The sequence below is a fragment of the Girardinichthys multiradiatus genome, chromosome 24, assembly GCF_021462225.1.
Source record: "Girardinichthys multiradiatus isolate DD_20200921_A chromosome 24, DD_fGirMul_XY1, whole genome shotgun sequence".
Classification (NCBI taxonomy): Eukaryota; Metazoa; Chordata; class Actinopteri; order Cyprinodontiformes; family Goodeidae; genus Girardinichthys; species Girardinichthys multiradiatus.
The window spans coordinates 18,907,071-19,970,534 of record NC_061816.1 but is presented as its reverse complement, the minus strand read 5'-3'; the positions used below and the strand labels follow the sequence as shown (position 1 = coordinate 19,970,534).

At 39.9% G+C, this 1,063,464-nt stretch overlaps 24 protein-coding genes, 4 long non-coding RNA genes, 4 other non-coding genes and 1 pseudogene across 112 annotated transcripts; 20 read left to right on the top strand and 13 right to left on the bottom strand.

The window, feature by feature from the left end:
- Positions 1-13,840: 13,840 nt before the first annotated feature.
- On the bottom strand, positions 13,841-17,352 carry LOC124861876 (leucine-rich repeat-containing protein 3-like). Its single transcript, XM_047355832.1, has 2 exons — positions 17,230-17,352; positions 13,841-15,642 (listed from the first exon to the last, which is right to left on the bottom strand). The coding sequence occupies exon 2, from the start codon at positions 15,426-15,428 to the stop codon at positions 14,601-14,603; it is 828 nt and encodes a 275-aa protein (XP_047211788.1). The 5' UTR covers positions 15,429-15,642; positions 17,230-17,352; the 3' UTR covers positions 13,841-14,600.
- An 8,638-nt stretch (positions 17,353-25,990) lies between these two features.
- LOC124861348 (poly(rC)-binding protein 3-like) lies at positions 25,991-92,470 on the bottom strand. 9 transcript variants are annotated; one of them, XM_047354987.1, is made up of 14 exons: positions 92,107-92,470; positions 91,848-91,989; positions 47,595-47,745; positions 47,475-47,498; positions 47,353-47,385; positions 47,149-47,265; positions 43,063-43,194; positions 41,095-41,223; positions 37,584-37,727; positions 35,316-35,357; positions 32,447-32,525; positions 31,900-31,958; positions 29,725-29,894; positions 25,991-29,610 (listed from the first exon to the last, which is right to left on the bottom strand). In XM_047354987.1, exons 3-14 carry the CDS (start codon positions 47,667-47,669, stop codon positions 29,556-29,558), a joined length of 1,059 nt encoding a protein of 352 aa, XP_047210943.1. In that variant the 5' UTR covers positions 47,670-47,745; positions 91,848-91,989; positions 92,107-92,470; the 3' UTR covers positions 25,991-29,555. The 9 variants fall into 9 exon arrangements, with proteins under 9 accessions (XP_047210943.1, XP_047210942.1, XP_047210945.1 ...); XM_047354986.1 differs by having other exon boundaries at positions 92,251-92,470; XM_047354989.1 differs by lacking the exons at positions 91,848-91,989; positions 92,107-92,470 and adding an exon at positions 57,862-58,018 and having other exon boundaries at positions 25,991-29,623.
- Positions 85,096-108,477, top strand: LOC124861350 (fibronectin type III domain-containing protein 4-like). 2 transcript variants are annotated; one of them, XM_047354993.1, is made up of 7 exons: positions 85,096-85,745; positions 95,417-95,532; positions 101,870-101,971; positions 104,656-104,758; positions 105,116-105,205; positions 105,293-105,459; positions 108,012-108,477. In XM_047354993.1, the coding sequence occupies exons 1-7, from the start codon at positions 85,664-85,666 to the stop codon at positions 108,090-108,092; spliced, it is 741 nt and encodes a 246-aa protein (XP_047210949.1). In that variant the 5' UTR covers positions 85,096-85,663; the 3' UTR covers positions 108,093-108,477. The 2 variants fall into 2 exon arrangements, with proteins under 2 accessions (XP_047210949.1, XP_047210950.1); XM_047354994.1 differs by having other exon boundaries at positions 85,098-85,745; positions 107,947-108,477.
- Positions 108,478-112,691: 4,214 nt separating this feature from the next.
- LOC124861317 lies at positions 112,692-116,144 on the top strand. The gene is made up of 3 exons (XR_007036595.1): positions 112,692-112,914; positions 114,960-115,227; positions 115,970-116,144. It is a non-coding gene; the product is annotated as an uncharacterized LOC124861317 (long non-coding RNA).
- Positions 116,145-118,742: 2,598 nt separating this feature from the next.
- On the bottom strand, positions 118,743-139,971 carry gpd2 (glycerol-3-phosphate dehydrogenase 2 (mitochondrial)). Of its 2 annotated transcripts, XM_047355709.1 has the most exons (18): positions 139,859-139,971; positions 136,640-136,746; positions 135,118-135,126; positions 132,557-132,728; positions 132,313-132,437; positions 132,129-132,226; positions 131,889-132,052; positions 128,678-128,842; positions 128,432-128,576; positions 127,814-128,007; positions 127,596-127,730; positions 127,342-127,517; positions 123,648-123,779; positions 123,412-123,570; positions 123,185-123,297; positions 123,025-123,103; positions 122,851-122,949; positions 118,743-121,954 (listed from the first exon to the last, which is right to left on the bottom strand). In XM_047355709.1, exons 2-18 carry the CDS (start codon positions 136,739-136,741, stop codon positions 121,829-121,831), a joined length of 2,193 nt encoding a protein of 730 aa, XP_047211665.1. In that variant the 5' UTR covers positions 136,742-136,746; positions 139,859-139,971; the 3' UTR covers positions 118,743-121,828. The 2 variants fall into 2 exon arrangements, with proteins under 2 accessions (XP_047211665.1, XP_047211666.1); XM_047355710.1 differs by lacking the exon at positions 135,118-135,126.
- Positions 139,972-141,489: 1,518 nt separating this feature from the next.
- On the bottom strand, positions 141,490-144,094 carry LOC124861779. The gene is made up of 2 exons (XR_007036748.1): positions 143,541-144,094; positions 141,490-142,752 (listed from the first exon to the last, which is right to left on the bottom strand). It is a non-coding gene; the product is annotated as an uncharacterized LOC124861779 (long non-coding RNA).
- Positions 144,095-144,262: 168 nt separating this feature from the next.
- LOC124861316 (nuclear receptor subfamily 4 group A member 2-like) lies at positions 144,263-151,392 on the top strand. 3 transcript variants are annotated; one of them, XM_047354913.1, is made up of 8 exons: positions 144,263-144,722; positions 144,820-144,860; positions 145,014-145,747; positions 146,427-146,556; positions 146,799-146,956; positions 147,078-147,277; positions 147,499-147,677; positions 149,376-151,385. In XM_047354913.1, exons 3-8 carry the CDS (start codon positions 145,019-145,021, stop codon positions 149,639-149,641), a joined length of 1,662 nt encoding a protein of 553 aa, XP_047210869.1. In that variant the 5' UTR covers positions 144,263-144,722; positions 144,820-144,860; positions 145,014-145,018; the 3' UTR covers positions 149,642-151,385. The 3 variants fall into 3 exon arrangements, with proteins under 3 accessions (XP_047210869.1, XP_047210868.1, XP_047210870.1); XM_047354912.1 differs by having other exon boundaries at positions 144,264-144,860; XM_047354914.1 differs by lacking the exons at positions 144,263-144,722; positions 144,820-144,860 and having other exon boundaries at positions 145,016-145,747; positions 149,376-151,392.
- A 5,491-nt stretch (positions 151,393-156,883) lies between these two features.
- On the top strand, positions 156,884-164,878 carry LOC124861751 (tubulin alpha chain-like). Of its 2 annotated transcripts, none has more exons than XM_047355688.1 (5): positions 156,884-157,090; positions 158,103-158,225; positions 160,772-160,994; positions 163,176-163,324; positions 163,722-164,878. In XM_047355688.1, exons 2-5 carry the CDS (start codon positions 158,223-158,225, stop codon positions 164,694-164,696), a joined length of 1,350 nt encoding a protein of 449 aa, XP_047211644.1. In that variant the 5' UTR covers positions 156,884-157,090; positions 158,103-158,222; the 3' UTR covers positions 164,697-164,878. The 2 variants fall into 2 exon arrangements, with proteins under 2 accessions (XP_047211644.1, XP_047211643.1); XM_047355687.1 differs by having other exon boundaries at positions 158,010-158,225.
- Positions 164,879-169,226: 4,348 nt separating this feature from the next.
- On the bottom strand, positions 169,227-267,649 carry LOC124861702 (inactive dipeptidyl peptidase 10-like). Of its 3 annotated transcripts, XM_047355622.1 has the most exons (28): positions 267,531-267,546; positions 267,257-267,354; positions 226,300-226,414; positions 226,056-226,151; positions 210,410-210,504; positions 208,552-208,626; positions 202,930-202,982; positions 202,757-202,838; positions 201,184-201,304; positions 200,531-200,685; positions 197,529-197,626; positions 197,323-197,446; positions 196,413-196,451; positions 195,880-195,987; positions 193,725-193,816; positions 193,491-193,538; positions 193,277-193,395; positions 191,590-191,637; positions 187,944-188,042; positions 187,651-187,720; positions 183,512-183,640; positions 183,368-183,433; positions 181,081-181,135; positions 177,907-178,003; positions 177,608-177,666; positions 172,390-172,462; positions 172,142-172,215; positions 169,227-171,633 (listed from the first exon to the last, which is right to left on the bottom strand). In XM_047355622.1, the coding sequence occupies exons 2-28, from the start codon at positions 267,314-267,316 to the stop codon at positions 171,505-171,507; spliced, it is 2,379 nt and encodes a 792-aa protein (XP_047211578.1). In that variant the 5' UTR covers positions 267,317-267,354; positions 267,531-267,546; the 3' UTR covers positions 169,227-171,504. The 3 variants fall into 3 exon arrangements, with proteins under 3 accessions (XP_047211578.1, XP_047211577.1, XP_047211579.1); XM_047355621.1 differs by having other exon boundaries at positions 267,257-267,649; XM_047355623.1 differs by lacking the exons at positions 267,257-267,354; positions 267,531-267,546 and adding an exon at positions 242,038-242,192.
- Positions 267,650-277,909: 10,260 nt separating this feature from the next.
- LOC124861201 (extensin-like) lies at positions 277,910-279,785 on the top strand. Its single transcript, XM_047354733.1, has 3 exons — positions 277,910-278,250; positions 279,169-279,317; positions 279,436-279,785. Exons 1-3 carry the CDS (start codon positions 277,910-277,912, stop codon positions 279,783-279,785), a joined length of 840 nt encoding a protein of 279 aa, XP_047210689.1.
- Positions 279,786-281,879: 2,094 nt separating this feature from the next.
- Positions 281,880-294,069, bottom strand: LOC124861255 (annotated as a pseudogene).
- Positions 294,070-299,068: 4,999 nt separating this feature from the next.
- LOC124861363 (inositol polyphosphate-4-phosphatase type I A-like) lies at positions 299,069-352,119 on the top strand. 15 transcript variants are annotated; one of them, XM_047355035.1, is made up of 27 exons: positions 299,069-299,210; positions 313,382-313,474; positions 321,598-321,826; positions 322,050-322,094; positions 322,186-322,304; positions 326,555-326,671; positions 326,754-326,833; positions 327,006-327,117; positions 327,954-328,044; positions 328,310-328,457; positions 329,097-329,227; positions 329,320-329,424; positions 329,493-329,601; positions 329,835-329,852; positions 331,755-331,941; positions 332,025-332,240; positions 332,375-332,516; positions 332,679-332,849; positions 334,079-334,111; positions 335,539-335,711; positions 336,553-336,676; positions 336,765-336,832; positions 336,916-337,115; positions 337,197-337,294; positions 337,422-337,534; positions 337,635-337,789; positions 351,116-352,119. In XM_047355035.1, exons 3-27 carry the CDS (start codon positions 321,721-321,723, stop codon positions 351,246-351,248), a joined length of 2,994 nt encoding a protein of 997 aa, XP_047210991.1. In that variant the 5' UTR covers positions 299,069-299,210; positions 313,382-313,474; positions 321,598-321,720; the 3' UTR covers positions 351,249-352,119. The 15 variants fall into 15 exon arrangements, with proteins under 15 accessions (XP_047210991.1, XP_047210986.1, XP_047210984.1 ...); XM_047355030.1 differs by having other exon boundaries at positions 332,679-332,840; positions 344,952-351,131; XM_047355028.1 differs by having other exon boundaries at positions 344,952-351,131.
- Positions 352,120-354,277: 2,158 nt separating this feature from the next.
- als2b (alsin Rho guanine nucleotide exchange factor ALS2 b) lies at positions 354,278-375,900 on the top strand. 8 transcript variants are annotated; one of them, XM_047355577.1, is made up of 35 exons: positions 354,278-354,414; positions 354,758-354,825; positions 355,157-355,302; positions 355,771-356,717; positions 358,465-358,759; positions 359,734-359,908; positions 360,194-360,290; positions 360,502-360,579; positions 360,673-360,894; positions 362,996-363,167; positions 363,251-363,440; positions 363,523-363,588; positions 363,678-363,840; positions 364,372-364,503; positions 364,581-364,709; positions 364,817-364,840; positions 368,348-368,418; positions 368,874-368,940; positions 369,020-369,210; positions 369,285-369,350; positions 369,454-369,552; positions 371,381-371,545; positions 371,623-371,734; positions 371,818-371,895; positions 371,986-372,119; positions 372,197-372,361; positions 372,445-372,562; positions 372,913-373,070; positions 373,157-373,273; positions 373,357-373,533; positions 373,625-373,682; positions 373,759-373,820; positions 373,903-374,052; positions 374,354-374,450; positions 374,535-375,900. In XM_047355577.1, the coding sequence occupies exons 2-35, from the start codon at positions 354,803-354,805 to the stop codon at positions 374,571-374,573; spliced, it is 4,983 nt and encodes a 1,660-aa protein (XP_047211533.1). In that variant the 5' UTR covers positions 354,278-354,414; positions 354,758-354,802; the 3' UTR covers positions 374,574-375,900. The 8 variants fall into 8 exon arrangements, 7 of the variants coding, with proteins under 7 accessions (XP_047211533.1, XP_047211530.1, XP_047211529.1 ...); XM_047355574.1 differs by having other exon boundaries at positions 358,465-358,804; positions 371,986-372,113; XM_047355573.1 differs by having other exon boundaries at positions 358,465-358,804.
- A 3,656-nt stretch (positions 375,901-379,556) lies between these two features.
- mpp4b (MAGUK p55 scaffold protein 4b) lies at positions 379,557-397,045 on the top strand. 4 transcript variants are annotated; one of them, XM_047354855.1, is made up of 22 exons: positions 379,557-379,700; positions 381,342-381,459; positions 381,536-381,657; positions 381,809-381,886; positions 381,962-382,045; positions 385,314-385,445; positions 388,235-388,316; positions 389,491-389,576; positions 389,752-389,793; positions 389,873-390,069; positions 391,146-391,204; positions 391,303-391,320; positions 391,401-391,442; positions 391,519-391,542; positions 391,677-391,691; positions 391,899-391,940; positions 394,361-394,534; positions 394,816-394,896; positions 395,003-395,096; positions 395,184-395,292; positions 395,382-395,516; positions 396,347-397,045. In XM_047354855.1, the coding sequence occupies exons 2-22, from the start codon at positions 381,402-381,404 to the stop codon at positions 396,536-396,538; spliced, it is 1,866 nt and encodes a 621-aa protein (XP_047210811.1). In that variant the 5' UTR covers positions 379,557-379,700; positions 381,342-381,401; the 3' UTR covers positions 396,539-397,045. The 4 variants fall into 4 exon arrangements, 3 of the variants coding, with proteins under 3 accessions (XP_047210811.1, XP_047210810.1, XP_047210809.1); XM_047354854.1 differs by having other exon boundaries at positions 389,719-389,793; positions 391,522-391,542; XM_047354853.1 differs by having other exon boundaries at positions 389,719-389,793.
- A 172-nt stretch (positions 397,046-397,217) lies between these two features.
- On the top strand, positions 397,218-407,862 carry LOC124861657 (transmembrane protein 237B-like). 2 transcript variants are annotated; one of them, XM_047355543.1, is made up of 14 exons: positions 397,218-397,388; positions 397,707-397,742; positions 402,279-402,310; positions 402,400-402,413; positions 402,500-402,568; positions 402,640-402,768; positions 402,848-402,941; positions 403,020-403,177; positions 405,080-405,212; positions 405,294-405,485; positions 407,133-407,206; positions 407,290-407,377; positions 407,463-407,584; positions 407,673-407,862. In XM_047355543.1, exons 1-14 carry the CDS (start codon positions 397,368-397,370, stop codon positions 407,735-407,737), a joined length of 1,227 nt encoding a protein of 408 aa, XP_047211499.1. In that variant the 5' UTR covers positions 397,218-397,367; the 3' UTR covers positions 407,738-407,862. The 2 variants fall into 2 exon arrangements, with proteins under 2 accessions (XP_047211499.1, XP_047211500.1); XM_047355544.1 differs by lacking the exons at positions 397,218-397,388; positions 397,707-397,742 and adding an exon at positions 400,702-400,734.
- Positions 407,863-410,023: 2,161 nt separating this feature from the next.
- On the top strand, positions 410,024-417,870 carry LOC124861656 (cytochrome P450 20A1). The gene is made up of 13 exons (XM_047355542.1): positions 410,024-410,206; positions 410,658-410,707; positions 412,023-412,189; positions 412,270-412,415; positions 412,493-412,660; positions 412,746-412,824; positions 415,151-415,263; positions 415,334-415,388; positions 415,499-415,619; positions 415,735-415,846; positions 415,932-415,996; positions 416,704-416,793; positions 416,873-417,870. Exons 1-13 carry the CDS (start codon positions 410,135-410,137, stop codon positions 417,024-417,026), a joined length of 1,392 nt encoding a protein of 463 aa, XP_047211498.1. The 5' UTR covers positions 410,024-410,134; the 3' UTR covers positions 417,027-417,870.
- A 150-nt stretch (positions 417,871-418,020) lies between these two features.
- LOC124861542 (abl interactor 2-like) lies at positions 418,021-438,947 on the top strand. 25 transcript variants are annotated; one of them, XM_047355326.1, is made up of 12 exons: positions 418,021-418,228; positions 424,145-424,312; positions 424,450-424,626; positions 426,585-426,602; positions 428,118-428,221; positions 431,506-431,652; positions 432,527-432,648; positions 432,826-433,032; positions 434,629-434,796; positions 435,766-435,852; positions 436,426-436,629; positions 437,115-438,947. In XM_047355326.1, exons 1-12 carry the CDS (start codon positions 418,112-418,114, stop codon positions 437,288-437,290), a joined length of 1,695 nt encoding a protein of 564 aa, XP_047211282.1. In that variant the 5' UTR covers positions 418,021-418,111; the 3' UTR covers positions 437,291-438,947. The 25 variants fall into 25 exon arrangements, with proteins under 25 accessions (XP_047211282.1, XP_047211281.1, XP_047211284.1 ...); XM_047355325.1 differs by having other exon boundaries at positions 432,524-432,648; positions 435,769-435,852; XM_047355324.1 differs by having other exon boundaries at positions 418,022-418,228; positions 432,524-432,648.
- A 7,806-nt stretch (positions 438,948-446,753) lies between these two features.
- LOC124861200 (E3 SUMO-protein ligase ZBED1-like) lies at positions 446,754-448,255 on the bottom strand. Its single transcript, XM_047354731.1, has 3 exons — positions 448,177-448,255; positions 447,025-447,899; positions 446,754-446,770 (listed from the first exon to the last, which is right to left on the bottom strand). The coding sequence occupies exons 2-3, from the start codon at positions 447,812-447,814 to the stop codon at positions 446,754-446,756; spliced, it is 807 nt and encodes a 268-aa protein (XP_047210687.1). The 5' UTR covers positions 447,815-447,899; positions 448,177-448,255.
- A 4,657-nt stretch (positions 448,256-452,912) lies between these two features.
- On the bottom strand, positions 452,913-814,751 carry dmd (dystrophin). Of its 7 annotated transcripts, XM_047355828.1 has the most exons (82): positions 814,572-814,751; positions 705,893-705,954; positions 669,264-669,356; positions 667,528-667,608; positions 666,338-666,430; positions 657,322-657,423; positions 655,435-655,505; positions 653,496-653,614; positions 648,959-649,155; positions 634,033-634,161; positions 628,385-628,480; positions 627,244-627,342; positions 622,565-622,746; positions 618,354-618,504; positions 615,514-615,633; positions 607,645-607,746; positions 603,290-603,397; positions 603,003-603,182; positions 601,499-601,674; positions 600,174-600,297; positions 597,689-597,767; positions 594,449-594,561; positions 590,999-591,127; positions 588,017-588,209; positions 587,000-587,145; positions 581,286-581,386; positions 580,382-580,493; positions 580,183-580,296; positions 579,871-580,026; positions 579,621-579,791; positions 576,990-577,172; positions 566,243-566,377; positions 554,301-554,450; positions 549,854-550,015; positions 546,610-546,720; positions 544,777-544,950; positions 544,540-544,695; positions 544,271-544,441; positions 544,005-544,184; positions 543,759-543,881; positions 542,241-542,411; positions 542,022-542,144; positions 541,801-541,935; positions 540,063-540,215; positions 538,539-538,709; positions 531,356-531,478; positions 525,078-525,250; positions 523,856-523,991; positions 523,084-523,259; positions 522,798-522,945; positions 522,390-522,515; positions 521,310-521,459; positions 521,100-521,198; positions 520,693-520,792; positions 519,241-519,410; positions 518,958-519,075; positions 518,657-518,868; positions 518,403-518,557; positions 517,211-517,400; positions 505,637-505,809; positions 505,377-505,533; positions 503,989-504,100; positions 500,791-501,059; positions 500,516-500,662; positions 487,006-487,069; positions 485,672-485,732; positions 476,483-476,544; positions 476,285-476,359; positions 472,175-472,376; positions 471,997-472,082; positions 471,407-471,564; positions 470,872-471,038; positions 469,082-469,193; positions 467,684-467,820; positions 465,170-465,208; positions 463,619-463,684; positions 462,395-462,460; positions 460,423-460,581; positions 459,238-459,481; positions 456,847-456,961; positions 456,624-456,710; positions 452,913-455,168 (listed from the first exon to the last, which is right to left on the bottom strand). In XM_047355828.1, the coding sequence occupies exons 1-82, from the start codon at positions 814,651-814,653 to the stop codon at positions 455,050-455,052; spliced, it is 10,932 nt and encodes a 3,643-aa protein (XP_047211784.1). In that variant the 5' UTR covers positions 814,654-814,751; the 3' UTR covers positions 452,913-455,049. The 7 variants fall into 7 exon arrangements, with proteins under 7 accessions (XP_047211784.1, XP_047211782.1, XP_047211779.1 ...); XM_047355826.1 differs by lacking the exons at positions 462,395-462,460; positions 615,514-615,633; positions 618,354-618,504; ... (11 more) ...; positions 705,893-705,954; positions 814,572-814,751 and adding exons at positions 456,049-456,074; positions 490,440-490,502 and having other exon boundaries at positions 471,389-471,564; positions 607,645-607,743; XM_047355823.1 differs by lacking the exons at positions 462,395-462,460; positions 615,514-615,633; positions 618,354-618,504; ... (11 more) ...; positions 705,893-705,954; positions 814,572-814,751 and adding an exon at positions 490,440-490,502 and having other exon boundaries at positions 607,645-607,743.
- A 19,542-nt stretch (positions 814,752-834,293) lies between these two features.
- On the bottom strand, positions 834,294-883,680 carry LOC124861709 (transmembrane protein 47-like). 2 transcript variants are annotated; one of them, XM_047355632.1, is made up of 7 exons: positions 883,505-883,680; positions 863,707-863,769; positions 862,397-862,489; positions 861,278-861,748; positions 843,821-843,961; positions 840,774-840,873; positions 834,294-836,946 (listed from the first exon to the last, which is right to left on the bottom strand). In XM_047355632.1, the coding sequence occupies exons 3-7, from the start codon at positions 862,440-862,442 to the stop codon at positions 836,685-836,687; spliced, it is 1,020 nt and encodes a 339-aa protein (XP_047211588.1). In that variant the 5' UTR covers positions 862,443-862,489; positions 863,707-863,769; positions 883,505-883,680; the 3' UTR covers positions 834,294-836,684. The 2 variants fall into 2 exon arrangements, with proteins under 2 accessions (XP_047211588.1, XP_047211589.1); XM_047355633.1 differs by lacking the exon at positions 840,774-840,873 and having other exon boundaries at positions 883,505-883,677.
- On the top strand, positions 861,600-871,619 carry LOC124861710. Its single transcript, XR_007036723.1, has 4 exons — positions 861,600-861,735; positions 867,177-867,847; positions 868,459-868,480; positions 870,983-871,619. It is a non-coding gene; the product is annotated as an uncharacterized LOC124861710 (long non-coding RNA).
- A 3,728-nt stretch (positions 883,681-887,408) lies between the features above and the next one.
- Positions 887,409-948,322, bottom strand: LOC124861780 (cilia and flagella-associated protein 47-like). 4 transcript variants are annotated; one of them, XM_047355712.1, is made up of 67 exons: positions 948,031-948,322; positions 945,249-945,406; positions 945,035-945,150; positions 944,803-944,944; positions 944,492-944,576; positions 944,009-944,149; positions 943,732-943,898; positions 943,269-943,363; positions 941,923-942,152; positions 941,661-941,853; positions 940,746-940,947; positions 940,521-940,673; positions 940,200-940,368; positions 940,021-940,117; positions 939,700-939,916; positions 939,047-939,294; positions 938,789-938,919; positions 936,155-936,277; positions 935,845-935,976; positions 935,686-935,763; positions 933,863-934,010; positions 932,618-932,697; positions 932,038-932,230; positions 931,603-931,679; positions 931,201-931,402; positions 929,269-929,506; positions 927,793-927,910; positions 927,327-927,430; positions 927,109-927,209; positions 926,831-926,953; positions 925,373-925,586; positions 925,219-925,290; positions 924,973-925,110; positions 924,244-924,325; positions 924,035-924,130; positions 923,766-923,952; positions 923,411-923,508; positions 922,864-922,980; positions 921,621-921,755; positions 921,135-921,247; positions 917,071-917,221; positions 916,894-916,982; positions 916,221-916,307; positions 915,766-915,812; positions 913,978-914,114; positions 913,699-913,804; positions 913,365-913,585; positions 913,124-913,259; positions 908,812-908,939; positions 908,653-908,718; positions 907,549-907,692; positions 906,755-906,928; positions 906,481-906,592; positions 902,762-902,815; positions 902,532-902,629; positions 899,188-899,363; positions 898,737-898,844; positions 895,408-895,519; positions 895,059-895,163; positions 894,634-894,790; positions 894,440-894,520; positions 894,108-894,255; positions 893,805-893,989; positions 892,816-892,981; positions 890,224-890,385; positions 889,324-889,492; positions 887,409-887,618 (listed from the first exon to the last, which is right to left on the bottom strand). In XM_047355712.1, exons 1-67 carry the CDS (start codon positions 948,172-948,174, stop codon positions 887,499-887,501), a joined length of 9,096 nt encoding a protein of 3,031 aa, XP_047211668.1. In that variant the 5' UTR covers positions 948,175-948,322; the 3' UTR covers positions 887,409-887,498. The 4 variants fall into 4 exon arrangements, with proteins under 4 accessions (XP_047211668.1, XP_047211669.1, XP_047211670.1 ...); XM_047355713.1 differs by having other exon boundaries at positions 927,327-927,427; XM_047355714.1 differs by having other exon boundaries at positions 929,269-929,491; positions 948,031-948,321.
- trnag-gcc lies at positions 907,163-907,233 on the top strand. The gene has a single exon. It is a non-coding gene; the product is annotated as a tRNA-Gly (tRNA).
- Positions 943,425-943,496, top strand: trnad-guc. The gene has a single exon. It is a non-coding gene; the product is annotated as a tRNA-Asp (tRNA).
- A 352-nt stretch (positions 948,323-948,674) lies between the features above and the next one.
- nufip1 (nuclear FMR1 interacting protein 1) lies at positions 948,675-954,103 on the bottom strand. The gene is made up of 10 exons (XM_047355596.1): positions 953,746-954,103; positions 953,462-953,547; positions 952,790-952,894; positions 952,644-952,706; positions 952,491-952,567; positions 952,311-952,403; positions 950,844-951,025; positions 950,600-950,734; positions 950,268-950,515; positions 948,675-949,413 (listed from the first exon to the last, which is right to left on the bottom strand). Exons 1-10 carry the CDS (start codon positions 953,957-953,959, stop codon positions 948,979-948,981), a joined length of 1,638 nt encoding a protein of 545 aa, XP_047211552.1. The 5' UTR covers positions 953,960-954,103; the 3' UTR covers positions 948,675-948,978.
- Positions 954,104-956,947: 2,844 nt separating this feature from the next.
- On the top strand, positions 956,948-963,001 carry nop58 (NOP58 ribonucleoprotein homolog (yeast)). Of its 2 annotated transcripts, none has more exons than XM_047354831.1 (15): positions 956,948-957,109; positions 957,884-957,960; positions 958,085-958,137; positions 958,688-958,812; positions 958,887-959,023; positions 959,218-959,282; positions 959,472-959,606; positions 959,706-959,851; positions 960,049-960,175; positions 960,815-960,978; positions 961,067-961,201; positions 961,813-961,874; positions 961,970-962,124; positions 962,208-962,320; positions 962,415-963,001. In XM_047354831.1, the coding sequence occupies exons 1-15, from the start codon at positions 957,065-957,067 to the stop codon at positions 962,469-962,471; spliced, it is 1,596 nt and encodes a 531-aa protein (XP_047210787.1). In that variant the 5' UTR covers positions 956,948-957,064; the 3' UTR covers positions 962,472-963,001. The 2 variants fall into 2 exon arrangements, with proteins under 2 accessions (XP_047210787.1, XP_047210786.1); XM_047354830.1 differs by having other exon boundaries at positions 956,949-957,109; positions 962,208-962,329.
- LOC124861989 lies at positions 959,892-959,972 on the top strand. Its single transcript, XR_007036820.1, has one exon. It is a non-coding gene; the product is annotated as a small nucleolar RNA SNORD11B (small nucleolar RNA).
- LOC124861988 lies at positions 960,660-960,742 on the top strand. Its single transcript, XR_007036819.1, has one exon. It is a non-coding gene; the product is annotated as a small nucleolar RNA SNORD11B (small nucleolar RNA).
- A 6,962-nt stretch (positions 963,002-969,963) lies between the features above and the next one.
- wdr12 (WD repeat domain 12) lies at positions 969,964-977,507 on the top strand. Its single transcript, XM_047355600.1, has 13 exons — positions 969,964-970,156; positions 970,475-970,569; positions 971,849-971,943; positions 972,049-972,155; positions 972,267-972,382; positions 972,459-972,613; positions 972,696-972,741; positions 972,961-973,046; positions 973,137-973,277; positions 973,689-973,794; positions 973,903-974,035; positions 976,920-976,992; positions 977,076-977,507. The coding sequence occupies exons 1-13, from the start codon at positions 970,116-970,118 to the stop codon at positions 977,151-977,153; spliced, it is 1,272 nt and encodes a 423-aa protein (XP_047211556.1). The 5' UTR covers positions 969,964-970,115; the 3' UTR covers positions 977,154-977,507.
- A 10,396-nt stretch (positions 977,508-987,903) lies between these two features.
- Positions 987,904-1,000,751, top strand: ical1 (islet cell autoantigen 1-like). 6 transcript variants are annotated; one of them, XM_047355012.1, is made up of 15 exons: positions 987,904-988,022; positions 989,450-989,482; positions 989,565-989,739; positions 992,742-992,814; positions 992,901-993,024; positions 993,115-993,313; positions 993,394-993,519; positions 993,604-993,702; positions 993,799-993,881; positions 995,132-995,181; positions 995,353-995,397; positions 995,547-995,735; positions 996,085-996,369; positions 997,615-997,710; positions 997,794-1,000,751. In XM_047355012.1, the coding sequence occupies exons 2-15, from the start codon at positions 989,472-989,474 to the stop codon at positions 997,907-997,909; spliced, it is 1,671 nt and encodes a 556-aa protein (XP_047210968.1). In that variant the 5' UTR covers positions 987,904-988,022; positions 989,450-989,471; the 3' UTR covers positions 997,910-1,000,751. The 6 variants fall into 6 exon arrangements, with proteins under 6 accessions (XP_047210968.1, XP_047210967.1, XP_047210965.1 ...); XM_047355011.1 differs by having other exon boundaries at positions 995,353-995,403; positions 997,797-1,000,751; XM_047355009.1 differs by having other exon boundaries at positions 995,353-995,403.
- A 19-nt stretch (positions 1,000,752-1,000,770) lies between these two features.
- Positions 1,000,771-1,009,250, bottom strand: fam117ba (family with sequence similarity 117 member Ba). Its single transcript, XM_047354730.1, has 8 exons — positions 1,009,187-1,009,250; positions 1,007,678-1,007,832; positions 1,006,822-1,006,905; positions 1,006,590-1,006,700; positions 1,005,067-1,005,210; positions 1,004,747-1,004,954; positions 1,004,141-1,004,261; positions 1,000,771-1,004,052 (listed from the first exon to the last, which is right to left on the bottom strand). Exons 1-8 carry the CDS (start codon positions 1,009,248-1,009,250, stop codon positions 1,003,827-1,003,829), a joined length of 1,113 nt encoding a protein of 370 aa, XP_047210686.1. The 3' UTR covers positions 1,000,771-1,003,826.
- A 5,596-nt stretch (positions 1,009,251-1,014,846) lies between these two features.
- On the bottom strand, positions 1,014,847-1,058,876 carry LOC124861560 (bone morphogenetic protein receptor type-2-like). Its single transcript, XM_047355371.1, has 13 exons — positions 1,057,927-1,058,876; positions 1,039,733-1,039,918; positions 1,038,838-1,039,017; positions 1,035,470-1,035,577; positions 1,034,857-1,034,948; positions 1,031,755-1,031,985; positions 1,030,078-1,030,192; positions 1,026,575-1,026,735; positions 1,024,489-1,024,636; positions 1,024,122-1,024,258; positions 1,023,475-1,023,647; positions 1,022,091-1,023,388; positions 1,014,847-1,018,242 (listed from the first exon to the last, which is right to left on the bottom strand). Exons 1-13 carry the CDS (start codon positions 1,057,982-1,057,984, stop codon positions 1,017,989-1,017,991), a joined length of 3,141 nt encoding a protein of 1,046 aa, XP_047211327.1. The 5' UTR covers positions 1,057,985-1,058,876; the 3' UTR covers positions 1,014,847-1,017,988.
- On the top strand, positions 1,024,648-1,026,562 carry LOC124861561. The gene is made up of 3 exons (XR_007036667.1): positions 1,024,648-1,024,820; positions 1,025,219-1,025,325; positions 1,026,334-1,026,562. It is a non-coding gene; the product is annotated as an uncharacterized LOC124861561 (long non-coding RNA).
- Positions 1,058,877-1,063,464: the final 4,588 nt, after the last annotated feature.

The following is a 1,063,464-nucleotide window of genomic DNA, read 5'->3' as shown; positions in this document are numbered from 1 at the left end:
TAATTTATTCACAGAGGAGTATGGAACGCCAAAGTGTTGAAAATTAAATAAATAAATGAAACATGAAATAAATATCTACATCAATATATAATAAATAATGATTGGATGTGATAATGAAATTGTGAAATAATTGAATGCATATTAAATTCTCAGCTCATTATTATGAAATATATTTCATTTTCCATTAAAAATCAGCTTTATGATACAGAAGAATTTTCATATAACATTTTTACATAATAATTGAAATTATTGTTATATAGGCTATTTTTATGTAATTCCAGCATTTTTGTTTTTTATTTCAAAATGTCATTTTTTAAAAGTCAGCTTTTATTTAAAAAAGTCAGCTTTTATTTCATAAGCGGGATTTTTCCTTATGGCCATTTATTTCATAATGCCACTTTACAGCTGAATGACTGTGGGCCAATCAGCTCCCTGAGCAGCTACTGCACCAGCTCAAGGTTTAGGAAGGATGGTGGAGTTTCTTTGACTTCATTCAGCTCTGGTTACCTTAGCAGATCAAATTGAGGGGAATAATTTATCATATGATGCCATTTTGAGTTGTTTGGATGACATCTTTCAAATGATTGGAATGATAATTGCTCTCCAGAATGTTAGCATCGACGACGTCATTGTGGATACCCTAAGAGGTATTGAGCACCGTGTCACCGTGACTCAAGACTTTAGCACTGTCTGGCATAACCATCGGGGTTATTGCTGTTATGTTTTCTGTGTCACCCAGCACCGTTCACTGCGGTCAAGTGAGCTGACAGTCACGCCAGCCGACGTTATCTCTCTGTTAAAGATTAGCTTCATTCATACAAGGTGCATCACGGTTATAGAGCACACCAGACACCAATCCAGGCAACGGTTGAGAAACTAAGAGGAAAACAGAAAAGGAACCTTAAGAATATTTATATTAATGACATATTTACAACTTTCACATACATGTTTATGTAAAAAATAAATATTTAATAATTTTACTGTAGATTTTTGGAGAAATAACACTATACCAGTGTTTACCAACCCTGCTCCTCAAGTACCCCTGCCCTACATGTTTTAGATGTGGCTCTGTTCCAGTACCCCAGATTGGAATGATTGCATCACCTCCTCAGCAGTGCAGAGTTGCTAAAAATTGCAAACACAATTTATTTGAGGTTTGTCTGCGCAGAAGAAAGAAGAAGGGGTATGGAGAGCCAAAAGAGTTGTGCTTAATAATTGAGTTAACACATTAATTTGACGTGTTTTGATTTTTTAGATTGTGCCAAATCACCAAAATAAACCTCATCCCTACAAACTCTTTCAATTCGATCCAATTATTTTAAAAGAAATAAGAATTTAGTGTGTGTCATTTTTCTCAATAGGCTAATTCATAAATATATAAGCAAATAAATTATTCTGAGCATCTGCACACACTTTCAACTAGAATTTATTATGTTCAGTCTATTTATGCCAAGTGCAAGGGTACCAAACTCTGGGTTACAGCTGAGAATGCCCTCTAATTGAAAAACGAGAAAGAGTAATTTTAATTCTAAAGGATTAAAATTGACCCTGGTAAAGGTTGGTAACATATTTACAGTCAGGGTTTCAATTTGAAGTCTTTTTTTCTGCAATAACCTAACCACATATATTTTTATGGATATTTCAAATTTTAAGATATACACTCAAAGAGGAACAGTCCATCTGATTTAATCATTATAATAAATGCATTATATAAAAAAATAAAAATGACTGATAAAAGCTTAAAACCCCCCAAAGTAACACTTTTCCCTGAAGGACAATCGTGTAATTCAGGACCAGCAGGAGATTAAGAGCAGACAGCAGCCCCGCGGTGGACAAAACTTTTCATTCTGTAAAGATAAGCTTCACATGACATGCTGGCTTTTAAGGTTTCTGTCAGAAGAAGAATAAGGTCTTTGCTGTACCTTCTTAAGGATTCCAGATCAGGTTTGTTGTAGTGGGCTGCTGAAAACGCATACTTATCCAGGTCACTCTTTGCATCTGTATTTGTTTGAGCAAACCCCGAACAATGTTTTAACTATAAAATCTATGGAAAAAACATGTTTTACCTGGGAACGATTTATGTTGTTGCTTTCTGAAAACTTTATTACTCCACAGATATCAACAAACACAATAAGGAAAGTTCCATCACTACACTAAAAAGCAGTGTCACCTTAAATGAGTAAATCTTGATATAAATCTTAATTCACCAGACAATGTCACATGCTATAGTAACCGAATGGGGCTGTTTTGACGCACACTTCACCATAGCCGGAAATATTGTCTCTTTTTAATATTGTGAGAAACTAGAGGGATAATTGTCTGGGTTGACATTTGGTTAAAAAAAATAAATGTACTTGGGTGCGGTGATGAGGCATGGGTAAAGCACACGACCCATATGCAGAGGCCACAGTCCTCTACCCAGCCAGTTGACCCTTTGCTGCATGACTTCCCATCTCTCTCCACCCGATTTCTTGTCATTTAACTTACAAAATAAAAGACACTAGTGCCACAAAATTAAAAAGAATAAATAAATACATGTACAGATGTATAAAAATGTAGAGTATGTCAAGAACAGGTGGAAATTGTATCACTGGGGTCACTTTATAGTTTTATTGATGTTGGTAAATTTAAGGCAGCCCTCAGGAACTCAAAATGAACTCAGTTTTGCCAGACATCTGTGTTCCACTTACTTTACTGATATGCTTTCACAGATTTAAAAACTAAAAGTATAAAAAGTTTAAGTCCTTTTGTTTAACTGACTCTGCTTCAATCTTTCTTCTCACCCACATACATTTTAAATGCTTTAGATCTCTGAATTTTCTGAATATGAATTAGCATATTAGGCAATGGAAAAGTAGGTGCCTTCCTCATATTTATGAATATCACAAACTAATAGACAAAAATAATGCCTGATATCTTATGGAATATAAAGACTTTCCATAAGTGTGCTATTATTATTATATAAGTTTTTTTTTTTTTTTACATACTTACTAACTAACTTACATACAATATGACCATGGCTTGCTGTTTCACTTCTCCAACTCTATTGCTCCCATTTCACTGGGCAGCCAAGGCCACTCTGCACCATGTTGAATAAAAGTATGCTGTTTTTAAGTCTTACGCCTGTCATTATCAACCATTCTTGTATGTTTTTGGTGTGGAGTGCTTTCATTCAGATAAATCATTTGTTCAATTATTTAGATAGCTTAGAAGTAAACTTCATCATCAGACTCCGAAGAGAAATAAATACATTGAACCATAGTGTTAAATGTTACACATTCTCACATAGCAAAATAGAGGCTGGAGTTGAAGGAGATTTCCATATAAACAGATATCTGCAGATGTCTGAACCCAGTGATCCATTGAAAGGTAACATCGTGCCCCAGATGACCAATAAATATGAAAACTGAATATCGGTATATGTGTAAAAACGAAAGAAAGATTATTTAAATACATTAACGGGTTTCATCTCAAGTAACCCTTATATTTATGTTGTAGTCATGTTAGTGTTGAAAGCAGCATTTAAAATATGACACTGTATGCTGCAAAATAAATTTAATGAGATGTAACAGATTCTTTTAATCCACCACTTTAATGTACTCATTAAGACGAAATTTTAGTCATATTTCAGTTGTATTAAAATAGAGTTCCCTCTCTACCTTCACTAGATAACCCTCAATTTTATTATGAATGTTGACTGAAATGTATTGTCATTCCAAGCAATAAGTACTTTCGTTGTTTTTCTTAAAACAATGAGAAAAATACTTTATTATCTTGTTAATTATTCACAAACGGTACTTAAATGCGCTATTGTACCCTGGGATAAACTAGTCTACTTCATCTCTTCTTACTTTCATTTTATTTTCATGTACATACATCGTGGAAAATTGGTTTATTTTTCCCCGTAGTTAACTGAAAATTGTTTCATGTGAATTTTTTCGCAGGTGTATTTTTGTGACATTTTTGGACATATGGATATTTAATATAAATAATATAATTAATCTAAATGAATGAAAACTAAAGAAATTGACAATTTTTTGTTAGACGAAATAAAGAATGCTAATTCTGCTCAGGAATATGTTAGGACACACCCAGATTTATTTTCACTTAAAAAGGCTAATGATCCCATACGGACACAGTGAACACCATGGTAAGATCTAATAAGCACATACTGGTGTTAGGATGGATAAAGCTGGCCAACATTAATATTTTGATCCTTGTTGATGAAAAAGGTGTTGTCAAGGTGCAGCTCGCTTAGAGATTATTTAATTAAATATAAAGTGTGGTATATGTAAGAATGCATTGGGGACTGCATGCATAATTTTGACCCTGTTTGAATAAGAGAAAATCCACTACAGATCCACACTGGCTCTGTTTATTCTAGCTTTTGTGGTATAATCATTCTGTTATGAAAAACAAATTGCTTTATAAAAAGAAAAAAACAGTAATGACATAAATGTTGATGAATGTCAACTTCTGAGTCCAATTCAATCCAAGTTATAATAAACTATAGTCACATTTAGTTGACCACATGATGCTATTTGGTAAAACATTTAGTCCTTATAGCATCATTCATACACAACGTAATTGAAGTTCATTGTTCACTCACTAGATTTCTGTAAAACACTGTTAAAAGCATGTGCAAACAATCAAGCATAGTAAATTTGAAATAGATGTTAACTTGAAACAGGGCCCAAAATCAAATTCTGCTCAGGGCCCCATACATTGTTGGACTGACTCTGCTGAGGCTGAGTTTAAGCATGTTGATGTCTGAATAAATTACTCCAGGTGACTGATTGTGTCTGTGGTTTTACCGCATTATCAGTAGACCATGGAAGGGTGTTTTAAAGATCCCTTATTTGGGCGTAAACTGGGTGGCTGAGATTATTCTGATAACTCAGGTTGGAATTTCTTTTAAGCGTCAAAAATCACACTTAAAACAGGCATCTGAATCAACCAGGACTCATGTTTATATCAGAATTGAACTGCAACTGTGATCTGCTATCTGACAACACAGAGGAAGAACTCGTGGTAATTGGTGAACATTCCCCTCCAACCGAAACCACCATCCCCATCACCAGCGCCTCCCAACAGCAACCAGCCAGGGACCCCCCTGAGCATGCTACAATCCAACTCCCAGATATCATATCCGGGATATGGGACGTTACTAATAGAATCTACACACCACCCAGGAATGTCCAGTTTTAGCCAGAGTACAAGAGCCAGATGCAGTGTGATCACATCCCGCAAAGCTGCCACAGACCGTGCACTGGCTGCTTCCGGCAGTGTCACCTTAGGAAACCACCTGTCTCCACCCAATGACACCGCTGCCCCCTCTACAACCCCAGTCAAAAACAGCACAAGTTAGAGACAGAGATGGGCCACCAGGTACTATGCTAGTTTATGCTGGTTTCACTGTAATGTGAAGAATCAGAACGTCGACCTAATGTCCAGAAATGTTTAATGCCATAAGTGTTTGATACCTCAGCAAAACATGACTCAGAATTTGGTTTCAAATCTTTTTTTGCCAACACATTTATGATACTTTTTCTGTGGTTCGTCAACAGCTTTCCACAAGTTTCAGAAGAAGGTTTTGGCCCCATCAATATATGTTACTGGACTGGACGTCCCCTATCAGCTGCTATAGATAGTGACCTGCACACGCAGGCACCATTATTATGCATTGAGTCATGTCAACAAAACCATGCTGTTCTGGTGTGGGATGAGCTTCTGTCACAAAAACAGTCGCAGCGTCCTTATTTCTTATCCGATTTTTAGAAAATAGGACTCACATTAAAGTTGAGAAAATTGCGGATGTTATGATACATAGACATATGTACTCTCCCTAAGCATTAATATATAAGCAGTGTGGGAACTCTGGATTACAGTGTTAGGATTATGAATCTGTAAATATTATTTAATATTAATATTTTATCAAATAATATGTTGGTCTGTTAAGGGTTGTCCTGTGAATACCAGCCCAGTAAGGTGATGGTATTAGGACAAAATAGAAAGGAGTGAGCCAAGCTCTGACATTATTGAACAGCAAAACTCTGCACACACATGGAATGAATTCACACAATTTCTTCAAGATGGTTGAAACCATGACCAAAAGAGTGATGCAACATTACCATGCAATGTTTATGTTTGAGAACCAAGGATTATCTTGAAGAATCTGGAAATGAAGTTAAGTTAGTCTTGGAACCAACTTAAGCAATAATCAGCAAACGTTTAGACAACCATTCACAATGCAAGATCAGATAAAATATTATTTTAATAAAATCATGTTTTAAAGAATGATCTGCTGAATAAAACCAACCTTCTGGATGAATAATTCTCAACGGTGTCTCATTAGCTGCCTTTATTTTTTTACATAATATTTGAAGAAATATTATTAAAGAAGACGGTAAAAATTTAAGGAGGTATTTTGGAAAAGAGCCAAATCAGAAATGGGGCTTAATGGTGTTTACTTAGTTATCGAGTTTAGTAAAATAATGTTGAGAGAGGGAAAGGATGAAAAAAATGCACTGGCTGCCAATGCAGCAAAGTGCTGTTAATTAATGTTTTTTCTTAAGGGAGCGACTACTGTAAGACATAAACACTAGTGGCGAAGAGTGAAAGCGCTAGCATAGCCTATTTTAACCTTCTGCTAAAATAAACTCGACTAATAAACTATTGCATATGTTTATTGAAATCCATATATTATATTATTGTATTTAATCTTTATTTAACCAGGTAAAATGTTTTGTTTAAGTATTTTAAACACTGTACTACTTTTCATGGCATAACTGTGCACATTGCTAATTTTTTCTAGGATATTTTGTAAATTACATCTCATGTCAATTATGTGTAATTTTTCCTTTGGTAAAGAGAACAATAATTATCATCCATTCTGGATGATATTTAGATTGGATGATAATTGAAATCAAACTTTCAAATGAAACTCCACCATTTAGTTTCATTTGAAAGTTGACTATTTTAAAATTACAAAATACTTTATCTTATTTTCAGTAAAGATTAATGATCTGTAACCCAATTCTCTTATCTTAGACATGTGCAGTGAGCTCAGCTCTCTTTGGCCAATTAATAACATTCACTTGATTGTGATATTTACTGGTTTTTTTAAGTAATCTGGACTTTAATTATTAGTGTGGGACAGTTCAAGGTTTACTGTAGGAACCACAAGGTCAGAACTGTATTGATATTAATATTATGCAACATATGAGCCTCTGGCCAGAATAAATTACATTCAGGATACCAGTAAGATGGCATAAATGGATGACTCATGTAATTAAAGGATTGTATAAATGGATACTGTCATGAGATACTAAGTCTACCACCCCTGTAATGCCCCTCTCAATGGCTCATTAGATTTATGGACTTACACTGTTAGTGGAATTGAGCTATTTTAAGATGGCAGGACACATACTAATATTCTCCCTCATCCACATCTGTACAGCTAAAGATATATAGCTTCCATATTTGGCCCAGTGAAATCTGGAGCAATATCTGTATGCTCAAGCAGTTACTTAGTACTTCAGTAGGCTTTTTACTGCATACCTTTTTACTTTTACTTGGGTGATTTCTTAGATGACTGTCATGCCTAGCCTGTGTCTGTGTTGTGTTTTTGTTTATTTCTCCTGGTCTGGTCCTTAGATTACCCTCTGTTCTGTGTTTTTGACTTGTGAATTGTTTTCACTCCCTCAGTCTCCCAGCAGTCTGGCTCACACCTGTTCCTAGTTTCCCTTAATTAATCAGTCTGTCTTTTCATTGGTTCTCCCTGTACCCTCCTTTGTATTTAAGCTCTTTAGTTTTCATTGTTCCCCGCTGGTTCCTTGTCATGAAATGTCCTCAGTCATGTCTAGTTTTGTATCCTGGTCATGTTTCCTGTGTTCTGTTCTGGTTCGGGTTCAGCATACACCTGGTCTTGTCTGAGATCCGTGGGTGCGAACAATTAAATTTCAACCTACCTTATTCGCCTGCATGCATGTTGGTCCTACCGCAAAACCCACATCCTGACAGATGACTACTGTTTACTTCTGCTCAAGTAAAAATATATATAAAAGTAGTGCAATTTTACTTGAGTAAAACTTTGGGCTACTCAACCCACCTCTGGCCACAGCCATATATCAATATGCACATGTTGTATTTTCTAACATCATTTTCTGAGTTCTCGATCACGTCATCCTGAGACAAAAAGTTTTGAGCTTGATATGTTTTCATCAACTCATTTACTCAAGATAACAAGAGCTCAACATGAATCTGTTCTTGTAACAACTTCCTTATTTCATTTTCTGGAAATGAAAAGCTTTTTGTTGGAAATATAGTTTAAGTTTTTTCCATAAGAAGCTTGTTTTATTCTGAAAACATGATTTCAACCTCATTTTGTCTTGGTAACATTGTTATTATATTGTCTAGTATGATTTTGAGCTTCCTGTAAAATTGTCTGATTGTCTGGAGATAACAAAACCTTGATTTTGGTTGTGCTAACCGTTTAACTCTCTCATTATCTTCATATAACACAATCTCAAGCTCATTTTGTCATGGTACCTGTGTCAATATTTCAGTATCACAGAATGTTATTTGAAGTTTTGTTGCAAATACGGTTTAATTACCTCATTATCTTGATAAGACTTGAAGCCGGTTTTTATCTGATAGTTTTCATCTCATTATTTTAAGATAGCACAATCTCAAATGCAGTTTCTCTGCTTTATCTTGAAGTAAGACCTTAAGCTTGTTTGGTTATGACAAGAGTTTTATATTATTATCTCAAGATCGCAAACTATTTTTTTGTCATATGTCATTATCATATCAGGTAGTTATCATGTTGAGCTCTGCATTGTCTCATTTTGAGATAAGATGTTATAAATTATGTCATTATCTCAAGATCAAGTTCATTTAGTTAATGTAACATTTTTTATTATTTTTAATCCCATAAGATAAGATTAAAAATAATATGATAACATTTTTGCAGCAAATACAGCTCTATTGTTTCGTTATCTTGTGACATTGAGTCATTGAGCTCCTTTCTTCGTGCTAACATTTTAATAATCTCAGTAACCTCTCCAGCTCATTTTGCCATGGTAATATTTTCATTATGCCACCATTTGATAAAATCTAATACGACCCTGAGCTATGCTGTTGCAATACAATTGTATTCTCATTACCCTGGGATAATATAACCTTAAATTCTTTTTGTTGTGGTAACAATTGTATTGTAATATTATCTTGAATCTTTAGCTCTTTGTTACAACTACAGCTGAATTGTATTATCTTAAGATGACCAGAACATGAGCTTGTTTTGTTGTGATAAGTTATTCATTATCTCGGGATAATAATATTTAAAAGTCATTTTGTCTTTGAATTGATTTCATTATATTCTCTTCTTCAATAATGGGATCTTGTAGGATGTTTTACGAGCACAGTTTCACTGTCTCATTATCTTGAGATACTGAGATAGAAATGCTCGGATGATGCTTTTCCAGGCCAATACCGGTTTCCGGTTCTCTGACCTGCTAAATCCTATTTTGACCAATACAGAATTTGTTTTTTTGGGGTTTTTTTTTTCTGAGGTCTAAAACGGATACAGAAAGAAAGAAATGGCTGCAGGATCCTTGATGGAGGTAGATGTTTCAAACCCTAAAGAAAAATAAAAAATGCATCAAAGCATTCAAAAATACTTTACTCATCCCAGAGGGAAACTAATTGTTTCGAGGCATTTATTAAGTAGGAAAAAACAATCAGATTATTTAGTATTTGACCTGCTGTTTACTGATCAGAGCTGAAGGTAAACATGACAGATGACAGTCTGGCAGATGATTAGTGAATCTCTATAATTAGCTCATTTTGTTGCAACTGTTTTATGATCTCATATTGAAAAACAAAAGCAGTTTATTGAGATAATGGATTAATATAATTCTTTCAACCCACTAAATGGTTCCAGATGAAAACAGCTATTACATACCAATCCACCGCGGTTATAAATTTATTCCCGAATCTCAGGACAGCAATTCTGTAATAAAATCTGGTGTAATACAAGAACGGTTCAATTTTGCACCTTAATCTCTTTGTTGCCCTAGAATTATGAAGTTGTAGGCTCATAATCTCAAGAAACATCAGGTCAAGGTTCAGTGTATGAGAGTCTTGATTTGAAGACTCTGTGGGAACCCTGTGCAAGGCAAATACCAAGTAATGATAAAGTAAATTCAGCAGCAGGATTTAAATAATAAAATGCAGCTGATGGAACCAGACCAACTGACAGATGTCTTAAATATTATCTCTTGGCTATTTACGTTTTTCCTCTTCCAAGTTGTTCTTGGTTATGGACAGAAGAACCACAATTTCCAGCCAATGAGAGAGAATTGGAACAGAACCAGTTTATATGATGTATTTTCCCATAGGAGGCATGGATTTATTTAAGAAATAGAGTACCAGCACCATTAGCATATTTAATCTTGACAACCAGAATTTTAAACATGTATTGTTTCATCTACGATTATATAACCATGCAATTACCTGTGCTAAACTCACTCATCTACAGAAACCATTAAACACTCAAAAAGAATGGTTCTGTTTGGATTTAATTTGGTCCAGAAAGAGTTATGTAGGATTTAATTTACAAGGAGCTGGTTGGTCCAGGTGCAAAAATTTGGTGAATAAAGCTGATTCTGATTCTGCTGACAACTATCAGGTAACGTGGTACCAATCTATTTGTGGTGCAACCGCCTATGCCCTTGCTGGCCTGTTTCTTTGTGCATACTCCTTGCTAATTGGGGTATATATATGCCCACAGCTGGTCTGCCACATCAGAGCGTTCCTTCTACTCCCTGATGTTTTTATCAATGAGGAAAAGATGTGCATTTTTTTTATTTTAAGTAGGGAATTAAAATCTGTTATTAACATAATGACATTTCAAAACACCTGGAGAAATGTATTCCTTGACAAATGCAATACACACATTGCAGTACACATATTTGTTGTCCCAGGGCCCTCACTAACTACACTGTAACACACGCACTCCTATTCTAACCCTGCCAGGGTTAATGTGGCTGCTGCAAAATCACCCTGTTCCTAAAACAGATAAGCCTTCACCCTTCTGTATTTCACCTGACAAATCCAACCCCAGGATTTGGGATTTTCAGGATCGACTAGGATCTATGTTGGCTTTGTAATAAAAAAGGTCTTGTCCTACATTCTTTAACAAATGCAGCTGAATATATTACAGTGGTGGCCTTGACATTCTTCTGACCTTTTCTTCACTTCACTAATTACAAAAGAACTCATGAAAATGCTGTTGTAGATAATCCCGGGAGACCCTTATTTTATACAAATATCTGATAACGGAGGGTACAGGTCTGACAAAATGATGCCGTACCGTAGGAGGAGTCACAGGAGATGTTTTCTTAATTACTCACATTTTTAATTCCTCACAAATTATGTGAATCTTTGCGTAATATAATCCAGGAATGTGCCTAACTTTGTATTTGCCATCTCCAGTATCTAAAGACCACCAAAAAGAGTAATTCTTTAAAGGGACTACATCCGTGTTATTTCTTTTTAATTTTTACTTTCACTAAACAAAATTTGTTCAAAGTCTGACATCAGAGTATTGCATCAATTCTCCAAATACTGAACATCCATGGACATAGTTTTGATGGCTATTTCAGATTGGCCTGTTTTGTCTTTGTTTAACCAGACCCCAAATATGTTAGAAATTGGACTTTTTGAGCCTGCGGGCCCCTTTCCAAATTTAGCCTAAACAAAGATTAAAAGTCACTTTGTTTAGCCCACTTGATCAACCCTGACAGTTTTTAAACCACATTTAGACATCTAGAGAACTCTTTATGTGTTTTTTCACCTTACATTTTGCATTTTGGAACCACATGTACTTGTTTAGATGGGATGCAAAGTCTTCTCTTCTGTGTGTGAAGAATTAGAAGAAAATTGTGCTATGAAAAATCCATTGATAAGACCAAACAGATGACTGTGATGATGAAGACATCAATGGATATCTAAATGTAGTGGAAAAGTGGTGTTGATCAATCAAAGCCTGGCTTTCAACCTCTTTGCTTTGGCAAAATTTGGACAGGACTTATGGGCAGAAAAAAGACCAAATATAATTTTCTGGGCTAAATAAAAAAAGGACTGACCTAAAACAGGTTTTCATTGACATCCATTGTATTTTAAGGTTGTTCTTCTTTTTTTTCAGGTAGTCCCTTTCAGGGGTCGCCACAATGAGTCAGCTGTCCCCATCTAATCCTATCTTCTGCCTCTTCTTCTCTTATACCCACTATCTTCATTTCTTCTATCACTCCATCCATAAATCTATTTGGTCTTCCTCTAGGCCTCCTGCCTGGCAGTTCCAGCCTCAGCATCCTTCCATCATCCTCCTCTTTACACACCTTAAACCACCTCAGTCTGGCCTCTCTGACTTTATGTCCAAAACATATAACATGAGCTGTCCCTCTGATGTACTCTTTCATGATCCTATCCATCCTCATCACTCCCAAAGAGAGCCTCAACATCTTCATCTCTGCCACCTCCAGTTCTGTTTCCTGTCTCTTCCTCTGTGCCACTGTCTCTAAACTATACAACATCGCTTGTCTCACCACCGTCTTTTGCACCTTTCATTCTCACTGATGCTCTTTTATCACACAACCCCACTGACAGTTTTCTCCACCAGTTCCAGCCTGCTTGACACATTTCTTCACCTCTTTTTCACACTCACTGTTGCTCTGGACTATTGACCTTGATGCAGTTTCACCTCCACCTTGAACTCCTCTGTCACACCTACACCTTACCTCACCACTGTCATACAGCTCTCATATGTGTCCATTCAAACATACTTCTCTGTTACTCCAGGCTTACTTATACCATACCACAGCTCCTCTCTTGGTACCTGTCATATGCATTCTTCAGATCTACAAAAACACAATGTAGCTCCCTCTGACCTTCTCTGTACTACTGTATCAGCATCATCAACGCAAATATTGCATCTGTAGTACTTTTTCACGAAAAAAAGAAGTCACTCTATGCCCTTTGTTTGGCCTTAGCTACCTCCATCTTCACTTTACGTTGTACCCCTGGTGACTCTCGTAAGTTCTCACCTTGTTCCATTCCTTCTTAGCTTTTCTCTAGCCTTTCCTTCCAGACAACATAACAAGTACTCTCCTGTCTGTCTAAATAAATCATAACATGCCCAAAATAATATATGGCAATAATACCCATGATGGAACTATAGGTGAAGGATAGGAACCAGAGATACGTAGAAGTAGCTCCAGTATTTGTATTTTCTGCCTTTATGTCCTGTTTGACTACCGGAAATATAAATCCGGATTAAAAAAATACAGAATTAGCTATTTGTCAAACTGGGAATAAGGTTTAAATGTATTCTTCTGTTAATCCGTGCATAGATATTGTAAAGAGTTTGCAAACTGAATGAACTGAAGGAGATATGTTGGTAGAGGTGATCAAAGAGCAGCAAAACCCCATGACACCTTCCTTTTAAGGTGGAACTGCTACATTGAAATTGCATTTTACACTTAAATACCTAATGTTTTGCTTTAGAAGGGAGACACTTTAGTCAATTTTGGGAACAAAAAACATCAAGTACTATAACCAAGAAGCTTGGTTTGATTACTTTTTGCTCGAACAGTTCTTCAGTGAGTTTTAAACATGGGTGATAACTGCACTCGTCTTTTTTCCTCATGCAGCATTCACACATTTCTTTTACAGGACATTTTAGTATCAATGATACCTGAGCAAATACAAAAAATGATTTTTTAAATCATTATTTCATTTATTAAAGGAAAATTGTTATACAAACCAACATGGCCCTCTGTTAAAAAACAACTGCTACCCTGATGGAATATCCAGTTCTGCTACCTTTGGTGGCAACAATGTTGACCCACTCTTCTTTGCAGACTTGTTTTAATTCAGCCACATAGGAGAGTAGGAGTTTCTGCTGGAGAGCAGAATCCCCGGTTCCATCAATTAAAGCAAGCCATCCTGAAGCAGCATAGCAGTTCCAGACCATCACGCTACCACCGCCATGTATGATGTTCTTTTTCTGAAACGCTGAATGTTTAATGCCAGATGTAACAGGACCCACCTTCCAAAAAGTTCCACTTTTGTTTCGTCAGTCAACAGAACATTTTTCCAAATGTTTTGAAAAACCTGAAGAAAGTAAGATCTGCATTGCTTTAAACGTTGCTCTGGGATTTTTTGTAACCTCCTGGATGAGTTGTAGATGCACTCTTGCAGTAATTTGGTAGGCCAGTCTTTCCTGTACCATATTTCTCTATTTGTGGAGAATGACTCACCGTGGTTCACTGGAGACTCAGAAATGACTTACTAACCCTTTCCAGGCTGATAGATGTGAATTACATTGTTTTTCATTTGTTCCTTAATTTCTTTAGCTACTTTTTTGTTTTTACTCACATCATCTCTTTTTAATGCTAAAATTTGTTTTATCTGAAAACTGTGGGACAAATAAGCAATAAAAGTAAAAATATGTGATGGAGGAAATGCTTTTTCACAGCATTGCACATAACTCTCGGCAGAAATACGCTTTTATGTGTGTATACTCCTTGTCTCTGAGACTAAAACACACTGCTGGCTGTGTCGTAGTCCTTGCTGATATGGGATGTACTGGGCAAGGACTTTAGGTACTCCATGTGCCTCCTGGTGTCCTCCTGGTTGTGTTTGATATAATAAACAATGTAAGCTGTTACCATGAAGAACCAGCAGAACATTGCCACGAACATGGCCACGTCTGTCGTTTTGTGGTGGAAATTGCAAAAGTTGATCCCCGAGTCCAAGACTTGGATCACCGGCTGTCCCACGTACTCCTCCTGCACGGAAGTGTGGCAGCTGACCTCATTGACCGTCTCTGGATCCAGCCTCAGCTCCCTTAAAACCTCCTGGAGGGAGCACTCACAATGCCAGGGGTTGTTAGAGAGGCGGATTCGGGCATGCAGCTTGGCAAAGGTCTCCCTTGGGAGACTGCTGAGTTGGTTGTTTGAAAGATCCAAGGTCCGCAGGCTGTCCACAACTCCTTGGAAGGAGCCGACTTCCACGCTCTCGAGCATGTTGTGGGATAAATCCAGCTCCCTGAGACGCTTAAGGTCTGTGAAGGATTCCTTTGGGATGTGCCTGATTCGGTTTGACGACAACAAGAGAACAATGGTGTCCTTCGGTAAGTTAGCTGGGATGTTCTCCAGATTGCGCGAGGTGCACTGCACAACAATGCCATTCCTGTCCGAGCAGTGGCAGATCTTCGGACAAGCCTTTACTGTGACATAGGAAAGTAGCAGCAAAGTTCCAGCAAAGAAATAAGAACCATGGAAAGGATGCTTTATGCCGGCTCTGCACCTTTGAGAAGCCCCCATTAGCTGTTGAGTTAAAGGTCCAAAGAGTCCTTTTGACATTTACCCAGACATTCTTTCTCATCATTTACCAAACCCAGATCCAGCTTATAAGAGGGCACAAGCCCGAATGTTTGCATACTCTCTAAATGAGAAGTCAAAGAGCAACTTGGCCATGGATTGTCCCTGAGAAGAGAGTGGAAAATATTTTGACAGGGTGAGCCATTGTTGTAAGCGCAGGTTGGAGGGCGTATCTTCTCCACTGAATGGAAGAACCCTGAAAATTAGAGAGACGCAAAGAGTGATGTTAAGTTTGTCATTTTTTTTTTTTATCAAGCTAAATTTCCACCATATTGTCTCTCTCCAGAGGAGGGGGGGTTAGTAAATTTCGGCATTATCATAACACCATGTTACAGTGGGATGTCTCCTTTCGTCAGGAGAAAATGGCATATCCATTAAATAAGGTGTGGGCTCATCAATATGCAGCTGATGAACTTTGAAAACAGTAATTTGTGTTAAAATAAATGGCCGTGAGTAATCTCTGAGATTAACAGGGACGTTTGTGACCAGTGAAGGTCAGGGAGCGACTGAAATCACTGCTGACGCTCACTTCATTTGTGAGCATGGAGAGCGGGTTTGATGGAGATGATCGATGTCATGGCAAGAATGAGATGAATATAGATGAGGAAAATGATTGAAAATGAGCTGTACCAGGCAAAACATACTCACAAAAGCCTTACAAAAGTATTCGCATCCCATCAGTCAGTGGCTGTGTTTGATATGGGCCAATTGGGCAGTTGCCCAGGGCAGCAATAGAAAGGGGGAAGGACAAGCACTAGATGTGAAAAATATAACTATAACAGTTAGTTGCGCCTTGAACAACTTTTACAAAGCTTTTATGCATGTACAGAGAAAGTGGAGTTGGTGCCCTCTGCTTGCTGATGAGAATTAGGGAGACCATTTCAATGCTTTTTAAGGGACTGCATTGTAAGTTATCCTGCCCCGTGATTTAGAAGATTTCCTGCATTTCATTGGTTGGGGAGTGTCAGAAATTTAACAATTTGTCGCAATAAATTCAATTGTTTAATGGAAAGAACCTATGCATATTTTAACTTTTTGTTTTTACAAACAGATCTGAAGTGTGGCCTGCTTTTTAATACACCCCCTTTGCTCTGATCGCCCTAAATGAAATCCAGGCCACTAACTGCTTTCAAAAGTAATCTAATTAGTAAACAGATTTATGAGTTAATGTGGAAGAATGCGCTCTCGTCACTGTGGACACACCCTTGCCAGAGTGAAACATGGACGTGGTAACATCATAAGGTGGACGTCCTTTTCTTCAGCAGGGACAAGGAAGCTGATAAGATGGAAAGGTGGAAGGAGCTAAAAACAGCACAATACTGTCAAAAAGCTGGCAAGGCTACAAAAGACTTGAGAGTCACATGCAGGATAACAACCCTAAACATACAGGCATAAATCTCAATAAAACAACAAAATACTTAAAGGGATGTGAGGACTTTTGCAAGCCACTGTAAATATGCCGAAATACTATAGAGATAGTTAAGTATAATGTGCTTTATAGATAAAGGTGTAAATTAAAGCCACTTGAGCTCAAAGCATAAAGCAATTTATTACATTTTAGCTTTTCAGAATAAAAAAGCTCAGCCTTTAAATACTTTATGTAAATATTTAAGTATTTGTTTCAAAGTAAAATTTGTTTTTTTCACAGGACTCAACAGCAAAAATGTTTTAAAAGGCTGTTAAAATGCAACACACAAACTGATATAAATAAGGCTGATTGGGTAAATACAGAATATAAATGTGTCTAAAATTCATGAGCTCTCTAAAGTGATTGGGAACCTACCTGACAGCTCTGGATCACTGTGCATTCCCCGAGGTAAGTCCGGTCTGTGTTACCGGACCGGCAGCCTCCTATCTGAGCTTTCCGCCGGACACCGTCCTCCGCAGGAATTGCAGCCTTTCCGGGAGGCGGCATCCAGCTGTTTGACCTCCTGTCGGGGCGGCAGCTTTGCAGCAGCGGTGCGTCTCTGGGGGGGTTCATAACAGGAGCGCATGTGTGTGTGTGCACACAGATGGGTCTCAACTCTGCCTTTCAGCAGGTTAAAACACTGCATCCGTGTGTGTTTGACTTTGACAGGGGAACAGAGGGACAACAGAGGCAAACATTTCTTGCAACATATTTATCCACATCGTTTAATGTTCATGCTTTATCTCCAAGACCAAAATTCAAACAGGTGAGGTAAATGTTCTTATTTTAAGTTTATTATTTGTTCCATTTATTTCTCGGGGATAAAATCTTTGAAGAGCTGAAACACTGATCTCTTATTGCTGTAAAAGGACTTAATGACTTAACATTTAAAGATAGTGTAAAATCCTCAGCAACAATTAATTGGGAGTTGATTTTACTTATTAACTAATCATGCACATTTAACAACAGGTCCAGGAAGAAACTGCATTAAATTTTAATGTTGTGGTGCTGTAGAGTTCTGTGAATTCCGCTCCAAATACAGTAGTGTGTTTTTTTATTTTATTTTTTATTTTTATGAGCCATATGGGCAGTTGCCCAGGGCAGCATTTGAAAGGTGACGCATGAGCACCATGTGAAAAAAAAAAAGAACTAATTATTTATCAAAATCGATTTCCATACACATTCATTTATATTGTTATATGGACTTCATGATGAAGTTATACTTTTTTTGTTGTTGCTGTTGACATGCCCCTCCTCCAAACGAACAATAAAACTAAATACAAAAAAACAAAAAACAAATACCATATCAGGTTTGTTTACAACCAAACGTGTTTTACCATATCTGTTTGACAAGATGCATTGGATGGTATTTTGATCTGGTTATAAGTTAACTGGATTTATAGGATGATATTTAAAGTTAATTATTATCGTTTCTGTTTCACCAGATTCACCAGATTATATTGTGAACTGGTTTTTACAGTATCTGTTTCACCGGATGATAGGTTGAAACCAGGGAACCTCCAGGGAGAGAACATTGACATAGTGGACTTCTGTAAGTACCTGGGTATTCACCTCAGCAACAACATTCACTGTCCAGTTAAAAAAATAAATACAATTTTAAAATGTTTATGCATTTATTTTTGTCATTATCCTGGTAATGGGTTTTTTCTTTGTTTTATCAAAGAACAGTCACTCAGCAGTCAGTATTTAAGGAAATGGATATTTTGAGCTGGGTAAAACCGAACAACAATGAACTGCTTTGTGTAGAATTTTTGCTGAGTCAGGATTTAATATTCAGTATTTAGGAGTGAACATTTTCAGTTTAAATGCAGGATTTATTATTTACCCTCTTGATTAATTTACTTGTCCCTTTATGTTTGAAGAAATCCTGACTGTTGTTTATGTGCCTCGTGTAAAAATGTTCTCTCCCTTTTCGAGGTGATAACTTAGGCTTATTTTAGAGATCTGGGTTAATCTGATTCACTCACCAAAGTAATCCGGTTCACTTAAATTATTTGAATCAGTGTTGTTGCGCCAACGCCCCTAAAACAGCTGCATTGTTATTTTTACTCTTTTTCTCTTGTTAAGCTCTGAAACTAGAACCAGTATTAACTCCAAGGAAGTTAATGATTTAATCTGTACCTCAGAACATTAACCCTACAGTAAATTAGTTTAACAGGGTCTATCCAAAAGGATAGACTCTGTTCTTTCCATGTCCCGTTTTCAGGGTAGACTTCTACCTGCTTTTGTTTGATTTCTGGTTCCAGCAGCAGAAACACGGGGAAAAACCTACTCTTGAAAATTAACCTGGTTCCTGAAAAGGCATTGAAAATGCAATTTATGTGTGAGTCAAGTAAGTGATCTCAACTATCTTTGTCAGTGGCGTTTCCAGTGATACTGTAAACCTTGGTCATTGCACCAATTCAACCAGCAGTGCTGAGTTGGGTGTGCGCCTAACTCAAGAGTGTAACGGAATCAGGCGAATCAACTGAGTCCATCAGGTTTAATGTGAGTCTGCTATCTTAATTTAATTGTGCACTAGGCAGCCGCCAGCATTTGCACTCATGGAGACATCTGACTCATGATTCCTGTTTCAGTTCAACCAACCAGCTTTACTCCTTCTGCTTGCACTCAAACTCCCTCCCTGGGCAGTTCAAACCTGTTCTTTTAGATCTGCCCTCTCTTCTAAAGATTCGATTTGCACCCTTGTGGGACTGTGACATCACTGCCTTTGGAAAGAAAGTTTATGTCATTAAGCCACATTAATTAATTATCTGTGGCCAGCTGTTTACAGCTGTGGCCAGCTGTAGACAGACCTTTAGACTCAGGAGCGAGTAGTTTGCAGTGTTCTCAGAAGGATGCTTTGGAGTTTAATTAAAACTAAACAAGTGAAACATGGAAAGTAAGACCTTCAGGTGCTTCTGTTCACTGCCGCTACGTTTCACACAACCACTGCACACCTGAGTACACAGCGACTCTCATGCTCATCAGAGTAAATATGCTGGTCAGAACTAGAGCAGAAATAAAATCTTCATAACTGCTAGCAGAATTTAAAGTCTGTGAGCGCTTCTCTGACAACAGTTTTCTAGATCCTCCTCATTAAACAAGTCGACCTGAAGATCGACATAAAGAGCTGGACACTGTACTTTCATTGCTTTCTTCTTTTGTGGAAATTGTGGCATGCATATGCCTTAGTTCAGCGTTTTAGACATAACATAATCGCTCTTCTGCAGCTTTTGGCAGTTTCAGTTTCTTTTCTTTTCAATGTTTTTTGTTTCAAATTGAAAATGAAATGTCAGTTTACTCTGGCCTTCTTGTTAATTTTCTAAAATTCCAACTTAAGAAATTATTAAGAAAAAAGTGATTGACGGACTTCTTTTCACCTAAGCTATCGGCTTTATCCGCTGCACATTCTAATTTCTAAGACTTAAATTCAAAGCTTGCTTTTTCTGCCAAAAAAACACCTGAACCTTTATTCTTCCTTATATTGTGTGGCTTCTCTGCCATGTTGCTGCATTTGCACATTTGATTTAATGTAAACTTTTCCCTTTCTGTGTGTAGGTTTATGCTGACTGATATGTAAAGTTCAGAAATGACAGAACAATGAGCACTTTGTGAGATTGGAAGATAGAATGCATATGTGTGCGGCTGTTAGAATAAATCTATAGCTGTCCTGTTCTCCTCATGCTTCTGTCCATGACTGATTATTCTCCCTGCCTGACACCCTCTGTCAGTCTTCATAAATGTTTATTACTCCTGTCCTCCCTAGATGGAGAGGCTTCAATACCGAGTTACAAAAGACCTTTGAGGTATACCTGATCATGTTGTGGTGACCACCTAAAAGCAACCAGCACTTTGCAAAGCATCTGTATGATTAAATGTCCACCAACTTCAGCCCCTATCCATTTTTCTGAAAGCCAGAGTCATTGATCGTATTGACCAGTGAGGTGTGTTACCCTGGTTGTGTCCAAAATGGAGCTCAGAGGCATGGTGACTCGACACCAGCAGTTTCTTCTTGCCACTGCTCGGTTTGGTTTGAGCTTCCGTAATCTTCCAAAAGATTAGTTTAACTCATCTTGTCAGAGTCCTGGCTAAGTTCCAGCATCATATCCCATCCGAAATAAATTTATACACCACCTCCCAGATCGCAAGGATATGGAGCTGAGCCAATCCAGTCCAGTCTTTGTCAGCAGAGTAATCTCCGTAATACTTGGTAATTCATGAGATGCGCTCACTATAAGAGCAACGACTCCCGGGCAGATCACGTTTTTTTTCTATTCTCATTTTATCCTCTGTGTTGACTTTCTGCAGTCACATTGTGATAGCAACTCCCCTACAGTGAATATTGACCTCTTTAGGAGTCTCTTATAGCGTGGCTGCTGCAGAGCTTAACTGACATTGGGTTTTGCTCTGCTTTGGCCTGAGAGGGAGGACACCAACATTTCATCACTGTGACCCTCTCTTTTCAAAGTCCGGGTGAACATAATGACCGAAGAAGCCACCAGATATGCAGCACCTTACAACAGTATTCACACTTCAATATGTTTTATTGTTATTTTATGTGATAGATCAATTATGATACCTCATTATTTAATAAATACAAGTCTGAAAGTGTAGTGTGCTTTTGTTTTTACTCCCCATACTCTAATACCTCTTAATAAAAGCTTGTGCAACCAAGGAAATCATCCAATTGTCAGTCCACTTGTGTGTGATTTATTTCTGGTATGAGCACAAGTGTTCTGTGAAAGAAAGGCATGAGAAAACCCATTTGCCAGTCGCAACAAGCAATGAAGAGGACACAGTAGGCACTTAAAAGGTGCTCTGGTTTAATGAGACCAAAACTCAACTCTTTGTCCTATGTGCAAAACTTTATGTGTCATGGAAATCATCTGAAAACATCAACCCATTGGTGAAAAAAGGTGGTGGCAGATTTATGCTGAGGGGATGCTAGGGGGCAATGAAAACGTGGTGGATCATGTTCTGTTCAGATGGGTCTGAAATGTATCTTTTTGTCCTGTGGGACAAATAAGCAATAAAAGTAATAAAAAGCACCTGAACATACCAGTCATGTGGTTTAAAACAGCAGAGGTATAATCATGCTGTGGGGATGCTTAGAGGCAAAGCAAACATGGAGGAAGGTGCTCTGGTCAGAGGTAGACACTACAGTTCGAATAGGAGTCAGTGTAACTTATGGGCAGTTCAGTGCAAGTTTTAGGTGTGTGAATATCATGCCAGACAAGTATGCAATGTTGCTATAAGTCGAGGATTTGCACTGAAGTTGCATAGACACTCATTTAAACCGTAGGTTCTACTTCCCCCTTTGGAGAGTTGGGCCGTTGTGCAATCCATCTATGTGTGTACTGCATATCCTCCTGAACAGAAGTGGCAGCATCATAATGTGGGGTTGCTTTTCTTCAGCAGGGAGGGGGAAGCTGGTCAGAGTTTATTTAAAAATACTTTTCCTTCCACTCCAGAATTATGGACAACTCTGTTTAGATCTGTCACATAAAACCCAAATATAATAGATTGACGTTAGTGGCTGTAACAACACAAAATGTGCAAAAATTCAAGTAGTGCAAATACTTTTACAAGGTACCGTAAAGTTCCCTCTCCATAATATGGAGCATATCATGCTTCAAAACCTTCACAACAACTTTTAGATCCTTGTTCTCTTCATTGCTTTGACATCAATCTTTTGCCTGAGAAAGAAGGTTGTCAGTAAGTAGCTTCTGGCACTGATGAGGGAAAACATGGAGCTGCTCCAAATCCTGCTCAGAGCCAACACAAGGCCAACCTTCAAGGTAAATTTAACAAAGTGTTGCCTTTGGATGATTTAAAGAAACTCAGGGGTTTCATGCAAGTGGATACATGGCTGCAATGATGATGCTGTAAGAGTTGTTGTTGAGAATCAGTTAATAAGGGGTGTATGGTAGCATCTGCGATGCTGCCAAAGCCTTAATGGACTTTCCACAAAGATGATGAATGGCTCCTTCAAAAATTTTGATTCTTACAGTTTTCAAAAAGGAGAGAAAACAACTGTTCTCCAACATGAACCATTATATCCTGGAATTACCAAATAACATACTATGATATACACCAAAATGGTTTTTATTTTTGTAGTTGTATGTTTGTGTAAAAATATTTTATGGTGTAAGATTAAAAATATATAGAGTAAAAGGTGACGTATATAAGTACGATCAGATTTGCATCATCATATACAGCGTTGGAGGCATGGTGTCCTGTGATTCTTTCTTTCGTTGACACTTCCATTTTATTTCTGTCTTGAGCTTTTTTCAAAAACACTTTCTGAGAGTCTACAGGTAACCTTTATTAATATTACTCATAGCTGTTTTTCCCACTTATACCATAACGATATAAAGCATAAGTTCTAATGTTTCCCTTTTGTTAGAATAGAATAAGAATACTCATCGACACACATTACAGGAATAAATGGCTCAAGGTTTGTCATGAATGACCTGTGGCTTAGTGTACTGGGTTTGACATGGGACGGACGGTAACTGGTTTGATTAGAAGGCTGCAGCAACACTTAGATTAAGGATGGACACCAACTACTACACAACCTACCAGATAGACACCACAATGGTGACACATAGTTAACTGATAAACACTGAGGGAGTGCACATCCATTGCATCGGAGTGCCAGATATAAAACTACATGTGACCTTCTATCGAGGCTCTTCATCATCCCTCTACAGACGGCGAAGGTCCGAGACAGGAGCCTCAGTGCTGATATCTGTAATCATTCCTGTGCCTACTTTAGATTAAATGTGCTAAAAGTTAGAAACTGTTTGAGAGTCGTTCCTTTAAGAGTCAGGGCTATATAGAGTGTGATCGCTTCTGGGGACCAAGGACTGGAGAGACTCCGAGGCGTCTGACTGCCAGCAGGGTGCGGTAGCTCGGACAACATTTATAATGAAAGGTTTTATTTACCTATCTCTTTTTAAATTGTACGTTTTTTCTAAAATGTTTGATTTGTTTGTGCTTGTTTATAAAATGGTTGGAGTATTTTTGTGTTTTTTTACGTAATTTTATGTATTCTGTTTTTTCGACTACTGAAAATCATAGCAGTCTAAAACCAAACTTTTCCTTAAATGTTGCACATGTGTTCATGATTAGCAAAATACATGTATTTGTCAAACATTTAAGACTTCCACAGGCTCAACCTAATGAATCTCAATTCAGATTTGTAAAACTATTGAGGAAACACATCCAAAGTAGAAGACAGTGAACCCTCTTTTATGTGTGTGAGATCAATGTAATTTCTACGTAGTTAGGTACATATGCCAGTAGGCCTGTTTGTCATTGATTGCTTTTGCTTTCAATCCTTCTTGAAGAACATTTTCTTCTCTTGAGAAACTTTTCTAGAGTGCATCAGATTTTTTCCCTCTCCTTAGAGCAGCTGCTGCAGCATTGTCGTTCTTCTTCACACCATTAGCTCCTCTCTTGACATCAGTTTGAAGGAAAAATTAGAAACACTGGCCTCAATTTGTGACACTGTGCACCAACAGGTTATATTACTGAACCTCTAACCTGAATATTTAACAAAGAATATGTTGGTTTTGTCCTGTCTCAGAGGGAAATGTGTGGGCAAAATCCGTAGAGAACCAAACTGCAGAAAGGGCGTTTCTCAACTCATTTAAATAAAATGAAAAAAGGTTATTATTCCTTGTATTATAAGGTCATCATTGTTTCCATATTATTACCCTTTTTTAATGTAAAGACCTAAAGAGAACAAAACTGGACAGTGGATATTCAAACAAGTGTAATTGTTCTGTCTTCACATTATTATTTTTTTACTGTACAACATGACTGTTGACAGGCAGGGTTAACCTTCAGTCAGTTTTAATATGTGATATCAGAACTTTTAAAGCTAAAGTTATTTGGTCCGGAAAAAAACACATTTCTATCCATCCTTGAACGCAAACGTAAATTCCAAAAACGTTTGGCCTTGCCAGCAGCATTTTCAGGAAACATACATTTCCTGGGATCATCTTGTTTCAAAGCTTCATTTAAAGGAGTTTGTCTGATACCCCCATTACTATGTTGTGCTTTTTATTTTAGTGGCATATGAAGTAGAGATATACAAATCCCGATTTTCTGGCTGATTTCCAATGTCTATTTTTGTAAAGCTTTGACCTGCCAATACTGATTTAGCTGATTCGTATCATTTCAAGTATTTAGTTCTAGCTTCTAGCATAAAAACATTATGTAGTAGTAGCGAAGGAAAATGTGTGAAAAGGTGTGTTACTAATGTAAAGTACAAGGTAACGTGATTCCAAAGCTGACATTTTAGATATTCGTCTTAGCCATTTTTATTTTGTTGCAATTATTCCAATTAGCAAAGTTAGCGCTGCTTAGGGCAAGCATCAGTCTCCATATGTATTCCCAAAGATCTGCAATTTCGCAGAAGTCAAATCAAAAATTAAAAAATCATATTATTTTCAAAGTCCCTTAAATTCCTCTTCCTCCCCATTTTGATGCTGATTTAGAACTCAAAATTCTAGGCCGTAAAGCGTCTTTACTTAGGCTCCTGACTAATAAGTAAACTCTTGATAAATGTTAGACTTTAAGTAGCTTAATTAGTATTTTAAAACTTGAATTTCCTAGCCACACAACTACCCATCAATTTGTTGTACTAATGTGTTTCTGTATCTTTAAATAAATCCATACTAATAATCAAAACTTTATTATTAATTATTGACCCCTAGCGGTTTTTGCAATCCCTGATTAAAGTGCAATCATTTTAGTGTCAATTTTAATCCAAAGAAATGTATGAAAATTCCCTTTCCTCATTCCTGATTGATTTTGATAGATTGTGCAACATTTCATATAGCTTAATATAGCTAACTGATGGCTACAGTGTACCAACATAACTCAAATAATGGTAAATAACATATAGTCTTTGTAACATTAACTTCTAATTTATGATAATAACCTAACTACATCAGGGGAGATTTTTGTTTCCACAAGTTCAAATGATGTTTTGAATTATTTTTACCTAGCTGATTCAAATGAATAAATACCCCATTAGTAATAGTTAACATTTTATCTTATCAATAGCTTCCGATTAGATTTATTAGCATTTTTAATAAAAAAAAAAACATAGCAAATGCAGTCACAGAAGGAAAAAAAATGAAACTTTATTTGATTTTTATAGTTACCAACACTTTTAAATTAAAACCTATGTAATTACTCACAACTAATATAGATCTGCACATAGCAAATAAATCAATTGAAAATAGTTACAAAGTCCCATCACCCCCCTAAAACTGCAATACACATGAACAAAACTAACAAAGAAATCGGATCATTCTTTTTTTTCCAGCTGTTGCGGCCATTCTGAACGTTGATAAAATAAAAGCCATTTCAACAAGCTACACAGCTCTTCTGTATCTACCAAGCTAATAAGGAAATAACTGTCTAAATAATTGCACATTGTACCCTATTATTGCATTAGTTGCAGTTTGTTTCAAAGTTGTCGCATACTCAGGCATATACACAAATGTAAATATAGTTTTCAAACACTGTGTAACACATGAATATTGATGTTGTTGAACTCACACTTTCATTACTTACAACTTAATCAGTTTCAAACGATACAACAAAACCAATTTTTTAATGCACACTCAACTGTGCTAGAAACAGCTGGTCAATACTGATTATTAAAGCAAGTATTTCGATCATACACATGCACTGAAAATTGTTGTAAAAAAGCCACATTAGCTGCTAGGGTATTCTCTGTCGGTACAGTTTACGGGTAATGCAGAAAGAATTCCCTGTCTGGTATTAGCATACTGTCCAAAAAACATCATTTCTTTTTCTTTTTAGATTTGACAAACATTCCCACTTAATACAAGCAATTACAACAAAAAATAAAAAGAAACACAAACCCATTCAAAGCTACCACAACTACTTCATTATACATCAAAAAATAAGAGTTATTGCAGAATAATCATTGACTTCAGTATATTGAAACAGCATTTGGTCCATTTACATAATTACATTTCAGTTATCAAAGCGCCAAAGATTTAAAGGAAAAGACAGTTTGAAAAATGATCTTGTTTAGAACTGGACATTACTATTAGCTGTCTGCTAACTTAGCTTAGCTCAGCCAATGCCAGCTAGTATGCCATATTATATTTATTAATAGTTATCTGATAGTTAATTAAACATATTCAGTAAAATACAAAACTTGTAAAACATAAAGACTAACATTCTGTATTTGAATTTAGACTTTTCTGGGTTTTAATCAAGATAGCTAAGCTTAGCCAAGCCAACAGCAGCATATTTTTCCGAAGCATTTATATTACTTTAGAAACATTATTATTTAATGTGATTCAAATAGAAAAGAAGACTGACTTTCAGCGTTAAAATGTAGACTTTTCTAGCTTTAGCTTAATTTTGTAGCGTAATTAGTTTAGCAAATTCACAAAATGTGTCAACTTGTAAACTATCAGGAGTGACTTGGATTTAATTTTAGAATTTTTCTAAATATAAGTGCAGCAAACTTGAAGCTAACCACTAATGCTAACTGTTATGGTCATCCATTAAGCACAAATGTTAATTAAGAAAGCTAGTGATATTCAATGTGCTGTTAATTTATTTAAAGATATTCACCAAACAACTTGTAGAAAATCAAAAACGACCTTTTTCTGGATTTAAATCTAGATTCTTAACAAACATTCACATTACTTTAGACAGTTTTCTATTTTTAGTTTGGTGCTTGATTAGTTAAAAAACTTTTTACAAAGAGTTAAAACCAATCTAAAAAATTTGCATACAGAAGAAATTAGATATAAATTAATATATTTTAGGTGCTTGTGAGTGTAACAGAATCTTTTGTTATTTCCAGCATTTTTCTAATTTAGCTGAAAGCTAGCAGTAATTTATGTGTCCAAAAATATTTAAGAACATTGTTCCCAAAATGTCAAATGGTTTTTGAATAAATTACTATTAGACATAAAACAAAAGTTTGGTGTATGTAGGAGTAAATTTATGCAAAACAAGGGTGTTGGATTATACTTAATGTGATTCAACAACAACATTCAAGAATTGTTCAAAACTGAACTGAGCTTAGCTGACGCTCATAAAGGAGATGACCAAGCTGTTCAATATCTGTAGAGGATCCTAAACCAGTAGCATTTTCAGTGGATAGTTGAATTACTTTACCAAATATCACCCACACCTCCTTCTCATATTAAGTACAATACAGCAAAACCAACTTAGCTTAAGCATCATGATTAGCAAACAAAAAATATGTGCATCACAAAACCATAGATAAATAAATAAAATCCTGGCTTTACGAAAAACAAGCAAAGCAGGAATTGTCATCCAACTTGTCCTTTACAAAAAACAATTAAGTTGCTGACATGGTTATGACAATGAAAAGACATTCAAAACTAAAGCGTCAAATCAACTGCGTGATGATGACAAAACATGACGAGATGAACAATCGTGAAAAAGAGACTGAGTGGTCACGTCCGCCCAGGCCCTGTGGGTTCCCCCCAATGAACCCCTGAACATTCCTTGGCCCCAAAAGTACCATTAGGCTTTGTCCAAACGCTTAGGCGTCTTTGGACTTGACCGAAAAAGCCAAAACATTTGGACGAACACCTGGATTTGAAGTCCAACTAATCCTCCCACATTAGAGGCAGTCCAGAGTAAAGTGTTGAATAGTCTATTGCATGAGCGCGCGTAGTCGACTAATGTGTTAAGTCACAATAGTTCTTGTACAAAACAAATACATAATAATAAGTTAGTAAACAATCATTTAAAATTTCCGTCAGTGTTCAAGTCACTGATTTTTACTAATTTCCATCCATGCATCTACAATATATACTATTAATCGGTTTTGAAAGGAGGCTATGTTGGAAAGTCTTTCTGTCTGGGCAGGGAGTAGGACTGGACGTGAACGGCCAAAAATGCTGAAAAAGTTTGCGGAAAAGAAACAGGGGCACAAAGATATATTAGTAACATCTGAAGAAGCGCAAACACAGAGCAGGTTTTTTACTCAATACCCAACAACACAACACTGAACACATGCAATATAAGCAATTTTGTAAATAGAGGAAATTAACATGAGAAGGGAGGCTGGAGGAGTGATACCATTGGCTTCAAAGGGTCATGTGATGCAGCAAAGAGTCTTGGGCAGAGATTAGACAAGGAACAGTCCAAATGTTTTTTTTTACATGAGAAATTATTTCATCAAAATTTAACCATTTGGCTACATCCCACCACACACTCTGCCGATAGCATCACTGAGCAGCTGTTTTGTAATATACAAATACCTACGTTCTACAAAAATCTCCAGTCTTTTGCTAGTACTTTTAAATGTTGTTCTATGACGCAGCACTGACAGATAGTATTTAGAAAAAGCAATAGACGAAGAAAAAAAAAGGAACATAAGTGTTTTCCTAATAAACATTCAACATGCTTTAACAGTTCTCTAAAAAAAACTAATCAACAGAGAGTTTTTCGTATGATTTTTTAAAATCTTTGATTAAATTTGGCTCTCTGAAATAAAAGCGAGCACCAAACCCTCCCTGTTGTAGAGTCATCCAGGTTGGTGAGGTGGTCAAGGTTTTTCGGAGAGCCAGAGCCAGAGTCCGAGGGGCTTCATTAGGGTTGTCTGCGGTAGTCGGTCATTGGAAAGGGCCAAACGGAGGAGCCAGTCAGGGATCTCAGGATGTGGTCATGGATGATGGGTCATTCCACATGGCAGCCACATCTCTGAACCTAAAGGGCGATGCTAGTTAGATCCGTTGTTTGATCAAAAATGAAAAACAAAGTAGAAACTTTTAACATTCAGTTGTTTCACTTGAACATGCAACGGCTTCTGAACTCCCCAACCTTGCATTAATGAGGTACTGAGCCAGGCTGATGTTGGCGGGGGTCCCTGTGATGGTGATCTGGCGCTCCGATGACCCTTCCATGGCGTTAGCAATTTTGATCTGCGCCCCAGACATCTGACGGATCTCGTTGATTTTGGTTCCCTGGCGTCCGATTATGCAGCCTATTAGCTGGGAAGAAAATGGGGCAGGAATTAGGATGGCTAGAGCACAGAAACATATTTTGATGGAGAAGAGCTTCAGAGTCTTTGAAAGCCTTCCTTCTTGAACTTTTACATTTCCTACAGGAGGTCCAATAAGTCTTTCACATAAGGTCATACACTTAGTTCAGGTGGCCTGCACTTTGCTTCTGAAGTGAAGTGAATTTTCATAGTGCCTTGCAAAACATGGTTTTTCACCTGTTGTAACATTCATTGTCTTTCATTGGGATTTTATGAGGATTTTTTTTAGCCAACACAAGGTTGTGCATACGTGTAAGGTGAAATCAGACATGGTTTTCAAAACTGTTTGCAAATTAAACACCTTGAAATTGTGCACTTGTTCCCCTTTACTTTGATATCTCTAAAAAATCCAGGACCATTAGTTGCCTGAGTTAAACTTTGTGTAATCTAATGCCCTTTTTCCATAGTGCTCTACTTTTACCACCTTCGCTCCACTCAGCCCATTTTTCAACAATTTCCATTATTAGCTTTTCCGGCCCGGTACTGGCTTTCTTGGTACCTCCCCATCAGCAGGTCCCATTAGGGCTGAGCAGGACGGAAATAAGACGTGAACAGACCGCTGTTCACTAATTGGCCATGAGTGTGGTCAGCCGTATATCAGCAGCAGGAGAAAATGTTCTCCGAGGTAGCGGAGAGAATGACAAGCCATGGATTTTACTGCACATCGCAGTGCCAGGAAAAGCTCCCCCCAAAAAAGCGGCCTTAAAAATGTTAAGGACCACAATAGCCGGAGCAAGTCAAACCAAAAACTGTGGTGGTGCTGGAAAAGTGATTGGAAAAGAGACCTTATTTCGGCATAAAAAATCTGTTCTGTGAAATGCTATACCATCCCAACAGTGAAATGTTTGGTGGCTGCATCATGTCATGGAGATGACTGTCGTTTGCAAGGACAGGGAAACTGGTCAGGGTTGACCAGCTCTAGCACAGAAAACCTGTTAGAGGCAGCAAAACACTTGAGACTTGGGTGGAGGTTCACCTTCCAGCAGGATATCAACATATACAGTCATAGTCAATAAATTAGAATATGCATTCTGATGTGGCTCGTTTGTCAAAGTAAAAGTACCTTTTGAAAATAACAACCTTTAAGCAGGTATTAAACATACTTTTCATTAAGTCCACATTTCTTTATACAAAATTTTTTTTATTGGTCTGATGTAATATTCTAATCTTTAATATCATATTTTCTTGACTTGAAAACATCAGTCTGTGTGGAATTCATCTACAAAATGTGTTTGACTTAGTGATGGTGTTACTGAAATAAATAAACTTTTCAATAATATTCTAATTTATTTAATGGGTCTGTAGACAGACCTACAATGGAATGGTTTACATTAAAGCATAATCATGTTTCAGAATAGCCCAGTTAATGTACAGACCTAAATCCAATAGGAAATTGGATGCAAGACACTCTTCATCCAATCTGACTGAGCTTGATCTATTTTGCATTAAAGAATGGGCAGAAATTTCAGTGTCTAAATGTGCAAAGCTGGTGCAGACCTAAACCAAATGGCTAGCAGCCTTAATTCCAGCTAAACACAGTTCTACGAAGTGGGTTTGGATATGAATGCAACACTTGAAAACAATGTTTTTCATTTTCCTTCACATTCACAATGATGCACAACTTTGTGTTGGTCTATCACAAAATATCCTGTTGAAATATACTGACGTTTGTGTTTGTAATGTGACAAAATGTGAAAAAGTAAGAAGAGTTAGTTTTAGAGTATTGTAAGCAAAACTGTGACTGATCAATGAAATTGTTGATTAAGTATGACCATTAATAACAAAAAACTTCTTTAATAATGTTATCTTTAAACACCTCTGCTGCCCAAAAGAAACAGAGGCTATTGCTAAATTGTCAAATGTAAAATAAAACCCTATTTTTAAATCAGTGTCTGGATGGAAATTACACTAAAATAGACTGATGGGTTTTTGCACTCTAAGAGGAATGTACTCACATCATTGGGAATGGTGAGTTCATGAGTACTGGCCTGGTTACTGGCATCCAGACCTGCTGCTGAACACAGGAAGTAGACAAAGAGAAGGGGGAAGCAAAAGGACAGAAAATAGTTTGGCATGTTGAGGGAACAAGTCATGAACTCTATTTACAGGTTATTCGCAGTTATTGCATCACATAAGCGTGGCTTAGTCTTATGAAAAGCCTGCATACATACATTGCCTGAGGACTTGAGTACAAATAGGTCACAAAAACTATCTATATTAGTTTGTATTATTTCAAAAGAGATACTAAGGGAGAACCAGACCATTGAAAGAAACCTCAACATCAACAAGAGCAGACCACCAGCAGGCCATGTCATTTGCAGTGCACCACAAAGACCATTAGGAAAAGAACAACAAGAAGAACAAGAATAAAGAGATAGGACAGATACAGCCAAAGAAGAAAGAGAGAGAGAGAAAAGGAGGAAGATAAAGTGTTTTTCTCTACAGGTAAAAATGAGAGAAGGATCTTCGGTAAAGAGGGTCATTGTGTAGGTGGGTACGTACCGGGGAAGGCAGGGGTGGTCTGTCCGAGGGGGGTAAAGGGGGTTTGCTGCATAGCCAACTGGTGGAGCTTGCTCAACTGCTGAGGGGGGGAGGAGGAGGACAGCAGAGCTATGAGGTCATCATTAAAAACCCACTCCGGCTCGCACACAGACAGACACATACATACAGAAAAATATATAGAGGTCTGCTGGAAGTGCTACAAGAGTAAAGAAAGGATCTGAGGAGAAGTAAAAACACAGAAAGGTGAAGGACAAAAATCAAGAGAGACAGAGAGCAAAAAAAGTTGGATAGAAGGAGCATTGGACTTGGCCTGATTTGGGTATTCTCTACAAAAAGTATGAATATTATCAATTAATATTAATTAAGTTCCACCCTTATCAGTTAATAATGCACCGTTGACTGCATGGTAGCAGATTTTGTTCTATTCTATTCTTTAGAAGTACCTCACAAGCTGGCAACTTGTTGCAGTAGCTTTGTTATAATCTGAGTGATGTATATATTTTTTACCTTTTCAGGTTAGAAACATTACTTTTTTGAAAGATTTCTCTTGTTGTTGATGCTGTGTAGCTTGAAGGACCTTTAATGTTACATTTTAATGTTAGATTTTTTTACTTTTGGCCACTGGTAAGATGTGTAACCTTCTCAACGAGGCGGTTGTTTACAAGAGTGAGCAGCTGATCAAGATCTCAGAAGCTCAAATAATACCCATATTGCAATCCTAAATCCCCGATAAGCTGAAGAGGGAACATCTTGGATGTAAAACAGGTGAAAAAGAGAAGGGGAAGGAGAAAGTTCAAACTATATCTTCCATTGATCATAATAAGGAGCTTGCGATCTCCCCAAAAACATTTATGAACTTGAAGCACTAGAACCCACCCAGATTATGTTGCATTATATGTTTCAATGAGATTTGGCTGTAGGACCATATCTCCAACTTTCCAACTCTCTCTGTTTGGCTCTCAGACCATACAAACAGACTGAGATTTCAAGAGGAGCAGGAAAATAGATACAAGTTCAGACCATTTACTAAACCACAACAAATATTCAGGGAGGAACACTGAGAGTGTTGAAGACAATAAGGAGGTAGACAGGAAAAAGCAGCAGAGCCAGCTACAGCAGAATACTGCTATAGATGTATGGTTAGGGATGAAGAAAATGGAGGAGGATGAGATTAATGCAAGTTTGGATGAAGCCAATGAACTGAACACATAATTTTATATCTTTAGTTCAGCACCATCTTCTCCTCCCCTTGCCAGACAGACCTCCAATTCTCCATTGACCCACAGCTTTTCTGTCAAGAAACTTTCAAACAAGCACTCCAGAGTGGAAGACTGAAGTGTTTTGTGCCTGATCAGGTGGTCAGCAGCATAGGGGACTGTACTCACACACTTTCTTTTCATCCTGTACACTTCACACTTCCAGTACATGTCAGAGTTCTGTCATCTGCAGAAATATTCAGATGACTCTGCAACTGGTGGATCATTTTGTGTTGAATACCTCCATGTTCACCTGGACAAGTTACTGGAAGCACAACAGTGAAGCATACTGTACATCTAGAGAAAGCTTGATTGTTTCATTGTTGCACACAGATGTTGCATATTTTCTGTCATCATTTGTTGGAGTATAAGTATCAAAACCAATGACTTAAAAAGCTGAACAACCTGATAAAAAAGGCTGGTGCTATTCTGTGGACTGCTCTTGAGCCTCTGGCGATGATTGCACATAGAAGGATGCTTCAGAAAATAAAGAATATAATGGACAACCCTTATCATCCTCTTCAAAAGACTTTAATACAACAACAGAATGCCTGTAGTCAGAGGGTTCTTCAGGTTCACTGTAATACAGACCACTATACTAGATCCTTCCTGGCCACAGCAGTCGCCATATATAATGGCTCTTTGAATGAATTTATATAGTGAGAATTATGACAATATTTTATTTCATTTTGGAATGTTTAAAGTATTGTTGAATTCGACTTTAAACCTTCCCACCCCAACCACAGTAGAATATTAGCACATTTAGGTGTCGAACTTGGCCCCATCAGTTAATGTAGCCAAGTTGATGCCCTGGGAAGAAATGATGGAATGGTGGTGTGGGATTAGTTTTGCTCCTAAATGGAGAGCTAAGCGTTTGCTGTTGGACCATGATCAAATGGCAATAAATGGTGTGCAGGTTCTATTAGCCCCGACCTTTTCAATAAATGATGCTCTGATGGGATATTGTGGCAGATTTTCCAATATAAGCCCCACCCCTCTCTGTAAACCTTATCAGCATAGATATTTTTAACATCCATTTCTTATTGATCACACTGCTGCTCACAGTTGAACTATCTGGATGTAAGGTAAAATACCTTTTTTGAGTGTGTGTTTCTTTTATGTACTTAAACCATTAGAAAATAGACTTTAGGGTTGCTAATAATAAAGTTAATTATTGATTATCTTGACTACCAGTCCTGGGTTAGATTTTCTTATAACCGTTGATAGACGTGTAATAATTCTAGTGGTAAATAAAGATAAATATACGTATATATATAATAAGGATTGCTCAATTGGGAGAACATAAATCATCCTTTAGACAGAATTTTGATTAAAAGACTGATTATGACACATTTTTCTTGTGTTACTATAGTTTAATAAAGCTTATCAAATACCACATCCTTATTAGCACTGGTAAATCAGGCCAAGCCCCATGCGCTTTAAAGTAAAAAAGAAGGCAGGTAGCCAAGAAGCTATAAAGATAGAAGACAGGAAATGTACATCCATACAAAAAGTATTAATATTATCAACTAATATTAATAAGGGTGGATAGAAAGCATGAGAAAGATTGATGGAGAGTGCAGTGTTGGCTGCCTCTTGGGCTTAGCACTCACATCTGGATGAGGGATGGCGTACTGTCCTTGAATGGTGTAAGCCTGCAAACACGAAGAAAAGAGCTGGTTATTATCATGTTTTTTTAACTGACCAAACACAAAAATTGCAAAGAATATGAACAAAATAAAAGCTTAATTTAATTATTTTTGTAGCCATATGACATAAAAGTCATGCGCTCTAGACTCATATTAGTTCTGCTTCTATTCATCAGTCAGATCCAGTTGAACTAAATCAAAAAGGAATAACTCAGACAGCAGGGCGGTGACTGGGAGAGTGTGGAGAAAACCAGAGGAGAAACCCTGACAGGAATAATGCGACTGGTCCTACTCAATGTGTTGCGCTTTTAGGGCCACAGAGGCCAGAACTGAGCTAATTTTGATTTATTTTTAAAGCGAGGACTACAGGGGTTGGACAATGAAACTGAAACAGCTGTAATTTTAGTGTGGGAGGTTTCATGGCTAAATTGGACCAGCCTGGTAGCCAGTCTTCATTGATTGCACATTGCACCAGTAAGAGCAGAGTGTGAAGGTTCAATTAGCAGGGTAAGAGCACAGTTTTGCTCAAAATATTGAAATGCACACAACATTATGGGTGACATACCAGAGTTCAAAAGAGGACAAATTGTTGGTGCACGTCTTGCTGGCGCATCTGTGACCAAGACAGCAAGTCTTTGTGATGTATCAAGAGTCACGGTATCCAGGGTAATGTCAGCATACCACCAAGAAGGACGAACCACATCCAACAGGATTAACTGTGGACGCAAGAGGAAGCTGTCTGAAAGGGATGTTCGGGTGCTAACCCGGATTGTATCCAAAAAACATAAAACCACGGCTGCCCAAATCACGGCAGAATTAAATGTGCACCTCAAATCTCGTGTTTCCACCAGAACTGTCCGATCGTGAGCTCCACAGGGTCAATATACACGGCCGGGCTGCTATGGCCAAACCTTTGGTCACTCATGCCAATGCCAAACGTCACTTTCAATTGTGCCAGGAGCGCAAATCTTGGGCTGTGGACAATGTGAAACATGTATTGTTCTCTGATGAGTCCACCTTTACTGTTTTCCCCACATCCGGGAGAGTTACGGTGTGGAGAAGCCCCAAAGAAGCGTACCACCCAGACTGTTGCATGCCCAGAGTGAAGCATGGGGGTGGATCAGTGATGGTATGGTTTGCCATATCATGGCATTCCCTTGGCCCAATACTTGTGCTAGATGGGCGCGTCACTGCCAAGGACTACCGAATCATTCTTGAGGACCATGTGCATCCAATGGTTCAAACATTGTATCCTGAAGGCGGTGCCGTGTATCAGGATGACAATGCACCAATACACACAGCAAGACTGGTGAAAAATTGGTTTGATGAACAGGAAAGTGAAGTTGAACATCTCCCATGGCCTGCACAGTCACCAGATCTAAATATTATTGAGCCACTTTGGGATGTTTTGGAGGAGTGAGTCAGGAAATGTTTTCCTCCACCAGTATCACGTAGTGACCTGGCCTCTATCCTGCAAGAAGAATGGCTTAAAATCCCTCTGACCACTGTGCAGGACTTGTATATGTCATTCCCAAGACGAATTGACGCTGTATTGGTCGCAAAAGGAGTTCCCTGCACCATACTAATAAATTATTGTGGTCTAAAACCAGGTGTTTCAGTTTCATTGTCCAACCCCTGTAAGTCCACATATGCTGACGCCAAAGGAAAAACAGATTTTAGAAAAGAAAGGGTTATATCTTGACCTAAATATATACATGATTTTTCTCACCTTATGTTGACAGACAGGGCTTATTTAAGTAATTTCCTGATTAAGGTTTGGCAGTAACCGGGCTGGAGTGTGGCAAATGAAAATGAATGCAACTTTACATGAATTGTTTTTATTTCAGGAAAGATCAGAATCATCAAATCAGAGTTTAAAAAACTTAAGTTATACACAATGCAATTGTAACAGTCACTTATTTTTCTTTGAATTTTATTATTTTGTTTTACATAAGGAACATTGAGTCCAAGAATCATCCCTACCAAGTTAATCCAATCCGAACCCAACCCCCTCACCCCCGCCCCCAAATTATATGTTTTTATCTGTGGGAAAAGTGTTGTCGTTTGACTTCTTTGGCATCGCATTGGTGATATTTATCTCAGTTCTGGTTCGAGTGGCTCAGGCTGGTGGGTGACAGTAAACAGCGGTGATGGTTTCATGCTAGTTGGGGGCAGGGAAAGGGGGAGTGAGGGTTGGGAGGAAGAGTGAGTAAAACCTGGTGCGACACTAACAGGCAGTGGCTGGTGCTGCAGTAAGAGGCTGAGGTTGGCTGTGGACGCCCCCAGTGGATCTGCTCTTACCTGGCCACCTGAAAAAATGACAGGGGTGGAGGCAGGCTTTGGGCGGTAGGGGATGGTGGCACCTTTCGGTGGGGACTGAGGAGAGCAAAGGAGGAGAGAGTGGGGGTGGGAGGCAGGGGGGTAGATGTGGAGAGAGTGTTAGAGCAGAAGAGAAGAGAGACAGAAGTTGCATAAAGTAAGACCAGAAGGGACGGTGCCTTGGGGAAGACAACCTGTGACACACAGAAGTGCTCTTCACTGTGCGTTCATGCTGACATAAAATGTCCAAACTGTGGTTTAGTGCACAACTAGACCTGGATTTACCTGGAAAACACTTTCAACTGGATAATGATGACTCAATATACTGCACTTTAAATGTATTTCTCAGTCCATATTCTGGAGACTTACAGTCATGTCACAAAAGTCCTAGCATCCATGGCTGGTGCCATCATGAAGGCCCAATGGAGAACTGGCTGTGCAGATAGTTAAAATTAATGGTACAAGAAGGTCCAACATAGAACTCTGACATGTGAGAACAATAATCAAGAGAAATCCGGAATGGGTAAAATATTCTATTTTGGAGATACTTCAGAGTGCTTAAATGCATACTGAGGATGACAAAAACAAAGCTGTTCTCATAAGGAAGTTTTTTTCATTTGACTCCCTTCAAATATACGATGTGCACTGCTCAAAAAAATAAAGCGAACACTCAAATAACACATCCTAGACCTGAATAACTGAAATATTCTCATTGAATACTTTGTTCTGTACAAAGTTGAAAATGCTGACAACAAAATCACACAAAAATCATCAATGGAAATCAAATTTATTAACCAATGGAGGCCTGGATTTGGAGTCACACACCAAATTAAAGTGGAAAAACACACTACAGGCTGATCCAACTTTGATGTAATGTCCTTAAAACAAGTCAAAATGAGGGTCAGTATTGTGTGTGACCTCCATGTGCCTGTATGACCTCCTTACAATACCTGGGCATGTTCCTGATGAGACGGCCGATGGTCTCCTGAAGGATCTCCTCCCAGACCTGGACTAAAGCATCCACCAACTCCTGGACAGTCTGTGGTGCAACGTGACGTTGGTGGATGGAGCGAGACATGATGTCCCAGATGTGCTCAATCGGATTCAGATCTGGGGAACGGGCGGGCCAGTCCATAGCTTCAATGTCTTCATCTTGCAGGAACTGCTGACACACTCCAGCCACATGAGGTCTAGCATTGTCCTGCATTAGGAGGAACCCAGGGCCAACCGCACCAGCATATGGTCTCACAAGGGGTCTGAGGATCTCATCTCGGTACCTAATGGCAGTCAGGCTACCTCTGGCGAGCACATGGAGGGCCATGCGGCCCTCCAAAGAAATGCCACCTCACACCATTACTGACCCACTGCCAAACTGGTCATGCTGAAGGATGTTGCAGGCAGCACATCGCTCTCCATGGTGTCTCCAGACTCTGTCACGTCTGTCACATGTGCTCAGTGTGAACCTGCTTTCATCTGTGAAGAGCACAGGGCACCAGTGGCGAATTTACCAATCCTGGTGTTCTCTGGCAAATGCCAAGCGTCCTGTACGGTGTTGGGCTGTGAGCACAACCCCCATTTGTGGACGTCGGGCCCTCATACCATCCTCATGGAGTCAGTTTCTAACCGTTTGTGCAGACACATGCACATTTGTGGCCTGCTGGAGGTCATTGTGCAGGGCTCTGGCAGTGCTCTTCCTGGTCCTCCTTGCACAAAGACGGAGGTAGCGGTCCTGCTGCTGGGTTGTTGCCCTCCTACGGCCTCCTCCACGTCTCCTGGTGTACTGGCCTGTCTCCTGGTAGCGCCTCCAGGCTCTGGACACTACGCTGACAGACACAGCAAACCTTCTTGCCACAGCTCGCATTGATGTGCCACCCTGGATGAGCTGCACTACCTGAGCCACTTGTGTGGGTTGTAGAGTCCGTCTCATGCTACCACGAGTGTTAAAGCACCACCAACATTCAAAAGTGACCAAAACATCAGCCAGAAAGCATCGGTACTGAGAAGTGGTCTGTGGTCCCCACTTGCAGAACCACTCCTTTATTGAGTGTGTCTTGCTAATCGCCAAAGATTTCCCCCTGTTGTCTATTCCATTTGAACAACAACATGTGAAATTGATTGTCAATCAGTGTTGCTTCCTAAGTGGACAGTTTGATTTGACAGAAGTTTTATTTATTTGGTGTTATATTGTGTTGTTTAAGTGTTCCCTTTATTTTTTTGAGCAGTGTAGTTTAACTGTTACCAAGTCCCCAGTAAGGAAAGTTGCTAATGGCTGCCCTAAACATTGCTAAATGACATCATCAAATATATTCAATAATTTGACTTTTTTGAATGCAATCAGCAATCGAACTTGAACACTCCAACTGCAAAAATGTCAGCCAGCAGTAGCTTAACTTATGCACAGTTCATTAGCAGTCTGGAGGAAAAGGAAGCTTCTGTAACTTTTGCTGGGAAGGACTGCAGCTGGGAGGACTAGGCCATCTGTGAGTGCTTTGGAACTCTATCTATCTATCTATCTATCTATCTATCTATCTATCTATCTATCTATCTATCTATCTATCTATCTATCTATCTATCTATCTATCTATCTATCTATCTATCTATCTATCTATCTATCTATCTATCTATCTATCTATCTATCTATCTATCTATCTATCTATCTATCTATCTATCTATCTATCTATCTATCTATCTATCTATCTATCTATCTATCTATCTATCTATCTATCTATCTATCTATCTATCTATCTATCTATCTATCTATCTATCTATCTATCTATCTATCTATCTATCTATCTATCTATCTATCTATCTATCTATCTATCTATCTATCTATCTATCTATCTATCTATCTATCTATCTATCTATCTATCTATCTATCCATCCATCCATCCATCCATCCATCCATCCATCCATCCATCCATCCATCCATCCATCCATCCATCCATCCATCCATCCATCCATTCATCCATCCATACATACATACCCAAGTTTTAAAACCCACTTTTAGCTATTGTCCGTTTAAGACTCTCTGTCCCTATTTGCTCTGTTCTCTCTGATTGGTCAGTTAAACATTTGGTGGAAGGTCTACAGATGTTGAACTTTTTGATGCCACTACCATCTTAGTAAGAAAGAAAAACAAATCCTAAATTTACTTACAAATCACTGTTGTGTCACTTACATCATTGATAATATTTACTAAACACAAGTCTGGACTCATTCTAAAGAAACTAGTAGGTTCTGTGTTAAATCCATGTAAACCATCCATGTACTGTAAACCATCACTGGTTTTTCTTAGAATTGGTAAGCAGGACTTCAAATTCAAGACTTCTTACCAAAGATAATGTTGAGTTTTCTTCCATATTGGGACCTCTGAGTAAATACTGTAAGTGTGTGTCCCCCCCTCCCTTTCCCTTCCCCACTGTACCTCCAGCATCACCACACATATCTGTTTGACACACTGGATAATGGCTTCAGGCGCCCCAGAAATGGTCACTGCTCTCTCAGTGGAGTTGGGCAGCATGTCGCCTGCCACCTGGACCTGAGCACCTGTGGACTGGTGCAAACAGAAAACCAGAAGATGACCTTGATTCATCTTTAAATATATTCACAGTGAGTGAAGTATACAGGTCCTTCTCAAAATATTAGCATATTGTGATAAAGTTCATTATTTTCCATAATGTCATGATGAAAATTTAACATTCATATATTTTAGATTCATTGCACACTAACTGAAATATTTCAGGTCTTTTATTGTCTTAATACGGATGATTTTGGCATACAGCTCATGAAAACCCAAAATTCCTATCTCACAAAATTAGCATATTTCATCCGACCAATAAAAGAAAAGTGTTTTTAATACAAAAAACGTCGACCTTCAAATAATCATGTACAGTTATGCACTCAATACTTGGTCGGGAATCCTTTGACAGAAATGACTGCTTCAATGCGGCGTGGCATGGAGGCAATCATGCTGTGGCACTGCTGAGGTCTTATGGAGGCCCAGGATGCTTCGATAGCGGCCTTTAGCTCATCCAGAGTGTTGGGTCTTGAGTCTCTCAACGTTCTCTTCACAATATCCCACAGATTCTCTATGGGATTCAGGTCAGGAGAGTTGGCAGGCCAATTGAGCACAGTGATACCATGGTCAGTAAACCATTTACCAGTGGTTTTGGCACTGTGAGCAGGTGCCAGGTCGTGCTGAAAAATTAAATCTTCATCTCCATAAAGCTTTTCAGCAGATGGAAGCATGAAGTGCTCCAAAATCTCCTGATAGCTAGTTGCATTGACCCTGCCCTTGATAAAACACAGTGGACCAACACCAGCAGCTGACACAGCACCCCAGACCATCACTGACTGTGGGTACTTGACACTGGACTTCTGGCATTTTGGCATTTCCTTCTCCCCAGTCTTCCTCCAGACTCTGGCACCTTGATTTCCGAATGACATGCAGAATTTGCTTTCATCCGAAAAAAGTACTTTGGACCACTGAGCAACAGTCCAGTGCTGCTTCTCTGTAGCCCAGGTCAGGCGCTTCTGTTGCTGTTTCTGGTTCAAAAGTGGCTTGACCTGGGGAATGTTGCACCTGTAGCCCATTTCCTGCACACACCTGTGCACGGTGGCTCTGGATGTTTCTACTCCAGACTCAGTCCATTGCTTCCGCAGGTCCCCCAAGGTCTGGAATCGGCCCTTCTCCACAATCTTCCTCAGGGTCCGGTCACTTCTTCTTGTTGTGCAGCGTTTTCTGCCACACTTTTTCCTTCCCACAAACTTCCCACTGAGGTGCCTTGATACAGCACTCTGGGAACAGCCTATTCGTTCAGAAATGTCTTTCTGTGTCTTACCCTCTTGCTTGAGGGTGTCAATAGTGGCCTTCTGGACAGCAGTCAGGTCGGCAGTCTTACCCATGATTGGGGTTTTGAGTGATGAACCAGGCTGGGAGTTTTAAAGACCTCAGGAATCTTTTGCAGGTGTTTAGAGTTAACTCGTAGATTCAGATGATTAGGTTCATAGCTTGTTTAGAGACCCTTTTAATGATATGCTAATTTTGTGAGATAGGAATTTTGGGTTTTCATGAGCTGTATGCCAAAATCATCCGTATTAAGACAATAAAAGACCTGAAATATTTCAGTTAGTGTGCAATGAATCTAAAATATATGAATGTTAAATTTTCATCATGACATTATGGAAAATAATGAACTTTATCACAATATGCTAATATTTTGAGAAGGACCTGTACAAGGTTTCCCCATTGTGACTTTGGGATTATGCAGGAAAAGGAGGTTAAAAGGGAATTGTATTATCCGTTAATCTGGTATTTAGAAAACATACATGGAAATCTTATGATCAGTGTATATACTGTAGATACTATATAGAAAGCAAACGTTCTGCTTACCTCTCTCATTTCTTTGATTTTGGAACCGCCTTTGCCGATGAGGGAGCCACACTGGCTGGCAGGAACGACGAGCCTCAGGGTTACTGGTGGCTTACTGGTGGCTGGGCTGTTGCTCATGGAGTTGATTATATCCTGAAGAGGAGGAGAGGTGATGCCATGTTTTACTGAATAGTTTTTTTTTCAATGCATCCACACTCAAACCCACTTTCAAAAAAGTCCAAAATGCTGTGTTTGGTCAGCTGAGAAATATATTAAAAGGCTGCCTCAAAGTGGAAGGAGTGCTGAACTAGACTCTGCTAAATTGTTTCACAAATTAAGCCCAAATTAATGTCATTAGAAACAGTAAGTCAAGTATGCTTGGAATACATCTAGAACATTCTCAGTCACATGAAAATAATTAATGTTCAAAGCTGTGGAAATGAACTTTGTAACTTTGAACAATTTGGTTCAAGGTGTATGAATCTAGACTGTAGGGAACTAAGGTTCCATGTAGATTTTTTGCAAATTCAGCCTGTAGTGATGTCATCACAGACAGGAAGAGAGCTTGTACTACAATTTTTGGTCATTTGTTTTGTTGAAGGAATTATTGTTCCCAGTTTTGGACTTTCAACTTTGTCATCCTGAAGAGTTTACCTAAAATAAATATTTGGTTCTAGGTATGCCAAAGTACGGTAGGTGCTGCATACATTTTATGCAAATTAAGCCCCTAGTGATGTCATTAGGGACAGGAAGTAAGGTTGGCAGCAAACAAGGCATATTTGAGAGTAAAAGGTAATTAGAACCACTAGTCATATTCTTAAAAATTTATTCTGTATTTTAATATTTTGTTAATGTCAACATTCACGCCCCCAATGCATGGGTGGTGCAGCTTTTCTATTGTTTTTGTCCAAATGAGGATATCTTTTATGAGCAGAGAAAAAATATATACATTCATGAATATTATTGCTTCTACTATATATTATGCTTGGCATCTTTCGATGTTGAAGAATATGATTCATTCTGGAAAAAAATAGTAAATTTTCGATTCGTTTTTGAACTATGAACATCTGTTAGAAATGAAGCTGTGGGAAAAGTTTAGATATAGAAATAAACCCCTGGTGGAGCTTTTAACTACGTAAACTATCCCTCTGTAGGCATCAGAAGCCAAAGTAACTAAAATCATTTAAGTTTCACTGTAAAACCTTAATATTTGTTGCCCCCAATAAAATTCTTTAAAGGGATAATCATTTGTTGTCAAATTATTTTCTGTTTGACCTATAATAATATTCTAATATTTTGATGTATTAAATAAAAGGCAAACTTATTATTGAATATTAGAAGTAAGCCTTGTACTATCGTTTACTACTGTATACATTTACTTTGTACACTGTATAACAAGCATGCAGTCTTTATTTCTCTTTTTCCAAAATTAGATCAGACTCAATAGGATTTCTATTTCCTGAATGCTAGAATTTTGAAATATTTGGGTCTAATTCAGAAGTTTGCATACATTTCTTTAGTATTTGGAAGAGTTGTTTTTCAAATTGTATGACTTTGGTGAAATGTTTTAGGTTTCCTTCCACAATTTTCTTACAATGGTTTGCTGAAATGTTGGTCCATTCCTCCTGACAGAACTGGTGTCACTTCACAGCTGGGATGCTGTTGCTAGTCTTGTACGCTTCCCACTTTTCCCTCAAATGTACCAATCGTCATTATAGTCAAACCCATCAGTGTTGTTTTCATCAGACCACGGGACATGTCTCACAGGACACGTTACATTATATGTGAACTCTTTCATATATTCTTTCATTATTCTGGCATTTGTGAAATCAGTAATTTTGGTAAACCTAAGTGACCTAAAACAAGAAAAATGTAGTCTCCTTTAATGTCAGACAGTGAGGGAAAAAATGGTTATGTGTCTTTTTATGCAGTGTTTTGGAATTATCCTTTAACAATGTATAAAAGGTAGTTAATGACTATAATTTATCATAATAATCCAAATCTAACTAATTTACTGGTTCAGAACAACAGTGGCAGATCAGAAATATACTCCTCCTATTTGTCTTCGTCATCAGAAACTATTTCCTGCAGAGACTAAGTGATCTGTTGGCAGGTTGGCTCATCTGCGGCGCTGTGGACAATCTCAGACACCGGTCCAATGGCCAAACGAAAGCAGAGTACTGGCCCACTTTCAGAGGGTGCTAGAAGGTGAGATCAGCACATTTCTGTCCTACATAACACAACTGAGCCTGTTTTGTATTCTGTCTGGAAATGAGCCAGTAGGAGAAAAGTATCGTCCTTTTTTTTTGATCCACAACATTTAGCTATGGGACAGCAGGAACTTTACAGGTTTGGATTTTTTGAGTGCTGATGGCTGAATTCTGTACAGATTCTGAAATTTTCCATTTAGAGGCACTAACAGATGCCTGTTTCTACTGTTTTTAGCATCTGGCTTGTCTTGCACATTCAATGAAGACAGAAATAAATTAATTTCATAATTATGAAATAAAATAAAGCTGTGAATTAACAAACATGGTCATAATGTGATGTAAAAAGAAAAGTAAAGGCCGCAACAAAAAGCCATACAAATATAGGAATCCACAAAACATGATGCAGTACAAGAAGTGGATCAATCCAAAAAACAAGAAAGATGTAGAAGATCTGGAATGACCAACAAAAAAAGCCAAAACTAAAACTTTTATTACATTATTTGGTTTATTACATTTGAAAAAGCCAAAAATGATGACGTTGTTGGTAGTTATTATGTTTATAGGTGGATGTCTTTCAAAGTTTCTAGAGTAAAAACCCGTATCACTTTAAAGTGTCTTATGTTATTCAGTTTTTGTACATTTACTCAATGTGCATCTATTTGAAAACAACAATTTTATAGCCCTATCTCCAAAGCCATCCCCTTGACCCTGAGAACATTAGTGTCGTGGTGCGACTTTTTGGACTTTGTTGTGGTTTGTGTTTTGACTTTAGTTCGGTTTTGTAGTCATGGTTGTTTGCTTGTTTCCTTCTATGCCTCCTAGTATTTGTAGTTTTCTCTCCCCTCGCTTCTAGTTCCTTTTGTGGTTGCTTTTATATTTCTTGTTATGGTATTATTATTATTATTATTGTTATTATTATTATTGTAATTATAGTTCTTTGTCTTCCTTAGATTCTTTAGTTTAATTTCTCTTTTAGTATCCTTGTGTTTATTTATGTTTTAGTATTTGTTCCTTTGCATTCTTGTTAGTTTATTTTCTGTTTCCTTTCCAGTCAGTATTGTTTTGTTTACTTTTGTATACACTTTTGGTTTCTTTAGTCAGATCTCTGTTTATAGTGTTCTTTTGTTCCCTCTAGTTTCTCTGTTTACTTTAGTTAATCGTCTTTCTAGGTTCTTATGTTTCCTTGGTTATTTATCTTTGTCCTTAGCTTCCTTTAGTTCTGGTTTCAGGCCTGGCATAGTTGCTACGTTTTGGGTCATCTTTTTGAATGAATAAAGACATCTCTAGAATGGACGCCATGTTTATGAGAACCTATAGTGGAGGTGTGTGCCTAGCTATCAACCTCTGTAAACTTGAGCGCCAGATTTATCCTTTTAAATCCGGCCCTCGTTAGTTGTTTTGTCAAACCGCCAACATATGGAGATTTTGCCGATGCAATCTCAAGAAAAGCAAAAAATTAACCTGTAAACTGAAAAAATTAAGAATAATATACTCTATTTCAGAAATGGTCAAGTGCCCAGAAAAAAGGATCTTATTTGGATTTAATGTGGTACACCAGCAATGGGCTGCTATACCTGAAATGTGACATCAAGCAGTCTGACATTGGTGGTGGTACGGTTGATTCACCCGGCCTCATGCAAAACCACAACGTGACTTCTATTATACTGTTATATATTATATTATGCTGTTTTAATTAACTGTCGGATACATTATTAACTTCCTCTAACAATATAGCTTGAGTGGTCATGACACCAATTATGCCCTCTGTTAGATGCAGCATCCTATGGAAATCAGATTGCATACATACCGATTGCTGGTCAATATGGAGACCAAACTACACCCACATGGGACCATTTCCTCCTTTGTCCCTAATTAGGAAGCCCAGCTAAAGCTTTACCTCCTCAAACTTGTAGGCGATCATGGCGAAGGCCTTGAAAATGGCGTCTGTCGGCCCGGTGATGGTCACTATCCGCTCGGGACAGTTCCCCTCCGAGATGTTGATGCGGGCGCCACTCTGAATGAAGAAAAAAAGCTGAAAATGTGCAGCGTTGTTTTAAAAATATAACAAAAGGCTGATGAATATAATAGGAAAAGGTCTTACATCTTCACGCATTTTCTTCACGGTCTCCCCTTTCTGAAAAGCAGATTGAACAACAGTTAAATGTTTGCCTGCACCTAACATCCCACTTGAACAGCTCTAATTGTTGTACTTGTGATAAATACCTTTCCTATGATGCTTCCCACCTCCTGCAGGAGAACAAGAACAAACAGGTTTAATCTTGATCTATGCTGCTAAAAGATCAACCTTGAAGCCTGAGGATTAACTAGAATGGCCGTCCGTACCTTTCCGTGCATCAGCAGCCTGATGGTGAGGGTCACGTTCAGGCCACCTTCTGATTGGACCTTGATGGGTTCCATGTTGGGGTTGGAAGTGAAAGGAAGGGGCGTGGTCACGTGAGAGAGGAGGTGGTGGTGGAGTCTGCCAACCGGTCAGCTGCTGGGCAAAAAAAGGAAGAAGAGATTTAAGATGGTTGAAGTGTGTTTCGATTCGCCAAACAGCCAGGTTGGACCATATTTGTACCAACTAGGGACCTTTCTTTGGACTCCCTGGAGCACTATTAACAAAAAATTACCATTTGAGATCATCAAACAAATCATAATATCCAACAAAAACAACCTATGTCAATACAGAAGCAGCTTTTAGTGATGATTTCCTTTATTAATAGAATAAAGCTATTCAAACCAACTCTATGTGTATCATCCCCCAAACTTAATAACTGGTTGTGCCAGCCTTAGTACTTAAAACTGCAACCACGCGCAAATGTTTGCACAATCTGCCAATGAGTCTTTTACATCACCGTGGAGGGATGTAAACCCACTTTTCTTTGGAGAATTGTTTAAATCAGCCACATTGGAGGGTTTTGAAGCATGAAAACTCTGTTAATGTCATCCCATAGCCTCTCAATTAGATCTAAATCCAGACTTTGACCAGGCCGCTTTAAATCTTTTGCTTAGTTTTTTTGAGCCATTCAGAGGTGGAACTTCTGGTGTGCATTGGATCACAGCATAACTCAAGTGTGCTTGAGCTTAAGGTCATGAACTGACAGCCGGACATTCTGCTTCAGGATTTTCATCTTGAGCGCAGAAGTCGTGGTTTTATCAATTTGGGGAAGTGGTCCACGCCCTGAAGCAGCATGTGTGACTGCCAGTATGATGGTCTGTTTCTGAAATGCTGTGTTAGTTTTATGCCTGATGTAAGGGGACGCGCACTTTGCAAAAAGTTCCACTTTTGGCTCGCCTCGATGGGGATAATCAAGATGTTTTGGGAAATATTAGATGGGCCTTTATATTCTTTTTGGGCAGCTGTGGTTTTCGCCTTGAACCTCTCCCACGGAGGCCATCAAAGATATCTCTTCTTATGAATCATCAACACTGTCCCAAGGTGGATAACGGCTCTCATTGGTGTTAACTGGATTGCTATAACCTAAGGAATGGATTTGTAACCCTTTCTTGATGTAAATGACTTTGTTTTCTTATTTGTTCTTGATTTTGAAAAATCCTGATTGAAAAAGGCAGAGTCTGATCTAAGAGCATGGTGTGTTGCTTTCCGAGATCTTTCAGCCTACTTCATATTGTCAGACAGGTTCTGTTTAGGTGATTTCTTGATTCTACAGGTCAGGGCAATATTTTTTTACATAGGGCCAGCTAGGTTTGGATATCTTCATTTTCTTTGTACTCAAATAATCCCTGTCTGATATGAACATTTAATTGACGGTCTGAAACATTTAAGTGACAACAAAGCTAATCATTTCTCACTGCACTGTACCTTGATTTAATTTGGTGTTTTAGCACATTATCATCAACCTAAATCTTAAAGATAAAACTGGTTGGATGCTTGAATTTTCCACTTGTTTTATTTATTTTTTCTTGCCTAGCAATGTGCAGCTACTTGCTTTAAGAGTCTGACCTAATAGAGATGCGGAAATTGATTTAAAGGGTTATTTTTGGAAACCTTTGGAAGTTTCTGTTCCAAATAATGCAATACTATTCAAGAAAGGTGTTTGCTGCAACAATTGTAACCCTTTTTTTCTTTCAGAAGAAAATCCTTGATTAAAATGTAAAGTTTGTGCCAGTTTCTGTTGCTGATGTTCTTTCCTGTTAAAATTAAGGAGTAAAAAGAGTCGGATTTACAACTCTAAGAGGACGCAAACCAGCTTTTATTATCGGCAGACACAAATAGTATCAATAAAGCACTTAAGGATGGCACAATGAGTCACAAGAAAACTAGTCTTACAATAAAAAGCGTATGTATTTGTATCGAACCTGGATTCACTCTTTCAATTCAATTCAATTCAGTTTTATTTATATAGCGGCTATTCACAACACATGTCGTCTCAAGGCACTTCACAAAGGGTTTGGAATGGTCCAGGGTTGTTGGGGAGGTTAGATTAAACTACTGAGTGTTAGAGTTTGGCCATTTTAGAATGGGCTATGTGTAGGGGTACTAAGCAAAATAATAAACCTATAAAATGTGTCCATCTAGAGCCCACTGGTGGCCAGTGTTATACTAAAAACCACAAGGATTGGGGGAACCTCTCTCTGTCACACTGATTATAACTATTGGAAAAGATAAGGGGTCGCACACGTAGCAGAAATGGAGGGTGTGTTTGCACCTCAACCATAACTGAGCCAGTTTAGGCTAAACCTGACTCCCCCATACTCCATCCAACAGGGAGGGAAGAAGGCAGAGGTAAGAATAATTGGAGAGTGTTGTTTTCCTGTTGCATTGTGTGAAAGGTGGGTAACTTTAAAATGGGCTTAGTCAATTCAATCGAATCATATACAGGGGTTGGACAATGAAACTGAAACACCTGTCATTTTAGTGTCGGAGGTTTCATGGCTAAATTGGACCAGCCTGGTAGCCAGTCTTCATTGATTGCACATTGCACCAGTAAGAGCAGAGTGTGAAGGTTCAATTAGCAGGGTAAGAGCACAGTTTTGCTCAAAATATTGAAATGCACACAACATTATGGGTGACATACCAGAGTTCAAAAGAGGACAAATAGTTGGTGGACGTCTTGCTGGTGCATCTGTGACCAAGACAGCAAGTCTTTGTGATGTATCAAGAACCACGGTATCCAGGGTAATGTCAGCATACCACCAAGAAGGACGAACCACATCCAACAGGATTAACTGTGGACGCAAGAGGAAGCTGTCTGAAAGGGATGTTCTGGTGCTAACCCGGATTGTATCCAAAAAACATAAAACCACGGCTGCCCAAATCACGGCAGAATTAAATGGACACCTCAACTCTCCTGTTTCCACCAGAACTGTCCGTCAGGAGCTCCACAGGGTCAATATAAACGGCCGGGCTGCTATAGCCAAACCTTTGGTCACTCATGCCAATGCCAAACGTCGGTTTCAATGGTGCAAGGAGCGCATATCTTGGGCTGTGGACAATGTGAAACATGTATTGTTCTCTGATGAGTCCACCTTTACTGTTTTCCCCACATCCAGGAGAGGTACGGTGTGGAGAAGCCCCAAAGAAGCGTACCACCCAGACTGTTGCATGCCCAGAGTGAAGCATGGGGGTGGATCAGTGATGGTTTGGGCTGCCATATCATGGCATTCCCTTGGCCCAATATTTGTGCTAGATGGGCGCGTCACTGCCAAGGATTACCGAACCATTCTTGAGGACCATGTGCATCCAATGGTTCAAACATTGTATCCTGAAGGCGATGCCGTGTATCAGGATGACAATGCACCAATACACACAGCAAGACTGGTGAAAGATTGGTTTGATGAACATGAAAGTGAAGTTGAACATCTCCCATGGCCTGCACAGTCACCAGATCTAAATATTATTGAGCCACTTTGGGGTGTTTTGGAGGAGCGAGTCAGGAAACGTTTTTCTCCACCAGTATCACGTAGTGACCTGGCCACTATCCTGCAAGAAGAATGGCTTAAAATCCCTCTGACCACTGTGCAGGACTTGTATATGTCATTCCCAAGACGAATTGACGCTGTATTGTCCGCAAAAGGAGGCCCTACACCATACTAATAAATTATTGTGGTCTAAAACCAGGTGTTTCAGTTTCATTGTCCAACCCCTGTAGCTCTGTTAGTCAGGTTCATACATTCCAATTAATAACTAACCAGTGAACAGTGCAGTCAGATTCAGTTATTTATTCAAATTGGATAAAACGTTTTTCTATCTAAGGAAACCCAGCAGATTGCATCCAGTCGGTGACTTGTAGCATTCACTCATCCTGGATGTGCATGTAGAGACAGTGGACAGTCACTGGCGTTGACTTTGCATCATTTCTTTCTGCCTGAATCAGGACTCACAGTTAACAGAGCCAACACAAGAGGGCGCCTCAGCCCGCCCTCAAAAAGAATGGATCTGAATGATCACATGAAGTCTGCTGCAGGGGTTTTAATCTGCAGCTGGATTACCGGACGCAGAAATCTGAAAGGCTGCAGCACGCATTGAAAGCACAGCTCTGCTTTTGTTTTATCATGATGACTTTCCTCCAAAAGCCAGGAGAGATGTGTAATGGGTAGCTGAAAGCTTCGAATCGAGAAAGATCAAACTTTTTTTTAGTAAAGAAACCAAATGCAAACAGGAAACAGTGATCCATGGATGATTCCTGTTTGCCTTCGGTCATCTGCTTTATTAGATCCTTTATTTCAGAGTGAGCAGAAAAGCTCCTGCAGCGACTGACCTTGACTGAACAGACAAAGTCGCTGTCCGTCTATCACAGGCTCTGTTGCCATGTGGAAACTGAAATAAATCTCTATTTCTCTCTCATGTGTTAACAACTTGTACCTGACAACATGTGAAGTTCGGAGTTGATCAAAACACGCTCACGTCACAGAAATTTGACAGTTTAGATTATGCAAACAGCAGGATTAGCAGATCTCCCTAATTTGATCTTTAATGGTCAGGTCTTCTCACTCTAATGAGTCATTGGGTCTGCAGATGGATTCAGACAGCTGGTGTTGCTTTACAGACAACCGATTAGCTTAGAAAATCAACTATTTTATTTCAGTTTTACATTTTTACATTCCACATGAACAGGTTTTCAGAGTTCTTAAGGCAACATGTTATGAAAATGTAATATTTATAACTTGAAATAAAAAAAAGACATAAACTGACACCCAATAGAGGAAAAATAGATTTTCTAAGTTGTTAGAGTTGACGTGAACCCTCACAATTTCTGCTGTTTTACGTAGACGTCTTTATGTGGAGTAAATGTCTTTTCTACATTAGACATTTAATATTGATGTTATAGATGTCTTGTCTGTGTTGAAAGAAATTGTTTTACCCATTTCCAGCCACATGAACACATTTTTAGATATCTTTTTGTAAACATGTTTTCTACGTTGTAAATCTACGTCGTAAATCTACGTTTTTCTACGTTTTAGGACTCTTTATATTCCAACTCCATTTTGATATCTTAGACAACTTGAAGTGCATGCTTTTTCTAGGCTGGAGACATCATAGACATTTTCATTTACTTGTTTTTTATTGATTGTGAATAAAATACATTTTTTTACCTTTCACTCTTTAACTACATTTACATATGATTGACATTTCTCAGTGTAGCAAAACAAAACATGTTTTGGTGTTTTAACTCCATTTTACCACGTTAAGACCTCATTAGACGTCTACATCGCCTCATCTGTTCTAATAAAAGACATCTTTACACCAAGTTTTCTGCATGGTAAATATAATTATTTTACCTTTTACTTTATAAGCACATCATGACATCATTTGTAGATTTTGTTTTTACCAGTTACTTTTCAAGTATGTTTAGATGTCGTTGACGTTTCATGTACACGTTTTTTCTACGTTGTGAAAAATGTCTTTTCCTCTTTGAACCACTTGTAGATGCCACTTTAGACGTACAAGTGGATGTCTTTACTATGTTGTAGCTAAAACGCCTTTTCCCTTTTTACGTTTCAGCTAAATTAAAACTTAATTTGTTTACATTTTATTACTATTCAGTAGTATAAAAATATTGTTTTACGTTGTACTTTTTAACTACTTTTAGACATCACAGATGTCTTGATATAGACTTATTTTCTTCCTTACCCTGTATTTTTCAACCATTTACACACATTGAACATCTTTGTGACGATTTATTTTTCGATTGTTTTTTGAGGTCCTCATGTAGACTTTTTCTATTGTGCAGAAAATTGCCTTCACTTTTTTTGTTTTTTGACCACTTTTCGATATCATCCCAGCTACAGGTAGACATATTGTCCACGTTTTAAATAAAACTACATTTTTATTTTTATTTTCCAGTCAGATGAAGTCTTTGTTGACATTTTCTTGTGGATGTCTTTTCTTCATTGTAAACATATTGCTTTACCTTTTACTTTTTTGACACTATCATAGATATCTTCATCCATCTTTTCAACCACATTTAGACATGAATGAAGTTTTCACACAGAATTGTGTTTGTAAGAAAGAAAACATTTATTTTTTAACCTTCATGTCAGTTTATTTTTTTTACAATTTAAATAAAACAACTATTTCTAGATGTCCCTAGATGTCTTTGTGTAGATGTCTTTTCTACATGTTTATATAAAATGTCTTCATGTTTTACTTTTCAACCACTTTATTTTTAGATTTTTTCCAGTCATGTTTTAAAGTTAATAAATAGACATATAAAACAAAACTGAAAACAAGTTAAATAAAAGATAGAAAGGTTACTACAAAAGTAAAAAAATGAACAGATAGTCATCACATTAACATGTTCTAGGATTCTTCCATGTTTTAAAGTGCATATTCAAACATATTTAGCAAAAAAGGGAAGCTTTCTCTATTCTGATAAATATTCTGGTCATCTTTATATCTTTTACTGTCGGTGAATACATATATATATATATATATATATATGTTAATTGTCATTTCTGACAATTATTTGCTTTTCATACATGCTCATAGCTTCTTAGAGCAGCTTCTTGGATTCTTGTAAAAGTGAGAAAATATTTAAAATGTTAAATAATGACGGATCCAGACAAGCTTCTCGAATAAGTTTTTATATTAGCCTATGATCTCACCAGCGCCTGTTTAGATTCTTTCATAACATGTAGTGTTTATAGATTCTCTGTAATCCCTGACATGTATTGAAATGAAAATATTTTAGCAAAGTTCTGGGAGTAAATTCGTTCCAATCTGCGCTGGATGCTGGTTTTATGAGGCCAGTGGAGGTTCGAGAGATGAGTGGCAGGGATTCTGCCGCCAGCTGTCCCTCCAATCTCCCAGAAGAGACCAGATTACGTAAAAAGCCCTAATCCGGGTTTAAGACCCAAGCCAGCGGTGCAGGTTCTCTCCAGGGGCAGGCAGAAGGGTGGGTGGGAGGGAGAAGTAAAAAAAAAACCTAAAAAAAACACAGATTGATCCTGGGATTAAATCAATGGTTTCATCTTGGAGGCAAGAAGGTGCTTAAAATGTGCAGGTTTATTTCTAAAAACCAATGAGCATCTCCCTGGTAGAGAAAAAACCTTCAAAGAGTCTCCTTCCCTCCAATTATGCCTCAAACTCACTTCACGATGTAGGTCATCAAAAATGAGTCTGCTGGACCTCAAAGATGGCATGAGCTGCATTTCAATGGTTTCATTCTGCTTGTGCATTCTAAAAGAATGAGGTCAAGGGCCTGTGAATCACTGGCACCAAAAACCTTCCAGCATATTACCTATTTTTGTCTGAATCTAAAAGACATTGAAACTGGATTTGACTGGGGTTTGCTGGGATTTTTGCAGCGTTCCTCTAGCAGGAAGTCAATAAAAGTGAGAGGGATATGGCAGGGAATTTTTCCTGACATCTGACAGGGAAAGTGGGTCATGCTCTGTGCTGCAGTGCTGCTAGCCTCCTCCTCCTCTTCTATGGCGGCTATTGAATTAATCACGCTTTACGCTCGGGTGGGCAACGCAGTGCACAAAATGGCTCCCTCCTCTTCCTCCTCCTCTTCTGTCCTCCTTAGCCTGCCCTCGCCTTCGCCACAGAAAAGACTTGAGCGTCGCTCTTGAAGAAGCTGAATCTATGATCTCTGCCATCCCTTGACCTCCTTCCTCCTTAGTTGCTGCCAACAATGAAGAGATGCTCACACTGTATGCAGAACCGTCAGTGTGTGAATGATGGAAAATTGCTGCAAATGTTTGAGAGAACAAGGAAAGTGGTTGTTTGGGGATCTTAAATGGACAAGGGACTTTTAAGGGAGAGTGTGGGTTCTTAAAAGTGAAGAAATAGAGAAAGTGGTTTGTGTTTTTTAAGCGTTTTCTTCTTTCAGACAAAGCCTATCACTGTTTTCAATGTTTGAAACTGTTTAAAATAAATGAGGAACTTCCTTATTTCTGGTTTTTTTTTCATATTAGATTAAGCTTTCAGGTTGTTTTATTTTTACTTCTGCATGCAAGTCATATATTTGATCACCAGAGGAATACCCATTACCTTTTAAAATGTAGATGAATGCATTCAGGAGCTGCTGCTCTTCCACATAAAGTCAGTCTTGACATGTTCTTTCTACATACACCATCAAACCAAAGCAAACGCCAAATGTTTTTTATTTTACTGCACATGTTTATGTTATGCCCTCGATTTGGGGAAGTGAAGGATCATTCAGTCAATGGAGATACTGAGGTGTCAGTTAATAAGGATGCATGCTGGGAAGGAAACAGATGTAAAATATTTTAAGGAAAATCAATAAAGTGGTCTAATCTAGGCCAAAGCATCTATCATCTGCTCAGTCCTGATCCACACATTTACAGATATGTCAATTTGAAACAACAGCCCTCAACTTTTTTATTTATTGAAGCATTGAAGCCCAAAATCTTTAGTTTAGTACTTTTATAATGTGATTTTGGATATGCTGACTTTTGGGGGGGGTTTGCTTGCCAATCAAATGTGAGCCCTCTGAATTCTACCCTACATGCAGAAATGCATGTTTGGAGACGGAGAATCAGTTTTCGTAACCTTAAAATCAAAAAGTGCAGAAAACGCTCAAATCGAATGCAATAGAGTATAGCACCACTTTGCATCTTTCTTGCAGCGTCTTTGTATCTTTTTTCTCCGTCATAAACGCTTGAAATGTTTGCAGCTTGCAGTAACATCCACCCAATAAATGCAGTGGTAAATGTTTGCGACTGTACATCCATCATCATTTAACCAATTCTTGGATGTGTCTGTGCTCCAATTAGCGGTGAACAAAAGGAGAATTAGCAAGCATGTAGGGCACCAGAGGGGGACCGCAGAGGGTGACCTCTTTGAGCCATATGTTCTGTATTAAAGGAGTGTCTCACTTTGGAGAAAATGTGAGAAAGACCTCTTAGAGTTGAAAGTTTGGAGGAGGAAGGGGGTGAATAATTGCTCTCTGCTGTCAGAGAAGGGAACTGATCAAGTAGAAGTGAGGAGTTGAGGTTTTCGCCCACAGTTTCCTGGTATATGAGCAGCTCTCGTCTCGTCTGGCTTTTGTTTCATGCGGCCAAGTCGGGGGGGTTGGAGGCGCGAGGCGTCCGCCCAGTCGGCCTTCCTATGCACTACTATGACAGTCCTCTCAAGAGCTGTCAGTCCACATCAGGAGCCCAGCATCCTGACATCTCAACCTAAATCACAATCAAAGCTGCAGCTACCTCAAGTAGTCAAACTGGAGGAGGCATCCAGCAACGAAGACAACTAACAATCACCGAGATGCTTCAAAGTTACCTCACAGACTCCTAGCATGTAAAGTAAAAGCCGTCAGAAAGGAGGCACACCATGTTGTTCGCCGAAAAGCAGTGCTATGTCGGCCATTTTAGATTTGCCACAGTTTGTAATGTGAGATCACTGGTTGTCACAAAGTCATGGCTTCCATACGCCAAGCTTCCCCCGAGCGTTGAAGCGGAACGAATGAGAATATCCTCATTTCCTTTGCTTTTACCCATTTTTTCACATTTCAGCTTCATCACTGTGCAGAGATTATATATGAGCTTTTTATTTGAACAAAGCAGTAATTCAGGTTAGATTCCAACAAAATGACGGATGACGGTTTTTTTTTTGTGTATGACTTCCCGACAATAAGATGAGCTGCAGTGCTAATATTCACAGAAAGATAATCGGAATAACGACCTCATCTATTGCCTATTATCAAATCCTTTCTACAGTTAATGCGGCTAATTCCCAAACAATAAAATCACTCAAGCTTAAAGCAAAGACAATCAGTTAAACAAAAACAGTCACAGGATGTCTAAAAGCAAAATCGACTGACTGGAAAACTGAGCGTTCTTTAGGGTAAAACTAAAAGATTTCCACCCAGGAGGAATTTTGGATGTTGGTGTTTGGCAAAGAGCGTATTTAAAACGATTCAATAAAAAAAAAAAGTCAGTGGCGTTGGGTAAGTTACCAAGTTAATTAATTATTGATGGCTTTCCCCACCTAGAAATTTAAGTTTTCCAGAGTTTGAAGCGTTTGCGATTCCAACAACCAACCGAGGACTTAAATGATTTCTCTCTAAAAACTTTAAATAAATATTCCATTTAAATGTTGGTATTTCCAAACAAAGTCTTGCTTACAAAACAAAAAAACCCTGAAGGCCGTCATTAGAACTACAAAAGGAGAGTTTACCTTTTCGCAGTGCAGGATACAGTAGCTGACGACCACTTTCGGCGTTGAAGGATTAAAAATCGCAAAGGGAAAATAATTTCTCCCCCCCACCTCTCTTCCTTTCGCTCTGATCAGAATAAACTCTGCCACTCTATTGGCTCATTCAGCGGGGGTCACGTGAGCGACCCAATCAACACGTGATGCTTCTCGAATTTATATGACGAAACCGACTCGCATTCTCATCGAGCAAGGTTTGTGACGCGACTGTTTGCAGTGGTGTTTTGTAAATAGGCTGTGTGATGAGAGAGGGGTAGTTTGGGTGACCATCACCCACCGCCCTCTATGCCCACCCCCCTCTTTATTTCCCTCAGATGCAACAAAAAAAGGGGGACATGCCCAGTGAGGCACACGGGCATTGCAGGGGCATGTCTGGGAATGATGGGGCAGTCTGAATCAGAACTTTAGCCTCGGGGGGCATTTGGGATCCACAAAGCCATCGTCCTTGTTATTGGTAATGACAAGTGACACAGAAAAAGCAAAGAGAAATCGGACCAGAACTTCCTGGCGCAACCAAACGCCTCAAAACCTGCGCACTCACTCACTGCTCCTGCTTTTTAATCTGCTTTCTTTTGAGTGCGTGTTTGTCCAAAATTACAGAGCTTTGGAGGCCAGCCGTCCAGATTTTTTTCCATTCCAGCACAAATCCAGCCCTCATGTCAGATGGACAGTTCTGCAGAGTTTAATCTGTCATCATTAGGGTTGGACGGTAGTAGCAGAAGCACCAGAAAAAAGCAGGAGGGTTAGGATTTCTGGATTAGGGGCAATGCAGACAATAGAGGACAAATTTCACCTCATTGTCGATTGTTTGCATTTAGCGCAGATGCTCTGCATACAGAATTGCATCTGCTTTTAATTTGTGCAACTATATATCACTGAATGGTAATCATGCCTTTACCTATCCACCCGACTGTAAAATGGCCCATGGGAGAAACTACAAACAGAGCATTAAATGTGTTCCACATTGACTGCTTCTAATCTTTCATTAAGCTAAATGCGCTCTCTCCACAGTTCTTTGATTCATGACATATAATCTGCTGAAAGTTAAAGTTTTAGAGGACATGTCCTGGTCAATGAATCATACATGGGTCAGAAGCAACCCCTGGAACACCACAATGTAGGTTCTGAAATCCACCAATGTAATCAAAGCATAAAATAAGTCAATAACAATCAATAAATTGTTTGAAGAGATATTTTTGCTTTCAGAATCTAAAAAGATCATCAAGTTTTATTTTCCAAGTTTCTAATGCCAGAAGGTTGACCTCTCATCCAGCTAGCTAAACTAAAACTAGATAATTAAGCTGTCTAAAGTTTCTAGATTTAAATTGGTCTCACATTTTGTTTATAAAACCAGTAGTTTGGGAAGCACTTGGGCCAGTAGCTGGGCCTCACAAACAGCCAATAATAGCCAGGTAAACTACAACTAGATATTTGATGTCTACATTGAAATATTTAGACTCACCCTCTACCGATGATCCACATAGCCCTGTCTTTTAGTGTTTAACCCTTTCTCTCTCCTAGACATGGCGATTGACTGAGCTTAAATGTAACAAACTCTATGTGCTCTCTTTCAGACTCTTGAAAACTGGCTCAGAGTTTATCTGTTCTTTCTTTCTAGGTGAAACGACTAAAGGAGCTACATCCATTAACATTTACTTTTCCTTCCCATAGAAAGTACTTCTGGATCAGTGCTTCTTTGTTCTCTTTTTCTGTCTTCTCTGTTCTCTCAAACCCCCAGTCGGTCGTGGCAGATGGCCGCTCACACTGAGCCTGGTTCTGCTGGAGGTTTCTTCCTGTAAAAAGGGAGTTTTTCCTCTCTGCTGTCGCTACATGCATGCTCAGTATGAGGGATTGCTGCACAGTCAACGCCAGTGACTGTCCACTGTCTCTACATGCTCATCCGGGAGGAGGGAATGCTGCAAGTCACTGACTGGATGCAATCTGCTGGGTTTCCTTAAATAGAAAAACTTTTTATCCAATTTGAATAAAAAGCTAACTCCGACTGCACTGTTCAATGGTTAGGATTAATTGGAATGTATGTACCTGACTGTTGTGAAGTGCCTTGAGACAACATGTGTTGTGAATTGGCGCTATATAAATAAAACAAAATTGAATTGAATTGAATTAAAGATTTAAAACAAGCCCTAGGTTTTGTGTTTCAGACCTGGGTCGGTAGCTGGCCAGTAATATTGACAGTAGGCCTTCCAACTAATAAAAACCAGTCAACTAAACATAAATAGTTCTCTGAACTGGAGTAAAATATGATTTGTGTTCTGTTTTTCTAGTTTTCTAATGCTAGTAGCTGGCCAGTTGTTGGACCAGTAGTTGGGCTCAAAACCAACCAAGGTCAATGAACTAGATATTGTATGTGTCTAAATCTAAAGTTGTGGGACTACAACTGTTTTGTTTGACCAGATTTGTAAGGCCAGTAGTTGCCCAGGTGTTGGATCTGTAGTTGGACCTCAGAATCAACCAGGCACAACCATTTGAGCTAAATTTACATACCATAGCTGAGTAAATTTATATTGTCTAGACTAAAATTAATCTAAAAGTTTTTCTAGATCTGTAAATCTAGTAGTTTGGCCATACAGTCTGGAGGAAGAGGCACAGAACCCAGGGTGCCTGAAGTCTAGTGGTAAGTTTCCACAGTCAGTGATGGTTTGGGGTAGCATGTCATCTGCTGCTGTTGACCCACTGTGTTTTCTGAATTTCACAATCTACGCACTTCATGCTTCCTTCTGCTGAAAAGTTATATGGAGATGCTGTTTTCCTTTTGCAGTTCAGAGTCCAAACTGCTTACTGGTTAATATGAAGGTGAGATCCTGGTCAGGGTTGATGAGGTGCACTCAGGAACTCTAGGACAAAGATGTCAGATAATGGGTACACCGAGAGTCTGTCTAGTTTCTGTCACTCTATGAGTTAACTAAGTTCCTCTGCCCAGATCCATGTGTGGCCTCCAGCAAGGTGATAAATCCAGCCTGGTCCAGCATAACCCTCCACCCCTTCTGTGTCACTACCTCGCAACATTTTACACACAATTCCTTTCAGGATACCACACTCCTAATGAAATCAGAAGGGCATGAAGGAGAGATGGTCAATTCCTGATTGTTTAAGTTATCTTAAATAAGTGGTGGCAAAGAAGGAAAAGAGTTTTATTAAAGTAACCCTGAGAAGGTGACTCTGGTAGGGCAGAAACACAGTGATATCCTTGCTTTCACCCAGAATTTGCACTCATTTGAGTATAACAGGGTTCAAAATATGTACAACTCTCCTGACTGACAGAAAGTGCAATATAAAGAATACAAAACTGAAATTTAACTCCTTTTTTCAGTTTATTTCAGGTATCTGTCTTCAACCATACGTTTAAAAAAAGCAGGAAAATAAATGAGACAAATTCCTGGAATGGAAACTAAATCAAATGTGCCCACCGCCTGTAATCAATGTTCGATTTCCATCAGTCAACAACCACATGCAATCATTGACTGTGAGAGGGCTGTAAAAACAGTGCCTCAAAAACAAATGTAGCTTCCTTTAAATACGTTGTTCTTCTGTGTTTTTTCTGTATATTTTACAAAAAATTGTGGCATTTTAATTTTACTAATAACAAACTCGAACATTTAGCCAGAAATTTTGAAAGGTAAACATACATTGCCACCCTTCTGCCCGGTCTATTAAGAATTTGGACCCTACTGGGTATAGATTAAAATAAGTGAGAAGACGTTGCGGCCGATCAGTGGTTTCTATGGTGATTCTCATCGTTACCAGTAATGTTAGGCCCTGAGCATGACTATTTTTGTCAGAAAGCTCTTGACCCCAACACTGTCGGAATGTCAGACCAGGAAGGTGGTCCAATCTGAAAAGGGGGAACAGGTAATGTGCTCTAATTGTCAAGGGATCACACTTCTCAGCCTCCCACAAATTCAGAAAAAGCAGTGAGTCTTTTTTTTTGGCAATGGAACAGTGGATCAGATCCTTAAAAAATCCCTAAAATCAAATTACTGTCTATTTGGATTTTTGGCTCTTTGTTTTTTTCTGGAAATTCCATAAACACTGTAGGATGTAACCTTACCGAATGTCATAGAATACTTTCATGAATTGAGACACATCTCTTGAGTAGCCCAGGGATATCCCAGATCTCACAGTTGTGATATTGTCTCATCTAAAAGAGTCTGCTCAGTCCAATCCCGACTATCCAATATTGGTCTAGAAACAAGCCAAAAGTCCTAGAATCAATAGTGTTCAATTATTTTATTTGGGTAAATTGCTGTAAACCTCGAAATGATGATTATATAAAGAGATCAGTCTTACAGTTTTTATTGATGGCACGTTTGTTTTTGTTTTTTTGCCTCACTGAACTTCATAGCACATTAACATTCTCCTTGCAGTTGTGATGCTGCCGCTCATCACATTGAACAGATAGACTGATTTTAAGACTCAGGCAGGCACAAGCCATCACATGAAATAAGACTTGGAAGAATTTACTCTTCTTGTTAAAAATGTCAGAAAGATTAAAAGCCTATCTTCAGCATACTTTTTTCAATCAGCTTTGCAGCTAAAATTGCGAAATGATTGTGCTCATTCTATATGAGGTCTATCTGTTAAATGTAACTTTTTCCCAGCAACAACACTAGATAGATCAAAAAAATTAAAGAGGATAAAAGAAATGGTGTTTAATTCTTTTTAATATACTGATATAACTGTTAATCAATTCAGAACAATAAATGACAGGAGGAGAGACTTGAAGGCAAAGTGAGCTTATTAAGATGCTTTTATTATAAAACCTTATTTTTATTTAAGAAGAAAAAATATAAAACTGACTGTTTATATTTCAGTTTACAGCTAATATAGAAAAGATTATGTAAATATTTCCTGATGAAAGATACCATGTTTAAAGACTGTAACAATTTCTATGTTATTAGAGATCAATGACCCTGTATATTTAATGATTAACTGTGAAGTCTCATTGTAAAACATTGAACCAGAATGAAAACTAAAAAGGCTCCAACAATAGCTCCCTGAGGAGCACCACAAGTTAGTTTTATTCATTTTTATTGTACCTATATGGATACAAGCACCGTCCAAGTTCACCCTTTAAAAGAGGTAGTTCTAAGCTCACATTGATTAAAACAGGCCAAATATATCATTGTAGCTCACTATTCTAAAAGCTAATAGGGCTTTCAAACCTTGTACTCGTACTCGTCGTCTTCCGCTTATCCGGGACCGGGTGGCGGGGGCAGCAGACTAAGCAGAGACGCCCAGACGTCCCTCTCCCCAGACACCTCCTCCAGCTCCTCTGGGTGGAGCCCAAGGCGTTCCCAGGCCAGCCGAGAGACATAGTCCCTCCAGCGTGTCCTGGGCCGTCCCCTGGGCCTCCTCCCGGTGGGACGTGCCTGGAACACCTCCCGAGGAAGGCGACCAGGTGGCATCCGGTATAGATGCCCGAGCCACCTCAACTGTCCTCTCGATGTGGAGGAGCAGCGGCTCTACTCCGAGACCCTCCCGGATGGCCGAGCTCCTCACCCTATCTCTAAGGGAGTGCCCGGCCACCCTACGGAGGAAGCTCATTTCAGCCGCTTGTATCCGGGATCTCGTTCTTTCGGTCATGACCCAAAGTTCATGGCCATAGGTGGGGGTAGGAACGTAGACCGACCGGTAAATTGAGAGCTTTGCTTTTCGGCTCAGCTCTCTCTTCATCACAACGGACCGGCACAGTGCCCACATTACTGCGGCAGCCGCACCGATCCGTCTGTCGATCTCCCGCTCCATTTTTCCCCCACTCGTGAACAAGACCCAGAGATACTTAAACTCCTCCACTTGAGGCAGGAACTCCCCTCCAACCTGAAGAGGACAGGCCACCCTTTTCCGGTCGAGTACCATGGCCTCGGACTTGGAGGAGCTGATCTTCATCCCAGCTGCTTCACACTCGGCTGCGAATCACCACAGCGCATGCTGTAGGTCTTGGCTAGAGGGGACCAGCAGGACCACGTCATCTGCAAAAAGAAGAGACGAAATCCACTGGTCCCCAAACCAGACCCCCTCCGGCCCTTGGCTGCGTCTAGAAATCCTGTCCATAAAAGTTATGAACAGGATCGGTGACAAAGGGCAGCCCTGCCGGAGTCCAACATGCATCGGGAACAAGTCCGACTTAGTGCCGGCAATGCAGACCAAACTCCTGCTCAGCTTGTACAGAGACCGGATGGCCCCTAATAAAGGGCCCCCGATTCCATACTCCTGGAGCACCCCCCACAGGGCATCATGAGGGATGCCGTCGAATGCTTCCTCCAGGTCCACAAAACACATGTGAACCGGTTGGGCAAACTCCCATGAACCCTCTAGCACCCTGTAGAGGGTATAGAGCTGGTCCAGTGTTCCACGGCCGGGACGAAAACCACACTGCTCCTCCTGAAGCCGAGGTTCGACTATCGGCCGGACTCTCCTCTCCAATACCCTGGCGTAGGCCTTACCAGGGAGGCTGAGGAGTGTGATCCCCCTGTCATTGGAACACACCCTCCGGTCACCCTTCTTATGAAGGGGGACCACCACACCAGTCTGCCAGTCCAGAGGCACTGTCCCCGACCATCATGCAATGTTGAAGAGGCGTGTCAACCATGACAGCCCCAGAACATCCAGAGACTTGAAGTACTCAGGGCGGATCTCATCCACACCCGAAGCCATGCCACCGCGGAGCTTTTTAAACACCTCGGTGACTCCAGCCTGGGTGATGAAAGAGTCCAACCCCGAGTTCCCAGCCTCTGTTTCCACCACGGAATGATGGCAGGATTGAGGAGATCCTCGAAGTACTCCTTCCACCGCCCGATAATGTCCTCAGTCAAGGTCAGCAGCCTCCCACCCCCACAATAAACAGTGTTGGCAAAGCACTGCTTCCCCCTGCTGAGGCGCCGAACGGTTTGCCAGAATCGCTTCGAGGCCAACCGATAGTCCTTCACCATGGCCTCACCAAACTCCTCCCAGGCCCGAGTTTTTGCCTCTGCCACAGCCCGGGCCACAGCATGCTTGGCCTCACGGTACCCCTCAGGAGTCCCACAAGCCCACCACAGCCGATAGGACTCCTTCTTCAGCTTGACAGCATCCCTTACTGCCGGTGTCCACCACCGGGTTCTGGGATTGCCGCCATGACAGGCACCGCAGACCTTACGGCCGCAGCTACGGGCAGCAACATCAACAATAGATGCGGAGGACATGGTCCACTCGGACTCTATGTCTCCAACATCCCCCGGGATCTGGTCAAAGCTCTCCCGGAGGTGGGAGTTGAATACATCCGTGGCCGAAGGCTCCGCCAGGCGTTCCCAGCAGACCCTCACTATGCGCTTGGGCCTGCCACGTCTGTCCGGCTTTCTCCTCCTCCAGCGGATCCAATTCACCACCAGGTGGTGATCAGTGGACAGCTCAGCCCCTCTCTTCACCCGAGTGTCCATAACATGTGGCCGAAGGTCTGATGATACGACAACAAAGTCGATCATCGACCTCCTGCCTAGGGTGTCCTGGTGCCAAGTGCACTGATGGACACCCTTATGTTTGAACATGGTGTTCATTATGGACAATCCGTGACTAGCACAGAAGTCCAATAACAAAACACCGCTCGGATTCAGATCAGGGAGGCCATTCCTCCCGATCACGCCTCACCAGGTGTCACTGTCATTTCCCACGTGGGTCTCTCGTTCGGGCTTGGCTCGGCCGGGTCCCACGAGGAGCAACCCGGCCACCAGGCGCTCTCCGGCGAGTCTCGACCCCAGGCCTGGCTCCACGGTGGGACCCTGGCTCCACCGTACCGGGCGACGTCACGTGCCTCGATATTTTTGTCCTCATGAGAGATTCTTAGGGCTTTCAAACCATTACAAAATTTATTTTTTACAAGAACAAAATTACACAAATCCACCACTGGTCATTTAAACACAAATCTCTTATTTTGACTATACATTGGGGATATAAAAGTGCTACAAATAGTAAAATGAAGAAGGGACTACACAGATGCATAGATAATAACATGGCTGTGTTGTGCATATACACCAAAAATCCAGATTCTTGATTAATATCTCTGTTACAGCAGCCATCCATTCCAGAATAGAGCATAAGTTAATATTGTTGCTTAGTTCAACTTAGTTCAAGTTCAGCAAGTAAAAAATGGCCACATTAAACTCAAAGTTCTAAAATACTAACAGCTGGCCTCAATAATGATTAAGTATTTGTAGTTTGGAAGAAAGTGGTGAACCCTCTTAATGAAAGTTACGTTCCTTTTATTAGAACAAATGTTCTATACAATTTTAACATGTCAATTTTTTTCCACTATGCTTTAGATCGGATTAAAATAGGAAACAATGGGTTGGTGAGATATAATTACTTGGTGAAAATGGAGGAAAATAAGATATAATTTATAATAAACACATAGAGTTATATATTTCAAACCACATTAAAGCTTGAGTTTCCACAATGAACCCTTTTCCTTTCTCCAATATCAAACCAGCTGCACTTATGTTGAGAGTTTATTGCTTAAAGCTCTAACCAGGGCACTCTTGTGTTTTGGGAACAATAAAACCTCTGATAAGTGTGCTTGTTGCATGCACTAAAAGCCTTTGCCCATAACTCTAAAAACTGCTCTATACAAAGCAACCCCATATCCCTAATGGAAAATATCGCCTGACTCGCTTTGCTCATGTAATCAATGTAGCCAGTAATGGGACATTGCTGCCTCCTGGCAAAAACCAATGATGAATAGACTTTTGGACTCCAACTCTGTGCTTTGTTTGGGTACAAAAACATGAGATGTAATAAAGAACTAGGTTTATCTATTGAAAAGTTTGGCTAGTTTTACTTCAAAGACAACATATGTACACTAAATTGCCAAACGTATTGGGTCACACCACCAAATCAATGAATTCTGGTGTTACAATCACTTGACTGGCTTGACCTCAACCTTGTTGAACATCTTTGGGATGATTTAGAGCAGAAGCTGTAATTGTGGTTTTCACATCTAACTATGAACACATTCCTAAACTGTATGGAAGATGTTCACCAGATAGTTAAAGTTGCCATTCCTGGCAATAGTGGATCCATCAACAAATTGGACCTTAAAGACTAAGAATAGAATGTCATCAAAGTTCATGCACATGTACAAGTAGACAGACAAATGCCTTTGGTAGTATAGTATATCATTCAAAGAAAATCTTCTAGAATGGGTAGCCATTTTACCAAATTGCTTGTTAAGATTTCCAACAGAAACACGTGAATTCAACTAGCTTGAAAAGGTAATAGACGTTGCAGTCAACAAGCACAGGGGTTTCATACACCCCAGCCACAACACCAATTTTAATGCACTTAAGACATACACACAGGCATTCATCATAACACCACAGACACACACACAAACACCACAGAGGGGGGGTTGTGCTCGGCGTGGTCGCCTGGATCCTGCCATGGGGCCTGTGCGAGCTTGACATGGACTGGGGGTGTGGGAATGGCCTGGGGGATCTCTGATAGCGCCGGTGATCTTAGGTGCTGTGGATTGCAGGCCTTCTACCGTTCTCGCCATACTTACAAATGTATACCTCCAGGTGACAAACTCATGCTCACACGGAGGAACTCAACACAAACACACCTGTTTCTACACATATGCGCCCTCCCCCCCAAACAACCGGCACACACATACTCAAATGGTTGAAGGTCATACAAACAGAGGTTACTATACCGTGAATGTGGCCAGCCTACTCTGATGCTAGTTTCAAGATTTGCAGATGTTTGAGTTTTGTTTTGGGCTTTTCCTCCCCCAACAATTATGATTGTTTAAATAGTAAATGGACTGAACTTATATAGTGCTTTTCCATACATACCTACCACTCAAAGCTTTGAGCTTTACACTCACCCAATCGCTCACACATTCATACACCAATACGCTCATAGGATGGAAGGTGGACTCAAACCCAAAACCTTCGGATTGTAAGACAACTACTGTTGTCAAAATACTGTTTTGAGATATTCTTTTTGTAGAGCAAAACTGCCCTGGCACATGTAGGCACCTATCTGCTCCATATGGTATGCCTGAAATGCCATGAGAGGATACATTATAAAGAAAATGCAGTACAGCTAGCTGCTATGGGAGGTCAGAAGAAAAAAAACTAAACTTCCAATCATTGTTTCAAAAGTTGTTAAGATACTAGCAAAAATGGCCTTTGCTGTTTTATAGAAATAAAATTGAACAAAAAAAAAAAAAAAAGTACCCTTCATATTCTTGCACTGCAGCACAGTAAGCTGCAACAGTAAGCAGGAAAATTAGCTGTTAAAAACTCCAGTGAATAATGGTATTGAAATAAAGTGGCAAATCTCTACTAGTTTTAGACCTGTGGTAACTGTTTAGGTAAGATTATTTGTGTTGTGCATTCAGTAGTTTTTAATATATTATTGGTTATTAATTTTCAATATAATAAAATATTCTCCAGCAATGAGCCATGTGGTGCCAGTGTGAACACAGTTGGGTTTAAAAAAATATGGTGAAACAATCATATTATTTCAATTTAGTTCAGTTTAAAAAATCAAAAGCATATTGTAGAAATGTTCAAGTTTCTTCAAAAATCATAGTTAAAGTTTGTGGCAGAAGGATCTCATGAAGCGGCCTGGGGATTAACTCCTGGTAATGCAGGACAGAACATTGATGTTGAGTCCCAACAAATATTGTATGATGGGAATCTATTTTAATCAACGCATCTCATCGACACTAAAACAATCGCAAAAGCATTTAGGGCCGAGACAGTCCAATGAGACCTGACAAGTTAAGATGTGGGGCACAAACAGCTGTGAAATCAGATAGAGATGATGAGGAGGCACACGTCTGCTGAACAACAACAGTGGGTAGGGTAACTGCAGGGCAGCCGGTCCTAGAATATACATCTTTATGAATCAATTAATGGATAGATGGATTTATGATAGAAAAGAAGGGGAGAAACATGAACTCATTAATGAATAGATGAGTGGATTGCTGAGGGAGACTGGTGGATTACAGATCAGGAGCTAACCATTTTCTGAGCCCGTTCAACGACAGCAGTGATAAGAATTGGACCTGACCATCCCAGAGGCTCTGGGATGAGACGCAAACACACATTTGGAGGAACATCGCTGATCCTCAGGACAATTTTTGATGCCAGCAAAGTTAGAGGGCCCCAAACACACAAACACTCAAGACGAAGCTCGAGGGCTTTGAGTAGAGTCCACCGAGACAGTCAAGCTGAATTTATGAAACATCAAAAGGATGTAATTTCATCTTGTAGACATTAAATCCATATATCGTTAATAAATAAATCCACAAAGGAATTCAGGATACTTGAATATTAATTGAATATTTTATGTACCATCTTGAGTGACCATTTAATATAACAATTGCCTTCAAAAGACTCGTCTACTCCTCATAGATAGACACCTTACAACAAAAAATAACCGGGTTCACAAGTTAGAATTTATTATGGGTTTTCTCTTATCCACACAAGATTAGAACTATACAAAAAGAGTCAAATGTATACATACACCCCTCCTTTTACTGTAGATGTTACCTAGCTAGTTTCACCTCATTCGCATGCTTTTAGTAGCCATCAACAAGCCTCTGGGATATTTCTGGCTGCATGTTTGACCCCTTATATTTTGCATATTTTAACCCCTTTTCTTGCAAGAATTAGTAGAATTTAAATTGGTTAGTTTCTGGCATGGACCGAGCTTTTCAGTGTAGCCCACAAACATTTAAACTGGGCTGAGATTGCTTAATTTGACATCAGCCAACTTTATCCATTCCAAAATCTATTTTGTTGTGTGTTTGTGATCATTGTCTGGCAGTGAAACAGCCTCTCAGCATGATGCTGCCACCACCATGCTTGCTTGACAATGAAGTTGGGGCTTTTGGAAGACACTTGTTAATGTTAGCCCTCTTTAATCATTTCTAAAAGCAGTTTGGGTGTGGAACACTGTTCTTTTAGAAGATCCAGTTGTGTCCAATACATACCTTGACAGATTGGTGACACATCTCAATGACTTGTACATAGGTACAATTGTACTTAGGTACTAATTGTACAAACATATCAATTGTACAAATCTACCAGCAATAGTTGATTATGATCACCAACGAAAATGTAACAATGTCGGCCTTTCACTATGTGAATCTTGTTTCCAAGAACCAGGGTAGTTTTCTGGGGCCTATTATGAATTACTGTTATGAAAGTTGTGGGAAGATAAGTTCTTAGAAGAAACATTTCAGGTCTTACATTCTCAAAATCTCATTTTCTAAAGAGGCTGGCTGTTCACAGAGTCCTGTGTTCATGCATATTTATAGAACGTTTAATGGAAGGTAAAACTGTGGTAGTAAAAGGTAAACGAACAACAGGCATTGCCTTGAGAGGATTGCGAAGCAAAGCCCATTAAATCCCACACAACCAAAACTACCAGCACACATTTTAATGTCATTGGCATTACTGTCCTGGATTAGCCAGGAAAATGGTCTGACCTACACTTCATTGAAAATCTAAAAGAAACCTGAACTAACAACTAACACCTCAGCAGAACCCCAAGCTGATTGTCTCCATGCTATGCTGCTATGATGCAGTAATTAATGCAAAAGGACCCCCTCTGCAGAATATCAACAGGTCAACATTTCTGTGGAAAATCTTTTTTTGTGGTTTAAGGCAATATCCTAATTTTCAGAGATTTGTTTTTTGAAGATTTTCCGGATTTTCAGTAGCTATAAGCCATATTCATTAAAATAAACACAAAACATATCTCTGTATAAAGGATCTGTGTAATTTGAGTTTCAGTTGTTTATTGGAATGACTGAAATAAACCAACATTCTGATTATATTATAATTTATTAAGATGTATCTCGTAAAGCTCCTAATAGATCAGTCATTGAAGCCAATTTGGTTTCCATCCATCCATCCTTCCATCGTACTCGTACTCGTACTCGTACTCGTACTTGTACTCGTCGTCTTCCGCTTTATCTGGAGCCGGGTCGCAGGGGACAGCAGACTCAGCAGAGACACCCAGACGTCCCTCTCCCTAGACACCTCCTCCACCTCCTCCAAGGCGTTCCCAGGCCAGCCGAGAGACAGGAGCCATCCAATACAGATGCCCGAGCCACCTCAACTGTCCTCTCGATGTGGAGGAGCAGCGGCTCTACTCCGAGCCCCTCCCGGATGGCCGAGCTCCTCACCCTATCTCTAAGGGAGTGCCCGGCCACCCTACGGAGGAAGCTCATTTCAGCCGCTTGTATCCGGGATCTCGTTCTTTCGGTCATGACCCAAAGTTCATGGCCATAGGTGGGGGTAGGAACGTAGACCGACCGGTAAATTGAGAGCTTTGCTTTTCGGCTCAGCTCTCTCTTCATCACAACGGACCGGCACAGTGCCCACATTACTGCGGCAGCCGCACCGATCCGTCTGTCGATCTCCCGCTCCATTTTTCCCCCACTCGTGAACAAGACCCAGAGATACTTAAACTCCTCCACTTGAGGCAGGAACTCCCCTCCAACCTGAAGAGGACAGGCCACCCTTTTCCGGTCGAGTACCATGGCCTCGGACTTGGAGGAGCTGATCTTCATCCCAGCTGCTTCACACTCGGCTGCGAATCACCACAGCGCATGCTGTAGGTCTTGGCTAGAGGGGACCAGCAGGACCACGTCATCTGCAAAAAGAAGAGACGAAATCCACTGGTCCCCAAACCAGACCCCCTCCGGCCCTTGGCTGCGTCTAGAAATCCTGTCCATAAAAGTTATGAACAGGATCGGTGACAAAGGGCAGCCCTGCCGGAGTCCAACATGCATCGGGAACAAGTCCGACTTAGTGCCGGCAATGCAGACCAAACTCCTGCTCAGCTTGTACAGAGACCGGATGGCCCCTAATAAAGGGCCCCCGATTCCATACTCCTGGAGCACCCCCCACAGGGCATCATGAGGGATGCCGTCGAATGCTTCCTCCAGGTCCACAAAACACATGTGTACCCTATAGAGGGTATAGAGCTGGTCCAGTGTTCCACGGCCAGGACGAAAACCACACTGCTCCTCCTGAAGCCGAGGTTTTACTATCGGCCGGACTCTCCTCTCCAATACCCTGGCGTAGGCCTTACCAGGGAGGCTGAGGAGTGTGATCCCCCTGTCATTGGAACACACCCTCCGGTCACCCTTCTTATGAAGGGGGACCACCACCCCAGTCTGCCAGTCCAGAGGCACTGTCCCCGACCATCATGCAATGTTGACATCCAGAGACTTGAAGTACTCAGGGCGGATCTCATCCACCCCCGAAGCCTTGCCACCATGGAGCTTTTTAACCACCTCTGTGACCTCTGAGATCCACATTTTATATTCAATGCCAAGAAGAAATATAGGAGAAATGTTGAAATCAGAGTCTGGAAAAATGTATTTTGAAGTTGAAGAATTGTTGAAATTTTGACTGTAAAGGAGAATCAAACCAGGAAGTGACCTGAAAACCGCAACAAAACTCTGGAGGTTGCATGAGGTAGGTGCTCTGTGTTGGTCTATTACATAAAATCCTCATAAAATACATTAAAGTTTGGGGTTGTTATGCAAATAAAATTTTAACCACCTCTGTGACTTCAGCCTGGGTGATGAAAGAGTCTAACCCCGAGTCCCCAGCCTCTGTTTCCACCAGGGAATGCGTGATGGCAGGATTGAGGAGATCCTCGAAGTACTCCTTCCACCGCCCGATAATATCCCCAGTCGAGGTCATCCAGTCGAGGTCAGCAGCCTCCAATCCCCCACTGTAAACAGTGTTGGCGAAGCACTGCTTCCCCCTGCTGAGGCGCCGGACAGTTTGCCAGAACCGTTTCGAGTTTCCATGGCCTCCTGGTGTCACTGTCGTTTCCCACGTGGGCGTTGAAATCCCCCAGCAGAAGAATGGAGTCCCCGGGAGGGGCACTATCCAGCCATCCGGACAGAGACACCAAGAAGGCCGGGTACCCTGCACTACCGCTTGGCCCGTAGGCCGAAACGACAGTCAGAGACCTGTTCCCAACCCGAAGGTGCAGGGATGCGACCCTCTCATCCACTGGGGTAAACCCAAACACAAGACAGCTGAGCTGGGGGGCAACAAGCAAACCAACCCCAGCCCGCCGCCTCTCCCCGTGGGCCTCTCAAGAGTAGAAGATAGTCCGTCCCTTCTCGAGGAGATGGGTTCCAGACCCAACGCTAAGCTCGGGCTCCTTCCCCCCCAGCGAGGTGACAATCCACGTTCCTAGAGCCAGCCTAAGCATCCAGGGATCGGGCCGCCAAGGTGTCCACCTTCATCCGCCACCCAATCCTCTTTGTAATGGTCCCTCACGGTTCCCCCTACAGGTGGTGGGCCCACTGGGGGATAGCCTTGCGTCTCTCGTTCGGGTTTGGCCCGGCCAGGTCCCGCGAGGAGCAACCCGGCCTCCAGGCGTTCTCCGACGAGTCCCGACCCCAGGCCTGGCTACAGGGTGGGACCCCGGCTCCGCCATACCGGGCGACATCACATGCCTCGATTTAGTAGTCCTCATGAAGGTGTCTTGAATCGCTCTTTATCCATCCACCCATCCATCCTTTTAATTAGCAATACTTTTCAGCTGCAAACCCTGCAGAAAAAACATTCCTGTCAAGTTGACAGATGCTGATCCATCTCGTCTCTGGACTTATTTGGTGCCACCAAAACTGAAGGTGATGTATCAATGAATCTCTACTGATAAATTTTTTAGGGACAAAACATGGGTATAAATTCACCAGCACATGCATGTGGAGTTATTTTTAGTTTCTTTCATCCAAATGCAACCATTGATGCACTGGGACTGCTCTGGCTGCCTCCTAGCTGAAGCTGAAGTATGACAGAACCAGTTGCTTTGACAAAGGACACAAGTTCCCCTAGGTGTCAGTGAGAGTGAAGCCTCCAAGTGTACTCCAAGCGTCACTGTTAATGTGTGTGAGTGTTTACATGCTTGTTATTTTATATTTACACATACCAAAGGAAGGTGAAGGGGAAGGGGAATACCTCCAATATAGGCACATAAATATGGCATCACAAATGCCTGCTAATGCTCACATGGGAGGGCAAAGCATGTTGAAGCAGATTTAAGGATTTCCATCAAATTGGTTACAACCTAGCAGCGAAGGAAAATCCAGGATTTAGCTGTTAAACAGATTAAAACTGCCTTTTTCTGATTTTACTGTATAGTGTAGTGTAGGTTTTTCCAAATTTTGTTCTATGAGTCAAAAATATAAAAACTTTCCAAGAAACTTGATTCTTTGGAATCAGAGAGATGCTAATTGCTATTGTTTATTAGCTACTGCACCAAATAAGCAAAGTTACCTGAAGTTTAGTTCTGTTTCTCTAGTATGTCAATGATTCTGCTGTGATTTTTTGCATTGGTTGTTTTTTCTATCACCTGGTTTGGAGTAAATATGATGAATATGTTAGAGAACCGCACCAAAGAATGCAATCTTGGGACCACCAATTCTACTTATAAAAACAATTACCGTATTTTCCGCACTATAAGGCGCACTTAAAAACCATTAATTTTCTCAAAAAATGACAGTGCGCCTTGTAATCCGGAGCGCCTTATATATGGATCAATTGGTTAATTGGTTGATCCATACTGGTTGTACACGGCGCTCTGTCAAAATGTTTCAGTACGACTGGTAAACTACAAAGCCGCACCGCTTGCAGCATTACGGCTACCGTAGTCAGGGGCGTCGCCGAAGTAATAGCGGTAAACACCTGTACTGTGCTTACTCCTAGTCCAACACCACTTGTGTGTGTATAACGACCCCAAAATTGCACCTTTCAAGAGACACGCTTACATTGCTGAGTTCAAACTCAAGGCTGTCAGCTACGCAGTCGAACATGGGAATAGAGCAGCAGCGAGAGAATTCAACAGTTAACGCTACTATATTGTGAACGTACTAACGTTTGATTTAGTGCATCAAACGGTTTCTTTTACGTGTTTACTGAATCAGGGAAAAGTTCCCTTTCACGTTTTAACTAACGTTTGATTTCAACTTCAACTTCATAGACTCCAATGCATTCCTAACGTGCGGTTGGCTCTATTCAACAGAATTCTATGTAGAGGAGACCTTACCATGAGAGTGAATGGAGTTATCAGAACGCTGGTTTGTAGTGTATTAATAAAGTTTGACTGACTGACTTATTTGACTGTTTTGTTGACATTCTCTTGAGCACAGCTCCATCTAGTGGATGCATAACGCAACCCCAGTCAAACGTTTGACTGCAGTAGCTTCTATTCTATGCGCCTTATAATCCGGTGCGCCCTATATATGAAAAAAGTTCTAAAATAGGCCATTCATTGAAGGTGCGCCTTATAATCCGGTGCGCCTTATAGTGCGGAAAATATGGTAGATGTTATCTACATCTAGTTGTTTGGGGAAACAAGGAAATGAGCATTTTCTCTTTCACCACCACAAAGTCAACTGGAACTTGACCTGGAACCGTGTGCTTTGTTCATATGAGAACATTGGTCCACCTTTCGACAACAAACACTTCAGAAGGGTTTGAAGTGTACATTTCATGAACATGTGGAAAAGAACCTCATGCCCACTGTTAAGCACAGTGGAGGATTTGTGCTAATGTAGACCTGTGTCTCTTACCTAAAAGGATAAAACAATCAATTTTTTTTAAAACAAAGGGCTTTTTTTTTAGTCGTGTTTGATTCATGTTTAAAGATGCTCTTAATGTTTGATTTGCCACACCAGAACCTGGGTATTTATATCGTTTTTTTAATTATTATTTTGGTTCTTAAGGTACTGAAACAGGTAATGCACTAATCATTATTTTACTTTTGTTGTTTCATATATTAGGCTTTAAATAATCTGTTTTTATTGTAGAATAATTCAGTCTAGATTGAATAATTGAAGATTTTGAAATGGATCACATAGAAATTATTTAAAAGTTTTTTTCCACATTGATGAGTCAGAACCATACTCATGATTTGTGGAATATGAGATCCACATTTTATATTCAATGCCAAGAAGAAATATAGGAGAAATGTTGAAATCAGAGTCTGGAAAAATGTATTTTGAAGTTGAAGAATTGTTGAAATTTTGACTGTAAAGGAGAATCAAACCAGGAAGTGACCTGAAAACCGCAACAAAACTCTGGAGGTTGCATGAGGTAGGTGCTTTGTGTTGGTCTATTACATAAAATCCTCATAAAATACATTAAAGTTTGGGGTTGTTATGCAAATAAAATTGTTTAACTTTAAACTGTACAAAAATATTTACTGCAACTGCTGCTGGACAATCGGGCATAGAGTGAAACAACCGCTTGCCCTCTTATACTCGGATCACTGATTTCCAGATAAGAACTATCTGAGAAGACTGGATTGACACACAAGATCAGCAGCACAAAGGAAAATAGGTACGGGGAACTGAAGACAAGGATGATAACAACACAATGACTTAATATAATCAAAACCAGCTAAAATAAAATTATTTAGAAGCATGGCACAAATCTACAATTATAAGTAATAAAAAATAAGACAGCAGCATCTGTTGTTTTTCCATCTTCTAACATAAAGTCTGACTCAGGTTGTATTTTTAGAGACTTTACATCTGCTGTTGTTTTCTCTGACGGGTGAGTCCTGCAGGATGGATGTGGGCACGGAGAGCATTGCTGCTCACCGAGACTGACATTCCTCGTGGCTGCAGCGCCATATGTGGAGCTGCCCATTTTACTCCACGCATGGTTGGCTTCCATCATTAGCAGAGAGTTAGAAAAAGCAAATTAGGACTGAAACATCTTCATTCGCCCTTAAGTAAAGATCCAGAGGTTTGCATGTGGTCCTTTTGAATTTGCAAGTGACCTGATTCGGATAAATATGCTGGCGTTGGGTTGATTTTGTATTAAAACATGTAAATTACGTTGTCAAGCCTCAGCAGGGGAGTGTTTTATCTTGTATTTTTGAGCTTTTATGTGCAATAATTTGCATATACATCTTGGAGAAGTTGTTTAAGGACTTTGTGAAGAGTTAGGACCCTGAAGCTTCATATTTGTGCTTAATTTCCATCAGTCACTCTATAGTGAAATGAATGACTATGTTTGTTGAATAATCAGTTTTGAGGCGCATTTCTAAACAAATGCAAACACTCAAATGATAATAGCATGCTGTTTGCATCTGACAGCTTTGAGTTAAATGCACTACCATGAAATATTTCATATAGAGAGATTTACCAGTGAAAGGAAAATAATACTAGTTTCTTAAAAATTTGAACAAAAGCTGTTTTTACATCAGTGACTCAGCTTCCTTAGTTAGAACTTAGTGATTGCTTAGTTAAATTTCAGTGGATGCAAATGACTGTTATTATTGGACTACAACTGCATTATACCAGCGAACCCAAGGATCATTCTCTCTTAGCACAAGATGCTTTCCCCTACATAGAGGACTTAATTACTTCTTTAGAAAGATTGGTTTGGAACTAGCTCTTACCAGTAAAACCCAAAGGATTATTAATGTTATCTGTATCATTGTAATATTGACCAGAGAGTTTTAGATTTCTCAGAAGGATTCATTGATTTTTAGATTTCTTAGAAGGATTGTAGTATCATTTGATTTGTTTTTCTGTCTGTATCTGTGTTTATTTTCTTTGTGATTGTATTGTAATTGTATGTACAGTGCTTTGAGTGTTTCGTTACTGAAAAGGGCTATATAAATAAACTTACCATACCATAAAATTATTTATGCTACTTAGAGGGTACTTTATTCTTTCAAGTGACATTTCTCTGCGTATATTAGATGGGTTTCAATTGCATTTAGTGAAAAACTAAACAGTGTCACATTCTGTTTAGTTTTTAATGCTGCAGGAGCATCTAACTAGGATTTCAGCCTGTTTTTGCAGGGCCTTCTCTGCTAGAAGATGACATTTGACGTTGTTTGACTGACCTTATTGTCTAGTCTGCAGGCTGGTGGCTCCCCCTGCTGGACAGAGCACACCCAGAGAAATTCAAGTGAATCAACCAGGAAATATGCTGGTTATTGGATTATTTGAATATACCAACCAATTATTATGTAAAGCCACATAATATATATAATCACTTTATAATCTTAGGGTTTATTTAGGGGCTTTGGCAAGAAACAGTCTGAAACTCTAAGGGCAAAAATCAGCTTTAAATAAATGCAATGTATGGAGCTGAAAGCAAAGGCGTATTTAATCCTTTTATTCAGCATTTGAGCCTGAGGGCTTCTTTGTTCTCCTACTTTCACAGCGTCATTCGGCATGAACACATCTGCATATTGAAACAAATAAGGAGGTAAAAGTTATTATTTGCCAGAATATCTTCAGAGGTGGAGAACAGCTCGACGAGGCAAAATTGTGTGGGAACAACATGATGCTTGCGTGCTGTTTCACTTTAAAGGAACTTTTGTAGAAAAGAGATGTTGCATGAATAGATAATCAGAACTTCCAGGCTAGAAATTTGACAGGTTTGTAGGTCAATTTTGGAAATGATGACTGTCATTATTAGATACTTTTGTAATAATTATTTTAACTAGTAAGCTAATAACCATTAGTCAAACTGTTTGTCTGTCCATCCATCCATCCATCCATCCATCTCAACTTTATAGGTACAACTAGAGCATCTTAGCTTTCAGTCTCTTACATCCATGATGTCGTCTTTTTGATCATTATCCATATCTCATGACTATAGCTGAGGGTTGCAACACAGATGGACAACTAAAGACAGAGCATTCACAGTCAACTCCTTCTTCACCACAACAGATAGGAGCAGCGGGTTTGTTACTATTTACAAAGCTCTTATCTGTGTTTCCGAGAGACAGCAGGAAAATCTAACCTCCCACTGAGAGGGGACTGTAATATGAATAATATTAATAAATAGGTTTAAATATGACACACCAAAATTGGACATTCCTTTCAGGTTTGGGTTATAAGCTGTCGAAATTAATATCAGAAAAAGACTAGTTAAGTGGGGTCTCTTTATCTTTATGTAGACTAAAACATTTCACATTAAGATAAAATGAAGACCTAATTATTTAACCCTAACTTTAAAAGACTGATGAAGGTTTTTATAACTTTCTGTAGATCAGAAAGATCCTGATCTCCAGCTTTTGCAGGAGTTAAAGGAGGATGACAGGTGGGGTAGCATCTCAAGGCATACTCAAGCAGATGGGTAATTTAAACCCTCCAGCATGATGTTCTTCACTGTCTCTGCATTTATCTTCTTAGAGAGGAGCTCAGAGCAGCCGCCACAGGGAGGCGTCCTGGAAGCGCAGTGTGCAGATGTCTAAGCCATCCCAACTGGCTTCTGTTAAAATAAAACATGACCTCTGTGATATCTGGGACTCAACAGATTTTTACTCATAGAAAAACATTCTCAAATGAAAATGCTTGGAAATACATTTTTTGTTCAAGAACTACCCCCTTCCCCAAGCTGATTCTCTGCAGAGTTGATAAAAAAGAGAGTTGGTAACATTTTAATGCACTGATTAAGTTTTATTTTCAAATATTTTAAATTACCAAATTTCCTTAAAGTTAAACAGACATTGGTTGCAACTGCAGTCTACATTTTAGGAGCCCTTGTTGGAATTTGATGACAAAATCTCTTATTTATATATGTATATATATATATATATATATATATAGAACAACAGACTGGAAAAGACTTTGAATCCCAGAATGCACATTGTTAACCCATTTTCAAGAAAAGCTCCAAAGAAGGAGGAGTCACAGCTGAAATCCCAGTGACATCATTGGTCTACAAAATCCTGCCACGCAGTCCTGTTCGCTCTCTTACCCGCAGCTCTTCCAGAGCGCCACAATGGGGAGACCACCTGCACGAGCATCTGATCGTTTTTAATATCCTTGGCCAAGTAAAGACAGCATTCTGTCAGTAACCTGCCAAAATATGCCCTCATAATACTTTATTGGTTATTCTTTTGTTCCCCCTTTTGAAAATGGGTGGAGAGAGAGAGTGGGGAAGACATGTAGCAAATGTCAACGAGCTGAGTGCACGCTTTACCCCCACACCACCACCACCGCCCCACCTTTTTTGTGGTTTATTAGTTTTTCTTATTCTTTCATTTTACTGAGGGGTTTAGTTTAAGGTTAGTAGCTTAGTTAAAGTGTTTGTAAATTAAAATATGTTAACCTAAAATTCAATTATTTTGTTAATAAATTCTTATAATTTCGGAAGTCATTTGTGTTTATTCTATATATTTGTATTTACTCTATGTCATTATCTGAAAACAACAAGGCTTGTTGTTTTTTACTGATCATGATAATTTCATATTACATTACCATAATTGAAGGAAAGGCGTTTTGTTGATAATCGTTTAGTTATTGACTTGTGATGACAGAGCCATTTGTGGTAATAATAGTTTGATTATCTCATTGAATTAAGATAATAAAAAAGTGAAAAAAGTTTGTTTTAGCTGATATTTTGTTGACTCTCTTAACTAAGTTCAGTTTGACTTGATGCTTGTTTCTTTATCTCAGCATAAAGCTTGATAATTGTTCCCTGATCAAGAATATTTTATATTTTATAATATGAAGATAATGAAGGGTGTTTTGTTGATAATGGTGTAATTATCTCATTATCCTAAAATAATAGCTTGCTTTATATTGATGGAAGCTTATATTAAAGAAACTGAAATAATGTTTTTTTGTGGGAACAAAACGATTATTTAAATCATTATCTTGACAATCTTAATCTTTTCCCTTATTGTAATGATCTCATCTTTATATTATCTTAATATATTCAAGGTTGTTTTCTTTATAACAGTTGAATCATTTTGAATTTTTTTTGTTGTAATAATAGTTGACTGTTTCATTATCTTGGGATAAGAACAATATTTTTTAGTCAAGATGGTGATTCAGTTATTTCTTAATTTTGAGAAAAACATCCCATTTTTTCTCACAATTGTTCTAGGTATCTCATTATAGCCAGTTAACAATGCTTAATCTTTTCCTTTGATGATTCTTTCAAAATTATTTAGCTGAAGATAATAAAGGTGTCATATAGTGTGAGGTTTTTACAGGACCAGTGTGCAGACAAGAGTGTTGAACAAACACAGTGAGTAGAATCTTCCTTTTAATTAAATTAGGGCAAATTTACAGCAAGCAGGTGTAGAAACAAAGGCACAGAGCAGGTAACCATCAGGGAAGTAACAGTAGGAACCGGTGGAGAACAATGACAGTCCGAGAGTATAAGGAGAATAAATCGATGAACCAAGGGAGGTAATCGGAAGGGAATGAGAAGCAGCTGGTGGAAGAGGGACTGAAAGCAACTCAGAGAGAGTGACTAATAACAAGAATGAGCAGGGAGTGCAGGAAGGTAACCGAAAAACATCTAAATGAACGATGAGACTACCAAAATAACATAAACAGAGGGAATAATAGATCTATACCAACTAAAACATCAAACATAGTAATCCAGGAACAAACAAAACAACTAAACACCAGAATAAATCTAATAACATGAATGAACTGAAATAAAGCAAATAAAGAACATAGTAGTGCAGAGAAGGTGAACAATACTCAAACTCAAACCCCAAACACAGGCAGAGTATGACAAAGGGTCAAGCTCTGTGGTGTAATACCAGTTTTTATACCACTTTTATCTTGAAATGATGGAGCCTTTTCTGTTGTGATAATGGTTAAAGGCTTATTTATGATTTTAAGATGCTAAAACATGTTTTGTCCTCTGAAAAGCTTATTTATCTCAAGATAATACAGGTTGTTTTGTGGTGATAACAGCTTATTTATCTTATTATCCCAAGATAAAAACATGTTTGCAGTTATGATGACGGTCTAGTTATCTTTCTATCTTGAGATAATGAAGCTCATTTTGTCTTGATGATTAATTATCTCCTTCCTCAACATAAAATATTGTTTCATATCTAAAGATAATGAAGGGTGTTTTGTTAACTGTTTATCATCTTGAGATGATGTTTTGTTATTATCTTAGGATAATAAATTTTGTCCTGGTAGCAGTTTATTTATCTCAAAATCTGAAATACTTTTTGATTTGATAACAGCTTATTTATTTATGCAGTTCAAATTCCTCTTTTTAGACAAAAGTTAATTTTGCGTTTCTACAGAAATCAAGGTCCCAGGAGTCTAGGGGAAGAATGGAGATTCCAGGATCCAAACTTCTTGAGGTACAGTGTGAAGTTCCCCAATCTGTGATGATTTAGGGAGGCATGTCATCTGCTTGGGCAATGGTGTCATGATGGTTGGAAAGGACACATGTGCAGAGCATGGTCATGGCAAAAACAGTTTTTATAATGGAAAAATAAGGACATTTACAAATGTAATCATGGGAAGAACAGGTCATGGATATATTGTTGAAAAATGTATATCTTAGTATTATTCAGAAAGTATCATTGTAAATGTTTACAGATGCTAATTTAACGTTGAAGTTCTTGTAGTATGTTTCCCTTAGTTTGTGAAAAGTCCGTCATTGAGTGATGCTTTTACTTTGAAAGCGCGTCCGAAATTGTGACTTCCTCCTACTACTTCGGCAAACTGAAGTATTCTCTCAGTTACAGTCAACAGGATACAGTAAACTGTCCCAACTAACATCGCTATCACTTCTTTAGCAACATGACAGAAGTTAAGTTAGCTGTTTCTGCTAGCTCCTTTTCAGAACCAGGAAGCCATAATGTATGGAAGCAAATCGTTACCATATTTCAATTGAAAAAGCATTTTCAGAAATGCTTTTTCATTTTAAGAATGCGGCTGCATTATTTGACCCATGAATAAAATTAGTAATCAATAATCCTATTTGCATTTACATTTTCTTCTTCACGACTGCACATTTTATGCCATAATCAAAATAAAAACAAAGCAGACATTGCTTTTTCGTTTTTGTGGTCTGCCCGCAAAGTACTGCCCAGAACTCGAAAACAAAAAAGCATTCCGAGCGGCAGGCGCAGCAGAGTTCCTCAGCTCCCTGCTGACCGAGCTACCCATCTTGTTCGGTAGGGGGCGCTGTGAACGTCTGCATTGCATTACATTGCAAACGTGCTGAGAAATTGATTGAATTGCAGCAGGACCGAGCTCAATTTGTGGCAGTGGCAGGCAGAACTGGTAGTTCCGGTGGCAGGCAGTGGCAGTTCCGCCACAGCCTGCCACCGAAGCTTCCACCGGAACTGCCACATCCTGCCGCAGGGTGGCAGGGGATTCCGCGAGGATGCCAGAAGGTGCCAGGCCGGCCGCTGTTTTTGTGGAAGCTAATGCTGATTATCGGCAAATGGGTTGACGTTGTTATAGCCTGTTACCTTTACACAATGATTTCATCATTGATTATTATTTAATAAACAGCTTTAGACCCATAACATAAGGTGATTGTATTTACTTGACATGGAAAATAAATAGCACTATGTGTATGTGTGACGTGTTGAAAGGATGACGAAGAGTTATTGCACAAACAGCCGGTTTATTATAGAGCACGAGCGGCTATTCTGAATTCTCACTCACAGAAAATTATAAATAAATGCTTAAAAATACGCTGGATGTCCCAGGCCATAAGGGTGCCACAGCCTGCCACCGGAACTACCAGTTCTGCCTGCCACTGCCACAAATTGAGCTCGGCCCTGCTGCAATTCAATCAATTTCTCGGCACGTTTGCAATGTAATGCAATGCAGACGTGCACAGTGCCCCCTACCGAACAAGATGGGTAGCTCGGTCAGCAGAGAGCTGAGGAACTCTGCTGCACCCGCCGCTCGGAATGCTTTTTCGTTTTCGAGTTCTGGGCAGTACTTTGCGGGCAGACCACGAAAATGAAAAAGCAATGTCTGCTTTGTTTTTATTTTGATTATGGCATAAAATGTGCAGTTGTGAAGAAGAAAATGTAAATGCAAATAGGATTATTGATTACTAATTTCATTTATGAGTCAAACAATGCAGTCACATTCTTAAAATGAAAAAGCATTTCTGAAAAGGCTTTTTCATTTGAAATATGGTAACGATTTGCTTCCATAATAAGGAGGCTCTGCAGCTAGTTTCTAGAAGCTTGACCTCAGCCAATAGGAGAGAAGCTGAGGCGGTGACGCTGGTCCGAAGACCGCCTCCTCTGTCTCAGTCCCGCCCCGTTCATATTTACATTTCTTCCTTATGTTGAGGAGGAAAAGACAATACAGCGACCAAGTAATGTAAAAAAGAAAGATGGAAATAAATGGGCTCAGGGAAATAATACAACCGGGGTGTACTAGAGGGGAAAATATATCAGTCCTTAAGAAATAAAACGATAGTAAAATAATTTGAAAAATTATATATTTTTGAGGAAAAAAAATCATGTCTTAAATATATTTGAGAGGTAAAATAAAACAGCATGAAATCTACTTGTATTAAATAAACAAAGGACAAATATAGAGCTCAAGAAAAAACATATGATTTGAAAATTTGTGGTTTAAATAAAAATAGATTAAAATAGAAATATACATATTTATATCTGATTAATCAATCAATAATTTAATAAATCTCTTCTTTTTCTTATTTTGTTGCATGTAATGGCGCACTAATTTATATTTCTATCTACTTTTTGGCCCAGTAATTATTTTATTGATTCATTTATTTATGTATGTATTTATTCTTAATTATGGCAGAATTGGTCCTCCATAACCATGTGTATAAAGGAGACAGTCTTGACTATCACCTATCAAACTTTTTCTACCAGTTTTTCCTTCCACTCAACCTTCGGTTAAAATGCTTTGATACAGCAGTATTAGAAAATACCTTCTTGGCTTACACCCCTCGCCAATGACTGGTGGACAGTTGTCAAGTTAGGAGTCTTGGCCATGATTGTGGCAGTAAAATAGTATTGTGTTTTCATTCCCTGTAAGTCATAGTTATTGTAATCAGCAGAAATAAACACTGAAATACATGCATGTCTGTCTGTAATGCATATGGATAATATGAGTTTCACTTGTTGAACTGGATTACTGAAATATTACTATAGATATCCAAATTTATTGAAATACATCCCACATTCTAAAGGATACCATGATGATGATGATGATGAAGAGAACATACGTTGAATCCAAAATTATGGGGTTAGGGTTCTTACCCATATTCTTACCCCATACAAAATCACTGATCCACGCTGTTTTTGGCTCAAAAATAATATTGAACTAACCAACCTGTTAAAGGTTTCTTTGAAGCCATTTTCATATTCACCTGATTATATAATCAACAGTTGGCTGCTGGAGGGGTTGGAGGGGGGTTACCGACTGGTCCATCCTCTTTCTCGCTCTCCCTCCTCCTCATCCTCTTCATCCTCCATGCTGTTTGGTGACAGGATTTCAGCGCAGACCATTCCAGTGTGTCTTTCAGGCTAAATGGAGGAGTTAATAGAGCTCCTGCAGACATTTTCTCCTCCTCACTGATCCCCACTGTGCATACAGAAAGGCCAGCCTTAATTGGCTGTAATTTCGTCCAGCGAAAGCTAACGTTTGTTCGTACCTGGGTGGCGCTCTGACCTACAGCGGAGAAAAGGCGCATTTTTACCCCCGGTGGGCACACGGTCAGAGCGGAGTTGGCCGGGACTACCTGTTTGCTTCCCCCGGGTGGAGCGAGCGTATTGCCCGACTAATATTCACTGAACGCCGTCGCTGGTGCTACATACCTACTGACCTACTTTGTGTTAGTTGGAAGTAAAAGAGTTGGGGCGGCTACGGTTTCAAAGAGATGAAAGGTGTTGTGGACACAGCGAAGACCCCGCGGGGAGAGCTCCAGTAAAACAGAGGCAGGAGTCAAAGGGAGGCGGCATAGCAGAGGCAGGGATGACCGCGTCTCATCACCTGGAACCCGGGCTGCTGGTGCTGCTGCTGGCCTGGTGGCAAACACCGGGGATGGTCGGTGGAAGTAAGTCAAATCGACTCTCTGAAAAACAGATTGTGTCAAATAAAGTGGTACTAACAACTGGTTATAATTCTTAATTCTGTTAAATGTCTTTATATATTTAATTTTATACGACATAAATGTGTAATTTACAAGTACAAGAGGTGCATCTCAATCAGAGTATCATCAAGAAGTTAATTCGTTTCAGTTATTTACAGGTATTAGAACCTGAAACAGTTTGAGACATTTTAAGATAATTGCAAATAAAGGAGACTCTTCACGGAATCAAGTATCCAAGTATATTAATGGAAAGTTAAGTGGAAGGAAACATTGTAATTGAGAAAGTAACATTTTGCTGCCACGGCGGTTTCATAAAATGTGGGAAAACATGACATGGTGAAAATATTATTAAATATTGCAGTGTTGATGTTGGTTACTATTAATGGAAAACTAAGTGGAGGGAAAAAGTGTGGTAGAAAAAGGTTATTTTGGCAAACAGGAGGGTTTCACAATATTAGGAAAACATGACATCGGGATATTATTAACTATTGCAGTGATTATATTTATTATTAATAACCCACATTTTCCTCTTTCTAGACTTTCTTTTCCATCATCACACTGAACCCACTGCCATCCTTGATCTTCTAATCCTAGTTGCTAAAATCTATATTAGCTGTATGCTAAAAAGACAGTAAAAGCCCATCCAAGTAAACAAATATTTCACAAAAAAGCTGAACTTTAATATAAGGTACCTACAAAATACTTAATCTAAGTAATCCTATGCAATTGTGATGTTGCATACATTTTTATTGACATATGAGATATATATATATATATATATATATATGACAGCTAATGAAAATCCAAAATTTAAGTTAATTTGAAAAATGTAATATTACATAAGACCAAAAAAGGTGATTTCTTTGTATAGAAATGTTATGTGCATGTTGTGCTCTACACAGTCATTGTGAAGACTGTTGATAGTAAGTGACTTCAAATAGTAACTGACTTCGAATTTCAAAGAACTGTTGCTAAGAGTGCTGTATCTAAGCATAGATTGAAAGTTTGCTGAGAGGAAAAAATGTGGTAAGAAAACGAAGCACAAAAACCCCAAATTCAGCTTCTTGGAAGAACTTAAAATACACAAGACCAATAAAATTGGCCAGAAAATATTCTATTTATCTGAGAAACAGAATTTTGGATTTTCATTTGCTCTTAGCTACGATATTGATATTATCCAAATTTTCAGAAATAAAAGCTTGACATATGTCACTATGTGTAATCAATGTATGTGTTTCACTTTTTGGATTGAAATGGCAAAATAAATTCACTTTCTGATATTCTAATTAATTCAGATGCACCTGTTTATGCAATCCAGTTTGGTCCACATTTAACTTAATGCAGTTTATTGCAATTCATTCCTGTACAATACAATTATACATATCCAAATTATATAATTTAAATTCACTTCTAAATACAATACACTCAGATTCAGAACACGATTCAATGCTAAAACGCTAAAAAGCTATCCATGTATGGACTTACAGGATATTGCATTGAGTCTCTTACTCTGCAGCAATCCCTTACCCGGAGTAAGCATGTGTCCCTGGTCTGAAGTAAATTTCATAGGAAAGAAAAACAAACAGGTAATGGCAGCAACAGTTCCTTCAATGGCTTCGTATGGGAAAGACACGCTCCTATTCACAGAATCCCTGGAACTTTTATAGAAAGAAAAACAAGGGGAGTACCCCAAGCTAATGGCAGCAATAGTTTTGTCAGTGGCTGTCCAGGAAAGACACTTAGCTTAAGACAAAAGCTGTGAGCCAGTGGAAAGAAAAAACAGCCAATTTAAAGATAATGGCAGCCCTTCCAGGAAAAAGAATAGCAAACGCAGAAACACTGGGCCAGGTGTACTTTCTTTACTTTCAGCAATCCAATGGTACTGTTAGTAAGGCTGCTCGTTTTGATTCAGCCCATTGCTCTATGAGGTAACCTGGATCCTCCTGGCATTCACATGCATTTTATTCTGACACTTGCCACCTACATGCACATTTTTAAAGACCAACCCAACCCCCACATGGCAACTGCTCTCCCCTACTGTAGCAACCCACCCTCAGCAAACACAAAACACAAACCATAAAGCTATACAGATGAATGGTTTCTCTTTAGCACTGGCTGCACCTAATAGTGTTGTTATGAGCCAGTCTTTGACCAGATTTGAAGTTTTTTATTTTTTATTTGTACTATCACATTGATCAAATCACTCAAATTGCTGACAAACAGATTACTGCTTGTTGGATGTTCACATTTGCCTCTGTGAACACAGAATGACCACCAAGAGCCAAATGTGAAAGCAATATGACCACCAGGAGGAAAATGTGAATTAAAAATCACCATTTTCACCCAGTAAAAAGACCTAATATTCTAGTTGTGTAATCTTTTCAAGTTGTTCACGTCCCAACTTGTAATGGTGACATTTTGAGAATTAAATATTTCTTGATACAATTCATTGATTAAAAAAAAAAAAACAAAGTTTTTTTCAATTTCCTTTTTTCTGGAGGTTTTGAAATTAAGAAAAAAACATGTAAAAAAGGAGAAAAAAGGAAGTCAAAATATAAAATTTGAGTATTAAGGAGCAGAATTCAACTAAAATATTCACATTCATTCTTTTTTTTTGATCGAGATGTCTTCCTTACAGAATGATAGTCTATTTTTGTATCTTCTTTTATCATCTGTGCATGACACAAGCATGGTTTTATATTATAATGCTTGATTTAAGGCAAGTGGAGCCTCTGTTTACGCCTTATATTTCAACCAGACAAAGCACTCACGTAAAAGTGTCAAAGCCATAACAAACGGCCCATCAGGTGGTCCAGAGCAGTCTCTGCCACGCTCTCTGCTTAATTAGCTGTAGCAGGAATTCGCTTAAATCACCGATGGGCAGATTCCTGCTTGTTGGACGTTCTCATCGGGTTCAATGTTAATCAGACTCCAGGAAAACGGTGACAGATAGGCGTTCTTTTTGGCTGAATAACAAGAGGCGGCTAATCAGCGCTCACGAGGCTCTGCCTGGATTTATACAATGAAGTGGGCTTTTTATTTTCCACACGTGGCCTAAACCTCCTCTGGCTTGTGTCATAAACATCTCGTCCTCACTGTAGCTTATCGCCCTGCCACCATTTGGGTTTAAGGGGCTTCCCAACAGAGAAAAAAAACGAGCGTTCTCCCGCCGGTGTTATTTCCTGTTAGATAAATCCCAAAACTCTGCTGGCACACAGCAGTTCAGTGCTGATCTGAGTTTTTTAGGGTTATTAAAACTTGATTTAAAAGCTGTGATAGGCTGGGAGCATCCCGACCGGCTGTGGTCGGAGGAAAAATAAAAGATTTGTTTCTCAAGCCAGAGCTCCAAAAACTCAACTTCTTCATGAAGCATTACCTGCAACCAACAAGCTGTTATCAGTAAATTGAATTGCCAGTATTTATGTAAACTCCAAGTGTTACATTATAATTGTGGTTTCATTATGGTGATTTATAAATCTGGAAGATGAAGATGCGAGTCTCTATGAGGCGACTGGACTCCACAGGAATCTTTAAAATGAGGTGAAAGCTGTTGTACAGATGTCATTAGAAAGGAAAAGGTTCAGCATGTAAGATATTATAAATTCGCACCAGCTGTGGAAACAGGAAGTTTGTATTTGTGTGCAAAGAGGGTTTTCCATTCTGCAGGAAGGCCTGGCGTTATCTCCCTGTGCAGCTCTACATCACTCCTCTGCACACTGTTCTTGTCGCCATCCTTTTTTTTGCGACATCCTAAACCTTGTGGATCCTCCTTTCTTCTTGTCTCCAATGTGTTTTGTTAATTTTCAGCATCACTACTTTACTTCTTGTAGGACATGTACCTGACTGCACAAGGTCAGGCTGATTTCACAGCTCATTGACATTTTTTTTAAGTAATGCATTTCAAAACTGATGTTGCATGCTGAACAAGGCCATTAAGCATGAAATGAGCACACATTTACGTTGGGTTGCATGCCAAATAAATAATTTTGTGTCTTAAAAATTATTTGAAAGCCAGACGACCACAAAAAGCAAATGTGAACACAAAATGACCATCAGGAGACAAATGTGCAGCAAAATGACCACATCAACGCAAATACGAATGCAAAAAAACTACCCTGAGACAACACCACACATCATTAGGGGCCAAATGTTGGTGCAGGTTCACTACATTGAGTTAAATGATGACACAAAATTACTATTAAAAGGCAAATGTGGAAAACAAATTTCAAAAAAAGATGCAAGTGCTGACACATACGAATAAAATGCAAATATAAAGAAATTAGAGACAAGTAACTGATCAGAGACAAAGTCACCAGAAGAGATGTGAAACAATCGAGGAGGCGGACACCTGGCACGGATGATGGAATTTGTATCTTGCTCTTACGTAAGCAAGGGCTGAGATGTTTGTATTCCAAGGGCTCCCTGTTTCATAATCCACTCAATACCAGACTGTGTTTAATCAGTATTCATAGTTTGTCAGTGTATTATAGAGCATGCACACACTCAGACTCGAACATGTGCACAGGCATGCATCCATCTTTAGAAAGTGGTGGGAGGCCATTAGCCAGATTAGGCTGTCTAACTCTATTAACTAACAGTTACATCACTGTAAGTTACAGTCGACTGTCCGGCTCCACTTGTACGTCGCAGAATACTCTACTCTGGGAGGGAGGTAAACATCAAAAGGCCTGTTTTGGTTTTTCTCTGCTGTGTTGTCTGGGGCTGCAGATAATCTAGTAGTTAGGTTTGTCTGAAAACACAGATGCAACACATGGCATGTGAGTGAAATATAAAGCTGATCTGTGTGCAGTTTTATGTGTACTATTCTAGTTTGTCACAAGGTTTTCTGGTAACCCTAAACCCTTTAGAAAGAAGCTCCTACTCCAAATTCCACACGGTGTACAAACACGGACAAGCCAAACTTCTTCTGGGGAAATGTTTTATGTTCAGGAAGGTCAGACAACACAAAGATTAAGCCAGGGGTGTCCAAAGTGGGGACTCGGGGGACATTTATGGCCTTGCAATGACTTTTTTTAGTTCAAGGATGGTACCAATTTGATCCAGCGGCACAGGCGGTTCATGCTGATGGACACTTTTTCAGAGTTAGATTTTAATTAGCGAGGATTTCAATGTCATCATAAGAAGGACATAAGTGCATACATTCTTTCTATATGATCCGCTGGGTAAATCCAACATGCTGACCTTGGCTCAACTGGCAAAACGTTTGGACATCACTGGATTAGGATGGAGTCTTTTAAATCATTGTGCAATAGGGTTGTTGTACTTGAAACTTTAACATAGGTGGAATGATTCCAAACTACCGCTGTCATCACAATATCAATGCATGTGATATACTACATAATTCCATGTGTGCTCATTCATGGTTTTGTTGCCTTTGGTGAGAATCTACAATGTAAATAGTCATGAAAATAAACAGACTCATTAAATGAGAAAGTATACCTAAAACGTTTGACCAGTAGTGTACTGTATTTCCTAATAACATGCAGCCGTATTCCAAACACACATCCTGTCTGGGTTCGGAATGAATAAGGCAGGCTAAAATTAAAGGTCTCCGTCTCAAAGCTCCAACCTGGACTCAGTTCTCAAACATGGTGGTGGCAGCATCATACTGTGGGGCTGTTTTGCTTTCTGTAGAACTGATACATACTGTATATGGAATGAAATAATAAAGAACTGACTCTACAACTAGATTCATCAACTTCGTGTCAAATTAACAGCTGGATGACAAAACCGCAGACACATTTAATTATTCCAACAGAACCATGACGCCAAACTCAAATCAAAAGTGGATAAAGAGGGCTTCTGGATCGGCCTTCAGAAGGGTCCAATATCGACCTTGTTGAATATTTGTGGAGCATGCCTTAAAGCCAAGTTAGTGTCAGGAAACCAACCCAAAACCAAGAAGCATACAGCCCAATTTATACAGTAATCCTATGGATGGCCACAGAAAGCTTGTGGTCTAAGCGTACCTTCTGAGACCTTTCTGTATGAATTTAAGCCTCTTGATGGAAAGAACTGTAGAGGAACTACCAAATAATTCCAAACCTTTGCATCCAAATCTTGTCTGTAGAAACGATTGTTGTTGTGTGTTGCATAATCACTCCGCCCACCACACATCAGAGATAGCCATCCCTAGTTTCTACACCTCAGGAGAAGTCTCCATCGTCATGTCATCACCTCCGTTAGACTGCCGTGGAGACATGAAAGCGTGATTTAGTGTGAAGCACTTAAAAGCAGAAAATGACTAAATGTATTCTTTAAAAAATTAAAGATGAATGCTTATAAATGTGTAATTCAGACTAACAGAGATAGAAGGACATGCAGGAACAGAACGTGAGCTGTTAGATTCCATCCCTCACATTCTTCTCTCCCCATTTTTTTCCCTGCTAGGTCCATTCATCTGTCGTTGTAATTTGTTCATCAAAACCGAAAGATAAAAAATTGCCACCTCTCGATATCTGCCGTGGATAGTAGCTTTTTCCTTTTCTGCTCCAGTCATCTGTTTCCCCCCTTCGTCCTGTCATCTTCCTATCATCTTCCATCCACTTCTCTTTGTTCTCCATCTGTTTTTCTGTCTTCCTGACTCGATCTCAGTATCCCCCTCTCATCTCCTCTCCTCATGTGTGTAATATAATTGCAGAGGTCTATTCAGCGCTGCCAGATGAAAGACTGTGGGATGTAGCAGCCGTATCACGACGGGACTTCTTGCCTGTCGTTGGCAGGGAGCATAAGACAAGGCTCTGAGTGTATCGGAGTGTGTGTAGGAGGAAAATGTTCTCATCATGCTTCTTTGCATTATGGGTACACATGTTTGCTTTGTGAATGTCTGCATGTCCTCCATTCTCTAAAGAAATCCCCCCTGGAGCAGCAGATTTAGAAATGTTAATCAAGCAAAGCCTCCTGAAAGAGAGTGGTTCTCCTCTTTTGATGCTGGTTTGTTTTAAACTGATACCAGTTTGGAGAATCGGGGGAAAATTCTCATGCAGGAGTTCGTCGTACTGTTTCTCAGGTCAGGATGAATTCAAAAGTGGCTTTTTACCAGCTGAAACTCCACTGATTCAACTCTGATGCAGACGACATGCTTGGAGGCTCTAATTGGAAGGTGTTGTGGAAAGGCTTGATGTGAAATTCACAGCCTCCATCTCAAAGATCACAACACAGCAATGATGCTGGATATACACGATGCGCATGTTAGCAGCCCATTCAGAATGTCTTGAGTTACATGGTAACAGTGGATCAGGAATTTTGATGACCTATAATGAGCTAAAATGAGAGCTCCAACTCAGGCTGCAAAGTCGGGAATTTGATTTAAGGGTTTTCCAGGTCTGAAGAAGTGTGGAAAAGTTAAGATTATGGAAAATACTTGTGTTTTCCAGACTTTATATCCTGTTGTGCTTCATTCTTCCATCTGTCTCTCTTTCTGTCAATCCATCCATCCATCCATCCATCCTGCAAGGCATACCCAAAAGTCCTGAGATTCAGGTTCTTTTGATCCAGAACTGCTTCCAGGTATGGACTTTTAAGGAACTGATAAATTTGAATTCAACCAAACAAACCCACTTATTTACTTTATGTTTAGAATCCAGACATAAGTGATTTGCGGTGGTGCTCATATTATGTTTTGTATGAGCAGATCAGTGAAGTTTGATCAAAAGATGGGAAAGGAACAACCTTCCGGTTAATCCCACCATATTTTTCTTATTAAATATATTTTTCATCATAAATCAGCTTTGAAGTTCAAACCATTAATATTTAAGCAGACATTGCTTTTTTGTGAGTATAATTAAAAGAATCTTTAGTAGATGCAACCATGTGTTTGCATCCTTTTGCATCACCACTTGATCCCCTCTGACGTCTTTGCATTGATGTTTCATGTATTCACTTCCAACTCCAAACTATTGGCTCAGTGCAATTCCTGCTGCTTTGTTCCATAAAGCCTTTCAGAAACGCTGTTATAATCACGGCCACTGAATGAAATGAGGGAAAATGATTAAGAAGTGACATAAAATCAGGCACAAACATCCAATTTTGTGTTCTGGAGACCTGGGAGATGTGAAGCTTCAGCCTCCAGCTGATAATACACAGAGGCATTGTCTTACAGTGAGGAATGTGTCAGAAAATGGATAATTTCTACCCCCACAGTATCAGAAAATAGACCCGCAGACACGATGGCCTTGAAATTACTCGATTTTTTTTTCTCCCACCTTCTTGGCCTGAATTCATTCAGTCCACCTACGCATCCAGGAAGCAACAGCTTTTTAATCCCTCCTGTCAGCCATCAGCCGGCACTCTGGTAATCTCTGAAGGAACTAGACGCACTGGAGGTTAGTGCTACTTCTGCAAAAGCTTGTGCCTTTTATTTAATGAGTCTAAAGCAGATTTTGCAGGCAAGTCTGGCACGTCCTGCAGAGAGCAGAGGATGGCAGAGTTCTTAGCCTGAGATTTTAGTCTTGGAGCTTTGGAATTAGGTTGAACTGATCTGTGTGAATATTTGGTGAGTCTAAGTAGGTGGTAGAACTTATGTCTTAGGTGATGGATGGATGGATGGATGGATGGATGGATGATGGATGGGTGGATGATGGGTGCGTGGGTGGGTGGGTGGATGGATGGATGGATGGATGGGTGTGTGCGTGGATGGATGGATGGATGGATGAGTGCGTGGGTGGTGCATCTCTAATCAATTAACCAGTTAAGGGTTTTCAGAAAAGTTATTAGGAATCCATTAAGCAAAAGTGGGATCAGGGCATCTCTAGTTACTTTGCAAATGCGGAATTGAGCCTGAAGGATTTTTAGAAGTAGTTGCTTTTAGAGGGTGTCATGGAAGTTGTTTTGGGAAGAAAAGGGGAGAGCTAGCCCCTGCCCTAGCTCTCCCCTTTTCTTCTCCGGACAGATGATTTTTCAAAAGGTCCAAAACAATCAGAAGGAGGACTGATCAGAGCACAAGTCTTTTACTGTCCATCCCTGTACTTCCTGCAGAATTTCAGTCTGGCCATAATGTCCACTGGCTGCCAAGGCTGAGCAAGCTCTGCACTGGTGTTATCACAATTTTTGACACAGTACCATCAATTGCTGAAATAGTGTGATATCAGGCCATTTGGATTTCCTTTTTGCAAATTATGTTCCCATCAGTGCAGAACCTTGGCAGCAGGTGGACATAAACTGATCTTGAAGCCTTCTTTATTGCAGCTGAACTTCTCATCTTTGAAGGTCAATGATGATCCCAAAAAACATTTTCAGCAGAGGTTTTCTGCTTAAGGTCATTTTGCTGCAAACTGCTCATGGCTGCACACATTTTTGGAGGTAATCATTGCCAACAAAAGAAGACAATGCATAAATCAATTTGGAAATTAAGTCTAGATCTCTTTTATCACTAATATATTTATTAACAGTAACTTTCCTGCTTTTGTCTTTTCCAGTTCTTTTTTATTTTGCTTGCTTTCGACAGCCAGTTTTTGCCCCATCCATCTTCTTTGGGACCTTTTAACATGAGTGTTGTTCCATCACTCCTAATGAATCCCTGCAGAGAGGTTCATCAATAAAAAGTAGACTCAGCCCAACTGTGTCCCTGTCTCTGACCGTCCTGGCAGCTCATGTGTGTGTGTTTGTGTTCACAGCTGTGCCAGTGGCGCCCGTGAACGTCTCGGTGACCCAGCTGAGGGCGCACTCAGCCATGGTGACCTGGAACGTCCCTCAGGGCGACACCGTCATTGGTTACGCCATCTCTCAGCAGGTACAATGGCTTTCTGTCTCCTCTGTGTTGCAGAAGGGCCTCATCCAACCCATCTCCTCTCAGATCAATTAATTTTTCAAGGGTCCAAACTGTGACTCTGAAGAAAAACCTGGAGCGCTGCCAAGCTATAGGCTAAAGTAGCCCTCCAATAATGAATTATAGATTTCTTTGTGATCGTCTCTGTCCCACGAGGGGTGGATTATTGTCTCCAGGACCTTTAAAATGCTGCGTCATTTATTAGCCCTGCGGGCATCCAGCAGTCTGCTCAGAAACACTTTCTCAGGGGAGTTTGCTCATAAACATTTCAATTGTTAAAAGGCTTGTTGAAGTCAGGGCTGGCTGTGGGTCCACGTTGGTTACTGGAAGAAATAATAAAAAACAAATCTCTTGATTAAAACTCGCACAGCCAAAAGCAGAACTCTCCAAGCATCCAGTTATGAAGTAAAAACTGAAATGTAATTTTTAGGAAGCGGGTTTGAATGCAGAAGATATACTCAGGAGCTTCTTAAATGCTTCATGAAATGAGTTTGAATTGTTAAAACATGGAACGGCCTTTTGGTTCTCTACAGGTTCCGCTCATGATAGAAAGTAATAAAATCTCCATTGAGGTGTAAAGCATGCTCCTGCAGAGGGCATGCGGAACCTGGCGTGTTGGCACAGCTCGCTATAAGGCTCTAGTTTTGATGGTGGCAGATGTTCACTCTTTAAAGAATGCTGTTAAATGTCTCAAGAATAAGCTGATCTTACTTTAAGTGGGTCAATTAAAAGCAGATCAGATTTTGTTAAAATCAGATTTTGCGGTACAAAAGAAAACCATTCACTAACTTGATACACAATTAAACTGCCAATATTTCACTTTAAAAGATTTATCACTTCATACTGATACATAATAAGAATACTGCATTTTTCCAATGAAGATAAAGTCTCCAGTACCAGCAGTAGCACAACAAGCCCGCATCATAATAGAACCTCTTCTGTGCTTTAATATCGGGTGGCTTTTCCTGGTCCTACAGTCTAGATCTAAACGCCATTCATGAATGTACCAGAAAAGACGGCCTTACATCATGAATAAATCTCTACTTTGCTTTAATGTATCTTTACCTATTGCCTTCAGTTTGTTCTCTGTAAACAAACTCACATTTTAAAACCGATCTGCTTTAGTGTCTTGTTTCGATGGGTTCCAGAAAGTCATCCTAAAGTAATCTTATTTTTGATGTCAGGTTTGGAGCTTACCACTGAAGTTCAACTCTGTAACAAGTTGGGATGATCCTTTTCCAATTGTAATCCTGTTAGTATTTCATTTTAAACCATTTATCAACTCATAAAGATACTGTGCTAATATCGGATTTTCTAGTACCAGATCTATCCCCACATCATGATAGGACCTCTACTGTGCTTTGCTTGAATGTGGCTGTTCTTACTTTCATAGCCTGAAACAGATCATGTGCCGATGATATTGAGGTTTTCTAATCAACGTAATGTTTCAAGTTCCAGATGCAGTAAAGCAACCCACATCATAATAGGAACTATACCGTGCTTTACTATATGTTGGCTGATAATCTTTGCTTTGCCAGGCTGTTTAATGTCTCCTGAATAAAATAGGACCAATTCAGATGTTAACCTAAACTACTGACCATCATGTTATGTTCAAATTAAACAGAGGATCTGAATGCCATTTCTAAATGTTGCAGGAAAGCAGCCCCACCTCATTCTAAAAACTCTGTTGTGGCTTTTAGGTATTTTCCTTCAGCTATAAGGTAGATCCTGTCTGTAAACAAAGTTGCTTTTTGAAACTGGTCGACTTCACTTTCTTCTTTTTAGAGAATCCCAAAAGACTGTAGCTCAAGTCCCCAGAGATTTAATTTGGATTTTACCCCTGATGGTTCTTTAACAAGCTAACAACGCAGATCCTCTCCCTAACATTTTTCAGCTGATCCTGATGAAGTGCTGCTAAAACTGTGGTTTTCTAATAACCCTACCTCATGATGGGACCTCTGCCATGCCACACTATAGGTTGGCTGTTTGATTTTGTATTTTAGCTTTTATAAGTCATCTGTCACTGTAGTTCTGCTTTAGTTTCTTCTCTCTGTTGAAGATTAGGCCAGAAAGAATTTTGCAAATACTCTCTGGTTTGGTTTTTAACTGTGAACTTTGACTTGATTCATCATTCCAGGTTCATTTCAACCTAAATATGTTGATTATGTTTTATCCAACATGAAAAAAGACAAAAATGTGTTCAAATGTGTTAAAATGTGGTCATTTTTATCTTTAAAAAACATTTTTAAAACAGAACTCTAGACGTTCTCCAACTTTAATAACTTTGGATGAGCCACAATCCTGCATATATTTCATTTCAAAAGATATCTCCTGGAAACAATGATGATGTCATTGAGCTCATTGAACACCAGAGATAGCATTTACTATAAGTTGGCTGTTCTGGTGCTTTAGTATCCTACCATTTGAACCATGAACTTCATCCTGGCTCAGTGTGCAGTGGTCTCTAACCCTCAGAGCTATAATTTCTCTAAATAAATTGAGCTGCAGTGCAGTTTTCCGTTCGCCACTTCTCAAACGCAGATCTAAATGGATTCTCACATTGATTCTTCTGTTATATCACCCCATTTTCTTGGTCTCGCCTCTCCCGCTAACTCAGCTCGGCTCATTTCCATCCGTTTTTACCACCTACGGTTTTTGGCAGAGAGGGAATCAAACATTAGCTGATTTCTGAGTTCGAGCTGTCTCCATTAGTGGTAATGATTTGGCTCTGACTCGTCCTTACTGGAAGAACATCTACGGTGGCTGTGATGCCAAACATTGTTTTTTGGGATTTTTTCAAAGCGTCCAGGTGGTAGTTTGAAGAAAACACTGAAAGGGGATGTATAACATCTCCTGCCATAACCTCAGAAGGCTCTTATGTAAAAGCCTTACTCAAATATTAATGGAGGAGGGATGATGGCAGCAGGTAGATGCAGCAGGTTTTTATATTCCTAGCTCTTTTCTTATATTAGTCATCAGGATTGGGGGGGGGGTCTCTACAAAGGAGCAAAGCTGGAGTTATATAAAATGCTGTTCTGTCAATCATCCACCCTTTTATTCTGTGAAAACAACAAACTGTGCCTTTAAAACGAAGCAATGTGGCGGTCCTGTTTGTTTCCCGGTTTAATTAGGACCCACATAGTGGCGGCTTAATGAGATTACTTCCCTCTCAGAGTCAGTAACGAGCTGAGCCTCCTGTTTGTGAAGGAGAAGCAGGACGAGGGAACAATCTCTGATGAACAGTTGCTTTGCTTGTCTGAAGCAGCTCTAAATCCCACAGCGCCGGCTGCTGAGATTCACACAAACGCGCTCCAACAGGAAGTAACCCAGTTTCAAACTGAGTTCCTCAGACTCCCACTGAATCTCATTTTTACATCCCGAACTATCAGAAGGTCGGTAATAAACCAGTGCTGTAGGCTTGTAAAACGGAGAGAGACTTGTTCATCTTGCTGTTGTCTAACCAAACTTTGTTTACCTGCAGACTTACTGAAGATCCAACTTCTTCTCTACCATCTGAACTATAAATAAGAATACTTTAGGTTTATTTTTACCACTGTGGCTCCAGTAGAGGGGTTGTTAGCAGCCACAGGTGGGAGGTTGTCTTATTCAGACTTAAAAAACAGCTGTAAGGTCTTGTTAAAGCATTTCCTGAAAGCTTCAAGTCTTTAAAGCTAAAAACTCCCAGCATTACTTGGGGCATCAAGCATCTGATGATACATATCATGGTCTTTGTTGACCTTATTTTGAAGGAATTACATTGGACTTTATATTTTGGTGTTTTTTAAAACAGATTTGTCTAAATAAATGTAAATATCATGTAAAAGATCTTTTCAGAAATTCTATTTGAAACTCGTTTGATTACACAAGGTGATATAGTTCAGGTGTTTATTTTCTGCATATTACAAGAAAGGCTGGTGGAAGGAAAAGTTATTGAAATCCCAAATTTGAGTCTTTTGGAAAATTAGAACATATTATGAGAATGACTGCTGACTTCTGTCTAATGAATCTAAACAGGAATTTAACTTTTTGAACCTAATGAACTTGATGATAATTTATTAAGATGCATCTTTATATACTATTCCTTCCTATTTATTTATCTTTCTGACAGAAAGAGAGAAACCTCTGTTATCTGCACTTTGTAGATTAAATTTGCTGTAGCTTTTTTCAAAGTCGTTCAGAATCACTGATTAACAAACCTTTTTAAGTCCTCATAATATACGTATTATAGTCTCTGAGCTCCGAGATAATAAAACCTCCTTCGCTGATGTGTCGCCTGCAACGCTGCCAGAGGAGCAGGGGACGGTCTGATTCAGACATCTGGAAAGCCTCGAGCTTCCTGTCAGCCTTTTTATTTATTGACTTTTCCTCCGCTTTTAGTTCTCTGCAGGCATATTTATTAGATGGGAAACTGAACTTTCTGCTGGCCTGATATTAACAAACCTTCAATCCAGAGGAACAGAAAGAGTTTATAATGAACAACTGTCTGCTTACCTGGCAGTCGGGTTAAATGTCTTATAAACAAATATTATTATTCGGTTTCAGTGCCTAGTACGCTGGAAATAGTTCTTTTATTTGTTTTGGCCTCTGGAGTGTTGATCAAGTTCTTTCATGCTTTGTTTCTTTATGCTTTCCTTGTTTTCTACTCCAACCACTTTGTACTATGATCAGTACCATAGAAACAAAAGAGCCTGTCAAACAAAATGGCGCCATGTATGACAATAGAGTCCAGGGAGGGGCTTCGTGAAGACCACTCCAGAAGCTAACTGTTAGCTTGTTTTAACCATTTCAACACCAGTTTGGATGTATGGTTGGGATCATCGTCCTGTTGGAACATCCAGTTGTGTCCAGGTTCAAGCAATTCAACAGTTAAAGATGACAAATTTGGAGGCAACCTTCCCTCTTTATAATTCCACTTAATACGATCCACCTGTACCACTTGCAGCAAAACAGCCCCACAGAGTGATACTGCCACCCCCATGCTTGACAATTGGTGCATGTTGTGTCCCAGTCTCAACTATCTAGATTTGCGTATAAAGTCAAGTTGAAAAATTTTAAGATAGTCCTACTTCTTCATTATTCCTCCTACAGTCCCGCTGCATGACACAGCCACTGCCATGCTTTGCATTTTGAACATTGTTCTTAGGTTTGAAATCCTCGCCCTGACTTTCCCATGCTTCTTGTTACTGTAGCCAAGCAGCTTAGTCTTGTCTGACCATAAAAACATTGATAAAACCCTTCTAGTAGCCTCATGTTGGGTTATTCTATCATTTCCTAATCTAGTTTTGATGTACTTGGCTCCCCTTATCCTGCTGAATCATCTAGGTGCTTTGAGCCAAATCTGGAGAATAGGGAGGTAGTCTTTCTACTTTCTTCCTTATGTTCCCACCTACTCTGTGGAATGTATCTGTACCACTGGCTGCAAAACATTCCCACAGCATGATGTTGCCACCACCATGCTTGACAGTGTTCTTCAGTTTGAAAGTCTTACCTTGACTCCTTACAAACACATTTCTTGTCAGTGCGACCAGAGGACTCAACCTTTTTCTCGTCTGACTAAATTTTTTTCCCGAGGGCATTTTGGTCTGTCCATGTAGGGAGCTGGTAATTTCAGTCAATGATGGTGTCGATTTTGGAGCAAAAGCTTCATTTTTGTGAATAAAACTGGCTTTTCTGTGGAAGGTCACACTGGTGGCCCAGCAGTTTCCAGTTGATGGCAGGCCTGAGAAGGAAAACTGGGAGCATCTTTATTTTACAACTACCCATGTTATAGTATGTTAGCATAGAAAACAGGAGCAAGTGAAACAGCTGAGGTCAAACACTACATGAATAGAAAATGCAAATGTATGACTTCATTAATCAACATCTAGACTTTATCTAATGAATTATTGATGGCTGCCTGTGAACTAGTTCATGTCAGGATCCTGATCTTCTGGCTGCCTTATTCTTCTTCTGAATCCTCACTAGTTTCATGCATGGCTAGATCCGAGTCTTCCTCACTCAGGAAAATCTTCCTCATCACAAGTGTGCTTAAGCATGATGTGTTCAATCAACCAGAAAAATAAGGAAATTGGATTCCTGAGAGCCTGATGTAATGTTTGCTAGTGGAGCTGAAAATTGTCCTTTCCATGCCTTATTAGAGACCCTGGACATCATGTATGATGGAATTGTTGAAATGTTGGAAGGTGAAAGTAGATCATTTCTCAATTTCCTTTCACTGCGAAATTTAAAAAACGAGAATTGGGTAAATAAAAGAAGATTTTGCTGCACATTTATGTTCTTTATTTTTTTTCTTTATCTTCAGAGGCAGGATGGCCTAATGCAGCGCTCCATCCGGGAGGTGAACACATCCAGTCGCTGGTGTGTCCTGTGGGATCTGGACGAGGATACACACTACAGCGTCCAGGTGAAGCAAACTCTTCCTCCCAACACCTAATTTCATATTAAGAGTGGGATTTATTGTCAGTTCATCAGCTCAAATTTTTATATCTGTGTTAAAATTTAGGATATAGATGTTTTTGAAGGGATGTCAGTAGAAAAATAGTTTTAAGCCATGAAAGAAAAACTTAAATGTAAGACCTCTTACTCTTCTTGATCTATATGACCCATAGAAACATTACAGGATCAGTGCAACGTCACATCATGACGATGCAATCCCCTTAGTAACCCACGTTCTGTCTTCTGTGCCCTTTCGACACCGATAATCCTTCTGCATATGTCAGTGCTGGCACTGAATCCTGGCCTGGGCAGGATTTTCTCTTCACTTCTACACTATAAAGGTTCCTTCAGCTTGTTAACATCTGTGGAAAGGTTTTCTGTTATGAGCAGTGTTGATACAAGTTAAAAATTATATCAGAACCCTTATGAGCCACTGCTCACACTCCTCCTCTTCGTCCTCTATCCTGATCAGTAAATAAGATGACAGGGATGACAGCCAGACAGGTTTGTTTTCCATTTAAGCTGCAGCCTGAATAAGGATAAAAGAGTCGGCACTTCTTTCGGCCTCTCAGCAACCAGCACAGCCAAGCCTGGGTGTGATTTGGAGATGTTTGCGTCTCTCCGCTGCTGGAAGCTTTATTACAGGGGGAAACAAAGTACATACAGGTTTCCATGTGCATGATATTATCTGGCATGGAGGTTGTAGATTGTGTGGTTTGGATCTTGGCTGAAATTGTCAGCAATTCTTTCAGTGTCTCAGCAACCAGTTTAGAGATGTGTGCACTTCTCTCAACCTGGGAACCCTACTTCAGTGGCCCCGGAGTCCAGCGGATACCAGGGGCATCTTATGGGGAATATCTTTGTACAATAATGCTGTGGCACTTTTAGTAACATTTTATATGCAGAAAGAAGCAGATGTCTAATTACAGAAATGTTCCTATTTACAAGCCAGGTGACAGTGACTGGATATATCAAGATTTAGTACGGGATGCCAGTGGTGCCAAAATGTCATAATAGAGGTATTTCCCCTTTAAAAAGAAATAAAGTAAATAAAATAGATAGAAATAAAAATAGATAAGCGGTACAAATGATTTGAATTTCCACTTGCATCCTGATTTTCAAGATCCAAACTGCAGACAAGTATTTATTTTGTTCGCTTGCAAATTAAATCCTGGAGGTGAGAAAGTTATTGAAGAGACTACCAGTATCTCCTCTGATTATCATGTGTGGGCGTCCAGTTTCTGTGCTGTGAGGCTGCTCCAAGGCTCAGTCAGTCTATCCCAGCTGGCACCATAATCATGTCCTCTAAAGTCAGCTTGCTCATAAAGTACATTAATATACAAAATATTACTCGCTTTGTTAGTTTAATGATCTGGTTTGTACAGTTGTAGCTGGTTGCCATGGAGATATTTTTTATTTTGTATTGAAATCTAGTTAATTTTTGTATCTGTAGTTACAGGTCAGTCTGCTCGTTGTTTTTTTACATTTCCAGGCTGTTTCATTTGTTTTGGTTTTTGCAACATCAGAACTGATTTTCAGAAGTTTAGTTCTTCTCGAAATTTAAAGTTTAGGACTTGGACCCAGCTTGAGACTTACATCTTTTTACTTCAATCAAGACTTGGGTGGAAGACTCAAAACTTACTTGTGACTTCCTAAAATTTGACTGGAGTCAATGAAGCTTGATTATTTGTTTAAAAAAAAACATTTTTGTCATAAAAGCAGAATAAACTGAACTATACATGTGAAAATTTGCCAAAAATCTGTAAAACAAGAATATTGTTGGATCAACATTTTTCTACCCTTAATTAAAAGCCACTTTATTCCACCATGCATCATTTGTTTTAGAATAAGCAGGTTCATTTTTTATGTTTTCACTGTACATCACTAACATCTTAAGAGGAGAACGACATCCTAAAAACAACAAATATAAAATTTTATTTGCTGATGAATTGGTTTTCATTTTCCTAACTGACTCTACTTAACCGAGAGTGTCAAATTAATTGTTTTTGTGGCACTTCTTCATTAGTTTTTATGACTGAAAGTTTAAATCAAGCCGCAGCTGGGAGCTCTGGGCGCTCCATCACGGCTCCATTATCGTTAAGGTTTTTAGGGATCCATTACAGCACAGCCGAGCGACTCAGACTGTCCATCAGCCGCAGGTTGAATGTTCTCGTCAGCAGGTAAAGAGCTGATGCCTCGCCAGGTCCGGTGGGGTTAAATTCCTAGCGGAGTTTGGAGTCATTATCCAGAATGAATGAGCAGTATCTTTTGGGTTCAATCCAAGGACTCCTTTTCTAAAATCACTCCATGGAAACACGTAGGAGTACTCTAAGTGTGAAGTTTTGTGCCTGAGTAAATATTTTCTGCCATAAAATTCCTCTGACAGTTTTTGGAAATGATGAAAACATCCCCAAACCTCTTCATTACTCCTGTCTTTGTCCTTCTTAATGGATTTTTTGGCCCAAAAGAAGTCTTTAAGTCTAAAATGTACTCTTCCTACTACCCCGACTTCATGTCTCCTTCCTTCAGCAGTTGTTTACGATGCTGGATTAAAACCACTGCCCCTGAGCCAGCTTCTTACATAATACCATCCTCTCCTCGACTCCTGTTTGGCATTTTCCCTAAGGATATCTCTTCTCCAACCCTGTGTAGGTCCAGTCCGTCGGGCTGCACGGGGACAGCCAACCCAGCCGTCCCGTCCACTTCAGGACATTGGAGAGAACCGACCATTATCCAGCCGGAGTCCTGGACCACCGTAAGTGAGAAACAATGAAAAATGGAGATTTAGAGCTTTGAACGACATTTCTTATTGAACTCCACAACTACAGAGACATTAGAACAGATTTATAGTAGAATGAGTTAAAAATAAAAACCTTCAGAAACCCAGAAGAACCACTGACCGAGTCTGGCTGCTTGGAGAAAAAATAATGACTATTTCCAGACCTTTCCACAGCATGATGCTGCCACTACCATGTTCCATTGTGGAAATGATTTTCTTTAAGTGAAGCTCAGTGTTTTTAGGATTTGGCCCAAATGTTCAAGCTTGGTTCTTAGTCTTGATGCTACCCGTAGAGACTGGCAACATGTAAAGTGTGACTGTCCTTGTCCACAGATGAACCAGCGATGGAAGGTCTGGGGATGACTCCTCACCTGCAGACCGGAGAGCTGCTCATTATCACCACCGTGCTGCTGTTGTGGGCCGGTCAGTCTACATGGCTTCTCTTTAAACATGAACATCTGGGTGAGAGCTTCCTTCACTCGTTCTAACCTCTGCTCTCTACGCCGTCAGCCGTCATCGCCCTCTTCTGCCGGCAGTACGACATCATCAAGGACAACGACTCCAACGGTACCAAGGAGAAGGCCAAGAGGCCGCTGGTCCAGGCCAGCACCTCCTACTACAACGCCTCAGCAGGCAGCTCACCAATCTACCACAATGGAGACGTCCACAGCAGCAGGGTGAGGCGTTTTCTAAAAATCCTCTTCTTCTGGGTTTTTTATATAATACATGACCAGGATTCTGTATCTGCAGCAGAGGTCCCTGAGTAACCCCCAATTCACATCTCAACACTTAGCTAGACTGCAGCTCCCCCTACTGGGCACATATCATCTCGTTCTAAAATCAGACCCCAGTAAATGCAAAGAAAAAAGTTTTTATTTATGATAAAGATGGCATCCAATTCTTATTTTTGATCAGCAGTGGCGTTTTTACTACTTTTAGTGGCACCAGGCTCACTGTCTCTCTGTAACCTTAGATTTAGCAAGTCTAGACTAGATTCTCTGACAGGAAATGCAGTGTGTGATATGTGTGTCAGTATTGTGGGTTTTGAGACAGGACCGGGATGCAGAACGTGACGAGGAGGCCACATGGTGAGTAGATGAAGTTTAATAATGAAACTGAAGGTGGACTTACGGAAGGCAGGCAGAGTACAGGCAGGTTATCCAAAAGCACAAGTTCAGGAGGCAAAACAGAAAACAAACCACAAGGAGAAACTCAGGAAGATAGCAAGGGTTGATAACGTAAGGAACCAGCGAGGAACAATGAAAACTAGAGAGCTTATAAGCTGAGGGAAGTGGAGTATGGACCAATGAAACAGGGAGGCAGGTAATTAGAGGAAACATGAAACAGGTGTGGACCAGGCTGCAGGGAACTGAGGGAATGTGTTACTATGGAAACGGGAGCTAGAGAATGCAGAGACTGGAAAGGAGAACTAAACTAAACTAGAGACAACTCTAGGAAAAGGAAACATAAACATAAATAGTAAATCTAGGAAGAACTATACAGGGGCAGAGGGAAAAGCTAAACTAATGGAAAACAAACCTAAGGAAACCTATATAAATAAAACCCCTAACATAAAACACAAAACTATATCCAGAAGAAACACTAACTAGACAAAGCAGGGACATGAAGAACTAAACTAAAGAGCTAACTAGGCTGGGAAAGAACAACTAATCTTAAGCAACTGGGTAAATAATAACAAAAAAAAGAGTCTTAGGCCAAAGGGAGACTAATAAACTAGAATAATGCAGCAAGAACAATTAACAGTAAACAAGCACAGAAACACTAACCGAGAACTAGAACTAGAAAAGCCAAAGAAGCAAAGAGAACTGTTCTAATAGAAAACCATTCTAAGTAATAAATAAATGAGAAAGCAACCACCAAGGGAACTATAGGCAAGGAGAGAAAGAACTACTAAATTAAGGAGCTGGAGAGAGAACAAAACTATCAGGATGACAGAAGGAATAAACAAACATAACTACTAAACCCAAAGGAATAAAATCACCTTACTGAGAAAATAAACAAACACAAAACCCAAAATGGCAGACAATGTGGATCTATTTACCTTTCTGTAAAATCTAAACTGGGAGCTGATATAACAGTTCAGAACAGTGTTTCCTAAAACCAGTCCTTATTTCTGAAACCTGCTCCCAGCATCTGCATTTACTGGCATCTGCACCTTTATTCAAGGTTCTTACCCAGTTTGGAGAAGTATGAAAGTTATCCCCTATTATATAGTCTAAATGTGTTTTCTTTCTTTCTTTCTTTCGCCCTTGTCACCATTCTTCATTCATTGTGTCCTTTCCTTGTTTTCTCCTACCTTTCCTTCTTCTGTCCTTTGTATCCTTCTGTGCTTCCATCCTTCCTTTCTACCTTTCTCTTCATTCCTTGTGCCCTACCCCCTCCCTCTATCCTTCCTACTTCCATTCCATACATCCTTGTATCCTTGTGTCCTTCCTCCCTTTCTTAATTTTTTTCCACCTTCCCTCCTTCCTTGTGCCTTTCCTTTCTTTGTTTCCTTGGGCATTCCTTCTTTCCAGTCACTTGTTTAGCAGATTATATGTTTAAGGTCCAGCTGCTGTAGAAATATTTGCCAAACATTTATAGTAAACTTTAGTATTTTATATTTGAAGGTTGTACTGTCAGATGCTTAGTGGAACCGGGGCTACTTAAACAGATATGCAGCTCTTTGGCTTAAAGATTCGGGTTAGCGCTTTTTAGTCGACCCACGGTGGTCTCGTTTGTCCCAGGGTTAGGATGTTTAGATGTCTCAGAATTTAGATTTGGTCATTTATTCAGAGTCTGTTCTCTGGAAAAGTTTCAGTCTAAGATGAGTGAAAGGATGAAGCTGCATCATATCACCATTAATAATGAATATGACCGTTTGCATCTTTTGGGTCTCTACACCAACATTTGGACCTCATCACAGTTGGCTTTGAGTAAAAGAATAAAGGATGAACACAGTACAAACTGCATTATAAAAACTCTGTATTCACTCCCCAGATGTTTCAGATTTTGATTTAGCCTTGATTTAAGGTGCAAATGTCCAGAAAAGTGAAAAAGTCCTTTAAATATGTAGAGTTGTGTGTTCTTTGTCTAGTATTTGTTGTTTGGCAGAACATTTACATGTCATATTCGTCACTTTACTCCACCTTGTTGTTTTGCAGCTGCATCGAGCCTCGTCTTCCATCAGCATCATCAGAGTCTGATGTTCTGAGACTTTTCTTCTCAGGAGGAGTTTCAGCCAGATTATCCCGATCCGTGTGGGGATTTACGGACCTGCTGCTGCAGCTGGGACTCCAAACTGTTGTAAAATATGAGCAGACGTCGGAGTGATTCAATGCTGCCCTCTAATGGCGGAAGACGACTGAACCTGATGCTTTCCTCCTTGTGATGTCAAAGAACAATGTGAATATTTTCCAGCCCGTTTGCCTCAAATTCCTCCAGTTCACTAGGACCGATGCTGCTGTTGCTCCATCACAGTCCCAATAATTCTTAAGGACAATGTTAATGGATTATTTGACCTCTTGTTTTCATCATCAGTGATTAAACGTTCAGCTTTCATCATGGTTTAAATATGTAGATACATCAAAGGTGTTAGAGATTAACTTTAAGTGTAATCTTTGCAGTGATGGTGGTGAAATTACGCTGTAAATATTTCATAAATGAATTCATTAAATCAAGTTCAGATTTTTGAATTAGGTAACCTTTTTGGATTCATTTGACTAAAAATGTCGAATTTCACTGTATAACGTCTTAATACGAGAAGAAAAATGATAAATATGTAATATTGCACAGGGTAAAATTTGAAATTATTTTTAGAGTGCATACTTGATTTCTTTTTTTTGGCAACTAAACTATCACAACATCTATTCTGTCATATAATAAGCTGCAGAAACTGCAAAAACAAAACCTTGAGCTAAGCAGAACTGAACATCTGAAAAATATTTCATTACCCCTTTTTTGGACATTGAAACAGACAGAAATCCGTTGACAAAACCCATGAAGTGCACATCCAGTGATAGGTATGGAAATGAAATGATTTACGAGAAATGTGCATATCTAGAACAGCCATAAGGGGGTGTAAGTGGTCACTTTAGAAGTGAAGCTTCAGTGTTATCAGGCAGTAGCCAAAGCACCTGACAGCGAGTCAAAACGGTGAGTCAGCAGATAGAAAAGATGCTTCATAGATGCATCAGACACAGCTTGAAGGAGCTTGATCAAATTTTGGGTTCGGATGAGGCCGGATGGTCGCGTGGGAAGATTCTCCTTACTTCGTACAAAACGGTTTGGAATGATGCGACATTTTCAGCCGGGACAAAAATGGACCGACAGTCTTTCAAAAAGTAAAACTCATATTTTACATAGATCTCACACAGAGTCGTTTATTTTAGCCGTTTATTTCAGTTCATTTTTTCGGGGAAGACTGCTGACGTGACAGTTCTTCAGCAGACAGTCAGTGATACCTTCCACAAGGAGGGTAAGTCACAGAAGGTCATGACTAGGTGCTGCTGTGTCCAAGCTCAAAAACGGAAAGTTGTGACGAAGGTAAAAATGTGATAGAGAAAGGTGCACACGTTGCAGGGATAACTGCAAGCAGAGCTCATTCAAGAGTTCGGACTGCGGCTGGAGTCTCTGCTTCAAGAGCCAACACACACAGACGGGATTTGGACTGCAAACATCTCATTCCTTGAGTCAAGCCACTCCTGAACTAGAGATAATGTCAGAAGTGTCTTACCTTGGCTATGATAAAAAAGGCTGGCCAGTTCTCTTTTCAGATAAAAGTAAAGTTTGACCTTGATGTACAAATTAAATGGAATTTTGCAGCTTTTTTCAAGCACACTTTTTACATCCACTAAACTTACCACTATTGGTAACAGCACTCTGTGACCAGCCACCATTTAGCAATGACCTTGTGTTTTTATGCCTTCTTGGTGGAGGGTGTCTGATTTTCTGCTGGACAGCTGGCAAATCAGCATGAACATTTCCATATCAATTCAGCTTTTTTATTCATCATAAGTAATATTAAAACTTTCTGTGTAACTAAATTGTGTTTTCATTGGCCTGTAAACAGGTAAAAAGGTTTTTTTCCAGCAAACCTTTTCCTTCCACTTAACTTTCCATAAGTGCATCTTGGCTTTTCACTTCCTGTAAGCCGCAATCATCAAAATGCCAAAAATAAACACTTGAAATATATCACTCTGGGTATAATTAATCTACACAATATATGGGTTCCAGTTTTTTAGCTGAATTAGATAAAACTTCTAGAAATAGGCTTGTATATGGATCACATTTCTTTAAATTTAGAGAGTTGCAATTTTTTTTATTTATGCTTCTCTAACTCTGTTTTTTGTACCTCATGATAGCTCCTTATATATAAATTTCTGTCGCTCAGTCTACTCAGCTTCTGAAATCTAGGACATCCCCCTCCCAATCTGGACATTCTTGAACCTTGAGCCCTTTATAAAAAATAAATCATAATCAAATGTAATACACAATCCACAAATAAAATAAGATAAGATAAATCAGTGAAAAATAGAACATATGCTTATCATAAAGGAAGTATTTTATTTTAAAAGCTTGTTTACTCTATAAGGAGCCGTCTGAAATGCAACCAGACTTTAAAACTTTACAATGGCGAAACATCTGTTCCCAAATGATCTAAACTCATTTATATAGTAAAAATATATATTCATTAAAATCTTGATTAAAATCTGTTCTCTACATATTCCTTTAAATCCAAAATCTTTAAAAATAGCTAAGTATTGCATTCTAAAATTCAAACTGAAAGGTATATAGAAACACCTGAAACATCAGAAAAAAAAATTGTCAAATTAGGTTAAATGTATTCAGAATAACTACAATAAAACATTTCTTGACAAAAGCACCAATTCTTTGTTGCATAGTCGCTGAAAAGACTAATAAAAAGTAAACAGCTCAAATACATATTCTGACATTTGCATTGCAGATGTTGCATTTAGCCAGCAGAGGGCGCCTAAGCTCCAACTACTGGGTTTGTTCTGGACTGAACACCAGCAGAGAGCTTTGAAACATGATGATTATTTGTCTAATTCTGGATGACTGTGATTTCTTCATCATTGTAAGTTACAAATATGAGGTATTTACATGTTTTAGAGTTAAAGCCCTGCAGCTCTGTCCCTTAAAACAAAGCAACCGAAGCAAGTGAAGTCAGATGAATTGTGGAAATATTTGTGGTTCATTGAAATGCAGGAAAATGTCACCGCTCACCCTGTTTGCATCTTGGAGGTCAGAGTTCACAGGAAGAAGCTTCACCTCAAGCATTTCCTGACCTTCTGAGGGAAAGTTTCTGCTGCCAAACAAAAGGTGGAGGAGTGGAGGAATCCTCTGCGAGGTGTGAGGTAAAGATCAGAGGAAAATATCACGGCCTGCTCCGGGCTCAGAGGGAGTTTTAGGACAAGTTCTGGCTAAAAATACAGAGAGAAGAAGAAGGAAGTGACATCGGTAGAGTGCTTTTGGCTGAGAATAAATCCTCTTCTTTCATGTTGGGAAGCCTCTCGTGTCCTCTGATTGCTTCTTCTTGCAGGTACTGAGGACCGGCTGTGATTTAATGAGGTTTCAATCTGCTGTGTGTTGCAGCACCCTTACACGCTGACATTTAAAAAAGACATTAAGCTCAGATTTTACTGGTTCTGAGTTCCAGGCAACATATTTTACACCGTTCTGGTTCCTACAAAATCTTAACGTTTAGAATTTGATTTATAGTTGTGAAACAATTAGGACATGTCATTAAATATTCAAGTAGTAAGGACACCCTACCCCCCAATAGGTAGTTTTGCCCCCTTTAGTCACACCACAGCATCTCAATGAAATACAGATCTGGGCTATGACTCAGCCAAGGACTTTCTGTTTCTTAATTCTCAGGCAGACCTTGGTCGATTTACTGGTATGTTTTGGGTTAGTGTAATGTTGCAGAGTCCAATTCTTAAGATTTAAGTTTTTTTTTTTAAGATGGTCCCATATTTTCCTCCAACACTCTGATACAGGGTAACATTTATGGTAGATTCTGTCCAAAGAACATTATTTCATTAAGTCCTGGTCTTTGTCTGCATTCTCTCTGACAAACCTCAGTTTGGCCTTTGTGGTTTTATATTTTTAGAAAGAAAGGGACCTGCATCAGCACCAAGCCTGGGAGTCGCACCACCACCTAATCCGGGAGCCCTCGCCAAACCCAGAAGGCGCACCAGCACCAGGTGTGGTATCTGACCAAGTACCAAGTCCAGGATCTGCACCACCACCAAGTCAGTGAACCCTTGACATGTCCGGGAGCCCTCACCAAAACAAGCCTGGAAGCCTTACTGCTACCAAGTCCGGTTGTTCCCACCAAATCCTGGACCTGCACCAGCACTTGTAAAATTTTAGATATTCCTTCCTAAACCTGCAATAGACCTTCACAAGCTCTTAACCCCGTATTCATGAAAAACCTTGAATTATTGATCCACCAGCATCTTTTATTTTGATCAGTCCTCACAATTTTAAAACATCGTTTAAACACCTTCGCTCCAACTAGAGGAAATGGACCATACGGTGCTTTGAAAAAGAATTTATTCGACGTTCTGGATGAGCAACGTAATTTTAATACAACACATGTGATATGTTGACCCAGCACTGGACTTGCCTTATGTTGGTTATAATGCTGAAATGTTCTGACATAGATATTAAAAATCCAGCTTTTTTCTGCCTAAATCTGCTGAAACTGAGAGTGAACTGTCCTTTCCAGAGACACAGAGTTGTTTTTGCTGCGTATTCTGTATAACACCCTGCTGCCAAACCAGCGACATTTTGCTGAATGACTCACTGAACCGACTTCTTTGTGAAAAGAAAGCATTGTTGCCAGGCAGCAGGACTATGATGAACCCAGGAAAGATATTAGTGGAGTCTCCATAAAGACTTCTTGATTTCCACCACTGTGCTTCTCAGATCAGCTAACATTTAAAATAATCTGGCAGCTTTTTTGGGATAAGTAGTCCTTTTTCTCCTGTTTTTTTTGAGAATGAGTGTTGAGCTGTGGCTTGATTGACAGGTGTCCGCAGAACTGCGACTGAAAGAGCTTCCTGTGTGCAGGCCGATGGGAACAAAGACCGTGAATGACCCAGGTAAATGTCAGGACACCTCGCAGAATGCCGTTTTGTTCCACCAGAGGAGGGTCCAGAGTGGCCCAGAAAGGTCTGAACCATTATTCCCACCCAGAAACCTGAAATTTCTTTTCATTTTTAGTCCAAGACAGTACCTTTGAGAATAAATATCTACAATATCTAGATTATCTACAACGGCTCTTTGAGGAAACCTTCATAATATGAGCTATAACAACATTTAATTTCCCTTTGGGATTAATAAAGTATTTTTGAATTGAAATCTGAGGCTGCCAGTGAAAATTATATTTCTCCTATGCTTCAAATACAATCCGATTTAGTAACTTTTAATCAGTCGAACAACAAACTAACACCAAACACTGATAAATCCTGTGAGACCGGTCCACTCTCATATCAATATTTGAACATTTCTTCCTTGGTAACAGATCAATGAGAGCCGCCAGTTAATTATCATCTTATTTACCATAATTATTGGCTAAAGTAACGAGAGCTGTCTGTCTGGTCCCAGCGCTCTTACTCACACTTCTAATTAAAACTTGTCATTATTTAGCGACAACTTGTTTGTGAAAACCATCAGAATGGTTATTAACTCCCACTTCTGCTTTTCTAATTACTGATACACGCTCTCGAGCTTGTTGTCCTTGACGGAAACTGGTTGGAAAGACTCAAGAGGTTAAACTGAACCCTGAAAAAAGCCTGCATGTAGAAAAATAGATCTCAAATAAAGCTTCAAGCATGAAAATGTGCCACGCATTTAAATTTAGCCGGTCATACTCCGATGTCCCTAAATAAAATCCAGTGCAACCAGCCGGCTTTAGAAATGACCTAATTAGTAGAGTCCCCTTGTGGGTAATTTAGTCTCAGTGTAAACACAGCTGTTATTTGAAACATGGTGGTGGCAGCATCATGGTGTGGGTAGGCTTTTCTTTATGGGAAGATGGGTGGAGCTAAAAACAGGGCAACACTGAAAGAAAACCTTTTAGATGCTCAATGCTTGAGATTGTGTTGGAGGTTCACCTTCCAGCAAGAAAACAACCCTAAAAATACAGCTAGAATGTCAATAGACTGGTTTGGATCAAAGCATATTCATGTGCTAGATTGGCCCTGTAGCTACAGTGATGCGGTCCCATTGTCCTTCCTTTAGACCGGGAAAAACTGCTCCACTCGGCGTTATAGAGACAGGGTCTCTGCTGGGAACTCTCTATAACAGTTTAATTCTGTAGACCTCAGAGAGAAAGGTCAAGCCACGCTTGTACCTTAATTACCCCGTTCATGAATGAAAACCGGATACACAAACAGGAATTCATTCCTACTTAACTTAGTGCCTCTGATCGCGTGATTGGATGACACTCTTGGATCCAGTTTGAAGAGTTATGTCTGTTTGCCAGCAAAGAGATAGTAGCGTGCTGTGTCCCTCTGTCCAGTTCCGCTGGGGACCAGCGTGGAAGAGGTCTGTTTGTTCCAAAAGCGGTGATTTTATTTGGACAGTGACGTCACTGGAAGTCCGCCGTTACCCCTTTTCCTGGCTGTGCTGGAAGTAGGTCAATGCGATTTATTTTGAAAGTTCCAGAAACGTTCGTACTGGACTTTCATGTTGTAACCATGGCTGTGGTCTCAACAGCCCGTCAAAGTACAGGCCTAATTTCAATTGAGAATCTGTAGCAAGACCTTAAAACTCTGCGTCCAGTCTTACTGTGCTTGAGCTCCACTCTCTACATGAGTAAGAGACTTAATGCCAGAGACTTGAAGCTGTAAGCTAATCCTACCAGGTAATGTCTCAAACAGGATAAATACAAATGCATGTCACACGTTTCTACGCATTCTGATAAAATACTTCATAGTTTGTGGTTGTAATATGACAAAATGGGAAAATACTCAAGGGCCACTGTACTTCTGTTATTTACACAGCAAAAATAAGCCATTAATTTTGGTGAATGATGACAGTTTTTTATATTTGTATCTGGAATTTCTTCCGGAACAAAGAAGAAATGAGGGAATAATCATTCAGTCCTCTACGGACGTCCCCTCGTTGTTGTATTTGTGTGCAGGCAGAAGCCCCGCTGCGGTGGCCATGGGGAATCCTCTGGAAAGAAGCGAGGCACATTAGTGGTCGTATGCCAGCCAGATTTGCCTTGTTATTCATGATAACTAATTGCTTCCCGGCGCACCCGGCCTTTTCCCAGGAAGACGCCTTCGCCACAGATTGTAACACGAGCCTAGGACTTAAAGCTGTCACTCAAATCTCAGTGTGACCTTTTCAGGAGAAAAGGATGTTTTCAGCCACTTTCTACCAACAGACAAAGTGAAGGTTAATGTGTAAGTGTGCTTCTATCCTGTGAGAACCGATTTTAGAAGAGGATGTTTTGGCTTGGTGCAACTTGACCACAAATTACCATTAAGGCTAAAAGGTTTAGTAAAAAAGAATCAGATTGGGATTCTAAGCAAGTTTTTTGACAAAGTTCCTCCTTATGGCAAAGCTAACAGCTCCATAGATAACACCAAAAACAATGGTTTGGAGGTGAACTGTTTAATGACTGCAAGTCAGAAAAAATAAGTAATAAACAAAGAAGAAAATTACTGACTATTCATGAAATACCATCCAAATACAAATTTATTGAAAGAAAAAAAAAACATTGTGTAAAATATGTCAAAGGCAATATGGAGGAGAGAAACCTGGAAGTTTGTATTTTTTGGCGGGAAAGTTGATTCAGCTTAAAAAAAGACAAAATTAGGTTGACCAATCAGAAAATATAAGATTTGGGTAAAAGTCCTACTGAGGTAAATGCTTTTTGACAGTGTAAAAAGCCAACAAAGATAAGAAAAACTCGTTTTTTAAAACAAGTGATTGACCCTTATGTCGAATAAACACTGCTATGTTCCAATTTGAAATCATTTAAAACATAAGAAACTTTTTATCCGGTATTTATGTTTTCTTGTTCCGTCTGATCACTCCTCACTGATGTCATGAAGCCAGCCTTCACTGATGTTCACTAAAAACACAAAAACATCACAAAGCACCACAAGCAACCAGATACTGTTACTTTTGTTTCCCCTATAGACTGACTCACAGTGCTGTTGGACAGAAATGGATTGAGCCTGGATAAAGCTGGAATTTCATCCAAGGAAGAAACTGGAACAGTATTATAAAGTCGTGCTGCCCACGAGCTTTTCCGGACGGGCATCACTGGAAACTTGTGTCTTCTGTGAGCACATGTTATTGTCAAACTCTCATGTAGCCACAAAGCAATAAAGACTAAAATAACTGCTACATACAGTGAAAACTAACACTGTACATCAACCTGAATCCACCATCACCACAGTGAAACCGGCAGTGGCGGTATCATGGTATGGGAAAGGTTTTTTTGTCAACAGACAGGGAAGCAGGTCAGAATTGATGATTTAGAGACATACTGTTAATCTCAATACAAAGGAATAACATAGATAAGGGTTTGTGTGTAGCTTTTTCAACGTTTACACCACAAAGAAGTGCCTTCAGAGCATTTTAACATTTTTTATGTCAAATGTTTAAACGGACACAAATTAGTTACTATTAAGTTCTGTATTACAGGTCCTTCTCAAAATATTAGCATATTGTGATAAAGTTCATTATTTTCCATAATGTCATGATGAAAATTTAACATTCATATATTTTAGATTCATTGCACACTAACTGAAATATTTCAGGTCTTTTATTGTCTTAATATGGATGATTTTGGCATACAGCTCATGAAAACCCAAAATTCCTATCTCACAAAATTAGCATATTTCATCCGACCAATAAAAGAAAAGTGCTTTTAATACAAAAAACGTCAACCTTCAAATAATCATGTACAGTTATGCACTCAATACTTGGTCGGGAATCCTTTTGCAGAAATGACTGCTTCAATGCGGCGTGGCATGGAGGCAATCATGCTGTGGCACTGCTGAGGTCTTATGGAGGCCCAGGATGCTTCGATAGCGGCCTTTAGCTCATCCAGAGTGTTGGGTCTTGAGTCTCTCAACGTTCTCTTCACAATATCCCACAGATTCTCTATGGGGTTCAGGTCAGGAGAGTTGGCAGGCCAATTGAGCACAGTGATACCATGGTCAATAAACCATTTACCAGTGGTTTTGGCACTGTGAGCAGGTGCCAGGTCGTGCTGAAAAATGAAATCTTCATCTCCATAAAGCTTTTCAGCAGATGGAAGCATGAAGTGCTCCAAAATCTCCTGATAGCTAGCTGCATTGACCCTGCCCTTGATAAAACATAGTGGACCAACACCAGCAGCTGACACGGCACCCCAGACCATCACTGACTGTGGGTACTTGACACTGGACTTCTGGCATTTTGGCATTTCCTTCTCCCCAGTCTTCCTCCAGACTCTGGCACCTTGATTTCCGAATGACATGCAGAATTTGCTTTCATCCGAAAAAAGTACTTTGGACCACTGAGCAACAGTCCAGTGCTGCTTCTCTGTAGCCCAGGTCAGGCGCTTCTGCCGCTGTTTCTGGTTCAAAAGTGGCTTGACCTGGGGAATGCAGCACCTGTAGCCCATTTCCTGCACACGCCTGTGCACGGTGGCTCTGGATGTTTCTACTCCAGACTCAGTCCACTGCTTCCGCAGGTCCCCCAAGGTCTGGAATCGGCCCTTCTCCACAATCTTCCTCAGGGTCCGGTCTTCTCTTCTCGTTGTGCAGCGTTTTCTGCCACACTTTTTCCTTCCCACAGACTTCCCACTGAGGTGCCTTGATACAGCACTCTGGGAACAGCCTATTCGTTCATACATTTCTTTCTGTGTCTTACCCTCTTGCTTGAGGGTGTCAATAGTGGCCTTCTGGACAGCAGTCAGGTCGGCAGTCTTACCCATGATTGGGGTTTTGAGTGATGAACCAGGCTGGGAGTTTTAAAGGCCTCAGGAATCTTTTGCAGGTGTTTAGAGTTAACTCGTTGATTCAGATGATTAGGTTCATAGCTCATTTAGAGACCCTTTTAATGATATGCTAATTTTGTGAGATAGGAATTTTGGGTTTTCATGAGCTGTATGCCAAAATCATCCGTATTAAGACAATAAAAGACCTGAAATATTTCAGTTAGTGTGCAATGAATCTAAAATATAGGAATGTTACATTTTCATCATGACATTATGGAAAATAATGAAATTTATCACAATATGCTAATATTTTGAGAAGGACCTGTATGTCTACAATTATCACTCAGGATGAGGTTTAATCATAGCATTTCTGTCTATTTGTATTAAATAAATGGTAGGACAAACCTAAAAATGTGTAAAAAGTCAAAAGATTTCTGGTCTGAGATGGAAAATGTACGTGTTATTATAACCAAAATGTTCCACAAAATTGTTCTAAAAATGTCTCATGATAACATAAATACATCTACATGCTGGTATTTAAAGACTGATGTGCAAATTTAAAGCAAAATAACATTTTTAATTAACCTTATCAGTCTTTTTATTGCCCACTTTAATGAAAAGTCATGTTTAAATGTTTTTATTCATTGTTTGCCAATTTTATTGATTAGATATTTTTGGATCATAGTTTTCAAAGATGCTGATGGCTCATCCTGCGATGGAAAATATAGAATAATCTTATTATTTTCATCTGGCACTGTAATCATGGTGATATAATCAAATGACCCTATGTTTAAATTGATAAATGTAAAGAACTTTTTTTCTGCTCAAAATCAGACATTAGAGTATCTGGACAAAACCATACAAACTTCTATTCAAACTAAAATAACTGAATATAACCACAAATAGTATTTTAGAAAGAGTTAAAGTGAAATTAGTAGGTAAAATATCCATTTGAAAGAAAAAAAAAAGAGTACAATCAGGTTTATAAATGGTTATTTATGTAACAAATGTTCATATACAAACATTTTGTAGATTTTGTGCGCTCTGTGAGACAATAAAATCATAGTGAAGGCACATGGCATACATTCATCACTGCATAAAACATTGTTACACCTGAAAAAAGCTGCACATTCAATAAAACATCAGCCAACATGCAGAATCATCGTTATGGACCAGAAGCATGGAAATGAAAGAGAAAAACTCCACATATTTTCATTCAATTTGAAGCATTTAGTAGGGAGGTCCAAACGTGCCACAAATCACAAATATGCAAATCGCTAAACAACATTACTTAATAAATGTGTAATTAAACAAAGGTCTTATAAATAATATGTTTAATTGGTTAACAAGAAAGTATATTTTACTAAATTTGTACTGTAAATAATTCATTATTAAATTATAATAATTTGAAAATGAGGTGGTGCAACATATTTGAATTTATATTGTGGGCGGGACTAATACAGCTCTAAAAAAATGCAGTTGGTTTGATATTAAAATTTAATAGTTGAACCTATTTGAAATATTTCACTGTGCACTGCATCAAATTAACCTTGAAACTAATTAAATAATTATACAGGACTTCAAATAATATTTTAAGGTATTCCACATTTAATTATTTCTTTATTTATATATTTTTTTAATCATTTAAAATACATTTGTTATTTTTAATTATGAAATATAAATACTGAGTTCATGTTTTTTAAATCACATTTTGACACTTTTGGCATCCCACAGTGGTAGCGAATAATTTGGACCATTGCTTCAACAAAGAAGCTTCACCTATGATCCCTCTTTTATTTAAATAAAACCCTTTGTAAGTGAACTGCTGTGAACAGCTGTAGTGAAGAGAAGAATAAATAACTAGTAAAAAAATATTAAAATCAAAAGCTGAAAGCCTGTAAACATCAGTAGGCAATGTAATAGACTAAAAGCAAAATAGGGCAACAGGAGTGCTTGATAAACGTTTGAAGTTAAATTGTGCTTCTAGGTATATCATTCAGCCACATCACTTCTGAAAAATATGTTTGTGTGAAGAGACTTGCGATAATTTTTTCCATAAAACGTCACTCCTGTTGACTTGCCGGCAGAGATGTATTAGGTAAGGTTGAGATAAAAACAAAGCTATAACACTGCCTGAATCTGGAACACTAATGAGTTAAAGCCGAACAGTTCTGCTAATGTAAATATTTTATGTTTGTATAAAACACGTTTAAAGTTTAAAATAATTAAAGAGGTTTAAGTAAGAATAACGATTGTGAGGCAAAAGTTGAGATCTCCGACTCTTTCCTGTTAGTTGATTCAACTCATAAACCTTCTGGAGGGTTCAGGGAACCAACCAATCAGAGAGCAGGAGGCTTGGCCTTAAAGAAACAGGGACTGAAAGTGCTTACATAGTGGTAATAAATGTGTCCATGCTTTATCAGCCTGAAGGCCTTGTTAGTTTTGGGCTGTGATGATGCAGCTAATCAGCTGTGGTACAGTTATACAGCATACAACCCCAATGATTTTTAAAAACAAGAACTGGGTGCACAAGTTAGAATTTACTCCCAATTTCCACCTTTTGTAGCCATCAACAAGCTTCGGGCACAATTCTAGCTGAATATTTGACCACTCTGCTTTCCATAATTGGTGGATTTAAATAGTTTGTTTTCCTGGCATTGTATACACAGAGTTGGTAATTTTAGTATTAGCATTACAGCAATCAGCCCCTTCTTATAACTGCTGAGCTGCTGGTTGCATGTTTCCACTGGTATTTAGATGATTTTTCTTTGGTGATGACATTAAATTTACTTCCAGTCAAAAGAGACATGTTGGTAAAATTACTTTAAACCTAAATCTCCCAGGGGTATGAATAACATCGGGACTAATTGTAAATGGTTGAAACTAGGAGATTTTAACCAAATAGTTGTGTGTGTGTGTGTGGGTGTAGTATCGCTGAGCGTCCTGTAAAATACGGAATCGTGCCGTTTTACGTTAAAAGCTCGGTTTGGTGCCAAAATCAATACGGGGCACATTTTGTTCCTTATTTTTAAAAAAGACAGTGCACGTTTTTTTTTTTTAGATGAAGATGACAGGCCTCAAAAGACTCTATTGTTACATTTCTCATCAATCCAAACAGCGAATTGATCACCTTGGTGATGAGTCACAGCGTGAATCTCATTTGGCCAATCAGAGGTAATCTCTTGTACCGTTGCAAGGCTGCGGCCTTCAGCAGCGTGACATGCTGAGAAAAGTATAATACATATGGAAAACAAACACTTTGAGTCATCTGAATGATGTCAAAGGCGATGAAGGAAATGTCTTTTTTTCCGTTAAAACATGTTTTTATTGCTATACGTTAAATTACCATGCACTGTAAAAACAACTACTTAGAGCTGTTTTTGCCTCAGGAAACAATAAAACGAGGTTGTTCTGATACATTTAAAGAAGATGTAAAATACTGTATAGTATCTTTAGGGTCAAGCCTTATATTCACAGAATGTACATGGGCAAATTAAATTTACATTGACTAGAATTGAGGCAAATATAAAAATCGTAATTCCTCTCAGCCTAGAACACAAATCTGACTGAATTTATGCCTCTGCATTTTCTTCATTTCCATCAAGTCCCCTAACGTTGGCCGTGTATTCTCTTTGAAATTATACCTTATGATCCAATAAGATTATTGTCAAATGCATCAATAAAAGCCAAAAATAAATGATATATATTTACATGCATGTTAACTTTAACTTGTGAAAATCTTACTTCCCTCAGTAGAAACATTTGGGTTGTAAGAAATTAGTTGCTTCATAAAATAAAGCTGATCTGAAACCGTTTTAATCTACAATCAGTGTTGATCCTGTAAAATATGGAGTGATTCTGGAAACAACAAATACAAAAAGGTTTTGTTTTAGATATGCTAAGAAACACTTTGTGCTATCACCGGCCCAAGAATTATCCCCCTGACTTTAATCATTAGATCCGATTTCCCCCAAAATACGTTGTCTGATTTGGTCAAACTCATCCCACTGCGAGCCTGATTGCATTATTGTGATTCAAATGGCCCATTTGCATATACACTCTGAGGCTCAGACTCCTCCGCCGCTGCGGTCCACCGTCACCGGCCCTCTTATGTCCAGTGTCTCCTCGGCCGTCTTCATGAGGATGGCCAGGCGGCTGTCGGACACCTGTCCCTTCTTCACGGCGCTCATCAGCTGCAGAGGGAAGAGCAGAAACACGGTTGGAACCACGACAGCGGCATGGAAAAGGTTAGCCTGTCAACCTGAGGCCAGAGGGTCCTCTGGTAGAAATAATTACTGTAGCCTCAGGATGACAGTGAAATTACAGCTTCTCTGATCATTGTTATATTGCCACGATTAACGATCAGAAATTAAAATTGTAATTTCCTTTTGTTTACGAAATCACCTCTGGTGCAATTATTGTTACCCCTAACAAGTGGATTGAGTGTATAGAAGCTTAAAATTAGTAATATATAACTTCCTGGGGTCCATTTCACTTAGCCACTCTTCAAAATAAGAAAGACGTGAGAACCTGCTATTGAACTAAAGCAGATGTGTGCTGCCTCTTTTTGAATAGAAGAAAAGGAAACAGCTGTTTGTTTAGAACTGCATGGTCTCATGAACTCTGTAAAAAACCAGAACATTTAATATAAAAGCTGTGTGAACATCATAATGAAAATTGGTCATCACTGGGTTTTACAGCTGGATACTGATCCAAAACATACGGCAAAATCAGAACAGAAATGGTTATCCAACCACAAGATCAGCCTTCTTCAATAGCGGCCTCAGTCCCCAGGCAACGTTTACCCATTTAATAAATGTAATTAAAGGTTGGATTATTCAAAATTTTTTCAGTGTGAGATTATGTTGCTGTTTTAAAAGATCCTTTTACTTCAAAGCTTTGTACATATTTTTAATCACGAGAGCTACTAATTAAAACCAGGATAACAGCCTAGTTAAAGCGAATTCAAATCTATTCATTATTCTTGTAATTTCCCTGTTCCACCTTCAGGCATCTGAGCCACAAACCAGTTTAACTGTTTGGATCTTGTTGCTAAAGGTCGACTCACGGAATCTGAATGTTACGCTACCTGCAGGAACTCGTCGATTTCAACCTGTCCGTTCTTATTGAGGTCCACCTCGTTAAGGATCTCATGGAGCGCGTTCTCGTCGATTTGGACATTGATGCTCTGCAAGACGAGAGGAAAACGAGGGATCAATGGTGTGTAATGAGGAAGAGAGGAAAAAGACAGAGAGAAACTCACCTCTAAAACCCGCTGGACATCAACAGTGGTGATGAAGCCTTTGGACTCTTTGTCAAACTTATGGAAACGGTTCTTGTACCTGTAGAACAACCCGAGATTTATAAAAGCACATATAAAAAGCAGGCCCTAGAAAATCAGGGAAAGAAACCAAATCAAATACCTGACTACTTCCTGGTAGTCCAGGTTGATCTCTGATGTCTTTGTGAGCTGCTCCGACCGGGACCTGTAGCCCATCTCGTGGTATAGAAACGTCTTTGCTGCTTCAAGTTCCTCCTGAATTTCACATCAGAGAAAGCACCAGATGGATAAAGACAATCACTTCCTTTAAATTAAATGAGATAATTCTTCAAATAGAATAGGGTGGCAAAATCTTTTTATGTCACATACCGTCCTCTTCTCTTGAGTCCAGTTCAGCTCTTTGCCCATGATGTGGACAATCCGCGGGAGCGCTTCGTCTGCCGCCTGCACGTTCAGGAAGCCTAACCGCGTCCGCCGAGCTATGACGTCGATGGCGGTGCAGGCGTACTCCTTGATTGCGTAAAGGACCTGGAAAGGGACGACATGGTTTCAGAGACTCTCAGGATGCCGAACCAGAAGGTTCCCTGTCTGAGCAACAGTTTTACCTCAGCTTCGATGTAGGGGAATTCAGACACTAGACGTTTCCCAACAATCGGCCACCTTTGGCCTGTAACCTTCGCCATTTTGGCAACATCAAACGCTTTTGCACCATATGTTGAGGCCAGATGCTGAGCGACCTGCATTAAAGAATTAGAATTACAAATAGAGATTTGTATTTGCAGATAACCTCGATACGCATGTCATCACCTTAGGGTAAGAATTTATTGTAGAACCCATACCACATGTTTTTAATCATACTCTTGAATCTTGAGGTCTTCTTTAGGTGATCCCTTAGATGTTATTAACTACAGGTGTCTCTAAATTGTGTGTTTCTGTAAAGTTCTTTAAAGGTCCAACTAGACAAAAAGTCTATAAGTGAACAACTAAAGGAATCTACAAGTGCTGTAAGTTGGTTTTCAAATTACTTCAAATTAATAAGCTTGAACATAACGTGTCTACTATACTGGTTTCTTTTGCTCTTTCTCCCATAATCCAAAGGAGTTCCTCTGGGCTCCTTATTAGTAGCTATGCTCTTCATTTTCTACATAAATATTCTTTGGGGTAATTGATCAAGTAGTAACTTCAATTGTCCTGTAGATTTTTATGTTTATGCTGAAAATGTTTATCTAAATCTCCTAAACTCAGGACTGTTGAAGAGGTTGAAGTTACAGAAGACCATAACCACACCAAAGAGTGATGCTGCCACCACCATGCAAACTAATTACTCCGTTCAATAGCCAGTTCTAGAGAGGATCATTTGGGTTCCAAGCTTTTTTCCATTTCTAAATAAGGGACATCATAATGTTTTTCAGAATATTTAATTTTAATATCCTTCCCCAGACCTCCTATGAGATCTAACTGGACAACCAATCAAGTTGCAGAAGCATCTCAAGGATGATCAGTGGAAATCTGAGCTACATGAGCTTAAATTTGAGTGTCATAATAAGGAGTTTAAATGTTTCTGTTATGTTTTATTTACAGAAATTCCTGAAAACAAATTTTTATTTCATCCTTATGGACTACACTCAAATTTTTTTTTTAATAAACCAGTGACTTAAAATTAAAGCGTTGGAAAAAACAATAAGTGTGTATGTTTTCTTTTGGTGCTGTAAATCACTAAAAGTGCATTATTTTAAATTCACCAAAGACATTACCCTTCCTCTAAAACTAATAAGCTGTGCTTTCAGTTGTGGTATTCAGCTGATCAATTTTCACATCTTTGTAGATGAACAATAAACTAAGGCACCGCTTTGTCAATGAGGTGTCATATGTTTACAGAACACTGGGGCCTATTTGCTATTCAGATGGCTGACTGGCCGATCATGTGAAAGGGCAAACCCTGTCTAAATATCAACAGTGACCTTTTTGGAATATTCCTGAGAATACAGCAGCTGCTCCTGCAGGAGCTTCTAATGAGTAGGAAGCTCAATCTAGGCGATTTTTCTTTAAGGAACTATGGTCTGCCGCTTTTAATCAAAACTAACTGCTAATTATTGCAGAGTTGACTCCAGCCAATGTATCCTTATAAGACGGTATTGATGAATTGGACATCCTCCATAGCATTTCTACATGACTCCAATTTTTCATGTAGAACAAATGCCAGAAAAAGCTTTAATGTCAACTCCAAGACTGCTGCTGGAGAAATATCTTTAGTCTTACTGAAACAGCTTTGTTTGTAGGTAGGCATGCTTTGTAAGCAGTCACTTTATGACCGGTCAGTATCTTACCTCTGGAAGAGCAATCTCATGGAGGAGTCAAGCTAACAGCTATTCCAAAGCATCATACAAAACATAATAATTTACAATTATTTTTGTTGGCACATTAATTCACATCCCCCTCATCTAAATAATGAGGGTTTCCAACATGGAGTGTTGATGTCTAAATGTTTTGAAATAAAACCCAATCCTAACAGGTCTATAAACAAAACATGACAAAGTATACATGAAGGTTGGTCATTTTATTGAAGTGGTCTCATAACAGTTCAGATGTTTCATCTTGTAAACCTCTGAAAAAAGAAATGCCCCGCAGTAAGCTATCAAAAACATTTAACATGATTTCTTTATCGACTCAGTGTCATCAGTTTGAGGATGCACAGCACTTCACCGCCAGTAATTAACATTCAACTGAAAAACAGACATGTGGTAAATGTGAAATGATGCAAGTTGTAAATTATGTAATACACAATGTGCTTAGAGTTGCTATAAATCTTAATTTATATGATGAAAATTCACCCTGAAATGGACCCTGCTGTTAGCTGAAAAAGTGTTAGCTTTAGCTGCCATTAGCTTGAGCAGCTGCTATTTTGTGTTGCTATTAGACTGGCTGGCAGATGGATGAGAAACTACAGGCTGCAGAAGTTTTATCTCGAGTATCTTTACTTGTGTTGTGTTTAGTTTGACTGGTTGAGCATTTGTTACTTTAAGTAGCTTTTAGCATTTAGCTTGTGTGACTGCTAGATTGACTACCAATACCATGTGCAGCTTGTTCTTATCCTAACTAATGTTCAGCTTGAGCAGCTGCTAGCTTGAGTTGATTTTACCCTGACTAGTGATTAGCTAAAGCAACTACTAGCTTCCTGAGCTCACGTTAGCTTTTTCAGCCTACACTGCCGTTAGCTTGGTTTATGGGTTTTTGGGCTTAACCAAACTGTGCTTTGGGTAGATCTAGGTCTAAGCTTCTTGATAATATTTTTATAGAGGTGAGCTTGATTTTCGGACCTTACTGAAAAATATTCTTAGGCCATGCCCATAAATAAATAAAAATAAGCCAGTAACTGTCAATTATATAATTTCTGGCAGCCTGGGTACATAATGAATTTGGGTTACAGACAAGTTTTCGGTTTCCAAATTAAAAGCTTGTTGCCAAGTGTTAGATAAAACAAAAGAAAAATTCTTACTGTGCCACTCATAACAGATGTGCTTTCCTTTGTGAAGGCCACTGACACAGTTTTTATTCAACTAGACGTAAACTGGTTTTGTGCTTCACCTACAACACCAAATAGTTCCACATTTCGATGCATTAAATGATCAGTAGCCCAAACCCTCATAATTTAGCACTTGTCATTGGCATCTGGTAGGGCTTTAGTCCATAGATTAGATTTAAAATTGTACTTTAAAAATCACCCCATCTTCCTTTAAAACTATTTTTGGAATCCTAATTTTCTCTGATAATCCTGCATTGCTGTTATGGTTACACTTGTTGTTCTTGAAACACTATTAGCTTGAGTAGCTAGAAGCTGAAGATGAATCAGAGCACTTGTTAGCTTTAAACAACATTATTTTGCGTGAAAGAATCATCAAAAATCAATGGGAAGGCCTTCTGAAGTCAGAATTTGAACATGGAAAGTTGGAGTTTAAAGAAAAACGTCAAGCCTAAAATTCAAAGCTAATGTTGGACACGTAAAACATAACATGTCCTGCAAACAAATGGCTAGAAACAATTTGATTTGCATTGCTAATAGTGTCACACTAGTCACTACGTCACTTAGCGTGGCAATTATTAAATCCCACAGTTCTTCCAACTTGCACCTGGAATACATTTAATTCCAGGGGCAAGATGTGACGTCATTTCCAGATCAAACCTTTCAATTTAAAGGTTAATGTACTCCACAGAACAGCACTTCAAAGCTCTAATGTGATGTTCTGAAACCTGTATTAAAAGGTTTACCTACTCATTAACTGAATAACATCAATGATGTACCTCCTTCTCCAAGCCGTAGTCCTGCACCAGACGGATGTAGAGGGTTGGGGTCCAGCCCTTGGCCCCCTCCAGCATCAGACCCACCGTCCTGCAGGGTTCAGCTGAGAGGCTATGGGATTTTATTGCTGCGTCTAGCGTCTCCTCGGCCATGGACCGGTAGGTCGTCCACTTCCCACCTGAAAGCACAGAATGGTGCATTAGAGCAACAGATTAGCTTTTGATGAGTTTTGAAACTGTGTGGCGGCCAAGCTGACCTGCTATAGTGACCAGCCCGCTGTCACTGATGCTGACAATGTGGTTCCTGCAGATGGACTGGGTGTCTTTGGAGTTGGGATCGGTCACCAAGGGCCGGATGCCGCTCCAAGCTGCCAACACGTCTCCTCTCCGCACTGAAGACAAAGAGTTGTATTTTATTCAGAGACAACCAAAGAAGCATCAGTGTTTCAGAAACAGCGTGAGCAAAGTCCAGTACCTTCCACATCTGGGCTGAGATAGTTGCGAACCTCCCTCAGGATGAAGTTGATGTCATCCTCCCCAGGTATAGGGTGGGCTGTCACATTTGTGGGGGTATCAGTGGTCCCGGCGATGGTCATGTTCTCCCAGGGCAGGAAGAAGATGACTCGACCATCGCTCGTGGCTGGATCCAAGAGGCCCATGTTGTCGGGGCTGAGTGGACGAAGGTTTGATTGTTTTTAATGGAAGAGTTAAAGAAAGAAAGGACAATGTGGCATAGAGGATGAGGAAAGGAAGGAAGGAGGAACATATGTGAAGGGGCAGAGTGAGGTGAGCGCAAAAGATGAAGAAGAAAATTAGGTGGTTGGCATTTGTGTTCAAAGGCCTCGTGCTCCCTCGGGTTTCGCTCAATAAGCTTAGCTGAACTTTAAAGCCTCCCACTTCAACAAAACCACTCTATTGCTGAGCGTTTTCTCAATCTGAGAAAATTGTCCTACACCCATAAGTGAAGGTCAGATGATAGTTTGGCTACCTCACTATTTGCAGAAAGGAATGAGAAAACAAGAGTGACAAACATGGACAGGCTAATGCATATGAAACAGCAGGCAGCAGGTGTTCAGTTGGGTTTCAGTCGCACCTGTAGTATCCCGGAATGACGATGTGGACCCCTGCACTCGGCTGGCAGATGTTAGAGATCTCCTGCTTGTCCATCTGCCTTAGGGAGTCGGTGAAGGGTCCAGTGGCATTGATCACACATTTGGCCCTCACATCGAACTCCTGCCCTGAAAAACAATGTGATTGTCTCCAAACACATCTCAATGAAGGCCTTGCGCCTAAACAGAACTCAAATCAGGTATTCTGGGGCAGGCTTTAGAGCCCTCACGTGTGATGATGTCTCTGCAGCGGGCGCCACACACCCTCTCCTTGCCAGTCTGCTGGTCTTTGGACTTCAGAAGGGAAACCACCTCGGTGTAGTTGGCAACGGCCGCGCCGTGGCGAGCAGCAGACAGCGCAATAGCCAGGTTCATTCGGGCATCATTGTGCTGTCCTGATGATGACAGAGAGCAAGACGTTTAGGTTCACTAACAAATACAGGAGGAGCAAAACTTTTTTCTATTAATCAGTAACACTTATAGAACAAGTCAATGTTTAACAAATTTCATAAAATTAGATAATTTTTAATTAAAAAAACATTTCTGTCAGTCTGTCCGTCTACCCATCTGTTCTACTTTCCATTGGTCAGTTTGTTCATCCATCCATCTCTTTATCCGTGTATCCATCAGTCAATATATCCGCCCATCCATGTATCGGTCTACTGGTTATGCACCTGGCTGATAATAATGTCCTCTAGCTGCAGAGCAGTACTCTTACCAAACAACGAATGATGTTTGAGTGTACCAAGGCAGAAAAGGATTAGAAATGACCTTAAAAAGGCAACTGTTGCTGCCTGTCAATTTGGGAAGTGTTTTAGGGCCATGAAGTCCATCACATTAACTGTCAAACACAGTGGTGGTGGTTTAATGGTTTAGGGTTATTTTGCAGCCACAGGACCTGGACTCCTACCAGTTACTGAATCGACCATGAACTCCTCTGAATATCAAAGTGTCCAAATATGATGCCTTCTGACAGTTAATGGTTTCTGGGTTCTGTTTTTCTTTGGTTTGGGACTGTTTATTTGTTTTTTCCCTGGTTTTGGATTTGTTTTGTTAAACTTTCCAGTTATATTTTACAGGTTTCCAGCTTGTTTTTGACTAGTAATTCACTTAGTTTCACTCTGACTTCACTTTGGACTGCTCTCAGATTGGTAATGGACTAGGTTCTACCCACGTTTCCAGCTTGGTTTTATTATCATGGTATTCTAGAGCTGACAGCTGGGTCATTAACAGAACAATATTCCCAAACACAGCAGCACGTTTTCAACAGAATCAAGGTGTTGCACTGGCCCAATCAAGGTTCAGACGCTGTGTAGAAAATGATCTCTCACTGTAATTGTAAAGAAGAGTGGGAGAAAATTCCTCCACTGATAAAAGTCTTGTGAGATGATGGTGGACAATGAAATGATGTGGTTCTAAGAGAATGTGGCTGGTTTGTTCTTCCAGGACCTAATGGAGGACAGATGCTTTTATTCCCAATAGCAGCAGTTTATTGAGAAGTGTCTCATTGCATGGAGCAGCAGAACCCTAAGGTCCAGTAAGAGACGACCCCTGGTTCTCCAGAGTAGACTGGTTCTGTTATTCAATTCAATTCAATTCAATTCAATTCAATTCAATTCAATTCAAAAATACTTTATTAATCCCAAAGGGAAATTAAATGTTGTTGTAGCTCATATTATGAAGGTTTATAGGGTTATATAGGCCTTGTGATCACACTGTGACAACAGGGTGGCTTTTTTATCCAAAACTAAATCAAAGAATTGCACGAAGGTCTGGGTGAACACCTCTGGCAGTCTTTGATGATAAAGTCTTTTTTTTTGTTAGAGAACAAGACATTACAGATGTCTCCTGAATGTGTTTTACTTTGGAAACACATTCATGAGCAGAAAAACCGAAGCTCTAAAAGAAACAAAAGAAACTGTTTGCGTTGGATATCAGATCAGGTGTACCTTCACCAGATTAACATGCTACATTGGCATTTTAAAAGCAAATGTAGACACACATCAAAGCTGACTTAGTGTGAGAAGATAACATGTTTGCTGTCCAGTTTCTGTGAGAGCAAAATGATGCTCAGTTGTCGTCAGCAGCGGAAGGAGAGAGAGCCGCTGTTGCCGTCGTTCCAGCAGGCCACCACAACGCTTCTCCGCAGCGCCGGAAGAGAAGGTCAGGTTTCTAAATGTCACGGGCGTGATTGTTCCAGACGGAATAATTGGAGAAAAGACGCTCCAATCCCCCACCCCCCCAATCTCCTCAGAGCAACTGATGGAGGAGGGGAAGGAAATGGAAATCAAACATAACCTCAACGAGGAATCAGTGCTTCTGTTTAGATTATCTTCTAAAAGCTGACAATAAAGTAAAATTAAAGGTATCAAAAAAAGGAGGAAAAAGCCCAGCCGTTCTCACAGAACGCAATGATCTGCAGATCCAGCGCCATTGTTTTCAGCAGCAGAGGGAAAAGGACACTTGGAGCAGGAGTCTTCTCCCACTGAGCTGGACACCGAACAAAATTTTGGTCCTCTTTGTCTCAATGAAAGGAACATGGAACCTTTACTGCAACCCACCAACCTGTCAACGCTCTGTTTGGCACCAGAAAAGCCTTGGGCCTGACTGGATGTCAGACACCATTGTCTTTAGCCTCCTTTATGTCTATAATCAGAAAATCTATCCTCAGTTTTTCTCATTTTAATATATCTTTACAAAAGGAATGAAGTGTTCTTTCAGCCATTATTTTCCCCCAAGATTTATGTTAAAATCATGAAGAATAACCACAGTTTTCTTTCGACAATGGCTTTTTTCTTCCCACTTTCCATAAAGGCTAAATTTGTGGAGTGCATGGCTAATAGCTGTCCTGTTAACTAATTCCTCCCACCTGAGCTGTGGTTTTCTGCAGCTCCTTCAGAGTGGGCGTCTTGGCTGCTTGTATAATTAATGCTGTTAAAAGCACAATTCACAGTTTTTCCTTCTGTACGTGTTAAACAGAGCAGAAGAATAAACATATAAACAGCTTCAGTTTTCATATCACTATATATCTGGAACAATAGCCAGGAGGAGATTGCAGGCTGCTTGGTGCAGGCTAGTCATGCTGCAGGGGATTAGTGTGGACCATGCCCATAGTGAAACACGGTGGTGGCAGCATTATGCCGTGGAGTGATTTTTCTTCAAACGAAACTGAGGTATTGGTGAAGGTGAATTAAATGAACGGCTCTAAATACAAGACAATTCTGACCCAGAACCTTCAGGTGTCTGCTAGAAACTCCAAAATCAAATCAACAAAGAATCACTTCAACAGAACAGAATCAAAGTTTTAGCCTGGGAAGACTCCAGAGCTAAATCTGACAGAAAACTTGTTGAATCATCTTGAAAGGGCAAATCTGACTCAGCTGCCTTTTAAATTGACATAATACTGAGAAATATGATGTCAGAAACAGAGCCTTTACTCACCATCATAGTATACGATGGCTCCCACCAGCTTGTCCTTCTTCAGCATGGGGAAAAGCTCCAAGGCTTTGGACTTACTCAGAACGTAGCTGCTCTTCAGGCAGTGGATCCCAGCCACCAAGTCGTACATCTTTATCCCTGCCCAGTAATAAGGCAACTGCCACCATCTGTAAATAAAACCACATTGGAATAAAGACCGTGGACATAAATAAGCAGTTCATTATTTTGGATTCGGATTCTTACTTGTAAACAGGAAGCATGATGGGTAACGGAGCTGACAGGTGAGGGGCAATCTCTAGCAGGTTGGCTCGCTCATGCAGAGCCTCTTTCACCATCATGTACTGAGATGTCCATGAATAACAGGCAAAGTGAGATGATGCATGAAAAAGGAGCCATAAAACCAGAATCGAGCAAAGCACGAGCAGACCTGTTCATAGTCCAGCTTCATGATAGCCTTCTGGAGGTAACGCACTCCACCGTGGATGAGCTTCGTACTCCGGCTGCTCGTCCCTGAAGAGAAGTCACTTCTTTCGACAAGGGCAGTTTTGAGGTCTGTGGAAACAGTGACACCGGGTTGTAAGAAAAGACTTCGTTAAAGCTGTATTTGATACCTCCAGGCCAACTAGGAGAGCTTTGAAAAGAAAGTGCAAGCTGTCAGCTGCAGAACTTACTGCGGGTGACAGCGTCTAAGGCACATCCAGCTCCCGTGGCCCCCCCTCCGACAACCAGAACGTCAAACTCCGGAGTGTCTCGCAGAGCTTCGAGCTGGGTCTGCCTGGAGGGCAGCTCGTCCGCATAGGGGACCTTCACCTCTGCCTCGGCTGCAACGTGAGCCAGTCGAGCCTAGATGGGACACATAGGGAAGTGCACGAATACAACCTTGGTGATGCCTTGTAACTCTTAAACAGTGCCCTGTATTCTATAGATAAAGGTACAGAGGAAAGATAAAGGTAAGATAAAGATAAAGGTAAGAAGAAACAGCAACACTTTGCTTCAGAAGCTCTGAAACATCATAAGCACACTGCAGGTACATTGTTCTGCATATGATGTAATGCATAATGACTTGCAATCATTGTCATACCTTATGAATTTCTTTTGGTTGTGTAATGAGGTTACTTTAGTCACTGAGATTTTGAACTTCACAAATTTTACTCATCAGTGAGTCCTTTTTACTCTTTTTTTCAGGATGATGACTTCCAAAACATAAAGCAAGATTGTTGTCAGGATTTGCTGAAACTATTTCAATGTTCCAAGTAAAACAAAAAGCTACAAAAAGACCATACCATACCAGACTCTTTTGCCAGACTCTTTTGCTCAAAAACAAAACCAATAATGCAGAATACATTCAGTCATAAAGAATTTGGTGTCCCAACTGAGAGAAAAAGCAGCAAATACAGCCGTGTCCCCTGAAGAATTTTGTGGGATATGTTTAGGGAAGATTTGGGGCCAGGGTCGGTACCTATCAACATTACCAGAGCTGACTTGGTATAATCAGCACACTTCTCCCAGGGTACCCCTGGTTTGGTTGTGGACAAGATCTCTAACTATAACTGTAAAGTAACCATACCTGTCTAATTTGGGTGCCTCAGAGCCTCATATATATTTATGCAAAGTTTGTGGTTCTGGTGGTGTCATGACTGGATGAGAGTGAATTCCTCTAAGTCTGAGGCTGTGGATCTCAACGGGAAAAGAGGTTTACTCCCTCAAAGTCAAGAGTCAGTCTCTGCCTCGAGCCAAGCAGTTTCAGTATCACTGTGTATTGTTCATGAGTGATGGTTGTATGGAGTGGGGGGTGGATCGCCTCATCTGCAGTAATGACACCATTACTCTGCTCCGTTGTGGGGAAGAAGGAGCCACAAAAACAAATATCTCCATTATTTGGCCCAGTCACTGACATGAGTTCATAGTGGAACAAAATAAATCCAAAAACAAAGCTCTGTTGTCCAGGAGAAGTTAAGAGTAGCATCACTACTCCTTCATCAAGAAAGGAGTCAGTTGAGGTGGATGTTGGCATTTAATCAGGATGTCTCCTGAGCGCCTCCTTTGAGGCTTATTGAGAATTTCCTGCAGGTGAACACCCAGGGTTCATCGAAAACCAGCTGGGTGGACTCTATTTACTGGGTGGATGGATGAATGAATGAATGAATGAATGGATGGATGGATGAATGAATGAATGAATGGATGGATGAATGGATGGATGGATGGATGGATGGATGGATGGATGAATGAATGGATGAATGAATGGATGGAATGGATGGATGGATGGATGGATGGATGGATGGATTTCCAGTCTTTTATTCAAGATTCTGGAGGTTCCCATATTTTTATCAGTCAGATTTTTATTCTTTTGTAAAATAAACATATTACACTGTATCTACAGGTTATTTTGATTTCTGAATAGATTATAGCTGACTGAACATAATTTCTACTATTCTTTGTCATTGTCAATTCATATTGGAAATAAAAAAATAAAGGAGTCAATTTTAATGAATTTCTAGATGGAATGTGCAGAAAACTAAAACTGAGTGAAAATGCTTAGGTAGATCTGGTGAATATGTGTTTCTAAGAAGCTATATTTGGTTAAAAGAACCGCATCTGTGCTTATAATGTCTTCCCTGAGATTTAGTGCGCAAGTGAAGTGTTGCTGAAGAAAAGCCCGACACATTCAGGATTAGATTAGTGGGAAAGAAAAGTTAGAAAAGTGCGGAGGAGTTACTTTGTGGCTGCTTCACCATGCTGCTCGCTTTCACACATTCCAGGCCTTAAACACCAATGTTTGATTAGCAAGCTAATTAATTTAAAGAAATAATCACAGCTACAGTAAAAGAATTTCACCACTAATGAAATATTTATTCAGCTTTCTGTTTAGCGGCCCAGGCTAAATGATTTCATCAAGCTGCTTTGAAGCCAAGGCGCCATTTGACTTGCAAATAGTGGCGGGCGTTTGTAATTTAGGTCTCGCCTATGATATAATCATTGTCTCTGTTCGCTGATGCTCGGTCACAGAATGATGCGCCGGCACCGGTAATCAGGTTAAGTTGGAGGACGGCGCTGCGAAGCTAATAGCCAATCGGACCGCTTTGAAAACTTCCCTGAGCCACATGCCCTGACTGAAGGAGACAAGACGGACATTCAGCTCATCAGCAGTGCAATTGCAGGGATTAGAAGGCATGCATGATTACAAAGTATTTATTAAATCATCTGATTTCATCAGGGTGGACTTCTTGCTTACCAATCCAGGCTTGGTGGAGAGGACCACGATGACCGAGAGAGGACATTATCCCACCGGGACACAAAACAAAAGTTCAGGTTAGGTTTGAGGAGACCAATAAAGTCTGGCATCTGAAGCTATGCCTCACATCTAAAATAAGATCAGCAAACAGCTGCGTGAAGTCTTGCAGTGTGGTTATTTGTGTCCCCTTGAAGATGTTCTCTTCAAGGATGACCAGTCCTTCTAAACCTAAACAGTGTCTTGCAAAAGTACTCATACAACTTTTACTTTTTTCACATTTTGTCACATTACAACCATAAACCTTGCATGTATTGTCAGTGGAGATTTTGTCTGACAGAGCAACATAAGATCTGCGGCAGAAAACTGACACTGTGCACGATCCTGAACACACCATCTCTAATGCAAAACCTGGTGGTGGCAGCATCATGCTGTGGAGACTGATACATCTTATGATGCGTTTTTTTTTTTTTTTTTCAAATAAAAATCTATAAACTGTGCTCTGCATTTGCATTCAGCCGCCTGAGTCAACCACTTTTTTCTGCCAAATCGCTTCAAGTCAATCGTCTAAACCAGCTTTGCACATCTAACAAAAAATCCTGCCCTATTCTTTCAAGCACAGTCAGATTTAATGTCAGTGGACATCTATTTTCATATATTGCTACAGTTTGTCATTTTGATGTAGGTCTAGACTTTGACTGGGCCATTCTATGAATATGAGTTGTTCTAAACCGTTCCATAGCTCTGGCTCTATATTAAGGTCACTCTCCCGCTGGAAGGTGGACATCCGCCCCAATCTCAAATCTTTTGCAACCCGCTTCCCTGTTTTAATTTAATTTATTGTCAGACACTTAGAAAAAAAAAATTTTTAATTCAGAGTATGTACATGACTGGTTTACACATTTAAGTCCCATTAAAATATAGTTTGTGGTTGTAATGTGACAAAATGTGGAAAAGGTCAGTGGATAGAAATACTAAGGCAGGTTAAGCTTATTGCTACCAAAACACCTGGAGTATGATAAGCATGCGCTCCTCTGTCGGCAGTTATTTACTCCGATTTTCACCAGCCAATCAAAAACAAGAAAGTATGTAGAGTTTGGGAATCGTTTCCACTTTGAAGTTTAAATCGGGTGGAGAAATATAAGAACAGACTATTTGTTTTCTATAACTAGGTCTATAAAGTTTGCCTATGATTCAACGAACAGGAAGCTCCATATTTGGGGTAAAAGCTTAAGATGACATACATCTACTAGTCTAACTCCAAAAAAGAAGGTAAATGGAACAGCAAGAGGGTTAAGACTCCCATGGCTGTCTCCTTTTCTCCCAATGCGCTGGTGACAAATTCTTGACCTTTACTTTGAAAGGCTCAAAAGTGCACAGCACATATGCAAAAGAACTTCCCAAATCAAGACAACACACCTAGGATCAGGTGAACACATTCCATTATCCAGACTGGACTTGCCCTCCGAGCAGAAGGCAGAACAGTCCTCTCCAAAGTGAACAGCCAAAAAGAAGGGAGGCTCACCTGCGTCTTCCTGTACTCCATCAGCTGCGACAGGCCGAAGGCCGCCGCGACCGCCCCGCCTCCCACCACCGCTGTCCGTCTCAGGGCCTTTCTGAACGCCATGAGCCCTGTGGTGGAAGCAAAGACAGTGGGGTTAGAAGAAGAGGGGGAGTCAGACAAACATGAGGACAAACCTCTTACTCTGACATTTAAAACAGAAACTAAATCAGATTGATCAGCTTTGTTTCTCCTCAGCTGTGCAGGACTTGCACATGATCATACCTATAACATGTTATACTTCATTCATGAAGTAAAAGCGAGACAAAACAGTCCATGAAACTTTCATCATTTAATAGTCCACTAATGTTCTCCTGGTGTTTAACTGCTGGTTGGACATCAGTCTTTCCATCCATCCGTCTGTCATTCATTCATCCATCCTTCCATTTATTTGTCCATCGATCGGTCTATCCATCAGTCATTCCATCCATCCACCTTTATGCTCCAGTTTCCATATTTATAGTCTGACCAATATACAGATATCTGACATAATTCCATAGTCAGTTCTCATATTTCTAGAGGCTAAGTCTCAAAAAGTATGGAATTTTAATATGAGAACCGTGTTGGCTCAGGATAAGCGGTTTGGAGACGACATGAGTGACCTAGGTAAGATCCAGGCAGAAGGTTTACTGTGAAAACCAGGAAATATGGAAGTTGAATAATGAAGACGACTGAGGAAGCTTCTAAAACCTCTAGATGAAAACTGTGCTTCAACTTGCCTGAAAAAAAAAAAAAAAAACTAACAAAAAGTAAAACATTCTTCCCTGTAACTGGACACTGAAACTAATCCGTCACTTTCCATGTTTTCATAAGGATCCATTGAACCTTAATAAGCAGAGGAAGACGACCGAGCTGCTGGGCACGACGTGGACCTCAACTCCCAGCGAGGAGAGGCCTGAAATGATTTGCATACCTGCTGTAATGCAGTTAGGATGCAGGTTTCCAGGGAACGCCGCACACCGAGGCAGATTCTGATGCATTTTAATAAACACAGCCACAGATGGCTCAAAATGTCAGGGAGCAGTTTGGTGAAACTTATGACTTAGTACAAGCCAGCTGAATCAGACTGGACCACTTATCAAAAAATAATGAGGAACTTTTATGCCTTTCTGCATCTAACTTTTAAAAAAGTTACATTTTTATATTTTGTTTCTATAGAATATATTTAAAGCATAAAGAGTGTTTTCATGCACCTTCGTTTAAACTGTTTAGTTTCATGAACCTGTTATAAGGATCAGTTTATAGCTTTGTACTGATGGCGACTGTAACCTAAGAAAACAACCTTTTTACAGCCCACACAGTCATGTGAAAGTCTGAAAATGAACTTATCTCCAGAGAAAAGAAGGATTCAAGGTGATGTCTAGGCCTGACTGACTCCAGGTTAAGCTTAATTCCATACCTTTCCCCACAGTTCTCAGGCCTTCCTGTTTCTAAAGCTTAAACACGAAAGTTCACCTTGGCATATATTTCTACAGCTGTTGAGCTTTAAATATGGAACCTGCAAAAACAAGAGACAGAGCAGAGGATGGAACGAAAACACCCATCTCTCTTCATTTAAGGGTCAAATGTAACTGTTAACACCAACAGTCACAACCTGGATCCAAATATCTAAACAGATAAGTGGCTTCCAATGGAAAAGTACAGCAGACATCAATATATTCCTGCTGATAACGAGTTATTAACAAAATGATGCAGGGAGAAGCGTCTTGTTCCTGAAACGACTATGTATGCAGCTCCATCCTCCGGGTCACATATGAAAGGATTGTTGAACTTACCACTGCTTATAAAACTCAGAAGGAACATGTTAAGACATAATGTAGCAGGGAACGTTTTCACAAAGAATCCAGGAATCTACACGCACACAACAAATGGAACTAAAGATTTTCAGACTAAACAGAGAGCTGGAGCCTTCAGAAAATCTACTTTTACAAAATCTAACTGCAATACAAAAGTTTTTATTACATTTTGCAGTTTGATAAAATCTCAAATGACTATTTTCAAGTTTGTAACCAGCAGAGTAAACATAGCTGAAGATAAGTGCAAAGTTCTGGTGGAAATATTATGGTCTGGGCTTTGCTTCTGTCACATTCCGGTCAATGGGAGGAATGACACATCACATTTCAACACAATCTGACCACTAAAATATACTTTTTGATCTTTTTTAAAACCTTATTTGGCAACCTAATCCTAAATACATGATAAATGCAACTATGCACTAAAATACGTGTAGCACAAACTGGAAGGAAGCAGAATTAAAACTGAAGGCTGCCAAGCAAAACAGTAAATATTGTTCTACTATATATCGCGTGATACGTTTTCAGTGTCACTATCTTAATTTCCCATATTTTTAAAAAATATGAAACAAAGGTAAAGGTATAAAATAAGAGCAATAAATACTAAAATGAAGCAATAGTTGCTAATAGCTATAATGAAGATATAAAAAGTCAGGATGGTGGAACACGTGGAAGAAGCTCAAATAAGTGTATGTGGTGAAAAACTAAAACTGCACATCACCCTAAACACACCGTTTCCATGGTGACACGTGGTGGTGGCATCATCATGCTGTGGGGATCCCTTTTTTCATCAGAGACAGGTCCTTGACATTTGTAGTTGTGATGACAAAATGTGGGTATGGATAGTTTTGCAAGGCGCTTCACTGTTTGAACTACTTGTTAGTCAGCAGAGGACGGGGATTCCTGGCTTTAACGATCAGTGAACACATGGCGAACACCATTTCATTTTCACCAAATTTAGAGAGAAACTCGTGTTTTAAAAAACTGTTTAGGAGCTTTGTGTGTTTTAATGACTTTAACTGGTTCATACCAGCTGCTGGTAACAATCGGCGTCGTACTACACTATTATATCTGTGCAATATGGCCACACATGAGGAAGTTGTAAAATTATAACCTGCAGCTCTGGATTACACCATCAACCCTGCGTGGTTTTATTTGAAGGAGAAACAGCAATAACTTAATAGGCGTGAGATGCATGGTGTCGACAGAAAAAAACAAAAACTATATATTAGGTAATAAACGTTAAAGTCATATAGATCAATAGCTCCAAAACCAGGAAAAAAAGAGGTGTTGCCTCCATTTTTGGCTCCAATCCAAACAAGACGGGTTAAACGGATATTCAGTCCGACTATAAAACGCCGGGAATAACCAACAGACAGGTCACACTTACAGGATTCCTTGTGTTCTGGCTGAAAATGACCCTCGTTGTAATGCGGGACGGCTGGTAACCAAACTGTCGCCTGGAGTGTCAGACAGCTACAACCCAGGAAGCTCTCTGCGCTGAGTGCAGCGGCGTTCTTCGCAGCCAATCGGAGCGCAGCGCTTCAATGATCTCCTCCAATGAGACATGGGGGAAGGCGGAGCCACGTTGGTGACGTAAAGAGTGGGAAAAAATGCGCAGCTCTGATCTTCCTCTTGGATAATGAGGAAGAGATGAGAGGAGGCTCCAGCTGTCGCTTTCTCTGTTTCACGACAGGAGGCACGCAGGGGAAAAGGAAAAGCCCTCAGGGTTACCCGCTAGGATTGTTTTAGACTGTTTGGGAACTTCAACACATAAACAAATCTCTAATCTGTGGTAACCTCATGCCTGTTACTCTATAACTGCAGATTAAGGGACCAAACTAAAGCCAAAGTTCAAGAGATGGAACAATTCACTAAACATTTTAAATCAACAGCTAAGCAACAAAAAAGTTGCCAGGATGTCATAAGCATAATAAGCATTATCTAATTTAACCAGTGTACTACTAATATTAACCTGTTATTTATAATTTAATGTCCAATGTCTTTAGTTTCTGTGTTTGCTGATGTAGCAAGCAGATTTTTCAGGCTGGGATTAAAGTCCATCCATCCATGTTTCAGTCATGCATCTGTTATTTTGCCCTTCCTATCCAGCCCTCATTCATTCAGTGTGAAGCTGGTTACACTTGACAAGAAGATGCATGTAGCTGCATATAGGCCAATCCTAGAAACTCTGTTAGATGCTGTATAAAAAACTTCAGACCAGGGCAGAGGTTCAACGTCTAGCAGGGTAAAGACCTGAATCACGCAGCCAAAGCTACAGTAAAATGATTCGGATCATTCATCTGTTAGAATGGCCCAGTCAAAGTACAGACAGACTAAATCTAAGAATCTGTGGGTTAGATTTGAAAATTATTCACAGATACTCTCCATCCAATCTAGCTGATCTTGAGCTAGATGTGAAACACCACCGTCCAAAAAGTAATAAATCAGGGGATTATTGATAAAGCTCAAAATGAAGATAATTTTCAACCTAAAAATTTATGATTTATTAAGCAAGTCTACATAAAAATCAAGTCATGCCACTTCAGCTTAAAACAGATTTTAAACTAACAAAAGGAAAGTATTGAGTTGGTTGAAGTTATTGTTCCAGTGTGCATAACTTTGAAAAAAAGTAAGGTGTGGACTTTCTTTTGCCTTCAGACCACACCTAACAAGAGGGAATAAGACATGACAATTTCTTAGTTTTATTTCAGGCTTCAGCAACTGGTGAGTGCCCTTCTTCATAGCTTTGTCCAGGGAGTGTTTAATACATACGAATAAAACACCAGAAAATTGTGTGATATAGTGCTTTTTAAATGATCATGTCATCATGCAAGCTTTTCTATTTTAGATTAAGCAAATGTAACCAGAAAAGTGAAGATTTTCACCTACAGTGAGAACAAAAATCCTTTAAGACTGCAAAGGACTGGACTTTCAAAATATTGAAAACAAGATTACTAAATTTGTCCAAAAGGCATCAGAAAACCTAAGACAACATATTTGTTTTACTGACACATTGTATAAGAGTGTAAGCCACAAACTAGTTGTATTTATTTTAGTTCAGTTGTTCACAGCACTTTTACAGAAAACGTCATTTCAATCCATCCAATCATACAAGTCAAGTACATATATTCCAACTGATCCTAGTTAACAATGCAGTCAACTTTAGATATTATTCAAATTGGTTAAAAAGTTTTCCCATCTAAAGAAACCCAGCAGATTGCATCGAGTCAGTGACTTCCAACATTTACTCCTCCTGGACGAACCTGTATGGACAGTGGACTACTAGGATGCTCATACTGAACATGCACATGTAGACAACGGAATAAAAACTCTAACCTCTTAAGCCAGAGGGTCCCCTTACAAAGGGGACTTGACCTCTTTAGAAACAACACACTCATAGCTGATTAACTGTAAGACTGACACACACTTGCCATATGTCCAGATCTTCATCTGAGACTCCTCTACAAAAGTATCTACTTCATTCTTATGTCCACTGACCACAGCTCAAACACCATGCAAAAATGTCTAAACATGTATAACATTTCAATTCCTTGTCATGTTGAGACCAGACTGGCTACAGATGTCACTCAGATGTTGCAGTTACAATTTATTGTGTTTATTTCCTTCTTTACAGCAAGAGTAAGAGGTTTTGTATGGAAACATCTGTGTTTTGTTAGGCAGAATTTATTTTTGCATTTTTACATTTAAACCTCATTTACTCAGGCCCAGAATAATGTACTCAAATTTACACATCATCCTCCAGGACCTGTTAGTTGATACCAAGAATAGCAGTGTAGGCTTTGGACAAGTTGAGAAATGCCATACACATTTTTTGGAAAATATACCCTCGGGCTTAAGAGGTTAAAAGGAAAAATCCTGCAGCAGAACTAGGTTCAGTGTGAGCTGCCATCTGCTATGACCGACTGGGAGTTTGACAAGACAGAGCATGCACCAAAAACAACACATATACACTGATCCATGAGTGCTTTTTATACTTTCTATAAGTGAAAAGTTAATGGCAGTAGTTCGTTTAGTGGTTTCATCTAGGAAAGAAACACACCTGAGCCGGTTTTGAAATATACAGGATCAAAGAGAGCACATGCAGTTAGACACAGTAAAAGCTCAGCCAATAGCTACATCTATGAGAGAGACAGGGTTAAACACTGAAAGACAGGGCCAACTGTATCATCCATTGAAGGAGAACATGAAGTTGTTGGCAGCAGTAGCTCAACTGATGCACCCCTCCAGGAAGTTGTCACAGCACCAGACCAGATGTAGAGTCTATGAAGAGAAAAAAACAAAAAAAGAACATTTGCTGTTTTAGCTTTTAACTATCAAAAAGTAGAGAGTAGTATGAGAAAGTAGCAGAGTTAGAAAAAGTGGTCCTCCAGCTGCCTAAGTCTATAGCAGCATAACAGAGATACACTATAATGCTAACATTTTGTCTACTTTTACATAAACTTTGATTGCATCCTATTCTTAATCTTTAAGCTCCAATTTATTGATGTCCCCACTGCTGTCAGCCAGGGCAATTTTACCAACTCTGTAAACATCTTCCACAAGGTTTAAGAGTGTGTTCATAGTTAGATGGGAAACCGAGAAATGCAGCCTCTGCCCTCATTCATCCTAAAGGTGTTTAAGAAGGTTGGGGTTAGGACTCTGTGCACACCAGTCAAGTTTCTCAACACCAAATGTTATACAACTGCAGCCACAGAAGTGATTGCAGCTGGAACTCATTGCTCCAGTGGTGTGACCCAACACTTTTGACAATATGGTGTAGCTCAGGATGGCAAAATTCTCTGTTAGGAACATTTATCATTTAGAACAATCAGATCTGTGATTTATGATGGAGCTAGATCATTAAGGAATTTATGTGAGGAGAATTTTAAAAATTCTATTCTGGACTTAACAGGGAGCCACTGTGTCATTTTCAGTATAGATCTGACCCACATACAGAGAACACTCAGAAGTTTTCACGAATTTTATTGTCAGCAAAGTAATCTGGGGAGGACTGGAAACACCAACTGTATGGGAAGGAAACGATTGATATGAAGTAACTGATTACTTACATCTGAGAAATGGCTTACTAAATTGTTGTAGCTTGAACCACCAGGGAGAGAGATAGAGATTCAGAGTCTTAACTTGCGAGGGAAGATCGTTCAGTTGTCTTCTTCGTTGTGATCTTGATGTCAGCCAAAGGGTGCTCAGGTGCCGATGTTTGAGATGGAGGAAGGAACAGGGTATGCTGATGCCTGGGTCCAGGAGTTGGAGAAAACGGGAAGCCGCCAGCTTGGTCCGTGTCCGAGCGGTACAGACGGTAGAGAGGAAAAAATCCACAATAAGATAGATCCTTAATTCAGTAGTTGAGAATCCAGATGCTCAGAGAAACTCTGGAACGAAGTCGGAACTCTTCAAGGTAAAGAAAGCCTCAGGTAAAAGCCACTAAAGCAAACACTCTGGCATCGAAGTGCTGGCAGCCTCCCGCTAAAGTACTCCTCCAAGCAATCAGCAGATAGGAGACACCTGTCATCCAGCGCACCTGAGAACTCCAGCACCAACTGGAAAACTGAATGGTTATGAAGACAAGAGCACCAAACACACACACACACACACACACACACACACACACAGACTCAGACTCTGACACATCGAAGGGAAGCTAAAACAGGAGAATACGATCTCTCTTTTTAATTCCCATCTTTTTTTTAAACTAAAGTAATAAAGGTTTATAGCTTAAAAAAATGAGGTAACGATTTGCGTCGAGTTTTTTGAGTAGCACTTAATAATGATTGACAGTAAGATGAATACAGTCAGTTATCAACTTTAGTTATAAAATTAAGTTGATTCAGTGTTTTATAGAAAATCCTAATAAATAACATAGGAGTTTGTAATTGTAACGTATTAAAATGTAAAAAAAATGTTCAAGAGGTTTAAATTTTCTGAGAAGGCACTTTGAATACAATTATATGGATGCATTTAATACACACACACACACACACACACACACACAAAATGAAGCGCGTAGACTGTGTGCGCACCACCTACCCACTCAGCAACCCTCTAGGACTTGTGCGTCAAGAGGTTTGGCACAAGACTCCAGAGCGCGTAAACAGAAGCACATTGTCTGTGCCGCCGCTGTCCAGTCTGCACGCTGAGAGCCGCTGTGAGCAGTCATTCCCCCTGATCTGGACAGAGAGCGGATTTACTTAAACCGGATTCTTTTTTCGAATCTCTCGCTCCGCACGTCTAAGGTAGAGCAAATCCTATCTTTTAATTGCGAAATTAGTGGATACGTCTTCATTTAAAGGTTGCAAACTGACTATTGTTATTCCTCCGCGGCGGGGAAAGCCTAGAGGAGAATTCCATCTTCTGCAAAACAGGACTTGAAGGTAAACTCTGGTCTTTCTTTTTATGTTGTTTTGTCGTTTAAAGCATTTTCCAACCAACCAGAAAAGTCTAAAATTTGCAGAAAATCTCATACGTTTATTAATCTTGTCAGATTTACGCACATGTCTGGTACAGCTAAATTTATGTCTTTTCAGAGGTCATGCCGTGCCTCCAGAACCAGTGCGGCTCCTCTCCACAAGGCGCCAGCCCTGCGTCTCAGAGCGCCGGCGCAGAGCGCACCTGTGACTTCCTCACGCCGGAGTTTGTCAAGTTCAGCATGGACCTGACGAACAGTGAACTCTCGGCTGCCTCATCCGGAGCCGGTTTCGGCCCTCTGGCGGACAGCTACCCCGCCAGCTACGACGCGAAGCCGCCATGCGTCTTCCAGATGCCGGCGGTGCAGGCGGAGCTGCCGTGCGTCAAAGTGGAGGATGCTCAAGGATGTCCGCGCTATCAGAATCCCCTGCACTCTTCGGATGAGCTGCTCTCCTCCCAGAGCTCCATGTATTATTACCGAAACCCTTCACCGCGCAGCTTCCATTCTCCACATGGACACATCTGGGAGGATTCCGGCTCACTGTACAAAAACGCCCTCTCCAGGTTTTCCCTGTTTTCTCTAAAACACACACCGCACGGTGCCCAGAGCTTCCCCACTTGCCAGATGAAATTTGACGTTTCTGAGGTCCAGCAGCAAGGGAAACAGCTCGGGATAGGCTTCCCTCGGCCTCTCCAGTTCTCCCACAGCCACCACTATATGGAATACCAGACCTCTTCGGGAGCCGGGCGAGGACTGATGAACTCGGACGGGTTGTGCGCGGTGTGCGGGGACAACGCAGCCTGTCAGCATTATGGAGTGCGCACTTGCGAAGGCTGCAAGGGCTTCTTCAAGGTCTGTGGGCTGCCAATGTCGAATTATTTTTCATTAAAATAAGCTTTTGAACAATTATATAAAATTCCCATAAATGATCTTGGATCTGGTCATGCTATTCCAAAATAATTCTCAACAATGAAAAAATTCCCAGTGGACCTCTTGACTGCCCTTTGAAATTGGATATTATATTCCAGAAGCATGTTTTGCTCTGTTGATCTCCTTACAGATGATATATTCCGTATGAAAGTGGCTGCCAACGTGCCATGAATTGCAAAGTCTCTCCCCTTCATCTGCTACAAAGATAATCCCAGGGTGATTCTGAAAATTATGAATGACCACGACCTGGTGTTTACCCAGACTGCCCCTGTCTGCCTGTTGAATCTATTTTCACCGCCTCAGGTGGCCCATAGGAGTAAAAGGTGCTGCTGATTAGTTTCAAAGGGCAATTTAGACCATTTGTATGTTCATGTTCATGCAACTGGGTTCAAAATTTAAAATTTCTGTCTCTGAAAATGTGTGATATCCAGCCGGCAAAGGTGTTCGCAGCACTACAATAGCATTTACAAGACTAGGGTAAGGATAAGGGTACGGGTTCAGTAAACGTGTGCCTGTTGTATATAAAACAACAGTCAGTGTCTTAAATTGTTTGTTTAACTGTCCGCTGAAGCATATCTGCTTCCCTCTTCCATCCGTGCAGAGAACGGTGCAAAAAAATGCCAAGTATGTGTGTTTGGCTGCAAAAAGCTGCCCTGTAGACAAGCGACGGAGGAACCGATGCCAGTACTGTCGCTTCCAGAAGTGCCTGGCAGTGGGAATGGTCAAAGAAGGTATGCCCACCGCAACAGAATTCCTAAAGCAGGGTTGTCCACCTCCTGTCCTCGAATGACACCATCCTTCAAATTGTAGGGGCATCCCTGGTCCAGCACACCTGAATGACCTCTTTTGCTTATTAGTCATTCATTGATTCTGCTGTGTTGGAACGGGGATGCATCTAAAAGGGGCAGGACAGAGTTTGAGACCAATGTCAGAATCTACAACATAAACATTTTACAGAGTATTTTTCTTGCAGTGGTGAGGACGGACGGTCTTAAAGGCAGAAGAGGTCGTCTGCCGTCCAAACCTAGAGCTCTGCCTGACTCACTTTTGCATGGCAGCACCCTTCTGAGTGCACTCATTAGGGCACATATAGAGTCAAACCCTCCAACGTCTCGCCTCGACTATTCCAAAGTAAGTCATCCCATACCGATGAGCCTTAATGTGGCACATAGTAAATTAAACCCATAATAAAGGTGTAGTTGTTGGTATTCCTTCTCATTCACAACCCTAATATCTTACTGCATCATTGCAGTTCAAGGAAAGTCCAGGAAAAATGCTGGGTGACGATGCGCAGCACGTCCGTCAGTTCTATGACCTTTTGACAAGATCGATGGAGGTCATACGGAGTTGGGCGCATAGAATCCCAGGTTTTGCCACCCTACCTAAGCATGACCAAGACCTCCTCTTTTATTCAGCTTTCCTGGAGCTATTTGTCTTACGACTGTCATACAGGTAACAAGTTCACCTTTTACAAGATTAACCCGCTGGTCGGTCTATATGATGTAGAAGCTGAAACTGATTTTCATGTTGCCTTCAATTTTAAACATGTCCCTGATCTGAAGTATATGTCCAATAGCTGATAGGACAGGCCTCATTGTGCAACAGCCTGGTATAATTTGCAGTTATCCTAACCTTTTCAGCTAGTTCTCCCACAAGATTTTGTGTCATTTCAGATCCAATCCAGAAGAGGGAAAATTGGTCTTCTGCGACGGGTCCGTGTGGCATCGACTACAGTGCCTGCGAGGCTTTGGGGAGTGGATCGACAGCATTGTTGAATTCTCCGCCAACCTGCAGAGGATGAACTTGGATGTTTCCACCTTCTCCTGCATCTGCACCCTGGCTTTACTCACTGGTGAGCAAGAACTTTGTGCAGATTCAACTGCTTGAATCTAAGGCTCTTTATTAGAGATATGATCTTTTTTAAGTATGCTTGGCTTAAAATATTCAGTTATATTTCAAATGTGGCAGCCGTGTGCGTGAGTCAGTTTTACCCCAGGTATAAAGATGAGCCAAAGACAAGATTTGCAGGAGAATAAATAACTGACTAGTGTGAAAAGGTTAGGCAGCAAGTTGTGTCTTCTATAGTTGTCCCATAGATGAATGGGTGGATCATGTAATATCAAGCTACAAACAGTTATGAATTTCCAATAAAATATTTATGGCATAAAGAGGGTCTCCAAACAATTAGAAAAAATGGTTGGTACATTTATTAAATTGTTAAAAGGTTGTTAAAGTGGGCTAGAAATGCTGTAAGGGGTTCATAATGATGGTCTGATTATTTATGGGGTAAATTGGTTAATTAAATAGCTACAAGTAAAGCTGAAAATTGGAAAAATGCTTTAATAAAACCTCGCTATGGTTAGCTAAAAGGAAAAGCTGATCTTTAAAAAAAGGTTTAAACAAATTATTTAAACAATCTGCGAAAGAAAGCTAATATTTATGAAAATCTCCAATAAAAGAGCTACAAGGAAAAATATAAGAGATTGATTAAAAGGTGAAATTTGATAGTGTTTTCAGTATTCAATATTGTTATTTCGTATTTCCGGAATAAATCTATAAATAGACAAAAAATGCAAAGTGGTAAAAAGTTTACAAAGTAGTTGACAATTTATGATCTTCATTGTGATCTTCACTGGAAATCGTATGGGGTAAATAATCAATTCTGAACTAATAGTATGGATGGCTAAATGGTTTTGTAAATGGCTAATGAGTAATAAAAGGGTGAGAAATCCTAACCTACTTGGCATAAAAAAGCTTTTGCAGGCACAAATTACCATAACATCTATGAATAGTCACTACATTTCTCACTGAAAAATCCTATCAAAAACAATTGTCAACGACCAAAAACAGAAATTAACTGAATGTGAACAATATTTAACATTAATGTTTTCATTACTTTTGATAAATGAGATAAAGATCAAAATACTTAATGTGGGATGATATTAACAATGAATAGATTTTAGTTTTGATTTCTCACATTGTAACCGAGTGTAAGCTAATATTTATTGTTTAAAATGGCCAAAAGATGGCTAATTACGAAACATGCATACTTGGATCTCATAAAAATAACTCCAAGTATAGAGGTCACATTTTTGATAAGAAGCAAAAATGTGAAATTGAAGGTTTTCTTAATAATATCAGCCAGTTAGCCTGGTAAATGTATGGTTAGTTAAAACAGGATTTGGCTAACAACAGTTAGCTAAAGGATAATGGTGCAATAATAAACTAATCTTTTTACATAATTGTTTATAACTGGTTTATAGTTGGTTGGGGAAGTTGGCTAAAAGGATGAAGGGTTTTCCGGGTCTTTAAAACAGTTTATTTGATAAGTCATTACAATTATTAGCTAAACTGAAAACACTGATGTAGTTTCCTTGTTTTTTGAATGTCTTGAACAGCTGAAAGTTAGGTTTACAGGGTAGAATCATATTCTTGTAACATAATAGTTATAATACAATGCAACCATTTACTCAATATTTTCTCAACAGTCTGAAAAAGCTTAAAGTCTTCCAGTGCTGTTTGATGCTAATTCTAATTTTGAAACATTCAGAGCGCCACGGGCTGAAGGAACCAAAGAGGGTTGAGGATTTGCAGAACAATGTGGTCAGGTGTTTAAAAGACAACGGAACTGCAGGTCCGGATGGTGGAGGCCCAAACCACTGGTCCAACCACCTGTCCAAACTTCTGGAGAAACTGCCTGAACTTCGCACTCTGTGCATCCAAGGCCTGCAGAGGATTTTCTACCTGAAGCTGGAGGACCTTGTTCCACCGCCTGCTGTGATAGATAAGTTATTCCTGGACACGCTGCCATTTTAGAGACTTTTTTTTTTTTTACCCAGATGGAGATGTTTAACTTCTTCTGTCCATATTCATCAGTGATTCCTGGCAATCTGAGATCTGTGCTCTGCAAAAAAACGGTAAAAAAATCGAAATTTAAGTTGCTGTGTGAGTCTCTTTGGGCCAAACACAGCATATAAAACTTAAAGCTGATGAGGTTTTGCCCTCTACAAACTGCAATTCTTTATAGATTAACTGTAAATTGAGTAAAACTACATGTTTAAACACATTTTGCTGCCTGTTCAGCTTGTATAAAAGTGTTTTGATACAGCACAAGTGCTTGTTTTTTCATGCTTATATTTATTTGTGAAATATTGTTTAGTAATATTAGCTACAAATGGTCAGCTGTGTTTAGCCTGTCAGTCATTTCCATGATTTAATAAAAGACAAAGTTGAATTTAAAGTATTTTTGATTGACCTTTATATTTTTATGTTATGTATTTTCATTTAATGAATTTTCCTATTCTACATTAGGGAACAAAATATTTTAATGTGATATTTCACTATGATGAATAGTTACAGTATCCTGACGTTTTGTAACATAACGACATGCATCAGTGTATTTTATTTAGATTTTATATATTAGATCTACACAAATTAGTGCATAAATGTAAAGTAGGAGAAAAATGACACATGGATTTTAAAGGATCTGCGTCAGAAAACCAACACTGCACATCACCCTGAACACATCATTCTCACAATGAAACATGGTGGTAGATGCATCAGGCTGTGGAGAAACATTTGCTGATTTTTTTCCCCATTATCTTTTGCAAAACAGCTCAAGGTCAGTCATATTGGCTAGAGTTTTGAGGGCTTGATATCTCAATTGGATTAACGCCTGGACTTTGACTAGGTCATTCTAACACTTGAACATGCTTTGATCTAAACGATTCAATTGTAGATCTGGCTGTATATTTAGGGTTCCGAAAACTTAAAGCCTCTAACAGGTTTTTCTAAAAGCATCACCCTTGATTTAGTCACGTTATATCCATCTTCTCCACTACATGATGCTGCCACCACATTGATTTACAGTGTGGATGGTGTATATAGGGTAATGCATGGTGTCATGTCTTCTGTCGTATTTCACTTCTCAGACATTTAATTGGAAAAACAAAAAAAAACAAAAAATGAAAACCATGTATCTGTTTTCTTTCAACTCACAAATATGCACTGTTAGAAAATCCAAATGAGTTTAATGGTTGTAGCATTACAAAATGTGTAAATGTTGAAAGGGGTTTTATACTTTCATACACTCCTAAACTTTGTAGAAGATGTTTGTGGAAGTTGTTTTTAAGTAAATATTTTATGTGGTAATTTTGTGATACGGACCTAATGGGCAGTTGCCCAGGGCAGTATTAGAGGGATGCAAAAAACCAAACTCCAGATAAAAAATATCACTTACATGTCAATTGTGCTCTGAACAAGTTTTCTATTGCTTTAATACTTATTTTGGGTAGGCGCCTCCTACTTGCTTCAAATCTCCTGTGTTTTAATTGGTTGGGAGGAGGCAGGCCGAGGATCTTGCCCAGATTGCTGTGCCACTTAAAGTTAGCACAAAAAGGTAAATTTCTTTGTGAAAATCAATCTATTTACCATAAAACATGTTTTTGCAAATACATTTTTTTGTTTCTATAAAAAAAATAAAAGCCAAAGAGAATAATTATTATGTACATCCTAAGGGATTGATTTTTATGACTCCAGAATGTGCTTTTAAAGCTGTTGGCTGAGTGACCAGTGGTCAGATTTGACATTAAAGAACATCGGTTTCTGCTGCTGTTCTCAGAGATAAAGTCCTGGATTTAGCAAGACGAACCAACACAGGTGAAATAAATTGTTTCATCTGTTGTGATCCGTCTCTTTAAAGTCTGAAAACACAAACTTTAAAACTGTCCTCGGCGAACAGTAGAATTCACAAACATTAACCTAAACCAGTGTTGCGTAGCAGATTTACAGATTATCCCAGTCAATTTATCACTGTTTTATCCTCTGCCTGGAAAAAAAATAGGCTGATTTTCCTATGGAGGTTTTAACAGAGTTCCAAATCAATATTCCATTCAGTGCTATAGTTTGGTGTGCAGAGATAGAAACGAATCAATAACATTACTTGGGATATGTCCAATTTATTCTGATGATGATGGGTATTGATGGGGGTGGATCGTCCTCAGCAAAACTTTGGTGGTTCTTTAGTGATTTTAGAAACATGGATGTGGATGGTGTTGAAACTGCAAAGATACAGCAGCACAAATACACCAATATCCAGTTCTTATAGGAATGTGAGACACTATGGTGGAGCTCCAGATTAGGCAACTTTGACTTTTAGAGCGCTGCTCAAGTTTCTGAATGAAAGCGCTCTTGAATTTCAAGAACTAAAAGATGTTTTTGTCTCATCCGCCAAGTGTTTAAATGGACTGTTTATAACAAAGTGAATGTTGCCGCCAGCAGTTTATTTCGGTCAGGTATCACTTACAAGCTTTTGCTCCGAAGACCAAAAAGGGGAACATCTAAGTGCAGTACACATACACAAGGCAGATCCTCCAAAGTATGATTGAACATTTGTCCATACTAATTTAGAGTGTTTATAACACTGCGGAAAAATGTCGGAAAATGGTGTTCCTGCACAGCAAACAAAGCCACTTCTTAAATGTTCAAGCCTACCTAAAAAGTTTAACATAACACAGGAGGGTCCAAACGTTTTGCCACATGGGCCACTGGAAGTGGTCAATAAACTATGAATACTTTGGTTTGTAACTTACATTTTCCATTTTAAGATTATATTAATTTCTCTGCAACTTTTTTGAAGTGAAAATTTTACCTTTGTTTTCAGCATTTCACCATCAACACCCCTGGACTGGTGATCTACCGTTGTGCCATCTTCCCAAGGGCCGCAAATGGCCCCATGCCAGGCTTCATTTCTAATCCACGTTTCATCACCACCTTTGTTTCGAAAAACTACTCTGGAGTTCATTTGTTTTAAAGAAATACCTAACATCTTCTATGGAGGTCTGAAACTGACAAAAAACTATTTAATATCAAATCTTCATAAAAATTCCAAAAGGGTATTATGGTTTTCTTTTCAAGCATTAATTTACCTTGTATTTAAAAATAATTTAGAATTCGTGTATCTTTTACTGTTGAATTAGTCTGACTTTTTACTTTGATGCCCTCCTTTAGTGTTTCTTTATAAATGTTTGCGTTATTATACAAATAAAGGAGGCTGCCTTTCTGAGTTTTGCAGTTTTGCAGACCATTTACCAAATTCAGCTGGTTCGTTTGCAACATATACAATCATTTGTGTATATTTTAGTACCAGAGACATAACAAACAATACCTGTGAAACCAAACTGCAATAATAGACCAAAATATGTGAAACACTATGTTTTTAAAATGACACCAATGGCTTTCTTCCAGTTTCATTGCATTATATGTGAAAGTTACTTTTCCAGTTCCACACTTTTTTATAAATACACATTTAGGTATTTTAGGATTTTAGGATTATTTACAGCCCTAAGGGACGCAGTTTAGTATCTTTACCCCATTACAAGACACAGTGGATGCCAAGTCCTGTTTGAGATCCTTAAATGGAGATGACTGAGAGTGGACACCAGAAACAGGTTTGTTCTGGGGGATCTTGAAGGCCTCAGGCTGGGTGTGACCACACAGCAGCATCTTGTATTTGATCTCAAGTGGCCTGCCGTTTGGGTTTTCCTGCAAACTTTGATCTCTGCAGCCGTCCATCTTCAAGACAGCTTAACTCTTATCGCTTTCAGGCCAGAGCCCACGAGCATCGAGGCCAACCGCTGTGGGATTTATAGGCAGGCTCCATTCCCCCCGGATATTTTCATCATGTAATCCATTGTAGACTACTACAGATTAACTCATCGTATATTTCAATTGTTATTATTATGAAGGAAAACTCCCCTTTAATAATGAAGCCACAGGTAGACACAGAAAGAGGGAAGAGTTGTTGGTTACTAACGGGTGGTTATGTCTTCAGTTTATTAGACTATTTTAAATGTAATACCAGTGTCTGTTTTGATCAAAATCACTCAGTAAGGCAGATAAATCCACTGTCTCACTGGGAAACGGAATAACCCCAGGTCCTTGGCTATACGGCTTGAAAAAAAGAAGCTTTACAAAATCCAGAGAATGTTAGGATCCCAACCCTGAACCTTTTGTCCTTTGTTCCTATTTGACAGAAATCGCACTTGATTTCACTTGTTGCGTGTTGAATTGCATACCTCTTTTTGAATTGGGTCGTGCTCACATTTGGAGAGTAGATTGATGCTACTCAGATAAGCACTCTGTGAATTGGTGCCCAGAGACCTTTTTAACAGATAAACCCTCAGAAGATGTGCTTGACATTTACCACTTCAGCACCTGAATATCCATGTTTCTTAGAGATTAAAATTGTTTCAAAGATGGTTTCATTTCCCAAATGAGCCTCTTCCATGTTTTATCCGAAATGCTGATGTCTTAGCATTGTAAAAATAAAATAAAATAAAATAAAAGTCTGTGCCCTTCACAGATTTCTTGTCTTTTTGATTTTATGCCACACATAAATGTTTCAGATCATCAAACTAATTTTAATAACAGGCAAAAATATTTTCAAATGATGATGTCATTAATTAATGAAAAAAAAAACATTTATATGACTGTGGAGGAATTCTGGCCCACTCTTCTTTGCAGGATTGTTTTCATTCTACCACATGGGAGGTTTTTTTTTAAGCTCATCCCACAGCATCTCACTCTGATTTAAGTCTCAACTTTGACTAGGCCACTCCAAAACCTTGATTTTGTCTTTTGAGCTATTCAGAATGAAACCTCCTAATATGCTTTAGATTATCCAGCTGCATAACCCACGTTAGAGCTCAGGGTCGCAAACTGATGGTTGGACATCTTCAATGAGGATTTTCTGCACAAAAGCAAAAGTCAAGCAACATAAAACCATCATAGTATAACCACCCTGTTTAAATCTTTGTGTGATGTTGTTATTCCGAAATTCTTTAACAGTAAAATCAAGTCAGTCCTTTTCACCCCACATAATATTTTTGATAAATTAGACTCACTTTTGTGTTCTCTTAGTCAGAAATGGTTTGGGATTGGGACATGAAGGCCATTTTTACCCAGTCTCTTTCTTATTTTTGAATCATAAACTCTGACCTTAACTGAGGAAAGTAAGCCCTGCAGTGCTTTAGATGTTGTTCTGGGCCTTTCAGACAGGATGTGGCACAGGCCCTGAATCCCATTATTTTCAATGGCTTACGCCGTGCAAGGACGGTTTCTCGCAAAGGGCAAGCAGAGCGCGCTGCTTTGCGAGTTCCCGCTCGTGCCGTGGTCAAGGTTTAAGATAGTTGAACTGACCGTGGCGTGCAATGACAAATAAACGCGCAGCCAATTGAAACAGGGTCATCAGCGGTTGAGCAGAAATCAATGCTCTGCACTGAGCAGCAAGCACAGCAAAATCGCATCCATGCTTCCTTAAGTTCCCTATACAATTTCTATTCAAAGGACACCTGTGTATAATTTTCCAAAGCCTCATAAAACATAAGCAAGAGCAGAAATACCTTAAACAGTTTCTGAGTTCAGAAAAAGCAATCAGTGGATTCCTCTTAAGGTCCACTTAGCAACTCTTTAAACCGACAGTAAATGAAACAGATTAAAGTGTGTTATTGTTTCTGCAGAGGAATCTACAGGGAGTGCTTCATCTGAAATTAACATTCTGGTTTTAATAGGACAAACAGACAAAATAACAGAAATCCTGAGCAAAGCATCAACTCTTGACTAGTCCCTCTCAAGATGTTTAATGACCTAATATATACTAATAGGAAGGGATTTGCTTTGTTTGAGATTTCACCTCGAACTTAAATGCAGTTTACGAGAGTGTTTTGGCAACCAGAACTTAAAGGTTGTTGAAAAAAATCAACTGGTGTGACCTGTCCCACATGTGTGTGTCAATGCAATGCCAGAGCAGAGAGATTTCGGTATTATAGTGTTTGGTTTTTAGAGAAAGCCAAACACTATATCTGCACAAAACCTACTATCTGGTGAGACATGCGTCATGCGTCTAACTGCTGAAGCTTGGTCCAAACTGGGTCATGAACAGGTCAATCAGCAGCAAATCTACAGCACCTTGGGTGAGAGACAAAGAAATATTTGGGAATGGCCTAGTCAAAGTCCAGACCTGAAATCCTTTGGTGGGACCGTCAGAGAGCTATGTAGAAACATAAATGAATTGAAACAAGATTTGGGGGCTAAAGTTCCTCCACAATGATATAACAGGGTGATAAAGTGGAACAGAGCAAGAGTTATTAGTGCAATCAAACATCTCATCTGGAATTTTAGCTTTCCTTTCAAGTGTGTTTGTTTATTAAAAATAGACTGAACCTACATAATTCCCTGGAAATTTAGACTTCTTTAGACTCAGAAAAACCTACAGAAAGAAAGATAGTTCACAGCAGGCAGCAACGAGAGAGATGTAGGTGAAAAACAATTCGTGAACCCCCAACATCCCATAAAAAGAGCTCTGCTATCGGTTGATCACAATCCATCTCTTCTTTTTTCTGTAAAAAGATGATTGGTGGTATTTGAAGAGGAGTTAAAGGCTCAGGAGGACTCTGGAGGTTGGTTTGAGGATTATGAGGACGTTAACCATCAGAGATGATGGCCTGGTGAGAGGTCTTGTGTGAATTTCAGTCAATCGTGATGGACAGGAAAAGTTCACAAAGACTTTATTTTGCTGTATAAATGCCAGCACAAAACTGAGCACTGCAGCCATTTTAAATGTAAAGAAATCCAAATATATCTCTTCTGTGTTGGGTGCTTTTTAACAATCACCAGGAGAACTGAACTGAAAATCAATGATAAATCAGCAAAGGCAAAAACTAATGGAAAAACTTGTAGATCAGGACCCCCTTTAAAGATTACAGGATTATCCATCCATCCTTGGCCATTCTAGAAATATGTCATGACGGGAGCTACATAGTGAGTCGACAAGACTTAATGATAAATAATAAAATCTTACATATGCTGGCAGACAATAATACTGAGACGTGGAACTAGGGAGGTTTGCAGCAGCAAATGCAGAGAATCCGGTCCAGAACAATGAAAACCAGAGAATTTCAATAATATGGGAGTAGTGGAGTGTGAACCAATGAACTGGGAGAGGAGCTAATTAGGAGAATGTGAGACAGCTGAGGACAAGAGAACCTAAACAATACAGAGGGAGAATGACTAATTAACCTGATGCATGGAGATGACCAGAACACAAGAAAACAATGACTAGACTTAAGAACATAAACAAGAGGAAACCAGATCTATCAGAATATAACTAAACACATCTAACACCGGAACAAAGAAAGCAACAAAACTAACCAGAAGGAATCTAAATAACCAGAAAGGAAAAGAAAAGCGCCTGGCAGAGCCGAGAAGGTAGACAAACACAAACCTAACAGACAGATCCTGACAAAATATCTTCCATAAATTCATGTTGAACTTTTCTATTTTAATTTCGAAAATTGGCTAAAATGAAATGTGATTCTGAAAAGAAATGTAGCTTGACATGAAATCTGTTTAGGAACCCGGATTATTATTTATGGACCCTAATTAATATGTGCATGAGATCTTAAAACAGTAAGGAGGCAGCCACATGAAGGAAACGAGACACAATCGTAAACGATGAGCACTCCATCTAGTGGTTATAAAGTTATTTACAGGACTAAAAACTGAATTTTTACATTTTAAAAGATCTTTCTAAGGCACATAATAAGTTATAAAGATTTATCGTTTATTTTGCTCTGAATTTATTATGAAAAGATGCACAAATAATTTTTTTTTCAGGGAAAGAATAGATTTATCCTCTCGTTATTTGACTAAAAAGGTTTGACATGTTTAAGGTAATTCTTGTAGCGGTTTTTGTCACAAGCGTAAATTTTGTAACCTCAATGAAGCTCCAAATGTACGTGGAGGCTGTTTCAACAGGATTCTGTGTGGATGTAATGGTCTAACAGCAGAAAGCAAAAAGGATTTTAGGCTTTAGTTTTAATGTAGACAGTTCCTCAAGTTTCAGAATGTAAAAAAATTAAAAGTTATTTTTAACTTGTAGAAATTTACAACATAAATTTACAACATACAAAACATGTTTTCTGATCTCGTGGAAGCAAAAACAATTTTACTGTTTAGTAGATTATTTTATTATCTTTTTGTGTCCTATAAAAAAAAAGGCATGCTAATATATGTTTGGTCTGCTGCTGAAACCTAAGAAAACTCTAAGTTTGACCTCAACTCTGCTCCTGTACCTAGTTTTACTTTGAAATTTGAACATTTTTACTGCACTTTTTATTATGAAAAGAAACCAGGAAGCTTTCTGTCACTGCTGCAAGAAGATAAAGAGTTGAGGAAAGTTACAGCTTGTTGGCTCCACCTCCTCCGCCCTCCTCTGCAGCTACATAAAGGTTTCACCATCCCACTCTGACAGGACTTCACTCACAGAGATCTCATTAAGGTTGCACTGTGAGAACCAGTACGTCTGAACTTCTTCTTATCCCCCCAAAAGAACAAGAAAATGGTGAGTATTTGCTCATCACTGATAAAGAATATATTTTCTTTCCGTCAAATTAACAGAAGGGTTCCGTTTTCAGTATTCTTGTTAAACCGAAAGTTTGAAATATGACTCTCTGTTTCCTGTTTTCACACTTCCTTCCCAAATTTGGCCTCAAGTCTGAGCTCCTCTGTTGCTTGAGGCTGCTTGTGGGCTGCATATAAGCAGTTCAACAGACTGCCAGCCTGCAAAGGTTAACTGCTTCCATATGTGGACTGCTTGTCTGCTGGGGAATGCCGATGTGGCTTTGTGTTGTTTACAGAACAGTCCCGAACAGAAGCTCCGTACACAACTTTACTACTGAAGAAATCTAGAAAGCTGGACTTTGACTCTGCAGCATGAGTGCAAACAGTATGGATGTTGTAATATTTGCAGTTGGCAGGAGGAAGAAGGAGCTCAGGCGGTTCTTACCACATGATAATGAAGTTTAAACAACCGCCTCACTGATAAATGAGGCCCATACTTACACTTAATCTTGTTTTTAAGGCTAAGTTCTGTGGAAAACGAATCAATAAACCCCTCCAGTGCTTTCTCTTTCCTGTGTAGCACAATTCTCTACTGTGTTTGACCTCCATGCGTGACCTAGATTCAGGCGGGACAAGATAGACGAAAACAGATGATCCCCCACCCCCTTTCACCAATTCTTTTTGCCCATGAGGCTGAATCAGAGCAGCGTGTCACAACTGGCCGCCACTTCCTCGTTCCCTTCAATCTATTCACAATCGCCTCGTAATGATTTTTGAACATAACCTGCAAAGAAACTTCTCTGACTTTCTGAGCATGTGATTAGGTGATGGGGTTAGTGGGTTAAAGTAAAGCTCTGTGGAGTGAGCGACACCAGACTCAAAATAGTTTACTGCTATTGCCAAACTTAGCAGCTGACAACCCCTCCCCTGTCCGCTAATTGAGCTTTTTAAAGGGGATCAACACTCAAAGCAACTGTTTATGCCGGTTTTCTCTTCTTTATGTCGCTAAAACATGATCCAAGAGGGATTTTTACTGTTCCTCTGACTGCAACAAGGACAATATGTAAAGATTCTTAGCAGCAAAGAGACATCCAAAGAATTTCCCATCATAGTTTCGCTGTTTAGAACACTGGCTAAAGATAGATGCCTCCAAGTAAACCCAGAGTTATCGATTATAAACCTTTAAAACCAAGTTTTCGCTTGCCTGTACTGGAGGATATGACTGCTATTTTGATTGCCTCTCCACTAAAACTTGGATTATCTAGAAAGGATAGTTGCTCAAACAGAACTGGGGGCGTTGCTGCCTCAGGACAAACTTTCCTTCCAAACCTGCTTCAGTGCTCTGCATGCACACACCCAGCACTACCCCTACCATCACCCAAACCTTTACAACCAGCTAGAAAAATACTTTGGCAGGGAGTGGAGGCACTTTGGTCCCTGCACGCATGCTGATGATTTCTTGATTATCAACAATTCCACCTTATTTAGAAGTGTTAGTGGCACTTGGTTTGACAGTTGCATCATATTTGTCCAGGTATGGATGACATGCCTGATTGCAGATACTTGAGATAGTGCCTTGCTAATGCATTCATATTACACTCACGTTACAACCACAAACTTCAATGCATTTTATTGGGATACAAAATATGTGGCAGAAAATTCTGTATATTCCCCTGAACACAAAATCCCAACAGTGAAACATGGTGGTGGCGGTATAATGCTGTGGAATGCTAATTATACTTTAGATCGTTTTTATTTTGGCGTTTTTTTTATATGTGACAGACAATTAACACAGTGCATTGTCCTGGAAACACCCTTCCCACAATGAAACATGGTGGTGGCAGTATTATCCTGTGTAGCACTTAAGTATCATATGTAGCAGTTGTTTTTATTAGCTCAAACACAGTCAAAATAAAATGACAGCAACAATTTTCAAGACATCCAACAAATCTTTTATTGTTTTAGGTTTGGACTTTGACTGTACCGTTCTAACACATAATTATGCTTGGTCCTAAACCATTCCATTGTAGCTCTGGCTGTATATTTAGGGCCCCTGCTCTGGTGGAAGGTGAGCCTTGAGCCCAGACTCAGGTCTTATGGTGGCTAACAGGGTTTCTTCTGCATCATAAGCATCCACACAGCATGGTACTGCCACCACCGTATTTCACACTAGGGATGGTATGTTTAGGGTGAGCAGTGTTAGTTTTCTGCTACACAATTTGATTTCCATGCAGGCTGAACAGTTCCATGTTGGTCTCATCTGACCAGACCATGTTCTTGCACATATTTGCAAACTTTAAAAAGAGCTTCTTATAGCTTTCACAAAGTGTTAAAAGGTTCAATGGGTATAAATACTTTGGCAAAACATTGTTTTGGTTGCAGTGCGAACTCCACCCTTTTTTGTTAAGCACTCAACTGACATTTTCAGCAGGTTGAGACAAGTTTGGCCTAAATCTGATTAAATATTCTGTTTTTACTTTTGGTTTACACAAGAACCTAAAGCGCCTATCTGTCTATACTGTATTTTTTTTCCCTTGTCCTCCTCAGAGAGAGTGTATTTCCATTCACGTTGGCCAGGCCGGTGTCCAGATGGGCAACACCTGCTGGGAGCTGTACTGTCTGGAGCATGGCATCCAGCCTGACGGCCGGATGCCCAGCGATAAGCCCACCCGTGGCTATGATGACTCATTTACCACCTTTTTCAGTGAGACCGGCAACGGGAAGTACGTTCCCAGAGCCATCTTTGTGGACTTGGAGCCTACTGTCATTGGTGAGGACTTTCACAGCCCTGAGGCCTGTTTGGCTGCAAAATGTTCCCTGTCAGCAGCAATATTGCGACTGAAACCAGCTTTTCTGGTAAAGTACCCTGAGGTTTAAAGCAACAAAAGCTTGTTCTTAAATAAAACAAAAAGTACATTTCCACCTAAGAAGGTGAAACTCTTCAGGAGGCAGTTTTTTTCTTTGTTTTCTTTGACTTGTTTTCCCTTCATAAGTTGGCTTATGAGTAAAATAAATAACTATCCTAGTTTTTTTTTTTATTATTGTGCAATTTGGTCATCAATAACTAGTAGAATATCTGGCTTGCCTCTTATTATTGTCATTTTCTGGCTATATTTACATCAGCAGTTGGCTATAGAAAACAACATTAACCTAAATATCTGACAGGAACACAAATATTGCTGTACAATCGACAAAGATAAATTCACAAAGATTTTTCTAGATCATTCAAAACTGAAGAAAATACATGCAAAATGAACACTAACATAAATATAAACTGATCTTAAATCATAACCTTGATAATCAGCACTTCCCACTTCTGTATAAATTGGGTCTACCCACCTTACTTATAAGAGCTGCACCCAGTTTTTCTTGAGAAAAGTTTTTTCCATTACATCCTAAAAGCATTAATTCAATTTAATTTAAAAATACTTTATTAATCCCAAAAGGAAATTAAATGTTGTAACTCATTATGAAGGTTTCTTCAAAGAGCTGTTGTAGATGCTGATGGCTGTGGGCAGGAAGGATCTCCTGTAGCGCTCCGTCTTACAGCAGATCAGAAGAAGCCTCTGACTGAAGACACTCTGTTGTTGTAGGATAGTCTCATGAAGAGGATGTTCAGGGTTCTCCATAATGTTCTTCATTTTATGAAGAATCCGTCTTTCCACAATAATCTCCAGAGGTTCCAGAGGAGTCCCCAGAACAGAGCCAGCATTTTTTATCAGCTTGTTGAGCTTTTTTAAGTCCCTGGCTCTGATGCTGCTTCCCCAGCAGATGATGGAGAAGAGATCACACTCTCCACAACAGAGTTATAGAAGATATGCAGCATCTTGCTGCAAACACCAAATGACCTAAGCTTCCTCAAGAAGTACAGTCTGCTCTGTCCCTTCTTGTAGATGGCTTCACAGTTGCATCTCCACTCTAGTCTGTTGTCCAGGTGAACACCGAGGTATTTATACTCCTCCACCACCTCCACTTCTTCTCCCATGATGGAAATAGTTTTTGACTTATTCCTGTTTCTCTTAAAATCTACAATCATCTCCTTTGTTTTAGTCACGTTCAAAAAGAGATGATTGTTTCCACACCATGCCACAAAGCGGTCCACCACCTTCCTGTACTCAGCTTCTTGTCCATCTCTGATCCACCCCACGACTGCAGAATCATCCGAGTATTTCTGCAGATGACAGGAGTCTGTCTTGTACTGGAAGTCTGAGGTGTACAGAGTGAAAAGGAATGGTGAGAGTACCGTCCCCTGTGGTGCTCCTGTGCTGCTGACTACCTGGTTAGACTCACAACCCTTCAGTCTCACAAACTGTGGTCTGTTTGTCAGGTAGTCTTTGATCCAGGAGATTGTTGAGGCCTCCACCTGAGTCTTCTGGAGTTTCTGACAAAGCAAATCAGGTTGGATTGTATTAAATGCACTGGAGAAATCAAAGAACATGATCCTCACAGTGCTACTGGCTTTGTCCTGTAGCATTAGCTCCTCCCTACTTCCATTTAAATGAGCCCTACTCCAGATGGATCATTTTTATCTTTTTTATTTTAAATTTAACTATTTTATTCTTTACCTTACTTATACTTGACTGGACCAGACTACATTTTATTGTTGATATTCCATATTAGTGATTATGACAGTTATTTTTTACCACTATAGAAACTCATTTTGTGTTATCTCCAAAACACTTCATTTTATATTAAACCAATCGAATCTACTTTGTTTGCCCCACCCATGCCACCTCATTATAGCTCCACCAACTTAACTTTATTTAGCTCAACGACTACAATTTGTTAGCCACATCTTCACTTAATATCAGACCCTACTCCTTTACTTCCAATTAGCTCCACCCACTTTCACTCCCTCTGCCTTACAATTTGTTATTTATGTATCAGTCACTTGGTTAAAGAACCATTTGACATAGTATTGACCCTCTTCCAAACTATGATGATGTTTCAGACGAGGTGCGAACCGGAACCTACCGTCAGCTGTTCCATCCTGAGCAGCTGATCTCAGGAAAGGAGGACGCTGCCAATAACTATGCCCGAGGCCACTACACCGTCGGAAAGGAGCACATAGATTCTGTCCTTGACAGGATCCGCAAACTGGTAAGAAGAATAAAACTAACACAACTTACCAAGGGTGAAAAGTAGGAGATGTCATCGTCCATGCAGGTGGTTTAATGGGAATCCTATTTGCAGTCTCCTACTATCCCTCAATGTTTTATTTTTTATTTCTTTTGAGGACCATAATCTAAAGCACACTTGCAAGTCTACCTTTTTGGATTTTGGAGTGGTCTACTCAAAGTCCAGACTTAAGTATAATTTAAATACTGTACCATGTGCAATAGGAAGTGTGCCTAAAGTCTTTCAGGGTAAATGTGTAATGTGAAGAGTACAAGTCTTATTTTATTTTTTAAAATAAATCCAGATTTTATAATGAATAAAATAATATTTTAGGTTCTTTTCCCAATTTTGTTTTTTAACTTGTACCTTTCTATTTCAGTCTGACCAGTGCACTGGACTCCAAGGGTTCCTGGTCTTCCACTCCTTCGGAGGAGGAACCGGTTCTGGCTTCACCTCTCTGCTCATGGAGCGGCTATCAGTAGACTTTGGCAAGAAATCCAAGCTAGAGTTTGCCATCTACCCAGCTCCTCAAGTGTCCACAGCTGTGGTTGAGCCCTACAACTCAATCCTGACTACCCATACCACCCTGGAGCACTCCGACTGCGCCTTCATGGTGGACAACGAGGCCATCTACGACATCTGCCGTAGGAACCTTGACATTGAGCGGCCATCTTACACCAACCTGAATCGCCTCATCAGCCAGATTGTCTCCTCCATCACCGCCTCCCTACGTTTTGATGGAGCGTTGAACGTAGATCTGACGGAGTTCCAGACCAACCTGGTGCCTTACCCTCGGATCCATTTCCCTTTGGCCACCTATGCTCCAGTTATCTCTGCAGAGAAGGCTTATCACGAGCAGCTCACTGTTGCGGAAATAACCAACTCCTGCTTTGAACCAGCCAATCAGATGGTGAAATGTGATCCCCGTCATGGAAAGTACATGGCCTGCTGTCTCCTGTATCGTGGCGACGTGATGCCCAAAGATGTTAACGTGGCCATTGGCAACATCAAAACCAAGCGCAGCATCCAGTTCGTGGACTGGTGCCCCACTGGCTTCAAAGTGGGCATTAATTACCAGCCTCCAACTGTGGTTCCGGGTGGCGACCTGGCCAAGGTGCAGAGAGCCGTGTGCATGCTCAGCAACACCACAGCCATCGCCGAGGCATGGGCCCGACTCGACCACAAGTTTGACCTGATGTATGCCAAGAGGGCCTTTGTCCACTGGTACGTTGGAGAGGGAATGGAGGAGGGGGAGTTCTCAGAGGCCAGAGAGGACATGGCCGCCCTGGAGAAGGATTATGAAGAGGTCGGCATTGACTCCTACGAAGAAGATGAAGAGGGGGAGGAGTATTAAAATCAGATCTTTAGGAGGAACCTCATCCAGAAGCTAAATGAGTGCTGATCTGCCATTTAATGGTGGTTATTAAACACTCTAGAATGGTTATTTTAACAAGCTAAATCCTATTGTGTTTGGTTGTATTAAAAACTAACTCCTAAACAACAAAGTGTTTTTTCTAATAAAGCTGTTTACACCAACTTGAGTTGTTTGTATGTTTTCTTAAGCTTAAAACTGAAACAGCTTATTCTACTTTTTTACATTCCTTGTAATATTTTGACAGATTTTTCTCCAGTGAATATAACAGCCAAGTTTAAAAATAATTTTAATCAATTAGAGCCAATTTATGGTCAAGAAGACAATGTTGATTAAGCAAAACTATTAAGCAATAATAAACACATCGTGATTTTATTCACTTAGTATATGGAAGAAAATAAACATGTAATGGATGAGATGTGGGTATTTGGCCACAAGATGGCAGTGTGCTATTACAATATGAAGACTTGAATTTTTACCATGTAGTGTGATAAAGAGGTATGAAATCCATACAATTCCTGACTAACCATAGGACTAATATATGCAAGACATTGCTGATGCCATCCACATTCAATGCACTATATATTTATAAATATGCAAAAACAAGTTTTGTGGGAATTGTGAGAACTTTTTCTCTAATTTTAATAGTATGTCATGAGCAAGAGCTAAGAGTGTTTTTACAATAAGTATTAACATATTTCACATTACCATAGAGCTACATAAAAGTATAGCTCAGTATAACAGCCTGCAGAATAAATGGCAGATAACCTTTTATTGTGAAATAAGTTCAGGGTATATTATAAGTTTTGCTTCATATTTTTATGCATTTCTTTCTAATCCTACAAAGTAAAATGTTAGAGTAGATTTTCTTTATAGATTTTCTGCAGACAAATTTATTTCCTGGTCCAGGTTTTAATTTCTGAAACTTTCTGCTGCTGCTTTTTCTCACCCTCCTCTGTGGACGAGGCCTTCATCTTGGCTCTGTAATTGCTTTGATGTAATTATGGCTCAGAGTCTCGCCAGTGTTGGACAGGGGATTTAGGGAAGGTTGCGAAGGACAGAGGGAAAGATAAATGCAGCTACAGTCCAGCAAGTTTTCTTCTACTTTCTTTTAAGCCAACAATGTGGCTCAACTTAAGGTTGCCACACAAACACACACAGTCAGTCTAGAAAAACGTAAATTAAACAAACTGGTACAAAGCAAAAGAAAAATGCAACAGGTTCTACAGGTCCTTCTCAAAATATTAGCATATTGTGATAAAGTTCATTATTTTCCATAATGTCATGATGAAAATTTAACATTCATATATTTTAGATTCATTGCACACTAACTGAAATATTTCAGGTCTTTTATTGTCTTAATACGGATGATTTTGGCATACAGCTCATGAAAACCCAAAATTCCTATCTCACAAAATTAGCATATTATTAAAACGGTCTCTAAACGAGCTATGAACCTAATCATCTGAATCAACGAGTTAACTCTAAACACCTGCAAAAGATTCCTGAGGCCTTTAAAACTCCCAGCCTGGTTCATCACTCAAAACCCCAATCATGGGTAAGACTGCCGACCTGACTGCTGTCCAGAAGGCCACTATTGACACCCTCAAGCAAGAGGGTAAGACACAGAAAGAAATTTCTGAACGAATAGGCTGTTCCCAGAGTGCTGTATCAAGGCACCTCAGTGGGAAGTCTGTGGGAAGGAAAAAGTGTGGCAGAAAACGCTGCACAACGAGAAGAGGTGACCGGACCCTGAGGAAGATTGTGGAGAAGGGCCGATTCCAGACCTTGGGGGACCTGCGGAAGCAGTGGACTGAGTCTGGAGTAGAAACATCCAGAGCCACCGTGCACAGGCGTGTGCAGGAAATGGGCTACAGGTGCCGCATTCCCCAGGTCAAGCCACTTTTGAACCAGAAACAGCGGCAGAAGCGCCTGACCTGGGCTACAGAGAAGCAGCACTGGACTGTTGCTCAGTGGTCCAAAGTACTTTTTTCGGATGAAAGCAAATTCTGCATGTCATTCGGAAATCAAGGTGCCAGAGTCTGGAGGAAGACTGGGGAGAAGGAAATGCCAAAATGCCAGAAGTCCAGTGTCAAGTACCCACAGTCAGTGATGGTCTGGGGTGCCGTGTCAGCTGCTGGTGTTGGTCCACTGTGTTTTATCAAGGGCAGGGTCAATGCAGCTAGCTATCAGGAGATTTTGGAGCACTTCATGCTTCCATCTGCTGAAAAGCTTTATGGAGATGAAGATTTCATTTTTCAGCACGACCTGGCACCTGCTCACAGTGCCAAAACCACTGGTAAATGGTTTACTGACCATGGTATCACTGTGCTCAATTGGCCTGCCAACTCTCCTGACCTGAACCCCATAGAGAATCTGTGGGATATTGTGAAGAGAACGTTGAGAGACTCAAGACCCAACACTCTGGATGAGCTAAAGGCCGCTATCGAAGCATCCTGGGCCTCCATAAGACCTCAGCAGTGCCACAGGCTGATTGCCTCCATGCCACGCCGCATTGAAGCAGTCATTTCTGCCAAAGGATTCCCGACCAAGTATTGAGTGCATAACTGTACATGATTATTTGAAGGTTGATGTTTTTTGTATTAAAAACACTTTTCTTTTATTGGTCGGATGAAATATGCTAATTTTGTGAGATAGGAATTTTGGGTTTTCATGAGCTGTATGCCAAAATCATCCGTATTAAGACAATAAAAGACCTGAAATATTTCAGTTAGTGTGCAATGAATTTAAAATATATGAATATTAAATTTTCATCATTACATTATGGAAAATAATGAACTTTATCACAATATGCTAATATTTTGAGAAGGACCTGTAGTTTTCACTGCCAACTAGCATACAATTCCTCTTTTTGACAAACTTTAGAAGCAGAAAATAATATAAGGAATTCTAAAAATAACAGGATATAATCGCTCTGATTGTAGCTTTGATGCTTAACAGATTTTGAAACTGTAAATATTAGCTCCTGGTACAATCAGCTAACATGAAGAATTAGGCAAATGTGGTGCATTTGAACATCTCAGTTCCGACCTTTTATACTGATTGAATTATTCCACCCCGGTTTCTCCAAATACCTTCACCATGCCAGAGATGGGGTCAAAGGAACTTCTCATTCCACAGATGTCATCTAACCTTCAAGATATGAGATCTTGCCTTAAAAGCTGTTTCTTGAGATGTATGTAGTTTTTATCAAAAAAAGTCCTCTTAAGGCTATGTTTATTCCTGTTGCATGTAAATTAATATGCTTGGATGAACAGCCAGCTTCTTTAGCGATTACCTTTTTTGGCTTATTCTTCTTGTGGAGGGAGTCAGTGACTATCAAGTCAGCATTCTTCCCCATAATTGTGTAGACTATAGCAAAACATTTCCTTTACTTTTTATTGGAAGTAATGTTGTGATTTTCTCATAAATTTAGCTTTTAATAAGCTATAAGCCAAAAAGCGCAGTTTTGAACCACAGTTTTTCCTTCCACCTAACTTTCTATAAAGAATTCCTGGATACACTTTTTGTAGCTTACCCTTCTTAAGGAGGGTGTCGATACCGGTTTTATCTGGAACAACTGTCAAGTCAGTATTACTTGTCCATGATGTCATAAGCTTTAAACATGGCCAAGACAACATTTCTGTATTAAAAATCCTTTACTTATATGTCTGGTCTTCAGATCAACCTGTTTTTGGGTTTTTATTTGAGGTGGGCCATAACCATTACTTTCTGATTTGAATTTCTTAAATAAATTTGCTTTTAAATTATAATAAAATTTGCTGGAAAGCCCCTGTAGGTTATGAAAAGGGTAGCACTGTCTTCATTGAGCATGAGGAGGGGCTGTAACTCGGGAACATTGTGGTTTTTCTGTTAGTTTTTTTGCTTTGATTCAAGTAAAAACCAAAATGAGAATCTTTCATTAAACTTTAATAATAAAACAGCAAAAAATGACAACAATCATCTCATCATTCATCCAAAACCTATTGCAGTTTCCAGAAACGTAGTAGAAAAACTCTAAACCAGATCTAATCTTCTAAAGATGGGTGCATTTTATCATTGCAAGCAGGTACAGATCTGGCTTTATGTGTGTTGCATCAGCCATTTCATGTTGGAAAGAATTTTTCGGGTTGTCCACATTTGACTGCTCAGGATGCTTTCCACCATGCATGGCTGTAACTGCAGCATGGTTGTTTATTTTCCTGGTGTTTTTCATATGGAAAAGAAACTCCAAACACTGAGCGCATGTCGTCGAGGACACTCATCCTGTGATTAATGGCCCTCGTGTGAGGCGACCGGCAATTGTGTGACTCACTCTCTTAACCACAATCACACAGAGGAGTTCACTCTGCTGCTGTGGACTCTCACAGCTCTTTTTATTGCAGAGCTTTATGGGCCCACACTTTAACTAGGACATATTTCTGAGAAGAACATACACTCAAGCGGCTGGAAGTGCACTAAATCTACTGGAAATTTGCACCACACGAACAGGAAATGAGTTAAAAACCAAAACATTGTTTGAGTTTTGACTTTTAATAAATTATAGAAACATTAAAGGACTCAAAAATAACAAAATAGCTTGCACGTAATATAAAAAAACATGAGTTTTACATGGCAGAAAATATGGAAGATTGTCACCTGGACACAAACAAAAACACCACAAAACTGGTGTGACATATTAATAAATACCTACTCTTCTTATAAGTAATAAATAAATATGTACAAACACCCAGAAGACTGTTAAGAAAACACACTTTAACCTCAATGATTGCACATTTAGTTAGAGCTACTGCTGCGTCCAACAAGCCGGCTGAGTTGCCCTCTAATAACGTAAAAATTATAATGTTACAAAATAAGCACGAAATTTTCCGCTCATGAGCCAGGTTTTTGCACTTTGCTTTGCATTTCGCAATTTTACATTTTAAATGTTTTTTTTCTATGAAATTTTGCACATTTCTGCAAAACATTTGTAAGATTTAAATTCTAAAGGACCAAAGACTATTTTATTATGGTTAAAGCTTTCAGTTTTTCAGTTTTTTGATGAAGAGTTAACGTACATGAAGTGTTTGTGAATGTGTGTGTGTGTTATTCATTTTTTGTATTCTTCAATTTTGCCCCCATACATAGGAATAAAACAAATTCAAATATGAATCAACCTGTTCTCAAACATTTCTGCATTTCTGGACCTGACTATAAATTGGAATGTAATTAGATTGAAATGACAGGAAGTAAAAGTAAAAGGGCAGGATTCAAACAGGACTCGAACATATTTGTGCAAGAGGCACTAAAACTGATCAGAGGAACACACTAACAAGGAAAAGCCAGGCATCAAGAAACATTTTTGGGGGTAGTGTGAGAGCAGAGGTTTGAGCGAGAATAGAAATATCCAAGAGCAAAATGAAGCAATTCTGGTCTTTGGTTAAAAATCTGTTCCTAAATTTTTGATGGAGTATTCCACCGTTCAGTGTACTCTATGTAGTTGGATTCTGACTTTAAAAATGAATTGAGTTTGCAATTAATTGGAAAGCATTTATTTGGAATAAACTGAACTGTTTGTAATATTTAAACTTACAAACCGTGTTTTATAATTACATCACTATAAATTGTAAACAAGTAAATATTTGCAATTGAATCATAAAAGTATGTAATTGGATTTAAATCTCAATACTAAACGGAACTTCAGCTCAATTAAATAGGAAAATACTGATTTATTATAACCTAAATTGTGAAACGGAACTTAAATATGCCTGAATTGCATGTAATTTGATCATTTGACTGTGGCAGTAGGGGACTGAATCATAATTAGAATAAAATAAATTGAATTTTCCTATTTTAACTGAAAAGGGGTAAAAATACATCTCTTTAGAATATGTTATATACTTCAGATTTTAATTCCATCCTAATATTTGCATTTTTCTTCTCATCAAATCACAGTAACCACTTTTTTTTATCACATAATACATCCAGTTTTACATAAAAATGTAGGAAATTCTGACTAAGTCCTACAACTATATAACACTGGACATACTCAGTAAAAATTAAACATGACGATAAAATACTATACCCAATAATGGCCCAAAAATACAAATATTATCTCAGCATTGCTATTTTGTCGTAATAAACATTGCCAAACTTATGCATCCCATTTGTTTAACTAAACATCCAAAATGCTAACGAAAAGTTCTGGGGAATTTAAAAAGTTTTCCTTCGGTCTTTTTATTCTTCTTCTGCTTCTGAAGATTTCTTTATTAGTGTGTGCAGCGCCCCCGCAGGAAGCCATGTGGAAGTGACATCAAGCCAAAACAAAACTCAGAAAAGAGTATTTTATTAGGTAAAATATCAATATTTGGCACCAAGGCTTTGATTATTGTACTAAATATGGAATATTTTAGTCTATTAACATCTTATTCCAATTTTAGTATTTAGGTTCATCTTCAAAGATGGGCAAAGGTATCATGAAACCAAACTTTTATTTATTTTATTGTAAAAATACTGGCATTGGTTCTTTAAAATAATCAAATCAGGAAAATCTTATTAAATTGAAAGATTAGTCAAAAGGGGACAATATCTGTGTTTTGTTGGGGCTAAATAGGCCTTAAAATTCTAAGTCTGAGGCTGAAAACAACAGTTTGGCTAACAACACTGAATATACAGCTGCTGAACTGTGAGAGCATATTTTACAAGTCTGATATGTCACAAAGAAGCTTTTTTTTCTCCATCAAACATGGTGCTATTGGTATAAAACAGACACATTTGGTTTACTGCACACATTAATAAACCCCTCTTCCTTTCACTCGTCGTCCCGCTGTTCGAGTAACAATGACGTGTCAAACAAGCATCCTCTGAAATATCCAATTAGAGAGTGAGTCAGCTGAATCTGGCTGCGTGTCGACAGAAAGTGGCCTTCATCCGGATAAATCTGGGTTAGGCAAAAGACGAAAAAAAGAAACCAGGGTCAACCGCCACTTTTTTTCACCCAGACCAGTTCAAGAAACGTATAAATACAAAAACATTGTTTGTACTGAGCCTGGGTTTTTTCTATTTCAATTATTCTGTTCAAGGTTTATTTTATCAGCAGGGTTTTACAAAATGTCCCTCATTTTCCAAGAAAACCCACTTTTCTAAACAGAAAAAAACTCACCTGGAACAAATTTGCTCACTTTTTTATAATATTTGCCTAGAAATGCATAGATGTTAATGAGTGACAAAATATAATAATAATAAAATAATTTATTAACCAGACATTATCAAGCTGATATCAATTAGATTGATTTGAGTCCGATTCTCTATTTTTTCACACTTTTGCTATGTGTCTCATATCGCAAACACAGCATTGTTTACTACAGGGCACGTAACTATGCCTTTGTAAAGTCTGTTCATCCCATTATGTAAGTTTTATTGTACAGACTGAGAGGTGCGATATTTACCTGCATTGTGTAGTTGGCTCCGATCTTTATTAAGTGTTTGATGAGCTCGGCTGAGTGTTGGAAGTGAACATTTGCTGTATTCAAAAACACAAGAAATTCTCACGTCAAATTTTAAAGATTTAGGACAAGAAAAAAGGCAAACAACAGCCTTTTACCATGTGTTACAAATGTATTTTATAATTCACATCACAGCAATAAAAAGGCTGTAAAATCTCTTTTCTGTTTGAAGAGAATAGAGATGTTTGTACCGTCAGCTGTCCCGTGGGCCAGGAACAGAGTTCCTCCCTCAAGGCCTTCCATACCAGGCAGCACTTTGGATGCCTGGAACAGAAATGTAAGTAAAATGGTTGAAACTATGTATTATTAATATCACTAATATCACTTCAGGACATACTGGAAAAAAGTGTGACATTTTACAACAGAGGGGCAGCAATATCAATTTTTGAACAAGTCGATGTCAGTGTAGAGAGACCCATTAAGAATTTTATTGATTGAAAGTAAGTACAAGTCCTTCTAAGTTAAAACAATGTAAAAAAAATAAATCTGCTTAATCAACCAATATCTGGCGTGGAGGTCAACCACATTTTTGCATCAAGACTGTAGTAGGAATATGGTGAGAAATAAATGATTATCGATCTTAATCCGTGAGGGACCGGTGCAAAGAAGATTGAGCGGCGGACGAAAGGGGAGACCTCGGCGGCCCGATCCCCGGATGATTAGGCTCGCTCTAGGGACGTGGAATGTCACCCCACTGAGGGGGAAGGAGCCTGAGCTTGTGCAGGAGGTCGAGAGATATCGACTAGAAATAGTCGGGCTCGCCTCCACGCACAGCGTGGGTTCTGGAACCCATCTCCTCGAGAGGGGCTGGACTCTCTTCTACTCTGGAGTGGCCCATGGGGAGAGGTGGCGGGCTGGGGTGGGTTTGCTCGTTGCCCCCCAGCTCAGCCGTCTCGTGTTGGGATTTACCCTAGTGGATGAGAGGGTTGCATCCCTGCGCCTTCGGGTTGGGGACAGGTCTCTGACTGTCATTTTGGCCTACGGGCAGAGTGGTAGTGCGGAGTGGTGTTTTGTTATTGGACTTCTGTGCTAGTCACGGATTGTCCATAATGAACACCATGTTCAAACATAAGGGTGTCCATCAGTGCACTTGGCACCAGGACACCCTAGGCAGGAGGTCAATGATCGACTTTGTTGTCGTATCATCAGACCTTCGGCCGCATGTTTTGGACTCTCGGGTGAAGAGAGGGGCTGAGCTGTCCACTGATCACCACCTGGTGGTGAGTTGGATCCGCTGGGGGAGGAGAAAGCCGGACAGATTTGGCAGGCCCAAGCGCATAGTGAGGGTCTGCTGGGAACGTCTGGCGGTACCCCTTGGCCAGGGATGTATTCAACTCTCACCTCCGGGAGAGCTTCGACCAGATTCCGAGGGATGTTGGAGACATAGAGTCCGAGTGGACCATGTTCTCCGCATCTATTGTCGATGCTGCTGCCCGTAGCTGCGGCCGCAAGGTCTGCGGTGCCTGTCGCGGCGGCAATCCCCAAACCCGGTGGTGGACACCTGCAGTAAGAGACGCTGTCAAGCTGAAGAAGGAGTCCTATCGGCTGTGGTTGGCTTGTGGGACTCCTGAGGTGGCTGACGGGTACCGTGAGGCCAAGCGTGCCGTGGCCCGGGCAGGGGCAAAAACTCGGAGGGACTATGTCTCTCAGCTGGTCTGGGAACGCCTTGGGCTCCCCCCAGAGGAGCTGGAGGAGGTCTCTGGGGAGAGGGACGTCTGGGCATCTCTGCTGAGTCTGCTGCCCCCGCGACCCGGTCCCGGATAAGCGGAAGACGACAAGTACGAGTACGAGTATTGGCCGATCCGAAGACCTGGCCTCAACCCAGTTGTGCATCGTCTCAGACATTCAGTTAACCTCTGAATAATGAGGGGGTGTGGTCAAACTTCAGTTGAATAATTTCAACTTTGAAAGTGCATAAAAGGGAGGCTTTGTTTTCACATGAAGAAGGAAAGAACACAAGTAAGCCTCTGCCCCTAGCTGCCTATTGGCTAATGTTATGTAAGGTAGCTATTGCGAGCTTCAGACTCGTCTTTTTTTCTGTTTAACTTGGACCCAAGCGATGGACCCAAGTGTCTGCTTATAATCAACAGGACTGCCGAAATAATACCAGGCATTTGGTTTCTACTTTGTTAAAAACAACGGATGAACTGAGACAGAAATTCCTGCAAACCTTTAGAATAAGAGTTTTAAGTATAAACATTATGCACCCTGAACTTTGATATACACCATCAATGGGTCTCTTTATTTTCATGACTATTAACAATGTAGATTCCCACTAAAGGCAACAAAACTGTGAATGAACACACATGGAATTATATAGTAAACAAAAAGTGTGAAATAACATTTTCATATTTTAGATTCTTCATAGTAGCCACCCTTTGCTTTGATTACTGCTTTGCACCCTTGGCATTCTGTCCATGAGCTTCATGAGGAGGTCACCTGAAAGTCTTGAAAGAACTTCCCAGTGGTTCATTGAGAGGTGGTCAAAGGTTAATATTTCTGTCATCATAGCAAAGGGTGGCTACCTTAAAGAATCTAAAATATAAAACATATTAAAGTTCTTTTGCTATTGTTTTTTGTTTGCTACGTAATATGTGCTCGTTCATTGTTTTGATGCCTTCAATGAGAATCTACATACAATGTAAATAGTCATAAACATAAAGAAGACCGTTAAATGAGAATGCGTTTCCAAAAATCTTTGACCAGTAGTTTATATATTATATTATCAGTACTATTCCTGAAATGACCTGCAATTGTAAAAAAAAAAAAGTCATATTTTTTACATGACAAAACCATGATTATATTAATACCTCAAAATAATCATGTTATTAGATTTTCCTACCTAGTCACAAATGTTGTAAGCTGTCACTTTGAATGTAAAAATGAATTTAAAAACAGGGCAATTGTATTGTATGTTTTTTTTTTGCTATCCAGAATCGTTGCACCACTTAGTGGTTAATATTTGATAGCTGTGTTAGTAAACACAGATATAGATTCATTTCCAGCCAGAAAACGTAGGATCAATAAGGTATAAATAATATTTCCTCTTGAGATCATCAGTACAGATTGCATCAAGTAATAGAAAGTGGGTTCCTTGTGTGGCTGAAACTGAAAAGGTGTGTAGGTATAGTTTTATCTGAATAGAGATACCAACACTAGATCACACCATTGAGGTACCATGTCTACTCTGTGAAACAAGAAAACATACGGCATTTAGATTCATAACTCATGGGGAATGTGTACAATTAACTGTAGCATTAAAGGAATTCCCAACCTCTTGCTCCTGTCATTCACTTATTCCCAGCTGGGATTTGGACCTGAAGATGTCTTCCATAAGTCATCAACAACCAGACTTTTTATATTCTGTTTCTTTCTCTGCAGCCGTCTCTTAGGGAGTAGGAAGAGGGATGACATCTTGCTGAATTCCATCTGATCAGATCGTGTTACATTTCCCTTTTTTTCTGGATTTAATTTAAAGCAGATCTCTCACCTCCTGCTGAGAGAGGCCCCAAAATAGAGCAGTCTGGCCCAGTTATAAGCAACCCAACCCACTTAGGAGGAAAAATACACGCAACCTTCACATGGAGGACATCTGTGTTAAATGTTTTTAGGTTTTAAGCCCTTGTCATTGCAATGCCTATTGTCTTTTGTAGGTTAAAATATGCCTAAAATGCAAATTATTACTGTTTTTAGACTAAAGGTGGCACCAAAGATTTAATAGACAATGAAGACCGGATCCATGAATAAATATACTGAATGGAAAACACTTGTGTTAAATATACATAAAGGATGCTCCATTCTCAATGTTTGAAAATCTGGAAAATATTATTTTCGCCACCTGCTGGACACAAGTTTAACATTCTAGACCAAATCAAATGCTAGGGCAAAAGCTTCAGAGCAGCAGACCCAGATCATTGCCCTCCACACTTACTGGCACTTTGGTAAAGGCGGGTAAAAAGCCTTAAAAAGAAATAAATTTTGCAGCAGCATGATCTGACCTTTAATTTGACCATATTAATTCTGTGGAAAAATATTTTTATTTCTTTGCATTTTTGCTATTTACTATGGTACACTTAGTATTTTTTTCACGAATTTAAATCTGTAGCAAATCTTGTGGAAATAACATTTCAGGGTGTGCTTTGCAACTTTTGCCAGCATATGGCGCAACTTAAAATGAGATATGGGTGTGGCCAAAAGTTGAGTCAGAGGTGTTTATGGTGGACACGCCCACATTTGATTGTGCCCAAACCTGAGTATTGGGTGTGCAGGTGGGCGACATGCTGAAATAAGTCACGGTTGAGCTCAAAATCAGTGCCAGGGGGTGTGGCCAAACTTTGGACTCTGCCCGGATATGTGTCCTGCAATCAGAAGATGCCCTTGGCTAGACAGCCGGTTAGTCTTTGGGTGTTCCAGCCAGCAAAAAGTTTAAATATGATTCTTGAGCATGATCTAACCTTGTGGAAGGGCTGTGGTCAAACTTCAGAATCCGCCACTGTGTACTGGAGTCAGGAAGAAGCCTTGGCTCTGCAGCAATGTAATTTTTGGCTGTATGAGCAGGGACCATGTAAAATCTGAATCTTGGGTTGGGTTAAAAGTTGAGTCAGGGTGCAAAAAAATGCTTGAATCAGCCCCTGCTTGACTCCGCCCATGGCGGACCTGCCCACATTTAACTCCCCAACTGTACTGTGGTCAGAAAGAACAAAGCACCAGTGACATATAAAGAATGAAGAATTTCAGTCAGGGGTGTGGCCAGATTTCTGGACTACACCCCACTGAGGTCAGGGAGAAGTCCTACCTATACAGCAATGACGTTTTTAAATGTGCTACCTATTTTTTATCAGCAGCTGCATTTTGAAATATGACTCTAGGGTGGAGTCAAACATTGAGTTGGGTGCGCTCAAACTTTAGACCAGTCCCTAAATTGAACTCTGCAGTCAAGTAAAAGCACCTGGTTATGCAGTAAAGATGTTTTTACATGTGCTAGACAATGCAGGACACAGAAATATGACTTATTGGCGGGGTCAAATATTGAGTCTGGGGTGCAGTTAAACATTAGACCCCACCGCAAAATGCATCCAGCCATCAAGGTCTGGTTTTCCCAGGCACCCTGCTGGCTGCTACAATGTATGAATCAGCCACCACAAGGAAAGTTGCTGTCCTGGAGATGGCATTTCCCTTTTGGCATCAAAACCAAAGCTCCTATAGCAACTCTCTTTTTAGTATGCATCATTCATAAAAAAAGAAAGGTGCATTTATCACGGTGATTAATTTAGTTTTCCAGTTTGTTTGTTTTTTTAAACCTGCAGGGAGACAAAGTAGGCATTTGTAGTTCAAACTCTAGATTTAATGAATCTCTACTGGGAAATACAGTAATAAGCACCAGGATTATGATTAACACAAACAGCTTACATGGTATCTGCTCTCATCGGTTGAAGGCCAGCCAAAGTATCTCTCTGAGAAGGCTGAGGCTGAAATTGAAGTAGGAAGAGGTTGATGAAAGACGACTCAGCGACACACTTTTAATAAATGTAGAAGCTTTTCATCTTAAAATTTCTCTAAGCCTAAATCCCTAAACACAGAGCCAAAGTATAATTAAAGTCCCCCTGCCCTGAAGAGACAAATGAGAACGATCATAGAGTTGGTGTTTCAGTAGCAGAAGTAATAAATATATACTGTATTTTTCTCCAAGCTTGCAGTATTTTACCTACCGTACATTGTCCAGTCAATGATGGGAGCCTGAGCTGCTGCACATCTTATAAGCCTTCCTGAATTCAGCATCATCAGAGTGATGTAACCACCATAACCCTGCAGAGGAGTGCAGGCAGTTTCAGAAAAATCAGAATGGCCGTAGTCTTGGTTAGCAGAAATTATGTTCTGTGTTGCACTGATAACAGAAATTTTTATCTTGAATAATTAAATTAAAATCAGCATGTGTAAAGTGATTATTTATATAGTTTAAAGGATTTACTAACTGAGTTGCTTCAATTACAACATTCAGTTCTTTGTGAGTCACATTTAGAAGCTGCAAAAAGCTATTCAAATGGAGCGTAAGAAACACAAAGATAAAGTCATATACAGGTCCTTCTCAAAAAATTAGCATATTGTGATAAAGTTAATTATTTTCCATAATGTCATGATGAAAATTTAACATTCATATATTTTAGATTCATTGCACACTAACTGAAATATTTCAGGTCTTTTATTGTCTTAATACGGATGATTTTGGCATACAGCTCATGAAAACCCAAAATTCCTATCTCACAAAATTAGCATATTATTAAAAGGGTCTCTAAACGAGCTATGAACCTAATCATCTGAATCAACGAGTTAACTCTAAACACCTGCAAAAGATTCCTGAGGCCTTTAAAACTCCCAGCCTGGTTCATCACTCAAAACCCCAATCATGGGTAAGACTGCCAACCTGACTGCTGTCCAGAAGGCCACTATTGACACCCTCAAGCAAGAGGGTAAGACACAGAAAGAAATTTCTGAACGAATAGGCTGTTCCCAGAGTGCTGTATCAAGGCACCTCAGTGGGAAGTCTGTGGGAAGGAAAAAGTGTGGCAGAAAACGCTGCACAACGAGAAGAGGTGACCGGACCCTGAGGAAGATTGTGGAGAAGGGCCGATTCCAGACCTTGGGGGACCTGCGGAAGCAGTGGACTGAGTCTGGAGTAGAAACATCCAGAGCCACCGTGCACAGGCGTGTGCAGGAAATGGGCTACAGGTGCCGCATTCCCCAGGTCAAGCCACTTTTGAACCAGAAACAGCGGCAGAAGCGCCTGACCTGGGCTACAGAGAAGCAGCACTGGACTGTTGCTCAGTGGTCCAAAGTACTTTTTTCGGATGAAAGCAAATTCTGCATGTCATTCGGAAATCAAGGTGCCAGAGTCTGGAGGAAGACTGGGGAGAAGGAAATGCCAAAATGCCAGAAGTCCAGTGTCAAGTACCCACAGTCAGTGATGGTCTGGGGTGCCGTGTCAGCTGCTGGTGTTGGTCCACTGTGTTTTATCAAGGGCAGGGTCAATGCAGCTAGCTATCAGGAGATTTTGGAGCACTTCATGCTTCCATCTGCTGAAAAGCTTTATGGAGATGAAGATTTCATTTTTCAGCACGACCTGGCACCTGCTCACAGTGCCAAAACCACTGGTAAATGGTTTACTGACCATGGTATCACTGTGCTCAATTGGCCTGCCAACTCTCCTGACCTGAACCCCATAGAGAATCTGTGGGATATTGTGAAGAGAACGTTGAGAGACTCAAGACCCAACACTCTGGATGAGCTAAAGGCCGCTATCGAAGCATCCTGGGCCTCCATAAGACCTCAGCAGTGCCACAGGCTGATTGCCTCCATGCCACGCCGCATTGAAGCAGTCATTTATGCAAAAGGATTCCCGACCAAGTATTGAGTGCATAACTGTACATGATTATTTGAAGGTTGACGTTTTTTGTATTAAAAACACTTTTCTTTTATTGGTCGGAAGAAATATGCTAATTTTGTGAGATAGGAATTTTGGGTTTTCATGAGCTGTATGCCACAATCATCCGTATTAAGACAATAAAAGACCTGAAATATTTCAGTTAGTGTGCAATGAATCTAAAATATATGAATGTTAAATTTTCATCATTACATTATAGAAAATAATGAACTTTATCACAATATGCTAATTTTTTGAGAAGGACCTGTACTAGTGGTGGTCAATCTGACAGAGAGAGGTATCCCAATCGTTGTGGTTTTTAGTATAACAATGACCATCAGTGGGCTCTAGATGGACAAACTGTCTACTTTAAAGGCTAGGCTTAAAACTTTCCTTTTTGATAAAGCTTATATTTAGAGTGGCTTATGTTATCCTGAGCTATCTCTGTAGTTATGCTGCTATAGGCTTAGGCTGCTGGAGGACATAATGACCACTTTCACCCTCTCTGCTACATTCTCACACTACTTTCTAATTCTGCATTATTTGCTGTTATTTCAGCTTTTAACTTTGTTCTCTCTATTCTCTTCTTAGAAGCTACACCTGGCCTGACTCTGTGTCTACCTGCGACACCTTTCTGGAGAGGGGAATCGTCCAAGCTTCTGCTGGCAACAACTTAATGCTCACCTTCTACAGATGACCCACATAGCCCTGTCTTTCAGTGTTTAACCCTTTCTCTCTCCTAGACATGGCAATTGACTGAGTTTTTACTGTGACTAACTCTATGTGCTCTCTTTCAGACTCTAACCTTGAAAACTGGCTCAGAGTTTATCTGTTCTTTCTTTCTAGGTGAAACGACTAAAGGAGCTACATCCATTAACATTTACTTTTCCTTCCCATAGAAAGGACTCCTGGATCAGTGCTTCTTTGTTCTCTTTGTGTCTCTGTTGTGTTCTCTCAAACCCCCAGTCGGTCATGGCAGTTGGCCGCTCACACTGAGCCTGGTTCTGCTGGAGGTTTCTTCCTGTTAAAAGGGAGTTTTTCCTCTCCACTGTCTCTACATGCATGCTCAGTATGAGGGATTGCTGCAAAGTCAACGCCAGTGACTGTCCACTGTCTCTACATGCTCATCCGGGAGGAGTGAATGCTGCAAGTCACTGACTGGATGCAATCTGCTGGGTTTCCTTAGACAGAAAAACCTTTTATCCAATGTGAATAAATAACTGAATCTGACTGCATTGTTCAATGGTTAGGATTAATTGGAATGTATGTACCTGACTGTTGTGAGGTGCCTTGAGACGACGTGTGTTGTGAATTGGCGCTATATAAATAAACTGAATTGAATTGAATAGCCTGTCAGAGTCGAATCAAAATCTCAACAGACTCTTCTCTGTTACAGAAATGATCCTGCTCACATTACCAGGCTGACTACAGACTGATTTATCCAGCTCTAGTCTGACAGACGAACCTGTCCATAAACTCCGACACGAGTCCGATCAACATATGGCTGTCTCACCAGGAATCTGGAAAAAACACAGAGAAATCTAATTACAATTTCAGTCACAATATTTAACTGTTGGTGTGACAGCTTGTGGAGAGAACAAAAAACATTTGAGTTAGATGGCGTCATACATTAATATATGTTACTGGATTGGACGTCCCCTATCAGCTGCTATAGATAGTGACCTGCACACGCCGGCACCATTGTTATGCATTGAGTCATGTCAACAAAACCATGCTGTTCTGGTGTGGGATGAGCCTCTGTCACGGAACGGTTGCAGTGTCCTTATTTCTTATCCTATGTTTATAAAATATTACTCACATTAAAGCTGATTAAATTGCTGCCCTTATGATACATAGAAATATGTACATTCCCTAAGCATTAATATTTAAGCAGTGTGGGAACTGCGCATTACAGTGTTGACAGGTATACTTACTTTAAGATCTTCGTGCTGTTAATAGATGTTTAACAGTTCAGGCTGCATAGCTGTGATTATTGTAACACAGTTTGTTGGTTTCTGGCTTTAATGCTGAAATTTCTAAACTGATATATTAAAAGAAGGTTAAGGTGACCAGGGGTGGACTGGCCATCGGGAGCACTGGGACATTGTCCTGTGGCCTGGACGTTGGCCCACTAAACTATCACTGAGGGGCAGGACCAGGAAGGCTTGCTTCGGGTCGTGCTTGATTTATTTAATTAAACAATCCATGCTGTTCATGCGGCTCATTCGGGTATCTGACTCGCTGAAGCTTCCAGACTGAAGACAGACCTCCCCTTTCTTTTTCTGAGCCTGTTTGTCAGCAGTACAGAGACAACTAAAGAGGAAAGGAGGAGCAGAGAGGGAGAGGATAAAAAAGAAAACACACTACCTGCGGATGCACCAAAGTGCTGTTAATTAATATTTATTCATAAGAGAGCAGGTAAGACATAATCACTAGTGGCGAATGAAAACGCTGACATAGCTTATCCAGCAGAACTAGCTTAATGAGAAGGTTAGTTCTGCTTTGAGGATCCTAAGGGGCCAAAACAAACTTAATATAACATATGTTAAGTTTTTACAAAGAATATGGCAAATTTCATAATATGGTTATTGAACAGAATCTGCTAAAATGTCCATTAATTCACACTCTGTGTACCCTTCATAAACTCCACAATAAATTATTGCATATGTTTATTGAAAATCATATATTATTTTATTTAAACTTTATTTAACCAGGTAAAATGTTTTTCTTTAGTATTTTAAACACTGTACTACTTTTCATAGCATGCCTGTGTACATCGCTTATTTTTCTAGAATATTTTGCCAAATACCTTTTATGTCAATTGTATCTCAATTAAATTGAAGCCAAACTGTCAAAGCAACACGTTATTCTACTCATAGGACTTTATTGGCCTTTAAGAAATCCCTTTTGTGTATTTCTGATGCTGCTTGTGCAGGAGTTCTGACACAATGAATAGCAATGGTGCATGTGTGTCATGCGGTAGTCATGTGATGTCCTATCCAGTTAAAATACATATATGAATGGCGTCATATTTGACTCAAAATAACTTTAGTGTAAATAGGAAATTATGGTCAAAACAAATCCACACAGTCACACCACCACCACCTTGCTTGACAGTTGATATGCGATCTCTACTTTAGTCTGTTGTTTCAGGAGTCTTGAGGTTTATTCAGATTCAACTTTACAAACCTACATTGTGCTGTCATTTTTCTTTTAGAGAGAACGGGCTTTCTCCTTTAACCCTTCCAAACAAGCCACACTTGTTCAGGCTTTTTTTAATTGATCTGTCATGCAATTAACATTTAACAGGCTGAGGCATGTAGAGTCTAAGATTGAGCTCGCAGTTTTTTTGAGTGAATTTCCTAGAATGTCAACTCCTGGGAAGATCGGCAGAATGATACAAACCCAGATTAATTGACAGCAACAATTGCTTCTTTAAGATCATTGCAGAGATCCTTCCACTTTGGCATTGTGTTAGCACACACCTATATGCTCCAGAGCATGGTAAAACTGGTCTTTTACAAACTATGTCTTTAACAGATATTTTAGAAATACTAATTTAAGTCTATTTAAGTTGACTATTTTATCACACATAGTTTGCTTGTTTCACTTAATTATGATTACAGGTTAACCTTGTAAATCACACCAAACTAATTAGAAAATGCTACAAAACTTCAATTTAAATCTGCAAGATTTAGGAGTAAGGCTGGCTTTTTATATTAATTTTAACGATGCAGACATTTGCTACATACTCCAGAGCTGCTATATGGTCCTCGACATCCACTGTCCTAAGTCTGTGATAAACTTGCTCCAGCAATCTGAAAATAAGAGGAAAAATGTCAGGAAGCAACATCTGGAGTAGGTTTACTATAAAACTCATGAAAAATATTTTGCACCTTTGACCTCTGAACCCAGGTCCTCTGCCATCGAGTCGCGCCACTATGATCTGCTCCGACATGGCCAGCACTGAATCCCAACCTAGCTCAAATTTCTCCGTCACAGTCGGTTCGCCTGGGACGCTCTCTCTGTCAGGAAACATTTCTGATTTATTCACTTTTAAAAAAAGGTTACTATGATGATTTCCTGTTTTTTGCTGCTTAAACTACAGTTTCAGAGCATTCCACCAAACCACTGAATACATCTTTGTTCATAGTAGGTGTGTAAGTACATGCAGGGTCAAAGTTTTAAACTCTGTCTTTCCATGGCACACTTCTGGATTCATTCACAATAATAATGTGTATGATATTATCGCTTGAGAGTCTGATTTTGGACATGAAATATAAACACTTCTAACTCATTTAGGAGCATCTCCAGCTATCTGCAGGGTCAATTTATATCTATTTGCATTTTTCAATGAAAGCGCGTCAATATGCTGTGGTATTCCCACATGTGCAATCGGATTGTTCAAGGAATTGTGCTTATATACAGGTCCTTCTCAAAATATTAGCATATTGTGATGAAGTTAATTATTTTCCATAATGTAATGATGAAAATGTAACATTCATATATTTTAGATTCATTGCACACTAACTGAAATATTTCAGGTATTTTATTGTCTTAATACGGATGATTTTGGCATACAGCTCATGAAAACCCAAAATTCCTATCTCACAAAATTAGCATATCATTAAAAGGGTCTCTAAACGAGCTATGAACCTAATCATCTGAATCAACGAGTTAACTCTAAACACCTGCAAAAGATTCCCGAGGCCTTTAAAACTCCCAGCCTGGTTCATCACTCAAAACCCCAATCATGGGTAAGACTGCCGACCTGACTGCTGTCCAGAAGGCCACTATTGACACCCTCATGCAAGAGGGTAAGACACAGAAAGAAATTTCTGAACAAATAGGCTGTTCCCAGAGTGCTGTATCAAGGCACCTCAGTGGGAAGTCTGTGGGAAGGAAAAAGTGTGGCAGAAAACGCTGCACAACGAGAAGAGGTGACCGGACCCTGAGGAAGATTGTGGAGAAGGGCCGATTCCAGACCTTGGGGGACCTGCGGAAGCAGTGGACTGAGTCTGGAGTAGAAACATCCAGAGCCACCGTGCACAGGCGTGTGCAGGAAATGGGCTACAGGTGCCGCATTCCCCAGGTCAAGCCACTTTTGAACCAGAAACAGCGGCAGAAGCACCTGACCTGGGCTACAGAGAAGCAGCACTGGACTGTTGCTCAGTGGTCCAAAGTACTTTTTTCGGATGAAAGCAAATTCTGCATGTCATTCGGAAATCAAGGTGCCAGAGTCTGGAGGAAGACTGGGGAGAAGGAAATGCCAAAATGCCAGAAATCCAGTGTCAAGTACCCACAGTCAGTGATGGTCTGGGGTGCCGTGTCAGCTGCTGGTGTTGGTCCACTGTGTTTTATCAAGGGCAGGGTCAATGCAGCTAGCTATCAGGAGATTTTGGAGCACTTCATGCTTCCATCTGCTGAAAAGCTTTATGGAGATGAAGATTTCATTTTTCAGCACGACGTGGCACCTGCTCACAGTGCCAAAACCACTGGTAAATGGTTTACTGACCATGGTATCACTGTGCTCAATTGGCCTGCCAACTCTCCTGACCTGAACCCCATAGAGAATCTGTGGGATATTGTGAAGAGAACGTTGAGAGACTCAAGACCCAACACTCTGGATGAGCTAAAGGCCACTATCGAAGCATCCTGGGCCTCCATAAGACCTCAGCAGTGCCACAGGCTGATTGCCTCCATGCCACGCCGCATTGAAGCCGTCATTTCTGCAAAAGGATTCCCGACCAAGTATTGAGTGCATAACTGTACATGATTATTTGAAGGTTGACGTTTTTTTGTATTAAAAACACTTTTCTTTTATTAGTCGGATGAAATATGCTAATTTTGTGAGATAGGAATTTTGGGTTTTCATGAGCTGTATGCCAAAATCATCCGTATTAAGACAATAAAAGACTTGAAATATTTCAGTTAGTGTGCAATGAATCTAAAATATATGAATGTTAAATTTTCATTATGACATTATGGAAAATAATGAACTTTATCACAATATGCTAATATTTTGAGAAGGACCTGTACAGGGGTTGGACATTGAAACTGAAACACCTGTCATTTTAGTGTGGGAGGTTTCATGGCTAAATTGGACCAGCCTGGTAGCCAGTCTTCATTGATTGCACATTGCACCAGTAAGAGCAGAGTGTGAAGGTTCAATTAGCAGGGTAACAGCACAGTTTTGCTCAAAATATTGAAATGCACACAACATTATGGGTGACATACCAGAGTTCAAAAGAGGACAAATTGTTGGTGCAAGTGGAAGCTGTCTGAAAGGGATGTTCGGGTGCTAACCCGGATTGTATGCAAAAAACATAAAACCACGGCTGCCTAAATCACGACAGAATTAAATGTGCACCTCAACTCTCCTGTTTCCACCAGAACTGTCCGTCGGGAGCTCCACAGGGTCAATATACACAGCCGGGCTGCTTTAGCCAAACCTTTGCTCACTCATGCCAATGCCAAACGTCGGTTTCAATGGTGCAAGGAGCGCAAATCTTGGGCTGTGGACAATGTGAAACATGTATTGTTCTCTGATGAGTCCACCTTTACTGTTTTCCCCACATCCGGGAGAGTTACGGTGTGGAGAAGCCCCAAAGAAGCGTACCACCCAGACTGTTGCATGCCCAGAGTGAAGCATGGGGGTGGATCAGTGATGGTTTGGGCTGCCATATCATGGCATTCACTTGGCCCAATATTTGTGCTAGCTGGGCGCGTCTCTGCCAAGGACTACCAAACCATTCTTGAGGACCATGTGCATCCAATGGTTCAAACATTGTATCCTGAAGGCGGTGCCGTGTATCAGGATGACAATGCACCAATACACACAGCAAGACTGGTGAAAGATTGGTTTGATGAACATGAAAGTGAAGTTGAACATCTCCCATGGCCTGCACAGTCACCAGATCTAAATATTATTGAGCCACTTTGGGGTGTTTTGGAGGAGTGAGTCAGGAAACGTTTTCCTCCACCAGTATCACATAGTGACCTGGCCACTATCCTGCAAGAAGAATGGCTTAAAATCCCTCTGACCACTGTGCAGGACTTGTATATGTCATTCTCAAGACAAACTGACGCTGTATTGGCCACAAAAGGAGGCCCTACACCATACTAATAAATTATTGTGGTCTAAAACCAGGTGTTTCAGTTTCATTGTCCAACTCCTGTACATGCATATGCACAGTTTCATGAATCTGGATTTAGATTCAAAAACTCTGGTTATGCAGTTTTCTTGATTTGAGCGCACACCATGTTTCAGTACGTTCATGTACGTGAGGCCCTTGGAGTGTTGCTGAAAAGCTCGGTCTTCGTCTCTTCTGATCAAGGCAGTTGGCTCCATTTAAAGCCCTAGTAGAGTTTAGCAAACTCAACACATTTATGTCTGCGACAGTAGGACAAGAACGTTTTGTCAATGGTAGTTTGAACTTTTCTTTGTTGTTTAATCTATTTGTAGTTATTAACGTGTTTAGGCCAGTAGCCACCTCCTGTTTCAGACTTAAGAAAGTAATCAACACATATCCGCCTTGTTACATGACATGTTCTCTTGTCTTTCCCATTTTGAAGAATATATAAGAGAAGTTTCCTCTGTGTCACGTCATATTTATACCCCAGGGAAACAGTGAGTTATGGATTACTAATTATGAGCATAAATGTGAATATATGTTTACTTTCATTGAAAAGGCTTTGTCATGGGTGCAAAAATGATGGTACCGGTTAAAAACAATAATTGAACTTTTTTTCCTTTGGATAAATGTACTTAAATTAGGCTGGATTTTCCTAACATCTTTAGTTTCAAATTGAACTACTGCAATAAAAGATTAATTCACTAATGTTTTTTACAGATCTTCACCAAGGGCATAAATCTGTGTGGAGGTGGTGTAAATTGCCTTTCATCTTTGATTTGTTTCTGTAAGGGCGGTATCAAACAAACTGGGAGAGAAGGGGTCTGTTGTCCTTGTCGAACTGAGTCCAGGATCAATGTAAAATTGCAAAAATGCAAATCCAATAAAGTGAGGAAGCTCACACGATGAGGAGAAGGCCGTAGAGATAGGCGTCTGAGAAGTCAGGAGGATAAATGAGCTTCAGAGGCAGCTCTGCGGGAAGAGACAGAAACATTAGTTGGTGGAGAGGTGACCCACAGAAGGTTAAAATAATGAAAGGAGGTCGGGACAGCAGCCAGACACACTAATACAGAAAGTCAGGTGCACACACACACCCACACACACTAAAACACACATAATCCACCCTCATGTCATGTGTGGCTAAACTATCTTGTGGAGATCAAATACAGAGGAATTCAGAGGAGATCATTTGCACCAAAGTTGTCATCAGAGATATTCTGGATTTTGATCTCAGTCATCTTTCTGGTGTCCAGAGCAGATTGCAGGAGGAGGTTGCTCTCCAGGATGAAATACGCTGTTAATGAGAATGAATATGTTTCAGAACAGCTGTCATTCATATGTTCAAGGAACACACCAGGTGTTTTTATTTTTAGTGAAAGGTTGTTCCATTGCTAATTTATTGACATGGAAAAACAGCTCAAACAAATGATTGCATAATGAAGATAGTGATTTGCTAACACAAGCATTATATCGTCATTAGTACAATGATAATGTTAACATTGTATTGAATACATGCTAATGATGGCATTCAGAGGTGGGAAGTAACACAGTACAAATAGTTTCTTACTCTATTTAAGTAGTTATTTCAGGTGTCTGTACTTTTTACTTGTACTCTCTACACATGGACACATATCTCTACTTTCTCCTTACATCCTCAAAAGTGGCTTATTACTTCAACACAAATCAACAATGTGGTATAATATTCGTAACAAAACAAGAAAATCAGCTGCATGGACAAAAGGTGTCCAGTGGGAGCACGGCTTGTGACACAGAAAAACATTAACAGTGACATGAATGAAGACAGTGAACTGGGTAAGACTGCAGCCGACGAAGGAACAAATTTGAAGAATCAAGACATTTCCCATCTATAGGCTTTTTTAAGAGAACTCTTTGATGTTGTCGGTTCTAAGAATGATTCATAGCGAATACGCTACAAGCTTCTTGCATTCAAGAATTATCCATCAAATCTGAAAAAACACATTCAGGTAAATGTGCATTTTCTGGCAAGAGCAAAATAGGAAAACAACCCTTTTTTCCTAACTTCTTTGTTTTTTAAAGTTATCAAAAGAGTTGTTTGGTATCATTGAAGGTGAAAATTATTTTTTACTTTCAATGTTTTACTTTACTTCAAGTACATTTGAGAACTGTAGTAAGTAAAGGAGATCAATCAGTAGCATAATGTTAGTGTTGGCATAATGTTAATGTTAGCATTGTACTCACATTATAAATGTTAGTATAAAAATAGCAGCATTACACTAACAATACAACAACGTTATCTAACGTTTTCTTTTTCTTACTACCATAAAATTAGCATTATGCTAGAATTAGCATTATATTCTCACAGTATGATAATGCTACTAAGCTAGTGATAACAAGCTAATTTTAGCATTAACGAGTATGTTTTAGTATGCTACAATTAACATTATAATAACATGTTCTTAGCATTATAGCCACATTATAAATGTTAAATAATAAAATAAATAATAATAAATAATAAAACAGGATTATACTAACATTAACACAATATTAATATAACATTTTCTCACTACCATAACATCAGCATTATGCTAAAATTAGGATTATAGTATCTACTACTAGTAGATAATGTTAGCAATATATTATATTTACTATTTTAATGATAATGTAAGCTTGTTTTTACCACCATGCTAGCACTAGTTCTATAAAAGTAGCATTATGTCAAATCAAGAAAGTCAGCACTATAGATAACTATTAAACTCATTACAATGATAATGAAAGCATGCTACCGCTAACATGTTGATACATGCTTGTCTAATTCTGTTAGAGTGTTGTCGCTTATATGTGGAAGTTGTTATATGAAATTTTTCCTTGTCAGAGAATAGATTTAGAACATGGTGGCAGGGGATTCAAGATACTGGTCCGCTGTTAGACCAAGATGGCTTGGTCGGCAAAAATTTCAACCATGTCTGATCATGCTAGTCTCATGCTAAGAATAAGACTTAATCGTGTAGGGTGCTAGTGCAAGATTTTTGTGTGTTGCATGCTGAAACGGCAACATTTGTATCCTGTTATTCTGGGATTGTATGTCAATAGAAATCATTTGTCTTTTACTGCGCATGCCAGCAATGTGCAAATAACTGCAGTATCTCTAATAGACACTACAAGTACAGGGCATAAAATTAGAATATCGTGAAAACGTTCAATGTTTTTTGCCACTCATTTCAGAAAGTGAAACTATATTTTATATTTATTACACAGAGTAAGATATTTCAAACATTTATTTCTTGTAAATTTAAGAATTACGGCTTACAAATAATAAAAGTCCAGAATTCAGTGTCTCTGAAAATTTAAATTTTGTGAAAAAGTTAAATACATAGAAAGTTGAGTGGTAGGAAGTATTGTAGGAAAAAGTGCACCAGCAATAGGGAGAACTGCATCCTTGAGAGGATTGTTAAGCAACATCCATTCAAGAATTTGGAAGAGCTTCACAAGGAGTGTACTGAGGCTGGAGTCAATGCATCAAGTGTCACTACACAGACAAATCCTACTCATGGACTACAAATGTTGCATTTCTCATGTCAAGCCACTCCTGAACCAGAGACAGCGTCAGAAGCGTCTTACCTGGGCTGAGGAGAAAAAGAACTGGACTGTTGCTCAGTGGTCAGTGGAGAGGCACAGAATCCACATTGCTTGAAGTCCAGTGTGTAATTTCCACAGTCAGTGATGGTTTGGGGTGTCATGTTATCTGCTGGTGTTGGTCCACTGGGTTTTCTGAAGTCCACAGTCAACGCACCCATCTACCAGAATATTTTAGAGCAGTTCATGCTTCTACTGCTGGCAAGTCTGTGGAGATGCTAATTTCATTTTCCAGCAGGACTTGGTACCTGCCCACACTGCCAACGGTATCAAAACCTGGTCCAATGATTGTGGTGTTATTGGCCAGCAAACTGATTTGACCTGAACCCCATAGAGAATCTATTGAGTATTTTCAAGAGGAAGATGAGAGACCAGAGACCCAACGATGAAGATGACCTGAAGACTGCTATCAAAGCAACCCGGGTTTCCATTACACCTCAGCAGAAGCACAGGCTGATCGCCTCCATGCCATCCCTCACTGATGCAGTAATTCATGCAAAAGGAGCCTCAACCAAGTTCTGAGGGCATAGAAATTAACATACAATTCAGTAGCCTGACATTTCTGTATAAAATCTCCTTTTTATTGCTCTTATGTAATATTCAAATTTTCTGAGACACTGAATTTTGGGCTTTTAGGATCTGTAAGCCACAATATTTAAAATGTCAAGAAATAAAGGCTTGAAATTTTCACCCTATGTGTGATGGATCTATTCAATATACCTGTCATGTTCAGGTGTTTGTGTTACGAATTTCTGTAGACGTCTGTTTCTTCCCTTTTTGTTTATGTTCTTTTAGTGTTACTGTCTTAGTGCATTCACCGTTAACATATTTCTTAGTTTAGAGATGTTCTGTAACGTTTCTTCTCTGTCTTCTTCTGTTTATTCTTTCTTGCCTCCCTCAGCTTTCTCCTCCTTTATTGCTCTCAGCTCCTACTCATTCCCACCTGATCACTTTCATCTGCTCTTCATGCCTTTATGCCTTTTTTCAGTCATCAAACTACACAGAAATCACCATACTGTTAAATTAGTTTGAACTTGCCCTTGATACCTGTCAATTATACAAGCTGAATTTTAAAGTGATTAAAAAACACGGTGCTGCATCAGATTCAGCTGATGTTTAAAAAATACGATGAAGCCTTTTGATTGCTGCAAGCTGTTTCCTGTTCCAGAACAGCTGTGAGGGGAAAACAACATAGGTTCTCACTCAGACAAGCAAAAAATACTTACAGTCCAAGTCGCTGAAACTGAGAAGCAGAACAGCTGGAACACCAGGACCTGCAATGTCCACAGAAGTGATTAGGCGACTTCCGAAAATGAAAAATAACTTCTGCTGATCACTTATTTAGAAAACAATTTGGAGCAGTCTATGCAATATCTAAAACTTTCAGCAGTATTTAACAGAAAAGAGGGCTTTGAATCATTACAATCTACCCACCTCTTGTGTATTTGTCCCTTCAGGCTTTCATAACTACTTACATGTAATTACAATTATTTACCATAGAGTGGTTGCACTTTAAACTGCCTTCACTGAACAAGTGCAAGCTTAAATGTGTGTATTCTGGTTAAAATCAACTGTTAAAATTATATTCTGTTTTGCTCAGCCAGACATTAAAGGTTTAAAAAGGTGTTGAAGAAATAATTTCAATATTGTATTCTTCAGATTTGTATTTATCGCATCCTAATTTATGTTAAGATCTTAAATCCAACATAATCATAAAACAACAGAGTGCATTATATTGGATTGAACAGCAGAGTTCAGTGTCCGACATCAAAAACATATGTAGTTTCATCTGTGTTTATTAAAGCACTGGTATTGGGTCTCCATGGTAAAATATGGGGGGACGTGGCAGCAGTTTATCGATGGTTTGTAGGCCCAGGCTACCTGGCAGGGCTTGGCAATTCTGGCCTCAGGTCCAGGCTAGTGTCTTCAAGCCATGACCTTGAACATTTGCTAAGGCGGTTTGCAGTTGCCTGTCAAGCAACCTTAATGAGAGTCAGCTCCTTGTAGTCTGAAGTCTTGGTTCTCAACCAGACAATGGCGGACTGCTCTTTCCAGGTCATGGGCTAGTCTCTTCAAGAGACGTTCTGCAGGAATAAGGGTTTTGCAAAACTCTAAACTTATTGGTCCATCCATGTTCCGACCCTTGCCCTATGGTCATAAGATGTGGATCAAGAAGAAAAGCACAACATCTTGTGTACAAGCAGCTGAAATGGGCATGCTCTGTAGGGTAGCTGGGTTCAGCCCTAGAGTCAAGGTTCTCCATTATCTGGGGCCAGATTAGAGCAGAGCCACTGCTCAGGGAGTCAGCTGAGGGGGTTCAGGCATTGCATCGGGATCTCTCCCAGACGCCTCCTTTTGGAAAGCCCGGTGGATACGTACCATTTGGAAGAGAATCCAGGGCAAACCTAGCACCTACTGGAAAACACCTGGAGAATAATCAGAATAATCTCAACCGAAGGATGGCCAGCTTTCCTACCTGGACCTGGTATCTCTGCATTTCGACTTTGAATATGAGAAACAGAGGGCATGAATCTTTTTTTTTTTTTTAAGAGAAGGAAGTTCAGAATTAACCTGAAACAGGTGATAAATGAAAGTAAGAGTCATTGACTGAGTTACAGCTGTCAGAACTTTATGTACTTTCCATCTAGAAGAAAGTACTCCTGGTTCAGTGCTTGTGTGTTTTTCTGTCTGCTTCCAAATCCTAGTCAGGTGTAGCAGAATTTAAGCTATAAAACAAAAGGTGATTTTAACAGTGCTGTTGTCCTAATTTGAGCTTATTGAAGATCTTTGTTTAAAACCTTCACTTTGTCTAATTTTACAATTGCTCTTTTTACATAAACTGTCTTTAAATGGAACAGAGACTTTATTTCATTCTGTGTTCATTATTTATAGGGAGAGGTGAATATCTAAGACCTTGACAGTGTAGGATGGCATTCTGAGCATTTGGACTGATGTCGACGTCGAAGAACGTGCACCCTTTCTTGAGTCCACAGGTGAGGCATTGCCTTTGAAAAGAGCCATTGATCAACAAACTGTGAAAAAAAAAGGGGGCCAAAAGGAAAAAAGTCCATGTAATCATTTCTGAAAATGGGGAAAAAAAACTTACAGGAGAATGAATGGTTTTCACCTGTATAAATGCCTCTGTTGGGCAGCCTCCTCAGAGCTCAGAAAGTATCTGTAAGAAGGAAAACAGAGCTACTAAAGTGAAACAAGGTCACAAATCCACTGGATTTTCCTGGCTGCTAACCTTAGAAACATTTGTGCATCAGTTTGAATAGAAAGTATGCAAACAGGTGCTGGGATTGAGAGAATTATAACAGTTGTCCAATATTTTGCAAAGAAAAATTAAACGGTCACTTACATGATGTTTTTGATTTCATCATAAGATACAATTCTGGTCACCTCCCAGTTTCCATATGTTAAACGATGAACTTCAACTGGGTCACTTCTTGACTGAAATAGATAAAAAGTTGCCCTGTTTGCACATCAGAATTTAGAATATAGAAAGGGCTAAGGAACAAGAATTAAATTTTACTAAAATGAAATATGTCATCTCAAATATACACGCACCCCTCCACTAATATTTGGTTGAATGTTCCGTCGGAAGTTGCACCTTGATCACGGGTTTTTTGTTGCCCTCAACAACCTTCTGGTATAATTCTTTGACCACTTTCCTAATCAGAATTGGTAGAGTTAGTTTAGATTGGTTGGTTTTCCAGGAATAAACCTAGGTTTTAGGCAAACCTGACAAATTTCACAACTGGGTTGAGGCCAGGTCTTCGGATCGGCCAATACTCGTACTCGTACTTGTCGTCTTCCGCTTATCCAGGACCGGGTCGCGGGGGCAGCAGACTTAGCAGAGATGCCCAGACATCCCTCTCCCCACACACCTCCTCCAGCTCCTCCGGGTGTAGCCCAAGGTGTTCCCAGGCCAGCCGAGAAACATAGTCCCTCCAGCGTGTCCTGGGTCTGTCCATGGGCCTCCTCCTGGTGGGACGTGCCTGGAACACCTCCCGAGGAAGGCCTCCAGGAGGCATCCGGTATAGATGCCCGAGCCACCTCAACTGGCTCCTCTCGATGTGGAGGAGCAGCAGCTCTACTCCGAGCCCCTCCCGGATGGCCGAGCTCCTCACCCTATCTCTAAGGGCGTACCCGGCCACCCTACGGAGGAAGCTCATTTCAGCCGCTTGTATCCGGGATCTCGTTCTTTCGGTCATGACCCAAAGTTCATGGCCATAGGTGAGGGTAGGAACGTAGACCGACCGGTAAATTGAGAGCTTTGCTTTTCAGCTCAGCTCTCTCTTCACCACAATGGACCGGCACAGTGCCCCCATTACTGCGGCAGCCGCACCAATCCGTCTGTCGATCTCCCGCTCCATTTTTCCCCTACTCGTGAACAAGACCCCGAGATAGACTTTCTTATGACTAAGTTCCTAATGACTGCCTATAACACTGCATTGCTTCATGTTAGAAAAGCAAAACATTTACTTTTCTGTACTTGTGTTATTATAATTATTATAATACATATAATTATTAACACTTTTAACCATTTTTAACATTAAGTTTTAACATTAATAAGTATTATTCAGTATTTTCCTTATTAGAAATATATTTTTGGAAGAACTGTAAGTTCCTTCTTTATGAAGCTGGTGCAACAGGAACAACATTAAATGTTAGAGGCAGGTTAGGTTTATTCTGTTCTGAAATGACCCACAATCACTAAATACAGAGTTCAGTTAGACGACATCTGCATGGTTAAGATGACGGAGCTTCAGCTAACATAATGATTTACAGTAGAAAAAGCAGCTCCTTGTCAGAGCTGGAGTCTGGGGCTTCCTTTCACAACTGATCATGTGATGGAGAGGCTCGAGTCTCAGATCTTGAATTCTGCTTAAATCTCAAGTCTTCTGAGGGTAAGTTTCAGTCCCACCCCCCACGCACCCCAGCCCTTAAGGTTAAGAAAATAGAATGATCCCACAGCATGATCCTACCACCACCATGCTTGACAGTTGGTGTGTAGTTCATAGGTTTGAGAGCCTTACATTGATTTGTCTAAGCAAGCTTATTTGTATTGTGGTCCAATAGCTCAGTATTTGTCCCATTTGACCAGAACATCTTGTTTCTATAAGGTACTTGGTCTGTTCATGTGGGTAGCTGCCAACGTCATTGGAACTTGTCTCGTGTTTTTCGTTCAGGTCTACTGTATGTGAATAAACTGTTAAAATTAGAGATGACAAGGTCAAATTAGACCTGCAGCAGAAAATGGGGTCAAAACATGAACATGTACCCTAGAAGGGATTTGATTTAAATTACAGTAGATGCAGTGTATTCTTTGAAAAAGCAGCAGCAACGATCCAACTGGGATTAAAATCAAAGCTCACCATGATAAGATCTCTCTGAAAATAAATCCTTTCTTTGCTGTGAGACTTACTGCATGGATATTTTTTTGCTGCTGGAGAACAGAAATGGAACAGAAAGACGTGAGGAGAACAAGGAAAAAGTCTGTTTTCAGTCACCTTTTTTGAAAGCATTGTGATGTGGTGGAAGTCTCTGTGACCTCCATGTTTGACGGGCAGAGTGAGGAAAATCCTGCTCAGGTCCTCTGAGAACAGCGGGTCCTGACTCTATGGGGAGAAATGGGGAGGCGACACACTTTTGGCATACATGCTTCCTGGTTTGAGTGCTGGCTGTAAATATGTGTACACCATGGATGCTGCCCAATCTTAGCTTTCATTTTTGAGATGTTCTTTAGGATATTTTTAACACAATTTGCAAAAATATTTCATTTTATTATTCTTGCAGACTTGGTTTGACAAAAACATCTTCAGTTTTTGGTTCATGCAGGTTCTCTTTCTGCAATGTTTTGCTAATTTCTTAGATAAAAAAGCCTTTTTTGGATATTTTCTTGTACTGAAAGGTAAATACAGATAGGTTTCTTTGTATTTGCATATCAAATTGTTTCGAATATTTTAATAAAAACTATGATTTTTCTTCTTGAGATTGCATGATTTAAATTAAACCATTTCTGAAAATTAATTCCAATATTTACCTGCCTGGTGAGCCATGTCTGTGAGAACTCCTCGCGTCTCTGAAAGAGAGAAAGCAACTTATCAACTTTACATAAGTACAAAGTTTAAATAAAGAAAGAGTCAAACAAAATCTTTCACATTAAAGCCACGTGAAAAAAAAACAATAAACAAAACAAATGTATGTTCAATATAATGCAAAATTAAATTATGTTCGGATGTACTGAAATTGACACGATTTATTAAATATTTATTTCATAAAGGGCATTAATAGGAATAAGGGAATAATTAATAGGGGAATAAGTTGATTATTATCTTAAGAAAATACATTAAAAAAACTAATCTAATTTTAATACTATTTAATCAAAACTTTCAAAAATATATTATATATAATAAGAAATTACAACAAAAATGAACATTATGAAGGAAAATTCAAATAACATATTACAGCTTTCATTTCAGCTTGTCCCAATTAGTCAACACTGTATTTTTTCATTTTGTCTTTTATTCACATTAAATGGATGTTAAAACTAGCAAATAAAATGCTCAGTTTTGACCTTGAAATTAAATAAAGATCTTTGCAACGCACCATATTTAAAAAACTAGAAGGACATTGGTTTACCAACGCCACTAATTGATAAATAAACTTTAAACATCATTAAAATGGGATGTGTCCATTTTTCCACCAGTTGATACATTTCCATCATATTCAGCATTATATTTAGAAAAAAAATGAATTCTCCAAGGCTAAACAACTGCTGGAGAGGTTTTTGTTCAGATGTTCATCTTTTACTCTATTGTACCCGAAACTTTGTGCATAAAGGAAAAATATGTCATGTTCTCTTTCAGTAGATGTAAGAACATACCACCTACAATTGGTTTAGTTCAAAGAAATGTTCACAATTTTAAATGCATGAAAAAAAATGGACAGACCTGGTGACAGATTCCAGTCGAGGCCTCACACACCGTCAGAATCGAGGCATTCTGAGGACGGTTGACCCATCGCACGGCAAGCCGTGTGTTATTGATCCACTTTACCATGGTGATGTAGAAATCTCTGCAGATGGAACAAGAGGATAGGAGGATTGGAAGGTTTTGCGCTCCCACGCTGTTTTGGATGTTTTGGTACGTGTCGTCACCTGAGTCTGAGCTGATCTGGAGGATGTAGCTCCTGAGTGTTTGTAATGCCAAACAGATTGACCACAAACAGCTTGACAGTTGGGTTCCTCTGACCAGCCTTAAGTAACAGGCATAAAAACAGATGTCAGCCATATAAGGAAAAGAGAGAGTCCATGGAAGTGTGTACTCAAATGTGGTTATTGTGCAAAAGTCTTGAGTTGTTCCTCATATTCTCTATTTACCCTTTCGAGCAGTGTGACTTTCTTGTTTTCATCAAAGATGCAGAACACCTTCATCTTTCAACATTTTGACCGGCTTTTTGTCAGTTCTTGTACTTCGATGACCACTGTCGTTAAAGTACCTTAATTTGTATCCTGGTTGTATCATGTATGTTGTAGTTATTTTTGGATTTCCGTTAATTGTACCTGTTCTTTTCTTTGCATTTGTTTATTGCAAGATGCAAAACAAATTTCCCCTTGGAGATAGTAAAGTTTATCTTAACTATTTCAGATTTTTGTCTTTCATATCAAAAGACTAAAGATGCATCTCAAAAAACAACAGAGATTACATTGGGTAATGGGCAGAAAATAGTATTTAGAATGTGACGTCCATGTTTTATTTTAACAGAGTAAGATAGATGTTTACAAAACCTGGTATTTTAGATTTAAATTTAGCTTAGTGCAGCTAACCTCATGTTAGCCAAACTAAGCTAACATGAGATTAGCTTGGTTAGCTTGTAAATGAGGCTAGCTTAGCTTCGTTTACAATATATATAATATAATGCATGCTTCTGGCTTTTGTTCTGTTTTATTTTCCTCACTTTTTTAAAATTCTTGTGTTGTTCAAGTGGTAAATTCTCCTTTTTTCTGCCTCCGCGCATTATATATAGATGTATATCTATATATATCTGTATATATATATATATACAGATATATATATACAGTACAGACCAAAGGTTTGGACACACCTTCTCATTCAAAGAGTTTCTTTATTTTCATGACTATCAATATTGTAGCTTCACACTGAAGGCATCAAAACTATGAATTAACACATGTGGAATTATATACTGAACAAAAAAGTGTGAAACATCTGAAAATATGTCTTATATTCTAGGTTCTTCAAAGTAGTCACCTTTTGCTTTGATTACTGCTCCGTACACTCTTGGCATTCTGTTGATGAGCTTCAAGAGGTAGTCACCTGAAATGGTTTTCACTTCACAGGTGTGCCTTGTCAGGTTTAATAAGTGGGATTTCAAGCCTTATAAATGGGATTGGGACCATCAGTTGTGTTGTGCAGGAGGTGGATACAGTACAGAGCTGATAGTCCTACTGAATAGACTGTTAGAATTTGTATTATGGCAAGAAAAAAGCAGCTAAGTAAAGAAAAACGAGTGGCCATCATTACTTTAAGAAATGAAGGTCAGTCAATCGAACAATTGGGAAAACTTTGAAAGTGTCCCCAAGTGCAGTCGCAAAAACCATCAAGCGCTACAAAGAAACTGGCTCACATGAGGACTGCCCCAGGAAAGGAAGACCAGGAGTCACCTCTGCTGTGGACGATAAGTTCATCCGAGTCACCAGCCTCAGAAATCGCAGGTTAACAGCAGCTCAGATTAGAGAACAGGTCAATGCCACACAGAGTTCTAGCAGCAGACACATCTCTAGAACAACTGTTAAGAGGAGACTGTGTGAATCAGACCTTCATGGTAAAATAGCTGCTAGGAAACCACTGCTGAGGACAGGCAACAAGCAGAAGAGACTTGTTTGGGCTAAAGAACACAAGGAATGGACATTAGACCAGTGGAAATCTGTGCTTTGGTCTGATGAGTCCAAGTTTGAGATCTTTGGTTCCAACCACCGTGTCTTTGTGCGGCGCAGAAGAGGTGAACGGATGGACTCTACATGCCTGGTTCCCACTGTGAAGCTTGGAGGAGGAGGTGTGATGGTGTGGGGGTGCTTTGCTGGTGACACTGTCGGGGATTTATTCAAAATAGAAGGCATACTGAACCAGCATGGCTACCACAGCATCTTGTAGCAGCATGCTATTCCATCCGGTTTGCGTTTAGTTGGACCATCATTTATTTTTCAACAGGACAATGACCCCAAACACACCTCCAGGCTCTGTAAGGGCTATTTGACCAAGAAGGAGAGTGATGGGGTGGTGCGCCAGATGACCTGGCCTCCACAGTCACCGGACCTGAACCCAATCGAAATGGTTTGGGGTGAGCTGGACCGCAGAGTGAAGGTAAAAGGGCCAACAAGTGCTAAGCATCTCTGGGAACTCCTTCAAGACTGTTGGAAAACCATTTCAGGTGACTACCTCTTGAAGCTCATCAACAGAATGCCAAGAGTGCGGAGCAGTAATCAAAGCAAAAGGTGGCTACTTTGAAGAACCTAGAATATAAGACATATTTTCAGTTGTTTCACACTTTTTTGTTCAGTATATAATTCCACATGTGTTAATCCATAGTTTTGATGCCTTCAGTGTGAAGCTACAATATTCATAGTCATGAAAATAAAGAAAACTCTTTGAATGAGAAGGTGTGTCCAAACCTTTGGTCTGTACTGTATATCTATATATATATCTATATATATATCTATATATGTATATATATAGATATATATATATGTATATAATCCTGCAATCCTTAATTCTTCTCAGTCTCTTTGGCCTAGACACTACTTTTTCATGGGTGGATGGAAATCAATAATTTATTCTACATTCACCATTTTTTTGTGTAGGTGCACCTCTTAAAATATGTTTTTTATCTAAAACAAGAAAAAGAAAATCTACATTTTTCTTCTCCAAACCACAATAATAACCCATTCCATTTTTAAAGTTTACAAACAAATCTGAATATTTAGGATGTTTTCAAGGCAGCATTCAAATTCCGAAGTCTGTTCTAAGTAAATGACAATTGTTACTGTATTATTTAAGAAAAGAAGAACACCAATTATTTTCAACTGCATTATTTCTACAGTTTGGGTACTTATCAATTGCCTCAGATTTTATGAAGCCTTACCGTTGGATAGGGATACTGTATTCCTCGGGGGTAAGTGCTGCCAGTGAACTGTGGCAGAGCCATGTTGGGCACAGCAGTGTCGTCGATTCTTAGGAAGGCCAGTCGCTCTCCATCAGGTGACCACCAGTGAGCCAGGTGTGAGTGCAGTATCTCCTCTGATGAGATACAACTCATTTGAAATCTCCTTTTTCTGTAATTGTCAGGTTAATTATGAAAGCTATCCCAGTTGGAGTCCTAAGATTAGTCAAGAATATAAACCAAGTGATTATGCTTCAAGGTAAAAACAAACATAAAAGCTGAATCTCCAAATGTCCTTCATCTGCCAGGATTTTTTGTGCTACTGCCTGTGCGAAGCCTTCCCAGGCACTTCAAGGATTGCCAAGGCTTGTTGTTGATTTTTCACCGCTAATCTGTTTAGTTTGTCTCATCTGCTCTCCTGCATTCTGAACGCCAAAAACAAAGCTTTGGAAAACCTGAGATTACACAGTATACTGTATCCACCAAAGACAGAGTCACTTTCAACTGTCAAATATCTAATGGAAGGGAAAATATGAAGATTTCTCCCAGAAAATAATTCACATCACTCAGCAATCAAAGCCACAGTTTACGTATTTACACCCAAACATCCAGAGAAATTACTTGAATAAACCCACCTTCATATAACCAGTCAGCTATCCCGTTGAAGATGACTCCTTCCATCCCAGAGGAGGTGATTCTCAGAGAGCTGCTCTTCATGTCTGGTTGATAGTAGATGTTGTTTTCAAAGATGTATATCTGAGGAGGAAAGATGAACATTCAAGTTTATCTCTACCATTGTTATTTTAACCAGGTGTTTTCCCACTTTTTTTATTATTTTATTCTGGACCACAGCCCCGGGGCTTGTTGCCTTAGAACATACCTTTTTTCCACATTCATTTTATCAACAGTTCTTTAGACTATCAACTACTAAAAATGTAATTCCTTTTATATAACACACATATCATAAACACATTAGCTATGCTACCCCCCTAAGCCTTCTCCTTCAAAGTGAAAGCTAAAGAATGGGACTGGACAATAAGATTGGGCCAATAAAATATAAATCTCAGGTTGTTTCATAGAGATTATACTCTAAAATGTAAGTAAAATAACTCCAGTTGGATATGTATTGTACCAACTAGAAGTTTTATTCTTTTATGTTTAATTTGTTATTTTTTTTATTTTGGTGCTATTCCTGTAAAGCATTTTAGTCAAAGTGGTTTTTTTTGGAACGTGCATAATAAATACATTTGAGTTGAATTTTTTAATGAGAGGAAAAACAAGCTCCAGTTGGGAGCACAGTTATTTGCAGCCAGTTCTGATTCTTTGACAGCTGTTATAGCCTAAATCATAGGTAAAATCCCTCAAAACATCATGGAAATCTGTAATTTCAATAGATCACGAAAGAATACAAAAGAAAAGGAAGTTCAGATGAGAATACAGAGCAGTCATTAACAGCAATAGAACATGGATATCAAAATTTTTGACATCAGTTACTCTCTAAAACAGAAGTAAATACTTTTTACTTCAAAGATGGATGGTTGCACAGTTCCACTGAGTTTGCAGTGATTTCAGTGATATTTTACCACAACAATTCAATGTTCTGAATGAGAATGTAATGATTTAAAAAAAAAAATGCTGTTCATTTCTATTGTTCAGAGATGGGCAATGTTGGGAAATAATAATTTGTTTACCATGAAAAAATATACAGTATGTGATAATACTAGTTATCCTGTGATGGCAATGCACTCTGAGTGATATTTGCATAGCCTAAAACAGATTGTATGACTGAGATTGTTAGTTTTACTGTAGAAAATATCATTTTAGTTTAGACTATAAATAAATGCTGTTAATATTATTGCTCAGAATCATTCTTGTGTACCAATTAGGAAATCAGTTATAATATCAAATGTAGTTAGTGTGTTGAAATAGTGATAAGTTTAGTGGTAAGTTTCCTGATGCAGCACAAAAAATACATTCAGCCCATTAAAGGCAAGCCTAAACTTTCTTGCCTCAACTAATTCATCTCAATAAGCAGCCTAAGTTTTATATAATATAGACATAAACACGAAACCTCCCAGACACAGGATGTAAATAGACAATATATTGTTCAGACAGAGCCACATCACTGGAGCAGATCCCTCTGGGGAGACAAAGGATTTATAACAATAACTGAAGTGAGGAAAGAAGAAAATAAGGGAAATGTCTCACCAGCTGCCGTCCTTGTCTTCCCCAGGCTGCATGTTGGAGCACAGAGTTTTGAACCTCTGGTGGGTTCAGCTCCCATACCTCCCTGATAAAACACAACATCAACAACCACCATCTGTTATTTCCCCGAACGCTACCACATGCAAGCAGTGACAGAGGAGCTAAAGCTGTCTCACCTTGTGTCGATGTTGTACACAATATAAGACGCTGTGTATGAGTATCTGTATACCTGCAGTGAGAGCAGAGACAATCAGAAAATGCAAACACTGATAAAGGTTTTGACGCTTTGTGATATCGGCCTCTCCAAGTGAACAAAACAGCAATATCTAATAACCCTGAGATGTCCAGAAAAGTAATAAAGTATATGACATCAAGTGAAAACACAGCATTCAAACCTTATACTTTCAACTTCCACACAGTGAGATAAGTAATCCACTGAAAGCAGAAGCTTCAAATTCTACCTATATTATCCAAAAACTAATTATAGTTTGTTTTTCGTTGAATATCATATTGATCAAATCTTCTTTATACAAGTAGATATAAAAAAATATGTTCAGCAAGTGACTATGCAGTTTGTCTTATCCTTCCTTTGCAGACATGACCAAAGAAAAAAAACGTACAGATCTATATTGAACTACTGTTCTTTTCCATGAAAACGTATAAATTTAAAGTAAAGTCCACTATATAAAACCTAATGGACAGTGGCTAAAAGAAATGTGCCTGCATGTCAGGTTATAGTTATGCCTCGGGGATGAAGGAGGTCATTGGTAACTTATTAGACATCTTTAGAAACTCTAGTTTAATTAAAAAAGGTAAAACATACATTTTTTAAAAGTGCTAAAGTTCCATTTATTTTAAAATAGGACTGTTTGCACCAATTTTCCCTCTGGTGATTTAGTCAAAAGCAATAATTTCTTAACATATTTGTTTCACAACGCAATAAATTGATGTAGTTAAATTAAAGATTGAGTAATCTAAGGTGGAGAATCTGTCATGCTGTGGGCCCTGGGAATCTTGTTGAAGTTCATGGCGTCATGATGTTTTTCAATACAAAAAATTGCTGTCTCACAGAAGCAGGGTTGCTAATAATTGTGGCACAAGTGATTTATTTAACTATTTATGGGATTTTTCCAATTTAAAAGTTGTATACTTCAAAAATGTTGTTGTTTATGCTTCTTGAAAGTACTTATTTGGTTTTTTTTTTGACTCAAAGATTTATATTTTGTTTTGTCAACGAAACGCATTTCTGCATCAGTGTTTTTTCTTTTTTTCCAATAGGCAGTGTCACCAGAAAAGTAATAAAACTATAAACAAAATATGAGAAAAAAATAAAAATCAGAGCAGACAGACAGAATATAAAATTCAAAAAACTAAAATAAATACTGACATATGTTACAAAAAGATTTTAATGACAAATCTTTGCCAAAAATAAATTTAACCAGAGCTCTGAGCTTAAAACATGTCGCAAAATATTTTTTAAAATCTAATATTTCATTTAGTTGTGGTTTTTCAGCACAGGTGATTTTTCTTCATACGTGATCATGCAGAAGTTAAAGGAAGTTAAACTGAGAGAGACTAGAAGCCCAAGGAAAGTTTGATTAACCTGATTGTCTAAATATTCAGACGATTTAGGAGCATTCTGTTTTATACACATGATGCCATGAAAAAGTACACGCCACATTACTGATTTCTTCCATTTTTTGCGTTTTTGACACATTGAAATATTTCAGAACATATAACTAATTTCAATTTCATACTCCAGTTGAAAATGAAAATTAGTTATCTAAAAAATGTAGTTTTTAGATAGTTTTATTTAGTAAAGGGCATAAACTATGCAAGTCAATCTGCCCTCCGTTACATGTCATTGGCATATACTGGTCCTTCTCAAAATATTAGCATATTGTGATAAAGTTCATTATTTTCCATAATGTCATGATGAAAATTTAACATTCATATATTTTAGATTCATTGCACACTAACTGAAATATTTCAGGTCTTTTATTGTCTTAATACGAATGATTTTGGCATACAGCTCATGAAAACCCAAAATTCCTATCTCACAAAATTAGCATATCTTTAAAAGGGTCTCTAAATGAGCTATGAACCTAATCATCTGAATCAACAAGTTAACTCTAAACACCTGTAAAAGATTCCTGAGGCCTTTAAAACTCCCAGCCTGGTTCATCACTCAAAACCCCAATCATGGGTAAGACTGCCGCTGGGCAGGGTCAATGCAGCTAGCTAACAGGAGATTTTGGAGCACTTCATGCTTCCATCTGCTGAAAAGATTTATGGAGATGAAGGTTTCATTTTTCAGCACGACCTGGTACCTGCTCACAGTGCCAAAACCACTGGTAAATGGTTTACTGACCATGGTATCACTGTGTTCAATTGGCCTGCCAACTCTCCTGACCTGAACCCCATAGAGAATCTGTGGGATATTGTGAAGAGAACGTTGAGAGACACAAGACCCAACACTATGGATGAGCTAAAGGCCGCTATCGAAGCATCCTGGGCCTCCATAAGACCTCAGCAGTGCCACAGGCTGATTGCCTCCATGCCACGCCGCATTGAAGCAGTCATTTCTGCCAAAGGATTCCCGACCAAGTATTGAGTGCATAACTGTACATGATTATTTGAAGGTTGATGTTTTTTGTATTAAAAACACTTTTCTTTTATTGGTCGGATGAAATATGCTAATTTTGTAAGATAGGAATTTTGGGTTTTCATGAGCTGTATGCCAAAATCATCCGTATTAAGACAATAAAAGACCTGAAATATTTCAGTTAGTGTGCAATGAATCTAAAATATATGAATGTTAAATTTTCATCATTACATTATGGAAAATAATGAACTTTATCACAATATGCTAATATTTTGAGAAGGACCTGTACAGGGGTTGGACAATGAAACTGAAACACCTGTCATTTTAGTGTGGGAGGTTTCATGGCTAAATTGGACCAGCCTGGTAGCCAGTCTTCATTGATTGCACATTGCACCAGTAAGAGCAGAGTGTGAAGGTTCAATTAGCAGGGTAAGAGCACAGTTATGCTCAAAATATTGAAATGCACACAACATTATGGGTGACATACCAGAGTTCAAAAGAGGACAAATTGTTGGTGCACGTCTTGCTGGTGCATCTGTGACCAAGACAGCAAGTCTTTGTGATGTATCAAGAGCCACGGTATCCAGGGTAATGTCAGCATACCACCAAGAAGTACGAACCACATCCAACAGGATTATCTGTGGACGCAAGAGGAAGCTGTCTGAAAGGGATGTTCGGGTGCTAACCCGGATTGTATCCAAAAAACATAAAACCACGGCTGCCCAAATCACGGCAGAATTAAATGTGCACCTCAACTGTCCTGTTTCCACCAGAACTGTCCGTCGTGAGCTCCACAGGGTCAATATAAACGGCCGGGCTGCTATAGCCAAACCTTTGGTCACTCATGCCAATGCCAAACGTCGGTTTCAATGGTGCAAGGAGTGCAAATCTTGGGCTGTGGACAATGTGAAACATGTATTGTTCTCTGATGAGTCCACCTTTACTGTTTTCCCCACATCCGGGAGAGTTACGGTGTGGAGAAGCCCCAAAGAAGCGTACCACCCAGACTGTTGCATGCCCAGAGTGAAGCATGGGGGTGGATCAGTGATGGTTTGGGCTGCCATATCATGGCATTCCCTTGGCCCAATACTTGTGCTAGATGGACGCGTCACTGCCAAGGACTACCGAACCATTCTTGAGGACCATGTGCATCCAATGGTTCAAACATTGTATCCTGAAGGTGGTGCCATGTATCAGGATGACAATGCACCAATACACACAGCAAGACTGGTGAAAGATTGGTTTGATGAACATGAAAGTGAAGTTGAACATCTCCCATGGCCTGCACAGTCACCAGATCTAAATATTATTGAGCCAATTTGGGGTGTTTTGGAGGAGCGAGTCAGGAAACGTTTTCCTCCACCAGTATCACGTAGTGACCTGGCCACTATCCTGCAAGAAGAATGGCTTAAAATCCCTCTGACCACTGTGCAGGACTTGTATATGTTATTCCCAAGACGAACTGACGCTGTATTGGCCGCAAAAGGAGGCCCTACACCATACTAATAAATTATTGTGGTCTAAAACCAGGTGTTTCAGTTTCATTGTCCAACCCCTGTATGAAGACTTACAAAGCAATTTCTAAGGCCATGGGTTTCCAGATAACCACAGTGAGAACCCTTATCTACAAATAGAGAAAACATAGAGGTGGTGAACCTTTCATGGAGTGGACAGCCCACTAAAGTCACTCCAAGAGCTCATGAACGACTCATCCAGGAGGTCACAAAAGAACCCATAACAGCATCTAAAGCACTGCAGGCCTCACTTAAGATCAGTATTCAAGATTCAACAATAAGAAAGAGACTGGGAGAGCATCCATGGGAGAGCTCCAAGGGCAAAACCACCACTGACCAAAAAGCATCCTAATTATCTCCTTGGGGTATATATAGCTAATCTCATTAACTGTGAATTCATAGGACTGCTTGGATGCAGCATTTGGTAGGATTCTTTTTTTCATATCATATCAATAATATATTTGACAAGTTGTATGGACAACCTGCTATTAATGCCCACGGTGGTGGGAATATTCTGTAATCATTAAACAGAAAACTGAAAAAAAAAGAAAAAATTTTAATTGTAATCTATATAGTCAATCGCATTTTTACAGCAGCAGTATCGAAAGGGCATATTTTCCTGGGGTGGCAAAGTCCAATTTAGATTCTGTTGCATGACCTGAAACAGGCAATTCAACCCTGAAAACCCTCTAATGTGACTGCATAAAAACAATTCTGCAAAGAAAAGTGGGTTAAAATTCCTCCATAGCGATGTAAAGGAGGCATAGGTGGTTATTGCTGCTAAATGTTGCACAAGCAGTAATAAGGTCTAGGGACTGCCGATTACTTTTACACATATAAGGCACAGTTGGTTTGTATAGTTTGAAATCATTCTTTAGAAAAGAGTGTTTTTTATTTGAAACAAACTAAACCGAGGGCAACTAAAAGCTTCAGTAAGAGGTGATTCTGTTACCAAAGCAACACATGAAACTGGAATTTAATTAATTAAAGCTAGATTTAAGGTGCACTCTTCCTTTCAAATGAGAGGCTGACAGTCCGAGAAATTATATTGACAAGGCGATCATTAGAGAACTTAATGTAAAACACACACACACACACACACACACACACACACATCTCTCACTTTATCAGCTGCAGCAACATTTCTAGATCATTGCTTGCAGTTTAAAAATCGATGGAAAGCCTTCACTGGGGAGAAAGGAAAGCCTCCTGCAGGTCGACTTATGGCACAAATAATATAGAAAAACCGGTGTTTAGAAAACAAAATTATACAAAACAAATCTACACCTGTTCAGTGCAGGTGGTACAATTTGTTCTCACAGAGAAATGTGTTCATGAGCGGTGCAACGAATTCTTTCATCCCTCAAAAATCCAAACTATCAGAGCAACCCTTCGCCAAAGCAGAAAATCACTTGTCAGAAAAAAGAACCCTGTGAATATGAATAGAGGCATCACAAACGGGTGATGTGTGTGTGTGTGCATATGAGTGATGGCACCACTGGGTATTTCACAGGAGCACAATAGAAACGCCGAACCGCCAGGATATAAAACAAAAGGTGAAAAGAATGGCTGATAACACTCAGGATGAACTGCAATCAAAGCTAGTGTGATTATAATGATGAAAAAACCTAAACACCAACTGTTATTCACGGGAACTTTATTTATAGTAATCAGCTCACCTGTTTGACATCGTATGCAAAGAGTGCGTACTTCAGATCTGGAGAGAGTGAATATTTTGCCACCTTAAAGGAGACCTAAAGGAAACAGACAAGCTTTAAATATTGTTTTATATGTTATAAATTATGTCAGAAGCAAAAACCTTTCTGAAAAGATGTCACCACAGTTGCTGTTAGAGTTAAGCCCAAAATTATTCATGCCCCTGACACAGTTATGGTTACAATAACCTAGTAAATGTCTTATTTTATGAGTAATACTTTTCTCAATTCCTAACAAAGAAAACGCTCGGCTTTCCACAAATATGGAAAGAAGAAGACACAAGAATTGAAGATGTAGGTAGGACATAAGGATGGAAGGAAAGTAAGAAAGAAATAGGGGCACCAAGAACAAGTATTTAAATACAAATATTTAATGTTTTCCTCATTTTTCTCTAGAGCTGGAAAATACAAACAAAATTCCAAATTTTTTTCAAGAATTTAGTTCTTATATTTTATTCTCAATATTTTAATAATGTAAGAAAAATTAAATCGCAAATAAAAAGTTAGAACTATATGTCTAGTATAAAAATATGTAACAGTGGTAAAAAAAAAAAACTGTACATCTTCTCCTGTACAAGAACCATCAGCACCCGCACCCCCCAGAGGTGGGTTCTCTCCCCACTCCTTTTCTCTCTTTAAACAAATGACTGCACCTCCGCAGACCCGTCTGTGAAACTCCTGAAGTTCGCAGATGAGACCAATGTCATGGATCTAATCCTGGACAATGTGAAGTCTGCATACAGACAGAAGGTGGATCAGCTCCCTACCGGGACCCAGTGGGAACAACCACCACCCTTCCGCCCATTACTATCCTTAACAAAACGTTGTCTACAGTGGATCACATTCTATCTTCGGGAATGAGATGGTCCTTACACATAGACACTGTTCAGAAGAAGGCCTAGTAGAGATTGTAGTTCTTGCAACAACTTAAGAAGTACAACCCTCCACAGGAGCTGCTGGTCCCCTTTTACACGCCCATTAATTAGTATATCCTGTGCACATCCATCTCTGTGAGGTTTGGCTCATCCACAAAACATGACAGGGCCAAACAATTAGGTCTGCAGAGTGGATCATCATGGCTGACCTTCCTTCCATTCAGGACTGGTGCAGGTCCAGCGTCAGGAAAAGGGCAGCTAACATCTCTGCAGACCCCACACACCCTGGACACAAACTGTTTAGACTTTTACCCTCAGGCCAGGGCTACAGACTGCTATTTTCAAAATCCAGCCGCCACAGTTTCAAATATTGGGTGTACATGCAAAAATATTTCAAGCTGCCTCACAAGTGGTTGTTTTTAAATCGACAACCCTACTTCCAATCCTCATCAAAGTCGGCTTTAAAGCCTTTCTGTAATTCTGAGTGAAAAGTGGTGTGGGTGAGATGATGATAAAATGGGACTGATTTGTTTCAGTACACAAACGTTATGGAACAGCAACAGGATTAACACGATGCCAGCAGGAAACTGCTAAATTTAACCTTGATTTTACAGAAAACATCAATCATTCACTGAGCTGCAGTTTAGGATGTGAATGTATATTCCTGAAGGTAATGCAGCTGCATTTACTGTTGATGAATAGCTGGCGAACAAATAGTGAGATTCCAACATTTCTTATAAAATAGCTTCAAGCAGCAGCTTTATGTGTCATTGCTGTATTTATTTTTTACAAAACTCCATATTCCTGCATGAAATAAAATGTTCAATAGTTAAAAGAAAACGTAACTTTATTGATCCTTGTTGATGTTTATGTGTGACAGAAGCCAAAGAGCTGGTCTAGATTACGGATATGCATAAAAGATAATGAAAGTGGCAGCAATAACTTACAAATGTGGTGTTCTTCAAAATAACCTCCGTCTCATTCAGGACAAAGTTGAACGTGACAACGTGACCATCTCTGTTTCTGTAAACCACCTCTAAATCTGAGAGGAAAAGCAAAAAGATTACAAAATGAATACCAAATAAGGACGAGTTTAAGTCAAGTTGAAGTCAAATGATACAGACTAACTTTGTGCATTGAAAGGTAACCTAGATTTAAATAGTCAATACCAACACTTAATAGGTTTTGACAAGCTCAGATATAGTTATAATGTCTTTCAGTTCTATGGTTATCAGGAAATAATACCAAAATGGACTTCAAATTGTTGTAGCTAATAACCCTTCCTAGATTGATGGACAGCAACAGTTGCCTCTGTGATTTAATTGCTATGGTCCTTTAACTTTGGCATTGTGTTAACGCACACCTGTTACTTTTGCTCTTAAATTGAGTAATTACAGGTCCTTCTCAAAATATTAGCATATTGTGATAAAGTTCATTATTTTCCATAATGTCATGATGAAAATTTAACATTCATATATTTTAGATTCATTGCACACTAACTGAAATATTTCAGGTCTTTTATTGTCTTAATACGAATGATTTTGGCATACAGCTTATGAAAACCCAAAATTCCTATCTCACAAAATTAGCATATAATTAAAAGGGTCTCTAAACGAGCTATGAACCTAATCATCTGAATCAACGAGTTAACTCTAAACACCTGTAAAAGATTCCTGAGGCCTTTAAAACTCCCAGCCTGGTTCATCACTCAAAACCCCAATCATGGGTAAGACTGCCGACCTGACTGCTGTCCAGAAGGCCACTATTGACACCCTCAAGCAAGAAATTTCTGAACGAATAGGCTGTTCCCAGAGTGCTGTATCAAGGCACCTCAGTGGGAAGTCTGTGGGAAGGAAAAAGTGTGGCAGAAAACGCTGCACAACGAGAAGAGGTGACCGGACCCTGAGGAAGATTGTGGAGAAGGGCCGATTCCAGACCTTGGGGGACCTGCAGAAGAAGTGGACTGAGTCTGGAGTAGAAACATCCAGAGCCACCGTGCACAGGCGTGTGCAGGAAATGGGCTACAGGTGCCGCATTCCCCAGGTCAAGCCACTTTTGAACCAGAAACAGCGGCAGAAGCGCCTGACCTGGGCTACAGAGAAGCAGCACTGGACTGTTGCTCAGTGGTCCAAAGTACTTTTTTCAGATGAAAGCAAATTCTGCATGTCATTCGGAAATCAAGGTGCCAGAGTCTGGAGGAAGACTGGGGAAAAGGAAATGCCAAAATGCCAGAAGTCCAGTGTCAAGTACCCACAGTCAGTGATGGTCTGGGGTGCCGTGTCAGCTGCTGGTGTTGGTCCACTGTGTTTTATCAAGGGCAGGGTCAATGCAGCTAGCTATCAGGAGATTTTGGAGCACTTCATGCTTCCATCTGCTGAAAAGCTTTATGGAGATGAAGATTTCATTTTTCAGCACGACCTGGCACCTGCTCACAGTGCCAAAACCACTGGTAAATGGTTTACTGACCATGGTATCACCGTGCTCAATTGGCCTGCCAACTCTCCTGACCTGAACCCCATAGAGAATCTGTGGGATATTGTGAAGAGAATGTTGAGAGACTCAAGACCCAACACTCTGGATGAGCTAAAGGCCGCTATCGAAGCATCCTGGGCCTCCATAAGACCTCAGCAGTGCCACAGGCTGATTGCCTCCATGCCACGCCGCATTAAAGCAGTCATTTCTGCAAAAGGATTCCCAACCAAGTATTGAGTGCATAACTGTACATGATTATTTGAAGGTTGATGTTTTTTGTATTAAAAACACTTTTCTTTTATTGGTTGGATTAAATATGCTAATTTTGTGAGATAGGAATTTTGGGTTTTCATGAGCTGTATGCCAAAATCATTCGTATTAAGACAATAAAAGACCTGAAATATTTCAGTTAGTGTGCAATGAATCTAAAATATATGAAAGTAAAATTTTCATCATGACTTTATGGAAAATAATGAACTTTATCACAATATGCTAATATTTTGAGAAGGACCTGTACTTTCCTAATTCATAACACAACAAGGAGTTCATAAAGTGCCATTGCTGTTGCCTTTTCATCCTGGCATAGTGTTTGCTCACACCAGCTGCTTTCTTTACTAAATGGGGTAATGATGCATTGTTGCAACTCTCTGATGTTGCTCACCATTTCGTAAAATATTAAGGTGCCCCTGGCAGTCATTGCTGTTGTTTTTCAGTCTTGCCTTGCGTTAATATACATCTGTTGATTTTCATTTTAATTAGTAGTTATGTATCAATGTATCTTTTTGACTTTGCTTCCCTTTTTCATAACATTCTCAGGGGCCCATAAAGGTTATTGATGATGTCTTTCCAACTAGACATTGAGCTTTGAAAAAATTATTTGTCCCCCTACAGTTTTTTTGTTTTTTCCTTTGCCCATATTTAAATGTTTCAGATCATGAAACTTTTTTATTATCTGACATAACCAAGTAAAAACAAAAAGCAGATTTTAAAAACGGATTTAGGTTTTTAAGGGCATGAATTAACTGTGATTAACCATATTTTTGGAAAGCTGAGATCAATTACACTATCCAAACCCAGGCTAAATTTCTGACAGAGCTGTAGAATGAAACTGTATGACAACATGAAGTAGGCAAAACTATTTTTAATATGTGAAGGTTTGCAGCAATTACATCAGAATTGGAAAATACTGATCTTAATTTCAGACACAATTTCCAACAGTAATGTATAAATAAGATGTTAAAAAGTCTGTGAGAATCATTTAAAAAGAGCAAAATAAAAATAGCTTTTCTTAGCTACTGCTTGCACTGGCCTCTCTGTTCAATAGAAGTTCATACTGCAACACACACACACAATGTGCTGGATCTGTTTTATCACTCTGTCAAATCATTTAAACTGTATTTATATAGCCCCTTCCAACAATGCCTTGCAATTACCAACGTGCTTTACAAACACTGCCTGCTCTTGCTCCATGAAGCTGCAAGAGGCAAATGATTTGCAGCCAGTAAGGAACTGATGCATCATATAACTGCAGTGGTCAGTACATGTCTTGTTGAGGGAAAAAAACAGGAGATGTGGTTTTCAAAGCAGCAGACCCAGAGCAGTCTGTTTTATTCACAAAGCACAAGAGCAGCAGGATGGGTCATCAAAATATTCTCCTCAACTATCTCAACTAACGTGCTGATTAACCTAGATCTGACGTCAGTAAAGAGAAGTGTCTGTGCCTCAATGAATGAAACTGATATTTCTCTGATTTGCTGCTCGATTCTGAAAGAGTGTTTTTGTCAGAATAAAATCTATCATATGTCTTTGTGGTCGCTTACATTGAATCTTAGGTCAGCAAAAATAATTTTTTACTTTTTAATAGTTTTCGATATACAGGTCCTTCTCAAAAAATTAACATATTGTGATAAAGTTCATTATTTTCTATAATGTAATGATGAAAATTTAACATTCATATATTTTAGATTCATTGCACACTAACTGAAATATTTCAGGTCTTTTATTGTCTTAATACGGATGATTTTGGCATACAGCTCATGAAAACCCAAAATTCCTATCTCACAAAATTAGCATATTTCATCCAACGAAAAAAAGAAAAGTGTTTTTAATACAAAAAACATCAACCTTCAAATAATCATGTACAGTTATGCACTCAATACTTGGTCGGGAATCCTTTTGCAGAAATGACTGCTTCAATGCGGCGTGGCATGGAGGCAATCAGCCTGTGGCACTGCTGAGGTCTTATGGAGGCCCAGAATGCTTCGATAGCGGCCTTTAGCTCATCCAGAGTGTTGGGTCTTGAGTCTCTCAACGTTCTCTTCACAATATCCCACAGATTCTCTATGGGGTTCAGGTCAGGAGAGTTGCCAGGCCAATTGAGCACAGTGATACCAAGGTCAGTAAACCATTTACCAGTGGTTTTGGCACTGTGAGCAGGTGCCAGGTCATGCTGAAAAATGAAATCTTCATCTCCATAAAGCTTTTCAGCAGATGGAAGCATGAAGTGCTCCAAAATCTCCTGATAGCTAGCTGCATTGACCCTGCCCTTGATAAAACACAGTGGACCAACAACAGCAGCTGACACGGCACCCCAGACCATCACTGACTGTGGGTACTTGACACTGGACTTCTGGCATTTTGGCATTTCCTTCTCCCCAGTCTTCCTCCAGACTCTGGCACCTTGATTTCCGAATGACATGCAGAATTTGCTTTCATCCGAAAAAAGTACTTTGGACCACTGAGCAACAGTCCAGTGCTGCTTCTCTGTAGCCCAGGTCTGGGGAATGCGGCACCTGTAGCCCATTTCCTGCACACGCCTGTGCACGGTGGCTCTGGATGTTTCTACTCCAGACTCAGTCCACTTCTTCTGCAGGTCCCCCAAGGTCTGGAATCGGCCCTTCTCCACAATCTTCCTCAAGGTCCGGTCACCTCTTATTGTTGTGCAGCGTTTTCTGCCACACTTTTTCCTTCCCACAGACTTCCTACTGAGGTGCCTTGATACAGCACTCTGGGAACAGCCTATTCGTTCAGAAATGTCTTTCTGTGTCTTACCCTCTTGCTTGAGGGTGTCAATAGTGGCCTTCTGGACAGCAGTCAGGTCGGCAGTCTTACCCATGATTGGGGTTTTGAGTGATGAACCAGGCTGGGAGTTTTAAAGGCCTCAGGAATCTTTTGCAGGTGTTTAGAGTTAACTCGTTGATTCAGATGATTAGGTTCATAGCTCGTTTAGAGACCCTTTTAATGATATGCTAATTTTGTGAGATAGGAATTTTGGGTTTTCATGAGCTGTATGCCAAAATCATCCGTATTAAGACAATAAAAGACCTGAAATATTTCAGTTATTGTGCAATGAATCTAAAATATATGAATGTTAAATTTTCATCATGACATTATGGAAAATAATGAACTTTATCACAATATGCTAATTTTTTGAGAAGGACCTGTACACATCAATTCAAATCAAAGCACCCACCTAATGTCACAGGTTTTACTTGTATTCATACCCTTATATATCATGCAGAAACATTTAATAGATAGCAAAACAGGGATTAGTTTTACATTCCGAGTCTTTTTTGTCAATTTAATCCAGAGGCAGCCGCTTCGTCTTTCCCCATCCCTACTTTTGGAATCTCATATCTCATTTCAGAGTGAATTTGTGGCTGATTGCAGCTGCGAAAATCACTGTCCTGGCGCGTTATAGGTTCAGGCTGGGTATGTGCACTAATGCAGTTGGAAAGAAATCCAAACGTGGATCTACATTGTTCAGTAAGCTGCAGAGCCAGATGGTGAGGGTTATGTGAAGGACACCTCAAATATAAATGCATAAGGAAATTGGAAAATGTGTTTTTGCTCTTTAGGTTGGCTGGGCCTCATTTTTATAAATGTCTTTTATGCTAGAAATCCTAAGCGATGTATTTTCTCCAGTCTACAAGAGACAAAACATGTGAATTAGATATCAAATAACCTTTGTGTCTGCATTTAGGTATGTGGATCAACTTTTCTGCCCTGTTGATAAGCGACAAGTGTTGATATATCCTTAGCAACATGTTAAAATTTAGAACCTTCATTTTGTTTAATTGTGGTGCAGTTCAGAAGTAGAGCTGCTTGTGTGCTTTGGCTTGTTGTCCTGCTACATGATTGTTGCTTCAGCTTAAGGTTACAAACTGATGGTCTGACATTCTCCTTCAAGATTGTCTGATAAAGAGCGGAACTCATGGTTCCATCAGTATAAACAGGTCGTTTATGTCTTAAAGCTGCCCCAGACCAGCACACTCACACCAGCAGGTTTGACTGTCAGCATGATGTTCCTGTTCTGAAATGCTTTGTTAGTTTTACAGCAGATGTAACAGGACACAAACCTTCCAAAAAGTACCACTTCTGTCTCCTCAGTCCACAGACATTTTTTTTCCAAAACTCCTAAAGATTATCAAGATGTTTTTCAGACAAACGTTGCTCTGTGCTTTTTTTGGCCTTGGAACCCTTTGCCCAGCCTCTTTATAGTTTAGTCACAAACGCTGACCTTACTGAATGGCAGTGAGTGCTTAACATGCTGTTCTGGGTTCTTTTGTGACCTCCTGGATGATTTGTTGATGTGCTCTTGGAGTAATTTTGGTAGGACAACCATTCCTGGGTCATACCTCTTATAATTATTAGATTTTTATGCAGTAATCATGCTCATCATTGCATTGCAAGAAGCTTTATTAGCTGGAAAAGGATTATAAAGAATAACCTATTTTCACTGTATGTTTTGTTAGAAAGATTAGCTTTAATCATATCAGGCACTGTTCTAAAAATCTAACAGCAGACTGTTTGCCATAAAAGGGAGGCAGGTCAGCTTGAAATCACCAATATGAAAATGTGGGCCAATATCCGACATTAATATTGTTATTATGTGTGATAACCGACATTTAGCGCTATTATATAATTTCCTACCCTTTCAACACTGTGAAAAAATGTTTGACATTTCTTCTCTGCTTCAATTAAACACCCCACAATGATTCGCTGAATCTCAGTCACAAACCCACACAAATACCACATGGCTAACCCCCTCCGCTCCCCAAACACATACAGCAATAAGTTGGAAATAAACATCAGTTGTTAGTATAAACCCAGTTTTACTTATAAGACCGAGACTGATATGTTAAAAAAAACAAATATGACCAACATCAGCTGATTCTGATGTTTATAACAATATTCTCACGTTGGTTTTACAGACTGAGTATGGGCAATAATTAAGGAGGCAGAACAGCAGTTTAAATAGTTTATTTGAAACACATCAAGAGTGAGACTGAACACGGACTGGATCTGCTGGAGGGATCAGGGTAACTGAGGAGGAGAGGAGAGGGGCTATGGTTTTGTTCCAGACGAGATATTGGAAGACAAGCAGGACAGGAGTGAGGTTTGCTCACAGTTGGTGGTGGATGATGGCTTGTAGGAAGAGGTTAGTTTTGCCACACAGGCTGTGTAAGACAGGAGGAGAGGCACGGAGGTTCACAGTACCGATTGTCTCAATTTGTGATCTTCTGAGCGGCAGCGCCTTAGCTGGGCGAGCAATGTTGGAGGGTGGACAGGTAGGTGAGCAAAGGTTGGATGTTTCCAAAAGGTGATCTCTGAGTTGCAGGGCTGGTGACAGGAGAGGAAGGGAGACTCACAGCTGGAGCAGCAAGGAGTAGTTCCAAGAATCTCGCCACAGAGAACAGGAGCATGGAATCCAGGACATGGTTATCAGAAGGATCCAACTCTGCAAAGGCAGGTTACCACGCTGGCAGAGATAACAAGCTGATACCTCCCTACAGGTTCCTGCTCCTTAAGAAGCCCTCTTGATTGGGCTCAACGAGAAACACCTGGGTAGCTGCACCTGCCATTCAAACCCTGTAGGAGGAGAGAAAAACAGCACAAACACAAACACCTACACACAACCCCTGTGGGTGTGACAGATATATCGTGCATGTTTACTTGAAATCAATGGCTTTTTATCTTGGTGAGGGTTACCTTGTAAGAGGTGTTCATCAAAATACCTGCACATTATAATAAAACAACTGCGTAGAGTACTGCAGCTGAAAGGTTTCTGGATCATTAAGAATATCAAGGTGAGAGCTAGAGTGGTGAAGGCTTCAGGATAAACAGGAACCCGTATTCACATGCTCCCAAGGCTAAGTAAGCTCTACTCAGGTGGCTTCATAATTTGCAATTAGAAAATCCGTACGTTCTGCTGTAAACCCATCATAGTTATTCTCTCCTACTGAGGAATGTGAAGCCAAATTGTTAGTCCATCAGTGCAGAGCTTGCTCAGCTTTGGCAAAGGGGGATGTGAGTACATCTGCATGCACAGTAAGGTAAATACCATTATCCAGTGGATTTACAAAGCATATGTGGTGGATTTACAGTTTCCTGATGCTGTTTAATTTTACAGACCTCATACATATTACATCAACTGTGGGTCTTTGCCCTGTGCCCTGTTGTTTGTCTAAACCTTATTAACATCCAACAAGCAAGTGTAAATCCTCATCTGGACGTTTTCTTCTTCTCAGCTAAAAAAGAGCAAGCACTGTAAACTTTATAAATAGATAACCCATACACATTTTAGGGGTTAGTCTGCAAATACACATCACGCAGGATGCTGATCATGGATTGTACAGTTCCCGTAGAAACATCAGATCACATTAGCATCCATAATGCTGATGATAATAGAGAAATAAAGCTCATAGCAAGCAGCACAGACTAACAGCACAAAATAAAAACTTACCAGCTTCTAAAATTACCGCAATGCCAAGGTAGAATCACATTGACCTTGGAAAAGCAACTGCAAGGTGCCTAGGTCTTGTGGCTTGAGAAGAAGCCTAAATAATCATCCCTGGACCAACATACCTAAAAGTTGGTAAATTGGTTTTCTCCAAACCAGGTACTGTCTATTATGGTTGAGCATCTCTACTTTGGTCTTCTTCTTCGTCCAAAAGGTGTTGGTCTATAAGTCTTGTTTCACTTCTATGCAACTTTGCAAACCAAAGTCATGTTACTTTTAAGAGATTAGAGGCCTTCCCTTTCAAACATTTACAACAAGCCATATTTGTTCAGTCTTTTCCTAATTGTTCTGTTTTGAACTTTAAATCAAATGGCCAGTAGAGTCTGAGATAAAGCTCCTGGGTGTTTTTTTCTGACACTGGGTTACATTTACCGCAAAATGCACTCCTGTGAAGATTGGCGGATCTTAAATGTTTCCCACCAGTGAATAATCTTTCTCTCTGTAGGATGCTGAATCTTGTATTGTTTGGAAGAGCCTTTAAATGTTTTGCCAGTGAATTGATGCTCATGAAAACCTTTTTCCTCATTAGAATAATATGAAGAATATAAACTGTAATTAACCTTGACCTTAGTCAACAGAGTAGACATACACTGACTACCAGTCTGAAGGTATACAACAGTTTTAAGAAGCCACGGTTGAAAATGTCCGCCATACCACTACTACGAGTCTGGAGCCCAATTGCCCCTCCCTTCCTTATTTCGGCACCCTGCACACCGGTCACTCATTTCTCTTTTATATAAGAAAGATGTTTGGCTCCTTAAAAAGCTATAAACAGAAAGCTAAAGGACTTCACCCATTACTGCTATTCAGGTAATGCTCATTTGAAAGTTAAGTTTAATGCTAAAACTCTGTAGCAGTATGTCTGTTAAGAGGTGGTGCAGGCTAGCTAAATGAGTTCAGCTAATTAGCTTTTTTGAGTATTTCCAGATAAATGAACTGAATTCATAAAGCGCTTTGCTATTTATAACAACCACACAAAGCATTTTACACTATAGCCACATTCACCCATTTGTACTCAAAAATGTTCACAGTAATACACCTATTTGCACATCGGTAGACAATTTGGGATTAAGTGCCTTGTACAGGGGCACATCTACATGTGGCATGGGAGAAAAATTGAATCGAAGCCAGAACTTTTCGAATGCAGTATGACTATACTTCCCATTGAGTATTTAAGAAGTATTTTCAATAAGAAAGAAATGTGAGACAACATTTTTTAGGTTTAATAATCGACACTATTTTAAATAATGTAATTGTGAAATTGTAATTGTACTTTTAAGTAATGTAATGTAATTGTTGCTTTCTTGTTTTATATATTTGTTACTACCATGATAAAGTGAAGCTAGGCTATTTTTATTCAAGGTTATCATATGGTAAAAACCTCATACCGACCAGAGTATGCATATGATAGCGTTAGCATGCTAATGTTAGAGTTATGTCAGCATTAGGATGTCAGCTGATGTGATTATGGTAATGCTAATATTAGCATCAGCATAATTATTTATTATAAATATTGCTAACTTCAGCATGCTAATGCTATCTTTAGAATTAGTATCCTTACATGTGCTAACCTCAGCATCCTAGTGCTAACATCCACTGCTATTTATTGTGATTTAGTGAAAATGCAAGTCATTTCTCTGATGTTCCAACTGTTGATAGGAATAAAAGATAGAGATCCAATTTCAACAGTTCTGTTTTTATTTCTGTTCTCCTCTATAAAAGTGTCCCTGTAAGTGGTAATACTTAGCCTAGTCTAGTCAAAGTCTGGGCTTATGTATTTAATAATAATGTAGTGATGAGCTAATTTATATTGCAGGAAAAGAATCTTTAAGTCATTTCATTTTATTTTTTAAAATATTACACAAAATATAGTGTTAACTTTTTATGTCTTTCTGTCTGCATAGACCATTATTAAATCTGTGTATTTGTCACAAAGTTGAAAGACCTTGTGATCTGGTTACGATCACAGTTTTATTAGCTACCTTTCTTAAAACTTCAAACAGTTTAGCTGACAATTTTAAATTGACATTTCAAACTAAAACCGCAATTCAACAAAATTCCAGGTTTTATCATTGTTCTTGGTGTCTCATCACTGTTTCAACCACCAGAGGGCCTCAAGTGTCAAATGTAGCTATTGTATGTCTACGCAGGAAGGTTTTCGAAATATTTTTTTGTCCTCACCAGATGCACAAGTAAACAAGATGAGACCTCCGCCCTGAGCTTCAGCTAGCTGTCTGGTGCACATTGTAAAGTCAGTGATTTTTAAATACAATTTTTGGGATACTCAGAATGGTCTCATAATGTATTAATCCTGAAATTTCTTGGACAACAAGCGTTCCAAACAAGACTCTGCTTATAGTTGGCACCAAAGTCAAAATAATATGAGCCTTTTTTTGCCTTAAGCACGACCAGCTATTTTGTTAAAAGTTTTAACCGGACTGAACTCCACAAGCTTCAATCTCACAGATTGATTCTTTTTCTATGATTAACTTTGCTGGCCTGAATGGTTTCCTATTGAATGTGTATTATGCTTGGTTTCCTGCAATTTATAAGCAGCTATTTGAAGAAATATAAGAAATCATTTATACCTGTCCCATATTCTGTTAAATGTTGGTGCGGTCACCACTGAGGCCGAACTTTGATGTTAAAATAAGTCTAAGGTTGTCAAGAAACGCAATTTCCATCAGGGACCAGTTCTGAATTAGATGTGCAGTAAATTCAGAGCCAGACCGCTCTCGTCTGCACAGCCTCTCAGCTTTCATCACACCTGATGGAAACCACTTTTACACCACAGGCTGCAATTTCCCCCATTTCATCATCAATCTCAATAAAACAGCTAATGGGACAGCTGACCCTGTAGGGCTGAAAACAAATCATCACAGCTGCGTTACAACTCGAGTCCTGCAGGTTTAAACAAGTTAGACTGAAGATGAGATTAAAAAAGGTCATTTAAGTTAATGTTTCTTGTGATAAAATAAGAATGCATGTCTAAAACCTGGTGGTATAATATAAATTAATGATAGACATACATTTCTTACTTAAGCAGTAAATTGGTCCACATGCAAACCAGTAAATGTTTTGCTTTGCAAGAGGCTAGCATGTCTACGCCAAGGCAATGAGAATATAAAATTGTGGATTCTGCATAGAAGTATTAGACAGCATTACCTGTTCTATCAGCAATTAGCAAAGATTTATAGATTTTGGGTCTTCATGTAGCCAGGTGATGACTTTGTTTATTATTTATATTTTCAGAAAATGCAATAAGTCTGGATTCTTGTTGGAAAAGTTGCCCAATAAGACTACATTTGTAATTGTGGAACATTTTAAAGAAATGCTTGTACAGATTTTTCTACCACACATTTTCCTTCCACTTAACTTTCCATCAAGACGTTTGGATACAGACTGTCTGCTTGACAACAAAAGTCTTCCCTATGGTTGTGCAGATGCTAACACAACAGTTCTTTATTGAAAACAGTTTTGGCACTGGTTTTCTGTAACATTCAAATGTTTTAGAGAAATTAAATTTTAGGTTTTCTTTAGCTGCAAGAAAAAAGCACCTTTTTTACCACAGATTTCACTTCCACTTAATTTTCCATCAATATCCTTGGCTACAGCACACTATAAACAGCCAACTTTTTTATCAGTGACATATTGTGGCTTAATCTGCGTGTAGAGGGTGTCAGTGACCGTCTGCTAGACAGCTGTGAAGTTAGCAGTCTTCCTCATGATTCTGTAGACCATAACATCCCCATACAGTAACATGTCTGGACTAAACATGCTCTTTTTATTAGCCTGATGCAATATTTATATTTAAGGAAATGGTTTTAGGGTTTTCGTAAGCTGTAAGCCATAATCACTCAGTCTGTGTAATGAATCTATATCATGTATGTTTCTCTTTACAGAAACAGATTCACTTTCAATGTTTAATTTGCACTTGTAACTAGACTCAACTGGACTGTGTGTAGTTGAATTAATATGAATTTATTTGGACTGAATTGGATTCTATATATGTAGATTTGTCCAGCTTGTTGTGTAAAGTGCCTTTAGATGAGTTTTTTGGAAACTGGTGTTGTATTAATATAGATTAAACTGAATAAAACCAATACCTAACAAAGGAAGGATTGAAGGCAGTAAAGTCTAATTTAAACCCACAACAGAGTTGGCAACAGAGAACACATTCCAAGAGAGCAGTGAGAGCTTCAGGAACCCTACAATGAGCTGAGAGATGAAAATGAAAGTAAAAGATGAAAATCCGACAATCCAGCCTGCAACTGGTTGAGTTGGATCAGTAGTGACATTAAAATGTATATCTGGGTGAAATTAGTCCTCATAAATATATTTACCAGCACACCAGAGTGTGTCAGAGGCTTAACCATCAAATAATAAGACACCACAGGCTACAGAACTAGTCATTAGTATTATCTCCCTGTGAAAGAGAAGAACTTGGCAGGCGCTGGATCTTTGATTTATCTTTCAGAACAAGGCCATCTTTTTACCACTGTCCTGTGTTTTCAACCTTCCTCTTCCCTTCTGTCACCCCAGCCAGTCTCAACAGAGGTGTTATGGATATATTTAGTCATCAACATGTCTGAATTCACCACAAAGGCAATAATTTAGCTGTCATGCTGTCAAAACCTCCTGCTGCCATTCTTTAAATTGTTCTCTTTCATCAATAACCGCTGTTTATTGTCTGTTTTCCTTCTATTCAAAAAAAATCCCAGACATTAATACAATCTGTCGAGGAGTCAGACAGCAACACATTTGAAATTCTTCACCAACATGAGCAGAGATGAGGACTGATATTGATCAAGGTCATAAAATATGATTCAAGAGGTGCTGGCAATGTGGCCTCCAGACAAACTAAGGCAAGGAAGGTTAGTAAACTCAGTGGTGACAACGCCTATTGTTATGGAAAACAAAAACCTCCACCTGGATCCCTTGGACACACAAAAATACTCTTTTGAAGATTGACATATAAATAATATGTATCAACATATTTTTTATGAATGCCAGTACTAACTTCGGTCTTCCCCATACATGATGTACATTTTAACCTCTTAAATGCCAGTTTTAGCAATTACAGTGGTCTTTTTTCACATTTAACATATCCACATTTTATTCAAGTGTCTTGAATTGCCAACAACATTAATTCTGATCAGTGTAATTGATTGTGACAATGACCAATGATTGTTACTTTAACAATTTTTTCGGTGTTGATTCCAGCACAGCACTGATAAAAATCCAAATATTTGATTAAATGCAGTTATTGTGTACTGTTTAAAGCTGCAGTAGAGAGTTCAGAGAGAACCATTGACTTAAAATTTGAACAAGTAAACCTTACAAGTCCCTGTCCCTTGCTTTCTGCTGTGCTACAGCCCTCCCTCCACAGCTTCTCCCCCACAGCGGAGCCTGCTATGAGCATGCAGGCTAGTAAGCAAGGCCACCGATGACGGCGGATAAACAGCTATGACACATTCACTGGTAGGGACAAAACATCAACGATATGCTTTACATGGACTATGGCCTGCCCATGCCTTGACTACAAACTTAGTCCTCAAATCATTAGCACAGCACCATTAGCACAGCTGCAGCACATTGGCAATCTTTAGCTTGAAGACGGTAAGCAATGTGTTGGGAGGGGTGTGAGCGCCGCTTGGACAACCATGATTAACACTGCAGCGTGTATATAAGTGTGATCGATACTGCTAAGACATTCCTCCTGGCTCTGATTGGTTGTTTCTGACCAGGAGCGGTGTATTCCTGCTAATGGCAGTAGGACCACTGGGAGAAGCCAGAGGAGCTTGATTTTTTTCACAGATAATATGTCTCATGTTATATTGTCAGGCTATGGTGACACTTTTAAGAAATATGTACAAAATACATTTTTTGCAAAAGTTACCTACTGCAGCTTTAACAATAAAATTACACTACTTAATTTAAACTTGTGTCCTAAAGCAGCTTATTTGACCATGGCACTATTTGTGCCTGTGGGGCTTTGAGTGCAGTGACATGAGGTCATATATTTCAATGTCAAAAAATGTCAAAAAAGACTTGAATTTTTGAATACTTTGTAGTTTCACTTTTGTCATTATCTTAATAGCTAACACAAAATACCATGATAACATATTTAGTCCATAACGCCATTATTAATTATTAATACATTTAATAAAGGGTAAAGTGGCAGATGCAACCCTAGTTGTTTGTGAGCATAAAGTTTGTCACATGATAAAAAATCTTGTGACTGTTTCCTCTGTTGGATCAAAACCCTAATCATGGCATATTCTATTATGTCAGTAACCGCTCCCAAGAAGATATTCCTGCATGTTTAGGCTCTATAATTAGTCTTCAGTTGCAACTTATTTTTCTATGTGTCTGAGCCAGATGAAGTAGGGTAGTGACTGTACCTGCAGTCTGATTGTAAATTATTACTTTAACTTCCCTTCCACCCACCGTCAATACGTGTAGCATTAGCTTGAAGTGACTCTTTAGAGCTAAGCGTGTGGTTGTGGGAAAACTAATTGCGAAGGCACTTGTAAGTTTGAGAGAGAAAGACAGTGTCCTCAGAATAACATATTGACAGCTACATTACTATTAGTTAAATTAGTTAAAACAGTTGTTAAATCTTCTTGAGTAAAACACAAACTGATTATGTGGAGAAAAGTGAGACTTGTACAGCCCCTGCGTGGCAAGCTAATATAAAGTAGGCTATTCTGGTGACAGTTATTGGGAGCTGGCCAGTACAGCAGTTGGTTTCCATGGAGATGTATTGCAAGGCTTGTGGACAGACATTGATGACCGAGGGGTCATAATGATCGGGAATATTGAACCTTAGGAGGATATAACAATCTTGAAAAAAGCTATAATTTCAGCACAGCATACACAGACCAACATAACTTCACATAAGCTATTAAGTTACTCATGCATATTTTAAATAATATGATACATTTGTGAAAATGTAATTGTGACATAATTTAATCAGCAAAATTTATTCCTTAAGTTATTTTTTTTATTATTAATTTTAACAAAATAAATGGCTACATTTTAAAATATATGTGGAGATTTCAGAACATTTTAAAAGTATTTTAAAGTTAATTTTCTCAGACAGAAAGTTTGAATGACTTTTTTTTACGATTAAAAAGAAAAGAAGATAGAGAAAAGACTAAATAAAATATTTTAGCATACAAAGACAAATTCTCCATCGGAAAAGACTAGAACAATTTAAAGAAAAGTCCATCAGAAGTCCATTTGGGGGTAAAAATTTAAATTCTATATTTCAGAGGTTGCTTAAAACCTAAAAATTAAACTAACACTGGACTCACCGTTTATCCACCTGGCTTCTGGGTCGTGAATTTGGAACTCTGGTTTGAACAGGTCCGCCACAGTCAGCTTGGACTTGCTGGTATCGGGAGGGTCAGCTGTGAAGCAACAACACATTTAAAACCTGCTTGTCATCACAGAGTTAACACTGAAGAGCAAAACATAGCAAAGGGTTTTAGTTTTAAATAAAAAAAAACTAATTGGTAAATATGCACTGTAAAAAAAATAAGATGATTTTTAGCATACTGGGCGTGAGGACGACTACCGACAAGGTGATGAGCGAGCAGACCACCATTATAACCAGAAGAGAGATGGCAATTCCCTTCCAGTTCCTCTGCGGGGGGCTGACATCCACAAACTCCTGCAAACGCAGGTAAAAAATGGCATCAGATCAGCAGAAAACAAATCTGCATGTATGAACAGGATCAATAACATGACAGCAGAAACATCCCTGTTCCAATACAACTTTTCTTCGTGCTCAGTTTATTAAACTTAGAAACTTCAAATTTACAGAGCTGGTGCTTAATATCACTTGGTGAATAACTACGTTATTTTTTACCATTTAGGAAATGACATCGAGATGGAAGAGCGGATATTAAACTGTTTTTGTTTTGTAGCCATTTAACCGCACAATAAAAGCAAATGCAGAGCAATCATTGTGTCTAGACAAAAGATTATCCAGAGAAAACACCGCTTTTGATTACGGTCTTCCTTTTCTGCTTTAAATAATATAATCTAACATTTTATATGAATTTATATGAGTTCTTTCAGCTTCAAAAATGAAGGTTTAACCTTCAGCCACAAGTCTGAAAATAGACAAAAGGATGCAGGCTTTCAGTTTAACTTCACATTCTGAACCGGAAACCAACCGAAGACGTGAGGTCAGACGCTTTCACCAGGGACGCTGCATGGGGCTGCATGTGGCTGTTTCTTAGAAACAGAGAAATGTCGAGGAAGGCGGTGAAGCCTCGTTCATACAAAAAGCATCTTAGTGGAATTTTCTTATGTAAAAAAATAGAAAGACAAGAGAAAAACTTGCTTCAACAGCAGCTGAAATCCAAAGTATTCTGAACCATTAAATTATTTGGTATATAAATATGAAAAGTAAGCTCACAGCACCCCACTCCGCAGTTATTACAACTCTGATTAACTTATCTTTTCCTGCTGAAGAGCATCAATCCCCACAGCGTGATGCTGCCACCACCAAGTTTCATCATGGGAAAGATGTGCACAGGGTGATGTGTTAGTTATTTTCTCCACGTACTGTGCTTTGCATGGTGGCCAAAATTAAAAATGTTGGTTTTATATGAGCACAGCACTTCTTCCTCCCACAAGGCTTGTGGTATACTGCAAATAAATAGTTTTCTTTCAGCAATGGCTTTCTTATTGCCACTCTTTCACAGTTTACCTGTCAATATATTGTCCCACCTGAGTCATGAATCTCTGCTGCTCCTCCAGAATTACCTTTGGCCTCTTTGCTGGTTCTTTGATTATTGCTCTCCTTGTCAAGTAGGTCAGTTTAGGTGGATTGAGATTTAAATCTGAAGGTAGTTGGTCACACTGGATATTATTTAGAGGTATGGATGAAATGGGATTAAATACAAATGCAGGCACACTTAAAGCTGCAGTAGGGAGTTCTGAGAACCCATGGACTTAGCCTGAAAGTTTGAACAAGCACACCTTACAGGTCCCTCCCCCTTGCTCTCTACTGTCCTACAGCCCTCCCTCCACAGCGGAGCCTGCAGGGAACGCCTAGTAACCAGGGCCACCAATGACGGTGGATAAACAGCAATGGCACATTCACAGGTAGGGACGAAACATCAATGATATGCTTTACATTGAATATGGCCTGCCTATACTCTGGCTACAAACTTGGTCCTCAAATCAATAGCACAGCGCCATTAGCACAGCTGCAGTACATCAATCTTGAACGACGGTACACGCTGCTCGGCCATCGTCCATTACGACCGGAAACTAATTGCTACTACACCTCCCAGCATGCATCACAGCTCAACAGGCGTCACAGCTCTGACGTCACTGGAGGTGAGCTTTACAAGGGCTCGCAAAATGCTCTGCCCTTGCCATTTCCAGCTGTAGTGTGCCAGTACTACACTCGGAGGCAATTTCTGGAGTAATAGAAGCTCCCAGGCAGGTTTACTTTAGCTCCACACTGGATATTCCCAGAGGAGCTTGACAAAGCTGGAAATCTGTCTGATATAAGAAGATCAGAAGAGTCATATCCCGATCAAAGTCACTACCCATGTGAAGGTAAAAACCCAGAGGTTTCCCAAGGAGACAAGTTTCCTCCTTGTTGTTTAAGTTGACTGCAACGGCTCATCATATTTTCCCCATTTTGGACGAAACAGGAGAAGGTGACTGTTTTGAGTGTTTGCGGACGTGTGACACTTGCCCCCCATAACTTCATCCCTTCCTTGAAGGAGGGACACTTGCCTGCACCCCTTTTCCCACAGGATTCGCGACCAAGTAAACTTGTTTTGTTTTCAGTTTTTGGTCTCTCGTCTGGGCAGGGTGAGGCATAGTTAAGGTGATCTGGGGAGGGGAGGATGCTGGAGCAGCTCTTTTTCAGCTGTCAACAGGTAAAGAGCTAAGCGCCTATGTGGAAAACTCCTCGTTATTCATTGATTTTGTTTCCATATTCCCAGTCAATTCGAAGTTTTCATCCATTCCCACTCAGTTCATGAACTGCTGGTTCGATCTCCATCAACACTCGGTACACAATTATTTTGGTAGATGCTTATTTAGGTGAAAGGTTGTTCACCAGAATAGTTCATTGGAAGAGGAACTATTGGTTTAATAAATTTTCACATAGATTAAAAAAAACCTTGTTCATTTTGTGTAAGAGTGATTATCTGGTGATTATCTAGTGATTATCTAGTGTCCCACAGTTTTCAGTAAAACGGTTGATAACACAGTTACATTTACAATGGTTTTGGTTAATAATGATCAATTAGTAAAGATAATCACACCACCAGTGTTATCTCTGAAGAAATTATTTTTGTTTAGATTTTTTATTACAATTTTGATAAATATTTATAATAAGCTGTGCGGGGTAGAGGGGTGTGAGCAGTGCGTACAATAGTGTGATTGATACTGCCAAGACATTACTCCTTGCTCTGATTGGTTGTTTCTGACCTGGAGCACTGTATTTCTGCAAATCGCAGTAGGACCACTAAAAGGAGCCAGAGGAGCTTAATTTTTCACAGATAATCTGTCTCATATTCTACTGTCAGGATGTAGTGACACATAACAAATATGTAAATAAGATATTCTTTTTAAAAAGTGACCTGCTGTAGCTTTAAAATTTCTATTTAAAAGATTTTAGAAACCACAAATCCTTTATCTCAACTCTATGTTGGCCTATCAATAAAATCCAAAACATAATCCATGAAAGTGTGTAGTTGTTACCTGACAAAATGTAAAAAAAGTGTAAATTACTAGTAGACTCTTAACCTTGGGTGGTAGGGTGACGTTTGTTTCAGGAACGTCAAAGAACCTGCAGCACATAATTTTATTTAGACCTCAAAGAAAAAAAAAAGATCTCTTCCAATAAAAGCAACTTAAATTTTCAAAAAATGTAAACTGGTTAAACAACACAAGCAAGACTGTCAAGGTTGGTGTAGCGAAGGACCCCGGAATGCAGACTAGCAGGCAGCATGATGGTAAGTGGAAAAAATATAGTGTATATATGGAGAGTGAACCAGGTGAAGCAGGACAGATTAACTAGGTGCAGGTGAACCGAATAAAGATAATTGACAGGACAAAACATGGCTTGAGCAGAACGAAAATCCAAAGAAACAAACTAATAGAAACATAACTAGAAAAACATGAAACTAAAGCATAACCAGATCCAAAAACCAAACTTGACAAAACATGAACAAGACGACAAAACTAAAGCATGACCAGAAGCATGATTCAAAATATAATAATAATAATAATAATCAGAAGAACGATTCAAAACCTTCACTGTGAAAAACATATTAAGAAAGAACCCGAAACCAAAAACCAAACACCCCAAATCATAACAAAGACAAACAGTTGCAAGACTTCCATGTGACCATTAGTAATTGGACAATAACCTAATAACCCTTGCTCTTGGGTAAAATGAAATCTTAAACTGTAAAATGCAAAAATCTTGAAAAATTATCACGATCAGTGATGAAAAAGGTTATATGGCAGACAGAATTAAAAACATAATACCAATAACAATAATCTTGGAAAACATTAGACTATTTTTGCTCTAAATTACCCTCAAAATGGCACCTAAATGGTAAACGACACAAAATTGTCAAAATAGTTCAGAAGAGACATAATGGTGGTAAAATGAAAGAAATAAACATGTTTTAAGTAATCTCTAGTAAAAAGTGACCCAACCGAATCCTGGCCTCGACTGGGTCATCAACAGGACAGTCATCCTAAACACTGCAAAAACTCCACACCATGTATTGCAATGGTCCAGTCAAAGTCCTGACCACAACCTGAATGCAATGCTGCAGTGCAGAAACACATTTCTGCAAACCTCAATAAGCTGAGGCAGCTTTATAGAAGTGAGTGATAAAAAATTCCTCCTGAACAAATAAATACATACCCCCCCATTATGTAAAATCATAGTGATAAAGATGACGTGGAGATGTTTTACCACTGCTAAAGGTGTCCTTCTTCATACAATAAACAGATACCATCCAGTCATGCTGTGGACTTAATAAACATGCCAAGCACACTCATTTAATTGTGCATCAAAATGAAAAGAGGAAAGGATGTGAGTGACTTTAAAGGAGGGTTCATTGCTGGGCCACAGATGGCTGCAGCTCCAGCTGCAGACCGCTCCAGGCTACCATTTCAGTATGAACAGTGGCTAAAGTGACATCGGCACTTTTATGTAAGGGGAAGACTTGAGTAAAAGGATGGAAATTGAGGTCTGAAGTGGTTATTCGATGACAGAGATGCTCATGCATAAGTGATTACGAAGTTGAGAGCCTCATGCTGAGTCTAGTTGAAGCTCTTCTAATAGCACTTGGTGCTGCAACAATATGACATCCAAGTAATTGCTGTTGCCTTTATTTCCATCTGTAAGAGCCCAGAGTCACAGCTGTAACCTGAGCAGTGGATATTTTTTTTGACATGTCAAAAAATATGGGCTTTATGAAACACTCAATTCATTAAAGCTTATGACCTAAAATAAAAATCAGGGCGGTGTTACGGGTGTTTTATTCTTACTCTTGCAATTGGAGGGAAAGGCACTAGTTCAATGAATTAAAATATTTTCCAATGGTTCTCATTCAGAGAGAAACACATACTACATTTAGTTATTTTAAATGTAAAAAACATCACTATGGCAAATCTCTTGTTCAGCAGCTAAAAACTGCTCTTATAAACATAAACACTGGGAAAAAGAAAAGTAATGTTTCAACTGGTTGTAATTGGACAAAGTATAAACGTAAAGGGAAAACAGTAAGAAGAAAATTTCAAGATAACATAAGGTGTGACAACTTCACAAAGGAAAAATAAAGCAAAATGCTTTGACAAGAGGAAATGCAAAACCAAAGAAAGTAGCAGCTAGGTGCTACAAATCAGATGCACCTGAATAACTTTTCATCTGTGTGCTCACCTCTATAAAAGCAGGAGTGTTAGCTGCTCTATAGAATAGCTGTGTGTGTTCACACAATGCCAAGACAGAAAGAAATCAGCAATGACTTTCACATTAACCTTATTGTTCTTCTTCTTCTGTGTTGTTTTTTGGCAGTTGGCAAATAACTTGAAGATGTGCATTACCGCCACCAACTGGTATGGAGTGTGGTTCTTCATGGTTTTAAATCTTATTTACTATTACAACAATCAAATTTTATTTATTAATTTAGTGCTTTTGAAAAATCTAATTATAATTTGAATATGTTTGCTACCTAAACTTCTTTGCAAAGTATCTCTCAATATAAAATTTTCTTTAATACCTACAAATTCTCTCCTTAAAATTGTTCTTTCTTGTTCATATTTCTGACACTTCAATATTACATGTTCTATTGTTTCCTCCTCTCCACAATGATCACATTTTCCTGTATTATGTTTCTTTATCTTGAACAATGTAGAATTAAGTCCTGTATGTCCTAGTCTTAATCTTGTAATTAATCTTTCCTCTTTTCTACTCCTTCTTCCTGTTCTTACTTCTCCTACTATCTTGTTGATTCTGTAAAACCATCTTCCTTTCTTTTCTTCATCCCACCTTTTTTGCCACTCTTTCCTGATTCTCTGTTTAATTATATTTCTTGCCTCTGACCTACTAATATTTATTATAAAGCTAATGTTGTTTTGTGTTGCCTTCTTTGCTATCCTGTCCGCCTTCTCATTCCCTCCAACTCCTACATGTGCTGGTACCCATAAAAACACTAATATTAATCCCATTCTTTGTATTCTAAATAAAGTAAGTTTTATTTCCAACAAAATGTCTGGTCTACCCTCTGAATGATTATGTTTTAAACTTAATAATGCTGAACTTGAGTCTGAACAAATGATTGTTTTTAATGGTTTTATATCCTCCACCCACTGCACTGCTAACAATATTGCTAATAATTCTCCTGAATATACTGATAATCCATCTGTAATTCTTTTTCCTACTTTTATTTTAAATTCTGGTATTACAAATGCTACTCCTATTTTTTCATCTGTTTTTGATGCGTCTGTGTAAATCTGGACATAATGATAGTAATTGTTTATATATTCTTGTATTATACTTGAATCTAATCTACATTTTGGATCCTTTTTCTTTTCCATCAACGCCATATCCACCACTGCTTCTGGTAACAGCCACGGTGGTACTACTGGCAAAGGCAACATTAAACTTATTTCTTTTTCATATATTTGAAATTTTTCTGCTATATTATTGATAATCCAACCAAAACTCTTAACTTGTTTTTTTTCTTTTTCCCAGCATGGTTTTAAAATATCACGTGTGGGATGATCCGGATTATTGCTTTGTAAGTTTATCCAGTAATTTATTGCTAACTGTTTCCTTCTTAAATCTAATGGCATCTCTCCCATCTCTACCTGAAGTGCTGCTATTGGACTGGTTCTGATTGCTCCTGTACAAATTCTTAAAGCTTGATGTTGTATATTGTCTAATTTTATAAGATGAGTGTTTGCTGCTGATCCATAAATTATACTTCCATAATCAATATTTGATCTAATTAATCCTGTATAAATTCTTTTTAATGATGTTCGATCTGCTCCCCAATCAATACCAGCCATACATCTCATAATGTTTAATATTCTTTTGCATTTATCTATGATTTTTTCTATATGTACTTTCCATATAATTTTTTCATCAAACCATATACCTAAAAATTTTATATTTTTTACTTGTTCTAAAACTTGATTGTATAATTTTAGTTTTATATTTTCTCTTTTCCTTTTCTGTGTAAACACCATTAGTTTTGTTTTTTCCACTGAGAATTTAAATCCCCATTGATTTGCCCATTGTTCTATTCTAATAATCTCATCCTGTATTTTCTTTTCAATAAATTTGATATTACGACCCCTTTTCCATATAGCTCCATCATCTGCAAATAGTGAGCAACCGACGTCCTTACCAATATTTTTAAATACATCATTTATCATTATAGAAAACAATAACGGACTTATAATACTTCCTTGAGGAGTACCATTATCTATTATATATTTATCTGACAATTCTTGACCAATTCTTACTTGTATTGTTCTTTTTGTTAAAAAATCTTTAATCCAGTTAAACATTTTTCCAGTAATACCCATTTTATTTAATTTAATTAATAATCCTTCAACCCACATCATGTCATATGCTTTTTCTATATCAAAAAATACAGCTACTACATTTTCTTTGTTTATTTGTGCTCTCCTAATTTCATATTCTAAACATAATGCAGAGTCATTTGTGCTTCTCCCTTTTCTAAACCCATTTTGATTTCTAGATATATATCCATTAATATTTAAATAATATGTTAATCTATTATTAATCATTTTTTCCATTATTTTACAAATATTTGATGTTAATGCGATTGGTCTATAATTTTCTGGTTTTGTGTTATCTTTTCCTGGTTTAGCTATTGGAATAATTATTGCTTCCTTCCAGCTCTGTGGCAGCTCTCCCTCCTCCCAGACTTTATTGTATAATTCTAATATTTTGTCTTTTGCTTTGTCATTAAGATGTTCTATCATCGTATAGTAAATTTGATCTTTTCCAGGTGATGTATTTTTTGTTTTCCTGGTTACAAAGTTCAATTCTCCTTGTGTAAATGGTTCATTTATTAATTTATTTGTATCTACATTATTTTGCATTAATTCTTTATATTTCATCTTTGTGATTTCCCTACCTTTCTTTCCCTCTTCACTAATATTATTTGAACTATGAATTTTACTAAATGTTTTAGCTAATATTTCTGCTTTTTCTTTATCTTCCGTTATAGTTATATTATCTATTTTTAATATAGGATATCCATATTCTTTTCTAATACCCTTCATTCTTTTAATCGTTTTCCAAATTTGATCAATTTTTGTTTCTCTCCCTACGGTATTACAAAAGTTTCTCCAATATTCTCTTTTTGTATGTTTAATGATCTTTCTTACCTTTGCCTGCTTTCTTTTGTACTCAATTAAATTCTGATAAATTGGGTTACTTTTTAACATTTTAAATGCTTTATTTCTTAATTTTATTACTTCACTACATTCTTTTGTCCACCATGGCACAATTTTTTTATCGTTCTTTCTTCCTCCTTTTTTTATTGATTCTTCTGCAGCCTGTAATATTTTTTTACAGATATTTATATTTAAACTATTTATATCAATTGACTCATCTATTTCTTCCAATTTCTTTTGACTTAAATATTTAAATTTTTCCCAATCAGCCTTATTAAAGTTCCATCTTTTATATAATCCTGTATTCCTGTTATTTATTAATATTCCTGTTATGATTTTAATGGGGTAATGATCACTGCCTACTGTTGTATCTTTGTCAATGTCCCACTCACAGTTATTGGCTAAACAATTTGATACTATTGTTAAATCAATCACAGATTCTGTACCTGTTTTTACATTAATTCTTGTTCCTTTTCCATCATTTATACATACCAAATTTTTTATTTCCATTATTTCTTCAATAACTTGTCCATTTTTATTATTACATTTTCCCCATAATGTGCTGTTAGCATTAAAATCTCCACACCAGATTACTTTTCCTTCTAAGTATCCCATTAATTCATCCATCAACTCAAATGATAATATTTTACATGGATTATAAAAATTTATTATTTTACACTTTTCCTTTTTATTGTAAATTTCAACTACTATATATTCTAACTCTTTGCCTTTTCCTAATATCTGATATTGTATCCCTTCTTTTATAAATATTCCACATCCTCCTCCACTTCCTTCTATTCTATCCCTTCTGATACTATTATACCCTTTAAACACAAAATCTAGGTTTGGTTTTAACCACGTCTCCTGTATACATATAATTTCTGGTTTTTCTTCAATTCCATCTATATACCCTTTAAATTCCTGTCCATTAGCGATTAAACTTCTTGCATTCCACTGTAATATTATCATATATTTCTATCAGCTGGGGTTCCTCCTTGCCTTCCATCTGTTTCCAACTTTTTATTAATGTTTTCCCAAGATCCTTCTTTAAACCCTAAGAACTTTTCTGCTCCTCTGACTATTATTTTAATCTTTTCTGTTTTGTGTTTAGCCTGTTCAGTGCAGTTAATGACATAAGCTATGAATAATATCAGTTTTTCCACAGACATTGTAACATTTTCCTCTGATTCTACTTTTCTTTGTTGATAATCTTGAATCCTAATTTGACCTTCATCCCTTGATCTTTCTTTCTGTACATTTTTGACTGCTTCGGCATAGCTTATGTTTTTAGTCATTTTAATTTGTTGGATTTCTTTTGCTTTCTTCCTTACCTCACATCCCCCGAATGTAACTCTATGTTGCCCTCCACAATTGCAACATTTTTCCTGCACTTCTTCCCCACAATCTTCAATTCTGTGATCTTCTCCACACTTTGGACATCTTTGTTTTCCTTTACAGACAGCTGCTATGTGACCATATCTCTGACATTTAAAACATCTTAGTGGTGGAGGAATGAAAGGCCTCACAGAAAAACTCAGATATCCTATTTTAACATTTTGTGGCAACACCTTTTCTTCAAAATCTATTAAAATTGACAGGCTTCCTACTCTTTCACCATTTACATTTTTTGTCAGTCTTTTGAGATTTTTTACCTTTGCACCAACAATGCTTTTTTTTAACTTGTCTATATCTTCCTCCATAGGAATGCCATAAATTACCCCCCGAATGATTTTATCTTCTCCTATAATCTTCCTCTCTGTCACTGTTTTCTTGCAAATGTTTTCCACTTGTAAAGCCTTTCTTCTTTGTTCTTCAGTTTTACACACCACCAGTATATTTCCATCTCTCAAGACCTTCACCATTTCAACATCTCCTATCTTTTTTTTAATTTCTCTAGATAGTGAAATAGGACTCAGGTTCTCTTTTTCTTCTTCATTTTTTATCTTTAATATTATTTTACATTCTTCCCTTCCGATTTTCCTCCTAACTACTCTCTCTTCTTCAGAACTGTTTTCTTCCAACTCTCTTTTATTCCTTTGGCTGTCTAACATTTTTCCTTCTTCTGCTTTACCTCTTCCGCGTCCTCTCCCTCTACTTACTGGCGTCCATTCATCAAAGTCCATATTATCCTCCTGTGTATCCATTCTGAACCATTCACATACCAGTTTATGCCTTTTACTGCCACTTCCAAAAGTAAATATTTCTACCACTGTGGGGTTCTTAGTAGACCAACGTTTTATAACCTTATTGTTATAAAATAACGGAGCTAAGTCAGACAAGGACAATACATTATGCCACCCCCACCTTGCTACTTCTTTAGGATTTAGGAAGCTAGTAGCAGGTGTGTAACACAATGCCAAGTCAGAGAAACATCTGCAATGACCTTTATGGGTGCTTGTTAGATAGGAAAAATCCATATTTACCCTACCCTAACATTGCTATTTCTGTATATTTTAAGAAGGAAGTAGCAGGTGTGTAAGACAATGCCAGAAAGAGATCCACAATAATATTCATGGCCACCTGATTATGTAATAAAAGACAGCAAAGTCTGGACGATTGGGAAGGTATTTTACTGTTTGGCATTCAATCAGACTGGATATTTTTAGGTAAGATTAGTCATTTCTATTTGCTAAAAGCAAGAATAATGAGAGATATTTTTCTGTTATGTTATTTATATTCAGAGATTTACACACATTTCTTTAGTATGTGGTCAGCCCTGATTTGGCGGTGTGATTAGGATCATCGCTCATTAGGAGGCTCATTTCTACTAAAGCTTTAACTGACTTACTGCTGTTTTGAGATGTTGCTTCAATATTTCTACATAATGTCCTTTCTTCATACTGACATCTATTTTGTGAAGTACCCCACATCCACCTGCAGCAGAACACTCACAGAACATGATGCTGCCACCCCTGTACTTGACACTTGGGATGGTGTTCTCAAGCTCACAGATTTCGGCATTTGCTTTTTATGATGCTTTTGGAGAAATTGAGTCTTCGTTGCTGAGTGGCTGAGTTGCAACCTAAGTGGGAATAGCTTTAGTCAACCTCTTTACAAGATGTTTAGCTTTTGTTCTGGGGTTGATATGCATATTTTTACTAAAACACGTTCATCTCTGGGATGCAGAACCAATCTCCTTTGTGGACAATGTGATGTCTGTACATTCCCTTAGTGTTTTTACTTGCATATAACTTTTTGAACAGATGAACCCAAAGGCATACAAGGGTAACTGGAATCGTGGAGATCCAAATTTCCGTTCCCAATATCCCAATATCCAGGCCTGAATAATAAAATTGATTTAGCATTATTTTTGTTTTTACAAAATACACCAGCAGAATTCACATTCTGACCATGTGAAGATAAAGAGGTGCAGAAGAATCCGCATGTGCAGCTGGGGAGGTGGAAAGTGTTTAAATCAATGAAGCAGGAGGACGTGATTCCCACTGATGCACTCAGCAGTAGGTAGAGTTTTTCTGCACACACTCACTGAGCCACCATCGACTCCTCTGGAAGCAATACTTCAACATCTCGGAGCTAATTCCTGCCATGCTCCCTGTACACTTCATCAGACACAATTCGCTGCTAAAGCGCACTGGTCAAGCTCGCATCAGTGGAAAGCAACGCAGGCGAGAAAGTCAACTGTGCATGTCGATGTTTGGAGTTACTGCCGTATGTGCAGGAGGGAGAGTATAAGGACACAAAAACGTATCGAAGATCTAAATCTGGCTTCAAGATTGTATGGGGAAAACCGGAAATAGGCTGAGAGACGTCCCTAACTGGACATGGGCTGAGCCAGATTGCCACTTAAATCAGCTACGGATGCCCAGTGTGAACAATGCAGAGTGGCAGATTATTATAAGAGTAATTGGAGCAGCCAGAAAGCAAATAGAGTGTAGACAAATGTCACAAGCAGGGCCGATCTAATCATTAATGGGGCCCTAAGCAGAATTTGACTTCCATTTGAATCACCCAGCCCTTCACCCACCAACCACCAAAGCACTATTATTAGCCAGGAGTGGTGAAGGACGGGCTAGTTCAGCTGCTTCCCAATAAAAAACAATAACTGGTTTTGTTCAGAATCTCAAAATAAAAGCTACGGCTCGAAACCAACAACTGGATCTAGGGCTGAGACCATTCCTCGAATGATTCAAATATCTTGAAACAAATCATCAGCCTCAAGGCTTCTGTTTAGCTATTCAGTGCACTGTGTTGGTTATTTGTGATGCGCAGCGCCCTCATTTCTTCTAATAATAGCCTGATACGTGGATGCCAAGCTATTAGCTATGGAGAGAGATGGCAAGGAGCAAAAAGAAGTGCAGAGAGAACAACAGAAAATGTCAACAGTGTGAAATCTCTTCAAACTTAACCAAAAAGAAAGCACAGCACAGGTCATGTACTGCAAAACTAAATTAGCATTCTCATCAACGTATAAATTTACGAATAATGTACAAGATTATTATCAACTCGCGCTTCAAAAGCACACCAGAAAGACGTATTTTACTGACGGAACTACAAATGCAACCTACAGATGTCTGGAAAACGAGACCACTTACAAGTCCCCAAAATATTTTCAAAATACTGCAAGAAAAGAAAAGATGGCAGGAAGCTGAAAGTGAGGTTTGATTTGTAAAAGGCAGTATTTATTATGTCTTTTGCTGTTTACCTTTTTATAAGTAATGTTTAATTATTTTTTAGTTCTTGTCTGTTTTTGCACCACAGAAATATAAGAGTATAACTTGGCACTTCAGTACACTATAAGTTTTATATTTTATCTGGATAACATTCTGCTTTTTGATGTTAAAATTATTATTTTTTTATTCAGAAAGCAGTATGCAAGAGACACTTTATGCACTTTTTTGGTTGTGACCATTTTCACTACAGAGGCAGCTAACAGCACTGTATTAATGTTAAGTCAACCAGAAAGGGGGCGGAGCTTCTGGCATGTTGATATTAGAACTTTTTGTTTTAGCTGCAGATGCATCCTTTGCTACAAATGTTCACGTATACCCCAAGATATGGTGTGTTGCTGCATTTTAAGCAATAAAATCCAGATTAAAAATAAGGAACTGGATTATTTGTTTAATTGTTTACTATTACTTTCAAAAAAGCTTAAGTAGGAAAATAAAAAATCTGCAGATTGTGCCAATTTTTGTATTCCAATTACTCAATTAATTGTCAGAATAACGGACAGAATACTGAATTACTGAAATAATCATTTGCTGCGGCCCTATCTGGATCTGGTTATACTTTCAAAATAAAAGCTGATGCACAGAACTGTTAGTTTCCAAATAAAAGCTGCTGCTCTGTGTTTTTCCCAGGCTATTAGCTGCCTGAGGTTCAAATACCAACCTTAGAACATTTACTGCTCCCTCCCCTATCTACCCATTTCGTGTAAGAAGCAAGTTTTAAAGCTAAAGCTATCATTCAGAACTGACAACTGGATCTAGTTGGATGAAAATAAAAGCTGTTGCTCAGAACCAACAACTTCATCTGGTTAGAGTTTCAAAATAAACACTGGATAGATAACTGGATCCAGTTAGTTGGAAAATATAAGCTGCAACTGACAATGACAAGAGTTTCAAAATAAGGGCTGATGCTAGAAGCCAGCTGCTGGAGTTTCAGTTATTGAATATTACGAATAACTAAATGTTAGATAAATAATAAAATTGCTAAAAACATTCAAAGTAACAACTTTTTACAACTGTTAATGCGAGTAGCAGCAATCTTGAATGCTGAAGTCCGGTATGGTCGTGTTGCCCCAACTTTCTGACTCATAATTTCATGGACGTTAAAGTTGGAATTTGCTCCTCGGAGGTCGAAAATTCAGACTTCCGAGTACAAACAGAATGCACCATTAGTTTGAAAATAAACTCTGCTGCTCCTAACAGACCACAGGATTTGGTTAGAGTTTCAAAATAATAGGTATTGGAGGTCCTCTGCTGGTTTGGAACACCTAACGTTTGATGACAGTGTTCTACAATACCATGTCCCTGCATTATGGATGAGTAAACCATTTTAATGCAGGTAATTATTGACAAACTTTCATTTTTCCATCAAAAGAAACACTAATATGAAGAATTTGAAGACATTTGAAGAGTTTATGAGAAAAACAATAAGTGTGGAAACTTTGAATATTTTCAGAAATCTATATTAGGCAATGGCAAAAAGAATGCAAATTAAATTTGTATTAAATAAAAGTCAGCCTTTCCAAAAAAAAAAACACACACGGAGATCTCACTGAAATTGAGTAAATGTGGACTTTGAGAACAGAACTAAACTCAGTATTTGTGTTCAATGTAAAACGCAGGAAGCCGTTTGACAAAACAAGTGGGAAGAAGCACAAAAATAAGTTAAATTGAAAAATAAAAATAAAAACAGCTAAAAAGGTATACAAAAGTATTCATTTTAATGTATTATATTTAATAAGCATGTATAATTTTCCTTCCACTCATCAATTACGCAATATTTGTGTTGGTCCATCACGTATAACTTAATTTACGACACTGCAATTTGTTGCTGCAACAAAATGAGGAAATGTTCCAGAGGCAGATATACTTTTAAAAGACATAAGAAAAAAAAATAAAAGGGTGAAATTGCAACCAAATGAGCAGAAATATGCCAACAAGCCACATAAATGAGTTATACAGTAAACAGTAAAACTTCTAAACAGAACAAGAGAAACACAAAAAAGAGCAAACCTAGAGCAGTAAGCAACAATACAGAAAAATACCTAAATGATCAATTCTAGTAAATTGAATCAAAGTTACAAAATGTACAGTATGCCACAGTCAAAGTTAGACCAAAGCCAAAATTAGGGGGACATTTTCTAAAAAAATACCCAAAAAGTGACACCAAGAAGATACTTTCCTTATTTAGAACCTGTTGAAGATACTGTTGACAGTATATTACTAAATCTAATTTTGGTTCAGCTTGAAGGAGGCTGATAGGTGTGTACAGAGAGACTTTAAGGCTTTGCGGCTTGCAGACAGACGACAGATCTTCCTGTGAGATATGAAATGACTCTGGGTGTGATGCAGCAGCTGCAGCTCTCACCTGGGATCTAAAACTGTCAATATCAAATCCCAACTCCACTCTCAGAAGAAGTGGAAACCCCTCACTTTCCAAATAAAGGTTGTTTCACACTAAAACACATTTTTACATTCAGAACAATAATGTATTCTCGCATTTTTCATATACATATATGATTTAGAAACGTTTAGATTGCTCATAAATAATCGATTTGACCAGCTAGTGTTGCTGTAACCATGCTGGATGACTGCTGGAGCGCCTGTCTGAGCGTCTATCTCCAGACAGCTGAGATCCTAGCAATGATCATAAAAACAAATCAGGTATATTTTTGTCTACCTCATCCTGCTGAGAGTCCGTCGGCTTTTTCCTGACCGGATCTTTAGACGCCGTCATTTCTGCCGCTGCCTCAGTCTCGGTCTGCAGGTACAATGCAGCCGCTCTCCCGGTGATTATAGCATCCACAGACCCTGTCGGAGCGGCTAATAAGCGGCGGAGCGTCAGGCTGATGGTCCGCAACAACACCTACATCCGGGAGGAGCTTCACAATAAAGGTTGCTGGTCTACATAAGTGACAGCATCTTGTGAGCATAAAAACTCCTTGAAACCAACTGCTGGGTGTGGTAAGAGTTTCAAAATAAAAGCTTAGAATTGGCATCTGGTGGCCATTTTTTAAAATAAAGTTAAAATACAGTTACAAAATAAAAGTGGCTTTTCAAAATCAATAATGGTCTCTGGGTCGAATTTTAGTTTCAAAATTAAAGGTGATGCTTTTAAAAGAAAAAAAATGGATTTGGTTAGTTTTGAAATAAACCATGCTGCTCGAAATCAACAACTGGATTGGGTTAGAGTTTGAAAATTAAAGGTGTTGATTGAAACCAAAAACTGTTGGGAGTTTCAAAATAAAAGGTGTTACCCAAAATAAAGAATTCAGTCTGGTGATAATTTTTAACATAAATGCTGCTAACTGGAATCTGGTGGACATATTAAAATAAATTAGATCTGGTGGGGGTTTCAAATTTAAAGCTGCTGATTTGACCTTGGTGGGAATTCTCCATTAAAAGCTTCTGATTGGAATTTGGGAAGGGTTTCTAAACAAAGGGTACTGGTTAGCATCTGGTAGGCATTTCAAAATGAAAGTTGCTGCTCAACAATCAACTATAGGATCTGCTTAGAGTTTCAAAATATAAGGTGTTACCTGAGCTCAGCAACTCCATGTGGCTAGTTTCTTAATGAAAGGTACTCTCTGACCTTTGCTCTCTCAGAAACACATGAAGGCCACACTAAAGGAATATTGTTCCTTGGACCGATGAATTTAAAATGTAATTATTTGGACACCAGATGAGAGGACGTCTTTAGTCATACCAACTGTGAAGCATGATGTTGGAAGTGTCATGGTTTGGGAATGTTTGGCTGCATCAGGACCTGGGCAGCTTAACATCATATAAGTAAGGAGTGGGCAAAACTTTCCTCTGAACAATCTCAGCTAAATTGATGCAAGATGTGCTATTTTAGCAAAAGTGGGTAGCAAACACAGTTTGTAATCTTATGTTTGATTTGCAAAACAAGGTTTTTTTTTGTTGTTGTTTTAGTTGCAATAAATCAAGATTTTTATCCAAAGATAAAAAGGACTGGATATCAAAATATGAAACATTTTTCAACAGTGAACAAAATAATTCATGTGTTGTCCTTTTTTCACAAGACTTTACAGCCATACATTTGTTTGTATAAAATCAAAACATTAAATAAGATAATAAATAATTAGTTAATACAAGACCATAGACTGAAAGAAACCGGAATGGTTTTGCAGAAAATCCTTTCAAGTTTACCTTAATTGTTCTCACTCCACAGAGAACTGCAGTAAGTGTGTGGGACTCGTTGGTATTTTTACCTCTGATGTCACACCACTATTTCTATTGTATCACTTGAGGGACCAGGAGCCCTTCTGTGATATCTGCTGTTACAGCATCTCATCGTCTAAATTATGGGATTATGGCTCTATATGTCACCAGAGAAGGAACAGGTCCAAGACTCTGTCTAAAATCCCACTGGATGACAATAAGGCGAGGCTGTCGAGCAGATGAGTGACCAGCTGGTCTTTACAGCTGCCAAATGGCTGAATGCAAATAGATAGGTGTCACTGTGAAAGCCCTGAAGGAAGAACGCTATTCTCACAATCCTGTCTAAAAATAATGATGATAACAGGATTGAGAGGAATGGAAAACCATGCAAATGAAGATAGGGGAGTCAATGGAAACCAAAACCCATCCTGAGGGAGTTTGTTTCAGTTTCCAATGCCTACCATTTTAGGCTTCCTACACATTGCATTAATGTCAAAATTCCATACAGCTTACCACGAATTCATGGCAGAAAGTTGATGTGTGGAAGGATCTACCGAACACACCAGATCTGATATTCGCTTCACGTCCTTCTAGTCCCTTTGAAATTTCCTTCACAGCCATGTTAGATCAGTCAAAAGAATCTCTCATCCCAGGCAGAAGTTATGACTTTGAAACATTATGCTCAAAAGAAGTCTTTTCTAGTCTTTTCTGCCTGTGAAGATCTGTCACTTATATGAATTATCTAATTTTACTCATAAAGTGTTAAAAATGATTTAGGATTAATTCATTAGTACCTTCAAATAGCCAATAATGTATTAAAGGCTGAAATGTAAATCTGTGTTTTTATTCAGTCTAATGATTTGAAGTTTGACATCTTGAATTTGAAAACATCTTCAACCAGAAGATAGTTTTAGTTTATCTAAATTATTGGTCAAGAAAAAAAGTAGAATCCTAATTTCTTATTGGCCGTGTAGCTAATATGTCTCTGATTGGTTAATCAGGCCCTCATGGCGACTCTTTCTCCGAGACGCTGCAAAGCTGACAAACACTTAGTATTACTCAGTTTCGAAAGGGGCCTCCAGACATCCAAAAGACCTGTGCCATATACTCAGAACCTTACTGTCTGAGTGGCCTTTACAGCCACTTTGTGCTGAGATTTGGCCATCAGCCAAGCCAAGAAACAGGACTGTAGGACCATATAAACCCAAAACAAAGTCAGTTCTGTAAATGAGTCAACAGCCAGATCCAGAACCACAATACTGGTAGTCTCTGTTTCTGTTCTCTAGTTGTAATTCTAGCATGAGAAGCTTGCAGATGAAAAAGGGGATTCAGAGACTTTGAATTTCCATTCCCTCTTAAATTAATATTGGGTATTAAAATTCTGGGTTGTAAAACAGTCCTGAAAGACCAGTAATATTTTCATATTAGTTTAGCATTTAATAGGCTTAGATGACATTTATAATATATATTTCTTTATAAAATATATAATTTCTTAAATGATTCCTGTTTTTTCTTGTAGCAGTTAAGTAAAACTAGTGCTTCAAAGAATTATTTTCTAACCAGAGTAAATACAAAAAGCAGTTTTTAAATGATGACCCAACCTGACCCAATGTGAAGAAGTAAATGCCTCCTGAACTTAACAGTTTAAACTTAACAGTTGGCAGCAATTACAAGACTAATTACAATTCATCTTTTTCATCAATGTGAAATAATTTTGTCTCCCTCTTCTTTTAATTCAGCCATGTTGGAGGATTTTTGAGCATACATGGCCCATTAAGGGCATGTTGCAGGCTTTGAATCAGATTTAAGTCTGGACTTTAACTAGGCCACTCCAAAACAGCATTATAAAACAACCTTTCTTAGTCCACTTCTAGAGGTGGACATACTGGGGTGTTTTATAATCCTGGATAACCAGAATGTGCTTGAGCTTAAGGTTTAATGGTAAGACATTCTCCTTCAGGAGTTTCAGCAAGAGCACAGAATTCATGGATGGATCAACTACAAGTCTACCAGACTGCATAGGAACCACTATTTTGTTGCTTACAATGTCAATCCTAAAGTAAATTACACTCAACTTTAATAGACAATATTTTTCTGACTGTAAACTGGAAAATCCAAAGGATTTCCCATCAACTCTATTAAAACCAGCTCTTTCTGCCAAAATCCAGGCAGCAACGATATTCTACTCTTCTATTGTGCAGCCTGATGATGGATTAGCTTGCTCCAAGAAAATGTAGTTGAGCTTCTGCTCTCATTCACAGGCTTACTTGTCTCTATTAAATGTGTGTTGCCATATTGAATAAATTTTACACACAGCAGATATTCTGTCCTGCAAATTACATCAAGCAAATTCAGTTTTTCAGACATAATTGATAAAGAAGGAGGACACTTCATTGATCAGGTTTGGTTGTCAGATGAGGTATGGAAGAATGATAAAAGGATAAAGAGTCTTGGACACCAGGAGTAATGAATGCATCAAAGCAGAACTGATCTATCATGACAAAACATTGCTGTTGTTAACCTCAAAGAAAGAAAGACTTTTAAAACTCAAAGCTTGATTTATTAACCCGGAATTAGCAAAAAGCCTTAAAACCCAATAGATCTTGGCTTCTTCAACTAAAGTACTCCATAATATCTTTTTTAATTGCCTGCGAAAGCCAAAAAAAAACGTTGGGCACGCCAACACTACTATTTTTCATCAAGAATTTACAGAGAAAATAACAGGACACAATTTTATTATCCCCATCTCTTTTTTCAAGGTATTTCAAAAAAGTTTATTAAAAAAAGTTTGGGCAAATGATCAGGTCAATCTAGATCATCATTAAATGGGACCATCATCAGTACAAGTCATCTTGAACAGTTTTGCAAATAACTGATATATAACTGATATAAATAACTGATATAAATAAAAAAAAACAATTAAACAGCTTGCTGCTATACTGTTAGGACAGAATTTGTTGTTCAGATTTTTGTTGGAATCCTTCCCATTAGAAAAAGCTGTTATAAAAGTAGCTTTTAAAAGGTGGCGCAAAAGATACAACAGACAAATAGAGTGAGCAAGAGAAAAAGAAGGAAATCAAGGGGATCAAAAAGCTAGCTAGACGTTTCTCAAGCGTTATTTATTTATAAGTAGATGGTTGACCAACTACATTGTCACCACCTACTGGACTACGAGTGTATAAAATGAATCAAAATGTATGTGCACCAAAAACGTTCCATTGGCGGTGGCTTTTATGACATACAGCAACACAGATGTGTCTGGAGAGAGAATGAGCAGCATAGTCAGATGAAGAGAGAATGTGAGCAAGGTGGTAGAGTGTGAAAATCAAGGAGAAAGAATGCAAACAGAGACTGAGGGTAATAGAAGAAGAAAGAGAGAAAGAAGGATTGGAGGAAAAGATCCTCAAAGCTTGTCTTGGACTTTCTTCCCTTCTCCATTAAATATTTAACAGACAGAATAAGAAACCACCTAAAAATGATCTCTATCTCTCTTTCTCTGACCTTTCCTGGTGATTTGGAAGTTCACCATCGTCCCAAAGGCACAACATCTCTCAGCAAAGGTTTGCTTTTGCATCCTTCCTTAAGGAGTTATCATTTGTGCAGGTCCGTATTCATGTGGATGCATATTTCTGGAACAGTATTTATTTGTCTGCTTTACAGGGTGCAAGAGCTGAACATTTAAGTTTATCACGGTTAGGGATTGCTTTTTTATTAATTGTTAACAAGTTCAGAGCTTTATAGCCTCTTAATTTACAACCTTCAAAACTTCTGAGCCTGTTTTCCTTAGTGTGGGCTTTAAAGAAAGAGCCCTGGGATTAAAAGCAAAAATACATGAACTGCATACATCAGATTAAACCCAGAACTTCAGAGCTGCTGCCTAATCAAAGTTGATTTACACCTGGGCATGAGGTGAATGCAATTAACCTGCTGTCTGGGTGGAAACCCACAGGGCTCTGATCCTGGACCCACTGAGTAATGTTTGGTTGATAAGGAAGTGGGTTAATTGACTCAAAAGATGTTTGACCCTACAGTCTTTTTCTGAGGAAGTGAAGACACTGCTGGCCACCGAGGTGTTTTACTTTTTGATTTGAAAAAGAAAAAAAATGCAATTGTTTAAGCACCTAACCTTTTTAATCTGTTTCCTTAAGTCCAGGATTTAGTTATGAGAAGAAAAATAGAAAGTTTCCAAAAGTCTATCAAAATTTATCACATGTCACATTGGGCCAGGTTAATTTGGGTAGCTTTTATCCCTTAAAACTGCATTTTGTTTTTCCACAAATTTTCTCTTTGTGTTTTGTAAAAATTTGTTTGATCATTTTCCAAAATTCCGTTTTATTAATTGGCGCAGCTTTAGTATTTTCCTTATACAAAAAATGGATTAATAATTTGAATCTCCAAAACGATATGCTTCATAGTAGCGCCCTAGTACGGTAATCCTCATGTGTTTTGGACAAACCACAGATTTCTAAGACACTGATTGTGTAAACTTGTGAAAAAGGAACATTTTATGCCTCTTTTAAGACTATATTTCTCATAAATGAAGATACACCATGAGGGGTACTGTAGTGCAGCTACCCTTGCAAAACAGAAATAAGGCACATTCATATTTTAATTTTAATAAGAAATTACTTAATATTTACTTTTGAAATATGGTTAAAATATGGTTAAGAAAAGAATAAATAATCATGCATTTGTTTTTATAGTACATCATGAAAAGTTCACATAAGTTTCATTTTTCCATCTTTAGAGAATTTAGCCTTCAGTATATTTAGTTTATTTACCATGAAACCTGATAAAAAATAATTGTCATAGTTTCTTACATTGTTTAACCATAACACTATTTGTAATATTGCCAGTGACTTGAATAATAGTTATTGTTTGGGTGATGAAACAGAACCTTAGCCTAGAAAAAAATCGGTCAGTGTTGATTTAATGACACATTAACTGGCCTGAAGCACTGCAGAGCTTTAAACTGCGGATCACTGGGGGCAGACAATTAACTGAAGGAAAAACAAACTACAGTTTTCTAATTTAAGCAAAGATGGTATCCAACTGTGACTGAAGGTGTCTTTGTTATAGCTGAGACCCTTCTAACAGCCACAAGCATATATAAACACTGGCAGAACCTCAGTCTTTATTCCCATTCTCAACAAAGCAAATTGCCGATTCCACTTTTAGAGAAAGTGTTAAGAAAGACATCTGGAAATACATGATTGTTTTCCATACTAATCCAGACCTTGAGAAATACTTAAATTCCAAACCTTTCCTACATAGAGGAAGTCTGTATTATTGACATTTTTAGTGTTTTACAAAGTCTGCATTAAATGAAACACTTCATATCTCTTGCATCACAAATAATAGGCAACAAAATTCAGTCCCATCCAATGATTTTTTTACAGGACAATGACTTAAACTGCACCGTTGCTATGGCTACCTAATTCCTGGATTTCCAGCAACTGGGTTTCGCTGGTTTGGCAAAATGGACTGGCATAAAAAATAAAGCTCTGATGTTCCTTTTGTTGACAAACCATGAGTTTAAGTTTTATGAAATTATTTTTATTTTTTTTTATGTTCTACTGGTTAACATTATTGATCATCTGGTGTTTATTTGCTTGGCAAACCATTTTTTGATTTTTCTGACTAACATTTTCCTGGGGTATCAGATTAACGGATTTGTTCACCTGATGTTTAAACTTTAATTTCTCTATAATATCACATTTTACCATGATATCCAGGGTTCCTATGCAAGTATGTAAGAGTCGGCATTGGAGTTCTCCAGAACTGGGTAAGTATGGAAAAAGAAAATATGATCAGTAAACGAATAAATGTTTGTATTTGTAGACCTAAGTCTCTATCCCTTTGGCTAAATGTTTTGACCTTCGATCCTTCCTCATTTGTGTCCTCCCTTCTTTTTTTAGTTCCATTCTTTCTTCCTCTCATCTTTCCTTCCTTTCCTCCCTGTGCCCTTACTTATTTACCTCCTTGTATCTTCCTTTCCATCCTGCCTGACCTTGTGCCATTCTTTCTTTTGTTGTTTTTTCTTTCTTGCTTTCTTGTATCCTACCTTTAATCCTACCTTATGTCTTCATTCCCTTACTTCCTTGTGTCCTTCCTTCCTAATGTCCACCCTCCTTTCTTGTGTTCTACCACCCCTCCTTTCTTCCCTTTCCTTTAGTCTTTTTTTCCTTTATTTCCTTCCTTCCTTCATTGCCTCCCACCTCCCTACCTTTCTTCTATCCATTGGGTTTCTGTTTTTTGCAGCTTTCATATTTTAAGCCCTGCCACTGTAGAGATATTTTCCATAAATCTGTTGTGAGATTTCATCTTTTATATTTTAGAATGAATGTAAAAGAATGAGAGCTCTGGATAGTAAAAAATGAAAAAGGGCCAAATATTTTCATGAAAATGTGTAAGAACCCTGGATATCCAAATAAGAAGTTGTTATTTAGGTATCAGTTAAATTAAGTTGTTTTAAAAATTTTTAGACAATTTCCCATTTTGCAGTGTTAAGTGGTCACAAAGAATTGTTAACCTGGAGCTTAAAGGATAAACTGCCTGTCTTTGCCACCACATTCAAACATGTTCACCTGGTGTTTTGAAAGACATGCTGTTTGTTTTGTATTTAGATGAATAAACCATTTATGTCAAATACAAACTTTCCATTTTTTTATTTCACATTTATTGTTATATAATTGTTCTTTTAAATGCACAAATCATCTCTTTAAGAGGAATAAATCATCTTTTCATTCCATCCATCCATCCGTCCATTTGCCTACCAACTGTTAATCCATACATCTGCTTTTAAAACGCATGGAATTTTGACTTGGAAAGTGTCTAGTAACCCTGTTTTAACATGTTTACTTTATGATAGTCTTCAAAGCACATGGCTTTTAACATCAGCATTAAATACTGATTAGCCTTACTCATTGTGTTACGAGCTACATTGTATTTTTCCTGGAAACAAACATCTTTCAAATGCAAATAAATGCTCGCTGAGACAATACTTTATTATGTTCCATTAGCTCTGCTCGCATTTCAAACAAACACAATGTTAAACCCATTCATCACAGGGAACAAACGGCCTGACACACTTTAAATCCCAGAGGAAACTGTTATAGCTTTTTGGAGCTACACATCTCCCTGAACACGGCAGGTCCTGCTGGGAATTTCCAATCAAGAGAAGTCCATCTGGCAGAGGTTCCTCCCTGAACACGTTTATTGATTTCAAAACCAGCAATGCTTGACAGACTGAAATCAACACATACAGCATGAATGTATGCGCACATCATGCTTTAAATCACCTATAGAAATACAGTGAAAACATTTTAACACTCACCTCCAGAAACCTGAGCTCTTGGTCCATCATGTGTACAATATAGCAGCATGGAATCCAACCAGATCAAGTGCCTGTGCCACCTGAATCCACATACCTTTGTCCAAGGACTATATAAAAGTGCCTGTTATTCTTTCCATATGAGTCAAAGATGATGTCTGTCTTTTTGTCTTCAGAGTAAACAGAAGCGTTGCACACAAAAAAATGGTGTCATTCACACGTAAAATCAGTCAACCCAGTTTCACTTGACATCATCAGTCTAATAGTCTAATCTGTGTCAAGGGAATTTTGTCTGGCACTATTGTAAATTAACTGGCTTTTCTGTGCTAAAAGGTTAAATCAGTTAGAAGAGTTTAGTTAGTGCGGTTCAGTGCTTTCACTTTTCCATATTTAGTTTTTTAACAGCCCAACTACCTGTATAAATAGTTGGGCTGTTAGAAAACCTGGCAGGGTGTCCTGCAGGTGTGGTGACACTTTTTGAAGACAAGGTGGTGCTGGTAAAGAACTTTTTTTTTGTTATTAGTTGTATAAGGTTGGGTATTTAACTATCAGTCAAAATTGACACATTATATAAAATATTTAAAATAAATATAAACTACTTACCATAAGATTGCTATTATATAATCATATGGCTTACAAGTATCTCATCACTTGACTGCTCTACTGTCTCACCATAGGAATGTCAAAACCATTGTAAAAACAAAGCAGGTGGGTTTTTAACTTCCTGCATATCATTATTACCAGACATTTTTGCATTAATTTGGTGTGGAGTGCTTCCTTTGCTGATATTTGTTATTGTACTTAACACAAAAGCAACATTCATGCAATCACCTGTGACACCTGTGATGTGTCCTTCCGCAACATTCAACAGGAATACATTGTAGCAAGGCCTACCGGTCCCTTCAAAATGTCCTCATAAGGTCACAGATCTGGTCAAAATACCCTGTTATTCAATATTACTGATATGATCCCGAGTCCAACATTGTCCAGAGATCACAAAATATTAACATTATATGACCTCATAGGTCTTTTAATTGCCACTCATAGGCCACTTTGATGTTATAGTAACCTGTATTGTATGACCCTAAATCATTTGGGGTAATTGTCTGCGGATTCGTGTGTGTGTGTGTGTGTGTGTGTGTGTGTTTGTGTGTGTGTGTTTCTGTGCTGAGTGGGGGGTGTATCTGAGTGGGAATTCATCACCTGGAAGTGTACATTTGTGAGTGTGGCAAGAACAGTAGTAGACCTGCAATCCACAGCACCTAATAACGACGAAGGGCAGGTAGATCCGGCTCCGGAAGGCTGCAGCAGTCCCAGTTAGCCAAACTTAAAGCATCAACCCAGTGCAGCCATACACCCCTCACAGAAGTAGGTCACCAGCAAGGCACAGGAGGAGCAGCCCCGGGGCCAAAGAGGCACAGAGCATGACGCAGGGCATCGAGTCCCCCCGACCCAGCCACCCCCATGCACCAAGCAGGGGAGACCCCCAGAGCCGCCAACACGTCCTGCAGGCACCAGCTCACTGCAGCAGTCAGAACCACAAAGGACAAAGGTAGGAGGGTCACATTGTATTTTACCCTGGGAGGCCAGTCCCCGGGAAGAGGGAGAGATGCCCATCAGAGCCCAGTGCGACCCCAAAATTAATACTCAATTAATAATACCCAGTCTGTATTAGGAGGGATGAGTGAAAACAGTTTGAAAATGGCAAAATCTGTTAATAATGCGTTTTGTTATGGTAGGAAATAAAGGCATCTCAACAAGGGAAAAACTTAATATGATGGTCCATTAAAGTGTAAGTGATAGGAATTAGCTTTACAATTGCTTATTAAAACATAATATAAGGAACATTAAAAAGCACACCAATCAGTGTTGGGTGTTACGCATGAATCTGAATCCCCTGGACAACAAATTCTTAAATGTTGTGCTCCAAAATATGTGATTGTTAATTGAATAATATACATTTCAAGCATGACTGTAGTATAATTAGATTTTATTTAAAGTGGTTTTGCTTAATGCAGCCATAGAAAGGTCTTGTTTTTCTTTGTTCGGCCTTTGTGACAAATTACCCCATTTTCACAATCGAGGACAACTTTACTAGTTTCTAGAGCCAATCAGACGCTGGCTCAACGTTTTAACTTTCTAAGAACATAATTGTTAATCCAAGGCAAGAATCTCCATAGGTTTTTTTTTTTTGGCTGGCTGGCCGGATGGATGGATGGATGGATGGATGGATGGATGGACGGACAGATGGATGGTTAATGTTTATTTTGAGTGGATGTATAACAGTGGATGGATTTATAGACTGTTTTTCTCTGGGAAAATGCCCTACTAGCAACAGTTCCTAGAAGCAAGCCCAGGGCTAAATGGAGAGATTAAAGTGCACATCTGGCTGGGGAATTTCTTGAAGTTCTCTGCCAACAGCTAGATTAGGTAACTGGAGACAAGAAAGTCTGAGGACCACTAAAGCTCTTGGGCATAGATGGCTTAGTCTCAGAAGTGTCATTCAGCAAAACCAAGTGCTATTATTAAGTACATCTAGTGTTTTTGGATAGTCAACAATTACCTTTGTTCTACCTTTGTTCATTTATTCATTTACTAAGATGTCCATCAATTTTCTAGTGCAATTACTAAGACTTGCACTAAATTGCAGATACTATTATATCGTACCCATTTCCAAATCAGTGAATTCGGGTGTTTCAGTCACTTCCAAAATCCAGTATCTAGGTGTACAGACTGCTTTTACAGACATTTGTGAAAGAATGGGTCACTGTCAGGAGTTCAATTACTTCCAGTGTGGTGCCCTGATAGTATCCTAACTGTGCAATAAGCCAATTAAGGACATTTTCTTGCTGATAAATATCCCTGTTAGCTGTTACTCATATTATAATAAAGTGGAAACAATTGGCAATGACAGCAATTCAGCCAAAAAGTGGTAGACCAGGTAAAAACACAGAGCAGAGTCAGCAGATAGTAAGTCACATAGACTTCAAAGGTCACTAACTTTATTCAGAGTCAACAGCGATAAACCTTCAAACTTCATCTGGCCTTCAGATTAGCTCAAGAAAAGGGCATGGGTAGCTTTATGATGTGTGTTCCCATGACTTTTCAGCTGCACCCAAATCTTACATCAAATGTAACGCAAAGTGCCGAATGCAGTTGTGTAAAGCACGCCACCACTGGACTCTACTACAGTGGAGACGTGTTTTCTGGAGTGATGATTCGTGTCTGTTTTTCCAATGGACAAGTCTGGTTCTGGCTCTTACCAGAAACGTTTGTAATTTGGAGGAGGAAGGATTATCGTGTGGGCTGTGCTTCGGAAGTTGGGCTTACCCACTTAATTCCAGTGAAATGAACTCCTAAGTCTTCACTATACCAGACATGTTGGACAATTTTATGCTCGTGACTCTTTAGAAACTATTTAGAGATGGTCTCTTCAGTTCTAATATGGCTGAGTACCAGTGCACAAAGCAAGGTCTATTAAGACATGAATAAACGAGTTTGGTGTGGAAGAACTTCACTGACCTTTACAGATCCTGACGTTTAACCAAAAGAACACCTTTGGGATGAAAGCAAGCCAGACCATCTTGTCTAACATGGGTGTCTGACCTCACAAATGCACTTGTGGAAGAAGTTTTAAAAACTTTCCATAAACACACTATTAAACCTCGTGGAAAGCCTTACCAGAAAAGTTTCAACTGTTATAGCTGCAAATGTTGGGCCAGTTTCATATTAAGCCCTTCATATTAGGAATGTGATGTCACACAACTTCATATGTGTGCAAAGGCAGAGTAAATAGTTTCAGTAATAGACTGTAGTGTATATTTAATATATTTCAGCTCCAGTATGCAAACAAAGATGGATCTCTCCTTGAATTTTCCTTATCCTACATGTGGTGTTTAGTTGTGCTATCTCCTGTCACCATGCAGGGATGTCCAGGCACAGAGCAGCCTGGCCTGCAGCCTTTGTAGCAGTGACCTTCATTTGGGCAATTACGTTTCAGATATAACCTGAGATGATTCCTGAGGTGGTACTTGGCGCCAAGTGGGCCACGTTGTGACTCACTGAACCAAAAATAAAATGCATCTAAGTAAACAGGCAGCATGAGCAATGAGGACACAACCAATGTGGATGCATTCATTAGTGAACCGTGGGATGAAAAAAAGGGTGGATGGCATATAGGGGTGGAGATTCAAAGCCGTTAGTTTAAATGCTTCATATCTGAACAGGAGAAATCGGTTTTTGTTTTATTGCTATGTTTTAATTGTTGTATGTATTTCATATCCACATTAAGGCTGCAAGAACATTTGTATAATACTGCCCTCTACTGGCAAATCGTAAACTTAGAAATACATATTATAAAATAAGTTAGGACCTTTATTTTGTTATCTTAATTTACATAACCACAAGAGACTAAATAATTAGAAACACAACAAGATCTTATATAGTATGTGTACTATTATATGTGCATTTCTAACACTACTGTGAATGTATCAAGATGTGAATAAAAAAAAAAAAAACTTTTCTATGTTTTTATACAATTTTTTTTATCTGTCCCTCAATCTCCTCAGATGAAAAGACACAACCTTCAGGCCACTTAAGTGATTTTGTCAGCAAGTTACCATCAGCTCAAAACAATCATAATCCACAAAACACAACATGGGGAGGGTTAGGGTTAGGGTTTAAAAGTTTAAAATGATGCTTCACGTAAACCCAGGATTCCTTGGCAGTCTGGAAATTGATTTTCATGTTTTTCATACTTTGGATAAGTATGGAAAAAGAAAACAAGAGCATGGAAAATATTTGGATTTCCAAACTTTAATCCTTTTGTATAAATGATGTGTCCTTCCCTTCTTCCAGCCATCCTTTCTTTGCGTCCTTGTTTTCCCCTTCTTTCCATACTTGTTCTACCTCCTTTCTTTCATCTCTTGGCTTATGTCCTTCTTACCTACGTCCCTCCCATTCTCTATTTGCTTATGTCCTTTCCTCCTTGCATCCTACCTCCTTCCTCCCTTCTTCCTGTCTTTTTCTATCTCCTTCTTGTGTCCTAGCTACCTTCTTGCCTTACTTTTAGTCCTGCCTTGCGTGCTTCCTTTATTCCTTTTTTGTGTCCCTCTTTCCTTCCTTCCTCTCTCCCTCCCTCTTATCCTTACATATATCTGCCATACTTTCATTAAATATGGAATTAAAAAAATAATAATAATAACATACAGGAACCCTGTTTAAGCTTTAATTAAGGAGTTTTAATTTTCAACTTTAGTCAAAAATATAGGTTTCCAACACATTTTAACATAAAGACATTAAAAATATAGTTTATAATGTTTACAGAATGACAAAAGAAAGCTACAAATGTTAGTCAAAAATATGAATAACTATAGGTAAGTGCATTGTTGTAGCTGCTGAAATACACATAAATATACACAAATATTTTATGTACAGAAGTAGTAGAGAAGGAAACTGAAATTTAATGATTGGACTAACAACAAACTGCAATATCTTTTGAATACACACAGCTTACTTCCAGTAATATTGACATTATGGAACCAAATATTGCTAAGATATAGATGCTGATTTTGCTTTAGGATCCAGAATTTTCAGTAACTTACCTATTATGAATAAATATATTATATATTTAGACTTAAACGTAAGCTAAAAACTACATTTAAAATACTTGTAATATATGTAATACTTGTAATAATCGTGGTTTAGAACTAAACTAAAACTAAACTTGTAAATCTGCACAAATGTTGCAAGCATCAGCGAGCTGTTCACAGATTTCCATCCTGCCACATTTCTTTGGTTTCTGGTGTAAAAATCACACAGTGCATCACATTGTCAGGAACTTAGTCAGGAACTCGGTGTGACTCACCATCTCACACACTGCATAGTTACAAATGTGCAAAACACTCACGCACTTTTAAGACCTCTAAATAACAGCCTTATTGTCTTCATTCAGCATGATGTTGTTTAGGGTCGAAATAAAATATAAATTGAGTATGATAAGGAAAATGAAGATGGGTATGACTGCATTCGTTGTTTGCCGGCACCTCTCTAATGCTAATGTCTTTTTTACTACATGTCCGTCTCCACGGTAACAGATGGTGTTGACAACATGGGGTTAGTGTTAATATTCGGTGACTGTGACGGTTGTTCGGCACCGCAGAGGTGACTGAACCCCGACAGGACGCCAATCTGCTCGTTTTCACATGTCGTCAGGTTAGGAGGAATGAGCATACATTACTTTACCAGTAGTGGTTCTCTTAATCACTCTTAGACCTCACTAACTTCTTTAAAATGATCTGCCCAGGTCTGTTTTCTAGGCCTACATTTGACAAATCAGCAGATTTAAACAGGCCTGATTCTGATCAATGGGGCAACCTGCTGATACAGGATCTTTGTAACATCAGCAGGAAAATAACAGAAAAATGTTGGCATTATTATAATTTATTATTATTAAATAATTTATTTTGATGATTAAAGAAATCTAAAGGCTGCCACAAACTAAGAGACACGTGACTTCTGGTCTCAATAGGGAATTGGTCTTCATCCAACAAGAAGTCTTGTCTATTTGTAGGCTATTTTCACAGCTTTGATAAGTGTCTGTTAGGTGAATGTACTAATTTTCACCCTTTTCCCATGGCTACAAGGAAAGAACGAAGTTAATGTCACTATCTATAAATTCTGTGATTTAGCTCCAGTTCGCCTGCAAGGTTGCAAAGTTTGACATGAAACATAAGATATACAAACTGACCCCTGTCCTACCAAACATTTATTTGATAACTTTTAACCATAGGGTACTGGTCCCAAAGAAATGTAATTGTATTTCCGCACATGAACCGTTAATGAGAACCTAAGCAAGAGCACTCACCAACTGTGATAGTAATGATGAGAGACGGCTTTACCAAAAGTAAAACATTAGCACATGACATATGGCCTAACATGTTTAAAACTGTTGCCAGACAGGTTCTAACAAAACAGTCACCTTCATTTTAACAAGAGATTTTGGCTAATATTTGTCAATTTGTCTTTTTGACCAGTTTTGATCCATTTATTTACAAAGTAATAAAATCCTTGCCAAACTCAATCTTATTCATATCATTCGGGGCAAAACAATGAAGCAGCGGAGTAGAGTGTTGTTTAGAGGTAGAATGTGCGCACCATATACAGAGGCTATGTTTTATGGTTTGCAAGATATTGGATCCCAGAATGCAGACGAGCAGGCATCGTGATGGTAAGTGAAAAACTCACACTCAGCAGGAGGCAGGAACAAAACAAACGGGCAGGCAAGACAGGCATGGCATGATCAAAAAGACAAGACTTGGTTTGCGAACAAGACATGAGCATGAGAACAAGACATGAGCATGAGAAATGTTTCCGCGACGACTAACTGAACAGGTGTGTATAAATGGAGCATGGTACAGGTGGAAAACTGATTAACATGGTGCAGGTGAACCGAATAAACTTAATTGACAGACAGAACAAAACGCGGCTGCGGCAAAGACAGAGACTCTAATATGCAAACAAAACATGAACAAGACTAAAACATGACCAGAAAAATAATAAACAAAAACATGATTCAAAACTTGAGCAGTGAAAAACATATAAAGAAAAAACCTGAAACCAAAAATCCCCAAATCATAACAGCTATGTGTCTTTGTGTTCGATTCCTGACCTCGGGACCTTTGCTGCATGTCTTCCCCCCTCTCTCTCCGCCCACTTCCTGTCTGTATACAGTGAAATGAAAGGCACTAGTACAAAAACAGATGAAACCAAAAAACACAATGTTTCTAGCAATGGTAAAAAGTAGCTATTTTTTACCTTTAAATAAGCAATAAGAGTTTTTCCCAAAACATTTGACTAGTCTGCTAAAACAGAAAATACTAATAAACAACAGTCAGAACCTCTTACAGTGGAACCCAGAACTTAACAGGAAGCTAGCTGTATTAACAATCCATGAAGGTAACACATGCTTATCAAAACAAATAAATATATATTAGAATATTTCCCTAAATATAAGGGGTGTTCAAATAGAAGAGAAAACAATAAAAGCTTTAAAAACAAAATGTTTTTTCAAAATGTAACCTAGAGTTGGGCTATTAGCATGTAACTAACAGTATTAGCAACATTAGAGAAATGACGCGGTTTAATTAAGTAATTCAATTTTGTTAAAGATGGATAAAAAAGTGCTTTCTGTTTTCATACGGGCATAATTCCTTCCTCTGTAGGTATTCAATGTTCCTTTTCAAGCTTTGAGCTCAAGGCCAGTTTTTTCTATATTTTTTATATATAGAATTATTCTCAAGCAGAACAAAAAATATGTTGCAGATCATTGTAATGTGAACTCAAGTTCTCCAAATAAAATAAATCTTTCATTGTCTTTTCTTTCTTAAGGGATTCTTGTTTTTCCAGCTCAGTTACAGCAAATTCCATTGAACAAGCACTCCCACTCCTCTGACCCTGAGCAAGCAGGTTTTAACTGAGATATATATGATAAAAATGTCCCAGAATAACAAGTTACTTAGCAACAGCCAACATGATCATAGCAGTAGCAGAGAATGAGGAAGCAGGCGAGGAGAGATAATTGCACATAGAGTAAGATAAGCCATTCTTTACCTTTTCTTACACAAGCATTAATATAGACTGGATTTTTAAATGCAGATTTAAGGTTCTATTTGCACAAGCATGGAAAGAAAAGAAAAACAGAAGCATTGATTGTTCAGACATTTATAAGGTCAGCTTGATATTAAATGTAATCTGTATAGCCTTCATAGCAGGATTTCAATGCAATATTATTTTTTTATATAAAATAAATTCAAGTAAATTAGACCTTTTATATATCTTTAAAAGTTTATGTATTTCTTAAAACCAGATTCTTGAGGTGAAAATAGAATAAATAAGTAAAAACAGGTTCGTTCATCTTCTCAAACTGGAGCACTCATTGTTATCTGTAATAAACTTTATAACCTTAGAAATTAAAGTTTGTTTCAAAAAATGTATACATTTATTAATATAATACAATGGGTAAAAATTAATAAATGTGGGTGCAGCGCGTGGCAGAGTGGTAGAGCATACAACCCCTACAGGTGCATGTCTTCCCCCTTTCTCCACCCCACTTCCTGTCTGCCATCTTTGGAAAAATATAGGCCACTATTGCCTCAAATAAAAAATAGTAAATGTGTCCATGAATCTAGACTTTCATTTGACTGCATTTTCTGATTGTTATAATAACCTTAAATCAATATCAATGCTTGGGTTGTAAAAGTATGGGATGTGCATTTTTGAAAAATTAAAAAACTGACTGCAAATATTTTGATGTCCTCTATAAATCTTAATGGATTTCCTTAATTTTTCTCCTGAAAGTGCTGTTTTGAAACTCATGTGGATATTTGCTCACTGTTGCCAGATTAACCTTACCGATCAAATATGAATGCTTTTGTTATTTAAAAACGAATCTGTTCTCATAGAAATATTCACAATTTGAACAACAAGGCTTAAACCCACACTGAACATGAAAACAAGTGACAACCGGATCACCAACTTCTGACAGATTGTTCCCAGACATGGGAGATTATTATTGTATGAAATTGTGTGGAAATCCCCTTAAAGTGGATGCAATTGTTTAACTGAGGTTAATATTATGACTATTTGTTTATACTTACCACAAGTGCTCTGATATGGCGCTTCTCCGGTAAAACTGATCAAATATTTGTTTGGATTTTCACTTTAAATTTCATGGAAATACACGATATTGTCTGAAGTGCCTGCATACATAAAAGTATGAAATTGAGTGACATCTCATTGTTTATGCATCAGGCATGTTAATGTATATGATGGTTTTTGCAGCTGTAACGTCTTCAACTCCTCTTGGAAGGCTTTCCACCATGTTTAAGAGTGTGTTTATGGGACATTTTGACCATTCTTCCAGAAGAGAATTTATGAGGTCAGACACTGATGTTGGACAACAAGGCCTGGCTTGCAGTATGCACACTAATTTATCCATAAGGTGTTCTATCAGGTTGAGGTCAGGACTCTGTACAGGTCAGTCAAGTTCTTCCACACCAAACTTGATCATTTATGAAATTGTCCAAAATGTCTTGGTATGCTGAAGTATTAAGAGATCCTTTCACTGGAACTAAGGGGGTGAGCCCAGCTCGTTAAAAGCAGCCCATACCATAACTCCCCCTCCACCAAACTTTACACAATGCAGGCAGGCAGTGGCAGTTCTCTTGGCAACTGCCAAACCGAGACACATATACTGGAATGCCAGTCAGAGAGGCAGGATTGGTGACTCCAGAAAACACGTCTTCACTGCTCTATAGTCCAGTTGCAGCATCCTTTACACAACTGCATTTGACTTATTGCACTTGGCTATGGAAGGCTTGGATGCAGTTGTTCAACCATGGAAAGCCATATCATGAAGCTCTCTATGCACTCTGCTTCAGGTAATCTTGAGACCAGATGAAGTATGGAGGTCTGTAGTGATTGGCTCTGCACAAAGTTGCTGACCTCAGCATCCCACGATGGCATTTTGACTGAGTTGCTGCTGTTCCCACTTGCTTTCACTCCCCAATAATGTCTCCGTTACATGACTGTGGAATATTTAGTAACAAGGAAATGACACAACAGGGCTTATTGCCCAGTTGGTGTCCTATCTTGGTACCATACTGGAATTCACTGAGCTCCTGAAAGCGACCCATTCTTTTACAAATGGTTGGAGAAGCAGTCTACATGCCTAATTTATGGACTGTATACCACTGTGACCACAGTAGTGACTAAATAGCTTGAATTGAGTGATTTGAAGGGGTTAGTGAACACTTGCGACTATATAGTGGACATGTTTTTGTCAATATTTAAAGCTAGTATAAACTGAAGGAAATATGCACTCATACCGAACATATGTGGTTGTTAACTGGAACATCCAATGAATTTTTGCCACTGCTTCACTGTCACATAAACATTTGCTGTTTGATAAAGACATTGAAGTTAAAATATCAAAGTTCCTAACATTTTACAGCATGTAAGCCTTGGACACACTATCAGAACCCACTTGTATTTGAGAATATACTCAGTGAAGAGTGTTTGTTAGGTTTTTGTATACGTTCTCTCCCTTATCGAGGCTTCCTTCTGTCAGATTACTCTTGTCCGGATGAGGGACTGGAGCAGCACAGGATTCTGCAGGATTAGACTTTGCCTGACTGTCAGTCCCTACTTCCTCTACTAACACCTAAGAACTGCTTTGCATAAACTGCAAGCTATAATAAAGCCCTTTAATCTCAAGGACTTTCCTGTCAATGCTTCTCTGCCTCAGCAACAAAACACAAGGTCATGTTATACAGACATTTTTTATTTTATTTAAAAAGAGCTTGAATTACAATTTTGTTGCTATAATGTATTTGTTAGGATACATTTCACATCAGCATACATGTTAAACTGCTTTTCCTTGATATACCAATGTTTTAAACAAGCCTTACTGCTCTTTTTGCAAAGCTTTAATTTCCATATACCACCTTGGATTTAAAAGGGGAGCTTTATGTGCTGCTAATTTTTTCTTTCAAACCAAAGCTTTGAATAATTTGATATTCTGGGGTTCTAAAATGTATGCAGTTGACAAAGCTCTGTGTTATATAAATGTTGTAAGATCTTGTATGATTATAGCATGACATCAGATTCATTAAAACAAGAATGCAGGAAAAGATGTGAGATTTGATATGACGTAAATCTGTGAAATTAGCCTCAGCACCTACTATATTTCACTAAAAGACGTTCATCTTAACTTGAAGCTCTATTTTTATAAAATATTTTTTGTAAAGATGGATAAAACTCTTAAAACGCGGAAAGATGTCATGTGTACAAGAAAATAACGGTACTTCTCATCCCAATTTGAGAACATTCTGAGCTTGCAAAGTTAACCTTTAAAAAAAAAAAACATCCATCAGGCTTTTATTCATGCAGATTCTGTTTTTTGTAAAACATATTAACTAACTCGAACATGTAAACTTCTTTTTAAATCATCAATCAAATGTAACGAACGTTGACCAGGAAAGGAAACTTGCTGCAATTTTCTTGATTAGATTATAAGAGCGTTGCCATTTTTGCATCAGACCATATGTTCCTAAGTTTTATCTGATATTTTCCAAACTCAGAACAGTGATGCATTAATAAAAGTTTACTGATCACCAGTCAGAGCCAGTTAAGGGAAATCCGGCTGTTTTCAGTTGCTTACTAACTGATTAGTACACACTTTTCTTCATTAAAAACGTTAAAAAGAATGTAGGGTAGTTGTAGTTGATAATAAAACTGCAATCTATCTCTTGACCAGCAGGAGGCGACTCTTGTGGTTTATAACAGTCAGTCATTTTCTACCGCTTATTCAATAGTGGGTCACGGGGAAGCTGGTGCCTATCTCCAGCAGTCTACGGGCGAGAGGCGGAGTACACCCTGGACGGGTCGCCAGTCCATCGCAGGTTTATAACCTTAATCAGCAATTTTTTTGCCAATAAGATTGGAGTTTAAATCTAAGAGTTACATCACTCCAAACCTAACTGTAGCCATGTAGTTTATGATCAAACCAATGGGACTGGCTAACTGTTATGCATTGTAACCAGGCGAGCTAGTAGCAACACACAATAATAAGATATTTTTTAGCATTTTCTGCATTTAAACACTGCAGCCATCCTGCACACACACTGCTATTTAACTGTATTGCCCCAGTTCACTTTATTTTTGCCTCAGTTGAGAAACAGAGCACCACTCAGAGAAATGCAGTTTTCACAACAGCCTTTAAGGGGCGATGATGCCCTGTTTTAAACAACAGCTACTCAGAAAAGGGTAAAAGAAGAAGAAAAGCACTGAAAAGTTGCAATAATAACCTGACTCTTCAACAAAATAACAATACAGTTTTTGTATCCTTGTCCCAGATAAATTATCCATCCTGGGAAAACACCATATCTATCCTGACAATATTTATTTGCTTTGCCCTCTCCTCATGATCTGGACTGTGTATTCTTCATCTGCTGTTTGGCGCCATAAACGTTAATACGTCGATGCCTCTTTAACTGGGTTGGCCCGCTGCTGAGACGTAACCGTGTGTCCGCCATATTGCTGGAGGCAAGGCTGTGAACTAATACAAATAAAGGGACTTTATTTCTTAAAGCACATTTTAACAGGTGTCACTGTCGTTCCCCACGTGGGCGTTGAAGTCCCCCAGCAGAATAATGGAGTCCCCGGGAGGGGCACTATCCAGCACCCCCGACAGGGACGCCAAGAAGGCACGGTACTCTGCACTACCACTCGGCCCGTAGGCTGAAATGATAGTCAGAGACCTCTCCCCAACCCGAAGGCGCAGGGATACAACCCTCTCATCCACTGGGGTAAACCCCAACACGAGACGGCTGAGCTGGGGGGCAACAAGCAAACCCACACCAGCCCGCCGCCTCTCCCCGTGGGCCACTCCAGAGTAGAAGAGAGTCCAACCCCTCTCAAGGGGCCAGTTGAGGTGGCTCGGGCATCTATACCGGATGCCTCCTGGACGCCTTCCTCGGGAGGTGTTCCAGGCACGTCCCACCGGGAGGAGGCCCAGGGGACGGCCCAGGACACGCTGGAGGGACTATGTCTCTCGGCTGGCCTGGGAACGCCTTGGGCTCCCCCTGGAGGAGCTGGAGGAGGTGTCTGGAGAGAGGGACGTCTGGGCGTCTCTGCTGAGTCTGCTGCCCCCGCGACCCGGTCCTAGATAAGCGGAAGACGACGAACGAACGAACGAACATTTTAACAGAGATTTACGTTAATGCCTCACCTTATTTATTTACACAAACACTTATGTTCGTAGGTACGACGGACAATTAGAGCCAGGCTAAGAGATTTTTTTTTTTTTTTAAGTTACGAGAATAAAGTCAGAATTTTTATGCGAACTCTTACAAAAAACGCAGCTCTCCATGATTTGGTTTGGACACCTAAATGGTTCGACCAATTCCATGCTGCACATGTAAGAGGCATTTTGGCTCTCCGACTTGACTCCACAAAAATGGCGGCGACGCCGGAATATCGTTCAGCGTTCGATAGGGCGTCTACGTATTAATGTGTATGGTATTAATGTCCTTCCCCCTCATGGACCTGCAATGTGGTTACAAAAATCTGTCCACAAAGACTGCTAGCAGGCACCTAAGTGACTGGTTACAGATTAAGAAAAATTACACAGAGGCTTTGCAGTTGGAGGGAAAAGTAGAATGGACTTGGAGCCATAAATTAGGCTTAATAGCAAAGCAGCCATGTTCGATCGTGAGGCTGATACGAAACCAAACGTTGATCACGTTGTTAGCCAACAAAGCAGTGGTACTGGCTAACTTGTGCTCGACATGCCAACATTTATATGTGGGCCCCATGTGAGTTCGAAATAACCTGGAAAATGGGCCTTTGATGGGATTGTCTGTGGGTTATGCAGGGGTGAAAGTGAGTCGGTGCGGTCCGGTACTGGGTACCACTAAAAGATTTTGCGCTGGTACACAGTACCGGGAAGAGGAAAGAACGGCTGCCTGCTATGAAGCAGTCATCCAGAACCAGTTACGGCTGCAAAAACTCACGAGCACACAAAGAACAGATCCGCTACCAACAGGCAGTCTAAAACACGACTTAATCTGTTTATAAATATAGTTATTTTCTCCTCATTCCAAACTGTTTCTGAACTGTTCTGCTATGCTGGAGCCTCAATGCTCTTGCTTTGCTTCTCTCCCCTCGGAGTTCGAGGTTTTTGTGAAAGGCCAGCGTTTAAAACGAGCACCGCTACGTTTAATGTCTGTCTGCTCGCTGCTAAATACTCCAGTTAAAAGCAAAGGGAGAGTAACTAGTTGTGTTTCATGTTATTTTGCTGAATTACAACAACACAGTCCAGTTCAAAAACACCGCTTATGACCAGAGATTTCACATACACTAAGCGAGAGCGCATGGGCGCTTACCTCCAACACAGAACGGTTGCCAAGGAGATTGGTGCGTTCGATTTAGTGGAATGGGAGATTTTACACAGGTGGTGCACAGACATAAAAAAAACCGCCGCTTGCATTAGGACAGGACGAACAATAAATCACTTACCGTCTACAGACTGTTAAATAAAAACCGCATAAACAACCGAACTGTCAAATTTTTTATTTAAATAAAATCAAAACTTGACCACAATGCAGAGAACAATAACTTCTTTGTTCAAAAGAAAAGATGGAAAATGAAGATGAAAAGTTATACATCAGAAAATGGTTTATCATTGTTTCATACATGGCAGTTCTTTAACAATTGAAATATATATATATATATCCTACATTGTCAAATGATTCTAATTTCTGCCTTATACAGAAAGCCTACAGTAAAGTAAAATATTGATACGTTTTAATTAGTTTGAGTTTGGACTTTGCTGAGAGAGAGAGAGATATCTCGATTATGTAATAGCCCTATGTTAATAGCAAATACAGGTTTAATAAAGGTCAGCCTGGATAAAAAGCAGGACCCATATGGGTCCTAATTGGGTTGTACAAATTGAACTGATTTTCTTGATACCCTGTTGACACCTAGCTGAGACTCAGGATGCTTCGCTTCTTTTTTGGATAGAGGTTGTAGTTAGCGACCATAATAGTTCCCGTACAAGAAACACATTGTGAGCCCAGCCCAACTGGTGCACATCGAGCCTAAACATAGCCAATTTGGGGCCCATAAAGACAAGTTCTTTGAATCAGTGAACAGGCTACTTATAGCAATACAAGATGATAACAATGTATTTATTAGCATTTTTTTGAAACTCAAACAAATGGTTGGAATCATCTTTAACTTTACACGGTGTTATTATCAATCCACAATGAGGCAAATACATAACACTCGCTCCTAAATGCATAGCATTGGTGGTAAACATTATGCTAAATGAACAAATCTAGTACAATTATTGTTTTTAATATCACAAAATACTTTCTCCAGATCTTAATTTTGTTTGCTTTAAACTTGTGAAGAATTATTTTATAGTTTTTGATACCTTAATGTAGTAAAGGAACAGCAGACTTAATGGAAATGGATGACTTAAGGGCATAAAAAGTGTACATAAAAAAACAAAGAGGCATGATAGAAATATTTTATATGGACATAGTTAAAATTAGCAGTTAAGAAGGTAAAACAAGTCAAGGTGTAGGGCTTAGAGAATTGTTTTTATCCCTCAGTCATGACCTTTTTGAAACCCTTTAGTACTATAGTGTTAAATAGCTGGAGTGGAAATACCATTACACTTGGTTAAAATCCAAGGCAACGTGTAAAAAGTGAAAGAAAAGTAATGTCAGCTCAGCAGCTTGGAATGTGCTACACATGTGAAAACTTTGACATTTAATTCAAATTAAGCGGCGCAACATGAGCAGGTGCATCGTACCTTGGTGTCTCTGATGGGCTGACACTCTATCTGATGTGACACGGATGCAGTTTGGTTCATCTTGGCTCCTCAGTTCCACAAAACGCTTCTCAGTCTGACTGCGGGACCAGAAAACAATACAATTCTGAAGAGGCTAATCAGAACCAAAGTTTCCCCTGACTTCCTGTTGTTCCAGCTCCAGCAGATAATTCTTGGATCTTGGATGCTGCGGAGCTTATCCACTGGGGCAGCTCCTTCTTCCTCACTGAAGCTTCAACAGATGCAACACATTTACCTCAACAGTCTGTTTTTCCTCCTTTGTTTCTCTCTCCGGCTCTAAATGATATCAATGGATTTACATCCAGCTTCTCCCCTCCTTCTTTTTTTCCTCTCTGCTTGCCTACCCTTCTATAGCAACGATGTGCTGCTTCACATTCAGCTGACGGGCAGCTCATAAACCAGGATGTTTGCCAGTGCCTCCCACATATGAAGACATTTCTTGATCAGAATGCAAATTTGCTCCAGGCAAAGATTTTGCAGGCGTATGGTTTGAGCTCTTACATCCAAAGCTTGTTGCGTAGATATTTACTTTGAAAGACCGCCACTGAGAAATTCATGTTGAACTCAAACCTTTAGCCTTTCAAAGACCCAGTTCAATTGTGAGCTGAGTTGCATTTTTCATTGCTATATTTTACAAAAGAGCAGATATAGAAAATATTTCTGCTGTAATACCCTGAAATTCAGATTCATTGTTTTAATTTTTTTTATATGTTGGATTTTATGATACCAAGCACTCATAGCTCTTATACAATGTTGTCTCATTTTCCTAGCCACACTCACAATGCTCACACATTCATGTCCCACTACTCAGATCATCAAACAACTCATTGGGGTGGACTGGAATCGAACTTGCAACCGTTTAGATTGTCAGACCGCTCCTTTTTCCACTGAGCTCCAGTCGCCTCACTGATACCAAGACAGAGCTGCCATTGAGGACAAAACTACAAAGATACTTTAGTCCGTCAAGAAGATGGCCCACAATTATCCATCCATCCAGCCAGCATCCTCCTCCCTAGCTGGAAGGGGCTCTGCAAGTTCTGCATCTGCCCTGTTATCACCTCTCAGTGGGACCTGCCTGAAAAACTTTTATAAGGAGGAACCCCAATCAGAGTACAGCGCCCACATTACTATAGATAAAGCCTCAATCTACCACCTGCTTCATCCTACTATCACTTGTGAACAACACACCAAGATGTTATTTAATCAGGTGTAAAGAAGCCTATTGTTTGTTCTTGTATCCTGCTAGTAGTGGTGGCTTCTGGGTGAAGGCTGTCAGTCATTCCAATCCTGGCTAAAACATTGCCTGTGAGTATTATTCTTACAAAAAAGGTTTGCAGACTGTAAAATGCCAATTGCACAAGTTAAATGTTACATGCTAGTTTTTTTTTTGTTTTTTTTTGTCAAGGTCACCATTTGAATGTTAGCATAGTTGTGCTAAGCTACATAACAATGTGTTTGACCAAGTGCTTAGCTTTAATTGTAGTGACATGTCCATACTTTATGTTTGGAATTTATTGATATGCTTTATCTATTATTAGACAATTGAATTTGCTATATAACCCAAAATGTAATTTATTGTATTGTTTCCATTTTACAGATTTCTGAAGTAAATGCCATGGATATGATTCACACGTCTTGGAGTTCTCTTTGGAACTGTTTAACTGCTTGATAGCTGGCAGCTCATGCTAGTGAGGCAACACATTTATACATCCTCTTCTAAACGTTTTCTAAAAGTTTTTTTCTATGAATTCCACAAGCAGAATAGATACCAGCCGTAACCCGGGTAGAGTTCAAACCTCACTGAGAGCCGGCTCAACCTTGTGCCTAGAATGTGAACACATGGAGGACCAGGACGAACCATCATAAAATAAAATTTATCTGTATGACATGGACTAACAAGACTTAGAAGGTGGCTGACATTGAGAAGTCCTACCAATGGGTAGAATGGGCTAACCAACTGACTGGAAATGTGTATAGGAATATCTCTGCCAAGCAAGGGCTGGAGCCCCCACTGTCAAAATGGTAGACACCACCAGTGGTTGCTGAAAATGACAGGCCAAATATCCTATGGGATCTCCAGTTCTATATTAATAGACAGATGATAATCAATTGGATATTGTGGTTGTGGTAAAGTAAGTAAACAAGAAGGCTGTATTGATAGATATAAGCCAAGTGACACCAACATCAAGATCAACGAACATGAGAAGCTCAAGAAATATCAAGGGCTGAAAGAGAAAATAGAGAAATTGTGGAACGTCAAGGCCTAAATGGGGCCAGTGGTCATTGGGACACTCCGAACTGTGAACCCCAAAACCTCAAGAGTGAGTTTAATAGATTCCAGGAACAACCTCTGGGATCGCCATCTACAGAAACCAAGTCACATTTAACAGCTAAGATATTATGTAGAAGGCTTAGGCTCACAGGCCTTTGTTAGAAGACCCCAGTTTGTAGGTGGAACTGCCTGAGTGGATAGGGTGAGTAAATGTTATCCACTCAGGCAGTGACTGCCCCCCACTTGTTACTCCAAACTACCGGTCAGCTGCCTGAAAGGAAGCTCCCACACTTTAGCCTGGTACAGAAGAAATGCACATTCAGCTGATAAAGTCTTGGTTTGGAAACTAACAAAACAATTCATCCTCTTCTTCCACATTTGTCTTTACCTATTCCTATAATCTGTCGCTGAAATTTAAAATGTGTGGCCCTGATTTATAATTAATTAGCTGGCCATTTTCCATGTAGTAGCATATATTGCCCCCAATGACTGCTCTCATGCAGCATTTGTCATTTAAAATTTTCACATTCTTTTATTGGATTTTTGTTAAATTTTCCTTAAATGTCAAAGTTTTAAGATAAATTAATGCTTCATCTCAAAGGATTAGTTTCCAATTTGTGCTTGGACACCAAACGATATTAGTGATGTTTTTGAAAAAGGTTAATATTTTTATTTATTTCAAAACGTGCAAACTATAGGACACAGCCATTGAAATTTTATTTCGACCACATAATCTGCAAGGGTCTTTCCCTAACCATAACTTCTTTGAATTATTTTTTTGTAATATTTTGAAGTGGTCTTCAACAAAGGTTCTTCAGTACGGTTTTGAAGCTTTTAGAAAACATTTTTGTTCAGGAAACACTTCACACCATTTGGACACTTGTGAATATTGCTGTTGGTTCTAACATGTTGTTTTATTTCTGTTAAACTGTTATCTTGGGCATTTAAAAAAAAATGCAACCGCAAAATGAAAGGCTGCAGTTAGTTGTGACTATGTGTCAATTGGGGTTGATGAAGATTATAAAAGCCGATACAAAATTAATACAATTGCTGCTAAATCAATGGCTTTTCCTTTTATTCATGTTCTTAACTACTGAGTTATGTGATGTTTTTGATGCCTTGGCTGTTTAAGAGCATTTACCTTCCACATCATGTGAGCTAGTTATTATCAATCTCTGAAGCAACAGCATGGATCTTATTTAAAGGCTGCATACAGAAATCCCATAAAATGACAGCATGTGAGAGATCCAATTCTGCTGCAGTAATTGCTTGAATAATGTGCTTGATGTAATTAAAGGTTCACAACAAGTAGAAAGCATCATTAAATCTGCCGAAGTTCCCAGAAGATATTAGCTTTGAAACAAATCTTGACAGCACGGATCATTTGTAATTTGCAAGCTGGAGCAAAAAAAAATCTTCAGAGAGAAATTGATTTAAAAAGCTAATACATATAATTACTCCACATTTAAAATGTTCCTCAATTTAGCAATTTATTTGAAGTCCATCCTTTATTGTCTTAATGAAACAGTTAATTTCATACTGTGTTGGTTTTCATTAAATAATGAAATCCTATAATGGCAGTGCAACGTGTTTAATTAGAGCAGCCGTGCGGAAGCAAAAGTAATCAGGACAAACACGCAAACGCTGAGCAGTAGTCATCACATTTCGGAGCCTGCTGTGTGCATTTCAAACAGTGCTTCACAAAGTTTCTGAGTGTCTAAATAGTTCCAAACGTTGTGCATCTTTACTTTTGTTGTACCATGTATCTGTTTTCTTTCTCGTTTGTGGTTTATTGTAGCTGCATTAAGACTCTTGTTGTGTTTCTTTAAATTGTTGTTTGTTTAGATCATCTGTTTTCCATGCAGGCATGGAATCAACAATGAGGAATCACTAACTGAGGAACAGAACCAACAGAGCGGCTAGTAAGGCAGGGAAACAGAAAGATTTGACAATTAGTGGAGGAAACTAAACAGGTTCTAAATACTGGGGAGGTGGTCAGTGGCACTGGAACCAGGTGAATACATTCAATGCAGTGGAGTGGGTTGGGGACATGAACTGATTAGGTGAGAGAAAATGATTCACGAACACAGACGTTGATAAACAGCAATTTAGGAAAAATAAACAGAGAAAACCTAAGCAAATAACAAGGGACAAAACCGGAAAATAATAACAAAATAATAAAGCCAAACTTCCATCATAAAATTTAGTTCCTATGTATTTACCGTTTGATGTCCATTTACTTACTTTTTGGTGCCTACATGTTTGCTGTTCGGTGTTCTTGTCCTCACTGTTTGGAGCCCATGCACAGTCATGTTAAGAATGCAGTACATCCCATTAAATGTTCAGTTCTTTCCTAAGAAATGTTTATGTATCCATTTCTAAAGAAAGTGGTTTTATTGCACACACACATTTACCTTGTTTTACTCATTTAACAAAGAATATCAACAAAAATACACTTTCTAGGTGAGGAAAATGTTTGGAAACCCCACCCCCAACAGCAAGTCTTATAGCTTACATTTATAATTGCAATCCCACTTCAGCTGAAATGACTTTAGTTAGATGTTCCTGGTATCCATTTACCAGTCTATGACATCTTCACGTTTAGTTGTGCAATGTCAAAGGGATTTCTTGCTTGTTCAGCCAGTTGTAAGTCATTCAATCAGATCAAGATCTGGGCTTAGATTTGGCCCTGTTATGATTTGTGGATGTTTTTGGGTTTATTTCACAGTTGAGGTTTTGAATCATGTTTCTGTTTATTTTTCTGGTCGTGTTTTTTTGGATCTGGTTATGCTTTAGTTTCATGTTTTTCTAGTTATGTTTCTATTAGTTTGCATCCTTGGATTTTTGTTCTGCTCAAGCCATGTTTTGTCCTGTCAATTAACTATCCGGTTCACCTGCACCTACAGGTCCTTCTCAAAATATTAGCATATTGTGATAAAGTTCATTATTTTCCATAATGTCATGATGAAAATTTAACATTCATATATTTTAGATTCATTGCACACTAACTGAAATATTTCAGGTCTTTTATTGTCTTAATACGGATGATTTTGGCATACAGCTCATGAAAACCCAAAATTCCTATCTCACAAAATTAGCATATCATTAAAAGGGTCTCTAAACAAGCTATGAACCTAATCATCTGAATCAACGAGTTAACTCTAAACACCTGCAAAAGATTCCTGAGGCCTTTAAAACTCCCAGCCTGGTTCATCACTCAAAACCCCAATCATGGGTAAGACTGCCGACCTGACTGCTGTCCAGAAGGCCACTATTGACACCCTCAAGCAAGAGGGTAAGACACAGAAAGACATTTCTGAACGAAAAGGCTGTTCCCAGAGTGCTGTATCAAGGCACCTCAGTGGGAAGTCTGTGGGAAGGAAAAAGTGTGGCAGAAAACGCTGCACAACGAGAAGAGGTGACCGGACCCTGAGGAAGATTGTGGAGAAGGGCCGATTCCAGACCTTGGGGGACCTGCGGAAGCAGTGGACTGAGTCTGGAGTAGAAACATCCAGAGCCACCGTGCACAGGCGTGTGCAGGAAATGGGCTACAGGTGCCGCATTCCCCAGGTCAAGCCACTTTTGAACCAGAAACAGCGGCAGGAGCGCCTGACCTGGGCTACAGAGAAGCAGCACTGAACTGTTGCTCAGTGGTCCAAAGTACTTTTTTCGGATGAAAGCAAATTCCGCATGTCATTCGGAAATCAAGGTGCCAGAGTCTGGAGGAAGACTGGGGAGAAGGAAATGCCAAAATGCCAGAAGTCCAGTGTCAAGTACCCACAGTCAGTGATGGTCAGGGGTGCCGTGTCAGCTGCTGGTGTTGGTCCACTGTGTTTTATCAAGAGCAGGGTCAATGCAACTAGCTATCAGGAGATTTTGGAGCACTTCATGCTTCCATCTGCTGAAAAGCTTTATGGAGATGAAGATTTCATTTTTCAGCACGACCTGGCACCTGCTCACAGTGCCAAAACCACTGGTAAATGGTTTACTGACCATGGTATCACTGTGCTCAATTGGCCTGCCAACTCTCCTGACCTGAACCCCATAGAGAATCTGTGGGATATTGTGAAGAGAACGTTGAGAGACTCAAGACCCAAGACTCTGGATGTGCTAAAGGCCGCTATCGAAGCATCCTGGGCTTCCATAAGACCTCAACAGTGCCACAGGCTGATTGCCTCCATGCCACGCCGCATTGAAGCAGTCATTTCTGCAAAAGGATTCCCGACCAAGTATTGAGTGCATAACTGTACATGATTATTTGAAGGTTGACGTTTTTTGTATAAAAAACACTTTTGTTTTATTGGTCGGATGAAATATGCTAATTTTGTGAGATAGGAATTTTGGGTTTTCATGAGCTGTATGCCAAAATCATCCGTATTAAGACAATAAAAGACCTGAAATATTTCAGTTAGTGTGCAATGAATCTAAAATATATGAATGTTAAATTTTCATCATTACATTATGGAAAATAATTAACTTTATCACAATATGCTAATATTTTGAGAAGGACCTGTAGTTAATCTGTCTTCTTGTTTCACCTGGTCACACTCCATATATACACACCTGTTCAGTTATTCATTGCGGAAACATTTTCAGATCATGCTCATGTCTTGTTTTTTCAAATCATGATGTCTTGTTTTTCGGATCATGCCATGCTTGTCTCGCCTGCCTGTTTCTGTTTTGTTCCTGCCTCCTCTGTGAGTGAGTTTTTGTTTTTTATTCATTAAATCCTTTCTTCACTTACCGTCATCCTGCCTGCTAGTCTGCATTCTGGGGTCCAACGCTACACAAGTCATAACAGGCCCAGGACTTTCCATTTCCTAATTCTCTGCCAATCCTTTATTGATTTAGTTGCATGTTTTAGGTCATTCTTGTGTTGAGGGATCCAGTTCTGCTTCAATTAAAAAATAAAAATTCAGATGGTTTCACATTTTCCTCAGGCACCCTCGAGATACACAGTACAGTTTATGGTAAATCCTATGATGGTGAGCTGGCCAGATCCTGCTGTTGCAAAGCTTTCCCTAACCATGACACTTCTACCTCCATGCTTAAAAGTTGGTATGAAGTTCTTTCCCTGGAAGGCAGTATATGGTTCATGCCAAACATGCCCACTGTTCTGGTGTTAAAATAATTCAGATTTAGACCAATCCGTTTAAAGAACATTGTTTTAGAAGTTCTGCTCTTTGTCTACAGTCTCTCTGAAAAACTTTAAGTCTGGCCTACATGTTCTCCAATAAAAGTGAAATTTAATGCTTGTACTTATTGTACAGGCATACTGTACTCTCATATAGACAGAAAAAAAGCAATTGCCTGCCATAGGTCCCATAATGACATTTAGGGGTTTTTGGAGACTTCCTTTAGTATCTTGCAGTCTGCTTTAAAGGTGAAGTTGCTATTTTCCATACTGTGGAATGGCTGATTACACATTCTTCTGAGATCTCAAATCCCATACCAGACTACAGTATGCTTTCTAATTGTCCTGAGACAGCTCTTTAGATCTCTCAATGGAGTTTTCTCTCACTTCAACAGTCAGGAGCACCAAACTAACTGTCTGACGTTTTAAAGAGGAAACCTTCCTCCAAAATGCTGAGTAACAATGTTTTCATCATGTGCATCTGATGTAATCCGTCAGTGTTTAATTTGAGTCATTTTAAGGGGGAATAAATTGAATTTTCATTACATTATACAGAATATTTATAAATGGTCTGCACTTGTATAGCGCTTTATCAAGTCCCCAGAGACCCATTCATACACACATTCACACACTGACAGTGGTACACTACATTGTAGCCACAGCTGCCCTGGGGCAGACCAATGAAGGTGGGGATGCTAAACACAGGCGCCACTGAGCCCTCTGACCACCAGCAACAGGCAAGGTGGGTGAAATGTCTTGCCCATGGACATAACAACTGAGACAGAGGGGGTTCAAACCGACAATCCATCGGTTACGGGACACATACATTGGGTGCCAGATTTGTTCACATGACTGTATTTACCATTTGGTGTCTATGTCTCCAGTGTTTGTTACCTTTTCATTCCAACCTTGCATTTCAACCCACATCCCGCTCCTTTCGACCTACCTAACAATGCGTGCTTATGTATCAATCATTTTGTGTTCACCTACCTAATTGTTTTAATCATTTTTATGTAATTCCTCTTCTTCAGCTGTCATTGTGTGTCTTTATATCCACAGGAAACGAGGAGACGCCGTCTGGCTCCTGTTCACTGCTTCCTCCCACACAAAATCTATGGTGTTATTATACAAATCTACAAAATCATTGAGCACAGCTTTAGGTGGAGACACTCTTTGCTTTTTATGCAGAGCTTTAACGTTGAAAGACAGCTCAAAGGGACACTCTTTTTTGGCATTGTATTTTACAGTCAAATTATGTTTCTTTGATGCACCTAAAGGTAATAGTTATCTCTGCTAACTGTAAAGAAAATCCATCTTACACATTTAAAGCTTGCCTGGCAGACATACAGCTCTAACCTTTGGAGGTTTATGAGAACAGAAGGCCATAAAAGAGTTGAGTGGAATAATGAAAGGGAACATTAAAGCATTTAGTGATCTAATTCCTCTTTCCTGAGTTTAATAGTACCTGTGGGTCCTCTCCTTGGTTTCAGATGTACTGGTCAAATGGTGGAATACAGCAGTGTATTATAAAAACTGCCTCAGGTTAGGTAAATGAATCTGTGTCTTGACTCAAATGTACATTTGCTGTGTCACCAAATTTTCTTTTGAGAGCATAGCTCAGATAATAAATGTTCATTTTTTCTTTTTTTTAACCGTGTCCTGTCCGGCAGAGTAGCGCTCAGAATTGTTTTCTGAGTGCCAAGAAATTACCCAACAGATTTACTTTGACAAGTGGAGCATCACAGCTAATGCTTTAAAGCTCTGCTTGATATTTATAAAATAAACTTTATTATAAACTTCTTTGGGAATATTTCAATTGTTACGGACACGGAGACTGAAATGAAAAGGAAAAAAGAAGCTCAAAAAAGAGAGAGATGGGGCAAAAGGGAAAAAGGGGAGAAAGGGAGGAAAGAGTGGAGGAGAGAAAGAAGGATGAAGAGATTACACCCTGCTTGCTTATACACCTGCAACTGTTTTTTTTTTTTTTTTTAACAAAATAGTACATGGTACTTATGAATGTAAAATGTTCTACTGAGAGGTGCAGCCCAATATAGAACATCTGTGTATCTGTAAACACCTGAAGTTTAACACCTGTGAGTATGAGTGTGGACGCGCTTTTGTATACAAGGTTTCTCCACAAAAATATGCAATAGCAAGTGTGAGGACCCAAAGACCTGCCCCATGCTCCCCGGACGGACACTGAGGAGATCCGAGCCACAGACATCCAAAGGCCTCCCCAAAGCACAGGAACCCCAGGAGAACCCGGGACACACCACCCTCCAAGCAGAGGCCCGTCAGAGCCCAGGGGGCCAGGACCCGGCAAGCAGCCAGCGGGAGTGAGCCAGCATACACCAAAGCACCCAGCCCCGGACACCGAGAACCACAAGTACACCAGCGGGCAGAGACTCCAACCACCGGCAGGTAGTGTGGCGGGGAGGAAATAGGCCCCCCATAATATGGGGGGGCCTAAGTTGATCCAGGAGAGGGAGCAGTCCAAGACCCAACCTGTCACAAAAAAAAACAGGCACACACAGTCCCAATTACCCACTCCCACCCTCATGCATACACATAAAATCCCTCGCACCCATCGTAAAGACAAACAACAATGGACGTCATACGCTCACTCACACTCCCCATGCATACTCTATACTCCCAAGTCCAGGTGCCGGTACCCCCTAAGGGCAACCAGCCACCGGACCCAGGAGGTGGTCCCCTTCCCTCCTGGGGCACAGACAGGCAGACAGCGCCGGCACCACCCAGACGCGGGTGACACCGGCCCGGCCCCCGCCCGTCCACCCCGAACCCAGTCCTCAACAACCCCCATCCACCTCCGGAGAGGGGGCTTATACAAAAGAGGGGTCCACATGGCTCAAACCAGCCCACCAACCAGAACCCCCCCCCAGGACGGAGCAGTCACGACCCCCCAATGAGCTCAGATCCCAACCCCATAAGTCTCCCACCCCCAGTGAACCCCAACATGAACCTCCCCACAGGGCCACCCGCAACAAGGACACCGATATCGATCCCCCCCTGGACACGACAGCCAACAGAGAAGCACACCGCCAAGCCCGCCCAACCCCCCCAGACAGCACCAGCAGCCCACCAGTCCACGAGAGGGTTACATGCACCAGCCAGGTACCTGGGCCATGCAGGACAACTGCTCCAGGCCAAGCACAACCCGCCAGCCGCCCCGGTGCAGTCACAAGACATGCTCCGCCGCCCCATCCACCTGACCGCCAACCGCAGCCCGGCGCCCGACCATGGGCCAGAACCACATAAGGAAGCAGTGGAAGAAGGCCACGGCAGCACCAGTTACCGGGCACCTGCCAACTCCACCCCCAAACCCGGGGGGCACCCCAGCCCGCCGGCCACCCACACCCCCGCGTGGCGCACCACGGCCCACCAAGCAGTCCAGCCGGCCAGCCCCTCCACCACAGCGGGGCCACATCCCAATCAACGCTGGCTAAGACCCCCCTATTGGAGCCTGGAACCCCCCCAGCCAGCAGACCAGGGGCCGAGATCCAAGGGAACCCAAGCGATCCCGAGAGAGTAAAAACGCCAGCCCCAGCACCAGACATTCCCCAAGACCCGACCCCCAACCCCAGCCCAGACCTGACTAGAGGGCCCACTCCCTCTCCCGGCCTCCGACCACAGATGGGAAAACATCGAATGGGGGTGTGAAAAGACCCCAAGCCTGCCTCCACCAGCTCAAATGTGGTGTTGATGCGTGTTGTTGTAGTGAGCATTTAAAAAGAAAAAACAGTGGGGAAGAGGGTCTGCCACCCCCCCCTCCACTCCGAACCCTCAATGTCTAAATGTAATTAAACCCTTAGAGGTGAGCGCAAGCACCAGAGGTTAGGCTACTAGAATATCCTCCCTTTTGATGCCATTGAGTGCGCCCACCCCCAAGGCCCTACATGTGAATGTCATGAAAATGTTATAAGTGAGAGTATCCAAGTTGTACAATAAAATTGGGGCACAGGTTGCCATGGTACCGCAGAGATGGAAAACCCTTGCAGCACTCCAATGGCGCACCCGCACCCCAAGGCCCTACATGAGTGGTAATGCAATGGAGCCGGCGGAGGGAGGTTTCCGGGGATGGGGAGGGAAGGACTGGGGGGCAAACCACTCTCCCAGGGAGCCAGCTGGCCAGGCTGACCCCAATAGGCACCCCCGTTTGCCAAGTCCCAACAAAGGAGGGAGCCATAGGTACATCTGCCAGACAGGGAGACTACCAGGCCACCACCCCGCCCACTACCATGCCCAGGGAAAGACGCTGGTCCAGCAAGCCAAAGGGTGCCACAGAAAGGCCCCAGCACACGTAGCAAAGAGGCCACACCCCCGTTCAGAGACGCAGACCCACCTACATCCAGGTCAGCCAAGCAAAAACGATAGAGCCGAGCCAGACCGCAGATCCCCCCGAGCTAGCGCCACAGCAACACCACACATCCTTCTGTGCATTCGTAGGGGCACGGCGAAGACCACTAACCCCAATTACACACAACCCACCAGGAACCATCCAGCAAACGAGCAAACACCACCCCAGCACAAGGCCAAGAAGACAGACGCAAGCGCAGAGCTTAGCGACGCCCGCCCTGCCGCACCCAGGCCCGGAGGTCAGAGCCACTGCGCACAGGACCAACGCCCCAACACCACAGCATGCCATACAGCGGAGGACGGAATGCAGCAAAGAGCACCCAAAGCAAAAGCTGCATACACACTCGAACCATGCAGACCCCTCCGAACCCCCTCCCCCAGACACAAAAGGGACTGGCGTCAGTAACCGGAACCAAGACAAGGAACCAGAAACCGAGCCGGAACCACCCAAGACCAAACAACGCCCACACCCATCCAGGGCCAACCACCCATCCCCACCCCAGAAGGAAACCTACACCCACACCAACATTCGAACAACTCCCAGAGCACATAAGACATTGGACACTCAGGTTGACCCTGCCCCACCCCCTCCCGCAGACCCTCCACCCCGCCAGCAGAATTACCTAAAGGTGATAGTTAACTCTGCTAACTGTAAAGAAAATCCATCTTACACATTTAAAGCTTGCCTGGCAGACATACAGCTCTAACCTTTGGAAGTTTATGAGAACAGAAGGCCATAAAAGAGTTGAGTGGAATAATGAAAGGGAACATTAAGACATTTAGTGATCTAATTCCTCTTTCCTGAATTTAATAGTACCTGTGGGTCCTCTCCTTGGTTTCAGATGTACTGGTCAAATGGTGGAATACAGCAGTGTATTATAAAAACTGCATCAGGTTAGGTAACTGAATCTGTGTCTTGACTCAAATGTACATTTGCTGTGTCACCAAATTTCATTTTGAGAGCATAGCTCAGATAATAAATGATCATTTTAAATATTTCCCTCTTATGTGTAACATGAAATGTTATTTTCTGTTTTGGTTGATGCACATTTTAGGTATTAATTAGATTGGGCTGCGAGGTTAAAATCTAAAGTGCCTGAGGATTATGCAAGACGAGGTAGTGTATATATCATCCTCATTGTATATTATTGATGCAGACCTGACTCATAATGGGTTGCTGTTTAATGCAGTAAATAAATAAGTTAATAAAGCTGGTCCTTACCTGTGGTGAAATACAAGTTGAGCGTGTTGACTGGGAGTTTTGAGGGGCTTCACATAAATTGCATATTGTGACCGTCTCCTGTTAGTCGTTACCCCTTTAGCTGAACATGCTAACATTTTCATTTTTCTTTGGGTCCGTTTAATTTTTCTGCTGTTTTTGGTTTATTAAAAGGCAACAAATCTTAATGTAGTGCGTGAACCAACCCCTTGAACTTCAACTTTAAATTTTCAAAGACTCTTTGCTCTCTGGCTCACTTCACCTAACCAGCTGAATTATATAAATTAGATAATAACAAAGCATCATTCTCAAAACAGTAAGCTAGATCTTAATATAACTGATTCATTTTCTTTCTATTTAACATAATCAATAATTACCTGCCATGAAAGCTCTGAATGTAAAGCCTACTTCATCCTGTCAAAGGATTGCATTAGTAAATACTTTGAATGTGTGAATCAACACTTAGGAAGCTTTTTATTTTTAGTCAACAATATATTTTTATTGTAGTAGCATATTTTTGAAGCTGTACAACCTCCTAGAGAAATAATTCTTTTCATTGGCTAATTTCCGACTATATTTAACAAATTGCTAACTTTGCACAAAAGTCCAGTTGTGAACAGTTCACATTAATTATACCAAATCCAAACGGTCGAACCTCCAGCCATCCACCGTTGGAGTCCAACAGAAATGTTTAGGATTCCTATGTGAGAGTCGGCGGATTTGTCACACAGGAACATTTCCGGTTCCTGTGTGACAAATCCGACATTTTTCTCAAAAATGCGGTTAGGTAATGAAACTCCTAATTAGCCCTTCAAAATAACGTTCCTCTTGAGATTAGAGAATTAAACACAAGTGATAACATTAAGGTTAATTTTTAGCCTTATTTCATTGAAAAGGAGTTCCAGTTACTGTTTACATGTAGTTGTCTTGTTTATTGTTTGCTTTTTCTGTTACTTCTTCATAAGTAATAGTAGACATCTTTCATTTAGTCCATACTAGATGAGACTTTCCCTTTATAACTTTTAGCTTTCACTAAAAATGAACCATAATAATTTGTAGAAATCTTCTTTTCGTTCAGTGCAGTTGTGTCTCACTACAAATGTTAAGAATTCATCCTAATGAAATTAATTTTACTGACTGATCTGATTTTTGCTAACCATTGAGATTATTTGAGTTATTGACATAAAGTCATTTAGACCACCTGGTACTGGTTCTATCATTCTTAAATAAATTTTTTGATACCATTTTAGTATGTGCAGAGAGCTGAAGCTTGGCAGAAAATTGACAGATCTAGCAACTGGCATTCTTGTAATTTTGCCAAAGACTCTTACATTTTCAGCTTTTTTAAGAAATTTTGTGAAATAAATCCGACTTCAGCATCAACTTTCAGCTAATTTTAGCTAACACTCTCATCTTTAAACACACCATGTTGCCATCTGTTGAATTGGCTAGAAGTACACATTTGCTAAGATAAGGGTTTGCTGTGTGTGGGAGCTCAGTTAATCAACCTGTAATCCTTTGTGAAAGCAGAAAATAGCAGACATTTCTCTTTGCTTTAATAAACGATATCTGTGACACTACATAGAAAATTACTTTTATTTCACAAATCTACTTTCAGACATCATTGTTGACCTACTACAGTCAAATCAAAAAAAAAATACCTGGAATTTCTCGAATATAGCAGTGTTAAAAAATGACTGCTGTGTCCCAGTGAACACAATATATCGTCTATCAGCTGATAATTCTTGTCTTGACTAGGCATTGTGTTAATGGCCATTTGTGATGGCCGGCATGGGCAGTTACCCATTAGAAGGGGAGTACAAAAACAGCAACAAAAAAAAAAACCAAAGAAAATAACAAAGAGCATCTCGATTACTCGATTCCCACTGCATGTATTGCATTTTTTGAAATCCAGTCAGTAAAGGTGTTGCCGGAATATTTAAATAAATTAGATCTTTCTGTTTCTGTGGGTGTTTGTATCAGCTCAGCAATCATAGACAGGAGAAAGAGTAACTAACAGGAAATCACAGCATGACCTTGCTTGGTCCAGCTTTGACAACCAGAAAGAATGCAAAGCAAAAAGACAAAATATTTAATTAGTGGAGGGTGTAGTGGTTTGGCGAAGAAGGTGCTCGCCAATGGCATTCATGCTAAAACCGCCACTGCCTTGTGTTATGCATTAATGCCCAAGTTCAGCATTCTATAGAAAATGTCATCATTCTTCAGCAACTTTCAGCTGAACTCTTTGTGAATAAAATACAAGCTCAGTGTGTCAGTAAGTCATGTTCTCCATGAGTGCTGGGACCTCTGTGATGACTGTCTAAGGAATGGATTTTCAGCCTCATTTGCTCCAGGATCCCTGTTTTCAGGGACCCAGCCTCGAGGAGGTGGACGCTGTTTCTCACTTCCTGCTTGATTTTCAGAGACAACATCGTCTTCATCTTCAACAACTCGATTTGAGCTGCGTCTCGTCGGTGCAGCAACTGCTGTTTTACGTCCTCTGAGGCTCGAGCCTGAAAACCTCTCACCCAGGCGGTTTTCTCCAGAAGATGGTTCCAGAAGGTGTACAAAAGCAGCGGGTGGCTCACCAAGACTCCCCTGTTCTTCGATGGTGTTCAGCCTCCTCATCGGAACTAGGGAGCGGGGTGAGGAGCGTGGAGACATGACATGCCAGAGGACTGCAGGTGATCCTCCTCAGGAATTGCTAAGGGCAAACAAATAATTAACCATTAATGAATTTCATATATATGTGCCATAACCAATCAAGGGAATCAACATGAAGATCAAAAAAGCCTTTAATAGCTCACCGTGACTTCGTCTTCTGAGAGCAAAAGCAGAATCCACATTTCCACCATGTTGGAGGGAGTAGTACCTCAGAGACCTGGAGATGTTATTTACTGGCTAAAAGAGGTAAAAGAGAGAAGGAAAAAAAAAGTTGGGGAAAAAGTTATTTTAGAATTTTTTTTTTCTTTACATTTCTCTTTACAGAAACACAAAAAAGCCCAACATAAACCTGTTCCAAGAAGCTTTCCGCACGGAGGCCGCGCCGGATGCTTGAATGTCGGCGAATCAGAATCTCTCTGGCTCGGCTATCATCTGGTAGACTATATTTGCTGAAAGCCGTGGTCTGGAAAACAGAGTCAGTTACATTTGCAATGTGGGGACAGGGACCTAGATTTAGATATCACGATAAAGCAAATACATCAGTTTGTAAACTTTCATAGCTTTTGTGCAACTTACAAATCAACTCAAAGTATTTTTAATTATTAGTTTTATAAGTTTTAATTAGGTGTTTTCAATTATTGCTCTTCTAAACCACAATACCCTGAAATAAGATAATATCCGTTCTTAAAAATTCCCAATGAGACTGTTGGATACTCCACAAATTTAAGTGTGTTCCCTATTTTCACCAGATACTCCTGACTTTGTCCCTGTCTTTAACAGATACCCCATGGTTAGTCCTCATTTTCTGTGGATATCCCTGTCTTTGTTCCTGTCTAATACAGATACCAGAGTGCTTATCTCCACTTTCACAGAATACCCCGGTTTTCGTCCCCGTTTTTACCAGACACCCTAGTCCCTGTCCCTGTTTTCATAGGAAACCCCTGGTGCTTTTTCTTATTTTCACCAGACACCCCGGTAATCTTCTCCTTTACTCCAGTGTGTTTTCATCAGATGGATCTGAAGTCCCTGTTTTTTCACAGGATACCCTAGTGCTTTGTTTCTGTTTTCATCAGATACAATCCTGCTTTTTTCTCCCGTCTTTAGCAGATATACCAGAACTTTATTCCCTGTTGTAACACAATATCCCAGTGCATTCAGAAGATAACCTGGTGCATACAAATAAAGTTAGTTACATAAGATTTATTAAATATATATTATTCCAGAACCCAGAAGAGGCTTTTTTGTGAGGTTGTGCAAGGGCTTCAAAGATGTGGAAACAACATTTAAATATGAAATATGATTGTTACCCTTTGTCGAATTTTGTACATATTCTTGGACAGGATGTCATGCATTTTCTTAATGTCCCCAGACATGAACTTCTTTGGCCGAGATGCCTCCTTCTTCTCATCGCTACAATGAAGATGAAAGCAATAAACAAAGAAGAAAAGTCATTAATGTAATGATTTATCATTACTGTTATCATCAAGATGGACAAAGAAGATGGCAGCTTCCATCTTGATGGAAAAAAACTTCATCAGCTGCAGTGAAATTATATTTGGTATGAACATATGCATTCAGTTGATGCACTCCTTAGAATATTGATTATACAGTTTCAAAGTCTGGCTCGAAGGGTTTTTATCTACTGTTTTATTGAATTAGGCATTGCTATATGTAACATGGGTCCAGTTCTGAACTTGTTACTGGAAAACAGTTTTTACATTTGCATTTTTAAGACCTCAGAGATAACAGAAAATCTGTTTTAACTGCAATTATTGTTTTCCTTTATTGGCTATTTTGTTGACCTGTTGAACTTTCCATATTTCGTATTCACTAGGCACAAAGGTGCACTTCTAAAATTTACTTTATATATTTATAATGTCCCAGATCAACTAAACTCTGTTAAATAAGTTGAAAATTTTATGACGCACTGTAGGGAAACAATAGATGGGGCTGCGCTGATGTCTCCCATCGGTGTGTCCAGCAGCTCAATGACGTTGTGAAGCTCCAGCTTCTTGTACAGAGACACTATACTCGACTCAGCTCGGCTGTCTCGCAGTAGGATGCGTCTCAAAATGCGATCGTTGAACTTTTTAAACCTTCACACAGAAAATAGTACAATTTCAGACCTTCATCTGCATTATCAGGTATATTTTGGATGATTCAAACTTAAAAAGAATCTGAACTTGTCTTTCCAGTAGTAGTGACCCCACTGTCCACACAAGTCCTCAATTCCACAAATAAGGTGCTCCATCACCTGGAAAAACAGGGAAAATGAAATTATACACCTGGTGTCCCAGTTTATGAAAACAGACCAATAAGAGACAATGAAAGCTGCTACTTGCCCTGGTATGGATCTCCACATTGATAGTATTAAGATCTTTGTTGGTCCTTCTGATCTTTATGTACTCAACTATGGGACGGATGCTGATGCCCTGCAGATGAGAGACAGAACCAAAGCAACTCAAAGAAAGTGCAGAAACTTTAGTGGAACTGGAGAGCAACTGGCTGCCCTGGATTTGTCCTGGACAAATGCATTCCACAACTTTCAAACTTTCTTTGTCAGAAATGTAGCAGCTGCGTCTTATTTTCTTTCCACGTGTGTTTTTGTCTTTCCCATAAAATGCCAATAAAATATATTGATGTTTGTGGTTGTGATAAAACAGACAAAGTTTAAGAGTAGTGAAGACTTTTGCTAGGCACTGTAGAAGCTTGAGCCTTAGAAAACGCCCATAAGAGTCAATAAGTAGAGAAAATGACTAAGAAATAAAGCAAAAATGCATGAAAGACTCAGAAGAACTGTGAGGTTGAGTTTGCCAACCTGGATGAAAACTGTGAATATGATAATGGCGATTGAAGCAGTGACAAACAGGTTCCTTCTGTTGATGTTGTCCCCCAAAGTGAAGACCAGAGCGAAGCAGATTGCTCCTCGCAGGCCTCCGTATGCCAGGCCAAACTGGTCCTTTAAACTGAACTGGATTGTCCTGAACGGATTAATAATCTGGGTCAGCACCAGAATACCTTTAGAGAAGGAGGTAGCAAATGATTACCCTGATTGTTTTGAGTTGTCAAATTTCTGGACACAGTGAGAAACTAAGCTTCTCACCAAGTCCTCTCCACAGGAAGGCAAAGAGCAGCGTAAAGAGGATGAACGCCCAGTTCCACTCATGCTCAGATGTTATGGTAACCACACCCAAGAAGAAGAAGATGAGCGTCTCAGAGACGGTAGCCAGCATCTTGACCGTGTGGCGAATGGTGGTGCAAGATCTTTGGGAAACGTTTTCCTCCACGTAAAATTTCATGGTAATGGCACACATGATGTATGTAAAATAAAAGAAAAACATTAATTTCATATAACTATATAAGTTCTTTATTTCTCTAGAGGATGAAGCCCTCTGTAAACAGTCAGGTTCATTAGCTGTAAGCTATAATCATTGAAATTAAAATAAATAAATACCTGATCACTAAAATAGGTCACTTTGAGTATTTTAAAATCCATATAACATACGAGTTTCCTGTTTTAATTTAATTACTGCAATAAATTAAACTTCTGATGATGTTCTTATTTGCCTTGGTTCTTGTGTCGGCAATGAGTAACTCCAAAGAAAAGAGAGCGGTCAACATAAATCTTAATCAAAATTGCCTCAGAGGCAGGAGACTGCTGAGAAGAACATCACAGCATAGAGAGCAGTTTTCTGGATCAATGGGACCTTCAAGGTTCACCGACAGGGAAGTGATCAGCAACAACAGGGTTCTCCTGATGAGTGCACTGCACTCATTTTGTGCAGAGCTTGTTCAGCTGTGGCTGCAGACAGGTATAGTGTCTATAGACTGCAGGATGTTCTGTCTTAGGAAAAACGCCATTGAAAATGAATGACCCAAAGAACAGAACACTGATTTTTGGACCCGTTGCAAAGTAATTCCGAAGATCTCTTCCAAGAATCCTATTGAGAACCTGCAGTCAGTTCTTAAAAAGCAGGTGAAGAACAGAAACTAACAAACTGGGATGGAACATCTCTAAAAATACAAACTACAATAAATTTATGACCTATTATTTGATTTCAGTTCATATACATTCTTTTATAAGGTCCTCTGTAGAAAGATAGCTCCCGTTACTCCAATTTTTAAAGATCTCTGCCTGTTGATCTGATTTTAAGGACCTGCTAATGACCTTTAAAGCTATTTATGGTCCTATTCCCTTAAACTGCCTGTATCATATGAGCCATCCAAATCTGTAGTCTTCTAAAAAGGTGTTTTGATAAAACCCAAAGTAAGAATAAACATTCATGGTTAGGCATCATACTCGCCTCATCTGCACAGCTAAGGGCAGCAGAGATCTTTAATGTGTCAGGTTGTATGGATTTGAAGTGGGCCCAAAGTATAGACATGAGCATGGGATGAACGTAGATTATTAATAATAACATTGAAAACTTACAGGGGACCACAAGGGGAACAGGACAAGGAACGGGGCCGAGAAACAGGCAGGGTAATGGAGCGACAGAGGAATCCAGCAATGCACTATGAAATCTAGTAAGCTTAAGTACCAAGGGAGGTGTGGAGAATGACATTGAAAGCAAGTGAGATAATCAGGGGATTATGTGAAGTAGCCTTTGTTTTAAATCGCCTCCTGTTTGTATTTGTTCAAACCCAAACACTAAGAAAACAAGACTGGGTCATCATTAGGAAGGTTTTGGTCCTTTTTGTCTACATAGACCACATTTTCTAAAGGTTGGCAGCTCATGTATTAGCCCTCAGATTTGAACTTTGTCTAATTTTGAGCATATAATGACCAAAAGGTTTTTAGACTGTATGGAATAAGCTGTTTAATTTCAGCTTCTTTTTTTCTAATGTATTAAATTGTAGTATAATGTTTTTGAGTCTATGCTTATCTCCTACCACAGAAAACTGAATGATGAAAATGAGTTTTTCTTTTCACAGATTTGTTTGTTTTTCATTAAAACCTTTGAGAGCCACTGCAGTTCTTTTCTGCGCAGGGTGTTGTCATCTGACAACACACTTGTCAATTCTTAAACTTCCATCACACTCTGAGGCTGGAAAGTTATGTGGAAGAACAAGTTTGTGTTGTAATGTTTAAGGCATAAAGAGGGGAGCTGTTATCTCCATGAGATTGCTGCAAGTGGAAAAAAAACAAGCCCACATGCCTCAGGGTGCTGTCAGATTCAGGGATCAAGATCCATACTGGCCAAAAAATTTGCTATTTCCTCTGGTAATAATGCAACTTCAAGCCTAAAGGGGTGCAAAAACTGAAAATGAGACAGAGTGGTTGAAAAGCGCTTTTGCTTTGGAACTTAAATAAGGGTTTGAATCTGACTGGCATCAGGTTTGGCAGGTTTGCAGTGACAGCAGTTGTGTTTTCACTCAACTTACGCCATGACACTGGAGATGGCGAACAGCTCCGCCACCAGGTAGGCCAGGTAGCTGAACATGAAGACGAACAGGGGCTCGATCTCCCGCACCCTATTTGTGAAGCGGGAGGTGAACGCCGCCACGAAGCCAAACAGGAGGCCGAATAAGACGCCGCCGACGCCCACCACGAAGAACCGGGACACACCGAGGAACACATCTATGGAGTTGACTACTGGCATATTGGCCAGAAAGGCAAACATGCTGTAGAGGACCTGGAGGGGCGGAAAACGTGCATTTCAGGGCCTACCTCTTTTACAGGGTTTTACTGTCAGAAGATTATTGGTAGTCTAAATTGAAAAAATAAAAAGATATTACCCAAACAGAAACATGGTTCTCGTGACTTTTGGAGAGGAAACAGGCCCAAAGCATCATAGGATCTCCACTGTACCTAACAGTGGGCATGAGGTGTTTTTCTACATATACATTTTTTGTTTCAGGTCCAATAAGCAGAATGGCCACCTGACCATACAGGTCCTTCTCAAAATATTAGCATATTGTGATAAAGTTCATTATTTTCCATAATGTCATGATGAATATTTAACATTCATATATTTTAGATTCATTGCACACTAACTGAAATATTTCAGGTCTTTTATTGTCTTAATACGGATGATTTTGGCATACAGTTCATGAAAACCCAAAATTCCTATCTCACAAAATTAGCATATTTCATCCGACCAATAAAAGAAAAGTGTTTTTAATACAAAAAACATCAACCTTCATGGAGGCAATCAGCCTGTGGCACTGCTGAGGTCTTATGGAGGCCCAGGATGCTTCGATAGCGGCCTTTAGCTCATCCAGAGTGTTGGGTCTTGAGTCTCTCAACGTTCTCTTCACAATATCCCACAGATTCTCTATGGGGTTCAGGTCAGGAGAGTTGGCAGGCCAATTGAGCACAGTGATACCATGGTCAGTAAACCATTTACCAGTGGTTTTGGCACTGTGAGCAGGTGCCAGGTCGTGCTGAAAAATGAAATCTTCATCTCCATAAAGCTTTTCAGCAGATGGAAGCATGAAGTGCTCCAAAATCTCCTGATAGCTAGTTGCATTGACCCTGCCCTTGATAAAACACAGTGGACCAACACCAGCAGCTGACACGGCACCCCAGACCATCACTGACTGTGGGTACTTGACACTGGACTTCTGGCATTTTGGCATTTCCTTCTCCCCAGTCTTCCTCCAGACTCTGGCACCTTGATTTCCGAATGACATGCAGAATTTGCTTTCATCCGAAAAAAGTACTTTGGACCACTGAGCAACAGTCCAGTGCTGCTTCTCTGTAGCCCAGGTCTGGGGAATGCGGCACCTGTAGCCCATTTCCTGCACACACCTGTGCACGGTGGCTCTGGATGTTTCTACTCCAGACTCAGTCCACTGCTTCTGCAGGTCTCCCAAGGTCTGGAATCGGCCCTTCTCCACAATCTTCCTCAGGGTCCGGTCACCTCTTCTCGTTGTGCAGCGTTTTCTGCCACACTTTTTCCTTCCCACAGACTTCCCACTGAGGTGCCTTGATACAGCACTCTGGGAACAGCCTATTCATTCAGAAATGTCTTTCTGTGTCTTACCCTCTTGCTTGAGGGTGTCAATAGTGGCCTTCTGGACAGCAGTCAGGTTGGCAGTCCTACCCATGATTGGGGTTTTGAGTGATGAACCAGGCTGGGAGTTTTAAAGGCCTCAGGAATCTTTTGCAGGTGTTTAGAGTTAACTCGTTGATTCAGATGATTAGGTTCATAGCTCATTTAGAGACCCTTTTAATGATATGATCATTTTGTGAGATATGAATTTTGGGTTTTCATGAGCTGTATGCCAAAATCATCCGTATTAAGACAATAAAAGACCTGAAATATTTCAGTTAGTGTGCAATGAATCTAAAATATATGAATGTTAAATTTTCATCATTACATTATGGAAAATAATGAACTTTATCACAATATGCTAATATTTTGAGAAGGACCTGTAGTACACTGTTCCAGCTAGTCCCTTCAAAGTTAAGCAAGCTCCACCTATTTTCATTTGTGATAGCAGGAGAAAAGGGGTTTTTGTTAGCATCCCTCCAAAGGGTTGGAATGCAGCCTTGAAAAGTCTGGAAAATTTGCTTTAATCATTTTCCAGGTTTGGATAAGTAGGAAAATAAAACAGAAAAATGTAGGTTTGAGTTTTCAAGCAGTAAACCTATTCTATTATTTGAAATAATACTTTCTTGCTTTGATTAGTATTGAAAATTATGAAACTTGTTTAAGAAATAAATAAATAGTGAAAATTATGAAGTATGGTATAAAAAAACGGACTGAACAAGAATAAAATGGATTTACCCTAGATTTGCCATAGTTTTAGTGTTTTAGGAGCAGCAAGATGGCCCTTTAAAAAAACGTTTTACATGAAGATTTTTGGAGGGTTCTGTCACTCAAGGCCACTCCAAAACATTTTTTCAAAGGGCCATCTTGCTGCTCCTTTGCTCTCTAGACTTACTCTGATCAAACCTTTAGACGTGTTCAGACCTATGTGTGCTTTTAAAACTAATTTCTGAACCTTTATAAACAGATTTAGCAATACAAATATACACTGCTCAAAAAATAAAGGGAACACTTAAACAACACAATATAACTCCAAGTAAATCAAACTTCTGTGAAATCAAACTGTCCACTTAGGAAGCAACACTGATTGACAATCAATTTCACATGTTGTTGTTCAAATGGAATAGACAACAGGGGGAAATCTTTGGCGATTATCAAGACACACTCAATAAAGGAGTGGTTCTGTAGGTGGGGACCACAGACCACTTCTCAGTACCTATGCTTTCTGGCTGATGTTTTGGTCACTTTTGAATGTTGGTGGTGCTTTTCACACTCGTGGTAGCATGAGACGGACTCTACAACCCACACAAGTGGCTCAGGTAGTGCAGCTCATCCAGGATGGCACATCAATGGAGCTGTGGCAAGAAGGTTTGCTGTGTCTGTCAGCATAGTGTCCAGATCCTGGAGGCGCTACCAGGAGACAGGCCAGTACACCAGGAGACGTGGAGGAGGCCGTAGGAGGGCAACAACCCAGCAGCAGGACCGTTACCTCCACCTTTGTGCAAGGAGGACCAGGAGGAGCACTGCCAGAGTCCTGCAAAATGACCACCAGCAGGCCACAAATGTGCATGTGTCTGAACAAACGGTTAGAAACCGACTCCATGAGGATGGTATGAGGGCCCGACGTCCACAAATGGGGGTTGTGCTCACAGCCCAACACCGTGCAGGACGCTTGGCATTTGCCAGAGAACACCAGGATTGGCAAACTCGCCCCTGGCGCCCTGTGCTCTTCACAGATGAAGTTGGCGGATGCTTTAGTCCAGGTCTGGGAGGAGATCCCTCAGGAGACCATCCACCGTCTCATCAGGAGCATGTCCAGATATTGTAGGGAGGTCATACAGACACGTGGAGGTCACACACAATACTGAGCCTCATTTTGACTTGTTTTAAAGGACATTACATCAAAGTTGGATCAGCCTGTAGTGTGTTTTTCCACTTTAATTTTGTGTGTGACTCCAAATCCAGGCCTCCATTGGTTAATAAATTTGATTTCCATTGATGATTTTTGTGTGATTTTGTTGTCAGCACATTCAACTTTGTACAGAACAAAGTATTCAATGAGAATATTTCATTCATTCAGATCTAGGATGTGTTATTTGGGTGTTCCCTTTATTTTTTTGAGCAATGTATATTCTGTGCGTTAAATAACTTGTGTTTAGATAATTTAGGGTTTTAAAAAAGTGTTACAGACTCCAAAGTATTGTGAATATAAAAACAAATAGTGAAATAAAAGGCCGCTCTTTACCAAAAAGCTCAATGTGAAGCTAACCTCAGTATTTTGTTCTTTTTAAAATTTTTACAACAAACAGATTATAAAACCCAACTAATTATTTGTTTTTTTTATCAAAAATCAAGAAAGTCTTTGAAAGTAGAGTCTGAAATGGTAGAACAGAAAATGGTAGGAACCATTGATTTTTTTTAATTGCAGCTAACAGTGGTTAACTGTGTTGAAGCTAAGTAAAATTATCATGTTCTTGTAGAGCCTTGTGTCACCATTCCAGTTGTTTGAATATGGTATATCAGCCTTATTTGAGTGATATGTTGTCCTGTCCTTCCCATTTCGAGAAGTGGTCAAAAGTAATGGGCCTCTGTGTCACATCATATTTTTATCCGGGGGGAACAGAAAGCTATGGATTGATTACTCGTACTGAGACGCTCTGCAGGAAGAGTAGGAGTCAACTGTAAAATAAGCTCCTAGACATCGATATCCTGTGGTTTGCAAGTCTATTCTGGCACAAGTTGAACTCACAGGGCATCAGGGTTCACACAGAGTCATAGTCATAAGATAATCCAAACTATCTGGCCCAACGAGTTTGGATTCTGAAAACTAGCAACACAAACTGTCTCCCGCCATTATCACTCACCACGGTGACAGCATCACTGAAGAGACCCTCTCCAAAAATGACTATGTAGGTCTGCTCATTGACTCCAATGTCATTGAACACATTGAGAGCTGCCACGGGGTCCACCGTAGAGATAATGGAGGCAAAAAGCAAGTTCTCCTGCAGTAATATGAGTGGACAAAGAATCATTTGTATTCTTAGGTGCATCTAAAGCAGGTATTTTAAATACAATAGAAGCAGTTGATACTGTACTACATGATACTGTAAGGGTTTCATGACTGACCTGCAGATTAATGTCTTGAAGCTCAAACACTTTCAACTGGCAGATGGCGAATAGGGAGATGCCTATGGTGATGCTGTTCCACAACGTTCCCACCACGGCGTACCACAGCACCGTCCCAATGTTTTCAAAGAATGGCCTTGTGGGTATGAAGTAGCCACTGTCCAGGATGATGGGTGGCAGCATGTAGAGAAAGAAGACATTGGAGCTGAGAACGGTGGGAGGCTTCTCCTTCACCGAGTGGAGTGCATGATCGCCCCAACTATGAGGCCGATGTCGATGAGGAGGCATGATTCTGGGATCCAGATGGTGATTTTTTGGTAAATGTGGAATCCTGGATGGAAGAGACAAAGCAATTCAAGGTTAAACCTTGAGATTATCCACAGTCAGAAAAACCTGTCAGCTTTTCTACATACCAATTTTGGAAAAGGAAGCCAGCAGTACCCACAGGGTAAACTCAAACGGGACCTGGATCCAAGCGTAGTCCACTGTAAACACTGGAAGGTTGCTCTTATCCTCCTCTGGAAAGGCCCGAGGTTCCTCAATATCATTGTGCAAAGATTTGACAACCTTGAAGTTTACTGACTCTGTTGGTTTTGGTTCCTTGAGTTCAAATTTTCCAGAAGTACAGCAAAGAAAGAGCACAAAAATCATGCAAACAACCCCCCTCTTAGTCCTTGTAACTGGCAAAGCAAATCTCTCCATTTCTACAAGTCAGTGTGGATGAAAAGCTCTCAAAAATCGTTTAAATTTATCTTGGACTAGAAGCTCTCTTTTTGTCGTAAAACCTGTGCAGGTCTTGAATCACTCCCATGCATTCCTAGTTCCATCCAATGTTGGAGTTTCATTTAAAACTAAGAAAAGAAACAATCGCTCCTACCACAGTCTCACAAGGACCTGGACTAAAGTGTAAATCTGGTTTCAGCAATTGCTGAACCTGTTTCACCCACATGCCCTACCTACTGGGTGGAGCTGCATGTTAAAAATGACATAAAGAGGGAACAGCAGCACTGTCTGGCTGTCTCAGATAACAAACACTCCCATGAGTGAAGAGCTGGGACTCAGGATGAACTCGAATATAAAGCTTTAAGGCCCACCTGGAAAACTGGTATTGAGATCTGCAGTACCATATGAAATCCACATGATGGCAGCAGAGCATAGTTCTGTGATTTGCTAAAGGAAATGGGTTTCTAATTTTAATGTGACTGTTACCAGTTATTATGACTTACGGCAATATTTGCCTCACTGGAAACCTTTAAAAAGTTGAAATGAATAAAACGGTAAAGAGATAAGTAGCATGTTTGTTTCAGGGTTTTTTTAACAGGTTATGTTGGGGGAAAAAAAAGTTATACCACCATGATCAAAGAAATAAAGTAGATTTCTTGATTTAACTAACAGCTAGAACAAGTTAGCAAACTGATACAAGCTAGCTACAGTAATGTGAAAAAAATGTTTGGCTGTATGCAGATTTTTTCTCTTTATGCTTTTTTATCTTCTTAAATTTTCCAATTTATCAGATCAGAATCAGCTTTATTGCCAAGTTCGTACATACAAACAAGGAATTTGACTCCGATACACTTTGCTCTTTTGTTCTGTTTTTGCATTACAGAATATACAAATTTACAATTTACAATGTACAATATACACATATCTAACAAAAAAGGTGCATTTGCAACATCTGTATGCTGTTGTTCTGTACTCTATTAAATGTTCATCAGAGAAGCAGCCTGGGGGAAGAAACTGTCTCTGTGGCGGCTGGTTTTAGTAAACAGTGCTCTGTAGCGGCGGCCTGAAGGTAAAACTCTAAACAGTTTATGTGCAGGGTGTGTGGGGTCTGCAGAGATTTTAGCAGCTCTTTTCCTGACCCTAGACCTGTATAAGTCCTGGATGGAGGGAAGGTCAGCCCTGATTATTCTCTCTGCATTCCTGATTATTCGTTGCAGTCTGGACCTGTCCTGTTTTGTGGATGAGCCAAACCACACTGAGATGGATGAAGACAGGACAGACTGAATGATGGCAGTGTAGAAGATGACCAGCAGCTCCTGTGGAAGGTTGAACTTCTTGAGTTGCCTCAGGAAGTACAGTCTCTGCTGGGCCTTCTTTCGAACAGTGTCCATGTGTGAAGACCATCTCAGGTCCTCAGAGATGGTGGTTCCTAGGAACCTGAAGTGGTCCACGGCCGATACAGTGTTGTTGAGGATGGTGAGGGGGGTGTATGGGGGTGGTGTTCTCCAAAGGTCCACCACCATTTCCACAGTCTTGAGTGGGTTGAGTTCAAGGTAGTTCTGACCGCACCAGTGTACCAGCCGATCCACCTGCTGTCTGTATGCAGACTCATCACCGTCCTGGATCAGTCCAATGACAGTGGTGTCATCTGCAAACTTCAGGAGTTTCACGGACGAGTCCGATGAGGTGCAGTCATTTGTGTACAGAGAGAAGAGGAGTGGGGATAGAACACACCCCTGGGGGGCACCAGTACTTATTGATCTGGATCGGGAGAAGATGCTCCCCAGTCTCACCTGCTGCTGTCGGTCCGTCAAGAAGCTGTTGATCCACTGACAGGTGGAGGCTGGGACGTTGAGCTGGGTGAGCTTCTGGTGGAGGATGTCTGGTATGATGGTGTTGAAGGCCGAGCTGAAGTCTACAAACAGGATCCTGGCGTACGTCCCTGGATGGTCGAGGTGTTGCAGGATGAAGTGTAGACCTAAGTTAACAGCATCATCTGCTGACCTGTTTGCTCAGTAAGCAAATTGCAGGGGGTCCAGCAGGGGGCCTGTGATGTCTTTCAGGTGCTTCAACACCAGCCGCTCAAAGGACTTCATGATCACAGACGTCAGGGCTACAGGCCTGTAGTCATTTAATCCTAGGATGGTGGGTTTCTTGGGAACCAGGATGATGGTGGATCGTTTGAGGCAGGAGGGGACCTCACATTTCTCCAGTGACTTGTTGAAGATCCTTGTGAAGATCGGAGCGAGTTGATTTGCACAGGCTTTCAGACATGATGGGGAGACGTTATCAGGTCCTCCAGCTTTCTTTGTTTTCATGCGCTGAAAGAGCCTGTTTACATCTTCCTCTGAGATCTTTAGTGCAGGCAGAGGATCTGATGGTGGGGGGGTAGCTTTATGTGAGGAATTTGTTCCTGAATGGGATGTAGAGGGGATGATTTGAGGTGTGAATGGCTTCTTGTCATGTCTGCAGTAGAAGCCATTCAGATGGTTGGCCAGGAGACGACTCTGTTCAGGATAGGTGGAGGGGCTCTTGTAGGCAGGTTTCTCAGACCAGACCATACAGCTGAAGCATCACCAGTAGAAAGGCTGTTCTTAAGCTTCTCACAGTAGCTTCTCTTGGCTGCTTTGATCTCTTTTGTTAGTTTGTTCCTGGCCTGCCTGTACCGCGCCCAATCTCCATGCTGTGAGCTTCTTCCTTATCCCTGCGCAGATTCCTGAGGTGTGGAGTAAACCATGGCTTGTTGTTCCCAAAGGTGCAGAAAGTCTTGGTCTGCACACACATGTCCTCACAGAAACTGATGTATGATGTCACCACATCAGTTAGTTGGTTTAGGTCAGTGGCTGAAGTTTCAAAAACAGTCCAGTCTGTGCATTCAAAGCAGGCCTGTAGCATCTGCTTTGATTCCTCAGTCCACTTCTTAACAGTGTGAACCTTGGGTTTGGAAGCTCTTATTCTCTGTCTATAGGTTGGGATGAGGTGGATTAGATAATGATCTGAAAAACCCAGAGCAGCCCTGGTAACAGCATGATATGAGTCCTTTAAAGCTGTGTAACAATGGTCCAGTGTGTTTTTGTCTCTGGTGGGACACTTAATATGCTGTCTGTATTTGGGGAGTTCATTTGAGAGGTTTGCTCTGTTAAAATCTCCCAGTATTATGATGAAAGAGTCCGTGTATTTTTTCTCCAGGTCTGTAATCAGCTCGGCAAGATGTTTTTCAGCAGCAGAAGTGCAGCCATGCGGTGGAAAATATGAGCCGATTATTATAAACGAGGAAAACTATCTCGGTGAATAAAACGGTTTACAGATTATGGAAAATGACTCCAGATCAGGACTAAATGTTTTTCCCAGCACTTTTACGTCTCTGCACCAACCTTCGTTTATATAAAAGCAGATTCCGCCTCCTCGCTTCTTACCCGATAGCTCCGCGCTGTGATCCGCTCTGAGCAGCTGGAAGTCCGGCATCAGCAGTTCTCGGTCCGGGATGTTTTCACTCAGCCATGTCTCAGTGAAGCAGAGAACCGCTGATCCGCGGAGGTCCGTGTTTTTACTGGTGAGGAGAAGCAGCTCGTCCATCTTGTTGTTGAGAGAGCGGACATTTGCCAGGTGGATTGAAGGCAGTGGTGTACGAAGTCCTCTTTTGCGGAGCTTTACCAGCGCGCCAGCACGCTTTCCCCTCCGACGCTTCCGGCGCAGAATCCCGTATAGAGCCGCAGCTCCGCTGCCAGGAGCTCAGTGAACTTCGGATCAATGAAAGATGGTGAAAAAAACCCAAGAGAGGACTCTCTGATGTTGAGAAGTTCCCCTCTATTGAATGAGACCACAGGATTGTGGCTCGAAAAACATAAAAACACACAAAATACACAAACAAAGAGAGAGCGAAGCTCCGAGGCGGCCGTCGTCGGCGCCATCTTGTTGGGCTGTTTGATCATCAAAAGAATTAAGCTCAGAAGAATTAAGCTAAATAAAAAGTAGTTTTCCATTTCGATGCAGAAAAAAAGCTGTCGAAATGTTAAAAGAAAAACAGCAAGTCTACCTCTGAATGTCTCATGAGACAAAATAAAGGTTTTGATGGTGCCTAGTCAAAGTCTAGAGATGGATCTGATTTAGATACCATGGCATGATCTTAAACAGGCTACCCATCATTGGACATCCTCCACTGTGGCTGAATTAAAACAGTTCTTTGTAGAAGAATGGGACAAAATACCTGTAAAAAGACTTGCTGCTGGTATTGTGAACATTTAATAGCTGCTTGCTGCAGCTAGAGATGGATTATCTTGGGAGAAATTACTTTTTCTACATTTCAGTTTGGACACTTTTTCCCCTTAATATGTAAAATCATTTACTTTTTGAGTTTATTCAGGTTATCTTTGTCTAATATTATAATTTGACTGATGATCAAAAATATTCAAATGTGGAAAAAAAGCACAAACATAAGAAATCTGTAGGTGGTTGAATTCTGTTCCACTGCACTGTATTTGTGACTTCACAGTATACTGTTTGAATTCAGTTCCATATAAAATCTATTTAATACATTTATGACAGAGTGTGTGGACAGTTAGGTTTATTTGTACGGTTCTCCCTTGTTTTATAATCAAATTTTCATGCATTACCCAACAAACACGTTTCTGTTGTTGTTTTTGATACTAATCGTTTTACAGTACCAACTATCACTTTTGTTAGTGCTACTGTATATATCACAATAAAATAATCAATATTATTCTAAACAGTTATGTAGAAAAAGATTTCTAGAATAACTATTAAAGTTCCGATATGCTGAAATACTAAGGTAAATAAGTTATTACTGCAAAACTAGCCTTGCTGTCTCAAAATGAATAGTTAAATAACCTGTTATTCCAACATATTGACTTGCTCGTCTTCTATCCACTTCTTTTTAAATCATTTTAAAATTATTTCTAGCCAAAAAAGCAAACATTTCTAACTAATACAGTGTCCCATTATTTTGAGCGAAGTACATTATTTTATTTCTACATTTATTTTGAGGTAACATGCTTTGTCTCAAGAATGAAGTAATATGTTTACAGAAACAGATAAAAAAAATACTGATGATATAGATGATGAGTGTAAATGTGAGTGTAAATACAATCAATGAAAGTAAGGGATGCTCTTTTTGTTTGTTTTTTTTAAGCCTGAAAATTCTTTATTTTATTTTATCCAGAAAAAAAAAAAAAAAAAAACTAGCGTGCTGCGTAAGAGAATACGGGATGACGTCATAGGCACAGGGGGCGTGGCTAAACGCAGTTACTGCTGCTGCGGTTTGGGCGAAGTCCAGAAGGAGAGAAACAGTGCGGCAGACTACAGCCACTCACCTCCAGACAGTTGTCGTGTTTTGTTGGAATTAAACGGATATTATCCTCAGCGAACTGAACTGGACCAAACGGGTAAGTAGAGATTATTTACAGTGTATTTATAACCTGAATTTGTGGCATAGCGGTTGTTTTTTGTCGCCTAAGGAAGCTAACTGTGGCGGCTTTACTGTTTATAATGCTGAGGATAAGTTCTTAAACGGAAGGTGGAGTTAGTTTCTACATATATCCAGCTACTTAAAGCAATAAATACACTTGGTTAACAATGTACGCAGTATGGCTGTATAAAAAGCCGGAATTACGTTTATATGTAAGGCAAGGAATGACAAGACCTTTAACCTTCTTTAGGAGGTAGTCTTTGAATTTAAGTGCCTTATTTAGGGCCTTAGAAACATTCTGCTGACTCCATGTACCTGCAATCACGTATATGTAAATGAATAATCCCATGTCTTTGCAGGGCATGCTTTTTGTATTGCATCTGAGCTATAAAGTTGATAGAAGCAGTGTTAGGAGGTGTTTTATGTGTGTGTGGTACAGGGATGTGAACACATGTGGTCCTGACATCTCACTGCAGTCCTGCTGCTCTTAAGTTTCACTCTGAAGGAGTCAAGGTCAACGATGATCATGCTTCTCAGCTTTAAAATGAGGCCTTTAACTATGACCGGGAGGACTTTATGGGTGGCTCAGTAGTTGGAGCACGGCTTATTAAGGGTGGAAAAGTTTGGGATGTTCTTATTTTCCTTGCCTGGATACGGAAATACAAATCTGATTTTCTAAAAATGATTTGCTGGGAGCCAGGGGAACACAAACAGCAAAAACTGAATAATGCATTTTAAATGTAAAGTGATGGGAGCAAGGAAAGATTGTTTCTATATCTGGAAGTTGAATTTAAAAACGACAGTTTAGTTCTAGTCTTAAAAGTAGACGGGGTGCCTGCCTCCCTGATCTGAGGGCTCCTGTGTGGTCTTGAAAATGATGGAATTTGCTTTTCTCATTTTCCAGGTCTGGATAAGTCTGGACCAAAGAACATGTCGTATAAAATGTTTTGATTTTCAGACCTTAATCTGTTTTCTGTCTAAAAGATCAAACATAGAATTTCTAAGGGATAATGTGCTTCTTATATTTCTTTTTTTTTTCATTTCAAACATTTATTTAACATTACAGCAGATAATAACAGCAATATTTACCCACATACAATATTCACACACTCAACTGAGTGGACAAATGTAAAAGCTTATGTTAACACATGTAACGACAATCAAACCATATATATATATATATATATATATATATATATATATATATATATATATATATATATATATATATATATATATATATATATAATATACACATACATACAGGGGTTGGACATTGAAACTGAAACACCTGTCATTTTAGTGTGGGAGGTTTCATGGCTAAATTGGACCAGCCTGGTAGCTAGTCTTCATTGATTGCACATTGCACCAGTAAGAGCAGAGTGTGAAGGTTCAATTAGCAGGGTAAGAGCACAGTTTTGCTCAAAATATTGAAATGTACACAACATTATGGGTGACATACCAGAGTTCAGAGGACAAATTGTTGGTGCAAGAGGAAGCTGTCTGAAAGGGATGTACGGGTGCTAATCCAGATTGTATCCAAAAAACATAAAACCACGGCTGCCCAAATCACTGCAGAATTAAATGTGCACCTCAACTCTCCTGTTTCCACCAGAACTGTCCGTCGGGAGCTCCACAGGGTCAATATACACGGCCGGGCTGCTATAGCCAAACCTTTGGTCACTCATGCCAATGCCAAACGTCAGTTTCAATGGTGCAAGGAGCGCAGATCTTGGGGTGTGGACAATGTGAAACATGTATTGTTCTCTGATGAGTCCACCTTTACTGTTTTCCCCAAATCCGGGAGAGTTACGGTGTGGAGAAGCCCCAAAGAAGCGTACCACCCAGACTGTTGCATGCCCAGAGTGAAGCATGGGGGTGGATCAGTGATGGTTTGGGCTGCCATATCATGGCATTCCCTTGGCCCAATACTTGTGCTAGATGGGCGCGTCACTGCCAAGGACTACCGAACCATTCTTGAGGACCATGTGCATCCAATGGTTCAAACATTGTACCCTGAAGGCGGTGCTGTGTATCAGGATGACAATGCACCAATACACACAGCAAGACTGGTGAAAGATTGGTTTGATGAACATGAAAGTGAAGTTGAACATCTCCCATGGCCTGCACAGTCACCAGATCTAAATATTATTGAACCACTTTGGGGTGCTTTGGAGGAGCGAGTCAGGAAACGTTTTCCTCCACCAGTATCACGTAGTGACCTGGCCACTATCCTGCAAGAAGAATGGCTTAAAATCCCTCTGACCACTGTGCAGGACTTGTATATGTCATTCCCAAGACGAATTGATGCTGTATTGGCCGCAAAAGGAGGCCCTACACCATACTAATAAATTATTGTCGTCTAAAACAAGGTGTTTCATTTTCATTGTCCAACCCCTATATATATATATAAATATATTTAATTTTTAATTTTTATTTTCTTCTCATTTCTTCAATGACATCTTTTAACAACTACTCCAGAGTATCTCCCGCATGGAAAATGTTTGTCATCAGCAAATAATACCATGTTCATATCTTTAAACATTTCAGTCATTTACATAAATAATAAAGAATTTAGGACCCATAACTGACCCTTGCAGAATCCCACAAGCAATGAGAACTCACATCTCCCAGTTTCACATGCTTCTGTCTGTCACTTAACCTTTAACCTGCTGTAACACAAACCCTCTGATCCTGCAGCTATCCAGCTTTTTAACAGTAAATCAGGATTTATTGTGTTAAAATCTTTTGCAAATATCAACAAACACTCCGGCAGCAATTTTTTTTATTGTCAACAGTAGTTGTTCTGCCCATTGCTTCCAGTATGGCTGGTGTTGTTAATTGTTTTGAACTGAAACCATATTGATTTTCAGTGATGAATTTTAATTTTTCTGAGAATGTGTCCAGTCTATTATTAAACAGTTCTTCTAAAAATTTGGTAACAGAGATTCTGGTCTATAGTTGGAAAACAGATTTTTGTCTGCATTTTTGTGTAATGGGATCACTTTGGCTGTTTTCATTTTATCAGGAAATGAACTAGTTTAAAATGACAGATTACTGATAGATTGTAGCAGTTTTAAAGCCCCTTAATTACATGTTTTACCAAGGACATATCGATGTTGTATAAATCAGTGGATCATTTATTTGTTTTTCTCTTACCATGCTAAGGAACATTGAGTTTGGATTTCGTTCTACTAATTTATCAAACTCTTTTTAGACAAATCTGATCCAAGATTTACAAATAACTTCATTCATGCTGTGCAAAGCCTTCTCGAGCACGTCCCAAAGATTCTCTGTGGGGCTAATGTCTGGACTCTCAGGATGTCTCATGCTCCCTGAACCACTCTTTCACAATTCAAGCCCGATGAATCCTGGCACTGTCATCTTGGAATATGCCCGTGCCATCAGGGAAGAAAACATCCATTGATGGAAGCTGACCTAATTCTTTGGGCACATAATGTTGTTGATCCTAGACTCAACCTACTACAGCAACCCCAGATCATAGTACTGCCCCCACAGGTTTGTACAGTAGGCCCTAGGCATGATGGGTGCATCACTTCATCTGCCTCTCTTCTTACCCTGATGCGCCCATCACTCTAGAACAGGGTAAATCTGGACCCATCAGACCGTATGACCTTCTTCCAGTTCTCCATAATCCACTGTTTATGTTCCCCAGCAAACTGTAGCCTTTCTTTCTGGTTAGCCTCACTGATTAGTGTTTTTTTGCAGCTACACAGCTGTTCAGTTCCAGTCCCCTGAGGTTGCTTTGCATTGTGTGTTACTTTCACTATTAAACATACCCCTGAGTTCTACTGTTGTTTTTCTTCGACCGCATTTCTTCCTCAAAGACGATGGGTCCCCACTATCCTTCCAGTTTTTATTAATGTGCTGGACTGTTCTTAACCCAATTTTGGTAGTTTCTGCAATCTCCTTAGATGTTTTCTCTGCTTGATGCATGCCAATGATTTGACCCTTCTGAAACAGACCAAGGGATGTGTCTTTTAACATGGTTGTTAAAGAAATGAGAAGCAACTCATTGCACCAGTTGGGGTTAAATAACTTGTTGCCAGCTGAAACATAATCGCCCATGCAGTAATTATCCAATAGGAGGCTCGTACCTATTTGCTTAGTTAAATCCAGGAGGCAACTTTTTTTTTTTTTTGGCCAGGCAGTATATGCTTTATTTTAATCTGTGTAGAGTAGTGTACCGAGTAAATAAAAACGAAATTAGTCCGTTTTTACAGTGTAGGTGTTTGCAGCTGCATTTTTCCCATGTTTCCTTTAGCTGAAGACGTATCACTTGAGGTTACAGGCAGAATTTGTCACCGACTGCATCTGAGCATCCCTGGTGGACCGTGACGCGTTTTATTAGACGCCATGGTTGGCGTGACTCATCAGACTCTCCCACTCAGCTGTGAATGAACAGCCCAGGCGAGCAGACGCTTGTTGCTCCGTGCTCATCTGTTTTTGTGCATCTTCTTCTCCACGTGTGGGTAGTTACCAGTACATGCCTGCAGCCCGCTGCTTGTCTGGGTGCTTTCGAGCTGAGGGGACGCAGTTTATGTAATGAGGAGAAGGTTCCTATTCACCCAAAGGTAATCAAATATGTCATGTATCGACTATATAGGTAAGTTAACAAACAGAAAAATTGATGTAATTTTTCTTAACATTACCTAAAATTGATTTGATATTAGTTACCTTACATATTAGAAGCACTGAAATTTCAATGTCCTTGTTCTTTATCTAAGTAAAAGCAAAATGTAAAATGTAAAGCATGTATGGACTCAAAACTAAAAGAATCAGCAGCTTTATGTTTATTTAAAAAATATTTTCTAAGCTGCAGAACATCGTCTCTAAATTGCGAGCACCAATGCGGTCTGCTGCTGATGATGGCTGTTCTCACATAACAGCCTCTTTAATATTGATGAACTTTCGGGGGGCTGACGCATCAGGACGGCGCTGTGTGGTTCGCAGGTTGAGCCGTTTCGCTGTGCTTCCTCTTGTGCATGTCGAACAGCTGTCACAAAGTGACATGGAGCGTGACAACACGTGATGGGGTTTCCTCCTGGCGAGCGCTCATGAGTATCGTCTTGACACAATGAGGAAGAAAAAGGCTCAGATGTTCAGCTTTCAGCTGTTTATGTGCAGCTTGTGATTAGCCTGGGATTATTTAGTGCAAGATTTGGGTGCATGGGAAATGATGGTGGGTTTTCTTTTAAAAATTACACATACAGACTCAAATATATTATTCTGTCTGGATATGTGACTACTCTTCTTGGTAGAAATGGTAAACCTTATTTTAATCTGTTGGTTTCGTGGTACATACCCAGCTGAAATGCACAGTCCACAATTGTTCTATAGGGTTGGAAGTCTAGACCATGAGTCCGAACACATGGTTGTGTCCAAGTTTCAGTCGTCTGGCTGTTGATTTGAGGTGTGCTTAAAGAATTTGGCGTAGGTCCTCCTTATTCTACTGTATCTTCACCTTGGAATAGCCGCTTAAACTTTTATTTATAAGGTTTGTTTATGAGGTTTAGCGCCCGTATTTCTCCAACACATCTGACCATTATTGTACTTAGTGAAACCTTGTTAGAAATATGTAACCAATGCAACTGGGAAGCTGTCGCTCTGATATCTGACCCACCCAGTCATGGTGCCAAACGTGCGACAACTGCGGCCGCCCAGTAAGCCAAAGCGCTGGATCAAGCGTTTGAGAGGCGGCGAGCTGTTACAGTGGGCTTCGGGAGTGCAGGAGAGGAGGGGGTGAGGGCTCGTGCTCGCTGCCTCGTGACAGCATCTGCAGCGTGAGTTTGTTTACTCCCAGAAGCTGAAGACCGGCGTGCGCTGGAACGCTGAGGTCACGCTGACACATTTGGCTGCAGATTTGTGCTGCGATATTGTCTTCGGAGGATCTGGCAGGAAATACTACGTCATGCTGTTTGCCAATAAGTCACTGCAACCTCTTGAGGAATTGGGATATACCTGACTGGGCTCAAAGCTGAAGCACAGACGTGAAGATTTCAATGTGGATGGATGATGAAGCTTGCACACTTTCATCCTGCATGCTTTCTATATGCTGCAGGAAGCTCAGTGGTTTTCTTTTAAATAAACTAGGTTGACTCTTTAATTTCACTTCTGCTTGCAGGGTGCTGCTGTGTGGTATAGTTCTATCTGCACTGAAGTTCCACCATAAAAAGTTATCATTTTCATTTGTCTTGTTTTGTGTATTTTTTTTTGTAACCATTGGTTTTTTTAACATCTCAAAGCTAACTGCGGAGATAGGAATTAATACCTTTGAGGTTTAAATTAAACTGTAGAGAAGCATTTTGTTGCTGCCCATCAATCTAGGGAGGGTTACTATGTATTGAAAACTATTGTATAGAAATAGATTTTTCTTTCTTTGTAGGGAGACATTTAGCCTAACTGCCAATCTTACCAGGAGGAGATTTCTCTGAGAGTTGCACATCAGATCAACCGTGGGCCTTACAGTGATTGAGTTTACAATGATCTCCTCTGTATTTCAAAGTTTTTAAGAGTTGTATATGATCCCATATTCTTGTACGTTCTGCTGCATGAACTAAATGTTTGAACTATCAACAGTGACTGAAGTTTTTTCAGGTTAGGGATTGTGATGAGCACCCATTTAATATTGAGCCGAGTCTTGTGCTGGGGCTTATTTTCAGATTGGCCGGTCCAACTGGGTCCATCCTCGAGAATTGGAAATTGATAAGAACATAATGAAATCTGCATGCATTTTACCATAATGTCTGATAAAGTTATCTTTTCCTTTAGATCAGCAGTCTACTTGTGTCCCTCACAGTAGGGAAATGCACGTGCATTCAAATGCCTTCCTTTAAATGTAACGTTTATAGCTGCAGCCACAGAGTTCAGTGTCAGCAATCCCTCATCCTAAGCAAGCATGTGGCGACAGGAGAAAAGAATGACTCCCTTTCCCCTTCTACAGGAAGAAACACTAATCCTCCTTAACCAAAGCTCTTTAAAAATGCTTAATTTGCATTCAGCAAGCATTAACCACTGAGCTAGGAGTATTTTTTTTTTTTTTATGTGAATGAAAAACTGGGAGAGTATGAAAAGGTAACTGCAGCAATAGGTCTATTAACACGAACAATGGCACAAGACACAGCGATACATGACCGTTGTCCAGGGGGACTTTCTATGGGTTAGCAAAACATAGTTATGGCAAAAATAGGCAATTAATCTATCCAGGAAAGAGACAGATAAAGATTATAGCTCTGAGCCAGAAGAAATTTCCAATGGAAAGAAAAACATGGAGATTATGAAGGTATGACAGCATTATCTGTTAATGGAAAAAATACTCTTATATATTGAAGCACTGAGCCAGAAGCACTCTTTATGGAAAAGAAACAGGACAGTAGACAGAGGTAATAGCAGCAACAGCTCACTCAATGGTTCCACTAAGGAAAGAAACACGGCTCAGCACACAAAGACCGAAGTACCTTCTGACGAAGCTAAATTTTGGAATAGAATAAGAAAATGCTGTGCAAATATTCCAAATAGCATACTCAGGTTTAAAGAAATGTGCAACTGAGTAGGTTCATTTAAAAAATGTACATATGTGCATGTATATTTGTGTTTAACAAAACAACAGGCTATTTGTAAGAAGGCAAGGCAACTAGAGATGGGTACCTTTCACATTTGAACCCATACGGTACCGATGCCTGGTACCTGGGAATCGATACGGTACTCAACTGTACCAGTTTTCTGTAATTTTGTGTGTGTTTATGTGGTAATAAATGTTAATTCATTTAATAATAAAACCTCAAAATTTTTCAATTTAACATATTTATTTCTCAATATATAAACTTTAATGAATATGTCAAAAAAACATCCAGGTGTTTGTATTGTAACACCTCAGTTGTTTCAAACATTTCTTCTCCCATGTTTCTGGTTGCAGGCGACGAGTTGCTAACGGTTGCAGGCGAGCTAACGGATCTGGGGCTGATGAAAGTTGCTCTACAGCCTTAAGAAAAATTTTGTGCTTAACCAGGTGCTTCCTCAGATTAGAAGCATTCCTGCCGCTGGTCTTGCATTTCGTGTCACAAATAATGCAGCAAGCGTAATCTGCACTGCAGAAAGGGAATCGATACTCTGTAGTACCGATGGAATTCGGTCAGCACCTATAAAAGTACCGAATTCGTTACCCATCCCTAAAGGCAAGTTTATTTGTATTTCAGTAACAAGAGAATTCAAAGTGCTTTACATGATGAAAACATAAGAAAAGAAAACACAAAAAAAGTACATTGCGATGGTATAATAAATGAAAGAATGGAAGAAAAATTGGACTATGAGACTAGCAGTGGAAAAAGTGTGCATATAACAGCAGGAATGTAAGCACTTATTGAGTTTGTTGGGAGCATTGATGGTTTTAAAGTCCAACAGCAGCTGGGAGGAAGGACCTGTAATAACCTTCTTTGTGCACCTAAGATGCAGTGGTCTGTCACTGAAGGAGCTCTAGAGTTCTGCATTGGCTTCATGCATGGGGTGGGAGACATTGTCCAACCGTGATGCTATGTTTGCCAGAGTCCTTCTGTCTCCCACCACCTGCAGTGGGTTGAGGGGCCATTCTTAGACACCGCTGGCCTTCCTGATGAGTTTATCTAACGGCTTCCTCTTGGCTGTAGATCAGCTGCTGCTCCAACATACTACACCATAGAAGATGGCTGATGCCACCCCACTGTGTCAAAAAAGTGCTGAGCTAGGAGTTAATAGCTTTGGTTTGGCCACAGTTAAACACAGAGACACTAACTCAGCAGTACTTTCTATGGAAAAGAAACAAACAGGCAAAAAGTTATTTCTGACAGTTTCATATATTTTTATATATCCACATCAAAGTTGGTAGGGTTTAATTCCATTCAGAGATGTTCCAGAAGTGAAAACCTATCCTTAACAGCCAAGTAAGATGGCATTTTCAACTTGCTCTGTTAGAATTTTCAATCATTAGTCAGTTTTTACAGAAGCAATTGTTGTGTTTATGTTTATATATTTGCTCCATTTGTAAGTCAGATGACTTTCCAGGGTTGATAAAGATCTACTGTTAGTGTGCAGTTACATGTATTATGTTACATGTCCTGATAGGTTCCACTATAGTACTGAAACTACATCAATTTAATTTTAGCTCTAATTAGGTTAACCTTTTTGTAGCTATAAGCTACTCTGTGTTAAGATACTTCCTCAAATAACAGGAGGAACATAGTTTTTTTTTTTTTTTTTGAGTCCCTGACAGTTTTACAATCTCACTTTCAGAGGTTTATAGATGTTGCTTCAAGTTTCTACTCACCAGTGAAGTAAAAGAGGGCAGGAAGCTTAATGCACCATGTGTTCTGAGGTATGGGTTACGCTTAACAAAGAGGAAACAAACACTGAAATCAGCCCCAGAACCAAGTTTGCTTTATATAATGGTTTAATTAGAGATGCATCTGTTTGGCTTTTTTTCTCATTTTTTGCATTGATAGCAACTGTAATAAGCAGAGAAATGGATGATGGTGAGAGCTCATGGAGATGCTCAGTACGTCACTGTGTGTGTTTCTGTGTTTGAGGCTCACACCGATGCTCATTTTCATGTGAAAGGGCCACAGCTGCTCTGTCCCAATAAAGAAATTATTCATGCCTCATTCTGATGCCCATCCCCGAGGGTGGATGCGTTCTGACAGGGGAGCATCTCCCATTTTGGTCCAGTCCTGCAGCCTGATGACTAAACCGGGGCTTGTTTATGTTGTTGTTGTTATTCAGTTTCAGTGCTGGAAACTAGCTTCAAAACGATGAAACTGACTAATATAAAGCCCCTCTGGAATTAGTCAGTTTCAGAAAGCGGGTGTCTGGATAATTGCAGTAATGCAGCTGTAAAGGTTTTGATGAGTCACAGTGTGGCTCTAGAACAGCTGGTATTCTGTCCACCACCTTATGAAGCAACAGACAAAATAATGGATGTTGGCCTTTTTTCAGTGTGTACGAAATTCAGAGCAGAATAGCATTAATGAAAAACTGTTTTCAAACCAGTTTTGGGATATAAAGAGTCAATTGTTAATTTTTTAAACATTAACTGATGACATATTAGAAAGCTTAGATGTGTATATATATATATATATATATATATATATATATATATATATATATATATATATATATATATATATATATATATATATATATATATAATTTAAAAAAAGGAACTACAACTCGTACGTCAACCTAGGAACCAGTGTTGCTAGGGGGAAACAGCACTTCCTGAGAGCGCACCCAACAGTCTGGATTCACCCCAGTAAAATGTTGCAGTGAGTCACCCACTTGCCCCCCAAAACAAATTTCCAATGTTCCAATAAATATTTTTAACTACGAGCAGAATGTCCATTTTAAGACAGTCTGGGGGACGGCTAAACAATTGTTGTTTCCCGCTGGATGCCAGTAGCTTCATTGTGTCAGTTGGGTGGTGTAGTTTTATTATGACAACCCATGGGACTCCTGGTCTCGGGCGACCAAGGCCTCTGTGGCATCTGTCCAGCCGGATCCAACCCTTTGTAGTTTCGAGATTCAGGAGCTTTGGTAGCCATGTTTCAAAAAAGGCCAAATCCCCTCAATACTTTCCTTAACACTGAAGATCCGTATGTTGTCTCCGTGTGAGCGCGCCTCCTGGCCATCCACCAGTGATAGTGTAGCAGCTAACTTGTTCTCCATAGCAAGCATTCTGTTCTGCAACCCAGTTATATTGTCCTCAGCATCCAAGATACGACTCTCTGCTTCTTCCACTCTCTTTGCATCAGACTCTAATTTTGCCGCAATAGTGTCCAACTTAGCTGAGAACGCAGAAAATGTATTCTCCATGATGGCAGCAACCTTCGCAGTAATGTCTGTGGCCAGGGCGGTGACAACCACCGCTATGCTCGCATTAGCCTCCGCCATGTTTCCATCTTTGTTAGCTGCCTCGTTGTTTGCCTGGTGTCGGGTATTTTGGAACTCCGATCATTTACTTTTTATTACTTGGGAGACAATTGTTAATTTTGACATCAGATTTTCATTTAGTTGAAGTCTATAGTGTTTCAGCTAAAATGTAATTTAGTCTAGTTTTGGTTTAATCATCCACTAAAACTAGACATTTAAGCTGACTAAATTTAATACCTATTTAGTTGCCTAAAGTATGAAGTCAGAGATAAATGCTTTTTAGGGTTTCTTACTTCTTTAGGAAATATCATTTCTTTATAGTTACATGAAAATATGTGTTCAAGGATGGAATGGAGTACTGATGAACTTAAATCTGCATTTGCTTTTTTAATAAATTTCGGATAACCAAAAATCCTTAATAACAGCATACTGAAAATTGAAATGGTCTGATTTGGTTTTCTTAAATTTTACATATTGCCATCTGGCTTGTTGTACCTGAACGATATATTTATATATGCAATGTTCCAATTGTTTCTGCAAGTGCTGTGTTAATCTAAAATATTCCAGATGAAGGGGAGACCCTTTATGCCACCAAGGATTAAACTAAAACAAATTAGTGAAATATTGTCATTCCTCAAAGTCTGTCAGAAACAGGAAGGGTAAACTATCTAGTGCAAAGAGTTAGAAACTACAATAAAAGCCAAGAATGAAGCAGATCTTTGGTTTCATCCTGTTTATCTGTCAGAATAAACTCAGTTTATTGATTGTGTCCATCATCCATCCATCCATTGTCTTCCGCTTATCTGGGCTTGGGTCACGGGGGCAGCAGCCTAAGGAGAGAGACCCCAGACTTCCCTCTTCCCAGCCACGTGGGCCAGCACGTCTGGGGGAATTAACCGAGAAACATAGTCCCTCCAGCATGTCCTGGGTCTTCATCTGGGCCTCCTCTGGGTGGGACGTGCCCAGAACACCTCACCAGGGAGGCATCCAGGAGGCATCCTAACCAGATGCCCGAGCCACCTCAACTGGCTCCTCTCGACGTGGACAAGCAGCGGCTCTACTCTGACTCCCTCCCGGATGACTGAGCTTTTCACCTTATCTCTAAGGGAGAGCCCAGACACCATGCGGACGAAACTCATTTCAGCCGCTTGTATCTGTGATCTCGTTCTTTTGGTCATGACCCAAAGCTCATGACCATAGATGAGGGTAGGAACGTAGATCAACTGGTAAATCGAGAGCTTCGCTTTTTGACTCAGTTCTCTCTTCACCACGACAGACCGGTACAGCACCCGCATCACTGCTGACGCAGCACCAATCCATCTATCAATCTCCCGCTCCATTTTTCCCTCATTCGTGAACAAGACGCCAAGATGAACTCCTCCACTTGAGGCTGGACCTCCCCCTGACCCGGAGAAGGCACTCTAGCCTTTTCCGGCTCAAGAACATGGCCTCGGACTTGGAGGCACTGATTCTCATCCTGGCCGCTTCACACTCGGCTGCGAAATGCTCCAGTGAGAGCTGTAGATCACGAGCTGATGAAGGCAATAGGACCACATCATCCGCAAAAAGCAGAGACGCAATTCTACGGCCACCAGAACAGATCCCCTCAACACCTTGGCTGCCCTTAGAAATTCTGTCCATAAAAGTTGTAAACAGAATCTGTGACAAAGGACAACCTTGGCGGAGTCCAACCCTCACCGGAAACAAGTTCAACTTACTGCCGGCAATGCGAACCAAGCTCTGACACTTGTCATACAGGGACCTAACATCCTGTATCAAAGGGCCTGGTACCCCATACCCCCGGAGTACCCCCCACAGGATTCAACGAGGGACACGGTCGAACGCCTTCTCCAAGACCAAAAAGCACATGTAGACTGGTTGGGCAAACTCCCGTCCACCCTCCTGTGTTCATCATAAAAATAAAATCCTCATCTTCAGCTAGGTCATTTTGAGATGCTGTGACTTTCTTTGCTTTCTGCTGTTCAGGATTATCTGAAGTCTTGTTAGTCTGACTAACAAGACAGAGAAGGGGAAAATATTAACACCTACTACAATTATTAATTAGTTAAGATGGTACTGACAGTTTTAAATCAGATTATTGGGAAATAACCACCGTAATGTTTCACAACACTGAAGCTACTAAAACCCTACACCCTACACCCTGATAGCTAACAACAACTCTCCTCACTGCTTCATGCAGCATAACAAACAGAAGAAGAGGTGGTAGCTAACAGCTACTTCACTAGTAATATCATTAATACTCTTTCAATACCTAGCGTTGGAAAATCCTCTGGCAGTTCAGGATGCAAAACTAAAGTATGTATCCCTCAGAACCGTTAAGTTGATCCCAGGTCTAACTGATGTCTCTCCAAGTTTCTTGTGTTTCTGACGGTTATTGCTGTTTCGAATGTGGTGGGAAACCTTCCTATATGTCCTATATGTGAATTTCTTCACATCTCTCCAGTAGTGTCTCGCTGCAAACCGTGGGACAAATCTCCACTGTGGACATGTGACACCACCTTGTCCTGGATGCTCATTTCGTCCTGCTCAGGAGGACCGGCAGTGGTTTCACACCAAACCTTCGAAACGCTTTGTACAGTGCCAGAGTCTGGTTTCTGGAGCGGATTACGCCAGTGTGAACCCATCCCAAACCTTGAAATGGATCAGAGAACCATACACTGGCACGGTTTATCCGGACCCTCTAGCAGTTCAAATCTATTGTTTAAAAAATATACATAAGAAGTCCCTTTGGCAATCGATGGTGATTTCACCATCATGTTTTAGGGATGCTCTTTTTCCTTCCCTTAAACTTTTATTAATACATAGAAGCTTGTCTTGTGACGTGACAGAAAGAAAAGTTCAACATGAATGAATACTCTTGTAAGACACAGAGTTGAATCGATTTTCAGCAATAAGATGACAAACACTGGTCAAAATGTTTTTTTCATTCATCTGATAAAGAGCTTCATCAAAGAGATCCTCACTTCTTACAGAAACTTGTGCCTGTCTGTGTCAAGGGAAAAATGTTTATCCTCCCCCAACCTTTAGGAGGATTTATTATGATCTGGCCAAACCAGACCTGATTTTCTTTGACAATTAGTCAAATGAAACATGTGTCAACTTGCCCATTTCCTTTTTCTACAGAAAATAACTTAAACTGTCTGTTTCAGATTTGTTTCATCACTGAGCTCTACTTAACTGTCTTATTTTTCCCTCTGTTGTGTTTGACAGGCATCAAGAAAAGAACCAACTTTGGCCGTTTTAAGCCTTTCTTGGTTCCTTGAGTGAGAGAAAGGGCTGCTTGGCAAGAGGAAGCACTGAAACGTGAGTTTCACCATGTATGGTCAACTGCACTGTCTGTCCCTGAATCTGGCTTTTGTGCCTGAAGTTTAAACCACAGACAGAAGCTGTAAACACGCTCAGAGACTGTTGCTCTTCAGAGAAACTAATGCACGTACATGTCAGACGCTTCTTCCTGCTGCGAGTTTTAAACTAGATTCCCAGAATGCTGCAGAAATCATGAGCTCCCTTACAGATTTCTTCCATTTCTACCTTCTAGCTGTTTTACACTTAAGTGTTTCAGATCATCAACCTTATTTTTACATCAGACAAAGAACCTGAGTCAGTTTTCAAATGAATATTTTATTTATTAAGGGAGAGAAGCTATCCAAACCAACCTGGCCCTATGTGGACCACAGTGAGAGCCATCAAATGGAGAAAACATCTGCAAATAAAGTGGTCCCCTGAAGGCATGGATGGTCCAGATAGGCTCCGGCAAATTTTACCCCAGCCTGAATGCGACTGTTTTAAATCACTGGCTTCTCTGTCTGCATCTTTTGTCTTCAATGTGGACACACTGGTGTTTATGACAGGCTTGATGTTTGGTGTGTTGTTCCTTTGCATCCTAACTGACTTCCTTTTCTCTGAAGGTGGCAGATTGGGTCTTCTTCCAGATTCTTGCAAAGTAATGGCATACCTGAATAACCTGTACTTAGTTTCTAACAGAAAACAAAACTAAAGTAGTGTTTATTGTATATGACAAACATTCTGAGTGTATAGTTATAGTTGGCCTGAACCTGTGATACATCAGCCAGGCTCTAACAGACCAAAATCCACATTATATATATGCCAGATATGGGTTGTCAAGAGTTCTGGCAAGCTTTCACTGAGGTTTATACAAACAGTGTGTGCCCCAGTTTATGTGACTCACAGACCTACACACACTTGGATCCCATGCGGGCTAAATTTGGAGCTACCTTATATGGCTGCTTATCCTCATTCCCTGTAGCAACACTGAATATCTAGTTGGACTATGCTTCAAACTGGTAAATGACTGTCATCTTCAACTCTGAACGGTCAAAGTTTCTAGGCTTTATCTTTGCTTTGTAGCGTGTTATCCCTGGTCTAAATCATCTTAGAACGAGCCCTGTAGATATGTTTGACTGTCTGTACATACAGAAGAGAACAAGCAATAAACGTCTGTTGGAAGTTATGAAGAAACTTAGATTATGATGACGTGATGAATAAAATTGGAGGTGAGTAAGCCCTTCTGGACATTTCTGCCGTTGGAAATGGAAAAAGTGACTTCAGTTGGCCTGGAAAATTCCTGCTAGATTTGAAAATAAAGGAGCCGAATTGTATGTATTTTTCTTTCTTTTTCAAACACACCATGCTTAAAGGGATCACTTTTACTGGACTTCTTTTAGAAAACGAGTAAATTGAATCTCTAATAAATAGGAAGCATCAAATTATCACTGCAGTAGCACACAAGCATAATAAATATCCCGTATTCCCCCAGAATTACCTGTGTTATTCTCCTTATTGCCGTCCATATTAATACATGTAAACACATTTGATGGAGCACAGGAGCTCTGAAACCTTCCGGCTCCTCTCTGGATTTATTCCAAAGACTTTAGTGGTCCGTGATTACACTACAGTTCAATAAAAGTGACGGTGCTTGCTGAAACACACCACGTGCAGACCGTAAATCCCACTGACGAGGTCACCAGAGCTTCCTTTGCTCTTGGTTGTGCTTCAGCTGAAACCTGCTCTCGGCAAATCATTCAGCGCCCTATTCTATTCTATTATTAATGTTTGAATAGAAAATAATAATATTATTATAAATATTCTGCAACTAAACAATAAAAATGAGTTTAGTTATATTTTGATCAAAAAAGAAAATTATTTTATTTATTTGATTTATCAATATTTTTACCTTAACTTGTGTAACCTTCCCTCAATCTTTTTATGTAATATATAAATATAAAAATAAATCAATAGATCAATCAGCTCAATCATATTATTAATTGCTATTATTATGACTATTACGTGTGAATTATTTCCCCTCAACGTTTTTATTTAATAGAAAAAAAAAACTAAATTGATACAAAATAATAATAATCATCGTACCAATTAATATAAAATTAAATGACTTTAGATATATCTTAAGTATTATGAAATTTTATTTTAATCATTTTATTAAATCTTTAAATTATGTAATTTTTTATTAATTTATGTTTTTAACATCACTGCTTTCTTTTTCCCCAAGCTTGTTTCCATATTTTTGTTTTCCTACAATTATTTATTCATTGATTTATCTTTTTTTTTTTGAACTAATGTTTTAAAGAAAAGGGAAATTAACAAAATAGCCTGTTTCTGTAAAAGCTGCTAGGTTAGTCTCTTTAAATTACTCAACACTTCTCACTGGTAATTACAAATTTGATCAGCCTTAGCTTATTAAAGAGGAACTAAACCCCAAATCAACATTTTTTTTTTGCATCTTGATGTTACTGTGCATTTTTTAAAATTTCTTGTAAACCTGTTTAATTTTGCAATATTTGTCCTAAAACCGTCTTAGTTCTGTCATCTTTGGGTTGAACGGTGGCTACTGCAGTTGAACGAGTTGTTCTTTTACATTGAGTTTAGTTTGAAGGAAATATTTTTTGCGGGATGAATACTACTTTTTTTTTTTTTTTTATTAAGAGCAGTTTTTAAACAGCACTTAATACAAAATTTAAATAGGGAGACATTTATTTGTGGGGAAAAATACAACATAAAATAGTTTCCCTAGCAACAAGCAAGGGACTCCCTGTTGACAGTCAACAGGGAGTCCCTTTCTTGTTGCTAGGGAAACTATTTTATGTATTTTGTTTGGTACTGCATTGCATTCATCACACCCAGGAATACAGACAGTTTCCTGCATTTCGATTGGTTGGGAGGGGGCAGCAGAAGGAGGGTCTTCCCCAAGGTATTATTAACAGAAGCTGCCCAGAGGCCGATATTATCTCTGGAGGAGCTGCAAAGATCCACAACTCAGGTGGGAGAATGTTTTGACAGGACTTGTGGTAGTAGTGCACTTCACAAATATGACCTTTATGGAAGAGTCGTAAGAAGAAACCAAGTGTTGAAAAAAAAGCTATAAGAAGTCATGTTTGCAGTTTCACACGGCAGTGGCTGGATCATGCTGTGGGAATACTTTTCTTCTGGATAGCAATGCATACCACACCTTTCAGGTTTTTATTTGTAAAACATATTGAAAACAAAGTATCATTTCCTTCCACTTCAATTATACACCAATATTTGTGTGTTTCTCACATAACGACCCGATAAAATACATGAAGATTAATGTGGTTGTAACATGTCAAACGGTGAAAAAGTTGAATGTGGTATTGCTTTACAGAACACTTTAGTTTTATGTTGGGCAATGCTTCTTTTTGTAGATCTCTAAATCAAGTCTGCAAGATCTGGAAATTGTTTTTCATTTTTTAAACAATAACAATGGATTGTCAGGTCGTCACAGTCTATGTGCTGGAACATGTAAAGCAGCTCATACTCTCATGCAAACTCAATTCAAATTCAGATGTAAATTATTTTGACCCGCATTCGTCCATGAAGGGCCGCAGCTGCTTGCTCCAGATGTTTGACACATGTAGGATGTTCATAAAGTGGGACGCTGTCAGTGCTGGAGCCCATATGCCAGGAAGTAGGCCAGACCATCGATAAAACAAGACCCCTCTGTGTGTGTGTGTGTGTGTGTGTGTGTCTGTATGAAACATTACATGATATGGACGTCAGGTTTTAGCACTTAGTAATGGCGGAACATTTTCTGAAAGCTGATTTTAGGTTGAGGTTTAAGCTTTTCTAATCATTTCTTTGGATTACTTCCTCTCAGAACATTCTAGGAATGCTAATCTATTACATTTAATTTTTATTGTTAACTCAGACCGGAATAAATAATATTTCAACTGTAAATGGAGTTGAATTTGACTCCTAGTGCAGAGATCGTTTTCCAACTTGCACTAGATCTCTATGTTGGAACCACCTACCATCCCCTGTGTTCACAGCTTTCATCCAAATAGGTTAATTGCTCTGTATTAAACTGGGACAGAAGCAACAGAGACAGTGAGAGCAAGACGGCCACCCTCCCAAAAGGCAGTTCAGAATGTCCTAACTTTCCCTAAAAGTAAAGCCAGAGACAAGGATGTAAACATGAACGATGTAAAACAACTGGAATAGAATATATATTGCAGGATGGAGCCTCGTGAAATACAAATTTGTAGTTTTTATAGATTATAAACAACCTGAGAATCAGGATTCCTACTCACTGTGGAAAGTCTGGAATTTAACGTTTTGTCCAGGTCTGAGATGGTATCCATCCGTCCATCCATCCAATATGTTGAAGACCACTGATGTAGCGTTAGGCAGAGGTTTTGGACTCTAGTAATATTTTTACAGGAAGGAGCATAAAATAATTTTGAACTATTTACAGTTCTTGTTACTATATTGGAAGAAAGCACACACCCTTTAAATCCTAAAGTTGGTTGTATTTTGTACAGATCAGGGATGTTTGGGGTACATTTAATTTCTTTCCTCTTTGTTTAGTAATGACAGTGTGGATTCTGTTGTGTGCATTTCAGAACCCAGCAACGGCCAGATCGTTTAGAGTTTAAACCCTAGACTCTACAAAGGGTGTCCTTTCTTTTTTACTATGACTGTAGCTGTGTGACGTCCTGTGCGGCCTGCTCTCTTTTCAGTGTTGCTGTCTGCATCTTGTTCCCTGTTTCTGTTCTCCATAGACTTTCCCCTTCACTGCAGTCGCTGCACGACATCAGTGCCCCTAAAATCCTCTGATATTGTTACATCAGTGATGGCAGCAAATGTATTCATAAAGTCACACATTCTCTTCCTGCTCACCTTCAGTCTTGTTTTCTATCTCTTTATCTCCTTATTTGTCACCATCTTCCTTAATTTTTTGTTGTACTCTTCTGATTTTTAGACTTCTGACACTTTGAGACATTTAAGTATTTGGACACAGAAGTCCCAATCTCCTAGAAGCACATTAGTGCCATCTGAGAAAGCATCAAGCACTCATGAGTTAACTCCAGCACAAAAAGTAATAATTGGCTTATTATTAAATATTAATAAATCCCTTACATGTAGCTCGACTACAGACATTTGGTAGTGATCATTTGTTCAAACAGAATCTCTTAAATTAAACTGGATCTGCAAATCCTAAAGTAGTCTTCAGTTTATTCCTCAGTTTCTGGAGACAACGTTCCTTTCTCACGGTTCTGAATCTTTTCAAATGAGATTGATCTGGCTGTGGAAAGGCTGTTCCTTCTGCTTTTTTACTTTCACTGAAAAACAAAACAAAGGAAACCAGTTACAAGTGGGATTCTTAGTGCAGGAGACCAGGGCCCGTATTCACAAAGATCCTCATGGTCCTTTCAGAGAGCTCCTAACTTGGCCTAAAAGGTCAGAGTTCCCTGCCAAGAACTCCTAGCTTCAGAGTGATTCTGTTCACTGCTGAGAGCCACTCTGAGCGAGGAGACGACAGAACTTCCTATCTTAGTGAGGAGGTGTAGTTGACCCCGGTGCCAGGTGTGGCGCTGTGATTGGTGGTTGCAAAAAAACAAAAAAAACAAATGCGCTTCTAGTGATCAGTGGAGAGAAATTAACCGATGATAGAATTTAGACTGGATTCAGACATGTGTAAATCATGATGTTAAAATTTAGCAAGATTAAATTAATTGTCTCACAACATCAACATGTTTGAACGTAGCTTATTTACACGCTCGTCATTATTTTTGATTCGTTTATTATTATGTTACTCACCATGCTGGTTGTTTTCATACTGCATCTATTTTATATTAATTCAATAAATTAATTAATATTTAATTAATTAAATAGAGAAAAAAGGTGATGAAAACCGAACTGAACAGAGGAGCAGAGCCTGCTGGTGGAGGAGAAGAGAGGAATGTTGAAAGGTAGATTTGGTCCTGGGAGCACAGTGTGAACAGGCATTCCCAACAGATCAATGGTCATTCCCTCTGCTTCCAGAACCAGCCTGGAATGTGAGCAGCTTTGGTACCTGCTGCGATCAGAAGCTAGAGAGGAGATGGCAGCACACCAGAGAACTTCTCCACAGATGGGAGATTTTGAGATTTTCATTTTTTTCCAAATTTATTTTTCGGAGGCATTTTACAGTGTGTAAATATTTAATAATCCTGTAATATATTGTTTGTAATTTTGTTCACTCTTTATTCATGGGTATTTATTATTGTTTCCATTATTTATTTATCCTTCCTAATATTACCTTACTAGAGGTGGATCTTTAATCCAATTTTGTGTTATTTGCTGTTATTTTACCTTTTAACTTTACGTTCTCTCTCTGTTTTTTCTCTTTCTAGAAGCTACACCTGGCCTGGTTCTGAGTTTAGGTGTGGGACCTTCCTGGAAGGGGACATCATCCAAGCTTCTGTTGCTAACAACTTAATGCTCACCTTCTACCAAGGATTCACTTGGCCCTGTCTTTCAGTGTTTAACCCTGTCTCTCTCCTAGACATATCCACTGGCTGAGCTTCTACTGTAACTAACTCTATGTGCTCTCTTTCATCTTCTAGACTTGAAAACTGGCTCAGAGTTCATCAGCTTAGCTGTCTTTCTCTCATAGATGAAACCTCTAAAGCAGCTATAACCATTAATGTTTTAATTTTCTTTCCCATAGAAACTACTCCTGGATCAGTGCTTCTGTGTTCTTTTTTGTCTCTGCTCAGATGGCCGCTCACATTGGTTCTGGTTCGGGTTCTGCTGGAGATTTCTTCCTGTTAAAATAGAGTTTTCCTCTCCGCTGTCACTACATGCATGCTCAGTATGAAGGATTGCTGCAAAGTCAACACAAGTGACTGTCCTCTGTCACTACACGCTCATCCGGGGGGAGGGACTGACTGGATGCAATCTGCTGGGTTTCCTTAGATAGAAAAACTGAATCTGACTGCACTGTTTGATAGTAAGGATTAATTGAAATGTATGTACCTGACTTGAAATCTGTCTGGTTTGATTGAATTGACTTTTTAAAGTAACTTGAGACAATGTGATGTGAATTGGCGCTATATAAATAAAACTGAATTGAAACTGAATTGAATTAATTTTGCCCTAAGGGGATGATAAGGTTAACGCTGTCTCTATATTAATAACTAAATAATTATTATAGAAGTTTGTGTTCATTTACTCGACTGTTTAGGGGGTGGATCTCTGCACGATCGAGCCAGTAGCGTTTTATTAATTCACTGTTATTCATTGTTTGGAGAATATCTCTCCTTTCTCTGTGTCTTTCCACCATCTTCTCTGCTTAAGACACTCTTAGGCTCACTAAAAGGTCTTCTCAGCATTTCCTCACGTTAGGTGCTCTCTTTAAGTCCTAAGGTGCTTCGTGAATAACTGATCTTACCGAGGGAAAATTCTACGAAAAATCGTAGAATTCGAGAAATTCTACGATTTTTTTTTTATGTCAGTAGGAGCTACTTTTGTGCCTGGTTCACACGGCAGGATGTTTGCCCCAATCTTCCCCTGCCGACATGCCCCGATCATTGTGATGGATCTTAAGATAATCTCATGAGATATTCCCGCTGTGTGTGGTGTGTTAAGAGTGATCTAGTCTGCTTGGAAGGACGTCGGGACAATTCCGACCTCAAATCGGGGATATTCAACATGTTGCATTGTCTTGGCCCGATATCTTACCGTGTGGGATGATCCCTGAGGACAAAACGAGCCCACAGCCTGTTGAACGTGATATGTTGCCAATCAGAAAGCAGGTTGACAGAAACACAGAAGGGAATTACTCTGAACTCACGCTTGCTCTCGAGAGGGTTTGCGAGATTTCCCATCTGACATCTGAATGTTTGTGAGTGAAATCTGTTCATGTGTGGTGTGTTGTTCTGGACACCACAAATTGTAGGAGTAAACCCGTTATACGATGTATTAAGTTTTCCAACAGCTTCTATGCTAATGCTTAATCAATCATCAATATACAGAAAAGTCCCCAACTTAATGACAAATCTGCAGTAACATTGCTCTGAATAAGAATCATTTGGCTGTTGTGGAAATTTCTAACTTTTGGTCTATCATTTAACACTGAAAACACATTCTTCCTTTCTCTCTCCCCTTAGAGCTGGTGAAGCATTCGGCGGATCAACCGTGGATCTTTGCAGGACCTCGTCACATGGGAGTGCGCGTCCGCACGCGTGAGGGTGTCCTGTCGCCGTCCTGTCGCCCGCTGTTCCTGGACCGACATGGCGGGCGGCCGAGAACGCAGTTCACGAATACAGAGACCATGGTCGGTGTACCGGGCCAACACCTTTGAGCTTTCCAGCGAGATGATTGGCCTGGCACTCGCAGGTGAGGAGTCACAGGATTTAAATCTTCTGTGGCTCAGCGGGAAGAGTAGTCATTAAGTTGAGGTCTGTAAGTTGTGGGTTTGATTCCAGGTTGCTCTCCTGTCACATGTTACCGTGCAGTTAACTTTGTGTAAAAGCTCTTTGAGACATTCGCTTGACTAGAAAATTGCTATATAAGTTCAGTCTATTTTAAACCATGGCTTCATCAGATTTTGGCTTTTCAGGAAATAGTCAGGACCCAGATGAGCCTGTTTTGGAGTTCAGTATTGGTGAGTATTACCACAGTATCTTCAGGAAACTACCTGAGTACCTCTTGGTTTGTGCCTTAATGATTGTAGAAGTGTTGTTGGTTTATTCCAGCCTGCACAGAGCTGGCGACTCCTGCTGTAGAACGAAAACCCAACAGCTTTGTAGCAGTGAGCTGCACAACCCCGCCACAGGCCTTCTGGACCAAACATGCCCAGACTGAAATCATTGAGGTCGGTCTCTTCAGAGGAACTACATGCAATTACATGTCTCATTTATGTGTCAAAATAAACTGAAAACCAGTTTTGAAGGATGAGTTATTTTCTTATTCCAGGGAATGTTTCAGTTTAAGAAAGCAGTAAGGAAATCTGTTATATTCATCAGAATATTTGAATTATTGTTTAGAGCTGGTTTTTCATGCAAAAAAGAGATGGCGAGCTGTATAACCCCACATAATTGAAAATACTCGTACTCGTCGTCTTCCGCTTATTCGGGACCGGGTCGCGGGGGCAGCAGACTCAGCAGAGACGCCCAGACATCCACCTCCCCAGACAGCTCCTCCAGCTCCTCCGGGTGGAGCCCAAGGCGTTCCCAGGCCAGCCGAGAGACATAGTCCCTCCAACGTATCCTGGGCCGTCCCCTGGGCCTCCTCCCGGTGGGACGTGCCTGGAACACCTCCTGAGGGAGGCGTCCAGGAGGCATCCGGTATAGATGCCCAAGCCACCTCAACTGGCTCCTCTCGATGTGGAGGAGTAGCGGCTCTACTCCGAGCCCCTCCTGGGTGGCCGAGCTCCTCACCCTATCTCTAAGGGAGTGCCCAGCCACCCTACGGAGGAAGCTCATTTCAGCCGCTTGTATCCGGAATCTCGTTCTTTCGGTCATGACCCAACGGTCATGGCCATAGGTGAGGGTAGGAACGTAGACCGACCGGTAAATTGAGAGCTTTGCTTTTCGGCTCAGCTCTCTCTTCACCACAACGGACCAGCACAGTGCCCCCATTACCGATCTGTCTGTCAATCTCCCGCTCCATTTTTCCCTCACTCGTGAACAAGACCCTGAGATATTTAAACTCCTCCACTTGAGGCAGGAACTCCCCTCCAACCTGAAGAGGACAGGCCACCCTTTTCCGGTCGAGGACCATGGCCTCAGACTTGGAGGAGCTGATCTTCATCCCAGCCGCTTCACACTCAGCTGCGAACTGCCCCAATGCATGCTGTAGGTCTTGGCTATAGGGGGCCAGCAGGACCACGTCATCTGCAAAAAGAAGAGACAAAATCCACTGGTCCCCAAACCAGACCCCCTCCGGTCCTTGGCTGTGTCTAGAAATCCTGTCCATAAAAGTTATGAACAGGACCGGTGACAAAGGGCAGCCCTGCCGGAGTCCAACATGCACCGGGAACAGGACCAACTTAGTGCGGCAATGCGGACCAAACTCCTGCTCCGCTTGTACAGGGACCGGATGGCCCCTAATAAAGGGACCCGATTCCATACTCCTGGAGCACCCCCCACAGGGCATCACGAGGGACACAGTCGAATGCCTTCTCCAGGTCCACAAAACACATGTGAACCGGTTGAACCCTCGAGCACCCTGTAGAGGGTATAGAGCTGGTCCAGTGTTCCACGGCTGGGACGAAAACCACACTGCTCCTCCTGAAGCCGAGGTTCGACTATCGGCCGGACTCTCCTCTCCAATACCCTGGCGTAGGCCTTACCAGGGAGGCTGAGGAGTGTGATCCCCCTGTAGTTGGAACACACCCTCCGGTCCCCCTTCTTATGAAGAGGGGCCACCACTCCAGTCTGCCAGTCCAGAGGCAATGTCCCCGACCGCCACGCAATGTTGAAGAGGCATGTCAACCATGACAGCCCTACAACATCCAGAGACTTGAGGTACTCAGGGCGGATCTCATCCACCCCCGAAGCCTTGCCACCGCGGAGCTTTTTAACCACCTCGGTGACTTCAGCCTGGGTGATGAAAGAGTCCAACCCCGAGTCCCCAGCCTCTGTTTCCACCACGGAATGCGTGATGGCAGGATTGAGGAGATCCTCGAAGTACTCCTTCCACCGCCCGATAATGTCCTCAGTCGAGGTCAGCAGTCTCCCGCCCCCACTATAAACAGTGTTGGCGAAGCACTGCTTCCCCCTCCTGAGGCAACGGACGGTTTGCCAGAATCGCTTCGAGGCCAACCGGTAGTCCTTCTCCATGGCCTCACCGAACTCCTCCCAGGCCCGAGTTTTTGCCTCTGCCACAGCCCGGGCCGCAGCACGCTTGGCCTCACGGTACCAGAAGCCGCCTCAGGGGTCCCACAAGCCAAACAAAGCCGATAGGACTCCTTCTTCAGCTTGACAGCATCCCTTACTGCCGGTGTCCACCACCGGGTTCTGGGATTCCCGCCATGACAGGCACCGCAGACCTTACGGCTGCAGCTACGGGCAGCAGCATCGACAATAGATGCGGAGAACATGGTCCACTCGGACCCTATGTCTCCAACATCCCCCGGGATCTGGTCAAAGCTCTCCTGGAGGTGGGAGTTGAATACATCCCTGGCTGAGGGCTCTGCTAGGTGTTCCCAGCAGACCCTCACTATGCGCTTGGGCCTGCCAAGTCTGTCCGGCTTTCTCCTCCTCCAGCGGATCCAACTCACCACCAGGTGGCGATCAGTGGACAGCTCAGCCCCTCTCTTCACCCGAGTGTCCAAAACATGCGGCCGAAGGTCTGATGATACGACAACAATGTCGATCATCGACCTCCTGCCTAGGGTGTCCTGGTGCCAAGTGCACTGATGGACACCCATATGTTTGAACATGGTGTTCATTATGGACAATCCGTGAATAGCACAGAAGTCCAATAACAAAACACCACTCGGATTCAGATCGGGGAGGCCATTCCTCCCGATCACACCTCTCCAGGTGTCACTGTCGTTTCCCACGTGGGCGTTGAAGTCCCCCAGCAGAATAATGGAGTTCCGGGAGTGGCACTATCCAGCACCCCCGACAGGGACACCAAGAAGGCCGGGTACTCCGCAATACCGCTCGGCCCATAGGCCGAGACGACAGTCAGAGACCTATCCCCAACCCGAAGGAGCAGGAATACGACCCTCTCATCCACTGGTGTAAACCCCAACACGAGACGGCTGATATCTCTCGACCTCCCGCACAAGCTCAGGCTCCTTTCCCCCCAGCGAGGTGACATTCCACGTCTCTAGAGCCAGCCTAAGCATCCGGGGATCGGGCCGCTGAGGTCTCCACCTTCCTCCGCCACCCAATCCTCTTTGCACCGGTCCCTCACGGTTCCCCCTGCAGGTGGTGGGCCCATTCATTATTAATATTTATTAATAATCACTCCATAGTCTATTTTGTATTAATTTAATTATGTAATAAAAACAAAATTAAAACCTTTACATTGACATTCATTATTTTAGTTACTATTAATTCTTAGAGGGAAGAGTTGTCTAAAATAACAATGGAAATTCAAAGTATTATCTATTTGGATTAAAGGCTTAACTTGTAACAAAAGCTTTGCTTGATCTCTATTTAAATAAAGGACTTGTGGTGTGGTTATATGATGTCTAATGTTAACTTGCAGTTCAAAGTTTGGGAGAGGAGTAAAAGGTAGAAAGGATTGAAAATTTCCAAAACACCAGGGTCTGGATCTTGTGTCTCATTGAGCCCGACTGGAACTACACTTCTCCAAGTCCCGTTTCTCAACTCGGCTGATGATTTCCCCACAACAGCTGTTTTTTGTTTTTTTTTTGGCATGAAGGTTCGTCACGGCAGGTGGCGGACAGCTTGTCTGGCCCAGGTTGTTGGATTTTTAGATGGTTGTCTGTTTCGGATTAGGTGCCAACTCGTATCCCCAGTCAAATGCGAGGGAAACAGAAATCTGCACCATTTGTTTAGGCATTGCTTCTTGTAGTTCTGATTGGTTTTGCGTCTGATTCTCTGAGTGAGCATTCAGCTGTGGAAGCTGGTAGCCTCCAGGAAAGGACATGTTAGAGCCAATCAATAAAAACAGATTTCAGACCTGTGTGACCCTGTCGTGTTAGAAAGCCTTAAAAACATTTTTCTTCAACCTATGTTTATACTCGGAGAGGGAAAAATGTGTTAAGTCTTTTTTCATTCTATGATTCTATAAAATAATAGGATCAGTCATATTTGAACAACACTTGGACATTTATTCAGGCAAATATTTAATCATAACACTTATGTTACATAAAAACGCCATCAGCATTTGATAATGTAGCTAAGTTCAAGATTCCAATAAAGGTATTCTCATCAATCATCGTTATGTATATGGTTAAAACTTCAAATGCAGAAATATTTACAGTAATACTGAAATTTTAAGAGGTATACACAGAAATACTTGCACATTCTTAAGAATATCTAGCATTAATGATTAGTTTAGCACTGTTAACAAGCTAACTTTAAACAAAAGCTGCTTTATATAGACCATTGTGTAAACTGAGTCCTCTTCATCTCCCCTCAGGGAACCAGTAACCCCATGTTCCTCAGCAGCATGGCCTTCTTCCAGGACTGCAACATCAGCCCACAAACGCAGGTCAAGCTGGCCGTGTACGATGTAAAGGACCGCTCGCAGGGCACGGTACGAATCTACTGTCATGTGCCTGTAGCTCATTAGACAATCTAGTATGAGTCTGAGCTGTTATCTTTTTCTTTATGTTCAGATGTACATGTTGGGATCTGCGCTTTTTGCTGTGAAGGAACTTCTGCAGGAGAAAAGCCACAGATTAGAGCTCGAACTGCGGTAACACACCACACAATAAATTAAAATCTTGTAAAAGGCTGCTTTCCTCATAAATGAGCCTTTTATTTATTCGTTTTTTTTAAATTAAGGTTTATTTTCCTGTGAAATAAACTAAACCGTGCTCTACAAGTTATAGTTAACTTTAAGCTAGTCTTGTGTTTTGGATGGACAGATCGGCAGAGAACGAACGGGTTGGAAAGGTCACGGTCGCTGCGTGGCAGATGGAGGAGAGGACCGATCATAGGATGTCTGTTAGAAGTCTGCCAGAGAGCATCAATGGCCGAGTAAGGAACCAGAATTTTTTTTCACGCTAGATTAAGACCACTCTTCAGTTTCATAAGACTGATAGGCTCATAAGACACAGGATAGGATCGCAGGAAATTTGGAAAACCTCATTCAGTGGGAATACAGTCAGGACATGCCAGATAGGTTTATGAATGCTGTTTTCATGGCCATCATGCACAGGTGTCAGATCTGCAGTAGTATTTTAGTGACCTTATTTTAGTTTGGATCTTCTATATATACAAAAGTTTCTGTGCCTTCATGATCAGTTTCCTCATTGTATAAATTGTATTCCATTCTATATAAATTTTGCTTTTGTTTTTATTATTTTGCATTTAAACTGCAGAAAAACAGAGCTTCCCTTGGTCATAGGTGTTGATGTGCAGAGTGTGGATTGCTCATGAAAGGTGTATGGTGTGATCCTTTGGGTTGAAACCAGGGAGCAACCCGACACGATGCTCATAGCAGCCGCAGTTAAATGACTGTTATATTAACTTATTTGAAGCATTGGCAGCTGTGTGTGGCCTTGATGGGGTTATAGACATTGCATGAGGCCTTGCCAGTCCAGCTTCAAATCCTCTTATGACCAATCCCTACTGGTGCATGCTACCTCACTTGTAGCATACGACTGAAAGCTCCCTGTTTATGATAATGGCACCCTATAAAGACTTTCCACAGTCAGTTTTCATGTTGCTCTGGCGTGGTACTGGCCTTAATTATTAAATTTGCATTTACTGTAACTTCACTACACTACACTGAATATGCAATGCTGATGAGAGCATCAGAAAGGTCAGGATTTCCTTCTGTAAAGTCAGTGTTTGTTTGTTTTTTCCTGCAGACGGTGCTGCCCGTCGACGAGAGCCTGACTGAGTCGATGGGAGTCCGGATCAAGTACGCCTCGCTGTGCAAAGACAGCCTGCTGCGTTCAGGTGAGACGGCATTGACTTTACAACAGTTGTGAACACATCCAAACCAGACTGATTTAAACAAAAGAGGAAAAACTAGGTCAGGAGGACAGTTTACCTGCAGGGAACAAGGTAACTAAGTCACAGAGCTTCTAGGTGAGGGAATCAAAGCTCCTCTATGTTTTAATTGTATGCAGTGTTTGGAGATAAATTAGACTGTTTGATAAGAGAAGGTGCTGACATACTAACAAAATTTGCCAAACCGCACTATGTTTTGCATTTTAAACAGTGTTTGGAGGCACTATGTCCAGGATGTACCGTTTCCCAACCACTGACGGGAAGCACCTGCGGGTCCTGGAACAGATGGCCGAGAGCGTCCTGTCCCTCAACATTCCCCGACAGTTTGTTAAGCTGCTGCTGGAGGAGGACGCTGCCAGGTACAAAACATACATCTGTGAAGTCAGCAGTAACTAAAACCTTGGAGCGCTTCAAACTTCTCAAATTGTGTGATTGTTTTTTTCATGCAGCAACATGTTCTTGTTTTGGTAGTTCTGAGTTTTGTAGTTTCTTAATCTCTGTCGAGACGGTTTTAGGTCTTTGATTAAAAACACTGACAAGTGAAACATAGCTGGGCATTGGAGTGAGTTATGACATCATTCTTTACTGCAACAAATCACTCCCTGCAGTCTTTCTCCTTACCACCATATGGCGCTATACAGGAAATAATACTGCTAAACAAGGGGAATGGCAGCAGAAGAAAAGGCAACAGAACGTTCATTCGTAATAAACAAACACAAACGGAACGGATTGAAACTTTGCATAAATGACAGCCAATATGCAGCACCTTTAGTAATAATTTAGTAACCATTTGGCAATTTTAAATGCAATTTTTTACAATTTGGAGGAATTTAGTCCATTTTAGGATATTACTGGAACATTAAATGTAGCAAAAGTGAAGCGCTGTGAATACTTTACTGATGAACTGCAGGTTTTCTTGTTTCAAAATAAGAGGCAATATGCACTTTGTGGTGATACATATTGTCTCTGATTTTTTTCCCCCTTAAATATCTGTTCAGGGTGTGTGAGCTGGAGGAGCTGGGAGAGTTATCTCCCTGCTGGGAGAATCTACGGCAACAGATCGTGTCCCAGTACCAGTCCATAATACTTGCATACCAGGAAACGCTATCTGACCTCAACAACTACAGAGGTTGGTGTCTGGAAGGCTTCCCAAACGTTGGTAAATAAGTGAAATAATTGAGCTGTGAGTGAGCCTTCTCCTCCATATGATCACCATAACAGGTCCCTCGTTCAAAGCTAGTAACCTGAAAGCAGACAGGAAGCTGGAATTCATGTCAACCAACCTCCACGTGCAAAGGATGAGGGTGCAGGATGAGCTGGGCTTCGGTAAAACATCAGACAAAACATTCGTATGTTTGTTTGCTGTCCATCCAAACGGCTGTTTGTCTCCGCAGAGCACACCTATGATGTGATAACGATTGGAGCTCCTGCTGCTCATTGCCAGGGGTTTAAAAGTGGCGGCCTCAGGAAGCTCATCCAGAAGTTCGAGGAGGCGAAGAAACAGTAAGTTAACTTGAGTGTTCAGAGCTGGGCATCAAAGAGGCAAAATCCAGAAAAGTCATGTTTTTCTTCCATGTTTTTCCTTGAGTTAAATGTGGTGTTTTTTACTTTTTATTTCAGATAATTCAAACAAGCAAATCATTGACCTGTTTTGATTTTACATTAAAATAATGCATAATGTTTCTTTGTAATGTTATATGGCTTTCTTAATTTGTTTTTGTTGCTTTTTTGATCAGCGTTTATGAGGAGGGCTGGTGAGTTATATTAATTTTGCTTGTTTTCATTTCATAGTTTGTATCTTACTGCTATGATGGAAAATTCCAGGTTATAGCGTGATAAAACACAGGCAAGCAATAAACAGTCAGGACTATTTGTCTTAAAACACCTGGAGTTTCAACATATCAAACTGAATGGACTTCTTTCGCCCACCTTCGCAGTGTCTTTTAGATACTCCTATAATTTACGGTCCACTCTCCCACATCACCCCCATTTCTTTTTCTTTCATTTTTTGTGGTAGCAATAATAAGAATCATAAAATCTCATAAAAAATCTGTCTTTTAATTTATTAGAAATCCATCTAATCAGCCTCTTGCTGTTTCCTAATAAATAATCTCTATTACACATGTAATCAAACAAGGCGATTCTCTATATGACTTTGGCTATGATCAATCAGTGACGGCAACAGATCAAATAAAAAGATTATGAGAAAAAACTGAGGGAATGGAAGAATTCTATTTATTTCTAAGCTACCTAACATCCAGAGATTTATCTAGATAAAAGGCAACCCAAAAACAACTCTAAATAACAAAAATGCTTAGCTAATCCACACTCTACTAATGTTGGCTAAAAAAAGTTTATGGCTAGGTAATTGAAAGAAGCAGGCAATCAGTGAAGCACAGGGACAGCAGCCCCCATGAGGCAGTCAGAGACCCCAAGCCGGAGCTTCCAGGAGAGGAGTTGTCACACAGTGCTGATCACCCAATCAGAGGAGGACTTAGCATAACTGAAAAAATACGTAGCATAAGGCAGGCAACAATACAAATGTATTGTTTTTTTTTTTTTTACCATATTCTTTATGCACAGGGGGACCAAAATGTTAACAATCACTTAAATTAGACGTTGAATTGAAACCAGATGTTTTTACAGCATCCTAACTGTGAAGTATGGGGGTGGCAGCATGATGTTGCTTGGGTGTTTTGCTGCAGGAGGGACTTGCATACTTCACCAATTAGATGACATCATGAGAAAAGAACATTAAGGATAAATATTGAAGCCACCTCTTCAGGCATCAGCCAGGAAGTTAAAGCATAGGCATATATATAGTCCAATTTGTACTGTCTCAAAATTAGCAGACTGATCGGAGTGGTAGGGAAGGGACGGTGTACCATCATCTTATGCTCCATTCAAGTGCAGTCAGATATAAGAAGTTTATTCCCGCAAATGTGGTACAAGATATTTTTTGTTTTTACAAACTTCCAGCTGGGGTGGCAAGGGTTTTTTCTGTGAGTGGCAATTGTCAGCCCTGTAGATGTTCTTATGCATGATGTAGTGAATCAGATATCAGAAAGATGTTGACTGTCATTACAACAACTTGTATCTATTTGAAACTAAGGTGTTGAAACTGTTAAGACAAATTGTTTCTATGTCAGATGTAAGCACAGCTGGTCGTCAGGAGATCAGTGCTTACACTTAATTTATCAGGCTATAAACTACAATTTTCAATAACACTGCCTTGTAACATCACATAAACTGTACGTGCTTTATTGAGTTGTTCTGCAAACCCAGACCTCATGTAAAACAATTTTTTTTTAAATTAAATTTCATTGAAATGCCAGTTAAGAAAGTTAAAGGTCAGCTGTTTTTTGAAATTTCTAAAAAGTCCAGTTTACACTTGGAAAAGATAATTTTCTGAAAATGTCATTGTCAAGTTCAAAGGTTGAGGGTATTGCCCTCTGCTGAAATCATGTTTAATAAAAATCCATCTGCAGCAGGCATGTGCATGGAAAAGCTGTATCATGATTTAAATGTCTTTAACAAAGTAATATTTGACAAGCAAGTGACCTCTCTCCCTCCTGTTTTGGAAACAGATCGTCTCAAACTCAGCCGCTAATGTTTGTCATCGCATATGGTTTGATAATTATCTTCTCTCCCTGCAGCAGTGCTCTCTCCAGCTCGCAGTCCATCGTCTACATACCCCAGGATATTGTCCGAGCAAAAGAGACCATTGCTCACATCAACACTCTGAAGACTCAGGTCAACTACTACGCTGAAAGGCTTTCCCGAGCCGCCAAAGACCGATCGGCCAGTGGACTGGAGAGGACACTCACAATTCTGACTGATAAGGTACGACAGGCAATTTTATTTGGCAGTTGTTCTTTATTTATTTTCTAGTAAAACTCTGGTAGTTTCCCATCTGATGTGGTCAGACTCGTCAGTTGGTGACAGTGTGCGACTCCAAATTGCTGGCTTCGGCCATCCAGGCTCTAAACGCAGCTCGGCCCGAGTACATTGCCTCCAAAGCATCTCCTACCACTGAACCAGAACAAGTGGTCCTCCGCAATGACCAGGACACTCTGCTCGCCAAGTGGAGCGGTCGCAACAGTCAGTCTTTATTGCATGTGGACTGGCACGAAGAGGAGTGGGTAGGTTTTTACAACATCCTCAACTAAATCAGCCTTTTCTGATTATTGCAGTTATTTTGGTTTTCCCATATTCCTCTTCATCACTTTTACTATATCCAGCATAGCTGACTGAAAATATTTTGTCGTCTACCCAGGAGAAGGTTTGGGTAAATGTGGAGAAGTCTTTGGAGTGCATCATTCAGCGTGTGGATAAGCTGTTACAGAAAGAGAGGAGACCCAGTAGCGGTAGTCTGGACAGTATCCAGCATGACCAGCAGGGTGGCAGCAGTAAGAAAGGTGACACTTTTTGATCACATTCTGTACTTTTTCATTATTTCAGCTTAATTTGCTTAGCTGGAATCAGTTTTCAACATCATATTTAATTACAAAATACAGTAAACATGTTACATATTGCCCATTTGGTGGTGTAAATAAACTTGTGTGTGTGGCTGTGAAAAGGCGAGGATAAGAGACGAGCTTTCTGGATCAACCCAGGAAGTTTGTCACAGGACTCATTACCATCACAACCACGTCCACCATCCTCATCGCTGCCACCATACTCTTCCTCTTCGCCTGCCCTCTCCTCATCTGCACGACCCCTCAGCCCTGAAAAGGAAAAGTGTATGTTAGGTTTGTTTTTCTCACTGCTTTCTGTTTCTTTTTTCTGTGACTGCATAGAAGTTCCAGTCAGAAGCTTATCATGACCGTGAAGGTCATCCTGATCTTTTGTTTCGATTTTTGAACCTTTCTTTTCCAGGGTAGATATTTAAAATCAGGAGTTTGAACTTTATGTGGATTTTCTGTAATCCACACAGGTTTAAAATTGTACATACAGACTCAAATACATCCACACATTCCATTAATATTTGCTTAAATGTTTCTGGGCGAGGTAAACCTCAGGTAAACCTCAGCCACATACTTCATCTCGTATAGTTCTGAATTGGTGGGTTTTCTAACACAGACCCTGCTTTGAAGCAATGTCCTCACATTTTTAAGAGGGTTGAAGTTGGTGCTGTAGGAGGGCCGTTTCAGATGGTTACTGTCATGTTAGCCTGCTTTATCCTTTCCAAAACCAGTACGGCTGTGTTTTTGGCATCGTTGTACTGTTGGAACACCCACCTGTGTCCACGTTTCAATTGTCTTACTGTTGGTTAGAGTTAGTCCTCCTTTTTATTCTATCTGACTAGTAATGAAACAGGCCCACAGCATGATGCTTGTTCATGTGGGCAGCTTTAAATTTTAGTCAATCTTGAACATGTCAATTTTGAAGATTGTGTTTGTTTTGATTTTGAGCCACCATCTCAGTTCATGTTGATGGAAAACTTCAATGTTGACAGTGATTTTGGTGTCCAGGAGGAGCCTGAGAGAAAATGAAATGAAACCTGTTGGCCCAATTTCTGTTTGAAATATCTGGAAAAAGAACTGTTAAAAAAATGATTTAAAGACAAATAATATGACCTAAGTGTATGTAAACCTCATACTGAAACTGAACATCAATCTCCTCATCTGGGTGATGTTCTTTGGGTGAGGATCATTCCTACTGGAAGTCTGGAAGTCAGCCTCTTGTGTTTTAATCTTCGTCGTTGTCCACACAGTTTCAGTCAGTACTTTCAATGTTGTTCTAGATTATGGTCAAACATCTGTCCCAACTATCCCTTTAAACTAATGTGGGAATGAAGTACAGCAACGATCTCTGCTTTGGAGCCTTGCCTAAGAGATCTAATCCTCTTAAGGCAAATTTAAAAATCTGTATAGTAGTTCTTTGTTGTTAGATCTTTGACCCTGGTCTGCAGTGTTTTCTATGTGTGGCTTACAGCGTCTGCTAATCATGCATGTTGCACCTTCACCCCTTCTTCCAGATGGAAGCCCAAGTGCAGAGGAGGCATACCCAGGTAAGAGCTGCAGCCTCGTCCATGCTTCACTCAGAGATTAGTCCTGGTTTTTGTCATGATCTACAAGTGAATAGCAACTGTTGATTGACAGGGTTCAAGATCTTATAGTCTGCTGCGTTTGTGTTTGACAGGATTTAATTTTACAGGTGGTTTTGGTGCCTTTGGGCAGATGTATTATCCTGAGCTGTTTGGCAGACATGACTCCTCTCAGTGTTCAGCTCTGAAGACGAGAATGCAAACCCTCAAAAAGCTCAACCAGCTCATTTTAGCATTACAATATAGTTTCAATCAGACTTGCTGCAACTCAGGACCGTCTCTACTTTAAGGAAAAACTTGTTCTTTAAATCTCAGCAACATACTGGATTATCCAATGAGCCCCTATTGCAGTTTTCTTGCAAAAAACCACCACATTTTCATTTAAAATGTGATGATACCATACACTCTAGCAAGGTTCCCAAGCCCACACCATTACAGAGCCTCCACCGTACCTGGCAGTGGTATGAGGTGTTTATCTACATAATTCTCCTTTGTTTCACACCAAACCCTGTCTGGGGTGTATGTACATTTTTAAAAAACAACTTAATGAGAGTTGACTCAGATGCTAGGAATCGTGTCCTACCTTCGTCAGAAGCCTCTTGGCGAGTTATGTAGGAAAACGTTAGCCTAAGAAAAATGTCAGAAAGGTTAGCATTCACCTCCATATAATTTTAAGGTTGTCTGACCAGAAATGTGAAGTAATTTAAATATTTATATACCTACTGTGGATCAGCTGATTGTAGCGCATCAGCAGAGGTTCCTTTTAGGGCATATTTGATTGACAGCGGTGGGAGGTTACTGTAATAGCAGGTTCAGAAACGGTACGGTCCACTTTAGGGCAGCCTTAAATTTTAACACAACCTTTTTTTTCCCCACCTATTTTTAATACACCTAATGTAAATGTATAATTACAAGTAGCATGGTATGTAGAAAGGATTTTTACACCCAGTCAGTTATTTTTACCGCCAGCTTAGTGATTTATATTTCTAAACCAACTTATTGGTTCTGAAATAAAAACTGTTGAGGTTCACTTCTTCCAGGAGCAGGTTTGGTGCCTTGGCTGAATAATTAATCAATGTAGTGACAAAGTGGACGCATAAACTCTACCAGAATAAATGGAACAAATCCATTAAATAAACTCTGAATTCATTTATCTTTGTTTTTGTTTTTTTAAAGGAAGAGTCACTTTCTGTATCTTTTTCTATGATTTGAAAGACAAAAACAATAATATAACTCTGTCTCTGTTAGAACTTCTGCTTTTCTTGCTGTCTCTGTCCCATCTGCTGTCTGGTTTTCTCTCCAGCAGTCTAATTAAGCTTAATTTAAGTTGCAGTATTCCAGCTAAATGCCCCTTGGTTTTATTCTTATGTTTGCGCCATCTCTGTTTCCAGGTGAGTGGAGCGAGGCACTGTACCCGCTCCTCACCACGCTCACTGAGTGCGTCACCATGATGAGCGACAAGGCCAAGAAGTCCATGGTGTTCCTGCTCATGCAGGACAGCGCCCCCACCATAGCCATGGACGTGTCGCTACAGTACCGCCGGGACGTCGTTTTCTGCCAGACGGTCAGCACACAAAACCTAATCCGTGTGACTCAGAGATGCTCGCCCCCACACACACAAACACACACACATTCAAATAAATGTGCTACAGTGCTCTTCTACAGGTGACTCATAACCAGGCTTGTAAATATTCCATATATATTGCAGGTGCACAGGGTCCGTTCTCTGAAGCTTCTAGACATTATATGACTAATAAAAACACAGATCATACTCCATACTGCTACAGAGACAGTTTAGATGTTATTTTTCTCAGAGTTCAAGTTTTAAAGCCTCTTTTTGCTTTGGCAATGTATGACTGAAAGAAGTTTAGATGCCAAAGAAGGCATGGCTGAAGTTTCCCGGACCTATGAGGAATAATGTGTAATTGTCTTTTGAAACAAAGCTTGAACTTTTGGCACTTACCTCCAAAAGGTGTGTTTGGTTTTAAAACAACTCAGAATCAGCTAAAGAAAATCAAAGTGAAACATGGTGGTGGTGGCTGCATCATGCTTTGAGTTTATATTTCTCCAGGTGGAACTGGGGCTTTTATCAAGGTGCAACAATTGGCAGCATTTTGCTGTGGGGTTACTTTTATAAAGATGGTCATGAACAGTTCCAAACCTGTCAGTTTGAACCCGAAACCTTCAGCTCTCTGCTAGAAATCTCACCATGTGGAGGCTTTTCATTTTTCAGCATCACAGTGAGTTCAAGCAAACATCCAGATAAACAAAGGAACAGGTTTTACTGTAAAAGTTTCAGAAGGCCCAAGCCCTTGTCAAGAAGTAAATCTGAAACAAAAATGTTTCAGGCTTCATATTAAAGCACCATTCTTCCTGTTCTGATGTGTCTTTAACATTTGTTGCAGCTCACTGCACTGATCTGCGCCTTTGTCATTAAACTGAGGAACTGTCTTCGAGATAACGGTTTCCTACGGCAGCTCTACACTATCGGCCTGCTGGCTCAATTCGAGTCCCTGCTCAGCACCTATGGTCCAATACATATTCTGTCTGACCGTATTCTATTACTCCTTTTTTTTTTACTCGATTTAGTTCATTTACTGTCTTTTTGTGTGTTTAGGAGAGGAGCTCGCCATGTTGGAGGACATGAGCGTCGGCGTCATGGATCTGCGTAATGTCACCTTCAAGGTAAACATGTTTAGTTATTTAGTACAACTATTAAAATTCCAAAGAGAATACTGTACTACTATGTCATTTTTATTTTGACCCAGCTCACCCAGGCAACTGGTAGCTCTGCCCCCGACATGCTGCCAATCATCACAGGCAACAGGGACGGCTTCAATGTACGCATTCCGCTGCCGGGCAGCATGTTCGATGCGTTGCCGCGGGAGATCCAGAGTGGAATGCTGCTGAGGGTCCAGCCGGTGCACTTTAACGTCGGCATCAACGAGCAGCAAACGCTGGCCGAGAAGTGAGCCAGTCAGATACGGATATACAAGGCAAGGACATTCAAATGAGCTAAACGAAACCGGAGTGTGTGTTTGCCTTTCAGGTTTGGTGACACATCCCTCCAGGAAATCATCAACGTGGAGAGTCTCTCCAGGCTGAACTCATACTACGAACAGTTCAAAGAAGTTCTTCCTGAGGACTGTGAGTGTGGAAAAACTTTTTCTTTATTGCCTCAGAGTATGAAAAAGAGAAGGTTTTAGCTCCAGCAGAAGTTTCAAACTGCGTTTTGACTGTTCTGATTCCTGCAACCCTCCTTACCTTCATTCAGGCCTTCCAAGGTCTCGTTCCCAGACTTGTCTCCCTGAGCTGCTGAGGTTTTTGGGCCAGAACGTCAATGCCAGGAAGAACAAGAATGTGGACATTCTCTGGCAGGCTGCAGAGGTGACTAAAGAATATGCAGTCGCTGCATGAAGACTTTTCAAATTAGAAAAAAGGAGAACTATGCCTATTAAAACCAAATTGTTTCTCTTCTCTGTTTCAGATTTGCCGTCGGCTGAACGGCGTCCGTTTCACCAGCTGCAAGAGCGCCAAAGACCGCACAGCCATGTCAGTCACACTGGAGCAGTGCCTGATCCTGCAGCATGAGCACGGCATGGCGCCACAGGTCTTCACACAGGCACTAGACTGCATGCGCAGGTAGGAGGATCGAACTGTTTTAGAGCATCATAACATTACTGCTTAGGGCTATTAGGAGTTATAATATTAAGATGCATTGTAGTATCATTTAAACACTGAGCTGAAATCTGATTTGTTCATATTTCTTTAAAAAACTAAATCCGGTGATCTGCTTTAAAGAAAAAAAACCTGAGGTTCATCTCAGAGAAAATGTGTAAACATTTTGTTTTAATTGACAGATCTGTTGTTGTTGTTGTTGTTGTTGTTATCACTATCATTGTCATTTTTTCTTTGTCCTTCTTTCCTCTATTGGCTTCCAGTAATAACACAGAGAACCGTAATTTGCTTTCGGCTTATTTTGACTGCAGGAATCAGGGCCAAACTAAATTACACAGATTGAAATTAAAACATAAAAGAAGACTTTAAATTTCTAATCTTAACCTGATACTTCAGGGAGGAAGTTTTTAGTGCTACACATTCCTGGTTGGTCCAGTTTTCCCAGTGTTCTGTGTCCCTTATTCCTGTCTTTGACTAAAGCTCATGCTTTCTTGGAAATTTAAACAGAAAATTCTATATTGTTTGCAAATACATTAAAACCACTGACTCATCTCAGTTTGTTGAATGATGTTCGAGAGCATCAATACAATTTGTCCAAACTCCATAGAAATATGTCACAGTAACACAGTTTACAGACTGATGAATTGCAGGGCTTGCATCTTCAATCAATGGTAAAATGTCTCCAAACTCAGTAGAAATCTGCAAGTGGAACAAATTTTACAGGTGGTTCAATCACAGCAGTTACATTCTGAAACATCACTAAAATCTCTCTAAACTCATTAGAAACGTGTAACAGTAAATAATCTTAAATGTTGATGGCAAATTTTCATCCTAAAGCATCAGTGAAAAATCTCCAAACTGTAACCAAGGTCGCTTACGGGGGTGCTCAACCGGGTCAGTTGTCCCGGGTCCTTGGTGGAGAATTGTTTTGTTTTTGTTTTTTTATATTTAAGATACAAAAAAAATTTCCCATTTTTTTTTCTTGCTATTTGTCCTTGCAGTAGTAGGAAATAAACCCCTAATCCCAAACAGACAGATGGGCTGGCCGCTGATGCAACCTCTGACTATGAGTGTATTAATCTGCTTCAGTAAAGTATAAAGCGCTCAGTCTGCGACAGACAGAGACAGGAAAATATGCTGCTTCAATCAGCCAGTCTCCATCACTTTGATTTAAAGAAACGGTACCACGACTGTCATGAGGAACATGCCTCTAGTTATAGATACAGCCTAGCAGCTGGACCTCTCATCTCTGAGTCCTCTGATATAATGATGCTAACAAACTCGGCAGGTTCTGTCAGAGACCTGTGTTATAATTACAACAGGTCCGATAGGTAATGTTTAGAGGCTGGTAAACGTCGATGGCTGCACTGTTTACTAACTTGCTATAGCTTGAGGTGCCATCAGACATGTCCTCACCGCTGCACCTGCACATTGCATTTGTGGAGAAACTGTGAATGAGATGAAGATGCTGCTGTAGAACCTTTACTGCTAAAGGGAGGTTCGGCCCGGGGCCTTTGGACATGGGCCGAACATGTCAAACAAGCAGAACCCTAAAATACGAACAATTTGAACCACACAGCAAGTATGGAAAGCCAAAAGTGCCACAATTCAGTTAATTAAAAAGTCCCAAAATTGATATTTATACATGGGTAAATTAAAAAAAATAGTTAAACATTTTCATTGAGTTTGGAGTGATTTCTTACATGGACAAAGTGTTAACACCATCAAAGTTTTGTTGTAGAGAAACGCAGTGTTCCCTTTCAGTCAATTCACTCAGTACAACACATGAGTATGGGATATCACGGCCTGCGTGTCCTGGCTGAAGCCACCTCTAATCACGCCTCCTAGGCAAATGACGTGATGACGACAGGTGACAGGCCCCGCCTGCACTATATACCTGTCTGTCATCACCGTCATTACTCAGTTCTTACGCTCTTCACCTTGCTAAGAACACCTCTTTGAGTCAGGCCAGCTAGCTGCTGTTGGTTAGCTCTGTGTTTCTTTCGTGAGGCTACGTGGAGATAGTGTACCTGCTTTTGTTGCAGTTAGCCACTGCTGCCTGGTGGTAAGCGTGTCTGCCCATAAAGTGCTAATTTCAAGCAGTTTGGTCTGCCTCTCGTAGCTCGGAATGAGCAAAAACGTAACAGAAGCGAAACAGAAGTCATCAATTTGTCCCTGTTCTCAGGGGTGCAGCTTCTCCCTTCATGAGAAGAAACAAGCATGAGGCTTGTCCCATCTGTCTCGGAATTGTTCACTCTTGCAGAGCGTTGGTGGAACCCGAAGCATGTGCGTTCTGTTGCCAGCTTTGTAGCTCAACCCTGGAGAGAAGGATTAAATTCCTTGAAAAAGTGCTGGGAGAGGCTGCTGTCTCACGCCGAGACCCACTGCTTTTGGTCGGAGTCCCCTCTTCAAGCTGGGCAAACCTTATGGAATATGTCAATGGGTTAGCCGACAATGAAGATGCTCGGTATCGGCTTCGACTGGAACCCCTTCAGGGAGACGAGGACATGCTGAACATCGGCTTATACGTTCATGGTGTCTCGGATGATGAAGATGAGTCTCTGCCGGGTCAGGGTGCTGCTGCTGCGCCAGCAAACCCGGACGTCACGTCTTTTTTTCTCCCTTTACCATCGTGCAGCTGAAACTCTGGATGTGGAGTGGCTCTCACCACCTCCTGCGGAGAAACCATCACGATTGGCACTGTCTGCCCATGTTTCCCAGACTTTGTTTCTGAGCTGACGTCTTCATGGAACAAACCACTATCCACCCGCGTCACAGTGCCGGGACAGTATCTGGACTGGGAAGGTGCAAAAAAAGCCAGAATTGTGAATATTACGCCTATGTAACTATCTTTGGCAGCGTATCTGGCCCCGTCCAAAAATCATGGTGTAGGTGGTCCAACATCGCTTCTTTCCAAGCACAGTAAATTCTCCGCTGCTCCTTTGGAAAAAATCTAAAGAGCTCAGGTGACCACTGCTCGTGCCTTGAGCTCCATCACCATGCTCCAGACATACCAAGCAATGCGCTTGGAGTTTGGAGCCAAAACACCACTGGAGAGCCCTCTGATGCCACTTTTAAATGAGTTGAGGATCACCTCTGACTACTGTGTGTCCTGCTGTGCAGCACTCTCCCTGGGCAGAGGGATGGCATCAACGGTGCTCGCGCAAAGGCACCTGTGGCTGACGCTCTCTGACATAGGGACAGAGCCGTCTACCTGGATGGACCGGTGGTAAGCGACCTGCTGTTTGGGCAATCTCTCAACTCCATACAGGCAAAATTCAAGCTGAGGAAAAAGTAGAGCGAAAAGCTGCCCTGTATCATCCCCAGACGGGATGTAAAACCCAAACCCAGCTTGGGCACTCGTAAACCAGCCATACCATCACCACACCGAGAGGATGATGCGGCCTTTGGAGCTTGACCCACAGATGGCGCAGCCAGAGAACCACGGCCAAGCAGGGATCCTCCTCCGGGATTCCAGAGGGACTCGACGTCCCGGAAGAAGAAGACACAATCCTCCTGTCTGTGGGACTAAACATTCAGGGATCTCAGGGGCAGGGAGACATTTTTGTCAGTTTTTGTCGGCCGCCACCCAATAGATGTTTTGTTGGTGTTGTTTGGGATCCCGGTACCAAGGTGCACTGCATTTCCCCACACACAGTTTTCCAAGTACAATTTCCCCACAAACACAACATTTGCACTAAAAGCTCTCAGTTTGGGTGCGTTGAATGTTTTTCAGAGTACAACAGGTGTTCCAAATCTTTGTATGTATGCTCCAAACATTTCAACAAAGACAGCTTTTTCTTATGAAAAAAAGTCAAAATCAAAAGGCTGCAGGCGATAGCCAAATGAGGTTGCACCTCTCGCAAGTCCGGAGTGGCCAGTAGCATACCGCCAACAGTGCTGCAGGCTGGTCACCTCGCTGCACATCTCCACCTGTGGAGAGAACCGTTGCTGTAGGTGACCGCTTACTGTTTCGCCAGGGACCACCCCGTTTTATTGGTGTGGTTAACACGGCAGTCAAGGCCAAACCAGTAGAGGTACTAAATTGCATTGTTGGCAAAAGGAGCTTTACGTGCGTTTCCCGCGTCGGAGATGAACAGAGGTTGGTACAGCCGTTATTTTGTTGTTCCGAAGAAAAGGGGCGGGCTTCGTCCAATATTGACTTGAAAGTTCTGAACAAATACCTCCAAACATACAAGTTCAAATTGTTAACACTCAAGCAGCTTCTGAGTGCTATCAGCCCGGGTGATTAGTTTGCCACGATCGACCTGACAGATGCTTACTTTCATGTAGCGATACACCCGGACCACAGTTTCTGAGATTCGCCTTCGGGGGCAGGGCCTACAAGTACCTCGTACTGCCTCTTGGTCTGTCTCTAGTGACTCGCACCTGTACAAAATGTGCGGAAGCATTGCTAGCACCTCTCAGGGAAACAGGCGTCCGCAGTTTCACTTATCTGGATGGCTGGGCTTTAATAGCCATTTCCAGAGAGCAGGCGACAATGCAGTTGTCACACATTCAGGCTGTAGGATTGTTGGTAAACTCTCAGAAAAGCTTGGTGACCCCAAGTCAGCAGTTTTCATTTCTCGGACTGGACATATGCTCTCTGACGAGCAGGTCGCGTCTTTCCGACCACAGAGTGGCCACATTTCACAGCTTCCTTCCTCAGTTTCAGCTGGGACACAAACTGCATTTCCAGACTATCCATCCATCCATCCATCAATCCAAGTAGTACCACTCGGCCTACTGAAGATGCGCTTGTTCCAACGGAGGACCCGCTCCCGCCGGATGTGTGCATGCCGTCACCACGGCAGAATACGAGAGCATCCTCCACTAGAGACTTATTATACCCTTACATATGGGGAGCTTTTGAGCAGTGGTGTGAGGACGAGCACATTGTTCCATTTCAGTGCTCAATGGTAGAAGTTTTAACGTCTCTTTTCCACAATTAAGGTCTACTTGGCTGCCATTTCTGCCTGCCATGTTAGTTTTAATGGAGTCACTCCAGGCGCTCATCTTCTGGCTGTACGTTTTTTAAAGGGGGTTTTCAGACTCAGACCTGTGATTAAACCCGGTTTTCCTCCCTGGGATCTCACATTCTTACTAGAAGCTCTTTGTGACTCTCCATTTGAACCTTTGGAGTCAGTAAATATGAAGTTCCTTTCATATAAGGATGCTCTGCTTCTAAAAACTTCAAAGCAGGTTGGGGACCTCCATACCTTGTCTATAAATCTCACCTGCATACACTTTTTACCTGATGGTTCCAAGGTCACCTTGTGACCTAATGCAGCTTATCTTCCTAAGGTTATACCTTCGGACTACAGCTTCATGACAACAGAGCTTTCTAGTTTTTCCTCATCTCCTTTTGCATCTGAGGATCAAAGGAGGTTACACTTCCTGTGCCCTTTATGTGCACTTTACATTGACTGTGCAAACATTGTGAGGTTACGTGGTCAACTGTTTGTCTGTGTTGCTAACCCAGCAAGGGGGAAAGCTGTCCACACAGAGATTCTCCCAATGGAATGTGGAAGCCATTTCTCTTGCTTACAGCAGCAGGGGTCTCCCGATCCCCCATGGTGTGAGGGCTCACTCCACTAGGGGCTTAGCGCCCTCCTGGTCCCTATTTAGAGGGGTGCCCATGAGTGACATTTGTGCTGCAGCCAGCTGGTCTTCGCCATTTGTACAGTTTTATCGTTTGGATGTGGCAGCCCCTTCTGTGGCTCTCTCTGTTCTTTCTGCTGGGTCTGAAGTGATGCACTAGTGTGCTGTGCATGACCCAGGTTGGATGGCTGTTCTGCAGGGCGTTTATATATATCCTATACTCATGTGTTGTACTGAGTGAATTGACTGAAAGGGAACGTAATGTTATGCACATAACTACTGTTCCCTGAAGGAGAGTAACGAAGTACAACACATGGCTGCTCATTCCGAGCTACGAGAGCCAGACCAAACTGCTTGAAATTAACTCGTGATTAGGCGTGATTAAAGGTGGCGTCAGCCAGGACACGCAGGGCGTGGTATCCCATACTCATGTGTAGTACTTCATTCCTCTCCTTCAGGGAACAGTAGTTATATGCATAACATTACGTTATTTTCTTTTCTTCTATCTGACATACCCCAAGGCAGCTGAGTGCAAGTTTATATTTTCAAAACAAGTACGGTAATTTTACTTATATTTTAGAATGTTACCGCTATAAAACAAACTTGATTTCATATATTTACAAGTGATACAGTTATGTGATTTAAAACACATGGAAATTAAATTGGAGATGAGTTCAGTCATAAAATGCTAATAAATTAGACTAATGCCAAAGCTGCTATGTACTTCCACACAATGAAAAGGAAACAAGTTGAGCTTTTTTCCTGCTTGTAGAAATAAGATGCTGATTTCAGACAGGAGACTGTGTGACTGAGCTGCTGCTGGTCGTTATTAATATTTATCCACAGTAAATGTGATTCCCAGCTTCTCTGTTTGCTTTTGCTCCAAATATCTCTGTCTGTTTGGTACAAAAGATCCAAAGATACTTGCATGACTCTGTTTAAAGTCTCTCCATCTTTCTCCTTCTCCTCACATCTGCCTGTGGTCCTCTCCTCCTCTGCCTCTGTAGCCGACCAGCATGACCGCAGATTTGATTTGAGCCCAGATGCATGTTTGACATAATGAAATGGATAATTAAACTCCTTTAAAGATGCATGTATTAAGCTTAAAGCTTCTCCCTCCTCTTCCATCTTCATCCATGTCTAAGAGAATATAAACATGGTAAACCATTTGCTGTTTCTTCTTCCCTTTCTTTAAAGAACTTCTTTCCTAATTTCTCTTTTTTTCTCTCCTCTCTTTTCCTCCTCTGCTTCCCGTCACATGTTTCTTGTTGTGCAACTGCCTTTTTTGCTGGATTTTGTTTTATTTGTTTATTGATGTTATTGTTTTAATGTCACCTTGTGGGAGCTGCTTTCTGTCAACACCTTATTTTTCTCACATCCCTCTTATTAATTTGCCATTTCTCTGCTGGCATATCTGCGTGCCATCTGTTTATTCCTCTTCCTCCTCATCCGTCGCTCTTTTCCTCCTCTTTTGCCGCTCCACCTCCTTGCCGCTCTTCTCTCCCCTTGCTCCGCGACTGGGCAGCGTTGGGACAAGGGAAGGGGTGATCCAGAAGAACCTGAGCGGCTTGCTGCCGGTGCGCGACCTGCGTCTGGACCCCAGCCTCATGTACTCCCTGCCACTGTTGGCTCTCAGCCCCAACCTGCTGGTGGTGTGGATCTTCCTCAGCATGGCGTATTTCTTGGCCAAAGTCCGCTGCAGCTGAGCCCCATGATCAGGGCCTGCCCGTTTTCTGAAACTATGCCACCTTCCTGTGAGCGTGCAGTCCATGCACACGCTATTGAACCTTAACGAAGGGCTTTTCACAACCCCAGTCAAGCTTCTTCATTGAACAAAAAACAGAGTTTTCCTTCTTATCTTCCTGCTTTTGCTGAAAGTGAGGCATCAGGCGTGTGATTTACCATTTAAAGTCGGATTTTAGTTTCTTATTTTCATATTTTCTGTCCTAAATGTTGCCTTGTGAACAGTCATCCCTGTGCTTAGTCACTAAACTACAATGTTTTGTCATTAAAAATTTTTTTGGAGTGATTAGTCAAACAAGAAATGCTATAAAACAAAGCTGCTTAATGATGGATGATGTGTATTATGGGAACATGCAATAGAAAAAGGCATTTGTAAATCAGATGTAATGGATATTTTTAGCAAACGCCACCCTCTGGTGGCTTGATGTTACTCTGCCTTATTTCTCACAAATAACAAAACATGTACAGATGCATTCAGAGGTTTCACTCATCTTTGGCACGAATATCTTTCTATATATTTTTTGTTTTATCCCGTTTCAATCATCTCACTGTTGGTTTGAGGTCAGGTAGATGAATTTGAAAGCATACCTGCTTCGTTATTCCATCCAGTATGTGGGATTGTGCACTACCACTTCATCCTGATGCATGGTGATGGCTTCAAAAAGAGAGGTCAAAATGCAACCTGCTGTGGGACAAATATGAATGGGCGTATATTTGGGCCAGTATGTGTCATTTTGACTCTGCATAGATTAGAGACAATCTAAAGGAAATTCTCACTTGTGCACTCAGTGAAAGATCACGACTGTTTGTTGTCTAATCATTCCGCCCTGGAGAAAACAAAATCAACTAAATCATTCAAGAATGAATATGACATTCATGCCCACGGTGAGTGGATGTAAACTTCTGGCCAAAACTGTACAAAATTGCTGTACATTTGTGAGTTTTGTTAAAGTGTATAAATTAACCCTAAAATATAGAGATTGTGCTTCAGGAAGAACCGATAGTAGCTTCTAATATGAAAACAAATATATATAAAACAGCTTTATCCATTTGAGCATTCATAGTCTTCCATGTGCTTTGGCACTCAGCTTGTGAACTAATGTAGATGAACCTAAAGCTTTTATGCAACCATGCTTAAGCTCAAGTATATTTATATTCTTTCAGTCTGGATTTTATTTTTAATAAGTCTTTCTGGTTTTATAGAAAATTGGAGGCATTTTGCTTCCACCTCATATTGTGCACTTTACAGCAGATCTGGTTCACTTACTGAGTTTAACCACAACTATACCCATGTTGTGAGGCTGGATAAAGATGTAGGAGTGGAGGACAACAGCATTGTTTAAATCAAACATATAACAAGCATTTCATTTACTTTAAAAAACAATCTGGCTTGTTAAATTGGTATCATTTTGCCAAATGAGATAAGTGAACCACATCTGGTTATTAGCTTTCTTAGCAAAGCAGTCGTTGCAGATTGTAGGATATCCAGGTGAAATGTGTTTGATTATCCGAAGTAGTGCTGCAGGTTGTATACCCTCCAAAGCATTTATGTCTACAAGCTTTAGCTGCAGTTGTGAAAAGTAAAGGAACTTATATAGTTTTTTATGCAACACAATGTTTGAACTCTTGATAGATATATTCATGCTTGTACCAAATACTACAGTCAGGTTCTATTGCAGCATCTGTACGCAAACATTTGATAGATGCAGCATTTTTTGCATTAACCCAGTGAGCCTCCTCCTGACTATTTTGTTTTCTTCTTTTTTTTGTCCCAGAAACATTTTTTCTTTTGTTTTAGTAAACACTGCTGGTTCCTGAATGACAAAATGGCCTAAAAACAAAAACTGAAATAGACCGAAACAAATCCAGATAATCGTACAAATAAAGACTCAAATCTATTTAGTAGAAGTGTTTGGTATTTGCAAGACTGCAAATGTTGCAAAAATAATTTATTTAAATAGCTTATTACTGAATGAATTATTAAACAGTTTTATAAATATATTTATAGAAAAATTACAAAGAATAATGTTAATAAAATTTATATTTCTAATTAAAATATATTGCATATATCTGTTGTGAAAAAATTACAAAGTGTATAATATTATTTTAAGCTTGTATCTCAGCTCAATCCAATTTTCCAGATAATACAGAAGACAGAACTGTACCACAAATTATTCTATTTGCAAAAAAGAGGATGAATTGTGTGTTTGTTATATTTTAGGACACTAAAAGCTTTTAGCTTTACCTGGAAGGCTGCTATTTAAAAATCAATATCTTGGCCTGTGAAGCAGCACTTTGCCTCCCTTGAGTGTTAAGAATCCATATCATCAAGATCGACCCAGTAAGGAGATGGATCAGGCCAAATTAGCCTCCCTGGGAGTTTACTGGCTCTCATGACATGCTAGCATTCACATACACTGACCGGTAATCAATTATCTGGTTTCTGAAAGTATAAAATGCTTCTCTCTATTCTTATAGCTAACAGATAATGTTGACCCCATGCTGTGCTAGCGTGGTAAACTGTAAACCCTACTATAATTTCAGCATATAGTTTTCACTTCATTCAAATAGGTCATGTGTTCATTTATTTTTATTTTTTTTCACAAGAATTAAAATAATGCTGTGGAGTGTAATCCTGATAAACCTGACTATAAATTTACCATCAGCACCTAGTTAGCTGAATCATGCTAACTTTATGGACTGCAACTTATGTTTAGGAATTTTATTTTGTGTCATTTAAAATAAACGAATAAATTGTTTAGTAAGAGTTTATGTGCTTGTCAGTTGAGATTGTTTATGTCAGAAAAGTTGTTAGAAGGTTCCCTTCCTCATGCAGTTTCCTGCCTTTTGCGATATTTGTGTGCCGCTCTTAGCATATTAGCTTCACATTTTTTGGATGGAAAAACGGATGGAAGGGGGCACATCAGGATTAGCATAATCTATGTATAGTCAAATTACAATTATCAGGACATTTAAAACAAAGAAAAATCCACTATTTAAAACCAAATTTAAAACCTAGTATGTCTAAAAACAGCTAAATGGTTGCTGTTTTTTAAGTGTAGCTAGCTTATTGGCAAGTTAACCTGATATTTTTCTTAAGAACCAACAGAATAAATATTTGAACACTTAAAAGCAAAACAAAAAATTAAAAATTAATTACAATTAGAAAAAACAGAGGCAATGATAATTAACTACTCAGCTAATGGGTTAGGGAGTAGTTTTGTTTTAAATACTATTTTGAAAGTAGAAAATGAAAAATACACTTTTTAAAAAACTACTTAATCACCTCTTGTGTTTACAAGATTACTGGGTCGTTCTTGATCTGCAGACCTACCTCTGTAAGGTTTATTACCAGTTAGCATTTATTAAACTAACAGATACAAAAACATGTTTTAATATAATATATATAATATAATTAATAATGTAACAGCTGTTAAAAAGTGAGGTGGAAATGAGTGTTTAAGAAGAAATTTCAATTTCAGATATATTATTTATTAACTATCCATCTTTAAAGCTACATTACAGTAAAGTGCTTCCTAAAGGTTTCAGGTACATTGTTGTTTCATGGACCTGAAGGAGAATTGTCTTAAGGTTTTACACTCTTTCTTTTTGTTGTTGTTTTTGCAGATCTATAAGGTAATATATTTGTATTGTGTTTTAAGAATTGTTTTAAGTGCTTGTACTGCCTCAATACTTTGTTCATAATTTTGTCTGTAATATTTATTATAAATCTGTAAAGGAGTATATGCATATATCAGTATTTATATGTCGAATATTATGCTTGTGCCATATTTCTCCTGCTCTTGTCAATTTATTTCATAGCTATGTGTATCTGTTTTTACTATCTTGTTAATTTTAATAATTGTTTTTAATTTTGTGGTATTTTCTTGTGTGACTGAATTACTCCACAGATTGCAGGTATTTGTTTAACTCTAAGCCTTATTGTCAGATATCATACCTTTTATTTTGGGGATGTTTGACTTTAAATGTAACATTAATTATATAATTATTACAATCCTCATTTCTGACTATAAACAGTTAATATTCTGAAATTCACTAATTGTATTAACAGAAAAATATTCTGCAGAGCTATTTTTAATTAGATTTTTATAGCGATTTGTGCAGAATGTAATTTCAAGATAAACATTTTGTTATTTTGTTGCTTTTCAGGTTTCACTTTTGTTGATTTATTCCAGTGGTAACAGTCATATTCCAGCTGCACTCAGACATATTACTGTATAGAAAATTCCGTTTTTTTAGCTACGCCTCAAATTAGTGTCACTTTAATGTCTAAAGTCTTGCTTTGTCAAGCACCCACATTGCTTTAAATGTACCACAAATTCAAGATAACCCTCTGTCTATGTGCCCTTATAGTCATAACGCTGCTGAAATAAATGTATTGTGCCTCCACTAGCAAAATATAAACAAACTTCAGTAATATTGCTTGTTTTTTTTTTTTTTTTTTTTGTTGATTTATTTTTTTCAGTATTTAAGTGTCAAGTTTCATTTTCCTTGTTGCGATTACATACAGATGTATTTCTGTTCGAGGCTCTTGTTAATTGCACTTTTGACAGCATAATTATAGAATGTTTTTTTTTTCTATTCGTCTTGTTGTTTTTTACATTATGAGGCTAAATTGAAAAAGTTTCATCATGGCAATATTCATGGGGAAAAGAACTAGGTAACCTATCATCTAGCTGGCCAGCTATTTACTAGCTACATGACAAGTTATAAATAGATAATTTTACATTTTAATTTAAAAGCCCAGTTTTTCTAACTTTCTAGCTAACAAACTATCAAATATTGTTTGCTAACCAGTTATAGATGGGCATTTAGATGTCATATTTTCCAGCTAACTTAAAAAATATCATATATTTTGAAAATGTATTTTGCCTTGCCCACCTGTTCTAACTATCTAGCAAGTAATAAATAAGCATAGCATGCTAATTAAGTTAAAAAAAACACACATTTCAGCTCACTAAATCTTTCTCGCTGAATTGTTGTGCTATCTAGTAAATTTGTAACTAACTATATAAACAATTTGCTAAATAAATATTTTATAAAATAAATAATTAATAATAATAAAAGGTTAATAGAGATAACTTGTATAGCTTGTAACAGGGAGGCTAGCTATAAAATTGAAGGACATTTACCTCCATAAAATTGGGAAAAACTCACTAATGTCTTGTATAAGCCTGTAAAGAACTAAGAGATAAAAAAGAAGTTATGGATTAATTTTTATATGTTAATCCATATAAATATAGCTAGCTAGTAGCACACTAGCAAGCTTGGAACAAGGTAGCTATGTAGATACCTTATGGAATGACATTCAAAACCAGTATAGTTAAACATCCCAATTTAGCTAACTTGTTCCCCCTAGTAATGTAAATGCTGCATCTTGCTACCTTTGATCAAATTACATCACAATCTTTCACGCTAGAGAGATAGACATGAAGTTATAGATGGACATTTAAATGTTATCCGTCCGTCTGCATGCCTGTCGCTAAATTGTTTTCAGTTAAAAAGTTCTTCCATTAAGCACTTCATGTTGCCTGTGCTGTACATGAAAAGCTCTATATAAAAATACTGCCTGATAGATTGTAACAAGCTAGCTTGCTAAATAATAATATTACTTAACATTTTAGTGTTATATATATTAAAAAGGTAATCCCACGTAAATTTGCAAAAAGCTAGATTGTCATTTAGCAAGTTGGAGAGAAAAACGTTAATATCGTACATTGATGTCAGCCCAAATCTTCATATAGGTGCCTTTATATTTCCATGATTTAACTGTTTTTTAATATTCCTTATTTGTTGATTACAATAATGTTCATAAGATAGCTGAGAATGTTTGTGCATGTTGGACCAGTTGTAATACGTACCTACAGTATGTTTTGTTACAGCACCATAATCCTTTCTGTCTCCCCGTTTATTTTGTCTTCACAGCGAGGGCTGCAGACGGGAAAACACAGTAAAGAATGTTGGCTCCAGAAAATATGCCTTTAACTCGCTCCAACTCAGGGCCTTCCCCAAAAACTACCGGCCTCCCGATGGCACCTACGGGAAGGTGGAAACCTGATGGACTCACCCTGGAGGTGCCTATCAGGACAGCAACAGCCTCACCAGACTTCTTTGTTTGAGAAAGATTAGACTGAGTACAATCATGATACATTTTGGACATTATGACATCTTGTGAAGTGTCAGAGGTTTTAGAATAAATTTTTCTGAAGCTAGTTTCTGTGATTTATCACCGACAGTAGTACAGTACTGAAAATATAGAGGCAAATCCTATTACAAGGACTGTTTTCAGGTATGTTTACAGTATGTTGCTTATGTTATGTTATTCATAACATGCTGAACACTGTTTTACCTCACTGCCTCAACCATTTCAAGCACTGATAATTAATAAATACGTATCATGCCAAGCTTTTAGTTAAACAGAAAAAAAGAAAATACCTGTAGGTTAGAGGAATGAATTGTGTAAAATCAAGCTTCAGTACAAAATGTTTAGAAGCCTACGTAGTGCCCGTATCATGTAGCAAAAGAAGCAGTGCCTTCAAAATGTCTGAAGTGCTCATGAGCAAGATATGAATTCTGTCATACTTCTTGTTTTGTTGGGCCAGGAAAGGTCTGTTTTGCACTTCAGTTTAAAAGAAGGAATAAGCATATACTGAATTTGACCAATAAATTATTTAAAAAGACATAGTAAGGTAGTTTAAATCAGAACACAGAGCAGTTTAGAGCACTTCATCATCTGCCTAAAACACAAGGGGGCGTCCCTGCTTCACCCAATATGTGGCTCTACATCTGAATCTGCTGCCATGTGTGCAAAGCTGTGTACGTTTTAGTCACCACTGAAGGAGTTTTTTTTTTTTTTTACTCTGTTAACATATACTTATTTGAACGTCTTTATGTTGCAATTTTGTTAAAATAAACTACTTTTTTTGGTTCATTGTCTTGAAAGTGATTATTTGTTTTTCAGATTGACTACATTAACTAAAATTTAATCGATTTGTCATTCTGAACAAATAGTGTGATCAGCATGTATAATAGGCTACAGGTGCTTCATTCTCCAACGAAACTAAAATTTGAAGATAAAAAAATATATATAAAATGAAAGTAAACAAGTGTTATATTAAATAAATCAGATTAGAAACTCATTGGTTGCGGCATATAGAGTTGTTTTTCCCTGTAGATGTCAGTTTAGTGCCTTTCAAAGGTTCCTAGTTTGGCTTTAAATGCATCCTGCAGAGTCCCCGGTGCAGGAAGAACCAAACCATCTCCAGCATTTACTATAGTAAACATCCAGAGGCTGATCTTCATGTTCTACAGCCAAATGCTCTCATACATTCAGACTGGATTCGCTTTAAAAGAAAGAAACCAAAGAGGAGACTGAAAATGTGTTCACTGCAATCTGGTACCCAACAGATTAGATGGTATCAGGTACAGACTATCGCTGTTGAGAGATTAGCATCTTCTGCATCTTTTACACTGAACTGTGAAGCAGAGGCATGTAGAAATACAAATTAACCTAAGATGCCAAAATGAGACATCTTTTTGTTGAAGGTTCGTCTAATGTTCTTGTAATGTTTCCGGTTCCTGAACTGTCTACTGTAGACGAAACTGGACTGTTTCATCACTCAATTTGATTAAATCTCCATTCTTCAAATGTGGCGGAAGGATCACGGCTGGCTGGTAACAATGAGGAGATTAAAGGTTTGTGTCATTAAATGTATTAACATCAGACCTATTTGCACACATCCTCATGTAGAGAGAAACATTACGCCAGCATAGCACCAACATTTCCCCATGTGTTCGTCTTTAGATTTGCATCCCTAACCACCAGCTCTCATTCCATGTGAACTACAGTTGTACAGAGCAGGAAAAACAATGTTAAAAACGAGGTCTCACTCTGATGTGTTTAAAAAACATTACCTGTATTGATCAGCAAGACTGTAAACGTGACTGTATGACTTGGAGAGGTTTAGTCCACAGCAAATACCGCATCCATTTTCTTTAACAATTTGTTGTAAACTCTTGACTTCCATTTGCCATTTCCTTTGTAATTATGTAAGGAGACACTATTTTTCATGCTAAAACATGCCAAATTATCCACCATTACCTCTTTGGGCATAACATTGTTGGTGAAAAATGCAATAATAATAATGCTTTTATCTTCTTTGGACTTCTTTATAAATGCAGTTAGCAGAAAAACTTTAATTTCATGGACGAAAGACTCAGAAATAACATGTTTGTTCTACAAATATTAAACAGCAAAAACAAAAGAAGAAGCTTTTTAGGGGGCTAATGATGATTCCTGTATATTCTGGGGAGCCCAAAGCACCACTCTTTTTATCGTACAGGCTGACAGAAGCACAAGAATTAAACACTGGTTGAACGAGTGTCTCAATTAAACAACATGTTTTAATGTATAACGTCTACACAGAGCCTCATTGAAACTTAGATTGGTATGTCTACTGTAAAATATGGCTGAGGTGTGAAGCTCAAAAGAGAGCTGACACTCTCTTTATGCTAAAATATTGTTTTTTGTTTACTAGGAACATTTTTGCACTTTTTGCAAAAAATGTCAAAATGTGTGATTTGCAAAAGTCAAACCTATATTCTGAGCTTATTTTTCATATATCTCCAGATAGATAGATAGATAGATAGATAGATAGACAGATTATATGCAGTGTTTTTACAAAAGAGAAAGACGTGGTTGAATTTGTGCCAATATACATGATATTGATCTGGGAACTGACTGTTAAGTGTTCATCAGAAAGACAGCCTGGGGGAAGAAACTCTCCTGCTTTCCAGATGAGCCCAACCACACAGTGATGGAAGGAAAAAATTACTTAAAATGTAACTGTCTTTTTATTTTAATTTTCTTTTACAGGCCATTGTCAGTGGTAAGGTGATGCCACATTTTAATTTTAAAGAAAAGCTTATTTTACGGCACCGTGATTCATTAGATGGCAATTTTGAGAAGTTGGATACTTAATTTTCCCATATGTCCCAAATCCGAGCTCTGGAATAGACGTACTGTCACTTTAAGACAGGCTTTCTAATGTCTCCCATTTGATCGTCGAGCAGCTCATCTTGTTTATAGACCATCTCTGCAGCTAGCCGCTCTGTCAACAGGAGAACAACAAGCAGCGGCTTTTCTCTGCTAACAGCTGCACTAAAGGAAGAGTTACCTTCTGGGTTAAACTAACAGCTAGAGAAGCGGCCAGAACAACCAGCTGGTAAGAAAGAGCAGGCTTGTTTTAGCCTGGTTACGTTTAAGGTTTGGGTTAGTTTTTGTAGCTAGCTGCCAGATTAGCTGATGTCAGCCAGCAAAGATTAGCAAACACCTACCTGAGGCTTTATTCTGATTTCATTCATGATCACTCTGCTGCAGATAACGGATTAAACGTGTTTTATTGAAAAGGTAGATGATTTTATTTTCAGAGAAGAGATGAAATGACGTTCTTTCGTTTTCACATCTGAACCAGTTGGCTCAGTTGGATGGTTTCTGATTGGTTAAAATCATTATGAGGTTTCTTAGGAGTTATAAAGCTGACTGATCATGCTTGGCTTGTTATTCAGGGGTGAAACCTGAAGCCGTCCCGATGGAGAAATAAAGCCCACTCAATGATGGAACCCCAGAGGAAGAGGTAGGGTCCACTTAAAGCCCACCGCCTCCCCAGGATTGGGGCTGATATAATCCTGCAGGCAGCCTGGATGGATGTGATCACCATGTGACATCGCCTGCGGATGGAGCTCCCTTCTCACTTCTGCTTTGAGCCATAAAACAACTGTTGTTTGGGTGAAAGCTGTGGGATTGCTGAGAAGCTGCTGCCTCACCAGCCCTCCACATTCCCTGATTTTAAAATATTTCTCTTTTAACCACTTTACAGAAGCATTATTTACTTTTATTTTGATCTTTAAAAGTGGCCGTGATCATTAGGTTTCCTTTTTCACTGACATCGATGTGTTTTTCCCCAGCTCTGGCGATGACGACGGAGGGGAGCGGGGTCTCCTCCACTGCTGGAGGGGCTATTCCTACAGCATGGTCCCAGAGAGGCTGCTCCTCCCGCGCCCGGTGCTTCAGGTCGCCCTTGGAGCGCAGCATGGAGTTCTGCTGGTGGAAGGTGAGACTGTAGTCTTGAGTTTTTCTTGGCATTTCAAAGGCAGAGACACACTCGAAAGCTAACTTTAAACACAAATCAATCAGTAAGATAAAAATTCTATCCATCAATTGTGTGATGCAGTGGAACCAGGAAGCCACGTTGGAGTCCATGTGATCATGAACTCTTTCAAATATTAGGAGATATTAAATAAAAATCTAGTGGCTCTGCTGGAAAACAGATTATGGGTTGTTATTGGGTTGCTGAACAGGACAATGATCTATAATGTAATAGGAGCAGATCAACGTTGAGGAATCCTGTTTCTACTCTGTGCAAGAACCTTGTTTGAAGATTCTGGTTGACTGGGAGGAAAAGTTAGTGGCTCAAAATCTAGTTTTATTTTGACTATACCTATTTAATGGGAATGAAATGCTGGTCGACATTAATTTGTCTTCATATTAAATAAGTTTCTTCTGGTTTGTCTGTGTTCAGGAGGACAGGTGTATAGTTTTGGGGAGTTGCCCTGGAAACAGACTCAGGTGTTACAGACGACAAAGCCAACCCTGGAGAACGCACTCAGCGGGCAGCGGGTGGTCGCTGTTGCAGCCGGGAGCTTCCACAGTGGAGCGGTGACAGAGGATGGCAGTGTCCACATGTGGGGGGACAATGGAGCAGGCCAGTGTGGCCTGTCGGGCCTTAGCTGTGTGCCCAACCCGACACCGGTGGCCCTTCCGGACACTGGCGGCGCCCAGACGGTACCGGTCCTGGAGCTAGCCTGCGGGGAGAAGCACAGCTTGGCGCTGTCAGTGCAGAGGGAGGTGTGGGCGTGGGGCAGTGGGTGCCAGCTGGGCCTGAACGCAACCGTCTTCCCCGTGTGGAAACCTCAGAAGGTGGAGCAGCTGGCTGGCAGGTACGTGCTGCAGGTGGCCTGCGGGGCCTCACACAGCCTGGCTCTGGTGCGCTGCCTGGGTCCTGAGGGTGTCCAGCGGCCGCCTGTGGACAAATGTAACCAATGTAACCAGCTGCTTTACACCATGACAGACAAGGAGGACCACGTCATCATCTCCGACAGCCACTACTGCCCAATGGGAGTGGAGGCGAAAGAGGAAACCGCACCCACCCAAACCTTGAAAACATCCCCATCTGAACCCATCCTGCCCTCCCACAGCAGCTCCACTTCAACCCCAGCAGCTCCCACCTCTGATCCCACCCTAGATCCTGTCTCTGGCCCCCAGGACTCACAAAAAGCACGCCTTACTAACGGAGTGCAACCACCCCCTGACTCTGACAACCCAGTTCCTCCTAAAGCTGCTGCTTCCTCAGTTGTTAAAAGCTCCCCTTATCCTGACGAGCAGGAGGTGAAGGAGTACCTGAGGAAGCTGTCGGATACATCCCAGGCGGAAGCCAAGATGGCTGCAGGAGGTCTGCACGCCCTGCAGGTGAGCATCCAGATCTGTTATATAGAAGGAAATCTCTTCCCGCTTCATGCGGACTTGCTGATTTGTTTTAACTGGACTTTCACTTGAAATCCTCGGTTGATGCTGCTCACTAGTTTCCTTTACTTTAGCAGTATTATTATCTGTGAGTATTCACATTACAACCACAAACCTAAATGTATTTCATTGAGAGTGCGTTATTGTGAGGTCTCATGGTGTGCATTTATGTTTAGTTAGTATTTTGTAGAAGCACTGTTGAGTTTGTTGGGTATGTCTCTGCCAGGTTTGCACATGTGGAGACACATAGTTTTGCCCATTTTACTTTGCAAAGCAGCTCAAGATCAGACTGGATGGGCAGCATCTGTGACCAGCAATTTTCAAGTCTTGGCAAGGATTCTCAGTTGGTTTCAGCTCTGGACTTTGACTGGGCCTCTCTAAGAAACAAATATGTGTTGATCTAAATGCTTCCGTTTTATCTCTGGTTGTATGTTGAGGCCCCCTGTTTTGTCTCACATGTTTTACATATCCACAGGATTAGCTTGTATGTCTACCTTCCACCTTCAACTTTGAGCAGCGTCACTGTCACTGTTGAAGAAAAGCATCCCCACATCATGATGCTGCCACCACCAACCATGTTTTCTTGCAAACCTCTGAGGCCTTCAAAGAACAGCTGTGTTAATACTGACATTAAATTCCACATAGGTGGACTCTAATAACTGGGCGACTTCTAAAGGATGGATTTTATTTTGTTATATTAGAATAAAGGACCCTTGAATAGAAATCCATGCCACACTTTTCACATTTACATTTGTAAAAATTATAAAAGCCATTTTCGTTTTTCCTACCATTGAAATACATTAAAGTTGTTGGTGGAACAATTTCAAGGGGTGTGAATAGCTTTTGGTGAAGCAGTGAATGGATTGGTCAGTGTTTGTGTTTTCAGGTCAGGGTTTGGTTTAAAACCTCTGGCTTCCCACATCTACAGGGGAGGTTTCAGTGTTTTAATCCCCTGAAAACTCCAACCTCTGTTGGCTGTAGTCATACATGCTGTTAAAAGCTGAGTTTATAAACATCTGCTCATTTAGTACGACCAGCTGGTGTTTATAAATCCTGCTTGAGAGTGAGTAACAACCATGCTTAAAAAAGAAAACCCACGACAGATCCTAAAAACCAACTAGTTTAGTCAAGAACTAAATATTATTTAAATAATTGGGAGAAAAAAACCCAGCTTTTGGTCAAACGTTGATCTTCATGTTTCAGGTTAAACCACAGACTGAACCACTTTACACAGTCAGATGGGAGAACCATCTAATTCTGGGCTTTTATTTTTTTCTCTACGTTTTGCTGTTTTCAGCTAACGTCCAATGATGTTTGACCACTGTCAAAAATCTGTTTCAGCTTTAGAGAAAATGTTTATATTTTTTATGCTAAAAATGCATCGAAATCAAATTCTACAATGTGGAACATTTGAGTCTTGAAGTGGGAAAATTCAACCAGTAAGTTTTGATTTATTGCATCTTTTCATACACAACAAGGGCCACACAAATCACTTTCCTGGAGATAAAAACAGGAGGCAAAAGACCACAAATAAAACAAACAATTTAGTGAACAAGTAAAGAAATAAAAAAATATTAACGTGGGGTCCTCACTGTTCTGCATCTTTCTCACCTGCAAGCATCAAGCTTTTCTACAACATATCTTGATTCACATGTTTACTGAATTCTTCTCTTGCTCTATGTTTTCCCGCCAGCCGTCATCGTCAGGACGCGGCTCCTCTGCCCTCAACAGCCTGGTGTCCTCCTGCGCCTCAGCGGTGGGCGAGCGCGTCGCCTCCACCTACGAGGCCCTGTCCCTGAAAAGGATGATGAACTTCTACCTGCCGTCGCGGCTGGAGGTGCTCGGCGGGGCGGCCGACAACACGGCCGAGAGGGTCCGCAGGGAGGAGTCGGTCCAGGCTAAGAAGAGCTCCAGCACAGGGGACATCCATGAGGAGGAGGCGGAGGGTCTGCGGCGCCGCCTCTCGCTGCCGGGACTCCTCTCTCAGGGTAGATACGCTGTTCACCTCTTATCCTCCTCGTATGGCCTGCTGCGTAAGTACAACTTGCGCATGTACAGGGGATGCATTCTTTTCATCCATGCCTGTTTTTGGCTGAGAACAATCTTTATTTGCTTTTATTGACTTGTCAATTGTCCTGAAAGCTGCTGTTTGTCTTTAGAAATGTTTGTTTTCAACGGTTACCACAGAGAGGTTAAAGTTCAACCTCTGAACTGTTTACAGAAATGTCCCAGTCAACAGCTGACATGCCATATCTGCTGATCTGTAAACCCTCTACAGCACACATCCAAACAGTTCCTGGGTATGTAAAGAAGAAGTGAAAGAGTCTAAATGGTTAAAGAAAGCGTCCCAAACTGGTTTCTAAAGGGAACTGGAACTAAGAACATCTGTGGTTTCTGTCTCAACGAACATTCATTTAACTTAACAAAATTAAATAGATCTGTCCATCCATTCATGTTTTTAACCATCTGTCCAGCTCTACTCGCCTTCTCTTTAAGTCTGAGTCCAGCCAACGTACAAAGGAAGCTTAATTTTAGCAGCTTCTATACGAGATCTTGTTATGTCAGTCATGATTCCTATTTCATGACCATTATAACTGATTGTTGGAGTGACTCTCCTAATCCTTGCTCCAGGCTACCTACATGCAGTCCACTCACAAGAAAGTTAAAAATAATGTAATGCAAACAGTAAGTCTGTAAAAACATCAGGTAGAGCAGGACAAACACCACCATGCTTCTCTTTATTTATACCCAGCCTCTGAGTTGCATGTTTCCTTGAATTAACCCAGCTTATTAAATGCAACCATTTGTTTTTGTCTATGTGCAAACATGAGTTCATTTTCATTTAACTCCTCTCTTTGGATCAGCTTGTTCAAGGCTCGTCAGAATTCCCTGACATTTTCCAACCAAAACATCCTGGATTAGAAATTCAGGGGATTTCTCCTCTCCGTCTGTGTGCCTGCAGTGTCGCCGAGGCTGTTGAGGAAAATGGGACGCTCCAAAACGCGGGCCTTCGCCCTCACCCCGATGGGAGGGGTCGCCCCCGAGGACCAGGAAGTGTTCCCCACCTTGCAGACGGAAGTGTGGAGCTGGGGACACGGCGAGCACGGGGAGCTTGGACATGGAGACAACCTGGCAAGGTAGGACCGACCGATTGAAGGCTCATATAAAGTGGCAACGTGCCAACTAAATGTTGTGGCTACAAAACAAGCCCAAACTATCACCCCTTCACTACCTGCGTGAGAGTTAGGAGGTGTTTACTTTCCTTTAAACAGACTGGAATGATTTAATCAAATTTGAGCTGTTTAGCTATTTTAGCAGCTGGTTATTTTTATTTTTTTAAATGTAATTTTATAACTTCGACTTGCTGTGATTGTGTTGCATGTTGCTGAAGACTGCGGTGTTTGTGTGGTACATATTTGCAGACTGCAGCCGCTCTGCATCAAGAGCCTGAACAAGAAGAAGGTGATCCGTGTGGCAGCCGGCGCTCATCATTCAATCGCTGTGACGGCTCAGTCTCAGGTCCGCCTGTCTCATTTAACATTTACCTTTAGGGCTGTTTTTTATTTGTCTGGATTGAAGCTTTGCTATTTTAATTGGACTTTATGTGATAGGCTAACACAATAATTCATGATTGTTGAAGTTTTGTGTGTGCCATTTACATTCGAATTCAGCCGCTTTAAGTCCGGGACTTAAATACTTAAAATATTGTGTTTTTGTCTATCCTCTTTAGGTGTATTCATGGGGCAGTAACCTCTCCGGTCAACTCGGACACATGGAGACACCCAGCTCCGTTCCACGTCTCGCAAAGGTCTCCATACCAACCAGGGATCCATCCATTTAAAGTTTTCAAATTTATTCTTGATGTCATCTTAGGGTTTCTTTTATTTCATTCCGCTTCTAGCTGTCGGAGGGGATCCGGGTGTGGGATGCTAGCGCTGGAGAGAGACACACTCTCCTGCTGGCTGACGGAGACTGCATCCAGCCCATCATTTACTACAGCGGGCAGCAGGTGAAGGAAGGCGAGGAGGGAGGAGTAATGGAAGAGGAGAAGGAGGAGGAGGATGAAGAGGAGCGGGCAGGAGGCTACACCCAGCAGGCTGTCCTGCTTCCTTTCTGCATGAACGTAAGGAGTTTGTTTCGGTCTCATTTTCAGCTGCGCAGAAGCTGCTGTTTTTTCCTGACAATGGATCTAAGAATTGTTAAGACCCCTGTATAATTCCAGGTTTTTGTTATATGATAAAATAATAATTTCTAAACCTTTTCCCACTTTAATGACTCACAACCTGTACACTTCAGCTTAAAAACAAACGAATCTGTTAGGAGGGGACAGGTTTTCTGTCAAGATTTCAAGTTTTCCTTCAGACACCTAAGGTTTTAAGTGAAACTGAGTGGTATTGGCAACTGTTTCTTATTTTTATCCACTCCAACCAAAACCCCAGCTGGTTCTGAAGAAAAATACCCCCACAGCATGATGCCGCCGCCACCCTGTTTAACTGTGGTCGTGGTGTTCCCCTAGTGTTTGAAATTTGATTTTGTTTTCTGCTGGAATTAACCAGATAGAAAAAAGGTCAAATGTACCAATATTCCATCTTTTAGATTTGATCTAGTATTGTAAAGGCTATTGCATGGACCAAAATAAGGCTTGAAAGGGCGATTGTTAATTTAGCCTATACAAAGATGTTAAAGGTCGGACTTTGTTAGAGTTAGACACACTGATAAACTTAGAGAACGTATGAATGAAGACACAAGCGAGTCAAAGTTATCTTTGGCTGACCAGGGAGAGACAGTTCATTCTCTCAGAGGAGCTGCCCTGTGTCACAGCCTTTTATTAAAGAAAGGGGAAAAAAACCCACTCATGTTACAGCATCGTGGGTCTGGCTACACACAGTTTCACAAATAAAAGTCCTACTGAATAAAACTGGTTCTTGTCCAGATGCTGATACAGCACACACGTCCACATCTGGCATTCAAGGACATTAAGATCGGCTGGGGTGCGAACAGACTGCTTCCCAAACTCCTCCACACACAAGTTCCTGCTCAGCCTGCATAGCAACCACCCAAATGCAACTCTAAGACAAGATGGCAATTCTGTTAATAGTTCATAAAAGTACTTCAGAGATAAATGTAAAAAGTATTCGAACCACTTCTAACAAAGTTCACACAACTAAATAAATGAAAATGTCTTTTAATGGTAAATCATAAGGATAAAGAACCTTTTTAAACTAAGCAATGAAAATTCATGTATAAATCTCCCAACAGACTTTCTTAGTCTATTTATTCAATCTTAACAACTTTAACGACAACATTTAAGGATCAATAGAACAGACAGGCCTGTGCTGTTAACACTGAATGATAATTAAATTCCTATATAGCTGGGAAAGGAATTTAAAAAATGAGCTGTTAAAAATGTACTCAGGTTTAATTCACTAAGATTCACATGGTTTTAATGCAGGGCTAAAACTGAATTATTATTATTATTATTAATATATTACATCACTGAATTTGTCAATTTATCTATGAAAAGTGTCATATTAATAAAATTTGTAATGTGGGCCCCATCTGGAAAATCTACACAAAAGTCTTTTGGTTCTCATCCTTAACTCCTCTCTAGATGCTGTACAAGTACTACTGATCTTCTGAATAATATTATCTGAATAATAAGTGAGCTCACTCCAGGGGCCCCATCTTAATTGCTAACATTTTTCTCCTGAATAACACTGGACACTTGGTGAGGCCCAAGCAGGAAAACTCTTCATGGTTCCACCATCTATTGTGGTGAGTTCTAATGTGGACCCAACTTAAAAGGTTTTACTGGGTAAATTAATTGGTCCACCTTAGTTCGGTCATATGGTTTCTATTATTCCATGCGGGCTTTATATAAGAAGCCCAATTTAAGCTTATTTTCAATTAGCACCCATCCAAGCAGCTCAAACATAGCCCATATGGGGCCCACATAGAAATGTTGAATGAGGGATCTGGGTGGACAGGGTAAGCAGATGGCATCAGATTATTCAGTAAAATGAACTTTGTTTCATTAATTGTTTACCTTTTTATAGTCAGTGCAACTCTTTATAGTTTCTAGTCACAAACTGCAGGGTATTGTGATGTAAAAAGAATTTAGACTATAATTGTTTTTTTATCCTATTTTAGACATGGATCGTAGACATTTTTTATTTAGAATTTCATCATTTTACCTTTTGTTCGGTTGGTCTTCCATGTTTCAGTTCGGCTATGTGAGCAGTGTAGTCGCAGGCGGTCGCAGGTGTGTGGCGCTCTCCGACCGGAACATAATGGGCTTCATTGCCAGCCTCCACGAGTTGGCATCAGCGGAGAGGAAGTTCTACTGCAAGCTCTGCGAAGTTAAGTCACATGTTATACGCCCCCTGCTGGAGCTAGGTGAGAACAAACTGGTATTTACAGCTTTGTGCGTCTAAACTGAAAGTTCTTGGCTCAAACCCACTCTGTGACCCCTTTGTCAGAGTCCCTGACTTCAGTGCTTGGGCCGGTGGCCACCGATTTACTGCAGACGCTGGCAGGCAGATTCAGCCTGCTTGATCATCTGACAGGGCAGCACTCCGTCAGTCTCACCGGCAATGTGCGACGCGGCCGTGATGTGAAGAGCCTTCTCATCCTGGAGCACGCCGGCATCTTCCTAGACTTGTACAATGAGTACGCATCCAGAAATCGCTCGTTCCTTTGTTTTTTGCTCACACCAAACCTTCTGTTTAATAACTCTTCTGTTCTTTTAAAGTTACTGCTCAGCTGTGGGCAGCTTCTATGTGATGGGTGGTTTCCATGCTCTGACAAAACCGTCCTTGTGAGTACACAATTACAGATGAAAACATAACTGTTACTTTTAACCTGAAAACATTGATTTTTACAATACGACGTGCGGATTTTTCCAAGGGACATCTTTGGGAAAAGTCCCGAGCTACTGCAGAGGCTGTCGGAGTGCAGTGAGGAAAACCCCGCCACTGCTGACCTCCTGGTGGCGCTCTTCTACCTTCCAACCCAACACCTACATGAATATGGTCGGCTGCTGCTCAAACTTGCCACCTGCTTTGAAGTGGTACGCAGAGTAGCAAGCAATTCATTTTTTCAAATGCTGGAATCAACTTAATTTAGAAGTTGATGATCCCTACCTGCCAGAACAAAGCCGTGTGTGGTGAACTATGATGGAAACGATTTCACCTAGTCCACAAAGTTGACCGAAATGAGCGTAGATGTTGTTCTTCCACCTAGTGCAAGCGAAAACAATGTAGAGATACAGACATGAGGAAAGAGGTTGTAAAAATGTACAAACCCATTGCTAATGAGCCCACTGTCAGTCAGGAGTGTGTTTTCCTACTTGGTGCCGTAACAAACATCGTGGTAGACATCTAGAATGTCGAGTACATTTGCTCAGTTGCTTCGGAGCAGCTTTGAGCGTTTTCTGTAAAAAGAACGATGGGTGCAGTTTTTGTCAAGTAATGTTTTATGATCATGTCAAGCTGTTCAGAGGCAGCAGTGCTTCCTTTAGGTTCAGTGTAGAATGGTTGGATGATTTTATGTTAAACTGAAACAAATCCCCTTCATAGGTTTTTTTTTGGTGTTGTTTCAGAGCTCCAGCGACTACCAGAAGCTGCAGGACAGCTGTTCCAGGTTTGAAGCTTGGACCTTGCAGCTGAAGAGAAAAAGAAAAGAGGCTGAGTACACCTTCCACTTCTGGAAGAGCTTTCCAGGGAAAATGACGGTACGTCTGTTGTTTTCGTCTTCTTGGGTGTCTCATGGTGTCACAGGAGGCTGAATGTGAGCTTTGCCTGTGGTCAGGATTCCTTGAGGAAGCCTCACCGCCGACTGATCTACGAGAGCAGCAACAAATCCCTGACGGTGCAGAATGCCGGCAGGTTTTCCGTAAATTGGTTCATACTCTTCAACGACTCCCTGGTGCACGCACAGGTCAGCTCCACACACATATTCTTGCTGTGTCACATCTTTGGCTATTCTGCTTTTTTTCTCTCTGGTGTGTTTCAAGAGTTTGTGTGTGCTTGCCTCTGTGCTGTCAGGGTGTGGCGCCTTGTAAAAACCTTGTAAGTACGCAGCCAGCAGAAGATTTCAGCTCAGTTATTTCTAATCCGTCCCTAACCAATCCTCTTCATCCTGCTCTTCCTTTTTCTCCTTGTCTGTCTTTGTTTAAGGAGTTTAGGGCTTTGTCTCATCAGCTTTATTTAACAACAACTTTCCAAACTTCTCAAGTTATAACTCAGTCCAGTACAGTGGACTAAGTTATAAGTCCACCTCTAACATATTTCTTTTTTGGGTTTAACTAAATCCCACTATGTACCACCTGGAAATTTATACATCTATGTGTACTATACTATAGCTGGATGATCCCAGGCTTCAGGAACCTTATTCAGTCAGGTTAAATAAAAACAACTTCCTTAACATTGCATCCAACTTAAAGGTTAATTCTGTTGCCCACGATGACACGTCTTTTAGACAGACGTTCAATGGCAATCAAATGTCTACTCATAGGTCTCCTAATTACTTTCTAGCTTTCTCCAAATGAGACGGACTGTCTTGTAATCTTTCAAACTGATCCTGATCTGTAGCACTATCCTGTTTTCTATCAAATGAAAACCAGTCATCTAGGGCTTAGAAAAAATAAAAGGTATCCAAACATAATATCCCCTAAACAGGAATCAAATCCAGCAAAATTTTGCTAAGATACGGTAAATTAAACCACAGTCAGAGGAATGCTAAACTGAACAAACCTAAAGTAAGATACGCTAAAACAAACTAAGTTAAGGTAACAAAGAAATGTTAACTACATTTAGGCTAAGATAACCTAGAATAAATTAATGTAAGGTAAGATACAATAAATTAAACCAACTTCAAATAAGAAACGGGGTATGCTAACTTACGCTAAACTAACCTAAAGTTAGGTACAGTAAACCAAGATACCGTAATTTAATGTATGCCACACTAAAATAATATAAGATAACTAAGCTATACCTAAATGCACTAAACCTAAATAACTTAAGTTGTAAGATAAGGTATCTAAGTTCATCTAAAATACTCTACGCTTAAGATTAGGTAGGTTTAGCTAACTTCAGCTAAAATAAGTTAACTAAGGTAAGAAGATACAGTAAACTAAACTAACTTAAGGTAAGATGCAGAAAACTAAATTCTAAAGACATTTTACATTTTTTAGATGCACCAAACTAACTTAAGTTAGGCTAAACTAAACCAATGCAATGTAAAATAAGATTGCTAAAGTAACTTAAGAAATGCTTATCTAAACTAACTTGATAAAATACATTAATCTAAATTAACGAGATAGAATGCACTAAACTAACTTGTGACTTGGTACGCTAAAAGTAAACCAACTTTAAATGAGATGTGCTAATCTAAACTAACATTGGATAAAATATGCTTAACTAACTTAAAATACAATGATCAGAACTCATTTTAAATTAAGTTGAATTAAAATGCGATAAACTAACCAAGTATAAATTAAGATACGGTAGGTTAAGCTTAGAAATAATTAAGATATACTTTGATAAGCAAAGCTAAGCCAAGCTTTGCTAAACTAATGTTCATTTAGTTGAGATAAACGAAGGTATGTTAAACTAATCCATTCTAAGGCAGAATAAGCTACACTAAGAATACAATATGTTGTATATTAATATTCAGACTTGTAAGTTTGTCAAGCTGTTTATTTAACACCACATGTGGATGCAGTTTTACAAAATGATCATGTTGTAGTAATTCCTGCTACTAATTCTGAATTTTTCAGTTAAACATTAGTAGTAGTAGTAGTAGTAGTATGCTAACATGTTCAGCCAGGCCAATCTTCTAAATCTATTTATGGTTCCAAACACAACCAATAGGACAAAGATAATCTGAATGCAGGCACATCATTGCCTGAACATTTTGAGTGATACTCAGCCCTATCCTGACATCCACCCCTCTGCCTGCTCTCCACCTCCAGGATGCTGCATGGGAAGATAAAGTCTCCACAACCAAGGCTCAATTTAACAGTTCAATCTATTTTTTCCTTCATTAATTCAGCCACATTGCCATCAATGATAATCAACCTATATGCAAGAAAAGGTGGTAAAAGCTTTTATTTCCTGGCAAAGCCTTGGTTCAGACTGTTGGTTTCTAGTGATAAAAACACCAACAGGTTTTTGTCGCCTTCTCCAAAGCAGTTTCCTGTTTGTCATTCTTTTGTCTCAGTTCTGTCATGTCTGTATTTCCATCCTCGTTTCAGCTGTTTAGTTTGTCCTGTGGTTGTCCTGCACATATTATGTGAAACCTGCTTGGACATGCAGCAGTCATTGCCCTTTAAATGTAAACTGTGTTGTGTTGAGACATTGTTTTTAGAATCACCGATCCAAAAGTTTTTGTTTTATTTTATTCATGGGAAATCTTCAATATCTTTACATTTACAGTGAACAGCTCTTGGTTAGATTAAAATAGGATGAAAAATGTAAAACTATTCATCAACTTTCTTTTTTAAAGCCTTTAAGAGATGTATATGGTTGTAAAAAAAAAAAAGTTATATCTACATTATTCCTTTAAGATTATGTTTGCTATAAAGTCCTAGTTAAAACCAGTAGGCAGTGCTGGAGATGTTTCATTTAACTCTACTGGATTTCCAAATTTTAGTACAAATCCAAAGTGGCAAGTCAATGGTTGCTATGGAGATTCCCACTTTTTTTTTATGCCTCGTACAAAAAGGCCTTGCCCACAGTTATACAGCAGCCATACAGTTAATTTAGTTGGAAACGTTCTTGAACCATGAGTGGCACACACCTCTAAAGATCTCACATGAATCTTTTTTTACTTACATAGTTTTTTTTTTTTTTTTTGAGTTTTTAGAGTTGCATCGTCATGCTTTTAATTTGAAAATTCCACAGTGAAGTTCATCAGTATGCCGATTCAGTCCGATATAGTAAACATTTTTTTTTGACATGTTGTGCAATAACATCCCTGGATAGTAGCAGTGGTTGCTCCGGTGCTTGTTGTATTAGGAGCTTTAGTCAGACAAAAACATGAAACGAATTAGCCCAAAAAATGCAATTGAGAATTCTTAGTAGAAACGTGCCACTCTATTTTTGAATCTAAATGATAATGGTTTTTACAATTAGACATTTTAAATGGTTGGTTTTTAAATAGATTTTCAACAATCTTTAAACTTACAAACATTTGAATTTGAACACAAAAATAGAGCTGATTGTTGAAGCCCTCTAAAGTATGATTGGGACTAAAAACTAAAAGTTTGAAAACAGAAAATGTACATAATATTGCTCATACGGTACTTATAGTATAAAGGATGGATATGTTCCGCCTCTAAGGCATCTTAACATAAAGACATTTCTGGCTTGAAACCTTAATATGTTTCAAAGTGACTCAGAAAAGCTAAGATCGTAATGTAAAGAAATTTCAGCACGAAGAATTTTGTCTTTTTTCTTTAATTGTTAACTGTGGCAGAGCTTGAAGCTGTTTCACATTAGTCTCTGTGAGATTCGTTTATAGAAAACACTTTTTAGAAACTGAGACTTTTCTGCTCTATCTCCTCCTGCCTCCAGTTCTCCACCCATCACATCTTCGCGCTGGCCACGCTGTGGGTGGAGCCGTCACCAGAGGATGATTCTGGGCTGTAAGTTGTTAAAGAAAGAAACAGTAAAGTTGACACAATGTCCAAACTTATTAATTAAATATTTTTGACACCATTTCTTTCAAATACCCGTTTTCTCTTTTTGAGCCACATCTCTACAGTTTAGTTCTAAAGCAGTCAGCGTTTGCAAATGGTGCGAGATTGCAAATGTCAACACAAAGTTCACTCAGTGTGCCTAATAACAAAGTACCAGTTCAGAATCACAAAATGTTTCATCAGCTTTTTGGGGCCTTAACAGCGCCCACTGGGAGGAATGAAAAGGTAAAAATAATTGTACAGTAACAGTGGTTCGTCAAAGGTTAAGAAATGTGTAAATGTTATTGTCATGGGTTCAGTATTGTCAAATAAATGCTTTAAAATGAAATATGTGTCCACTGAGACATGCTGACTAGGTTAGGCCTGTTGTGGCTAATTCCAGAATCTGTTTCTGTGTGTAGACACGGTTTGAAGGTGGTCACGCCTGAGGAGACCTTAACCCTGCTGGCCTCGTCTTCTGCTGAGAAGGTGAGTCTACAAACAGATTCGACACTCTCCATAAACAATGCTTTTCCTTTTACGAGGTTTGTTTTCTTCTGATTGTCAGTCTAAGTGGCTCCGCGCCATCAACCAGGCCGTGGATCAAGCTCTGAGCGGGGTAAGGCAGGACACTGGCAGCTCAGGGTCAAAGTCCGAGCCTCCGATCTCCAGGACTGCTTCGTACACATTCTATAAAGACGTACGGCTGAAGGATGCGACGTATGAGGGCTATTGGCTGGCTGGCAAGCCTCACGGCAGGTTAGCCACTATTTTGATCTAAGGAAAGCATTTTAAACCATCGGATTTCTGTAATTTGTGGCTTTTAATTTCAGAGGTATTTTAAAATGGCCTGATGGCAGGATTTACACCGGATCATTCCAGAACGGGCTGGAGGATGGGTGAGCCACAAAAATCAGCTCTGAATGTATCTGAATAATAAGGTAGAAAGACTTCAGCTTGTTTTCCTTATTTTTTTTAACATGTTTGCATGTTTTTTTGTAGCTTTGGGGAGTTTGTTGCCCCCAATAAGACGCTGAACAAAGATGATTTCTATCAAGGTTATTGGAAAGAAGGGAAGATGCATGGCTTTGGGACGTACCGGTAAGTCGGACTAAAACTGTTATGATGATAAAAGTGTAAAACAGTTTTTTGTTTTTGTTTTACCTGAGCACTATAAATTCAGATTATTGTTCCAAAAATTAAAAAAAAATTTCTAGCACTTTTACCTCCTATGCACAATTTGTCTTGGCCTCATGGGGGCAGCAGAAAACATTCAAATCTGGTATACAGAAATTTGTAATTTTCAATCTACTCATCATATCTATGTCACCCTTTAATGAATTTTGTTTTCAATTGTTCTTTTTCCAATGTAGGAATGATTGTGCACCAAAAACCTGCAAATATTTTGAAGATGTTGAATGAAGACCTACTGAGAATTTTCTTGAATCCAAACAGGGTCAGAATTGTTCAAATAGGTTCAAATAGATGCATGGACCCTCCCTGATTTCTGATATTTAGTCAAGAAGTTATACCTTGACACGCGTTGCAGCCTTAAAAAAGCTCTGGGATAAGTCTGGCTAGATATATGATCACTTTTCTAAACAACATTTGTATGTTTTGTTTAAATTAGCTGGTTTCCTGGCACAGACTGGGCTTTTAATCAGAATTCACAAATTTTCAATAGGATTGTGGTAAGGGGTGGGAATTTTTAGTTACTTCCCACATCGATTCAATTATGATGCAGAAGACGTATACGATTGTAAGTCGATTATTGATTTAATAGACCTCCCCCCCCCCCATAAATAACGACCCATTCACACACAATCATATCACAAGCAAGAATAAAACAGAGAATAAATACCTCGGACAAGAAAAATTTTAACTACAAAATACATTTTTAAAAAATCAGTACCACCAGATTCCCAACAACTTGATGGTTCCAGATCCTTCAAGGAAACAGTTGGAATAACTTTTGTCTTTAGCTGTGACTTGGATTGCTCAGTTGTCTCCGGCGCAGCAGGTGAGATGAGATGTTTTACTTCACCCTCACGGTGGAACCATGTAATATGGTTCCTCGTGTCTTATGTTTTAAAATATTTTCTTTAATACGTTTTTAACACACAATAATACGGTTTGGCTCTTTTTGAAGGTCCTTATGCTTTGATGCACAGACTGCAGGATGCGACCTTATATGTTCATCAGAAACTGTCCTAGTGGAAGTTGTGTCCATTCTAAAAGCCTAATTTTGTATTTATTCATTCCTAAACCAGTGTGGATATGTTTAGCAATTTTGGAGCAGGGGCCTGTTTCTTGGTTGGTATCCTCCAAGTCCATGGCAATGTAATTTTGTGTCCTTTTCGAGACTTTTTTAAAAGTGGGGACACGTCTGAATATGTTTTTACCTCCATGCAGTTGTTAGACCTGAGGATCTTGAAATCTGCAGTTGTGTAGAAATGCCTCCGAAATATTTTACAAGCTTGTTAAAATGTACAATTCACCACGTTGGATCTCTACCAAATTCCTTGGGCTTTACCATGGTTCTGATTGTTGGTCAAGCCAACAACTACTGCTGCTGAACAAATCATTATATGGTAAATGGACTGAACTTATATAGCGCTTTTCCAGTCATACAGACCGCTCAAAGCTAGAGCCACATTCACCCAATCGCACTCACTAACGCTCACACATTCATACACCGATACGCAGATCGGTAGGCAACTTGAGGTTAAGTGCCTTGCCCAGGGGCACATCGACATATGGCAGGAGGAAGCTGGAATCGAACCCACAACCTTCTGATTGCGAGACGACTACTCTTCCTACTGAGCCACAGTCGCCTCTCTTTATGCTGGAAGAGAGAAACTACCAGTTACCAATTTCCTAGTGATCGCTAAGCTGTCTAAGAGCCTAAACCTCCTCTGTCTGGCTGTAGGTATGCAAGCGGCGAAGTTTACGACGGCTCCTTCCAGGATGGCATGCGACAAGGTCATGGGATGGTGCGCAGTGGAAAGCACAACACCTCCTCTCCCAGTGTCTTCATCGGACAGTGGCAACAAGACAAGAAAACAGGCTACGGAGTCTTTGATGATATCACAAAGTAACTTTTCTGACATTATTTCTGTAACGTATTTTGACAGAAGATGGTCTTACGAGATGTTCCTGTTTTCTGTGCAGAGGGGAGAAGTACATGGGAATGTGGCAAGACCACCAACGGCAGGGCATGGGTGTAGTTGTCACCCAGTTTGGTCTGTACTATGAAGGAGTCTTTAAAGACAACAAGATGATGGTAAGAATTTCTAACGAACTAGATTTAAAAACAAAAAAATGCGACAATGGAATTAAACCCGTGGGGGGGTTTCTATCTTTGAGGGTACGGGAATCCTTGTGTCTGAGGACGACACAACCTACGAGGGGGAGTTCTCCGATGAATGGACCCTCAGTGGAAAGGTGCTCTAAATATAAACTGACCTTAGTGAACCATTGGTGGTAAAATGAGCCCTCTTTGGAGATTAATAGCTTTATCTCTTTCTGACCAAGGGCATACTCACCATGCCAAATGGTGACTACCTAGAGGGCTCCTTTAGTGGTGAGTGGGGGGCTGGTCTCAAAGTGACAGGCTCCTACTTCAAGCCAAACCTGTTTGACGCTGAAAAGGACAAGAACCGGTCAGTGTAAGCTCATGTTTTTTGAAAACCCTTTTAGATTAATTGCCTTGCTGTGGTTTACATGTATTTTTGGGATGTTGCAGGAAGCTGGGCCGTCTGAGGGTGAGAGCGGAGGAAAAGTGGCAGGCAGTGTTCAAGGAGTGTTGGAGTCAGCTGGGCTGCGAGGCACCAGGTCAGGGGGAACACTGGAAGGCCTGGGAGAATATTGCTGTGGCCCTGACCTCCAACAGGCAGCAGATTCAAGACAGGTTCGCAAAACTGAAAATTTACCGTTTCACAATACTCAGAAGTTACTAAAAAGGATATTATATTCCTGATGTTTGTTTCTCAGTCCAGAAATATTGTCTCGGAGTCACAGTAAAGCTCTAGAGAGTCTGGAGGTCATCCCCCAGCATGAAGGGCCTATCACAATAGAGAGATATCACAGCATCCGACTATACCTAATTAATGTGAGTTCATCAGGCTTTTTTTAAATGACAAAATAAATTATTGCTGCATTTAGGTATAGATGTCTGAGTTAGTATTTATGAATTTATCAAGTCTTTTTTTAACTACAAAATTGCTTGACATAATCATAACCATTGAAAAGAGTGTAGAATAGCTCCTGTTCATCATGGTGTCCCTCAAGGATGTGTCCTTAGTCCCGTTTTATTCAGATTGGTATGGGTTTTATTTAGTTATATCAGTATATTTTGCAAACTCAACATTAAATGCTGTTTGATTTAATTTTTTCTTAATTGTAAATTTGTTTGACTTTAGCATAGGTTGTGCTAAACGAGTATCCTCTGCCCCGTTTAAGGCGTGTGACACCCCCCTCCATCCACTGGGCCGGCTGGTGGAGACCCTGGTGGCAGTATATAGGATGACCTATGTTGGTGTCGGAGCAAACCGTCGGCTGCTGCCTCAGGCAGTTGACGAGATAAAGTCTTACCTCGGCCGCATCTTCCAGATTGTGAGGTACAACCAGGAACATTTTCAACAAAAATGGTACTGCTGTTGAGTAAATGTAATCTTTTGGCCTATTTGTGTTAAATTCTCCGAAGGTTTCTCTTCCCTGACTTGCCAGAGGAGGGTGGTCTTATACCTGAGCCAACAGAAAGTCCTCCAGACAGTAAGCAGGAGGCCTCTACTGACACCCGTGCAGAGTCACCCAAACCAGGGTATGAACAAAGCTGCATCCTGCTGCTCTCACAGTTGGAACAGATCAGGATGAACTTTCTTTTGTTGTGTTTTTCTATTACAGCCGTGTGGTGAGCAGCTCGGCTCTGCTGCTGCCCGTCCTGCTGCCTCGCCTCTACCCACCTCTCTTCACCCTCTACGCTCTGGAGAAGGAGAAGGAGGATGACATGTACTGGGAGTGTGTCCTGCGCCTCAACAAGCAGCCTGACCTCGCCCTGCTTGCCTTCCTGGGTGTCCAGCAGTAAAGCCACGCTCTGTACCTAAACACAAATAACTTCATGGGAGTTAATTGGGCCTCCTAACTTTATTTGCTTTTTCTTGTCCTGTTGCAGAAAGTTTTGGCCTGTTTCTATCCCAACCCCACTGCCTGCTCCAGGGGAGAAGCAGCCGGTAATTTGTTAAACTTTTTACATTTAGCGATCTAGCTAATAAATGTAAAGCCTCCTTTAACAATGGTGCTCTGTAGGTCATCTCAAGCACTAAAGATGCCTGTTTTGCCTCTGCAGTGGAAACTCTGCAGCAGATCAGGTACAACTCAGCCCTACATTTCACATATAGGGTAAATATGAGTACAGATCAGTAAGTGTTCTTGTTTTTTGTGTATTCGCAGTACAACATTCACCCCTTCAGACAAGCTGCAGGTGATCCAGCTCACCTTTGAGGAAATCACACAGAAGGTGCAGTCGCTGCTGAAGCAGGACTTCCTGTGGTCCATGGATGAGCTCTTCCCCGTATTCCTCTATGTTGTGCTGCGTGCCCGGTGAGTGGTAGTCCGGACGAACCAGAAGAGTTGTTTAATAAAAGAGTGCACGCATCAGATGAAGGGACTGTTTATTGACACCAAATTGATATCATGAGAGATTAACCATCCATCCATCCATCCACCAACCTGGAAACAAAATGTAAACAAATGACTCAAAACTTGTGCACAGGACTGTAACCTAATAAAAACATAAGGCAGCTGATTTGATCCATTGAGAATTAATTTATGTTTTAGCAGTTTGTGATCCTTTCTCATTATTCTTAAAATAAAATAAAACTGTCTCATGTTTTCTCTTTAGAATCCGAAACCTGGGTTCAGAGGTCAGCCTCATTGAAGACTTGATGGATCCGTGTGTGCAGCACGGAGAGCACGGAATCATGTTCACTACCCTTAAGGTAACGCTCAATCATACACTCTCAGCTTTGCTGTGGTTTTACGCCCATATTCAGGCCATGCATTCATGTCCTTTAAACCTGCAGGCCTGCTACTACCAGATCCAGCACGAGAAGATCACATAAAGCAGAGTCTCCACCTGGATCTCCTCCTCCATCCCTGCAGCAGATGTTCACAGAGTCAGTATGACTGCTCAGGAAGCAGAGGATCCCAGCAGCTCCTTCAGCTGCTGGCATGTAGAAAAGGATCCCCTCATCGGTGTTGACCTTTCACCTCTGATCAAGAAGGGGCACATCTTAAACGATGAGCTACTCTTTCTATCCTGATCCAGGTGGAGTCAGGAAATATTAAGAAGTTTTATATCACCAACTGTGTTGGTTGTGTTGAAGGGAAAAAGACGTTGGAGTTGCAAGCAAGGAGATGGGATCTAAGCTTCTTTCCTGATGCCTACATAGAAGCTGCTATGGTTTACACTTAGTGTCATCAACTCTGTAATGCACCACACTGTAGCGCCCTCTGGTGCAATCACCAGGAGGTTAGTACAGAAACAGAACCGTCCGCATGCTGTAAGACATCTGTCCAGATCTCGCAGAAACTATTTCTAAGCATGATATCAATGATCTTGCAGCTTGCAGATGAACCATTTTAAGGGTAGAAGATTAATTTATGCAAAAACTGAATCTAATAAATGAGGATGTGGAAAAAATATAAATCTTAACTGCTTTGACAACCTAAAAAAATGTAGGGTTCTTTCGCTCATTGAAACCTGGACTGGTACCATATTGTGAACAGTTTTGGGGGTTTGTCTGTGTCTTTCTGTTTGTTTTTTCTTGACAATCTGAGCCTAAATATCATAGATGATTGAATATTACCGGAACAGATGCACAGGACTTTAAGCTCCTAACACTGTAAAAATCGAAACCGTTTTAATCTTAATAACCAGTGGGTATAAAATATGAATTTTGTTAGTTGGTAATTCCTGAAAGATGTATGAAGTAATGTGTCATTCAGACAGTGGGGTCAGTGCTGCAGATGTAGTTTGAATCTCTGCTTTGTCTGTTAATACTGACCTTTCTCATTGTTACTCATGATTTACGTCTATTAAGGACGGCACTTTGGACAAATAAAAATCCCCCACGAGGTGAAGCTGTAAAACCTTGCAGAAACCTTTTAGAAGATCATATTTTAATGTAATTTATTTAAGTCATTCCAACGGTTGTCTGTATCTACAACGATTATTTACTCAAATTGAAACTGCATATGACGACTGGCTGCCAAACTGACTGTACCTCATGCTTTTGTTTGTAAAAACAAGAAGATAACTGTAAAGTCAGCGTTTTTTGCTTTGAAAGAAAATCTGCCCCATTACAGATATATTCAGTGTATTTCTTTTTCGTCACTCTTAAATAAATTTGATCATTTCTGTAGATTCAATAAATCTCTTTATTAGAACTTGTCTGACAACTTCAAGTTTAATAAAAGATGTGAAAAAGCAACACATCATGCCTTGATCTAAAGAAATTGAAGAACAGATTGGAAACAAAGTCAGTGACATCTTTAGTCTGGAAACGGTTACGAAGCCTTTTCTAAGGTTGTGGGATTCCAGCAAACCACAGTCAGAGCCATTATCAGTAGACAGAAAAGACTGAACACTGATAACCCTCCCAGGAGTGGCCAAGTTACTTCAAGAGCACATAGTCGACTCATCCAAGAGGTCATGAAGGAATGCAGAACAGCATCTAAAGCACAAGCTTCACTTGACTCCGTTAAGGTATGTGTTTTTCATTCAGAAATAAAAAAGTGACTTGGCAAAAATGGCATCCATGGGAGGTTCTTGGGTAAATAGCACTGCTGACCCCAAAAAAACATGAATTCTGGTCTCTACCAGAAAATCCTGAAGGAGAATATCCAGTTATCAGTTCTTTACCTTGGGTTTAAGTGTACTTGGTTTATGCACCAGCACAATAATCCGAAATACTCTGGAGAGTCTTCTTCTGTATTACGCTGTAGTGAAAATCACAAAGACACATTCCCCATTACCGCTGCCAAAGGAGGGTCAACCACTTAGATTTAGAGGGCGATTACCTTTTCACATAGTCCCAGGTTGGTTTGGATATTTATCAAATTAAATCTTTATGTGAAAATGCATTTTGTCTTTTCTAAGGTTATCTTTGTCTAATATTGGAATTTGATGACCTGAAACACTTAAATGTTAAAATAAGGGGCAAATACTTTTTCACATCATCTGATAAAGCAATAATTACACAATCCTTGTATTTGCATATGATTCTTTCCAGTCATCAATCTATTTTGTTCCTGAAAAAACTCAGTTAGCTGCTTTCATTGTGGAGCAGCATTGACGGCATACTCTGGCTCTAGGTGGGAATTACAGCTAAATAGTCCAAGGAGGGAGCCCTGTAGCACTCCTTAAACTTTGGTCATGATCAGATGGGTGTAAACGGAGAAGAAATTAAAAAGAAGCTAAAATCCAAATAAAACAATTGCAGATTTCTATTGTTTAACTTCCAAAGGTCACAAGAAAGTATAAATATTTGAAAGCAAAATACAAAGAGATGACGAATAACTAAAGACATCTGCACAGTACTGAATCCTCATAAAATCTTCAAGCAGTTGATATTCTGTAAATTCATACTCTATCAAAAATTGTTACACTGCATGTAAGTTTTATTTATATATATCTATATATACTCACCGGTCAAGACGATCTGCTGCAGTTCAAACCAAGCATAGGAATGGGGAAGAAAGGTGATTTAAGTGACTTTGAACGTGGCATGGTTGTTGGTGCCAGACAGGCAGGTCTGAGTATTTCAGAAACTGCTGATCTACTGGGATTTTCACGCACTACCATCACTAGGGTTTACAGAGAATGGTCCAAAAAAGAGAAAATATCCAGTGAGCGGCAGTTCTGTGGACGCAAATGCCTTGTTGATGCCAGAGGTCAGAGGAGAATGGCCAGACTGGTTTGAGCTGATAGAAAGGCAACAGTAACTCAAAGAACCACTCGTTACAACCAAGGCATGCAGAAGAGCATCTCTGAACGCACAACACGTCGAACCTTGAGGCGGATGGGCTACAGCAGCAGAAGACCATACCGGGTGCCACTCCTGTCAGCTAAGAACAGGAAACTGAGGCAACAATTCGCACAGGCTCACCAAAACTGCACAATAGAAGATTGGAAAAACGTTGCCTGGTCTGATGAGTCTCGATTTCTGCTGCGACATTCGGATGGTAGGATCAGAATTTGGTGTCAACAACACGAAAGCATGGATCCATCCTGCCTTGTATCAACAGTTCAGGCTGGTGGTGGTGTTGTAATGGTGTGGGGGATATTTTCTTGGCACACTTTGGGCCCCTTAGTACCAATTGAGCATTGTGTCAACGCCACAGCCTACCTGAGTATTGTTGCTGACCATGTCCATCCCTTTATGACCACAGTGTACCCATCTTCTGATGGTTACTTCCAGCAGGATAACGTGCCATGTCATAAAGCACGAATCATCTCAGACTGGTTTCTTGAACATGACAATGAGTTCACTGAACTCAAATGGCCTCCACAGTCACCAGATCTCAATCCAATAGAGCACCTTTGGGATGTGGTGGAACGGGAGATTCGCATCATGGATGTTCAGCCGACAAATCTGCAGCATCTGTTTGATGTTTTATATATATCTCCTTCTCATAATCTACTTCACACCTTAGCAATATTTGACCACTTATACCAGAGCTGTATTTATACAAAGAGGTCATGGCTTATGGTTTAGTCATCCTAACTCAGATTAGTATTTTGGTTGCCCGTTATCTTTATTCACCTACATAGAAGCCAACAATAGCAAATATTTTAATAGTACTTGATAAGATTTAAATAAAAATGAATTTTATTATATCCTTGTGATAGGATTTTTAGATTGGTGGTCAACATAAACTATAGCGTGACTTGGTATGAATTTAGCTTTAGTATATTGTCACGTGGTGTAGCTGTGGATATGGAGCTGATTTAGCATAAATTTGACTTTATCATAATAACATGAGGCAGCAAAAATTGCCTTGAAGTTTCTAAAAAAAAAATTCAGATGGATTTAGCATAATTTAGCTTGAGCGGGATTTTTTTCATACATTTTACCATGATGTGACATAAATAAAGTTACATAATGATTTAGTATTAAGATTTATGATATTTTGGTGTAAATTTAATCTTTAATGTTCAGCTGAATGTTTACCTTGGGCATGTTTTTTTATATAGCTTGGCATATTTTAGCTGTAGTTGGAAATAATCTAGTTCTACTACAATTTAGTATTGTTCCCAGTTTAGTTTTTGTGTGATTTAGCACATTTAGTAGGGCAACTTAAACTTGACATATTTTACCGTATTTTAGCTATAGCTGAAAGTCTGTTTATCTTTGGCAACATTTCATGTACATTAAGCTTTAGTATATTAAAATTTTACCTTAAGTGTTGTTTAGTTATGTATGATAAATTAGCTTTAGCTTTTAGCAGTTTAGCTTTAGCATAATTTAGCTTTTGTATAAGTTGAGTATTGATTTAGCACAGTGTGACTTTAGCTTTGGCATTTTTTAGCATTAGCATGATTTAGCTGTTGCATCAAATTTGAACTACATTTTCTTAATTTTTATACATTATGTAGAGTGTTATTAATCTATTTTCACTGTTTTTACAGGTCAAGACATGATCTCGTGTAACAGTAACTCATGCAAGTGTTGGACTCAATGAGCACAAAAATAGTTATATTTTGGGTAAAATAAAATTTTAGGTGACTGAACAAGGATCAAATGAGCACTGGTCCTTTAACTCCAACTGTCAAGATGTAATAACAGATTTTTCTGTGATTATTCCTCTTACATTGTATCAAGTCGTGCTCTTATGTTTTAAGGGAACACCTTTGTTTCCTCCCTCCTTATCCCACAGTTTCTCCTGTATACTGCTAACAGCTGAAATGGTTAAGAAGATTTGGCAGCTCAGCGGCAACTAGCCAGCCGGTGAGGGAGGAACAGGCTTCCGGGGGCCAGAGGCAGGCAGTTCACTTGCCCGGGATTAAATGGGATCGAGAGAGATTACAGCCCTCTCTCTTGTTCCCCTGTTGCTCGATGAAAGCATAGGGCTCTGTCCAGTCTCAGGAGAGTATATTTTTACGAATTGATATTTTTTTTCTGCATCTGTATTGGAGGAGGAGGTGGAAAAGGACTTGAATACTCTCAAAGACCTCAGGTGTAAAGGTAAGACACATGATGTTGGTTAGTTGAAGAAGGAAAAGTTGGATGAAGGCCACAGGGATCATCCTAACAGTAGTTACCTTTTGGCTAACTCCACCTACTTTACAACACTTTTCCCACAGGTCTATTATCTTAAGCAAGCAACACTTTCCAGGACAGTGATCAGACCTACTGCATCAGTTCCTAAACTTTATTCTTGCTAAGAATTATTACCAACGAGATCATGAAGTTTGTCATGATTTCTGGTTGGCACTGGTGTTTTGTTCATCAGTCAGATATCATCTGTTTTCACATCACTATTCTCATAAAGCATGCCATTAACATTTGACCCCATTCATACTGGCAGAGCTGGGACTACATGTTCCTATACTTCATCCCACCACTTGCTGTCCTACGCTATAGGTTGTTCCCCTTTTCAAAGTAAAAATAACTGCAGGTTTGTAGATTTTGAAATCCACCAAATCCGCCTAGTGAGGTGAATTCTGTATTATAGTGTTATGCTTAAATTAATTTAAAATGGTAGTGGTGTTGCTATTAGGGCCACCAGCGGAGGGCGCTGTGTAGTACCCTATTAAGAAGACAATACAATGAACTACTATCAGTAGGAAAAATAAATACTGTTATAGGTGAGTCGTCCACATTCAAATATTTACCAAAGTGACAAAGGTTTTATGTTATAGTTTAGGCTTTTTTAAATAGATGCAAAGATTTTCTGGCTGATGACTGGAATTAAGTGATTTTTTTGACTAACTTTAATACAAATGCTGGAATACTATTTCCATAACACCTTGCTGGTCACTGCATGAAATGAGTTTAGCTTAGGGCTTGTTGAAATTATGTCAACAGAATGTGGCTGTCAACAAATGTCACATTTTTGTCCAAACAACAACAATGATGCTGCGTTTGAAAAATTCATAAATAACAAAGGCCTAATTGAAGGTTTGTTACAAACGTCTGTCTTATTTTTAAATTAATCTCAGAGCTGCAGTCATATGTGGTGTTCCTCAAGACTCCATTCTTGGCCCACTTTTTTTTCCAATGTCCTAAAGTTATGGATATTACAGCATCTCTTACCAGACACTGATGGCACATACCTTTATACTTCTGTCTTACCAGACAATCCCTTACAACCACCAAGTCATTGTGTCTGCAGTATCAATGAATGAATGTGTCAGAGTTTGTCCATCTTAATGTAGATAGAAAATAAGTCATTGTTTTTGGTCTCAGAAATGCAAGGTTGGAGATTAATACTCAATGTGGCTAAAAACTACAAGGAATGTTGGATACCAAAGTTGTTTTTTTATTGAAATTTTTAACTTTCTATGTCTGAAAAATGCATTGCTTGACCTATTTTTTATGCCTTTGAATCTTGTATTTTGCACCAGATTGTATGAGCACAATATGTTTCACATTGTCATGTCAGTTTGGGCATTTTTTAAGGTGCACAGTAGTGAAATGCTTCATCACATGACTAGTCCAAAATATTTAAAGAATAGCTTTACCTATATTATGTTAAATAAGCAAACATTTAATGAGGAAAAGAGACTACAAAGATTTCTGACCACATACGAAAGAATACAGTTAAATAACAAGGATCTAAGAAGCTTCCTTTCAGCTCTCGGATTTAAATCCATTAATCCTCAGGTTTACCGTCCATCCTGGGGAGCAGTGGTCGGGGGACAGGTGGCCGGGGGCCCAGGGATCATGAGGCAGGCAGTGGAAGCTCAGGTCATAAACCCACCCTTTGAGCTTGGAGAGCAAGGTGAGAAGAAGTTCTGTATTACAGGGTTGACATGTTGTGTAATTTATATTCTGATCTGAAGGTTTCTCCTCTGCAGGCCTGCGTCAGATCCTGTCAGATGTGATTGAGGAGGTGAGATGTTCTATTAGTCGGGAAATTGACGGAGCAGACATCCTACACAGTCTGCTGACTGCGCCCTGGCTCCAGTCGCTGCTTAAGGTCAGAATACACAACCTTTTACAAAACGGATGTAAACTTTTCAGTCAACCCTTACTGCTTTACATATTTACCTTTCAAGTAGCCAAACATTCTTATAATCTTTTAAAGTTGTCCTAATCAGGGTATTTTTTTAATTATTTGCTCTTCTCAGGTGTACGAATGTCTTCAAAGGTATCTGACAGAATCCCCGGCTCCAACTCTGGATTATGCTTCAGGACTCTCATTTCAGGTTTGTTATGCACTCATATCACCATAGTCTTGGTGTATTTTTCACAAGCTGAACATGGCATCTATTCATGTGTAGTTGCTGATAGACATCAGATCACTGCAATGCTGCTCTGAAGAGGCCAAGGAGCTGTACCGTCTCCTCCAGCAGCCGCACATGCAGGTGAGACACCAGCTGTTAGCTACTGCTAACCATACACATTCTGGTCCTGTAAAGATGGGTGGACACTGGCTCTATCCCTGTATAGTAAAACAAGGTTCAGGTAACACATTCTGTTAAGCTAACGGACTCACTGTGTGAAAGAAGAAACAAATACCAACATTTTTGAGCATTAATCGTATATGAAAAGAATAAACTTTTGTCAAGAAATTATTTTATTTCAAAGCATTTCTGAACATTTCCGAGGGTCAGAATATGGAGTGTTGGACAGCGTCACATTCTAAGATACTCGTACTCGTACTCGTCGTCTTCCGCTTATCCGAGACCGGGTCGCGGGGGCAGCAGACTCAGCAGAGACGCCCAGACGTCCCTCTCTCCAGACACCTCCTCCAGCTCCTCCGGGGGGAGCCCAAGTCCCTCCAGCGTGTCCTGGGCCGTCCCCTGGGCCTCCTCCCGGTGGGACGTGCCTGGAACTCCTCCCGAGGAAGGCCTCCAGGAGGCATCCGGTATAGATACCCGAGCCACCTCAACTGGCTCCTCTCGATGTGGAGGAGCAGCGGCTCTATTCCGAGCCCCTCCCGGATGACCGAGCTCCTCACCCTATCTCTAAGGGAGTGCCCGGCCACCCTACGGAGGAAGCTCATTTTAGCCGCTTGTATCCGGAATCTCGTTCTTTCGGTCATGACCCAAAGTTCATGGCCATAGGTGAGGGTAGGAAAGTAGACCATCCGGTCTACGTTGAAAGCTTTGCTTTTCGGCTCAGCTCTCTCTTCACCACAATGGACCAGCACAGTGCCCCCATTACTGTGGCAGCCGCACCGATCCATCTGTCAATCTCCCGCTCCATTCTTCCCTTACTCTTGAACAAGACCCCGAGATACTTAAACTCCTCCACTTGAGGCAGGAACTCCCCTCCAACCTGAAGAGGACAAGTCACCCTTTTCCGGTCGAGTACCATGGCCTCGGACTTGGAGGAGCTGATCCTCATCCCAGCCACTTCACACTCGGCTGCAAACCACCCCAGTGCAGGATGTAGGTCTTGGCTAGAGGGGGCCAGCAGGACCACGTCATCTGCAAAAAGAAGAGACGAAATCCTCTGGTCCCCAAACCAGACCCCCTCCGGCCCTTGGCTGCGTCTAGAAATCCTGTCCATAAAAGTTATGAACAGGACCGGTGACAAAGGGCAGCCCTGCCGGAGTCCAACACGCACCGGGAACAGGTTCGACTTAGTGCCGGCAATGCGGACCAAACTCCTGCTCCGCTCGTACAGGGACCGGATGGCCCCTAATAATGGGCCCCCAATTCCATACTCCTGGAGCACCCCCCACAGGGCATCACGAGGGACACAGTCGAATGCCTTCTCCAGGTCCACAAAACACATGTGAACCGGTTGGGCAAACTCCCATGAACCCTCGAGCACCCTGTGGAGGGTATAGAGCTGGTCCAGTGTTCCACGGCCGGGACGAAAACCACACTGCTCCTCCTGAAGCCGAGGTTCGACTATCGGCCGGACTCTCCTCTCCAATACCCTGGCGTAGGCCTTACCAGGGAGGCTAAGGAGTGTGATCCCCCTGTAGTTGGAACACACCCTCCAGTCCCCCTTCTTATGAAGAGGGGCCACCACTCCAGTCTGCCAGTCCAGAGGCAATGTCCCCGACCGCCACGCAATGTTGAAGAGGCATGTCAACCATGACAGCCCTACAACATCCAGAGACTTGAGGTACTCAGGGCGGATCTCATCCACCCCCGAAGCCTTGCCACCGCGGAGTTTTTTAACCACCTCGGTGACTTCAGCCTGGGTGATGAAAGAGTCCAACCCCGAGTCCCCAGCCTCTGTTTCCACCACGGAATGCGTGATTGCAGGATTGAGGAGTTCCTCGAAGTACTCCTTCCACCGCCCGATAATGTCCTCAGTCGAGGTCAGCAGTCCCCCACCCCCACTATAAACAGTGTTGGCGAAGCACTGCTTCCCCCTCCTGAGGCACCGGATGGTTTACCAGAATCGCCAGGGGTTCCCAGCAGACCCTCACTATGCGCTTGGGCCTGCCAAGTCTGTCCGGCTTTCTCGTCCTCCAGCGGATCCAACTCACCACCAGGTGGCGATCAGTGGACAGCTCAGCCCCTCTCTTCACCCGAGTGTCCAAAACATGCGGCCGAAGGTCTGATGATACGACAACAAAGTCGATCATCGACCTCCTGCCTAGGGTGTCCTGGTGCCAAGTGCACTGATGGACACCCTTATGTTTGAACATGGTGTTCGTTATGGACAATCCATGACTAGCACAGAAGTCCAATAACAAAACACCACTCGGATTCAGATCGGGGAGGCCATTCCTCCCGATCACGCCTCTCCAGGTGTCACTGTCGTTCCCCACGTGGACGTTGAAGTTCCCCAGCAGAATAATGGAGTCCCCGGGAGGGGCACTATCCAGCACCCCCGACATGGACACCAAGAAGGCCGGGTACTCTGCACTACCATTCGGCCCGTAGGCTGAAATGATAGTCAGAGACCTCTCCCCAACCCGAAGGCGCAGGGATACGACCCTCTCATCCACTGGGGTAAACCCCAACACGAGACGGCTGAGCTGGGGGGCAACAAGCAAACCCACACCAGCCCGCCGCCTCTCCCCGTGGGCCACTCCAGAGTAGAAGAGAGTCCAACCCCTCTCAAGGAGATGGGTTCCAGAGCCCACGCTGTGCGTGGAGGTGAGCCCGACTATTTCTAGTCGATATCTCTCGACCTCCCGCACAAGCTCAGGCTCCTTCCCCCCCAGCGAGGTGACATTCCACGTCCCTAGAACCAGCCTAAGCATCTGGGGATCGGGCCGCTGAGGTCTCCACCTTCGTCCGCCACCCAATCCTCTTTGCACCGGTCCCTCACGGTTCCCCCTGCAGGTGGTGGGCCCACTGGGGGATGGCCTCGCGTCTCTCGTTCGGGCTTGGCCCGGCCGGGTCCTGCGAGGAGCAACCCGGCCGCCAGGCGCTCTCTGACGAGTCCCGACCCCAGGCCTGGCTCCGCCGTACTGGGCGACGTCACATGCCTCGATATTTTGGTCCTCATGAGGGATTCTTGAACCACTCTTTGTCTGACCCATCACCTACAGTCTGTTTGCCATGTGAGACCCTACCAGGGGCATTTAGGCCCCAGACAACATAGCCTCTAGGATAATTTGAGCACTCAAACCCCTCCACCATGTTAAGGTGGCGGTTCAAGGAGGGGACATTCTAAGATAATATCTTCAAAATGTTTTTTGGATGTTTTTTTCTTCAGGCTCTACTTTCGGCACACGACACAGTGGCCCAGAAGGACTATGAGCCTGTACTGCCGCCGATGCCGGACGAGCTGCCGGACGAAGAGGAGGCCACTCGGATCGTCTGCCTCGTCAAGAACAAACAGCCTCTGGTGAGCTGCTCATTCAACTTAATGGAATTTCAGAATGTAGTCTTTGTTAAAGCATAAAACATGTAGGGAAGATTGACAGTTTTGGAACATTTTCTGTGTCAAGCTCATTTAAAATGCAATCAGTTGAATTTAGTCAGCTTTAACATGAATTTAAATTACTTGGACTATTCTTAAGTTTTTAAACGTACTCTATCACAATAAATAAATTAATAATAAGGCTTAGTAAACATGTTTAATTTTTTACATTTAAGTGAATTGACTCTTTAATCTGTCCATATTTTAATCTCTTTTAGAGCTTTAAATTGCATTTAGACCACAAACAGACATTGCTTTTTGCTGTAATTTGTTTTGATTTTTTTTTTTTTTAGGACAAATTGAATTCCGTCAGCTGATTGTGTCAAACAGAGATCAGATGTTAGACTTCCATGTTCTTTTTATTTGTGTAATTTATGGATGCATTTTCAGTGGCGCCGTCGGCTGGACAGGAACAACATTGGAACAGTTATTAATGCTAATATGTTGTCAGTCTGTAAACTGCTGCGTTTACACGCTTTCTGTTCCCCATTTTATGACTTAAAAATTTGATTGCTGGCATATTCAGTTAGCTTTTTTATTTTAATGTTCTGTTGAATTTAGCTTAATTTTCAAGTTAAATTGCATTGATTTCTTTAAACAATATTTTTTTGATTATTTTATTGATTGAAAATGTCCAGTAGATACTACAGGCGAAATGAAGCAAGCAACATAGATTAATAAACATTAGAATTTGATGAATGATAAAAGAGAAATTGATAAAACAATAAACAAAATACATAATGTTACACTAATAGCTTTATAATTAATAAATAAATTCTAATAACAGATGTTAAGAATCCAAGCAGCCCAAATGGTGTCCACTAGCTTAATTAAGAAGGCTGTAATAAAAAGTTACCACAATAAGAGAGATTGTTGACCTGAAATCCTGAGAAGATTGAATGAAATCCTTGAATTCTTGCTAAATAAATGTTACAGAATCTCAACATGAGAAAAAAAGTTGAGGTTCTTGGGGAAATACATAAGTTGTATATTATGGTATTTAAGATTGCCAAATAGAAACAACAGGGATCTGACTATAGCTCCTTGGGGAACAACACAATTCATTTGTCTCTCCTGATTAGATAAGTCATGTGCTTTGAATTTATAACCATTTAAATAGAGCACAGCAAAATCCATGATTTTGTAATTTTGAGATATTCCTAATTGTTTGTGGAAAGAAGACCTAATGGACACGTTTCACAAACCAATGTGATCAGCTGTGACTATGTTGTGTCACAGCTTTGCGGGCTGAGTGGTCGCTCCCATGCTTGTGCAAGAAGGTGTAGATCAGGGATGGGAAGTGCCTGGAGCATTCAGAGCGATGAGACATTTAGGGTGCAAAGCCCCGCTGCAGAGAACCTGAGACGTTTCTCATGTTGGGACGTCCGGAGGACCTGCCACCATGCGGCTGAGCCAGCAGGAGTCCAACCGTACCTACCACCTCGACATGAGGTGCGCTGTCGCAGGAAGATGATTCACCGTAGAGTGTGTTACACTGATCTGCTCTTGGAGCAAAGGTTGAACCAGTCAGCGCCATCCATCTACAACCCAGTTGGGTTGGGTAAGAAAAGACATTTGCATAAAACTTTTTTTTTTTTTTAAATGCCTTGAAAATTTATCATTGCTCCGCCTTCATCTATCATCCATCTATCTACTCATTATCATAAGGATTAATATTTTCTCTGTTTTCTCTGGAGACAACCCTGCTGAAGAACTGGGAGGTGCAAGTGAGACAGGACCATTCCCCAGTGCTCCATATCCTCCTAGTCTTGGCGTACCATGCTACCTTAACAAAAGCACCTACTTTCAGCCTGGCCTGCCTCAAAAGCTTCGAGCCCAAAGCCCTTGCATCCGCACAGCTCCTCCAAGCCCCATGCAACCTCGCCGGGTGCTGGAGGAGACCCCTGTTGAGCTGGCCAAGCAGGAGAGCCTGGATGAGTTGAGGACTACTGTGCAGCTGGCAGCCAGCTCAATGGAGAGCAGCAGTAAAGATATCAGAGTCCTGGGAGAGAGGATGGTAGCCGCCACGGAGCGCATGACGGAGACAGTGCAGTCTTTGGTCCTCCTCACTCAGGTGGTGGACCGGCTACAGACACTCCTAACCACCACCAGGACAGAGATCAACACCATAAAGATTTCAGACACCGACCAGTGTTCATCTCTGACACAGCAGTCCAGATGTTCCTCCTCATCTAGCACCAGCTCTCTGGATGCTCCCTCCACCTCAAAGGGCCCCACTCCTTTCTCTGCCTCTCATCATGGATCTCCACTTACCACCATGACAACAAAAAAACATAGCCCTGGTGATCTAGACATGTCCAAAGCTCCACTCACAAACGGAAAGCTGGAAGAGCTCACGAAGACGGCCAACAATATGAAGGGATGTCGCTCGAGCCACAGGAGGAAGAAAAAGAACAGGAAGAAACTGACCTAAGAGATGAGGAAGGGACTCCAAACAGTGAGCTTTTTTTGGATCGTTAATAGATTGCCATCCATCATTTTTGAATTCCTGTTTTTTTGACCTTCATTCAAGAATTTAAAGAATTTCCTCTTGTTTGTGCACTTGTTTGGTTCTTGTCTTTAGAAAATCTTCCTTTTCTTTCTGTCCTTTCATGGCCTGCAGCAGACATCATCAGTTCAAGAGCATTCCATGCAGTTTATTCAACACTCCAACCTCCATGCTTAACAATGTGTTGTCATTTGTTCTGTTTCAGGGAGCTACCATAAAGAGAAATGAGATCACAGGAGAGATTTTCGTGGCTCGTGTTATTCATGGAGGGCTGGCCGATCGAAGTGGTGAGGCATTCGTTGTGATCTGTCCATCTGCCTTAATAGCTCTTATCTGAAGTAGTCAGCACTCTATACTTTTGCCTGACTCTATAAAAAGGCACACATCCATTCATCCATCCATCCATCGACCCATGCATGTCCATCAATACTTCCATGCATTGTCTTCTGTTTTTCCAAGATTATGTTGTTGAGTTAATTGTTTTGTGAGAGGAAACTCAGATATCTCTATCCCCATCAACACTTTCCAGCCTGGAGAGAATTCTTGTAATTCTTTACTTACAACGGAAGATTCCTATCTCAGTGTACATCGTTTCTTTTATTTTACCAATTACGCTCTAATGGTTGTTCAGAGCTTATTACATTCTCTGAAACTTTGTGCAAAAGGTCTCCCACCTATTCAGATTTTATGTGGTCTGAAGGAAAAAATGGTTTTCAGTCAGTCTTCCACAACACCTGCTCTTATCGACATCACAGTCAGAGTCTGAAGGTAAACAAGATACAGAAACAAAGACGTTTCTCCTCTTGAATTTGCATAGAAGAAGTCTTCTGACTCGTTACAGGCACAAACGAACATTAAGTGTTGATGAATACAAAATGGTCATGGAGCTTAAGTGTCCAATGTAGCCTAATGTTGATGGAACTTTTATTTTGTTAGTAGTTTATTAGCTGAATAATAACATCAGCCAGGTGCAGCTAAGAGCACAGAACAACTACAGCACTACTACTTCCTGCTAATAAGGCTACAAGTCTGTTTGTCCTTTCCTTACTTCCTTCCTTTCTTAATATTTGTTCTGAGGATAACAACCACTAATTGCTGGTGCATCTCTGAGCTAAAATTGGAATTGGCATTGAATGTGGAGGGGATGTGACAAATACTGATTGGTTTGTGTATACTTACAACATCCTTTAGTGTGTTTCCAAAACACCTGGCAGCACAATGCTTTGACATACCCTCAACAGAGCAAACAATTAACACAGTTTTGAACTTCACTCCAGATGCTCTCTAACTCCTAAAATATTCCCAGATCAGAAAGAATATATAGTCCCTCCAATGAGTCTATCTGGAGGTCTCTAAAATCGTGTTTTTTGGTTATGTGTAATGAAAAGTAACCAAATGTCTTTAATCATGACTTTAAGCTTAAGTCTCAGCTTTAGTTTTAATTTGTTTCTCTGTATGCAGGTCTGCTTCATGCAGGGGACCGGATCATAGAAGTGAATGGGTTTCCTGTGGATGGAATGGAGCCTGAGCAAGTCATCCAAGTTGTGGTGGGTTAATTAATAGTATAAATCAAAATGAATTATTTTTATTATCATTTCTAATCCTTTAGATTTATTGGACGATATTCTAGTCTTAACAGTGTATAGAGACTATAATATAGCAATTTTTTGTTTAATTACATCCAATCAGCAAGCTCGGTCACACGGCACCATTATGTTTAAGGTCATTCCCATCACAGAGAGGCCGGTCCACAACCATACCATGGTAAGTCTTCCACCACACTTCGGTGTTATCTTTATTTAACGCACATAAAACAGCCTAAAAAACAAGTTCTGTTTGCCAGCTCTATGTCCGGGCTATGACTGACTACAGCCCTCAGCAGGACCCAACCATCCCCTGCGCCGATGCAGGGATGATCTTCAAGAAAGGTGACATCTTGGAGATCGTGGACCAGACTGACACCCTCTGGTGGCAAGCCAAGAAGCTGCCCAGCAGCTCGGCCTGTGCCGGACTCATCCCGTCCACTAGTTTGCTCAAACGGTTAGTCTGACCTAGCTCTCTGCATCTTCCTTACTAATGTGTTTTAGGCTATGGTTTAACCTAGATCATGTGCCTCTTGAGAAGGATCATGGGGGATTTTGAGGGCTGTTCAGAGCAGTTGTGGATAAGCCAGTTTTTCATCCTTAGCTCTTTTGCAGACCTTCTAATTCTCCTTTTGGCAATTTGTTGCTTATAAATGTTCTTGGAGTTTAAATCAAAAATAATTTAGCAGAATTTTCTTGATGTGCGCCTTGAGGATCAATACTGGGAACATTTCTTTACTCTAAATGGAGCCTCTTGGGTAGGTTTAATAATATGTTTCAATGTTATGCAGATTTTTACCTGATTTATTTACAGAAACTTAGATTTCATTTTAATTTGAACTTTATTTTAAATGTGTGTTTTATTATAGCCTCTTTGTTTCTGTCACTCACATTGTAGAGTTGCTTTTACCTTCTGCAGCAATAACCCAGTTTTTATTTTTTATATTTTCCACACAGTTTAGTTAAAAAATAAGTGGTCCTGGTGTTATTCCTTGGGATACTTAAACAACAAATATTTCAACTGAATAAGTACACCCCATGATCCAACAGCTTGTAGAACCACTTTTACCAGCCATTGTTCTTAGATGTTGATGTCTGTCCGGCTTTATTGGCTGTTCCCATCCCTGTGGTGGGATTTTGGCCAGCTCTTTCTTACAATGTAGCTTCAGTTCTTTGAGTTTTGCAGACATTTGTTTTTGCACAGCTCTCCTAAGGTTCTGTTTCTGGAGCTTCAGCAGTCTGACACATGGCCCACATCTGACTGTAGAATACTTTAGTATAGAAAGGAGTTCATGGTCACCTTAGTGACTGCTGTTAATGTGCTGCGTTGGGTTTTCACCAAACATAGAGCTGTGTACACATTGTTTTTATGGTATAAACAGCTTCAATGACAGTTTAGATAGTTTATTTTCCATTTTATTTGAACAGATAAGTTGCTCACTAGAAATGTCATGCTTTATATTTGTAAGAACAGATTATAATTAGATTTTGGAGATAAAAAAAACTTTAACCTAAGGTGTGTTTCCTTGGTAGGAAGCAGAGGGAGTTCTGGTGGTCCCAGCCTTACCATCCACATGTCTGCATGCAAACTTGTGAGTCTCTTGCACTTGATTTTGCTGATGACACCTATTTAATGTTCTATATAAACTCACAGATATGTTTGATCTGTTTTACTGTATGCTTGCTGCAGTGAGCACTGTAGATGAAGGTAAGTAGAACATCTGTTCAGGGTGCAGTTGAATTATTGTTACAGATTTCATTTTACATCCTGTTTTTTTTTCATCTCAGAGGAGGATATGATGGCCATTGATGAGAAATGTGTTGAAGCAGGTAAGGTTTAACTGAGATGTACCCTCACATACATTTTTCTTCTGTGTTTAATTCTCTGTGTGTTTTGGGTTTTAAGCAGATGAGGAGGCGTTTGAATCTGGTAGGTAAGTTTTTGATGAATTTGTTTGTTTCTGAACCTCAAATTGACTCTTCGCTCTGTTTTCTGCCCTTCATGCAAAACATTTGTTTGTCTTTTCTAAACTTTTCTGATTTCTAACGGGGGGAAAATGTCAGAGGAGCTCAGAGAAGGTGAGGAAAGATGTTTTCTGTCTTCCTGACTGCCTGCAGAGAATCAATGGATGAATTTTTCCACACATTTACTTAAAAGAAGGAAAGTTTAATAGATATCAGCCTCTATAGGTTTATCATATCTTCATGATTTCTTTATCTTCTATGTTTTCACTAACTGTTGGTTTGCTAAATGTTCCTTCTCTGTTACTTTCTTTTTCCAAACAGAGGAGGATGACTTCAGCAGCAACATTGAAGGAGTATACTTGGGTAAAAAGATGTTCATGTTTAATGTTTTATTTGTATTTTTTTACTTTTCCCGCTGAGCAGTGTTCATGCATTAGTTATATTAATTTCTCTGACAGAAATTAAGGAATACGTCACAAAAAAGTAAGCACAGTGCAGCTGAAAGTAGCTGATAATCGATGATTTCCTGTCAGACACCAACTTATTCATTGGCTGAAAATAATTTAAAATTTAAATCTGCCAGGTGTATGACTTATTTTGGTTTGTGCTGTATAAAGTTGTTTATCCAATGAGAAATATGAAGCTAGGAGAAATGTTGTCTGAAAGCAGTAGCTTGAAAATGTAACAAACCGGTACCCTACCCAGGTAATTAAAAATGCTATGCTGCGAGGGCATTTTGCCCGCTTGTGACAAAAACTGTTACACATCTGCACACTTTGGTTGCCTGACCAAATCTTATTCCACTTAAAACACTGGTAAAAATCACAAGGAACCTAATCAGTGAATTAAACATATCAATAAACCAATAATTGAAATGAACTCGCACTGATCCAGTTGAATATTGGAAAACAGGTAGGATGTATTAATTTTTCAGTGACCAGATTAATTATAAATAACAGAAGCTAGCAATACAAGAATTGTTGTATTTTTTTATGTGTAATGGATTAAATTAGATACAAACCATCAGAGGTAAATAAAGAGTTTATTAGTACAACTATTAGGAATATTTATACATGCAACAGCCATGTTGGAAGGTAAGGGTTGGTGAGATACCTCAGAATTTCCAAGACGCCAAAATTCCAATTTAAGGATTGGTTCCAGTTGATTTGCCTGTTTTGTAAATTTGGAAATATAGAAACTAAACACCCAGGTTTTCCTTCTTTGAATTATCATGAGCCGTTGATGTAGACCCTGGGGTGCAATATATTAGGAAAATGGGACAGCAATATTATCGCTTAGTTTTGTGAAGATTTTGTTTTTTTGCAAATGTGAATTCATATGATTGGAAATATACAGGGGTTGGACAATGACACTGAAACACCTGGTTTTAGACCACAATAATTTATTAGTATGGTGTAGGGCCTCCTTTTGCGGCCAATACAGCGTCAATTCGTCTTGGGAATGACATATACAAGTCCTGCACAGTGGTCAGAGGGATTTTAAGCCATTCTTCTTGCAGGATAGTGGCCAGGTCACTATGTGATACTGGTGGAGGAAAACGTTTCCTGACTCGCTCCTCCAAAACACCCCAAAGTGGCTCAATAATATTTAGATCTGGTGACTGTGCAGGCCATGGGAGATGTTCAACTTCACTTTTATGTTCATCAAACCAATCTTTCACCAGTCTTGCTGTGTGTATTGGTGCATTGTCATCCTGATACACGGCACCGCCTTCAGGATACAATGTTTGAACCATTGGATGCACATGGTTCTCAAGAATGGTTCGGTAGTCCTTGGCAGTGACGCGCCCATCTAGCACAAATATTGGGCCAAGGGAATGCCATGATATGGCAGCCCAAACCATCACTGATCCACCCCCATGCTTCACTCTGTGCATGCAACAGTCTGGGTGGTACGCTTCTTTGGGGCTTCTCCACACCGTAACTCTCCCGGATGTGGGGAAAACAGTAAAGGTGGACTCATCAGAGAACAATACATGTTTCACATTGTCCACACCCCAAGATTTGTGCTCCTTGCACCATTGAAACCGACGTTTGGCATTGGCATGAGTGACCAAAGGTTTGGCTATAGCAGCCCGGCCGTGTATATTGACCCTGTGGAGCACAGTTAGTCCTGTTGGATGTGGTTCATCCTTCTTGGTGGTATGCTGACATTACTCTGGATACTGTGGCTCTTGATACATCACAAAGACTTGCTGTCTTGGTCACAGATGCGCCAGCAAGACGTGCACCAACAATTTGTCCTCTTTTGAACTCTGGTATGTCACCCATAATGTTGTGTGCATTTCAATATTTTGAGCAAAACTGTGCTCTTACCCTGCTAATTGAACCTTCACACTCTGCTCTTACTGGTGCAATGTGCAATCAATGAAGACTGGCTACCAGGCTGGTCCAATTTAGCCATGAAACCTCCCACACTAAAATGACAGGTATTTCAGTTTCATTGTCCAACCCCTGTAATAGCCTAGCTAATATTGCATCCATGCAGTCCTTTATAACCATGTTGAACATGGTAATATTGAGATGACGATTGTAATTAGATATGTTTTTCAGGTCTAATGTAAGCATTATCCCCACCTACTGGTGATACGTGGGTATTCCATAATTTGTCTTCAAATTCCAGAAATTGTGTGTCCCCACAGTTTTTTGCAAACAAACGAACAAATAGTTTTAAAATATCTAGAGCAGTGTACCTGGGGCCTCAGTTTTATGCCTGGTCATTCTTTAAGGTTTAGCTTCTGACATCTTGTTTTTAACCTTCAGCGGGCTTTAGGCGCAGCATCCGTCTGTGTCGGCGGCGTTTTCACAGCACCACTCAGCCCTCCTGCCACATCCGCTGCCCCAGCAGCTGCAACAACGCCCTAAACAACCCTTATGAGGAGGTGGTCCGCTACCAGCGCCACCCAGAAGACACACATCGCCTCATCACGCTCCTAGGTACAGAAACAAATCTTAGGTTTTAATGTCTGCACAGTCTGGAGAGGTATGCAGTTTGATTTCAAAACAGCCAAATATTTGTATTTCCAGATATTTATATTTTCATAACATGGCAAAAAAGGACCGACAGTTGTAAAATTTTAACAGCATTTGTGAAGGATCCCCAAGGATTTTCTGATATCTAATCCGATTCTTAGTTTATTCTGACAAAGCTGTTCTTTTGCCCTCAGAGTTAGAAAAAAAATACAGGAAATTGTAAAATCAAATCTCTTGTTCATCAGGCCCGTCTGGTGTGGGTGTGAATGAACTCCGGAGACGATTGATTGAGATGAACCCAAACATCTTCCAGGGAGCTATACCTCGTATGTGTAAATTTACAGCCTCCTTAATCACTAAATGTATCATTATTATTATTGATCATTGACTAAACTAGAGAAAGTCACATATTTGCTTTCCTTCATTCACTAGACACCACAAGAAGTCCAAGAGGGTATGAGGAATCCGGGAGAGAATACTACTTCACCAGTCGAGAGATTTTTGATAACATGGTCTACAATAATCGGTAAAGTTGCTGTTTCTCACAGTTTTTTATATGTCTTTGAATAAATTATATTTTTGCAGTAATTATTTTATTTTTGTTATTTTACAGGTTTTTTGAGTTTGGCGAGTACAAAGGTAGTCTTTATGGAACTAGCATTGATGCTGTGAAAGAAGTTTTGAAGAGCGGAAAAATCTGCATCATAGACATAGAGCCAAACGTAAGTGCAGAAAGTTTCAGTATCCACCAGTTTTAGGAGCAGAACTAATGATGTAGAGTGAAACTACCGTGCTTTGCCTCACTTTTTAGGCTATTCAGGCAGTGAGGACCCACGAACTGAGGGCCTACATCATTTATGTGAAGCCACCACCTCTGGAGCGCCTCAGCGAGACAAGAGAGGACTCGTATATCACCACCAACTACTATGTCAACCGCCCCTTCAAAGTATGCTCTTCGAGGACCAGTTTTTAATATTCTCATCTTGTTTCTCTTAGTTGGAGATAGTAGTAGTGTTAGTAGCAGGTGTACATTAACCTAGAACACAAAAAATGTAAACAAGGTCTAACTGGGTCCTCTCTAAATACCAAAATGATAGGGCCGATAAATGCTGATCAGTTTTGATGTCTCCAAAAGCCAATTTTCTGTTGTTTGTGAAAGATATCCTGAATATGATTGCATCACACAGTCATGGGCAAAAGCTCAGTCCACCCTTTCTACTCCCATTGGATGTAAAAGGGACAGTAGCATCCAGGTGAACCTCATCAAATGGACTGAAATAACTGATCATCAAAAGTGTGATCACCTCTATGGGAGCAGATGTTTTGTGAGTTTGCTGCTCTGGAGTATACTGATGTGTGTTAACACAACTTCAAGCAGGAAAGACCACAGCATTGAGAGATGCTTAGGTGGAAAGTCTACAGCAATAACCTTAGAGAAGCATCTATTTCTGTCCATTAATCTGAGAGGGATTGTAAGAGAGTTTCCAAACTATCAGTCCATCATTCTAAACCTAGAAAAGATTATTTATTAGTGTAAAATATTTAAGTCCACTTCCATTCTTTCTAGTGAACATCCAAATAATAGGCTGATTGGACTTTTCTAATAGAAATTAATTAGATCAGACGATAAAAGGTTAAACTAATGGTGAATATCTTGAAAAGAAGGTTTAAGGATCAAAATATTTTATAAATATTGCTGGTCATCAACCCCTAAAAAACCCAAAAGACTTTAATGTAATTTAAGCTAAAATCCAATTAGACTTTGATTTTCAACAGGATGAAGACTTCCAGGAGATGGAGGAATCGGCCCGGAAGATCGAGGCCCAGTACTGGCAGTTCTTTGATCAGGTGATCGTCAACGATGAGCTTCAGGACTCCTGCGTCCAACTGCTGACAGCAGTCCGGAGGTCACAGGATGAACCACAGTGGGTCCCTGCTTGCTGGATCCGACCCACGGCCGGTTCGTGAGAGGGAGAGATTGGAATACTTTTCACTGGGAAGATAGAAATGTTGACATGTAAAATCCTTGCCTGGATGTTTGAGGGGAGGCACGCTAGGAAATATGTAAATCCTTTCATCTGTATGTGTTTGTGGAAAGCTTGCTCTGGTTTTTAAGTCTCTTTAAATCCCAGAAGATGACACAAAGCTGGACTGAAGCCCATAAACTGTGTCGCAGCTTCCTTTTTTTAACTCTGCAATTTATCCGTTTATTCAGATGTGCTTTTTGTGCTAGAGGTTGTTTAATTATTAAAATAACTGTTTTCTACTTTGTATGAAGCTCCATTTTGCGACAAACTGATTAAGTTTCAGATATGATTCGCCACCTACAAACTTGCAATAACGCTTTTTTCTAATTAAAGTGTGCAAAATAAAGTATTTTTTGTGTTTAATCTCGTTTTGTTGAATTTTGATGACAAAAAAATAATAAATCGACGCAAAAACATGTTTTTCAAAATAAAATGTTAAAGAAGCAAACCTGAGGAAATGCGTTGTAATGTGTGAACACTTGTGTGACTATGATTAAAAAAAAACAACATAGTTATAATAGGGCATATAATTATTAACTTATATATTTGGTCGTGTTATTTGAATTTTATTTTCATGGTCGGCTTTTATTCTGAAAGTATAAGTGCTAATTCGTACATCCGGCTGAGTAAGGTAGCTAGGCAGTGCGTAAACAGCACAGACTGCGTTTACTGAACTTTAAACCGTGTTATTTATAAATAATTCATGTTTGCTGTTGACTGTATGACTGAATATTCATTTCAGTAAAGAGTTTTAGGTGAAAAGCCAGAGAATGGAGGGGGGAGACGGTAAAGTAAGTACTTTATTAGACAACATTCATAACTGTTCATATCTCACAGTAATGCCTGTAATCAGTGCTTTATTACATTCCAAACATCATTTTGGAGCTCTATGCGTGCTTCTCACACATTCTAGAAAGATCTGGAGAAGTTTGATAGGACAAAAGTATTGTCCTGCTTTCCTTGAGGAAAAAGAATACGGGAATCCGTTTGTTTTTCTACACTTTATTCCTTATCCTACTGTCCAAAAGTTGTATCCCTCCATCCATCCACTTTGCTGTCTGTTGTGAATATTTATGCGGCCTAATAATGTTTTTTGTATTATTGTTCAGAATATAAGGTTCAGAGAGCTGCCGCCTCTTCCTCAGGTCAGTGAATTTACTTATAATCTGCTGGGGTTCCATTATTAGTACTGCTTTTTGAATATTAGAGCTGTAATAACTACAGAGTCCATGGCCCATATTTGTACCCATGTCTGAAGTCTGAGAGGTTCATGCAGGACAGGTAGAAGGATAATGAGTCCGTGGGAGTGGGATTACATGAAGGGTCAGCTCTGAGACCATGGTTTCCTCAGGGTCTACTTAAGTCATAAAAATTATTCAATTTTAATCGGCTTATATTTGGACAATTAAATACACATTCACTATATTAATGGTGAATACGTATTTACCCTAATTCCAATGAAGTTGGGACGTTTTGTAAAACCTAAATAAAAACAGAATACAATATTTTACAAATCCTGTTTAACCTATATGCAACTGAATACCCTACAAAGACAAGATATTTAATGTACAAACTGATAAACTTTGCTGTATTCTGCAAATATTAACTCGTTTTGAACTTGATGCTTGCAGCATGTCCCAAAAAAGCTGGGACAGGGTCAACAAAAGACAGGGAAAGTTGAGAAATGCTCAAAAAACACCTGTTTGGGAGATTCCACGGGTGAACAGGTTAATTGGAAACAGGTGAGAGTCATGATTGGGTATAAAAGGAGCTTTCCTAAAAGGCTCAGTCGTTTACAAGTAAGGATGGGGTGAGGTTCACTGCTTTGTGAACAACTACACAACGTTTTTCAACAAAGCAATGTAGGGATTTCATCATCTACAGTCCATACTATCATCAGAAGATTGAGAGAATCTGGAGAAATCAGCAAGGCCAAAAACAAACATTGAATGCCTGTGATCTTTGACCCCTCAGGAGACGCTGCATTAAAAACCGACATCATTCTGTAACAAATATTACCACGTGGGCTAAGAAACACTTCAGAAAACCATTGTCAGTTAACACAGTTCGTTGCTACATCTACAAGTACAAGTTAAAACTCTGCCATGCAGAGCAAAAGACACCAAGAACCACCGGCAGCTTTTCTGGACCCGAGTTCATCTAAGATGGACTCAGGAAAAAAAAAGCCATGCCAATGAAGGTCCCTCTAGAAAAAGAGATTTTACATCTCAATAAGGTTTTAGCTGGATAAACAAGGGTTTATTCAAGGGAAAAATGAGACACATGAATTGAAAGCGAAACTTGTAAATCAATAGGCCTGTAAGAAAGGTAAAAATGCAAAGATAAAATATAAGGCATTATTAGTCAGTTGTGTACCATATTTAAGAATGTAAAAGCATTAGTTACAAAAATCAGAAAAAACATTTACCTGGGATTTAAATATTAGGTATGAAAATACCTGGAAAATTAACAAAAATAATCTATAAATAAATTGAAAATGAAAATAATTGTACAATGAAAAAATGATACATGATAAAAACAATATTTAGGAAAATAAATAGGGAAGGGGTTAAGGGGAAATTATATAGAAATAAATACAAGGAAGAGATATGTATAAAAAGTTACATTAGGATACAGTTGAAAATTGAATACAAGGCTAAGGTGAATTTTTATTATTTAAAAAGATGCTATGTTAAATCATGCCACATTTAATTAAACAGAATTTGCCTCAACAATTAACTATCTTTGTTGTACTTGTTGCTATAATATTTATTTTATTTAGCTATGTATATATTTCTGTAATCATTCTGAAGGAACAGCTGAAGGAATTTATTGCTTGAAATCCAGTCTTGATGAGGAACAAGTGAACGGGTTCTGCTCTTAAAACCTTTTTGCTATATTATCCAGGGTTAGCTTAATGGGAAACAAGGTTTTCTTAAAAAACAGGGATTCCTGAGGTTCCTGTGCAGCCTTACAGTGTAATCTTAGTATGAAAGAAAGAAACTAATATTTCCGTTTCCAGATTATCTTTTTTTCTATTATCTAGCAAAAACGTTCAAATTTTAAAATTAAGTGGTTTTCTTTTTTACTTCATTCCATTTTTAAGTTACTTTTTGTATTGTTTTATTTGCCGATTGCCAAGGGTGTTACTATTCAGTAAATAAATATGTTGTTAAATCACTATTTCTGTATATGGTCATTTAGATGAACTTAGAAATTCACACATAAAAATTTTGTATATGTAAAGCATACAGAATTGTTACAGTATTTATTTAATTGAATTATTTAATAGACCTGTATCATGAATTTAGCCTTTTTCTATTAGCCTACCCGTTAAAATGGGAGGAGCTAAGACGGTGCAGCTTAACCAATCAGATGTTGGGGCCTATTAAGGAGCCCCACTGACAAATTACATTAATTTATGGCGGACTCTAGCGAAGAAAATCTGAAATGATTAAATATATAAATAATTATATAGAATTTTAACACGTAATGAATTCAAGTATTTATCGATCATTTTGACATTTATTGTTAAATTGTGTATTGTTAAATTTATTGAATTATTGACACATTTATGTAACTATTGATCTCTTTATTTTTTTAACAAAAAGTTTAATCTATTTAATTATATTTAAGTATGCTTTTTGTTAATATTACATATACAAAACGTTTACAAATAATTTTTTATTGGATAGTTTTGGCCCTTAATGTTTATTTACCACATCACAATTTGCATTTTTAAAACCAGAAAAGCACCAAAAGTTCCAAACTTTTAAAGAATCAGCATTTAATGAATGCATTTGCAGCATTTAATAATAAATGCTGCAAAATCCCAATTTTTTTTCCAATATTCAATTCAAATTGGAAAGGTCTCAAAGTTATTATCATCTGACCATACCTAAAATAAGAAAGCACTGCAACGGCATCAGTAAAATGAAAGCAAATCCCACCAAAATCACAAACAGTCACTCTTATGATGCTCCAAGTCTTTTATAAAAGGCTTGAGTCGTTTGACCTCTGCTCCGACTAATCCCCCGTCTTGGCAGATTTAGCTCAGGATTTATCCGTCAGGATGTCATGTGTTGCTTCGCTCCACTCTGAGTTGAATTCTTCACTGAAATGGCCAGAAAGACGACGGTAAGGATTTTATTGTCCAAGCGGTTTGTTCAGACGTCTGTTATACTGGAATAAAATCCAAACCTGTTCACATGTTATGTAAGGATTAAATTAGCCTCTGGTCATGTCTTTGCTCTGTTTTAAGATTAAATTCCTAATGAGTTTCTCATTTGCATCTAGGTTTGTTAAAATTAGAAGAATTACTGGGTAATGTGTTTTAAATAAACACTAAATTGGGGGAAAAAGACAAATCTTCAAGTTTAACAGACGTCTTAGGGGTTTAGTTTGTTGGTTCTAGCCTATTCTTGTTTTTTTCTTAAACTAATAAGTATAAAGTGCTGAATTATTTGTCATCAAAGATTCTGAGGTTTTGGAAAAACTGATTCATAATTGTTGTTTGAAACTTTTGGAACTTATCAATAACTTAATTTTTTATTGTGCTTGTCCTGTTTTATTCAAATCCAGTTTCATGTTGTTTGGCTTATATGTCAGCTCTACATAAAAAAAAAAAAAAAACTTTGAGATCTATATAAGTTTAAAAAGACTTCACACATCGTTTAGTTGTTTAGAGTCTAAAAGAAAACTATTGCTTTTAATTAATTACTAATAATACATCAACAACTCAGTTGTGTACTTCAGAGATCTGTCCTAGGCCCCTTTACATTTCTAGTCAGTGGCCTAGGCTTAAATGTCATTGATGTTTATTTTTTTGGGGGAGGGATTTGTTTCAAATTACATTTAACCAGGCTGAGGTGAACATATAACTTTAATGATTTTTTTAAATAAATATACATACACTCAAGAATTTTGTATTTTTATAGATTTTAGTTTCATTTGCAATAATCTGACAGTAAATGGTGGGAGGGCTTTTGCCATGGGTTAGCCATAGCAAAAGCAGAATCTTAGCCTGCATTATCCCCTCTAAGACCAGTTATGATGGTGTTTTGGACTGTTGTGCCCTTGGAATACCCAGCTGTATCCAAGTTTCAGCTAACTGTTAAGTTGAGGTAAAGTCAAAGAATTTGGAGGCTTTCCTCCTTAATTATTCATAACACTTTGTTGATGCTGCCACCACCATGCTTGACACTTGACACAGTGTTCTGAGCCTTATCTTGATTCCTCCAAACATATCTAATGTGGTAAGTCAGCTCGGTTTTCTTCCCCTTTGGCCATAAAACCTTTCTCCAAAAGGCATTTAGCCTGTCGTTGAGGCGAGCAACACTGATGTTCCAGCAGTTACTATTATAAGCAGAGTTAAGTCTTGCTCATTTCTAGATTGTTCCTTGTCAGTTTCCTTTAATCCAATGCAGACAGTTGGGATTTTTTCTTTCTTTCTCTTTTTTCTGCTTCTGTGCAGACACTTAGCTGTTAATGGCTAAATACCATAAAACCTAGTGAGCTGCAAAAGGTTTTCAGCAACCCGACGTGAAAAAATCTGAACTATCCCTGACATGGTCTTTTTTCGGCTGTCAGTAATGTTGCAATGGTAAAAATGACTATAAATGTGATAAATGAAGTTAAATTAGAGCAAAATGACTTTTATTCCTCCTTTTTTGTCTCCTCAGCAAGGACAGCGAGCACTTCCTACTATGTCCAGGTAGGGAAAGTGTTTTTCTTTAAACAGTTTCTCTGATTAAAAATGAGACTAACACTGAATCTCTCTTTTTGTTTGTTCTGTCATAAAAGCCAAGACACAGCAGGTGGGTCAGAGTCTTTCAGAAACTACATTCCTGACCATTCTTCTTGATTTATTCCTCTGTTTTTATCAAATTAAAAATGTTCACAGATTTTCCAGCCCCAAAACGTAAAAAGAAGAAGCCAAGAAAGGACACAAATGGAGCAGGGGATATGGATGGTAAGAAATTGAGAGTAAACTGGTAACTAATCTTTTTAACAGCAAAACAATAATATTTTTTCTTTACACAGATCAGGAAATGGAAATGGGAGGGCTCAGCAGCCGGAGGGAGTCTGATGTCGGAGATCACCTAACTCTTGAAGCTACAGCAGATGCTCCAATACAGAGGAGACGGAAGAAGAAGAAAGCCATGTCTACAAGTGAAAATCATTCTGCTTGTCTTCCATGGTTGATATAAAAGTATCTTAGCAGTTTTAAACTCATGCGTCTGGATTTCAGATCTGGAAGAAAACCAAGCAGACCTGGTCAATGGAGATATGGGAGATCAGACAACTGATGGGGAAGAAGTTGTTAAGAAAGCCAAAAAGAAAAAGTAAAAAAACAAGCACAGATAAACAAAGTTAGAGTTGAATACAAAACAAGGAAGTCATAAGACGTTTTTCATGTTCAGGAAGTCAAAGGTCGCAGAATCGCAGGTTCCGGATGAGTTTTGCCTTGAAGAAGACGACATCATAAACGACACCTCTTCACCGATCCCCCAGCAGTCCCTGTTCTCGGCCCCCCAGGGTCAGAGCCAGCCAGTCAGGAAGCTGTTCGTAGAGAGAAACAGTGAGTTGTGGCATGATTAAACCGTGTTAATTATACTAGAGTTTAGAAAGCAGTCGTTAGCCAAATCAGCCTGAAGGAGGAATTTCAGACTTTTCCACTGAAAGATCACCATGAGGAGATTTTAGTATTTTTAAGATTTATTTAGAATCAGCACTAAAGTCGATCAACTCTTGAATTGTAGATCAGAAGAAAAATCAAACAGAACTAGTAACCAATGACATAAAGATTTAGTTATTACAAAGACATATGAAAAACATATGAAAAAAATGCTACATTAAATCTATATTACTACTACAGATTAAATGGAAGTTAATGATGAGGGAATAAACCTGTCTCTCTGACACTGAAGAAATTTCTACATCTGCATTCCACCTGTTGCCTGAGTTTTTTACAAATATAAAAAAAACATAATTTTTTTTGTGTTTGCTATCAAGCTAATGCTTGATTGTAGAGATTGTTAACTGGAATATAACAAATGCAATCAGTGTAAATTTGGGGAATTTAGTGTGTCATTTAGCTAAATTAGGCACAATTGGTTATAATTTGACTGATTGATGGTGGCAGAATGCTTCCGATACAATTATTGGTATGTGTAAAATATGCATCAAAGTCCATCAAAGGATTCATTTAGATTTTTTTAAAGTGAAGTTCTGGCAAGTTACTCTTATTATTAGTTCCTTAACCTGTACTAGAAAAATGGCATATCATGGTGAGCTTGTTGAAAAAGTATGTACATCCTCTGAGAACAGGAAAGCTAAAAAGCTAAGAAGACGTATGCTCTGTTAATCCACTTTATAAGCTGAATCGAATTATCATCTTATTGTGAGTCTATCGGGATAAAACAACTACAACACCTGGAAGGCACAGACAGGATCGTTCCATCTTTGATGCTGCAAACTGGCAAATGGCCTGTACTTGTATAGCAATTTATCAAGTCCCCAGAGACCCCAAAGAGCTTTACACTACATTCAGTCATCCACCCATTCATATGCACATTCACACACTAACAGTGGTAGGCTATATTGTAGCCACAGCTTCCTGGGGCAGACTTACAGGGATGAAACTGCCAAACAATCGGCGCCACTGGGCCCTTTGACCACTATCAGCAACAAAATATAAAAATTTGCTGCTTTCTTGGTGATGCTAGAGCAAATTTACGACTATCAGCCTGCAGGTTCTTGAGAAATTGCGAACTCTTAATGTCCACTAACATAGCAATATAAACATTTTCATTTGTGTGAGTTGTTTCAATGGCTATGTCATCTAAAACACACAACATACATCTATAGTGGACGATGACAAAGAAACATTTAACGCATCTAATTCTTGAGAGGTTGGTTGTCCTCTGTGGCTTGGTCAGGCAACATCTTGATGGATTTTAAGATCTGATCAGAGTCTGAACTTGCCTCTTGGGATTTATAAAGTATTTTTAATTGAATTGAATTGAATTGAATTGAATTGAATTGAATTGAATTGGAAGCATGGACTCCTGGGGGAGGAGCCATCACGATGATCTGATAAACCAATCAGAGGCAGCTAATGTGAGAGATGCAGTGCTGTGAAAAAGAACATTTCTTCTATATTTAGTTGTGTTTGTCGCACTTAAATGGTATTAGGTTTAAGGGGCAGTTACTTCTCACATCACATAGGGCCAGGTTGGGCAGGATCTTTTTTTTTCGGCACTAGAGGCCTTTATTTTTGATAGTATGTAGACAGGAAAGAGGGGCAAAGAGAGAGGGAGACATTCGGCAAAGGTCGCCGGGTCCAGGACTCGAACCCTGGACGGCCTCTTCGAGGACTATAGCTTCTATATGTGGTTGCACGCTTAACCCCTACACCAGCGTCGCACTAGCAGGATCATTTTTTATCCTTTGTTACTAAATTATGCCTGTTGATGGGCAGAGCGATTCCAGGCTGCAGAGCGCTCAGACTGGAACACCACCAGTGACCAGATGGATAACATGACCGAGCTACATCACATGCAGGCGAATTGGACCACTAGAGATGTTTCTGTCCGAGTGCACGAAGGCTTCAGGTGAAAGAAAACCAGAAAATTGAATCTTTAACCATGTCTCTTGCACCTTCTCAATGTTTCTCCTCTGTTTTTGTGACTTAGGGTGTTTGGTCTGTACTGTCATGGTTTCCTGGCTGGCTGCGCCGTGTGGAACGTGGTGGTGGTGTACATGCTGGCTGGGCAGCACCTCACTGCTCTGCCCAACCTGCTGGAGCAGTACCACAGCCTGGCATACCCCTCCCAGTCTCTGCTCTACATGCTATTGGCCATCAGCACTGTAGCCTCCTTCGACAGGTGAAGCTGTGCTTCTGAACTGGAGGACATTCCTGTGTTCGATACCATAAACATACCAAAATAAGAATCCACACTCCTGTTTGGTTCACAAAGTGTCAGATCAGTCTTTAGAGGGAATAAGGAAATATTTGCATCAAAAAAGTGTGCGTTTTTGACTTAATTCTGAGGATATGAGGAGGCTTCTTACTGTGCCTACCACATTTATTGTAATACTGCATGTGAGATGAGACCAAAATAAAAATTTTTGGTCTGCATTCCAAGAACGTATGGCTGCACATCACCCAAAAACACCATTCAAACATGGTGCTGGCTGCATCATGGTGTGGGGAGGCTATTTATTCAGCAGGGACAAGGAAGCTGGTCAGAGCTGATTGAAAGATTGGACCTAAATAGAGGGTAATACTGGTTGAAATTGTATGTAGATGTAAAAAAAACTGTGCTGGTCTCACATAAAACACCAATAGTTGAGGTTTGTGTTGTTGTTGGGGAAGTTCAAGGGGAAGAAATGCTTCTGCAAGGTCCTGTAAACAGGCCCATTACACATAGTAACTCTTCAGAATAGGAATTTAGAGAAAACATGCCAAACAGGTATATTTCAAATATGGTCAGAGCAATAATTAAATACGTTTTAAAACAATTGGAACTGACAAGGCAGGACGAGGTGTCATGTTTACCTTGTCGCCACAAAGTGAAAACGATGGAAAGAGAGATTAAAGATTTGTTACTGTTACTGTATATTTTTCAGGAACAAACCCTCCAGGTAGGTCTAGGAATGAATATGTAGAAAGGTCATGCCTCTATTAAGCATGGTGGAGGATCTGTGATGCTGTGAGCCTGTTTTGCTTTCTCATCATGAACTATTGGAGATACCGGGACATTTTCAAAGGAAAATCTGGTGGCTTTCGCCTGAAAGAGAAGATGGGCAATCATTGTGTTTCAGTAGGATATTGATCCAATATGTATGACCAAATCAACACAGAAATGATTCACCAGACACAAAATCAACCTTCCTCCATGGTGAACTCAGTTCCCAGACCAAAATCCTATAGAAAGCCTGTGGGGTGAGGTCAAGAGAAAAGAGCAATGGACAGCCCCATAATAACCATTGTTACAAGCTGTTTTATTACGAGGTAAACCAAGATAAAAGTGTTTTTCAGTCCTACCATCACAAACATAAACACGTGGAGTTTGGAAAACTCTACTGGGAATTAAATTAGACCCACGTGCTTTGATCAGATCAGCAACAACCCATCCGGGTGGGTCTGATGTACATCAAAAGATGGACATGTAGAAAAGCTCCTAAACTGCAGTGTTAAGTACGGTGGAGGATCTGTGAGGCTGTGGGCCTGTTTCTTTTCCAAAGGCCTTGCGCACATTGACTAAATACGTTAAACAATACTTATTTCACCCCTTTTAAGTGTGTTTACTTGAAGATATTTTACCTTTACTATCATCTTTGCAAATTGGGGTTTCTGTTTGTTTCATCTACTCATATAAAGGTATGTAGCCCCACATGGTAGGAAGAGATGAAGGCATTAACCAAGTAAACTTAATAAAGTCAGTTAAATTGGTTTAGCTCTTTTTGAAGACAGGATAAATATGATAATTAATGATTTATTTCCACTGAACATGTTTTTGTATTTTCAGGGTGAATCTGGCCAAAGGTCATGTGGCTTTGAGGCAGTTCATCACTCTGGATCCAGTGGCTCTGGCTTCGTTCTGTGAGTCCACATCATCCATCAGTACGATCAGTCCCTGTTGTTTCTGCTTGCTTTATTCCAACGCTCCATCTTTTATTCAACAGTGTATTTCTCAGCGTTGGTCCTCTCTCTGAGCCAGCAGATGACCAGCGATCGGATCAACCTCTACGCATCCTTCAACACGACATTATGGTGAGTTGACAGCGATCATTATGATGTTCTGAGACGGGTGTAACAGCAGGTTTATATTTCTTGATTTCATCTGTTCCTGCGGTAGGCCTCCAGGGTCGGAGCACCAGATCCTCCACCCGTGGGTTACCATCAACTTGGTGGTGGCTCTGCTGGTGGGCTTGGCGTGGATCTTTATTGCCACCAGACCTGAGACAGACTACACTGAAGGTGAGAAAGACAACACTGACAAAACATTACAAATCCAGTAAAATCAACCTTAAAATGCAGATTATGTTATGTTTTCTGCCCTCTTTAGGTTACTTGAGGGCGATGGAGATTGAGCTTCCAAAGCCAGAGGACAAATCAGAAATTACTACCTGAAAAAAAAAAGAAGCTACTGTAAATCTCTTCTTACTGCAGCTTTGTTGACATTTGTGTTTATATTAGAGATTATTTTTTATATTTTTCAAATGTGCTTATCTCTTACAATAAAGAGTTTAAAGTAATCCAACAATGCCTCCTCTTTATATCTGCTAAAATTTTATTAATAAATTTAATAAGTAAAATCAACTCAAAGCAGAGTTTTAGATACATTTCTGGGCTAACCCAAATAAGAAAAACATTAGAAAATGTAATTTACTCACCATAAGCAGCAAAACTAAACTACAGTGAAAACACTAAAATAAATTAAAATGTAAGTTTTTTTTTCACTTAAAAATATAAAACTAAAGGTAAAAAACCAAAACTGGGCCATTAAGTACAGATTTCCATTGCAGGATTTTTTCCCAAAATGCAATGTTTTGAAAAGTATACTATAGAAAAAAAAAAAAGCAAAGCAACTAATACTGCTCTTCGTGACATCACAAGAGGCAGAAGAATTGAGCTGATCATCTGGCCTTGCCGAAGTGGTGCAGAATATTAGTAAACACCTTTGAAGGATGAATTTGATTAAAACATGTGAATAAAGAAGTAAAACAAGAGAAAGACTTTGATCAGTTGTCTTTTGCCTTCTGTGATGTGCATGAAAACGTTATGGGGAAAGTTTTATCTTGACAAAAAAATATTTAGAAGCAAATGGCAACTTAAATAACAAAGTTGACCCCAACATGTGGCTCTGTTGGTGACTACCTGTATCTAAGGTGGACGTAATTAAGTTTATAGAAAAGTCTGGCTAGTAACTTTAAGAATAGAATACAATACAATACAATAGATATAATCCTTATTAAGGTGTACCAGCAGCAAAATGACAGGTAGGTCAAAGCATGCAGAATCACACAAAGTTAAAAATTATTAAAAAGAGATTTTTCAGTAAGGGCAAATTTAAAGCATCAGTAAAAAAAAAACTGGTAGAGTTATTCAAAATAGCATACTCAGATACAAAGAAATGTGCAACTGAATAGAATTTTAAAAATGTACAAAATGTGCATATGTGTATATTTTTGCATAATAAAACAACAGACTATTTACAACAAATGAAAAAAATTTGCAAAAACAGCAGGGATGTCAACAGTGTGTTGGAAGCAGTGATGTCATAAAGTCTAACAATTGCTGAGAGGAAGGACCTGCAATAAGGATCTTTTGTGCACCTAGGATGCAGCCGTCTGTCACAGAAGGTGTTCTCTAGTTCCACAACAGCTTCATGCATGGGATGGGAAACATTGTCCAAGAGATAGTGGTCCACTCGTGACAGCTCCAGCTTGAAGACCTCACCAGGGGGCGAAGATGGTTGAGGACCAATCTCTCAAGGGTCTTCATTAGACACAAGGTCAGTGCTACCGCTCTTTAGCTGCGAAGGTCCTTCGAATGTGAGGTCTTTAGCACTGGTACCACACAGGAGGTCTTGAAAAGCTGTGGTATTTTCCCCAGCTTCAGTCCTTGGGTTGAACACATATTCCATGATGTCACACAGCTGATCTGCGCAGCACCTCAGGAGACTAGAGCTGATGCCGTCCGGACCTGCAGCCTTTCACACCATAATATTTTGCAGCTTGTTCCTCACCTGAAGTGTTGAAAGGGGCAGGGTGGTGATGGGGGAGAGTGGCTGTGGGATGGAGTCCTATGAAGCGGAGGGGGTGGGTGATGACTGACAACTGTGAAGGTTACCATATATTTTAGGTACTAGAGAAGGTGTAGTTTGTTCATTAAAAAGAAATTAGCTAATTTTGGGGTGACCAATATTAATTCGCACAACAAGAATTTGTTGGTTTGCTCACTTTTAAAGAAACAAACATCCTCTATTATCTAAACCAGAGAAAGGTGATACAGATGCAGATCCATAAATGTGTCATCCAGAGTGATGACAACCCAAGATGTGAAACCAAGGCACCAATGGAGCTGCTAAACAAGAAGCACATTAAGGTCATGGAATAATGTAGCAAGTCTCCAGACCTCAAACCTTGCAGAAAATCCATGTCACGTTCTGATGGGGGATCAAATTCTTATTTCACTCAAAGACATTAAAATTTGTAAGATTGAAGAGTTACTTTTTAGGTGAAAATGTTTTCATTTATTTAAAGAAAAAACATTTCTAATGGGTTTTCACTTATTTTATTATTAGTTATATGCTAAATGAAACTGAGGGGCTATGAGCAGTTTAAGTGTCACTGGGAAAAAAAGAAACCCGTAAAATTACACGACCTCACGCAGGGAATCGATTACTTTTGTCTGCTTGCTGTAGCTAGGCGGTGTAGTGGCACACAGAGAAGCTATGATGACGTGGTAACTGTCAACATCATACGCAAAAAAATCAATCAAACAAGAAAACTTAACAACGCAGTGATGTTGGACTTTGCAATCTTCGCTGTCACGTTTGTCATCATTTTGGTCGGGGCTGTTCTCTATTTGTACCCAGTAAGTCCCCGATAGCTCAAAGTCAGTTAGCTGTTAGCAGGGTGCTGCCGTCAGGTCAGATTTCAAACGCAAAACACTCGATTTTAAAACATCTACGCCTTTTTGCAAATCGCGACGGCTATTACGTAAACACTTTTACAAATACAGACATGTTGAGATGTTATCTAACAATCGGTATTCATTTTATGTAACTGTCAGAAGATGTTTAAAAAGCCAGTTTTTAGGAGTTCAAATCTGCTCCAACAAGGTAAAACACGGGTAGAAAGCAAAATATTAATGCTTGAAGGTGTATAATTTGTTCGCTGATTTTTAGCAAGCAGGAATATCTTTTTGCTCAGTCAATTTTCTTGTCCTAAAACGCTCCTAAAGGAGAGATTAGAAGCTAAAAATAGCGACACTTCCATGTGAATCACCATGCTAAATGCACTTAATGCTTCTAATGATTTTACAGTCTTCCAGAAGGGCCTCAGGTATCCCAGGTCTCTACCCCACAGATGAGAAGTAAGTTATCATATCTGCTTTTATACTTCCAGCTTGTGATAACTTTTATACCCTGGGGACAGAAAGCCATGTAACTTTCTGTGCATGCCATACTTTCACCAGAACCCTCCAGACATATTGGCACCCTTTGCTGTAAGCCTCAATGACATTTCAGTTTCAGTTTTCTGGCAGAGACCACAAACGTTTTATTCAATAAGTCCTTTTATTTAAAAAAACTCTGCAACGTGGACTGATTTAGTAGGGCTCACAGGGCATTTGGAAAAGAAACAGGCCCACTACATTGCAGATCCTCCATACTTAACAGTGGGCATCCTTTAGTTCATGCCAGAACCATCTGGAATAAGGTGTTCAAGAGCCCAATCTTAATCTAATCAGAGCACAGCACACAAATCTGTTATAGGTTCTAGTAGAGTTTAGCTAACTCCACAATGTTTACATTTGTGATGGTAGGACTCAAAGTCTTTTTAGCCTTGCAGCCATTTGGCATGCAGGAAGTCTGAATGGTTGTTATGTAGACTTGGTGACATCAAGATGCCAATCTCTTCTGCTGTCTTCTCTTCAGCTCACTGCACAGTTTTTCTACAGGACTTAGGATTGGGGACTGAGATAGTTCTGTGTTGATTTAGCCATATGTTTAAGATCATTATTCTGTTAGAAGACTCTGTAATTACATATTTTCAGTTGTCTGGAAATGGTTGCCAGATGTTTATTTAAAATGTCCTGGTATTTTAAACACTACTTGATGCTATGCTTGTTAGAGTAACAAGACTTCAAGGACCTTTTTTGAAGAGAAACAGGCCCACAGCATCACAGATCCACCATTGTACTTAACAATGGCAGCAAAGTGTTTTTCCACTATTATGTATAAAAAGAAAAATAAATAAATAAAAAAAATCACTGAGAGCAAAGTGTACCTGAGTCAAATTCCTTGTTTGTCTGTAAAAAATTGTCAATAAGCCTGATTCTGATTTTTCACAAATTGAACCTTTGTTTCATACCAAACTCACCTAGAGTGTTTGGTATAAAACAAAGGTTCAATTTCTGAAAAAAAAAAAAATATATATATATATATATATAATTTCCTGAATTGTATGTTTCTTGTCTTTCTGATTTTGATAAATAGCAATATAATCATATTTATACCCAAAATAAACAGCAAGTCATGGATAACTACTTAATTTTCTTTTTTAATATTTACAAAAATTGTTTATTTTAATTTGATTTATAGTAATTTTCAGAGTTGCTGATAATTCTGAAGGGAGTTGCATAAACAGAAAAGTGTGAATTTGTAGATGTTGTTTTGCTGCTTCTTCAGGGATGGAAACCTGCAGGACATCATCAACAAAGGCAGCCTGCATGAGTTCCTCGTTAACCTGCATCAGGAGTTTGGACCCGTGGCATCCTTCTGGTTTGGCAGGCGACCAGTGGTCAGTCTGGGCTCTGTGAACCAGCTCCAGCAGCATATCAACCCCAATCATACCAGTAAGGACATCAGTCTGTAACTGAAAGTCTATGTTCATATAAATACCTAAACTCTTCACATTTCTCTTTCTGTTTTCCAGCTGACTCCTTTGAGACCATGTTGAAGTCGCTACTCGGATACCCGCCTGGGATGGGAGGTGGGCCCAATGAGTCAGTGGTTAGAAAGAAATTATATGAGGGGGCCATCAACATCGGCCTTAAGAACAACTTCCCAGTCATGCTCAAGGTTTGTAAAGAGCACGTTAAATGAGGTCTGCCTAGTGTGCATTAAAGGTTACCCACTGGCCTGGAATTTTTGTCTAGGTGACAGAGGAGCTTGTGGGAAAGTGGAAGTCATTTCCAGAGGCTCAGCACATTCCCCTGTGTGCCCACCTACTAGGTCTGGCCCTAAAGACAGTCACTCAGCTGGGTCTGGGCGAGCGCTTCAAAGACGACGCTGAAATAATCTCCTTCCGCAAGAACCACGACGCGGTGAGAAGTTTTGGGATTTGACTGGGTTTTCTTTTGTTTGTTTAAGGCATCTGAATGAAATACGTTTTTGTTCTGATCCTACCAGATCTGGTCCGAAATTGGAAAGGGCTACATGGACGGTTCCCTGGAGAAGAGCTCCAGTAGAAAAACACATTATGAGAAGGGTAAGTCAGAGCACTACACTTACCTTGGTGTAAGTTCTCTGGATATACTTTCTGTCTTTGTGTAGACTCTGTTGCTGTGTTTTGACAAGCCTCTTGATAGACCCCCTTGTACAAAAATCAGGGAGGCATTTTGAAGTCTCAATATAAGGTCTGAGGCTCCATGATTGTCCCATTTCTTCCTTTTTTAATTTGCTACTTTTCCACAGCTTTGGAAAATTGAACAAAATGAAAAACAAATAAAACACACGGCTTGATGGTTCACAGAGAGTTGTTCTTTACCTAAGGATTTTAGCTATTTGAAACATTTTCCTCTTTTCACATGATCACAGTTTACATTTTTTGTTAGATTTTACCACTGAATGTTTAGCTTAACCTGTGATGATGTAACATACCCAAGATTTTGTGAAAAATTCTGAAAACTTTCAATTCAGATGGCTGTCATGCCTAAAATTTCACCTTCAGATGTGCAATTTACACATCAAAACATAGGCATTTCTGTCTCTTTTCGCCCAGTGTCTCCACCATTGCTATATGACTTACTGTCAGATCACCCAAACTCTAGTTTTCTCCCATTCTATATTAATGCCAAAGTTTTCTGTCAAAACTAGAGGTAGATTGGTCTCTTTAAACAGACAAAAACTGAATTTTTTGGGTACGAGAAGGTTCTATCAGTGATTCAATCATTTTCATGATTTGGCTTATAGTGTTTGTTCAGTGACTGGTGGTAAAATTCTTGCATGTGATTCTGTTTAACTGTTTGAAATGGGAGAAATTTCCAGAAAAGGTGGGAATCACCATGGCAGCCATGTTGCTGTGTATTTTCTTAAGCTTTGGTTTTACATTAGTCAAGAGATTCACTTTTTGTTGGTTAATCCATCATCAAAGTAAGTTCAAAATTCTTAATAGACTTAATGGACCAGGAATTTTCATACTACTTACAGTTTTTGTAGAGTTTCTGTTTTAGGCTTTGATTCTTGTTTGTTTGAATGACCAATTAAAAACTGTAATGTGGGCTCCGCCTCCAACCTGTTCCCTAGAAAAGGCGGGAATCACCATAGCAAACAGTGACTCTAAGTTTCTGATTCTTATGTTATATTCAGCTGGTTCCTTCTCTTACATTAATTTATCAAAGTAAATTCAAAGTATTTTAGAGCTAGCTGAAAGGGGTTAATGTATTTGAGATTTGTGTGTTGTAGCTCCAAAGTCCAAGATGTTATCTGTTTCACCCAGAAAAAATGTCATAACTGTTAGATAGCTGTATGTTTTATGGACAAAAGATGAAAACATAAGAGTTAAATGATCCACTGGAATTTTAGAATCTCATTCACATTAGTGTCAATCCAGATATGCATGTAGGGGTGCTTTGGGGACATCTAGTGACAGAGTTGTGAACTACAACCCTGTTCGTTCCCGCTATCTTCATCTTCAAAGCTTGAAGCAGAAGCTGTATTGTCCCTTTTAAAAATGCAAACTACAGAATTTAGAAGCAAGATTTGATCTGTTAGTTTCTTCTAGTTTTTGAAGACAATTTGCCCTTCAATAACTCTTTGCTGATTTAGTTCATTGGATTTTTTCCTTACACTTGGACTTATTAGAATTTGGGACTTTTCTTGGCTTTAACCTTAAAGGGGACATTTATTGCTTTTAAATCCTTCCCTTTCACCCTTGAATCATTCAGTTGTGGTGTGTATAAAGTGGAACTGCAATGTATTGGTCTAAATTCCCTATTGTAGCTCCACAGCTTTCCCTTTACCCCTGTTCTGAGGTGCATCTGACAGCAACTTCTTTTGGTGATGCTACTGAGGCACACCCGCCTCCCTTGAGGTCAAGGAGCGCTCCTCATTAACCCCTTCGGCCATTTTTGTAGTTTGATAATAATTATCTAGCAGTGCAGAAACGAGACAAAAACAGCAAAAACAATGCCAAACTTTTTATGTAATAATACTATTCAAAACACGCAGTACAGTTTTGTCCTCAAAGAGCTAATAGCAGCACACAGAAATTACCTAAGCAGAAGGGACGATGCTAGTGCTATCAAAACAATGACCAGGACGTCATATCAACACACAATAAATTCATGTCTAAAATAAAGTTTGTTACAATAACATAACAGTTCATAAACATGTCATGTGGATAGAGAAAACCGAAAGGACTCAAAAATATGACCCAAGAAGAATATAAAGATATCCCGCAACACCTGGAGAGACTAAATTCAACTTTTCTGCACTCCTACAGACTTCAAGAATACAACAAAATGTATTTAAAGGCTAAAAAAGTTGATTTTGCATGATATGTCTTCTTTAATTGGGTTTTTATCTTTGGTCAGCATTGTCAGAGATGGAATCCATGCTGCTGTCAGTGGTGAAGGAGAGGAGAGACCAGAGAAAGCAGACGGCGTTCGTGGACGCTCTTCTTCAGTCCAGTCTCACAGAGCGACAGGTGAAGTCTTGTTTAAATACCTCAGAACTACTGAAGGACTCTATGAAATAGATTTTCTTCTGTGTTTTAGGTCATGGAGGACTGCATGGTTTTCACTCTGGCTGGATGTGTCATCACTGCAAACTGTAAGTGACGAGTCTGAAAGTAAACCCGTAGCAGAAATAAATGATCTGCCTGGTAAATGTGAATCATTTTCTTCTCCCTGATTCTAAAATGAAAAATGCTGTTTTGGCAGTGTGCATCTGGGCCCTTCACTTTCTGTCCACATCCAAGGAAGTCCAGGAAAAGCTGCACCAGGAACTACAAGATGTTTTGGGTTCTGATCCAGTTTCCCTAGACAAGATTCCTCAGCTCAGGTGAGATCCACCCAGCCTGATCCGCATTTAATTTCAGGAAACATAATCATCCTTCATATTAGGCAGCTTAAAAGAAACGGCTGAGGAGTTGAAATGTATCTCTGTCTTTGGAAAGATACTGCCAGCAGGTTCTGAATGAGACAGTAAGGACGGCCAAGCTGACCCCCATAGCTGCTCGGCTTCAGGAAGTGGAGGGAAAAGTCGATCAACATGTGATCCCTAAAGAGGTATCAGCTTTCCTGAGGTGTCTAGCTTGTGGCTTCTATGGAATAGGAGGAAATAACACTAACTTTGCATGTATTTATGTTTCAGACTTTGGTAATCTATGCCCTGGGAGTGGTTCTTCAAGATGCTGACACATGGAGCGCCCCCTACAGGTTTACCTTCAGTTATTGAAGGAACTAAAATATCTATGATACTTAATATGGAAAAACTAAGTACACCTTTGCTGCTTCCATGTGATCACCTCTTTAATAGCAGGAGTTATTATTGTTGGGCTGGAGAATGTTAACACAATGTAACACAAAGCAGAAAGACATCAGCAATGACCTTAAAGAGGCAACTCTTGATCTTCGTCAATCTGATCAAGATTCAGGGACAATCTCCACATTAGTCAAAGTCCATGATTTTACAGATGAAAAGATTCACAAATGGAAAAGTTTTAGGAAACCTAAGAGAGCTGTGGAGAAATAAATGTGTTCAAACCCTAATGAACTGAAGCAACACTGTAAAAACGAGTAGGTCACAATTCCTTCACAGTGACGTGGGTGAAGGTCAGATTGAAAACCAACTACTGAGAGTTAATTCTTCTTCAGGTGGTTCTACACGCTGTTGGTTTATGGTGTGCACTTAGTTTTTTTCAGACTGTATTTAACAGGCAGATTTTCTGTGGGCATTATTGTTTACTCACTGCTCGAGGTGTGCCCCATGGGATCATAATGGGACAACTTCTTTTTCAAAGGTGTTTTTGTAAGCTTTTGAATCCTAAAGTGTACTTTGTTTTTTCTATTGACAGTATATAGAAATTAGCTTCACATAGGAGGTAAAATTATTCGAATTAAAAATGTTTCCTTATATTTATTAGGTTTGATCCAGATCGATTTGAGGAAGATTCGGCAAGGAAGAGCTTCTGCCTGCTTGGCTTCTCAGGGAATCAAACATGCCCAGAACTTAGGTAATGACGCATTTTTAATTTCTGCTTGGGCTTTTATTCGAAGGATGTAGTGTAAATAGCTAAACTGGTTTCTTGTTAGGTTCGCCTACACTGTAGCTACAGTCCTGCTCAGCACATTGGTTCGACAGCTGAAGCTTAACCAGCTGAAGAATCAAGTGGCAGAAGTCCGATCTGAGCTGGTGTCCACACCCAAGGATGAGACCTGGATCACTGTCAACCATAGAAAAAGCTGAACACAGTCTGCAGAGCCCAGCAACTGAAGCATCCTGTTTTAAGAAAGTAATCAATTTGATTGAGCATTTACCAGCAAAGTATTACAGTGGTGATTTAAAATGAAGCTCTTAATTGAACCAGTTTTAAGGCATGGAGTCTTTCAGCACATTTCTACCTTGCAGCCAAATACATTTCCACTTCGTTGTGAAGAAAAAGACGACAAGAGCTAGACAAAAGTTGATTTAAAGGAGTACACTGTAACAAACACTGCCATCTAGTGGTTATGTTCCAAATAACAAGAAGGTAATGATTAAAAGCTATTCAAATCTGTTCTTGACCAAGAAATTATATCTTTATTAATAATGACCTAAATCATCTATGAAGGAGAAAATTGGTAACGTTTTTCAGCTCTTCTTGTTTCTGCATCCACAGATTGATCCACTATATTTCTTCATTGCCTGTTGAACCGTACTCTCATTTTATGTGCCTTTTCTGTGGCAGAAAAATGACTTTCCGCTCTTGTCCTGTTTTAGAAATAGATATATTTAAACTTTCTGAAAAAATAGGAAATAAATACTTTTTTTTAAAACAACAGAAACTAGCTGAAATGTCTTTTTTAATGCAACTATTTTTTTTTTCAGATGTTTATTGTATTGGTAATCTTAATTTTCATTGCTGTTTCAAGCCAAATATTTGGGAGCCTTACAGCATTTGGACATTTCATTCCACTTTTTTAATGCCTCTTGTACAAGAAACTTGTACAGAAAATTGTGTTTTGTTTTTTTTAACTTTACAAAGTTTTTGTCGGTGAAGGGGTTTGCAAATCTTTTTGATGTACCCTCTAAATAAATGTACATGACTCCATCTACTTGCTGTTTTATTGTTATGACCTTAAAAAACATATTAGATCAACTGAATCATAAGTTCTTTATGATTCAACCTTATAAACTGGTATTTGGACGTCATGTGCATGTCAGTGGAAAGCATTTTTTAAAACATGAATCATCGTGGGAAGCCCTGCTCGTGGGACAGCCCCTGCCGTACCACAGGCGGCCGCTGGAGGCGCGGCGGAGACCTGCATCCCGCTCCGCTAAAAGATGTGAAAATGGCGGAGCTACAAATGCTTCTGGAAGAGGAGATTCCTGCAGGACGAAGCGCTCTTCTAGACAGTTTTACCAACTTGGAGAGAGTAGCGGAATACTGCGAAAGCAATTATGTCCAGGTAGGTTATTATCATGTCCAATTTGGTTCAAGTTTAAGACAGGCATCCCTGGCTGGGCGAGCTGATGCTAGGCTAGCTGTTGCTAACGCTGTATTATAGCTATCTGCTAAAACGAAAACACGCCACTGTCAGGGCGTCTGGTTTGGAATGAAATCAACCAGTGGAAGGTTTATTTCTGTGTTATTGACCTTATTTACTAGTATAGCTATTGTGTTTACATTTTCAACAACGTTATTGCGGACGTGTTTGTTGTAGCTCGTTAGCTAGCCACTTTCCCTCATCACCATCGGTTAGAATAACCCAAAAACAAAACAATAAGGGTAATAAAACAGGCCGTAAAGATCAATCGTTACGATCAGTGAGCGATCAGGCAGCTATCTATGAAGGATATCTAGTCTGACTAATCTCTGCTGAGCTCTGGTTGGCAGTAGATAAACCGCTGTGATCACACGATTACACCGCTGATTTAAGATGCGAGGCACAGTGTCTTTAAAAAGTAGTTGAATTGGGTTATAAAACGCCCTACTTAAATGTTGTTTTTGTCTGTGCCTCAGTGGGTAATTGGTTGTTTCTTTGTCGGCGTATTCAAATGTTGCAGCTGATTTGCATTGCAGTTGCTCGTGTTAGAGGAAAGTGAACGGATGGGGGGATCAGCAGGTGATTTAAAGACCAGTTTCTTTTCGTGATCTGGCCTGCCTGTTGTATCTTTCCGAGGACGTCAATACATCCAAACATATTAGTGTAACTTTTAATTGAAGATGCACCGATACATTGTCTGAGTGGAAACGGATGATGATTATTTAAAAACAGCTTCCAGCTGCCAATCAGCGTGGCTCAGGGTTCTCCAGCTGCACCTTTCAAGACCCTGTCCTGCATCTGGTTCAACACAATGAATTCAATACCAGACTTCTGCTGTGTAATAAAGGGGAATAATTCAGTTATTTGAATATGGTTCGTTGAATATTTGCATCTATGTGCAGTGGCTCTGGAGGAGCAAGGTCAGGGGTGTTGAAATCCCCTGGTCTATCTCTCTCTCCTCTTCTGGGTTTAAACCAAATGTTTCCAGCAGTTTCATCTGATGAGCCTCTTCATCCCAGTCGTGCTTGAGATGGACAGAACGATTTGACAAGGTCTGATGGTGAAATCCTGACCTGATCACGTCTGACAGGTTGTACTGGAGAGGTGTAGGATGGCATCCTGCTGGCTGGCAGGGTTTCCACCCCGCGCCGTTGCTGTCAGATAGCTGTCATCTCTCTCATGTCACTCGGACAGGTGTGTTAGTCAGGAGAATACTATTAGGATGTGTCACTTTTTACTCTGGGTGTGGGCTAGGTTTCTAATAACAGCGCCAACCTTGAAGGAATTTAGACTTGTTAACTTGTAAGTTTTACACAGGAATGCTGTCTTAAGTGTGCATGTGTGTAGAGAAGTCATTCGGTAGTAGTATTGACTTTTCTGTCAGCTTTGATGGGGGAGGAGATCTCTCTTATGACATGTTAATTTGAATAAGGTAACAACAAACAGGACCTGGATATTTCTATAGCCCACACTTGTTAAACCACCTCAGGTTTGCTGGGAACCTTTGCACTTTTCCTGCAGATGTTCACAAAACATGATGTTGGAAGTATGAAACCATATTGGCCCAGTTTTTATTTCATAGAAAAGCTTTCATTTGTAATTATATAGATATTGTGTGTAGTTATTTTTTAATTTGATTTATTATATTAAAAAAGAATTCTAAAAGACTTTTAATGGAAATGAGTAGCAGATTTAAATAAAGCACTCTCCATACTTGGAGGCAGCCCTCTGGGGGAGAGTCAGTCCCACAGCATGACAGATCCTCCACTTTATTTGTACAGGGGGCATAACTGGGCTTTTACACATCTTCATCCTTTGTTTCCTATGGGATTTAGGTCTGGGGAGATGGTCATGGAGGAAGGTTAATATTGTGTTTGGTGGACCATTTTTGTGTCAGTTTGGCTAATTTTATGATCATCGTCCTGTTAAAGAACCCAACGACGATCCTTTTTGTGTTTTCTGGCCAGAAAACCAGTTTAAAAAAATATCCTGGTATTTTTAAAGAGTTAACGATATCATGCAGTTATATATTGTACAGTGGGCATGAAGCATGTTTCATGCCACACATTTCCCAGAATGTTTGTTGCTGGAAGACAGACATTTTCTACCAGAAAAACACTTTTTTTTTTGCGATAAACCTCTGCATTTAATGCATATTGATGTGCACTTTAAAGTGTGAATTATAGGTAGGAAATTCCACCTCTAAAAAGCACTTATTTGTATTTACAGATAAGGCCTGAATATTTAGATCATTTAAATATGAGTTTGAACTGAATATAAACAAACAGATGCCTCAGTTTAGTCCTGATTCACCTCTAAGGGAACTAGATTGTTTCTATTTAACCCGTCAAATGTAGTAATGGAGGCTGTAACTTCCAAATGACTTTTTGTGCATAAACTTGATGCATTATTTCTGAGCTTGCGTGGTTTAAAACTAATTCATTTAGATGTTATCACGATTTACATAAATAAATGTGAATAAAACAGGATGAAGTAAGAATTGATTCGGTTGACTCTACAGGTTTTGGACGGTGTTCATCAATCTAACGTGGGAAAAAATTTGCAGAAACATTCATTGATGAGAAAACGTAGCAGAATGACGTGTTTACCTCATAGCGTGAACTCCACAGCTTTAAAAAAAAAAAAAAATAGCTTCAAGTGTCTTTGTCTTTACTGCTTCAGCTCTTCATCGCTGCTGCTGCTTGTTCTGGTGTCCGTCTCACATGTTCAGTGCGGTCATTTTGGCATGAGTGTCCGGCACTTCTGCGCCAAACTGAGGAACCTGCGGAGCGTCTCCAACACACGTTTAGTCGCCTAACGTAAAATATTTCTGTAATTTAGGCCTCTTCTGCTTTTGGACCCGGTTGGTTTCACAGTAAAAACAGAACAATTAGCAGGAAAACAGTTGTAGTTGTGGTCTAAAAAGTTGAAGAAAACATAAAAAGGTTCATTCATAAAAATCGTGATTGTTTTAGTTGATTAGTAGTGAAATCCTAATGTGATCAGTTACCTTTATGGGCTTAATTTGTAACATGTAACATCGTTTTATGACCCTTTAAGCTTTTAAACTTTAAAGAAAAATCGAGACCAATAACTTAAATATTTGCAAAGCTACAACAGCAACTGTAGTTTTCAATCACTGTAGTTTGAAGCATATTTCCACGCCTCGCTAACCTGTTGTCTTCATACTCTTACAGCGCTGCTTTATTAGGTGATTCCTTAAAAGTTTGTCTGTAGTTATAAGCATATTTCAGCAGGGAGCTTGTTTCAGCCCTACAGCGGTGTACGTCTTATGAGAACCTGCATCATTTGCAACAGATCTCTTGTGTTTAACAGAAAGGAACCAGATCAGAGGCTGCTGTGGCCTGCTGTGTGTGTGTGTGTGTGTGTTCACAGTTACTACTGTTGTAGTGATTGATCTGGTGGATGCAAACGGATGCAACAAACAGGTTTTTTGCTCCCAGTTAAGCAGCAGAATGTTCCTCAGTCATTGATTAAAACAGCACCATAGCTAAGATTAGATCCTGAGCTGGCCCATTTTTATTTGAAAAACTCCAGGACCGAGCACTGGAAAATCTTAGATAAATTAGTAGGTTATTTTTTAATTTGAATTAGAAGTAAGTTTTCTGGCCTTGATTGTGGCTGTGTGTTATGTCATTTTTATTGTTGTATTCTGCTCTGATAGGTGCAGGGTCATAGGATTTCCCTGCAGATGCTTTCACATCACTTCACCTCTGCTTCCATGTTCTCATCAGCATACCTCCAGCAGCTCCTTTCACACCAAATCCACCAGTATTATGCGCTCATACAGCTTGATTTGGGTTTATCTTTCCTTAAAGAAGGCTGCTGTCACAATTAGCTTCAACGCTACTGTTGTTTCTTCCATGTTTTCAGCTTGCTTCTGTCATATGGAGAACAAGGTGGCCTTATATTCACAATCTGACGTCTTGGCAACAATTTAACTGCTGCTTTGAAAAGAGCTCAGACACTGTTACTCAGGTACTTTGTGTTTATCCAAACAACATTATCACACATGTTAATGACTGAAGATGTTCAAAGTCAATAAAGCCAAGAACTTTACTACATAAATAATCATAATGTCACATGAAACTAGGCAGATTGTCATGGTATAATAAGCTCGAGTAAAAATCCCACACTTCAATAAATATAATAATATTACCAAGCTAGGTAATATTGCTTTTATTTGTAAAGCATTTTTTGCTTTACAAATAAAGCAAAAAAAAACATGGCTGGTGCGAGTTTAAAAATTCAAAGTTCCAGTATGAGGGTTAATTGCTGCAAGCAGAAATAAAGTAAAAAGGTTTGCTAGGTGCTGCTTAGTGCAGTGGAGTGGTGGTCAGCAGCCAGAAGCATCCAGTGTGGATTGGTACTGATTACTTGATATTTTTTATGTCATCGAAACAGTCTGAATTGATCCATTTTCATCTCCCCAAGTTGGTCCACAAGTTTCCACAGCATCGCTGCAGACACAGAAATCCCACCCCACCCCTTCCTGTAACAGTCCACTTCAACAATCCTGGCAACAGTTTAAAACCCCAACAGGTCATCCGGACATAAGCCTTTGCAACCTGCTTTAGTTGAACAGGTTAAAGGCGTGTTGAGAAAGATGAGCAGGAAAAGCTGAAGGAGGCTGATGGGCCCTGATGCTAGTTCTGATTCAGAGCAGGGTTTACAAAGCAAAGTAGACTTACACATCTTCTAAGAACCTACCCTGTTGACTCTAGTTGATCACCAAAGAAGATGTGATGTAAAATGACCAGAAAGGGAAGCTGGATAGGACTGCTGCTGAATACTTTAGCATGGTCCAGGTTCGTGTCTACACTGTACAAAATACATTCTGTAAGGGCATGGTTTATATTTACACTGTAACTAGCTGCACAACTGAATCCATGGTACACACCTCCATTCAAGATATTAACCATGGCTGCAACTGACGACTATTTTACTAATTGATTAATCAATTAATCTGTCCACTATATTTTTTCGACTAATAATCGGATAGCAAAAGGTGCTTAATTGGAGATTTTTTACAGAATTTAAACCAGGTTTACAGAAAGAACATTTTTCAACTTATATGCAAAATGTAGAAATGTTTTATACAGTTTTGACCCAATTACTGCTCTTGAGTGAGTTGTTCTTACAGTTAATGGCATGTGTTAGTCTGTATACTCCAGTTAACGATTATTCGATTACTAAATTAGTTGATTATTTCAATAATCGATGAATTACGATTAATCCGATTAATTGTTTCAGCCCTGATATTAACACTTCGAAATGTTATCTTGTCTATTGTTTTTCTAGACACAAAAGTAATCCACTTACTTATTTTTCTGAATGGGGGCTTAACTGCCTGCTGCTTAATTAAGACGATGAAAACGTTGTCATTTTTTTTCCTGATCTTTGTTGGAAAGAACGACTTCAACAAAGGTTTCTGCTGTATCATAAACGGTATCGAAATGCTTCTTAGTGTCCGCATCAGACGTTTTAGTATTGTGGCAATCCTAGTTGGTGGTCAGTTTAGTCACTTCTCATGTTTACTGCCATGGTTAATGCTTAAATAAAGGGCAATTTCACAACTTTAAAACATCTGCTCTCTGTAATCTCAACGTGAAAGAGATGAGTTGAAATAATTAAACTAATTGGAGAAATATTAACAGGTTAGACAGCTATTAAAATAACTGTTAGGTCCAGCAGTACATTTAGTCTGTAGCATTTGGCTTTGAGGCTTTGAAAGTAAGCTTTTGCTTTTTGCAGTCAAAGGTGAAATCAAATCTCATTGGCTACCTACAATGTATAAATATATGTTTGTTTGTTCAGTCTCCAGACAAGCAGAGGGCGCTGGAGGAGACCAAGAACTACACCACCCAGTCCCTGGCCAGTGTGGCCTACTTGATCAACACGCTGGCCAACAATGTTCTGCAGATGCTGGACATCCAGGTGTCGCAGCTGCGCCGCATGGAGTCCTCCATCAATCACATCTCACAGGTGGGGGGCGCCGGCGCACTCATCCAAACAGGCCTGCTTTTGTTCACAAATACGAATTGGATGCATCTTGCATTTTGAGCTTCAGTTTAAGTGAAAGCTGGTTTAGTTACGGACCATTACTGCTTCACATCCCTCAGACGGTGGACATCCACAAAGAGAAAGTAGCACGGCGAGAGATCGGCATCCTCACCACCAACAAGAACACCTCCCGCACACACAAGATCATAGCCCCGGCCAACCCCGAGAGGCCTGTCCGCTACATCCGCAAACCCATCGACTACAGCTTGCTGGACGACATGGGCCACGGAGTCAAGGTGCTCGTTCTTTCTTTTTAAATGTTTGGAATGTCCTAAAGACTAATGAAGGGTTACTACTAGGATGATTTAAGTAGAGTTCAGTTAATGTAGTCAGAATATGGATCTGCAAAATAAATTAGTTGTCCTTCCACACATTTCTACTGATTAATCATCCTTAGATATAAAAGTATGACTCAGTAAATAAGCAATGACTGGCTTTACCTGCTCTGGTATTTTTTCCAACCTTCCAACCTGGATCCAGCGCTTACCTCAACTAGCTTGCTTTTTTTCAAGAAACCAAATATGTTTTTGTCTGAGTTGTTCTTGTGTTGGGGCTCAGTTAAATGTTCCCATCATAACAGATGGAGCTAATTGATCAATATGAATGCTTTGGTTTGTGATTGACGCTTTCGCTTTGAAGCAGCATTTTGGGTCAATATAAATACATTAACCCAGCATTTTAACAATTTGAGCTAAATAAACATCCCAACTACTCAAAATGAGCTTTCATTGTCTCATAATTATGACGTTATGAAACCGTTCTCATGTAAAAGTGAGACGGAGATATTTTTTAACATAAAATGAAAATAAATTTGCATGGAAACATGTTTAAAATCTATAAAGGTAATAAAACCATTTTCACAATAGAAGCCTGACCTCAAGATATTGAGAAAAAACTTTATTTGCAGCAAACAACATGAACATGACATTATCATGCTATAATCTAACAAAAACACCCATCCAGTGTCTATAGCTGCTAATCCATGCAGGCTCACGGTGCCTATCTCCAGCAGTCATTGGGCGAGAGGGGGGGTACACCCTGAACGGATCGCCAGTCCATCACAGAGACACTCATATCGAAGGGCAAGAGACCAATTAACAGTTAGAAGGAAGCCAGAGTACCCTGAAGGAACCCACGCATGCACGTGGAGAACATGCAAACTCCCTGCAGAAAGAGCCCAGGCCAGGATTAGAACCCTGGACCTCCTTGCTGCCAGACAACAGCGCTACCAACTGGGCCACCATGCAGTCCTCCATCTAACAAAAATCTGACAAAATGAGCTTGAAAAAATTGAGTAAATGGACTTAGCATAGCGAGATAATGAAACACAAAAAAGTAACATTGAGATCTTGGTTTCCTGATCTAACAAGATAATGAAACTGTTCTCACAACAAATGCGGGCTCAAGGTCTCTTCTTATGGAGATGATGAGATAAACAACTCGTGTAAAGACAGTTTTGTCTGGTTAAATATCTTTGCGTGAGATTTGGCTTTTAGATTACTGACTGGAAACCCACTGACACAAACAGGTGGATGTGGTTCAGGTGATGCTGATACTAAACCCCAAACACTATCAGGAAATGTGTCAGTAACAGTAAAACTAGTACTTAACATGGTGAAAATGATCTGAAGGTGGGATCAGATATTTAAAAGTTAAAATGTGTAGGAAAACCTGTGAGTCCACATCACCCCTTTTGATTTTAACAATGTTTACCCCGATGAGTTATTGGGTGAAAATATGACTTTTATGAATAGAATTGTGGTTTTTTTTTTTTTTGTTTATGTAGAAAAAGAAATCTAATGTAGAGGACCTGAAGAGGTCAAACATTAGAGAGCTCTCATGTTTCAGTGCATTTGAGAGTGATGTAATGTAAGCAAAAAATCAATAAGTCTGTTTTTTTCACCAGGAAACGAAATCTAAAGTCTGTCACCTGCTGCTGGCAACAGATTCCTGTCTGGTTCTCCTCTCATATAATAGCATGTTTAAAAGTGGTTTATTCTGGAAAGCATGGCTCACACTGACTTTGTTTCCCAGAACTAGAAAACAAAGGCACACAGATCAAATTCCTCAGAGATGAACAATAAGCTATTGTTCAGAAAACCAGCTTTGCTGTTCTCTTTCACCAGCTAACCCCTTGGTTTCTTCTCTTTCTCTCTTAATGCTTGCCAAAATGGCTGTTTGTTGTCAACCACAGTGGTTGCAAAGGTTTAAGGTAAGAGTTTCAAAATAAAAGCCTGAAATGAGGTGGGGGTTGTTTTGCTTTCAGTTGGTGGGTTGGATTGAGCTACAATGGGAGTGGGTTTTGTTTCTGTTTCTCTTTATTAGACTTCTTTACTGTTTCTACAGTCCGCTTTTATTCTTATAGAGAATCAAATAAGATGACACTAGAAGGAGGAAAGGGCTAATTTGTTACACACAGTAAAATATACACAGGGTTTTTTGTCTTTGAATGATATAAAGATATTGTACTGTGCAAAAGTTTTCTCCATCTACCATTTAATATTTTAAACCCAATGAGCCAAATCTTAGAATTCGTTAAAAACCTGGGCTTGAGAGCCAATTAATGCCGGAATGAAAACGCTCCGTACTGGACTCCATCTACCTACTGACTCTGACTTATTCAAGATTGGGTCGCGGGGTTAATGGGTTCAGATGAGGAATTCTGGTCTTCCTCTGACGAGCAACTCTGCCTAGCTTATTCTGAGGGATCCCAAGGCCAGAGGAGATAAATATAGTCCTTCCGGCAAGTTCTGGGTCTGGCCCGGCTTACCTTCTCAACCTCCAATGAAGGCGGACAGGAGACATCCGGATCCTGTGACAGAACCACATGAAGTGATTCCTTTGAAAGAGTAGCAACCACAGCCTTGTCTCAGATGGAGTCCATCCACTCCTATGGAGAAAGCTTATTTTAGCTGCTTGTATCCAGGATCTCCATCGTTCGGTCATAACCAGTATCTTATATCTAAAAGTGACGGTCCGCATAGACTGTTAATCAAGAGCTTTGATTTTTGGGTCAGCTCTTTCTTCACTACAGCAGATTTGAGCAGCACCCACATTACTTCAGAAGAGAGCCACATCTGTCTGTCCATCTTCCACTTCAATCTACCATCACTCTTTAACTAGACACCAAGATACTTGAACTTCTCTACCTAAAGCAGAGACTGACCCTTCCCCCTGCAACCGTTTTCTGGTTGAGAACCATGGCCGACTCGGATTCCAGCAGCTTCAACCTTGGCCGCCAGTCCCTCCAGCGCACGCTAAGGGTCAAGGCTTGAAAACATCAACCGAACTTTTAAATCCGTTTAAAGCAAAAGATGAGACCTTTAGAATCCCTAACCAGACATCTTCCTCTCAATAACTACACCTTGAGAATCCTGTCCATGACGCCACAAGCAGGACCAGTGATAAGGGGGAGGCCCCGGCAGAGTACAACCTGCCCTGGGACAAGCCTGGGATGGTCCCTGTTTTCATGGCTTTAGGACGACTTACCACAACTTCCTTGAGGCCAAGTGAAAGTCTTTCATAGGCAAACCAGTTGTTTCCTTTGTTTCTGTCCCAAGCTATGTAGTTGCTGATATCACCACCTTTTTTCAGTAGAAGGAAATGAAGCATGCTTGTTGTGTTGTGAAATTCACTTTATGTTTCTTATAAATGACGTTATTGTTGCTTGTGTTTTTTGAAGTACTATATCTAACCAGCAGGTGTTCACACATCTGTCCCACCACAGGCCAGTGCTCAAAACATGAAAACCGGAGGAGGTGTTCTCCCTCGCACCAACCCCCCCACACAGAAGCCCCCCAGCCCGCCCTTGTCAGGGAAAGGGACCCTTGGGTATGTAAGCTGCTTGGATTTGTTTTGGGTTTTTTATCACTTTTTCAGATGGTGTGCATCTTTGAAGCTGGTGCAGATGTCCCAGCCTGTGAGCCGGCGTTAGCAACACGTAGGCTCTGCCGACATTATGAGCCTGTTTTAGGTCAGCATTAATTAAACATCAACATTACTTCATGCAGTATTAATACCTGCATTACCTAGTGGAGGCTGCTGAACTAAAACTTCAGTATTGACTTGAGGTTGGTTTTAAGCATCAGAATTCTTTTTGCAGTCATGATGAAAAGAAAATACACCCTCTTTTGAGGTTTTTATGAATCTTTACATATTATAGTCTGGTTGTTTCTAGGTTTGAAAATAATTTCAGTCTCAGAAGTACAAAAACTCACAACAGATTCCATGTTGTCTTTAGTGACTAAACAAAGATGAAGCCAAAATAGACCAATAGAAAATGATTTTAACACAGATATTATGGCCAGGTCAGGCCTACACAATCATGGAGAGGACTGCCAACTTCACAGTAATTGACACCTTCTATAAGGAGGGTAAGCCACACAACGTCATTGCTAAAGAAGCTGGCTGTTCAGAGGGTGCTGTATCCAAGCATGCTAATGGAAAATCGAGTGGAAGAAAAAAATTATAAAACAAAAAGTTCTCATCGCTAGGCCATAATTACCAAAATCTATAGAAATACTCAAGTTTTTCTTTTTGGAACAAATTACTCAAATAAACAGCGTCTGTATTATATGGAAATACATTTACATTTGCAGACTTTTTCCCTTTTTATTCATTCTGGATTTCTACAAAGTGATTCTAAGTGATTGCTAAGAGGTTATTTTAGCCTTTTTACAAATGTTCTGGTCATAAAGGTAAACTTTTAACATGCTAACTGTGGTCTGTAGAGTCTGAGATTGAGCTCTTGGTGTTTTTTGTTATTTCCTGAAACCATTAAAAGCTCTGACCTTGGGTAGAATTTACTGCAAATTCCACTTTCTGATGTTATTGCTACCTGTGTTGGGTAATTCACAAATGAAAAATATTTGTCCATTTCATTTGATGCACTTCAAATCAATTGGCCTTACAATTCAATATTATGGAAGGAGCAAGGGTGTACTTAGTTTTTTCATACAGAATATTTTTGCAGTTTGGCTTCATCTTAGCATATTAAATAATGACAGTGTGGAATGTGTTTTCTTTTCTACTATTGAACCTAATAAAAAAGAGGTCAGTTATATTACAATCCTGCACAAATATTTTTTCAGTACGGTAATATTTTTTGAAAACGTTTTGATATTTTTGAATGAGAATCCCTTCTTTTTTTTTTTTTATTATCATAAGTTGGACTTGTTTTGTTTTCTGTCAGTTTCTCACAGCGGCTGAAGTTTTCACATGTTGTGTGTCCTATCTCTTGGAAGGCGTGTTTATCCTGCAGGGTTTACTCGGGCAGCTTGTAAAATTGTCAAAGGAAGGCTGTGTGTGTCTCTGTCTCTGTGTGTGAAAAGATGATTGTTACCCCTGAGTTGTTTGTGGGTGAGAGGTCGAATGCGTCCACACCTTCATTTTGACCCACAGAGGTGTCTGACCCTTCAAGATGCATATTGATCATCCATGATGCATCCAAGCTTGGGAAAAATCTTCTTTCATTTATTTTCCACCTTTTGTTTCTGTGACCACCCCAGGCTGCTACATATTCCTCATAAAACTGTTTTGCCATCCAAAACGGTGCTGAGGCTGCTGTTCCAGCTGAGAAACAGCAGTGCATCTCTGCAGGCTCTGATCCCAGAATCTTTGTTTCCTCATGTTCAAAACTCATCAGAGCTGCTGTTGGGCTAAAAGCCACGTTCAGTGTTTCTAAGATTTATGTTTCTGCTCACAAGCAAAGACAGTTCAGTTAGCTGACAAGAAAATGTAGTTTTACCTGAGTTCACCATTTTTTATTTATTTATTGCCAGGATCAGATTTGGTCGTGTCCTTTTGAACACAAAAAGGTTTTTTTTTAAATAAACATTGTGGCGATAAAGTAACTCACTCTGTGCTCAGTTTCTAATAAGGATATCAAGGCTTTGGTTTTCCCAATGAATACATTTTGATTAAACGGTGCAGTAGTAGCTCATAAGGAAGTGTGCATTTAACAAGGATTGGCTTTAAAATGGGGATTTCAACAGTTGGTTAAAGCTCATTATATTCTATAAGTAAAAGTAATGGACTGTCATACCAAAGCCAAAAAATATCATCAGTTGAGGAAGTTCAGTTTTTGGTTTTAAATTTTAATGGTAATGATCGTAAAATTTACTTACTGAAATGTTCAGAAAATCATCACTTCTTTTGTGTTCAATAAATTAGTAGAAATAAACTACAACTACCACATATATTGTATAAAATCCTCAGTTTGACTTTAGATCTGACTAAAGTTTTTCTCTGGGTTAGGATTAACCTACTTGGGTCAAGTCCTTCCATAAACTTCTCATTGTAGTTTAGTGGAATTTTGGCCCATTCTCCTAGACAGAACCGGTGTAACTGGGTCGGGTTTGTAGGCTCGCAACTTTTCAGCTCTGCTCCTAACTATTCTGGGACTGAGATTAAAGCTTTTTGATGGACACTCAGAAACATTGGTCACGTAGTCAAATTAGGTAAAAGGTAATTTAATGAAAGTCAGTCATTGTCTGTTTGAAAGATGTGTAAAATAAATCCAACCTTTATTTTTTTTTAATCACCAAAAACAGTAATTGTCTCCCCTGATTTATGTACCTTAAAGAAATATTTAAATTTATTTTAACCTAAATCTATGACAACCAGCTTCAAAAAGGTGTGTTTCTCTTAGCACTCTCCAAAATGACAAAAAACATGAGATGTCAATTAGCGAAGGTTGAAAATGACTACAAGAAAATAAATACTGGCTCAAACTACATTAAATTAGCTAATTTCTAAAAAAAAAAAATATGTAACCCTTCCCGATGTTTCTGCTGAAGTTGGGCCATTGGATTTTTAACACTTAACATGGGATCTTTAGTTTATTCAAGCCACATTTATAGGGAGAATGTTATTTATTCCTCATAGTAAGGAGAAAATCAGTGTGTCATGGAGCTGTTCCTCCACCAGCAGCAGTGACCTCACCTGTTGTCCCTGTGTTTACCATCTGTCATTTGTCATTTTTTTTTTAAGTTTGCACTTTGTTTCTTACTCTCCTCCTCCTACCCCTCCTTTCCCCAACACTCACCCCTGAATGCACCTCCTTTCCCTCTCCACCCACCCCTGGACTCCTCCTAACCCCCACCCTCCCCTCACAGGCGCCACTCCCCCTTCCGGACGCTTGAGCCGGTGCGTCCACCCGTTGTCCCTAACGACTACGTCTCGAGCCCGACGCGCAACATGGCGCACCCCCAGCAGAGCCCTGCTCGCACTGCATCCGTTAATCAGAGGAACCGCACGTACAGGTACCCCCTTGCCCCTCCTCCTACGTCCCCGCATGCCTCTGTACACTTAAATTTTACGCAAGACCCTTTTTTTCCTGCAACTTTCTTCTATTCGAGTCAGCTTGTGAAAAGCTTTCCTCTTCTTTTCTAAACCGGCTCTCCGTAAAGAGTCGTGTCAGGTCATCTTTGATGAGCATTTATCATTCCAGACGGAGGCTGATGATCCGTTTAAGCCCTGGCCACTCAGAGAGGAGATAGACTTAAACACAACAAGGATAGTTTTGAATCTGCGCCCCATCTGTTGGACAGAAAAACTATTTCAGTCTGTTTAAAAGAGAAGAAAGTCTTCCCCCGACTTGCCTCTGAATTTATCTCCATCCACACCTCTTCATCTCTCAGTGATGCACTCTCTACCGTCTTCCTCACATGGCCTGACGCTTCCTTCTTTCACACCGTCTCATGTTTGTGTCTTTGTCTTCTGTTGCTACTGTGTCACGTGTTGTCTGTCCTTATTCAGGTTCTCAGCTGCTTTATTTAACTCATGTCATAATCATTTCAGAGGCTCACAATCGGTGCTTCTTGAGGGCACCAAGAGTTCATAAAAAGAAGACAATGTGAAAAAGTATTTACCTCTTATAGTTTTCTTCTTTTGCAGAGGTGCAATTGATTTCTCTCAGATGCTTTAGATTTTCTGAAACTAGACTTCAAATGAAATGTGCCCTAATTGTTACAACACTTCTGAGTTTAGTTTGTGTGGCTGCTCAGATCAAGTTTAAAAGTACTCCTTGTTACGGTTCTGTAAGGAAAGAAAACAGATGGTGCAGCTTTCAGCAGGAGTGTGCCATACGTTTGAGTGTTTGTGCTCTGACGTGTCTTGCCGCCCCTTCACCAGCAGTGGGAGCAGTGGGGGAAGCCACCCCAGCAGCAGTCGCAGCAGCAGCCGAGAGAACAGTGGCAGTGGCAGCGTGGGTGTGCCTATCGCTGTGCCAACACCAGCCCCGCCCACAGTATTCCCAGGTAATGCCTTTTTTTATTTACATTGTCATCATTGGCTTGAAACTAACTGAACTAATCTGAGCGTTGCATAGCTTCGGATCTGCTGTTCTTCCCTTTCTCACTCTGATGTTGTCTTGACCTCCCTCGCCTGTCTCTTTTTTCTTCCTGACCTTTTAATACCTTCAACTTATCCATCAGGTTCAGCCCCTCCCCCACCCAACACGGCCAAATCTCCCCCTAACACTGCCACCACCCCTGGGCCACCTCCTTCTGTCCTAGACGGCCCCCAACAAGCCCCTAATCCCACTGTAGAGATCCCGCCTGTACCCCCACCCCCTCCTCAGCTCCCTGCCTCCATGGCCCCCACAAGCACCGGCCCCGCTTCTTATGGCAACCCTGCACAAGGTGAGTGCAACCCTCTCCTGGTGGGAGAAGCTCACCCCTGCATGTCCCCCACTCTCCATCTCACCTCTGCTCACATCGCCCCTCAGCTTAGATTGTTATTTGCAGAAACTGCCAGGCCACTCTGGCCCGTTCCTGCTTTGAGCGTCCATATTGGGAGCAGAGACAGTGCCTCCATGTGTGTGGCTGTACAACATGGTTGACATTTAAACCATCTTTATCATCTTATTATAGCAATTAGCATGGACACCATTACAAAAAAAAATGTCGAACTTGACCTAAACAGAGATTTCCAAAAGGTTCTCAACATTATCGGATGTTCCATGACAGAACCAAGTGGACTCTACCGAAAGCATAAGAAAAGAACAACTTTGCTGTTATACATTCAGCCTTCCGGTTATCTACAGAAAGTCTCACGCTGTCTAGCAGGCTGAATAAACCATGGGTTGACACGTTGTAGACCAATGGGTCTACAACAGCTGCTAACACCTACTCTCTTCCTCTGACTCGGTTTTAAACACCTCTCTGAAGCTAAAAATGACTAGTATTAACCAGTCTTCACTCAGTAACAGCGTCCAGGCAGAAAAGAGTTGCCGATTGCTTAGGTATGGTGTCTTCATTGATTCAGCATATTTAAAGAGTCTGTAATAATGATCTTCACAGCTCCCCTCGATGTCTCCTATGCGATCCTCTTGTCTTCAATATTGAGACACAGGAGAATTTCCAGTTAGGTTTTTGTACCAAATGACTCAGAATCATTTCAACTTGTGACATTGCTACTTAAACATAAATTGTCGGCAAATTTCATTTCCTGACCCACACTCCTCTGCCAAGCTGCTGACTCAAATGCAGAGTAGAATCCACAACATAATTTGAATAGAAGATGAGAATGTCTGTAAGTCTCAGTCAAATTTTCCCCCATCACATCGCTTCATTTCTGAATGTTTGTCTAAATCATTCAGTCTGAGAGCCAAACGGTCTGATTCTCATGCAGCTCCTCAGACGTCCCATCATCCCTCTGCCGCTCGATTCTCCTCCCTTCATCCTACACAGCGTCTCTCCAGCCGCCAGCGACTACTGCGTTGTTCTGATGTATAATGCATGAACCGTCTGGTGGAACAGATTCTGCGTTTTCTGTTTGTCTCTTTTTTTAATTTGTTGTTTTCAGAAAAAAGTCATTTGGATTTCTGTCCTTATACCAGGCTTTTAAATCTATAACTGCCTAATAAATATGACATACTTACATAAATGGGAAATAGTTTGAGTGGAGTAGCTCAGTTTCAGACGTCATTATTCCAAGATTTAATTCAACTCAACAAAACAGATAAACGAACCCTTCTGAGCGCATTTAATTTTCACCTTCCTGAATCTTATTTGTAAGTTTTTTGTCTAATAAGCGAAATGTTGCAAAATTAAAAAACACATTTGTTAAAAAATGGATTTTAAATTTAAATAAAATTTAAAATCTTGATGATTTTGGGCTTAACCAAATAAGCCCAACATTATTTATACCAAACTCTCTATTGTTAAATCTATTCTTTGTCATTTCTTTAACCAAGTGAGGAGTCTCTGCTGCCCTCTGCTGTCATCTATTCATAGGTGCTCCTCAGTTCTACAGCATGAACCACCCAGCGCAGCAGCCCCAGAACCCCCAGGTCGGGGGCTCCCTGCCGTTCCGTCGGCCCTCGTCTGTCACGGGCCAGCCCAACACAGCCCACCACAACCAGAGCCAGCTGAACGGGGGTCCACATTTCGCCCAGAACCAAGGTGATATAGAACGTGTCCAGATTCATTGCAACCACAGATCTCAATGGATTTTATTGGGATTTCATTTGATAGACCAACACAATGTAATACATAAAAACCTGTTCATTCTGATAATCCTACATAAAATCCAGTGCATCTGTGTTCAGAAGTCACTTAGTAAATGAATAGGATCCATTTATTTAGAGGTAGTGGATTAAAAGGGGGCTGAAAACAAAAAAGCTTTCAGTTTTTTTAGTTCTAAAAAGTTTGGTTCCACTTACCAATTATGCACTATTTTGTTTGGTTAACCACATAAAATCCCATTGAAATGCATTCAGTCTAGACTTCATTTTCAGTCGGAACATTTCATCTGAACACTAAATGCAGCTTCTGCTTTAAAACTGGGGCACACCTTTAGGCATGAACCAAAATGATGCTTTTGTCTCCAGATTTTTTTCTTCTTTAGTTTCTGGCTGAGTTTAAGCTTTTAGTTTTCAGAGGAAGCTGATCCCTGAGCTGTTCATCTTTTAATAAATCCTCTCCTGTCCTCATCTCTGGCTCTGGGTCAACATCATGGCTGTCAAGAAGCTTCACCTTGTCACTATGTTTCTGTCTTTGCAGTATTTTGTCCTGTTTATCAGTTTCTCTGCCAGAAATCAGCTGCTCATATATTAGTGTTTACTTCTGTCTTAGAGCTGAAAGAAGACTTAAATACTGCAGTTTAGACCACACCTAAAACGTCATGAATAGCTTGTTATATTGTCCCACCAAATCTATTCACTTTACCAACATTGGATTTAGGATTAAAATCTAGAATGTGACATGCTTTTCCTTTTCTCTGGTTTCTTATTGAATCAGTTCAGGTTAAATACTGTAAAGTCTTTAATAATTAGATTTCCTGCTTCTCTTCTCTGTTCTTTAACTCTCTGTTGTGCTTCTCTTGTATTTTCTAACCTGATCCTGGTTTCTGATTCTCTGTACTGATGCTAGCAGGCCCACACGCGCCCCCTCCCCCATCCATGCAGATCACCCCCCAGCTGCCTCTCATGGGCTTTGTGGCCCGAGTTCAGGAGACTAGTAAGTAGCTTTTTAGCTCCTTCCTCCCTCTGCGTGAGCTTGGCTCATTTGTGCTCCGCTTTCCTCAGCAGCTGATGTCTGTGATTTATATTTGATTTGATTTTTTTGCTGTTTGCTTGATCTTGTCGTCCTGTGGTCCGTCCATTAACATGAGCTGGTTCTGGAAGCTGCTGTCTTACATTCAGCTCGTTCCAGACTAAATATGCAACTAATTTGTCTGAGATTACTCCTTAGAAAGGCTATCAGTAAACTGAATGTGGGATAATTGCAGGTTTCTGTGGCAGTGAATGTTGGTGGGTTATTCTAAAGAAGGCATGACTTTTGTTTACAAGCATGATGATGTTGCTTAGAGATTTTTTTGATATGTATCATGTATTTTTTTTTGTAATTAATTTATTTTGTCTTTCCTGAAACTGCATGGGAAACCCTAGTGTACACTTAGTTTACATCCCAATCCATCGAGTGTTTTCTTTTTCTGTTGAAATGCATGGAAGAGTCTGTCGCCTCTGTGCACATCCTTCCTTCCAAATGATTCATGTCGTATTTTCCTGGCTGCCTAAAATCTACCTCTAGTCTCAGACGTCCCACCACCGCCTCCACCAGCTGACGAATCGGTGTTTGAGGAGCCCACACCACCTCCTCCTCCACCTGAGGACTATGAGGAGGAGGAGGAGGAGGAGGAGGAGGAGGAGGAAGAGGGGTCAGCGGTGGTGGAGTACACCGACCCCTACGCTGAGGAAGACCCACCATGGGCCCCACGCAACTATTTGGAGAAAGGTTTGTGTTCAGATCTACCAGAAAGAACTTAAAACACTCCCTAGTTCCAGTTCTCTCTGGGTCATCCTCCTCTCTGTCCATGGCGATGTAAAACTAGCTTCCCGGTGGTCAGTGACAGCAGAAGTTAGGCTTGGTGGTTCTTATTATCCCTGATCACCTTAACCAATTTGTTTTGATCTGAGGGGGAGATTTTGGTCAGATGTTTTAAACATGGATACATTTAAGTGTTTGGAAATACACACCAAAGCAAGTTTCAAAAAGGAAACATTGATCTTCTGACATTGATCTTCTTAAAGCCTCAATACTGCTGAAATTTGTTGAATTTGTTTAAAAGTTACATAACCAGCCAATAGAAATGAACTCTAGTTTTGCCAAGTAGAGCAGTCAAATGTCAGAATTATTCCCAGAGGTTTCTTAAAGCCTTGGAAATAATACTGGAGGGTGTATGTATGTCTTTATTGCTATTTTTCTTTCCGTTCCTTCAGTGGTGGCCATTTACGACTACTCCCGCGACAAAGAAGATGAGCTATCGTTCCAGGAGGGTGCCATCATCTATGTGATCAAGAAGAACGATGACGGCTGGTTTGAGGGAGTGATGAACGGGACCACTGGCCTCTTCCCCGGCAACTACGTGGAGTCCATCATGCACTACGCCGACTGAGCAGCCCTTCTCTGATTCCGAGCGGGAGGAGAGTGTGGAGACTTGGATCAGGCGGAGCATGATCTCCATCCGAGCGAAGCAAATCTGAAGGACATGACAAACTGGGGGTCATTCTTTCGACATAGTTGTCGCCATTGTAAAACAGCCACCGCTCTAAATATTATCCTTCCTTGTAATGTTTCTTTCCTTATTTGACCAAACAGGAGTGTTGTTCTGTTATAAAGCCACTACGTATTTTTGTTGTTTACCAATTTGCCCTTATTTTAAACAATATTTATTTGTAGTCTGAGAAAGGGCTGGAGGAAAATGCCTTCGTGTGTAGATTTCTCCTCAACACTCCAGAGACAACAAAATCCTCAATAAGTGGGGGGGGGGGGTACCTCAGGGATGGTGCCAAAGCTGAGCAAACATGACAAGCACATGGCATGCCTTAGCGCGACATCCGCAGGCAAGCGAGTGCTTTAAAGTAGGAGTCCTGATTATTTTCTGCAAAGATTATTTGATGAAATGTAACGTTTCAGGCAGTCTGCTTGACTCATGCTTCACTTTGCAAGCCGGCGTGCAATTTTTCAAGTGAAGGAATCCTCATCCAGCCTTGGAATAACAAGAGTTTTGGAAGTGCAGCATTATTTTATTTTGTTTTTTTCCCCAGAGTTTCGAGGGTTTCTTTTATGGTTTTGCTTGCAGAGCATCAGACTGCATGTTTTCTTTCCTATTGATTACTGTCTTAACATTTTTCAGATATGGTGTGGTTTGGTTTTCTGTACTCGCCTTCTACGCAGACGACAACGTCAAATCTCGGTCATCTCTCAGATGCTTGTGCCATATTGAAGTGCGTGTTGCTGTGCAGAGGTTATATCACTTCATTTGCAATAAATTCGCTGGGGATTCGAGGGTTGGACTGGTACTGAAATGCAAAACTTTCTCAGCTTTTCCCAAGTTGTTTTAAATCAAAAGCACATAGGTTTATAATAAAAAGGTGTAGAAGAAGAAATAATATAACTGTGAGATGTATCATGTCCTCACAAAGGGACTTGTTCAATATGAAAAGAAGCCAGCTGTTGTGTTGAAATGGTTTTAGAGGCCATACAAAGAAAAAAAATCACTTGTCCTCCGTATACTTAAATACGCTTGGCCGTTGGGTGTTTCCACCATGTCGGAATCTTTATTTTTTATTTTAAAAAGGAAAAAAAAAAAGAAATAGGTGGGTCTGTATGTGAGTCTTGCATGCCATTGTTCTTATCTGTAAACCTACATGGCGAGATCACCCATTTCTAAGAAAAAGATGAGCAGCCCTGACTGGTAACAACCAGCCTCATCCAAAGAGACTATCCAAGTTCAAGCCCACGTCCGAGGAGTCGCTCTCTGACCTGAAAGTAGCCGTCATTGCGTCACCTGTGGACCATTATGTGTAAGCTGCTAGTAAATCCAGCAGGCGGGATATTACATAACACTACATGGATGACACTAAATGGTCAAAACTTACATGTAAGGCCTTTGGCCTGCAGGATTCACACCCTTCTGGAGTCACGGATGTCCCTTGGGATGTCAGGTTAACAGTCCATAATGCCATCGTGTTGCACAGTTAAAGTTGAATTGCAGAAGTATCATATTTGTAAAATCATGAGAACAAAGACAATAAAGTTATTAAGATTTACTGGTGCAGAAGTGTCTTTTTATGGATCAAATCACATTGACGGAACTGACTGCTTTTGGTTTGTAAGGTCTGATGTAGATTATTTCTGGCGATTTGTGGTAAAAACTATTGTCTGTAATAAATGCTGTTAGCTGGTTTTGGGGACACTTCTGGTGGATTTGTGGCCAATGAAGGCTCAGCAGATTTTGCTTTTTACACTTTAACGGATGATGCTGTGAAGAAAGTATGTGCCCCTTTACAGATTTCTTCTGTTTGTGCTTTCGTCACATACCCAGGTGTTTCAGATCAAACTAATTTTAATATTTGTTTGATAAGATAACTGGAGTAAATGTGAAAAACACAGCTTGACCATAAGGGCCCGTCTCCCATTTGCCAGAAGCCATCTTGATGATCCCCAGGACTATAGAGAATACCAAGTGAAAAGTGATATAAAAAGATATAAAAGTGGAATTCTTTGGACCTCTGCGGACTGGTATATCTGGCATAAAGCCAACACAACAACCAGCAGTCAAAGATTGTTGTGGTAGTGTGATGGTCTGGAGCTGCTTTTAATGTGTGCCTGTTTAATCTGACCACTTGGTTTTGTAGTTACTCAGATTATCTTTGATATATTACTACTGTTATACAGTTTATAATCTTACTGAATGTCAGTGATTGATGTCTGCATAACACAGTGATTTTCACATTGAATCTATTAAGGTAAATTAGCTTCTTAAAACGCCTTCTCAGTCGAGAAAGTGTTCAGTGTTGGGTTTGAAGGGCATTTTGTAACAAGGAAAAGCAATCTCCTCAGCACTTTGTTATTTTACATTGTCCCTCTACACACAGATTGGTAAGATTTAGGTTAATGCCATTCTTAGTAATACCGTTTTAAAATGGAATTAACATTAAAAACCTATGTGAAAACCGCATGATTAAAAATGCCAAGCTTTGTACACAGATGCTCGGTTAAACGGGGATATTTCACTAAAAACCAAGCGTTAACCAGACCCTAATAATTGTGATGTTAATAAATATATATTTTGTTGCCAGCTTCAGCCTTAGTTAATAACCTTCTATCTATGAGACCTTTAGCAGTCAGATAACAGTGATATTGTTTACCGTTCCGATAATGATGATACTAAACTTTCATGTTTACATGCGGACTGGTTATTCCGCGCTGCGCCTGTAGGGGGTGGTAAAGTGCAGGCCAGCATTGGTGTGCGTTGGAATTCTTTCCCCGCCATAGTTATTTAATACACCAACACTGACTTGGGTTACTTTTGTTAAGGTAAAAGTAAAAGCGAGCTTTCTAGCACCTATTTTTTTTTAGTACGCTACATTTTACGTTGACCCTACCTTACGTTGCCTACGTAATGTTAAAGTTCAGGTAAAAAGCGGGCTCGCTAGCACGAGGACGGATAGCTACAATACGGCTAATGTTTTGTCGAGTTTTATTTGAACGCGGGAGGACAGACGCTTACTTCATTTTAAAGGTAAGAAAAAACTTGTTATATAACGGTATCACTCACAAAAGGCCCAGCAAGGTTATTATTGAATTAGGCACAAGTGGCTTTGTATAGGGGTTTCATCTTCTTAGACATTCTATCGGCTATACACACACATCCCTTTCTGCTAGTATTTCTTAAGCAGTATTGAGATGTAACGGTGGCTGTTGGGGAACATTTACTTTATTGTCTAACTATTTTGACCATGTATTGAACAAAGTTGTATTAAACCGTCCCCTTAGCCCCGACCACCCGGAGCGATCAGAGAACGCGCATATTTCCAAGCCACGTGAGCTTCTTTGGACTTTTGTAAAATGTTCAAAATCACAAGGAGGGAGAAAATGTATCGAGAAGTGGAAAATACAACACAGATCTGTAAAGTAGGGTATAGCTATGATGAATTCTGAATCAAAAAGTATGAAGATGTATACATCTTCATACTTTTTGTATACAAGATAAAATACACTGCTCAAAAAAATAAAGGGAACACTTAAACAACACAATATAACTCCAAGTAAATGAAACATCTGTCAAATCAAACTGTCCACTTAGGAAGCAACACTGATTGACAATTAATTTCACATGTTGTTGTACAAATGGAATAGACAACAGGGGGAAATCTTTGGTGATTATCAAGACACTCTCAGTAAAGGAGTGGTTCTGCAGGTTGGACCACAGACCACTTCTCAGTACCGATGCTTTCTGGCTGATGTTTTGGTCACTTTTGAATGTTGGTGGTGCTTTTCACACTCGTGGTAGCATGAGACGGACTCTACAACCCACACAAGTGGCTCAGGTAGTGCAGCTCATCCAGGATGGCACATCAATGTGAGCTGTGGCAAGAAGGTTTGCTGTGTCTGTCAGCGTAGTATCCAGAGCCTGGAGGCGCTACCAGGAAGCAGGCTAGTACACCAGGAGACGTGGAGGAGGCCGTAGGAGGGCAACAACCCAGCAGCAGGACCACTACCTCTGCCTTTGTGCAAGGAGGAACAGGAGGAGCACTGCCAGAGCCCTGCAAAATGACCTCCAGCAGGCCACAAATGTGCATGTGTCTGCACAAACTGTTAGAAACCGACTCCATGAGGATGGTATGAGGGCCCAACGTCCACAAATGGGGGTTGTGCTCACAGCCCAACACCGTACAGGACGCTTGGCATTTGCCAGAGAACACCAGGATTGGCAAATTCGCCACTAGTGCCCTGTGCTCTTCACAGATGAAAGCAGGTTCACACTGAGCACATGTGACAGAGTCTGGAGACACCGTGGAGAGAGATCTGCTGCCTGCAACATCCTTCAGCATGACCAGTTTGGCAGTGGGTCAGTAAGGGTGTGGGGTGGCATTTCTTTGGAGGGGCACATGGCCCTCCATGTGCTCGCCAGAGATAGGCTGACTGCCATTAGGTACCGAGATGAGATCCTCAGACCCCTTGTGAGACCATATGCTGGTGCGGTTGGCCCTGGGTTCCTCCTAATGCAGGACAATGCTAGACCTCATGTGGCTGGAGTGTGTCAGCAGTTCCTGCAAGATGAAGACATTGAAGCTATGGACTGGCCGCCTGTTCCCCAGACCTGAATCCGATTGAGCACATCTGGGACATCATGTCTCGCTCCATCCACCAACGTCACGTTGCACCACAGACTGTCCAGGAGTTGGTGGATGCTTTAGTCCAGATCTGGGAGGAGATCCCTTAGGAGACCATCCACCGTCTCATCAGGAGCATGCCCAGGTGTTGTAGGGAGGTCATACAGACACATGGAGGCCACACACAATACTGAGCCTCATTTTGACTTGTTTTAAGGACATTACATCAAAGATGGATCAGCCTGTAGTGTGTTTTTCCACTTTAATTTAGTGTGTGACTCCAAATCCAGGCCTCCATTGGTAAATAAATTTGATTTCCATTGATGATTTTTTTGTCAGCACATTCAACTTTGTACAGAACAAAATATTCAATGAGAATATTTCATTCATTCAGATCTGGGATGTGTTATTTGAGTGTTCCCTTTATTTTTTTGATCAGTGTATTATGCGCCATTGGTGGCACATTTTACAGCCAGGATGGCTTTGGGTCGGCGTTTAATTTTTTCACGGAGTCGAACAACACGTAGAAGCTGCAGTGATTCTTATAGATTGTGTTGATGTGTGATTCACAGAGCTCAGGCAGTTGGATAGATGTTCGTGTTATTCCTGGCTGGTTTTTATTGCATCTACCTGTTTTGTTGGCTCATATTTGTTTGTACATATTTGCAGTAAATTCTGGTGGTTGAATATGGATTATTAAGTTAAAGACAAACAGTGAAGTCTGGTATGGTTTAGTAAACAGTAGAAAGTTTTATTATTCCTTTACATATTCATGGTTTTGCTGAATATCCTAAATTAGAGGGCATGAAAACCATTGTGTGGGATTCTTGAGGTTAACATGTCCTTGATATAAATATTTTGCTTTTCTCCTTTTTAATTATGGGCCTTCCTTTAAGCCGTAGTTTTAAAACCCGTTTCACAGTGATAGCTATTTGTTCTGTAGCATTTGACACCACAGGGTCTTAAAGTTGGGTTTAGGACCTCATTTGAACCCTTTGAATGCTAGTTTGACTCTTTGCTGTTATTTTATGAAACAAAATAGTTATTTTTTCCATATAAAAAATGTTTGTTGGCTGGGTTGTTGGATGCTTTTTAAAATCAGTCTTGAATTTCATAGATTGGTGAAAAGTGTTTGTGTAGCCTTCAATTTTAAATTTACTACCCTCTTGTGTCATTAAGGTTGTCCACAAAAATTTCCATCTCTAAAAACTACTGAAACAAATTAATATATTTTTTCACCTTTTTAGGGTTAAATGTTTTGATCAATTTCGGCCCTATTAAAATATTTGCATTTTAAATGTGGTTCACATTAGTGTATAAAATACATTTAACAATTAATTTGATGCTGTTAAAAGTTCAGCAACACAGTAACAGGCTGATGAAATCATTAGCATTTAATGCAGTGGCCTATAATAGGGGGAAAGGTTGATTTTTAGTGGTGAACAGTAAAAATGACATGTCTTGATTGCTTTTGTCAAAATTGAAACCTAGACATCTTATATTGCATGATTATATTTTATAATAGCTGTAGGAACAAAAATTGAACCTATGGGACATTTTTGTCCTTAAGTGGCCTAAGAGGGAAGTGATTTTTTTAAATGGGAAAGTTGCACAAAAAGTGAGAATGCATCAAAAAGTTAATATGGTGTTATGTAATCATGTCGCATATTTGTTATTTTTGATGAGGACTAAATTAACCTAAAATCAGTAAAAAGAATATTTGTATTTTTTTAGAGCAGTATTTTAAAATGGTCATTTTCATCATAAGTTGCTCATGAGGGTAGTACATTTTAAACTAAATGTTAAACAAACAATAACCAATGCAAAAACTACTTTGGCTAATCTTTTACTAAAGACTGGTTTAATAAGAACGAGGGAAGTGGTTAAAGGCTTAAAATGCTCGTAGTTGTTGGATACTTGATATGTTGAAGTTGGACGGAAGTTGTTTAAGAGACTTATGCAGAAAAACAATCAGTTTTTTTATAGCATTTCTTGGAAGTGGACATTTTTGTCAATAATGGCTTAAAAAGGTAGTAAATTAAACTGATACAAAGGGTTAAGTAATTAAAATTATCCTTGAAAAAACAAATTTATGCTATAATTCTTAAAAGTGATAAAAACGGGACTTTAAATTAGACAAAACCACATATGGGAAGTTAATGCTGTCTTTAATGTCATGACCATTGATATACAGGGGTTGGACAATGATGCTGAAACACCTGGTTTTAGACCACAATACAGGTCCTTCTCAAAAAATTAGCATATTGTGATAAACATCATTATTTTCCATAATGTCACGATGAAAATTTAACATTCATATATTTTAGATTCATTGCACACTAACTGAAATATTTCAAGTCTTTTATTGTCTTAATACGGATGATTTTGGCATACAGCTCATGAAAACCCAAAATTCCTATCTCACAAAATTAGCATATCATTAAAAGGGTCTCTAAACGAGCTATGAACCTAATCATCTGAATCAACGAGTTAACTCTAAACACCTGCAAAAGATTTCTGAGGCCTTTAAAACTCCCAGCCTGGTTCATCACTCAAAACCCCAATCATGGGTAAGACTGCCGACCTGACTGCTGTCCAGAAGGCCACTATTGACACCCTCAAGCAAGAGGGTAAGACACAGAAAGACATTTCTGAACGAATAGGCTGTTCCCAGAGTGTTGTATCAAGGCACCTCAGTGGGAAGTCTGTGGGAAGGAAAAAGTGTGGCAGAAAACGCTGCACAACGAGAAGAGGTGACCGAACCCTGAGGAAGATTGTGGAGAAGGGCCGATTCCAGACCTTGGAGGACCTGCGGAAGCAGTGGACTGAGTCTGGAGTAGAAACATCCAGAGCCACCGTGCACAGGCGTGTGCAGGAAATGGGCTACAGGTGCCACATTCCCCAGGTCAAGCCACTTTTGAACCAGAAACAGCGGCAGGAGCGCCTGACCTGGGCTACAGAGAAGCAGCACTGAACTGTTGCTCAGTGGTCCAAAGTACTTTTTTCGGATGAAAGCAAATTCCGCATGTCATTCGGAAATCAAGGTGCCAGAGTCTGGAGGAAGACTGGGGAGAAGGAAATGCCAAAATGCCAGAAGTCCAGTGTCAAGTACCCACAGTCAGTGATGGTCTGGTGTGCCGTGTCAGCTGCTGGTGTTGGTCCACTGTGTTTTATCAAGGGCAGGGTCAATGCAGCTAGCTATCAGGAGATTTTGGAGCACTTCATGCTTCCATCTGCTGAAAAGCTTTATGGAGATGAAGATTTCATTTTTCAGCACGACCTGGCACCTGCTCCCAGTGCCAAAACCACTGGTAAATGGTTTACTGACCATGGTATCACTGTGCTCAATTGGCCTGCCAACTCTCCTGACCTGAACCCCATAGAGAATCTGTGGGATATTGTGAAGAGAACGTTGAGAGACTCAAGACCCAACACTCTGGATGAGCTAAAGGCCGCTATCGAAGCATCCTGGGCCTCCATAAGACCTCAGCAGTGCCACAGGCTGATTGCCTCCATGCCACGCCGCATTGAAGCAGTCATTTCTGCAAAAGGATTCCCGACCAAGTATTGAGTGCATAACTGTACATGATTATTTGAAGGTTGACGTTTCTTGTATTAAAAACACTTTTTTTTTATTGGTCGGATGAAATATGCTAATTTTGTGAGATAGGAATTTTGGGTTTTCATGAGCTGTATGCCAAAATCATCCGTATTAAGACAATAAAAGACCTGAAATATTTCAGTTAGTGTGCAATGAATCTAAAATATATGAATGTTAAATTTTCATCATGACATTATGGAAAATAATGAACTTTATCACAATATGCTAATATTTTGAGATGGACCTGTAATTTATTAGTATGGTGTAGGGCCTCCTTTTGCGTCCAATACAGCGTCAATTCGTCTTGGGAATGACATATACAAGTCCTGCACAGTGGTCAGAGGGATTTTAAGCCATTCTTCTTGCAGGATAGTGGCCAGGTCCCTACGTGATACTGGTGGAGGAAAACGTTTCCTGACTCGCTCCTCCAAAACACCCCAAAGTGGCTCAATAATATTTAGATCTGGTGACTGTGCAGGCCATGGGAGATGTTCAACTTCACTTTCATGTTCATCAAACCAATCTTTCACCAGTCTTGCTGTGTGTATTGGTGCATTGTCATCCTGATACACGGCACCGCCTTCAGGATACAATGTTTGAACCATTGGATACACATGGTCCTCAAGAATGGTTTGGTAATCCTTGGCAGTGACGTGCCCATCTAGCACAAATATTGGGCCAAGGGAATGCCATGATATGGCAGCCCAAACCATCACTGATCCACCCCCATGCTTCACTCTGGGCATGCAACAGTCTGGGTGGTACGCTTCTTTGGGGCTTCTCCACACCGTAACTCTCCCGGATGTGGGGAAAACACTAAAGGTGGACTCATCAGAGAACAATATATGTTTCACATTGTCCACAGCCCAAGATTTGCATTCCTTGCACCATTGAAACCAACGTTTGGCATTGGCATGAGTGACCAAAGGTTTGGCTATAGCAGTCCGGCCGTGTATATTGACCCTGTGGAGCTCCTGATAGGGATGGCGTGATTATCGATTGGATCGTCTATCGGCGATTGAAGGGTTGGATCATGATTTATTTTTTCAAAGGGCGATCTTTATTAATTCATTAAATGCCGTGCTGGGGATGTAAAATCAATTTTATATGTGCACTTCTCTGTAATTTAAAATGTTTTAATCATCATCGTGATCTGTGCAATAGAGGGAATAAAATGCGCCTTTCACTTTTCTCGGAGTAAGCGCCAACACGGCTCCTCTTCACGTCTCTCCGCTCGTCATCTTCTTGCTCTATACTCTGTGCGCCACAAGTGGTGCCGATAGTGCTGTATTATCACGTCACAAAACGAATAAACCACGACAGGCATACATTTGAACAAGTAACTTTATTACAAATTGAGAGTTACAGTGTGAAATAAACAGGCTTTAATAAATAATGTGTGCAAACAAAAAAGCTTAGTTAAACGGTAGAATTTCTTAGAAAATGTGTTTAGCAGACTGCGGTACCGGGTTACAAAGTTCCCTGCTTTACTGAAAATGCGCTCCGATGGCGTGCTGGTCGCAGGAATGCACAAATATTTCTGTGCAATTTTTGCCATTAAGGGTAAGCGGCTTTCGTTCCTTTTCCACCATTCAAGAGCGTTGGTTTCTCCGTCAACTACCTCTTCTTGGAGGTAATTCGTCATTTCCGCCTGCGCTCGCTGCTCAGGAGTTGCAACAGCAGCAGGCTTTATTGTGCCAAGGAGACTGCCAAGTGTTTTCTTCTTTTTGCTTGGCTGGGACTGGGAGAAAGGAGGTGCATCCTCGTCATCCGTAGAGTCCCGCACAGTCACAGGTGGCCCGGAAGTAGTCTGCTTCCAAAACAGCACCATCTCATCCTCCAGCTGGGTTCTGATGTAGTCCAGGTCAGTACTGCCCACGTGAGGAGCTTTGTACCGCGGGTCAAGGAGGGCAGCTGTGCGCATTAACTGGATGATCTTGTCGTTGTCATATCTACTGTCAAGTTGCTCCAGGATCGTTTGTTTAATGGCTACAGTCAGTTTGGCATCGGTCTCTTTTTCCTTGAGAGTATCTTTAATCAAGTGAAGCAGAGGCAGCAGCGATGAGATGGTGACGTCACGCTCACTTGACAAGATGTCTGTAAATTCAGATACAGACTTTAGTCCTTCTGTGACAGCCTCCAGCACGCTTACATCTTGCCAGCTAATGGTTGGTAGTGTGACGCCGAGTCCTGTCATCAGCAAAAACCTTTCTGATGTGAGGCAGCAGGGTGAGGATCCTCTCTGTCATGGCATATTTGCTGCCCCAGCGCGTTGCACAATCCTGTGTTATAAGAGAAAATATAAAGGGCAAAGGGCAGTTATAGGCTGAGTAAAAGCAATATGCGTATTGTTACTTTCTAAATGTGCTGTCTTCTGTGTGTATGTTTGTATGCAGACACCGATAAAACTATCCTCCAATCTATGTTATGTTATTATTGGTAATAATACAGTGGCAACACTAAGCTAGTGATGAAATTGTACATTTTTAACAGAAAACATATGATTGAAACGGAGTTTGTTATCGCTTGGTGGGATAACGGCTATATGTTAAGACTTACAGTTATTAAAGAAAGCGCTTTCTTTATCCCCTGTTGCTCTTTCCTGAGTTGCTGTCGCCTTTGCCAACTGTGTGAAAAGGTTATGGACTTATGGCAGTTATGGACATATAAGGAGACATGTTAATGTTTGACCACATATCTGTAGTCAAAGCAATGAAGTTAGCCTCTTTTAATTCATTAACTATTTCCCCTCTCAGCTGTTCATACAATTTTGGCACAGGAGTCTCCGAGAAATATTTCCTCCCAGGCGGTTCATACTGCGCATCCAGTGTAGTCAACATTTTTTTGAAACTATCTCTTTCAACCGTCTGAAATGGGACGCACTCCTTCGCCAGAAATCTTGCAACAGCTGTTGTACACTTGGTCCATCTTTCGCTGCCTGGCCTGTATTTAGTTGATTTAGCAAAAGCTGCTGATATTGTGGGCTTCCCCGTGGCTGTCCCCCGGAAGCACCTGCAGCGCTGCTGGTTGGAGGCAGTTTTGCGGCCTCGGCGGGGGGATGGACTCGAATGTGCGCGAATAAATTTGTGGTTTGCCTATCCTTCACAGGCACACATCATTTGCATAATGTGCAAATAAGCTGTTAGGTCTTGAGGCTCACCGTCAGCATTTGGATAGAATCTAAAATATGCCCAAATAACCGACTTAGCATTCTTTTTGGGCATCAAATTGCTGTCTGACTCTGCCATGTTTTCGGCACCAAGATTTATTTTTTTTGATGACATAATTGCGCCCGCCCCATCAGCCGATTGGATCGTCTATCGACGATAGCCAGTGACCTTGATCTTATGATCAGAAAATAGGGCGATTTCCCATCCCTAGCTCCTGATGGACAGTTCTGGTGGAAACAGGACAGTTGAGGTGCACATTTAATTCTGCTGTGATTTGGGCAGCCGTGGTTTTATGTTTTTTGGATACAATCCGGGTTAGCACCCGAACATCCCTTTCAGACAGCTTCATCTTGCGTCCACAGTTAATCCAGTTGGATGTGGTTCATCCTTCTTGGTGGTATGCTGACATTACCATGGATACCGTGGCTCTTGATACATCACAAAAACTTGCTGTCTTGGTCACAGATGCGCCAGCAAGACGTGCACCAACAATTTGTCCTCTTTTGAACTCTGGTATGTCACCCATAATGTTGTGTGCATTTCAATATTTTGAGCAAAACTGTGCTCTTACCCTGCTAATTGAACCTTCACACTCTTACTGGTGCAATGTGCAATCAATGAAGACTGGCTACCAGGCTGGTCCAATTTAGCCATGAAACCTCCCACACTAAAATGACAGGTGTTTCAGTTTCATTGTCCAACCCCTGTACATTACTGGATTGGACGTCCCCTATCAGTTGCTATAGATACCATTGTTATGCATTGAGTCATGTCAACAAAACCATGCTGTTCTGGTGTGGGATGAGCCTCTGTCACGGAACGGTTGCAGTGTCCTTATTTCTTATCCTATGTTTATAAAATATTACTCACATTAAAGCTGATTAAATTGCTGCCCTTATGATACATAGAAATATGTACATTCCCTAAGCATTAATATTTAAGCAGTGTGGGAACTGCGCATTACAGTGTTGACAGGTATACTTACTTTAAGATCTTCGTGCTGTTAATAGATGTTTAACAGTTCAGGCTGCATAGCTGTGATTATTGTAACACAGTTTATTGGTTTCTGGCTTTAATGCTGGAATGTTTTAAACCGCCTAGAGGCGGACAGGCCACCGGGAGCAGGGAGGGAGAGGATAAAAAATTAAAACACACTAGCCGCCGATGCAGCAAATTGCTGTTAATCAATATTTATTCGTAACGGAGCAGGTAAGACCTAGACACTAGTGGCGAAGAGTTCCAGGATCTGAAAAAAATATTAGTTTAATTCTAAAATGTCCAGGAACTCAACTTCTGTGTACCCATCATAAACTCCACCAATACATTTCTGTATATAAATATTGAAATCCTTGCATTATTTTATTTAACCTTTATTTTAACCAGGTAAAATGCTTATTGGCTTTTAAAAGCAACCAGCAGGGGGCAGGAGCTTGACATCTAATGGTAATGATGTGCTGATGTAAGCACCCAGTTAATCATTCAGAGAAATATAAATCAGCATTTAAGTTGAGTTTGATAGAACTCCATCATAGTACTACTGCAGATTATGTGCTACTGATGATGGGTGACCTTTATGTTCATCAGCCTAGAATTTGTCTATTGCAAACATGATTGTTTCCTTAGTTTAAACATGTCCACTTTGGAGGACCAATCCAGCCATAATTAAGAATATAAAGAGAAATAAATGCTCAATAATCAAATAAGCATATGATTAATACACAAAAACTACAGTAAATAAAAAGTAGGCAGTAATTAAATTATTCAATGAGATATAAATGTTTATAATTAATTTAAATTAGCTTTAGTTTTTCACCGTTTGTAATTACCTTATTATAATTACTGCTGCACGGTGGCGCAGTTGGTAGCACTGTTGCCTTGCAGCAAGAAGGTCCTAGGTTCGATTCCTGGCCAGGGGTCTTTCTGCATGGAGTTTGCATGTTCTCCCTGTGCATGTGTGGGTTCTCACCAGGTACTCCGGCTTCCTCCCACAGTCCAAATACATGCCTGTTAGGTTAATTGGTAACTCTAAATTGCCCTTAGGTGTATGAATGAGTGTGTGCATGGTTGTTTGTGTGTTGCCCTGTGATGGACTGGGGACCTCTCCAGGGTGTACCCCGCCTCTCGCCCAATGACTGCTGGAGATAGGCACCAGCTCCCCCGTGACCCACTATGGAATAAGCGGTAGAAAATGACTGACTGATAACTTTATTAATGAATTATTTTTAAATGTATTTGAGTATGTTTTAATATTTTCTGACCTGTTTTTGTGTCCCATCCCTGACCAGGACCTGAGAACATCTGGGTGCTTTCCCTATAGTTTAACAAGGATCTGAACAATCTAGAGAGAATGAGTCCTTATCCTCAGAACTGTCAGGTGGTTGGGAGAAATAAGGTGCTGGAAGTACATTAAGCTAAAGGATTAGTTCAACCCTTCCAAGGGAGTTTGTGTGGAGTTGTTCTCAGTAGTCAGTATTTTTCCTGGTTTCACAGTGATTTCAGAATCAAAAGGTTTCTGTTGAATTTGGTACCATAACTGTTTGTTCTGAATGCATTAATTGATCTCCTAGAGATTCATTTGGCTGTCCACATTAATAATCACATTAAGGAAGGAAAATAGGAAAAATGTAAGAGTGGAACCTGGAATAACATGTGAAAAACCCATCTGTTAGGTCATCATAGGTTTACCTCTCTCTACTCCTTCCTGGACCAGCAACCCATCTGAGGAGCCAATGCTGTGAGGACCCAAAGAACGGCATGCCATTTTAAAGCCAAGGTTGACTCTGAATGGACGACTGCCAGTAGAAGCAGGAATACTGGTGAACCACCACAAATAAGGTATGATTTCCCTCCTATTCTTACCTGCCATCTTCCTCTTCAATTAGGATTCTTTCCAGGTCAATGGTCTCATCAACAGATGCTGCGAACAGAACTTAATGGACTTCCCTTTGTTTCAACCATGCGAGATAAACCCAAGCTTTTACCGTCAACCATTCACGTTTCCACTCTGGATGGGAAACCTCTGCTTCATGTGACCCACCGGACCGGACCAGACCAGAGCGCGTGGTTTCCAGCGGCCATGGTGACGACATTTGTTGATCTTTTTATTATCTCATCCTCCACTAGTTTTGGGCTATCCACCTCAAGTGTTCGGATTGTCGGTTTGAATCTTGGACTTCTCGTTGTCTTTCAACCTGCTAGCAGTGCACCGCGCCACTCCACCAACCCACTCGCCAGTGAAAGATTAAGCAGACCAGCCGGATCTTTTTACCGTCCCAGAAGAACATCATAATCTCCAACCAGGTATTCAGCAAACACTGCTCTTTCATTAGCACTAGAGGGAGATTACGGGTTAAACCAAATTCCTGTGAAAAAGTTAGCACTACTCAGTTCTACCCACCATTTTTCTCCAAACTCAACCTCTGCAATGTTTACCATTTGGTCCAGACCTGACATGAGGATGAAGGAAACACTGCAATTCAACAGCTCTTGAGTATGTGTTCTAACACCCTGGGCACATCCTTCACCATGATCTGAACATTTTTATCTTCTACCCTAAGTCACGGGTCTGCTACCTTTACAATCAAAAGGAGCCGTTTTTGCCCCGAGTCCAGCTAAATAAAACTTGCTTAGAGCCGCAAATGTTACACGACCTTTTGAAAAAAACATCTATAGAAAATTTTGTTGGCACAAAACTTTTGCCAAAAGAGGGTGGATACATTTTCTTCTATGGGATGTCGAGATTTGTGGAAAATTATGTACAAAAAAAAGTTTCCAAGCTAAAAGAAAAATAGACCATAAATAATATTACTGGTACTTTAGTCATTGTGTTGAGAAAATTCAATGCAGTTATATCAATTATATCTACAGTGGGGAAAATAAGTATTTGATACACTGGCGATTTTGAAGGTTTTCCCACTTACAATACAAAAACCTGCAACTATATTTAAAACATTAGCTAAAAAAGGACAGATCACAATTTGGAGAAAAAAAAACTGCATTTTGTATTTACTAAGATTATTTTGATCTGAAACCTAAATGTGACAAAAGCAAAGCAAAAAAACCATTTCCAGTTCTTGGATTTTTATCAGTTCTATCAATATATTCAGAAATAAACCAGAAAGTCAATTAACATAACGGCATGCTTTATTGATATTCAGTAAAGCATTTTATAGTACAGTAGTAAGGCATACATTTGATGGAATCTGACATGTTGTGAAGTACTGATTTATTAGAAAAATTAGGTGAAAATGACAAATTCTTCAAAATGTTTAATTCTGTTTGGGTCAAAAGTTTAAAGTCATTGGGTCATGCTGCAGAAAGCTGATGGTAAACTGATTCAAATGTGATTATTCATTACAAATTAAGATTTTCTTTTCCTTTAGTTAATATGAGGGCACCTCACACAGAACAGAACCAACCTGCTTTTAATCAAACACAAAACAAACTAGTTAAGGTTTAGTTAACGGATCAGAACCTTCCACGTGGAGCTTCCACCAGGGTAGTGAGCGTGTAGAGTTCAACTGGCAAATAATATCTACTCATGGATTAATAATGTTGGAGTGTGGAACAGATTACAGTATCAATTATTACTGCACTTCCAAAATTCACATGAGGTAGAACTCATGTTCCCCAGGGTTCTTGAAACAATGACCCAGTTGTATTCAAGTAGAGGAAATAGAACCAAGAAACCTTATAATGCGGCAGTTATACGCTACCATCTAAGCCCCAAAAGTTCAAATTTAACTCAGCATGGATCAGGGCATGAACTGTTTATGATGATGCTAAACAGTTTCTCTGAGGAAGACTCTTTCCACAAAACAGAGAAGCAGGTTTATTCTGCTGCTTTATCTAATAGAAAAACCCATCTGATCAAATCTTGCTTTGCACCTGAACACTTTGCCTCTGCAAAATACGTATGGAAGAGTAATGGAAACATCAGGTTGAAGAGAATCATCCTCTAGTTTTCAAAAGATTCTGCAGGATGATAGACCAACACAACATAGATCAGAAAATATCCTTGATTTTCAGTTTTACACATTTTATAAATCAAATTCCAGTAGTTCTGACAAGACCCAAAAGCTTCCCAAATGGCCTTTTTTATTTTAGAATGTGTGCATGTAATCAGTAAGTTGAAAACCAAAATGTTGCACTTAAGTTAAAGGTTCTTTCAACATACATTTCTGTGAAATCCATTGCAGTCCTTTAGCATTGTCAAACTTTAGAAAATGGAATAATTAAATATCAGGAAAACCATAAAAGCATTTTCTATTCTTTGTCAGACAGGAACCCTGATCTGCAAACCTACCAAGATGGGGCCAGAAAAGGTGAGCACTAATCAGAAGATGTGTGGCAACTCTGGAGGAGCTAGAGATATCCACACCTCAGGTAGGAGAACTATCAGAACTTTATATAACAGTGGGAAGAAATCCAGTTTGCCACAAGCCATGTAGGGGACAGAGCACAGATGTGGAAGAAGGTTGTCTGGTCAGATGGGACCAAAACTAACCTTTAGCAAACGCCATTAAGTGAGACGTTCTATAGCACCGACAGGGAAGCTGCTCAGAGTGGAGAGAAGTATAAACGTAATTAGAGGATTTGTGGCAAGGCAGAGGTATGTAACGAGACATATTTGACAAAGCCAGGTGTTCAGCTGCAAAGCACTGAAGAGTCAAATTTGGGTATTTTGTCCAGATGAGGGAAACAAACTTAGCAGGGCCCTCAAGTAATTTAGTCTAAAAATGGCCACCAGTGTGTGAGGCCTTTTTTACTTTGCTGTAGTGTCATTAGGATTGTGTTTCAGTCACTCAATAGAGCTTGTATTGAATATGGATGTACAACCTGTTTCTAAAAAGTAGTATCCCTCCACTGCAAAACCAAACTAATGGATATTAGGGACCGCACATACAGAGACTCATTCACACACAAAGGAAACAGCCCCAAGGTTACAATCGTTTGAAACTAGTGAGAAATGATTCAGCTTGTTTCCCCAGTTAGAAAGAGATAGCAAATATATGAGGACACTTGCCTTTATGACAACTTTGTTTCTCAACCTCACTCTTGTTTTATACAATTGCATAGAAGTTTAAAAATCAGCCTCTTAACAATAAAACAGGATGTTTTAAGAAACTACTCAAATCTCAGTATTTTTTGTACTTGTTGCTTTAACTGCAATCCTTCACAAAAATAGACATTATATTCTCTGTGTAAACAGTTTCCAATCCAGTTGTTTTGACTAGAAAAGCATGCGAGATGATGGAGGGGATCAGAAAGGTAGGGCCTGCTGCAGTTCCCCGCTCCGCTCGTCAGTCATCGCGCTGACCAGCGACTCCATGGCGCGGCCCAGGTCGTCCGCCATGTGGAACAAACTGCCGATGCTGGGACCTGCAGGGAGAAGGAAGTATGAGCACTGGAACAGGGAGAGAAGCAGCAGGCAGGACAGTAAAACGGTGTGTTTGATCAAGTTTAGCTGCATGTTGACCAGGGCTCAGCAACATTTACACTCCAATTAGCCAGTTTTGTCATCTCGTCATTTCTTGATATTCATACTTATGGAAAATTAATTTCTGTTGCAGACGGTCATTGCAGAAGAACAGCTAAAAATAGCTCTTTTTAATCATGCTATAAATTTAAAGCCAAACATAGGACTCTAAAGCTGCACTCCCCTGACCTAGACATGAAATGTAGAGGTGCAACCAAGCAGGCTACAACACTCACATCTGGTGCCTTGCCCCTTGAACATTTCATGACAACCTAAACATACAGATAGAGCTTCAGTGACATGGTTTAAGTCGAAGCATATTCATGTGCTAGAATGGCCCTGTCAAAGCACGGACCTAACTCACATTGAGAATCAGTTTCAAGACTTAAAAAAATTGCTGTTCAAAAATTTTAAAACCATATAGCATTTAGTTCTTTAACTTCACTTATATGCTAAACGTTTTGTTGGTTTACCACGCAGTTATGGTAAAGTTTAAGTGACAAATACTTCTGCAAGGCACTGGATGTGATAGAAGAACTGATTTCAACATGTCCTCTATGCTGAGGGACCTGCGGCTGAATCCCTGCCTCCTGCTGACAGAAAGCCTGCAGTGTATGTTCAGCTATCCTATTACATTCATGGTTACTTAGTAAAATAAATCTGTGTACTTTTAAGGGAATCTGACATTCCAATATCCTTCTTAAAACAGACCATAATTTGTGTGATGAGATAAGAGCTACATGCTACCAGTGAGGTGGGGAGGGGGAACACTGAGCGACTAACCTCTCATGGATGTCCCCTTCTCCCGCCTGGCGCACCGACAATAAGGAGAGAAGGAAGAAAAGACAGGAAGAAAGAGGGAAAAGTCAACCTTCTGTTTGCAATACAGAAGAAAGCAGCTGTCTAAACAGCAACACTATTTAGGGTAACTGTAGTGTTTCTGAACATTTCCTTACATTTCCAAACTAAACTTGGAAAAAGGGAAGACATGAGAAAAGAGAGGAAAACGTGGAAGGAAGGACACAAATAAGGACAGAAGAAACGTTGGAAGACAAAAGAAGGTAGGTAAGGTGACAGGACAAAACAGGACAAGGGATAGCACAACATTTAACAGGGTGAATCTAGAAAGTCTGATATTTTTCATAGTTTTTTTTTTTAGATCTAAACCTTACAACAGACATTAGGGAAAAAAGTCTTTAAGCTGCTGTTTGTCAGTTTTCTCCAACCTTTGTAAACTAAGGGCCACACTAAACTTATTTTAGACTTCCCAATGAAAAACAAAAGCATGGATGTTTCCATCTGGAACAAAATTCACCACTCAGGGCATTTCTGAAAGGAAAGTGAAGTCAGTTCTCTACCCTGGCTGTGAGGAAAAGTGTTGTTGAGCTGTTCCATTACTTCCTCCAGGCCAGATGCATCTTGTGAAGGGCTGGAAAACTCATCACCTAAAAGCAAAGAAAAAAAAAATGTCATTATTGCGACATGGGTAAAATAAACAAGAACACAAAGCTACTAAGGAAGCCTGTTGTATCATCCCTGCTGCCTTGGCTGCATGTTAAAGGATGGAAGGGGGGGTCTTACCCATTGTGTCAGTAGTCTGGCTGGCAGCCACGCGGAGCAGAGGCAGGGAGGAGTCAGAGCGCTGAGAGGAGGTGGAGGGAGAGGACAGAGCTGTGCCGTTCACCTTGGAATCCGTCTGGCACACAAAAACAAATCATAGGTGTGAAAACCGAGGTAAGGAGTCAGCTTGGAGTGTTGCAGGAGTCAGAGCCTCAACCGTCTCATTCCTGACCCAGACAACGTCTGAAGCAACCTACCTGGGCCGAGACTCTAATATCACAAGCCACATTTTTAAACAACATGCTAAGTTGGTGAACACTTCACAACCCTGACCTGGTGATCTGATCGCTGCCATCAGCACTGGAAAACAATTTAACCAGCATGTGAAGCAGGAAATACAGTCACGTATAATGATTTAAACTATCATGAAAAAGTTCAACTCATTCATTACATAAAGAACAATACATTTATTTAACTTTCTCAAGACATCAGATACAGGGCAATAAAACTGATTTTGTTCACACAATCATGGGAAAGACTGCCAACCTCACAGTTGTTGAGCAGACAGTCACTGACACCTTCAACATAAAGGGTCTGCCATTAAAGATCATTTTTAAGCTGGCTGTTGACAAAGGCATACACGTATATTTTTGGAACGCTGAGTGGAAGGTAAAACTGGTGGAAAAACATGCTTGACTGACTTTAACCCCATAGAGCCACAGACTGATCACATCCATGCAGTAAATTCATGCCAAAGGTCCCCTGAACAAGTACTGAGTCCCTCTCCTTTCTTGCCCTTATTTACCATTTTCTGATGAGGAGAATTGTGGTTTCTATTAATGAACAAAATGAAGAGAAATATACCATGTTGTGTTTAAAAAAAACCTAAATAAAACAAAAAATATATATATTTTTATTCATTAGTTCTACTTTAGTTTTTATACAGATGTTGGAATATTTAACATTCCAAGTCAGAGCACCATAGGTTCAACATTCAAATTGACTACCTTGCATACAAAATTAAAGGCTGTAGTAAAAACTGTCTTTTCGTACCTCATAAAGACAAACAGCACAATACATTCTCCTCTTTATACTTGTTGATGCTACATCAGTTTATCCTCAAGACTGCATGGCAAAAAAAAATTATTCTGCGTATCACCAGTGTAGTCTGAGATCCTTGCTTCTAATTTATCAAGATTTACTGGTATTAATGCTGCGTTCCAGTTCCTAGCCGTTCATTTAAACTGGGACATCCCACTCTGAAGGTGGGAGCAACTCTGACTTTATATGCACAAAGTACCGCATAGAACAGTGTTATTGTTGAAACAGTGTTTATAGTGACCATATACCAGAATACGTCTGACAGTGTTTTTCCCCCAACTTTCAGACAAGCAGGAAACTGGAACGCTATCACCTCAGAGATGACGTTACTCAGAGTTGTGGGGTAAATGGAACGCAGCATGATGCTCTCTGATGATACTGAAAGGCTGATAATGTTTTTAGAAAAAAGTAGGAGGTGGGGTTATTAGGCAAATCAAAATCGAAACCAACTCAAGAATTTTAAACATAGCACTCAGATCCATTGAATTTCTCTCTATGAGCTGGTTTTAGCTCATGACAAATCTGTTTGGCCCTGAGAGAGCACTAATTTATCTGCATCAGAGCATGTGGCAGTAAAAATACAAAAGCTAGCACTATCACCAGTTCAGCACTAGTGGAAAAAAACCCTGAGAGAATTCAAAAGGAAACCCATAAATCCATTTTCTCTACCTGCTGGAAACAAATCCATTTGGGCTTCAGACAGCTTGCCAGCCCATCACTGGGCTTAGAATGACAAACTATATAGCTTTTCTTTCTGAAAATCTGAGTAAAATGGGTCATTTTAAAAATGATAGACTGCTCAGCTTAAACCGGTTTAAAGGTCTTTAAAATGGAAACATAGGAATAGGACAATTACAATGGGTCAGAGCATATGCTGCCAGTTCTACTGATCGCACACCAGGGATCATTGATCAGTTTACTAAGAGTCCTCTACTGCAACACTATTGCTGCTTGGAAAGCGTTGTTACCAACTTACAACTCGGACACATTCCCATCTCCTGGTGAGAACGGCCTTCTACCCTCAGTACGGTTGTCCTAGGAACCCCTGCATCCATCTCGCACATCTGTTCCTGCTTCCATAGAGATCATTCAGTGATGCTAAGGAGGTACAGAGCAGGAGACCAGGGACTCGACTGAGTGACACTAGGTTTTTACCAGCTAACCCAGGGACGTTTACTGTTGTATCGTTGCCCCTCAATGTGGCTGAAGAGATAAAGGCTTTATAGATGGGGTCAAATGGAATTTTAAAGGCTGACCAACTATATGTGCAATGCACTGTCTGGTAATGAGCTTGTTGCTGTTGGTGGGTACCTGCTCCAGAAGCTGCCTCAACCTGTCCAGCTGGGACTCAAGCTGTTTATTGTGGTCCTCCAGTATCTGCATGCGGGCCTCCAGACGACCTTTGTGCTGCCGCAGCAGCTTGGCCTCTGCGATGAGCTCAGCGTCTCGTGCGCTCTGCGGTGACACCGGGAGCATCTCGGGCGGCGAAGGCAGTGGGGACAGACCTTTCCTGTCGTGGGCCTTTTTCAAACGGTCATACTCGGCTTGTAGCTTCCTGCAGGGAGGAGCAGGAAACGTTTTCACTAAGTGCTCCTGGAAACTGCAGGAATGTTTGTATTTTAATTGAGGGGAAAATCATCTTAAGTGACTGTTGGGTATAATTTTTCAACATGTGGTTTCAAGTTTTAGGCTTTATACAGTGAACTGGCAGTTTTCAGACACAAATGATAAGTCTCTGTTCATCAGCTATCAGTTGTCATTAGTTGAATTTGAAAACTGAAATAAAGAGCTTCCTCCAAGATATTTTGTAATGTATGGAATGCTTTCTGGGTGGCTTCCCTCTGGAGGTTTTCTGGGCCCATCCCCCTGGGAAGAAACCCCAGGACAGCTCTAGAGCTTGCTGAAGACTTTCTATTCCCTCTGAACGTCTTGAGATCAGCTAGAATGAGCTGGAATGATGCTTTTGATACATTTTCTGTCTTATATGTAGCTTAAAGCAAAACAAAGACCCAGTAGTGAGAGGGATCTACAATCTTTCTCAATCACAAATCGGCCTGAAAGTCATGTACGGGATTTTAGGAATTATTTTGCAACGAAAGTAATAAAATATAGAATTTATTTTGGGTTACATTGTGTCCCAGATTTATGACACTCTTTAGAACAACTTCAATATTGTTAACTTATAGAGTAAAGGGGGTCACACAAAAGTGTTGTTTTTTTTAAGTGTGCTTCCTTTTCTTTCCACTCCATTTTTATGCTACTTTCTGTTGGTCTATGAAGCCAAATCCAAAGAAAATACACTAAAGCTTGTAGTGTTGTACTATGATAACAAGTGAAAAGGTTCAGTAGTAAACTGAAAGGTTTGCAAGGCACAATAACACAGTGGGACGTTATATTTCACCGAAACTGAAACAGTGGAAAATAATTTGTCCTTTCTGAAAATGTAATACTGCTTTGATTAAAGATGTCTTTGGAACATTGGGTCCAGTCACTGACCTGTTCTCCTGCTCCAGGTCACCAAGGACCCTCTCAAGCTCTCCCTTCTCCTCTGTTTCCATGGAGATGAGGATCTGGGCGGGGCTGCGGGGCTGACTGAGAGGAGAGCCTTGGTTCAGAGACTGGCAGTAGTGCTGGATCAACATGTGCTCGTCATCACTGCAGATACACACACACACACACATCAAACATACCCACCAATGATCGATACGCACATTCATAAGGTCACAGAGACACCAGGGTATGGACATGCATGTATATACACACACACACACACACACAAGAAAAATGGAGAAAAAGAAAACCAGAAGGTGAATGAAGGAGCAGCAGAACAGGACTATAGCACAGATGGAGAATCTAAAACACAATAAGGAACAGAGCTGGTCTCATGTCATGAGCTGTGTGTATTAAAATGCTTTGTAGGGTGAAAGAGTTTGACCTTAAAATAGTCTCTAGATATTTTATGTACTTTTTGAAAACATCACGTTACCAGCTTATCTACCTTAGATTTGAATTGTATTTATTACTTCATCTTTGCAGATAAAACTGTTTTGATTTTATTACTCTTGCCCAATTTAGAATCTACCTATTTCTAAAAGGATATTTGATTTTTACACTGGGTCATTAAGATTTATTATGTCTAAATGGTGAAGAATCCATGTTCTGAATACTTGTTTTAAAAACGACTATAAAATAATAAGGACTGACAAGGAACAAAGCCTGTAGGTTTAAAAGGCTTTTGCCAACATCTGCATATCTGTCAGACTTTATAAAAGACAGTGATTCCTTCTTTAATATTCCCCATCGCCTGAATCTTCTGTACACACAACCAAATAAAACACAATGCATCATTTCTCACAACTCTTTTAAAAAAACCTTTGACAGTTTTCTTAAGTTTCTGTACAAGAAAGATTTGTTTTGTGTTAAAATCTTATTACATGGTTTAGGTATTTATATGTACTGCCTGTTTGTAATGATAATGATCCTAAATGAGGCCCACAACAGGGTTGCCTTCATAGTCTGCTGTTATTTGTGTTTGACCCATACTGACATTAAGGACTGGGAAAGTGAGTGGACTTGTCTGGTACCGTTTTAGAATGGTTCAGGACTACTGTTTCATTTGATATTATATACTTAGAAATCACATGTGGGGTTCCTCAAGGCACCATTCTCAGGGCACTTTCATTCAACAGCTATATGTTCCCCCTAGCTCAGGACTACATCTCTTAACCAAATACTGCTGAGGGCACAATATATTTTTGTGTCGTCATCATTTCAGTTCTTTAGAGTCACCAAATCAGTGTGTTCATCTTATCAATGAGTGGACAAGCCAGAATATATTGCAGAAAAGACAAATCATTGTTTTTGGTCCCAAAAATACAAGGTTTAGAGATCAGGACTTGGACACAATGAGACTAATGTGCACAGAGCTGCCAAGTAAACTATGTGGGCTCAAGTCAAAATTTTAACATCAGCAAAAGGTCTATTAGAAAGATCAGAAAACTAATATCCAAGAAATGTCGCCAGAATATGCTTGCCAATCAAAACAGGAAAAAAACTGGTTTATGTTTTATACCCAAACTGTTGAGTTTGTTAGTTCCTCTCTCTGCACCTCACAATAAATTCTTTTAAAACAAATTTAAGACTTTGTAGACAATACTGCAAGAACAATAGTTTTTTTTAGAAGGAAAAGTTTATGATGTTTTCAATGATGAGTTTAAATATGTATTCTTACATAAACTTTCTGGGGGTTTTGTCACTTTATCCAACAGGATATTGAGGAAGAACAATAAATCTGAACATAATCAGGAAAACTCAAAATTTTGACCTTAAATCCAGAATACACATTTACAGACAAATAACACAGACAGCCAGTGGAAACAAGGACGACAGAAGCAATTGACACGCAGAAAGCCAGTCAGTGAGTTAGGAGGAGGACAGGGCAGAACAAAAAACAAAAAGCTGTTCTCACATGCTCTCATTGGGTGAGATACTGTCATTCAGATAAGAGCCGTTACGGTTCTCCATTTCTGCTAGCCTGCGGAGGGGGGAGAAAAAAAGCAGTCAGTCTTTAAACCAAAAACCCCCACCTCCAAACCGGATACTGACACCTGGCTGCCAGGTCCAAGGGCTTAAATTAGATCCATAACATTTACAGTATTGGTCAGATTTTTGCTCACAGCTTCTCATCAAGTCTGATCAAACCACTGACTATTGTTTTTGTTATGCGGACGGTTTAGGTAAGCACTAATGGCATCTTAATATATCTGTAAAAATGACATTTTAGACAATATGCAATTACTGCTGTGTATCCTTATAGGTTTTTATATGATTCACTTTAAAAGAATTGGAGCTTATTGATTATTTAATGATAATTTAAATTAATAAATATAACTAATATACTGTACAATACTAGGTAAACGAAGCGAAATGTTTAGCTTTCAAGCTGCTAGCATATTTTGCAAAAACAGCTATACTGTTGTTAGGAGTTCTGAAGGTCAACCAGGCCACCCTTCAAAGCACAACTTCACTCAGGCAGGATCTCCTCTCTTCACAGAGCAACACTGGAGATGACCATCAGGTTTCCTGGTCATCTCCCTGACTAAGGTCCTAAATGAATTAGAATTAAGGAATGAAAGTGAAGGTTTTTGGCTAATGCATAGAGATGCTACCCCTTGTTGTGTTCCATCACATTCATTTCACGTCAGTATTCTCAGTGTTATGCAAACAACAAACCAACTGCTGAAGGACAGGAAGCTGACAAATCAGCCAATAAAACAGTGAGCCATGAAACCAAATCAGTTATTCAGTCATTCAGAAACTGGTGGCGTTAGTTAGCCGAGACATCTGCCAGAAACAACTCCCCCTGGCCTGCTCTTGCTGCCCCCTTTAATGCATGTTCTCAACCCCTCGTGTCTATATGGCAAATTCCAGATACAATGCAGCAGCATACTAAAAGCAGCTGCAGGTGAAACACTATAATCAATCTCTAATTCATAGATTAATGTAATTTTCTATCAAATTGTTGTCTGGTGTCCACTCTGTATGACAGCCATCAGCTGGGACACTTTCAGGGCTGAGGACAGCAGCAGAAAATATGTGTGGAATAAAAACATAAGGAAGCTGTGGGAAAGACTGCTTCACCACGACATGTTAGCAACACCTAATACGAGGAAACAGGATTACAGAGTGTTACCGGTTGGCGTAGTGCTCAATCCGAGAATGTGTGTCATCGTGGGAGAGCTGGGGGGACGAACCAGGCCTGAAAGAAAGAAAGACAAACAAGACAGAGCTCATGAGTCCAAATGAAAACGATAAAAAAATCAGTTTTATGTCCCTGAAATGCACAGAAAGACTAGGAAAGCAACAATAAAAAAAGAGATGTTGGATAACTGCTACAACTGCTTTCATCCATGTAAAAGTTAGAATAGTCTTGAAAGGCTACATTAATTCAATTCAAAAAGTGAAAGTGTGGAGATATATTATGTGTGTGCATTAATTATTATTATGTTCATAACCAGTGTGGGAAATGAAATGTATAACCCGTGTTAGTATAAGACATTGTGGCCTGCAGAATTGTTGTTGCACAAACTTGGCCTTGAATGTAATGAAGCAGAAAATACTGAAGAACTGCATGTGTGGGAAAATGAGTGATAATGCAACTACAGAGTTACTCCCTGCTTATATCAGTAGATACGAGATGCAGCTGTGAGACCGGAACATGTCCTAATATGGTAGGCAGGAAAATGTGTGTAACGTGACTACATGTGTGAAAAAACTGTGGACAGAGCGCTGCCTATTTTCATGTGTGTTTCAATAAAAGCAATGGCCCCAGGGAGAAGCTCCGAAGTCGTCTCGGTGTGTGTTGTGTTACCACATGTGAGAGCTTCCCTGGTCCAGGTATTTGAATAACATACAGCTGTCTCCGTGTGATTTATTATAATGTCTTGTGAATTCTTTCAGCTTACGGTGAATAAACGAACACGCAGAACACCCCTTGGGAGGGTGCTTCAGCAAAAGTCATACAGATTCATTACACAGAATGATATATTTCAGGTGTTTATTATGTTGATAATTAAGGTTTACAGTTATGAAAACTGGAATATTACATCAGACCAATCAAAAAGGGGTTCTTAATATAGAAATGTAGACCTACTGAAAAGTGTTTCCATGTACTGGTGTCAATGACTGTCTTCTGGACAATAGTAATGTCAGCAGTGACTGCATATGCAATAACATCACATTTTAAAGTCCAGTTTTTACTGGTCTTACGAAATATTACAATATTCTAAAATTTAAAAACGTATCACTGTGTTTAATGAATCTATTCATGAGTTTTTCTTTTTAAAATAAATTACTGCAATAAAGGAAATTTGGAGTGTCATTACATTTTTATTGATATGGAGCTGTAATTTGGATGTTTTCAAACTTGGGACTTATTTGGTGTCACATTTTAAACTGGTTCCTGTTGTAAAACATTGCTGTAACCACAAGGTGGTGGTAAAACACAGAGTTTATGGAGGCTGCATCTACAGCCAGACTTGTACTGCCTGTTGTGTGCTTTGATCCCAGATACCAGGTTTCATCAAAAAAGAGAAGAGCATGCAAAGCCTGAAGAAAATACATCAGAACGAAGTAACTGGTTGAAGATACAGCGAACGAGCCGCAGACTGAGACTAAACCTACAACTCTACGTGTTTGTAGGGGAATCTGAATATAAGCATGAGTGTGTCAGCCAGATACTCACGCATGATCTACAGGCCAGAAGTTGATCAGAGTGACAGGACTATAAGAGAAATAAAATACCATCATTAAAATTGGATATTTCTAATTATATTCTGAAAGTTTCAATGTATGCAGCTGCTCTTTGGTGGAATTCTATTCAATAAAAGGAAGTTAAACATCCCCACACAGGTTCAATGGAAAGAAGGTGTGATAGTATGTTTGTTTTACATTGTAGAAGTAGAAAGAGTTCAGTTACACATTAATCTGACACAAGAGTCCACTATACACATGTGTGTCCTGGCAGTGCAAAAGTTCAGTTTCAGAAGCTTTTAATCCATCATATCTTTGGAATCTGTCAAAAATAATTTGGCAACTTGTGGTTAAACAACGCTATTGTTTACAGTGGAGTTTCACAGGGTTTCCCTTTCGGACAACTTTTCATAAACATGCTTTAAATGGCCTAAATGCCTCTTTATGCTGATGATACCACCCTTTACACCTGTAAAATCGAATTAATTAAAACGTAAGATTTATTTGTTGTTTGCTTCTAAACTATTACATTTATTTACATTTACAAAGCATTTGCTAGCAAATCTGGAGCCTACATAAATTATTTATATTTTCTTTCTTCTTTAGTAAACAAATTATTCCTCAATGCAACATCCATAAATGATAATGGTGAATCACAGTAAGTTGATGATATAACAAGGAATCAATGACTTTTTCACAGAACTGCATTAAGTTTTGAAGACTTTGTGCTGCAGTTTATCTTGGCTGCTTCAATTGTCATCTGAAAGCCTAGATGTCCATGCAATCTGTCTACAGCTGAGCATCAAAGTTACGTTTGGAAATCTAAATACATATACACAGCCACAACAAAACTCAGACACTAATACAAAGTAATTCTCTATGTAATCAAAGTGTGTTCTGCTTGTGTACTTTTATTCTAAGTTTGATTTTCTCTATAGAGGAAACCTTGCAAATCTAAGTGTGGTCTTTAATTTATCGTGGATATAAAAGTCTATACAGCCCTGTTAAAATGACTTTTTATGTAAAAAATGAAACAAAGATGAATAATTTCAGAGCTTTTTTTCCACTCTTTGAATGTGACGTTGAAAGTGCCTTTGATTGACTCCAAATACAGTTCAGTCATATAATGCCATTTCTTATGAAGAACAACATGTAAGCCCGGATTAATTAGAGTCTCCCAAAAGCATTTGGCCCACTGTGTTGTGTTCTCTTAAAGCATGGCCATAATCTCAAAATGTGGTGCAAAAATGATGACACATAATCAAAAGAGCACAATGAAGCATGACGGTGGAAGCATGATTTGAAGCGGTTTTTCTTCAGCTGGATATGTGGCCTTAAGGTGGAGGGAATTATGAACTGCTCCAAATCATCATTAAAGTTGGCCATCTGGCTTCTGCTAGAAAGCTGAGATGAGGAGCTTCATCTTTCAGTGCAACAACAACCCAAAGCCCTCATCAGAATCAACAGAAGAATGAGTTTTGGACTGGCCCAGCCAGGGCCCAGAACAAGATCCAGTGGATAAAGGCTGTGCTGTTTTGTATCTTTATGGGCAAATGTTGCCAAATCAAGATGTTCCATGCTTATAGCCTCCTAACCAAAAAGACTGAGATCAAGAGGTGCCTAAACAAAGCATTAGTTTAGGGGTGTCCTCACTAATGCATTTTTTTCTTTGTGAACATTTACATTTGCCTTTAGGATTAATAAAAAATTTTTGAATTGAATATTTTATCGACAGACGGATCGGTGCGGCTGCCGCAGTAATGGGGGCGCTGTGCCGGTCCATTGTGGTGAAGAGAGAGCTGAGCCGAAAAGCAAAGCTCTCAATTTACCGGTCGGTCTACGTTCCTACCCTCACTTATGGCCATGAACTTTGGGTCATGACCGAAAGAACGAGATCCCGGATACAAGCGGCTGAAATGAGCTTCCTCCGTAGGGTGGCCGGGCACTCCCTTAGAGATAGGGTGAGGAGCTCGGCCATCCGGGAGGGGCTCGGAGTAGAGCCGCTGCTCCTTCACATCGAGAGAAGCCAGTTGAGGTGGCTCGGGCATCTATACCGGATGCCTCCTGGAGGCCTTCCTCGGGAGGTGTTCCAGGCACGTCCCACCGGGAGGAGGCCCAGGACACGCTGGAGGGACTATGTCTCTCGGCTGGCTTGGGAACGCCTTGGGCTCCCCCCGGAGGAGCTGGAGGTGGTGTCTGGGGAGAGGGACGTCTGGGCATCTCTGCTGAGTCTGCTGCCCCCGCGACCCGGTCCTGGATAAGCGGAAGGCGACGTATTTGGTCATAAAAAGGCCTGAAATCATTTATCTATGTCTTTGTTTAAATCCCAAAAACAGGAGGCATTTTAACATGGGGTGTGTAGACTTTTCATATCCTCTGTATATCAGATAAGTACATGTTTCATTTTGGGAATGTCTACTCTGTATTTTAACTGTTTGTTTGTGTGTGTGTGTGTGTGTGTGTGTGTGTGTGTGTGTGTGTGCATTCGCGCGAGAGTGAGCCCCACGTTTCCATGTTGTCCCCCTCTAGGATGGTCTGGACGGGCAGGTAGCCCATGCGTGGGTGTTTGGCGAAGTAACGCTTGGTCCTGAATTTGTTCTTCAGCACCTTGGCAAAATCCCGCACATCCTCCCCTGATGTGGTCTGCAGAGCCAGGCAAAAGAAGTGGGACATAACACCATAAGACACACTCTTTTAAGAAAAAAAACTTTTTGAAATATTCAACTATATTAGACTGTATTAAAACATCGAGTTAGTGATATGTGTGTGTTAGCTACTTTCCCTTTATACAGTGGAGCAAATAAGAAGTTGTGCATCATGTTTCCTTTAACCAGCCTAAACAAAGAGGAATCTAAAACAACATGTGACTTTGCAAAAAACGTTCCTTTGTTCCAAAATGTCCTCAGATAGGGGCATGATGTGCTGCTTTTTGAGACTCTTTAGCCTGCTTCATGTTGTCAGACTGGTTCTTTTAATAGATTTCTTCATTCTACAACTGTGGCACAAATTAGGTAAGTGTTGAAATTAAAATATAACCATAAAATGTAGTTTAATCATGTGACGTGACAAAAATAAGAAATCTGTAAGAAGGAAAATACTTTTTCATTTCCATGTGAATCCTATAATACTGGACAAATCTGGACTGGAATATATTAGAATAAATACAGATCCTTGGAATCTGGTTCTGATCATTGTACCTTCATTTTGCCTTATAAGCTGAACCCAGTTTACTCCTGGTCCAGTTTAATACCCAGAAGTAAAGATCTAGAGGCCTAAAAAATGTAACTCAAAAACCCAAATGATCAATGAGGTGGAGAAAACCCTGTTCTCCACCAATTCTGATTTGTAACATTTCATGTAACAGAAGAAGATACTAAGTCTTAGAACTCAAACATTTATCCTGACTTAAAAAAATACCTAATTAAATTCCACGTTTCCCACTTTGAACCCAGTTAGATTTGTTTTGTTTGACTGTTTGCAACCTAAACAAATGCAGCACAGAAGTGTGTTTGTTTTACAAGCAACAAATAGTGGCTTATAAAAATGTTCATTTCCACTCCTGGGCCAAAGCCATTAAAAGCAAAGACAGGAAGAATATGGTGTGGGGAGTAGTACAAAGTGGAAGCCTCTCTGTATTCCAGGAAACTGGTTGACTAAGCAATGACCGGTGGCTTTTTTCTGTGGAGGTAACCTTTGCTAAACCCAGGCAATGATTCCAAGCACATCTGCCCCTCTTACAGCAATCAGTCGACTTATTATCTTGATAGAGAGACTACAGCTGGACTCTTAAGTAGTAAAAGCTGCAGGATGCTTAATGCAAATTTGGCAACTTGAAAAAAGTCACATCTCCATTTTCCCTTGAAAAGAAACCCCAAACAGAGCAGTGATGGAAACTGGGTCGTACCGGAGTGCAGTATTCAACCATGGGGTATTGCATCTTGTGTCCCTTGGCGACACGGCCAGAGAAGAAGCAGCTTTGGCAAATGTCATAGTTGAAATGTTTCAGGCTCCGATATCTGTGGGGGAGAATAAAACATGAAGGAATAACGCCTTCAACACAGTGTAGAAAGACGGTAAAACAGGGGGCCTCCCTTATGTCATTTCTTCCTTTCCTTAGTTCCTTTGTTGTGCCGTTCCTTTCTCATCTTCCTACTGTCCCTCCTCCCTTTCCTACCCCATTACGTCCTTATATCCCATCTCCTTTCCTTTCTTTTCTACCTCTTTCCTTCCTTGGGCCCTCCCTCTGGCTCTATATTTAAAACCTGATCAGTACAGTTTGTGAACTTTTGTCTTGAATAGTTTAAATTAGTTGTAAAGGAAAAAACTAGAAATGTGTATCCAATACAGAACTTTGAAACCTTAACATGTTGTGTTTTATTGTTAATGATGCATGGGGCTGGGCTGGCTCTCTGCATCAGGCTATATTTGCTTTCAGTGCAACATTCTGACATGAACCTGACTGAGGCTTTACTCTGAAAAAGGCTCTTAACTGTTCTTAGAAATAACCCGAGTCATATTCAGGGTCAGTTAATAGAAGCATTATGATCTTAGTCCTATTATGAAGACATGTTTACATCTCAGTGAAGCTATTACATCATGATAAGGTTACCATGGCACCTGGCAACACACAAAGCAGCTGAAGTCAGCTGTGGGTAAAAAAAAAAAAAAAAAAAAAAGATAACATAAAAAGCTTTTTGGCCAAAGAGAAACCAAGAAACAAAGAAAGATATGGATGTAACAAAGCTTTAAAAGCAGTTTTTGCATTTTCTGTTTTAGGTCAACAGTTTTCCAATAGCAAAAGAAATCATAAATCATCACTGATAATAGAATGATTGTTGGAAAGTTATCAATTTGGATTCAAGGATTGAAGGAACTTTTATTGTCACACCAGCTAACATTTACATGCTAAGGTATGAAATCCAGCCTCAGGTCCTGGTTAATAAGCCTAATATCCTAGTAAAAAGTATAACATGCAAAGCTAAATATACCAATAAAAAGACAAAATACAGCAGAGGGTCATTTGGAGGACCCTCTCCAACCATTCTTCCCTTCAGACCTTCTCTAGTTAAATCAGGCTGGATCTGGGCCGCATTGGCTGAAATATTTAGGCCTCTTCATAGATGTTTAGTTGGATCTCAATCACAGTTCTGAGTCAGAATCCGCTTTATTTACCAAGTTGGTAACACAGACAAGGAATTTGAGTTTGGTTCCACTTCACTCTAAATGACGATATTTTACATATAATATGTATAAACGAAAAAAAAAATCAATTTTTTCCTGTAAATATGTATGTTTACAGCGTTTTTATAAAGGAGGACGACGAGGCTGAATTAGTGCAAACATGCATGATATCGATCTGGGAACTCTGACTGTCAAGTGTTCAACAGAGAGACAGCCTGGGGGAACAAACTGTGCCTGTGGAGCCAACATGAAGTTCAAGGTCACAACTGTTTGTCTCCAGGTTGTGTGGGGTCTGCAGAGATGTTCGCTGCCCTTTTCCTGACCCTAGACCTGTACAGGTCCTGGATGGAGGGAAGGTCAGCCCTGATGATCCTCTCTGCAGATCCTAATTGTTCCCTGCAGTCTGGGCTTGTCCTTTTTTGTGGAAATTGCACTTATATATGTGCACAGGATCGAGTGAATAAATATCTTCTGGAGGCACTGCATATCCATCACAGGTGCGACTTTCCTCACCTGAACCCAATGATGGGACACTCCTTGCAGATGTTGCACTTGGCTTGGTGCTTGGCGGTTTCGGCAGCTGCAACCCGATGCAGGACAGGGAGCCAAACCATAGACTGAGGCTCCAGGCGCATCCAGTCCAGGAACATGGAGGCCTCCAGCTCAGGTTTGTTGTTGGCCTGCAAAGAAAAACAAACAGGAAAGAACAAATTTGTTGACATTTTAGGTGTACCCAATCAGAAATCGTGACAAAAGCAGAAAAAAATAGGGATGTAATAAGGAAAAATAGAAACCGCTTCCTAATTTCTAGACCTCTGTGCAGGAAAATGTTCTCTGTCCATTCTGTTAAGAGTGGAGACTCAGGTTGACTCCAGATACTGATCTGGATAATGATAAGCTGCCATCACGCTGACAGGCACACAGTGGGAAATGAGGAGGCTGGTAATCACGAGTAACTCAAACAGAATTAGCCTCTGCTTGTGTTTGCAGCTCTGTCAACAACTCAGTCACAGAACGCCCCTGTCCAGACCTGTTCTGAGGCACGTACAAACTGGAAGCAGCTGCGAACGGAGGGCTCGATGTTGGAGCCGCCGAAGGATGCGACCTCGCCGAGCTGCCGAGGAATCTGGATGGAATCATGGAGGAGAAGGCCCAAACGGCGCTGGTCACAAAAACCCGTGGCGCTGGCGACCTGTCGGAACAAGACTGGACACAAACAAGAGGGAGTGGAGAAAATGATGACTTTTAGTTCATTATTGATATAAATTCAGAAAATAATCATTTATTAAATTAGGGTTTCTACAGTAGAATTTTGATTCAAAATCATTTTTTTAATAATTTCAGTATTTCTTTTATAAAATGTGTAAACAAACATTTAGAATTGATAAATTTTGACTTTTAGATCATATAACCTTAAAAACTATTTCATAAAATATTAATTGATGAAAATTCATTCAATAACAATTTACTAAATATAAATGTTGACTTTTAAAAATAGAATTTTGGTATTTTTTTCAACTTCTTTTTTCTTACAAAAATGAAGTCAATTTTGTTAAATAAAGATGTATAAAATACAGATTTACACTTCTAGCATTATTTACCCATAGTGAGCTTTTAATGGACACTGCGTGGACTTACATCTGTATTTATCCTCCAGATGAGCTTTGCAAAGTGAGATGATTCCAGTTTTAAATGACAGAGTCCGGATCTTTCCAGTGCGCCCGCTGTTAAAGGAACATTTTACCCCGTTAGAGTAACGCTGAGCTCCTCGGAATCATGAAACTCTAATGTGTTGTGTTTAGTGCGCTTTACATACGTGTCGTAGACGTTGAGCAGCCAGTTAAGGCACATGTCTACGCTCAGCTGGACGTTGACCAGGTGAGAGTGGCTCTGCTCAAGCCGCTGGTACAGGCTGGTCAGACAGGCCACCAGCTGGGAAATGTCCAGCAGCTGCTCGTTCTGCTTCAGGTTGTGCTGCTCGAACACCTCGCATGCTGTCTGCATGCTCAGTAGGTCCACTAAACCAGGAACGATCGTTATATTTGGTTAGCAGGTTCTCATTACACACATGCAGTTCTGTGCAGAAGCCCTCTTTTAGATGCCATTCTGTGTTCATTTTGCTTCCAAGCCACCAGACTCTTAAAATCGCTTGAAGCAGTTTTGATCAGTATTCAAATAGCAGACTTTCTAAAGGTGTTTCAGAGGTTTCCACCACACATTGCCTTGTTTGCCTTTATTTTCAGTCTAATGTATGATGATTTGTAGTTTATTTATACTAAATTTATTAGGAACAATGCAGTTAAATATAGTGGACAGGATGCAAATGAACTGGCTTCTTATTTATAATTTTAAAAGCTGGATTTTAAAATAACTGTTGTTATTGTCAAGTCAAGATCAAGGGTAGGAACCATTCTGTGATAATCTGTTGGCCTTGGGACTACAGTGGAAGGAGTCATGTGCCAACCAACATGTGAATCTGTGGAAAACTGTGTATGTATAGCATCATGAAATAATGGGAGTTTTTCTTCTCAGCTAATTTCACAGAGTTTCTGTGAAAAAAAAGACTCTTATTAAGTACTAGACAGATTTAAGATCATCATAATTTAATGCCTAATGTTGTTCAGGAAAATTGATTTATTTAAGTTTTTTAGACATTAACACATGAACTTATTTACCTAACAAAGTATTCCTTACTTTATTCCAGATCTGATTGTGTTTGTATTATTTAAGGTTTTTACTTGAAAAATTGACTGAAACAATTATTGGAAAAATGAACTGGAAAAACATCTATCAATTCCTGTCTGAAATTAAACAAAGAAACCTTTGCATTTTTGCATGTTCAGTCAATTAAAAAAACAGTGAATGACCTACCCTTGGATACTAACCATAGGTACAGCGTAGCTGCTCTGCTGTGTTAGCTGCAGTAAATATGACTGCATCATCTGCATTGATCTGACATGTTACAGATGAGAAGTTCAATATAAGACCATTCATTAAAAGGCTCAAGAGCAAAGAACCAAGAACAGACCCTTGTGGAACACCCAAATTCTTTTTTACTATGGATGGGATATGGCCTGGTAAATTCTAACACATTCTCTATTTTTGAGATAAGATGTAAACTATTTTATTGTTTCACTTAATAACTTACAGATGGCTATTTGGATGTAAGGAAACTTATTGACAGTGTCCAAAGTATTTTATAGGTCTATGAAAACCGCTTCTTCCACAGTCAAGAGACTGATTGATATTTTCCGAGACACAACAAATTGTTTTGTTGGGTGTGAGTTGGTCTCGTTTGCTTAGCTACAAAGTTTTCAAGAACCTTGGATGGAACAGGTAGAATAATTACACATGACATCAATTTATAAATTGTTTAAAGTTTAAAGCCTGGTGAGTCTCCTGACCCTCAGAGACCACCACTACTGAAAGTGGAGTCTTTCAACAATTCTTATCCGACTCAACGAGTGAAGGACAAAGGACCTGGCACTCGTCAATAATCAGCCACAGGCTTTCAGTCATTTGCAAAAAGCTTGAAGGGTTAGAGCAAACTTCTCAAGTTTAAGCGGGACTTTTTACCAACTCAAAAGGTACTGTGCCTCAGTGGGGCACACAAAGTTTAATTTGTTTAAACTGCTTGGACATTTTATATACTTGCATATATACTGACATTCAGGGTAACAACCATCTGAACATGCTGCATTTGTTTTTAGCCCCTTTGATCTGATACCCCTAAATAAAACCCATTGCAAGGAACTGCCTTCAGAAGTCACCTAACTTGTAAATAGAGTCCACCTGTATGTAATTTCATTTCATTTCACATTCAGGTGTTCTATGAAGGCCTCTAAGGTTTGTTAGAAAACATTAATGAACAAACAGCATCCAGAAGACCAAGGAACACAGCACAGGTCAGGGAGAAAGTGGTGGAGAAGATTAAAGCAAAGTTAGGATATGAAACTGTATCCCAAGATTTACAGGTCTCACATTGCTCTGTCCATCATCTGAAAATAGCACAACTACAATTCCACCATACCCCTAAACCAGGAGATCATTATTCAGAGAAACAGCCAATAGATCCATGGTAACTCTATAGAAGAGGTCGGCAATTACCAAACGAGCCATTTTGCTTCCGTCAAAGGAAAATAGTCTGGTGCCGCAAAAGATTACATAGCTAATAAACTTTTACATTTAGTTTTTATTATTTTACCTTTCACAATAGAGTTCAACAAACAGAACCGCAGTGTGTGTGTAGGCCTACTTTAAAACACATTACTCACTGAACTACCCAGGCCTTTTTAAGTCCTTCTCGTATTTAAAATTAAAATAAAATGAAGCCCACTTTAATATAAAAAACGAAGTACACGTAAACGTAAAATTGGAAATGTTTTTTGAGTCCATTTCAGTGTGCTCTCATCCTCTTCGTGTTTCTTTCTCGGCCAGCGCTCAAGTGAAGCACCTGAGCATAAAATAAAATTCTGCATCAACCCTGCGTCTAAACTATCTTTTTTTGAGTTATAGCCAATTACATGCCAGTGTTCATACTTGTTTAATGTGACTTCTTTGTCTGAAGCTCTGTGCTGATCTTCCCTAAGTCGGGACTAGAAGATGCGACTTTGATCTTCCTACAGGACTGCAGACCCTCATTTGTAAGGCGGACACAATTTTTGAACTTTATGAAGTTCATGCATCACGATTCCTTCCAGTATTCGCCGTCTATGAACGGCTTCCTCCTCCTTATGATCTCATGGGCTGCCACAAAACCAGCAGCTGTAGTTGAGTTTGGAGAGTTGATCCACTTCTTGAATGTGTGTTTGCTCTTCTGAACTTTCCATAGTAGTTTCAAAATAGTTCTTTCACTCATCTTCAGTTTGGTACTTTTCAGAAAATGCTGAGTGCTTGTTTTGAAAAACACAATTTAACGTTACATTTTTTATTGTTTGCTAATTTCTCGCCACATATCAAGCACACAAGGAAGCCCGCATCGCTGGCAGTAAAGGCAAAGGAATCTGTACATGCAGATTTTTCTCTTTTGGGATATATTCATGGTTGGCTTACTGCAGGGGCTGCAACCTCAAGAAGCCACCTTAGGGTAAAGCCGAGAGCTATAGATGTGGATGAGACGAATATTTTGACTGACAGTTTATAAAAACCTTATTAATGTATCACCTCAAACGTCGACATAACTATGCATCAAAAAAATAAAAATATATAAACAAAATGAAATATGCTTTTCTTCAGCAGAGACATACTGAACATAGCTGATAGGAAGTACAGGACACTCCTGCACCTGTTAGATGCTCCAACAAACTTGAGATTGGAGCAGAGGTTCACCTTCCAGCAGAACAACCATCGAAAACATGCAGCCAGATAATTCAATTCAATTCAATTCAAAGATACTTTATTGATCCCCGAGGGGAAATTAGAAAGGCTAGATCAAAGCATATCTATGTGTAAGAATGGCCCAGTCAAAGTCCAGCCCTAAATCCAACTGAGATTATTTGGCAAGACACATATTGACAAGCCATACTTGTGTATGCAAAGCAAACATTCAACTCCAGAATTACATTCCCTGGGATTTTGCTTTTATGTATAAAAAGCTTCACCGTCACAAAGAATTCCTCCGTGCTGTACTGCTGCAGCCAAGCTCTACACTAACACATAACAAGTAGGCGGCTCTCACTCTGCAGATCCACAGGCAAAAGATGAGAGGGATGAGTAAACACACATATGGACGCCGTGGTGCGTCAGAACAGAAACAGAAAGGGACAGATGGTTAATAGTACAGAGAAGACAGAACAGGCGGGACAAAGATGAAGGAAAGGAGAAGCAGCAAATGGGCTGGAGGATAAAAAGGAGAGGGGGTAGAAAGGAAACACGGGGCGAGGAGTACCATCATGACATGAGCTATTTATATAGTTAAAGTACTCACAGCAGAGAGCTTTCTGCAGGCGTCTGAGCTTCATGGCTGTGCGGTAGGCTGAGAACCGAACGTTGTTCAGGTCGGCTGAGGAACAAAACACATTCTACGTTTAAACCCTCCGTTGGACTCCGCCAAAACACCTTTTCCTCCAAACGCACCAAATGAACCCATGAAAGACTACTTTAAAGATGCTGAGGAGAAGCATACCCAGAGACTGGTAGAGCTCGCTCATCTTGGGATGGTCCCAGCATGTTGTCTGGGTCTGGTGGCTGGAAAGGGACAAAAATGGAGGAAGAACAAACATTTGGTAAGTTAACAATTCATACAGTATTTGGGCCTAATATATGGAGCCCAGCTAAAGTTTCAGGTTGGCGACTGCAATCAGATGATCCTCAGCTTGACCTCCTGGTTGGAAACAGAATGTTTTTTTATAACATTTTATGCCCGATTTTTACCAGTCCGAAAGTAAAAAAAAAAAAACTCGTTTGGACCAGAGCGCAACTAGATCACACCAACAGCACCTCTGCAGATCCTCCTTGGATCTCACCATGGTCTTCTGTCTCACTTCAACAGGAGCACCAAACTAAATGTCTGAAGTTAAACAGGGTAAACCTCATCCAGTGTCCAGCAGCAATGTTATAAGAGCGTGCAACTGATAAGATACACCAGTTTGTAATTCTAACTATTTTGTGTGAAAATAAATGTGGGGGTGTCTTAGTTTAGTCCTCACCAGTAATTGCATTTTTATTATATTTTACTGAAAATTGTAAAAAAAAAAAAAAAAAAAGCTGATTTGATTATTTATTACTTGAATTTCTCAGTATTGTTAAAAAGTACAAAAAACACACTTGTAGGGGGTTCTAAATTTTCACATGACTGCATATGAAAGGACAATACATTACTAGTTCAATTAAGAGTCCTTTGCATGTGAGTGAAAACAGCTCCAACCAACAACAAGTTGAGTATTTGAAGTAAATAAATCCAAGGATCAAAGTGAAAAATCATCTCAGCGTTCTGTGTGCAGGTGTGTGTTTGAGGTCAGGCTGTAATAGTAGGTGTGCAAAGTGGGTGACTGTTGAACACAGTGGGTGTTGTGGCTCAACCACTGCAAAGAACAAAACAAAGAACAGAAGAAGAACACAGTGCAGCTGAGAGTTTATCCGCAGACACTTTTCTGCTGTCCAACTTCTACCCGAGGCATGTTGGAGCACAAACACAATCCTATCCAGCTTGGAAGCAGTGCACATGGTCCAAGCTGGTTGTACTGGAGCACACCTGCACTTAACCTCAATCTCTGAAGCATGCACAAACAATAATCGGCCCGCAGGCTTGTTTTACCTCTCTCCCACACTCACACTCCCGATAATGATGAGAGGGGTCCCCTGGTGAAGAGGTACTCTAAAATCCTAAGCCTCAGAGTGTGGATAAACAGCAGCTCATCATGAGCGTGCTGCTCGGCACCACTTACACAAACGCCCCCGAATACACGTGCAGCAACAGCTTTTATCACGGCAGCGCGTTCGGACTGGAAACTGCTGCAGGTCCTCTTCTGCACACCAGCAAGGTGTTTGTCCACCTAGAGCGTTGACTAAATGTAATAGTGAATATCTGATAAGAGATTATTAGTTTGTTAGTTGCAAATAGCTGAAAATGACACTTTAACAACAAGGCTGTAAAGACACATAAAAAAAACAACAGGCACCGTAATTTAAGGTATGAGACTGGATCAGAACTAGGCCTGCAAGATATTAGAAAATTATATAATGGCATTATAAAGATAATAACAAGAAAATTAATTTTACATTTAAATATTACACCAATCAATACACATTTCTCTCCTCCCTCTCTCCTCTCCACCCTAGCCCTGGTACCACAGTAACAACAAACCAAGTTTCAGTCGTATCAAAACAAATCATTTTATAGAAGATTTAGAAATGCTTCACTTCATGGCATCTAACATTCTTTTCTTGTAAAAAATGAAATAAGCAAAGCAAAGCAAAAACAGAGGAAATCTTTAAGGTGGCAGATGCTTTTTTACAGAACTGTACACTGCGTACACTAAGACTGCGATGACAATGTATTTGCAATATATTGCGCAGCTCTAATAGGAACATTTCTACTTGCAGCAGATACCATCAAATACTATGAGGTCACTTTAATAGGTACACCTTGCTAGTCCCAGGTTGGAGCCCTTTACCTTTCAGGACTGTGTTAACTATATGTGGTTCAGCTTGTTGTTTAGCAGTTAACAGAGACACGAGTTTTTAAGGACATATTTTAGCAGGTTAGTTAGAGGAGATGAAGGAAAAGCACACAAACTGGGGGAAACTCCCATTATTAGACCATTAGTGTTTAAACCACTGATTGAAAACGTTTGTCTCAACTTTAAAAACACAACCCAAAACAAACAAACTAGCCTTAAGACTTAGAGGCCTGTTTGCACTCAGGTAGTTAAAATACCTCAAAGCAAACACAATGAAATAAACAACATTTAAATAGTTTTATCCTAAACTAATTTTCTCAGCCCAGACACAACCTCTTACGTGAACAGTTCGGGTTAGAAGCGGCACAGCGCATGATGATGGTGGCTGGAAGTGGGGCTTCAAGCCATAACTCTAGCCATCAGTAAGTCAATGAAAGCACAACAGGTTTCGTGCAGAGTTGAGCGTGATTGAGTGGAGTGGAACCGTGTGGTGCTGGAACAGTGAAAGGTAAAGAGGCAAAACTCAGACCAGTCCATCTGCCATCAACAATCATTAGGACAAATAGAGCAACATCTTAGTATATAAGGGGTATCTTTAAACCTTATAAATACAGTCATACGGTACAACATGTCTGCCTCAAGGGTCAACAAGTCCCACAAAAATTTGCACACATATTCACTGATTTCCTGTTCAGAGTGGATTTTCTGAACTTGGTTTCTGATAAAACCACATCTGCATTGACAAAGTGTTCCATGATACAAATCACGGCACCATGCAATCTTTATATAAATGCTGAAATGAAAAGAATGGAGGGCACTTTTTCCTTCATAAGCAGCAACTAACAAAAACAAATGAACAACTGCATAACCCCAATATGTGGGTTATGCACAATAGACAGTAGTCCGATGTCCCAACCAATAGGTCCACCAGGGCTGGGAAAGATGCTGTAAAGAGTAAAACCAATGTTCGGGTGCAGGTATAGATGGATCTGTGGCATGAGATCTCAGAATACTACAGCAACACAAAACTTCTCATCACACTAGGGTCTAAGGGGTATTTGTGTTGCTGTATCATTTAGAGATTAGTTCGGAGACCTGACGGCGAGTCCTGTACACTTGACACCCTGTATGCACGACTCTTATTTTGAAGTAAGAAGGTAAGTAGCCTGAGAGCAACTGATAAAGAGTGACAGGTTTGGAATAAACTTCCAACACATACAAGTTGCTTGACTAGCAGTGGTTTGTTTACTCCTATAAGGTTACAGAAGGTTTGTAAGCTCTGCGGGAATACCAGAACAATCTAAGCATTAACCGCTAACGACGCTAAGGTTATCTACCAGAAAACTTTAAAGAAGAATGTAGAAAGGGCAACTTTAAGTTCAAGGTTGTATTTAAAAAAAAAAAAGAAAATTCATGTGTCTGTCCTTTTCATTTCAGCAACTCAGCTATTTAATTCAGGCGTGTTGGACCAGGGGCACATCTAAAAGTTACAGGATGTTGATGTGTTAGAATGGCCATGCTCATTTTACTTCACACATCAGCAAGTCACTGTGCATACAGGGTCCTGCAATCAGGTGAAAACTCTTTTAATTCACTTTTAGGATAAATTGTTTTTACACAACTATTTCAAGATCTTGCTAACAGCTTTGCTTTAACACCTCAGCAAGGGGATTAGATCTGTGTGTGGCTAAGCATCCAACAGCTGTATTTAGTCCGAACACACACACCTGCAATCACATGGGTGCCAAAAATGGGAAGCAGCCATTCCCATAATAACCTCATCTTTATCCTGCCATACTGATCAGTAGGCAGTGGATCAGGGCAAAACAGCGCCAATGGGGGAAAAAAAGCGCTAGATTGAGCGCTGATTTGCACGGAAGGTGACCGTGTGTGGAGTGTGAAGGAATTCAAGCATTGCTGCACTGACGGCGGGGGTTCTGTGTTTTACACGCACATATTCCCAGTGGGCGCAATTCAGTCACATACTGCTGACATGTAGGCGCAGCTCTGGGCTGGATGTGAAAAATCTGGAGCCTTCAAATACAGTCATTTTATTCCAATATGGCAGCAGAGAAGCGGGGAGAACAGCGGCTGGAGGGGACGCGAGTGGCCGCACACCTCGCTTCGCTCCCCGGTAACAACCGCAGGAAGGGTTAATAGCTCCCAGAGAATCATTTACCTCCCACTTCATCGGTGGAGAAAAGGAAAGCGCTACTCGCTCAGGTCGCAGCAATGCGAACATTTCACCGCAATGTTTCCTCGTAATTGACTGACAGTAAAACCGCGCAGCCGATGTGTGTGCAGCGTGGAAAGCTTCACTGCATTACCACCATCCCCATTATTTATCAGCACCACAAACATTCTCCTGCCCCTAAGCAGATACTCACTTCCGAAACTGCTCCCGCATCGCCCGCAAATCAAAGTCCTGCGAGTCCGGAGGTGATGGCTAGACTCAGCGAGGAGAGAGGAGGAGAAGGCGGCAGAGCGTCTTCTGACACCGGCGAGAGGCGTCCGAGGTTACCGTGTAGGGCCTAATCGAGTCGGTGTGTGTTCCTCTCTGCAAGCAGCAGCGACGGGGCTGCGGAGGCAAACACATCCCGGGAATACAGCGGAGGACCACTTCCGCAGGGACATACAAAATAAAAGCTGGAACAGCTCGTTTCCAAAATATTTTTTCAGCCAGGTGTTTAACTCAGGAGGTCATCTATTCTTCCAGAAAAATTCCAGATATTCATGTAGGCGTCAGCAATTTAAAATAACACCAAAAACTTAATTTGAGTCATTCAACTAGTGAAATTCGTAGATGTATTACAGATGCTGGCTTATCATAGAGGGCTCCTACACAAGCATATTATTGGAAAGTTAAGTGAAAGGAAAAGCCACAGCAGTTATAACTGGCACATACAACAGGGTTTTATGTATATAAGATTATCAGAATTAATTTGAGACAATTTCAGATTGTAATGGGTTGTATATATAGAAATAAATGTGGTTATTTTTTAGGTAAACACTGGATATGACACTTTCATACAATTTAAAGTAGTCAGTATACAACTTGTGTAACTGTGTAAATTTGCTGTCCTCTCAAAACAACGACACACAGTCATTAATGTCCAAACTGATGGCAATAAAACTAAGTACACACCTACCAAAAATGTCCACATTGTGCCCAATTAGCCATTTTTCCCTCTCTGTGTCATGTGACTCGTTAGTGTTAGAAGATGTCAGGTGCGTCAGGGGGATCAGCCTATCAGGAATCAGACCATACGCAACACACTGCATCAAACTGCCTGGTTGTTATCCCAGAAGGAAGCCTCTTATAAGGATGATGCACAAGAAGTCCCACAAACAGTTTACTGAAGACAAGCAGGCTAAGGATATGGATTACTGGAACCATGTTGTGTGGTCTGATGAGACCAACATAAACCTATTTGGTCCATGTGGTATCCAGCATGTGTGTCAGCAACCAGGTGAGGAGTACAAAGACAAGTGAGTGCTGCCTACTGTCAAGCATGGTGGTGGGAGTGGCATGGTTTGGGCTGCATGTGTGCTGCCAGCTGTGGGTAGCTACATTTATTAAATACCAACATGTACTGTAATATACTGAAGCAGAGCATTATCCCCTCCCTTTGGAAACTGGGTAGCAGGCCGGTATTCAAACATAACGACCCCAAACACACCTCCAAAATAACCACTTCGTTGCTGAAGAAACTAAGGGTAAAGGTCCTGGACTGGCCAAGTATGTCTCTAGACCTAAACCCTATTGAGCATCTGTGGGGCATCCGCAAATGGAAGGTGAGGAGTGCAAGGTCTCTAAGGCCCTGTCCCAATACACCTGGCTTCCACCCTTGTGTTCCTCAATTGTACGTTCCCGTTTAAGGGCTGAAGTGTGTAGTGTGTCCCAATTCTCCAAAGTGGTCTTTCACCCCGCCGCCTTTGAGTCCTTGATCGACACTTCGGCTAAGCGCGAATCTAACCGGATTTCGCCGAAGTATATTACCCACAATTTATTGCTGCAAGTGACATTTGGAGCAAAAAACAAATACAACCATCATTGTAATCAACCATGAAATCAGAATAATAAGAACTGCCTAAACTTTAGACAGCAACAAGCTGACGATATAATTTTTTATGGTTTTCCAGACTCAACATTGTAAGAAGCCAACAGGATTTCAGTGGCTGGAAAATAATGGTGGCCAAACAAAACATTGACACTATGGCCACAATTCAGACATTTTCACTTAGGGTGTACTTACCTATGTTACTAGTGGTCCAAAAGTATTCATACTCTTTGCAAACTGTCACACTCTACGGGAAAATCCATACTTCTATATTATTCCAAATAGTCCAAGCTGTTCTAAAGCATCCTAATTACCCTGATCCATTGGGAACAGCTATTTAATCAACTCACCAGGTGAAAAACAACAGCTTGGGAGATAAAAAAAACAAGATTCAGCAACCAGCAGCTATCCCCCATCTTTACTCTTAGGGACCGAGGTCTATACTCCGAGACGTCAACGCTCACCTCCACAGAGCCGGGTTGATCAGAGACTACCTCCAGAATTTGGAAGTGGTGACAATGTGGAAACACTTGTGGGATCTGCTTGGATGTGACATTTATTTCATAGTGACCAGCACAACCACAGCAAATGCTCGTAAAGAATAGGATGCCATCCCACAGCAGTGTGTGACCAAATTGGTGACCAGCTAATAACACTATCATGGCCAAGAAATATTGTTACAACAAAAACACTGTATTTTTATACCAAATTAATTATAACCTTGTATTTGTATATATAATTCAGTCCTACCCAATTTCTACTAGGTATGAAGTTTTATTTTTTGTCTGGGCTTTATATTGATTTAAATAATGGTTTGTTTGAATTAAAGCTAGATTGTAGTTTCCTTTCATTTGTAGATTTCTTTTATTTGTCATCTAGTTTTTTTTATTTATTATTTGTGACCTTAGTGTTAAACCTTCAGGGTTTTAGAACCTAATTCTATTTGAATTTGTACTAGAATCTTCACATTTTCAAAATTGACATGAACACTATATTCACTCTCCCTGACAAAGTGTCCCGTTCAGTTGGTGTTTGACACAGGATGATAATTCATGGTGCCCCACCTCCAACCTCGATTTCCTACCTGAATCAGCAGCTTCTGTTTAAATATCTGTCCACTACGAACATGATGACTGTTTAAAGGTTCAAACATTAGTGATTGTATAAAATATTAGGATGTTTTGAGACTGGAGTTATTTTAACACAGTCGAGGATTGTTAAGATCTTAGCTTCAGTCTCCAGGAATGACTAATCTGGATTTAGTCTTAATGAAGACACCAAGAGATATTATATTAGGTATCCCTTTACACAGTTCCACAATTTGCCTTCAAATACGATAGAGATCTATGTTAGACAGCTTTATTTTGAAATTTAACCCTATTTACTTCCTGTGTAGTCTTGCCTGCAACTCAGTGTTGGCACAGCTCTGCTAGAAAAGGCAGAGATCAGGCTCTCTGCCTCTGAAACCCTTCCCCCCTTCCTGCTGTTTGAGGGAGCAAAAGAGCCTAGACATCTTCTGAGGGGGGTTTTCACCTCCCTGACAAGGACAGACAGCAAGAGCAAACTAGCGCTCCCATTCAGCATCATGAAACGGTAAAAGAACAATAAGGAATAGCTGGAAGAGAGCTCGAGGAGCAGAGGAGGGGAAGAGAGTAGAGTCCCTTTTGCTTGTGGAGAGAAGAGAGGGGAGCGATAAGCTGAGATGGAGGAGGAGAAAAGGGGGGTGGAGTATCTTTGCTTTGGGAGTTAGTGTTGCAGGATTGAGGAGAAAAGTGCAGACAAGTCTCAACTGTTCTACTTTAACCCTCTGTAACAGTGTGGAGGTGTGTGTGCATACACCAGTGAAACAACAGTCATTTGTACACATGCACTACAGCTGCAAAAGTCTCCAGGCACCAGCCCACATGTGAGAATGCAGATATCAGGAGGATCTACTCTGGATTTTATACCCGATTACTCCCTCAGCTGCTGAGTACGAACTCTAAAGGATGGTGGAGTGAAAAAGTGGATCCATCAGGAGATCTTTTCCTGTATTTAAACATGCACATGTGCTGGTAACAGCTGCTATTGAACAGCTTCCAGCTGATTTATAATGCTGAAGCATGTGTTCAGTTTTAGCTTCTCATCTTTTCCTTGCGTTACCATTCAGAACCAAATCTTAACCCCTACTGTATGTAAGCTGATAATTTGACCAAGACTTTACAGTCACTCATTATCCCAGTTGCCCTCTAACACCAAACTAACCAGTGGTTTGTAACCACCAGTGGTTTCTTTTTTCAGTTTATTCAACAAGTACCAGAACAGATTCTAGTTAGAGATAAATAAATAAACAGACAAACAGGTGACCAGAACTGGATAATATTCAGCTTGACCGGTCCTGACACAGGAATCTCAAAAATTCTTCCTTCAGTCCGTGAACACTGAAGGTGGAAGCATGTTCGCTTTTTATTCAGGCTGTTACAACAAAGAGCTCGACTTTGGCAGGGGCTACTCACCATTCTGTACCTTTCAAGTTATTTTCCATCAGCAGGGTACACTGAGGTTGGAGGAAATGTGAGAGTGCCCTAGATTATTCCTTTTTTCAGTTTGTATTGATTATGTGTTTTGTTGCATTGTGTAAAATAGAGTTTAAACACACACATATGTTAGGAAAACAAAGATTATTGTGAAGTGTCCTTTTTTCCATATGGCTGATTAATAAAGAATCTGATTAAAATCTGGAGTAGAACCACTCATCAATGTCTGCTTCTGTCACAACGTTCCGGTTCCAGAAACCTTCCATTACTATTGATGCACAGTGGTTTGTTCTTCATCATGCTCCAACATATATTCATAGGGTCAAAAAATGTGGCAATTAAACGAGACCAACATTTCCTGCTCTTTAATTAAGATTGATCAAAAAACGTACTATGACCCATGTTATATTTTACTAATATCTAAAAGAACCACATGCGCAAACACAAATTTTAAAAGATCATAGCATGAAGTTCAGCTCAAGTTCTCATGTTCAGCATGCGACCGCCAGTAAAATCTGTTAGCACAGTACAGCAGTAAGAGAATTGCTTTAGGGGGAATACAAAGGCAGGAGAAAGTGAGGATCAGCTGGTCCACCACCCAGAGATAAGTACTTACTTGATATAATAGGGCACATTGTTTGGAGAGATACCCTGCTCGAAGGGGCTTTCTACAGATCCTGAAAAAGACAAAGGGACAGACGAGGAGTGTCACAACAAAAGACCTGAACTTTCACACAGTTTATACATTTTTAGCAAAAACAAACAAGGTACAAAAAAATCTTTGAATGTTTAGTTTATAATTAATCTTGTTTTTGTTAACTGAACTTTCCACAGACAGGGTGTTTTAAAGCTTGCCTGTTTCCCCTGATGTGTAATCTATGCTGTAAGTGATGCCTCCCAGCTCCTTGTCCTAAAGGTTCACTTTCACATCTGTCAGGTCTGACCACCCTAATTCCAAAAACTAACAAGAACCAATTTCCAACTTGTAACCTCCACATGCAATGATGAATCCCATTTCTTACAGTTATTACAATCCACCCCTTGTGAATCTCAAGGTTTTACTTCATAATCCTCTCAAAGCTGCAGTTGTCCCTGTTTCTTGTGTACCTTTTGTCTAACACACCTTTTCCTTCCACTTAACTTTCCATTAATATGCTTGGATACAGCACTCTGAAAACCAGCTTCTTTAGCAATGACATTTTGTGGCTGGTGGTTTAACACACTACTGTATTAAAAATCTTTTTTTTTACTGGTCTACTACATCAACTAAAAATAAACCAATGCAAATTAGTGTGTTGAATGATCATATATTGGATTTTCTATAATTTCAGAAGCCAATTTGTCTCTATATAAATAAACTGAACTGAATTCAAACTGTTATCCAGCCATCTTGAAGTTGCATACCCCAGGCCTGGCATGAGGACAGAAGGGATTAGCGATCATATTCCCAAACATGGACACTTGGCTAATACCAACTCTTCAGCATGCTCATCTTTGTGTAACTGATTCTGCCTGCTCAGAATCAGCCTGAACTGATTTTTCCCAGCACAAAAACTACAAATCTGTCAGGTTTCAGGAGCTTAAAGAGCCCTAAACTCATTTAGTCTTTCTTTTTAACTTTTCAAAATCAATAAAATAATGAAGGCACAAAAACTGTTTTCCAATTTTAATAATCATGAATAGGAAGTACCACATAAATTCAATCACAACACATATCAGAACAAATGCAGCATGTCTTTGGAGCTCTTGGAGAGCACGAAGATCCTAAAAGCCAAGTTTAACGCCCAGAAAACCTTTAGAGTGAAATAGATCAGGCTGGGGATACAAATCTGCTTGGAAAATATTATTCATTCACTTTCTAATGTGTGACTGATTGTTCGGACTTGCTTCATATTTACATTTGGAACATTTTGCACTGTGGATGAATGAGTAGGAGTGGGTGCGCCTCACCTTGAGAAAGGCCAAAGTCTTTGTGAGCGTCTGTCAGCTGCTTCAGATGTTCTTTAACAGATATCTGAGAGAGAGAAAGCAAGAACCTTTCTAAGAACAATAAAATGCACATCTCTATTCTGTACCTGACCAACTGAAATTTTGTTTAATAATTTAATGGAAAAAAAATATTTGACCTAAAGACAAATTAATTTAATTAACCTCAAAGCTTAATAGGGTAGTTTGGAATTTTAGAAGAGGGGTTCTGTGAGGCATCTATAAGTAGTGAGTATCTTACTAACAGAAAGATATTTTATGAAATTTTTCATGCAAAGTCTATGGTGGACGTGCGTCTTGGAGCGTCAAGAGTTCCAGCGGCATGTCTGGCGCAATGCCAGTGACACGTGTCGCGCGTCGAGTGCTGTGCGTTTTGACATGTCAAGCATCTGATGCGCGTTTCGCGCGTCCAAAGTGTCAGACGCTTGAATTGGGAAATCTGAACTTTTGGAAGTTTGAGCATCAACCAATCAGAGAAGAATTTAAAAAACATAGTCAATGCATGAAGGCTGAAAGAAAAGAAAAAGGACCCATGCAAGCGGAGCGCTGTATTTAATAACATGCTAAACCAGCTGGTTACACATAAAATCAGCTGTTCAGACACACAAACATTTCCCCCAAAACAACACCACTATGAAACAGAGTGTTTGGTTTGGAAATTTATTGACGGTCCTAATGAACCAGCGGGATAGAGCAGCTGTGTGCCTTGAATTAAACAGGAGGAAATCCCGCTGCACTCTAAAATCCAACCTAAAACTAACTTTACTGCGGTCAAAAGTCCGCAGTTTTGCGCTGCCCTTGTCCTTATTATTGACAAAAACCTCCTCATAAAATTGGAACTTCTTCAGGCAAACTTTGGAGCTTCACCAGTCCAAACAGTAGCGTCTCTCAGAGTCTCTCCCTAAAAACCTGAATTGTGAATTTAATTATTGAAATAAATACCATTTTCAGTTATCTTCTAATTTATTGAGATGTACCCGTACTAAAGGTAAGGAACCCACTCTTGATGAGCCACTTCACAGAGCCCAACTTTAAAAAATAATCTGAACTATCCCTTTAAGCTGAGCCTGTTTCTCTGGTTGGAATGTTTATTAAAGGAATGGAACAGATTGTTTTTACCCTTTGCAGACGCAATTCGGTTTGTCCTTTGGCTACAATGTTATTTATTTTTTATCACCAGCTAACAAGATCCGCCCAGCAAAGCTTAAGCATGTTTCAGATGCATCATTTGCATATGTGAGACGTATGTCAGATTTTGCAATAAATTAATGCAATAAATGCACATAAAAATCTAAAAATGTACATTCAAACAGACACTGGCAACTACCTTAACTGTGGGACATTGATAAAGACAAGGTGGTATGAACAAGGACACAGTGAAAAGGTGAGCGTGGAGAGAAGAAAAGGAAGATGAGCAAGAAGGGGATAACTGAATTTAAAGTGGAGGAATCGGATGTGATGCAGTCTAAATAAGGTGGGTCTCTACAGTCAGATCATCACAGCTGTCTCTGTGCAGACAGAAAATGGTCCCACCGCATCTCCTGGCACTAAAAAAAATAATAAATACATTTAAACAATATTTGAAAGGAGAGGAGTTACGAAGGAACGAGAACCTGAAATCCATCTGGTTAGTTTAGCATTAATTTCTTCCAGCTCAGTCATATAAAAAAGATTTTCAACTAAGATCTTCGAGTCAGCCATGTGGCATGTTAAAAAAGAATTAAAACAGAGTCCCTGTGGTTAGTCTGGTGGCTGCCACAGGGACTCTAGCCCCATGGTAAAAAAGTTGGTGCTGGATCATAGTGTGTTGAGGTTGCAGACCTGTCAGAATGATCGGCTCTTCCACTGCCACAGAGATCTATAGTGGGCATGGATCATGGTAAGCTGCATAGGCAGATACATTTCAATAATTTTAACTTCATCATAAAGTTAATTTATTTTAGTAATTCAAAAGTGAAACTATAGATTCATTACACACAAAATGGATATATTGTCAATTTGGATTATTCTTGCTTTCAGCTGAACTCTGTTTCCCAGATAATTTGAATATAAAACCAGACCAATTACAAAAGGATTTTTTATACACCGAAACATTGATGTAGCTAAAAGTAAGTCAATGTGCTGCTCAGTATAAGCACCAAGTATATGATCTGGTATCCTTTGGCATGAATTCTTGCATTAATGCAGAATGGCATGGAGTTGATTAGCTTCTGGTTCTGCTGACGTGTTCAAGAAGCCCGGGTTGCTGTAGTGGCTTTCATCTCATCCTCAGTTTCTCATCTTTCCCTCAACAAAAACTCTATAGTAACGCTTAGGCCAGACCAGCACAACTATACCACAGTGTTTAACACAGGTACTGGTATCTTTAGCGGTGTGAGCAGGTACCAAGTCCTGCATGAAACTGAAACCATCATCTCCATAAAGCTCTTCAGCAGAAGGCACGAAGTGCTCTAAAATATTCTGCTATTGACAGTCAACGTCTTTACAAGTGGCTTACCTACCTTGTTGCATGTGGCAATGACTATTTGCTGGAGACCTGTAAGATCAACAGTCTTCCCCATTATTGTGTGGACCATAACATGGCCAGAACACTTGTTTATTACTCTAATCTTCTGAGAAACTCAATTTTGGCTTTGCATTAGCCACAATCACCAGAACTATATGATGAATAACATACGAGTTTCTGATTTACTGAGAAGCATCTGTATTGTATAAAACAGCAAAGACAACATGGAAACATTTAATCCTGTCAGTCATATTTTCCATGCTTATATATATATATATATATATATATATATATAACAGCTTTATGAATTGTTCCTGCCCAATACTGCTATTCATGATAACTGTTTCCACAGATGCTATTTTCAGTAAGAAAAAAGAGAGCAATGGCAAAAATTGTTCCAATTATCATGTTACACTGTTCATATTGCATTTATCTACCAGCAGAAGGTACGTATTTGTGGATGGGCGAAAGATCCTGTAGCCACTTAACGGACACTAGTTGTAGTCAGGTAGTGTCTGTGAAGACATGGTAAAATATAATTCCTTAATAGAAAATGTTGGAAATTGGAAATCTAGCTGATTCCTGCTTGTGTTATCAACGCCTGCTAGCAAGCTACATCTTGAATATCACAAGAGAATCACTATCATGTGTGTGAGCTTGGGCATTAAAGTCTTTCAAGCTGTTGGACTGAAATAAGTTACAGTCTCTTTGTGGACAGACTGGCTCATTAAACATCCAACCTTTCATCTGCTACCCAAATGACAAAGCAGCTGATGACACAGTATGCGGGAAAGAGGAAGTGAGAGGAAGAGACCCATGATATGAGATGAAGATACGACAGTGATGGCTAGTCCAGTTTTTCCGCTTCTATATAGCCAGAGTCTGAAATTACCTTCGAGTCCACCTCATCCAGTCCATTTCTGCCCGAGTTGCTTTTTCCCGTATCCACGGTAACCTGATTAGAATTGTACAAGAGATGTGTGGAGTTGTTGAAGCAGAATTTGCTGCGATTACTGAAACTGCTCTTTGTGCCTATATTGACCATCACCTGCGACCCTTTAGCCACAAAAGAACATGGTGAACTTACTTGGCAGAGCTGAATCTCTAGGTACTACCCTCCTTTCAACACAAAAACAAACACAGTATACAGGTCCTTCTCAAAATATTAGCATATTGTGATAAAGTTAATTATTTTCCATAATGTCATGATGAAAATTTAACATTCATATATTTTAGATTTATTGCACACTAACTGAAATATTTCAGGTCTTTTATTGTCTTAATACGGATGATTTTGGCATACAGCTCATGAAAACCCAAAATTCCTATCTCACAAAATTAGCATATTTCATCCGACCAATAAAATAAAAGTGTTTTTAATACAAAAAACGTCAACCTTCAAATAATCATGTACAGTTATGCACTCAATACTTGGTCGGGAATCCTTTGGCAGAAATGACTGCTTCAATGCGGCGTGGCATGGAGGCAATCAACCTGTGGCACTGCTGAGGTCTTATGGAGGCCCAGGATGCTTCGATAGCGGCCTTTAGCTCATCCAGAGTGTTGGGTCTTGAGTCTCTCAACGTTCTCTTCACAATATCCCACAGATTCTCTATGGGGTTCAGGTCAGGAGAGTTGACAGGCCAATTGAGCACAGTGATACCATGGTCAGTAAACCATTTACCAGTGGTTTTGTCCAGTGCTGCTTCTCTGTAGCCCAGGTCTGGGGAATGCGGCACCTGTAGCCCATTTCCTGCACACGCCTGTGCACGGTGGCTCTGGATGTTTCTACTCCAGACTCAGTCCACTGCTTCCGCAGGTCCTCCAAGGTCTGGAATCGGCCCTTCTCCACAATCTTCCTCAGGGTCCGGTCACCTCTTCTCGTTGTGCAGCGTTTTCTGCCACACTTTTTCCTTCCCACAGACTTCCCACTGAGGTGCCTTGATACAGCAATCTGGGAACAGCCTATTCGTTCATACATTTCTTTCTGTGTCTTACCCTCTTGCTTGAGGGTGTCAATAGTGGCCTTCTGGACAGCAGTCAGGTCGGCAGTCTTACCCATGATTGGGGTTTTGAGTGATGAACCAGGCTGGGAGTTTTAAAGACCTCAGGAATCTTTTGCAGGTGTTTAGAGTTAACTCGTTGATTCAGATGATTAGGTTCATAGCTCGTTTAGAGACCCTTTTAATGATATGCTAATTTTGTGAGATAGGAATTTTGGGTTTTCATGAGCTGTATGCCAAAATCATCCGTATTAAAACAATAAAAGACCTGAAATATTTCAGTTAGTGTGCAATGAATCTAAAATATATGAATGTTAAATTTTCATCTTGACATTATGGAAAATAATGAACTTTATCACAATATGCTAATATTTTGAGAAGGACCTGTATGTAAAACACAACGTTTAGCTCATAATGAACCAGTGCTTACACTGTAGGGATAAATTCAAATTGTTTCCACAAAATCATGAGCTATAAAAGTGTTATCTTTTACTACAACACAGCATTGTAGTACATAAGGTTTAGCAATGACGCTAATGTACTATTGTAAAATCTTAAAATATTTTTCCATGTAAACTCTCCACAGACTTGAGCTTGAAGTAGATGGCTGTGTTTTACAGATGTTGAGTTAGTCCTCCCTAGTTATTTTCATATTGGCTTCCTTCTCCCATCTTGTTTTAACAAAACAAACAGCTCCACACACACTAGAAATACTTGGTCAAAGGTGAAACGCTTTTATACAAGATTTAAAGCTGATTGAAGACATAAAAGTTATGAACAACCTGTTTTAAATCTATTGGTGGGCAGATTAAAATGGTAAAAACAAACAAAGGGAGCCCAAAGTTTCAAACCCACTAGGAGAAGCCTTCAGCGTTTGGTATCAGACCAGTTTAGAACAGTGAAAACGCTATTTGGTTCACCAGGTGCTGTTGTTCAGGTTAGTGAGAGGTGGTGAAGGAAAACATACATAAAAAGTTTTTAAAGGTTTAAACGTATGTTTGAGATGTGAAAAAACAAAGATCAAGTCTTCAGGAGCCTCACTTAAAGAAAGAAAAAACAATATGATATGGGGCTACCAAACATTTAATGCAATTGCAGGGATGAATCCTGATTCTAACTTGGTTGGGTCCAGCTTCTTTTGGTGATAAAATAGAGTTTGATTCTGTGTGTGTCCTTAATCACAGCATATCCTTTCAGCAATGGAAGCTTCCGGAAGAGGGACTGTCACTGATCCGAGCCAGAGTCTAAGCAAACCAAATCAACAAGTGTTATGTTATTTGTTAGACCCCATCAACACAGGATTAGGACCCTGCTATGCTGCCAGAAATTAGCCAGAATGAGGACAATCTTTGCAGGTTCTCCTGTAGCTCTTTTGGGGGCATACCAAGAACTGGTCTGAGTCACTTTACCCCTGAGCTTACACCATTTTATGCATGTTTTCCCTTCATCTTCTTTCACTAACCTGCATAGAACATATCCGTATAGTCCTTTAAAATGTGCAAAATGTTCTCCATTATCCGTAATGCTAAAGAGTTAAGTCAAGAGTTCTCTTTTAGCTGATGCACCTTAATAATGACCACTTCTATGTTTACTTGACTGTTTAGAGTACAACACTACAGCCTGAAAACTAACAAATTTCAGGATTCAGAGCCTTGGCATGATTGGCTTACAGTGATCAGTTCCCAAACACAGATATTATGGATTTTGTGTGAATGATTTCTTTCAGAGCTCTGCATCTGGGTAAACATTTTTAAAGTGCAGAGTGGTTATTTACTACGACAATGGTGGTAGCGTGGCATAATCTTCCAGCTCACAGCTGCTTTGTGATGTAACGTCCAGGAAGGCCATACGAGGCCAATGTCTAGGATGTGTTGTTATTAAAGGAGACCACATAGTATTGTGTGAAGGTGCTGTATGAAGGACAGGAGGAAATTAAGAGGAAAACCTATTGGAGAAGAATTTAAAGCACAGAAGCATCATGACTGCCATCCCGCTGATGTTTAACAACATTTTTCCGATCCAGCTGGGTGTTTTTATCTGAGAGCACAGTGGGGGTCTAAGTCATGTGGAAAGGGGTCTTTACTATCAGCCTGGCTAACTAGTTTGTCATAACAGCGAAGAATACATCCAGAATGGGTGGAAATAGGTGCTGGATAATAAGTATATAGCTTTTCTTTTCCCATTTGACAAAATAAAATGTGTTTTATTGAAATAAACTACAAAACCCACAAAAAACTTTTATTGAAGTGAATACAGTACATGTCAGAGCTACAAAATCTTTTATAGTTCGATGCTAATTATTGTATGATGATACGGCAACTGACTTTACACTGATGTGGGAAAAATGTGATTACACTGTTAAAGATCATTGTGACATTAGGTAAAAGCCAGATGCGCTGCCTCATTTATATTGATGTATTTATAATCACTTTCGTTCATTCTTTTATCTGAGGCTATTCTGGATATTTATTCTAATAAATATTTATTCTATCATTCTTACTTATTACACATAGTCAAGGATTAAAATGCTTATTAATCATGTTATGCCTTCGACTTTGATTTTGCACCTAATATACAGGTCCTTCTCAAAATATTAGCATATTGTGATAAAGTTCATTATTTTCCATAATGTCATGATGAAAATTTAACATTCATATATTTTAGATTCATTGCACACTAACTGAAATATTTCAGGTCTTTTATTGTCTTAATACGGATGATTTTGGCATACAGCTCATGAAAACCCAAAATTCCTATCTCACAAAATTAGCATATCATTAAAAGGGTCTCTAAACGAGCTATGAACCTAATCATCTGAATCAACGAGTTAACTCTAAACACCTGCAAAAGATTCCTGAGGCCTTTAAAACTCCCAGCCTGGTTCATCACTCAAAACCCCAATCATGGGTAAGACTGCCGACCTGACTGCTGTCCAGAAGGCCACTATTGACACCCTCAAGCAAGAGGGTAAGACACAGAAATAAATTTCTGAACGAATAGGCTGTTCCCAGAGTGCTGTATCAAGGCACCTCAGTGGGAAGTCTGTGGGAAGGAAACAGTGTGGCAGAAAACGCTGCACAACGAGAAGAGGTGACCGGACCCTGAGGAAGATTGTGGAGAAGGGCCGATTCCAGACCTTGGGGGACCTGCGGAAGCAGTGGACTGAGTCTGGAGTAGAAACATCCAGAGCCACCGTGCACAGGCGTGTGCAGGAAATGGGCTACAGGTGCCGCATTCCCCAGGTCAAGCCACTTTTGAACCAGAAACAGCGGCAGAAGCGCCTGACCTGGGCTACAGAGAAGCAGCACTGGACTGTTGCTCAGTGGTCCAAAGTACTTTTTTCGGATGAAAGCAAATTCTGCATGTCATTCGGAAATCAAGGTGCCAGAGTCTGGAGGAAGACTGGGGAGAAGGAAATGCCAAAATGCCAGAAGTCCAGTGTCAAGTACCCACAGTCAGTGATGGTCTGGGATGCCGTGTCAGCTGCTGGTGTTGGTCCACTGTGTTTTATCAAGGGCAGGGTCAATGCAGCTAGCTATCAGGAGATTTTGGAGCACTTCATGCTTCCATCTGCTGAAAAGCTTTATGGAGATGAAGATTTCATTTTTCAGCACGACCTGGCACCTGCTCACAGTGCCAAAACCACTGGTAAATGGTTTACTGACCATGGTATCACTGTGCTCAATTGGCCTGCCAACGCTCCTGACCTGAACCCCATAGAGAATCTGTGGGATATTGTGAAGAGAACGTTGAGAGACTCAAGACCCAACACTCTGGATGAGCTAAAGGCCGCTATCGAAGCATCCTGGGCCTCCATAAGACCTCAGCAGTGCCACAGGCTGATTGCCTCCATGCCACGCCGCATTGAAGCAGTCATTTCTGCAAAAGGATTCCCAACCAAGTATTGAGTGCATAACTGTACATGATTATTTGAAGGTTGACGTTTTTTGTATTAAAAACACTTTTCTTTTATTGGTCGGATGAAATATGCTAATTTTGTGAGATAGGAATTTTGGGTTTTCATGAGCTGTATGCCAAAATCATCCGTATTAAGACAATAAAAGACCTGAAATATTTCAGTTAGTGTGCAATGAATCTAAAATATATGAATGTTAAATTTTCATCATGACATTATGGAAAATACTGAACTTTATCACAATATGCTAATATTTTGAGAAGGACCTGTAAAAGATGTAGGGTTTAAGAAACTGGTCTCAAAGGGGTTGATCACTTATTCCACATTTATTCATAAAGGGACATTCCAGAGCTTCAAAGTTCTGAGAAAGAAATAGGATCTGAAAAAAGAAGACTTCTGTAGATATTTGCAAATCAGAAACTACTGTAATCAGAATTTAAAAGAGGCTTCCGACAACAGTGATTTTGGATTCTTGAAAGTATTTCAGTCAATGTTTGAGGGCAAACCATGCTCAAAAATAAAACAAGGCTTTATAATGGCATTCATCAAGCGAAACAAGAAAACACTGAATACATTAAGAAGAAGTGGGAAAAAGAGGTAAATGTAAAGATACCCCTGGAAAACTGGGAAAAAATATGCCAAATACAATGGATGTCGACTGGGTCAATTTGGCGAGAGAAAATATAGTAAGATTTTTTGTGTCACCAGTATAAACTCGATATCAAGATACTGGAGATACATGTTGGAGACGCTGTTGGATCCGCTAAAGCCAACCATTATCACATTTGTCGATTTATTCAACAATACTGGTCTGAGATCCATAAACATATTGATAATATATTTTGCTCAAATATTCCCTTCTTATAGAATTCTGTCTATTTGTTCTTGGAATGTTAAATGCTAGAAAATTGCTATTTATCCAGTTGGCCGCCAGTAAAAAAACAGTAACCAGAAAGTGGTTAAAGTCAGAACTGCCCACTATTGATGACTGGACTGACATAATTTATGACATATACATAATGGAAAAGCTTTCCTTTTCACTCAGGCTGCAAATGGGTACATGGGTACATTTGACCTGATCTGGTTTAAATGGACAGAATATGAAAAACTGTATAGATATGACTTTATATGATTTTGTCTTAGTAGATGATTGGGCTCTTGATTTGTTTGTTTGTGCTCTTTATGTCTGGGTTCCATCGGATTATACTTTTAATAAGGAATATTTAAAGCAGGTTCTATAAAATGCTTATTAATCAAACTTAAGTAAATTACCCAGTTATTTATTTTGGGAAAAAGTTGTTTTAACAAAAACTAACACTAATGAATAAAATGAACGTTTTCATTATAAGTTATTATAACTTCCTTGGTCTTTCTCTGGGGTTTAAAGGGTTCCACAGACTGATTCTGAATTATAATCTTTCTCAGTAATTTTGAGGTGAAAAACCTTTTGGGAATAAAAAGGAGAGATTCAAAGGAGGAACCACTATTGGGTCTGTCAGCTTCTCACACCAGAACATGCGTTTTTGCTCTGGGATTCCCTCACCTCCATCGCTATATTAGCTTAGGGAACAGTTAGCTTTGTCTGCCAAGCAGTTCTGTCTGCCTGGGAAGCCCACTTGAAGTTAAAGGCTATATCTTCTGCAAATCTTGCAGGTTAATAAGGGTTGGTTCTGATTTGTCTGGGCTTCTTCTATTTTTTCTGTTTTTTTTTTTTATCTGTTTGTGAGTTAACCCTCAGCTGCACAGGAGCCAGCACCACCCAGGGATAAAGGCATCAAAAAGCAGATCAGCCAATCACATGCTGCGTGTGGAAGGCGTGTTGCTTCATCGCTCTATCCAGCCAAAAAGAAATTGAAAACTACAATTTCTCCAACATATTGCTTGGATTAAAGTGAGGAAATAGAAATAAATAAATAAACTGTTCTTGTAGATAAAATACTCCTAGCTGAAGCGGTTTCTATACATGGAGTCATCTTATTGAATAAAAAAAGACTGGCTCCTATTTCAGTCTCCCACCCATTAAAAACGTTAATGCGTGGGTGCCATCACTTTGGGATAAGAGGTCTGTATGACTAAAATAATTTCATCAAGGACATTTCCAAGCTACTTGAAGAAAAGAATTAAGTATGAAAGTTCAAACCAAAGTGTTTGTGGTCATTACAATTATGTGTACAGAAATTAAATATAAGCAATCAAATCCACCTGTGCTATTTTTTGTTAGATGTATTATGGCTAAAACTAAGCAAAGAAACACCTTGGTTTACTGTTGGCAACAACTGCAGTATTGTTCAGCGGTTCATTGCAAAAGAAAGGCAGATGTTTGTGTGAAAGCCAAAGCATCTGCTCAGGTCCTAACTTCAGAAAGAATAGCCTTCTGGTCCTGTCACTGTTGTTGCATCCAGGCGTACATTTCACCCCGCCATGCGACAGCTGATTGGCTCTATCCGTCACACCCTGTTATGATCACTGTTTGACTTCCAGTACACCAAGGGTGGTGTTTATTGTCGCTGACAGAAGCACAAGCTGTGCTGCCTCTGATCACCAGCACCTCATCTTTGTGAAACTATTCTATTAAATAGTGATAGAAATAATGCCTCTTCTGTGATAATCCTGTTAAAAAATAGTTTATTCTTTCTTTTCAATGTAACAATAAAAATAAAAAGCAGCAGTCTCACAAGGCACCTATTTAACAAACAGAAATGTGTAAAGTCCAGTCTTTAGTTTTTCTTCATCCTCTTTGCCTATCCATATTTTACTGTAGAGCTGATCTTTCCCAGGGGTTTTGGGTTGCTCAACAAACAAGCACGAAAGTCTTTGCAAGAAATAGAATCCCCTTCAGTGACTCAACAGAAAGCTGGTTTCTTACCTTGGTCCATTGACTCTGCCTTAGTGAGAAAACCCTCTCAACATTTGCACAGTGTGAGGAAAGTGCTCAGACAAACTACAATCTCCAGTAATTCTGAGTAAAATGTCATGCTTTTAACTTTCTATCTAGTAAACCTCTGACACACCAGAAGTGATGTTGATACAAACTTTTGCTGTTATTTAATTATATTGCTACATTAAAGTAGCCTATATTGATCCACTGTACCTTAAGAACCATTTTACTGTAATTCCAGGATCACAACTGACATCTTATTTTATGTCTACTTTAAGTCATTGTCCATTTAGCCAAAAATATCACAAGAAAACTGACCATTGTTTAGCCCTCTGGTCTTTGGTGTTCAACAAAGCAAAGTCAGCCTTGGTTAGCCTGTCTAACGAAGTCCAAATATTGTTCTAATACCCTTAAAATCTTCATTTACATGTCTTACTATGTTGTGAAAGAGACAGATTATCAGCCTCCTTAACATTTTGATGGAAGGCACTCTGACTGTTGTCTAACGACAAATTAAACGTGTGGAACTCTCAGTCCAGGAACATTAGGCCTTAGCTAATAGACCTTTATGATGACAGGTTAAATGTTAATTTTAGTCAAGCAAATAAAAATAGGTTGTGTTTGTAGAATGAGAACAGATTCCTAAACATTTTACCAGGTAAAATAAAAATTAAATAAGAAAAGAATAGCCTAGGGAACAAGGAGCTAGCCATATTGGCGTGGTCAGTAGCCTGTTTTAATTGAAGCTAGCATACTTCGTGCCAGGGTCAAGGAGCTAGCAGGTCAGCTACTATCTTGCAGAAATTTCTGATTGCAAGTTCTTCATGGTAAATCCAAATCAATTCCTCTGATGTTCTTTGTAGAAGAAATGTCCTGTCTGACATCACCAGGTTCACAGTAGGAAGCCTCTGCCACATCATTAATGCTTGATTTGGTTACAAACATGTAATAGCTCTACAACAAACCTTAAAGTGGAACTAAACCCCATGTAAAAGAATAAGTCCACCCGAGACATATTTTTAAAAATGCCACCAAAGTGGGGAGCGCCAAGTGTGGGGATGAGTGGAGGGTGTTAAGCGGGGTTGTGGTCAGGAGGATGAGGGGATAGTGGCAGCTAGCTTAATTTCACATGTTGAAACATGGAGAGTGAGCAGAGCATTACTGGTAGTTTTGCCATGGATAGATATTTTAAGGTAGAGGATTTTTCACTTCCCTCGTTACCAGAGGTTAAGAGAGGCTTTACAGAGCCCCACAGGCCTGAGCTCGGATAGAAAGAGCCCCACATCATCATCAGCCCTGGTCACCACTGGATCCATGGCTCTGAGCTCTATTTTGAAACCCTGGGGAACACTGTAATCATTCCCTTTATCTGCCTAAACCAGAGGTTCTTTGATCTCTGGACAAATGATGCCCAGAACTGATTCACATCACTGTTAGCTAAGGTGCTGACTCAGCGATGCTCGAAGCCGATGTTGTCAAGGCAGCGCAGGAGCAAATTCAACTCCTGACTGAGACAATTTTATACCCGAACGTGAGGACTGTGACGTAGACATGTGCATAGCTGTACTGTTTCAACCAATAGGTTGAAAATTCAACTGCAGTAACCACCGTTCAACCCAAAGAGGGCAGCACTAAGACGGTTTTAGTGCTGCCCAATCATTGCAGAATTAAGTTTACATGAAATTAAAAAAAATAGCACAATAACAAATAGGCAGCACACTTAAGGCCCAGTTTATATGCGAAAAAAGTTAATTTGGGGTTTAGTTCCTCTTTAAGCTACAGTGGTTACCACATACAAAAACGTCTCATTTACATATGCAGCCCTATTAGAATAACTCATCCTATATAGATTCATTACACAGTGATATGTTTTAATTGTTTATTGCTGGTATAATAAACCATTTGATGTTTTCATTAACTGTAAGTCATAAACAAAAACTACATCACTAGGTGTAATTGATTTACATACTGATAAATACATTTATAATCTAAATTATTGAAGTCACCTGTATCTACAACATATTTTTTCCCAAAATCAAGTAAATGTTTAATAAAACGTGTCTGAATGCAAGTACAGGTACATGCAGTATATTTATAAGAATTAAATGTGATTTGTTTTTAATATTTTTTTGGTTTATTGTGTGCATGTCAGAATGTGTAAGAGTGCATACTTGGAGCAGTCTCCAGCGCGTGTTGAGGTCTTCGATGCGTTCCAGGTTGCTAGGTGACAGCTGGATGTCGGATGGATCGAATGTGGACGCCAAGTGGTTCATGTGTGTGACATCATCCTTAATCAGAGTGATTTCTTCCTGAAACTCCTGAACCACAAAAACACACACATATGCATTCAATTCAGATAATCTACTTTTATGGAGACAGTGTGACTTGTTTCTCCTTTTGTTTAGTCAGGTGAAACCAAGACTTAGCAATGAGGGCTACGATTTACCTTGACTCTGTCAATGTGCTCAGGTAAAGAGTCAATCAACAGTTCTCCTACAGGTTCCCAGGCCTCCTTCACCATCTCTGCCTGCCTCAGCTGTGTGTCCAGCAGATCTTCTGCTTCCTGGAGCTCCATCAGTCTGTTCAGGGCCAACTCCAACCTCCTCTGCCAGTCGGCCGAGTCGGAGTTAAGCTGGTCCCATTTGCTCATCACATCGTCTGCTTCTTTACGCAACACTCGCCCCACGTTCTGAGCACGCTCCTCCGGGCTGATATCTGATGTTTGAGAAAAACAAAGTCCTGCAAAATAAATAACTAATAGGAACCTTCTAATTTAATGTGATTTTATTAATCATGCTTCTTGCCTTACTCTAACCTGCTTTTCCTGTTCCTGCTGAAGAAAAGCACACCCACAACATGATGCTGCCACCACCATGTTTCACCCTTGATGTGTTTTTAGAGTGTGTAGTGTTAGTTTTTTCTAATTAAAGTGGTCTACAACTTTCTCTTCATGCCTTGTGGGAAAGTGCAAAGCAATTTCTCATGGCTTGCTTTCAACAGCAGTTGTCTTCTTGCCACTGGTTTATTGCATGAAGAACAGTTGTCCCGTTAACAGATTATCCAACCTGAGCTGTTGAATTCTGCAGCTCCTCCAATGATTAATGCTCTTTTTGTCCAGCCTGTCAGTTTTGGTGGATGGCTAGGTCTGGTAAGGTTTACAGTTATGATAAAGTCTCTGGATATTCAGGGGATGGATTGAACAGAGCTCTGTGAGATGTTTAAAGGTGAGATATGTCTCCACAGCTTTATTTCTGACCTTTCTGCTGTGTTCCTTGGTCTTTATGATGCTGTTGGTTCTTTAATGTTCTCTAACAAACCTCTGAGGCCAGAAACAGAACAGCAGGATTTCTACTGAATGCAAATGCATGCCACATTTCTGAGATTTTTATATGCAAAATATTTTTAGAACTATGTTTTGTTTTTTTCCTTTAACAGTTATGCACTAATTTGTGCTCTTCTCTCAAATAAAACCCCAATAAAATAGAATGAAGGCTATTGTAATGTGAGACGTGAAAAGGTTAGTGCATTGGAAAGGTATTTACACCCTTCTGTCTGTCACTCTTTGCGTTTCTTGTTGAATTTTAGCCCCATTAAACTTGCCTCACTCAGGAAACCACACGGGGGCGATAGAGCGACCTCCTGAAAGGGAAATGGTTTCCCTCAGCTCAGCACTGAGCAGATACTGGAATTCCCCCATTTCTCTCTGAACGTGCTTCAGTTGGCAGCCTAGATTTAATGGACCACACTTTAAGCTTGGCTTGTTTTGTGACCCAAGCTGCTGCCATGGTGCAAACAGTGCGACAAGTAAAGCATCCATGACTGCATGTCTGTGTCAACCTCCATAAGCAGTTGTTACTAGGCTGTTACTAGGATCTACGTTTTTTTATGTAGGACCAAAAAGAGACACAGAAATAGTCCTTGTTTCCTTCATGTCAACTTTGAGCACTGAATAAGCTTTGTGTTGGACAACTACAGTGATGAACTCCACAAACAATGCTGTGAAAAACTATTTGCCCTCTATAACTTTTCTTCTGTTTTGGCTTTTGTGTCACACATATATGTTTTAGATCATAAAGCAGATTTGAATGTTAGACAGACCAATCTGGCACTAAGGCAAAAGGTAATCATTCCATAAAACTGATAAATGGTTGTGCCACCCTTGGTGGCAACATCTTTGTGATAACGTACAATAATGTTTTTTTTACATTGCAGTCAAATTTTGGTCAACTGTACTGGAAGGCTTGTGAGCATGTACGGACATCCGAATGACATGCTGTGGCATGGCCTTAAACAGTTTAAGGCCATGCCACAGCATGTCATTCGGATTTACGTCCAGACTTTGACTAGGATGCTCTAAAACCTTCATTTGGCTTTTCTGAACCATTCAGAGGTGGACCTCCTACATGTGTTTGAAATTAAGGTCGCAAACTAATTTTCAGCTAAAGAATAGAATCTAAAAGTTATGCACCAGACCATCACACACCACCATTTTCCCAAAGGTCTTGGTGATTATCAAGATGCATTTGACGAATGTGACTTTTTAGTCAGCAGAGGGTTGGCATTGGAACTCCTATGGATACATTTTTGCCCAGTCTGTTTCTTACTGTTGAATCTGAACTTAACTGTGTCAAGAAAGGCCTGCAGAGCTTTAGATGTTGTTGCAAGGCCTTTTGTGACCGCTTGGGTAAGTCATTGATTCATTCATGGAGTGGTTCAGGTAGAAACCACTGACCCATGATTTCTAAATTTGTCACTGTGGCTCACAGAAGTCCCAAAAATGCATGGCGGAAAATTAACACTGCACTTTAATCTAAACACGCCACCCAAACATGTTATTGGGAGCATCATGCTTTTGTTCAGTAGGGACAGTGAAGCAGTTAATGCTGGTGAAGATGGATGGAGCTAACAATCCTGAAAGAAAATCTGTTAGTGGCTGCAAAAGATTTGATTCTGGGGTGGAGGTCCATCTTCCAACAGGACGACAACCTTAAACATACAGCAAGAAATACAGAGGAATGGCCTAAAGTATATTCATTTGTTTGAATGGCCCACTCAAAGTCCAGAATACAATCTAAACCCAGATAAAAATATGTGGTAACGCTTGAAAATGTATGTTCATAGATGCTCTCCATGCAGCCTGACTAAACCTGAGCTACTGTGCAATGACGAATGAGCAACATTTTCAGTCAATAAGCTGGTAGAGACACACTCGGAAAGATTTGGAGATGTAATTGCAGCAAAGCAACGAGTATACACAGAGTGCTGACTACAAACTTATACAAAAGTTAGAAACCATGAATTATTTTCCTTTACTTTCACAATTTGTGTTCATCTTACATTAAATCCCATTAAATAACATTCAAGTTATTCAAAAATAAAGAAAATCAAGGGGTACGGAAAGCTTTGTAAGGCGCTATAAACGACAAATAGTTCTGAGGTGCAGCAATCTTAAAACAAAACACTACAAAGGAGCTCTTGTAGCTTGCAGCGCCTGTACTGAGAACCTATTCTCTATAAAAAACATCAAAGCAACTCAGAAAAGCTGAAGAGGGACAATCTTAACCCCTGCGTACATTAACTGAGTTATTTGTGTCAGCCAATTTGTTTTACCCATAAATGAACTGTCTTTGTGTGTGTGCGGTACCTCTCTGTTCAGGTGATGGTGTCTCTCTAGGCAGCTCGGACAAAAAGAGCCCCACATCATCAACAGCCCTGGTCACCACTGGATCCTTGGCTCTGAGCTCCATTTTGAATGCCTGGGGGACACATGTATTCATTCCCCTTATCTGCTTAAACCAGAGGTTCTTTGATCTCTGAACAAATGATGCCCAGAATGGAGTCACATCAGTGTTAGCTAAACTACTGGGACATGCACAGGTGTTCATGTTACTGTTGGGTCAGTACAATGCTGTGGTCCATAGTGTTCTGAACAGAGTTATGACGTTCTCGCTACAGTTGAATAGGTGGCTTGATAGCTTGTTCAGCTGTCTGTCTAAACTAAAGGAGGAGAAGGAACTTCATGTAGTTTTTGTTTTCATCTTACTCTTGTGGGATAAATGATCCAACTGAATAAATTTGCCTGTTTGCCATTTTTGCACCCAACTGTTGCCATATTGTCCTGTTCAACCACAGCTTTATAATCTGCTGAGAAACCATTTCGTATCCATGCATTTACATGTTTCCTATCCTTTCTTTTTCATTGTAATGACAGTTTGATGGAAACAGATGATGGATTTGTTGGCACCCTCAGTAAATATGTATAAAGCCTTCAAACAAATTCATCTTTAATATAGAGAGAAGGTGGCATTAGATAATTGCATGCTTCTTCTTACACCTTTTGAGAATGTTAGCAAATTATATGTATAATTTCCTTTTTCAATGTTTTGTTTACTTTACTACTGTATTATACATCAAAGAAACCTTCATCCATCCATCCTGTCTTATTTTATTTCGGGTCTATAACCCCTGGAAAAACAAAAATAACTGATGGGCCCCCTGCAGGTGAATTTGTATTGGAAAATGGGAAACAACTTCTAATTGACAGTTGTCAAAGCAGGTATGAAACATCCTTAAGTAACATCTTCAACGACAGGCTGAGCCTATTGGGGTAAGCAAAGACCAAAACTACAAAGGCATGAAATGGGAAAAGGGCCAAAGGACCAGCACCTGTTTGAAACAAACATCCTTGCTAATCTTTCCCTGCTGCTGATCTGACTTTTGCCTTTTTATAACCCTCTGTATTTGGTGCCACCTTTTGAGTTTTATTGTGGAAAACCCAACAAGATTACAAATTGTGATGTTCTCAGACTCAGTGGGGGTTTTAGGGGGTCATGGAGATTTCCCTCAGTGTCACATTTCTTTCACCCAGTCTAATTCTTGCTCTGCTAGCTGGACTTCTGATTTTAGGCTTTTATTACTGTCCCTTTTTTAAATCCAATAATTCTAAATTAAAACCATTTCAGTGAGAGAAAATATAACACATATTTCTTTGTTAATCTTCTGGACATAAGCTTGTGTCATGTTTTCTCCTACTCTGTGGGTACCCAGCTGGGTCTGCACGGTAGGGACGTCGCCCCCTACAGGCTTCTCCTGCTCCAGTTGTTGACTTTTGAGCCTTAGCCAGTTCAGCAGCTCCTGCAGTGACATATGGAGCCTCTTCCAAGGAGCCATCTCGGAGTCCAGCTGTGACCTACCAGACAAGCACAAGCAGTTTTTCCCCACTTCTTGTCATCTGGAGCAAAACTCACAGATTTCCACAGCTTTAGACTTTCTGTACTCCAGGTGTCCCTCACCTCATGCTGAGAGTCGTGCTGCGCAGGTCGTTCCAACGCTGCCTCATGTTGTCCAGACGTCTCTGGAGCAGAACCCTGTCCTCAGAGTCCCTCAGAGAGGTCAGAATCCTCTGGCCGTTTTCATCCAGGGAGTAATACAGCTCTTCATGACTGTCAACCTCTGCCTGGAGGTCCTGTTTTAACAAAGAAGTTCTGTTAGGATGCTTCCAAATTTCTTTGCCATTTTTAAGGTCTTAATTCATTTTAATGCAATGTTAGCGTGCTTTGCAAACATTCTGTAATACTACTCTTTTGGTCTCCCAAAGTCCACATTTTTACCACATAATAAACTACTGCACCAATAAAAGAACCCTGCGGGTTTATTTTTTATGTCCAAGGAACCACTTTTGGCTTCACAAACATTACATGTATGATATTCTGATGTATCTGATTTAAAATTTGTAAACATAAAAAAATAAAAGTGTGCATACCCTTGGTAAAATGTCAGGTTTTTGTGATGTTAAAAAAAAACATGATAAATTACTTTGAAACCTTTTTTTGAAAACACTAAAACTGTCCTATTAGTTAGGTTATGGTTAAGATGACCAAGACTGCCAGAATAATGCTACTCAGGGACAAATATCTTTATTTCTAGAGACATGTCCGGTGTTCTGATGTAATTAAACTTGCAATGGTTGGATTTGGGGGGAAAAAAGGGGGGAGCTTGCAAGTTTTTCCTGCAGCAGGGCCTGGTGCACCTCACATATGGGTAGCATCATGAGGAAAGAATATTATGTTGAAATATTAAAGCAACGTCTCAAGACATCAATCAGAAAAGTAAAGCTTAGGCACAAATATGAATTCCAAATGGACAATGACCTGAAGCATAACGCCAAATTAGTTAAAAAGTGGGATTAAGAACAAAGTCAATGTTTTGGAGTGGCCAACACAAAACTCTGATCTCAGTTAGAGAGAGTTTGTGGGCAGAGCTGATAAGGTTTGTGCGAGAGGAAGGCTTCCTACAAACCTAACTCGGTTACACCAATTCTGTCAAGAGGAATGGGCCAAAATACCAGCAAACTGTTGAGAGCAGGCTATGGGGGGGAAACAAAAAATGTTTGACCCAATTCATACACTTTAAAAGGCAATTCTACCATGTACCAAGGAAATTTATGTAGACTTATAAATATGAGGAAATTAAAATTATTCTGTCTCTCATAATTCTGGTATTTAGCAAAAACAATTGTATGGATCCTAACTGACTGGAAAAGTTAAGTCTGTCTTAATGTCAGAAAGAAAAATAGATGTGTGTGTTTATATAGTATACATAAATATCTTTTTTCAACTGTAAACAGCTTATGAGGTAGAGTAACACTTTCTATAGCTGTAAACAGTTCAAGGACTGGGTTCTTGACAAAAGACCCTTTTATGAGGAACATGTCAACTGGATGTGTGGCTGTATATTAGCAACACAGACAGACAATATATTTTACTACAAAAACATGAGTGAGCTCTATGGATGTAAACACAGGTAAGCAGTCCAGATTTCTCCACATCCATTATAAACCATCTCTCTATTGGAAACACCCGGTATTATAAAACAAGGGAGTGCTGACGTAATCACAATCAGGGTAACAATGTTGGTCAGAACCAGGGCAGAAATTACAACTTAAATCTGAATACAGGCAGAAGTTTAGGATTTTTAGTTACAGTTTCTGACTCAAGTCATTCCCCACTATGGTAAGTTACAGGCATATTGGGCTCACCACAAAGCGCTTTCAAATCCCTCTTTAGAGTGCCAGTTGGTTAGGTCTCAAAGCAACTGAACTCAGACAATATTTCTCCTGACTTCCTCCTAGACACTGGATAAACATAAATATTAATCTCAACTTAATAAACTCAAATTTAAAGCTGGGAAATTTGCAGTCTCTACTTCTGTCTTGGGTTATCCAAACATAATGCCATCACTGGTATGTAACTTTCGACTAATAACTAGGCTGTATTGCGCTTGTATTCTTTCTGTTTAACATATTTACATGTTACTTGAATTTGGGTATGGAAATGTTTGTATCCTAAGTTAAACAATTGCTCCCCTTATGACCATATGTCCTTTAAGCAGATAACACCCCAGTATCATTTCTTACTAATGTAACAGCAGAATGCACAATTTCAACATATTCTCAGCCAGGTTGCGATAGATTGTCTGGAGATGCCGAACAACTCTGCAGCGTGAGTGTTGCAACATATGCGCCACTCCAGAGGCACCACAAGTGCTACGTAAAAGTTTGAGCAACAACCCGAATATAATCCCACTGTATTCCATGCAGACGCTCTGTTGGCAAGGATGAAGAATCTCAGCATGCTGAATGACTGGAGGAGCTCCAGCTGACACAGCCTAACCTACTTTCTGATTAATTCAGCTCATAATAGGTATCATAACCCATCATAACGCAGTAGAAAACACTCACCATCCCACTGAATATGTGGAACACAGGCGAATAAAAAGCAGAACACATACTTCAAAGAAGTGACAGGACTGTATGTTCCATGAAATGTGCTTCATTTCATTCTGTTTATAGACACACGTGTTTTTTTAATACACCATACATAAAGATAGGAAACAGAGGGACAGAAGCCTAAGTTCACCATTGAATGGCTCAAAAATAAAAACAAAATAAAAAAAGTGTGTGTTTGGGTAGTCTATCCAGCAGAGAAACTGTGATATGACCTCAAACAGGCCAGAAATTCCTCCAAAATGGCAGAAGTAGGACAATTCTGCAAAGAACAATGAGCCAACATTCCTCTACATTGATGTTAATGTTGTTGCCACCAATGGTACAAGTTATTGGGTTTTGATGGCCTTTTCCCCATAATAAATTAAATCATTTGAAAACTGCTTTTTGTATTTACAAATGTTCGATATTAAAATTTGTCAGCTTATCTGAAAAAGGTAATTGTGACAAAACAGCACAAACAGAAGAAATCTGTAAGGAGGAAAATACTTTAGAAGATAAAATATCCTTTAACCAAGGAATAAATCAGACATGAATATGACCAGAGAAGAGCTTCACATGAATCCAAGTGGCTCAACGACCTTCAGTGGGACACAGATGATAATTATCAAAATGAACTTTAACGCTAAAAATGACTGTTTAAAACATGCAATGTACATGACTGACAGTAAGTGTATTTTCAGACCTCTTAACTGTAATGTCCAGATTTACAAAAGAATGGAACTTGAATTTATGTTCCAACCTGAACTTGGTAGACCCTCCTACGGAGCATCCTGCAAACTTGCACCAAGAAGAAACTAGACGCTTAGACGCAGAGGGATTGCCATGTTTTCCTCTTTTCTTTTGTAACAAGCTCCCTGTGTGGCTGAATAAAAATGTCCTCTGTTTAAACGTGAGGGAGACTGTTAGAGATGCTGGAGACGAGGGGAAGGGAGGGTGAGCTGGCTGAACAGTAAGAAAAGAGACAAAGTTGGGCAGGGTAAGTTAGTGGAAACACAGAGGGGGTGAGGAAGAGATAGGAGGAGGAAAGAGGCAAAGAGGACATGAAAGCAAGAAGAAAACGATGAGTGAGCTCGTTTTCCAATTAAACCTTATCTGCGTGTGGCGTTGTAGCCCCGGAGAGAGTGTGCGCACTCTCTGGATGCTACAGCTGCCACAATAATTGGACACAGAAGACTATCTCAGTGCTGCACACAACACTGCCTGTTGGACTGACAGAACTCTTAATGTGTGTGTGTGTGTGAAGAAGAAATAAAAGCGGAAATTAGTGTTTCAAATTTCATTTCCAACATACTACATGCGAGTGTGTCTGAACTTTAACAATGCCAACAAAGAGAGTGTGTGAGAGCAGGATGAGGGTCAGAGTATGTCCGCTCCACAGACAGAGGCCACTATTCAACACCCACAATGCAGTGGGGGACATTTTTCCATATGTCTGCCAGGCTGTGAGCGACCAATGAAATCTCTTCATGCTGCCTTATCAGCATTGCTGTCATACCAAGCAGGGCAGAGAGTTTTGCAGCCGTTTTTATTTTTTCCTTTTGTTGCCTGACTTATTAATCAAACACTGGGCTGGGGTATGACGACATTATCTTCTGAGATGGTGTTTGATGTCAAATTATCAAATAAATTGTATGAACTCCATAAAAAAAAAAAAACAATTCATAAAAAGGCTTCAGTGAAACAGTAACAGTTTTCATGTGCCCACTGAAGAAAAACATCTCCACAACATGATGCTGCCACCGCCATGCTTTGCAGAGAGGATGTGTGAACAGGGCTATGTGCCATATTTTGTAAGTAGGGTAAAATAATTTTGAATTTTGGTCTTATCTGACCAGAACACCTTCTTTCAACAAGCACAACAAATAGTTCTCCAAGCAACAGATTTCTCACCTGAGCTTTGGATCCCTGCAGCACCTCTAAAGTAATTATAGGCCTCTTGGCTGCTTCTCTGATTAATGCTCTCATTGCCTGGCTTATCAGTTTAGATGGACAGCCATGTCTTTAACATGCTAAACTGGTATTTTCAGATGATGAACTGAACAGATATGTGTGAGATGTTCTAGTTGTGATATTATTTTATAACTCAACTCTGCTCCACAACTTTCACCTCAACATGTCTGCTGTCTTCCTTGGTCTTCATTAAACTATGTCTCTAATAATGTTCTCTAACAGACTTTTAAGGCCTTTAAAGAAGAGCTGGAGTTATACTGAGTTGATTCAATACTGAAATAAATTATATTTTAACGTCCGTTATTGTCCGTAGTAGTGGAGTTTATGAAGCAGATAAATATGCTGGCTGGTACATAAATGTTATTGTTGGGACCTACAGCCATGGATTTCCACATTAAAACTCCGGTACATCCCCTCCTTGAACCACCACCTTAACGTGGTGGAGGGGTTTGAGTGCTCAAATGATCCTAGAGGCTATGTTGTCTGGGGCCTAAATGCCCCTGGTAGGGTCTCCCATGGCAAACAGGCTCTAGGTGATGGGTCAGACAAAGAGTGGTTCAAGAATCCCTCATGAAGAACAAAATATTGAGGCACGTGACGTCGCCCGGTATGGCGGAGCCGGGGTCCCACCCTGGAGCCAGGCCTGGGGTCGGGACTCGTCGGAGAGCGCCTGGTGGCCGGGTTGCTCCTCGCGGGACCCGGCCGGGCCAAGCCCGAATGAGAGACGCGAGGCCATCCCCCAGTGGGCCCACCACCTGCAGGGGGAACCGTGAAGGACCGGTGCAAAGAGGATTGGGTGGCGGACAAAGGTGGAGACCTCAGCGGCCCGATCCCCGGATGCTTAGGCTGGCTCTAGGGACATGGAATGTCACCTCGCTGGGGGGGAAGGAGCCTGAGCTTGTGCGGGAGGTCGAGAGATATCGACTAGAAATAGCCGGGCTCGCCTCCACGCACAGCGTGGGCTCTGGAACCCATCTCCTTGAGAGGGGTTGGACTTTGTTCTACTCTGGAGTGGCCCACGGGGAGAAGCGGCAGTCTGGTGTGGGTTTGCTTGTTGCCCCCCAGCTCAGCCGTCTCGTGTTGGGGTTTACCCCAGTGGATGAGAGGGTCGTATCCCTGCGCCTTCGGGTTGGGGAGAGGTCTCTGACTATCATTTCAGCCTACGGGCCGAGTGGTAGTGCAGAGTACCCGGCCTTCTTGGCGTCCCTGTCGGGGGTGCCGGATAGTGCCCCTCCCGGGGACTCCATTATTCTGCTGGGGGACTTAAACGCCCACGTGGTGAACGACAGTGACACCTGGAGAGGCGTGATCGGGAGGAATGGCCTCCCCGATCTGAATCCGAGTGGTGTTTTGTTATTGGACTTCTGTGCTAGTCACGGTTTGTCCATAATGAACACCATCTTCAAACATAAGGGTGTCCATCAGTGCACTTGGCACCAGGACACCCTAGGCACGAGGTCGATGATCGACTTTGTTGTCGTATCATCAGACCTTCGGCCGCATGTTTTGGACACTCGGGTGAGGAGAGGGGCTGAGCTGTCCACTCATCATCACCTGGTGGTGAGTTGGATCCGCTGGAGGAGGAGAAAGCCGGACAGACTTGGCAGGCCCAAGCGCATAGTGAGGGTCTGCTGGGAACGCCTGGCAGAGCCCTCGGCCAGGGATGTATTCAACTCCCACCTCCGGAAGAGCTTCAACCAGATCCCGGGGGATGTTGGAGACATAGAGTCCTAGTGGACCATGTTCTCCGCATCTATTGTCGATGCGGCCGTAAGGTCTGCGGTGGCTGTCGCGGCGGCAATCCCAGAACCCGGTGGTGGACACCGGCAGTAAGGGATGCTGTTAAGCTAAAGAAGGAGTCCTATCGGCTGTGGTTGGCTTGTGGGACTCCTGAGGAGGCTGACGGGTACCGTGAGGCCAAGCGTGCTGCGGCCTGGGCTGTGGCAGAGGCAAAAACTCGGACCTGGGAGGAGTTCGGTGAGGCCATGGAGAAGGACTACCGGTTGGCCTCGAAGCGATTCTGGCAAACCGTCCATCGCCTCAGGAGGGGGAAGCAGTGCTTCGCCAACACTGTTTATAGTGGGGGCGGGAGACTGCTGACCTCGACTGAGGACATTATCGGGCGGTGGAAGGAGTACTTCGAGGATCTCCTCAATCCTGCCATCATGCATTCCGTGGTGGAAACAGAGGCTGGGGACTCGGGGTTGGACTCTTTCATCACCCAGGCTGAAGTCGCCGAGGTGGTTAAAAAGCTCAGCGGTGGCAAGGCTTCGGGGGTGGATGAGATCCGCCCTGACTACCTCAAGTCTCTGGATGTTGTAGGGCTGTCATGGTTGACACGTCTCTTCAACATTGCGTGGCGGTCGGGGACAGTGCCTCTGGACTGGCAGACTGGGGTGGTGGTCATAAGAAGGGGGACCGGAGGGTGTGTTCCAACTACAGGGGGATCACACTCCTCAGCCTCCCTGGTAAGGCCTACGCCAGGGTATTGGAGAGGAGAGTCCGACCGATAGTCGAACCTCGGCTTCAGGAGGAGCAGTGTGGTTTTCGTCCCCGCCGTGGAACACTGGACCAGCTCTATACCCTCTACAGGGTGCTCGAAGGTTCATGGGAGTTTGCCCAACCGGTTCACATGTGTTTTGTGGACCTGGAGAAGGCATTCGACTGTGTCCCTCGTGATGCCCTGTGGGGGGTGCTCCAGGAGTATGGAATCGGGGGCCCTTTACTAGGGGCCATCCGGTCCCTGTACGAGCGGAGCAGGAGTTTGGTCCGCATTGCTGGCACTAAGTCGGACCTGTTCCCAGTGCATGTTGGACTCCGGCAGGGCTGCCCTTTGTCACCGGTCCCGTTCATAACTTTTATGGACAGGATTTCTAGATGCAGCCAAGGGCCGGAGGGGGTCGGGTTTGGGGACCAGTGGATTTCGTCTCTTCTTTTTGCAGATGAGGATCAGCTCCTCCAAGTCCGAGGCCATGGTACTCGACCGGAAAAGGGTGGCTTGTCCTCTTCAGGTTGGAGGGGAGTTCCTGCCTCAAGTGGAGGAGTTTAAATATCGGGGTCTTGTTCACGAGTGAGGGAAGAATGGAGCGGGAGATCGACAGACGGATCGGTGCGGCTGCCACAGTAATGGGGGCGCTCTGCCGGTCCGTTGTGGTGAAGAGAGAGCTGAGCCGAAAAGCAAAGCTCTCAATTTACTGGTCGGTCTACGTTCCTATGGCCTCACCTATGGCCATGAACTTTGGGTCATGACGGAAAGAACGAGATCCCAGATACAAGCGGCTGAAATGAGCTTCCTCCGTAGGGTGGCCGGGCACTCCCTTAGAGATAGGGTGAGGAGCTCAGCCATCCGGGAGGGGCTCGGAGTAGAGCCGCTGCTCCTCCACGTCGAGAGGAGCCAGTTGAGGTGGCTCGGGCATCTATACCGGATGCCTCCTGGACGCCTTCCTCGAGAGGTGTTCCAGGCACGTCCCACCGGGAGGAGGCCCAGGGGACGGCCCAGGACACGCTGGAGGGACTATGTCTCTCGGCTGGCCTGGGAATGAACGCCTTGGGCTCCCCCTGGAGGAACTGGAGGAGATGTCTGGAGAGAGGGACGTCTGGGCGTCTTTGTTGAGTCTGCTGCCCCCGCGACCCGGTCCCGGATAAGCGGAAGACGACGAGTACGAGTACGAGAACTCCGGTACATACTTTTCTGGAACTTTTCAAAATAAAGTGCATTAACCTTCTTCCAGCACAGCCAGGGAAGGGGATAACTGCGGACTTCCTGTGGCGCCATTACCCAAAATAAAGCACAACTCCTGGAGGGGAAGGAGGGTAGCAGAGGACTTCCCAGTGATGCCACTGCCCGTTTAAGACCCCCACCCTTCCCACATATTGCTCTCTTCCACACCGATGACCATCGGAGGGAACAAAGCGCGCTGATCTCTTTTGCTGGCAAAAAGACATAAATTCAACTGGATCCAAAGCCATACGATCATCGATCATATGCAAAGTTATCAAGGTAACGAACAGCTGGTTGACGGACCGAACGAGTCGCCCAGCTCTCCGGAGCTAACCTATTGCTCACAGAGCGAACGCAGAGGTTAGCTGAAAGCTAACCGCTTGTTGACTGTGGACTTTTATCCGAACTTCATCGCCCTTGGACAACGTTTACTCACCATGGTCAGAGGTTAGGTTTGGGCAGATTAACAGATAGGTTTAGGATGAAATGATCTAAACGTTTTCATGTTATGAAGTTTTGTTTTGTGGAACCTGGCTATCTTTAGCGCTAGTAGGCTAGCTACGGCACGCGCCGGTTCTGTGTTCTTTGTATGTTTTAAAGTTAAGATAAACTTTATTTAAAGGGTGGTTTTAAACAGAACATTGATCATAACACGCCGTCCGCGCTTATGCATTTTAACCCTTTTATTAACCCTGGTATTTTAAAGGTATGTGTTGATTCTGGTGGTAAGCTCTCCGCTTCTTTGTTAGCTCAACAGCTAACCGGTAAGGACACATGGTAGCACTAAGACTATTAAACAGAAAGGTGGTTGGTTTTCAAGCTAGTGAATAATCGTCCCTGAACATCATTTACTAGATTTGATAACTAAGTAAACACCATTAAGCCCCATTTCTCCAGAAAGATTTGGCTCTTTTCCAAAATACCCCTTTTATAATCTTTCTTCGAATATTATTTCAATAACTAAAGGCAGCTAATGAGACACCGATGTGAAATGGTCATCCAGGAGGTTGGTTTTATTCAGCAGATCATTCTTTAAAACATTATTTTATTAAAATAATATTTTATCTGATCTTGCATTGTGAATGGTTGTCTAAACGTTTGCTGATTATTGCTTAAGTTAGTTCCAAGACTAACTTAACTTCATTTCCAGATTCTTCAAGATAATCCTTGGTTCTCAAACATAAACATTGCATGGTAATGTTGCATCACTCTTTTTGGTCATGATTTCCAATTATCTTTAATCAACTTGTTGATATTGTACATACCCCATTAGTCTTCATTATTCTTTCATTCTGCTTGGTAGTTTAGTTGGATTGTTTTAGCATGGTATAGAGTTTGTTAATTGAAATATGTTTAACTTTGAGTTGACTTATTTTTGTTAATAAATTCTTGTATTTTAAAAATTGTGTGAATTCATTCCATGTGTGTGCATAGTTTATGCTGTTCAGTAATGTCAGAGCTTGGCTCACACCTTTCTATCTTGTCCTAATACCATCGCCTTAATGGAGCTGGTATTCACAGGACAACCCTTAACAGACCGAAATATTATTTGATAAAATATTAAAATATTAATATTAAATATTACATAATATTCTCAGATCTATATTTACAACATTATTAAACATTTGTTTACATATAAAATTGCCAAATCAGTACTTGCCAGGATAATTCACACATTGTATCACATGATCTAGGAATAAAGCAGATAAATATAAAGTGAAACTCATATAGATTTATTATACACAGAGCAGACATTGGAAGTGTTTGTGTTCGTCTTGATGATTATGGTGAAGAACTAATAAAAAAGTCCCTCATTCAATTTCTAAGAAAATGTGAATGAAATTTTATGTTAGGGCCCACTGGATCATGGGAAAGATGAACGTAACCTAGACAAAGGGTCATTGCAAAAGAAGCTTGTTGTTTTAGATGCTGCATACAAGCATATAAATGGAAAATTGAGTGGAAGAAAAAGGTGCAAAAGCCACAGGATAGGTTGTGCCTTAAGAGGGTCCTAAAAAGTTTAGTTAGACTGTAACTAGTCAGTCTCTCCATGATATAGGTGTATCCAGGAAATGGACTACAACTGTCACTTTCCTTGTCAAGCCACTCCTGAACCAGATACAACATCTGAAGCACTAACAATGGACTGGACTGTTGCTCAGTGGTCCAAAGACCTCTTTTCAGATGAAAGTTTCCATTTCATTTGGAAATTAAGGTCCTAGAGTCTGGAGGAAGAGTGGAGAGCCACAGTATCCATGTTGCTTGAAGTTCAGTGTGGAGTTTCCACAGTCAATAATGATTTGAGGAGCCATGTCATCTGATGGTGTTGGTCCACTGGGTTTTATCAAGTCCACAGTCAGCGCAGCCAAAAGTACCACTACTTGGTTTAATGACCATGGTATCATTGTGTTTGATTGGCCAGGACAAAGGCCTGACCTAAATCCCAAAAAGAATCTATAAGCCGCAGTAAGGAGGAAGACAAGAGACACTAGAGACAACGATGCAGAGGGGCTGAATGCTGCTATAAAAGCAACCTGGCTTCTTTGATAGCTCAGCATAGCCACACCTCCATACCACATTGCATCCATGCATAAACTCATGCGAAAAGAACCCCGACCAAGTATTGTGTGCATATTCTGTACAGTACATGGACATAGCAAGGCCAACATTGCTATATTAAAATTGTTGGTCTAAATAAAATCTTTAATATTGAAATATTCCTAAGAAACATAATTTTTTTTTTTTTTATCAGGGATGAGACTAAATCAATTAAAATAAATATGAGTTCAATGTTACTCTGAATAGAGAAAAAAGAAAAGAGAAAAGACGCATTAGAAAGTCGCTTAGCTAAAGGCGTTCTGCGCCATGCTGTCCTCGTGAAAACAGCTTGCTCTCTGCCCACACAGCTTAAAAGCTGAGTGCTTCTACATTATTCATGCAGAGACCATTTTTATATATAAACACAGGAAATATGTTACATTAATATCCTGACTCAGCGATGGAGGAAACATAAGGGAATCAGTCATCACCTAATGACTGCTGACAGGTGTAGTGAAAAACACAGATAATCCTGTTACACTGGTACCTGGTGGAGGGACAAGGATATGAATCAGACAAGAACTAGACCATGCTGGCTGGAGAGCCAAAACTCAGTTTGGTTTTGGTTTGCAGTTATGTTACAAAAGAGGAGAAACATGTTAACTTCCTGTTAAGATCCTCCACTGGAAATGTTCTGATTAACATATCGAACTGCAGTGAAAATCATGCCTTTAATAAGACAGTAAACCACCAGGTCATTGAGTTACATCTTAAATGTATGTGACCTGAAATCCCCCAAATGGGATCAGCTGTCTGTGGAGCAGGATTATATGACTTAATGAAGAGGATGTGTGTGTTAAACTGTCCTACCTTCCACTGAGCCAGCAGCCTCTTGGCAGCCTCAGGCTGCTCCTGCAACCTCTCCTTGTTAGTGGCATCTATTAAAACATTGCAAGTGGTCTCCGCCTCCATCAGCCAGCTGAGGAACTTCTCCAGATCGAGGTAGAATTGCTGGAGCAGCTTCAGACCAGCTTCCACAGCTGCCTCTCTGTCCGAAACTCTAGATATGCAGACGGATGTTAAGGATTTAAGTGATAAGGGAGACCGATGATGAACTGAAGCATTATAATAAACTCTATGATCAGGTTTAACCCAAATGAACCGAATCCTGGTCCGTTTTCTTTTGCATGGCTTGCAAAATGCAGCAGGTCAATTTGCCCCTTTGTTGATTATTTTCATGGATTAATAGATAAACCCTCAAATTCCATGTGTCATTTAAAACAAATGGATATTATCTGAAAACTTGACATTACTCTCATTACTCCCAACTATTTTGGTTCTGATCTCAGATTGGGCCAGTTCTTATAAAAGATGACCAACAATAAAGTTTGGTTTTCTAAAAGTACACTAGAGTTGTTAGATAAGACCTATTTGTGAAGGGCTGTTTTATTAAGTTAATGAATTGGGTTTACTCTGATAGGAAGTATCATGTCTGCTTTCTGTCCTCCCGTCAAATTGTTTACCGTAAAATCCCTGAGTCAAACTGCACAATGGTAGAAGGGTGGACATTTTTTTCTCTCCATTTAAAAATAAATGAGACAATTAAAGTGGAAGTGTTTAAACCAAAAACAAGTAAAAAAAAAACAAAAAACAGGATTTTAATCAAAAGCTTTCAGTTTTGTCACACATCTGTGTAAGAGCTGTTACCTAATGGCAACATTTTGAACAACTATTTCTCTTCAGTGAGGCTGAATCTGTAGCCAAGGTCCATTCCTGCCTTCCAATAAGCCACCTTCAGGTCCCTAAAAAGCTCCCTATAACCAATGTTTGCCAACAGAAGTTACTATGGTTATTTTGTTTTAGTGGTAATAGCTTTGCTTAAAATGGGATCTTGCCTGCTAACCAACCTTTCTTTGTTTAAGCGTGCCAGCTTAATCAGTCACACAAATTAAAATTTGAGTGATTTTAATTTAGAGATTCAAATATCCTGCAACATGCGGTCTGCCAGATCTTCCAGTCTTCTCGTAACCAAACCCAGTATTAATGTGGGCTGTGCAGTTACCGTTTGTTGATGTGTGTCCACGTGGCCAGCATGTTGTCATTGACCTGGGTAACTTTGTGCGTGTCGTCGTTGGCGTACAGCGTCAGCAGTTTGTTAGCCAGGGCGTTAGTTTCAGCCACCTGTCCGTGCCACTGCTTCAGTTCCTTCATGAAGAGCTGCAGAAGAAAGGAAACCCAATAGATCATCCTATTTTTCATATGTGAGAGCTAATCGTCCAACATTCATGCAGACAGCAAATTAATTTACAGGCCCACCCTCAGATCTGTGTGTTGTCTCCTCAACGAGTCTGCAGTGTACGTGATCTCCTGCCACGATTCCAGCCTCCCACTGGCCTGTTTGAGAAGATAGTCCACTTCCCTCTTTGCATCCAGCCAGTTTGTGGAGTCCTGCAGCATGTTGAGGATTTGTTTAAGCCTGTCAGAGAGTTTGGTCTGGGAGTCTTCCCAGTGGGTCTGAAGCTTGTCAACTGAAAGTGGAAGAAAGAGGAAATACTAGAAGAACAAAGCATTTTGCACAAAAATCCTCTGTCGATTTGTGTGGGTGTGTGTTCCTTACTGCGTTCAGTAATAGCATTGCGCGTGTCCTGGTTGCTGGTCTTATTCTTCAGATTTTGTGCTGCTGTTACTTGTTTCTCCAGGAGGGGGCGACGCTTGTCGAGCTCCTGCAGAGATGCCTGAAAGCAAGCAATGCAGTTCATGCAGCTCAATTTCACATTTGAAAAAAACAAAACTAATCATGCAAAATTGTTCTTATTGAGCCATCTAAATTATGCACCTGTGTGGATGTTCGGTCACTTAGCTTGAGCACAGCTAACTTTGAACTGCTCTAAGACCCTCACCTTGAGCTGGCATATATTTTCGTTGATGTCATCCAGGTCAGCGACCACCACTTGCTTGTTTTGCACCATGTTATCCAGCATCTTGAGCCAATCGGTGAGCTCAGCCCAGGATTTGTTAAACTGCTGGAGTGCGGCAGACTCAGCCTGGGAACTTCCTATCGGGGCTTCATCTGGAAAGAACACATGATATTAGGGAAAGTTTGCTGAGTTAGGAAGTGCTACAAATATCCGTTAACTACCGACAACATGACTCAAGACATTTGATGTTTGATCTTATCTACTTCGTTTTGCTTGTTGATATAGCACCATCCCAGCATATCAGACCTGTAGTTCAGTATAATGGAAGGCATATTAAAGGCAACATTATTTTGTGTTAAAACTATTATAGCTGTTGAAAACCAAGTGACAAACAGACAGGTCAGGGAGAAAGTTGTGAAGAACTTTGAAACAGGATACGTTATAAAACAATATCCCAAGCTTTAAACATCTCGTTGAGCACTGTTCAATTGATCATGCAAACGAACATGTGTCAATGGCAAACCTACCAAGACACGGCCACCCACCTAAAATGACAGGTCAAACAAGGAGACCGTCAATGACAGAAGCAGCCAAGAGGCCCATGGTAACTTTGGAGGAGCCACAGAGATCCACAGCTCATGTGGGAGAATCTGTCGGCAGGACAACTATTGGTTGTGCAATTAACAAGTCTAGTGTTAATGGAAGAGTTGCGAGAAGAAAGTCATTGAGAATTCAGGATTTGCCACAGTATGGGGCACAGTAAACATGTGGGAAAAGATGCTCTGCCCAGATGAGACAGAAACTTAACATTTTGCTCTACGTTGCATTTTGCTCTCCATCAACTCAAAGTTGATGGGAAGAAGGACGGAGCTAAATGCAGAGCAATCCTGTAAGAATAACCTTTTAGAGGTGATGGCTCACCTTTCAGCAGGACGACCATAAACGTAGAACTAGAACTGCAATGGAGCAGGCCAAATCTAAGCAAGTTCATGAGTTAGAATGGCCTAGTCAAATCCCAGATCTTATACTTATCACAAATCTATGAGAAGTGGCGTTCACCAATCCTCTTTTTCTAATCCAGCTAAGCTTTTGAGCCATTTAACAAAGAATGGGGAAACAATTTGGTCTTTAGATGTCCAAAGCTGGTAGAGAAAATGTTTTTCTTTTTGTTGGTGTATTATTTAAAATCCTAATAAAATTCATTGAAGCTTGAAGTTGTAACGTGACAATCTAAGAAAAGCTCATGTTTAATTTTAAACGACAGTGTAGTAAATGAATGATTTAAAACCATTCACATTTGTTCCTTCATCTTTATTCATTTGCACCTTTTCTAGCTAAATAACTGCTTGCGGCAGAAGTTTTTTCTGGTGATGAAAATTGATTGTAAATGCACTACTACAAACTTACTCATCTGCAAAAGGAAAAACGACTTACGAGCTTTTTTGGAGACGTAAGCAGCAGCCATCCTTTCCTTATGCTGCTGCAGCAGCTCTAGAATAACCGTCCAGTCCTCCCTTAGCTTCGCATATTTCCCCTGCCACACATAGAGATGCACACACAAAGCAAGTCACTGCTAACAAATACAATCAAAGGGTTCGATTCTGAAACTGCGAGTTTTGTTGAGAAGTTCAGCAGAACGTTTTCAAGTTTGATAGGAGTGTTTGCCTTTGATCTTTTAAAGTAACAATATGAGACATATTAATGATGAAGGTAATCGAAATTTGCTGGAATCTTTAAAGAAAACCTGGTGGTGAGATGAAAGAGATGAATGTGATGTTTAATTCTTTGAAGGGTGGATCAGGTGAACTAAACTTCACATAATAAGTTCAGCTGTTACTCACCTTGTCCAGCCATCCTGGAGGAGTCTCCTTGTACAGCTGATTGGCTCGCTCCAAAGCAAACTCCACTTCTGGCTTCTTCAACTGAACGTCCTCGATGAGCTGTTGCAAGGGTACATCACCTGTTTCAGCTAAATTCAACACGCAAGCTTTTGCTGTTAAAATAATATGATTTATGGTAAATATTAGTAAGAAAAAAAGAAGTTGCTGCACATTAGGTGGTGGTTCCTCTGGACTCTGCTCCAGCTTGGTTCTGGTGCTTGATGCCCAGGCGGATAGGTCCTCTAGCTGACCCTGGAGCTTCAAAAGCTCCTTTAGTAGACCTTCAATCTCCAGCTGACGCTCAGGTAGAGCTTTGGACACCTAAATGAAAACTCCTTTATTGAAAAAGTGTTTCGACAAGACATGGTAAAAAAATAAAACAATAAAAACTACTCCTACTTTCAAAGTGAGTATTTTATTTTATCAGGACATGAGAAAAATGATCTGGTCTTTACCTCCTAGGATTTAAAATTAAAGTAGCAGCACAAGCATGGTGATGGAGGGGTAATGATCTGGGCTTGTTATGCAGCTGAGGACTGGGGCAGTCACTGATTCCACCATAACTCTTGTATGCCTCTTTGCCACTAGCTCCATTTAGCCCGGCTCAACTCCACTCAGCCTGCTTTGCGACTGTTCCCATTACTGTTTTTTCTGTATTGGTACGTACTGCTCAGCCCTGGTTGGACTGAGTAGGTTCGACCGGGGCTGAGGAACTACATGTAAAGTGAACAGACTGCTGTTCACTGATTGGCCATGGGACCAGGAGAAATGAGAAGGTTTTCACCAGGGTAGTGCAGGGAAAAAGAGGAGAGAGCAGGCAGAGAGCAGCTGCCTGTAATCAGACTGCCTGCATCGGGTCAAACAGAAGGAAGACCCGCTAAATCCACGGAGCAAGAATAATTTTCCCAATTTGAGTTTATTGAATGATGACGATATGAAATCCTCGCAATCACTAAACCAAAGAACAGAAAAAGGGTTTACTTTGTTCTTATCATGACCCCATAATTAAAAATGTCCTTTATTTCAGTAATTTTTCATTACACACAAGAAAATAAATGTTCCTCTTATGCACATAAATCTACATTTATCTAAAAAATGATCATTAGAATACTGGACCCGAATTTTATTTAATTACCATCAACTTTAAGTAACCTTTCTGCTTTTCCAGCTGATGGTAAAATCCACATTCGATGTAATAAATGATCTCCACAGTCCAGCAGGACTGCTGTAATACCAGCAGTAGTTGCTTACTTGAGCCCAGCGAGTGTTGATGCCCCTGATGTCTTTGTGCTTGCCAGCAGGAAGGGTTAGCATATTTTGCCTGGCATTCAGATTCTCCACTGCCAACTTCTTCCCGGGAAGCTCCTCCACACGTGTCTGAAACACGCAAAACATTCATTACAAGTGCATTTTGCAGCTCTTACAGACCAGAACCGTAGCCTCTGGAAGGCAATAAACATTTATAGACCTACAAACAAATGCATTATATGTTTTTTTAAATCTGGATGCCACCAGTGCTATGATACTACACAGATACAACTCCATATTCTACGTGAAGCAAGTATTTAAAGTATAAAGCTTCCTGGCCATAATAACTTGGAAACAAGAGAACATCATTCTTTACATGATCTACTTTTTTTTTTTTTTTTTAAATGGTACCTGGACTTTGCTCAAAGTGTCCCTGATGTGCTGTGGTTCTGGAGGCTGCAGAGGGATGGCCAGCACACCCTCTGCTTTATCCAGCCAGCCCAGCATGGAGCCCATGTCCTCCTCTAGCTCTGTGGCAACTGTTCGTGCCTCAGCAGACCTGCAGAAAAAACAATAAATACAAGGTTTCATCTGTGTAGTGAGATGTTATTGACTGGGTGATTCTAAAACTATAGTTGTGAGAATTTGGATGGATGGATGAATGGACGGATTACGTCTTGTTAGGAAGAGACCCCACCTCCTCTTACGCTCCCTGAGCTCCTGGCAGACGTTGGCCCAGCGAGTGTTGAGTAATTTAAGCTGCGATCTGAGGCGTAAGGCATCATCTGGTGTGCTCATCTGGCTGATGCCTTCTCCTGCAGAGTTCACTCTGCCCAACACCACCTCCTGGAGAGGTATATCCTCCACCAGGTCCTGTGGAGAGACAAACACACACATCAAGATGACCTGCTTCTCTATACAGATATAGGCACTTACATGTAACTTTAACTTCCCACTGTGTTTTATCATGTTCAAAACAAAGTGCAGCAATGTGTAATATGGACCATAACCTCTTGGGAATGTTTCTGACCACTTTGTTGAACGTTTGCAAAAGGGCATGTTGAGGCAATGTTGCCACCTAAGAGGTTGTGAAAAAGTTTTCAGGAGAGGAAGGGGAACTTCCCAGACTGCGTTGAGCAGGATTGCTTTCACAATTTAAGTTCTGAACTAAGGGAACCGGGAACATGTTTAGCAGATACCCAGTGATGCACATATAGTGATTTTACAAAGCTGTTACTTTATAGATGAATAGCTACACCTGAACTTGAAATGAAAATTTACCTGATTTGTGCTTTTAACAAAAACTACGTTTTCTTGCATTTATGTTTAGACATAATAGTCAAAAGAGTAAAAAAAGGTTTTATTTGCATATTTATGATTTTGCTCTATTCCATATTGACGTTTTAACCTTTAGGTTACTGCAGTCTGTGCACTGAGTTAAAATAGAGAAAAGGAGGATTCTGTGTTACCCTGAGTTTCTGTCTGTGGGCTGCTGGCTCAATCTCAGACAGTTTCAAAGTGCTCTCGGCATTGTTCAGCCACTCCTCCAATGCCTTATGATCCAAGTCAAACTTCTGCCACTTGGAGCTGCAGTCCTTCCAACGCCTTAAGGACACATGAAGAGACAGACCAGAGCAGATGGGTGATATTTCTATACATGGTAAATAACCATAGAAACAAGTGAGTACAAATTCAAGCAGTCATAAGGTTTTACACACCAGGACATAATAAAAAATCTCCTACAGCCAGGATATGATTTAGTAGCTCCTAGAACCACAACTAACACCAAAAACTTGAAGCAATCTTCTGAATAAACCTCTCACAATGTTTTTGGACAAGTTTTGATTCACTCTTTTGTTATAAGTTTTCAAGGTTTGCAGTAGTTGTCTACATACAGCTCTCCTACATCTCCACCACAACAATCAATCAATCTAAGATCTGGACTTTGACTGGGCCATTGCAACACCTTGGTAACTTGCTCATCCATTCTATTGTAGATTTGCTGCTGTTTGAGATCATTATCTAGTTAATTATCCAGTTTCACTGTCACACAGGTTGCTTCAGATTTGACTCTAGAATACTCTGGCATAAAGAGAAGTTCATGGGAAAATGAGTTACCATGAAGTACTTAGATCTTGTGGTGGCAAATAATCACCCTTTCCTTCTCCTAGTGTGTCTACAGACCACTGTTTATCTAGATAAACTAGCATGTTTTCATGCAAATCTAAATGTGCAGCTTTTATATTAAATACATTTTTTTATTTGGATGGCAACTCCTATTCTGAGTAGCTACATCAAAATTTCCACAAATCTGAATAGGCTGCTTTTATTTTGAAAATATGCTTTTACTGCTTTTAATCACTTCTGTCACTTCTCTGAGTAGCTACATCAACAGTTGCCTTCTGTTGTTATTGTTGATGTCTTCCCTATTTGGATTTTGTTCCAAATCTGTATGCTCCAGAGCATCAAACTGCCAAAATCTCTCGTTTAAAAGACCAATAATCAGTTCATCAATGCATCCCATAAGTTTATCTCTTGTTTTATATCAGAGCAGTAATGCTTAATTTATGCATTTAGTCTTTTACTTTTCCATACCAAGTTCTAACCTGGTATGACATGTTTTTCATCTTAATGCGAAACCTGTGAGCTGATCAAGGATACATTCCCTTTGTGTTTTATCTTTCCCCTTACTTCAGTCTGTCTTTGTAGAGCTTGTTCAGTTTTTCCCAGTTATTTTTGAGTAGGGAAACTGTCTCCTGAACCCTGTGGCCCTCCAAAGGTCGAGAGCCGGTCACCATGTCTTCTCTGTGGGCAAGTGCTCCTTCCACTTGGTCATGCAGTTTGTCAATGTTCTCCTTCACATCCTGTATATGAGGAGGCACAGATAACACTTATTTAACATTAGAAGGACTAAAGCGAATAGACTATTAAGTGTGTAAATATAAAAAAAAAAGACCATAAAGCTCCTCAAAGAACATCTGTTTATAGTCAAGATACTACAGTTGTGTTCAAAATCATAGCAGTCCAACTAGACTAACCACATCAATCATGGCAAATAATTCACTAGAGTCATAGAAAACCAACAGAACCAACATTCAGTGTATGCATGCTGCTGACTCTGTGTAATTAAATAATTGATTAACAGAGGGGTGTTCAAAAAAATAACAGTGTGAAGTTCAATTACTGAGGTATTTCATTCTGTGAAGAAACATGTGTTTATCAGGTGGCCTTTATTTAAGGATAGCACCAGCACATGTTGTACATGCATCTCTCTGAAAACCTGACAAAAATGGGTCGTTCCAGGCATTGTTCAGAAGAACAGCGTACTTTGATTAAGACATTGACTGGAGACGGGAAAACGTATGACGTAGTGTAGAAAATGATAGGCTCCTTAGCTAAAATACATCGAAAAGCAGAACCAAAGATGTGGAAGAAGTATAAGACTAACATTGGAATGAATTAGTGCAAGCGCGGTGCTAGCCATTTTGGTGCCGTAAACGCAAATGCTTTGTGGTGCCACCCCCTGTCCCGGAAATAAACAATAATACAGTTTTTGTCAGTGTGTCTTTCTTTATTTACAAAATAACTTCTCAATATTAAGGCCTGTCAATCGATAATATTTCCATCACGATTAGTCACATTAATGCCCATGGTTAACTCACAATTAATTATAAATTAATTGCAGATTTTTTTGAAAATATTCTCGATTACCATAACAGAATACTTGTTGTTTTTATAATATTGTTTCAGGCATTGGGGTTGACACATGTCCAATATACAGGGGTTGGACAATGAAACTGAAACACCTGTCATTTTAGTGTGGGAGGTTTCATGGCTAAATTGGACCAGCCTGGTAGCCAGTCTTCATTGATTGCACATTGCACCAGTAAGAGCAGAGTGTGAAGGTTCAATTAGCAGGGTAAGAGCACAGTTTTGCTCAAAATATTGAAATGTACACAACATTATGGGTGACAAACCAGAGTTCAAAAGAGGACAAATTGTTGGTGCACGTCTAGCTGGCGCATCTGTGACCAAGACAGCAAGTCTTTGTGATGTATCAAGAGCCACGGTATCCAGAGTAATGTCAGCATACCACCAAGAAGGACCAACCACATCCAACAGGATTAACTGTGGACGCAAGAGGAAGCTGTCTGAAAGGGATGTTCCGGTGCTAACCCGGATTGTATCCAAAAAACATAAAACCAGGGCTGCCTAAATCACGGCAGAATTAAATGTGCACCTCAACTCTCCTGTTTCCACCAGAACTGTCCGTCGGGAGCTCTACAGGGTCAATATACACGGCCGGGCTGCTATAGCCAAACCTTTGGTCACTCATGCCAATGCCAAACGTTGGTTTCAATGGTGCAAGGAGCGCAAATCTTGGGCTGTGGACAATGTGAAACATGTATTGTTCTCTGATGAGTCCACCTTTACTGTTTTCCCCACATCCAGGAGAGGTACGGTGTGGAGAAGCCCCAAAGAAGCGTACCACCCAGACTGTTGCATGCCCAGAGTGAAGCATGGGGGTGGATCAGTGATGGTTTGGGCTGCCATATCATGGCATTCCCTTGGCCCAATACTTGTGCTAGATGGACGCGTCACTGCCAAGGACTACCGAACCATTCTTGAGGACCATGTGCATCCAATGGTTCAAACATTGTATCCTGAAGGTGGTGCCGTGTATCAGGATGACAATGCACCAATACACACAGCAAGACTGGTGAAAGATTGGTTTGATGAACATGAAAGTGAAGTTGAACATCTCCCATGGCCTGCACAGTCACCACATCTAAATATTATTGAGCCACTTTGGGGTGTTTTGGAGGAGCGAGTCAGGAAATGTTTTCCTCCACCAGTATCACGTAGTGACCTGGCCACTATCCTGCAAGAAGAATGGCTTAAAATCCCTCTGACCACTGTGCAGGACTTGTATATGTCATTCCCAAGACGAATTGATGCTGTATTGGCCGCAAAAGGAGGCCCTACACCATACTAATAAATTATTAGTATGGTGTAGGTGTAAAACCAGGTGTTTCAGTTTCATTGTCCAACCCCTGTATGTCTTTTATGCAAATGCATTTTTATTAGAATTGCATAATACCAAATATGACAATTACCAGGAATATTCTACAGATATATCTATAAAAGGTCCTTTCACAAAAAAATGTGCGAGAAGTACTTTTATGCCTATACTTCCACACAAGGTAATTGTGTTTTTCCTGTCATGGAGGAAAATTAAAGACACAGGATAAAATGAGGAAACAAAGTACAATGAATGAATAGGGGTGTACATAACTAGGTCTCATCCTATAAAGTCCTGTTAGAATAAGACTTATTTTTTAATGATGTTTTCGCATGTATTTGTTTGATGGAAACCCCTAAAAAACAAAAAAAGGCCTGACTTTACAGAGGAAAATAACCCATATGATTAGGACCAGTTTTGTTTTCCTGAGAAATATTCATTAGGAGGAGCTCATCAAAACCAAAGATCCCTAAACTCTGCAGAACTTCTCTATATTATTTTAGATTACCGGTCTTTAACACTGTTGTTCAGAGTAAATGATTTTGAATTAGGACAGATATAACAGGCTGAACATGGGATCATTTTTCATGTCTTTGTTGCTTTTGCATTTATTATTTTTCATGTTTTTCGTTTGTTCAAATATTTTAAGTGTTGCTTCAGTAGATAACTGCATGTGAAATGATGCTTTGCTACATTTGCTTTTATTTAAAACAGTAAAAAACTCCAAAGGTTGTTTCTGCTTCTCTCCCTCTTGGCCAAAACTGAGGGGCGGCCACAGCTGCTCTGAGCGCCCCAGTAGGAGAGGTGGATAGGAGGCGGGACAGAGTGGAGCTGTCTCCTCGACTTTTTAAGAAAGGGGAAAATATGCTGAAACAGAAAACGAAATCCCATTCAAACTACAGGTCAGACAGGCTCCAAAAAGTACCGAAGCATATATATAAAAAAAAATAAAAAATCAACAACATTAAAAGGAAATTGCGTTAATGAAGATTTACCTGTTGACAGTCCTAGTTGCAAAGTTGTTTCAACATTATTTGATAATGTGTTGTTTCACATTACCAAGCCATTTTCCATTCATCAACTCATGACTTTGTTAAAGTATCACCTGCAGCGTACTACTGGGAGGTGGGGGAGGGGGGACCACGTTAGAGACTGGAAAGAGTTCCACTCTTTTCTTGAGGAAATATTTTTTTTTGTATTGCTTATATCTAATAATATGCTATACTCATGTCTTTATTATGGTTTAAATATTTATGATGATTTTTCACGAGCCAGATTTTTTCGGTGCCTTATGCGCAGTGCGTGATGCACGTGGGCGAGGTGGCGGCGCTGGACTGAATAGTCAGTATAGAAAAACTCAGCCAATGATCAGCTCCAGGGTGATCAAAGAAGGTCTGAAGTTAACAGTAAGTACTGTGACAATTAGAAGATGCCTGTGTGAAGCTATTGGCAAGAAGCCCCCTGCAAAGTCCCACTGTTAAAAAAGGGAGGATACAATTTGCCATAGAACACATTACCTGGCAAAAGACAAACAGATGAGCCCCACAGTCAACTCTGAAGACAGTGAAGCACGGTGGTTCAAGCACCATGAAATGGGGATGTTTCTCTTACTATGGTGTCTGGCCTATTTATCACATACAAGGGATCATGGATTAATTTGCATATATAAAATACTTGGGAGAGGTTATGTTGTCTTATGCCAAAGAGGAAATGGCTTTGAAATTAGTGTTTCAACAAGACAACGACCCCAAACACCAGTAAACAAGCAGCATCTTGGTTCCAGACCAACAAAATCGAAGTTATGGAGCGGAGAGCCCAGTCCACGGACCTTAATCCAATTGAAAGCTTGTGCAGTGACATGAAAAAATGCTGTTTCTGAGGCAAAATCATCCCAGGCTGGAATACCTGTTCACAGTTGCAAGAAGTTGGTTGCCTCCACACAACACAGATGTGAAGCGGTTCTCAGAAACAACTAAATATTAGTTTAGTGATTCACAGGAATGATAAATCCTAAAGTTTTTTAGTTTCCAGAAATATTTGAGTTTGTAAAGACGAATGCAGCCACTGCTATTTTGCTGAATAGTCCACAGTAAAGTGATTAAAAGATCGATACATTTTTTTTCATGGTTTGATTTAGAATATAATGTGCAGTCTTCCCAATGCATGAAAATAAAAGCTATTCTATTTTAGCTTTACTCACGTTTTCAAACACACTGATATTATTTTGAACTCAACCATATGTTGTTGGCAAGCTTTGTAGATACAAACCTGACAGTCAGTCATGTCATGAATCATCATGATAAATAATAAAGTATAGTTTTGATCAACAATTTAAAATTATTAAAATAGATCATGTTTTATTTATTTATTTTTTAGCAGTTTTTAATATGGTTTATGGCTGGGTTAACAGATGACCATAAGATTGGTAGAAGGGCTTCCATTTTCTACTATCCATTTGCCAACCACTGTGTTGCTTCCCACAAGGGCATCTTTTTAAAGTTTGTGGATGACACCAGAACATGTAAAAAATATGTTTGATAAAAATGATTTCATTACAAAAATATTACAATCATATTTAATAAATTTGAACATTGGAAAGTTCATTCATTTCAGTAACTTAATTCACCAAGTGAAACATTTTAGAGATTAATTACACAGATAGCTGTTTTCAAGCATTAATTTCTGTTAATTACGATGGATTCCTGCTTACAGCTGAGGAAAACATAATCAATAAAAAGAAAAGTTTTTAATACAGAAATGTAGGCTTAATAAAAAGTATGTTTAATACCTGCATAAAGTCTGGTATTTTTAAAAGGTACTTTTAATCTGAAAAACAAGTCTCATTGGAATGCATATTCTCATTTATTTTATGACTGTGTACTTTTTGTAAAGAACAACAATGTATGTTGTCATAGAATATGTTAAAAAATATTACAAATATAGACAATAAATATGTTAATCTAGGATCTCAACAAAACATTTGCTGTTGACCATGCAATATTAGCAAAACTGTAAATATATTGTTTAAGAGGGGTAGCTTTGTCTTGGTTAAAAGGTAATTTAAAAAATGTCTGTTCACTAAAACAAGAGATTTAAAGGTAAAAGTTTTATATAAAGGTCATCAAGGCTCAGTTTTGGGATCAGTGTTATTTGTTTTTATATTAATAACTGCAAAGTTTTTGTTTGGAAACTGGAAAGTTTTATTTTTTGCAGACAACACAAATCAATTTTGTTTTGGAAAGGACATCTATATCACAGACTGTGAAGAGAGACGCATTTAGTGAAAGTGCTGGCTTGATAGTAGTAAATTAACTTTAAATTATAGTTTTAAAAAAATCCCAGGCAGTTTTGTTTTTTAACAAAACCCTTCAACAATATTTTAACAAACAAAACGTTGAAAGAATATATTGAGATAGAGTTTCTTTCATAGATACTACATTAGTGCTATTAAATTGCATGAATGTATAAAGTGAAAGCTTTATTATCTCAGGCCTCAGTTTATGTCACCATATGTAACTTATTGCTTGGGGTTGTTAGAAACATGTAAAAATATTAGCAATTCAGGTTTTTAGTCTTCAAAAGAGTTGTGAATAAGGTTAATTTTTGAGAACCAGCTATTTTTGTTGAGTTAAACACATTAATGTTTTCAAACTTTTCTAAATTATATCTAGAGAAAAACATAAGTGACCACCTGCCAACATTCAGAAATTGTTGAAACTATTAGATGTTTTTTGTTTCCATTTTACGTTATCTCTAGTCTGAAATAAATAAATACTTTGAAAAGATTCTAACGGAAATAAAAAACTTTTTTAGGAGATAGAAGAAAAAACATTCAATACAAGATGCATTTTATGCATTGCTTTGATAAAAAATGTATGTGTATTGTTAATATTCAGTGAAATACTGTTTATTTTTTTCCAGACAGGAACTCTGAGGCAGTGCTGACCTTCAGGCAGTGCTCTTGCTGGGGCAGGTTATAATACGCTGCAGGCCAGTATTCAGGAGAGTTCAGCTTGAAGTCAGTCTCCGACACCGAACGAAGCAGCGCCTGGAGCTCCGTCAGGTACTCCTGGTTACACACCCACATACACATGCAACAGTGCACAGAGCACAGAGGCCGATCAGAAAAAAGACAGAAATGTTAGGACTCCAAAAATAGATAAATGTGTTACATCATACTTGGTATTCTCTGGACAGGTAACTCTTCATAGCAACTAACATTTTCATCTGAAACCCATCTGGGACCTCATTGAGTTCACATTTAAAAACAATATATAATAACTACCAGACCTGCAATGCACGATAAGCATATTTTTATTGTTTTTAATAATACAAATGTAGTAAAATGTTAGATACTATTAATATTCAGCAGTGGTCGTCGCATGACTGGCCGCCTGGGCAAGCACCTCCTTCTGCAGCCTCTCTCAGTTAATTAGAATGCAGGACATTATGAGATGAGAGCAAGTCTTCCTTATCTGAGAAGCAGGCAGGGGACACAAACTCAACACATGGGGGCGCCCACTCTCCACTGAGAGCATAAAGTCATAAAATCAATAGAAATCCTGTTCAGGTAAATGAGAAATTACATATTTTTCTTTTAGCTCTGCTTGTGTGTCTCCCCTATCTACCGCCGCCCTGGGCAACTGCCCAAATGGCCCATATCAAAAACCACCACTGCTCACAGTAGAAGGAAAGTTTTATATGAACTGAATGTGAAGCCCTAGATTGTTTCCGACCTGTAAGATGCCATGTGATCTTTCATTTTTATTTTATATATTTAATTGGACCTTTAATGTATTAAAATCACTGAGCCAAGTACAAATAAAAGAACATCTATTTTTTAGCATGGCAAATGAAGCTTGTTGCTACAGTGGAGAGAAACTGGCATGTAAACACTCGTCTGTGTTCATTTCACCTCATTGTTATGCTCCCATCGCAGGCCAATCCCTTGCCCTCCAATTAAAGGAGACTTTTTAATCAGTCCCAGATGAAACACTCATAATGGCATTATTAGCAGCCTCACAGTGAGCTGATTGAGTGAGACTGAGCAGACTGAACAGTGTCTATCAAACACATTTTGCATCAGCAGCGCTGGGTTTTCCATATTTGTGTTTATTTACATCTAATTTTTAAATTCTACAGTAAAGCTGGGAGATTAGACTGAGAAAACATATATTTCTGGGGTTTACTGCAACAAAGAACACAGGTCCACCTCAACAAACTGGGACATCTTCAAAAAGTTATTTCAGTAATTTAATTTAAAAAGTAAACTCATATTTATTCACATCCACCCACTAATGTTGATAAATCTGGCTTAACACAACATTTCTGTTTTATAAGTATTTTCTGCTGATTTTATGTAACATTGCAATTTTCTGAGAAACTTATTAGCTGCAAGGTATAATCATTACAAATTAAAACAAATAAACAAATATATCCCTCAGTGGAATAAATCTTTTTTCGCGTTTTACACTGAACTACGGAAATTAAATTTCAATGATATTCTGATTTATTGAAATGTACCTGTAGAAGTTATTTGATGAACTTGAAGGAAAAGGAGGAAAATACAACTGACTTATCTCTGCAAGAGGATAGAAGAGCGGTGCAGAATCTCTCTGCTTTCACAGATCAATACATTCTAATATTTAGTCAGTCATTTTCTATACCGCTTCTTCCATAGTGGGTTGCACATTCTAATATTTCACAATCTAACATCGTCATGTCGCCTACCCCTACTACAGTGTTTCTATTTCCTGAGTTCTTTTTGTTTTACATAAACTCATCATGGCCATTGGGACCCAATTCATTTTGCCTTTTTAATAAAGCATTTCAACTTCTTTTCAGGGCTGTGGATAAAGACTGTTTGAACATACATTTACACTTAATATTTGGTTAAATAGCAGGTTGCACCTCAGTATGCTTTTTGAAGCCATCACCAAGCTTCTGATATAAATCTGGCTGGAAATCTGAACACCCCTTTAGGCAAATTTAGTGGAGCACATTTAAATATTTAAATCTGTTGGTGTCATTGCATGGAAGTTTGCTTTTAAATGTCAGGAAACCTTAGGACTGACCCGACTATTGGGGGTTCTGGAGCTGTTCCTGTACATTATAACCAATTATTTTTCATCTGAGAGGGACACTCTGTGTCTGATGGTTAAAATTTAAAAACAAGTTTTTCAGACAAAAAAATTAAAAGGAAAATACACATCAAAAATCGTTTTAGAATCAAAGCAGGCTAACCCAAGAGTTTGAAAAGAGACAACCTCAAATATACAGAATATTAGAGGATTATGCTTAAAAAACCGGGTAGTGTGTCTTGCTGGATGTTTAACATCCAGAAACATGCCAGAAACTTATTGATGGCTGAAGAGAGGGGATCAGACGTGGACTGTATGTATAATTTTAAACATGTAGATGAAAGACAATTCCCAATAAATTCAAATGTATGTATTTCCTGTTTTTAAAATTCATTTAGGCTGTTTGTCGTATGATCATTTCACTCTGGAAAAAGTAAACCGTTCAAATACATAATTATTGTGATGTGGTCCAGTCTATTAAATCTTTTACCTAACATCAGAACGGGTTGTTTCTTTTTCAGAACATTGTCTAGAATCACTGATGAACACTGTTACATTAAATTTATGTAAGAAATGATCGTAAAGCCCCTTTTTCAAACGAGGAAAATATAAACAGTTTTTTATTGACTAAGTGAATGACGAGAATTAACATTGCCCAGATTCATCAATACTCAGATATTACAGATGAATGAATTTGTCATAAACTCTACTCTCATCTTCATCCTTAACTTTATGAACTTCATCATTAGAAAATGTTTAATTTGGTATATTTGTGTTAGATGGTCAGTTCTTGGTCTTATCAACAGATATAAACAAATCAAAGTCTCTGCTGCTTTCAGTTTTCATAAAGCATATTTGTGTTTCACTCAGCTGTTTTCCTGTTTAAATGCTTTCAAATGAATAACCCAGTGTGACAGACAATTTAAAACTACTTACAGGGGCACCTTGATAAACTAGAATATCATGCAAATATGTATTTTAGTACTTCAATTCAAAAAGTGAAAATCTTACATTTTATATAATATCTATATAGATCTCTTTTCTATCTGAATATATCTACATCCATCTATCGCTCTCTCTATATATATATTTATATATAAATGTATCTCTATCCATCTGATTTAGCCAATTCTGACTTACAGCTAATGAAAACCCCCAAAAATCTATTTTCTCAGAAAATCTGTTTATTACATATTTTTCATCTGGTCATTACTACAAATGCAGGCATTGCATATTTATGGAAAGATGAAGGGAAAACTGTGGTAGACAAATGTGCGCAATAAATATGGATAATAAAATAAAAAGAACTGTAAGGTTTGTGGGAGAATCACAAGGTGTTGACTGTAGCTGGATTAGATATATCCAGGACAGGGGCTACACCTGTTATTCCTTGTTTTAACTCACCATTGAACCAGAAGCGGCTTCAGAAGACATGAGCTCAGAAAATCAGTTTTGGGTGTTCATTTGCTATAACCCATATTCATCAAAATTAACAGAAATAAATGCTTGAAATATAACACAATATACATTTCACTTTTTTAATTGAATTAATTAACTATATTACCTTTCAATGATATTTAGATTTTTGGAGATGCACCTGTATTTATGGATCAGTACCAAATGCCCAAAATAATCCAGGACAGTAGAACATAGTTGCTTGCATTATTTTTCTTAGCTTTTGGGCTCTATGTGCATGTTTGTGAGAAGCCTGTGTTGTAGAGTGATGATAAAAGAGTAGAGAAGACGCTGATGATGAGAGGGAAAAGCAGGCTTTCCTGAAGCATCTACCAGCTAACCACATCAGCACTGTTGTGTAGTTTAAACAAAAATAGCTGTGGAAATCATGTATTCTTCAGGATATATTATCTTTCTAAATATGTACCTTACACTTGAATTTATATTCTCAGTAAATGCAAACTTGCTTTCAGATAAGGAAACAATGTGAAAACCATCAGGTTCCAACTCATCATCTGGCCAGTTTTGCTCTTTTTTGATAACTTGGACTGAAAACACACCTGGACTGAATTTATTTGCATCAAAACCACTGTAGGATGATGGACAGTAGAGGAAGAGTTTGCTTCATGAATAGAATAGGGTGCAATGATTCAAATGACCTCAGGCACTGATAAAATGTAGACTCAAGGGCTGCATTTTGGAGCAGGCTTGTATTTTCTTAGAACCCTTTGCACAAATCTCCCTTTCTGATGACTGTTCCAAGTGAAGCAATGTTTTCACACTCAGTAACTGAGGCTCCAGCTACCCTATTTATTTCCCTGTTTGTCTACATGGGCTGTGGGTTCAAACAAAGAAGGTGACACTAGTAAGACGTCGACTTTAACATCAAAATGCAAAAGAACAAAATCGTGAGCACGGCTAAATCGATGTTCAGCCTTCCTTGTCCTAGTCACCGATAAGTCTTTATTCTCAGTCTTTTGAAATATAAAGTAAACTTCAGGATAAAGTGGTACAGATGTGTAAATACCTATAAAACATGCCTCCATACAGATTTTTTCACTTTTTTTGTTTATGTTTTCATAAACATTTTGAAGTTTGTTCCCATGAAAATGGAACAGTGGCAAACTAGAAGAGCGATGATAGATCTGCATTTGGTTTTGTGAGATATTGGAATGTAATAGTATTCAAAAAGATTTTATGCCATCTTCCGCAACAGCTTTTCCTTGTTAAAAATGTAATTCATTTTGTTCTTAAGTGACCAAAGTCTTCCAGTAAAGCAGAGACAGTGCTGTAGTCATTAAGATGAAGCTGAAGCTAACATGTGGTTAGTGAATGTCACTGGCTAATAAATCCAGCGCTGCAGCACATCACTTGTCACAGATGTGGTCTGTAGCTCCTAGATCCTGGCTTTCCTTACTCCTGATTTCATGATATAAAGTTAGGTAATGAGACTCAAGTAAGAGTCTAAGTCAAATCTAGAGTTTTTGTTTATGTCACCAAAATGTCCAAAACCCAAGTCACTTACTCAGAGACTGGGTCTTTCTACACTGAAACAGAAGTTCTTTAAAACAGAAAGATTTTTATTAAATTGTGTGAAACATAAAAGCATTTTAAACGTTTGTTGATATTAGGACCAAATTAAAATTAAACACAAAAACTGCAATATATCCACGAGACTGGAACATTTTACACTGATTAAAATGTTTTAAACTACAGTTTGTGATTTTTCTTCAATATAGACACAAAATGTGGGGTTGGAAGGGTGTGTTCTAGTCTTGTTTTTTTAAATACTCATTGCCTTGTTTTGTGACCTGAATGAATCTTCTGAATGTTACTTGCTTATCATATAGTTATCCCTTGATTATAGTGCCTGCTAAAAATTTAATTTTCTCCAAATTCAAAGTCAGAATCTGTCTTTTTTTCTTAGTCTCAGTACACCTAAATATATCTGTATCTGAAAACAGAACTGCATCAAAGGCTGAATTCTTTTCCAGAGACATCTGACAATGTCTCTAAACTCAAAAAGTATAACTTAAATATTACTGTTGAGAGTACTTATCGATCAGTTCTTTAACTGTAAGCTTTCTAGCATCATCTCTCTAATATTGCAATTATTGCCAACTGGAAGAATAGATGTTTTGCTCCAACTGAATCAAGAGAATATTTGCTTCATGAATGCAGAAGTTAAAAGTTTAACCAAGTCTGTGGCTTCTTTGCAGCCCCGCCATCTTGACAACTATAATGAAGCACACCCATCTTCCATAAAGGTTATTGTCCAAGTGTCCTTAAGCAGTATATTTAGGTACCTAAACATCAGCAGTGGTGCATCTCACAGGGTTCCTACACATTTGTCAGGTTATGGCTGCATACTTTTCCCGACATAAATTCTCAATGTGGAGTCATTTGCATCCTTTTTGTAGCGTATAAATATGCAAGTTCATGATGAAGTAATGGCAGATATTTCTACAGTAGTTAGGTTTGAAAAATGGAGGCTGAAAAAGAGAGACCTGGAAGCAGGATGGACGGATGTGCACATGGACAGATGGAACTCTTAGTCTGGGAATACAATACAAAATATACTTCCATACTCCATTTTCTTTTCCAAAACTGGGAAATAGTTGCTCCACACACACTGTTGGAACCCTGACCTCAGTAGCAGGTTTAAGCTGCTAGTCTGAGGCAGGGGGAATATGTCGTTCACTTTATGCTTTTTGATTCCATCAAGGAATAAATCAGAAAATACATGGAATCTGTCAATTCAGATGTGTTTTAGTCCAAGTACTCTTCAACATCTCACACCCAGAGGTGTGAAGGGCATGTGGTGGAGGGGTGGATGCTTGGGTCTCACGAAAAGCATACATCTTCTGTGAGTTGAAGATCAGCGAACTGCCAGAGACGCTATTGGTGGAGGGGAAGGCATGCACGGCACAAAGCCAGACACAGCAACCATTGAGAATGAGACATGCGAATGTGCCTCACAGGTACACGAAAGACACGTAAATAAGAATGATAGCAAAGAAACACAAAAAAAGCTAATCTGAAGTTCATTATTTGCTCTTATAGTAAAGGCTTAATATGAATTTGTGGGTTGCTTTAGGACATTTTTTTCTAATGTCTTTCATTGAATATAATTTGGAGAGGTTTCTATAACTAGGTTTATGAACAAGTTAGATATCACAAGGGGTAAGACTCAACTCCAATTAACCTTTTAGGACAGTTTAATCTTTTCTTTTTGGTCAGCCACGATGGATTTGAGTTAAGATTTTGGGATTTTTGTAGAAGCATGGCAGATATTTTTTCTAACTTAGAACTCAGAAATGTGAACTTCTGAGTTAATCCTTCCAAATATTTAAAATGATTTAAGGTTGAATTGTTAATTAGACATATGACTGTCACTCTAAATTGGAGGTCCACAAAGCACTACTTTCTAAAGACATTTTATGGTTTGCTAGGCTTTCAAGCTTTTTTTCCCCTCTAGTTTCATGCCTTTAATAAAAACATTTTAAAAGGTTAAAGCCATAAAGAGTTAGTAGTATGAACGTATCTCATCGGTAATTTTGTTAGTATTATATAGTAGTGCCTATTGAGACTCACACATCGTCTTTTGAAGGGTATGAACTTGCCCTCCACCTCAACCCAGCGGGTGTTGAGCTGGAGTTGGCGCGGCTCCACTAGATTGCCGGCTCCAGCCTGTGAGAGCTGATTGGCTAAGCCCTGCACCTCCTTAAGCTCCTCCTTCTTCTTGTCGAACTCTGAGCCAATTTCCTATTGGACAGAATGAACCGAAAGGTCACTGGCCATTGGCTAGGACCCGGTTGGGTTAAGCACATAGAGGCATGTCGGTGTGCTCAAACAAAATGACAAAAAAACAAAACAAACACATTTACAAACAAACAGAAATATGTTTGCCAGCATCAAACATAAATAAAAACATATTAATCAATAAAAAAAACACTCTGACTTAAGACTTTATTTTCACAAAGTACAATTGCTGGCGGGTACAGAGGGGCGGGTGTTGTATGAGGGGCTGAACAGAAGCAAGAAGCTGTATGAACAGGTTGAAGAACAGATAGATGGCCAGACACAGAGACAGGTTTTGGGAAATCTCAGTTGTGGAAATGACAGGTGGCTCTACGGCAAGCAGGTGACACTTCTGCTTAGCGAAATGTCATAGTGATTGTCTGAAAGGGAAAGACACATATACAAAGTCAGAAGAAGGTGCTGGAAAACCGGTGAAACCCAAGCTTTGTTCCTCACACTGTTCCTCAGTAAGATGAGCCTAAATGGATTTAACCTGCAAGGCAAAGCCCCTGGCAAACCTCTGATAGAAAAAAATGATTTAACAACAAAGCATCCAGGCTTTGTTAATGCATACATAAAAAATGATATAAATTGTTATGAATAGCATGGAGCTATTCATAACAATAACATATCTTCATGTAGAAGAAAAAGCAATCAATTAGTTATGAGGAAAAACTGGTGGAGCCCAGGAATTGTTTCAGGAATCCAGATTCTTTTTTTCTCTATTTAATCTGGAAAACCACTGTCATTGTTCACAACAGTTTATTCATATGTATGTTTTATACCGTTGCAGCCCTCAACTGTTAAACATTTATTTTGCCTCATTTATTTTATGGTTTTCTCTCTTACTCTGGTTGCCAGGGGTTGTGTGTAGCATTTTACTAACACCAGCCGATTTCCTCTGAATTCATTAGTGCAGCAGTGTCAAGGTTAAGTGTTTTAATGAGATATTATCAGACACAGAGCAATATACATTAAGTATTCAGTAAATTATAGAACAAAGAAAGTGTAGCTCATTTGTGTCTTAAATTATTTGAAAAAAGTTTTTAATTTTGAATGATTCATTTTCGCTGTGGACTGGAGTTGTATAAAGACTTCAAGCTAGGAAGGAAGGAAAACAGTTTTTTTGAATCTGCGAGAAAATGTTAAGGAACTGTGCGACAGAACATCTGAGAAGAATCATTAGAAGAAAAGAACAACCTCAGTGTGAAGCTTTAGGGATCAAAGAAAAACATTAAAAAGATTAACCATTTATGAAAGGTTAATACATGAACAGTTCTGAATTGTGTGTGTTCACGGTTCTGAACATGCTTTCACCTTGACCCGCTCTCCCTCGGGAGGGTCAGGAAGTTGGTCCACACTGCGCTGGATGTCGTCCAACCAGGCCATTAGGTCATGGGATTTCCTTCTGTACTGGTACCACTGGGGAGCAATGGCCAGAGCCTTCCTATTCCTCAGGATACGTAGGTCCTACATATGAAGAAATGCAGCCTCAGGGTTTCAACAGGAAGACATTTTATTGAAAGAACCATCAAACGTTTGCAACACTGGAGTCTTTTCCTGAAGTCTTTTTTGAAAGACTCATTTGTCAGTAGTAGAAACCTCAAGGGTCCCTTCTACTTTTATTAGAGTTGTCACTCTAACAATCAATAAACTTGAGGATATGTCTTCTGTTTAAGGCAAACTTCAGTCATACGTATTGGCCTACAGCGACTGATCGGCACTCAAAGACCAAGAGCTAACAGTGATAGCAGCACCACATCAGAGGGTTAGCCTTTGGCCTTGGTCCAAGGCAACCACTTTGGTAAACACTAGCAGCTCCTGACAGTTCAATTTATTCTGTACCTGCAAGCAGCTCCTGGAAGTTGTGTTGCCAGGGGGGAAGTAGTGACCCTACTTCTATTTGGTCCCACACTTAACTTTTCGACTATTCAAAAAAGGCAATTAATCACAACCACTACCATAAGTTAAATAATCCACTTTAAGAAATAGTTAGACCGTTAGCAGATATTATGAGGGAAGAATACTCAAAATACAGCTGGTTAGTTCTTGGCTGTAGGAAGTTGGCCAGAATATTTATTTTAGTTACATTTTCTCTTTTGTTTAAGTTGTAGCTCCCCACATTGGGAATTCTGTTCTCTCTACTTAATATAATACCAGCAAACCCATATTTTAGACCCGTATGTGTGCCATGCACAAATATGCATCATGTTTCACATATGCCTGTACCAGGCCACAAGTCTCCATTAACACAAAGTACAAACCCCTTCAAAAAACGGTGTCAGTCTTCATAATCCTACACAGATCTCCAAAGAATAAATGTAGCTCCTAATTTCACAATAACATCATAGAAGGATATTTCAATCATAATTTAGAACATTAGAAGCAAACTACATTCAGCTCTGCCTATTAGGGCAACGTGAAACTGGTCGTGGCCCTCCTACAGCTCTTTAAACCCTTGTATATATAAAAGAATTTGTGGAAGCACAATATTATACCCTCCTGGTGAATACCCAATGTTCACCTGAGCATTAGACGTTAGTTTATTGAACTTTCCTGCTGCCTTTCTAGAACCTAGGGCTTATATTTTTGAACATATAAGGTACTCGCCTGGAAATCTTATTAAGTTCTAGAAAAGTAACTACTCAGTTTGTGGGTACGTTCCAATAAAGTACCTCAAATGCCATAAAGAACCTGGTAACCCAGCAAGTTCTTTTAAAGTTTTAGAAAAGTATCTTAAATGTTTTTCAAAGGCTGTGGTAAATTATAAACAGTAATCCCTAAATTCAGGTAAATGTAACTTCTAAGTTTGAGGACAGAACCTGGAAAGTTACATGAAAGTTACAATAATGTACCTGATAAGTTCAGGAAAGAACCTGGTAACTTCTGAGAACTAATCTCCAAGTTCCAGAAATGGAACTTCTAAAGAATCTGGTAAATTCTATGAACGTTTTTCAGAATTTTGGAAAGTATGAGGTACATCCATAAAGTAATCTCTAAATCCGGGGAAGGTACGGGTTGTATCATGTTGCTCTAACAAAGTCTCATGTGTTACCTTTACAGCGTTGTATTTGCTGTTCAGCTGGTTGTGTTTCAGTCTTATCTGCTCTCTCTTGTCTCGATCTGGGGCTCTCTTTTGTAGGTTCTCTCCTTTCAACAGCAGGTCTTGCACCGCACCCTCCTCACAATTCTACACACAGACACGTGTTACCTTTAAAGTGGACATACAACAGATAGAACCAGCTCAAAGTGTCCCTCTGAGTGACAAAAAGGAACCTTGTCCTCCTGGAAGTCCTCCTCCTTTAAGTTCTCTCCTTGCTTGGCTTCCTCCTCCAGCATCTCAAGCCAGACCCGTACTTCACTGTGGTACTGTTCAAGCTCCCTGGCTGATGCTGCTGTCTGTAGAAGCGGACTTGGTGAGTATGAAGTAAATCAGTTGATATAAACATTGCTGGAAAACCTTTAAGACAGTAGTACTATTGCAACAGTTCCTACCAATCCAGAGGTGATCCGTTGCGTGATTATTTCAAATCTCTCGTTGAGCTTCTCTATTCTGGGTCCTACTTGGGCCTGGCAGTTGTCTCCCCTGGTGGACATGAGCTCTTGTGCCAAATCCCTTACCTCCTCCATCTTCCCTTCGGTCATCTCCAGCTCCGCACGCAACACCTGCAGGAAGCAAACAGGCAGTCACCCTTCTACACAGCTTAGCCCTTCACACAAATTAATTAACACATTCCATATTTTGTTATGTTCTGTTTGAACTTATGTAATGCATCAGGTGACCTTTGGTTCTTTTCTGACCACGCTTGCTATATTTCTGAGATGGAAAACCGCAGCCCCGCCTACCCATATTCAATCACTTTCAGACATCATCCCACGTCTCAGCAGACGTGAGATATTCCTGCTGCACTACCATAGGATCTGCTTAATTTATATTGAATATGGGGTTGCTTGTCTGCTTTTCATCAGCCTGGCTCAACAGCATTTGGCCCCAACGGGAAGAAATGCTTCAACATTCTTGAATGTATATTTGAAATTGTATGGAGTAACATTTTTCAGTTTTTAAATCTTACCAGATTTTCTTTGTTAGTTAATTTTTTTTCAAAAGAGGTCAGCAGATGTTTACGTAAATGTAGAGTTGGGCTTCCTTTGACACTGGCATAACTTCTATCCATCTTTCTTTGAGCTTGGCTTTCATCTTCATTCACCTTATAATTAACATTGTTCACATCAAGGCAAGTTATCTTTAGAACCTGATGGTAATGTGTTGTAGACCAGCTTTCTGCTCTCCATTATTGCTACAGAGCCATATGATACAGGTATTCACATTTTCACTTATTCACATTTTTAGCCTTGTAAGGGACTAAATATACTACTGGGGATCTTGTATGTGTTGCAAGCTAGGAGTTACCAGCATCTCTACCTTTTTATTTTGCATCACGGTGGTTCACGGATTCCTGACTAATCCAGAGAAATGGTGTGTAGTCCGTGTATAGTAGAATGGTACACCTCCCTGCTGCTATTTCTGAACAAGCTCTGCACTGGCAGCAACCCCATTCCTTAGCGGAATCATCTTCAGGAGATAGTCCTTGCACTTAATTTTCTTGGGCGCCCTATTCATGATTTATTATTCATGATTTAATAAAAAACTGATTTGGGTGCAGTCCCGTTAGCAGCAAATATTTTTGCCTTCAGGCCAAAAAAGGAATTATTTGAATAAAAACTAATGACAGAATGCATTTTCCTGGAGGCGATCATGGTTGACAAAGAAAAAAAATATTTCCAGCACCACTCCCCTAGAATTTAATCATCTTCTTGACCTTTATCAATTATGCAATTAGTTGCATTTTACCTAAACACTCCTAGCAACCTGCACTCAATCCAAATTACCACCATGAAAGCTAAAGCAGGAAGATTTGTGAAAAGCAAGATTTCTTTCAGTCCTAAAATTTCCCCATGACTATGTAAGACAAAAAGCAGGGTGGAGGGTGGACGGTATTTAAACATCACAACCTTCAGCACAGCATCATTGGGTCCCTGATTATCTATATCATCCATCTTTCTCTCTGCTCCGTCAATCCATTCATTCACTTCCTTTATCTCTCCATCTAACTTCTGCATCTGCTGCTGGTAATCCTAAAGAGATGAAAAAACAAACAGGTTGAAAGGTTTGATTTTTTTCCCTCAATCCTGCAACTATAAGGCCTGCTTTTAATAAATAATACGTTAATATTATGTATTAACTGTTTTATTTCTGACCAGCAAGAGGTTGAGCCATTCCTCTGCCCTGGATGTGACTGCGATCCAGTTACAGTGCAACAGACTGACTTTGTCGTCCACTAAGCCTCCGTGGCCCTTCAGCACAGCCTTTAGGGCCTCTGCGAGGTCCACCACCGCCTGCAGCTGTGGCTGATGCTTCTCGATATCACTGTGGACAGACTAAGAGGACAAGTTGCAGACAAAAGAGAGTCAAGCATGCATTTTCATCCATCTGTTTCTGTAACACTGTTTCATGTCTGCTATACCTGCGCCCACGTAACCTCAGCCTCCAGGTCCCTGGGCATGCCCTCCACAGCAGAGCGCCTGGTCAGCTCGGCGTCAGTAGTGGCGAGCCACTCCGTAAGCCCATTCAGTTCCTTACGTAACTTCCTGGATAATTTTAGACTCTTCTCCAGCTCCAGTTTACTCTCGGTTACCTGCAAAGACAGAAAACAGGGAAACAACTGTGCTTCTGAGTTACAGGATCACATTTCTATCTCTCTCTCTCTCTGTGTGTGTGTGTGTGTGTGTAGACCTGTGATCCCAGCTGGTTGTAGAGCAGTTTCAGGGCGGTCACTCTGTCGTCCAGCTCTTTGGGTTGCTGGGTCTGCTGCCTCTGGACGATCTGTCTACCCGTTTTAATCACCATCTCCACCTCCCCCTTTGCTTCACTCAGTATCTTGTACAGTTTCTGTTTCACCAAAACAGGAAACAGCAGCCAGGTGAAATACATCCACTCACCAATCTTTCTGCCTGTGAGGTAGGTACCCACCATGCACTGATCCAGCTGCGACTGCACTACGTCCTGCTCCACGCTGCGGATGTCCAACAACCCGACCTGACTTTTGACCCCGGCCAACACGCGCTCGCACTCAGCCAGGTGGGAATCGAAGTTGGCCGGCTTCTGAAAGAGACGGAACTTGGTCCAGACGTCCGCCAGCATTTTCTATGAAGACAAAAAGACAGCACATATATTAAACAGAGACTTGCAAATGTTTACACACCCTTTAAACTTTTTCACATTTATCCCAATACAACCACCAACTTTATATTATTATATAGAGATTTTGTGTGACAGACCAACTCCAAATTGTGCAGCACACAAGGTTTTTAACATTTTTACAAATAAAAAAGTGTGACTTGTACTTGCATTTATCCCTCTTTACTGACACCTCTAAAAATTCCCTAAAATCCACTACAACCAACCACCTTAAGATGCCAGTAGAACGTTTGCCAGGATCATGCTATGGAAATACTTTTCTTCAGCAGGGACAGGGAAAAATGTATGGGAATAAAATCAAAAGTGTGGCATATATGTGTACATCTTGACCAACTGTGAAACGTCCTACAGTAAACATAGGTCTTACATTTGTAAAAGCTATAGAGTCAAGTGATCCAGTCTATTTATCTGATTTTTGTTGATCTGCTCTGAAGACACGGTTCAACTGTATTTTAGACTAAATCCAGGATTTGCTCAAATTTACCACCTGAAAAATCTCAACCAAGTGTTCAGCCCTCATATGTACTAGTTTGTGTTCAGTTATCAATCTTATTCATGAAATATTATTTAATACTATACAGATCTTGACGTCATGCCTCAGTTAAACTGCTTATGTTATCAACTTGCATTTACAACTTCCTTTGCCAATTTATGTACATCACTTCAATTTCCTACTGCTCTCTTGGCTCACATAAGCTGTATTGTAGCTAAGCTCTAATCAAAGCTGGTCTTCACACATTTTCCTGTTTTCCCATTAAGATTGTGCTTTTGTTTCCAGCCACTGTGCAACAAGGTTGGCGTTCCTCTTGACTAAATTCCTGACCCTGCTTAAAAAACTCTACTAACAAAATGTTCATGTGGATTTAAAGAGAGGTTACACAGCAGTCACCAAGCTCTTACGTTTAAGGATTAATATTGCAAGGTTCTCGGCATAAATAACCTACACATTGCCCTGAATGTTAGAAAAAAAATCACAGCTTAATGATGCCAGGGAGAGCTGCGCTCAGTTCAATTTTGTATAGCAAAACCAAGCATCTTTAGGTTCCCACAATGCGTTTAGAATGTCTCTACCAGCTTTGGTCATCATCTAGGGACCAAAAGGGGCCTCCATCCTAATCTCAAATGTTTTGCATCTTCTAACAGCATTTCTTTAATAATTGTCAGGTATTCAAGCTCAATCCATTTTTCCCATTAACCCTAAGCAGCTTCTCTATTCCTGCTAAAGAAAGTCATTCCCACAGCCTGATACTGCCAAACCTAACAAACCTCTCAGGCCTTCACAAAACAGTTACTTACTTGTAAAGGACTTACTTGTAAAGGAAGCTGGTTGCAATGGAATTTAGTGTTTTTATTTCAAGGTATTGAAAAAGAAGGTGAAAATATGAATGAACACCACACTATTTATTTGTTTAAATTTTTTAAAATCATATAACCTTTTCATTCAGCTTTACAATTATGCACTTCATGTTGGTCTATCACATAAAGTCCTAATAAAACACAGTGACGGTAAGTTCACTGTAGGTCAGTGGTGCCAAAATCATTTAGCATAAAAGTTTATAAAATGTACACTTTATATACATAAAATCAATACTGATTTGTGTTTACCTGAGTTAAGTCTATCTGTCCTTCGACCTTCTGTGAATGGTCCTTGTCCTGGTTCTTCTTCCTTATGTCTGCCAGGGCCATTTCATGTCGATTCAACTCTGTCTGGATTTTCTGTTACACACAAAAGCTCAACCTTAGAAATAAAGTAGAAAGCAGTCATGGTCTGACTTAATGCAAGCGCAGCCAATGGAGTTTAAATAGCTTGTTAGTGTGATTTCCCCTGCTTGCCCACAAGGGGGCAGAATACTTTTAAAGATACAGAATGGTGAAGCCCTTAAAGTTCATCCCATGAATAAACACATGCTTTCTTCACATTCACCCTCCTTTTTAAATATCATTTGCTCAGAGATCAGGCGCCCATTTGCTAAATGAATCCAGTTATTTTCTCCTCTTCCTCACTGTGGGTTTGTGTGCGTGGCTGAGACAGACAGAAATGTCATCCTGGCACACACTCTCCCATTCTGTCACTTTGCCATCGCTGCAGGTCATTACTTCATGATCTATTGTCTGATTAGTGTGGAGTCAGTATGCGTGTCGGAGAGAGGAGAAGAAGAGAGGTGCAGGGAGGCATGCAGGAAGAAGCAGATGTTGGAAGGAGACACAATGAGGCAGGGCCAGCAAGTCCTCGTCGGCTGCACCCTTAATTAGGACTTTGGAGTGGGAAAAGAGATTTTCCCGATCTCTCCTCGGCTCCTCTGAGAAAAATCTGAGAAGGAACAATTTTGAAGGGTGCCATAAAATGACTGAGCAGGCGCGGCGCTGATGGTGTAGGGGGTAAGCGCGCGACCATGTGCAGAGGCTACAGTCCTCGAAGTGGCTGTCCCAGGTTCGAGTCCCGGACCCGGCGACATTTGTCGAATGTCTCCCCATCTCCCTAACCCTCTTTCCTGTCTGCCTACTGTCAAAAAACAAATAACTAAAGGCAACTAGTGCTGAAAAAATATCAAATATTTGTGGCAAAACGTTCAAACATTTGGAGATGAAAAAATACTACTTTTAAAAAGAACAGGTTTGACCATAATGTGCCGCTTTCTCTTTCTTCCTTTCATTTATAGAACGCCAAAGTGATCAAAATAAAATAAATAAAATAAATAATAGATAAACATACAATGTGACAATGAAATTGTGAAATAATGGAATGCATATTCAATTCTCAGCTTACACAAACACACACACACGCAGAAAGTTGTCCTTGTTCTGATGATGGGTGTTTGGTATTGATTTCAACCTCTTAAATAATGAGCGTCTGTTTTCTAAAACAGTTTTTGAATGTATTCTCGTGGCTGGTTATTTTGGCCTTTGAACATAACTAGTGCAGTTTTTAATTTCAACTCTATCCGTTAATTTGAATAATTTTAATAGTGGGTTAGTGTGTTCTAGGTACCAAGCCTTGTTAATTACTCTTATTACTCTTTATTGAAGTATGATTAATGACTCTATTGCAGTTTTCTAATTGCTGTTCCTTGCCCTGTGGATAATAAAATAAAATTGGTTTTATAACAATAAAAAAAATAGTACTATCTACCTTTCCTGATGTCTATGTAATGTAGACGTGGAAAAAAACATTTTGTTTTTTATGTGCTTCTGAGAGCAGAGTCAGTGAGTCCGTGTGCAATGGAGTGATGGAGAAGAGCTAGTGTAAACAGCCAGAGAGATGGACGCCATGATGCACCAACCAAGAACCGGGCATATTTGGAAAAACTAAGCGTGGATCCACTTGGTTAAAATTTGACGGCCTTTTTGCATTCACCAGAACATTTCTTAATCTTTCGGCAAGATAGGTTGTTTGATTGTGTTCCGAATTACGAGAGGAACAGCAAACATCCAACAGCCTTCCAGCCTCAGAGAGAGTAACCTCCCTGAGCTGAGAAAGGCTGAGACACCTGATGGAAACTGGAGCAGAAGTCCAAGCTGGTTCCGAGAAAGTAAAAGGTGTCTGAATCGCCTGGAGATACCCCGTATCCTGTCTTATGATGAGGCTGTTTTCGGACACCAGATCTCCTGGCATTCCTCTCATGGATCCCGGAGACACCAGACAAGTATTTAGATAATCCAAATTATGTGTAAAGCGCAAGTTTACCTTTTCAGAGAAACAAACCATTTCATAAAGTTAAATCCTTATCAGCTAAAGAGAACCTAAACATTCGCTCTCCAGTTCTCCCAAAACTGTTTGTTTCTTTGTGTTTTTTAGTTAAAAAAATATTTCTAATAGTGTGATTACCAATTGCTAAACTGTTGATTCTTTTAGTGAGTAGATGCAACATGATCATTCAATTTGCAGCTGAAGCACTACTTATTGTGATTCTGAGAATAATCTTCCCTTTAAAATTCCTTTCATGCAATTTAGGCTCCCTGAAAAGAATTAACCCTTCAGACAAAGTGCCTTGATAGGTTTGACACTGATATCTTTGAAAACATACTGATGGATCGCGTTTAAGCTTCAGAAGATAAGTTGAGGTTGTTGGATACATACTTAACTACATAATTTATTATATTTGTTGCATGCTTGGATTTGCACAGGATCACTGCACTACATCGAGCTTAACAGCGATTGGCACTCACAAAAATAGTTTGAACTTTCTTAAATGTAAACTAGGACAGCAATGCATAAACCAGGGGTACTTGGTTGCAGTATGTGCCAGGGGTGGAGGAGAGGTGCTGGGGGTGCAGTATAGTCAGGGATAGGGTGGGGGTGCTAGGGTGTGGCATGGCCAGGGATAAGGTGGGGGTGCTAGGGTGTGGCATGGCCAGGGGTGGGTGAGGGGTGCTGGGAGTGCAGCATGTCCCTCTGTTGCCCCGGTCCCAGATATTTTTTAAGTATTTTGCATATATTTTTTATTGCCATTATTGATAATTTATTATTTTTTAACATTCTTCATCTAAAATGACCCCAAATGCCAAATTCTTACTGACCGGCATACTCCCTGAAATATATATAGTACATTATTATTAGAAGACTGTAAGAGTTAGATCCAGAACGTTTGTGTCTTTAATACGATTCTGAACCGTCTAATAGAGCAAGGAGACAAACCAGTATTTATTGTGTGTCGTTATTGGTTATCTTGACTTCTTCTAGGCGTATACTTTATTTTGAAAATAATTTCATTATTTGGACTCAATGATGCACTTTTTACAGCAATCTAGTTCGTGACAATGTATGGCAAGTCATTGGACACAAACATGAGTAAGCCAGTGATGTGCAAAAGATCAGAACATGGAAAGAACTGGGGTATAACATGGCTACCTGAGCTTCCTGTGGTATCTGCTGGGCATCAATGTGGTCAGACAGGTAAGCAGTGAGATGGCGGTCTGTGCTTGCCAATGACTCCTGGATTTGCCTGAGCATTTTGTCATACTCCTGGGCCCACTGCACACTTTGCCCCAGCTCCTTCCGCCTAACTGCCGCCTGGAGAAAGAAAACGTTTATATTACACACAGTCAACATATGCAACCATTTTAATGCAGAGGTAAACTAGCAGAAAACAAGATAACAGGCCATAAAGCATTTCTAAACTTGGGTTTACAGCTATTTTAACAGAATAATAGCACAAAAGTAAGGCTGGAGAGCTCAATGGCCTTACACTGGCCACTCTGAAAAGACCATTAAATCCAAGTCACATTTCACAAAAAAATGCTACAACTGATGAAAAACTGGTAGGATCCGTCTCCTTTTAATGACTATGCCTGGAAAGCCCCATTCACACAGGTTAAAGACTGTTCCTTGACCTAAAAATACAGCCCGAACTTTGTTGGTCTTTGCATGGTCTTAGCAGGTCTTCTACAGCGTATTTACAATGCAGCAAGCTTCCCATTACACTTGATTTTTAGACCTGAGGGTTTTAGAACTGTACCAAATTTCCAAAGCAAGGTTTTTGTGTTTGTATTGGTGACCCTTCGAAGTGACAGCCATGTATTAATGAGGAGCAGTAAGCACCAGTGCAGCATTGTCATAGATACCATGAAAGCAAGAATGGCTACCCTGGCAATCTGCATTTCATTTCATCTTATTATTACAACAGTATTTTCACCTGTTTTAAGAAAGAGCTCAACCTATAAACTCCTCTGCAAAACTCCTGATCGGCACTCGTGAAAGAGCCTTTTTTGCACCCATTTTAGCATCAACGTCTAAATTCTTATCCTAACTTTAACAGTCTTGAATGGAAAAGCTTCTTCTTATATATTAGGGTAACTGAATCTTTCAGCTTCAACATTTAAGGTCCTTTAGCCAGAATGTACGGTACTTGTTTTTCTCAATGCAACTGTTAAAAGTAGAAGGACTGATCTTCTCAAGAAATAGCAGCAAAACTCTGGATTTCTTTAACTTTGTCAATTTGATACCTTGACTCTACCATTTTGTTTATCTTTTAACTCTGTGATAATTGATATGTAAATAAATGCTTGCTAACTTAATTTAAGTCATAAAATCAAATACATTTTTTCATGGGTTTTATGGACGACTTTACAAATTCCACCATTTAGCTAAAAGTATATTTTTGCTGTAAGCAAAAAAAAAAAAAAAAAATCATCATATATTGTAAAGATGTTATATTTACCAACACCTTTGTTCATATTCAGAAAGACAAAAGTGGAAACATATAAATGTTGATTCTGTGGCCTGCACAAGCTTCAACTTTAGTCTTTCTTTAGGCACAACTTGCTTTGATTTAGCTCAAACAGAAAAATATACACATAGAAAAAGCACACAAACAGAGTCATTCTAAGAGGTACCCTCTTGAAGGTTGGACTCCCAGGTATGTCTCTCATGTTCCCTCTTGATGATGCACCACCTCAAACCCAATCATCTTCAGATGACGACCGATGTCATTGCCCAGAACCTACTAGTCATTCCTTTCACTCTTTTCCCCAGTCACTGACCGTCTATGAGATTAACTTGTACACGCACCAGTTACCTCACAGAAAATCTCTGTAGGCCTGGTGTGTGTACTTGGTTACAGGTGAGCATGCTAATCTAACACAGAGGGATAATAGATCTAAGTATAGCCCTGAGCCCCTTGTGCTCTGCACAGTGTTTTCCTAATGTAAGAATTGGATGTGTCCCAGAGGATGCTTCACATTAAAGGGTTTAGGTTGGATAGCAAACAGCATGTGGGGGTCACTGGTTGTTTTAATATTTTCTCTTGGGAGCGTCATTGGTAAAATATGATAAGCATTCTCCCATTGCAAAGAACTGGAGCAGACAATGGAGGTATTTTAATTACTAACAATGAAATGGGAAATACAGATGAGCTTTCAGTGACTGAAAATGTGTGTGCTTCATTGAGGTAAAACTAGAACAAGAAGAGTTTTTTTTTAACTCAAATATATTTTTGAAGAAACAGAAAAGAGAGGTGATCTTTTAATTTAAGTCTTACTGATTTTCAGACATTTATCAGGCTTTCAAACTAAGAAATTAGCTTTGTTTCCACCACTTCTTTCATTTGCTCTCGAATAAAGTTACCTACAAAAAAAAAAGGGTGTGCAGCCATCTTAATTTTGCATGAAACAGGCCTTAAGTGTAAGGAAATTGCTGAATTGAATAAGGAAACTGAAAAGACATTTCCTGGATCACAGAGAACGTCAGGTGAGAGGTTCAGGTAGAACTGTGACAAGAATAGCAGCAAAGTCCTTTCTGTCTAGGAAAACACCAGGGATGGACTGAAATGTTACTGGAAGTACAAGGTACCACAGTGAAAGTCTGCTTTAGGTTAAGTTTCTCTCATAAATCCTCCTTTTGTTTATTTGGGACATTTAGAGAATCAATAAAAGTTTATATCAACCCCTTGAACAAAACAAAGTACGAAATAAAAGCTAACTGTGTGCACATTTAATCCCTCGAAGGTAGACAGAGAAGGGTTTATCAGTTTACAAGGAGAGCTTCAATCTGGTTCTATTGTTAGCGGACAATCGGCATGGTGCAAAGGTGCCCGTTTGTCTGAGCACGCTCACATGTCTCTAACTTGATGTTCCTAAGAGAGTACAATGTTACTGCACTCAGTGCTTTACACTATGTTAAGATAAAAAACTGTTTTTGATTTAATTTTACCAAAACTCGACATTCAAAAAGAACTACAATATTTTTGTCCAACCTAAATAGGATTAGGCCCAAGACTTACTGTCACACTACAACATGACAATAACCAGCCACTTTATTAGGTACGCCTGTACAATAATTTATCAAGACCACTAGTCAATCACATGGCAACAACTCTATTCAGGCTTCTCATGAATTCTACTTGCATAAGTTCAAACAAAGCATCAGATTGGGGAAGAAAGGTGATTTAAGTCACTTTGAACATGGCATAGTTCCAGAACTGCTAATCTGTTGGCAGTTTTATACACAACCATCTCTCAGGGTAACAGAAAATGTTTCAAAAAAGAAAAAATATCCAATGAGTGTGGACGAAAATACCTTATTATGGGACAACAGCGGCTCACTGGGAGGTGTAGTTGTGGTGATTCAATCCAGCTGCCTGCCCTTCCAACATGTTAATACAACTCTGATGCATTATTTTTCTCCACACAGAAAATCTTTGACAGTATTGGAAAAATTTGCTTTCGGTTTAAGGATTAGTTTATGGATTAAGTACTTATTTTTATCCCCTGCTGCCTCAGTTTGCACTAATATTCAAAATTCTGAACCTTTCCTTCTTAAACCTTTAGACCTCAGTCAATTGATTTGATCCCTGGGAATCCCTCCAATGCTGTAAGCACATTCAAAGTATTCAGAAAGGTCACACTGAACATAAAGTTTACCCTTATGCTGATGATTTAATAGTTTCTGTTTTAAACCCCCAATTTCCTTGCCATCTGTGCTGTCTTTAGTTGGTACAGTTAATTTACTTTTAATGTTATAGGTCAACCAATATTTAAAGTTTCCTTGTAAATTAGATGCCATAAAGTATTTTGTAAAAGCCATAATATTATTACCTCTGGAACGTTTATTTTTTGGTTAGAATTCCTAAAATGAGCTTTGGAAATTTTGGAACAGTAACAAATTTGTTTCTCTGCAGAAAGTATATTTGGAGTTAAATAAAAAAGTTCTTTAGTTAATTAATATGTGCACTGTGTACTTTGGACAAGTGGTAAACAAAGAAATAGCATTTTTGATTGTGAAGCAAGACAGATTATTACTGAAGACTGCAGAGGATGAAAACTAAGGATTTAACAGATGGAAACACCCTAATACAAGAGTATTTTATTTTTGCATGTTACTTTATTTTCTTAATACAAAATAACATGTTTTTATTTTGGTTAAATATAGCTATTTTCATTCAGGTCTCAAACAAATTAATTTTAAAATTAGACACATTTTAAAGCCACACTGAGGATAATTTACTGCATTGATATCTGTCGTTATGAAAAATTTGCTTCATATTTAGAACAACTGAATCCACATTTGAGCAGTTCTCCAGAAAAAAATGTAACCCTGATGCTTTTACATGGCACAGCATACCTTTGTGTTCAGCAGACAGCCCACCTGACAGATGCTGAGACAGAACTCTTTAGATTCTTTTTGATTATAGGTAAAATAAGGCAAAAAGGCAGCAAGAAGGAAGTCTGAGAATGTGCCATGATGCAGACATCCAAAACCTGTAAAAAAAAGTTGTGGCTTTGCCATGTGTAACGTCTGTTGGTTATAGATTATTAATATTGCACAAACAATGAAGGCAGCGATAAAATTGGTCTTTTACCCTTGCCATTAGTTCATCCCATCGGGTATTGAATGCGTAGAGTTTCTGCTGAATCAGTTCATCCAGAACCCCTCCGTCCATCAGTGTCTGGGCCAGTTCTCGAATCTGGTTCCTGTTGTCCTCTGGGTGTTGCAAAAGAACATCAAGGCTCTGTAGATTTGATCATAAATAAAAAGAAAGAGTCCAAAGGTTTTATTTAATGGGTATTGAAGCAGAGATATTATTTTCAACAGCAGCACATAAAGTTATTTTGCTTTGACAGTGATTTGAAATTCTAGCATTGTAGATCCTTTAGGTCAAATATTTGTTGAACATTTGCTGCTGTTCGACCTCTGGCTTTGATATTTTGACATTTTATACTCATGTTTAGACTCTTCAGTCTGAATTAAAGACACAGTCCCTGAATGGTTGCAGTTGTACCAGCAGCTTTTTTCAACGAAAGCTTATTTTGTGTGACGTCCACAAGGGAATGGCTTATGTGAAGAAATTTTATGTGAATAAGCAATTGTTTCTTGTCTTGAATTGACAGAGAAAGCACTAAAAATAACCTTTTGGCAAATACAAAAAAAAGGTTTTTCATTCTGGGGCAACCAAAAAGGCACCTTGGTGGTACAAGATCTCATAGGACTAAAACATCAAGATATTCCCCCTTCAAACTAGAGTCTGTGTTGCAAAGCGGCGTCCATTTTATGACAAACTGACTATGGTGAGTGAAAATCTTTATTATTGGCCCTTTATATAAAGGTGTTTGCTTTAAGCTTGACATTTGAACCTATGAATAACAATCCTATTCTGAAGCATGAAAGGAAGTAGTTATTGATTTTGCCCCATTTTAACATAGTCGAAAGATATGAATGATTTCTAGGCACTCCAAGAATACAGGTCCTTGCTAACAGTTAGCAGCTAACGATGCTAAAATTAGCTTCTGCTTCTGGCAGGACTTCTGCACAATTTGTCATAGTTAGTTAAATATGTAAAATTCTTCTAAAATTATTTTATCTTTTATTTGATCTAACGATACAGAGAACATTTTTTAAATCATTAACAGTTTTGTTTAAATTTTTTTAAGCTATCCCCTGGCATGGAATTGGTATTAATGTTTTTTATTTGAATCTCAGAGACTCTGTAAGAGGATAGTCTGTTCCTAAAAAAAGTCATATCAAACTCACCAGGAGGAGGGTGGAGGTTTTTCTGGAGTCCTTTGTGAGGTAAAAACTCACCTAAGTTTACATCAATTCGGTATACCTGTTGTCTGGGTCACTGTAACTCTCTAATGCCCCTTTTCCACTTGTTTAATTTGGCCCTACTTTTGGTACCTACTTTTTTGGTCCTTGCTCCTTAACAGGTTCGACCGGGGCTGAGACAGGACTACATGTGACGTGAACAGACTGCTGTTCACTGATTGGCCTTGGGACCAGTAGAAAGGAGAAAGTTTTCTAAGGTGCAGGGAAAAGTTCATAAAACTCAAGAGCTACTACAATAATATTAAGGACCACATTTGACGGTGTGGGTAAAACATGCCTGAACGACACATCAGCTTTCTGAATTACACACAGGTAGGGGGCACTGTATTTAATAACATCCTAAACCAGCCGATCACACATAAAATAAGCTGCTCAGCCACACAAACATTTCCCCCAAAACACACAAAACAATACCACCATGAAACAGTTTGTTTGGTTCAGAAATGTATTCATGGTCCTTAAGCGAACCACCATCTGCAGGAGGAGGGAGCAGGCAGAGAGCAGCTGGTCGTAATCAGACTGCCTTCATCGGATCAAATGGGAGGAAGTCTCTGCTGAATCCACAGAGCATGAATATCCAAAATCCAACCTAAAACTAACTTCACCGCAGTCAGAAGTTTGCGATTTTGCACGTCAGCGTCCTTGTTCTCATTATTGCCATGGCTGAGACAAAAATTTCCTCATAAAGCCCAATATGTAACTTCTACAGGTAAACAGCATCACCAGCCCAGACAGCAGCGTCTCTCCTCTCTCCTCTCTGCTCCTTCTGCCCCACCGCCCTCACATCAGAACCTCTGAGCCTTATTTTATAAGTTCTGGCTGGGCTGTGGTCAAGATAATTATCCCAGTGGATCATTTTATACAGGAAAAAACACATAGGACATTCTTGCATATACAATAATTCAAGAGGCAGAGCTTCAGCCACCACAGCTCCAGCTGTCAGTGGAAACACAGCAGGTACTGTGCAGTGTAGAGCGAGACTGAGTGGAGATGAGCTGCACCGCCTAAAACGACCCAATGGAAAGAGGCATAAAATTATTCTGTTTAGGTCTACACACAACAACAATGGAATGTGATCACAGACTATCCTCCTGGCCGTCTAACATTTTTTTCTTTTTAGTTTAAGTTTACCATTTTGATTAAACCTCTGAGTACAGTGAGAGTCGACTGGCACAGTCAAACAACATGTCACCCTTAAGTCAATAAACACATGTTGATGAAAGAAAAAATTGGTTGTCTGAGGTTATGAGCCTTTTTTTTTAATCACAGAAGGTCCGGCAAGAATAGCTTACGAGTTAGTTGATGAGATACAGAGGCTTGCAGAGGTCAATTAGTAGTTATACCTGTTTGAAAACTGGCTCAGAGTTTATCTGTTCTTTCTTTCTAGGTGAAACCTCTAAAGGAGCTACATCCATCAACATTTACTTCTCCTTCCCATAGAAAGTACTTCTGGATCAGTGCTTCTTTGTTCTTTTTGTGTCTCTGCTCTGTTCTCTCAAACCCCCAGTCGGTCGTGGCAGATGGCTGCTCACACTGAGCCTGGTTCTGCTGGAGGTTTCTTCCTGTTAAAAGGGAGTTTTTCCTCTCTACTGTCGCTACATGCATGCTCAGTATGAGGGATTGCTGCAAAGTCAACGCCAGTGACTGTCCACTGTCTCTACATGCTCATCCGGGAGAAGGGAATGCTGCAAGTCACTGACTGGATGCAATCTGCTGGGTTTCCTTAGATAGAAAAACTTTTTATCCAGTTTGAATAAAAAGCTAACTCCGACTGCACAGTTCAATGGTTAGGATTAATTGGAATGTATGTACCTGACTGTTGTGAAGTGCCTTGAGACAACATGTGTTGTGAATTGGCGCTATATAAATAAAACTGAATTGAATTGAACTTATAATGATGATTTTTAACACCCCCACTCCCAATATTAGTCCTAAATACTTTGTTCACTGGTCAATTAGCTGCTTAAAGAGCAGTTATTCTGTTCCAAATACAGTAGAAGGAATCAATCCATTTATCTTCAGACTGCAGTTTCACGTCACCATATTGTCTAGATAAAGTAGCTCCCATCTGACTTCTTTTCTCCTTTTCTTCCTTTTCATCCCATATACTGGTTCTTAAAGGATTATTCCACACTGGCATGGATAACCTCCTTTCTTGGGGATTCCCTGTCAAGTCTTAAACAGTTGCTTTGTCTAGTAACCATGAAAACGAACATGTTTTCAACTGGGTGCGGCCAATCAAAGTATTGACAGACACACCACTGCTCGAAGCGAGAATCCACATCTCTAAAGAGTTTAATTCAGTGTACCAAAACACTTTAAGTCTGAATTCCATGCTTTTCCAGTCTTTTGTAACCTATGAGGTAATATAAAGAAAACAGCTCCCTACAAAACCTGAAACTATAAAACCTGTCGGGAAAAGGGACGGACAAATGTATGGATCAGTGCGTGAACCTTTATAAAAAAGGGATAGGGAACAAAGTCTTAAACACATTTTAATATTCTATTTTGACTATTAATACTCATCTAGACCTGGAAAATACAGAAATTAAATTCTTTTTATAACAACATTATAACAACTTTTCCTAAATATTCCAAATGAAGAGCAAGGAATAGGGAATCTATATCAAGTCCTGGGAGAACATCTAGACATCGCTTTATTCTAGACACTTAGCTATGATACGAGGCTCCCAAACACAATAAAGTAAGGAAGACTGCAGACAGAGCCACAAGGATAAAGAAAGACGACCTGCAGGGCTTGTTAATGACAGTTGCTGTAACTCTGGGTAATCTATTGTTCAGACCCATCTTAAATTCCTCTTCCCCTCAACTCAGATCAGCTTTTCTGGGCTTCCTAAAGAGAATAATCCCCACAGTATGATGCCACCACCATTATGGTACGATCCGTGTGACGTGCAGCCATTTGCCAACTAACAGTTTTTCTTCCCTGATTGCCTTTTATAGCTTCATCCATACTCCCATCAATTCTAACCCCGTTTTCTTGTTCCGGCAGAAGAAACACATACCCACAGCATGGTGCTGCCACCAACATGTATGCAGGGTGATATGTAGATTTGGTTTTCTATCACAAAATGTGTTGCTTGTTGGCCAAAAACTTTAATTACGGGTCTATCTGACCAGAGCATTTGAGGCTTACATGCAACAAATTTATACTGATATTAAACACGACACTAGTGGAGTGCATATGAATTACATGACTTCTAAACATTGAACTGGACTGTACATTATTTAGGGGTCTCAGCATAACGGGGACTTGACCCAGGCCAAGGCATTTAGACATAGAAAACAAAAATGTGATGATCACGCATAATTTTACTTCTACTTCAGAAGAACAATTCTTAAAGTACACTGAAGTTTGTGGATGTAATGTGACACAATGTGTAAAACGTAAGAGGTATGCTTACTTTTACAAGGCACTGTACATTTCCAAATGCTTCCTATAATCAACCAGTGCAGACAAAAAAAAACTTGATTTATTCTATTAAAATGTCCAAAATGCTTACAGGTATTTGTCCCCCTTCTGATCATCTTTAAATCAATTTTCCACAGCAGACAGAGACTCTTCTGGGATTCCTGGAGGCGCAGATTAGAATGCACTGTGAGAGCCACATAGAAATGACATCAGTGCACATCAGCCTCCTCTCGGATCCACCATCCACACCAGGGCTTTAAGGTGCCTTTGCCCATAATAAGCCCTGGGTCACCAGTGACCTGATAAAGTCGATGAGCAAGAAGAAGACATCCTTCAGGGAGCTGAAATTGAGCTATCTGATGGAAGTCTGGAATAAGCTCATGACCTGAATATGTTTCTGAACAAGTTCAACTAAGGACCCTCAGGAGTCTGCTTGTCTATGGGAAGAAACTTGTGCCATCAGAAACTGAATTTGAATTGCTCAGACTGAATCTGTATTTGTGTAATTTGAAATTAAATACATTGGTTTGAAAATGAATTTCACTAAACTGAAACTGAATATAATGGTTTAAAACTGAATTTGTTTGCTTTGAAAATTGCTTTGCTTTGTATTGAAAATTCAGTTTGATTACTTTCACTTTCAGGTCTGAAATTCAATTTCAGTTCCAAAATTCAGTTTTTTGTGTCACACATCCGGGTTCCTGAAACCAGAGATAAATTTACTGATTCACGGATGTCAGTAACTATTGCTGTGTCCAAATTCAGGACTGCATCCTTTGAAGGACGCATTTGTAGGCCGATAACGTCCTGAATGAGGCGATGAATGCTGTCCAATCTCCAAGGTTCCAACAAATGCGTCCTTATCCCCAGATTTGAAGGATGGGTCCGGTGTATCCTCCGAGTCCCATGATTCATTGCGGATCGAAGTAGATTGTTCAAACGGAAGTAGCAAAGGCCGGAGGACAGAGAAAAGTTGTGAATAAAATTGGATATATTGCGCATTCTGTGAAACAACAGAACTTTTACAATGTTTTTAGACGAGAATGTAGTTGTGTAAACCTAAAATATGTGATGAGTTTATCAAGATATCACTTAATTACACAAATGCGACGATGTGTTCGTCCGCTGCCCCAGCAGCCGGCTCGCCTCGCCAGCTGTCAGCTGACCGGGTGGTTGAGGTGCGCTAAACCAGAGAGAACAGCTGACTCCCGGCACGTTGTTTTCATAATCCTGCTGGGTTTCCCCAATGGGTGGAAGTTAAACAGATATGATTCAGTCAGATGAAATCTAATATTAATGTTTGGTTTATTTATTATTATAATAATAATAATTATTATTATTATGCTCTGCAAATAAACTAATTTAAACTTTGTTTCTAAAGTTAATATGTTAGTGTTTAAGTTGTTGAAAGCTTTACAAATAAATTAAACAAATGGTATTTGTCATCAATGTATTTTATCTAGTGTTAGATTTTTATATCTATGAACACAGAAATTATTTTGAACATTTTAAATGGCTGAATAATGAACAAGATCATAAAACAATAACATTTTAAAACAAAACAGCATTATAAGTCATCAGCAATAAGTAAAAGGGTAAATAAAAACCGTGTAGTTATTTACAGTAGAAACAGCATTATTAACCTTCAGGCTCCATTTGTTCAGCTTCACAGCTCTGCGCTTCATGCTAACACGGTTGCTAGGCAACAGAAGTTACGCTGAGGTAAGGGCAAGAGAAACGCAGACCGACGTAACACCGGCGGCAAACTAAGCTAATCTGGCATGTTTAGCTAATAGCTACAGGTAGCATAAGTGTTGCTGTTTGACCATCATTTGTTTACATGATGCTTCTTATAGATGTTCATTTAACTTGGTGATTGACATCCGCCAAGCTCATGTAGCTGCACTGCTCCAGCTCAACATGCCGTAAAGGAAGTTTAACCTGAGGTGAAACGTAAATCGATGAATCTGTGTTTGAATAATCTTTGGCTATCCTCAAGGACCCGGATGTGTGACACAAAACTGAATTTTGGAACTGAAATTGAATTACAGACCTGAAAGTGAAAGTAGTCAAAATACATTTTTAATACAACGAAATACATTTTAAAAGCAAATAAATTCAGTTTCAGTTTAGTGAAATTCATTGTCAAACCAATGCATTTAATTTCAAATTACACAAATACAAATTCAGTCAAAGCAATTCAAATTTAGTTTCTGATGGCACAAGTTTCTTCCCATACTCGTCAGCCCCAGTAACATAAACCTTACACTCTGCCACTGTCCAAGCTGTATCCCGTTAACCCGAGAACCCTAACATATAAAATACAGAAACACATAGTTCTTGGGCTTGTTTCCCTGACAAAGTTAACTGTTTTCAAACTTTTGTAATAAATATCACAACAATATGTACAACTGTTTATTTGAACTTATTATTTCTACCTTGATTAAATCAATTACCATTCCTGTTACTGCACAATCTCATTATCCAATGCAGAACCAGACCATAGTCAAGTAAATGGACCCAGCCTAAAAAGGCCAGCAGAACTTGTTCCTTGTTCATTGTTCTCTTCAGTTTATATGGGAGTTTTTCATTATTTTATTAAGCCAAAGATCCATTGCTTAAACAGCTTGTTTTTGTATTAGCTCTGCCTATTATTGTATTTGCCTTATGCATCTGTAGACATAATTTGGATGCTTGAATCTAACAAAATAACTTAACTTTTTTGCTTTGAGTTGTGAAGTAGAGTGAAGTGGTTCCTAGACAGAAGGGCTTAGTTTAAGTTGTAGGCAATCTATTCCTGGCTGTTGTGGTCTGGTTTGGGGCTGAGCTGTGTGGCTATGGAACTAGAAAGGGAGGTTTAGTGATTTTCGAGTGTATTCATTTAAGAGCATGGCCTTTTCTGCTGCCAGGTGCTGGAGGTGGGTTTCCTGGTTTCTAAGTTATGAATTAATCTTCCCCCCACCGCTTTCCTTCCAGGTCCTTGTTGTGAAGTTACTTTATTTGAAAATGAAAGAACATTTAACATTACCTGCTGTTGACTCATTGCCAATTCTAGAGTGAAATAAATGTTATTGTTATTTGTATTACTCAGTGTGCAGAATCTGTAGACCTCGAGTTTGATGACGATCAGACAGAGTTTCTCCATCTTGTCAACACAGACAGATTTCCTTCTAGCTAAGAAATGCAGATAATGGAATTATTTTTGAATATGCTGTGAATGTTGACATGGTTACAATAATTATTTTAATGTTTTGAATGTTTAAAGGAACATGGAGGCATTTCTGAGGCCCTACGTGAAAAACATCTCCTTGTTAATGTTCCGTTGAGGGTTGTTCCTCAAGGAATAATACAGGAGCCTATATGCCATTTGTGACTCTTCTTCATTGGAGGAATGTCTCGGATCTGGCTGGAACTTCCAGGAGAGAGAGCTTTTTTATATTTTGTCTTCTAACTCAATTCAATTCAATTCAAAGATACTTTATTGATCCCCGAGGGGAAATTAGAATTCCAGTACAACACATCCAAACATACATCATGACACAAGACAAGGGGGGACGGGTCACCGAGGCTTTGCTGCCCACTCACAGGCGCTGCCCTTGCTAGATGAGAAAAGAGGCCACATTAGGTAAGTAGAGGGAAAAAATCATATTTCACACTTTATCCTTAGCAGGATACAGTTTGAGATTGCAAAAAACCTCAGCACAAAGAAGCAACAAGTTGACAAAACAACATCATGCTGGGAACGGTGAAGGTGGTGTGAGGGGGTGCATATGTTTATCTTGAGCATGTGTGTGTGTGCAAGTAAGTCCATGAAGCACTGTCCCAGAGGCCATTGTTCTTGATGGTACGTTGGAATGTTCATCAACCGGCCACAAAGTTCTGAGCAGGTCCACAGATGACCTCAGGGAAGGGAGGGGGCAGAGGGAGCAGAGCCTCATGTTTACATAACTTCCAGGAGAAGTTGAAGATAGCCAGCCATCAAGGCCGTGCAGGGGAGCCAGATTCAGAAAAACAATAATTATTTGGGTTAGGCTGACTCTTAATTTTCAGTCAGCCTTGAGAGTCTCGCTGATGCTTCTCAAAGGCGAATCCAAACAGCCAAATTCTGGGTCTTTTGCCAGATCTGAGCGAACAACCTTCTCCAAGATTTATCCAATTTCACCCCTGAGTCCAGGAACCGCAACCTGCCTGCGATCCTAAGGATCACATCCAGTCTGCGATTCAGCTCACGTAACATCTCAGTCTGAGTGCTGATCGCCCTGAAGATCCCATCACACATGCCAGGCAGCCTTACAATAGCCAGAACAGCTGCTGACACTCTCCGAATTTCTCGATATGTCAGGTAACCGCTGACTCCAAAAAGCAGAAATCCTGATATCAAACATCCAATTATATACATATCTTCCACATCCTCGACTGACATTATCGACAAACACACAGTCCTCCACTTCTGCTAGGAGTCCATCGTGTATCCGGAGAAAAACGTCCCATCCGGACAAGAGGGTTCTCCTCCACCCTGTCTTCTCGTCGAGAAAATTTGATCAATTGCATTGAGAGACCAGCTGATCAAATCCATAACTCAGAATTTGGAAGATATGCAAAAAGAGGCTCCAAAAAGAAGACAAGACACAGAGCTGAAGCAAGGCAGATATGGGAGGGGTGCGGGAGACAGAGAAAAAGCGTCCTCCTCCACCAAGAGCAGAAAGAAACACACCAAAACAGTGGGAGGTCCACCTCTGAGCTAGTTGGGCTGACCTCAAGGTCCAGCCTAATCATCTGGACCTGGTGAGTGTTTTGAAAATCCTTTGTTTTGTCACACTGCCTGTTTGCCTGCAGACATTCCTGAAAAGTGACTTTACTGACTCCTAAGAGACTCTCTTCCTTTATCATCCACTGGGGCAGTGGCACCTGAATAGGGGTGCTGAGGGGCCATTGGCCCCCCCACTTTGGTGCCCTATCCCAGCCCACCAGCAGTGCCAGCTATGGTTCTTACTGAGCCTACAGGAGGATCCACCATTAGGAGCAGGAGCCTTCTTTCACATAAAAGATGCTCCTTTTATGCTTCAGCTCCAGTTCCACCGATCCCGTAGCCTGATACCAGCTGCATGGAAGTAGAGTCCATTTCATGTTCATTAGCCTGCATATTATCATTTCTCCAGCAGCTGATGAAGAGAAATTTTACTTTGCATTAAAACATATGCTGTGGCCATATCCTCCCGCCATGAGAGTTTTGGTGACAGAACACTCTTTAACCACCCACTGATGTGACAACTTTGAGGATGTGTGTCTGATGTGCGTCATTCAAGTGCAAGGCGACACAACACTCCCCACCCAGAGTTTTTCATGCAAGGTTTCATGAAGGTCTGATGAAGTCTGGATAACTATTACAGCTTAAAAAGCTGAGTAGTAAGGCTGCTAATCTTTTATTACTTCAGGCTCTTACCCCACAATTATTTGCAGAAGTAGTTTTTTGGTTCTTTGTTGTTAGTCTTGTTTATGTTGGGTTAGCTATATTTCCAATCTGTGAAAATGTGTAAACATATATAAGTTTGACTAATAATAGATTTACAGCTTTGTAGTAGCTCATGGTGATTCTCTCCTATTCTTCAGACGGTGTGTCCCTATTTCTGACTGAAAATAAATCAGAACAGTTAACTTTTTTAATTAATGTAAATAATTTCTCCCTGTGAAGGACAACAACTAACGTCAGATTATCAGTATAATAGTATTTATCATAATAGATCGACATAAATATGTGGGACTGAGATATGGGAAAATATAGTTTTGCATAGTTCCACATCTCTACACATCTACTGAAGCAAAAAGATCTGGTCTGTTAAAGTGGATAAAGTGAGCAGGAAGATGAAGTGAAAACCTCTAGCAGCAGTGCACTGCAACACTATTATATCTGTAGCACTTTCATTTAAAGGGAACATATCATGGTTTTAAATCCTTCCTTTTCACACTTATATCATTCAGTTGTGGTCTGGATAAAGTGGAACTGTAATGGTCTGGTCTGAACTCCTTGTTATTGTAGCTCCACAGGTTCCTCTTTTACCTGCTCTGGTGCGTCTGAGAGCAACTTGTTTTGGTGCCGTCTCTTTAAATGACATTGAGGCGCTTTGCACCCCGCCCCCCCCATAGGTCAAGGAGAGCTCCACTTTGACCCGTTCGGTCACGTCTGTGCTTTGATAACAATTATGTAGAGCCACAAACACAAGGCAAAAATGGCAAAAACAATGCCAAACTGTTTATGTACTAAAAATATTCAAAACACGCAGTACTGTCCGTACGATTCTGTCCTTAACGAGCTAAAAGCAGCACACAGCAATAATGTAAGCAGAAGCCACAATGCTACTGCTATCAAAACAATGGGCAGAACATTGTATCAACACACAATAAATTCATGTCTAAAATAAAGTTTATTATCTGCAGCTTACCACTTTGCTGTGTCCCTTGTTTCCATAGACAAAAGGTAATAACCCCTTCATCAGATGAAGTCTTTCAGCAAATCCTTCTCGATACAGACGGAGGTTGCTGAAGATCTTGTCTTTGAAGTAGGGTTAATAGGAGTTTCCCCACTGATGTGGGTAGATTTCCATAAAAAATAAAATTTTAACCGTCACTTCGAAGAGGTTCTGATGCTGGGGGACGGTGTAATGAATTATGTGGGTTAAAACACCCAACAACTGAACGAAACTTATCCTCTTTCACCGTAGGCATACTTGAGCTTGGACTACAAAATCAAAGCGATACATAAATATGGCGGATACGTTAAATTGATCAGTCAGAAGTCCATGACCTCATTTAGCTGTTCCAAAGTGAATACTGTGAGGTAACATTTAAGAAAAAAATAACAGATGATGGAGAAAACTGAAAGGACTGAAAAATATGACGCAATACCAGGAGAGACTAAATTTTACTTTTCTGCACTCCTACAGACTCCATGTATACAACAAAATGTATTTAAAGGCTAAAAAAGTGGATTTTGCATGATATGTCCCCTTTAATCTAAGCTTCTCTTTTATATGGAGGCCGCAAACGTAATGTATGCAAATGCAACCAAATGAAAATTCAATTTCTGAATTCTAACCACCTTCGTGCTGCCAGTAACACATTTCTGTACCACACTGATAAAACATTGACATCGACTTATTAGCTACTTAATATATGTTTTTGTAATGAAAAAGACGCTATTAAAGTTTATTTTTTTACTTCCACAAACAGTCAATGTACAGTCTCTTCCACCCTCATGTAACACTCACATCCAGCGCCTCCTGCAGCTCCTCTGCTCCTCCTTGCAAGTTTTCTGTCTCGTCCAGTTTCTGCTCCAGCTGGTCCAGGAAGGCGTTCTCCTGCTCCAAGTAGGACAGCAACTCGCACCAGCATGCCCAGACCTCCTGTAAAACCACACATACAGAAACAAGTCAGGAGATTGAAGACTGTATTAACTTAGTATGAAAAAAACTAGCAACTTTGGTACTGAACAGTTTTTACAAAAAGCAAGTTAGCATTCTTTTGATTCAAGTGTTTTATAACTCAGGACACATTTTTGGTCCAGGTCAACAAACTGGGATTGATGAAGCAGCCTGATGCAGCTATAAGTGATCATCAGCAGATGTGATCAGGTAGTCGGGTTCCAGATCTCCATCTAACTAATGTTACAGCAGGTAGGGTTGTCGACACTAAAATATTAAACTCCATGCCGTGTTCGATTCCGTGGCAACCTGTTTTGAAGGCAAAAGTTTTTTTTTAATATAGAGCACAAAATATTATCAAGAATCTTGGTTTAATTAGGGCAAAACCAATAAGTAGAATCGCAGCAACCATTTACAAAAAATATATAATTTAAAAGCATTGATTTAATGACATGAAAATCAGAAGACAGAAAAAGTGGTTATAGCCTTGATTAAAGAATGTACGTTGAATTCAGTCTGATCATTTCATTGCTTCACTGTTCAGTAGGTGATGGAGATACGGCATCTGCTCTGTTCTAGCGCAGTAGAACAAAGTGTTGGGCAGTGCGGACTCTGCAACTAGAAGCACATCGCAATGCGGCTGTCCGTAGGTAGCTCATATTTAAATAGATAGCGTTAGTTTGTGTCATCATGGAGGTTTTCCACTTCACTGTTGAAGATACAGGAGCTTTACCGACCTTTTCAAGTTGCTCTAAAACATCAGTTACCCAAAGCATGCCAGATGCTGCCTCTGGCATGCTTTGGGTTATTGGCTGTTCTTGTCCATCTGCCTCATAGGCATGGTACCTCTGAACAACACTTTTGCTTTTTCCTCGCCAATTGAAGAGGCTCCCAAAGGTTCTTCTTTGGATGTTTTAAACTTCCAGCAGTGGCTCACTGTTTTACTCTCAGCCATGAATATTCAGGTGAGAGAGTCACGTGGGACCGCCGAGGAAGATGGCAGCACGCTAGGAGAGCTCCAGGAGCCGATAACATTCTTTTCACTTATTTCTGGAATATACACCTGTTAATTTATCGGGGTTTAAATGCCTGTGATGCGTTAAATTCTAAAATCCTGCTAACGAATGATCCTAGAGGCTATGTTGTCTGGGGCTTAAATACCCCTGGTAGGGTCTCCCATGGCAAACAGGCTCTAGGTGACGGGTCAGACAAAGAGCGGTTCGAGAACCCCTCATGACGACGATTAAATCGAGGCACGTGACGTCGCCCGGTACGGCGGAGCCGGGGTCTCACCCTGGAGCCAGGCCTGGGGTCAGAACTCGTCGGAGAGCGCCTGGAGGCTGGGTTACTCCTCGCGGGACCCGGCCGGGCCAAGCCCGAACGAGAGACACGAGGCCATCCCCCAGTGGGCCCACCACCTGCAGGGGGAACCATGAGAGACCGATGCAAAGAGGATTGGGCAGCGGACGAAAGTGGAGACTTCGGTGGCCCGATCCCCGGATGCTTAGGCTGGCTCTAGGGACGTGGAATGTCACTTCGCTGGGGGGGAAGGAGCCTGAGCTTATATTACCAAGGGCAGCGCTTGTGAGTGGGCAGCAAAGCCTCGGTGACCCGTCCCCCCCTTGTCTTGTGTCATGATGTATGTTTGGATGTGTTGTACTGGAATTCAAATTTCCCCTCGGGGATCAATAAAGTATCTTTGAATTGAATTGAATTCAACATTGCGTGGTGGTCGGGGACAGTGCCTCTGGACTGGCAGACTGGGGTGGTGTTCCAAATACAAGGGGATCATACTCCTCAGCCTCCCTGGTAAGGCCTACGCCAGGGTATTGGAGAGGAAAGTCCGGCCGATAGTCGAACCTCAGCTTCAGGAGGAGCAGTGTGGCTTTCGTCCCGGCCATGGAACACTGGACCAGCTCTATACCCTCTACAGGGTACTCGAGGGTTCATGGGAGTTTGCCCAACCGGTCTACATGTGTTTTGTGGACCTGGAGAAAGCATTCAACTGTGTCCCACGTGATGCCCTGTGGGGGGTGCTCCAGGAGTATGGAGTCAGGGGCCCTTTATTAGGGGCCATCCGGTCCCTGTACAAGCGGAGCAGGAGTCTGGTTCACATTGCCGGCACTAAGTCGGACCTGTTCCCGGTGCATGTTGGACTCCGGCAGGGCTGCCCTTTGTCACCGGTCCTGTTCATAACTTTTATGGACAGGATTCTAGGCGTAGCCAAGGGCCGGAGGGGGTCTGGTTTGGGGACCAGAGGATTTCGTCTCTTCTTTTTGCAGATGACGTGGTCCTGCTGGCCCCCTCTAGCCAAGACCTACAGCATGTGCTGTGGCGGTTCGCAGCCAAGTGTGAAGCGGCTGGGATGAGGATCAGCTCCTCCAAGTCCAAGGCCATGGTTCTCGACCGGAAAAGGGTGGCTTGTCCTCTTCAGGTTGGAGGGGAGTTCCTGCCTCAAGTGGAGGAGTTTAAGTATCTCAGGGTCTTGTTCAGGGAGGGAAGAATGGAGCAGGAGATCGACAGACGGATCGGTGCGGCTGCCGCAGTAATGGGGTCACTGTGCCGGTCCCGTTGTGGTGAAGAGAGAGCTGAGCCGAAATGCGAAGCTCTCGATTTACCGGTCAATCTACGTTCCTACCCTCACCTATGGCCATGAACTTTGGGTCATGACCAAAAGAACGAGATCCCGGATACAAGCGGCTGAAATGAGCTTCCTCCGTAGGGTGGCCGGGCACTCCCTTAGAGATAGGGTGAGGAGCTCGGCCATCCGGGAGGGCCTCGGAGTAGAGCCACTGCTCCTCCACATCGAGAGGAGGGCATCTATACCGGGCATCTATACCGGGCATCTATACCGGATGCCTCCTGGACGCCTTCCTCGGGAGGTGCTCCAGGCACGTCCCACCGGGAGGAGGCCCAGGGGACGGCCCAGGACACGCTGGAGGGACTATGTCTCTCGGCTGGCCTGGGAACGCCTTGGGCTCCCCCCGGAGGAGCTGGAGGAGGTGTCTGGGGAGAGGGACGTCTGGGTGTCTCTGCTGAGCCTGCTGCCCTTGTGACCCGGTCCGAGATAAACGGAAGACGACGAGTACGAGTACACCTGTTAATTTGTCGGAGTTTAAATACCTGTGATGCGTTAAATTCTAAAATCCTCCTAAAGGGCTAGATATTAATAATTTCTCAAGAAATGTCGAGTAACAGCAAAGCTAACTTTTTCAAGGGTGCGGCAACAAGAAGCAAGCTAGCAACGCGAACCAGCCCAATGCCTGAAAGCACTCCTGCTAACCCTATGAAGAACTCGGGCTGTACTGACGAGAACCCTACCGATTGCAATTTCATGGAAGAAATACGAAAAGTGAGCGCAACATTACAAGTGGTGGCAGCGGATGTCGTCTCGATCAAAGAAACAACTAGAGAGCTTAAAGACTCGGTGGAAAATATTCAAGCAAGATTAGGCGAGATGGAACAGCGAGTGTGTGATATTGAAGATGCAAGTGCTCAAATGGAGAAATGTATGGAAAAACATGATAAGAAATTAACGGGTGGAGGACTTGGAGAACCGGAGTTGGAGGAACAATGTGAGAATGGTGGGGCTGAAAGAAGGTAAAGAAGAAAGAGGGAACGTAGGTCAGTATGTGGAGCGGATCATTGCTCAGGGATTCGGCCTCACCGGTAGTGAGTTCGAAGTGGAGCGGTCTTATCGCTCACTGGCACCCAGGACAGATGTGGACAAACAACCCCGAACCGTTCTGATACGATTTTTGCGCTCATCGGCTCGGGACAAGGTGCTGCAGATGGCAAAGGAGAAACGTTGGCTGGAGTGGGAAGGTAGCAGATTATCTTTTTTTTGAGGACTTTTCGAAGGAGCTTGTGGAGAGGCGAAGAGCTTTTAACACTGTAAAGAGGCGCTTACAGGAGATGGAGGTGAAACACCGGCTGGTGTTCCCGGCGACGCTCATTTTCACTTGGAAAGGAGAGAGGAAGGCATTTAAGGACAGCGCGGAAGCTGAAAGGTTTCTGCAACAAGCTAAGTAAGACATGTGTTACTATACGAGGTGTATATTGATCAAAATCTGACAAAGCGTTGGTTGTGTGCTCGGGGTTTGGATAGTATTGTTGCCCGAGGACAAATTTCAAGGCGTCTTACGGACCAAGTTTAAATAGATAGGAGTTATTAAAAATGGCAACATGTTCCCTGTTGCTTGGTTTAGTTTCATGTTATGGTTTTTTGTTTATGTCTTTTGCACCAGGTCAGTTTGCCTAATACAGTTCATCGATGTTAATAGTCTTGATTATGTTGAAGTGTACCTTGATAGGTGGCAGATTAAGTCACACAATGTCTATCAAATAGCAAAAAATGGCTAAGGGATATATTAACATAAGATCATGGAACATAAATGGATGTGGAAATCCAATTAAAAGACGAAAAATTCTGTCCTATCTAAAATCAAAAGGCGCCGATATTGCTTTCATTCAAGAATCTCATATTATTGGGGATGAAGAAGCAGCAAAATTTAATAGAGATTGGGTGGGTAGGGCGTACCACAGCTCCTATTCAAGCAAACGAAATGGTGTAATGATCCTTGTTAATAAGAATATGAGTTTTGTAATGCTTAAACAGCATAATGATAAAAAAGGGCGTTTCATATGTGTTGAAGCCTTGCTAAATGTAACCAGGACTGTTCTGTGCAACATATATGCACCTAATCAGGAAGAACCTGACTTTTTTCATGAAATCAACAGTGTATTGGGAAATACTGAGGGTCATATTGTTCTGGGAGGTTATTTCAACCAGGTGATGGATGGATTTATTGATAAAAGTACGTCGAGGGGTAGACCATCACCCAAGGACAGGGCTGCAATCCAAATGCTAGCACAAGACTGGAACTTAGTTGATATATGGAGACTGACAAACCCGCGGGAGAGAGAGTATGCCTTTTATTCACACAGTCATAAGGTATATTCCAGAATTTACTTTTTTCTAGAATCTAACAAGTTAGTGGAATCAGTAATGAGCTGCGAAATAGGAACAATTATTATAAGTGACCATGGCATAGTGGAGTTACACCTAGATTTCAATGTAGGAAAAGAAAGGAAAGGACGTTGGAGACTTAATACCATGCTACTTCAAAATGAGGCATTTAGTAATTCAATTCTGGAGGATCTCAATATTTTTCTCCAAGTAAACACTGGTTCCACAGACAATATAGCCTCACTATGGGAAGCGTCGAAGGCATACATAAGGGGAAAATTCATTGCTTATGCATCGAAGATTAAAAAAGAAAACACTGGAAAGAAGAAGAAAAACAATTGGAAAAAGAAATTAGTCTCTTAGAGAAAAAAATAGCAAATAATTATTCATACCATTTATATCAAACACTTTGTAATCTCAAATATCAGTTACATGATTTATATAACAAGAAAGCTGAATATGCCTTATTTAGACTAAAAACTAAATATTATGAAGTTGGGGAAAAAACCGGCAGGTTATTAGCGAGACAACTTAAACAAGATAACTCCAATAACATTCCATTAATTAAGAAGGATGGTGAGACATTCATCTCAGCAAAAGACATTAATAAGGTCTTTGAAGAGTTTTTCATAAACCTTTACACATCCACTAATAAGCCTGACACCGAAGAAATCAATGTTTTTCTCATCCTTGAAGTTACCCACCATCTCCAATGAGCAAAGAGAAAAGTTAGATTTCCCATTCACTCTGGAAGAAATCAAAGCTACAATTATGTCTATGAAGACTGGGAAATCACCCGGCCTGGATGGATTCCCAGTTGAATATTACAGAAAGTACATTGACACCATCGCCCCTGTGCTGCATGAAGTATACAGAGAAGCTTTAGAATCAGGCTCTCTGCCTGGCAGTCTCAATGAGGCTCTAATATAACTTATTCCCAAAAAGGACAGGGACATCTCCGATCCATCTAACTTTAGGCCCATCAGTCTGATAGGAGTAGACTGTAAAATACTAACAAAGACGCTAGCATCGCGATTAGAAAAAGTACTCCCAGACATCATAGAAGAAGACCAGGTAGGCTTCATAAAGAATAGAAATGCAGCTGACAACATGAGAAGGCTTGCTCACCTAATACACATGAATCACTCTAATTTAGTCCCTGTTGCAGCGTTCTCTTTGGATGCTGAGAAAGCCTTCGACCGCGTGGAGTGGGGGTTTCTTAAGACGGTACTCCCAAAATTTGGATTTGGATCTGTGTTCTGCAAGTGGGTAGAAATATTATACTCTAGGCTAAAAGCAGCGGTTATGACGAATGGTCGGCTGTCCAATTTTTTTCAGCTTTCCAGGGGGACAAGGCAGGGCTGTGCCCTGTCCCCATTGCTTTTCACGCTGGTTGTAGAACCATTAGCAGTTGAAATAAGGGCCGACCCAAGAATTAAAGGGATACATGCAGGGGGGAAAGAGCATAAATTCCTTATGTATGCAGATGACATCTTAGCCATTATAGCAGATCCGACTGAATCTATACCGACATTGTTACAATGTGTTGGATCATACTCAACATTTTCAGGATACAAAATAAATTGGAATAAATCTGAGTGTATGCCAATATCTAAAACATGTAACTCTAGAGATATTACACCATTTAACTTTAGGTGGGTCCCCTCTGGTATGAAATATCTTGGAATACGACTGCATTTAAATCTAGAGGAAATAATGCTCCTGAATATGGAACAACTACTTTTGAAGATTAAAACAAATCTTGCTAAATGGGGTAAACTGAAGCTTTCTTTATGAGGAAAGGTGAATGGAATTAAAATGGTGATAGCCCCATTATTCAATTATTTATCCATGATGGTGCCTGTTGATATCCCACTCCAAGTTTATAAGCAATATGAGACTTATGTTAAGGATTTCCTTTGGGAAAAGAAAAAACCCAGAATTAGCATTAGGAAAATGTGGTGTGCCAAGGACATAGGGGGCATGGCCCTCCCTAATTTAAGTCTATATAATCTTCCATTTGAAATGTCTAGATTGGCCAAATATTATGAAAAGAGAGAAACAAAATTGAGCTGGATGAATATTGAGGAAGAAATAGTGAGTCCTTTCAGGCCAATGGATGTCCTTTCTCATGGTTCAATAGACAACAGACAGCCTCTCCCCACAAACCCAGTACTAGCACATTCAAAACTAGTATGGAAGGAGGTACATAAGATTTGCAGGATGTCACATCTTAAACAGCTGCATTCCTCATTGTGGTATAATCCCTCGATCTGTGTTGGGAAAAAAACTATTTACTGGAAACAATGGGTATGAATGGAATTCATAAAGTAGGTGATTTATATACAGATGAGGATTTTATATCCTTTTCAGAATTCATGTTCAGGTATAATATAAAAAGAGATAATTTTTGGAAATACCTACAGATTAGAGACTGTATGGTTAAAGAAAATTTCATACATAAGGACAACCAAATATAGGATTTTATGGACTCATCTGGAATCAAACACAAAGCTTCCACATTTTAGAAATTATTTAATGGCATGCAGAGGGATCTGTGTAGGGGTCTGAGAATTGCCTGGCAGAGGGACCTTGGCTGCATTTTTAATGATGATGACTGGCTGAGAATACTATCAAGTAATGGGAAATATATTAAAGAATCTAGGGGAAAATTTCTGCATTATAAGGTGGTGCATAGATTCTATTTTACCCCATCTAGACTTCATAGAATGGGTCTACTTACCAATAACCTATGCTGAAAATGCAAAGTGGAACCAGGAACCTTTTTACACGCAATCTGGGACTGTAAATACATTTTCCCATGGAAAACAGTAAAACATCACATTGGAAAGTGGATAGTTGTGGCGATACCCATATCACCAAGATTATGTTTATCGGGGGACCAAACAGGGATGCCTAATATGTCGAAACACCAAAATACGGTGATGCAGGTGGGGGTGGTCGCGGCTGCTAGAGTGATCCTCAGGCTATGGAAATCTGCATCTGTCCCGAATGTTAAAGCTGGATGGAATTAATGTTGGAAACAACAAATGTTGGCCAAGCTAAATAATGACACAGAAAACTTCAAGAAAACTTTGGACTGTTTTCTCTCCTGCAATACTGGGACAAATAAATACCTCAACTGAACAGGCAATTTGGAAAATACTGATGGAGAATATTTGTTTATTGTGGCTGTTGCTGTTACCGTCAAGGATGTTTGTACACACAGATCTTTTTATGGAACTTTTATGTTATTAATCTAATATGCACTGACCTGGTTGTTTTATTTTTATTAGATCTTTGTTTGTTTGTTTGTTATTGTTCTATTTTGGGATTGTTTTTGTTTTATGTATGTGTTCTGAAACTAATAAAAACTTTAATAACAAAATATATATATATATATATACTGCACGGTGGCGCAGTTGGTAGCACTGTTGCCTTGCAGCAAGAAGGTCCTGGGTTCAATTCCCAGCCTGGGGTCTTTCTGCATGGAGTTTGCATGTTCTCCCCGTGCATGTGTGGGTTCTCACCGGGTACTCCGGCTTCCTCCCACAGTCCAAAGACATGCCTGTTAGGTTAATTGGTCACTCTAAATTGCCATTAGGTGTATGAATGAGTGTGTGCATGGTTGTTTGTGTGTTGCCCTGTGATGGACTGGCGATCTGTCCAGGGTGTACCCTGCCTCTTGCCCATAGACTGCTGGAGATAGGCACCAGCTCCCCTGCGACCCACTATGGAATAAGCGGTAGAAAATGACTGACTGACTGACTATATATATATATATTCAGGTGAGCCACTGCAGTTAAGGGAGGGGCTGAGTGTCTCAGTTATTGCAGCGCTGTTGTCTGAAAAAAGGCAACAACTTGGGGAGACGAGAATAGGTCTTTTAATATCTATTTTGACCCAAATGGGTATTTCTGAATGATTAATTTTTTAGGTATCAGTTATATGGATAATTTTGTCAACTGTAATAACGGGACATAAAGAAATTTCCAAAACCTACCATTAAAAACAAGAGGGAGGATAACGAGGTGAGATGGAACAAACACTTGATGCTGAGAACAAGTAGCAGCAGAGAGACAGAGGATCTCAGTTCTGCTATAAATTCAAACAATGAGCCATGTTGCATGGTGTCACACAAGCATCTGCTCAAGATTTGCATGTTAATTAAGTTTAGATGCATGTGTAAATGAGTAAGTCGTCCATGTTAGGTTGGAGTCTATAATAGCTGCACTGAAATAAAGTATTGTGGCAATATAAAAAGCAGGGAACTCAATGTAGGCAGATTTCATACATAATGGGAGTGCTAATATTTAGATACAGTTCTGATTTTCCACCCGTGTAACTTAACAACCAACATACTGCCCTTGTTAGCACACCTGAGTTTTCCCTACTGATGTAGGTCAGAAGGTCTGTTGTAAAACCGGCTCACTGATCTCAGCCTGATTGTTTTGAAAGACATTTTAATTGCATTCAAATTGGACCCAATTGTTTTACATAAACAGCTAATATTAATACCACTTGAATTTTTCCACATTTTTGTCAAGTTACAACCAGAACCTTCTATGCATCTTATTAGTTCATAATTGTGAAGTGGAAGTAAAATTGGTTTGTTTTTCATGGTTGTTATGGTTTCCAGATTTCAGGAGGTTTTCAGGCATAAATCTAGACACTGAAAACGTTGCCCATTCTGCTTTGCAAAGTAGCTCAGGCTCGGCCAGTTTGGTAGGAGAAAATCTGTGGACAGCAATTTTCAAGTCTTGCCACAAATCCTTAATTGGATTTAGCTCTGGACTTTGACTGGACCATTCTAACACACAAACATACTTTGGTCTAAAATTATCCACCCACCATCAAGGTTTCTGTACTATAACGATTGATATAACCTTTACATCATAGCTCTGGCTGTACGTTCAGGGTCGTTGTCCTGCAGGAAGGTGAACCTTCTCTCCAGTCTCAAGTCTTTTGCAACCTCTAACAGACTTTCTTCCAGGATTGCCCTGTACTTAGCTCTATGCATCTTCCCATCAACCCTGACCAGCTTTACTGTCCCTGCTGAAGATAATTATTCCCACAGCATGATGCTGCCACCACCACAAAGATCATATACTCTGTTTTTCTCTTCCTTACTGTATTTTAGGGGTAGGCAAAAAATATAAATATATTTGGTCTCTTCTGATCAGACTTTGCTGTGTCCCCTACAAGGCTTGAAGCAAACTGGGCTTGGTTAGTTACCAATTGCCTCTTGGATGCTTCTATGATCCATGCCTTCCTTTCCTGCTCATCCATGTTGGTGGATGACCATACCTTGTCAGGTTTGTCGTTGTACCATACTCTATTTGCAGAGGATAGATAGAACAGTGCTTTTGTATCCACTTCATAATGATGCACTACTTTGTGTTGGTCGATCACATAAAATCCCCTCCAACTGAGTTGAAGTATGTGAATGTAATGTGATCAAATCTGAAAACATTCAAGAGTTCAGAATACTTTTGCAAAGCACTTCCTCTTTGTAATCCTAATGATTTGAGCTGCAGTTTGACTTTATGAAAACGCATGAAGATTAGCCAATAATCTTCTGTGAAATATAGCCAAGAGGGCAAAAGAAGAAACTGGATACTGTACCTCCAGAGTTTTACATTTTCCATCCAGGCGACTACACAAACGCTGGTAGTTGGCTGTTAGTATGTCCAGCTCTGAGCGCAAAGCATCATGGGCTGTGGGCGGGGCCTTGCCGATGAAACTGTTGACGCTGTCGGTCAGGAGTTTGACCTTTAGCTCCTTGGAGTGGACCTCCTCCTGGGCCCTCTAATAAACAGGCAGAAGAGAAGGAGAAAATAATTAATTAATGCAAAGCACATTTTCACAAAATCAAGAGTGTTTTATAAAAGGCAACATATATATACACACATATAGAATGATTTCCCCGCAGGGTTTGGAGCAGAAACAGAACAAATAAAAGGAAGGTGGGAGTAATAAGCGAAGCAAAAAGTTTAAAAGGGAAGGAAGATATGAGTGAAATAAGGAGAGTGAATCTGATTGTAACTTTTTCTTTTTTTGTATTTTTGCACTCAGCGGGGTGAGAGACTTCTTCTGCCAAGGCTGTTGGAGACATCACAATGTAAACAGTGCCACAGGGAGAATTCACAAATCTATTATATTCAAGTTATGCAAACTAAACAAAAAAGATGTTGGCAGTGGATGGAAAATCAATGCAATTTGATACAAAATTGAAGAATCTGGGGAGCAGAGGGAAGGCACTGACGAATAGGACACAAAGCTGTGAGTGAAAGAAGGATTTCAACAATAAAAGCTCGGCTGCCTAGAGGTGTTATCAGCCCTGAATTATTCACATTCAGGAAGGAAGTGACAACAAAAAGGAGAGTCTGTCAGACCTGAGGCCTAATTGTAAATCAAGCTTGAAAGCCAGAATATGATTTCACAGGTGAAGCCCTTTTTGATAAATATCCAACGACTGTTCATATTCAAGACCAGAGTGCCTTGCAAAAGCTTTTTATTTTAATGGATTTGATGTCATAGACCAAAGTAGTATATAATTGTGATGTGGACAATATTACATTGTTTTCAGTTTTTTTTATAAACCTTACAAATTGTGGCAACACATGTATATTTTGTGCCCCTCAGTCAATACTTTGTTGACTCGTCAGGTTCTTCATCCCGTTGGAAGGTGAACCTCCATCCCAGTCTCCAACAAGTCTTCTTCCAGAACTGCCCTGTATTTACATCTATCCATTTACCATTTAAAAAGGGGAAAAAGATATTGCAACCAAGCTGGCCATATCTGAAAAAAGTGAATGTCCCCCTTGTTAAGGATTTGGAACTCCAACAAACCACAGTGATGTGGTTTATATCAACAAATGTAGAAAACATAGAACAGTCTGGAACTTTCCGAGCAGCAGAAGGCCTACCAAAACTACTCATCAACAACTCATCCAGGAGGTCACTAAAGAACCCAGAACAACACCTAAAGCGGTGCAGGCCTCAATAGTCTCAGTTAAGGCCATGATAAAGTGTGATTCAACAGTAAGAGAGAAGCTGGGCAAAATTGGTGGACCAAAATTTGTCCAAAGTGATGCTAAATATTCACTGTTTGTTATCACAAACTGCTGTTGGCACTTGAAGCTGCCAATATATTAGGTTTAAGGGGTGGTTACTTTTTCCATATTGGGCCAGGTTGGTTCTGAGAGATTTCTACTTTTAATAAGCAAAATCAACATTTAAACACTGCATTTTATTGAAGTTATTTTTGTAAAATTGAAAGAAATATTGGATAATTTAATGCATTTAAGTTTGACCAAACGGAAAAACAGAAGAAATCTGTAAGGGTGCAAATACTTTTTTACAGCACCCTTACCCATGTGGTTCATTGCATATTAGTTCATCTTGAATCCAGATCTAATTGAAGATCAGAACACAACATACAGATCCAATAAACCCTCTAATGTTCCATTATACCCCCCAGGATGATTGTGTATGGCCACATGTTGGTATTTTGTGACAATGTTCTATTTTTAGGCAGTGCCCTTCCCAAAAGAACATATTTTTCCTTGTACTCACTCCCTGCTTGGACATTTTGGCTGCCACAGTGGCTGTCTTCTGCTTTTCTAGTAGCACTCAGAAGCATTTAGAAAAATTGTTTAGGACGGGACATTTTTTCAAGGAAATAAATGGTCCAGCTGATGCTTCGCTCAGTAGAAGTTCTTTTGGTAAGATATAATCTTTAGGAAGTCAGTGTCCACTCAGAATTTTAAACTAATTTCTAAAAACATTTTAAGAATAGAATATGACGACCTGCGTTTTTAGCCAGTTTGTCCCCATTTTGCTGCTAAAATTCAACAGCCTGACCCTTTAAGAACTGACTACACTGGACATTTAAAGGCGAGCTGTGCTGTCTGGCCTTTTGGAGAATGGTCTTGTGACAAGAAGAGTAGCATAGAAGTAAATTTTGGCCAAGAAAACTCAAGAACAAGAGTGGTCAGCAGAAGCAGAAGACCAGGGCAAAGATGAGATTCTCTGATTAATCTTCTTTTTAATTGTTTGGGACATCTGAGGAAAGGGGGGAGCTATCGTAAGTCCCGTTTGGTGTCACCAGTGAAACATACAATCTATGCATGGATTGTCATCCAACGAAGAGGCTGGAGCGTTGTATATGCAGGTTAGTCGCGCTAGTGTGTTTTAACTTAATTTTCCATGTTTTATGATCTTAAACCTTCAACAAAAAGATCACAAACACACCTTGAGCTCCTCGACTGCCTTGCGTAGCTCTTCAGGTGTCTTGTATGTGAAGTCTCTCTCCAGATAGTCTTCCTCGGCCTGGTTTATCCATTCTTGCATTTCTTGCATCTCCTTCCTCAACGCCATAGTCTTGTCAAGGCCCCCTTTGAGGGCAGACTTCTTTGCATAGGCCTACACAGAGGAGGGAGGTGAATGCCAACAAGGGTGCAGAAATTCGTAGAAAAATGCTTTGTGTCTAGTTGTTACACACCTGTTTGCAGACATTCTCCCATTGAGCGTTCAGTTCATCCAGTTCTTTCTGGATGTGTATGGCAAAGGGGGGCTCCGCTTCTTTCTTAAGGTATAGACCTACTTCGTTGATTCCATTCACACTGGGTTGGATGGTGTGGATGTCATTCACCAGAGCCTAGTCAAAGTACAGGGAGCAATGGCTCAGATAATTCTTGGACGTCAGGAAATATTTTGTTGGTTATCTGGGCATTATTCAAACACCCTTCAAAAGATATCATTGGCAGTTAAAATCTAATGATGGAGACAGCAACAGTTTGGTTTGTTTTCTTACTGTACACTGCTCTAACTGTTTCTCCAGAGCTTCAGAGTCTCCCAGAGCAGGCCACTCCTCGTTCAGAAAGACATCCACATCAGCCATCCATTTCTTCAGAGTCTTCACATCATTCTAGCAGAGAGATGTAGACAGGAAGTCAGACTAGAGTAACATGCACATTATTCGGTCCAAGCAAGTCTTTTTGAAAATATCTCACCTCAAACTGCATCAGTTTGGCCATGAGCTCCTGGATTTTCTGGACACTGTCGGTTAGGGTGGAGCCCAGTCTTCTCCAGCGTGCCATTATGGCGTCTATCTCTATGCGATACCTACAACAGAAGAAAAACTCCTGTGGCCATCACAGCTTGCCTGTCAACCAAAATATCGTTTAAAGTCCACTTTTCCCCATAGTTAAGAGTCACTGAAACTTGGACCACTGGCAATGAACTCTTCAGATCTCAACTCAATTACGAAACGGGTCAAAAAGCCTGTGGATAATGGTTTCTGAATAATGTGTATGTTCAGATCTGTAAAAAGTATTTATCTTTCCTTTTTTACCCACTTAATTTATCAGAGCAAACAAATTTTAATCACAGCATTTACTCGTATTTACTCAGATAACCTAAGTAAATACAAAAAGCAGTTTTCAAATTATTGTTTTACCCACCATCAACAATAACTGGTTGTACCACCCTTGGCGGCAACAGCAACCATACAGCACTTGTAGCAACTGGCCATGAGTCTTTCCATTCACTGTGGTATGATTCTGACCCACTCTACTTTGCAGAAAATATTTCAATTCAGTCACACTGGAGGGTTTGAGTATATATGGCCTGTTTTAAGTCATTTTACAGTGTTTTGCCATTAAGGTGTTGGAGCTGTTGGTGTGCTGTGGAACATTGTCCCGCTGTAAAACTCAGGTGTGCATGAACTTAAAGTCACAAACTGATATCTTTCTACCATAGCGTCATTGCACAGGGGTAAACTGTGCGACCCATGTATGAAGGCTACAGTCCTCGATTCAACTGTTCGATGTGTAGACTTTTTCCACCTGAGCAGTTTATTGTGTGACACCACGTATGCAGTGCCTTACAACAGCATAGGATCTTTACTTGTCTTACTTTTGGCTGATGTCTGGTGGAGCTTTCTGAAAGACCTGCTCGACAGCTGATGTCAGGTAGTCAACCTCACCCTGGTGTTCAGCCAGGGCCACCTGAAGAGCCTGAAGAGAAGGAAGTGGACATGAACAACATGAGAACGAGAAGATAAAGGAATGACAAAGCAAGTTGTCCAAAAATCAAAGCAAGTTGTCCAAAAATCTTTATCGGAAAACATTTTGCTTTACGGTGAAAAACAGAAGGAAATCTGAGCCTAGTTTTAAGATGGTATTTAAACACATGGTTATGTGTAAAGAGTCCAAGTCCAGAGAGTATTGGAAAATTATACCATGTTAGGTCATTTCAGATGTTGAAGTACAACAATTTCTGTGTGGCTCAAAGTCTCACTATGGTGGTGTAATTTTATGGGGGATATGTTTCTGGCTCACCCTGGGCCCCGTATTACCAAACTGAGCAGCGTTTAATCACTGGTGGATGTAAACGACACCTTGTTGAGTCTTAAGGTGGTTATGAAGGTCTAACCTGATACTAGTAAGGTGTGCCTATTAGAGCGTTTGCTGAAATGACATATGCTGTGAAAAATCACATTAGATGATGAAATACGGGAAAGGAGTCCTATACTGTGGCTTGCTTTTCAAGATTTTTTTGAAAGGCTGCATACTAACCTTTGTCTAGCTGTTATGCCCAACCCGTATATTTTTTTTGTGAAAATGAAACCCAATTAATAACTTCATCTTCTTCCTGAAAGTATAAAATATTCCTTTTGACAAAGTAAAATTGTCTCTGGCCACAGTAAAGACCACCAACTCACCTGATGTGACTGCAAGCAAGCAGCAGAGATCCAACGGCGGTGTTTTATGTCTCCTTTGCTTTTTTTAAAGTCCCTGAAACACCTTTCAGCTTTTTATGTTTAGGGCAATGGTAAAGAACAACTGACATTACAAAGCAATGCTTTTTGGATCAGGAAAAAAACCCCAACAATGTTTAAATCAAGGTCTTAAAAAAAAAACAACCAGATCCTACAATTTATCCCAGCAATATTCAAACATCATCACAAAATCAAATCAGGTAAGACTTCCCATAAAGTTATACCATGAAGTTCAATAATGATGTTTTTTCTTCACCTTGGTTTACACAGCAGATTTAACAAGTGGAATATTTTGTATGTGTTTCGTCCGGAGTGAATATTCCTTCTATAATTTAGCTCACAGTGAAAATTAATTTCTATAGAATAGCAGGAAAACCTACTTGCAGATTTAATGAACTTCAACTCTAAGTCATTTATCCATTCTTGTTCATGTTCCTGCACTGCAGAAATCCTTTGTAAAAGTGTATGTGGAGTCTAATTATTGAATTATGTAAGTGATAAATCCTTTTAGGAGCTGTGGATTCACTGTGTCCTAATCCATCCTTATCATGCTCTCACTTATCTCAACTGGTGTCTTTAATCTGAGTTTTCTAAAAATGGGTGTGGAAATAAAGCCCCCACCTGAGGAAAAGCTAATTTATTTCACATATAATGAGAGCTATAGGCTACGAGAGGAGAAATAGTTGAACTGAATAAATAACAGCTTATCAGCATGCAGGATGAATCCCTAATTATTATCTGCAACTCTAATTAAGTTCAGGCTACAGAAAAAGACCGCTATCAAATTTAGCTGACACATTTACACACATTCATAAACACACCCTTGCAGCTACAATGTAATCTTCACTTAATCTAAAATAAAAATCAATGTGACGAATCAAAAAATGTATCTTAATAAATACAGATGATTGCTATGCATTAGGTCACAAAATGTCCAGTCTCTTGCATGGAAATTGGCAGTGAAATTGCTTTTCTACTGCTATGTGAATGTGTGTGTGTATTTTTAGGTAGATATTGAGATAAACGGAGACAGTGACTCGCTCCAGCGGGATTTTGCTCATCCTCCGTAATTACAAGGTTGAAAACACACATACACATACCCCTTGGTTAAAAAGCCATCCTTATAGATGTTTTTTTTTGACTGATTTATTTTGTAGAGCCTGACCAAAACACCGGAGAATTAATAGTTACAAATTCATGCTCAATTCTGATCCATCACCCAGAAATAAAGAAAACTAATTTAACCAGAAGAAGGTCCAATAAGGGTAACCAAAACAAGAAGAAACACACAAACATAATCCCCCTTTCTCAGACATGCACAGTGACAGCTGTGTGAGTCCAGATTACTGCTTGCATGTTAATTAGATGCAGGGTGGACTTCATATACACACAAGTTCTGAATTAAATTACATTACTCTACATTGGATTTCATTTAAATGGTTTTGCAGTCTATGTGCCACTGTAAATATAATAATGTGCTTTTTTTCAGAAATGTATTTCTATATTTCTATAGTCATATTCAGGCTGCTGACTTTACAGTCATTGAAGCCCTCCACCGGCGCAGTAAGCTCCAAAAACTCATTGTTAAACAAGCTGGCTGTTCCGAGAGCTGTATCCAAACACATCAATGGTAAATTAACTGGAAGGAGAAACTTCAGCAGAAAAATGTGCACAAGCAATGGGGATAACAGCAGCCTTTTTCCAGCTAACATATCAACTTTCAGGACAAAATGTTGCATTGATGCCTAATATAGCCCATCCAATAGTGTGTAATGATGAAGAGATAAGTGCATACTATAGTCCAATTAGTGAAATACCAATCATTAAAAAAAAAAAAAAAAAAAAAAAACACATCGCAGTAAAAATCAAATTGTAGACTACACCTAACCTTTACAAAAATGTCTTAATTATGACAACATGAGACACACACAAAGTGAAAATAGCATCTATTTCCTGGTAATTCTAAGAATATTTTGGGAAAACCTCCCTTAGCAAAACATTTTCAGTCAAGGATCACCTTATTCTCATTTAGCACTGCTAACACAAGATGCACCAATTTGTGAGAAAAAATGCAATGCTTCTTATTTAATCCCTTAAAATGTCTTTGGATGCGCCTCAGACACACCCGAGTTAGGATATCCTTTCCCACACATTTCTGATCTCATCTCAGTGATAATAAATCATAGCTCCCCACTGGAACCAGCACTTGAAAGCTGAAACTATCCTTTTTAAATTTATTCTTGGTTTTACCATCCTGTGAACCCACCTTGCAGTTTCCTTGGATGTAATTGGTAGAGTCAGATGTCTGTCTGTATTCCATTTCATTCAAACGTTCTGCTTCAAAAAGGTATATAAAAAAATACCCTCAGTCCCCAGAGGAATAATGTGATTACATCTGATATTGTTGAACCTCGATAATTTCCTTTAGAACTTTTATTCTTTAAACAAGCTGAGAATCCATCCATCACCCTTAACGATCACCATCATGATTTTACAGGTAATGTTCTGTTGCATCAGATACACACAATTTCCTCCCAAGGTTGAAGGCTTAAATCAAGCTTTCAGCTAATGATGCATGACAGCCATGTTTTCCCTCTTTATATCCTTTGCTTGCTACTTTCAGGAAGAAGCATCCTTTTATAAGCTGGCTGCCTTGGTTGTTTACATCACCACTGGCAATAAAACATTACTATTTATAGTAAAAACTGATTAGACCGACTGGCAGAGACATAAAACCAGTCCCATGTTGGTAGTTTTTAGGGATTTGTAAATGTAAACAGTTGTGCTGTCAACACCATCTAGTCATATAGATTAAACAACCCATAACTACAGAGTTTAAATTAAGATTTTCTCCCATCTGCCACAGCGGCTTTATAATCCTGTGGTTAATAAATACAATTTTAACAGTTTCATCGAAAAATAAACTTAATATATGGTGATTAATTTAATAATTGATTCATTTTGTAAAACAAACAAGGATCTCGATCTGCTCAGAATCTTTGCTGAGGGGTGAGTTTAGAGAAACTATAGCCTAGTTTCTCTAAACAATAGGAACAAGTTGGCAGAGCGCAAACAGAGAAAAAGAGCAAAAACCATCCATTTCTGAGAAAAGAGTCATTTTTTTTTTATTGCAAAATGTTATGTTATGAAGTAACCAGTTAGTGCTCTAAACGACAGTTTCAGAGGTTTTAAAACGGTAAATTTTGTGTTTAAACTCAGCCTGTTTTCAACGTAAAACCAAGGCAGCCTACACCTGCATATCAGGGAGGGAAAACCCACAGCTCGTTTATTTAGCGGCTTGTTCGGCTCTGCGCTGGGTTTTGTTATGCGTGTCGGCCAATAAACTGCATATTTGAAGCAAGCACATGGCTACTTAAAGTAGCTGCTATTTAAAAAAGGATGTGTTTCTTGAAGATGGACCAAGCTGAACGCATCGCCCAAGAACTGAACCGTGGCAGAACCAATGACAACGCCAGACTCTCTTTAGATTCTGAATCAGAAGGAGTTCAAGCAGAAGAAATTGATGATAGTGACTGCATAACTTTGGAGAACATTCCTAGTATTCAGCTGACGTTAATTGGGGGCAGAGGAGCTGCAGAGGACATCTTGAGACATCTTGGAGTGAGTTTGACAACTTAAAAAAATATATATATTATGAAGTATCATATTTTCCTTTGTTTCCCCTGTTCAGAAACACATATTCAAAAGGTGTAAACTATTGGCCCATAGCTCTATTCATACCAGCATTCTGATCAGACACACATTGATCACCAACCCCCAAACCGCTGTCTTATTGTCCCACCTATTGAGTGATTGGTTGCTGCAACCTGGAAGACTTGTTGTATTTCTTTGCAGTTTAAAATGGTCCATAAAAACACTCCAATTGAAACGTTCCTTTAAAAAACAAAAAGAGCCGGGAATAACAATGTATCAACAAGTTAATTACAGACCAAGTTGCAGTCATGATGCAATTTGCAGACACAAATAACATGCAGAAATAATTTTTAAAAATGTTCTCAATTTTGTAAATATCAAGTGTTTTAAGTTAAGTTTTTTACTTAGTTTTTCTTGTGTGTGTGTTACCAATAAATCTGGTGTTGTAATTGTTTGGACAGTTGAAATATGTTTTTAAATGCACACAGATATTGTAATGCAGTGCTGTAAATGATCTTTACATGGAAAATGGTGCTGTGAGTTCAATGACTGCAGTTATTGGAGCTTCTGTTGACAAACATTATTGGGCGAGGTGTTGCAGCAAGCTAATCACAGTTATTCAAATTAACAGCTTTTGTTACCGCCCAGCTTCCAGCTTTGAAGCCTGTTTTTTCCTTAAAGTACTTTGAAGAATGCCAAACATTCAAATGGTCATATCTTCTTCAATTCTTTTCGATTTCCACAAGTTTGACATCTTTGGAAAGCGTAGACCCCACTCTTTCAGGATCTGTAAATAACTCAAAATTACCCCGGGTAGACTTGTTCCTGGTTTTGCCACAGCCTGTCACAATTATTGAAACATGGAACAGGCTGTTCAGCAATGTAAATGATCCCAAACATACATCAAAACTGATTTCAGAACGGATAAAATATGCTAATACTCAGCTTCTGGAATGAATGAATTAATGTTATTCATGGTTACGATGAGTTAAGCTAAACTTATGAATTGGAACTGTAAGTACTGACAGCACAACATTCAAGTTCACTAGATGTTTGAGGCATATTTAGACATTTCTTCCTGATTGCTGTCTTACTTTAATTTCTGTCACTACTAAAATTATTGCCTCTAACAGCAAAACCCTTTATGTTTTTCTACCATTGTTCTTGTGTGTAGGGTTAAATCTTTTCTGAGTACCTGAAGGTCCTTCAGCCTCTGCTCCATAATGGGATACTCTGTAACAGCCGTTGATGGGATGGAAAGTTTGGCTTCGCACTGCTGCAACCATGCCAAAAGTGTTGATATGGTCTCCTTATATCGAGCTGGGGGCAAGCTTTCCAAAACTGAAGGCAGAAATAAAGACAGGTTTTAGAGGCTGAAAGGTAGTCTAGGCTTGTTGCAGCTTTGTAAACAGAGAAGATGATTACATACAGAAATAAGCCCCAGTCAAATTATACATAACACCCACTGGCTATGCTGTGGAAGTTGAAAGGTTTGCTTTTAAGTTTGGCTTTAATAAATCTAAAGAAAACTACACACATTCTCTGAATTTCTGGACGTTTTTATTCAAGTTGCTTGGTGGAAATTATTCACAAGACAAGACGAAGTGCTGTTTAAATCTGTTTAAATGTCCTTGCTGTCAAGACAATCTTAAGAGGGCAGGAAGGACTCCTGGCCTTTTTATTGGTTCTCTGCATGTCCAAGGCCCATCTGACATTACACCAATGCAAATTAAATTGGGCAATGAATCATATTCAGTAATTCACTAATTGTAAAAACTGAAAAAAAAAAAAAAAACATCATAACATTTTCTTCCATTGCCTCAACAAGCCACTGAAGGTGGAATTCTGTTTTTCCTTCAAAATCTGCTATTGCAATACATTTTAACTTAGAAAGAGTTTGGATGTTAGTAATTTATTTCAGTTGAGGGTCTATATTGTAAAACTTGGGTTTGGATTTCAAGTTTGAAAACAGAACCAGTTATTCCTGTAAAACCTTTTGAAAAAAAAAAAAATGTATGAGTAACAGAATGATGACAAATGCTGGGAAAATTCAACCACAAAGCTCCACATGAAAGGTTCAGAGAAATCCCAAAACATACTAGTTACCACCAAAGTTTGGTCCATTAAATTCTACCAAGGTAACCTGATTTGGACCTGGTTTCTGTAGTGACAGGATATGTTCTGCTTACAGTATGCATGTCTACGTTCTCACCCAGTTGTAGCTGCCTCTCTCTGGCCCGCAGATCCTCCAGGACCTTCCGATAGTGTTCTTTGAAGGCAGTGATGTCAGCATCCAAAAAGGCAGAAGGGTCCTCCTCTCCTTCCTTTTCATCTTTCAATTCCTTCAACTGCTTTTCAAGGAGGTCCACCTGGGGCTGCAGGGAGGACAGGCGAGCCACCTCCTCCTGTTGACACAGAAGGGAAGGATATGAGCAAAGTTTTGAGATTGAGATTTTGGAGAATGTTAAAAGACTGCACCTAAAGATCTTCAGGGCAAAGCCTTCAACACTGTTGGACATATGTCTTGTTAAATTTTGCTACAGATTGGGGGGAATTTAGGACTTTGACTGTCAACTTCTAACAATCCTAAATCCTTTTCACTCCATTTGAATGTCAGTTTCAGAGTGTAACGAGATCTTGTACAGTTTTTCTTGTTAACGTGAAGTATGTAAACCGCTATGCAGTTGCATCCGTCTTTGACTGGTGCGGTACATATAAACTATATTTAAGGGCCCTAAATATGAAGATGTGTGCTTTAGCTCGACACCCTGTCGCATCAATGTTTAGGACTTTTATTTTGGCGTAATAAAGGAAGTAGCTTTTAATTGGCATGTTGTGTTGATGGAGTCGACCAAAAAAGATTTCCAGTTGTGCAGCTGAATGAGTTGTAGGCACTATAGAAACACCGTGACAGGCTAACCATTAGCTGCTAACAATGTTACAGTTAGCATCTGCTTTACAGCTTCTCATTGTACGAATCTGAAGAAACCAGACTGGATTCTGTCTGGTTCAGAATCTAAAATACTCAGTTGGATATTTCTACCCTGAATAGAATTTTTTGAAATCTTTATTTCCATCCATCCATCCCCGCTTGTCTGTGTAGGGTCACAGGGGAGATGGTGCCTATCTCCAGCTATCATTGGGCGAGACACAGGGTAGACCCTGTACAGGTTGACAATACGGATTCTTAGTTTTTTCTCCATATTCCTAAAATCTAAAAGATTTTCTGCTGTAGAACTGCACCTAAATGGCACTTTAACATTAAACCCATCTTCAACTAAGTCCTGAAAAAGCCTTTTTATTCCATATAATAGTGCTTTATCATCAATAGTGACAATGATGGGAGTTAAACAGTTTTTTGTTATGTAATTTTTAGTTTTTAAATGAAATGTCCTTTACTTGTACAATTAAAAAGACAAAAGCCCCATGATCTTTTCTACATTCACAGCCATTAACACAAGGTTCTTTGTTAACCAAGGCAGAGTGATGAAATCATAGTGAACAGGGAAGAATCTCACTGATCATTTGTACCGTGGGATACCGTCCATGCACTGACACACTTTACGTCCATTAGAAAAATGACCTGGTCTGAATGTTAGAGAGGTGGCAATAAACTGTAAATAAGGTAAAAAATATATATTTTAGTCTTTGTTTGAAAAGGCTGTAAACCACAGCAGGATGACATTTTGTGACACTGCATGTGAATCCTTCACTCCCACTGTGATCAATAAAGTTACATGGGGTTAAGAGTAGAGCTCAGCAATGCCAGACCTTATCCTTAATGTCTTCCAGGAGTGCAGCTTCTTAGATAGTGTCTCTGTCAGGTGATGAAAACTATTAACCCCTTAGCAGCGGAAATCTTGTATTCAACAAGGATGCGCACCAATGCCTCTTGTAAAACTGCAACAGTCAGTATCCTCGGCTCACAAACCATTAAACTGTGTAATTAACAGGAAGGTGATTAAATACAGTGATAAAACAACTTCTCACTCTTTTTTACTTTGTTGCTGACATCAATTTCAAGATTTGTTTAATTATTCAAAATACAATCAAGTTGGTAGAAAAGACACTTTGTACCTCCACTGCCAATAAGGTTCCACTCCTTGGGACCTCTGGCTATTAGGAACAAATTTAAATTTGTAGATTTGCAAAGTTAGGAGAGTAAACGCCTACCCCAAAAGATTTGTTGTTCAACAGAGTTTTGACTCAGGCTGAATACAAATGCATGCCACACCTTTCAGATTTACATTTGTAAACATTTTTGAAAACTGTGTTATCCTTTTTCTTCAACTTTACACTTGCACTTTATGTTGGTCTATCACCTAAAATCCCAATAAAATACATTTAACTTGACAAACTGCGTAGGGGTTTGAATACATTTGCAGGGAACTGTAGCAGCAATAAAATATGTGCTCCCATGGGTGTTCCCATGGCTTTACAGACATCTGACAACAGGAGTGATCTAACCCTTTGCCTCAGTGATTTACAACACTTACTGTAGTGAAGAGATGCAACCCATCAGCAGTGATCATTTTCAGGGCCATAAGCACCTAAATGATGGAGCAAGCAGAGCTACTACTCTCTCTATCAGGCAACCTTATAAAAGTCTTTGTTAAATATCAGAAATAACTGCTAAGTTTTATTCAGAGTTGTTTAGATCCAACTCACCTTATAAAAGTTGCTTCATCTCAACGAGATCTCTTTAGTCCGTATTTTTCCAAAATTAATCCTCAAATTTTAATAACATTATTAGATGGCCATGTTCATGACTATTCAAATCTCCAGTTTTACCAGCTGGAACTATAGGGAAGCTATCTTAAGCAGGGTTTCTTCTTTTAACTGAAAAGCACATGCTGCAATGGTTTTTATGCTGTACTGAACGGCACTACGAAGTAGAAAAATTGTTTTCTAAACCAAAGAGAATGAGTAACAGGGAAGTACTTACAGAATAAAGCTGTGGCAAGGTGCATGGGGAAAAAAATCAAATGGGTATAAAAGTACTATAAGGTTAAGGAACAGGAAAAAAATTTAATAAATGCATTTAAGCAAGAAAATAAAAGATTTAAAAAAAGATTAGAATCACTATACTGTGGTGTGAGATCTTCTGGTACTACTTGGCAGCCAACACTGTGGGGCTGAAAAGCTTCTGAAGTACCATTATGGATAAAGTTAGGCTTCTTGTCGCCTCACTCACCCGACATCGGTCCAGTTGTACTTTGAGGGGTTCTGGTTCTGACGCTGGAGGTGCCTGGACTTTGAGCCAGTTGTCACTGCTGTCCACTGCCTGCTCACTCTGCTCATACAAGCTGTAAAAGGCTAGCACCTGCAGCACAAAAACACAATTTACATAAGATTTACTTCTATTTCCACTTGTTTATCACACATATGCATTAAAAATGTTGTGGTTTTCAAAGGAGCTGCAGGATAACTGCACAATTCTATTCAGTGCTTTATTCCTTTGTACTCCTATTAACTCATATTACCTTTGTAAAGTAAACTAATCTGGATGCATCAATACTAACTGTACACTGTTGATCACTCTATTTTATTAGAGCCCCTGGAAAACTGGGTCGGCCTTTCTGGAACAGCACTCGATTGGTTTAAATCCTACTTGAAGGACAGGGACTTTTTTGTGTCAGTAGGTAACTTTACATCAGAGACCACAAAAATCACACGTGGCGTTCCCCAAGGGTCCATCTTAGGGCCATTCCTATTCAATATCTACATGCACCCCCTAACTCAGATTATAATAAACAACAACATTAATTATTATAACTATGCAGACGACACACAGCTATACGTGACGATGTCACCAGGTGACTATAAACCCGTTCAAGCGCTGGGTAAATGCTTAGAAGAAATCAATACATGGATGTACAACACAGCTTCAGTTAATACAGCTAGAAACCACCAATCAGGCTGGAAACCTGGGTGTAGTGATGGACTCAGACCTGAACCTCCATAGGCACATAAATATAGCAACAAGGTCAGCCTTCTATCACCTAAAGAACATCTCCAGGATTAAAGGACTAATGTTTCAGGAGGACCTTAAAAAACTAATTCATGTGTTCATCTTTAGTAGAATTGATTACTGCAACGATGTCTTCACAGGTCTGCCTAAAACGTTGATCCAGAATGCTGCTGCCTGCGTCTCACTAGAACTAAGAAAGTGGAGCACATCACCCCGGTTCTAAAGTCCCTACACTGGCTCCCTGTAGCTCAGAGAATAGAGTTTAAAATACTTCTGTTAGTCTATAAATCACCGAATGGCTTAGCACCAAAATACATTACAGACTTATTGCTGGCTCAAATCTACTCTGCATACCCAGAACCAGAACCAAACATGGAGAAGCAGCTTTCAGTTCTTATGATCCACTAATCTGGAAAAAACTCCCAGAAAACTGTAAAAGTGCTGAAACCCTAAGTTGCTTCAAATCAAGATTAAAACCTTATTTTTCTTAGTTTTCAGACCAACGTTCCTTTCGTCCCCTCCTTGAACCATCACCTTAACGTGGTGGAGGGGTTTGAGTGCTCAAATGATTCTAGAGGCTATGTTGTCTGGGGCCTAAATGCCCCTGGTAGGGTCTCCCATGGCAAACAGGTTCTAGGTGATGGGTCAGACAAAGAATGGTTCAAGAACCCCTCATGAAGAACACAATATCGAGGCACGTGACGTCGCCCGGTACGGCGGAGCCGGGGTCCCACCTTGGAGCCAGGCCTGGGGTCGGGACTCGTCGGAGAGCGCCTGGTGGCCGGGTTGCTCCTCGCGGGACCCGGCCGGGCCAAGCCCGAACGAGAGACGCGAGGCCATCCTCCAGTGGGCCCACCACCTGCAGGGGGAACCGTGAGGGACCGGTGCAAAGAGGATTGGGTGGCGGACGAAGGTGGAGACCTCAACGGCCCGATCCCCGGATGCTTAGGCTGGTTCTAGGGACGTGGAATGTCACCTCGCTGGGGGGGAAGGAGTCTGAGCTTGTGCGGGAGGTCGAGAGATATCGACTAGAAATAGTCGGGCTCGCCTCCACGCACAGCGTGGGCTCTGGAACCCATCTCCTTGAGAGGGGTTGGACTCTCTTCTACTCTGGAGTGGCCCACGGGGAGAGGCGGCGGGCTGGTGTGGGTTTGCTTGTTGCCCCCCAGCTCAGCCGTCTCGTGTTGGGGTTTACCCCAGTGGATGAGAGGGTCGTATCCCTGCGCCTTCGGGTTGGGGAGAGGTCTCTGACTATCATTTCAGCCTACGGGCCGAGTGGTAGTGCAGAGTACCCTGCCTTCTTGGCGTCCCTGTCGGGGGTGCTAGATAGTGCCCCTCCCGGGGACTCCATTATTCTGCTGGGGGACTTCAACGCCCACGTGGGGAATGACAGTGACACCTGGAGAGGCGTGATCGGGAGGAATGGCCTCCCCGATCTGAATCCGAGTGGTGTTTTGTTATTGGACTTCTGTGCTAGTCACGGATTGTCCATAACGAACACCATGTTCAAACATAAGGGTGTCCATCAGTGCACTTGGCACCAGGACACCCTAGGCAGGAGGTCGATGATCGACTTTGTTGTCGTATCATCAGACCTTCGGCCGCATGTTTTGGACACTCGGGTGAAGAGAGGGGCTGAGCTGTCCACTGATCATCACCTGGTGGTGAGTTGGATCCGCTGGAGGAGGAGAAAGCCGGACAGACTCGGCAGGCCCAAGCGCATAGTGAGGGTCTGCTGGGAACGCCTGGCGGAGCCCACGGCCAGGGATGTATTCAACTCCCACCTCCGGGAGAGCTTCGACCAGATCCCGGGGGATGTTGGAGACATAGAGTCCGAGTGGACCATGTTCTCTGCATCTATTGTCGATGCTGCTGCCCATAGCTGCGGCCGTAAGGTCTGCGGTGCCTGTCGTGGCGGCAATCCCAGAACCCGGTGGTGGACACCGGCAGTAAGGGATGCTGTTAAGCTGAAGAAGGAGTCCTATCGGCTGTGGTTGGCTTGTGGGACTCCTGAGGCGGCTGACGGGTACCGTGAGGCCAAGCGTGCTGCGGCCCGGGCTGTGGCAGAGGCAAAAACTCGGGCCTGGGAAGAGTTTGGTGAGGCCATGGAGAAGGACTACTGGTTGGCCTCGAAGCGATTCTGGCAAACCGTCCGGCGCCTCAGGAGGGGGAAGCAGTGCTTTGCCAACATTGTTTATAGTGGGGGCGGGAGACTGCTGACCTCGACTGAGGACATTATCGGGCGGTGGAAGGAATACTTCGAGGATCTCCTCAATCCTGCCATCACGCATTCCGTGGTGGAAACAGAGGCTGGGGACCGCGACCCGGTCCTGGATAAGCGGAAGACGACGAACGAACGAACGTTCCTTTCGTTTTCTTATCCATCATTCTTTATTTATTAATTACCTTTATGTCACTGTAATGTACTTTGCCTATTAGGTTTTTTATTTTTCTTCATGTGTGCACTTTGAATTGTCTTGCTACTGAAATGTGCTATATAAATAAACTTGCCTTGCCTTACATTCTCTCCTTTTTGTTAAATAAACAGACAATGTGGGAATTGGTTGTTTGTTGTTGTACATATGAGTACCGACCTGAATAATAACAGATCATTTTACCATGTCTTGATCTATAGAACCATAGACTTGCAGGATGTACAGGCATGTTGTGTACCTTTGTCTGGTAAGCCAGCCATGTCAGTCGGTCCGCCAACAAGACACAGAATCCCGCCCAGCGCTGGTTCAGTTGATCTGCTGCCTGTGCAATGTCATCTGCACGGCTCCCCTCTGCAGAGAGTTGGAGTTGTTAGTAATGTTGAGATGAGAAAACAAATAGTAGGTTTCTTATGCCCTCCAATAAGTACATATATAAAATAACTTAGCTATTAGTCCCAACAGGTATCCAACCTAAGCTGGCTATTAGTGAAAAAGTAATTCCATCCTAAACATAAAAAACTGTCCGTTCCACCCTTGGCGGCAACAACTGTTATAAGGCATTCGCCATAAATAACAGGTCCAATACATCATCATGGAGGAACTGTGGCCCACTCTTTGCAGAATTGTTTTTAATTGAGACACATGTTTAAAGTCATATCAATGCATGTCAATGAGATTAACGTTAAGACTTTGATTAGATAACATAAACCGATGGCAGGACATTCTCCTTTAGGAGCAGAATGTATGACTCCATCAATAACAGCAATGAAGATCTATTTCTGAAATGAATGAGGCAACTGTGGCTCAGTAGGAAGAGTAGTCGTCTTGCAATCAGAAGGTTGTGGGTTCGATTCCAGCTTCCTCCTGCCATATGTTGATGTGCCCCTGGGCAAGGCACTTAACCTGCCTACCGATCTGCGTATCGGTGTATGAATGTGTGAGCGTTAGTGAGTGCGATTGGGTGAATGTGGCGCTAGTGTAAAGCGCTTTGAGTGGTCTGTATAACTGGAAAAGCGCTATATAAGTTCAGTCCATTTACCATTTAAATGCTGTATTAGTTTCACATCAGACAAAACCAGGAAACAAAAACTTCCACTTTAGTCTTGACGGTCCAAATAATTTATTCCAAAAGTCTGGGGAATAATCAAGATGTTTTTAGCACGTGAGATGGACCTTTTTTGTTTTTTAGTCACCGGTGGTTTTCACCTTAGAACCTTTCCATGGATGCTATTCTTACCCATTTTAGAAACTACTTTTAACCCTTTCCACACTAATATTTGAGTTGATCATCTATTGCATTTTTTTCTTGAACTTACAGGTCTGGCAGTAATTAAACCAGGGTACAATTTGTGAAATTCAACTCAGCTTTCCAAAAAACGATTATAATCACTGATAGTTCATGATTTAACTAGGTGGGCGATTACTTTTTCACAGAGGACCAGACTGGTTTGGAAGATTTTTCCCCTTAATAATTAAAATTATAATTTAGAAAACTGCTTTTTGTACATTTGTCTGATACTAAGATGTGTTCAATGATTTGAAATATTTCAATGTGACGAAAAACAAAACGGACAATTCTGTAAGGGGACAAATACTTTGTAATACTGCTGTTATAAAAATAAAATCTTCATTGGGCTCGACACCAGTGGAGCTGTCATTCACAGTGTTATCCTTTAAAGTACTTTTTAATTACCAAAGAGGTGTTGTTCATTTCCACACAAAAAGCCCTGCCCCGTGAGTTTAAAGGTCTCAGCTCACCAATATGCACCACTTTAAATAGTTAGTGCACTGGTTTTGAAGAATAATGTCCAAATATGTAACAAAGAAATGGAAGTAAACAAAAACTCCCCTAAGGTCGTCACCAGGGGGAAGCATAGTTGGTGGAAGACTGCTCGACTATACCTACGTCAGTTTAAAGTCTCTCCACTAAAAAGTAAGTTATGAGGCAGACTACAGCCAGGATACCTCAAGGATTTTATTCTGTCCAGTCACACTGGGAGCATTCAAGAGGATGTTCCTGCTGTTGTCTGAAAACATGGGAGGGTGTATGAGCCACAAAACCAGGAAGATTGAGCTGACCGAGCAGCTGAATAAAGAGTTATCTCCTGACAATTATGTTGTCATTTATTGTAATTTTGGTTTTTGAGATGAAATAAGCTTGTTCCAGGTGTTGAGCAGATACATCATTTTCTGTGGTATCATTATGTTTACAGACTTTAATATTAAATTCATTCATAATTTTACTAAAACATGTTAATGTATAAACATAGTTGAGTTACTTAGAGCAGCGGTGGTAGATGCAGCATGCTAATAAACTCTGTCCGTTATGACTAAAAATCTAACAGCAATGGGCCGAGAATGATTATTGAAGCGATTATAAATGGATTTACTCCATACAATAGCTGCTAGCCAGGGCAGTTAAGAGCACTACACTGTTTTTTCCTGCCATTGTGGGTCCATGTCATTGACTCCTTCCTTCTATACTATTTAATGTTTATTTTGGGAATGACAGGACAGATTATTTATATTTTCTAGTGTGTTCATAGCATGTTTGTCGGTGTAAAATGGATTTGGGATGCATCTCTGAGTTAAAACTGGAACACTGGAAGCAGAGGGGAAATTGACAGTTACTGATAGATTCCTGTATGGTCACACTACTCTTTAATGTTCACTAAACCGGGGAGCCCGTTTTGGCATTTATTCTACAAAATAGGCAAGTAAGCAAACTTATTTGGATGCCAATAAAAAACATAAAAAAATATCACAACCCCTCCATGCATCTCTCTGTGCTAGCAACCTAGGCTTTGTCCTTCAGCAATGTTATTTTTTATGTAAAAGGCATTTTCACTATCCAGCTTAAAATATGATTAAAATAGGCGCGGCCCTGATGTTGTAGGGGTTAAGCGCGCGACCATGTGCAGAGCTACAGTCCTCGAAGCAGCTATCCCGGGTTCGAGTCCCAGACCTGGCAACATTTGCCGATTGTCTCCCCCTCTCTCTACCCCTCTTTCCTGTCTGCCTACGGTCAAAAAATAAATAAATAAAGGCCACTAGTGCCGAAAAAATATCTTTAAAAAATAAAAATAAAAATATGTTTAAAATATGTGTTTTTGACAAACTTATCTTTGTCCAACTCATGAGAATTTTAGAGACATGTTAATTTAATTTGGTTCTGTTCATTTAGTTTTGTTTCTTGGTAAGAAAAACAGCTGGCGAAGACCTTTAAAAGTGTTCTGTTTTGGTCGGCAGAATGTTGGAAGGAGAGACAAGTATAAATTGAGCTTTTTTCTGCTTTCAGGGATGCCAACAATTACACAAGGACAGAGGTGAGGACACAAAAAGATACATCTCTGTCCCCTTTCTCTGCGTGTTTCTCCATCGGTGTTTCTATGGAGACGAGCAGAGAAGGTGGGACAGGTGGAGGCGTTGCCATGGGGACAGACGGGGTGTGCATGCCAGCGTGTGAGCGTGCGAGTACCCTGCTCGACGAGGGTCTGCGCCGTGCGTGTTGCCTCCTGAAGCTTTCTGTACTTCTCTGGCCGCTCTCTGTCTATGGCCTGTGGCAAAGAGACAGAACCGCAGGGAGAGGGGAGTTGGTTCAGCACAGGAAGAAAGAGAAGCTGCACAACATAACAGAATGGAGAGGCTGACTGACAAAAAGACTGACAGTTTAACATCAGAGCAGTTACTGTAATTAATGAGGGAAACGATGGGTTCTAACCTTTGATTCATTTTGTTGTGTTACAAACACAAATTTCAATGTTTTTATTGGGATTTTAAGGGACAGACCAACACAAAGGAGACATTATGACAGCCATATGTTTTACAATTGAAAGTCTGAAAACTGGTGAGAGTACGCGTTGCCAGTGACAGCAGGTTGGTGTAGGGTCATAAATGATTGACAGATATTTAAAAAAAAAGTTAAACTCAAGAACCGTTTATTGTATTTCGAAACCTTATACGGTTCTGTCCATTTACGAGGTGAGACGCAATGCTGCATTTTAGGCTAAACCCACATTGAGAATCTGTGACAACCTAAAAACTAATGTTCATAGATGCTCTCCATCCAATCTAACTGAGCTTAAAGTATTTTGTTCTAGGTGTGTCTCTAGATGCAGGTACAGCTGGCAGCTGTAAGACTTGTGGCTGAAACTGCAACAAACGTGGTCCAACAATGTACTGAGGTGGGGGAGACTGAATACAAACAGTCCACACTTTTCAGATTTTTATTTGGACTAAGTGTGACAAAATGTGGAAAAGCGCTATGAATACTTTCTCAAGGCATATATTGCAACCATAAAACATCTCTGACCAGGGTGGGGGAATTTGGCACAGGCTCTCTACTGCCTCCTGCAGGCTGCTAATGTTGATGTTATCATATGTTCAAAACATGCATTTGAAATTGTGGCTTTTAATAAATGGTTTCTGTGGGGACTTGTTTTTTTCCCGGACATATCTGATGTCAAATGGCAAAATATCAAACTTGCACTCAAATAACAAAACTTGAAAATTAGTCTCATTTAGGAGAGTACTGGAGAAAAGGAAATATTCTAACCTTTTTTCATCACATGTATTTCTTTCCCTGAATCTGGCTTAAAGGTGCTAATGTAAAAGCACTGAGTGGATTTTATTACTGGGGGTGTACAAATGCTACAACATCTCTTTTCAAAGTCTCTCTAACTCCTTCTATAGTAGTTATCAGTGTATAATATTTTTACTGGCCCCGCATTAAAAGGTGAATGCTTTAAGCCTGAGAACCTGTTGCATCATTGTTTGAGACTCTTAATTTGAAGTAAGAAGGAAGTAGTTCCGGAGATGAACTGTTGTGCTGATGGCTTGTGAGACTAGCTAAAAAGATTTAGTTATGAACAATTTGTTAGCACAGTGAGAGTATTGCAACTGGCTAACCATTAAAGATGCTACAGTTAGCATCTCCTTTGAAACTTGGCATTGGTACTAAAATGAAGAGGAATTTATTTTGTTTGATTTAAAGATTTTGTTGTACCACTGGCCTAATTTAACAGTATTTATAGATGGGCAGAGAGAAAGACAAGTAGAGAAGGTCCAAAGTTCAGGAATCTAACCCCTGACACCTGCACTCAAGATTATTAGCCTCCATGAGAGGGAAACGCTCTATTTTAAAGGTTTTATAATTAATCCAGACTACACAGTACATCTTCTAAACTTAATTTTCTTATCCTTTCTTGAAATTAATCCATTGATTTATGCATTTTTATTTCAACTCACTCTGACCGAAATAAAGGCTTTATGAACTTCAATGAAGTATTGCTCACCCTTTTATTGTGGCTGACACACAAAAACTATTTTAAGGGAATGTTTAGTAATTCAGGATAGTAGATTTAATCATTTGGAACGCCGTCCTACTGGGTGTTGTCAATTACCTTCAGATGTAATTGTATTCTTAACAGAGACCTTTTCACAATCTTTGGAGTGTAGATTTGATAATATCCCACATCCTAGCCGAGATCTGAATTTTCCATGTCTCTACATCACTGTATTTACTTTCATCTGTAGACTCTGTCCAGAGTGCCATTTTATTTAGATATCAGAAATTTAGAAATAAAAAGAAATTTTTGATAGTGGCTACTCCTGTGTGGATTAACATCACTCACATAGACTTCGATTACTATCACATTAAGGAGGCTTTTGCTCTTCTGCATTTAGTGTCAATTTAATTTATGTAATACTTTATGCATAATGGGTTAGGGGTTAAACTGGATACCTCCATATTGTACCAACATTCTTTAAAACAAAGTCTGACACATTTGAAAACCATCTTGTTGAATAATTACATTTCAAACAATCATTTCAGGTATGACTGCTAAATGAGATGTAAAAGCCATTCCTGACCCAGCTGGGTAATGGTATTCCAGCAGCACAGATCTCAGCAGACTCTAGCTGTGGGGGATTTTTCTCACATACAGCACTAAACAGTTTTTTACCTGCACTTTGTCATGCAGCTCCCGAATGCTCCCATCTTTGCGGGACACGGAGAGCTCTGGGCTCTGCAGAATGGCCTCGCCACGGGTCATGTAGCTGTGGACCTCTGTGAAGTCAACGTCAAACCTAATGGTGCAAACAATCAGACGCACAAAGGAAAAAAAATACATACACAGATGTTGAATTTGCTGTAAAGGCTACTTCAGCATTGTGGAGCACAAAACAGTTCATAGAGACAATTTTCTGGTAAATGCAATTCAGGATTAAATCATTGGAAAATTTCAGCTACTTTATAATAGGAGATTCGAATTGTCGAGACAGGCCATGATGACACAGGCTGGAGACTGATACCTGTGTTCACATGACAGGTGAAGATGTCGGTGGGTCTCTAATGCTTGGTGCACAATCTTCTACTCCTTTGATAGGGTGGTCTGTCTTGAACCAATACCTTCTCAACACGTTGGGAGCCACCATATGTCAAAAAAGCCCAACGAGGGCATAAAGAAGACCCTGACAGCCAGATGCTAAGAGAGCTGCCTGTAACAACATTCCACTGCTCCTGATGCCACAGCTTATAAGCTCTGTCATTGTGCTTTACAAAATATTCATCCTTCGTTAACTTTGTCAGGTTCTGGCACATTACTTCGACAAACTGCAATACATGTTAGCTTTCTTCCAGGAGTGCCCTGTTAATGTTTAGCTCCATCCATTTATTCAGCTTTGACTGGCTTCGCTGTCCCTGCTGAAGAACACCATGATGCTCCCACCACCATCTGTCACAGTGGATGTACTTATCCAGGGTGATGTGCAGCATCAGTTTTCTGGTATTCATAGCATATTGCATGTTAGCCAAAAACTTAGATTTTCTCATTTTACAATAATGTGCTACTTTGTGTTGATCTATCACAAAACCCCAACAAAATACTTTGAAGTTTGACCATGAGGAAAACGAGGAAGTAGCTGAAAGGGTATGCAATGGACTAACTGCTGTAAAGCAAAATAAATCTATCTAAATTTTAGATCCAAAGCATTAGGAAGAGTAAAAATGCTGCCACTACTAATTAGGTGCCTTCTGTAGGCAGGTTGTTGCACTGGATTTTATTTAAGGGTATCAGAAAAAAGGGGCTGAATACAACGTTCTAATACATAGTTCTCCACTCAGATTCTACTATTGGCACCAGGCCTAACCATATAGTCACTACTATGACCTACCTGCTGAGATAGGAGAGCAGAAAAGGGTGCATGAAACTGAACAGGTCATATAATTTAGAGAATGTTTAGCAACAGCTAATATCATTGGAAAGCAGCAGTCTGGACACACACTCACCTTTTCCTGAGCTCAGAATCCACAACCACTTGTCTCTTTTTTTGAGGAGGTGGCGACTCTCGAGTGTGGCGCAAAGCCGACACCTTTTCCCTCGTGGTCACCTTGGTAACGGTCACCATACCAGAGTGGGTCATCTCGGACTGCTTGGTGGTGCTGACAGTCGAGGAAAGCTGAACCTAAAGGAGAAATCTGAATTTATTTCAACAAGCATGTGAAAGCCAAACGGTTGTTTTAGGTGAAACTAAAGCTATAGATGTGAATGTGAGGCTAGAAATAAATATGTTCAGTATCAGGTAGCTTTAAGTCAGAGGGTGAGAGGGAAACAAGGCCAGATAAAGGTGTGAGCAAGCTGTTATTTAGAGCATTCACTGTTTTCTTGTCTTTGTGTGCATGTTTATTTCAGCAGGGTACAGCCTAATAAGCTTATAACATTGAGTACAATTACTGGAATATCCATGCTGTCATGGAAACGAAGGTGTTCACAGCCAGGTGTCAACCTGAAGAGGTCAATACGCTAATTATCTGACTGATTATAATGGACAAGTGATTAAAAGAGAGAAGGATGGAGTAAAGGAAGGATGGAAAGTGCCACTGCTAGGCAGGCAGATAGAAATTATGGATTTTTCTATAGCCCAGGTGCATGTGTGTGTGTGTGTATGGCGGTGGGGAAGGCTTGGGCTGGGTGGTACACGTTTTTATCTCCTGTTTAGGACATTTTCTGGTAAAGCTACGTAGCTTCAGGTGATCAATGGGCCTTATGGGAACCAAACCCAGTCTTAATGGGTTTAAAGGCTTAAAGGTTCAGATCCGTTCTCCTAATATGGCCTTGGTTGCATCAGTTTACCTCTCAGTACTTTCAAATTAAAAATGATAAAGACCTAAACCTCTAAATACACTCATACCTAGCTTCTGTGTTTCCTCAAAACAAGAACCGGTTGCACCAATTTGAATTTGGAGGCAAATTCTTGTGACCAAAGATTATACAGACTGGCTCTAACATATACATACATCTTAACTAGAGATGTGTCAAGATATTGGCTGGTACAACATTGGAATTGTTCAGATTTTAACTTGATCAGCTGCAACTGGTGAATGGCCAAGCAGAAGACTCAAAGTTAGCTACTTTCAGTTTCACAGATGTTTAAACGCAATAAGAAGAAGCAGAAAAGGTCTAGGAGGGCAATTAAAAGGGAACAGGAAGGGTGAACGGATTACAGCCAAGTTGCTTGTTTTGTCCTGTGGAGCATTCAACTTCTGCTATGGAACATGCTGGATTAGAAAATGATGGCAGCCTTTGAGAAATCTCAGGGTAAAGATCAGCCTGTCCGTTGGATATACTGCAGTAAAAACCAAGCCGATCATTTTAAAAACTATGAAGTGATTTGTTTCCCTTATTTGCAAGATGGTTGCAAATCAATGCCAATGCTGTTCACTTAAAACAGTAAAATAAAGCTTTTGCATCTTTGAGTAATTAACAAACCAGAACTAAGCTTGACTGACATACCTGGGAAATGTTCATCTCCAGACTCTGGACCAGACGATCCCAACGCTGTGCAAAACTGTCCAATCTGGCCTCTAGTTTGGAGGCCACCTCTTTGTTCTTCACACTGAACAACAGATCCTGGCTCATAGAGCACAACTTATCCATGGTGGGATGCTTCGCCTCTAGTTCTGCTTTATGCGTCTGATATTAAAGACATACAGACAAATCATTTGATGGCACCCTTCTGGGAGGTCTCTGCTTTTATTTATGTACATGGGAAATACACTGAGGTGTGATAAAAAACTCACAGAAAGACGTCGTAAACAGGCTGCTATCTCTGCGTGGTCTTTGAGGTTGGAGGCCTTAATGGAGCGAACCATCTCCTCCTTTTGAGTCAGCCAGGAGTCAAACAAACACTGTCAGCAAAGACAGGAACAGTGGAAAATGAGGCGAAAAGGTTAAGGCAAAGTACAGGAAAAGGTAAAGTACAAAGACAAGAAGAAAAGGAAAGGATGAAAAAAAAAGAAGAAAATTAGAGGAAATAAAGACAAGTTTACTGGTTTAGAAGAAATGAGCATTTTAGACACAATCGTGAAACAATGAGGACACTCCAAGACAGTTTTACCATACTTGGACATGTAGATATTAAAAAATAAATTTAACAATACTGTGACAAATTCAAGTAATCTAAAGAAGCAAAACTGAAGAAAAGTGCTTTATGAAAAATGTAATAAAAAGACATTTAGTTTGGTGCTCCTGACTATCAAAGAATGAGTGTAAGAACCAAAGAGCTGTCAGAGGCCTTTAGAAGAAAGATTGGGGCAGTCTATGAGTCTGGTAAGGGATTTAAAGATATATTGAATGGTCCATTTCACTGTACAGAAAATACTCTACAAGTGGAGATCAAAACAACTAACTTCTAAGCAAGTTCACCCTAAAAGCGGACCACGACATGCTAAAAGAAGTCTCCAAAAACTCTATATTGTCACCATAAAACCTACAGCAAGCTTTTGCTACTGCTGATATCAAAGTTCTTGTCTGTACAGTCAGAAAGAGACTCCACAAGTTTCATGGGAGGTCAGCAAGAAGAAAAACCTTTGCTCTCTAAGAAAAGCATAAAGGTCAGACTGAAGTTTGTCACAGAGAATGTAGACAAAGACCAGAACGTCCATTATAATGTTATTTGGACAGATGAGTCCAAACTGAATTTTTGGACACCAGCAGGATCTGGCCAGCTCACCATCATGCAATCCACTATGAACCATACAATCTACCAGGTGTCAGACTCTGCTTAAGCAAAATGTGAGATCTCACTAAGGTTTTTTCAGCTAAAGGGGTAAACACTGGGAGGCAGGGTGTGCCAACCATTTCCTCATGTAAAGAGCACATCTTTATTTGTATATGATTAAAAAAAGGTTCCTTTTTATTTGTTAAGTGCAACTAAATACTTTGATTTTTCCAGATAAAGAATAAGATTTCTTTATATAAAACTCTATATTTAATGGTGTGTCCTAATTATTTTACATTACCATACGTGTTTTTGGTCCTATAACCTTCCTTCTTATTAATGTGCAAAACAAAAATATGTTGAAGCACATTTTACTTGAAATTATAAAAATGAGTCATGGGGCAGAAAACAGTAGGTTTACACAAGCAGTTGCAATGCAAATCTATCTTTTGGATTTTAATTAACTCCGACTTGGTAATCATGTTTCATTCGATGTTGTGATCTTAGACGTTGCAATTATTGCTCACAAAACACGAGCAAATCAGATATCTTAACCCACTTAATTTGTTATTTTTTTCCAAAGTCTGCTCTTCCAAAAGATGACACATATAAACCATGCAAGGTTTGGTCATTTCAAGCCTGTTCAGTTCGGGGTTGGTACATGATTGCAGCACCACATGCTGAAATAGTTCGACTTGCTGGGATCACACTGTGGAACTGAAATTTATGCACATTTTTAAGCAACACTCCTACACACCAAAAACTGAATAGACCCTAATAGTTTGAACAATGAATAAATCCCATAATACAAACAGAATCAATTCAATTCTTTCTTTTATTTCGTCTATGATTGTTTACTAGATACCCTGAGCAAAATCATGCAAAAACTGAATAAAGTTATGCACCTGTTTAATAATCTGTCTTCTTTTAGCATAAGATGCTTTATTATTAAGAGTGGCTTGGAACCAATTTCTGCCAGTAAACCCGGAAGGATTATTAATTATTATTACTCCCAAGGATTATTAGTGTCATTTGATTTGTTTTTCTGTGTTTGATTTTCTGTATCATTGTAATGTTTTTTCTCATGTTCAGCGCTTTGAGTGCCTTGTTGCTGAAAAGCGCTATATAAATAAACTTGACTTGTAAAAGTATTAACAATATGAGCTTTTTACATTATGTCACTTTACATCCACAAACTAATAGACCAACCAGAAAAGAAACTGATGCATGGTTTTTAAATCAAAATACATTTGTATTCATCCCTTTAGAGCCATCTGCTGCAAGTATTTTGGGGACACTTCTACCTGCCTTGCACAAACACATACTGACATTTTCGGCAATAGTTTTTTTGCCAAATTTTTGTTAATTATGTTGATTTTTGTACATTCGAATTTATTGAACATGTGCATTTATCATTGGGATGAGTGTCAAATTAACTGAGCTTCTAATAATTTACTTAATGTTTTTTTTTTTTGGGTAGAATGATGTGATATCCAATGAAGTAAATATTGAGTTTACATGTTCTGCACTCCTTCCTTCTGGAGATATTTATTGGATTAATTTACAACTGAAATGGCAAAACGTAAGGTCCCTCTATATCTTCATACCTGCCTTAAATGTCCATTGACATACAGTACAGACCAAAGGTTTGGACACACCTTCTCATTCAAAGAGTTTTCTTTATTTTCATGACTATGAATATTGTAGCTTCACACTGAAGGCATCAAAACTATGAATGAACACATGTGGAATTATATACTGAACAAAAAAGTGTGAAACAACTGAAAATATGTCTTATATTCTAGGTTCTTCAAAGTAGCCACCTTTTGCTTTGATTACTGCTCTGCACACTCTTGGCATTCTGTTGATGAGCTTCAAGAGGTAGTCACCTGAAATGGTTTTCACTTCACAGGTGTGCCCTGTCAGGTTTAATAAGTGGGATTTCAAGCCTTATAAATGGGGTTGGGACCATCAGTTGTGTTGTGCAGGAGGAGGATACAGTACAAAGCTGATAGTCCTACTGAATAGACTGTTAGAATTTGTATTATGGCAAGAAAAAAGCAGCTAAGTAAAGAAAAACGAGTGGCCATCATTACTTTAAGAAATGCAGGTCAATCAGTCCGAACGATTGGGAAAACTTTGAAAGTGTCCCCGAGTGCAGTCACAAAAACCATCAAGCGCTACAAAGAAACTGGCTCACATGAGGACCGCCTCAGGAAAGGAAGACCAAGAGTCACCTCTGCTGCAGACGATAAGTTCATCCGAGTCACCAGCCTCAGAAATCGCAGGTTAACAGCAGCTCAGATTAGAGAACAGGTCAATGCCACACAGAGTTCTAGCAGCAGACACATCTCTAGAACAACTGTTAAGAGGAGACTGTGTGAATCAGGCCTTCATGGTAAAATAGCTGCTAGGAAACCTCTGCTGAGGACAGGCAACAAGCAGAAGAGACTTGTTTGGGCTAAAGAACACAAGGAATGGACATTAGACCAGTGGAAATCTGTGCTTTGGTCTGATGAGTCCAAGTTTGAGATCTTTGGTTCCAACCACCGTGTCTTTGTGCGGCGCAGAAGAGGTGAACGGATGGACTCTACATGCCTGGTTCCCACCATGAAGCATGGAGGAGGAGGTGTGATGGTGTGGGGGTGCTTTGCTGGTGACACTGTTGGGGATTTATTCAAAATTGAAGGCATACTGAACCAGCATGGCTACCACAGCATCTTGCAGCAGCATGATATTCCATCCGGTTTGTGTTTAGTTGGACCATCATTTATTTTTCAACCAGACAATGACCCCAAACACACCTCCAGGCTGTGTAAGGGTTATTTGACCAAGAACATGATGGGTGTGATGGGGTGGTGCGCCAGATAACCTGGCCTCCACAGTCACCGGACCTGAACCCAATCGAGATGGTTTGGGGTGAGCTGGACCGCAGAGTGAAGGTAAAAGGGCCAACAAGTGCTAAGCATCTCTGGGAACTCCTTCAAAACTGTTGGAAAACCATTTCAGGTGACTACCTCTTGAAGCTCATCAACAGAATGCCAAGAGTGTGCGGAGCAGTAATACAGCAAAAGGTGGCTACTTTGAAGAACCTAGAATATAAGACATATTTTCAGTTGTTTCACACTTTTTTTGTTCAGTATATAATTCCACATGTGTTAATTCATAGTTTTGTTGCCTTCAGTGTGAAGCTACAATATTCATAGTGATGAAAATAAAGAAAACTCTTTGAATGAGAAGGTGTGTCCAAACTTTTGGTCTGCACTGTAGATTCAACAAGGTGTCGGAAATAATTAACATCTGTAAAACTTAAATTTTCTCTGACGGCCATTAAAATGAGATTTGATATGGTTGGCTGATGCTCATTATACGTGGAGCAATAAAAAGAAAACATTGCCGATGTTGTCACAACTGCTTATGTAGTTCTGCTCATACCTGTTCGTTAGTGAAGTGCTGCCATTTTAACAGAATCTCCTGAAGCAGAATCCAGCGCTCCTCTGTCCATCTGCAAATAGCTGCCCAGCGGTCACCAAGGACCTGCGCACACACATGCACAAAGCTTACCCATCTTCGATGAGAGTGTATATGAGCAATAAAATTCTCTTTGAGATATTTTCCCTCAGGCGGTGTAAATTTTTCATCATGTTGCCTCAAAGGCTAATTGATTTATACTTTGACATGGCAGATGAATTTTTTTAGCTGTCAAATGCAGTGTGATTTTTGCCTCTTGTTCTTCTAGAGTTTATATTGATCGTATGAAAAAAAGTAACTCAAAGAAAAATAAGACATGCAAAACATTGACTGCAAAATAATGGCATTTTCCGCCCTTTTGTCGGTTAAAATATTACATAACTGATACTTCTGTACAGCAGCCATTTCTATTATCCCACTTCAAATGAAAGTTTCAATTTTGTTTCCAGGGTGAGATTTACATCCATCTGTCTGATGTCCTGGCTAGAGAATATATTCTCAGATTTGTCAAACAGCCCACCTCACCAGCACCCTCCCTGAGTTTAAACATTAAGCACTTTGTATGGCTATTATCAGTGTATACCTCTGTCAGTAGGTTAAACTGATAGATTACGGCTATCATACCCAGTTAAAACAGATCTGAAACCACTATGTATGTCCTATATGCATTTTGGATTTTACATAGATCTTAAAAAAAATCCTATTCTATTATCCATAAGACTGGATTTGTTTTATGCAAAGGTCAAGAATGCATACACCTCTGCTGCAAGACCTCCCTCTTGGTACATCAGATTATAATCTTGTGCTCTCCTCAGCGTATAAACTCCTTTCAGAGGCACACTGGGATGAAAATTACTGAATAGATGAGAAACTGAAGAAGCTCTGTGAGATTGTTTCATGGCTGAAGACCAAGATGCACTCTGCCAGCCACAATCTGTGTGTGAATGACTATTAAAGGTACTGTGTGTCAGTTAGATTGTTAGGTCAACAAGAAGGTATATTACAAAACAAGTAAATACGTCAATGAACGGCAAAACAGTCTTTGAAAGAATGGCACGACCAGTGCCCACTGGTCATCTTGGAAGACAAACTAGCATGACTATGGTGACATTTGCAGAAATACTGGAGAGGGTAAGTATTAATACTAGTCATTAAAAAGAAGAAATGGTGCTTGTGAAATTTAAATCAATGGACTAGACTCACTAGATGGCAAATAGCAAATTCTTGTCTGAATTATGAGAGCTACAGAACGTTTCGAAAAGTGGATATGGTGAATTAATTTCTGATGTCTAGTGAAGCGCATAACCAGCTTTGACCTAGCAGGCCATACTGTAAATTTCTCAGCGGTCTAATATTACTGCAAAGGTAGGTTTTTAATGAACTATTAGCAAAAGCTAAAAGCCACTTTTTTTATTTGAAAACCTACAACTAGCCTGTGATCTAAAATACTTTAGGTCTAAATTCTACATTTACTTAGTCTGCCTAAAATAATAAAATTGACAGTTACTTTCTGGATATTTTTGGTAAATTTATGTGAGACAATATTTTCAACCAGTTCAAGTTTTAAAAACAGACACCCAGGTCGTGTCTGTAAAAGTGTCATCAGTAGGCTTGGACCGGAGCCCAAACAACACACACCTGAAGGAAATATGGCAGTAACAGTTACAGAAATAAACCTGATATAAAATTATCTGTACACACGAGGACATGGTTCAGTGTGCCATTCTATGACAAGCAGACCGTCTTCATCTTGATATATTCCAAGTTTTTGCCACAATTTGTGATTAGGACCAGGAAATTATTAAATGTTTTATCTAATCTCTAGTCATCTCTCTGTCTCCAATTGCTACAATTTACAACAGCCTAAAAATGTAGTTGTTCTTAAAAAAAAATACTTGCATGGCATAGCTCAAGCAGCAGTGTGTAGTTTTCTCCATGTTCTCCATGTTCTCCAGAGTAGACAGGAAGTTAGCTGATATACTATTGCAAACACACTGTTGTGTTTTGAGGGTTAGTGTGCTAGATTTAGGAAGCACAGAAACTCCCCCATAAATGACATTCTTGCTCACTAGCAGCACTGTAGTGCTTTGGTCCCCATAAATCTATTTGTCTCCACAGGGTCACTAGTCCACATAAAACCATTGGTCCCCATAAAATTCTGATCTCCACAAGGATAGTGATTGTACAAGAAGCAGACCAGATGAGCTACTAAAATCAGGATCGATAAGTCTTCGTTTTTTTCCCCACTTGGGAAGCATGATGAGTCCAATGTGTTACATAACGAGCAAACAAAAGAAGGTAGTCATGAAAGACAAAGGAGACGGGAGTATATCCTACCCATTAAGTAAAGAATAAAGTAAAAGACGAGGGAAAGTACAAGCAGACACAAACAAAGCTACCCAGCTGGTCTGTTTTAAGATGACTGGCCTGTAATTAATCAAGAGTTCAGTAATAGGTATATCAGGAAGATCAACTTCTAGCAGGATTTCTGGACTCCAGCACAGATCTCATCAATTCATAACCTTTATATTGAGTAATTAACTACACTATAGGATGCAACACTGTCTCAACCCCCAGTTTAAAAAAAAAGTAAGTCAAATAAGGATGTCCATACAGTTCCAAAGGCATTTTAACAAACATTATTTGTTTTATAATATAATCTAAACATAACATTGCTTTATTAACAAATACAATTATCCTTCGTTATGTAAACTTTAAATTTAAAGCTTAATGTTTAGGTGTAGAGGTAGTGATGCAAACATCTCCTGTTTTCTTTTCTGAATGTCTTGTTACAGAATAGTTGCAATAATGGTTACATCAGTGATGAAGAGTCCCCAGCTGGCTAAAATGACCCGGTCATTTCTCAGTGGTAACAATGACACAAGTTTATCTTTCTTTTGTATTGATTCCCTGGAACAATTACAGTAGATCATTTTTTTGTCACGATAAAAGGGTTACTAGCTTTAAAGCTGTGAATGCTGTTTTAGAAACCTTTCATTATTTGCTATGTGCTGGTTTAGTTTGGTTTGTGTTATTGACACAAGGCTGCAGTAGGTCTACAACAATAACCTTCATTTGTGCAACACTGATTGCAAATAATAGAGACGATGTTAAGCCTGTCTGGCCATAATAAATACCTGATGACTATGTAAGGCACTGTAAAGGTTATTTCAATCCCTTTTACTTGGACTACTTTTAGTAGCAGTGCCCTTTGCAAAAGTTAAGGGTGCTGATGTCACAAATGTTACAGCAGTTCAAGTGAAAGCAATTTATTTTATTTAGAAAGTTTCAGAATGTTTATAGAACCCTTTTGGACTAACTACCATGTTTAACCCTAACCCTTAAATGATTTTTTATGATTTAGAGACACCACTGGCATGAGAGAAGAAATGGTTTTGCTAACTTAAAAGGTTGCTTAAGGATATTTTCAAGATAGCTGAAGAAAGCAGTTAAATGTTTGTAAAACGTCTTTCTTTTGAGAAATTAGCTTTTATTGAATTGGAAACCCAGATGATCTATATTCTAAATGATTTAAGTGTAGAATTATGGTATAGAAAACCACCTCATTACAAATGTATGTCCTAGTTATGAGGTTTTGTGATAGCCTTCACAAGAAAATATTACATGACAAAAACTAGATGCTATAAAAAGATTTTTTCTTTGTGAGTCAACATTGTTACAATAAGCCATCCAATAAATCTGCCAGCAACAGTCTTGAAGAAGCAAATCCTGAACAAAGACAGCCATCTGTGTGACGGTACTTCAACACAGGCATCATGCTCCAATTATACCAGCAGTAACAAACTGATGTGAAAATTAATGACTGGAGTGGAAGCATAATTTTATTTTGTTTATTTATTTAGTTTTATTCTTTGGACTGTGTAGGATATAACAAGGATAATGGAGGTTGTCTTCATTTTCCATGCTTCACCTCCGCTCAAACAATTATGTCCACTGTCTCTCTGCACTCTGTATTTAAAGCTAAGAGAAAACCTAACAAGTAGAAATCTACAAAAATATATGTACAGATGATTCTTGATGGTAACGTCTAATTAGACCACAAGAGGAAAACTGTTTTTCTGTTCAATTTACGTTTTGCAAAAAAAAAAAAAAAAAGACTACCTAAAAATCCCAAAAAACACCTAAAGACTATTAAGTTCACTTCAGAAATCAGTAATATTTAACTAAATATTAATTAAATATAACTGCAACTAGATATTAGCCCTGCAGAGTCCATATATGTTGTTTTAAATCCCACCTGAAATCCCACTGTTTTACAAATGGATTAGCTCAGTTTGAGTCCCATTAGTTATTTTATGTTGTGGCCAGATTTACATTGTTCTTAATTTTTACTTGTGAGGAACTTTGTATGCTATTCTTCATAAATAACATGATGAGCTGAAAAGATCATGTTGCATCCGTCAGAGATGCTCTTCTGTGATTTGTTGATGTCAAGGGCTTTTACATGTAGGCTGTGAAACGTCAAATGCTCATTTCTAGTCAGTCAATATACATTTGTAAAAAAAAAAAAAAACTAATGGTCAAAGATAGGTTTTACTGTAGCTCCTATTATATAGTAATAGTACAACATCACAGCATTTCTCAAAGTCAGTCATTGGTTTTGATTTTGGTCTTCCACCTGAGATTTTTCATGGCACCATGGGCCATCCCCCCTTTAAAAAAATGTCTGGGGGCGCCACTGGTTGTGGTTTCTACTTGTTTTAGCCACTTATGCTCCATTTTATTGCTCGTACTCGTCGTCTTCCGCTTTATCCGGGACCGGGTCGCGGGGGCAGCAGACTCAGCAGAGACGCCCAGACGTCCCTCTCCCCAGAAGCCTCTTCCAGCCCAGGGCGTTCCCAGGCCAGCCGAGAGACATAGTCCCTCCAGCGTGTCCTGGGCCGTCCCCTGGGCCTCCTCCCGGTGGGACGTGCCTGGAACACCTCCCGAGGAAGGCGTCCAGGAGGCATCCGGTATAGATGCCCGAGCCACCTCAACTGGCTCCTCTCGATGTGGAGAAGCAGCGGCTCTACTCCGAGCCCCTCCCGGATGGCCTAGCTCCTCACCCTATCTCTAAGGGAGTACCTGGCCACCCTACGGAGGAAGCTCATTTCAGCCGCTTGTATCCGGGATCTCGTTCTTTCGGTCATGACCCAAAGTTCATGGCCATAGGTGAGGGTAGGAACGTAGACCAACCGGTAAATCGAGAGCTTCGCTTTTCGGCTCAGCTCTCTCTACATCACAACGGACCGGCACAGCGCCCCCATTACTGTGGCAGCCGCACCGATCCGTCTGTCGATCTCCCGCTCCATTCTTCCCTCACTCGTGAACAAGACCCCGAGATACTTAAACTCCTCCACTTGAGGCAGGAACTCCCCTCCAACCAGAAGAGGACAAGCCACCCTTTTCCAGTCGAGAACCATGGCCTCGGACTTGGAGGAGCTGATCTTCATCCCAGCCGCTTCACACTCGGCTGTGAACCACCCCAGTGCATGCTGTAGGTCTTGGCTAGAGGGAGCCAGCAGGACCACGTCATCTGCAAAAAGAAGAGACGAAATCCTGTGGTCCCCAAACCAGACCCCCTCCGGCCTTTGGCTGCGCCTAGAAATCCTGTCCATAAAAGTTATGAACAGGACCGGTGACAAAGGGCAACCCTGCCGGAGTCCAACATGCACCGGGAACAGGTCCGACTTAGTGCCGGCAATGCGAACCAAACTCCTGCTCCGCTTGTACAGAGACCGGGTGGCCCCTAGTAAAGAGCCACCGATTCCATACTCCTGGAGCACCCCCCACAGGGCATCACAAGGGACACAGTCGAATGCTTTCTCCAGGTCCACAAAACACATGTGGACCGGTTGGGCAAACTCCCATGAACCCTCGAGTACCCTGTAGAGGGTATAGAGCTGGTCCAATGTCCCACGGCCGGGGCGAAAACCCCACTGCTCCTCCTGAAGCCGGGGTTCGACTATTGGCCGGACTCTCCTCTCCAATACCCTGGCGTAGGCCTTACCAGGGAGGCTGAGGAGTGTGATCCCCTTGTAGTTGGAGCACACCCCAGTCTGCCAATCCAAAGGCACTGTCCCCGTCCGCCACGCGATGTTGAAGAGGCATGTCAACCATGACAGCCCAACAACATCCAGAGATTTGAGGTACTCAGGGCGGATCTCATCCACCCCCGAAGTCACCTCGGTGACTTCAGCCTGGGTGATGAAAGAGTCCAACCCTCAGTCCCCAGCCTCTGTTTCCACCAGGGATGGCAGGATTGAGGAGATCCTCAAAGTACTCCTTCCACCGGCCGATAATGTCCCCAGTTGAGGTCAGCAGCTCCCCACCCCCACTGTAAACAGTGTTGGCGAAGCACTGCTTCCCCCTCCTGAGGCGCCAGACGGTTTGCCAGAATCGCTTCGGGGCCAACCGGTAGTCCTTCTCCATGGCCTCACCGAACTCCTCCCAGGTCCGAGTTTTTGCCTCTGCCACAGCCCAGGCCGCGGCACGCTTGGCCCCACGGTACCCGTCAGCCGCCTCAGGAGTCCCACAAGCCAACCACAGCCGATAGGACTCCTTCTTCAGCTTGACAGCGTCCCTTACTGCCGGTGTCCACCACCGGGTTCGGGGATTGCCGCCGCGACAGGCACCGCAGACCTTACGGCCGCAGCTACGGGCAGCAGCATCGACAATAGATGCGGAGAACATGGTCCATTCGGGACTCTATGTCTCCAACATCCCTCGGAATCTGGTCAAAGCTCTCCCGGAGGTGAGAGTTGAATGCATCCCTGGCCGAGGGGTCTGCCAGACGTTCCCAGCAGACCCTCACTATGCGCTTGGGCCTGCCAAGTCTGTCCGGCTTTCTCCTCCTCCAGCGGATCCAACTCACCACCAGGTGGTGATCAGTGGACAGCTCAGGTCCTCTCTTCACCCAAGTGTCCAAAACATGCGGCCGAAGGTCTGATGATATGACAACAAAGTTGATCATTGACCTCCTGCCTAGGGTGTCCTGGTGCCAAGTGCACTGATGGACACCCTTATGTTTGAACATGGTGTTCATTATGGGCAATCCGTGACTAGCACAGAAGTCCAATAACAAAACACCGCTTGGATTCAGATCGGGGAGGCCATTCCTCCCAATCACGCCTCTCCAGGTGTCACTGTCGTTTCCCACGTGGGCGTTGAAGTCCCCCAGCAGAATAATGGAGTCCCCAGGAGAGGCACTATCCAGCACCCCCGATTTTATTGCATCTAGTTTATTCATTTTTATTTATTTTACCGGTGGTTTTTTGTATCTTTGCTGCGTTCTTATTTTGCAAGGCATTTTGATCAACTTTATTATTTTTAAATGTACTAAATAAAAAAAAGGACATTAATTACTACTAACATTCTTTTAGTACACTAATACTTCACCATTAACCAATCATATGGCATGATCATTAGGCAATGCATTTTGATCTTCAAGTGACAACGAGCCAAACATTCAAACAACATTATCAATCCCCTTAATGATTCTAACAGTCCTATTAATGACATTAATAATCATATTAGTGGCCCTAACGGTCCTATTAGTTACCTGAACTGTCCATCTATTGATCTTGGTGGCCCTATTAGTGTATTTGTTCTGACTACAATTTATAACTGAACTGCAGAGGTTTTTCAGATGAGAGGTGACAAGTCTTCAAGAAACAAGACAAGAAGTCCAGATGCCTTATTTCTAGGCACTTAAGATTACCACTAAAAGAACTCAAAGCACCATTTTTGTCTTTCATTTGCATCCATTACATTTACATTACATTGGAGGAATCTAAGGGATGAAACCTTTCATAAGTGTTTATGTTTACTTGCCTGAAGTTTGCTCTCCAAGATGGCAGTCGCACTGTCTCCGGTGGTCTCATCAACAACCACTACCATGTGGGTCAGAGAATTTACCCTCACCTGCTCTAGCTCCAAGTCCTCCTGAAGGAGCTGCAGAAGAGACAAAAACACAGATGAAACATGAAATACATATAGTTTTACAAGTCTAAACTATTATCTGAAACAGCAGAGACCAGTTACATTGTTATAAAAGTATTTGTCCATTACAGTTGTCTTATTTCTGCTATGTTGACATGGTTGAATGTTTCAGATCAACAAATTTCATTACTAGACAAAGCTAACATAATAGCAAACATAGTATTTAAATTATATGATTTAACTAGGGAGAAAAAAGCTATATTTGTACAAAGTAATTGCCTCCCTTGTTAAATCATAAATAAACTTTTAGTTTTGGAAAGATGAGTTCAGTTTCACTAGCCCCAACAATGCCTGATTACTTCCATATCTGCAGAATTGAAAACTCACTTGATAACAACCTGGCTGGCTACATGAAGTAGGCTAAAATATCTCAAAACCAACACACAATGCCCTGCTCTAATAAAATCCAGGAACAGATGAGAAAAAGTCATTGACATCTATCAGCTTGGAAAGCATTACAAAGCTGTTTGGTAAGGCTCTGGAATCTCAGTGAACAACGCTGTGAGCATTTATCCAAAACTGCAAAAAAACATTCCCAGCAGTGTGACCTACTAAATTTACTTTAACAACGACTCATCCAGGAGGTCACAAAACATGGTAAAAAAAAAAAGATGATGCACAAAACTTGAGTACCCTGGAAGGAGTCTTACATGTGCCAACCAAACGTGTGAATCCGGGTAAAACTCAGAGAGATTTAGCAATACCAGAGAGGCAGCAGGTAAGGAAGCAAACCCTGAAAACAATCCTGTTCTGGACATTCTGAGATCTTGGTTTAGAACAATTGTTAAGAGTGTTTGGGATGTTGGCTTTTGCTAAATGTTTAAAGGAAATGATATGTTTCTTATCGGCTCATTGAAAACAGTGTGTAACAGTTTTAGTGTGTGTTTATGGCATCATGAAATAAGAGTTTTTCTTCTTGGCTAATTTTACAGAGTTTCTGTGAAAAACAAGGCTTAACAGTACTTGACAGATTTTGAAGATATAATTTGTTTAAAGTTTTATGTTGAGGAAAATTGATTCATTGAAGTTAATGCTTTTTCAGTCATCAACACATTAACTTATTTAAACAACAAACGTAAGTATTCCTTACTTTATTCCAGATCTGATTTTGGTTTTTGGGGTTTTTCACATGAAAATGTTTTACAAAATGACTGAAAAATGGCTAAAAACAACAGGCTACAGCCTGGTGCTCAATCTGGACAAAAAGACAAAATAATTTTTGACTTCCCGAGATCAGAAACTGAGCACACAGCCCTCAGCATCAGAAATCACAGAGTGTCGATAAGTCATCTGAAGTTTCATCAACCTGGAATGCTTCTTCATCTTTCAGCTTTATCTTCCTTTACCATAACATCTCCTAACAAGTCCGCCCCCACCCGTTGGCACTTAGGAAATCAATTAATCATTTTCAAAAGCTGCAACAAATTTGTATGTTTTTTACATCTAGAAATTTGTTTGTATCTTTTTGTTTTGCATGTGTACTTCGAATCTGGATTAAACATTGAGTTAATACCTTTCTGAGTTCAAGGCAAAACACATTCTAATAAACCTTCTGGTACAGGCTCAGTTTTTTTAGATTCCCAAACTGAAGCCAGAATATAGCGTGCTAAGCAGTGAATTTAATATGTCACGACATTGGGTAATTGCCCTTTTTGACTTGGGTAGTGTTATTTCACTGGCATGCTGACAAAACTTTACCCTTTGAAAAAGTACTGTAAAATATACATTGTGTGAAGCTTTAACAGAGACCGGTTCTGCACACAGAGGGCTAATTTGAAGCTTAGGTTTCAGAAACATGTGAAAGTGCAGAATAAATCCATTTAACACAGCAGGAGAGCACAGCCTCACACTGTGATTAGGGGTGAGGTGACTAAGTGAAAATGCTAACAACCAAGAGTTCCTACTGGAATTATTTTGAACCATAAAAATCATAGTCAAAGAAGCAAACGCGTAGTTTTGTGATGAAAAAATAATGTGGAACCTATTTGATCATTAAATTAGTGTAAAGAAAAAGCAAGCAAAGCAAAAACAAAATGAATAATAGTGAATGAAGATTGAAATCCACATTACAGCAAAAAACAAATGAAACAGTCCAGCCCTATTGCTATTGATATCCTAATATCTTGCAACCCTAACTAAAATGCATTTTTATAATAAAGCAGCTCTTTTAAAGCAGTCTTTTTCAGTTTTTGATATGAAGAATTAAGTTAAGTTAGTATAATGACAAAGAGGGAGGACATCATCATAGGGAAGGAATTCTAGCTGCTCATTAATCTAAGAGGAGCTATAAGGCCATATCCAACTCCCTTTGTACAGTGAAAAAGCTTCTTCACCTATTTTCCAATCAACTCTGGAGACCGTCTCTGTCCCTGCTGAAGAAAGACCTTCCCACAGTATGATGCCATCTTTACCATGTTTCACAGCAGCATCGGTGTGTCCACCTCACATGGCGCTTTGCAAGTAGGCCAGACAAACCGGTGAACTATATTCAGTTTTTAATTGACTTCTAAAGACTACTGAAATGTATTTAAGGGGCAATAGGAACAGTGAAACAATGAAACCATGCATTAGTTTTCTTCCAGCACACAAATATGAAGTACTTTGCGCTTGTCTCTTATATAAACGTGTGCAAATATATATTCAATATTACACAAAGATCAGAGGAAACCCACCTTGTGCTCCTCTACTTGGTGCTTGATATCCTCCAGGTCAGGACCCAGGGGCTGAGAGTCAATCTTCTTGATGCGTGCCTCTGTGACGTCCAACCATTCTGTGAGCTGCTGAAGCTGGTTATTCTGCAGGTCCATCAGGACTTCATGGAGTCTGGGAAAGAGACAAAATTCAGAAGGCTTTCACTCATTTGTTGGAAGCAAAGCTGAGCTATTAGTCATTATCCCAAAGCAGTCTTCCTGAAGAACAGTCTGGAAGTCCAGCAGATGGTGCATTTTTACTTTTAAGCAGAGATTTCAGGTCTAATATGGTAAATTATTATGATTATTATTATTCAGACCCTATTTAGCAAGGGCCATGTCTGCTTATCTCTGTGTTTGAGTCAACAAGATTATCAAGAAGATAGCTGAACTGTTTAATTAAATTTGGCTCAGTGTCAGTTAATCCCAGATTCACTTTAATTACAAAGAGTGTTGTTCTCTGTACTCATCAATGTTAGTTGCAGTAAAGCTCTTCATTATCTGCGAAAGCAGGAATGGAGAGAAGGCAAGTGAAGCCATCTATGGCTTCATTTGATCATAGCTTTAAATTTCTTCTGTGGTTGACAGTGCTATAACCAGACACTTACATACACTGTAAAAAAGACACATAACTTCTGATATTAAATAAGACTAAACCTTTCCTGTTTTAGGTCAGTGAGGGTGACCCAAAGTAAATATATTTGCTAAATGCCAGAATAATGACAGAGACATTTTATTACTTTCTTCAAATTCAGAAGTTTACATACACTAAGTTAGCTATGCCTTTAAGGGATTTGGGAATCTCCAACATACTTCCTCCATTATGTGACACCATGGAACTATCTAAAGAAATTAGCCAATAGGTCAGGAAGACTATTGTGGACCTCTATAAGTCTAGTTCATCCGTGGGTACAATTCCCAGAAGCCTGAAGGGGCCCCGCTCATCTGTTCGAACAGTTATATGCAAGTATGAAGACCATGATAATGTTCAATGAGCACACGGTTCACGGTTCCTGTCATAGGAAAAGACCTTGTAAAGATGCTGAGTGAAGCTGGTAGGAGATCCACTATGAAACAAGTCCTGTGCAGACGTGGCCTGAAAGGCTACTTAGCAATGAAGACTATTTTTCATAAAGCAACATAAAAAGCCAGATAGCAGCTTTCAAATATATTTGGGGATAAACTCAAGTTCTGGAGACATGTCCTGTGGTCTGATGGAACAAAAATTGAACTGTTTGTCCATGTTGACATCATTATATTTTAGGAGCTGGCAAGACTGAAATAAACATCCTAACTGGGGAGTATAGGAGCATTGTGTGGTCATTTCTGAGAGATGTTCTAAGCTGGGGATATTCTCTTGGAAACTAACCCTTCTTTCAACTTCTCCACAACATTATCTCTGCTATGCCTGCTGTGTTCCTGGGTCTTAGTAATGATGTTTGTTCAATTGATGTTCTCAAAGAAATCTCTGAAGCCTTCAAAGAACAGCTGGATTTATACGGAGATGAAATTACAGGTCAATCTTTCCACTTCCTTATACCGCCCTGGTATTATTTCCACTTTAATTTACATTTTCTGCCAAGTTACAAATGTCAACTTTTAAAAAGGTCCTTCAAATGTGACATTTTAATCATCCAAAAGGACAGGTAGGCCTGCACCAGCTAAAAATAACTCTATATATTTACCCTTTACTGTGGATCTAGGGCCAGCATACAAAGTGCTGAATCCAAGTTATATCCAAACTGTCACAAACATCAGCTTTTCTGAGCTGGCAATGAAAGAGATGAAAATAGGCAAAATGACGAGATTGTTTCCATTTCTAAAGCTTACAGAACATACAGTCATGGTATAAAGAGTTTCTGTCAAACGATTCTTTTAAACTACCTTGGGTGTCAAATTGCACAACAGATGGTCATACAGTGCCTTGCGAAAGTATTCAGCCCCCTTGAACTGGTCAACCTCTTGCCACATTTCAGGCTTCAAACATAAAGATATAAAATTAAATTTTTTTGTGAAGAATCAACAACAAGTGAAGTGGAATTAAATTTATTGGATGTGTCAAATGTTTTTAACAAATAAAAAACTGAAAAGTGGGGCGTGCAATATTATTCAACCCCTTTACTTTCAGTGCAGCAAACTCACTCCAGAAGTTAAGTGAGGATCTCTGAATGATCCAATGTTGTCCCAAATGACTGATGATGATAAATAGAATCCACCTGTGTGTAATCAAGTCTCCGTATAAATGCACCTGCTCTGTGATAGTCTCAGGGTTCTGTTCAAAGCACAGAGAGCATCATGAAGTCCAAGGAACACACCAGGCAGGTCCGAGATACTGTTGTGGAGAAGTTTAAATCCGGATTTGGATACAAAAAGATTTCCCAAGCTGTAAACATCCCAGGGAGCACTGTGCAAGCAATCATATTGAAATGGAAGGAGTATCAGACCACTGCAAATCTACCAAGACCCGGCCGTCCCTGTAAACGTTCATCTTGAACAAGGAGAAGACTGATCAGAGATGCAGCCAAGAGGCCCATGATCACTCTGGATGAACTGCAGAGATCTACAGCTGAGGTGGGAGAGTCTGTCCATAGGACAACAATCAGTCGTACACTGTACAAATCTGGCCTTTATGGAAGAGTGGTAAGAAGAAAGACATTTCTCAAAGATATCCATAAAAAGTCTCATTTAAAGTTTGCCACAAGCCACCTGGGAGACGCACCAAACATGTGGAAGAAGGTGCTCTGGTCAGATGAAACCAAAATCCAACTGTTTGGCCACAATGCAAAACGATATGTTTGGCGTAAAGCAACACAGCTCATCACCCTGAACACACCATCCCCACTGTCAAACATGGTGGTGGCAGCATCATGGTTTGGGCCTGCTTTTCGTCAGCAGGGACAGGGAAGATGGTCAAAATTGATGGGAAGATGGATGGGGCCAAATACAGGACCATTCTGGAAGAAAACCTGTTGGAGTCTGCAAGAGACCTGAAACTGGGACGGAGATTTATCTTCCAACAAGACAATGATCCAAAACATAAAGCCAACTCTACAATTGAATGGTTCACAAATAAACGTATCCAGGTGTTGGAATGGCCAAGTCAAAGTCCAGACCTGAATCCAATCGAGAATCTGTGGAAAGAGCTGAAGACTGCTGTTCACGAACGCTCTCCATCCAACCTCACCGAGCTCGAGCTGTTTTGCAAGGAAGAATGGGCAAGAACTTCAGTCTCTCGATGTTGAAAACTGATAGAGACAAACCCCAAGCGACTTACAGCTGTAATTGCAGCAAAGGGTGGCACTACAAAGTATTAACGCAAGGGGGCCGAATAATATTGCACGCCCCATTTTTCAGTTTTGTATTTGTTAAAAAAGTTTGACACATCTAATAAATTTCATTCCACTTCACGATTGTGTTCCACTTGTTGTTGATTCTTCACAAAAAAATAAAATTTTATATCTTTATGTTTGAAGCCTGAAATGTGGCAGGAGGTTGAAAAGTTCAAAGGGGCCGAATACTTTCGCAAGGCACTGTAAGTAAGTTTTGTTTTTATTATTTATTAATGTTCGTTCTGTCTGCCTTGTTACAACTGATATTAAATACTCCATAAAGATTCCGGCAACAAGGATTATTAAATGTTCCTCTTCTATCTTCACAAGACTGTAGTTGAAGGTGGTTCTTGAAGTTCTTGAAACATTGGCTCGACTTCCATTGGCTTCACTTATGTTTTCAATAAAATAACAAAGCAGAATACTTGAGGTTAAAGTGAAATAATTTCAGAACCTGGTTGGACTAGATCATTGTACAATGCACCAATTTAAAAAACCCAAGAATTGAAAAAGGATGAACTTTTTCCCCTATTTCCAAATCTTTCTGGAATGATGCAGACAAATATCACAGTTTCCTGCATTCTGGGTGTTTAGGAATTAAACATGGGTTTTAGAATCAACCAATTACACACCAGTTACTTAAGAAATTATAATATAAGGTATTTTTCTTCTTGGACTGTTCAGCAGTACCTCAGAGTTTCACTCACACTTTGGACAGAACTGATGAGAGGGACTACTTTTTACAAGTGAGTACAAGTGGAAAGACCCAAAAAAACATAACATTCATACGTTCTTAAACAGGTCATTCATCATTTCTGCTATAACCAATGTAAGTTAAATAAAACTCATCAAGGGTTAACAGACCTGCTCTGTCTCTCCATGCTTGCCACTCTGAGGTGTTCCCACCGGGAGTTCAGGAGATTCATCTGCTCCCTGACCTCAGAGTCCTCCTCCTCGCTGAGGTTCCCCTCTGCCAGCAAAGCAGCACCAGCCCGCAGGACACGGCCCACGCTACCCTGATGTGTGGTCAGCTCCACCATGTACCCCTAGTGACGAGAGAGTTGGAGACATGTCACACACACATTCCCCAACTGATAAGTTGTGTTTTGTGAAACTGTCCAAGAAGACATGGAGGGGTCCCACTCATCACTGCTCTCATTGATGGCTCTCTAGGGTTTCTAGTAGCTGCTCTTTCCACTCCTTTCACAGAGCTTCATCTGCCTCCAACAATGTCACTTGAGTATCTTCTTGGAACTCAGTAAAATTGTTGGGGTTCTGCAGAATCTTAGCTTCAAGGAAAAGTGCAACACAAGTCTGAACAGAATAGAACTGAACAGCACAGGGATATCTTTTATTGTCCCTCAGTGGGGAAATTCAGGTGGGCCAGCAGGAAAGTGAAAGGCAAAATGAAGCAAGCATACAGGTCCTTCTCAAAATATTAGCATATTGTGATAAAGTTCATTATTTTCCATAATGTAATGATGAAAATTTAACATTCATATATTTTAGATTCATTGCACACTAACTGAACTATTTCAGGTCTTTTATTGTCTTAATACAGATGATTTTGGCATACAGCTCATGAAAACCCAAAATTCCTATCTCACAAAATTAGCATATCATTAAAAGGGTCTCTAAACGAGCTATGAACCTAATCATCTGAATCAACGAGTTAACTCTAAACACCTGCAAAAGATTCCTGAGGCCTTTAAAACTCCCAGCCTGGTTCATCACTCAAAACCCCAATCATGGGTAAGACTGCCAACCTGACTGCTGTCCAGAAGGCACCCTCAAGCAAGAGGCTAAGACACAGAAAGACATTTATGAACGAATAGGCTGTTCCCAGAGTGCTGCATCAAGGCACCTCAGTGGGAAGTCTGTGGGAAGGAAAAAGTATGGCAGAAAACGCTGCACAACGAGAAGAGGTGACCGGACCCTGAGGAAGATTGTGGAGAAGGGCCGATTCCAGACCTTGGGGGACCTGCGGAAGCAGTGGACTGAGTCTGGAGTAGAAACATCCAGAGCCACCGTGCACAGGCGTGTGCAGGAAATGGGCTACAGGTGCCGCATTCCCCAGGTCAAGCTACTTTTGAACCAGAAACAGCGGCAGAAGCGCCTGACCTGGGCTACAGAGAAGCAGCACTGGACTGTTGCTCAGTGGTCCAAAGTACTTTTTTCGGATGAAAGCAAATTCTGCATGTCATTTGGAAATTAAGGTGCCAGAGTTTGGAGGAAGACTGGGGAGAAGGAAATGCCAAAATGCCAGAAGTCCAGTGTCAAGTACCCACAGTCAGTGATGGTCTGGGGTGCCGTGTCAGCTGCTGGTGTTGGTCCACTGTGTTTTATCAAGGGCAGGGTCAATGCAGCTAGCTATCAGGAGATTTTGGAGCACTTCATGCTTCTATCTGCTGAAAAGCTTTATGGAGATGAAGATTTCATTTTTCAGCACGACCTGGCACCTGCTCACAGTGCCAAAACCACTGGTAAATGGTTTACTGACCATGGTATCACTGTGCTCAATTGGTCTGCCAACTCTCCTGACCTGAATCTGTGGGATATTGTGAAGAGAACGTTGAGAGACTCAAGACCCAACACTCTGGATGAGCTAAAGGCCGCTATCGAAGCATCCTGGGCCTCCATAAGACCTCAGCAGTGCCACAGGCTGATTGCCTCCATGCCACGCCGCATTGAAGCAGTCATTTCTGCAAAAGGATTCCTGACCAAGTATTGAGTGCATAACTGTACATGATTATTTGAAGGTTGACGTTTTTTGTATTAAAAACACTTTTCTTTTTTTGGTCGGATGAAATATGCTAATTTTGTGAGATAGGAATTTTGGGTTTTCATGAGCTGTATGCCAAAATCATCCATATTAAGACAATAAAAGACCTGAAATATTTCAGTTAGTGTGCAATGAATCTAAAATATATGAATGTTAAATTTTCATCATGACATTATGGAAAATAATTAAATTTATCACAATATGCTAATATTTTGAGAAGGACCTGTATACACACAACAGTAAGAAATCCCTATCAAGACATTGTCACTAATGCCTGGTTGACACGGCAGGATTTCTTTGGCAATTTTTGCCCGATCTTCCCCTTCTAACATGCTCTGATCTCGTGATGGTTCTTCAGATAATCATTTTGTTCCCTAATAAACAGCATTTATTTCAATGGTGAAATGGTAGAAATGAACTACTTTACCATTTTTCCCTTGTGTCTTTTTAAAATAAAGAGATCATAACTGTATTGTCATTATGTGATGAATCATTAATAGTTATAAATAAATAAGGATAAAACAAACACCAGACACCATGTTAGCAGGCAGCCTGTTTCAGGACGACCTTCTCAGTCCTGAGTTGTTCTCTTTTTTTATTCAGTTTTTATTTTAAAAAGTACTGAAAAAACGGTTACATTTCTCACCATCATAACATCTGCTTTTCCAATTTTATACTGAACACAAGGAGCAAACAAACAAGACAGAAAGAAGGAGAAAAAAAACAATGGGGGGTGGAGAGCTTGCCTTAAATATTCCTTATAATGTACATTAAGAAATGTTGATAAAATGTAACCCAATGGAACCCAGACATACAGAGGACAAACAAACAAATCAAGAGCCCAACCATCTACTAAGACAAAATCATATAAAGTCATATCTATACAGTTTTTCATATTCTGTCCATTTAAACCAGATCAGGTAAAATGTACCCATGTACCCATTTGCAGCCTGAGTGAAAAGGAAAGCTTTTCCATTATGTATATGTCATAAATTATGTCAGTCCAGTCATCAATAGTGGGCAGTTCTGACTTTAACCACTTTCTGGTTACTGTTTTTTTACTGGCGGCCAACTGGATAAATAGCAATTTTCTAGCATTTAACATTCCAAGAACAAATAGACAGAATTCTATAAGAAGGGAATATTTGAGCAAAATATATTATCAATATGTTTATGGATCTCAGACCAGTAATGTTGAATAAATCGACAAATGTGATAATGGTTGGCTTTAGCGGATCCAACAGCGTCTCCAACATGTATCTCCAGTATCTTGATATCGAGTTTATACTGGTGTCACAAACAATCTTACTATATTTTCTCTCGCCAAATTGACCCAGTCGACATCCATTGTATTTGGCATATTTTTTCCCAGTTTTCCAGGGGTATCTTTACATTTACCTCTTTTTCCCACTTCTTCTTAATGTATTCAGTGTTTTCTTGTTTCGCTTGATGAATGCCATTATAAAGCCTTGTTTTATTTTTGAGCATGGTTTGCCCTCAAACATTGACTGAAATACTTTCAAGAATCCAAAATCACTGTTGTCGGAAGCCTCTTTTAAATTCTGATTATAGTAGTTTCCAAATTTGCAAATGTTCGGATCATATTTTTTCTCAGAACTTCTAAGCTCTGGAATGTCCCTTTATGAATAAATGTAGAGTAAGTGATCAACCCCTTTGAGACCAGTTTCTTAAACACTGCGTCTTTTAGGTGCAAAATCTGAGTCAAAGGCGTAACGTCTAAAATCTTTTGATATTTATCCAATTTACATAGTTTAATGGTCTCCTACCAAGATTTTTTTAAGACTTCTAACACTGGGTAATCTGAGCTGGGCAATAAAACTTGTAATTTTTTTATCTGATAGAATGGCCATTATTGTTTCTTCAGATAATCTTATGAGATATTCCTGTTGTGTGTGCTGTGTTAAGAGTGATCTAGTCTGCTCGGAAGGACGTCGGGACCGCTCCGACCTGAAATCGGGATTATTCAACATGTGGGCATGTTGGATTGTCTTGACCTGATAGGGATCACCCCACAGGGTAGGGTGATCCCTGAGGACAAAACGAGCCTGTTGAATGAGACGTCTAACCAATCAGAAAGCGAGGTGACATAAACACGGAGGGAAATTACTCTCAACTCCCGTTTGATCTCAGGAGGTTTTGCGAGGTTTCCCGTCTGACATCTTAATGTTTTTGAGTGGAATCTGTGGGTGATGTGTTGTGCTGGACACCACACACTGTAGGACCAAACCTGTTATATCTATGATTTTTTTTATCATCATGTGTGGGGTCTCTCATGTTTTGAAATCAACCGACATTTTAAAAATCCTGCCGTTTGAAAGAGACATAATCAGCAGCATTGGCAGCAAATTCAGATGTTTTTTGCAACCATGATCTATGACCGTTAAAACCCTTGGAAATATGAAATGTCAAAACTTTTTTATTGATTTTAGAGGCCTTCACATGTTTGTTAAGCAAACATTGATTAACAAATACGAAGCACAGCAATTTTTTCTCTTGGCAAAGATCTCCTTATGAGAAAAACATGAAAATCTAAAGGCTTTCATATTATACACAAAAAGAAGTAGAAATTGACTTGAAATGACAAGCGGATAAATCCAAAGTAAACGACACACCTGTAAACTGTTAGCGTATTGCAATGTTGCCATGACGGGATGTTTGTTAGACATCTATTCTTCAGCTATCAAGGTTCATTCTAGAAAGGATTTTAAAGACAATTTCAATCCGTTCCCACTGCGCCTACCTCGTGCGTGTGGAAGTGCTCCTTCACCTCCTCCACCTGGCTGGAGATGGGGGGCTGAGCATGGAGGCCGTCCTCTGTCGACAGCAGCCACGTCAACACCTTTAGAAAGTTGATTAAGATGATGTACTTTAAGAATAATAGGAAACATCTGTGTTTATATTACACTCAACGGTCCTACACAATGTTAGTATCAAAATATGGGTCTTCCTCACAGTGAGTCATCTTCTGACTCACTGGTTCCTATTGTTTTAATTTTAACTTTAGTTTTTCTTTTTATAACCTTGCAAAAATATTCCTACCCTTTAAACTTATTCACATTTTGTCACATTACAACCACAAATGCCAACTTGTTTTATTAGGATTTTATGTGATAGACCAACACAAAGTCATGCGTATTTGTGAAGTGGAAGAAAAATGTATTAAGACAAGAAATCTTATTTTCATGTCTTGCCATAGATTATCAATTATATTCAGTTCTGGACTTTAACTGGGCCATTGAATGTGCTTTAAAGCATTTCAGTGCATCTCAGGCTGTATGTTTAGAGTTGTTGTCCTTTAGCCTCAAGTAAGTTTTCATTTAGGATGGCCTATCCATTCGCTCCATCCATCTTCCCATCAGCTTCCTATTTCACCACCATGTTTGGATGTAGTTTTCAGGGTGATGTGAAGTAGGGTCTTTATGATAACACTTGTTCACTAATGTTCTCTAAAAGAACCTCTAAGGCTGCAACAGAATACAGTAACTGTATCTATACTATTTCTAGCCCATAAAATCCCAATGAAATACGTTAAAAACTTGGTTGTAACGTGACAAAAATTAAGAAATCCTCTATATACTACAATGGATTAAAAGGCAAGCTAACCATACGAAAATGTAGAGAACTGAGCCAATGTTGCAAATAAAAGTGGGTAAACCAGAAAAAAGCTCAAGCTGATGAGGCCAAAACATTTACATAAGGTTAATGCTGCTAAAGTTGGTTTAGTATTTAAATGTCAACCCTTTAAACCTTTTAGGAATTTCTCAGTCCTAAAACTCAAACAATTAAGTTCTCAGGATGACACTGGATCGCCAGTAGTTTAAATGAATAAAAACCAAACAAACAAGTGAGATTTGTTGTATTTATGTTTTACAGAGCCTTACCTCCTCCAGTGAAGCCTGGTAGCTCTCCAGGTTCGTGGATCCAGGAGGAAGAGGACTGAGGCCCCGCTGCAGCTCCTCCTGACTGCAGGTCAGGAACTAAAGGAGAAACATGTGACAAGACAAAGGGGGTTGGTTTGTAGGGTTGAGAAGCAGAGGAATGGAGGGAAAGGGAAAAGAGGAGATGGAGTGAGAAGACCAACATTAGGTGAATGTGAAAGTGACAGGGAGACATTAGAAGAACAAAACGTAGGGAGCATCAACAGGAACGTGGGAGAGAGAATAAACAGAGACAAGGAAGGATCCGTTATGGGATAGACATTAATGGCGATGACAAGTTCAGCTTCAACAACTGTTCCTCATTCTCAGACGCCATTCCTAAGCCTGCCTCTGTTCTTTTCTCTCCCAGTATTTATCTTTGAGATTGTGCTACAGAACTGAAGAGGAGCTCTTTCTTTGGAATCTCCAGAATTTCATTTCCTCTTCCTCTGGGTTAGAGCTAGACATGCATGGAGAAATCTTGCGACTAGAAGTTGTTACTGCAGGAAGAATCTCCAAGTTAGCTACAGGTGGGGCTAAATAAATTAGAATATTATCAAAAAGATTTATTCCATAATTCATAATCTAAAATAAATAAAAGCTTCAAGAGTTTTTACCTTCTGATTTATATTCTGAATTTATTTACCCATTTGATGATGTTCTAATTAATTCAGATGCACCTATCTATATCTATATATAGCTATAATGTTAATGAAATGGGAAGATAAGTGCTACAGACTAAAAACTATGTTTTATGTTGATAACATGGATGAGCAACTATTTACAAAGCTCCAAAAAATCATTACGCTTTACAAATTTGACTGGTTGAAAAAAGCATGTTTCATCTTACTGTTTTGCATTTCCTGCAACCTGGATGAAATGTGTTACTGTAGCCATTAGAGGGTGGTAATCACCAAATTGTTTGCCAGCGGTGAAGAAGACTAGACACCTGCTAGTGATACTATAATCAGGAGGTAATAACTGGGAGTGCAACTCAACAACCAACTCCCAAGACAAGGAGATACAAAATATTTGCGTTATGAGAATAACATTAGGCAAAATTTAGCAGTATTCCAGGCAAAACTAAGAATCCCCCATTTTTATAAAGAATCAAGATTTTAAAAACGTATTTTTAAGAAATCTCTTCTGTTACAGTTACCTTTTTATATCAGGTGTCCAAAATGCCAGTCATGTGGAGGAGGTGAAAGACAACTTTAAAGTAGTGGAGGCTTCGTCATTGACTTTATAACTAAATGTTTTCAGAGCAGGCTGATGGTATATTAGCAGAGTTTGTCAAAATGGCATCTCCAGAACCGCCTCTCTTTTTCTTTACTTGAAAATAAGAATCACAAACATAGATAACAGGGTTCAAGCTGGGGCCCCATCTTAAATGCTCAGACTTACTTCACGAGATAGCTATTGGATAGCCCTTTGAGAGTCAAACTTCAATTTTTTTATAAGAAATATTGGGGTGTTTTGGTTTTCAGAGATCTTATTAAACCTAAAAAGGACAAACTGTATGCAAAAAAGAAGTCACCACCTGGATTAAACTAAGCAAATAGGTACAAGCCTCCTATTGGATAATTACTGCAAGGGCGATTATGTTTCAGCTGGCAACAAGTTATTTAACCCCAACTGGTGCAATGAGTTGCTTCTCATTTCTTAAAGACCCATGTTAAAAGACACATCCCTTGGTCTGTTTCAGAAGGGTCAAATCATTGGCATGCATCAAGCAGAGAAAACATCTAAGGAGATTGCAGAAACTACCAAAATTGGGTTAAGAACAGTCCAGCACATTAATAAAAACTGGAAGGATAGTGGGGGCCCATCGTCTTTGAGGAAGAAATGTGGATGGAAAACAGTCCTCAATGATAGTGATCGGCGAACACTTAAGCATTTGGTGAAATCAACTCGAAGAAAAACAACAGCAGAACTCCGGGCTATGTTTAGTAGTGAAAGTAAGAGCATCTCCAAACGCACAATGCGGAGAGAACTCAAGGGATTGGGACTGAACAGCTGTGTAGCCTTAAGAAAACCACTAATCAGTGAGGCTAACCGGAAAAAAAGGCTTCCATTTGCTAGGGAGCAAAAAGATTGGACTCTGGAGCAATGGAAGAAGGTCATATGGTCTGATGAGTCCAGATTTACCCTGTTCCAGAGTGATTGGCACATCAGGGTAAGAAGAGAGGCAGATGAAGTGATGCACCCATCATGCCTAGTGCCTACTGTACAAGTATGTGGGGGCAGTACTATGATCTGGGGTTGCTGCAGTTGGTCAGGTCTGGGTTCAACAACAGTATGTGTTCAAAGAATGAGATCAGGTGACTACCTGAATGTACTGAATGACCAGGTTATTCCATCAATGGATTTTTTCTTCCCTGATGGCACAGGCATATTCCAAGAGGACAATGTCAGGATTCATCAGGCTTGAATTGTGAAAGAGAGGTTCAGGGAGCATGAGACATCATTCTCACACATGGATTGGCCACCACAGAGTCCAGACCTTAACCCCATTGAGAATCGTTGGGATGTGCTGGAGAAGGCTTTGCGCAGTGGTCAGACTCTACCATCATCAATGCAAGATCTTGATGAAAAATTAATGCAACATTGGGTGGAAATAAATCTGGTGACATTGCAGGACCTTATCGAAACAATACCTCAGCAAATGTGTGTCATAATCAAAGCTAAAGGCGGTTCAATGAAATATTAGAGTGTGTGACCTTTTTTTTTGGTGGGAACTTTTTTTTGGCCAGGCAGTGTAATACAGCTGTTACACAGCTTTAAAAATGCACATCACACTGTTACCAGGGCACCTTTTGGGACTTTCTGATCAATGTCTGCTTCATCTTATCCCAACCTACAGACAGAAATTAAAAATATCTAAACCTGTGGTTCGGACTGTTAGAAGTGGACTGAGCAGTCAAAGCAGATGTTGCAGGCCTGCTTAGACTGCACAGGTAAGAGTGTTTTTGAAGCTTCAGACATGGACCTGAATGAGCTAAAACTGTGATAACTGTGACCTTTCGCACATACAACAACAATAAACCATGGTTTACATCACATCCGAAGAAGCTGCGTTGGACCAAGGAAGAGGCTTACAGCATTGGGGATCGGGCCCTGAATAAGCAGGCCAGGAACAAACTGACCAAGGAGATCAGGGCAGCTAAGAGAAGCTTCAGTGAGGCTAAAAACAGTTTATCACTAAATAACATCACTAAATAAAGGAGCTTCTACTGCACGTTTGAAAAGCAGCAGTTCACACCTCCTAACCAACTCCTCCACGTTTCACTCTGACACAAAAGCTCCAAATGGACTAACAATCCTCCTCTCCTCAGGCCTCCTGTCTGGACTAAAGACACCATCACGGGGTTAAATGACAACAGACATGTAACCATGACATCTGTGGTCATGAAATTCTTTGGGCATCTGGGGTTGAAGCATCTGAAGGGCATCAAGGTCCCCTACTGGCTCCCTTACAGTTTTTTTATCAGGTAAACAGGTCAGCAGATGATACAGTCAATTTGGGACTACGCTTCATCCTGCACCACATCGACTACCCAGGGAAGTACGCCAGGATCGTGTTTGTCGACTTTAGCATGGCCTTCAACACCATCAACCCAGATTTACTCCACCAGCGGCTCACCTAGCTAACAGTTCTGGCCTCTACCCGTCAGTGGATCACCAGTGATCCACCTCACCAGATGAGGCTGGGGAAGAATCTTCTCTCGCACAAGAACCATCTGGGGTGCTGGTGCATTAACTACTCTTAACCTCTAAACAGAACTCCACTTTGGAAAATCTTAAGTGTAGCTTTAAGATGATCTGAACTGTCAGGCTACTAATAATAGCAGGAAAAACCTGTGAGGCTTCAATGATTTTCAGCTTTAATGATCGGCAGTAATATTTGTGTTACATCAGTATTCATTGAGAGGGGCTGAAGATAAAAGAAGCTCCATAATTTCAGGAGCAAACTGGACCAGCACCTATAGTGCAAATGGTGACAAAAATATTTTATTCAAAAGCTAAGAATTTGAGAAGATGTAACTGCAAAAAATGTCCACCTCACCAAGTTCAACTTCCATATTTGCAAAGACAAGAGCACCTTAATAAACGATGTTACAAAAAATAAATTTTTTAGTAATTTTCTTTAAACCGTAAAACTGTGATTATACACAGTAGATTCATCACACATACACTGATATTTTTCATGTGGTCACTTCTGCAAATGTTGATGATTATAGCTTACAGCTAATGAAAACCCAAAATTCGATTTGTCTGAAAATGTGGTGCTATGGCTGACAATCACAATCATGAGAAGAATCTGCTGAATTGAAGGTTGTCTTGGCAACAGTCATTGACACCCTCCACAAGGAGTTTAAGTCACAAATGGCCAATGTTGAAGAAGTATTTTGATAGAAAGTTAAAGTGTAATGGTAAATGGACTGAACTTATATAGTGCCTTTCCAGTCATACTGACCACTCAAAGCGCTTTTACACTAGAGCCACATTCACCCAATTGCACTCACTAATGCACACACATTCATAAACCGATACACAGATTGGTAGATACCTTGAGGTTAAGTGCCTTGCCCAAGGGCATTTCGACATATGTGTCTGGAATCGAAGCTGGAATCGAACCCACAACCTTGATTGCAAGACGACTACTCTTCCTACTGAGCCACAGTCGCCTCTAATGAAAAATGGTATTTCAGAAAGTAAATTGTGCATTTCATATGGAAATCAAGTTTTAAAAGTCCGGAGGAAGAGTAGAGAGGCCCAGAACTGAAAATGTTTCAGGTCCAGTTTGTTCCCTAAAGTTTCCAAAATAAGTGATATGGGGAGCCATGTCATCTGCTGGTGCTGGTCCACTGTGGAACTAACTACCAGTCTTTCCTCTTCCTTGAAAGGCTTTGTGGAGATTTCATCTTCCAGCAGGATTTAAGACTTGCTCACACTGCCAAAAGTACCAGCACCTACCTGAAACCAGAACTTGAGAGTCAGCAGAGCCAGCAATGCAGATGAACCAAAGGCTGCAATTAAAGCAACCTGGACCTCCTTATAACCTCAGCAGAGACAAAGTTTGATCGCCTCCACATCAAATTGCACTGATGCAGTAAATCATACAAAAAAAACCTCAACAGTGCCGAAATCAGGAGGCCCGGAAAAGTATGTCCATGTACTCAGGCCCATCTGAAGTTTGGGTTTTCATTGGCTGTAAACAATATACATTAACATTAAACAAAAAATGCTTGAAAGAAATCATTCTAATGAATCTCCACGCGTCATACTTTTTGAATGAAATTACTTGAATGAGTTAATTTTTTAACGATATTCTGATTTGTTAAGATGCACCTGCATGCTAACACAACTATAACTCTTTATTTTACGACATTTTAACTTTTCACAAGCTCGAGGAGAAATAGTTGAAGTCAAATAACGAATCACATCTTAATCCACAAGAGTGCAAATATATTCCTACACTTGATGTCAGGGACATTTTTTGTCAATGATGGTAAAAAAATAAAAAAAATGCAGACAAAACAACAGGTGTTTAGCCAAAACATGCACAGGCAGATGTTGGGCTTGAAGCGTTAGCACTGCGAGACACGGACCTGCTCAGTAAAACGTCTCCTCTTTTGCTCTGGCGACTTGACATATGCAGCCTGGGTGTAGGCATAGCTTTTATAGCGAGGCTGAGGGGAGGGGCTCCGCACTCGCCCCTGAGCCACACTCACTGTGATCTGAGAGGCAAAGACAGAGAAGAAGAAAAGGACAGAGAGACAGAGGGAGATACAGGAAGGAAGGAAGAGTTGGCAAAGAGAGAGGATAAAGAAAGGACAGATACAGGCAGAAGATTGTAAAACAGTGTGCAAACATCCCAAAAGCCACAATACACAAATGAGTAAAAAGCAGAAAATAAAGAGGCAGAGGAAAATAAAGCAGGATGCATGAAATTAAATTGTGCAAATGGTAAAAAAAACATGCAAAATCACAATTCAAGAGGAGAAAGTGAAGCACAAGGTTTCCATCCAAATGTCAAACTAATCTTTTGGGAGAGGATCTGATTAAAAACATCTATGTAGAGAGGTGATTTAAGAACTGAGTAAAGCTGGGATGGTTGGGCCTGAACAACTAAGCTGAATGGGAAAAAACCTGGTTTTAACCCAACAGGATTTAAATCTGCCTTTTAAAAAAGTCAGTTAACCGGCCACATTTCTTCCTCGAAGAAATGTGGCCGTTCCATACACACACACATATATATATTATTGTTTTGTAATTTAACTCCATAATGCACAGAAAGAGCTCTTTCTAAATCTGCCGGTTAAATAAAAGAGTTTGGGCTTAACTGTGTCTGATTTCACTTAAATTTAACAAGAAAGGTGGAAAATTATTTACAATTTTCTTTTAGATAAAAAACTGCATTTTTAATAAGGGTCAGCACGCTTTTAGGAGCCCCTGTAACTGTATGGTGCCTTAGGTCTTTAAGTACAAAAATGAGTTTTTCCCCTCTGAGCTGCACACATTTCTCTGGATGGAAACCAAGCTTTAGAGGCAGACAATAAACAGGTACAGACAGAGAGAGACGGTGTTATATAGTGGAAACAGTAGCACACAGTCAAAGCAAGTGCAGCTCTTGCTCTGAAACTCTTTTCATTCCCTTCACCTCCTTAAATCACAGTCCACACATTAACTCTTACATTTCACACTGTCCAGTTTCTCCAAAGGAAGAACATCACCCTCATTCACTCAGCCATTTATAACCAAAGAAAGAAGAAATCTGTGTTTTATATATGACATGGCGCTTGGTTGGTGTCTAGTGTATTCGCAACTATTCCCAAAGTCCATCTTTAGGGCTTTGCTCAATGGTCTTACTATAAAATGACCACGAAGCTGTGTTCAAAGTGCCACTTCAGTCAGTTTCTAGAGATTTGCTTGCCTACTCAACGCTGACTCAGCACTTTCCCCTTGTTATGCTTCCTATTGGAAAAGCCTAAAACTTGCTGAACCACCGCTCGGACAAAGGATTTGTTCAAATTCATTATCGCTACCCATCCTTGACCAAATAGTCTAATAAAAAAACACCCGACAGTTCAGTGATCCCACTGATGCTCTTAAGAGACTAAAGGAAGTTTGCTTTTAGAGAACATGTGTTCATATGTTTCGAGAGGAAGTTGGTAATTAATGGTTCCCTTTGAAAACCTTCTTTGCATTTTTGCAAAAATAGCATCTGATGTGCTGTCAAACCCACATTCTTGTTGTAGTTCTATTAGATTTTCCAAAAATACTTCACTGTGTTGATCTCAAACAGCGGACTTCCCATGATGCCACTGCCCATATAAAACTCCCACCTTTCCAATGGTCCTTTCTCTACCACCCGGACTCCGCTGAGAGACTGGCCGGAGAGGAACAGCGCGCTAATGTCTCTTTGCTGGCAAAAAGACAAACTCTTCAAACTGGATCCAAGGGTGTCATAAGATCACGCGATCATATGCACAACTTAAGTACTGATGAATTACTGTTGAAAGAATCCGGTATTCATTCATAAAAGGGAGATTAAGGTATAAGCATTGCTTTACTTTCTCTCTGAGGCCTGCAGAAGCAATCTGTGCTCCAGAGTTCCCTGCAGAGACACGGTCTCTACAAGCAGAGTCGGAAGGAAGGACAACGGCCCCGCATCACCGTGGTTACGGTAATGTGCAGTTGGTTGGCGGACAGAACGAGCTACAGAGGTTAGCTGGAAGCTAAACCTTTGTTCACGGAGCTTTCTTCAAACGTCGTCGTTGCCCGGACAACTCCTCCTCAACACAATTCAAACAAGGTTAGAGTTTGGGCAGAGTGATTTAGATTGAAATGATCTAAACGTTTTTCATTTTATGAAGTTTGTCTTAGTTTGTGTGAAACTCAGCTATCTTGGTGCTAGCAGACAATCTGTTCAGTTTTGTGTTCTGTGTTTGTATGTTTTTAAAGCTAAGACAAACTGTACTTGAAGGGTGATTTTAAACACAGAAGATTGATCATAACGTGCCGTCCGCGCTTATGCATTTTAACCCTTTTATTGACGGTATTTTTAAAGGTGTGTGTTTGATTCTGGTGCTAAGCTATCAACCTCCTTTGTTAGCTTCAACTACTAACAGTTAAGGACACGTGCTTGCTGCTAAATAATATTTACACAGAAAGGTTTAGTTTTCAATCCAGTAAATAATGTGTCCCTAACATCCTTTTACTAAATTTGATAACTAAGTAAACACCACTAAGCCCCATTTCACCAGAACGATTTGGCTCTTTCCAAAATATTCCCTTAAATATTTGACCATTTCCTTTAATAATATTTCTTTAAATATTATTTCAATAAAGGCAGCTAATGAGACACCACTGAGAATTGGTCATCCAGAAGGTTGGTTTTATTCAGCAGATCATTCTTTAAAACATTATTTTATTAAAATAATATTTTATCTGATCTTGCATTGTGAATGGTTGTCTAAAGGTTTGCTGATTATTGCTTAAGTTGGTTCCAAGACTAACTTAACTTCATTTCCAGATTCTTCAAGATAATCCTTGGTTCTCAAACATAAACATTGCATGGTAATGTTGCATCACTCTTTCGATCATGGTTTCCAATCATCTTTAATCAACTTGTTTATATTGTACATAGCCCTTTAGTCTTCATTATTCTTTCATTCTGCTCGGTAGTTTAGTTGGATTGTTTTAGCATATTAAAGAGTTTGTTGATTGAAATATGTTTGACTTTGAGTTAATTTATTTCTGTTAATAAATTCTTGTATTTTAAGAAATTGTGTGAATTCATTCCATATATGTGCAGAGTTTTGCTGTTCAATAATGTCAGAGCTTGGCTCACTCCTTTCTATTTTGTGCTAATACCATCGCCTTACTGGGCTGGTATTCACAGGACAACCCTTAACAGACCGAAATATTATTTGATAAAATATTAAAATATTAATATTAAATAATATTCTCAGATTCATAATCACAACACAGTTTACAAAAACAATGTATTTTATTGGGATTTTATGCGATGGACCAACACAAAGTAGTACACAATTGTGAATTGGGGTGAGAATAATAGATGGTTTTCAATTCCCTCTTTTCTATTTTTACAAATAAACTCTAAAAACTGTATTGTACATTTATAATTGTTGTTCCATATTTGACTGGTTACTCTAACATGAATATGCATTAACCTTTACAACCATAGCCTCTAACAGCTTTCTTCTATGACTGCCTTGTATTTAGCTTAATCTACCTTCCCATCACTCTCAAACAAATTCATTCTCACAGCATAATGCAGCCGTGACCATGTTTTACTGTGGCAATGGTGCGTTCATGATAATGTTTTTGTTAGTTTTCCTGCCTCACATTGTGCTTTGCATGTAGTTCATGTAGTTAAAAAGATTGTGGTCTCATCTGACCACAGCACCTTTTTCCACATGTTTGCCAAAATTAGAAACATCCTGTCCATGTGTGATGCTGAAAAACTAGTCAAGGCTGGACTATTGTAGTTCTTTACTATCAGGATGTCCACAAAATGCAGTTAAAAGCCTTCAGCTGATTCAAAATGCTGCAGCAAGAGTTCTGATGAAAATTAAAAAGAGAGATCATATTTCTCCTATTTTAGCTTCCCTTCATTGGCTCCCTGTTAAATCCAGAATAGAATTTAAAATTCTCCTCCTGACAAATAAAAGCCCTTAATGATCTAGCTCCATCATACATCAGAGATCTGATTGTTCCATATGTTCCTAACAGAGCACTTCGTTCTCAGACTGCAGGTTTACTGGTGGTTCCTAGAGTCTCTAGAAGTAGAATGGGAGGCAGATCCTTTAGTTATCAGGCTCCTCTCCTGTGGAACCAGCTCCCAGTTTTAGTCCGTGAGGCAGACACCCTGTCTACTTTTAAGGATAGGCTTAAAACTTTCCTTTTTGATAAAGCTTATAGTTAGAGTGGCTTAGGTTATCCTGAGCTATCTCTGTAGTATGCTGTAGCTATGCTGCTATAGGCTTAGGCTGCTGGAGGACATAATGACCACTTTCACCCTCTTCGCTACATTCTCATACTACTCTCCAATTTTGCATTATTTGCTGTTATTTCAGCTTTTACCTTTATGTTTTCTCTCTTTTCTCTTCCTAGAAGCTACACCTGGCCTGCCTCTGTATCTACCTGTGACACCTTCATAGAGGGGGACATCGTCCAAGCTTCTGCTGCCAACAACTTAATGCTCACCCTCTACCGATGATGCACTTGGCCCTGTCTCTCCTAGCCATAGCTACTGACTGAGCTTCTACTGTGACTAACTGTATGTGCTCTCTCTCATTCTCTAAACTTGAAAACTGGCTCAGTTTTTTTTTTTTTCCTAGATGAAACCACTAAAAGGAGCTACATCCATCAACATTTACTTTTCCTTCCCATAGAAAGTACTCCTGGATCAGTGCTTCTGTGTTCTTTTTCTGTCTCTGCTCTGTTCTCTCAAACCGCCAGTAGGTCGTGGCAGATGGCCACTCACACTGAGCCTGGTTCTGCTGAAGGTTTCTTCCTGTTAAAAAGGGAGTTTTTCCTCTCCACTGTCACGACATGCATGCTCAGTATGAGGGATTGCTGCAAAGTCAACGCCAGTGACCTTAGCCCATTTTAAAGTTACCCAGCTTTCACACAATGGTACAGGAAACAACACTGTCCAGTTATTTTTACCTCTGCCTTCCTCCCTCCCTGTTGGATGTAAGGGGGAGTCAGGTTTAGTCTAAACCGGCCCAGTTATGGTTGAGGTGCAAACACACCCTCCATTTCTGCTACCTGTGCGACCCCTTCTCTTTTCCAATGGTTATAATCATTGTGACAGAGAGAGGTACCCCCAATCCTTGTGGTCTTGGGTATAACAATGACCACCAGTGGGGTCTACATGGACAAAAATGATCAGTTTATTATTTTACTTGGTACCCCTACACATAGCCCATTCTAAAATGGCCAAACTCTAACACTCAGTAGTTTAATCTAACCTCCCCAACAACCCTGGACCCTTCCAAACCCTTTGTAAAGTGCCTTGAGACGACATGTGTTGTGAATTGGCACTGTATAAATAAAACTGAATTGAACTGAATTGAATTTCCTGTGTCCCCTACATGGCTTAAAGCAAGCTGTAAACTGATTATCTTATGGCTATCTTTTAACAAAGACTTTCTTTTTGCTACTGTTTTATAAAGACCAAATTTGGATAATGTACTGTATGAATAATAGTTGTTCTGTTAACAGAACCTCCTACCTGAGATTTAGATCTCTGCAGCTCCACAAACGTTACCATGGGCATCTTGTCTGCTTCTTTGATTATTACTTTTCTTGCCCATACTATCAGTTAGCTGGATATATACCGGAATTAAGTCACATACAGGTGGACTTTATTTTGGGGTATCAGAGTAAAGGGGGCTGAATACTAATTCAGGCAACACTTTTCAGATTTTTGTTTGGAAATAATTATGGTGATTAAAGGGGTATACATACATTTAAAATGCTTTGAACACTTTTATGATACATGGAATACCATTACTACAGTGCAAAACCAAGTCAAGCCTTCAGCCACAAAACACTACTGAAGTTGAATTTGTCCCCATTTCAGCTCCACATCATCTGACATTTATGCACTTTTCTTCACCTCTTCTTTCCTATTTCTTTCCAGGATTTTGACTTGGAATTATGAGCAAACTGCTAGAGAACAGCTAACCTGAGATCGAATGTTCCCCTGAAAATAATGTTACGTTTTCCTTTTCACCTGCCCTAGGCATCAGATGGATGGGGTTTTGGTGCATTTCACTAGCTTTAGGTAATCATCTCCAAGTTTCAATCGAGTTATTTTTCATATATTCCTTCATGAAAAGTTAAGGTCCTTCACCCTGCTGAGCCCCAGGTGGTGTTAGTATAATATTAATGCAAGGAGGTGGTATAAGTGCTGCGTTGTTGATGACAGATGATGGAGGAGGTAGATAATAGCTGCCGTCAGTATCTTTTTTTCCATCCTCTGTATTTCTTATTCTCATCTTGCTTGTTTCCTGTGGTAATTTTTGTGTCTGTTCCATCTCATTCTTCCTAATCTATGCCTCATCCACATCATCCAGCTGCCCGCTTTTCTTTTCCAAGCTGGAAATTTCATTTTCACATCTTTCACGTCCTGCTGTTGCTGTGTCCGAATTGCCTGCAGGTTTTTTTCTGCTCTCGAATAGGCATGTAAGATGATAATATGAACAGAGTTGTTCCAGCAATTTCACTCCAATCTGCTATGATTGGCCACTGACCTCTGCCTAACTGAGCTTGAAAGGTGAGAGCAGATGTCACTTGTGGGAGCAAATTCTTACAGCATTGTAATCTCTGGTTCTGTGTCAAATCAGACATCAGTTTTAATTTTTTATCCAATACATTTCAAGGACTTAATCAAAGAATGTGTTACTCTATGTCTGTGGTAAAGCAGAATCTCAGATAGGCAGCTATTCTTGTGCAAATACCTCAGAGCGAGCTGTAGGCAATTACTACGAGCTGGAGAACATCTGGTAACCTTCCTGCCACTGAGACTGTTACCTGAAATCTTGGCTGCAAAATGGATGACTGGAAGAACCTACAGATGGTTGGCAATTAATGCTGACACTAAATTAAAGAGCTGCTTTGCACATTTTGTCACTTTACAACTGCAGACTTCAATGCATTTTATTAGGGTTTGCAGGACAAACTTTGGTATCCCTTATGTGCAAGGTAAATATGACCAGGGATATAGAGCTAATGAGCCTCTACAGTCAAAAAGATGAATTGCTCAAGAACACTGATATCAGCTTCCGACAGAAACTACCTGAAAGACAAGTGCAGATGGGAAATTCATGCCTAGCTAAAATAGCCTGCTAGGCACAGGCTGGTATGAAATTTTACTGTTTATAATCATCGGTAAGAACACCATGGTTTTACGGTGCTGATCCAAATATTTAAAACAGAAACGTTTACCATGAATTAATTAGTTTTTGTCATTGAGAACTCAGCTGAGAATGCTGGTAAACATGATAAAATATTACTCAGTTGCAAGTGGTAAAATAAAATCAGCTTAAACAGTAGGTAATGTTAAACAGATGTACAGACTAGTGGATGGCTATTTAAATAAACATGCTGACCTCCCAGAATGGACTCACTTTCTGCCATTCTGCTCCTCCTGGTATTAGCTGGTTAATTAGCTGAGCTCGATTAGATAGTTGCTCTCTGGTTAACACATGCTGCTCTAGACCTTAAGGAGGACAACTTTACTTTTAAAGAGCATTACCTTTATCACAGTAATGGTTATGGCCCTTTAGTTACCAGTCCATAACTTTCCAAGCAGCTAACTGTCTCGTAGACAGGAGAATAGAGAGTGACAATGGTGGTGCGCCCAGACAGGGATGGGTCAATTGGGAACAATTCTGCTCCAAACTCAGCCCAATCTGGAAATATTCCTGGTGGTCTATTAAAATGACTTTAAAAGGGGTTGGGTTGCTTTATATTTTAATGGTCTTTAAAGCCATACGTTTTTAAAACCATAGTATACCTTCAGACTGGTAACTGCCCCATGCCTAGTAGAAGATAGGGCAGACGACAGTAAACAACTGCTGGTGGCAGCCTATGCCGTAATATTTCCATTAGAGGTTAGACGTCAAGCTAAACTTCACCATGTTCCACTTCCTAGTCAGGAAACTTGTTCTTTCTGCTATATTTATGCACAAGGCTGCCATACTGGATTATGGGTGTCAAAGATTTTCGCCCAAATTCCAACTTCTATGGACTTTTCTGTTTATTTTTCCAAAATTAAACTTGGACAGTTTGTCTATAGAGTAGAAATGATACACATAACTAATCTGTATCCTACAACCAATTAAAAGTAGTTTTTTTTCTTATTGCCCTATTTGGTTTTTTTTCCTGATACTGTAAGGCGTCTTTCTGTAATCCTGTTGTGTCTGGAAAACTTGGCTTTTACTGATGTGGTACTCGCTCTAAAAATTCTGACAATGACTCATTTAGATCAAAGTACAATCATTCGTCAAAGCCCAGACCAAAGTTCCACTGTGAGTTTGTAACAACACTTTTGGAGCCCCACAGTGGAACAATGGTTAGCAAGAAGGTTCATTCTGGGCCCTTTCCACATTGGGTTGTATATTCGACCCGTCCATTTGTGGGTTAACTCCGGGTACTCCGGCATCCTCCGATCTAAAAACATGACCGTTAGGTTAACTGGTCTCTCCAAAATGCTCTTAGCTATGAGCGTGACTCACAGGTGACCAGGGTGTGCCCTCTTACCCCGTCTCTAGATGATAAAATTGGTAGAAATCGATTATAAAGGACTGGGGGGGGGGGGGCTCAATACAAATGCATGCCACGCTTTTTAGATTGTGTTAGAAAGAAACCCGAGCATCATTTTCTACCAATTCGTAAATATGTAATACTGTGATATGGTGTATCACATAAAATTCCACAAAAAAACAGATTCCGGTTTTAATGAGACAAAAGCAATCTGGTTTCTTCTACACACGTTACAAAGTGTGTTTCGCTCCGTTGTCATTTTCTATTTAACCAGCTCATGAAAAGATGAATATCACCATAGCAACTAGCAATAGGATTTTTCAGTCAATCAGCAAGCTCTTTTTTATTCTAACCTGTCATGAACCACATTTCATCCTGTTAATAGGACTAACTGAATAAAGTTAAGTAATGTTTAATCTACACAAGGAACCATTTGGTTCATTGTTAAAGGTTTGGGTCAAAAGTAGCATGTAAGATTGAAAAACCTTGACACTGCATTGTGATAATGTAAACCAATACTCTATTTAAACCATGTCAGACTCAGTCCAGTTGCAATGACTCCACACTGAGCTGTGAAGAAGTCTTCACATCCTTAGAAATTCCTTCTTTTTGGTTTTCTTTTTGTCACACTTTCAGATCATGACCTCAGTCTTCACATCACTGTGGAGGAGTTTTATCCTAATCTTTGCAGAATTGTTTAAATTCGGCCACATCGGAGGCTTTGAGGATGAACATTGTGTTTAAGGTCACGGCACATCTCATTTAGGTTTCATGGTTGTTAGGTTGAATGTACAGGGGTTGGACAATGAAACTGAAACACCATAATAATTTATTAGTATGGTGTAGGGCCTCCTTTTGGGAATGACACCAGTCTTGCTGTGTGTATTGGTGCATTGTCATCCTGATACACGGCACCGCCTTCAGAATACAATGTTTGAACCATTGGATGCACATGGTCCTCAAGAATGGTTCGGTAGTCCTTGGCAGTGACGCGCCCATCGAGCACAAGTATTGGGCCAAGGGAATGCCATGATATGGCAGCCCAAACCATCACTCTGGGCATGCAACAGTCTGGGTGGTACGCTTCTTTGGGGCTTCTCCACATGGTAACTCTCCCGGATGTGGGGAAAACAGTAAAGGTGGACTCATCAGAGAATAATACATGTTTCACATTGTCCACAACCCAAGATTTGCGCTCCTTGCACCATTGAAACCGACGTTTGGCATTGGCATGAGTGACCAAAGGTTTGGCTATAGCAGTCCGGCCGTGTATATTGACCCTGTGGAGCTCCCGACGGACAATTCTGGTGGAAACAGGAGAGTTGAGGTGCACATTTAATTTTGCCGTGATTTGGGCAGCCATGGTTTTATGTTTTTTGGATACAATCCGGGTTAGCACCCGAACATCCCTTTCAGACAGCTTCCTCTTGCGTCCACAGTTAATCCTGTTGGATGTGGTTCGTCCTTCTTGGTGGTATGCTGACATTACCCTGGATACCGTGGCTTTTGATACATCACAAAGACTTGCTGTCTTGGTCACAGATGCACCAGCAAGACGTGCACCAACAATTTGTCCTCTTTTGAACTCTGGTATGTCACCCATAATGTCGTGTGCATTTCAATATTTTGAGCAAAACTGTGCTCTTACCCTGCTAATTGAACCTTCACACTCTGCTCTTACTGGTGCAATGTGCAATCAATGAAGACTGGCTACCAGGCTGGTCCAATTTAGCCATGAAACCTCCCACACTAAAATGACAGGTGTTTCAGTTTCATTGTCCAACCCCTGTATATACATTAATGTTCTCTATTATCACTCACATCTTTTCTAAAAAGTCAGATCTGCAGATCTGACCCAGTGTTTTGAAACACTCTGCACTCAATTGTTATCTTGGTCTATGTGCAGCTGGTTTCGCAACACTCGAAAGCAGAACCAGCTGTTCCTCTTTTCACTCTCTAACTTTGCCTGATATGTCTCACACCTCTGTTTGTAACCTGATATGTCTGTTCATTCTACACAGTATAAATAAACCTTGTCAAGGAACCTCACCTTTGTAGCTCATACTCAACGGTGTGGTTGCCCTCGCAGCGGGTAAAACAGAGTCTCTGTCTCACTTTCTGTTGTTCAACTGTGGTTTGACTTGATCAACTCCTTCCACCCTAACATTAACTTGGTCCTTCGAGCCGGATTACTTAAAACTAAAACCAGTTTTATTTTTGACAGTGACTGGCCGGGGTCCTGAGGACATCGCCTGACACCGAGAAGAGCGACACCGAAAGTCTGTCGACAGCTCTCCGCCAGGACGGGCAAGACAAAGTCCTGGAACGTGAATTTGTGCCAGGCCAGTTGTGTATAACTGCGCTCGACGCCAGGTGGTGCATAATATGGTGAATGTGTGCTTGAATGTTATTTTGTCAATCGATAAGCAGTTTTGTCTACATTCTGTCACAATCTGCCTTTTGAAAATGATTTGAATCTTGCTCTTTATGAATACAAAAAGAAAAATTGGCTAAAGTCTGCAGACACAAAATGAACCTGGATTGAAGCTCTAACTATGTTTATTTAATCTGAGATCCTCTCCAAATGCAACAGTATATGTCAGTCTACATGACATACTAATAACTTCACCTACTGGTATAATATATAGATCTAATTGAATATGTAAAATAAACAATGATGAAAGTTTTTCAACAGGTGATGCTCATCCAGGAGGAAGACAGTGGGATTGCAGTGTTTATAGGAAATGCAGCTCATTCATTAACAATCAATTTTTCTCCTATAGGTGAAAGTTTTGCTGACTAATCATAGGCTGGATCTATAAAACATTATGTGCACGGAGCAAATGACCAAGGTTCTGACTGACTTATGAACCTCACTGACCTGACAATGATAACATGACACCCAACAGACAACACCTTTAAGGTGGACCCCACTAAGACCACCTTATTGATTCTTGGTAAATAAAAAAGAATTGAAGCGTTCAAAACAGACCTAGTGGAAACAAAAGGGGTTATGAGGAAACGATGTGCATTTTAAGAATAATAGAAGTCAAATGATGTTCAAATTTTTGCAAATAAAATTACTCTGACAGAGAAATAAGCAAGTAGTGTGTGAATGTGTGTGAATGGGAATGACTGATTTCATTATAATGCATCTTCAAGGGACCTTAAAAGTGGTAATAAACGTCTGATATTCTGATGATCATTGCCAAACTTCTGTCTCAATAAGGTTTCAAGAATCTTTTCTGAAAAATCATAAAAAGATAGCAAAGGTTCTACCTGTATTGAAAATACTGATAAACATAAGAAAGTTCATAGATCCGTCTTCAATTTTTCACAATTCTTTTACAAACAGAGTATTTAAACTTTCATGTGGCCAAATGTCTGTATTGATCTGTTTTTGTGAAACACATGTCTGTTTCATATTATGTAAAAATTAGAGTATATGTGCACAATAATTAAAGACTACAAGGACAAGTCTGATCCTCAACAGTACCATAATAATATTAGGTCAGTTCTCTATGGTAAAACAAAAAGATTTTAACAGATGTTTAGACTTTTTCCAGTCAGGTTCAGAATGATCGAATTACACTCAAACTTAACACAAGATTAAATGAACCTTAACAGAATCACTGGACTGAAATAGAGAAAACTTGAGTTAATTGAAACAAACTTTAGTTACTTGAACTAAATAAAAGCTGACTGAAACTGTACGGTGTATCTATAAAACTGGGTAAGACAAACTAAGATTATAAGATATAATATGGCCTTCATTTTTTGTGTTCATCAGTGAGTGAGTTTTTTTTTTTTTTTAATAAGAACTAAACCAAGCATTATTTAAAATAATAGCAACTACCAAAAATAGTGATCTCATTTTTAAATGTAATAAGAACTTACTTTATAAAACAAACAAAAATAAAGTCCCCAATAAAATAAAATATGATAAAAAAAGAATAATAAGAAAATGGAAAAACAGAGGCTTTAAAACCTCTGCAGGAACAGCACTGACACTGTCGAAAGTAGAAAAAATAACTTTGTAGATGTTTCAGCAAAAGGCTGCATCTAAACTTCCCCTCACACTGAACATGTCAGATCGGTTTTTTATAGATGCGGACGTGCTGAAAGACTCTGACTGACAGCAGCAACAGAGATAAAAACTTGGCTTAACAGAGGTCCTGTTAAGCAGAATAATATCTATCATTTAGAAAATAAACCAATACTACCAAAAAATTATACAAAACAGCTATGGTGACACATGGTAATACTCAAGTGTCAAGAAGGGGAAATATGGAGCATCTAGTAAATCATCAATTCTATACTATACGTTTTTCTCACTATGCAAAAAACCTTTGTAGGTCATGTATCATCTGCTGTAAACATAACTCACAGGGCAACATGAGACCCAAAAGGGGACAGTTCCCAGCAGCAGCACATCCATTTCATACCTAACCACGCTGGCCTCATCCCATTTTAAATAGTACATGGGAGATCTTTCCCATTACCCACAGAGATGAACGATATTGAAAAAACTCAGCATGAAACCACATTAGCTGAATGGATGAATAAAATGTTACAAACAAAAGAAACACAGTTGTCCAGTAGTCTGCCAGTAAACTCTGCTCCTATCCCACAGAATAACCTGAGACCTGGTCCTGATCAAAACGCTCCAAAGAAAAGACTGGATCACCCTTCGATGGGAAGGACCCTTCCAAGTTCTCCTGACCATGCCTACTGCTCTGAAAATCGCAGAGACCTTCCTGGATTCACAAGAGCCACTGTAAACCTATTCTACCTTTATAGGAGCCAACTCAACCGACGGGGTAGCAGAGGAAGTCTGGTTATTTATAGTATTTTCCTGCCATATAAACTGTTTTCTGTCCGCAGGTTTTTTGCTCACACAGAGGGTCATGTTACATTTGATGTTATTATACGTTGCTTGTTCGTAATAAACAGGAGGGACTGTTACGTTGAATGTATATACATTAATGTTCTCCATTATCACTCACATGTATTTCTTCTCTTTTCTAAAAGGTCAGATCTGCAGATCTGACCCAGTGTTTTGAAACATTCTGCACTAAATTGTTATCTTGGTCTATGTGCAGATGATTTCGCAACACCCGAAAGCAGTACCAGCTGCTCCTCTTTCCACTCTCTAACTCTGCCTGATATGTCTCACACCTCTGTTTGTAACCTGATATGTCTGTTCATTCTACACAGTATAAATAAACCTTGTCAAGGAACCTCACCTTTGTAGCTCACACTCAACGGTGTGGTTGCCCTCGCAGTGAGTAAAACAGAGTCTCTGTCTCACTTTCTGTTGTTCAACTGTGGTTTGACTTGATCAACTCATTCCATCCTGACAATGGTCCTGTAAATTAGTCGTCATGTCCATCACACTACACCCTGTTTGACTGGCAGTATGATTTCCTTTCTCTGAAATGCTCTGCTTTGTTTCAGACGTTTCCAAAAAGTTACCTTTTTGTTTTGTCCGTCCACAGAATATTTTCCCTAATGTCTTGAGGATGATCCAGATGTTTTTTTTTTTTTTTGCAAATGTCAAACGATTCATTTTGTTCATTTTGATCAGCAGTAGCCTTGGCCTTGGAACTCTCCCATGGATGCCATTTCTGTTCACTTTCTTCCTGACTGCCGAATCATGACCTCTGACCTTACCTGAGTAAAGCAAGGCCTGCATAGATTTAGATGTTGTTCTGTGTTCTTTTGTGACCTCTTGGATGAGTTGTCGATCCATTGTTGGAGTCATTTTGGTGAGCCAACCACTTCTGGGAAGGTTCACCATTGCTCTATGTTTTCTTTATTTGTGGATAATGGCTCTCACTGTGGTACACTGGAGTCTTAAAGTCCAGAGTCCAAATTCAGCAGCTTTGTTTCTCTTCTGTTTTTGAATTTCTTGATGATAGCATGATGTGTTAGCTTTTTAAGATATCTTTGCCTACTTTATGATGTCAAACTGGTTCTATTTAGGCAACTTCTTTACTCTACAGGTATATCAGAAATCAGACCCAACGGATATTGAACTCAGCAGTCCAAAATAAAAATAGAAAAAGAAGAAATCTGTAAAGGGGCAAATACTTTTTCCACCACAATGTACCTCAGAAACAAAATAAAAAGAGCCATTACAATTTCACATGGAGGACTTAGTAAGAACACAACTTTTGTCCAACAAATGCAAAATCACATGAAACGTGTGCGCACGTGTGGATTTCTAACCTGCTGAGAGAAGCGTTGCTGGGTCTGGATCTGATAGTGCTCCTCCGTTGTTACACGGGTAACGCCGGCCGAGGTCGCCGATGGCAGCGACTCAACTTCCTGAATGGCTTCCATGGAAATGCTTTGGGGGAGCACCCTGAAGAGCGACGTAACGTACATGATGATGCTCTTCTTGTCAGGGTGCGAGACTGCCACATCTACAAAACACAGAAGAAAAAAGTTCATTTTAAGTGTGACAAATACAAAGGTTTCTCTACTCCACAAATAAAAATGCTACCACAGAATCACTACTGAGGGAGCTAACCCAGCTAACGAGCCAAGATCACCTTGACAGACTCCTGGTTACTTCACAAGAAGCAGAATTGTCATAGTATATTTCACTGGAGAACTACAGCTAATTTTAGCTGGCACTTATTTATATTTTTGGTAAATCTTCTATCACCATGAACATTTCTTCATATAATCACAAAGTCTGTATAATATTGTGTCCAGAATGTTTTAGCCAGAGATGCTCATTTTCCCAGGTCCAAGTCCAGTCTCAAGTCTCCATCAACTTAAGAAAATATTTGGCAATCTAGGGTTAGATGGCATGCATGTCTTTTAATCTTTTAACATTTAATTTAACCTACAAAAGATGGTTATGATCTGCTTCCCTCTCAGAGCTAGGGGATTTTTTTTAAGGTCATTAGGAAACCATGTTGTAATTCTTCATATAAAACCTTTGTTGTCAAGTTTAAACAGTAAACACATTCAACATAATAAGCAAAGTTCAGGTAGTGAGTAAACAAGACAGAATGTAAAATTTGTGACTCAACAGAACAGGGAGTGCTTTTATTTTGAAGACCCTGACCTGTCTTTGTATTGACCCTCCTAGATTACCAGTGAGACTAAGATTTCAGAGGTAGGTTGAGTTTATAGTCATTTAATACAGCGGTCAGTAGGAGAGACAGTAATATGGTCATTGTTATAATGCTCCAACTAACATGAACAGATTGTTAAAAACCATCAGCTGCCTATAGTCAATGAAAGTCCCTGGCTTGTAATCAAACGCACCCTTTCACTGTAAAATATGTAAATGGAGCGCTTTACCTGCCAGAAAACTGAGGTCTGTAGTTTATGTACAAGCTTGATTTCATTTCTGGTTACATTAAATAAAGACTCGAGACTCGGCTAAAGCAGTGCCTGGTCATTCACTTCAGTTTATGTTTGAACTTTAAATGTGTCAAAATATAAAAAAATCTATTAAAATAACTTCATTGTTTCTTTCAGTTTCTAGCTTATAAAGTAAGAGTGGGCATGCACAATGTAGGCTGCTACGTCAATGTTTCTAAAACTCCTTGTATGGTCAGTTGGCATGGATACACCAATATGTTTTAAAGAATCAATGCTTTCTATCATGATTTTTTGCACCTGGAATGGTTTCAACGTGGCCATGGGATGGAGCCGAAAATGTTTATTTTGCCAACTATCCATCATGGCAGAACATGAATTACAATTTCCAAATTGATCTTCAAAACATCCAATGCTGAAACTCATTTAAAACCATTGGCAAATCATTTGGTTTCTCTCACTCTGCTGTGCATCCAGCCATCAAATTTAAAATATCTACATCCTGATCATTTTATAGTTAAAATTAGAATCAGAATTTGAAATTATTAGCACTAGTAGTGATGGCTGATGCATTTATGTTTTAAAAACAAAAGTAATTACGTTATGTTACACAATTTTTATTTTTTTGTTTTGTCTGGATGCCGTCAAACTGTGGTATCTTTGCTTGAGCCCATCATACAGTCATCATTACCAACTTTGTCTAAAATGCCAGTTAGATATGGGAATAAACTTGTGCCATCAGAAACTGAATTTGAATTTGAATGCTTTGAAAATTGCTTTGCATTGTATTGAAAATTCAGTTTGATTCATCTTCAGTTCTATAATTCAATTTCAGTTCCAAAATTCAGCTTTTTTGTGTCACACATCCTGGTCCTTGAAGCCACTGATTAATCAAACACAGATTTACTGATTCACGGATGTCATTCACTGTTGCAGGGTCCAAATTCAGGGGCTGCATCCTTTGAAGGACGCATCTGTAGGGTGATTACGTCATAGTGAGGCAACGAAGGCTATCCAACTTCAAAGGCTACTTCAAATGCAGCCGACCAGATTTGAAGGATGGGTCCGGTGTATCCTCTGTAGCCCACTCTATCCCATGATTCATTGCGTGTCAAAGTAGGTTGTTCAAACGGAAGTAGCAAAGGCCAGATACATTGTACATTCTCTGAAACAAGATGAACTTTTACAATGTTTTAAGACAAGAACGTAGTTGTGTTAACCTGAAATATCTGATCAGTTTATCAAGATATTGCTTAATTACACAAATGCGCCGATATGTTCGTCCGCTGCCCCAGCAGCTGCTCGCCTCGCCAGCTGTCAGCTGACCGGGTGGTTGAGGTGCGCTAAACCCCGACAGAACAGCTGACTCCCGGCACGTTGTTTCCAAGCTCCTGCTGGGTTTCCCCAATGGGTGGAAGTTAAACAGATATAATTCAGTCAGATGAAATCTAATATTAATGTTTGGTTTATTTATTATTTATTATAATAATTATTATTATTATTATTATGCTCTGCAAATAAACAGATTTAAACTTTGTTCCTAAAGTTAATATGTTAGTGTTTGGGTTGTTAAAAGCTTTACAAATAAATTAAACAAATGGTATTTGTCATCAATTTATTTTCTCTACAGTGTTAGATTTTTACTTCTATGAACACAAAAATTATTTTGAACATTTTAAATGGCTGAATAATGAACAATATCATAAAACAAGAACATTTTAAACAAAATAGGATTATAAGCTATCAGAAATATGTAAAAGGGCAAATAAAAATTGTGTAGTTATTTACAGTGGAGACAGCAGTATTAACCTTCAGGCTCCATTTGTTCAGCTTCACAGCTCTGCGCTTCATGCTAACACGGTTGCTAGGCAACAGAAGTTACGGTGAGGTAAGGGCAAGAGAAACGCAGACCGACGTAACACCGGTGGCACACTATGCCTGACCATTCAAATGACCATTCTTATAGATGTTCATTTGACTTGGTGATTGACATCCGCCAAGCTCATGTAGCTGCACTGCTCCAGCTCAACATTTAACCTGAGGTGAAACGTAAATACATGAATTTGTGTCTGAATAATCTTTGGCTATCCTCAAGGACCCGGATGTGTGACACAAAAAGCTGAATTTTGGAACTGAAATTTATCTTCAGACCTGAAAGTGAAAGTAATCAAACTAATTTTTTAATACAACAAAATACATTTTAAAAGCAAATTAAATCAGTTTCAAACCATCAAATTCAGTTTTAGTTTAGTGAAATTTGTTTTCAAGCCAATACATTTAATTTCAAATAACCCAAAAAAAGATTGATTCTGAGCAATTTAAATTCAGTTCCTGATGACACAGGTTTCTTCCCATAATTACTGTAGTCCCATAAACATCAGTCACGTAAAACCCCAACAAAATACATGAAAGTTTGTGGTTGTAATATGGAAAAATGTATAACGGTAAAAGAATTCTGCAAGGCATGGTAATGTACTGAGTTAAACTCCAAAGTAATCCCAGGGAATATTTATTCCCCCAAATGTCCACCAAAAGGAGCTTTAGTCTAAATGAAATGACAGAATGAAAAAAAAGGTTTTGTATACTAACGAGCAAAAAGCCTTGAAGAAAGGCAAACAACTGCGAAGATGGAGGTTGAAAAGAATGCAAGTTTATACCCACCACTAAGCGATCTTACAGGCTGCATAAATTAGACTGTCCTTCAAATGCTACAGTCACTTTTTTCCTATTTTTCTCATGAATCACTGGAGGCCATTGTTTAGACTGCTTATTATCTTCCACAGCATTGAGTATGTGTCAGTCAGCCTGCTTGCACTGAAGCTTACAGCTGAATTAAGTCTGAAGAGTGATTTTTAAACAGAAGGCTCTGGGTACAAAGGAGCAGTTTTGTGTTTTCTCAAGAAAGGTGGCAAAGAGCCTGTGGACATGCAAGTCCACCAGGGGCGAAAGTAAAAGAGACAGATCACAGTTTATCTGAGGCAGAGCAGCAAAATCAACACATAATGAGATGGAGATGCCAAGGAAAACAAGACAGATGACAACAGTGGGGGTAAAGAGAAAGAGGAAATGGTTAGTGTTATTGTCTTTATTCCTGCCTGACAGTTTTGATTAACAGAGCAAATTGATCTGAGAGACTCTGGCAGAGATAGATGGCACAGATGGCCCGGTGTGGGTTTTCTCTCTCTCAGTGTTGTGTCCACTTCAAACCAGCCTCTGTGTCTGGTGAAAGCTTGTTTTGCTTTTGCCTCTCAGTTAGTTTGCACCTCACTACTTGAACGCTAAGCCCAATGACAGCATGACACATAATATTCCAAACAGGCCAATTACAGCCACCAGCTGCAGGGCGAGCTTTGTCTCAACTCAGCTGTTCTTCTCTACAATCACTGATTATGGGTGTGGGTTTGTTCCCCGTCTGTGTGGCGCTTACCTTCGGAGTCCAGCAGTCTCTCTATGCCCAGGTGCTGTTCCGCCTTACTAAAGGCGTGTTCCAGTCTGTCGATCGCCGACGTCTTCTTCTCCACTGCGCTCCAATCAAACAGCTCCGGCCTGGCAAGATGGCAGAGAAGGCATCTGGGATCACACATCCAACCCAGTGTATTTATATTTATAATCTAGCTTGGCAGAATAGCTTTTGGGGCCTGTTACCAGTGTCCACTATACTTATTATCACCCCTCGTAAATGTAAAACGTCTTATAATAAACAGCTTGAAAAATCCTTCCTCTTCAGTACATTTAGTCCAGGGGAAAATCTATGTTAACAATTAATTGTATATTTACATATTTGATTAAAAGTTTGGCCAAATGTTTTGGATTATCATCCCGCTGTCTTTTCATTTCCATTTTTTGTTGATTGACATGTAAATTGTATTTAAAATAGCTTTTGAGGACAAACTGGCCCTCAGCATCACATTATTCTGCATATAACTATTCATCTGTTTATGTCAAACCCACCTGGAGTGTTTGCTGGTGAAAAGCTCAGTCTTCGTCTCATCTAACCAAAGCGCACAGTTCCAGTCCAAGTTGTGTTTATGAAACACATTTCAGTCTCTGTAAGTAGTTTTTAGTGGTTTTGATACCATAGACCATAAAATTCTGTTGTTCCATTTGAAACATGTTGTTGGTTTTAAAAGGTACAGGTTCTGTCCTAGTTCAAGTCATGCCTAACAGGCAGAAGCTTCTCTGTTACTTTAAAGGGTTATTTCTCTGTGGCATCCCCTCTCCACTGTGGGGTCCTCCCCCAGAGGTCCATTTTAGGACAACTGCCATTAATTTTATGCATGTTGCTGCAAGCGTCTATCTTTAGAAAGCATAGGTTTCATTTTTATTGTTATTCTGATGGCATTCATGCTTATATACCAGTAAAACTAAGCAGCATTAATGCATGGACACCCCTTGTTGAACTGCCTGGCTGAAATTGAAACCTGGATGAGGTTAGATTTTCTAGAAAGCCATTTGGTTTGGAAAATCTAATCTCACCCCCCCCCGATTCAGATTTATTTGGTCAGTGACAACACATAATCAATGTTAGAAAACAACCATAACCACCATGAGGCTGGTGATTGTTCTCAAAGTGCCTCAGCTCTGTAGTGAAGCAGCTAAGACAGAGAAGTGTGGCTGAAACTGGTGGTGGAGAAAACATTTTTCTGCTGTTGCTTCAGTAACAGGAGAACAGCTTAGAGAGAATGTGCAAACTCAGTTTAAAATAATATTTTTAAATGCATCATTAAATGTTGGAATGATTTAATGTAGCAGTTTTTCTTAGCCGTTTGTAAACACTGCTAACAACAAAAAAGTTAAAAAAGTTAAAGGACTGTACAGATTTTTGGTTTAGTTCACATTTATAAAAAAAAAGAAAATCCAGCTTTAGACTGAGGACTGGCACAACATGTTTTATGTTATATAAAATTAATACTATGATTTTATGAGAAGTTTTTCTATTTCTGATCTGAGATGAGCCCCAGATGTTTACGGATCTGGTCTAGCCCATCCTACCTAGTAGAGTTAAACTGTTATAGAATAATCAGTGGATAATCAACATATTTCTATCCTATAATGTTAAGTATTTGACTTAATTCTAATAGATTTTGACCTTGCCCAACCTCATACAACTGTACAATCAGGGTATCATTTAACTTAGCTTTGAATAAAACAGCCTGGGAGATATTTTAATCATTAATAATAAAATAATCAGGTAATAAAAAGAGGTCTCATGGAAAACGGAGCAATTTTTTTTCAAAAATGAAGCATTTACTTGTCTGCTTCTATACCTCTTACAAATGTATTTTCTACCCCTACATCAAATGTCTGTGCTTCAACATCTTTCTTCCTTTTGAGCTTTCTAACACAAACATGTCATTCTACTGTACCTGTGGCTGTGAATGAGGGCGTTGAAGGCCAATCCATCATTCCAGCTACTGGAGAAGTTAACCACGTTAACCTGAGGACAGAGACGATATATAAAAACTAAAGGGCCAGAGTGTGAATGCAGCAGTACAAGCCACAGTTGAAACTCTGTCCCTGAAGCACAGACAGAGCTTTGAATACCTAAAGCGATGGGCGAGAGCAAAGAGCTGAAAGTCAAAGGGATGTCCTTTATGCTCAGTCTATTACAATAATTTTTCATGTAATAAAAACAGCCTGTACACATAGTTTAACAGGGTATCTCAAACAACGCTAAAAGAAAAAACCTAAAAAATGCTCCCTTTTTGGGTTTTATAGAAAAAAGTGTATAACACCAGGTCCTATGAACTGATAGGCCAAGCCATTAAGCAATGAAAAACTTCATGACGCAACAGGTAGATTACACTTGTGACGCCCCCTGGCGAGCCATAGCACCAGTGCTGTTCATAATCCAGGACTGATAATGATAGTTTACATGTTTCACCAGATTATGTTGACAGCATTTTGACAGTAACACTACAATTCATTTTTATGGTACATTGCGGTGTTTCAATGTCACTGCATTAGACCAAGATCATTTCACTGCTTTTAAACTGCTGCCCTCAAATTAAAATATCACTTATGTTGTGGATTAAAAAACTTAGAGGGTTTATTTATATTTATGTCTTTTGTGAATTACATGATAATCACTTAAAGGTTTTCAGGCTCTGAGTCCAGAACCAATACTGTAAACCAGGGGTGTCCAAAGTGTGGTCCAGGGACCATTTGCGGCCCTCTGAACGATTTTGTGCGACCCTTGACTACAGTTCTAGAACGAAGCAAATCTGGCCTACAAGCACAGGTGGCTGATGCAGATGGACACTTCCTTTTATCTTTTAGGGCAACATTTTCACAGAAAAATTAGGTGCAACAAAAGTGATTCTTTTATTAACCTTCTGCATTCATCTTAATTTTGTAAGTAATACTATTTTGCATATTTAGTTTATTGTTGAGGGTAAATAAAAAAAGCACACACATTTGGTAAATTAAAAAAATATACTTTTTGTGCCCCCCCTCAAGTGCTTTCAACTCAACGATTTTAGCCCTCGTGTCAAAAAGTTCCTCCACCTCTGCTGTAAACAGTTAGCTTAGATCAATAGTACATTTCAAACGGTGCATTTCTTTATTTCAGAACATTTACCATCAAATGAACAGCCTGTCCTGTCAGTTATGTTAGCCAACAACAAACAGCAGATAGCAATGTTTCAAAGGCATATGATACACCAAGACAAACATACCACTGCCTCTCTCAAACACCATAACTTTAGTGAGCTGCTGAATTAATGACTGTTTTGATGAGGTCTGTAAGAAGTGAATATATATGACCTGGGATGCATTCATAAAGCTGTCTTACTCTGGCTCTATGTAGATTGATGCTGCGTAAGAAGCAGCAGAAAAGAAGCAGTAAGCTTGCTACTGTCACACATTATTATACAGTCAAACTGGCGGTTTGATCTCCAGGGAATGGGTTTCAAAGTGAAATAAAAAATCCAATAAGGGTCCCTTCAAACTATATCAAGACAATGCTACAATCAGGATTTGCATGGTTTTTCCAGGGTCTTAGTAATCTCTCCAGGAGGAGTGTTGATCACGTGTAAAGGACTATGATCAGTCCTTGTGTCAGCATGCACTGAACTTCGACCAAGAGGTTGCTGTGATCCAGTATCTGAGGCTAATGTGGGTAATATTACCATTGTGATAACGTAGGATTATTTTTAGCACTTAGCTGCATTCGGACACAGTTAGCTAAAGTATTCAAGCAATTCAATTCGTCTTACTATTTAAACTCAAGACGTAAACATAAAGACTCATACCTCAGGATATTGCCGTGTGTTCTGACGAACCCAGCTCAGCAGAATCTTCTCACTGTTGGTCTGCTGTAGGCCCGCCATCACATCCTTCATCACATCCTTCACCTGAACACACAAACAGGTGTAAATACTTCAAAACTTCTAACACTAAAGTCTGGAGTTGAAACCTAAATCCAGATGAGTTAGTATCAGAGTTTAATCTTTAATGAGGGATTAAAAGGGATAGTCTGGATTTTTTGAATAGATTCCTGTGATATAAGCATTAATCAGTAATTTTCTGGAATAAGCATTTGTCACGTCATTCTTAGGAACGTCAAAGTGTTTAACACAAAGGCTAGTTTATAAACCTTTAAACCGTTATTAAAGCAAAATTGGGCAGTTGTTTACAAGCAAGCTGATGTTCATTTACACAGGAAGAGGAGGTAGGAGGCAGTGCACCATCAATAATTGTCCTGTGTGAAACAGGTACTGAGAACACAATATGCATTTTCAGTTATAAGAAGTACCTACAGAAAAGAAAGGCAGTGTTTAAAAAAAACGAACAGTTCCAATTAAACAAATATTATTGCTTTTATAATGCTTTACCTTTTATAATGAAAGCACCCCTCCCCCCACATTAGATTACTGCCTGAGATTACTTAATCAAAACCTGTCTAACAACATCAAGTAGGCTTAAAGATCTCGAAACGCAACACATCAGGCTCCAAGTTTCTGAGAATCAAGTTGTTTTGTAGTGGCAGATGTCTACTTAGGGCCCGACCCAACTCAGACTAACTGTTACCTTAATCTTCCGGGACAGGCTAATCTGGAATTATGCAGAATGAAAATGATGGGAGATTTATATGTTGTTTGTAACAGAACCTAACTTCAAAAATTCTCAACTGTTCCTTTAATAAGCATGTTTTGGCTTGGAGAGAGTCATCCTTTGTTTGCAGTGCACAGATTAAAGTCATTAGTTATGCATTTGAATGATAACATTCAAAAAGCTACAAACAAATATCAGGTCTAGTATTGGCACAGAGAAACTAAACATGTTTTGGTTTAATGTAAAAATCTCACAAGCCAACTGAGTCTCTTTCAACACACTTTTTAAAGAAGTTCCCTGTTTGGCATCTATTCTAAAATAAAAATAATAATCTCATCATTACTTAAATAAATAGTAACAACTTTCAAGGAATTTGGATGAGGCCTGTCTGTAGGACAGTTGGCACATTTCCACACTCGCATCTACAAAGAAGCACGTGCTCAGTTTCAGTACAACGCTAAGGGACACTTCTGTAAGCATAACTCCATGCTGCAGGCTGTGTTTGCATACGTTTCATCCCACAGGGAGGAATTTTGGCAGGTGTGAGTGACAGTTTGGGAGCATTTGTTTGAACTCATGTAGAAACAAAGAATTATGCTCTTCTCTTTACTGCCCAGTTGGATAATACCTTTGCAAATCTGTACCATTCTTCCAACTAAAATGTATGTATTCCACCACAAGCACACAGAAAAAGGATTCGGGGTCCCAGTGCTCATCTCTTTCACTTTTTCTATATTAACTTTCTTGTCTTCATACACAATGATCTGTGCATTGTTTACAAGCGATTCTGGCAAACCGTCCGGTGCCTTAGGAGGGGGAAGCAGTGCTTCGCCAACACTGTTTACAGTGTGGGTGGGGAGATGCTGACCTCAACTGGGGACATTATCGGGGAGTGGAAGGAGTACTTCAAGGATCTCCTCAATCCTGTTGTCACGCATTCCCAGGTGAAAGAAGAGGCAGTATGCCGCTCTGTTGTGGTCAAGAGAGAGCTGAGCCGAAAAGCGAAGCTCTCGATTTACCACTCGGTCTATGTTCCTACCCTTACCCTTGGCCATGAACTTTGGGTCATGACCGAAAGAACGAGATCCCAGATACAAGCGGCTGAAATGAGCTTCCTCCATAGGGTGGCCGGGCACTACCTTGGAAATAGGGTCAGTAGCTCGGCCATCCGGGAAGAGCTCAGAGTAGAGCCGTTGCTCCTCCACATCGAGAGGAGCCACTTGAGCTGGCTCAGGCATCTATACCAGATGCCTCCTGGACGCCTTCTTTGGAAGCTGTTCCAGGCACGTCCCACCGGGAAGAGGCCCAGGACACACTGGAGGGACTATGTCTCTCGGCTGGCCTTGGAATCCCTTGGGCTCCCCCCGGAGGAGCTGGAGGGGTGTCTGGGAAGAGGGACGTTTGGGTGTCTCAAAAGAGTCTGCTGTCCCCGCAACCTGGTCCCGGATGAAGCGGAAGACGACGAGTACGAGAATTATTTGTTCAATTTCATTCCCCCCCTGTATTAAGAAAAAACATTAATGGGCTAACAACTGAACCTTGTGGAACCCCCTCAGGGATTTGCAGCAAGTCTGATCTTAATCCTTTGGGGTCTATGTACGTAATAATTTGCACACCATGCAACTAGTTAAAAAAAAAAAAAAACACTGTATGACATTCAATTAAAATAAAGTTATCAAAAATAAATCTGTATAGCCTTATATTGTTCAACGAAAATTTCGATCAAACATCAAACAGATACTATGTAACCATGATTTTTATTAAGGTGTGTATAGTTAGTTGTTTTTGGTATGTCTGTATCTGAGCATGTCGCTATCATACTTGTGATTAATAGCAGATACAGTATAATGATAGTACCTCCAGCAATGATTCCTTTTTTTCAAGCTATTATGGATGGTAAGTCTGAGAAAATCTGACTGCTGACATTAGAAAAAAAGGCCATCTTTAAAACTATCATTTCCAAAATTATACATCCCAACCACATACATTTGTCAAACCTAGTCAGCAGAATGATACAATGAAAGTGTAAAGGAAAGACAAATTTGAAAAAAATACAGTGTGTAACAAAATATAATAATGTATATAATACCATACTAACCAGTTTGAGGTAATTTGTCTTGAGGTAAATTATTTGTAAAGCGATTCATTATTTATTTTAAATGCACACAGGCATATATCTGTGTTAGTGTTTCTTCAAAGAATGTGGCAGGCCAAGCAAAAAGGGACTCATTTGGTAGTGGGTCAATGAATGCATTTCTGCTATAATTAGAGGCGAGCTTTGACAAAGATGCAAAAAAAAAAAAAAAAACCACACAGTGTGACAGGAAGAAACACACTTACAAAAGAAACATTAACATGTTGAAATATATAATTTAAAAACACATTCAAAAAGCCTCTGTGGTGTGTCCCTTGATTGACAATTTTACTCAATATGCATAGACCCAGACTCAAACAACATCCACCCTAACCTATTTATCCCATGGTAAATAACAGTAAAGTCTATGTTAATACAAGCAATACTTTCACTATAGATGCCCACACTCCTAAATGCATAAACAATGATATCCTATCCAAATTATTGCAGGAAGACCCAGAAATAAGGACAAAAGAAAGAGGTGATCAGTAAACAACTTCCAGCTGATACTGAGAAAGAACCATAGCTATAGGTCTAGCAGAAGGCACACAAGAGAAGAGGCCAAGAGTATAAACAAGATGCTATTGACTAAACCTTGTGTAGCCAGCCATAAATAGGAGGTAAGGGAAAATAAAGATGAGAACAGGCCCACCCAGGGCTGACACCCATCAATACAGGAAGAGAAAATGGTCAATATGGACATCAATCAGCACCAATGTTCCACTGCTAGTCAATCTGAGAACTGACCAATGCCTTCCACTAAAACAAGCAGCGGGAAGGATCACAGTCCCAGACCTCCAGAGAGTGCACTGGAAATGGTTTGTCATGTCCTAAAATAAATTACATTTGAAAATAACTCCTGCTGTTGTTGATCTCAAACTAGCAAGTTCAGATCTAGAAGGCTACCAAGCTAGACCCAGTTTGTGTTTATAGACTGTGTCTGCAGTGATGAAGATTAGAGATGAAGATAGGTGCTTCTCAAAGGTATGTCTAAAGACCACGTCTTTTTTCTATTGAAATCAGTGGTTGCCAGTGTTTTTTGAGTTAGAGCCACTCCTCTTTATCAACCTAACAGGTTTTCTTCTATTTTTGCCCTGTATTTAGCTCTTCCAGTTAACTCTGACTAGATTTCCTGTCCCTGCTAAAGAAAAGCCTCCCCAGAGCATAATGTTGCCACCACCACATCAGGGTTAGTTTTCTACCCCACACAGCATTTTGTTAGGGGGCCAAACAGTTTAATGTTTAAGAGCACCTGCCTCCAGTTCTTGGATTTCTTTCAACAGTTGCATACTTCTTGCACACTTCTATAAGCAGTGCAGAACTCACACTGTCAATTATTGTCTGTAATGTTCTCTAACAAACCTCAAAGGCCTTCAGAGAACAGGTCAAATTTGGGTTTTTATTTAAAAACATTTTGGAAAAACATGCATCATTTACCTTCTACTACAGTTATGCATTACTTTGTTTTTTATCCATACCATAAAATCCTAAGAAAACAATGTGGCAAAATGTGAAAAAGGTGAAAGGACATGAACATTTTTGCAAGGCACTATCTGAACAGTAGTTCTACAGAGGAATAAACTGATCTCAATGTTTATAAATAATGTAAAGACTTACTGTGACATCACCTCACTGATCTAAAGCAATGGGATACAAAGCAATAATATCAGAGGCTCCTTATAATGTGATACAGTCCAGTGAGATCGAGCGGATGCAAGATTATCCTAACTAAAAACACAATGTAGGACTGTTTTGAATATACTGTATTTGCCTAATAAAGGGATACAAGGGCTTTCCAGAGATTCGGCCACTCCCAAAGAGCCGGCTAAATGATAAGAATAAGGTCCAAGCCACCAATATGTATGCCCTGCAGTTCATCAGATACCCAGTGGTATAATAGCCTGGCCAAAAGAAAAGGCAGAATAAATAATATTTAGTGTGGTGCAGTACACCAAGCATAAGGACCAAGGCAAGGGATTCATGAGCATCAGACCCACAATCCATGATAAAACAGAAAAGAACCAAGACGATGGCCCCTGGTGATGAACTGCTAAGTAAATGCCTCGGACATTGACAATCCAATGTGGAAATGTAGCCAAAAAGAATCTAAAATAAAGCTAAGGTGTACAACACTGGTGTGTATCCAATGCTGAACATTTTAATAAGCACTTTCAGAAGACAGTAGTAATACTTATGAAAGTGAAAATGATGATGCCTTTTTTTTTGAGATACCTGGATCAAACGCAGATCACTGTGGCTACAATAAATGTCATTCTATTTGGACCTGAACAGCTGTTTGCTTCCAAGACTTTTTTGACAAACAAGCTTATATAAAACGGGAAAAAAAGGACCAGCTGGATTTTAAATCCATTCATCATGGACATGGATATAAATTTTGGACTTTTGATAATTTATTTAAACTATTTTCTTTCCAGGTTCGGATGATGAAACAATTTAAAACCTCTACGAATTTTAAAAAACAAGAGTAATGACCAAGTTTGAAGGGTCAGTATTTTGCATACAGGCTCATGTACATACTGTCCATACATTGCAACTCATATTTGGATCTTTGCAGAGACGTTGCAGAGACACCTCATGTTTTGGGGCATGCTTGAGGTCCTGGCTTTATTCTGGCTAGATATTTAAACATTTCAACAGATTATTAAAAAAGTTTATGTCCTACATTTTAAAATTGTCTATAGGTTTTCACTATAGTTGAGGTCGGGACCGTTCCAGGAGCTTAATTTTGGCCATGTTAATAAAATCTAAAATTGTTCTGATGTATGTTTAGGATCATTGTCCTGTTGGAAGGCTCAATATTGTTCAGGTTGTAACCATCTAGCTGTTGAAGTAAAATTGAAGAATTTGGAGGTAGTCATCATTATTTTTCATCATTTTTTTTAATCATTATTCCATCCACTTTGTGCAATGTAACAGTAGTACTGGCAGTGAAACGAAACCCTCAGCATGATGCTACCAGCACCATGCTTGACTTCTCCAAACATACGTCTTGTTATTGTGGCCAAACGGCTCAATCTTGGTGTTCTCTGACCATAAAACCTTTCTCCTGAAGACATTAGCCTTGCCTATGTGCGCTGCTGCACATTTCAGCTGAGCCTGAAAATGTTGATTTTTTAGCAGGGCCTCTTTCTTTTTGGCACCGTTTCAGTTCATACTGATATTAAACTAGCTTCACTGCAGACAGTGACACTGGTGTTGCAGAATCCGTCCTTGAACATTATTGCCTCCTTTCACTTGTAGGGGTCAATTTGGGTCAGATAGTTGAAACTTGGACACATACGGCAGGACAATGGTCCCAAACACACAACTGATTTTGGAAGGCTTACTGAACGCCCTCCCAAAAGTCCGTCTTTTAACTCTATTGAAAATGTATAGATGATAATTAAAAGCTAGGTCCATTCCAGAAGACCAGCCGATTTAAATAAACCTGACCATTTAGAGAAGAGTAAGTAAAATGTTCAGCCAAAACTATGTCTGAAGCCTGATGATGATGAGAACAATTGTCTGGTCTAGGTGCAACTTTCTAAATGTCATCAATTCCCAAACTTAGACTGGGTGTATGTATATATTTGTGTCTGTATCCATAATATTGGCCCTGTGTGGATTAGAGAATATATGCATTAAATTCAAACTTGTGTACATAAGTGGTAGTTTTAAAACTTGTAGTCGACATGTATTTTTCCATCCACCCCTGGAAAAAAACTGTTCAAATGCATCATTAAAAGGCCATAATTATTATGGCATCAACGCCCATGATGAGTGTCTGAAATTTCTGACTGGCGCTTTGGGTGCCTAATATACTCTACCTCATGTTAATATAAATCATATTTTTCTAAAGACTTAAAAACAAATCATTAACATACAAGCAATAACAATCAAACTCATAATGCTATGTGGAGTAGTGCAGGTATGTGGTTTTACATGCACCTTGTGTGAGCTCTACTTAGAGGTGGCAGATGAGTTATCAAACATTTTTATTTTACTTCAAACATGAACATGAAAGTAAAGCCAAATTAGCACTACAGAGTGTTTTTTTATATAATATAAATTGAAATTTTTCCCATTGTTGTCAGTTTTATTAAATCAGAGCATCAATCACAGTGTTTTAACTAGGTACTCTTCAGTTTATTTAGCTTCCAATCTTTAAATAATGAGGTGCTAATTCGAATCTATTCATTCTTAATCTGTCAGGGCTGAATTCATGGCTAGTTTTTGTGAAGGGTGAGCATGAGAGCATGCATAGGCGTGAAAGTGTATGGAATACTTTTTGACCACATGATAACTGGCCAAAGGTTGCTTGAATGACAGCTCAAGCTAACTGCATCAACAGGCCGATACAGGAGCCTTGCAAAGCAGAGTTTCTGGGAAGATTCCACTCTTATGCCAAAAGAACTTATAGAAGAGACTAAAATAGGAAACACACCAAAACCTAATGCAACACAGATATCCTCAGTGTCAATTAGATGAATGCATGATGTGAAATCCCCAGTGCAAAGCACAGGGGAGGGCACGTTATGATTTGGGAATGATTTGCAATCAGCAAAGCTGATAATGATTTTAAATTCTAAAACTATCTCAACCCTAACGAAACTAACTTCATTTAATCTTACTCCAGATTCGGAAACTTGTTTGACTTTATACAGCTTTTGTTTTGTAGCACAAACATAATTACATGGCCTTGCAGAACTATTCATACCCCTTAAACATTTCCCCATTTTATCAAAAGGTCAATGTTTTTTATTGGGATTTTATGTAATAAACCAACACAAAATGCATAATTGTGAAATGGAAGGAAATTGATGATGACGATGGTTTTCAACCTTTTTACAAATACAAATCTGAAAAGTATGGTATAAATTTGGATTCAGCCCCCTGAGTCGGTAGTTTGTAGATTATTCTTTTTACTCCAAGTAAAGCTGTAAGGTAAAGGGAATTTTGCCTCTACCAGTTTTGAAAATTAGACTCCACATTAATTGCAAAATAGCTCACACACAGTCAGGTTCAAGTGTTGCCACATATTCCTAATTAGACTTAGGTATGGACTTTGATTGGGCCATTCACTTTGATCCCGCATGTTTCTTAATGTAATCCTAGTTTAACATACCTGAATCAAATGAATAATTCACCTGGCAAAATCTCACACTGTAAGGACACTAGCTCTTCAGGACTGTCCCTTTTAAAGAAAAGCATCCCCACAGCATGCTGCCCACCATTATTTCATATATTCCATGAAAGGGATGTACAGTGTTAGTTTTTCTCCACACCCAGCATTTTGTATGTAGGCCCAAAAGATCACTTTTGGTACCAGCTCAACAGAGCCCTTTTCTTCCAACATGTTTACTGTGTGATCTACATGGCTTGTGGCAAACATAAAACTGGACTCCTTAGGGTTTTCTTTCAACAAAAAATAAATAAAGAAATAAAAATGATGCATCATTGTCCTTCCACTTTACAGATATTTGGTATCATGTTTTGGTCTAGCACATAATGTAAATTCTATTCAGGTTTGTCTATCAAGGATATTTTGCAAGGCATGGTATTGCGCAAGAAAAAAAAATAGTAAAGACAAATTTGATATTCCTCCTCCTGTCTATTTTATATTGCTTCTTGCTCTCCCAGCCAGGTACTTAAGAAAAAAGATAATGAGAGAACCCATATGTTCGATGGGGTGTAAGGCTACAGTGTAAAAATATTTTCCTTATGGCGTCAGTATGCATATTCTGCCTGTAAGGAAGAATGTATCACGTCTTTCTTCTTTGTAGCAGCCTGACTGCTTTGAGCTTCTTGCAACATGATTACAGACTGACAGGTACAACATCTGAAGAACCCAGTTCAGATAGGAATGATAAAATGATCCTGACATGCATCAAAACGGGATGTGTAGCATTTGTTTAGCATAATATGAAACAAATGTGAGCAATTCTGATGACTGAGCTGCTTTATTTTTTAGCAGTAAATATTAAAGTCACCTATCATCTACTGGGTGAACATTAAAAAAATTCTTTGTAGCCAAATGTTCACTGAAAATGACACACACACGCATGCATCCTCAAACACACCTGCCAGTGGAGAATAATGCTCCAGATGAGTCCGAGAATCAGTTTGTGATTCCCATCAACAATGTCTGCCGCTCCAATATTCACCAAATCAACCTGCCGAGTAGCAGAGACACAAAAATCTCATGATGGCTTTGTTTTCCCAACACAAGGACTGCTTCATTTACCTCCTTTGGTTTTACTCTGTCTCCATAAAAGAAAGGGGTGTGTGCTGTCAAGCTCTATCAAAAACACTCAGAACTTATGATTAGGAGTGCTAGGCATACGCATTAAAGCACCTCCATTACTGTTTTGGCACCTTTAGTGTGACTAATGCTTCAGTTTTTCCATTAAAGTATTTGGTAAAATCCAAACAAACAAAAAGAAACAATTTCACTCATTTGGGAAAATGAGCTATGGCTTTTGGTAACATAGCATGTGTGTTAAACGGGATGTGAGGTTTTAACTGTTAAATTCAGGTCACATAATACCACCTCCAACTTTCGCTGAATCTCATCATTCGATGACTAAGAGCTAAGACTGTGGGCTGTTCCAGGCTGAGATCCAGACTGCAAGAGACTAGTGTTTGAAATCAGACATGAGGTGGGAAAATTCAGTGCTACTCTGCTGACGAGGAACTGGATACATATGGACGTGGAAGACAAAACTTCAAATTCTTAATCTGTTTTTTTATCTTTACATCAGATAGTTAACTGATTAAGCATAGATCTTTTCATTCAAGGCTTCATGGAAGTCTGATAAAGTCTGGAAAGCCCTTAGAGCTTTATCAGTTTAGTAGGATTTCTGAATGTCCCTTCATTATTTCAGGCTTATTGTTAAAGATTTACAGGTTGTAAATCTTGAGGTGTTGCAGTAGACATCACTGTTGGGTTTTCTTACCAAGTTAGCTCAAACAGATTTGAGGCCGAAAGACAAGGTAAGGTTTAAAGCCCCAGATATTCTGGTTAATGGCATCATAATCCTACAGTCTTACTGCAGGTTCACTAATTTTATAGAAAAAGCATGAATGTTTTATTCATGCTATAAGCTTCTAGGTATAAATTAAGAAGATGTAAAGGACAGCAGATACATGTCAGCAAAGGATGACATTGTCAATATTTAGCAGATTGCCATTTTAAAATGTATTATGTCCAGTTACTAATATACAGAGCATCTTTAGTCAGAGCAAAGAGTTTTAGTGTGTGTATACTCACATTGTTCTTCTGCAAGATCTGCAGAGCACGGTTGACATTGTTAAGCGAGTGAACACGGGTGGTCCCTCTCTCCAGTCTCACCTACAAACACACACACACATACAAACACACACACACACAGGAAGCAGGCAGAGGATATGAATGAGGAATAAGCAGACCTTGCTGGGTGAAAAGCCAAACTACAATAAAAGTGTGCATTTGCGATGTGTGTGTGGATGCTGGTACAAAATAAGATCTATGGTAATTTTTCCTTGAAGGAAAGGTAAAGAAAGTGGCACTGGCATGGCAAATAAAGATGAGAAAACAAGAGAAGAACACTGAAGACCTTGAAAACATTTGAGTGCTTTAAACTTTAGAAAATAAACCATGTCTTAACAAGACTGCCTTTCTTCCTAATTATGAACACAATTGCAATTATAGTTCAGCTACAGTGCTGAGAAGATGTAGCGCCCCCCTTGCAGAGTTCTTCTTTGTTGCCTTTTTTGTCACAGTTAAATGTTTCTGATCAAACGAATGTTTATATCAGACAAAGATAACCTGAGTGACACCAAAATCAGTTTTCAAACTATGAAGGGAAAAGAACTATTCAATCCGACCTTTCCCTATGTGGAAAAGTAAGTGACCCCTGAACCTAATAACAGGTTGTCCCACCTTTGGCAGCAACAACTGCCATGCGGCACTGTCCACTGTCTGTGGAGAAGTTAAGCCCACTGATCTATGTAGAATTGTTCATGCCTGTTCATCTTAATCTGATTTAGGTCTTGGCTTTGACTAGGCCACAACAAAACCTTATCTTTGTTTTTTTACCAATCAGAGGTGTAGATTACTGTCCTGCTGTGAATTTATGGTTTCATCAATTATGGAAAGTCATTGAGATCCTGAAGCCACCACACTACAGACATGTTTAACACACACTCCCAAAAACATGGTCTAAAATCAATGATGTTTCTCATTCGTTTTAAAAAATTTCAGATCAGGGAATCGTGTTGCTTTTTGAGATCTTGTCTACTTCATGCTGTCATACAGGTTCTATTTAAGTGATTTCTTGTGTCTACAAATTAGGCATTGGTCTATGAAGAGTGAAACTAGACTTTTCAAAAGATGTGGAAAATTCACAGTTGATACACAATTTCATTTATTCCCCATAGAGACAGTAATAAATTAAACCCATATTTAATAATCTGAAACATTAATGTGTGACAAATAAGCAAAAAACAGGAGGAATCTGTGAGGGGGAAAACGCTTCTTACACTTTGCTACACAGACTGATTTCAACTGCTATATTGCTGGAAATCTAAATACTTATTCCAGAACTAAATACAACACATTTTAAAAGATACAATATAGTACAGTATTACTTTTCCAATAGTTAACCTCACATTAGACAGAGAGGAAAATGTAAAAGCTAGTCAGACCAAGAGGGTCAGTAAAATCAAACCCTGGGTGTTGCAGGATGTCTGTGTGGTTCAGAGTAAACAGACACCCAGTCTCAATGTCTAAAGGTTTTCTAACTGAACATAGTGTTTGTTGATGGAAAATGATAAACCGCTCCTGTTTATAGCTTTGATGCCATTAGACTAGCAAACATGTCAAAATTTGGCATTTACCAAAGGCTTCATTCAAAGGTCTGCTTTTAGCTGCGGGCATGCAGAGCACCAGATGTGCTTCTCTGATCTATGTGTGGGCCAGTTCTATCGATTGTAGTAAAAGAGTAGTGTGTGTATGTGTGTCCCTACTAGCTCATGTCCTATAAGTCCCTCCAGCAACTCCAGCAGGCGTCGTCCATCACACAGATCTGAGAACAGATCCTCCACAGGTGGTTTTCCTGTCTGAAACACAGAGACAATGATACACTTTAACAGATTGTACTGAAACCCATGGAGAACATCAATACATTAAGACTATTCTTCAAGATTCACATGTTCCTAATTAGAAAGAAATGTTTTGGAAATGTCTTAGTTGTAAATCAGAACCAGAACCATTGGCTTAAAAATGAGTAACCAGTGATAAGAACAACTCTTTCATAGATGCTGCTGTGAATGTACTTGTTTCATAGAAAGGACAGTGGTTCAGTCTAAGTGGCAGCTCTGCTCTTCTCAAGCAAACACAACAGGCCGGCCTGGAGAAAAGGGACACATCTCTCGAGTAATAACAACGCAGCCTGGCGTTAAATGTGAAGATAACAATTTTATACCCAGGAGGTTGTTCTTTATCAGTGTTGACAAGCCTGGGCTTACAAACTAGGAGGTGAATCACACTAGAACATGCTGCAGGCTGAATACAGTATGAGTTTCCCCTCCTAGATTCCACACAAATCAGAGGACCTCAAAACTGATTCAGTAGACAAAATGCTAATCTTTTATTTATATGTACGATTTATATGTACTGCAAGTGTTATTGTGGATTTCCCACAACAAGCAGCAACGGAAATGCAAAATTGTAAAAAATAATGTATATCTTGCATGAATTCAAGCTGTTTATTTGTGGCTAATGTAACTCAGGCTATATGAGAGCAGTGAGCATATAGGAGAAGGGCTTTAAAGAAAACTTAAAAGATCAAACTCCATTTGGTTTTGGTAAAGGGTAATGTCACTGATTAAGATAGATGGTGATCCTTTAGAGGGATTTTTCATAAACTTCCCAACGACAGCTTCTTACATGCGGCTGCTTGCAAATAGACACCCTGTTGTGTCGAGCTCACCACTGTAGTTGGGCTTGGGAACCATGCCGAGGCTATGCAGAGCTGGTTGCTAGGCAAGAGCCAAAAACCAAAGGAAGTAGCTGATCTGTTCAGGAGGCAGCTGGAACAGTATGTAGCCTTATGTGAAAGAAGAGCCCTGGCACCTATATTCACTAAGGAGGAACAGAAAATACAGAAAGCTACTATTGTATTGATACTATTGTAAAGCCTTTCAAGTGTAGTGACCGCACACAGCTCAGATTTGAACTTTCACACGTTTACTGTATAAAAATAATCAGCACATTGTTTCCTCACTGGCATTCAATCGGATTAAATATTTTCTGTTTCAGGTCAGTTAGGATCGCCATAATTATTTCTATTTACTAAATGCCAGAATATCTTTTTAGACACATTTGTATAACTTTCTTCAAAGCCAAAGGAGTTGTGATGGCAGCTGAAGCTGGTAGGTCTTACATCATTCGCAGTGAAACGGGTCCTGGACAGGTATGAGCTGAAAAGCTACTCAGGGGATGAAGCTAATAATCCCAAACAAACATAAAAAGTGGGGCAAAGACCTTAACATCTGTTGACATGTTCTGTCTGATGAAACAAAAATTGAAGTGTTTGGCCATAATGACATCATCTTATTTGAAAGAAACAGCTTGAAAGCTTACAAACCTGAGAACTACACCGAACATGTGAAGTTCAAGATTGGCAGCATCATGTGTGGGTGTTTCACAGCAGGAGACAAGTGCACTTCACCAAATAAATGGCATTTTGAGGAGAGAACATTGTGTAGCAATGTTGCCGCAACATCTCATGACATCAGCCAGGAAGTAAAAGAAAATGAGTTTAAAACTTGGCTTTAAGACAATAACGTCAATGTTTTTGACTGACTATCCTGATCTCAGTCACACTAAAATGTGTGGGCATAGGTGAAAAGATGTGTGAGAGCAAGGTGGCCTACAAACCTGACTCTGTTCCAGCAGTTCTGACAGGAGGAATGGGCTCAAACTCAAGCAGACTATTGTGAGAAGCTTGTGAAAGCAAACCCTAAACATCTGACCCAAGTAAGGCAATTTAAAGGCGGTTTTATCAAATATTAACAAACTAGAAGCAAACTTCTGAATTTGAAGCAAGTAAAGGAAAAACTCCAAAAAATAACCTCTCTCCTTATTCTGGCATTTGGCAAGTATAGATTATTTTGGAAGTCCTAACTGACCTAAAAGAAGAAGAGTTTCTTTCGTGAATGAATACATGTTGGAAACTTTGAGAACGTGAAGCATTGGCTGTGTTATAGGCAGCCATTATTTCATCTTATTGGCACAGCTCTCTGTTCTGGTGAGCTACTGTATGTACCGACTCAGAGGAAAAAAGGAAGAGAACAAACGACACACAGAACCACAAAAGAAACCCAGCTGATTCAAAAGAGAAAGAGACCCCCCTCCAGTAGAGTAAATATTTTGAGCATTTATTTATTTTCCTCCAAAAATAGCATCAGTATTATTGTTAAAATTATTTTTTTGTTCATTCCATTTTTACTTTAGTCATCGGAAAATAGACCTCAGGATGATTCATATTAATAACTAATTATTTTGATTGATAAAATTGATCTGTATAAAAATTAAATCTAATTTGCTTTTTTCTAAGATAGAACAGATATGAGACTGATCAACATAATTTTATTTATAAAGCACTTCAACTAAGGCTTAAAAGAAGGCTGAAACAAGTGCTGAACAGTAACATAAAACAGATAAATAAAACAGTTGTGTTGAAGGCCAATGAGTAAAAGTAGATTTCCAAATGAGATTTAGTCTGGAGTGGCAAAGCGTTCCATAGTTTTCTAAACTTTGCTCTTTAGAACACTGTGCTTAAAGTGAAACCTTTTTAAGTAAGGTCCTAACGTTTTTCTCATACCTACAGAACAGACATGGTTCCTACAGCCTGACGTAGATGTACCCAAACTCTCACCTGTTGACTGGCTTCCCACCAAAAGAGTTCAGCACCATTTCTCCTAGATTATTAATATTCCGTCAGTGAGAGACTAAAAAATCCATTCCTCATTCTGCCCACAGAAAACTATAAAGAATGTATTTTGTCTTTAACTGAAAACCTTCTTACAATTTTTCTCCCTGAGGATGAAAACGGATTAAGTGTTCCCAGAGCAAAATGAAGGCTCCCATGACTAAAAGTCCTGGGGGATCTAATAAACTTTAGAAACCTGAATGCACTTATAACCCAAGCATCAACAAAACTGTACAATGCTGAAGTGAGGAGACTAAAACAACTAAAGATTCACTAACTTAACTCTATTCCCCAGTAAACTATGTTTTAGACTAGATTTTACTACAAATACATAATTGCTGTGGCGTAATGTGGACCTTCTAGCACTCCATAAAGTTCTGTACTTCAGCTATACTGGAACAAGAACCTGATTGATAAAGCTACCAGGAAGCACAAAAACACTGCAATGAAGGTTTTACAAATCAGAAACAGCATTTTAAATGATCTGTAATCAGTGATCAATAATCTCGATCCATGGTCCTAATGCCAAAAATGTAATAAAAATTAACCCTTTTGTGTTTTCGCAAATTGAATAATGTCTCACAAATGATAAATCTGTTTTAGAAAATCTGTTTTCAGTGAACAATTATCAGCTTTAGGTTTGACCCATCAAGGTATTCAGAGTTTTTAACAGCAGCTGCCAAATTCAGTTGGTCACCTGCAGTATTTTCACCATGTTTCATTTACTAGTTTTTTTATGTAGGGACCGGTGTTCATATCACCAGACATTTATAACCTAAGCTAATTTTTAATGTTTGTCGCCAGTTGTGCTTTTGGTTGCATAAAAATAGTTAGACAAAGTTAATTTCTCGTCTTCACTACTGTGAATTATTTAGAAAATTAAAGGATATCTACCCCACTAGATACAGTTAATTATATTTAATATATGCATTTATGTTAAAGGAAACCTAGAAGAAATACATTAAGGTGAGATTATGTCAAACTGTTCAAGAAATCAAAGAGGAAGAGCTTTTATTTTGGAGAACAAGAAGTCTTAATAATGACGCTCTCTTAATAGTCAAATAGTTAAAGTTTGTTCCGAAATTACTCAAATCCATTTACGAGAGTTAATTTGGAGAGACATTTGTGTGGTTATGGCGATGCATGGTAATGATGTTCTTTAGCATACAGTACTTAGCTTTGCTAAGAATTTAATGTGGTTACTTTGTTTCTCCTTTAATTTTACATGAGATCAAAACCCTACCAAAACAGCAAGACATGCTAATGTCTAAAGTAACAAGTAGTTTTAAGTTTAGCTGAATTACACCAAGGGTTACTCCCTTAGATCAGAGTAGTAGTAGCTGCTCCCTTATCATTTGCCGGCACCTGCTATTTAGAGCTAACCTGACCCTAACAAAAGGACACCACGTCTCAGTATTCAGACAAGGGAAAAAAGTTCAATGCCTATACCAATTAAGATCCAATCAGGAAAGACTACCAAGAAACGAGCCAATAATACCCACCTATTTGATCCCTAAACCAGGATTGACTTTCAAAAATCACTATGGTGTCTGAAGCAGAGAGGGCTCTTGTATGAATGACACCACGCCAATAAGCAGTTTCTTGTTTAGCTTATAAGGTTTTACAAAGCCAGACAGTGCATCAAATGATGTTCAAACAGTGTAGAATAATTAGGTCCAGGTTAGACCAGTCTACCTATTGCAGTTTTCATGTCTGTCTCCACCTAAAACATTGGTGTTAATGCCAAAACCCATTAAACATGATAATTTCATTAACTAGATGAAGTTTTCATGAATTTCAAGATGATAGACTACGTTTTGTTTTTATTTCTATCCCACGTGTTGCTGCTTGTGTAAGCTCAGATACCCTACATCTGACAGCCACTGCTACTCTATATAACATCTTAAACCATGTAAGGATAGCTACTATTTGTAGTTGTCTGACAATCATCACCCACACTCAGCAGCAGCCTGAGTTAGGCTGCCACATTATTTCCACAGCAATTCCAACCCTCTTGTGACATCTTTTTTTTTTTTACTAGGCTGTCAAAAATGTCAAAATCTTATGTCTGGAAGTGCTCAGGCACCACATGAGATTTACTGGCTGTTTGAACACCAGAGGAGTAATTAATACCTATGTCTAATTAGTCAACATCCTGAATGTATTCTTGAAAAATGGCTGCACGGTGGCGCAGTTGGTAGCACTATTGCCTTGCAGCAAGAAGGTCCTGGGTTCAATTCCCGTCCGGGGGTCTTTCTGCATGGAGTTTGCATGTTCTCCCCGTGCATGCATGGGTTCTCACCAGGTACTCTGGCTTCCTCCCACAGTCCAAAGACATGCCTGTTAGGTTAATTGGTCTCTCTAAATTGCCCTTAGGTGTATGAATGAGTGTGTGCGTGGTTGTTTATGTGTTGCCCTGCGATGGACTGGCGACCTGTCCAGGGTGTACCCCGCCTCTCGTCCAAAGACTGCTGGAGATAGGCACCAGCTTCCCTGCGACCCACAATGGAATAAACAGTAGAAAATGACTGACTGTTTCAATTTGAATAGGTTTACAAAAGGGGCTGGTATATGTCATCAGCAGTCCTTGGGTGAAAGTTGGGGACACCCTGGAAAGCTCGATGGTCAATCATTTTGATTGATTAATTGATACCCCAAAGGTGGAAATCACATGGGAAAAACAAACATAACAAAAACAACCATTTACACACTTAGAGCAGATGGCTACTTCTAATCTCCAGTTAACATGCATGTTTTTTGACAAGAAACTGCAATATCCACAGGAAGCCTAGACATGCTCGGTAAGAAAATGCAAACAGAAAGGCTATTGCCTCCAGAAGCTCACTAACTAAAACAGGTGGCAACATGGCATGTTTTCTATTGGTATTTATGTTTTACAACAACTTCAAAACTGTGCATAATTGTATTATGGAAGGACAGTATTTATCGTTTCAAACTTTTCTGCATATAAAGATCTGAGTAGAGTGGGGTGCTTTTTTTATTTACTGTATCTCTGGCTGTATGGTGAGGATCCTTATCCTGTTGGAAGATGAATCCCTCAGTCTAAAATCTTTTGCAGCCACTAACTTGTTTTTTTTAAGCATTTCCACAACACCTCCATGCATCCCACAGCATGATGTTGTTAACACCATGTTTCACCACGGTGATGTCGTTGTCAGAGTAATTTGCGTCAGAGCATTTTGCATGTAGGCTAAAAAGTTAAATTTGGTCTCATCTGACCACAGCACCTTCTTCTGCAGAGGGGACTTCTTTCATCTTTGAACCATTGATGTCTTTTCGCCACTCTTCTATAAAAAGCCAGATTTGTAGAGTGCATGAGTAAGATAAGAAATCAGCTTTTTTAATTGAATGTTGAATATAACAGATTTGATATAACACTAAAGCTCGGGTTGCAATGTAACAAGATATGAACATGTTAATGAGCTGCTACTTGTTTTGTTTGTGTGTGCATCTGCAAATTCAGCTGCTTATAAAGTTAAAGACCTATCTTCATCAGATATCTCAGTAAACACCTGCAAAAAAGTACATGCTGAAGGGAAAATGTAAAAATTGAAAATAAAAAGATAATGATCACCCTTTTCACAAAGTGCAAAAAACCTTCAAGAACTGTGTATCACTTTATCTGAAAGGCCAAATCTGTGTTGTTAGTATGCTGTCCATCCTCCATGTCAGATAAAATCTCACGGCAAGCAACAAAATAAATGGAAAGCAGTGATGTTATAAAGAAAAAAAAATGCCTCTGTAATTGAATTTTCCAGCAGAACACCATGGACAACCACACTCTAAATTACAAAGAGAAAAACAAATGAGATGCTACCTATACAATGTTATCAGAGGGCAAATAAAGAATGCAAAACACTCTTCTATCCAGAAATGAGAGCATTTCACTAAGATAGTAGTAAACTTAACAAATTTAAAATAGTCTCTACAGATAAATGGTCGTTGCCTTTTTGTTAGTCACATGGGACATTTGCTGCTTGTGTAAACTATTGACCGACCCGTGCAAGACTGGCATTGTCGAAGTAAAACTGAATTATGATGACTCATGAGCAATACTAATCTATTTAGCACAAGTTTAGATTTATTTATTTCAGATTATTTAACATAGGAACTCTGAAAGGTTTCCCAGTTAACTATTCTTTTATCCCATTATTAGATTCCTTTTAACATAATCTTTAATAAAACCTGGCAGTTAACAAAATATGCAAAAACAAAAACACATTGATGATTGCACTGCATTTTATTTAGGGGCATCAGGGTAACTGAATGAAAAGGCATGTCACACAAGCATTTTTTATAGGCATGTATTACTTTTTTTCCATTTCACAAATATGCACTACTTTGGGTTGGTCTATCACATAAAATCCCAATGAAAGATGTAGTGGATATTCAAAATATTTTAGAGTTCAGAACTCGACCAGTCTCACTAGTTAACAAAAATCTAATCCTTCTCGTAACTTCAACTTAGTTCATCAATTAAATCCATTTAATCTTGGTCATGAATTAAACATCTCCACAGGGTTAAGATCTGAACATGAAGAGGAGATTTCGCCTCTATTTTAGCATCAACAGATCTAAAAAAATAAAAATAAAAGCAAACAAGAACAAGTAAACATTTTACCGCTCACGGACAGATTATAGAAGAAAAAACGAGATGATCCAATTAATGTGTGCTCAATGTTTATTGGGGAAGGCTTAATCAAAACATGAATGTTCTTTTTCTGTGTGTTTTACATCTGGATGTCGAAAATATTACCAAGAATCGGACTCAGATGTCAGGGGAAAATGTATTTTATTGGTCAAATTTAGACTTTTATGACAAATTTTTATTTAATAGATTCAAAGGGGGAAATGGTAGAAAAGAAAAACTAAGTTTGAAAGTTACGAAGCACCAGAGAACCTGAACCGGACAAGGTCCAAGTACCTTTGAGACTGACATGCGTTTCCCATCTTCAGCTCACAGGACTGGACTGAAATACAGATGGTCCCATGCTGTGCTAAAGAATATTTCAGCAGTATTGTGGAAGACCACTTAGCAGCTACTACCTCAAGCTATTGTGACATTCTATAGAGCTGAGGTTGTAAACACTGATACAAGCTAATAGATACCTACATATAATGTATTCATTTTATTCTCTGTTGTAGGAATGATTATTATTGGATATGATTATTAAATCAGAGCATCTAAACTCTTCATAGCCATGATAATGTTATATATATGTACAACAGATAAGTTTCACCTTTAAAATATATGTTTATTATGATTAGATGCTATTTTGCAGAATAGATTCAACTTTTTTTTTAACCCAGGTGTACAAAAACCATGAAGGATGAGAAATGCATCTTAATATTTCAGGAATTTTCTAAACAGCTTCAATAAAAACACCCCCAGCAGCCTTTTTTCTTTGTCCTTTAAAAGATTTTTGATGACAGCTCTTGCCCCTTAAATGACTTTGTTTTCAGTCTGCCTTGTTTTTCTCATGATTTTTTTTTTACCACAATTACTTGGAAGGCTTCAAGAAACACAGCTGTGCATTTAATGTTTAGGCTAGAGTCTTTTGTTTTTGACCTTAGTGCAGAAATTTGCAAAAACATCTAGATTCCTTATAAGTGGCCAATGTTGACTCATCTAACAGATTCATACAGCTATAGTAAATACTCAAGAGAAAGAAAAGGAATGTTCCCAGACAGAACAGTTAAAACCTGATAAAACCATGAGCTGTAAGGTCATGTGGCTGTACAGCAATGACTACAAGTTCAGATCTACTAGATGAAAGGTGCACTGATTGTCCCATGTGAGTAGCGCTGGGTACAAGCTGGAATTTGCTAGCCCTACTGTAGTTGTATCCTCTTAAGTAGCAAATCAGCTCAAAGTTGTTCTAACTGGACATACAGATTAGAACAGCACAGATGCCTGTAATGTTCATCCACAAGGCAGAACAGAGACCCATCACTGAACTGATGGGCCATTCGTCGTCAGTCCCTGCCTTTCAATAAACGCAGCCATTTCTGCTTTGGTGTCATTGGCAGCCAAGGGAAGAGAGTGTCAACGTGTAATCACTGGATTCAGGTCATCAAGACACAGTGCTGGAGGGCATGGGGTGTTCTAAAGAGAAATACCCAAGTCCTGATGGCAAGAGAAGATGCTACTTGGTTCTATTGAACTCCAGAGTAGAGGGTGACACGGGAGTGGATTTTTTTCTCCTGTCCCATCCCGCTCCCACAGAAAAATGTCTTGTCCCATCGCAATCCCAGGCCAGCATAACGAAAAAAATCCTGTCCCGTCCCACTCCTGGTAAATTGACTCCCACTCCCATTCAGAACGACTCCCACTCCTGTGCCACTCCCATTTTTGTTTTTTTCATTTAGTCTTTTGGCAATTTCTTTCTTTGAAGGACCAGTTAGGTTCCTGTTTTTAGTTGTAGTAAAGGCCAGTTAAGGTAAAAAGAATAATAATGAAGAAATAATAAAATATCAAACAAGGAAACAGACCATGCCTATCTTAGTTGAATAAACAAAATGTACCTAGTTGTATTTTACTTATTTATTAAGTGATTGTTTCCTTTGAACAATGACATCACTTTTATGTCTCAAGTTGCTGGAACGAAAGAAAAATGCACCTAGTAAGAGAACTGTACTTGTTGAACAAAAGGACAAAAAGGCATTACCTTCATAATTTAGAAACTGTACCTCAATGGTTCACAGCCCTGGTCCTCAGGGATCCCTTCCCTGCAAGTTTTAGATGTGTGTCTGCTCCAGAACACCTGATTCAAATTCTGACATGACCTCCTATACAGGCATCAAGAATGGAGGGTCAAACTGGACAAAATGAATACAATAAAATCATCATTAAATAAATAAATGTTGTGAATGTCCCATAAGTGAAGTAAATGTAACATGAAAGAAATGTAACATTAAATGTGCCATTAAATTAGCAAACTGCGTGTTAACACCGCTACATTCAACTCTCCTGAAGTTCGGTAATATTTGCGACTTTCCTGTCAGCTCTATGAGTTTAATAGATAAGTCCTTATTTCTGACATTACGTTACAAATCCAATTTTACCACGTCCAGTTCTCCACCTGCGTTTGCTCCCTCCATTCTGAACGCAGGTAGAAAACATCGATCAGAAGCACTGTTGGCTTGTGGGTCGTGTAGTTCGTTTGACTCGCATTATAGTATATGCTTCTTGGAAAAAAACTACACAATGGCGGCATCGATCCAAGTTTCTTTTTCTTAAAGTTTATAACAAAGTCTCAGTTTTACATTTACAAAGACAATTGATCCTGGATTATTTTCCCTCCTATTGGTTAGCTCCCGCTCCCGTCTGCTCCCGTTCATTTTTTATCTTGTACCGTCCAAATCACGTGATCTTTACTGATGCTGTCTCCCGTCCCGCGGGAATCCCGTGACCCGTGGGACTCCCGAAAAAATGTCAGCCTCTACTCCAGAGCCCTATAGTAGGAGCACCAAAGAGCTAACGTGGAAGCAAACCTAAATAAACAAAGTTGTATTTTTAATTTGTTAACAATATACTGTAGTGCATAAATCATTACAAAAACTTCAGCATCTTGAAAGGCTTTGGCACAAGAGTGGAAAATCTATAACTTAAGAAATACACTGAGACTGGTGTTTCTGCTAGCTAATGGGGCTAATTGCTAAAAAAAAAAAGTTGCAAAAACAAAGAATATCTCAAACATTGACTTTGTTTGAATGAAATAGGAAACTGTTTTTAATGAGCTGTCTGGTAAGAAGGTTTGTCCCTCATGTAAACAAACAGGGCTTTGCTGATGAAAAAGTAATGGCCGCTTATAGCAGAAAGCTTAACGCAAGGATGGTTGCTGGAAACATCTGGACTTTTTAAACCAGATTTTTTTTTTTTCTTTTTCTTTCTTGGTGCTGCTTTGTAAATTCCCAAAAATGTTTATTAAGCTGTAATTAGCATCAATAAGGCCCTTAACCTGAGTCAAGTATTGATGTGTGTTTATAAAAAAGCCAGTCGGATCCACCAGCTCCGTGCTGGTAAAATTTGCCTGAAGTCAATACACAGCTCCTAGTGCTGTTAGAGGCAAGGCCAGTTCTTGGCAAAGGAAACATAGACCGCTGCCTTGGGCACCAACTGCTGAAGAGGACGCTGCTGCGATGACAACAAATTACAAACAAAACATTCTGATGGACCTCCCACCGCTGCCAATCAGATGCACCGAAAAGGAAACATGACTCTGCCTACTGATGCCCCACAGCTGATCTAATGGAAGTAGACAAATAAATGTTTAAATTAATTACTTTGTGTTTAAATGTTTTTGCAGAGTGTCAGAGTAAGGGCTAACCTTTCTAACATGGTCCTTACAGTTTAGCTATATAACGTTAGCAGGCAGTTTCTGATGCTACATGCTAAAGTTAGCATATGATTTGTAGCTTCTGACAGAGCTGTTTCATGTATTTCAGAATCAGAATCAGAATCAGCTTTATTGCCAAGTTCGTGCATACAAACAAGGAATTTGACTCCTGTACACTTTGCTCTTTTGTTCTGTTTTTGCATTACAGAATATACAAATTTACAATTTACAATGTACAATATACACATATCTAATAGAAAAGGTGCATTTGCAACATCTGTATGCTGTTGTTTGGTACTCTATTGAATGTTCATCAGAGAAACAGCCCGGGGGAAGAAACTGTCTTTGTGGCGGCTGGTTTTAGTAAACAGTGCTCTGTAGCGGCGGCCTGAAGGTAAAACTGAACAGTTTATGTGCAGGTGTGTGGGGTCTGCTGAGATTTTAGCAGCTCTTTTCTTGACCCTAGACCTGTATAAGTCCTGGATGGAGGGAAAGTCAGCTCTGATTATTCTCTCTGAAGTCCTAATTATTCGTTGCAGTCTGGACCTGTCCTGTTTTGTGGATGAGCCAAACCACACTGAGATGCATGAAGACAGGACAGACTGAATGATGGCAGTGTAGAAGATGACCAACAACTCCTGTGGAAGGTTGAACTTCTTGAGTTGCCTCAGGAAGAACAGTCTCTGCTGGGCTTTCTTTCGAACAGTGTCTATGTGCGAAGACCATTTCAGGTCCTCAGAGATGGTGGTTCCTAAGAACCTGAAGTGGTCCACGGCCGATACATTGTTGTTGAGGATGGTGGTCCACCACCATTTCCACAGTCTTGAGTGGGTTCAGTTCAAGGTAGTTCTGACCGCACCAGTGTACCAGCCGATCCACACGCTTTCCCCTCCGACGCTTCCGGCGCAGGATCCCATTTAGAGCCGCAGCTACGCTTGCCAGGAGCTCATTGAACCTCGGATCAATGAAAGATGGTGAAAAAAACCCAAGAGAGGACTCTCTGATGTTGAGAAGTTCCTCTCTACTGAATGAGACCACAGGATTGTGGCTCGAAAAACATAAAAACACACAAAATACACAAACAAAGAGAGAGCGAAGCTCCGAGGCTGCCATCGTCGGCGCCGGTGAAACAGGAAGCTACAAATCAAGAGGCCAGCTTCACTGTGTCAAACCCATTATTTGTTATAGTGCTTGTTGCCCAAAAAGCAAAAAGTTTTATTCTACCTTTTAATTCATGTGGACTTAAGTTTGAACAGAATGTGAATCTCTGCTCATTTTCTCCTTTTACACAGAAATAAGTCTGCCACTGAAAAATAACAGGAAGACTGTATACCCGTTTTACTGAAAAGGATCAGACACTCAAGATGAAGCTTTGCCGCTTTTCTTTTATCTGTTATCTTAAATATATTTCACAAAATAATCTGCTTTTCATGTTCTTGGTGTTAACAGAATAGGATAAAGCTTTGAATGAAATAGCAAGAGTCATTTTTGCCCTGATTTAAATAACGAATTGTAGTGAGCAGTGGAAAATGATTGTTCAGCAGAGCTAAAGAAATCTTGCTTGTCTGCAATGTCCAAGTGGCTCTCCCAAAGGACAAAGAAAGGTATGTAAAACCCTTTATTGAAGCCAAACTTGGCAGCGATGGAGCGCTGCGGGAGATCTTGCTTACACAGGTCAAAACATGTGCCACATTCAAAGACCAAAACCCTTTTTACCTTTGCCATGAGGTCGTCATGACAACATGAACCACATGAAAGCCAGATTTACTGATTTAGATATTTTAGGTAAATGGTCTTGAACATTTTTATCTTTTTTTAACTGATGAATAAACTGAGTTTAAAGGCAGTTTTTAATAACATGCCTACTGTTTTGTCTTCTTTTTACATTTTAAAGCTGAACCTACAATACTTGTAGTTTCTTTCCAGGTCATAATGGTATTTTAATAAAAAATTTGTTTATCCCGTTGGTTAGTTGCTTTTGCAACCAAGATAAGTTTTACACTAAATTGTGTTTATGAACTGCATAACATATAAGTAATCAAGCAAGCAATTAGAAATGGGTAAAGGGGAAATGATGTAAAATAAATCTCAACACAGTAACTGTTTGATAAAGCAAGATGTGACCTTAGATAATCTGAGTGAGCTGCACTGCATGTTGGTAGCATTAGGAACCAGGAACCAATGAAATTCAGCAACATCATTCGTCTCGTGGTTGCAGCTTCTGCCAGAGTAAAGTTTAATGAGCACAACAACCAATCATTCACACACACACATTGAAAAACACACTGTCAAACAGTAATTTTCCAAATTATGCTCACTGTTCATTTCAGACAGATTTCCCATTCATTGAAAGAGCAGCACATACACATTCTCTGCCATCCCTGACAATACAAGTCAAGGGTTCTCATTGCTTCCCAAACACACTTATTTGCAGATTAAATGGCTTTGGAGCTTAATCACAAGTTTCATATTGATTTTACAGCCTTGCACAACAGCTACGTAACATATTCACAGCGTGCAAATTTTCCGTGCAGGAAAAAAACGAAAGCAGGATTCCGATTCTGATTTGGTAAATTACCACCAGAAAGTATTGCTGCAGGGTACATTATGATTACACAGCTTATTTACAAAAGCACACAGAGAAAGAAGAAAAAAAATCTGTTCCAGTTGATTTGTCACAATATGTACCAGAATCACAGTGGGCCAAGAGATTCCTAAAACGTATTAAAAAGTGCAGAGAAGTCAACTCTGTGCTTCTGTGGGATGGGATTTAACAACTAAATAAAAACAAAAGGAACTTGTGTTTGTTTGACAGTAGGTTCAAGCAAGCTGCTGTCTGCAGCTTGAGGATGGTGCTGGCTGCAGTTTGGTTAACACACACTATAATCCTTCAGCTATAAAATCTCTTCTTGAATGTAATGTTATTTATTTCTGTTGAGAAACAGAGATTAAAAAGATTTTGGGTTTTTATAATAGTTTCATGGTCATAAACTGGTAGATAACTGGTAGATAAATAAACAATATTTCAATAATTGTTTCAAGCAAACACAGAACCAGAAAATTTAAGAATACCTTGTGTATTTACACTGTATATATTTTAATAGGACAACACTGAAGATATGGCACTTTGATACAATGTAAAGTAGTCAGTGTACAGCTGTATAACAGTGTAAATTTGTTTTCTCATCAAAATAACTCAACACACAGCCATTAATGTCTAAACTGCTGCCAACAAAGGTGAGTACAGCCATAAGGGTCCAATTTGTGCCCAAAGTGTCATTGTTTTGTCTGGCCACCATTATGTTCCAGGGTTTAGGTCTAGTGCAAGGGTGTCTAACTCCAGTCCTCAAGGGTCGGTATCCTGCAACTTACATGTGTCCCTGGTCCAACACGCCTGAATCCAAATGGCTGAATTACCTGCAGTCTAGTAATTCATGCAGTCTAGTTCTACAGAGTCCTGCCAATGACCTAATTATTTGACTCAGATGTGGGGAAGCAGAGGCACATCAAAAAGTACCAGGACTCCAGCACTCAAGGCCTGGAGTTTGACACCGGTGGTCAAGGGACATACTTAACCAGTCCAGCTCATTTACTCTCAGTTTCTTCAGCAGGGCAGGTGTGTTTGGGGTCGTAATCATGTTGGAATACTGCCCTACAGTCCTGTTTCTGTAGGGAGAGGATAATGCTCTGCTTCAGTATGTCACAGTACATGTTGGTATTCATGGTTCCCTAACTGAACTGTAGCCCCCCACAGCCGGCAGCACACATGCAGCCCAAACCATGTCACTCCCACCACCATGCTTGACTGTAGGCAGTGCTCACTTCTTGTTGTGCTCCTCAACTGGTTGCTGACACACATGCTGGACACCATCGGAACCAAATGAGTTTATCTTGGTCTCAATCAGACCACAGAACATGGTTCCACTATGTCCTTAGCCTGCTTGTCTTCAGCAAACTGTTTGTGGGACTTCTTGTACATCATCTTTATAAGAGGCTTCCTTCTGGGACAAAAACCAGGCAGACCAATGTGATGCAGTGTGTGGCATATAGTCTTATCCCTGACAGGCTGACACCCCACCCCTTCAACCTCTGGATGATGCTGAGCAAATGTACTCAACTGCTTTGGTTGGCCATGCTGAGGCCTGCTCTTAGTAGAATCTGTCCTCTTAAATCACTGTATGGTCTTGGCCACCGATAACACCACATTTAACACACCTGCTCCCCATTCACACCTGAGACTTTCTAACACTAACGAGTCACATGACACAGAGGGGGAGAAGTGGCTAACCAGGCACAATTTGGACATTTTCACTTAATTTTGTTGCCAGCGGTTTAGATGTTAATGGCTGTGTTGAGCTATTGTGAGGAGACAGCAAATTTACACAGTTATGCAAGCTGCATACCGACTACTTATCACTGTATCAAGGTGTCATATCTTTAGTGTTCAATGAAAAGATATAGTAAAATATTTACAAAAATGTGAGGGGTGTACTCATTTTTTGTGAGATAGAGGATGTTCTCTATATAAGGACTGAAAAGAAGCTAAAGCTGGACAAGTTGACTGGTAAAGTACATTGCAACAATATTCTTACCCCGTGAGCCTTTAAATTTACTCCTGATACAACCACAAACTCCTCTTTATATTATGTGAAATCGGATTATTGTTAAGTCAAAGGAAAATTATGCATAGTTCGACATTTTGCAAATAAAAATCTGAAAAGTGTAGCTTGTGTTAAATATATATCACTCTGATATACTGTAAATAAAATCCAGTTCAACCCATTGCCTTCCCAAGTCACTTTAGTAAATCCACCTGTGTGCAATTTAATCTTGGTATAAATCAAGCTGTTCTGTCAGAGGTTTGTTAGAGCCTTAATCAGAGACGTACCCAAGAGGCCCTTTGTTAGTCTGGAGGAGCTGCAGAGATCCACAGTTCAGATGGGAGATCAATTATGCACTATGCATATTTGGGCTTTATGGAAGACAGGCAAGGAGAAAGCTCTTGTTGAAACAAAGCCATCAAAAGTCCTCTTCGCAGTTTTCCACAAGCAATGCAGGAGACACATCAAACGTGTGGAAAACGTGTTCTGGTCTGGTGACAGCATTAAGCTGTGGGGATGAATTTGTTTACTGAGGAAGCTGATCAGAGTTGATGGAAAGATGTATAGAGCCAAAAAGATAACAATATTGGAGAAAACCTATTAGAGGTGGCATAAGTCTTGAGACTAGAGCAGCAGTCAAAGCTCCAGAAGAGTAATGGCCCTAAAGACACAGCCAGAACTAAAGTGGAATGGTTTAGATAAAGCAATTTTTTCCTGTTAGACAGGTCTAGTTAAAACCCAGACCTTAATGAAATCTGTAATCTGCAGCAAAAACTGAAAACTTATGTTCACAAATGCTATCGGTCCAGCTTGAGCTGTTTCTGCAAAGAAAAATGGGCAAAAATGTCAGTCTCAAAATGTGCAAATAAGGAAAACCATGTATCCTTTTCCTTCCACCTAATATTTCTGCATGCTTTCCATTGGTACATCATGTTACCCCCTCCCCAAAAAATGAAAATGCATCATAGTTTGTGCCTGAAAAGTGTGATAAAACCCATGGGGTACAAGGACACCTTTACAAGGCCCTGCCTAGTGGCTCCACACTAAAACACAGACACTATTGAAAAAACATAGCGCCAAAAGTAATTTAGCTGTTGAAAGCAACTACTCTCTGAAACACCTACATGTCCATTGAAATGGAAGACAAGAAAAGGCACAAAGTCGATGGAACCATGGTTGGAATACAGAAGCAGAAATAAGATGGCGTTCACTGAGGTCCCTAGATTTAGAGGGAATCTTTTTCTAACAACTTATACCACCAATCCCATGCAACATATAATTCTTCATAGTATTTTGGAGCTTTATTTGGAGGACTCAAATAACATGGTTGCAGGAAAGGAATCACATATTATCTCAGGTACAGACATTTATTCCTGGAATCTAGTTGGGTCCATTTTAAAGTCATTTTCGGTTAATTTCTGGAGAAATTTCTTGTGGAAAAGCAACAGCCACTAATAGTTGAAAAAACAGAAAAACCAGATGGAGTTCCTTATCTAAAAACAAATTCCTGAAGTGCTTGGTTTTATGGCTTGATTCTGCCTCATGAGTCTACCTCGCTGTCAGCCATCTCTCCAGCATCTTCTCACTCTGTTTTTATTAACCATAAACTCTCCAATCAGCCTTCCTTCACTCTTTCCTTTGTCTAACTCTGACTGTTTTACTCTAATTTACCCCTTTTTCACTTCTCTACTCATTTAAACACTTGTGCCCATCATTCTCTCCTCTTTTATAACGTTACCTTGTCCCATCTGCTGTCTCAAACACTGACGCCTAACTAAGTCTAGATTGATGAGGGCATCCATCCATCCTTTCCAGTTTATTCTTCTCTCCGTCTCTCTCAGTCGTTTTCCTCAGTCTTGTTCAGAGGAGATTATGCTGAAGAGGATGGTGAGAAGATTAAAAAAGGAGGGGAAGAACAAAAGTAAAGCTGTTCGTCGGACCAAAAGCCCAGAATACTGAAGTGCTTTAAGCTGGAATATGTTGAGGGGTTCAGACTGTTGGGTGGATGGATAATTGGGTGAACTACCGTTACATAACCTAGCCCATCACAGTTTAGGTTCAACATTCCTGGCTTGCCACCCTGGAGCCTGTTGCTCAGCTGTCTGTTAGTGTGTTGTTCATGCTTGGACAGGAGTTGTTTAGTCCACACTCTATCTAGGTCAGTTTGGTTCATTTTAACTCAACCCTCGTAGAGGGTATAGATATTCATCCTTTTTGACAAGACCAGGATTAGAAAGTCAACAAGATTTGAGCCAACAGCAAAATGTGAATGATTTGAGCATGGTTTGCGTTTATTATACGGTGCTGAATAAAAGCATTTACATACCTTATAAGATTTCTTCTTTTTTGTTTTAAATGTTTCAGGTCCTCACAACCATGGTATTATTGGACAGCGAGTGTTTCACATGGATGTGGAGTGACTTTGGTTCATTCTTTGCTAAATTGTTTTAATTTAGCCTCATTGTAGTGTTTTCGAGCATAAATATCCTGTATTCAGCCCGTATAGTCTGGATTTTGACTACATCAATTCCAAACCTTGACTATATTTTTTGGAACCATTCAGAGGTGGCTAGAGCCATTCGCCTTCAAGAGTTTCTGCTAGAAAGTTTGTTTAATTATGGCATGCCATCCAGGTCCTGAAGCAGCAAAGCAGCCGCACACCATCACACTACCGCCACCATGTTTAACTGTTGTCATAATATTCTTTTAATGAAATGCTATGTAAGTATTACATAAGATGCAAAAGGAGACACACCTTTCAAAAAAGTTTCCCTTTTGCCCCATCAGTCCATAGGATATGTTCTAAAAAGTCTGGATGTTTCTTTGGTAACTGTGAGACTGTGTGGCCATTGTGTTAGGTTTTGGTCAGCTTTAAAAACTGACAGAAGTCGATTACAATGTTTCTCACCTGTTTCGAGTATCTTTAGATCGGAGCATGATCTGTTGATTTTTGAGATCTTTTAGCCTACTTCATGCTGCCAGACAGGTTCTGTTCAATTGATCGTTTGATTCTACAGGCCCGGTGATTATTAGGCCTGGGTATGGCTAGTAAAACCAAACTCTTATTTCAATATGATTAATCATATTTAGTTTGTTACGTACAAGGGGCGGCAATTATATTTTCACTAAGGAGCAGGCTGATATGGATTGCTTTTTTCTCTCAATTGAAATCATTTGAAAACTGTATTTTGATTAGATATTAATTAGAATATTTGTTTTAAAATCTGAATCATATGAAGAATTTGATGCTAGAGAACTGTTAAAGTTGACTGTATGAAGCTTTCGAGTTGTCTCTGTAAAGTAGTTATAGGTCCATCCAATATTTTTTCCATTAGTGAACACACCACACGCTGCTTCAGGACCTGGATGGCATGTTCGATGTTGGAGGGGTTACAAAGGGAAGAATGTGTGGGCATTTGCTTTTTGTGAGTAGAGTTGAGTATTTCATTGTTTTAATCCATTTTATTGCGTTTGAGTTCTGTTTTTACATTGAGCTGCAAATTGTGACAGTAAGGAGTCTACTGTACCTATCTAGAAAATGAAGTCAGAGGAAGGAAGGACACCATTCATTTCAAATCAGATGGGTATATAGTTAAACAGACAGAACGATATAAAATTATTGAAATAAACCAAACTTCAACTTTAAAATGGATCTTCTAATGTCTCTCATAGGCAGAATTGATGTTAAAAGGAAAATTTTGCCGACGTTTATCTAGCTATTTCAACATCTCTATAAATGTTTCCTTAGTGCTTCCTTAAACAGCTCAACAATATTATAACTCCTTTTAACTCCTTTTAAATGGTAAAAGAAAAACCTTAGGGTCAAACTAACCTTTCTACAGGCTCCATTTATAAAAGGAGGACTTAACCTACCAAACTTTAGGAATTATCTTGTGTCGGGCAGCATGTAGAAAACAGTGAGGTTAGATGATGTTTTTTAGATTGAAGTTTTCTCGCCGATCAGTGATCACTGAAAAGCCTGACTTGCCGATTCTGGCCGATACCAATTTTTTATTTAACTGGTACTGTCAGGCGTTATAAGGTCACATTACACCCTCAATGTTCCAATCTTATTTTATTGAAAAACACTGAACAATACCCATGAAAGAAATACAAACTTGTTTAAACTGCACATGAGGTAGACCTCCCAAATATGATTGAAAGGTTTAGTTTTTTAGCCTTTCATTTTTCCCATTTTAAAAACAAACAAAACTTGGACAACAGGTTAGGCAAGTAGTCCGGTAGATAAGATCGGTTTCACATGTAAATAACACCGATCACCCACAATTAAGGAAATTGAGGCTGATTAATCAGCTGGCCGATACACTGATTGGGGCACCCCTAGTACCAATAGAACAACATGAAATGAAGGCTATGTCTTTAAAGGATGTTCAATTTGTCAGTACAAACAATGTTTAGCAACACTTAGAGATAATTCAATAATACTGAACACAATCAAGGATTGTTAAGAATGTCACTCACTTCTATATACAAATACTCCTGTCTTACAGAGACCCCTTAGTGGGGTAATTCCAACCACTCAAAACATATCGCTGACTCAGTATTGCGGAGGTGGGAGGACGAAGAAATCTAAATAGTAGCTGATTTTTATATCAATGATACAATTGCTAACTTCCATCAACTATATGAAAGAAATCAATCTTCCTAAAATCAGTCTCTTCAAATTTCTACAAATTACACACTGATTTAAAGAGAACTGTAAATATTCCCAGACACTCCCCTTGAAGGAGTATTTATGTAATAAACTGTGCAGAGTAATAAAATGAGTAACATCTTCCATATATGGAGAGTTGTATATGACAAAAGAACTACAAAAGGAAAATGGGAATTTGGCTGTGGTTACGAGGAGACAGATTGGCATTATCCATTGGAACAGGCACAGACTGTGTTAAGCTCCACAAGACATAGGCAAATTCAATTTAATATATCCCAAGGGACATACTACACACCTAACAGGTTACATGAAATTGACAGAAAATTCCACCTAGATGTGCAAGATGTAAAGTGACCGATGGTGATCTTTTACACATGCTATGGGGTTGCCCAATTATAGAAGAAGCGTGGAAACGTACCATTGAATTAACCTCAAGGGTAATAAGAATTCAGGTTGAACAGGACCCAAAAATATGATTTCCAGGGGAGACAATCTCCCTTGATGTGAATAACTATAAGAAATACTTTATACTACTTGCGAACAGTGCAGTGAGAAAAATGTATCTTGACCAACTGAAAATCTGAAAATTCATCATCAGTATGTCAATGGATTGATGAACTTGTGTCTTACTGCACACCTAAAAGAAATACAACGTGGGAGGGAGACGGGCAGATTTAGGAAAAATCTGGGGTTCCTTTATAGACATTTTACCTTCCCTAGACTTGGCTGGCCGTTGTGTGAGGAGCCTTCTTGGCCCGGCTTCAAGCCCACTGTTGGTATGTCTTATATAGCTTCCTCATTGATCATGTGTTGGGAGTACAGGTCCTTCTCAAAATATTAGCATATTGTGATAAAGTTCATTATTTTCCATAATGTGATGATGAAAATTTAACATTCATATATTTTAGATTCATTGCACACTAACTGAAATATTTCAGGTCTTTTATTGTCTTTATACGGATGATTTTGGCATACAGCTCATGAAAACCCAAAATTCCTATCTCACAAAATTAGCATATTTCATCCGACCAATAAAAGAAAAGTGTTTTTAATACAAAAAACATCAACCTTCAAATAATCATGTACAGTTATGCACTTAATACTTGGTCGGGAATCCTTTTGCATAAATGACTGCTTCAATGCGGCGTGGCATGGAGGCAATCAGCCTGTGGCACTGCTGAGGTATTATGGAGGCCCAGGATGCTTCGATAGCGGCCTTTAGCTCATCCAGAGTGCTGGGTCTTGAGTCTCTCAACGTTCTCTTCACAATATCCCACAGATTCTCTATGGAGTTCAGGTCAGGAGAGTTGGCAGGCCAATTGAGCACAGTGATACCATGGTCAGTAAACCATTTACCAGTGGTTATGGCACTGTGAGCAGGTGCCAGGTCGTGCTGAAAAATGAAATCTTCATCTCCATAAAGCTTTTCAGCAGATGGAAGCATGAAGTGCTCCAAAATCTCCTGATAGCTAGCTGCATTGACCCTGCCCTTGATAAAACACAGTGGACCAACACCAGCAGCAGACCATCACTGACTGTGGGTACTTGACACTGGACTTCTGGCATTTTGGCATTTCCTTCTCCCCAGTCTTCCTCCAGACTCTGGCACCTTGATTTCCGAATGACATGCAGAATTTGCTTTCATCCGAAAAAAGTACTTTGGACCACTGAGCAACAGTCCAGTGCTGCTTCTCTGTAGCCCAGGTCAGGCGCTTCTGCTGCTGTTTCTGGTTCAAAAGTGGCTTGACCTGGGGAATGCGGCACCTATAGCCCATTTCCTGCACACGCCTGTGCACGGTGGCTCTGGATGTTTCTACTCCAGACTCAGTCCACTGCTTCCGCAGGTCCCCCAAGGTCTGGAATCGGCCCTTCTCCACAATCTTCTTCAGGGTCCGGTCACCTCTTCTCGTTGTGCAGCGTTTTCTGCCACACTTTTTCCTTCCCACAGACTTCCCACTGAGGTGCCTTGATACAGCACTCTGGGAACAGCCTATTCGTTCAGAAATTTCTTTCTGTGTCTTACCCTCTTGCTTGAGGGTGTCAATAGTGGCCTTCTGGACAGCAGTCAGGTCGGCAGTCTTACCCATGATTGGGGTTTTGAGTGATGAACCAGGCTGGGAGTTTTAAAGGCCTCAGGAATCTTTTGCAGGTGTTTAGAGTTAACTCGTTGATTCAGATGATTAGGTTCATAGCTCGTTTAGAGACCCTTTTAATGATATGCTAATTTTGTGAGATAGGAATTTTGGGTTTTCATGAGCTGTATGCCAAAATCATCCGTATTAAGACAATAAAAGACCTGAAATATTTCAGTTAGTGTGCAATGAATCTAAAATATATGAATGTTAAATTTTCATCATGACATTATGGAAAATAATGAACTTTATCACAATATGCTAATATTTTGAGAAGGACCTGTACTGTATTGATTTACGTACATATACAGATGGGTGTAGGTACAAACTGAATATTGACTGTGTAGGTATACAAACGTATGGAATTTAAGAGCCATACAGGGAAGGAGGGTGGGGGGATGATGGGAAAAGTTTATGTTGTGTTTTTGTTTGTTTTTTCCTTAGAGGTTCAAATCATCCTTAATTAGTGTGTTTGAAAGGTTATACATTATCTAGGGTCCTAATGAAATACGACTTACCCTAATGTAACAAACTGTAGATGCTTGTTATAAACAATGAATATTAATACTGTTAATAAAAAACAAATCTTAACAAATACTTAGTGGTCTTATAAAATGTAATTTTCTGAGAAACAAAATTTTGGGTAGTCATGAGCCATAATAATCAAAATCTTATTTAGGCTGTGAAGGCACATATTATGGCTCATGTATTCATGTAGTCCTGACCAGAATGACAGTATGAGGCTCAGGGTAGAACCCTGTGTTAGGGATACAGATCAGTGTATCAATCTGCATGACTACTGCAGAACTGTTCTGCAGCAAACATATGCAGGAACAGTCCAGACACCTCCAGACATGGAAATAAACTGTTCCAATATCTGCAAAATAAGATGAAAGTGAGCCAAGAAAAATCTTCACAGAAATTTGGTTGGCAAAATACAGCTAACTATCTTCTGGTAGATTTACAAAATTTAGGACATCTAGAGAATATTTATACAATACCATTATGCCTATCTGAGTTCTCGTCCTGCCTTATTGGTTTCTATCAAAAATTCATTCATTTTATGTTCTGGGCATTGGAGCGAACTGGGGAAGATTTCTCTAACTGTAAAGATTTCGCTTACAGTTCACATATTTTGTCAATCAATACAGTCTTTAAGAAATAAATGTCGAGTGCTAGGCCAACACTAGCATGTTTGCTCTACGTTTAGATATGACATTTTGATACTTCCATGATTCCTACCATATTTCTAAATGGTTCCAGTTAATCCTGTGTAGACACAACCTACAGCAAAAGTTGCTTTCCTACTACTTTAACCAAGCCCTTGGCTTCAAACATCTAAAGGTTCAAAGCTAATGTTTCCCACACCAACAGCTAGCGGTGTATCAAGATCCTATCCACATTAATTAATACTGACACTCAGCAAAACAGGTATTTTCTGCTGTGGCTGCACCTCCCCCTCTACACTCAAATAGGGCTTGGATAATTTTTAAATACTTTTCACAGTAAAGATTTCAAAAAATCTGTTTGGGTTGTATACCTATGGATATATATTGCATTCTTTTTAGTTGTTGATGCAGATTTTAGTTTTCCCTAAAACAGGCAAAAAAATTACTGAGCTGGGGCATTAAACACCAGAATATTTCTACTCTTAACAAAATGTGCCTTGGGAAGCATTATACTTTTGCTATCAGTACTTCGCAAGGTGTTTTTTTTTTCTGTTTCTGTCAACACATCTACACGACAACGTTTTCATTTATGACGATCTCCGTTCCCACGGCAACAGTAGAGACTTGGAGATGGTGTAACTCTCATGCCGCGCCACTAGTAGGTGGAATGTTCTTCGAATCTAAACATCCGCAAACACTTCCTGCTTACAAAATGGGGGAGAAAATGAATGTTTTGTTGGAGGACCGTTGTAAGACTCAATTTCTCCCGTCTACACGACAACAGAGACGGGGACGTTTTCAAACCATTACACTCTAAACCCTTTTTTCTAATTGTGCCATTTTCAGAGAAAATGTCATGTTGTGTAAACCTACAGCAGAAATGCAACTAAATCTCTTCGTTTTCACTAGAAAAAGTTGTGTAAACAGGGCCTTATTGAGAAGCAAATCGAGCTGACAGAAATGTCTAAGAAACTTCTCATCAGCCCGGATTTAAACAATCTGTTACAAAAAGATCGAAGAGGCCTCCCGACCCTTAAATCTTTTGTATGGCAGCACTTTGGGTACTCGGTAGAAAAGAAAGTGACAGAGCGACGGACAACATACAAACTATCTGTAAGCATTGTGAAAAACACAATGTAACAGATTTTCCTTTACTAGTCTGGGCTGCATTTGACAATCTGTAGTTCAAAACCTAAAACACCTAAACTGATCGTACTTCAACTGGATTATTTTACACTGAATAGAGATTCCCCTTAAAACACAGTTTGAGATTTATAAAACCAATACTCTGTTTATGGAAACAAAATAGGCATTGGGACATTAATTTTTACTGATTACTGATGTTAAAGTAGGATTTGTGATATGTTTTCCCCATAATATCTCATAAATGTTGACTCATGAATCCACTATCACATATGGTCTCGTCTTGCAGGCTGGATGCATTGTTACACCTCGACTGACTGCTGTCTGGAGTGTGGATCAGGTCACATGACACGGACAGGAAGAGAACGTCTTTGTCAGGATCTTCAGATGAACAAAATACTTTAGCAAGCACACAAAAAACGACCATGATTTTTAAAAACTGGTTGCAAGAGTATCCACGATGTAGAGATTTTAATTTTATCAGTGACTCCACACCAGTCATTTAAAAACGCCTTACTCAGAAACCTGATCCAACATTTGTGAATTGGATCAGGACATCCTTAGTTTTTGTTTCCCCATGGCTGTGAATATTCCACTTAATTAGAGAGGATCGTAAAGGATTTTCTTAATCTTCACATTGTTCTCTGCTGCAGCGTCTTTATTTTACTGGACAGCCATTCAACCTAAGAGGGCTGACACATGGAGAGGGCAGATCTAATTGCAAGTGAGGAAAAAGACAAAGGAGAGACAAGATTAAAAAGTTAAATAATATGGAGAAAGAAAAATCAGAACGTAATAAAAATGAAGCTGAGGAAAGGAACAATATGAAGAATTGAGACTTAAAGTGGAGAGAAGAAATGAAAGAAAAAGAAGAAAGGATAAAAAGAGGAGGCTAAAAGCAAATGTTACTTTCTTACACATTTAAATGCACACCACACAAACCAAAGTTTGCACACAATCTCAAATCTCATTCACCATGGCAAAGGCACTCCTCAAAAATCTTGTAATCAACTTTGAAAACAGGAATAGGACTAATGTTTTGGGATGTACGCACCGCACACACACAATTCTTCTGAAACATAACAGAAAAGATCAACATTACTGTCTTTTTATAGTAAAATATAGATAAGTAAGTAGCCCAAGAGACCTTTCTTTTCCCCAAAGAAAAACAAGCACATGTTCAAGTTCTTGATATAGTAAGCCACAAACTTTGCTTATAACACAATTCTGCTGATTCTACTGGTCTTACGATGGTCGCCATTCACTGGTACAGTACAGACCAAAAGTTTGGACACACCTTCTCATTCAAAGAGTTGTCTTTATTTTCATGACTATGAATATTGTAGCCTCACACTGAAGGCATCAAAACTATTAATTAACACATGTAGAATTATATACTGAACAAAAAAGTGTGAAACAACTGAAAATATGTCTTATATTCTAGGTTCTTCAAAGTAGCCACCTTTTGCTTTGATTACTGCTACGCACTCTTGGCCTTCGTTGATGAGCTTCAAGAGGTAGTCACCTGAAATGGTTTTCCAATAGTCTTGAAGGAGTTCCCAGAGATGCTTAGCACTTGTTGGCCCTTGTTGGGACCACAGAGCCATGGGTTTTCAACACTAAAACTCCAGTACATACTTTCCTGGAACCTTTCAAAATAAAGTGCATTAACCTTCTTCCAGCACAGCCAGGAAAGGGGGTAACTGCGGACTTCCTGTGGCGCCAATACCCAAATAAAAGCCCCACCTTTCCACAAGTCTTTCTCTTCCATACGGCCTGCCAGAGAGACAGGTCAGGAGGGAACACAGCGCGCTGAATGTCTTTTGCTGGCAAAAAGACATAAATTCAACTGGATCCAAGGACCGATCACCGATCATTTGCAAAAGTTAAGTAGAATTAAATACTGTCTGTGTATCCGGTATTTTCATTCATGAACGGAGAAATTAAGGTGTAAGAGTTGCTTACATTTTCTCTTTGAGGCCCCACAAAAGCAAACGGTGTTCCGAGAGAAGCCAGTGGAGAAGCTGTTTCGACAAACCGAGTCTGGAGGAAAGACGACGGCCGCAACCGTGTTTACGGTAACGAACAGCTGGTCACCTTCTGATTGGGAGAAACTGAGGAAGTTAGCGGGAAGCTAACCTTTGTTCACAGAACAAACGCACCTTCGGATCGGAAGAAACTGAAGAAGTTAGCGGGAAGCTAACTCTTTGTTCACGACGGATATCTCCTTCAAACTTCGCCTTTGGACAACATTCCCTCAACAAGTTCAGAGGTTGGGTTTTGGGCAGATTAACAGATTGGTTTAGGATGAAATGATCTAAACGTTTTCATGTTATGAAGTTTGTTTTGTGGAACTCGGCTATCTTGGTGCTAGCATGCTACCTGTAGCACCCAGGCCGGTTCGTGTTCTTTGTATGTTTTAAAGCTAAGATCAACTTTATTTAAAGGGTGGTTTTAACCAGAACATTGCTCATAACGCGCCGTCAGCGCTTATGCATTTTAACCCTGGTATTTTAAAGGTATGTGTTGATTCTGGCACTAAGCTATCTCTAGCTTAGCACTTTAGCTAGCTTCTTTGTTAGCCCAACGGCTAGCCGGTAAGAACACGTGTGCTAGCATTAAGGCTAGTCAACAGAAAGGTTGTTAGTTTTCAAGCTAGTGAATAATAGTCCCTGAACATCATTTGCTAGAGTTGATAACTAAGTAAACACCATTAAGCCCCATTTCTCCAGAAAGATTTGGCTCTTTTTCAAAATACTCAATAATATTTCTTCAAATATTATTTTAATAAATGAAGGCAGCTAATTAGACACCGTTGAGAATTAGTCATCCAGGAGGTTGGTTTTATTCAGCAGATCATTATTTAAAACATTATTTTATTAAAATAATATTTAATCTGATCTTGCATTGTGAAGGGTTGTCTAAAGGTTGCTGATTATTTTCTAAGTTAGTTCCAAAACTAACTTCACTTCACTTCCAGATTCTTCAAGATAATCCTTGGTTCTCAAACATAAACATTGCATGGTAATGTTGCATCACTCTTTTTGGTCATGATTTCTAATCATCTTTAATCAACTTGTTTATATTGTACATAGTCCATTAGTCTTCATTATTCTTTCATTCTGCTCGGTAGTTTAGTTGGATTGTTTTAGCATAGTAAAGAGTTTGTTGATTGAAATATGTTTGACTTTGAGTTGACTTATTTTTGTTAATAAATTCTTGTATTTTAAGAAATTGTGTGAATTCATTCCATGTGTGTGCAGAGTTTATACTGTTCAATAATGCCAGAGCTCGTCTCACACCTTTCTATTCTGTCCTAATACCATCACCTTACTGGGGCTGGTATTCACAGGACAATCCTTAACAGACCGGAATATTATTTGGTAAAATATTAATATTTAAATATTAATATTAAATATTAAACAATATTCTCAGATCTATATTTACAACATAGTGGCGTCCCATGGGTGGGCATTATTATGAACAGCTTGCACTGTACATAAATGTGAATGAATAAAACCACAACTGCACATTATTGAGGTACCAAGTGATTAGCTTAAAACCAGCTGTCACTGGTCACAATAGGACTCAAAACATCAGAGTTCTAACATCAGATGTCACTGATTATATTTAAGAGAACATTATAACTCGTGACACTCCAGGAGTTCACAAATTTAGACTTTCGTCAAAATTAATAACTCCAATGTCTCCGTGCTAATAACAATCAACTCTGCTACATAAGCAACATTTTAGATGTTCTGACTCAGTCTGGTTTCTTCTGTGTAAGCAATAACTTGAGACTTGGTTTAACTTCAGTTAACCTCAATGTCCAGACAGTTGCTGCACATCTGTATCCAGAGGCTGTATTTTGTGTAAGACCACAATTTGAAACTAAATTAACTTTGCAGTTAGTTTAGTATCTGACCTACTTTGATGCATGTATCCATTCAGGAACTTTATAGTTTGTTTTATGGTTTGAAAGAACATGACTTTTGCCAGATTAAATCCCAAATTTAAACTAATCACCCTGCCATAAAGGGGGGTGAATAAAAGTTAAATCACAAATATCCTTAGAGAAAGGAGTAGCATTATAACACTTGGAGCATAGTGTTATCATAAGTCACAGGTTGAATGATCAACTGGTGCACCCATTTTACAATCAAATGTTTCCAATATATGTATAGTCAGATATACATATATAGCTGGACATACATTTGTTAGATGTTGTTGCTTTTAGCAACATTCTCATAACTTTGTTGTTGTTTTGTAGTGTCTGCCAGAATAATGGAATTAAACTCCATTATGAATTCAGCAGACGTGGAGATGCAGAAGGTGGTGGTTGCTGATCTCATCCGTTTGTCTCCAGATGAGCGGGATGTTTTAAATCAGTTTGACCTTGCCACATGTGATCAGAGGATTCAGGAGTTGGTAAACGTCATTAAGTATCCGACTGGAGATGCTCTGATTTCAGATATTCTTTGTCAGCTTACCTTGTATCAGCAGAAATCACAACTGGAAGCTAAAAGATATTCTCAGTTACAGGCTGACCATCAGATGGCCCTTCAAAGAGAGAATGCTGCAAAGCTTGAGCTCTTAAAAGCTGAGGAGAGGACCAAGAAAGCTGAAGCAAAGTTAGTGGACCTGAAGGCAGATGAGCTCAAGGAAGCTTCATCCTAAAAGGGGGGACAGACCCCCACCTCTCAGGTACCCAATTTGCATTTTCACTCACAGCAGCTGCAGCAGCCACAGCAGGGGGCAGACTCAGACAGCAGGCATCCAGCACCTAGGTCAGAGTCTCCCCCTCCTAAATTCAGCCAAAGTGTCCAACTTACTTCCACAGACCTTAACCGAAATGTTGGAAGTCAGATGGTCTCCAGTGGTTTCCTGCCAAACCCCAGTGCAGTGAACAACCACCAAGATGACCAAGTGCCGGACTCAGCGTGCACAAGTGGCCCAATTCAGTGGGAGGAGCACCCTTCCAGCCTGATTGGCACCCCTCTCCTTTCTGACTCTGTGTCGACCCCTAGGGACCAGGAGAGAAGCACATGGTTCTCAGGTGACTCAATCCAACCTGACCCAGCACCACTTGCACGAGTCCATTCATTACAAAGCTCTCATTTAAATCATGAGAAAACTTGTTTCCTTCCCCAGAGGTTTTATCATGATCTTCCACCATTTCATGAACTTAACCAGCATGACTTCTCAGATGGACGTGGTCCACCTTGGGAGCATCGTGTCCGTTTCAAACAGCTTGAATCCCTTGCTAAAGACATAGAAGTTTTTGATCCAGGTAGCCAGGAGTCAAATATTGATGCTTACCTGTGTGAGGTTGAACATTGTCTCCTTGACTTGCGTTTTCCTTCTGATCGTGAGAAGCTGAGGCTTATTTGGAAAACAACAGCTAAGAGTGTTCATGTGTTCATAAAAACTCTTCCTCCAGAAATTAGTGACAGCTATCCAGCTCTCTGCCAGGCTCTTAGAGAAGAGTACTATGTTTACAGAGATGAAGCCGCTGCCACTATTAATGCTTTGACAGTTTTGCAAAAACAGTTCGAACCTCCCAGAGAATATTTCCACCGTTTGAAGACAGCTTATTTTCAGGGATGTTATGCTCCAGGTCTTGAAGAAGACCACACTTTTAAGTCTTTGTTTCTTCACAACCTCCACGTTAGCGTGCAGTATGATGTGACCATGCAGTGCATAACAGAGAATCTCTCTATGCAGGAGACTCGTAGATATGCTCAGCTTGTGTGGGAAACACGTGTCAGTTCAGACAGAGGAGGAAAAGGCAAAGAGTGTTAAACATTCAAACTGAGAACAGGCCTAAGAAGAGGTGCAAAGTAAGTCCCCAAGTGATGCAACAGAACCAGGGGGTTGGTAACTGGCATCAGCCAAAAGACAAGCCACCAGTTAAAAGACAAACACCTTTTCACAGTGCAACATCGAACTGTAAGGTTGGTGGTAAACAGTGGAGCCACTCCAAAGATGTCATCACAGAGGAGGAGTTTGGGATGATCTGCAGGCGTGTTATAACTGAGGTAACAGCGTTCCTAAAAGACATGGCAAGCCTGTAAAATCTATCAAACAAGGTATGAAGATGGTAAATAATTTCCAACACCCTATACTCTGTTTTGATCGTTTTCTTTCTTATGGTTTGAACTTCAGAAAGTAAGGTTTAAAAGCAGTATTATTATGGTGTGAAAATTATTACATGACTTTTATTTTTGTTTTTGTTTTTTCTTTAAAACATTTTATTAGTATTAGTCTCTGCCCAAGCCTGCCTCACTCCTGTCCAAACACTAACCTCTGAACCAAAATGAACTGTTGAACTCTGTCTTGCTACAGGAACCCAGTGACTCTTTTCACATGGCTGAGGACGGATTGTTAGCCCCAAAGACTGGATTTCGTCCGATTCTTCGGAACTAAAAGGGGGGATGTTGGGACCACAGAGCCATGGGTTTTCAACACTAAAACTCCGGTACATACTTTCCTGGAACCTTTCAAAATAAAGTGCATTAACCTTCTTCCAGCACAGCCAGGAAAGGGGGTAACTGCGGACTTCCTGTGGCGCCAATACCCAAATAAAAGCCCCACCTTTCCACAAGTCTTTCTCTTCCATACGGCCTGCCAGAGGGACCGGTCAGGAGGGAACACAGCGCGCTGAATGTCTTTTGCTGGCAAAAAGACATAAATTCAACTGGATCCAAGGACCGATCACCGATCATTTGCAAAAGTTAAGTAGAATTAAATACTGTCTGTGTATCCGGTATTTTCATTCATGAACGGAGAAATTAAGGTGTAAGAGTTGCTTACATTTTCTCTTCGAGGCCCCACAGAAGCAAACGGTGTTCCGAGAGAAGCCGGTGGAGAAGCTGTTTCGACAAGCCGAGTCTGGAGGAAAGACGACGGCCGCAACTGTGTTTACGGTAACGAACAGCTGGTCACCTTCTGATCGGGAGAAACTGAGGAAGTTAGCGGGAAGCTAACCTTTGTTCACAGAACAAACGCACCTTCGGATCGGAAGAAACTGAAGAAGTTAGCGGGAAGCTAACTCTTTGTTCACGACGGATATCTTCTTCAAACTTCGCCTTTGGACAACATTCCCTCAACAGGTTCAGAGGTTGGGTTTTGGGCAGATTAACAGATTGGTTTAGGATGAAATGATCTAAACGTTTTCATGTTATGAAGTTTGTTTTGTGGAACTCGGCTATCTTGGTGCTAGCATGCTACCTGTAGCACCCAGGCCGGTTCGTGTTCTTTGTATGTTTTAAAGCTAAGATAAACTTTATTTAAAGGGTGGTTTTAACCAGAACATTGCTCATAACGCGCCGTCAGCGCTTATGCATTTTAACCCTGGTATTTTAAAGGTATGTGTTGATTCTGGCGCTAAGCTATCTCTAGCTTAGCACTTTAGCTAGCTTCTTTGTTTGCCCAACTGCCAGCCGGTAAAAACACATGTGCTAGCATTAAGGCTAGTCAACAGAAAGGTTGTTAGTTTTCAAGCTAGTGAATAATAGTCCCTGAACATCATTTGCTAGAGTTGATAACTAAGTAAACACCATTAAGCCCCATTTCTCCAGAAAGATTTGGCTCTTTTCCAAAATACTCAATAATATTTCTTCAAATATTATTTTAATAAATGAAGGCAGCTAATTAGACACCGTTGAGAATTAGTCATCCAGGAGGTTGGTTTTATTCAGCAGATCATTATTTAAAACATTATTTTATTAAAATAATATTTAATCTGATCTTGCATTGTGAAGGGTTGTCTAAATGTTGCTGATTATTTTCTAAGTTAGTTCCAAAACTAACTTAACTTCACTTCCAGATTCTTCAAGATAATCCTTGGTTCTCAAATATAAACATTGCATGGTAATGTTGCATCACTCTTTTTGGTCATGATTTCTAATCATCTTTAATCAACTTGTTTATATTGTACATAGTCCATTAGTCTTCATTATTCTTTAATTCTGCTTGGTAGTTTAGTTGGATTGTTTTAGCATAGTAAAGAGTTTGTTGATTGAAATATGTTTGACTTTGAGTTGACTTATTTTTGTTAATAAATTCTTGTATTTTAAGAAATTGTGTGAATTCATTCCATGTGTGTGCAGAGTTTATGCTGTTCAATAATGCCAGAGCTCGTCTCACACCTTTCTATTCTGTCCTAATACCATCGCCTTAATGGGGCTGGTATTCACAGGACAATCCTTAACAGACCGGAATATTATTTGGTAAAATATTAAAATATTAATATTAAATATTAAATAATATTCTCAGATCTATATTTACAACACCCTTTTGCCTTCACTCTGCAGTCCAGCTCACCCCAAACCATCTCGATTGGGTTCAGGTCCGGTGACTGTGGAGGCCAGGTCATCTGACGCAGCACCCCATCACTCTCCTTCTTGGTCAAATAGCCCTTACACAGCCTGGAGGTGTGTTTGGGGTCATTGTCCTGTTGAAAAATAAATGATGGTCCAACTAAACGCAAACCGGATGGAATCGCATGCCGCTGCAAGATGCTGTAGTAACCATGCTGGTTCAGTATGCCTTCAATTTTGAATAAATCCCCAACAGTGTCACCAGCAAAGCACCCCCACACCATCACACCTCCTCCCCCATGCTTCACAGTGGGAACCAGGCAGGGAGAGTGTCCATCCGTTCACCTCTTCTGCGCCGCACAAAGACACGGTGGTTGGAACCAAAGATCTCAAACTTGGACTCATCAGACCAAAGCACAGATTTCCACTGGTCTAATGTCCATTCCTTGTGTTCTTTAGCCCAAACAAGTCTCTTCTGCTTGTTGCCTGTCCTCAGCAGTGGTTTCCTAGCAGCTATTTTACCATGAAGGCCTGATTCACACAGTCTCCTCTTAACAGTTGTTCTAGAGATGTGTCTGCTGCTAGAACTCTGTGTGGCATTGACCTGTTCTCTAATCTGAGCTGCTGTTAACCTGCAATTTCTGAGGCTGGTGACTCGGATGAACTTATCGTCCACAGCAGAGGTGACTCTTGGTCTTCCTTTCCTGGGGCAGTCCTCATGTGAACCAGTTTCTTTGTAGCGCTTGATGGTTTTTGCGACTGCACTTGGGGACACTTTCAAAGTTTTCCCAATTGTTCAGACTGACTGACCTTCATTTCTTAAAGTAATGATGGCCACTCGTTTTTCTTTACTTAGCTGCTTTTTTCTTGCCATAATACAATTTATACAAATAATACAAACAGTCTATTCAGTAGGACTATCAGCTGTGTACTGTATACACCTCCTGCACAACACAACTGATGGTCCCAACCCCATTTATAAGGCTCGACATCCCACTTATTAAACATGACAGGGCACACCTGTGAAGTGAAAACCATTTCAGGTGACTACCTCTTGAAGCTCATCAACAGAATGCCAAGAGTGTGCGGAGCAGTAATCAAAGCAAAAGGGGGCTACTTTGAAGCTACAATATTCATAGTCATGAAAATAAAGAAGACTCTTTGAATGAAAGGTGTGTCCAAACTTTTGGTCTGTACTGTACATCTCAAAATTTTGAATATGGTAAAAGTTCAATATTTGTAACAGTTAGATTATAGACTAAATTCATTACATATAGTGTGAAGTATTTCAGGCCATTATTTCTTAGCATAATCATAAAAACTTGTAATTTGTATGATTATGGCTTCCAGATAATGAAACTCAAAATTCTCTTCGGTTTTTAAGATGCTAACTGCAGCTTGCAGAGTCTGAGATGGAACTCTTGGATTTTTAAAGTTCTGGGAATTGCATGGTTTAAACTCGGGTTGAATTTGCAGGGATGTCTACTCATGAGAAGATTAGCAGCTGTATTAAATGCTTTCCAAAGTAAATGATCCGTCACTCTGTAATGATACCATGGAAGTGACCTCATAACCCTTCCTAGATTGACTGTCTAAGGACATTGCTGATGTCTTTCCATCCATTTGGTGCTTAAACACCCAGAACAGCAAACTGCCAAAGCTTCTACTTTTATGAAGGTTGTCAAGCTAGTGATGATCAGTCAATCAAGTAAAATATATAAGCAGACTATAGCTGGTATTTCCCTAATAAATCCTATGAAAGCAACGGGCGTACACTTGGTTATCTCGATCACTGTATTCACCCTAATGTAAACTCTTTGCCTTTTTGGACCCTTTAGTGTAATTAGAACAATTGGCTACAAATTCTTTTTCACATTTTTATTATCCCGTAAGCACTCATTCAGCTCAGAGAGTACATAATGTTCTGTCTGCATACAATAATTTATAGTACTCAGGTCCGAGCCCCAAATGATTTGATTTTTGAATGCTGCTTCATCCCAGCATTACTGACATGACTCTAAAGAGAAGATGGACGTGAAGGGAATAACCTTTGAGTGCCATAAAAGGAAATGCTTAAATTGTGTGCTGCTCTGAGACCAAAGAAAACAGCTTGGCTGAAAGGATGAAAGCAGAAGAAAGATGCTTTTGGCATTAAGGACAACAAATCCTTCCCTCCTGTTTATTTGCTTCTGAAAGAGGGAGGAAATAAATGAAAACAAAACATGGAACAGGGCCGACAGTCATTGAAGAGAGTACATAATGATAAAAATGATGTGGTGTGTGTTTAGTCCGGGCCCTGCTTCAGACAAAATGGACCAACTGCGCCCTTCCATAGCAGTCTGACTCGAAGCTTGCTGCATTAGGGATTATAGGTTTGTACATAAAAATATAAAAAAAGCTAGGGAGAAAACTACCAGATAGCTCTTAGCAACAGTACCGTCCCTTACACAAGTTTTTATACCTCTGATTTTGTCACATCAAAACTACAACATTCAATGGAAAGAAAATGGTGCGTGATTTCACAAATGAAACATTTTAAAGTGTGGCATAAATTTGTGTTTAACCCCTTTACTCACATGCCATCAAATCAAATCCAGTGTTTACACCAAGTATATCGCTCAGCTTTGCACAATGAAAGAATACATTTTTTTTGCCAATTCATATTTTCAAAATCGCTTAAGCTCAATCAGGTTGGACAGAGAACATTTGTGAACACCAATTTTCACGTCTTGCTTTAGCTTCTCAATTGGACTTAGGTCTGGACTTTGACTGGGCCATTTAACACATGCTTAGTTTTACTTTCAACAATTCATTTTACCACCTTAGAAAAGCATCACTGACCATAATACTCCCACTACCGTGTTTTCCATAAAGGTCAGATTTGTGGTACGCATGACTAATTGTGGTCTTGACGACTGATTCTTCCACCCGAGTTGTATATATTTACAGCTCCTCCAGAGGTACTATGGGCCTTTTTTGCTATTTAATTTGTAGAAAATATGAAAACCAAGCATCATTTTCCTTCCATTTCACAAATACACACTACTTTGTGTTGGTCCTTCACATAAAATCCCATTAAAATCCCATTATGGTTTGTAACTTCAACGTGACAAAATGTAAACAATTTCAACTGTGTGAATATTTTGGCTAGGCACTGTACATGTTGCATCAAACATTCCAGATTGTAGAGCTCCCTACTGCCCACGGTGTGAAACCAAGAGCATAAAGTACAGTTAGAGCCACCAGAAACATGCCTTACCTTAGCCAACTGTAAGTTCACCCATTTTGTGAAAGTCTTCTTCTGAACGACTTCTCTTTCATCTGTAAGGACAAACAAAACACAGACTGTCAGAACAGGTCAATTCAGATGAATAGTAAAAGTCTGAAAGCATCACATTGGGAAATCAGGCAGAAAAACAAAGGCCATGGTAACCATCTTCCTCCTAGGATGGTAAAATGCTTACATACGTTTAACTATACTTCAGTACTGACTTCAGACTCCTAAACCTTTCCACAAAGTGGTACACTCAGCACGATAAGATACTCTTCTAATCTTGCTCAGGGCTAATTGCATCCTCATCACATCAATCAGCAGCCCACTTACAGGGAATCGTTGGCTGGGTGTCAGCATCACAGAACAAACTGGGATAAGTAACTGTTCAGACCATATAGCAACCTGCAGGATTTAATCCCAAGTCTGTGTTTACACCTGCTATAAAACTGCATCTTCACTGCCAACCTGTGATCAAAGCTCAAACACAGCTGCCTAACAATGTTCACCTCCCGATAAGTTTTCTCATTTATTTGCGTTTTTGTCAGAAGAATTTTATTAGCAGACAAAATAAAAATGTAGGTAAATGCAAAAAAAAAAGAAAAACAAGTTTCAAGTTAAGCTAGCCAAACCTACCTGCTAAAAAAAACATTGCTCTCCTTGATAAATCCTGAAGTAATTGTGATTAACCCCTTTATTCAATTCCACCGGCTAGTCCAAGGCGTGATAACTCACTTAAAAAGAACCTGCCTCACTACATGAAGTAGGATGTAAGAAAAAAAAAAACAGCTTATGCCCCAATCTTAAGAAATTCAAGATCAGATGAAAAACAAAAATCACAGACAGACATTGGTCAGTCTGGACAGGGTTGCAAAGCCACTTCTAAGCCTTTGGGACTGCACAGAACCACAGTGGGAGACATTATCCACAGGAGGAGAACATTCTCAGCAGAAACCGACCAACCAAAAACACTCCAATGGTGAACTGATGACTCATCCAGGAGGTCATAAAAACTACAATTATCCAAAGCACATCAGCAGGTCCACTTCTGAATGCTTCAAATAAAGAAAGCTGTTGAAGTCTGGTCTTCAATCCAACTGAGATGCTGTGGCATGACCTTAAACAGGTCATTCATGCTTAAAAACCTTTTAATGTGGCCAAATGAAAACAACCCTTAAGACTGGGCCAAAATTCCTCCACATTGATGTAAAAGATGCATAGCCAGTTTTGACAACTAATGGCAGATGTTGCCATAAAGGGTGGGACATCCCCATATAAGGCTTGGTGGGCAAATGCATTTTCGCATAGGACCATGTGTTGTTGGAGAGCTTTCTTCCCTTAACAAATGATCGCCTGAAAACCACTTTAGTTTAATCACATCCTTGTGTTGATTAACTTTATCAGATGACTGGAAACATTTAAGGGTTAATTAAAAAGGAAAAGACGAAGATTTCACAGTATTTAACAGTGATGCTAAAACCAAAACCACTAGGTTGTTGAAATGGTGTGTGTGATTGTGTAAGGGGCTGCAGGAGGGTGGGGTGGGGGTGTTGGGGTTCAGGTCCAAGAAAAGCTTTTGTGCCACTTTGTTCCTGATGAGTAATTGTGAATGTGACCATCTTTCCAACAGAGATGCACTCAGTGGTTTTTTAGAACAACTTAGAAGAGCCTTTTAAGCTGAAAATCTTTTTCCTTCTCCCAGAAAGGTGCTGGTATAATGTGTGCAGCTAGTTTTCAGAGCTGTCTGTCAGAAGCTGAACTTTTATTATCTAAGACTGAAGTGATAGCAGAGAAAAGCCTGCTTGTAGGAGAAGATAATTCTTAAGAGTTTTGCTCATTACTCTAGCCCTTTTATCTCAGTATAGGTTGAAAACTTGTGAACATGGAGTTGCTACCATACAGCACCCTTCAAAACTATTTACCTTGAACTTTGTCACACTTTGTCATAGTAAACCAGACTTCAGTGTATTTTATTAGTTTTATGTGGTATACAAAGTAGCTGTGACAGAAGGAAAAGAAGTTTGCTAATAAAGAAGTGTAGCATAGTATTGAACTACATTCTCTGAACTAAACGTTTTGGCATCAACGCAAAATAAAAAAAATCAGTGGCAGAAAACTAATACTAAACATACCATCCCCATGGTGACACATGGTGGTGGCAGAATCATGCTGTGTGGATGCTTTTCTTCGACAGGGGTAGGGGAGCACGTCAGAGTTTATGGGAAAATGAATCAAGGAAAATAAAAACAAAAAACTCAGGCAGATGAAATAGAAATCGTGTTTTTAAAACAAAACATTAGAAATGGACGTATTGTTTATCGTTCACTTCATAATTATACACTACGTTTTGTTAGTCTGTTACATAAACCCCCAAAAAAGTCAATTTTAGGGTTGGTGTAGAAATCCTTTTGCAAGGCATTGTGCAGGGTTTACTTTCTGCTCCCAGGTACCTTCAACCAAACCCCATCCCTCTCCTATCCTCCAATTTCACCCAAATTGTCTTCCTTAGACCATACCAAACAGAATTACTTCAGTAAACTCACCAACTGGCAGCATGTATTCTTCTCAATCCCCCTTCTCCTCATTTGAAAATGCAGCTCATGCAACTTTGTAAAAATGTTCATTTTCCTCCATGACTCTTCATCAGAAATGTCCGCTCTTGCAAACACACCTGCTCAAAGAGCTTGACAGCTGAACATTTCCCAGTTTAATTGGTTTGCAAAAAGCTCAAGGTTGCAGATCTTTCTTTCTCCGAATAAGCTAATAAATAAATAAAATGCTGTTGTGAAGACTGGAGAATTAAGATTTGTATAAAACAAACCAGTGTAAAAAAAATGAAATGAATTTTCACTTTCTACTTTTTGCGTTTTTTTCTTGATGGAGAATATGACCAATGATTAGTTTAAGCAAATCAAAGTGGTGGTGGAGTTACAATAGCTCATCTGTTATTAAACAGGTACAGGGGTTGCTTCTCATTATGAGAGATAATGAATTACACCCTCATCTGGAAACACAACAGCAGGTCAAGATTACAGCAGCTCAGTTAACCGTAAGTCTTTGAGCATGTTTGTGATTGTGAGCGTTGACTCTGGCCCGGCCCTGGCTAATGAAGCTGATAATGAAACTTCTCCTTTAATTAACAGGTCACATATTGAGAAGTGCACTGTGTGAGACGTCAAACACACACACAACGCATTTCCGTGTGGTAAGAAGAAATGCAGCAAACAATCTTCCCTTAAGCGACTAACAACATCTACATACAGTGTTGTGTGTGTGCCCCTTATAGATTTATCTGTTTTTGCTGTTTTGTCAAACTTAAATGTTTTAGATCAAAGAAATTTTAATATCAGATATGGACGATACGACAAAAAAACCAACCAACTGCGTCAAGAAGTAATTGACTTTGTTACAACATGAATCAACCTATTAACCACAGTTATGCATTTATTTATTTCTCACGCCACACTCAGGCCTGTTTACTTACAAATCTGTAGTATCAAGAGATCACTTCAAATTAACCTGTCTGACAACACGAAGTAGGCTGAAAGATCTAAATAAAAAGCAGCACAGCTAATGTAGATCTATAGAAATTCAAGAACAAGTCTAGTAAATGTTTAAAAGCCATTTCTAATTCTTTGGGACGCAAGTTCTGCCCTCTAGCAGAACATTCTGAAGAAAAATGTCCAGCTATAAGTTTGTGAACTTGAGCTCAATCGCACCTGGGTTACGTAGAAGGACGAAGATCGAGAGCACAAGAGCAAGTCTTCCTCAGAATGATAAAAAAAAAAAAAAAAAAAGTAAAGTAAAAACCTAAATCATTGAAGTGGTAGAGGTAATTCTCAAATGACACTTAAATCAAACTGAGATATTGCGGCCTGACATTACCTGCAAAGAAGAGTTTCATGTTAAAGACTTTGAAATTTAAATATCATGAAACCTTAAAATTTACTTTATTTTGAAAAACCAACACTGCCGGCTCCTTCCAGCCTGCGAAGCTTCTACAGTTGTTCATAGAGGGAGGCGACAGAGTTCCTCATCCTCCGTTCCTGCTCTGGTCCATTCTGACCGACGGAGCAACTCCTTAATGTTAATTAATGAGAACGGTTCCACATTTTCCGTGACTACTCCGAACGTCACCGTCGACGGACCCGCTCTACGTCATTCTCCGTTAAATTACGGAACTCCAATTTTCTGTTCCATTCCGGTCTGTCTTGCTCTGGCTAGGTCAACCAATGTTCCTGTCACGCATGCTTTCTCCGGGCTCCACTTGGAGCAGACATATGTTGCATTTGAATGACAGTAATTTAGTTAATTAATATAACTTTTACCTTAATGCTAATGGTTCAGATACCCCCACTGTCACGATTTAAAAAAATCCTAGAGGAAACCCTGTATTTGATAAGATTACTTAATGTAGTTATTGTGGTGCAATTGCCTCACTTTATGTAATTGGTGTATTAAAGCAGCCTTTTTGATAATGGGTAAGCTTTGTGTTTGCAGGGATCTGACTGTATGCAGTGACAGATGTAAAAGATAATATTTTTAGAATCACTGTTATCACAGCAAATGCCACAAATAATCCTGTTTGTTCATATGGACCATCTCTAATTCAGGATGATGTGCCGTGTTTGTTTTCTCCCACACATTTAGGCCACAACATAGAGAAGTACCAAACAACTGGCCAGATATTTAAATCAGATCATTTTCCATTGATTGGCTCTAATTAGTTATTGGCAGGTTGAGTACTGAAAAATAGTTTTTCCCTCTAGCTAAATGCATTACTACTAAGAAGTCCCACTTTTTAGAAAAGCCTCATCAAAGCATGTTAGGAACATGTTTAGACAGTTTCGAGCGCCTAGCACCTCCAGGTTTAATGTGGCCCTGTTAGCTGCTTCTCTGATTAATGTTTTCTTAATCCATCCTGTCACTTTAGGTGGATAGTCATTTCTTGGTACAGACTTTTTTCACTTCCAGATGATAGATTGAGCTGTGCTGTGTGGGATCTTCAAAGCCTGGGATACAGTTTTATAAACTTACCCGACTTAAACCTTCCAAAGTTTAAAGCCAGGTTGGATTCCCTTTGCTAATTTTTTCTGACTTCCGATGAGAATTTGATCCACTGAATTATATTTAGGGGTATCAGAAATAAGCAAAATAAATAAAATATTGCAGAAGTCTTTAAAAACACAAGAACCTATCTGTTTATTGGTTGGATGGCATAGGATCCATTTCTTGGGACCATATCTTGGTCCCATCGGAGACCAGGTGGCTTACTGTAGAGCCACAACTTCTTAGATGGGGAAAAAACAAATCCTAATGTCTTTCATCTTCACAGACTGTAATGCTAGATTTCTGGAGTGTAAAGCATCATGGCTCCATGTTTGTGAATTGGCAATGCGTGTGTTGTCAGGAAAGTTGAGAGAGTGAGAATTAGCGGGAACAGCCAGAAGCAACCAGACACTAAAGGTGAGAGAGACACAAGATCAATAGTCTATTAAAACTGTTTTGTTACCGAAACTTGCAGAGGCTTAAAAAACACAAAACCTTTTGCAAAGACATTATTCTAAAAAAAAAGTTCCAGGTTTCTTGCTTCTATTATCATAAATTAATGCCTAAGCCCAACAAACTACAAGGGTTTTGTGACACTGAAAAAAACAAAAACAAAATAGAAACGCGTAAAATCTGATCTATCTGATCCTGGCAGGTCTTTCATTGATGACGCCCTGAGCGAGCCCCTCTTTCTGCCACCCTCCAACCATTTACAATGGAGCAAATTGTCAAAATCCTGGGGCAGAATGAAAACCAGTGCATTCCTGCACAAAGCACGTACAAAATATTCTCAAAAACAAGCAAGGCAGGTAGCAACTCTATGCTAAATGCACATGCACCAAAACAAAAAAAAGAATTTGTTCTGATAAGTGACCAGAGAGAATGGGCAGTTGCCACTCAGGGCCCATATCAAAATTACCAGACAAAAAATGTTCGTGACATAATACTGATCATTACTGGGTACTGTGATTTATTTTGCATCAGCTCTATCATACCCCTTTTCCACCAATGTGATTCGAAGCCCGTTCCAGTTCCCGAATGGGATTTTGAACGGGTGATGCGTGTTTCCACTAACGAACAGAGGTTCCAAAGTGCGAACTCTGGTTCAACTCGGGCACCGCAGAATACTTGGTTCCTCTGTTACATTGCCTGCGGGCAGATCAATAGAAGCAGCAAGTATGGCTGCGAAGACGGAGAACGTACCTTAGAAACATTTTCAATGTTTGTAAAAACACACTAAACATGTATTGTTTAACTACTTGTTTCTGTTGCACTTGGGGATGCTGAACATATGCAAATAAAAACATTGCACATGCTATTGTTCTTCCACGGATTTACCATCTCCTTTTCCGTATTAACTGTAGTTTATGGATGCTCTCTTTTTGCCTTAAAAGGAACACTGCACGGCTTTCTGCCACACAAATCAGTTTTGGTCTCATCTGTCTAATACACCTTCTTCCACATGTTTGCTGAATCTCCTACATGGCTTATGGCAGACTGGGATTTTTAAAGCCTATGCTTACTCCCCAACAACAGATAATTTTTTTCTCTCTCCCAGTGGCTGCAAGAATGAAATTAAACCATCTTGTTCTTGCAGCCCTGGTTTGGGACTTCTTGCAGTTTGATCTAGGCACATCATCTGAGCAAAACCTTTTTCTTGTATGGATTCCAACAACTATAATAAACAAATACTACAGAAAGAAGGACATAAGAGGACTTCCTAAGAGTTCTGCACTTAAGTTCTTATGAATTGTGACATGTCCTGACCAGAAGAAACTTTGTTCTTGCCAATTCCCCCCGTTTCTGTTAACACAACTACACGACAATGTTTTAATTACAATCTACATACACACAGCTACAGCAGAGATGTGAAGACGGTGTAATTCCCCTGTCACACCACTAGTAGGCAGTATGTTCTTTGAAACTCAACAACATGCCAGCACTTTGTTTACAAAACGGGGGAGACAATGAGCACTTTGGTGAAGAACTGCGGGTGGGAGTGGGTTTTAAACTGGTCGGCAGCCATGATGTTGTGTGCGTGCGCTTTCATTTCTACTGATTTAAATTATATTGTGCAGGAGCCAGGGATTGCCCATAAGAAAGATTCCATTGTGTAGATGAACAGTAGAAAACGCAATTAAACATTTGCATTTTAATCAGAAAATGTTGTGTAAACAGGACCAAAAAGAACAAATGTCAATGTTCTTGCAGAGTACTTTTTGGCCTTAATGGCTTTCTTCTTCCTCCTCTCAGATAAAGGCCAGATTTGTGGAATATGACTTTGATTATCTTGCCAACAGATCCTCTGATTAATGCTCTTTCTGGCCAGTCTGTCAGCTCATTTGGGCGGCTATGTCAGAGAAGGGATTAATACGAGTACGCACCATACTTTTAAGACTTTTGTTTGGAAAAAGTGTGCACCATTTGCTTCACCTTTATAACTATACACTTCTTTGTGGTCATCCATATTGTAAAACCCCACTAAAATACAGAACAATTTATGGTTGAAATGTGACAAAATTAAAAACAATTAAACTAGTACAAATACTTTTGCAAGGTGCTGTATGTATAAGGGTGTGACTGATGGTACAAACCCACTGTAACATAGCGTTTTCAGGTCCTAATCAGTCAATCAGTGCCAATTGTTAGACTGGCATCAGACAGATTTGTTTACGCTGATTAAATCTTAGACAAGAGCACAAAATATAAACCAACTTTCAACCCAAGCCTCTCATTGCTTACATGCTTGCATATTTACCAGCAATTAACTGATGTAGAGAAACCCGTCTCGGCTCTGCTTGGCTTTCATGTTTCCTGATAAACAAGTGCATCAAAAGCTTTCAAACAGCAACTTTACCCAAACAAACTGAAATTACAGACTGTTAAATATTCACTTTTTAAAAGATTAGATTTAATTTGTCTGTATAGGGAAGGGGTACAGATGTCATCTAGTAAAACCTGAGAAACTTTTACTTGTGCAGAAACTACCCCAGGCACATTGTAGACAAAGTACTGAGTCCTCTCTTGCAGAATTCTTGCTGTCTGAATAATGTTCAGTAATTGGGACAGCCCCAGGACCTGCATCCTGAACAGTGCTCGTTAAAAACACAAAAAAATTTAATGTGAAAAATGTGACTCAAAATAAACATAACAGAGCTCAGGCTTTTTTTTTTCTTCTAATATTGGATACTCAAGTAGACATACATGGAATAAAGCCTATATATTGTGGTTATGCAGCTTGTCTTGATTTTGGCAGCACTGTATAAACGTTTGGAATAACATATTTGGACACCAGAACAGAGGGACATATAGAGCATCAATTACAGCTTGACAACAACGTCTCAGGTTGTTTACAAGTCGACTTGTTGTCTGCTGAGACATTCTATCCCACTCTTCTTGAAGGGTGGCCCTCAGGTCCACAGTTACGAGCCTCTGAACGGTGACTCAACTGATCCTATAGTTCTTCTATGGGATTCACGTCTGGAGAAAGCACATGTCACTCCATTAAAAGGTACCCCAGTCTCCAGCAGCCACTCACTAATGATGGAGCAGTAAGATGGAGCATTGTCATCCATGAAGATGAAATTAGGCCCGTGTTGTTCATGCAGGGTCACGATGACTGGATTAATGATGTTATTCAGGTAGTATGGTCTTGTCACCATTCACAAAGTGTAGGGCAGTTCTGTGTTGACTGAACACACCCACCCACCTTATATCACCACCATCACCAAGGACTCATCTGGTGACAACAGCGGCTAATGCATGGCGCTCTCCTCGATGTCTCCAACATTGTTGGCAGCTATTAATTCTGCTCAATGTGAATTTACTTTCATCAGAGAACAGCAAAGTACAGCACTCCAGGTCCACCGACCCCTTGTCCAACTCCCTGACCCATGCAACATGATAATGCCTGTGCCTGGTGGTGTGGTCGACCTGCAAGGGTCGTCTGCATGCTAGACGACCTGTAAATGGTTTCAAATGGTCTTACATGTCACTTCGGTGCCTCTCACCACCTTTCCATCTCATAGCACAACATAAGATCACTTTATTTTTCTCTATAACAAGCCTAGCCTGTCAGAAGGATATTGTTGTTGCGGCACTTTGACACAGGCTGAAGCGTCACCAACATGCATAGATTGTTCAAGGCAGTTTGCAGCTTCAAACTTTAACCAGCATGAAGGCAGATAAGTTCATCTTTATAGCAGGTACATAACTGAATTTTGTTTGATAAATTTACATTTAAGAAACTCAGAAGTGGGGAGCAGCATAAGGCTTCAGTCTGCGACACAGCTGTCTCGGGTTCGAGCTCCGACCCCAAGGACCTGTGCTGCATGTCTTCCTCCTCTCGCCATCCCACTTCCTGTCTCAAACTTTGGAAAAATAACAAAAATAAAGGTCAATAGTCCCACAAAAAAATGTATCTTTAAAAAAAAAGAAAAATGAGGAAACTCAGGACTCTACTTAAAACGCCAGTTAAGCTGCCAATGTAGAAAACTGTCCATAGTGGGAGAGCCACAATGGTATTAAATAAAAAGATACTTAACTGAGCCTGATGCTAAATGTCATCTATATGCCACATTTCTGCCTGATAATTATTCTGAAGCTATAGTCATCATCCTAAAACGCACTTTTAATAGATTTACACTGTGTGTGGTAGATGGATAAATTCATCCGAGCTGTCTGATCCATCATGTGGTCTTCTTTTAAGAGGCTTGTCAGTGTCCTAATGGAGCTCAGTGAAAGTGCAAGCACAGAAGCCCCGGGAGGGCAAACAAGTGATCTGTCTCCACTGTCGGCAAAGCCCAGTGCAAAAGTCATGTTTGTCACTGTTTTGGCCACAGCTGCCTGGCAACTGTCACGGCTATTAGCCACAGACGGAATATGAGACCAAATCCAATCAGATCAGGTCATTACAGAGTGATGAGACAGAGGAAGTGATGGAGAGCGGGAAGACGAAGTGAGAGATGGCTGATAGAGGGAGAAAAAGTGAATGCGGTAGTGGAAACATTGGCATGAAGAGATGGGAAGGCGGAAGGAATAGGGAGAGAGAATAGAAAAGCTGAGATAGGGAAAGAAAATGACAGGAAAATGATGACACATCACTGCCAATTACCACCAATACATAATAAGGCCAGGGATCACACACTTGGATGGACATACACATTCAGATCCAAAGTTAGTCAAGTTTGTGCTTTACAAAATTAGAAGGCATTGGATCCCATTCCAAGTGTTTTATAACAGACTGAAATTAAAAATCGGCAAAACCTACCAAACACTTCTGTTGGTTTGGTTCTTGGAAAGGTGACTCACTATTTAGTTTCTTTGTTCCTGACTATATGACAGTTTCATCATCGTACTTCAAACTGCCATCACACTGCTGTCAAATATGAAGAGATGAAAGAACCACATTTTGTGGAACATCAAGTTCTGTCACTCTTTGAAGTATACATGTTGCTTTTGACAAATAGTCTGCGTGTATTGGGATGAAGAGTGTATATTTCAGTGCTTAACCATATCAGAATCCATTTTTAAAAAGGATCAATTGACCATCTAGGGCTAAACGTTTAATGCCGAGTGCCTCCAAGTGGTCAAATAATTATCAGCTAAATTAATCTGAAGTTGTCAGGCTGCTATCAGTTGGAGCCACTCCAAGTATCTGGTATACTGAAATGATTGTATCTTCTGCATAAAGATGTTTGAGGTTTGCACAGAGCTTATATAGATTCCAATGCAGTAGAGTGCAGGTGCAGTATATGGCGTCTCACAGTTGCGATGCTCATCCCATTACATTTTATGACATGTCTACAAAGCTCTGGATACCCAGCTTGGCTGATAATTACAGGCATATGCCTTATTATCAAATGCATAAGAAGGCATTACTCGAGTATTTTTTAATTAAAGCTACACATTTTTCCATGCTATTGAAATGCATGGCAAATACGCAATATTGCGATAACTAAGATTTCTATAGCCTATGAAATAGCTCACATTTGTATAACATTTGCCTCAGTCTTCTTTTCGTGCTCTTAAAAGTTACCTGGGGAGTTTCAAGCATGGCTTTTTTCCTCTTTGAGTGGAAAATTGTTTTCTGACCAATCAACCCTGGAGCAAAGCTCCGCTGAGGGCTCATCTTAAAGTGGTCCGATGAACAGACGATCCGCTCTCTGCCACAATGCTTTGCAGCTCCTAAAAAGATTGCCTTTGCCCTATTTGGCACCTTCTTGATTAATGTCCCTCATTCCTGGCCTCTGAATTAGTGGGCTCTGCCCTGTCTTGGCAGGTTGGTGTGCGGCCATATTATTTAAAAAAAAGGGTTTCGTTTCTAAGAGGTGTGTTTTGCTTGGTGGTTTTCCCCACTGGGCCACCTGTCAGAAAAGGTTTAAGAGTTTCTTATATTAAAGAACTCAATTATGTATATTTGCAAAGAGAGATTCTCTCTCACGCTACATATTTCCTTGTGATTGTTAGAATATTTAGCTGTCTACTAATCACGCAAGGAGTAAAACACACATGTTAGATTAGGCTTATATTACCTTATATAAGATTGGCTTATTATTAGGGCTGGGTTACCCTGAACCATCTCCATAATACCGTTATAACCTTAGACTGCTACAATACTTCGGTATACAGAGAAGTTTATGAAGGTAATAAACATCAATATATCATAACTCTTCTACTACCATGCTTAATAGCTGGTATAAGCTTTATGTGTCGATATGCTGTCATTTGTTTCAGCCAAACACAGCACTGTGCAATATAGCCAAAATATCTCTACTGTGGTTTCATCTGTCCAAAGACTGTTCAATCAGCCTTTGATGGTCTATTCAGAAGCAAGTTTGCAAGCCATATCCTTCTTAGAGACAACAGGCTTTCTCCTTCAACCCTTACAGATAAGCCAATTTGTTATGTCTTTTCTAATTTTGCTGTCAGGAACTTAAGCTTTTAGCATAGTAAATAAGCGAAAGATGAAGCTCAAATTTCACTGAGCTCTGTACAGCACTCAGCTAGAGTGAATATGCCTGGACATCCACTTCTGAGAATATTGGGAAATGTCCTAAATGTTTTCCACTCATAGATGATATCTCTCTCTACTTAAAACTGTTCTGAGATTGACCGACAGCAGTAATTAATTCACTGAGGTTACTGCTGATGTCAAGCAACCCCATATCACCACACTCCCACCTCCATGTTTGACACTTGGTATGATGTTCTCTTACTAAAAGGCAGTGCTAGTTTTACACTAGATGTTATGGGACCTACAAGTTCCTAAACATTTCAGGATGGGCTTCTGGTCAGTAGTGGTTTTGGTTTTGAAACTCTCCTATGGTGGCCAATATTTCCCAGCCTGCTTTAGATTTTCCTCGGGGTTCTTTTGTGACCTCCTGTTTGAGTCCTTGATGGGCTCTTGGAGTAATTTTGGTAGGCCATTCCTGAGAAGGTCCACCACTTTTACATATCTTCTTTTGTGGATGTGTGTGGATAATGGCTGTTGCTGTGGTGACCTGGAGTCCAAAAGTCTAAAAAGTGGCTTTCTTATCCATTTGGAATTTCTTTAGTAAACAGTTTGATGTGTTGCTTGTTTAAATATTATAGCCTTCTTCATGTTGTTAGACAGGTCCTATATAAGGGATTTATTGATTCAACAGGTCAATCAGAGCAGGTTTGGCTAATAAAATTAACTCAGCTATGCTTAATAATCTGATGTAACATTAGTTTTATAGTTTTACCACATAGGGCCAAGTTGGTTTAGATAAGCTTTTGTTCCTTAACAAAAATGCTTTTTTGACAACGGCTTTGGGTTATCTTTATCTAATAATAAAATTAGCTTGGTGATCTGAGGAATTGGCCCAAACCTTTGTTACATACCTTCTGTCTGTATCTGTCTACAGTGGTAAAAGAAAACAAATATATAGGCTCCAGTTTAGAGTGCTGATACTCATCTGCAGTCAGACAGAAGGGAGAAAAGATGGCAATCAAAACAAAGCTGGAGAAAGATGAATTTTTCCTCAACTCACTAAAACATGCTCTCCCATTTCCAATCACAGCAATGTACCCTCCTAAAGTACAAACACACCTAATGTTTGTTATGCAAGAGCTTAGATGTTGAGTTCCATTAAAATACCAGATATTCTGAAAAGAACTTGCTGCAAGTCAGCTTCCTTTCTACTTATTCACGAGTCAATGTGAGCAGCAAAATGAGATTTACAGCTCTGTCACACCCCATCACTGTCAGTTTGACATCTGTAAAATGTGAAATTGCAATGTGAAAGCCACAGATATGCTGTAGTTGCAACTTTGTTTCATTCTGGGTCAAAATTTGTGAGGGCACAAACTATAATTCATGCAGATGTCTAGAGGAGGAGATAAAAAGGTGCTGTGTAGCATTTATAGCTTTGAAGGGGGCGTTGATCTGCACACAGCTGAAGAATTCAATGTCGATTGAGGTTTTAGCAGAATAACAAAAGTCGACCAAAGACAAAGAAAACACAAAAACAGAAGATATTAGAAAGATGAACATATAACAGAAAGATAAAGCAAGTATTCTGAGACTAAGAAGGAGAGACAAAAGTACAGCCAATTGGAAAACTATTAAGACCTTTCTCCCATGGCAAACAGACTCTAGGTGATGGGTCAGACAAAGAGTGGTTCAAGAATCCCTCATGAAGAACAAAATATCGAGGCACGTGACGTCGCTCAGTACGGCGGAGCCGGGGTCCCACCCTGGAGCCAGGCCTGGGGTCGGGACTCGTCGGAGAGCGCCTGGTGGCCGGGTTGCTCCTCGCGGGACCCGGCCGGGCCAAGCCCGAACGAGAGACGTGAGGCCATCCCCCAGTGGGCCCACCACCTGCAGGGGGAACCGTGAAGGACCGGTGCAAAGAGGATTGGGTGGCGGACAAAGGTGGAGACCTCAGCGGCCCGATCCCCGGATGCTTAGGCTGGCTCTAGGGACGTGGAATGTCACCGCCGGAGGTTGAGAGATATCGACTAGAAATAGTCGGGCTTGCCTCCACGCACACCGTGGGCTCTGGAACCCATCTCCTTGAGAGGGGTTGGACTCTCTTCTACTCTGGAGTGGCCCACGGGGAGAGGCTGCGGGCTGGTGTGGGTTTGCTTGTTGCCCCCCAGCTCAGCCGTCTCGTGTTGGGGTTTACCCCAGTGGATGAGAGGGTTGTATCCCTGCGCCTTCGGGTTGGGGAGAGGTCTCTGACTATCATTTCAGCCTACGGGCCGAGTGGTAGTGCAGAGTACCCTGCCTTCTTGGCGTCCCTGTCGGGGGTGCTAGATAGTGCCCCTCCCGGGGACTCCATTATTCTGCTGGGGGACTTCAACGCCCACGTGGGGAATGACAGTGACACCTGGAGAGGCGTGATCGGGAGGAATGGCCTCCCCGATCTGAATCCGAGTGGTGTTTTGTTATTGGACTTCTGTGCTAGTCACGGATTGTCCATAACGAACACCATGTTCAAACATAAGGGTGTCCATCAGTGCACTTGGCACCAGGACACCCTAGGCAGGAGGTCGATGATCGACTTTGTTGTCGTATCATCAGACCTTCGGCCGCATGTTTTGGACACTCGGGGGAAGAGAGGGGCTGAGCTGTCCACTGATCATCACCTGGTGGTGAGTTGGATCCGCTAGAGGAGGAGAAGGAGTACTTCTCCAGGATTGAGGATCTCCTCAATCCTGCCATCACGCATTCCGTGGTGGAAACAGAGGCTGGGGACTCGGGGTTGGACTCTTTCATCACCCAGGCTGAAGTCACCGAGGTGGTTAAAAAGCTCCGCGGTGGCAGGGCTTCGGGGGTGGATGAGATCCGCCCTGAGTACCTCAAGTCTCTGGATGTTGTAGGGCTGTCATGGTTGAAACGTCTCTTCAACATTGCGTGGCGGTCGGGGACAGTGCCTCTGGACTGGCAGACTGGGGTGGTAGTCATAAGAAGGGGGACCGGAGGGTGTGTTCCAACTACAGGGGGATCACACTCCTCAGCCTCCCTGGTAAGGCCTACGCCAGGGTATTGGAGAGGAGAGTCCGACCGATAGTCGAACCTCGGCTTCAGGAGGAGCAGTGTGGTTTTCGTCCCAGCCGTGGAACACTGGACCAGCTCTATACCCTCTACAGGGTGCTCGAGGGTTCATGGGAGTTTGCCCAACCGGTTCACATGTGTTTTGTGGACCTGGAGAAGGCATTCGACTGTGTCCCTCGTGATGTCCTGTGGGGTGTGCTCCAGGAGTATGGCATCGGGGGCCCTTTACTAGGGGCCATCCGGTCCCTGTACGAGCGGATGGCTTTTTGCAGATGACGTGGTTCTGCTGGCCCCCTCTAGCCAAGACCTACAGCATGCGCTGTGGCGGTTCGCAGCCGAGTGTGAAGCGGCTGGGATGAGGATCAGTTCCTCCAAGTCCAAGGCCATGGTACTCGACCGGAAAAGGGTGGCTTGTCCTCTTCAGGTTGGAGGGGAGTTCCTGCCTCAAGTGGAGGAGTTTAAGTATCTCGGGGTCTTGTTCACGAGTGAGGGAAGAATGGAGCGGGAGATCGACAGACGGATCGGTGCGGCTGCCACAGTAATGGGGGCGCTGTGCCGGTCCGTTGTGGTGAAGAGAGAGCTGAGCCGAAAAGCAAAGCTCTCAATTCACTGGTCGGTCTACGTTCCTATCCTCACCTATGGCCATGAACTTTGGGTCATGACCGAAAGAACGAGATCCTGGATACAAGCGGCTGAAATGAGCTTCCTCCGTAGGGTGGCCGGGCACTCCCTTAGAGATGGGGTGAGGAGCTCGGCCATCCGGGAGGGTCTCGGAGTAGAGCCGCTGCTCCTCCACATCGAGAGGAGCCAGTTGAGGTGGCTCGGGCATCTATACCGGATGCCTCCTGGATGCCTTCCTCGGGAGGTGTTCCAGGCACGTCCCACCGGGAGGAGGCCCAGGGGACGGCCCAGGACACGCTGGAGGGACTATGTCTCTCGGCTGGCCTGGGAACGCCTTGGGCTCCCCCGGGAGGAACTGGAGGAGGTGTCTGGGGAGAGGGACGTCTGGGCGTCTCTGTTGAGTCTGCTGCCCCCGCGACCCGGTCCCGGATAAGCGGAAGACGACGAGTACGAGTACGAGTACATTTTCTCTCTTTGTCATGCAAAAAGGGAAATATTTTACAATGGGATAAGACACACACAGAGTAGTGCATAATTGTATATATCTCAAGCTTTGAACATCCCACAGAGAACTACAAAGGAAAAAGTAAAAAAAAAAAAGTCAACCCAACAGGCTGGGTAAGGAGGGAATCAGAGAAGCAGCCAAGAAGGACATGGTAATGCTGGGTGAGCTGCAGAGATCCATAGCTCAGGTGGGAGAATGTGTTGATACGGCACATATTAGTGGGCAGATGTCACAGACTATGTAGGTGAAGCAGCAAACGTGAAAGAAGCTGCTTGGGTTGGATGAGACCAAAGTTGAACGTTTAGACCTAACATGTAAAACAAGGTGCGTTAGAAAGTCGCTACTGCCGATATGGTGGTGGCAGCATCATAGTGTGGAGATGCTTCGTTTCAGCAAGGACAGGGACGCTGGTCAGAGTTGATGTGAAGCTGAAGGATATGCTAAATATTCAGCCTGTGGATGTGGAAAGCTGGTAAAAACATTCCCAAAAGACTTGACGTGTTTCACACCTCAACCATTCTCAACTGCAAAACACTTTAAAAACATCCATTCCACCTCACAATTATGCACTATTTGTTGCTGGCCTACCACATAAAATCCAAATAAAATATATTAAAGTCCTGATAAAACATAAAAAAGGGTGTATGAGTACCTTTGCAAGGCACTGTACAGTGATCACTCAGTGGGAAGACTAAAATATGTGTGAGTGTGAAGGAAATGAGTGAGCATTCATATCTCAACATCACAGGCACGCTTCTCAGGGAGACTTACGATTCTGTGGGGTTGAGTGTGAGAAGGTGCAACGTCTGTGTGCTGTGTGAAAAACAAAGAGCTGCATGTGCGTCATCCGCAGTCAGTCAGCGGAGACGATGCCATTTCAGAGCTGCATTTGATTATGCTTTTATTCCCTCTGAAATGGTAAAGCCAACAAATCATCACACACAATCCCACACAGCAGGGATCTAAAGCCCCTGAAGGAAAAGGAGGAAGTGAAACCATTACACCTCCTGCAGCTGTGCATTGCTGAATCGGTTGGCTTTTTTAGCTTCCTCTGAAATTTGTTAATTCAGCTAACTACTGCTAATATATTAGATGTACTACCAAAGAGTACCAAAAAATTACTGATTTGTTGTTCTTCATTTTATAGTTTGGATTAAAAAGATAATCATGGTTTAGAAGGACACAGAAATCATTCAAATAAGTATTTTCCTGAACTTTGACTGGGCCATTCTTTTCTATTCTGTTGTAGATTTACTGTTATGGCTGGAATAAATATGTGGCTGATAACCCATTACGGGCCATGTTATTTCAGTTTTAGATGATTAAATATGTGAATCTTTACGTTACGTTAGCCAAATCTATCAAACATGAGCAAGTTGCTGCTTTTATGATATTGTAGGCATCAAAGGCTAAAGAAAAGAAGAGAGTGGTTCAAGCTAAAATCCAGAAAAAAGATCAATTATGCAGCAGGAGCCCACATACACACAGGAAGAAACTAAGGGCATAAGCAGAGCTCACTTGGAAAGTCTATGATTCATGGAAATGACTGAAGCATAACATGCTTTCCCTGCACAACAGCCCACCCTCTGATTGGGTCTTTATAAGAAAACCTTGCATTCTTCTGCATTCCCCTCCTCTGAGCAAGGCCACTGTATTGTACTTTCTGATTTTTATTGAACCAATATTTATCTGTTGCTTAAATCAGGGTTAAATTCCAGAATGTGCCTGCACCTTTGGTGTTAGGCACTAGACAAATTAGACAGACAATTTTAACATCTGGTAGCTAATGGAGAAGATTATTTAATGTCACAAGGAGAAAAGCTATGAAACTAACATGAAATTAAATCCTTCTGTGTACACCACCTTTGCATTCAGAACCCTAGAACATTTCCATCATGTTTCAACCAAAATGTATCGTATTATGTTGAGATTTTGTGCGACAGACCAGCAAAAAGTATCACCTTACTGTGAAGTGGATGTAATATGATGCACAGTTTTCAAAGAATTAAAGACAAATCTAGACAAAAGTGTGGCATACATTTGTATACCATTTTGAACCACCCTTTGGTGCAATTCTCTACCAGCTTTGCACACAGAATCTGAAATTTTTAGTTACCATGGACCTCTTGGCAGATTCTCTGATTAATGTTATCTTGGCCAAGCCTATCAGTTCATATGGACGGCCTTGGTAGGTTTCCTATTGTGAAATGTAAAACGTGTACCGTTTTCTAACCTAACCCTGCTACACAGAGGTGGACTCCATTTACTGCTTCTAAAGCCAATCGGTTTCATTGGGTTTTAGGTGTATCAGAGTAAAGGTGCTGAAAACAAATGCACAGCACATTTATAGTCCCTACAAAATGTAAAAACAATTCACTCAGTTCTTGTTTTCAGGCTGAGTTTTATTCTGCTCTTCTATCAGTGACTGAGCATGAGTGAAGCGTGTAGTGGTCACATGGCACAGCTTCCACCTGTTCCAGATTAACCCAGTGTGCTTCATTGCCAGGTATGGATTAACCTCTCTACACATGCAGATTGAGCACACACGGTTTCCCTCTTCCCCCCAAACACAGAGATAAATCCAGACACATGATAGACAGGCTGCACAGGAAAGATACACACGAAACACATGCACACCTTTCTTGTCGCACATTCTTATGATAATCCCTAGTAACAGATTACAGAGGCTGTCTCTTCATCGCTATATATTTTTTACAGGCTCCCTGCTGCGTGGCTCCTTCCCTCCCATCTTTCTCTTAGCAATTTATGGCTTCATAAAAGCAGACTTTCTTGTAATTACTGCTTCTATAAAGAAAAGTAATCTCTCCTCCTGCTGTGTTTTATTACACAGGAAAGCCTTGAAGGACTTTATCTCCACGCTATTTTCATGTTAAGTCATTTCAGACACTAAACAGGAACGCTACATTTGCAGTTCAAGCGGGTAAAAACTCCTTACTTGTTATGGATGGAGGAATATAATGTTTTCAGAGACTTACACACATACTCATGCACTCTAATGCCCATAAGGGCTTATAAGATTAAATCTGCTTGAAATGATGACGACTGGTACGGACATCAAAAACTACTTGCAGTAAAAAAAAATGACAGCCGTAACAATGTTTAATACAGCAAGGCTAAATGACTTGTTAATGTGCGCTCTGTGATGGCATATTCAGGAATAAACATCAATAAAAGGGAGTGGTGTGAATGCAGTACTCTGCATGCAGGAGCATGAGCAGTGCCCCATAAAACAGGCAGTCCTACCGTTTATTATCAGTGTTACATTCAAGTTTTTAGGAAAAAAAAGGATTACATTTCTGAAAAGTGTACAGATGTATTTAATCCCTTTACTCTAACAATCCTAAATATAGTCCAGTGCAACTAACAGCCTTAGTAAAACAAAATAAACGTATAGCACAATCGCAAACCTACCACAACACGGTGGTCCACTTAAATCTGAGCATTAATCAGTGTATAATGCCAATGAAAGACTCTGGATGAAGGAAGTAGTTGCTCTATCCAAAACTTTAAATAAAAATAAAAAAACACATTCACATTTAGAGGAAGTCAGGAGAGCTGTTCTAGTAGCTAAGAAACTGACAAGTGCTGAGGATGATCCTTCTCGCCTAACTCAATAAGCTCAACGTGTCTAAGGATCTTTACGTTGTTGAGGGACTTCAGTCGGCGCACCACACTACAGCCACAAGCAGCAGCCGCTATAGCCACAAGTGTCGATTACAGCACAACGTCCCATTAAATTTCCCATCCTTTTTCAAATTTCTCACACCATTAGCTCCAAAGACATTATCATTAAGCAGGCTCGATGAGAGCCACTTTAATAGGAGGACAAACACATTGCAGATAAAATGCTTGCTGTCCAACTACTACATGATAACTTCTTATTTCTGCAGAAAAAAGAACTCTTAAAATGCGCATCGGTCACTGCACTTAGGAAGCTCATTTAGGGCTTGTTAATATTAACTTGCATTAGCTAGAAAAAAGCTCCTGGCCTAATCTCAACAAGCTGCAAAACATCTCAGGAAGCTTAATTATTATTACTCATGCTTTGCACTTTAACATGAAAAGGTTTTCAAAGCTTTGAGCTGGAGTAAAGTTATAACTGTTGGATAAATGATAGTTCTCCAAACTGCATTAAGAACAGCAGCATCAACTTGCCTCCCCCTCACCCTTGACTTGAAAATAAATGCCTCCTGCTATTTGTTCAGAGAGAGAAAAACTATTAAGCAGCCACTATGTCTCCAACTGTGTTTACAAGATGGGGAAAGAGGCAAGTGTAATTCGATTTGTGCAGACATTTGTGACACAATTTATTTAAAAGCACTGCTGTCAAATCACGTCCAGACAAGGTTGATATCGGACAATTTGTCATCCCTTCTAAATAAAGATATTTCATAAAAAAAGTCAGGAGAGGGGCTTCTGTTTGCAGAGGTCAGCAATGAATTCTGGTCAATGACCCCTCAGACTGATTTCATTTCCATCCTCTGTGTGTTTAACCAATTAGTGTAAAAGGCACATTTAGCATAATGTTTTAGATTTAACAGTTTATTTATAACAGGCGTGGGTTGGTACGAGTTTCTCACAGTACATTAAAATAAATCTAGTGTTACTGCAGTAACACAGACATTTGACAAAAACCTATACTGTGATTTAATGGGTTTTGTAGCCTCCCTATTTCAGTGTGAAATGAGCTTTACCTAAATGAGAGGGATGGGAGGGGTTCTTTTGTTTCAGTAATAAAACTATGAATTAAATTAGAGCCTTCTTTCAGCCAGTGGCCGGCAGTGCACAGCAATATGCAGAGGAGGGGCAGCACTGGTTAGTTAGTTGTGCCATCTGCTTCTGTAGTCAGCCTTTATTTAGCCCCCCCAACAGATAAGCAGCTGGTAGCGTACTAATTCACGTTTGAAAACAGCCAAAAAAAAAAAAAAAAAAAAAAGAGAAAACAGCATTACCATAATAAGACTGAAGGGGGTGCTGCTTTAGTTTCTACACTGTGTGTTTTTTGGGACTGGAAATATTTCCAAACAATCCAATTAATATTTATTATAAGCTAGGGAAAGTGTAGAAGCCTTCTAGCAGGTGGCTAAAAGGCAGCAGCAGGTTGGGAAGGGGCAACGCCGCATTACTCTACACAGCCGGGGAGAAATCCAGTGACTCCGACACATTCTTTGGCACCTTATTAGTTGAGGAAATTTGGTTTGCACATTAAGCATGGGGTTTAATGTTCTCCCCATGCATGTGTGGGTTCTCACTGGGTACTCAGACTTTACCAGTAAAACTGTACCAAACTCTGACCTTTACCCATGAATAATGAAGCACCGTGAATAGAACATGGGGACAAAAATCCACCTTTTAAAATTTCCCGCAAAACACCAGTAAAAAGCATACCCAAATTAAATTAGATGCAGTTCTTCAACCCTTTGGAGAACATGCAGAAGTTTAATCTCTTTGTAAATTCAATTCAGTTTTAAAAGTCAATTCATTCGAATCAGACAGATTTCAAGTCAGGTACATAAATTCCAATTACTGTACATTCTGGACTACAGAGCGCACCTGATTAAAAGCCACATGCTCTAATTTTAGAAAGAAAACCAATTTTGTACTTGTACAGGCCGCACTAGATTTTAAGCCGTGGGTGTCCCACGTTGTAATATGAGATATTTACACAGAAAGATATTACGCGTGAGGATGTTTTAACTTTTAATTTAACCTGTGTGGTAATATAAACAAATGCATATTGCAAATGCTTTTTTTCGAACAGTGCCTGTAACACGGCTACTTTTAATTATACGTACGTTATCAGTAACACACAAATTACATTGCTAATGCTTTTTTGACTGAACAGTGCACGAACAACATTTCAATATCTCCTAACGACTGATATACACTGCAGTCTACCAGGTCAAAAGTCATTGATTGCCTTCCCTTATCTTCTTCCTGCACACTGAAACCATCAAAGTCCTGTTCTTTAGTGTCCGAATTCAACAGCCTCAGGATCTCATCACTCACTTCAGCCTCTTCGTTGACGCTCTCCCTTGAGCGCACCCGGTCCCCTTCATCACGCAGCAGTCCAGCCTTTTGAAACCCGTTGGTGATTTTCCATGTTGATGAGGGCAAATATAAATGACTGATTTACAATACCGGTAATTGAATTGTGAAAGTGCTCTTGATTTATCGCACAAGTTCATTGGACCTCTGTGAACTACTCATCAATTTCATTGGTCTACTGTTACTAGGCAAAATGTTTTTGGCAGCATGAAAAAAAAAAACACACATTATAGTTCAAAGTGTGGGAAAAAAGTAGCGGCTTATAATCCGGAATTTACGGTAATGCTAACTATCAAACAGTGCAGTCAGATTCAGTTTATTAATCAAATTGGTTAAAAGTGTTTCTATCTAAGGAAACCCAGCAGATTGCATCGAGTCAGAGACTTGCAGCATTCACTCCTCCTGGATGAGCATGTAGCGACAGAGGACAGTCACTTGCATTGACTTTGCAGCAATCCCTCATACTGAGCATGCACGTGGCGACAGTGGAGAGGAAAACTCTCCTAAGGAGAGTAAAGGTAACACTTTGAATATTTAACCTGAGCAGTCAAACCTATAACTCTAACTATTGTGTAGTTACTCATTCTCATCTGGATGTTTTGTTTTTATGTAACTGTACATGAAGGGCTAAAGATATGGACTCTGATATCAAATGAGGCATTCGATACAAGTCCTACCTACTCAAGCTCAATTTTGATTAGAATAGCACAAAAACTGACTATTCTGGAGAGGTTTGTCGTTTTACAGTTGGCTGTAATTCCTAAATCCTTCAACATACATTCATACAGCAAACTAAAATTCCAAAACGTGGCAAAAGAAGATTCCACTTCGCACAGGTAAGCAAAGCACATCTCCATCCCCCATGCACACGTACAGGTAAACACAAAAACTCCCCACTGTCCGCTCAAAGACATTTATTATCTGAGTTTTAAAATGCCCTTTCCCAGGTTAACAACATAATAACAAACCATAGCTATAGATTAAAGTTTCTATTTACTGGTCAAGGATAAAATCCTCTTCTAAGTCTTCCTCCACCGAACCGGGAAACAATGAGAGCCCAGCTGGGGCTCGTGATTTATCAAGCCGGGTTTCTGTTCCGCTCCACATGCCATATGTTATGACTGGAATTTCATTGGCTACAAGCCTGGAGCTTCAGGCGTCAGACTTGATAGGCCAAAGTTGTATGCTTGAGAATAACTTCAACTTGTGCCACATGAGATGACACACAGTGGATATGATTGGATCTGGAGAGACTATGGGTCGATGCAATTGGTCAAAATAGGTGTCAATCAAAAGAACATAAACTGGTGGCCATTTTGGCTCAATGATGTAACGAATGTTTTTTTTAATGGTGAAGTTCTGAAAGCAATCTCACATACATCCAGACCCTCCAGGCCACCAACCTCCAATGGGTCAAAGTTAAATGAATTCTAATTCTTGTCTAAGTCCTTGATAAAGCAATGAGAGCTATGTATGAAAGAACACTATGAGCTACAGACGCCATTAGACCCACTCAGATAAGTCTATTCAGGGTCCCAAGGCTAGGTGAAGCCCCCAGACTCTTTGTTGTGTTTCCTGAACCATACCTAAGATTTTATGGGGGGCACACTGCTGTCCTGCTGCTTTTTCATCCCTTACCCTGGTCTCCATGCTTCCTTACGATGTGACGATGCATGTACTCCTATGCTTCTTTTCAAATGTAATTATGTTATCAAACTTTCTTCTCTATGCTGCTTTCTCCACTCACACCCCTCTTGGAAGCTATTCTCTAAAGAGATTAACCAAAATACCAAATTGCTTCTTGATTTTCACTCGTCTTCTCCCTAATTGGCTTGAGGATATCTGAGGGGATTTTTCAATGGGGTCGAACTTAACTCAAAGTAGATTCCTCTCTTTATTATTCTAAAAGTGAACAACTGACTAAATAGTGCTCCAATCTGTAGCAGAATGCGTCTGAATGCTCTTTGCTATATTGGATTAAACAATATAGAGGTGAAAAACTCAAAAAAGCTCATTGTGTTGACACCCCTCTGCTGTTCAGATATACAGCAGAGGGGTGTTAAAATGAAAGGCAAAGAGAAGTGTCTTGAGTTACTGGTAGATACCAGTAAAGTAAAAGCTGTTACCATGAATAAGGTTTGACCTAGAAGACAAATAAAATGTTAATTCTGGATTGTGTGATAATTTAAAATAGATTTAAAGATCAGTAAACTATGTAATTGCTTCAATCAAAGTACAGAACTGTGAAATGCAAACACAAAGCAGTTTTCAAATGATGATTTAATGCATTAATTTAGTAAAAACTGTGCAAACTAACCTGGACCTAGGTGAAAATGTATTTGGTCCTCTATGCCCAACACTGTACACCTTCTGGCAGCAACAACTGACTTCATGCATTTGTGATAACTGGCAATGAGTTTTTTACATTGCTGTGGAAAAAATTAGCCCCACTCCTCATTGCAGAATTTTTTTAATTGAGACACATTTTCAAGCATGAATGACCCGTTTATGTCATGCCAAGTTTGAACCTACACTGTACCAGACTAGGCAATTCCAAAACCTTTTTTTTTTTTTTTTTTTACAATTCAGAGGTAGATTTGCTGGTCTGCTTCGGATAATTGTCCTGCTGCATAAGCGAACTTAAGCTCAAAGTAGCAAACTGATGTTTGGACATTGTCCCTCAGAATTTGCTGGTAAAGAACAGAATTCATGGATCCAGTAGTTACAGCAAGTCATTTAGGTCTTGAAGCAGCAAAGCAGCACTGGACCATCACAATGCCACCACTAGGGATGGGTACGGAATACGGTACTTTTATAGGTACCAATCGAATTCCATCACATAACGACGTGAGTAGCCGCTGGTACCGTTAACAAAGCATGGCTGATTGGAAGCGCTTGAAAGTACGGCTCCATGTTTCAAAATGCTGTGCAGATTACGCTTGCTGCAATTTGTGAGGCAAAGTGAGATTTTATTATTAAACGAATTAACATTTAATACCACATACACACACAAAAGTACCGAAGACTGGTACCGTTAAAGTACCAATATCAATTCCAAGGTACTGGGTATCCGTACTGTATCGGTTCAAATGTGAAAAGTACCCATCGCTAGCCGCCACCATATTTGACTGGTGGTAAGATTTTTTTTTTTCCTGAAATGCAGTGTTAGTTATATGCAAGATGTTACAAGACACACACTTTTCAAGATTCTCCACTTCTTGTCAGTTTACAGAATGTTTTCCCAAAAGTCTTGGAGATCATCAAGATGTTTTTGGGTAAATGTGAGGCAGATGGTGCAGGCATGAAGCACAGGAAGAATTGTTAGGAAAATTTAATCCCACACATAACATTGTTAGGGACTTTGCTTTCAGAGTCTTGTAAAAATTAAGCAACCAAGTTTATTTTTTGTTTAATAATTTAAAACACTTTTTCTGATAGAACCATAATATGAATGCACTTTTAAAAGCCCAAACACTTAGAATGTTGCAGTTTAATATAAAATGCACAGCACTGTGTAGGGTTAATGTTTGGGCAGACGGTCATAACTTGACCCTTGCACTTACAGACAGCACTTCAAGGAGTAAACGAAGCCATGCAATCTGCAAAAATAAGCTGGTGTTAAGAAAATGTGCTAAAACAAACCAGTAGGAGAAGAAACAACATTTCAGAACGTACTTTCAACGGAGATGCAGGTTTAACTACTCTCACAGCGCCACGATTATCTCAATAAAAGCCCATTAAATCCACCAGTTATTCAACTTTATGAAAAGCCAGAAAAAAAACAATGTGAAACTTTAACAAATGATGGTTCCAACCAGTTGTTTTCAACATCTGTGAGAAGAACTGGATGTCTCCCTGCTAACATATTGTCCCTGACTGACTGTGTAATCATAATCGGTGGACCCTATTACCAGCAGCACCATGGACACCCAAGGAGGAAAAAAATAATTAGTCACAAAAATGATTCGCCCACGTCTTCAAACCACCAGATGTCCTTGAACAGAAACAGAGTGTTTTACCAAACAGGAACAAGTTACTCTAACAGCTCAAGTAAACCACCATCACATTGCATCATGAACCTTTGGACAACTCAATCATTAGAGCTGTTAATGCTGAATATCCTTATTTCCAGCCAACAGTTAAACATAATTTTCAATGACAACTTAGAAGATGTACATTTCATCAATGTAGCATATGTACACAGCCGACACTTCTTGAATGTGGCCTTAAAACCAATTTAACTGCCTTTCTCCAGGTCCCCAGTTCAAGTGTCCTTGTAGAACTATAGATTATAATCAAAGCAAATTCTAATGCATGGAGTAGCAATGACATTGTTAGATGGGGTTCCCATTAGGTTGTTTATTGGAATACTAGACAGTGTATATGTATCCGGTTTCTTCGTGAAAAAGACAAAGTTTTATCAAGGTTGACAATGTTATTTTGCTACATAAAAATCCGGGAGGCTTTGAAATAATCATTCATTATTTGTACATTTAAATGCAGATTCAGAGCGATGGACTGTGAACAAAGTGTTATATTCAGTGAAGTGGTCATGTGACCACTCATGTTAAAATGGCAGTCAGGAAATTAGTTTGGCAAAATTATTTTTAATAATTGTGGAACTTTGTCCCCCGCCACCCCCCAGACTATACACAAAAACAACAGCCTTGCACCTCCCCCTCATGCTGGTCACCAGCTTGGTAACAAACTGCTGTGGGATGGTATTCCTTTCCCTCAACACACATTTGTAGCAAGTCAACCAATGTGGTAGTGTTAATTACTCTGGCATGAACAGCATATCCAATCTGATCCCTCAAGTGCTTAATGGGGTAAAGGTCAGGACTGCAGGCAGGCTATTCCATCATCTAGTGGTTGAAGAATCTCTATCTTTCTGCAGTTGGATTACCTCTCCTGATGACAAATCTTGTTCTTCTAGTGAGAGAGATGTGACACTCCACCATCACACTCCTCTACTTAAAGCCGTTTGGCACTGGCAAAGAGGATTTGGCAAGTTTTTCCTAGGTGCAACCCAAATTCTCAATGCTGCTAATCCTAAAAACTCCTTTTCACACACAATGGAGGCTGTCAGCTTAACCCAACGCACTTATTTAGGGCAGTTTCCACTTTTTTATGGTTAGGAATCTGGTACTTTCCTGTTCCAAAGTGGGACCATCCATACATCCTAGCATGTTGTCTCTCATCCATAGAGCAACCTTGGGCCAATTCTAACAGTTGTTTGAGTTGAAATTTAGCAGTCAGTTAAGCTCAGAGCCATGCGTTGGAACCGCATGTTTCCATAGACCAATCTAAGGCTATATGATTTCATTGATGCTGAAAACACAGATGTCATTGTGTAATTTAACAAATAGAAAATTATGTACTACAGAACATGGAATCTAACAGAATTTACTGATATCAGTGAGTAGCAAAAGATTTATAGTAGTTTCTGAAGTATTTTGGCCGCTGAAGCCCCCTATACCTGTGGTTATCTGGTTTGGGGGGGGTTAGCCCGGCTTTCCTCTCAACACAGAAAGAAAAATGACCAGCCTTGAAGAGAAAGCTCGCTGAAACACTGACGTTCTCCAAAAAACAAAAAACTTGAAGCTTAGCGCGAATTTTAGGATATAACAATAGCTCAACAACTTTTGAATCAAGAGAACAATGTTTGTGTAAGATATGTCAGCACACGAATGACTGGACTCGTAAGAAATTATGTGACCACTATGGGTATGTCCCAATTCAAGGGCTAGATCCTTCGAAGGCCGTATTTGTAGGCCAATTACGTCAAAGCAACGAAGGCTGTCCCAATTCATGAATCGTTCCAAGACTCCTTCAAATGCGGCCAACAAAGGTGTCCTTCTTTTGCCCGATTTGAAGGATGTGTTGTGAGTATCCTTCGTGGTCCATCATTTCCCATGATTCATTGCGGGTCGAAGCGGATTGGTCAAGCATGGGCAGCCATGGTGGGCCATACCGGCAAAAGCCGTGAGTAAATTGTGAAAAATTACACTTTCTGTGACACAAATGAACTTCTACAATGTTTTTAGTGCGGGAATATAACTGTGTAGACGTGAAATATCTGCTTGATTTATCAAGACATCGCTTAATTTCAAACGTGCTCAGACGTGTTCAGAGTTTTCCGCTCCCGCCGTAGTAACTGCCAGCTTGCCTTGCCAGCCTTCCCGGCGGTGAGGCTAGACCGTCCCAATTGGCAGCTGCTCACTTCCGGCCTCCGTGGTTTTAGCAGTCAACGAAGGACCCAGCCCCTGAATTGGGACATACCCAGTGTCAAAGAGTCACAACAGAAACAAGGAGCGGAGCAAGCTACTGCAAGCCAGTCCAACTTGCTAACTCTTAACATGGTTAAGAGTTAGCAGGTGTTCATTTTTGGTAATGCATCTCAAACTGGCAGTCTGGTTTCAAAAGTTGGCTGACCCAAATTCAAATTCAATTCAAAAATACTTTATTAATCCCAAAGGGAAATTAAATGTTGTTGTAGCTCATTATGAGGGTTTCTTCAAAGATCCGTTGTAGATGCTGATGGCTGTGGGCAGGAAGGATCTCCTGTAGCGCTCCGTCTTACAGCAGATCTGAAGAAGCCTCTGACTGAAGACACTCTGTTGTTGTAAGACAGTCTCATGAAGAGGATGTTCAGGGTTCTCCATAATGTTCTTCATTTTATGAAGAATCTGTGTTTCCACAATGATCTCCAGAGGTTCCAGAGGATTCCCCAGAACAGAGCCAGCCTTCTTTATCAGCTTGTTGAGCTTTTTTAAGTCCCTGGCTCTGATGCTGCTTCCCCAGCAGATGATGGCAGAAGAGATCACACTTTCCACAACAGACTTACAGAAGATATCCAGCATCTTGCTGCAAACACCAAAGGACCTAAGTTTCCTCAAGAAGTACAGTCTGCTCTGTCCCTTCTTGTAGATGGCTTTACAGGTGCATCTCCACTCTAGCCTGTTGTCCAGGTGAACACCGAGGTATTTATACTCCTCCACCACCTCCACTTCTTCTCCCATGATAGAAATAGTTTTTGACTTATTCCTGTTTCTCTTAAAATCTACAATCATCTCCTTTGTTTTAGTCACGTTCAAAATGAGATGATTGTTTCCACACCATGCCACAAAGCGGTCCACCACCTTCCTGTACTCAGCTTCTTGTCCATCTCTGATCCACCCCACAACTGCAGAATCATCCGAGTATTTCTGCAGATGACAGGAGTCTGTCTTGTACTGGAAGTCTGAGGTGTACAGAGTGAAAAGGAATGGTGAGAGTACAGTCCCCTGTTGTGCTCCTGTGCTGCTGACTACCTGGTTAGACTCACAACCCTTCAGTCTCACAAACTGTGGTCTGTTTGTCGGGTAGTCTTTGATCCAGGAGATTGTTGAGGCCTCCACCTGAGTCTTCTGGAGTTTCTGACAGAGAAATGTGGATTTGTGAACTTTGACTTCTGCCCCACTTTTTCCTCAGAGTAAAGCTGAGTCAGAATAAGGTCACAAAGTATTCTGGCTTTTCAGAACATGATTAGCTTCTCTTTCAGTTTAAATGTGTTGGAATATTTGTTTATTATTTATTTAATCTGTAATATGTAGATTTTTTTTGTGATTCTTATTCTAAATTCTAATCCTGAAAAACTGACTGAAATCTGACTGAAGTCTTTTTTTAAGAATGTGTAATGGAGATTGCTCAATGGAAAGAACCAGAATTCTGCACATAAATTATGAGAAGTTATAAGACTGACTGATTTAATGAACATTATTATAACTTCATATTGCCTAACTTCACTACACATAGAACAAGGGAATACTTTGTCTCAGTGGAAGCCAAACAACAGCTGTTTTGAGTTAAACAAAAACCATTCACTCCTTTTTAATCTTCACTGTTACTGACATATTGCCTCTTGAAATCATTATATTCATATTTCATTTCACCTTTTCCACCAAATAGCTATGGCATTGATTAAGTCAAGGCATCACGCTGACATTTTCCAACTCTCCTAATCACATAATGTTGCACTGAAGGGGGGCGTTCGAGTAGGCAGCAGCTGAGTGACAGACAGGGTTTCGCGCAGTGGCAGGAAAAAAATGTGCCCATGCAATGCCATTTAACTCTGCAAGCAGTACTGCGCTGAGTAAAACTGGATATTAATCTCACTCACCTATATTTTTGAAATGCCAATGGCTAATGGCTAATTGCTATTAGACCAACTTCCCTATAGGGCGGAATGCTGTGTTAAGAGACTCAGAGGGGGTCATAGTTGAAGAAAATAAACAGAACGAGGGACCTCTAACTCACTGAAGACATTTGAGAAATTTACAGTGGCTCACTGCTGCAAACACTTTCAGAGAAACGTCCCAGCAACATTTTAAAGTTAATTATTTGGGATGCCAGGTTGATTCCAGGCCAAAAGGCAAATACAGTGCTTTCACAACAACCTTTGAAACACTTGATACTGTTGTAACCAAAAGCAGGAAAAGAGGACATAACATGAGAGCAGCACATTTGATCTGAAGAAGTAATAGAGAGAAACAAAGTAAAGGTGCGAATCTAAAGACAAAAAGTTAATCTCGCGGGGCTATGTGGCTACGCACAACTACATTTGAAAACCAAAGTAGCAAAAGAAACCCTGATGAGACGGACTCTTGTCTTTGTGCTTTTTTTCTTCTTGATCAGCGCAATACTGTCCCCGAAACAATCCATTGCAACAATCTTTATGTGAAAGCAAACCGGGATACCTGAAGGTCTCACTTTTACCAATCCCTGGACCAGACCAACAGTGTGAACGAGTCCATAGTTTCCCCAATAATTTTCTGGGTCTGTCTCAATTTCTCCTCCCAGAGAGCCTTACCCAGAAAACCTCAGGTGACATCCGGGAGGCATCATAAGATGCTGGAGCCAACACAACTAGATGAAGAGGAGTAGCACCCTCCCTTCCCTCAAAGCAGGCCTCCAGGAAAGGTTTCTTTTTATCGTAGGGTGTAAGGTTAAGGTGGGAGTCTGTCACAGCAGGGTAAAAGTCCAGATTCAAAGTCAGCAATATCAAACTTCGTAAACCAAGGCAGTTTCATTTTAAGATTTAAAGTAAAACACATTATACCACCAATTATTCGTCTGCACTTGATTAACCAACGTTCCTCTATCCATGCTCGTTTCTCTCATTTTCATCTGTATTAACTACTTCTTCCATCTTCCTCCCTCTCTTATTTTAGTACATTCCTTTATCCCTAAACTAAGTTGCTTTGCAGCTATGTATCTTTGCCTAGCGAGTCGTGAAGTCGTGCTGTTCAAAACGTATCTGAAACATTATGCATTAAGGTAAAGGTCATATTAATTAACTACATTATTGTCATTCAAATGCATCATATGTCCAAGTTCCTTGGAGCCCTAAGAAAGCATGCGCAAGAGGTTCATTGGTTGATACATGTATTAAACAAAAAAACTTTATTCTTAAGTTGTGGCGGCGCACCATGATCAATTACATGTTATGGAAACCCTGAATTTCTTCTACTTAAGCACTTACTTCAGGCAGTACCATTCTAAACAACAGCTGTCACTGTGTGACCTTGTCCATGGGGTTTTGGTCTGCTTTCAAAAGTGAAGTAAAAGTAAACCAATGCAAAAGTAGGTGTGAAATTTCTGCATCCCACCACCAATCAAAGAGTACCATGGGCTATCCTGAACAGAAAGCGCCCCAGTGGTAACCCTGAGCAAGTGCAGGATGAAATTCTGATTCTCCAAGTTTTCTTCCCTCTGTCCTAGCAGTACATAAGTCATCAAGTGCTCTGCCTAAATCTATAGAAGAAGGGGTATGGTAAAATAAACCTCCAAGGTCAGAATTATGGGAAAATTATGTAAAGGTTCTCCTTAAACCTGCTTGGATTTTCACCAGCTGGATTTTGCTCAGGTTTGTTTACTTCATTATTTTAGTCATTTTAGTTTTAACTTTGATATTTTTGTTTCTCCTCCTTACACCTGTGATGTACTGGTGACCTATGATAGACTTTATATCATAGCAAGTGATTGATTTTTTTTCAAATGTTTAGATTTGGACATGTTTTCCCTTATTCCTGCATTTCCTTCAGTGCACAGTTACATCTGTTGCTGCCACTTCCCATCACCTATACTGATGATAGCAGCTAATCAATAGCCTGCAAGCCTGGTAACACTTGTAAGATCAATTTCCCACTAATGAATGCAATTCAACCACAATTGTCTTTGATGAACTATTTGATGTTCTTTATATTGCATTGGCTGCATTCTGTTTTACTGCAGAAAACAGAAGATACCAGGAGATAAAGCTTATGCTAACTTCTTCACCCTTTAGGGTTTTGTTGTCAGTGCCATCATGGCTGTTTTCCTGTATTTCTTGGGCCAAGCACAAAAAATGTCAAATCTCAATTACATGTTAGCAGCAGCACAGCGATGATGTTTGATAGCACTTTTTGAGACAATTTTTTACCCATTTAAAACACAAGTGGTAAATGTCAGTTTTGCTGTATGCCTCTGGAAATCTAAGAGCTGAGCCATGTTCTAGATGAATCACTTTTAGCTTCAGGCATTCAAGGAAAAATCAATCATTTAAGAGGCAGAAAGACCAATTTCTTCAGTGAAACTAGCCTGGCAGCAGAGTTCTATCCAGCTACAAGGCATACTAGATTGGAAATATCAGACAGAGAACAAGACAGGCAGGTGGTTATTCATGTATTTAGCAACTGTATTATTGTATGTTGACGATACACTGCTAAAGACAGCTGAATGATTTAATTAAGCTACCGATCACAAACATGATTTAGATTTCAAGTGCATTTTAAAACATATTTTTTTGCAGTGGCTTGATTTAATTTTCACTATATTTCATTTGCAAGTGCAAACAAAAGTTTTCTGTTGCTGCTAAACAACCAAAACAGTTATAATTAATGTGAGCTTAAACATTATTTGATTTTGAAATATGCACTTAAGCAAAAAAAAAAAACAAATTCTGTGTTTCTTTTAAAGTTTTTATTGGCCAGTGTTACATTCTTTTGTTATACTGCTGTTTATAAGAGTAATAACAAGCTAATATTAGATGCTCAGTTAATCTGGCTACCTGCTCCAGTAAAAAACACTCAAAACCTGCTAGCTGTATTTGTAAAACAGCATTACCTTAACTGGAGTGACTGGTGGCGCTCCATTAGCTTTAAGACCATGAATGTCCGATTTTTTTCCCCTCATAAATAGGAAAATTTTTTCTTACTGCTGAATTTGTCTCACTTGTAGGCTTTTGAGCAGTGACATTTTTCTTTTCAAGCAAGGAAGGGAGGAGGACTACCGCTTTTAAAGTAATGACTGCTTATAAAGTGCAGGGATGATGCAACATTTTTGGTTTAAAAACTTTGGTATACCTATATACTAGTGACTGTCCCATGTCTACTGCTAGCTGTAGTAAAAAAAAAAAAAAAAAGCAGTATTTTGTTAAGTAAATTTTACCTGTCTTGTACACCATCAAAAAGTAAAGTAGCAATCTTTTAGCAAGTTGACCAGCAGTGCGCAGCACCATTTGGAGGAGGAGCATTACTCTATGTTCCACACAGCTGGAGAAAACACCAGTCCCTCCAGCGCCATTTCTGGCATCATCAAGATTTCAAGCTATAGAGATGTCATGATGTAATTTTGTAGCTGTTTCAAAGATGTAAATTAAAACCTTGGCACACCTTGATGAAGACAACCAGACAAGGAGCTTTACTAAGTGTATTAAGTGACTGTCAGACAGACTTGTGGCATTTTAGACCATCCAGCAATATTATTTCTATAAATTAAATTCACCACACGACAAAAAAGTAACTGATGAGCCAGAGTGAGTGGAAACTTCTCTGAATTTATAGACCATAGAGTTTAGCAACGCTAACCTCTTACTACTGCCACTATTTTTCCCTTGCTCACAAGAAACATCTTTTCTTCGTATTAAAAGGTAATGCTGTAGTAAAACCTCAAGTGGCAAGCTACGAGAGGTCTCCCTGTTAAGCAGTCAACTGCAGGCTAGCTACAGGAGCAGATTGCCAAACTCATTAACCAGCTAATGTTAGCTTGTTAGGCCATTAGTGTCTACCTATAAAAAGCAGAAGAGCAAAGTATATATTTTCTGCAGTAAGTACAGGGGTTGGACAATGAAACTGAAACACCTGGTTTTAGACCACAATAATTTATTAGTATGGTGTAGGGCCTTCTTTTGCGGTCAATACAGCGTCAATTCGTCTTGGGAATGACATATACAAGTCCTGCACAGTGGTCAGAGGGATTTTAAGCCATTCTTCTTGCAAGATAGTGGCAAGATCACTACGTGATACTGGTGGAGGAAAACGTTTCCTGACTCGCTCCTCCAAAAGACCCCAAAGTGGCTCAATAATATTTAGATCTGGTGACTGTGCAGGCCATGGGAGATGTTCAACTTCACTTTCATGTTCATCAAACCAATCTTTCACCAGTCTTGCTGTGTGTATTGGTGCAATGTCATCCTGATACACGGCACCGCCTTCAGGATACAATGTTTGAACCATTGGATGCACATGGTCCTCAAGAATGGTTCGGTAGTCCTTGGCAGTGACGCGCCCATCTAGCACAAGTATTGGGCCAAGGGAATGCCATGATATGGCAGCCCAAACCATCACTGATCCACCCCCATGCTTCACTCTGGGCATGCAACAGTCTGGGTGGTACGCTTCTTTGGGGCTTCTCCACACCGTAACTCTCCCGGATGTGGGGAAAACAGGAAAGGTGGACTCATCAAAGAACAATACATGTTTCACATTGTCCAAGATTGCCCAAGATTTGCGCTCCTTGCACCACTGAAACTGACGTTTGGCATTGGCATGAGTGACCAAAGGTTTGGCTATAGCAGCCCGGCCGTGTATATTGACCCTGTAGAGCTCCCGACAGACAGTTCTGGTGGAAACAGGAGAGTTAAGGTGCACATTTAATTCTGCCGGGATTTGGGCAGCCGTGGTTTTATGTTTTTTGGATACAATCCGGGTTAGCACCCGAACATCCCTTTCAGACAGCTTCCTCTTGCGTCCACAGTTAATCCTATTGGATGTGGTTCATCCTTCTTGGTGGTATGCTGACATTACCTTGGATACCGTGGCTCTTGATACATCACAAAGACTTGCTGTCTTGGTCACAGATGCGCCAGCAAGATGTGCACCAACAATTTGTCCTCTTTTGAAATCTGGTATGTCACCCATAATTTTGCGTGCATTTCAATATTTTGAGCAAAACTGTGCTCTTACCCTGCTAATTGAACCTTCACACTCTGCTCTTACTGGTGCAATGTGCAATCAATGAAGACTGGCTACCAGGCTGGTCCAATTTAGCCATGAAACCTCCCACACTAAAATGACAGGTATTTCAGTTTCATTGTCCAACCCCTGTATATTTACTTGAAAAGCAATACTAAACCTAGCAGGTTTTGTTCTAAAGTATTCAACATTCTATGCATATGTATTAAATACAGACAGTTGTGGCCAAAACTTGCACTCCAAAGGTTGTTAATTGTACCAAACCTTGTTATGTGGATCTGATTTTTTTGTGGCATCTGTTGTCCTGTAATGTATTTTTAATAAGGAAGTAACAGACTGTGAATCACCGCTGAGCTGACAAGATTGCTCACAGTCAGTAGTCAGAAGCCCTGCTGCTACACACTCATCACATGCTGAGTGACGACATCGGGCACCACCATGGGTGCCCACTGTGAATAACAAGGTCGATGACTCAAATCCATCTGTTTGCTTTTTTGATAAAACTGTTCAAAAGTATTCGAGACTAATTGGAAAGACCTCAGGAGCAAGGCAGCTTAATGACGTGGTTGTATTAAAATCCACTAAGATTACAACGGTCAACTTTTTTGGTGGCAATTAGGAGAAACCTGCGCCAGATATTTTGTTGAAGGTCTAAATAGGTTGTGTTTTACTAAAACTAAGCTCAAGAAATATTGTAGTGTGGGCAATAGGTGCAATGAAAATCTATCCAGTGCACTGATACCGAGGTGACTAATGCAAACAAATATATTGTGCAGTTCATTTATCTTCCGATTGGAATCTGGGTTAAAGACATCTCTCCTTTTAAGACTTGGCTTAAATCTTATAGTTATGGCCCCTTGGTGCTATAGGCTTGCACTGATGAGAGATGTCCTTGACTAATCAAAGTGAAAGTTTAATTAAATCAGTCAGTTTCCATGGTTAAATAAAAAGTTTCAGATTTACATTTAATTATTACTAATGCACTGCATCTGACAGCACTGAATTAGATTGGATTAATGTTGAGATATTAGAAGCACATTCAATTGGATGGAGTTTGTATGTACATGGATTTTAAATGGGCTTATTTTGTCTATATAGTGCCCTGAGAGGTATTCAGTTGTCAACTGCTGACATATGCAGCACCTTGCAAAAGTATTTTATATGCCTTAAACTTATTCATATTTTATCATTTTACAAAACAGAAAGTTTAGTGTATTTTACTGGGAAATTGAAGGATATACCAACATTTATTTATGCACAAGTAGAAGGAAATAAATATATATGGTGGTATACAGGCACAGCTCAAAAAACATGAACAGCATAAAGAGGTTCAATATTTGTCGCTCATTTTAGAAAGTTAAACTCATTTAGAGTCATTAAGCATAGAGTGAACTATTTCAAGCCTTTATTTTTTTTATTTTGATAATCATGGCTTACTGATAATGAAAATCCAAAATTCAGTCACAGAAACGTAGATCATTACATAACACCAAATTTAGAAGAACAGTCATACAGAGTGCTGTATCCAAGCATATTCATAGAAAGTTAGGAAGGAAAAGAAGTGTGGTAGGTAAAGGTGCACCAGCTACAGGGGTAACTGCAGCCATGAGAGGATTGCCAAATTCAAGCATTTGGGGGAGCTTCACAAGGAGTGATCTGAGGCTGGAGAAATCCTACACACGGGCTACAAATGTGAATCTTGTGTCAAGACACTCCTAAACCAGAGATATCGTCAAACTGGGCTGAGGAGAAAACAACTGGACTGTTGCTCAGTAGTGCAAAGTCCTCTTTTGCATTTAATTTGGAAATCAATGTCCTGGAGCCTGAAGGAAGAGTAGAGGGGCACAGAATCCACGTTGCCTGAAGTCCAGAGTGAAGTTTCCACAATGTGATGATTTGGGGTGCCATGTCATCTCTGGTGTTGGTCCACTGGCTTGACATTTCTGTTTAAAATATCTTTTTTTTTTTTATTGATCTTAAGTAATATTCTAATTTTCTGAGACACTAAATTTTGTGTTTCTCTGTAAACCATAATTATCAAAATGATAACTGAAAGATTTTGCTCTATGTGTAATGAATCTATATACAAGATTCACTGTCTGAAATGAGTGACACACAATGCATGTGCATGGGCCAAGATTATATTTTCAAATAGTTTAATTTTTATCGGTGGGCTTAGACCTATATTTAGGTACAACACCCTCCGAGTCATAAAAAACAAACCACCATTCCTTCAGAAAATAAGACCGTAAGAGAGGATGACCCGATGAAACATTTAGGCACATGCCGGCATGTGTAGTGCTGAATCCTCCTGTGTTAATTCTATGACAACCAGATCATCATATTGATAATTCCACTGATTACTCATCTCAATCTGTAATGTAAAACTCTGGGGCGTCGCTCCAGTAGCTGTGTCTACTCGTTGCTTTGTTTCTCCAGAGCGGCGGACAGGAAATTAGCAGACATTGAAAATCCACACAAGATACAGGATTGTCCTGGAGAGCTGTTAGAGGCTGCAAAAGACTTTTCCGGCAGGACAAGGAATCCAAACATTCAGTCAGGGGTACAGTGAAATGGTTCGGATCAAAGAATATTCATGTGTTAGAATGGCCCAGTCAAAGTCCAGACCAGAATCCAATAGAGAATCTTTAGCAAGACTTGAAAATTGACATCCACAGATGCTTTCCATCTAATCTAACGAAGCTGGAGCCATTTTCCAAAAAAACATTGTATAAATTGTTTGTTTCTAAACATCCAAAGGAGGTAAAGACAAAGGAGATGGAAACAGACCTCTCCAAAATAACTTAACTGTACATTCACTCTATACTACGAGCCTCCATACCCACCAGACTCATCGTGGGACATGAGTCGATCAGAGAATGGACCTTCTGGATCCCGTAACACTGAAACAATGAACACACAGACACAGGAGGGGACGCTCAGAAGCTGCTTTGGGAATTCTGCGTTTAAAAGTCGTGATAGTCACCAGACCGCAACTGAATATAAATATTCAATTTCAGCAACAACATTCACAAGAGGCTGCAGGTTTCACAATGCAACCTTAAAATGGGCTGCATTTTACTTAACTAATTAGAGCTATTCCCTACTGAAAAACCCTCACATGAACACAATACCACTGTTTGTGTGGATAAAAAAGAAAGTGGACTGAAATTATATTTGGTTTTACTTATATACCAAATCTAGAAGCTGTGACAGTAGAATCCCACAACGGAAAGTTTTTCTCCTTTTGATGTAGCTGACAAAAAGAAAAACTACGCAAGTGAGGGCAAATGCTAGTTGTACGTTAAGAGCCTGAGAATAAGCTCAGCTTTGATGGAAGGAATACCAAGATATTCCCCACAATACATTATGTGAAAATGCTGATTAAGCGTGGACCCATTCAGTCGAACAAACCCATCACTCCCTCCCTCTCATTCACTTTCCCTCTATCTCCTCCCACATATTCATTCCAACAAAGACAAACTCTCACTGCAGGAGTGTTTCCCCAATGACAAACTGAATATTGAACGCTCTATGTTTTAGTCTCTCACACACAAAACACACACAAAACCTAATTCAATGGTCTTAACGCACACACTTTGCAGAGGCCGTCTTCATCAGCTCTCTCACTGAACCCCTCCCCCCCCACCTTTCTTTCTCTGACTCACTCTCAAACGCTGACCTTATAATGATCTTCCACACTGAGCTTCGCAAACAAATGCGAGAGCACAAACCGACGATACACACGGGCCCACAACAGTTCGGTAATGATCTGCCAGACACGCCATGCTCTGAATCTGTAACAGCCCTCTCCTTCTCTCCATACCAATATGAGACTGTAAAGCCCTCATCAAGTTTGTGAGCTGAATTGTCTTCTGAAGTAACATATTTTACAAAATTATATTCAATTCAAGTAAACTGGCTTTGTATGTAAAGGACTGAATGTAGAAAAGATAAAGTTTTAAATTTTTAATTAGAAATGCACCAAGACATCGCCATGTGACCGGCCTGTTAGAAACTTTAAAAATCATTTGTTTCCTGATTAGGAAACAGAAAAACTCGGACATTAAGTTGACACAAAATGCTAACTTTAGAAATGCAACATATAATCTGGACGTCGGAAACAAGGTTTTTTCTGAAATTCTTCCAAATACATCATCCATACATTACTATTAAGAGAAATAAACTCAGCAATGTAAGCACATTGGCAAAAAATAAGTTAACAAAAAATCCCTTTAGGGATACACCAAGATATCAGCTGGTAGGTGGCACCAATCACTGACAGATCAATCAATCGAGACCAGTGATTGACCAGTTAGAAACTTAAAAATCAAATTTTTTTCCAGTCTTTGAACACATCAGATCTAAGACTTAAGAGGTCTCATTTACTTCAACAATCTTCAGTGTGAAAGTTGACACTGAGGAAACAACAATCAAAGTTGGCCTTTTCATTAGTGAAGTGTTTAAACACGTGGGAGGAAGCACAGAAGGTGTAACAAGCTATTAATAAAAAGAACTGCCTTTTCAGTGGAGGCTTGTCAGTTGTTCATTTAGGCAACTATACTAGAGACCAAGATTTCCTCAGGTGCATTGTTTTCACGTCTATTGTTGCCACGTGAAAGCAGATTGTAATTAAAATGTTGTGTAGATGTATTAACAGAAACGGGAAGAAATACATCTTAAATAGAACGTTGTCGTCCAAACAGGGCCTATAATACAACTAAATAAATAAACAAAAATAAATGTAAACACCGTTGGAAGAACATGGGGAAAGAAATTGTTTAATCGGCTGATTTTCAGCTTGACTGGCCCTGGTTGGAAACTCTATTTTACAGTCTTTTTCTGATCTATGAACGCATCATATACCAACGCTACCAGACAGCCCCGACAGTAGAGATAGGGGCCAATCTGATACGACATTACTAACAGATCCGACGTGGAAATTCTTGGATCTTTAGCTTATGTCCTGAAACTTGTTACATATTGAAGTCATAAAATATACTGAATTATAATTATATATTGTATATAAACAGATGTTTTAAATCTGATTCAAATTTGATTTGATGGCAGGTTGCTTGCAGTGTAAACAAACGGAGGAGCTTGTTATAGAAAGAAAACTGCAGAACCAGCAACATGGTCGCGGGAATCTAGAGTTGGCCTTGTATTTTTAAAAAGCAGCAGGAAAAATTAATGATGACTCTCACTGAACAATAAAGCTCACATTATCTACAGTGAGGTTGTGCATCCAAGGCTTTTACCAACCGGCAGAACGTGCAGTTTGGCCTTTTCAACAGGAAGAGTTCCAAATGTTGGGTGAACCTTTTTTTTAAATCATTGGCCATTTTTTATCGTACATTTATCCTGAGGGCACCAAAATAATCACTGACAATTCCACAACCCCCTGCTGGCATTTTCAACCTGGCCAGAAGGTCTCCAAGCAGCACTATAAATCATCATCAGGCCAGAGAGTAATCCCTCCAGCGGTGAAGAAAAGCGGTGAATAGCCAGTGATGAAAATATAATTGGCTGATCAAATTCTCTTATACAACCCTTGAGTTTAACTGCCAGGAGTACCACTATCTGTCACTCTGCAAAAATGGTTAAGGAATGGTTTGTGGAATATTTTTAGGCAAGCATCGCTTTCAGGCCCCACCGCTCTCAGTCTTGCTCTGGTTCATAAACTCTTTGCCCTCAAGCCCAATTAAGTCATTAAATGATATAATATTCTACGTACAGTCATGAAGAAAAGTAAAGAAAAAAATAAAGCCAAGTTCTCCTATGCACTTGATCCTAAAAGAATGTCATGGATGAACCTGAAAGGGTTTTTAACTGTGGGGCCTCAGAGTGGTGTCGAGAGTCCGCAGTGTTTACATATAGATGCTTGGGGCCACGGAGGCCTCACATTGCAAGGCTCTGTTAGTGTGAGCTTTTACGCCACAGCAGATCTCACTGACTGGTCAGGACTGTTTCAGTGGCAAACTCTAGAACTAAACTCTGATTCACAACACTTGTTTCTGTCCTTAAGTCAGAAATAGTAAGAAGCAATGATCAGCGACTACAAAGTGACTTAACAGTCAAGGATCCCAAAGCTATGCTCTACTTTTTAGAACATCCTAAAACTGTTTATGCTCAGAGGATTTTAGACTTTTCTTTCTATTCTGGCAATCTCTCCCTGTTTATTGACATCCTTGGTAAAGATCTGTAAAAAGCCTTGGAGCAAACTCATCTGTTATTGCAGTTCCATAATCTCACATTAGAAAAATAAAATAAGATGACAGTTTTTTTTATTGGCGAGCTCCACGATGTTTGTTTTACCTTTTCACTATACTGCATGGAGACGAGATAAACAAATAAACCTTTTTAAAACTACTGATGTTTTTGACATACCATTACTACAATTTAAATTTAACGACCTACCAGAAAAGGTGCCAAATTGTCTGGAGTGTTTGTAAATAATAAAATCATGCAACAACTTGGTTGCGTAAGTGTGTAATACCTTCAGCTAATACTCTGTGGATTATTTTAAGATTTTTGATTCTTGACATTTGCTTATGGAAAAATAATCTGATCGAACAAAGGTTAGAAAGATGAAGATACAAGACTGCAACTGGTCAATGCATCAGACAAAAAACAAACGTTATGGTTGCATTCTGGCAGGAATCCACTGTATTCTCCATATGCATGGACTTTGTAGTATCCCAAGAGAGAAGCCATTTTTTTTTTTACAACAAAAATCTTCAGGTCTGGCAAAAATCTCAGAACAGGTTGAGGTGGCACATATAATGAGAACACCAGACCACATGAACATTAGGTGGTCATTGTGCAGAACAGTAGGACAAATAGTCAAAATCTAATTACTTCATCATCCGTATTCTGTTCGTTTCTGCTCTCAACACATTTCACATCCTTCAGTGCCGTCCAGAGTGCAAATGTGTGTCCAGATTTATTAGCTTGCTGACTGATAACCACAAATACAGCAATAAGCACAGATGCAAACAAGCACACAGAGCAGAGCCAGTATTGTAATCACCCTGCATTTCAGATGGATCATTATCTCACAGCAGATAGGTCAGTCTTAGGAAGGGACCCGTTCCACTAAAGACAGGAAATTAAGATGTGGTTCAGCCTATTTAGTTCCTCAAGAGACCAGTTGATAAGGCAGTGGGCGTGCATGGTCCTATCAGCGTCTCTTGGGAATGTCATGTAGCCAAATAGGCAGGAAGTGGGATTTTGGGATTAGAATCAGCTCCTCTACCCACGTTTGTCCCTACATTTTTCAGAAAACTGTCTGAAACAATGAGGATGAAATGGAAAGGTTTGCTATGTTACTGAGTAAAAACAGCAAGTAACATTTAGCATGAAAAGGTACTGAAATCAGCAGTGGGTCAGTCCTATTCTGTTCAAACTAATCCCATTTCAGGCCATTATTACAATGTGCAGGTTTTGAACCACTTTGAACTGCTAAATAGAGCACTGCATCCCAGCATACATCTTAAACTGAGTCATTAGATTTTCTTATAAGTTGTGTCCTTCTCTTACGTAGCATCTAATTTGATGGGACCAACAGTCTCAACATTATTTATTGTTTTGTTGTTTTTTTTGTGGCTATATCATATTTCTAGAGAAGTAATGCTAAAATCAGCTCACAAGATAAGATTATAAATGATATCAAGTTCCTAAGAACAAGATTTTGGCGATGATAAAAAAAAAAAAAAAAAGAATTCCTGATTTTGGTTTGAAGGCACATGAGACTTTTATTAATACACACAGATCTCAACTCAACTCAGCTCTGAAGATGATGCTAACGTTAGCATCAGTCCATGCCTAGTAGGAGCTATGGCGTCATGGCAGAGTTTTCAGGAAGCCAAATTGTCCAGCCCGGTAAAAAAAAAACTAAACTGGCCACATTTAACATCCAGCAGCAACTATGATGGGGCACTGAATGGAAAGAAGTTGAAGTAAAATGTTTCACTATTCCAGCAGAAACAATTGCTCAGATTGTCACCTTAATGCTTATTCACTACATTTTGTTGACAAAAACAACAGATAATAACTGTAACTGACCAATTTGAACAACATATCCATCAAAGTGACAGAAAGGTTAAAAATCAGACCTCAAAGAGTCAGCAGCTGAACAGAGTTGATAACTTGTAGAAGCTAGCTGTGCTCTTGGATCTTCATACTGCATTATTAGCTTTTCTGTATATAAATGTAAATCAATGTGGAGTCTTGGAGATAATATCTAAAATGGAGAGGGCCCTGACCCTGCATTTCATATCCACAAAGGAGGAACGTGTCCTGCATACAGCTAACTGTCGCCTAACTTTGTTGTAAGTCACTGGATGAGGGGGTGGTAAGTAGCATAAAGGCAAGGGTTAGAGGAGAAATATCCAGCTGATAAGCAGGAAGAATATTGAGTATGGAAGGAGACAGCAGTGAGGGTGAATGTAAAATAAATTCCATCAACAATACAAACATTAGAAACTATACAAACATATTGATTTACTGACTTGAGTTAGGACCAGGAGGATAAAGCAGGTTAAGGCCATCTATTTGCTACTGAGCTGGCTGAGACTAGCTTCCAATAACAATGGCTCCACAACCAAAAACATAATTACACACATGCCCAAACCCACAAAGCATTCCTGTTGTCAAAGCAATGGATCCAGTCCTTTCACACTTCATCTTCTCTCCTCCTGGTTCCCTTCATCTGCCTTGCTCTCTGTGGTAAGCTCTCTCTCACACACACACACACACACACACAAACATCAAACAAAAGCACGAGCTGACTGAAATGACAATGAACCTCTTTCGCTTTTGTCAATCGACCTGTTGACACAAGATCGAAACACAATCAGTCTGAACTAGGGGGAACTCTGTGCGAATTTATGGGAATCCCAGTAAGCTAAAGTGGCAATCTGGCCAGAATACATCCCTTCTCAATCCTCTCTCTTATTCACTGTGAAGCCGTCTTAAAATTCCCTGAAATACACTTGAGGCATATCGAATCTATGGGGAGTGCCAGGGATGATGAGGAATAAAGAGATAACCTGTAGATCTGACAGTTCATGCAGCTTTGGGAAATGCTCAATAAAATTAAAAAGAAATTGTGGGTATAATCTCTCCACGAAGTTTTGGTCCCACCCCATGCTGACCTAGAAGGATGTGTGTGTAGAACTTATACTGTGTACTCCATCCCTGGTGAAGTCTAGCAATCGCGGGAGATGAGCCTGATTATTACCAGCATGCAAACCATGCTCACATTTCAGTTATCAAGGGACCACATGGCCACTGGTAGGGACAGTCGTAAGCCTTTTACAAGTCAACAAGAAGCTTGATTGGATTAGGATAAAGGACTCATCACACCACCACCAGGCTGAACTGTTCATAAAAAGGAGTGATAGACCCATGCTTTTTTATCATTTATGCCAAACTCCAACCCTACTATCGGATTGTTGCAGCTGAATTATAGGCTCAGTTTCTGTGAGCTTATGTGAATTATAGCAACAGTTTCCTGTTCTTAGCTGAAACAATTGGCACCTACTGTTGTATTCCTCTGCTGTAGTCCAGCTGTGTCAAGGTTCAACATATAAAGTGACCTTTATGACATATAAATAACAGGTCACAACCTTTTGCTGGCTGGGCAGAATAAAAGCGCTGGTGAGTGATTATTGATATCTGAGGTTGTAAACAGACAAAATGTACAAAACATTCAAGGGATATGAATACTTGTGATCATCTCATCAGTGCAGTAATGATCTCATTCATCAACAACTCAAACGCCTTTTATAAGCTGAGGCTGCATTAAGTCACTTCAGCTTATCACCATTAAATCAATGTTACTTCTTTGTCAAGTGTGTGTTCAGTCATTAGACGGAATATAAAATGACGACCACATTTCAGTTTACAGGTTTAGTTTCAAGGCCATCAGCATGACTGCTTTATTTTGGCTACAAAAAAGGAGTGATTTTAAGACACGCCTAACGCCTTCAAAATGACATGAGATCCAGTGACTGACATTTATTTTTAGACTTAAGCATTTTAGGAACCCACTTTCCTGACTGGAGCCGTCTCTTTTCTCTCAAAAGTGAGAGAAAATCTAATCTGCGTCTGTGAAATCCCTTGAGGTTCGTTATAGTTACACTTTGCATGGAGTTTGTAGTGACTCTATACAAGTTATAGAGTGTAATCAATGTGATAGGATCCTTCATTACAGTTTAAGTTTTTTGTCACAGCAATTAATTCTACGATGGGAGTCTATCTCCCGCACTCAGCCAATGAGGAAGGCCTAGGCTGACAAAGCTACAGTTGGAAGCGTTATTACTGTCCCTTCCTCTTCTGTACTCCATGATGGAAATGCTCACAAATAAAGGGGTCAGGGTAAATTAAAGTTCCAGGAAAATAAGTCCTTGTTGTCAGTCAAAAAGAGTTAAACAGTTAAAGATCGCTCATCACAGAAGGGCTTAAAAAGATGCATAACTGTATATCCCTAATGTTCAGCTATTCCATCTCTTAAGTCCTCTTTACCTGCTCGTCATCTCATCACATTATTTTTGATTGTTTTACTATTAGAACACACTCCACCCCATAGACTTATCCTTTCTTTCCAGCTCTCTCTTTTTTCCTCTCAGTCTGTCCCTCTAGGGGTCCATCTCTGCAACTCACTGTCTGCTCCACACGCAGACACACGCCTCAAGACGTTTAAACATTCAGTCCACGGTCCAGCACTTTTAAGGCACAAAGAAGCATTGAGAGTAGCGAACAGGGCTAAAAGCGTCCACTTTGATAAGAAAAGCAATATGAACGGCGCTGAGTGACGCAGATGAGGCCACTTTTGTACTCCACACATCCTTGAATGCAGAAATGCTGATGCACACACGGGCATGGAGAGACGCATATTAAATTTGAGCTAACATCAACCCAAAAAAAAAAAAAATCTGTTGAACCTCTAATGGACAACAATAGAGTGAACAGAATATGCAGAGGTCTAAAAATAGTGCCAGCACATCATACTGGACATAAAAAACCCGTTGACCCAATAGTAGCTTCAGAGTTTTAACAGTTTATGCATTCTAATGGTAAGCATGAAGGTTTTGTAGGCATTTCTTTTCTTTGCAGGTACACATCTGCATTTAAAATCAACTACTATAAACAAATACAATTCCAAACTGGCACTGTCAGTTCCTTTGCTTCTTCTCCTGAAGGTTAATTTTTTTTTCCAAAATATTCAATTAAAGCTCTGAAGATTGATGTCTGGACCACAATATTTCATTTCTCATTCATTCAGAAGATAAGCACTCCTGCAAAAGTATTTATGCACAAACAAATATGTATTTTATAGGAGTTTTATGTGACAAACCAACCCAAAGTGGTACCTGATTGTGAAGTAGAAGGAAATTGACTCCAGGTGTTCAAAGTTTCTAACAAATACAATTCTATAAAAAGTGAAATGTATTTTAATTAACCCCCTCTTTTCCAATGACCCCAAATAAACAGGGTCAGAGCACATCTAAAACATGTCAGAGCACTGTTAAAGCGATCATTTCAAAACAGGCAAACTGTAAGGCAAAGATAAGCATTATTTCTGAGAAGTAGCTAAGAGGCCTTTGGGAACTCTGGATGAGCTGCAGAGATCCACAGCTCAGTTGTAAAAATCTGTTGACAGGACAACTGTTAGAGCTGCACTCCACAAACCTGGCCTTTGTGAAAGATGATATAGCAAACATGTAATGTAGGTGTTAAATTTAAACCTTTTAGCCTACATGCAAAACTCTGTGTGCAATGGCAAAGTGGTTGCATATCGGGCCATTCTCACAATGGTAGTCATGATCACTATCATCATTGTGTGGGGATGCTTTTCTTCACCAGGGACAGGGAAGCTGGTTGGAGTCACTGGAAGATCTATAAAGTTAAACAGAGGATAATCTTGGAATAAAATCTCTTAGAGGCTGGAAGATATTTGAGACAGAAGTGAAAGTTCACCTCCAAGTAGGACAATAACCATGAATATACACTCAAGAGCTCTGAAAGAAAGGCTTAGATTATTTAGGTCACAAGTTACATCTAAAGGTTCTAGGACAGTAGCAAATAATGACTGAAGGAAGCCCATGGTTTCCAAACATATTCAGGTGTTACATGTGTAAAGCTTGTAGAGACACCTAAAAGACTTGCATTAACACACTGTCACTATTAAAAAACAAATGAAATCATTATAGCAGTGCATTTTGAGAATGGGGAGCTAATTGATTTAACACTATTGCCCTTAATAATCAAACCAAAACCTTTGTAACAAATGGCCAAATTGTAATGGCATAATAGCCAGTACAAAGTTAGCTAGTCATGGAAAAGAAAAATACTTTTTATAATACAGAAGGTGCTTGTTGTTTCCAAATGTTCCGGTTTTGTTATACAACATTGACAGCAAAAAAAGAAAAGAAAAGAAGAAATCCCAGAACTGAATTGAACTCCTTGGAGCAAAGAGTCTCCCCAGAAAACAACAAAGGAGGAAATGTGCTGTAAAATATCCTTTCATAGATTTTTTCTCAAGTCTTTGCTTTGATCTACAAGGAAATCCTGTTTTTAAAAAATACCCACAAACAGCCAGACTTCCTTTCAATTACCCCTCCGTTTCCTCTCTTGTGGGTGGTGAGCTTTTCCTGGTGACGGTCATGTCTGGTAATTTAGAAATGAGTCCTAGCAGCCAGAGGGGACTCCATCTGTTGCTGTGTAAATATCTGAATCTCAGCTTCGCACCTAAATGATAACAAATCTGTGCAAACAAGATCAACATAAGCATGTTTGCTGCATAATTTCCAATATTTCAGCAAAGCTAATTTTGGTGGTTTGAAAATCAGTGTGTCCTTATACCTACATTTTCATTGTATGTTCCAGTTTTACTTACATCTCTCTAGCTTACAAAAGGCAAGTAAAGGCCCCCAAGGCTGTGAAAGTGCCAAGAAAAAAAGAAAGTTTTCAACACGAATTTAACATAGAAAATGAAAAGTGACCAAGACTAACTTGACTGAGGTTGTCAACGTCTTTCCATAACTGTTGCCAAAATTAAGCAATGGAAACTAATTTATGAAACTCCTCAATGTGAACAATGGAATCATGATGTGGGACTTTAAATGTCTCTTATAGGAACCTAAAATCTGTTTGCTAGCTAGACTCGAATCTTGAACATCTTTTAAAAAGTATGCCTGGCAGCTCATAAGTAAATGGACTGAATTTATATGCTGATTTTCCAAATCATACTGACCATGCAAAGTGCTTTACACTAGAGCCACACTTCAACTCAGTCGCATTCACAAATGAGCACACAGTCATACACCGATATGCAGATCGATAGACAACTTAAGGTAAAGCCTCCTGTGGCACTGCAAGCGAGATGGACCCAGTGCATTTGCACCAAAGGAACTTAACTAACCTCCTGTGACATGAATACATATTGATATTTTACCTGTTGTTTTGTCCACTGCAACCAAAATGATGTCAAAAATTGTTCTTCATTATGTAAACAAAAGAACATGTTTACAGACTGGCAGTTTCTTAGTTTGGCTTTTAGGGATTTATAGACACCCCTCCACATGATTATGTTTTAACCAGAAATGGATTCTTCTGTTTGGAATTAAATATCTGTCCACGTGGGTTTTGGAATACGAAAAGACTTTGGACCACTTTGAGCAAAAGCTCAGTCCTTTTTGTTCTTAGACGACTCTGATATTGTCTCTGGTTCAGGAGTGGCTAAACAAATGTGGAATGGCTTAACAAATGTGGAGTGGCATAACACAAGAAATGAGAAGGTTGTCGCCCCCATTTGGATACATCTGTATGTGACGTCTCTTGAAGCATTGACTCCAGTCACAGTCCACGCCTTGTGAATCTCCCCAAAACCTTCGATTGGTTTTTGCTTCACAATCCTGACAAAACTGTAGTTATCTTGTCACTGGTGTACCATTTTCTGCCAGTTTTTCTTTCCGCCTAGTTTTCGATTAACATGCTTGCATTAACACTCTGAACAGCTAGCTTCTTTAAAAAAAAACATTTTGTGGCTTTTATTGTCTGCTGAACAGCTTTCAAGTATTTGGTCCTCTCCATGACTGTGTAGGCCATAGCACAGCCAAGACATTTCAGGAAATAAAACCTTTTTCATTGGTTGTATGCCATATTCAAATTTTCTGAGAAACAGAATTTTGAGTTTTTATTTGTTGTAGGCCATAATCAGCTAAATTAACAGCGATAAAAGCTTGAAATATCCCATGTATATACTTGAGTTTCCCTTTTTGAACTAAGGTACTAGATTAAACTAACTATTCGATAATCTAATATACTGAGATGCACCTGTGTGAGTTTACATTGTGAGGATTTCTTAACACCCATCCTGAGTGGCTGCTAGTCCAGAAATGAAACATCAATAACCCATATGCAATAACAATTTATTCAGATCCCAAAAGGGGAAACAAAAAAACACTAAGGCACATAAATATTATAAAGTGCAATCTCTTCTCAAAGGGAGCAACTGTGCCTTCTAAAAGGTCCAAAAGCCATAAAAGTAATCTAATTTGGTATTAATGCCAGTTTGTATGTGAGAAAATGGCCAAAATGTAACAAATAAGAGACAAACCTTGAGTGCAGCCAAGAACAATGCATGATTATGTAGAGATTGCTGCTGCATATACATAATTCATTAAAATTTACACAACAGCATCACTGACGATACTAACAACGACGACTGAGCAAAGGTCGGTGAAATGCCTGCTGAGTCTGGAAACTGAATGTTCACAATACAGAGACAAGCAGAGATGCTGAACTTTAAAAATAGGTGAGCAGCACTGAGCACAGGTCCTGTAAGAAGGTTCTCCACGTCAACAACACTCTGACGGAAAAATAAGTCAGCCCTTGTGCAAACTGAAACATTCAAAAAACATCCCTTTGTTGCATCAACAACTTTAACCTCTGGTTTGGTTCACTAAGGGTTGCCACACAAGCTCTCCTACAGTTCCAACACAGCGGTGTGCTGCTGTAAACAAGGATCTGGTCCATGCAAATGAACGCAGCTGCAGCCCTGTAAAATTTCTGTCTTTCTGGTAATTTTGGTGACTATTTTCTTTACTAATCAGTTACAGCAGCAGGATAGGTGGGTATGGGTTCCTGCTTTTTGTCTGCTCTTATTGCCAGCTTCAGTCTGATTCCACCTTAACCTGTTTGTATTCCCCACATTAACCTTCAATGCCTTGCTTAACCATGTAGCTGAGCTGTCAGCTGATTAACGTCTTCCTGCATCAATTTCTTACTGCAGTAGAATGGAGCACACAGAAGGCTGACAGAGCATCGTCATTGGGCTGTCCATGAAGCTAATATTTAAATAGATAGCGTTAGCTTACGTCGTCCAGGAGGTTTACTACTTCACTGTTGCAGATACAGGAGCTTTATCGACCTGTTTATTTTGCTGTAAAACATCAGTGTTGTAGCGTTAGCCTGTAGCATTAGCAAGCTAGCATGTGGCATTTTGTTTTTTTCCCTGTTCTTTTGTGTTACAGGAAAAGTACCTCGAAACAATGCTTTTGTTTATGCTTGTTGGCGTAAGAGGTTAGCATGTGTTTTTTCCGGATGTACTCACCATGTTAGTGTAACATAATTAAAATGGTTCAGGTTAAATTCTGCTAATATGCGCCATCTGCTAGTCAAAAGTTATACTGCATTCACTCGTAGAGAGCAAGGTATTGTGGGTAATCCTCAAAGTCATGAGGATTTCTGACGAGGTAACACGTCTCTGCTATGTCCGATAAAGAAATATTATTATACCTATAAAGTATGTCTATGGTTCTCATTTTTGCATATGATTGAACTAAATTTGTTGTAGGTCACAATAGTTCTGCTGTTTTGTCGTTATTGCTGATTTTTAGAAGTGTTTAGCTCGTGTGAAAGCACTGTGGGAAATTCCCACACAGTAACACTATGACTCCTCCCTGTAGAAAGAGCACTTGTTTTTCGGCCAGAGACTGACTTTACCTCGATGCTCATTGTGTGAAACGCAGGTATGTTTTACTAAAACACTTTATTATTGTAGTAGATGGTTAGCACTAAGATTGAGTTTGATATACAAAGTTTTATATAAAGGGAGAGTTCAGTTAATGTTTTTTCATTGTTCAAAAATTTAACTTAAAAAAAAAGGCATCCAATAAATGTCAGCATTTTATTTTATTTTCAAAACAATTTAATTGACTTCTTTATTTTCTTTGAAAAGAACACTCACCGGCTGTTCCCTTATTGTGAAAAACATCCACTATACGATCACTGTAACTCCCAATAATTTTATTGTGGTTATTAAGATTATAGGTAATCCAAAAAGCCATGAGGATTTCTGACAAGAAAGAGCGCTTGTTTTTCGGCCAGAGATTGACTTTACCTTGATGCTCATTGTGTGAAATGCAGATGGAGTATTAAAGATGTCTGATGCCACAGTTCGAGCAGCTCCTTGTGATTATTTCTACACCAGAGAAGCCACCAGAAGTTCATAGGTCACATTATCAGAGTTTAAAACTTCCGGCAGCAGCTCATTGTTTTGTTCAGGTGAGACTGCAGGGGTAGGAGGGGCTGAGTCTGTTATTGTAGCGCTGCTGCGACTATTTGGGAAAATGTGAATGGGTCAGTTTATATTGATTTTGATGCAAATTAGTATCTTTGAATTATTCATTTTTCTTGTAATGATTGATTACATCAGAAATAATGATTATTTTGACAACCCTAACACAAAAACAATTAAAATTTATTCTCTAAATTTATTTCTATATTAAAATGGCTAATATCACACAGTATCAGGTCCACATGATTTAAACATTTTTACTATTGTTAATCACATGCCATTCTTCATTTAGCCATCTCTCCCTGCTCAAAACACACGGACACGGCTCAGGGGATTAACGCGAGTGTGCAATGTCACATAAACATTCTCACAAGTTGGGGGTGGGGTGGGCGAGCGATTTATTGAGGGTCTCAGCACAGCCATAATAAGCGAGCTGTCAATACAATTGCCTTTTCTGCCAACACACACACACCCACACACACACACACGTGTGCACAAGCAACTGCTAAGCTATTCAAGGCTCCATCTCTTTCCAACGCGCTATTCGCATGGCTAGACAGATGCACGCATGGAGACTTCCATCTATCCACTTGCCAGTGCTCTATTCAGCCAGCTGATCAGCCATCCAGCTACAATGCACAAGAGGATAAATCCAGGATATTTCTGCATCTCCTTCCGCTTTCCAATAGCTGCCCTTTTCAGCTCTTTCATACACAAATATCTTCCACTTACACAATGTTGCCTCACTTTCTCTCTTTCAGTCCATCTTTTGTTCTCACAGACACCTAAACACGAGTACAACCCCAACAACCACTGATAATAAATTGATAGGAATGCATTTCCATTAGTTTTGCGCCTACAGCTATTAATCACTATAATATCTGCCTCAAACACCCGAGCATAGAATAGGAAAAGTTAACAGAGCTTCAGTTCTAGTCAGAGGTTTCAATGTTTTCCATTATCCTACAAACAACTTAAATCAGTTTTGAAAACAGGACGTTTTTTGGGTTGAGGTCAGGGCCACCCTGAGCTTAATGTTAGCATGCGTCATCCATTCCTAAACCAGTTTGGATGTATGTTTGGGATTATTGTCCTGTTGGAAGACACCACTCCATCTACATTTAAACCCCCTACTTTTTGATATGAGGTGAAGTTAAGGTATTTGGAGGTAGTCAGCCCCACAGCATGATTCTACCACCACTGTGCATAACAGTGGGTTTTTTAGGTTTGAAAGTCTGGTCTTGTCCGAGCATACTTTGTGTATGTTTTCTGCAGAGGAGATTTGGTTCTCATTTCTGTCAAGAAGAGTGGTCAAATATCCAGATAAAATTATGCCAGAAGCTTGTTGACGGCTACAAAAAATGTGTGGCTTCTCTGCAATTTTCTAAGGAGCATTTATCCAAACGTAAGAGGGGGTGTATATAGAATTTACAACTTCTGTGAATGAGATGAAACCCTGTATTAAATCCAAATTTGTGTACCCAAATCTTTCTTTTAAAGTTAACCAAAGTTGTGTGTTCTGTAATAGTTCCACCCTGGAAAATGAACAGTTCAAATCCATCAATTAAAGCTCCAAATTAATGTGACATTCATGCAAATAATAGGTTTAAATAAACTTCTGACTGGCACTGTAGTGGCAGACAAGACTGTTAAAGCCAAAAATAATGTGAGGTAGAACACTAGTAAACTGGGTTGTGTAAAGCAGGGAATAAACAAAAATTCAAATGGAAACTGAGATAAAGGACAAAAAACTAGAAAACTAGGAAACAGAAGGAACTAACTCCAGGATGTCTACATCATTCCCTCAGGCCTTTGAAAGTTATCACCATTGACTGTAAGATGGTCATAACATTTTCAAAACCATTGCAAAACCTTGTATATGCTCATGCACAGTCATTGTATAAAACCCAACATGTTGGATTCTAAAGGATTTCTGAATAGAAACATGATAAAGAATTCCTCTCAAATTCCAGCTGTAGGCAGTTAAGCAATTACTATGTTGACGGAGCCAAACAAGACGTGTTTTCCACAAAGAAGACACCAGCTGCAGCAACACTTCAATGGCACTTTTAGCAGTTAGGTGTCCCCCAATCCTGCAAACATTTTACCCAGCCTCTCATTTTTTATTATTCAAAATGCCAGTTGCACACCAAGCAAAGTTCCAGAGTCCCTCTGCAAAACTTTGGAAAAGTATTATGACGAAAATGGCCTTCCTCAGTTGCCATTTTCCTAAAGTGGCTGCTGCATGACAAATCTTTTCACATTGCTTAAATTACATTCCTGGATCTTAAGTTTGCCTGAGTGCTACAGATGCAACCAGTTATAGTCTCTGTCTGATATTTGAGAGCAACATATTTTTGGAACAGCTACTGTTTGAGACCAATTAATGTTTCAGGTGCTATAAATAAACATCATGATGACAGCTGGAGTAGCCTTGTTTGAGAGCCATTGAATTGCAGCCATAAACCTACATGTACCAATTACTGCACATACTGTATCCTTTTTATACAGGGGCTGAACAGTTCCAAATAAATATTGGATAGGGTCCCACTATTGAATGGCTTCAAAAGTGGCATGAAAGGAGGGGAAAGTGTGAAAGTTGGTAATTTAATTGTGCCACACTACAGACGAGCTAAAATATTGACAAAACCGTGCTAATATTTTGGGCCACAACCAGTCCTATCACTATGTTAACACTGATAAAATGATCCTGTTTCCCTGGCACAGTTGAGATGGAGTTTAAGCTGTCCAAAGCCACGTCACTGCCTCTTTTCATATGCCATTTAGCTGTGTCTGACAACCAGAACCCTTAAGGTGTTTTACTTATATCATTCTGAGCACATCATTCCCACTGTGTAACATGGTGGTGGCAGTATCATGCTCTGGGGATGCTTTCCTTCAGAATAAACAGGAAACCTGATCAGAGTTGATGGGAAGATGGATTGAGTTAAATACATAGCAGTCCTGGAAGAAATCCTGTTAGTGGCTGGAAAATACTTGAAACCCTAAACGTACAGCCAGAGCCACAATAAAATGGTTTAAATAAAAATGTTAGAACGGCCCAGTCAAAGTCCAGACATAAGTCAAATTAAGAATCACTGGTAAAACTTGAATATTTATAACCACAATTGCTCTGTATCTACACTAACTGAGCTTGAGTGATTTGAGAAAAAAAAGGTAAATGAGCAAAAAATAAAAACACAAAGATGTAATTGCAGCAAAAGGTGGTAAAGGTTTGATGTTGTAACATGCCAACATGTCAAAAGGTTGCCACGCAGGCAAAAGTTAATATCCAAGTATTTATTGGCCAAAAAAATAATAAACGTGTTTTGTTGTTTTTTTTACTAAAAATACACAAAAAATAATTTAGGCTCATTTTTTACAAAACAATATTTGAATGAAATGAACAAAGTTGTCCGTTTTTGTAGAAAAACAACCAAAGCTCAAAGTTTTGGGGGTTGATTGTTTTCTAATTTCTTCATATTAGAAAGAAAAAAGTGCTGTCACTCTTATTGTATTTACTGAATGGGTGCCTACAAAAGTTGGTGCAAAGGTTTATTATATCTCTTAAAGAGATATAATAAATCTAGCATTTTCTATTTTAAGACAGTTTATATTTTTCTGCATCTTGTTTGAAAGGAAACTCTTCTGCATCAACTGTGCAAGTGGGTCAAATCTTTACAATTGTTGAATTTCAGTTGTAGGCCACAAAAAATCAATACAAGGATCGCAAATGGACTGTGGGCCGCACTTTGGACACCCCTAGTTTAAGGGGGTATGAATACTTTTGCAAAGGCGCTGCAAATCAGCTCTGAAACCAGGAACTGTGGACCTGTTAAAATCTCCCAATGAATTGAGTCATACACTCTGATGAGACATTCATGGAAAAACACCACAGAGGTCAGAGAGGTTCACAACAACACCTTTACACATTACAAGTGGAGCTGTGTAAAAACAATGATGCATACCTGACTGCAGTAGAAACTTGCACAGAGCAATATCAGAGTGGCTGCATGAGAGTGAGTTAAATGTACAGCACAGAACAGGAAGGCTGAATGGATTTGAGCAATATTGCTTTGTTTTATCCTTTTGAGCTTTTAACTTCTGGTATAAAATATGCTGGATTTGGAAATGTTGGCCGCATTTTAGAGTTAACGTAAGGCTCTACAGTCTCTAGGGCATACAACTGGAGACTGTACTACTAATGTGAACTTTGTTCATCACAAATGACAATATTGACAGCTTAAAATGTCAACTCAAGTCAATTTTTCTTTGTGTAAATTAGTAAAACTCTTTTTTTACAGCAACTGCTGCTGCCCTCCACACATTTCATCACCCCTTGGATCTCCTGTTCATCAGAACAGTTTACACAAGAGGTTTTGTCTGGTCAGTGAAATAAAACAATTTAAATATTGTTCATTGTCATCGTATTTTATTTTCTTTCTGGTGCTAAACTGCTTGTGTGCCAACAAGCCTCTTATTCTTGATGCTTTTTGTTTTAAGTTGGATTTTAAAGTTATAACAAACCCAACTAAATAGGTCCGCATAATCCTTAGAAATGTGCTAAATTGTCTCTGTTACCCTTCAGGCCAAAAGTTCAAACTGCTAACAGCCAATGATGAAGCATTAGCTCATTAGTTCATTCTGCATGGGCCATGATCAGTGGTAATGTGATGTTAACAACTGTTAAGAAACTGTCTAAAATGTTATTGATTTCTAATTCAATAAATGTTGTGTGAACACATAAAAACTGTTCTTAGTTTTAAAGCTAAGTTGGCCTCACTCCAAACCTTGGTTCCGAAGCATACATATCCACATTGAACTGTAATTTCGCTGCATCATTTAGTTTGTTAATGGTTTATTCTCCCCCCCCCTTTTTTTGTAGTTTTAGTTTTCTGCATTCTTTTCAGTTTTACCGAGTAGTTTAGTTGAATGTTAGTAGCCTAGTAAAACAGTTTAATTAAAGTATCTTAATCTGATGTTGAACTATTTTGTTAATAAATTTGCATATATTGGAAAGTTGCCGTTTGTGTTTATTCTACATATGTGTGCAGGGCTTGCTGTTTGAGAACGCCAGTACTTGTATCTCTTTCACTGACTGTTCTGTAAAATCGCTGCATTGGGCTGGTATTCAAAAGGACAATACCTGAGAGACAGAAAGTTGTTTGGTTAAAATTAAAAATGGAAACTTTGTAAATGATTTTGTTAGTAAATATTTAGAAATAATAATAGCTGCTAATAGCCAAACAATCATTTCACAACAGATCCCATCTTAAATAATGAAGGACTTATTATTTGAATTGGCTAAAATTGCTAACGAGTCAAAGCTTTATAAAACCTGGAGATCAAAACTCTGCCACATGTACTGTATTTGATGTAAATTACTTAATTTACTGAAACAGACATGGTTCAATTTAGACATCCATTTCTAAAAGCCATATGTTCACATTTGTAGGGGATTTAAACCACGGAATCTCAGCTTAGAGTTATATGATCTCTGTGTTTCCCGTCATTATTTTGGTGGGGTCGTCCCCGCACCTTTAAAGACCCCTCAACCCTCCTCCCGTTTTGTGTGCGTTTAAATCTCAGACATGCTCTATCAATACGTCTACTGACACGCGCTCAATTCTGACAAACTCGTATTCGACTCCGTGTCGGCGCTCCACTTGACAAATGAACGACACCACCAGCCAATCAGAGACAGGTATTTTTTAATTCAATCGGAGTATTTCTTGCAAAAACTGCATACGGTTGAATAAAAAACAACCAATGACAGACAGCAAATCAAAATACTGCAGCAAGTGGCAGAATTTACAAAAGAAAACTGTAGGATTTAAGGAGAGAACTTATGAAATAGACTCTTGAACTTTGTAGCCTAAGAACATTTAGATAGCAAATATGCTTTCATACTGTGCCTTTTAGGTGATATTACCACATTTCTTGAGCTATTGACATGTGAAAAATGCTTTTACCTTATTTTCAGGATTTTATTTCCTCCAGCTCCTGAGAGGTGACCCAATACTCTCTTTGGTTTCTACCAAAAAGAACACCTATACTATATCCAGAATAAATATTTTATTATTTTCCTGCAGAGTTTTGGATATAGACCCAGATGAAAAAACACGGACATTCTGGCACCTAAGACTAATGTTTCCTCACAAGTCCTCCATTTCCATCCATTTTTTAATATTTAACAAAAAAATGGGCTGTTGACATTTATTCACACCGATCACTACAGTAAATAGAAAAACCTGTATTGGCATTATGGCAATAGAGCATAATGAAGCATAATTGCTGGATGTTTCTGGTATTTTTTACAATTCATCATTGGCTAAGAGCACAAATGTTTTAGTCTTGAAGGCCTCCATGCCATCACCTTAATCAAAAGTCAAGACTCTGGGTGGGATTCTCCTAAATTTGTATTTTACTTTCACTCACAGAGAAACATGTTGGTGACTTTAAAGTACTGCTTTCAATCTAAACCTGCCAAGGACATTAATGTTTGGGCTGAACTGCAACTTAAGCTGGTGCGACAGCTTAAGTTTGTTGAAAGAAATATATGGAAAAACAAAAGATGGCGAACAAAAGCGAAACATTCCTGCTTAAAAGAGTTTTCCCTCTAATATGACACCCAGTAAACGTTTTCAGTCACCTCATAAGGACCGATAATATAAATTACACACAGAATCTCCAAGACTGCAGAATCTTATTATAGATAAAGAAAGATGTTGAGAGAAAGATGGATATAGATAAAGATACAGAAAGAATAAAGAATGGATTATTATTAGGAATCATTTTATATGAATGTTCTGTCAAATATGCAGAAATTGATTAAACAATCAATTGTTATATTGCTGTTATTGGCAGAAACACATAAAAATCATGTCTCCTTTAAGAGTCTGAGTTGGTTGATCCGATCTCGCCCCCTCTCCTTACCCCATTCCTAGGGGAAACACTGGATTTAATCTCTTATCTTTACATTCACTGTCCCTCTGAAGTAGGAAGTACAAACTCCTTCCTTTATGTCATTGCTATTGCTTTAAGCCCACTTGACTTCAGAAAGAAATGAGCTTTTATTGATCTGGCAATATTTTATGAAATGCTAAAGCTGCTCATATTGGGGTTATTACATATTCTCTAAGTAGAAGTCGGAAATTTTAACGTCCCAGTGAAATGCACCATTAGAAAATAAATAGAACAGCCAAGAGTTTATGAAATGGACATACCATAGGTCATCTGTTCTGTGACCACAGCGTTTCCATCTGCTCCGTGGATATTTTCTAAGGATTTGGGAATAAACTACCTCTCAATGCTTTCTCTTCAATAATAACGTCAGGTTTCAAAGGTTACCAAGCGTAATTCATGTTGTATGCTTGTAATGTATGTTTGCAAGGTTACTCAAACCTGTACAGCCAGTTTCAAAAGTCACACAATACAGAAAAAGAGAGAAATTGTGGAATGTCTAACCACCAACATCAACGACTATGAAAGAGCTCCAATAAGATCTACATCAAAGCCATTTCAATTGGACCTTAGGAAAGTGCTCCTACCTTCTAAAATAATGGTAAGTCATCATACTACTGAGAGAATAGTGATTTAATTTTGAATCATGTCTCGCTTTAAACAGAAACTGGATGTAATGCATTGCTACTTCCACAAGGTGGGGCTGCTGCAAAAAGCTCCTTGCCAAGAAGTTAAAGATGTCTCATACTTCATGCCAGCAACTGGGTGTCCATGTCCAGTCCTGAGGTACTGATGTCCTCCATGCTTCACATGTTTTTCTGCTCCAACACCTGTTTTAAATGGCTGCTTGATTTAATGCATCTGCAGAATGTGATGACAGACTGGGGGGATAATTTAGCCATTAAAATCTTTGTGTGCACTGTCGGTCAGTTGGATGAAAGGATCCTAGTATGAAAGATGTAACTTGATATTAGTATATGGGGAAAGAAAACGTGTAAAGTGATGTTTAATTGGCAAGTTACAGGTGGCATCTATGTCCTATTGAAATGTGATGCCCACAGCTCACGAAATAGACAAATATGGACTTGCTCATTAAAAATGACAAGATTCAGGTCCAGTATTAACAAGGTACCACTAACATATAGGTCTACAACCACACACTTCATTAGAAACAAAGCATTCAAGAGCACGTTTTAGCCACTTTCCACCCCTTTTAAGAAATAAAAAACCCACTACAAAAAAACAATAGTGATATTCCTAGAGTTGAGAAACAGTTTCTGACCACAGAACTATGGACAGATACCCCAACTTGAACACCATTAACATTTCTGGCAAAAATGCAGCTTGCAACATGAATGGTGTAAGCTGAATAGGTAAACTGATCTGCTGAAGGAGCTGAACTGAAACACAAACACTTGGTGGAAACAGCTGGTGGAAATACTACATGAGCTAAAATGTTAAGATGCATCAAAGAAACACAATTGAAGCATATAGAACAGGAGAACTGAAACTAAAGCAGAAAACTGCTGAGGAAGCTGAAGTCAATACATACCGACCATCTGTACTTAATCTGTTAACAGCAACGTTCGTGCTGGCGATATAGCGGACCAGCATGAGAGGCACTGACAGCAGGAGTATATTAAGGTAAAGGCGTGAAAGAGGCAAAGTAAGAATCCACCAAATGTAATACAGTTTAAAATGCCAATATGCTAATGGGAATTAAAAGTAGCTAATACTTGCTGCTTTAAAAATGGAATATTATTTGTCCGATTTAGCTTAAGTAGTAGGACCGCCCAACAATTGATGACAAACATCATCTACAACACTAAAGTTCAGTAGTATGCTAACATTTCACAGTGTGTTAGACTTGTGCTAATTCAAACTGTAGCCAACACCTTCTGCAATGCCATCACCAGCTGGTGTGCCATCATTAGCAATAGTAAACATAATATATTTTGCTCGTTAGGTTGAATACATAACAGCTAGCATTTATGCTAGCTATTATGCATTATGCAGTTTGGTAATTCTGGACAATTTGTAATTTATAAAGTGTTGTCTTTAGATCACTGTAGCAAAAAAATATATATTCCTCAGATTTTAAACAAAACAAATTTAGAACAGGTCATTAAGAAAGGTTGAAAAACATTGCTTGATTGATTAATGAAGTCTTTATTGTCTTGGTTGTTGTTTTTTTTTAAATAAAAGACCCCAAAATATTGATGTAAGAAACTGTACCAAAACAAACAAAGCATTATTCTGTCTGTTGCAGCAGTTTTCTTTATGCCAACACTTGGTATAAAGAAAACTGGTTTTAAGAATTGCTCACTCAGCCATGGTGGACCCCAAAGGACAAGACAGGGGCGGATTAGGCACTGAGCGGTAGACAGGATAGGATGACAGGGCAAGAATCATGCACTGTAGTTTAGTTTAACAAATGGCTGGATACTGATGCTGTTTCCCCTTCAACAAGCTGCCACCAGCTCCCTACCATCTCACCCCCCTCCTTGCTCCCCGTTACCAGGAGCCAGCAGAGCACGACAAACCCAGTGTGACGAGGAGGCTCTTTACCCAGCAGCATGCAGCAACAGACTGGTCAGATCATTACACATAGGGCAGAAAAACTATGCATGACAGTTACAAAAAGAAGAGGAAGCGAGGGCAGAAGTCAGAAAGAAAGGACTTTCACAGAAGCGGAAAGCAAAAGAAAGAAACCTGAGAAAGGACAAAAACAGAGCATGATGCAGGTTTCATTAAGGTGAGAAGAAAAACATGATGCAAGAACGTGCAGAAGGAGGGGAACAGGAGCGGGAGGGGATTATGTCCGTCCTTGTCCAAAGTAGATAATGAGGTGAGGGTAGCTCAGATGACCCAATGCGGCTAATCCGACTGTGCACCTGGTGCCTGGAAAGCATCACACAGGAAAAAAAACTACCAGCATGACACAATTTACTATTACTCAATTGGCTATGCAGCCCACATTACAAAGATAACAGTAAGCAATTAATAAATTTAAGGGTCAGAAGGGCAGCTACCGTGCTGTCACATCAGACTCTGTAACCTACTAAAAGACTAAGGGTTATACAACCATGCTACAATGAAATAGTGCAACTGTACTCTAGTGTAAGACAGAGGGAGGCAATAGTCAGCAGGTGAACTTTCTGTTAATGTAGAAGACTTTGCATAAATTTAAATTGTCTAAACTGTTACAACTCCCCAACTGAACTACTTAAGGTTGTCCAAGGAACAAAAAAGCAGTGAGAAGGTTCTGGCGAGCCAAAAGTTCATCACACTGGGAAATAAGAGCAGCAGGGGCTTGCTTTGTCCCTCCATCAAACAGAACCATGTTACGTATGATACATGACATTCTTAAAAAGAGAACATTTACGTTTAACCTACTTCTTACACACTCTCCAACCCTTTCGTTTACATCTCCATTCATGTAAATAAGATAAGTTGTTAGGATTTAATGCCATTGTCATAAAGGACTTTGGGTTGAACAAAATACCTGTTATAAGATGTGGAAACACAGCATCCACCAGACTGCCAAAGCTAATAAATAGGACTTTAAAGACCTCCGGTTAACACACGTTGACAGTTTAGCTGTACATAAGCACGGAAGTGAAAAGACAGTTATCTTCCTTCCCTTTTATCAAAAGACACTTGATCCATCACCCAACATCCTCCTAGATGTTATCCTGGTACTGTGAAATGGATCTTACATTTTTCAGCCCTGAAAAGACAAGCTAAAGTCTATCAAGACTCACCTAAAATGACCAGAGTCAGCTGGTGCGGTGGTGTGCCGCTGAACCCTCCACGGGTCTAACCTTACATTTACATGGACAGCTCAGGGGAGAGGGACACAAACAGACAGGATGTCTGGGCTCTTTGTTTGCTGGTCACGTTTGGCTCACGGCCTCTGGGGCTACCGGTGGAGAGTCTAAACTGACCCGACTGCCAGGCAGACACACAAGTCTCGGTGAGCCGATGGATGCTCACAATGCTTAACAGAGGATTCTGTATACGTATCCTTAGAAACACACTTGTATAAAAAGGCAGAGAAGTGACTGTTTGCTTACTTACAAGTGCAGCTAGTGGAAGAGGGGAAAATGTGAAACAGTACCAAACTGGATCAAGAATCTACAAAATGAACTCCTCAAAACAGTAAAATCTCTGCAGTGATATCTGGCACCCAGTCGTGAGTACCCGATTAGCACTAAAAGTTGTGAGGCTGGATCTTTGAGGATAATCTCATCTGGGGGATTCAGAGGTCATGTCAACACGTAAACCTGTCCTGTTGGTTTATGGTCCAGTTTTAATGCATGCGTTCCAATTGTTGGGGATTTTCACAATGGATACAAGTCATCTGGGGTACCCCAACAGCTCTGATGCTACACAGCTTCATGTGCAAAGAAAAAACATTGCACTGTTATATTACACCTTTTTAGAAGAACAAGTCTTATTTCTCAATTATTTCATCTCCAACAGCTTGCCTCCAAACAATACATCCAAATTAGGGCTGAACAATTACAAGAAAAATGTAACCGTAATAATTTTGATATCAATTACAATTAACCCTATTTTTCCAAGAGACTTTTCTTTTACCATAACGTCATGTTCCTACCACTCTCCATAAGCTCTAGCATCTTGTTTACGAAAAAACACCTGGTGTGGCCCAAAGTGAAGCTCAGGTCACTATAGAAATGCAGAGCACCAATACATAACACATTAAATATTACCAAATATTGCATCCAAGCCAGACTTTGTTGTAGTATCATGAACACTGATTTTGCAATTTGTGTTGAGAAATGAAAAAAAAAAAAAAAAGTATCTGCACAGGTCTAATTCTACTAATGAGTCTGTAATTAAAAGAGACTGTTTGCAGACCTTAATGAGCTGTTGAACCTTGCTGATTGACAGGAAATATGGCCCCCAACATGGTAGCTGTGTTAGGGTTCAATTTAGACTATTGAAAAACCTCTTTAAGTATACATCAACAGAATGTGCCAAAGGTTGTTAGCTGTTCCCAGGCAGGTAGGCAGGTATAAAATTTGAAACAAATTGAAACTTCATAAGAGAAACATTGGATCATTTCCACAATTTTCCTAACCATCTCAGTGACTACATATTTTAGAATATTCACTTTTTACACATAAATCATTTTTTGTTTAGCTCCTTTCGACTCAGCACTTGCATTGTTGACAGACGTAAAGAAGAAATGTAAATAAAATTTCAAACATCTGGCACAAGATTCCTGATGAAGTGCTGGAGTCAACAATTCTTTCTTTCCGCCTGTTACTTACTAGGCTGAAAGGTAGGTCCTTCACATTTCCCTAGCTTAAGAAAGACAAATTTAGCAGTTTGAAAACATTTGTAGTTGACAGTTACGGTGTCCTAACTAAAGGAGGACCACCCATCACTCATATTAAGCAACATTTTTTTTAAATTGGCAAACAACATGTTTGTTAAATAGTTGACTGCATACTAGCTACAGGTGCAGATAGCCTTTTAAACCAACTACCTGATAGCTTCTTAAACTGGCTGTCTAAAGGTTTATAATTGAACATGATCTTATGAAAACTACTAGTAAAATTAGCTGGATTTCTGTCAAAATCTACATGTACCAAAATCAAACACCAATAAAGGCATTTTTAAATTTACAGTAATAAAAGTGACAATGTGTCTTATATTAATTTGCATGTCTAATTAATTGTTGCTAGATCATGTTATTGTATGGCCCAAGCATGTTTCCAAGTTTTGCTCCTCTGCTTTATCTGCAGAGATGCTCCCTTTATTTTCGAGATTGTATAATATAGTTGTTTTAGGCTAGAGGTAGTAATCAGCATGCGCTTTAATTTTAGTGAAAGGTAGAAACAAAAGGAGTAAATGTAAAGGACACACTTGCACAGCTGCGTTTCTTTTTGTCTACAGTTGATAGCGAAGCACACCTCTAAATAGAATTCCGGGTCCCTGACATAGGAACTGGTGGCATCAATAGCCTAATTAAAAACCAATGAAAGTCCTATTACACAGCATTAGTGGAGAAGTTGCAATAGTCACAAAAATACGCAAGACTCACGCGCGCACCCAACGCCAAAAAAACTATAAAGAAAATGCTGATAAATATGTGTCGCGCGCCTCGAGTAACATCCACCTGCCTGTCCTAATGTCACGCAGACTTTAGATAAGTACGCGCGGCTCCAGTCACCTCCGCCTCGAGCCGACAGTCTCCAGGCGGTCACCTCAACTTGTTAGGCGCAAACGCATTCCACCTCGCTAGATATGCCTTCACGCGGTCTCCTACCTGAAACCGCGCCGCTCCATTCCTCCCGTGGTTGGTGGCGGCCGCCGAAAGCCGCTTTCCAGTAGAACAGGTGAACGCTGGCGGTAATCTCCAAATTCCCCTCCCACCGAACCCAAACGTAAAACCGGACTTTTTCTTTAAGGTGTCCACGCAGCTGCTCCTGATAGAGGCGTGCTACTGCGCTTCTTTCCTCCCTTTCTGTCTCAGGGTTTGAGATTCTCCCGGTGCCACTGACAGAACGGCGGACACCCCTCCTCACAGTCTACCGTAGTCCCGTATAGAGCAGGCGAAGTCTCTCCCTGTGAAGCTCCCATCTCACTGTTATCTCCTTCTGCTGTTCGGGGGGGCGGGAAAATCCAGCCTGAGAAACTTACAGTTTATTAGTGGGTGAGGGCTGAGACAAAGTAACAGCAAAAATACATCCTAGAATTGATTTTCTCACCCAGAGGTTAATTTATCTTTAAAATGCCACTGTTTCAAAACGTCAGAAGCTTGAACAGTGGTATGTATACAATGGCTCTTGTTTTATGGTGCTGCTCATGTGAGATCTATCTTCAAACCACTTTAAAATACGAAAGGCCTGCACACCCCTTGTAAAAAGTCACATAAAAATTGTATTCAATTTCATTACTGTAATAATTCCAGTCAAACAGCATGCCACATCTAGATTAGGCAATATTTGCTAGCTCTTCCTTGTAAAAGTTCTCAAAATTTTATCAGATCTGCCCATGGCCTCTTTAGGCAAGCCCAACAGATTTTAGTTCTTCTAGTGATTCTGCATTTGCCCCCCCCTATTTCAAACACCTGCAGGTTTTTGGTTAAGAAAAAAGATTTTTGAAAAGCTTCATGATTTCTTTCCACCTTCCTAGTTCCAGCTGAAGCACAGTAGCTCCAGAACATCGTGGTGACACCACCGTGTTTCACAATGGACGCAGTGTTCTTTTTATGAAGTGTAGTGTTGCTGTCAAACCTCCTTTTATCAGCCCACAACATATTCACAACACAAGTTTTGGAAGATGTTGACTGATTTGTCCAGATATATGAAGATTACAGGAGATTGTTGTCACCTGTAGAACACAAGCAGTAATTATGAGAAAATCCCACTGCTCATTAAATGTTACTGTCAACCTCCCTGACCAGTTTCTGTCTTGTCCTTTTTATTCATTATGGAGAAACTTCCTGTTTAGTAAAGCAACTACTTTAACTTTTCAACCACAATTTGAGACTGTTTAAACTGAAGTTTATGTCCTTTTTTTCAATATATATTCAATGTAAACACCCTCAGGGGACAGTGTTATAGGCAGTTTCTCGAGCACCGGATAGACCATAATTGGAGTTTAGCAGACACAAAGGATGCCTTATAGTTGCAGTAGACAAAGGTCAAGAGGTCAGGTCATGCAACTGACTGATATGCTGGGAGGTACTCTCTAAAATACAATGGAGGACAGCACCATCTTCGCTGACATCTTTGTTAAGTCCGCATGTGTTCCAAAATAAGGCTGATAAAGAATCTGACTTGAGGTTTAATCAGTCAGTGTTGTGAGCTTCTTTTTGACTGAATCTGATCAAGAAATTACTTTAGGATGAAAACAATACAAAGGCAGACTGTCTGATTGATTTATAATGGATAAATTTAAAGAAAATCTAATCATTCCCACTCTCATCCTGTCTCAGCTAGCTCAATATTTCCTCCTTTGGCTGCCTTGGAGTCATGATGGATGACGTTCATTTCTACTTGATTCCAAATTACAGATGACTATATAATCTGAAGTGGTGTATTGTCTGAATAATCACCTTCCGACAGCTACTAGCTTTGATAATCAGTTAAATGTGGTTTCTTTTTCCACAAGGATCCTGTGACCATGTTTTCGAATGATGCATGCCTCAATTTAGGTTTTATCCCTTCACTTGTTCTCATTTGTTTGGATGTGGGAGGTAAATAATCCTTCTTTTTGCACCCAGGCTCTCCAAACATTAAAATCCCTAATTTATGAGCTTTCAGTTGTCAGTTGTCTTTGAGAACAGCCCCAGAAGTTAATACCACTCAGAAAGATTAATCAAAACCCAACAATTGAGAGCGTAAAATTCCATGGCATGGAGTTTGATTATGGCATATTTGAATGAGATGAAACTTAAATGAAGGACAATTATTTAGCAGGAGGCTTCGGATCGAGATGATGTGATCTCCACACAGCTCTGAAAAGTGAGTTTTTCTTCCAATGAATAGAAGATCAGCTTGTTTCCTGGGTCATGTGCTGCTCATGTTATTTGCTAAAGGGCTGAAGGCAGACCAAACACATGTGACCTCTATATCAAGAGGGAAAAAACACAAAAAAATAATGACAAAAAACATAATTTGGAACAAATTATACCTAAAGTGACTTGGAAGTGACTCTAATTCTGTGTTAAAATGAAGGGAGTATTCCTTCTTTATTTGCAATTTATTGCTGGGTATTGGATTTTCAGGAAGAAAATGCATAAAAAACTTGTATGACAGAGAGATTTCAGTCCTCAGTCTACTATTTACCTGTCAGTATTTTGTTTTTTTGCATCTGGTTTTATGGAACCTTATTCTGCCTAGCAGGAATCAGTATGGTTCTGTACTAGGTTTTGTTTTATTTCAGAACTTTTTATACTCTGTATTCCCATTGAATTTACCAAGGCAATGGGATTGGCATACTACAGTAGGGGTTTAAAGGTACACAAAAATGATGGCTTTAACTTTTTTCAGCAGTGAACATAGAGAGTTAAAATACCCTGATAATAATTAGATTTTATAAACATGTTCTACAATTTTAAAAAGTAACTAGTATAGAACTGACTGGAGATTTGGTTACCAGTTATATCTGACTGCGTATTTCCAAGTATGGACTCACTTGACCACAGTCGTTTCATATGTTTACAGGTTTAAAACAATCCTGTATTTATTCGGTACACATGCATGCTGAAACAAATGGGCTGTACCAAAAACTTTCAATATGAATTTGTGTATCGCAACACTTCTAGTGCACATCCATGTGAAAATGAATGAACTTCAAGGCTGGACTATTGTAATTCATTACTATCAGGATGTCCACAAAATGCAGTTAAAAGCCTTCAGCTGATTCAAAATGCTGAATAAAAACATTGCTAGGATTTTTTCCTGCCAGATCAGGGCAGTAGGTCAGGTAATTGTGACTTTACAGGTGTAAAGATCTGTCAGGCAGCTTCAGCTCATCCAAAATGCTGCTGCTAGTCCTGATAAACACCAGTTTGTACTGGGTAGATTTTGGTCTATTAAAATGGGCTTGGACCTAAACACATTTCAGTGTATGAACCATATAGACACTGCATGAAAACATGATATGTGCACAAACTGTTGGCTGCTTTAAATCAGGTCTAAAAATGTCAGTTCATTCACTTTACCATAAAAGTCAAATATTACTTTATCAGTTAAATCGTCTTCTTCAGCTTTTATGTGAATTCAGACAAGACAGAAGTTGTCGTCTATGGACCGGAGTCTTTAAAAAAGAAACTGCTTAGTCAATCACTTAACCTGGATGGCATTACATTGACCTCCGGTAATAAAGTAAAAAACCTTGGTGTTACTTTAGACCAGGACATGTCATTTAAATCCTATATTAAACAGGTTTCTAGGATTTCCTTCTTTCACCTCCGGAACATTGCCAAAATTAGAAATATCCTATCCAGGAGTGACACTGAAAAACTAGTCCATGCATTTGTTACTTCAAGGCTGGACTATTGTAATTCTTTACTATCAGGATGTCCACAAAATGCAGTTAAAAGCCTTCGGCTGATTCAAAATGCTGCAGCAAGAGTACTGATGAAAATTAAAAAGAGAGATCATATTTCTCCTATTTTAGCTTCCCTTCATTGGTTCCCTGTTAAGTCCAGAATAGAATTTAAAATTCTCCTCCTCACATATAAAACCCTTAATGATTTAGCTCCATCATACATCAGATATCTGATTGTTCCATATGTTCCTAACAGAGCACTTCGTTCTCAGACTGCAGGTTAACTGGTGGTTCCTAGAGTCTCTAGAAGTAGAATGGGAGGCAGATCCTTTAGTTATCAGGCTCCTCTCCTGTGGAACCAGCTCCCAGTTTTAGTCCGTGAGGCAGACACCCTGTCTACTTTTAAGGCTAGGCTTAAAACTTTCCTTTTTTGATAAAGCTTATAGTTAGAGTGGCTTAGATTATCCTGAGCTATCTCTATAGTTATGCTGCTATAGGTTTAGACTGCTGGAGGACACAATGACCACTTTCACCCTCTCTGCTACATTCTCATACTACTCTACAATTTTGTATTATTTGCTGTTATTTCAGCTTTAACTTTATGTTTTCTCTTTTTTCTCTTCCTAGAAGCTACACCTGGCCAGACTGTGTCTACCTGTGACACCTTCCTGGAAGGGGGCATCGTCCAACCTTTTGCTGCCAACAACTTAATGCTCACCCTCTACCGTTGATCCACTTGGCCCTGTCTTTCAGTGTTTAACCCTATTTTTCTCCTAGACATAGATACTGACTGAGCTTTTGCTGTGACTAACTGTATGGGCTCACTTTCATACCCTAAACTGGCTCAGAGTTAATTTTTTGGGGTTTTTTTTTCTTCACTGTGAAACACGGTGGTGGGAGCATCATGCTATGGGGTTGTTTTTCTTCAACTGGAGCTGGATTTATGACATGGTGCATGGTGGTGAAAAGAAATATTAAATGTCAAATTTGGTTCAGCTATCTTTAAAAATGCTGAAAACATTCAATTATAGTTTTTTAATAGATATTTTTTCAGCACTAGAGGCCTTTATATTTTGACAGTAGGCAGACAGGAAATAGGGGCAGACATTTGGCAGATATTTAGCCATATATGGTCACGTGCTTAACCACTACACCACCAGCGCCGTTCCCCTTATTCAATTATACTTAAAAAAATACACCGTCTATTAATTCTAGGGTTATAATTTACATCTTCTTGACTAGGTTCTCAAATGAGTTAACTCCAACCTCAACTGAATAAAATTACCCAGCACAGATTCCACAATCTGTGCTTCCAATGCTTCCAAATAATAATTGAAGCCAAAATGAAAACGTTTTGTGAAAAAACCAAGTGCACAAAAAATCTTGGGTTTTGAAGCTAATATATAAACACTAGAATTCACAAGGGGTGCACAGGCACTCTGCAACATTAGTACGTCTTCCTTCCTTTAAAGTTTTCAGTCATGATGCTTTGTTTTTCACTAAAAGCAACAGTGCATATAGTAGAGCTAAAGCCTAGTTAAAAAGTCTGATTAATTTAAATATGCTCTTATTATTGTTAGTTAATAACATCATTTGGGATTAAAAAACACAATAGTTGCAAATTTCCTTGAAACTGAGTTTGCAGTTGGCACTAGGCTCAAGTTTAATTGTCTCCTGGCAGGGTCTTCTGTAGCCTGAGCCAAAAAGTCAGTATAAACACCTGCTCCAGAATATATGGGACACACAACAGAGAACAGAGTCTAGTTCGGATTTTTACCAGCCAGATAAGATCTATTGTCATCTTTGAACTTTTTTTGTGACCTTTTTATATTTTGGGTTTTTTTTATGGGTACAAACTGATCAACTTTCAAAGGATAACTCAGGGCTTTTTCCTGTGTAAATGTTAGTTTTCAAAACACGCAAACACAGATCTGTAAAATCTTGGAAAGCTATGGGTACTGACAAATGCTTGTTTCAATTTCTTTAGAAAGTGCACATGTCATGATCTCAGTGGTGTTCTTCAATCAGGTGAGGTCATCAAAGATCTCTACAATGAGGAACTTCAAACTAATTAGTAGTTGTTACTGAGGGGTGTGTGCTTGGATCATGTCCTCTATAAGTGTAAGATCATCTCCTCTACATAACATACGTTAAGCAGGAGCTTGTCTTCTCTGTACCAGCATTCCAGCTGTTTGACCTTCTCCTTGTACATTGACCCATCATTCCCACAAATGAGTCCCACTACTGTAGCATTATCCTCAAATTTAACTATCAGGTTTTCCACATCCGTTGAGGCATAGTTGTGCATTAACAAACTCACTGTATTTGTCATGGTATGACATCCTTGGACTTGGTTTGTGTTTTTGTATTAACCGTTCTTAGGTCTATGGTTTCCTTTATTGTTAATTAGTTCCACCTGTCCCTTATGCCTCCATGTCTCCTTGCCACACCTGTTCTTAGTTCCTGTGATTACCTGCCTTTGTTTTCTCCCTGTATATTAGTTGGTCTGTGTTCTTTGTTCCCTGCTGATTCCTCCGTCACTATTCCTCGTTCACTACCCTTGTTTATGCTCAGTTTTGCTATGTTACAGAACTATGTACACATGTAAGTTTTATGGCTCGACTCATGTTTGTACTTGCTGGACTGTTACGTTTTGGAGACCTTTAATTAAAGAAAAGTCTTCCTCTCATCACGCGGCTGCCAAGCTCTTATCTGCACTTTGGTCCGATCCAAACCAAGAACGTGATAGTATTTGCCTCTGTTTATTGGAAATCAAAGTGCCCTCACACTTGGGGCTATAATTTAATCTATACAACATTCATTTTTTGCTGTCAGCACTGTCTCCCCTTGTGTACATGAACCCTATATCTAATACAGTAATAATCCTTACCAGATCACTATAGTGGCATTTCGCCAACTAGCGGATTCCTCTAGGCGGTAAATGCAACATCTGTGTAAATATGCTTCCTTGCCACATTAGAGTGATGGTTAGATGGAAGCAGGGGGTACAGCCTTTATTACCAGCCAAAGTTGATGGCCAAGACAATGAAGCCATTTGTCTGCAATGGGAGACAAGATCAGTCATAGAAAAAATTGTTCTGTCAAGTGCAGCCTTATCTGCTCTGCTGACAGGATAATGCACAAACTGGTCCAAGAGCAGCAGACTGTGTGTGATAACGAACATCCCCGGGGAGTCAAAAGGTCATCAGAAACACTAGAGCCAAAGTGAGCAGGACAACATATAGCTGATAAGAACATATTGTTGTTTACAGCAGGGACAAGGTGAGAAAAGGTTACATTCACACAAGAGTCACACATCCTCAGAAAAATAAAAGCAGTGTTCTAATAAGGGTTTGGTCTAATTTACTTTCTGTACTTCTCCTACAGGCCAAAGTTTTCCATCACATTTCATGGCGAACAACTCCAGGACAGCCTTTTCCATATTTAACACGGCAGAAACCTGATGATGAACGTTCAGATTTTCAGAGAAATCTCAATCATTACATCACCGAATAACAAGTCAATAGCCCTGGTTAATTCTTTATGCTCCATCCTTTTAACTAATATAAGCTACAGCACCAAGAAGCTTTTTGGCTAAGTTTGTCATATGGTGAACTCAGAAAGTTTTTTTTTTTTTTTCCCCATACATCCAGGCTAGATTTAATGTGTTTTGCATTTTTATACCCAAATAAAAAAGTTAGGAGCCTTGGTTACTGTGGTTTGCTCGTTATTCCGAACTAGTAATTCTGGCTTGCAATTGGAAAACTTGGTTACACCCACCATGAGTACAAAATGGAACCAATCAGCTTTTCCCCTAGCTGTCTTTAATTAACAAGGGCTTTCACAGTTGGCCTTCACTTTGCTCTAACATAATTCTGAGAGCTGTTCTATTGTGGCCTCAGATTCCTACAGCTTATTCAGTACACCAGAGTCATTAAACTACAACGGTTAATGTGATGTATTTCAGTTTTCTGAGTTAAGGTTCAAATGTTTTCAAGATATTTTAATGAATGTCTCCTTCATATAGCATTACCATGAAGAGGATAATATCATTCAATGACTTTCCCACTTTAATAATGACTGAACCCAACATCAGAACTAAGATAAAGTGTTAGTAACACACTAGTTGCGGAACTACTTAATATTATGATGGGTTGGCAAATAACAAAAAAGGAGCAAGCTCGTTTTGTTAATTGATAAACTACCAACTGTTTATCGAAAATAGTCTTCAAAGGAACTATATATATAGCAGGGTCAAACAAAACAAAAGCTGTTATTCTTTACAATCAGAAAATAAATATACAAATCATTGCAAAAGTACCCTATTCAATATTTTTACATTTTGGCTTATTACATTTGAATGTATTTTTACTGGGATTTTAAGTGATAGACCACCCAAAAGTGCATAATTGTGACGTAGAAGGAAAATATATATATTTTTTCACAATTCATTATAAATAAAAATCCTCATTTCTTGGAAGTATGTGCATCGCTTTTGATATGCTCCAGTTCTGAATGGTGCATGTGCTTTGGAATCAATGTGGAATTACAAGTGCTACGTCAAAACCAACTACATTACTTTTGCCTAGGGACAAGGCAACAGTGGGACAAGTTAAAAAATGTATTTAATTAATATGAGGTTTTGTTATTGATTAATTGTAATTAATCGTATTTTTTTCAAATAGCAATATTATACACAATAGGCTAAACTTCTCAATTCCAACAGTTGAACAGACTGAATCAATAGACATGTAGAATTTGTATTAAGATGATGAACAGTAATTTTTACCTTGATTTAGTGGAATTGTTGTGGCTTTTATGTAGGTGATCCAAATGCAGTTACATTGGAAATGCATTAGTGCTATTAAAGCAGCAGTTTGACACTTTACATTTTTCTAAATCATGCAACTAAAATATAGAAATTAATATTTCTATATATTACAGAACAGCAATCCTCCCAATTTTGTTCTACATTCAAAAGCGTCCCAACATTTCTCTGTGTCACTCTTTAATGTCAGTACATTTTGTGAAATTAACCAAAAGGCAAAAGTAAAAACAGAGAAACTGTCAGAATCCGTGGTGTGATCTTCCTGCAGCTAACCAATTTTACCACCAGGTGCGGTTTTCGGGAGGTGCTGGAGCTGGACAGGTGCAGCTCATCAGGCTCATCAGCTGGGCAGTATATGAAGAGGCTGCGCCTGCACTTCGTTGCCTGAGCGTTTTGCCTTTGCGGTACAGCTGCTGGCCATCCTAGAAATCTGATTTCGTTGTTGACAGCTAAGTTGATGTGCTTCACTTCTGTACTGATTTTTACCTTGTCCGGACACTTCCAGGTGCATTACTTCTGGATCCGACGGAGTTGACCAGACTTGTTGTGAATCAGTTAGAACCGATTCCCGGATTGAACCTTTGGGCTGACTCTTCGGTGAGCCTCCAGCTGAGCGAATCCTGTCCACCCTCCCAGCACTTCCTGTTCGGCCCGTCCCGACCACCACGGCGGGTCAAGCTGACCACTGTCTCTCACACCCCAGGATTTCTGACTGTCCTCCCTGGCGGATTTACCCGTGCTTACCTGTAAACTGCACAATAATTTTTGGTGCGTTTTCTGGGGTCCAGTTTATAACTCTGTTCTTCTCCCGCAGCCATTTGATTCCACTCTCGTTTCCCGATTCCCAGGATTATTTGCTAAAAATAAATATTTGTCTAAACTTATCTGTCTCTGGTTGTTCTCTGCATGTGGGTCAGGTCGGCAGTCAACATTATGACAAGAAACTTTCTGGATTAAGAGTATGCTGACATTGAAACACCTCGTCAGCATATCTCATTGCGCCACTTTTATTCGCTGGCTTTAGATTTTAAAAGTCGGGACTCTGTAGTAGTAATCTGTAAAGTTTAGTCTCAAAAGCGGTGTTAAACTTTACTTGCACTCCTGTTTTCTGGTGGTTTAATTATATAACACAAGCATTAAATTAATTAACAAAACACCTTAACAGTTGATCCTTCCTACCAGTACTGTGTGGTATTGCACCCCTGTTGCTCACCGACACCAGCAAAACACAAGAGGGAGGGGGAGGCGCACATCTACATCTGTGCTGCATTCCCTTACACTGGGATATCAGTTATTTACTAGTTCAGACGACATATGTGTTGACATTTCACAGTGTGATTAAATGCGTTCATTTGAGTTTTTTTTTATTTTTTTTTTATTGGTCACAGCTTTTTTTGCCATGAAGACTGTCATGTTTTTTTCTTGTTTATTTTCACATTTATAGGATCAACCTGGTATCTGGAAATGAAAATTTAATGTGCTATCATCACCCTTATAGGCAGTCAGATAATTAACTTTTTTATGAAAGTAAGAATGCAGTCAGTTTCACTCTGTTTCAATCATCCAGCATGTCAAGGTGAGTGAAGCATCTGCATACAGCAACTTGAGATGGTGTGATGTTATTACTGGTTCATTGCTACAATATTTGAGTTGCAAATGTGTTGATTATGTAGCAGTGCTGCGTATCTGCTCTCACACACCATGCGTATGCATGGTGTGTGAGAGCTGAGGTGCTCAGTTTTTTGACATGTGCAAAAAACTGCTTGGCAGCCTGTGCACTTCTCCTGACATTTTTGTACAATGAAGCCTTTGTAACCTCTGCAAACTATGGTTTTAGCTAAAGGATGCTAATGTCAGGAAAACCCTTCATGGTTTCTAGACCAGTTGAGTTTTAATTAATCAGATTCACCACAATGATGTTATACTAATATTGACATTGGATCAAAAAGTAAAGAAAACTAAATATTTGTCTAAGGGTGTGCACACATATAGAAGGTTATAGGTTATTGCCCCTTTTTGATATTGTGGCACTAGTGACCTTTTTACACAGTAATCAGACAGGAAAGGGGGCAGAGAAAGAAGGGGAAGGACATGCAGCAAAGGTACAGTCAAGGCATCATAAGGTGAAGCTGGAGTTGGGCAGAGATACACACAGGAAAGCTGAAATAGAAATGTATTTTGCCTCATTTAATCTGAACTGCTGACTGCAACTGTTTTAAACCTATGGGATGGTGACCTCAGAAACTCAAACATATTTCCCTTTGGCTCTAGGTTTTCCTTGAAAGTAACTCAACATTTTCTCAAGAGAATTTGTAATATCGTAATTCTACACTGGGCTTGCTTGCTTTTATTAACTTTACACTTGCTCAACCTTTTGAATCAAAGCAAACTTCTACACCACAATTCAGCCCCAGCAGCTGGAGAACCCAGCCTACGTGGCACACAAACCAGTGAACTGGCAGACCTACAGCTTGCAAACATATGCCTTTATTTACAGTGATCACGAACCGTTACACACAGCCATTAGTCAACCAAGGCAGAAAGTGGCACAGATCCCACCTCCGTATCAGCTGGGGGATCTCGTTAGGGGGTTGCGATTGCTGTGACGATAACTTCCCAGTGTGTAAAAGCTAGTACAAGTCTGTAAGGATTTGAGTGTGTATATGTGTGAGTGTGACAGACAAAAAAAAGAAAAAACCCAGACCAGCTGGCTGAAAATCACTACAATCTGCTGCCCAGTTTTGGTGGCACATGTCTCATACACTCATACACACTAAACACACACATCCATCAACCAAATACTCAATTACCTTTAATTGTTTACTATATATCAAACAAAAAGTGCAGCAATTAGGAGTTTGGGTTGAGTAAAGAACAACAAAAAATATGCAACATGTGTTCAAAGACTCAGAAAAGTGAAATAATTGGATAAAAGCATACACAAATTATGATACTAATGGTAAAAATGCATGGCTGTGTATATGGTTGACCTTATTAACAAAGAAGAATTGGACGTTCTTTTACAGTCAAAACACATATTTCTATATTTCCTTGTGAACGTGCTGTTGCGTGTCCCCTCTCCCTCTCTCCACAGAGAAGCCAAACCATTTTCAGGTCATTAAAATAATTTATTGCAATTCTCAATATTCTCTTAATTAAAATTCACTTATCGGCATTTGGGACTTGAGAACAGGGCCATTAAGGAGACTGTTCTGTCAAGGGTTTGTCTAGGAATGTGCTTGCTCACAGGCTCTTGTCTATGAGAGTGTGTGCAGGAAAGAATTAATGAGTACAAGAATGCAAAGCTTGCAATCTTAATCACAAATTTTATCAAGCCATAAAGTGGATGAAACACATTTTAGTAAAATATTAAATCTTCCAGAGGACAGTGATTACAGGCATTTTTTTGGCTTCAGAGATGTTAGAAACCCTCAATCCTGCTGGTGGGCACCTTGTGTTAGAGGATGTATCAGGCTAGAGCAGAAATCCTATCAAACCTGAGTAGGTTGTGGGATCCCTGAGGTAGCTAAAAAAGCAGGTGGCCAAGTGGAGAGCAGTTGTAGCTGCTGTGAAAGCAAAAAAACATAAGTCTGGGATGAGTTACAGTTGCCCCAGGAGAGATTAGGAAAGGTGGGGGAAGATGACAAGGAGGTAAAAAAAATCTCCTAAGCTGTTTGTTAGAGAAGTACAAACAAAAGAAGCACCTAGGGATCACATCACATTCTCTCTATATGGAAACCAAAAAATATTTATTTTTATCCTACAATCAAAAATCAAGAGGTGGAGTTTTCTAAACTCTACTTAGACTTTATCTCAAACTGTGTGCATTGGTCATATGAAGCCAAGTTATCTTTTTTTAAGATTTGTTTTTGTGGGACTATTGGCCTTTATATTTCCCAGTATTTTTGACAGTAGTTAGACAGGAAATGGGAGCTGGGGAGGACAAGCAGCAAATGTCACTGGGGCAAGGACTTGAACCCAGGACAGCCACGTAGAGGACTAAAGCCTCCGTATATGGGTCATGTGATTAACCCCCTACACCGCCAGCGCTGCGCCCATACGAAGCTAAGTTTGAGCTTTTCAGCAACAATCGCCCTAGCTGTATTTAGAGTGTAACTAAACTATAGGTGTGTAGAAAGGCACCTCATTCCTACTGTTAAGCATGGTAGAGGATATGTGATGATTGTGGCCTGCTTCTCTTCCAATACACATGAGAACCTTATTGTTGGATAACTGTAGAAAGGCTTAGCATCTTGGGATTACCAAGTAACCATAACAACCACAAGGTGCTGTCAACATGCCAATTTGTTAATTGGGATGTCATGAACAAGAAAACTAACTTTTATATCCAACCATCACAACCAGAAACGATGCTAAACTCCACTGGGAATTTAACTGGAACTGTGCTTTGATCAGATGAGACATTTGAGCTTTTCAACAAAAAATGCTCCAAATTGGTTTGGCATGAAACAAAAGACAAATTTGTAGAAAGCACCTTAGGCCCATTGTTAAGCATGGTGGAGGTTCTATGGGGTTGTGGACCCGTTTCTCTTCCGAAGACAAAGCTCACTATTAGAGAACTGCAGCAAAGAGTGGCATCTTGTGGTCATCAAGTCTTCATTACAACCATTAGACGCCATCTATATGGCAAGTGCTTATTTGGGAGGTATGAGAGGAAAAAGCTTTGCTGTTCTACCATCACAAACACAAACGTGGAGTTTGTGAAACTCCAAATACTTAAGTATACTTAAGTACTTTCTGCTTACTGTTAAATATGGTGAAGGATCTGTGATGCTGTGTGCCTGTTTTATCTTGGAAAGGCCCAAATAACATTGTTAAGATTACATGGCTTCATATCTTTGTTGAAAAACCAGCAGATTAATGATAAAAGATGATTTTTTGTAGTTTACACATCTTTAAAGGGGCTGTATCTGTGTTTTATCCTATTGCAAGGTAACCCTAGATTTCCTCCCACACTGCCAGCGCCATTACTAATGAAACATTTTAATAGATTTGAATTAAACATCTGATCAGACATGTAAGAAATATTTCATAAAATATTCAGTTACCCAGTGAAATGACTGGTTTGTGCTGGGTTTTTATCTTTTTTGTTGATTACTTCGAAGGTCTTTCAGTAGCTATTTGGCTAACCCCCACTTCTCTTCGTAAACAGAAGTTGCAAGAAGATGCTACAGGCAAACCTTAAGGTTCATTTTCAGTCATATTAAGGCCTAATCTGGGTTTTTTTAGATGGAATGACTCAACACAGGAAGCATATACGGGTAGCTGTGATCTGATGCTTCCACTGCCTCCTCTTCGTTTCATGCTTGCACACTTCCTCTCTGAACACTGCAGCCATGTTTTGACTTAATTCACCTCCAGGCTCGCATGGAGGTTTTAGGGAGGCCCCCAGGTAACCAACGACCTCAGACTCTACTGTATCATATCCCCGTTACCGCTGCTACAGCATCTGTACTGTTCAGCTGCCAGCAGGGATAAATGAACGTGCGTTTTCTGAGAGCGACCCCACTGAGGGTAAAGTCATTAGCTTAACGAGTACTGCTCAAATCACACACCCTCAGACACAAAGGCACACATAATCACAGAGAAAAAATATCAGGTTTAAGTTTATCCAGAAACAACAACATGAAAATACATATAGTTTCTCTCATCCAGCTAAACTAGAACTCAAATAGAATGCATTTTCTGGGTTTTTTTTACCAGGTGCTAGTCCAACCAAAGTTGCTAATGTCAGTCCCAGTAAGCTTTCACACACCTAATATTAGTTGACCTTTTAATTCTGAAGAGGCCTTCTAAAGAGCTGTAAAGAAAAAACTCCAGTAGATGTTTGGAATTTTTTCAGAAAAACTCAATGGCATTGCAGGTAATGGGTGAAGACGAGTGGCTGTTAAAATGAAATGTGGATTTATCTGAGTGTTTTTGCACGTATTTAACAAATAACCAACCACAGCTCTTCATATTGAACACAGGCTGTTTATGGTTTTGGAGAGGAAGGCTGACTGTCGTCCTGGCCTGAAAATTGTGTTGGACAGTGGGAGGAACATGTCAAAGATCTCAATCACCATGTCCTCCATGGAGGCAGCAGAGTTTTTACATGGGGATAAACAAGTCCATTTCAATGGAGCTCGCTGAGGTAAGGCTCAGTGACAGCAGAGCCCTATGGGTAGATGAGATTTTAAGATTAAGATTTAAAGTTTTTAAGAAAGAGGACCACAGAGTATGTTTCAACTATGAAGGGGTTGCACTTAGTCTCCATCGGAAAGTTAACTCTAGGGTTTTTGGGAAGAAGGTTCTGTCCGATTGTTAAACCTTGAATATAAGAGGAGAAATATGGCTTTCATCCTGCTAAGTGGGCCAAGGCAGCATTGGTATCAACTCTACATGTGTTTTGGGAATTTGGAGACATCATATAAGTGTTTCCCGTAAGGCTCTTTGTGTGGAGTGCCTGGGTTGCTTTTAAGAGCTATCCTGATTTTGGTAATCCAAAGTCCGACTTGATACCTGTCCAGGGCTGCCCCCATCACCAATCCTGTTTGTGGTGTTCATGAACTGGATCTCAAGTGAACGTTGTGAAGAGAGTGGTATCTGATGTGGGAACTTTAGGGTCTTGTCGTTGCTTTTTGCAGATGATGTGGTTATGTTGGCGTCTTCTGGCCATGACCTTCAGTAAGCACTGGAGCAGTTCGCAGGTGAAGGTGAAGTGGCCAGGGCTAGATTCTGTTCCTTTGGTTTTCTGGGCATGTCTCACTGGGACGAGACTCAGGACAAACCAAGAACCTGTTGGAGGGAATATACAGGGGTTGGAGAATGAAACTGAAACACCTGTCATTTTAGTGTGGGAGGTTTCATGGCTAAATTGGACCAGCCTGGTAGATAGTCTTCATTGATTGCACATTGCACCAGTAAGAGCAGAGTGTGAAGGTTCAATTAGCAGGGTAAGAGCACAGTTTTGCTCAAAATATTGAAATGCACACAACATTATGGGTGACATACCAGAGTTCAAAAGAGGACAAATTGTTGGTGCACGTCTTGCTGGCGCATCTGTGACCAAGACAGCAAGTCTTTGTGATGTATCAAGAGCCACGGTATTCAGGGTAATGTCAGCATACCACCAAGAAGGACGAACCACATCCAACAGGATTAACTGTGGACGCAAGAGGAAGCTGTCTGAAAGGGATGTTCGGGTGCTAACTTGGATTGTATCCAAAAAACATAAAACCACAGCTGCCCAAATCCCGGCAGAATTAAATGTGCACCTTAACTCTCCTGTTTCCACCAGAACTGTCCGTCGGGAGCTCCACAGGGTCAATATACACGGCCGGGCTGCTATAGCCAAACCTTTGGTCACTCATGCCAATGCCAAACGTCGGTTTCAATGGTGCAAGGAGCGCAAATCTTGGGCTGTGGACAATGTGAAACATGTATTGTTCTCTGATGAGTCCACCTTTACTGTTTTCCCCACATCCAGGAGAGGTACGGTGTGGAGAAGCCCCAAAGAAGCGTACCACCCAGACTGTTGCATGCCCAGAGTGATGGTTTGGGCTGCCATATCATGGCATTCCCTTGGCCCGATACTTGTGCTAGATGGGCGCGTCACTGCCAAGGACTACCGAACCATTCTTGAGGACCATGTGCATCCAATGGTTCAAACATTGTATCCTGAAGGCGGTGCCGTGTATCAGGATGACAACGCACCAATACACACAGCAAGACTGGTGAAAGATTGGTTTGATGAACATGAAAGTGAAGTTGAACATCTCCTATGGCCTGCACAGTCACCAGATCTAAATATTATTGAGCCACTTTGGGGTGTTTTGGAGGAGTGAGTCAGGAAACGTTTTCCTCCACCAGTATCCCGTAGTGACCTGGCCACTATCCTGCAAGAAGAATGGTTTAAAATCCCTCTGACCACTGTGCAGGACTTTTATATGTCATTCCCAAGACGAATTGACGCTGTATTGGCCGCAAAAGGAGGCCCTACTCCATACTAATAAATTATTGTGGTCTAAAACCAGGTGTTTCAGTTTCATTGTCCAACCCCTGTAAATCCCTTCAGGCCTGGCCTGCCTTAGGATCATCAGAATCATGTGGATAGTTTTCCTATGAAGAGGGATGTTTGTGTTTTCCTCCTGGACCTGTTACACCACAACCAGATCTCAGATAACACATGGTAGATGGGTGGTTAGATGGAAATTGTTTTTTCTTGTCTACAAAATATTGATAAAGCAGAGTCTTCCTTCAGATGTTAGATAATGAAACAGTCACATCTCTTGATGCCTAAGCAGCAGGAGAAGTTGCCTGAGAAGTCAGTGTAACGCCTTCGTCAGCGACTCCAGTCTGCATTCAGTCTCCATGGTAACCAACAGTTGTACTGTGTTGAGATACTGTCCAATACTTCCATTCCTGCATTGTGTTTTAAATCAGATGTTCACCACAGAATCACACTAGATTCATTTTAGCATTTGGACAGATGGATGTTAGCTGCTAGCCTGTGCTAGTGAGCTAGGGTTACAGACCTTGCCATGAAGATGATCAAAAACAAAACCAAAATACAGCAGTCTCTTACTTGCATGTTTATGTGCTTCATGTGTACTTGCAACTGTAAATAATCTACCGTGTTATCAAAAGGCCCAACATTAGAGAGTAAAAGTCATATTGCTTACTGGAGATAAGTCCGAGCTAAGATCATGCTCCCAGGCTTCTGTCTTCAAGCCATTCACCACCCCTCGTGTGTTATGGAGCGACATGTGTGACATGAATTTCAGGGGCTCGAAAACTTGTGCCTTGGATCAAACAAAATCAAGTAGCTACATTTAGTGCTGTTTTGTTTACTTCTTAAGATTGTTTTTACTAAAAATGTCAGTTTCTGGGTCATCAAGTAATTAACTTGTCTAATATTCACCTGACAGCCTGAAGTTAGGTATGAAATCCAGTGTAATAATTCCCACTGTGTTAAATGATTGGGAAATAATTACTTCTTTCAATCACTGTGATAAACTGAATTATTATCATAGGATGCCACCAGCAATCCTTCTAAATGGGAGTAAATGTTAATTAGTGGGCTCTATCCACCAACTTGTCTGTACATAAACTCACATATTAATATCAAGCATGTAAGGACAGACCTGAAGGGATTTGCAGAGATTCAGTCTTTTTACTCTTAAATAGTGTATTTTGGTTTTATTTGGACTAATCCAGTTAAAAGTAATGGAAAAGAATCCGTGCACCTAGTAAATCCAAAGGTCAAGATATCACGCTAATTAGTTGCAAAGGTGATGTAAACTGAACAAACCAGGACTCCTCATGACAGCTTGTGGACATTTAGACATTTGTTATCAATTTATCCCATAGTGAAAAACTAATGTAATACCAATAAACTATAAAAGCTGAGGTAGGTACAGTACCTTAAACTTTTGTGTAAATTTTGACCAAAAACCAAAGTTTCTGCATTGTTGTCACAAAAGAAGTTCCCGCTTAAAATGGCAGAAACTACAAACAAGTGTATTCCTGACTGCTGAAGTGAGAGTGAACCCCATGGTGAGATATTAGCTGTCTGAGGCCTTCAGAAAGAAGAATGTCACAGATTATGATTCTGGTAAGGGATTTAAAGGGTTAGGGTTAGGGTTAGTTTGAAATCAGCCATTCCACTGTATGAAAAATACCGGCAGTCCAAATAAGTTAACCCTGAAAGCAAACCACAAGATGCTAAAAAAAATCCACAAAACCCCAAAATGTCATTACAAGATCTACAGCAGGTTCTTGCTACTGTTGATATAAAACTTCATGCCTATGCTATTGGAAAGAGACTGCCTGACTGATGTTTGCCAGAGAAACATACAGTGGCTCTGGGGATGCTTCTCTTCAGCAGGGACAGGGAAGGTGGTAAGAGTTGATGGGAAGATGGATGGAGCCAAATACAGGGCAATCTTGGAAGAAAACCTGTTGAAGACTCCTTCCAAAGTTCACCTTCCAGCAGGACAATTACCTTAAACATAAAGCCAGGGCTACAGTGGAATGGTTTAAAACAAAACGTATTAATGAGTTACAATTGTTCAGTCAAAGTCCAGAACTAAACCCAATCGAGAATCTGTGGCAAAATCTAAAAACTGCTGTTCACAAACGCTCTCCATCTAATCTGACTGAGCTTGAGCTTTTTTGCAAAGAAGAATGGGCAACATTTTCAGTCACTGGATGTGCAAAGTTGGTAGAGACATACCCTATAAGACCTGCAGCTGTAATTGCAGCAAAATGTGGTTCCACAAGGTATTGACTCAGGAGGGCTGAATACTTTCGCACAATGCCCCTTTCGGTTCTGATTTGTAAAATAAAAGGAATCATGTATAATTTTCATTCCACTTCACAATTGTATACCACCTTGTGTTGGTCTTTCACACAAAATTCCAATAAAATAATGTGACAATATGTGGAAAAGTTCAAGGGGTATGAATACTTTTACAAGCCACTGTAGACAAATACCAGGACTTCTATATTAATATTCTTTGGACAGAGTGTAAAAACTGAACAGAGATGTTTGGCATTGTGATGGATGCAGTTACAGTCACACATGTTTGGTCATTTCTATCCAACATCACACTGCTAGCTACAGTAGGGAATTACACATTTCACTAAACTTATATTTTGCTTTCTTTAAATATAGGACTTAATTCACAGAATAAAAAAGAACTGCTTATGGTTTAGAATTGGTTTATGTACGCAACATGACACTGTATTATAAAAGGTGTGCACATGTTAGTTTACCCTGATTTTTGTTTTAACCTTTTTTGTTTTCTGAGTTACTTTAGTGGCACCTGCTCCATTCCTGTGGCTGAACAAAGTGGTAGAAAGGGGCAGAGCAAACCGATGTGGAGACTTGCAAATTGGTTCATACCACAACTCAGGACCATGGGGGAGAAATGGGACTTGCTTGTGTTAGTATTAGTTAGGTTTGTGTATGTTTGATCCTTTTTTTGGTTTGTGCAGACTGATCAGCCACTATTTTAATTACCGTTTTGTTTCAGTCAGGAGGTCTGTTTTGTCAGGGTGTTGTTTGTTGCCAGTTTTTTTAGTAGAGTTTGTTAGTTTGACCTCTTTTATGAGCCCAATATTTAGATTTTTGTATAATTTATCCAAGTTTGTCTTTCTGGGTTAAATAAAAAACCCTTTCTTTGCACTTTAACCTGTGCCTGACTGTCCAGGAAAATTACCTCGTACCAGCTTTAGAGGTAGACGTGTCGTGTATTGGGGATGTTTTGCTACAGCATGATCTGGCCAGCTCCCCATCTGTGGAAAATATACCATTAAAAAAATAAAGCTGAAGTAGATCTTGTCCTGCAAAATGAAAGTGACCCAAAACATAACAGTAAATCCACCAAGGTATGGCGGTGGTTTAAGAAATAGAAAGTCCTGGGCATGTCATGATCCCCAGCTGTTTGGGATTTTTTTTCTCACATTTGTATTTTGATCTTTCCTGTGCCCATTTCATCAGTTCTCTGCTTAGTTTCTTCCTTAGCTGCTCAGCATTCCATTGAGTGTACTCACCTGGTTTTCATACTGCTCATTAAACCTCAGCAGTATTTAAGTTTCAGGTTTCTGTTCTATTTTCGCTGGATTCCTTTGTTTATCTGGTGCTGTCTCCCTGTTTCGCGTGTTTCCTCGTGTTCTGTAAGTTTTTCAGTTTCATCATTAAATACATTATCATGCATCCGCCTCTGACCAAATGCAATTTGGATTCACAACAACCTCAATGGTAGACCCTAGTCAAAGCTCAGCTCTTGATCTCAATGAGATAATTTGAGGTCACGTCAAACGGGCTGAACATGCAAGAAACTCCTCAAACAACTAACATCTGAAAGTGAGGAGTGGGCTAAACATTCCTCAGACAGATGTCAGAGGCTGGTAGATGGCTACTAGAAGCATCTCTGCTGAAGTTATTCAGCTAAACTAGGTAACACTATCTGATAGATTAGGGTGTCCTAACTTTTCTTCAACTAGAATATGCATTTTGGTTGGTAAATAAGTAAAGCAAGTCTGTTTAGGCCAATGTGTATGCAAATAACACCACATGAAACAATATCAAAAATTGTTCTCTATTGTGCGTCTCTAATCCTTTTATAACAGTATGCTTTTCTTTCAAACAGATAATCTTCAGCTTCTAACAGATTCAACCCACAACAAAACCAGAATAACTATTCTTTTCTCTCATTTTTCATGCCAATCATAGACAGAACACTCAGAGTGGTTTAGCATTACACCACAAAAGCAGACAATGGATCCAAACAACTAGAGGGCTGATTAAATTGTTTATCTTGTCAAGTAGTCAAAGAGTTTTTTCCTCTAAAATGTGCCTTCCACCCTAGTTGATTAAGCAGGGGGATTTTGGGGTAAGTTTTTAATCAGCCACAAAAGCATGGTAATGTTTGTCATTGTGCTGGAAAGAAAACATGAGACATTCTGTCATAAAAACAGTTAAGAAGATTGGTGTCTAATTCAAAGTTACAATATTGTAAATGGCTTAATTTGTCTATTGAAACATTTAGAATATATCTATTTAGGTGGACATCAAAAAGGTGACTCCTTGCAGCAACATTTCGGCCAAACTGTAATGAAACCAAAACATAATTTATCACATTACAACCACAAGCTTCAATGTATTTTCTTTATAGACCGTCACAAAGACGTGCATAATTGTTAAACGAAGAACAAGGCACATGGTTTTCCAAATTTTTTACATTAGAAATCTGAAAAGTGTGGCATGCATTTCAGTTGTCCTCAGTTATTACTTTATACCACCATTTCCCTGCTATTGCATCTGGAAGTCTTTTATGTCTCTGCCAGCTTTTCATTTTGTTTTGCCCGTTTTTAGCAAAACAGCTCAAACTCAGTCAGACTGGATGGACCGAACGTGAAATTTCTAGCCGGCACACCCTTTATAGTCAATGAGAGCGTTTACACTGCCTCGCTATGGCAGTGCCCTGGGCATCGCCATCTGCCATAATTCGACCCGAGTCTATTCTTACCGTAAAGGTTTGACTCTAGGGGGCTGAATGAAAGAAATAACCTTTTATTTGTAAACCTTTTGAAAGCCCTGTGTCATCTTCCTTCCACTTTTACTCACTGCTTTGCGTTGGTCTATGGCATAAACAAATCAACATAAAAAAGTCATGAAAAAAGAGATTCCATTAAAAAAAAAAAATCAGTTCATGTTTCTTATAACTATCTACCATTCTCTGACAGAAAGTTTGCCCCACTCCTCACCTTCAGCTGTGAGATGATTGAGGAGCTTCTTGCATGTACAGCCAGTGCTTGGTAGATTTACTGGTAGGTTTTGGGTCATTGTCATGTTGCAGGGCCCAGTTCTGTTTCATTTTTTACTGATGGTCTCACGTTTTCCTCAAACACCGTCCGATACACTATCATTCATTGTGGATTCTATGATGGTGAGCTGGCCAGGTCCTGCTGCAGCAAAGCATACCCACACCATGACAGTTCCACCTCCAAACTTCAGGTGATATGAGGTTCTCTTCCTGGAATCCTGTGAGTGGTTAATGTCAAACATGTCTTTGGTTCTGCTTATTTATAGGACTTCAATTTCAGTTTTGTTAAAAATAAAATTAAATGCACATATATCCAAATATATGAAAACCACATGAGGCTGTAGGGTGTTACATTAAATTACAACATACAGTGTCTAGTAGGCTTTACAGACAACCTAAGCAGTAATTATTAATAAAGACTGAAACTGAATCAGTAATTTAGTTAACTGATTCATTTTCATATGCTTTATTTCATAAAACAGCATAAGGACCAATTCTGATAGGAACCTTTATGTATTGTTCTCCAAGTCTGCTTTACATTTAGCTTGTAATTCAATTATGATGAAGAATAGTGAAAATGAACCAGCATATGACTTGGTGAATTATAATCAACCCTGGGTTTTGAATGTTATGTTAGACTACAAGCCTTTCCCTGGCACTGTGACTTGACCACAATAAAACAGACTATAAATGAGCAGTGAGAGAGAAGAAATAAGGGATAATATACTCGGTGGGCACATTTAGTAAAGAGGCTGGCACACTGTCTCTTCTCACAGTCTTATGTAGGTTAGAAAGGTGTCCCTGTGTGATTTGAAGGTGAAGAAGGTGCAGCAGAGGTTCTTGGATATAATCTGATTCCTAATGAGGAACCGCTGCTAAGAGTATGAGCAAGCAGGCGTTTCATGGAGCTCAGGGTTGCAACCAGGAGCTGGAAAACATTTACACACACACACACACACACACACACACACACACACACACACACACACACACACGCACTTAGCCTCAGTGATTAGACCCGCCCTGGATGTGAATAGCAATTAACTGCAATCACAACCCTGTCCACCTCCTCCCACAGACCCCTTCCTGGGTCTCTCATCCCTCACTCCTTCATTTACATGTCAGCTTTTTCACAGGTTTATGTCTTGATTATTATCAATGATTATTATCAATGGATCCCTTAGTATTTTATGTTTGCATTTGTTACAAGACATTCAGATTGTGTGGTAGGTGCACTGATTAAAAAAACAAAACACTGACTTCTCTGCCACTTTTAAGTAAAACTAATCTAAATTAATTTAAATAATTAAATAAAATAAAATAAAATAAATCATATTAAACTAAATTAATTTAGAGTTAATTTAATTAAATAGTTTTATGTAAACTTGCCATTTTTGTTAGAACATGAAAATAACTTAAATCTTGAATTTAAGAAATAAGTACTATGTTATAATGTACTCGTACTCGTCATCTTCCGCTCTTTATCTGGGAACGGGTCGCAGGGGCAACAGACTCAGTTGAGGCACCCACACTTCCCTCTCCCCAGACACATCCTCCAGCTCCTCTGGGGGGAGCCCAAGGTGTTCCCAGGCCAGCCAAGAGACACAGTACCTTCAACGTGTCCTGGGCCATCCCCTGGGCCTCCTCCTGGTGGGACGTGCCTGGAACACCTCTCGAGGAAGGCATCCAGGAGCCATCCGGTATTGATGCCTGAGCCACCTCAATAGGCTCCTCTCGATGTGGAGGAGCAGTGGCTCTACTCAGAGCTCCTCCCGGATGGCCGAGCTCCTCACCCTATCTCTAAGAGAGTGTCGGCCACCGTACGGAGGAAGTATCCGTGATCTCGTTCTTTCGGTCATGACCCAAAGTTCATGGCCATAGGTGAGGGTAGGAACGTAGACCGAACGGTACATCGAGAGCTTTGCATTTCGGCTCAGCTCTCTCTTCACCACAACGGACCAGCACAGCGTTCCCATTACTGCGGCTGCCGCACCGATCCGTCTGCAGATCTCCCTCTCCATTCTCCCCTCACTCGTGAACAAGACCCCAAGATACTTGAACTCCTCCACTTGAGCCAGGAACTCCGCTCCAACCTGAAGAGGACAAGCCACACTTTTCCGGTCGAGAACCATGGCCTCGGACATGGAGGAGCTGATCCTCATCCCAGTCGCTTCACACTCAGCTGCGAACCGCCACAGCGCATGCTGTAGGTCTTGGCCAGAGGGGGCCAGCAGGACCACGTCATCTGCAAAAAGAAAAGATGAAATCCACCGGTCCCCAAACCAGACCCCCTCCGGCCCTTGGCTGCGCCTAGAAATCCTGTCCATAAAAGTTATAAACAGGACCAGTGACAGAGGGCAGCCCTGCTGGAGTCCAACATGCACTGGTCCAAACTCCTGCTCAGCTTGTACAGAGACCGGATGGCCCCTATTAAAGGGCCCCCGACACCGTACTCCTGGAGCACCACCACTGGGCACCATGAGGGACACAGTCGAATGCCTTCTCCAGGTCCACAAAACACATGTGGACCGGTTGGGCAAACTCCCATGAGCCCTCCTGTACCCTGCAGAGGGTGCAGAGCTGATCCAGTGTTCCACGGCCGGGGCAAAAACCACACTGCTCCTTCTGAAGCCGAGGTTCTCCTCTCCAATACCCTGGCATAGGCCTTACCAGGGAGGTTGAGGAGTGTGATCCCCCTATAGTTGGAACACATTTTCCGGTCACCCTTCTTATGAAGGGGGACCACCACCCCGGTCTGCCAGTGCAGAGGCACTGTCCCTGACCGCCACGCGATGTTGAAGAAGTGTGTCAACCGTGACAGCCCTACAACGTCCAGAGACTTGAGTTACTCAGGGCAGATCTCATCCACCCCCAAAGCCCTGCCACTGTGGAGCTTTTTAACCATCTCGGTGACTTCACCCTGGGTGATGAAAATGTCCAACCCCAAGTCCCCAGACTTTGCTTCCAACCAGGGAATGCACCACCTGATAATGTCCACAGTCGAGGTCAGCAGCTCCCCATCCCCACTGTAAACAGTGTTGGCGAAGTGCTATAATCTATGTTTCCTATAATGTGATGTAATATTTTTACATATTTTATTTTCTAAGTTTAGTAAACTTCTGACCATCTTAAACCTTAACTCATTGCCAGGTCTGACTCATCTTGGAGTCAGTGCAACAAGCTTGGCAAACGTTTGGTTTGACTTAATGACAATATCCCCCTTCCCAATTCTTTACTTTGAAGCTTCAGTTGTGTCATAACTCCTACCTGCCAATGGAATGTTTCGTGCAAACTTTGATAACTGATTATGTAATAGTGCTTTTCTGTGTTCTAGTTTGAGGAAACTCCAATAAATTATTTCTACCAGCCAAAGGCTGTGCAAAGTAGTTTTGGTTTGATCCTAGCATACCAATGTCACATTTCACATTACCCTGAACACACCATACCCACTGTAAAGCATAGTGGTGGCAGGAGGCTGCGGTCCATCCGGACCAAAACCTCACGCCACAAGAACAGTTTTTTCCCATCTGCCACCAGTCTTGTTAACAAAGCCCGGAAACCACACTGACACTCTCCCTTTCCCCCACACTCCCCCTTTTTTTTGCTGACAGGACACTTGTAAACTATAACTTTATGCGTTACATTAACGCTCAGCTTGGACTCCTGCTTTACTTGCACAATGATCACCTGCACTGTTGTACTGCTCTTGCATCTTATACTGCTCTATACTTACTCTCACTCACTTAAAACTGTGCACATATATTTATATTATATTGTAGATATGTTTATATTGTTTAATTTGTATTGTATTGCACTGACTACGCCAAAACAAATTCCTTGTATGTCCAAAAACGTACTTGGCAATAAAGCTTTTCTGATTCTGATTCGGATTCTGATCATGGTGTGTGGAAGGTGGTCAAAGTTGACAGGTAGATGGATCGAGCTAAATATAGGACATTACTGGAAGAAAAGGCTGGAAAAGACTTGAAACTGGGATAGAGGTTCACCATCTAGCAGGACAACAATGGAATAGTTTAGATCAAAGCATATAAATTCCATAAATATTTTTCAAAGATGGGCTGTCCTTTTAAACCTCTTTACTTAATAAATCTCGCCCCATTATTACATCTTACCCCTTCCTTCTTTTCAGTCATTTAGCCTGTTATCCTCTATGGTCCCCATTTACCATCTCAAAAGCTAACCACATACAGGTCCTTCTCAAAAAATTTGCAAATTGTGATAAAGTTCATTATTTTCCATAATGTCATGATGAAAATTTTACATTCATATATTTTAGATTCATTGCACACTAACTGAAATATTTCAGGTCTTTTATTGTCTTAATACGGATGATTTTGGCATACAGCTCATGAAAACCCAAAATTCCTATAAATATGGGACTATATGAATGTGTAGTGCGTGGATCTTATTTCAGGAGATTTTACATTGAAAGCATGTTTCAATGTCCGCCCCCCCCACTCTTAGTTCTTTCCCACGCTTCTTCTGTCTAACTCTAAATAAAAGTCAAGAGTCATTGTTAGCACTGTTCTTTTCATTTTGGCTCACCGAGGTAGTTTTATAAGCTTATAATAAAAAGCAAAGATTGAATGTGAAAGATGGCCTAAAGAATGCAGATGACAAAAATGGGAGAAAAGGAAGGTGTGATATACAGGTCCTTCTAAAAAAATTAGCATATTGGGGTCTCTAAACGAGCTATGAACCTAATCATCTGAATCAACGAGTTAACTCTAAACACCTGCAAAAGATTCCTGAGGCCTTTAAAACTCTCAGCCTGGTTCATCACTCAAAACCCCAATCATGGGTAAGACTGCCGACCTGACTGCTGTCCAGAAGGCCACTATTGACACCCTCAAGCAAGAGGGTAAGACACAGAAAGAAATTTCTGAACAAATAGGCTGTTCCCAGAGTGCTGTATCAAGGCACCTCAGTGGGAAGTCTGTGGGCAGGAAAAAGTGTGGCAGAAAACGCTGCACAACGAGAAGAGGTGACCGGACCCTGAGGAAGATTGTGGAGAAGGGCCAATTCCAGACCTTGGGGGACCTGCGGAAGCAGTGGACCGAGTCTGGAGTAGAAACATCCAGAGCCACCGTGCACAGGCGTGTGCAGGAAATGGGCTACAGGTGCCGCATTCCCCAGACCTGGGCTACAGAGAAGCAGCACTGGACTGTTGCTCAGTGGTCCAAAGTACTTTTTTCGGATGAAAGCAAATTCTGCATGTCATTCGGAAATCAAGGTGCCAGAGTCTGGAGGAAGACTGGGGAGAAGGAAATGCCAAAATGCCAGAAGTCCAGTGTCAAGTACCCACAGTCAGTGATGGTCTGGGGTGCCGTGTCAGCTGCTGGTGTTGGTCCACTGTGTTTTATCAAGGGCAGGGTCAATGCAGCTAGCTATCAGGAGATTTTGGAGCACTTCATGCTTCCATCTGCTGAAAAGCTTTATGGAGATGAAGATTTCATTTTTCAGCACAACCTGGCACCTGCTCACAGTGCTAAAACCACTGGTAAATGGTTTACTGACCATGGTATCACTGTGCTCAATTGGCCTGCCAACTCTCCTGACCTGAACCCCATAGAGAATCTGTGGGATATTGTGAAGAGAACGTTGAGAGACTCAAGACCCAACACTCTGGATGAGCTAAAGGCCGCTATCGAAGCATCCTGGGCCTCCATAAGACCTCAGCAGTGCCACAGGTTGATTGCCTCCATGCCACGCCGCATTGAAGCAGTCATTTCTGCAAAAGGATTCCCGACCAAGGATTGAGTGCATAACTGTACATGATTATTTGAAGGTTGACGTTTTTTGTATTAAAAACACTTTTCTTTTATTGGTCGGATGAAATATGCTAATTTTGTGAGATAGGAATTTTGGGTTTTCATGAGCTGTATGCCAAAATCATCCGTATTAAGACAATAAAAGACCTGAAATATTTCAGTTAGTGTGCAATGAATCTAAAATATATGAATGTTAAATTTTCATCATGACATTATAGAAAATAATGAACTTTATCCCAATATGCTAATTTTTTGAGAAGGACCTGTATATCACACCTTCCTTTTCTCCCATTTTTGTCATCTGCATTCTTTAGGCCATCTTTCACATTCAATCTTTGCTTTTTATTATAAGCTTATAAAACTACCTCGGTGAGCCAAAATGAAAAGAACAGTGCTAACAATGACTCTTGACTTTTATTTAGAGTTAGACAGAAGAAGCATGGGAAAGAACTAAGATTGGGGGGGCGGACATTGAAACATGCTTTCAATGTAAAATCTCCTGAAATACGATCCACGCACTACACATTCATATAGTCCCATATTTACACAGAAGTTATTCTAAAATGCATTGGTCCATCATTTATAGCCACCTATCCTTGTAGGATTGCAGGGCACCTGGTGCCAACTTCCAGCACTCATTGGGAGAAAGGTTGTGGACACCCTGGTGGTACACCCTGGACAGGTCAGAGTCCATCAAGTCCACCACTCTTAATCCCAACAAATTGGTGATGGACTACTTGTCCCAACAATCACAATCACTCCACGTGTTGCTGGAACTGAGTTACAGAGTTAATGAGATGTTTTCACTTAATTTGTTTTTTGAAACAGATATCTGTAGATACTGAACCCAGCAAGGCAAATTAATGGAAAAAATGTGCTTTGGCAGCATCTCTTAAAGGTTTTGTGAGAGTGAGTTAGTTTCTCCCAAAACTTTAATGAGATCCAGAATTGCTTTTGCAAGAATCTGCAAAACCTTATCAAGAGCCTGAGTTACTTTCTCTTTTGTGAGATCAAGAGTTACTTTTGTGACATCTCAAAGTACTTTATCAGAGATCCTGCAAAACCTCTTTTGATCCTGAGCTAATTTTGAGAGATCTTTAGTTACTTTTGAAAGACTCTGAGATGCATTTGCAGCATTTGTAAGATCCATATTTAGATTTGAGCGACTGTATGAAGCTTTTACTAGGTCTCAAGTTGCTGTTGAGTGATCGTAAAGAACTATTAGTTGCAAATGCACCTTTTTATTTATATATGTGTATATTTGTATATTGTATATATGCATATTCTTTAACGCAAAAAACAAAAACCAGAGAGCAAAGTGTACCGGAGTCAAACTCCTTGTTTGTATGTACGAACTTGCCAATAAAGCTGATTCTTCTGATTCTGAAGATCGCAAGTTACTTTTGTGGGACCTAGAAAAAGGTTTTGAGAGCCTCAGTTACTTTAACATAATCCCGATCTACTATTTGTAATTTTTGTGCGATCTGAGTACATTTTTCAGGACTCTCAGTTACTTTCAAGAGATCCAGCAAAACCTTGCAATATTCCTGTTTTGTGAAATCTAGAAAATGTTTTGAGAACCCGGGTTACTTTGCAAGACCCTGCAAAAGTTGGGTAAGACTGGGAGTTAGTCTTGCAAGATCCCAAAGTACTTTTAGTGAGATACCCTAAAATACTGTGTGAACCCCTGAGTTAATTTAGCAAATTCTAGAGTTATTTTTGAAACATCCACCAAAACATTCGTCAGATCCAGGGAGGTCCATTTTTCTAGCTCCAATAGTTTTCTAAGAACCAGACTGCATCTGTGAGATTTCATTTTACTCTTTATGAGACACTGCTTCCACAGATCGCACCACAATTTTGCAGGAGCCAGAGTGACTTTCTTCGAGATACCACAACAAGTTTTGTACTAGAGCCTCTAGCTGCAGATTATTATATATAATAAAGACATTTTGAGTTTGGAGGCTTTGTGTTGAATGTTGTCTTGGTTTTTTTATTTTTCAAACCAGAATCTGAAATACTTTATTAGGCATTGGGTGAAATACATCTTTTTAGTCCTCCAACCAAGACCAACAAATCAGGAGTATTTAAAAAAACAATGTTTAAAAAAAACAAACCAAAAAAAAAAAACGTTGAGGTATGTAACTAACCTTTTACAACTTTACAACAGTGTGCTATGAACAGTGCACAGTTGTAGAGCTGCACCATATATCAAAGAGCAATTGTCACTGCAGTGTGTGCAATGGCGCAATAATAAAGGACTGCTTAGATACAATATTTGGTAGGATACAAAACTTTAAGTGTGATGCATATCTATAATATATTTGGACGGTTAAACAGACTATAACTTCCCTTAACAGCCGTACTGAGTGTATTTCCTTAGTGACTGAGATGCTTAACCTCACTGTGAATGGTAGGGACATTATGTATTGGTTTCCCAAAATATTTGATTAATTGTAATGAATAATGTTGTAAAATGTTCATTAGCAGTATGACACTTAAATATTTTCCTCAAATCATGCAGCCCTATATAGATGAATAATTAGTGTGTTCTCATGTATATTACTGTATGATGTTTCCCAACATTTAATATTCTCCCTGTTCTTATTTTAAAAATCTCCAATTTATCATGGGTGCTGCCCACAGAGATCAAGAGCTAGCTATGAACAATTCACAATGTTATTTTGTATTTACATTTTTGTGCACGTTAATTTTATTTCAGCTGCAGTAAAATTACTCTTTTCACAAATAATCATCACAGAGACGAACAAAACACCACAAACTTCCATCAGTAACAACCAGACATTTCTAGTGGTAGAGGAGCAGGTCCCCTGTTTGCATTGGAGATTTCTTAAAACACTTGCAGAGTTTTTGAAAAGTACCCTGTTGTATTGGAAAACTTCTGGGAATCTTCGCAAATATTTTTCCGTATCTTGCAAAACACCTACAAGATCTTGCAGAAAGTAATTCCCTGTCTCAGAAAGCCTTTACTAAAATTTGCTAAAGTAACTTTGGATCTCCCAAAGTCTTTGCAGTATTTTGCAAATGTAAGTTGGGATCTTGGAAAACTTTTGTCAAAGTAACGGGATCTCAGAAAAAAGTAATTTGAGATTTTGCTAAAGTTTTTCAGGAATTGCAGACATAGCTTGGGATTTTGCAAATATAACTCAGGATAGCAGCTCATGATCTAAAGCTGCTGGTAGACAGGTTGTTCATGATTATAATAACAGCAGCAAAACATACTATTATATTTATTATTCAGAGGAAAAAAAGACTTCCCAAGGCAGGTGAAAATGAACACAAGAACTTCTGATTATTTTTCCTGGAACAATAAATGCACATTGTTTGCAAAAAAACACTGAATCGGTCTCTTATTAAAATATGAAATTGCTTTATATGAAACAAAGGTATGCCGCAGCTAATTGTTTAAGCACTTAAAAATAACTGAATTTGTTACCATTTTACTTCTGGGCCCACATATGCCCTTCTCTAAATACCGTACAGACTGCTGATTATCTGTTTTTGTCTGTTATGATTTTGTATTCTTCAGATTGGTTTGGTCATTAGCGAAATGAGCTGGATTGCTTGACAGTTTTACAAACACCCTTGCTCAGTTTAGTAGATCTGCCCCCTAGTGTGTGATAGGAGCAACACTAATGAACTCATGTTTGTTTTTGTTTTTTGATTATTGGAAATTAAAAATCTCTGGGGTTTGATGCTAATGGTACAACAAAGCCTGGTTACGTAGAAACTGTAAGGAACATTTGAGCTGCATTGGAAGAACCTTGAGAAAGGCTGTGTCCACATTGAGACAGTTATTTTCCCTCCTACAGACAGAGACAAAGACCATGGCCAATGGAGATGTGGTTTTTACAATACAGAGTTTTTAAATGCTGATCTATATAGATAGAAACGTGTACAAAACTGAATTCATTGAAATGAAGAAAGGGGGCCTTCTTTGAATGCTAGCACATCCACATTTTTCCAATGCCGGTGGAGATTTTCACTCGGGAGAAAAGGAGGCATTTTAAATTCTTGGAAAGATTTCACTGTGAAATGTGGTTCAATCCTTTGCAGAAGGCACTTAAGGTAGAAGGGCTCAGGCTGAATGCAGATGAAAGGCACTATCAATCATCTAAATTAAACATGTCCCCCTTTTATGCATATTTGTGGTCTCTCAATTGTATATCATTTATATAAACCCCAGAGACAGAGGTGTACCACATTCAGACTTCCTATCTCTCTCTTTCACAGAAGAGGATGTTAATAACTGGTAATCAGTCTGAGTTGACTCAGTCACCAGTACACAGAGCTGTGTAACTCAGGTAAAAACTTGCAAATTGACAAAACTTTCAGGAGGATGGGTTTCATATGATTACTACGCAGAAGGATAATGTTCTGTTAAAAACTGAGGTGGACTATGACTATAGTGACTGGTTGCGGAGCAAATCATCCAACATTTGAACAATTGTCCATATACCAGCATGGTTCCTAGTATTCTTGTCCACTTTGGCTTTAGGAAGTATTACTGCTGTTTGCTTGTGCTGTTTTATCAACCTCAGAAAAGCTTTTGACATAGTCAATCACCAGATATGTCTTATTCTAAACTTTCTTTTAATCCACTAAAACTGATGAAATTCTAAATTTCATTAAGGAAACACTTTGTCAGGATGCATGACATAAGGTCAGTGATGACTGTAAAGAATCTTGGGATACCACAAGGGTCAGTTTTGGGACCACTGATTTTTAGTTTGTTCAGAAATGAACAATCAGCTTGTTGTCTATGAACTATGCCCTGCCGAATGTATTCCGATGATGCAGTTTTGTGACTCATGCAAAGGACAAGAAACAACCAGCACAAGAACTGACAGATTCATGTTCAGTGTTAATAACTGGATCCCGAATTCACGCTTATGTTTGTCTCATTATATACAAATTGCATGTATGTACTTTTTAAAAAGGACTGACATTGAAAGTGATCTGAATATTTTTATTTGAGATATGAAAACGGAGATGGTGCAACAATTCCAAAACCAAGGAATCATTATAGATACACATATGTCTTTCAAACAGCAGTTGAAAAGAATTAAGTTTACGTTGTCCAACACCGGTTATTGGAAAGAACTTGACTGCACTGCAGAAATGTGCACCTCAGACCTGGAATACTATTCCAAGTATCATACATGAACTCCAGACCTCTTTTACCAAACATTTTAAGATATGGCTAATGGAAAATCACAGACTGCAAAATGACTTTTTTTAATGTGTATGGTCTTGCAGACAATTTATGGATATTTATTACATTTTCATTTGTTTTGTCTATATTTTTATGTTTAGTCAGGTTAACTCAAACTCATATTTGGATCAATATTCTGGTAAAGACCCAAATACAACAAATTTTCTGTTTTTTGGCAGGTCCCACCAGATTTTTATCCAAAATGTCCTGGTATTTTTATGGGTTCATGACGCCATGCAATCCAACAAGGTTCCCAGGGGCTTTAGAAGAGAGGCAAGCCCACAGTATCACAGATCCTCTGCCATGTTCAACAGTGGGCATGAGGTGCTTTTCATATATCTTCTGTCTTATTTCACCAAAACAAACAGTTCTAGTTAAAGCGACCAAACTCTTTGCAGAACACTTGGCAAGCATTTTAGTTTGTGAACAAATTGAATGTTTTTTCCTCTGTTTACATATTTGGGGAGATAATTTACATATTTTAATACACTCTCGACACTAGAAATACCTGGGAATATTTTTGATATTGGTTATTACCCTAGTTGTTACCCTGTTGGTTAAATAACCATGCCACACAATTCAGACAAACCAATAAACCTTTTTTCTTGCTCTCGGTGGAAGACACGCATTTTCTCTCCTTCCCTCCCTGCTGATCCCTGCTTCTGCTTTTGACTGTATTTTTCTCAGAGCCTTGCTTTGCATATCCTGCAAACTTGTAAATTATGGATTTGGTCAAATTTTTTCGACGGGAAGACAGGGTAAAGGAGAACCCTCTTGTCCAGACGGGACGTCCTTTTCTGGATACACAATGGATTCTTGGCAGCAGTGGAAGATTGTGTCCCTGACTACGATGTTGGTTGCGGACGTAGAAAGTATGTACATATTTGGACTTTTGATAACAGGATTTCTGCTTTTTGGAGTTGGTGGTTACCTTGCTTATCGAGTGATTCGCAAAACGTGGGCAGCTGCTCAAAGCATTCCAAAGCTGCCTGCAATGTTAGATGGAGTCTGTAGAGCGATCAACACTCAGACTGAAATGTTAAGAGAGCAGAATCGCAAGCTGGACACGATTCTTGAACAGAATCGCAGCCTGGTTGGACTCAGAGGTTGAAGGATATAATCTTGGAGAAGTTGTACGCTCGAGATCTGCAGAAAGTATCAGAAATTTGGCAAGTGGGATTCGCAATTGAGACACAGCAGTAAAATCTTAAGGTAGTTGGAAATTTACAACTGCCTGAACCACAACATTTATAATTTTTCTAAATCTGGCGCCCCAATGTGGCCTTGGTAACTTCTGCTAACTGGCTATCGACAAAATATCTCCTGGATGTTATATAAACACGACACTCTTCCCCAGCACTTCCCTACCAGCTGTGTGCTGATAAGACTATGCGGCCGATTGATAAAACTTCCACCTCTCTTCTCAAGGACGATGGCGCTTCTATCAGTGTTGACAGTCTAATTCTTGCAAACACACTCAGACTTATATATATTTGCACCCTCAAGATTCCACCGTACCCTTGCTGAATCTTTACTTATGTGTGTGTTGCTTACCCCTGCTGAGGTTTTTTTGTACTACTTCAGACTCTATTCTGCTAAGAATAGAGTCTGAAATATGATTTTTATTTCATCCTATCTTACTTTACCTAAATGTGTGATTTCATTACTTTTCATAGATTTTCAGATTTCTCAGAAGGATTACCAGCAAAAGCCAAATATTATTAGTATTTGAAAATTTGACTACAGCTGTTTTTACACCAATGACCAGAAATGTTTAGATTTCTAAGAAGGACTGTATTACAACAATTTCATACCAGTGAAAGCCAAACATTATTAGTATTTAAAAAGTTTGGACCTACCAGTGACCCAGCTTCTCTACTTAGACTTCAGTGAGCGCCCGTGACTGTTACTATTTGAACGATGGGACCACAACTGCCTCATACCAGCGACCTCAAGGATTAATATTATCATTTTTCTTCTAGAACAGGATGAATTCCTTACCACAGAGGACTTAATGAGCTAATTACCTCTATTAGAAATATTGGATTAGAACCAGCTCTTACCAGTAAACCCCCAAGGATTATTAATGTCATTTGATTTGTTTTTCTGTTTAATTTTCTGTATCATTGTATTGTTTTTCCTCATGTACAGCGCTTTGAGTGCCTTGTTGCGCTATATAAATAAACCTGACTTGACTTAAAGATTTACCCTCAAGGTCTGTGAATGATTTGCAATTAATCAACACACACAATAATTTAAAGGTTCTGTTGATTTACTTATGTCCCAATACAAACACCAACTAACCTGTGCACATTTGTTTTTAGTATTTGTGAGACCTTTTGGTTAAGTGTAATGTATGTTTTGAAGTTCAATCTTAACTTTTGATCCACTCTTTGACAAGTTTTAGACACTTACCACTTCTGAATAAGTGAGGATTCTGATGCTAAGCCTGATGTCAACTGTTTGCAGTCTGATTTAATGATTCATTTTTCATACTCACCAGGTATCTAACACCTGAACAGTCTAAAGCGATGTGCTCAAAGGCTACCATGCTGACTACATGAGACTAGCAGTGATTGAGGAGGCTTATTGCATCAGTGATCTGTACAATACTTTTTGCTGACTTGTTCCCAGCATGACTCTTCCTTTATCCTGAATGATTGTTGAAAACCTTTCAGGGATCTGTCAGCCCACTTCCATTAAAATGGGGTGCAAACTGATTTAGGGATTATCCCCTGCATTATCTAAAACCATTCCTTCTTTTTTGTATGCACAGGCTTGCATGTGTCTAATGATTAGGGAAGGAGATCCCCTGGGATCCTTGACTGTCAGACTCATTACCAGTCCCTCCCAAACAGCCTCCTACTCTTCCTTTTCTGTTCTATAATGACCCAGAAACTCCATGTGGGTCAGATCATACAACGAACCCTCCAGTCCAGCCTTCATATCAACCACTACCCACAACCCACTCGTTTTTTTTTACCACCATCCTTCTTTCCCCTGAAGAAATCAACAGCTGTTTTTTTCTCCTCCACCTCCTTTATCATTTACAGGTTGTTTTTTTCCTCTGTCCCCTCTCTTGCTCTCTGTCTGGATCAACCAAACCTGTCTTTCTTTCATTTAGAGCCAGACTCAACTCTCCTAAGAACAGGATCTGTTCCCACGCACTCATCTCTATTGCCAGCACCTCACAGGTCTCTGAGGAAGGTTTCCCAGCCAGCAGGAGCCTCTACTGCCATCTCCTGGCTATAACGGTGATTACTTGACTCCAAACAATCGCCGACTTACAGGCAAAGGTATTCATTATGAAATTTAAAATTCCAGATCTTCAAATTTCATAATCGGTGTAATTTTACTTCCCTTAATTCTACTTCATCTTTCAGATGATTAAATATTCTTTTAATAAAAGAGGCCAACCTTTTTATTATTTTTCTGTCTATACTGAAAAAATTAACTGTTAGAATTTAACCAATAAAATTGGTGTAAAACTAGCAAACATTTTATTTGGGTCAAATATAATCAATTTCCATAAACAAATTTTGTTCAATTCTTATAATTTTAAGATAATTTCGCTCAAATTAATTTATTTACTCAAAAGATTTTGTTTGGTTCTTCACTTATTGCATTAAGAAGAGGCAATTTTAGCAACAGTCAAGGTTGTTTAACCTATCTTTTGGGCAACATGGGAGCTGTGTCATATTATGCAGCCAATGAGTTAAAAGGAGTCTAAAGTCTTTAGACTCCCAATTACTAAGACTTTTTCCAATAATGTCAGACAGCTTCACAAATGTGAGATCTCACCCAGGACGTTTTATCTTAACAAAACAAACTAATTGGAAATGTTTTGAACATTGAAGGTATTCAGAATATATATATAATCATCCCACTGAATGATTCATCTATGATTCATTAGAGTCCGATGCAGCTGCTGACACTTTTTATATAAACATAATAGCCTGGAAGTTCACAAACACAGACAAACAGAATATTTTTTAAGAATATTTGTTTCAGAAAAGTTTTATTTTATTTTGTATTATTTTGGCTGAACTAAAGGCTCATTTTGATTAAATCTTGAGCTGGTAAGCTGAAGTGGGCTGGAGAACAAGGAGTCTCTGGAGATAAAAGGTCAAAATGTCTAAGCTACACAGTTTTTGTTGATTTATACTTTATTAATCCAAGGGAAGTACAAAACAACCGCATAATCATTAGTTCATAAATAGGATAATAACATGAGGCTCTCTGTCAAGAATCATCTTAACATATATTTGAAACTAACAATCAGTTTGTCTGTCACGAAGCTGGGTATGTGGCAGGACCAGAGTGCAGAGAAAGATGCCAGGAGACGACGAATTAAGGTAAGTGCAGATTTTAATAGTCCTTACTCACAGAGCCAGGCAGGGAAACCAGGAACTTATAAGACAAAACCAGACCAGAACAGAAACCACCGGACGTAGACAGGAACAAGGACTATGACGAGGGTAAGACGAGGACATCTATGACGAGGATCCAGCTGGGAACAATGAAAACAAAAAGGCATATATATAAAACAGAAAAGCACGGGGAACCAATGAGAGACCAGAACAGACAATCAGGGAAGACTAGGAACAGTTGTGATAAACGGAGGGAAAACAGAGACCAGACCAGGAAATAAACAAAAACACAAACACAGACACATGACGGCATGACATAGTCCTCCATTTGAATCTGTGAATAATGCATAAAATGTTCCATAAATAGTAATAAAAAAAAACCAAGGTGCCATGTAAACCTTTCCATGACAAACACAGCTTAGATGTTTTGTTTAGTAGTAATGACTGGCTCACGGTTAAGAAGCTAGACTTGCTAGCATGTTTAGCTTTAGCATAACCACTGTCGCTAAACTAGTTAAGGCACTAAATGTTACTAACATGTTAATACATTTTAAAGTCTTTTCTAACAAGGTGGTATGTAAACCTTTTCCATGAAAAACACAGCTTAGACGTTGTTCTTTGGGGACGACTGCCTCTAGGAAACCTCAGCTGGCTACCATATTTGACTTTAGCATTAGCACTGTTGCTAGCCTAATCTGGACAAGTTTAAATTATTGCTTCAACACATAAGCTTCCTCAACCACAAGTTAGGCAGTTTTTAAGTTAACACATTTATTCTTAGTAAATACAAACATATAAACATATTTATCTTACAAATTCAAATAAATTCAAAGATACTTTATTGATCCCCGAGGGGAAATTAGAATTCCAGTACAACCCATCCAGGGGGGATGGGTCACCGAGGCTTTGCTGCCCACTCACAGGCGGTTCTTTACTAAATACTGCAAAGTAAAAATAAGGCTAAAAGTTGACAGAACCAATTTCTTTGGTTAAATTATCATAAAAAGGTAGTTTTATTTTTATGTTTTTTTTTTTTTTTTACCAAAAGCAGTAGTTCATGTCATTAGAACTTAACCATTATTGAAAAAAATATTTGCAAGCCAATATATAGCTGATATTTTAAGTAATCCAAAATTCCTTTTTATAGTGCACAATTAAACCACAGATATATTAGGTCCTCTAACGTTTGATGCTTTGACTTATAAAAAAAATGTGGCCCTTTTTCACAGGTCAGAAAGTGATTATATAAATTTGTTTGTAATTTATGCATAATTCATAACCTGCTCACCAGTCCCTGAATGTTAATTTCCTGCCAGTATTAGATTAAGGCCTTTATTATTTCAAAATTAAGATTCAAATCATACAAAATTTTAATTTGGGGTCAATGAATTGTGATTCCAGGGCTTCACACAGTAATTTTAACAAAGGTAGAGGCAACACAGAACATGTTGTCCTTTGGGTTCAGTGCCTTGACACAACAGCAGTATATTCCAAGGGCATGCAAGACTTTTTGTTCAATGAACAGGAGACAAAAGCATAACGATGGGGTAGGCGAGGTATCAGTGTGTCGGTTTAAAAGTGTTATGGTAAGATACCCACTCATAGCTTACCAACTGTAATATAAACACAGCATTACTGTGCCATAAAACGGTGATATTTTATTTGCAAGATCTCTTTTATTGTATCAGGACAACACCAGCCAAGGTGGAAACATCAACACCTAATTAGATGGTCCAAAGAAACAGTAAATGATCACATTGTTACTTCCTTTGAAGCACTTAGCAGAATTTTAACACTATCTAAAATGGCTGACCATTAATTATTTCCCTGGCAGACAAACACTCTACCTGTAAGCTCTGATTCATTTTAGATGCAAAGCTCCGTGGGTTCTGTTCCCAATTAATCCCAGCACTGCCGTTTGGTTACAGTTTCATTCCTGTAAGCCCGGTTCCTACATCAAGCAGCTTGCCAACCTCAAAATTGGATTTCCCAAAGGGTGTTCCTCAGTCAGGTTTGAAAAATTACTTCTAGCTTTGTTTCATGTTAAGCTTTACCCTCCGTTCTATTCACACCACAGGAAGGTTCACTGTACATCTGTTACTCTGTCAGCTTTTAGCTTAACGTGATGTATGGTTGTTTACTTTTCAGTTGGCTAATTCTCCTATTACTTGGCCTTCAATTTAATCATTTCATTTATTCACAGTTTACACATTTTCCTTGTCTTCTCAATCCAAACACAAGCCAGTTGTAAATTTAAAAAGCTGTGATCTGATTTCTAAAACTCAGAGGAGACAATGGCTTCTTCCAGAACAACTAAAGGTTGATTCAAACTGACATATTGTTTCAAAGTACATCTTTTTCTAAGTCCCTGCTAAAATGTGAGTGAGAAATGTTAATATCAAAGATGACCCGAGTAAATACAAACCACACCAATCCCTTCCTATGTGAAAAAGTGACCTGTAGAACCTGTTACACAACACGAAGTAGGTTAAAAGATGCCAAAAAGCAACATATCATGACCTAATATAAAGAAATTCAAGAATTCATAGAGTTCTATCAGTCTGGAAATCGTTTCAAACTCATTTGGGCCCTCAGTGAACCACAGTCAAACCCATGGACCCTCCAAGGAGTGGTCCCCCTACCAAAATTACTCTAAGATTGCATCAACAACTCATCAGGAAGGTCACAGACGAAGTAACAACACTGAACGTTCTGTAGACATCAGTTACCTCAGTTAAGTTCAGGGTTCCTAATTCAACAATAGAAAAAAAAAAAAAATGGCCAAAAATGGCATCCAAGAGTTCAAAGGTCAAAATCACTGCTGAGCAAAAATAACGCCAAGGTGATTCTCACATGTTAAAAACAAAAAAAAACTTCATGACTCTAAAGACTTTTATTAAAATATGTATTTTTATTAAATAAATGTCCATTTACGTCTGGTATAAAACTAACACAATTAATGTAATATACAGAAAGTCAAACATAGTGGTTGATGTATTCAGGGACAGTTTAGTTTGAAAAGCTTTTTCCCTTAACAAATTAAATTATCATTTGATAACTTCTTCTATTTATTCAGGTTATCGTTGTGTGATATAAAATTTTGCTCTGAAACATTTAGCTGACAAAATAGCAAAAACAGAACAAATCTGTTAGGGTCAAATACTTTTCACAGAACTGTATCTGTGGACGTCTTTACATCCTTTGCTTTTTAACCACGTATATTTGTAGGGAAATTGATCTTTTCTACGTTTAATAAAAAAAAACCTTTTTAAAAGCAACCTGAGAACTATTATTTCTGCTGACCGATTCAGTGATGTCATTGAGGGCTGTAAAGATTGACACTATACGCCAAGAACAGTAGTAAACAATGGGGATCGACAAAAAGGAGCAACTGTCATTGGCATTTTTTTAGGTTTGGTCAACACTATACCGGACAGGCAACTTATGTCAGATTCCAACGTGGATTTTAAAGTATTTTCCTCCCCTCAGGGGAATTTTTCCTGGAGCAATACAACTCAGATGAACTAGAATATGGCAACTAACAGACGTAGGCAGAGTTCCAACTGCAAGGGGTTCAGCCTTAAATGTTTAGGTCAGAAAATGACTGAGGACAAGTCGTGATGAATACTAACATAGATGCAGAGGCTTAAGCAAACATTGGCGAGGATAATAACTGTCTTTAGAACTCAAACTGGTAAACATCGACACGCAAGATGTTCCTAGTATGTTCCAGTTAGCTCATAGGTTGAAATGTGGACCTCAAAATGACACAAAACCGTGTTCCAACTTCCACTTAGAAAACCAGCGGGATATACATTACTATACCCAACAGAAGCCTAAAATAATACTAGTGCATTGCTTGGCATTCTGTAAAAACACCATAGCAACATGCATTTGTAAGCAGCCAAGAGGCCCATGGTACCTCTGGAGGAACTTCTGTGATCCATGAAACATGGTGGTGGCAGCATCATGATGTGGGAATGTTTTTCTCAGCAGGGGGCAGTGAATATGTTACTTTTTCCGAAATGTGTTTCATGACCTTGTATCCTTTCCTTCTAATTATAAATCCCGCCTCCCCCTCCCTTCAAAAACATGTTTTTAGATGTAATGTAACCGACTGTCAGATTAAGCTGTATAAATGTTTTTAAAAGGCACAGTACAATAAGGAGGTATCCTAAAAATGTTGCTGCAAATAGAATTTAGTAACTTTTACACATCTGCAAAGTCAAAGTCAGATAATATCAAAGAAATAGCAAACATTCCCGGGTTTGAAACCTCTTGATACGCTGACACAGGACAGTATTCCAGACACTATGTTAAGTATCTCCAGTGAGGCCTACAGAGCAAAGATAGACAGCCGGATTTAGCTCCCGACAGAAAGTCCAGCCACACAGCGACAACAACATGGGTGGTACCATGTGTCACCCTGAGATAAAGGAGTAGCACAACAAATAAAAAAAGAACAAGTGAGGGCAGAAAATAAGTAGAATAAACAACAATCACCTTATGGGGATATAAAGATATAAATATAATGGAGGATGGCAAAATTATAAGACTGGATGGAAGAAAACCAAAAGCTAGAAAGAAAAAGAAAGAGAAGCAGGCAACAGTGCAAACGTACAAAGTAGGCTATCTGACACCACTCAGCAGCCGTCTGTCAGGCCAGCTGAATGCTATTTCCAGCTGGAAATGACCCACCAGCTGCACCACGGGGTAGTGGGCAAGAGAAAGTGTGTACAAGTCAGGGGGACATGTAAAGGGATTTAATTTATTCATTCAGGCTTCATTTAAGCAGACAGAACCCAAATAAGCTGTTTATGCAGAAATTGAGGCAGAAAAAAAAATCCCCCCCCACGCAACTCCCAACATCAGCAACCTCTGTGTCTCCCAAGTTTTCTGGATCATCCAGTGAGAGATAACAAATATAACTTCACAACATGACCTTTGTGATTTTATGTAAATGTAATAGAAATGAATCAGTGTCAAATAGCTGAAAATATTTTGAGTTATTCTCTCACTAAACAGCCCAGTACACCACCTACTGCTGTAAATTGGTACAACAGCATTACATCTTTGTAGATAAATATGTAAAATTGAGCAGTAATCCAAAGCAGCCCCAAACCATCACCCTACCACCAAATGTTATATTAGTTTTACACCAGATATAAAGTTACACATCCCTTCCAAAGATTTTGAGGATCATCCAGATGTTACTCAGGTAAACGTGAGACGGGCCTTTATGTTCTTTTTGGTCAGCAGTGTTTTTGGCCTTGGAACTGTCCTTCTTATTGCTGAATAATGAACTCTGAGTTTAACAGAGGGAAGATGTATAGATGGTCTCGTGGGTTCTTTAGAGATCTCTTGGGTGAGTCTTCAATGCACTCTTTTTTTTGGTTTTATTGTTCAGTGTCAGATGTTCAGCCTGCTTTACTCCTGTGTTTTGGCTAACACCAATCGGGCTAAGGCTAATATCCTAGATATATATAGTCCTCCACAAGCAAACTGCATTGTTTTTTACTATCACAACTGGTTATATCTGAATTTTAATCAGACATTGAAACTGTTGCAGTATAAATCTAGGCCTGCATGTGTTCCACCTCTCTCTATCTCATATTCAGATGGTATACAACATATTCTACTGACAAATTACTTTCTAAAAATGTCAAACGTATCTTTATTAAAGGTGGTGGATGTCCACAATCTCCAAGGCAATGCCAGCTAACCTACTTACTTACTCTATATGGAGCTTACTGTTTGTGAAAATGAGGCTCAAAACCAAACTATATGGACTGACTGAATTTTGCATCAGTTGTTATATTGGTGATGCAAAACATAAAAAGTTTTCAGTGACCTCCTCTTTGCTGTCACCAGCTTGGAGCTTGAGCAGCATCAGTCCATTGCGGCCTTTGATATGCCTCAGCAGTATATGGATCAGCACGCTCCTGGAACCACGCATACACACAGGAAGCTTTGATGTCTTACCAGACCGACATTTGATGATCTCTCCGAACTCATCTTCCACCGGCTCGTCGCAGTAATCCTCAGGAGGCACGCCCTCCGCCATCACCAGGCCACCGGCTGTGAAAAGTTTGTTACTGCAGGCCCAAACGGTCAGGTTAAATCCACAAGGAGGGAGGAAAGAGGCAAATCCAGATAAAGTGGTCAAAGGTGGGGTACAAGGAGTTGACACAGGAGCAAAGACAGAGGGGACTAAAGCAGGAGAAGAAGGAGGAGTGGTTGGTCTGCCACTGAAGGGCAGATGAACAGGAGCAGGTGGCAGGAGAAGGGGGGCTCGGAGCATTCCCACCTTTAAATAGTAAGCTGTTATGATGTGGCTCAAACCGCTTGGCAGACGCCAAGCGTAAAACTCTATCTCCCTGTCCATGACATTTATTTACGCCCTGAGGATGCAGCCTAGTTATACAATGTCAAGGTGAGTTTGAAGCAGACTAAGCTGTGGCCTTCAGGCAGACAGTAGCCATCAGTCATGTTAAAAAGAAAGTACACCCATCGATCGATTCCACAACTTTACATGGGATTTAACATTTTAAAGATCTGGTTTTTAACTTCAAGTGCACAAAAACACAACCTACTGATTCCATAGTGTCGTAATTAATCAAACAAAATGGAAGTCAAAACTGACTCATGGTTTGTTTTGACTACAGGAACCTTTTCCAGGAATCAGGGTAGTTTTCTGGGGAATTATTTTCCCCCTCCATTTCACTGCATTTACCAGAGTAAAATATAAAGACCCTGGTCAGCAAGTAGTACTTGAACTAAACTGAAGATAATATTTACCCAGCTCTGTTTCCGCTGCATTTACCAAAGCAGAAATTTACCACAGAAATTGGCCCTGGAAGGGGGGTAGTTTTTCATTTACCAGGAACTTTTATTCTAGGAACAACCTAGACGCTCCTGATCACTGTGCACATCATTGTATTGTGCACAGTGCATTTTAACTTTCACATCAACTCAGTAAAAAGAAGCAAGTTAATTCACCCACTCACAAAACGGCCAACCAGATCACCACAAACCTTTTAAAATGTGAGCAAACATGGAGTTAGATCTCTGACTTACTGATTTATTCTGCTGATGTCAGTCAGATGTGCAGGATGTAGATGCAGGCAGGGAGGAGGGGCCAAGTTTCATCCTGCGTTTAAGAGCGACCATGGAAAAAAGGCTGTTAGTTGCTGATGTATATCCAACTAGTTACAGTGTCCATGAAATGTTTTTAAAGCTTAAAAAATACTGATTATGTAAACATGACTTTCAAACTATGCAGGTTTTAAAATTACTATGTGCACAATTTATACATATCTTATTTCATTACATTGCAATCGCAAAACTCAGAGTATTTTCACTAAATGTTATGTGATGCACCTAAACAAAGTTGAATATAATTGTAAAGTGGAAGGAAAATGTATAAATAATTATTAATTTTTAATCTATAAACTGTGGCATGTATTTGTATTCCGCTTCCTTCACTCTAATACCCCTGAATAAAATTCAGTGCAATTGTTTGCAGTGCCTTGCGAAAGTATTCGGCCCGCTTGAACTTTTCAACCTTTTGCCACATTTCAGGCTTCAAACATAAAGATATAAAACTAAATTTTTTTGTGAAGAATCAACAAGTGGGACACAATCGTGAAGTGGAATGAAATTTATTAGATGTGTCAAACTTTTTTAACAAATCAAAAACTGAAAAGTGGGGCGTGCAATATTATTCGGCTACTTTACTTTCAGTGCAGCAAACTCACTCCAGAAGTTCAGTGAGGATCTCTGAATGATCCAATGTTGTCCCAAATAACTGATTATGATAAATAGAATCCACCTGTGTGTAATCAAGTCTCCGTATAAATGCACCTGCTCTGTGATAGTCTCAGGGTTCTGTTCAAAGCACAGAGAGCATCATGAAGACCAAGGAACACACCAGGCAGGTCCGAGATACTGTTGTGGAGAAGTTTAAAGCTGGATTTGGATACAAAAAGATTTCCCAAGCTTTAAACATCCCAAGGAGCACTGTGCAAGCAATCATATTGAAATGGAAGGAGTATCAGACCACTGCAAATCTACCAAGACCCGGCCGTCCCTCTAAACGTTCATCTTGAACAAGGAGAAGACTGATCAGAGATGCAGCCTAGAGGCCCATGATCACTCTGGATGAACTGCAGAGATCTACAGCTGAGGTGGGAGAGTCTCTCCATAGGACAACAATCAGTCGTACACTGCACAAATCTGGCCTTTATGGAAGAGTGGCAAGAAGAAAGCCATTTCTCAAAGATATCCATAAAAAGTCTCGTTTAAAGTTTGCCACAAGCCACCTGGGAGACGCACCAAACATGTGGAAGAAGGTGCTCTGGTCAGATGAAACCAAAATCAAACTGTTTGGCCACAATGCAAAACGATATGTTTGGTGTAAAAGCAACACAGCTCATCACCCTGAACACACCATCCCCACTGTCAAACATGGTGGTGGCAGCATCATGGTTTGGGCCTGCTTTTCGTCAGCAGGGACAGGGAAGATGGTCAAAATTGATGGGAAGATGGATGGGGCCAAATACAGGACCATTCTGGAAGAAAACCTGTTGGAGTCTGCAAGAGACCTGAGACTGGGACGGAGATTTATCTTCCAACAAGACAATGATCCAAAACATAAAGCCAACTCTACAATTGAATGGTTCACAAATAAACGTATCCAGGTGTTGGAATGGCCAAGTCAAAGTCCAGACCTGAATCCAATCTAGAATCTGTGGAAAGAGCTGAAGACTGCTGTTCACGAACGCTCTCCATCCAACCTCACTGAGCTGCAGCTGTTTTGCAAGGAAGAATGGGCAAGAACTTCAGTCTCTCAATGTGCAAAACTGATAGAGACATACTCCAAGCGACTTGCAGCTGTAATTGCAGCAAAGGGTGGCACTACAAAGTATTAACACAAGGGGGCCGAATAATATTACACGCCCCACTTTTCAGTTTTTTATTTGTTAAACAAGTTTGACACGTCCAATAAATTTCATTCCACTTCACGATTGTGTCCCACTTGTTGTTGATTCGTCACAAAAAAATTCGAATTTTATTTCTTTATGTTTAAAGCCTGAAATGTGGCGAGAAGTTGAAAGGTTCAAGGGGGTCAGATAACTAAATAGTGCAGAAGTTTGAAAGAGAAAATTAGTAAACAAACAGCATCATGAATGTCTAAATGGAAAATTAAAAACGTAACACTGTTATAGTCAATAACCAGCAAGAAAAAGCCTTTGACAGTGTAAGCCATGCTTACTTAAAAGAAGTTCTAAAATCTTGTTTTGGGGAAAACTTTCAAAAATGGGTTAACCTTTTATACAAGGATTGCTGTAGTGTTCTATCTGTGAATCGGAGACTTACGCCCCCCCTTAGAAGTGAACCCGAGTGAGACAAGGTTGTCCCCTGTCTCCTATTCTGTTAATTTTACCCATTAAACCTTTAGCGTGCTGTTAGCTGCAAAACCCAAACATCAGAGGATTAATTCCTCCAGGTTGTAGTGGTAAGGAGACCAAGTTCACCATGTACGTGGATGATTTAACTCTGCTTCTTACTGATAACAGATCCATAGATAGTACCTTGATGGTTTGTGGGATGAGAATCAATAAACATAAAAGTTAAATAATTTATTTCAGTTGGAGAGAGACAAAAGAACAATGGAGATTATTGGAACAAAATGACACAATAAAGACTTTAGGGGTACAAATAGGTAAAGACATGGAGAACATTAACTGGAAGGCAAAGATCCAGAAACTGAAAGCCAAACTTAAAGCTATGTTCGTTACACCAGTTTTAAAAGTGTGTCTAGATAGCTCATCGGAAACCACATGGGCCTTTTTCGCTAGATTCTGGATAGGACGTAGAGTATTAAAAGCGTGGGGCAAGCGAGTTAATTCAAACACCCCCTTTTCGGAAAAATGCCCTTTAATTTTTGAAACGGTAGTTAAAACTGAATGCTGGACTACAAAAATTTCCATCTGACAAAATAATGCGCATTAAGGTAGAAGACGAATTGACTTCTAATAGGATGACACCAGCTGGTGGACTCGGTGAAGATTTATCTGAGATGGCATGGTGTAACGTAAATAGTAAGGTCCTTTTCAATGTGCATAAAGACCTAGCATGGCAGATAATACATGAATGTTTACCTCCCACAGCCTTTCTTAAAAAGAGAAATTGTACAAGGATTGTACAACTGCTCAGCATTTGATTTGGAGGTGCCTATTTGCCCAGGGAGTTTGGGGATTATTGTCTCCTTGGTTGAATGATTTATGCACCTGTCACCTATTTTATAAAAAAATGGTTCATGGATTGCTTAAAAAAAAAACGGGAGAGGAACGAATATCAGTGGTGGGTTTTGGTTAATTGTATCAAAGATATATTGTGGAAAGCAAGAAATGTAATGGTTTTTAAAAGATACATGTCAGTAAAAACAACTTTGTTAAAAGAATTATAACTCTCATCAATGATTATATATTGAAAGACACTTGCTGTGAAAAATATGAAGAAGAAATTCAGTTGTGGAAATTGCCTGAGATGTATCAGACCACATGTAGATGGCTCCTTCCTCTGTAAAGTGCTTCTCTATCGTTCACATGGACTTCCTAATTACTGCCTCCTATGTAATAGTTATAGTTTTATTTTTATGGAATTTTACTTGACCAATTGAATGTAATGTAATGCAATTTGTGAAGAACAATAAAATATCTGCTTAACACCAGAGCCACATTAACCCAATCACACTCAGTCATACACTCATGCTCGATGCTAGCCGAGCCAGCTAGCAGGACCATAACATACTAAAAACTCCCCCCTACACTTCCTCTATCCATCCCACATTACAAACAAATGCCTTACCTTTATCTTTTGACCGTCTTTCTTCACTGTTTTCTTCTTCTTACGTTTATCTTCCCATCTAAGAGCACTTCTTCTCTCTGACAACACCATTTGCCATCCACCTTTGAATCGTGGGAATTATGTCCGTTAATGTCACTCACTATGTTGGCATAAAGTCCAGTGTTTTTGAATTAATTTTGCCACAAAAACTCTTCTTTTCTGGTGTCACATTATTACAATATTATTTCAGGTCTTTGTCTACCTTCTAGCTGGCAAACTTTAGTGTGTCCTTCATCTTTTTCTTAGAGAGCAAAGGTTTCCTCCTAGTCTCATTCTGATAAGCAGAAGATGCCCTTTCACATCAACAACAGCAGGAGTCTACTGTAGGTTTTTGTATTTCTTCTTTTAGCCTCTTCCGGTCTGCTTATAGCGTGAACTTGTTTGGACAGCCAGAGCTGGACATGTTGGCAGTTGTTTTGAATGTCTTGACCTTGTGGACTATTATTGTACAGTGGATTGACACTAAACGCAATATCTTAGGTTTAAACAGGGAAAACCTCCTTTAAAATGATGAGTAAAGATGTTCTCATCATGTGTACAGTATGTGTGTAATTTTAACCATTTTAAGAGGAAATAAATATGGGGATGTCACAATGTATTCCTGACCACAATTTGCCTTTTTTTTCTTAATTTTTTGTCTATTTATACTAATTACATTTTTAAATTGTAAGTTCTTTACACATTATACATCAACAAGTCCAAATATGTAAGAATAACACATAGCCTTCTTAATGTGAACACAACTGTATTTGCTTTATATGTATTCAAACACATAGGAACGTTTGGTGTTTTTTTTTCTCCTTATGTCATTGGCACCCATAATACAATTTCTAACAAATTTTACTGTATATTTAACTATGTTTTGTAATTATTATAGTCATGTTGGATTTGGAGGTTGCAAATGGTGAAGAATCTCAGGCTTTTATGCATTCAAACAACCTGTTCAATATTTGTACAGTGCTGGGTGTGTGTGTGTAACTGCAAATATAAGTGTGAAAAAAAAACAGTTCACTACTGATTTTGTCATAAAATTTTATTTACAGTAGACATCTTAGATATTTTTGGGTTAGATTCAGTGAAGAACCCATGAAAACAGGTGACTCTTCTTTAAAGATGAAGGCAGTGGATGTGGTTCATGGTGGTTATTTCCTCCTGAAAATTGGAGTAAAGTATGCTTTGCTTTAAAAGTTGATTGTTGAGGGGAAAACATATAAAGAAGTGCAGGCTGATCAGCTAAAAATGATCTCAAGTGCTTTATAATAGAAACCAAAACCAAAAAGATATGAATGAAAACTGCAACCTACTTTTTGAATGCATGGAAGAATATCCAAAAAGACTCAACCAATAATCAGCTTCAGGGGGATCAAAGAAGGTCTAGAGTTACCTGTAAATACAATCACAATTAAGACGTTGGCATGCAGGCCCCGCAAAGTCCCTTTGCTGAAAAAACAATATGGACAGAAGATTTTCGAAACATTGACTGGGCTGAAGAGAAATGGGACCACTTTTTGTAGATTGATGAAGGCAAGATTGTTATTTTTAACGTTTTTTAAACAACTGCCAAACATTGGGTTTATGCAAAAGCACACTGTGAGGCATGGTGGCACATATGATATGGGAGTGTTTCTACAATGGTGTCCGTCCTATTTAATGAACTTGTAGGATCATGGATCAGTTTGAATACATCAAAATACCTAAAGAGGGCATGTTGCCTTATGCCAAAGAGGTAAAACCTTTGAAATGGGAGTTAAATTAGCACAATAATCCCAAACACACCTGTAAGTGCCCTACATGTTGGTTCCAGACCAACAAGATTAACAATTTAAACTGGTCAGTTTTAATTCATAGAACATCTATGGGGTGATGTGAAACCATGAAATGCAGAAGAACTGTGGAATGTAGTCCAATAGTACTGGGTTGGAGTACCTGTTCACAAGTGCCAGAATCTGGTTGATCCAATGCAACACAAAGATGAAGCAGTTCTCAGCAACAGTGCTTATATAGCTAAACAAGAACCATCAGCCCCAGCGACCCCCAGGGTTGTGTTCACTCCCCACTCTTCTTCTCCCTGTACACAAACTACTGCTCCACAGCAGGACCTGGCTGTGTAACTCCTAATGTTTGCAGATGACTCCACTGTTATCAGTCTGATCCAGGACAGTGATGAGTCTGCATACAGGTGGACTGGCTGGTCCACTGGTGCAGTCAGAAAACCCTGGAGGTTAACCTGCTCAAGACTGTGGAGATGACAGTGGACTTCTGGAGAACACCTCCAACATTGCCTCCCCTCACCATCTTCAACAACACTGTGTCGACTGTGGATTTCTGGTTCCTAGGAACTATCCTTCCTCAGGATATGAGGTGGTGGTCTTCCTCACACATAGACAGATACTGTGCTTCCTGCAGTCATCTTCTACACTGTGTGGCTCATCCATAAAAAAAGGTAATGTTAGTGTAAGTGTTAGAAATCCAAGTCAAATTCCTCGTTTGTTCACAAAAACGTGGCCAATAAAGCTGATTCTGATTAAATAAAATCTATTATAAATATTTTGAGCTTTACTCACTTTTTTAAACCTACCTTATTCTAAGGTATTTTAAAAGTATTTACACAAATGCATTAAAGATTAACAGAAGCATAGCTCTTGATAAAAATATTAATTTATCATCACATATTTTTATTACACACTGTTCCTTTAACTGCTTGTCTCTGATGGGAAAGCTCTCTGCTTCATGGTTGAATGGCAGTGCTGTTATACACTCACTATGATTAGATCTGCTGTGAAACTGATATAGCCACTTTATATTTGCAGAGTGTTTAAAAGAAGGACCAGGTTTACTGTTACGGACCATTACACACAACATTACAAGCATTCATGAGCTGGAGAGCTTTTATTCTTAGATATGATGACGTGATGGGTCCAGCAGCATGGGACAAAATCTTTTAGATACTAGTGAAAACTGGCAGAGTGGGAAAAGAAGAAGCTGACTGAAGTTAATATACTGGTCCTTCTCAAAATATTAGCATATTGTGATAAAGTTCATTATTTTCCATAATGTCATGATGAAAATTTAACATTCATATATTTTAGATTCATTGCACACTAACTGACATATTTCAGGTCTTTTATTGTCTTAATACGGATGATTTTGGCATACAGCTCATGAAAACCCAAAATTCCTATCTCACAAAATTAGCATATCATTAAAAGGGTCTCTAAACGAGCTATGAACCTAATCATCTGAATCAACTAGTTAACTCTAAACACCTGCAAAAGATTCCTGAGGCCTTTAAAACTCCCAGCCTGGTTCATCACTCAAAACCCCAATCATGGGTAAGACTGCCCACCTGAATGCCTGTCCAGAAGGCCACTATTGACACCCTCAAGCAAAAGGGTAAGACACAGAAAGACATTTCTGAACGAATAGGCTGTTCCCAGAGTGCTGTATCAAGGCACCTCAGTGGGAAGTCTGTGGGAAGGAAAAAGTGTGGCAGAAAACGCTGCACAACGAGAAGAGGTGACCGGACCCTGAGGAAGATTGTGGAGAAGGGCCGATTCCAGACCTTGGGGGACCTGCAGAAGCAGTGGACTGAGTCTGGAGTAGAAACATCCAGAGCCACCGTGCACAGGTGTGTGCAGGAAATGGGCTACAGGTGCCACATTCCCAAGACCTGGGCTACAGAGAAGCAGCACTGGACTGTTGCTCAGTGGTCCAAAGTACTTTTTTCGGATGAAAGCAAATTCTGCATGTCATTCGGAAATCAAGGTGCCAGAGTCTGGAGGAAGACTGGGGAGAAGGAAATGCCAAAATGCCAGAAGTCCAGTGTCAAGTACCTACAGTCAGTGATGGTCTGGGGTGCCGTGTCAGCTGCTGGTGTTGGTCCACTGTGTTTTATCAAGGGCAGGGTCAATGCAGCTAGCTATCAGGAGATTTTGGAGCACTTAATGCTTCCATCTGCTGAAAAGCTTTATGGAGATGAAGATTTCATTTTTCAGCACGACCTGGCACCTGCTCACAGTGCCAAAACCACTGGTGAATGGTTTACTGACCATGGTATCACTGTGCTCAATTGGCCTGCCAACTCTCCTGACCTGAACCCCATAGAGAATCTGTGGGATATTGTGAAGAGAACGTTGAGAGACTCAAGACCCAACACTCTGGATGAGCTAAAGGCCGCTATCGAAGCATCCTGGGCCTCCATAAGACCTCAGCAGTGCCACAGGCTGATTGCCTCCATGCCACGCCGCATTGAAGCAGTCATTTCTGCCAAAGGATTCCCGACCAAGTATTGAGTGCATAACTGTACATGATTATTTGAAGGTTGACGTTTTTTGTATTAAAAACACTTTTCTTTTATTGGTCGGATGAAATATGCTAATTTTGTGAGATAGGAATTTTGGGTTTTCATGAGCTGTATGCCAAAATCATCCATATTAAGACAATAAAAGACCTGAAATATTTCAGTTAGTGTGCAATGAATCTAAAATATATGAATGTTAAATTTTCATCATTACATTATAGAAAATAATGAACTTTATCACAATATGCTAATATTTTGAGAAGGACCTGTAATATATTGTATTGCATTCATACACGTGCAACCCTTTATTGTAAAAAGATGTGATTAGCTGCGGGGCTTGTTGAGGGATCCAGTCCACCTGCTTGTAGAAGAGCGTCTTTGTGTCAGCCAGTGGCAAGCTGGCCTCCTTTGGCTAGACCATCAGGTTTGACAATACCTGTTTGGGTTCCAACTAGGCATTAGTATCAAAGCTAATGAAATCCATAGTCAATATGCTCTAGCCTATATGGCTGGACTTGAAAGAGCAGTGAATAAAAGTCACAGAACAAACAGAAGATGGTTATTTCCATGATGCAGATTTTTTCCAACCTGATCCTTTGGGTGCGATGTTACAATTACTATTGTTATATAAATTCCATTCTCACCTTTCAGTTGCTGTTGAGATAAACATATAATAACTTTCTCTACCAGACAATAACTGTGGACAAAAATAAATCATTTTGTTAAAAGATAACAACAAACTGAACACTTGCAATAACTATAGAACAAACTAAACTGCACAATTTGCACTGCAGAGGGCAGAAGAGCCCCAGATTATGGGGACATTATTTTCTTTTCTATAAAGTGGGTTTGTGTTGGGATGCTTCCCTCAAAGCTTAGTAAACAACAGAGACATGAGACTAAATTATTTGATAACTCACTCTGAGATATTTCTCTGATGCACGTGGAGGTAAACGTGTAACAGAAGATAGATGCACTCTGTCTGTTGATTAGAGCTAATCCAGCCTCACAAGGACTCCTACTACTTCACAGATGTACAGGTCCTTCTCAAAATATTAGCATATTGTGATAGTTAATTATTTTCCATAATGTAATGATGAAAATTTAACATTCATATATTTTAGATTCATTGCACACTAACTGGAATATTTCAGGTCTTTTATTGTCTTAATACGGATGATTTTGGCATACAGCTCATGAAAACCCAAAATTCCTATCTCACAAAAGAATTAGCATATTTCATCCGAACAATAAAAGAAAAGTGTTTTAAATACAAATAACGTTAACCTTCAAATAATCATGTACAGTTATGCACTCAATACTTGGTCGGGAATCCTTTAGCAGAAATGACTGCTTCAATGCGGCGTGGCATGGAGGCAATCAGCCTGTGGCACTGCTGAGGTCTTATGGAGGCCCAGGATGCTTCGATAGCGGCCTTTAGCTCATCCAGAGTGTTGGGTCTTGAGTCTCTCAACGTTCTCTTCACAATATCCCACAGATTCAGGTCAGGAGAGTTGGCAGGCCAATTGAGCACAGTGATACCATGGTCTGTAAACCATTTACCAGTGGTTTTGGCACTGTGAGCAGGTGCCAGGTTGTGCTGAAAAATGAAATCTTCATCTCCATAAAGCTTTTCAGCAGATGGAAGCATGAAGTGCTCCAAAATCTCCTGATAGCTAGCTGCATTGACCCTGCCCTTGATAAAACACAGTGGACCAACACCAGCAGCTGACACGGCACCCCAGACCATCACTGACTGTGGGTACTTGACACTGGACTTCTGGCATTTTGGCATTTCCTTCTCCCCAGTCTTCCTCCAGACTCTGGCACCATGATTTCCGAATGACATGCAGAATTTGCTTTCATCCGAAAAAGGTACTTTGGACCACTGAGCAAAAGTCCATTGCTGCTTCTCTGTAGCCCAGGTCAGGCGCTTCTGCCGCTGTTTCTGGTTCAAAAGTGGCTTGACCTGGGGAATGCGGCACCTGTAGCCCATTTCCTGCACACGGCTGTGCACGTTGGCTCTGGATGTTTCTACTCCAGACTCAGTCCACTGCTTCCGCAGGTCCCCCAAGGTCTGGAATCGGCCCTTCTCCACAATCTTCCTCAGGGTCCGGTCACCTCTTCTCGTTGTGCAGTGTTTTCTGCCACACTTTTTCCTTCCCACAGACTTCCCACTGAGGTGCCTTGATACAGCACTCTGGGAACAGCCTATTCGTTCAGAAATGTCTTTCTGTGTCTTACCCTCTTGCTTGAGGGTGTCAATAGTGGCCTTCTGGACAGCAGTCAGGTCGGCAGTCTTACCCATGATTGGGGTTTTGAGTGATGAACCAGGCTGGGAGTTTTAAAGGCCTCAGGAATCTTTTGCAGGTGTTTAGAGTTAACTCGTTGATTCAGATGATTAGGTTCATAGCTCGTTTAGAGACCCTTTTAATGATATGCTAATTTTGTGAGATAGGAATTTTGGGTTTTCATGAGCTGTATGCCAAAATCATCTGTATTAAGACAATAAAAGACCTGAAATATTTCAGTTAGTGTGCAATGAATCTAAAATATATGAATGTTAAATTTTCATCATGACATTATGGAAAATAATGAACTTTATCACAATATGCTAATATTTTGAGAAGGACCTGTACAATCCAGTCAGTCAGTCATTTTCTACCGCTTATTCCATAGTGGGTCGCGGGGGAGCTGGTGCCTATCTCCAGCGGTCTATGGGCAAGAGGCGGGGTACACCCTGGACAGGTCGCCAGTCCATCGCAGGACAACACACAATGTACAATCCAAGATGTCCTAAATAAATTCAGCAGTAATGAAGTTGCAAAGAATATGTTTCGCAGCTGGAACCAGCAATCACTGAATACATTAATCTCTTACTCAACTGATATTTGTGCTGCATGATGCATTTGGACATAATTTAAGTAAATTCCTTCATTCGTATGTCTTTGCGATAGCATTTCAATTAACTAGAATATAATTGAAAAGTTTATTCAAAAAGTGTTACGCATATATTATGTGCTTATTTCAAGAGTTAATTATTGTAAATTTTGATGGTACTGGCTTGCAGCCGATGAAACAACACTTAGTTTCCCAGAAAACTGAAATATTGCAGAGTCAAATAAAAAAAACAATGAAATAATCAGAGTAAAGACTGCTGAGTTGATAGCTGTCCATCAGAGGGTAAACCACAAATGTCATTGCAAAAGACAGTGGCTGTTTTCAGAGTGCTATATGCAAGCATAATAATGGAAAGTTAAGTGAAAGGAAAAACTGTGTCGGAGAAACTGCACATCTTTGCGCCATTTTGCATTTTTAACTATTTAAATCTACCTTTAGCCATAACGTCTTCTGGGTAGATTGTTTACATGAATGCACTGTCTGTACCTTTGTTTCTGGTTTTATGAAGTTTTACTGTAAAGTGTTTATAGTCCTTCAAAATGTTTTTTCTCTGCTGTTGCAACAAACCCATTTACCTGTCTGGAGTTTATTCTATTCTATTCTATGTTGGAGATTGAAAAATGTGAAGACTCCGGCTGGTTTCAGTGCTTTAACGGCCACCACACAGAGACATATCTAGAAGCTGGAATAATATTATATTGGTATTGATTTCGAAATATTAGTATTATGACAATACTATGAAGATCTCTGTATTCTGATGGTATAGGTGCAATGATTAGTTGTTCTGCTACATCTTCCCTATTTGCCAAGCTTCTAATATACCCCTTTATTAAAATCCTGTTTTCTCTACAGAATTTGCAGAACAGCTTTAAAACATTTTAGACTAAATGATTTGCATAGATTTAAAATAAATTGAAAAGGGAAATAAGCATTACAGCAATTAGCTAAGAGCTGGAAAAAAATTAAAGCAGGAAGAACGATATGAAGAAGTAACAATTGAGAAACATTCAGTTCAGTGCTTTAATGTGTACAAATAGATCAATTGTGATTAGTGACATTTCTACAATGGCATCTAAAACATGCCAATACACATGCACAAATACACAGTGTTTCTGCCTGCTTATACTTGTACAGTTCACATACATGGACTCTAAATCCCTATGCACATCATTAGACAGTGCTTCCCTCCAGTCTACTGGGAAATGATGCATAAAAAGGGAGCTGTTTCTGTTTACAAGCCTCAACTTTTCATCAGTAAGTTACTAAGCATACAAATGCTATCAGTCACAGCTAAGTCAGACCTGGACTAAAATATGCAAAGGATCAACATGGGCCACAAAGCAATGAATCTAGCATCCTATGGAAGCAGGACGGATCTTGTAAATGTCGTTATTTCTATTCTTTCAAACAAACAAAAAATTGTACTCATACTGACCCAATCTGGTCTGCTTTATTAAAGCCACCTCTGCAAATGTATTTGCATTTTCTTTTCAAATCAGAAGCACATTGCTTGAAATTGTGTTTTTAGCACTTCAAATTTGACTGAAGTACTGAAATCTGTTTTAAATCCATCATTAACAGTGTACCACTTTATGCCCTTTGAACATTTCCACATTTTGTAATGTTACAACCACCATCTTCAATGTATTTTGCTAGTTTTTCCTATGACAGACCGACATAAAATAGTGCAAAATTGTTAAGCAGAATGAAAACAATACATGGTTTTCAAACTTTATTACAGGCAAAAAATCTTCAGGGAGCATACCGCTGCACATCATAGTGAACATACAATTACTATGGTCAAACAAGGTTGTGGCAGCATCATGCTGGGGGATGTTTTTCTTCAGCTGGAATAGGGAAGCTGGTCAGAGTTTGAGGAAGGATGGATGGAGCTAAATACAAGCCAATCCTTGAAGGAAAACCTTAGAGGATCTTAAGCGCTCAGGGAGGAAATTCACCTTCCAGCAAGACAAAGACCCAAATGGCCCAAAGTCCACATCGAAAATGTATGTGCGTAGATGCTTTCCATCCAATCTGACTGAGCGTTTGAGCTATTTTGTTTAAAGAATGGGCAAAAATGTAGGTGTCTAGATGTGCAAAGCTGCAAGTATTGATGCAGGATGGATAAATAAATGGACCCAACAATTCTGAGATTTTTAATTGTAAAAAAAGATTATATGGTAATATTGCAATGTGGAAATGTTCAAGGAATATGAATACCTTTGCAAGGCAGTATACTTATAGCAGCTGCCTGTTTGAAAATAAATCAGTAATTCTCTGTTGTGGGACTGATCCCCTACTTGCCCACTGCCATCAGCAGCTACAATGGCTCTTTGAAGAAACCAGTATAATATGAGCTTTAACATTTAATTTCCTTTTGGGATTAATAAAGTATTTTTTAATTGAATTGAATTGAATTAAAGAGTACTTTGTGTGTGTGTGTGTGTGTGTGTGTGTGTGTGTGAAGTAGAATTATATAGAACTATATACAGCATTAATAAGAATCAGAGTATCCTCTCACAACATTTCTGCACAAAAATGCAGAAGAATCACGTTCTGCTTTTACTAAAGCATCATATTTTAACCCCATCTGTCACACAGACATCTATAGTTAGCAAAACAACCTTATTAAGCTTTAATGGAACAATCATAAGCAAAGTGATAAAGTAATAAAAATGTATAGATCAGGTATGTTCCTCTTCAATCATATGAGATGAGATAAATTGTAAAACGTATCATTACAAAATAAAAAAGATAAACTTTCATATGTCTCAATTAAGGCTGAATTAAGCTTTGCAAAATAACAAAAACTCTGCTTTAGAAACAATAGATCTGTGAGATACCAGTCAAAGTCCCTGTAATACCTATGCCTTGCCAGCAGGGGACGATAATGTGTCAGCAATAGACGAGATCCTGAGCATGCATATAGCAGTGCTAGGCCTACTGTCAAAGTAAAAATAAAGGCCACTAGTGCTGAAAAAATATCTTAGAAAGGCTAGAATATGCTGTAGGGATCAGGGGAAAAGTAAATGTGGAGTACCACGGGGTTCAGTACTTGGGCCAATTCTCTTCACTATATATATATGCTTCCAATAGGTCAAATTATCAGGCAGCATGGGATAAATTTTCACTGTTACGCTGATGATACTCAGCTTTACTTATCCATGAATCCTGATGAGCCCAACCAGTTAGATAGACTACAAGCATGTCTTGAAGACATAAAAACTTGGATGACTGTGGCTCAGTAGGAATAGTAGTTGTCTTGCAATCAGAAGGTTGTGGGTTTGATTCCAGCTTCCTCCTGCCATAGATCAATGTGCCCCTAGGCAAGGCACTTATGCCTGCGTATCAGTGTATGAATGTGTGAGCAAATGAGTGAGTTCAATTGGGTGAATGTGGCTCTAGTGTAAAGCGCTTTGAGCGGTCTGTATGACTGGAAAAGCGTTATATAAGTTCAGTCCATTTACCATTTTCTGCTTCTAAATTCAGACAAGACAGAAGTTATCGTCTTTGGACCAGAGTCTTTAAAAAAGAAACTGCTTAGTCAATCACTTAACCTGGATGGCATTAAATTGACCTCCGATAATAATGTAAAAAACCTTGGTGTTATTTTTGACCAGGACATGTCATTTAAATCCCATATTAAACAGGTTTCTAGGATTTCCTTCTTTCATGTCCGGAACATTGCCGAAATTAGAAATATCCTGTTCAGGAGTGACGCTGAAAAACTAGTCCATGCATTTGTTACTTCAAGGCTGGACTATTGTAATTCTTTACTAACAGGATGTCCACAAAATGCAGTTAAAAGCCTTCAGCTGATTCAAAATGCTGCAGCAAGAGTTCTGATGAAAATTAAAAAGATAGATCATATTTCCCCTACTTTAGCTTCCCTTCATTGGCTCCCTGTTAAATCCAGAATAGAATTTTAAATTCTCCTCCTCACATTTAAAGCCCTTAATGATCTAGCTCCATCATACATCAGAGATCTGATTGTTCCATACGTTCCTAACAGAGCACTTCGTTCTCAGGCTGCAGGTTTACTGGTGGTTCCTAGAGTCTCTAGAAGTAGAATGGGAGGCAGATCGTTTAGTTATCAGCCTCCTCTTCTGTGGAACCAGCTCCCAGTTTTAGTTCGTGAGGCAGACACCCTGTCTACTTTTAAGGCTAGGCTTAAAACTTTCCTTTTTGATAAAGCTCATAGTTAGAGTGGCTTAGGTTATCCTGAGCTATCTCTATAGTTATGCTGCTATAGGCTTAGGCTGCTGGAGGACATAATGACCACTTTCACTCTCTCTGGTACATTCTCATACTACTCTCCAATCTTGCATTATTTGCTTTTAACTTTATGTTTTCTCTCTTTTCTCTTCCTAGAAGCTACACCTGGCCTGACTCTGTGTCTACCTATGACACCTTTCTGGAGGGGGGCATCGTCCAAGCTTCTGCTGTCAACAACTTAATGCTCACCCTCTACCGATGATCCACATGGCCATGTATTTCAGTGTTTAACCTTTTCTCTCTCCTAGACATAGCGCTTGACTGAGCTTTTACTGTAACTAATTATATGTGCTCTTTTTCAGACTCTAACCTTGAAAACTGGCTCAGAGTTTATCTGTTCTTTCTTTCTAGATGAAACGACTAAAGGAGCTACATCTATCAACATTTACTTTTCCTTCCCATAGAAAGTACTCCTGCATCAGTGCTTCTTTGTTCTCTTTGTGTCTCTGCTCTGTTCTCTCAAACCGCCAGTAGGTTGTGGCAGATGGCCGCTCACACTGAGCCTGGTTCTGCTGGAGGTTTCTTCTTGTTAAAAGGGAGTTTTTCCTCTCCACTGTCGCTACATGCATGCTCAGTATGAGGGATTGATGCAAAGTCAACGCCAGTGACTGTCCACTGTCTCTACATGCTCATCCAGGAGGAGGGAATGCTGTAAGTCTCTGACTCGATGCAATCTGCTGGGTTTCCTTAGATAGAAAAACATTTTATCAAATTTGAATAAATAACTGAATCTGACTGCTCTGTTCAATGATTAGGATTAATTGGAATGTATGTACCTGACTTTGTGAAGTGCCTTGAGACAACGTGTTGTGAATCGGCACTAAATAAATAAACTGAATTGAATATATCATTTTAATTACTTGGTAAATGATTAATTTTAATTATCATCATATTATTAGGTAGTTGTTTATTCTGTCAACGTTTCTGGATGCTAATTGTAACCACATCGAAGGAGTAAATTTAGTTGTTGGAACAGTTTATAAATAACCTATTTTATTGTCTTTTTTATATGTGAAGAGAGATGATTTCCATAGAACCCAGTGTTAAAATATTAAAAGAAATTTGCCGAGACTATTAGCCAAAATACAATGTTAACCAAACTTAAACAGGTTCTATCTGGAACAGATGTTTAAAGATGATTTTAAAGGTAATTTTTAAAAGGGGACATTTTAAATTTGTGTGGTGTATACATGTTGACTGGTTATCCAGAGATTATTAAAAGTATGCCAAATAAGGGCATTGTTTTATATGAGAATCTTTAGCCAGGCACTACTATAGCCACGCTCAGGATATTCTTTCGAATTTTAATATTAATATTATTGCCTGCTGGGAAAGCATATATATTACAGCGTTTTTTTAATCAAACAGACAAATAGATGCAGAATTTTTCAAAACTAGATGAAAAAATCTGTTTAAAAAACATCCAGAAAATTGTCGTTTGGGTGTGAAAAGTGCCGCTTTTTTCACTAAGAACTCAGTTTGCATGATGAAACGAAGTCCAAATAGAAAAACAACTTGCAAAATATTTGTGTTAGTGTGGACATGGCCTAAGCTGTTCCAGAATGACAATGGAAGAAAAATACATAGAACAGTAATAAAAAAGACTTCAAGAAGTTCAAAGGATCGCAAATTATCACATGAGTGTGTTTTTTTTTCCATAATGTACAAACCTTTCAATGTAGATTTCCATATGTAGGAGATTCGTAAAATAAATGGACTTCTGTCAATTCCTTGAAGCATGTGGCCGCCTTCCAAGTCCTTTATTTGTTTTGGTGGCTAGGGAGTCGGCCTGGATCCTATTTTTGGATGATGGTTACTTGTCAGCTCCACAGTAAATATGTGACAATGAAGGGGACAGCAAATGAAAAACGCTGCTTGAATTTCCAAATACCCGCAGGAGGACTGTTTTACATTCAAACCCCCACACACCTGGAGTCTGGGGTGAAGAAATGAGCTCCCAATGAAAGGAATGTAATTAAGCATGCAAAATGTTAGAACACACAACATGGGGTAAATAAATAGCAGTCAGTCAGTCATTTTCTACTGCTTATTCCATAGTGGGTCACGGGGGAGCTGGTGCCTATCTCCAGCGGTCTATGGGCAAAAGGCAGGGCACACCCTGGACAGGTTGCCAGTCCATCACAGGGCAACACACAAATAACCATGCACACACTCATACACCTAAGGGCAATTTAGATTGACCAATTAACCTAACAGGCATGTCTTTGGACTGTGGGAGGAAGCCAGAGTACCCAGTGAGAACCCACACATGCATGGGGAGAACATGCAAACTCCATGCAGAAAGACCCCTGGCTGGGAATCAAACCCAGGACCTTCTTGCTGCAAGGCAACAGTGCTACCAACTGCCCCACCGTGCAGCCCTAGGAGCTGATTACTAATAAGCAATTAAAATATCCTGGTAAGGGACCTGAAGAGGAGGTGGTGTACAATCAAGAAATACCTACATGATAAAAAAGCAGAACATGACACCATCTGAATAAAAATGTCAGCCCAAAATTAGGGGGCAGGGGAACAGAAAAAAATTCCAACATTGTCAGATGATCTTTTTTGTAATGCAAAGGACCATTAAAGTAAAATACCAGGCTTACTTTTTACCAATATGTGTCCTTGGATTGATTAATTGTGACATTTTCTTTTTCTGCACAACTAAATATATGCCAGAATGTCTTCAACTAGAAACTACATATTGAGTGTGTGCAGATTCCTGACATTTACAGTTGACAAGAGAACAGTTTGGTCCTGGAACATAGTCTGAACTTATCAGTAGAAACAACTTATGAACAGTCTGCGTCAGTAGCCACGCTTACATGCACACAGGAATAGACCTTTTCAAATGTCTCTTCACATATGTTGTACAAAGCCAGAGATTCTCTGTGAGGTTCATTGTCACAGTTGAAGTGTAGATTATGACAGTGTTTACTACGGATTCAGTTTATGAGGAGTTATTAAATAAAGCGCAGTAGAAAACATTGTTAGTGCTGTCATTTTGTACAAAAGACATGTTTTTCACACAGGTTAAGCCTGATAGCTAGACTAAGTGATGCCAGGACAGCAATGGATTTCTGCCATGTTAAAACCACTCCTAATCTTAAACAAATGGTACAGTGATTTAAGCTGATGTGACTTTAGAAACCATTAGAACATTGTCATGTTAAAACTATTCAGTTCTTTTACCAGGTGACTTCTCTTGGTGTAGCTGTAAGCCATGAAGTTAAGAGAGCTTGACACCCTGTTGTATTCATGTTTGAGACTCTTGTTTTGAAGTAAAAAAGGAAGTAATGTCTTATGTTTACATAGTCGGGTAATAAAGACTTTTTATTAAGTTGGCTGAGATACTCTATCAAATAAGCATTATAAAAAGCATCGATCATGTTTAAATGGTTTGTGTGGCAGCATTTTGGATACATGATAGAAAAAAGAAGCACTGACAGAGTGACAGACAAGATAGAAGCGATTTGTGAACTCTCAAATCACTGCGACTGGCTAACCTTTAGCCGCTAACCATGCATCTGTTTAGGATTTCCTATTGGTATTAAACTAAATGGCTGTTTTGCAACTAGTTGTTTGTGAGCCTGGACTGCCTTTGATCTTCTCAAGATCAAAATCTAAAATAAAACTGGAAAAACCTGAACTAAATATTTCTATGCAAAACCCAGCTCTTACAGCCCTTCTTGGTCAATCCTTTAACCACCTTTAGCTGGAATTTCATTGGGCCATTATAATAAAAGAACATGCATTGATCTAACTTTAGCTCTAACTTTATGGTAGGGTCATTGACCTGCAGGAAGGTGAACCTTCACCGGTTTCAGTACTTCTTCACCTTGTATATGATTTTTTTCCATGATTGACCTAGAATTTAACTCCAGTACTTCCATCAGCTCAGAAATGCTTTCCCATAGCATATCTCCATGTTTCACAGTGTTGATTGAGCTCTCTGCTTTGTTCTTCACGATTCTGTTTGTTCACTAATGTTCTCTAACAACCTTCTGAGGCCTTCACAGAACAGCTACAATTATACTAAGATTAGATTACATACGGGTGGACTACTAATACTAATTAGTTAAGAAGAAATGGATATTATTTAAGACTATCAGAACAAAAAGGGGTGAATAAAAATGTAAAGCATAGTTGTCTGATTTTTACCATGGATATATTTTTCCCCTTTTAAAATTATGCACTACATTATATAAGTCAATCACATACAATCACAATAAAATATATCAATGCTTGAGGTTGTAACATGAAAAAAATACTTAAAGGAACATGGAAACCTCTGCAAGTAACAGCATATACTGACAAGAATAAGTTTCCTATTAAAGCTATAACAAATAGTTTTTTACCTGTTGGGTAGATATTTTAGCTTAAAGTTAAGGAACACAAAACACCCAACTTGTGGGTCCAAATGGATTACACCAAAATGAACAAGTGTAGGACTTGCAACTCTTGTTTACTTGATCTGCCTGTATACATAGAGTATATTCTGAGCTCTGATCTTACAGCCTAATGCGTTGATGACTTGAAGAAAGGCACAGATGGAGGGATATGTTGAGTGAATACTTGAATAGTCTCAAGAACCTCGAAGTGGTACTACTATCACTTGGTACAAGAAAAGTTGAATGATCTCCAACTCATTTGCCTATTTGATCCTTTATAACAAATTGAAAGCATTTAAAAGCATGTATAATTTTTGTGAGTAGACATTGTTTTTGCATCCAACTAAGGCAAGGCATTCTTTTCACCCCTAACCAGGCTGAGGAATTTGCTAAACACAGTCAGGAAATGAGACAAGGCATGAATGCCCCGAGGAATCTCCATCAAATCACTGCATAATTACACGATTCCATTTGGAACGTTCCTCCTTTCTCACACGCCTGTTGTACATGTAAACCTGACCACTGACAGGCTGAAAATATGGTGCATAAACAACAACACTCCTTTTACCAGGGGGGGAAACGGTACACTAAATGACAGGTGGTTTGAGAAACTCTGTTCGATGGGCAATCGAAGATGCTTGGAGGCCTCCGAGGGCTGTACTGTCTTACAACCCTCAACCGTGGGTAATCAATCATGACAACTTCATGTGCCCTCCCTCTGGGTTGCCGTGGTAACAGACAAATGGGTCGATAACGGAATATTGAGTAGTTGTCTTACTTTTTTTTTCCGTCCTCACCTTCCTCCAGGAAGAGTATGTTGAAAAGTGATGAGGATGTGATCCCCTTCCACATCTGGTGGAAGTTCAGGGACTCCAAAGGATTCTGAAAAACAAAATACCACATCTAACCAAGCCATAGATTTGATGATGGAGCTGGAAACTGGGGTGAAGAGATTTAAAGAGATTCAGCCAAAGAAGTGGGTGTGTGCATGAAAGACTTTTCTAACAAAGTCAAAAACGTGGGTTTTTGAAGCCAAGAATGGGGGCAGAGTTGTCGCGACTACCATCTGTTGATTTCTGAAGGGTGTTTCCCAAGTCTTAGCAATAAACCATTCATAAACTGAACCAATCCCTGCCAAGACGAATCTGCTAAATCGGATCAGCTACAACTCTGCTTCAACAATCATAGTTATTTTAACAGAGTCAAGAAAAGAAATATCTTGACCATCTGTTTTGTTTCGAAGGGTCAAAGCTTCTGACAGTAAATGGGGCCGCTGAAATCTGATGTTCATTGTTTCCAACACATCCAGGGAAATCAGCTGTTGAAAACAAACTCCCCCTCCCCAAGTCTACTTCTTTGCCACCATGTAGCTGTGAAGTACCCAGCTTTAACTGGAGTTAGTAGTAGTCCTCGTAGCTCTTGGGGTTGAGGCAGTAGAGGATTCCCCCACCAAAGGAAAAAATGGTCCCTCCCCAGGCCAGCCCGTAGCCCCAGTTGAACTCGTGATAGATCCTCAGGTTGATGCTCTCGATGAACTTGATGGGGTAGAGGACCAAGCTGCAGGCCTGGAGGACAACTACAGGAGATGGACATGGTAAATACAAGACATAACTTTGAAGGTATAAGTATAATGTCATTCTGTGCTCAGTATCCACCGATAACTAATATATGTCCAAAATGCTACCAGTTAGCTCACAAATAGACAACCAGACTGTTGTCTTTTGGTAATTTAGAAGAGGTACAACATTTAGATAAGATGGTGTGGAGAAATGCATGTGAACTGCCCATCTCGGACCACACTATGTTGTCTGTCTCAAAGTGTGGAAGATCACCATCAACAACTCAGTTTCGACTTAAAACACAATCTTGTTTGTGTATATACATTTACCAGACACTTCATTAGGTACACCTAGCAAATACCGGCTTGGACTACCTTTTGCCTTCAGAACTACCTTAATGCTATATGACATTCAACAAAGTGTTGGAAGCGTTCCTCAGAGATTTTGGTCCATATTGACATGATAGCAGTTGCTGCAGATTTGGCAGTTCCACATCCATTATGTGCATCTACACACCAAAGGTGCTCTATTGGATTGGGATCAGCTGATTGTGGAGGTCATTGCTGTTCAGTGTTATGTTCTAAAAACCACTATGAAATAATTTGAACTTAGCAAAATGGAGCATTATCCTGCTGTAAGTAACCATTACAAGATGGGTACACTGTGGTCACCAAAATATTTTTGCCCACCGAACTCCCCTAAATGGATATGTTCTCTTTTTAGAGCCATTTTATGTAAACCCAGAAGATGCATGGGCGTGGCAAATCTTATTAGCTCAGCAGTTTCTGAAATACTAATATCATCCCGTCTGACACTAACTGCCATGCCACATTCAAAGTCACTTTCTTCTTTATTCTGATGCTCAGTTCAAACTTCAGCAAGATGTTTTCCCCAAGTTTAGATACCTAAATGTATTGAGTTTCTGCCATGTGATTAGCTGATTTGCTATTTGAGTCAACAAGCAATTGAAAAGATGCATCTCAGAAGGAGCCCGGTCGGTGAATTAACTTCCATCACTTGCTTTTAGATGCAGCAAAATATTTCTAATGTCTTGTGCAGGGCCACAGTTTTGCCACTGTACTAAGCAAACCACGACACAAATAAGCTAGCAAGCTAACCTTATTCACTATGGCCTAATATGTCACTGGCAAATAACTTCACAGATTGTGTACAAACTAATCTCCATCTGTGTGATGGTGGTGGCAGTGGTAGGGGTTTGTCCTGTAACCGGTGGGTTGCTGGGTCAAACCCCAATCTCTGTCTGTCTCAGTCGTTGTGTCCTTGGGCAAGACACTTCACCCGCTTTGCCTGCTGATGGTGGTCAGAGGGCTCGGTGGCGCCTGTGTATGGCAGTCTCACCTCTGTCAGGCTGCCCAGGGCAGCTGTGGCTACAATGTAGTCTACCACTGTCAGTGTGTGAATGTGTGTATGAATGGTTGGATGACTGATTGTAGTGTAAAGCGCTTTGGTGTCTCTGGGGACTTAATAAAGTGCTATACAAGTACAGGCCATTTACCATTTACCTTATGCTGTACCTCCATTTATGTCTTTAAACACATCTTTGTTATTTTCTGAACTTGCTTTATTTGTTTCATGTGTTCATTTCATGCCCAAACCTTTATAACCTTTTGTCATAGACTAAATCTATTTGACCTATATAGCAAAATCGAGAAGGCAATCGAATCTACGCAAAATCAGAGTCCCTATGGATTTTAAATAGTTTGTCTTTAAAGATTAGTTCACATTATACTGCGTAGCACTAATGTAGAGTTGAGAATGACAATTCACAGTGACCAAACATATTAATCAAGCTTGAGACTTAAATAGTATCCCCAATGTTTTACTGGTTTTCTGTGGAGACCATATGTGTTGCAGGACCAATGTGCTCCTATGTGCCAAAGATGAAATGATGAGAAAACAAGTAGAGGAAACAGTTTCCAGTACAAATACAACACTGAAAAGAAAGAATGCGAAGGGAGTTAAGCCCTCCACCTCCACCTATCACCTCCACACACTCTGTCTGCAGCTAATGCTAAGTCATTTATGCACTCTTCAAAGTTGTCTGGTCAGCTAGTTTAACTTGTTACCAGCCTGTCAGATTGGACTGCTTACATCCAAGAGATCAGACTGCCAAAGCATATGTGGTCATTTGGAATACAGACCAAATGTTTGGTGGAATAGAATAGAGTTACAGAGATGGGAGAAAGTATTTTATCCCCTTACATATTTCCTCTGTTTTAGCTATTTTGATGTGCTTAAATGTTTCAGATCATAAAATTTTACTTCAGTCAAAGAAAATAAAAACACTGTTTTTAAATGATGGTTTTATTTCTTAAAGGGACAGTGAAAAGCGATCCAAATCAACTGGACCCCAAGAAAAATAATTTAGACCTAAACCCGATAACTGGTTTTGCCACCCTAGATGGCAACAACTGCCATTCAGTGTTTGCAATGAGTTTTTAACCGTAGAGGACTTTAGGTCCACTCTTCTTCAGAATTTGTTTCATTTAACACATTGGAGGGTACCCAATCAGATTTAATTCCAGACTTTGACTAGGCCACACCAAAAACATAATTTTGAACCATTCAGAGGTGGATCTGCTGGTGTGCTATGAATCATTGTCCTGCTGATTGAACTTGAACTTAAGTCACAAATGGATAGCCAGATATTCTCCTTTTATGGCTCCAACAATTAAATTAAGTTGTGTAGATGGTGAAGCAGCCCCAAACCATCAGCCTACCACCGCCATGTTTGACAGCAGGTATGGTGTTCGGTTCTTAAAATGATATTAGTTTTATGCACAATGTAAGGGGAGGCTTCTTCTAAAAAGCTCCACTCTTATCTGCGTTAATTGACAGAATACTTTTCCAAAAGTCGTAGGGATCATCAAGATGTTTTTTAGCACGTGTGAAATGGGCCTCTGTATTCTTTTGAGTCAGTAGTGGTTATGGTACTTGAAACTCTACCATTTATGTCATTTTTGCCCAGTCTCTCTTTCTTATTGTTGAATCGTGAACACTGAAGTGTTTTAGATTTTTTTCTTGGTTCTTCTGTGAACCTCTGGATTAGTTGTCTTTGAGTAATTCTGATACCCTGGCCACTCATAGAAGGGTGTTTACCTTTGTTCCATGCTTTCTCTTTTTGTGAATAATAGTTCTTAATGTGGTTCGTTAGAAAAAGCCTTACAAATGGCTTTGAAACCTTTTCCAAACTAATAGATGTAAAAGAATTAACTTCTCATCTGTTCTTGAAATTGTTTAAAGTGTGGCATTATGTGTTGCTTTTTCAGATCTTGCAGCCTATTTTATGTGACAGTGAAAGTTGTTTGATAATCTGAATGATTTAAGTGTGACAAAAAAGCAAAAACTGAAGAAATCTGTAGGGGAGGCAAATCATTTTTCACAACACTTTTTTTTATAGTTATGGCACTATAGCTTCAGGCTATAGTAGAAAGTATAACTGACCCAGTGCTTCTTTTCTGTACTCTTAGCTCCCAAATTGTCAAGGCAAACAAACCCATACAGAGCCTGGATGTAATTAAGGTTTCTTCCTTCCACTGTAGCTTTGGGTCACGTCTTCACCAGTTCTTGGCTGCATTTTGTACCTACACCTCACAATTTTCTACCTACCTACATCCATTTTGTATCGGTGTAGTTAAACAATTGCCAATCAGCTTTTTTTTCTACACATAAAAATATTCATTTTAAATGTATATTATTTTCTGAAAACTTTGTAATAAACCCCATTTCTTTTATTTTGGTTCTGGTCCATATTTGGTCAGGTGGCTCTGATGAAATATATGTTTATTTTATATGAAGGCATGCATCACTTCAATGAAATTACCTGATTTCCTGACTTTTAATCAGTTGGAACTTAATGGTTTGGAGTTCACTTTTAGGGGAATAGAGAGGAGAACAAGCTCTGGTATCAAATCGTTGCTCTTCTGAAAATACAGGCAGTAGTACACAAAAACCTGGATGCATAAAACAGTATGTTAATAATACAGATGGTGCTAAAAACAAATCTCCAAGAGAATGTTGGTGTGAGAATCAATAATGTATAAAGGTTGTTTATCTCAGATCAAAGGAACTATGTTATTAGTTGGAAATTTATTTTGCTTTTGTATTCTGAGTGGGAGGACACAAGAGAATTTTTAATAACTTTTTGTAACACCAAAAGATGGATTTTCATTTAATTCAGGAAAGTAAACAAAAGAAAGAGACAAAGCCAGTTCATTCTTACACCTACATTAATACTTTTACTTTTTGACTAAAAGTTTGAATATTTGGCACAACCACATGACAGTAAACTGGACTCAGAATTTATGCAGATAAAACAAGAATGCATGTGTGTGATCTGATCAGAGAGAAGAGGAAGAACAGGGAGGCATGAAGCTGTCTTTGTAAGGGAGCATCTCTGCTTTGCATTTGAGTGCAGAACAATGAGCGCAGAGAACTAACTCATTCACTGCAGGAGGATTTTTCTTACTTCTGCAGTCATCACTTAACTGCAGCAGCCACATTCAGTGTTTTGCTAAAATATGCATCCTGGTTAGAATTGTTCACATTTTGTCAAATTACAGCCACAAACGTGTATTTTATGTGGACAGACCAACACAAAGAAGTAGATAACTGTGATGTGGAAGGAAAATGGTTGCCTGGCTTTGGATCCCTCTTCCTTTTACTCTGACATTCCAAAATAAAATCCAGCGCAACCAATTGCCTTCTGAAGGCAAAGTCCAGGTGTGTGTGATGTAATCTTAGTAAACATCCAGGTGTTCTGTTAAGGCTTCAGAAGTTTGAACAATGGTGAACATTGTAATTGTCGAAAGAAGACCATAGGCATCCTATTTTGAATGTAGGGGACAAAGCACACATGTAGAAGGTGGTGCTCTGGCTATGTCTCAATGTAAAACACCATGTGTGGTGGCAAACTAAAACATACATCACGTACATCATGAACACACCATGTTCCTGGTAACCCAAGGTGGTGGCAGCATTATGCTGTGGGAATGCTTTTCCTGCAGGGTTACAACTAAAAAGTGTGCAACAAGAGAAATAATCTCCAAAATTAAATGATTTCTAAATAGAAGCATAAGTGTCTCATTAAATGACTCGACATTTAGCAATGCAAGGATGTAAAAACCGATGCTTCTAGATTTAATCCCTAAAATTGAATCATTTCACAGCTGCTCTGATGATGCCCTCCCATCTTGCCAAACATGTGACAACTATGTATAATTTTCCTTTTGCTGAGCAATCATACACTACTTTGTGTTGGCCTGTCACTGAAAAGCCGATTCGGATACATCAGGGTTTGTGGTTGTTGTCACAAAATCTGTAAAGTTGAATGGTTTTTAATTCTTTTGGAAGGCAACGTAAAAGCTTATTGGCAACAAATTAGAGCTTCAATGACCCAACCTTCTAATGTCCAGAACTAAAAGGATCAGGCAATAACAGTTTGTTATCAAATACCTCTGCAGAGCTTTAGAGGCATCTCTCTTAAAAGCTCAAGGCTGTTGTGGCAACAAAGGAGGCATCTACTTAATAATTCTAAGAACACTAAAAGTTACTTCTTTTACATGCTGCCACATCAGTAAAAATCTGATTTTCCTCTGCTGCTGACCAGGTGGCCTTTAAAACACCACTCAGTTCTTTTAAGTTTGAGTATTACTTTAGTAACCAAGGCAACACATTGTTCCCAAATTGCAAAAGTGAACCACTTTAAATTGCAAAAGCATTATGTTTAGCAGTGGCAGCTGAGGCCTATTATTGCAAGACATCCTGCTGGGATTAACGTAAGGAAAATCTTAAAGCAATAACAGCATAAAATTACAGCTATCAGAGGAACAAATGCTCAAGCATCTTACTTTACTAAGGTGCTGCAAGGTGTGCTTTCAGGAAATCGCAAAACAGTTTAAAACAAAACTTCACACTGAATTATATTAAAGAACAAGAAAATTAATAATAAAAAAATAATAATATCGCTGCAGAATAACTGCTGGAATGAAAAATGATTTATAACAATGAAGATGTTTAATTCAAAGTATTTTTTTTTAAAGAAATTCAAGCTTTATGCATGCTTTAAGCATATTTGTGCCATCCTTTCAAGTCAGGATTAGTTCTACTTTGGTAAAGTCATGCTAAGGTTTGCTCGATATAATTAAGAAACAGATCCTGCTTTTCAAAATAAATCACCTAACGTTTAAAACAAATATTGAAATTTACTCCTATTTTTTCAAAGTGAGAAGCTTGGTTGTTGTCGGACTAGATTATTAGGGACTTTCACTTTAAATCATGGACTTGTCAAGATCGGTAGGCCTTATGGGGACATAGTTCCTTCCCAAATGCAACTGTATACCTGGTTAGGCTTGCTGTGGCAAGGTCAAGATCAGGGACAGGACTTGTATTAGGCAACACAAATCAGTGGAAGTCACAAATTTGTATGCAAGTAATCCCTTGCAAAAGTGTCAAGACCCCTTAAAATCTTTGACATTACCAACCCAACATTTAACATATTTTATTGGGATTTTATGTAACACGACAACAAACAGATGAGCATATTTGTGAAGTGGAATGAAAATGACTTTTCAAAAGTATTTACAAATAAAAATGTAAAAAATTGTTGCATGCATTTTTATGCAGTGTGATTTACTCTAGGAAACAGGAAAGCCGTCTCTGCTCCAAGCTGTCAACTTCCTTCCACTTCTGAGTTATTCAATACTTTGTGTTAGTCTATCACATAACATTTTAATAAAATACACTGAAATTTGTGGATGAACTGTAGCAAAATGATAAAAACATAAAGCATTTTTGCAAGGCACTGTATAGAGTTTCGCCTGGAACCCAGGACTCCAGCATGCGTATTTGAGAACTTGAGTGTGTGCTGACCTGCAGCAAAGAGCATGAAGGCAACAGGAGCGTAGAATCGCCGTCTTGTACCGATGCACACGGCAACCAAAGCAACTAGAAATGACATCAACACCAAGGCTCCGCCCCCGAGCAACAGGGCTAGCGTGGCAACCTGCCAGTCTGGGAGGGGGAAATGGGGAAAGAGAAGAAATGTTATAAAAAGGATAAAAATGTAATTAATATAGAGATACATAACATTTTGATGCAAGTGACACATTAAAAAGCATTTAGAATGCTGACTTTGGAGTCTGTAGTCCAGACACATAAAGAATACAGAAAACTACTGTTACATATAGAACACATACAGTACTAACCAGACATTCCTGCACCTTCCTCAATATTACTTTCAGGATGTTTCCCACCTCCCAGACTGGTTCTGTCTTGGTTTTTATCCATTAAGGTGAAACGTTTAATGTCTCATTTTTGCTGCTGTTGTTCCAGATTTTTTTCCAAATACTGAAGACTGGCTGTACTGTGTCAATATTTATATGTAATGGTGGGGATTTTTGTACTCTTCTCCTGACTGATACTTACATACAATGACCTCATTTGGTTCCTTTGAAACCTCTGAAGTTTGGCTTCAGCTCAAAGATACAAATAAGCAACTGTCAAGAAAATCCTGCTAGGACACATGAACATTATCTCAGGTTAACCAGACTAACTTAAGCAGACTAACTCTAACAGATGGTAGGTGTCTACCCAAGAAGACTGAACACTGAAAGTGAATCAAAAGGTGCTTCAACAAAGTATTAGTTTAAGCGTCTGCAAATACAAAACCTGGAGTTTTAACATGAATGCGCAGACTTTGTATCTGTTGTACTATTTATTAAACAAAGGTAATGGAACTTAATTGAACAAATTGAAATTTCTGAATGAAATATTCTCCACATAATAAACTGATTTATCATATTTTTTTAAATAAAAAAAAGGTACTAATGGCCTTTAAGTTTTTCGAAAGTGATCTGACAGGAAATGGTGGACGTGGGGATGTGGGGTGTACATGCGGCAAACTTCAACAGGGCTGAGATTGAACCCATGACAGGCTGGCTAATGGAGATATGACCTGTCCAACTTATTTCAAACTGTCACCATTTAAATAAAAGCTGGAGCTTCTATTTAAATAATGTTTAAGTAATAATGACAGAATTATGCTTTTGTAGCATTCTGAGAAACAAATGAGATACAGAAAGACCTTGAACGTGCCTCTTTGGGGGACATAAAAATACAACAAGAGAAATTACTTTCATTTATCGGTGGGAGGTTGTATGCACAGAAAGAGATGCAGGAGAAAACAAGGGGTGCAAAGGAGGAGCAAGACAGAGTGAGGGGTGTTAAATTAGAGCAAAAGACAAAAGCCAGTTGCAGTAGAGGAGAACCTGAACAAAGAAAGTGTGAGAAAAGCAAGGTCAAAGAAATGGATTGGAAAACAAATAGGCTAAGAAAAGAGAGGCAGTTTAAATTATGTTAAGTAGATGATGAAAGGTTTTGGTGGCTTTTAGATGCACTAACATAGATAGTCAGAGAGAGGCCGGGCTGAAGAGAAATAACGGAAAGAGTTGAAGAACTTGCCAAGGATCCGGTGAAGGTACAGTCAAGGGAGAAGAAGATGTAGGGGTGGGAGGTGGTGGGTAGCACAGTGAGATGGAGAGTAAAGGTACAGAATTGAGAGCAGCCCTCAAAAAGACTTGGCTAAAAAGCTTTGCTAGCTTGTTATCAAAAATCCATATACATTGCCTTGCAAAGCTATTCGGCCCCCTTGAACCTTTCAACTTCTTGCCACATTTCAGGCTTCAAACATAAAGATATAAAATTCAAATTTTTTATGAAGAATCAACAAGTGGGACACAATCGTGAAGTGGAATGAAATTTATTGAATGTGTCAAACTTTTTTAACAAATAAAAAACTGAAAAGTGGGGTGTGCAATATTATTCGGTCCCCTTGCGTTAATACATTGTAGCGCCACCCTTTGGTGCAATTACAGCTGTAAGTCGCTTGGGGTTTGTCTCTATCAGTTTTGCACATCGAGAGACTGAAGTTCTTGCCCATTCTTCCTTGCAAAAGAGCTGCAGCTCAGTGAGGTTGGATGGAGAGCGTTCGTGAACAGCAGTCTTCAGCTCTTTCCACAGATTCTCGATTGGATTCAGGTCTGGACTTTGACTTGGCCATTCCAACACCTGGATACGTTTATTTGTGAACCATTCCATTGTAGATTTGGCTTCATGTTTTGGATCATTGTCTTGTTGGAAGATAAATCTCCGTCCCAGTCTCAGGTCTCTTGCAGACTCCAACAGGTTTTCTTCCAGAATGGTCCTGTATTTGGCCCCATCCATCTTCCCATCAATTTTGACCATCTTCCCTGTCCCTGCTGACGAAAAGCAGGCCCAAACCATGATGCTGCCACCACCATGTTTGACAGTGGGGATGGTGTGTTCAGGGTGATGAGCTGTGTTGCTATTACGCCAAACATATCGTTTTGCATTGTGGCCAAACAGTTTGATTTTGGTTTCATCTGACCAGAGCACCTTCTTCCACATGTTTGGTGTGTCTCCCAGGTGGCTTGTGGCAAACTTTAAACAAGACTTTTTATGGATATCTTTGAGTAATGGCTTTCTTCTTGCCACTCTTCCATAAAGGCCAGATTTGTGCTGTGTACGACTGATTGTTGTCCTATGGACAGACTCTCCCACCTCAGCTGTAGATCTCTGCAGTTCATCCAGAGTGATCATGGGCCTCTTGGCTGCATCTCTGATCAGTCTTCTCCTTGTTCAAGATGAACGTTTAGAGGGACGGCCGGGTCTTGGTAGATTTCCAGAGGTCTGATACTCCTTCCATTTCAATATGATTGCTTGCACAGTGCTCCTTGGGATGTTTAAAGCTTGGGAAATCTTTTTGTATCCAAATCCAGCTTTAATCTTCTCCACAAGAGTATCGTGGACCTGCCTGGTGTGTTCCTTGGTCTTCATGATGCTCTCTGTGCTTTGAACAGAACCCTGAGACTATCACAGAGCAGGTGCATTTATACGGAGACTTGATTACACACAGGTGGATTCTATTTATCATCATCAGTCATTTGGGACAACATTGGATCATTCAGAGATCCTCACTTAACTTCTGGAGTGAGTTTGCTGCACTGAAATGAAAAGGGGCCGAATAATATTGCACGCCCCACTTTTCAGTTTTTTATTTGTTAAAAAAGTTTGACACATCCAATAAATTTCATTCCGCTTCATGATTGCGTCCCACTTGTTGTTGATTCATCATAAAAAATTTGAATTTTATATCTTTATGTTTGAAGCCTGAAATGTGGCAAGAAGTTGAAAAGTTCAAGGGGGCCGAATACTTTCGCAAGGAACTGTACATTTGTATATGGGGAGCATTTGAAACTGAAGGGCGGTGAAAACCACACACAAAGAAACAAATGCAAGCTTACATTAAAATGTAAACAAAATTCATTTTGCATGGTATTCATTTTTAATGACTGGAATTATTCAAATTTAATAATGCATATTAGTTTGTATATATAATGTCCAATAATGGTTAAATTTGAACATTAACCCATTTCTTTTAGTAATGAACATTCTGATTAAAACCCATCTGAAGATGCTGGTTAAGTCAACTGTTGTGTGTTATTTCCAGCAGAGAATAAAGTGTAAAAATCAAGGAAAGTTTTGAACACGTATTGAATGTTTTTATCATTACCAACAATTCAAATGTTGTATTACTATAAATTTTATTGTTTGAATGATTAAAGTGATTAAATTTAAATAGTCTTAAAATTTGCAATTTAACCATTGTGTTGGAAATGCTTACAAATTGGTTGGAATTCAACCAAGTTATTTAAATGTCTGTTAGCTATTTAGCTGACATATTATTTACTAAGAAATGTTAGTTGAACTCTACCCAAACAAATTATGCTAATTGTGATAACAATTTTCTAAGTTAAATTTTAACAAGTTGTTATATCACTTTAAGAGATTGAGCACCCATAAAACTAGCCAAAATTTGATCCGTTGTCTTATTATTACAACGCAAGGTTGTGGAAAGCTTGGTGTTGAGACATGCTAAGTCCATAAAAGAACCTGGCTGTTATTCAAACCCACAACCTTCTTGCCTAAAATCACCACTGCTATATACAGTAGGGAGAACAATATTTGATGCACTGCTGATTTTGCAGGTTTTCCCACTATCAAAGCATGTAGAAGTCTTTCATTTTTATCATAGGTACTCTTTAGCTGTGAGTGCCGGAATCTAAAACAAAAATCCAGAAAATCACATCGTGTGATTTTTAAGTAATTAATTAGCATTTTATAGCATGACATAAGGATTTGATCACCTAACAACCAGTAAGAATCCCGGCTCCTGTTCTCCACTCATTACCTGTATTAACTGCACCTGTTTGAACTCGTTATCTGTATGAAAGATACCTTTCCACACACTCAATCAAACAAACTCCAACCTCTCCACAATGGCCAAGACCAGAGAGCTGTGTGAGGACATCAGGGATAAAATAGTAGACCTCCACAAAGCTCGGATGGACAACAGGAAAATAGTCAAGCAGCTTGGTGAGAAGGCAACAACTGTTGGTGCAATTATAAGAAAATGGAAGAAGTTTAAGATGACAGTCAATCTCCTTCGGTCTGGGGCTCCATGTAAGACCTCACCTCGTGGGGCATCAATGATTATGAGGAAAGTGAGGGATCAGCCCAGAACTACACAGCAGTATGGAGGTAAATTTGTCTCAATATTATTCAAACAAATAAAAATCTAATCTCAATCAAAAAAATTAATTGTGGTCAAAACTTTTGGAATATTCAATCAAACAAAACTAATCTCAATCAAAAAATATTAAGTTGTGATCAAAATTTTCAGAGTTGTATCGATTATTATTATTTTTTCTTAATGGAATATTTTATTTTGGGGAGAAAAAAAAATTGTTTGAAAACTTTTTTTGATTAAAATGACTCATTTGTTCTCAGGAAGAGAAATTATTTGCAAAACATAAACTTTTATTTGCGCATGTCAAAAATCTTTGGTTACGACTCTGGCTCTTTTGGTTTTGACGCTCTCTGTTTTTGGTTGAACTCCACGAATTTTGAGTTCTGGGAACATGAACATCCTGGGCGGGGCCTAAAGACGAACGCTGTAAGACGTTTCCCTATTGGTTAGCGCTGACTAAAGCTGTAGACTCTGATCCCCCGCATCTCTGAACTTCTGCTCGAACTGCAGGGCTTGCAGCGTCGCTTCAGTGAGGAGACATCAACTGTATAGAAGAAAACTGCGGTCAAGTGAGCCGACAGTCAGAAATACGCGGTGATGTCAGCCGACACTAGCTCTCTCTTAAAGATTAGCGTCACGCATACAAGGCACATTACGTTAATGGAGCAGAAAGGACCCGATCCTGGCAACGGTTGAGAAAATAAGAGGAAAACAGAAATGTAGCCTAGTGAACATTTATATTAATTACATTTTTACAACGTTCACATTCATGTTTTATGTAAAATAATAAATATTTAATATTTTACTGTACAGTTTTGTAGAAATACCTTGTCAAAGTACCTCAATGCTTAACCAGTATACAGGTCCTTCTCAAAAAATTAGCATATTGTGATAAAGTTCATTATTTTCTATAATGTAATGATGAAAATTTAACATTCATATATTTTAGATTCATTGTACACTAACTGAAATATTTCAGGTCTTTTATTGTCTTAATACGGATGATTTTGGCATACAGCTCATGAAAACCCAAAATTCCTATCTCACAAAATTAGCATATTTCATCCGACCAATAAAAGAAAAGTGTTTTTAATACAAAAAACGTCAACCTTCAAATAATCATGTACAGTTATGCACTCAATACTTGGTCGGGAATCCTTTGGCAGAAATGACTGCTTCAATGCGGCGTGGCATGGAGGCAATCAGCCTGTGGCACTGCTGAGGTCTTATGGAGGCCCAGGATGCTTTGATAGCGGCCTTTAGCTCATCCAGAGTGTTGGGTCTTGAGTCTCTCAACGTTCTCTTCACAATATCCCACAGATTCTCTATGGGGTTCAGGTCAGGAGAGTTGGCAGGCCAATTGAGCACAGTGATACCATGGTCAGTAAACCATTTACCAGTGGTTTTGGCACTGTGAGCAGGTGCCAAGTCGTGCTGAAAAATGAAATCTTCATCTCCATAAAGCTTTTCAGCAGATGGAAGCATGAAGTGCTCCAAAATCTCCTGATAGCTAGCTGCATTGACCCTGCACTTGATAAAACACAGTGGACCAACACCAGCAGCTGACACGGCACCCCAGACCATCACTGACTGTGGGTACTTGACACTGGACTTCTGGCATTTTGGCATTTCCTTCTCCCCAGTCTTCCTCCAGACTCTGGCACCTTGATTTCCGAATGACATGCAGAATTTGCTTTCATCCGAAAAAAGTACTTTGGACCACTGAGCAACAGTCCAGTGCTGCTTCTCTGTAGCCCAGGACTGGGGAATGCGGCACCTGTAGCCCATTTCCTGCACACGCCTGTGCACGGTGGCTCTGGATGCTTCTACTCCAGACTCAGTCCACTGCTTCCGCAGGTCCCCCAAGGTCTGGAATCGGCCCTTCTCCACAATCTTCCTCAGGGTCTGGTCACCTCTTCTCGTTGTGCAGCGTTTTCTGCCACACTTTTTCCTTCCCACAGACTTCCCACTGAGGTGCCTTGATACAGCACTCTGGGAACAGCCTATTCGTTCAGAAATTTCTTTCTGTGTCTTACCCTCTTGCTTGAGGGTGTCAATAGTGGCCTTCTGGACAGCAGTCGGGTCGTCAGTCTTACCCATGATTGGGGTTTTGAGTGATGAACCAGGCTGGGAGTTTTAAAGGCCTCAGGAATCTTTTGCAGGTGTTTAGAGTTAACTCGTTGATTCAGATGATTAGGTTCATAGCTCGTTTAGAGACCCTTTTAATGATATGCTAATTTTGTGAGATAGGAATTTTGGGTTTTCATGAGCTGTATGCCAAAATCATCCGTATTAAGACAATAAAAGACCTGAAATATTTCAGTTAGTGTGCAATAAATCTAAAATATATGAATGTTAAATTTTCATCATGACATTATGGAAAATAATGAACTTTATCACAATATGCTAATATTTTGAGAAGGACCTGTATGCTTTGCCTAACTTTGAGGAATTTATTTCTCCAAAACCAAGAGAGGTGACAACACAATCTCTTCAGATTATATTAGAGGGTCATCTATATTACAACCGGAATTAGTATTTCATAATTTCACTGTAGGTTTCTGGAGAAATACACAACTACCCCAAGTGTAGTATAAACCAAGTCCATGTCGGGCAGGGCAGATGGCATCCCATAATCCTGTGTGCTGTCCTCACCACCCGTGATACTTCCTTCCTCTCATGTGCAGTTCCCACGCCCCTGTCATGCTGAGACACAGAGTGCTTTCCACCGTGGCCCTGTAGACATTTGTAAGCAGCTGAGGAGAGAGAACAATCTGTTTTCATGTCCTGATGAAGAAGAGTTGTTGTACCTTCTTCAACAGGCGAGGGGTGTTTCCAGTCCAGGAGATGTCAGAAGAGATCTGGATGCTCTTGCACTTTAAGCTGTCCAGACCACTTCCCACAGGACCTCATCGACCTCACCAAAAAGAAGCGTTTGTGTATGGGGAAAGAACGCTGTCAAAAACAATGATTCTATTACCTGGCTTTGTACCATATTTTCTTGGTCCGTCATCTTGGCGCTAGTCCTGCTGCTTCTTCTTCTTCTTCTACCGAGATCACGTGACGCCAAGTCGCTGATGTAAATTCGTATTCTCAAAGAAAATAAATCGTATTCACAAACATATTGTATTCATAAAGAATAAACCACAACTATAAACTTGAACTTTGTCTTTGTAATTTCTTGAAGCTGTTACATTTTATTTTGTATTCTTATAAAGAAAATATACAATACCTCTTTTGGATTTTACTTATGCACAACTATTGACTAATATGCACACATTTCCATCTTTACATACACATTGTTTTTGACAGCGTTCTTACCCCATATTTGTGGTACTTTGTTGGAGTAGTTGTTCATGTTCCCAGCACTCAGAATTCGTTGAGTTCAACCAAAAACAGAGAGTGTCAAAACCAAAAGAGCCAGAGTTGTGACCAAAGATTTTTGACACGCGCAAATAAAAGTTTGTTTTGCAAATAACTTTTTTCTCTTTGTGAGAAAAAATGAGTCATTTTAAAAAAAGTTTTCAAACTATTTTTTTTTCTCCCCAAAATAAAATATTCCATTAAAGAAATAATAATAAATCGATACAACTCTGAAAGTTTTAATCACAACTTAATATTTTTTGATTGAGATTAGTTTCGTTTGATTGAATATTCCAAAAGTTTTGACCACAATTTATTTTTTTGATTGAAATTAGTTGTTTTTAATTGAGATTAGTTTTATATTTGATTGAATAATATTGAGACAAATTTACCTCCATACAGCAGGACCTGGTCAATGACCTGAAGAGAGCTGGGACCACAGTCTCAAAGAAGACCATTAGAAACACACTACGCCGCCATGGATTAAAATCCTGTAGCACATGCAAGGTCCCCCAGTTCAAGTTAAAAATCACACAATATAATTTTCTGGATTTTTGTTTTAAATTCTGTCACTCACAGTTGAAGAGTACCTACGATAAAAATGTAAAACTTCTACACGCTTTGCAAGTGGGGAAACCTGCAAAATCGGCAGTGTATCAAAAACTTGTTATCCTCACTGTACAGTGAGGACAACTCACCCACACCAGTCTAAAATAGTAGCTTTAAGTCCCACACTATATACCACAGAGTATTTTTTTCAAGTTTATCCAAGACATAGTAAGCTTTGGGAGGACAGATATAAAAAAAAAATCTTAGAGCATTTATTATCAGTTGGAGAGCAAAATTTCTTATTTTTACTCGTTCTGCAGTATGTCTGCGGTATCACAGGCCTGCTGGTGTATTTCTCCTACCCCACCACTTTCTTCTAGCTGCACACAAACACACACGGGTTTAGAGTAGAACATTTAAATTGGAGCCAGGAAATGTGCCAATTTGTAAGACACAAGCACCATGCTGTTCTGTGCTTCCACCTATTGCACTGAGACAGTGTAATACCTTTTGCTGTAATGTGACTTGTTGCCATGTGACAGGATTACCAGAGCACACTGTCACATTTTTTTTCTTTTATTGTAGAGATGGACCAGGCTGTTATGCAGATCTACAGTTTTTATACAATAGGTTGCTGCATTTAAATCAAACTCAAACAGACTCTGTCACGGTTGACCCAACATTAGACTGAGAAAGATAAGAAGCACTTACGATGTTACTGAAACAGATATTATAAAATAACAAATTGTCATCTTCAGTTAGGAGGTTGAAAAAAACAAAAGTTAGGCACATGCCAACCTGATCTACTTTTCCCACAATCTGATCCAGTGAATTAAAGACAAATTAGAGCTTATTTGGAGAGTGTACGGCAGACCCTTCATTTTCTTAAAAATATATATTTAAAAAAATCTGTTCAATCTCAAAAGTTCTTCATTTTGTTGTAAATATGCATAGGCCGGTTACCAATAACAAGGTATGCCAATACTTTAAAAACAAGCATTAACATTTACTGTTGTACACTTATTAGGGTTCAAAAGTACTTTAAATAAGATGCCTGGGAAAGGCTAGAGCTCTCTAAAGCTTTATGGAGCACAGTTTAGCACACTACTTCCCCTTCCCAATGCAATCCTGCACACTGCTCCGTCAGCTAGCTGAAAGAAGGCTCCTGCACTATTTGGAAATATTTCTGGTTGCAAAAAACAAACAATTCTGGTGTGAAAATTAAACAAGTGTCACCAAGCACTCTTGTCATTGAACTGTAGTTAGCTGACCATAACCAACACATCTAAGACAAATGCTTCTTTCATGTCTACATAGGGGACATGCCACCCTCAACTAAAATTAAATTTGATTTTCTCTCCCGTCCAACATTTTTTATTTTACCATTTTTATTCAGTTTTTTTATCATTCTAAATTAGTTTTTAGGCTGCATGAAGTTGTTACCACTGTTGCCTGGCACCAAGAAGGTCCGGGTTTCAAATCCTGGCCAGGGCCTTTCTGCAAGGAGTTTGCATGCATGTGTTCTCCTCGGCATCCTGTGGCTCCCAGAGGGATGGATAAATAAATGAGTTTTAATGTAGTTTTGGTCTGGTGTTTGTTTGTAAAAAAACAGTTTATGAAAAACATCTTCATCACAGTTTTAACTCTTTTATTTAGCAGTCTTTTGCCTGGCCTAAGCAGCTGCTAACTTTTCTCGCCAGTCAGGAATTCTCCCTGAGCTCAAGCTGATTGCTACCTACTGCAAAGGTCCATAACTACTTCAGTCAATCAATGGCAACTATCATTTTTGATATTGAGTATTTAAAAACAAAAACTAATATAAAATCCTATACATTTGTCCTATGCCTCTCTGATGAAAAACGAAAAAGGTACTGCAGGTGGCAAAAGTTACGTTTATTCAAAGGTGACTATTTACGCCTCACACTTTTTAAGAAACAGGAATTTCACTGAGTAAATGGTGCTTTTTAATTAAAAAATGTTCATAGGACCAGACAAAGTTCTACCAGGGTTTTTCTTTGCAGGTTTGATCCAGTTTTGACTTGGATAATTCCTAACAATGACGGACACAGCTGTGGATGGAAACCCGAGGGCAAGAAGAATTATCTGCTTAGATTCCACAAGCCATAGCAAACACATGGAGGACAGTCCTCTGGTCAAACGACAACAAAATCTAACTTTTTTGGCCTACATGTAAAATGCTGTGTGGTCAAAAACCAACCCTCAAAACACCATGCCCAAGGTGTAATATGGTAATTGCAGCATCATGCTGTGGGGATGCTTTTTCTACAGCAGGGACCAGTAAACTGGCAAGAGCAAATGGGAAGACTGATGGACCTAAACACAGGAGGTTTACCTTCCAGGAGCCATTCTGATGCATATTCATGTATTGACCTAGTCAAAGTCCACCCAGTCTAACTGGAAGTGAGATGTCCCAAAAAGACTGAAAGGTGTTTTAAAAATATTGACTTACATGCATCCCACACCTTTCAGGTTTCTACTTGTAAAGTTATGCATAAATCCCCAATAAAATGCATTCAAGTGAAATGAATACTAGAATGGCAAGGCACAGTATACTGAAGGCACAATCGTGCACCTCTGAACCAATAGTTGTTATTGTTGGACCAACAGGCAGAGAAAATAAATAATGAGATAAATGCCTAATGGATTGAATTTATATAGCACTTTTAAAATCTTATCGACCACCTCAAAGCACGTTACAATACAAGTCACAATCACCCACTCACACAAACATTACCCAGTGTTTATTGATTACCTGCAGGTTTTTTTTTTCTATCAGACACACTTTTAGATATTAGAGGCACATTTCCCCTTTTCATCCAGACACTAGATCTGGGTAATTGACAGTCATCTTTAAACCCAGAAGAGTCCGTTTTCAGTGTAATCTTTATGAATCCATATTTATACCTTTCAGACTACAATGAAAACCTGATATTACAAGTCTGCTTTCTAAATGCTGTTGTAAATGTGTTGCGAAGGGTTTTTACAACAGCAAAAAGAGTTCTCCAACAGACAGGGATTTTAAGTCTGAGCACACAGACTTGATCCATGTTTTATATGAGCTTCATAAATGCCAGCTTATACTTCAAAGAAGCAACAATGGTTAACTTTGATTATAAAATTAAGTTGATTCAACATGATTACACTTGTGGTTGTAGTTTCTACTTGCATTGGTTTGACTTCAACAGAAACACCCTATGAATCAGGAGATCAAACAACTATTTACTGTAAAAAAGGGCACCCTACCACATAAGGACATTGATGATCGTTATACCCATCTGCCATAAGGCTGGATACTACATGATTTCCAAATCCTCATTCAGCTGCTACAAATAGAACGAGCGTCTCTGGAGGGAGCTCTGAGAGGGGAGATGCAGTCGGGAAGGGAGGAGGAGGAGCAAAAAAACAAAAAGGAGGGGAAGAAATGTGACCGTGAAGAAATAGCAAGGGGAGATGGTGAGGAGGAGGATGGCGAAATAACAATGAGGAAATGATTAAAATTATAAATGCATGAACAAAGAAGTCGTTGAGGACAGCGGACCAAAGCGGAATAAAATGTAAAGAAATTGATAAAAGAAGTAATAGGAAAGAAACAATGGAAGATGGCTCAGTGTTGAGGGAAAAATCTTGGTCAATTGTAGAGAGTGGATCAATATCAATGAAAAAGAAAGATGAGTTGAGGGAAGAATGGGGAGACAGAATTTAGGGAGGGTAGGGGTTCTGTCTTCACTGACGACTGATCTCACACTGCTTTAGGAGACAGAAGCAAGAAAGAAGAAGCACCACTTTGAGTTTATTTATCTCAGTGGAGGGTGCACATGTGACTGACACAGGCACAGGCTTCTGTTACCTTCGCCTCTAAGGATAAACACCCACTGTAATGTTTTTGCATCTGAAGTTTTCCACTAAGTGCACAGCAGACATCAGATCCACGGTTTCTGCAAGAAGCTGATTCTTTAGTCTTAAAGGCTGGTTTGTTGTTTGAGATTCTTGTTCCTCAGACATGTCTGTGTGTTCAGAAAAGTTTCGTCTGGATGCATTTACTGCAGGAATCACATGCCTGCAGCATATTTGGCATCTACTTCAAAACAGTAGGAAAATCACATGAGAATTTCTCTCATTATTCCGCACGTGTTTTATATTTGTGGTAGCTTTGATTTGCATAATTGCGAGAATGTATAAATAATAATTATATATAAAATTACCAAATATTTGATCATTTCACCCCTTATGTTGACATCAAGGGTATAATACATCCAGCCCACGATCCAACACGATACATGATGCTGGCTCCAGAGAGTGAGATTTTTATTTTTTGCTTTACAAAAAAAAAAAAAACAGAATAAAGGTTTCAGAAAATTGGTTTTAAAACTGTAAAAATCAGTACCATGGTTCAGTCTGTGCTGCAGCTTTTATGCTCGTCTAATTCCAAGGCAATCCTTTTATCAACAAAAGCACTTAAAGATTTTTCTGTGTTTTCACAAATAAAATAAAAGGTTCCAGGTTAGAATTATCCAGTTCAGGTTTGGTCAGCCTGAGTGTTTAACATTTTTAACTGGAGACAATCAAAGGCTGTTCATACTTTTAGTACAGGAAGCTTTGAAGTAGATGTTTAGTGTTGTTAGGGGCCAACGGTAAGCAAGTTTTCTTACAGGGCTAACAACTTGTTTGTATCCTGCCTGTATTTCTCTCACAGTTTCTTTTATCGTCTAAATACTGACAAGGCTGCCACACAAATGATCTGAATGCACAACTCGATGAACTTTGAAGTCCGACAGTGAAACATTGGTAACACATTGCCTGACCCGATGACTCTTGAGTTGTTGGTGTGAACATTATGAAAGCATGGGTCCATCCTTAATTGTATCAGCAATTCAAGGTGGTGGCAATGTAATGATGTGGAGGACATTTTCTTGTGGCTCAACCCGAGTAAAAGCAAGATGTACCGAGCAAAGTGGCGGGTGAGTGTATACTGGCAGACAAATGTAGTCTCTGACTTCCAAAGTTGTGGTCAACATAGCTTTTTGCACCAACTTTCAGTTGAGTTTGATATCACCACAAAAATAGAATCATTAGTGAATGGAAAAATGACCCGATTAAATAAATCCAAGAAAGTTGGGACAAGCAAGAAGGAATTTAGTTTTAAGATCAATGCGGGTGAGACGGTAAGACACACACATATCAGCCAACACCTCTACACACAAACCGTGCAGACACCTAATTAAAGAGTCTGGGTCTGGAGTATGGATGTGAGTAGGTATGTGTGAAAAGCAAAGAATGTGTGTGTGTGTTGGAGGGGTGTGTGTGTGCTCCGTACATGAGAGAGGAAGGGGAACGGACACGCAACAACAGAGAAATCAGAGTGTGACATGAAATATTTACAGTGGCTACATAGAAGACTGTCCAGAAATAGGTCAGCTCAAGATGGCAGCCTCTTACTGGCACACACCATTTACATGCATGCAGACACTGAAACTCCCCTTCTGTCACACTTAGACTCAATCCAGTCCTCCCTCACATACAAGAGTGCCACAAAAACAGGTGTACAAACATAGCATCAGTCATCTCTTAGGTATTCAGGGCTTGTACGCACAATACCTTTGAGATCATTCAAATAAATGGTTTTTAGACCTTCATTATCTCTAAATCTATTTCAGCATCTAAGATCAGCCTCACTACCACTTGGTAAAATACTGCTGAATGTGACAACACATCTAAAGCAAGGGGATGATGGAAAAATAAAGAGTGAGACAGTATTTTTTTCCCTCCACACCTTCTTTGGTGTCAATAACATGTGGAATAATTACCTTCAGGTGAATGACACCACCCCAGAGAGCTGATGTTCTTTAGTAGCATTTGAATCATAAATAATCTTGTGAAGGAAACAGATTAGTCGTGCACTAAATCTGGCCTTTGTGGAAGAGTGGCAAAAAGGAAAGTCAAAGAATGTCAAGTTTAAAGTTTGCCACAACCCATGTAGGGGACCACAGCAAATATGTGAAGGAAGATGCTCCAAATATAAGCTTTGCAAATCACTCTGAAAACATTGCCCCAACTTTGAAACATGGTGGTGACAGCGTCATGCTGTGGGGATGCTTTTCTTTAGCAGGTACAGAAAGGATGACCAGAATAGATGGGAAGAGGAAAGGAGTAAAATACGGAACAATCCTAGAAGAAGACTTATTAGAGACTGCAAAGGTTGACCTTCCAGCAGGACACAACTCAATCTGGGATCTGTGAGACCTTTACTCTACTAAAAAAAAAAAAAAAAAACAACAATGAGTCATTTGTGTTATTTTTGTGTCGGCACAGAATCTGTATTTAGGGCAGGTCATTCTTTTCCAGGTCTAAATGGTAAATATTTAATTTATGCCAATCTAATCCAGATGAAAAGGCTGCCAAGCACTGAAAACTACAAATTGAAAATTAATCTTCAATTTCGAAAATGATTAAGAACTTACTTGAAAATGGTTTCATAGAAAGCAATAAATGCATTTGTAATTCCACAGAAGGGGAGACCCATTTTTTAAGCCCATGCTGTAACTAATCATTCTCTATGAATTCCTTTTTTCATAAAAGCTTGTCTGTTCCCTGTTGTACATTTCTAACTGGACAGATGTACATTTTTGTCTTCCACCTGCCAGGAAAGTGTGAATACGCTGATACCCTGCAGCAGAACAAGCATGCAACATTTTAGCAACAAACAAAGTAAAACGTTTTTCATCACATTACAACCACAAACTTCAATATATTTCAATGGGACCAAAGTAGGGTTGGGTTATACAACAATGGCCCAAGCTTTGATCATTGCACATGCTGAATGGCACAACTGTAAGCCTACCAAGACACGGCTGTCCTCCTAAACTGACAGGCATGGCAGGGAGAGCTTTATTCAGAACAACAGCTAAAAGGCCCATGGTTTCTCTGAAGGTGCTGCAGAGATGAACAGCTCTGGTGGGAGAATCTGTCAACAGGACATGCCCTCCACACTTAGAATTACCCTTTGCATGAAGGTTTCTAAACTTATCTTCAATAGTCGATATATATTCACTTTGTTAGAAAGCAAGAAGCAACAAGTGGCTTGGTCACAGGACAACAGCTGCTAAGGAGGCAGAGCAGGGGTCAGGAATGTGTCTCACACATTACAATAAGAAGGAATCAAAGAACATGGAGGCAGTAACAGACACACACAAGCTAACTATATTTTAGCATGACTGACCTTAATAGACACTTGAAGCAGTGACATAGCATGAATGTGGAGGTCCAACCAGGTTAATCATTCCAAAGTTCTTAGTCTGGAAAGGCTTTTGAAAGTTATGGCCATAAATTCATGCATGACCATGCATTAATGACAGGTAAATCTGTATTGGGAACCCTGTATAGGGTTTAAAATCTGACAAAGCAAGGAACTGAAAGGATGGAAAAAAAGGACACAATAGAGGAAAAGAAGAGAAGAACAAAACCAAAGAAATAAAGGAGTAAAAGAAAGGACACAGGCAAGGAAGAAGGTGAAGGACACAACTGAAAGAAGGACAAAGAGAGGTAGGATAAGGATGCAGGAACATCAGCAAGGGAAGATACAAGGAGTGAAATAAGAAAGGAATTAAGAAATGACATGAGGAAGGAACAAATGAAAAAAGGACGGAAGAAAGAAGACAGGTAGGAAGGTGGGAAGGAAGTATACGAGGAAGGAAGAAAGGAAGGGCACAAACACAAGTGCATTTTAAAAATGTGATAGGGAATAAAGTATGAAAATATACACATTTCTCCAGTCTTTTTTCTTTTTCCATACTTTCCATACTCCAGAGTTGGAAAAAACTAAAATCAAATTCCTGACTTTATTAGACATTGTAGGAATCCTGTCCACGTCTTGAGACTACAGGGACAAAACACTCAATCTATTACAGATAACTTTTTTAACAGTGATTCTGGTGGCAGTCTCAGCAGCACTGAATGTTTAAGAAATTCCAAAGCAGAAATTAGAAAATAAAACCCAATGAGAGGTAAATCTAAGTTTCATTGCCCATCATAAATAAAATAAATGTAGCTGCTCAGACGCCTTCAGTGTCTAGATGTGCAGGTATACCCTAACATTATTTGCAGATACGATACCTCAAAGGGGGGTGGATCAAAACGCATGCCACACTTTTCAGATTTTTATTTGTAAACCTACATTAAAACCATTTAGAATTTCCCTTTCACGTTACAATTATGCATTACTTTGTGTTGGTCGCTAAAAATGAAATCGAGATAAAATACACTGAAGCATGTGGTTCTAACATGACAAAATATTTGAAAGTTCTAGGGTTCCGTTTGCCATGTTATTTTATACAGCAACTATCACTGTGAAAGTGAGGGATCGAGCGTGTCCCTAACATGAAAGGTGTGAACTTTGAAAGAAACCTTAGGTGCAGCTTGTCAGAAACAAAAGCTTTCAACAATTATGATTCATTTTCATAGAGAAAAGAGATAAACTATCCCTAAGTCCTTTTGAGTGTAATTCCATCAGATGAGCTTCTCCCTGATAAAAGCTTCTCATTTCAGATCCAGAGTACCTAATGTGGAGCTCCCAGCAGAGGAGGAGATCAGAGACCGTCTGGAAGAGGCTTTGTTTCAGTTAGACTCATACATGTCAGGATGTCCATCTGTAGAGGTAAAGGAGCATCCTTTACTCGATCATGTTACAATAAGTCATAGATCACCTCCCTGCTACGTAAACAAGATCAGCCCTGTAGTAACAAGAAGAACAGAAGTGGAGCCAAACATCTTGACTGTTTCCGCCTGATTACCTGAGCCCAGCGTGCTGCTGCACTGCCACTTCTCATAGCTTCCCGGCTTCCAGCAGGACTCCCACAGGGACAGGTAGTACTGGTCGTCGGCGGTCACCCACGCCGGACTCATCACGGCTCCCACATCCAAGCAGAGCGCCAGGAAGACGCACACCAGCCCGACCAGCTTCAGCGGGGTCAGCGGGGAGCTGTGCGCCGACTCCTCCGTCTCCGTGACGGCCGATGACATGGCTGGGGCGGAGAGGCGAGGATGGCTCACAGCTGAAGCGGGAGGTGCATGCGTGGGAGAGAAGGTCTTTAGGTGTGCCTGGTTCTTACGGAGCGGCAATGAGAGAGTGAGACTGGAGTGCCGCAACTGCCTGCGATGCGCGCTGGACGGACGCTGAGCCTGAGGGGCACCGCTGCCGCCGCGCGGCGGGGACCTATCGCTGACGTCAACGGCTTCACAAGACCTGCAGGTGCGACAGGGTCCTAAAGAGAACACCAGAAATACACATAGGTATTAAATACATACATGGCCCGTTCAGACTAAAGCTGCAGCTCCAGATCTATGACTTATACCATCCAGTGTTCACCAAACAGCTTGGTTGAAGGATGGACTTCCACTGCAGAATTTCACATTTGAATAATAAACAGTGATCAAAAAAGGGCACTGGAGAAAAAGGGCAAATTCTGCTTTAAGGTGAGATGACATCAGGCACAAGAATCAAGCTGGCATTAGTAAACACTTTTCTGGTCAGTCCTCTTCCCAAAACACTTCCATGTGTTTAAGTATGGCAGATTTTCTTAAATTCCATATCTGTTTACACGTGGTTGAAATGATTCAGTTCAAAGGAATTTGATGAAAAGTATGCAAATAAAGAGGTAAAAAAGAAACTAACAAAAAATATATGTCACAATCACAAACTTCAGTGTATGTTTTTGGGATTTTGTGTGATAGATTATCACAAAATATGACATAACTGTAAAGTGAAAGGAATTTGACACATGCTTTTCAACATGTTTTTGCAGTTAAACATCTGAAGTCTGGCATGCATTTTTATTCAACCCCTTACGGTGATACCCTCAAATAAATATCTGTTGTCCTTTCAAGGACAACTAATAGAGAGATTCCTTCACCTGAGCTGTGGGTCTCTGCAGCTCCTCTAGAGCATCTTGGTTGCATCTCTGATTAATGTTCTCCTTGCCTGGTCTTTCAGTTTAGGCATAAACCTGTAGAATCCAAAAAGCCGTTTGTGTATATGTTCAGAGCTGTGATCATTTGAATAAATATAACATAACTTTAAATAATTATATACTACTGGAGTTTTTGGAGGGAGTTTTTAAATTGTAAAATCACCATTTTACTTCTACTTCTATGTTTTCATATAAAGAAAAAAACCTCAAAGTTTTACAAAAAGAGACTAACTTCATTTTCTTTAATTAATTAATCCATGTTTCACGACTTAATGAAAAAAATACATTTTTGCATTATCATTCCGTTGTGGTCATTCTATGCAAATATAGCATTACAACACAGAAAACCCTCTAAAACCAGCATTTTTTATTTTTTTAAATATTATTCAGTTCCTTATTATTTTAGACTAAAGTATTCAGAGCCACTGTAGAGAGATTAAATAGTCACTTGCAGGCTGCAGTTTGCAGAAACCGTGTACCATCTTCCACTTCAGTTATGCACAATGTTGTGATCGCTTGTCACATAAAAATCTCAATAAAATAGATTACATTTTCATTTGTAATGTGACAAAATGTGAAAAGGTTCAATCGAAATGACAACTGTACCAGATATTTATCTTCTTTTTTAGTGATACTGCCTTGTTTCAACTCCATCTCTTTTACTCCTTTCTACTGCCCTCATTTTCCCTTTGTTCTGCTCCCCTGCCTTCCTTCGTTTCTCCCTTCATCATCCCTTGATATTGCAGTGATGAGAAGTAAACAAGGCCATCTTTTCCCATCCATCAGTCTCTCCTTTCCGGTCAGATAAACATATGGATAGCTCTGTCTCCTTGAACCTGAGCACTCCTGCTTTCTTGGCCTCCCTGCACCATCTCTCTGCATGATCGTTGGATGTGCCGTTAGTATGCAGAGGAAACAATCATATTTCTCTATGTGCCTCGCTGTTCCTCCGCGATGGGTTTGGTCACCGTATTTGCTATGCCTATTTCAACAGAAAGTTTCTGCTGTGATGTTTCTAGATAAGATTTTCCTATTTCCTGGAATTTGGCAAATGTTTGCCAGGAATGCTAAAGGACATTTGGCTCTCATCGACTTTCTTTGTTGTTTAAGTAAGACTGAGGTGTGTTTGCGCTCATTAGCAACCTGCAGTATGAATCATTCTTCACAAAGATGAATGCAATGCCACCACACTTCATCCAACCATCAAAACACTTCCTAATTTAAATACGTAAGTGAGACATTGGCACTCTCACCTGTTTGTCTTCTTCCAGAGACAAGTGTGCAACCCTGGATGCCCTGTGTGCCAGAATCACAGCCTGTGAAACATGAGACACAGCCACATAACAGCTTAGAGATGGCTGCAGAATACTGTGCTTTGTCTTTGATGAGCTGAACCAATTCACAGGTGAAACATCTGCTGTGTGGTTTGGGTTTTAGGGTAGACTCAAATGCAGGAAAGCAGATGCAGAAAGGTGAAGTTAAGTGTTTTAAATAAAGAAATAATCAAGTAGCCTACTTACACACTGATGAACGGATGACATGAAGAGAAAAGAACACATCGTACCAGCATGGAAAAAATGAGGCAAAGCAACGGAAGAATCTAGCAAGGAACAATGAGAAGAATGAGGCTTAAATACAGTCAGCCCAGGTAGGAGAAATGCCAGGCTAACCAGAAGGGTAATCAGAGGAAAAAACAGCTAAGGACAGTGAAAGCAGGGAGCTGAGGGAGAGGGAGAAACAATTAACAGAGGAGCAGAATGGAGATAAATAAACCACCACAATAAACAAAGAAATAAGTATACAAAGGAATGCACTAAAATGGCAACACAGCAGGAAAATAAAGAAAACAGACATGAAAGAAACTCAAAACTCTGCTTGCTTTTTTTATAGGATCCAGTAAGTTTCATCTTTTGTACAAACTATTTCATAGATTCAAAACAACAGATTTTTTTAAACCCCCACACACAGGATGAAGAATATGCTTTGACATCAAAATCAGTCGGAGCCTGGATAGTTAATGGGCTCCCCATTATCCATAATACGGCAAAATAGGTCTTTGGTGTTTGGACCATGCACAAAACTTCCAAATAAAGGTTCTGATAGTTTATTATTTATATAATTGATACAATGAAAATCATCTCACCACACAGCTGCCAATCACTCTTGCAAATCGTTTCTAATATTCAGGGCTTTGGCACATAGTAATGGCCATTAAAATAGAGCTCCCGGCTAAAAGGAAGGAACCACATCTCCAAATTGCACCTATCCTCTGTTGTGCTGGTTGCTTGGAGACCTAAGGAAGTTCTAAGGTTTTCAGGTTGCAGTTTGAGTGCGGTATATACATGTCAGACTGTAAAAATGATCACTGGGCCCTCTTTGGAAAGGGTTAAAGTACAGAATAGTTGTAGATAACGGGTTCTATGAGGACTAATACGTAGAACTCATATAAAGATAAAGGAACAGCAATGGCCTTTTTTTTCGGAATTTGTTTAATTTGATGTTAATTGTAAAATGTTGAAGATCCTCAACAGCACTTTTTTGGAGAGTGTTTTTATATTTTCTTTGTTACCTGCTGGTTTGGCAACCTAACACAAGCCCGAAATAACACATTGAGGGAAATAGTAACTACTGTCAGTTAGCTGCTGGGTATTAGTTTGAATAACAGAGAGCACATCTAAACACAAAGCAAAAAAGTATTATTGCTAAACAAAAGCATCTAATTTTTATTGCTTTTAAACTTTTACCCTTGAATAGACGTTACTGCTTCCAAAACCTTTAAACAACTAGACAGAAGGGCTTCATTCCAAAAAGAAATAGATTCTCAAACATCAGTTCACTGTACTCCAATAACCTCCACAAACACCCGATTTCAATCCAATAGAGCACCTTTGGGATGTGGTGGAATGAGAGATTACGATCATGGATGTTCAGCCAAAAAAGCAGTTTCTGTATCATACTATCATTTCAATATGGATCAAAATCTCTATGCGATGTTTCAGATATCTTATTGAATCTATGCCATGAAGAATGAAGGCAATTTTAGGACAAAGGCATTCCAATTAAATCTTGAGGGATCGCAACTATCATGGGAAGATGCTGACATAAAGAGTATGATGAGGATTTGATTGGAGTCTCTTATGACACCTTTTTCGTCCTTTAAATGTTTTTTTGTTTTTTTAGATAAGCCTCTGCGGGAGTCACCAGTAGAAACATGAGCGAGTACAGGTGTTGAGGTTTATATTGGACTTCAGTGGCCCACTAACCTATGTATTTAGTTACTGCGAGGATTCATGACACTCAGAAAACGATGCTGTCTAGAAGTCTAGCTCACAGAATAAGGAGCTAGGACTGACGTATTTTTTAGCCTTGAGCGAAAGGTCAGACTTGTTTTTTAAAAAAACTATATGATTCACTCTCAGCCTTCACCAGTTCTAGACATAGGCTATAAAGGAGATTCATCCATTGAATACTTACATATCTTTGCCTTTTAAAAATATATAATTCATTAACCTCACCTATTCTTATATTCTGAAAGATTTCTTACATAAGTTGTTTTTAATCCACATAACTGTATAGATCTTAAAAATGAGTTCCACAGACTTGCAGTAAAAAAGATTAGATTCAATCTTTTAAACAGTTCTCCCAGGATTTCTTTCTAAAAGATAGATTCAATTAAAGGCCTATCATTTAATATATTAATCTTTTTACCAGCTGCAGAGGTTTTCTTTGACCTGTCCTCTATATCAGATATTTTTTCTCATTAAACTGATTAAATCTTTAAGGTACAGCTTGCATATGCCTGCTTTGTTGTACATCAGATTGCCTTAGTTCATTAGCTCAGTCCACACATCATTTTGTTATTTCAAAACTTTCTGATCTCATTTTCGGCATCATTAACTCATAGCCATGATAAAAAACACATACCACCAATTTCTAATGCTATGATATATTAATTCAACATCACTTGTTAGATGTGAGTTAAAACAACTGGGTATATAAAATCTTTAAAATATTATATTTTACAGTTAGGAACACAAATATTTACCTATAGAAATAATATTATAATAAGGAAGAAATTGTTGCTGTTAGCCATCTTATATAGGGTCACTAAACCAACCTTTACAATATCTATCAAAAATATTTACACACCCTGAACTTTCTATTCTGTTACAATCACAAACATTAGTACATTAGCTACTTATATCTAAAATACTTTGTGGAGAAGAAAAATAACAGTGTACATCGTTCCTAACAGACTCCCTCTTGTGAAACATGGTAGTGGCAGCATCATGATGTAGGGATGGCCAATACAGAGGAAAAAAGCCTGCTACAAGGTGCGAAAGACTTGAAACTATGGAGAATGTTTACCCTCCAGGAGCACAATGTCCCTGAACATACAACCAGTGCTATAACAGATTGGTTAGATTGGCAAATGTAAGGGTTCCATTCATTAGTTTTTGTTATCTCTGGTGTTTCCAAGCTTCACATTTAAAGCTTGACCCATAAGCGTTGATATCTGACTGTCTGACATTAAATTAGACTAAACATTTTAAGCTTCACGTCAGTTAAGACTAACAAAAGTATTTCTATTTGCTAAGTGCCAGACTAAAGAGGATTTTTTTTTTTTTACCATAATCTTCAAATTTGGAAGTTTACATGCACTAAGTGTCGGGGTCTGGGTTCAGTGTGTGTTTTTGTGATGTGCTTGCAACTTTGTTTTCAGTTTTCAGATGGTGCTGGAGTTTCTCAGGTGTGCTGGTGACAGGTGCAACTGATCTGATGATTGCACGGAGGAGTTCTTAAGCAGGAGGCTGTCAGCACTTCGATGCCAGAGTGTTTGTCTTCAGTGGTAACAAGCTCAGCCACTTCTAAGCTATGCTTTGTTTTTGTTACAAGCTGACTTTGTGTATTTTCCTTCGCAAGCTAAAACATGAATCTTTGATTACCTTGCTGAACACTGACTTCGGTTCCAGAAGTTTCTGGACGATCAAGATTACTTACGTTTTAAGGACTGCGTTTCCTGACTCCTGCCATTCATCTGGCCTAGGATCAAGCTGGCAGCTTCCTGTTTTCTCTTCCGTCTTCTGAACCAAGGCATTAGCGTACCCTGTCCACCCTCCAACGCAAGTACCTGAACATTGAATTAACTCCTGGTCCCACTAAGCTCGCTCAACAGCATCAGTGAAACCATCTGGACTACTACTCTTCGTAAACCTGGTCCCTGAATCCCTCTACCCCTGGTGACCTGACTGCACTTATTTAGTAATCCATTTTCCTGATTACTATAGTTACCTTTCGTTAGTTCTGCAACATCATAGTTCTTTGTTTCACCAGTTCTCTTCCCCCTCTTTCCATACGGTTGGCGATTCACCTGTTCACGTTCCTGATTTTGCTGTAAGTAAAACACCTTTCACTGATTCAGTAGTTCTTCAGAGTGTTCTTCTGTATGTGGGTCAGATCTATTCTGAAAATAATGACACTAAGATTACTATGACTTTAAAAGACTTTGAAAATATCCAGATGACTCATAACATTTGAATTTAATGGAGGCTCACCTTATGATGATCTGCAGATGTTTGTTTTTGTTCTCACTTTGTTTATGGAAAGATACCCAAAAATTATATGCAAATCACTTTAAAGGCAGTTCTACCAAATACTTAATAAATGTATGTAAACTTCCTAGTTAAAAGTAAAAAAACAGACCTTTTAAATAGGAAGTCTAATCTAAATTTAATGTCAGAGGAAAAAAGGTATCATTTTATAGTGTATGTAAACATTTAGTTTCAATTGTTTCTACTATTAACTCATATCAAAATTTTGTATTTATACCTTTATAAAATCCCAGGATAAAAAGGACTGAGAATTCTAAATGCTGAAATTGAGATTTTCACATGAAAAATATGAAGGAATGATTTAAAATGGCCCAGTCAAAGTCCAGACCTACAGTGCTGTGAGAAAACATTCCCTCTAACAGATTGTCTTTTTCTGCTTTTTCCGTGTTTCAGATCATTGAAGAAATATTATCAGGTAAAGAACATACATGCTACTTTGTAAAGAGTTTGTGATTTTAATTTGACAAAATGTGAAAAGGTTCAAGGAGTTTGTGTAAAGCAAAAAAAAACTGCCGCTTCTCTTTACACCCAGAAAGAGCTAAGCAATGCATTCTGACTTCCTGTGCAGAAGAAATGTGTATTGTGGTATAACTTCAAAACCTCCAAGTCTACTGTCCTGAAAAGACTGTGTAGTACACAGAACTAAAACTGAGTGAAGTGAGTAAAACTGGAGTTTGGCTTCACACTGCATCATCCAGAGAACAGTGATATTTACTGTCTGGTAAAACTGTAGAAATCGACACATCTGCCATTTTCCTTAAAATCTGTAGAGACAGAGGGATTGATGGGGGGGGGGGGAAATCGGATTTAGAGTCTGGTGTGACTCTTTCATCTATCAGGTTTGGCAGAAAGTGTTAATATCTGTCAAAAGGAAATGACTTCAGTTCTATGTTTATGACTTAAGACTAACAATTAATATTCCATTACTGATGTGAGATTAATTAAAACGTGTATGTGTGTGACAGTCTACAGTAGGCTGATCAATGAGGTGCACCAGGTTGTGAGAATTTCAGCTTTCATTGGTTTTCAGCTTAGATCAGGATGTTTAAGCGTCACAGTCAGAAGTCTCTGCAGTGACATTAAACATTTCAGTAGTTTTTATAAGCAAAGACACCAAATTTATGTTAAGACTACATTTTCTTGTGTCCATTTTTCATACCCTTTTTTTTTTTTTTCTTCTCTGTGTCATGCTGGATAACTTCTGGGCCAGAAGTCAATAGAAACAAAGGAAAAAAAAACATCAAAAACATCATGGCCACATGTGGAAAAGTAATGACCCCCTTTGTTAATTAAATGTGGATCAAATGCCACTTGCTCTGGTTTTTGATTTAATTTTAGTAGTCACAGCCAGGTCTGCTGATTGCCAGACTTGCAGAACTAGAGATTATGTTGTTTTGCTTCGGTTTTGGTGTCTCTGTGGATTTGTTTGAATCCAACTTATTTCCATTGTCACTGCCTGGCAGTTTCCAGATCAACTGTTGCTGCATTTGGGTTCTTTACTGTGTATGGACATTGCCAGGCTAATTTATATTTGCCCGAACATCTGAAATACTGGGAAACATTTTGTTTTATATATATTTTTAGGATTTCTTCCCAAATCCTGAAAAGATTTAAATCTCTTTCCAAATATGGTTTTTCAACCCCCTTTGAATCTTAGTCCAATAAATGAAATCCAATGCAATGGCTTGCCTTCAAAGGTCACCTTATTCGAACATAAGATCTGAATAAAATACACTGTAGTTTCTGGATGTAATATGACAAAATGTAAAACAGTAAAGAGATGTTATTACTTTAAACAAATACTTAAATCGTGGCAAGCTTAATTTCTTTACATCTTTGCTTTGCTTCATGTAATGTTAAGGAAGGTCAAAACATCGGGTGATTGGTAACCGGTGTGGGTACAACTCTGACCCTGTTTTTAATGCTGACGATATGTGCATGTACATTTGAAATCAGTAGAAACCCAGTTTGTAAATGACATCCCAACTGATTAAGATCAAATCTAAAACCCGGATTATAAAACAGAAGAAGAAAGGTGAAACTCACCAACCACACTAAAACCCTTACTCCTTCATAATACCTGGGGTTATTATTGCCATTGTTCTCTAAGAAACTCCCAATGAGGATCTCAGCCATATTTATCCTCTCGCTCACTTCATTCCTGCTAGTGATACTAACAGTTGTGACTCTGTTCACACAACAGAATCCACCATGGCTTCGGTCCAGCTACTGTGAGTGTAGGATCCATGACTCTGATCAGGGTCTTTGTTTCCATCAAATGGTTTTGACGCAGCACCAAACTGATTAGCTGATGACTGAGATGCTATTTTACCAGGTGCCATGTTTTCCACGGATTTAGCTGGGAGGGAAAAAGAAATTCAAGCCTTAAAACCTGTTTTCTGGCTAAAACAATTCATCCGTATCTTTGGTCTTCCGTATGAAATATCTTCATTTTAATTGCCACTTATATCGTACTGTTTCACAGCTAATGCCACAATGTGATTGTGATTTGAATCACCATACAATGCAGTTCTCAGTTTAAAGTTCTCCCTTTACAAAAGTTCACGCGTTTCCAATGGGATCACTTGTTCCACAAGTGGTAACAACAAAAAAATGGATCTCGATCAGCCAGTATCCACTTGAAGGAAACACCTTGAAAAGGAAAAACTATTAAAAAACTTTTTTTACAGTGTGTAAAATTCCACATTTGTAAATTTGTCCTAAAAGCTCGTTCAGCAGAGATTAGTTGCAGCATCCTGTATATAAAACTTAAGGAAGCACAAAGATAACCATATAATGAAGAGATATGCATTTTTCATCGTTAAGAAAACTACAGTGTAGCTTAAAATATATACTTACAAGCATTTTAACTTATGTAATAGTTTTCTAACTAATTAAATTTTTTTTTTTTTTGCAGGACCAGGGGCCTTTAGTTTTCCCAGTAATTAAACAGGAAACGAGGATGGAAATACATGCAACAAATGTCACCGGGGCTCGAACTCAGGACAGCCATGTCAAGGATTAAGGCCTCTGTATATGGGTTGCACGCTTAGCCCCCTACACCACCAGTGCTGCACCCTGATTTCTGCAACTCTTTCGTGAACTTTCACTTGATAAAGTTTCAGAAATGGCAACAGTTAAAATCAGCTGGAAACATGAGGCCATATCAAGAACTCAGAGCTACGTTCACCATGCGTCTTTTAATGTGCTGCATTAATTCAGTTATTTTATACTTCTTTGGACAGATGTTTTACTGCTTGAAGTGTCATTACAACATCTTAAGTGTAAACATTGATTCATGTCTATGAATCCGTTTTATTTTATATGCAACAAATCATACAAATGAGCCACAAGGACCTGGAAGGATGAACGAATGGCAGGTACTAATTTGCAGTTATAGAGGTGGTAAATTAGAGTGATGAACAGCTTGTTTGCAAGCTCTGCATGATGATTTGTACTGTTTAACAGGCCCAGTGAATCTTCTTTAATTGTTTATGCAACCTCACTTTATTGACTCCAATCACATTAATGAGCTAGGTCATAAATTTGAAACATCTGTACATGGTCATGGTTGAAATTGTTTGTGTGGCTACAACTTACCTTCCAGGAGTATTCACACCCCTAAACCTTTTTATGGTTTGTCACATAACTTTCGGTCTATATTGGGATTTTATATAACAGCCTTTCTACTGGTGACGCTTCGGCTGTATGGACTGGTCTGAGAAACCTGACTGCCTATAGGAGCCCCCCCCCCACCCCACCCATCCTGAATAGTCCTCGCCTGGCTAATCGTCTGAATGGCTTCTACTGCAGATATGACAGGAAGCCGTTCACACCCAAACCAACTCCTCCACATCCCATTCAGGAGCACATTCCTCCCATAAAGTAACCAACCCCCTACCTCCAGATCCTCTGCCTGCGATAAAGATCTCTGAGGAAGATGTAAACAGGCTCTTTCAGCGCATGAAAATAAAGAAAGCTGGAGGACCTGATAACATCTCCCCATCATGTCTGAAAGCCTGCGCACATCAACTTGCTCCGATCTTCACACGGATCTTCAACAAGTCACTGGAGAAATGTGAGGTCCCCTCCTGCCTCAAACGATCCACCATCATCCTGGTTCCCAAGAAACCCATCATCGTAGGATTAAATGACTACAGGCCTGTAGCCCTGACGTCTGTGGTCATGAAATCCTTTGAGCGGCTGGTGTTGAAGCACCTGAAAGACATCACAGGCCCCCTGTTTGACCACCTGCAGTTTGCTTACCGAGCAAACAGGTCGGCAGATGATGCTGTTAACTTAGGTCTACACTTCATCCTGCAACACCTCGACCGTCCAGGGACGTACGCCAGGATCCTGTTTGTAGACTTCAGCTCGGCCTTCAACACTATCATACCAGACATCCTCCACCAGAAGCTCACCCAGCTCAACGTCCCAGCCTCCACCTGTCAGTGGATCAACAGCTTCTTGACGGACCGACAGCAGCAGGTGAGACTGGGGAGCATCTTCTCCGGATCCAGATCAGTAAGTACTGGTGCCCCCCAGGGCTGTGTTCTATCCCCACTCTTTTTCTCCCTCTATACAAATGACTGCACCTCACTGGACTCGTCCGTGAAACTCCTGAAGTTTGCAGATGACACCACTGTCATTGGACTGATTCAGGACGGTGATGAGTCTGCATACAGACAGCAGGTGGATCGGCTGGTACATTGATGTTGTCAGAACTACCTGGAACTCAACCCACTCAAGACTGTGGAAATGGTGGTGGACCTTTGGAGAACACCACCCCCATACACCCCCCTCACCATCCTCAACAACACTGTATCGGCCGTGGACCACTTCAGGTTCCTAGGAACCACCATCTCTGAGGACCTGAGATGGTCTTCACACATAGACACTGTTCGAAAGAAGGCCCAGCAGAGACTGTACTTCCTGAGGCAACTCAAGAAGTTCAACCTTCCACAGGAGCTGCTGGTCATCTTCTACACTGCCATCATTCAGTCTGTCCTGTCTTCATCCATCTCAGTGTGGTTTGGCTCATCCACAAAACAGGACAGGTCCAGACTGCAACGAATAATCAGGAATGCAGAGAGAATAATCAGGGCTGACCTTCCCTCCATCCAGGACTTATACAGGTCTAGGGTCAGGAAAAGAGCTGCTAAAATCTCTGCAGACCCCACACACCCTGCACATAAACTGTTCAGAGCTTTACCTTCAGGCCGCCGCTACAGAGCACTGTTTACTAAAACCAGCCGCCACAGAGACAGTTTCTTCCCCCAGGCTGTTTCTCTGTTGAACATTCAATAGAGTACCAAACACCCTCATACTGAAGTTGCAAATCCACCTTTGTGTGTGTGTGTGTGTGTGTATGTGTATTTATGGACATAATGATATATGCAGAAAAACAAAAGAACAAAAGAAACCCAGAGAGCAAAGTGTACCGGAGTCAAATTCCTTGTTTGTTGTATGTACGAACTTGGCAATAAAGCTGATTCTGATTCTGACCAACATAAAGTGACACTGAAATGGAGGAAAACAGATTTGTGGTTTGAACTTTTTCACCAATAAGTATTTGAAAAGTATGGCATGTATTTGTATCCACCACCCAACTCACTCCCTACCTATAGCCTCAAGTTTTTTGGGCATGTCTCTACGAGCTTTGACTGTTTGCATCAATCTCCTGCTGGAAGGTAACTCTCTGCCTCAGTCTCAAGTCTTTTTCAGCCTCTAACAGGCTTTCTTCCAGGACTACCCTATATTCAGCTCATCCACCTTTCCCTTAGTTAAAGAAAAGCATCCCCATAGCATGATGTAGCCACTACCATGTTTCACAGTGGTGATGGAGTGCTCTGGGTGATGCATAGTGTTAATTCTTTGCCACACTTGGCTCGTTTGCCAAAAAAGTTTCACTTTTGCCTCATCTGACAGGAGGAACTTACACCGAAAGAAATTATGTTTGTTTGAATAATGCTGTGCAATTCAAATTAAACATATTTTGTCTGGAATATGTTTTGATTGTACATAAAATTAACATTTTGGGATTATATTTAAGTCTTTAGGTTGTAATGTAGTTGATTTTTTATTTTGATTGTGCTAGAATATATTTAAAAAAAAGTAATTCAATCTTCAGCTCAACATTTTAGTTTACCTCATCAGAGCACTTTACTTTGTAATTGAGTTTGTAGATGTTAGGAGATTTCTTTATCATATTCCAAGAAACCAAATCAAAATAGCCCCATAGTCTCATTTATTAATGTTGCCACATTTCATAAACAATGTTTTTGTTAAATTAAGTCACTAGAATGTAGCTTTCTGATTATTTATAAATCCTACTTGCAGCAAACAGCTTTGCAGTGAGGCCCCATCATGCTTCTAAGTTTCCAACCTCAGGGATGGCTTTACCTCGACCCTAAATACCCGTTTTATTGTTGTGCGATGCTTCCTCTTGCATAACTCCCATTAAAGTCAGACATGTGTTATACAGGCATGTGCTTTCACATCAACAGTACCAAGTCTGTGAATCGCACCATGTTGTTCATTCTCATTTCCACAGTCAGGAGCATACTAAACTAAATTTCTAATGTTTAAACATAGCAAACCTCTGTCAAAATGCTGAGTAATAATGTTCTTATCATGTGCACCTGATGTGATATTCCGAGGTGTAATTTTAGCCATCTTATGTGGCTATAAATGTAGGGGTTACAATTTACAGACATATTGTTTATGTATATGATTAGATTTGTTCAGTGATGTCCAAATATCACCGTTACACCACCATCAGAGACGCTTATCACGCCGTCCCACGTGCTGCACTGGGCCAATCCGACCACATCATGGTCCACCTGATTCCTGCATACAGGCAGAAACTAAAGCTCTGCAAACTTGTTGTGAGGACGACAAGGAAGTGGAGCAGTGAGGCTGTGGAGAATCTCCAGGCGTGTTTAGGCTGTACAGACTGGGATGTGTTCAGGACTACTACCAACAGTCTGGACGAGTACACAGAGGCTGTGACTTCCTACATCAGCTTCTGTGAGGACAGCTGTGTACCATCATGCACCAGGGTGAGTTACAACAACGACAAACCCTGGTTCACAGCCAAACTCAGAAGGTTAAGACTGGATAAGGAAGAGGCCTTCAGGAGTGGGGACAAAAACATACAGAGAGACTAAGTACAAGTTTGGCAAGGCAGTGAAAGAAGCCAAATGACTGTACTCTGAGAAGCTCCAAATCCAGTTCTCAGCCAACGACTCTGTGTCTGTCTGGAAAGGGCTCAGGCAGATCACCAACTACAAGCCGAAAGCCCCCCACTCCATCAACGACCGACGCCTCGCCAACGACCTGAACGAGTTCTACTGCCGCTTTGAAAGACAAAGGGACAGTCCTGCAACCATCCCCCATAACACCCCCCAAAAGCTGCAGCCACAATCCACCACCCCCACCTCCCTATCCTCAAGAGGGGCCTTGGCACCTCCAACCCCCACCCTGAAGTTCCCCCCCACCAGCCCCCTACCCACGCCGGGGACGGCTCTTTCCATCCAGGAGAGGGACGTCAACAAACTCTTCAGGAGACAGAACCCCTGGAAAGCTACTGGACCGGATTCTGTCTCACCAGCCAGCCTGAAGCACTGCACTGATCAGCTGTCTCCAGTCTTCACAGACATTTTTAACACCTCACTGGAGACATGTCATGTGTCAGCCTGCTTCAAGTCCTCCACCATCGTCCCTGTTCCCAAGAAGCCAAGGACAACAGGGCTTAATGACTTCAGACCCGTCGCCCTGACCTCTGTGGTGATGAAGTCCTTTGAGCGCCTTGTGCTCTCACACCTAAAAGACATCACCGACCCCCTCCTGGACCCCCTGCAGTTTGCCTACAGAGCCAACAGGTCTGTAGATGATGCAGTCAACCTAGCCCTTCACTTCATCCTCCGGCACCTGGACTCCACAGGAACCTACGCCAGGATCCTGTTTGTGGATTTCAGCTCTGCCTTCAACACCATCGTCCCAGTTCTGCTCCAGGAGAAACTCTCCCAGCTGAGTGTGCCCGACTCCACCTGCAGGTGGATCACTGACTTCCTGTCTGACAGGAAGCAGCGCGTGAGGCCGGGGAAGCACGTCTCCGACTCCCTGACCATCAGCACCGGTTCCCCCCAAGGCTGTGTTCTCTCTCCTCTGCTCTTCTCCCTGTACACCAACAGCTGCACCTCCAGTCACCAGTCTGTCAAGCTTCTGAAGTTTGCGGACGACACCACCCTGATCGGACTCATCTCTGATGGTGACGAGTCCGCGTACAGATGGGAGGTGGACCATCTGTTGGACTGGTGCAGCCAGAACAACCTTGAGCTCAACGCTCTAAAGACAGGGGAGATGGCTGTGGACTTCAGGCAGAACCCAGCCCCACCTGCCCCCATCACCCTCTGTGACTCCACAATTGACACTGTGGAATCTTTCCGCTTCCTGGGAACCATCATCTCCCAGGATCTCAAGTGGGAGCCAAACATCAGCTCCCTCATCAAGAAAGCCCAGCAGAGGATGTTCTTCCTGCGGCAGCTGAAGAAATTCAAGCTGCCAAAGACTATGATGGTGCACTTCTACACAGCCATCATTGAGTCCATCCTCACCTCCTCCATCACCATCTGGTACGCCGCTGCTACAGCCAAGGATAATGGCAGGCTGCAGCGTGTCATTCGGTCTGCTGAGAAGGTGATTGGCTGCAGTCTACTGTCGCTCCAGGAACTGTACACCTCCAGGACCCTGAAGTGGGCAGGGAAGATTCTGGCTGATCCCTCCCACCCCGGTCACAGACTCTTTGAGACTCTCCCCTCTGGCAGGAGGCTGCGGTCCATCTGGACCAAATCCTCACGCCACAAGAACAGTTTTTTCCCTTCTGCCACCAGCCTTGTTAACAAAGCCCGGAAACCACCCTGACACTCTCCCTTTCCCCCACACCCCCCCTTTTTTGCTGACAGGACACCTGTAACCTGTAACTCTATGTGTTACATTAACGCTCAGCTTGGACTCCTGCTTTACTTGCACTGCCATAATTGCACAATGATCACCTGCACTGTTGTACCGCTCTCGCATCTTATACTGCTCTACATTTACTCTCACTCACTTAAAACTGCGCACATATATTTATTATATTGTAGATATGTTTATACTATTTAATTTGTATTGTATTGCACCGACTACGCCAAAACAAATTCCTTGTATGTCCAAAAACGTACTTGGTAATAAAGCATTTCTGATTCAGATTCTGATTCTGATATGTAAGAAAAATGCAGGTTGTGTCAGTTCTATTTATTTTAAATATCTGTATGGACACAATCTTATCTTTACAATAGAAAACATAAAAAACTATTAATACTGTATAGCCCAGTTAGAGAACAGACCTCACCTCCAAAAAATGCTATTGTAGGTAAAGCGCTCGCTGGACACTGTTGGAGGTCCTGCAACTGACCCTCTGACCTGAACGTTCTCGATGATCCAGGAAACGTTACTTTCTGGATCTTAGCAGCAGTTTTCTTTCATTTAAGGCCATCATGATCTAAAGCAACGATGACCAAAATGTTCAACATCTTATTCAGGAAAGACAGGTGAAACAAGTGAAAGGACAGGTGGACTTCACAAAATAGATGGCATCATGAGGAAGGAACATTATGTGGAAATACTGAAGCTACATCTCAAGACATCAGCCAGGTAATTCCTTGATAAAAATTTATGTAAAACTCACTTTGTGTTTTAACCATTTTCAGTTTATTACAGGCTTGAGCCTTAGTTGCTCCTGAATATTAGAACCAATGTCCTTTAATCAGAGGGTAAGGGTTTGGGTCAGATGGTTGAAACTTGGACACAATGGTGTGTTCCACCAGGACAACTATCCCAAACACACATTAGTGGAGGTTGGAGCTATTCTCCAATAGTTCAGGTTTCAACCCAATTGAAAATATTTTATATTGCCCCATGAAATCAACAGTTTAAAATTAATTCAACCAATTCTAGCATCTGATTACCCTGCCCAATAATTTAAACAATGTAAAATGTTCATATACATATTTGTTTCAATTTTAAAATTTTTAGCCAGGACTGTTCCTTTGAATTTAAATCTAGGGTTCCTAATATTTTATATTAAAGACTGTTAAAAAGAAAGGAGATAAATACCTATTCTAATGAAACACTTTGTATTTGTCCCTGCAGGCCATAGTTTAATAAACAGGAATTTTTTGTATTTGCATTTTTCCCGGCAGTGAGATGCTTACTGAGTTGTTTTTTTTTTTTTGTAGGCTGCCTTTTTTGTGGAAATGCATTGCCTAAATGTGTTATTAAAGTCACCAAGGCACTTTGTGAGCAACACATAAACCAGCGACTCTGTTTTCATTATGACTGATGTCTTAACACAGCTTGAACCATCTTGATGGGAGCTCAGTTTCTTACTGTCACTAAATGCTGCCCTTTAGGAAGGATGTTTGTCTCACATCAAGATTTGAAATGCACAAAAACCCCCTTGCAAATTTCCCATTTTCTTTTCTCCTGCATGTGTAATGATAGCTTTTTATTACACCGGTTCATTAGCATATTTCATATCCTGCTGCAGAGCTTTTCCTGCTCTCTATCTATCTTCATGGACAAGACGCAGGTGCTGGCTGAGGATTGCTTTATGAGAAATGAGAACAAAACACAGAGATGTAAATAGGTCCACAAAACCTGATAATCAGTCAGTGCGAAACATGCACTTAGGGAACTTGTGCTTCTGGAGGAGTCTGGGAATGAGGTTTGAAGACTGTTAAAGTCACCAACACAGAGTAGAGCATGAATGTGACGTGGAAAGAAAAGATTACAGGACTTTCCACATTTTTGTACAAATAAAATCTAATTTGCATTTCTATTCAGAGCATTAGTCAGAGAAGTAGTCAAGAGGCCCATGGTAGCTCTGGGGGACCTGCAGAGTTTCAAAACTCACATTGGAGAATTTCTTGAAAGGACACCATGCATTCCATAAAGAACAATAATACGTGAGAAGAAAGCATGAAGTTTTGTTCAAAATCTGCTACACGCCATACAGAGTACATAAAAAACATGTTGAAAAAGGTGCTGCGGTCAGTCGAACCTTTTGCCACACTTTTCAGATTCTTATTGTTTAAAATGCCAAAATCCATTTAACATTTTTCTTCGATTTCCAAAATTATGCACTAACTTTTGTTTGTCTATCCCATAATATCTATGCAAAAAACACAAAAGATTGTGGTTGCAACATCACAAAATGTGGGTGTGGGGTGCTGTATAACAATTGTAAATTAATGCAACAACTAAAATAGTTAAGATGCAAATAATGCTGCAGATACCAGCCAAAAGTACACTTTTAGCCCTTCAAATGTGAATCTTTTTTGTTGTAAATTTTCAGATGAACACAGAATGCTAACTCCTACAGTCATCAGCAGCATGAAATGCCTCACAGTAAAATGCCTCACATGTCACAGCTGAGGTTTAAGGCGGCAAATGGAGGAAGAAGATGAAAGCAGCCTCTTCTTCCTCCGCTTTGCTTCTGTCATGTTCGAGGGAGATTTGATAGGTGCGAGCTCACACATACACACACAATCACGCCCAGAGAGAGAAGAACAGACGCACACACATAAAATGTTCACAGAGAAGGGTAGCAGCAATAATTAGATTTCACTTCAAAGAACCGAGCTCTGGATTTGTTGGGACACCAGGGCTGATGTGTGATTGGCTGCTCAAAGTAACAGGTGCGGGACGGAGAGCCCCAGGACACCTGATCATTATCTGGTTTTGGGATACTGCTGGCTTAAGTGTGTATGACTTTGCATCTTTGCATGTGCTTGTGGGTGTGGATATGGGCATTTGTCTGAGTTTACTGAAAAGTACTACTGTGGTAGTCACTACACCCTTCCTGTAACATCAAGACAAAGTCTGCTTTTGCTTATTTTCAAGTGATGATTTAATTTATCTTAACCTGGCCCTATGTGAAAATATAATCCCCCCACCTTGTTAAATCATGAATGTATAACTTTTATTAGCTCAGTTCCAATACCCACACACTTAAAACTGCAAGACCCGAAGAGTCAGGAAATTATTTAAATAGTACCTGACTGACAACAAGATAGAGGCTAGAATATTTCAAAACGCAACACACCATTTCCAGATCTGAAGAAATTCAAGAAGAGAATAGAAACAAAGTCATTGATGTCTATCAGTCTGCTAAGAGTCCCAACCCCATTTCCCAACCTTTGGGACTCCAGCAAACTACAGTGAGGGGCATTATCCACAAATGGAGAAAGCATGGAACAGTGGTGAACCTTTCCAGGGGTGACTAGTAATCAAAATTACCCCAAAAGTGCACTGTACATTTGATAGGTGATGCATTTATCAACATCTACATATTAATATTCCAGCAGCACTGAACACTTCTTTGGGCAGAAGGGAAGGGATGCAGTCTGAAAGAGATTTGTAGGCCAGAGATGTTTCACCTGTTAAAGACTTTAACTACTTTTCTCCAGATCACTTCATAGTGTCCTCAGCTGATGATACTCCTACTCAAAATAAACCCCTTTTCCTGCATGTAGCATCATCAGAGCTCCAACAAGCAGTGTTTTATGACATTGTTAGGTTAGGGTCAAATTATGTGAATACTAAACAGCACTTATTTGTCATAATGAGCGTTTGGTAGAACCAAAGTGCAGAGCAAGGATGCTGGAGCCAGACGTATGTAGGTAAGTTTGAGGTTTAAACACTCTCACTCAAGGACCAGGCAGGGAAAACAGAACCAGACCAGAACACCACAAACCAGACGTAACATTACGCATGATAACGAAACCATAGGCAACCAGGGAACATATATACAAACGGAACAGCAGGGGGAACCAATAAACGACAAGATCAGACAATCAGGGAAAACTAGAGACCGGTGTGGGACAGGCTACAGGAAACAGAAGGTAAACAAAAGATCAGACCAGTTTAAATAACAAAAACAGACTCAAACACGGACTATTTGGTTCCTCATGGATAGAACTGAAAAAAACTAGTTTCATTAAAGTTAATGATTGTATTTTAATAGCTGCTAAATTTAAAGACTGATCACTGTGTTAAATTGTTTTATTCAATGGATTACATGACTTAGAAACATGCAATTGTGACAAAAACTTGTCATGAGATGATATTGTGTCTACAGCTAGAGATTGTTCAGTTTCTGTCTAAAGAAAGTGACTTAAATAACGGAATTCATCCATTCATTCACTGTCTAATGTGACATGGCTTACATGATGTGACATGATTGGTTCCTCAGACCTCATGACGTCTCCTCCTCTAAAAGCACAATTCCTGAGGTGCTGTGTTCTGATATCAGAAAGACAGAAACGGAGAACTCTATAAAAAGCCTTGCCTGAACAGATCAGAGTGGACTGATCACCCTTTTGGATTAGATGCAATAAAGGTTTATTTATATTGTACACTACAGTTCCAAATTTAAAATGGGGGACCTTTAAAACAGGGGTCTCCAGAACTTGATGGATGGAGTCCTGCTACTTGCTACTAAAATGCTTTTCTGCTTCAACACACCTGCATCAAATAGTTAAGTCAATAACAGAATTCTTTTGCAAATGATTGCATACTGAGCAGGTATTACAGTAATTTGATTCATGTGTCTTGAAACAGGAACACAAAAGTTGGTCCTCAAGGACTGGAGTTGACATTTATAGAGATCAGAGCCTGAACCAACAGCTTGCCAGTAAAAGTGATGCTCTGGCTAAAATAACAACAGTTTGAGCTGAGATTCTACCTCTTAGCCTAAACCAAAAGATGGAAATGTAGGAAGAGCATGACCAGAAGTGCCAGATTTCAGACCACAGTAAGGCACTCTTTCCATTTCTGTCCCTCGGAGTTCAGGTGCTTAAAGCTGATGGATCAAAGTTGGCTCCAAGAATGTCAATTTACCCATTTTTTCCTTTCCCCTTAAGCTGTTGAGGCTTATGATAGACTGAAAAACCCTTGATAACTGATAACCATTCAAAATATTATGTAATGTCTTTTAAACATTTATTGCATCATCATAAAATGTTCAATTAAATTGTAGAGGTGAGTTGAGTTAGTTTAGTATTTATTATTTGTGTATATGTTTTTACTTAATTAACCATTTGCAGATAGAGCTTAGTGTGATTCATTTTGCATATTAATAAGCAGCGACCAATCGCAAAAAGCGATTGGTCGCTGCTTATTAGTTAGCTTATTTGTACATTTATTAGTTTTTTAAGTGCTGATAATTCTAGTTCTAATTCTGAATCAATCTTACAGAAAGTTGAAGACTTTATCCTTCAGACTGATTTTTGATAATTATCGACCTGATTGATTTATGACCTATTAAATTACTTTGCATAGCTTTATCACATTATCAGTTGCATGTAAGCATGGGGACTACATGTTCTTTGGAATAATTAGATATATTAATAAGTGAGAACGATAAACCTAGAAAAATATCTACATGGATAACTCTTCGTTCTTCTGGCAGGCAGTCAAATAACTGGGTATGCATTTTAGGGAGAAGTAGCCCCTTGTTTAATTACTGTCATGCTAATTGAATCCTTGTGTGAGTGATGTATGGGTAGAGGACTCTCTGTGACAAAATGAAAATGAAATGGTATTAGGCAGCCAACTAGATAATCCATTTAGAAATGTCTGAGAACCGAGAAGGATTAGTTAAAACAGCCTCATTTGGCTTTTACTGTCAGAGGACATCAAAGTTGTTTGAAATGTAAAATGATTTAATTCCCAGATGCTCTCTTCTTTCAGCTCAAAACCAGAAATTTCTCACAAAGTAATACAACTTGTCCTTGGGAGATAGGGTGATAGCCCTGTGCTGTATTTATATTTATTTAATTATGTAATGTTTTTTTTTATGTTAATGTTCACCTTCAGGTTCAGATTTTGATAGACGCAGTAAGAAACCCGCTAAACTATACCGAGGCAAGAAACAACTCCAAAAACGGTTTTTCCTCACAATATCTTCCAAAACACAAGTAATGAAAAATAGGACTCAGTGCTTGCATTCTCAGTTTACTTGTATGTGCTGGTTTATTGAAAACCTCAGGCAAAGTTTGTTTATTTATTTGTCAAGGCTAAAATGATTCATATATATACAATATTTGAAATCTTTCGGGTCATATTTAAATGTCTCAGATCCTCAAATAAAGGTTTGTCAGACAAAGATACCAGAGTGAATACAAAAAGCAGTTTCTTATTTTATTTGTTAAGGAAAAACCTTCCCCCAAAACTTAACTACTTGTGCCACCCAAAGCTGCAACAACCATCAAGCATTTGTGATAGCTGTCTTTTGCATACTGCAAAGAAACCTTGACCCACTCTTCTTTGCAGAATTGTTTAAATACTTTTGAATAGCACTGTATAAATTAGAAGATAACATGCTAGCGCCTACCATGATGAGGTTGAAGCCTTGTTATGAACCCAGTGTAGGAAGTGCTGCTTTAGTTTTTACGACGCATACTAGAGAGCCCATTGTGTTCTAAGGATTATTACTATTAAAGTATTGTCCAAAATTAACTTATCTTGTACTTGCAGTGTAGTGAAGAGGTGTTATCCATTAGACAGCGAGTAGCTACTAAAACTGGTTTGCAGGAAGCAGGAGAAACTGGTAGCAGTAGGGAAAACACAGATAAGTAACAGACTGAGAGCAAATTCTGTACATATCAACTAGTTAATATTAACCTAAGGTTTGGCGCTGAAGGGTGTACTGGATGTACTATGGTCGGTACCTGTCAAGAAATGTCAATTCAAGAAACAAAAGTGAACCAACAACTGTGTCATAAGCAACTTAATAATTTATGTAGACTGAAGAAGTACCTGCACAAACCATTTAGGGTGATCAGATCTGTTGCTTTTTCCATTCTAGCACTCTGCAGTTACTTGAGTTTGTTTGACTGCGTCATTCACACAGTAGATTTAAATTCCTAAATCAAAAAGTCGCACTTCATCCACTGGCCATGGAAGTGACCGGTCCAGGATGGAAATCCAGACATCCCTTTTCCCAGAAACACTGTCCATCTTCTTCTGGCGGGTCCCCATAAGGTAAATAAATATATAGTGCCTGTAGGAAGTTCTGGGTCTGTCATAGGGTCTGCTCCCAGTGAAACATGCTCGGAACACCTTAGAGAAGAAGAGGATTCATCTTGATGAGATGTCCAAATCACCTCAATTGATTCCTTTAGTTATGATTTTCCAGCTAATGAAAACACGACATTTAAGATTAGAATGTTACATCAGGCCCATAAAAACATTTTTAATACAGAAGTGTTGGCTTTATGAAAAGTATGTTTGAAGGTAGTTTTCTTTTAAAAAGTACTTTTAATTTATTGAACACGACTGTCTGTGCACTGCAGTTACATGCTTCAGAGTTCCACCTTCTGCATTTCTCAAATTGAAGATAACTTTTTATGTTTTGTTTGCTTGTTGACTTAGAATTGTCCATGGCTGCATCTTGATCCATCAAAAAATATATATTTTTTCTCCCATTACTAATCTTAATATACTAACAGATTCGGCACCTCTACAGCCTGAAGGTTTTGTCCATTCCTCTTGGCAAAATGACTTGAGCTCAGATTGTATCTCTTTGCTGTTCCTGCAACTCCACGGCATGATGCCATGTGTTACCATGGAGATGGTATTTTAGGGCGACGCAGTGTAAATACATAGCATTTTTCTTTCACTTCACTCTTCTTTCTACTGCAGTTATGCACTACTTTGTGTTTTCACATAAAATCCCTATAAAATACACTTTTTGGCTTTATTGTGACAAAAGTTTTAGAGGTGTGAATACATATATACATACAGTATTTGTAGTGTAAATCTCTGTCTTGTTTATAGAAATGTTTTAAGTTCTTGTTTAAATTCCACAAGGAAAATTGCCACTGCATATTCTGTCCCACTGGCTGACCTCTGGTGGCCTGAAGTGAAAAACAAGAAAAGAAAGCTCCGACTGTCTTGTTTTGTGCAGAGGTCAGGGGACCTGGTTTGTTCTGCTTAGCTTGGGGAGTCCGTGCTTGGCAGCTCGTCATGATTATGAATTGAACATCAGCATGATATCTTGTTGCAGCGGGGAACATTGCAGACACCAATTACAGGCGGCTTGACTCATCTGTTGCTGGGGCAATGCAACCACAGAGGGAGGCAAAAGGGGAAGTCCATTTCTGCAGGTCATCTGGGGATGGAAATGAACAAGCTCCAACCTGCAGTGATGCACTTATACAGGCAGATGCTCGGGTTTCTGTAGGTACACACAGAGCTTCTCTTGATTTGTCACACAGATGGTATGCAAAATAGATGCACAGCAAGTCCTGCTTTCAATCTGCATTTTATCCAGCGCTTTTAGTGTTCACATCATCTGCTGCCCCCATCTATTTTCACTCATCACCTTTCATTCAACCATCTCCCCACTCTTTCCTTCCCTTCATATCAAATCTTTTTCCCTGTCCCTCCGTCAGCTATCTTGCGCTTCCTTCCTTCATCTTCCCCTACCTCTCTCCCTCTTCATTTTTAACCCAGCAGGCTGCAGATGGTGCTTAATGGACGCATAGTTGAGCGTAACTGCCTTGTGAATAATTTCAAAGGCACAAGGTGAATCATAGGACAGCTCAGTATGTGGACACAGAGATGGGCTCTTACACATACATATGTAGCATGTCAAATGTCAATTTCTATTAAATGTTTTTGAATTATATGGCATGCTATGATCCTTTACTGCTTGACATTTTTGCTTAAACCTGATGGTCTCAGAAAGGTGAAGCCTGACAGACAGTATGTCCTAATCTACACAGAACACTAGGGGAACCAATCCAGAGCAGTTCTGAGGTGGAGATGGTTCTTGCACTGTAGGAGCTCATGAAATGACGAAGGCTCCTGAGCTTTAGAGGAACAATCCAATCTTCTAATTAGCCTAATTCTTTTCCATCTTTTCAGCAAGCTGTCTGACGTTCCTAACCTAAACATTTGTTACACAAAATCTCTACGCACAGGGACTTCAAAAACCTATCTCACTCAAACCTTTCCATGTTTTGCCACCTGACCACAAACTTCAATGTGTTTTTCTGGTATTTTATAAGATACACCAACACAAAGTGGTGCATAAAAAGAAAATAATACATGGTTTTCAACATTTTAAAAAAACAAAAATCTGAAGTGTGGTGTGTTTATATTCAGATCCTCATTACTCAACCATTTAATGAAGCCCAATACAACCAACTGTGTCCACCTAATTAGTAGATGTGCCTTTGAGTAAATTTATATCAGTATACATACAGCTGTTCTTTGAAGCTCACACATGGTGGTGAGAGTGTCATACTCTGGGCATGCTTTTCTACATCAGGGAATCTGGTCAGTTGATGGGAAGATGGATGGAACTACATAGATGGTAATACAAAGCTGAGGTGGGACAATCTGCAGACAATTATAAGTTTTACACTCCACAAATCTGCTCTTTATAACATGTGGCAGAAAAAGTCTACAACACCCTCATTAAATCGTCCCTAGTGAGACATGGTGGTGATGCTTTTAACATGTTAGAACCACAAACTACAATGTCATTTATTTAGGATTTTATGTGACATCAACCCAAAGACGTGCATAATTTAGAGGCAAAAAAAAGAAAAATATTTTCATTATTTATTACAACACACTGCACATCATCCTGAACATACCATTACCATGGTTATACAAGGTGGTAATAGCATCATGCTGTGGTAATATTTTTCTTTAGAAGGGACAGTGAAGCTGGTCAGAGGTGATGAGAAAATGGATGCAGCTAAACATGGGCAATCCTGGAAGAGAAACTGCTGCAGAAGAGTGGGGTGGAGGATCATCTTCCAGAAGGAAAAACGGCCCTAAATATTCAGACTAAAATGGAACGGTTCAGATCAAAGCATAATCGTGTGTTGGAATGGCCCATCTAAGTCCATACCTAAATCTAATTGGGAACAGCAACTCATGCTGTACCTTTAGCATGATGACTTTTGTAGAGCGTGGAGTGATGTCAAAACATGCAATTCCTATTTCAACATGTATGAATGAATGATGAAGTTCTTTTCCTAGCACTAGTTGAAAACATTTAAAATGAAAGGATTGAGGCAACATTACTTGAGGTGGATTAAGCTTTCATTTCCTTCCCACAAGGTAGACTAAATATATTTTGGCATTAGGAGAGAAATAGCTAATTAGAGCTGCTGATGAGAAACATCATGTAGTTAATGAGCCTGGAGCAGATGAGAAAACTTTGTGGTTTAAGAGACAATGTGACAAATGCATCTGGGTAAAAATATCAAAAAAAGATGTTTTTGAAATAAAGAAGAGGTTTTATTTTTTTGACTTTGACAGGGGACGAATCAGGCAGAGAAGGAAGATGAAGGTTCTGGACCACAAAGTTACGTTGACGTTCTCTGGAGGGAAGCCAAAAAGCTGTCCTTGGTGGATGATTTATGGAGGAGCAAGGAGTCCTGAGGGGTTTTCCCTCTCACATCATAAATCCACTGCAAGTCTGCTGCCTGCAATAAAAAGAGTTAGAACTGAACAGTTAGGTTCCAGGAAAACTATGGTATAGCAGCCGAGGACACGCACGCGCTCCTGCTGTAAACAATATGTCATGAAATTTGTTTTCTTGTAATAAGATGTTTGCTTGTTAGAAATGCTTCATTTCTGTGTTTAAAAGATTATAGAACAAACATCTGTCTACTTTGTTTTGAGTCCAGTTTAATCATTCAATTTCATCATTCTTCAGCAGCAAGTGTTTTGGTGAGATTCCATGATTCAGGGTTCCTATGGTTTCCCTATTAAAAAAAATCCACACAACTACTTTTCTGAGATTTCAGTCTTTTTTAGCCCATTTGTGAAGTATAAACATTAACGTTTAAATGGATTTATGGCAGATACGCCTATAGGGATCAGACATTGGTTATGGAACCTGGAAAAACCAGAAACAGGAAGGAAATCCTTGGAAGAAATCATTGAATGGGTGGATAAATGCATGGGATGAAGAATAAAGTCTAGAATACCAATCTTATCCAGATACTATTTTGCCTTTTATATTTATTCAGAGCTAAAAATGTAATTCCAGACATTTCCATGAACCTTATAATCCCACTGTAGCAGTGTCCTAGGATTTAACAGTAAAATGACCTCAGTCCTGTTGTCTGATTTGATCTGGTACTGGGCTGGTACTGGTTCCATGTTAAAACACTACATTAAGACAGAACTAGAGGACATAGAATGTAAGCTGTCAGCACACTTAACACAAAACAAAAAAAGGCAATACAACAGGCATCAGATGAACTAACATACGATAACTAAGAGTAATTTATAAAAATATACTGGAGTCATGTTAAATATGATCAGCTAAATCAGTGAAAAGAGTTCAAAACAGATTTATAGATCAGGAACTGTGAAAAGCAGGGTTTTGCTATTTTAAAACCAAGTCTAAATGATTTGGAGTTCGCTTCCTGCTGCCACAGGCTACATGAACAGCTGAGGTGCTTCTGTAAGAAATAGGTTTCCTTTTTAAATGGTGCCGATGGTGGTAGGGGATGGTCCTGTAACCAGCGGGTTGCCAGTTCGAACCCTCGCTGTGCCTGTCTCAGTCGTTGTGTCCTTGGGCAAGACACTTCACCCTCCTTGCCTGCTTATGTTGGTCAGAGGGCTGAATGGTGCCGATTGTATGGCAGCCCCACGTCTGTCAGTCTGCCCCAGGCCAGCTGTGGGTACAATGAAGCTTACCGCTGTCAGTGTGTGAATGTGTGGATGACTGATTGCAGTGTAAAGCGCTTCGGGTTCTCTGGGGACTTAATAAAGCGCCATGCAAGTGCAGACCATTTACCCATTAAATAACTTTTTACATCTTTTTAGCTTCATTTCTAAACACCTCACTCATAATGAAAATAGCTAACTTTGATTCTTCTTCCCTCAGTAACATCCACACCCGAAGAGTGTTGTTACTACTAGATAAAAAAACAACAAAGAAAAAACGTTTTTTTGAGGTTCAGACCAGATGGTTACCTGTCAGGGTCAGACAACCTGAAAAATCAAATAATACATTAAAATAGTTAAGATTATAAAATATAAATCCTTCAGATCATCCAAATGCTTTCAAAAAGATAAAAAATTAATAAATCAGACATCTGAGTCACCTAAATAACCAGACGTATACAGTGGAATTCAGGAACCTAGAAATGAGACCTTCCACGTGAAGTGATGTACCTGGACAGCCAGTCTTGCTCTGTGTCTCTTGCAGCTTGCAGTGGGGGTGAAGGACACAGAGATGAGAGCTCCAGCTGTGCCAGCAGGAGGTAACATCCCCGAGGTTGGAGTCACAGTAAACTCAGTGCTGCTGCCTGGCAGGAATGTGGCTTTGAATGACTTCGACCTCCTGCAACCAACACTGAATTTATTACTTCTACAACACATATCATGAATACATGAAAGGTTGCACACAAATATGGAAACTACTTCATAGTGGAAAGCTTTCCCGGATCTTGCTGCTTTTGAATTAGAAATCTTGAGTCTGAATGTACGTTTGGAAGGATTTTTAATGAAGTAAGAGCGTGAAAATAGTAAGAATTGCTAAATGTTTCTTTAAATAAAAATAAAAAAAACATTCTAATGTGTTTAAAGAACTTGAAATGTGAAGTTTTCTTGATTTGCACTTCAAATACTCTAACTCCTAAAGGTTTAAATTAGGAATTTGACCTTAGACCTTTTCTTGTTTCCTTATATCTAGATTTGTTTGTGGTTTAAAGTACAATGACTATTTAAGTCAATTTGAACATTTTAGTTGATTTTATTTTTATATTTGTCTATTTTCTATATATTTAGATGAATCTAAATCATACTGTTTGGTTCTGGAAAGTAAATCTGTTGGCTGAGGAATTTTCTGAATAGGATCACACTCTGGTGAGACCATATGGACAGAAAACTTTTGTTATACGGCAAAATAAACCTGAATAAAATATTATTAGAAGACATGAAAAAAATAAAAAATAAAATGAAAACAAAATACAAATTAACTCCTGGTCTGGGTCTTTAAAAAAAAGACAATACAGGAATGAATGAGAAACTTTCCAACGTGTAAACAACTTTTATGAAATCAAATGTGCAAACCTGGTGGTGCTGGTGAGACGGAAGCCCACAGCTGAGGTCCTCCCTAACTCTGTCGTTTCAATCCAAATAACATCATCAACCTGAGGCCTCGTAGAAATAAGAATGAAGGGAAACTCCCAGATCTTGCCAGACAAAGACTGAACTACTAGGATGCCTGAGGACCTTTAAAATAATTAGAATAAAAAGGTTCAGCTCCTTTCACAAGACACATTCAAGCTAGAACCTAAACATATTCTGCACGCCTTGGTGTGGTGATGTAGGACTAATACTGAAATTAGAGGTTTGAAGTTGCATGGCTGCTGTTACACCTCTGATCCAACTAGGAAAATAGTCATACAGCCCTGTTCACCATTAGGTGTAAAGTGAGGAGCTGTGCATCATATTAGTGCTCCATTATAACAGACAGAAGATAAGGCTGTGTCCAGATGAACCATGAAGGAGGTTTCTGTTTACACGGTTATCGTTCTACTGTCTTCTGAAAGTTGAAGCTTGCAAGAAAAAAACTCAACCATGCAGTTTTTTTAATAAGTTTCATTAAAAACAAATTTTAGTATGAGCAAAAAGCAACATCTATAGGAACTCTGTTTTAACTTTAGACTTGTAGATAAGGGTTGTATAAAAGCTCAAGTGATAAAATACAGAGTAGCTCATATGCCATTCAGGATGTGATTTATCAGATGTTTCTGATTAATGCTGCTTGTGATAAGGAAGACATTAGTTGGCTTTAATGCGCTTTAAAAAGGAATCCAAACCTATAAACAATTCTCTGACACAGAGATGAGCATGTTTTGATTTAGTCCTACACTTTTTTATTCTTTCACTGCAAATTATCTTTTAGCATTTCTATTTATCTTAGCGAACATGATCCACTAAACTGGTCGTTAATATTCCGGCTTTGAGCTTCTGATACCAAGTCTCCTCATCTCCACTTACGGCCCAGATATAACATGTAGATAGAGAATGGAAGAGCCCATTAGCGGCACCACCCCCCGTCGCTTCCTGATGGCAAAGACATTAGCTCTCGGAGGTATTGATTCTACCGGTGCATGCCTCGTTAATGGATCTTCTACGGAAGACTAGAGCTGATAAATGAATCCTTTATTTACTCAGCAGGATGTCCCAAGCTCTGGAGTGAAGGCTAGGACAAGGTTTCTACATTTCTACTTGGCATTACTATCATACTGGAGACGTTTTAAACTCAAGACATGACTGTTCACCTAAATTTAGAGGCTGGAAAACGAGAACATTAACATAAGAGGCAGCCAAAGCCTCCCTTTTAACTCTGGATGAGCTGCAGAGATGCAAAGCTGATGTGTCAGAACTTGTTGCCATGAGACATCATGTTTGCCACATGCCATGAAAGGGAGCACATCCAACATGAATGACGTTGCATCAGCTGAGACCAAAATGAAACATTTTTTAACAAACAATATGTGTAGCAGGGCATATAACCCAAAATCCATAATCTCCACTGTTAAACATGGTGATGGCAGAATCATGATGTGGGAGATGCCTTTCTTCGACGCAGGGGATTCAACAGAAACACACACTGCATTCCTATTTGTGAAAAATGTTTAACACTATGTACCATTTATACACCACTTTATTATTGGTTTATCACATTAAAAGCCAAGAAAATAGAGTTCTGTGGTGCAATGCAAAACAAGTGAAAACATACAAGGGGCATGATTGGTTTGTCAAGGCCCATTAAAACCTCAATAAAATAATAAAATGTGTGTCTGCAGAACAACATGACGGATACAGCATCTAGTTAACAGATGCTTTCTTATTAACTGACATTATTTATAAATGCCAGACAGAGCTAGAATCTTGCCCCTAAATGATCCCATGGGGATATAACCTAAAGGGATGAGTGTTGTTAAACCACAGGCAGCCACTTTAATGAGTTGGCCTGCCCTTTAGTTCAAAGTGAGTGCAGGAAAGTTTGCAGCAACAAACATTAAGACTCAGCATATGCAGACAGTAAAAAATGAACACAGTAACCACACCCACATGGGAGAAACACAATGAACACTGGAAGAAGAGGGACTGAGGGAAGAAAACCTGAGATTAATGAATGCAGACAGTATTTGGACACCAGTGAAGGCTGGGAGATGTGGTTTGTTTTATTCTGATTTATCCCTATTGTTGTCCCCTAACCAAGCAGTGGGAATAGTGTTCTCACCACAGGGCTCTGTTTTTGTGTGTGCATGTGCTTTTGGATTTCTTTTCTTATGCTTATTATTTCCTTATGCCCATTAAGCTTTTATTTCATAAAGTCTGTGTTTCTATGTGTATACTGTGAACAATGCCTTGCAAAACCATTCATAGCAACTGAACTTTCTCACATTTTGTCATGTTTTAACCACAAACCACAACAACAGGTTTTCTTCCAGGATTCCCCTATATTTCGCTCCATCCATCTTCCCATTGATGCCAGCCTTCCTCGCACCTGCTCAAGAAAACCATCCCCCCCAGCATGATGCTGTGACCCCCATGTTTCACTGACAGGTACTTTTACACAGCTCTGCAACTTCATATCATCAACAATGGGAAAGAAGTTTGATTCCATGTGTTTAGCAGCACAGCTACCTGCATATCCGGGTCGGAGAGTAGGTCAGATGGAGGGTGAGCATGATGATGCCACTCTCAGGATCTCTCCTTGCTGCCTGGATAGAAGTGGAAAGACACTCGCCCAGCCCTGAGGTGTCAGCTTCAGAGTCTGAACAGATCTTGCATAGAAAGTCTTCCATCAGAACTGTCCAGGGGAAGAAAGGAGCAGCGAGGTAAAATTGCAGAATATTTAGTAAGTATAAGAGAGAATATGCTAAAAATTCTGGAGGTTAAATAGTCTGTAAAATTATGATGGATATGCACACCTTTTGCATTTTCCCTCTATTTTTGTTGAGAGAAAAGTCTTTTCTCATGTTTTTATTCAATAACAACTTTATTGAAGTACCGACGAGGATCAACTGATATTTCTATTTAACAGGGATAAATTTAACCTTGGCACTAAACAAAAAACACATTTCTTCATATTTTCATCGAAAACGTTTGAAATGGTTTTATTTCTCAAGCCAAAGCTTTAACCCTGACAATTCCATTTCAATCAAGTCTATTTGTATGCAGCGTTCCTACACATTTAGAAAAAAAACAAATGGATAGAGGATGGATAGAACTCGGAGACAATGTCCAGGGAAAAGGCCTGGAAATGCAAATATTTTTCCATACTTTATTTTTTCTGTTTTCATACTCCTCCTGACCGGGAAGATATTTAAATCAAATTCCAGACTTTTTCAGCCTACGGAGGAGCCCATCATGTAGAACCAATACACAACAAAAGTAACGTCAAGTCACTTTAAAGGGCAAAACAGCTAATTAGCTTCCAGATAACATTTATGAATCATTTACAAGTCAATCTACTAGAGATTAATTCAACTCCAATTAATTTCACATAAATGCAACATCATCAGGTTTAGGAGGTCATAGTTCATTACTGCAGAGAACTATGCACTTCTAGCCTGTATGTTAAGCATTCGTTTTGAATCTGTGCACTAAAAAAAATAATTAGATGAACTCACCCTCCTGCACTTTGAGCTCTTCGTTCCCTGGCACATATCCAGTGAGTTTTACATCCACTGTCCTTTCAAGCTGGCACCCCACTTCACACTGGAGAACGGCAAGTGGAGAGTTCTCAAAAGGAGCCTCCACTGGAACGCCACAGAGGGGGTAAATCCAAGACATGGGTAAGAGCTCTTCTCTCGACCTGAGAGATTTATTAACAGGTTTTAACACTGCTATATTTAAGATTTGCAGAATATGTCCTAAAATTTTTAATTGTGAAGTGGTACTAAAATGATGTATGAGCAACAGCACATAGTAACCTTGTGGAGTCTGTGTTTAATGCAATACTGTAGTCCTGATTGCTGATGGGCTTCATGGTGATGCAAAGCCAGGCCTTTTGCAACCCCACGGATTTAGGCGTAAACACCACCGGCACATCAACTTTTGCCTTTTCACTGATCTGCAAAGCTACATCCCAGAAGAAAGACAGACAGAAATAAACTTTGTATTAAAGTTTTGTGGAAGGACAGCAAGGCAATGACCTTGACATCAGGTGTAAATATGTTTTAAACTAACTGAGAAACAGCAGTCTAAGTAGGTCCTAAACTATGGCTCTGACAGTGATAAAAAAACATTATAAAGTTAGTTAAACCTTCAGCATGGCTTAAAGGGCAAGAGAAGGTCTTCTCATCACTGACTGGTTTCCAGTTAGAGGCATCACTCGGGTCTTCCACTGAAGCATAAAAAACATATATAGTGTGTATCGAGATGTCTTAGCATTTCACATGGCAGCAACAAAAAAAACAAGAAAGTGTCCATCTGGGAAGAGAAAAAAGGACCAGTGACCTGTAATAGTGATGCTGAGCACGGCTTGACAATCAGTAGGGTTTATGTATGGAACAACAATGGAGGTACTGGAGCCAATCAGGCAGGACAGGCACAAAGGCTCCTCAATCTCAGGCCTGAGGCCACATCCACTCAACAAAACACAGCAGTCCTGCAACTGAAGAACAGCAGGAACAAAATAAATACAAACATACCCAAAGAGAGAGAAATGATCTTATACTGAGCAAGTAAATAGGACTGAATGTAAATACATGCCATACTTTTCAGTTTTTTTATTCGTACAAAATTTATCATCATGCTACCCTTTTTTCCTTTTCGCAATTAAGTTATACTTTGTGTTGACTTATGCCAAAAGAAAAAAATATATATTGAATTCTGTGGTTGTAAACTTTTACAAGGCACTGTATATGTGTGGATTTATTCACCTTAGAACATGCAAATAAGATCTTGCCATGGTGTTTCTCCTCTCCAATGGAAGAAGGACTGAAGCGAACAACAACATTGGTGAACGACCGCGGCGCCAACATGAGCTGAGATGTGCAAAAAAAATCAGGACAGGCAGGAAAAAAATGATACGGCAACGTTAAATGCAAGACAATTTCAAAGTTAAATCACAACTGAATAACTAACATCAACAAACTAAACAAAATATAAGATCAACTGAACTCCAAATCAATTATTACTATTGATCTTGTCCAGGGTGAAGAGGATAGGTTGAAAACCATGTTGGTGACGAGTGAGAAGACTAAAGGAAAACAATGAAATGGAACAAACCGTGTCTGCTGAATCCATCTCCAGTGAGTAGTTTCTGGGGTTAGTGTTGGCTACAATCAGCTCCAGGGTCTCAGCTGTTGGGTTAACCAGAGGAATATTCATTCTGACCCATCTGAAACACATATCAATGGAGCACAATAAGGAGAAGCTAATAGTTCGACTAACCAAATATCAAAGCATTAAGCGACAACATCTATGCATTCAAATAGTCTTGATAACCTTTATGCTAACACATGAACATTCTTGAGGAGTGCTATTTTAATTTAGAACCTGAGGCTGGATTTTACCAGAGGGGTTTGAACTGAGCAAAGTTTATTGTGGTGACTTTAAATGGTGTTCTATTTGAAAGTGAATGCCAGGTGCAATCAAAAAGCATTTTTGACCAAGGTTTACCCATTTCTTTTGAAAAGAGTTTGTTTATTTCCCCTTGCAGACAAGAACTGATTGTCTTTTACACAGTCGAGCTATTTTACACTTGTGTATCAGTAGAAAGGGAGACTGAAAGAACTTTTGGTATTTTGGAAAGCTATCTAAAAAGACCTCAACTGGATGAACACAAAGTTATTCCTGGAAGCTGTAAATGTACCTGTGATTCTTTAACTGGTAATAATGTGCGTAATCTGAATTTAAAACTTATTTAGAAAAGATAGAAAATTGTTGCATTATTACAATAAGTAATTTCAGAGCCTTCGCAGAGCTTCCTATAGATTTGTTTTTACCTTAATTTCTTAAACGTTTGATATGACAAGATATTTCACTTTTTTTTGTTTGGACTCTCCAAATACAAGTACAGCTCAAAAAACTTTTATATTGTGAAAAAGTTAAATATTTGTTTTGATTGATTTTAGAAAGTGAAACTTGAATTATATAGAAAAAACTAAAACATTACATAACATCCAATAAAAAAGAAGATTTCATTTTTTATATTTATTTATCTATTTAATTTCTTTTTTATTTCTATGCTCTCAATACTTGTTTTGGGCTCTTGTTGCATGAATTACTGCATCAATACAGTGTGGCATGGAGGCAATCAGCCTGTGGTTCTGCTGAGGTGTAATGGAAGCCCAGGATGCTTTGATAGCAGCCTTCAGGTCATCTTCATTGTTGGGTCTGGTGTTGCTCATCTTCCTATTGACAATACTCCATAGATTCTCTCAGGTCAAGTATGCTGGCTAATCAAGCACATTAACGCCATGGTTATTGGACTAGCTTTTGGTACGTTTGGCCGTGTGGGCCAGTACCACGTCCTGCTGAAAAATGAAATCAGCATCTCCATAAAGCTTGTCAGCAGAAGGAAGCATGACATTCTCCAAAATTCACTGGAAGATGGCTGTGTTGAATGTGGACTTCAGAAAACCCGGTGGACCACTGACTGTAGAAACGTCACACTGGACTTAAAGCCATGTGGATTCTGTGCCTCTCCACTCTCCCTCCAGACTCTGGGACCTTGATTTCCAAATGAAATGCTAACTTTACTTTCATCTGAAAAGAGGACATTAAAGACATTTTTTCGGCACTAGTGGCCTTTTATTTTTTTACAGTAGGCAGACAGGAAAAAGTGGGAGACATTCAGCAAATGTAGCCGGGTCCGGGACTCAAACCCGGGACGGCCGCCTCGAGGACTGTAGCCTCCGTATATGGTCGCGCGCTTAACCCCTACACCATCAGTGCCACGCCCTGAAAAGAGGACTTTAGACCAGAGAACAACAGTCCAGTTGTTTTTCGCCTCAGCCCAGGTAAGACGCTCCCGTGTTGTTTCTGGATCTGGAGTGGCTTGACACAAGAAAAGCAACATTTGCACCCCATGAGTAGGATTCATCTAGTGGCTCTTGATGTGTTGACTTCAGTCTCAGTCCACTTCTAGTGAAAGTCCCACAGGTTCTTAAATGAATTTTTCTTGAAAATCCCCTCAATGCTGTGATTATCTCCATTGCTGGTGTACCTTTTCCTACCACACCTTTTCCTTCCCTTCCATTCAAGTTTCTATGAATTTGCTATAACCTAAGATGCTGAATATTGGTTTTTCGTTCCATGTAGGCCCAAATCTTAAAAATTACAAGGAATAAAGCCCTGAAATTCTTTCACTGCATGTGTACGTGTATGAGAGTTCCACTTTCTGAAATGCGTGACAAAAAATATAAAACTTTTTCACGATATTCTTATTCTTTGAGCTGTACTTATAACATTTAGCACACTTTGGACCAAAATTTCTTATATCTAAACAGTAATCTCTCCTAGGCCAGAGACCAGCTACTGATCTGATGGGAAACCCCACAAACATTTAAGTTTGGACCAGGATGTTTTCCAGAAACAAAAAAAGGCAGAGCTGCAAGCTGACTTATACACATTCAAGAAAACTTTGTTTTTTATGGAAAGAATGCTACTAAATGTCACTGTCATGGTTCTTGTGCATAAAGCTGCAGGGTGGCTTCAAGGATGAGCTGCCTCAGTTGCATAAATGTTGTTTTGCTTTCCAATGATGTGACACATGTGTACCCACTCATACACAAAACTTGCATATTCTGATGGCTCGCTGGTGAGCCATCAGAATTTAATGAGCCTAAAAGCTTCATTGTCTGTAGGAAAATATGCACTGACAATGAGGTCTGTCATATTTGTTTATCTACATGTAGAGTAGAGCTATCTACTCACATCACATTAGCCACAAAATTACCTAAAGCGGGTCCAATGACCATGATGTTACTGTGCTTGATTGGCCAACAAACTGGCCTGACCTGAACCCCGTAGAGTATGGAGTATTATCAAGAGGAACTCTTGAAGTCTTTCACGATATTCAGATTTTTTGAGATTTACCTGTACTACCATCTTGTTTGTTTTCAAAATGGAGAATTAGATAATAATTATTCTTTAACTGAAATATATTTATTAAGACTTTGTTATAAAGAATGTGTGTGTTTGATTGAAATTATTTCCATACTGTTCTATATTTAACTTTTCTATGTGTTATAACCTGACATGACATTTAAAGTAAACTGATGTTATGTAAATGTACTAAAGTTAAACTTTAGTTTTCAGAATAAATTGAAATTAAAAGCTACCTGCTTATTAGGAGTCTAGACTTTCCAAGGAAGGAAGAAGTGTAGATTTCTTCATACAATTTCAATTTCAGCCTTTATCAAGCATCTTTTACTGAATACTTGAATTCTGTAACATTCTTCCTCAGTCAACCTTAGTTGCTGTTCATTTAACAGTTGCTCTTTTAAATAAATACACATTAGGCATTTGAGCAAACTGTAGGGAAGGAATCATGTTCTCTCTCAGCCCATTTACCTCCATGCAATAGTGTGTGCCGGTGTATGTGCACCTACTTGCCCAGATGACAGCGAGCCTGTGGCAGCGTGATGACTGAGGGAGGGAGAGAATAGAGATCCAGTTGATACCAGAACTCCCCCACAGGCTTTGACTGGAACACCACACTAGAGGAAAAAACAAACCAAAAAATGTACCAGCAAAAATTCATAAAAGCAGCAGAGATAGTTCAAAGAAACCAAAGCATTGTGTCATGAGTCATTTCTTTATTCCTTAATATTTTACTTACATGGAAACATACAGTATTTTAATCTTTTACTGGTCCTTAACAAAGTTTAGGATGGTTGGTCATACTTTTTTATTTTCAAATGACAAAGAAATTAAGGATGTATTTTGTAGAATAATGTTTGGCCTCATGATACATAAATCAGTCACACAAATTCTGACAGCTTTTTACTTTGTCCTTCAAGTGAGCTAAGCTTTAGTCAGCATTAGTGCAGTGAGCCTCACCTGCCGGTGCCCTTCCCTACTCTGACAGGGGAGTAGGTAACTTTGTAGCTTAGCATTCCCTGTGGGGGAAGTGAAATCCGGTCAGCCCCCGTCAGATCACTTCCTTCCAGGCACACATCCAGCGTCAGCAGCTCTTCTCCTGGGTTACTGACAGGTATCTCTATGGCAACTGAGCTCTAGGATGAAAACATTTTAAACAGCACACATGTGCTTTCTTCCTCTTGTGATGTTGTAAACATCTTTTGATCAAAGTGTAGAGGGAAGGTTACATTTTCTATATTAGAAGCAAGTGTCAGAATCATAAACTTGAACTAAATATAACCTATTCACTGCCTTTTTGTTAGAAAAGCAACACCATACACACACCACAGCTCTTCAAGCTAATGATAATGTACGATACTAGACACATTATTAAATGTTTATTAGCCATTTTATCATTAACTATCCCAAACCTAGGCATAACTGGCTATTTATTTATTATATACCCCATTATTGGCTATTACTATTTTTAACTATTTCATTGTTATCTATTTTTGCTATCTCATTGTTAGCCATTTTATTATTAGCTATTTTATTGTTAGGGTTTTATTATTGGGCATTGATAGTACTCGTGCTCATCGTCTGCTGCTTCATCCGAGACCAGGTCGTGGGGGCAGCAGACTCAATAGAGATGCCCAGAATTCCCTCTCCCCAGACACGTCCTCCAGGGGGAGCCCAAGGCGTTCCCAGGCCAGCCGAGAAACATCGCCAATCCAGAGTGTCCTGGGCCGTCCCCTGGGCCTCATCCCGGTGGGACATGCATGATACACTTCCCGAGGGAGGCATCCGATACAGATGCCAGAGCCACCTCAACTGACTGCTCTCAATGTAGAGGAGCAGCGGCTCTACTTCGAGCTCCTTCCGGATGGCTGACACCCTCAACCTATCTCTAAGGGAGTGCCGGCCCCCCAGCAGAGGAAGCTCATTTGAGGCGCTTGTATCCGGGATCTCGTTCTTTCGGTCATGACCCAAAGTTCATGCCCTTAGGTGAGGGTAAGAACATAGTCTGACCGATAAATTGAAAGCTCCGTTTTGTGGCTCAGCTCTTTCTTCACCATCACAGACCGGCACAGTGTCCCCATTATGGTGCGTTCACACCGAACGCGGATTCTGCGAATATTTGTGTGCTTTTGCCCGCTTCACATTCTGCGTGAACTCCGCGTTGCCATTTGGCAAAAAGCGGCAGCGCTTCGCCGCGTTATCAAATAGGAGGAGCTTCAATCTGCTGCTTGCTGGTTTCAACTGAACATGGCGGACATGGATTTCACGGAACTAATTACGGTGTTTTACCTGTGGAGAGCCGAAAAACGCCGCCGACGTCAACATCCCTGGGTTCACCAGATTCTTCAGGGACGGGAACAGTTTGGAGATTACCACCACCTACTCCAGGAGCTGCGTTTGGATGACGGTCAATTTCAGCGGTACTTCAGTCTATCAAGGACCCCGTTCGAAGATCTGCTGTCCCGCGTTGGGAGACGAATCGGCCTCCGGGACACCAACTACCGGCGCTGTATCCCCGCTGCTGAACGCCTGTACATCTGTCTTCGGTGAGTAAATAAATCTCAGCTCAATAAAAAAACTGCCGATTTCTAATGTCCACATCTCCTAAATATAAGATATTTGTGCCTAAACATAACCAGGCCAGGTCCTTTCTGTACTTGTGTCGGTAAAAGTAATTTGTTGAGTCATACAACTCTGGCTTGCCGCACACCGCCACTATGATCTGGTCCTCCATCTTCACTGACAACCGCTTCTTCTCCGCTGCGGTCTTTCACCCAACGTCACAGACACATCCAGTCCCTGATTGGTTGACACGACACGAATTTAGGAAAACGATTTTTCAAGTCGTCCATCGCTTCGCTCGGCGCGCCTTCCGCACTACGTTCTTCGTCTCCTTTGCACCGCCTCGCGCTGCTCCGCTCCTGAACGCGCCTCTACATAGGGATAACATGTAAATCGGCCGCATCCTATTGGAGAATCCGCGTTCGGTGTGAACGCACCATTACTCCGGCAGCCACACTGATCCGCCTGTCGATCTCCCGCTCCATTCTCCCCTCACTCTTGAACAAGACCCCGAGATATTTGAACTGCCCCACTTGAGGCAGGAACCCTCCTTCAACCTGAAGATGACAAGCCACCCTTTTCCGGTCGAGTACCATGGCTTCGGACTTGGAGGAGCTGATCCTTATCCCAGCCGCTTCACACTCGGCTGCTTTCTATTTCATTACCGGGCTAATACTATCTGTTGTTAGGAGCAAGTATTAGCTATTTTAATATTGGCTATTGCTAACTTTGTTGTGATTAGCTATTGTTAGCAATTTATTGTTAGCTACTTTGCTGATTACTAGCTATTCAAATTACCGGACTAACCAGCGGTTTATTTATTAAGTTATTAGCTATAGTCATTATTAATTATTGGCCATCTCTTTATTAGATATTAACCATATATACTAAGTAATTATTAGCAATTGTTAGAGACTATTAAATATCTCACTATTAGCCGTAGATATTTTAGCAATTTCACTATTGGCTAATTTATAATTTCATTATTTGCTTTTACGATAGATTGTTTGTTACAACAATTATTAGCTACTTTAATATTAGCTATTACTAGCTTTGCTGTTAGATATTATCAGTTATTTATTGGTAAATACTATTCCCATTATTAGTTATTCTACTTAGAGCACTTAGCGGCTTTTATTAGCTATATTCTTATAAGCATTAATGAAATATTTCTTATTAGGTATATTAGTTCTCAATCTACTACCTATTCCATTATTGGGCATGTCTAAGACTTCAAATCAAGCATGAGTATGTGACCCCTGAGCAAAAAACGTAGAACTATTTTACAATGCCATTGATTTTACTCCCATGTGTTTTTTCGTGCCTGGTTAAAAGAAAACTGTATCATTAAACTGACTGAAAATGTGAAAGGAACAATTTAGAAGTTGCTTGAATATCGCAAAGTACAAGAATAAAACACAACATATACAATATAAGTTTTGAAGTCCTTGTCTTTTTTAAACCAGGTTTGCAGTAAAATGCCAACAGCAGAAAATTAGTTATCACTGCAGAGCATTCCTGTGACAAAGGGGACTCTCTCTGAAACAAAGTTTTGCGTAAAAGCAAGAAATGTGCCATAAAATCCTCACAAACTTTCATTCCTTCTTCTCCCGCAGTCATCCTTCAAAGAATAACTCCAGTCCAGTACATTATAATGGCAATAGGTAGTAAGTTATTACAAAAGTAGTGTGTCATAGCTATTCTTAGTATTACCAAAAGTGTGCAAAGTTCAAAGATCTTACCTTAGCAACACACTGTACATCAATGACCTTGACTGGGGCTTCTGGCTCGCAATTTACCACAATTGAGAAAATAACCATATAGTTTCCAATTACATTTCCTGAGGACATGCATTTGAGTTAGTTCACTTTTACTACACATATAAAAGGTCTGAATAGGTTTGAAGAAGTACTTTTGAATGTAGAACAACAACCTACAAGTAACTCATGAACAGCATTTGGAACAACATTACCTTTGTGGCTATCTCTCTCGTCCATGTCACCCTTTTCTATAAATGACACTGAGCCTGTAAGATACATTAGGAATGATGTTTTCAGATTGATTGTTTTTTTATTTAAAGCTATGCTAAAATCCATGTTTTCAATACACAAGTTAAACTAGAATCATGAAAAAAAAAAAAAAGAAAATTCTGATAAATGAGAAAACAGACATGCTTTGGTTGAATCGGATTATGATACATAATGTCAAAAAACCTTTAATGTAACATATGTACTACACATTCAAAAGAAAGACAAAGATGGGAAAAGAGGATGACAGGATGTGGTGAGTTCTCGCAAGATTGGCGCCTAAGTATACAATATGGTAGCCACTGAAAAATTTAAAGCAGACTTTGTCTTACTTCAGGAGACCAACATATCCAAGGCTGAGCCGAATACATTAAGTACACCAGAATTACCTCATTTTTATTTGACTGTAAGTCCAGACAGAGAGGAGTAGTTACTTTAATTAATAGAAGGATAGAGTTTACATGCAAAGACAGCATATTTGATCCAGATGAGAGATATGTAATTATTAACATAAACATCATTACTTCAGATTTTACCAGCTTCTTTGAGAGAGAGTAGATCATTTTTCATAAAGAAATGATCAACCTAATATCTCTTCTGGTGTCCTCTGGGAAGCAAACAAAGGTTTTTGTGTATGGCAAAATAATTTCATTTTCATCATGTAAGAAAAAAGACAAAGCAGCTTAAGTGGAAATAGAACAGAAAATAAAAGATTTAGAATCGACGTATGCTACATTTCAAGAAGAAAATGTTTTAAATGGACTGAAAAAAACTAAAATTAGAATCAAATATTAGAGGCAAGTACACAATTGCAAATACAGAGTTTGCGGTTAGACTTTGATCATAGCAATAAATCTAGCAAACGTCTTGCAAGTCAACTTAAAAAGAATAAAGAGTCACAATTTTAACAATAATTGACAGTAACGGTATACCAACTAATGACCCTAGAGAAATTGAAAAACATTTTTAGAAACTTTTACAAAAACTATACTCAAATAATACTGATCTTTCCATCTCTAACACAGATTATTTTTTTAAATGAGATCAATCTCCCTAAATTAAATGAGGAACAGAAAAAGGCTCAGGAGTTACCCTTAGCAGCAAGTAAACTCCATGAATCAGTTATAAATATGCCTAATACCAAAGCTCAAGGACCTGGCGGCTTTGCTGCAGAGTTCTACAAAGAGCTCTGACCACTACTGGCCCCACCTACTGGCCCCACCTTCCCACGGGTGTACGAAGAAATTCAGGAAACCTCACTCTCCAAACATGAATTGTGCAAACATAAATCTTCTTTCAAGCCGGATAAATATCACACAATTCCATCTAGCTACCTTCCAATATCACAAAAAAAAAAAAAAATGCAGATCTTAAAATCATCAGCAAGACTTCAAAAGGTAACCATAATACATCCTGATTAGGCTGGGTTTATTAAAAAATGGTATGCAACAAACAATAACATTAATTTTTCTCCAACCATTGCTCTACAGATTGGAAACATCAGGTACTTCGGCATCAATACTTCTAACAAACTGAATGTGGCGGAGCGGAGGTTCTGGCATGGAGGTGTCGGGGTAGGGGTGCTGCGGCCTGCTTCCGCTCCTGACTGGTGTGAGCGTATGCCTCTTTGGCCTGGGGGGCACTGTTTGTGTGCCTTGCTGGCAACCTACCTCTGCACTGTCCCTTTTGAGATACTTTATGTCTGGCTGCCTGGGCCTGCTGCAGTCTACCTTCCCTTTGCTGCTCTGGATTGCAGGCCTTCTACCCTTTTCGCCACGCTTACAAATGCCCACTTTCAGGTGACAGACTCGTACTCACACACACCCACTCAGTACAAACATGTTATGATTCTGGCCCGTCTGCCTGCTCGGCTCTCATGCAATCAACTCATCTGCTTCACCTGTCTGCTGCTGCGCTGGAGCACAATCAACCTCATGCCACACACCTGTGGATGTGCAGTTATATACAGCCCTCTGACAGGCAGACGGTGCCAGATTTTCAAAAACATTTGTGAGTAGTTATCCAGCGTTCCTTCCTGACTGATCTTGTTCTCTGACCTTGCCTTGCCTTGCCTCATGGATTTTGCCCGCCTGCCTGCCCCTTGTCGGACTGTTTGGATCCTGGTTTGTGACTGTTTTCTGCATCTGGTTCATGCCTCAGCCTGCCTCTTGTCTGACGTCTCTAGCCCTGGAACTCGACTCTGTTTCTGTCCCTGGATTTATGCCCCTGCCTAGCCACTGAGTCAGGCAGGCTCAGGCTGAATAAACCTTTTTACATTGTGTCTGGCTGAAATTTGGGTCCTCTAGTCCCTGGTCGTAATAAAACACCCTTATGTCGACACATATACCCACCCCCACACATACAAACAAACACCAACGCACCAACAAGTGGTTCAAGGTCATACAAAAACAGTTTACTATAATATCAATTGTGCCTGTCTAGTTTAATGCTGGATTGAATCTGGAATTAATAAAGTTCATCACACAATGAGGAACTATTGTGAGATACCCTTTTTGTAGAGCGAAACTGCCCTGGCACATGTTGACAACTTCCTGCTCCCTATGGTATGCCAGAAACACCGCAACAGAAGACATAAAAAAAAAGAGACTAAAATATATTGGGGAGAAAAACCTAAAAAACAAAAAGGCCTTAATATAAAGTTTTAAGTCTACACATCCTTAAATTAATACTTTGTTGAGGCACTTTTAGATTCAGTTTACGCATTTAGTCTGCTTTGGTAGGACTCTAGCTGCATGTCACATCTTTAAAATTGTGAGGACATCTCTTGACCGGAGACCAATTCAGGTAACCCCTCAGCTTAAGCTCTGGTCTATGGCTGGTCTATTACTGGTGAAACTATTGTTTTGTTGATTTGGATGTGGTCCTTAACTCACCGTAATGTTAAATATTGAAATCCATCTTCAAATCTCTAGCAGACACCCAAAACTTTGGGGTCAAAATTGACTGGTAATTGGAGCCCTTTTCATCCACTTCAGACAAAAACCCCAGTCCCATCTGAAGAAAAGGTAATCCCACAACATATTGCTGCCACCACCATGCAGGCATGGTGTTCTTTTGGTGATGCAAGGTGTATTTTTTATCTCTAATGTACAAAATACTGCAAAGGCACTAGAGTGCTTTTGGTAAAAGTCCAATGCCATGTGACCTGTTTAAAGTTTCAAATTATGTTTAAATGTGCAAGAAGTTACCTTAACCCTTAACACTTTTAGAAGGTGTATTTATTTCTATAGTAAAATTAAAGTTATTAAATGATAACAGATAATCGGCTGAATTAACACTATGTATCAAAAAACATTTGCAGAACATGTAATATGTAATTGTTTTAATGGTGACTCAGCTTTCATACAGAAAGCTGGTGACAGACTGAACAGACACTCTTCACTCCCAATATCTAGAAGTTACATTAAATTGGTGACATTATATCAATTTTGGAAAAATAGGTAATTGTTTCAGGAATCTAAAAAGCAATACTGTTGTATCATTAGCAAATATAATAACAAACAAAAAAAGCTTTATTTACTGCCAGTCTAGTTTCTAGTAGAAACCTGTTTTTATCTTGTAAAGGGGGAAAAAACTGCATAAAGGTTGAATACCACAAACACTCTAATACATCACAAGAACACAGCAGAGAAAAAAAAATTACCCGTGTGTTTTCCTCGTTTCCAAGGAGACACAGCCAGAGTGTATGGAGAGTTTTGTCCAGGATTAATCTCCAGGGAAGGGGTGCAACTGAGAATCGTCAGATCTGTCACTGCCTAAGCACAATGGAAAAACAAAAAGAACATTAACATGATTAAATAAAGGAACTACTTTGTTTTAGTCTATCATATAAAATCCTGATAAAATATATTGCAGTTTCTGGTTGTACTGGCCAAAATGTCAAAAAGTTCAAGGGGTATAAACACTTCAGTCTGTACCCTAAGAGTGAGTTTTGTCTGGCTGTAGTTAGGGACATCCAGCTGAGCGTATGTGGTCTTCCCCACTGGGCAGAATAATACAATATGATCCACCGGCAGGGGGGGCTCTCCCACTCCTCTAAGGGTAAACACGTGCTCTGTGCCATCACAGTCATTGTGTAAGCACAGCTTGCCCTGTGGGGGAAGGGGAAAAAACGACATGAGCAACAGGAATCAGTCTCAACTGCTGTCATACAAGAATATGACATATTTTATCATTGTGCTTCATAATCGTAACAATAGGTGTGTGTGGGCAACTTAGTTCAGTAAGATGATGGACACCGTTAAAGGTACATGGCTGTGGAGCAGAACTGTGAGCCAGCAGCCTGTCTGGTATTTAAGCTCCTCCCCTAAAGCTTGTATATGTAAGCATTGGTGGTTCAGTGGTAGAATTCTCGCCTGCCACGCGGGAGGCCCGGGTTCGATTCCCGGCCAATGCAAAGACTTTTGCTTTTGAACACCCTCAACCCCTCTTACATGCAGATAGCCCCTCTTAATGTTTATAGATAGGCTTCTAAAGACAGGAAAACGTAAAAAAAAAAAAGGACACGTGAAGATTTGGTGTATAATATGGAGAGGAAGGGGACTGTTGGGAGCGTACTTAAACCCGTTTCTATTGTGTAAAATGACTTAAATACCTTAAAATATCTTCTACTAGATAGTGCACTCTAAACTATGGTGCTTACTGTTGCAAATGTGACAAAGTAAGGCAGGTATTACAAATAAATAAACAATAAAAGCATTAAAAGGGTTACCGTGACAATGCATTGTGAGGAGGGAAGAAAAGTGAGAGGGTAGGACTCTTTTGTTCCTGCAGGTACATTTACAACCTCTGGGCCAGAGAATCCTTCCCCACACACTAAAGCTTGCACATTCCAGTCCTGACGAGTCTCATTGATCTGCAGCAAACACATTAACTTGGTTTATTGTGTTCCTCTGGGATCTATGCTATTACTTTGTCTATTTTTTTAAATGCAGGTATTTGGTCAGGTATTTTGTTTAAGTATTTTAACCAGTTTAAACATATTAGGTGTAAGTGTTCTAATATTAAAGTTATCCATAAATCAAACTAACATGCAGTGCCTTGAAAAAGTATTCAAACCCCTTGAACGTATAAATGTTTTGTCACATCACAACCACTAAATCTTTATGTTTCATGTGACAGACAAGACAAAGTAGTGTAATTATAAAGTAGAAGGAAAATGATTTGTTTTTTCAAACTTTTCTACAAATAAAACCCTAAACAAGTGTCAATACTTTGTCAAAGCAGAGATTTTGTTCATTTATCTTTAAAACAAACAGGACAAACCACCTTACATCCACAGATAAACTTAAGGGCAATTTTAATCTGACCAAATAATCTAACAGTCATGTTTTTGGACTGTGGGACGAAGCCGGAGTATCCAGAGAAAACCCACACATGCAGTAACATGTAAACTCCATGCAGAAAGACCCTAGTCTGGGGTTCAAACACAGGACCTTCTTGCAGCAAGGATTTATCTAGGGACTAAATTAAGACATTGGTCAACCCTATTTTCTACATAGGTGACATCTGAAGGAATATGGTTGCAAAGGATTTATTTTAGGGGTCTCAGAGTAAAGGGGGGGGCACCATACAAATGCACATAAAATGCCAAAACAAATACAATGAAGTTTGTCATTGTAAGATTAAAAACAGGGGTGTGAATACTTTTGAAAGGCACTTTCCATATTTATGAATAAATATGCAAAAACACATCTTTAGTTAGGTTATAAAATCAGAATAAATTTGAGCTAATGATGAAAACAATATGGAATTAAAAAGATAACGTATCATAAATGATAAAGCCAATTTAAGTTAATTTCCACCTGCTTCTCACCAAGGGTATGTGTTGTGTGACTGACTGGAGAGCTGGTGAACTGAAGTCCAAGTGAGTGGCTTTTACCTATTATAATATCATAAATCAGATTTGTATTGAATAATATGAAATGTTAAGATTTACAGTTTTACTAAGTTCTTTGAATCGGCTCAGAAATACCTGTTGAGTGACGAGCGCCTCAAGCTGGTACACTCTGGTATCAAAACTGGATGTTAGCACCACGTCGCAGGTAAACCGCCCCACTGAGAGTGCCTGGAAGCGCAGTGGGATGTCCACACAGCAACAGTCTATCACCATTTCAGAGAAGAAAGAATGAATAATCATAGAAGCTGTTTAATTCAAGTAAATCTGGAAAAAGAAAGTCGTATCAATCTTACCACCTTATAGAAATCTGAAATAAAAAAGGCTAAAATTCCTCTCAGATGTGTACTTGTCTACATATAGCAAATACTGGATTATTCTGTATGTTTAGACAGGAAAGCCAAAGCTTGAGGGAAGAACACACAGCAAAAGGTCTTAGCTGGAGCTAAACCCAATTACAAGGAAGATGTCTGCGGAGACAATTAAGATAAGTGATTAAAAAGAAAAGGCAGTTTAAATGTAGTTAAGAGAAATACTCAGGGTTTGAAGCCGCTTCCAGACGGCTCTGTTGTTAAAATAAGGTGGATTATAATTATAATAAACTTGCATGCATATCAGCTATTGTTATAGATGGCTTGTGAAACATCATTCCAACTGTGAAGCAAAGGCAACTTGAGGGAGCTGGAATTTCAGTTTTCCAGACTGAAATTCCTAGAGTTTTCAGTCCTTTTTAGCTTAAATGTAGTGTACAAAGTTCAATATGAATTTGTGGCAGAAATGTATTTTTGTATTGCTTTTGCAGGGGACAAACAGCTCAAGCACATATACATAATTGAGGCAAATAGAGGAAGGCCTAAAAATGTGCAAATAAAAGAAAATAAGAAAACTATGGAGGCGTACTTGCATGAGACTTGCATAGCCTTAACCAAAATGAAAACTATTATGAAATTATTAAAAAAGAGTAAGCAGCCATCGAACGTGGCATATTTTTGCCCAGTCTTCTTCTTTAAATAATCTGCGCTCCCCTTCAAAGACTACTGAATTCCATTGTATGGCCTTGAAACCACTTTATTACACTGTCTTGGTTTTATTATTAGCAACAAGACCTACGAGAACCTTTTTCTGATTTTGGTTAAAGTTGTGTCCAACTTGCATTTATCTACAAAAGTCAAAGCTAGGGCGTCACACCTTCCGGAAAACAAGTAATTGCGATAGTATTGCTGAAAAGTGCCACAACGATATCAATTACAAACAACCCGAGGTTTTCTGACTCTTTTCTTTCGTTATATTACACAATGTCCCCAACACACACTGTGAGCTTCGGTATCTCAGCCACTAAAAATATACATCAGGTTTGGCCTATGAGGACAGTTAGAGTCTGTCCAACTAGCCAAGCATAATTCCAGTGTGCAGAGTGTGAATGTGTGACATTTAAAATACTTTATCCAAACAAATATTGCATCCTAGCAGTCCTTAGCAATTGCGATTTTGCACACTCTGATTGTCATGATCTCCTTGTGTTTGGGGTTTTGACATTTGAGTTCTGTTTATTTCTCTTCCCTACCATGTTCAGCACTTGCTTTTTTTCAATTCATTTGGTTCATTCTGTTTAGGTGTTCTGTTACTTCCCTGGTTGGATGTGTCAGCTAATGGATCTGGTCCCCTTCTGTCAATGTTCTTTAGTTAGTCTCATGTTTTTCTGTTACGTCCCTGCTCTTCATGCTCATCTGTGTTAATTAGCCACTTCTCCTCAGTTCTCCTGCATTCTTTCTCTATCAGCTGCTCCAGATTCTCTCCCTGATTAGACTCAGTTGATTGGTCCATACTCCACTTCCCTCAGTACTTATCCTCTCTGGTTTTCATGAGCCCCTTTTACACCGAAAGCCTTAGGATCTGTTTTACCGGGGTAATGGGAATCCCAGGGAATCTTGTACATTCTTTTTCCATTGCTCACAAAGCCCACGGACCAACCTAATGACATATGGAGAGGTTGTGAAAAAAACTACAATATACCTTCATTCCAGCAGATTACATTACTCCATATAAAGTTGAGAAATATTTTTTTTTTTCCAGCTGATAAATAATAGATAATGAGCTGCTTTATAGTTATACAGTTGATTAATTCCTTTTATTATTCCTTATGTTGCACTGGATCCATGAGCAGGAAAAGTTTAACTCATTATTTTACATTTAATTTTTACCAACCTACATCTGGCCAAAGTTGTTGCTTTACAATGGCGTGCTTCATTTACAATAACTACTAAACACTGATTAACACTTATTTTTCTTTTATTATCATCAGGTAAACTCATATCAGATAACTATAGTTATCTGATATGAGTTTAGTAAAAAAATGTAAAAAATGTAGTTATTAGAATAGAAAACGGATAATCAGTCCTCTGGTTGGTGCTGCATTAATACATTTGTTGTACAGAGCTGTGGCAAAACAGTTAATGATTAATAATGACAACAATAACTTAAAATATCACACATTTCTGGTGAAAAACGTAAAAAAATGTTGTTTTATTTTTTGGTACTTTACTGCTTTATATTCTCTTTCAGCCACCACAAACAGCCGGAAAAAAACATTTAAATTTAGGCTCATTATTAATGAACTCACTGCACAGATGAAGTTTGGAGGTTAACTTTCTGGTTCAAAAGCATCTTAAAACTACTTCTTGCAACAAATGAATGGTATAAAAACAATTAAGTTGTAAAGTAACCTCTGCCATTACTGAATGTTCGCTTGAGGCGGAATGAGTTATAGGATGTAAAGTCTTCTAGCTTACAAATTCGTAATGCATTTCTCCAGGAATTCACACGGCTTTTTACCAGGGGATCTTCTGAGACCATTAACTGTCCCGGTGTCTACAACTTTCAGTGCCCCCCTCTATTTCTTTCCAACCTGACGTGTAGGTTGTTGAACATAAAGTAAACGTCTCAACAAGGCACGTTGTAATATTCCTTTAGGTAAGAAACTTTAACTGTAATGTTTTATATTTGTTCCAAGCTCCCTTATGTTGCCATAGGTATCTAGAGTTAACTGTACCACTATTGTTTAAGAGGTATTTTGACTGAAAGGCACTAACAAAAAAACAAAACATTCGTGGAACAACATTTATTCTGATTCACTCTACCCTCAAAGTCAGGAAGGGAATTATAAGCATTAGCCCCTTTTCCATTACAGGAACTTTCAGTAATTGGGATTTTGAAAGCCCCTCGCAAGCTTTGACCTAATTTTTCCCGAGTAATTTCCCCGGTGCACGTTTTTCCAGATAAAAAAGTGGGATTGTTGAGGGGCGGCTTTATGTGCTGAGCAAAGAGGATTGGTGGACCCTTTCTTGCAGTGTTCTGACTTGTGCTCACCTGCCTTTTGGTGGAACCTGCATGTTGACGTTTTCCACTTCATATGAGATTTCTATTTAAGCGTACTTTTTGTTGTCTTCTAAGACATTGTCTTCAGGTAATCATCTGCCTTCTTTCCTTGCAGATGGCTGGTGGTACAACACCACAACCAAAAAAGCCAGTTGTGAGTTCTCAGTCAGGCTTGCTTGTCTGGCAAATACTTAATGGACTCAGCATCCTAGTTACAGTTATACCTACTTACTAGCTTTTTAGGTGGATTAAAGTTGAATGATACTTTTGGGTTTTATTAATGTTAATTTTATACCCAGAATATTCCCCATATTTTTTTAACACCATCATCAATTTTGGGAGTTTTTGAGTCGGATGTGTCAAAGTTACCAGAAGATCAGGTTGTAGCGCCTAAAATATGTCAATTGCTCAGTTAGTTTGAGAGTTTTAAATGTGCATTCACACTGCTGGTCCGGTCCAGGGATCAGTAAACCGCACTAGGGTCCGGATAAACCGTGCCGAGACCAGCAGTTGTGGCCGTGCCAGGATAAGGTTCTTTGGTCTGTTTCAGGGTCCGGGATGTGATCTGCTCCAGGAACCACACCCTGGCACAGTACACAGCATTCCGAAGTTTTGGTGTGAAAGCACCTAGATGAAATTACCACTTAGAAGTACTGGCAGATATTTCCACAGGTCAGGTTATGGAACCTGGAAAAACCATTGACAGCATGCAAGAAAGGAAGAATGGGTGGATAAGATAGGATAGATGAACAGATGAAAGGAAGGAGAGAGTGACAGAAGGAAGGAAGGAAGAAAGGACATAAGGAAGGAAGGAAGCAAGGAAGAAAGAAGGAAGAAGGGAAGGAAGGTAAAAAATAAAAATATTTGTCCTACTCTGTTTTGTTTTTACATACATATCCATGCCTAAAAAATATACGTTCTGCACAGAACCATGGAACTCATACTCTTCTGCACAGGATAAACCTAAGGCCAGTGGTTATCTTGGTATTCTTGTATTTAAGATTTGTGTCTGTACCTGCTGAAGTCTCCCATGGTACATTTGTGTCTTCTTTTACAGGTATGCTAACAGTCCTGGGAAGACTGAAGTACTGCGGCAAAGAAACTTCCACTTTGTATTCGATCTTTTCACTGTGGTAAACATCTCTCATGAGCTGATCCAACGAGGAAAGAAGTGAATATTAGCATAAGTAAAATATGTGTAACATCAATACCCCACAGCAGCAGAATCGTCTTTCTAAGTGTGTATGAGTGTGTACCGGCTGTTTAAGGAGCTTCTGCATGGCTGTGGTGGCCCTCACTGTGCTGCTGTGCAAAGAGCGCGTCAGAATCCGCCTCCTGCGCTCGCTTGCACTCATGAAGTGCTGAGCCCAGACAGCTAGAGCCTCCTCCAAAAGCATGTTAACCAGGGGCACCTGGAGCACCTCCTCACACACTTCTCCGACCTTACACTGAAGGCTTAGGACACACCCACCTGTGTCTTTTACAGGAACAAGAAAAAAAAAAAAAAACATCACAGCTACTCTAAAAAACTTGCAATGTAAGCTGTGGCACAATGGTCTACAAAGAACCCTGCTGAGTCCAGATTCTTACCAGAATTCCCAGGAATTAAACTTAATTTACTACTTGGCCTTGCAGGAAGAGGGGAAGGAAGTGGAAATTCTGATGTAGCCGTCACCATATACACCATATCTCCAACCTAAAGAGGACATCATAGTCTTTCAAAAAAATGGCAACATACAAACTGATGTCCAGAATCTAAAACCTTTCTGTAACTTTTTCTGAAACTGGTGCAAGATTACTTTACAAACTCAAACACAGAATTGACATTACATATATTTAAAAAGGTAAATAATAAACCCCAACTCAGACCTGAGGGGAAAGCAGCAGCACAGAGCAGTATTTGGTTCCCATAAAGAAGGGCAGGTAGAGGATGCTCAGAGTGTGTACCTGGCCTGGTTGCAGATACACACTACTCTCTGGACTCAAGAATTCATTGGCTTCACCATCTGTGCAGGCCAGCAGAGCAGAATTAAGACCACAAAGAAGTTGTTTTACTGGTTGTGTCAGATAGATGATGTACCATCAACTGATATGTAAAGACTTTATTTCCTATTTCAAATGTTATTATTTGCATGATGATCAGGAAACTGTTGAACAAATACCTGATAATCTCTAAAGAACGTTGTTTCAAGAACGACTTTTTACCATGACATCAACAAGACAATTAAATGAAACTGGACATTTAGCATATAGAGTGCCCTGGAAAAACATTGATGCCCTGTGCACCTTTTTCCATTTTGTCATACTACAGTTCCAAATGTGATCATAAAACGATGCAAAAAAGACACACTGATCCCAACAAATAAAATATGGTGGTGGCAGCATCATGCTGTGGAGATCCTTTTCTTCACCAGGGAGTGTGAAGCTGGTCATAGTGGTAACATGAGAAAATGTCAAAATGTTTAACTGTCCATATCATGGAATTCAGGTGTTTTAATAACATTTCATTACTGCAGGTGTATAGAATTTAGCTCCTGTAGACAATGGATGGAAGGGGGGATAGGTGGTGCTACAGACTGATTCTACAACCATTTATGAAAGAATGGGTCGTGCTCAGTAGCTTAATGAATTCCTGCAGAGTGAAGAATTATGCCTGTCTGTCTGGCAATCCAGTGGACGAGCCTGGGTTTGGCAGATGCCAGGAAAACTACTTGCCTGACTGCATTGTGTCAAGTTGGAGCAGATGTGATTCTGCTGTGGAGCTGTTTTTCCACGAGTTAGGCTCAACCCCTTATTTCCAGTGAAAGGAACTCTTACAGCTTCAGCATACCAACAGAGATTGGGAAATTTTATACCCCAACCTTTGTGGGAACAGTTTAGAGATGGCCTCTTCTCATTCCAACATGACACAAGCCAAGGTCCATAAAGACATTGACGAGTGACTTGGTTTGAAAGAACTTGACTGGCCTGAACAGAGTCCTCATCTAAACTCAATAGAACACCTTTGGGATGAATTAGACATTGAGACAGGCCTTCTCATCCAACATCAGTGTCTGACCTAACAAATGCTCTTCTGGAAGAATGATCAAAACATCCCACAAATAGTCTTAAACATGGTGGCAAGTGTTCAGTTCATTCTGCTTTTGCAGCCCCCTAGATTAGTTTTGGTAATCAAAGAATTGTGGTCCTACCACCAGCCTCACTTCTTATTTCTCCTGTATTTAAGTCATTCATCTCTGAATCATGTGCCATGGTAGTACCATATTTGAACAAAACCAATCAAAGCATACCAGCAGAACCACCTCATTTCAACTGTAAAGTACAGTGGTGGATAGCTGATAATGTGGGCTTGTTTTGCATTCATAAAATATGGCATCATTGATTGATTTTGGTGTAGTTGCTATTAGATGTGTAATGTACAGTGTAACATGTGGTAACCCATTATGTTTTACACACAGTCATGATAGGAACTAAGTACACAGTCTTTAAAATCTATGGTTTTATGAATTTAATCATATATAGGGTTTTCAGGGCAGTTAATGTTTCAGAAAAAGGTTTCCGTTTTGGGTTAAACATTGTGTGGAATCTGTGGTGCATAAAAATAACACTTTTTCTTTTAGACGATCATACTTATGTTGCGCAGTGTTTCTTACTTACCTTCTGACCCCTCCCCACCAATCACATCTGAAGTCATATTCTTCATACTGAATAAGGAACGAGGAAAGAAAACAAGTAATTCAACATTGATTCAGATGAACCAAAGATAAGTCTAACAACACATTGTCCATATCAAAGTCAATTATTGTTAAATAAATTGTTCTGTGTTCAACTCTAGCCATCTTCCTCCACTATTCATTCATTGTAAAACACAAAGATTCACATCCATTTACTTACTGGAAGCTAGACTTCCCTTTGCAGAAACATCTAAAGAAGAAATTTTCTTATAAATACTACCCCCTGCTTCAACCCTTGTTTCATTGTAGAAACAGCACAGACTTGATAAGAGGTCAATATACTAGCTGTGTCTGGGGTTTTTCACATATCTGAGTCAGAGGAGTTATTCTTTAGCTTGTTTGTGTACTCTGCATGTTGTTGTGAGCAGTGCACGTTACTTGGTATTAAAGAACTCTTGTTGAGAAAGCAGGTTGTTTCTCTTTTCAGGCTCAAGTGGGTTGAAGGTAGATTGCACTAGGACCACCCTAAACACAAAACCAAACAAACATAATCTCATACCTCATTGTATTTGGAATCCTATTTTTCCAGACAGTCATGCATTGTAAAGCAAACATGCAGCAATGATGTATTTTCTGATGTATATTCAATTTACAGCTGCAAAATATGTCACGTCGTCATCACGTTATCAATGTGTGCAAGATTGCAATCACAAAGGACTACTTGAATGCAATATTTGGTAGGTTATATGTGAAGTAACATGCATGCAAAATGTCATTATTATATTTGGGCTGTTGGGTGAACAATCACTGCCCTCAATGGCCACACTGTTCAGTGCAGGCCAACTCCAGAGTCAGGTCACAGCCTGAGACAGGCCCACCCACATAAATTTATTTCAGACACTTACATAAGCGCTCACAAATAAAACTTGTTCAGTTAATCGGTTTGTTCCCATTTAGTGTTTTGTTTGGGAGCACTCAAATAAAACTGCAAGCTTGCATTTAAGTCTTAGAAAAGTGCTATTTATAGAAGTTTGGTATTATTTGAATTTAAGCTTAGCTTACATTGTTTTAAACAGACACGCTAGGTTAGTTTCATCTTTAATTAACTTACCTGAAATGAGCTTCTTTGTTAAATTTGTTGGTTAGTGGCAATTCTATCACTTTGAGTTGGTAACATGGGGAAATCCACTGGACTGCATTCTGTGAAGTAGAGACGCGGTCAGGCAGAAAGACATTTTTTCAAACTAGAAGCAAAAATTCAAGGTGCTCTGTGCTGATTTGTACTCACTGTTGGTGTGATTTGACTGATACGTGTCTTAAGACTGAAAGCGCGAGTGGCACAGCGAATGCCAAAACCAGAGCTGGAGATAAGCAGAAGAACTGCCTCCACTGGGCGCAGGAAGTCACAGCTAAACTGGACGGTCAGTTTAGTGCTTGACCTGCAAAAACAGCAGCAGCAACATCTACTATTGTTTCATTTGCAAAAAATGCTTTTACAGCTTGTTAATTTTACTATTCAAGCTTCAGTTTTTAGGTTGCAACTTTCATGAGTCAGCAAAATCTTTGTACACTGATTCTGCAGAGTTGCTTTGTGCTTCCACACAGTGGTTTTGTCAGAAATGCTGGAGCTTAAAAAATGGGGCAAGGGCTATTTTAATAGCAAGCTCTCAACAGTAAAACTGCTAGAATTAAATGAGCTGGAATACAGTTTGAAGCAAAACTTTCATATCCTGGCCTTTGTGTTAACCTCCTCTGGGAGGGAAGGTGTTATCGCGAGAGTCTGGTGGAGTTTGAGGTTGGTTTTTATGGTTGAACAGGGAGACGGCAGGTTGGTGAAAATAAATCTGGCAAAATTATAAACGTGGTGTTTATGAGTTTTCACTTTGCACTGAGTAAAGTTGAGAGAGGTTCAGACAAAGTATTTTGGAAGTACAACTTCTTTTCTTTTACATTTTCTACCAAAATTTGATCAAACAGATTACAAAAGCATGCAAAGTATGACGGAGTACTTTATTTTGAAGAAATCGTGGCTTACATTGAATACCTGCCATCATCTATTGTTCACTGTTCGCAAAGCAGAAGAAAATCATGTGTTGTACTGAGTGAATCGACTGAAAGGGAACAAAACAATGCTTGACTACATACTAAATAAAAAATGTTCATCTATTTTGCTACTATATTTGAGTTTATCATTAGCACAATCAGAGAGAACATAGTCTTAGAAAACAAGAGCACTGGCACCATGACATAGGTGAAAAAAAGCTGTGTCAAATTATTTAAACAAAGCCTAAAGGAGCAACACCTAAATTGTGATAAACAAATTCTAGTTTATGGTTCAGAAGTTTTCCTTTTGGGGAAATCCTTACTACAGTGGCTTGCAGAAGTACCCATACCCCATCAACTTTTTCACATTTTTTCAAGTTACAACCGCAAACATCAACACATATTATTGGGATTTCATGAGATAGACCAACACAACGTAGTGCATAATTGTGCAGGAAAATGATTGACACATTTGTATTTAGACGCCCTGAGTGAATGGAGGATGTAGAACACCCTTTTCTTGTAGTTACACGTCTATTTGGGGTGGTTTCTAACTGCTTGGCACATTTAGAGCCTGGAATTATTACATCTTTGCAAAATAGCTCATGATCTGTCGGATTGGATACAGAATATCTTTGAACAGGAGTTAAAAACAGGATTTGTTTTTTCCTATTTCTGTCAACACATCTACAGTACAGACCTTCTCATTCAAAGAGTTTCTTTATTTTCATGACTATGAATATTGTAGCTTCACACTGAAAACATCAAAACTATAAATTAACACATGTGGAATTATATACTGAACAAAAAAGTGTGAAACAACTGAAAATATGTCTTATATTCTAGGTTCTTCAAACCTTTTGCTTTGATTACTGCTCCGCACACTCTTGGCATTCTGTTGATGAGCTTCAAGAGGTAGTCACATGAAATGGTTTTCACTTCACAGGTGTGCCCTGTCAGGTTTAATAAGTGGGATTTCAAGCCTTATAAATGGGATTGGGACCATCAGTTGTGTTGTGCAGGAGGAGGATACAGTACACAGCTGATAGTCCTACTGAATAGACTGTTAGAATTTGTATTATGGCAAGAAAAAAGCAGCTAAGTAAAGAAAATCGAGTGGCCATCATTACTTTAAGAAATGAAGGTCAGTCAGTCCGAACAATTGGGAAAACGTTGAAAGTGTCCCCAAGTGCAGTCACAAAAACCATCAAGCGCTACAAAGAAACTGGTTCACATGAGGACCGCCCCAGGAAAGGAAGACCAGGAGTCACCTCTGCTGTGGACGATAAGTTCATCCGAGTCACCAGCCTCAGAAATCGCAGGTTAACAGCAGCTCAGATTAGAGAACAGGTCAATGCCACACAGAGTTCTAGCAGCAGACACATCTCTAGAACAACTGTTAAGAGAAGACCGTGTGAATCAGGCCTTCATGGTAAAATAGCTGCTAGGAAACCACTGCTGAGGACAGGCAACAAGCAGAAGAGACTTGTTTGGGCTAAAGAACACAAGGAATGGACATTAGACCAGTGGAAATCTGTGCTTTGGTCTAATGAGTCCAAGTTTGAGATCTTTGGTTCCAACCACCGTGTCTTTGTGCGGCGCAGAAGAGGTGAACGGATGGACTCTAGATGCCTGGTTCCCACCGTGAAGCATGGAGGAGGAGGTGTGATGGTGTGGGGGTGCTTTGCTGGTGACACTGTCAGGGATTTATTCAAAATTGAAGACATACTGAACCAGCATGGCTACCACAGCATCTTGCAGCGGCATGCTATTCCATCCGGTTTGTGTTTAGTTGGACCATCATTTATTTTTCAACAGGACAATGACCCCAAACACACCTCCAGGCTGTGTAAGGGCTATTTGACCAAGAAGGAGAGTGATGGGGTGCTGCGCCAGATGACCTGGCCTCCACAGTCACCGGACCTGAACCCAATCGAGATGGTTTGGGGTGAGCTGGACCGCAGAGTGAAGGCAAAAGGGCCAACAAGTGCTAAGCATCTCTGGGAACTCCTTCAAGACTGTTGGAAAACCATTTCAGGTGACTACCTCTTGAAGCTCATCAACAGAATACCAAGAGTGCGGAGCAGTAATCAAAGCAAAAGGTTTGAAGAACCTAGAATATAAGACATATTTTCAGTTGTTTCAAACTTTTTTGTTCAGTATATAATTCCACATGTGTTAATTCATAGTTTTGATGCCTTCAGTGTGAAGCTACAATATTCATAGTGATGAAAATAAAGAAAACTCTTTGAATGAGAAGGTGTGTCCAAACTTTTGGTCTGTAATGTTCATGACAACGTTTTAATTATAATCTCTGTTCACACAGACGTGTAGACGATATAATTCCCCCGCGATGCCACTAGTAGGCTCAACAACATGCACAAATAGTTCCTGCTTACAAAACGTGGGAGAAAATGAGCACTTTGGTGGAGAACCGTAGTTAGATTTCAAAGAGTCAGCAGCACAAGTAAGTACTCTGTGATCCACCATTGTTATTGTTCAAATCTTCTTCTGTGGGCTTTAAACTGGTCAACAGCCGTTAGGTCATGCACATAATATTAACTGATTGCAGTCATACTGCGCATGAGCCAGGGCTTCCCCATAAGAAAGATTCAATTTTTCCCCATCTACATGACAACGGAGACCAGAACATTTTCAAACCATTACAAACTTGAACCCATTTTCAATTTGTGCCATTTTCAAAGGAAACGTGGCCCTTCATTTTAAGCACATAAAGCATTTTAAATGCAGGCTAAAATGTTCAGATATTTTCATCTCATCTGATTGGAGTGTTTTTTCCCCTTGTTTTTGGTGTCTACATGATCGTTGCAACTTTAAACTGGACTATGACTTTGCTTCAGCAATGGTTTCTTCTTGCCACTCTTCAGTAACAGCCAGATTTTTTGGAGTGCATGACTAATTGCTGTCCCATCAACACCTGAGCTGCGGATTTCTGCAGTTTCTCGAGAATTACAATGAGCCTCTTGGCTGCTTCTCTTATCAATGCTCTTCTTACTAGGCCTTTCAGTTTAGACGGACAGCCATATCTTGGTAGGTTTGCAGTTGTGCTGCACTCTTTCCGTGTTCTGATGATGGACTGAATAGAGTTCTGTAAGACATTTTGATGTATTTGATGCAGGTGATCACACTGGATTTTGTGAGATACGTCTCTAGCAACTAAATGGGAAAATTAATTTGTAACTTTTTTTAGACACAAAGTTACTGGTTCAAATGAGTTTTACACGGGAAGCTGAAGCAAGATGTATGTACGGCCTTTTCTACTGCAGGGGTGTCATGCTTCAGACATACTTTGTGGGAATGGTGACCATAGATCCACCAGGAAGAGAGAAGAGATGGGCATCTTCTCCTAAAAGGAGGACCTTGTATCTGAGCGGCCTGGAGGAGGGGTTTTTCAGGCACACCTGCAGTTCACAGAAAGCAGTTTATACAAATATGACTGGTGGGTGAGGAAAAACCAAAAATACAGACAAATGCTGCTGTCAGGAAACAATACAACACTAAAGTCTGTTTGTTTAAGCACATAAACATCTACATTTGTCTGTTTGCAATCGTATTGCTGCATGCGGGGCTTTTTCTATAATTCGATTACTGTGTGTGTGTCTGTGTGTGCAATCCCGGTGGTAGTGTTTGTCTGCATGTGTCACATTATCTATCAAGGTTATTAACTCATTTTCTGTATCCTCTGCACTCACATTAATTTACCTTACAATGAGTTTTTTTCTCTCACAAGGCCAAGTGTGTGTGTGTGTGTGTGTGTGCATGTGTCTGTGCTACCTGCTCGCTGAATGTGTTGTGCAGACCTCCTGTCAGAGTAAGGGTCTGTGATGGCTGGTAGTGAGGTAGACCCTCATACAGGTGAACACACAGAAATAAAATCTGCACTGGGTTGGCATCAGAGAGGTCTGTAGGCTAACCACCACCCACACAAACACACAAAAGGATTAGTCTCATTTTTGTGCTAAATACCACAATATGAAACTCAAGTGTTTCTCAAAATATGGAGCAGGTGAAATGATGGAAAATACAGGAGCATTTCAAACAATCACTTATTGATTTGTTGTTTTGCTGGCCAAATTTTTGCCAGTGTTATAATCTCTGTGACGAGCAGCACGGTGTTGAGTCTGTTTTCTCTATAGATTTATCACAAAGATCATTTCCAGACCTACTATGGTATTGCCTTAAATCAGGTACAGTCCATGCCTGAATAATAATAATAACTGTGTAGTTATGTTTATGGGCATATAAATGTGAGAGATAAGGACAGAAAAAGATGAAAGGATGACAGCAGATTTCTTGCAGTAAAAGTTACAAAAAATAGTAAGAACTAAACAGACTGCCTGTTATTTGACAGTAACTACAGTGAAACATAGAAGTAAAATAGCTAATGTTAATGTTTTAATTGAAAAAAATTGCCCATGCAGTATGTTAAACTGTAAATAATTGAGTTTTATAAATTTATTGGGCATCTTTCCACAAATTAACCTTTTTTTCCTAAACAATAACTCTTTTTTTTTTTATTTCACTAAAGTCAGATAGCGAAGTTTGTTTTTACTGCTTTGTGAAAGAGCAGTTTCAACTTTTTTTTGTTCTGAAAAGACCCAATGATAAAATGACTGCAAAACTTGTTCACTTTTTTCTTGACACAAGAGACAAAATAAAAGAAATAGGAAATTAAAACAAATATTGTAAATTTGAATTTTTTTCACTTTTTTCTTTCACAACAACTAAATTTTCCCTATTTTTCCCTAAATGTTGCTGGGACTACAAAAAACCCTGCTAAAATATGCAATTACAATTGAAAAATATTTATTATTATTTTATTTTGTATAAAAACAAATAGCAAATTAAATATATATATATAAATAACATAATGAGGGGTAAATGTAAATACTTTTCATTTATATAAGTGATTTGTTTTTCGCTCACAAATTAAGAGTTGATTGATTGACAATCTTCCAAGAGCAGTGATTCTACGTATGGTGTAAATGTGAAACAAATAGTCACTATTGCTCTTTACCTTTATGTTTATGTTGAGACCAAGTAAGGTTAAAGCTTGAGCCACAATAATATTGTTGTGAAGGATCTGCTCCAGGCTGCTAGGTGTGGTGTACATCCTCCAGAAGTGGCTTCTTATCTAGTCATTAGGAACAAAACAACTAAGTCTAATCAGAATGAACTGATTAGGCCACAGTGACCAGGCTAGCACACAATCTGAGGCACATTCTATACAGTGATATCAGTACACCATAAAGAGGCTCCTGTAATTTTCAGATGATACATTATTACATTAGTGATTTACAGTGCCTTGCTAAAGTTTCAACACCACATTTCTTAAAAAGAATACCATCATTCTCCTTCCACTTAACAATGATGAACTGCTTTATGTTGGTGTATCAGAAAAAGTCCCAATAAGATACACTGAGATATATGGCTGTAATATGACAATCTGAGTAAAGTTCAAGAAGTATAATTACTTTTAAAGTTACCATTTGGTTACCGTTAACCATCCTTCAAAAGAGGCTACACCACCTCCTTTCTTTTGCACAAAGTACAGAGTCACATACCAGATAAGGGCAGTGAGCGGCCACTAGAGCAGCAAGCACCAGTCCGTCTGTGAAGTCCAAATCAAAGTTAACTATCCAGCGCGATGATGGGACTCTATCTGAAAAGCATGGTTATACAACAAGTACTGATTTATTCTGACAGAAGCATTTCAGCGCAATATTAAAGCATAAGAAACAGATTTAAAAGGCTGGTAGGAAATTGTACTATTTGAAGTTTAATATATATAGTTATAGTATGTTTTACTTTTACAGACCTAATTTGCTATTTTGTTCAGTTTTTTTTGGTACAGCAAAAAAGAAGTTTTATCAATCCATGTGCATATGCATCAATGTATATTTAGGAAATAAACCCTACCTGCGTCCCACACTGTCCTTCTCATCTTCTGATAGTTAATGTTAAGCCATGACAGCAAGTAAAGCTCCCGTGGTGAATAGATGTTGCTATCCAGAGGCTGTGAGCCATCAAGAAGAATCTCGTCTGTGTCTCTGGGGTTCAAAGGTGTATTGAGACCTTTCTCTGGCACACGACTTAACACCAGAACCTGTACATGTGGGCAGTAATGTTCAATAAAAGTATTTAGTTAGTAGGCAACATAAACCTCACAAGGCACCCAAGGTGTTCACCTTGTAAATCTGCAAAAGCACATCAGTCCATGACCGTTTGCTCAGAGACTCATACTCCAAAGGGCTACAGTCCAGGCCATTCTCTGTACCTTTTTCCTGAGAAACACAACCAAACACATACATAAGGGCCAACACTCAACAATTAGGATAGAATACTTAAAGAGTTGCAGTAAAGGTTCAAGAACAAACAGGTTCAAGTATATCTATACCTGCAAGGAGCAGCAGTGCCTAAATTCCAAGACATCCAGCAAATACTCCGGTCTGATGTGACTAAGACAGGCTCCCTGCACCCTGAAGACATGATTTTGGTTGGCAAAAATTTTAAAAAGTGACATTTCTGGTTTCGTTAATGTGGAAAAGGATTTTTATTGGATCTGCAATATGTCTTGTGCCTGTGTTTGCTTTGCCTCATCAGCAGTACCTTTCAAAAGTATTCACAACCCTTCAATTGTTCAAATTTAGCCAAGTAACAACTACAGACCTTCAAGTATTATATTGGGATTTTATGTGATAGACCAAAACAACGTAATGCATGATTGTGAAGTAGAATAAAAATGATACAGTGTTCAAAATCCTTTTCAATGAAAAACAAATCTGAAATTTGTGCATCTCTATTCGACGCCCATTACTCTGATACTTCTAAATAAAATCCAGTGCAACCAACTTTCTTGAGAGATCACCTAATTAGTAGAGTCCACCTGTGTGTAATTACATCTCTGCACATACAGAAAAGAGATGTAGAACAATGTATGTTGTTTAAATGGCGTTAACCTAGCACATAAAATCCAGATTAAACACACTGAAGTTTATAGTTGTTACATGAGAAAATGTGCAAACGTTTGGGGGTATGAATGATTTTGAAATTATTTCCATGCCAGGAAACCTCTACAAGATGTATATTTGTTATCGTATATCGTTTGTGTATTTGTGAGGCCTACCTGAGAAAGGCAAGCATAGCTCCATGCTGCTGTTGCAGCTGAGTAGTGCGCTGGTGTACATCATTTGAAAATGTTTGACACAGACGGATACCAGGTATCTGTCGGCCAGTCAAATGATGAAGCATGTCCACTACAGACCTGCAATAAAAAGATCTAGTTCTCTGGGAGTTCAGAAGCCAACACAGCTAACCAAATGTTATAATTATTTAAACGACTCTACACTAACACTTAGTTATCCCCACCCACCTTGTGTCTTTATTTTGGCTCACACAATATGATCGCCCAATGGAGTTGTTTGTCTGGATTTCTGACACAACTCTAAATGGAGACAACGAGGCAAACAGTGTAATAAATAACTTCTAAACAATCAGCTTCATGGGAAATATATGAAAAATATTACCTTCTCAGAGTGTGTGGTATAGAGATGGGGTGTGGTCCATTGGGCCATCCACAGAGACTAAACCACCTCTTCACAGCCAGTAATACATGCTGGTAATACAGCTCTTCCTTTGTGTTCGCAGCAGGGAATTGTGGGATGCAAAGACCGGTTGGGGTGTCTCTTTTAGGAGAGACGTATGTATCTCCACTCACACTGTCACTATATGAGAAGGAGTCTGAACAGGGAAGATGCACATAGATTATATTTTAGTATGACGTTTAAAATGAAACTGGCCATTCAGAAAATGGATAGTCATGGTAATGAATGAGTTCTAAGATGACATATGTACATGTGGTCCTTATCAAGTCAAAATAAGGTAAATACAACCTCAGATGAACTTTTTCACTTTACAACCACAACTTTCAATGTAATTTATTGGGATTTTATGCAACTCACCAGCACAAAGTGGCACTATGAAGTAAAAAAAATATACAAGGTTTTTAGTTTTGTTAAACAAATAAAAATCTGGAAAGTGTGATGTGCAAATGTATTTAGCCCTCCTGAGTCAACACTTTTTTAGAAACACCTTTCGCCACAAGTACTGCTGAAAGTCTTTTGAGGCATGTTTCTACCTGCTTTGGACATCTCAAGTCTAAAATCTTTGCCCATTCTTTACTGTTAAATAGCCTGGTTTGAGTCAAATTAGACAGAGTGTATGTGAACATACATTTTCACGTCTAGCCGCACAATCTTGATTTGCCTTAGGTCTGGGCTGTGACTGGGCAATCTTTACACATTTACATACTTTGATCTAATCCATTCCATTGTAGCTCTTGCTGTATCTTTAAGGTCATTGTCCTGCTGGTCACAGGTGCCCAACTCTTTTGCATCCCTTCTCCAACACACCAGAATCCAATGGCTGAATTCCTTCATCAGCAGTCCTTATTCCGCCCTGCAGAGGCCTGGTAAGGAGCAATTCAATGAATTCAGGCGTGTTGGAGAAAGGATGCATCTAATTGTTGCTGGGTAGTAGCTCCCTATGACTGGAGTTGGGCACCCCTGGTCAAACAGGGATTTATTTCCCTGTATTTAGCTCCATCCATCTTCCCATCAACTCTGACCAGCTTCTCTGTCCCTGAAGAATACAATCCCCCCAGCATGATACTGCCACCGCCATGTTTTTACCATGAGGATGGTGTGCTCAGGGTGTTGCTGTGGAGATGCTAAATTAATACCAAATATTTGCACATTTCTCATAACAATTTCAATTAAATACCTCACTTTGGCTATAAAGTGTTAAAAAGTGGAAATGTTCACAGGGTATGAATATTGTACCAAGACACTGCTCTTAAATCAAAGACAATAAGGACCATTTGAGTGTTTTAATTGTGCTGTGACATGTCTTAGATTTAAAAAGAGAGTGCACTTTCTACCACAACTGTAGCACATAAACACAATCACAAAGAAGCAATTTCTAACCCGAGTTGTTGTATGTTGAGCTGCTCTGGTCAAATGATGACACGGAAGATAAAGACGTTATCGGGCCAGATGCAGGACTCGGCGTGTGATACCTTTGAAGAATCACCTCTACAGCTGTGGCCCCTTTATGAAATATGTCAAATCAAAAGCAAAGCTATTTGTTTAAAAGGTATCCATGCAGATTGTGGTTTATTTTATTTCAGTTGGCCTTCAGCGTTTTTAGGCAGAACATCAACTCATTTTCATCCAGTGTTTTCATAGATCTCACAGTGCAGTACCTGTCTTCAGAACTATCTGTTGATCAGAGCAGTGTAGCGCCATGTAGGGCCAGACTGTTAACAGACAGTTATCGGCAACTGCACACAGCCCAATCTTGAATCTGAAGAAGTGAAACGTCACAGAGACAGAAAACAATTGATTCTAAAGCCAAAATCTACATTTTCCCTTATGCAACCCTTATGTGTCTCCCTTTCTCCCTATTTAAACTAAAGGTTACCTGTTGTGCATGTGGTCACTGAAGGTGATGGCTGTGCACAGCGACAAAGGGACAGCAGAGTAGAATGACACTTCACACAGTAGAGAGATAACATCGGTTTCCTGCTGGTTGGGAGAGAGCAGATTAAATAAATTAAATATGTTCAAAGGAATCTCAGCTAAATCTGAGACTAGATCTGTGTGCTGGAAGAAGAGTCTAAGTCTTTACGCAGAACGTATCTTCAACCTTTCTATGGATCTAGAGTGCATGAACTTGGACCAAAGATTTGAGCCTGCCATGAGAATTATACTGTGGTTTTTATATTTAAAATCTTGAAATATAACCTCATCCAAAACAATTTAATGGATATATTTCTAAATCTCATTCTCAGTGCAATGTTTACCAACCTGAACAACAAGTAACATAGAACAGTTTTTTTTGTTTTGATCTGGCATGTTATATTATTAAGCTGACTCCAGACTTTTACCTGGTTGTAGTCCTGGGCAGGAGTATTATTTTGATCAGGAAAGATGACGGAAATAGGCTGCATCTTAGTTCCATCCTCCATTTCCACATCATCAACTGTGGCTGATAAGGTCGTTCCACTACAAGCAAAAAATAGCCGACAGCTGACCACCCAACATAGACCAAAGATTTAAATAATCTGTCATTGAATGTGAAATACCAGACCTAGTGAGTCCAACATAACTGGAAAGAACTAACTAAGCATTTCACTTTTACAGTGCCTTGAAAAGTATTTGTATCGCTTTAACTTTTTCACATTTTGCAACATAAAAACCACAAAAATATCTTTTAGCATCCCTACAGTAAGACCTGGTGGTGGCAGATTCATACTGCTGTGTTGAATGTTATGTGTAAAAAGGTATGCGTAAAATGTGTGTAAAAAGTGACGTGCATTTGTATTTAGTCCCCTTTATTCTAACTTCCCCAGACAAAGTCCTGCCACTTGATTATGTGGTAGAATGGCCCAGTCAAAGTCCAAACATTAATCCACTTAAGAATCTCTGACACTGCTGTTCACAGATGCTCTCCATCCAACCTGATTTGCAAAAACAACAGTGAGATGGGCAAAAAAAAAACTCTGTCACCAGATGTGCAAAGCTGAGAAGACCTTCAGCTGTAATTGCAGCAAAGGTGGGGCTGAATAGAAATGCACGGCAAATGATCCAGATGTCAATTTATTGTTAAAAAATTTTGTTTTACTCTGTCTCATAAAATCCAAATAAAACATAGTTGTACCATTATAAAATGTGAAATAGTTCAAGGAGTGTTAATACTTTCACAATCTTTGAACCACATGAAGGCTGAACAGGTTTGCATGTAAAAGTTGCTATAAAAGCAATATTAGAACTGTAACGGTAAATGACTGACGAGGCAGTCGACTTGCAGCTAGCAAATATAACTCCTAAAAATTGTTTGACATTAAACAGGACCGTAAGTGCCGTTTCCAGAGCTGACTGTTTTAGATTGGTCAGGAATATTCATCTAAAACATACTACACTTGAAATGTAGTAAGAAAGCTGAACTTGTGAATTTGTGACCATTTATTAGAAACCAAACACCTTTTTTAACAGCTTCTTCTCTTTAGGCATCTTAAATAACCAGCTTAACTGTTAAACCAAAATGTTAGAGTACGTCCAGCTGTGGAGGTGTGAGTTTTTATTCACAATATATTTATTATACATCATTTTTAATCCTCCACTGTAAATTCTTTCACTCTTTATGATCTGATTGATTTAAATAAAACAAAGACTCCCAGATGAATAAGTGTCAGCTTCTGAGTAGGGCTTTGTTTCCTCTGAATTAATTTAGCCCAGAAGGCTTAACACAGATGGCTTATTGTCACGAATTAGAAAAATAATTATGAAAATAAAAATCTATCGTTGTTATTGCTCTGTTTACAAACAAACATGACAGCTTTAGTAGGCATTTGTGAACCAACCATGGATAGCCAGCAGCCTGCAAGGTGAGTGTGGTTTCTATCCTCCTTCTCAGGGGTACAGGGGTGAGAAGGATCTGACGGGGGTGAAAGGTGATACTTGGAAGCTTGAGAGCAACGATGACTGACAGCTTTCTATAAGACTGGAGTCCTTCATTTATTGGTCTTCTTTTGTTTTCTTTCTCCCCCAGATACAGTGGAACGGACACTTTGCTGACTTTTTCTCCTGGAGGAAGAAAACCTTTAAGCAGTGATTAATGATCAATGAATATTAAGTACAGTTCCAGACAGAAGTACATAAATGTCACCTTCATTTTGGGCTTTTAATACTGCAGCTCAAATGTTGGTTTTTTTCCAAGGTGGGGACGTTTATGCAACATTTAAGTTCACCGATTTTAAAAGCAAGAACTTGGTGCACAAATTTGACTGGTATCTTAACTGGTATCAGAAGCACCTGACAGTCAGTGCTTTCATTACTGCTGTAGAGTGTTTATTGTATTTCTCACAGCAATAAAATCAGTTTTCTAAAACAAATATAAAGCAGTGGTCACCTCAGTGTTACAGATGAAGTGATGTACCGTTGCCATAGAGTATATGAATTACAGGGGTTGGACAATGAAACTGAAACACCTGGTTTTAGACCACAATAATTTATTAGTATGGTGTAGAGCCTCTTTTTGTGGCCAATACAGCATCAATTCGTCTTGGGAATGACATATACAAGTCCTGCACAGTGGTCAGAGGGATTTTAAGCCATTCTTCTTGCAGGATAGTGGCCAGGTCACTACGTGATACTGGTGGAGGAAAACGTTTCCTGACTCGCTCCTCCAAAACACCCCAAAGTGGCTCAATAATATTTAGATCTGGTGACTGTGCAGGCCATGGGAGATGTTCAACTTCATGTTCATAAAACTAATCTTTCACCAGTCTTGCTGTATGTATTGGTGCATTGTCATCCTGATACACGGCACCGCCTTCAGGATACAATGTTTGAACCATTGGATGCACATGGTCCTCAAGAATGGTTCGGTAGTCCTTGGCAGTGACGCGCCCATCTAGCACAAGTATTGGGCCAAGGGAATGCCATGATATTGCAGCCCAAACCACAACTCTGGGCATGCAACAGTCTGGGTGGTACGCTTCTTTGGAGCTTCTCCACACCGTAACTCTCTCAGATGTGGGGAAAACAGTAAAGGTGGACTCATCAGAGAACAATACATGTTTCACATTGTCCACACCCCAAGATTTGCGCTCCTTGCACCATTGAAACTGACGTTTGACATTGGCATGAGTGACTAAAGGTTTGGCTATAGCAGCCCGGCCGTGTATATTGACCCTGTGGAGCTCCCGACGGACAGTTCTGGTGGAAACAGGAGAGTTGAGGTGCACATTTAATTCTGTCGTGATTTGGGCAGCCGTGGTTTTATGTTTTTTGGATACAATCCGGGTTAGCACCCGAACATCCCTTTCAGACAGCTTCCTCTTGCGTCCACAGTTAATCCTGTTGGATGTGGTTCGTCCTTCTTGGTGGTATGCTGACATTACCCTGGATACCGTGGCTCTTGATACATCACAAAGACTTGCTGTCTTGGTCACAGATGCGCCAGCAAGACGTGCACCAACAATTTGTCCTCTTTTGAACTCTGGTATGTCACCCATAATGTTGTGTGCATTTCAATATTTTGAGCAAAACTGTGCTCTTACCCTGCTAATTGAACCTTCACACTCTGCTCTTACTGGTGCAATGTGCAATCAATGAAGACTATCTACCAGGCTGGTCCAATTTAGCCATGAAACCTCCCACACTAAAATGACACGTGTTTCAGTTTCATTGTCCAACCCCTGTAGGTCTTTCAGAATAATCCCCTTTGATATTTCTCAGTGTGCAAACTTTAGGACTTTTTTATTTCAGCCTGATTGCTAATTATACTGCACCAATTCTGATGGCCTCAGGGTCGATGGTAACTCCCACGTATACGGACTGGCCAGGCCTGAGAAAGCCAGATATTGGAGCCACCACACACAGCTCTTTAGTTCCTGCTTCTGCGGCACTGAGGTCAAACCACCAATGCAAACCTTCTCCTGCGACAGCTTGCCAGCAGACGCACTGTTCGTCCTCGGCTTTCAGCTCAACGGTCTGCCAAGGGAAGGAGGAGACGGGAGAAAATATAGGAAAGCGGGATCATAAATTATCTGACGCATGACACTGTTTCTGTATTTGGCATAAGATTGTGACAAAAGTTCAACCGGCTGGTTTTAAATACAAAGGCGGAGGGGGAGTCTGGAGGGAGGACATACTACACAGAAAATAATAGGAGTAAGGGTAAAGTTATATACCTGAGTGAATATGTCAGAATGTGACTCAACAACATACTGTAGGTTAGTGGGGGACATTTCCACTGGGGCAAACAGGGCTATATAGAAAGGGAATAGAAAGCATTATATACATAGATACATACAATATACATATACAACAGATATGTGTAGAATTTGTAATTAAGTATACTTTAAATTCCAAAACTCCTGTAATAAACAAAACCATACACGGTCAAGAATAGTAGTGGCAGCATCATGCTGAGGGTCTGTTTCACTGCCAGTGGAACTAAGGAAGACTACCTCCATATCCTTCAACTTCAACTTAATACAACAGCAAGACTGCTAAAACTTTTGGATGCTCCAGCAGAACAATGAACTCTCATCAAATCTGTTTGTGGAATGAATAAAGCAAGCTAACAATGCAGAACCACACAACTTCACCCTTAATGACTTCACCTGTAGCTTGTATCCACATGGACTGGAGTTCTTCTGTGGCGATGGAGGAAGAAGGAGTTCTGATATCCTTCCTCCTCTCAGCTGTCAGTAATGGAGGGGTGGATGAGGAGGATGAAGTAAAAAAAGAGGACAAAGAAGCAGGCCATTTTACTCCGTTGACCATCAGTGGGAGGGAGAAGTTGTAACTGGTCACCTACAGTAGAGGGGGTACATTGTCTTTACTTACTACAGACTATTTTTAAGATGCCTCGTTGTGAAAGCTGACATTCTGGTGATTGGAGCAGGATAGCATCCCACTGTTGTCTGCCACACATAGTATACTGTTTGATCAAATACATTAAAGGTTGTACTTCAAGGGGTTCATTTTCTAAGCAGCACTTTGTTGCTTAATTCTTTTCACATTTTTTACACTAACTGCTCCATCTTTGCAATTCATTCAAAATGCAGACTGCTCAAACTGCATGGCATTGCAAACACACTAGGTTCACTTCCAACACAATGTAAATCTTAAATCCTGTACCAAAATCTTCTTGATGCTTCATGCATTGCAAACATTTAAAGATATTTGATGAAATCTCACCTGGGTAGGAGAAAAAACAAGGAAGCATTCCTCTGTCTGACCATCACCAACCTCTACCACTGTCATTCCCAGCTCTGTTTCTGTTTCAGAAAAGACAGCAACAACCAGATAACGTTTTACTGGCTGAGCTCTATTTAAGATGTGTAATAAAACTTAATATGACTATATACAGTACAGACTAAAGGTTTGGACACACCTTCTCATTCAAAGAGTTTTCTTTAATTTCATCACTATGAATATTGTAGCTTCACACTGAAGGCATCAAAACTATGAATGAACACATGTGGAATTATATACTGAACAAAAAAGATGAGAAACAACTGAAAATATGTCTTATATTCAAGGTTCTTCAAACCTTTTGCTTTGATTACTGCTCCAAACACTCTTGGTATTCTGTTGATGAGCTTCAAGAAGTAGTCACCTGAAATGGTTTTCCAACAGTTTTGAAGGAGTTTCCAGAGATGCTTAGCACTTGTTGGCCCTTTTACCTTCACTCTGCGGTCCAGCTCACCCCAAACCATCTCGATTGGGTTCAGGTCCAGTGACTGTGGAGGCCAGGTTATCTGGCGCAGCACCCCATTACTCTCCTTCTTGGTCAAATAGCCCTTACAGAGCCTGGAGGTGTGTTTGGGGTCATTGTCTGGTTGAAAAATAAATGATGGTCCAACTAAACGCAAACCGGATGGAATAGCATGCCGCTGCAAGATGCTGTGGTAGCCATGCTGGTTCAGTATGCCTTCAATTTTGAATAAATCCCCAACAGTGTCACCAGCAAAGCACCCCCACACCATCACACCTCCTCCTCCATGCTTCACAGTGGGAACCAGGCATGTAGAGTCCATCCGTTCACCTCTTCTGTGCTGCACAAAGACATGGTGGGCCATGTGAGCCAGTTCCTTTGTAGCGCTTGATGGTTTTTGTGACTGCACTTGGGGACACTTTCAACGTTTTCCCAATTGTTCGGACTGACTGACCTTCATTTCTTAAAGTAATGATGGCCACTCGTTTTTCTTTACTACTTTGAAGAACCTAGAATATAAGACATGTTCAGTATATAATTCCACATGTGTTCATTCATAGTTTTGATGCCTTCACTGTGAAGCTACAATATTCATAGTCATGAAAATAAAGATAACTCTTTGAATGAGAAGGTGTGTCCAAACTTTTGGTCTGTAGTGTACATTCCAAGTAAATCACCAAAATTGTATCATTTATATACTGAGATATTTTAATTTGCATACATACTTGCCAAGGGCCGACAGACTCGGACTGAGAAGTCTTGGTATTTTGACAGATCAAAAGTGACTCGGGACATAGCCGGGGAGTGGTTTGTTATGGAAAATGGTAGCACTTGTTGAGAACCACAATAGACTCCACAGAACTGGAAATGAGACTGAAAACGACACATTAGCTAGTACAGATAAGTGAAGTAAGCCAATCTTTCAGATGCATTTCACTGAATTAGAATAAGAGTTTTGAAGGAGATTCACAAGGCATGGACTGAAGCTGAATTCAGTGCTTTAAGAGCCTGCACACCAGACCTATCCAGGCAACATTCATGTGTTTTAACAGGCCCAAGACGTCCTCTTTCATTTTAAGAATAAAATAAAATGCAGGTCCTAGCGTCTCAAAGAAAGCAAGGCACAGAATCCAAGCTGCTTGAGTTCCAGTGTGAGGTTTACATTGTCAGTGATGATCTGGTGAGCAATGTCATCTGCTGGTGTTGGTCCACTGCAGCTGCCTACCAGGAAGTTTTTTACCACTTCATGCTTCCGTTAACTGGGAAGCTTAACAGAGATGTTGATTCATTTTCAAGCAGGAGTTGCCACCTGTCCACACTGCCAAAATACTTGCTTTCATGACCATGGTATCGCTGTGTTTGACAGGCAAACTGGTTTCACCAAAACTCACTATTGTTAACAGGAAGATGAGTGACATGCAGACGAGCTGAAGGCTGGTATTAAAAGAACCTGGGCTTCTTTATCATCTCAGGAGAGCCAAATGCTGGTCGCCTTAATGCCACGCTGTATTGATGCAGCAATTCATCTACAACAGCTCTTTGAAGAAACCTGTAAATTATGAGCTACAACATTTAATTTCCTTTGGGATTAATAAAGTATTTTGGATTAAATGGAATTCATTTAAATGAAGGCCCGAGACCTGAATGGACATATTGTACATGCAATGGATATATTTTTTCAGTAGGCCAACATTTCTCTATTAAATAGCCTTTTTATAATAGTACAATTAAATATTGTGAGAAACTGGATTTTTGTTTCTCGACAGCTATACATCATTGAATCATTACCAACAACCAATGTATAAAATATACCACTTTGTGGGCAATGAATATGAGTTTCACTTTTTGAATAACTAAAATAAATTAACTTTATGATGTTCAAATTCAGTCAGTCAGTCTAACTGACTGACTGATGTTCAAATTCATTGAAAAATGTACTTGTTGATCAACAGATCCAAGGTATCACCACACTGTTTCACTCAGGCTGAGACCTGGACTTTGACTGGATGAGTGCAACACCATGATTCTTTTTTCTTTTCAGCCACTTTATGCTACTATGCTACAACTAGAATAGCTGTCCCTTAGCAACATGAGCACAAATTAAACTAATGGTAGAACTTTTAATTCCACTAAATTAATTCTACTAAAAATACCTCTAATGTTCAATCATTTGTAATGTAAATGTATGACAGTCATGTTTAACATCTGACTCACTTCAGTTCCTGATCATGTGTGTTTTCTCAACATCTTAAAGGGTTCTAAGAATATCTGGACAGGTGTGCATGCTTTGTTTTCTATTTATAGATCTTAACTTAATTAATTTAGTGACAGCAGAAATTTACAGTCATCTCTGTCACATTCTGTCCAAGGAATCTCTGAATGAAGCCAAATGAAGGACAGGAACACAAAAAGTGGTCGACATCTGAAATACTCTTGGTATTCTTTGTGACAGTTCGTTAATGCAATTAACATTGATAATTCAATATAGATGTGCAACTTCAAAGTAACGTTCAAATTTTGTGAGCAGCAGAGTAACTATAACACTCACCACACTGAAGTCTACATTTGGAGGCTCCACTGATCCTGCAACTCTTAGTTCCACAGACTTCATATTCCTCAGAGCTATCTGCAACACACACACACACACACATAAAAAGTCTACAAAGAGAAAGGGGCACCACAAAAGTGCAACATTTATTTCTCTCACCTCAACCTTGGTGTCAAATTTAAAAACACAATCTGGTGTGAATTGAATCTGAAGCATGGCCTGACCCCTGCTTGGCACCACACCTTCAGATGGACTCAGCACCATGCCAGGCAGAGGACACATTTCTACAACCTGAGACAGAGACATGAACATCTAATCTTTTCTGTTAATCAGGAGCTATTTTAAAGTGGCACCACAGGGTTGGACCTGGGCTGTATGCACATTCATTGATGGTGTAGACATCTCTTAGCATGAATACATATTCTGATTGGCCCAAAACTGCTGCATCATACAGCGTGTGATTTGACACCTGATAATAGGCATGGTTCTGTCCAGAATTGTGCAGCACAGCGGTTCTGATGGAAGTTGTGTTGAGAGGCACGGATTTGAAAAGGATTCGCTTTTCTGCCAGCTGGATAGCGGTGGCTCCAACCTGAGGAGAAGATGAAAAAGAAATGAAAATAACTTGAGAGGCATTCTTTGCTCTTTGTTCTGTATTAGGGAGAGGTGGATATCAAATGCTCTGCACAGAAAATGCATTATTAAAAAAAATATATATATATGAAAAGTGTGGCAAGCATTTATACGTGTCACAACTTTAAAGAATCACATTTTCCTCCTTTTCATTGTAAAACAGCTCAAGCTCAGTCAGACTGCATGGAAAGTTCTGGTCATATTCTAGAGTTGTTGTCCTGCTGAAAGGGGAACCTCTGTTCCAGTCTCATCCATCTACTTATTACTTCTGAAAAGTTTTCTGTCCCTGCTGAAGGTACTCATCCCCACAACATGGTGCTGCCAGCATGATATTTAATGTTAGATTCATACTGAGACTAAACTGCACACAGGTGCAACTGTTTGCACTGGATTTTATGTAGGGTAACACTTTTCGGATTTTAATTTGTAAAAAAAGTGAAAGCTGAGTATGACGTTCCTTACACATCGACGTTATGTGATAGTTTGTATTTTTCTGTTACACTAAACCCAAATGAAAATACACTGAAGTACAACAGGCGAGAATAATATATAAGATTTGTTTTTGGAAAATACCAATCACGGTTCTTATACTTTTATCTCAGATTTATTGCAACTGAAAAATGAAAAATAATTTAATATGGAAAGATCACAAGGCCTGGTCTGCCGCTGAAGATACAAACTTACAACATACAAAGTATAACTTTGTGTGGAGTGGAGACTTACAGTTAAATCCAGAAATATTTCGACAATGACACAAATGTTGTTATTTTAGCTGTTTACAAAGACATATTCTGGATACAATTATATAATCAATATGGGCTTAAAGTGCAGACTGTCAGCTGTAATTTAAGAGTATTCACACCCAAATCAGAGCAAGGGTTAAGGAATCACAGCTCTTTAATCCTACAGACCTTTTTCAAGAGACCAAAAATAATTGGATGATTGACTCAGAAGGCTGCAAAAAAAAAATAACAAGGCTGCATGGGCTCTTCCCTCGTTAACCTGTCATCAATTAAGCAGTTAAAAGGTCTGGAGTTGATTCCAGGTGTGACATTTGCATTAGGAAGCTGTTGCTGTGAACACACAACATGCAGTCAAAGGAGCCCTCAATGGAGGTGAAACAGACCATCCTGGGGCTGAAAAAAGAGAAGAAATCCATCAGAGAGATAGCAGAAATGTTAGGAGTGGTCAAATCAACAGTTTGGTACATTCTGAGAAAAAAACGTGCACTGGTGAGCTTGGGAACTCAAAAAGACGTCCACAGAAGACAACAGTGGTGGAGGATTGCAGAGTAATTTCCATGGTGAAGAAAAACCGCTTCACAACATCCACTCAAGTGAAGAACACTCTCCAGGAAGTAGGTGTATCAGTATCTAAGTCTACCATAAAGAGAGGACTTCATGATATTAATACAAAGGATTCACCACAAGGTGCAAACCATTAATCAGCCTCAAAAATAGAAAGGCCAGAATTGACTTTGCCAAAAAAAACACCCAAAGAAGCCAGCCCAGTTCTGGAACAGCATTCTTTGGACAGATGAGACTAAGATCAAACTGTACCAGAATGATAGGAAGAAGAACGTTTGGAGAAGAACTGGAACAGCTCATGATCCAAAGCACACCTCATCTTCTGTAAAACATGGTGGAGGCAGTGTGATGGCATGGGCATGCATGGCTTCCAATGGCATTGGGTCACTTGTGTTTATTGATGATGTGACAAAAGACAGAAGCAGTCGGATGAATTCTGAAGTGTAAAGGGATATACTTTCTGCTCAGATTCAGCCAAAGGCAGCAAAATTGATTGGACGGATGGACAATGATCCAAAACATACTGCAAAAGCAACCCAGGAGTTTTTTAAAGCAAAGAAGTGGAATATTCTGCAATGGCCGAGTCAATCGCCAGATCTCAACCCCAATCGAGTCTGCATTTCACTTGCTCAAGACAAAACTTAACGCAGAAAGACCCACAAACAAGCCACAACTGAAGACAGCTGCCTGGCAAAGCATCACAAAGGAGGAAACCCAGTGTTTGGTGATTTCCATGGGTTCCAGACTTCAGTCATTGCCAGCAAAGGATTCTCAGCAAAATATTGAAAAGTAACATTTTACTTAGGGTTATGTTTATTAGTCCAATTACTTTTGAGCCCCTGACCTGAGGAGTGTTTGTATAAAAACAGCGACAATTTCTACATGCTTAATCATATTTTTTTGTTCAACCCCTTGAATTAAACCTTAAAGTCTGCACTTCAATTCCATTGAAGTTGTTTCATTTCAAATCCAATACGATGGGATGCAGAGCCCAAATCATGACGATTGTGTCACTGTTCAAATGCTTCTGGGCCTAACTCTAATCCTGTTATTGTTGATGCTTAAGCACCCTTTGTTGTGTTAAGACGTTTAAATGTGTCTTCAATAATGTAAATGAGAATGGAGCCCAGAAAAATCAAATCATTCTTTTTAAAGAGACAAACCTTAGCTACACAGTGCAGGCGCTGAGTGTCTCCCTCATGGACACAAAGGTCAAAGTCTCCCTCTAAAGGGGAAGAAAAGGAGGGATGCCAAACCACCTCGCAGTCTAGTTCCTTGTGTGGCTCCACTGTACCTGGACAAATGGAGAGTAGATTGTGAAACAGTACTTACAAAAATGCAACCTCAAAAAAGCATGGTAAGTGAGTAATGCCAGGCCACATTCACCAATGGGTACAAAAACCTAGCTGCATTTGTAGCACCTGTAGCTGGTTGAACAGAGAATAACAACAGGCCGCTCTGTGGGATTACTGGCTGCCAGGTGAATTCTGCTACACAGTTGCACGGGTTTCGTAAGGTCACTGAGTTCCTGTATTCTGATCCTGCGAGCATCAGCGGGGTGGGGGGGAGCACCTGCAGGTTGGAGGACAGCTCCAGAGCCAGGGGACCAACCTGGGCTTGGACTAGAAGTTGACCAGGGTGCTGCTGGTTTACAGTGTAGGTCAAGGACCTGGAGAAATGATAATACACAAGTACACACCTCGAACCTTTGCACATTCTGAAATGTTACAACCACAAACCTCAATGTATTTTATTGAGATTTTAGTTCAAAGACCAATAAAAGAAATGCATAATTGTAAAGTGGACGGAAATGTATAAATTGTAATTATTAAAAAAATCGAAAAAGGGTATCATAGGATCAGCCCAGTTTACTCTGAAACCCCGCAATAAAAGCCGAAGCAACCAATTGCCTAACTTGAAAACGGAGCCCATCTGTGTGTAGTTTAATCAAACTGTCATGAAGACCAAGGAACACCACAAGCAGGTGAGGGATAAACAGGGTTAGGTAATAAAACAGTAAGCTTAGAAGAGTTCAAAGAACACTGTTCAATCAGTCATCTGAACGTAGACTAACCTGTAAAAGGGCCCAAACTGACTAGTCTGAAATGTCAGGGTCAAGCTGCTGTGTGAGTAGGGAGGCAGGACTTGGGACAGCAGGGAGGAGCCCTGCAGTTCAGGACAGTCCACCTCCAGCTCAATCCAGACATACACCGACAAACGATTGATGAGATGCAGCTTCTGAACACACACTGACTGCAGATACACAGTGCCAAAGTCCACCAACAAGGGACCTGTTTGAAGGAAAATACATTGTATTTATACATTTATACATATGTGCATTTTTGCAACTGTACTTCTGCTTCTTCTGTTGATGTTGTACAAAATAAAGTCCTACATATGACAACTTGGTAGAGCTCCAAAGGTGTCAGAATCCTGCTACAGTCTGCCACCTGCTGGCTGGTAGATGGAACGGTTTTTACTACTTCTGATATCTGCAAAGAATTTATGAGAAAACGTAAATACCTAAAAATGATGCAGCTGAACTACATTTCCTGGAGCGACTTTTTATCTAACCTGACTGGAGCTGCCGTTTGTAATCTCACTTTTGGGTTTCGGACTATGTTTAGGTGTCACTTCTGAGTTCTGCTTGCTCTCCACGTCTTTGATGTGGAGCTCAGGGAGAACAAGTCCTTGAGATGGAACAATTCCAATGTTGACATCGTCCTTCACTGTTCGTTGCTGCCTAAAAATCAAAATGAATGCACATCAATAGATTGAATTGTGTGGTTTTGAAGAGGAAAATGAGAAAAATAATTGTTATTGTTGGAGACTGTTTGTTTTACTCTAAGGCAAACTAAATAGACTTCCGTAATATGTAGTATTTGGAAAGCCAACCTGTCCCTGATCTTGTCAAGCCGTTCTTGTCTAAGTTGTTTGATAAAGTCTGTATAAATTTGCCAATGGCGCCGTCTCTGCTCTTCCTCCTCCTCAGTAAAAGCATAGCTAGTGTCCACACAGTGATACCGTGGTACTTCGGTAAAAATGGTCCTGAACAGTATCAGAACACAAAGATTTAACAAATTCAAATCAAATCCTATCATGCGGCTCATTATCCTCTACCTATATTGTCTGTGTTGTGATGCTGGTCTGATGCTCAAGGTCCGGTCATTAGGGAAAGGCAGGAACTCCTCTGCCTCGGTGCCCTCGCTCCTCGGTCTGCGATGTTTGTGTAGCTTTGTGGTGGCAGCACGGGCCAACATGCTGCAATGGGCCAGCTCACTCAACTGAACGTGAGGTCGTAACCCAGTCAGACTCCTTAGAGCTACAGTGATAAAAGAGACAAGTTCTGTTTCTGCAACCTGCTCATTAGCTTTATAATTGCCCTTTTCCACTACTCCCTACTTTACTCGACTCGGGTCCGGTCGGGTCTACACAGTTTGGTTTGTTTTCCATTACATTGAGTACCATCTCAGTGTGGGTCAGATTGTCAATAGCAAGGTAGCTCCACAGACAGAAAAAGTAATGTGATGTGATTTGTAGTGACACAAACACAACAACAGCTTTGACTACTGTTCAGTCTGTGGTTGTTGTCGGACTCTGTTAAAGAAGAGAGCCAGAGAAGACTGCAGCAAGATGAAGCACTCCGGATCAGTACAGGAGAGAGAGGGAAGCCATGGAGCAGTACAACCTAGAGGAAGTGTAAAGGTAAGCAACGCTACCTAATGCTAGCTTGCTATACTGATTATGTACACAATAAGCCTAGCATTCAGTGATTTAAGGAATAAAGATATTAGTTATTAAAATATGCTGTACTAGTTATGCTGCCCCCTACCCATTGAGTGATCGACAGCATTCTGATGTCGCATTTTCAGCACGGGTCACTTGGAACCACGCGCCAGCAGGTTCTAAAATTAGTAACGGTTCTACGTAACCGTAACTAACAGAAAAGCCTAAAAAGCGAGTAGAACCATATCAAACCACGCTGAGTAGGGACTAGTGGAAAAGGGAAAATAGTCACTAGTGTATGTTCCTCACCAGGATGTAGTTTTGGTTGGGGGTGTGTTCTCACGATGTAGCATGTGGCAGATAAGTGCAGAGAGATTGTGTGGAAGCAGCAAACCTCAGTGGAGCTGCTATCTTTCTGAGACACAACCCAACCTAGGACATCTACCTTCTGATGGACCTGGAAGCTGCCCTGCTGTCGCGCATTAAAAGTCAAAACTACATCCTAGAGAACAGAGAAAAAGCTCCTCTGTTAAAACTGTGGGGCTTTATTAATTATAACCTGCGTTCTCACCTGGCACTGCCCAGGGGCAATGGTGCCCGCTGTCGGATCAGCAGTGAAGTGTGCTAACTTGCGAAAGCGGAATCTGACAGGAAGTTGAGGGCAGAGGTTCTGGAGCACGCACAGGAGATCCGAATGCTGGCCTGTCGCACAGCTGGGGAAATTAAATGTATGAGAGGGAGAGGGCACCAGAGCCACGGGGACTCCGGAACCGGCCACTGCCACCTCCACACTGCTGTTAGCTAAAAAGGAAAAATGCTTCATTATAGCTATCAGTCCTCCTTTCTTCTGTATAAGCCTGCTCAGAACCTCTATATTTCTGAGTGCAAATGGTGTTCTCTATTCTCTATCTGGCACTGGAACAAAGGGCTGTTCTGCATCTAAATAACAGAGACAGCATTTTGTCTCCTCTAGTTCCTAAATACTTTAAATAGTCTAACTTGAACTGGTTTATTCTACACTTATTCAAGTTTATTCCAATGAATCGCTTATTCTTATTTTAGATTCATATTTCCAGAGTCAGTTACCATGATTGTCGTTTTCAAGCAGAAACCCCTCAAAGGCCAAAAAAGCCTCAAAATGTTTTTGTTTTTTTTTTTATTATTATTTTCACAAATTGAAATAAGGTTTCACAAATCACTACCTGTGTTTGAAAAGAAGCAAAGGTAGTTTAGATTTTATGGACCAACTGATCGGCCAATTGATTGGCCCCAATTTCTTTCATTTGGGAGATCGGTGATCAGCCGATACTTACATGTGAAACTGATCTTATGCAACGAACTTATCCACCTTATCCATCTTATCTACTTGTCAAACCTATTTTGCAAATTTTCTTTTTAAAATTTAAAAAATAAAAGACTGAAGGAACTGAAATGCTCTAAATATTTCATTTATATTTGAGAGCACAACATTGTGTGCAGTTAAAACAAGTTTGTATTGTTTCACTGGTGTTGTTCAATGTTTTTCTATCAAATAAGATTGGAACTTTGAAGGTGTATTGTGGCCTTATAACACCTGACAGTGTCAATTATATAAGAAAATTCGTTATCAGCCAAAATCGGAATTGGCAGGTCAGGCTTTTTAAAGATTGGTAAAAGGTGATCGGCCAGAAAACTGCAATCGGTGCACCCCTAGTGGACTTCATGTAAGTTGGTCTTAAGCCACAAAAAGCCAATTAAATATAGGTTTATATTTTACAGAAACTTTTAACGAGTTTAAAATAATCCAGTTCTATTTAGGGTTAATAACTATAACGAGGCAAAGGTAGCCCAGAGTAGTTACAAGAAGCGGAATAGTCCTTTAGTCCAGTGCTGAATCAGATAGTAGCTTCAGCACTCTGTGTGTACGTGTGTGAGTACCATCATGGTGAGTGAAGCCATGTTTGCAGCCCACAATGTCAAACAGAAGGAACAGACAGTAGTCCTGTCGGTTGGCTAGGTTACCATACCTCCTCCTGGAAAACACAGCAGGGGAAGGATTGAAAAACAAGTATTTCCATATTTCACATAACCAGCTCCTCGTTAGTATAGTGGTGAGTATCCCCGCCTGTCACGCGGGAGACCGGGGTTCGATTCCCCGACGGGGAGTAACAATTTTCTTTTTGACTTCCTAACCCATTGTGTTTTTCATATAGTAACTCTTTTTCATTTCTGAGATGTTTTTTAAGATACAACCACTCTTAAACATTAACACATTGCCTTGAATCAATACTATCAATTTATTCATTCGATAAACTAAAACTAACACTATAAGAATTAACACAAAATATTGCCTTCACATAAATTTCTAACAAGTATCTTCAGTGTTTTAAGACAAATGTACCTCCTGCAGATGGGACTGAATCGCACTGCCATGGTGGTTTTGTCATATGGACCCAGCCGACCATGTGCAGGCACAAACTCAAAGATCTGAGACAAAGCATGAGGTGAGCTGCAGTTCTTCATTCCTTCCAGCAGGGTGGTGTCTGTGCTCTTCAGAAGGGCTGTTCCCTGCACACACAGTAGGAACACTGAAAAAGGCTGCTGCTTCGTGTTTTGTCTATTTCGGCAGCCCCATCAACCCTTTACAAACTAAATGTTTTCAAAGGTAAATCACTCACCACCTCAGTTCCCGCAGTGTTATCCTGCAGCAGGCAGACCCAGTCACAAGCCAAGGGTGCATTGTTTCTTAGTAGCACCTTCTGCACACAGGAAGCACCAAAGTAGACAGGTCCAAACCACAAACAGGACAGCGGAGACCCCTGTAAAACGACTCAGCATTTGTGACAGGCATTTTCATAAAAAAGAGATTTTAATATTTACAGTGCCTTACAAAATAATTTACACACCTTGATTATTTTACCCTCCATAAGGCAATAGGGATTGTGTTTTCAGGGTATTTCCACCACACATAGCATTTTGCATGTAGGCTAAAAAGTTACATTTTGTATCATCTGACATACTTTTGGCTGTTTTCTGCTAGAAGGTGAACCCCTGCCCACTTCTTAACCTTTTTTTTCCCACCCACCTGTAATTACTTGTAAATACATATAATATTGTAAGGCACTGTAATTCTGTTGCTGTTTGAATTTGAATGAATCTACCTGCAGGTCAGAAACCTCAAGATGCTGCTCCACAACCTCAGCCCTGATACTGAGAACTACAGTTGAGCAATTCTGAAGTTTCACCCTCAGGAAGAAACAAGGCAAGATCACAGCAGTTATTATCCCGTTTGGGTATAGACCCAAAATACATTTTCTACAGACAAACGTGTAATATAAACTAATTATAAAACATATATATCAAATACAAATATTTTGAAATATATATGACCCCCTTATGTAGTTCCTGGTTCCTTTAATACATGCTAGACATTCACAGTAATGTTGGCCAGTGGTTTTAAAGGTGAACATACAGAGCTTTGTCATCAATCTGCCCAGGTCTGTCTGTACGCAGTTCTACTTTCAGCCACTGGGTGGTGCCAGCTGCTATAACTCCGTTTGACGGTAAGAAACCGAGGGAGGAGTTTCCACCACTGTACTCCACCTGGAATACACCTTCAATAATAACACACACAAAGGCATACAGCCTGCATGAATATAAGTGTCATATAAAATTACCTGTCAAATAAAGAACAATTCACTTACCAGGTGCTGATCCCTGATTGGTAATCGGATGAAGCTTGCTGACCACTTGGCTACTAGCAACAATGCATCCAAAGTCTAGCAATGAGTCCATAACCAGAGAGCAAGTACTGGGAAATCTGAACCCAGAGATGCAGCAATATAAGAGATGCAGCCATGAATGACAATTGTAGCTAATAACAGCTTTGTTATACATCTGATTTAGAGTATTGCGCACCCTGCCACTGGAACCAGGAGGATCTCCTGATCATCTATCTGTATCTGAATGGAATCTCTGACTTCCTCCTCAGTTTCTGGAGTGAACTCCAGAATGCCTTTGACAGAAAATCCTGATGGCACAAACCCAGCTTGACTCCATTTGATGAACTTAAAGAACTTCAAGGAACAGGAATAAAGAAAAAATATATCACATTAAGTGCAAATGAGCTAAAAATGGTGCCTGCAAAAGTATTCACATACCTGGAATTTTTTCAAATTTTTGCCTTTACAACCAAAGACTTCAATACTATATATGGTATTAAGATTTTATGTGATAGGCCAACACAAACTAGCATATAATTATGAAAACACATGGTTTTCCAGAATGTTTTAAAAATGAAAATCTAGGGATGCTGTGTGGTTTAGTTTAGGGTTTAAACTAATGATTATTTTGCTAATCGATTAATCTGTTGACTATTTTTCCCAATGAATCGATTAATAATCAAAAAACAAAGTGTTTAATAGGAGTTTTTTACAGAATTGAAACCAGGTGAAGCTAAAGCAATGCCATGAGAGTTCTGGATAGAGCATATTTACAAGGAAGGTTTTTCATTTTAAATGCAAAATGCATATATTTTTTGTACACTTTTGGCTTAATTGCTGCTCTGAGTGGGTTGTTCTTTCAGCAAATGGCATGTTTTAAGAGTTGTTATAGTCCAGTTTATTTATTTACCAGTGCATATCTACAAGAGTACACCTGTAACATGCCAGAATTAGCCAAAAGCTAGTTTTCATCTGTAGTCCTGTTGGCCAGTTGTACAGTGGCACCCTAGAAGAATAACAGATTATAAACACTGAAGTTAACGGTTACTGGATTACCTAATTAGTTGACGATTATTTCAATAATGGATTAATCACAATTAATCTGATTATTTCAGTCTTAGTTTAATTGGTAGAGCAGGTGCACCTTTAGTCCTCAATAAGGCTACCCTGGGTTTGAATACTGGTCTCGAGCCATTTCCTACATGCCATCTCCTTCTCTCTCTGCCTTCTTTCCTGTCAGTTACTTTGAATAAAGACCACTAACATCCTTTTTTTTAAATTTTCAAATAGTGGCACTTTTTGAATTAACCCCCCTATAAGTCAATACCTGTTCTTTACCAAATAGGTCAAGCTCAGTCAGATTGTGTGGAGAGCATCTGTAAAGATAATTTTTCAAGCTTTGTCACAGATTCTTACCTAGATTATGTGGGAATCTAAATCACACAAATCCTGCTGGAAGACGAATCTCTGCCCAGTCTCAAGTCTTTGGCGGCTTCTAACATGTTTTCTTCCAGAATTGTCCTGTATTTATCTCCATCCATCATCAATTGTGACCAGTTTCCCTCTCCCCTCTGAAGAAAAGAATCCCCCAGCATGATGCTGCCTCCACTATTTTTCCCCATTAGGACAGTGGTTTCTTCTTCAAGGTCTTTGAAAACTTTTGTAAGGCACTGTAATTATTAAGAAAGGAAACCCTTGTACCTTTTGAAGAGTCAATCATTGCTCAGTGTTGGTAAAAATATAAAGACTGAACTGGACAGAGGAGCAGAAATATAAATTTGCACCCATACTTTTAAAAAATGGGGGAGCAGCTGCTCCACTTGCTCCATTGTTCAGGTGCCTATGCTAATGCACACTGACTGACTACCTGAGGGAGGTCAGGTCTGCAGTACTTAAGATGTTGTTTTGGGTTCTTTTTTGACCTCCTGGACCAGTAGTCAATGTGCTCTTGGAATAATTTTGGTAGGCTAACCTTTCCTAGGAAGGTTCACAACTGGTCCATGCTTTCTCCCTATATGGATAATATCTGTCACTGTGGCTTCCTGGAACTCTGTGTTTCTCATCCATTTCTGAATTTCTGTACATTGGGGCATGATGTGTTGCTTTTTAAGATCTGTTAACCTACTTCGTGTTAACAGACAGGTTCTTTTTAAGTGATTTATTGATACAACAGTTATGAAAGAACTAAAAAAGTTGGATGTTTTTTACTATTGTTTTTCTTTTCACAAAGGAAGAAAGTCAAGAACGGATTTCAAGAAGAATATATTTGAAAAAAAGTAAATATTCTGTTTCGTGATTAAAGTAAAAATATTGATAATAAAATGGAAAAAATATTTTAAGAAAAGGCAATTTATGTCCACTTGATGTTTATATGCTAAAAAAAGAAAGTTTCTTTGGTATTAAATCTTATTCTACCTATAACGTTTCAAGCTCATTTACATAAAGTGACTTCGACTTTTTCCTCATTTCCACATCATTCTTGATGTCTTTTTCCAACTGATTTCGTCTAAAGTAAAACAATAAAAAATACTACCTCCTAATTTTTTCTCCAAGTACTTCGTCGTAGCTATCAGACCCGGGTGAGGCTTGTGAACTCGGCTTTGAAAAAATACAGTTAGTCACAATTAATTCAAGATTTAACAAAGGGACCGATTACTTTTTCGCATAGGGCCAGGTTGGGTTGGATAACTTTTATTACATAAATCAAATAAACTACTTTTTCCATTTCTTCAAGTTGTGTTTGTCTGACAATGTCAAATTGTATTATGATAACATTGACGTTTTTACAAAAAAGTAGAAACAAATCTATAGGGGGCAAATACTGTTTTTCGAGAAACTTCTGTTCGCTAAGTTAACGAACGGTTGGCCGCGTTTTTACTGCAATTTTGGCTAGTTAGCTCATACGCAAATTTGCTTAAAGCTCAGGATATATAATTATATAACTACATTTCATTGTCATATAATGTTATATACGTTACCTTCAACTCGGGCTTCCGAACAAATATTTTCTTCGATACATTCCCAATATTTGTGACCTTAATTGTCTTCCTGTAAACTTCCCCAACTTTTACATCCCTGAATTCTACAAGCGGAGGGTCAACTCGAACACACCTTCCAGCCATAAGGTATGGCTTTGCAATTATAATGTAGCTAGTCGTCAAATGCCACAGAAGCAGGTATTTATTTGTTGCAGCCAAGAAAGTGCGGCGTGGTTTATTTAGCTTGTTGACCCACACGCCGTTAGTCAACTTTACCGTTACTACGCAGACATTAAAACCGACAGCCCAGGTGGTTTCTAGGCGACTGCGCATGCGGTGGGAGCGCTTGTTTTTTCTTTGGGCAGTACAGGAGGACGGAGCAGGCGAAGCCACTTGCACTTCCAACGGCCTATGACTTCTTCAGACAACTTTCACCAACTATATATCAAACCTACACCCATTCTAAGCCAACGGTTGCCCCATTCTATCCTAAAGTAATTAATTAGTTGTTTCATGAGTGTGAATCAGTATTTTAAGTACTTTAACGTCATCATAGCCTTTACTACTATATTACGTTAGGGCATTTAATTATTTATTCTTTTTCCACCGTGAAATTGTCAAAAACGTCAATGATTTAACAGTAATTGGTTCCACTGATTCAGATTTATTGTGCGTTTTCTCCATTCCTCCATTCAAAGTTATACATACAGAGCGTTAAAAAATGTATTTATACCGTTTTTTTTTTTACATTTTGTCATAACACTACACTGCACATAACCCTGAAACGTTCACAGTTCAAGAGTTGTTTAATTACACTTGTCATTTATTTTACAAAAAAGAAAAAACTAATAGGTCCACCTAAAAAAAAGAAGGCAACAAAATGATTCTCTTTACAAGAAAAATAATTATATACCTCAATCTAATATCTTTAAAAAAATAAATATTATTTCAAAGAACAGCCTCATCCATTTCCCATATTTCATCATCATAGATATTAGATTTACATGCGATATTATTTGTGCTGGTGGGATCTTGACTGATGTGAGCAGTGGCAGTCTTTTCTTCAACACTTTGGACAGAATCTGCAGAACCTGCTTCAGTTCTCCCAGCAGATTCAATGTTTAAACCTTCAACATCTCCGGTGTCCGGGACAGTTATGCTTTCTGAATGTCTCTCGTCATGAACAGTGGAGTCTGGCTGGGACATGGGCATTTCTTTTGAACTCTGCTCATGCTCAATGGTCGCAGAAGCTGGCAAGTTTTTGTGCTTCATCTCCTCTCTGTCCTGACATCTGCTCTCCAGCCCGAAAAACTGGTTGTGGACAACATACCGTACACATTGCAGAAGAACATTCCTCTCATGGCGGATATCTGGGGCCAATAACTACACAGAAGGGGGAAAAAAAAGTTTCATCATTAATTGGAAATATTTAGAACTCAGAGAAAATAATTTAAAAAAAGGTGGACCAAGTTGACAATGACCTAATTTATTAGAGATGCACCAATCAGAGGTTTGTGTCAGTATTCCGATCGACAGTTTTTGTAAAGCTACAACCTGAAAATACAGAGATTAGCTGATTCCAAATTTCTCTTCAAGTACTATAATTACAAGCATTTAAGTGTTTTCAGAATCTTATCTTAGTGATTAGCCCTTTTAGTACCGTTAGTACTTGCTAGTTACTATGAACTGATCACCTATGCCTTGATCTGTTCAGCCTTAATTGAATCTACTGAAGTATTCCCTGGGTCAATTTACTTCTTCGCCAATTCAATGAAACATGCCCATCAAGGATCCTACCAATTTTTCCCACTAAAACCTCATACAGACTTCACTTTCAAGAGGCCTCCTTTCAAGTTTTAGCCAAATTCGAAGCGGATAGACATTAAATATGGGACCTGCAAAAACCATAAAAAGTAAGGATGGATAAACGGACAGACGGAAAAAACCTGTTGCTGAACCACAGGGCTTGCTGATGTGACAAGTGGGGTGGACCAACTGATTGGTAAACTAAAGGGTGAAGTGAAAGGGCAATCAAACTGGTGGCGGGAACGGCAAACCGTTTCAGAAGGAATAGCAACCATTTGATGAACTAATGCGCGTACAAGGCCTTCACAGATCAAAAAGTATGTTGTGTTTCCAACCAACCAATCACTAGTGATGCTTGCTCACTAGAACGATCACAACATATTTTGGTGCATCTGTTAAACTTATGCCAGTTTTATCTCAGATGGCTATACCATTTCCAGTAAGGTAGCACGACGTGATTGAGGCACATCTCGGCATCTCCGTCCCTTGCCTCCTCTACCCCCTCTTCCTCTTCTGTCATCCCGGATGTTAGGACCAGACATTGGGTGAGGAACTGTACGAGTCTCGCTGGGCTTTTCCACATGTTTAGAGGATCCACTGTCCCGAGACATTGGTGTGATTCCATTTAGGAGGGCCTGGTTTTCACGAACCACTTCTTTGGCTCTCAGAATAGGAGCAGCTACAATGCAAAGATATGTTTAAACATAAAAAACCACAGGAAGACATCATATATTAATTGTTTATAAGAAAACCATGAGCTCACCCTCTGGTTCCTCATCACTTTCACTCATAGAGCCATAGTTAGCCAATAAGGACCCAAGGGCTGAGCTCATCTGTTTCGGGGCCACAACCAGGCCAGCTGTAGTGTGTTCATGAGATGGCTCATCCTTATCAGAATCTGGAAGCCCAACAGAAACAAGTTTAACATCTATAATCATCACTTCCATTTATGATATTTATTCTTGAAATTCATTATCAAAGTATTAGCAGCTAACTTATATACTCACCATGGTCAGTACTGGCCAGCACACCCAGTGGATCTCCCCCCTTGGAAAAATGGTTGAGCGGTTTGGGGGTTTCTGCAGTGGTGCTGTTTATTGGGAGTAGTGCTTCCTGGTGCTGCCCTCTGAACCCTCTGTTACCCCAGCCTCGACCTCGGCTTCTGCCTCTCCCTCTGCCTCTCATTCGCCTGAGACAAAATATACAATTTCATTAAGCAAAACGTTTCTCCTGGGTGTGTTCCCGTTTGTTCTCCATATTTTGCTGGGCTCAGGAGATTTATGGGTCTTACAATTTAGGCAACCAACAACAAAGATGCCTGGCAGGAACAGGAAGTGAAATAGCTGAAGACATGATATAAGCAGATACGTGCCAGGTAATATGGTGGATTCTGGGCCTCAGTAGTGCAAGGCTGAACTAAATGGGATAATGGCCAAATATATATGGATCCTACATCCCCATCTCAATAAAGTAGAACGGACAATGAAAAAATGAATCTGATGAATTCAATTCAAAAAGTGAAACCCATACTTGAAAGATTCTTTACACAGTGATGCATAGAAAGCTTTTATTTTTGATCATTTTGATAATTATAACACCTAATCTCAACCCCAAATTCAGTTTCTTTTGAAAACTGGAGAAGATCAATAGGAAACGACATATAGACATTTTTACAAAGAGATGTTATGGTCCACACAATCATGGGGAAAACAGACGGACTTAACAGCTGTCCAGCAGTCACTGACACCCTCTACAAGGAGGGTAAGCCACAATAGGTCATTGCTGAAGAAGCTGGCTGTTCACAGTGTGCTTCATCCAAGCCTATTCATAGAAAGGTGAGTGGAAGGAAAAAATTCGGTAGAAAAATGTCCACAAGTAACAGGGACAACTGCAGCCTGAACCAAAGCCAACATCGGAAGTGTCTTACCCGGACTAGCAAAACAAAGCACCGAACTGTTGATCAGTGATCCCTTAGTCTGGATAAAGAGGGGAGAAGCACATGATCCAAGTGTTTGAGATCCTTTGTTAAGTTTTCATTGAAATGAGCCATATCATTTGCTGGTGCTGGTCCACTGGTTTTATGTCAAGTCCAAATTTAGAACAGACCACTTCATGCTTGATGCAAAAGAAGCCGCAATGAAGTGCTGGCTGCTTATACTGTACAGTGCATAGAAATATTTATTAATAGTCTTACGTTGCTGTAATAAAATGTTGTTTTTATTATTCTTATTTGATTTTTCTGAGAAACAGAATTTGGGGTTTTCGTCCGCTGTAAGCCACAATAATCAAAACGAACAAAAATAAACAGCTGAAATATATCAGTCTCTGTCAAATAATTCTATATAAAATATTAGTTTCACCTTTAAATTCAATTGCTGAAATAAAAAAAAACTTTACATTGATATTCTAATTTGAAAAGAACCTGTAAATGTCAGGGAAAAGATTCACAAAATGCATAAAATCCACATATTCACCCAAACTGAGCCGTTTCAAGAACACCTCCAGTCTGCTCCCGCACCTCCATTACTTTTTTCTTCTTCTCGATATTCTGAAGCGTTGGGTAGTTTCTGTAAAAACCGAAATTTGAGTCCAAGTTAACAACAGGAACAGGTTGTTACAGGAGGCAAAATATCAAAAATCATGTATGAACCAACTTCTGCCTCTCCTCCCTCCATTTAGCAATCTCCTCTGCAGTGTCCAGCTTGATTCTTTTGGCCCCTGGTGCGTGGTTCTATTATACAGACATGGTGGACATGTTAGAAATCGGAAAACCCTAGAAGTCACACACAGAGATTTAGCCTACTTACATTTTTCCAGTGCATGGCGACCAACTTTTCATGAGCCATGAAGTTGCAGTCAGATACAGAACACTGTTGATGATGTTTAATAGAAAATATGTTATGAATCAAACATAACATGCAGAAAAAAACCCAAACCAATAGAGGTCAAATACCTTGACATGTTGAAAAACATGCTCATCGTACTTTTGTTGGTTTTTAAAGCCCCGGTCACAGGTGTCGCAGTAATGGGAATACTCCGGCTCTTTCCTGTTCCTTTGCTGTGTATCAAGTCAAAATCCGATCAAGAGAAAAGACACTATTGTGTCTAACATTTTTTTATGTTACTACCACAAACTTCAATGTACTTTGTTGGGATTTTTTGTTGACAGATCAACAGATCTGAGCATAATTGTGAAGTGGAAGAAAACCCATACATGGTTTTTAACATTATTTTATAGATAAAAATCTGGAAAGTGTGGAATACATATGTTTACAGCATCTCCACAGCATGATGCTGCCACCACCATGTTTCATGATAGAGATGTGGGTTTTTTTTCTTCACTTCACGGTGACATTCAGTGATGTACACGCCACTGGACTCCATTGGGTAATTAGCTGGTTGGACTAAGGTTTATTAAGGGTATCAGAGTAAAACCTTGAATCCTACTCATTTACATTTAAGTTTTGTGTAAGTTAAAATTGGTCTATGACATAAACTTACAGTAAAATCCATTCATTTCTGGGGTTTTAATTAAACAAATGTGAAAAAGTTTAAGAGGTAAAATATATCCTTGAAGGACAATGTAATGTTAACACACATTTTTAAAGAAAAATGGACAGGTCACCTTTTTGCCATGTTGATATGGAGGTCTGTGGTTCTGTCTGCCACCTGGATGTCCAGCTTGATACCACTCACCGCCAGATTTTAGATCTGAGAAGACAACCACGATTAGACGACACTCGCACGAATCAATCCTAAAATCTTTAGAAGGTGACCAAGATATTCTTAACGCTTTGAGTAACAAACAGCGACTGTCAAACATTTTCCATACTTGGAGAGGCAACCATATCACAGCTGCGAAGATGGACTCAGTCAAACATCGAAATACAAACTGTGTGATATACTGACTGAAATGAGGTTTGGGTCCATAATGAGCAGGCCCTGCCGCTTCCCCCCAATGATAGCCACCCTGGTTGATGCCGCGACCCCAGCTGAGCTCAGAGGGCGTCTCTCCCCAGCTCCACATGCTGGGGTGGAAGTTGCTGGAGCGGGGCCGCTGCTGCATGAAGTTCGGTGGAGGACAGCTGAAGTCCGGGGTCGGATAGCGTTCAGGTTCACTCATTTCTCTCGGTCGGTCACGTTGTTTCTTTTTTTTTTTTTTTTACCGCTTTTGCTAATATTCAGGTAAACACAACTAAAATTTCTCCTCTCCACGCAGCTCTCGGGCGCACATGTTTGCACTGCAGCGTCACTTCCGTGTCAACAGGAAAGACCTATGCCACGTTCAGAAATATCGGAAATTTCAACTCTCTCGAAGTTTACCGCGTTAGAGTGGGAGCTAAAGACAGACCCTACTGATTATAGTTCATCTTGATTATTCGTGTATGTTTTCGTAAATAGATCTTCCCATGAAACACAATGAACAATGCTATTATTTTATCAACAATTTGCGGTGTAGGCCTATTACTTAGATTGTGGGATTGATTTTTTTCCCCAAATACTGTAACAGAAGCCTTGAGTAAGTCAGCTTTATACTAAACATTTCTAAAGATATCCTAAAAATGTTCTAAACTTGTTTTAATTTGTGTTTGAGATCAATGTCCTACTGGAAGAATAAATGGTTTAAAAGTTTCAAATGTCTGACTGTTGATTTGGTTGTATTTCAAGCCTTGGTAGAAAGTAATCATTCATCTTCATTCCATCCACATTATGCAGTTAACTAATACCACTGGCAGCACCTCAGCCTCACAGCATTATGCTGCCACCACCTAGCCTGGGACAGCATTGTAATATTTGAAAGCATGACCTTCACTTCCCCAAACATTGATCTAGCTGTAAAAACACATTTTGTCATGTTACAACCACAAACTTTGTTTTATTTAAATATGTCATAGACCATCACAAAGTAGTGCATAATTGTTAAGTGCAAGGAAATGATTAATGATTTTCTTTCCGTTCTCTTTTACAAAAAAATCAAAAAGGTGCGGCATTCAGTGCGGATTGCATGGCTATGCCTAAACTGACACTATTCAATTGAATAGTCGGTCTGATGATCTCTTTTAATTTCCCTTTGGGATAAATATATATATACAGTGCAGACCAAAAGTTTGGACACATCTTCTCATTCAAAGAGTTGTCTTTATTTTCATGACTATGGATATTGTAGCTTCACACTGAAGGCATCAAAACTATAAATTAACACATGTGGAATTATATACTGAACAAAAAAGTTTGAAACAACTGAAAATATGTCTTATTTTATAGGTTCTTCAAACCTTTTGCTTTGATTACTGCTCCGCACTCTTGGCATTCTGTTGATGAGCTTCAAGAGGTAGTCACCTGAAATGGTTTTCCAACAGTTTTGAAGGAGTTCCCAGAGATGCTTAGCACTTGTTGGCCCTTTTGCCTTCACTCTGCGGTCCAGCTCACCCCAAACCATCTCGATTGGGTTCAGGTCCGGTGACCGTGGAGGCCAGGTCATCTGGCACATCACCCCATCACTCTCCTTCTTGGCCAAATAGCCCTTACACAGCCTGGAGGTGTGTTTGGGGTCATTGTCCTGTTGAAAAATAAATGATGGTCCAACTAAACACAAAAAGGATGGAATAGCATGCCGCTGCAAGATGCTGTGGTAGCCATGCTGGTTCAGTATGTCTTCAATTTTGAATAAATCCCCGACAGTGTCACCAGCAAAGCACCCCCACACCATCACACCTCCTCTTCCATGCTTCACGGTGGGAACCAGGCATGTAGAGTCCATCCGTTCACCTCTTCTGCGCCGCACAAAGACACGGTGGAAAGACACAGTGGTTGGAACCAAAGATCTCAAACTTGGACTCATCAGACCAAAGCACAGATTTCCACTGGTCTAATGTCCATTCCTTGTGTTCTTTAGCCCAAACAAGTCTCTTCTGCTTGTTGCCTGTCCTCAGCAGAGGTTTCCTAGCAGCTATTTTACCACGAAGGCCTGATTCACACAGTCTCCTCTTAACAGTTGTTCTAGAGATGTGTCTGCTGCTAGAACTCTGTGTGGCATTGACCTGTTCTCTAATCTGATCTGCTGTTAACCTGCAATTTCTGAGGCTGGTGACTCGGATGAACTTATCGTCCACAGCAGAGGTGACTCTTGGTCTTCCTTTCCTGGGGCAGTCCTCATGTGAACCAGTTTCTTTGTAGCGCTTGATGGTTTTTGTGACTGCACTTGGGGACACTTTCAACGTTTTCCCAATTGTTCGATTGACTGACCTTCATTTCTTAAAGTAATGATGGCCACTCGTTTTTCTTTACTTAGCTGCTTTTTCTTGCCATAAAACAAATTCTAACAGTCTATTCAGTAGGACTATCAGCTGTGTACTGTATCCATCTCCTGCACAACACAACTGATGGTCCCAATCCCATTTATAAGGCTTGAAATCCCACATATTAAACCTGACAGGGCACACCTGTAAAGTGAAAACCATTTCAGGTGACTACCTCTTGAAGCTCATCAACAGAATGCCAAGAGTGTGCAGAGCAGTAATCAACGCAAAAGGTGGCTGCTTTGAAGAACCTAGAATATAAGACATATTTTCAGTTGTTTCACACTTTTTTGTTCAGTATATAATTCCACATGTGTTAATTAATAGTTTTGATGCCTTCAGTGTGAATCTACAATATTCATAGTCATGAAAATAAAGAAACTCTTTGAATGATGTGCGTCCAAATGTTTGGTCTGTACTGTATATATGTTGTTCATTGGCTCACTATGTAGGTTTCTTTAATATATATAGTTTTAATCATATTTTAAGATAGATAGATAGATAGATAGATAGATAGATAGATAGATAGATAGATAGATAGATAGATAGATAGATAGATAGATAGATAGATAGATAGATAGATAGATAGATAGATAGATAGATAGATAGATAGATAGATAGATAGATAGATAGATAGATAGATAGATAGATAGATAGATAGATAGATAGATAGATAGATAGATAGATAGATAGATAGATAGATAGATAGATCACCAGGTATATTTATGAGAAGGAACAGTTCTAAAATACAACTGAAACTGATGAAATCGTGTATTTATTCCGCCCATGCGAGCGGACCTGGCAACCCGGCAGTTTCTCTTGCTGAGCTCTCTGCACCGCGTGTTGAGGAAACAGTCTGAGGAGAAGCTAAACTTCAGTGCTCTCCTAGCAGGGGAGCTTCAAAATAGATACACAGGACTGTTGACAAAATGTTAGTGCTATTTGAGACCGCTGCTGGCTACGCCATTTTTAAAGTAAGAAAATGAGTTTTGTTTCCTATTAGATAAATGGAGCGTTCAGATTTTGAGACTTTTTGCATGCAGGGTTAGCCTCGATTAGCAACATTACTTGTGACCTGCAGTTGATTGGGATTTGCATTTCCAGTAACGTGTGGCGTAATGCAGTTAAAGTAGTAAAAGTGCTTTTCAGGTTCAAGAATGCTACATTGTGTTTATATTTTACGTGTTCACGTTTGTCATTAGCAATACGCATGCTAACCCAGAGCTAGCATTGCGGTGGGCCTGTAACCACGTGCGCACATGGAGCCTCATCTACCCGTTTATTCCAGTGCTCCAAAGTAGAGGCACACTTTTTACACTTTATCAACGATTGCCAACCACTTTGTCTTCAATGTGATGGAATTTCAGCCCACCAGGGTTGTCAGGATATTCATGTTTTTCTGATCACTACTTAATGCACTAGGGATTGTAAGTCAAAATTCAAGTAGCTCAACTAAAAGCAGTTTCCCTTAAATCAAGGTTACCCCGACATTTTATCAGCTGCATTAAGGGAAAAAAATGGCCCAAAATTCAGTCTACTTTAATCCAGTACAATCATATAGGCACTTTCAGATCAAAGTGCATACTACCTAAATCAATTCTAACGTTAATGCTATACAGTTGTACTGGTTGATTTGGAAATTGTTTTAGAAGGAGGCTCAGCCAGTTGAATCTGTAGAAGGTTTTTATTTTAAGTTTTGATCTGATCTCCTATCGTCTGTAAATGTCCGGTTGCCATGTGTCTTTTAGGTCCTCGATGAATCCAAGCTGCAGCAAGTGGACAGCCTGTATAAGGAGTTTGAAACTCCTGAAAAAGCCAACAAAATGTATGTTTAGACGTTGTATACATTGTAATCCCACCTAATCCAATTAGTGGGCTGCTAGGGATTGATGGGGTTTTGTTTTGTTGACAAAAGTGACATCAGTTGTTATTTTTTTTCCCATCAACAGACTGAAACTGAAGCACTTTGAGAAGTTCCAGGACACAACAGAGGCCTTAGCAGGTACTGCAATGTGCTCGTTTGTGCTTTACTTTTACATGAAGACTGGTCTGTGATGTATGTCTGTTTTCTGATGTAAACATGAGGTATTCCACTAAATCGTCACTACTCCTGAGACCATATTATACACAATGCCTTAAAAAATTATTAATACCCTTTAAACGCTTCTCACATTCCAACAATACACTTCAAATTAAAATCTGAAAACTGTGGCTTGTGTTTGTGTTCGGCCACCCTTTAGTTTTCTACCCAAATTAATTGTCCTTAAAACTCATCTGATTAGTAATCAGATGAGTTTTATATTTAATTAAATCTCAGCTGGTAGCATCATGCTTTGTGGATGTTGACTAATTTGTGTCGGTCTGTCTCATAAAATCCAAACCAAACACGTTGAATTTAGAGTTTTGCAATAAATTTGAACATGTCAAGCTTATATCAATACTTCTGCAATGAGGTGTATCCAGCATAGAAATATAATAAAGACTGTTTATGTTCTTATTTTTTGGACATGCTTATAATAACAGGTTTGTTTTTTTTCACCTCTGTTGCTAAGCTGCCACCGCCCTTGTTGAAGGAAAACTTGGCAAGAGTTTGAAGAAGGTTCTGAAGAAAGTTGTAGCCAAAGAAGCTCATGAACAGCTGGCCATTAGTGATGCTAAACTGGGTGGAGTCATTAAAGTAAGTAAGCAACAATTTGACTGTTACTGAAGTGCTTTCAGGAGGAGTAGTCTCATAGAGAATTTTATTTTTAGGAAAAGCTGGACCTGAGCTGCGTTCACAGCCCCGTGGTGGCTGAGCTCATGAGGTGCATCAGGGCCCAGATGGAGGGCCTCATCTCTGGACTTCCTCCCAGGGATTTCAGTGCTATGTCACTGGGCCTGGCTCACAGGTTGGTAACACGCAGAAGGAAGTTATAAAGCGGCTGCTGCCTATGATTACATTTTGCTGTCTGAAATATCTGTGTGGATTTTCCTCAGCATTCGTCACTACCACTGAGGCTCTTTGGTCGTTTTATCTTATTTAACAGAAAATGCTACATGTAGTTAACTGGGTGTTTTTTTTTTTTTTCTCATCTGTTTCTAGTTTATCCCGTTACAAGCTCAAGTTCAGTCCAGACAAGGTGGATACAATGATTGTGCAGGCCATTTGTAAGTGTGTGAGAGTTACTGTTTTTTGTTTTGTTTGTTTGCTCTATATGTGCAAAGTTGGTGGGGTGTACCCCCAAATTTTAAAGCTGTAATTACTTTTGCAAGGAACTGTACTTCAGCTTTACTGCTCATTAAGGATTTCTGTATGTGTAAGTGATGTGAGTTTGTGTTTCTTTCCCATGTCTCTAGGTCTTCTGGATGACCTGGACAAGGAGCTCAACAACTACATCATGCGCTGCAGAGAGTGGTATGGCTGGCACTTCCCTGAGCTGGGAAAGGTCATCACGGACAATCTGGCATATTGCAAAAGCGTCCGCAAAGTCGGTAAGCTTCATTTGGACTGAAAAACGATTGCTTTTTTGTTTATTTACTTCTTTAGAAAATGTAGATTTAAAAAAAAGTGGCCAACTCTTTCCTTTGCAGGTGACCGTACAAACGTGTCTAGCACTGATCTGTCAGAGATCCTCCCAGAGGAGATTGAAGCAGAGGTCAAACTAGCTGCAGAAATCTCCATGGGAACCGAAGTCTCGGAGCAGGATATAGGCAACATCCGGCACCTGTGTGATCAGGTACGAGTCCACCAGAGCTAACGTGCTACCATGATAGAAGTGGCTGTGGTGATGATACTGACCATTGTCTTTATCCTGAAACAGTTCATGTGGGTCAGTCACTACCTCCTCTGAACAGTCCCAGTTTAATGCAGTGGGGGCCTGTGAGGCCTCCTGCTGAACCGTGTGTTTCTGTAACATGGATCTGTTCTCCACAGGTCATTGAGATTTCAGAGTACCGTGCTCAGCTCTATGACTACTTAAAAAACAGAATGATGGCCATCGCCCCAAACTTGACAGTAATGGTGGGCGAGCTGGTCGGCGCACGCCTCATCTCGCATGCTGGTAAGTTGGATATAAACCACTCACGGGGTTCCTGCACTGTCTTGAAGAGTCTGGCATTTTGTTCAAGTGTAAAGAGGATGGAAAATCTTTCTATTTCCATGTATTTGTTTCTCTGTCCCATTGCCTAAAGGTTGTATCAATCAAAAAATCTGTTTCACCCATCAGTGCATCTATCTATCTAGTCATCCCTCCATGCATCCCTCCATTCGCCCTTTCATCCATCCCCTCGTCCATCAGGTCATCCATTTGTCCATTATCCATTCGCAATTGCTCTGTCATTCTCTGTTCATCAGTTTATCCATCTATTAGTCCATCTATCCAACTGTCTGTCTGATTTTTCATTCGCCCTTCTGTCTATCTGTCCGCCCATCTGTCAGTCTTCTTCTGTTTTTCTCCACATTTGTCATAAATTCATTGTGAAGGACTGAGGAAGTCTGGCAAAGGATGATTGTTGACATGACTGTAGGAACCATGCATTTATAAGTGACAGCAGTGATGATAACGACAACGTGTCATTTTGCTGAATTTGTTTGATGGGTTTAAGTCACTACCTCATCTGAGCTGTCATAAGGAGTCCCTATAAGCAGATTCTGAGGAGAAAGATGTTCTTCATTCACTGATTTCTTGCTTTATGTTTAGGATCCCTTCTGAATCTGGCAAAGCACCCAGCCTCCACAGTGCAGATCCTCGGAGCAGAGAAGGCTTTGTTTAGAGCCCTGAAGACCCACAAAGACACTCCAAAGTATGGTCTTATATATCATGCATCTTTAGTGGGTCAGACTTCAGCTAAGAACAAAGGCAAGGTGAGTTCAGGGTGGCATTACTTGTTCCAGTAATTTCTGTCCTAAAGTTAGAAAGTGCATACATGATCTGCTGTTGTATAATGTCCAGATTTCCAGAATGCTGGCAGCTAAAACAGCCCTGGCTATTCGATACGATGCTCTCGGCGAGGACACAAATGCAGAAATGGGAGTAGAGAACAGGGCCAAGCTGGAGGCTAGACTGCGACAGTTGGAGGAGAAAGGAGTAAGTACAATAGCTGCGCTTCGTTTTATTATCCACCATCAACCTTTGTCCCCCAGAACTTAGTCTTAGGAACCTTAAATGTTTATTTCAACGCCGGTCGGTCTCATTTTTAAGGTAAATCACTCCTCAGTATTGCCGACAGGACTGTAGCTGTTTCTGTCAGGAATCTTGACAGTACATTAGAATTTCTTATGTAACAAAATGTCTTCAAAAAGAAGACAAGGGGTATGAATACTTTCTGCCCAGTCTTTTTCAGCCTGTAACAGCATCCTCCACAATATTCCGACATTTATCTCCATCCATGTTCTAACCAGCTTTGACCAGCCCTGTCCCTGCTGGGTTAAAAGGCATCCCCATATCATGATGCGACCACCACCATGCTGATGTGCAGTGCTGGCTTTCTGCCAAGGCAGTGTATGGTTTACAAACACAACATTCAGACTTGTTTATTTATTCAGCTTCAATTATCTGAGGAGACTGATCTCCTGACAGTGGCAAAGAACAAGGAAAATCAGACCAATAAAACATCAATCTAGCATTCAACCCAGCATTCTTTTTTGTTTGAAATCCGTTTTGTAAAATTTCCCTAAACTCTTGATTTTGCTCCACAGATCCGAAGAATCAGCGGAACAGGCAAAGCAATGGCAAAAGCAGACAAATACCAACACAAGAGGTAAGGAGCTGCACATTCCTGTCTTTTTTACAAATGGGATTTTTGTTTCCTAAATGGGAATATTACATGCTTTTTTTTTTTTTTTTTTAACTCAGTGAAGTAAAAATATATGACCCTTCTGGCGACTCGACGATTCCGTCCACCTCAAAAAAGAGGAAGTTTGAGGAGGTCGAGGGGGAGACAAGTGAACAGAGCCCTGTAACTCCGGTGGTCAAATCCAAAAAGCCCAAAAAGGAATCACTGACAGAAGGTGCGCGAATTTTAGGGAAATGCTTATCTAGATGTCTTCAAAGATCCATGATGCTCAAACAGTTTTTCTTCCTTGTTTTGTAGAGCAAGAGACCGAAACAACAGCAGCAGCAGAAACTCCCAAGAAAAAGAAGAAAAAGAAGGATAAGAAGGCAGAGGAGGAACCCGAGGAGCCAAAGGGGGAAGAGGAGGTGGCAGTAAGTGAGGTAAACTTCACATATTTTATAAAATAATTTATTACAGATGTGATGTTTTTCTTTGTTTTTAACTGCTTTCGTCTTTACATTTCAGTCAACAGAAAAGAAGAAAAAGAAGAAAAAAAAGGTGAAGGAGGAAGAGGATGAATAGAGTTCAGACAGTGTATATACTTCATTTTAGTTTTTATTTTGTTCTAAGCTTGCGTCATACATTATCTCCAAAAGACAGCAGTATTTTGTGCCTATTTCCTGGCATGGACGAGTACAGTGGAATTCAGCAGATCTCATTTTACGGATGGGAGAGAAAGTCTCTCCAGTTATGAGTGAAGACTTTAGTAGTTTCTAATGTGTTTATATTTACCAGCCTAAATTCACAGTTTCTATGTTAAGCCATCTGTATAAGACAGGATCAAATGTGAACGACGAGATGATAAATGCAGATTTCTCATTTCAGTCGTGTCACAGTGTTCTGTTTTCACAATAAACTAAACCTGTGCCCTAACTGAATAAACTTCTATAATTTATAAAAATGCATTATCAAATTTTCTTGAAGCCAATGTACAGAAAACAAAACTATAGATTTTTCTGCAAGGTTTTTGGACAATGTTTTATGTAATTTTCTAAACTCAACTTATTGGAAATGTATATGGTTGTATGACTAATAAATATCAATAAGCAGGAGCACTTGCTGGTTTTGGTTTGGTCAGTGGTCATAATGAGTACTGGATCAAGATAACCACAATAAAATTAAATGGATTGTTTTCAGAAATTAAACTGATTGAAGCATTTATTGAGTATCTTAGATCTTACCAAGAACCAGGAGGATATGCTAATCATTTACTCAGTGACCAGTCTAACAACTATTAGCAACTGGTGCTGGTCATTTTGCTGGTTTCCTTAATTGCTCTATAAGTCCTTCTCAAAATATTAGCATATTGTGATAAAGTTCATTATTTTCCATAATGTCATGATGAAAATTTAACATTCATATATTTTAGATTCATTGCACACTAACTGAAATATTTCAGATCTTTTATTGTCTTAATACGGATGATTTTGGCATACAGCTCATGAAAACCCAAAATTCCTATCTCACAAAATTAGCATATTTCATCCGACCAATAAAAGAAAAGTGTTTTTAATACAAAAAACGTCAACCTTCAAATAATCATGTACAGTTATGCACTCAATACTTGGTCAGGAATCCTTTGACAGAAATTACTGCTTCAATGCGGCGTGGCATGGAGGCAATCAGCCTGTGGCACTGCTGAGGTCTTATGGAGGCCCAGGATGCTTCGATAGCGGCCTTTAGCTCATCCAGAGTGTTGGGTCTTGAGTCTCTCAACGTTCTCTTCACAATATCCCACAGATTCTCTATGGGGTTCAGGTCAGGAGAGTTGGCAGGCCAATTGAGCACAGTGATACCATGGTCAGTAAACCATTTACCAGTGGTTTTGGCACTGTGAGCAGGTGCCAGGTCGTGCTGAAAAATGAAATCTTCATCTCCATAAAGTTTTTCAGCAGATGGAAGCATGAAGTGCTCCAAAATCTGATAGCTAGCTGCATTGACCCTGCCTTTGATAAAACACAGTGGACCAACACCAGCAGCTGACACGGCACCCCAGACCATCACTGACTGTGGGTACTTGACACTGGACTTCTGGCATTTTGGCATTTCCTTCTCCCCAGTCTTCCTCCAGACTCTGGCACCTTGATTTCCGAATGACATGCAGAATTTGCTTTCATTCGAAAAAAGTACTTTGGACCACTGAGCAACAGTCCAGTGCTGCTTCTCTGTAGCCCAGGTCAGGCGCTTCTGCCGCTGTTTCTGGTTCAAAAGTGGCTTGACCTGGGGAATGCGGCACCTGTAGCCCATTTCCTGCAAACGCCTGTGCACGGTGGCTCTGGATGTTTCTACTCCAGACTCAGTCCACTGCTTCCGCAGGTCCTCCAAGGTCTGGAATCGGCCCTTCTCCACAATCTTCCTCAGGGTTCGGTCACCTCTTCTCGTTGTGCAGCGTTTTCTGCCACACTTTTTCCTTCCCACAGACTTCCCACTGAGGTGCCTTGATACAGCACTCTGGGAACAGCCTATTCATTCAGAAATTTCTTTCTGTGTCTTACCCTCTTGCTTGAGGGTGTCAATAGTGGCCTTCTGGACAGCAGTCAGGTCGGCAGTCTTACCCATGATTGGGGTTTTGAGTGATGAACCAGGCTGGGAGTTTTAAAGGCCTCAGGAATCTTTTGCAGGTGTTTAGAGTTAACTCGTTGATTCAGATGATTAGGTTCATAGCTCGTTTAGAGACCCTTTTTGGAGCCAACGACGGCAGATGAGAGAGGTTGTCGGTGGTGAGACTACTTCGAAGAACAGTTTTGGTGCGGCGCGGGAAAAACAAAAATAGAAATATATCGGATTCGGAAAAGGTGGATTTGGGCATAAACTGGTATGTGAATGGTTCGGTTGGAAATGGAGACAGGAAATGAGGAAGACATGGATTTTGAAGGGTGCACGCCAGCTGAGAGAGGAAGAGGGAAAGGACGTGGGAGAAGTAAAATAGATGAAGGAAAGGGAATTGGTGATATTCAAGGTAGCAAGCGAGAATTGGAAAGAAGCAGTTCAGAAGAAGAAAGGATAGTTAGGAGGAAAGTTATGAAGGAGGAATTTAAAATAATATTGAAACTTAAGAACGAGGAAGAACTGGATAACATCAGCCCCATTGTGGTGTCAAGAGAGATAAAAAAGAAAATTGGAGATGTTGAAATGGTAAAGATTTTGAGAGATGGAAACTTATTGGTAGTTTGTAAAAATGAAGAACAAAAGAACAAGGCTTTAAAGGTGGATAATATCTGCAAGAAAACGGTGTTGGAGAAAAAAATCATGGGAGAAAATAAAAAAATTAGAGGAGTGATTTATGGGATCCCTCTAGATGAAGATCTTGATCAAATTAAGAGAAGTATTATTGGTGCAAAAGTGAATAACTTGAAGAGATTGTCAAAAACAATAAATGGAGAAAAAGTAGGAAGTATGTCAATCTTCATTGAATTTGACAAAAAAGAGTTGCCACAAAACATCAAAATAGGTTATCTTAGCTTTCAGGTTAGACCTTATATCCCTCCACCACTTCGTTGTTTCAAATATCAAAGGTATGGACACATAGCAGCAGTTTGTAAAGGGAAGCAGAGATGTCCAAAATGTGGTGAAGATCACAAGTTAGAAGAATGTAAAGAAGTACAAGAAAAATGTTGTAACTGTGGAGGGCAACATAGAGTTACGTATGGAGGATGTGAAGTAAGGAAGAAGGCAAAAGAAATCATACAGATTAAAATGACTAAAAACATAAGCTATGCAGAAGCAGTTAAAAATGTGAAGGAACAGAAAACAAGAAAGATTGAACAAATAGCAAATCAAATTCCACAGCAAAGCAAAGAAAATGTTACAATATCAGTAGAAAAACTAATATTATTCGTAGCATATGTTATCAACTGTACTGACCAAGCCAAGCATAAAACTGAGAAGATTAAAATAATAGTGAGAGGAGCTGAAAAGTTTTTGGGGTTTAAGGAGGGATCGTGGGAGAACATAAATAAAACGTTGGAGGTAGATGGGAGACAAGGAACATCTGGTGAAAGTACATGTTAATATTGCAATGGAATGCAAGAAGTTTAATCGCTAACGGACAAGAACTTAAAGGTTATATTGATAGTCTTGAAGAACAACCAGAAATTATTTGTGTTCAGGAAACATGGTTAAAAACAACATTGGATTTTGTGATAAAAGGATATGATAGTGTAAGAAGAGATCGACAGGAGAGAAGTGGAGGAGGATGTGGAATATTTATTAAGCAAGGTATACAATATCAGGTATTAGGGAAAGGGAAAGAACATGAATATATAGTAATTGAGATATGGGAACAAGAAGGTAAATTTAAAATAATAAATTTTTATAATCCATGTAAAACATTGTCAATTGAAATAATGGAGGAGTTAAATGAATATTTGGAAGGGAAAGTAATTTGGTGTGGAGATTTTAATGCAAATAGTACATTGTGGGGTAATTGTAATGATAAAAATGGACAAGTTATAGAAGAATTAATGGAAATAAAAAATCTAGTATGTATTAATGATGGGAGGGGAACAAGAATCAATTTAAGAACAGGGATAGAATCAGTTATTGATTTAACAATGGTTTCAAATGGTTTAGCTGGTAGTTGTGAGTGGGGCATTGATAAAAAATCAACTACAGGTAGTGATCATTATCTCATTACAATAAGAGTAGGATTAACTTTAAATAATAAGAATATAAATGTCAATAAAAAACTAAATTTTAATAAGGCAGACCGGACTAAATTTAGATACTTGAGTTAAATAAACTTAGAGAAAGTAGATATGAGAATGGATATAAATGATGAAAATTTAAAAATTTGTAAGGTAATCATGGAAGCAGCAGATAATTCTATAAAGAAAGTAGGGTGTAAAAGTAATAAGAAAATGGTACCATGGTGGACAAATGAATGTAAAGAAGCAAGAAAGTTAAGAAATAAAGCATTTAAGGTACTAAAAGGAAATCCAATTTATAAGAATTTAATTGATTATAAAAGAAAGCAAGCAATAGTAAGGAGAACTATTAAGAAGGCAAAAAGAGAATATTGGAGAAATTTCTGTAGCACAATAGGGAAAGAAACAAAAATAGAAAAAATTTGGAAAATAATTAAAAGAATGAATGGCATAAAGAGAGAGTTTGAATATCCTATATTAAAAATAAATAATATAAATATAGTAAAAGATGAAGATAAAGTTGAAATATTGGCAAGAATATTTAGTAAAATTAACAGTTCAAATAATATTAGTGAAGAGGGAAGAAAAGGAAGAGAAAATACAAAACTTATATATAAAGATGTATTACAGAGTGTTGAAGAAACAAATAATCTGTTAAATGTTGAATTTACAAAAGCTGAATTAAATTATGCACTTAGGAAGACAAAAAATACAGTACCAGGTAAAGATCAAATTTGGTACAGAATGATAAGGCAACTTGGTGGAAAATCGAAAGATATAATATTACAATTATATAATAAAATATGGGAGGAGGGAAAATGACCACTGAGCTGGAAGGAATCAATTATAGTACCAATAGCTAAACCAGGAAAAGATCAATCAAATCCAGGAAATTATAGATCAATAGCCTTAACATCAAATCTATGTAAAATAATGGAAAAAATGATTAATAGTAGACTAGTATATTATTTAAATAATAAAGGATATATGTCAAAGTATCAAAGTGGTTTTAGAAAAGGGAGGAGTACTAATGATCCAATGCTTTGCTTAGAGCATGAAATTAGAAGAGCACAGGTAAATAAAGAAAGTGTAGTGGCTGTATTTTTTGATATAGAAAAAGCATATGATATGATGTGGGTGGAAGGATTATTAATTAAATTACAAATACTGGGCATTAAAGGGAAAATATTTAAATGGATCAAAGACTTTTTAACAAATAGGAAAATACAAGTTAGAATTGGGGAAGTGATCTCAGGAAAATATATAGTAGAAAATGGAACTCCACAGGGGAGTATTATAAGTCCGTTATTGTTTTCAATTATGATAAATGATGTATTTAAAGATATTGGAAAAGTAATGGGATGTTCACTTTTTGCAGACGATGGAGCTGTTTGGAAAAGAGGAAGAAATGTAGATTTCATTGTAAAGAAATTACAAGAGGTTATTATTGAAATAGAGAAATGGGCGTTACAATGGGGATTTAAGTTTTCAGTTGAAAAAACCAAAGTAATGATATTTAATCAGAAAAAAATAAACAAGGAAATAAAATTTAAATTATATAACCAAGAATTAGAGCAAGTAAAGTATATAAAAGATATATTCAAATATATACAGATGCATCAAAAATAAATGGAAAAGTAGGAATAGCTTTTGTAGTACCAGAATTCAATCTAAAAATAGGAAAACGAATTACAGACAGCTTATCAGTATACACAGGAGAAATATTGGCTATATTATTAGCTTTACAATAGGTAGAAGACATAAAACCATTAAAAAACAGTCATTTGCTCAGATTCAAGCTCTGCATTATTAAGTTTAAAATATAATCAATCAGATAGTAGGATGGACATTTTATTAGAAATATTTCATACATTATACGGAATACAAAAAATGGGCTTGATAGTTATATTTGTGTGGGTTCCAGCACATATTGGAGTAGAAGGAAACGAGAGGGCAAATAAAATAGCAAAGAGGATAATTCAAAATCCTATTAGTTTTATAGTTAAAACAAGTAAATCTGAGGGAAAGAGTATTGTTAAAGGAAAGCTGATGGAAAAATGGAAAAAAAGGTGGGATGAAGGAAAAACAGGAAGATGGTTTTATAAAATTCAGAAGATAGTAGGAGAAAGAAGAAATGGAAGACGAAATAGAAAGGAGGAAAGAGTGATAACAAGGTTGAGATTTGGGCATACACGACTTAGTTATACACTTTTTAAAATTCAAAAGCATGATACTGGTAAATGTGATTACTGTGGAAAATATGAAACAATAGAACATGTTATATTAGAATGTCATAAATATAAAAGAGAAAGAAGATATATGAGAAGAGAGTTTGAAGGTATTAAGGAAAAGGTTAATTTATTAGATATTTTGAGGAAGAATTTAGGGAGTAAACATATACAAATAGTGATTTGTTTTTTAAAGAAAACAAAATTATTTCATAGAATTTGATCATAGTAGATAAAATTGTGAAAGTATGGAGGATATAGAAGGGTAGAATACAATGTAATGTGTAAGTATGTCTATTTGTATATATACATATAGGTAAGATATATTAATTTATTTAATTTGTAGAATTAAATATATATATATAAATAGATAGACCGACACGAACCACACTCCATACCAGTAAGTGGCGGTAATGGTACTAAACGTTTGTTGCCAACCGCCAATAACACCAACAAGAAGAAGAAGAAGAGACCCTTTTAATGATATGCTAATTTTGTGAGATAGGAATTTTGGGTTTTCATGAGCTGTATGCCAAAATCATCCGTATTAAGACAATAAAAGACCTGAAATATTTCAGTTAGTGTGAAATGAATCTAAAATATATGAATGTTAAATTTTCATCATGACATTATGGAAAATAATGAACTTTATCACAATATGCTAATATTTTGAGAAGGACCTGTATATTGCCTTAGTATTACATAGAACTGCCTTTAATCTCTATGATTTAGATAAAATGTTTTAGGTTCCCTTCCACAAGGTTCTCTCAATAGTTTACTGGAATTTTGACCCATTTCTCCTGATAGAACTGATGTGAGACCGATTTGTAGGCCGCCTTGCGCACAGGCACATTTTTAGCTCTTTTATGGGACTGGTGGACTTTATTTGAAACATTCAAATAAAATCTATTGGGGTGTTTTTCGAAGTCATACTTTATTTCTTTTTCTATTTAATGTGAAACAGAAGAGCCTTGTGCTGCTAATGTCCTACACATAGCTTCCCTTAAAACTCGCGGAACAGAAATGTCGGAAAAATGCCACTCACAAAATGGCGTTGGCGTTGGAGTAGGCTTCGGACGCTCATGCGCACATGGGGCATCTGTCAGCAACCAGTCATGAATAGACGATCCAAGAACCAAAGCGTCGACGGACTCGATCTGTTTTCGACTTGAGAGTCTTCCCACACACCACATGGCGATCTTGCATGGGAGTTGGATGTGTTATGAAGTGGAGCTGAATTGTATGTCTGTTTGCTGATATCTGAAACTCATATATTTTTTAAAAGATCTAAAATGTCGCAGTTACAGGCGAGGTTCTTCACGGAAGACCAAAGGTAAGACTAAACAGTGAGACGCAGTAATAGCACTTAAGCTAACTGAGCTGCTAGTTAGTGAAGCCAAACTATGTGATGGCATCATTTTTGATCCATTTAATCTTTGCTTTTCAGCACTATAGTTAATTTACTGCCCAGGTACATGGCGACCATGTTTTTAGCTTTTTAGTAATTCTAATAAACGTAAAGTTAGGACGAGCCGCTGTCATTTTTAAATATCAGCTTAAGCTACAAACGGATATGAAGATCAATGCTCGTACCTTTAATTTCATAGCCTCTAAAACAGGCTGGTGGTCGTCTTTCTCTGTGTGTGTATAGGTATGTTGTAGATGACGTCCCGTTCTCCATCCCAGCTGCCTCGGAAGTCCAGGACCTCAGCAACGTTATTAACAAGCTACTGGAGGCGAAGCATGGTGAGCTCACATTCTGCTGCTGCTGCCAGAAAACACAAACATATCTTGCTTCTTTAAAGTAATGATGCTGGAGATACAATTTTGCCACCATTAACGTAGGCGTTATTAAACAACAAACATGGCACATATCTAATAATGTAAAGATTATTCATCCCATTGTCATAAATAAAGTCAGGATTCTTGTTATTGTTGTGAGATCCCAAGTCCATTTTGAAAGATCCCAGAAAGGTTTTGCAACATGCTGAATAACAAATCCAGAGTTACATTTGTGAGATTCCAAATCTCCAGAATGAAATCCTGGAAATGTTTTGTGAGATCCTGAGTTGTTTTTTGTCAGATCATATAAGTTTTAGGAGATTCAGAGTTACTTTGGTGGGACCACAAATTACTTTTGCAGCATGCTGGGAAAGCTTCGCAAGATAGCTTTTGCAAGATCCCTAAACAAATTTATGAGATGACAAGTAACAATTGTAACATCCAAAGTTATTTTTGTAAGATCCCAAATAATTTTTGCGAGATCCCAGATTACTTGCGCGGAGTCCCACAAAAGTTGCTGAGATTCCACTTTACATGTTCAGGGATCCCTCAAAAGTTTTCTGAGATCCTGCAAAACTGTTGGGAGTTAGTTCTGTAACATCTCAAGTTACATCAATGGGATTCTAAGTTACGTTTTGGGAAAACCTGCCTAAATTTTTGTGAAGTTCTACAAAAGTGTTGCAAGGTTCTCAGTTGCTGTTGCAGGATGCCAAGTTACTGTTTGGGATATCCAAAGTTACTTTTGTGAGATCCCACAAAAGATTAATGAGATCCAGCATTGATTTTTGCTAGATCTTATGTTTTTTTGTTACCAAAGGGGATTTGCCCTATATGTAAAGCTTTAGACATTTTGTGACCAATTTTGTGGATGTTTTGTGATTTCATAACTTTGTTTTTTTCGTTTGATGTTAGAAATCAAGTATGAGCAAGGGATGTTTGAAGATAAAAATACGTGTTTGCATCACTGTGAAACATAATAAACTCTGTGTCAATTTAGTAACCTTTCTTACTGAGCCCTGCAAGGGAAAAAAAAAAGATGCACTTTTGCAGGATCCCTCAAAGATTTAGCAATATGACCAGTTATTACTAGCAGTATCTGGAGGTGCTGTTTCCTCGCTGAAATAAGGGGAAAATGTGCTTCCTGACATGCTCTTAAAAATCAGGCAGCTATAAATTCAGGATATTAGCTCTGAACAAACACTACATCTAATTCAGTTATTAAAGATTTTGTTTGTTCTTGCAGCATCTCACAGTAGAGTGGAGTTTGACTTCCTGGTCAGGGGTCAGTTTCTGCGAACACAGCTGGCCACTCACATGGAGACAGAGGGAATATCAACGGTATGACCAGCTGTCGTGCCTTTTACTCTGTCTCCTGCAATATAAATACACAGAAAGCAAGTGTGCTGGGGATCTTACTCGTGAGTATTTCTGGCTTTGTCTCAGGAAGACGTAGTGGAGCTAGAATATGTGCACCGGATCACTGCGCCGGAGCCGGAGGAGTGTATGATGCACGATGACTGGATTAGCTCTGTGGATGGAGACAGTGAGTGGTAAGATAACAATTAACACATCAAGGGGAAAATGGTTCTGCTTTGCTTTGGAAAACATCAGTGTTTCATTTTATTTAAATTCAGATTTTGCTGCATTGACGTCTTTTACAGGATCTTAACAGGGTCTTATGACAAGACAGCCAGGATATGGTCACTGGAGGGCAAGGCAGTGATGACAGTGGCTGGACATTCAGATGTTGTGAAGGATGTTGCCTGGGTCAAAAGAGGTGAGCTGGCCAGAACTTTACAACCCTGTTGGTAAACGATAAACCGAGTTTACTTCAGGAGGTGTTTTCTACTTAGACGGCCTGACGTCTCTGCTCCTGACGGCCTCTCTGGACCAAACTGTGCTGCTGTGGGAGTGGAACTCTGAGAGGAACAAGCTGAAAGCCAGACACTGTTGTCGTGGACACACAGGAAGTGTTGACGCTATTTCCACAGACCCTACAGGTTCTAAGGTAAATGTTTAAGTGTTTAAGGCTAAAAAAAGATACCAATTGATTAATCGGGCACAAAATATTTTTGTCCAACCCTTTTTAGTTCTGCAGCGGCTCTTGGGACAAAATGTTGAAGATCTGGTCTGCAGGTAGGTGCAGCGAGTAAATATATCTAACAAATACGCACTAGGAGATAAAAAACACCTTTATACCAGTGATTATAACATAACAAATGTGAAAATGGAAAGAAAAAAAAGGATAAATAAATGAGAGCTGGACACAACTGATTCCATCAACACCTAAAAATTAAAGGCTTATGTAAAGGATGATCATCAGCTTGATACTTTGCTGTCTTGTTGTGCATCCAGTGCCCACAGATGAGGCGGATGAGGTAGAGGAGCCTGCTGACAGACCCAGGAAGAAACAGAAGACCCAGCAACTCGGCCTGACTAGGGTGAGCACAGAGACGTACCAGTAAGAGTTTTAAATGATCACTGCTAGCTTTTAATAAAGTCAGACTCATATTTTCGTCTTGCGGACACAGACTCCCTTGATGACATTGTCTGGACACAACGAGGCAGTGTCCTCCGTCCTGTGGTGCGACAGTGAAGAAGTCTGCAGTGCATCCTGGGATCACTCCATCCGAGTGTGGGATGTGGAAGCTGGAGTCATGAAGACCATGTTGGTAAAGAGAGCAGGAGGAGTAACATGATGGATTGTTTATTGTGTCTCTGTAATCAAGGCATTTTTTCTACAAAGGCGTAACGAATTAAAGCAACATTCCTTTTCATTTATTTAATTAAGAGTTTATAGAAAGTCAGAGTGGTTGTCATGGTTCTTTGTAAGGTCATCATCATATGGCTAATTATTTACTAGAACACAAATACACTTTATTAAAGCTGTCATACTATATTTTCATATCGAAACATGGCAGTACATTTTTTTTTTACTTTATATTTTTTCATGGCTCAGATTAGCGTTTTGATACATGCTTTCATGTCATGTGCATGGATGTGAGAAATAACACTAGCGGCAAATATAGATTGTTAATCTGAGAGCAGTTCCTACAAGGCATTCTGTTTTTGTTTTTCCACAGACGGGCAGTAAAGTGTTCAACTGTATTTCCTACTCCCCACTGTGTCGACGGCTGGCCTCAGGCAGCACTGATAGACACATCAGACTCTGGGATCCTCGCACCAAAGGTACCGCTGGGCTTCAATGACCAGATTGGTTCAAAAACAGGTCTGCTCTTAAAATTCCTCTCCTTTCCTAATTCCTTGTGTAATTTCTACTGCTGCTGACCTCACCAGACGGCGCGCTGGTTCTGTTGTCTCTGACCTCCCACACTGGCTGGGTCACGGCGGTCAAGTGGGCACCTTCTCATGAGCATCAGCTTGTCTCCGGTTCTCTGGACAATCTGGTCAAACTCTGGGACACCAGAAGGTCTGTAAAGATGAAATTGACTTTTTGTTGTCATTGTGAAACTTGTTCAAAATGAAGATTTCTTAAATTAATGTTTTTTCTCTTTGGGGGTCGTTTATAACCAAATTGCTTCAGTTGTGTCCCTTGTGCACAAAACTGCTGTTTTTAAGGCAAGGCAAGTTTATTAATACAGCACATTTCAGTAGCAAGACAATTCAAAGTGCTGTACATGAAGGAGACATTATAGGAAAAGTACTTTACAGTGACATAAAGGTAATTAAATAATTAACTAACACAAATAATTAAAGAGCATAAAAATGAATAATTAAAATGATAAGACGATTTAAAAAAGATAACAAATAAAAAAATGTATGATAAAAGGATCGATCAGTAAATGAAAGGAAAGTTGGACTGAAAACTTAACTAATAATGTTTAGATAACACATTCAAAGGCCACTCTAAAAATAGGTTTTTAATCTTTATTTGAAGCAACTTAGGGTTTCAGCATTTTTACAGTTTTCTGGGAGTTTTTTCCAGATTAGTGGATCATACGAACTGAAAGCTGCTTCTCCATGTTTGGTTCTGGTTCTGGGTATGCAGAGTAGATTTGAGCCAGCAATAAGTCTGTAATATATTTTGTTGCTAAGCCATTCAGTGACTAATAGACGAACAGAAGTATTTTAAAGTCTATTCTCTGAGCTACAGGGAGCCAGTGTAGGGACTTTAGAACCGGGTTGATGTGCTCCACTTTCTAAGTTCTAGTGAGGACGCGGGCAGCAGCGTTCTGGATCAACGCATTAATTAGATTTTCAAGGTCCTGCTGAGACATTAGACCTTTAATCCTGGAGATGTTCTTTAGGTGATAGAAGGCTGACCTTGTTACTATCTTTATGTGCCTCTGAAGGTTCAGGTCTGAGTCCATCACTACACCCAGGTATCCAGCCTGATTGGTGGTTTCTAGTTGTATTAACTGAAGCTGTGTTGTACATCCATGCATTGATTTCTTCTAAGCATTTACCCAGCGCTTGAATGGGTTTATAGTCACCTGGTGACATCGTCACGTATAGCTGTGTGTCGTCTGCATAGTTATGATAATTTATGTTGTTGTTTATTATAATCTGAGTTAGGGGAAGCATGTAGATATTGAATATGAGGGGCCCTAAGATGGACACTTGGGGAACGCCACATGTGATTTTTGTGCTCTCTGATGTAAAGTTACTTACTGACACAAAAAAATCCCTGTCCTTCAAGTAGGATTTAAACCAGTTGAGTGCTGTACCAGAAAGGCCGACCCAGTTTTCCAGGCGCTCTAATAAAATAGAGTGATCAACAGTGTCGAATGCTGCACTAAGGTCCAATAATACCAGCACTGTGGTTCTTCCACAATCTGCATTTATACGGATGTCATTGAACACCTTGACAAGAGCAGTCTCTGTACTGTGGTGAGCAGGAAGCCTGACTGGAAGACATCGAAACGGTTGGTCGTTGTTAGGAAGTTGTTTAACTGTTGAAACACAGCTTTTTCAATAATTTTATTGATGAAGGGGAGGTTTGAAATAGGCCTGTAGTTCTGTAGTAGCAGCTTGTCCAAGTTGCTCCTTTTCAATAGAGGTTTGATAATTGCTGTTTTTAGGGCCTGGGGGGAAACACCTTTATTGTTTGAGTTAAATCAGACGTTATGAGAGGCAAAGCTTTTAGACTTCCAAATAAATACTTTTTTTCCTATTTCTTTGTATGAATGCCATAACAAATAATCATGTGTCTCACTAAATGCCAGTTTTGACGATTAAAATCTCCCCCATTTATGCAAATATGAAATTTTGGGTTGAGTGGAGCAGGGCAATATTGATCCACATTTTTAAAATTTTTTTATTTATTTATTTTGCATTGGTAGTGAATTATAAAAATGCATTTTTAATGGGAGTGAATGGCACTGGAAATTGTACAACCTGGAAAATGTGACTTTTATGAAAGATTAAGCTAAATAAAACTACAGAAATAAAAAAGAAATTATTCCCTTTTTATTTTCTTTATTTTCATTTTTGCCAAAGCTACAGCATGTGCAGCACTGACATTATTGCCATGGTTACAGCGGTTCTAATAACATTCACCTTATCAGTGCTCATTGTTGATTGCTCGCTTTGTCAGATCAGTACCAATTATTTTCTATATACAGATATGCCTAAAAAGAGAAGCTGCAGTTCTGTTCAGAAGTTGACATCAGCTCAATGTGAGCTGATGTATGAACTTATTTTAGCCTATATGTGTGATTTTTGATCTTGTGTGGATTAGAGCAAATCCCCAATATATTCAAACGTGCAAGAAATGCTTGTTTTTAAAATCCATTACAGTTATTTGTTGCCTAGTCATTCATCCTGAGAGACTGGTTCAAATTAATTAAAAGCCCAAAATGAATTATGTTCAAGCCCATATAAGTGAATGTAAAATGTTTATTGCTGGTGGAAATGCATCCATTGCATCCTAAAGTATATATTTTGCTTCCTGACTGAAACTAACATATTCTACAAAATATTCCAGGGTGAATAAGGCTGTCAGTTTTATCAAAGTATGTAAATGTTGTTTCACATTTAAAACCAGCAGGACAGTTTGGCATCCTACTTTTATGTGACCGTGCTTTGGATTTGAGATTGAGTAACTAATGAACTTGAATGGATGTTCAGTATTCATGCTGCTCCAGTATAAATCAGGTCACTTCTGCAGACACAAGGAGCAGGACATCCTGTATACTGCAACCATTTGGGAGCAAACACTCATCTTGTAATGGCTCTGTTTGGAGCAGGCTTCCTGGCTTTGTCAGCATAACCTTACAGGTCATTTATTCAGGCTGCACTGGAGCTTGTGCCTTTTCAGTGTGTTGCTTCATTCTCTTAACTGCTTGTTACAGCTGCAAGGCTCCATTGTATGACCTGGCAGCTCATGAGGACAAAGTGTTTTGTGTGGACTGGACAGACAGTGGGGTAAGATAAACCATTAGATATCTCAACAGCTCCCATTACCTGGATGAAAACCTAATTTCAGTGCCTGTGTGTTTGTTTTTCAGCTCATGTTGAGCGGTGGTGCCGACAACAAGCTCTACTCCTACAGATACTCAGCTGCTCAGACAGATGCAGGGGCGTAGGTACAGACTGTAGTGACCCAGGCCCCCGGATTGTAATGCAAAGCACGTGAACTCAGTCCTGGACAAATCTTTTCCTGCTTTGTTCTTTTGGATTTTGGTTGTTTTACTCAGAATTTCCTGTGACTTCATTGTTTCCCTGTTACCCGAGCAGAGTATAAATTAATTTTCTCTTCAAAAATGCATCTTGAATTTTATTTGAGTGCGATGGAAAGGTGTTGAACCAACTTTAATTACTCTAAGGACCCAGATTCTACAAAACACCACTGAACTAAAGTTGTGTGCAAGTGTTGTCCACATGCAAAAAAAAAAGGAACGAAAAGTAGTTTTTTTTTACCAATAAAAACTTGAAAAATGTGGCATGCATTTGTATTAAGTCCTCTTAGTAAAGACTTTGTATCTTTTGTTGCCATTTCAACTGCATGTGTTGTACTTGGAACTGCTTCGCCCAACTTTCTGACAATTTTTCTTTGCAAAAAAACTCAAAATCGGTAAGATTGGATTGAAAGGTGTCATCCTCAAACCATGATGCTACCACCAGAATCCTATTGTGGGGATGGTGTGTTCAGGATCATGTACAGAGTTAGTTTACCTCTGCAGGGCGTTTTGCATTAAGCCTCGTTCTCGTACTCGTCGTCTTCCACTTTATCTGGAACCGGGTTGCGGGAGCAGCAGAATCAGAGACGCCCAAACTTCCCTCTCCCCAGATACCTCCTCCAGCTCCTCCGGGGGGAACCCAAGGTGTTCCCAGGCCAGCCGAGGGATATAGTCCCACCAACGTGTCCTGGGCTGTCCCCTAGGCCTCCCCCTTGTGGGACGTGCCTGGAAACCTCCCAAGGTAGGCGTCCAGGAGGAATCTGGTATAGATGCCCGAACCACCTCAACTGGGTCCTCTCATCATGCATTAAGTCAAAAAAGTTTAATTCTGGTCTGTCACTTTCTGAGAAGGACCTTTGTGTTGGTCAGCAATGCTTTTTGCCTCGGAGCTCTCTCATGGAGCTCATTTTTGTCCAGTCTCTTTCTAGTTGTTGAATCATGAACACTGACCTTAACCAAGGCAAGTGAAGCTCGCAGTGCATTAGATGTTGTTTTGGTGTTTTTTGTGGCCTCCTGGATGGATCATTAAAGCACAATTTTGATAGACTGGCAACTCGTGGGAAGGTTCCTCACTGTTCAAGGTTTTCTATAGTTTTAGATAATGGCTCTAACAGTGGATTAACAGTCCCAAACCCTTAGAAAAGTAAGAATTGTCTTGATTCTATTGGTCTGGCAGTATTTAGGCCTGGGTGTGGTTAGTGAAACTGAGCTCAGCTTTCCACAAAATGGAGATAATCAGTTATTTCACTACTTAGCAGGACGAGGCAAACTCTATGATGCCACCTCCATGTGTTACAGTGTTCTGGACAATGTGCAGTGTTTGGGTTCTCCTACACACAGCATTCAATTCAGTTTATTTATATAGTGCCAATTCACAACACATTGTCTCAAGGCACTTCACAACAGTCAGGTACATACATTCTAATAAATCCTAATCATTGAACAGTGCAGTCAAATTCAGTTATTTATTCAAATTGGATAAAAAGTTTTTCTATCTAAGGAAACCCAGCAGATTGCATCCAGTCAGTGACTTGCAGCATTCCCTCCTCCCAGATGAGCATGTAGAGACAGTGGACAGTCACTGGCGTTGACTTTGCAGCAATCCCTCATACTGAGCATGCATGTAGCGACAGTAGAGAGGAAAAACTCCCTTTTAACTCCCTTCCAACAGAACCAGGCTCAGTGTGAGTGGCCATCTGCCACGACCGACTGGGGGTTTGAGAGAACAGAGCAGAGAGACAAAGAGAACAAAGAAGCACTGATCCAGGAGTCCTTTCTATGGGAAGGAAAAGTGAATGTTAATGGATGTAGCTCCTTTAGTCGTTTCATCTAGAGAGAAAGAACAGATAAACTCTGAGCTAGTTTTCAAGGTTAGAGTCTGAAAGAGAGCACATAGAGTTAGTCACAGTAAAAGCTCAGTCAATTGCCATGTCTAGGAGAGAGAAAGGGTTAAACACTAAAAGACAGGGCCATGTGGGTCATTGGTAGAGGGTGAGCATTAAGTTGTTGCCAGCAGAAGCTTGGACGATGCCCCTCTCCAGAAACGTGTCACAGGTAGACACAGAGCCAGGCCAGGTGTAGCTTCTAGGAAGAGAAAAGAGAGAAAACAAAGTTAAAAACTGAAATAACAGCAAATAATGCAAAATTGGAGAGTAGTGTGAGAATGTAGTGAAGAGGGTGAAAGTGGTCATTATGTCCTCCAGCAGCCTAAGCCTATAGCAGCATAACTACAGAGATAGCTCAGGATAATATAAGCCAATCTAACTATAAGCTTTATCAAAAAGGAAAGTTTTAAGTTTAACCTTAAAAGTAGACAGTTTGTCCATCTAGAGCCCACTGATTGCCATTGTTATACTAAAAACCACAACGATTGGGATACCTCTCTCTGTCAGATTGATTATAACCGTTGGAAAAGAGAGGGGGTCATACAGGTAGCAGAAATGGAGGGTGTGTTTGCACCTCAACCATAACTGAGCCGGTTTAGGCTAAACCTGACTCCCCCTTACTCCATCCAACAGGGAGGGAAGAAGATGGAGGTAAAAAATAAGGAAGAGTGGCGCTGGTGGTGTAGGGGCAAAAGCGCACAACCATATACAGGTCATTCTCAAAATATTAGCATATTGTGATAAAGTTAATTATTTTCCATAATGTCATGATGAAAATTTAATATTCATATATTTTAGATTCATTGCACACTAACTGAAATATTTCAGGTCTTATATTGTCTTAATACGGATGATTTTGGCATACAGCTCATGAAAACCCAAAATTCCTATCTCACAAAATTAGCATATCATTAAAAGGGTCTCTAAACGAGCTATGAACCTAATCATCTGAATCAACGAGTTAACTCTAAACACCTGCAAAAGATTCCTGAGGCCTTTAAAACTCCCAGCCTGGTTCATCACTCAAAACCCCAATCATGGGTAAGACTGCCGACCTGACTGCTGTCCAGAAGGCCACTATTGACACCCTCAAGCAAGAGGGTAAGACACAGAAAGAAATTTCTGAACGAATAGGCTGTTCCCAGAGTGCTGTATCAAGGCACCTCAGTGGGAAGTCTGTGGGAAGGAAAAAGTGTGGCAGAAAACGCTGCACAACGAGAAGAGGTGACCGGACCCTGAGGAAGATTGTGGAGAAGGGCCGATTCCAGACCTTGGGGGACCTGCGGAAGCAGTGGACTGAGTCTGGAGTAGAAACATCCAGAGCCACCGTGCACAGGCGTGTGCAGGAAATGGGCTACAGGTGCCGCATTCCCCAGGTCAAGCCACTTTTGAACCAGAAACAGCGGCAGAAGCGCCTGACCTGGGCTACAGAGAAGCAGCACTGGACTGTTGCTCAGTGGTCCAAAGTACTTTTTTCAGATGAAAGCAAATTCTGCATGTCATTCGGAAATCAAGGTGCCAGAGTCTGGAGGAAGACTGGGGAGAAGGAAATGCCAAAATGCCAGAAGTCCAGTGTCAAGTACCCACAGTCAGTGATGGTCTGGGGTGCCGTGTCAGCTGCTAGTGTTGGTCCACTGTGTTTTATCAAGGGCAGGGTCAATGCAGCTAGCTATCAGGAGATTTTGGAGCACTTCATGCTTCCATCTGCTGAAAAGCTTTATGGAGATGAAGATTTCATTTTTCAGCACGACCTGGCACCTGCTCACAGTGCCAAAACCACTGGTAAATGGTTTACTGACCATGGTATCACTTTGCTCAATTGGCCTGCCAACTCTCCTGACCTGAACCCCATAGAGAATCTGTGGGATATAGTGAAGAGAACGTTGAGAGACTCAAGACCCAACACTCTGGATGAGCTAAAGGCCGCTATCGAAGCATCCTGGGCCTCCATAAGACCTCAGCAGTGCCACAGGCTGATTGCCTCCATGCCACGCCGCATTGAAGCAGTCATTTCTGCAAAAAGATTCCCGACCAAGTATTGAGTGCATAACTGTACATGATTATTTGAAGGTTGACGTTTTTTGTATTAAAAACACTTTTCTTTTATTGGTCGGATGAAATATGCTAATTTTGTGAGATAGGAATTTTGGGTTTTCATGAGCTGTATGCCAAAATCATCCGTATTAAGACAATAAAAGACCTGAAATATTTTAGTTAGTGTGCAATGAATCTAAAATATATGAATGTTAAATTTTCATCATGACATTATGGAAAATAATGAACTTTATCACAATATGCTAATATTTTGAGAAGGACCTGTACAGAGGCTACAGTCCTCGAATGGCAGCTGTCCCGGGTTTGAGTCCCGGACAGGGCGACATTTACCGAATGTCTCCCCCTCTCTCTACCCCTCTTTCCTGTCTACCTACTGTCAAAAAATGGAAAAATAAAGGCCAGTAGTGCTGAAAAAATATCTTAAAAAAAAAAAAAAATAAATAAGGAAGATAGCTCGGGATAACCTAAGCCACTTTAACTACACTGCTCAAAAAAATAAATGGAACACTTAAACAACACAATATAACACCAAGTAAATCAAACTCCTGTGAAATCAAACTGTCCACTTAGGAAGCAACACTGATTGACAATTAATTTCACATGTTGTACAAATGGAATAGACAACAGGGGGAAATCTTTGGTGATTAGCAAGACACACTCAATAAAGGAGTGGTTCTGCGGGTGAGGACCGCAGACCACTTCTCAGTACCTATGCTTTCTGGCTGATGTTTTGGTCACTTTTGAATGTTGGTGGTGCTTTCACACTCGTGGTAGCATGAGACGGACTTTACAACCTACATAAGTGGCTCAGGTAGTGCAGCTCATCCAGGATGGCACATGAATGCGAGCTGTGGCAAGAAGGTTTGCTGTGTCTATCAGCGTAGTGTCCAGAGCCTGGAGGCGCTACCAGGAGACAGGCCAGTACACCAGGAGACGTGGAGGAGGCCGTAGGAGGGCAACAACCCAGCAGCAGGACCGCTACCTCCACCTTTGTGCAATGAGGAACAAAAGGAGCACTGCCAGAGCCCTGCAAAATGACCCTCAAGCAGGCCATAAACGGTTAGAAACCGACTCCATGAGGATGGTATGAGGGCCCGACGTCCTCAAATGGGGGTTGTGCTCACAGCTCAACACCGTGCAGGACGCTTGGCATTTGAAAGAGAACACCAGGATTGGCAAATTCGCCACTGGCGCCCTGTGCTCTTCACAGATGAAAGCAGGTTCACACTGAGCACATGTGACAGACGTCACATGTCTGGAGACACCGTGGAGAGCGATCTGCTGCCTGCAACATCCTTTAGCATGACCGGATTGCCAGTGGGTCAGTAATGGTGTGGGGTGGCATTTCTTTGGAGGGGCACATGGCCCTCCATGTGCTCGCCCCAGGTATCCTGACTGCCATTAGGTACCGAGATGAGATCCTCAGACCCCTTGCAAGACCATATGCTGGTGCGGTTGGCCCTGGGTTCTTCCTAATGCAGGACAATGCTAGACCTCATGTGGCTGGAGGGTGTCAGCAGTTCCAGCAAGATGAAGACATTGAAGCTATGGACTGGCCCACCCGTTCCCCAGACCTGAATCCGATTGAGCACATCTGGGACATCATGTCTCGCTCCATCCACCAACGTCACGTTGCACCACAGACTGTCCAGGAGTTGGCAGATGCTTTAGTCCAGGTCTGGGAGGAGATCCCTCAGGAGACCATCTGCCGTCTCATCAGGAGCATGCCCAGGTGTCGTAGGGAGGTCATACAGACACGTGGAGGTCACACACAATACTGAGCCTCATTTTGACTTGTTTTAAGGACATTACATCAAAGTTGGATCAGCCTGTAGTGTGTTTTTCCACTTTAATTTTGTGTGTGACTCCAAAACCAGGCCTCCATTGGTTAATAAATTTGCTTTCCATTGATGATGTTTGTGTGATTTTGTTGTCAGCACATTCAACTTTGTACAGAACAAAGTATTGAATGAGAATATTTCATTCATTCAGATCTGGGATGTGTTATTTGAGTGTTCCCTTCATTTTTTGGAGCAGTGTATAACCTTTATCAAAAAGGAAAGTTTTAAGCCTAGCCTTAAAAGTAGACAGGGTGTCTGCCTCACGGACTAAAACTGGGAGCTGGTTCTACAGGAGAGGAGCCTGATAACTAAAGGATCTGCCTCCCATTCTACTTCTAGAAACTCTAGGAACCACCAGTAAACCTGCAGTCTGAGAACAAAGTGCTCTGTTAGGAACGTATGGAACAATCAGATCTCTGATGTATGATGGAGCTAGATCATTAAGAGCTTTATATGTGAGGAGGAGAATTTTAAATTCTATTCTGGATTTAACAGGGAGCCTATGAAGGGAAGCTAAAATAGGAGAAATATGATCACTCTTTTTAATTTTCATCAGAACTCTTGCTGCAGCATTTTGAATCAGCTGAAGGCTTTTAACTGCATTTTGTGGACATCCTGATAGTAATGAATTACAATAGTCCAGCCTTGAAGTAACAAATGCATGGACTAGTTTTTCAGCGTCACTCCTGGACAGGATATTTCTAATTTTGGCAATTTTCCGGACATGAAAGAAGGAAATCCGAGAAACCTGTTTAATATGGGATTTAAATGACATGTCCTGGTCAAAAGACTCTGGTGAAAGACGACAACTTCTGTCTTGTCTGAATTTAGAAGCAGAAAATGTAAAGTCATCCAAGTTTTTATGTCTTCAAGACATGCTTGTAGTATGTCTAACTGGTTGGGCTCATCAGGATTTATGGATAAGTAAAGCTGAGTATCATCAGCGTAACAGTGAAAATTTATCCCATGCTGCCTGATAATTTGACCTATTGGAAGCATATATATAGTAAAGAGAATTGGCCCAAGTACTGAACCCTGTGGTACTCCACAATTAACCCTGGAGTTTAAAGATGATTTATCAATTACATGAACAAACTGGAATCTGTCAGACAGATAAGATTTAAACCAGCCTAGCGCTGTTCCCCTGATCCTTAAAGCATATTCCAGTCTTTCTAAGAGAATGTTATGGTCGACTGTATCAAATGCAGCACTGAGATCTAACAGAACCAGTACAGACACAAGTCCATTATCTGAGGCCATAAGAATATCATTAGTGCCTTTCAGCAGAGCTGTTTCAGTGCTATGATGAGCTCTGAAGCCTGACTGAGACTCTTCAAACAGGTCATTGCTGTGTAAATGCTCACACATTGATTAGCAACTATCTTCTCAAGAATATTAGATAAGAATGGAAGATTGGATATAGGTCTGTAATTTATTAAGTCATCTCAATCAAGCGAAGGTTTCTTAAACAAAGATTTAATTACAGCTACATTAAAAGCTTGTGGTACATATCCATTTACTAAGAATAAATTACTCATATCTAAAATGGGGCTGATAATCAAAGGGAACACTTCCTTAAATGATTTTGTTGGGATTGGGTCTAACATACAAGTTGAAGGTTTAGATTAAGCTAATATTTCTGATAACTCAGGAAGTTCCACAGGATCAAAACAGTCCAAACACAGATCAGGTTCTGCAGTTATTTCCAATGTTGTCTCACTTGCTGAGGATGAAGTAATCATCTTCAGGAGTATGTCAAAGATTTTCTTTTTAATAGAATCAATTTTATTTTGGAAGAATCCCATAAAGTCATGACTGCTGAGAGCTAAGGGAATGGATGGCTCAACAGTGCTATGACTCTGTGTAAGTTTAGCAACTGTACTAAAGAGAAACCTAGGATTATTCTTGTTCTCTTCTATTAATGATGAGAAATAAGCTGTTCTAGCTTGTTGAAGTGTCTTTTTATACAACAGTAGGCTATTTTTCCAGATTAAGTAGGAATCCTCTAGGTGTGTAAACGCCATTTTCTCTCCAATTTTCTAACATTGTGCTTTAAAATATGCAGCTCTGAATTAAACCAGGGAGCTAGCCTCCTATGAATAATTACCTTCTTTTTCAAAGGGGCTGCATTGTCTAATGCACCACGCGATGATGAAGTAACACTATGAACAAGAGAATCAATTTGTGAAGGGGAAGAAATAAAATTATTGCCCTCCACTGTGTTTTTCTGTGATAATGAGGAAATCAAAAGTGGAACAGATTTCTTAAAGGTTGTTACAGCATTGTCTGGTAATGATCTACTATAATAAAATTTTCTTTCAGGTGTGGAGTACTCGGTTAAATTAAACTCAAAGGTTATTAAAAATGGTCAGACAGGATAGGGTTATGAGAAAATATTGTAATGTCTTTACACTCAATGCCATATGTCAGCACAAGGTCCAGAGAATGAAGACAAAGGTGGGTAGGTTTGTTAATGTTTTGAGCAAAGCCAATTGAGTCTAAGATAGCATTAAAGGCTATATTTAAGCTATCACTTTCAGTGTCCAACACTAGACGGCTGAGCTGGGGGGCGACAAGTAAACCCACCCCAGCCCGCCGCCTCTCCCCGTGGGGCACTCCAGAGTAGAAGAGAGTCCACACCCTCTCGAGGAGATGGGTTCCAGAGCCCCCGCTGTGCGTGGAGGCGAGCCTGACTATTTCTAGTCAATATCTCTCGACCTCCCGCACAAGCTCACGCTCCTTCCCCCCCAGCGAGGTGACATTCCACATCCCTAGAGCAGCCTAAGCATCCAGGGATCGGGCCGCCGAGGTCTCCACCTTCGTCCGCCGCCCAATCCTCTTTGCACCTCTTTATTCTGCTGGGGGACTTCAACGCCCACGTGGGAAATGACAGTGACACCTGGAGAGGCGTGATCGGGAGGAATGGCCTCCCCGATCTGAATCCGAGTGGTGTTTTGTTATTGGACTTCTGTGCTAGTCACGGATTGTCCATAATGAACACCATGTTCAAACATAAGGGTGTCCATCAGTGCACTTGGCACCAGGACACCCTAGGCAGGAGGTCAATGATCGACTTTGTTGTCGTATCATCAGACCTTTGGCCGCATGTTTTGGACACTCGGGTGAAGAGAGGGCCTGAGCTGTCCACTGATCACAACCTGGTGGTGAGTTGGATCCGCTGGGGGAGGAGAAACCCGGACAGACAGGTCTTGGCATGCCCAAGCGCATAGTGAGCGTCTGCTGGGAACGTCTGGCGGACCCCTTGGCCAAGGATGTATTCAACTCTCACCTCCGGAAGAGCTTTGACCAGATTCCGAGGGATGTTGGAGACATAGAGTCCGAGTGGACCATGTTCTCCGCATCTATTGTTGATGCTGCCGCCCGTAGCTGCAGCCGTAAGGTCTGCGGTGCCTGGCGCGGCAGCAATCCCCGAACCCGGTGGTGGACACCAGCAGTAAGGGACGCTGTCAAGCTGAAGGAGTCCTATCAGCTGTGGTTGGCTTGTGGGACTCCAGAGGCGGCTGACGGGTACTGTGGGGCCAAGCGTGCCGCGGCCCGGACGGTGGCAGAGGCAAAAACTCGGACCTGGGAGGAGTTCGGTGAGGCCATGGAGAAGGACTACCGGTTGGCCCCGAAGCGATGCTGGCAAACCGTCCAGCGCCTCAGGAGGGGGAAGCAGTGCTTCGCCAACACTGTTTACAGAGGGGGTGGGGAGCTGCTGACCTTGACTCGTGATGCCCTGTGGGGGTGCTCCAGGAGTATGGTGTCAGGGGCCCTTTACTAGGGGCCGTCTGGTCTCTGTACAAGTGGAGCAGGAGTTTGGTTCACATTGCCGGCACAAAGTCGGACCTGTTCCCGGTGCATGTTGGACTCTGGCCCTTTGTCACCGGTCCTGTTCATAACTTTTATGGACAGGATTTATAGGTGCAGCCAAGGGCCGGAGGGGGTCTGGTTTAGGGACCAGAAGATTTCGTCTCTTCTTTTTGCAGATGACGTGGTCATGCTGGCCCCCTCTAGCCAAGACGTACAGTACGCACTGGGGCAGTTCGCAGCTGAGTGTGAAGCGGCTGGGATGAAAATCAGCTCCTCCGAATCCGAGGCCATGGTTTTCGACCGGAAAAGGGTGGCTTGTCCTCTTGAGGTTGGAGGGGAGTTCCTGCCTCAAGTGGAGGAGTTTAAGTATCTTGGGGTCTTGTTCACGAGTGAGGGAAAAATGGAGCGGGAGATCGACAGACGGATTGGTGAGGAGCTCGGACATCTGGGAGGGGGTCGGAGTAGAGCCGCTGCTCCTCCACATTGAGAGGAGCCAGTTGAGGTGGCTCGGGCATCTATACCGGATGCCTCCTGGACGCCTTCCTCGGGAGGTGTTCCACTTTCTATTAAGTACATTGAGTTTTGGGTTTGTAACATGACAAAATTAAGAAATATTTAAGGGATTTCACTACTTCTGCCAGGTTCTCTAATATTTTGCATATACATAAATAAACTATTATATAAAACAATTATTAAAGTTCGAGGTCAATCAAAAAGGTTTCATACATTTTAATTTCCTTTCAGCTGATGCTTCACCTCATGAACTTCCTCGTGCTTCCTGACTTGTGGATAAGCTTTTCCTGCTGAGACTGGTTTGGCAACAAAGACCTGCCACTCTAGATCATACCATAAAACTAATTCACTGTTTTATCTGTATTTAGATGTTCCCTATTTATAACATTTTATTTAAGTCTTGTGAGAAACTCTGTGTTTAGGTAAGGTGAACGTGAACGTTTGCTTAGGAGACAAAGGGTGAACATATTTGTCAAAAGAGCTTTTATCACAATAGACGATCTTCAATGTAATCTGAAGAACAGCGGCGCTTTGTGGTTAGATGACGCCATTGCAGCGGGTTTGCATATCCTGTTTCTCTGACTCAGAAGATGATGGCTATCGGGAGAGGAGGTTAGCCGAGCTGGTCCGCATAGATGCTCGCACCGCTGGACAACACTAAGAGGAAGGTAGTCATTTATCCTCCTAAGTTCACATTTATACGGAACAGTAGAGAGGAAGAGAAAGGAAAAATGTAACCCGACTTGTTAACGGGTCAGTCGCTGCGTTAAATGTTCATCAGCTGAGACGTTCTCCAAGTGACATTTGCTGCTAGCTAAATTGTTGCTAGCAGAGAAACACAATTAGCGCTTATTTTGTCGACTTTCGCGAACTATTTTATACTTTATCGCGACATTTATCTTAGAAGTAACATATATTTTAGTGACTCCTCTGAGTTTTTCACTTGTCAACAAAGGGGCGTTTAGTGAAACCGAACACCTGCTTTAACACCAGCTGCTCTTAGGTCGCAGGTCTCTTCTCTCAGCTCCGGGAACCATATTCAATTAGCCCACTTAGCCTGTAGCCTTCATCAGCTTTGTCCAGCCACAGATAAGCCATAATAACGGGTTGTAACTTGATTATAACTCGCTGGGTTAATCGGCACAGCTGCCAGCCTGGAGTTCAGTCTTCGTTTAAAGCTGCTATCCATTTTTTACTGTAAAATCATCCAAACTCCCTCAAGTTATAGTTGTGTATCTATAGCAGAAGTTGTCGGGGTCATTTTTGGATTTGTTTGTTGTATATCGTTATTTACCAGAATACAGTGGGCCAACATAGGAGCTGCCAAGCATACATGTCTGATGACATCACACAAGGCACAGGCCAGCAGAATCGTATATTTAAGTGTGTATACTTGTATTTTTCATTGCCAAAGAAAGGGCTTTGGGAACCAAAGTTTTTATTTATGTATTGAGCATAAGATAAAAGGTATGCCCCTTACCCCACCTGCCCCTACATTACATACACTTTTTCTGTATTTTTAATTTAGTCTGTTTATCAAAATCAAAGTGATAAAGAAGTGTTAACTATAAAATTAATATAAGTGTTATAATATGTATTGTTATTTTGGCTGCTGGAGAAATAACTGGTTTTCTGTTTTAAATAGAAGTTAGAAGGTCATGTTTTGTTTTCCTCTTTAATGAAACCGTCTCTGAGATGCCATCAAACTTTTGAGAAAATATTCAAGTTTCAAAAATACTTCACAAATACACTGTTTTGCATGTTCATATCTTTTATCTCCGAATCTTTAAAGTGCGGCATGCATTTGTTTTTGATGCTTTTACCTCTTGTGATGTGATCAATCCAAAATAACACAAAGCAGAATTAGCAGTAGAGTTGTTATTTTAATAAAACGTTTTAACTTGTTCCCCGCTGTAGAAATCAATACTTTATTCTCAGTCTGTGCTTTTATTAATAGTATCCCTTTGTCAGTGGAAAGTATACAACAGTGAGTTGTATCTTCAACTTAGTGTTAATCTTAAACAGTTTACCAACAAAAACCTTATTTCTCTTTATCAAAACTCTCACAGTTTTTTGTTTTTTTTGGTTCCTTCAGAACAGAAACCAGCTGATTTCCAATGATGGACGGGTATGTAACATTTAAATGCACCTTGATTTGATTAAAACTGCCACCACACAGTTGAGATCGAGCTATTATCCCTTGCCTCCAGGTTTGCTGGGGACATGCTGAGCGGTGGCCGGGGTTTGCTGGGCGAGGACAGCTCAATGATGGCTCGCATGCAGAAAAAGTTCTGGAAGACCAAACAGGTCCTGATCAAAGCTACAGGCAAGAAGGAGGACGAGTATGTGGTGGCTTCAGATGCTGACCTGGATGCCAAGCTTGAGGTAGGAATTCAGTTGGCAGCACACAGCCTGCTTATTTGTAGCATTGTAGGTTTTTCTATAGGAGGATGTGGAGGTGTGATCAGCCATTTCTGTGCTGAAATAACCAGATGATCCAAATACCTAATGACCCATTTGCATTGTTCTGGAGTCTACCAGGATTTTATTTAAAGTGTTTTGTTATTTTAAAGAGTCCAAGATGTCAGACACCCTAACATGGTCCCAAAACCTTTGGAACAGAGACAAACCCACAGCATCACAGATCCTCCACCGTACTGCCGAGACGGCATGACGTTTCTTTTAAAATATTAACCTTTTCTTTATTCCGAACTCGCTTGGAGTTCTAACAGTGAGATGTTTGTTCCTCCCTTCATATCCTCCTGACTGTGCATGGTAACAAGATAAACTCTGGTCCTCATCCAGCCATGGTTGTCACAGTTCTGTTTTTGTAAACATCTTGTTTGCTGCTCTGACCAGAGAGATGGGCACTGAATATTTAGGAATAAACTGTGAGCTTTTTGTTCGCTCTGAAACCAGATCCAGCTGCCGGTTTGCTCCAGATTCATCCCTGCTGGCATGGAGATCAGAAAGGGGACAGAGTAAAACCCCTCCTGCCCAACAGCCAAAATTTATCACCAAAGCACTAAATGAGCAGATCAGATCTGCTTCAGCACAGAAGCCCTAGGGCTACCTAACCTTCACCATGCAACAGGTTGTTATCTCAGTTTGAATTTATCTTTGTGCTCCGTGAGCTTTGAAAAAATGCTACCTGAAGTATCTTTTTTTAATCTGGGACCTTTTGAGATTAATGCTGTTGATGTTGCTTATTATAACACCAAAATGTGTTCACGCTGCACCCTGATTTACTTTTGTTCGCCATTGGTAAATATCTGTGAGCTTAAATTGCACTCTTATCGGGAAGCACGACTGATCACTGGCCTCCTCGCTAAACTACGTCGCCATCATGGCGCTGGAGTGGTGGTAGCATGGTGGGATTATCTAACTCGTGGCTGTATCCTTTTGCTGTCCAAGAGAGTATTGGTGTTGCCAGACTGGGCCTAGGTGGTTGGATTTTTCACGTTCTAGCCTTGTTCTGAAAGGTCATTTGTGTAGGTTGTGTAGGTTCTAAAGAGTTTTTATACTCTGACATTATTGATCAATCAGAAAGCACATTTAAATTGATAGTCATAGCTTCTGTTTGACATAGTTTAATGATTAATACAAGCTTTCTAGGAGAAGTGTTTTGTTGTTATTGTGAATCCCAGACAGGTAAAGTGTAATTTGACTGTTTACAAGGGGAGGTCAAACAGGTTCAGTTTTAAGCACTTCTTTGTTAAAAGAAAACAACCAAAAGTTTTCTACTCACGTTCTGTTTATCTAGATCTTCCACATTCTCACCTTTAACTCACCTTGTCCACTATGAAACATGGTGTTGGCAGCATCATGCTGTGGGAGAGCTTTTGGCAGGGAGATTATCACCAGTTGTGGGAAGATGGACGGATCTAAAATGAGGCTGAACTTGGATTTTAACGAGATGATGTGTTCTCCTGGCAACCATTTCAAACAAGTTACACTTGCTCCTTTGTTTCCTGTTTGCCCCATTATGAACTTTTTACATTTATTATGGTATCTGAGGCCTGTAGAGTCTGAGATGGACCCCCTGAGGTTTTTGTAATTTCTCTGTTTGACCTTTGCTGGGACATCCACTGCTTTCAAAATTGGCCTATGTCTTAAAACTTTCCACTTGTGAATAACATTTTTCCCAGTGAAGTAAGTTTATCACTCCACAACAATCTGTATTTGTATTTTAGTACTCCACTTAGCTCTCGGATTGATTTTCACCTGCAGTTTGATGCCACTGCTGATGCCTTTCCATCCTGGCATGTTGTAAAGAGACTTGAATGTGCTGTAATGCTTGTTTAAAAGACTTAAGTTTATACTTGCCTCTAATCGATTTTTGCTGCTACTCAAACAAAGGAGCTTCTATAACATACACACGGTGTTAGTTAATCAGTCCATCTGGTTGCTGCCACCACAACAACATGTCTAGTAGAAGTGCTCCATACATTGACTGGTGTTCGACCACTGCTGAGGGAGACAGGCTGGAGTAGGTCTCTGTTTATTCTCCAGTTAATGAATAATTCTGAACATGTGCAGCTGCCTCCATTTACAGTGTTGAGCAGGCAGCACACTGTGCTTCTTTGTAGGGAAACAAACAATGAGTCAGCCTGTTGCCTTGTTTAAAGTTTAAGGTTTGTGGTGATGCTAACAAAAACACCGGTTGTGTGTTTTACCCTTAAATGTGGCCCTTTCAATAATTTTTGTGAACTTCATGGACTTTTATTTATTTATCTCTTCTGTAAAGCCTCTGAGATTCCCACTGTTGCTATGACACAAGCTCCTCTTCTGGTCACAGAGGTTTCCCTCAGCATATAATGTGAGGCAGCCGTCCGATAGACATCTACAGACACATAATGAGTTTCAAGAAACCTGATGCCTTGTTCTTTAAATTTTCAGTTTCAGTTTTCTGTCCCTTTTTACTCTGCTGCCCCCATATAAATCAGATAAAATCATTTTTTTTTTATCCACATGCTGTGCATGTTAGAAAACAAACACCCCACATCATCCTGTGGTGAAATATGGTGGTGGCAGCATCATGCTGTGGGAATGCTTTTCATTTGCAGAGTTGATGAGAAAATGAAGCTTAATACATTCCACAATAATTTATTTAAGGGATTTGTATCTGTAAAATATTTTGAAAGCGGTGCCTTCTTTGCTTTCCACTTGATAATTATGCACTACTTTATGTTTGTTTATCACATAAATCCCCAAAAAAATATATTGACGTTTGTCATCGTAGTGTAACAAAATGCCAAAACATTTGCAGGTCACTGTAGGAGTCAACAAGATGATGGGAGTAAATTGCAACCCCTGACCTCCAGTGTTTACAATGCAGCAGCATGTTGTCTGGGTGGAGAAGTCTTACTGTGTGTCTCTCTCTGCAGTTCTTCCACTCTGTTCAGTGGACGTGCACAGAGCTGCTGAAGGTTATTGAGAAGTACCAGCACAGAATCACACGTGAGTCAGACCCGCTGTTATGTCATTTTCTGACATGTTCTTTTTAAATACAGAGCCTGAAACATTTTTTATTCTTCTGTCCTCAGGGTTGTCCCAGGAGGAGAATGAGCTCGGCCTGTTTTTGCGTTTCCAGGCTGAACGCGATCGCACTAAGGCTGGCGGCATGATGGAGGCCACAAGCAAGGCCCTGTGTAGCTCAGCCAAGCAGAGGTCAGCAGCAGATGATGATGGTCAGTCCAGTACTGGGGCAAAAAAAGCTTTTTAAAGTATTTAGGTTTTTGCTTTTGCTCGTTTCTGTAGAATGGCACTTTGCCCGTCGTTGCATCGCATGTATCAGGAAGTGGAGACCTTCCGGCGGCGTGCCATTGCCGACACACTGCTGACAGTCAGCCGTATGGAGAAGGCTCGCACAGAGTACAGGGGAGCACTGCTTTGGATGAAAGACGTCTCTCAGGAACTGGACCCAGACACCTACAAACAGCTGGAGAAGTTCCGCAAGGCAGGAAGAGTTTGGATAGCTTTCATTCTTCAGCTCTCCTTCTGTGTTGTCTTATAGTTGCTGTCTGTTCCTGCTCTCAGGTCCAGGCCCAGGTGAGGGAGACGAAGAGCCAGTTTGAAAAACTGAAGAATGATGTATGCCAGAAGGTGGATATGCTGGGAGCAAGCCGCTGTAACATGCTCTCTCACTCTCTCTGCACTTACCAGGTACACTCCACTTTAAATATGACCATGTCTCTGTCACCCTGGGCCTTGAATAACTAAATATTTCTCTCACCCTTGTTCTGTCAGACAACGCTGCTGCAGTTCTGGGAGAAAACGGCCAACGCCATGTCAGGAATCCACGAGGCCTTCCAAGGACACACACCATACCAGTTCACCACAATCAAGGTGCTATGGGTTTCATTTTAGTCTAGCTCATCAGAGCTGTTGTTCTGAGGTTGTTATGTCTTTATATGTAATGTACCAGCATTTTTCTTCCTATAGCACCTACGGGACCCACTGGAGCAAGTCTCAGATTCCAGAAAACAAGAGAAGGACGTAATGGCCCTGCAGAGCAACACAGACAGGTGGAACTTAGCAGCTCAATAAATTAAAGACCAGGGTCTAAGTCAGACCTGCAGTTCCTTGTAGAAGTATTCATTCCACTTGAGCTTTTCCACATATTTTACCTGTTTATTTTAGTTGGATTTATTGTGATAGGCCAACACAAAATGGTGCATAATAGTGAAGTAAATAAAAATGTGTGACATCTGTTTCTGTTCAGGAACCGTGAGTCAACACTAGTGCTGAACTTTCTGCTGCAAGTCTTTTGAAGTATGTTTCTACCAGCTGTGCACATCTAGACTGAAATTATGGCCTGTTTGTCTTCGCAAAGTGGCTCAAGATCTGTCAAATTGGATAGGGATTTTCTGTGGACAGAAATGTTTATGTTTTCACAGATTTCCAATTGGATTAAGGTCTGGACATTAACTGGGACATTTTAATAAATGAATATTCTTTGATCTAAACCAGGGTTGTCCAGAGTGCAGCCTGGTGACTTTTTTCATATTTATTTTTAAGGGTAAGATTTTCACTGACAAATTAGAATTTCATTAGAAAAACCTATTTCTAATCAAAGTATTTTCAACTCGGTTATTTTAGCCTGTGTGGAAAATGTATCTAAGCCATTCAGTTGTAGCTTTGGTTAAGCACATCAATTCCAAGTCATGCCACATATTCTCAGTTGGATTTCGATGTGGACTTTGACTAGGCCATTCTAAAACATTAATTTGCTTTAATCTAAACTTGTAACTCTGGTTAGATGTTCTGGGTTGTCCTGCTGGAAGGTGGAGTTTCACCCTATTCATTGTCCTGTAATTGGCTCTATTAACCTTCCCATCCACTCTGAGCAGCTGCCATGTCTCTGCTGAACAACAGCATTCTTACAGAATGATGCTGCTACTGCCATGTTAATCCATGGGAATGGTGTTTTTAGGTTGAGTTGTTGTTAGTTTTCCACCAAAAATAGTGTTTTCATGTAGACCAAAAACATCATCTTTGGTCCAAACAAGTATCAGAGTAAAAGGGGCTGAAAACAAGTGCACTGCACACTTTTCAGATTTTTTTTGTAAAATCATAACCTTTCCGCTTCACAGTTATACACTACTTTGTGTTGGTGTATCAATGAAAATGAACAAATAGTATAAAGTTTGTGGTAATAATGTGGCAATGTGTGAAAAAGTTTTGATTAGAAACAACAAGATGCTTTTTCTAGCCACAAATACTGCTCTTTTATTTTCTCAACTCCACTAATGTTTTTATTTGTCCTTCCTCTCAGCTTGGTGTCCTTGGAGGATGACAAGCCAGCAGAAAGTCTATCTGATTCAGGTCAGTACTGCCCCCTGTTGGCTGAAACACTATATAACTCAAACACATTCAACAACAACCTGTAAGAATCCCTTAAAGAGACTCATGTGATGTAGTAAAAATCTTTGTTGTTCGGTTTACTTTAGAGTCAAAGCTCCAACCCATCAGTGATATTTCTGTTTGCCATTGCAGACCTTAAGCTCAGCAGTGATGGGCGGAGCAAGGCTAGTGAAAGTGGTAAGGGTATGTTTGTATGTATCTGTATTCCTCAGCCAACAATTCTGTAAATTGTGCACATAGAATTGTAGCTTCTTACTGTGAACGGGAAGCTTTTATAGTGAGCCTCTGATCTCAGTACACCAAAAACACTACTCTAACCATTCCAGCCATGCACGACCTCAGAGGACTCTCTACAGACTCCGGAGGCGACCTTATGCTCATGACCTGTGACATACCACCCCCAGCAAATGTGCCTCTCCAACCCCTGGTCCCGCCTCCTTCCCAGGACGTTGACCAGAATGAGAGCTGTAGCTTTGGAAGCTTCCAGTCAGGCCTCCCGCAGCAGCTTGTCTCGGGTAAACTGGCCGGGTGTTTTCTCCACCCTTTCACGTTGAATTCTAACTTCCAGCTCCTGCGCTTACTCTCCTCCTCCTGTCTGAGCTTACTTGGCTGCGGGGGAAAACTCGCCTTCTTTATTTTCCTAATCAAACATAATCAGCTCAAACCTCTCCTACCAGCTGTTAAGCACGGGGCGATTTGAAGATGTGTGCTTCTACTGGAGATGGCCAACTGACTGGTTATAATCTTCTTTCATTCTTTGTGTTTTTCAAATGTTCACTGTCAAAGTGCGTCTTTACCAAGATTTTTGCCTGCTGCATTTTCTTACGTTCACAGGGTCATTTTCTTCTCATTTTGTTTGTTTAGGTGACAGTTTGCTGTCAGGTGGTCTGCTGCTCCCCTCAGAGCCAAGTCTGACACAGGGGGAGGAAGATGGTGAGCAGAGCGACATGGCTTTCCTGAAGGACCTCCTCAGCCCAGGTCCAGGGGGCAGTGATGAGTTTAGCAGCGAGTGGCAGGATACCTTTGGAATGTTCGATCCAACCAGCGTTCCTACAGCAGCTGCAGGAGCAGCCCGTCCCCCTTCACACCCTCCCAGCCCTACAGGCTTCCTGCCATCACAGCTGCTGGATCACAGTCTGAGCTCCTCAGGTCAGCCACGCGGCACCGAAGTTATCCTGTTACACAGTGTAACAGGTGACAGCCTCGTATTAAAGCCCCTTGAACTTTTTTACATTTTGTTACATTACAACTACAAACTTCACTTTATTTGGGGGGAGGTTTTATGTGATAGACCAACACAAACTAGTGCATAATTGTGAAGTGGAAGGAAAATGATATGTTTTATTTTGTTTGTAATAAATAAAAATCATAAAAGTGTGGCAAATATTTGTATTTAGTCTCACTGAGTCACTACCTGTTGCTGTGATTACAGCTCCAAACCTCCACCTCAGTCTCAAGTCTTTTCCAGCCTCTAACAAGTTTTCTTCCTGGATTGTCCTGTATTAATTGGTTTTGCCCTAATTAAGGAAGTAAACATTGGCTTTATAGCAATAAATCATATTTCATAATTTTTCCTCTTAACTAGAAAGTGCCTTCAGTAAATGTTCTCGAGTGTCAAATATTTCTCTTACCAGTGGCGGATGCTGGTCTTTCAAGGAGGGGAAGCTCAATTTCAAGATCGCTGATTCGCTCATTTCGCTGTCAATCAAAAAAGGGATTCAGCCTCAGACAGATTATCCAATCATCATGCAGAAGCTGAGCGTCCGGGCCAGCCCACTGCCCCATAGACCCCCAGAGACGCGGGACAAAGCCCAGCATTTTTGCTTCGCTATTGAACTCACTGTTTAAAGCACAGCGAAGCTGCGGGAATGAGTGAGAGGAAAGCCGCGTCGTTACCAGCGATAAGAAGCTGATTCTGAACAAAAGTTGAGCGCGTTGTAGCGCATATTTAGTCAATGACATGAACACACAACAGTATATATTTGATCACTTATTTTTTGACATTTTAGGGGAAGCTGAGCTTCCCTTGCAGTCTTTGAGCAATTGCCACTGTCTCTTACTATTGGTATCAAGGGAGAAATGTTAGTATAGTGACAACCAACAAAAATATATCTTTAAGTCTCATCTGATTTATTTCGAGGTATCAGAGAAAATTGAGCGTGATACAAATACATGCTATACTTTTCAGTATTTTATTTCTAAAAAATATCGAAAACCCCAAAAATATCCTTGTTCTTCCACTTCACAATTACGTGCAGCATTGCGTTGGTCTGTCACATAAAGCACACTAAAATTTGTGGTTGTAACGTGACAAAATGTGAAAAAGTTTAAGACGTACGAATACTTTCACAAGCTACTGGTTTTCATCCATCTTATTTCCCCTGCATACTTTAGGCTGGGTGACCCCACCCATGTTCCAAGCTCCGCCCCTGCAGCTGTCCCCTGGTCAGAACCAGGCAGTTCCTCTGTCTCACACATCTGCAGCCAACGGTACATGCTCAGCTTCAGAAAAACACACCTGTTTTTTGCTTTTTTTTTTTTAAACCTGACCTTTCATTTGATGTTTCCTACAGCAGCTTCAGGAGGATCCAAAGACATGTCTGCGTGGTTCAACCTGTTTGCAGACCTCGACCCTCTCTCCAACCCTGACGCCATTGGACGCTCCGCTGATGAGCTGCTCAATGCCTGAAGCTCTTTGAGCATGTTCAGTGTACCTTCACTCTTGTGAAAAATCTGTATTTGTCATTCCATCATGATTGAACACACACACTTCCCTAGAGGCTGTTTTCAGCTGGAAACAGCAAACACTTTGAGCTGATTGTTAAACTGTCACCATCAACGTCTCTGAGTTCCTGTAACAGACCTAACACCAACTCATAAGACACACACAAGCTGCTGTGGTTTGTGTTACCTGTTTATTACTACAACGCCTGGATGTTAGGGAGGATGTCAGGGCTCCGCCTTTGTTTTTTGGAGTAGGCTGTGTGCTTTTGGTGTTTGATTTATTTGGGCGTGTGTCCGTTTGCTGTGTGTACGTATCCAAACATTCAGGATGGATTTTAAAAATGTCTTTATGCTGAAAATGGTTTGTATGAAGTTCCACATACTTGTCACAAATGATGCATGTGTAAGGAAGTAGGACAAATGGTGTGAATGTGACCAGAAATCCGTATGATGAAAATCACCTAGCTCTCTTTAAGGACCCAGTAACAACATACTAATTCATCATTTATCTGCCTGTATACAGACATAGGCCGGTATAAGTAAAAACTACATTTTCATGGTATTTAAAAAGCCAAAATGTGTAACAGGATCTAATAGCTAGTACTAATAGTATACTTTGTCTTTCTGATCTTTACAGAGTAAAACAAATATAACAAGCTGATATTTGCTGGGTAATTAGTTGGGTTAACTGCTCAAGTAGCAACCCTGCAGTCATGCTGCTGGTAGTTTTCCAGCTATGTAATGGAAAAAGGATTGCCCAAATAGAAGTAATTAGTGCCATTGTTTTAGTTTCATTGCCCTGACTGTGTTTTTCAAAGCTAATCAATTTCCAAAAAGCCAGACTTTTCTTTATGTGTAAGCAAGGGAAATGTAGCCTTGTTTCAACCAGCTGACTGGTAGTGCTCAGCAAGAAGTGGGTGAGGGGGAGTTCTGTGTAACTCTATGTTCCATATAACTAGAGAAAACTACCATTGCTTTCTCTGGTGTCTCATTAATAGGATCTGCAGGAATGATAGGAAGGAACATTTTAGCGATTTTGAAACTAAGTCAAAATCAGCCTATGCCTACTGGTACAACTGTTATCATTTGAGCTGTTTTTTTTTCGCCCTGCTTTGTGCACGTGTTGCTGTTACTGCCATATTAATCTGTTTGCAGAAGAACTTGTCTGCACATCTTTTGTTTTTGCAGCCAAACAAAATTAGCTAGGTACACAGACAGAAGAAAGAGAGAGATGCAATATTTTAGAAAGTGCACTCTAACAGCTAAGACAGCCTTGGCAAGCTGTAGTTGAATTTTAGAAACTGGTGTTTCTACCTGCTGCCTTGATCTAGCAAGGTTTGTTTTTGTAAAGGTAGAAGATGCAATGTTGTTTTCTGTGACAAATTGGGGATTTGGAAAGCCAGAAAATGAAAAGTAGGGAAATGTAGTCATCTCATAAAATCATTAGAGTAAGCAAAGACCACCCAGTTGGGTAAATATATTTTCAGCTGTAGATAAAATGGCCACCGCATAAAGTAAAACCAGAAAGTCAACATGTCTCCTAAGTGCTAACTCTAACCCTTCCTAACTTGACCATAACTAACACTTGTTAGAGTAACTTTATGTAATTCACTGTTCATGTGTTAACTTCTGCTTATTAGAAATGAAACTGTATATTTAGGTTGTTTACAGGATGTTTTAGGATTCTTACATATTTGTAAGAATCACGTCTTAAGTTCCAGACTACAGGGATCTCTGTTCTTTTTAGCCCTCTTCTAGGAAATGAATAAAAAGGCAGATATTTCTACAGTGGGCAGGCTTAGAAAATTAAATATGGCAGAAAAAATGCAGACTGGATGGATGGATGGATGAATAATCAAAGGTGGGAAATGGATGGATAGATCATTTAGACAATTCCACAAGTAATGTCTGGGTATATATACAGATATTTTTCCATACTCCATTTTGTTTTTCCATTTTGATCCAGAACTTGAAATAACTTTGTAGGAGCTGTTATTTGGTCATAAAGTATTACACCCAGTCAGTCAGTCAGCAATTTTTCTTGGCTTTTTTAGCCTTTATTCTGATTTTAATAATTAAATTAATATTGCAGGTAATCAATGTTTTTCAGGATTTTCTCACTGCTAAACTGGGAGAAGCAGAGCTAACTGAGCCATTCAATGATACAGTGGATACCAATGCCTCAACATGTGATGCACAGTCTGGTTGAAATGTAGTCTTTTAACGTTAAGCTGTGAATTGTCCACATTGTGAGACTGAAATTCATGGTGTGCAAACTCTAAAAACACGACGGTTGAAATCCCATGTGCTGATTTCATTATCGCAATTCTAAGGCCAAGAAGATTTATTTTGATTGCAAATAACTGACAGAATGATCATACTTCTGGGCAATGTAAGATACCAGATAATAACCATGAAACTAAATCAAAATATCGATTATTTTATCTTGGTGTGCTGTGTATTATGAGCATCCATATTTTATGGAATCAAAAAGGGATTGCTCCTCATGTGTTGGTTCATTTCGGACAACTTTAAATGCTGCATAGGGATTTAGTGCAAATTTGTTTCTGAAAGGCCTTTTTCCGGAAAGTGAAAAAGGTCCAAATACACCAAATCTTCAGCTGGGAAATTTGTTTGGATCTATAATTTTTAATATTAATATCCTCGCTCTCATAGAAGACACAATTATGTATCACTTCTGTTAAATTCTACTGCAAATGAAAATTACTACTAGAATACTAGTTTTTCTGTCACATCAAGTGTAAATCTTACTTTTCACACTAAAAATAAAAGAATGTATTTCTCAATTCAATAACAGACGACTCATTTATTTTAACTATGCCTTTTATTTCACTCAAAGGGGTTGAAAAGATGAAAACTTGGCAGTTTGGTTCCCAGTCAACTGGACACGCAAACAAAGAAACAAAGCCTCATTCCAAAATGTTGTTTAATCCACTCTGAAACAAACAAAAAGATTGGATGAATCTGCATCTACGTTTCAGATTTTTCTTTTTTGGTAGCATTTTCAAGCGCTAAATCGAAACGTGCCGCCGTTGTTATGATTGTGTTTCAGCAAGTGGATTTTATATTTTGGAACAGACTTCCATTTTTTTTTATTTTTTTTTTTTACATAACTACGGTCGTCCACTACTGTCTGAACAAATAACATCCACACTTTTCTACATCTACTCGGCTACAAATTAAAGTCAGTCAGGATTTCCACTGTGTGAGGCTACACAGAAAGCAGCTGTTGTTTTGCTCTCTTTATGTTAGCATATATCTTTGTATCCTATTCTCTATGACCTGAGATGTCAGTTCTTGTTTAGAAATCTCTGAAGACCCAATTCCTCTCCTGTCCGATAAATAAATACGTTATTATTCACAATAATGAGTCAAGTTGTAATTCACAGTACTCAGCTGAGAAGTCGTATGTTACACTTGTTGCCTCATTCGAATACATATCTCTGTCAGCCAGTAATACAAACACAGTGCCTCTGTATTTACAAGTCCAGTACATTCCTATCCCACTGTAGCAGGCACCTTTAAGTAATTGTGACATCTACAAAAATACAGGAGAGTGGGTTCTGGCACGGAGAGGCTGTCAATCTGTAAACTACACAGTTATCTGACCCGATTCCTACTGGAAAATGTTATCTCAACAAAAGAGAACGATATCAAATAAGTCAATTTATCTCAGTAAAACTCTTGTTTAGATTCATTAAACTCAGACTGAGGTGTTGATTTCTATTCATTTAGATTATCCTGGATCATTCAGTCTCTCCAAAAAGTCCAGTTGGCAAATGTCAAACAGAGTAAGGTAATAATAGCAGAAAAAAATCAACGTCAAAAAGAAGGCAATGAAATATCTGGAGAAATTGTGGTAGGGGAATGTAAAATTCTGACTGAGACTCTTAAAGAGCTGCTGTGTACCACGAGCATGGCTAAAGTAGTGCTAGGCTAATGTTACCAAAACAACTGCAGCTTTTTTCAATGAACTTAGCTTAATGGCAACGGGGGAGGACAAAGCAAAGCATGTGGTAATTATTACTTGTCTACAATAGTCTCCCTTTTGCACAAGACGTAAAAACCCTTCAAGGAAAGTTTTGATCTCTAAACATTATGCTGCTTACTGACTTAAAAGGTACATTTTTGTCTGACAAAATGTAGATTTTTATTTTTTATTTTACAAAACCGGACATCACATGGAAGAGCCAATCAGTTTAGGCCTAATATTTTAGGATTTAGGATGTCCAGTTTTGTAGTGCTCTGACTTTCCAGTACTGATTTTAGCCAATTCTGATTCCGTTGATATAAAATAAAACCACAAGCAAAATGTTTCTCTAGCCTTCCTAACACAAAAAGTCATTATTTAGATGACATAAGTTTTAAATTTTTAAAGCAAAAGATTCCAATGTAGAGATTTTTAAGCCTCTTTAGAATCTTATGTTAGCAGTAAACATGTCTAGCATTACCAAAATGGCAGTCTTACTTTGTTTTTCCTAGATCATGTAATTTTTTACCTTAACCACTCGAAGAAAAAACTGCCAACGTTTTAAAATCTAGCATGTTGAATACTAGACAGAGGCTAAAACACTCCATACAGCATTCCTGTTATCTGCTGAAAGCAGTTCTCTCTCTCTCTGTTGCAGGATGATTGATCAACAAAAACGTTTTTTACATTTAGAAGAAAATACAGTTTCATTCCAAATATCTTACACCTTTTGTTTTTTCTCAAATTCAATTTTAAACGCAGCAGGAAAACTGAAAGTAGCTAATTTTGAATGATCTACCACACAGAACAGTGTTGTTACTCGACCCGCTAGCCCTGACTATTTCTGTAACCCAGCTTACCCTAATGGTCTGCAGAAGCGTAGAACTCTGGGTTGACCAGCCTCTCCGTGAGAAGAACCCTGCAAGTCGTTGCATTCAAAAGCAAAAGAAGCTGACCAAGACAGGGGGACCTTTAACAAGGAGAAAAAGCTTAAAAAACTAAGTAAAGAAGGGTGAGGGTTAAAGTGTTGAAGAGATAATGGGATGCTGTGAGCAAAGGCTGCCGCTTAGGAAGGTTGGACGGGGTGGGGGGGCAAGCAGATACAGGTTGAACACGCGTCAAACATCATAGCCCTGGCCTGTGTTTCCCATTGATACACACTTCCCAGCAAATGGCTGATAAAAAATGGCAAACAGATATCAGGATTTGGTCTACAAGTTTTTTTTAAAGGATATACTGTTTGAACTTCATCTGCCTTACTGCTTGTATCTATAGCCTTCATAGTGCAATGATCATAATTAGACTAAAGATCAAAGATGATCAGAGCATTATGGTGGTTCAGGGAAACTGCGGTCTAAAACATCAGGCACATTTTGAACTTCTCACGTCCCGTCAAAGTATGCTACGATACATCTGGCAGCACCAAAGTTAGCCTCTGTGGTCGATCTGGCGGTCTCCAAGGAAACCAGCGGCCTTTTTTTTCATAATGGAAGGCATAATTTATATAAAGACAAACAACCATAGATAGAAAAAGAGATATGTCCGTGGAAAGGCGCCATGGTATAATACGATGTAATCAAAGAAAAGTCTGTCCCTTCGGCCGTTTGCTTACGGAAGAACAATGACAGAACCAGTGCTAAAGGTAGAACAAAGCGGTGAAATGTGAGCTACAAACGCCTGCTCAGGAAGGCAGGAGTCTCACGTCAGAGGAGGAGGCAGTGGGAAGAGCTTTTTAACAAAAGAAGGACATCAGAGAGAGCTTAGCTGGCATGCTAAAGGCGTTTTTTGTTGTTTTAGGAACAAAAGGGTTAATCCCATAATGTTTTCCATAAGGGTTTCTGATTTAGCTGATGGGGGGAGGGGGTTGTTGACTTTGAGGCCAACGGGGCAGTCAGAAGCTCTCAGGCTCCTCCAAGAGACAGGGCTGGGTGGACAGAGGCACCAGGGATGGGGACAGGCTTCGGAGGCCCACCCCCGGGCGAAAGTTGAGGTCCGGGGTGGGAAGCAGGGGTTTGAGGATGCTGACGAGGCAGAAGGCAGAACCGCTGTTTGGGATGAAGTTGACCTTGTTGCGGTCAGGACACAGGAAGGGAGGGATCTCTTCCAGAGGTTTGGGCCTGGAAACACAGGGACACATAAAGGCTTTTTATCACTCATTTCATGATTATTCCTATGGTACAGGTTACTGGTGTATGATCTACTCACATGGACTCCTCAGACACTCTGACCTTCTCACAGCCCTCTGGTGGTTCTCTCTTGAACATGTAACTGTTGTTGGGTCTGGGAGAGGCGGCGTATTTGGGCAGTGGGGAGCACGGACTTAGCTCTGGATGCAGAGAAGGGTTGCAAGAAGATTTAGCTGCACACATGCACAAAAGGTTCCTGCACGTTTTACATCTCACAAATCATGGGATACATTTTTTATAGCCCATTATTTAAGTATGAATGATATAGTTCGGAATGAATTGTAACAATTGATACAGTTGTAATGCCTTAAATATGGAACCAGCAATAACCAGACGATGGATGGATGGATGGATGGATTGAAGGGAGGAGGGAGGGAGGGAGGGATGGATGTTGGACAAACAGAATAATTGACGGATGAGTATATGAATGGAAGACAAACTGAATGGTGGATGGATAGACTGATATATGGACAGATGGGAGTACACAACATGGAGACAATAAAATTGGGAGTAAAATCTTGAAACAACTATTTTTCCACACTTTTTTCAGACTGGTTCAGAACATGGTACACACTGTACACACCAAGCTCTAGTGGATGGCGGTGGGTTTCTGGTCACAACTCACCTTTGTCCTCGTAGGGGCTGCCTCCAGCCGTGTCGTTGAGGACGCTGAGGTAGGAGGGGGAGATGGAATCCGGGCGGCTGCTGCAGTTGCTATGGTTACCACTCAGGCCACCCCCTGATGGAGTCTGTGTATCGATGCTGCGGGTGCTGCTGCTGCGCCGATGGGGGACTGGTGGGGGTGCGCGGTGGCCATCGGGGACATCCTGTGGCTGCAGAAATAGGTCACAATAACAGTGTTGCAGCAGCAGCTTAATCACCAAACCTTCAATGAATGGTTGATCGTTTTCTGAGTGACGGACGCTTTGATTTAGAAAAACTCACAACAATAGTCTCTTCCTTCTCAGGAGTGTCTCGGATGATGATGCGTTCAATCTCCTGGTTCAGACCCTCCACGCTGTTGCGGAAGCGAGGAGCCGAGGATTTGGATATAGGGATCGGTATAAGAATGGTCTTGGGCATAGGCGACTGCACAAACACGAGGAAGAGTATATTTAAAAGCAGCAGTTAAGTTGACTTCACCACTGCATAGTCTTCCTCTCGACAACATTACTGACAAACTACATTGTTACAGCAATTTACAAAAACCAACAAATGATTATTGCCGTGACAACAGACACATTTAGGCATTAAAAATGCTCTTACTGGACTCACCAAGAGCATATTTTATCCCCAGAAGACGAGTTTTCAGATGCATCATGGTTATTATGAATATGAACTTGTATGCTTAAACACTTAAAGAAGTTGACTGAATTCCTGTCAATACACAATAACGTAAATCTATCATTTGAACGATTTTAATTGCCAATTTAAAAATTCTGGGAAGCCTTTTTGAACGAATCCCTGATTAGTTAACTTTAAAGAGTGATTAATGGGTTAATGAAATGAGTCTTTTTAGTCTGTCATGTTTCTTATCACCTGACCAGGCTGGTGAAGTCTTTTGACCCAGAGGTTCTAATCTCCGGTGCAGCAGTCGAGTTGAAGAAAATCTGGCCAAATTGCCTGGTAACCTTGTTACTTGTTCTTAGTTTTTGCATACAGTTCCTGCAGAGAGTTGTTTAGTTAGTTTAGTCCACCCCTCTGACATGCTCACTCAGTGACTCTCTTAAAACACCCCACATGGTTCTGGATTCAACGTGAGGAGCCTCAACTAAACTCGGGGCTGTCGTTTCACAGAAGAGTTTGATTGATGCTTTTTAGTAGCTGTAAAATTTGGGCAATGAACACTAGGGGGCACAGTTGACACATCGAAAGCAATAAGACCCACCTGTAATCCTGAAGTTAATTATAGAAATGAGGAAAATTTGCCTAATCTTAACCTTCACTTGACTCAGTTCACTAGTTGAACTGACATTTCGAGTAATCAGAACTGTGTCTAGGTCCCTATAAGGCAGGTGATTTTACCACTTCATCATTTCAGACCTTTTACAGTTTTTGGCTGTTTTTTTACCTCACTTCTTTAGGTAAGAAATCGTGGCTATATGACATGATGTGATATGTATATAACACACTTAGGTTTGACAAAGGATCATAATTTGTCATATTTCATGAAAAATGACTGTCCCAAACAGGTAACAGAACAACCAACGGAAATATGGTGTTAAAGTTTTCAGAAAATATTATGCTTAGATTACTTAGATTAAATAATATTAAAACATGTTTAATTTCCAAGAGACATATACTGGTTTGCTTTAGTTACGTAATGGGGACCATCTGATCTGGAGTAGTCCCAGAGTTACACAAGGACATAAGAAAAAAGTACGACATCCTGACACAGATCAAGCCCAGATCCTCAGAGATGAAGTCATTGTACTTTCAGTCTACATCAGACTGTCTCTGATGATCACCTGTGACTGGATGATGGCATGGCTGCCATTGAACGGGGACTTGCGGTCCTTGTCCCTCCGATGGCGGCTGCTGCGTTTGCTGCGCTGAAGCTGCTGACGCAATTTGGCAATCTGGAGAAGTTTTAGAAACAATAATATTAACATTAATGTTACTACAATCCACACAGTTGGATCATAGATCCTATAGCACCGTAAATGTGCAAAAAGCGACAAGTAAAAGTAGGACACAGACCTCCTTGAGTTGGTCGGTGCTCCCACAGGAGGCCGAGCGTTTGTGAGAGCCCCTCCTCCTCTCATCTGCCCAGGCCCTGGGGGTCTGAGATGTATGCAAGCGCCAGTGAGAGCAAAGTCTCAAACACGTGCATTGTTTAAAATCATATAACCACAAACAATATTACTATTTGTAATGATTTCCCTCAGGGTTACAAGAAGAAACCAAAGATGTCACAATCATTTCTGTAGATTTATGTGACGTTTGTTTAGAAATCAAAAGAAAAACGCATCCAAGCTAAAAGGAAACTGCTGTTTGTCCTTTCCAGTGTATTGATGTGCTGTTGCACAAATATCCTGCAGGTCCTCTTGCATCAAGAGTCTTGTTCAAAGTCTGTCACCAGGTGACAAGGCGAGCAGCTTGATGATGCAACCGTCTGCAACCTCCCTGAACCTTGTTGTATTTATCGACTGACTGACAGTCACATTTTGTCTTGAAGCATAAACAAGCACAAACAGATCCGTGCTGCTTCACCTCCTATCCGTACCAATTTATAGGAATGTTTTGAATGCATCTAAATCAAGGAACTGTTCCACTTCAGCAGACGCTCAATGAGATGAAGCTGCAATTAAAACTCCTGTTTCCTGTTTGTATTTTCTATACAATATACAGTGTCTGGCAAAAGTATTCATAACCTTTGAACCTTTTTCCATTTTGTTACTAAACAGCCTCAAACTTCAGCGTAGTTTATTGTGATTTTATGTAATTGATCAACACCAATTAGAACATTGTTGTGATGGTTAAAAGAAATGAACTTTATGGGGTGTCGTGACCACAAACATGGAAAAACAACCCGTACCCCCACCATCACCCTCACCTGCGTCGCTTTGTCCCTCATGTAGGGAACGTGTTGTTGCTGGCTGTCGTCCTGAGGCCAGGGACCTGTCAGGTGAGAGCCAGCGAGCGCACCCTGTGAGGGCCACAGCTGGGCGCGATGGCGGGAGACGGCGAGGAGAACGAGGAGGGGACGAGCTCAGAAGGTCTGGAGGCTGACGCCGGAGGAGAACCGCAGGGAGGTGCAGATGGTTAAGGCCACGGTCTAAGGGGCAAAGAAAAACCATCAGAGAGGAGACAACATGAGGTAGGGAGGCTGAAAAATGCAAGCAACGCATTTGTCTACACATGGTAAACAATCAACAGACACACAGCTGTCCTGATGGATAAGCTTGTGAATGTCCCATGTCGGTATGTCTAGGTTTATCCAAACCATTGCTGGGCAGAACGGATATACCCCCCAGGGTAATGGCATTAAAACAGCTTTAGACACAGGAGGGGTGGGGTGGGGACATGGAGGTTTGGCTAACTGACCCAGATGGAAGTTACTGCGGGTTGTTCTCCATGGTTTTGTAGCATGGGTCCTCGCAGGCTCAGCATTGCTAAATTATTGACCTATATATAAAGGTTTATTATGCATGCCTGGGGATTTAAAAAAAAAGCATCATTAGACATGTTTCACATCATGCTCTCTCAATGCTTTATCCAGAATGAAGTCTGAGTTTATCAACATATTGATCTACAGTATAAAATGACTGCAGCTTTGATTTACATGTCAAAACAGCTTTGCTTGGCTGTGCAGGTCCTGGAGCTAAATTTGGAGGGAGCCTTGACCAGCAACCCATCACAGTTGCTAGGGAACGGAGGGACTTAGTGATCTTTATTAATACACAGCAGCAAGAATGTGTGTGTGTGTTTTGGGCATCAGCTCATCCAGACTTTAGCCTTTTCATGTTTCTTCAGTACACAGCAGTAACCTGATAGTAGTACTTCAAGTCAACAGAGGAGTAAAGAGTCTCATTTTGCTGCTGTACACTGCCCTTTGTGACAATCTGTCCAACATCAATTTTGACCTATTTAAAGAGAGTGCTAGAAAGCCTCTAACTTTCATTAAAAAAAGACAAAAAACAACAGGAGGTGGACTTAACTGATATGTAAACAGAGTACAAGGTAAGAACAAGACACTTAACAATAATAAATATATAAATTGATAACTTGAATTTGAACATTTTCAACCGCACAGTGACCAGCCAGCAGGAACTCAAAAAAGCAGAGCTTTTACCAAACAGTGAATGCACCATGCCTAAAGGCTATTAGGCATGCGATCAACACACAACACTCTTCTGTGTGGAGGCTGCTACTGAGGGAAGAGGACTCAAATGTTTGCTATATTTTTGCATCAGTAATTTTTTTTAAATTAAGCCAGATGATCCTCAGAGATGTAAAAAAAAAAAGAATTTTCTAGGAAATGCCTGTGGTTCATCCAGGCTGAGAACAAAACTTTCAGCAGATAACAGGAGGGTTGAACTGTTTTATCTTTTTGAGCTCCTACTATAAATAATCATCCAGACAGCCACGCCCAGGACCAGTACCTTCTGGTACAGCTCCACCGCCATAGCATGTACTGCCTCAATATACCAAGGTATTGAACTCTAAATCTTTTTATCATACCATCCCTGTGCTTTAAAGTCCTTTTTATTGAGGTTTACGATAGAGGGCTGGAGCAACTGTTTATGCACACTGCTAATCAGCTGGCTTACTCTAGTTTCCGCCGCTTACCTAGCACTCGTATTAAGGTAAGGTAGGTTTAAACCACATTAAGCGAACTACAAACAGTGTGTTAAACAGCTGACTGCAGATGCTTCCAGAGCAGCTAATATAGGGTTGTTGTGGTATTTTATAAAAAGGTCTATTAAAAAATAATCCTAAATTTATTCTATAACTTTTTAAGTTTTTTAGGTCCATGCATGAAAATCAAAATAAATAAATGCTATAAATAACATTATCATTACAGTTATAAGCAATATTTTATATTATTGTAAACAAAAAACAATCATGTCATCCATTTTTGTTTTGAAGGTTTTTACATGAATTCAGGAAAACTGTTTTTTTTTTTTTTTTACTCATTTATAAAGAAATCATTCATTTCCTTTCACCTCTTACTGCTTCCACAGCTAATCTGCATGCATGATGGTTCTGTCATTAACAGACATCGTAAAGCAAACCCAGAGAACACCTAGAGAACATGCCAATTAGACGCCTGAACTACATTTGAATGAAATACATTGCAATGCAAACGACTAAATCCTAAATCAGTTGAAATGCACGGTGTGTAACATATGGCTGCACAGTGCAATGTAGGCCACTTTTGTTTACATGGAGACAAGCGTGCAACCCATTCCCACACATCAGCACTAAAACATAATACACGCTTGGCAATGTTGTTCCCCTTTAGTCAATATGATAATGATGCATGTAGACAATAATCATAATAATCATAACGATAATAATAATAATAATACGCTGACCTGCAGAAAATGAATGCAGCAGAGCATGGAGCTCAGCGGCAGCCCAGCCCCTGTTTGCCGCCGCCTGAAGATGCTAAAGAGGCGGAGGAAAAAGGCTGAGCAGGCTGCAGGCTTCTTCCACACAGAAGCAGGCAGACATGGAAAGGGTCAAAGCACGGCTTGGTATATAAAATGGTAAGATGAAAGGTGTCAGTATGGATGGCGTTGGTATGACACTGTCTCCCCGTCGTGGTGGATGGATGTTTCCCCCCCCCCCCCCTCCTGGTAGGATTGATGCGACACCACAGATCGCGCGGCTACCGGTGGACCATCTGGTCGATGGGAAAAATGGGAATAACCGGAAGAGTTGGCTGCGCAACAGGTGCGAGGGGTGCTGAGAAAATAAGTGGCGAAGAAAAACAATAATAGAGGAAGAGAAAATACAGAGGAAATAGAAAGAAGAAGGCGGTGATGCTGGGCGAGCCTGGTTGACACGACGGGAGAAGGGACCAGTGTAAAGCTCACTGGGTAAACAATTTCACTTCCGGTGATTCATTTCAAAGTAAAAATGCAGTGCTATTCTCAACAGGAGCTGATTTCGGAGTCTCTGGTTGGTCCTAAAACATTTGGCAGCACACCAAATTCACTGTTCAGAACTTACCGGGTACTATCCTGGAACTTTTACTTTTGTACTACTTTCCCAGATCTTACCAGTTTTGCAGAACAGTTATTTTCCTGCATGTCATTTACTGAGAACTGTGTATTTCCCAAAAATTTAGAGGATACTTTCCTAGAACTTTCAAGAGTCCACTTGCCAGTTAATTTAGCAGAACTTAGAGGTTATTTTCCTACATTTCCCCAGCGCTTTGCAGGAACATCTCAAGACTTGTAGAATACTTTCCTGGATCTTCCCAAGTACTTTCCAAAAATATACCTCTCCATTCCTTGTGGCATATATTACCTCAGCAACAGTAGGGAAAGAATAGAGACTAATATTAAGGAATCCCATTATTCGTTTTTACTTCTTGAATGAGTTTTATAATCCTTTCCATTGTTTTAACTTGCAGCCATGTTGATGGGGTGATGTTTCCTGACAATCAGACAGGTGGTATTGCTCATTAAGGTTTGCAAGCTCTCTCTTCAAGCTGCAAACTCAATTTAATGAGGTAATTTATAAAGGGATTTGTTTTAGAAATTTGAATAAGATGGTTTGATTTTGTTTCCTTCTACATTATAATAAACTAAAAAAAAAAAAAAAAAATGCATCTGATTTCCTTACAAAGACAGAATTTAATCAATTTTTGAATCAAAATAAAACAACTAACTGCATCATGTTTTTGTCAAGTTTGTAAAATAAATTCTGTATTAGGCTCCCACAAGAATACATCTTTGGTACACCACGTGTTAGAAAAAAAAAATCATTTTCTATTCTATTAGAGACGGTTTCTGTAAAACTCAACAGCGGTCTTTACGCTTTTAACGTCAAGTCGGCGCATTTCCGGTAGTGTTCCCGCTGATTTGACGCAGCCAGAGGAGAGCTGTGACGTAGCGCTCCAGTACTGCGCCGCTCGAGATGATGCTGCAGTTGCTAGGGGCGCGAGGAGCAGACGGCGAGGCGGTGAGAAAAACAAGCGCGGGGAGGGAAATGTCTCCCTCTAGTGTCTTCTTTAGGGAGAGTGGTTCGATAGAAACCCCGGACTGTTGTTGATGGAAAAAAACTAAAAATAAATTCAAGCGGGTTTGAAAAGGAAGAAAACGGAAAAGGGAGAGACGCAAGTGTTCCTGTACCCCACCGTGTCTTCTGTGGGTTTCAAAAACAAACATGGCTGCCAAATTATGTGGGAGTTGAAATTAAGTTCACAGTGCGTGAAAAAGTATTTGGATCCCTACAAATTTTACACTTATGTTTTTGACCGTTTGGCTAATTTTCAGAGATAACCTTGAAACAGAAACAGCCTGGCTCTGGTACTGTGCAAGCAAAAGTGCCCCACTTGTTAAATCATTAATTAACCAATTAACCACTTTTTGGTGCAGTTTCACTAGCCACACGTGTAGTATCAAGAAATCAGTAAAATATAACTTGACAACACAAAATAGTGACTCGGAAGCATTCAAATTGAATTTGAGATGCAACAAGATTCAGGCTTTGACAATCTACTGAGAAAAAATGTTTAAATTCCATGTTCTGCTTGTAGTGCCCTAAATATATGTGCATCATCTCAAACTAGAATCTCATTAAAAAAAAGTATTTCAATTTAAAAAGTAAAACTCACATATAGGTGCATTACAAAGAGTGATATATTTCAAGTTTTTTTTTATTTTTTATATTGATGTCATCTTACAGCTAATGTCCACCAGACAGTCACTGACACTATTCATATGTCAGATAAGACAAAGAAGGTGTCTGTTCTCAGATTGGTGTTTCCAAGCATATTACTGGAAAGTTGGGCGAAAGGAAAACATATGGTTGAAAAAGATGCAAAATCAACATGTATAGCCACAACCATACTACATCCAAACAATAAAAAAATAAGAATTTTAATCCAGTAAAAAGGGGTCTACTTAAAAGTATGTCCACATACTGTCCAGCACCAGATATTGATGCTTTCCGAGTGTTAACATTACACATAATAATCGCAACTTAAGTGCATAATACAGTATTCACTCATTAACTGGTTGGGGCTCCTTTTGTATTAATCACTGGACCCATGTGGGGCATGTTTTGTCCAAGGTTACATAGCTTTTTCTCCTGCCACAGTTTTTCCTTTCACTGAACTTCCCATCAATATACACTGATCAAAAAAATAAAGGGAACACTCAAATAACACATCCTAGATCTGAATAACTGAAATATTCTCATTGAATACTTTGTTCTGTATAAAGTTGAATGTGCTGACAACAAAATCACATAAAAATCATCAATGGAAATCAAATTTATTAACCAATGGAGGCCTGGATTTAGTCACACACAAAATTAAAGTGGAAAAACACACTAGAGGCTGATCCAACTTTGATGTAATGTCCTTAAAACAAGTCAAAATGAGGCTCAGTATTGTGTGTGACCTCCATGTGTCTGTATGACCTCCCTACAACACCTGGACATGCTCCTGATGAGACGGTGGATGGTCTCCTGAGGGATCTCCTCCCAGACCTGGACTAAAGCATCTGCCAACTCCTGGACAGTCTGTGGTGCAATGTGACGTTGGTGGATGGAGCGAGACATGATGTCCCAGATGTGCTCAATCAGATTCAGGTCTGGGGAACGGGCGGGCCAGTCCATAGCTTCAATGTCTTCATCTTGCAGGAACTGCTGACACACTCCAGCCACATGAGGTCTAGCATTGTCCTGCATTAGGAGGAACCCAGGGCCAACCGCACCAGCATATGGTCTCAGAAGGGGTCTGAGGGTCTCATCTCGGTACCTAATGGCAGTCAGGATACCTGGGGCGAGCACATGGAGGGCCGTGCAGCCCTCCAAAGAAATGTCACCCCATACCATTACTGACCCACTGCCAAACCAGTCATGCTGAAGGATGTTGCAGGCAGCAGATCTCTCTCCACGGTGTCTCCAGACTCTGTCACGTCTGTCACATGTGCTCAGTGAACCTGCTTTCATCTGTGAAGAGCACAGGGCACCAGTGGTGAATTTACCAATCCTGGTGTTCTCTGGCAAATGCCAAGCGTCCTGCACGGTGTTGGGCTGTGAGCACAACCCCCATTTGTGGACGTCGGGCCCTCATACCATCCTCATGGAGTCGGTTTCTAACCGTTTTTGCAGACACATGCACATTTGTGGCCTGCTGGAGGTCATTTTGCAGGGCTCTGGCAGTGCTCCTCCTGTTCCTCCTTGCACAAAGACAGAGGTAGCGGTCCTGCTGCTGGGTTGTTGCCCTCCTACAGCCTCCTCCACGTCTCCTGGTGTACTGGCCTGCTTCCTGGTAGCGTCTCCAGGCTCTGGACACTACGCTGACAGACACAGCAAACCTTCTTGCCACAGCTCGCATTGATGTGCCATCCTGGATGAGCTGCACTACCTGAGCCACTTGTGTGGGTTGTAGAGTCCGTCTCATGCTACCATGAGTGTGAAAGCACCACCAACATTCAAAAGTGACCAAAACATCAGCCAGAAAGCATCGGTACTGAGAAGTGGTCTGTGGTCCCCACCTGCAGACAACTCCTTTATTGAGTGTCTTGATAATCACCAAAGATTTCCCCCTGTTGTCTTTTCCTTTTGTACAACATGTGAAATTAATTGTCAATCAGTGTTGCTTCCTAAGTGGACAGTTTGATTTCACAGAAGTTTGATGTACTTGGAGTTATATTGTGTTGTTTAAGTGTTCCCTTTATTTTTTTGAGCAGTGTATATTGGATACAGCACACTGAACAGCCAGTGTTTTTTTTTTAGCAATGACCTTTTGTGGCTTACCTTCCTTGACAAGGTTGTAAATGACTTTAAATTGAAATTTTGAATATTTATAACCAAAAAATAAAAATGCTTGAAATACACCAGTGTGTAACGAATCTATATGAGCTTCAGTTTTTGGAACTGATCTGAAATTAATGACCGAGAGGATCCTGTATGTAAACATTTGTCAGGATAGCAGCTTTAAGCTCAACTCTAATACGTTTTAATCATCATTAAGCATTTCATTTTTTTTCCTATTTTTTAACAATACAGAAAAGGTCATATCATATTAAGCAGAGCATTATTTCATATATTTATTGAGATTTCTTCCATAATGACTTGAAAGTGTTTACAGAAACTGTACCAAGCAGATGCATAGCAATGGAATCCATTGAATGCACAACAGAATTTCATAAAAAAAATAAGCAAATATTAATGCAATACACAACTTTTTTTTAATACAAATTACAGACTACAAAAACATAAATGAGATTTTGTCATATGCCCTGAAGCAGCGCTGACAGTACAGAATAAGGATAAGTATGACAAACATAAGCACGCCTGTACAGGCTGTGACGGCTCTACATACCTTGCAAAAGTATTCAAACCCCCGACTTTTTACCTATTTTGTTACATTCCAACTTGTAATTTAAATGGTTTTTTTGCACTTTTTATGTGATAGATCTGCACAAAATAGGTTGGTGAAATGAAGTAGGAAATGCCCTAAAAGGTTCTGGTGCAATCAGTTACCTTCAAAAGTCACATAATTAATGAAGTCCACTTGTGTGCATTCTAAGTGTCACATGATCTGTCAGTATAAACGTGGCATTTCTGAAAAGTCCCAGAGGCTGCAAAGCCACTAAGAGGCACCACACAATGAAGACCAAGGAGCTATTCAAACAAGTCAGGGACAAAGTTGTTGAGAAGTACAAGTCAGGGTGGAGTTATAAAAAAAAAAAACTATCACAATCTTTGGGCTTGGCTGGAGTTTTAAAAACTTTCCTTCAGCAAAATGTGGTCGCTGTTTTTCCTTCCTTACAGACCTGGTTGCAGCAGGCGGCTGTTTGTCGCCCTCACATCAAGGCAGGAGGGCGATGCATGATTGATGTCTACTGTTTCTATAAAATAAATCTTAAATGTATCTTTTCAGCCACCAAGGAAACATTTATGTCTGGCACAAACCTAACGCACCCCATCAACCCAAGGACACAATACCCACAGTAAAACATGGAGGTGGCAGCATCATACTGTGGGAATGTTTTTCAGCCAAAGGAACTGGGAAACTTGTCAGAGTTGAGAGAAAGATGGATGGTGCAAAATGCAGAGATATTCTTGAGTAAAAACCACTCAGTCTGCATGTGATTTAAGGCTGAGGAGGTTCACCTTCCAACACTCAGATGGTTTAAGGGGAAACATTTAAATGTGTCAAAATGGCCTAGTCAAAGTCCAGACCTCAATCTAATTGACACTGTGTTGTTAAACCTGACGATCACTGTTTAAAGGCAAAAATCATCCAAGATGAAGGTGTTTGGAGCAGATTTGCCTTGAGGTATGGGCAAAAATCCCAGTGGTAAGATGTGGCAAGCTCATACTTATCCAAACCCACTGGAGCAGTAATTGCCGAAACTTTTGTAGCCATGTTCTGTAAATGAAATGGTGCAAACTCTCAAACGATCGATTTTAATTCCAGGTTGGGAGGCAACAAAATGTGAAAAATGCCAAAGGGGGTAAATACTTTTCCAAGGCACTGCATGTTTGCTGACAAAGAGCTTAAGCACGTATGTACACACACACACACACACACACACGTTGAATCAGTCATTCAAACATCATGAGAACTAGAAGCAGAAATAATATCCAGCATGCTTCTGTTATTTTTCTTTTTTAAAGTATCTGGTTTTAAACGCAAACAGCAGAATCTGGGCTTTGTGGTGTTTCAGTCAGTCCACAGTGAGGTCGGGTGATGTAACAGATCACTCCAAAAGTTTGATTCAGATGATTCTAGAGTTAAGAACACAGCAGTGTGAGAGAACCCACATTTCCAGTCTGCTTGGGTTGATTGTTCTTGTTTGTGTCCCCCCTTTAAAAACGGCTCAGAGTCGAAGCAAAAGAGAGGATTGTCATCCATTTTCTCCTCTTGAGCTCATGGGGACAGATATAGCTTGTAGATTGTTAAAATAAAGCAAAACAAAAACGATTTTGACATTTCATAAGTGCAACAAAGATTGATGTATCAAAATATGGATGAGAGAAAAAAATGGAAGCCATAAAACATCAAAAACATTAAAAAACTACATCCTATTGCACAGTTAAAAAGTATGGTACAAAAACATATACATGGTTAAAAGACAAATGGTATTGCATACAGATCAAGGAAATAATAAAAAAAAAAAGTAGTTTGTTCCGTCTTTAAGACATTAAATCTATTTTCTTTTTACAGAGCTTAGAATATATGAGCTTCACACATAGGGTTGGCCATCGAGTCTTGAGAACTGATTAGAACCGGGACTAAATTCCGATTCTCCCGGAATCATTCAAATTTTAAAATTTTGATTCCTAGCGATCAAAACTGTGGCTTAACTTAAACAAAAGAAATGACCAGTTGGCTCAGTGCAACACTTGCTGTAAGATTATATTATGCAAAGGAAGGAGCACAACCAACCTGATTAAACACCTCTGGATTCATGGTGCAGAAGTAACTGAGTGCCCCGTCTTTGACGCACTGCACCGGCCTTCTTCCGCTGCCTCTTCCTCAGGCTTCGACACTCAGCCTAGCACTGCACTTTTTTTGACCCTGCCTCTTCCTCAGGCTCCGACACTCAGCCTAGCACTGCACTTTTTTTGACCCTGCCTCTTCCTCAGGCTCCGACACTCAGCCTAGCACTGCACTTTTTTTGACCCTGCCTCTTCCTCAGGCTCCGACACTCAGCCTAGCACTGCACTTTTTTTGACCCTGCCTCCTAGAAGTACCAGAATTGAGAACCACTAGAAACCGGATTGGAAACGAGGAATCGGAGCCGGAATCGTTAAAATTCAAACGATGCCCAACCCTATTCACACAGCAATGTAAGACAGTGTTGATTGTTTGTCATCGCCTATTTAAGTTTAGAGACCACTTTTATGGAGGTCACAACTGACGCGGCTTAGAAACACTGATTTTTAGTAGGTTCAAAGTGTACGTCAGGAGTAAGAATAAATCCATTTGATTAACTGCAATGCTTATGAGGGAAAAACCTAAAGAAACCAACAAAGGGAGATGGAGCGAAATGAATGAGAACGCTGCATAGCTGGATTCCATTTAAAGCAATGCCATCAGAAAGACACAAGGTAGTCACAGACCTAATTACTGTACAAGATGGCGACACACTCCACAGCGTCCTCTTGCTGATTCAGAGCAGAGCCACGGTTTTGTTTTTTGAATTATTTTTGCTTGTCTCTGAATTCACACTTGTGTATCACTGGGCTCGTTGGCCAAGCCTCTGCCTTGCAGGTAGATGGCAGAAGTGGACTTGGGCCTATTCTCGGTTTGGCCCTGCCCTCGGGTGGACCCGTTGTTGTTGACCTCTGGACCCCGGGTGTCTGTGGAGATGACCCATGTGGTGGGTCGCCACTTTTTAAGAGAGTAAGGCGTTTTAACGCGCTTCTTGATTTTCTCTCCTGTCCCCAAGGCTGCATCAGGTCTCACCAGGCCCTCTCCTACAAGGAAAGAACAAAAACAGATTGGTGTACAGTTACTAATACAAACACTATGTAATGCATAATTATGAAATAAAAGGAAAAGTATACTCAGATTTAAATTTTGTGCGAATATTCCCCACAGCATGATGCTGCCACCACCATGTTTCACCATGGGGATGGTGTGTTCAGCGTGATGTGCATTATTAGTTAAGGGTTAACCCAGCTTTAGAGGCGGCACACATGTAAAGATTCACCTTCCAGCAGGTCAACAACCATCCATTCATTGTCTTCTGCTTATCCTAGATCAGGTCGGGGGGGGCAACGGGTCCAGGATGGAACCTCAATCATCCCTCTCCCCAGCAACATCCTCCAGCTCATTCTGGAGGATCCCAAGGCGTTCCCAGGTTAGACGGGATATACAGTCTCTCAAGCGAGTTCTGGGTCTTCCCAGAGGACTCCTCCCAGTGGAAAGTACTCAGAAAGCCTCCAAAGGAAGCGTCTATGACCTATGCGAATCAGATGCCCAAACCACCTTGACTGACTCCTTTCGATACAGAGGCTCTACTTTGGGCTCTCCACAGACGATGGCGCTCCTCACCCTACGGCTGAGCATTGCCACCCTCCAGAGGAAGCTAATTTCGGCCGCTTGTATCCGAGATCTCGTTCTTTTGGTCGTGTTCCATATCTCATGACCATAGGTGAGGGTCGGAACATAAACAGACTGGTAAATTGCGAGCTTTGGGTTTTGTCTCAGCTCTTTCCTGACCACAACAGACCAGGGCAGCGCCTGCATTACGGCAGAAGAAGCCCCAATCTGTCTGTCCATCTCCCATTTAATCCTACCATCACTTGTGAACAAGACACCAAGATACTTGCACTCCTCCACTTGAGGCAGACACTGACCCCCTACCCAGAGGAGACTGTCCACCTTTTTCTGGTTGAGAACCATGGCCTCAGACTTAGAGGAGCAGACTCATTCCGGCAGCTCCACGCTCAGCAGCGAACCGCTCCAGTGCATGCTAAAGGTCGTGGCCTCAAGAAGCTAACAGAACCCATTTAGTCGCAAGAAACAAAGATGAGATCGTGAGGTTTCCAAACCAAACACTCCCTCTACACAACTATGCCTTGAGATACTATCCATGGACACCACAAACAGGATCGGTGACAAGGGTGGAGTCCAACACGCACTGGGAACAGGCTCAACGTTTTGCAGCGAATGCGGAAACAGCTCCTGCTTTGGACATGCAGGGACTGGATAAAAGGCACCCAGATATTCCTAACACCTCCATCACCCCCTACAAAATACCTCTGGGGACACGGTCATAGGCCACAAAACACATGTAGACCGGATAAGCATATTCCCATGACCTCCTCAACCATTCTGTGAGGGATGGGATCACACTTAATAATTTAAACCTCCAGTCCCATTTACAGGTCCTTCTCAAAATATTAGCATATTGTGATAAAGTTCATTATTTTCCATAATGTCATGATGAAAATTTAACATTCATATATTTTAGATTCATTGCACACTAACTGAAATATTTCAGGTCTTTTATTGTCTTAATACGGATGATTTTGGCATACAGCTCATGAAAACCCAAAATTCCTATCTCACAAAATTAGCATATCATTAAAAGGGTCTCTAAACGAGCTATGAACCTAATCATCTGAATCAACGAGTTAACTCTAAACACCTGCAAAAGATTCCTGAGGCCTTTAAAACTCCCAGCCTGGTTCATCACTCAAAACCCCAATCATGGGTAAGACTGCCGACCTGACTGCTGTCCAGAAGGCCACTATTGACACCCTCAAGCAAGAGGGTAAGACACAGAAAGAAATTTCTGAACGAATAGGCTGTTCCCAGAGTGCTGTATCAAGGCACCTCAGTGGGAAGTCTGTGGGAAGGAAAAAGTGTGTCAGAAAACGCTGCACAACGAGAAGAGGTGACCGGACCCTGAGGAAGATTGTGGAGAAGGGCCGATTCCAGACCTTGGAGGACCTGCGGAAGAAGTGGACTGAGTCTGGAGTAGAAACATCCAGAGCCACCGTGCACAGGCGTGTGCAGGAAATGGGCTACAGGTGCCGCATTCCCCAGGTCAAGCCACTTTTGAACCAGAAACAGCGGCAGAAGCGCCTGACCTGGGCTACAGAGAAGCAGCACTGGACTGTTGCTCAGTGGTCCAAAGTATTTTTTTCGGATGAAAGCAAATTCTGCATGTCATTCGGAAATCAAGGTGCCAGAGTCTGGAGGAAGACTGGGGAGAAGGAAATGCCAAAATGCCAGAAGTCCAGTGTCAAGTACCCACAGTCAGTGATGGTCTGGGGTGCCGTGTCAGCTGCTGGTGTTGGTCCACTGTGTTTTATTAAGGGCAGGGTCAATGCAGCTAGCTATCAGGAGATTTTGGAGCACTTCATGCTTCCATCTGCTGAAAAGCTTTATGGAGATGAAGATTTCATTTTTCAGCACGACCTGGCACCTGCTCACAGTGCCAAAACCACTGGTAAATGGTTTACTGACCATGGTATCACTGTGCTCAATTGGCCTGCCAACTCTCCTGACCTGAACCCCATAGAGAATCTGTGGGATATTGTGAAGAGAACGTTGAGAGACTCAAGACCCAACACTCTGGATGAGCTAAAGGCCGCTATCGAAGCATCCTGGGCCTCCATAAGACCTCAGCAGTGTCACAGGCTGATTGCCTCCATGCCACGCCGCATTGAAGCAGTCATTTCTGCAAAAGGATTCCCGACCAAGTATTGAGTGCATAACTGTACATGATTATTTGAAGGTTGACATTTTTTGTATTAAAAACACTTTTCTTTTATTGGTCGGATGAAATATGCTAATTTTGTGAGATAGGAATTTTGGGTTTTCATGAGCTGTATGCCAAAATCATCCGTATTAAGACAATAAAAGACCTGAAATATTTCAGTAAGTGTGCAATGAATCTAAAATATATGAATGTTAAATTTTCATCATGACATTAAGGAAAATAATGAACTTTATCACAATATGCTAATATTTTGAGAAGGACCTGTATTATAAAATTGGGACCTCTATGTGACATGAGAGAGCCTTCAGAAACTCAGGCTGAATCTCATCAACACCTGGCCCCCTAGCGACAGGGAGCTTTTTAACTACCTCAGTCACTTCTGTCACAGTGATGGAATCACCTTCTCCCGAGGCTTTCTCTCCTTCATGGAGGACATGCTGCCCGGATTGAGGAAATCTTCAAAGTGCTCCTTCCACTGCCCGACAACGTCCACAGTTTCCCTCCAAAAGCAGACACAGCTTCGGATTGTCTTTGTTTCCCTTTTCTGAGTCGCCAAATGTTTTCCAGAACTTCCTTAAGGTCAACCAAACAGGACAACTATATATTTAAAAATGTTTAGGCCTAAGTCAGAGGTTGTGTAAATGAAGATTTTGTTTTATGGATTTTTATGACTTTGCAGAAAGCCTGCTAGATATGCAAAGAACATTAGATTTTTCTCTGTAAAACAAAAAAAAAATTAAAACCAACATCCTTCAACGTCACAATTATCCAGTACTTTGTGCTTATCTGTCACATCCGTTCAGATCTGATACACTGGAGTTTGTAGTTATAACATGAACAAAAAAGAGGGGCATTATAAGACATATAAATTTAGATATTTCAGATTTGCAGCTTATTCTCCGACATTCTGGCTACCTAGTTAATACTTCTGTATGTTTAAATGAGGGCTCCCCAGACAAATCTAACATTGTTGGAACAGACCAAATTAGATCATAGGACATCATAAATCTTGGTAGAGTACTTGCAGGTATTTTCAAACCTTTCTCTAACAAAATAAGCCTAAAAGCTGCTGCTGTGCCAGGTTATTACCTAAAGAGGACAGGTCCTGTGTGGTGAACGACAAGTCCAGAGAGTTGGGTCTCTCTGGTCTGCGAACTCTGGGCTGCCTGAGCAGCGCCTCTCCTCTCATAGTGACACTAGAGTCCCTCGGGGGGTCTGTTGAAATGGAACCCGACCCAGAACTCTCCCCTGTAGTCTCCCTGCTTGTTCCCGCTGCGCTGCCCTCCTCCTCTCCTCCATCGCTCTCCCCACCGCTGTTGCCGTCCCCCTGGCCGTGCCCGGTGTTGCTGTTGTTGTTGTTAGTGTTGGGCCGGGCCGAGCGCAGGGCAGCAACACCCGTGGGCGCTGGCCTGGCGTCGGACTGCTCTTCATCTCGGCTCAGCAGCGGCTCGTGCTCGTCTGGGCTGGCTGTGATCACGCCCAGGCTCAGCCGGCTATCGTCCGACCTGAGAGGCAGGGAGCCATTTTGGATTACACCTGCCCCACCAGACGCTATGGAGGAGATCCCCCCGCTGGCGTGACCATTAACAGCCCCGTTGACATGTGTGTCCTGTATAACGGGTATGTTGTTAGTGCTTGCTCTTGGCTGTCTATCGACAATGTTCGGGCCCATCGCTACGCCAATGTTCATCTTTGTTCCCTCCACCTGCCGCAGGTTGGACTTCCCCGAGCGTCCGAACTTAAACCTGAGCGAGGAGGATGAGGACTCCTTCTTGGTGGGCTTGTTTCTCAGGGGGAGACTGGACGGCCTCTTTGGCAGATTCTGCTGCTTAGGCAGGGGAAAGATAGCAGTGGGCATAGCTGCAGCGGGCTCTGATGTTCCTGTAGCCTCACTGGCCATCTTGATGAGGGGGTAGAGCAAGCTGGAACTTCCAGGGCTCAGAGGATCTGGTGAGCAGAACTGTTTTTGCGAGTGCTCCATTAGATTCTCATCAGAGCTCTCCTTTAGGTTCTTGTCCACCTCTTTAGGATCCAGCTTGGTGGTTTCCAGATCCTCCTGGGTCAGGTGTAGGCAAACAGGCACTGTGCTGGCCCCTGCTGGCCCTTCAGACTCAGAGATGATGGTTGTAGTAGTAGTGGAGGCTGATGGACTGCCTCTCAGGCCCATGCTGGTGCTGCTGCCCTCTGGGCTGGGCAAACAGGCGTTGGCTTGCTGCTGGCGTTCCTGGTTGATGGAATTCCTGTTTCGGTCTCCCGTCCCCACTCCAACTCTGCCTGTTAATGAACTGGTGGTGTCCACCTGCTGGTTCTTAGCTACACCCTCGTGCTCTTCAATGTATGAGAAGGGGTGGTCTGTGTACGGGCCTGACTTGGGGGTCATGCGATTCCTGTTAGGAAAACATAGAAGGAACAGTTGAAGAACCGCTGGAAACACCTGCCTCACAGTAACAGAGATGACCGAGTTTAAGCGTACCTCTCATTGTGCAGTGTGGTCGACATGGGATTGAGGGTCGGACTGACAGACTTGGAGCGGTCCCATATGAGAAGCAGCTCTGCGAGTCGTTCCTCAGCGCACTGTGCCGTGAGACGAGCCTCTGCGTCCTGGTCCCAGCAGTCCTCCATTGTCTCTTTTAGAGAGCGAACCGCCTGAAACACAAAGTGTGATATTTAGTATAGAGATTTAGACCATTAATATTTGTATCAGACTATTCACAAAGATGCATTAAGTTGATATACAAAACAGGGTCTTACAAATGTATTCAAAGATGATATCGGATTTTCAACCACAATCCTCCATGTGCTGTATTAGGACTTTGTGTTATTTTAGGTCTATTCTTTTTTGCAAAATAACCAAAGCTCAGTTAGATTGGATGTTGGGCATATATCAACATTAATGGTCAGGCTTTGCCACAGGTTCTTAATTGGATTTAGGTCTGGACTTTGGCTAGGCCATTCTAGCACATGAATATGCTTTAAATGTTGTCACACTGAAAGGTGGACCTGCGCTCCAGTCTTTCCTGCAGGATTGCCCTGCATCTAGCTTAATCTTTTTTTCCTGCGTTTAATACAGTTAGATTTTATTAACTAAATCCCAGTTCTTCTACCCAAAAACATACGCACCAAGCTGTTCTCCTTCCAGGCCTCAGGGAATTTTGGCCGTTGCTTCTCCCTGGATACCAGGACCTGCATGTCCTCAAACGTGGGGTGGTTTCCTGCCTCTGCCTGAAAGGCCATCTGGTATTCTGGCACTGATTCTCCTAGAGGCAGGCGAGGACATGGAAAGGAAAGAAACGTGTCAACACTAATCGAGCTAGTTTTCTTTTGATTAACCTCTTTTCCAATGGGGTTCTTCAAATACAAGAAAACAACATTTGTGTTTGAAGAGATGATTCAACTTATCAGTTGTATCTACAAGCGCCCTAAAGTGACTACAGAAAGGGAAATGCTATTTCTAAATATTAATCTGTCTGTCTTTTTTGTGTCTCACCAGGGAAAAGGTCGGTACATCTCATGAAGATCTCCCAGTAGACCAAGCCCAGAGCGTACATATCCACCTGCTTCAGTGCCGATTCACAGTCCCTCAGATTCACAGCACCTTCCAACACTTCTGGAGCCATGTAGCGGATTGTCCCCACCTGGCAGAAGAAGAACAAGTTCAACAAGTTCTGAGAGTTTGCTGCACTGGAGCGTAAACTGCCTGTGTTTTTACACAAGGTGCACAGACGTCAGCAATGACCTTAGAGAAGCAACTGTTGCTGTCCATCAATCTGGAAAGGGTTACAAGGATATTCCCAACAATTTGAAGCCCACCATACTAAGGTGAGAAAGATTATTCACAAGTGTAAAACGCTTAAAAGACAATAAATAAATCAATCACAGCAAATTCAGATTGTGCAATGCTTACAAATGGGAGAAACCCGAGAGCCCCATCTCAAGCTCCACAGGTCCCAGTTAGCATGTTAAATATTAAATTAATCAGAGGGCGGTTACAAAGTCTCTTTTCTCTAAAAACAATAACATGATATAGGTTTTGGAAGAACCTATCTAAAATACAACTCTGAAACAAATTTCTTTGCAAAGATGAGACTAAAATATCAGATGTTTGAAGACAAGCAAACCAAAATGCTCAATGTAGAAGGGATATTATGTGAAATCTGTGATGCATGTGACTGTCTTAGGCCATTTTGCTCGTTAACAAACCTGACTGCCTTTTCCAGCTCTGACTAATGAAGGCTGAGCAGCAACAGGAGTTAAAAAGTAAACAGGAAATGGAACTACTGGAAACAGCCGTGGCTGCGGCACACCCAGGAGGAAGGCATGTCAAGTACGTACATTACAGTTTTACTTCAGACTGAGTAAAATTAAATCATCCATGGTACAACTATAGTTGTATGGTTGTGATAAGAGCTGAGCAGATGAGTAATTCATGTTGACACCAAAAAGAAGAAAATAGAGTACTGAGAATTTACACCGGGGCGGGTGATGTAGCAATACTATCCAGATTCATCCATCTAGATTTTAGTACAAATCTGGATTTAATCAAAATTTTACAACAGAGACCATACCTTATGGCAACCTAGATTTCCCCAAACTCCCTGAAACCTACAGAATCATTTTGTTTGTTGCATCAACTTTCAAAGAAGAGAGTTTATGCACATGGTGAAAAAGCTGACAAAGCCTAAGCCAATCAGTAAAGACTGGGTTAATTCATTAATTTGAATGAATGTGGCTCGCTAGTTACCAAATAAAATGAATTACAGTCAGTAAACACCATCTACTGCTAGGGCTGCTCAATAATGGGAAGTATTATAATCACAGTAATTTTGGTCGTTATTGATATCACAATTATTTAACCCTTAAGCACACCTCAGCAAGGGGACATTTCAAAAAAAGGGCATACTCACAAAGCAGAATTTACCATTTCATTCCTTCTTTGACGATTATGTTAATTTTGTGATTATTTGGCAATAACTTAAATTAAAAAGAATAATATATTCTTTTTGTAACAACTTGGATTTCCTAGAATTCGCTGAAACAAGGTGAAAGATCTGAAATGTCAATGATAACATATTTATGTGTCAAAGTGCAGATCTGCAATAATGTCATTTTCATGGAAATTGCATTCTGGGTTTTTATTGGCTACTCTATAATCCTCAAAATTAAGAAAAGGTTGAAATATATCACTTTGTGTGTAATCAATCTAAGTTTCACATTTTGAATTTATTACTGAAATAAATTAACTATTTAATGATACTGTAATGTACTCAGATGCGGCTGTACTCTATTTTACCTTGTGGCAAAAGTTTCTAATAACCTTCATGTATTTTTCCAGATTATCTCCCTACAATAATATGGTTGTCACTTGGCAGCTCTGTCTATTTGCTGACTGACAGTTCTTGGATCAAAATGGCAGCTCCATAACGAGGACTGCAGACATGACTCATGCTGCATCCTCTACACAAGAAAAACACTGACAGGCATTTTCAAAGAGAGATACCCCAAAGCTGCAACAACAGATCTCCTCGGCAGAGAACAAATATAAAGATCAGTTATTTCCTTCCTCAAACGCTCACCTCACTTATAGCAGCATTCTCCTCCTCTCCGTGGCGTGGTGGCCTGTTCCCCGTCAGCCTTATGGACAGGCCAAAATCAATGATAACGCAGGTGCCGTCGGCCTTGACGATGACGTTCCTGCTGTTCAGGTCCCTATGGGAAATAGCTGGCTTGTACAAATCTAGAGTGAGGAGAAAGGAGGGATTGTTTTTTCAAGTAAAAAAACATTTTTTTTATTGCTTCCTCAAGTTCCTCAGCATCCACTGTAAATCTCAGCTTTTTGGACTGTCCAGCAGAGGGCGCAGTGAAGCAGCCTCAGCATCTATCTGCTTTCTGGCTGTAATGTGCGGGAGGCGGTGGGGGAGGATGACAACTGTACCAAAGCCTTAGAGATTCAGCTGTTAGCAGCTCTTTTCTCCCTTATCCACCCATCACTTCAGCTTCCTCCCTTCTCTCCCCCTGTTAGCCCAACACTCCAGCTCTTTTTAGTAGTTAGCCATCTACACAAACTGCACTTTTATCCCTTGTCAACTTCTGAGCCTGTTTGATGTGTATCTGTGCCGTTTAAGAGACAAGAGCTCTATGCAACTGCTGAGACTGAGATTTTCTGACATTAAGGAGAGAAAATAAAATGCTGAGACTTGTCAGTTGTCCAATCGGCCTCCTGGGAGATACTTATTCACACTCTAGCTTATATTTATACTGTGTCCCTTTCTCATGCTTTTGCTCATGAAGGCAAGCTTGAGGCGGGTCTATAAATACCCTTGACTGGGCGTGCACACAGTGTGCGCCCAGTGTTTGTCAAAATACAAGGATACGAATTCTTCAAGATAAACAGACCCATGTGGAGCCGCGGTATGCAACACGTACAGCCGTGGTCCAAGTAGAGACAATCTCTGTCAGGGCGAAGGTCTTACATCACAGCACACAGCGCCTTGCTAAAGTATTCAACCCCTAGACGTTTTTCTCATTTTGCCACCATAAACTTTTAGTTATTTTCTTGGGATTTTAACCAACACAAAGTACTGCAATAAGATACACAAAGGGATAAAAATACATGGTTCTCAAAATGATTTAGAAACAAGTTCTGAAAAGTGTGGCATACATTTGTTTTCAGCCCCCTTTACTGTGATACACCTCGGTAAAATTCCAGTGCAGCTGACTGCCTTTAGAAGTCACCTCATCATAACGTATGTAATTTAATATAAATATAGCGGTTCTGTGAAGGCTTTAGAGGTCAGTGGTAGCGGTAAAAGCATCATGATGTGATGATGATTTTGTTCAGGAGGAAGCTACCAACCCTGAAAGATAAGCTGTCCGAGGCTGCAAAAAACTTCAGACTGGGGCGGAGGTAGGAAATTATGCAATTTTCTATATTATTGTTAAATATTGTGATGGTGACATCAGTCGAGATAAATCCAAATTTTCCTCTCTTATTTTATCTGTGATTGTGATGTGTGCAACAATCTGTGTGACCTTTGGCATCTTCAGCAACATCATCTATGTCAGGTGGGCATCTACAACAGTTAAATCTGATCCAACAAGCTGAATAAGTAACTGAAATCCATAGTTTTGCATTTTGCAATAATAAAACTACAAACAGACAATATATGTTCGACATATTGTCAGAATCAGAATCAGAAAAGCTTTATTGCCAAGTACGTTTTTGGACATACAAGGAATTTGTTTTGGCGTAGTCGGTGCAATACAGTACAAATTAAACAGTATAAACATATCTACAATATAATATAAATATATGTGCACAGTTTTAAGTGTGCAGTCCAAAGCACAGATTCACCTTCCAATAATACAACAAACATAAACATAAAGCCAGAGCTTCAAATTAATGGTTTTGATCAAAGCAAATTCCTGTGTCAGGATGGCCGAGTCAATGTCCACATCTAAATCCAATTTAAAATGTATGTTCACAGGCACTTTCAATCCAATCTGACTGAGCTAAAGCTGTTTTGCAAAGAACAGGCAAAAACTTCAGGCTCTAGATGTGCAAAAATCATAGATATACCCCAAAAGATGTGGTTCTACAACATATTGACTCAACAGAACTGATTACAAATGTGTGCCATACTTTTTAGTTTAAAAAAAATTCAAAATCATGTATTATTTCTCTTCCAATTTACCATTATGCACTGCTCTGTATTGGTATAACATAAATCCCTAGAAAACATATTGAAGATCATTGTAACGTGACTAAATGAGAAAGACTCCGAGGGTGTTAATACTTTTGCAAGGCCCTGTAGTAAAATAAAAGATCTGCATGTTTGTTCTTAGCCTCAATCTTAGCCAAAATGAAGAAGCAACATGAAAAACTATAACAATTCTCACTTTTGCTATAGGAATTATAAGGTTAAGTGAAGGCAGCCACTACTAATCAAAAGCATTGACAAACTGATCAAGACTTAACTGAAAGCGCACCTATTCTCATTTGCATTGAGTAAAGCTTGACTATTTCTCAGATTTTACAGTGTTGTACACTGTAAAGGCCGCTTTATGGAGCAATGACAGCACAGCACTGTGGGTTGTTACAACCTATAATATGTTTGATGGGATTTTATGAGAGACAAAATAAGCATTTTTGCACTATAACATGCGTGCATGAACTACCTGCCTTTCTTTTTTCTTTAAATAAAAAATAAATAATAAACAATTGGCTGTACAGACATACATGTATATACTGATCTATTATCCTTATTTTTATTTAGTCTAAAGTTTATGTATTTATCGTTCATGTCGGCATTATGTGAGCTCTGGAAACCAAAGTCAAATTCCTTGCATGTGCATACATTCATGGCCAATACAGCTGATTCTGATTGTATTCTTAGTTTTTCTTTCCCATAAAAAGTACTTGTGGCCCATTGACTTTTGTATTCAGCCGTCTCTTTCCTGGACTGACTCATTAATGGAGCCATTATCTGCCATATCCTTGGTGTACCCTTTGTTTATTTTCCCCATAGAAAGTACTGCTTATGTGTCTAAGTATAGTTCTGCTGGAGGTTTTTTTCTGTTAGAAGGGAGTCCTCCTTTCCACTGTTGCCACATTCATGCACAAGAGGGATTGCTGCAAAGGCGAAGACTTTCAATCCAATTGAAATGCTTAGGTGGATCCTAAAGAGAATCATGCATTATTAAGTGGCCAAACACCTAGATGAACTAAGACGTCCTGCAAAAGAGTTGTTCAAATCCTCAGTGATTTTAGGGATTGTTAAGTTTCAACACAAGGTGGTTACTTCAAGGTATTAACCTGGTTCTAAAAGCTGCCGACATTGATGACATTGTTTGTTAAGCTGCTTATGCATTTTGGTTCCGTTTTTGAGGTTAATTTTTTCCCATTTTGTTTCCTTGCAACGACCAGAAGTCCTAACATGGAAAACCTTAGAACTGAAACACAATGTATCAACATTTTACTTTCAACAGTGACTTAAGCACTCAAAACTGAACACAGTGATCCAAATATACCACAACTGAAAAACTTATATTTAAGTTTAAGTATGATCTACGTGTTTACCTCCTTTAAAGAGCTCTGTGTGCAGGTACACCAAGCCTCGAGTGACGGAGTGAGCTAACCGACAGCTGTTGACCCAGTCGTTCGTCTGGACGCTCAGGTAGTGACTCAGAGAGCCCTGAGAAAGAGAGTCAAAGACTGAGAAAAAATTGTGATGTATAGTGAACTGTAAAAGCATTAACATCCCTTGAATGTTTTCATATTTTATCACATCAAAACCAGAAAATTCAAAATGTATTTCATTGGAATTTTATTTTGAACCAACATTACACATGCACTTGAATGCACCATCCTCATGCTGAAACTTGATCCAGCTGCTTTTCTTTCAAGACAACGACCCTAATAATATATTTAGAGCAACAATGGAATGGTTTAGATCAAAGCACAATCATGTGTTAGAATGTCCTAGTCAAATTCCAGACTTAAATCAAAATAAGAATTTGTGGCAATGGTTGAAAATTAACATTCTTCTTGTCGTGGTGTCAGGGTTTTTTTTTTACTGCCAACACACCCTGTCACAACCCATACGACGATTTGTGAATAACCTCCTCCGGTTTCTGTATAACATTTGATTCAGGACACTGCATGTGCATGCAGGTCTCTATTCCAACATAACTGCCCACCAGTCCACGACACACGGTCCATTAAGACATGGATGAGAAGGACTGGTGTGGGCTGGTCTGCGCGGTGCCCTGACCTCAACCTTTGGGATGAATTAGAGTGGAGACTGCTATCCAAGCATTCTTGCCCCACATCAGTGTCTGACCTAACAAATCTCCTAGAAAAAAACAGAATGGTCCCACAAACACAGTCCTAATCCTTGTGGAAAGGCTTACTCAGAGTTAAAACTGTTGCTGATGTGAATGCCATTGCACTGCACATTTTGTTTGGCTTTACTCTATATTAAACACCATCTGATGTGATCTCAACAGATCACCACTTGAGCTATGAGCAAAAAGATTATTTTAAAGCTAATTTTAAGTTTATAAAGTTTATCTTTTGCTTGGAGCTCAGCTGGGATCAGCTATATATTCATGAAAGAATAGATGAACCAAATATTTCATCACAAATCAAAAAAAGCATTCAAAGGACCTTGAGTTATGCAGCTGAAAAGAAATGGGATTCAGTTGTAAAAGTTGGGTATAAGATGATAATTCCTTATTGAAAGACCAGAAATGATGATGGGTTTCATTGTTTCCTTCCTGAAAGTCCTATTGTTTTTATTTCTAAATCAATCACAGTGCAGTTCTTGCTTCTGTTAGTAAAGAAAATTTTATTAGACCTGTTCAGTTTAGATTAATTACCTAAATAATTCACCCGGATGCATTAGGCATCCCAGTCTCCTGTCCTGGATTGCACTGTGTTACCATAGCGATGCATATTAAACTAATGATAGGGAAAAGGAATGGGCTCCTTTCATGGGGTGGGTGGTATTAGCAGACTTGCAATTAGCTTCAGGTTTGGACAGAAAACATTTTAACTGACATTTGTTTTTGGGGAGGTGGGGGGGCTATTATGGGTGATGGGTGAAAGAATTGGTACGGTTTTTGTATATTCACCTAAGAATTTTGTTTTTCAAAAGTCAGGTTTTTAAAAAATCTCATAGATAACCGAATAAGGGATAAAGTCTGGAAAAGCAAACTGTTTTCAACACTCTACTTCCCTGTCTCCTGTACTCACATGTGGGTAGTAGTCCATGACCAACAGGTATTCTGTGCGGCCCTCAGGGCCCGTCCTCTCGTCGGCAGCAATGAATCGAGCGATGTTGTCGTGCTCCATGAGCGGCAGACGGTAAATGGAGCACTCATTGATGAAGTTCTGCCGATTGGCTGCTGTAAAGACTTTAACTGCGACTGGCCGCTCGTCCAGGGAGCCGCAGAACACGGTGCCGTATCTGCCACGTCCAATCAGCTGCAGAGTTGTGGAAAAACGCAAGAAAAATAATAAAAGACTATAAATAGACATATTTTATATTATAAACCCATATAACTCACTAATCTAAAAGGACAACGGCAAATGAAATGCTTTGGGTGCTTTGTTGCAGACATATTCCCAAGCAGAAGCACAAATCTGCTCGACAAATATAAAGGGATCCAAAAAAAGACTGAAAATCTCAACAGAGGTAAAAGCAATCATTAACAGACAGACAGTGAAGCATGTTGGCAGGCAGGCAGGGAATGGGGAGATGGGAAATAAATTAAATTACAAACAAACAACAGGATTAAACTGTTAAAATGGCCTTGAGTCAGTTCCAAATCATTCAATTAGGTTCCTGAATTAGCCAGAGTACAGGGCGCTATTACGGTCCAAACAGACTGCCTTAAAATGTCATCCACAAGGGAGCAGGAGAAGAATTCAACAGTGCATTTACTTGTGTTTAATGTCTTCCTCTGGACATTTATCTCTGGCTTAGAAAGATAGGAAAGGAAACACTGAACCTGTTTAGTCTGGGTGTAAAGGCTCCCTGGCCCTCAGCAGGCAACCAGTTTAATGTGAAAAAGCACATGCGCTCGATAAGGCACAAGGACGACATGAAATGAACTCCTCTTAGAAAAATGTGTTTCTCTTTGTGGCCTAAAAAGGGTGCAAAGTTAAAGTAAAAACAGCTACACTTGGTAAATGTTCCTGCTGTAGAAGTAATCTACATTACTGTACACCATACTGGTCCCAGCAGATTGATTTCTATGCATGCAAAAGAATCAAATGGCTTAAGGACAGATTTATAACATGAGTTAAATGTTTTCTAAATACCAACAGATTAATATATTTTCTTCAAGGCTAAACAAGATGTAAGCAGCAGCATCTGACAAGCTACAAAGAGACTGCTGAGTCACATGCTGAATATTTCAACTGATAAAAACCAAGTCAAAAAGGCTAATTTACGCACCCAGAACCATGTTTAATTCCCCATATTGTGGGGCTGGACAACTAACTTACATCCATTATAGGATGTATCCATTACAAGCTATGAGGTGGTGAGCTTTGGATTAATGTCCTGATTTTCTGTTATTGAGCAGAATTTATGGTTCCATCGGCAAGTTGCCTGAAGGAGTAAAGTAGCTCCAGACCATCACAATACAACCACCATGTTGACTGCTGGTATGATGTTCTTTTCCTGAAATGCTGATTATTTTACAGCAGATGCACAGGGATGCACAACATCCAAAAAGTTCTACTTTTTATTAGTTTTGTATTTTCAAAATGTTCTACTTTAACACATTTAAGTCAGGTCTTTATTTTCTTCTTGCTCAGCAGTGGTATTGGCCATGGAGGCCATTTTTTTACTAGTCTCTTCTCTTATTGTTAAATCATGAACACTGACCTCAACTAGGGAAAGTGTTTTCTCCATTTGTGGATAGTGGCTCTCACCGTGGTTCATTGGAGTCCCAAAGCCATTTCTAAGGCTTTGGGACTCCTTCCAGACTCAGATGTCAAGAACATTTTTATCGGTTTTTGAATATATTTCGATCGGGGCATGATATGTTTCTCTTTGAGATCTTTTAGCCTACTACATGTTGTCAGACAGGTTCTACTTTAGAAATGTCCAAATTTTACAGGTCAGGCAGTAATCAGGCCTAGCATAGCCAGAGAAATTGAACTCAGCTCTTAAAAACATGTGGTTAGTCCCAGTTAAGTTCATAGTTCATGGAGGGAGATTACTTATTAACACAGCAGTAGGTTGGTTCAAATAGCTTTTTATGCTTAAATCATCACTCCCCTCCACACTTTCTCTGGCATCTCATTACGTAGGAAATGCATGACAGAAATATAATTTTTGAAACGTTGGCATACCCTTGATATCTATAACCAGTTCATACCTAATTTTGAAGAAACTCTTTTTCAGCTAAAATATTTCATAGCCTCTTAACTAAAAACCTCTCGAAAAAAAAAAAAAAAAAAGTAACAAAACGACAAAAAAAAACAAAAAACCAATCAATCGGGTCAGAATTTAATACCAGGAATTAAAGTCAATTACAATTACATCTCAAGTCATTTTTAGCTGATGAGAGGGTTTTTATAGCTAATTTTCAAAAAGATTTGCAAGAATACAGTTCAGACGTTAGGGGTTAAATTCCTGGAAGGGGTCATTTTAGACCAACACAAAAAAATATAAAAACATAAGAAACGTGACTGAACTGGTCGTTTTCAAAGAAAGTAAGCTCTGCACAGCTTAGGAAATTTGAGCACCCTATTCGAGAAAAAAACAAACCCGTTTAAGAAACCTAAATAAGTCTTTGTCTGCCTCTATTGTCAGTGCGACTGAGTATCATCCAGACTGTATTGGCTATCTATCACAACATGATTCCTAACTCCTAACAGGCTTTCAGGATCCGGTGTCACTAAAAGCGAATTCCTATTTTTATACGCCTGACCTGTCATTTGTATCATCCTGCCATGATCAGATGATAAAAGTCACATTGAAATGACAACAGCAACCATAGACCTTGATGTATTTTGAGTTTATTTCTGTCTCTGTGTCTTTGGTTTCTCTTTTAAGCTCTAATTTTCCTTCCTCTGAAACATGCGGAGGCTGGTGAAAGCATAACTCTTCTCTATCAGTAATAAGAGCATTCATTCTTTTATAAAAACGGCCCAGTCGAAATCCATACAATTTAAGATCCAACTCAGACCTTCATTCTAAGAGAAATCTAAATATATTTTCAATTCAACATTAAACTCTGTGTATTAGTCTAAAACTATACTGGATTGGTAATCAGATGAGGTTGACCTTAAATGTAGATTTCTAGCCAGTAGGGAACAGAGTCCAGTTTGGGCACTAACCTCCAGCAGTTTGAGATTGTCGAGGTCCAGTGAGCTCTCGGAGCCAGCAGCCTCCATCATGTTGAGGTTGTGCAGCCCTTGCTTGCCGCCTCCTGTTATTACAGATATATAAAGAATAACATAAAAAAGAGATCCAGAGGGCTGTGCAAAAGCATTGATGCCTTGTTATATCTTTGCATTTTGTCACAATACAACCCCAACCCTAAATATATTTAATTGGGATTTTATGTGATAGACCACACAAAGTAGTAAACCTGGTTTTCTTTCAGGACTGTCCAGCATTCAGCTCCAATTTTCCCAATTATGCAAAAAAATAGATACAACAATTCAGTCTCTAGATTTTTGAGGCAAAGGATTTTAATTGATTTTACTCTACTTCACAATGATACACTGCTTTGTGTTGGACTATCACATGAAATCCCAATAATATGCGATGACATTTATGGTTGTAATGCAACAAAATGTAGACAAAAGCAGGAGGTATGATTCCCTTTGCAAAGGACTGTAACTTGTTATGTGAAAAGAACTGAAATGCTACCAAAAAACCTTCAGACAGCCCTGAAAAATCAATGTTTCCAGCTCTTCTTCAGAGCTTGGCGCCATGGTAACTCACCGTGCATCATGCGGTAACCAAAGAAAGCTGCTACAGCGACCACAACCAGCGCGGAGACTGTTGCCAGGGCAATAATTACTGTCTCTTCATGGCGCAGTGTTCCATGAGCTGCAAGCAGGAAACATGACAAACAGAAATCCAAATCACAACGTGACCTTTTACTAAAAAGCGAACTTGTGCACTCTACATTGGAAAACGTCTGTCCAGAGACAATGATTTGATTCATTATTGATGACTTCAGGAACTTGAGGGCAGCTATGATTGACGTACCAGCATGAGCACGCATACATGCACACACTGGTTCGCACATATGCAGGAGTTGACAAGGCTCCCTTTAAAGTCTCAGATCTCTTGGCTCCTATTCAAAACAAGGAAGCCGTCGGAATAAACACAGACATATTCACTGATATTCCTCCATGACACATAAAAGACTGTTTAGAGCCACAGCAACATCTCACATGGCGCCTAGAGTCTTACATCCCTATGCATCTACAGTCTGACAATCACAACAAAGCAAGTAAAGTTAAAGCAAGTTTATTTACACTTGTTGTTCACAGTTCAGATGACCACAATGTTTATAAATTTGTGTTTATTGACAAACCTTAACCTTACAGGTAAAAACACGAATTTCCATCCTTTCAGCACCGGTGCAGAAGACATTCCCATCTGCAGCAGTAAAATAGTCCAAGATAATGACTTTGGGAGTCCAGAACTAAGGATGTTCATACAGTGACACCTCTGGTACACTGAAAAAGGCCAACCTTTAATTTCAATATGGTTATTTGGTAGGAAAGAAATAGTTGTTTAACATCTAACTATTCAAATAAAATAAATGCAACTGAAGATTTTTTTATTTTATTAATACTGCATCTTTTCTAGGGTCTAGAAGCTTTAAATTAGTATTCTGTGACTTCCTGTTTACATGGAACCCTATCACAAATGGACATGTGTAGTTAGCTAAGCACTGTTGGGCCTTTAACTGTAGCTTGGGATCTGGCATGAAACAAATGAATGAAAACGTTTAAAAGTACCTCACACCCACTCTCAAGCATGGTAGGGGATCTATGAAGCTGTGGGCCTGTTTCTCTTCCAAAGGCTACATGGAACCTTGTTAGTCTGCATGGCATCGTGTTTGGAATAGAGGGTTCCTACACATTTTCCAGGTCAATATTCAATACTGTTTCAGATGGATGGATGGACGAGAGGACGTTTATGTGGGCATAAAGATGGATGTGCTGACGGACAGCTGGATGGAGAAGTTGATAAGTGGTTGGATGTGAAATCTAGATAAAAGGATAGGGGATTCACTTTTTCTATACGCATCAGTAACTGAAACATATTTTATTCCAGACTTTCTCAGATTTTTTTCAGACTGCATAGGACCATTTAGGACAACCAGGATAATTTAAACAAAAATCTCTGCCAGAGACATCAAAATGGGTCAGTACGTGGCTCTTTAATCAGGGTGCAAGTATACGTGGAGGCAACTTTAAATGTTATTTATGACCCCATTTGTTTAGATTTGCTTTTGATTGTTCTATTTAAACTATTAACTAAAACATATTGGTAAAAGTTTCTACTGGGGATAAAGGTTAATTAGGACTTTCCAGCTTGGAACAGACAGCTCAAAAGGACCTTGCTGTCCACAGTGAGAAGCAGTTCACTGTAAAAGACCCCTCCCCAACAGACTGTGGCTGAGCTGGGATGGGCTCTCCTAGAAGAAGTCAGGAATAAGGTAAAGAGCACCAGGAAGTCTCTTACACTTGGTCCAGGCATGGACCAGTTTTAAAAGGAATATTTGCCCTTATCGAGACACATGAGTCAGAACTGTTCTAAGGAGTTGCCTCCTCCCCAGGGAGAAATGTTAAATTTTATGTCAAGGAAATATGGGCCTAAAAGCCTGGAGTGCATACATTAACTTTACAGTAGTCAGGTTGGGCGATATGTTATATTTTTCCAACTGATATTTGTCAGTCCAACAAATGATGATGGACGATATATTCGCATAGGTGACGTTTGGACGTTTTTGTGGGCGGAGCAATGTATAACAGTCACGGACTGATTTGCCAATTTGGAACACAAATGTCCAAAAATGGAGGAAGTAGTTATCAAAGAAAATACCAAGTCTCCTATTTGTCTTTCTGTGTTATTGTACTTCTCCCATTACCCTACCTTTGAGCTTTGTTTTTCAATCACTCACACAGCCAAATGAGTCAATTTCCTACCTAGGCATGAATCTGCCAAGAAACGTCAGGAAATAATCAGGCAAAACCAGAGACGGGATTTAAATTTCAAGTACAAACGGAATTAAAATTACACAGATTAATCAAAGACGATCCAATTCAATAATTTCTCGCCAACTCCTTACTTTCCGCTGTTATCTCTCTACACAGCCTCTGACATGCTTCCACTGTCTGTCTGCAGACAGTGGAAGCAGACGCTCTGTAATCCTTGGAATGCAGTAAGACGGCATGGATGGTTGGGGAGCGTGTCTGCAGAGATGAGCTGGCATGGACACCGCCCTGATCTCGCCACACACGTCGCTTTCATTCACAGGTGCGGCGCAAGTGAAAAAAACAAAAAAAACTATTAATACGCCTGTTGGCTTGACAACTCACGGGTGCTCAGGCAGCATGACAGACAGGCAGTGACTCAAACTGATTTTGACACAACTCTCAGTTTTTGTGGATTATAACCTGTGGCACAACTGAGTAAGAAGGCTGAAAATACAACCATTTTATCTGCTGCATCAGCTCAATGCAAAAAATATTCACACACTGTTAACTTTTTTACTATCTTTGTCACTTTAGAACAAGAAATGTCTATGTATTTCCTCGGATTTTGTGTAACAGACCAAGACAAAGTAGTGCATAATGAAGGAAAATGCTACATGATTTAAAATGAATGTATTATAAACATCCATTTAGATGAAGAATGTTTGTGTTAGAAAGTCCCAGTCCAGACCTAAATCAAATTGAAAATCTGCAGCAATACTTGAACATTATTGTACATCCAATCTGACTGAGTTTGAGCAATTTGGCAAAAAAAACAAAAAAATAATGAGCAAAGATTTAAGTCTAGGTATAGATTACTGGGATTATATTACACAGAAGGACTTCTCAAGGCAGTTGACTGCACTGGATTTCATATAGGTACCAAAGCAAATAATTTCAAAATCAAGCATCATTTTCCTTCTACTTCACCATCATGCATAGATTCCCACTAAAACATATTGAACTTTGATGTCAAAAACTTTAAGAAGTAAAAATACGTTTCCAAGGCCCTGCATAAAGAACAGAGAAGCAGATAAAGGCAGCAATGAATAAATCAACGTGTCTCGTGTTAGCGAACGTTTTGCATTTCCTCACCGAGTGGCTGTGGAGGTGTGGGGCTCAGCACCGGGAAGTCCTCGGTGAAATTTACATTGCACATGTCGCTGCCACAGCAGCAGAAATGGTATGTTCCATTCTGGATCTGTGGGGGCAGGTTGGTCACCACACAGCGGTCGTCATGGCAGCCATGGTTATCGGCTAGGTGACTCCAGCAACCTGAGACGGGAAAAATTGGGATATTTAGAATTTTTCTTTTGATAAATACAGGACTATTTAATGTGTCTCTCAGAAGTCAAAAGGCACAAACATGAATACTTGGACCTGACATCTAACGTTTTAAATAAGTAGCAGAAACTCTTAATTGGACATTTAAATAGATAACCTGATTTGGTTTTTCTGTTTGCTACTATCGAATGTTTTCTCGAGTCAGCCACCTAAAGGAAATGACTGATTACGAACAGCTTTCTTTTTGGTGTTATTCTAAGTTGGAAACAGCTTCACAAAATAGCGTCTAGTGAAGGAGTAATGTTTAAAACTTGACAAATGTCTGAGCTTTTTAACAGAACATACAAAGATAGTCAGCGTTTGGTTTTGGAATGACCTAGTCAAAGTCTACACTTAAATTCATCTAATTTGCTGTCGCTTCACCTTAATTGGGCTGCACATGCTAGAAAACTCTCCAATGTGGCTGAATTCAATTCTGAATCAATTCTGCAAAGCAGAGTGGGCCAACAATCCTCCACAGTGGTGTAAATGTTGCTGCCAAGGGTGCCACAAACAGCTGGTTGGGATAGTTTATTTTCCTTCGTAAATGAAATCATCAATTGTATCGATTTGGTCGGATATTGAAACTTATTTGATGCTTTGAAACATCCAAGTGAGACAAAAGAGCAGCAACAGAAGAAATCTGTAAGAGGGAACTTCATATTACCTTGTTTGACCAGCTGTAATTGACCTGGAGGGGTTTTCTCCCACAGGCCAAAGCAGTGCTTGCCCTTGGCACATCGAATGGTGGTGTTCTCTGGGGAAACCCAGCCTTCGCCTTCCGCCACTCGCTTCACCTCCCACTGCTGCAGCTGGTCCGTGAAGGCACACTCCCTCTCCTCGCCCTGCGCAGCTGAAAACACACAAAGGTATTTAGGTACTGTTCTTAAGCACGTGACTGAAAGGACCTTGGAATCCAAGTGGAGTTGAGCAGCTCTACTAAGAATATTGTGGCTCGACTAAATGAAGTTTGTTTAAGCCGCTAGATCCCTCTACCAGCAGGAGATCTGATGTAGTAAGATTAGCCCATGTATTTATGACAACTTTGAGAAGATAAAAAGTGAGACGACAGGCTATTCTAAATATGTTATTCAAAGAAGTTTGTTAGAATATATTGTGATATCTGGACAAAAACATTATCTTTTATAGTAGCAGTAGAGGTGTCCATTCATGGCAGCCTTCATTCTAAACAGTAGATATTGATGCAGATACTGGGAATGGTTTTACAGATACCTGTAGACAAGAGTCCATTTCCTGCTTTTCAAATGCATACTGCACAAGAATTTACAAAAATAGGGAGATTGCCAAAACAAACACCAGGCCAGGGTCTTCTGGCTTAATAGGCATCAGGTGTCAGTTTTGGGTCTCTCCCATATTTGCGTTTGTTGGAAAGGCAAACAAGCTTAATTTAATGGGTGGGGCTAAGAGGCTGTTGACATTCTGGTTCATTTATAACTCACATCCATCTGTATTTTTCATTACAAAATGAAATGAAAAAATTAAGCAAACATCAGATCAGTACCTGCAGTGATGTGATACATCAAGGGTATTTATTAAGAACTCAGTTCCACTTTTCTACTCATTTAACATAAACAAAAACACAATAACTCTATATGATGGATTTGACTACATCTCGTTTGTTGAACTGGCTACAGAGGCAGTTACACTGCTGCTACTACAGGAAGAATTCACAGATGAAAACCAACTATGTGCCCATTAAAGCTGCTGCCTTTGACGAGCCAAAAGATTAATAGAAAAATCCATTTAACTGTAGCCGGAAGGACATAACACTCATGCAGACAGAAGAAAGGAATAGCAAACATATACAGGGTTTGGACAATGAAACTGAAACACCTGGTTTTAGACCACAATAATTTATTAGTATGGTGTAGGGCCTCCTTTTGCGGCCAATACAGCATCAATTCGTCTTGGGAATGACATATACAAGTCCTGCACAGTGGTCAGAGGGATTTTAAGCCATTCTTCTTGCATGATAGTGGCCAGGTCACTACGTGATACTGGTGGAGGAAAACGTTTCCTGACTCGCTCCTCCCAAACACCCCAAAGTGGCTCAATAATATTTAGATCTGGTGACTGTGCAGGCCATGGGAGATGTTCAACTTCACGTTCATGTTCATCAAACCAATCTTTCACCAGTCTTGCTGTGTGTATTGGTGCATTGTCATCCTGATACACGTGTTTGAACCATTGGTTGCACATGGTCCTCAAGAATGGTTTGGTAGTCCTTGGCAGTGACGTTCCCATCTAGCACATGTATTGGGCCAAGGGAATGCCATGATATGGCAGCCCAAACCATCACTGATCCATCCCCATGCTTCACTCTGGGCATGCAACAGTCTGGGTGGTACGCTTCTTTGGGGCTTCTCCACACCGTAACTCTCTCGGATGTGGGGAAAACAGTAAAGGTGGACTCATCAGAGAACAATACATGTTTCACATTGTCCACAGCCCAAGATTTGCGCTCCTTGCACCATTGAAACCGACGTTTGGCATTGGCATGAGTGACCAAAGGTTTGGCTATAGCAGCCCGGCCGTTTATATTGACCCCGTGGAGCTCCCGACGGACAGTTCTGGTGGAAACAGGAGAGTTGAGGTGCACATTTAATTCTGTCGTGATTTGGGCAGCCGTGGTTTTATGTTTTTTGGATACAATCCGGGTTAGCACCCGAACATCCCTTTCAGACAGCTTCCTCTTGCGTCCACAGTTAATCCTGTTGGATGTAGTTCGTCCTTCTTGGTGGTATGCTGACATTACCCTGGATACCGTGACTCTTGATACATCACAAAGACTTGATGTCTTGGTCACAGATGCGCCAGCAAGACGTGCACCAACAATTTGTCTTCTTTTGAACTCTGGTATGTCACCCATAATGTTGTGTGCATTTCAATATTTTGAGCAAAACTGTGCTCTTACCCTGCTAATTGAACCTTCACACTCTGCTCTTACTGGTGCAATGTGCAATCAATGAAGACTGGTTACCAGGCTGGTCCAATTTAGCCATGAAACCTCCCACACTAAAATGACACGTGTTTCAGTTTTATTGTCCAACCCCTGTAAATGAAGCCACTGCCTTAATGAATTTAACTAGTTTATAGCCTGACAAACACAATACAATCAGTTCAATGCTAAAGTATCTACACCCCAAGGATCGTTTCTCATTTTTTCACATTTCAACTCCAAACATAAATGTTTTGTAGAACAATTTCATGTAATAGACCAAAACAAAGTAGTGCATAACTGTGAAGAGAAAGAAAAATGCTACTTGGTTTCCAAAATGTTCTACAAACAAAATACCTATTTACTCTGATTCCTAAAAATGTTTGGCTCAAAATTACCACTCTACATTAACTTGAACTACCATCCCCCACTGTAATGCATGGTGGTGGCAGCATAGTGCTATACAGATGATTTTCTTCCCGTTTTGTTTGAAATAAAATAAAATCAATCTAATTGCTTTTAAAGACCTAATTGGTTAACAGAGTCCACCAAATATTAATTTCAGTATAAATATAGGTGTTCTGCAAGAGCCTTAGGGTTTGTGGTGGTGGCAGCATCATGATGTGGGAATTCTATCTTCAGTTGGGACAGGGGAACTGGTCTGAGGTGATGGGAAGATGGATGAAGCTCAATACAAGAAAACTTTCAGAGAAAACATGTTGGTGATGCAAAAGACTGGTAACTGGGGCAGAGGTTCACCTTCAAGCAGGATAATGACCCTAAAAAAACATCAGTAAAGAGCTAAAATGGAATGGCTTTGATGAAATGGGGGATTTGACGCAAACACTTCTCAGATATTTATTTGTAACTAATTGTTAAAACTATAAATTATTTTCACAATTATGCAATACTTTGTGTTGGTCAATCACCCCAAATCCCAATAAAATACATTGAAGTTTATGTTTGTAACATGACAAAATAAAAAAAAGGTTCAGAAGCCATGAATACTTTTTGCAGAGCACTGTGTATAAGGCTTATTTTTTGTTTTCAGTGAAAAGATGGAGCTAGTTGAGAAACCAGACAAGCGTACTTGTTTGTTTGCAACATACATCTGGGAGACCAAAGCGCCACGCCAGGAACAAATAGTCTGAATTTTAGAGAGTGTGTATATGTACACAGCGTGTGTTGTGGGTAATTTCAGATGAGAGAAACATGATGTGCTAGTTTGCTTCTCTTACTCCCAGCTCCTCCCTTTCCTCCATCCAGGAGAGGCGTTGGGAGCAGTGGGGGAGGGTGCTGTTGGGGTTAGTTCCAAAGGGGGAGGAGGGAGAAGGGTGACTGTGCCCTGTCCAAGGTCAAGCTGACCCGAGTGAGCAGAGGTTGAGGCAATGGAGTGGTAGCTCAGCTGGGCACAGAGCCAGCTTTTCTCCTCTTTTCTTGTTAGCAGATAAAGCTGTTAACCCCTGCCTACCGTAGGCCCTCAACCCCTGTAGGCCCCTTGCTGCCTACTGTTCTGTGTGGCCCTGAATCTGCCTGTAGTGGGGAGTGCTGCACACATCGAGGAGATGAGAAAAAAGTCACAACTGACGGGTTAAACATGCAGGATTTTTTTCCATTTTGATGAGAGAACTGGATTTCAGTTAAGTATTGGCTGATTCCCAGTTGGGGAAAATGATTTTGAACTTGTGTGAGTTTCAAGGACATCAACAAGGGTTAAAATGACAACTGAAGGGTACATGCCCCTTATGTCCTCAGAAAAATCTCCAACTCGTTACCACGTTAGCTGATGACTAAAATTGCAAAATAAATAGGAGGCATCAGTCCTTTGCAACTGAGTCAAGCTCTTCATTCGAAGAGGAGACATATTTTTGATTTCAAAAAATGTATTTGATTTATTTTCTACTCAGTTAACACTGAATCTGAACATGACAGAGAATAGAACATTACTGTTTTCTAATGCTCATCAAGACATAGCTGCATTTGTATTATAAAGACGCCAAAGTAAAGCTAGATGGATAAGAGAACTAAGACGCAGAATCTGATACCCCTAAATACCATTTCCCCGGTGAAGCATGGTGGTGGGAGCATCATCCTGTGGGGATGCTCTTCTACAACATGGACATTGAAGCTAGTCAAAGTTGATATGCAATCCTTGAGAGTCTGCAGAGACTAACAAGGACAGGGTTCAGCTTCCAGCAGGACAACCACCCTAAACATACAGCCAGAGCTGCAGCAGCATTTATCAGATCAAAGCATATTAATATTTTAGAATGGACCGGTCAAAGTCCAGGCCTAAATCTAACTGAAAATCTGTGGCAAGACCTGCAAATTAATGTTCAGGCATGCTCCATCCATCCTCAGAACAGAAGACTAGGCAACAGTTTTAGTCACAAGATGTGCAAACCTGATCCATACATACTCCAAAAGATTTGTTGCTTCAACCGCAGCAAAGGGTGGTCTAAGTATAAATGCGCACCGCACTCTTCAGATTTTTATCTGTAACCAGATAGACTGCTGAAAAGTGATTTTTTTCCTTCAACTCTGTGCTAGGGAAAAAGCCTGAGGTTTGTGGTTGTAATGTGACAAAACGTGGAAAGACAGAGAAGCTCCTGCTTCTCTGTCTGCAGGAACAGATTCCTGGTAAGTAGTGCCACCTGAGGAGACGACTAGGAGTCTGAAGACAATAGGACCGCAGTTCTAGACAAAGGGCGTGGAGCTCCAATTTTTCCTTCCTCCAACTAGCTCTTGTGAACTGAACCCTCTTTTTCTCTTTGTCATCTTTGCTTAAGTTACATTTTAAATGCTGCATTTAAATTCCTCTGGTGTTTTCTTTCAAGGCCAAACAACAGAACTATAGATGTGAAGAAAAACACTGCTCTGGATTTTTAGACGACTAAAACAAGAGCATCATCACTGAGTGGGGAACATTAATTATTATTTACTTAAGTCAAACAGGTATTATGGTTCCTCCTTTTGCCCAAACTATAGCGATGATAGGCTTTAATGGACCGCTACAACTCATGGATGAATGCAGTGATAAACCTGGACATAACATCAACCTGACCTGCTGTTTGCAACACACATCCCAGGCCACTGCTCATTCATTCACAATGAAATCTGTTTGTCCCAACTTAACTGGTTGAAGACTGTTGTTCGATAAAGGGAAAACACAGTTATACAATAAGAAAAATCCACTGTCTGGGTGAAAATAACACTGCAGCCTTCTGTACTGCACCAACCAGCATGAAGAAGTATGATTCTTAGCGTAATAAATCAACTGTCTTACAAGTCAGAGTAACACCTGTGATAATGATAAAAATACAAAATGTGGGGTTGGAGGGTGTAGTCTGAGCTTATGCTCAAAGTCCAGTTCCTTATATGGACTTGCTCTAAATAGTAATCTTATCTGTCTACACAGCCATAATTTGCAGTTTGTCCTCCACCTACCTTCTTTGTCGATACACCTAAGTAGCAATCAGTCAGAGACAAATCTGATTAAAAAAAATACTATACTGATTACAGTTATAATAATTCTAAACATTCAGCAAGCTAAATGTAGTTTTACTGCGTTACATTAGTAAGAGAGAAAGGTGGTGTGGCAGATCTTACAAGCGAGGAAACATGCAGTAGTGTTCTTTCAGCCAGCTGACTGGCAAAGAGCAGCAAAGAAAGACCAAAATTTTACCAGTCCTGTGGAGAACCTGGTATACCTGGATGGGTCATTTCTTCTGTCTTTGCTTGTTTCTGCTGCAACATTTGGCAGAGGTGATCTGCTTTTGTTGAGCACACAAGTTTGAAAAGGAGGATCATGCCTTTGCAGGAACACGACATGGGCCAATATGACACTCTGACTGTATGATAATGCGGTTACACAGTAGTCTGCTTTTGCTTTTCTGTTACATTTAAATGTTTTATATTAGACAAGGAGGACTAGCTAATATCTGCTTGTTTTGTTCCCACTGTTACTCTATAAAGAACAGAAAAAACATATTAAAAAGTTTATTTAAAGCAAGAACCACATGAAAACTACAACTAAATTTAGCAGATATTTACTGTATATATTTAATGTAGTATAAGTATCAAACTTTCACTAAAAAATGAAGGTTACATTAATATTAGCAGTATGCTATTTTACTAGTAGCTGGAATAACAGTTGGTGTTAAAGCACTTAGATCATATACATGATTATGTTGGTTTTTAGTGTAAAACTGTGAAATTTTCACTTAAGGTTATTGTGAGACATCTCATACTGGCATATGTCTGTTCATGGTAGATGCAATTAGCCAACAATAAGATGAGATATATAAAGTTGCTAATGCCATTGCTAAATATCATTAACAGTTTAAACTGCCTGGTTAATTCCTGAAGCTAATATTAGCATACGTGAAGGTGTCATGTCTGCTGTCTATTTACATTGTAACTATAGACTGCATTTAGACAAAAATAGTTAGACAGTAATAAGCCAAAAGCACTTCAATGAATAAATAAAAAACAGTAAATGTGGCCATTGTAGGGGTTGATTGGTTAAACAGTACAATGTGACTTTCTTGTCCGTAAAAAGTTTGTTTTAACTTGACAGCAGCCACTTTAACAACAGAGCAAAACTGGGCTCAGGAATGATCCCGTCTGTCATGAGGATGTTTATTTTCTCAATGCTGGTGAACGTGTGGACATGAGCTGGAAAGGAGAAACTTCACTAGAAGAGGAGAAAGAGAGGGACAATAGAATGAGCACGACAGAAGGAAGTATAGAGCCTGCGACAACACCCACAGACGGCAAGACAAACACGGTGACGTCGCATGCAGGGCTGGAAACTGAAATATTTTCAGCAGCGTCTCCTGTACGCTGACAGTAACTTTTAACACTTGGTGTTTGAGGCTGTGAAATGAATTCCATAGATGTCGCTCCGTCAGCAACAACTCTGAGATGAATCAAAACACACAACAGAAAGGGAACTTTTGATAAAAACAGAACTGGATTTAAGATTTTATGCACAGCGTTTAAAGTGTGATTTTCGTGCATTGTCATTATCCAAGACTTGCACAGAAACAATACCTAATGAGCAGTAGGCATCAGACGTCCAAACAATAACTTATGTAGAGAGCTGTTTAACCTTTCATCCTGCAATGAAACACCCTCACTGTCTCCCTAACTCTTTAAACGCTCAGACTTCAAAGCCTGACCTTCTGTGAGATGGAAATAACATTATGACACACCGACTGACGTCCAGCACATTAAATAGTTTCATTGTGCCAACGTGCTTGCACATAAGTGCACACAAGATAAATGGAGAGCACCGACTGACCACAACGCAGGTTCATTGATTTCAGTTTCCTCTTTGTTCAGACCTGGCGCTAACATGATTCCTGAGTGTTTCGATCGTAAGTGGGAAACTGAATTAGGTTCTCGCTCTAAAGACTAAAAACTTGACTTAGACTCTCACTCTAAAGACTTAAGGCATCACTTAGACTTATCCAGTAACTACTAAAAACTTCACTTAGACACGCTCTGAAGGTGAGAATTGACATTACTTGGTGTTAAAAATAAGAAGGTACATTTTGAGTTTGCCAAAAGGCATGCGGACGACTCCCCAAATGTGTGAAGGAAGGTGCTCTGATCAGATGAGACTGAAATTGAACCTTTCGGCCACCAAGAAAAATGCTATGCCTTGCAAACCAAACACATCCCATCATCCCAAGAACACCATCCTGATGTTGGTGACAGCATCATGCTATGGGGATGTTTTTCAGCAGCAGGGTGGAGGAAACTGGTCCAAGTCAGGGGAAATATGGATGGTGCTAAATACGGAGATATTCTTGAGCAAAACCTGTCAGTCTGCCTGTGATCTGAGACTGGGACGCAGGTTCACCTTCCAGCAGGACAATGACCCAAACCATACTGCTAAAGCAACACACGAGTGGTTTAAGGGGAAACATATAAATGTGCTGGAATGGCTTGTCAAAGTCCACACCTCAAACCAATTGAGAATCTGTGGTTAGATTTAAAGATGTTAACAAGCAAAAGCAATCAAACATGAAGAACATGGAGCAGTTTTGCCTTGAGGAATGGGCAAAAAATCCCTGTGGCAAGATGTGTCAAGCTCATAGAGACTTATCCCAAGCCACTGGCAGCTGTCATTGCCACAAAAGGTGGCTCTAAAAAGTAAGTTCTGTTATTTTGTCCTATTTGTCGTTTGTTCCACAATGAAAACAAAAAAAAATCATCTTCAAAGTTGCAGGTATGTTCTGTAAATGAAATGGTGCAAACTCTCAAACAATCCATTATGATTCCACGTTGTGAGACAACAAAACATGAAAAATGCTAAGGAGGGTGAATACCTTTCTAAGGCACTGTACTTCTGTTAAGAAGTCTGTGTGAATGTGTAGTGTGAGCCAAGACAATGAAGACAAAGTCGGATGAAATGCAACATGATTGTTCAGACTGTGGATACTTTGAAAACCATCGGATACATATGCGATTTAGTACCACATATGGAGCTGGCACAATTCTAAATTTATTTAAATCTAACCCTAACCCATTAAGACTGCCATGAAAAAGTTGGATATTGGTTGCATTTGCCTGCTGTGTGAACAAGTCTCTCGCTCTAAAGATTTGCTAGTTGACTTAGACGTGCACTTAAACGGGATGAAACTTGAGTTTTGTGAACAGTGTAGTCATGGTTGAAATCGACCTTTTTCTTGCTACCATGGCTCAGTGTCTACTCGACTCTTCCTCCCTCCCTACTTAATGTTTGTTCCAAAATAACAGGATAGATTGTTTACACCTGCCAGTATGCTCGCAGCATCTATATCTGTGCAACATGGATTTGTGGTGCATCTCTAAGCTAAAACCATGAATCGATACAGGAGAAACAGGAGAGATGCTGGTTTGGCATCAGGAAATGAGACATATACCGTTTTGGTTTGGATATACTCGCAAAAACCTTTAGTGTTCCTACAACTATCCGATGCATATTTCTGACAGAACAAATAAGCACGCAAAGACTTGCTATTGTAGGTGCTAATAAAAAAAAGAAAAAAAGAAACATGTTTCACACCCTGTTCTGGCAAAGTAGGTTAGCACTTCCAAGTAGGGATGAGTGTTTTCACCATTAGGGTCAAAATGTGATTAAATAACTATTTATTTTTGACATATACATCTCCGTGAAATTCAACATTTTCAATTTACGTTCATTTTATTTGTTCCTGTTCATTTATATTTTTGTGGTGCAGAATAGGACAGCTTTCCATTCTGACTACTAAACAAACGTGAATAAAGATGTCCCAGACCACCACAAATTAAAAAATAACTCCCTTCAACTAAACCCTGAGATTTGTCCCAGATAAAACAGTTCCTCCAATCAGGCAACAGATTGGTCATTTAAATTCTGCTGTCAAATTTGAGGAACATAGTTTCATGAGTTGCTGTGGTGAAGCAGGATCCAAGCTCTGACAGGAGAACGCACATCTTGGGTTGAAAGTGATATTTACTGAGGAAGGAACGTTTAAAATACCAACCGAGACACCAGAGCAATTCCAGAACACCAGCGAGGATAATAACAGGCTGATCAGTAAGGCAACACTAGGACTGGCAAACAGGCGTGGCACATGCCAGAAGGATCTGACTAGAACTAAAAAAAAAAAATCCAACTTATAACTCCAGGGGAGGTGATCAGTGACATTAGAACCAAGTACATAATCAACAGAATGCAGTGCAGGTGGATCTACTGAATCAAAGGCTAAAGACACTAAACTAAAAATCGAAACTAGTAAATAAAGGATGGAACACGGGTAAGAACCAAGAAACTCAAGACAAGAGTGAAGCATGTACTGAACGCCGTATGGAATGTCCTTTCTTGACTCAATATGTTTCTGGAAGACCCCTCATAACAACTGCTTTGAACTATTATTACTATTTTGGAAATTTTCATGAATAATTTATGAACTTGAGATAGTTATTCATGACATCATCTTTTACTCTCATAGATTATTGTGATGTATTTTTCACATTTGACTTCAGTTAGCCCAAAACTGGTTCAAAACACTCCTTTTTATACTACTAAATTGGTAAAGCCAAATACTCCAACTCAAGTCCTCAAACCAAAACCTACTAGTAGTCTAGATATAAAACTTGAGGGGATCGTCCTCCATGCTGCAGGACTTCAACTGTGGAACGATTTCTAATTTCTTTGGGTTTTATGTTGTCATGCCTCAGTTAGAAAGCCGCTGCAGAAATTTTAATCATGTTTTAATTTCAGACAATCCCAGACCTAACCAGACCCAGAGTGCTTAGTCCTTTATTTTCATTTTTAAATAATAAATACTAAAGTTGACTAAGAATTGACAAGTTTCTTTTGTCAGGATTTAAATAAGAACCTTAAAGAACAGAGACTGACTGACGGACGGATGGAAATGCAAGTATTTCTCCAATAAACCTTTGTTTTTTACACTTATCCAGACTGGGAAAATACTGAAATACAATTCCAGACTGTGTAGAAACCCAGTTAGTCTCAGCCAAGGGAGCTGCCTATTGCCACTTCTTTCTGACTTGTCTGCGGCTCATTGATCCTAATCCAATGTTTTTAGAAGTGCCTCTGTTTGGATGCCAATCTCTACGTTCATCTCTTATTCGGCATGGCAGGCCCTGTTTCGGGCACTGCTCTGTGGAACTCTCAATGTAATTGTGGCTTCCACTGCAGCAATGGATTGTGGGTCAGAGTATGCAAGCAAGGCCAGTGGAGCGAGGCAGATAAGAGACAGAGAGAGAGGGTAGTCATATCAAAAGACTACAGAGTAGTTTTCTGCTCCGAGGCTCTCCATTGGATGACGGCGGGCACTGCTGAGTATTTACCCATGGCCCAGTTATTTGCTAATCTCTCCCTCCTCCCCCAACTGGCCTTCAGTACACCCTCCAAGCTCCCCTCGCACTACCCCTTCCCTAGGCTTTGCTGCTAAAAAACAACAGCGATCTAATCTCTCCCTGTCCCTACTTCCAACGTAAAAGCAGCACAAGATAAGGCAGTCTGAAACTTGATTATAAAAAGGCATGAGGATGTGTTGACTGCTTTCTCTTCACTTGTTTAAGTTCTCATACACAATTAAAGCCAGAAACAGGAGAAGGAAAGTGGCAAAACAGCAGTCTTTCTTTGATGAAAGCTGGGCTCTACATCCATTTATGCACACTCATTGCCACAAGCAGGCATGCATGCTTTTCAAAGCCAAGCACTGATTTTCCATTAAAATGTATTGTTGCTTTTCAACACCCTCGCCTCCTGGCAGGACTGACCCGGACTATCTTCTCCCAAATGTACCGTGTTTTCATTAGCACAAAACGCTCGGGCTGAAACAAATCTTCTGAAAAGCCCTTGTATCTGTGTGAACCGTGTCTGCTGCTGCTGCTGCTGTTGTTGTTTGGGTGCACAGCTTGTTGCTGAGGTAGGATGAATCGTCTTGGCATTTGCTGACACCTCCGATTTTCCAGGTCCTCAGGTTAAGTTTAAAGATGCAGTGTGGAGTGGTGGATGTGTGGGGGCTTTAATCTGTCCCATCTGCTGCTCTGTAACCCCCCCCCCCCCCGATAACACCACCATTTAGTCTGTGTCTGTCTGGGTCTGGTACAGTTATGCTAATCCTGGGTTTATACTCCCCTCGAAGCTTAGAGGCCTCCCTTATTGACCACCACGCAGTTATACCAAAACCCCCACCCCTCCTTCTATTACCCCTGTATACCTTAACTTTCCCAAATATGTCATGAAAACGGTCACGACAAGTGGTGTTTGCTCTCACTCCATGGGGGGCATAATCTCAGATTATATAAGCAAGGAAGTCTGGTTTTAGGCTGCATCTCTGTTTATAACTATAACATAGTTTCCTTGCTGAATGAGTGAGTGACAAGTATGGACTTGTCTTGCTATACAGTAGCTTGACAGGCTTATTTCTGCCACAAAACAATGAGTGGAGACAGGCGGTTGTCTGGTATGATAGGGCTTTCTCCTTTTCTGGGAGAGCTAAAGGTTTTATTTCCAAAAAACTCAACACAATACTGAAAGAAGAAAGATGAGTCAGAGCTGAAATCACTCAAAATAATATTGGTGATTATCACAAATAAATATTTTGATTAAATCATTTTATTAATTTCAGAAAAAATGGATTTGTAATTGAAAGAACAGAGTTGGCATGTGCCTTTTAGCAGTGACATGGTATGCTAAGCTTTAAAACGTCACACTTTTCATAACCGTTGTTTAAAGTCCAACTTGGCAGGCCAGAGAAAAAGCCAAAGTAACGGCCAATTTCTTTGGCTATTTCACATTTAACACACATCATATCAACAGTCTTCTCTCCCACATGTTGCTGTGCACTATTCATCACCTGATGAAAAGAAAGTGTTTAAAAAAAAAAAACAATCAATATTGCAAGGAACTGTGTCAACAGCACTAAATATTAGCTAATCAAATAATTGGGTTGATTACCGGTATCAAGATTTACCAAGGTTTTAAAACGATCTGTTTTATGAGATAACTGAGTAAGCAAAGAAGCAACCCACCTTTTTCTCTGGCTGCCTGGTACAGTAACAGCACGCAGCCCACAATTAATCCATAGCTTAAAATACCAAAGTACTTCTATATTCTTCAAGTAATTCCAACATCATGCTAACCACGTATTTCACCCTTCATCTGTAAAGTTATAATCTTTTATCTTTTCAAATGTATGTTTATGCCATTTTATTGTCTTGGATCAATATATAATACAAAACTAAAACTGCTCCACCTCTTTCAACACAATTTTATTATAGTACGTTCTTATTAGCAATCTTTAACATGCTTACAGCTGGGGGTTACTGTTTTCAGGATGTTTTCTTTAAGAACCTTTGCAAGCTGAGGCAATATCAACATACATGGTTTGTGATGTAAAAGTATCTCAGAGAATCAGCAATTTCAGAGGTGGCAGACATGATTTTTAAGAAGCCCAATATCGACTAAAATCCCTGCAGCTGCTCTCTGTAAAGGTTTAGTGCGTGAAAATCCTCAACTTTGTTTTTAGAACTCCAGACTCATTGTCTCTGCTGGTCAAGGAGAACGCTCCGTGTTAATCATAGGCTGTCACTCTGAGTTACCATCTCAAGGCTGCGCCTTTTGTTTTTCTGAAATATCTGCTAATGTCTCCTTTTGGCCGGCCCAAAATGCTCCCTAAACACTGTTTTATTGTATGAGCCGGAGTGTTTACCACAACTGAAACTAAGGTGAGACCAAACGATCCCCTAGTTACTCACCATTCCAGCAACAACTGATCCTACGAACTCCAGTCACACTGATCTGCTCTTGACTGTTTCAAATAATCATCATCATCTTTCTCATATTCTTTGTCCACATTGCATTGTTTCAGGTGTGCAAACACTGGTAAAAAGCTGCTTTGTAAATAAATAGGTAGTTTTTCTGTTTTTATGTGATGAATTGCAGTTTTTAGCTCAGGTTTTAGTCTTTTGCAGGCTGTTCCTAAATCGGTTTACTGTCCTTGTGTTTACCTCCATGAAAGGGCCACATTCCATTCTGAAGAGATTCTCATGGTATGATTACCTATAGTAAAAATGCCATAGTATCGCTGTTAGGGATGCACAATACATCATCTTCGCAATTAGTATACACAATATTAATATCAGAAAGAACTGATGCAGCCATTCTTTCATTGCTCTTTTACTCTGGACAACACTGCTAAAGGTGAAAAGCACTTGGGTCATTAGGAAAGAGATTAAGGATTTGTTAGATTAACATAATAGTGTATATGGCCAATAATGTAGTCTTACCAGCCGCGCTGATGAAAATGTGCCGTAATTTTTTTAAATGTGCAGCATTTTGGCCATACTTACGAACACTAAACCTCTATATTACCTGGGATAAGGGAAGAAGTACTTCCATGTGAACTGTAGTAGGAATCTGCTACAAGTTGGTCTGAAATTGAGCAGAATCTAAAATAAAATCAATTTGGTGTTCTTATTTAATACCTGTTTGCACACTAAAAGCAGTGCCAGAAGGCTTGAGATTTATTTGGAACATTTTCCCAATTTAGGAACACCAACACACTAATTAGTCCCATGGGGCATGTAGCAATAGGCCAACCCATGTCAGCTGCAAACAGAATGAATGCAAGGCATATGGAAGCGAGGAAATAGCAGATGTTTATAATAGATTCCTGATAAGTTGGGAAAGGTTTCTACATTTTAATAGGGTTGAAATGAGAATGAATTGAGAGAAATACTATCATTTGTGCAAGGTAATTGTAAACACACCTGTGCCATTTCCAATTTATAAAATAAGGCACTCTAAGCAGATTTCAATGCTACCACCACAGCTGCTTTATGGGTCTTTGCAGTGGGGTTCAAAAAGCAAATGAGAGGAAAACTGAATGGAAGCAAGCAAGTTGAAAAAGAGAATGCAAATTATAACAGCAGGACGGAGGCAAACTGCTGTAAAACAAATATAAGATTATGAAATATCCCAGAACTTCCAACTCTTCATCAGCATTTTTCATACTAGGATAATTGTGCAACAATTTTCTGATTATAGTCAGCATTACATACACTGAATCTGAATTTTCTGGCTGAGGTGGTTTGTCACTAAATACACAATTGCTGCTGACTGGTTCATCATCAATCTGAAGCGTCCTTGGGCGAGATAGAAGCAAGAACTGCTCCCAGCCTGTAGGCCAGTTCTCCTGCATGGGAGCTTTATTGCTATTATTGTGTGCGTGTTGAAGGGCTTAATTTAAAACAACACCTCTTTATTTTCCTTTGTGCAGACATCCATACACTGGAGTCCTGGTATAACGAGCCTGTACACACATTGCTTTGCAAAAGAACACATACAGCTTTAACATTCCCATATTTTGTCACATTACTATCACAGGCTTGAATCTATTTAATTGTGATTTTATGTTTCACACCGACACAAAGCGCTGCATAATTGTACAGTGCAGCTGCAAACCTACCAGGACATGGCTTTTCATCTAAACTGACAGGACGGGCAAGGATAGCATACCCCCAACATGATATACTTTCAACACTGACATCAAGGAGGTGGCAGCATCATGCTGTGGGACTACAATTATGCACTACTATGAAATATTGATTATCTTGACACACCTAAAATAAACTGATATAATTCTTAGTTTCTGGTAGCACCTTATCTATGATTAGAAGAATGAAACTCTGCCATAACACATGCTACAAGACATCATCTTTGGCATCTACTCCCGCCACCAAGCTGAACTTCTATTAGCTTAGCTAACTATCTTTTCTTCCAGCACATTCCACCGTTCCTCTGTCTGCTACTATCTTATAATGCTCAAGGTTTCACAGAAGCTTGGCTTTGGCCCCGAGGTCTCAAACACATGGCACAAGTTGACAGGCAATGACTTCATGTGCGTGGCTGCATTTTCTTTCAGGCCTTTTGTACATAAAGCAATTGAAAAGGTTTATAAAAGGTTTTTTTCACAACTGCATGGGCAAGTGGTGTGTGAGTTGCGGCATTATACAAGATAGCTAGAAAATTCTGTAAATGCTGTACTGGCCCAAGGCATAAGCAAACTAAAAAGGGACTTACAGCCTCATGGCCAGCAGGGGAGTGAACATGAGTATTTGAATAAATACCACAGATGTCATTTTTTGTGATGTCTGTCTGCAAAAACGTGCTGCAACTACCCTTAAATATATAAATTCCACAACATAGCAAGCACTATATTAACTCCTAGTTAACAGTCTAAATATATGGTGTATATCACCTTTCTAAGTGGCTTACGATGCGCAGATTATCCTCTAAATAAAATATAGTGCTTTCTGACAAGCTGTTACCCACTAGAAGCAATTTATTTAAATTGAGATGCACAAGTCAGAGTTTTCTCGCCGACTTCCGTTTTCTGTAAATCTGATATCGACATCCGTAGAACAATTTTAATCAACAACATTCAAAGACTTTCTTTCTAACAGTCTTTTTTGATTTGTCATTATTTATATCAGGAGCAAAGACAGCATCACAATGTGTCAGAAAGCAGCCGCTTTTTTCTAATTTAAAAGAAAGATATGATTACAGAGTTGGCATTTTAAACTGTCTTTGGCATCTTATATAAGTGATTACAATGTAGCATTACTACAACAGCAGTCCCCATCTTGAGAGAATGTGAATCCAAACCTAAATTTTGAGATTTCTAAGAGGCTGGTAACATCTGCAAACTCCTGCATGTTCCCCAACAGGTTGACAGCCCAAAAATATAAATACATTTTACTGCAATTTTGCAGTACTTTGCGCAGCCTTCCTGTTATCTGCGGACAGTCTCACACCCTGAATGAACCGCAGATATCTATTACCATGTCAAAGAAAACATTGTCCTTTTAAATAGTTCCGTACATCTCTGTGCTTCCTCCAAATTTCCTTAAAACACTTCAATAATACTGAAAGCAGCAAACTTTGAATCTTCTCTCAGTAACACCGTTCACACCAGTGTTGTGGTTAGCACAACCTGGTACTACACTGATCAGAAGAAAAGATTTGACTTTTGAATTTCTTACATAAAAGCCAGGGTTTTCAAAATAATCCCAATTTTAATATAATTGTAAAAAAAAACAATTTTTTTCAAATACTCATTTGTATCAAAATTTGTCTAAGCTGAGCTGTTTTAAACTTTCCAGGTTGGCACACAATTATGCACAGCAGCATTACAAGCTCAGGCCCTGCACAATGACAACTGACAATGATTAAAGTGAGCAGGGCTGGAAGTGATAAACTCTAGTAACAGTACAGCAGACTTGGGAACGGTTATTTAAGATGTTTCTGCTGCTGTTTATGTGGAATTTCTAAAGATAAGTAAAGTATTAAACATGGGCAGACAGTGCAAGTCAATATTATTTGTTTAGGTGGCTCCAGTTTTTAACCTAAAAGGTCCTTTAAAGGTACAGAATGGTTAAGGGGAAAAATGACAAACATGATTTATTAAGGACCCAGACTGAAGCTGACAATGGTCAATTAGAGTCAAAAAAACTAGGGAGGAACCATGGCAACCTACCCTAATTGATCGCCAAAGAAAATGTGATGCAAAATCACCAGAAACAGAAACTGAATATGGCTGCTGCTGAATACATTTACATGGACCAGAACCTTGTTTACACCGTTAAGAAACCTGTTTTCCAATTATCTGTTTAGCTGACTCCAAGATACACACTTTCATTAAGGATATTAACACTTCTACCAAAAGTTATCGTTTTTACTGTTTGTTATACATGAAAGAGACAAGTTAATTTTGTGGCTCTAAATGGCTGCTGATATGCCCATTACTGACAATAAAAATATTGTCATAGGGATATTGATTATACTTTCAGATCTTGATCAGAATAGAGTATTTTTTAAGGTATTGATATTGAATTTTAGCATCATGCCAACCATTGTAAGGGCTGATTGAGCTGAAAATCATCTGATTCTTGTCAACAGTGCATCTCTTAATCAAATTTAAAATACTATTTTTTTTTTTACCTTAAAGAACATTTCTAAAAATAAATTGAATAAATAAAAATAAAACAGAAATATAGCTAGACCTTCCCTAAATTGATAAGAGTATGCGAAACAAAATAAAACAAAAAATCACAATAAAAAAAGTCTTGCATGGGGCATAATGGGTGATGATCTAACTAGAAATGGGCACCAAATTTAAATTCTGCTCAGGGCCCCATAAATGTTTGGACCATCCCTGACAAAATAACGCACAAAAACAAAACATCAGACTTAGTACAGTAAATCCAATATAAATGATTTACAGCGAGTTTAATGAATACTTTGTGGTGCATAATCTGGCTAGAGAGCATAAAATATTTATCAGAAACAATTTTTTTTTTGTCTACAGAATTAAATTTACGCCACTCACCGGCTACAGAAGTCAGGAGGATCGCAAGGCAAAACCCAAATCTCGCTAGAGATTTCATCGCCGCTCGGCTCGCAGCCCCAACGGCGTACTTTGGTATCGTTACTTGGTTTCCTCAGAGTCGTGCTGTACTTGTTTTGGTCCTCTTCTATTGTAGCTTCTACTCCGTTTCTCCACGTATTTCCTCAAAAGTCAGCCCAATAACTCGAACTGATCTCCCAGACAGCACAGCACAACACATTGAGGAAAAATAATGCAAAATAATACTCTTGTTCTTGTTGCTGGGGTCGGTGGACTAATAACTATAGCCAAAAGGAAGTGAATTAGTCCCGCTTCGGAGCCCCGTGCGCAGCGGACAGATAAGCCGAGCAGCTATCTTGTGCGGCGGATCTTCCATCTGTGAGTGTCCGCAAAACAGCGTATGTGTCCAGCAGCTAACATGCTAGCTGCCCGAGGCGACAGTCTGGCTGGGGCTGCAAAACTTAGGCAAAGCTGCCCTTATATCGCTAAAATAACCAACACCTTAAAACATGTGTTGTAATTAAAGACAATTATAAAAAATATCCACCTTCTCTTCTCGAAATCCAGCAAAATTGCAAAAAACACCTTCAAGTTAATTCGAGTATATTAAAAGCTGATTGCTATCCAAGCTAACTGATGCTAGCCACACAGCTAGCCAGTTAGTTCTGCGCGTCCTGTGTCGTTTTTTATTCAAGAAAACATTAAAAACAACACACGGGTCATCGGCGTCTATAGTTGGTTGTTCCTGTGACCAGTGGACGGAGATCGTTCCCCCCGGTGCTGAGAGATGGCGGACGGAGGAGATGGATATCTCTCGAACTGATCAGGGCGGCTGGGAACGCCTCGTTTGCGGGCTCGTCTGGACCACTCGTCTACGAGTATCAAGTTACTGGTCGGTCCCTCACAGCCAGCCAGGGGAGAGAGGGTGGTGCAGCGCCGCTCTGCCGCAGACAGCGGATACAACACCGAGAGCAAATGTGCTGCATTCAGGCTCTTTGTGTCATTTCTCCGTGGTTTGCTGACGTTTTAACCACGTTTTAATCCTGGACCTGAAAGATTTAAACATAAAATTAGGAGGGTATGAATGATGCTGTATCTACAGATAACTAAAAACATTTAAAGTATATATGTCGCTTGAACTTTTTCTCATGTGACGTTACATTAACAAAAGTTTGATTTATTGGTATTATGTCTTATAGATCAGCACAAAGCAGTGCATAATTATGAAGCTGAATGCAAGTCACTCTTGGTTTTCAATTTTCTGAAGTCCACTTCTGCTGACAAGCTTTATGGATATTCTGATTTAATTTTCCAGTAGGACGTGGGACCATCCCACACAACCAAAGATGCCAAAAGATGGCCCAATAACCACGGTGTTACTGTACTTGAGTGGCCAGCATACAGGCCGGACCTGAACCCAAAAGAGAATCTAAAGAGTTTTGATAAGAGGAAGACAAGAAACCAGATCCAACATAAAAGATGACCTGAAGGGTGCTCTCAAAGGAACCTGGGGTTCCATTACACCTCACCAGAACCACAGGCTGACCACCTCCATGCCACGTTGCATTGATGCAGTAATTCATGCAAAAGGTGGCCCAACCAAGTATTTAGGCCAAAGAAATAAACAAACTTTTCAAAAGTCTGACGTTTCTGTTTAAAATATCCCTTTTTATTTATCTCATCTAACATTCATTGTGAGACACAGAATTTTGGGTTTTTGTTATCTGCAGGAGATAATCATCAAAATTACAAGAAATAAAGGCTTGAAATATTTCTATGTGAGTTTCACTTTGCCAACTGAGTGACACAAAACACTAAACCTTTCCACAAAATGAATTTGTTTTTAGATGTACCTGTATAGTTGTCCTGCTAACAGATTCTCCCACCCGAGCTGCATCTCCTCCAGAGTTACCATGGTCCCCATGGTACCATGGTTTTCTCTGTGCTACATTTCAGCCTGTTTAATGCTTAAACAAATCTCACAAGTTAATGTTAAACGGCTTATGAAACAGGCAAATTAATAAGTAATGGTCAAGTACAAAGACTAAGTTGAAAATAAACAGTGAAATAACAAAATTAATGCTTTGAAGAAAGACTGGCTCTTTTCATATATGCTACAAAGAAATGAGGGGAAGGCTCAAAACTGCTGCGCATAAATATTCCATCCTAATGACACTGAAATCACCAAACAGATGCTCAGTTAGTGTTACTTTACTGCCTCAGTGTGGTTAAACCACATACTATAGAAAAGTACAATTTTCGTGAATAACTTCCCTTAAGATTGTCATACAGTGATCAGATTCATTTACAACAAATAGCTTTATTTGCATAAAACATAGAATTTATAACTAAATTAATTTTACTTTATTTTTCCTAGTGACATGATTTTTGTAAACTTAATCTCAGTAGTAGCATTAACAAAAACAGTGGCAGATACAACAGGAACAGATGTTTCTTAAATCATTGGATTCCTTTAGTAACTTCCAATAAAACACTTGTTCCAAAACAAAATTGCTCGTCTCGTCCTCTTCGGACCGGGTCGCGGGGGCAGCAGACTCAGCAGAGACGCCCAGACGTCCCTCTCCCCAGACACCTCCTCCAGCTCCTCCAGGGGGAGCCCAAGGTGTTCCCAGGCCAGCTGAGAGACATAGTCCCTCCAGCGTGTCCTGGGCCGTCCCCTGGGCCTCCTCCCGGTGGGACGTGCCTGGAACACCTCCCGAGGAAGGCGTCCAGGAGGCATCCGGTATAGATGCCCGAGCCACCTCAACTGGCTCCTCTCGATGTGGAGGAGCAGCGGCTCTACTCCGAGCCCCTCCCGGATGGCCGAGCTCCTCACCCTATCTCTTAAGGGAATGCCCGGCCACCCTACGGAGGAAGCTCATTTCAGCCGCTTGTATCCGGGATCTCGTTCTTTCGGTCATGACCCAAAGTTCATGGCCATAGGTGGGTAGGAACGTAGACCGACCGGTAAATTGAGAGCTTTGCTTTTCGGCTCAGCTCTCTCTTCACCACAACGGACCGGCACAGTGCCCCCATTACTGTGGCAGCCGCACCGATCCGTCTGTCGATCTCCCGCTCCATTCTTCCCTCACTCGTGAACAAGACCCCGAGATACTTAAACTCCTCCACTTGAGGCAGGAACTCCCCTCCAACCAGAAGAGGACAAGCCACCCTTTTCTGGTCGAGTACCATGGCCTTGGACTTGGAGGAGCTGATCCTCATCCCAGCCGCTTCACACTCGGCTGCGAACCGCCACAGCGCATGCTGTAGGTCTTGGCTAGAGGGGGCCAACAGGACCACGTCATCCGCAAAAAGAAGAGACAAAATCCACTGGTCCCCACATCAGACCCCCTCCGGCCCTTGGCTGCGTGTAGAAATCCTGTCCATAAAAGTTATGAACAGGACCGGTGACAAATGGTAGCCCTGCCGGAGTCCAACATGCACCGGGAACAGGTTCGACTTAGTGCCGGCAATGTGGACCAAACTCCTGCTCCGCTCGTACAGGGACCGGATGGCCCCTAATAAAGGGCCCTCGATTCCATACTCCTGGAGTACCCCCCACAGGGCATCACGAGGGACACAGTCGAATGCCTTCTCCAGGTCCAAAAAACACATGTGAACCAGTTGGGCAAACTCCCATGAACCCTCGAGCACCCTGTAGAGGGTATAGAGGGTCCACGGCCGGGACGAAAACCACACTGCTCCTCCTGAAGCCGAGGTTCGACTATCGGTCGGACTCTCCTCTCCAATACCCTGGCGTAGGCCTTACCAGGGAAGTTGAGGAGTGTGATCCCCCTGTAGTTGGAACACACCCTCCGGTCCCCCAGTCTGCCAGTCCAGAGGCACTGTCCCCGACCGCCACGCAATGTTGAAGAGGCGTGTCAACCATGACAGCCCTACAACATCCAGAGACTTGAGGTACTCAGGGCGGATCTCATCCACCCCCGAAGCCTTGCCACCACGGAGCTTTTTAACCACCTCGGTGACTTCAGCCTGGGTGATGAAAGAGTCCAACCCCGAGTCCCCAGCCTCGGTTTCCACCACAGAATGCGTGATGGCAGGATTGAGGAGATCCTCGAAGTACTCCTTCCACCGCCCGATAATGTCCTCATTCGAGGTCAGCAGTCTCCCACCCCCACTATGAACAGTGTTGGCGAAGCACTGCTTCCCCTTCCTGAGGCGCCTGACGGTTTGCCAGAATCGCTTCGAGGCCAACCGGTAGTCCTTCTCCATGGCCTCACCGAACTCCTCCCAGGCCCGAGTTTTTGCCTCTGCCACAGCCCGGGCCGCAGCACGCTTGGCCTCACGATACCCGTCAGCCGCCTCAGGAGTCCCACAAGTTAACCACAACCGATAGGACTCCTTCTTCAGCTTGACAGCATCCCTTACTGCCGGTGTCCACCACTGGGTTCTGGGATTGCCGCCGCGACAGGCACCGCAGACCTTACGGCCGCAGCTACGGGCAGCAGCATCAACAATAGATGCGGAGAACATGGTCCACTCGGACTCTATGTCTCCAACATCCCCCGGGATCTGGTCGAAGCTCTCCCGGAGGTGGGAGTTGAATACATCCCTGGCCGAGGGCTCCGCCAGGCGTTCCCAGCAGACCCTCACTATGCGCTTGGGCCTGCCAAGTCTGTCCGGCTTTCTCCTCCTCCAGCGGATCCAACTCACCACCAGGTGGTGATCAGTGGACAGCTCAGCCCCTCTCTTCACCCGAGTGTCCAAAACATGCGGCCGAAGGTCTGATGATACGACAATATAGTCGATCATCGACCTCCTGCCTAGGGTGTCCTGGTGCCAAGTGCACTGATGGACACCCTTATGTTTGAACATGGTGTTCGTTATGGACAATCCGTGACTAGCACATAAGTCCAATAACAAAACACCACTCGGATTCAGATCGGCGAGGCCATTCCTCCCGATCACGCCTCTCCAGGTGTCACTGTCGTTCCCCACGTGGGCGTTAAAGTCCCCCAGCAGAATAATAGAGTCCCCAGGAGGGGCACTATCCAGCACCCCGACAGGGACGCCAAGAAGGCCGGGTACTCTGCACTACCACTCGGCCCGTAGGCTGAAATGATAGTCAGAGACCTCTCCCCAACCCGAAGGCGCAGGGATATGACCCTCTCATCCACTGGGGTAAACCCCAACACGAGACGTCTGAGCTGGGGGGCAACAAGCAAACCCACACCATCCCGCCGCCTCTCCCCGTGGGCCACTCCAGAGTAGAAGAGAGTCCAACCCCTCTCAAGGAGATGGGTTCCAGAGCCCACACTGTGCGTGGAGGCGAGCCCGACTATTTCTAGTCAATATCTCTCGACCTCCCGCACAAGCTCAGGCTCCTTCCCCCCCAGCGAGGTGACATTCCACGTCCCTAGAGCCAGCCTAAGCATCCGGGGATCGGGCCACTGAGGTCTCCACCTTCGTCCGCCACCCAATCCTCTTTGCACCGGTCCCTCACGGTTCCCCCTGCAGGTGGTGGGCCCACTGGGGGGATGGCCTCGCGTCTCTCGTTCG

Bases quoted from the DNA above. Each gene is read 5' to 3' on its own strand.
- LOC124861876 (XM_047355832.1), bottom strand. From the start codon at position 15,428: ATGTCAAAAGGACTCTTTGGACCTTTAACTCAACAGCTAATGGGGGCT.
- LOC124861348 (XM_047354987.1), bottom strand. From the start codon at position 47,669: ATGGAACCCATCAAGGTCCAATCAGAAGGTGGCCTGAACGTGACCCTC. The intron at 47,499-47,594 runs GTACGGACGGCC...GTTCTCCTGCAG, and splicing joins GGCTGCTGATGCACGGAAAG to GAGGTGGGAAGCATCATAGG. The intron at 29,611-29,724 runs GTTGGGGAGTTC...ATCGCCCTTTAG, and splicing joins CAGTACCTCATTAATGCAAG to GTTCAGAGATGTGGCTGCCA.
- LOC124861350 (XM_047354993.1), top strand. From the start codon at position 85,664: ATGACCGCGTCTCATCACCTGGAACCCGGGCTGCTGGTGCTGCTGCTG. The intron at 101,972-104,655 runs GTGAAGCAAACT...AACCCTGTGTAG, and splicing joins ATACACACTACAGCGTCCAG to GTCCAGTCCGTCGGGCTGCA. The intron at 104,759-105,115 runs GTAAGTGAGAAA...CCTTGTCCACAG, and splicing joins AGCCGGAGTCCTGGACCACC to ATGAACCAGCGATGGAAGGT.
- gpd2 (XM_047355709.1), bottom strand. From the start codon at position 136,741: ATGGCGTTCAGAAAGGCCCTGAGACGGACAGCGGTGGTGGGAGGCGGG. The intron at 132,438-132,556 runs GTAAGTTCTGCA...CTGTTTCCACAG, and splicing joins CTTAGACGCTGTCACCCGCA to ACCTCAAAACTGCCCTTGTC. The intron at 121,955-122,850 runs GTAGCGTAACAT...TTCCCTCTGCAG, and splicing joins AAATCGACGAGTTCCTGCAG to CTGATGAGCGCCGTGAAGAA.
- LOC124861316 (XM_047354914.1), top strand. From the start codon at position 145,019: ATGCCGTGCCTCCAGAACCAGTGCGGCTCCTCTCCACAAGGCGCCAGC. The intron at 147,278-147,498 runs GTAACAAGTTCA...GTGTCATTTCAG, and splicing joins GTCTTACGACTGTCATACAG to ATCCAATCCAGAAGAGGGAA. The intron at 147,678-149,375 runs GTGAGCAAGAAC...TGAAACATTCAG, and splicing joins CACCCTGGCTTTACTCACTG to AGCGCCACGGGCTGAAGGAA.
- LOC124861751 (XM_047355688.1), top strand. The intron at 160,995-163,175 runs GTGAGGACTTTC...ATGATGTTTCAG, and splicing joins CTTGGAGCCTACTGTCATTG to ACGAGGTGCGAACCGGAACC. The intron at 163,325-163,721 runs GTAAGAAGAATA...TTTCTATTTCAG, and splicing joins TTGACAGGATCCGCAAACTG to TCTGACCAGTGCACTGGACT.
- LOC124861702 (XM_047355621.1), bottom strand. From the start codon at position 267,316: ATGAACCAAACTGCATCCGTGTCACATCAGATAGAGTGTCAGCCCATC. The intron at 226,415-267,256 runs GTACGATGCACC...CTGCGTTTGCAG, and splicing joins AGCCCATCAGAGACACCAAG to GAGTTTGTGGATGTCAGCCC. The intron at 172,463-177,607 runs GTAAGCTGTTTG...TTTCTGTTCCAG, and splicing joins CCGATGAGAGCAGATACCAT to GCATCCAAAGTGCTGCCTGG.
- LOC124861201 (XM_047354733.1), top strand. From the start codon at position 277,910: ATGCTCCGCCGCCCCATCCACCTGACCGCCAACCGCAGCCCGGCGCCC. The intron at 278,251-279,168 runs GTAAAAACGCCA...GTGCATTCGTAG, and splicing joins ACCCAAGCGATCCCGAGAGA to GGGCACGGCGAAGACCACTA. The intron at 279,318-279,435 runs GTCAGAGCCACT...CGAACCATGCAG, and splicing joins TGCCGCACCCAGGCCCGGAG to ACCCCTCCGAACCCCCTCCC.
- LOC124861363 (XM_047355028.1), top strand. From the start codon at position 321,721: ATGGCGGGCGGCCGAGAACGCAGTTCACGAATACAGAGACCATGGTCG. The intron at 327,118-327,953 runs GTAAGGAACCAG...TTTTTCCTGCAG, and splicing joins CAGAGAGCATCAATGGCCGA to ACGGTGCTGCCCGTCGACGA. The intron at 329,425-329,492 runs GTAAAACATCAG...TTGTCTCCGCAG, and splicing joins GCAGGATGAGCTGGGCTTCG to AGCACACCTATGATGTGATA.
- als2b (XM_047355573.1), top strand. From the start codon at position 354,803: ATGATGGAACCCCAGAGGAAGAG. The intron at 372,563-372,912 runs GTGAGTTCATCA...GCCCCGTTTAAG, and splicing joins TCCGACTATACCTAATTAAT to GCGTGTGACACCCCCCTCCA. The intron at 373,683-373,758 runs GTAATTTGTTAA...GGTGCTCTGTAG, and splicing joins CTCCAGGGGAGAAGCAGCCG to GTCATCTCAAGCACTAAAGA.
- mpp4b (XM_047354853.1), top strand. From the start codon at position 381,402: ATGAGGCAGGCAGTGGAAGCTCAGGTCATAAACCCACCCTTTGAGCTT. The intron at 382,046-385,313 runs GTGAGACACCAG...TTTTTTCTTCAG, and splicing joins TCCAGCAGCCGCACATGCAG to GCTCTACTTTCGGCACACGA. The intron at 388,317-389,490 runs GTGAGGCATTCG...CTCTGTATGCAG, and splicing joins AGGGCTGGCCGATCGAAGTG to GTCTGCTTCATGCAGGGGAC.
- LOC124861657 (XM_047355543.1), top strand. From the start codon at position 397,368: ATGGAGGGGGGAGACGGTAAA. The intron at 397,389-397,706 runs GTAAGTACTTTA...ATTATTGTTCAG, and splicing joins TGGAGGGGGGAGACGGTAAA to AATATAAGGTTCAGAGAGCT. The intron at 403,178-405,079 runs GTGAGTTGTGGC...GTTGATGGGCAG, and splicing joins GCTGTTCGTAGAGAGAAACA to AGCGATTCCAGGCTGCAGAG.
- LOC124861656 (XM_047355542.1), top strand. From the start codon at position 410,135: ATGTTGGACTTTGCAATCTTCGCTGTCACGTTTGTCATCATTTTGGTC. The intron at 410,708-412,022 runs GTAAGTTATCAT...CTGCTTCTTCAG, and splicing joins CTCTACCCCACAGATGAGAA to GGATGGAAACCTGCAGGACA. The intron at 415,847-415,931 runs GTATCAGCTTTC...TTTATGTTTCAG, and splicing joins AACATGTGATCCCTAAAGAG to ACTTTGGTAATCTATGCCCT.
- LOC124861542 (XM_047355324.1), top strand. From the start codon at position 418,112: ATGGCGGAGCTACAAATGCTTCTGGAAGAGGAGATTCCTGCAGGACGA. The intron at 424,313-424,449 runs GTGGGGGGCGCC...CACATCCCTCAG, and splicing joins CCATCAATCACATCTCACAG to ACGGTGGACATCCACAAAGA. The intron at 435,853-436,425 runs GTAAGTAGCTTT...ATCTACCTCTAG, and splicing joins GGCCCGAGTTCAGGAGACTA to TCTCAGACGTCCCACCACCG.
- LOC124861200 (XM_047354731.1), bottom strand. From the start codon at position 447,814: ATGACAGGACTCGGCGTCACACTACCAACCATTAGCTGGCAAGATGTA.
- dmd (XM_047355828.1), bottom strand. From the start codon at position 814,653: ATGGCGGAGGGCGTGCCTCCTGAGGATTACTGCGACGAGCCGGTGGAA. The intron at 580,027-580,182 runs GTAAGAAAACAA...TACTTTGACTAG, and splicing joins AACAGTTAGAGCAGTGTACA to GCTCTGGTGAATGACATCCA. The intron at 544,442-544,539 runs GTCTACACACAC...CTGTCTTTGCAG, and splicing joins ACAACCAGCTGGGATCACAG to GTAACCGAGAGTAAACTGGA.
- LOC124861709 (XM_047355632.1), bottom strand. From the start codon at position 862,442: ATGCAACCAAGATGCTCTAGAGGAGCTGCAGAGACCCACAGCTCAG. The intron at 843,962-861,277 runs GTAATCAGGCGG...TCCCCCTCCCAG, and splicing joins CAGCAGCACGCTGGGCTCAG to ACTGGCAGGTTGCCACGCTA. The intron at 836,947-840,773 runs GTAATTTCATTG...CATCTCCTGTAG, and splicing joins ATTAAAAGTCAGGAAATCAG to TTGTCCTCCAGGCCTGCAGC.
- LOC124861780 (XM_047355712.1), bottom strand. From the start codon at position 948,174: ATGGCTGGAAGGTGTGTTCGAGTTGACCCTCCGCTTGTAGAATTCAGG. The intron at 931,680-932,037 runs GTGAAGTCATTA...CTTTCTATATAG, and splicing joins CATGTGGATACAAGCTACAG to CCCTGTTTGCCCCAGTGGAA. The intron at 889,493-890,223 runs GTTTGCACATTT...TGTTGGTTGCAG, and splicing joins CGTCTCACCAGCACCACCAG to GAGGTCGAAGTCATTCAAAG.
- nufip1 (XM_047355596.1), bottom strand. From the start codon at position 953,959: ATGAGTGAACCTGAACGCTATCCGACCCCGGACTTCAGCTGTCCTCCA. The intron at 952,707-952,789 runs GTATTTGACCTC...CATCATCAACAG, and splicing joins ATGTTTTTCAACATGTCAAG to TGTTCTGTATCTGACTGCAA. The intron at 949,414-950,267 runs GTATAGCCATCT...CCTTCTGTGTAG, and splicing joins GTGCTACCTTACTGGAAATG to TTATTGGCCCCAGATATCCG.
- nop58 (XM_047354830.1), top strand. From the start codon at position 957,065: ATGTTAGTGCTATTTGAGACCGCTGCTGGCTACGCCATTTTTAAA. The intron at 959,607-959,705 runs GTAAGCTTCATT...TTTCCTTTGCAG, and splicing joins CAAAAGCGTCCGCAAAGTCG to GTGACCGTACAAACGTGTCT. The intron at 959,852-960,048 runs GTACGAGTCCAC...TGTTCTCCACAG, and splicing joins TCCGGCACCTGTGTGATCAG to GTCATTGAGATTTCAGAGTA.
- wdr12 (XM_047355600.1), top strand. From the start codon at position 970,116: ATGTCGCAGTTACAGGCGAGGTTCTTCACGGAAGACCAAAG. The intron at 970,157-970,474 runs GTAAGACTAAAC...GTGTGTGTATAG, and splicing joins TTCTTCACGGAAGACCAAAG to GTATGTTGTAGATGACGTCC. The intron at 972,742-972,960 runs GTAGGTGCAGCG...TTGTGCATCCAG, and splicing joins GTTGAAGATCTGGTCTGCAG to TGCCCACAGATGAGGCGGAT.
- ical1 (XM_047355009.1), top strand. The intron at 993,882-995,131 runs GTGGAACTTAGC...CCTTCCTCTCAG, and splicing joins CTGCAGAGCAACACAGACAG to CTTGGTGTCCTTGGAGGATG. The intron at 995,736-996,084 runs GTAAACTGGCCG...TTGTTTGTTTAG, and splicing joins CCCGCAGCAGCTTGTCTCGG to GTGACAGTTTGCTGTCAGGT.
- fam117ba (XM_047354730.1), bottom strand. From the start codon at position 1,009,250: ATGGCGGTGGAGCTGTACCAGAAGGTACTGGTCCTGGGCGTGGCTGTC. The intron at 1,006,701-1,006,821 runs GTCTGTGTCCTA...AAACTTCTCCAG, and splicing joins GCACCGACCAACTCAAGGAG to ATTGCCAAATTGCGTCAGCA. The intron at 1,004,262-1,004,746 runs GTGAGTTGTGAC...CTCTGCATCCAG, and splicing joins CAGCCCCTACGAGGACAAAG to AGCTAAGTCCGTGCTCCCCA.
- LOC124861560 (XM_047355371.1), bottom strand. From the start codon at position 1,057,984: ATGAAATCTCTAGCGAGATTTGGGTTTTGCCTTGCGATCCTCCTGACT. The intron at 1,030,193-1,031,754 runs GTGAGTACAGGA...TCTCTTTCTCAG, and splicing joins TCATGGACTACTACCCACAT to GGCTCTCTGAGTCACTACCT. The intron at 1,018,243-1,022,090 runs GTAATAACCTGG...CTTTCCTTGTAG, and splicing joins ACAGGACCTGTCCTCTTTAG to GAGAGGGCCTGGTGAGACCT.